The sequence below is a fragment of the Mustelus asterias genome, chromosome 10, assembly GCF_964213995.1.
Source record: "Mustelus asterias chromosome 10, sMusAst1.hap1.1, whole genome shotgun sequence".
Classification (NCBI taxonomy): Eukaryota; Metazoa; Chordata; class Chondrichthyes; order Carcharhiniformes; family Triakidae; genus Mustelus; species Mustelus asterias.
The window spans coordinates 95,043,245-96,179,736 of NC_135810.1; the positions used below are offsets into that span (position 1 = coordinate 95,043,245).

General features: G+C 44.0%; 4 protein-coding genes across 11 annotated transcripts; 2 read left to right on the forward strand and 2 right to left on the reverse strand.

Annotated features, from left to right (window-relative positions):
• Positions 1-110,536: 110,536 nt before the first annotated feature.
• On the forward strand, positions 110,537-200,326 carry kl (klotho). The gene is made up of 5 exons (XM_078222241.1): positions 110,537-111,624; positions 162,206-162,722; positions 169,589-169,857; positions 188,922-190,062; positions 197,472-200,326. Exons 1-5 carry the CDS (start codon positions 110,785-110,787, stop codon positions 197,798-197,800), a joined length of 3,096 nt encoding a protein of 1,031 aa, XP_078078367.1. The 5' UTR covers positions 110,537-110,784; the 3' UTR covers positions 197,801-200,326.
• A 2,258-nt stretch (positions 200,327-202,584) lies between these two features.
• On the reverse strand, positions 202,585-779,985 carry stard13a (StAR related lipid transfer domain containing 13a). Of its 7 annotated transcripts, none has more exons than XM_078222235.1 (17): positions 779,939-779,985; positions 637,287-638,207; positions 523,553-523,711; positions 453,828-453,861; positions 253,431-253,502; positions 246,451-246,532; positions 238,542-238,605; positions 229,009-230,387; positions 225,948-226,127; positions 221,295-221,454; positions 218,206-218,404; positions 216,576-216,786; positions 214,534-214,648; positions 212,808-213,029; positions 209,789-210,006; positions 207,791-207,967; positions 202,585-204,098 (listed from the first exon to the last, which is right to left on the reverse strand). In XM_078222235.1, the coding sequence occupies exons 2-17, from the start codon at positions 638,031-638,033 to the stop codon at positions 203,981-203,983; spliced, it is 4,137 nt and encodes a 1,378-aa protein (XP_078078361.1). In that variant the 5' UTR covers positions 638,034-638,207; positions 779,939-779,985; the 3' UTR covers positions 202,585-203,980. The 7 variants fall into 7 exon arrangements, with proteins under 7 accessions (XP_078078361.1, XP_078078359.1, XP_078078360.1 ...); XM_078222233.1 differs by lacking the exon at positions 779,939-779,985 and adding an exon at positions 719,310-719,469; XM_078222234.1 differs by lacking the exon at positions 779,939-779,985 and adding an exon at positions 687,419-687,535.
• Positions 779,986-873,637: 93,652 nt separating this feature from the next.
• Positions 873,638-917,478, forward strand: rfc3 (replication factor C (activator 1) 3). Its single transcript, XM_078222242.1, has 9 exons — positions 873,638-873,769; positions 884,706-884,843; positions 887,645-887,712; positions 891,550-891,647; positions 894,799-894,980; positions 898,389-898,525; positions 898,935-899,033; positions 911,684-911,753; positions 914,748-917,478. Exons 1-9 carry the CDS (start codon positions 873,683-873,685, stop codon positions 914,937-914,939), a joined length of 1,071 nt encoding a protein of 356 aa, XP_078078368.1. The 5' UTR covers positions 873,638-873,682; the 3' UTR covers positions 914,940-917,478.
• A 23,515-nt stretch (positions 917,479-940,993) lies between these two features.
• On the reverse strand, positions 940,994-985,216 carry trmt9b (tRNA methyltransferase 9B). Of its 2 annotated transcripts, XM_078222855.1 has the most exons (5): positions 985,118-985,216; positions 955,459-955,639; positions 951,036-951,209; positions 948,718-948,780; positions 941,066-942,491 (listed from the first exon to the last, which is right to left on the reverse strand). In XM_078222855.1, exons 2-5 carry the CDS (start codon positions 955,610-955,612, stop codon positions 941,404-941,406), a joined length of 1,479 nt encoding a protein of 492 aa, XP_078078981.1. In that variant the 5' UTR covers positions 955,613-955,639; positions 985,118-985,216; the 3' UTR covers positions 941,066-941,403. The 2 variants fall into 2 exon arrangements, with proteins under 2 accessions (XP_078078982.1, XP_078078981.1); XM_078222856.1 differs by lacking the exon at positions 948,718-948,780 and having other exon boundaries at positions 940,994-942,491; positions 985,118-985,214.
• Positions 985,217-1,136,492: the final 151,276 nt, after the last annotated feature.

Below are 1,136,492 nucleotides of genomic sequence, written 5' to 3' on the forward strand. Positions count from 1 at the left end.
GGCAACAGCCACAGATGTTTTGATTTGATTTGATTTATTATAGTCACATGTATTGGGATACTGTGAAAAGCATTGTTTCTTGCACGCTATACAGACAAAACATATCGTTCATAGAGTACATAGGGGAGAAGCAAAGGAAAGGGTGCAGAATATAGTGTTACAGTCGTAGCTAGGGTTGAGAGAAACATCAGTTTAATATATGGCAGGTGCATTCAAAGGTCTGATGATCATCAACCAGAAAGGGTCCCACTCCATCAATGTTCAACTGGTGTGTAATCATCAGAAGCACATCATGCACATCTCTGCCAGGTACCCAGGGAGTTGCCATGCTGAGTCACAGAGTCGTAGAGGTTTACAGCATGGGAACAGGCCCTTTGGCCCAACTTGTCCATGCCGCCTAGTTTTTAACATTAAGCTAGTCCCAATTGCCCGCATTTGGCCCATATCCCTCTATACCCATCTTACCCATGTAACTGTCTAAATCTCCATTACTGCCTCTGGCAGCTCGTTCCAGACTACTCACCACCCTCTGTGTGAAAACATTGCCCCTGTGGACTCTTTTGTATCTCTCCCCTCTCACCTTAAACCTATGCCCTCTAGTTTTAGACCCCCCTACCTTTGGGAAATGATGTTGACTATCTAGCTGATTTATGCCCCTCATTATTTTATAGGCCTTTACAAGATCACCCCTAAGCAACTTACGCTCCAGGGAAAAAAGTCCCAGTTTATCCAGCCTCTCCTTATGACTCAAACCATCAAGTCCCGGGAGCATCCTAGTAAATCTTTTCTGTACTCTTTCAAGTTTAATAATATCCTTTCTATAATAGGATGACCAGAACTGTATACAGTATTCCAGGTGTGGCCTTACCAATGTCTTGTACAACTTCAAAAAGACATCCCAACTCCTGTATTCAATGTTCTGACCAATGAAACCAAACATGCCAAATGCCTTCTTCACCGCCCTGTCCACCTGTGACTCCACTTTCAAGGAGCTATGAGCCTGTACCCCTAGAAATCATAGAAATCATAGAAACCCTACAGTACAGAAAGAGGCCATTCGGCCCATCGAGTCTGCACCGACCACAATCCCACCCAGGCCCTATCCCCATATATTTTACCCGGTAATCCCTCTAATCTACACATCCAGGACACTAAGGGGCAATTTGAGCATGGCCAATCAACCTAACCCGCACATCTTTGGACTGTGGGAGGAAACCGGAGCACCCGGAGGAAACCCACGCAGACACGAGGAGAATGTGCAAACTCCACACAGACAGTGACCCAAGTCGGGAATCGAACCCAGGTCCCTGGAGCTGTGAAGCAGCAATGCTAACCACTGTGCTACCGTGCTGCCCATGATCTCTTTGTTCTATAACTCTCCCAATGCCCTACCATTAACTGAGTAAGTCCTGCCCTGGTTCGACCTACCAAAATGCATCACCTCACATTTATCTAAATTAAACTCCATCTGCTATTCATCGGCCCACTGGCCCAATTGATCAAGATCCCATTGCAATCCTAGATAACCTTCTTCACTGTCCACGATGCCGCCAATCTTGGTGTCATCTGCAAACTTACTAACCGTGCCTCTTAAATTCTCACCCAAATCATTAATATATATGACAAATAACAATGGACCCAGCACCGATCCCTGAGGCACACCGCTGGTCACAGGCCTCCAATTTGAAAAACAACCCTCTACAACCACCCGCTGTCTTCTGTCGTAAAGCCAATTTTGTATCCAATTGGCTACCTCACCCTGGATCCCGTGAGATTTAACCTTATGCGATAATTTACCATGAGGTATCTTGTCAAAGGCCTTGCTAAAGTCCATGTCGACAATGTCTACTGCACTGCCCTCATCTACCTTCTTGGTTACCCCTTCAAAAAACTCAATCAATCAATCAAGTACCTCACATATTTGAAGGACCTCAGGGATTGCGGGGCTGGCTGCTGTGGGATAATGAGTAGCAGCTCAAAAGATGGTTTATGACAACTGTGTGTTGCTTTGGGGGAGTGTCCTTAGACCCACTTGGGAGCACTGTGAGCAGATCTGTGTAATAATTGGTTGGTTAAGTGGAAATACACATGGCAGAAGTTGTGATGATTTTGGTACCATTATTCAATCTTTGTAACGTTTCTTAAACATGCACATTTAGGAGTAACGGAACGGAGGTAGGGATGAAGATCAGTTACACTGTTTCACTGCGTGAAATACAGACAGTGTGAATTTCTAGGAATGTATATGAAAAGGGCAGGGAACAGCTGACAGAAATGAGCTGAAGTTTCACTTTAATAATTCAGTGGTTTGGATGTTGATGCTTTTTTTCTGATCTTTTTGACTGAAGTGCTTCCTAATTCTCCTTTATAAATAGATTGCTGGATTGTGCCTGTGAATATATTTACTTGTAGTATTAATAAAGGAGTTTGATTTGATTCATTATTGGCACATGTATTAACATACAGTGAAAAGTATTGTTTCTTGCGCGCTATACAGGCAAAATGTACTGTTCATAGAGAAGGAAATGAGAGAGTGCAGAATGTAGTGTTACAGTCATAGCTAGGGTGTAGAGAAAGATCAACTTAATGCAAGATAAGTCAATTCAAAAGTCCGACAGCAGCAGGGAAGAAGCTGTTCTTGAGTCGGTTGGTACGTGACCTCAGACTTTTGTATCTTTTTCCTGAAGGAAGAGGGTGGAAGAGAAAATGTCCGGGGTGCGTGGGGTCCTTAATTATGTTGGCTGCTTTGCTGAGGCAGCGGGACATGTAGACAGAGTCAATGGATGGGAGGCTGGTTTGCGTGATGGATTGGGCTACATTCATGACCTTTTGTAGTTCCTTGCAGTCTTGGGCAGAGCAGGAGCCATACCAAGCTGTGATACAACCAGAAAGAATGCTTTCTATGGTGCACCTGTAAAAGTTGAGAGTCGTAGCTGACATGCCAAATTTCCTTAGTCTTCTAAGAAAGTAGAGGCGTTGGTGGGCTTTCTTAACTATAGTGTTGGCATGGGGGGGACCAGGACAGGTTGTTGGTGATCTGGACACCTAAAAACATGCAGTTCTCGACCCTTTCTACTTCGTCCCCGCTCCACGTGTGCTTTCAAAATGTGTTTTTTAATGTCCTTTCCGGAGTATTTTTCATTCAACTTTGTACGTGAAGGGTGATTTCAGTTGGGCTTTTTTGTTAATGAGCTACACCGTGAGACAGTATGTGTCCCCATGTGGAACCCTCTTTGCTTGTCCTCTTTGGAGGTAGAAAACAAGGAAGAAAAAGAGAAATAGAAGGATATCAGGCAAGTCATATTACTGCATATGAAGAACATTCTTCCAATGATGATAATAATGATCTTATCTGGACATTGTCTGAGTGTTGTGTGCTGGTTACGATCCTTCAGCAAGGCGATTGACAAGAATTGTGTTGCAGGCGGTAAGGTGATCTGAAATAAAGCTCGAAGCCTGTCCAGAACCGTCAGCGGCTATCAGGGTAACTTCATATTTTTGCAAGGCTTGCATTAAGATAGTGCACCTCACATAACCTCAGGACATCCCAAAGTGTTTGCAGCCAAAGAAATGTAGGGCAGAACCTTACCAAAAAGTGTCAGGGTCTGACTGAAAACTGATGTGTGTCTCTCTCCAGAGAAACAGGTCGGTCTTCGTGCCAGATCTTCTGACACTCTGTCAAAAAAACCAGGTGGGCGTGTTTCACGCCATCATGCCAACGGGTGGGGCCTAAACATGCCGCAAAGCCGGCTGCACTTGCCCGCGATCAGAGCCGGCATCGCTGTCCCCTCCCCAAAACAGTCAATGCAGGCACCCCCCCCTTTCCCCTGAACGTCACTGTCATCACCACCTCCCACCCCCACCCCCGCCCCCAGCTTTCCCTCGAACATTGGCGGCATTCCCCCCTTCACCCTCGAACATCACCAGCATCCCCAGTCCCCACAGCCACTCCCCTCTACCACTTGCCTTGTTGTTTCCCTTTAATTTACCACATCTCCCTTCAAGTGACCCTTCATCCCCACTATTTAGTTAAAAGTCCTCTCTGCTGCCCCAGTTATATGACTCGCCAGAGCTCTGGTCCCAGCACAGTTCAGGTGAAGACCATCCGAGTGATACAGCCCCCACTTTCCGCAGTCCGAGTGCCAGTGTCCCATGAATCCAAACCCATTTCTCACAGACCAATCTTTAAGCCACACATTCAACATTCTGATTTTATTTACCCTCTGCCAGTTTACTGATGGCTCAGGTAGTAATCCAGAGATTATTGCATTTGCAGTTCTCTCTTAGTCCTATCTATGTTGTTAGTACCCACTTAGACCACAACAATTAGATTCTCCCCCTCCTTGCAAGTTCCTCTCCAGCCTTGGACAAATGTCCCAAATCCTGTCACACCGGCAGGCAATGTAGCCTCCTGGATTCGTGGTCTCGGCTGTGTGTATCTTCCGGAATATACTGTCCCCGACTGCTACTACCCCCCTCTTGAATGGCTCTCAGAACCACGGTGCCATGGCCAGTTCACTCATCCGCGCTGCAGCCCCCACTCTCATCCATACAAGCTGCAACAACCTTGAAACTGTTGCACAATTGTAGGGGCTGAGGCTCCTGTACTTCCACCTTCTAATAGAAAGTAGAAAGGGTCGAGAGCTTCAAGTTTTTAGGTGTCCAGATCGCCAACAACATTTCCTGGTGCCCCCATGCCGCACTATAGTTAAGAAAGCCCTCCAACGCCTCTACTTTCTCAGAAGACTAAGGAAGTTTGGCATGTCAGCTACGACTCTCACCAGCTTTTACAGATGCACCACAGAAAGCATTCTTTCTGGTTGTATCACAGTTTGGTGTGGTTCCTGCTCTGCCCAAGACTGCAAGGAACTACAAAAGGTTGTGAATGTAGCCCAATCCATCACACGAACCAACTGCTCATCCATTGACTCTGTCTACACTTCCCACTGCCTCGGCAAAGCAGCCAGCATAATTCAGGACCCCACACACCCCGGACATTCTCTCTTCCATCTTCTTCTGTCGGGAAAAAGATACAAAAGTCTGAGGTCACGTACCAGCTGACTCAAGAACAGCTTCTTCCCTGCTGCTGTCAGACTTTTGAATGGACTTACCTTGCATTAAGTTGATCTTTCTCCACACCCTAGCTATGACTATAACACGACATTCTGCACTCTCTTGTTTCTTTCTCTATGAACGGTATGTTTTGTCTGTATAGCGCGCAAGAAACAATATTTTTCACTGTATGTTAATACATGTGACAATAATAAATCAAATCAAATCAAATCTTGATCCCGATATCTGCCTCACTCTCTGTCACACCCTCTCTGACCACAGACCAGATCAGAAGACCTTAGCCCAAGGGGTGTGACTGCCTTCTGGAACAAAGATTTTAGGTGACATTCTCCCTCCCTGATGCATTGCAATGTCCGAAGTTCAGCCTCCAGCTCGTGAACTATGAGCCGGAGCTCCTCGAGCCACAGATACATACGGCAATCACATCGGCACTCACATGCTACAGCCGCAACTCATCATTCCATCCTTAATAAGTTTTAATTAATTAGTTAAGTACTTTCTTAATTAAAATTTAATTCATGTTTCCAGTCCTGCTTGCTCTTTTATTCAATGACTGGTTACGCTTACACTGATTCAAATTCCTTAGTTTAGATAAGAGAAAAAGAGAAAATGCCCACGAATCACTTAGCTTCAGATAAAAAGCAAAATACTGTGGATGCTGGAATCTGATCTGCCTTCAGCAACATTGGATTACTCTCAGTTAACAGGTGTTTTTGTGTCGCTTTGCCGTATTGACCACAAACGATTCTGTCCGAATAGTATCATGCAACACATCTCCAAACACACAATATTCTGCAAACTTAAAAGCACTGTCATGAATTGCATGACTGACTCCCCCTTCTCTTGCCTTCTGTCTGGATTGCTCTGCAATCACCGGGGTTTTTGTTGAAATGTGTGCTTGCAGGATCTGTTTATATGTTTTAATACCGGGTTTGTCAGGTTGCACTAAGCTATGGAGGAGATCACGCTCAGGAAAGTGGGCACCATAATATCTTCAGCTATTTTGTTTGCCTGTGCAAAATAGTCAAAGCGCTCGGCATAAGAGCTCCATTGCTCTGTATTTTCATCAAAGGATCCCACAATGGAAGAACTCATTTAAGCATGTTTCCCATATGCACGTTTCACAACCACGTTTCCAGCTGCTACCTTCACTTTCTTACACACAAGGTACCTAATTGAGTTTCAGCCTCCTATTTATCACAGCCAGCTCGATAATCTACTTGCAGAGTATCATTTACTCACGCCCACCTAGCCTGTTAGTCTCCGTAGCACTTGTGAAAGCTTTCTTGTTATTCCGACTTTTCCTTGGTTAATTTCTTCTTTCTGGGTGGCCAGCAAGCCCACGCCCGTAGTCCTCGTTGCCAGTTTCTGTTGTCTATTGGAGATGCGATACGTGGAACAGACTTCGGGTAAAAAAATGAATGGAGCTATATTAATGGTGTGTGATCTCTTCCATGGTTAATTCTTCTCTTTCTGTTTCCTGCATTAGGTCTATTGCATAATTTCCAGTATATACATTAATATAGCAGAGCTCCAGTGAGCCAATAAGAATAAATACAAATACATAACAGGTGCGATCCCCTTTCTTAAACATACTTATCACATCAGTTATCCACCATTTCCCTTGCACTACACCTTTTCCTAACAAATCATTAAAAATGTGTCACAATGCCTCTGCTATCTCTTCCCTGGAATCTATTCAGCCCGGGGGGTGGTTTTATCCTTTTTGAGTTGGAATAGTTTATTTAATACATCACCTTTTGTTTCCATTTTAAATGCACACATCTCAACAATCAACTCATCTTTGTGTGTCATGTCCACCTGTCCTATCTCCCAAGTAAATACTGAAACGAAATGGGATACAATGCAGTAAAATAGAAGCCTTGTATGTGCTGCTGTCCTGATAAATGGCAAACTCCGGTGGGTCACATCCTGGAATACTGATAAAACTTGAAAATACAAGCACGGAATTTCCTCGGAGCTGGTTCTGATCTCACGTTGAGAATGTTACAAAGTCACAGCAGGAGCAGCACCAAGGAATTGGTGTGCAGCACTCATGTCTATTTAATGAACACGAGTGCAGGTTTCCAAACGGGAATGGCTGATGTGGTATTCTTATGATTATTTTTCAGACAGAAATACACTCCTCAGGGACACGGCGCGCAGATACCTTTCACTGACTTGTCTAACACCTACTATCCTTAGGGACTTAGATAAACAGATGCTGTGTGCCTGGTGCATGCTGTTCAATTGGATTCAGAATGCCGGCGCTCCAAGTGCCAATGAAAAGATTTGTCTTCTAGGTTTCTACTGTTGTCAAGAATCCAGATGGAGCAGCTGTGGGCATCAGTCAGTCAGCGATGTTCAAAGATCTTCCTCAAGTTGCTGCTGCATTACTCTGGAGGGTTCCCCTCCCGCATCATATTCCCTACATTCTGTGAGCTATAAATAATAAGTGAGCAGGGTTTCTTTTGCCAACAAAATTGCTAAATGCAGATCCTGATAACATTCTTTGATGTTTTGCTTTCCAGCTTTACTGACTAATCTCATTCCTCATATTCTGCAGTTGGTTTGTTTAATACCCTAGATTTTGTTGGCTGTATTTATGGAAGAAGTGGGTAGCTATTCTTGCATATCAGTACGTTAGGTATGTTTACCCTGACATCAAAAGCTTGGGGTTAGTGAAAGCATGAAATAAGAAAATGCCAGCGCTCCCACTCATGCCATAATGCATGTGTCATTTGCCCTCTCATTTGCTGCAAATCACTTCTTCAAAATCATATACGCCAACCCGGAAAACTAGTAAAAATTGGCCAAAATGGTTCCAAAAGTGTTGACACAAACCTATAAAAAACTCACAACTCAACCATGATTGAAATGTGAGGACAATTATGGCCTAAACATTTGTCGGCTGTCAATCTCATTGCGAGTGTTGTGATCTGCTTGGCAAAACCTTCACCACTCACCCAGCCAGAATATGCAGAGGCAAGGGGACATTCCCCTATGTCAATGATTCCCGGGAGGAAACCACCCCTCTATAGGCTCATTCCCACTATAGTGGGGGTAGGGACAGAAATTACGATAGTGATATCACTGTACAAAGGCTCCAGAAACTATTTGGCTGGAGCCTATGAGCCATTCTGTAAAGTCTATGGATTCCTCAATGGTCATGATGTGGAGATGCCGGCGTTGGACTGGGGTGAACACAGTAAGAGTTTTAACAACACCAGGTTAAAGTCCAACAGGTTTATTTGGTAGCAAACACCATTAATGCTAATGGTGTTTGCTACTAAATAAACCTGTTGGACTTTAACCTGGTGTTGTTAAAACTCTTACTGTGTTCCTCAATGGTCATGATGTGGAGATGCCGGCGTTGGACTGGGGTAAACACAGTAAGAAGTTTAACAACACCAGGTTAAAGTCCAACAGGTTTATTTGGTAGCAAAAGCCACACAAGCCACACAAAGCTTGTGTGGCTTTTGCTACCAAATAAACCTGTTGGACTTTAACCTGGTGTTGTTAAACTTCTTACTGTGTTTTCCTCAATGGTGGCAGCCTTTGGACGTAGAACATAGATCAATACAGCACAGGAACAGGCCCTTTGGCCCACGATGTTTGCTTTTGGGATTCCAGCCAATACCCAGGCCCAAACCCCTCAGGTGAACCTCTGGTGGCCAAAATAAAATGTACCTGTGGGGGTTAAGCTCAGGATTAAGGAAACTCTCCTGGAATCATAGGGTTCCAGAAGGAAAAAAAGCAGTAAGACGTGGAAATAAGAATGCTGGTCAGAACTGATCTTGTATACTTCAAAATGGAACACCAGCAAAATAGGGAAATAAGAATACTGGTCTGAACTGGTCTTTGCCCTCTGAGGTTGTATTTAATGCAGGTGAAAGGGGTCTCGCCTGCTGGCTGGAGAGCCAGCAAGAGACCCACCCCTTTTGAGGAAATCCTGCCAAATCAAGTGCCGATTAGGCACCTAACTAGGTAGTGGCAGGCCTCCTCCAGCATCAACGGACTCGGGAAGTCTGGCCTACCAAGAGTTGCCTGCAAATCAGAGGCCAGCAGCCCTTCAAGGCTCAGCAGCGCCAATAGAATAGAAAAGAACCATAGAAAATTACAGCTCAGAAACAGGCCTTTTGGCCCTTCTTGTCTGTGCCGAACCATTTTATGCCTAGTCCCACTGACCTGCACTTGGACCATATCCCTCCACACCCCTCTCATCCGTGAACCCGTCCAAGTTTTTCTTAAATGTTAAAAGTGACCCCGCATTTACCACTTTATCTGGCAGCTCATTCCACACTCCCACCACTCTCTGCGTGAAGAAGCCCCCCCTAATATTCCCTTTAAACTTTTCTCCTTTCACCCTTAACCCATGCCCTCTGGTTTTTTTCTCCCCTAGCCTCAGCGGAAAAAGCCTGCTTGCATTCACTCTATCTATACCCATCAAAATCTTATACACCTCTATCAAATCTCCCCTCAATCTTCTATGCTCCAGGGAATAAAGTCCCAACCTATTCAATCTCTCTCTGTAACTCAGCTTCTCAAGTCCCGGCAACATCCTGGTGAACCTTCTCTGCACTCTTTCAATCTTATTTACATCCTTCCTGTAACTAGGTGACCAAAACTGTACACAATACTCCAAATTCGGCCTCACCAATGCCTTATATAACCTTACCATAACACTCCAACTTTTATACTCGATACTCCGATTTATAAAGGCCAATGTACCAAAGGCACTCTTTACGACCCTATCCACCTGTGACGTCACTTTTAGGGAATTCTGTACCTGTATTCCCAGATCCCTCTGTTCAACTGCACTCTTCAGAGTCCTACCATTTACCCTGTACGTTCTTCCTTGGTTTGTCCTTCCAAAGTGCAATATCTCACACTTGTCTGCGTTAAATTCCATTTGCCATTTTTCAGCCCATTTTTCTAGTTGGTCCAAATCCCTCTGCAAGCTTTGAAAACCTTCCTCACTGTCCACTACACCTCCAATCTTTGTATCATCAGCAAACCTGCTGATCCAATTTACCACATTATCATCCAGATCATTGATATAGATGACAAACAACAATGGACCCAACACCGATCCCTGCGGCACACCACTAGTCACAGGCCTCCACTCAGAGAAGCAATCCTCCACAACCACTCTCTGGCTTCTTTCATTGAAAGAAGTTTAACAACACCAGGTTAAAGTTTTTTTAACCTGGTGTTGTTAAACTTCTTACTGTGTTTACCCCAATCCAACGCCGGCATCTCCACATCACGTTCTTCCATTGAGCCAGTGTCTTATCCAATTTACTACCTCCCCATGTATACCTAGCGACTGAACCTTCCTAACTAACCTCTCATGAGGGACCTTGTCAAAGGCCTTGCTGAAATCCAGGTAGACAACATCCACCGCCTTCCCTTCATCCACTTTCCTGGTAACCTCCTCGAAAAACTCTAATAGATTGGTCAAACATGACCTACCACGCACAAAGCCATGTTGACTCTCCCTAATAAGTCCCTGTCTATCCAAATATTTGTAGATCCTATCCCGTATCACACCTTCCAAAAACTTGCCCACCACCGACGTCAAACTTACTGGCCGATAATTTCCCGGATTTCTTTTGGAACCTTTTTTAAACAACGGAACAACATGAGCCACCCTCCAATCATCCGGCACCTCCCCCGTGAATACTGACATTTTAAATATGTCTGCCAGGGCCCCTGCAAGTTCAACACTAGCTTCCCTCAAGGTCCGTGGGAATACCCTGTCCGGTCCTGGGGATTTATCCACTCTGATTTGCCTCAAGACAGCGAGCACCTCCTCCCCTTTAATCTGTAAAGGTTCCATGGCCTCCCTACCAGTTTGCCCTATTTCCGTAGACTCCATGCCCGTTTCATCAGTAAATACGGATGCAAAAGAACCATTTAGTATCTCCCCCATCTCTTTTGGTTCCATACACAGTGTACCACTCTGGTCTTCAAGAGGACAAATTTTATCCCTCACTATCCTTTTGCTCCTAACATACCTATAGAAGCTCTTTGGATTTTCCTTCACTCTGTCTGCCAAAGCAACCTCATGTCTTCTTTTAGCCCTCCTGATTTCCCTCTTAAGTAGCTTCTTGCACTTTTTATACTCCTCGAGCATCTGATGTGTTCCTTGCTGCCTGTACATTTCATACAACTCTCTCTTCCTCTTAATCAATGTTACAATCTCCCTCGAGAACCAAGGTTCCTTATTCCTATTTACTTTGCCTTTAATCCTGACAGGAACATACAAACTCTGCACTCTCAAAATTTCTCCTTTGAAGGCCTCCCACTTTCCATTTACATCCTTACCAGAGAACAGCCTGTGCCAATCCACACTTCCCAGATCCCTTCTCATTTCATCAAATTTGGCCTTTTTCCAGTTCAGAACTTCAACCCGAGGACCAGATCTATCCTTATCCACGATCAGGTTGAAACTAATGGCATTATGATCACTGGATCCAAAGTGTTCCCTCACACTCACATCCATCACCTGCCCTAACTCATTTCCCAATAGGAGATCCAATATCGCATCCTCTCTAGTCGGCACCTCTATATACTGATGTAGAAAATTCTCCTGAACACATTTTACAAACTCTACCCCGTCTAAACCTTTAACAGTATACGAGTCCCAATCTATATGTGGAAAATTAAAATCCCCTACTATCACAACTTTGTATTTCTTGCAGTTGTCAGCTATCTCTCCTCTGATTTGCTCCTCCAATTCTCGCTGACTATTGGCTGGTCTATAATACAAGCCCATTAATGTGGTCATACCTTTCCTGTTTCTCAGCTCCACCCATAGGGCCTCTGTAGACAAGCTCCCTAATCTATCCTGCCTGAGTACCGCTGTAACATTTTCCCTGACCAACAATGCCACCCCCCCAAGGGTAAGGTGTTGGATTGGGGGAAGGCTAACTTTAGTGGGATTAGGCAGAAATTGGCAGCTGTTGATTGGGAGAGGCTGTTTGAGGGTAAATCCACATCTGGCATGTGGGAGTCTTTTAAGGAACAGTTGTTAGGGCTGCAGGATCGGCATGTGCCTGTAAAAAAGGATAGGAAGGGTAGGATTCGAGAACCGTGGATAACCAGGGAAATTGAGCGATTGGTCGTAAAGAAAAGAATGGCGTACGTTAGGTCCAGGCAGCTAAAAACGGAGGGAGCTCTGGAGGAATACAAAGAAAGTAGGAAAGAACTCAAACGAGGAATTAGAAGGGCAAAAAGGGGTCACGAAATGTCCTTGGCAGACAAGATTAAGGAGAATCCCAAGGCATTTTATTCATACGTTAGGAACAAAAGGGTTGTCAGGGAAAAAATCGGACCTCTCAGGGACAAAAGTGGGGAATTATGCTTAGAGCCCAAAGAAGTAGGGGAGATCCTAAATGAATACTTTGCGTCGGTATTCACAAAGGAGAGGGATGTGTTGACTGGGAGTGTCTCGGAGGGGAGTGTTGACCCGTTAGAGAAAATCTCCATTACAAGGGAGGACGTGTTAGGTGTTTTAGGGAATGTAAAGACTGACAAATCCCCAGGGCCTGATGGAATCTATCCCAGGCTGCTCAGGGAGACGAGAGATGAAATAGCTGGGCCTCTGACACAAATCTTTGTCTCGTCACTGGACACAGGTGAGGTCCCAGAGGATTGGAGGATAGCTAATGTGGTCCCGTTATTTAAGAAGGGTAGGAAGGATAACCCGGGAAATTATAGGCCGATGAGCTTGACGTCTGTGGTCGGGAAGTTGTTGGAGAGGATTCTTAGAGATAGGATGTATGCGCATTTAGAAAGGAATTAACGATAGTCAGCATGGTTTTGTGAGAGGGAGGTCATGCCTCACTAACCTGGTGGAGTTTTTTGAAGAAGTGACTAGAATGGTTGACGAGGGAAGGGCCGTGGATGTCGTCTATATGGACTTTAGTAAAGCGTTTGACAAAGTCCCTCATGGTAGGTTGGATCTCATGGGATAAAGGGGGAGGTGGCTAGATGGGTGGAGAACTGGCTTGGTCACAGAAGACAGAGGGTGGTAGTGGAAGGGTCTTTTTCCGGCTGGATGCCTGTGACTAGTGGTGTTCCGCAGGGCTCTGTATTGTGACCTCTGCTGTTTGTGATTTATATAAACGATCTGGAAGAAGGATTAACTGGGGTGATCAGTAAATTTGTGGACGACACGAAAATGGCTGGACTTGCAGATAGTGAGGAACATTGTCAGAGGCTACAGAAGGATATAAATAGGCTGGAAATTTGGGCAAAGAAATGGCAGATGGAGTTCAATCCAGATAAATGCGAAGTGATGCATTTTGGTAGAACTAACGTAGGGGGGAGCTATACGATAAATGGCAGAACCATAAAGGGTGTAGATACGCAGAGGGACCTGGGTGTGCAAATCCACAGATCCTTGAAGGTGACGGCACAGGTGGAGAAGGTAGTGAAGAAGGCATATGGCATGCTTGCCTTTATAGGATGGGGCATAGAGTATAAAAGTTGGGGTCTGATGTTGCGGTTGTATAGAACGTTGGTTCGGCCGCATTTGGAATACTGCGCCCAGTTCTGGTCGCCACACTACCAGAAGGACGTGGAGGCTTTAGAGAGAGTACAGAGGAGGTTTACCAGGATGCTGCCTGGTATGGAAGGGCTTAGTTATGAGGAGAGATTGGGTAAACTGGGGTTGTTCTCACTGGAAAGACGGAGGATGAGGGGTGACCTAATAGAGGTGTATAAAATTATGAAAGGCATAGATAGGGTGAACGGTGGGAAGCTTTTTCCCAGGTTGATGGTGACGTTCACGAGGGGTCATAGGTTCAAGGTGAGGGGGGGGGAGGTTTAACACGGATATCAGAAGGACGCATTTTACACAGAGGGTGGTGGGGGCCTGGAATGCGCTGCCGGGCAAGTGGTGCAGGCGGACACACTGGGAACATTTAAGACTTATCTAGATAGCCACATGAACGGAGTGGGAATGGAGGGATACAAAAGAATGGTCTAGTTTGGACCAGGGAGCGGCGCGGGCTTGGAGGGCCGAAGGGCCTGTTCCTGTGCTGTATTGTTCTTTGCTCTTTGTTAAGTATCTGGAGAACTGGAGAGCAGTAATTGGTCAAAGTGCAGTGAGTGTTATGTGTTAGAAAGGTACCAGTGAAACTGAAAGAAAGAATTTACAAGACAGTTATGAGACTGACCTTGTTATATATTGCAGAAATGTGGACAACATTTAGAAGGGAGGAACAATGACTTGATACTAATGAGATGCAGATATTGAGATGGATGCATGTAGTAATGAAAAAGGGCAAAATTAGGAACCAGCTCATCAATGGGTCAGTGAAAAATGTGGGAGCAGTGAAGAAAGTAGCAGAGAAGAGATTGAAATGGTCCGGTCATCTGCTGCAGAGGAAGAGAGGGAAGGTGGTGAGGGGCGTGATGGAGATGGGACTAGAGGGAAGAGAAAGAGAAAGCCTAAGACCAGATGGAAAGATGCAGTGGTGAGAAATGTTGGTTGGAATTTTCCAGTCCCTCCTGCTGGCATCCTGTCAAAGTCAATGGACTCCCCACATTTTCCAGTCCTGCCCCTGATGGCCAAGGGGTTGGAAAATTCCACCCTTAAAAATACAGCGGGATTGGAAGAGGACTGGAGATGGAGAAGGGTGCTCAACCAGCATTGTGGTGACTGCGAGTAAAATGGGAGAAGCCAAAAGAAGGAGAAGATTGTGCACAAATCAATATCACTAATTTGTCTCTGCTGTAAAATGATTGAAATTGCAGAAGGTGATACCCAAAATGCTAACAAAAATACTGTAATACCCGATAAAATAAAAACACAGGTTGACTGAATGAAATGGCCTGGATAATGACATAATTCAGAACTTAATGACCAATGATCCTAATAATAAAATTATGAATTCACAGTACGCAACCCTCCCCCATCCCAGCCCAAACACAGCACTGTAATAAACCCCTGAGTCCTAAGCAATAAAAATAGACTTTGACTGATTCAGTCATCATGAAGCAGTGGCCCAGAGCAATGGCCTGTTTTCTGTGAGTTTTCGCTGCCAATATCAGGTCTCATAAAAGCTCTGGTAGCAAAATTATCCCCAGTCACCAGTTTGATTGCTAATTGTTATACTTCTCCGACAACACAGGAGCATGTAGCTTCTGTACAACTGTGCCCTCCAAATGAAAGAATAATGGTGAGGAGAGTTCACAGATTTTATGAGAACACTTGTGATTTCAACCGATTAACATGATGGGTCCCTTTGATTGATCATGCCAGTTTCCATGCTTAGATGTACAAAATCTGATATACCAGTATATGAAACTGTGCTGTGCTCTCATTTACACTGCCAAACACCCGAGAACATTGAATGTGTTTTCATCTACTTGAAAGTTGTTAAATTTAGCTGCAAAGCTGAACGTCTCCCTGCAACATGAGTTGAACTACAATTTGGTTGACAATGTTTTTGATCTATGGCATCTATATTGGCATTAAACTGGTTTGAGAATGCCCGCTCTGTGACAACGTCTTCCATGTTATTTATCTATAAATATGTTATTTATCTATAAATATGTTATTTATCTATAAATATGTTATTTATCTATGTTATTCTCCATATCTCGAGAGCTGGATTTGAAATTAGCACAGGGGAGACAGGAGATGAATTTTGAAGTAATACATTCTTCAAGGAATAAAGCTTGAGTTGAAATGAAAGTCGGATTAAGTCCTTGTTTGAGGAAGGAATGGGATGGATGCTATGAGGAAGTTATCTAGTCCTGCTGCTTCATGCAGTTCCTGACTCATGAGTTTATTTTCATCATATCTTGCACTGTTCTCACTAAATATGTGGCTTCTTCACATCTTATTTCCCTACACTGCTTTTCCCCCGGCTTAATGAGCCGTGGAAAAATTGATTTTGACAGCTTTGAATTTCCTGGAATTGAAATGGTAGCACCTGCTGTATGTGTTAATCCTTACGTGAGGTGAGCTACACACTATGCTTTTTTTTTTCACATCAGCAGGAAACCGCAGCTGTTTACTACATTTTACAAGCAGGCATAGTGATGGAAATTCATCTGGGCCATCGGCTTGCAACCTTACAGCCTGCTTCTTAAAGTGTGCGCCTTTAGTGGCATGGGCTGGCTGCCATTGGCATGAAAAGCAAAGGATTTTCCTCAATCCTGCGAGCTTTGATTGAATGAGGGGTGAGGGTTATGTGCACTCCTGACAAAAAAAAACTGACCACAACTGTCAAAATTGCCAAGACATTCAGCTCAGGGTGAAGTAGTGGCAGGCAATGAGCCATGGACCTGCCTTTGGGCACTGCATTAGTGGAATGGAATGGAATGGAACACACACAATAACACAGTCTCTAATGTATTCTCAGAGTCATAGAGCCATAGAGATTTACAGCAAGGAAACAGGCCCTTCGGCCCAACTTGTCCATGCCGCCCTTTCTTTTTTAAAACCCCTAAGTTAATTCCAATCGCCCGCATTTGGCCCATATCCCTCTATACCCATCGTACCCATGTAACAATTTAAATGCATTTTAAAAGACAAAATTGTACCCGCCTCTACTACTACCTCTGGCAGCTTGTTCCAGATACTCACCACCCTCTGTGTGAAAAAATTGCCCCTCTGGACACTTTTGTATCTCTCCCCTCTCACCTTAAACCTATGCCCTCTAGTTTTAGACTCCCCTACCTTTGGGAAAAGATATTGACTATCTAGCTGATCTGTGCCCCTCATTATTTTATAGACCTCTATAAAATCACCCCTCAGTCTCCAAGCTCCAGAGAAAATAGTCCCAGTCTATCCAGCCCCTCCTTATAACTCAAACCATCAAGTCCTGGTAGCATCCTAGTAAATCTTTTCTGCACTCTTTCTAGTTTAATAATATCCTTTCTATAATAGGGTGACCAGAATTGCACACAGTATTCCAATGTCTTGTACAACTTCAACAAGACATTCCAACTCCTGTATTCAATGTTCTGACCGATGAAACCAAGCATGCCGAATGCCTTCTTCACTACTCTGTCCACCTGTGACTCCACTTTCAAGGAGCTATGTACATGTACCCCTAGATCTCTTTGTTCTGTAACTCTCCCCAACTGCATAAGTCCTGCTCTGGTTCAATCTACCAAAATGCATCACCTCGCATTTGTCTAAATTAAACTCTGTCTGTCATTCATCAGCCCACTGGCCCAATTGATCAAGATCCCGTTGCAATTGGAGATAACTTTCTTCACTGTTCATTATGCCACCAATCTTAGTGTCATTTGCAAACTTACTAACCATGCCTCCTATATTCTCATCCAAATCATTAATATAAATGACAAATAACAGTGGACCCAGCACTGATCCCTGAGGCACACCGCTGGACACAGGCCTCCAGTTTGAAAAACAACCCTCTACAACCATCCTCTGGCTTCTGTCAAGAAGCCAATTTTGTATCCATTTAGATACCTCACCCTGGATCCCATGAGATTTAACCTTATGCAACAACCTACCACGTGGTATCTTGTCAAAAGCCTTGCTAAAGTCCATGTAGACAACATCAACTGCACTGCCCTCATCTACCTTCTTGGTTACCCCTTCAAAAAATTCAATCAAATTTGTGAGACATGATTTTCCACTCACAAAACCATGCTGACTGTCCCTAATCAGTCCTTGTGTCTCTAAATGCCTGTAGATCCTGTCTCTCAAAATACCTTCCAATAATTTACCCACCACAGATGTGAGGCTCACTGGCCTGTAGTTCCCAGGTTTTTCCCTGCAGTCCTTTTTAAACAAATGCACAACATTTGCCACTCTCCAATCTTCAGGCACCTCACCCATGACTATCGATGATTCAAATATCTCAGCAAGGGACCCGCAATTTCCTCCCTAGCCTCCCACAATGTCCTGGGATACACTTCATCAGGTCCCGGGGATTTATCTACCTTGATGCGCTTTAATACTTCCAGCACCTCCTTCTCTGTAATATGTACACTCCTCAAGACATCACTATTTATTTCCCCAAGTTCCCTAATATCCATGCTTTTCTCAACAGTAAATACTGATGAGAAATATTCATTTAGGATCTCACCCATCTCTTGTGGATCCGCACATAGATGACCTTGTTGATCCTTAAGAGGCCCTATTCTCTCCCTTGTTACTCTTTTGTCCTTTATGTATTTGTAGAAGCTCTTTGGATTCTCCTTTGCCTTATCTGTCAAAGCAATCTCATGTCCCCTTTTTGCCCTCCTGATTTATCTCTTAACTCTACTCCTACACCTCCTATACTCTTCAAGGGATTCACTTGATCCCTGCTGCCTATGCATGTCATGCGCCTCTTTCTTCTTCTTGACCAGGGCCTCAATATCCCGAGTCATCCACAGTTCCCTACTTCCTCCAGCCTTGCCCTTCACTCTAAGAGGAATGTGTTTACCCTGAACCCTGGTTAATACACTTTTGAAAGTGTGCCACTTACCAGATGTCCCTTTGCCTTCCCACAGACTCCCCCAATTAACTTTTGAAAGTTCCTGCCTGATACCATCAAAATTGGCCTTGCCCCAATTTAGAATTTTAACTTTTGGGCCAGACCTATCATTCTCCATAGCTATCTTAAAACCAATAGAATTATGGTCACTGGTCCCAAAGTGATACCTCACTTATCCCTCAATTTTGTCACCTGCCCTTCCTTATTTCCCAAGAGGAGGTCAAGTTTTGCCCCCTCTCTAGTCAGGCCATCCACATACTGAATGAGAAATTCCTCCTGAATACACTCAACAAATTTCTCTCCATCCAACCCTCTAATATTATGGCTGTCCCAGTCAATGTTGGGAAAGTTAAAATCTCTGACTATTACCACCCTATTTTTCTTGGAGCTATCTGTAATCTCCTTACATATTTGCTCCTCAATTTCCCGCCGACTATTTGGGGGCCTATAGTACAACCCTATCAAAGTGATTTCCCCCTTCTTATTTCTCAGTTCTACCCATATAGACTCAGTGGCCGAACCCTCAGATATATCCCCTCTCAGTATGGCCATGATGCTTTCCCTAATCAAAAGTGCAACTCCCCTTCCTCTCTTACCTCCTGTTCTATCTTTCCTATAGCATCTGTACCCTGGAACATTGAGCTGCCAGTCCTGTCCCTCCCTTAGCCATGTTTCAGTCATTGCCATAATATCCCAGTCCCACGTACCCATCCATGCCCTGAGTTCATCTGCCTTGCCCGTCAGGCCTCTTGCATTGAAATAAATGCAGTTTAATCTGGACTTCCCTTGCTCTCTGTCTTGCTTTTGCCTGATCTGTCTGGTACTAGGATTATTGACACTGCCTTTACTACTTAATGTGCTCTCTTTAACTTCCGTGCTGTCCTCAAACTTCTCTTCTGTCTCCTTACTGCTTTGGATCCCACCCCCCTGCCAAACTAGTTTAAACCCTCCCGAGTGGCTCTAGCAAATCTCCCCGCCAGGATGTTAGTCCCCCTCCAGTTCAGATGTAGCCGATCCCTCTTGAACAGGTCACCCCTTCCCCAGAAAAGATCCCAATGATCCAAAAATCTAAATCCCTGCCCCCTGCACCAGCTCTCAAGCCAGGCATTCATCTGCCTAATCCTCCTATTCCTACTCTCACTAGCACATGGCACCGGTAGTAGTCCTGAAATTAATAGCTTCGGGGTCCTGCACTTTAGTCTTCTGCCTAACTCTCTATATTCACACTTCAGGACCTCATCCCTTTTCCTACCTATGTCGTTGGTACCAATATGTACAACAACCTCTGGCTGCTCACCCTCCCCCTTAAGAATGTCCTGCAATCGCTCAGAGACGTCCTTGACCTTGGCACCAGGGAGGCAACACACCATCCTCGAGTCTCGACTGCGGCCACAGAAACGCCTGTCTGTGCCTCCAACTAGCGAGTCCCCTATTACTACTGCTCGCTTGCTCTTTGCCCGACCCTGTCCCACAGCAGAACCAGCTGTGGTGTCACAGGCCTGGCTGCTGCTGGTATCTCCCCCTGACAGGCTATCCCCCTCAACAGTATCCAACACGGTATACCTGTTTGAAAGGGGAATAGGCACAGGAGACTCCTGCACCACCTGCCTGCCTCTCCTGGCGGTCACCCATCTACCTGTCTGAACCTGTGGTGTGACAACTTCCCTGTAACTAGTGTCTATCACACTCTCTGCCCCCTGTATGCTTCGCAGTGCATCCACCTACTGCTCCAACCGAACAATGCGGTCTGTGAGGAGCTGCAACTGGACACACTTCCTGCAGACAAAGTTGTCAGGGAGACTAGATTGCTCCCTAATTGCCCACATCTGGCAGGAGGAGCATATCACTGTCCTAGCTGCCATATTGCCCTTAAACAGGTAAAAGGATAAAATAATCTCAACTCACCTCTCCCTTGCTTGTGGTCCTCCTGCTGACTTTTCTTTTAGTTAGAGGAGGAGGTAGGGAGGGAAACACTGAAGTAGTGTTTGGGGTTTAACTGTCCCTTCACAGCAGCTCGTCCACAAACCACCTTCTGGTCGCAGTGACTGCACTTATGCAAATGTGACCTGCAACCGCCAATCACCTTCCCCGCCCTGCTGCCCTCACCTGGACACTTGCCTTCACTCGAAGTAGGAAGGTGCCTCCCGGAAACCCACCTGCTTAAATATCAGGATCTGCTCAAAGACTGTTAAGCAGAAAACTGTTATTCCCAGAGAGCCTTACTTGTTTTCTCTTTGCACCAATTCCCAGTCTCCTGAACTGCTAAACAGAAAAACCCGGCTGGCCCCTCCCACTATAATTAGTGTTCCATTTACCCTTTGCCTCTTAACTGTTCATCCCATGGCAACCCAAGGTCATAGAATCATAGAATGCCACAGTGCAGAAGGAGGCTATTCGGCCCATTGAGTACACATCGACTCTCCAATGGAGTATCTCACCCAGACCCACCCTGCGCCCTATCTCCCGTAACCCCATTAATTTACCCCGCTAATTCCCCTAACGTCTTGGCGCACTAAGGTTCAGTTTAGCACGGCCAATCCACCTAACCTGCACATTGTTGGACTGTGGGAGAAAACTGGAGCATCCAGAGGACACCCACGCAGGCACGGGGAGAACGTGTAAACTCCACACAGTCACCCAAGGCCGGAATTGAACCCAGGTCCCTGGCGCCGTAAGGCAACAGTGCTAACCACTGTGCCATCGTGCCATCACATTGGCATTTCTTGATGTCTTAATCAGCCCAAAGATGTGCAGATTAACGGGACGCATTGGCCTAGAGGTATTATGGCTGGACTACTAATCCAGAAACTCAGCTAATGTTCTGGAGACCTGGGTTCAAATCCCGCCACGGCAGATGGTGCAATTTGAATTCAATTTAAAAAATCTGGAATTAAGAATCTACTGATGACCATGAAACCATTGTCGATTGTTGGAAAAACCCATCTGGTTCACTAATGTCCTTTAGGGAAGGAAATCTGCCGTCCTTACCTGGCCTGGCCTACATGTGACTCCAGAGCCACAGCAATGTGGTTGACTCTCAACTGCTCTCTGAAATGGCCTAGCAAGCCACTCTGTTCAAAGGCAACTAGGGATGGGCAATAAATGCTGGCCAGCCAGTGACGCCCATGTCCCATGAATTAATTAAAAAAAAGGTTGGGTAGATTAGCTATGGTAAATGTGTGCGGTTACGGGGATAGGGTGAGGGAGAGAGCCTGGATAAGATACTCTCTCAGAGAGTCGGTGGAGACTCAATAGGCCGAATGGCCTCTTTCTGCACTGTAGGGATTCTATGATTCTATGAAACCAATTAACCCTCTTTCAAAATGCTCCCCAGCACAATTTGCTCTGAAATGGACATCACACAAAAGAAAACACTGCCTTTTTCCAGCACATGGGTCATCACACCATAAATAACTTTCAATTCCCTTTCTCCACAGGCACCTACTCAACCTTCAATAGGAAAAATACATTTGAAAAATGCAATTGAATTGCTGTCCCCTGTGACTGAGTTGCACTCATTTAAACTTGCCGAAGATCTTTCCTATCACCGGTGGAGCTGCTGAACAGCATCCTAGTTTTCATTTCACTGGTATTTTTGAGGCAGCTTAATTTGGGGGTATTTTGTCACAGGAAAAAAAGCAAAGAGATTACATGAAAAGTAGGGTAATGCTCTCATTACCCTGTGAATATATGGCACAGTGGTTATCATTGCTGCCTCACAGCACCTGGGACCCCGATTCAATTCTCGGCTTGGGTCACTGTCTGTGCAGAGTTTGTATGTTCTCACCGTGTCTGCATGGGTTTCCACCGGGTGCTCCGGTTTCCTCCCATAATCCAAAGATGTGCAGCTTAGGTGGATTGGCCAAGCTAAATGTGTGGAGTTATGGGGATAGAGTGGAGGGGGGGGGACCTAGGTAGGATGCTCTTTTGGAGAGTCGGTGCAGACTCAATGGGCCAAATGGCCTCTTCCTGCACTGTAGGGATTCTAGGCATTTTAGTCCTGAAATTGTTCTTGAGGGCAGGCCTTAAACAGGGCAGAACTTCTATCTATCCCAGGGGTATGCCATTGATCCTGTGACAAATCCCAAGGTCAGAATGGTTTGAATGGAGACTCATGTTGTAAGTGGGCTGGATGGACAAGTGGAACACCTTTCAAAATACAATCTCCGAACTCTAACTTAAATTTGCTGATTACTCAGCACTGATCGATTTCAGCTGTGATCAATTGCCATTGGGAAGCTGGCCTTTGAAATGGCTTCCACTTCCACCCAGGATCAAATCCTGCAGCATGCTTGTACACCTGCTTCAGGCAGCTGGAGAGAGCAGCGAGGCAGCAGGTTGGGACTGGCGAGATTCCCGGTGGATCAGGTCATCCCATCAGGGCCACCTCTATCTGTAGACATTCACACACAAGAGACTTCAATTCTCCCTCCGTGTACCCGAACAGATGCCGGAGTGTGGTGACTAGGGGATTTTCACAGTAACTTCATTACAGCGTTAATGTAAACCTACTTGTTACATTAGTAAAATAAACTAAATAAACTGAGAATAATGTCAAGGTTGTATGAATCCAGTCCAAAATTAGGGGCTTAAAAACAAAAAAGATAGAAAAAGCTAAGTTTTATTTCTTTGGTGCCTTTTGCATCCGAATGTGTTTCACAATTAATGAAGTATATTTTGTGAAGGATATTCATTGTTATACATTCGGGAAACATGATAGCCAATAAGCACACAGCAAGGTTCCACAAACAGCAATTTTTTAAAAATTCATTTGTGGAACTTGAGTGTTGCTGGCTGGATCAGCATTTATTACCTGTCCCTAACTGTCCTCCAATCCAGAGGGCATAAACCTGTTAATCAATTTTTTTCTGGAGTTGGTTGAAAGTACCGGAAGAATTGCCTTGCTCCTCTTTAAGTATGCCATGGAATTGTTCACATATACATGAGAGTCTCCGTTTAATGCCTCATCCAAAAGGTGTCCACCTCTGACAATGAAGCACTCTCCCAAAACTGCACTTCCTACATGCTCAAACCTTGCTGTCCAGGTGCACACAAAGGGTGGAGTCTCCCCCAGTCCCACAGGGGCGGAACTGAAGGTCGGGCCAGGAGAAATGTCAGAGATATCAATGACAGGTCAGTGGGCTGACACATAGGCTCTTCCAGGCAATCTTTCCTGAGTCAGGTTGTCACCAATGCAGGGTGAGTAACCAATCTGTCTATCTGTGGACTAATTAGGGATGTAATTAGGATCTTCCCAGTGATGAACAGGTGCCCCACTGAGGGCTACGTTGGGCAGCTGGCTGGAGCCAGTTTGTCAGTGGCTGGCCTGTGGGGGCCTGTGAAACCTCCTATACCCACCCCACCCTCAACACAACAGCAGCTTTATTCAATGGCTACAGCTGTAGGGGGGCGGGTGGAGAGGAGAGGGAGGTATTTTCCCCTCCTTAGGAGTGGCCTGGCAACTGAAGCCAGGAGAGTAAAGCAAAACCCCTTCAGCAGATGCCTCAAGATGGAGTCGCTCCCTTAGTTCTCATCCTGCAGTGGCAGTGCCCACCTCTGGTGCCCTCCAAAGACCGATTGGTGTTTGGATTGTGCCTGTCAGGAACCCACTCACCATCCTTATTGGACAGCGGATCCAGAGATGGCCTTTTAATTGGCTGCCTCTGGTCTGATCTCCTGAGTGGCCACCCTAACAATCAGGACAGGGTTGGGACCCTGACTCATTGTCTAAGAGCATGAAATTCCATTCGAAATCTGAGACCAGATGCACATGGAGTCAACTTCAGTACATTACCTGGAGTTAGCACAACACCTACAAGACCCATGAGTCACTATTTTAGCAGTCATGATTCAGTAAGTGGTTTATTTCCAATTACAATAGCTTCTCAATCACTGAAAAGCATGACTGTGGCCAAGCATCAATTTTAGCTTGTGTGTTTTGTTAAATTGGATGGTTTCTCATGTAAATTCCTCCGCTTTCAATTGATTTGACTATGTTTTGTCTGAATTACAATGGATCAAAAATGATAAAGGATCACCTGTGTTATAGGTACTGCCAGAATGTCACTGAAAAAAAAGTTCAATTAAGATTTAGAACAAAATCTTTGGAGAAAGAAAATGAAAATATTGCGTATAACAAGAGGGAGGGACTCCTCAAAAACGTGGTTTCGTTTTTTTAATCCTTTACTTATTTTCATTGACAACAAAATTATCAAAATAACTTAAAGGAATGATTTTTTTGTGGCTTTGGAAAAAATTATGTTATTCCAGAGAATTCACTGCTTTGGAAAATGCATTCCATCCTTATAACACCATCAAGCTTTTTGTATGGACTTGCTATTGTAATGTAGCAATATACTTGACTATTCTAAACTTAATCTCAGGGCTATATGCCTTTCAGAGTCAGCTCCCAAACACAGAGCATGTGAAATAATTTATGTGTTGTAAATTGGTGCTGGTGTAAATAAAACACAGCTGAAGCTATCAGGGTATTGATGTGTATTGATAGAACCATTAGCACAAATCAAAGGACAGAGTTATGTCATTATATTGGTCACTGACTAGAATGCATCTGGAATTGCAGGCAGGGGCAGGGGGAGGGGAGGGGGCTGGGGAACCATAAAATTGGCACCATACCAGCGATGCCATTCCTGGTGCCTACCATTTGTCCATCCTCAGTACATTTTTACCAGTAGTGGAGTTGGCCTGCAGTGGGCTCATTGAAGCCCTTAAGTAGCCAATTAAACATCGAAAATAGAAGCAGGAGTAGGCCAGTCGGCCCTTTGAGCCTGCTCTGCCATTCATTTTGATCATGGCTGATCATCAAACTTAATATTCTGGTCTTGACTTCTCCCCATATTCCTTGATCCTTCTAGTCCCCAGAGCCATATGGAATTTCTCCTTGAAATCACATTGAAGGCCTCTTCCCTTCGCTGGTGGAAATTTATCCACGACTTCTGGACACTGGCAACCCCACCCCCAAGGTCCAAACTCACCCCCACATTCTAGCCCCATGCCCTTTCCAACCATGTCCCCCAACCTCTCACTGCAGTGAGAAGCCAGCTGTGGCCTCAGCTCCTGTTGGCACTGCTGGGAAAAGAGGGCCGTTGGCCTTCTGATTGGCCGGCAGCCCTCTGAGGTGGGACTTTCTCCTGGAGAAGGGTGGACGTTGCATCTCTCGCCAATTAAAGAGTTTTCAGATGTTTAGTGGCCGTGTCCTGAGCTAGTCAAGCAGAGGCAGACTCTCATATAGACCATTGTGTGAGGACATTGTGGCCTTAGGAAAGATTTAGAACATAGAACATAGAACAGTACAGCACAGAACAGCACACCACGATGTTGTGCCGAGCTTTATCTGAAACAAATTTAGATGAGAACTATGGACATGAATCCTATCTTAAAGCATCTCAATCATTCAGACAAGCTTAAGGAGCTGGTTTATTTAGGGTAGAGCATCATAGTCCTAGTGGCAACTTGTTAAAGTTCTAGAAATGAATGAAAGGACTCGTTAGTGCTCCTGTTTATAGATTATTCCACACTGACAGATTGAGGAGGTACAGGGACATAAGTTTAATTTTGAGAGAGTGAGTATAGACTGGATGTTACTTTGTTAAGTTATTCTTCTTTTCTCAGAGAGTGCTGAACCTCTGGAATACATTGCTGACTCGTATAGTGATTGCTGGCTCTCTGCATGCCTTCAAGAGGAAGTTGCACCAGTTCTTGACTGAGACAGAGATAAGTGTCTTTACAAGTAACATGTGATCCATGTAAACTGGTGGCGGACATGGGATCTTCACATGGTCTGTGGACGTGGTGGCCTATGGTCCTGCCTGCCTTTCCCTGGGGAACATGATGTGGAGATGCCGGCGTTGGACTGGGATAAACACAGTAAGAAGTCTCACAACACCAGGTTAAAGTCCAACAGGTTTATTTGGTAGCAAAAGCCACTAGCTTTTGGAACGCTGCCACTTCGTCAGGTAAGTGGGAGTTCTATTCACAAACAGGGCATATAAAGACTCAAACTCAATTTACAAAATAATGGTTGGAATGCGAGTCTTTACAGGTAATCAAGTCTTAAAGGTACAGACAATGTGAGTGGAGAGAGTGTTAAGCACAGGTTAAAGAGATGTGTATTGTCTCCAGACAGGACAGTTAGTGAGGTTTTGCAAGTCCAGGCAAGTCGTGGGGGTTACAGATAGTGTGACATGAACCCAAGATCCCGGTTGAGGCCATTCTCATGTGTGCGGAACTTGGCTATCAGTCTCTGCTCAGCGACTCTGCGCTGTCGTGTGTCGTGAAGGCCGCCTTGGAAAACGCTTACCCGAAGATCAGAGGCCGAATGCCCGTGACCGCTGAAGTGTTCCCCAACAGGAAGAGAACACTCTTGCCTGGTGATTGTCGAGCGGTGTTCATTCACCCGTTGTCGTAGCGTCTGCATGGTCTGCATGGAGACAATACACATCTCTTTAACCTGTGCTTAACACTCTCTCCACTCACATTGTCTGTACCTTTAAGACTTGATTACCTGTAAAGACTCGCATTCCAATCATTATTTTGTAAATTGAGTTTGTGTCTTTATATGCCCTGTTTGTGAACAGAACTCCCACTTACCTGACGACGAGGCAGCGCTCCGAAAGCTAGTGGCTTTTGCTACCAAATAAACCTGTTGGACTTTTACCTGGTGTTGTGAGACTTCTTACTGTGTTCCCTGGGGAATCCAGGGAAGTCTGCACTGTGCCCCCAGAAGCGCTGCTAAGTGAATATATTTACCCCCATGGGGCTGTTTCTGATTGCCTCAAATGGCCGGAGGAAACTTTTCCTGAGTATTTTTTCCCTCAATGACCCTGAATTTAGTGATTGTGGGTGGGTTGTAGGGTGGAGGTAGGGTTGGTAATAGTGGACAGGGTACATCTAGTCATGCTCTCTAACCACCATAGGTGTGGAGGAATTTTGATGGACGAGCTAGTTTTCTTCCTGCCTTTCATTGTTCTATGTTTGTGACACTTGATTTTGATTCACACACATCAGTAAAAACTGGCAGCAGATTCCAAGTGAATCCGCTATCCCTCCCACATTGCAACCATTGAATAAAATGTTTTCTGGTCCTGATATTATACATGGCTGTGTGCAATGTCTGACCATTTGACTTTTCTTCTAAAACAATGAAGAATACTGTAAGAAAAATATCAAATCATGAAAAAATATAGTTGGTAAGTCAACACTTCTTAAGAGGGAAATGAGGCTAACATTTTGAATAAAGCTCTTTACCAGAACTATATTTGAGCACATGTGCAAAAATGCATTTTAAACAGATTCTATCACTGAGTTGTTACTTAAAGTTATGTACAACAGGGATAAAATTCAACTCTGGAATTTGGCAGGTCAGCTATCAATTATATACCCTGTCTAGTTTCCTTTTCATTGGCCTCAATGATATCCCCAAGACAGTGACATCTTTACTTGAAATGCTTGCACGGATTCAAACTGACACAATAAAGGTAACGGTTGGGTGTGGTGTAAATTCACTTGCGACGCAAATCTAAGAAGGAAGACCAGTTATAAGGCCTGGGAAATTATTCTCAATGGGAATGAATTGACTGGTGTGAAAAGAATGCATGTGCAATGAGAGAAGCTTGAGACCCACACAACCTGGGCCTCGGATCTCACCTACAGAACACCAGTTTGGGGTGGAAACCCATCAGCCATCCATTGCTGTGTTAATGGAACCCTACTTGAGACACCAACAAATAAACTTTAAACTTAAATAAAAACTAAACTTTACATTGCAGCTCACCAGATGGGCCCTTCTTAAAATCAGATGATAAGAATGTTGAACTGGCTTGCCGATACGTCCGGAGGGGCAGGGTGATGGGGGTAGTGAACCAGAGCATTTAGCTGTGGAGCCAAGAAGGAGCACTTCTACAGTTCTGAGTGTAAAACTGATTAGGGACAGTCACTAAAACTGATTGGGGAGAGTCAGCATGGCTTTGTGAGGGGGAAATCATGTCTCACGAATTTGATTGAGTTTTTTGAAGGGGTAACCAAGAAGGTAGATGAGGGCAGTGCCGTCGACGTTGTCTACATGGACTTCAGCAAGGCCTTTGACAAGGTACCGCATGGTAGGTTTTTGCATAAGTTTAATATTATGGGATCCAAGGTGAGGTAGCCAATTGGACACAAAATTGGCTTGACGACAGAAGACAGAGCATGGTTGTAGAGGGTTGTTTTTCAAACTGGAGGCCTGTGACCAGTGGTGTGCCTTAGGAATTGTTGCTGGGTCCACTGTTATTTGTCATTTATTTTAATGATTTGGATGAGAATACAGGAGGCACGGTTAATAAGTTTGCAGATGACACCAAGATTGGTGTCATAGTGAACAGTGAAGAAGGTTATCTAGGATTGCAACGGGATCTTGATCAATTCGGCCAGTGGGCTGATGAATGACAGATGGAGTTTAATTTAGATAAATGTGAGGTGATGCATTTTGGTAGATCGAACCAAGGCAGGACTTACTCAGTTAATGGTAGGGCATTGGGGAAAGTTATAGAACAAAAAGATCTAGGAGTATAAGTCCATAGCTCTTGAAAGTGGAGTCACAGGTGGACAGGGTGGTGAAGAGGGCATTCGACATGCTTGGTTTCATTGGTCAGAACATTGGATACAGGAGTCGGGACATCTTTTTGAAGTTGTACAAGACATTGGTAAGGCCACACTCTGAATACTGTGTACAGTTCTGGTCACCCTATTGTAGAAAAGATATTATTAAACTAGAAAGAGTGCAGAAAAGATTTACTAGGTTGTTACCGGGATTTGATGGTTTGAGTTATAAGGAGGGGCTGGATAGACTTTTTTCCCTGAAGTGTAGGAGGCTGAGGGGTGATCTTTTTGAGGTCCATAAAAGACTGAGGGGCATAGATAAGGTAGATAGTCAACATTTTTTCCCAAAGGTAGGGGAGTATAAAACTAGAGGGCATAGGTTTAAGGTGAGAGGGGAGGAATACAAAAGGGTCCAGAGCGGCAATTTTTTTCACATAGAGGGTACTGAGTGTCTGGAACAAGGTAGTAGTAGAGGCAGGTACAATTTTGTCTTTTAAAAAGCATTTAGACAGTTACATGGGTAAGATGGGTATAGTGGGATATGGGCCAAACGCGGGCAATTGGGACTAGCTTAATGGTAAAAACTGGGCGGCATGGACAAGTTGGACCAAAGGGCCTGTTCCCATGCTGTAAACCTCTATGGCTCTATAACTATGACCATTACCATTTTTGCCATGCAGAACCTTTCTGGCAAAGTGAAATAAAGCAACTGAGAGAACACTCACTTTGCCTTCCCTGTTTTTTTAAGAAACCAGTATTAAAATTGAAGGAGCAACAGTGACTTCCTTTATTTAATCTGCTTCTGCAGTCTCTGACAGACTCCTCCAGCTTGTATAAATGCATTTGATAGCTTCAAATAAGCAAAATGAACATTGCACTTTCCAAAGCACTAATACACTCTCTCCCCTTCCGAGTGAATGAGAGACATAGGGCAGGAATTTCCCCCAGTGTGTTTTGTGGCAATGGAGGCGGCCCACTATTGACCCGTAGCAGGATCTTCCCAACAGCTCCTGTGAATGGGGTTTCCCATTGTTCACCCACTGCAGGGGATCACAGTTGGCAGGACCAGAAGATCCCACCAGCGGGAACGGCCAGAAAATCCCACCCATAGCATCTTGCACTAATTTGTCTCCAAAGTCTAAGCAATAAACTTAAATATAGCTTAAATATTTAGCTTATTACATATTCCAACTCTTGTAGTAATTTAACAATGGACTCAGCTATTTACAATGAGATGAAAATTTTGTTCCGCAACTGAAAATAGTTCACTTCGTAACATCATCACTTCAGTATGGTGGATACTTTCTCTCACGGGAAGGAGGATATTGTCTGACCTCTGGTATGGTCTCATTTAACTCATGTTCTTCACCTGAGATTCTTCTTCACCTCCCCTTCACCTGGGGAGGCGATGGCCTAGTAGTATTAATCACTCGACTATTAGTCCAGAAACCCAGATAATGTTCTGGGGATCTGGGTTCAAATCCCGCCACGGCAAATGATGGAATTTGAATTCAATAAAAAATATCTGAAATTAAGAGTCTACTGATGACCATGAAACCATTGTCGATTGTCAGAAAAACCTATCTGGTTCACTAATATCCTTTCGGGAAGGAAATCTGTCGTGCTTACCTGGTCTGGCCTACATGTGACTCCAGAGCCACAGCAGTGTGGTTGACTCTTAACTGCCCTCTGAAATGGCCTAGCAAGCCACTCAGTTGTAACAGCCACTACAAAATCTCAATAAAAAATGAAACTGGACAGATCACCTGGCATCGACCTTGGCACCGGAAAAGACAACAGCAAAACAAACAGCCCTGTCGACCCTGTAAAGTCCTCCTTACTAACATCTGGGGGCTAGTGCCAAAATTGGGAGAGTTGTCTCACAGACTAGTCAAGCAACAGTGTGACATAGTCATTCTCAAGGAATCGTACCTTACAGATAACACCCCAGACACTACCATTACCATCCCTGGATATGTCCCGTCCCACTGGCAGGGCAGACTCAGCAGAGGTGGTGGCATAGTGGTATACAGTCGGGAGGGAGTTGCCCTGGGAGTCCTTAACATCGACTCCGGACTCCATGAAGTCTCATGACGTCAGGTTAAACATGGGCATGGGAACCTCTTACTGGTTACCACGTACCGTCCTCCTTTGGCTGATGAATCAGTATTTCTCCATTTTGAAAAACCGCAAGGGTGCAAAATGTACTCTGGATGGGGGATTTCAATGTCCACCACCAAGAATGGCTCGGCAGCCGCACTACTGATTGAGCTGGTCAGGTCTTAAAGGATATAACTGCTAGACCGGGTCTGCAGCAGGTGGTGAAGGAACCAACAAGAGGAAATAACATACTTGACCTCATCCTTACCAATCTGCCAACTGCAGATGCATTTGCCCATGACAGCGTTGGTAAGAGTGACCACCGCACAGTCCTTGTGGAGATGAAGTCCCACCTTCACATTGAGAATAACCTCCATCGTGTTGTGTGGCATTATCACCGTGCTAAATGGGACAGACTTCAAACCGATCGAGTAACTCAAGACTGGGCATCCATGAGACGCTGTGGGCCATCAACAACAGTGGCATTGTACCCCAGCACAATCTGCAACCTCATGGCCCACTCAACCATTACTATCAAGCCAGGGAATCAACCCTGGTTCAATGGAGAGTGCAGGAGGGCATGCCAGGAGCAGCACCAGGCATACCTAAAAATGAGATGTCAACCTGGTGAAGCTATCAAACAGGACTACTTGCAAAAACAGCAAGTGATAGACAGAGCTAAGCAATCCCACAACCAACGGCTCAGATCCGAGCTCTGCAGTCCTTCCACATCCAGTCGAGAATGGTGGTGGATAATTAAACAACTCACTGGAGGAGGAGGCTCCACAAATATCCCCATCCTCAATGATGGAGAAGTCCAGAACATCATTGCAAAAGATAAGGCTAAAGTATTTGCAGCAATCTTCAGCCAGATGATCCATCTCGGCCTCCTCCAGTGGTCCCCAGCATCTTAGATGCCAATCTCCAGCCAATTCGATTCACTCCATGTGACATCAAGAATCGGTTGGAGGCACTGGATACTGCAAAGCCAATGGGCCTTGATAACATTCCGGCCATAGTACTGAAGACTTGTGCTCCAGAACTTGCCGCTCCCCTAGCCAAGCCCTTCCAGTATAGTTACAACATTGGCCTCTACCCAACAATGTGTAAAATTGCCCAGGTATGTCCTGTACACAAAAAGCAGGAGAAATCCAATCCAATTACCACCCAATTAGTCTACTCTCGATCATCAGTAAAGTGATGGAAGGGGTCATCAACAGTGCTATCAAGCAGCACCTGCTCAGCAATAACCTGCTCAGTGACACCCAGTTTGGGTTCCGCGAGGGTCGCTCAGCTCCTGACCTCATTACAGCCTTGGTTCAAACATGGACAAAAGAGCTGAATTCCAGAGGTGAGGTGAGAGTGACAGCCCTTGACATCAAGGCTGCATTCGACCGAGTGTGGCATCAAGGAGCCCTAGCGAAACTGGAATCAATGGGTATCAGGGGGCAAACACTCCACTGGATGGAGTCATGCCTGATACATAGGGAGATGGTTGTGGTTGTGGAGGGTCAGTCACCTCAGCTCCACGACATCTCTGCAGGAGTCCCTCAGGATAGTGTCCTAGGCCCAATAATCTTCAGCTGCTTCATCAATGACCTTCTCTCCATCATAAGATCAGCAATTCACCAAAGATCCTTAGACAGCACCTTCCAAACCTTTGACCACTTCCATCTAGAAGGACAAGGGCAGCAGATAAATAGGAACACCACCACCTGCAAGTTCCCCTGCAAGCCACTCACCATCCTGACTTGGAAATATATCGCCGTTCCTTTGCCGTTGCTGAGTCAAATTCCTGGAATTCCCTCCCTAATGGCATTGTGGATCAACCCCACAGAACATGGACTGCAGCGATTCAAGAAGGCAGCTCACCACCACCTTCTCAAGGGCAACTAGGGATGGGCAATAGATGCTGGCCAGCCAGCGACGCCCATGTCCCACGAAGGAATAAAAAAGAACCTGAGATGTCAGTATTAGAACCAGATTCAATGTTTATAAATGGCATTTTCAATGCTTTGAAGAATGACATGTTTCGTGTGATGATTTGTGAACTGTGCTTAGCAGTGATCATTGATCCTTTTGTGTTGGTCAGTAACAAATGGCTAGATGTTTTAAGAGGTTGCTTGCTTTCCAACATGACCATCACATTTCACAAGCACTTTATCTCCTGCCTTTAATGATGTAGCTCTGAATCTTATGTTTCACTCTACAATTACTCTCATTCAATTCTTCTGTTCTCAATCATATTTGCATAGACATTGATCATTAGCTTCATGGGTTAGTTCAGGAAGACGTATACACATAGGCCGTGCAATGATGAATGTAGCTGGAAGCTTTGCAGTAGTCAAGTGAGGAGTCAGTTTGAAATTGTGAAGAAAGTGATACAACTCTTGCTTCAATGACTTGCTTGGAGCTGTAGCTGTATGTGTAAAAGTCGACATAAATCTCTCATCTTCTCCATTAGCTCTTGTCTTTCAATGAGTGAAACGTTGATAGCTCGCAAATTTACTGAGCACATCACTGCTAAATGAGGGTCCAGTGTCGCTTCTCAGCATTTGAGGGATTCCAAGCAAGACAAAAATCTGGTCAAGCTTTGGGATGAGTGTCTTCGTTGAAGTATATGGGATGATTTCCATGACTGAGAATCTGCTGTAGTTGTCAGTGACAACAAGCAAGTGTTCACCAGTGGGCAAGCCTGAAAAATCAACACTACCATGGTCCAGGAGGTAGTTCAGACATCTTGGGAGGATCATGAAGATTTGCCATTGTGGTTGCTTGATGTGGCAAACACTGATTGATTTGGTGTTCAATTACTGGGAACCATATCTTTTCCCTGAGGACTTGTTTGATTTTGACAATTCCATGCTGGCCTTTATTTATTATATCGGCAATACATTCCCTCAATGAGTGTGGACTTATAATGCAGTTTTTGCATTATAACAAGATCAGATGTGGTTGTAACAGTGATCTCATTTTGAGCACTTTGAGTACCTTGTAGTATGTGACCAACTTTGTTGTAGACACTCTCTTTTGGCCATTTCTTTCTATTTTCATGATTCCATAGTTGTCATACATAGTTTAATGCCTCATTTGTTTTGTTGCCACTTTGGTATCAGGTAGTTTTAGTGACTTTGGTGCCATATATAGGCTTACATAGTTAGGTTGCTGATCAGCCATCCTTTCCTCATGATTAGCTGGACTGGTAACCGATGATAGTTGATGTCATGAAAGATAGTTTGCTGGGTTAAGCTTTCCTGGCTGATACTCAACGTGGAACTCATACTCTTGTACCTTGGGAATCCAAAGCTCTATTCAAGTAGATGGCTTGCTGTGTGGATTATTGAACAAGGAAGAAATAGCAGGACACCTGGAAAAGAATGGTTCAATCAAGCAGACGCAGCATGGATTCATGAAGGGAAAGTCATGTTTGACTAATTTACTGGAATTGTTTCAGGATATAACGAGTGCGGTTGACAGAGGGGAACTGGTGGATGTGGTGTATTTAGATTTCCAGAAGGCATTCGATAAGGTGCCTCACAAAAAATTGCTGCATAAGATAAAGGTACACGGAGTTGGGGGTAAAGTGTTAGCGTGGATTGAGGATTGGCTATCTAACAGAAAGCAGAGAGTTGGAATAAATGGATGTTTTTCCAGTTGGCAATCAGTGACTAGTGGCGTGCCGCAGGGATCGGTGCTAGGGCCTCAACTATTTGCCATATACATAGACGATCTGGAGGAGGGGACCGAGTGTAGGGTAACAAAGTTTGCGGATGGCACAAAGATGAGTGGGAAAGCAAATTGTGTGGAGGACACAGAGAGTCTGCAGAGATTTGTATAGGCTAAATGAGTGGGCAAGGATCTGGCAGATGGAGTATAACGTTGGTAAGTGTGAGGTTATCTACTTTGGAAGGAATAATAGTAAAATGGACTATTATTTAAACGGTGAAAAATTACAACATGCTACTGTGCAGAGGGACCTGGGGGTCCTTGTGCATGAATCACAAAAACTCAATTTGCAGGTGCAGCAGGTAATCAAGAAGGCAAATGGAATGTTGGCCTTTATCGCGAGAGGGATGGAATATAAAAGCAGGGAGGTCATGCTGCAACTGTACAGGGTACTGGTTAAGTCGCACCTGGAGTACTGTGTACAATTTTGGTCCCCTTATTTAAGAAAGGATATATTAGCTTTGGAGGGGGTGCAGAGAAGGTTCACCAGGTTGATTCCGGAGATGAGGGGGTTGGCTTATGAGGAGAGATTGAGCAGACTGGGCCTGTACTCATTGGAGTTTAGAAGGTTGAGGGGAGATCTTATAGAGACATATAAGATAATGAAGGGGCTAGACAGGGTAGAAGCAGCGAGGCTATTTCCACTTACAATGGAACCAAGAACTAGGGGGCATAGCCTCAAAATACGGGGGAGTCAATTCAGAAGTGTTGAGGAGGAACTTCTTCTCCTAGAGGGTAGTGAATCTTTGGAATTCTCTACCCAATGAAGCAGTAGAGGCTACCTCGTTAAATGTGTTTAAGTCACAGATAGATAGATTTTTAACCATTAAGGGAATTAAGGGTTACGGGGAACGGGCGGGTAAGTGGAACTGAACCCACTATCAGATCAGCCATGATCTTATTGAATGGCGGAGCAGGCTTGAGGGGCTAGATGGCCTACTCCTGCTCCTATTTCCTATGTTCTGATGTAAGTTTACTAGTGATCTCTGATTGGCTATGACTTCAAACTCACACATGCAATTAGAGATGAACATGTAAGACATACCATGTGGTTGAGAGCACTTCTCTATCTGTTTATGAATAATATCACTCTATGGGTGTTAGCAATCAGCTTGACATTGCAACAATTGATCTATTCCCTGCCTTTTGCATGAGAGCTGCACTTACAAATAGGCATTTGTGCAACTTGCTGACAATTGCAGTTTGATCTGCTGCACTGCCTGTTTGGGCGGCATGATGGCACAGTGGTTAGCACTGCTGCTTCACAGCACCAGGGACCTGGGTTCAATTCCAAGCTTGGGTCACTGTCTGTGTGGAGTTTGCATGTTCTCCCCGTGTCTGTGTGGGTTTCCTCTGGGTGCTCTGGTTTCCTCCCTTGGTCCAAAGATGAGCAGGTTAGGTGCATTGGCCATGCTAAATTGCCCCTTAGTGTACAGGCGCCGGAGTGTGGCGACTGGGGGATTTTCACAGTAACTTCATTTCATTGTGAATGTAAGCCTACTTGTGACTCATAAATAAACTTTAACTTTTTTGTGCGATACAGTCCACTCCCTCCTGGTGCTCTCTTTTGTCAGATTGGATAGAGGGGCAGATGTCAGGAAAGAAGTGACAATAGTGTGTGATGAATCCTAGCAGACTCCAGACCTCCTGCACATTTAAAGGAGCCACAACATTTGCAATGGCTTCAACTTTTCGTGAATCAGGTGATGCTCATTCACCGCTGAACAGATGCCTGAAGAATCTGATTCTGCTTTCATTGAATAAGTACTTGTCTTGTTCAAGGTGAGGTTACATTCTCTAAGGCATTGTAGGCATGTAGGCATGTCTCGAGTTCATTTTCAGTGTGACCATAGATGAGAATGTCGTCACTGATGTTCAACGTGCCTTCAAGTCCTTGAAGTGCAGACTGAATCATTTGCTGAAATACTTCAGCTGCTGAATTGATTCCATCACCGAGTCTCTTCTATTGAACAAGCCCAATGTGAGTGGAGAGTACTGTAAAATATCACAGTTTTTCTTTTGAAAGTTTCCTGCATTGAGGCCAAGGTTAGCAAAGTGTTTTGGACCATGCATTTTCTCTAAGGTGTCATTGATTGTCAATGTTAAATATCTTTCTCATTGTATGGCTTGGCTTGGTGACCACATATCAACACAAATTCTAATTTGGTTCCTGCTCCTGAGTTTCTTGACCACTCGTATGGGTGAGACCCAAGGAATGGGTTATCTCCAACTTTCTTAATAATGTTAATGTTAGGTATATGCTGAGTTCTTTCTCAGCCTGCTTCCTGACCTGAAAGAGTATTCGCTGCCATTGATGCGGGACAGATTGGGGTCTATATGCAACTTGCATGTAACACCTTTCAGTTTGCCGATACCAGTGAAGTGGTCACGACACAATTTGTTGTCATGAATGCAAAGGAATTGTGAATGTGACAGCAATTACACGCAGGTCTCTTGCTGTGTGGAAACTGATAAGTGTGACTGTCACATTCTCCAGATACTTGTTCTGGTGTCTTTGAATTAAATTGGCAGTTTAAATGTCCTGAATATTTTCAGTGGTTTGTCACTGTTGTAAGGGAAAATTTTCACATTCCCTGGTTTGCAGAGAATGGGGTGATCCTGAAGTTTTTGGATGTTTTGTCTCTCATGATATTGGTGGATTTTTCTGTATCTATAAGATCACATTCGAGCAACCAATGGCCATTGCCACATGTGACTGTTTGCTATGTCTGAAAGAGAACACAAAAGTATGTCCAGCATCATCTGCTTCTACATTAACTACATTCTCTTACCATGTTGCAGTGTGTGGTGAACCATTGTTGGTTACCACCAGGAGTGCTGAGCCATGGTTTGGCCAGCACTATGAGTCTGTAGATATGTTACTGTTGGGGTTAGGGTTGGGCTGTTCTACCTGTTAATATAGTCCTATGGTACACCCCAGTTGGCTCCGCCTTCTGGGAGAGGTATAAAGGTCACTGCTCTGCCTGGTGACCCTTTAGTCTGGGATTGTATATTGTATATACTAGCTCCGTTATTGTTGGCAAAAAAGCCTTTATTTCCCGGGTACATCCTGCCTCCCGTGTGATTTATCGCACATCACTGTGGTATGCATCAGTAGCACCCATCTGTTGGTATTGGTCTCAGTAATTGATTTTCTTAATGAATGACAAACACAAGCAAAATGGTTAGGCCTTCCACAAGCTCTGCTCTGTTTGCCAGTAGTGAGACGTTCAGTGGGGAAGGGTTGCCACAGTGGAAACATTGTTTGGACATGGCACAACACTGTGAGACTGCTGCTGTTGCTTTGCAGGTGATTTTCTGGCATGTGAGTGATGAATAATGTTTACAAGGAGTTGAACTTGGAGTCTGGTAGTTACTTTAAGCAGTCTCAACTTCAGCAGCTCTGGACTCTGAAAGTAATAGTGATGTTGCTAATTCCAACAGCTCTGACAGCTTTCTGTCTTCCTCGAGCGCTTTGCAATGCAGTTGGCAAGAAAGACAACTTTCGACCATTTGTGCTTTGATTTCCCTTTCGACATATTCAACATCACTAAAGTCACATTTGGTTGCTGCATGTGACAGCATGGTGGCACAGTGGTGAGCACTGCTGCCTAACAGCACCAGGGACCCGGGTTCAATTCCAGCCTCGGGTCACTGTGTGGAGTTTGCACGTTCTCCCCGTGTCTGCGCAGGTTTCCTCCGGGAGCTCCAGTTTCCTCCCACAATCCAAAGATGTGTGGGTTAAGTTGATTGACCATACTAAATTAACTCTTAGTGTCAGCAGGATTAGCAGGGTAAATATGAGGGGTTATGGGAATAGGGCCTGGGTGAGATTGTGATCGGTGCAGACTCAATGGGCTGAATGGCCTCCTTCTGCACTGTAGGGATTCTATGATTCTATTGTTTAAAGCGTGTGCAATGTTGGTCAATTGCCTGGTTTGCTTCTTGTGTTAGAAGCTGATTGCTTCATCTATTGTATGTTTTTGGATGGGAAGTAGGATGTTACTGCATTTGTAACTAAGTTGTTGTCATTTTGCTCAAGCATGTTTCAAAAACGTCTTCCAATTCTTCACTGTCATAGTGGAGAAGTAATGCTTTCTTTCCCTTCATCATTTTTGATGAACCTGCCATCACAGCTTCAAAACGTCACAGGCACTTTTGCCAATGTGGGGATACAGATGATGGCTCCAAATGCACTTAAAAAAAAAACAGATTGAACATAAACAGTGCCATATTCTTAACAGTGATTAAACTTCTCTGTAAACATCTTCCTGCTTGTTAGATCCAAGCTATGTACAGTTAACACAGCCTGAATGTATCTCTATGTCTTCAGCTTAAAATACTGTTTTCGCAGTAGAAGATAGGCAAAACCCTCCAAAAAGATTCATACCTGAAAGGAAAGTTTGTCATTTTTCATCATTCTCATTGCCAATGTGAAGTTCTTGGGACATGAAACAGCCTGAGACACTAGAATTAAAATTGCATGAACAACGATAGCTTCCTTTATTTAAATGGCTTCTGCTGGCACCAGCAGACTCCCTCCGCTGGTACAAAATGCAATTCGTGAGTTCAAGTGGACTAAATAAACATTACACTTTTCAAAACACTAATAGACTACACAGCGTATGAGACTGCTCTGCAGTATGTAGCTGGAACACACTGAGTCATTGTCTGGAAAGGTCTCCTCTGTTTAGTGAATAATAAATTAATTCTTTATAATTGGAATGATCACATTGATGCAGAAACTTATCCTTTGTGTCTTAATAATTTTTTTATTTACAAAATCTCAGAATATCCAACCACATCTTGCTCTGTATTCAACCGTAAATGGAAATGGGCAGGGAGGGTGAGTCTTCCCATAGTCTTTCCAATCTTCTACAAATACCCTGGAGTCTCAAGACACTGCTACACTTTGTAGAATTCTCTTTCCCAGAAAGCAGTGGAGGTAGGGTTACTAAATATTTTTAAGGTTGAGTTAGACAGATTCTTGATTGACGAGGGTATCAGAGGTAGATTGGAATGTAAAGTTGGATCCACATTAGAGCAGCTATAATCTTTTCAAATAGTGGAACAGGGCCAAAAGGCCAGTTGACCTACTCCTGCGCTTAATCCGTATGCTTGTCTGAACAACCCAGGAGAAAATTACAGGGGCATTAAAATTTGTATTTTAACAAAATCTTTGAATTCTTTTTGTCTGCCTCAGCGCCAGATGGCTGTGCCCCAGACTCATTTGCCACATAGACCAGCCTCATACAATACAGAGAGCAGACTCCAAGGCCACTGGCACTGACTGCGATTTTGTTGTCCCCTCCCACAAATAAAGTCACTCATGACTGACAGCTGACCTCCTCTTTCTCCCAAACCCTCCACCCCCCACCCCGATCACCCGAACCTGAAGCCCCCCAACCCTTGACCACCCAGAACTGCCCAGTGGCCTCTGTCCCATTGGACTCCCTGGTGCTGAGTGGAGACTGTGGTGCTCGCCTCCTTCCACCCTCTTGGAGGACACGCTGCCTGGTTCACAGCTATAATGAGCAGTAGTGATTCGCACCAGCGTGACGTCAGGGGAAAATTTTTTGAGGGCGGAGGAAGTGATGTTAAGCCCGCTAAGTATATGATAATGTATTCAAATACATGCAAATCAGGTTCACACTCTCTCTGGGCGTGAACCTCATTGCATCACTGGGGGAGGCGTTGGGAAAATCGCATTCTGAAATCTTGCCAGTGCAAATCCCATTTTGGCCTCTCGCGAGATTTACTAGCCACTACGGTATTTGCGCCCAGTGCTAATGGAGCCACTAAATTTCGCCCATAGACAAACAGGACCATCCCTTTGGAATTCATGTTGAATACTCTGTATTATATTTTAAATTTCTAGATGTTTTTCTTTACAGCTTTGATTAAGGATGGCATTCTCTTTCTTACCATCAACATTAAACTTATTGGTAGCCTTTTTTCCCCAGAATAATCAGCGCCGCTGGTGTTCACTGCTCCTCCAATCACAGCCTGTTTCCTCTCCTACATTTCCTGCCAATGGGCTGACTGGTGAGTCTATCAGTAGCAAACGCGGAAGAGGAACAGTCTATAATTGGAGGAGCAACCTCTTGCAGAATCTTCACTTCACTTGAGCGTCTTCCCAGCCTTTTGAACAGTGACTCTGGCGGCCACTTACCCGCCTGATCCCCATAACCCTTAATTCCCTTACCGCTCAGGAATCCATCCATCCGCGCTTTAAACATATTCAGCGAGGTAGCCTCCACCACCTCAGTGGGCAGAGAATTCCAGAGATTCACCACCCTCTGGGAGAAGAAGTTCCTCCTCAACTCTGTCTTAAACTGATCCCCTTTTATTTTGAGGCTGTGTCCTCTAGTTTTAACTTCCTTACTAAGTGGAAGTTAGTGAATGGTTTTGGAGCCACAATCCACTCCACTGGCCATATGTTGGACAAACCTTGTCTAAAGGAATACTGGAAACAGGGAGTAGTGATAAATGTTTATTTTTCAGATTGGAGGAAGGTTTGTGGTGGAGTACCCGGGTCCACGAAAAGATCAGCCATGATCTTATTGAATGGCGGAGCAGGCTCCAGGGGCCAAATGGCCTACTCCTACTCCTAGTTCTTACATTCCTATCAGTGTTGGGATCCTTACTCTCCTTGATGTACATTAAAGACCTAAGGTGGGACTTCCTGGCTGCACTCGCCCCATGACTGAAAACCTCTACCTGAGGTCAACAGACCTTTGCATGGTCCATGTGCTGCCTGCTACAATTCCCATGGTGGGTGGGACAGGAACATTCCGCCCCTAGACTGAGATGTTTAGGGCTTGATTTCCAAACTTGCAGATGATTTGAAGACCGGAGACATTGTCCACTGTAACGAGTGTAGTTTTGAACTTCAAAAGGACGTAGACATGTTGGTGAATCGGACAGACAAGAAGCAAATGAAGTTCAATGCAGAGAAGAACATAAGAACATAAGAAATAGGAGCAGGAGTAGGCCATCTAGCCCCTCGAGCCTGCCCCGCCATTCAATAAGATCATGGCTGATCTGACGTGGATCAGTACCACTTACCCGCCTGATCCCCATAACCCTTAATTCCCTTACCGCTCAGGAATCCATCCATCCGCGCTTTAAACATATTCAGCGAGGTAGCCTCCACCACCTCAGTGGGCAGAGAATTCCAGAGATTCACCACCCTCTGGGAGAAGAAGTTCCTCCTCAACTCTGTCTTAAACCGATCCCCCTTTATTTTGAGGCTGTGTCCTCTAGTTTTAACTTCCTTACTAAGTGGAAAGAATCTCTCCGCCTCCACCCTATCCAGCCCCCGCATTATCTTATAAGTCTCCATAAGATTCCCCCCTCATCCTTCTAAACTCCAACGAGTACAAACCCAATCTCCTCAGCCTCTCCTCATAATCCAAACCCCTCATCTCCGGTATCAACCTGGTGAACCTTCTCTGCACTCCCTCCAATGCCAATATATCCTTCCTCATATAAGGGGACCAATACTGCACACAGTATTCCAGCTGCGGCCTCACCAATGCCCTGTACAGGTGCATCAAGACATCCCTGCTTTTATATTCTATCCCCCTCGCAATATAGGCCAACATCCCATTTGCCTTCTTGATCACCTGTTGTACCTGCAGACTGGGCTTTTGCGTCTCATGCACAAGGACCCCCAGGTCCCTTTGCATGGTAACATGTTTTAATTTGTTTCCATTGAGATAGTAATCCCATTTGTTATTATTTCCTCCAAAGTGTATAACCTCGCATTTATCAACGTTATACTCCATTTGCCATATCCTCGCCCACTCACTCAGCCTGTCCAAATCTCTCTGCAGATCTTCTCCGTCCTCCACACGATTCACTTTTCCACTTATCTTTGTGTCGTCTGCAAACTTCGTTACCCTACACTCCGTCCCCTCCTCCAGATCATCTATATAAATGGCAAACAGTTGCGGCCCGAGTACCGATCCCTGCGGCACGCCACTAGTTACCTTCCTCCAACCGGAAAAACACCCATTTATTCCGACTCTTTGCTTCCTGTCGGATAGCCAGTCCCCAATCCACTTTAACACACTACCCCCAACTCCGTGTGCCCTAATCTTCTTCAGCAGCCTTTTATGGGGCACCTTATCAAACGCCTTTTGGAAATCCAAAAACACCGCATCCACCGGTTCTCCTCCATCAACCGCCCTAGTCACATCTTCATAAAAATCCAACATGTTCGTCAAGCACGACTTTCCCCTCATGAATCCATGCTGCGTCTGATTGATCGAACCATTTCTATCCAGATGCCCTGCTATCTCCTCCTTAATAATGGATTCCAGCATTTTCCCTACTACAGACGTTAAGCTGACCGGCCTATAGTTACCCGCCTTTTGTCTCCTTCCTTTTTTAAACAGCGGCGTAACATTAGCCGTTTTCCAATCAACCGGCACTACCCCAGAATGCAACGAGTTTTGATAAATAATCACTAACGCATCCACTATTACCTCTGACATTTCTTTCAATACCCTGGGATGCATTCCATCCGGAGAAGTGTGAGGTGATTCATTTTGGCAGGAAGAATATCGGAAGACAGTGTACAATAAAGCGAGAAACTTTTAAGGAGGTGCAGGAACGGGGAATTTGGTGTATCTGTACATATGCCATTAAAAATGGCAGGGCGTAATGAGAGAGCAGTAAATATAGCATAAAGAATCCCAAGCTTCATTAATAGTGACATTGAGTGCAAGAGTAAGGAGATCATGTTAAACTTGTATGAGACGCTAGTTAGGCTTCATCTGGAGTACTGTGTCCAGTTCCGGGTGCCATACTTGAGAAAGGATGTGAAGTCATTGGTGAGAGTACAGAGGAGATTCACAAGAACGATTTCAGGGATAAAGAACTGTAGCTGGGAGAATATATTCAAGATGTTGGGGTGAATTTTCCTGTTCTACCTGCTACGAGAAACTGAGCAGGTGAGGGGTAAAACATGGAAAGGTCCGTTGACCTCGGGCGGGATTTTCCGGTTTCGGGGCTAGGGTGGCTGGAAAATCCCACCTGTTGTGTTTGTTTACCTTGGAGAAAAGGTGGCTGAGGAAATGTGATAGAGGTATTCAACAACCTGACGGGCATGGACAGGGTAAACACTGACAAACTGTTCCCACTCAAGAGAGCATCAAGAACTAGAGGACACAGATTCAGAATAATTGGCAAAAGGAGTAAAAGTGATGTGAGGAAAATATTTTTCACCCAGAGGGTGGCTGGAGTCTGGAACGAGCTCCCTGAGAGGGTGGTGGAAGCAGGATTGATCGAGATATTCAAAAGGGAATTGGATTGCTATCTGAAAAGAAAGAATGTGCAAGGTTACGGGGGTGAGGCAAGAAAGTGGGACGAGGCAGCATGCTCTTTCGGAGAACCAGTGCAGACTTGATGGGTCGAGTGGCCTCCTTCTGCACTGTAAAGATTTTGTGATGGTTACCTGGTCTTCTTCTATCTCCCTTTTTATAGGGATTAGGAATCGTATTAGCTGTTCACCAGTCATTTGGCATTATTCTTCTTTCCAATGAGTTTTTATGTATGCAATGGTGACTTCTCTGTCTCTTTCTGTGTTTTTAACTAACAGAACAATGGAGAACAGATGAAGTTGTGTGGCTGTGTTGGAGTAAAATGCTGCTTTTTGAAGTTTAGGGAGAGAAACACAAGCATACAGAAGAAAGGCAGCAGGTATAAACCTCAATTAGAACTGATGCTATTCCAGTTTGCTGTCCATCAAATTTATTCTCAAATGGCTGCACTGTGCAGTGTTCAGAAGTAGTTTGTACCCTTACTAACATTCTACTATGGTTGTATAGGGACCATTGTGTCCTGATGTTTGCATTATTTACAAGTAGAAAAGTATAATTTAAAACTTATAGTACAGTACTGCTTTATTTTTCAAGATCTAGTTTCCTCATTCCCTTACATTTTTCCTCCTTTATTTATATATATTTATATACGTTTAATTTTGTATTGTGTTCTTATTCGCTGCATCTTTCTTTAGATCATTACTTTTCTTTTTCCTGTAAATATGTTTTACCATCCGTAACCAGCATTAGCATAACAACGCTTTCTTTAGTTCCTCTTGCCGATGTGAGAGGATGCCAGATCCCTGAGATAATAAGGATCTCTATAGTGTTTAAAGCAGTAGTGATGATGACAGAATCTAACATCCTGCAGTCACAAGTTCAAGATTCATTTCAGCATAATTTATTCACAAAGACTGGCAATTTATTCCTTCTTTTCCCTTTACTATATCTCACTTAATAAGAACAGGCTGTCATCTTAGACCCTTCAAGATCTCGGTTTTACTTTGATGGGTAAAACTATGTCTATATCTGATTCCCAGGCTCGACGGATCTCAGTTAGGATAACAGCAGAGGGTGCTGCACTTAGTCTGAATAGGATAGAGATTGGAAGAAAAAAAATGATTGTCCATTCCTTTCTCTAATGATTTTGGTTGGCATTCTCTTCCTTATCCATACTCATCCCTTCTTCCTTGATTCAGAAATCCCTGTTCTCCTCGCAGTAGCATTTAGATTCCTCTTCCTCCTTTGATCGCTTCTGGAATTCAGTCTTTCTGCCACACACCGAGATGATTTTTCCCCATTTTGTCTCTGCTAATAAGATTATTAATTTGTTTTACTCAATTAAGATTACTCAAAACTTACTTCATATAGCACTCTTAAAACCAATAAAGCATATATGTTTAACCCATTAGCTTTGATTTGATTTGATTTATTATTGTCACATATATTAGCATACAGTGAAAAGTATTGTTTCTTGTGTGCTATACAAATAAAGCATACCGTTCATGGAGAAGGAAACTCATGCAGTGCAGAATGTAGTGTTACAGTCATAGCTAGAGTGTAGAGAAAGATCAACTTAATGCAAGGTAAGGCCATTCAAAAGTCTGACGGCAACAGGGAAGAAGCTGTTCTTGAGTCGATTGGTATGTGACCTCAGACTTTTGTATCTTTTCCCCGAAGGAAGAAGGTGGAAGAGTGAATGTCTGGGGTGCGTGGGGTCCTTAATTATGCTGGCTGCTTTGCCGAGGCAGCAGGAAGTGTAAACAGAGTCAATGGATGTGAGGCTGGTTTGCGTGATGGATTGGACTACATTTACGACCTTTTCTAGTTCCTTGTGGTCTTGGGCAGAGCAGGAGCCATACCAAGCTGTGATACAACCAGAAAGAATGCTTTCTATGGTGCATCTGTAAAAGTTGATGAGAGACATAGCTGACATGCTAAATTTCCTTAGTCTTCTGAGAAGGTAGAGGCATTGGTGGGCTTTCTTAACTATAGTGTCAGCATGGGGGGAGCAGGACAGGTTGTTGGTGATCTGGACACCTAAAAACTTGAAGCTCTCGACCCTTTCTGTTTCTGACTGGATTAGAATCGTCTGCAAATTTGAGAAATAGTAATTGGGAAAATGTAATCCCAGCATCATCAGTGTTAAAACAATGAAAATTATATAGAGATAGCGTTCTACTAAAACATTAACATTTTAACCAATATTTACTATTTTCACCAAAGCTTCGACAAAGGGTCATCTGGACTCGAAACGCCAGCTCTTTTCTCTTCTTACTCATTGGAACTCAGAAGAATGAGGGGAGATCTTATAGAAACATATAAGATTATGAAGGGAATAGATAAGATAGAAGCAGGGAAGTTGTTTCCACTGGTGGGTGAAACTACAACTAGGGGGCATAGCCTCAAAATAAGGGGAAGCAGATTTAGGACTGAGTTGAGGAGAACCTTCTTCACACAAGGGGTTGTGAATCTGTAGAATTCCCTGCCCAGTGAAGCAGTTGAGGCTACCTCATTGAACGTTTTTAAGGCAAGGATAGATAAATTTTTGAACAGTAAAGGAATTAACGGTTATGGTGAGCGGGCAGGTAAGTGGAGCTGAGTCCACAAAAAGATCAGCCATGATCTTATCGAATGGCGGAGCAGGCTCAAGGGGCCAGATGGCCTACTCCTGCTCCTAGTTCTTATTTTCTTTTGTTCTTACAGATGCTGTCAGACCTGCTGAGATTTTCCAGCATTTTCTCCTTTGGTTTCAGATTCCAGCATGTGCAGTAATTTGCTATTATTTGCTATTTTCAGAATAAAAAATATGCATTCCCTGACTATAGAACCTCTGTGCATAGAAAGTTATGAATGGCTTTTTTTTTGTGGAATACGGACATCGCAGGTAAGGCAGCATTTGTTTCCCATTCCTAATTGTCCATCAGAAGATGGTGGTGAATCATCTTCTTGGACTGCTGCGGGTCTACAAAGATAATGAGGGGCATAGATCAGCTAGATAGTCAATATCCTTTCCCAAAAGTAGGAGAGTCTAAAACTAGAGCGCAGAGGTTCAAGGTGAGAGGGGAGAGTTAAAAAAGGTTCCAGTGGGGCAATTATTTTTACATATCTGGTGTAGGTACACCCACAGTGCTGTTAGGAAGGGAGTATCAACATTTGATCCAGTGACAGTGAAGGAACGGTGATATAGATCTAAATCAGGATGGTGTGTGGCTTGGAGGGGAACTTGCAGAGATGGTGTCTCACACCTCTACTGCCCATGTCCTTTGTGATGATAGTAGTGCAATTGATATAGATATATATATTTAAGGGAAATGTTTAAAAATTCAGCTTTATTCTATAGGTAGTCGGTATGTCTGACGGGAATGCAGCTCAGATGCTGTGAGAGCAGGATAATTATTCATTTTAGCCATGTAGTATTTACTTAAGATAGAGCTAATGGGTTTTTGTTATAGATGGAGATTTCCCCTGGGGTTTTTGATTAAGTTGATTGACAGGGCCATGTGATAGTGTGGTTAATGTGCAGAACTGGGTCTGTAGCAGAGTGAAAAACTGAGCAGTTGAAAGTCTTCTAAAGTCAGAGACATGTATAGGATGTTCCAAAGAACTCACCTTTTCTCCAAAAATCTCTCTGAAAGCTTCATGATTGTTCATATAATGAATGTACCTGGGTTTGCTAGCTGTATTTAAATGTGGTGTTGATCTATGCATGAATGTGGTTATTTGGAACTGGAACAGTCATAAGCTAGAAAGTAAAGTTGTTTCCTTTCATTTTAAAATATTGTTCAACTGTTAATGGTTAAGTTGATTCATTTGTTAGAGTTATATTTAAACTAAAGACTAATATAAAGTTTATTTATTGTCACAAGTGGGCTTACATTAACACTGCAATGAAGTTACTGTGAAAATCCCCTAATCGCCACACTCCAGTGCCTTTTTGGATACATTGAAGGAGAATTTAGCATGGCCAATGCACCTAACCAGCACATCTTTCCGACTGTGAGAGGAAACCGGAGCACCCGGAGGAAACCCACACAGACACAGGGAGAATGTGGAAACTCCACACAGACAGTGACTCAAGGCTGGAATCGAACCTGGGTTCCTGGCATTGTGAGGTAGCAGTGCTAACCACTGTGCCACTGTGAAACTGTGTAATTAAATGAAGTTTGTTTTATTATGAAAGATCTCTACATTGTCAGTGGAATCATCCCTGGAAAGAAATATCCTATCCTCACATTTATGTCAAAAAAGAAAAATTGCTGGGGGCTAGTCTGGCTTTCTAATGTAACTTGGCGTTTTGGTCCGGGACTCCAACACCTTATAGGTAGAAGAGGTTGTGGGTTTGCAAGATGCTGTCTAAGGTGGCTTGGGGCATTGCTGCAGTGCATTGTGTACATGGTATACACTGCTGTCATCAAGCATCAGTGGTGGAGGTGTTTAAGTTTTGCTGGTCAAGCCAGCTGCCTGAATAGTGTTGAGTGGTGTTGTTGCAGTTGCCCTCATCCAAGCATCACACTCCTAAATGAAGGTCAGACATTGGGGAGATAGGATTTGATTTGATTTGATTTATTATTGTCACATGTATTAACATACAGTGAAAAGTATTGTTTCTTGCATGCTATATAGACAAAGCATACCGTTCATGGAGAAGGAAATGAGAGAATGCAGAATGTTGTGTTACAGTCATAGCTAGGGTGTAGAGAAAGATCAACTTAATGCAAGGTAAGTCCATTCAAAAATCTGACAGCAGCAGGGAAGAAGCTGTTCTTGAGTCGGTTGGTACGTGACCTCAGACTTTTGTATCTTTTTCCCGAAGGAAGAAGGTGGAAGAGAGAATGTCCGGAGAGCGTGGGGTCCTGAATTATCTTGGCTGCTTTGCTGAGGCAGCGGGAAGTGTAGACAGAGTCAATGGATGGGAGGCTGGTTTGCGTGATGGATTGGCTACATTCATGACCTTTTGTAGTTCCTTGCGGTCTTGGGCAGTGCAGGAGCCATACCAAACTGTGATACAACCAGAAAGAATGCTTTTTATCCTGCATCTGTAAAAGTTGGTGAGAGTCGTAGCTGACATGCCAAATTTCCTTAGTCTTCTGAGAAAGTAGAGGCATTCGTGGGCTTTCTTAACTATAGTGTCGGTATGGGTGGACCAGGGCACGTCATAAGCTAGAAAGGTGATCTGGACACCTAAAAACCTGAAGCTCTCAACCCTTTCTGCTTCGTCCCCATTGATGTAGACAGGGGCATGTTCTCCTTTACGCTTCCTGAAGTCGATGACAACCTCCTTCATTTTGTTGACATTGAGGGAGAGCTTATTGTTGCTGCACCAGTTCACCAAATTCTCTATCTCATTCTCTGTCTCGTCATTGTTTGAGATTCGACGCACTACGGTGGTGTCAACAGCAAACTTGAAAATCGAATTGGAGGGGAATTTGGCCACACAGTCATAGGTGTATAAGGAGTATAGTAGGGGGCTGAGAACACAGCCTTGTGGGACACCGGTGTTGAGGATGATCGTGGAGGAGGTATTGTTGCCTATCCTTACTGATTGTGGTCTGTGAGTTAGGAAGTTCAGGATCCAGTCACAGAGGGAGGTGCCGAAGCCCAGGCCACGGAGTTTGGAGATGAGTTTCATGGGAATAATGGTGTTGAAGGCTGAGCTGTCGTCAATAAATAGGAGTCTGACATAGGTGTCCCTGTTATCTAGGTGTTCCAGGGTTGAGTGCAGGGCCAGGGAAATGGCGTCTGCTGTGGACCTGTTTTGGCGTCGGAGAACTGTAGTGGATCCAAGTCGTCTGGGAGACTGGAATTGATTCATGCCATAACTAACCTATCAAAGCACTTCATAATGATGGATGTCAGAGCCACCGGCCGATAGTCATTAAGGCACGCTGCTTGGTTTTCCTTAGGTACCGGGATGGTGGTTGTCTTCTTGAAGCAGATAGGGACCTCAGATTGTTGTAATGGGAGGTTGAAGAATACTCCCGCCAGCTGATCCACACAGGATCTGAGTACTCGTCCGGGTACCCCATCCGGGCCAGTCGCTTTCCGTGGATTGATCTTCAAGAAAGCTGCTCTGACATCTGCAGTGGTGACCCCAGATACAGGTTCATCCAGGGCTTCCAGGGTGGAGGGCATGCTCTCGCTGACCTCTTGCTCAAAACGGGCATAGAGTGCATTGAGCTCATCAGGGAGGGGTGCGTTGGAGCCGGCAATTTTACATGCCTTCATCTTGTAGCCTGTTCTGTCTTGCAGACTTTGCCATAGTCGGCAGGGGTCGGTGTGGCGAGCCTGGGACTCTAGCTTGGTCCGGTACTGTCCTTTGGTATCTTTGATGGATCTCCTTAGATCGTATCTGGCTTTCTTGTATAGGTCAGTGTCGCCTGACTCGAAGGCCTCAGACCTGGACTTCAGCAAGCAGTGGATATCCCTGTTCATCCATGGTTTCCGGTTGGGGATCACACCGATTTGCTTCTTTGGCACACAGTCTTCTACACACTTACAAATGAAGTCAGTTACTGTAGTGGCGTACTCGCTCAGGCTGGTCGCAGAGTTTTCAAATACTGATCAGTCCACTGACTCCAAGCAGCCCCGTAAGCGACCATCCAATTCCTCAGACCAACATTGCACAACTTTCTTTGATGGATTCTCCCGCTTCAGTTTTTGCTTGTAAACCGGGAGCAGGAGCACAGCCTTGTGGCTGTGAGTTATTCACCACAGAATTCTCGACCTCTGACCAGAATTTTAAAAAATGTATTCTTGTAGGGATGTGCTATCGCTGGCAAGGCCAGCGTTTGTTGCCCGTCCCTAATTGCCCTTGATCTAAATAGCTGGCTATGCCATTTCAGAGGGCAGTTAAGAGTCAACCACCTCGGTGTGGATCTGCAGTCACATGTGGCCAGGTAAGGATGGCAGATTTCCTCCCCTAAAGGACATTAGTGAATGAGATAGGTTTTTGCAACAATCAACAGTTTCATGGCAACCGTTATTGAGACTAGCATTTGGTTCCAGATTTTTGATTAGTTGAATTTAAATTTAATAAGTTGCCCGTGTCCTCAGCACATTAGCTTGGTCTTCTGGTTTACTAGTCCAGAGATATTACCACTAGACCACTGACTTCCACCAGCTTCTTGTAGCCACAATACTTATAAAGCTGGTCCAGTTCAGTTTCTGGTCAATGGTAATCCTCAGGATGTTGATAGTGGGGGATTCAGTGATTGTAAAGCCATTGAATGTTAATGTGAGATTGTTAGATTTTTTTCCTTGTTGGAGAAGGTCATTGCCTGTCATTTCTGTGGAGCAAATGGTACCTGCTACTTATCAGGCCTGAATGCTGTCCAGGTCTTGTTGCTGTGGACATCCTGGGACTGACATGATTGGCCTCCAACAACGACAGATGGTAAAACTGTTTATAAAACAAGATTTTACAACTTTGTTATATACAAAATACCAAGGAAATCTTTCTCCAATGTGATTATTTGATGTGTATTTTAGTGGCACATGTATTTCTATGGGTACATAGTAGTGAACATTAGAGGATAGAAATTCTGTGGAAAAAGCAGAGGGAATAAAAGCATGGCAGGATCAAACTTAATTCTGCTCATCATTCTGTCCTGTCATTCACCTCACTCTAAATCCCCGGGGTAGGGCTGGTAGAATATCCACTGTGGGTTGTGTCGCTGAGGAGTTGGAAACTGGATTAGAAAGGAGAGCGCTCCTGAGGCCTAAGACAAGCTGCAAAAGAAGGCAGAAAATTCTCCAGCCTTTTTCCTCAACCTGCAGGGCAACGCTTCAATGGTAATTGATCTCTCTGCAATAACTGGCTCTCTGATCGAAGACAGAGGGTGGTGGTGGATGGAAAATTTTCGGACTGGCGGCAGGTTGCTAGCGGAGTGCCACAGGGATCAGTGCTTGGTCCTCTGCTATTTGTGATTTTTATTAATGACCTAGAGGAGGGGGCTGAAGGGTGGATCAGTAAATTTGCTGATGACACCAAGATTGGTGGAGTAGTGGATGAGGTGGAGGGCTGTTGTAGACTGCAAAGAGACATAGATAGGATGCAAAGCTGGGCTGAAAAATGGCAGATGGAGTTTAACCCTGATAAATGTGAGGTGATTCATTTTGATAGGACTAATTTAAATGTGGATTACAGGGTCAAAGGTAGGGTTCTACAGACTGTGGAGGAACAGAGATCTTGGGGTCCATATCCACAGATCTCTGAAGGTTGCCACTCAAGTGGATAAAGCTGTGAAGAAGGCCTATAGTGTGTTAGCTTTTATTAACAGGGGGTTGGAGTTTAAGAGCTGTGGGGTTATGCTGCAACTGTACAGGACCTTGTTGAGACCACATTTGGAATATTGTGTGCAGTTCTGGTCACCTCACTATAAGAAGGATGTGGAAGCGCTGGAAAGAGTGCAGAGGAGATTTACCAGGATGCTGCCTGGTTTGGAGGGTAGGTCTTATGAGGAAAGGTTGAGGGAGCTAGGGCTATTCTCTCTGGAGCGGAGGAGGTTGAGGGGAAACTTAATAGAGGTTTATAAAATGATGAAGGGGATAGATAGAGTGAACGTTCAAAGACTATTTCCTCGGCTGGATGGAGCTATTACAAGGGGGCATAACTATAGGGTTCATGGTGGGAGATATAGGAAGGATGTTCGAGGTAGGTTCTTTACTCAGAGAGTGGTTGGGGTGTGGAATGGACTGCCTGCAGTGATAGTGGAGTCGGACACTTTAGGAACATTTAAGCAGTTATTGGATAGGCACATGGAGCGCACCAGGATGATAGGGAGTGGGATAGCTTGATCTTGGTTTCAGATAAAGCTCGGCACAACATCGTGGGCCGAAGGGCCTGTTCTGTGCTGTACTGTTCTATGTTCTATATTACAGTTTTCTTCCTAAGTGTTGGGGCCTTCACGAGGCCCAGAATGCAACCGACCTCAGCTCACAAGTGTAGGCTCTGTGGCTGACCTATTGGGCCATTCAGAATGAATTACTTGGATAGATTAGAATAATGTCCTCAGAAATGTCCACAAAGTCATGCTGCAATGCTACACAATCATACACACTCTTTGAGAAACATGCGAGATGAAATATTCCGGATAATGTTACTTTGGGATCAATTTCCATAGAATCCCTACAGTGCAGAGGAGACCATTCGGCCCATCAAGTCTACAGCAACAACAATCCACCCAGGCCCTATCCCCATTATCCCCATATTTACCCCACTAACCTACACATCCCGGGACACTAAGGGGCAATTTAGCATGACCAATCAACTTAACCCGCACATCTTTGGACTGTGGGAGGAAACCGGAGCACCCGGAGGAAACCCACGCTGACACGAGGAGAATGTGCAAACTCCACACAGACAGTGACCCAAGCTGGGAATTGAACCCAGGTCTCTGGAGCTGTGAGGCAGCAGTGCTAACCACTGTGCTACCGTGCTGCCCCTATTTCTTGCCCTTATTTTAATTATACATACTACTGTACAATCTATGAAAGCTGTACAGCATTCCTCATGGCTCTCTTGAGAACAAAAGTGCTGTCCCTCCTTTGAAACGCTTGCCTCTTATAGGAATTCAGGATCATCTAATAATTAAATAACCTCTTACCAGTGCATCTTTACAGTCAGAATACATTCTGGGCGGCACGGTAGCACAGTGGTTAGCACTGCTGCTTCACAGCTCCAGGGTCCCGGGTTCGATTCCCGGCTCGGGTCACTGTCTGTGTGGAGTTTGCACATTCTCCTCGTGTCTGCGTGGGTTTCCTCCGGGTGCTCCGGTTTCCTCCCACAGTCCAAAGATGTGTGGGTTAGGTTGATTGGCCAGGTTAAAAAATTGCCCCTTAGAGTCCTGGGATGTGTAGGTTAGAGGGATTAGCGGGTAAAATATGTGGGGGTAGGGCCTGGGTGGGATTGTGGTCGGTGCAGACTTGATGGGCCGAATGGCCTCCTTCTGCACTGTAGGGTTTCTATGATTCTGCCCCTTTCTGCACTGAGGGATTCTATGATTCTAATTCTACCATTCTAAGCTTTCATGAATAGAATACATGTGGGATTTTACAGCCTTGCTCGAGTGAGACTGGAAAATCCCACCTGAGATCAAAGGAATTTCTGTTGTCTGCACCTCGCCCGCTCTGATTCCGTGGTGGGCGAGGCAGAATTCCAGTGATGGATTCCAAAAAAAATCAGACTGCACACAATCTAATCCCTGCAAGTTGAGCATGCTTGTCCCCTTTTACAGTTTCTTTTTAATTGAGAATCTATTATTAATAAAATAATTCTTGAGGTGACATCATGGCAACTAAACATCTTTGTTTGTAAGTAAATCCCAGCCATTGAACAAGTGTCATATTCAGAAGGATTTAAATGAGGAAACTATTTATTTTAATTTGACTGATGTACTTGCATTCATTCCATTCATAAAATGAACCCCATTGCAAAATACTAGTATTTAGTCAGATAAAGCAACTGTGTAAACATAAACTGCGGCTAATGGCATTTGGCAGGCAGAATGTTCAAAGATAAATATAGCTTTTTGTCAATGAATGGGTAAAATAACAAAATGGGAATATTTGGAAAGCAAAAAGAACATTCAGTACGCATAGGGTTAGTGGAATTCTGTTTGATCATGACAAACAGAGAGGTGGAGTACTTCATCAATCCATAAAACGAGAATACTCTTATCCACAGAACACTGTCACCACTTATCACATACCGATCAGCACATAATGTACTTTCTGTGACCTTGTACATTATGTGTTCAATGGTGCACAGCATTGATTATAATTTGAGATGGTTTTCAGGCAGGAAGCTTGCTGTGCAGTGCTATCATCTCCCTATTGAGCTTTACATTATTGTGATGCTTGAGGAGAAGATGACACAGCGCCACGTCATAATAATGACTATCATTTCTCAGAAACAACCTCTCTACTTCATCTGCTGCATCTCTGACATCTAAGGATTCAAACATGGATTCTGGTAACAAGCCAAAATGAGAAAGGAGAAAGGCTCAGTGTGTTTACCCAGTCTGTATTTCAGCAACGCACACGTGGAAAATCCAGCCTCTGTTACAGTTTGAACCGTCAACAGATGCCAATTATGGAGGAGGTGCTATAGTTGGCCTCCAGTTTTTGGACTTCTCCACAAGTGGGAATATCTAACCCATTGAAGCACTTCATAATTTTAAAGATCTCGAGTCGGAAGAGTGATGAATTCACGTTCCTTGGCCACCATTCCTCTGTCAAACAAAAAGTCAGATGTGGTTGTGGGGGGGGGGGGGGGGGGGGGGGGGTGGGTGGGGGGTGTGGGTGATGCGCGTTATCACACACGAGGCTTGAGATGCTCAAGGAAATAAAGGCTTTTATTTACTATTACAACGAAGCTACCATGTATAGTACATGATCCCAGACTGAGGGGTCCCAGACAGAGCAGTGACCTTTATACCTCTCCCAGGAGGCGGAGCCCGACTGGGATGTACCATAATAACTATAATACAGGTGTAACAGCCCAACCCTAACCCCAACAGTAACATAAGACCATAAGACATAGGAGCGGAAGTAAGGCCATTCGGCCCATCGAGTCCACTCCACCATTCAATCATGGTTGATTTCAACTCCATTTACCCGCTCTCTCCCCATAGCCCTTAATTCCTCGAGAAATCAAGAATTTATCAATTTCTGTCTTGAAGACGCTTAACGTCTCGGCCTCCACAGCCCTCTGTGGCAATGAATTCCACAGACCTACCACTCTCTGGCTGAAGAAATTTCTCCTCATCTCTGTTCTCAAGTGACTCCCTTTTATTCTAAGGCTGTGCCCCCGCGTCCTAGTCTCCCCTGCTAATGGAAACAACTTCCCTACGTCCATCCTATCTAAGCTGTTCATTATCTTGTAAGTTTCTATTAGATCTCCCCTCAACCTCCTAAACTCCAATGAATACAATCCCACGATCCTCAGACGTTCATCGTATGTCAGGCCTACCATTCCCGGGATCATCCGTGTGAATCTCCGCTGGACCCGCTCCAGTGCCAGTATGTCCTTCCTGAGGTGTGGGGCCCAAAATTGCTCACAGTACTCCAAATGGGGCCTAACCAGTGCTTTATAAAGCCTCAGAAGTACATCCCTGCTTTTGTATTCCAAGCCTCTTGAGATAAATGACAACATTACATTTGCTTTCTTAATTACGGACTCAACCTGCAAGTTTACCTTTAGAGAATCCTGGACTAGGACTCCCAAGTCCCTTTGCACTTTAGCATTATGAATTTTGTCACCGTTTAGAAAATAGTCCATGCCTCTATTCTTTTTTCCAAAGTGCAAGACCTCGCACTTGCCCACGTTGAATTTCATCAGCCACTTCTTGGACCACTCTCCTAAACTGTCTAAATCTTTCTGCAGCCTCCCCACCTCCTCAATACTACCTGCCCCTCCACCTATCTTTGTATCATCGGCAAACTTGGCCAGAATGCCCCCAGTCCCGTCATCTAGATCGTTAATATATAAAGAGAACAGCTGTGGCCCCAACACTGAACCCTGCGGGACACCACTTGTCACCGGTTGCCATTCTGAGAAAGAACCTTTTATCCCAACTCTCTGCCTTCTGTCTGACAGCCAATCGTCAATCCATGTTAGTACCTTGCCTCGAATACCATGGGCCCTTATTTTACTCAGCAGTCTCCCGTGAGGCACCTTGTCAAAGGCCTTTTGGAAGTCAAGATAGATAACATCCATTGGCTCTCCTTGGTCTAACCTATTTGTTATCTCTTCAAAGAACTCTAACAGGTTTGTCAGGCACGACCTCCCCTTACTAAATCCATGCTGACTTGTCCTAATCCGACCCTGCACTTCCAAGAATTTAGAAATCTCATCCTTAACGATGGATTCTAGAATTTTGCCAACAACTGAGGTTAGGCTAATTGGCCTATAATTTTCCATCTTTTTTCTTGTTCCCTTCTTGAACAGTGGGGTTACAACAGCGATTTTCCAATCCTCTGGGACTTTCCCTGACTCCAGTGACTTTTGAAAGATCATAACTAACGCCTCCACTATTTCTTCAGCTATCTCCTTTAGAACTCTAGGATGTAGCCCATCTGGGCCCGGAGATTTATCAATTTTCAGACCTTTTAGTTTCTCTAGCACTTTCTCCTTTGTGATGGCAACCATATTCAACTCTGCCCCCTGACTTTCCTGAATTGTTGGGATATTACTTGTGTCTTCTACTGTGAAGACTAACGCAAAGTACTTATTAAGTTCCTCAGCTATTTCCTTGTCTCCCATCACTAGATTACCAGCGTCATTTTGGAGCAGCCCAATGTCTACTTTTGCCTCCCGTTTGATTTTAATGTATTTAAAGAAACTTTTACTATCATTCCTAATGTTACTGGCTAGCCTACCTTCATATTTGATCCTCTCCTTCCTTATTTCTCTCTTTGTTATCCTCTGTTTGTTTTTATAGCCTTCCCAATCTTCTGACTTCCCACTACTCTTTGCCACATTATAGGCTCTCTCTTTTGCCTTGATGCATTCCCTGACTTCCTTTGTCAGCCATGGCTGCCTAATCCCCCCTCTGATAACCTTTCTTTTGTTTGGGATGAACCTCTGCACTGTGTCCTCAATTACTCCCAGAAACCCCTGCCATTGCTGTTCTACTGTCTTTCCCACTAGGCTCTGCTTCCAGTCGATTTTTGTCAGTAGAACAACCCTAACCCCAACAGCAATATATATACATACTCGTAGTACTGGCCAGACCCTGGCTCAGTACTACCTAGTGGGAACCAACAATGGTTCACCACATTCACCCCTCCTTTGAAGACAAAGGCTGGCGGGGTACAAAAACAGAATAATTTGTCATCAGTCTATAAGTTCAGACGGTCAGGGGGACCGCACTGTCGTTGTGACCTCCTCAACACCGGTGATGACACCGGAGTAGGCACTCGTGGTGGCGTTCTCCCCAAGGCGATGTCCAACGGTTCCTCCACAGTCTCACGGGCCGGCTGACCCCGAGGTGATGATAATCCGTTGAGTTCCGACACGCCCTGAAGTGGTGACCATCTCCTGGACTCAGGCAACCTGTACAAGGGAGTAAAAGGGTTAAGTAATGGTCCCGATGCTGCCCGCGCCGTGTCAGGAGGGGAAACAATAGTTGGGGGGTCTCTAACAGGGGGCATGGGAGCGACAGGGGTTTCTACGTCCCCTGCTGGCGCCAGGTCTCGAATCGAGACCGTGTCCTCTCGCCCGTCAGGGTATGCCACATAGGCATACTGAGGGTTGGCGTGGAGGAGATGGACCTGTTCGACCAACGGGTCGGACTTGCGGGCCCTTACATGTCGCCGCAGGAGGACAGGTCCTGAGTACATCAACCAAGACGGTAATGAGATCCCAGAGGAAGACTTCCGAGGGAATGAAAACAGCCTCTCATGAGGAGTAGCGTTGGTTGCCGTACACAGGAGTGAGCGTATGGAATGGAGTGCATCAGGGAGCACCTCTTGCCAACAGGAGACTGGAAGGCTTTTTGACTTCAACGCCAGTAAGACAGCCTTCCAGACTGTAGCATTCTCACGTTCCACCTGTCCGTTACCCCTAGGGTTGTAGCTCGTGGTTCTACTAGAGGCAATCCCGTATGAGAGCAGGTATTGCCTCAAGTCATCGCTCATGAACGACGAGCCCCTATCGCTGTGAATGTAGCAGGGGTACCCGAACAGAGTAAACAGATCACAGAATGCCTTGATAACCGTGGCAGCGGATGTATCAGAGCAGGGAATAACAAAAGGGAATCTCGAGTACTCATCAATGATGTTGAGGAAGTACACATTCCGATCTGTCGAGGGAAGGGGGCCCTTAAAGTCGACACTCAGTCTTTCGAAGGGACGAGTGGCCTTGACTAGTTGTGCCCGGTCAGGTCGGTAAAAGTGCGGTTTGCATTCCGCGCATACCCGACAACTTCTCGTTATGGACCTGACATCCTCCACCGAGTAGGGCAGATTGCGGGCTTTTACGAAGTGGTAGAGCCGAGTGACCCCAGGATGGCATAGGTCATTATGGAGAGCCTGCAAACGGTCCTCCTGTATACTGGCGCATGTTCCACGCGACAGGGCATCCGAGGGCTCGTTGAGTTTCCCTGGACGATACATGATGTCGTAATTATAGGTGGAGAGTTCAATTCTCCACCTCAAGATCTTGTCGTTCTTGATCTTGCCCCGCAGTGTGTTATTGAACATGAACGCCACGGACCGCTGGTCCGTGATCAGGGTGAACCGTTTTCCCACCAAGTAATGGCGCCAATGCCTGACGGCCTCCACAATGGCCTGGGCCTCCTTTTCCACCGCTGAATGTTGAATTTCGGGGCCTTGGAGGGTGCGGGAAAAAAAGGCGACGGGCCTGCCCGCCTGATTAAGTGTGGCGGCCAGGGCGAAATCAGATGCATCGCTCTCCACCTGAAAGGGGATGGACTCATCAACAGCGTGCATTGTGGCTTTCGCGATGTCGGCTTTTAGGTTATCAAAGGCCAATCGAGCCTCTGGTGTTAGGGGAAAAGAGGTGGACTTGATGAGCGGACGGGCTTTGTCCGCGTAATTGGGAACCAACTGTGCATTGTAAGAGAATAAGCCTAAGCATCTTCTCAGTGCTTTTGCGCTAGTGGGCAGGGGAAGTTCAAGGAGGGGACGCATACGGTCTGGATCAGGGCCAATGACCCCGTTTTCCACCACGTATCCGAGGATGGCTAAACGGCGCGTACAAAATACACACTTCTCCCTGTTGTTGGTCAGATTCAGGCGAGATGCAGTGCGTAGGAACTTAAGGAGATTTGTGTCGTGGTCCTGCTGGTCATGGCCGCAGATGGTGACGTTATCCAGGTACGGGAAGGTAGCCCGCAGTCCGTTACGGTCCACCATTCGGTCCGTAGCACGCTGGAAGACCGAGACCCCATTGGTGACACCAAAAGGAACCCTGAGAAAGTGATACAAGCGACCATCCACCTCAAAAGCCGTGTATTGTCGGTCCTCTGGGCGAATGGGGAGTTGGTGGTAGGCAGACTTGAGGTCTATGGTGGAGAACACCCGGTACTGCGCAATCTGGTTGACCATGTCAGATATGCGCGGGAGGGGATACGCATCCAGCTGTGTGTATCTATTAATGGTCTGACTATAGTCAATGACCATCCGGGGTTTGTTCCCACTCTTGACCACCACGACCTGTGCTCTCCATGGACTAGCGCTAGATTGTATGATCCCTTCCTTGAGGAGCCGCTGAACTTCAGATCGAATGAAGATCCGATCCTCAGCGCTGTAACGCCTACTCTTAGTTGCGATGGGCTTGCAGCCTGGCACAAGATTCTGGAACAGGGAGGGTGTGGTAATCTTCAGTATCGAGAGGCTACAGGCGTTGGGCAATTTGGAAGCTGCTGTTCTCCCACTGAAAGCGGAGGGAGTGGCCCACCGTAATGTAGGGTTACACTCTTCAAGTGGACCATGAAATTTAGTCCGAGGAGTATTGGCGCGCAAAGGTGCGGTAACACCAGGAGCTTGAAGCGCTCGTAAACCGTGCCCTGCACCGTTAAATTTACCACGCAACTCCCTAGCACGGTGACAGACCGGGACCTTGATGCCATCGAAATCGTCTGTTTGACAGGTTGGATCTGGAGGCCACACCGCTTCACAGCGTCTGGGTGAATAAAACTCTCAGTGCTCCCGCTGTCAAACAGACAATAAATCAAGTGTTTGTTTACCTGAATGTCCATCATAGACTTGTCGAGTCTGTGAGGCTTGGCCTGGTCCAGGATGATCGACGCCACCGTTGGTTCGTGAGCGCCACTGCAGGCAGCTGAGATCGATGAAGATGACCCCTGCTGGTCGTTCGCGGTCGGTGCCGACCAACATGGCTGCTCCCATAGGTCGCACGTGGGTGATGGTGCCAAAATCAGCGACCCCTGGTGGTCGCGCATCTCTTGCGACTCCGTCGACTGTAATGGCGACGTCCTGGCCTCGCACGTGGACGAAACCCTCGACGATGCCGACGGCGAGGAACCGGGCTCTGGGGAGTCGCAGGCCGCACTGCTGTTCCTGGAAGTAAGTTTGGATCGGCATACCTTCGAATAGTGCCCCTTTTTACCGCAGGCGGAGCACAACACAGCTTTAGCGGGACATCGCTGCCGAGTGTGCTTCACTCCCCCACAGAAGTAACACCGCGGGCCGCCCGGAGCTGCTGCCGTCGTCAGGCCCGAGTGTGGGCACGCCATCACGCAGCTTTTCGAACCCAAGGGACGAGGAGGGATCAGCGACTGCTCCTGCCACGTTGTCTCCACGTGATCTTCGGGATACAATACTAGGCTTTTGGAGGCCGTCTCCAACCTATCCGCTAGTTCTATCGACTTAGTGAGATCAAGATTACCTTGCTCCAACAGTCTGAGTCGGATATAAGATGATCCGATTCCCGCCACAAACGCATCCCGAGCGAGGTCGTTCATGTTCTGGTCTGCCGACACTGCTTTGCAGTTACAGCCCCTGGCTAGCTGTAGGAGCTCGTTCGCGTATTCTTCCGTCGTTTCGCCGGGCTGCCGTCGTCGAGTGGCTAAGAGGTATCGAGCATGCATCTCGTTTGGCGGTTTAATGTCACGCTTCTTAAGAAGCTCGAGGGCCCTTGTGTAGTCGGTGGCCGCACGGATCGCGAGGTATACGGTTTCGCTTACCCTCGCGTGGAGGACCCGGAGTCTGTCGTCGTCTGTGGTGACCGCTGCGGAGGCTGCCAGGTAGTCCTCAAAACATTTCAACCAGTGGTCGAAGGTGTTAGAGGCGCCCGCTGCACGTGGATCTAGTGTAAGTCGTTCGGGTTTTAACATTTGCTCCATACTCTCTGTATCGTTTCCTTTTTTTTAACGACGAGAGTTTAATTAATAGTAAATAAAATTGATGCGCGTTATCACACACGAGGCTTGAGATGCTCAAGGAAATAAAGGCTTTTATTTACTATTACAATTAAGCTACCATGTATAGTACACGATCCCAGACTGAGGGGTCCCAGACAGAGCAGTGACCTTTATACCTCTCCCAGGAGGCGGAGCCCGACTGGGATGTACCATAATAACTATAATACAGGTGTAACAGCCCAACCCTAACCCCAACAGTAACATGTAGAACAACCCAACCCTAACTCCAACAGCAACAAGTAGAACAACCCATCCCTAACCCCAACAGCAACATATATACATACTCGTAGTACTGGCCAGACCCTGGCTCAGTACTATCTAGTGGGAACCAACGATGGTTCACCACAGTGGGGATGGGGTGGGAGTCAGGGGAGCAAAATTTGTCCCTCCTGCATCTGTTTTTGGGCACTTTGCACCAGTGCAAAATGCACCAGTTGCCATACAGGGTTAATGTACCTAATAACAGTCAGCAGTAGAGTAGGCCGGTGGTTCCCAACCTTTTACATGCCACGACACACCTCTATACTACAAATAAATTCTGAGACACACCTCCTATTTTCTCTGTCTTCCCTTTCTGGGAACTTTGCTTATAACTTTTCCCTGTCTCTCTCGCCTCTTTTTGAGTTTTTTGAGTTGTGTGCTCTTTTTGAGTTTTCACTTTTTGTCTTCAGCTCCAAGTCTCGTTGGTCACGCGCATGGGCCTGACCAACATTAAACATCTAGACCACGGCTCTTTCCCAGCTGGCACATGCGTGGGAGGCCCAAGATTCGTTGGGTCTTAAAGATGCTGACCACAGACCTGAGGATGAAGGTTGTTTTTAGTTTACATGAATTTTGAATCATTTTGAATCTTTCTTCATGGCATACTTGGGGGGTGGGGGGTGGTCTTTACTGCACACCAGTCTGCCGTGGCACACGGGTTGGAAGCCACTGGAGTAAGCAGGTTATTACATCATTTATGCCAGCACTTTATTTAAGAGCCCCGTATTCCAGTCAATGCCCTCTCAACCTCCCAGAACTGAACACATATTCCATAACATTTAGGATCCCACCCTCCGCACCAACTAGCGCTATTCAAACAGGTCGTCAAATATTTACAAGTTGGTTTGGGTGGCACGGTGGCACAGCCGTTAGCACTGCAGCCTTACAGCGCCAGGGACCCGGGTTCAATTCCCGGCTTGGGTCACTGTCTGTGTGGAGTTTGCACATTCTTCCCATGTCTGCGTGGGTTTCCTCATAGGGTACCAATTGAAAGCCCCTCTTTCATAAGGTTAGTCAACGGGCAAGATTCTCTGGCCTCCCCTTAGTGTTTTCCTCGGCGGCACACTATTCACTGGTGACAGGATCTTCTGATCCTGCCGTTGTTAATGGGAATTCCCATTGAAGCCACCCCATGCCGTTGGGAAACCCGCAGCAGTGTGGCGTCAGCGGGACTGGAAAATCCTGCCTGCATTAACAGCCGGAGAGTTCCAGCATTATCAATTGTTGCACAGCACATTATTCCCAATAATTTCGATACTTCCTGCAGACACAATGCACCAGCCTTTTGAAAGGCGCAGGGTAGTTTTAAGTCGTGTTGGACCATCATGATAGTGGGCGCTGGATGTGTGCAGCCAATGAACAGTGCTAGGTGCACTGGGCTACACCCAGAAATCATGATCGTCTGCAGGCATCCTGCCTGCATTTCAATCAATAGGCTAGGTTTAATTGTACATTGTGATCCCCTGCTCCTATTGCGGGGGTGATCCATTATAAGTCATCTAATCTCATCACTTATTTATTTGCCGTTTTCGGAGCCTTGTGCGGTACAAATTGGCTGGACACATTTGCATACACCGTAAGAGGGACATTTCGCAAGTAATCCATTGGTTATAAAATACTGAGTCATCCTAAGGATTTGATAGAGTTGGATAAACACAGGTTATTTATTTCTACTGCAGTAGCCTTAATTTTATTGAGCTATCCCTGGGAACAGAATATCGTAGAGAATCATGCTTTCTTGAATAGATTTTGCAATTAAACTTAGAATTTATTACCATGAAAAAGCTGTCATCCTTTGTTAATTAAGACGGCTCAGAAATAAAACATCTTATAATTCCTCAGGTGTCCTCTTATATACAAATAGGAGATGATAGTACGAAGCCAAGAGCAGGATCACTTGATATTCAGTCTAATTAAACTGGAGCTTTACCGTACATGGGTGTCAGGTATCAAAGTCTTTATCGGCTGATTCATTTAGAAATTTAATAGTGCTGTATAAGAGGTGAAGCAACAGCAGCTCAGGAAATGAAGGCACATCGAAGTTCAAAATAAGATGCAATTTGTGATCTTAGCTTTTAACAAAGATGTATTAGGAATCACTGACTGGCTGAGCCTTAGTTACAGACAAGTGATTCAGCAATTTAAACTTTAAAGGTTATGTTTGCTTTCTTGTGAAATAAGGCTCGGAGAATGTCATGCAGTCCAAGGATGATACCAGTTCTCCCAAGGTTCCCAGCTGCTGTTTATTATCATTGATGAAATGAATGATGTCCATGGAATGGAGCTCTGCCTATGCCCAGATTCTTATCAAGTACATTTGTAACCGAATCCTTGACAACAAAATGAATTCACTGCCAAGAACATGTGGTGTCTCCAGTTTCAATATTTGCTTCGGAAAAGCCCAATTCTTCTATATTAATGTATTCATTTTTTGTACTTGATCATTAAAAATACAAATTGACTTTGACCAGCATGAACTCAATGGGCTGAATGGCCTCATTCTGCGCTGCAATGACTCAGTTGACCATGACCTATCTGCTTCTTGGTGAGGTGCTATTGTCCTTGGCCTGTCTGGCTAGGATTCTTAATAAAAAACAACGTAAATAGAAACAAGAAATTTTTATATCTATCAATCTTTTACATAAAAAGTTACAGAGGCAAAATTGGACAGCCACAAAGATCACAATGCGTGATTAACCCACGCTTGTTTCTTTGGAAGTCGGCAGCATGCAAACTCATGATGCCTGCTTTTCGCACGGTAGATATGTGCAGCCTAATGCTAAATAAGCTATTAAAAAGCTGCACACCTTAGCAGGGGGTCCAAGGTCATGCAAGGTCAGCAGCATTTAAAGCTAAGCTGCACTTAAGCTGCTCTTAAAGAAAATATGCATTTTGACTGGACCAGGTACTGGAAGTAGATGGAGAAGATGGCGACACGGTGGCACAGTGGTTAGCATTGTTGCCTCATAGCGCCAGGGACCAGGGTTCAATTCAAGCCTGGGGTCGCTGTCTGTGTGGAGTTTGCATGTTCTCCCCGTGTCTGCGTGGGTTTCCTTTGGGTGCTTGGGTTTCCTCCCACAGTCCAAAGATGTGAAGGTTATGTGGATTGGCCATGCTAAATTGTCCCTTAGTGTCCCAAAATGTGTATGTTAGGGGGATTAGCAGGGTAAATATGTGGGGTTACAGGGATAGGGAAAGGGGGTAGGCCTGGGCAAGATGCTCTGTCAGAGAATCGGTGCAGCTTTGGTGGGCCGAACATCCTCCTTCTGCTTCTAGGGATTCGATGATTCTATGATAAAGCATTCTGAGCAGAAAGAGCACTGACTAGTGGTGGAACATGGCATGATGTGTGATCCAAAAGTTTTCAGATGCAGTGCTCAAGTCCTTGGAGGGAAGAGGCCCTCGAGACACAGGAGGCCAGGAGGCTCACCGGACACACTGTTAGAAGGCAAGGGATGCAGATAGCCCCAAGGACTTGAATGCAGTGCCACAAAAAGTTCAAAGGTGTCAGTGGTCAAGTTGAGTAAATTGAACTTCAAATGCCATATCCTTATACCCTAAACCAAAATCCTACATTGATCATCCCAACATCTTCACTCACTACTATGCAATCTCTATCAATCATAACCCCTACCTCACACTTAGAGCTTCACCTCCCCCTCATGCATTTACGACTGCTGCAAGATTTAGGCCGGTTGAATTTGCTGCCAGATATGTAACCATGACAGGCACATGGCCCAACCACATTGCATCACATTCACTAACACATTTCCTTCTCTCCTGCAGGACAAAATGGCACATTATAGGAGGCAGCAGCATCCAACCAGCAGGGCACAGGTACTGGAAGGTGGTATCAAAGAGCTTTGACGAGTTGGTACTGTGCATTCGGTAGAGAGATGGTACACACCGCTGCGACTGAGTGCTAATGGTGGATGGAGTGAATGTATAAGGTGGTGGTGGATGGGGTGCTGACCAGTGGGTTGCTTTGTCCTGGATGTTGTTGAGCGTCTTGAGTGTTGTTGGAGCTGCATTTATCCAGTCAGTTGGATAGTACTCCATCACATGTCCCACGAATGAATGCCCATGTCCCACAAATGAATAAAAAAAACACTCCTGACTTGTGCCTTGTAGATGGTGGACAGAATTTGGGGTATTACCCGGTTATTAATTTAAACACTCTTCAATCATTCCAGTTTAATGAGGCAAACAAGAACAGGAGCTAACCCTTTAGTTCATTCAACAATCTTTCTTTATTTAACACTTTAGGTACCAACTCAAGCTTAAACACTTGCAACTCTTTTACTGAACTTTAACTCTCAACTGGACATTAACTTTAATTATTTAACTGAAAATAGATACTACCAAGTTTAGGAAAAACTTGGCCAAGAAATATCCCCAATATAGAATCTATCTTCTCTCTGAAGAATCCTTCAGGGCACACTTCTTATGATGGTTAATCTCTATAGAATTGTCATTGACAAACATAGGACTGCAGTGTCTTTTATCTACAAATTCTTCAGTTGCTTCCAGAAGATTCTCTGTCATCCAGCTAATTGTGTAATCAGAAACTAATCACATGGCATGAACAATCAATGGAATTACTTGTAAACGACATCATTATGCTTAGTTCAAATGGCATATCCCTCATATAATGGCAATAAAATTCAATGCCACCCAGACTACTCAAAGTAAACAACATCCCATATTTGGTCAACACAGGAAGCTTCAGATCACAGCTCCCAGACGAGAACCCTGACTCAGAGTAACTTTATGACCTGCATCTGGTTTTAATTATAAGTTGACCAAAAATCCCAGCATGCTTAACTCTCAGCCAGAATAGCCATTTTAAAGCCACTATTACCATTATTGTTGTTAAAATCATTGTTGTAGCCATTCTTTTTCCACTGCAGGGAAGTCAGAAGATCCACTACTAGCTCCTGGCCTCTGACCTGCTCTTGTAGTATTCATATGGCTGGTGCAGTGAAATTTCTGGTCAACTCCTGGATAATTCCTTCTAGGATTCAGCAGTTGTAACTTCTAGTTTATTGATTAGTGTCACAAGTAGGCTTACATTAACACTACAATGAAGTTACTGTGAAAATTCCCTAATCGCCACACTCCGGCACCTGTTTGGGTACACTGAGGGAAAATTTACCATGGCCAATGCACTGGTTGGAGTCACAGCTAACACAAAGGAAGTTGGTTGTAGTTGTCATGAACCAATCATCTCAGCCCCAGGACATCACTGCAGGCATTTCTTTGGGTCCAACTATCTTCAACTGCTTGATCACAGAGATTTTGCCTCCAACTTAAGGTCAGGAGTGAAGATGTTTGCTGTGGATTGTACAGTGTTCAGTACCATTCGCAACTTGTCAGATGCTGAAGTAGTCCATACCCTCTTGCAGCTTGACCTGGACAACATTCAGCCTTCGCCTGGTAGAGTGGAAAGGAACAATCCTGCCAGACAAATGTTAGGCAGTGACCATCTCCAGCAAGAGAGAATCTAACCATTTCCCTTTGACGGTTAATGACATGGGCAGCACGGTGGCACAGTGGTTAGCACTGCTGCCTCACAGTGCCAAGGATCTGGGTTCGATTCCTGGCTTGGGTCACTGTCTGAGTGGAGTCCCCGTGTCTGCGTGGGTTTCCTCCGGGTGCTCCGGTTTCCTCCCACAAGTCTGAAAGACGTGCTGATTAGGTGCATTGGCCATGCTAAATGTGCGGGGTTACGGGGATAGAATGGAGGACAGGACCTGGGTAGGATGCTGTTTTGGAGAGTCAGTGCAGACCCAATGGGCTGAATGGCCTCTTCCTGCACTGCAGGCATTTTGAAATTGTTCTCATGGGCAGACATTAAACAGGGCAGAACTTCTATCTACCCCAGGGATATGCTATTGATCCTGTGACAAATCCCAAGGTCAGAACATCAGCATAGTTTAAATGGAGACTCATGTTGGAAGTGGGCTGGATGGACAAGTGGAACATATTTCAAAATAAAATCTCCAAACTCTAACTTAAATTTGCTGATTACTCGGCACTAATGAATTTCAACTGTGATCAATTGCCTTTGGGAAGCTGGCCTTTGAAATGACAATGGCTTCCACTTCCACCAGGATCAAATCCTGCAGCATGCTTGTACACCTGCTTCATGCAGCTGGAAAGAGCAGCGGGATGAGACCAGAGAGATTTCTGGTGGATCAGGTCATCCCACCAGGGCCACCTCTATCTGTAGACATTCACACACAAGAGCTGCCAGAAGTACATTTAGACCCTTCTGTTTTTGGCTGCATTTTTCAATAACTGTAACCCTCCTTTTCCCTAATCCTCCCTACAGCCGGAGGGCAGGCGGACAGCATACTCATCTCATCCGGCTGCTGAATGGCAATTTGAAGTCAGTTTACAGAAAATATCTCAGCCTGGCTGTGTGAAAGAGTCTAACATCTGCTCGACCCATTTCTTCCAAGGCAAAGCCAAGATCTGTTACTCAGCGTGTGGGGAACTGGCAGTGTGAACCCACATCCTACATGGCAACCTCCCAAAATATTATTTCTTAGATTAAATATAAAGCAATACTCAAAATATTACGATCATGACATTCAAAGAGATGTCTGAACGACGTGCTGGGTAGGTGCACTGACCCGAACAGGCGGCGGAAAGTGGCGACTAGGGGAATTTCTCAGTAACTTCATTGCAGTGTTAATGTAAGCCTTACTTGTGACTAATAAATAAACTTTAACTTTAAGAAAGTTTAAAGTTAATTTATTTGTCACAAGTAGGCTTACATTAACACTGCAATAAAGTTACTGTGAAAATCCCCCAGTCGCCACACTCCGGCGCCTGTTCGTATGCACTGAGGGAGAAGTTAGCATGGCCAATGCACCTAATCAGCACATCTTTGGACTGTAGGAGGAAACCGGAGCACCCGGAGGAAACCCACACAGACACGTGGAGAACACAGACAGTGACCCAAGCCAGGAATTGAACCTGGGTCCCTGGTGCTGTGAGGCTGCAGTGCTAACCACTGCACCACGGTTCTTTCTGGTAATTGTTAAAGCAGTGGCTTGGAATAACTCGTTAGTTCCTCCTCCTGCTCCAGTAGTTTGTACAATAGCAGTATTGTAATTCACAATGTTTAACCTTTCTTTGAACTCTGGGTATATTTTACAAATAAGATTTTAAATGCAGAGCTTTGCAATGACAGGAACACCTAGGAGGTCAGTGTGCAATTTTCTGTCCATAATAGGACGTGTTGACCTTCATATCCAAATTCTCAATATTCACTCTTGCCACCAAAACTCTGAATTTTCAATGCTAACTCATAGAATCTACCCTGTGAATCAAGTTCAAATACTGGCTCAAAGAGATAAAATCTCTTCCCTTCTGATGGTTATCATGATACAGTGCACTGAACTCTGAACAACATTTTCCTTTGGTGGTAATGACAGTGATATCATCAGTAATTAATGCCATACAATCGTAACTAAACTCAAATGGAGCAATTGCTTATTATTCTATAATTTAATGATCTAACTGAGCATTTAATTTGAAATTGTACTGTTGCCACTGGGGGGAAGCAGGTAAAAGCTATGATGAAAAAATTTGATGGAGGTCGTTCTGCGAGAAGGAATGGTGATATGCAATAAGTCTTTTTGGAAACAATCCCTGTTGAATGTTGGAGGGACAGTGTTACTAAATACAGTGAGAAAGGACTGCATGGAAGGATTAAACGATGTAAAAAAATATGATGGATGATACAACACATAAAACAGCCTAGAGTAGGATTAGTATTAGCTTAGAGATGAAGAATCGTCCCTCAATCTTGGGTGATCAATAATGTTCTTCAGCTGAAGATTGGAAACACTTGAGTGGTTTTAATGCCTTCAGTATAGAATCTGTGCCCTCACCACAAATTCCTCACTATTATCTCAGGAAGAACCAGACTATCCTTAAGCATAGATGCTGCCTGACCTGCTTAGTATTTCCAGCACTTTTGGTTTTATTTAAGCTCTGCAGAAGCCACAGTATTTTGCTTCCATTTGTAACCTTGATGTTCTATCTTATGTTAAGTTACGTTTCTGATATCCTATACATTCTATAACCAAGACTGTGTCCCCCCACCCCCCCCCCCCCCCAATACTTTTAATCCTAAACTTTACCCATCTTTGTCTCTACCTCACTTTAACTAATATTGAAGTCTTCCAGCAAATGCAATGTTCTCCTGGTGGATTTCCAATCCTACACCATTATTAAACTTCAGTTCATCCAAGACGCTGCTCATCATATTCTACTCTGCTTATCCATCATTTTTATCCTTGATGACCTTAATCAGGTCCTAATGCTTACTGCCACATATTTTACATTTTTGTATTTAAATTGTACTTTTTCTTCATAGCCTGATCCTCCAGCTCTGTAACTGTTTGAGGCCTCGCAGTTCATCAAACTCTCCATTCTTCTGACTCTAACCCAGTGCATCAATCCTTTTCTTGCTCCATTAATGGTGGGTCCCATGTGTAGGAGCTTTGTGCTGGCTTTCATGTGAGCGATTTTTCTTTATTAATTACAGCTCAGCAAATACAAAGAACTCACAGAGACAGTAATTCTGGTTGAAGACATATTGTATTGTTGCCCAGGCCTGGTCCACGCGTGTGGGGGAATAATTTGGGGCAGCTCAAATTATTTTAAATTGCATTGTTATCAGTATTACAATTATACATGTTTCAAAAATAATTTGCCCACCTACTCTGCTCATCCTAACCGGACGTGAGCCAACCATTTTAGTATAAATCATTTACCTTGGCCAATAACATTCTACTCTCTGGCACCATGAGAATACATAGGTCGTAGAATCTGAAAGTTCTTGCCCAATATCTCCCAGCAACCCCAATACATAGGTCCATAGAGTTCGAAAGTTCTTTCCCACTGTCTCTTAGGAACCCCAAATATATAGGTCCATAGAGTTCCCACTGTCTACTTAGCAACCAATTATCAGGAAAATTGTATTACCTACTCATTCTACCATGTGGGAAACTTGTACTTTCTAAAGCTCATGCTTAAGAGAATTCCTTTGCTTCCCTCAGTAGCTGTATTGTTTTCAAGGAATGTGGTTCTTCTTATTTAGCTATATCCCATCATGCTTAGAGCAGTGTGTAATTGGCCAAGATGTACGCTTTAATACAGAATATAATATGTTTTCAAAAATACATGATTAAATTCGCTAACAGTGGTTATATGTGTTTCCATGCAAACAGTACCTTTGTAACTCAAGGTACTTTGTACTTTTACTATATTATATTCACTCTAAATTAACCTATTTTGATCTATTAGTCCAAGGTTATCCTATACCCCTCTAAAACCATGTTTTGGGCAGTTTAGGCCACTGTCTCTGGCATTCCTTCAGTTAACTTCTCCATCTTATCAGTTGCCTCCTCCTCTTTAGAAGTCTCTTTAGAATCTGCTGCTGTTAGCAAGTTTATGACTGTCCCTCATAATGATTCCCTTTTTTGGCTTGGCAGCTGTTTTTGCTAATGTCATTTTGAAACTTCAGCAATGACCTTGCATCTGTCATAAGGTCAGAAGTGGGGATGTTCGCCGATGATTGCACAATGTTCAGCACCATTCGCGACTCCTCAGATACTGAAGCAGTCCATTTTCAAATGCAGCAAGATCTGGACAATATCCAAGCTTGGGCTGACAAGTGGCAAATAACCTTCGTGCCACACAAATGCCAGGCAGTGACCATCGTCAATAAGAAGCACTCTAACCACCGCTCCTTGACATTCAATGGTGTTACCATCACTGAATTATCCGCTGTCAACATCCTTGGGGTTACCATTGACCAGAAACTCAACTGGACTCGCCACGTAAACACAGGAGCAGGTCAGAGGCTAGGAATATTGTGGCAAGTAACTCACCTCCTGATTCTCCAAAGCTGTCCATCATCTACCAGGCACAAGTCAGGATTGTGACGGAATATTCCCCACTTGTCTGGATGGGTGCAGTTCCAATACTCAAGAAGCTTGACATCATCCAGGACAAAGTAGCCCACTTGATTGGCACCACATCCACAAATATCCACTCCCTCCCAACAACACTCGGCAGTGGCAGTGTGTATTATCTACAAGATGCACTGTAGCAATTCACCAAAGGTCCTTAGACTGCATCGTCCAAACCTACGACCACTTCCATCTCGAAGGACAAAGGCAGCAGATACATGGGAACTCTACCACCTGCAAGTTCCCGTCCAAGCCACTCACCATCCTGACTTGGAAATATATCGCCGTTCCTTCGCAGTCGCTGGGTCAAAATCCTGGAATTCCCTCCCTAACGGTATTAAGGGTCAACCCACAGCACGTGGACTGCAGCGATTCAAGAAGGCAGCTCACCACCACCTTCTCAAGGGCAAATATGGATGGGCAATAAATGCTGGCCAGCCAGCGACGCCCATGTCCCACGAATGAATTTAAAAAAAGCACCTTCAGATATTTGTTGATATTTGAAGTAGTCCATAAATGCAAGTTGTTATTGGTATGTGCTTGGAGCGTTGAAAATTAATTCCAAAACATTCACCCTATCCCATCTGGCACTCCCGCTCCTAATTCCACTTCTGATTTTATTTCTGCGAATTATATAATGCAAGTGAAACTTTTGGCTCGTTGTCCTTCACCTTTGAGGCTTTTTTTTTCTGAAGTTGAGAGACTTAAGGCAAAGGCCATAAGTACTGGAAATGCTTTAGTAAATCAAAAACGTAGTTAGGTGACACCAGACAAGAGCTGTAAAAGCCTATAGATGTAGATTGAAGGAGATATATAATTCCAGAGTCTGGAGGTCGTGTGGAAGAAAGGGTGGGAGTAGAATGAAAGAAGAATTGAATTAAAATCAGTCACATGAAACGGAAATGTCTATTTCTAGACTGCTAAGGGCCATAAAGTTCCCATTAATTACCACTAATACAGAAACAGATATGCTTCATATCCTTATAATGTGGCTCACACAGCTTGTAATCTTTAGTAAAAGTACTTATTTCTAGGTGGTAGTTTCAACTAATCATCTCGTAAAAAGGAACTTCGCTGTTCTCAGCACATTTTCCTCGGCAAACTAGAACATATTTTATATTTAAACATAACATGCTTTCTGTAAGAAGTTTTAACACTTGCACAATATTTCTCCAGTAACTGTAATCTTATCAGGATGCCTCGAGCCCTGTGGTCAGCCAGCTGGTCAATGTGGAGCTTGATCTCCATTGTGTTGTATAGGCATTAAACTGATGGTTGATAATTCAGATTAGTGGGGAAAAATCTGTTCTTGTACATGTATGAAAATATTGGAGATAATTTTCTATGTTGTAATTGCATGATCCTTTAAGGTGGGGGGGGAGGGTGGGTGGGGCATTTCCTGAGAGCCACATGATCGGTTCAGACCCTATGGATTGTCATGACGGGACGCTGAGTCAATCGGCAGGAGAGTATGTGCCGTGAGTTGAGGAGAGACTTACACTCGGAGCCAGGGGGTCAGGTAGGACAGTCATATTGTAATTCAGTCTGGCCTTGTTGTATATATAATCTTATTGTTGACAATAAAGCCTTTGTCAATTCAAGCCGCGTTGAGTCACCCGCGATCTATTACATTGGCGACGAGGCAAAACTTTGAAGTCGTCGGACATCGCAGTGGCCAGCTAGAGGGGGAGGAGACTTGAGTGTCGAGAATACAAAGAAGTAAGATGAAGTAAGATACATTTACTGAGTACAATGCCTATAATTGGAAAAGTCAAGTCATTTAAACCTGAAGTAGATAACTGGGGACAATGTAAAGAAAGGCTGCATCATTTCTTTGTAGTGCAGGAAATAACAACTGAAGAAAAGTGAAAGATTATTTTGCTTACAGTCTGTGGCCCACAGATTTACAGTTACTGAGAACATTAACATCACCAGATGTTCTAGACAACTGTCTTTTGACCAGTTTGTGGAACTCGTCGAAACTCATTTTAACCCCTCGTCCCTCAATCATTATGCTGAGGTACAAACTTCATGTGGCAATCCAAGAGCCAGGGTAGATAGTCCCAGGCTTTGTGGCAAGACTTGGGGACTGGCAGAATATTGCAAATATGGCCCACCACTGGGAGCAATGTTAAGGGACAGAATGGCCTGTGGTATAAACAGTCTAATCATACAAACGAAGTTACTGGCTGAGACCAAAATCACTTTAGAAAATGTTGTGTGGCTGGTCCATGCGACTGAGTGTGCAGAACAGGGCATAAACGAGTTGCAAGGTTTGCAAAGCATGCCGAACGAGGTAAATCGTTTGTGGCGGGAAACAGCTGTGGTACAAAACAGCCCAGGAGCGGGCGTAACAGAACCCAATAGAATAAGTGCAGTAGTGAGGGCTGAAGTGTGTTTTCGATGCGGGGGAGAACACTCCCAAGATGTTTGTAAATTCAAGAATTATGCATGCTTCAGAAAAGATCACTTAAAAGCATGGTGCAGAGCAAAGCAACCAGTACAGTCAGTACAAAAAAAAAACAATTATTGGTTTAACTCCCTTGTAAAGAAATCGAATGAAGAGCCTGGCAAGGGATCTGAATCATTCACCCTAAACCGGGCCCAGCGAAGCAAAGTGTCCCCAATAGAGATAACCTTGCTGGTAAATGGCAAAGCACTCAAGATGGGAGTCGATGCAAGGGTGGCAGCCACAGTCATTGGGGAAGAGGCATTTTGTTATCTTCAAAAACAGCTCCAACCTTTAAGATTGAATGAGTCAGGTATCGTTTTGTCCACATATACCGGAGAGCCACTGCAGACTGTAGGTGCAGCAACAGTAACAGTGGCCTATCAGAACCAGAAGGCGAAGCTGCCAGTTTTGGTAATTAAGGGTCATAGACCTTGTTTAATGGGCCGTGATTGATTAAAGCAAATACGGCTAAACTGCCTGGAAATATTAAATCTGAAGGCTGGAGCTTTTCAGGAGCTGCTTGATAAATATTTTGAGGCCTTCAAGATGAATTAGGATGTACATGGGGAGCTAAAGCTAAAACTATTCTGGTTCAGGAAGCGCCTGGTGCCTTTTAAACTCCATCAGAAGGTGAAAATCGAGCTCAGGAGTTGGAAGATTTAGCTATCATAAAGCCCATAGAATTCTCCGAATGGACTGCACCCATAGTCCCCATTCTGAAACCGGATTAGACAGTGAGAATCTGCAGGGATTACAAATTAACTGTCAGTGGAGGGTCTTAGACAGGTACCCAATTCCAAGAATTGAAGATCTCTACATAAAACTAGAAGGAGATTTAAAATATACTAAATTAGAACTCAGTCATGCCTATCAGCAGCTGGAGTTGGATGAGGATTTACAATAATAGGCGACAAATCAACACGCACAAGGGTTTGTACCGGGATACGAGGTTGCCTTTTGGAGTTTCATCAGCCTGTGCTGTTTTCCATCATACAATGGAGTGTCTTTTACAAGGAAGTGGTTTATCTGGGCAACATACTAATTGTTAGGGTCCCAGATCAGAACCCCAAGGTATGTTATGAAGCCAGACTAGACCCCAACAATTTTTCTATTTTGGCATAAATGTGAGGATAAGATGCTTTACTCCAGGAGTGAGTCTACTGACAAATTAGGGATCTTTTATCAAAACCAGCTTTATTCATGACACTGGTTAAATATAACTTTAACAAAATGAAGCAGCTTAATTTTGAAAAGTTGACCAATAATTTAAAAATGGAAGGAAACAACTCTAATTTCTAATTTATCACTATTTCAGTTCCAACATTCCTCTTAGACTCAAATACCACTTTAAATACAGTTAGCAACCCCAGGCATACTTGCTATAAATTGTGTCAACAGCCTTGAAGCAAGGCTTTTTCTTTCATAAACATATTAGCTCTATCTTAGTAAACATCACATGGCTAAAATGAGCAACTACCCTGCTTTTCCAGCATTTGAGCTGAATGTTTTCCAGGCACACTGACTACCTGCAGAATGAAGCTGAATTTAAAACATTCTACAGAAACATAAAACATATCGATAGCATATCGATAGCACATAAAACATATCGATAGGGCGGCACGGTAGCACAGTGGTTAGCACTGCTGCTTCACAGCTCCAGGGACCTGGGTTCGATTCCCAGCTTGGGTCACTGTCTGTGTGGAGTTTGCACATTCTCCTCGTGTCTGCGTGGGTTTCCTCCGGGTGCTCCGGTTTCCTCCCACAGTCCAAAGATGTGCGGGTTAGGTTGATTGGCCGTGCTAAAAATTGCCCCTTAGTGTCGAGATGGGTAGATTAGTGGGTAAATATGTAGGGATATGGGTGTAGGGCCTGGGTGGGATTGTGGTCGGTGTAGACACGATGGGCCGAATGGCCTATTTCTACACTGTAGGGTTTCTATGATTTCTTTCTATAGTATCATCACATAATCACTGGTACCTCAGCTGAAGATCACAGATCAAATTTTGAAGAAGTATTTGAGGCATTTAAGGAAGCATGTGCTAAGCTTAAAACAGGAGAAATGTACATTTCAGTAAGAAGAAATCGCCTACTTAGGGTTTAGGGGTGATTCAAAAGGATTACATCCCTTGGAAGAAAAGGTAAAAGCTATCGAGGAGGTCCCACAGCCAAAAGATGTATCAGAGCTGAACTCATTTCTGGTTATGGTAAATTATTATAGCAGATTTAAAAAAAATGTTTCTACCATCTTAACCCCACTTCACCAACTGTTAAAATAACACTAAAGATGGAAATAGAGAGAGAAAAGGGAAGCCTTCATAAAGGTTAAACAGGCTCTGCAGTCATCTGCCTTGTTGGTGCATTTGAACCTTGATAGCCACCTGTGATGCTTCATAGAAACATAGAAAAAAAGAAAAACTACAGCACAATACAGGCCCTTCAGCCCACAAAGTTGTGCCAAACATGTCCCTACCTTAGCGATTACTAGGCTTACCTATAACCCTCTATCTTACTGAGTTCCATGTACTTATCTAAAAGTCTCTTAAAAGACCCTATCGAATCAGCCTCCACCACCGTTGCTGGCAGTCCATTCCACGCACCCACCACCCTCTGAGTGAAAAACTTACCCCTGACATCTCCTCTGTACCTACTCCCCAGCACCTTAAACCTGTGTCCTCTTGTGGCAACCATTTCAGCCCTGGGAAAAAGCCTCTGACTATCCACTCGATCAATACCTCTCAACATCTTATACACCTCTATCAGGTCACCCCTCATCCTTCGTCTCTCCAAGGAGAAAAGGCCGAGCTCACTCAACCTATCCTCATAAGGCATGCTCCTCAACCCAGGCAACATCCTTGTAAATCTCCTCTGCACCCTTTCTATGGCTTCCACATCCTTCCTGTAATGAGGCGACCAGAACTGAGCACAGTACTCCAAGTGTGGTCAGACCAGGGTCTTATATAGCTGCAACATTATCTCACGACTCCGAAACTCAATTCCTCGATTGGTGACGGCCAGAACACCATACGCCTTCTTAACCACAGCCTCAACCTGCACAGCTGCTTTGAGCGTCCTATGAACTCGGACCCCAAGATCCTTCTGATCTTCCACTCTGCCAAGAGTCCTAACATTAGTATTATATTCCGCCATCCTATTTGACCTGCCAAAATGAACCACCTCACACTTATCTGGGTTGAACTCCATCTGCCACTTCTCCGCCCAGTCTTGCATCCTATCAATGTCTCGCTGCAACTTCTGACATCCCTCCACACTATCCCCAACACCTCCAACCTTTGTGTCATCAGCAAACCTACCAACCCATCCCTCCACTTCCTCATCCAGGTCATTTATAAAAATCACAAAGAGTAAGGGTCCCAGAACCGATCCCTGGGGCACTCCACTGGCGACCGACCTCCATGCAGAATATGACCCATCTATAACCACTCTTTGCCTTCTGTGGGCAAGCCAGTTCTGGATCCGCAAAGCAATGTCCCCTTGGATCCCATGCCCCCTCACTTTCTCAATAAGCCTTGCATGGGGCACCTTATCAAATACCTTGCTGAAGTCCATATATACTACATCTACTGCTCTTCCTTCATCAATGTGTTTAGTCACATCCTCAAAAAATTCAATCAGGCTCGTAAGGCATGATCTGCCTTTGACAAAGCCATGCTGACTATTCTTAATCATCTTATACCTCTCCAAATGTTCATAAATCCTGCCTCTCAGGATCTTCTCCATCAACTTACCAACCACTGAGGTTAGACTCACTGGTCTATAATTTCCAGGGCTATCTCTACACCCTTTCTTGAAAAAAGGAACAACATCCGCAATCCTCCAATCCTCCGGAACCTCTCCCGCTTCCATTGATGATGCAAAGATCATCGCCAGAGGCTCAGCAATCTCCTCCCTCGCCTCCCACAATAGCCTGGGGTACATCTCATCTGGTCCCGGCGACTTATCTAACTTGATGCTTTTCAAAAGCTCCAACACATCCTCTTTCTTAATATCTACATGCACAAGCTTTTCAGTCCGCTGCAAGTCTGCACTACAACCACCAAGATCCTTTTCCATAGTGAATACTGAAGTAAAGTATTCATTAAGTACCTCTGCTATTTCTTCCGGTTCCATACAAACTTTCCCACTGTCACACTTGATAGGTCCTATTCTTTCACGTCTTATCCCCTTGCTCTTCACATACTTGTAGAATGCCTTGGGGTTTTCCTTAATCCCACCTGCCAAGGCCTTCGCATGACCCCTTCTGGCTCTCCTAATTTCCTTCTTAAGATCCTTCCTATTAGCCGTATACTCTTCAAGATCTCTAACATTATCTAGCTCCCTGAACCTTTTGTAAGCTTTTCTTTTCTTCTTGACTAGATTCATTACAGCCTTTGTACACCACGGTTCCTGTAACCTACCATAACTTCCCTGTCTCATTGGAACGTTGCTATGCAGAACTCCAGACAAATATTCCCTGAAAATTTGCCACATTTCTTCCGTACATTTCCCTGAGAAAACCTCTTTCCAATTTAAGCTTCTAATTTCCTGCCTGATAGCCTCATAATTCCCCTTACTCCAATTAAACACTTTTCTAACTTGTCTGATCCTATCTCTCTCCAATGCTATTGTAAAGGAGATAGAATGATGATTCATCTGTCTAAAGTAAAAAAGATGGTCATGCAAGGTTGGCAATATGAGAAGTCAGAGTTGCTGAAATCCTACCAAAGTAGAAGGCTGGGAATAACCTGCGAATTGGTGTGTTACGATGGGGGGGCTAGAGTTATAACCCCACCCCAGGGGAGATGACACCTGTTGCAAGAATTGCATGACTTTCATCCAGGCCAAAGCAGAATGAAGGCCCTAGCCAGGAGTTATGTGTGGTGAACAGGCATTGACAAGGAAATAGAAAAGATGCTTAGTCAGTATCCTAGTTGCGAAGCTCAATATGCTTTACCATCATCGGAGAATTTGCATCCATGGGAGTGGCCAGGCTGACCATGAGAGAGGCTACGTATTGATTTTGCTGGGCCATCTATGGGTCATATGTTTCTTATATTAGTAGATGTACACTCCAAGTGGTTAGATGTACAGCTGATGAAGTTCACAGCCACCAGTGACAAGTTAAGGAAGATCTTTGCTATTCATGGCATTCCAGATGTGGTTTTGATGGACATTGGCACATCGTTCATGGCGGAAGAATTCCAAAAATTTCTCAGGTCCAATGGCATTCACCATGTGAGGCCGGCACCTTACCACCCAGCATCGAATGGGCTGGCGAAGCGTGTGGTACAAACATTCAAGGCGTCAATAAAGAAAAAACAAATAAATAGGCCTCTTCCTTTATGAATAGCCAGTTTTCTATCATCTCATAACACCAGCCCAAACATCGCCACATGGGTCACACCAGCTGAGTTACTGATGGGACGCCGTTTAAGAACACGATTGGACATGATATTCCCAAATTTGGCAGGAAAGGTGGAGGCTCTCAGAAGGAAAATCATGATTCAGAAAGAGAAAGCATAGTGGGTGATCTTACCGACTCATCAAGCTGGTGGATGGGCGGGGCAAGCAGGTACGATCGTGAGAGAGGCGAAAAATCGTGTTCGTACCTGGTTTCTGGTGATCTTACCGGCACCGGATAGCCAGTATGATCAGCCTCATACCCGGGAAGGGTGCAAGGCTGATTATAATATTTAAATCCTGATTGAAGTGTTATTAGTGAGCCCGAACGCAATTGTGTGGGCTAACTTGGCTTAATGGCCTCACCGGTGGTGGTCCTCAACGGCGAGGATCAGGTATGGTCCCCATCAATGGGGACTTGGTGTGGTGGCCTTGCTGGTTGGATCAGAGACCATTGAGGCCATCTGGGAAGTCGGGGTGGAGGCAATGCCCCTAGGGCAGTTCCAGCCTGCACTGACAGCTTGGGACCTTAGCAGTGCCAGCCTGGGACCCCAGCAGTGCCAAGAGGTGGGGTCATGATGCGGCAGGGCCTAAGGGGAGAGGGTGAGGCAATGATGAGGACAGGGCAAAAGGGGAGGTGGGTTGGGAGCTGTGCACTCTGCAACCGGGGATTGGTTGGGGCAGTGACTGGGCTCGGAGAGTTTGGGGGGGCGCAATTGGCAGGGGGGGCATTGGGCGTTGGGGGACGATCGGCTGGGGTGGGTATTGGGGCGGCAATTATCCGGGGGGGTGGGGTGCCTGACAGACTCTCTATTCCGTTGCACAGAACAGAGATCTGCACATGCACGGAAGTGCCCTCGAGTATGAGTAGCTGGCTTTCCAGTGTGAATAGGCTCCATCGACTCCCTCTACTGGTGAGAGTCAGATTGTGCATCACTTTTTGCACTAAGTGGCTCAAGAATTCATTTGTGGCCTTGCTGAAAAAACAGATCTGAAACTCTCTCATTCAGTACTTAGAGTTTTTTTGGGTAAGATTGCCCCCCCAGTGTTTAATGTGAAGGATACAGTCTTAGTTAGAAATTTTGCAGCAGGCCCTGCATGGGTAGCTGGTAAAATTGTGGAGAGAACAGGGCTGGTCTTCCACGTTGTGGAGGTACAAAGCTGTTGGCTCAGGAAACATGTAGACCACCCAAGGAGGAGAGCAGTAATGGACACAGGGGATCAACCGGCGACCCCTGCAGATAGTATGACGTTGCTAGGTCTGGTTACTGGGATCTCGGTTGAGAATGTGGACCAGAGCAACCAATGATTGTGGAGACTGAGGAGACAGAAGTTGCTGAAGAGCAACTAGATCTTGGATTAATGAGTCTGCCTTTTCCATCTGGACAGCTGATCTTTTAAATTTAAAAGAGTCTATCACCGAACTGAGGCATTCTACCAGAGCCTGCAGTCTCTGGACCGATTAAACCTTTGATGAGTTTTCCAGTGGTTCTTTATGTTACCCTTTTTATTTAAGGCTTATTGTGTGTCTTACTAATCCTGCTCTTTGTTCCTGCATATGTGTATTTCAGATTTTAGGGGGAAGGAGTGTAGTAGTGTGGCCCTTTAAGGGGGTGGAGGGCATTTCCCGAGGGCCACATGATTGGTTCAGACCCTAAGGATTGTCATGGCGGGAAGCTGAGCCAATCAGCAGGAGAATGCATACCATGGGGCGAAGAGGGACCCGCAGTGGGAGCCAGAGAGTCGAGTACGACAGTCGCTTTGTAATTCAGTCTGACCTTGTTGTAGATATTATTCTTATTGTTGGCAATAAAGCCTTTGTTGGTTCAAGCCACATCGAGCCGCCCTCGATCTATTACATATGTTAATGGGGATTCTTGTTCACTTGTAGTGTAAATAGAAATTCAGGCCCATGATTTTCCACAGACTCTTAAAATTATCCACATTTACCCAATTAGCATGTGCGTTGGTGAGGACTCAGCAGAAATTGCTAATCAATGGCCTTGAGGCTTCTCAGATCATTGGCATCTGTAAGCCATAGGCAGTCGTTGTCCTCTAGAGCAAACAATGTCTTTATTTTGTCTATTTGTTGTCCAGATACAATGTTCCACCAGATGTAAGGCATTAATGGGTTTCAAGGCACTAGAAATATCTTACAAATTGACTTGTGCTCAGGAAAGAACTCACAAAATAAAGACACTAATACCCCATGATTTGATTGATACCTTTGTCTTCACAGCTCCACAGTGGTATTGATCAGTTTTATTTATTGAATGGCAACTTGAGTGCAGATTATGGAAAACATATGGTCGAGGTGCCTGGGCCAGAACACAAATCAGAACAAAATATGTCAGCTGCATGTAATAGTGAAGAAACCTAAATTAGATTTTGTCTTTTTTTTTGGTATGATATAGTGTAATATATTTAGACCTGTTGACTGGGAGAAATGTCATACATTGATCTTTAGGGATATGAAAAGCTGACTCTCTGTTATGCAGTAGCACAGTCAAAATCCAGTTACTATGTGTAGTAGAACTGATTCATTATTAAGTAGTTTTTGAAAGACTGCCAATACAAAGTTTGCATGTAAAAAAAAAATCCTGAACTGTTAAATGCTGAAGTTATATTGACAAGCCTACTTGGGATTTAGCACACATATGAACAGCACACTGGTATCACATTCAACTTGGCTATAATTGAAATAGAAACAGAAAATGCTGGAAAAACTCAACAGGTCTGGCAGTACCTATGGAGAGAGAAGCAGGTTTGAATCATCGATAGTCACAGGTAAGGTGCCTGAAGATTGGAGAGTGGCAAATGTTGTGCCTTTGTTTAAAAAGGGCTGCAGGGAAAAGCCTGGGAACTACAGGCCAATGAGCCTGTGGTGGGTAAATTGTTGGAAGGTATTTTGAGAGACAGGATCTACAGGCATTTAGAGATGCAAGGGCTGATTAGGAACAATCAGCATGGCTTTGTGAGTGGAAAATCATGTCTCACAAATTTGATTGAGTTATTTGAAGGGGTAACCAAGAAGATAGATGAGGGCAGTGCAGTTGATGTTGTCTCCATGGACTTTAGCAAGGCCTTTGACAAGGTACCGCATGGAGGTTGTTGCATAAGGTTAAATCTCATGGGATCCAGGGTGAGGTAGCCAAATGGATACAAAATTGGCTTGATGACAGGAGCCAGAGGGGGGTGTAGAGGATTGTTTTTCAAACTGGAGGCCTGTGACCAGTGGTGTGCCTCAAGGATTGGTGCTGGGTCCACTGTTATTTGTCATTTATAATAATAATTTGGATGAGAATATAGGAGACATGGTTAGTAAGTTTGCAGATGACACCAAGATTGGTGGCAGAGTGGACAGCGAAGAAGGTTATCTCCAATTGCAACAGGATCTTGATCAATTGGGCCAGTGGGCTGACAAATGGCAGATGGAGTTTAATTTAGATAAATGCGAGGTGATGCATTTGGTAGATTGAACCAGGGCAGGACTTACTCAGTTAATGATAGGGCATTGGGGAGACTTACAGAACAAAGAGATCTAGGGGTACATGTCCGTAGCTCCTTGAAAGCGGAGTCACAGGTGGACAGAGTGATGAAGAAGGCATTCAGCATGCTTGGTTTCATTGGTCAGAACATTGAATACAGGAGTTGGGATGTGTTGAAGTTGTACAAGACATTGGTAAGGCCACACTTGGAATACTGTGGACAGTTCTGGTCACCCTATTATAGAAAGGATATTATTAAATTAGAAAGAGTGCAGAAGAGATTTACTAGGATGCTACCGGGACTTGATGGATTGAGTTATAAGGAGAGGCTGGATAGACTGGGACTTTTTTCTCTGGAGTGTAGGAGGCTGAGGGATGATCTTATAGAGGTCTATAAAATAATGAAGAACATAGATCAGCTGGATAGTAAATATCTTTTCCCAAAGGTAGGGGAGTCTAAAACTAGAGGGCATAGGTTGAAGGTGAGAAGGGAGAGATATAAAAGTGTCCAGAGGGGCACTTTTTTCACACAGAGGGTGGTGAGTGTCTGGAACAGGCTGCCAGAGGTAGAACATAGAACATAGAACATAGAAAGTCACAGCACAAACAGGCCCTTCAGCCCACAAGTTGCGCCGATCACATCCCCACCTCTAGGCCTATCTATAGCCCTCAATCCCATTAAATCCCATGTACTCATCCAGAAGTCTCTTAAAAGACCCCAACGAGTTTGCCTCCACCACCACCGACGTCAGCCGATTCCACTCACCCACCACCCTCTGAGTGAAAAACTTACCCCTGACATCCCCCCTGTACCTACCCCCCAGCACCTAGGATGCTACCGGGACTTGATGGATTGAGTTATAAGGAGAGGCTGGATAGACTGGGACTTTTTTCTCTGGAGTGTAGGAGGCTGAGGGATGATCTTATAGAGGTAGTAGTAGAGGCGGGTACAATTTTATCTTTTAAAAAGCATTTAGACAGTTACATGGGTTTGCTGGGTATAGAGGGATATGGGCCAAATGCAGGCAATTGGGACTAGCTTAGTTGTTAAAAAAAGGGGCGGTATGGACAAGTTGGGCTGAAGGGCCTGTTTCAATGCTGTAAACCTCTATGACTCTGAGTCCGTATGACTCAGATTTGCTCCGAAGAAGAGTTGTTTAGACTCAAAGGGTGGGATTTTATGGCCTCACTTGACTTGCGACCGGAAAATCCCGCTCGAGGTCAAGGGACCTTCCCATTGTCTGCTCCTCGCCCGCTCCGATTCTGTGGTGGGCAGGCAGGTGGGCGGAAATGTTGGGCGGGATTTTCCAACCAACCCACCGTGTGTTTCACCATTAGATATTCTGCTCCTGCCGTGGTCAATGGGCTTTCCCATTGAATGCACTCCTCACCACTAGGAGACCCACGGCATGGGTGCGCCGTCAGTGGGGCCGGAAGATCTCACCAGTGTGAACGGCTGGAATATTTCAGCCATTAACTCTGTTTCTCTCTCCACAGATGCTGCCAGACCTGCTGAGGTCTCCCAGCATTTTCTGTTTTTAACTCAGATTTCCAGCATCTCCTTATCCGCAGTATTTTGCTTTTAGATTATAGTTCGAGGCCGAGATTGTGAAACATTACTGAGGTCATCACTTCTTGTATTGGTCATTGAGATATTTATAAACAGCTCAGAAAAGGTTATTGAAAGGTAAATGACCAATTTCAGAGCTAAACTAGCAGTGTGTGCTACAGTACACTCAGTAAAAGAATACAGATAATTTGTGGATCAGTCATTTTTTTTATGATGATGCACCTGTGAGATGTGTCATAAGTGAGAGTTTCAGATCTTGGGCTAATTCTTCTCCTTCTCAGGGTGTTAGGAATAATGTCCCTTGTAAGGCATGGCTGCCAGTGCAATCCAGATGTGGCTAGAATGTTCTGCCAGGCATTAATTCACTTCTCACTGACATTCAGTTTAGTGACAAAGAAATTCAGCAATGCTAAGTTACGATGGATAATTGTGACAAAGTGTAGCCACAGCAACTGGAACAGCCCTAGTGAGTGGAGGAATAATGAGCGATCGAAGATTTTAAGATATTAGGGGGATAGGGGAGAAAGAGCAATTATTTCCATTGGTAGGGAATCTAGGGCTGGGGGGCATAGTCTAAACCTCAGACTCTATTTTGGAGAGAAGTTGCACTCCTTCTACACACAAAAGGGTGGTACAAGTTTAGAACTTTCTACCACAAATTGATGCTTGATCATTTGTGAACTTTAAACCTGAGACTGATGGGCCAAACTTTTACCGCCCCACCCGCCATTGGAATCAAAGCGGATGAGGGGTAGACAATGGGAAGGTCCATTTTACGGTTTCAGGATGAATGAGACTGTAAAATCCCACCCATAGTTTTTTTTTCGCCACAAGAAAGTGATAAGGGACAAAGGAGCATGTATGGAATTAGGTCCCAGATAGACCCTGAAGTCATTGAATGAATGTGGAACTAGCTCGAGGGGTTAAATGACCTACTCCTGTTCTTATGTTTCCTAAGTTCCCATGAGGAATAAGTGCAATGCTGCCTCTTGCCCATATTAGGATATCACATTTTACTGACTCTCTAGGCTTGAATTTTACGAGATTTTTTTCTAAGTGTCGGGCAGGCGTGAAATGGGGAGAGTTCCAGACCCGTTTTTTTGGACTAGTTTTCAGGCCTAATTTTATGCACTCTGTCTGCAAAATTTTAGAGTAGTCTATTTCTGGCCAGAGAAGTTGTGGGTGGGGCTTAACTCACCAGCCAGCTTGTAGAGGGAGGTAGTGCGCATGTGCAGACTTCTGATGCTGCACATGCGCATTGACAGTAGCAGTGATGATCAAAGGGACAGCTATCAGGCCCCTGCTACTGCAGACAGCCTCAACTAGCTCCTCCCCACAATCGCGGGGCCCCATGGTTCAAGATGCAGCCCCACTCCCCCCCCCCCACCCCCCCCGCACCACCCAGACCGATTGTGGACCTCCCTCCCACCCTTACTGATTGCGGACCCTCCCCCTCTTCCCCACCAATTGGGTGCAGAGTGGCAGCGGGCCCCCCTTCCCGACAGGCCCTGCCCCCATTGGCCCCACCCCCGGCAATGTCCCCCCCAGGCCCCGCCCCATTGGTCTCTCCCCCTGGCACTGCCCGGTGGGCAATGCCCAAGTTCCCAATGGGCATTGCCCAGGTGCCAGTGGGCATTGCCCAGGTGCCAGGCTGGCATTGCCATGGTGCCAGGCTGGCAATGCCCTAGGGGCACCCCTGCTTTGCCCTCGGCCTCCCCAGGGGGGCCTCAATGGCCTCCGGTTCTACCGGCGAGGCCAACATGACTGTTCCCCGGTCATGGGGAGTAGATGTTTTCCTCGCCAGCGAGAACCTGTCCCAGCGAGGCCATAAAGGCAAGCAAACCGAGACAACTGAGCGCCGGACTGACTAAAAACATAAAAATGCACATTTCAATAAATTTAAATAAATTAACCAACCTCTCGTTCATTTCCAGCGCGAGGCTGACCACACCAGCTGCCATAAAATCCCGCTGGTTGTGAAAACCGGCACCATTCATGCTGGCCGCTTTACGTCTGATGTTATGGCAATTTCCCACCGCAAAATGGGTGTAATGCGGCGGTAAAATCCCGCCCTATGTACTTATTGATGAAGTCACCAGCAGCAGAAGTTAGGACTGGTGAGTTCAAAACTAAGACATACTGGAATATACCTTAACCACATACACAGACACACACACGCACACACACACTCACATATATGTATATAAATATATATCAGTTTTGTGTAGTAATGTAAACCAGGCAATAGTGAATCGGCCAGCCACCTGCTTTGTATTCCATCTAACTCTTTCTGTTGACTGCGGACAAAATCGGACAAGAGTGTACCGGGCTGCTAATTCATCATTGCCCATGTTAGCCTGCCACTGGGGGTGCACTGGAGAAGGTGTTGCAGCATGTCAGCATTGGGCTGGAAACCAGGAGGAAGGATCAAACACGTGCAGAAAATATTTAATATGGAAAATAAACACTCGGTAAATGGTTACTCTGGAGATGGTGCTCTGTATATACAGAGCAAGGTTTTGTTTAATCAATGTCTATATTGATAGCTGACAAATTTGGTATGCTGTCATCTTAAAGATATACAATCATAGAAACATAGGGCAACATTTTCCCTTTATGAGACTAAGGCCGGGATTTTCCACTCCCGTTTGCGTCAAGCAGGTTCAGCTACGGGAACGGAAAATATAGCGAGAAATGCAAATTGTGTTTTACGTCGGTGTGAATGCATGATGTAATTACCCTCTCCCGCCATCAATGACTAGCTGCCTTTCCTGACATTTAGCGTCAGATGCCTCATTTGAATACATTACCATATAATGTCTTCCAGAATCATTCCCCCCGCCCACCCCATCAGGTGAGAGCAACACTTGGGGAGTGCAGGCTCATGCCTGGGTACTGCCTGGGCTCTACCAGAGCACTGCCCCCGCACTGTCTTAGCACTGCCTGGGCACTCCCCTGATATTGATCAAGCAGTGCCTGGACAGTGCTCATAAAGTGCTGCCAGGCTGGTGCCTGGGGAGAGTTTGGGCAGTGCCAGGGTTAGTGCCAGGGTGACGCCGGAGTGGCCTTTCAAAATGATGCCCTGGATCCTCAAGTTTTTAAGTTGCTGGTGGAACAGGCAAACCTGAGGCCATCCTGCCAGCGATACGTCGTGGGGCCTGTCGCTTGAAGATTTTCTTTCCAAGTCCTGCGCTGTATGGTGGAGAAAGCCACCATTGCTATTGGCTGCTTCAATGTTGCTTTTTCCACCCACCTTTGCCGATGTCTGGGAATATCCTGTTCCAAATGTGGTGACGTGCAGTTCAAACGGCCACACTTCCCACTGGCTGGAATGACAGAAACCCGAGCCCAATTTTGTGCTTTGTAAAAGATTATTAATTATATACAGCTGGGCACTGAGCCAAATCACTTGACAGGTCAGGAACGTATTTGTACGTCTGCCACCAGCCTGTCCCCATGCCAAGTTATGGCACTTCAATGTCCACTTACCCACTATGCATGCTATAGAACCAATGAACACTATATTGACAATAAAATGTGTAACAAAAAAGCTTCAGAAACAGTCAGTCATTGATAACTTTCCATTTCAGTGATTGGCTGGGGTGGTGTTTAGCTGCGGGGGGTCTGTGGGGGACAATCAGCTGGGGGGAATTGGGGGCGGTGATCTGGAGGAGTGGGGATCAACCAGGGCAGCGATCATGGGGGATTGAAATCTGGGTTGAGGGGGTGGGGGGTGGGGGGGGGGGGGGGGGGGGGAGAGGGGGGTGGCGGCGTGATGTCTGGGATTGGATGGGGGGAATGACAGATCTCCCAATATACAGTATATTGCCATAATGCTGGTGATATCTTGCCCCATATCTCCAGATCAGAGATGGGAAAAGTCATTGCAATGAAAGGCATTGGGCGGGAAGCTTGATATTTTCACATCACAGCTGGATATTATGAAGGACAGCCAGGCTGAGACTTGGCGGGAAGGTTTTAACAGGCAACCAAATGCTATTTTTTGCTTGGGATTTCTAACTTCATGCATTCTGCATAGGAACAGCTAGTGGGGTTCAATGCTGGCTTCAGCCATTGTGAATGGTCATGTGATTTCAAGGAGGGTGGGACAGTATAGGCGGTGACAGTCAGGAGGGGGAACAAACATGCTGGTAAAGCAGGGGCATACTGCTTGAATGCCATCTAGGACATGGCACTCACATGAACAGAGCAAGGGAGGGTGGGGTTGAAGTGAGAAGTCCCCAGCCCAGGAATATTCCCAATATGTGCTCCCTTTTATGAATTGGTGTGATGCTCTCTGTAAGCAAAGAGCTGAGATGTTGAGGAGGGAAGCAATGATCCAGTGCTGGTGCTTCATTGATTTGGAGAGCATCAAGGGTAGCAATGGTTATGAAGTAATTAACACAGAAGAGTGGGTGCCAGGGTTTAGACCAACTGCTCAGAGCTGGAGATCAACTTGCAATGGGAGAGAGAGAATCCTGTCATCATGGTCCATGGAGGTATCAACGACATAGCAGGATAAGGAATGAGGTTCTCATAGTCAGTATCAGAGGCTAGGTAACAAATTAAGAAGCAGAACCTCAAAGGTAATAATCTAGACATATGAAAATTGGTATAAGGCAAATAAGATAACAAAAATGAATGTATAGCTCAAAGATTGGTGTGGAAGACATGGGTTGCAGTTTGTGGGACACAGGCATCAACAGTGGGGAAATTGGGGCTGTACTGTTGGGACAGTCTAAACTTGAACCTTGCAAGTATTCTTGCGAATTGTGTAACCAGGCTTTAAACTAAATGGGGGTGAGGGGAGGGTTTGGACAGGGTGAGGTATCAAGCTTGATCAGATGCAACAAATCATGGGGTAGATTCAAGGTAGGAGACCGTAATAATAATATGGGAAATAAGCGTGATGGAATAACAGGAAGGGACAACGAGATAAAACCTGAGAATATACCAATAGTTAAGACTAGATGTTACAAAGGCAACAAAAAGACAAAACTAAACGCTCTGGGCAGGATTTTCCGGTCGCACCCAACCCAATGCTGGAAATTCCCACCCGAGGTGAATGGACCTTTAAATGGTTCGTCAAATTTTCTGTCCCTCCCCTGACGATTCCTGCCGCGGGCATTCATAACAAAGTAAATGGATTGATAGTGCACATTGAAGGAAATAAATATGGTCTAATTGCCATTCCTGAGACATGGTTACAGGATGACAAGGATTGGGTCCTGAACCTGAGGTGTATATGATATTCAAGAAGACCAGGAAGCGGGGTAAAGGTGGAGGTAAGCTGTTTATCAAGGGTGGTATTGTTGCAATAGTTAGGAGATCAGGATGTAGAATCAGTTTGGGTGGTGAGGAGGAATAGTTGGGGAAAGAAGTCACTAGTCAGAGTGGTCTACAGGCCTCTTGACAGGACAACATGGGAAAAAATATACAAGGAGAAATATTGGGTGCTTGTGATAAAGGAATGGCAATAATCATAGGCAATTTTAATTTACATATCAACTGGAAAAATCAGATTGGCAGTAGTTGTCTGGATGAAGAGGTCATAGAATAGTTTCCTAAAGCAGCCCATTCTGGAACCAAGCAGGAAGCAGGTTATATCAGACTTTGTATTGTACAATGTAACAGGATTAATTAATGATCTCAGAGTAAAGGCACCCTTAGGTAGCAGTGAGTACAATAAGATTGAATGTTGTATCCTGTTTGAAAGGGAGAAGAATGGGTCTAAGACAAGTGTCTTAAAACTTAAATAAGGACAATTATGTGGCCATGAAAGTGGAGCTAGGTCTAGTGAACTAGGACCCTAGGCCCGGGGATAGATCAATAGAAAAGCAATGGCAGACATTTATGGGGATATTTCAGAATTCTTAGAACAAGTGTATTCCTACTACAAAAGAAAATTCTAAGGGAGATCCCACCATCTGTGGTTAAGAAAATAAGTTAAGGAGGATATGAAACTTAAGGAAAAAGCATACAACTGTGCAAATATGAGTGGCAGGTCAAATGATTGATCAGAATATAAAGAATGGCAGAGAATGATTAAAAGGTTAATCAGGAGAAATAAATTGGAGTATTAGTGGAAGCTAGCTAGATATGTAAAAACAGATAGCAAGAGTTCCTCTTGGTATTTTAAAAGGAAAAGAGTAAATAAAGTGGGGTGGTCTTCTAGAGAGTGACAATGAGGAGTGAGTATATAATAAGGAAATAGTGGATGAAATGATCAGATATATGCTTCTACCTTTATTATAGAGGATACAAAAAAATCCAGCATTAGCAATAAATCAAAAGGTGGAATGGAGAGGGGAATTTGGTGGAATTACAATCACTTAGGTAGCTGTACTGAACAAACTGTTGAAACTGCGGTTGACAAGTCTAATGGACTCTCCCCCGTCCCCCAACTCTTAAAAGATGTGGCTAATAAGGTATCAGTGACATTAATATTCCAGAATTCACTATATTCTGGAAAGGTTCATCAGACTGTAAAGCAGCAAACATAACCCCTCTCTTCAAGAAGGGAGGGAAGCAGAAAACAGAAAGCTATAGGTCAGTTAGCTTACCATCTGTCATGGGGAAGGTATTAAAATTGATCATCAAGGAGGTTATACCTGGGCATGTAGAAAAACTCATGATAATTAGGAAGATTCAGCATGGTTTTTTGAAAGAAGACACATTTAACCGATGTAATGTTCTTTAAAGGAGTAACATGCACTGTGAATAAGGGGGAACTGTAAACATGCTGAATTGGATTTCCAGAGGGCATTTGATAAGGTGCCACATCAAAAGGTTATTGCAGAAAATAAAAGCTGGGTAACATATGAGCCTAGGTGGAAGATTGATCGGCAGAAAACAGAGAGTGTGCAAAATGGGTCTTTTTCTGGTTGGCAGGATGAGAAGAATGGAGCCCCACAGGTGCTAGCACATGTAATTACAACTTATATCTATGACTTAGATGAGGGGAGCAAAGACATTGAAGCTAAATTTGCAGATGATACAAATATAGGTAGGGAAGTATGCTATGAAGAGAACATAAAGAGGTTGCAGATGAATATAGATAGGTTGTGTTAGTGGGAACAATCTGGCAGATTGAGTATAATGTAGGACAGTGTGAAGTTGTTCATTTTGGCAGGAAGAATAAAAAAAAGCAGAGTATTACTTAAATGGACAACAGCTGAAGAATTCTGAGGTGCAGAGTGAACTAGGTGTTCTAGTGCATGAGTCACAAGAAGTTAGTATGCAGGTATAGCAAGTAATCATGAAGGCTAATGGAATGCTATCCTTTATTATGAGAGGAATTGAACATTAAAGGAAGGATGTTATGCTTCAGTTATATAGGGTATTGGTGAGACCACATTTCGAATATTGTGCGCAGTTTTGGTGTCCTTATTTAAGGAAGAATGTTGGAGGCAGTTCAGATTAGGTTTGCTGGATGGATACCTGGAATGAGCGGGTTGTCTTATGAGGAAAGATTAGAGAGACTGGGTTGGTTTCCATTGGAGTTTAAAAGTGTGAGAGCTGACTTGATTAAGTGTATAAGATCCTCAATTGTCTTGACAAGGTGGATGTAGAAAGCGTGTTTCCTCTTGTGGGTGAGTCCAAAACTAGGGGGCACCCTAGTTAGGACAGAGTTAGGAGTTAGGAGTCACTCTTTTAGGACAGAGATGAAGAGAATATTTTTCTCTCAGAAGGTTGTGCGACTTTGGAAATCTCTGCTTCAGAAGGCGGTGGAGGTGGGCGTCATTGAATATTTTAAAGACAGAGGCAGATAGATTTTTGTTAGGTAGGGAATCAAAGGTAATCAGGGGTAGATGGGAATGCAGGACGTGAAACACAGACAGATCAGCCATGATCTCATCGAATGGCAGAGGGGCTGAATGGCCTATATCTGCTCCTAATTCATATGCTCGTATGTTGTATATTCTGACACTGGTGTCTTTCAGATTGGTCAATAGAAATGAGGCGATTTATTTGGAAGTTAAGGATATATAGAATCATAGAATCCCTACAGTGCAGAAGGAGACTATTTGGCTCATCGGGTTTGCACTGACCACAATCCCACCCAGGCCCTATTCCAGTAACCTCGCATATTTACCCTGTTAATCCCCTGACACCAGGGTCAATTTAACATGGCCAATCAACCTAGCCTGCATATCTTTGGACTGAGGGAGGAAACTGGAGCATCTGGAGGAAACCCGCGCAGTCATGGGGGGAATGTACAAACTCCACACAAACAGTGACCCGAGGCCAGAAATGAACCCGGGTTCAAAACAGGAATTTAGGGAGCTGGGCTGGAAGCTGAGAGCCAAGACAAAACATGTGGTCATCTCTGGTATGTTGCCGGTGCCACGTGATAGCGAGTTGAGGAACAGGGAGAGAGTGCAGTTAAACATGTGGTTGCAGGGATGGTGTAGGAGGGAGGGTTTCAGCTACGTGGATAATTGGAACACATTCTGGGGAAGGTGGGACCTGTACAAACAGGACGGGGTGCACCTGAACCTGAGGGGCACCAATATCCTGGGAAGGAAATTTGCTACGGCTCTTCAGGGGGGTTTAAACTAATTTTGTCAGGGGGGTGGGAAAAGGAGTTGTAGTCTGGAAGTCAGTGTTGAGGGTAGTGAGGTATTGGGGAAGGTATCAAGGTCAAGGGTGGGTGCCAGTCAACAGGAAGGTGGGTTGAACTGTGTCTACTTCAATGCAAGGAGCATCCGGAACAAGGTAGTTGAACTTGGGGTGTGGATTGGTACTTGGGACTACAATGTTGTGGCCATTACGGAGACATGGGTAGAACAAGGACAGGAATGGTTGTTGGACAGTAAGTGTAGGGAAGCTGGTAAAAGAGGTGGAGGAGTAGCATTGTTAATCAAGGATAGTTTAGCGGCTGTGGAAAGGCACTTCGAGGGGGATCTGCATACTGAGGTAATATGGGCTGAAGTTAGAAATAGGAAAGGAGTGGTCACGTTGTTAGGAGTATATTATAGGCCCCCAAATAGTAATAGAGATGTGGAGGAAGAAATTGCTAAGCAGATTATGGATAGGTGTGGGGGTCACAAGGTAGTTGTCATGGGGGACTTTAACTTTCCAAATATTGATTGGAACCTTTGTAGGTCGAATAGTTCGGATGGGGCAGTTTTTGTGCAGTGTGTGCAGGAGGGTTTCCTGACACAATATGTGGATAGGCCGACAAGAAGTGGGACCACATTGGATTTGGTACTGGGAAATGAACCGGGCCAAGTGTTAGATTTGGTTGTGGGAGAGAACTTTGGAGAAAGTGACCACAATTCGGTGTCTTTTGTTATTGCAATGGAGAGGGATAAGGCCGTACGGCAGGGCAAAGTTTATAATTGGGGGAGAGGTAATTATGATGCGATTAGGCAAGAATTAGGGGGCATAAGATGGGAACAGAAACTGTCAGGGAAAGGCACTAATGAACAGTGGAGCTTTTTCAAGGAACAAATACTGTGTGTCCTTGATAGGTATGTCCCTGTCTGGCAGGGAGGAAATGGCCGAGTGAGGGAACCATGGTTCACAAAAGAGGTGGAATGTCTTGCAAAAAGGAAGAGGGAAGCTTATGTAGGGATGAGGAAACAAGGTTCAGATGGCTTGATTGAGGGTTACAAGTTGGCAAGGAATGAGCTGAAAAAGGGGCTTAGGAGAGCTAGGAGGGGGCATGAGAAGTCCTTGGCGAGTCGGATCAAGGAAAACCCCAAGGCTTTTTACTCTTATGTGAGGAATAAAAGAATGACCAGGGTGAGGTTAGGGCCGGTCAAGGACAGTAGTGGGAACTTGTGTATGAAGTCAGTAGAGATAGGAGAGGTGATGAATGAATACTTTTCTTCAGTGTTCACCAAGGAGAGGGGCCATGTTTTTGTAGAAGAGAAGGTGTTACAGGCTAATAGGCTGGAGGAAGTAGATGTTCGGAGGGAGGATGTACTAGCAGTTTTGAATAAACTGAAGGTCGATAAGTCCCCTGGGCCTGATGAAATATATCCGAGGATTCTTTGGGAGGCAAGGGATGAGATGGATTCTGACGAAGGAGCAGCGCTCCGAAAGCTAGTGGCGTTTGCTACCAAATAAACCTGTTGGACTTTAACCTGGTGTTGTTAGATTCCTTACTGTGTTTACTCCAGTCCAACGCCGGCATTTCCACATCATATCTGATCGAAGACAGAGGGTGGTGGTGGATGGAAAATTTTCGGACTGGAGGCAGGTTGCTAGCGGAGTGCCACAGGGATCAGTGCTTGGTCCTCTGCTATTTGTGATTTTTATTAATGACCTAGAGGAGGGGGCTGAAGGGTGGATCAGTTAATTTGCTGATGACACCAAGATTGGTGGAGTATTGGATGAGGTGGAGGGCTGTTGTAGACTGCAAAGAGACATAGATAGGATGCTGAAAAATGGCAGATGGAGTATAACCCTGATAAATGTGAAGTGATTCATTTTAGTAGGACAAATTTAAATGTGGATTACAGGGTCAAAGGTAGGGTTCTGAAGACTGTGGAGGAACAGAGAGATCTTGGGGTCCATATCCACAGATCTCTGAAGGTTGCCACTCAAGTGGATAGAGCTGTGAAGAAGGCCTATAGTGTGTTAGCTTTTATTAACAGGGGGTTGGAGTTTAAGAGCCATGGGGTCATGCTGCAACTGTCCAGGACCTTGGTGATACCACATTTGGAATATTGTGTGCAGTTCTGGTCATCTCACTATAAGAAGGATGTGGAAGCGCTGGAAAGAGTGCAAAGGAGATTTACCAGGATGCTGCCTGGTTTGGAGGGTAGGTCTTATGAGGAAAGGTTGAGGGAGCTAGGGCTATTCTCTCTGGAGTGGAGGAGGTTGAGGGGAGACTTAATAGAGGTTTATAAAATGATGAAGGGGATAGATAGAGTGAACGTTCAAAGACTATTTCCTCGGGTGAATGGAGCTATTACAAGGGGGCACAACTATAGGGTTCACGGTGGGAGATATAGGAAGGATATCAGAGGTAGGTTCTTTACTCAGGGAGTGGTTGGGGTGTGGAATGGACTGCCTGCAGTGATAGTGGAGTCAGACACTTTCGGAACATTAAAGCAGTTATTGGATAGGCACATGGAGCACACCAGGATGATGGGGAGTGGGATAGCTTGATCTTGGTTTCAGATAAAGCTCGGCACAACATCGTGGGCCGAAGGGCCTGTTCTGTGCTGTATTGTTCTATGTTCTATGTTCCTGATACTATGAGGCAGCAGTGCTAACCACTGTGTAACCGTGCCGCCAGAAGGCTTTTAACATCAAAATCATTAGTGCTCAGTCTTTAGTTTAGTTATGGCTCTCTTAGTCAGAGAATGTAGCAATGATCAGAGTGGAATGGGTAAGAGTTCTTTCCTGGGTAGGTGTCGATTGGTATATTTCTAAAATTGGATAATGCAGAGTGAAAGGTTACAGAAGGTAGGATTATATGATTATAACCGCATGATAAAATTGTGTAAAAGTGAGTCATTCAGATGTATTAACTTCCCTAAGAACAAAAGAGGTGAGGTTTAAATGAGCTAGTACCTATAACAGGCTTCAGTGTGGAGGGTGAACCTACCGAGGAACAGAGGATTCAGGAGGAATGAGTAGCATCCCTACTGATAGAGGATTATCACACTGACATCCCAACGGACTAACATCATTTCCCTGGAGAAAGGGCAGCAAGACCCCCACCAGCTCCTAAGGACAGACTCTGTAACATTGCTAACTAATCACATATAACATTAATATATTCACTAGATTGGCATTTAAAGTTGTTAACATATGAGTTATTTCAGGAGTCTAATTCTAAATTAATCATACTAATTTATTTCCATCTCAGTCTCTGATCGTAGCAAATTATAAACAGCAACAGTTAATGCTTAATCATTGTAAAGAAACTGAACTCCTTTGTAATCATTCCCATGTATTTTAACTCTCCAGTATCTACTAACTAACTGCAAACACAATGGGGACGATTCTCCCCAAAAAATTCTAATTGTCGAATATGTGTAAAAACTGGAGTAAATCACGCTTTTTTTTCAGCGGGAGTTTCAAAATGAATCTCTCACACTCTGTGCACGACAGAGTGCCCTCGCGTGAATCCTATTTAAAAACTGTGGCCAGGGCCTATTCCTGCTGGGGAGCAGCATAGCGCTGAGTGGGCCACTGCACATGTGCCAATCTGTCAGCGCCAAGATCGGCGCATGCCCGCACTGCTGGCCTCCCAATCGCTGGCCAGCTCGATCACTGGCCAGCCCCGCGATCCCCGCATTGCGACGTCCCCATGCCCTGATCGCTGACCCCCCAGATGTGTCCGGGCCAGCCTTGCCCCCCCCCATCTGCTTTGATCCCCCCCACAACCCCGATCTCCTGATCCCCCCCCCCACTGACAGCCCTAATGACACCCCCCCAGACCCGCCCCCCCCAACGTCACCCCGGCACCCCCCCCCCCCCCCCCCCAGCGGGCCTACCACTCCTACCCGATGCCCAGCCCCGACCACTGGCCTCCCTCCCTCTGCAGGTTTACCCACTCCCACCGATCGGCCCCAGAGGCCCCGTCTCCATTAGGCCCTGCCCCCTGGGCATTTGCACTTTGGCCCTTGGGCACTGCCAAGCTAGCAATACCCAGGGGGCACTCCCCAGCATCCAATACTCTGGGGGGGGGGGGCCTCGATTGCCTCCCTTTCACTCCAGTGGGGTCGGGCTGCCAGTGGGGAGCTATAATAAATCCCACTGGAGTGAAATTCTCCTGGCAGGGGGAGAGATGCTAGCGGGCACGGAGATTTCAGTCCCAGGCCCGCTAATCAAATGTAAAGTAGATGTAAATGTCCATTAGCATTATTTATGCAGCTCCGCGGCGATTTCTCGTGCGAAGCTGGCGGTGCCGGAAATCTCGCTGCCAGAGACTCGCGGAGGCCGTGGCGTCCAGCGGGGAGCCCGCGAAAGGGCCTCCACTCGAGATTCCCATCCCGCTGTGCTGGGAAAATCACCCCATTATTTACATTTAAGCACCGTGCACCATGATTCGAAGGTTAATAAACAATATACAGCTCATGATTATGCTGTCTGACTTAATTTATGATAACTAATAAGAAAGGCTTTAGAAACAGGAAGCAGGAGAAGGCCATTTAGCCCCTTCAGATTGCCAATGAGATCATGGCTGCTGTGTGACCGAACTCTATAGCCCCAGCTTTGACACACATCCCTTAAAACAATCTCAGATTTAATATTTACACTGATCCAGCAACAGTTGTATTTTACGGAATTGAATTTGAAACTTCTACCGTCCTTTGGGCGGGATTTCCGCGCGCCCCCACAGTCTGTTTCGAGGTGGCGAAGGCGGCCTGCCATTGGCTGGAAGCAGAATCTTCTGGTCTTGCCGCTGTCAACGGGATTCCCTGTTGTATGCAACGCCCCCCCCGCCTCTCCTGGCTGGGAAACCCGCGGCAGGGGTTCGCCATCAGCGGGACCGGAACATCCTGCCAACAGGAATGGTCAGAAAATCCCGACTTTTGTGTGTTTCCTAATTTCACTCCAATTCTTAGTCTGTGCCGCCCAGTCCTAAACCCCCCAGCAAGTGGAAATAGCTCCTCTCCATCTACCCTATCTGTTCCCCTTTATATTTTAAAAAACTTTGATCGAATCATCCATTAACCGTTTGAATGACAGGGGATACAATCTTAGTTTGTGTACTTGCCCCCGTAATTTAACCCTTGTAGTTCAGGTATCATTTATGCTGCACTTCCATCAAGCCCAGTACAATATATATGGGGGTGAATCTTACCCTCCCGCCCACCACGGGAATCAGAGAAGGCGAGGGGGCGGACCATGGAAAGGTTCGTTGACCTTGCAGGATTTTCCGGTTTCAGGGCGAACGATGCCGGAAAATTCCACCCATGGTGTGGTGCTGACTGTCCTCCATGTGTGGTCTAACTAAGGTTTTCTAGAGGTAAAATATGATTTTTACCCCCTTGCATTCTTGTCCTCTAAATATAAATTCCATTAGCCCTTTTCATTATTTTTTGTACCTGTGTCATGATATTTCAATGATCTATGTACCCACACCCTTAATTCCCTTTGGAACTTCACTGTTTACACCATTGAGAACATATCTTTGTTTTATCCTTTTTGTGTTCAAAGTGGAGGAGCTCACATTTGCCTAGATTGAAATCCATTTGCCATAGTTTTACCACTTCACTTAATCTATCAACATCTGTTGTTGCAAATGTGATTCCATAATTCAAGCATTTTACAGGAATAACGCTTAGCTTTAGGGATATAAATTTTAGGTCAGAGATTAAAGTGTTAAATGTAAGATAAATAGAAAACCTTTTCATTTACTCATTCATGGGATATGGGTGTCGCTGGCTGGGTCAGCAACTATTACCCATCCCTGAGGGCATTTAAGAATCAACCACATTGTTGTGGATCTGGAGTCATATCTAGGCCAGACCAACTAAGAAGGACAGATTTCCTTCCCTAAAGGACATTATAGACCCAGGTGGGGTGTGAAAGTGAAGGAAAGGTTCCTGATTTTCCATCGGGGTGGGCAAGGTCTCAGATGAGATGTCCGCCCTTTCCCTAATTACTGGCCACTTAAGGACAATTTCCTGCCCAGCCTAGATTGGTAGGCTGCCAGGGGATTGACCTTGCGTGGGGGAAGCCCAAAAATCAACCGACTTAGATCTCGGGCAAGAAGGTGGTTGGCCACCCTCAGCTCAAATTCCGGAGGCCTTTGGACCTCGCTCCCCAACACGGCTTCTCCATCAAGACCCTGATGGTCCCCCTCGTGCCCCATGAGGCCTTCCCTACCCTCCCTGCATTGTGACCACTTGAGCTTACCTTGGCCTCCAATGGCTGGACTCGCACAATTCCTCTTCAGTCCATTGCAGCTCTTGGCACTACAAGGACTGAAGGGCTGCTGGCTAATCTGATTGGCCAGTAGTTCAGTAAGGCGGGTCCTCCTCCTGAGTGAGTGGGTGGAAGCCCCGCCTGCAACCACTTTAACCCTCATTCGAGCATTAAGTAGGGCATTTGGATTTGGTGGTGATGTGTTCCCCACCAACTCTTCAGATGGCTTGAAGTGGGACCCGGCCATCCAAAATAATTCAGGCCATAATGTAGGGTTAGTATTGCATTCTTTGGTTAATTTTTTGATAAAGTTTACTTTTGTTTAAAAATGTGCAATCTTGTGGCACATTTTTTTCAGTTATTCACTAGGTATTCAAATTGATCTTTAAACAGTGGCACTCGCTAACAGGATTAGTTATTAGTCATGATTAGGCTTACATTCACACTGCAATGAAGTTACTGTGAAAATCCCCTAGTTGCCACACTCCTACGCCTGCTTGGGTATACTAAGGGGCAATTTAGCATGGCCAATTCACCTAACCTGCACATCTTTCAGACTGTGGGAGGAAACCGGAGCACCTGGAGGAAATCCACGCAGACACGGGGAGAACATGCAAACTCCACACAGACAGTGACCCAAGCCGGGAATCGAACCCGGGTCCCTGGCACTGTGAGGCAGCAGTGCTAACCACTGTGTCACCGTGCCGCCCTTTCGTAATTTTTTGCCTCAATATCTACAGTTTACAATGCCACCAATCTTTGTGTCATCAGCAGACTGGAATATATGGCTTCCAACTCCATCATCTAATGTTCATTAGAACCGTGAATATTTGAGGCCGCAACCCAGATCCTTGCAGCAGAACATTTGTCACATCCTGCCAGTTGAAGTATCTGCTCATTATCCCTAATCTCTGGTTCCTTTGCACTCAGCCAATTTCCTAATCAGGTCAATAATTTGCCTTCAATTCTATAGGATTCAACCTTAGCTAGCAGCCCCTTGTGAAGGACTTTATCAAATTCTTTGAGGAAGTCAATATAAATCACATGCATAGACATTCTTCTGTTGACTAATTTAACCTACTCTTCAAAAAATGCAGTCATGTTTCTCAGGCATGACCTACCCTTTAAAAGTATACTGGTTCTCTCTGATCAACGCAAACTTTTCAAGGTGTTCGGTCACTTAATACTTAATGATAGAATCTACCAATTTCCTGATAATAGATGTTGGGCTAACTAGTCTGTATTGCCCTGGTTTCCCTCTATAACCTTTTTTAAAGAGTGGACTGATATGAACAGGATGGCGGATGATCATAACCTCAACAATGGCAAAATGAAGAGGAAAAGCGAAAGCAATGAAAATGTTATGGCAAGACTGGAACTGGTAAAACACGATCACATATCCCACATGGTAACAAATGCCTAACATGCATAAAGTCTGCAGATTCCGAATCAGCTTCATCAACCATCCCCGGACTCATGGAAGACAATCATCCTCACTTGCGAGAGGTAGCCAACAGTAACACTAACAAGACCTGTCGTAGACATTGGAAAGGCCAGATGAGAACCTTAGTTTTGTGAGGATGACTTATAGAAGAGAGATCTTGGAGCGACATAATGTACAGAATCACAAAATTGCTTTTCCACAAAAGGAGGCTATTTAGCCCATCATGTCTGCATTGGCTATTCAAATTAGTATTATGGCTTAGTGTCATTTCCCTGTATTTTCCCTCTAATCCTTGCACATTGTTTCTATTCAAATAATCATCCAATACCCTCCTGAATGCCTCAATTGAAATTGCCTTCATCATACTTCCAGGCAGCGCATTCCAGACCCGAACCACTCGCTGTGTAAAAATGTTTTCTTGCATCACATTTGCTTCTTTTGCAAATTATGTTGAAATCTGTGCCCTCTCATTCTTGATCCTTTTATTCATCCTTCTCATGGTTTTGAACATCTTTGTCAAATCTCTCCTTAGCCTTCTTCTCTCGAAGGCGAACAGTCCCAACCTCTCCAATCTATCCTCATAACTGAAGTTTCTCATCCCTGGAACCATTCTTATAAACCTCTTCTGCACTCTCTCCAATGTCTTCACATTCTTCCTACAGTGTGATTCCCTGAACTGTACACAATATTCCAGCTAAGGTCCAACTAGTGTCTTGTCGAAGTTCAGAAACCTCCTTGTTCTTGCACTTTATTTCCCTATTAATAAAGCCCAGGGTACTACATGTTTTATTAACACTCCACCTGCCCTGCTACCTTCAATGATATATACATCCATGTCCCTCTGCTCCTGCAGCAAGACATTGTTGCTCCTGTCCTCAGGTCCTCTTGCAATGAAGGCCTTTGGCCTTCTTAACTGCTTGCTTGTTTTCAGTGATTGTCCTTACAACCTTTTTGAACAAGAACATAATGTCTGCAATTCTCCAGTCCTCTGGCACCTCCCCTGCATCTGGGGAAGATTGAAAGATTGTGGCCAGTGCCCCTGCAATCTCCACTCTCATTTATTTCAATATCATTGGATGCACCTCATTTGGTCTCAGTACTGTGTCAACTTTAAGTGCCAACAGTCTATCCAACACTTCCTCGTTATCAATTTTGAACCCTTCTAGTGAGAGCTTCCTCTTCTGTCACCATGGCCTGGGTAGCATCTACCTCTTTGGTAAAGGCAGATGCAAAGTATTAATTTAATATCTCAGCTATGCTCCCAGCCTCCATGTGAAAATTCCTTCTTCAGTCCCTAATTAGCCCTACTCCTCTTTATATCACCATGTTACTATGCCTTTGGAAGACTTTAAGATTCCCTTTTATGTTGGCTGACAGTCTTTTCTCATAATCCCTCTTCGCTTCTCTATTACACTTTTACATCTATGTTCTGAAGCTTCTGAATTCCTCTTGGTTCTCAATTGTATTTTCTACCTTCATGGGCACACTTCATCAAAATTTCTATCTCCTTTTTCATCCAGGGAGTTCTGGATTTTTTTTGCCCTACCTTTGTCAAAAGCCACAAAGAGGTACAGAAGCAGATGAAAAAATAATGTCATTGGTGATCTTAAACAATGTGGTCTATGTTGGCACAGGCTGGAAAACAGATCAAAGGCCATCAAATAGTAAGTGCGACAATGCATTAATTAGTACATAAACTCATTGTTCTTCACACAATACATTTTATCATTGTAAGTGAAGAATAGGAACACTTCTGTAGGGCTTTAAACACAGATTGGCTTTACCCGAGCATTACAATTTCAGAGGCACACTAACCTCACCCTCAATGGTTTGTGACTCATCTTGTTATTCTGCTGTGCTGAACCTCATCAACTGATACAATAGCACTTCCACACACTTGTAGTTTGTAATCACAGTTAGAATCTTGCATGAATCAGATGTGCTCTGCAACTAATTACATTCTCATAATATACTTCATGCATTACTGGGAATTTTTTCCACAATATTATAGGAAGAGATTCAATGGCCCCACAAGGGGGTGACCACAATGTTTCATCTCTCCACCTTTCCCAACAACACTGATGACACTTCATTCATCCCTCTCCTTTCCTGTCTTTCCTCCACCCAAAACCCACTCAGAGTTTTAAAAAAACCCCTTGGACTGAGACAGCTAAAGGATCAGCAACCAGTAATGGGCAAAGAATTGATGAGGTGGTCAAAAAATCCAGAGCCAGAGGAACAAAGAATTTGGGGAGTAGGGATGGAGGAAATTGCAGAGATACGGTGGGATGAGACCATGGAAACATTTTAGAAATAAGTCAATGCATCCTTAATTTAATGCACTGGGCCATGGAAGGCTGTTATAAATCCATAGAATCCCGACATTCAGTCCATCGAGTCTGCATAGAGCACAATCCCACCCAGGCCCTATCCCGAAAGCCCATAACCCTAGCTAGTCCCCCTGATACTAAGGGGCAATTTAGCATGGCCAATCCACCTAACCATTTGAATCATAAAGATCAGAGGAGAATCTGTGATTCATAGAGTCATAGAGTTTTACACACAGCAAGAGGCCCTTCAGCCTATCGTGCCTGCATAGGGAAACACAGGATATTTGTAGGAGCTTCAAATAAGTTTGAATTTGTGAAGAGTAAAGCTTGCATGGCCTCCTCGGAGAGCATTACCATAGAATCCCACAGAACCCTTACAGTGCAGAAGGAGGCCATTGGGCCCATCAAGTCTGCACCGATAACAATCCCACCCGGGCCCTATCCCTGTAACCCTACATATTTACCCTGCTAATCCCTCTAACCTACGCATCCTGGGACACCAAAGAGCAATTTAGCATAGTCAATCAACCTAACCAGTGCATCCTTGGACTGCGCAATAGTCTTTTGATGATGAAAGCATGTATAAGTTTTCAGTCAACGTGAACAATGCTGTGAAGGTGAAAATAAGTTGTTTTGTGCTCCAGAGAATTTTGTGTCCAAAGCTCAGTTCCAGTTCAATGGGATTCCGAGTCTTTAAGCAGGCGGGTTTAAACTAAGCCAGTCACCGTGCAGGGGCTACAGAATAATTAGAAAGAAGGTGGAGTGTGTGGCTGTGATTGAAGATGATGGTTCAGTTTCCCAAGTTCCAGCTGGAGGCAGTGACAACTGATCTAAGGCTGGAGGTTAAACGGGTAGCTGAGTGGTTCAGAAAGGTGCACAATGCATACACGTGGGAGCTGATCCTGTTCCTGCAGCCAACTGACACCACCACCCCCAACAAAAGTTGGTCTTGGTTTTGAAAACTTCAGTTGACCCGACATTCGCAACCTTCTCGAGGAGGGAGTTCCAGATTTTCAGTGCACTTTGTGTGAAAAAGTGCTTCCTGATTTTATTCTTAAATGACTCAGCCCAAATGTTAAAGTGGCCAGTTGCTCAGGAGAAGGAGAAAGTCAAGGATAGATCCTTGCAGAACTCGGAAGATGACATTGCAGGGGAGGAATTTTAGGTCATTGATGATAATGCACATTCAAATAGACAGCAACAGAACAATTCAAAGGCAGTTCCATGTTGCTGGACAGCAGGATGGAAGATGTCAACCGTGGTGGGCAGTTTGGGAGAGGCATAGGAGGAAGAGAAGGGAGGATGCACCACAAAAGCATTCAGAGTGGATGTTGTGTATGCTTTGGTAAGGTCAGCAAGTACAGTGTCAATTTTAATTCAATATGGAAATAGTGGGTAGGCTGAGCAGAAAACGCAGGTTAGAGAGTTTGCCAAAGCTTAGCTGAGTGAAACACCAAGCTCAAGTGGACAGCCACAACTAGTAGTGGGTATAGCCAAGGACAGGGTTGTTGGAGAGCACAGCCTTCTTGCAGTTTCACCGAGGAGCGCAAAGGTGAAGATTTCAAGGGGCCTAGCCATGAAGACTTTTCCTCACACAAGCAATTATACCAGGTGTTGGAAGACTTCCAACGAATTTCAGCACTGTAGCTCGAAATGTGGAGGAGTCTGCTTGTAACCAGTGTGGCATCATTGTGCATGGCATCAGCACTCTGTGACCACCTCCAGCAAAGCTGCACCCTGCCCTTACAAAGTGAGCTTGGTGTCACCAGACTTTGCAGATTTGGTGGAATATCAAACAACTGACTACAAGCTCATGGTTGCAGCTTGGAGGGTCAAGTGTCTACCTTGGAGAGATTCGTAGGCTTACGTGGATAGGGTTTTCAAGAAGTCATTCATCTTCTGCAGTCTGCTCTCCCACATGTCAATGGAATTTATGAGCCCCCGCCCCATGGGAGTGATAATGGTGTGTCAGGAGCAGTATGTGTTGCTATATCTCGGGCATCAACATATCTGTAATTTTACCACACCATAAACTGATACCCATCATGGTCCTGACGCCAAATTTCTCTGGCAAGTACTCTAAGCACAGCAGTTTATTGGCAGACCCTCACAAGCTCAAACACCCAGAGGTCATTGGCAAAGTTTCCTAAAAGGCAAACAGCAGCCTTCTACCAGCTTTCTGGATGTCACTAGGCAACCATCTGGTAGAAATAGATTTTGGAAAACTTCTGAGACGGGCATAAAAAAACACAAATGACAGAAGAGACCCAGTGATAAGATATTTGCTAATATGTTATCACGAAGTTTAACTATCACTTTAGACTTGAACTAAAATTTTGTTGAGCTGTTTTGAATGTCCAGTGGTTTTGAATTCCACACAACTGGGCTAGTGTGTCTTACCTTATTATGCACTAAAGCAGTTGTGGGATTGATCAGATGTGCATTGTAGGAATTTCTGATCAGGTTAAGAATGGCAGGAATCAATTGAAACATTTTGTTGAACAAAGGTGGTAACTGATTGAAATGAAATCGAAATATAAGGAGAGAATTTTTTAATAAAAAATGTTTATCTTCAATTTTTAAAATATTAAAGAAAATAAGTAATAGGCTTGTGTTGTCAAAATAGCCTGTGCCTGCCCAAATCCATACAGCTTTCTTCTGTAATAGTAAAAAAGGATGGGTTTTTGATTTATGGTGCACATTTTACAGTAGTTTCTATGTGGCCAAAGAACAGAATTAAATATGGGAAGCAATGTTTGAACCAGCAAACAATATCTCAATTTACACAATATTCTGATGCAACAAGAAACATTGTTCAACTTTTTTTGTTTTTTGTTCATTCCAATTTAAAAACTCATTGATCACAAAATCTAGGAATGTTGCATTCTTTTTTCAGTATCTACTCCATCTATCTTCATTGCAACTTGAGAATCATTCAGTTACGTTTTTTTAGATTTGAAGCAAATAAAACTGACCGTTTGTAAATTTAGGGATAAATTGTTTGGACAAAACCAGGCGAATAATTTTGGCAGTTCATAATTTAAAATGTAGAAAAGTTCCTTGGAACTTGAATGCGAATAGAACAGATTGGTGTCATCAGCAAAGAGAATGCAGCGCTGGACAGAAGGAGAGTTTACAATGTCATTAATATATAAAGAATACCAGCAGACCAAGAATGGAGCCTTGTGGTACTCCACATTAAAACTCACTATATCAATATATTTCCCTGTCCCTGAATGGAATTGAATTTTTTAAAAATTCATTCTTGGAACATGGATGTCACTGGCTGGCCAGCATTTATTGCCCATCCCTAGTTGCCCTTGGAAGGCAGTTGAGAATCAATCACATTCCTGTGGCTCTGGAGTCACATGTAGGCCAGACCAGGTAAGGGCAGCAGATTTTCTTCCCTAAAGGACATTAATGAACCAGATGGGTTTTTCTGACAATTGAATGTTTTTTTTTACAAAGTAGATGCTCCACACACAGAAATAATGGTCTTCAGACCCTGACCATTCAAATGTGGTGTTATCCAAGTGATGGCTCAGGCTCTGAGGGGAAGGTCAGCCTTGTACAGTCCCCTTCCACTGGAGTGGGAAATTTTGCAGAAAGTAAGGAATCCTAATCACCAAGCTGAGAGGAAGCTCAGAGGGGCTGAACTGCAGAGCCTGCGGGGCATTTTATGCAGCTGAGGGCCAGTGCTTCTCAGATACTGAGGCAAGCCATACTTGCATGCAGCAAGATTGGGGCAACATTTAAACTTGATCTGAGAAGTGGCAAATAATTTTTGTGCCACACAAGCACCAGGCAGTGGCCCTCTCCAAGAGAGAATCTATATCCCCTTGACATTTGATGGCACTGCCATCGCTGAATCCCCCATCATCAACTTTCTGGGGTGACCATTGACCAGAAACTGAACTGGACAAGGTATTTAAATACTGTGGCAGAAAGAGCAGGTCACAGGTGGAAATTCTTGCTGAGTAATTCATCTCCTGTCCACCATTTACGGCACAAGTCAGGAGTGTGATGGAATACTCTCCATTGCCTGGGTGAGTGCAGCTCCAGCAACACTCAAGAACATTAATACCATCCAGGACAAAGCAGCCATTTGGATTGGCACTCCATCCACCACCTTCAACATTCACTCTCTCCGCCATTGATGCACAGTGACAGCAGTGTGTACCATCTCGCCAAGCCTCCTTTAACAGCACCTTCTAAACCCACAACCTTTACGCCCAGAAGGATAAGAGCAGCAGACCCATGCTACTGCAAATTCCTCTCCAAGCTACACATTATCCTGATTTGGAACTGTATCGCCACAACAGCACTGTGGGTGTACCTACATCACATCAACTGCAGCGGTTCAAGAACCATCATTCCGGCACCAAAGAAAAGTCAAGCAGCGTATCTTAATGACTATCACCCAGAGGCTCTGACATCCATCCTTATGAAGTGCTTCGAAAGGTTAGCCATGGCATGAATCAATTCCAGCCTCCCAGATTGCCTGGATCCACTACAGTTTGCCTACCACTGCAACAGGTCCACGGCAGACGCCATCTCCCTGGCCATGCACTCAACCCTGGAACACCTAGATAACAAAGATACCTATGTCAGACTTCTATTTATTGACTACAGCTCAGCCTTCAACACCATTATTTCGATGAATCTCATCTCCAAACTCCGTGGCCTGGGCCTCGGCTCCTCCCTCTGCAGCTGGATCCTGAACTTCCTAACTCACAGACTGCAATCAGTAAGGAGAGGCAACAACACCACCTCCATGATCACCCTCAACACTGGTGCCCCACAAGACTGAGGTGCCCCTCAGCCCCATACTATACTCCTTAAACACCTATGACTGTGTGGCTGAATTCCCCTCCAATTCGATTTTCAAGTTTGCTGATGACACCACCGTAGTGGGTCGGATCTCAAACAATGACGCGACACAGTACAGGAATGAAATAGAGAATCTGGTGAACTGGTGCGATGACAATAATCTCTCCCTCAATGTCAATAAAACAAAAGAGATTGTCATCGACTTCAGGAAGCGTAGTGGAGGACATTTCCCTGTCTACATCAGTGGGGACGAAGTAGAAATGGTCTAGAGTTTTTAGGTGTACAGATCACCAACAACCTGTCCTGGTCCCCCCCATGCCGACACTATAGTTAAGAAAGCCCACCAAAGCCTCTACTTCCTCAGAAGACTAAGGAAATTTGGCACGTCAGCTATGACTCTCACCAACTTTTACAGATGCACCATATGACTCCTGATCTGCCGAAGATTGCAAGAAACTACAAAGGATATGAATGAAGCCCAGTTCATCATGCAAACCAGCCTCCCATCCATTGACTCTATCTACACTTTCCACTGCCTCGGAAAAGCAGCCAGCATAATCAAGGCATACTCTCTTCCACCTTCTTCCGTCTCGGGAAAAAGATACAAAAGTTGTGGTCGCAGACCTACCTCGCACTAAGTTGATCTTTCTCTACACCCAAGCTATGACTGTACCACTACATTCTGCACTCTCTCCTTTCCTTCTCTATGAACGGTATGCTTTGTATAGCATGCAAGAAACAATACTTTTCACTGTATATTAAATACATGTGACAATAATAAATCAAATCAAATCAAAGGCAGCTCACCACTACCTTCTCAAGGGTAGAGATGGGCATTAAATGCCCAGCTAGCTGGCAATGCCCATATCCCACGGACCTACAGTGAAAACTTTCAATTAAATAGAAAGCTGTACTCGGTGCACTTTCAGAAGATCTGCAGTTAACAGCTGCAAATTTCATTGGGCATCATTGAGTTGGGGCATCTATTTTCTCATTCATTATCTTTATCTTAGATATAGCATTGTATTTCTGTAAATGTTTTACTTTCCTATCCATCTGTTTAAATGTGTGACCCAGCCTGGCTCCATGGTCTGCGGGCTGCTACACTCAGGCTCGCAGTATTTCAACCTGAAATGTTAGCGGTGAAGAAAGAGACTGCGGTGTTTCAATGTCACCAAGGTACTGATTCGGATCAAAGTAATCATTAACAAGCCGCCGCAATCATTCGTGGCCAATAAAGTCGAGCCTGTCATTCCGGCTGCTTCCCTTTGAGAGGAACGGGGACTTTTCCAAAGCCTCTAGGAGATGTTCAGCGCTTCCTGCAATCGCGAAACTGAAGGTAAAGTTGCCAGTCCCTTCAAATCAGAGAACTTGGTAAGGCTGCAGCGGGGGGAGGGAGGGGGGGGGGGGAGCTGCAAGAGGGACACGCTGGAGGTGAACCCGCTCACCATAAACACAACACAGATAGATCTTCCCCAGTGATTCCTGGCAGCCAGCTTATTTCCCCCCCAGCTCTCCAGAGGCCGGCAACAGGCAGTGTTGCTTTCTGAAATCTACACCGACCTGGGATTCCCTGTCACTTTCCCATCCAGTGGAATCATTTGGAAAGTTCAAATGACGCACATCTACCTCAGAGAGACGGTGACAGGACCCTCGCTGACTCTTCCTTCGTTAAACACAAAATAAGAAATAAGTGATTGTACCACTTGCTAATTGGCAGCTGAGAGGAACTGCGCCGAACAAACTCGAGAAGCCGCTGTGTTCGCGTCTTGCTGCCTCTTGATTTAGCAAAACTCTGCAGGGGATCTAGTGACCAGTTATCACTTGGCAGTATTATTAGCTTCTCTCCCTCGCTCTCGCTTTCTCTCTGCCCCCAAGCTGTTGGTTAGGAACAGTCAGTGGGTAATTATTAATAGATGTCCCTGGATGGAGGGACTGATGTCCTGATGAGCTTCAGTGTGGGGCATGTTGTGTGTGTGTCATAGCAGAGCGCACAGCACGATCTTTTTCCCCGGCAGATCATCTTCCACTCTGCCCAGAGCACTGGAAACCCCAAGCCATGCCTACCACACAGCGGGCAACAGCATGAAGCCAGCGGCGCTTGCACTTCTCATCCTTTGCCCATGCTTAGTGTCCCTGGACGGGGACCCTGGGTCAGGAGAAAGGACCTGGGCCAGGTTTGCCAGTCTGCCCTACCCGGAGGACAAACTCTTCCTGCATGGCACTTTCCCCGAGGGATTCATGTGGTCTGTGGGCACATCAGCTTACCAGACAGAAGGCGCCTGGCAGCAGAGTGGAAGAGGAGCGACCGTCTGGGACACCTTCACCCACAAGCTGCTCAGTGCCAACGGGGATGTGGCCAGTGAGAGTTACCACAACATGGAGAGAGATATCTCTGCCATCCAGACACTGGGAGTCACACACTACCGATTCTCCATCGCCTGGTCCAGGGTCTTTCCAGATGGAATGGTCTCACACCGCAACGAAGCCGGCCTGAACTTCTACTCGCACTTAATCCAGAGACTCCGAGATATAGGTGTTGAACCCATAGTGACTCTGTATCACTGGGACCTACCCCAGGCTCTCCAGGACAAGTATGGAGGTTGGATCAATGAAACCTTGGTGGATCGCTTTAGTGAATACGCCGAGTTTTGTTTCAAGGCTTTAGGGGATCGGGTGAAGTATTGGATCACCATGGACAACCCGTACGCGCTGGCTTGGCACGGCTACGGCACGGGCAAGCTTGCTCCTGGCATCCAAGGAGCTCCAAATGTACCTTACATAGTGGCACATAATCTGATTAAGGTAAGGTGCTCCCTATCGCGGAACGATGCCTTGAGCTCTGTTTAGATAAAGCCCTGGGAGCAAGCATGTTTAACTGGGAATTTACAACCCACTGGGATGAGATCTGAATTGGAGAAAAGTTGATTACAAAAGGAAGGCAACTTTTTTTTTCAGAATTAAAAACTATTTGTTAAGTTACTCATTACAAAAGAAACAGCCCACGGTGCCGAACGACCAATTATTTGGACAAATAAGAGCCCTTCCTGTATTTTGGCTTTTTATTTTGGTCATAAAACGGGAAAAAGAAGTGGGAAGTTGTGGCATAATGAACTGAACTCTCGGAAAGGTTTGAGTCAGACTGTATTTTCACAACTCCCTTGTGATCGATTTTAACTGTTAAATGCTTTGTAAACGACCTACTCTGTCACCCCCCACCACCCCCTCCCTCCCCCCACCGACCCCCACACCCACCTCCCGTCCACAAAGTTAAAATAAATGACGAGGAATAGCCCAAACGTGTCACTTTCCTTATCTCCCTAAAAGTTTTTAAAGTCCTTCCCCTGAAATAAGATGGGCGATGTGGAATAAAGCAATAAAATGGGATTATTGAGTCAGAGTGGTTACAGCAAAGAAGGAGGCCACTTGGCCCATCATGTCTGTGCCAATGCCTGCAAGAGCAATTACCCCCCTCCCCCCCAACCCCGCCAGTTGGCCGCCTTTACCCCAGAGCTGTGCAATGATTCCCTTTTCAGATAATGATCCAAACTTTATTTATTAGTCACAAGTAGTCTTACATTAACACTGCAATGAAGTTACTGTGAAAATCTCCTAGTTGCCACATTCTGGCACCTGTTCGGGTACACTGAGGGAGAATTTGGCATGGCCAATGCACCTAACCAGTGCATCTTTGAACTGTGGGAGGAAACCGGAGCACCCGGAGGAAACCCACGCAGACGTGGGGAGAATGTGCAAACACCACACAGACAGTGACCCAAGCCAGGAATCGAACCCGGGTCCCTGGTGCCACCGTGCCCATCCATTTTCCTTATGGTTGACACCCACCTTTGCAGGTGGGCCAATTCTTCCTTGAACAGAATAAGTAATATACGTGCAAACTACGCAAAGACGATCATTTCAATGCACCCATTACTGCACTGCGATGAATTGGAAGAATAAGTATTTTCACAGTTGCATTGAATCATGAATTAACTCCATTCTTTTGATTCATTCGTGGGATCTGGGCTTTGCTGGCTGGGCCAGGATTTGGTGCCCATCCCTAATTGCCCTTCAACTGAATGGTTTGCATTTCAGAGTCAACTACATTATTGTGGGTCTGGAGTCACATGTAGGTCAGACCAGGTGAGGATGACAGATTTCCTTCCCTAAAGAACATTAGTGAACCAAATGGGTTTTTATGACAATCAACAATGGCTTCATGGTCATCATTAGACATTTTTTTTAAATTCCAGATTTTTATTGAATTCAAATTTGACCATCTGCCATGTTGGGATTCAAACCAGGGCCCCCAGAGTCTCTGGATTACTAGCTCAGTGATAATACCACTACACTACCAACACTCCATTAGGTATATTTGGTAGCATTAGCTTTCGGAGCTCTGCCCCTTCATCAGGTGAGTGATGAAGGGGCAGCATCTGAAAGCTCGTGATACCAAATAAACCTGTTGGACTTTAATCTGGTGTTGTGAGACTTCTTACTGAACACTCCATAATGCAGAGACAAGGATAGACAGATAGAAATGTTTTATAGAAATCATTTGATTCAAAATAAATACATAAATATTTCACAGCAGGGTGATCTCATGTGAGGAGAGAAATTTATTGCACACCAGTAACTTCTTTGCGGCTGCTGTGTCATTTCTATAAGAAAATAAAATGACATACTTGTTTTAAACTATTTCACTGTGATCTCAATATCACAAAACATATGATCTAAATGATCTAACCTAATCCTGTCCACTAGATTGCCCACTGATTAACCAGGTGCCATCGTGCTGTTCAATCCACTTCTCCATTGGTTTGTAGTTACTGTATAACATTTATCAAACAGTTGCTCAGTAGTACCTATCTTGAACATTGCTGAAAAGATAGACATTCTGCTGAAGCTTCTCATCTTCCACTCATCAGGACAAATAGAAGAATGCCATATTTTAGGCAATCATGGCACTTCACACTCCAGGAGAAAAGGTTTGTTTTATTCTTTCATGGGACGTGGGTGTTGCTGGCTAGTCCATCATTTTTAAAGCTCATCCCTCAGTTCCCTTGAGAAGGTGGTGATGAGCCACCTTCTTTAATTGCTGCAGCCCATGTGGTGTAGGTACATCCACAGTGCTTTTAGGGAAGGAGTTCCATGATTTTGACCCAGGAACTGAAAGTATGGCTATATATTTCCAAGTTAGGATGGTGTATGGCATGAAGGGGACCTTGCAGTTGGTGGTGCTCCCATGCTTCTGAGCAGATTATTGCTGAGGACGTGTCACTTGATAGCACTGTCAATGTCCCCTTACATCACATCACTGATGATTGAGAGTAGACTAATTGGGTAGTAATTGGCCAAATTTGAGTTGTCCTGCTTTTTGTTGCCAGGCATACCTGGGCAATTTTCCACATTGCCTGGCGGATGCCAGTGTTGTAATTGTACTGAAAATGGTTGGCTAAGGGCACAGCTAGTTCTGGTGCACAAGTCTTCAGTACTATTGCCGAAATATTGTCAGGGCCCATAGCCTTTGCAATAACCAGTGCCTTTATCCGTTTCTTGATATCATGTGGAGTGAATCGAATTGGCTGAAGACTGGCACTTGTGACACTGGGGGCCTCTGTAGGAGGCCGAGATTGATCGTCCACTTGACACTTTTGACTGAAGATCGCTGCAAATCCTTCAGCCTTAACTTTTGCACTGATATGCTGAGTTCTTCCGTCACTGAGGATGGGGATATTTGTGGAGCCTGCTCCACAAATTGTTTAATTGTCCACTGCCATTGACGCTGGATGTGGCAGGACTGCAGAGCTTGGATCTGATCGGTTGGTTGTGGATCATTTAAGCTCTGTCTATCTCACATGCTGCTTTCACTGTTTGACATGCAGGTAGTCCTGTGTAATAGCTTCACTAGGTTGACATCAATTTTTAGGTGTGTCTGGTGCTGCTCCTGCAAGCCCTATTGCACTCTTCATTGAGAAGAGCTGATCCCCTGGTTTTATGGGAATGATAGAATGGAAAATATACCAGCCCATGAAGTGGCAGATTGTGGTTGAGTACAATTCTGCTGCTGATGGCCCACAGTGCTTCATGGTTGCACAGTTTTTAGTTGCTAGATCTGTTTGAAGTCTATCCCATTTACTATGGTGGTAGTGCCACACAATACAATGGAGGGTAGCCTCAATGTGAAGGTGTGACTTTGTCTCCACAAGGGTTGTGCAGTTGTCACTCCTACTAATACATTTATGAATAGATGCATGGACAGAGAGTTTGGTGAGAATTAAGTCAAGTAGGTTTTTCCCTCTTGTTGGTTTCTTCATTACCTGCCACAGACCCAGTCTAGCAGTCATGTCCTTTAGGACTTGGCCAGCTTGGTCTCTGGTGGTGCTACCGAATCACTCTTGGTGATGGACATTGAAGCCCCCCCACTCAGAGTACATTCTGTGCACTTGCCACCTTCAATGATTCCTCCAAGTGGTGTTGAACATGGAGGAGTACTGATTCATCAGCTGAGGAAGGGATGGTATGTGGTAATCAGCAGGAAGTTTCCTTGCCCATGTTTTACCTGATACCATGAGACTTCACCAGGTCCAGAGTCATTGTTGAGAATTCCCAGGGAAACTCCCTCCCTACTGTATACCACTGTGCCATTACCTCTCGTAGGCATGTTCTGGGACAGGACATATCTAGGGATTGTGATGATGGTATCTGGGATATTATCTGTAAGGCATGATTTGGTAAGTATGACTATGTCAGGGTGTTTCTTGACTAGACATAGAAACATAGAAACAGGGAAAATAGGAGCAGGAGTAGGTCATTCAGCCCTTTGAGCCTGCTCTGCCATTCATTGTGATCATGGTTGAACATTCAACTCAATAGCCTGGTCCTGCCTTACCTCATATCCTTCAATCCCCTTCGCCGCAAGAGCTATATCTAACTTCTTGAAAACATATGATGTTTTGGCTTCAACTGCTTTCTGTGGTCATGAATTCCGCAGGCTTACTACTCTCTGGGCGAAGAAATTTCTCCTCATCTCAGTCCCAAGTGGTTTACCCTGTATCCTTAGACTATGACCCCTTGTTCTGGACACTCCCACTGTCCAGAGTGGGAACATCCTTCCTGCATCTAGGTGTGGGTACACCCATAGTGCTGTTAGGGAGGGAGTTCCAGGTTTGTTATCCAGTGACAGTGAAGGAATATCGATATTTTTCTAAGTCAGGATCGTGAGTGGGCTTGGAGCCACTAGAAATTAGTGAAACAGGTTGATTTTTACGACAATTGATCACTATTATTGGGACTAGCTTTTACACTCCAGATTTATTAACTGAATTTAAATTCCACTAGCTGCCATGGTGGGATTCAAACCCGCGTTTCCAGAGCATTGCCATGATGCAATCTTCTCCCCTATGCTGATTGGTGGCAAGTTTGTTGGACTAGTGTAAGATAAATGAACTTTCATGTGGCATACATGATGGGATCATCCTCATGTCTCACTACATCCATACATGTATAGGCTGCTTCAGACACGCAGTGTGGTGCACCATTACACCTTATTTTATCAATGCCTGGTTCTGCTCTGCATGTCTTTACAAATGGTTGAGTGAGTTACTTACGGTCAGTTTTTAGTGAGTTTTCCTCAAACTCAGTGAAAAATTCCTTCACCTTTGCTAAGACATACATGAATTACATATTGATAGTAACAAGTCGATCATTCCACATTGTTTTTTATGAATGTGCCGCTAAAGGAAGGCATTGACATTTGAGCCACATTGCTATTCTGACAGTCAAAGCATTCTGCCAACTTAGCAACTTGTGCAGTTAAATTCAATTTTAGTGACACCAGCCGGAATCTTATCACCATTCACTCTGGTGGGATTTTCCCATCCCGCTACAGTGAAAGGAGATTTGGCGGGACGCCAAATTCTCCAACCTCATTGCAGCGGGAGTGTGGTGCGAACGGCAGGTAAGATTGCGCCCACCGTATATGCCGAAATAGATGGCGTAGTCATAGGATCCACTTGAAGTCGGCATGGTGGCACAGTGGTTAGCACTGCTGCTTCACAACGCCAGGGACCTGGGTTCGATTCCCGGCTTGTGACACTGTGCGGAGTCTGCACGTTCGCCCGTGTCTGCATGAGTTTCCTCCGGGTGCTCCGGTTTCCTCCCACAGTTCAAAAGATGTGCACGTTTGGTGGATTGGCCATGCTAAATTCTTCCTCAGTGTTCCTGAACAGGCGCCGGAGTGTGGTGACTAGGGGATTTTCACAGTAACTTCATTGCAGTGTTAATGTAAGCCTACTTGTGACTAATAAATAAACTTTAAACTTTAAATCCTTGCTAATGTTTCTGCTGCTTTCCAAAATGGAATCAGCTCTAATTTCATACCCCCTGCATATCTCCAATACATAGATGATAGGTTTGCTGCATTCAGATCTGCAGCAGTATGTAAGGATTTCATTAAACACCTTTATTAGACTCTATCCTGCGCTCCTATTTACTTTTGAGATGGAGCTGTCTAACGCGCTCCCTTTCCTTGACAGGCTAATTGAGAAGTTTGTTAATGGTTTCTCCACTACTGTCTACTAAGCCTACCTTCAATGGTCAATGCACCCATTGAGATTTGTATAGCTCCATGTACTATACGATTGACGTCAGCAATCTTGTGAATAGGATCCTAGCCATTTGCTCATCTTACAAGCTTGACACAGAAATTGAGAGCATCAAAGCTATCTTGCAAGATAATGACTATCTTGATCAGGTCGATGTTTGCTGTGTATAATGCAAGCTCACAAATGGGCCAAAAGTCACCATATTTGGCATGAAAGGGGCCTGATCTACCTCTCATTGTCCTGATGTGACGGAACAGAACCTAACACTATTTTTATAAAAATATATCCTCATTGCTATTAATTAATTTTAAACTGGATCTTTCAGCTGACAAAGGCCATTAAGTTGGCTAACCCTATGTCTGTGAGTTATTGTCTGTGACTCATGAGAACAAAACTGCTATGTAATGTTGGAAATCATAGAATTATAGAATCACCACAGGAGGCCATTCAATCCATTGAGCCTGCATCAACAATAATCCCACCCAGGCCCTATCCCTGTAACCCCACATATCCTCCCTGACACTAAGGGGCAATTGAACATGGCCAATCCACCTAACCTATGCATCTTTGGACTGTGGGAGGAAACTGGAGCATCCGTAGGAAACCCACGCAGACATGGGTAGAACGCGCAAACTCTGCAAAGTCAGTAATCGAGACCGGAATTGAACCGGGACCCTGGATCTGTGAGGCAGCAGTGCTAGGTGCTAAGGCAGCATAGTGGCACAGTGGCTAGCATGCTGCCTCACAGCGCCAGGGACCCGGGTTCAATTCCTGGCTTGGGTCACTGTCTGTGCGGAGTCTGCATGTTCTCCCTGTGTCTGCATGGGTTTCCTCCGGGTGCTCAGCTTTCCTCCCACAGTCTGAAAGATGTGTTGGTTAGCTGAATTGGCCATGCTAAATTCTCCCTCAGTGTACCTGAACATGCACTGGAGTGTGGCGACAAGAAGATTTTCACAGTAACTTTGTTGCAGTGTTAATGTAAGCCTTCTTGTGACACTAGTACAATAATAATAATAAGCTAACCACTGTGCCACCATGCCACCCATGTCACACTTGTTATGCCAAAACTTTGAACAGATTAAGTAAGCTGTACAAGTTGCTACGAGTTGCAGTGGCTACACGAGTGATATTTCCCACTAACAGGCTGCTGCCAACCATCCAAAAAGACATTCAGCCTATCACAAAAGTGAGGAACTTCATGCATACATTTCAGTGCCATTGCCAGGTACATAGGCCATGCACACCAAAGATTTACTAATCAAATCAAACAGCCCGTTCCTCTAGTTGTTCAAAATAGAGTATTGACTTGTAAAACGTTGAACTGAATGTCTACTTTTAGATGTGATTCCCATTTGGCTAGGATTTGCTGGACAATCCTGAGTGTACTTATAGCTGCACCAATAACTAATTTAAGATAACCAGTTGACTTGTAACATGGCTCATTTATGTTTGCAAGAAGCATCATACATTCATAGGCAGGGACCCTCAAGCAAAAAGAATGTGTTCAAGCCATGTGCCTTTCTTTCGTTACCCAGAAGCATGGACTTTCTCCATGACAATTCCTCGAACCAGAGTCAACTAGCTAACCTCTTTTTTTACCCCCTGTAGTATAAATTGTTGTGATTGCTTGAAATTTTGCATTCTTGTGTTTGTCCTGATGAGTGCAATAAAAGGCTTCAGCAACATGTATCTCTTTCCAGTGATATCACTTTTCCTTCAATGTGATAAGTAGATATGAATCTGGGTAGATATGAATTTTTCAGTATCAAGTGTTATTTGCTGTTTTCAAGGTGTAATTTATAGAGAGAACATGTACAAATTGCTTTGCATGAATTTCTAATATTGAATATTATATGAGCATTGGCATTGCACAGTTACTAGTTTCAGATTTGTTGCTGCTTAAATTAATATAGGACTTTTAGGCTAAATTCCATTGCCAGTTCTTTGTCACTTCTTATCCTGTAACAGTGGGATTCTTTCACAGAAGTAAAATACTCCAATGGTTGCAAATCTGAAATAAAATAAGAAAACACTGAAAATATTTAGCAGGTAAAGCAACATCTGCGGAGAGAGAAATAAAGTTAACATGTATGTTACAGACAGGGGGTGTAGAGGCAAACTAAACTCCTTTATTTTTCTTGCCGGCTGTTCCGAAATCAATGATGTTTTAATTTTTGAAATAGGTTGTTGCGTGTTTCCCCAAGCCCTCTGATTGTGAAATCAATTTTAAAGTGATTCTCAGAAAACTCTTTTCAGGGTTAAACCAGAAGCATTGCTTATTCATACATACAAACCCATTGTCACAACTACAGGCACACACACACGCACACACGCACATACACGCATGCACACGCATGTACATGCATGCGCACACATGCACACACACACAAAGTACAAAAGAAATATATAGGAAAGAAAAGATTTTTTAAAAATGTATTCATTTTATGGGATGTGGCATCGTCGGCTGGTCCCAGCATTTATTGCCAATCCCTAATTGCTTTCCATTTCAGAGGGCATTTGAGAGTCAGCCACATTGATTGTGGATCTGGTGTCACATGTGGGCCAGACCGGGTAAGGAAGGCAGACTTCCTTCCCTAAAGAACATTAGTGACAATCGACAATGGTTTCATGGTCATCATTCATTTCAGATTTTTACTGAATTTATTTTTCACCATCTGCTGTGGTGGGATTCGAACCTGGGTCCCAAGAGCATTGCTCTGGGTCTCTGAATTCTAGTCTAACGGCAATACCACTGCGCCATTGCCTCCCCTGAGTCAAGTAGAATTGCCCATTATGGAGTCAGTTTCAGGGTAACAATCAGTTTTTATGCCTCTGGTCAAAATCCATTATTTACCTTATTAGATAGATGGTGGTTATTAGCATCTCTATAGATATAACACGTTTCAATAACTCTCCCTTAGTGATAGGTTCAGGCTGGGGAGATAAACCACCTACTACTCCTTTGTTTCATTGATTGTAATGGGTCCACACAATAATAGGTGTGAGATTCCACAAGGGTGAGACTTGAGAACTGTCGTGCAATTACTGTTAGAGGTTTCTGGATTTGTAGTCAACTTGACTTGAAGCAGTCATGTTTTTGGTCTGGCAAAGTCCATTTTCAAATACTCAGATTTAAATAGTTTATAATCTCTTTCATATTTTATGAACTTGACAGATTGAATATTCCCCTGCCTCATGAAGGTGTATTTCGAGGTGGGGAGTGGAGAAATTTAAAAAGTTGCACCTCAGGGCAACTCTCTGATGTGTTCCTGCCTCCGTGCATGGGTAGCCAATTAGTGTGAATTAAAGGGCAATTAGCCCTTTCATTACAAATGCAATGAGATCTGGCCAATATCTCAGCAACTCAGGCTGCAGAAGCTGCACAACAGGAAGACATTGTCCATTGAAATTGCCAGCCAGTCAGTATTACATAGAGCAGATGCAGCAGGAATAATTTCTTGCATAGCCAGGGACAGAACAGTGAGAAGTCATCAGTTTGAGACAGCTGACAGACCGAGTGTGAGGGGTGATAATTTAGGGCGTCTTGCACCAGCATACTCTGCCAGGTCAACTAAGCTGTGCAGGCTACTGCACTGAAGCGTACCCAGACACGGGGCCCACTCAACCAGTGGTCAGGTAGACAACAAAAGAGGAGCAGCACAACGAGCAGCACATCCAGCCACAGGCAGCAGAGTGACGCAGAGGGATTGGCCGAGGGGCAGGAGGTAGAAGGCGAGGTAACCCTCAATGTATACCTGGTGGGTTCAGTTTTCTTTTTTTGATTTTTTGATTAGATTTATTATTGTCACGTATTAGTATACAGTGAAAAGTATTGTTTCTTGCATGCTATACAGACAAAGCATACTGCACATAGAGAAGGAGAGGAGAGAGTGCAGAATGTAGTGTTATGGTCATAGCTAGGGTGTAGAGAAACATAGGATATAGAGCAGGGGTAGACCATTCGGCTCTTTGAGCTGCTCCACCATTCACTTTGATCATGGCTGATCATCAAATTCACTATCCTGATCCCTCCTTCCTCCCATATCTTTTGATCCCTTTAGCCCAAGAGCTATTTCTAATTTCTTCTTGAAATCACTCAATGTTTTGGCCTCCACTACATTCTGTGGTAGTGAATTCCACACATTACCACCTTCTGGGTGAAGAAATTTCTCCTCATCTCACATCTAAAATGTTTACCCCTTATCCTCAAATAATGACACCTAGTTCTGGACTCCCCCACCATTGGGAACATTCTTTCTGAATCTACCCTGTCTAACCCTGTTAGAATTTCATAAGTTTCTATGAGATCCCCTCTCACTCTTCTAAATTCCAGTGAATATAATTCTAATTGACTTAGTCTCTCCTCATATGACAGACCTGCTATCCCAGGAATCAGCCTGCTGAGCCTTCGCTGTACTCCCCTCTATAGCAAGGACATCCTTCCTCAGATAAAGACATCAAAACTGCACACAATAGTCCAAGTGTGGCCTCACCAACGCCCAATACAATTACAGCAAAACATCCCTATCCCTATACTCAAATCCTCTCGCTATGAAGGCCAACATACCATTTGCATTCTTTACTGCTTGCATGCTTACTTTCAGTGACTGATGCACGAGGACTCCAAACTCTCGTTGAGCATCCACCTCCCACAATTTACACTCATTCAAGTAATAATCTGTCTTCCTATTATTACTACCAAAGTGGATAACTTCAAATGTATCCATATTATATTGCATCTACCATGCAGATGCCCACACACTCAGCCTGTCCAAATCACACTGAAGCATCTCTGCATCCTCCTCACAGCTCACTCTCCCGCCCAACTTTATATCATCTGCAAATTTGGAGATAATATATTCAGTTCCCTCTTCCAAATCATTAACATATAATGTGAACAATTGGGGTCCCAGCACATATCCCTGCGGAACCCCACTAGTCACTGACTGTCAAACAGAAAAAGACGCATTTATGCAAATCTTTGCTTGCTTCCTATCTGCTAACCAGCTTTCTATCCATCTCAAGACATTACGCACAATCCCATGTGCTTTTACTTTAACATAGTAGTCTGTTTTGTGAGACCTTGTTGAAGTCGGAAAATATACCTCTATAGGCTGGTATGAGTCAAAATACAGTCATGCTTTATTCTCATAAGCTTATGGGAGAACTTGACCCCTTGAAAGCGGAAGCCAAAGTTCTCTCTGAACACAAGAAACGTGGATATTTGTACATCAGGGTTCCCAATACAAGCCATAAAGCAAAGTCCAGTTTACAGTCCTTGATCGTAAATTATAGTTCCTTTAACAGCTTCTGATAGTCTTTGGATCATGGTTAGAGACCATCTGGTATCCTTGGGTCATAAAGCACAATTCTTCTGGTCGTTGCAGTCAAGGTGTCACCTCTGGTCCCCTGCTCTTCCCGCAGCGTTTCCTTTGAAGTGACTGAGTGCAACTGTCCCAGTGGGAGTCCTCCTTCAAACGGCCATTCTCGCACTCTACCATTTGGTCGCTGCTTCCTCTGCTTAAATCACAGACAAGCCTCCGGGAAAGAAAGACTAACATCTATATTCAACTGTCTGTTTTATCAGAATGATATAAACAAGCGAGAGAACCATGAACAAATGGCTTATACTAAAGTAAAAGATGAAAGACATGAACAAATAGCTTATGGTACTACCAGGAGCAATATAAACAAAGGGGTGACTAGCCACAAGTAAACGATATGTTTATGATACATTCCAGATACAAAGTTCAACCTTTTAGGCACAAAATACATTGAGTACAAAAAAAAACATTAACCCTTTCCCTTCTTCATTGTCAAAAGCCTTCTGAAAGTCTAAATAAACCCCATCCATTGGTTCTCCTTAGTCAACTCTACTAGTTACATCCTCAAAAAATTCCAGTAGATTCACCAACCATGATTTCCCTTTTGTAAATCCATGCTGACTTTATCTGATTATACTACTGCCTTTCAAATGCTGAGTTATGAAATCCTTAATAATAGACTCTAGCAATTTCCCCAGTACCAACATTAGGCTCACTGGTCTATAGTTCCCGCTCTCTATCTCCCTTTTTGAATAGTGGGCTTCCCTCCAATCTGTAGGAACCATTCCAGAGTCCAAATAATTTTGGAAAATAGCCTCCAATGGATCTACTATTTCCAGGGCCACTTCCTTAAGTACTCTGGGATGAAGATTATCAGGATCTGGACATTAATCCACCTTCAATCCCATCAATTTCCCCAAAACCATTTCTCTACCAATGCTGATTTTCTTCAGCTCCTCACTAAAACATGTTTCTCTCAACACTTCTGGTACATCATTCATGTCTTCCTTTGTGAAGACTGAAGCAAAGTCCTCAGCCATTTCTTTATTCCCCATTACGAATTCTCCCGTTTCTGACTGTAAGGGGCCTACATTCGTTTTTGTCAATCCTTTTCTCTTTACATCAAAAACCAACTTAATATAAGGTAGGTCATTTCAAAAGTCTGTTGGCAGCAAGGAAGAAGCTGTTCTTGAGTCAGCTGGTACGTGACCTCAGACTTTTGTTTCTTTTTCCCAACGAAAGAAAGTGGAATAGAATATGTCCGGGGTGGAGTCTTTGATTATGCTGGCTGTTTTTCCGAGGCAGCAGGAAGTGTAGACAGAATCAATGGATGGGAGGCTGGTTTGCGTGATGGACTGGGCTATGTTTACAATCCTTTGTAGTTTCTTGTGGTCTTGGACAGAGCAGGAGCCATACCAAGTTGTGATACAACCAGAAAGAATGCTTTCTATAGTGCATCTGTAAAAGTTGGTGAGAGTCGTAGCAGACATGCCAAATTTCCTTAGCCTCCTGAGGAAGTAGAGGCGTTGGTGGGCTTTCTTAACTATAGCATCAGCATGGAGGGACAGGTTGTTGATGATCTGGACACCTAGAAACCTGATGCTCTCAACCGTTTCGACTTCGTCCCAGAGCAGCAATGATGCAGAAAGCTGCAATTCCTGGGAGGGAATCCTGTCCATTCAATTTTTATACTCCCCACCCCAACCTCAGAACCTGCCTTGGGGGAAGTGTAAAATCTTGCACCAATATTTAGGGTGCCACAAAATAACCAAATAAAACGTAACAAAACTGTTGCATTGATTCTGTCAATGTGAAGTAGATTTTACTCCATATCACCACAAAGCTTACTTTGTCTTTTATATGTGGAATCGAAGAGATCAAGAAAATTTGGTACAGAGTGGGTGATAACATAAAAGTCATCCACAGACTGCAGATCATGTATGTTCATGGTGGTCAGTCTAGTTTTGGCACAGAGGCCACCGCAGTTAAAGAGTTTTCCAACCAGAGAGTATTTTTCCATCTAGAGATGCTGGAACTCAATGATCTGGACAAAGGAGTTCAGAATAGCTGACTTTATTTGATTCCACTGTTCTGGAATTGAGTTGGATGTGTGAAGAATTTCTGAATTAATTGTGAGCTGTGCTTGGAATTACTCTCTCTGGTCAGGCTGTTTTAGGGCTGAGACATTCACCTTCTTCCTCTTGGACTTTTGATTCTTGCAATGTCTTGATGTTGGGTGGATGTTCATCACTGATTAAACAAGTTGATGATCTGTCCAGCAGACATCAATGCCCTGCAATGATTGTGATACAGACAACACTTAGGTCTTTGACTCGAACAGTGACATAATCCAGGAGGTGCCACTGCTTTGCTCTAGGATGCCTCCATGCAGTTTTGTATTTGTCCTTCTAGAGGAAGAAGGTATTTGTTGTCATCAGGCCATGCTGAGCACAATTTGTCAGCAGGCAGGCACTCTTTGCAATAGCATTTCCCATGCTGTTTTTCCCAATGGTTGCTGTCCAGACATTGGGATCACAGCTAACCCTGGCATTGAAGTCCCCCAAAAGGATGATCTTTTGGGGGACTTCAAAATCCCTCTTTTGGGATGACAATGAGGACATTTTAAGGTCAGAATAGATCTTTTCCTTAATATCTTCATTGGAGTCAAGGGTCAGGGCAAAGTGCTGGTGACAGCTGAGCTGCAGGTGAAGTGTCATGAACCTATCATTCATACAATTAGGCAGATCTGGCAGTGCACCCAAGATCCAAGTTTGGATGGTAAAACCAACTCTGTGGACATGAGGGTCAAGATTAGCCTTTCCTTTCCAGCAGATGGTGCTTGTTCTTGTTTGCTCTTGCTTGTTGCTTGTTCACGCAACATGCTTGTTCTTTTAGCTGCCCTATCCCAGGGAAGGCAGGTCACACCAAGGGCAACAATGTCAATTTGGTGTCTTGGTCGCTCGCATGACACAATTGTTGTTCTTCTTGAGATTATCCTTGAGTGTTCTAACATTCCACGTTGCAAAATTGAAAGTTTTCTTTCCTTTGTATGTTGTACCCTTGACAGGATAGAAATCTCCTAGTTACATATTTAGTTCTTGATCCACACATTTGGAAAATGAAGCAATAACTTCTTATGCAATGTTTAAGGTGGTAATTATATTGATTATTTGTTTGAAGGCTCAATTATCCCCTCAAGGGATGCAAATAATAAACCGAGCAATCAGTTGTAAACTCCATTTGTATTGCAGTGTGGTTTCTGTACACAATATGACACTACATAATAAAGACTGTTGATTTTTCATGAAATGCGATTGATTCCTTATTTCATCTGCTGAGTAAAGAAGGTAGTAATACACCTTCACTATTTATCTTGCACTGACAGTTGGTTACATTTTCCTTGTTCTGTATGTACTCAGTCTGAGAAATAATTAGTGTTTTGAATTGAATAAATTATTGACTTCTCATCAATTGACATCTTGCAAAACCATTATTGTTTTGAAGCTTCTTGTGATAACAAGCTGTTTTAGGATGGAGCAATGATTTCAGAATATTGCTTCATCCTTCCTCGGTTTAGAGGTACAGACATAAAGTCACGACCGCTGATAAGACATGTTTAAATTTTACACAATGTCACAAAGTTCTTGAATTGATCCTATAGTTCCTTGCAGCCTGAAGTCTCAAGCACAGTGCAAGTGATTCCCTCCATATGATGTCCAGCGGTTTAAGTCTCCACTTGGTCTCACTTTCCATTTCCTTAAAATTAGAACATTGAAGGTATTTGTGTATTTTGTACAGTAAAAATTTTGGGATAAACAAGGTTAGTAAGCATGGAGTAATAAAGTATCAGCATTGGCTCAGTGACCGCACTTGAGATGGGCGATTGGCTCAAAGGTATCATTGTCGTCTCTGATTAAGAAAGTTGTATATTCAAAACCCAATTCCAGGATTGACCATGTCATTTAGGCTGATACGTTTTGCTAACACAGAAGGGGGCGCTGTATTGTCAGAGACGCTGACTTTTGGATGACACCAAGTCCCTGTCCCTCTATGGGATGTTCAGGTGGATGCAAGAAGCCCATAAATGATGAGAAATAGATATGAAAAATAGATTCATGGCTCATTGATCTGATTGTTGAATCTTGCTACGTGCAGTGTGCCTTCTGCATTTGCCTAAACGGTGTCAGTTACAGCTCAGTAATAGCACTTCCACCTCTCAGTCAAAAAGCTGTGGGTTAATTACAAGATCTAAGCTGAGGGGACGATCTTATCAACTTGTCATGCCAGTCGATTGACGCGGCGAGCCGGTAAGATCACAAGAGAGGCGAAAAACTGGGTTCGCACCTGGTTTCTTGCCTCCCGTGATCTTACCAGCCCTGATCTCCCGGCATAATGACGCGAGGCTGATTTTAATATTTAAATTCTAATTTTAATATGTTTAGTGAGCCCGGGACACTATTGTCCAGCCTCACTTGCCTTACAGGCCAGTGGAGGTCCTCATCGACAAGGATCACGTATGGTCCTCAGCAATGGGGACCAAATGTGATGGCCTCGCTGGTGGGACCAGAGGCCATTGTGGCCCCTGGGTGGTCAGGAGCAGGAGGGAAGTGCCCCTTAGAGAGTGCCAGCCTGGGACTCTTGCAGTGTTAGTCTGGCACCCTGGCACTGCCAGCCAGGCACTTTGGCAGTGCCCACTGAACAAAGAACAAAGAACAGTACAGCACAGGAACAGGCCCTTCGGCCCTCCAAGCCTGCACCGATCATGTGTTCCTAACTAGACCATCCGTTTGTATCCCACTATTCCCAGTCTGTTCATGTGGCTATCTAGATAAGTCTTAAATGATCCTAGCATGTCTGCCTCAACCACCTTGCTTGGTAGTGCATTCCAGGCCCCCACTACCCTCTGTGTAAAATATGTCCCCCGCATATCTGTATTGAACCTTGCCCCCCCTTACCTTGAACTTGTGACCCCTTGTGTTTGTCATTTCTGACCTGGGAAAAAGCTTCCAACTGTTCACCCTATCTATGCCCTTCATAATTTTATAAACTTCTATTAGGTCGCCCCTCAACCTCTGTCTTTCCAGGGAGAACAACCCTAGTTTACTCAATCTCACCTCATAGCTAATACCCTCCATACCAGGCAATATCCGGGTAAACCTTTTCTGCACTCTCTCCAAAGCCTCCACATCCTTCTGGTAGTGTGGCGACCAGAACTGGACGCAGTATTCCAAATGTGGTCTAACCAACGTTCTATATAGCTGCAACATCATATGCCAACTTTTATACTCTATGCTCCGTCCAATAAAGGCAAGCATGCCAAATGCCTTCTTCACCACCTTTTCCACCTGTGCTGCCACCTTTAAGGATCTGTGTACTTGCACGCCCAGATCCCTCTGTGTGTCTATACTCCTGATGGTTCTGCCATTTATTGTATAGCTCCCCCCTGCATTAGATCTACCAAAATGCATCACTTCGCATTTATCTGGATTAAATTCCATCTGCCATTTCTCCGCCCAATTTTCCAGCCTATCTATATCCTGCTGTATTCTCTGACAATGTTCATCTCTATCCGCAACTCCAGCAATCTTTGTGTTGTCCGCAAACTTACTAATCAGACCAGCTACATCTTCTTCCAAATCATTTATATCTATCACAAACAGCAGAGGTCCCAGTACAGAGCCCTGCGGAACACCACTAGTCACAGACCTCCAATCAGAAAAAGACCCCTCCACTGCTACCCTCTGTCTTCTATGGCCAAGCCAGTTCTGTACCCATCTAGCTAGTTCACCTTTGATCCTGTGAGATTTAACCTTTTGCACCAGCTTGCCATGAGGGACCTTGTCAAATGATTTAACCTTTTGCACCAGCCTGCCATGAGGGATCTTGGCGCTGCCCACCAGGCACCAGGCAGTGTCAAGGGGTGAGGCCTAAAGGGAGGGGGTGGGGCCTAAGGGGGGGTAGTGCATGGGGAGCTGCGCAGTCTGCAATGGGGGATTGCCGGGATTGCAATCGATGGGGGTTGAACGGGGACTGCGATCGACTAAGATGGGTGAATGGGGGTGATCTTCCGGGTTGGGGGGTGGGGTGGTGAATGGGCGGAATTATCTGCCGGGGGTTAATTGGTGGGGCGATCGGCCAGAGGATGGTGAAGATGGGGGCGATCGGCTGGGAGGGGTGAATGGGGGGTGTGATTGATGGGGGGGGTCATGAGTGGGGCGGTCATAAGGGGATGGAGCAGGGAAATAAGATATCGCTCAGTGCACTATCTGTGTACACTTGTACATAGCTGGTGCATTGGGATATTAGACACATGCGCAACGTCCAGCAGCCATCAGCTGCCTTCCTAGCATGAATAGATTCCATAAACGTCCCCTACCCGTATGCCCCTTTGGGATATAGATAAGGTGAACAGTTGGAAGCTTTTTCCCAGGGCAGAAATGACAATCACAAGGGGGCACAAGTTCACGGTGAGGGGGGAAAGGTTCAGTAGACATGTGCAGGGGACATTTTTTTGTACAGAGGGCGGTGGGGGCCTGGAATGCACTGCCAAGTGAGGTGGTTGAGGCAGATACTTCAGCCACATTTAAGCCTTATCTGGATAGGCACATGAACAGGCGAGGTATAGAGGGAAACAGATGATTGGTCTATGTAGGACAACATGATCCGTGCAGGCTTGGTGGGCCGAAGGGCCTGTTCCTGTAACGTACTGTTCTTTGTTCTTTGTAATGGCGAGAATCACATTTTGCCTCACTTTTTTCTCAAAGTGGCAGAAGATTTTAATTTTTCTCTTGCCGATAAAACAGGTCTGAAACTCACCCGGTTTCATGCTCGTTGAGCACTTAGAATCTTTTTGGTAAAATGCAGAACTCTGTAACAAACTGGAGGGGATTTAATTTAAACAGCCTTGATTTCACCTTTAACCACCCATCCATAAATAGGGAGATATTTTGATTTCCCCCTTATAAGCAGTGGCATACTTCCCAGCCCTCAGTTTTGATGTGATCTAATTTCTATTAATAACCCCGCAGCAAATGTGAGATAGGTTGAATTTGTTTATTTTGTGCAAACTCAAATATGGAGGAGGGTAGTAGCGCTGTCTCCTTTTCACTCATATGATAAAACAGGGGGATAGAGGAAGAAAAATTTACAGGTAAAAGATCACAAAATAAAGAATTATTGTTTCACATGAGTCCTGAGTCTAGAATCAAAGTCCAATGGTGTATTCCTTCACAGAGGTTGGCAGGTTGAAAGCTGATGCTGGATAATTCAATTTTCCATTGGAGTTGACGTTCATGATGAGATAGGCATGCAGAGATTAATTAGTCTTGTAGATGATGGTATATAAGTATATATATATAAAGAAAAACTTGGACGGGTTCATGGATGAGAGGAGTGTGGAGGGATATGGTCCAAGTGCAGGTCAGTGGGACTAGGCATAAAATGGTTCGGCACAGACAAGAAGGGCCAAAAGGCCTGTTTCTGAGCTGTAATTTTCTATGGTTCTATGGTTCTATAGAAGTTCTAGTAGAAACAGTGTAAATGGGACCAGGCATTGAAACGTAGACTGAAACCCTCTTATGTGTTGCTGCTTGATAGATGGAAGGTGGCAGACTAAGCTTTGCAGTTCCATAAGGAAATACAATAGATCCACAGGCTGGGGGATTGAGGGAGTGGGGGGAATCATGTCACATGACACCCATCTCTCCATTTCAGCTTTGTGTAAATCCCTTTGCCTGTGTTCATCAGATTGTTAATGTTCTAACATTAAGAATATGAAAGGAAGGTTGCTTGATCCTTTGGCTGAGCAGACTGGTAGACTACTGTTGACCAGCCGCAGTTCTGAATGCAGGTGGCTTTGTTTTGGTTCCTTCTGAATTTAGTCTCTAAGTGATGCCAATAATCAAATACAGGAAAAGCAGCATCACTTATGCTATTTAAAATTCTTACTCAACAGCTCAATTAGACTGCAATCAGCCAGTCGATGATAAGTGCCTGTTAATAATATCAACGGTGATATGTACTCTTTTACAATATTGTTTGCTTTTTGTGGTCCAGACTCCATTTATACTGCTTTAAAAGGCAGATCTAAAAATATCTAACTAATTGAAAAGTGCAAAGAAGAGCTCCAAATTGCAAGACAGCCAGAGCTAATGTTACAGTCAGATGGAAGTATAAAAAATGAAGAGACCATGGAACACAAAGGGGAGAATTTTCCTGTTCCGTCTGCCATGGGAATCGGAGTGGGCGAGGGCCGGATCAAGGAAAGGTCCATTGACCTTGGGTGGGATTTTCCAGTTTCAGGACAAGCATGGCCGGAACATCTCGCCCGAAAGGTTATTTAGCCTATTATTACCTTTCATGACCTCCATCTAAATCAATGCAAAAATTGACCTTAAGGAAGACAATTTGAACTAATTAAAACATTTTAAAAGCCAAAACAAGTAGCTTATTTCAAATATTCATGCCACGTACTGGATACCACAATACCCATAAACTAGTCTGCATTTGTGTCTCTGTTTATCATTATACATTTGTTGTATAATGCTATAGGACTGCAAATTGTTTGCTAAACTCATGCCATAGTCAAACCAAACCACACAGGCAGATAGAAGTGCTTAGGACTGGAAGACCATTCTGTCCACATGGCTAGAATCAGAGTTTAAGTGGTATAAGTACATTTTGCATGCTGTTTGTGATTGAAAGGTTAGGGTTTATATTATTAGATAAAATAATACAGAAACAGGGATAGAATTACCCTTTAAAAAGAGTCGGGATGATTAAGAGAAGGACCAGGGTTCAATTCTGGCCTTGGGTCACAGCTAGTGTGGAGTTTGCACATTATCCCCATGTCTGTGTGGGTTTCCTCTGGGTGCTCCGGTTCCTTCCCACAGTCCAAAGATTTGTGGGTTAAGTTAATTGGCCATGCTAAATTGTCCCTTAGTGTCAGGGGGATTAGCAGGGTAAATACATGGGGTTATGGGGATAGGGCCTAAGTGGGATTGTTGTCAGTGCAGACTTGATGGGCTGAATGGCTTCCTTCTGCACTGTAGGGATTCTATGACTGTCACCTATTAACATTACAGGAAAACAGGAATGTATAATAGTTAAATATGAATATTTAATTACTGCAAGAAATGAACCATGTTAATTGGGTACTGGGATTATGTTATCATGGATCAGGAATGCTGTCAGGACTGTACTAGTTGCCCATTTGGTTGTGTGTCTTTTTGGGAGTGATGTGAGGAATCAGGCATTTCATGACACTAGTTAAAAGCAATCATGGCCCCTTAAAGGGCACTGGAGGCGGGGGGAGAGGTGGCGGGGATGCACTGTGGCTGTCGAGGGCATGAAAGGTTTAGACAAGTGCAAATGGAAGAAGCCTAAAGAATTGTACTCTCTGTAATGAAAACATTGAAATGTTTGTAATGTACTCATTATGGAACTGAACCACCTCAGAGAGTATCTCGGTTATAGCAATTTTGTAATGTGTAATTTTATTTTGTAATGCGTCTTTAGATTTTATATGGATAAAGTACATTTTTGCAATAAAAGGTCTTGCGAGAGATCAGGTTCTCTGATACAGCATTGGAGGTCTGAGTCCATCAGCTGGCCTGGAGTGGAGAGATCCCATTATCCCTGGGAAAGGATGGAAATCTTTCCAGGCAGCATCACCACAAAAGTGGGAAAAGGTCAGTGAGGAGATCGATGTCAGTTACTTAACCCCCAGGAAATGGCTGCAACTTGAAAGCTCTTCAATACCTCACCAGAGTTATCAATGTAAGAATCCTGCCACTCACCTCTCTCCTCACATCTGCACTGCCTGCTACTGCTCATAACACTCCCCCTTTTCTAGCAGAGTGCCATAGTTAAACGTTAAAAAGTTAAAGTCTATTTACTAGTCACAAGTAAGGCTTACATTAACACTGCAATGAAGTTACTGTGAAATTCCTCTAGTCGCCACACTCTGGCGCCTGTTCGGGTCAATGCTCCTAACCAACATGCCTTTCAGACTGTGCGAGGAAACCGGAGCACCCGGACGAAACCCACGCCGACACGGGGAGAACGTGCAAACTCCACACAGACAGTGACCCAAGCCGGGAATCAAACCCAGGTCCCTGGCACTGTGAGGCAGCAGTGCTAACCACTGTGCCACCGTGCTGCCCAAAGGCACCTGAGGCAGAAACCGCACCAGGGTGGCAAAAGCAAAATAAAGTTTAAAGTTTATTTATTAGTGTCAGAAGTAGGCTTACATTAACACTGCATTGAAGTTACTGTGAAAATCCCCTGGTCGCCACACTCTGGCGCCTGTTTGGGTACACTGAGGGAGAATTTAGCGTGGTCAATGCACCTAACTTTTGGACTGCAGGAGGAAACCAGAGCACCCAAAGAAAACCCACGCAGACACGGGGAGAACGTGTAGACTCTGCGTAGATAATGACCCAAAGTGGGAATCGAACCCGGGTCCCTGGTGCTGTGAGGCAGCAGTGGTAGCCACTGTGCCAAGATAAAAACAGAAAATGCTGGAAATAAGAAGCAGGTCTGGCACCGTCACAGAATTTTCCAATTTTATCTGACAAATGTGGCATTGGTCCCATGCATAAGATAAAGGTGCAGGGTGATACAGCTAATGTATTAGCATGGATAGAGGATTGGTTAACTAACAGAAAGTAAAGAGTGGGGGTAAATGGGTGTTTTTCTGGTTGGCGATCAGTGACTAGTGATGTGCCTCATGGATCAATGTTGGGACCGCAATTGTTTACGATTTACATAGATGATTTGGAATTGGGGATCAAGTGTAGTGTGCCAAAATTTGCAGATGACACTAAGATGAGTGGCAGAGTAAAGTGTGCAGAGGACGCTGAAAATCTACAAAGGGATATAGATAATCTAAATGAGTGGGCAAGGGTCTGGCAGATGGAGTACAATGTTGGTAAATGTGAGGTCATCCATTTTGGTAGGAATAACAGCAAAATGGACTATTATTTAAATTGTAAAAAATTGCAGCATGCTGCTGTGCAGAGGGACCTGGGTGTCCTTGTGCATGAATCACTAAAAGTTGGTTTGCAGGTGCAGCAGGTAATTAAGAAGGCAAATTGAATTTTGTCCTTCATTGCTAGAGGGATGGAGTTTAAAAACAGCGAGGTTAAGTTGCAGCTGTATAAGGTGCTGGTGAGGCTACACCTAGAGTACTGTATACAGTTTTGGTCTCCTTACTTGAGGAAGCATATACTGGCACTGGAGAGAGTGCAGAGGAGATTCACTAGGTTGATTCTGGAGTTGAGAGGGTTGGCTTATGAGGAGAGACTGAGTAGACTGGGACTATACTCACTGGAATTCAGAAGAATGAGGGAAGATCTTATAGAAACATATAAGATTATGAAGGGAATAGATAAGATAGAAGCAGGGAAGTTGTTTCCACTGGCAGGTGAAACTAAAACTAGGGGGCATGGCCTCAAAATAAGGGGGAGCAGATCTAGGACTGAGTTGATGAGGAACACTGAGAAGGATTGTGAATCTGTGGAATTCCCTGCCCAGTGAAGCAGTTGAGGCTACCACATTGAATGTTTTTAAGGCAAGGATAGATACATTTTTGAACAGTAAAGGAATTAAGGGCTATGGTGAGCGGGTGGGTAAATGGAGCTGAGTCCACGAAAAGATCAGTCATGATCTTATTGAATGACGGAGCAAGCTCGAGGGGCCAGATGGCCTAATCCTGCTCCTAGTTCTTATGTTCTTAAGAGAGGCCCCTTCTGTCCTCTGTCAGGAAGATAGCATTCCTGCTCCAGCAGTCGCCTTGTCAGTACCACACAGCCAGCTGGGCCACACTCGTACGCAACCCAGTCCGAAATGCTGTAGTTTGCAAATGGGCCATTAAAGGCTGGTTGCCCACCGTGGCTGTCTGAAGTATCCACAAAGGAATCTCAGCAGCCTGCTGCATCTCAAGAAAAAGCCACGGGGGATATGCTTCATAGGAGCACCAGGACAGGTAAACAAGTGGAGACAGACTCTAGGGGCTTGCTCAAGGATGATTCTTAACGCAGCAAGTTAAACATTAGACAAGTATGAACCGAGCTGTTCGAGTTCAGCTGTTTGTCTAAACTTGATGTTGACATTAATATTTGTAGTTTAGTGAGGGTAAGATCCATAATACTGGATTGTAAGGTGACAATCAGATGGAGATTATGAGGATGGCAGGTATAAGGATGGTCAGGCTGTTGTATTGTGGGGCCAGCTGGAGCTGAAGGTGCTGATTTGCTTGTTCTGATTTATAAGTCTTTGTTTGTTAAAAGGTCTTTATTTTCTCTCTTTACATATTATTCACTATGAATGTTCTCTTTCTTTCTATTTTCATAAATTTTACTGGTGTATGTACAGCAATTGATACAATTATAGATTAATTAAGTAACTTCCTTTTTAGTCGCAGCAAAATCAATCACCTTGTTAGCAACTTTAGACATCTGTAGACTTGTCTCATTTTCCTTTACTTCTTGCATTTGACAGGGATTTACTGTAGCTAAAAGTGTAAACATTGTGTGCTGCCAAATAGATAAAAATTACCTTCAGTTGATTAAATTGTACAGACGCTTCCTTCAGGGATGTTACAAAGGCTCATTGAATCCTAATGGAGAATTAGATATTTAGCTAGGACACAGAGTCTTAATCATAATGACGCCAGCATTGACGTCAGGACTTGTGTCATTCCCTTCAGATTACAACAAGGCATCATGATTTTGAAGTGTCATAAATCCTATTTTATTTTCATTATGGCCTGCTAATATAATGACAACCTGTATTTATGTAGCACTTCAATGCAGTGAAACATATCAAGCTGCTTCTCAAGAGCATCATCAAACACAATGGTTGGAATTTTACCGCCTTGTCTGCCCCGATTCCGGGGCGGGCGTGGCTCACAGAACGGAATTCTCCATTGGCCTCGGGCGAGATTTTACGAGCCTCGCTTGGGTGAGGTCGTAAAATCCCAGCCAATGTGCTACCAAACCTCATAAGGAGATATTAGGACATGTGAGCAAAAGCTTGGTCAAAAAGGTAGGTTTTAAGGCACATCTTAAATGGAGGAGTAGGTGTTCGCGAGGTGGAGAGGTTTAGGGAGGGAATTTCAGAGCCTGGCACTGGTTTGTTATTGATTCATAGTAATTCTTCCAATCTTCCTGTAATAATGAAAATTCCCATTTCATGCCTATTAATTTTCATAGTAAGTGCTTATCAATCAACTTTGGCATTTGAATATTTAAATAAACTGCCTATAGGAGAACAGAGAAGGAACTGATTGGTGAGTGAGGGTCTGTAATTCTACATTCTATGAGCAACGAGTTTAAAAGTAAGATTAAGATATGGCAGGACAGCTTGGCCTAGTGGAATGTGCCTCCTGTATTATGTGGGAAGTTGTGGAGACTGCACGTGGTCTAGACGAACAAGTCTGCAGGAAGTGTCACCGGCTGTGGAAACTTGAGTTCTGGGTTTCAAAATTTGCGCATCCGTGAGCCTGAGCACTATGTGGATGGCACATTTAGGGAAGTAGTTACACCACAGGTTAGAAGCATAACAGATAGTGAGGTTACCACCAGAACATCTAGGAGGACCAGGCAGGGAATACAGGAATCCTCTGAGTTATCTCACTCACAAATCAATTTTCCAATTTGGGTGTTGGTGAGGGCAATGATTCCTCAGAAGTGTGTAGTAAAAGCTAAGTTTGCAGCACCATGGGTGGTTCAGTTTTTATTTATTCACTTACAGGATGTGGGTGCCGCTGGCTAGGCTAGTACTTATTGCCCACCTTGGAGGATATTTAAGAGTTAGATCTGGAGGCACACATAGGCCAGACCAGGTCAGGAAAACAGATTTTGTTCCCTATAGGACATTAGTGAACCAGGTGGGTTTTTACAACAATCGGTTTCATGGTCATCAATAGACTTTTAATCCCAATTTTTATTGGATTTATGGGCAAAATCTTACTAATAAATGGCAGAGTGTTGGTTTCGGCACAAAAAATTGAGTGTTCCCCGTTGACGGCACCAGCGTGTTTTTGGGCCGAACCTTATGCCTCATTAGTAATGATTTTTATGCCCACAAGTTTTCTCACTGCTCCAGTGATGTATTCCCTCTGAGTTTCCCGTACTGCAAAGACTTAATTGCAGTTTTAATCTCTCTGTCCAGAAGTCTTGCTATTTTAACCTCACTGTCTTGAAGTCTTGCTACTTTAACCTCTCCCCGAAATCTCCCTGCCTAACCTCAGTAGTGGACAATCATTAGAGTCAAATTTCAAAGGCAGGAAGGCCCTCAGCCCCTTACTATACTCCTGATACACCTATGACTGCATAACCAAATTCTGCCCAAACTCCATCTTCAAGTTTGCTGATGACACCACCGTAGTGGGTCGGATCTCAAACAAAGAAGAGACGGAGTACAGGAAAGAGATAGAGAATCTGGTGAAATGGTGTGATGACAATAATCTCTCCCTCAATGTCAACAAAATGAAGGAGACAGTCATCAATTTCAGGAAGCGTAGTGGCGGGCATGCCCCTGTCTACATCAATGGTGATGAAGTGGAAAAGGTCGACAACTTCATGTTTCTAGGTGTCCAGATTACCAACAACCTGTCCTGATCCCTCCATGCCGACGCTATAGTTATGAAAGCCCACCACTGCTTCTACTTTCTCAGGAGGCTAAGGAAATTCGGCATGTTTACAATGACTATCACCAACTTCACAGATACACAATAGAAAGCATCCGTTCCAGGTGTATCAAAGCTTGGTATGGCTCCTGCTCTGACCAAAACCACAAGAAACTACAAAGACTTGTGAATGTAGCCCAGCCCATCACACAAACCAACCTCCCATCCATTGACTCTGCCTACACTTTCCGCTGCCTTGGGAAAGCAGCCAACATAATCAAAGACCCCACACACCCTGGACATACTCACTTCCACCTTCTCTCATTGGAGGAAAGATACAAGTCTGAGGTCACATAGAACATAGAAAGCCACAGCACAAACAGGCCCTTCGGCCCACAAGTTGCGCCGATCACATCCCCACCTCTAGGCCTATCTATAGCCCTCAATCCCATTAAATCCCATGTACTCATCCAGAAGTCTCTTAAAAGACCCCAACGAGTTTGCCTCCACCACCACCGACGTCAGCCGATTCCACTCACCCACCACCCTCTGAGTGAAAAACTTACCCCTGACATCTCCTCTGTACCTACCCCCCAGCACCTTAAACCTGTGTCCTCTCGTAGCAACCATTTCAGCCCTTGGAAATAGCCTCTGAGAGTCTACCCTATCCAGACCTCTCAACATCTTGTAAACCTCTATCAGGTCACCTCTCATCCTTCGTCTCTCCAGGGAGAAGAGACCAAGCTCCCTCAACCTATCCTCATAAGGCATGCCCCCCAATTCAGGCAACATCCTTGTAAATCTCCTCTGCACCCTTTCAATGGCTTCAACATCCTTCCTGTAATGAGGTGACCAGAACTGCGCGCAGTACTCCAAGTGGGGTCTAACCAGGGTCCTATAAAGCTGCAGCATTATCTCCCGACTCCTAAACTCAATCCCTCGATTAATGAAGGCCAGTACGCCGTACGCCTTCTTGACCGCATCCTCCACCTGCGAGGCCGATTTAAGAGTCCTATGGACCCGGACCCCAAGGTCCTTCTGATCCTCTACACTGCTAAGAATGGTACCCTTCATATTATACTGCTGCTTCATCCCATTGGATCTGCCAAAATGGATCACCACACACTTATCCGGGTTGAAGTCCATCTGCCACTTCTCCGCCCAGTCTTGCATTCTATCTATGTCTCGCTGCAACTTCTGACATCCCTCCAAACTATCCACAACACCACCTACCTTGGTGTCGTCAGCAAACTTACCAACCCATCCCTCCACTTCCTCATCCAGGTCATTTATGAAAATGACAAACAGCAAGGGTCCCAGAACAGATCCCTGGGGCACTCCACTGGTCACTGTCCTCCATGCAGAGAAAGACCCCTCCACAGCCACTCGCTGCCTTCTGCAGGCAAGCCAGTTCTGGATCCACAAGGCAACAGCCCCTTGGATCCCATGCCCTCTCACTTTCTCAAGAAGTCTTGCATGGGGGACCTTATCAAAGGCCTTGCTGAAGTCCATATAGACCACATCCACCGCTCTTCCTTCGTCAATGTGTTTGGTCACATTTTCAAAGAACTCAACCAGGCTCGTAAGGCACGACCTGCCCTTGACAAAGCCGTGCTGACTACTTTTGATCATACTAAACTTCTCTAGATGATCATAAATCCTGTCTCTCAGGATCCTCTCCATCAACTTACCAACCACTGAGGTTAGACTCACCGGTCGGTAATTTCCCGGGCTGTCCCTGTTCCCTTTCTTGAATATAGGGACCACATCTGCAATCCTCCAATCCTCCGGAACCTCTCCCGTCTCCATCGACGATGCAAAGATCATCGCCAAAGGCTCCGCAATCTCCTCCCTCGCCTCCCACAGTAACCTGGGGTACATCCCATCCGGTCCCGGCGACTTACCAACCTTGATGCCATTCAATAGTTCCAACACATCCTCTTTCTTTATGTCCACATGCTCGATCCTTTCTGTCCACCGCAAACCAGCAGTACAACCACCCAGATCCCTTTCCACCGTGAATACCGAGGTAAAGTATTCATTAAGCAGCTCCGCCATTTCTAACGGTTTCGCACAAACTTTTCCCCCTTCACCTTTTAAGGGTCCTATGCCTTCACATCTCATCCTTTTACTCTTGACATATTTGTAGAAAGCCTTGGGATTCTCCTTAATCTTACCCGCCAAGGCCTTCTCATGACCCCTTCTCGCTCTCCTAATTTCCTTCTTAAGCTCCTTCCTACATCCCGTATACTCCTCTAAATCCTTAACACCTCCTAGCTCTCTGAACCTTCTGTACGCCTCTCTTTTCTTATTCACCAGGTTCATCACAACCTTCGTGCACCACGGTTCCCGTACCCTACCAACACCCCCCTGTCTCATCGGTACCAACCGATTCAAGAACAGCTTCTTCCCTGCTGCCATCAGACTTTTGAATGGTCCTATCACATATTAAGCTGATCTTTCACTTCACCACATCTGCAACTGCAACAATATATTCTGCACCCTCTCCTTTCCTTCTCCCCCATGCACTCTATTGACCGGATGTTTTTTCTCTGTAGCGCACAAGAAACAATACTTCTCACTGTATCCAGACACATGTGACAATAATAAATCAAATCATACTGTGACTTAGAAAGTCATGGATTAATCAAGCACAATCAGCCTGGATTTGTTAAGGGAAGGTGCCGTTTGACTAATTTGATACATTTTTTGAAGTAACAAGGATGATTGATGAGGATAGTAGTTTATGTAGTCTACATGGATTTTAACAAGGTTTTTGACAAGCTCCCACATGGCACACTGGCTAAAAAAAAAGTAAGAAGTTTAACAACACCATGCTAAAGTCCAACAGGTTTATTTGGTAGCAAAAGTGTAGCTTTTGCTACCAAATAAACCTGTTGGACTTTAACCTGGTGTTGTTAAACTTCTTACTGTGTTTACCCCAGTGCAACGCCGGCATCTCCACATCATTAAAAAAAAAGCCCATGGGATCCACGGAACGTGGCAAACTGGATACAAAATTGGCTTGGTGGCAGAAGCAAAGGTGTTTTTGCAATTGAAAAGTTGTTTCCACTGGGTTCTGTAGGGTTCACCACCAGGGTCACTGCTTTTTGTGGCATGGATTAACAGTTTGGATGTAAACATGAGAAGAATGATCAAGAAGTTTGCAGATGGCACCAAAATTATCCACATGGTTGATCATGAGGAGAATTGCTGCAGACTGCAGGAAGATATCAACGTGCTAGTCAGGCGAGCAGAAAAGTGCAAATGGAATTTAATCAAGAGAAGTGTGAGGTCATGTAACAAAGAGGTTGTGCTGGAATCTTTGAATGGCATCAAGATAGATAAGTCGCCGGGTCTGGATGGGATGTACCCCAGGTTACTGTGGGAGGCGAGGGAAGAGATTGCAGAGCCTCTGGCGATGATCTTTGCGTCATCGATGGAGACGGGAGAGGTGCCGGAGGATTGGAGGATTGCGGATGTGGTTCCTATTTTCAAGAAGGGGAATAGGGATAGCCCAGGAAATTACCGACCGGTGAGTCTAACCTCAGTGGTTGGTAAGCTGATGGAGAAGATCCTGAGGGACAAGATTTATGAGCATTTTGAGAGGTTTAGTATGCTCAAGAATACTCAGCATGGCTTTGTCAAAGGCAGATCGTGCCTTACGAGCCTGGTGGAGTTCTTCGAAAATGTGACTAAACACATTGACGAAGGGAAAGCGGTAGATGTGGTTTATATGGATTTTAGCAAGGCGTTCGATAAGGTCCCCCATGCAACGCTTCTAGAAACAGTGAGAGGGCATGGGATCCAAGGGCTGCTGCCCTGTGGATCCAGAACTGGCTTGCTCAATGGAGGCAGAGAGTGGGTATAGATGGGTCTTTTTCTAAATGGAGGTCGGTCACCAGTGGTGTGCCCCAGGGATCTGTTCTGGGACCCTTGCTGTTTGTCATTTTCATAAATGACCTGGATGAGGAAGTGGAGGGATGGGTTGGTAAGTTTGCCGACGACACGAAGGTTGGTGGGGTTGTGGATAGTCTGGAGGGATGTCAGAAGTTACAGAGGGACATAGATAGGATGCAAGACTGGGCGGAGAAGTGGCAGATGGACTTCAACCCAGATAAATGTGTAGTGGTCCATTTTGGCAGGTCAAATGGGATGAAGGAGTACAATATAAAGGGAAAGACTCTTAGTACTGTCGAGGATCAGAAGGACCTTGGGGTCCGGGTCCATAGGACTCTAAAATCAGCCCTGCAGGTGGAGGAGGTGGTTAAGAAGGCATATGGTGTGCTGGCCTTTATCAATCGAGGGATTGAGTTTAGGAGTCCGGGCATAATGATGCAGCTATATAAGACCCTCGTCAGACCCCACTTGGAGTACTGTGCTCAGTTCTGGTCGCCTCATTATAGGAAGGATGTTGAAAAGATTGAAAGGGTGCAGAGGAGATTTACAAGGATGTTGCCTGGATTGAGTGGCATGCCTTATGAGGATAGGCTGAGGGAGCTCGGTCTTTTCTCCTTGGAGAGACGAAGGATGAGAGGAGACCTAATAGAGGTATATAAGATGTTGAGAGGCATAGATCGGGTGGACTCTCAGAGGCTTTTTCACAGGGTGGAAATGGCTGCTACGAGAGGACACAGGTTTAAGGTGCTGGGGGGTAGGTACAGGGGAAATGTTAGGGGGAAGTTTTTCACACAGAGGATGGTGGGCGAGTGGAATCGGCTGCCGTCAGTGGTGGTGGAGGCAAACTCAATAGGGTATTTTAAGAGACTCCTGGATGAGTACATGGGACTTAATAGGATGGAGGGTTATAGGTAGGCCTAAAAGGTAGGGATATGTTCGGCACAACTTGTGGGACCGAAGGGCCTGTTTTGTGCTGTAGTTTTTCTATGTTCTATGTTTCTATGTATCTGAGTTGTTCAACAAGGCAAAGGATTACACTGTAAATGGAGGATATTGAGGGGTGTCGAGGAGATGAGGGATCTTGGAGCGAATGTCCACAGATCCCTAAAGATAGCACGTGTGACAAGAGATGGCATTATATTTAATATTTTTGGCGTTTATTGGGTTATGCTGTGAAGCAGGCTTGTGTGGCTCTGTATGTGTCTGTGTATGAACATAATTTAATTAAACGGGGGGCTGATTGTCTACAAGGCTTAGGACAATAAAGGAATGTAGGTGTTAAAGGCATGCATTTGACGTGAGGTTGTCAAATTAATATACTATCGGTAAATAAGCAGTGTGTCAAAATTTGCATTAGGAGATAAGTGAGGGTTTGGATTTTTAGGTGTTAAATTTAAAAGGGGAGTAAAATGGTTTACAACTTGCAAAGGTTTCCTAAGTAAATAAGGCAAAAATGGGGTGATAGGGAGAACATGAAAACAGTTATATTCTGAGAAAGTTGTTTCAAAGAGGGGCTGAGGACAATGGAAACAAAGAAGAAGGGAAAAATTACTTAAGGAGAGATGTTTTAGGAAGTGGCCATGTGAGAGACCTCTTGGGACACCACTCATGTTGAGAGAAGATCTGAAGCAGCTATTCCAGCCAAGCCAGAGAAGTGTCTGTTTTACAAAAAGTGAGGTTTTGATTTTAAGTCTTTTGAATTTCCACAGACAAATGGAAGTGAAGACTGAGAGATCATGTGGTATGCATCACCAAAGTGACAACAGCTTTGTCTTGGGGTAATATTATTGGATTTCATAAAGACCGCAATCAGTAAGGATAGGCAACAGCACCTCTTCCACAATCACCCTCAACAGCAGTGCCCCACAAGGCTGCGTCCTCAGCCCCTTACGATACTTCTTATACACCTATGGCTGTGAGGCCAAATTCCCCTCCAACTCGATTTTCAAGTTTGCTGATGACACCACCGTAGTGGGTCAGATCTCAAACAATGATGAAACAGAGTACAGGAAAGAGAGAGAGAATCTGGTGAACTGGTGCGATGGCAATAATGTCTCCCTCAATGTCAACAAAATGAAGGAGGTAGCCATCGACTTCAGGAAGCATAGCGGAAGCCATGCCCCCTGTCTACATCAATGGGGATGAAGTGGAATTGGTCGAGAACTTCAGGTTTTTAGGTGTCCAGATCACCAACAACCTGTCCTGGTCCCCCCATGCCGACACTATAGTTAAGAAAGCCCACCAACGCCTCTACTTTCTCAGAAGACTAAGGAAATTTGGCATGTCTGCGACGACTCTCACCAACCTTTATAGACGCACCATAGAAAGCATTCCTTCTAGTTGTATCACAGCTCTGTCCAAGACCGCAAAAAAATACAAAGGGTTTTAAACATAGCCCAGTCCATCATGCAAACCAGTCTCCCATTCATTGAATCAGTCTACACTTCCTGCTGCCTCAGAAAAGCAGCCAGCATAATCAAAGACCCCACGTACCCCGAACATACTCTCTACCACCGACTTCCATCAGGAAAAAGATACAAAAGGCTGAGGACACGTACCATCTTACTCAAGAACAGCTGCTGTCAGGCTTTTGAATGAACCTACCTCCTATTAAGTTGATCTTTCTTTACATCCTAGCTATAACTGTAACACTGCATTCTGCACTCTCTCATTTCCTTCTCTATGTACGGCATGCTTTGTCTGTATAGCGCACAAGAAACAATACTTTTCACTGTATACGAAGACACACGACGATACTAAATCAAATCAAAGTTAAACATTTATAAAGGATTGTTGCCTAAAGGCTGTTTACTTGTAAGTCTTAATAGGAAATAGTTTTGAAGGAACATTTTATAAGACTAATTTTAATAGTATAAATGCAAACTTGTGTGCGGAAAGGCACTTCGTGGGGGATCTGCACACTGAGGTAATATGGGCTGAAGTTAGAAATAGGAAAGGAGCGGTCACGTTGCTAGGAGTTTACTATAGGCCCCCAAATAGTAATAGAGATGTGGAGGAAGAAATTGCTAAGCAGATTATGGATATGTGTGGGGGTCACAGGGTAGTTGTCATGGGGGACTTTAACTTTCCAAATATTGATTGGAACCTTTGTAGGTCAAATAGTTTGGATGGGGCAGTTTTTGTGCAGTGTGTGCGGGAGGGTTTCCTGACACAATATGTGGAGGGGCCGACTAGAGGTGAGGCCACATTGGATTTGGTACTGGGAAATGAACCGGGCCAAGTGTTAGATTTGGTTGTGGGAGAGCAATTTGGAGATAGTGACCACAATTCGGTGTCTTTTGTTATTGCAATGGAGAGGGATAGGGCTGTACGGCAGGGCAAGGTTTACAATTGGGGGAGGGGTAATTATGATGCGATTAGGCAAGAATTAGGGGGCATAAGTTGGGAACAGAAACTGTCAGAGAAAGGAACTAATGAAAAGTGGAATTTTTTCAAGGAACAAATACTGGATGTCCTTGATAGGTATGTTCCTGTCAGGCAGGGAGGAAATGGCCGAGTGAGGGAACCATGGTTCACAAAAGAGGTGGAATGTCTTGTGAAAAGGAAGAGGGAAGCTTATGTAGGGATGAGGAAACAAGGTTCAGATGGCTCGATTGAGGGTTACAAGTTAGCAAGGAATGAGCTGAAAAAGGGGCTTAGGAGAGCTAGGAGGGGACATGAGAAGTCCTTGGCGGGTCGGATCAAGGAAAACCCCAAGGCTTTTTACTCTTATGTGAGGAATAAAAGAATGACCAGGGTGAGGTTAGGGCCGGTCAAGGACAGTAGTGGGAACTTGTGTATGGAGTCAGTAGAGATAGGCGAGGTGATGAATGAATACTTTTCTTCAGTGTTCACCAAGGAGAGGGGCCATGTTTTTGAGGAAGAGAAGGTGTTACAGGCTAATAGGCTGGAGGAAATAGATGTTCGGAGGGAGGATGTCTTGGCAGTTTTGAATAAACTGAAGGTCGATAAGTCCCCTGGGCCTGATGAAATGTATCCTAGGATTCTTTGGGAGGCAAGGGATGAGATTGCAGAGCCTTTGGCGTTGATCTTTGGGTCCTCGCTGTCCACGGGGATGGTGCCAGAGGACTGGAGAATGGCGAATGTTGTTCCTCTGTTTAAGAAAGGGAATAGAAATGACCCTGGTAATTATAGACCGGTTAGTCTTACTTCGGTGGTTGGTAAATTGATGGAAAGGGTCCTTAGGGATGGGATTTACGACCATTTAGAAAGATGCGGATTAATCCGAGATAGTCAGCACGGATTCGTGAAGGGCAAGTCGTGCCTCACAAATTTGATAGAATTTTTTGAGGAGGTAACTAAGTGTGTTGATGAAGGTAGGGCAGTTGATGTCATATACATGGATTTTAGTAAGGCGTTTGATAAGGTCCCCCATGGTCGGCTTATGATGAAAGTGAGGAGGTGTGGGATAGAGGGAAAGTTGGCCGATTGGATAGGTAACTGGCTGTCTGACCGAAGACAGAGGGTGGTGGTCGATGGAAAATTTTCGGATTGGAGGCAGGTTGCTAGCGGTGTGCCGCAGGGATCGGTGCTTGGTCCTCTGCTCTTTGTGATTTTTATTAATGACTTAGAGGAGGGGGCTGAAGGGTGGATCAGTAAATTTGCTGATGACACCAAGATTGGTGGAGTAGTGGATGAGGTGGAGGGCTGTTTTAGGCTGCAAAGAGACATAGATAGGATGCAAAGCTGGGCTGAAAAATGGCAAATGGAGTTTAACCCTGATAAATGTGAGGTGATTCATTTTGGTAGGACAAATTTAAATGTGGATTACAGGGTCAAAGGTAGGGTTCTGAAGACTGTGGAGGAACAGAGAGATCTTGGGGTCCATATCCACAGATCTCTAAAGGTTGCCAGTCAAGTGGATAGAGCTGTGAAGAAGGCCTATAGTGTGTTAGCTTTTATTAACAGGGGGTTGGAGTTTAAGAGCCGTGGGGTTATGCTGCAACTGTACAGGACCTTGGTGAGACCACATTTGGAATATTGTGTGCAGTTCTGGTCACCTCACTATAGGAAGGATGTGGAAGCGCTGGAAGGAGTGCAGAGGAGATTTACCAGGATGCTGCCTGGTTTGGAGGGTAGGTCATATGAGGAAAGGTTGAGGGAGCTAGGGCTGTTCTCTCTGGAGCGGAGGAGGCTGAGGGGAGACTTAATGGAGGTGTATAAAATGATGAAGGGGATAGATAGAGTGAACGTTCAAAGACTATTTCCTCGGGTGGATGGAGCTATTACAAGGGGGCATAACTATAGGGTTCGTGGTAGGAGATACAGGACGGATATCAGAGGTAGGTTCTTTACGCAGAGAGTGGTTGGGGTGTGGAATGGACTGCCTGCAGTGATAGTGGAGTCAGACACTTTAGAAACATTTAAGCGGTTATTGGATAGGCACATGGAGCACACCAGGATGATAGGGAGTGGGATAGCTTGATCTTGGTTTCAGATAAAGCTCGGCACAACATCGTGGGCCGAAGGGCCTGTTCTGTGCTGTACTGTTCTATGTTCTATGTTCTATGCTTAGGTTTTCTTTCCGTTTGTTAATAGATGTTTAAAATTCCAAAAGTCTCACTGGAATTTGTGGCTTCTGAATTCAGTAAACTTATCTTTTCATGGTCAGAATACAGAAAGAGTTGTGATGCATGTGCCAAATTTCCCTTTGGGATTTGGTTTGTGTGGCAATTACCAGATCAAAACACAGGACAGTTCACTAAGGTGGTTATCAAGGCTTTATTAGCTGAGGTATTTAATATAAGAGCAGGGAGGTTATGTTGGAATTATATAAAACATTAATTAGGCCACAACTTGAGTACTTTGTGCAGTTCTGGTCACATCATTACAGAAAGGATGTAATTGCATGAGAAATTGTACAGAGGAGATTTACAAGGATGTTGCCAGGGCAGGAAAATTTCAGCTATGAGGAAAGATTGGAGAGGTTGGGGTTGTTCTCCTTGGAACAAAGGAGGCTGAGGGGAGATTTTATCGAGATGTACAAAATTGAGAGAGGCCTGGAGACAGTGGATGGGAAGGACCTAATAGACTTTAGCAAAGAGGTCAGTGACCAGGGGGCAGAGATTTAAAGTGAAGGATTAAAGGGGAGATGAGGAAATGTTTTTTCACCCCAGAAGGGTTTGGAACTCTGCCTGAAAGGGTAGCAGAAGCAGAAACCCTCAACTCATTTAAAGGTGCCTGGATGTTTCAACTGAACATGTAGGGCCACAGACTAAATGCTATAAAGTGGGATTAGGCAGGGTGGCTCGTTTTCTTGGACAGTGCAATCACGATGGGCCAAGTGGCCTCCTTCTGTGCCATAAGCAATGATTCTATTTTATAGTATCTAAAAAGACAACTTTATGAAGTAAGAATTGTTTTTCTTTGTCATTTGCAAATGATGCAAACAGAAGTCAAAATATGTACACACCTTTCAAGTAGAAGAACACAAATCATTGCGTGCAATATATTTAAATTACAAGAGATAATCTAACCATCTCGTCTTGGCCCAGCCGTCATTGATTACCCAACCATCAACATCCTGGAGGTTTACTATTCATCAGAACCTTAACTGGATCAATCACATAAATACGGCTACCAGAGCTTGGAACTCGCCTCCCCACTCTCCAACGTTGGCCCTGATCAACATGACACAAATCAGGTGATTGAAGGAATACTTTTCACTTGCGCCAAGATCATTCAAGCGATTTGACACCAGCCAGGACAAAGCAGCCCACATGACTGGGACCCCATGCACTACCTTAAGTAGTCACTTCCTCCACCACTATTGCACAATAGCAGCAGTATGTACTATCTACAAGATACATGCTCAGCAAGGCTCCTTCAGCAGCACCTTCCAATCCCACATTCTCCACTACCTGGAAGGACAAGGATTGTAGGTTCATAGGAGTGATCACCTTCAAGTTCCCTCCAAGTCACACAAAATTCTTTCGTGGAAATGATCACTGTTCCTTCACTATCCCGGGGTCAAAATCATGGAACTCCCTCATGAACTGTGTGTGTGTGTGTGTACAATACATGGACTGCAGTAGTTCAAAAATGGCAGCTCACCACTCTCATTTTCATGGGTAACTCTGGATGCACAGTGAATGCTAGCCTTGTCACCCAGGGGCAAATAAAAATATATTGTTTTTAATGGGCCTGCTCAGCCCTCCAATTTTACCATGATTCTGCTAACATGAATCATGTTACCTGGATGGTAGTTTTTTCCTTACAATAGTTTGTCCTGAATTGTTCTTGGAGCCAGATCAGAATTGATTCCACTCATTTTTAGGGTGAAGGGATTAGTTTACTTCAAACAAAAAGGTTGATTTTGGGTGCTTAATATTGAAATTTAGACATCAAGATCTACAAGATTGGTGGCATACTGGACAATGAAGAAGGTTATCTCGGATTGCAATGGGATCTTGATCAGTTGGGCCTGTGGGCTGATGAATACATGGAGTTTAATTTAGATAAATGCATGGTGATGCATTTTGGTAGATCGAACCAGGGCAGGACTTACTCAGTTAATGGTAAAGCATTGGGGGGAGAGTTATAGAACAAAGAGCTCTAAGGGTGCAAGTTCATAGCTGACTATTAATCCAGAAACTCAGCCAATGTCCTGGGGACCGGGTTCAAATCCCACCATCACAGATAATGGAAATTGAATTCAATAAAAAATATCTGGAATTAAGAATCTACTGATAATCATGAAACCATTGTCGATTGTCAGAAAAACCCATCTGGTTCACTAATGTCCTTTAGAGAAGAAAATCTGCCATCCTTTCCTGGTCTGGCCTACATGTGACTCCAGAGCGTAGTAATGTGGTTGACTCTCAACTGCCCTCAGACAACTACGGATCGGCAACAAATGCTGGCCAGCCAGCGACGCCCATGTCCCACGAATAAATTAAAAAAAGCTCCTTGAAAGCGGAGTTGCAGGTGGACAGAGTGGTGAAGAAGGCATTCGACATGCTTGGTTTTATCGGTCAGAACATTGCATACAGGAGTTGGAATGTCTTGTTGAAGTTGTACAAGACATTGGTGAGGCCACACTTGGAATACTGTGTACAATTCTGGTCACCCTATTATAGAGAGGATATTATTAAACTAGAAAGAGTGCAGAAAAGATTTACTAGGATGCTACTGGGACCTGATGGTTTGAATTATAAGGAGAGGCTGGATAGACTTTTTTTCCCTGAAGCGTAGGAGACTTAGGGGTGATCTTATAGAGGTCTATAAAATAATGAGGGGCATAGATCAGCTAGATAGTCAATATCTTTTCCCAAAGGTAGGGGAAACTAAAACTAGAGGGCATAGGTTTAAGGTGAGAGGGGGGAGATACAGAAGGGTCCAGAGGGGAAATCCTATCACACAGAAGGTGGTAAGTGCCTGGAACAAGCTGCTAGAGGTACTAGTAGAGGCAGGTACAATTTTGTCTTTTAAAAAGCATTGAGACAGTTTCATGGGTAAGATGGGTATAGAGGGATATGGGCCAAAGTCGGACAATTGGGACTAGCTTAGTGGTTAAAAAAAAGGGGTGGCATGGACAAATTGGACCAATGGACCTGTTTTCATGCTGTAATCCTGTATGACTCTACAAGTAAAGTATTCATACATATGCACCTTAGTGCTAATGAAATTGTTTAGAGTATACATTTGTTTTATCACTGCTAAAATGGTTAATAAAGGAAATGATAGTGCATGGGGGAAGAGAAGCATTATCAGTAATGCAATGGTTATATTCACTAAGTATGAGTATAAACATACACAGGCAATCTTACTGAGCTGGACAATGAAGGAAAGGAGATGGAGCAGGATATCATGGTTGACTATATCAACCACTGCATAGGTGTTTGGGAGGACATGGAAAGATAAGCCACCACAATCGCACAAGATGTTATCCATGAATTAGGGCTGGTTTCTGTCCTCTCAGAATTGGAATCTGGACTGTAGGAGTTTGGGCAGTAAGTTTTTGGAAAGTTGGGCATTCAGTTGGGGAGCATTGATATGCTTGAGGGTTTTGGGGGGAAACTCTAACTCAGAAATAGGGAGGTATTTAGGGAGTGCAGAAAAGCTCAAGTGGGTCAAAAGGTCCCTTTCCTGGAAGGTACATGGAAACATAGAAACATAGAAGATAGGAGTAGGAGGAGACCATTCGGCCCTTCGAGCCTGCTCCACCATTCATCACGATCATGGTTGATTGTCCAACTCAATAGCTTAATCCTGCTTTTTCCCCATAACCTTTGATCCCATTCACCCCAAGTGCTATATCTAGTTGCCTTTTGAATACTTTCAATGTTTTGGCATCAACTACTTCCTGTTGTAGTAAATTCCATGGGCTCACCACTCATTGGGTGAAGAAATGTCTCCTCATCTCCATCCTAAATGGTCTACGCTGTATCCTCAGACTGTGACCCCTGGTTCTGAACACCCCCACCATCGGGAACGTTCTCCCTGCATCTACCCTGCCTAGTCCTGTTAGAATTTTGTAAGTCTGTATGAGATTGCCTCCTCATTCGCCTGAACTCCAGCGAAAACAATCCTAACCTAGTCAATGCAGAAGGGAGTCACTATCCCATCTGTCAGTGTACAGAAGGCAAGACAATCCTATGGATGTTTGTATCAAAGGTTCGCCATCTTCAGATACCCTTTCAGTCTGAGTTTCTGAAGTGTTACCTCCTGTCCTCACAATCATCTTCTGTTTCTTGAGTTTCATTTACAATTTAAAAGTTCCCCAGCAACAGCATAGTGCTCCTGATGTTTAAATCAGGAAGGGAGATTTCCCCTTTGTTTAAGCTTCCTTATTATTTTGCACATGGAAGAAGGCTCTTCACCAGGTTTGCTTTTCTCTTATTCTACAGAAATAGATAAAGGGAAAATCATAGTCCCAACTGGTAAGACTGCCCGATTTCATGAAACTGGCCTTGTCTCTTTAAGATTTCATTCATTAAAGAACTAGAGTAACCTTAGTGTGACAAATCAAACCTTGCATTTGTCATTTTGATTTTCTTTTTTTTATTTTGAAATATATTTTACATTGTTTATTGCATCTCTTGCCATCATGTGCTTCTGAGGGAACAAGACAGAATAATAGGAAAAGACTTAGAGGTGGAGAATCTTGAAGAGATTACGCCATCATTTAATAAAGAGAGGTCCTACACTTAGGTATGGTGGTTAGGGTGCCCCTGCCAGCCTATGATATTCTATCAATAAAAAGAATGAGTGATTGCAGGGGTGGAAAAGACTGCTTGAAATGCAAACATGAGGTTGGTCTGCCTCGCCTTGTACCTTGTTTTCCTCGGCATTTGTTCAAAGGGTGAATATTTTCTCATGTGGAAAGGTACCCTATGAAACTTGGGATTTTTAGGATTGTGGGGTTTCCCACCCACCATCTGAAGAGTCAGTGGTCAATGCAATGCTGCTGACACTGGCTGCCCCACAACCACTTAACCTTCCAAGGAGCATTAATTGACTGGAGGCAGGTCTTCCACCCCTCACTTAGAAGGAAGTTCTTCCTCAGAAAGCTGCCGGCCAGTCAGATTGACTGGCATCTCTCTAGCCCTAGCAGCGCCAGTGGACAGGACTGTAAGCAGCCCTCAGAGTCAAAGTCCCGAGAGTCCAGGACCAGGTAAGTGTGGACGTCTCAGAGTGGGGAGAGTAGGTGAGGCCCAGGGGTTGGGTAGAGGTGCAGTGGAGGTGTTGATAGAGAGGCTAGGGATGAAGGAGCACCTGCCCGGATCAGACCTTGTGGTGGGGACATCTGATGTTGAAAGTAGACTATTGATGGAGGTTCTCCTCCCCTTCCCCTCCAACGTTTGAGAAGGGCCACTTTCCCCCCTGCCCCTGAACTCCTCCAACCAGCCTGAAAACTGAGCTTGAACAGGAAACAAGGAGGGGAGGGGGCATCAAGACCAGAAAGTTGTTGGAGCTGGTGTTCCTTCAGCCCTGATATGAAGTGAAACAATTTCTTGTAAAAAAAAAAGTTGGATGAGATGGAGAATGAAATGAAGCTGTGGACAAGGTCAGCTTTGAGTTAGGATGAGTCAGTGCATTGGAGAGAGAGGTCACATTGTGTGTACACATGGCAGCACATGGCACCAAGTGTGGATTTCAGAATGCGGTGAGAACAGCAGTCTGAGGAATGCTGTATGTCTTGGAGATATCTGCAATCCTGGATGGATTCAAAACAAGGATGGAATTTCAGTTCTAACCTTCTTGGGGTAGTTGAAGCCAGAGTCAGTAATTGAGGATGGAGTGTGGGTGTGACGTGAGTTTTGGTAAACACCTTATCAAACACCAGGAAATGGAACGCAGTGAAGGTGAACAAGGTGAAGGAGACAAATGGAAATCCTGTCAAAGAGAAGAGGAGAATTTCCTCAAGGTCGGCATTCCTGGAAGAGAGGCAGTGAATTAAACACTAAAGTAACAGCAAAATACAGCATACGCTGATGGTCAGATATAAAAACAGAAAGTGCTGGAAAACTCAGCAGGTCAGGCAGCCAGAAACAGAGGTTGGGATTTTCCATTCCTCCTGCAGTATGTTTTCTGGCAGCGGAGGTAACTTGCCATTGGCCGCTGGTGGGATCTTCCAGTCCTGCTGAAGATAATGACCATTTGAGTTGCCCGCTGGCCACATCACTGGGCACCCTGCCATGGGGAGGTTGCCTTTGGTGGGACTGGAAGACCCCGCAGATGGGAAGGGCTGGAAAATCCTGGCTTGAGTTGACATTTCAAGTCCAATATGTCTCTTTGGAACATGCAAAATATTATCAGTTTGGAAATCTAAGGAAAAAAGCGTTAGTGTTAAAATGTAATTAAAAGGGTAAGCAGCAAAATTAGGGACAATCTATCTCACGCTGGAATAATAGAAAAATCTGCCATTATTACGCGTTAGAATATGTATTCATCCACATGTTCGGTTATGGAGAAACGGCAGGAGAATGGGGATGAGAAAAATATCAGCAATGATTGAATGGTGGAGCAGACTCGATGGGCTGAGTGGTCTAAGTCTGCTCCTATGTCTTATGGTCTTACAGCAGGGGAAAGGGGTATTTTTGGACAATGAGGCATTGGAAGGAAGAATTGTTGTATCACTACCTACTTCCTAGTAAAGACCTTTTTACTCGAAAGTAGCCAGCTGTGAAATGTTTTAAATTATGTTTAATTAGTTTTCGTTAATGAATGAATGAGTGAGTCAACAATAATCTTCATTTTATGCAATAATCAAACTAGAACTTCCCATCTACTAGAGGAAATGATGCAACAAGTTAAATATAAACAATATTCCTGTCATTTATTGAGATACAGACTTTAATGCTTTGCTCACAAGATGCAGAGCTGACATTATTCAGGATATTTGGATTCAGCTACGTTAAGCTTTGTACACAGCTTTATTGTACTCTGGAGGTATATAGCATTTACAATAAAGCCAACATACACTGTGACTATAGTGATTCAACTATGTTGTATAAAATCCATGTACATTAACATCAATTCATATTTGCACAGGTTAAATTGTAAAATTATATTATCATCTGAGTCAGGAGACTGTAGGCAGGTGGGCACGGTTTCTCAAATAAGCAGCCACGCTACAATGTGTTTACCACAGCACAGACTTCAATTAGTTTAATTTTGGTTTTTATTGAATGTAACACTGTCGAAAGCCATCTTTAATTTATTTTATTAGTGTCACAGGTAGGCTTACTTTAACACTGCAATGAAGTTACTGTGAGAATCCGCTAGTCGCCACACTACGACACCTCTTTGGGTACACTGAGGGAGAATTTACCCTGGCCAATGCACCTAACCAGCACATCTTTCAGACTGTGGGAGGAAACCGGAGCACCCGAAGAAAACCCACGCAGACACGGGGAGAATGTGCAAATTCAGCACAGACAGTGACCAAAGCCAGGAATCAAACCCTCGCACAGTGAGGCAGCAGTGCCAAAAACACTGTGCCACCGTGCCTCCTGAGGGGCTGTGTCCCCGATTCTGTTGTGAGAAACTCACATCTTGATCATTTATTTATGTGTTTAATTACACGAGCTTTACCCTAAAGACACCAGCACATTAATTGCACCCATTTTCCCTTCCAAATGCATCCAAAGTGAGAGTAACTGAAAGCAACCATATGCATCTGTAGAGAAAGTAGATTGGAAAAAGATGCAAACTTTAACGAAGGTGATATTAAGTTTAAAGTTGTGGAAATAAAATCATAATATCTTGGAATCGACAAGAGATTGTCTGAAGGATAGGAAGCACTTGTTGAAGGGCTGAGTAGTGAGCAAAGTGATTCATTGGGATCACTACTGCTTCCAATTTACATGAATTACATGAGCAACATTTACATTGGCATGGAGCATGTGCTGCCACTTTCTGTTTTATCATTGGATCTTCCTCACAACTGGTCTTAGCAAAATCACTAATCTCCCAGTGGGAACCAATGGTGCCAAGATCAACAAAGAAACACTTTGTATTCAGAAACTCAACACAAATTGATTAGATCTGCAAGTGATAGCAACCTAGAGGACATAACTGGGGGCAGCTTATAAATGACAAAATCAGTTAGACAAAATATTTAATTGGATCGAACAACAGGAGATGAAACAAAACATAAGACTGAAAACTGAGAGGCATGAGCCCCCTATGAATGCTATAAAATAGCCAAGGAGTAAGTTGGAAGAAATCTAGGAATTTTGTCTGTTTGACACTCAATATATTCAATCACTGTGGATTAATAAAACAAATAGGATCCCAATAGAAATGTAAAAAAGTGATGATGTACTACCTAAACTGTTGGACCACACCCTAAGTTAATGTGTCCATTTCTTGAGGCGCAGGAAGATAGTCAAACCCTGGAGGTGATGAAAAAAGTGCGCAAGTCTGAATAATGAGGAACGGTTGATTTAACGTGAGAATTTCAGCCTTGAGAAGTCACTATGACCGAAATTTTATCACCCCACCTGCAACGGGAATCGGGGCAGGCAAAGGACAGAACTTGGAAAGGTACATTGACCTCGGGTGGGATTTTCTGCTTTCAGGAAGGGTTTTCTGCATTTAAGAAGGGTAGGAAGGATAACCTGGTTAATTATAGGCCGGTGAGCTTGACGTCCGTGGTAGGGAAGTTGTTGGAGAGGATTCTTAGAGCTAGGATGTATGCGCATTTAGAAAGGAATAAACTCATTAACGATAATCAGCATGGTTTTGTGAGAGGGAGGTCATGCCTCACTAACCTGGTGGAGTTTTTTGAAGAAGTGACTAGAATGGTTGACAAGGGAAGGGCCATGGATGTCGTCTATATGGACTTTAGTAAAGCATTTGACAAAGTACCTCATGGTAGGTTGGTGCAAAAGGTTGGATTTCATGGGATAAAGGGGGAGGTGGCTAGATGGGTGGAGAACTGGCTTGGTCACAGAATAAGTTGTTTTGTTTCTTAAAGACTTGATTAGCTGTAAGTATTCGCATTCCAACCATTATTCATGTAAATTGAGTCTGTGTCTTTATATGCCCTGTTTGTGAACAGAATTCCCACTCACCTGAAGAAGGGGCTTGGAGCTCCGAAAGCTTGTGTGGCTTTTGCTACCAAATAAACCTGTTGGACTTTAACCTGGTGTTGTTAAACTTCTTACTGTGTTTACCCCAGTCCAACGCCGGCATCTCCATATCTTGGTCACAGAAGACAGAGGGTGGTAGTGGAAGGGTCTTTTTCCGGCTGGAGGCCTGTGACTAGTGGTGTTCACAGTTTCTCCACATCTCCACATCATGACTAGTGGTGTTCCGCAGGGCTCTGTATTGGGACCTCTGCTGTTTGTGATTTACATAAACGATCTGGAAGAAGGTGTAACTGGGGTGATCAGTAAGTTTGCGGACGACACAAAATTGGCTGGACTTGCAGATAGTGAGGAACATTGTCAGAGGCTACAGATGGATATAGATAGGCTGGAAATTTGAGCAAAGAAATGGCAGATGGAGTTCAATCCAGATAAATGCGAAGTGATGCATTTTGGTAGAGCTAATGTAGGGGGGAGCTATATGATAAATGGCAGAACCATAAAGGGCGTAGATACGCAGAGGGACCTGGGTGTGCAAGTCCACAGATCCTTGAAGGTGACGTCACAGGTGGAGAAGGTGGTGAAGAAGGCATATGGCATGCTTGCCTTTATAGGATGGGGCATAGAGTATAAAAGTTGGGGTCTGATGTTGCAGATGTATAAAACGTTGGTTCGGCCGCACTTGGAATACTGCGTCCAGTTCTGGTCGCCACACTACCAGAAGGACGTGGAGACTTTAGAGAGAGTGCAGAGGAGGTTTACCAGGATGTTGCCTGGTATGGAGGGGCTTAGTTATGAGGAGAGATTGGGTAAACTGGGGTTGTTCTCACTGGAAAGACGGAAGATGAGGGGTGACCTAATCGAGGTGTATAAAATTATGAAAGGCATAGATAGGGTGAACGGTGGGAAGTTTTTTCCCAGCTCGGTGGTGACGTTCACGAGGGGTCATAGGTTCAAGGTGAAGGGCGGGGGAGATTTAACACGGATATCAGAAGGACGTATTTTACACAGAGGGTGGTGGGGGCCTGGAATGCGCTGCTGGGCAAGGTGGTGGAGGCGGACACACTGGGAACGTTTAAGACTTATCTGGATAGCCACATGAACGGAATGGGAATGGAGGGATACAAAAGAATGGTCTAGTTTGGACCAGGGAGCGGCGCGGGCTTGGACGGCCGAAGGGCTGTTCCTGTGCTGTATTGTTCTTTGTTCTTTGTTTGTTCTTTGAGGCCGTAAAATCCCGCCAACTGTATCTTTAAGTTGGATATCCTGTTGGATATCCTCTTTGGGATTGTCCTCATCTATCAGTCTTGTAAGTGGAACTTGTGTTTTTCCCACAAAACAGAATATGCCTTTGCCTACTCAAATAAATATAACAAGACTCAGGTCATCACTGTATTCCATAAACAATATGTAATACATCATACGCTCTCAGGTTGATTCCCTCGACTTTGGAAAATGAAACAAAATAAATTCTACATACTATGTACTAAGAGACAAGCTGATTTAACAATGAACTGTGCTTAATACAGACAATACATTCACATAATTAGAAAGGTTATAATTCTCTTCAAAAATGTCAAAACAAGATGCTTCTTCTGTATTAACACTCAACATGAAACTGATCACTGAAACATGACCACTCACTTCTTACATGATGGAATAGTACCAGACAGCTTCCAATGGACCTCTGTACTCTTCAGACCCTCACACTAACTGCTACCTGGGAGAACATCAATCATAGACATACTATTTATACTCTTTTGGAGATGCACCAAAAAGATATTGAAAATTTATCTCGTGTAACAATGTCACAACAAGCATTTGCATCTATATAGTACCTGTTGTTGCAGTACAAGATCCCGAGATGCTCAACATTAGATAGTCATGCATTCATCTTCTGCACTACATCAAACCTTTGTCCCAACCTCTTTGAATCATCTGTAATTACAGGAGATTAACACTTGATAGTAGAAACACTTCTGTAAAGAATGATAGGGACTCTACATTCCACAAACCTTTCCGCATTAAATCTTTTTTGCTTGAAAATGAATTGTAGGTGCATATTGTTGCTTGTGCAGATTAAACCACAATGTATATTCTTTGTGAACGGTGTAATCATGACTGGTTATAACCCCAGTAATGAATGTGTGGAGTTTGCACATTAGAACATAGAACATAGAACATTACAGCACAGAACAGGCCCTTCGGCCCACGATGTTGTGCCGACCTTCATCTGAAACCAAGATCAAGCTATCCCACTCCCTACCATCCTGGTGTGCTCCATGTGCCTATCCAATAACCGCTTAAATGTTCCTAAAGTGTCTGACTCCACTATCACTGCAGGCAGTCCATTCCACACCCCAACCACTCTCTGCGTGAAGAACCTACCTCTGATATCCTTCCTATATCTCCCACCATGAACCCTATAGTTATGCCCCCTTGTAATAGCTCCATCCACCCGAGGAAATAGTCTTTGAACGTTCACTCGATCTATCCCCTTCATCATTTTATAAACCTCTATTAAGTCTCCCCTCAATCTCCTCCGCTCCAGAGAGAACAGCCCCAGCTCCCTCAACCTTTCCTCATAAGACCGACACTCCAAACCAGGCAGCATCCTGGTAAATCTCCTCTGCACTCTTTCCAGCGCTTCCACATCCTTCTTATAGTGAGGTGACCAGAACTGCACGCAATATTCCAAATGCGGTCTCACCAAGGTCCTGTACAGTTGCAGCATAACCCCACAGCTCTTAAACTCCAACCCCCTGTTAATAAAAGCTAACACACTATATGCCTTCTTCACAGCTCTATCCACTTGAGTGGCAACCTTTAGAGATCTGTGGATAGAGATCTGGTTGTCTCCAGATATTGTCTCCAGACAAGACAGCCAGTGAAACTGTCTTTTGTGTGGCAGTCTTGTCTGGAGACAATACACATCTTTTTAGCCTGTTTTGATGCTCTCTCCACTCACATTGTTTTGTTTCTTAAAGACTTGATTAGTTGTAAGTATTCGCATTCCAACCATTATTCATGTAAATTGAGTTTGTGTCTTTATATGCTCTGTTTGTGAACAGAATTCCCACTCACCTGAAGAAGGGGCTTAGAGCTCCGAAAACTTGTGTGGCTTTTGCTACCAAATAAACCTGTTGGACTTTAACCTGGTGTTGTTAAACTTCTTACTGTGTTTACCCCAGTCCAACGCCGGCATCTCCACATCATGACTAATTTTTTAGCACAGTGGGCTGGGAGATCCTCACGTCGGCCGATTCATGGGGTTCGCGCATTCATTCACGCCCTGCTTGAGTTTCCCAGTGCCGGATTTCCAATGGCATCTGCTCCCTGCTGGAAATCAGCAGGGAAGTGCAAAGACCATTTAAATTGTCATTTTAATATAATTTGAATGATATTAGCGGGCCCGGGACTGAATTCTCCGAGCCCGCGAGCATCTCCCACCCCGCCAGAGTATTTCACTCCAGCGGGATTTACAGTCACTCCCCACTGATGGGGAACTAGTGGCCTGACCCCGCTAGAGTGAAGGGAAGTCAATAGGGGCCCCATAGAGGGTCGGGTGGTGCAGGTGTGTCCCCTGGGCATTGGCACCCTGGCAGTGCCAGCCTGTGCCCCCTGGCACTGCCCAGGGGGCAAAGTGTCAATGCCCAGGGGCACCTTGGCACTGTCCATTGGGCATGGGGCAGTGCCCAGGGAGCGGGGCATATAAGAGCAGGACCTAGTGGCCAGGGCCTGATGGGGTGGGTTCCGCTGCCACTCTGCATAGGGATCAGTGAAGGAAGCAGGGAGGCCAGCAATCGGAGGGGTGGGGGGGGGGGGGGGGGTCAGCCTTGGGGTGGTCAGCTTGCGGGGGGGGGGTAATTGGTGGGGGGGAGGGGTGCTGGAGACCGTGGTTGGCCAGGGCTAGGCGATCGGGCCATGGGGGGTGCAGAGAGCCAGCAGTGAAAGGTCGCAGAGCTGGCCAGCAATCGAGCAATCGAACTGCCAGCGATCGGGAGGATGGAAGGACGGGGCTACTGCGCATGTGCCGATCTCAGTGTGACAGATCGGTGCATGCGCAGTGGCCCGCTCAGTGTACTGATTTCAACCTCTCCAGCGGGATATGCGCGCCCCTGAAATGTAATGATATTCATGCTGGTGGCCTCTGCAGCGCACAGAGTGTGGGAGATTCTTGTCTGAACTCCCACTGAAAAATCTAGCGTGAATTACTCCAGTTTTCATGCGAATTCAACACTTAGAATTTTTTTGGGAGAATTCTTTCCGTGATGTCTACACTATTTGCAAAGAAGTGCAGTATTGGGAGATAGAATTATATTTTAGCTTAAAAGCATTCAGTGAACACTGAAAGGCTACATTATCATGAAAACGGGTGGAGCACAAGAAGGTTCTTTGGTTTCATTTTATCGCAGTTCTTCAGCAGGGGAAGAGAATATACCAGAACGATGCTGCTGTTAACAGGATCTAAGCAGTTAGGGCTTGCAGAAGCTCTTGAAGCCCTGGTGCAGCTTGGCTGCAATTCATACTTTGTGTGGTTTTTAGTTATGATGTGGAGATGTCGGCGTTGGACTGGGGTAAACACAGTAAGTGTGACCATCCACCAGGTACACGGTACACACACTTGTAACTCAGCCAACTTGTCTACCTGGTACGCTGCAGGAAAGGATGTCCCGAGGCATGGTACATTGGGGAGACCATGCAGATGCTATGACAACGGATGAATGAACACCGCTCAACAATCACCAGGCAAGAATGTTCTCTTCCTGTTGGGGAACACTTCAGCGGTCACAGACATTCGGCCTCTGATCTTCGGGTAAGCGTTCTCCAAGGCGGCCTTCACGACAAACGACAATGCAGAGTTGCTGAGCAGAGACTGATAGTCAAGTTCCGCACACATGAGGACGGCCTCAACCAGGATCTTGGGTTCATGTCACACTATCTGTAACCCCCACGACTTGCCTGGGCTTGCAAAATCTCACTAACTGTCCTGGCTGGAGACAATACACATCTCTTTAACTTGTGATTAATGCTCTCTCCACTCACATTGTCTGTACCTTTAAGGCTTGATTACCTGTAAAAACTCGCATTCCAACCATTATTTTGTAAATTGAGTTTGTGTCTTTATATGCCCTGTTTGTGAACAGAACTCCCACTCACCTGATGAAGGGGCAGCGCTCCGAAAGCTAGTGGCTTGTGCTACCAAATAAACCTGTTGGATTTTAACCTGGTGTTGTGAGACTTCTTACTGGTTTTTAGTTCACAGAGAAGCCCTGGGGAGCTGAGAGCATGGCAGGAGGTCACTGGTCCTGTGTGAAGCTGTCAGGGCTCAGAGAAGTCCTGAGAATCATGTATAGCTCAGTGTAGCTGGGAAACTGGAGTTCGGAGAAATCTGGGGCAGTGCTATCTTAGTGAAGCTAATGGTTTAAAAAAAAGAGTTGGAATTGAGTTAGTAATTAGAGGCGGGCATGCAGCTTTGTAAGTGCTGTGGAACACAGTCTGAAGAGGAGAAATTGAACCAATAGGGAGAGAGCAGTCATGAGGCAGCCAAGTCAGGGCAGCTTTAGAGAATTCAGAGGCTAAGTTCTTTAAAATGAAGCGTTGACATATCTCATAAGGGATACAGAGTGTTAACAAGATTTTGTGACTCACAGCGGCAACTGATGTCTGGATGAGTTGTTGAGAAATCTATGGGATCTGTTTTGGCCACATCTGCTATTTAATGTGCAATATGAAGTGTTTGACAACAGTTTGCCCATTAACTTATATTTACCACATGTTAATTCTGAATGCCTGAGTATAGTGTGGAGGCTGTAAATTGTTTATTTTTCTGACTTTGTGTATAGTAAAGTTTATTTTGCTTGTTTAAAATGGTGGAATATTGTAGATTTGATCTCCTTGTGCGTAACTGGCATTTCAAACTTTGTCTATTTTAAACAAAAAGTTAATAGTCCCTAACTGGATTGTAACATATCATGCTGTGGCACCATGTGGTCGGACCTGCATTTGTGTACCTCTAGTCAGTGACATATTTAGCATTTAATGTCATCTACAAGAAGCTCTGAACACAGTGCTGGATCAGCACACTGAAGGAAATCAGAGCCAGTTCCTGATGGAATAAATGATTCCATCTTTAGCACATGGGACTAACTGGTTTCCCTTTATTTCGCACCTTGGAGAGACCTTGGGAGACCTGATGAAACAGGAATAAATTCAAATACATAAAAATAGAACAAATGGGATTATCAAGATTTTAGCTTCAGACCATAAAATATGCTGTGTAACAAATAAAATATTTCATTTACCGTGATTATGTTGAAGTTATTGTGACATAATTAACCTTGTGTTTAATATGTTGATTACCAGGCACACTCCAAGACTTGGCATATCTACAATGACCGCTTCCGCGATTCACAGCAAGGTCACGTGTCAATTGCTTTGGCTTCACATTGGGTTGGGCCAAAGGATGGGGACATTAATCCTGAAGCTGTGCAGCTTTGCCAGTGCTCGATCAACTCTGTATTAGGTTGGTTTGCTAAACCAATATTCTTAGACGGTGACTATCCGGCATGTATGAAGGACAACCTCAAATCTCTGCTGCCAGTTTTCAATGTTGGAGAGAAAGCGGAAATAAAGAAAACAGCTGACTTTTTTGCACTTTCATTTGGGCCACTGAGCTTTCGACTTTTGGACTCAAATTTGTTATTTAACCAATCAAAAAAATACCTTCTGAGGCAGCTTCTCTATTGGATTCACACAGAATACAACAACTCAAAAATATTCATTGTAGAAAATGGCTGGGATGACAGCAGTAGCAGTACAAAGACTGAGGATGTTTATAATATGTATCCTTTAAAGAGATTCCTCATGGATGTGCTTAAAGGTAACATTTCTTCACCATTTTATAATATTTCATACAGCACCTTTCACAACTTCAGAATGTCCCAAAGTGCTCTACAACCAAATAAAGTACTTTGATGTGTAGCCCCTACTGTAATGTGGGAAATATGGCAGTCAGTGAGCAATGAGGTAATGATGAAATAATCTGTATTTGAAATGTTGGTTGAGTGATAAATATTGGCCAGGACATCAGAGAAAACTGCCCTCCTCTTCATTGATTAATCCTCCGGGATCTTTTGCTTCCATCCAAGAAGTAAGACAGCTTTAACTATTAAATATCTATTTAACATTTCATCCAACAGGTAGCATTTCTGACAGGGCCCCAAGCCTCACTCACCGCATAAGGGGAGGAAATGACCTAGTGATATTATTGCTAGACTATTAACCCCGAAGCTCAGCCAATGTTCTGGGGACCCGGGTTCGAATCCCGCCATGGTAGAAATTGAATTCAATATAAAAAAATATCCAGAATTAAGAATCTACTGATGATCATGAAACCATTGTTGAATGTCGCAAAAACCCACCTGTTTCGCTCATATCCTTTAGGGAAGGGAATCTGCTGTCCTTACCTGGTCTGGCCTACATGTGATTCCAGAGCCACAGCAATGCGGTTGACTCGCAACTGCCCGTGGGCAACTAGGGATGGACAATAAATACTGGCCAGCCAGTGACGCCCATGTCCCACGAATGAACGAAAAAAACCTGTAAAATTGCAGACAGGTGATGGGCGGAGAATTTTATGGATCTTCCCCCGCTGAAAACCCACCAGCAGGAGCCCACAAAATTCCACCTTCTGTTCCTGTGTTGTAATATTGGATGATTCTAGTTCTCTTTTCTGCCCCCTTTATTTCACCAAATTGATCAGAATAATTGTCAGCATTACGCCATGACTGCAACCAATTATCACTGGCCAAAGGGACACGCTTCCACACGGGTAGTACCAACAGTTTGCTCCCTCAGGTAGAGGGGTAGATTCTCGAGTTGCCACCTGGGCAGTGTGGTTCCTTACAGAAGCTGATTAACTTTCAATTTCATTAATGTTAGTGAAACACGGCGTCAGTTTTACATGTAAGCAGAGATGAAAATCTGTCCCAGCATAGTGCAGGGTTTCATTTATTCACCTTTCTCAGAACTGCATTATGCAACTGTTCAAAGCAGTCACCTTTGTGACAACGGTCTAGTGACAGGACTCAGACTATAGCCATGGAGTTTAAGTGGAACTTAATTAGTGGAAGTTCAGTCAATAATAAACTGCTCATTAAGAATAAACAGAAAGCCTACTACAAGCAACAGAAGAGGTCAAATCCTTGAAACCCTGCAGCCTAATTACCCACAGAAGGCTTCCACCAACAACAATGTTGTAAATACCCAGGTAATCTTTTTCAGTGGTGCATCTTGAGGGATAATTATTGGTCAGAATGCCTTCTTTAAGCAGTGCTGGACGATCCATTATGCCCACCTAAGAGGGTAGACAGAATCTCGATTTAACACCTTATCTGAAAGACGGCAGCATCACCACCGTACCTACATCTGCTAAGATTAGGAGGACGTTCTGTCTTGGACATAGGGTAAGGCCCACAACCGAGGAATTGCAATCAATCCTGGGAACAAGCTGAGAAAAAACATTTTAGCCAACCTTATCTACAGGTCAGCCTGGCATCTCTGAAACAACCTCCCCACCTTTGCCTCCAAACCCTAATGGAGCAGTGGGGATGCCTCTCTACATCTACAGGGCCAGTGCTCCTGTTGTGATGCTACAGGTGCAAGCACCTGCCCAAATTACTTAAATTACCGTTTCCCAGGGATTTGGACAAAACCCTAGATGGAAGTTTCATTGGTGGTTCAACAGTGATAGGGCTGGTGATTTGGTAGCTTCTGAGTGAGTATCCTGGGAAGCTAGGCAAGGAGAAGCAGAGGGAGAGACAGAGGTAGAAAGAGAGAGAGAGAAAGAGAGAGAAAGAGAGGGAGAGCGAGAGAGAGAAAGGACATAGTAAAACACATTCTCAGTGTTACATTGTATCAATTTAGTTACTAGAGTGTAAACAGGGACATAGAAAAATAGAAGCAGGAGTAGGCCATTTGGCCCTTTGAACCTGCGCTGTCATTCATTTTGATTGTGGCTGATCATCAAATTCAATATCCTGATCCCACCTTCCTCCAGTATTTCTTGGTTCCTTTAGCCCCAAAGACAACCAAAGATAGGTTGAGTACAGGTGAACCATAGAGCTGGATTTCACAAGGGGCACATTGCCCAGGCAGGGCGGGTCAAAGGGATGGATAACATCTTGGGGGACTAGCCACGATGGGGCACCTGGGCGCCCTCTCTGCGCCCCCAGAAGCGTTTTTTAAAAATGGCCTAGCCACTTTCACCTTCCTGTACCTGCCCATGCCAATCATATAACGGCATGAGCAGTGAATCATTTGGGACAATTGGTTTGGTAACAAGCTCAATTGACTGTTAATTATTATTTTAAAATGGCAGTTGGGCTGACATTTCAGCACCCGCCCACATACCGTATTGTGGGAAACAGCTCAGGGGTGGCCAAGAAGGTGATGGGCTTGCCATCCCTCATATTTTGTATGCCCTCCACCCCAAAAAAAACCCCACAAAGAACACCAATGGTAAGTATAGGAAGTGGGAAGTTAGGTATAAAGTGGGAGTGAATTCCTGTGGTAAATCCTGTGTGAAGGAAGTGCTGCGCTGTCAGAGACAACAATCAAATAATTAAATTAGAGTTTGATAAAGGTTTCTGTGCACCGACGTGGTTAGAATATGGAACTTTCTTCAATCCAATAACTTTCTCCATCCCTCTTTCAATAAATATATGAAAAGTTTACTGAATATATGTTTGCTTGCAATATAGTCCATGTAATGCACCTGGTCTTGACCACTCCATTTCTGTTTATTACAAGAGAAAAGACTGGAAAAAAAAGAGGTAGAGGGTGATTTCCCCCCCCAAAATTCAAATTGTCTATAAGGCGGGAAAATGGGAGCTTTTCCCACCCGTTTTTTTGGTGAGCTGAGTTTCATGAATTTATGGCACTCTGTACAATACAGAGGCCGTCAGGTGATTCACGCCAGTGGGCCGGAGGGGGTGGGGAGGGGGGGGGGGGGCGGCAGACCCTAAACCCACCAGAGAGGAAGGCAGCAGAGGGGGCCATACTGGCAGACTGATTGACTGCAGTGGGAGCTCATCGCTGGACTCCTGATGGCCCTTCCCCCACTCCCTGACCGCGGGCTCTGACCCTCCTCCCAATCACCGGCCTCCCAATTGCCAGTCCTGACTCCATCCCCTGCCCCAATTGTCGGTCCCGACCCCCAATCGTTGACCCCACCACTAGCCCCACCCACCGCTGCAGAGTCGCCCCTTCCCTCCCACCTCTCCCCCTCTTGGATTTGGCTCTGCCCTCTCAGGCAGCCCCTTTGTGCCAGGCTGGCAGTGCCAGGATGACTGGTGGGCAGTGCCAGGCTGGCACTGCCCAAGGAGCACTTCCTCCCCTGCCCCCGACCTCCTATATGGCCTCCTGTCCTACCAGTGAGGCCATCATGTCTGGGTGCAGTTGATCCCCGCTGGTGGGAACCTTCACTGGCAAGGTCAGTAATCCAAGTGAGTCTGGACAATGGCATCCGGAGCTCACTAAAGACATTCAAATTAGAGTATGAATATTAAAATTAGCCTCATATCGTTCCCTGGCGTGAGGCTGATTATGTCAAAAAAAAATGGCCTGGGAGAATTATGACCTGCTGGATGCCAGGAATCAGTTTTTTAGACTCCCGCTTAAATTTCCCACCCTGGTATGCTACTCGACCAATGTAGCGGGCGGGAAAATCGCTCATGTATTCTTTTCCAACGAAAATCGTACAACAATTCATGCAAAAGTTTTGCTCAACAAGTTCATTTATATATTCTGACCTGGAATGTAATCTAAACTCAAGATCTGCAATGGGACTTGAACCTGCCAATTCATGTCTTGAGTGCTATAAACTAAGCCACAGTTGACACCCAACTGTTATGAATCAATTCCTTGTTCATGCAGACTGAAGTTCTAATAGAAATGGTTGGTTTCCATTATGTGATGCTGATTAGAGTGGTTCAGGTCCATGATGACCTATGCAATGGAGAGTGGGAGGAGATGTAAAACTTGAGCCAAAGCACAGGAATCAAATGATGATGTGGAGATGCATTGGACTGGGGTGGGCACAGTAAGAAGTCTCACAACAGCAGGTTAAAGTCCAACAGGTTTATTTGGAATCACGGGCTTTCGGAGCACTCTACCTTTTCAGAAGAATAAGTAAATTTGGCATGTCTGCGACGACTCTCACCAACTTTTACAGATGCGCCATAGAAAGCATTCTTTCTGGTTGTATCACAGCTTGGTATGGCTCCTGCTCTGCCCAAGACTGCAAGGAACTACAAAAGGTTGTGAATGTAGCCCAATCCATCACACAAACCAGCCTCCCATCCATTAAATCTGTCTACACTTCCCGCTGCCTTGGCAAAGCAGCCAGCATAATTAAGGACCCCACGCACCCCGGACATTCTCTCTTCCACCTTCTTCCTTCGGGAAAAAGATACAAAAGTCTGAGGTCACATATCAACCAACTCAAGAACAGCTTCTTCCCTGCTGCTGTCAGATTTTTGAATGGACTTACCTTGCATTAAGTTGATCTTTCTCCACACCCTAGCTATGACTGCAACACTACATTCTGCATTCTCTCATTTCCTTCTCTATGAATGGTATGTTTTGTCTGTATAACGCGCAAGAAACAATACTTTTCACTGTATGTTAATACATGTGACAATAATAAATCAAATCAAATCAAATCAAAATCAAATCCTCACTCACCTGATGAAGGAGCAGCGCTCCAAAAGCTCGTGATTCCAAATAAACCTGTTGGACTTTAACCTGGCGTTGTGAGACTTCTTACTGAACTCAATTGATGGCATACTGCATATTACAACACCTCCCAGGTTACTTTCTAAGTGGAATGTTTAGAAGTGGACGAAGATCTAACAATTTCAAATATTGCTCTCCTAACAAGGCCTATATGTTTTTGCAGTGGTAAGTTGAATTTACAGTAATGTCCATTTTGAAGCAACTTATTATCATTTTCTCACAAAATTGTGCAGAAACATTATTGAAAGGGTTTCTTACCGATGTTGCGTGATAACATTTTTTAATCATAGAATCATAAAAACCCTACAGTGCAGAAATAGGCCATTTGGCCCATCGAGTCTGCACCAACCACAATCCCACCCAGGCCCCAGCCCCATATCTCTACATATTTAACCGCTAATCCCTCTAACCTATGCATCTCAGGACTCTAAGGGGCAATTTCTAGCATGGCCAATCAACCTAACCCGCACATCTTTGGACTGTGGGAGGAAACCGGAGCACCCGGAGGAAACCCACACAGACACGAGGAGAATGTGCAAACTCCAACAGACAGTGACCCAAGTCGGGAATCAAACCCAGGTCCCTGGAGCTGAGAAGCAGCAGTGCTAACCATTGTGCTACCGTGCCACCCAATCAACAAGAATAAAGAAGTAAAATCCAAGCTATTTGGGATTTTGTATTTATATGAGAGTTAGATTAAACTAGTTTACCTTAAGAGGCGAACAAAAGCATTGATTTAAAGCTCAGATCAACATGCATATATAGAGATTACTACGTGGTGCTGATGAAAAAAAACGAATCTATCAGGCAAGTCTCAAGCTGTGAAATCTTGCCACTAAGTAATGAGATTTTTCATTCTGATAGGGACCTGTTCTCTTTCAAAGAATGCTGGACAACCAATTAACCATCTAAGCATTTGACGTATTTCTCCAATTTCAATTTGTAATTTTTTGACAGCTCTGATGCACAAACCTAGCCTCTTCCATCTTCATAGTATTCAGCTCCATTAGAGGATTGGATGAGAAATCTAATCTGATTATCTGCCATGTGTTTGGAGCTATTGTCTTCCAATTGATGAACAAGATTTTCATAAAGCACACTTACTTCAACCTTTAAGCATTAAAGGACATACATTTTTAACAGCATCAAGTACCGTATTTTTGGTAGTTTGCCAGTTGATCCCCACAATAAGTGTTGCTATAATTGGTAGCCCTCATGCCTCTAAATCAGAAAGTGATGTGTCAAATCTCACTCCAGTATTTGTGCATAAAAATCTGATGTGCCACTCTAGGGGCGGGCATACTGCATGGTTGGAGGCCTTGTCTTTCGAATGACTTAACCAAGGCCCTCCCAGGTGGATGCAAGATATCCCATGTCACTATTTTGAAAGGCAGGTGATTTAGCCCTGGTGACCTGGACAATATTTATTCCTCAAACAACATCAGTAAAATAGATTTTTCTGGTCATTGTCACATTGCTGTTTGTGGGGTCTTGCTATGCACAATAGCTGTATTTCTTGCATTAATTTGGACTAAACCTTAAATTATGGAGAACTAAACTCAACTAAAAACCTAGTGATCAAATTTCCCTATCGATCATTAATGGAAGTGGGTATGTGGTCAAGTAATTAACACCTTTGCATTATAAGAGGAGAATGTTCGATGAATTCCATTTCATTCAGCAGTTGCAAACTAAAGTAAATCCATTAGCCACTTGATGGTTCTGGTGCTTTCATAGACAGTGATTACACTTCAAAAGGTACTTTATTGGTTTTGGAGTGCTTTGGGACAACTTGGTAGTCATTAACAAGCTGCCTATCTTTGCAATGCAATTTGATGTCGCGGAACAAGTCCTGGAAGATAAATGTTTTCCTGTAAAGTGTGCACATTCCACACATTATGTCAATATTACACTTCAGCATTAACATTTCTGGCACTTGTACCTCCACAGCAATTAAGTACGATGGAGTAGATGTCATTGGATACACAGCGTGGTCCCTGGTAGACGGCTTCGAATGGGATGCTGGTTACAGCACCCGACGAGGGTTGTTTTACATCGACTTTCAAAGCAAGGAGAAGGAGAGGATGCCAAAATCATCTGCTTTTTTCTATCGCCAAGTGATAGAGGACAATGGATTTCCACCTGTACCAGAAAATAAACCTATTACAGGAACCTTTCCCTCCAGTTTTGTTTGGGGTATTTCTGAAGATGTTGTACAGGTAAAAAATTAAAGCCATTATTTGATTCACACAATATACAAGTTTGTCAACAAGAACAAGTGACTGTGATTATAATATTTAAATCAGTCTCGCCCCTCCGCACATGATGGGTTTCTTTTGTTTACAATCTTTTCTTGAATTTTGACATTTTCCAATGATTCTGCAGTACAGAAGATAAAGTTTATTTATTCGTCACAAGTAGGCTTACATTCACACTGCAGTGAAGTTGCTGTGAAAATCTCCTAGTCACCACACTCGGGTGCCTGTTCGGGTACACTGAGGGTGAATTTAACATGGCCAATTCACCTAAACAGCATGTCTTTTGGATTGTGGGAGGAAGCCAGTGCACCTGGAGGAAACCCACGAAGACATGGGGAGAATGTGCAAAGCTATATGAACAGAGTGGGAATGGAGGGATACAAAAGAGTGGTCTAGTTTGGACCAGGGAGCGGCGCGGGCTAATTGTTCCTTGTTTCTTGTTTCATGGCTTCATTCTATGATCATCTTGCTGGTGCCAGTACAGAGCGAGACTGCGGATAGTTGGGAATCTGTCTCGGGGGCAGGGAATTCATATGGTGTTCGTGGAAGTGGAAATGACTAGGGTTGGGAAGCATTTTCCGATCAGGGCCATTGTGATCTCCTGGACTCGTTTCGATCGCCTCAGGGGGTCGGAGAGGAATTTCCCAGATTTTCTTTTCCCCATATTGGCCCTGGGGTTTTTCACTCTGGGTTTTCGCCTCTCCCTGGAGATCACATGGTCTGGAATGGGGGCGTGGGGGTGAGTTAATAGGTTGTAATGAACAAAGCATCGTAGCTGTGAGGGACAGCTCGGTGGATAGGATATTGGTATGTAGATAGGCTGGAAAATTGGGCGGGGATCCTGGATTCAGGATTCAATCCTGGACCGGGGAGCGGCGCGGGCTTGGAGGGCCGAAGGGCCTGTTCCTGTGCTGTATTGTTCTTTGTTCTTTGTTCACACAGACAGTGACCCAAGCTGGGAATTGAACCTGGGTCCCTGGCACTGTAAGGCAGCAGTGCTAACCACTGTGCCAACATGCCGCCCATGTTACCGTATTGTTGGATTCTCTGTGTACGTGTTTCCATTTTTCATCATCACATGGCCCGTTCTACCTTCAAAAATCATTTTCTAAGTATTGTTTCACACACCACTGCTAATATTAAATAATTTAGGTTTGTTCAAAGCTATCACTGGCATCAAAAGACGCTAAAACTGTCCGTAACTTCCAATGGAGTGCTCACTGAGTTGGATTGCCACTCCGCTCACCTGCAAATCAAGGCCATCCTATCTTGCCCAGTCGTGCGACTCAGACCGGAAGGGATCTCTGCAGTGTAGCTCACTCCTGGGGCCTAGCACCGATGGCTGCCCCTTATAAATGGCACTAGCTACTATAAACCAGGCAGATTTAAAGGTCCTTGACCAGCCAGGGAGAAGTGTATAAGGTCAACGGATAGAATTTTGGTAAGGGTTGTCAAGTCAGGTTGAGCTTTGGGGTCAGGTATCGGATCAGATTGGCTCTTTGGGTGGAGGGGACATTGGCGTCGGGTTGGGTATGGTCAGGTCAGGTGGGGTCTGGTTGGGCCTTGGTGGAGGGGTATTGAGCCTGTTGGGGGTGAGGAGATGGGATTAAGGGGGATGGGGGTGGGCAGGGGTGGTTCCCCTTGAGAGGGTGGAAGAGTCCATGAGGGGGTAAGAAATCCCATGGGGGTGGAGGGGGTGGGGGGAATCTCATAGGTTGGAGAGTTCCCATCAAAAGATATGGTCCCTTCTCAGGGTGGGGGAAACCCATGAGTGGTTTGGAGGGTTGGGGGAATTCCCTGCGGGGTTAGTTTGAGGGTGTGGGGAGACCTCAGGGATAGGGATCTGGGGTTGGGGGAGTTCCATGGAGGAGTCGAGAGGGGTTGGGGGAGTTCCATGGGGGACCAGTTTGGGTCAGTACAATAGTTGCCCAGAAGCTAGAATTGGTTTTAATTCCTCAAACATTTTCTGGGTAACTATTGATGTAAGACAGTCAGAACTGTTAGAGGCTTGTGATTTAAATCACATTTTCAGGTGGTTCCCAGTGCAGAGCCATTGTCCATCAGAAGTTTGCACTTCCCAGGCAATTGCTGTAGAATCCTTATCTGGGAACCTCCATGAGTAGATTTTGATCTTTTCAAGGGTGGGAATAATTTCTTCCTATCTACACTGTTTAGATCCCTCGTGATTTGAATACCTCTATCAAATCTCCTGTCAGCCTTCTTTCTGCAAGGAAAATATTCCCAATTTCTCCACTCTATCTTCATAACTGAAGTTCCTCATCCCTGAAAGTATTCTCATGAACCTCTTCTGTACTCTCTCTAATGCCTTCACAACTTTCTTAAAGTGTAGCACCCAGAATTGGGCACAATATTCCTGTTAAGACTGAATTAGTGACTTATACAAATTCACATATCCCCTTGCTCTTGTACTCTATGCCCTTATTAATAAAACCTAGGGTACTACATGCTTTATGAACTGCTCTCTCCACCTGTTCTACCACCTTCAATGACATGTGCACACATACATTCAGGTTTCTCTGCTCCTCCATCCCCTTTAGAGTTGGGCTCTTTATTTTATATGTTCTCTCCATGTTCTTCCTGCCAAAATGAATCTCCTCACATTTCTCTGTATGGAACTGCCACCTGTTTGCCCATTCTCACAACTTGTCAATGTCCCTTTGCAATTCCCTAGTATCCTCTTCACAACTCACAATTCTTCGAAGATTTAAATCATCCACAAATTTTGAAATTGTGCCCAGTACACCGATGTCCAGGTCATTAAAATATATTAGGAAAAGCAAGGGCCCCCTGGGGAACTCCTCTACAAACCTTCCTCCACTCTGAGAAACATCCGTTAATCACTACTTGCTGCCTCCTGTCATTCAATCACTTTTGTACCCATGTTGCCACTCTCTCTTTTATTCCATGAGCTCTAACTTTGCTCACAGCAAAGATCTGACACTTGAACAAACTTGAATTAATTAAGGAATGAATTCATTAAGGAATGAATTCATTAAGGAAAGTCAGCACAGATTTGCTAAGGGCAAATTGTGTTTAATTAACTTGGTTGAGTTTTTAGATGAGGTAACAGAGAGGGTCGATGAGGGTATTGATGTTGATGTGGTGTACCTGGACTTTCAAAAAGGCATTTAACACATAATAGGCTTGTCAGTGAAATTGAAGCCCATGGAGTAAAATGAACATGGATATAAAATTAACAGAATGTTAAGAAACAGAGTTGTGGCGACGGTTGTTTTTCAGTCTGAGGGATGGTATTGTGATAACCCCCAGGGCTTGAATGGGGAATCACTGATTGACCTCCCTGTAGAACTCATTGAATACCAACTCCCTGGGGATTGGTAATTAACCAACCATGTGGAGCTCGTATACCGAGTCATGTATAAAACAGGCCCCTGAGTGGGTCCATTATTCCTTTTGGCCTGGTTGGGACCAGTTGTGTTCACCACAGGCTTGTGGTTTTCATTTTACTTTTATTTTATACAATAAAAGCACTGTTCCTTGACAGCTGACTCCTGGAGTCATTATAGGTATATAACGGGCTTTCTTCAGGATCAATACACATCTTTTCCTGATCCATATCAATGATCTAGGCTTGAGTGTACAGAGCATAATTTTAAAATTTACAGATGACACAGAAGTTGAAAGTATTGTGAACCATGAGGAGAATTGTGATAGACTTCAAGAGGTCAAGAAGAGGCGGGTGAAATGGGCAGACATGAGGCAGATAAAATTTAATGCAGAGAATGTGAAGGGAAATATTTTGGTCGGAAGAATGAGGAAAGGCAATATAACACAAAGGATATAATTCAAAAGAGGCTGCAAAAGCAAAACGACTGGGGGTATATGTGTATAAATTGTTGAAGGTCACAGGGCAGATTAAGAAAGCAGATGGGATCCTAGGTTTATAAGCAGCAGCTTAGAGTAGGAAAGCAAAGAGGTTATAGCGAACCTGTATAAAACACCAGTTCAGTGTCAACTGGAGTATTGTGTCCAATTCTGGACATTGAACTTTAGAAAGGAAGTGAAGAGTGCAGAAAAAATCTAAAAGAATGGTTGGGGATGAGAGACTTGATTTATGTGGATAGATTGGTGAAACTGCTCTCTTCAGAGAAGAGATTTGATTGAGGTATTTAGGGTGACACAGCGATTAGCACAGCTGCCTCACGGCACCAGGGACCCGAGTTCAATTCTGACTTTGAATGACTGTCTGGGTGGAGTTTGCACTTTTCCCCCGTGTCTGCGTGGGTTTCCTCCAGGTGCTCTAGTTTCCTCCCACACTCCAAAGAGGTGCTGGTTAGGTGGATTGACCATGCTAAATTGTCCCTTAGTGTCTCAAGATCTGTAGGTTAGGGGAATTAGCGGGGTAAATATGTGGGGTTACGGGGTTAGAGCCTGGTAGGGGTGTTCTGTCAGAGTTGTGCTTGTGGAGAGTCAGTGCAGATTCGATGGGCCAAATGGCCTCCTTCTGCACTGTAGGGATTTGATGATGATCTATGATGAGTCTGAAGTTAGAGGCGGAAGAAATTGTTCATATTTGTGAAATGGTCAAGGACCAGAGGAAACCCATTTCCAATAATTGGCAAAAGAAGCAGAAGTGAGATAAGGAAATATATTTTTCTGTGGTCAGTGGTTAGGATCTGGAATACACTGCCTGAGAGGCAGATTCAATTTAAAGAGGAATTGGGTAATTTTCTGAAGAGAAAAGATTTTCGGGGCTACAGGAAAAAGGCAGTGGTGTGGGATTGAACAGAAAGATGACTCAGGCACAGTGACCAGTTGGCCTCCTTCTGTGCTGTAACCATTCTATGATTCTATGGGTTGAATTTTGCTGGTTCATTGGAGATGGTTTTTGGGTAGGACGGTTGGCAGGATGGCAGGGGAAAGTGTGTCAGGAGAAGAGTCTGACCCCTTTCCAATGCCATGACATATTGCCAGCAGTGGCAACTTTGTGGCACTGTTGCCTGCTGGGCAGCTAACTGAGTTACTGAATGATCTAATTAAGGACCACCCCCCATTCCTGCCATCACTTTGTCGGTATTGAGAGGCCGATTGCTGTACGGGAAGACAGTCAGATGAACCTTGACGGCCACTCAGCTGGTTCCCGAGGTGGGGGAGAATGCCATCCAACACCAGTGACCATCACCATGCCTGAATAGATGCTGGTGCACCACCACCATATCCCCACCAATCATAAGGGCTATCGGCCACAAGAGGTCAGTTCTGGCTATCGGCCACAAGGGGTCAGTTCCCACTATCGGCCACAAGAGGTCAGTTCCCGCTATCGGCCCACAAGAGGTCAGGTCCCGCTATCGGCCACAAGGGGTCAGTTCCCGCTATCGGCCACAAGGGGTCAGTTCCCGCTATCGGCCCACAAGAGGTCAGGTCCCGCTATCGGCCACAAGGGGTCAGTTCCCGCTATCGGCCCACAAGAGGTCAGGTCCCGCTATCGGCCGCAAGAGGTCAGTTCCGGCTATCGGCCCACAAGAGGTCAGCTCCCACTTTTGGCTCCAGTGATGTAATGTCAGTCTCTGTAAGAAGTCTCACAACGCCAGGTTAAAGTCCAACAGGTTTATTTGGTAGCACAAGCCACTAGCTTTCGGAGCACTGCCCCTTCATCAGGTCATGAGGCAGCGCTCCGAAAGCTAGTGGCTTGTGCTACTAAATAAACCTGTTGGATTTTAACCTGGTGTTGTGAGACTTCTTACTGTGTTTACCCCAGTCCAACGCCGGCACCTCCACATCATGTCAGTCTCCAGCCAGAGGTTAATACCTTTGATTCTGTTCAAGGAGCCTATGATAATCATTTGGAGCCTGCAGACTTGGACAGTCAGTTTGAGCTGTAGAAGGATGTGAAGAGTACATTAACATCTCTTCTTCTTTCTTAACCCTCACATCCCCACTGCTAGAAGACTAACTTGTAATGCTATTGCACAGCAATATTCTGGGCCCTTACAGAGATTTTGAACTCATAAACTGTTCAACTAACAACTTGATTTTAATGCAAAAAAATTCCTAACTACCTGAAGGGGTTTGCTGCAGATCAACCCGTCAGCATGAGAAACTAAACTGTTTTCTGTATGGAGAATGATTATGTGCAATATGACCTGAGTTACAAACACCTTCTAAAACACAGGGGAGGTTCTTATTCTTGTCCTTTCTGTGTTTTATTCCTTCATAATTTCCCAATTTAATCTGTTGCTTTTGGTAAATCATGCAAAAATGATCAGCACAGAATTTGATCCCTTGTGCTGTGTTTTTGAGTGCTTCGCTTGGCCTTAAAGGTCCAAAATGGCGCCTGAGAAGTGTGTGTAGATATCTAGGGCAGGGTTTTCTGGTCACGCTCGCCCGAAAACTGGAAAATCCCGCCCGAGGTCAACAGACCTTTGCATGGCCCGCACCCCCCCCACCCCACCCTCCGCCACGCCACCCCTCTCCTGTGGTGGGCAGGACAGGAAAATTCCCCCCTAGTGTGAGTTGAGCTGGGTGTAAGAGGATAAAGTAAAAGTTTTAAAGTTTATTTATTCTTGTCACAAGTAGGCTTATATTAACACTGCAATGAAATTACTGCGAAAATCCCTTAGTTGCTACACCCCGAAGCCTGTTTGGGTACACTGAGGGAGAATTTAGCATGGCCAACATAGCTCTTGGACTGTGGGAGGAAACCGGAGCACCCGGACGAAAGCCAGGCAGACACGGGGAGAACGTGTAGACTCCGCACAGACAGTGCCGGGAATTGAACCCAGTTCCCTGGCACTGTGAGGCAGCAGTGCTAACCACTGTGCCACTGTGCCGCCCCTAAGTTAAAGTACATGTAGAATTGAGTCTGATTTAATACCAGCGCTGCCATTTTGGAATTCAACATTCCAGCTAATGCTCACTCTTAATCACAAGAGGCTTAACATCACCACTAGGAAGCTCTCCATCACCAGTGCTGTCAACAGGTACATGCAGGTTAAAGGCTGATTGACTTCTCTTGGTTCCCATCATGATTGTATGAAGTGTTTGGTGCACTTTTCTAAATGAGGCCTAATCAAGGCCAGTAGAATATTTTTTATTTGGTATCTGGTAATACATCCTAGTATTCTATTTACTTTTATGTTAATCTAACAATATCTGCTTTGAACTTTCAGAAGATCATATCCTGCAACATCTAGGTCTTTCTCCTGCTGAATAACTTTAAATTCACAGCATTGTATGGGGTGCACACGCTTGACATTGAATCTTATGAAAACGTATAATATGACATACTAAATGGTCCAGATTTTGGTCTTTTCTCCCTGTGTGATCTATTTTTATTATCTAGGGTCATAAAACAAACGCAAATCTTTAGAACCACTGGCGCCTTCATCAAGATCATCGATGGTGTAGCGCACTTTACTTTTTGCACTCTTGTGATTGTCCTGATGAGTGCAAGATAAAAAGCTTTGATATTTGTCTTTTTTCTGTTCTACCAGACGGCTAAATGTTATTTCAGTATATAAGACAGTGGTGAGGTCACACCTGGAATACTGTGTGCAGTTTTGTACTTTCCTGGAGGTTCACTAGGCTGCTTCTTGGGGTGAGAGGATTGATCTATGAGAGGGGGTTAAGTCAACCTGGAATTGAGAAGAGCGGGAGGTGATCTAATTGAAATATGTAACATCACTAAGAGCTTGACATGGTAGATGTTGACAAAATATTTCCGCTGGCAGGGGAATCTATAACACGGGTCACAGTCTCAGATTAAGGAAGTGACCGTTTAGGAATGAGACGAGGAGAACATTTTTCACCCAGAGGTTATGCTTTTGTTATTATATAACCCAGGGAGCTGCGGATGCTGATTGGTATTCAAGACAGATCTTTGGTACTAAGGGAATTCAGAGATATGGAGATGGTGCAGGAAGGTGGAGGGAGGTAGAAGGTCAGCCTGGATCTTCTTGAATGGCTGAGCAAGGCTTGAAGGGCTGACTGGCTTACTTCCGATCCTATCTTTTATGTGACACACTGTACAGAGCCATCAATGGGCCTGAAAGGAAGTCACTGATATAGAAGGTAAATACTTCGAAAAGGAAGAATGTGCAAGGTTATGGAGATAAGACATGGGAGTGGTCAAAGCAAAATACTGCAGATGCTGGAATCTGAAACAAAAACAGAAAATGCTGAAAAATCTCAGCTGGTCTGACAGCATCTGCGGGAAGAGCCCTGACGAAGGATCATCCAGAGTCAAAACATTGACTCTATTCTTTCCCCACAGATGCTGTCAGACCTGCTGAGACATGGGAGTGGGACTGGTAGAGTGCACTTTCAGAGAGCCAGTGCAGACTCAATGTGTCGAATGGTCTCCTTCTGCACTGTAAGGTTTCTGTGATTCTGTATGAACTTAGTCAAACACGATTTCCCTTTCACAAAACCATGTTGACTCTGCCTGATTACTTGAGATTTTCTAACTACCCAGCTATAACCTCATTAATATTAAATTCTGGCATTTTCCCTATGGCAAATGAGAAGCTAACTGCCTTGTAGTTTCCTGTTTCTGCCTCTCTCCTATCTTGAAAAGAAGATTTACATTCGCAATTTTTCAGCTTTCCTTCAGTGCAGCACACTTCCCTGCTGTTCAGCTCCCTCCAGTGGCCACATTCATTAGCACACTGGAATGACCTCATTGCTTTATTTGGAGAGAAGATTATCTCAGCAAAGAAAGCTATCTTTGTGACAGCTACACATTCGTAGCATTTTTGGACAAAATGCTTTGAGAAATATATTCAGTGAAATATCAGTATTGCTCAAAATGCACTCAAGAAATAAGTATAAATACTTGATGTTAATCAAAATGTTCAATGTTAAGATTCTGTCGTCCAAACATAATGACCTGAATTTCTGTATTGACTAATAAATATTTTTTTAAAAGTCCTTTTTAATTTTGAATTTTGGTTTTAGGTGCTTATCAAAAGGGGTGGGCAGCATTGTCGGAGGACCTGTTTTCACAGGGTATGGTGGGCATTGAGGCTGGCAAGTTTAATTGTACTAACAGCGAAGTGATGCTGGCAATGTAGGAATAGCTTTGAGAAAATACCTGACCCTATGATCTCTCGATCTGGCACGATATAGGCCAGTGCAGAGGAAAATCTCCCCAACCCTGCAATTTCCTATCAACCTGCCCGATTTGGTGATGCCGATGGAATGGGTGATGATGGGAACTTGGAATGGGGTTTAAAAGATTGCTGTCCACACCCCATTTCCCACTGTCAATTCTGACAGTCGGCCACCCATTGTTGGATGTTATATGTAAATGAGACAGTAATTATATTAAGGCTTGGTAAGTCCTATTTCAGTCATGACTGCCTTACTTCTACTGTCTCCTAAGAATGTCACAGAATCATAGAATCCCAACAGTGCAGAAGGAGGCCATTCGGCCCATTGCACCTGCACCAACCACAATCTCATTAGCCCGTAACCCACGTATTTACCCTAGCTAATCCCCCTGACACTAAGGGGCAATTTATCATGGCCAATCAACTTAACCTGCACATCTTTGGACTGTGGGAGGAAACCCACGCAGACACGGGGAGAACATGCACACTCCACACAGACGGTCAACCGAGGCCAGAATTGAACCTGGGTCCTTGGCGCTGTGAGGCAGCAGTGCTAACCACTGTGCTACCGTGCTGCCCTCAGTTCTACAGGTTAAAGATACAAGCTTACATTTTCACATGTGTTGGGTGAAATCCTGCTATCGTGGTATTTTTATTTTTGTGTGTTTGCTCCTGAGGTAGAGATTTTGTGCCATTTGCTGAGGGGGCTGTCATTTACTCCCTCCCAATTTCTGACAGGGCACAATGGCACAATGGCATCCCCAGGGAGGATTCCCTTTACTCCCTGAAAGGGGAGGAGAAAACAAGAGAGAACAAGCACCATTACAGTAGAGTGTACAGGCCGAGAAACTCAGAACTACACTCGGCTGAGGAACTGTGACCGGGCTTTCCAAAGCAAGCTGTCACAGAGCTGTGTCCCAAACAGAGCTGCTTTCCTCAATAGATGTCATTCAGTCAGTGGTTGTTAAAGTCACAGTGATTGTGTAATGGTTATGGCACTGGACTAGTTATAGTACTGGACTGGTTATGGCACTGGACTGGTTATGGCACTGGACTGGTTATAGTACTGGATTGGTTATGATAAGTGGACTGGTTATAGTACTGGACTGGTTACAGTACTGGACTGGTTACGGCACTGGACTGGTCATAGTACTGGACTGGTTACAGTACTGGACTGGTTATGGCACTGGACTGGTTATAGTACTGGATTGGTTATGGCAAGTGGACTGGTTATGGTACTGGATTGATTAGGGTAGTGGACTGGTTATGGTAGTGGACTGGTTATGGTAGTGGACTGGTTATGCTAGTGGACTGATAATCCTCATCTCTTGATTTAAAATCCCATCATACAAGTTGTGAAATTGAATTTGAAGAAACCTGGTGATTTTGGGGCCTGCACTCAAACAAAAAATGATCATAAAACTTGTAGGTTATTGTAAAGACCCCTCGAGTTCACTCATTATCTTCAGGACAGGGAATTACCCCTCTGCATGGTTTGGCCTACATACGACTCCTGTCCTGCATTATATGGTTGACTCTTAATGTCTTCAGGATAATTAGAATTAGGAAATAAATGTTGTTTTTCCAGAGTTGTCTACATTTAAAGAAAACTTCAATGCCATGGAGTAATTGTAGAGAGTGCCACTCAGGACATCCAGAAAGACGTGTAAAAATACATCAAGCAAGGTATGGACCCATCATCTTCCAGACCGAGTCAGCTTCTGGACAATCAGCAACAATGTCTCAGGGCATTGCAATATTATCAAATAGCAGGATTCACCAAGATCTAAAACAATCATAGATGCACTCATTTAATCACATTACGAGCTGGATCAATATACATTACTAGGAAAAGATTCCAGTCTCTCAATGTGCAGCCTCTTACCAAACAGCAGCACAGGAGTTGCCACTGTGCTTTCTTTTAAGGAGCTTCACCATGCTGGCATTTCTACCACAGAACGATAGATCTTGCGTGGATTCTTGGAAATCAGGGTTATCTCTTATGGCCTAGGCTGTGCACATTCCCAGTCTCCAAACCTCCAGTTGAGCAGCTCCACAATAAGGTCCATTTATCCACCAGGATTAGGGATTAGGTTAAAAGTATGCTCCTGGTGCCTGCATTCTTCAATCTAGGAATATTATTCAGTACATTTTGACTAAGTCTGAAGGATTTCACCTTACAAAGAAGCTTTTCCATGATGAGAATTACTCCTTCTGAAGGGAAATTAGGGATGGGCAGCAAATGTAGGCCTTGCCAACGACACCCACATGAAAGAATAAATAACAAAAAAGAAAGTGAGGGCAAGAGGTAAAAAGCAGTAGATGAAGGAAATCTGCCGTCCTTACCTGGTTTGGCTTACATGTGAGTCCAGACCCACAGCAATATGGCTGACTCTTAAATGCCCTCAGGGATGGGCAATAAATGTTTGGGCGGCATGGTGGCACAGTGGTTAGCACTGCTGCCTCACAGCGCCAGGGACCCAGGTTCGATTCTGGCCTCGGGTGACTGTCTGTGTGGAGTTTGCACGTTCTCCCCGTGTCTGTGTGGGTATCCTCTGGGTGCTCCAGTTTCCTCCCACACGCCAAAGATGTGTGGATTAGGCTACTTGGCCATGCTAAATTGCCCTTTAGTGTCATGGTAAATGCATGGGGTTACAGTGATAGGGTCTGGGTGGGATTGTCGTCGGTGTGGGCTCGATGGGTTGAATAGACTCCTTCTGCATTGTAGGGATTCTTCTATTCTAAATGCTGGCCCAACCAGCGATGCCCACATCCCATGAACAAATAAAAAAACTGTTGTGGATAATCCATTGGCTGCAGGATATATTCATGCTCATGTGACACAGGAGTCCTTCAGATTCCATACTTTACCATGTAAAGTACTGTCTACCTAAACAGGAGAGGGCAGTTGATTTTTCCATCTAGCTGTCCAGATTCTGGAGTTGGCATCTCTTATCTGCTGAGTGCATGTAATAATTAGAAACAGATCCATTGTCCATAATTTGATCTCAGTCCCTTGCTCCTCGCTGGCAGTGTCCTCAAGCATTCTTCAAAAATTCCATGTCATTTACTCTTTCTCTATAGACTATTTGTCTATAGGTAGAATGACTATACCTAATTAATATACATTCACCAACAATCGGATTAAGATCTTACTGATGGTGATGAAATAATGTAGCACAATTTCTTCTTGTAGCAAGATCAATATAACTGCAGTTCACTGGACCTTTAGGACTTGAACCTTCTTTGAGAATGATTAAAATAGGGTGCCTTTCATTCACTAATTCTCCTCAATCTCCAACTTCTCAGCTCCACTATTGAGAGTTGGTTAAAATAACATTGATTGCATTTTAATCTCAAAACATTGAAGTCTCAAATAAAACCTTGGAGTGACAATGACTTTTCTTCAAGCCTGGAACAGAGTTGATGGAATTTATATCAGCACCTTTAGAAAGTTACTTAAATAGACCATGTCTGTCCATCAATTCCGATTTGACAGCTAATTTTATAGTTGCTGGTTTCCTTGATTGTAGATTTTTTCCAAGTCTCACGGCTGCTAGCAGCATTTGCGGGGGAGTGTCAGGATTAAATAAAGTGAAAGGAATCTCAGTGTGGTGACATAAAAATTGATTCTGTGAGCAGTTGAATATTTGGGACAGGAACTTGTTTCCTTTCTATGGGGATGGCTAAATGGACATGCAGCTGTGTGTGAGGAGGGCTGTCGAATGGAACACCCACCCCAGAAGGTGTCATAGCACCATTGGTGGCAACAGGTCATAGGCAGACTGCAAGCTGCCTGCAGTAACTATGATCAGAAGGAGAAGAAGCTTAGTCATAATCAAATCTGGGCAAGGAACCATTACCTTGCTATGTATTTTGTCAAAAGGTCAAGGTTCTCTTACTGTGTATTGCTTCTCGCATCCATTCCAAGCTCCAACAATCTTATAGCTTGTTCTTGGGCATGTCACAACTATGCCTCAAGATGGTACACTCACACGATGCAATTTACAAGTCTACACACACTCATCTTTCAAGGTCCTAATGTTTCATTAGACACAATTCATTGCAAGGGTCATTTTCTGACACCCAGGTTGGCTTGCAGGTATGCTCATACCACCCAGTGCGCGTACACTCCTACATTCTACAACCTCTGTGACATCCAAATACCACTTGAGAGCTCAATTCCAATTCTCAATCTCCCTCATTTGGGTTTCCAAGACATGTCCAAGAAGACCAGTTTGGACCAGGGCAATAGAGGATCTGTAAACAGATGCCAGACATCATTATGATGATTCCTCTGGAAATCTGCCTTGTCTTCCAAATCCCAGAGTTGAAGAGGAATTCTAAATGAATACCCACCCTATCAGCTGAAGTTGTTACACATTATGATGAAGCAATTGACTAGCAAGAGTCAAGTAGAAATATAACAGTAACTGAAAAAGCTCTGCAAAGATTTTAAAATCAATCTCACAGAACAAAGCCACAGTGTAAATAATCAAAAATATAATTGTATTCACCAGTTTGAGGGCAATGCAAGTTTCAGAGATTCATGGAGGAATTTCCTGTTACTAGCTGTCCACATCCTTTGCTCATTTGGTTGAGTTTGCTTTAATGAATGAATCAACCACATTTCCAGAAAAGACTAAACACCACACCAATGGATCTGCCCTGTGCTTTAAAACAAGGTTTGTCATGTGCAATGTGAGTCTCTTCTGCCCGAGTGAGGAGTCATTGCAAAACTCAGCAAAGGTACAGATCTGACGCAGTGATTAAGATCTTGACTTTCTTCCTTGTCTATTCTGCACTAACACCTCTGTGATTCGAGGCTTATGGAGGCTTACTTATTAAATCTACTTCGTTCTTAGCCTATTTTAGGCTATTTTAAATCGCTGCTTTCTGAAGATTACTAATCTGTGGACGCCTTCCTTGTCTGAACAAAACTGCAGTGTCATGTGTCTCAAACTCCTGATCGGCTCCACTTGGCATTCCTCAGAATGGTCCAGAGCTTGAAACGTAAATAGCCTCTTGCTGAAGGACATGTTGCAGAGCCACATCCTGTCACAAAAGACCAAAGTGCAAGTTTTTGGTTTAAATTCTAGTCTCACCACATCAACCTGACTATTGATCCAAACAGGTATAGATATTTTCCAGTTTGGGTGATGTGGTATGCGGGATGTTTCAATAACCAGATCAATCAGTCTGCAACTTGACACCGCCAGCCATTTGAATCCTACCAGACGTTCAAACATTGAACCTTCGACAAATTTTGCTGGAGGCTCAGAAGCCATTGTTTAAGACAAGGATGCTTGTCAGATTAGTGAACAGTTGGACATCAAGGTTTAATAGCCATTTATTCATCAATGGTTCACCATTGCATGCTAAGAGAAATTAACTTTTACAATGGATTCATAGATTGTAAATCTTTCTTCTTTTAGATGAAATGGTGACTCACTGTGCCCCCTTCCTCCTCATGGTTTTTGGACAGGGAACTAGCCCTAGTTTGTATGGCTGGTCCTTTTACTTTACTGACACCGTCTTTTATTTTGTGTCTCTTACCAGGAAGGAAGTCCAGTCAACAAGAAAACCACTTCTTTGTAAAGAATACATCAGGTAGATCTGCCACACATGAACTAACTCCTCTGGATCTGCTGCCTCCCTATTGTTGAATCTTTTCTTCAAACACCCTTGGATTTAATTTTCCTTCCAGAAATTGTTAAACTTGTTATTGATTTTCTTCATTCAGTCCAAAACTCGGCTTACTATTTCCCTTTTTTAAAACATTAATTGTTAGGACGGAGGTGTTACGGGAAAGGCCAGCTTTTGTTATCCATTGATGATTGCCCGGAAAATGAGGTGTGGGCCTACTTGAAGTGATAGAGCCCATGTAGTATTCTCTGTGCTGGTTTGATATAACTGAGTAGCTTGCTAGAACATTCCAGAGAGGAGTTAAGAGTAAACCATTATGCTATGGGACTGGAGTCATTTAAAGGCCAGACCGGATAAAGATGGTTGGTTTCTTTTCCTAAAGGTCTTTTCAAAAATCTGCTTATGGTCACAAGACACCAATTGCTCTTAAGGGATTGTAGATGTATTTATTCAGACTAAGCCCATGAAGGGATAAAGCTTGAAGACATCATGTGTGCTCTTCTCTAAACAAAAGTCGGTATCATGTGACACATTTCCTTTCCAATAATGTCATTCTGATATTCCTTAAATACATTTTACAACTTCCCCCTTTCTTTTCAACAATATTGCTCCCACCCTTCCAAAGAAGTATAACTATTTACAATACACTTTCATGTTTAGTTACCATTGCATTAGTGCATAGAACTGATGAATCTTTAAGTCTCTAACTAAGCATAAAGATAATCTGCCGGTACGCCCAGATATTATGATGATATCTTTGAAGATTTCTTTAATTGCTCAATGTGATCTGTGAGATTGTCATTCTTGGGTGTTGTTCCTGGTTGCGTTTTGGATCTTGTTCAAGATGCAATTGGACTGTACAGTGATTGAAGAGCTGAAATGGATCTAATTTGTCCTCAGTTACACCTCACCATTGCACCTTTCATAGGATCTTGATTCTGAACAAATCCTTGTCAGCTTGGCTGGTTGCCACATACTGTCTATGGGATCCTGGATGTGAACTTGTTGTCCCAACTGTAAACTTGGCATCTCTGTATCCGTGTTTTTATTGTGCATTTGGTCATCTTCTCTTGTAGTTTTCAAAGTTGCTCTCTTGTTTCTGAGTAAGTAGAATGGGTAAAAGTAGGTAGATTGGTATGCACTGGTCTGCTAAGAATGAGATCTGCCGCTGATGGTATATTGCAATTAAAGGTGTCACTCTTAGATATAACGTTTGCAATATGTAAATTTTGCTTGTTCTGTCTACATTTGAGAATTAGGAACTTCACCATGTGAATCATTCATTCAGCTAGGCAAGTAGTCCTAGGGTAATGAGAAGAGGTAGTGTGATTAAAATTCAATTTCTCACAGATGTCCTGAAACAACTTACTAACGCATTGAGACCATTATCTGTAATGATCCCTCTAGGAACATCAGATAAACTGAAAATAGCACTTAGAATGTGACAGTTGTACTTGATCTATTGTACAATTACCGAATAATGAGGCACTTGGTAAAGTATTCAATGATGAAGAAGTCAGTGCCGTGGACATGAAAGAGGTCAGATGTGATTCTGCACAAAGGGTGGGTAGGAACTTTATGTGGAATCAGTGCTGTTTTGTGCTGTCTTGTTATAGGCACTTGATAAGCCTCACACTTCTTGATCATGAGTTCAATGTAATTGTTCATCGCTGGCCAATAGAGTCTTCTTGTCTGATCTTTGCCCAAGTGTAAGTGATGAAGTTGTTGGAGAATATCTGATCACAAAGATTCTGGCATGATAATCAACCCTGTCTTTAAAAATGCTTTCCTGGCTTATCCCAATAAGGCCAGAATGGTCCCACGTGTTTGTGGATATGCTAAATTGAATCAAACCAGCCTTTGATAATGGTTTCCCACAGTTTCTGTAGTGTAGAATCTTTCACCATTTCTTCTTGTAGCTGCTGGCATTTGCATTGTGCAGAATGTTCCAGAGAAAATCTTCAAGTTCAATGTCAATGAAGTCAACCTGCAGACCTAAGGATGTATCTTTTGTTTTCGTTGGGTGAGGCAACCTGCTAAATGCATCCTTTCTGATTAAGTTACCTGGTTTATCAATCACTTCATGTGTATGCTTCTGACGGGATACTGGATGGTCATTCTTATTGCTTGAAGGTATCAGTTGTGTATGGTCTATTTGGACCAGTGCATGACTGTAGCTGAATCAGCCTTTGCTCTAGTGTACTGCTGCTGCCAACGACCCTTTCTGCCACACCTTTTGCAGAATTGATGAAATGTTGGACATTTCTTCAATGCACTTAGAAGTCCACATCTTCCACATATCTTGCTAGGTTTGGGTGTCCCAGTGAGTACATCAACAATGGAGGTTGTATTTAGGACTTGTAAGCATTATTGATCTGCGAGGGTCACTTCATACTTACACCAATTCTTGAGTAATCCTTTGATGCTATGGATGCCCAACATTTGGGCCAGAAAAACATATTTTTCTACAATGCTTGTAGAGTGGATACAACCATCAACTCAACAATTCTGTCTGTTGGCTCTGTACCCTTGTCTCTGCATCTGCTGACAAAGTGGTCTATAGATTCAGTAGGCTGTTATTGAAATGACATGAACTCTAGTCAATAAATATGACAGTTTAACCTGATTCTGAACTGGTTTTCCAATATAGTCCATATCATTTGGGGTTCCTTTAGCTCTTCAGGTTAGGAACAATAAAGTTTGTTTAAAATAGACAAATTTCAAGGTGCTTACTAAATGAATAAAGCCACAAGATTCCACTGGTTTTGCAAAAAACAAAAATCGACTTTACTAAACAAGTTCAGAAAGATAAAACAATTTTAAAAATCTCTCTTACACTCTGTCATTCAGTGTAAGGAATACATGTGAATTAGCAGGCAAGCTGTGGTTGATTTCCGAACTCTCGCTGTTTTGTTCCATGCACTCTCGCTGGGGCCTGCCAAATTGGCACCAATGGTCCCAGACCTCATTTACCTGATCTGAAGGTGCACAACCATCCATGTGGTCTCATCCTTCAGCTGCCACCCCCGCTGGTGGGGGTACTGAGAATGCTGGCCCTCTGTCTGAGCTGGCAGCTCTGGGAGGCAGGACACCATTCTTAATTGGTTGGCAGCTAAATGTGGCCCGTGTCCCACCACCCATTGAAACAGGACGTGCCCTGACTTTCAGCCCTGGCAGCGGCACCCCTGCTGACTCTGCACTATTTCTTAGTGGACAAATATAGCAGGCAATCTGTACATATCTCGGACCCACAAATACCATATTGGATAAATAAACACTTAATCTGTACTGGAGCTTATAGTTAAGAGTTGAAGGTTGACCCTTCCACTGGAGGAATTCCCCCAGCCCCCGACTCCATGTTGTTTATGGATATTGCCATGGGACATTTTACATCTACCTGATTAATCAATTTAACATTTCACTTCAGACTATGTCGAACTCCTTCAGTATTGCACTGAAGTGATAACTAGATTCCATGCTTGTGCCCAGGGGGACCAATTCATGATCTTCCGACTCAGAAGTGAATACTAACACTGAGCCAAACTGACATTGGTATGGAGGAACTCAGTCCACTTTGACTTGTTTCAAACAAGAATCCAGTATTAGTTTTTGTGATTCATGAGGTTTTGTAAATGAGACTCGCTTAAACTGTAGTTTAGTAGTTTACTCACAACCAAGCCATCTTTTTGTACCGTTCTCAATATTTTTACCTGATGTTATTAGAACATGTGGAACGTCAAGAATAAGAAAAGGGCGGGATTTTACAGCCAAGCTCGTCCCAAAACCGTAAAATCCCACCCGAGGTCAAGGGACCTTTCCATTGTCCGCCCCTCGCCCGCTCCGGTTCGCGTGGCGGGGTGGGGTGGTATGATTCCTGGCCAATGTCTCTGAGCCCATCAAATCCTATCTCCATAGTATCCGAATTCTTTCAGTTTTGAACCAAACTTGTGGCTCAGTTGTCAGCCTCGATGAGTTGGCCAATTGGTTGCCTCCTCTGTGAAATGGACACATTGCAAGCCCAGAAATTATTAACTGGGCAGTGAATAAGGTTCCTGGTGGCATAAAAGCAGCTTAGAAAACATATGGCATAAAAAGGTCACTGAATCTTCATAAAACCAGGGCTGTAACAAATAGATACACCATTCCCTTCTTTCTCTGAACTGTTTCAGCATTTTCTTTTTAAGTTTTAAGTAATTAAAAAGGAATTTAAATTGTTTTCAGAGACCAAAATAATATTGTATTGATCAGTAGTATTGCACTGTACTTTTGTCTTTTTGTAATTCTCAGGTAGAAACGACACCTACAACTCCCCAATTTGTTGATCGCAATATTTACAAATGGGATATTAATGGGACTGGAAAGCTGGTGAAAGTTAAAGGAGTCATTGGCCAGGTTCGTGGAGGTCAGTGCACTGACTACAGTACCATCAGACAGGAAGTTTACCTCTTGCAAAATACACATGCCACTCACTTCCAGTTCTCCCTCAATTGGTCACTCATCCTTCCAACGGGCAACACGACACAGGTGATCCGAGCAAACCTGCGTTATTACAGATGCTACATCAGTGAGCTTCTACGTGTGAATGTTACTCCTGTCGTTGTGTTGTATCACCCCACGCTTGAAGACCAACGACTGCCCTCAATGCTAGAAGACAATGGGGGCTGGACGAACCCGGCGACCATTCAGGCCTTTGTGGAATATGCCAGGTTATGTTTCAGACAGCTGGGAAGCAAAGTGAAATTCTGGATAACCATGAGTGAGCCAAATGGCATAAAGCACTTGTTGGGTTATAAAAGAAACTTCACAATTGTAGGCCACAATTTAATCAAAGCACATGCTTTAGTCTGGCATCTTTATAACAATGAGTTTCGCAAGACACAACAGGGACAGATCTCTGTTTCTCTTCATGCCGACTGGGTGGATCCAGCTGACCCTTTCTCCAGGAGTGACATTGAGGCCGCGGCTAGGACCTTGGAGTTTGACATTGGTTGGTTTGCAGAGCCGATCTTTGGCAATGGGGACTACCCCTTCATCATGCGGGACTGGCAGAGCCAGAGGCAAAACGTCGGATGGCACAATTCGTACTTGCCCAACTTTAGCGATGAAGAGAAAAGGCTGATACATGGCTCCGGTGATTTTGTGGCACTGAACCACTACACAACTCATATTGTACATCTCGAAGGCCAAGCTGAAGCCCAGGCTGGTTATGAATTCAAAGTGCAGCACCTGAAAGACACTACCTGGCTGGCATCGCCAGGCGGGAAAGCAGTGGTGCCAGGGGGTTTACGCAAACTCTTACGGTGGATAAAATCAAAATATGGCAATGTTCCGATCTATATCACATCCAATGGGATCGATGATGATTCACCCTCTAAAGACAAGTTACGGGTTTATTACATTCAGAGTTACATTAATGAAGTTTTGAAAGGTAAGCCATTCTTCATCCCCTGTATTTAACAAATGTACAAGTTTTGATGGATGTTTAGTGTCTGAGCTGCCTGCTGCTAGGGAAGATTAGACTTTACCAGTGGTCCCAGATTATTGTCAGAGCTTTACTGTACATTCCACATTTTTCTTGTATTTTTTGGTGATTTCTTCCGACTGCAGGAATGGGGAAAACGACAAACAGGGTGGAATGCAGGGCGGAATTTTCCCAAAACGTTTCTAAGGGTCGTAACGGCGTGAAAACGACTGCCCTCCTTGGAGAGCCCTCCCTCCCCTGCATGACCAGCCCCTTTGCATAAGCTCTCTCCCCCTGCCCCCTGCCATAGCTCCAACCCACTCAGGCCCCATCCCCACTCAGGCTCCACCCCCACTTAGGCCCCACCCCCTTGGCACTACCCCAGGCGCACTTAAGGTGATCAACTGGGCACTGCCAGGGTGCCAAGAGGACACTGCCCTATGGGCACTGCTCGGCCATGTCCCCGACCCGGGGGCTCTGATCCCTCTGGCATAGCCATGGTGCCTGGTCCCACTACTGCAGAGCAGTAGTGATTCTCGCTGGCGTGACGTCTCGCAGGTAAGGTGGAAAGCATTCGGGAGGGCGGAAGCAGCTGTGCCAGACTTTTAAATGTAGGCAATCTGATGCAAATGGGCTTCACGCCATTCTCACCGATTAAACGGGGCCGGGAAGACAGCAATCCGATTCATGCCCATCTCTCACACTATCTTCCTGGCTCACCACGCTGATTGGCCAGCGTGGCGAGCCAGTAAGATTGCATCCTCTTTGTTTTCATATTTTTCTCAATGTGCTTTGATCCATGGCTATATTTAGGTTGTTTTGTTTTCAGCGATTCATGTGCTGTGAAGTTCATCCCAAGGGTGTGAAAGGTTCTTTATAGCGAAGATGCAAATTCCTTTCCCTCCATTCCCCCATACACTCCAGACGTACTCTCTTCCACCTTCTTCCGTCGGGAAAAAGTCTGAGGTCATGTACCAACCGACTCAAGAACAGCTTCTTCCCTGCTGCCATCAGACTTTTGAATGGACCTACCTCGTACTAGGTTGATCTTTATCTACACCCTAGTTATGACTGTAACACTACATTCTGCATTCTCGCCTTTTGTTCTCTATGAATGGTATGCTTTGTCTGTGTAGCGCGCAGGAAACAATACTTTTCACGTATACTATTTCATGTATAGTGCGCAAGAAACAATACTGTTCACTGTATAATAATACATGTGACAATAAATCAAATCAAATTAAATCAAATATTCTCCTCCAGCAGTCATGGCTGCTGGTTTTCCTGCTTTCTTTTGATTTTCGATTTTGCTTTCTTCTTTGTTTCTTGTTACTCCCTTGCATCTGGATGAGTGAATTAAAGTCATCAGTTGGCCTTCCTTATCTGGTGTCAATCTTGTGATTGCAGCTTTCTCAATTTCTCACCCACTCTACCTTTGCAACAACAGAAAGTTGCGTTGATATAGCGGAGGAACAACACAGAGCAAAGGGAAAAGCAGGGTAAAGGCACCAGCATAAAATATATGCTTTAAGGAGGCTATTTTGGAGAGGACAATGGTGAGGAGGCAAAGTGATTTTAGAAAGTTCCAAAGAGTTGACCAACTGGAAGATTTTGGCCCAATTTTAACTCTTTTTTTTAAGTTAGTGGGTTTTGAGTTAATTAAAATTAGGCACAGTAATTATTCCCAATGATGGGGCAGAAGGTGCAGAATGGAAGAGCTGGGATAAGCAGCTGGAGAAAGTAATGTGGAGCAAGATCAAGGAAAGATCTGTAAATGAGAACAATGGATACATTAGAGGGAAAGGGACAGAGGGGCTTGGTGCTGGGAGTGATGTGCACCCAAGACAGCATGAGACAACAAGCGTTATGGAGTGGAGTTGAAGTTCGAGAAGGGTGGGTGTTGGGACATCAGTGATGAGAGCATTTGAAAAATCGAAGGGATGAAAGTGTGGGTTAGGATTCTGACAGCAGAAGGGGACATTTTGGCCCAAGTAAATAATGACCTGAAGGTGAAGAAATGCATCTTGACAAGAGATGGGTGGTATAATGCTGACTAAAAGGTAAAGTGATAAGGCTGGAGCCAGACGCAGGCAAGTGCTGACATGAACCAGAGAGGGTTCTTCAGTTCTTGTGAGATTCGTTGCTTACTTACTAATTAAACCATTATTTATTTATTTATTTCTATTACTCCCTTGTTCTTTGCCATAAAAAGACAAAACATTCAAAATTCCTGGTGGGAGGGCTGTCTGCTCCAGGTTGGTTATCTTTCCCTAGAGTCTTTGACATAGAAACATAGAAGATAGGAGCAGGAGGAGGCCATTTGGCCCTTCGAGTCTGCTCCACCATTCATCACGATCATGGCTGATCATCCAACTCAATAGCCTAATCCTGCTTTCTCCCCATAACCTTTGATCCCATTCGCCCCAAGGGCTATATCTAGCTGCCTCTTAAATACATTCAATGTTTTGGCATCAACTACTTCCTGTGGTAATGAATTCCACAGGCTCACTACTCTTTGGGTGAAGAAATGTCTCCTCATCTCCATCCTAAATGGTCTACCCTGTTTCCTCAGACTGTGACCCCTGGTTCTGGACACCCCCACTGTGCTGCTCCTGTTTGGTGCTCTGCTCCAGCAAAGTGAGGATCCATTTATACAGGATTATATAGGTCTGTTTCTGTGTCATATATCCTTTCAGCCCCAAACAGTGAGTGCTTACATTCCACTTGAACTTCCCTCAGTCTTTCCTCTTATAAGTCTATTGCCATAACTTTCAATTCCCTTCTCATATGCTTGTCTAGCTTCCCTTTAAATGCATTTATACTGTGTGCTTCAACCCTTCCCTGTGGTAACGAGTTCCACACCTTCACCACTCTTTGAATAAAGAAGTTTCTTCTGAATTCCCTGCTGGATTTCTTAGTGGCCATCTTCTATTGCTTGCCTCTCGTTATAATCTTCACCACAAGAGTAAACATTCTTTCTGTATTTACTGTATCAAAATCTTTCATAATTTTAAAGACCTCCCTGCACCTACCCTATCTAGTCCTGTTAGAATTTTGTAAGTCTCTATGCGATTCCCCCTCATTCGACAGGACTCCAGCAAAAACAATCCTAACCTAGTCAATCTCTCCTCATACATCAGTCCTGCCATCCCCGGAATCAGCCTGGTAAACCTTCGCTGCACTCCCTCGAGAGCAAAAACATCCTTCCTCAGAAAAAGAGACCAAATTGCACACAATATTCTCGGTGTGACCTCACCAAGGCCTGTATAATTGCAACAACACATCCCTGCTCTTGTACTCGAAACCTCTCGAGAGTTTTATAAAGCCCTCAGAGAGACTCATAAGAACATAAGAACATAAGAAATAGAAGCAGGAGTAGGCCATCTAGCCCCTCAAGCCTGCCCCGCCATTCAATAAGATCATGGCTGATCTGAAGTGGATCAGTTCCACTTACCCGCCTGATCCCCATAACCCCTAATTCCCTTACTGATCAGGAATCCATCTATCCATGATTTAAACATATCCAACGAGGTAGCCTCCACCACTTCAGTGGGCAGAGAGTTCCAGAGATTCACCACCCTCTGAGAGAAGAAGTTCCTCCTCAACTCTGTCCTAAACTGACTCCCCTTTATTTTGAGGCTGTGCCCTCTAGTTCTAGCTTCCTTTCTAAGTGGAAAGAATCTCTCTACCTCTACCCTATCCAGCCCCTTCATTATCTTATAGGTCTCTATAAGATCACCCCTCAGCCTTCTAAATTCCAACGAGTACAAACCCAATCTGCTCAGTCTCTCCTCATAATCTACACCCCTCATCTCTGGTATCAACCTGGTGAACCTTCTCTGCACTCCCTCCAAGGCCAATATATCCTTCCGCAAATAAGGGGACCAATGCTGCACACAGTATTCCAGCTGCAGCCTCACCAATGCCCTGTACAGATGCAGCAAGACATCTCTGCTTTTATATTCTATCCCCCTTGCAATATAGGCCAACATCCCATTTGCCTTCTTGATCACCTGTTGCACCTGCAGACTGGGTTTTTGCATCTCATGCACAAGGACCCCCAGGTCCCTTTGCACAGTAGCATGTTGTAATTTTTTTCCATTTAGATAATAATCAAATTTGCTATTATTTCCTCCAAAGTGAATAACCTCACATTTGTCAACGTTATACTCCATCTGCCAGATCCTCGCCCACTCACTCAGCCTGTCCAAATCTCTCTGCAGACCTTCTACGCCCTCCACACGATTCACTTTTCCACTTATCTTTGTGTCGTCTGCAAACTTTGTTACCTTACACTCAGTCCCCTACTCCAGATCGTCTATATAAATGGTAAATAGTTGAGGTCCCAGTGCCGATCCTTGCGGCGCGCCACTCGTTACCATCTGCCAACCAGAAAAGCACCCATTTATTCTGACTCTCTGCTTCCTGTCAGATAGCCAATCCCCAATCCACGCTAACACCCTACCCCCAACTCCGTGTGACCCAATCTTCTTCAGCAACCTTTTGTGAGGCACCTTATCAAACGCCTTTTGGAAATCCAAAAACACCGCATCCACCGGTTCCCCTCCGTCAACCGCACTCGTCACATCTTCATAAAAATCCAATAAGTTCATCAAGCACGACTTTCCCCTCATGAATCCATGCTGCGTCTGCTTAATCGAACCATTCTTATCCAGATGGCCTGCTATTTCTTCTTTAATGATGGATTCCAGCACTTTCCCAACTACAGACGTTAAGCTAACCGGCCTGTCGTTACCCGCCTTTTGTCTATTTCCTTTTTTAAACAGCGGCGTAACATTAGCCGTTTTCCAATCCACCGGCACTACCCCAGAATCCAACGAATTTTGATAAATAACCACTAACGCATCCGCTATTACCTCTGACATTTCTTTCAGTACCCTGGGGTGCATTCCATCCGGGCCCGGGGACTTGTCCACCTTCAGTCCCGTTAGTCTACCAAGCACTGCCTCCCTGGTAACATTAATTGTATTGAGTACCTCTCCTACTACCCATCCTCTATCGTTAATATTCGGTAAACTATTTGTGTCTTCCACCGTGAAGCCCAACACAAAAAACTTACTTAAAGTTTCAGCCATTTCCTCATTTCCCACTATTAAATCCCCCCTCTCGTCCTCCAAGGGTCCAACATTCACTCTTGCCACTCTATTCCTTTTTATATATTTGTAAAAGGTTTTACTATCATTTTTTATATTTAGAGCTAGCCTAGCTTCATAACCTTTCCTTTCTTTATCGCTTTCTTAGTCGTTCTTTGTTGTTTCTTAAAGTTTTCCCAATCTTCCGATTCTCCACTACTTTTGGCCACTCTGTACGCATCGGTCTTTAATTTAATACTCTCCTTAATTTCCTTCGTTATCCACGGCTGGTTATCCCTTTTCTTACAGTCCTTCTTTATCACCGGAATATATTGTTGCTGAGTACTGAAAAGGATCTCCTTAAAAATCCTCCACTGTTCCTCAGCTGTCCTACCTACCAGTCTGCTCTCCCAGTTCACCTTAGCCAATTCAGCCCTCATCCTATCGTACTTCCCTCTGTTCAAACAGAGGACAGTGGTATGGGACCCTACTTTCTCCTCTTCCATTTGTATCAGAAATTCGACCATATTGTGATCACTTGACCCAAGAGGGTCCTTCACAAGAACATCCTTAATTCTACCTACCTCGTTACACATTACCAGATCTAAGATAACTCATTCCCTCGTCGGTTCTGTAACATACTGTTCAAGGTAACTATCCCGACAGCATTCTAAGAACTCTTCCGCCATCCCACCCCTTCCAACTTGAGTCAGCCAATCAATATGCAGGTTGAAGTCCCCCATGATTATTGCCGTTCCGTTTTTGCACGCATCCATTATTTGCTTGTTTATAGCCCTCCCTACCTCAACATTATTATTTAGGGGCCTATAGACCACGCCTACTAGTGTCTTTCTCCCCCTACTATTCCTTATCTCTACCCATAACGATTCCACGTTTTGTTCCTTAGAGCCTATGTCATCCCTCACTACTACCCTGATATTATCTTTTATTAACAGAGCTCCCCCACCACCTTTTCCTTCCTGTCTATTCTTCCTAAATGCCTGATACCCCTGGATATTCATCTCCCAGTCCTGGTCTCCCTGCAGCTACGTTTCTGTAAGGGCCACTAGATCATACCCATTAGTGCTGATTTGCACCATCAACTCATTAACTTTGTTCCGAATGCTTCGTGCATTCAGGCAAAGTGTGTTAATTCCAGCTTTTATCTGGACTCAATTTGATGAAACGCTATCAACCTCTCCCTTGCCCTCTACTCCTTCAACAACTTGAATGCCCTCATGCACTTGCACTCACTCCCTCTCCTCTACCATTGATTTCGTAATTCCTCTTACCTCTGCACCCTCCCCCCCCCCATAAATTAGTTTAAAGACCTATCTACAGCCCTAGTGACTCATGCGATTTCTCAGTTGATGTGAGTTCTAAGGAGAACATAAAGGGAGTAGTAGACTTGCCCTCTTGATGCGTAGGAAGGGAGAGATAGTGAGTAGAAAGATTGACAACTGGGACATGGCTGCATGCAATCAGGTGGAATCACAGCAGAAGCTGGTTCTGTTTCAGATTCCATCAGCATTGCCTGAAGTGTGAATTGTTAAGATATGCTTTGAGGGATAGAAAAGATCCAACAGCTGCATTTTAAAAAGGAGCAGGAAGTTCTTCCACTTACCTACCGAGTACTCACTGCTCAACCAACTTTAAGAAGTCTCACAAAACCAGGTTAAAGTCCAGCAGGTTTATTTGGAATCACAAGCTTTCGGAGCGCTGCTCCTTCATCAGGTGAGTGGCACATTCACTCGATGAAGGAGCAGCACTCCGAAAGCTCGTGATTCCAAATAAACTTGTTGGACTTTATCCTGGTTTTGTGAGACTTCTTACTGTGCCCACCCCAGTCCAATGCCGGCATCTCCACATCATGGCAACCAACTTGACTCAAACAAACATCTCGTTGTGCACCTGATCTGCCTATTGTGGATCTTGTGGTGGACAAATTGACTACCACATTTACCCCTGCAACAAATAGTCTAACAGCAGGAGGGACATTGAGAAGGACATCAAATCCAACTTCAGGTGGGTGGGTGGTGGGTGGTGGATCGTCGGCCTGTTATGAAACGTGATTAAAATTGTCAGAGAGAAATTCAAGCACAATATATAACAGACATCTGATCTGTTATTGCCCGGTTTATGTCCTTGTCAAAGCTGAGATATCCCAAAGCTGTGACAGAGCAGTATATAAAATTTAAATTAATGAACATCTTTAGAAATGTTTAAGTTATAGTTGTGGACATCATGAAATTTATCCTGTCATTTGTGCAATTTATCTTCCAGCTTTAAAACTGGATGGAGTAAATATTCACGGCTATTTTGCTTGGGCCTTGAGAGATATCGACAAACCAAACTATGGCTTCTACACTTCAAATCAAGCAGCTAAACTCTCTGTTGAATATTACAGGAGAATTGTGGATAATGGCGGATTCCCTACATCAAAAAACACCAGTACAAAATGTTATCAAGATTTATATTCTTCTGCGGAATGTAATCCTTTGTATTTAAGAAAACAATCACTAATTTTTGCATTGTGTACTTTAAGTGTTTTTACAGCAACTATGTTTATAATTATTTATTATTCTACAAAAAGATGCAGAAAATATAAGTGAAGTATATATAGAGAAATTGTTGTGAGAAAGGTGGTCATTTATAGTGTAATAAGAGTGATGTTTAATGTTCTGTCTGGTTGATATCCCAGCATTAGCTTCTGGTTCTAATTTTCCTTTCTTTTCTGAAAAAATATTTTCCACCCGTGTCCTGAAGGCAGTGGCTCAATTTTTCACCCATTTAATACTTAACATAACTGAGTCTAGACAGTGAGTGCGTATTTGACTGCGGAGGAATATCAGTTGGTCCCAATCTTGTCTTCGCCCATCAGTCACACATACCAGGTGATTATATTTTCTTTGTGTTTGGTGATTGGGGCAGGCTACCATTTTGCCTCTTCCCTGATATTTATTTCTATCGAAGCCAATAAAAATTGGGAAAGACGTAGCATGACCTGTTGCCAAAACAGTGTTTTTGCCACTGTTACATCAAGTCAAAACGTACTCATACACTCAACATTACATAGGAGTCAGGAGAAGTATGGCTTCTCCCTTGGACAAGGCCAGGTGTAACACCTAACTGAGCAACCTGCTTAAAACTAGCTAACTCAGGACAGAGACCAGATGTGAATCTATCCTAATCTGCATGGTCTAGTGCTACACATGGCAATGAATTGAACCAGTGACCCAATGACAAACCACTCTTCTATTTGAATTAAAGTTTGAATCAAATTTGAAGAATAGTATGAACACAGTATAAAACCACCCGAGCAGATCAGGAGCATCATTGTCAAAAAGTGACAACATTACAAGTTTAAAGTTACATCCATCTGCAGTGCCTTGCACGGAGCAGATATCGGAAATCCAGGAGAATACCCATTTCATGGCTTCACTTTTCTCTTGATATCCATTCATTTCAATGAGATATAGTGGGGCTGCCAATCGGGGTGGTCCCAAATTTTCAACATACATTACTCTGAGTAAAGTTGTGTCAGGAGCACTAAAGACAATAATTTGTCTCTTAGTTTATTCCAAGGAAACAATGGGTTAAGAAAACCTGGGAGGCTCACTCTGCAGAAGTGTGGAGGAGCAGATCTCTCGATTTTCCATGAAGCTTACCATAGATCCCAGTCCAAATTATGGAGGTATCACCTTAATCATAATGGGGCAGGCTACCAGCACCTGTACAGGATCAGCAACATTCGCCACTGATCTTTGGACAGGAGGGCTGTCCAAAGCAGATAGAAAGTGTTGCCATTGGTGGAAAGGTTGAGAACCAAAAGACACATTTAAGTTGAATGGCAAAAGAACCAAAGAAGACATGAGGAAAATCGATTTTACACGGGATATGGTTAGGACTTGGAATGCACTGCTTCAGAGTGTGGTGGAAGCAGATTCAGTGATGGTTTTCAAAGGGATTTGGATAATTATCTGAAGAAACATTTGTTGGACTATGGGCAAAAGGCGGGGGGGGGGGGGGGGGGGGGTTGGCCAAAGATGGTTGCGCTTGCAGAAGGCCACAGACATGGGCAGGATGAATGGCCTCCTTTGGTGCTGTAACCATTTGATAATTCTCTAATCCTTTACAACATTAACCGTCAGAAATATACAGAAAGACCACCCATTCATAGAGTGCTTCAGTGCACGACCATGTTGACCTGTGGGATGAAGAATCAAGTTCTTCCTTCCACAGTTTCTCACCTGATCAATCCCTGCAGCGGGCAGGCTGCCAAGGGCAAGAATTGACTGATTGGAGACAAAAGAATGAGAGTCAGCCTTGTTCACACTTTGGTGCATTCTAGTAGTTAGGGAGGTTCTCAAGTCGTTCAATTGTTTCTCATCTGGTGCTAGAGAGTGATAATGCAGTGCCAGTGTATATCAGACAGAAAGTCAAGACAAAGCAGATATCAGGAATTTACTGGAAAATATATGCTGTCATTTGAAAGGCCATTGCCATTTGGAAGCTTCTTCTCAAAAGTGCTAAAACTTCTAGCTCTAGACAAATCGTTTCTTCTGCTTGCAGCCATTTGCTTGTTTATAGCAATGTTGATAACTATAGTATTGTTCATTTTAACTATCAATCTCTTTACAAAAGCGAGTCTTAGTGAATTTGCCAATCATCTCATTTTGAGGATTGACCACGGGATAATTTGATTTTTTATTCTAGGTGTCCTGAAAAAAAATGTAAAAAGACATTTGCAAACAAACTGATATTTGTACTTCAGCATCCTTATATCCGACTCCCATGTGCATATCCCTGATAAACATACACCTGATAGAAATGCATTATCATTTGAAGAAATAGAGAAACCTCAGACATAGGCAGCTCTCAAAAAAGTCTGGAAATCAGGCAAAGCTTAAAGAGCCTGACACAGCAATGTATCATTCTAAACAGAAATGAAAAGTGTTGAAAATATATTTTTCAATGTGCATATTTTTGTGTTAATATACAGTTTAGTCATTGTTCACTGTAATGATGAGTGTGCTATTTATAAATAAAGCATGCAGAATTTTTTCTTTGTAAAAGATGCATGTGACAATATTTAATTACGGAGAAATACTCATCAATTAAAAAAGTGTAGCAACAGACGTTGCCATCTTTTCTTCTAGTTTATTTCTTTAAATTGGTTATCAAGTTGCTAATTGATGTGACTTACGATTGTCCTAAGTATTCAATACAGTTCTGGATATCATGGGTTCATTTAAAACTTAAATGGCCCACTTTTGTTTTTTAATGTTGATTACCACCAGAATCACTGGACATTGAGTTGCAACAGGCTAAAACTTGTTATAACCAACCCTCCACCCCCAGGACAGGCAGACTCTGATGTAGGCTGGAAGTACAGCAAAATGATAGGACTGCACTGGTCAGTACCACGGGTGCACCTTTGTCCTGAAAATGCTCTCCAATCCTGTAAGCTTGGAATATTTAAGTTATGATGCAAGAATGGGGGAATTTATTCTGGTTTTATCTGTTTAAAAAAAAAAGTCAATTGAAATCACTTTTGTAACAACACTGCAAATAGAGAAAGGCAATTTAAGTACCATTTTAGCAAGCAGTTCTGGAAATGCTCGTATCAGGGTGAATGTGAAGGGATGGGGCGCAGGGCAGCATGGGGTAGTTTACAAAAACATCAAGTTTGCATTGGTATTTTTCTTACTAAAAAGTTTTTTTTTAAATTAGTGTCACAAGTAGGCTTACATCAACACTGCAATGAAAATCCCCTAGTGGCCACATTCCGGCACCTGTTCGGCGCACACACTGAGGGAGAAATTAACATGGCCAATGCATCTAACCAGCACATTTTTCTGCTTGTGGGAGGAAACCAGAGCACCTGGAGGAAACCCACGCAGACGTGGGGAGAACGTGCAGACTCTGCACAGACAGTGACTCAAACCAGGAATCAAACCCAGGTCCCTGGCGCTGTGAGGCAGCAGTGCTCACCACTGTCCCACCATGCTCCTAGTCTAATCCTCATTTCCTGCTTGCTTCCCATAACTTATGTTCTCTTTTTGAAACAACCATCACATTTTAAAATAATTTAAGCATTGTTTGAACAATATTTTGTAGTGGAGAACTTCAGTCTAATAGCATGTCAAGAAAGATTATTGCAGTCTGGAAACTTTTTAGAAATTGATTTAGAGTCTTACGTGAAACTTTTTAAAAATGGTTCTGATTAGAACATTATAAAGTGATTAGGTATTTATTGATAGAGACTTTGTGCAGGGTTTGCAACTCTAGGCTGTCTTGGAGCAGCCATCCCAGCTACTCCTGTCTTTACATGCTTACTACATGGCTTCCAGATGTATTCTGCCCAGAGAGAAGACTCCACCCTATGGGTGATTACTCACCCTGTTCCCATTAGTCCTTCAAGTCAGGGGACCCTCTACTGCTGTACTGTCTTAAAGAGACAAACATCACAATAACACTTTGCATGCAGGAATGAATGCTGCAATATCTGAAGTGCCATTGGGATGAGATGTTAAACCAAGTTCATCTGTCCTTTTCCAAGTATGTGAAAGATCCCATAGCTTTTTAGGAATGAAGGGGAGGTTGCCTTGGTGACCTGGGCAATATTTATCCCGAGGCAGCATCACCAAAGCAGATCATGTCATTTATTTCAATGCTGTTTGTGGCCCATTGCTTTGTGCAAAATGCCTGTCACATTTCCTACATTGTAGCAGCAACTATATTTCAAAAGTATCATTGATTGGAAAGCATTTTGGAATGCCTTGAGGTTGTGAAACGTGCCATAAATGCAAGTCATACCTTCAATGTTCATACCATGGTTTCTTCTCTTTGCTCTTTTTTCAGGAGGTAGTTTTGGGTGGTATGATAGGAAAAGGAGCCACCACTGATAGCTGACTGTATTTAGGTAGGTGTTGCAGGAAAAAATATGGCCAATGATCCACTTCTCATCTCCTAGTCATTTGTCCTTTCTGGATCAAATTCTTTATTTTTCACTTTCCCACTAACCCCTCCACACCACTCCTTCCTCATCTATTAAAATATCTACTCAACCCCTTTATTCTCCCTTCTTGTTTTACTATCACCCCCTTTGCCTTATCCCTCCTTTTTTCCAAGTGTTCCTGTCCTATTGTTATCCAGCTGATGATAGATTTATCATAAAAATTAAAAGTTGTAGTTTGCCAAGCAGTATTTTGCTATGCTGTATTTATGCCATTGTGTAGAGTAACAAATTGTGCCTCTGAAAAGCTCATTAAGTAGCATTTCAGTATACATGTAAACAGCAAGAAAATCTTCCGTGTGAACACTAGCAAAGCAAGAAACTCTTATATGATGTAATCTTTATTAGTGCATTTCATAATGAAGAAAAAATAAACCTTTTGTACAAGAAATAATGAAAATTTTAACCACAAATATTTTAAATGCATCAGAATTTCACACTCTAAACATTAGATAAACATATTTACAGACAACAAAAATCCAACAAATATGAGGTAAAAATATGAGGTATAAATAGTTACATCCTTAAATAAAATTCCTGGTCATACTGAATCCCAATCAGAGACATAATACTATGTTGAAAATATGGTCCAAGTATAACCATTTGACTCATGCACATATAAAGTGACTACACGCATCAAGGATATGACTGGCGATTAAGTATGTGGCACTGACATAGCAATTTTTCACTATTGTTTACGAGTAATTGCACCTCGTACATTGCATATGAAAATAATACTGTGAAAATTATAATGTGCTTTAAACATGCCTGCCCAGTATAATAGTTGAGTATAATGAAGACTGTATTCTCTGCAGAAAAGTCTTAACAAGTTTCCAGTAAAAATTCCTGTTTTATTTTTGCTAATTTTGAGCAATAAATTACTGAAATGCACAATTGCTTTTTAAATATATATTTGCATGTTGGCAGGAGGAGGTTCCAAAGACGTGGCGAAACAATCTGCTCTATCTATACATGCACATTATTTTCAACTCTGTTGATTTTCTTAACTATTTCCATTACGGGTATAGTCAAGCTACAACTGTGTCAAAGCAAATCTGACCTCACCAAGAGGTCATTGTAAAATTGGCTTCATTGTGCAAACACCCAGCTCGCAATAGCAAAATAGACCTAAAATTCTGTGGCAAGATTTGGAATCCAAGAGCCAGGAATATCAGCTAGGCATCACAGCTGAATGTTAAAGGTTTAAAATATAGTTACAGAATATATATATATTTATACTTCTTATATATCTTTATTATCTACATATATATAATAAAAATGCAAGATGCTTCTCAGAAGCATTTATTCCTTGGACTGTGCAAAGCACAGGTTAAAATTATCTGTAGATTTATGGATTGCAGCTTTTGTATATGTGGCCCAACATAATTATCTGGACTCTGTTCACTGAGTATACGTGGATAAATTAATAAAAATGTTGAAACAGTGACTTTCTGAACAGCTCTAGGTGCACGATCTAATGCAAATCGATCCAGCAATGAGCAAAGGACTGCAATATTATACAAGCCTGCTGTGGATGATGCAGGTCAACACTACTGTATCCGCAACCTAGAGGAACACATTAGTGTCATGTGACCTTTAAGCAGAGATATCACTCACCACAAGAATTTTCTAACTATCTTTGCTAGCAAGGAAGCTATTCACCATTAGTGAACCATTTGACCGCCCTTCTGCCCATTTATATTTCTGCCTCGAGCAATCAGCCTTCCCATTCCCTCAATAAATGCACCCCTTCCAATACAGGCTCTTCTCCGCTTTAGATTTTGGTTTCAGGACCTTCTGCGATTATAGGTTGAAATGAGTTTCTGATTCTCCCAGCATCTGCTGCACAGAGGTACCCAAAGGCTTTGTTGTACCATTCTGGAGTGCGACCCCTGAGGACAGGAACACAAGAATTTGGATATTAGTGCGACGCATTCCCAGAGATTCAGGCAAACAGCTGCAAATATCTGAGAATAAAACAGTACCAGCCTGCAGTTACTTTCTGAATTAACAGCATCGGCACCCAGCCATGTCGACAGAGCACAAATAACTAATACATTTACGCAGCAGGATACCTCCATCAGCTTAAGGGAAAACAACAATTTAATTTTCAAAAGATTTGTGCCTTTTTTTTTTAAAACCACAATAATATCTGCGCTGTTTAACATGCCACTGAGAAAGCACAAGGCTTGAATAAAGAAAATAAAAATTGAAAATGCACAAATCTATCTGTACATAATAAAGAATGACAGATTCACATCTTGGGTATATTTCACCCCCAAGTTCGATTGAGTATGACCTGAAATGTTGACCTATTTTCTTCTATCAGGTGTTGATTCACTGGGTGTATGTTACCAGAAATCTCAGTTTAGTTGACTTAGACAGCAATGCTACATTCGATAATAGATGGTTGACGGTTACAAAGCAGTAATTCAACTGGGCAGAACAATGACATCATTAATCAGCAGAGGGAGGTTTGAGCAGTTTACGAATATCAGCAGAATTTCAAAACTGAATTAATGCTTTGAAACTCACTGCCTGATGTGTTTTCTTGCATTCCTGAATGAACAGGAATGTGATGGAGATGAAACCCTGATAAAATGACAGTGAGGTTGGATCTAGTATGACTTGTATCAGATTTGACATATACTTCTCATTTTCTTTATTATAGTGGCATTTATGGCTCAGTTGGTTGCACTCTCCTCTGGTTCAAGTCCCACTCTAGGCTGACATGCCAGTGCAGTACTGAAGGAATGCCACACTGCTGCAGCTGCATCTTTCAAAGTCTCTTGGTGTTTAAAGTTTATTTATTAGTGTCACAAGTAGACTTACATTAACACTGCAATGAAGTTGCTGTGAAAATTCCCTAGTTGCCACACTCTGGCGCCTGTTTGGGTACACTGAGGGAGAATTTAGCATGGCCGATGCACCTAACCAGCACGTCTTTCGGACTGTGGGAGGAAACCCACACAGACACTGGGAGAATGTGCAGACTCTGCATGTAAAAAATCTCAGAGCACTATTTTGAATAAGAGCTTCTTTTGGCCAAAGACAGTCTGATTAAGAGGACCATAAATATCTTTTGCCAATAAGTTCTCAACCTTAAAAAAGATGGGACTGTTGAGGAGGTCAGGTATGTTTTCCCTCACCACCTGCTGCAAACCCAGTTGAGCAGCTATGTCCTTTAAGACTTGGCCAGCTCAGTTGGTAGCAGTGCGACTGAGCCACTCTTGGTGACGGACATTGAAATACTCCATCCAGAGTACATTCTGCGCCTCTACCATCCTCAGTATTTCCTCAAGTGGCATCCAGCAGTGCAGGGGGGAACGGTACGTGGTAATCAGCAGGTGGTTTCCTTGCCCATGTTTGACCTGATGCCATGACATTTCCTGGGGTCCAGAGTCGGTGTTGAGGATTCCCAGAGCAATTTCCTCCCTCATCAGCCCCACTCTTACTTTTTCTTTTCTATTTATATACTTAGACAAATTTTGGGTTCCCCTTTTATATTAGCTACTAGTCTTTTCACATGATCTCTCTTTGCTTCTCATTTGCTTTTTTACTCGTCTTCTGAACCTTTTAGTCAGCCTGGTTCATGGTTGTATTGTCCACCTGACAGTTGTAATAAGCACACTTTTTCTTCTTAATCTCTACCCCTTGTGTCATCCAGGGAATTCTGGATTTGTTTACCCCGTTTTTCCCCTCTATGGAAATATACCCTATCTGTACCTAATCGCATCTCTAAAGACAGTCCATTGTTCAAATATTATTTTGCCCACCAACTGATCCGTTAGATGCATTTTCACCGCATAGAAGTTGGTTTTCCTCCAGTTAATTATTTGTACACTGGATTGTTCTTTGTCCTTTTCCATAACCAACCTAGTCATTATGATACAATGATCACTATTCCTCCATGCTCACCCCATTCCTGAGAACTGGTCTGGCAGTGCCCCCTTTATTCCTGGACTGGCAGCATATTATATAGGACATTATCCTCAAAACACTATAGAACCCTTGCCCCTCTGCCCTTTGTTCTACTGTCTCAGTCTATATTTGAGTATTTAAAGTCCCACATGATAACTACTCCATAATACTGGCACTTCTGTGTAATTTCCTTGCAAATTTGTTCCTCTACATCTTTCCCACTAGATGGTGACCTACAGACCACACTGACATATTTTTGTTTCTTAGCTTTAGCCGAACAGACTTGATCATTGACCTATCTGGAAAATTCTTCCTTGCCAGCACTGCAATGTTTCCCTTAAAATCAATTAGGGGTGATCTTAGAGGTCTATAAAATAACGAGGGGCATAAATCAGCTAGATAGTCAATATCTTTTCCCAAAGATAGTGCAGTCTAAAATTAGAGGGCATAGGTTTACGGTGAGAGGGGAGAGATACAAAAGGGTCCAGTGGGTGGGGAGTGTCTGGAACAAGCTGCCAGAGGTAGTAGTAGAGACTGGTACAATTTTGTCTTTTAAAAAGCATTTAGACAGTTACATGGGCAAGATGGGTACAGAGGGGTATGGGCCAAATGTGGGCAATTGGGACCAGTTAAAAAAAGGAGCAGCATGGACAAGTTGGGTTGAAGGGCCTGTTTCCATGCCGTACAGCTTTATGACTCTAATGCAGCCACCCTTTCCCCTTTCCTTCATTTCCTATCTTTTATTAACACGTGGGGGCGATTCTCCCAAAACAAATTAAGTGCCGAATTCACAAAAACTGGAGAAAATCACGCTGGTTTTTTCAGCAGGATTTTCAAAATGAATCTCCCACACTCAGTGAACTGCTGAGTGCACCAGCATAAATAACTAAAAAGCTGTGGGCGGGGCCTACTCCTGCCTGGGAGGCTGGCAGCATAGCACTAAGCCAGCCACTGCACACGTGCCGATCTGTCAGCACCGAGATTGGCACATGCGCATTGGCCCATCTGCCGCCTTCCAGATCACTGGCTCAATTGCTGACGAGCCCCGCGACCCCCCCCGCCCACCCCAAAGCCCGAACACTGCCCCCCAACATGTCCGGGTCCAACCCAACCCTCCCGCCTGGATATCCTGCCGCACATCCCCCCCCCCCTCCCTCCCCCCACCCGATCCTCTTCCCCTCCCCCCTCCTCTCCTGCAGTGCTGACCCACCCCTTGCAACCCCGACCTCCTCAGTAGGCTGCTCCCTCCAATGGCGAGCCCCAATTGCTGGCCTCCCTCTCTCCCCCTTTTTTGAATGACCTGAAAGCATGGACAGCTTATCGTTCCCCACTACTTTCTCCATGACTAAGCCTCAGCCAACTAAAGTTGGCTTCAAACCAATTGGCACCCATTTTCTCCTGTTGTATAAACTGTACAGTGTTTGAAATTTGGTACTCTTGCATTTGTCCTGATGAGTGCGCAATGCAAAACTTGGGCAAAACGTCTCTCTTTTCAGCAATATTCAAATGCTTATTTTCATCTATTTCTGAGAGAGATTGGGACATTCTTCAAGAACAAAGCTGTCCTCGAAGACTTTTCTCCTCTTTCGTTTCTAGAAGCGGATATTAAAATTGTAAAAAGCTGATTAACAGAAGAGTTCCACAAGTACAACAGCTCATTTACCTCAGATCAGCTCTGCTTATGTGGGTCATCCTGGATTTCCCAGAACCACATGGTTCAATCAGACACTGACTGTCAATGACCATGGCTCGGACTCCACCCACCAGAGGTGCATCATCGTGTTCAATGGAAATGGCCACTAATGCACATGTTCCCTTTGGTAAATCTGTTCTCCATGTTCTGAAAGCGACAGAGACAAAAACAGTTATTTTATCTTGAGTTTACAAGAGAAAAGTAGAAAGAATATTCATAGCACAGTGTCCAATAGGTATAGAACTTCGTCAACATCAGTGAAACTCATGGTGATCACAAAAGGAACAACTTAATCAATTACATGGAAAGTAAATCTTAACACTCGGCTTGGGTCACTGTCTGTGTGGAGTTTGCACATTCTCCCAGTGTCTGCGTGGGTTTCCTCCCACACTCCAAAGTTGGCCATGCATTAGCCCCTTAGTTTCTCGGGATAAGTAGGTTAGAGGGATTGGTGGGGTAAATATGTGGGGTTACAGGGATAGGGCCGAGGTGGGATTGTTGTCGGTGCAAACTCGATGGACCAAATGGCCTCCTGCACCGCAGGGATTCTATCAATGTGAGACTCAAGAAAAATCACAAATGTTTTATTTTAAATTAATATTCAATGGAATAATGTATCAATAACACAAGTTTGTCAGAATCACAATGCTGTGGTACATTTCATACACCAATACATGACCGTGATGTAATTCAGAAACAAACCAATTCTCCTGTAGATTGCCAATGCAAATTAAATCATGGAATTCTAATGACTGATGGTGATGCAAACATTCCATATTATTGGATCATTTGCATTTAGGGAACTTGGGCCACATTTAATCCTTGCTGAATGCATGACGCAAACTTTACAAATCTGCGCTGTGTGACCAGCTGAAAATTTTCATGGTGTCGGACTAATTGGTTTATAATCCCCTGCTTTCTCACCTTCCTTAAATAGCAGAATAGTACATGCAATTTTACAAATTAAAGGAATATAGGTAGGATATTATAACAAATACAGGCATTGGCAATGTTCTCACCTACTTTCCTTCAAATCTTGCAAAAATCATCTGTGTTTTGGGAATTTGTCACTTTATGACTCTTACTTTTTGACTCCATACCCTGGGGAGGATGTACTGAAAGGTATAGTGTTGACCTACCAGAATAATATCTAGACTCCAAGGGTTAAGTTACAAGGACAGACTAGGGTTCCCTGTAATTTAGATGATTAAGGGGTGGTTTGATCAAATTTAAGGTATTAAGGGAAACAATTAGAGTAAATAAATAGAAAGTAGAGAACTGGGGGACATAGCTTAAAAATAGAGACAGACCTTTCAGGAGCAAAAATTAGGACAGACACATATTTGTATCTACTTTGTTTGCTAAAATTTATTTTTCTACATCTTCTGCACACAACTTGCAATAAGCACTAAAACACTGGGCATTTTATTAAAAAAAATGCCTGAAGTTAACATGAACCACAAGGACTGCCGGCAGAAAAACAGCAACTCCTTCCCGCATAACAAAATCCTCACTCCCACCAAATTCCCAACTTTTACACTCCGTACATCACCGTTTGCTTTTATCCTGTGTGTTGAGTGGCACCCAAGTTACAAGTGCTCACTAAACTTCCCCTTCACAGTAATTGGTCCTTGCTCAGGCAATCACTTACAAGCAGTTTCTTTCCGTTTTTAACAATTTAAAATTAACTTAGAACTTTAAACTAAATTTAAGATCTGCTCACTCATCTTTTATTGGAGAATTCCCACTCTCACCAAATTCCCAACCTTTACACACTTTTCACGACTAGTCTCGTCTCATTTCCAAACACCATTATAAACAGGGGAAGGGTGGGATCAGGGTATTGAATATGATCAGCCATGATCATAATGAATGGCGGAGCAGGCTCGAAGGGCCAAATGGCCTACTCCTGCTTCTATTTTCTATGTTATTATCTGGTATATGGTGTATTCTATATTCAAGACTCACCTTAGGGTGACAAAGTCCCTGCTGGGGTGAGGGGCCATGCTGTTCAAGACATATTGGAAAATTTCAGTCTGCTTATCCAGTGATTCTATGATTTTCCACTGCAGTAGATCATCGTCCCACAGGTGGCGCTCTCGTAGTACCCGATTTAGAACAACAGAAGGTGGTGCCTCAACTTCAACGGACACCTTCCACAATCGAAGAGGATGACCATCACCAACCTACAAGAAAACAGCGGCTTTCGTCATTGGAAGCAGAACGTGGAAAAGCAGGAAATGTCATTTATTCATAGGTGACCGGAAAGGTTCATAATTAGCAGGTATTGAGTTAATTGTGGATTTGTGGTTAGCACCCCCCACCTCAAGAGTCAGATGGTTGCGTTCAAACCCCATTCTGGAGACCAGAGCATGAAAACGAGGCTGACATGCAGTATTGAAGAAGTGTTGTGCCGGAAGGAGTGACAATTTTCAGAGGAGATGTAAAAGATCCCTGGCACTTTTAGAGGAGAGGGGGGATTCTCCTGATGTTCTTCCATGTTTATTCCTCAGAAGGTACCACTAAAAGAGATTATCTGATCGTCTCGTAACTAGAGATGTAGGTAAAGGAGAGGCAATAGATACATTGTATTTCAAATATCATTCACCAAGACACAGGAGGCTTCTAGAAGTGGGGAAAGTACATCAGCCTGGACTGAAGATTGGTTAATGGACAGAAAAGAGTAGGAATTTGGTTTGGCAGGCTGTAACTGGTGGATTGGATCAGTGCTTGGACCTTAGCTAATTATAGGCGAGATTAATGACTTGGGTGATGGGTTTGTTGAGTGTAATCTATTCAACTTTGCTGATAATACAAAGTTAGGAGGGAAAGTAAGCTGAAAGGAGGATGCAAAGAGGCTCTTGATGCATAAACAGGCTGAGTGGACGGACAAAAATATGGCATTTGGAATATAACGTGAAGAGTCGTGAAATTATACGCTTCGGTTGGGAAAACAGAAAGCAGGTTTTTTATTTTTAAATGATGAGACAGCACAATATTGATAATCAGAGGGGCCTGGGTGTCCTTGTACATAAAGCACAAAGTTAACATGCAGGTGCAGCAAGAAATTAGGAAAGCAAATACAAAGTAAGCATTTATTACAAAGCCATTGGAACACAAGTGTAAAGAGAACCGATCCTTGGCGCAACAGGATTGTTCTACGAGGAGAAATTAAATAGACTAGGCCTATATCCTTTGAAATTTAAAAAACTGAGGCATTATTCAAACGGAATATTCTTAAGCAGATTGACAGGATATCTCCCCGGGTAGGAAATGTACAAGCAAAAGGGTCACAATCGCAGGGTAAGGGTTGTCCATTTAAGTTTTAAAGTTTAAAGCTCTAAAGTAGAACAGAGATAAACAGAAAAGGGTTGTGAATCTTGGAATTTTGTAATCAGAGAGCCGTGAATGCTTAGTCATCAAGTGCATTCAAGACAGAAATCAATATATTTTTGGATACTAAGGGAATCAAGTGTTATGGGGATAAGTGCAAGGTAGTGGTGTTGAGGTACAAAATCAGCATTTTAGTCAACGACTGAGTATGCTTGAAGGGCCGAAAGGCCACTAATACTCCTACTCATCATCATACTGCTGTTCATGGGATAATTTAGTTACTGTATTTCATACAACATGAATATGCTTCAAAAGTAATTCAGTAGCTTTAAAGCGGTTTGGGACAACCTAAGATTGTATAGGGTGCTATATAAATGTCTCTTTCAAGAGACAATACCACCAAATATGGCTTCACCACAAGTCTGTCAGCAATATTTGCATTGATTCTACGTATCTCAATAAAACAAAATCATAAACTAGAACACCTCATGAATCATATCGGTGAAATAAAAATGGTAGAAGTATCTGAAAGATCAATGGACTTTGGTAAAGAGAAAACAGACATTATGACATTTCCACTATTGAAGGGAATACACCCAAAACATTATACTCTGCCCTTCCCTTTGACAGATGCTAATCAATCTGTTTGTACTTCCAGTAATTTCTATTTCTCTTTGTGGTAAAATGTAGTTGATAATGATGAATGTGTTTTAGGACGTCAGGAGGAAGCTGTTATGACAATTTCTGAACTGTTATTTCAAAATATATACTAGATCGTAACTTGGTCGTCGCACCCAGATAGCGAGTAACAGCAACTTCAAGCAAAATGGACAGTGGCCAAGCACTGGGAAATTGACAGTGTAACTGAATGCCTGCACTCCACCAGCATTAGTAAAAAACCATTCTGCCTCTTTCACAGTTTCGAAGAGGAGTCTGCACCCAAACCATTGTTTTCTGCTATCTACACTGACTTATTGTTTGTTTCCAGTGTTTTCTGCATTTTGCTTACCATCATTAGTCAGGTTGTTTCTGGTGTAAATGGCACGTCTAAGTTGAAAACTAATTTGTACAGCATCTCTTACACTTTCTAAGTTACTATGCTGCTATTGTGTTAGATTTCCCTGTATAACTGATCGCTGTTCAGGACAGAAAGGCAATCCGCTTGCAGGCCTTTTTATTTGGCTGTTCGGAGGTGTGAGAGAGCAATGCAGTTTTGTGGCAGCTTCTCTTCACAATAGAAGTGGCTTTTTCTTCACACCATCTCCTTCTAGGAGTGCCTGACAGAAATTGGTTCTCCTACAAAGAATCATTGGACTGGATGGTGTAAGCCCACACATTACCAATCCATTCAGTGACAATGTGATCTATGCCACCAAAGCATTTAGACATTTTTGCATTTTATTTGCACTTGCAGCTGCTGCTGAAAGTTTCATTCTTAATTTTTTTGATGAACCGTTATTCCAGTAGGCGGTGCAAAACACAACCATGTGCACAGAATAAGACAACAATAAATTGCTAATGAATATTTAGATACAATTTAAACTAGTTCTGTATTTTTGAGTGTTTAAATAATGTTGCCCCAAAAAGAGTACATAGTTATTTTTCAATCGTTAAAATATTAAAATGAAGCATAAGTACTTGTGCACAAATGTACCTTTCTGTAAGAAAGTTCAGTGTTATCAGGGCAGGGACACGAAACCCAGCCCTTAAATTTCTCCTTGGCTTCTTTCTGGAGATTCTGGATCAGGTTCTCCAGGTAGGTTTGGTAATTTGCCCCCTCATCTTCCAGCTGCTTTCCAAGTTCCTCCAGCATCAGTGGATGGGCATCAGATTCAATGTAAGAGTTCCGAGATTGCATCATCATATCTTGAGGAATCTGTTTTTGAAGCAAATTGATAATTGGGTAAAGGCAAGTCACAGATAATTTCTTTTGCATCCAGCAGGACATCATAATGAGTTCACTCCAACAGTCCAGCACATTACTGTGATCCAACTGTGTCCCTCGTCTCTAAAGTAATAGTCCCAGTTTTTCAACTTTTATGCAACTTTAAAAAAAGAAGTGACGTGCTACCTCATGTGTCTACCTGTCACCTTTAGCCAATTTAAGTATTTTACTACCATCTCATAGCAGCTTCCTTGGTCCTCTTTACTTTGCTTCCTATTTTATTGTCTGCAAACTTAGCCCTATTATCTAAATTATTGATACACAAAGTGAACACAAGCGGCTGGATCTTTTCTCAGCTTTCTTCTTCATCTTTACATTCCCTTTGTCCAATTACAACCCCCCGCCCCCCCCTCAAAGTATAAATCTCTTTTGATTTTCTTTGCTCTTAGCTCTGACGAAGGGTCATCCAACTTCGAAACTTTGGCTCTATTCTCTCTCCAGGCCTGCTGAGATTTTCCAGCATTTTCTGTTTCAGTTTCCAACATCTGCAGTATTTTGCTTTCATCTTGCTGGCAGCAAAGCTGACTGAGCACTCTAAGAGACAGCCTCTTAATTGGCTGCCATTGTGTTCACTGTCCCATCCAGCCCCAATCACAGGATTGGCAGATCTGGAGCCTCAGCAGGCCCCAAGGTAGGCAGGCTAAGGACTGCAAGGGTGTCCACATGGAAGCGCCACTGCTGGCCTGCACAGCATCGAATCTATAGAATCCCTACAATGCAGAAGGAGGCCATTTGGCCCATTGAGTCTCTACCAAACAATCCCACCCAGGCCCTATCCCCTTGATCCCACGTATTTACCATGCTAGTTCCCCTGACACTAAAGGGCAATTTAGCATAGCCAATCAACCTAACCTACACATCTTTTGACAGTGGGAGGAAACCTACGCAGACACGGGGAGAATGTGCAAACTCCACACAGACAGTGACCCAAGACCCGAATTGAACCCAAGTCCCTAGCGCTGTGAGGCAGCAGTGCTAACCACTGTGCCACCATGCTGCCCTGAAGTGAAGTGATAAACAGTCTCCAGGCCAAGGTGGCTTCAGATGGTCACTTGCTGGCTTCTGGAAGTTTGAGCAGTTTGAAAGCAAACAAAAGCCAACATCTCAAATGCCCTGGAATTAAACACTCTTTGCATCATAACAATTCCAGCCAAGCCAACACAACAGCTCAGCAGGCGAGCTCTCTGCCCCACCAGCAATGAAAAAAAAAGGCAGTTGTTTGCAACTCCTAATAATTTCCAATCTGGTGCTAATGGCTTAAGCATTACCTATTTCATAACACAATTGTAATGAATATTTGATAACATATTATACTTTATCATTTTAAAATGGATTCTGATGGTCACGCAATAGTGATACAGCAATTAGCAAATGATGCTCTCTAAATCCCCACAGATTTGTATTTCGTCAGTTTAGGTGTCCAACAGAAACTCACCTGGAAAATTTTGTTGCATTCTATGATCATCTGGGCCAGTCCCTGTGTTGCTGCCAGGTTCTCATTCAAATCTTTCTGATCAGGTTTTCCTGTTGCATATTTCCGATGCATTACCCTATTGCAATTAAACAGGAAAAAGCTGGTTAACTGTTAATATCAAACTAAGATGATTAGACACACACAAGCATGGCGTCACAGTGAAAGAGGAAGCTGTCTTTTACATTTCACCAGTTAAAATGCTTCCTGTTGTCCTGTCTGTTAGGTGAATTACTTAGACAGTCCTGATGAAAGGTCATCAAGTTGAAAAATCAACTGTTTCTTTCCTCAGATGCTGCCTGACCTGCTGAGGATTTCCAACATTTTCTGCTTTCACTACTTAGACTCTACTCCTGGTTTTCCCACTTACTCACTGGAGAATGATTCATGGGGTGGGATTTTACAGCCTTGCTCGGGCGAGATCGCAGATTCCCGCCCGAGGTCAACGGAGATTTGGTTGTCGGACCCTCGCCTGCGCTGATTCCGGAGCGAGCGAGGGGGTAGAGTTCCGGCCGTGGTATGAGGTATTGCTATAGTTCTGAACCTTCTCAAGGCACTGCTTTAAACCCTGGGCCACAACATAAATTAGAAATATTCTTAAAATAATTTGCAAAGTCCTCTTATAAATTCAGGGGTTGCTACTTCCAGCAGACTAATTTGCTCTGGTTGTGTGTTTTTCTCCAACTTGCTTACTCCTTGGACAATGGGGAATAACTGGGTAAAACTGCCCAGAAAATTAAAAACATGTTTAATTTACTTCTGACCTCCAAAAGTTAATTAAGTGAAAACGCCAGGATATTAATTCGCTGTCACAGCTTGGATGCATGTATCCACATACATTTGCTGTTTTACCCAGAGAATAAATATACTTAAGCTCATCAAACAATGTAATCAGTAATGAGGAAATTAAATTTTTAGTCAAATCTATCAGTGCTTGGTTATAAAGAAATGTTAGATCGCACTCGCATACAAAAGCAAACACCAAGAAATAAAATAATAGTTAGCCGAGTTTACTTGTAGGCTCTAAATTTAGGTTTATATTGATCAAAGACATATCAGATTTTTTAAAAATTTATGATTTTTGGGAACTGAATGATCCATAGTTATTATAAATCATTGTTAAAGCCAGTTTTTAAAAAAATACAATGACCAAATTATCTTGAGCTCTGCTAATTAATTTGTTGCGATGAGCTTCAACAAGACCAGCTCCAACAAATTTCACATTTCTATTTGAAAACATTATGCATTCTAATATGCCATGGTCCTTCCGCCTTTATCGACACTGATTAGAATGAAAATAATCGTAATCTTCTTTCAGAGGGTAGTGAATCTGCAGAATTATTTAGCTCAGAGAGCTGTGGAGGTCATCAAGTATGTTCAAGGCTGAGATAGGCAGATTTTTAAATTGGTAGGGGAAATCAAGGGTTACGGCGATGAGGCAGAAAAGTGGAGCTGAGGATATCAGATCAGTCATGATCTTGTTGAATGGGGGAGTAAACTTGATGGGTCGAATGGCCTACTGCTCTTGCATCTTATGGTCATTCAGACACAGTTTTTTTTTTAAATAAAAGGACAGAGCAGAGTTTTGTCACAACCTGCCTTTAATAAGTCCAGGAGTTATTTTCAGCAGTGGATAAAGGATGAAGAGAATGCAGCAAGTGCACTGGGGTGTTTTTGACCCCGCTCTGTATGCGGGAATGAATCCAGGTCCGTGGTGCTGTGAGGCAACAATGCTAACCACTGTGCCACTAATTCTAACCTGATCAAGCTTGGTTTTCTGATATGAAATAACATATAAATTCAGACATTCAAAAGCATTGACTCAGTACTATAACCATCAGCTATCAATATGAAATATAGATATGAAGTTAATGGTTTTAGTTTCAGATTCAAATTTTTCCTAACAGCCAGCGTTGGTAAGGCATTTTGAATTTCTACTCAGTAAATATTGTCAAAATGCCTGAATTCAGATTATACTAATACTACTGAGGAAGCAAGAGGCCTACCGAGGCGAGGAGGTCCCTTTCTTAAATAAATTCAGGTGGAAGAGGGAAGGTGCCAAACAGACAGCAAGGTTCATGGGAGTCATCTGGTTTTCTGTTACAGAAGTCACGTCACTAAGGAAACAAAGAAGGGTTTGCAGAACTTCACGGTTTTCATCCGACATCAGCATGCTGGCTGCTTGCACTGCCTGCAGGCGCTGCTCTTTGGGAACATCTGCATATCAGAGTACAACAGACAGTTAGAAAACAAATCAAGACAGTTATTCAATACTTTGATTGTTTTTCAAAATCATTGGCATTTAGTATACCGTTAAAGCCTGTATCTGAATTCAATTTTTTTATCAATGCAGACAGAGGTAATCCTGTGCATCAACCACTACCTCTGGTGATGGCTGTGTACCCATTCTCCCCTCTAGCATTCCCACCTTTAATAATGATCATGACGTACTCTTAAGCACATTCTTCAATTCTGGAGATCGCAGCTCAGGGAAGGGGCTCCGTTTACAAATTCCTATCTGATCAGTAATGATGAGGACGAGTGGATTTCCCTGGGTGGAAATGGAACAAATCCTTGCTACTGATGTGAAAATGTGCAGACCGTATCAGTGAAAGGAGGCAGCAACAGACCTGGATACAGGTCGCTTGATCAACCCTTTCAATGAAAAACTGATCACTGACCTTTAGCAGTAGAAACAGGATGTGTACTGACAAAATAAGTTACAAAATGCGAGGGGGCGGAACTCTAGTGATTGTTCCCGTCACTCAACCTATTGATTAATTTTGATTCTCGACCAATTTACCTTCTTCAATGAGCTCACCCCATTTCTGTCAATAATAATGGATAACTCGTGCAACACAGCAGTATGATTCCAAGGCTCACTCCACTCGCTGCTTCCCTCCTGTTTGCATCTCTTCCATTTCTTTATTCTAAATATAGGTATTTAATCATCATTTGCCTCTTCTAGTCACCAGGAATCCTTGTACTTCTTGTTTCTCCTCACAATGGAATACTTTAACAATAGTAATTAGTAACTAACTTTTTTGAGGCCTTTTAACTTATTGTTCTACGAGCTAAGGATGGGGGAGCTAGGTGAGCACAAAGGGGATAGAAGGTTATGCTGACCGAGTCAGACGAAGGAGTGGCAGGATGATAAACATAGACGAGGGCTAGTGTCGCTGAATGGTCTGTTGTGCCTTTTATATAATAATTCGATGAAATTAAAAAATTGAAAATCACGAGCTACTTCATGGGATGTCTGGCACATCAACACCTGCAATGATAAATCTACATAAACAATACATCTCACTCAACAGGTCTATAATAAATCCTTATAGGGATTATTTCAGTCTAGACATTCATTCTTCATTTGAACCAAAATAGAAGTGAAAGAAAATAGGTTTGTTCCAAATTCATTCAATTGTTCACTTTGTTCAAAGGAAGAGTTTGTAATTCAGCTTATGCACTATAATCACTAAGATTTTTTTAGTTTACCACTTTATGTTTTTGAGTTACTTTTTCTGATTTCATTTGATTCCAATGAATGAATGGGGATTGAGCATTAGTCTCAGGACAAAGTAGAAAAGCTCCAAAACGTCCATAATCAAAATTCACAATGGATAACATGATGCTTACATTGATAGATATGAAGGAAGGTTTCCCCTAGCTTGCTGCTCAGCAGAGGATCAGGGAGATCTCGAAAGAACTGCTTCAGCATATCAGCTACATCATACGCGCACTGGTCCTCATAACTGACATTATCTGGAGAAGCCTCGTTCATCTGTCGAAGAGCTTGAATTCGTGATTTGGCTCCAGACTTCCTAAACAGACCCACCTAGAAGAACATGGAAACATAAGAATGTAAAATAATCCATTAGCACAGCTGGTGCGCTGAAATTTTATTCGATTAACTGTTGTCTTAGAACTGATGGTTCTAAAGATAATACTTAAGCATCTGTAACCGCAGGCCACAGGATTAATTTCATGTTCACATGACAAATTATTGAACATCTCACATAATTTGTACTCAGTTACTCATTTAGTCTTCAGCACACAAATGTCCTTCTATTTTTTATAAAAAGGAACAGATGAAGACAATGGAGGTTAGCAAAAGTCAGGACAATGAACATGAAACAATATTTATTTCAAGATAATGCAGCTGAGCAGCTAGTCTAAACTCAGCAGTTTTTGGTCTCTAATATAGGATGCACCATGAGGACATGGTCCACAGCAATATGAGATTTCCACAATGTGCAATGCAGGCTGAATTTTTAAAAATTCTTTCACAGGATGTGGGTATCACTGGCTGGCCAACATTTATAGATCATCCCTAGTTGCCCGTGGGCAGTTAAGAATCAACCACATTGCTGTGGTTCTGGAGTCACATGTAGGCCAGACTAGGTAAGGACAGCAGATTTCCTTCCCTAAAGGACATTAGTGACCCAGGTGGGTTTTTCCGACAATCGACAATGATTTCATGGTCATCAGTAGATTTTTATTGAATTTAAATTTCACCATCTGCCGTGGGTGGGATTTGAACCCGGGTGCCCAGAAATTTACCCTGGGCCTCTGGATTGTCCAGCGACAATATCCCTACGCCATTACCTCCCCCAATTGTTGGTAACTTCAGAATTTTAGACCCAAGTGAACACTGGGTTGAACTTTGATCCAGGTGTGGAGGCACACCTCAGTGCGTGAATAGCCACGTTGATGGTTTTTTCCCCCTCCACGTTGTTGATCCCACAACATTTATTTCTCTAGTCAGGAAATACATACTGGTGCAGACTTTGGAAGCCCATTAAAAGCACACGAGGTTTGAGTGTTTGTGAATAAAATGGAAAGCCTGCAGAGGAATCAGGAACATTCTGAAAGGCAGGTGTAAAATGTTTTGACATCTTTAAAATGTCACAATTCGGCGCTGTATTGTAAGTGTGTTTTTAGTGCAGTGATTAATCATGGGGATCTGTGCTGCTTACAATGACCAGCATTGTGTAATTGTACTTTTCCAAATAGAGAAAGCACTGTAATGTATTCAAAAGTGTAAAAACAACATCCTCCGTTGTCATGTTTGTGTGCTCTGACTTAATTGGATGGGCAGATCTTAGAATCCCTACAGTGCGGAAGACGGCCATTCGGCCCATCGAGTCTGCACCGATAACAATCCCACCTAGGCTCTATCCCCATAACCCCACGTATTTACCTTGTTAACCCCCCTAGATACTAAGGGGCAATTTAGCATGGCCAATCCACCAAACCTGCACATCTTTGGACTGTGGGAGGAAACCCATGCAGACTCGAGGAAAACGTGCAAACTCCACACAGACAGTGACCCGAGGCCGGAACTGAACCCGGATTCCTGGTGCTGTGAGACAGCAGTGCTAACCACTGTGCCGCCCATAGATCTGGCTGTGTCGAAAAAATGCCTGCTTCTGATTGTAGTAAAAATGCTTTACATCTGCTTCCCTTCCAATGATTTATAGCCATTCTGTTTTAAAATGAATATCCAGAAACATAAGAGCAGGTGGTGGTCATTTGCTCCCTCGAGCCTGCTCCATCATCTGTTCTGATAGTTTTTGCGATGACAGCTGTTCCATTAGGAATGCTTGGCTGGGTTTTAAAACCTCAGCTCAGCAGGTGGTCTTATTGATCAATTAACCATTGAAGCTTTTACAAGTCTTTAATAACAGAATATGCCTTTGATGTGGTTTTTTATTGGTTTAGAAATCATATGGATACTTCCAGGATTGCAACTTTTAACTTCCTTGGGTTTTTTGGTTCACTATGAATGATAGCGAGTTTGAATTCTTAGATTTTGGGGGATTTATGGTTTTCCAATGATTTTAATATAATTCCCACTGCTATTGCATGGTTCCTGAGAACTGCACATAGTGTAAAATGGGTGAGTGGCTATGGAAGATACACGGGGAGCGTAGAGGTGACATGGGGAATGTAAGGGGGTGTGGGATGGTATCAATGAATGAAGGGGCAGAGGAAGTGGGTGGTTTGGAGGTGGGAGGGAAAGAGAGCATCGTGTGAGGATTAGTAGGCATTTAAATAGTGTTGTGATCTGGGCTGTTGTATTAAAAACCAAGCTGGGACTTCAACAATCCTGTCTCTGCACCAATGCTCCTTATATACACCATCATGGCTCACAAAATGCACTGAGAACTCAACCCCAAAAGACAAAAATCTCTCGTAAAGTTACACATGGGTAGGGTGTACAAGCCACAAAAGTGCACATGTTGGGTTTTCTTAGCCCAGACAGAAGGTTGGCCCACTAGATCAAATTTACTTGATAATACCAGTATTGTCCACTAATCTGGGCTGTTTGTAGGGAAAACCATATTTAATCATCATGAATAGCTAGACATATATCTGTTTGCTGATGACGGTACAGGTATCAATTAATGCACTTCCCATACCCAACAATGCCACATTCGCATTAGAAAAAACAATACCCATATTTACTTGTATATGTTGCCATTCAGCCAAAGTTTATATTAAATTAAGAAAATGGACAATAAATATTTCTCACTCTAATGAACTTGGCCTGTTAGGATGATGAAATTCTTGACAAATTGGCTGTTTCAATTCATACAAAATCTGCCATTTACATAAAAGCTATTAGACCAAATATAATTATTAATATTGGGGGGTGTAAATGTATCAATTAAAATGATATAAGCAATAAGATCTAGTCTGTTTCAATGTATTCATCCATGTACCTGGTCCAGACAGTGGCTCCTCAGATAGCGCATGGCTTGCTGAATGCTCTGAGGAAGAGGTTGTCCTGTTCTCTGTACATGAACTATCAAAGGTATTCCAAAAACATTCTTGTCTTTGTAGTCAGGAACTTTCATCCTCTTCATGAATTTTGGCACCGACCTGCAAGAAACCATGTCACATTACTTGCTGAAGGAGACATGATTGACTTAAGCACCAACATAACACTCACTTGGCCAACATGCACTGCATCCCTAGTGATTGTTCAACAAAGGCCCATAACTTCCAAGATTCAGTGGTTTGGATTTGGGATATTGCAAAGATACGCTTGGGAACCTGACCGCAAGGTTCCCAGGTGAGGCTTTCTTGGAATTACCTAGGAAGCGCAAACTTCCTACAGACAATTGTCCTGTGCTGGGAGCCATCCAAAAATCTGATTTAAATCGCAAACCCTGGATTGTTCTGACTGTGTTACATCAACAGTTACCCAGAAAAAGTTAAGAATTAAAAGGAATGGAAGTCAGCCAATCGCATTGAGGTCAAGTTTGTTGGGCCTGAGGGAACACTGACAAAATGCAGTTACCATAAGATATAGGAGCAGAATTAGGCCATTTGGCCCATCGAGTCTGCTCCGCCATTCAATCATGGCTGATATGATTCACATCCCCATTCTCTTGCCTTCTCTCTGCAATCCTTGTATTGAGCAAGAACCTATCTATCTCGGTCTTAAAGACTCTCAATGACCTGGCCTCCACAGCCCTCCGAGTTCCATAATTTCACCACCCTCTGGCTGAAGAAATTCTTCCTCCTCTCAGTTTTAAAGGATCGTCCCTCAACACTGAGGTAATACCCTCGAGTTCTGGTTTCTCCCACGAGTGGGAACATCTTCTCCACGTCCACTCTATCTGGGCCTCTCAATATTCTGTAAGTTTCAATTAGACCCCCCTCTCATCCTTCCAAATTCCATCGAGTATCGACTCAGACTCCTCGATCGCTCCTGATGAGAGAAACTTTTCATTCCTGGGATCATTCTTTTGAACCGCCTCTGGACCCTCTCCAAGGCCAGCACATCCTTCCTTAGGTATGGGGCCCAAAACTGCTCACAATATTCCAAATGGGGTCTGACCAGAGCCTTATACAGCCTCACCAGTACATCCATGCTCTTATATTCTAGCCCTCTCAACATGACTGCTAACATTGAATTTGCCTTTCTAACTGCCAACTGAACCTGCACGTTCACCTTGAGAGTCCTGAACCTGGACTCCGAGTCCCCTTGTGCTTCAGATTTCCAAAGCCTTTCCCCACTTAGAAAATAGTCTATGCCTCTATTCTTCAAAGAAGGGGCTTGGAGCTCCGAAAGCTTGTGTGGCTTTTGCTACCAAATAAACCTGTTGGACTTTAACCTGGTGTTGTTAAACTTCTTACTGTGTTTACCCCAGTCCAACGCCGGCATCTCCACATCTATTCTTCCTACCAAAGTGCATAACCTCACATTTTGCCACATTGTATTCCATCAGTGCAATAAAAAGGCACCTACCTCATGGATCCAGTCCTACTCACTTGCTTTTACTTACCAGAATTTGAGAGAGATAAAAGGGAGGCAAGATTTTAGAGGTGGTCCTAAATCCCGAGAGTGGGTTGGCCACCTGTCGCCCCATAAAACCACTAAACCTCTGTTGAAGTGGGTGAATAGTGATAGGTTAGGAGGATCGGGTTTGAGAATTTAAAATTTATACCTTCCCACCTGCCCGGAGATTTAAAACCTACCATGTAATGTCTAAAACGAAAGATGCCAAGAAACACTGAGCAATTTAGACAACACTGTCTGCCAAATCCATCTGTGCTTTTGCAGATATCATTTATTTCAAAATGTATGATGCATTTCTTGAAGAGTTGCAGACAGCTTGTTCCTTTACGTATTCATCCCAATAGGTGGTTGAACTAAAATCTACTTTACTTTAGATACAGAGATATTAGCTTTGTGCATAAAGCTTATGCTTTGGAAACGATATCAGTATTAAAAGAAAATGACCCTACAGGTAGCCTAACAGTCAAATCATGCCATATGCACCAACTACAAGTTTGCATGTTGGACAATTGTTTAACATTTGGAGATTTTTAGGCAAGGGATGTTTCCAATGCTTTCAACAATAACCTGTATTTATACTTCTAATGCAATGAAACATCTCACAAAACACTAAGGTAAATAAGGAGATGTTAGAGCAGAAGAACAAAAGTTTGGTACAAGAGTTAGATTGTAAAGTGTGCATTAAAAGGAGGAAAAAAGAGGTAGAGAAGGGAGAGTTTTAGGAAGAGTCCAAAGCCAAGGCTTCATCATTGGTAACTGAAGGCACAGCCAACAATGGTGGAGTGGCTAAAATCAGGGATAAGGAAAGGACCAGAATTTGAGGTGTGCCGATACACAGAAGAAATGGCCCTAATTATTGACACTTTTTAGTTATTTTCATTGGCAAAAATACTTGGTGAGGAAGGGAGTAAAGTTCCATAAACTCATTTTACTTGGGTCTTTCCATTCCTATTAGACCAGGCTGATCCAATCAATCCTACCGGCTTCCAAAAGGTCAAGCCTCTTTCAGGCTACTAATTTAATCTAACATCTCTCATTACTTCGTCAAAAAGACTAACAGAGGTAGACTAACGTAGGTAAACACCTACGTGCTCTTGAAGACAGACAGGGGAACTCTGATTCGGTTCAATAGGATGTGAAAAGTAGAGACAAATGTCCATCTTTTACAGGTCAAAGCACAGTGCAATTGCTAGACAAAGCTTTTTCTAGGCCACTCCACTGTTTTTCAAACTCCCCCCCCCCCCCCCCCCCCCCCCCCCCCCGGCAACCCACTTCTACCAAATGGCTGTCCCCCGTGACTCACGCCACGCTCACTGACTATCCGTCTCTCTGGCCCCCTCTTTCGCACAACAAAACGATCCATATCTACAATTGTCTTACTAGAAAGGGAAAGGAAATTGGTGCCAATTTGGTGAATGTACATATAGGTGCGAGGTGCCAAGTTCACACACAGGGCACGCTGACCTGTTCATGCACTGTATTGCAGTGAGAATTTACCCAGAGAGAAAATGGAGAAAAGCTCAGGCGATCTTTGGCGACCCATTTTTTAAACGTTGAAACACCCACTTCGAAAAAAAACAAGGTCTTAAACATATCCTGGGCTCCCAAAAATATTTTGTTTACATTTCAACCCTCACAGATATGATTAAGCATCAATGCTCTATGGGTGTTGTTTTAACTTTAAACACTGGTTAATCCTTGATGAAAACTGAAAAACAAGACAATCTTCCCTTTAATAGATCAAGGGACACCCATGTTTTGTTAAAACCAAGGCAAAATTCTGCAGATACTGGGAATCTGAGGTAAAAACAGAAAATGCTGCTAAACCTCAGCAGCTGTGGATAGAGATACAGAATTAATGTTCTGGGTTAAGCTCTGTCTCTCTCTCTCTCTTATATAGAGATGGTGCCAGACCTACCAAGTGCTTCCAGCATTGTTTTATTCCAATGCTTTGCTGCTGTAAAGAGTTATTTTTGCAGTTGAATATGAACAGAGAAACTGGTGCCTTAAAAGGTCAGTTACTAATACGATGGCAACTATAAAATAGCTTTATTGTACAACTGTTCTCTTTCACTACATAGTGAAGCCATAGCTAGGAAGACTGGATGGTGTGAGGTATCAGCACACTTGTCTTTATATCTCTTGAGCTTTGACTTCACAATTCAAGTGCGATTATGAAGTTGTTTCTGCTTTATGGCGATTACATGGCAATTACATTCCTTACAGAGAGATGTTCATGATATGCAAACGTGCTTTGCAAAATAAGTTTTGACTATCTCAATCCTGGATCTGGATCTCCCAAACGTGGCCCTAATCTAGTGCTTCAATAATTGGAGAGCTAAATTCAGGAACAGTTCAGTGTTAATCCTCTGCAAACAAATGGTGAGATCTAAGGAGCCTCCGGTGTTAGTCCTTGAACCTCATCACATGGAGGATAAGGCCTAATGCCTTATAGAATCTACAGTGCAGGAGGCCGCCATTTGGCCCATCAAGCCTGCACCGCAACAATCCCACCCAGGTCCTATCCTATCCCCATAACCCCACATTTACCCTTCCAATCCCCTTGACACTAAGGGGCAATTTATCATGGCCAATCAACCTAACCCGCACATCTTTGGACTGTGGGAGGAAACTGGAGCACGCGGAGGAAGCCCACGCAGACACGGGGCAAATGTGCAAACTCCACACAGTCACCCGAGGCCAAAACTGAACCCGGGTCTCTGGCGCTGTGAGGCAGCAGTGCCAAACAGTGTGCCACCCCCTTGTGCCTTCTTCAGACATAAACACCGTGGGCAAAAAGCTTCAGACATAAACACGGCAGGCAATAAGAAACATGTGCCCACTTCCTACCCACAATTTTCAAATCCGAAGATTCCAAAGTGATTGACAAATGGGCCATAGGAGGTCCTATTTAACTCTTAGCATGTAAAGTCAAGGAGTTAATTATAAAAAAGAGCTTTATCCATTTCTGATCATGCATAAAGACAAATTTTCCAGTTTTAAAAACTGAAACTATTGAACTGTTTCAAGCTCGTTTGCTTTAATGCTCAATATAACTGTAACTCACCAGGTCCAGCCATGTTTGTTTGAAAGGGAGTATTTTTCCATTATAGCCGTGAGGCGGAGGAGGGAAAACTTTTGCAGCAGGTTGAGCTGGGCTGCTGACTGGTTGCTGATCTGTAATGAAGCTAACGTAAGGCTAAGTCGATGCGAAATCTGGAAACTGTGCCACCGTAACCTCTGACGCCTATAAGAAAGTGAAAAATTAATTACAAGAATGAAGAAAACTAAAATAAAGCCGAGGCATATGAAATGTGGAAATTGATGCAATAAAAGAAAATCAAATCATTAACTATATATAGAAACATAGGAAATAGGAGTAGGCCATTCAGCCCTTCGAGCTCGTTCTGCCATTCATTATGATCATGGCTGATCATCCAACTCAACAGCCTGATCCTGCCTTCCCCCATATCCTTTGATTCCCTTCACCAAGAACTATATCCAACTCCTTGAAAATATACGATGTTTTGGCCTCGACTTCTTTCCTGTGGCAGCGAATTCCACAGGCTTACTACTCTCTAGTTGGATGCACGTAGCAATTCCATTATCAATGTAATTGTTACATCCTTCACCCAAATTCCCTGCCTCGCTGAAACAAAACAACATGCAACAGAACTGATTTTGACCTTTGTAGTGACTGCCATATTGGTTTAGTTGAATAATTCTGGTCCCACTATCAAAGCAATCTGCTATACACAGACATTGTGAGCAGTCCAACTTGAATTTATCCCCATGCTTGAACAGAGATAGAGGTTCAAGACTAGCAACACCAGCCAAACTAAGGGCACATTATCCGACTCAACTTGAAAATTATACAAAATTTATAAAACACTGCCAGTTGGATAACCATCAACAACTTAATTTGTAATAAACCTATAAAATTATGATAATCCACTTCATTGTGGGGAAGAAAACCAAAATCTGGTATCAATTTTTAGAAACAAATCCTTTAACTACAAAATACAGCAGCACTCCCAAGATTAGAGCAGATATCTATGATACAATGAACAGAGGACACACGGGACAATTCTCCCACCCCACTGCACTAAATTCAAGCGGCACCCAATTCATGCGTTCCACGATGGGCATCTGGCACTGAGCATGGGGGAGGGTGTCCCCTGGGCATTGGCACCTTGGCAGTGTCAGCCTGGGTCCCTGGCACTGAGGGGCAAAGTGCCAATGCCCAGGGGGCATTGTGGAACTGCTCATCTTTAAAACCTCTGAACTGGAAACCTGGAATTTTTGATATTATTACTGCATCTCCTTTCACTCCTCTTCCTCCAAGCTTTTCACATCACTATAATAATTAACTCGACATATTGCTTTTGCAATTGGCCATGTCATAATTCTGTCACATATCACAAACAGCACTGAATCACAAGAATGGAACCAGTATGCCACTTGGCCCATCGGACTTACACCACCTTTGATAAGACCATGGCTGGTCTGATTGGAGCCTTAACTCCATATTGAATTTCATCAGAACATCAAGTTATACCAAGACAGAAGATTATAATTAGAAGCAGCCAACTCGGATTTAAGCGAGGAAACGTATCATCAACAAGTCCAATAGAATTTCTTTTGAGGAAGTGATAAACGTGTGGAGGATGGGGACAGAAAGTACAGAAGATGTGGTGTTTGTAGACCTTCTGACATTACATAGGAGACTATTGGAAAAGATTAAGGGGTAATTGCTGGATTTCATATCAATAAATAAATCATATAATGTCCAAATATTTCAATAACAATACAAGATCTTTAGTCAAGATTTCAACTCGGAAAAGATGATTCACCTTTAATCCTTTCATTTCAGTAACTTTTATGTCTGAAGCAACAGTATACTTCAGTTTTGAAGTGGCCCAAAAACACTGATGGGCCCTATATTTTAATTATCTGGGCATCTTAAGCAATCAAAACACAACTTACAGGTTTGAGAATGCTTGGTGGAATGGTCCAGTCCCTCTCAATGGGACAGTTGTTGTTTCATTAAGACTGTTCTACATATTTTTTAATTATTCCAACATAAACTATCTGGGGACAATTTTAGTCAAAACTGCCTGATGGGGTCAGGTAACAATGTGGATTTTACACCCCTTCTAATCTTGTTCTTCCTTGAAGCCAATGGAGAGTAATATTGAGCAGAGTCCAAAATCAACATTCTACCTGATCCAGTAGAGTTTCCACTTGTCAAACTCGGTTAAAATGAACCAGATTTTTCTGCCTATATGATGTTTTCAATTATCACAAATGAAGTACCAGGCAGATAAAATTATCAATTGTTACAGCTATTGACAGTTTAACTGAATGTCTAACTAAAACAGTTTCTGCAGGCCTCGGGTTTATTATAAAATTGGAAACAAGAGCTTCAGCTTTTTAGTTTGGATTCCCAGGTGACATAAAATTCTTCTTCACGAGTGTGAAAATATCAGTGCTGATTTAAATACACTGAAAATCATTACCTGCTTCAGAAAATACTCCCTTACGCACCTAACAATCATGTCCACATTGATGAACTTCAGCTGAGTGTGCAAGATGCTTTAAGTTACCAGCAGCAAGCAGATCGTAAAGAGAATTTAAGGAAAAAGAGTAGGTTATTTTATTGATATTTCAGCTATGGATTGCTTTATATTGGTTGACATTCTCAAATTGTCAATAAATTGGGCGGCATGGTGGCACAGTGGTTAGCACTGCTGCCTCACAGCACCAGAGATCCAGGTTCGATTCCTGGCTTGAGTCACTGTGCGGATTCTGCACCTGTCAGTGTGGGCTTCCGCCGGGTGCTCCGGTTTTCTCCCACACTCCAAAGATGTGAGAATTAGGTGGATTGTCCATGATAAATTGTCCATTAGTGTCAGGGGGTTAGCAGGGTAAATATATGGGGTTATGGGGATAGGGCCTGGGTCTATTTTATTGTTGGTGCAGGCTCGATGGGCTGTATAGTCTCCTTCTGCACTGTAGGGATTCTATGAAATTAATTGGTGCGCAGACTTCATCAGGCTTGCTTTTCATTTACATTAGCAGTGTTCACCTTCTATGCCCAAATAAACAATCAAATTTTAGTTACCAACCTGCTGGGTCTGGTTAAAGAGGCCCCGACGCCAGAATCTCTGCGATCTCTCAATCCTACGGCTTCAGATTCATTAAGGGATTGACCATCTCGATCAAAGTCACTGGGGGTAGTTTGACCATCTGACACGGAATGCCTTTCTAAATCCAGCATTATTTGATTGGACGTGTGGAATTGGCGTTCACAGACGGAGAGCTCATCATCCTGTATTTCTGGTAACACGTTTCTTGACCAATGGTCCACAATCTGCTGCAGTCCATTCACATGCTGTAAGATATCATCCAAGTGAGGAAATATATCCTCTTTTTCCAGGTCAATCAAGTCACCAGTGCTAGCATATAAATGGGATCCAGGTACATTGTCATAGATGCTGATCCTACTTCCTTTTGGGTAACAGTTCTTGGGTTTGTTAATGCTGCACTTCTGTTTTCCCAGAGAGATACTTCCAGTCCGCCAGTTTACAGGAGTGTAGTTGTCAGTCGGGGAAAGGCTTTCAATGGAAAGTGCCTTTGGAAAGGTGCCGGGTTTGTGATCCTTCGGAATGTGAACAACAAGGTTTTCCTGGGAGCGAAACTCATTCCTACGGTTCTGATCTGCCACCTGCTTCATTGTTCCTGACATGATGTCGACATCCTCGAGATACATGCCACTCCGCTTGCTATCAAAGCGTCTCTTACGGGATTTTAAACACGGTGTACTTACAGCGCTGCTGCTGGTTTCGGAGTGACTGTCACTACTGGACTGAGTTGATGACGAAAATCCGCTCTTGCTTGCGTCTTTTGCTAAACCATTCAAGTTTCCATTGACCAACTCTATACATTGCATGGTCTTCAGTGACTCGGGCTCCATTTGCAGCACAGGTGAGCTAATAACCAAGGCTCCAGTTCGCAGACTTCCCTTTAATTTACTATGAGAAGCTCTTGGTCTTAATGTTTCCATACGCTTCAATAAATTCTTAGCCTTCGTTTTTGCATTGCTTTCAGGTTTAAGACCAAAGCTGTAGTTTGTAAAGTCTTTAGGCGTCTGTGGCAGTGAATGATGCAGCGAGGTGGAGTCTGGCATTGCTGTGGTTTCAGCACAGTTCCGTAGAGAGCTTTCTGGGTGTTCTGCGGTTTCCACAGTTCTACCAGCCAAGCTCCTGCTATCACTTCCTCCGCTGCTTTCACTGTGAATGGAGGAGACCTCCGGTTCACTGAGGTCCGTGAGTACGCTCTCACTGCTAGTTGTGTTTTTTAGTTTCATGCCACCTGCGGAAAGGTGGCCGTCTTGCCTGGGAAACAGCGCATCAATGTCATCCAGTCGTGACCATCTCTTACTGCTCCTTTGGAAGGTCCACTTGTCACTAATTGCACACAAATCATCTTCATCAGAGTCTTCACTCTGAAAGATCAATGGAAACATAGAAGTTACATTTTCTCACATTTCACAGGGAAGAATAAATAAATTACAGAAACCGTGCATTATATTTCTTTCGCCTATTTTGCCATGCTGTAGGATTTAGCAAGACAAGAATGTTCTGAGGTTTCATCAGCCACTTTGCACGCAGGAAGTTGCGACAGAGAAATGCATCTTACGAAATAACAAAATGATGAATAAATGTGCGTAAAAGAGTTTGTCCCTGTGGATTTTACAATTCTTTGAACCATTCCATTTAGGGTCAGCATGAGGTCGACAGACACTCAGTTCAACAGTAGATTCGAGGATTTCAAATGATACAATTGTGTAGAAAACTGCCATCACTTCCTTCCCACCCCACCTCCCCCATCCTCTCAGGCAGACTGTGGCTCGTTGAGAATAACCTCTATTTATTTCTAACTCTTGGACTCACTGTTTTGTTCACAGTTTGTGCTTCACTGGAAAAATCAATAGCATCAGCAAGAATCTTGCAAGTCATTTGCTAACTGGCCTCTTGTGAATGTGTAATTTTCATTGCTCTACTATTGGCGGTTGTGCCTTCAACTGCATGGCTTTAAGCTCGGAAATTGTCCCTACAACCTTTCCGCACCTCTGTTTCTCTCTCCTCCTTTTACTCTTTAAAACCCATCCTTTTCGCCAATATTTCCTAATATAGCTCGACAAGAAATGTTGTCCGATAAGACGGCACAGTGGCAAGCTCCAGGGACCCAGATTCAATTCGAGTCTCGGGTGACTGTGTGGAGTTTGCACGTTGTCCCTGCGTCTGCGTGGGTTTACTCCGGGTGCTCCCCGGAGTAACATAGAAACATAGAAAAACTACAGCACAAACAGGCCCTTCAGCCCCACAAGTTGTGCCAAACATATCCCTACCTTCCTCCCACATTCCAAAGATGTGCAGGTTAGGTTGACTGATTAGTATTCCAAGGTGTGTAGGTAGGGGGATTAGTGAGGTAAATGCTTGGGATTATGGGGATAGAGGGGGTGTGGTGGGAATTTGGGGGGGGGGGGGGGGGGGGGGGGGAGGAGAAGGGGGTGTGGTGGGCCTGGGTAAGATGCTCTGAAAGAGAGTCAGTGAGGACTCGATGGGCTGAATGGCCTCCTTCTGCACTGCAGGGATTTTAATGATTCTATGATAATGCTCCTGTGTAGTGATTTGGCTTGCTTTTCTATTTTTAAGGTGCTACATAAATATTCTCCGACAAGAATGAATCTAACCATCCCCCAATGGCATTACCACCACCAAACCCCCCAACACCCATTGACCAGAATCTGAACTGAACCAGCCATATAAATACTGCGGCCACAAGAACAGGTCAGAGGCTAGGAATCATGCTGAGTGTAACTCACCTCCTGACTCCCCAAAGCCTGTCCACCATCTACAATGCTCACATCAGGAATGTGATGGAATAATTGCCTGGATATGTGCAGCTCCAACAAGAAGCTCAACACCATCCAGAACAAAGGAAGCAGTATGGCTGGCATCCCATCCACCACCTTCAGCATTCACTCCCTCCCTACTGATGCTCAGAGTAGGATGTATCTGGATGCCCTGCACCAACTCACCAAGCCTCCTTCGACAGTACCTTCCAAACTAGCAACCTCGACCATCTCTAAGGCAGCAGATGCTCAAAACACCACCACTTGCACGCTCCCCTCCAAGCTACACACCATCCTGACTGGGAAATATGTCACCCTTCCTTCACTGTTGCCATGTCAAAACCCTGGAACTCCCTTCCTAACTGCATTGCGGACATACCAGCACCACAGGGACTGTGGCGGTTCAAGTTGGTGGCTCACCAACACCTTCTCAAGGACAATTAGGGATGGGAAACAAATGCTGGCCGAGCCAGCAATGCCCACATCCCTTGAACAAATAAATAAACAAATGAAAGTTTTTGTGACACCTCACTATTCACGTCATCATTAAAAATCATGCGTTGCCTTTTAAGCTACAAATGCCCAGAACAGGCAATGTTTTCTTTAAAAACAGGTCTCATAACAGGAAACAGTAAAAAGATTGTATCGTAAACCCTTTAAGCACCACCGTCTTTTCCGTTTGTTGGTAATCTGGTGGTCAGATCAAGCTGGAAATTTTTTACACACTAAATAAAAAGCAAATTGCCAAAGTGAAGGACTTTAACAAGTTGGTAGTTGTGCAGGTATTTCACTATTAAACTTCCAGAGAATCAACAATCACTGCAGTTGGGAATCTGATTTTAATCTATTGGTCAAATATTTGATCAAATTTGCAGTGTTTAAAACAGACTCTTCAGTTTTAATTTTTCTCTTGATAACTCATTTCTTTCCCGGTTAATAGACCATCGGTCCTTAAATATTTCTCTTGAAATTATGGCCAGGATTTGCACCAGGTCAGAACAAGCCAGAGCCATTTCAAAACGGTGGGAGGGACCAGATTCTGGCATTCCCGCCCCCCCCTACCTTTCACTGGCTTGGGCTAAAGGTGTGTTTAGTGAGCCCATACTCTGCACCGCTGACCTGGCTAAATTGCCAGGATAGGCAGTTGGACCAACTTCTCCATGACTCAGGCTTTAGCGTCCCTAAGGTGAGTCCTGAACCATAGCCTGGATTCGGGGATCTTTTCAAAGGCACATTCAAAAAGTCTTTCCCATGACTCCCATACCTCCTTGATGCCAACTCATGTGCCCAATCACCCGGTCCCTCATATTGTTCATACCAATTCAATGCCAACTCATTCCCCTTCTATACCTATTCACTCAGTATCACCAATGAGCCGTACACTAACAGGGAAAGTACGGAACTGTGGAGGGGGTAAGCAAAGAAACACCCATTCAAAAATCATTTGGAAAGAATTCTGTTCCCAAAAATCTAAAAAAATATCAGACAGCCATGAAACTCAACAACAGAGGCTCTAAACACTTCACACAACACCAATGGGAGATCACAAAAAATTTGTAACCATTTAAAAGTATCAAAGTCCAACAAATCACTAATTTTCAAAACAGAACAGTCTTTACCTCGACCCACTTCAGCCATCGCCCGCCCATGTGTCCGCTGACTTCCTGCTCCCAGGGTTGGCCGGCCCTACTCTATCCTGCACCTGCCAACACCCAGCTTTCACCCTTCCCGCAGCAATAATTATCAGTACACTTTTACTCAGGCAGGCCCAGCAAGCTGTCAAAGTTCCTGACTTGAGCCACGCACCTCAATACCGAGTTCAAACACCCATTTTTACAATAGGAAGGGGCCTTAACCCATTGTGTGAGACTTGCGCATTTTTAGAGTAGATGTAAATGTTTTAAGGGTGGAAAGGTCTGTACAATTGCTGCGTCATAAAGTTATTTAAATCCCAGCCTTATAAAAATTTTTTAAAAACAGGCTGCCTATGTCAGTGAGAGTTTAAAAAATTCTGTTCCAGCAGTTATAGATGATTGTTGAAATTTCCCCAAGGGTCATCATTATGACTGCTTTCTACATAATTTGTATGTTCATCTGCCCATGATGGATACAGGTTGAGGTGGCATCGAGGGTGTAAGGGCCAAAAGGTGGTGGGTGGTTTGGCATGACTTGGCATTGGGGTAGATAGGCAGCATGGCATTAAGTTGGCAGGGGACATGAAGAATGGGTAGGGGGATTATGGGGTGAGGGATAGAAGGTGAAACAATTGGGTGACCAGCTCTGTGGTCGCCCCCAATCTGCAGTCAGGGATGTTGTGCCTAACTCTATCCTGCACCCCTCCAGCAAACATTGGGTCAGACGGACAATTTCTAATAGGTCAAGAAATTTCTTGACTTGATCTACCCGCCAAGGTAGTAGGAAGACAGCCCTGTACAGTGTTACCCAGTATTTGCTTTCATTTAAATCATAGTATAAACACAATCAGCCTGGAATGATTGCCATGAATAACGCTTCCTCTGGACCTTCCTGTCAAACCCCTCTTCCATTTCATTAACTGTTTCCCATTTCTAAATATGTACCGATCTCTGTAATTACGTAATGTGACATTGCCTAGAGCCATATAAAAACAAAAGTGCAGATACAGGTCATTCAAATCAGCCGTGTCCCCCTGCAGATCTCAAAACTGACATCCCAGTCAGTTTTATAAATTCTTCAAGTCGAAAGCCAATGCGCCTCGAAGAGCTCCATGCAATCTCCATCTCGCAGCTTATCTGCACAGCAATTATAGAAGCACCATAAATGCAATGTACGATTTCAATCAAATTCATGCATCAAAATGAGTCAACCAAGCCCCTCCCTCACTGCAGTCAGAGAGAGATTTATATAAACATTCAATCAAAGCTGAAAAACATGGGTGCTGAAGAGACCTTACAAACCCTGGATTCCCAGAACAGATTGCAGGATGGCAATGGGGAGTGGGCACAATTCATGTGCGCGCCTCACTTTGACTATACAAACAACAACAAAACACCGACCTTTCCTAAGATCAGCTAATGGAAATGCTCGGGCTGAACCTGGAAGAATCAGGGTTCAGCTACTCATTAAATAAATTTGCTGAGCCCATCTGCAAGTAGAGGAAGAGAGCCAAACAGTTACAAAAGAGAAAGTGGGCAAATGGGGAAAAGCAATTTTCTCTCTGCTGTACATTACTCTCTTTCCCTTCACCTTGCTCCTTCTCCAGTTGCCCCTCTCTCCTGGCCCTTTCACCTCTCCTTTTTCTGTCAGCAGCAACCATTAATGATGCTGGAAAGGAGTGATAAAAATACTCACCAGGTCTGACAGCATCTGTAGAGAGAAAGTGTTAATGATTCAAGTGGAATACGACTCTTCACAGAACCTGTGTTGTTACAGCGCAGAAGGCGGCCATTTGGCCTATTGTGTCTACACCAGCTCTCCAAATGAGCATCATGATTTATTGCTATTCTCCTACCTCTTCCCCATACCCCTGCACATTGTTTCTATTCAAATAATGCCTCTTGAATGCCTCAATTGAAGCGGCCTCCCCCACACTTTCAGACAGAGCATTCCAGACGCAAAGAACTCATTGCAAAAGAAGAAAAAAAAACTTTTTCACACAAAGTTTAAATCCGTGCCTTCTTGTTCTTGATCATTATATCAGCGGGACCAGTTTCTCACCATCTACTCTGTCCTGCCCCTGCATGATTTTGAACATCTCTATCAGCACTTCTCTCCATGGAGAACAGTCACAACCTCTCCAATCTATCAGAACTGGAAGTTTCTCATCCCTGGAACCATTCTTATAAACCTCTTCGGCACTCTCTCCAATGTGTTCACATTCTTCCTACAGTGTGGCACCCAGAACTGCACACAATACGCCAGCTGAGGTTTGACTAGTGCCTTGCATCTGGTCTCTTGCCCTGAACTGAATAAAGGTGGGAATGTGATGGGTTTTATGCCATTGAAATGGTGGAGGGGAGGAAGAACAAAAGGCAAGGTCAGAGAGGGAGAGCGAGATTAAATGACAAAGATATCTCGGATCAAAAGGTGTGGTAATGGTTTTAGTAAAGAGAAAAGGCGCATGTCCAAAGTGAGTGAAAATGAACTCTGTCCAACTACAAAACATGAAAAACCAGATTCAAACCTGCACATGGCAGAGAAAAAACAGAATCAAGATGTGGTCAGAGTTCATGGTCTGAAGATGTTAAACTCTAACGTGGTGTCCAGGAGGCTATAAAGTGCCTAATGGGAAAATGATGTGCTGGAATTGTGTTTCAAAAAGAACGCAGCAGGCCAAGAACAGAAATGAGTGTGACCAATCAAGATGATCAATTAAAATGGCAAGAAAACGGAAGCTTGGGGTTATGCTTGCAGATCGAGTGGAGGTGTTCTGCAAAGTGGTCACCCAATCTGAGTTTGGTCTCCCCAGTGTGGAGCAGACCACACTGAGCAGCAAATGCTGTATTCTAAATTGAAAGTAGTACAAACAATCACTGCTTTAGCTGGAAATCTTGGGCGGTGAGGAGAGAGGAGGTAAAGTGGCAGTTGTTACATCTCCTGCAATTGTATGGGGAGCTGCTGTGGGAGGGGGAGTGAGGTGTGGGGGGGTGATTGAAGAGTAGACCAGGGCCTCATGGAGTGAGCGGATCTTTAGAACGTTGACAGGGAAGGTGGTGGCATCAAGCTGGAGGTGGGGGAAATGGCAGAGGCTCCTCCCTTGAATGTGGAGGCTGGTGGGGTGGAACCATTTATCCTTGCTTTTGTTACACAAATTGAATTAATTTCTCAAGACTACTTGATATTCAAGCCCTAACCCTGCAAGATAAAATATATTAAAGGAATACGACTGTCTAGTTTTTCCATTACGTTAGTCAACGTAGTACAATCTTCCTCAATGCCCATTTATTGCAAGAACACATTAGCCATTTTCATAAATCTACAGATGAAAAACAAGATTAGAAAGGCTGGATCGAGCAGTGTTTACACATCAGCGCTAGATGTAATCAGTCCAGATGAATGGATTAGAAGGTTCTTTTCTCTGGACACAATCAGCAAGCTACGCAAATGAGTTTGGATAATCTAAAGAGGTCTTAACCCCAGGCCCATGCTATGAGCTAAGTAGCATTCCAGAGAAGACCTGCAACATCTGTGATCCACTCTTCTGGGTTTATACTAAATTTTTCTGCTGTTCCTTTAGCAAGTTGAATACTGGTTTACACAATGAAATTCTATTGATCCTGATGCTTCAGTATCCATAAGAAGTCATATTATATGCCCTTCAATTATTCTGTGTACTGGCCAAGATGAGAAATGGAAACTGGTGGTGTGTATTCCATGTATTTGTATGTTTCCAGCATATGGATGCAGTATATGGTGGTCATTGATGGTGGTTCAAGAATACAGATGCACAGAAATAGATTTATGTGATTAGCTAGCAAACTGCAGTTTGAAAGATTTAAGTAAAGTGGCTCAGGGAAGAATGATAACTCTGAAGGCTGTGGCCTAAAAACTGTATCGTGCTGAAATGCAGACAAGGCGTCAGTGTAGCTACACTGCAAACATGTACACTACAAACATGTAATGCTGCTGGTGACACAACTGTGGTGCATAGACCTAGTTTACTATTGTCAAGTTGTGGGCGCCAGTCATTGACCCAGAGGCAGCTTGCTAACCTGGAAAGAGCCCAGATGCTGGCCAAGGCTGCAAGCATAACCTGAGGAGCAGAAGGAGCTGGGCTGCAGAGTGAATTGGGACCTGCAGTGGCCGGAGAAATTAACATGGAGCCAAGAGGAGCATTTTTGCTCCTCCTCCCTCCATAATAAGACAAGTTTCAAAACAAAACCTTCCTGAAGCTGCTGAGGAGTTGGTGATTGTGCCCCCTTGTTTTTCTATATAATCATGTCACAATAGGGGAGACATGGGCACGGTATTAAATGCATCTCCATCGTTAAGTGGAAAGAGATGATAAAATAAGTTCTCTTTTAAAACTTATTGAATTAAAAATTCCATTCTTGCCTGTTCCTCAAGTCAGATCAACTGCAATCTTCACCAATCCTGCCCAGCGGGAATAATGCAGGTATGGGTTTGACTCCAATTTTACATTGCAATGAAGTCAGGCAGGGTACCTGACTAGTGTCTGGCTGATTGTGCCAGACAAATGAGGCTAACATAGGTCTATATGGCTGAACAGCTACACTGAAAGCTGCAGGAATAATGTGTGAACCTGCGAGAAAGAAGTGTTACTGCTTTAAGTAATAATTGTAAATGCAGCTGCTGACATCACCACTTCATAGAATTCCCACAGTGCAGAAGGCGGCCATTCAGCCCATCGAGTCTGCACCAACCACAATCCCACCCAGGCTCCACTCCCGCAACCCCTCATATTTATGCTACTAATCCCCTTGACACTAGGGTTAACTTAGCATGGCCAATCAACCTAACTTGCACATCTCTGGACTGTGGGAGGAAACCGGAGCACCCGGAGGAAACCCACGCAGACAGGTGGAGAATGTGGAGACTCCACACAGACAGTGACCAGAGGCCGGAATTGAACCCGGGTTCTCTGGCGCTCTGAGGCAGCAGTGCTAACCACTGTGCCTGCCACTTCTAACACTCTGGTACACTAATTGTATTATTGTAAAATGAGGCATTGATTTGAGAGGCACAGACATTACCAGAAGCTACACATGCAAGTCAAAAATTAAACAAGAGATATGGCCTTACTTTTTTCCTGGGAAGGCTGATGTCGATTTTCATAGAGGTGCACTTATTCAGAGTATTCAATCGCCTGGAAAGAAATCAAAATCCAACATGACGTCCATTAGCTGAGGATAAATGTCAGTCTAGAGACAGGACTTAAAACATTTCTAGGCAATTAACTGCTATCCTTAAACTGAAAGAAATACGTTTAAGGTTCTAAGGAGAAGTTCATCTGGACAGTAACATTTTAAGCTACTGGCTGCTGGAGCCACAGGTCTGCATTATAATCCTGTCAGTGTAAATCATGACAATACACCCCATTTGACATTCTGTTCAGGTTCATTCATTTAAACATCAGCACTGTGTGTACCTGTCTGGTTTCTCTAGCCTATCCCTTCAGCAAACACTGTCAGCTGGTTCCTTTATTGCAAGTGGAACTGCCAAATGTCGTTTACCTACCTAGGTCAGCCCAGTAAATTTACTGGATGTTTGCGGAGCGACAATGGTGTTTTATACTGTCTGATAAACATAATAAGTGATGAATACCTTTCTCACACATACTGATGTCTTCCGTGGACTCTTAGCACCCAATACAATTTGAATGTTCTGCCCACTAAAAGCTAGTTACTGAGTTTGAATAAACATTGCGGTTCCACAGAACCATACCCCAAGAAAAGGACTTTCATAGTTTGCATTTGAAATGTGTGTGTAATAAAATTAATTTGAATTCAAGCACTTCAGCTTAATTTGGCATTTATCAGAAGTTTTGGGTCTATTGGTACAAAAAAGGTAAAATGGATAGATGTTTAATCCCATTGCAGAACCCACTGTATCAATGATTAATAAAATACAACTAACATACACATCAATAAATCCTACTGCTACTATAAACCTCACCTTGATTACAATAGGGTTCCACATTGGTGTCTAAATCTATGCTATACGATACGACAGATGAGGGCAAGTACTCGTGGTGGGGAGCTGACTTTTTCACCGACAACCTCAGATTTTGATTTATTAGTTTACAGTGAAAAATACCCCTTTCTCCCCAGCAACCTTCCGAACTATTAATGGTGTGGGTGGAACTGAGGATATTGAGGATTGGTGGAGAAATGAATGCATCGTGACCATTACCAGAACACTGGCACAGACATACATCACTTGCTGTTAGTGATTAGAAGCCCATTTAGAAGCTCTTGGTCTAACTGGGGGCATGTAAGGCCACATGATGCCCAACATATTCAGGAATCCAGCAATGTGGACAAAACTTTCTTTCTGGTTGCCAGCTCCTATGGACAGTGACATTCACACCACTGAGTCAGAAGGTTTTTAATTTAAGTGCCACTTCAAAGAGGTTTCAGGCTACCATTCCGTGTATTGTTGAGGGAGTGCTACACTATTGATGCCTTTTGCATCAAATGTTAAACTAAGATCCCATCTACTCTTTCTGGTGGACCTAAAAATCTCATGGCACTACTAAAAATGGAAGATGTTCGATTCTGGCCAACATTCATCCCTCAACCAACATCACTTAAAACACGTGATCAGGTCATTTATTGTGTTGCTGTCTGTGGGATCAATCTATGCACTGATTAGCTACCATGCTTATCAACATTGCAACAGTGATTACACGTCAAAAAGTAGTTGCTTATCTATAGACTGTTTCAAAATGGCCTGAGGTTGTGAAAGGTAATATATAAATACAAGGCTTTCTTTTCAACAATAAGCTGTTACCTCAGAAGTAGCACATCAAGACTTGCCTGGTGCAAACTGAGTAACAATGTTAATATTATCAAAAAGTTTGGAAGGTACCAGAGGCATAGAAGTTTCCAGCCGTGGTGAACTTGCCTGCATTGGTGTGAGGCTCCAATTGATGGCACAAATAAGAACTGGAGAAATAAGAGCAGCAGTAGGCCACAATAACCTTCTCTGCCATTCAATGCAATCATGGCTGAGCTTCATCGCCACTTTCTCACTCGCTCCCCATGTCCCTCAATTACCTGAGAGACCAGTCTATCGAAGCCTCAATTATATTCATTGATTGTCTTTCTGTTGAGACTTCTAGAAGATCATCCACATTCTGTATGGCCTCCCATGCACCTCCCTCCTTCACCCTATTCTTTGCAGTCACTGCAGTGCTTTCCCCCTGATTTGGGACCCACGGGATTAAGCCCAGCAGCATTCCCTCATTCAGCAAACGGAGACAGTCAATCTTGGCCATCACCAACATTTCCTTTGAAAGCATTTTACAACGGAAGCAGTTGGCCAAAAAGAAACTTGGTTCCAAAATACCCTAAACCCTAACCACAGGCTTGCCTTTGGATTTTTTTTTTTAAGTAGGTCTTGCAAATATGGATTCCTGACTGTTGTCACCATGATTTGCTGGGTGGTTTTAGGAAATGCTGTGCAAATCTTCTTATATATTTTGCCAGAGGGTGGGGGGGGGGGGGGGGGGGGGAACATTTGTGGGAAAGCCCTTTAATTATATTTAAATCCATTCAAATTTACTGAATGGAGGTTTCCTTATTACGTCACCAGCCGGAAGCATGGAAAATCATGAAACGAGATCCTAGTTTTCTGGCTCGAGATATTTTGGGACCACGTCATCATTTATGCCGATGCTTAATGTAGGCTCAAAATCACCCCCATGTATAAATTTCTCAAAGAGGTCCTGATTCCAGTCCAGCAACCTATTAACATATTTTAACAATGCCCTTCTTTGTTTCAGGGGATCACCAGTGATGCTTATTAAGCACCCAAACTAATGTTCTTTCGTATGACATTGCATTACAAATGTTGACTTCATGTTGCCCACTTTGGACCTGCAGATTGGAGAATGGGCAAGCGTATTCAAACTTTACCCATGTCTTTGTTTTTACATCACAAATTTGACTCATAACATCCGAGTTAACAGCTCTGGCAGCATAGTATTTTCAACAAGGAGGTCATACAATAATTCTGCAAAGAGTTGATGACACACTGAGGCCTAAAGATGAAGCCTGTAATTTCAAACTCTCTGGAACATGGGACTTAGGAGCAGGAGTACTCCATTTGGCCCTTCAAACCTGTCCTGCTCGTCATTCAATAAAATCACGGCTGATCAGATTGTGATCTCAATTCCACTTCCCGGTCTGCCCCCAATAACCTGCGACTCCCTTGTATATCAAAAATCTATCTAACTCCGCCTTGAATATATTAAATGACCCAGCCTCCACTGCTCTCTGGGGAAGAGAGTGCCACAGACCAATGACCCTCAGAGAATAAAAGCAGCTTCTTGTCAAAGTCACAGCAGAACTCGACTCGACTCTGTCCATAATCGAAGCTCAAACCTGGGCCACACAATCATTCTTTCCTTGCTTCTTCCTATACAATTCAGTAATAGAAAGTTGGACAAACAACACGGGGGAAACCAAGTGTTAAATTAATGGAAAGAAAAACATTTGACCTTCCACCAAGCAAGCGAGAAAGCTGCACTTGGCACCAAACTCTTATGGGCGTTGATTAAGAACCATGGCCTTAACACTTTGTGGCACAGTATACCAGAGCAGTGGGCCACACTACTGGTTTTGATGGTGCAACAACCACAGAATCTTGCAATTACTTTCTCTGGTCAAAAGTAAGAAAATGCAATATTGATAGCACAAAACATTCTAGCGCTGAAGATTTCTCTATTGATTGCATGGCTGCACATTTCTGTGGATTGTCAGTGCTAAGCTAAGAAGAAAAACAGATACATGAAATGTGAATTGAAAAGTGGTGCTGAGAACACAACAAAAGGTCTTCCAGTTATCATTGAAATTCTGGACCATGCTAACCAAGCTGTGTTTCAAATCTTCTCTTTTGTCATTCGCCAATATCACCTTTTATACTTTGCTTCAAACCAAATGCAAGTTCACAGCGATACAGCAAGCCAGCTATTGGGCAGAAGGGAAGCAGTGAGAGGAGCTCAAGAACACTGGGCCAGTGGTAAACGAGCAGCATCTAACCAGACTGAGTTGTTCAGGCTACCAAAGCTCTTCAGAACCTGTAGTGAATTGCATTCCCTTTTATCTAACCCCGGGAGACCCAGTTACTACCCACAGTCCGATCATTAACTCCATCACAATTGTGCTGGGACTGTTACCAGCCAAAAATAAATCAGGTGAATTTTGGATTATTGATGTCGAGGAGATTATACTTGCGAGAAAAGCAGCACACAGTATAGGAGGGAGATCAACAACATCAATAAGATACTGTCACACACTTTGCCACTTTACCAGAGTACTTAATTAGTATGGGCAAGCTGCACTTTCAGCTATGTCACCTTGAAGACCTTTGCAAGCATTTAATGGGAAAAATGTTTGGATGGATGTCAGCTTTCCAAACCTCCCCATCACTTCTACTGCTGAGTGTTATTGGGCCGGATTAGTCTGGACTGGGGCACCTTGCAGCATATGCCATTAGTTAGGCTTATTTAGGTACAATTAGTTTTAACAGTTTTAAAGTGTGAGTACATAACAGCACAGCAAGGGCAATTGGACATCTGGGACCTCTGAACAGTGCATCTTCTTAACCAATGAGATTGAAGGATTGAAATAAACCGAGCAAGGAGGAGCAGGAGTCATCGAATCAATGGATTCCACCATCTGCAACCCCACCCATACAAATGTCAAGGAGGGGACTGGGAGGCTGGGAAAAGATAAGAAGTTGTGCCTCCAAAGCCACCTCCTCACATCTGGTAAGATCCAGTCCAAGGATGAGAACTTTAAAATTAATGTGTTGCTGGACTAGGAGTGAATGCAGGCGATAGGTGAATAGGATTTAATGTGAGTTTGAATAATGGGAGGGGCATTTTGGATGAACTAAATTTAATGAAGGGCGGAAAATGAGACTGGCCAGTTCTAATAATTGATTCTGGAGGGTACAACGTACAAAGGCATAGGGGATATTGTTACTTTTGAGCATTAGAGTCTTGATTGAGATCTGTTCTTTCATGGGATCCTTATAACCAACAGAAAGAAAGCTTTCAACTCATCAGTCTGGGCTGCATTTAAATCCAAGACCAGAATTCTCCCAGAATTCTTTGGGACTAGATTAACACTGCAATGAAGTTACTGTGAAAATCCCCTAGTCACCACACTCTGGCGCCTGTCCAGGTACCCGAGGGAGAATTTAGCATGGCCAATGCACCTAACCAACATGTCTTTTGAATTGTGAAGGAAAAACCCACGCAGACACGGGGAGGATGTGCAAATTCCACAGACAGTCACCCGAGGCCAGAATTGAACCTGGGTCCCTGGTGCTGTGAGGCAGCAGTGCCAACCACTGTACCACCATGCCACCCAACTGGGTTGGATGCCCAGTCATTAATGTTTAAAAATAAGACAGATCATTATTAGGGTGCCAAGGTAATCTGGAGATACAAAGATTGGATGGGAAAGTTGATTTGAGATAGAAGTCATAATCTTACTGAAAAAGGCCACCTGCTCCGACTGCTTATGTAGTTATTTGGCAGGGGAAATCACACTGGTTGTAGTACCCACTCAAGTTTTATTATCCACTGATTACTGCTGAAGTGATGAAGTTGAAGATGGCCTCCATTAGTCCTTGTACATTTTTGTCTTTCCAAAAAAAACTGACTGCAATGGAGAATGCAGCAATGCTTGTGCTCTGATGCAAGGTCACAAGCTGAAAGTAACTCGGTTTCTCTCAATACAGGTGGTGCCTAGACTGCTGAGTGTTTCCAGTATTCTGAGTTGATTTCCATTTCCAGTATTCATAGTATTTTGCTTTCAAATAACTGCAAGCTGTTGCATCAACTTTACAGTGTTATATTAAATAATTTAGTTTTGACAGCACTAAAAACATAGTCCACTGCCAATCTGCTTGCTATAGCCCACAATTGGAAAGCTGATTTACTTCAGCTCTTTACAAGCTGGGGGGGTTAGCAAAAGAATATAGGGTACAGATTTATAGCTATCTCCTGCTAGGCTGACAGCTGGTCACACAAATGGCAGGAGCCATCTGAAAAACAGAAGGGGCCAACATGAAAATTCGATTCTAGTGTATTTGCATTTCCAGGTTAATTCCTTCAAAATAATGCACCCTCTTTTACTCAGTGATGGGATTCTATGATCATAGGCTCAGAGGAAGCCAGCAAATGTACAGCATCTCTCAGCTGTTTGTAATCACCTCAACACACTTCCCATTTCTTTTATTCATAGCCTGATGCTGGGAAGGCTGTGTTTATTGCACAAGCCTAGTTGTCCTGGCAACAGCAATTACATTAGCTCTTAAGGGTTTGAAATCAGATGTGGGAAGACTGTGATTTCAGGCTAATTATCATCTTGTATTTCTCCAGGGTACTGGGTTCATGATCTGTAATATACAGGAGAGAGAAATCACAAATACTGACACCTTCAGAGTGTGGAAGCTAGAGTGGCGTCTATAGCCGTGACAAGCAAGTCTCCAAAAGGATTTGTCTCAACAGTGTTCATCAAAGCACCCTTGTCATTTCCACGGATAATAACCCATTTATTTTCTTCAGGTTTACTACAGTGGTAGATATTTAAGAAGCAGCTTGGTGCCTATAGCACTTTGTCTAAAAGCTTTCCCCACTCAACAGCCGGAGGTTTGTTTGGCTTTTAAGATTCTCACCCCAGAAATGTTGCTGCAATTAGGATTTTCATTCACTCACAAGACTGCACTGTTTACAACAGTGTCCCAACTAATCACTGTGCAGTATAAGACTAATATAGCTCTTGTTGAGATTGAACATAAATCACTCCGAGTGACAAAGGCATTATAATCAATCGTAGAGATTGATTATAAAAAAAGTCTCATTTTGCCTTTAAAAACAACATAGTGTTTTCAGTCACATTAATCTCTTGAGATCCATTAACATTTTCCACAAATAGACCAAGCAAGACATCATGATGGTTTTTATAGGGACAGGGAAAAGCAAAATGTGTGTTTTATTTCATAAATATTTCAGTTGTTTCAGAATGTAAAATAGTGGTTTTTATGGAAATATAGTCGCAGAAGACATATTGGCATGAACAAAGGGTATTTTTTAAAGGCAATATCAATCATAACATATAATGACATGGGTGGCACAGTGGTTAGCACCGTTGCCTCACAGCCCCAGGGACCCGGTTCGATTCCCGGCTTGGGTCACTGTTTGTGTGGAGTTTGCACATTCCCTCCGTGTCTGTGTGGGTTTCCTCCGGATGCTCCGGTTTCCTCCCACAGTCCAAAGATGTGTGGGTTAGGTTGATTGGACATGCTAAATTAACCCCTAGTGTCCCGGGGTGTGATAGGTTAGAGCAGTGGTTCCCAAAGGGTGCGGCGCGCCACACTGGTGTGGCGAGAGGATGGCAAGTGTGGCGGGAAGATTCAAGGACAATCAAAGAAACATTTAAACATGGATTAGATATTTTTCCAAAGTGATTGTTTTATACTTTCTGGATGTCCCATGATCATATTATAAAGTAGTTGTGTTATGAATCAAGCACTGCTAGGAGTTTTTTAAATGTTTTTGAATGTATTTCTTATCAATAAAAAATTTTGGTGTGGCGCGAGCAAATTTTTATTCCGAAAGTGCGGCCCAGTGAAAAAAAGTTTGGGAACCCCTGGGTTAGAGGGATTAGCAGGGTAGCTAAGCAGGGATAGGACCTGGATGGGATTGGTGTTGGTGCAGACTTGATGGGCCGAATGGGCTCCTTCTGCATTGTAGGGATTCTATGATCTTCTATCATCTATGATCTATGAACATATCCAAACATGAATTCATGGATAACAGATTTCTATGTTGCTAATTCATCACGGAATGCAGGTCTGTGTGTACAACAGCACAGTTGTATCTGACATGGAGTGCAGAATTGCCATTTTATTCAAGTTAAGAAACACATGACATTATCACAGTTCAAAGAGATTTTTGGTTTTCATTCCTTACCTACAAAGTGGTTCGATGAAATCTTTGTCAAGAAAATCATGATCTTTCTTTACAGACGCAATGTCAATTGGGAATTGGGAATCTGCAATGGATCAAAGTAGCTTAAATTATACATTGGTACAGTATTGTAATAAGTGAGCAAAAAACAAAAAAACTTCCTTCAGGGTAATGAACAATGTGCTGTTTACAGAAAATAAAAACAGAAAAAGTCAGAAATGTCCAGCAGGACCATGAGCAATTGACAAGAGTAGAGACATGGTTCACACCAAAACAGTAATCTGCCCTTTTAAAAAAAATATTTTCCATTTTCAATAAACCGGTTTATTTCCAATATTTTCTGTTTCTTTTTCAGACAATCAATTCAGCATGATCATATATAAGGAGGCCATTTAGCCCAGAGTCTGCATTGACAACAAACCCATCCAGGCCCTATTCCTGTAATCCCGTGTATTTACCTTGCTAATTCCCCTGACACTAAGAGGCAATTTAGCATGGTCAATCCACCCAGCCTGCACATCTTTGGACTGTGGGAGGAAATTGGAGCATCCAGAGGAAACCCACGCAGACATCTTTAAGCAGCATCCACTTGAAAGATAGTTAAAAGCTTCAGTGTCATTGGGAAAGTTGGAAAACATTTCACTTGGCGGCCGATATCATTTTCAGAGCCTTATTCTATTGGAAAACAGACATGTAGTACAAATAAAACTGGGACTGTGAGAATTTGAGAAGCTCATGTCAGTAAAGGAACTCGATATCTGCCCTTTAGTCACACAAAAATTTTACTCTTCCATCTGTTTGCAATCAGGGAGACCGCGAAATCAGAGACCATAAGAAATGTTTAGTTCATTTAACAGATGCGTCAAAATGCGTAGCTGAAGGGTGGATCAGTAAATTTGCTGATGACACCAAGATTGGTGGAGTAGTGGATGAGGTGGAGGGCTGTTGTAGGCTGCAAAGAGACATAGATAGGATGCAAAGCTGGGCTGAAAAATGGCAAATGGAGTTTAACCCTGATAAATGTGAGGTGATTCATTTTGGTAGGACAAATTTAAATGTGGATTACAGGGTCAAAGGTAGGGTTCTGAAGACTGTGGAGGAACAGAGAGATCTTGGGGTCCATATCCACAGATCTCTAAAGGTTGCCACTCAAGTGGATAGAGCTGTGAAGAAGGCCTGTAGTGTGTTAGCTTTTATTAACAGGGGGTTGGAGTTTAAGAGCCGTGGGGTTATGCTGCAACTGTACAGGACCTTGGTGAGACCACATTTGGAATATTGTGTGCAGTTCTGGTCACCTCACTATAGGAAGGATGTGGAAGCGCTGGAAGGAGTGCAGAGGAGATTTACCAGGATGCTGCCTGGTTTGGAGGGTAGGTCATATGAGGAAAGGTTGAGGGAGCTAGGGCTATTCTCTCTGGAGCGGAGGAGGCTGAGGGGAGACTTAATAGAGGTGTATAAAATGATGAAGGGGATAGATAGAGTGAACGTTCAAAGACTATTTCCTCGGGTGGATGGAGCTATTACAAGGGGGCATAACTATAGGGTTCGTGGTGGGAGATACAGGACGGATATCAGAGGTAGGTTCTTTACGCAGAGAGTGGTTGGGGTGTGGAATGGACTGCCTGCAGTGATAGTGGAGTCAGACACTTTAGAAACATTTAAGCGGTTATTGGATAGGCACATGGAGCACACCAGGATGATAGGGAGTGGGATAGCTTGATCTTGGTTTCAGATAAAGCTCGGCACAACATCGTGGGCCGAAGGGCCTGTTCTGTGCTGTACTGTTCTATGTTCTATGTTCTATGTATCCAGTGTGCCTCACTGCAGAGTTTCACTGTCTTACATTATAAATTGTGACTTTGCAATGGCAGTCATAGCCCATTTTGCTTACACTTTTCTATAGCTTTGTCTTTAAACAGACTCCTCTGCCACAGATTTCAATTAATCAGCAAAACGATCAACTTGAGATAACATTGAACAGCCTACTAGATCAAGCAGCAAGACCCTGGTGTTGGATAAACAGCTGAGTGTTTGGTAAACAAGAATACAGAGTACTGCAAACAGGAAATCAACATTTTATATCTTTAAATTGGGTCTTCAGAAGGACAATTGAGGTGTATATACACTACGCTGCTAAATTAAAGGATAAAAGATGGTCTCCCATCTTCAGGCATTCAACTCTTCCATCAGCCAATGCACGTATGCATGCATTTTTGTTTCAGGCGATACCCTTTTTAGCCAATCGGCTTTTAAGTTTGTTAAAGTTTATTTATTAGCCACAAGTAAGGCTTACATTAACACTGCAATGACGTTACTGTGAAATTCCTCTTGTTGCCACACTCCGGTGCCTGTTCGGGTCAATGCACTTAACCAGCACGTCTTTCAGACTGTGCGAGGAAACCGGTCCATGGTACTGTGAGGCAGCGATGCTAACCACTGTGCCATCGTGCTTATTGCAATAAGTCATTAGGCTAACAGTATCAGTAAGAAGTCTCTCAACAGGTGAGTCACCTGATGAAGGAGCAGCATTCCGAAAGCTCATGATACCAAATAAACCTGACGTTGTCAGATTTCTTACTGTGCCCACCCTTGTCCAACACCAGCATCACCACATCACAGTAATGGTATTAGAGCAATGACCTCCAAAGTAGGAAGCCTAAACTTTGTATGTCATGTACATTACAAGGAAGCTCTTGACCAAGTAATCTAGGCAGTGGAAAGCAGGCAAAAGCATCCCTGGATGAATTCTTCACTCCAATTTACCCCCCCAATGGCTAGAGCAAGGAATGGGACTAAAGATGTTCAGGATGAAATCATTTGGCTCAAATGTCCTGATCTCCTGAAAGTGCACAAATGCAATTTAAAAGTTTGTACATCAACACACAGATTTCAGCCCATTATTGTGGATGTAATTTAGATAGCCTACTTAACGGTTCGTTAATAAGTAATGATCTAATTAAGAGTTGCGAATTGCTGGGCCGTTTGTACTGTGCATTAACAGATCTGTTGTTTTCATATTGGTGTTTATCCTGCCACCAGAATCATTGACCCATGATACATTATCAGAATAGAAGTCAGATTTCACAGTGCAAACACTGGGAACTGGTTCAAGTAATCCAAACACAAACAGCACGAGTCTAAAGTGATTAGGTGGAGAACAGGAGATGATCAAATGACAGAAGTGATAGTAGCACGTGTCAAAAGATGACATGATGAGAGGAATTAGAGAAAGAAAATATCTAAGTGCCATCCAGAGGAAGAGCAAGTAGTTAAAGCAAAATAGCCGAGTTGGGGTGACAAGGAGAGTGAAAACAAAACTCCCCTTGACTCTAAACAGTTCTCCTATTTTCTCTCAGAACATATTGGTATTGTCTATACCAGAGCTCCCAGTAATTTTGGGGAGAATGAAATCGACCAGTACTTGACATGGGGAAAACATGTGCACCTCTTCTCACACAGCTGGCAGGGTGGCCTGCACGCTCACCGCACACACTATTTCCAGCATTTCCTCAATTTATTTATAACCTTTGACCAGTCCATGATGCACCTTGCTTGGGAGGTTATCAGAGGTGATCCCAAAGAACTTTATACTGGCTTCATAATAAAGCATGCTGACCTTTCCCACAGGTTGAAATGATGAGCGGAGTGCAAAACCATATAATTGCATGATTTTACAGATTGTCAGTGGGTATATTTAAGGAAATTCACAGAATTGTGCTGCAGTTTAAATTTAAAGCTACATTTAGAGATTATTACTGCTAACTCTCCATTCAGGGGCCCAGTGATTTAATTTTGACAGCAGATAAATGGAAATCACAACAAAAAAATACAGTAGTCCAACAATAAACTCATTTCTCAGTGAAAAATCAATAGAAAATATCAGCCCATCACTTCACTGCAGGCAAGGAGGTAGCCCTTTAGGCATAGTGGTGAGCACTGCGGCCTCACAGCACCAGGGACTTGGGTTCAATTCCGGCTTTGGGTGACTGTCTGTGTGGAGTTTGCACATTCTGCCCATGTCTGCGTGGGTTTTCTCCCAGTCTAAAGATGTGCAGTCTAGAGGCATCAGCCAAGGTAAATGAGCGGAGATTGGGCAAGTCAGGGGCCCTGGGTAACACTGACAGAGTTCGTGCAGACTCGATAGGCCAAATGACCTGCTTCTGCACTATAGGGATTATATGGATTCATTTTCGGACTCTTGTGTGTAACCACTGAAAGAATAAGCTTCATTTTACAGCTCCCCTAACTTCAGCTTAGAGGGGCAGGGGGGCACAAAATATGACAGGTGGCAAGCCCACCATTTTCCTGCCCACCCCAGAACTATCCCTCAATACCAGCAGAGCTGGACAGGTGCCTAAGTTGATAGCTTGGCCACCACATTTGAATTTTAAAAAATGGAAGGGTCAACAGAACTCGTTAGCAAGCCAACTGACCCAGAGTATTTGCTGTCTATGTCCTAATACAGGTTGGTGAGGGCAGGCAGGTTGAGAGGCCATTTTCTTAAAACATTAGAATAAGTTTGAAAGTAGGAAGCAGGAGGGTGGGAGGCAGAAAAAGGGATGCATCATTTTGAGAGTGCTCTATGCGTCATCAGGGAAACCCAGACTGCAAAATTTTACACTCCCCCCTCCCACTTAGCCTCCAGAAACAGCACACCCCGTCCCCCACCCCCCAGGCTGTTAATTCCTCCCCACCCATCATCATCAGTTCAGCCCACCAACAGAACGTCATGGGGTGTGTGAACAGTACACTATCACCACCCCACACCCCCCAGTAAAATCTAGTCCCAAAGCTTTAACATTTGAACTGGTAATCAGTACACATCATTGGTGAAATTCCCCACACCACAACCTTGTTGTCTTCTTTCTCTCCCACCGCCCCCTCAGGTGTCCATTTTCCACGCGAGAGCTTAGCAAGTTTATATCAGCCAGCTCCGCAACCAGGATAAAAGAGGGAGCACCAAACTAAGCCTGATTGGAGTGCTGGCAATGCTGAGTCACAAAGTCCAGAGATTCGAGGCATTTTTGTTTAGTATTCATGATGCAATAAGAAAAATTATGTAAAAGCAACATTTAAATGTCTTGTGTGAATCGCACGCATTGACAAAACATTCGCGAGTCATTGGCTTCTGATCGGACACATCAATGCCTTTTGCACCTACTATCCCCGTACCCCTTTACATTAATCAGAAATCTATCAATCTCTGCTTTAAACATACACAATGACTCGAGCTTCCACAGTCCTACGGGGTAAAGAATTCCAAAAACCAACAACCCTCTAAGTAATATTCCTCATCCCGGTCCTCTCGACTCAAATCAAGAGGACCATGCTGCCTGTAGTTATCTTATCTATTCCTTTAAGTATTTTGTAGATTTCAATGAGATCACCTCTCATTCTCCAAAACTCTAAAGAATACAGGTTCTATTTGCCCAAGCTCTCTTCATAAGACAGTCCAATTACAAGTCTGGTGAAGCTTTGTTGCACTCCCTCTATGGCAATAATATCCTGAGGCAACGGGGCAGCACAGTGGCTAACACTGCTGTCTCACAGCGCCAGGGAACCAGGTCTAATTCTGGCCTCAGGCCACTGTCTGTATGGAGTTTGCACATTCTGCCCGTGTCTGTGTGGGTTTCTTCCGGGTGCTCCAGTTTCCTCCCACACTCCAAAGATGTGCGGGTTAGGTTGAATGGCCATGCTAAATTGCCCCTTGGTATCAGGAGGACTAGTTAGGGGCGGCATGGTAGCACAGTGGTTAGCACTGCTGCTTCACAGCTCCAGTGACCTAGGTTCAATTCCCGGCTTGGGTCACTGTCTGTGTGGAGTTTGCACATTCTCCTCGTGTCTGCGTGGGTTTCCTCCGGTTTCCTCACACAGACTAAAAACGTGTGGGTTAGGTTAATTGGCCATGCTAAAAATTGCCCCTTAGTGTCCTGAGATGCGCAGGTTAGAGGGATTAGTGGGTAAATATGTAGGGATATGGGGGGTAGGGCCTGGGTGGGATTGTGGTTGGTGCAGACTCGATGGGCCCAATGGCCTCTTTCGGCTCTGTAGGGTTTCTATGATTCTATGAAATACATGGGATTATGGGGATAAGGGCTGGGTGGGATTGTTGTCAGTGCAGGATCAATGGGCTGAATGGCCTCCTTCTGCATTGTTGGGATTCCAAAGAGACTAAAACTGTACACAGAACTCCAGGACTGTCGAACATTCCAGCAGCTGGTTCCAGATAGTAATCAGTAGCAAGAACCCTTGCAAACATTTTCCTCAACCTGCCCTGGGAATTCTATTGCTGCACTGGAGAGCAACTGATTTAGCAGAGCAGAAATCAAAACTGAATTTTCTGGCTCCTTGTGGCTCAATATCACATCGTGTGGTGCATCCCTGTATTGCACCATTAGGAAGCCGTTACATTGGAAAACATTCCCCAAACAGTTTGGATTAATCATAGAATAGCTCATAATGTCCATATAGTGCAGGAGGCCATTCAGCCCATCGAGCCTGCACCAAAATCAATCCCACACAGGTCCTATCCCTGTAACCCCACCCATTTACCCTGTTAAGCCCCCTAACATTAAGGATCAATTAGGCATGGCCAATCCACCTAACCTGCACATCTTTGGAGTGTGGAAGGAAACTGGAGCACCCAGAATAAACCCATGTAGACACAGGGACAATGTGTAAACTCCATACAGTGGCCCGAGGCTGGAATTGAGCCCGAGTCCCTGGTGCTGTGAGGCAGCAGTGCTCACCATTGTGCCACCGTGCTGCCCCTCTGCACTTTGTTTGCTGAAATAATCACTCGTGTCAATAAGTTGAAACAGCTTTTGCCATTAAAGAGAGCCTGACTTCAAGAGAACAGGATAAACAAGATCTGCTCTGGGTCTGTTGTGTGGAAAGAGGTACATTTTTCTTACAGACGTGCGTTTATCCACTTTGCATGCATGTGGGGAGAGGATACTTGTGAAAGCAATATCCAAACCTACCTTCATACAGTTGTGCATACTGAGGAAATCCAGCAGCTCTCAACCAGTCACATGCTTCCTTGGCTTCAATCTCTGAAAGCAAAGATAAGAAAGACAACATTAAAATCTGTTCAACCTTCAGACATAGGAACTGCAATTCATTCTTCCTTCCCTCAAAGAAAACGTGCATCAGACTCTACTGGCAGCTAAACAAGGTGGCTCTCCATGAATAAAGCTTCTTCAATGGATTAGCTGAACAATGTGAATCAAATGCCAAATTTGGTGACAAAAACTCAATAGTTTTGAGCTATTTGGCCAAGGGGCATGCTGGCACAAAATGCACAAGCAAGTTTGTGAAAACTGAATAACAGATGATTGATAGAAAGTGCACACTCTGTGCCAATTTCCTCTTCTTTTGTTCTAACACCCCAACCATTCTGCAAACACAAAATGAACTCTGCAATAACAGTGCAGAACCGCGGGTAACAAAAATGGTCACAGCACCGATAACCAGACACAGTCTAATGAGATGCAAGTATTTCAAATTAGTGTGTTCCATTTAGATGGCGGGCAAAATTGAATTGTGCATTATGGCCTGTGTTGCTTATAGAGATGTGGTTACACAGCATAAAGATCAGTAGCAGTTGATATGGTGAGCACTGTTTCAATAGCTAATTCAATATCTAATCTGTCCGGAGGAAAAGAGTCAATGCTTTAGTGTTTTACCATCTGTTGGTTATAAATGCCTATATTTTGAAATGCTCGAAAATCCTACTCGTCATATGCAGTGTCAGTCTTAGAATTTGCTTCGCTCCCCCCTTCCCATTTTCAGATGCCTGTTTATTGTCTGGGAGCTGGAGTTTGTAGCAAGTTAGCCCGACCTCTAGTCAACCTAGGCGAGATGAAGTGCTCTGTCACATTCATTCCCAGTTCCTTCAAGTGATGATGATGCAGTGGCCTGAATTAAATATACTTGCACTACCACTCTACCATGAAACCTGCTCCAGTAGTGTTACTACAAATGATCGTTAGATCTGCAAGGTGATGGACAAGATGCGCCAGGCTTAACATAATCAGTCATCAATAAAGATGGCAAATATTTTCTCTGACAATCTGCGAAGATGCCAAAGTTGTTTTAATTTAAAATGAGTACTATCATCGTCCTGAATAGACACAGACTGATACAAGGTAAGTACTTCTTCACAAAGAGTGATCTGTACAGTTGTGGAGACAACAATTCTGGTGTCAATCAAGTTGAAGTTAGATGCCAAGATGGGCAGCCTGGACATTTTTTATATTCAATGGGATGCATGACCTCCCATATCTGTACTGATCTACTGAATCACAGACTGTTAAGGCACCAGGTGCACATCATGGCTTATGCAATGACCTCATTAATGGTGTCTATCTTCACACATTTTAACTAATCATACTTATATCCTAAGGGAATGGAGGGGGAGGTGGAAATGAGGATAAAACAGGGAAGAAATTTTCAAGGACCGTATTACTGGAAGATTTCCTATTGCTGGCATGACGGATATTAAGAAGCTATTCCTGGATTTCAACTAGTTGGAAAAAGTATTAATTGCATCAACAATTCCTTTACTAATAGTCCAACTACAAATTGCCTTAAAGAATTTGAACAAAAAGCAAATCTGCACAGCATTCATAAAGATAACTGGGCCACATCTTTTGGAACTTTTTCCAAGCAAGAATCTCTCAATATAATGAAAACTTAACTGGAAGATAAACTTTGCAGTCCCCATTTCTTTATGAAAACATATTTCAAAAGCTAGTGGCAAATAAATCTTAGATCAAATAGAACAAATACACATTAAAATAAGTTAGTTGCTTAAAGAATAGAACTTAATGGATAAATAATGGTTAATAATTTAATTCATTAGAACTCTGCATTTTTCCCTTGATAATGATAATCAAAATGCAACATGAAAAATCACAACAAAATGATGCAAGAGGAACATTAGAATCCAGTGAATGAAATCCTTGGCATGAGTCCACACCAACCACACACAACGCTGGAGATGTTGATGTATCTGCTAAAAATAAACTCATTCAATATCTGGCGGGTGTACTATGAGGAAGATAAAATCATATTGCCTACTGGAAAATTTTCCTAGTTCCAACCAATGATGAGGAAATGGCCGACATTTTGCAGCAAGGTCAGGAAGAGGAAGTTGTAATGAGTGAAGCAGTCACCTATTGTAAAAATCTCAACTTCATGGAAGTCTAACAGGACGCGAGGAGAAATGAGACCCATTCGGGGAGATATTTGACCTGAAGGCGACAGGGCGTGTACATTTCATTGTAGTTTGCTATCCATAAGTGATGAGTCCACTCTCACCTATTTGATAACCCCACCCAGAGGCACATTTTAGATCTTGCTGAAAACAAATGGATTCATGCTGAAGATTTTCTTCTTGCATTCATCAGGACAGTTGCAAGAAAGCCAAATTGCAATGCGACCAATAAGTGTTGATTGATTGGCAAGCCGACTCAGATTGGTAGAGGCCTTGCCATGCAGAATGCACCAGGGAACAGTTAACTGCCAGGCTTTTGTTTAAATTCAAGCCAAGCAAGTTGACTCTGATTGGTTCATTCCCATGGCAATGTCTTGACCAGTGAATGGCTGTCCCAAGCTTTTATTTAGTTGAAAAAGGCACAATGTGTGGACATGTTCAGTTTGCAAAGGACAGGGCCCCAAAGTGTGAATATATGCTTTCAGTCAGATTTGCAGTGTGGTTAACTTATGCATGCTAGGAGCTACACATATTCACAAAAAGCTTTGACAGCCTATTTGAGTGTAAAGATTTAGACAGCATATTTATTTTAGCAATATTCAATTTCTGAGCCAGAAATGCAATTGTTGCCAGGAAGGACACTGAATTGCCTAAACAATAAACATTAGATCAGTAAAACTTTAAATCTATCAAGTTAAAATAAGTCACAATGAGCAAATTCACTACACTGACACACCACAGTCGATTTTGGTGCAGCTAATTGGCTAAGCTGTCACAAAGTCATTGCAAAGCTCTAAAAAACAGGCAGGCATTCACACAAGTGTGGGAAAATGCCTGCAAACATACGTGCAGTTGCACATTCAGACAGACACACACCTCTGGGCTTGGAATAGGGCCCAACAAAATTATACTACAACATCCAAAAGAGAGCTTCTACAGTGACAGAGTTGTTGATACTTGTGTTCACAATGAAGGTAAATGAATATTGGATTCTATCCTAGGATTCCAGGATGTAACAGGTACAGTGTTTTGACACCAACTGCTCTAAAGTTTCCCTTAAATATGTCAAATGTCTCCACCGTATTATTTCATCAAGGTGGGAGGGTGTGTACAGGCCTCCCACTTGGTAACCCGCAATAGGTAGGGCTGCGAGAAGCAGCTAGTGTTGTGCTGAGGTAGGTGCCCGCTACAAAATTGGTTTGAGAAAATGGGGGCACAGGATATCAATAAACCACGGTTCAACTCTTACCACAGCTATCATTTGTTAACAGTACACATTTTCTGACCCAAATCTGCCACCTCATGCAGCACTTTCAAAGCATTTTGCACTTGCACAAAACTAGCAAAGTGCCTTTCTTAAAAAAACTTGATCTGGAAAATCCACAATGTAACACACCCATAACTTTTCTGAAGTTTGATCGTAGAATCCCTCGTGTAGAAGGAGGCCATTTGGCCCATCGAGTCTGCACCGATCACAATCCCACCAGGCCCCATAATACCACATATTTACCCCGCTAATCCCCTGACACTAGGGTCAATTTTGCATGACCAATCAACCCAACCCACACATCTTTGGACTGTGGGAGAAAGCCGGAGCTCCCGGAGGAAACCCACACAGACATGGGGACAATGTGCAAACTCCACACAGACAGTGACCAGAGGCCAGAATTGAACCTGGCGCTGTGAGGCAGCAGTGCTAACCACTGTGCCAGGGTTTTTTTTTTAAAGCTTTCAAGAGCAGGAGGTAGGTCAGATAATATCTCACCTTCCTCTTATAACTGTAGCATCTGGCATGCGGCTCACAACAGAGCAACATGCAGCAGTGATATGGACAGCTGTTCGGATGCTTTTGCATTCACTGGTTTCTTTTTGTTACATAGTGAATTGGCTGTTAGCAGCTAACACGCATTAGATCTTGCTACTGTGGTCTCAATTTAAAGAGAAAGTAGCAGGGAAATTCTGGATTTCAGAAATTGCTTTATAAAGGAGAAACAAAGAGAAAATGCTGGAAAATCTGAGCAGGTCTGACAGCATCTGTGGAGAAAGAATAGAGCCAATGTTTCAATGTTGGCTCTATTGCCTCTCCACAGATGCTGTCAGACCTGCTGAGATTTTTCAGCATTTTCTGTTTCAGACTCCAGCATCTGCAGTAATTTGCTTTTATCCAAGGAGAAACACGGACTGCTTGCAGTGATGGATTAATACCGTGCATCATCTGTCTGGTATTTAAACAGCTCCTGAAGTCCATTAATCACAATTCCGAATTGAAGTTCACTCCTACACCAAAGGTTTAAGGATGTCAGGAGCTGCCAGGAGAAGTAACTTGCACTGATCGAATTGTTCAGCCATCTAGTTCTGAAAGAAATCTACCTCCTGGAATTTCAATCACGCAAAGGTTTTGAAAAAGTATGCCATTTTTCTTGCTATATGATCATTGATTCTGATCCACTTGTGGCAAGAAGTTCCCATTTAGCATCTCCGAGTAGGAAAAGCCCAATAGCTGCTATGTGCGTGTAATTGATAATCTGCAGCTGGATGGACTGTAGCAGTTGTTATCTGCCAAGGTGCTCTGACAGGAGCCAAGGTGAGCAAACCAAAAGCGTTTGTGTTCCCTCTCGGTTTAGGGTCAATGAAAATATTGGCTGCTTGAAACTTTTCACGATGTCAGGTTTTTTTAAAAAAAAACTTTCAAGAGCAGGAGGTAGGTCAGATAATATCTCACCTTCCTCTTCCAACTGTAGCATCTGGCTCACAACAGAGCAACATGCGGGAGCGATGTGGACAGCTGTTCGGACGCTTTGGCTTCTTTTTGTTAAACATTGAACTGGCTGTTAACAGCTAACACGCGGTGGAAAAGTCAACACAAAAAGTCAAACCAAATGGAAAAACCACGTCATTTGGATCTGTATAAAAGAATCACATTTCATCAGCTCCTCCCCGCGACTCTAAATGAACACGGAGCAAAGACTGAAATATTTGCTAACGTTACAGTTTGGAATGTCTCTCCGCTCCACACAAAAATCCTGTATTCCTTCCTTACAGTTCTAGTTGGTCAGTCATCCATTAAACAGACGAGGACAAAATCCCGCGGGTGCTACATTGACAGGGTTGAGTGAGGCTGCATCTAACACACTGACAGTTTATTGGGAAACTTTACTGTTTCTTTCTGAAGCACGAAAGGCGCCACTGTCAAAATAAAACCCTTGAAGTCATCGGGAAAAGGTCAAGTTGTAAAATTAAAATACTTACTTGGTAGAATCATGATGGAGCCAGGTTCCTTCGGCATTAAATGGTCTGATTAGGCCAACGTTATTAATGTGGCTACAACGTCCGATGTTCACTGCCTTCTCAGTGACAGCCCCGAGTCTAGACGGGCTAGTGACTGTCACTCTGTTAGCCGATGTCAACAATCCAGATTGTGGTGTTACCTTCCCAAATCAATATTCAAATCAACCTCACGATCCATCAGAAGAGCACAGCTTCTCGACACATCCTTGTGCAACCAGAACTGAAAATATCCACATACCAGGAAATCCAACCCCTAAACTGGAATGGGCTAATCCTTGGAATCAGTTTGCATTGGGTGGGGCTTCCCAGGCATTACTGCTACATGTCAGCACAGAATGAAAAATGCTGAAGGGTGCATCGGTTTTTAAAAAAAAACCAGGCCAAGGAATCCGTCTTTGGAATTTTGCAAGATGACTGGAGATTGTTTTTTGATTCTCAGTAACTTTGTGCTGTACTTACTTTTCTGGACTCTGCATGCACTGATCACTAGCTTTACAGTACCAATAAGGAGGATGGCAAATGTTCACTTCACACTATGTGGCTGGTTATAATAATTGTTGGTGCATTGTTATGCAGGGTATAAAGATTTTTGACTTGGTTTATTATTGTCACATGTATTGGGATACAGCGAAAAGTATCGTTAGAGATAACAGGGTTGTAAACCACTAAAATGGCAAATTGTTTAAGGAATGAGACAACAATGTTTCATATTTTGTGTTTAATCAATTTAAAGAATGCATGCTAACAATGAACGTTGCAACAGGCTTGTATAGTTTTCATCTGTGTGAAACGTTACGTTGCCTGTCATCTGGTGCTATCTATAGTAAGCAACATAAAACTGCCAATGAAATGTCACAGCCAGAAGGACTTGCTCCGTTCATAGACATGAATTTCTAACTTGCAAACCACTAAACCAAATCAGATCAATGGCCTGTCACTTAAATTGCACTTACACAGTCGTGCTACTGACGACTAGAAACTTTTGCATCAATGTAAAAGTCCTACAACTACAGCCTTAGTGCCACAGGCAAAAGTAAAATCAAGTGTCACTCAAAGGGGGCAATTCTCAGTTGGCTGATCTGCTGTCAAAGCAGAATGGTGCAAGGTTAAACAATACTTCATTCCACAATTCCATGGGTTAAATGGCCCCCTGTTTCTATAACTAATGGTAATGTGCTGCAGCGAAATGGGAACATCCTATTATAGGATCACTTATGTAAAATTAGAATCTCTCTGGAGAACAGGTTCCATCTCATTCCCACTACAAATGGCCAACTTTTCACTTAAAGTACAAAAATCCAGAGAACTCCACGATTAACAGCTGCAATATCCTAACGCATGACAGCAGAACAACTTTACAGGGTAGTTGTAGTTAAAACGAACAAAAAGCAAAAGCAGCTGCTGACTAATTAAGGGGTTGTGAGCAGTGAAGTCACTTTCTAATAGCTCCTTGCCCATAATCACAAAGCAGCTGTTTCGCCAATTCATTGTCCTGAACAGACAGAAGAATGAAGAAATTTCTCAGTAGAATGGCATTTAAAGGTTTGAGCTGTCAAACAGCTTCAGAGATTAAATTGCTACCTCCACAGAGTGAGTTGATTTGAATATGACCCATCAATTTCAGCAGAATATTTGATTGATGCTGAAGTGAACAAAAATTAAGAGCACTTCAGGATTTGATGTTCTCCTAAGAGAATGTTAGCCCTCAATCTACTGAATAAATGATTGCTTCTGTTAGTTAGGTTGACAGGTGCTGTTTCAAGGATTCGGGAGGGGAGCAGGGGCAGTCTGGTTACTAAAGGGGATGGCAGAGACAAGCATTATACATTGGGAGATAAAATGAGTCTGCCAGACTGTTTTCCTTTTCTGTATTTCTCCCTATTTTCTGCCCCCAAAATTGTTCACGGGACAGCTGCAAATGACTGTTAAGACCTGTTAATTCTTGGTTTGTAAGCTGACAAAGGGAAGATGTGGCAGCTCTACAAAGAACAAAGAACAATACAGCACAGGAACAGGCCCTTCGGCCCTCCAAGCCCGTGCCGCTCCCTGGTCCAAACTAGACCATTCTTTTATATCCCTCCATTCCCACTCCGTTCATATGGCTATCTAGATAAGTCTTAAATGTTCCCAGTGTGTCCGCCTCCACCACCTTGCCTGGCAGCGCATTCCAGGCCCCCACCACCCTCTGTGTAAAATATGTCCTTCTGATATCTGTGTTAAACCTCCCCCCCCTTCACCTTGAACCTATGACCCCTTGTGAACGTCACCACTGACCTGGGGAAAAGCTTCCCACCGTTCACCCTATCTATGCCTTTCATAATTTTATACACCTCTATTAAGTCTCCCCTCATCCTCCGTCTTTCCAGGGAGAACAACCCCAGTTTACCCAATCTCTCCTCATAACTAAGCCCCTCCATACCAGGCAACATCCTGGTAAACCTCCTCTGTACTCTCTCCAAAGCCTCCACGTCCTTCTGGTAGTGTGGCGACCAGAACTGGACGCAGTATTCCAAATGCAGCCGAACCAACGTTCTATACATCTGCAACATCAGACCCCAACTTTTATACTCTATGCCCCGTCCTATAAAGGCAAGCATGCCATATGCCTTCTTCACTACCTTCTCCACCTGTGACGTCACCTTCAAGGATCTGTGGACTTGCACACCCAGGTCCCTCTGCGTATCTACACCCTTTATGGTTCTGCCATTTATCGTATAGCTCCTCCCTACATTATTTCTACCAAAATGCATCACTTCGCATTTATCAGGATTGAACGCCATCTGCCATTTCTTTGCCCAAATTTCCAGCCTATATCCTTCTGTAGCTTCTGACAATGCTCCTCACTATCTCTTTCATTCTTTAATGGACAGAGGCTGTAGTTGGCAAGGCCAGCAAATGTCGCACATCCCTAAATTTTCTACAGTGTAGTTAAGTGTCAACTACATTGCTGTTGATCTGGAGTCACAAGTAGGCCAGACCAGGTAAGGATGGCAGATTTCCTTCCCTGAAGGGCATTTGTTTCACAATAATCAACAGTAGTTATCATCATTACTGAGGGCTAGCTTAAATTCCAAATTTTATTAATTGAAGTTAAATTCCACCATCTGCCATGGTGGGATTTGAACCCGTGTCACCAGAACATTAGCCTGGACCTCTGGATTACCAGTGCGTTACTATTACGCCACCATCTCCCCCTCTGTTTGAGAAACTAGATGGCCAGGTAGTAACTAACTCACTACTGAGCTAAAGCTCACTTAATGTAACATTGCCATAGCATTTTTCTGCATCATAGATTCCACTGAAAATATTTTCTTTGTCTCCTGATGCATCTTGGGATTTGACTTTTAAAAGGGAAAGTAGTGGTATGGTCACTGGACTAGTAATCCAGAAATTTGGAAGTAAAATTCTAACGATGACCATGAGACAATAGTAAAAATCCAGTTCAGGGACATTTAGGCAAGGAAATCGGCCATCCTTACCTGGTCTGACCTACATGCGATTCTAGATTTACAGCAAGGTGGATGCCTCTTAAATGCTTGCAACTCAGTTAAAGGGCAATTAGGAATGAGCAATAAATGCTGGCCCAGACAGTGATGCCTGCATCTCAGGAATGAACAAAAAACAACACTAGGTGAAATTAAGGCACTTTTGCATACGAGTGCAAGCTGTTGTTGTTCATGATGTATTGTATTAATTGGTCAGTGCTGTTGTGAGAAAACCTATTGCAGAATGCAGGTTCCACATCAAAGACACTACGACTGAGCTTTTAAAGTTTGCTGCCCGCCCATATTTTTAACCAACTGAGCAGCACATGCTCCAGGGGACTTTAAATTGATGAGCAGAAGCTGTTAAGAGCTTTGCTGCATTGCTCAGCTGTAGATGTTATTCTTCAAGGAAAACCCAAAATGTAAAGGTTTAGATAAATTACAAGTATAATACCAAAACTCACCAAAAGTTCATCTAAGTACAATGCACGCAAACAAAGTGTAAACTGTGTTTAAAACATGATTCAAGTCTACGCTGCTTTTCAATATCAAACTTCCAAGATACACAATTGAATGCTTTGCTCCTAATCTACAAGTCAATCTTTCAAAATCTAGAAATGACTAATTGGTGAATTTGGCTGCAAATATTTGTTGCTCTACTTCACTCCCCAGAGCAAGTTTAACATCCTGGACTGGTACTTGAGCAGCTAAGTTACTGTTAGAACACTGGAGAGGCACAAAATGATTACAGCAGATGGGTCCTGATCACTCAACTTCCTGTTGGTAAGACCAAGATTGCATAGATTTAGGGCAGAAAAACTCTGAAGTTTTCTATGTTCCCTAGCTCTTGTCTTGCCAGCAAGTCTTCGCTACATCTGTTCATTTACCTATTTTGATGCTGCTTTTTTAAGGGATATGTAGCCTCCTTATTAATTTCAATACAGATGTGAGGTTGCATACTTTGAAGTTCATTTGCTAATTGCAGGTTCTGCCCTGCAGATGAATTGAACCATTTTTGGTTGATTCAAAGTATAAACTCTGGAGTTTTTTGATGACAGACAGCGGCACGAAGATAAATTCAGTGACTGTCAATTAACCAATCAATTATCTATAAAAGGATGGATCTATACAATTAGGGCAGGACCGTGGATCCTGGAGTTAAACAGAATAGGGCTTCCTGCTGCTCCCTTGATTCTGGCATATGGCATAACATCTTTCTAGTCTAAATCCTTCCAGAACTATCATAGAATCATAGAAACCCTACAGTGCAGAAGGAGGCCATTCGGCCCATCGAGTCTGCACCGACCACAATCCCACCCAGGCCCTACCCCCACACATTTTATCCACTAATCCCTCTAACCTACACATCTCAGGACTCTAAGGGGCAATTTTTTGTAACCTGGCCAATCAACCTAACCCGCACATCTTTGGACCATATTTACATCCAAATCTGGTTCTCTTTGGTTACAACAGTTAAATATCATTAATAATCAAGAGTCTTATTATTGATGAGGAACAAGTCAAAACCCTATCCAGAATATCTTGATGACGACCAAGTAATTTAGCTGGGCATATTTCCAATCTGCCTACTCAGACAATTCCAATACCACTGCCAAACAATTTTTAAAAGCAATCGGTATAAAGAAGTATGCCTCAACCAGTCTAAAATTGCTTACTTGTCTGTTTTCTTGTTACTATCTTATTTGTTTATTTTGGCAAGAAAATACATGTCTGTTCTAGGCATTCACTCCAACAAAGCAGACAGGATAATTTTAACCAAGTTGTAATTCCCCTGCTGAATTACTCATAAGGCTCTTCTACTTGGAAAACAATGATATCAACTCATCAGTTTAATTATTATACAGTGCCAATATTATTTCCCTGCAATCAACTGTTAATTGTTTCTTTTGCAGTGATTTTGTGACAGCTGTCATCAATCTTTCAGTGAATAGCAAAAAAGTGAACTTAGATTTAAATAAAGCTGACACACAAAAGGTCAAATCTTGCATTAAATAATAAACACTGCAGTGAATTCGAAAGGCTCATTTAACAGTATTGATGTAATCCTCTCAAATCTACTACTATCTGAAACCAATTCAAAGATACCCATTAGTCCAATGGCACAGTTTACCTTGTCATCTCCTATAGTCCTCACGAGACCATTTACAGCCTCCTTTGGAATATTGAAGAGCTGTTATTTGTGAAATAAATCAAAATTGAATGCTGCTCCAACGTACAGGGGGCAAGATAGGGATGGAGAGAGGAAGACACAGAGACAGAGGGGACTGTGCATGCATGTTACTGATAAGATTTTGATTTCTGTAATTCACCCACATTGAATGAGTTATTTGACAAAAACACTCCAATACTTCTGCCACTTTGAATGCGGCAATAGTGGGGGTGGGGGTGGGGGGTGGCATGGCAAGATTTGGGGCTATCCAGTACAATCCATTCAGGTCTGAACCATACCCATACCAGAAAATCTAGGCTTGTGTGTTAATGGCTTAACACCTGATTTGTAACAGAGGAAAATCGGCTCTTCAATATAAAAGGAAATCACACAAAGTCCTACTTTTAAGTGCTAACTGATAATAACCCCAGCTCCTTCCTCCAAGTTTCCTGTAACTGAAGTATAACTGAACTATGCAGGAAACAATGGTGCTTCTTACTATTAATAAACACTTGGGAAATGTACTTTTCCCCCCCTTTCACCTGAAAATTTAAATGACAAAACTCAGTCAGGTTTTATGTAGTCAACTGTTAATGCCATCTGTTAAAAGGCACCCCCCCCCCCCCCACCCCCCCTCAAGGTTTTCATCCAGACTCTTGTTTTCTTATTTTGAATGTTGGTTTTATCATTCATAAGTTTAACTCAATTTTTAATTTTCATTAAGTTTGCCAGAAAATGCAAATATGAAGGTTACTAAAAACATAGAAACTAAAAGGAGACCATTTGACCCTACAAGCCTGCTCCACCATTCAATATGCTCATGACTGATCCTCTATTTCAATGTTTTATTCCCACTTTCTCAATGGCATCACAATCTAAACAAAAGTGATCTCTTTCTCAAATACTTTGTGACTTGGCCTCCACAGCCTTCTGTGGTAGAGTGTTCCACAGACTCACTAGCCTTTGAAGAAATGTTTCTTCATCTCAGTCCTAAATGGTCCACCCCAAATTCTAAGGCTGTGTCCCCTGGTTCTAGATTTCCCAACCAAGGAAAACATTCTTTGTGCATCTCGTCTGTCCAAACCCTGTTGGAATTTATTTTTCAATCAGTTCTCCTCTCATCCTTTTCAAATCTAGTGAAGACAAGCCCGGTTGAACCAATCTCTCCTCATAGGAGAGTCCCGCCTACCCCGGTATCAATCTAGCGAACCTCCACTGCACTCCCTCTATGGAAAGTATATCCTTTTAGATAGGGAGACAAAAATTACATACAAATACCCCAGGTGGGGGTCTCACCAAGGTCCTGTATAACTACAGTAAGACAACCCTACTTCTGAACTCAAATAGTCTTGCAACGAAGGCCAACATACTATTTGCCTGCCTAATTGCTTACTGCACTTGCCTCTCTTTCATTGACTGGACACCCAGATTCCTTTGTACATCCACACTTAACAATATGGCACTATTTAAATAATACTCTTCCTTTCCGCTTTTCAACTTCACATTTAGCTACTTTGTACTGCACCCGTCGTGTTTGTACACTCAACTTGTCCAAACCATCTTGAAGCCTCCTTGCATCCTCCTCAACTCAATTCCACCCAGGTTTTGTGTAATCAGCAAAACTGGAAATGTTACATTTGATTTCCTCATCCAGGTCATTTATATTTTGTGAACAGCTGGTGCCCAAACACTGAACCCAAGCACCCCACTAATCACTGCCTGCCACTTTGAAAAAGACCCACTCATTCTCACTCTGTATTCTGTCGGACAACCAATTTTCAGTTCTAGATACTCTACCAAACTCACCTGTTCTTTAAGACCCAAGGACTCGGATATCCTGTAATGCTATTTTGTGACAGTTCTCTTCAAATATGAAATAGTGAAATAGTGTCTTTATAAACATGCCTTCATGCATATATGCATGTATTAACTGCTTAATGAAAGTTACATCACAAACTAACCAATGCTGTGAATATATTCTAGAAAATTGCAGGCTTTGTTTATCTGGCATTAAATGAATTATTCAATGTGGTAAATGTCTAAAAAGGCTATCCAGTGCACAGCCAAATGTCCATTTTCCTTTCAAAAGGTTTTCTGTTAGTATCAACATCTTTAATGAAGAATCAAACTACACTGGCATTCTGCAGTGTAGCAGATAGTAAGTTATCTCCACTAGTGGTTATTCAGATAAAAATAAACTCTCATCGGCACAGAATGGATTACATGCTTTCTGGTGAAATACATTAATTCAGATTTTGCAGCCAGTGGTGAATAAATGGCGTTAGCTGCTCATGGGACTTGCCCACAATCGTTAGATGAGATTTAATGTTCCTCCAAGAGTGGAGGAATATGGTTTATTTATTTGTGTCACAAGTAGGCTTACATTAACATAGCAATGAAGTTACGATGAAAATCCCCTAGTCGCCACATTCCAGCACCCGTTCGGGTACACTGAAGGAGAATTTAGAATGGCCAATGCACCTAACTAGCACGTCTTTCAGACGGTGGGAGGAAACCCACACAGACACGGGGAGAACGTGCAGACTCCACACAGACAAGCATCCAAGTCTGGAATTGAATCCAGTCCTTGGCACTGAGGCAGCAGTGCTAAACACTGTGCCACCCTTAATTCTTCCAATAATGGGGGGGGGGGGGGGGGCGCACGCCGTCAGGTATAACTTGGTGAGCTGCCTGTGGGTTGCTGAGAATCAAGGAACGATGGGGACTATTTGTGGGCTCCTGAACAGCACTGACTCCCTGAAAGCTTACTCCACACCAATCTCTCCAACTCTCTTGCCAGGCAGAAACAGCTCGACTAATCTTGACAAGCACAGCCCATTCCCCTTCTCAAGCCTCCATCACTTGCTTCCAGTTCAGGGTTTCTGCAATCCCAGCAGTAGTCACCAATCCCAGGGTGCTGCAGGACGAGTTGTTGGCACCTGGGATTGTTGGTAGTTCCTGTAGGTGGACTCTTCATGTTCAAAGCCCCAGGAATCCTGACAGTGGCAGCAGACTGCTTGTTGGCCATCTGACTTAAGTTAGTGGTGCTGGATCAATTTACTATTAAGCATAGTGGCTCCTTCTGTTAAAAAAGGTAAAGAAAAGACAGGACAAAGTGTCCAGGAGAAAAAGTAAAGGGAGGAAGAAATATTGTCATTGGGGCAGCTTCCTAAATGCAAACATGAATGGACATTGAGGGAGTTTGCATTACAAAAAAAATGAGAGATTAGGTGAGACTTGTCCAAGTCATAAATGGGAAATGGGGGAGGTGATACAAGTTTTTTAATTGTTCAGGCCAGAGGTCCAATAGCAGCATGAAGTTTATTTATAGGCAGGATATAGTCAGCTTGAAGCATCACTGAACTAACGCCAAAGTTTGATACTAAATGAAAACCGTGTGCTAACATTACAAAGATAGAAATAATGAACTTGAATTTATATAGAATCTTTCACAATCTGGAGACTCAAAGTGGTTTACATCGAAAAAAGGAGACCTATGAAATACAGTCTGTTATTATGCAGGACATGGTAGCAGCCATGCAAGGTCCACAAACAGCAAACAAATGAATGACTAAAATAATCTATTTTGTGTGTTGGTTGATGGAGAACTGGCAGTCAGGTCATCAAAAAAATTAATCCTTCTGTTTCAAACAATACCATAAATGTGGATTTGTTACATCACCTAAAGTGGTGGTTACCACAACTACTATTTATATCATGCTTTTCTTGTAGAAAAACATCCCAAGGCGTTTCACAGGACTATTAAACATAATTAATACTGAGTCACACAAGACCAGATCGCCCAAAACCTTTGTTGAAAAAGTAGGTTTTGAGGAGTGTCTCAAAAAAAAAAAGGAAAGGGTCTGAGGGTTAGCCAGAAAACTACAGGGTCAGTCTGACTTCGGTGATAAAATTATTGGAAACAATTCTGAGACACAGAAGACACTGTCACTTAAAAAGGCACAGATTAATCAACGATAGTCAGCATGGTTTTGTTAGGAGAAGATTGTGTCTCATTAACTTTTTTGAGAAAGTAGCAAGGAGGATTGTTGAGGGTAGTGTAGTGGATGCTGTCTACATGGATTTCAGCAAGGCATCTGACAAGATCCACATGGCAGACTGGTCAGAAAAGTGAGATCTCATGGGATACGGGGGAAGGTTGGATCCAAAATTGGCTCAGTGATAGGAAACAAAGGGTAGTGGTCGAAGGATGTTTTTGTGAATGGGAAAGAGTTTCCACAGGGCTGAGTCTTGGGGCCATTGCTATTGTATATATTATTGATTTAGACTCGTATGCGAGAGGCATGATTGGGAAATTTGCAGATGACATGAAAATTGGCCTTGTAGCTGATAGTGAAAAGGATAGCTGTTGACTCCAAATGATATCAATGGTTTGGCTGAGTGGTTAGAGAAGTGGCAAATGGAATTCAATCCAGAGGGAGAGGTAATGCATTTGGGGAGGGAAAACTCTATAAACTCAATATTGAGAGGCATTGAGGGATCTTGGAGTGTATGTCCACAGATCCTTGAAGGTGGAAATTCTTTTCAAAAAAGCATACAAAATGCTTTCCTTTATTGGGCAAGATATTGAATACAAAAGCAGGGATGTGATGATGGAACTTTATAAAACATGCTTAGGCCACAGCTGGAACTTTCTGGTCACCACGTTACAGGAAGAACATAATTGCTCTGGAAAGAGTGCAGAGGAGATTTACAAGAATATTGCCAGAAAATAGCTCAGAGATTAGATAGGGTAGGATTGTTTTCCTTAGAATAGGGAAGAATCAATGGTGACTTAATTGAGGTACAAGATATTATGAGGGCCTCGATAGGGGAGACAGAAAATACTTTTTCCTAGCTGAGGGATCAAATACTAGGGGGCATCGATTTGAGTTGATTGGTAGAAGGATTAGAGGGCATGAGGAAAAGTTTTTTTTTTAACCCAGAGAATGGTGGGCATCTGGAATTCACTGCCTAAATTGGTGGTTGAGGCTGACATGCTCAACTCATTTAAAAATGGGGTACTTGGATCTGCGTCTGAAGTGCTGTGACCTACAAGGCCAAGGGACAGATGCTGGAAAGTGGGATCAAAATGTGCAGCTAGTTTATTTTCTCTCTTTGGCTGGTGCAGACAATGGGATAAATGGTCTCTTTCTGCACCATAACTTTTCTATGCTCCTACGGGAAGAGAGATTTAGGGAGAGAGTTCCAGAGTTTAGGGATAGGCAGCTGAAATTATGACTGTCAATGGTGTAGTGATTAAAACTGGGCTTAAAAGAGGGTTGTACAACTGGAGTTTTCCAATTGACCCAAAAACAAAAAAAAGACAAATACATGGCAGTTAGATGGCTTAATGTGTTAGGATATTCCTCCAGATAATGGATTCCAAACCTCCAGACCGGATGCACAACTGGAATGCCCGTTTGACCAATTAATCAGCTGGCAGGTCATTATGTACACACCATATGGGGGCAAGATTTCCTCTGTTGGCTATTTTTGGTGAAATTGTAAACATATTCCCAAGGCGATTAAGGTCTGCAAGGCATGTGTGTCGCTTGCCTCAGCACTGGAAGAGGCTATGAAAATAGTTCCACTCATTTGCTCATCCTCTCAACCAACTGCCCAAAGCACCAATATAAAACCAAAGTAATAGGATAAATATACTTACCGATCGACAGCTGTGTTTATCATCTCAATAAAACACGCCAGACAAATACAAAGCTTAGCACACACCAAAACCGTTCTTAAAAATAACAGGCACATTGACATGAATCAACATGGTGAGGTGGCACTTCCAGTGCTTTATGATGGCCCTTATAAACTATATTTTATCCCTTCTAGCATTCAATTGATTTCTAAATGGCAAATATATTTTGGTGAATGGTATATAGACAAACACTTAGCTCAGTTGGGGACTCACTTGCTTCTCTGAGTTATCGCATCAGTTTAAAGAAAGGTAATTTCAACTGTTCACGCACATAATTCATGCAAAACCCCAAGTCCTAAGTCTTAAGATGTTAAATATAAACTGAACATATTGACCCATTACTTGGAAACTGTAAACCATTAACACAGCAGTAATAATTTAAAAATCAGAATTCACTTAAATATGCCTTAATAGGTTGTTGGCAGCACGGTGGCACAGTGGTTAGCACTGTTGCCTCACAGTGCCAGGGACCCGGGTTCAATTCCCAGCTTGGGTCACTGTCTGCGTGGAATCTGCACGTTCTCCCTGTGTCTGCGTGGGTTTCCTCTGGGTGCCCCGGTTTCCTCCCACAGTCCAAAGATGTGCAGGTTAGGTAGATTGACCTTGCTAAAATTGCCCCTTAGTGTCAAGTGGACTAGCTAGGGTAAATGCATGGGATTATGGGGATAGATCTTGGGTGGGATTGTGGTTGGTGCAGACTCGATGGGCCGAATGGCCTCATTCTGCACTGTAGGGATTCTATGATACATTTGAAACACCACTTAAAACCTAGGGACGTTTATGCTTCAATGATATTCTTAAAACTACTTCAAATCAAAGCCCTAAAATGTATGTTGTGTAACATTTCTGTCCTGTTGGACTCAAGGGAAACGCCCATTGTCCTTCATATTGTAAAACTTAAGAATTTTCAAGGCCTTCTCTTTCAGCAATTTTCAATTCCATTAATAAATATTCTTGACAGGAAAATGAAACCATATCTTTGTACCTCTGACATTTTAGCAACTTCAGAAAGAACAAATGCAGGGTTACAATAAAATTCCTTCTCATTGCCTACCAGGTCCCATGGAAAATAAATCGAGGCCATCCTCACGTAATTCACATAGCTATTCAGGCTACTGCAGCCAAGTTTTCATCTGAAGTGCCAGGAGACTTAAAATACTTTCGAATGTCATTGAATATCCTGGCAACCAAACTAAAGTAGTGAGGTGAGGGGGAAATTTAAGGCTTTTCTTGGGTTCTCTTATATAGAAAGGAAAGTGAACAGAGTTTGATCATATTCCATAGACAATTCCTTTTGTGTAATATTTCAGAGGTTAATAAAGTTTGCACACACACTATTTTACATATTGTTAGCACAGTATAATGTTGGAATTTTACTCTTTGTTGCTATTTGGATGTCCACCATAACACATTGTTAAAAGTATTCACAGCACATATTTGTCTTTTCAATTTTCTATTCTCCTTTCTCAGCGGTGGCAAAGAATTTCCATTCTGTGGAGTATTGCGAAGGTTAGGAACAGAGAACAAACATTAATCTGGCTCATAAACAGGAGTTATTAATTTTCTCATACTCACACTACTATTCTCAGAAGCAATCAAACAATTAAAAGTTATGATAGACCTTTTTCCTTTACCCGAAACTATTCCACCTACATTGCTTTGGCAGTGATTGAATGCACGGGATGGGGCGGGGGCGGAGGCGGGGGGCGGGGGGGGGGAAGAATTGGCACTTCAATTCTTGGCAGTGTGCACAAATTCCTTGACAACATTCTATGGACTTTGGATTCCTCCAAGTGCATAATGCAGCAGCAGCAAAGCAACAACTTCACATGGCTTCAATTGCCTGCAAAATAACTATTAGAGGCTTGCATTTATATAGCTCCTTTAATGTAGAGAAACATCCCAAGACACTTCACAGGAGCATAAATCAGATTGTTCTTAGTATTCAAGGCAGAGTCAGAGATACAAAGTAAAGTACAACACAGGAGCAGGCCTTTCGGCCCTCCAAGCCTGTGCCAATCATGATGCCCTAATTAAACTAAAAAACCTTCTGCCCATACTCGGTCCGTATCCCCCTATTCACATACACATCCAGATGCCTCAAGTGTTGCTAATGTGCCTGCCTCCATCACCTCCTCTGGCAGCGTGTTCCAAGCAACCACCAATCTGTGTGTGAAAAACTTCCACCGTACATCCCCCTTAAACATTCCCCCTCTCACCTTGAGCCTGTGCCCCCTTGTAATTGACACTTCCACCCTGGGAAAAAGTCTCTTGACTATCCACTAGCTCTGATGAGCCAGTATGTGTCTAAAAACTTGGTCAAAGATGTGGGTCTTTGAGGACGACCTTAAAAGAGGGAGATTGAGAGTCGGAGAGGATGAAGAAGGGCAGAGAGATAGAATGGGGTGGAGTGTCCAACATACACAAGAGACCAAAGGTGGATGAATGCTGTTTAAGAGGGCTGTGGGGCTGAATCTTTTTGCATCCAATTGAACCATGTGTAGATCTGCTAACAGAGTAACATTGTCACGTGTATACCCTACATGTTTATTTCAATACAAGCTATGGAAAGTCAATAAATGTTAACGAGTATAACTTAAACGTTGCTGAGAAGAGAGCAGTGTTACAAAGCACATAAATACTGGAAAAATCTAGACAGCCAAGAATAATTATTTTGACTTAATTTCTTATGTAGATTCCTGGTTTCGTTTATTGTGGTGAAACCCAAATGATTCATCTTTCGCTTGGGGAGATAGACTCAATGATGTGGAAATTCTTCTGCCACCAGCGTGTATGCAGCTGATTTTGAGTCTGGGCTCTTTTCTGGGAAACTAACTGAAGTGCCATGAAGATTTTCCCTTGTTCCATATTTAGAGCTTTGAACAATAAAGATGTTCTTAGCAATACCGGTCTTCTGTAGTCATCCACTTACACTCAGAGGTGCTGAAATTTACAGCAGCCATAAAATTGATGCGCTCATTACCTCATCAATACATTATCCAAGAATCACATTTAAAATAAGTTGTGTGGAATCAACCAGATTTGTACACTTAGACAACAAAACAAAGAACAAAACAGCACAGGAACAGGCCCTTCGGCCCTCCAAGCCCGCGCCGCTCCCCGGTCCAGGATTGAATCCTGAATCCAGGATCCCGGCCAATTTTCCAGCCTATCTACATCCTACTATCCTATCCACCGAGCTGTCCCTCACAGCTACGATGCTTTGTTCATCACAACCTATTAACTCACCCCCACCCCCCCATTCCAGACCATGTGATCTCCAGAGAGAGGCGAAAACCCAGAGTGAAAACCCCAGGGCCAATATGGGGAAAAGAAAAATCTGGGAAATTCCTCTCCGACCCCCTGTGGCAATCGAAACGAGTCCAGGAGATCACACTGGCCCTGATCAGAAAATGCTTCCCAACCCTATTCATTTCCACTTCTGCTTTACGAACACCATCTGAATTCCCTGCCCCCGAGACAGGTTCCCAACTATCCGCAGTCTCGCTCTGTACTGGCACCAGCAAGATGATCATAGAATGAAGCCTTGAAACGAGAAACAAAGAACAATTAGCCCGCGCCGCTCCCTGGTCCAAACTAGACCACTCTTTTGTATCCCTCCATTCCCACTCCGTTCATATAGCTGTCTAGATAAGTCTTAAACGTTCCCAGTGTGTCCGCCTCCACCACCTTGCCCGGCAACACATTCCAGGCCCCCACGACCCTCTGTGTAAAATATGTCCTTCTGATATCTGTGTTAAACCTCCCCCCCTTCACCTTGAACCTATGACCCCTCGTGAACGTCACCACCGACCCGGGGAAAGCTTCCCACCATTCACCCTATCTATGCCTTTCATAATTTTATACACCTCTATTAAGTCTCCCCTCATCCTCCGTCTTTCCAAGGAGAACAACCCCAGTTTCCCCAATCTCTCCTCATAACCAAGCCCCTCCATACCAGGCAACATCCTGGTAAACCTCCTCTGTACTCTCTCCAAGGCCTCCACGTCCTTCTGGTAGTGTGGCGACCAGAACTGGACGCAGTATTCCAAATGCGGCCGAACCAAGGTTCTAAACATCTGCAACATCAGACCCCAACTTTTATACTCTATGCCCCGTCCTATAAAGGCAAGCATGCCATATGCCTTCTTCACCACCTTCTCCACCTGTGACGTCACCTTCAAAGATCTGTGGACTTGCACACCCAGGTCCCTCTGCGTCTCTACACCCTTTATGGTTCTTCCATTTATCGTGTAGCTCCTCCCTACATTATTCCCACCAAAATGCATCACTTCGCATTTATCAGGATTGAACTCCATCTGCCATTTCTTTGCCCAAATTTCCAGCCTATCTATATCCTTCTGTAGCCTCTGACAATGTTCCTCACTATCTGCAAGTCCTGCCAGTTTTGTGTCGTCCGCAAACTTACTGATCACCCCAGTTACTCCTTCTTCCAGATCATTTATATAAATCACAAACAGCAGAGGTCCCAATACAGAGCCCTGCGGAACACCACTAGTCACAGGCCTCCAGCCGGAAAAAGACCCTTCCACTACCACCCTCTGTCTTCTATGACCAAGCCAGTTCTCCACCCATCTAGCCACCTCCCCCTTTATCCCATGAGATCCAATTTAGCATTTAGACGAGCAAGTGTTTTTTTAAAAAGACTTCTCTGTAAATGTCTTATTCCATTTAAGCAGAAATCAAGTAACTTGCAGCTGACATTTTGAAACAAATATCTTCAATTTTCTTACAAATAAAATAAACGATGAACACAGGAGTAAAAAGCAGAAGTATAGCTCAATGTTATGAAGGGCTGCATTAAAATACTGTGCCCCAAAATTGACTGAATATAGAATTTGGTCCAAGATTCCTTAAGGTAATCTCAGCAAGGTCTTCATGGCATGAGGCTGAGCAAAGAGCAGTTCTCCAACCAGAAGGCTGAATGAAAAACCAGAAGGTAATATAATCAACTTGCTCTGCTGCACCTCTTTAGCTCAAGACAAGAACAGCATTAGCTTCCCTGTGTGAAGTATCACTATGAAGGGGAAAGGGGGAACAATCAAAATGTAAAAAAATAGAAGCACATAATTTAACCCTAAATTGCCTGCACCATAACCACCCCATTTTCTGCCAAAATGAAACCAGTGATAAACGCCAGTCTGGATGCAGGAGCTGGCCAAGTTACTTATGCTCCACTCGCAAACCAACTCCCAGCCTGAAGTAAATCAATAACTTGGGAAAGTTACTGTACAGCAAAGTGACCACATTCTTACCATTTCAGCACTTCAGTGGTCCTTTAATCCTCGATTGGATTCAGTAGTGTTCAGGCTGGACAATTATTACTGTAGCACTGACTGCACAAAGCCACAAAGGCAATGAAGGGCCTCACTGGCAGCAGTTGATCAGAATAAGTCACTAAGTGTCACGCCACAAATTCATAGGACACCTAACTTTCCAGAGGATAATTTGGGGGCAAAATGGAAAAGGGCCCTGATTAATAGTCTCCTGCCAAACGTAACGACGAGCAAAGCTCTTGGGATACACATCATTGTCAAAATTAGCCACTTGGCCCGAAGCTTTTCTAAGTTTGTAATATTTCTTGCATCGCATTTGTTAATATTCGGCGATTAGACACCAATGTCATGGTGTTGCTTCCCTCTAAGAAGCAATGATGACATGAGGAAAAACTTTTTCGCACAGCAAGTGGTTAGGATCTGGAACATACTGCCCAAGTGCGTGTAGTGGAGCAGATTCAATCAAAAAGTTCGAGGGGGAGCTAGACCATCTGAAAAAGGAAGAACGTGCAAGGTTAAGGGGAGAGTGCAAGAGAGTAGCTGAAGGAGAGTTGATCCTTCAGACACCAGTCGAAATGTCGCCATATTTTATTTTGCCATTATCTTATATCAGTTCCCTCTGGTTCTTGATCCTTCGAACGATGAGAACTGTTTCGCCCCATCTTCTCAGTCCAGGCATCCTCAATTTTGAATGGATAAAAACGAAATACAGGAGGGCAGCAATCTGCGAAACAAGTAACCCAAGCAATTGAGAACTCCATGGGATTGGAGTGCTCCAAGGCCACCCGATATCAGAACTCTGGTTGTTGATCGGTCAAAACCAACCTGGTTTGTTAGTGGGACCCAAAGATTGCCTGAAGCAACAAATTTATTTATTCCTTAATGCCAGTTACCAGCGGAAATTTCATCCCTGCTTTAAGCTGGTCAAACTGCATGATTTTAACTGGTTAAGCTTCACGAATATCTCTGTACACACTGGGGTTCATTAAAGCTTAGCACTTAAACTGAACAAATGTTTTCAGGCCTCTGATAGACAGAGTTTGTCTCCATCATGAGTGTGTGCACTCTCTGGCAAAACAAGTACATTTTCTTGGAGTCTCTTTGCTGGGTTTTTGAGTGTCTGACACACTGCTGAAAAAATTGGCCTTTACTAAGAATAATGCTGAGTTAAACTTGCACCACAAACTATGCCAGCAGTTTCCCAGCCACCGCCAGTGCTAAATGATAAGACCTCCTTAATGATGACAGAATTCCAGTCTGTGGGAATGCCTGCAATGATCATCATCGACAGTGGTTCATACCTTTGCACTCAGAACATTGCAAACAGTTCCACTAGCTCTACTCTCTTAATTCTGTTGTGATTAATTTGCATGCTAATTTTAAAAAGGTGTAACACAACAAAAGCATTAACTGAAAGAAAACAAAGTTTAAACCATAGTTTAGGTGAATTAGATACAAGAAGCTGTGGTACGTGAAAACAACAACTATCTTAAGGGAAATAAATCATGCTTATAGCTACAATTGGGGTATTTCCTTCGTCCATAGCAGGGAAATTCCTGACAGGCTTGACTGGCACCCCATCCACAAACATTCACTTCCTCCACCAACGCACTGTGCACCATCGACAAGATTCATTGAAGCAATTCAACAAGGCTCCTTCAACAGCACCTTCCAAACCCACAACCTCTATCTATCTAGGACAAAAGCAGCAGATACATTGGAGCATCATCACCTGGAAATTCCCTTCCAAGCCACACACCATCCTGACTAGGAAATATATTTCCTTCCATATAGCTAGGTCATATTCCTGGAATTCCCCCCTTAACAGCACTAGGAATGCATGTACACCACATGGACTGCAGTGGTTCAAGGCAGTAGCTCATGACCACCTTCTCAATAATACCCACATCCTATGTATGAATTTAAAAAAAAACACATTCTCCCGAATCACCCACTTCCCATGCCCAAGGAATTCCTCCTACAGACACAATGTGATTGGAGACCTTTCAAAAGGAACTTCTGACACGTTTTGTGGCCAAACAAACCAAAGGACGACATCAAGGAAATAAGTCATGCTTTACTCGAGGTATTTCCCTCTTGTCCAAGCAGGGAAATTCCTGACCGGCTCAGTGCAATGAATTCTGCACTGCATCCATCGAACTCAGCAATGCATCTGACTCAGTGAATTGCGCACTATGTGGATTGTGTTCCAAAGATCTGGATATCTAACAAACTTCATCACAACCCTGAAATTGCTTCATGATTATCTGTCTTCAAAATCTGGACTAGGATTCAAGGAAGGCTGAGAGATAAAATACCCAATAACAGAAATTCATCTCAAAAAGATCTGCCCTCTGGTGTGAATATTAAAGACCATCTAGATGGGGATCTTAACCTGAATCGGCTCCTGATCAAAACTAAATTGACCACCACAAATACATGTGATCTACAGTTTGTGGATGATGATTGTTATGTCATTGATCACTCTGCACTAGATTTGTAAGCCACTCGTGAAGTTCTATTTTGCATAGAAGAAAAGGCTTATCCTCAATTATTGCCAAAGCAAAACACACATTAACCCATACTTATCAGTCCAATATGTTACTTCCCCTACATGTTGAAGGAAACACTCTGGAACATGTAGAACACTTTCCAAACTTTAGCAACATCCTCTCTCAAAAGCCCACTATTAATGAGGAGATCCAACACCAGCTCAGCCATGTCAACACAGCCTGCTACAAACAACGCAGTGAGTATTTGACAGCAAAATCCTCCAGTAGTCCTAGTGTACACAGTAGTTGTTGTCACCATGCTTTGGACTTGGGGCAGCGAAATGGCACAGTGGTTAGCACTGTTGCCTCACAGAGCCAGGGACCTGTGTTTGATTCCCGGCTTGGGTCACTGTCTGTGCAGAGTCTGCAAGTTCTCCCCGTGTCGGTGTGGGTTTTTTCACAGTAATTTCATTGTAGTGTTAATGCAAGCCTATTTGTGACAGTAAATAAACATGCTTTGAGACACCTTTTACTGGTGAGGCAAAGTGGTGCAAGTGGAAAGAAAAGGAAGCAAATACTGCACCCTGGATCCCACTACCTTGTGGTATGCCCTGACAAGTGTGCCCAGTGATCTGCGGATTGAGAATTAGCCTGTCTAGTCACATGAAGATCCATGGCAGGAATTTGCCACCCAGAATAGAACATAAGAAATAGGAGCAGGAGTAGGCCATCTAGCCCCTCGAGCCTGCCCCGCCATTCAATAAGATCATGGCTGATCTGACGTGGATCAGTACCACTTACCCGCCTGATCCCCATAACCCTTAATTCCCTTACCGATCAGGAATCCATCCATCCGCGCTTTAAACATATTCAGCGAGGTAGCCTCCACCACCTCAGTGGGCAGAGAATTCCAGAGATTCACCACCCTCTGGGAGAAGAAGTTCCTCCTCAACTCTGTCTTAAACCGACCCCCCTTTATTTTGAGGCTGTGTCCTCTAGTTTTAACTTCCTTACTAAGTGGAAAGAATCTCTCCGCCTCCACCCTATCCAGCCCCCGCATTATCTTATAAGTCTCCATAAGATCCCCCCTCATCCTTCTAAACTCCAACGAGTACAAACCCAATCTCCTCAGCCTCTCCTCATAATCCAAACCCCTCATCTCCGGTATCAACCTGGTGAACCTTCTCTGCACTCCCTCCAATGCCAATATATCCTTCCTCATATAAGGGGACCAATACTGCACACAGTATTCCAGCTGCGGCCTCACCAATGCCCTGTACAGGTGCATCAAGACATCCCTGCTTTTATATTCTATCCCCCTCGCGATATAGGCCAACATCCCATTTGCCTTCTTGATCACCTGTTGTACCTGCAGACTGGGCTTTTGCGTCTCATGCACAAGGACCCCCAGGTCCCTTTGCACGGTAGCATGTTTTAATTTGTTTCCATTGAGATAGTAATCCCATTTGTTATTATTTCCTCCAAAGTGTATAACCTCGCATTTATCAACATTATACTCCATTTGCCATATCCTCGCCCACTCACTCAGCCTGTCCAAATCTCTCTGCAGATCTTCTTTAAATTCATCCTTAAATTCACAGACAGCCAATGGCATGAGGAAAATAAGCAGGCACCTAAACTGTCAGATACTTTGTTCAGCTATCATTTACATGAAAACATATTCTGGGCCATAGGAAGTTCAAAATTCCTAGTCCTCCTGGGCTGTGATATCTATTTCGAATATTAAAATGCAATGTTCACCCAGGCCCCTTCCTATCCATTCTACTTTCTCTGCTAGCACGTAGACTGTGCACAATGAAAAGCATCTCAGTTAAAATTCTGTCAGGGGCTGGATAATGCAATTCAGTCGCAACATTTCAATATTTACCAAGCCTCCGTTTGCGTTCTGTGGATGGTCTCCTCCCTATTGAAAATTCAGGAGAGATGTGGGAATACTGCAGTTTTTAACATGACTGTCACTTTAACCCCACATCCACACTTCCTGCTGGGTGGGCTGTGTTAAAATCAAGGCTGATTACAATTACAGGTTTTGCAGATTACAAGCAGATCCAAAACAGATATAAAAACATGCACAAACATGCCAGGGCGCAAGCTGTGGAATTTGTTTGTCGTCACTCCTTCAGTCAAGACTTTGTATAAAACTATAAAAATGTACAGAGAGGACTGCAGCCAGCAAGCTCCGTGGACTTAACGGGGACGTATCATCAAACCACACACCAGAAAACTGTAGAGGAGACTCATCAATAAATTCTACAAACTAAAGGACAACTGGGGAGAAGATGATGGACTAGCTATCTCTACAAATCTCAAAGGTGACTGGTGGAGACAAACAGCAAACTAAACTGATGACTAATAAGTTCATAAGTTATAAGAGCAGAATTGGGCCATTCGGCCCATCAAGTTCACTCTGCCATTCGATCATGGCTGTTATGCTCCTCATCCCCATTTTCCTGCCTTCTCCCCATAACCTTTCAACCCGTTAATTAGAAATACGTCCAACTCCTCAAATTTACTCACTGTCCCAGCATCCACCTCACTTTGGGGTAGTGAATTCCACAGATTTACAACACTTTGGGAAAAGTAGTTTCTCCTCAACTCTGTTTTAAATTTGCTACCTCTTATCCTAAGACTATGACCTCTTGTCCTAGAATGCCCCACCAACAGAAGCATCCACTCCAAGCCTACTTTATCCATACCTTTTATCATCTTGTATACTTCAATTTGATCTCCCCCTCATTCTTCTAAATTCCAGAGAGTATAGGACTAAACTGTTCAATCTCTCTTCATACGACAAGCCCCTCATCTCTGGAATCAATCTAGTGAACCTCCTCCGAACTGCCTCCAATGCCACTACTTTCCTCAAATAAAGGGGACCAAAACGGTGCACAATACTCCAGGTGTGGCCTCACCAATGCCTTGTATAGTTGCAACAATACTTCCTTACCTTTATATTCAATTCCCTTAGCTATAAATGACAACATTCCATTCGCTTTCTTTATTATCTGCTGTACCTGCATGTTAATTTTGTGACTCATGAGGAGGACACCCAGATCCCTCAGAACCGGAGCACCTCAATCTCTCCCCATTTAGATAATAAGTTGCCATCCCATTTTTCCCGACCAAAATGCACGACCTCACACTTATCCACATTAAACTCCATCTGCCACCTTTTTGCCCACTCCTAACCTATCTATATCCATTTGTAGGGTTCTTATTTCCTCATTGCAACTTACTGTCCAGCCTATTTTTGTGTCATGACATGTTACCAAGTTTCTTGTATTGCTAACTGCATCAGATGCTACATCTGTAGTACTATTATATTAGAAAGCAGCAAACACTTCTCGTGCTATCCAATACAGCGATGTCACAGAAACTTTTAAAGAGGCTATTTATGCCCATTTCAGCGATTTAGCTGGCTCAAAAGCTCCCTCTGACTTTTTGCCTTTAGATTTATTCATTCAATAGACATGGGCATTGTTGGCCAGCCAGTTTTTATTGACCATCGTTAATTGACCTTGAACAGAGGGTCCCACTCGGTCATTTCGGAGGGTATCGAGAGTCAACCACATTGCTGTGGGTCTGGAGTCACATGTAGGCCAGACCATGCAAGGACAGCAGATTTCCTTCCCTAAAGGACATTAGTGAACGAGATGGGTTTCCCTGATAACCAACAATGGTTTCATGGTCATCAGTAGATTCTTAATTCCAGGTTTTAAAAAAATTGAATTCAAATTCCACCATCTGCTGCGGCAGAATTCGAACCCAGGTCCCCAGAGTTTTAGCTGAGTTTTTTTCTGGATTAATAATACCACTAGGCCATCACCTCCCCTTTAGTAAAGCTCGTGCCATCAAACAGCCAGAACCTGGACAGCTTGCATGATGCAGCATTCAGTTTACAGAGATGGCCCACCACTCTTCTCCATCGAGAAGATAATTACAGCTTCACCTCTATTTTCTAATCAAGTCCTTCAAAACAATTTGTGCAACTGCACTTTTGATTTCTTGCCCTTGATGCACTGACATACTTATACAGATCCTGCTTGGATATTTCGACATGGCAAGTTTCTGATCATTGGAGAAACGAAATAGAACATTCCTTGGAAGTATTTTCCTTCAAGAAGCTGAGAAAGGTGGCAGGTTAGTTTTCACACTTCAAATATTAGTTCAGTCAGAGACACAATATTACCATTGCTCCCATTGACAGCAAAATGAAAACCCTTCCTTCTGATGACAACCTGAAAATAGCTTGCACTACCACAGACAGCATTGCTGCTTCAATGATAAAACAAACATATTTTATACTGTAGATATAGGATCGATTATTGTATACTTCAACTTTCTTCATGAATAAAGAGGATTTCAGATGTTTGGGGCGGCATGGTGGCACAGTGGTTAGTTAGCACTGCTGCCTCACAGCGCCAGGGACCCCAGGTTCGATTCCCAGCTTGGGTTACCGTCTGTGCGGAGTTTGCATGTTCTCTCCGTGTCTGCATGGGTTTCCTCTGGTTTTCTCCCACAATCTGAAAGACTTGCTGGTTAGGTGCATTGGCCATGCTAAATTCTCTCTCAGTATACTTGAACAGACGCCGGAGTGTAGCAACTAGGGGATTTTCACAGTAACTGCATTGCAGTGTTAATGTAAGCTTGCTTGTGACAATAAATAAACTTTTAAACTTTAAAAAAAATTGACACTACCCTCTGGCACTAAAAAATCCTAACTCATGCCTGTTTAACAGTGCTAAATGTAGTTGGTTGGTTAAGGAGCTGTCTGGATATGTGTGCACAGCACAAAGTTTACAGTTGCGTATCCTGCATTTGGGAACATCGCAGGCGTCTGCACACCTGAAGTGCAATGGGCTAGCCTCGTCCTGGGCGAACCACCTTTGTCATCGTTTCACCCCTGCCGGGTAAATAGTACATTTAAGCTGTCTATGCTCCACCTACAATCGCGATTACCAAGCTATGTAAATCCATGGACTGTGCAAGTCTTTTGCATAAGGAATCTACAGCCTAACATTTTCCTAATCTCTGGGGACGATTTGCGGAAACTGTTTACTGAGACAAAATATAATGGCTAATCATCGAAAATGAAGTTGCCTGTGGAAAGAGACAATCTAACGTAGAGAACTTGTGCTCATCTCATAACCCTTTCATTTTGAATGGCAGACCATGGGTGGTGTAATAAGTGACAGGAAGAATCAAAAGATCAGCAGTGGTGCTTGATTTTGAAGTATTGGGTTTTGACTGTTTATAGTTACTGGTGTGTTGTTTCAGTTGCTTGGGAACAGATCTACTGAAGTTCTTTTCAGTGATTTTGTCGAAAGTTACACCTTGTTGGAAAGTAGATGGCATTTGCAAAGCAGAACTGCTGATAAAGAATTCAGTTGGAAGAATTCAACATGTGTTTAACAATGAAAATTCATTAGTTATTAGCACATAAAATAGTCCCATCTGGAAAACCGATATGCTGGTGTTTCAACTTAATTCCTAAAGCCTCATTTCAGCGTGGAAGCTAATCTAGCTAGCATGACGTCAGTTCTGTAATAAATGTTTGAGATGTGCATTTTTTGACACACAGACAGACACGTATAAATTGACAAATTTTACCATCACTATGGCAGACTTCAGGAAAGGTTCTACCTACACTTGCTAGGCAAGAGGAGTCCGTTTTCTTACAAAATGCTTGGGGTGGAAATCAGGATTTTCCAGTTGTTTTAATCATGGAGTTAATGGTCAATTTTCTCCTTTTTCGTGACGTAGGACTCTGTGCTCTATGGGCTGTCTCCAGGGATGCACACAAAAGAGATAAATATCAGCTGTGGCTGGAAGGCCACCAATACTCTTTGGTTTGCCCGAAACATGTTGGTCTTCCAGTGCAAAGAGTTGTACATGATCACATGTTGCAGATTGGCATATTTTAATGTCCTGAGGGATGCACTAAAACTTAGAGCAGCTGCTGAAAAGGCATAACTCAAAAAGGTCATCATCTACGCTCCTTTAGCCACAGTACACCAAGAGGTTATAAGCATTGACTGCAACCATAAAATGTAACAAATAACATAGTATTAGAAGAAACAAGTTGTTTTGTACTGTGCCATGGTGACATTGAACAATGTAATGTAACGAATAAAGTATATTCTTGAAAAACCTATGAAATCTTTTCACGTTATCCACCAATTTCTGAAAATTAATGAAAACGATCATTCAAGTATGAAATGTTGAGGAAAACTAGAAGATTATTTTGTTGATTGAAGCGGAGTATGTGACAATAGTATGTGAGCTGATCTCAGATCCCCGTTTACTTCCTGGTGTAGTAGTGTGCTCTGAATTTCCACACAACTGTTGACATTTCTAAATTCTACTCACTACCACTACATTCACAAACTCAGGTTAAGTAACAATGATCGTCAGCACAGGAATGTTCTTTTCAATGCTGATGCATGTGTAACATCCTGCATTCTTGAATAAACAAATATGATTAAGCTCATGCCATCCTTTTAGCAGGGGAAAGCCATGCCTGGTCATGTGGTTTTTTTTTAAAACGGCATATTTGTTAACATTCTCTCACGTCACTCCCACAGCACATGGGGCATAATACCGTATTATGCCCCTCCACTCCAGAATAAAGCCATAGACTCGTCTCTGATCAGCAGCGATTTAGTCCATCCCAGCTGGAGCTGCTGAGAGGCATTAGGATTGTCCCAAAGCTATCAAGGGAAAGAACCAACTACAGATTGACATCCTTGTACTCCTGCCGCTAAATACAGAGAGAGAGATTGGATGAAGGCAATGACAGGTCAAACATGGAAAGTACTACAATTGGGCTCAATTGTAATACTTTCCATGTTTGACCTGTCACTGTCCAGGTTTTCATATGGAAAAGAACTGACATCAAGCTCCTGGAAAATGGCTGCTGCATGTGGAACTAGACCCCATCATGACTCACAATCTTCAGGAGAAGAGAGAGAGAGAGAGAGGTGTGGGTGGAGGAAGAAAAACAAAAATTACACACAAGTAAAATTACACACAAGTAAAATTACTCTCCTCTGTCCAAAGTTTGCACTGCACACCACACAATCCCCAGAGTCTTTCACCCAAGTCATCACAAAGACAGTATCATCAAAGAAGCACATAAATAAAGGTGGGCGCAGGAATATCCAAGGTTTTCATCTTCATGGGCCATTTAGCTGCACATCTTGGGACTTCTTAGCCACATATTTCCCCATTGTTTTTACTGCCCTGCTGCCTTAGCATCATCGTTGGGTATTCCAGTTACACTTGTTACTGGGGTTTCTGATAAACATATACTACAGCCAAGGCAGAACAGCAAGAGACCCTGAACTCAAGTCAATGCTCCCATTAATTCACACATGCAAACCCATAAATCTTAAAAATAGAGTTTGATCCATTAATACCCTGCTAATGAGGTTACATTCTGCATGTGTCAAAATATATCTTAAGCTGTGACATTGATTTAAAATTTACTGATCAGTGAAGAAACAGTACTTTTTAAACCTGCAACCCTACAACATTCATCTGGATAAACAAAGACAGCTCACTTCCCTTAACTTTATTCTTTCATGGGATAGCATTTATTGCCCATCCTCAATTGGCCTCGAGGCCAGACCAGGTAAGGATGGCAGATTTATTACCTTAAAAAGGACATTAGTGAACCAGATGGATTTTTATGACAAACAACAATGATTTCATGGTCATTAGACTTTAATTCCAGATTTTTATTCAATTCAAATTTTACCATCTGCCGCAGTGAGATTTGAACCTAGGTCCCCAGCACATTATACGAGTCTCTGGATAGATCAGAGGTTTATAGCATAGAAACAGGCCCTTCAGCCAAACTTGTTCATGCTGCCCAGTTTTTAACCACTTATCTAGTCCCAATTGCCCACATTTGGACCATATCCCTCTATACCCATGCAACTGTCTAAATGCTTTTTAAAAGACAAAATTGGACCTGCCTCTACTACTGCCTCTGGCAGCTTGTTCCAGACACTCAGCACCCTGTGTGAAAAAATTGCCCCTCTGAATCCTTTTGTATCTCTCCCCTCTCATCTCAAACCTATGCCCTCCAGTTTTAGACTCCCCTGACCTTTGGGAAATGATATTGACCATCTAGCTGATCTATGCCCCTCATTATTTTATAGACCTTTATAAGATCACCCCTTAGCCTTCTACGTTCCAGAGAAAAAAGTCCCAGTCTATCCAGCCTCTCCTTATAACTCAAACCATCAAGTCCCGGTAGCATCCGAGTAAATCTTTTCTGCACTCTTTCTAGTTTAATAAAATATCCTTTCTATAACAGGGTGACCAGAACTGTACATAGTATTCCAAGCGTGGCCTTAATGTCTTGTACAATTTCAACAAGACATCCCAACTCCTGTATTCAATGTTCTGACCAATGAAACCAAGCATGCTGAATGCCTTCTTCACCACCCTGTCCACCTGTGACTCCACTTTCAAGGAGCTATGAACATGTACTCCTAGATCTCTTTGTTCTATAACTTTCCCCAACACCCTACCATTAACTAAGTCCTGCCCCGATTCGATCCACCAAAATGCATCACCTCACATTTAAACTCCATCTGCCATTCATCAGCCCACTGGTCCAATTGATCAAGATCCCGTTGCAATCCGAGATAATCTTCCTCACTGTCCACTATGCCACCAATCTTGGTTAGTAAGTTTACACATGATACCATGTCCCATAAATTCTCATCCCAATCTTTAATATAAATGATAAATAGCAGTGGACCCAGCACCGAACCCCGAGGCACACTGCTGGTCACAGGCCTCCAGTTTGAACAACAGTCCTCTACAACCATCCTCTCTTCTGTTGTCAAGCCAATTTTGTATCCAATTGGCCACCTCACCCTGGATCACGTGAGATTATGCAACAACCTGCCATGCAGTACCTCGTCAAAGGCCTTGCTGAAGTCCATGTAGACAATGTTGACTGCACTGCCCTCATCTACCACCTTGGTTACCCCTTCAAAAGCTTCATTAAATTCGTGAGACATGATTTCCCACTCTCAAAGCTATGCTAACAGTCCCTAATCAGTCCTTGCCTCTCTAAATGCCTGTAGATCCTGTCTCTCAGAATACCTTCCAACAACTTACCCAGTACAGATGTAAGGCTCACCGGACTGTAGTTCCCAGGCTTTTCCCTGAAGCCCTTTTTAAACAAAGGCACAACATTTGCCACCCTCCAATCTTCAGGCACTTCACCTGTGGATTACTAGTCAAGTGACAATACCACTGCTTCCCCTTTATGGTTTAGTCTTTGCACCAGATTTTGACACTCCTAACAGATTTAAAGCAGACACAATAACGAACATTGCAAGGATTTTGTGCAAGTAGACTGCTACAGTTTTAGTGGTGTATTACTGGTTAAATCCAATTTTAAGGATTCTAAAAAGACTTCAGCCATGCAAAATTAACTATATGATCCACTCTTACATAAACCTATATAGTGCTTGAACTTGGATTTAAATAAATACTGTAAGACATTCCTGTGCAATGAAACATTCTAGCATCTATTAACATTTTTAAAGGTAAGAAGATCAGACAAAAGTAATTTAGTATGAGGATCTAACATGTTTCTGAAACCATCCACAGATAGAAGAGCTTTATTTCTTCATCTTGGTCAGGGCGAGTGAAAGGCCCAGAGGGTGCGACAGGTGGCATAATGGATACCAAAGTTAAAATAGCAGGAAAATAATCTTGCTGATTTGGCACAAGAAAATGCTGTTTACAGCAATACCAACTTTTACAAATACAGACAAGGTACAATGGTAGCTCATATTTGTTATTAACCATTCCCAGTCCTGAAAGATGTTGTTAAATACTTCTAGTAATCTCAGATGTTAACTTTGCTGTCTGCTCCAATTTGTTGTCTACTTCTAGACAACTCTTTCATTGTCAGAATGAAACTTGCCGATGGCTTTGTAATTATTGAAGATTTACCAAAGTGGAGCTGTGTAAGCTAAATAAATGCAGCAAAAGAGAAACACGCAGTCCTTGAAAAATCGTGGGTTGACTGACTCATCCATTAGCACCAGAAACATTTGCCTTGAGGGATTATGTGGGCATGTAAAAGCACAAAGATTCTGAAGACATTCTGCAAATGCTGCGTGTGCAGGGTAAGTCAGACTGATAATAAAAAGTACTTCAAAGATGGTGGCTCTGTCTTCTTGGAATAAAGCTGTTGATAGATTTGGTCTTTGTAAACTTTTGACTTGTCCCTCATTTGCTGCTCAGAGCTCAGCATTTAAACAAGTTAAATGTGAATGAACTAACTTAAGATCAACGCACTGTCTACGGAAGTTTTAGTCAAATTGGTCCCAACAAAAATATTTTTAAAAAATTTACCAATGGTTGATTATGATCTAAGGCTCTATTTATGGTACAGAAAATCACTCAACCAAACTTACTCAGCCCAAACCAATGAAGTGTGTGCAACTCGTATTCAAAATGGCAACTGTATCTGTCATAGGAGGAGAGACTAAGTCAGTTAGGATTATATTCACTGGAGTTCAGAAGAGTGAGGGGGGGGGGGGGGGAGATCTCATAGAAACTCAAAATTCTAACAGGTTAGACAGGGTAGATTCAGAAAGAATGTTCCCAACGTGAGGGAGTCCAGAACTAGGAGTCATAGTTTGAGGATAAGGGGTAAACCTTTTAGAACTGAGGCGAGGAGAAATTTCTTCACCCAGAGGGTAGTGAATGTGTGTGTGTGTGTGTGGGGGGGGGGGGGGGGGGGAAGAAATCAGGATATTGAATTAGATGATCAGCCATGATCAAAATGAATGGCGGAGTAGGCTTGAAGACCCGAAAGGCCTACTCTTGCTTCTAGTTTCTACATAAACCATTGCACTACTTGGATCTTGTACTGTGTTTCCATGGCATCTTCTCCCTTTGATGTGAAAAATGTATCACTGCAGTAAACAGGGGTTTCCATGAGCAATAAATGGGTCAAGTAGTTATTTAATATTTTTATAATTCCATCAAGTACAGGATACATAGATGTGAGCATTTGCTAGGCTGCCATGTACACGTGTTGCTCTGTATATAACTGCAAACCAAACTTCAATGTTCAATGTTTAAATAAACATCACTATAATTGTAGAATTGCAACAGTTTGCATTTACATGGCATGTTTAACATGGTGAAATGTCCAAGGCCCTTCAAAAGGCATGATTATCAAACAAAAAAAAAAAAGACCTTGGGACAGGTGAACAGAAACTTGGCCAGATAGGTTTTCAAAGTAGCATTTTAGAAGCTAGAGAGACAGTGAGATTTAGGAAGGTTTCAAAAGTTCAGGGCTGAGGAAGCTAAAGGCACAGCTGCCATTGGTGGAGCAAGGACCATCACTGCAATCTGCAGGAGGCCAGAATTGAAGGAATGCATATATACGGGAGTTGTAGGGCTGGAGGGAGTTACAAGGATAAGGAGATGAAGCCCTGGAACAGTTTGAAAATAAGGATGAGAATTTTTAAATTTTACATTTACATAGAGCATGTTGGGCGAGGTGATCTTGCCACATATTCTTACCCTTTTCTTATGGTTTGATGAGGGGAAAAAAAATTCTGCATAATCTGTACTCCAGCAGATACACGTTTGACACACAGTAAAATCACGTTTTTCCAACCAACACAGTTGAATCCATTGGCAATAATAAAAGCAAAATACGGCAGATGCTGGAAACCTAAAACAAAAACAAAGCTAAACAAATGCTGGAATAACTCAGCAGGTCTGGCAGCATCTGCGGAGAGAGACATATGTTTTGAGGCTGTATGAAGAGTCATGGGGACTCAAAACATCAACTCTATTTCTCGTTCCACTGATGCTGCCAGATCTGATGCTGCCAGGGCGGCACGGTAGCACAGTGGTTAGCACTGCTGCTTCACAGCTCCAGGGACCTGGGTTCGATTCCCGGCTTGGGTCACTGTCTGTGTGGAGTTTGCACATTCTCCTCGTGTCTGCGTGGGTTTCCTCTGGGTGCTCCGGTTTCCCCTCTCAGTCCAAAGATGTGCGGGTTAGGTTGATTGGCCATGCTAAAAATTGTCCTTAGTGTCCTGAGATGCGTAGGTTAGAGGGATTAGCAGGTAAATATGTGGGGGTAGGGCCTGGGTGGGATTGTGGTCGGTACAGACTCGATGGGCCGAATGGCCTCTTTCTGTGCTATAGGGATTCTATTCTATGATCTGCTGAGTTTTTCCAGTGTTGTGTGTCTTGGTTGCAATCAGCAATAATGCCCATTTAACCAAGCTGGCCATCAGGTGAGTGGCCACTCACCTGAAGGAGCAGTGCTCCGAAAGCTCCTGATTCCAAATAAACCTGTTTGACTTTAACCTGGTGTTGCGAGACTTGTTACTGTGCCCAGCCCAGACCAACACCGGCATCTCCACATCATAACATTAATACATACAGCGTTGCTGATTATCTGGATGCAAATATCTAAATAGGAAAGACAAGTCTTCCTGATGGCTGGAAAACAGAATGGTTTCAGAACCACATTGTGCTCCAATTGAATTGTCCAGTCTCGTGTGGAACACAGATTTACCCTTTTCAGTTTCTGTCGTGTCTTAATGAAAGCTATCAAAAGTGAACAGAGAATAAATAATAAGGAATTATTTAAATCTAGAATAATCAGACTAAGGTAAGACAATTGTGACTTTCCAATAACCAGCTCTCTACCTCCTCTGGAAAAATACAGCACAATAAAATTCTCCGAAAGACCAACAGGTGGAGACACTGATACAAGTATCTGCTGTCTCACAGCAAAGTGTCATTGCGTGATAGCACTAGAGGGGGAGCAATTTCCAAAGTTTCTTTCATCCACAGCACCCCTATGTGCACCGACTACTTAGACATTCATCCTTTATTATCCATCATTATGAAATGCTTCAAATGGTCAGTCATGGCACAAATCAATTCCTGTCTCCCAGACTGCCTGGAACCACTACATTTCGCCCATCACCGCAACAGGTCCACAGCAGACGCCTTCTCCCTGGCCCTACACTCAACCCTGGAACATGTAGATAAAAAAGACACCGATGTCAGACTCCTGTTCGTAGATTACAGCTCAGCCTTCAACACTATTATTCCTACGAGACTCATCTCCAAACTTTGTGGCCTGGGGCTTGGCTCTTCCCTCTGCAACTGGATCCTAGATCCCATGCAACCCCGACATACTCGGTTCCACCTTCTTCCATCCGGAAAAAGATACAAAAGTCTGAGATCACATACCAACCGACTCAAAAACAGCTTCTTCCCTGTCACCATCAGACTTTTGAATGGACCTACCCTCGCATCAAGTTGATCTCTCTCTACACCCTGGCTATGACTGTTAACACTACATTCTGCACTCTCTCCTTTCCTTCTCCATCCATGATACGCTTTGTCTGTATAGTGCGCAAGAAACAACACTTTTCAGTTTACTAATACAGGTGACGATAAATTTAATTTAACTGTGCTTTACTAATGTTACCGAGCGGCTGAGGCAGCAATTTTGCTATGTGACTTTTGTCTCCCCCACCACCACTAACAGAAAAAAAAATATTGTAAGAAATATAAAAATAGTTTTATTGATGCTTAAATCTAATGCTCCTTCAAGGCAATTTCTGTGAAAGTCAAGGAAAACTTGTGCAACTTAAATAAAAGGTGTCTGATTGTACAATTAACATGGATGATGATCAGAAATGGTTTTAAATTCAATCACAGACATTAAGGACTGCTTGCAATTCCAGCAAATTGTGAATTTTGCAAAGAAAATAGGCTTTGTGCATCAAAGTCAACCTTTGCAAACTTTCTAGAAGTGTTATTGAGCAACACTGATTGGAGGCCAGAGTCATATGAGAGCCAAGGATAACAAAATGATTTCATGCCTCCAAGAGCATTTATTTAATCTTTAACTACATTCCATACCTGACACGAATAGAAAAATACATCTTTCTCTCGGAGTACGTTCAGCCGCGTTTAGAAGTCTGGGAAGCATACTCCACATTCAGCAGATGATAGAAAAATAGCACTCAATGTGAATGAGGAAGGCACACGTTTGGAATAGAGCCAAGTTATCCATTTACTCTGACTTGATTGCAGGTACTGGTTGATTTGAAGCACAAACAATAGTCTGCAGAGGAGTCCCTAATACATAGGATCCTTCACAGTAAAGCCAACATCTCAGTGAATCAACTCAGACAGTCCAATTGGAGAATCCAGAGATAGAACTGTCCTTCGACATAATGATGTTGGTGATGATTATATGAAATCTGCATTAAACTCAGCTGCTGACCACCAAGTCAGCCGGTAACTGGACAAACCTATATATTTTTTTGTTTTTGTGATGCATGCCTCATTGACAAGATCAGCATTTTTGCCAAATCCCAACCACCCTTAAAATGATGCTGGACATCTTCTTGAACCACTGCAGTCCCCGTGGTGCACAAATACACATATGGTGCTGTTAGGGAAGGAGTTCTGGGTTTTTGATTCAGCAACAATGAAGGAACAGTAATATACTTCTAAGCCAGGATGATTCAAAGCTCAGGGGAAATTCACGTCTGGTAGTGTTCCCATGCCCTTGTCCTTCGGGTACTGTCAAAGGAGTCTTGGCGGGGTGTTGCGCTGGATCGTTTAAAGTAGTGAATATTGGCTTAAGGTGGTGAATAGGTTGCCAATCAAGCAGCCTGCTTTACCCTTGATGTTGTTGAGTTTGTGTTGCTGGAGCTGCATTCATCCAGCCAAGTGGAGAATATTCCATTACACTTCCGATTTGAGCCTTGTAGGCTTTGGGGAAATTAGGAATTGAGTGACTTTTCAATCTCTGACCTTCCATTGTAACCACAGTATTTACATGACTGATCCAGTTAAGTTACTGGTCAGTGGTAAACTCACAGGATATTAATGGTAGAGAATTCACTAACGGCAGTGGAATGGAATATCAAGGAAAGATGGTTAGATTCTCTTGCCAGAGAATATCATTGGTGCCACACAAATGCCAGGCAATGTTATTGCCACTCATCAGTTCAAGTCTGAACTTTCCCCAGATCTTGCTGTGTGGGTAAGGATTGCTTCAATAAGTGAAGAGTTGTGAATGGTATTGAACGCAATGCAGTCATCAGTGAACATCTTACATGTTCAAACAGCTGAAGATGGTTTGGCCTATGACAGTAGGCACTTAGAAGAACTTTGGAACTCCCTTCCAAAAGGCTTTGTATTCTAGTCCAAATGCAGTTCAAGATGGAGACAGAGTTGAGGTAAGGGCATCATGGCATATGGAGAATATGGAGCAAAGGCAAACAAATGGAGTTGAGGTACATATCAGCCAAGATCTAACTGAATAATAAGGGAAAGATCAAGGGACTGAATGGCCTCCTCCTAGGCCATTAGAACCAGAGATAACCTAGACAGTTAACTCAATACAGAGAATAAAGAAATCAGATAGTGTCATTTGCAGCTTTATTACTTTTGACAGAAATATGACCTTTCAAAGAAAAAGTCAAGAAATAAAATCACTAAACAAACCCATTTACATTTTATTCTGGCAGTATAGTGCTGGATTACTGTGATATCAGTCCAGGATTGTTGGGGTTTATGGTTGTTGCCTTTGGGATTTATTGCTCATGCAAGTGTTTATTCAGGATTACTGACTTTTCTTATACTGAAGAATCCCATTTCCAGTTCTTGTTAGCAAGCAACAGTTATCTGGTCAATAATACATGCAGCTTTAAAGGTTAAAGCTGGATAAAGCAAAGCCACCTCCCCCGTTCACCCTACCATTCAATGCGTCTATTGCTCCGACAACACATTTGTTGGTAAAAGGCTGTCACATCAGCTGTCAAATGCAATGCATTGCTGTCAAGTCACAATGTGTTTATGGTATGACTGACATAGCATATCCTTCTTTCAAAGGTCATTTTACAATTTTAGAATGTTCACTTATTAATATTGAGGTCAGGTTTATTTGGATTGCCAGGATTCACCAATGCTGGGTAATGTAAAAGATACAACGTTCTCAGGTTAAAAAATAAAGAACATTGTCCTTCAGCAAAAGCAAAACATAAATACTGTAAGAATTACTCAAGTCTAAGGAGTCCAATTTATCATTGTACACCTTGGCAGATAAACTGATAACATGTACTGTACACACAATCCATTTCAAGATCAAGCATTGGTCGGTTGAACTTTACCTCAATATTAACAAGCTGTAAAACCAAAAGGTCTAATTTGAATGGGGGTGGTTAATAACGCAATCTGTGCACAATGCCACAGTCCGTGGAAGGGCTGCTGGTTGCCCATTATGTAACAAGACCATTTTCCCAACATGTGAATGGTCTTGGGGGCCGGGGAGAAAGAGATGGGGAACACTGACACAGGAGTTAGGGGCAGATAAGGGATGAGGAAGGCACAGACCATGGGGATAAAAAGTAAGAAGTTTAACAACACCAGGTTAAAGTCCAACAGGTTTATTCGGTAGCAAAAGCCACACATGCTTTCGGAGCCTTAAGCCCCTTCTTCTTCTTCACTCACCTGAAGAAGGGGCTTCAGGCTCCGAAAGCTTCTGTGGCTTTAGCTACCAAATAAACCTGTTGGGCTTTAACCTGGTGTTGTTAAACTTCTTACTGTGTGTTTACCCCAGTCCAACGCCAGCATCTCCACATCATGATAAAAAGTGCGACAGAGGAGACAAAGGACCCTTATTGAGTAGGACCCACACCTTTGCCTTCACAAGTTCAATCAAGACACATATCTAATACCATTTGCTCAACAATAAAAAGCTTGTTCCCAGTTGCTCTGAAGATAATTAATTATTTTGCAGATACTTTATTATGCTGATTATAATGCTACAGGTTGGCCTACACCAGAATTTTTCCAGAAGGAATTGAAACTCGAGCCAAATCTATTCAGGTACCATACATTCTATTAAAAGCTTGCACTCGATCATTTTCGATACGTCACTGGCGACACCAAAGATAGTTGTGTGCAAAGTCCTCGTCCCTCTGCATGCCAATCCACAATTACGCAGCTTTAAACATGGCCCATCAAACATGGCTTGGTACTCCAACATGTGGTGCCACAAAGTGATCAGATTCTTCGCAAAGTGAAGTACTGATCTCAATGCTGCTCTCCAGATTGGGCACTATGCAGTGCCCCATCATTCTGTTGCAGAAGAGGAGAGGAGGTGCTAATGTCACATTTCTGAGGGGATAGGGCACTTCATGATAGTGCCCCTCTACCATTTTAGCACAGCAAGGAGATTGGAAAGAAATTACACTTGCTTAAACAAACATTTTCAAAGTAACCAATGGCTGAATGGCATTTCCATAGAGCCTCTCCATTTTAGGCAGAAACATCCTGTGGGCTCATCTGCTCGTTAGCATAGACGTTTTGCAGAAACTTCATTTTGATGCATCAAACTTTAATCTTAAACAGAATAGGTTTCAATGGAAGCTCTGAAGGGCACGTATGTGTTTTCTTTCAGAAAGAAAATGCACTTGCTTCCTTTTTCCTTATACAACAATTCCACTGCATAACAATGACACTTGAAATATTACAGTCATTAGGCTAACTGCCTGAGGGAGGTTATACACAGGCATCCAAATATGCCTGACGTTAGTAGTCATCTTGGAGCAGCTTTCAAGTCTCAGTTTTCACAATTTTAATAACCCTCTTTCCCCCAACTCACCCTATGGGCAGCACAGTGGCTAGCACTGCTGCCTCAGTGCCAGGGTTCGATTTCTGTCTTGGGTCACTGTGTGAAATCTGCATGTTCTCCCCGTGTCTGCGTGGGTTTCCCCTGGGTGCTCCAGCTTCCTCCCACAGTCCGAAAGATGTGCTGGTTAGGTGGATTCGCTGTGCTAAATTCTCCCTCAGTGCACCCGAACAGGCACTGGAGTGTGTGGTGACTCGGGGATTTTCACAGTAACTGCATTGCAGTGTTAATGTAAACCTACTTATGACACTAATAAAAATTTTAAAAACCTTCTTCCCTTGTAAGTTGGCGAGTGGCAGCAGTTAATTAATTCAATACTTCATGAGTTGTCATGTGCCCCCTTTCAATAGTAAAAGCAATATTTATAAACCCCAGGGAGGGTAGCAGGATTGTGAAATGCACTACTGGAGTTAGTGAATGAAGCAGAGATCATGTGATATCCTAATGATTAGATACAGAGACAGTTGCAGGAAATGGAGATACAAGAATATGGAAACAGGCAGCACGTGAAATGAGGGTGAACAAGCTGTTTTTATTGATAGTCTGAAAGAAAACCAATGGCACCCAGCTGCAGTTCCCGCCCATTTCTTACTTTCTCAATTTAAGTTGTTCCTCTCGCTCAGATGGTAAAATCCTGTGTGCGCAAAGGCACACCAGATCAGCTGCCCAAGTCAATGGAACGGAAATGTGGGCGAGTGCGCAACAGGTGACTAATTCGCTACAGCTCATTTTGCGCCACTGCTCGCGTTGAATTTTATATTCACGCTCGTGTCCACTTCCAGCTGACATTTCTCTCGCCGCCTTTTCCTCCCATTTTTGATTCTACTGCCTGCCTCTCTCCTTGTATTGCAAGCAGCGGCTCCTGTTTCTGGTTCCTTCTCCCTCCATTTCCAGCCATGGTTCCCCTCTATCAATACAGCTCCTGATTCCTCATTCTCAATGACTCCCTTGTCTCACACTGGCTTCGCTAAACAGTTGACGCGTTCTTTAATTTGGAAATAGTACTGCCATTATTCAAATGTCCACAAATTTGAAACCAATACAAGTTCTGATAGAAGTTATTAAAAAAGCTCAACAAATATTCATATGAAAAAGAATAATGAAGATTAAAGCTGCTGTACAGACTGGAGGATTATAAAAACAAAAAAATTAAGTGTTGCAAAAAAAGTAACGTTGAACAAATAAATAGTTAAATGAAATGTAAACTCTGAAGAAAACCATATGTAGACAGAACCAAAATAACTCATGAAAACAAAGAGTTACACCAAAATGCTGATTTAATTCCCAACACTTACCTTCTTCCAATTCTTTTACCCGTTCTGACAATCACCAAAGAATACAATATTCATGGTGAAATTAAATGTTAAAGTGGATTCAACTGGAATCACACAACTGTCGTGTCGAACGTGCTCCTAGAATTTTAGTTTCCTGGGATGCATTCTTGTAGCCAAAATGTTAAAAGTTCCTGTGGTAAAATGGGTTTAAAAAGTATGGCTGAAATTGGATGCTCACGATTGGAAAGCTTATTCACACATACAGGGTCGCTCTTTGAATTCCACCCCTCCTCTGAATTTATTGCTTCACGGCTTTTTCAAAACATGACAGAAGATGTGGATCAAATTCATGCCATAGTTTTTTTTAATAAACAGATGCTTCTCACAACAAAAACACAGACACGCTATCTGCTTAGTTTAGACTCAAATGCTGCTGTTTGTTTGTATGAACATGTAGGATATCCTGGTTTCAAATATCGCCTCATGGCACTGGGAGCTGTAAACCAACCTCAGTGCCAGCAGCTTGAGATTTAATCTGAAAGTCATTCTTGAGGAGCAGTACATCAAGACAAAGAGATCCCTGTTCGGATACATTTTCTAATCCCATAAATCTGTTAATAATGGCGTCACTGTGTCTTTCAAACGTAGAATTCAAGATTTGTCAAAAAAAAAGCAGCTTGCCTGCCCAGTAAATGAATCAATATCACATGATATTCAACATTACTGGACAACTTTCAATACACACAGAACAAAAGCTGAAGATAAGTCATAAATTACAGATTTGTTTTAGAAATATCACAGGAAATTACTAAGGAAGAGCATTAAAAGCCTGTGAATGGCACATTCATTCCCGAACAGAGGCGGCAGTGTTTTCAGAGCAACAGCGAAAAGCATTTACTTGGTTTGTGCTGCGCCTGCTAGCTCATCACTGGAATTCTTTCCCTGATGAAGTCAGCAATGTGAGCTGTTCAAACAGCTGGGGGGCAGGGTTTTTGAGGACCGGGGAATCTGGCTCACACATGTAGTTTGCCTTTGAAGTTGCATGAACACCACCAATAATTCAGAGGTGAATAACTGCACTAAGACATTCCACCACTCTCAAGAGGTAATTATTTTCGTGTGACAGTTTCAATTGTCCCCAACAGATCAATACATCACTTTGCTTTTCTTGCAACAAATTGTTAACGCTAGATGAGGGGGGAGGGAAGGTGTGTTCCAGTTGGAAAAAATATATACTGTGATGAATGGGAATCTCATACAGAATGAATTATAGGCTAATTTACATTGATTGGTTTAAAAACCAATCAAGAGGAGCAATTTATTTTAATATTCTCCCAAATACAGAGGCCTAGATTTTCCTTTGTAGAATCACTAGGGGGAAGTGTAGTGGGGAAAGATTTGTACCCATGCGATGGACTTGGCACAGATGCTGCCTATTTTTTCTGGGATCTGCTGAATTTATATACTATTGGCAGATGTATCCCTGCCTGTGACTTGGAGCGTACTGCTGAGATGAAAGAGTGCAAAATGGTGGTGGTTGTAGGATTTCAATTCTCTCAGTACTTTAAAAGGGGCTGGCAGCACAGGGATAGGTCATTCAGCCCCTCAAATCTGTTCTGTTATTCAACTAGATCATTTATAATGTTTACCAGTCATGTCACTAATTAATCTAGTTAAATTCACTCTGGATATTAACATAGATTGCCCTTCGCTCCATTAATGTGTCCACTGTCACTTTTTAAACATTTGCCATGTTTTGCATCGTCTCCACAAGAGCTCTCCAAGTTACATCCTGATAATGTCAGGAAATATGGTGTGTGACCTCACCAGATGATTACGAGACTCATTTAAATACACCTACCACCCCACTTGGGTGGCCATTTCTGACACCAGAAAATACTTCAGACAGGCAGAGTTCTGCCCATCTATCTACTACAGTATTGCCTTAAAATAGAAGAGATAATAACCCTGCATTCATAATATCTATATTTGCAGTGTTGGGTAGAAATTGATCCTCATTTTACTTGCTTTAAAGGCAGAAAACAGGGCAAACATGACCAATTTTGGAAAACTATTCTTGTACCCAAAAGATGCCCGAAATCCATCTGACATCATATTGCTTTGGGATACTTTTAAAGGCATATTGGGCAGTCCCCTTAAAATGGGAACATGACTTCTAGAATCTGTTGATATGTTAACGTTTTAAGGTTGTTTCAGTGAAACTGCTCAGTTATTTTGCAGCCTCAAGAATCACATTTTAATAGTCTGATCTTTATGTTAGGAGTACACTCTCCAACCGCTGCCTGTTATCTCCTCCCTTCCAACATGACCACTGCCAGAGAGGCAGCTAGGTCTACTTTACCCTTGTGGAACCAAGCCACTGCCCCTGGATGCCAAACTGGCATTCATAACGCACCAATAATAAGATCCGAGCTCTAATTTCAGGAGTACATCAGGCCTTCATAACCTTCCAACATATATGTTTCCAGTGTGCCACCCATTTTACTCACAAACAAACTGATGTTTTGACCCCCGTTAACCATTTTCCTCGCTTGGTGTTACAAAATGTAAATTCCCAAAAATCTTCAAGCTACTGTGAAAAGTAACATACACATGTTTAAGCAAAATACTTTCAGATCTTTTAAATGCAGGCATTAATCGAGGTTATCTATTCATATACAAGTATCAGATTATAATTTCAAATTCTAAGACTTCTAACATGTCTGCAGTCATCTTTGGAATGGAAACCCTAGACAAAGCACTACAGGTTTAAAGCACTAGTGTCACAAGTAGGCGTACATTAACACTGCAATGACGTTACTGTGAAAATCCCCTAGTTGCCACACTCCGGCACCTGCTCAGGTACACGGAGGGAGAATTTAGCATGGCCAACGCACCTAACCAGCACGTCTTTGGGACTGTGGGAGGAAACCCACACAGACACGGAGAACATGCAGACTCCACATAGACAGTGACCCAAGCCCGGAATCGATACTATTAATGTATACCAATGCAGCCCCTCCAGCACAAAAATCAAACATCTACTCCCTCCTTTATAACAATCGTCCATCTACACCTGATCTTGTTTTATGCTGATGAAATCTTCATTCATGCCACTGTCACCTCCAGACAGATTCTAATTCCAATGCTTCCCGCTGTGGAGGGACCTCATTAATTATGCGCCCAGGGGTTTTGCGCTATATTCGATGGCAGGCAGGGTAGGCCTGATGGTGCGCAGTCCGCCATGCTGAAAAAGCACCAAACATCACTGACCCACTATTGGAGAATAGTGGACCTCTGGAAAACGAAGATGGGAGCACGCTGAGGCTGGAAAATGGATCTCTTAAGAAAGAGGGCGGATCTCCAGTAACTTTGAAGCTGGAAGATGGACTCTCTGAAGGGTCACCTGTAGATACTCCCCTCTGTCCAGTGTTGTGGTGTCCCAGAGTCAAAGGTTGCTGGTGGCCTCCATCCTGATCTCTGGATGCAGCCCCAGGTATTGTTCAGATGGGTCCCAACATTTGCAGGCCATGTTGTTTGAGACGTGTTTTCCTACCAGTGTCACAAAAATCTGGCATGGATGGCTGGACATTTCATCTGCATCCCATTAGTGGGATGAAAATAAGTTTATCTCAGCCTCCAGCGGCTTTCTCAATCTGCCATGGCAGGCACCAATTGACTGTTTTGACAAAGCACTTTCTAAAGCACAAATTATTCCGATTTCCTGCGAGATATCCTTGCGGCCCCTGAGTGAGATTGCCAATTTAGTGACAGTTGGAGGTAATTTTAGTTGCTTTCACATTGGGAGCCAACCCCAGGCTCTCCAAGGATTGTTTGTCCCAATGACTCTGACCTTCTGTGCATCCCCCCCAACCCCTCATATTCCCTTCACTCCAAAATTGGTGGCCAAGCTTTCAGTCACCCAGACCCCCTGTTCCACTTGCCTCTTTCACTTTTAAGAAGTGCCTCCATCTCTCTGACCAGTGACACTCCTAATATTTTCTCTTTGGCTTAGCATCCGCTTACTTCTATTTATGAATCTGTGAAGGATCTTCGTATATATTTTGACCTGAAAAGTTGCTGTCTAAATACAAGCCGTGTCGCATATTGTGCTTCAGTCACCTTCTTTAACCTTGAAAATCAGCTAGGAGTTTAAAAAGAGGAAAAACAGTCCAGCTTTTGCAATTATGAAAATTATTTTTCATAGAGCAAATTTATGTTTGAATGAAATAATCCTACTTCAAGTAACCAACAAACTTTGCTGCGTTATTATTAAAATACCCAAAAAGATCAGCGCAGCATCCTTTTATGTTCTGGGCCCTGGGTTTTAAACCAACCCTGACTGATAGGATTAAATCTTCTCTCACAAGGAAGCACCAGTCCTGAGGGAAATGAATCTGGACTGTCCTAATACGATTCTAAGTGGGCAAAACTCCCAAAATGAAGCAGACTGCAATTACCTCCAACTGTCACTAAATTGGCAATCTCACTCAGAGGGGCCACAAGGATGTCTCGAGGGAAATAGGAATAATTAGTAGTGCAATAGAAAAAGTGCTTTTCTGAAGCTAAATTAGAAGTACAACATTAACTTGTGTCTCTAACTTATTATGCGAGAGGGCTTAACACGGTTTGCCAAAAGTGGAAATGCTAGATTCGCTGAGATTGACTTGCCTCAAAATGCTCCACAAGATGCTTATATTCAATACAGAACAGGTAAGGAAGTTTGACAGTTAACAGACCCAATCTGGAGGAATGAATCTGGTGAATACACTAAAAGATTGAGCACGAGTTCGCAGCCAGATAGGGTGACCAGGGAGATGTTTACCAGATTGGGTGCAAATAGAGATGCAGAGAATACCTTGAAAGTTTTAAAAACATACAATATTGAAAAAATTTAACAATAAAAATCAAAAGTTTAATTTTTATTGCATCCGATAGTTAGAATCTTTCATGAACAACCACCTGCCATCCTAAAGTCAGAGATAAAGTTAGCGACAGCCTGAGATACGAACTCAGTGCAGAGTTTCAATGATCAACTAATAATCGAAATTGAATTAGCTACTTATGCCCCACTTTCCTCATTTTGTTATAGTCTTAAAAAAAATTAAGTGAACATAACTTCCCCTCAGTCTCCATGCTGCCTTTCTCCAATCAGGTCAATCTCACCAAAGCATTTATCCCATTTCTCTTATTAAATTCCTCTATTAACTTAGAGAAAAATATTACACTTGAGGGCAATGCTCAGTTCTCCAAGCTTACAAATTGCAGAAACATTTTTGGTGAATATATGCTTCTGCAACGTCCAAGGCATTTAACAGCCTAACAATAAAAATGACATTTAACTGCACTCTGGGGAGCTGTTTAATTTAGTATTTGGTTCACCTGGTACAAGTAAAACAAAGGTTTGTTGTAAAAAGGAGATGAAGTCATTCTTTCCTATGCTAAAAATATACAAAAATGCAACAAGTACAGCACAGTACTCCATCATTTCTTGTTATTTTCCAAAACAGTGGTGCAGCATAAAGCACCATCGCTTTAAACTGCAGTGAATTAAACTGACATTTATTGTGCTATCCTCGTTCCTGCTGAAGGCCCGGTGGAATGTTGCACTGCACCCACACCATTCCTGTTTGAACTAGTTGGTAGGTGAAAAGGTAAATTATTTTTCCCTTTACATTCTAAACACAAGCCTGGCATTTAGCATACAAAGACAGAATATGCTGAGCCAACGTTGACAGTCTGGATGACCCTTCGTCAGGGCTCTATTCTCTCTCCACAGATGCTGTCAGATCTGCTAAGATTTTCTAGCATTTTCTGTTTTTGTTTCGGATTCCAGCATCCACAGTGTTTGGCTTTTATCGGAATATGCTGAACTTTGCTTGCAATTTGTCTCCAAGATCATGGGAATGGTAGCATCTGAAACCCACAAGGAGGAATGCTCCGTTAAATGCCTGAACTTCATTAGGTAAAGCTGATTCAGAATAGAAGTTTCAGATCAAGAAACATCCCAAGGGTCAATTCCGGAAAGAAATACTCTTTAGATAACTGCATCCTCATCATAAGTATGAACATATGAATTCGGAGCAGGATTAGGCCATTCGGCCCCATGAGCTCTCTTCACTATTTGATAAGATCATGGGTGGTCCAACTGTGGTCTCAACAGTCCCATCTATGCCATATATCCTTTGACTTTCTGGTCAGTTAATAATCTATCCAACTCGCTCTTAAAAATATTTAATGACCCTACTTCTCTCCCACAAGAGAAGCATCCTTTCAACATCCATCCAATCAAGTCCCCTCAGATCCTATAGGTTTCAATAAAGTCACCTCTTTAAACTCCAATGGATACAGGCCCAACCTCTATCACAGGAATCAGTCAAGTGAACCTTCTCTGCACCACTTCCAATGTTACTTCTTAAACAGGGAGAGCAAAACCGTACAGTACTCTCGATGTGGTCTCACCAGCGTCCTACACAAGTCTTGCAAATTCCTATCTTTATATTGCAATAAGCAATAACATTCTATTTGCCTTGCCAATCACTTGCCGTAGTTGTGTACTTAGGTTTCATGCACCCAGGACACCCAAATCCCCAAAGCAATACCACCTCATTTGCTGAGTTTAAGGCAATTAGTTTACCACTTTGTCTCTAAAAGGTACACCTCAGTAATGGGCAACATTCTTTGTGCTTTTCTATAAATGTATTAAGAGTTTGTACTGATATTATGAAGTGGCATTCCAGGTGTCATCAAGAGATTTCAGACTGTGTTAGGAACAGAAGGTATTTATTGATCAATAGAAACTAGGTACAGGAGTTGCAGCTCTAGGCTGTCCTGGAGTCGTGCTCCAGACTTTATGTTAACTATATGGCTGCTAGATGATTCTACCTGAGAGAGGACTTCATCCTGTGGTGTGATCACTTACTCTTGGTTCCCCAAGTGAAGTGATTCTTTTGCTGTGCTGTCTTAAATCGACAGATACCACATAGACAACAACTTGAGGCTGCAGAGGGGGAGATACGGCTATCCAAACATCAATTTCATCACGGTGGTTCAAAGCCTGCCATTCCACAGATGGGGTTTGTCACAAGAAACTTGTTAACCACTTCCCACGTTTCCCATTCCTTCATCCAAAATATGTTTGCTGGTAGATCTTGCTCAGGAAGAATGCTCCATATAGGGCACTGGGATCAAAGGTGGGCAGCAGTTATTTAAATTATGTATTCTTTTCCACTTTTCTTGTCAAAGTAGACAAGTTCACAATATACACGTGATCCTGCTCCCATGCCCACATGTCTGTCCTTGGCCTGCTGCAACATTCCAGTGAAACTCAACGCAAACTGGAGGAACAGCATCTCATCTTCCAGCTAGGCACATTACAACCTTCAGGTCTCAACATCGAATTCAACAACTTCTGATGATTAGCTCTACCCCAACTCGACCCCTTTATTTTCATTTTATTTAATTTTTTTTAAAAAACTGTTCTCTACCTTTTATTTCTTTGTCTTTCATTTTTCTTCCCCTCCCCCCCCAAACTCTTTCCTCCAACATTATCCCCCCTTTTAAATTTTACCTCTTCCCCCACCCAATCTTCATCTGTCACAGCTTATCCTCTGATCTCAGCTTCTCTGCTGTTTGGCCATTCACACCCTTTATTCTTTGTGGACAGCCATGAGCAGTCTTTTTCCCTGGTTTCTGTGGCTATGACTCATCTTTCATTCCCTCCCCCTGCAGTATGTCTCCCATTTTCTATGCCTGAGGGTCATCTGGACTCGAAACGTTGGCTCTTTTCTCTCCTTGCAGATGCTGCCAGACCTGCTGAGATTTTCCAGCATTTTCTCTTTTGGTTTAAGTTCACAACATACTCCATCTGCCACAATTTACTTAACCCATTATCTCTTTACAGACTCTGACATCCTCTTCACAACTTACTCTCCTACCTATCTTTGTCTCATTAGCAAATTTAACCACCACACATTCAGCCACATTATTGATATATATGTTGTACATCATATTTAATTTGGCTTAAAATGAATGGTTAAACAATATATGCTCGCTACAGTCAGTGGTTAAATCATGAACAATGAAGCATGGTTGATTGACATGGGAAGTCACAAGTATCTTGAATGTATTGTACTAACCACTAGAGCCAGGAATCTGGACTTAAATTAATCCCACAGTCTCATGACAAGAGTGTGGCTTTGGGTGGAGGGGAAATTGAGGCCAAGACCATTCCTATTAGCTAAACAGTTCTTTCCACTCATAATATGTGAAAAGTTAGATGTTGGAAGAACAACAGTGCATTTCTAGCCCACTGTGCTAGCTATGATTCCTATGCACAAGATGGATGCTGAACAGGTTTTATTTTGACAGATGTGGGCATCGCTGGCAAGTCCAGCATTTGTTGCCCATCCCTAATAGCACTTACATGGAGTGATTTGTTCAGCCATTTCAGAGGAAAGTTAAGAGTCAACCACATTGTTCGAGTCTGGAGTTACATGTAGGCCAGAGCAGCAAGGATGGCATCCTTCCCTAATCAACATTAGTGAACCAGATGGCCTTTTATAACAATTAGTAATAGTTCCAGCATTGTTGAGACTAGCTTTATATTCCAGATTAATTTAAAATTCCACCAACTGATGTGTTGGGGTTTGCATATAATTGTACAGACATGAGGAGGTCAGATGATTGCTCAGAACATAAGGAATGGCAGAGAATGATCAAAAGTTAAGAAATTAGAGGAGGAGGGGAAGTTAACTAGAAATGTAAAAAATGAATAGCAAGGCTTTCTACAGGTATTTAAAAAGGAAAGTTGTAACTAAAGTGAATATTGGTCCTCTGGAGTGATAATGGGGGTTAACAGTAGATATTAAGAAACTGGTGGATAAAATGAACAAATATATTGCTTCTGTCTTCACTATAGAGGATACAAAAGAGGTTCCAGTAACAGCAGTAAATCAAGAGGTGGAAGGGAGAGAGGAACTTGATGAAATTAAATTCACTAGGGATGTGGTACTTAGCAAACTGATGGAGCTGCGAGCTGACAAATATTCAGGTCTAGATGGACTTCATGCTAGGGCCTTAAAAAGGGGTGGCTAATGAGGGCAGTTGATGCATGGCTGTTAATTTTCCAAAATTCATTACATTCTGGAAAGGTTCCATCAGATTGGAAAGTACCAAATATAACCCCATCGTTCAAGAAGGGAGGGAAGGAGGCAGAAAATAGGAAACGATGGCCCCATCAGCTTGCTGTTTGTCATGGGAACTCTGTTAGAATCGACCAGCAAGGAGGCTGTAGCTGCGCACTTAGAAAAACCTCAAGGTAATCGAGACGTATATGCATGGCATTGTGAAAGGGAAATCATGTTTAAACAATTTATCAGAGTTCTTTGAAGGAGTAACATGTGCTGTGGACGCACTGTACTTGGATTTCCAGAAGGCATGTGATAAAGGAGCCACATCAAAAGGCTATTGCAGAAAATAAAAGCTCATGGTGCAGGGCTAGAACATTAGCCTGGACACAAGGAGCATAATGTGGGACAATGTGAAGTTCTTCACTTTGGCAGGAAAAAAAAATGCAGAGTATTATTTAAATGGAGACAATTGAGGAATTCTGAAGAACAGACAGATCTAGGTGTTCTGATGCATTAGTATTAAATGTTAAGATGTAGGTACAACACAGTCAAGGAGGCTAATGGAATTCTATCTTTCATTATGCGAGGAATTGAACGTAAAAATAGCTGGTGAGACCATATATTGAGAGGGTGTGCAGTTTTGGTCTCCTTATTTAAAAGGAAGTAAAGCATTGGAGGCAGTTCAGAGGGGTTTTCAGATGGATAGCTGGAATGAGTGGGCTGTCTCGCAAGGAATGGTTGGACAGGCTGGGCTCGTTTCCACTGGAGTTTAGAAGAGTGACTCTATTGAAGTATACAAGATCCTGAACGGTCTTTACAAAGTGGAGGTGATGTTTCCTCTTGTGGGTATAGAAGAACTGGAGAATCATAGAATTCATACAGTGCAGAAGGAGGCCATTCAGCCCACCGAGCCTGCACTGACAAAAATCCCACCCAACCCACATCCCTGTAACCATGTATTTATCCTGCTAACTCCCCCTAACCTATTCATCTTGGGACACTAAAGGAAATTTAGCATGGCCAAATCAACCTAACCTGTACATCTTTGGACTGTGGGATGAAATCGGAGAAAACGTGCAAATTCCACACAGGCAATGGCCAGAGGCGGGAATTGAACTTGGGTCCCCTGGTGTTGAGACAGCAGGGCTAACCACTATGCCACTGTGCTGCCCTGAGGGTGCTGTTTGAAACTTAGGGGTCATCCTTATTAGGACAGGAGATGAGAATTTTTCAGACAGAAGCTGTAGGACTTTGGAATTCTGCCTCAGGTGGTGGTGGAGGCAAGGTCAGCCCCTGCTGAAGAGGAATCAAAATGTTATCAACGGTAGATGAGAATGTGGAATTCGAACCATAAACAGATTAGCCATAACCTTTAATGAATAGTGCAGCAGGCTCGTGAGACCAAATGGCCTACCTCTGCTATTTCATAGGCTCATTAGCCACATTAACCCTGCCCCTAGATCATTTGCTGGGCCTTTGGATTACTCGTCCATGTGACATCACCACCATCTTCCCCATTGAGCCATGATAGCTAAATGTACATTTTATGGCATCTCATATATCCTGGATACAGCCCCGGAGAGATGGCGAAGTTCATGCTGCTTGCTGGATCGTTAGTTTCCTGAGCTTGTGGAGTTCAGCTGGTATTGCATCAGCACCTGGAGTTTTGCCCATAGAAAATGAGCCAATAGCTTTGCTAAATCCCTCCATTGTGGGTTCCATATCCAGCACTGCCATGGCAGGCAGGATTTCTTGACTGTCTAGGATTTCCTCGATGACCATGTTCTCCCTGGAGTACAATGCAAGGCAGTGTTCCACCCATCTCTGACTGTTCATTGCAGTTAGTAATGAAGCCTTTGTTTTCACAGGCTTCATTCTTTGCTAATGGACCTGTTGCCTTTTCAATTCTTTCATACATGCCGCTAACATGCACGACATCTGGATACTCTAAGCAGAGTTGTAACCAGTAGTTATTGGCGCACTGCCTAGCGGCCTGTTGGGCTTTACTTCGAGCGGGTTTTTGTGCCGTCTTCATGTTTGGATCTCGTAACAAATGAGAGCAGACTGCTTGGCTTCAATGACAATGATGTTAGCCTCGAACATGCCAGCATCTTTCCGCTCTTAGAAACTTAGAAACCCTACAGCACAGAAAGAGGCCATTCGGCCCATCGAGTCTGCACCGACCACAATCCCACCCAGGCCCTACCCCCATGTCCCTACATATTTACCCACTAAATCCCTCTAACCTACGCAACCCAGGACAGTAAGGGCAATTTTCACATGGCCAATCAACCTAACCCGCACATCTTTGGACTGTGGGAGGAAACCGGAGCACCCGGAGGAAACCCACGCAGACACGAGGAGAACGTGCAAACTCCACACAGACAGTGACCGAAGCCGGGAATCGAACCCAGGTCCCTGGAGCTGTGAAGCAGCAGTGCTAACCACTGTGCTACCGTGCCGCCCTCTTCTTGCTTCTACGTGTTGAGAGTGCGGTGCTGCAGATTGTGTTGTGAAGTGTGTCCATTTTACTTCTGCACTTGTGGGGAAACGTCAGACAGCAGCAGTTGAATAGAGTCGAAGAACAGTTGGTTTTCAGCTGGATCGGCATTAAGGGACAGCATTTCTGCTTTGAATTAAAACATTTCAAAGGTTGCGTCAAAATCCTGGTGCACTTCAAGGAGTGATCGGCATCACATTCTGCAGTGTGATAGCTGCGTCTGTTGAGAATGCTACCGAGACATTGAGACCCTTTTCAGGAACAAGGGCGGCTGCAGCAACATCAACAACTTTAGGGATATTTCCCAACTGAGCATCACGAGAAACGTGCTTGCCTTTGTCAGACTGCAGTTCCTGGCTGAATATATCTATGCTGAATCCAAGTGTGGTTTCGGAACTACTGACATGATCTTCTCAGCCCGACAGCTGCAAGAGAAATCTTGTGAACAAAAGGAGACCACTTTATATTTTGTCTTCATTGAGACATTCAATCATGTAAGCAGAGGCAATCTATTTATACTACTGGAAAATCAGCTGCCCACCAAAGCTGCATAATGCAATCTTCTCTTTCCACGAGGAGATGATAGAAAGATCAGGTATGATGGGACAACATCGGAACCCGATCCACAATTGGGTCAAACAGGGTTGTATTCTGGCACCAAAATTCTTAGGGATATTCTTCTCTTTGCTGTTGTTGAGGGCAATTTGCGATAGGCATTAAATGCTGGCCTAGTCAGCAATGCCTACATCCTGTCAGAGAATGGTTACAAAAAGTTTTCAGGTCATGTACAGAGAGTGGACAGTAGAACTGAGTGAAAGTTGTTCAGTCTTGTTCATCTGAGATCAATGATCAAGGTGTGTCAAATCCTCAGAGTTGCTCGACACTGATAGTGCCACATTAACATTCCACACAGAGGAACACCTACAGCAGGAAATAGACAGACTCTCACACTTGTAAATAGTTTGGCTTGACCATCTGTATCACGAAGACACATAACCATGAATGAAACTGTGATGCTACCAAGCCTACATCCTCAGTGCATTCCTCTACAGTAATGAAAGACTTGGACAATACATACCAGGCAGGAAAAATGGCTGAACAGTTTCCACTTTCGCTGTCTCAGGCATATCCTCACCATCTCTTGGCAGGACAAGGGCATTAACTCAAGAGGTCCTGGAGCATGTCAATTCCATCAGCAGCATACACTCACTGCTAAGCCAACAATGTCTGTGTTGGCTCAGCCACATAAGTCAGATAGATGGTGATGGTACACCCAAAGACCTGTGCAATGTATTGGCCATTGGGGCACAGCCTGCTGAACGTCCATACCTCTGCTACAAGGACCACTTGCAAGAAGATACTGTCCACTCTCCGCACGACCTGAAAACAATTTTTAACCATTCTGTAACAGAATGTTGGCATTACTGGCTAGGCTAGCATTTAATGCCTATCAAAAATTGGTGGTCATTAGCAATGCCACTGGAGACAGTCATACCCTCTGGAGGCTGGTTGTTTCGTGAGGCACTGGAAGATAAGAGTAGAAATGAAAAACTCATTTGACCAAGAACAAAAAAAAAGCCAGTGAATTATGCACCTTCTAAACCCACTGTCTTCCTCTGCAGCAAATGCAGCAGAGATTGCCATGTCAGACTGGGGCTCCTGAGCCACAAAGTGATCCTTAGCATAGAGTTGACCACCAGGGTGCAAACTATTGTCTTACAAGATGGAAAGCTGCCACCATGATATGGTTAATGAGTTTTGCAGGAATTTTCAGAGAGACAAATGCTCAATGCGACTATAAATACATGACCCTTTTTGATGCTTCATTTAGCTGGCATTAGCTGATATAGTGACGTTGAAAATTTGACTAAAGACTGAATATATTATTTAACCCTGTGAACCATTCTTATGTTTATGAGCTCCAGATTCATCCATTGACACTCAAACACGTAAAGGAATCAATTATTAGTAAATATTCATGTTGCTGTGACTAAACTGGGGTTCATGGAGTGAATATGGTATCCACTTGTGGTAATGTTTCTAATATATATATACACCTTCAATTTAATTAACATACCAGTGAGGCTAGAAATAGGAAGATAATACAGGTTGCATCTAAACTGGAAGGGCATAAAATATTCTGGCCAAGAGGTTTGCTAGTGTCACACGGGAGGATTTAAACTAGTTTGGCAGGGGGGTGGGAACCAAAGCAAAGGTGAATTAACTGAAGGGGAACCAGAGAGTAGGGCCAGTAAGACTCAGAAAGAGCAGGCAGGGTGTGGTTGCTAATCAAAGAGGGTCTGGTGGACTGAAGTTCATTTGTTTCAATGCGAGAAGTGTAACAGGTAAGGCGGATTAACTTAGAGCTTGGATTAGTACTTGTAACTATGATGTTGTTGCTATTACAGAGACTTGGTTAAAGGAAGGCCAGGATTGGCAGCATAATGTTCCAGGAAACAGATGTTTAAGGCGGGATAGTGGGGGATGTAAAAGCAGTGAGGGAGTTGCACTACTGGTTAAGTAGAATATCCCAGCTGTACTCTGGGAGGACACCTTGGAGGGCTCATACAGCGAGGCAATATGGGTAGAGTTCAGGAATAGAAAGGGTGTACTCACAATGTTGGGGGTTTACTAAAGGCCAGCCAACAGGAGATAGAGGAACAGATATATAGGCAGATTTTGGCAAGGTGTAAAAGTAACAGGGTTGTTATGGGAGATTTTAACTTTCCCTTATATTGACTGGGACTCACTTAGTGCCAGGGGCATGGGTGGGGCAGAGTTTGTAAGGAGCATCCAGGAGGACTAGGGAAGGGGCCGTACTGGACCTGGTATTGGGGAATAAGCCCGGCCAGATGGTCGATGTTTCAGTAGGGGAGCAGTTTGGGAACAGTGACCACAATTCAATAAGCTTTAAAGGTACTGATGGATAAAGATAAGTGTAGTCCTGAAGTTAAGATGCTAAATTGGGGCAAGGCTAATTACAACAATATTAGGCAGGAATTGAAGAATGTAGATTGGGGGCAGATGTTTGAGGACAAATCAACATCTGGCACGTGAGAGGCTTTCAAGTACAAGTTGATAGGGGTTCAGGACTGGCACATTTCTGTGAGGATGAAGGATAAGTATGGCAAGTTTTGGGAACCTTGGATATTAGGGATATTGTGAGCCTAGCCAAAGAGAAAAAGGAAGCATTTGTCAAGGCTAAGCAGCTGGGAACACACAAAGCAAGTGTGGAATACAAGACACGTAGAAAGAAACTAAAGCAAGGAGTAAGGAGGGCTAAAAGGGGTCACAAAAAATCATTGGCCAGCAGGATTAAGGAAAACCCCAAGGCCTTTTATACATATATGAAGAACAAGAGGTAGCCAGGGAGAGGGTTGGCCCACTCAAGGACAGGGGAGGGAATCTATGCGTGGAGCTAGAGGACAGGGGCGAGGTATTAAATGAGTACTTTGTGTCAGTATTCACCAAAGAGAAAGACGTGCTAGATGATAAGTCTGGGAAAGGGTGTGTAGATAGCTTGAGTCATGTTGAGATCAAAAAGGAGGGGGTATTGGGGTTCTTGAGAAACATTAAGATAGACAAGTCCCCAGGGCCTGATGAGATATACCCCAGAATACTGAGAGAAGCAAGGGAGGAAATTGCTGGGGCCTTGATAAATCTTTGTATCCTCACTGGCTACAGGGGAGGTACAGTAAGAAGTCTCACAACACCAGGTTAAAGTCCAACAGGTTTATTTGGTAGCAAATACCATAAGCTTTCGGAGCAGAGCTCCTTCGTCAGATGGAGTGGATATCTGTTCTCAAACAGGGCACAGACACAGAAATCAAATTACAGAATACTGATTAGAATGCAAATCTCTACAGCCAGCCAGGTCTTAAATGTACAGACAATGTGGGTGGAGGGAGCATTCAACACAAGAGATGTGTATTGTCTCCAGACAGAACAGCTTGTGAAAGCTGTAGCATGCAGCATCTCCACATCATGACTACAGGGGAGGTCCCAGAGGATTGGAGAATATTGTTGTTCCTTTATTTAAGGGGGGTAGCAAGAATAATACAGGTAATTACAGGCCAGTGAGCCTTACGTCAGTGGTAGGGAAATTATTGGAGAGGATTCGTCAAGACTGGATTTATTCCCACTTGGAAATAAGTGGGCAGATTAGCGAGACACAACATGGTCATGTCTCACTAAGTTGATAGAGTTTTGCGAGGAAGTGATAAAGATGATTGATGAGGGTAGGGCAGTGGATGTTGTCTACGTGGACTTCAGCAAGGCCTTTGACAAGGTGCCTCATGGCAGACTGGTGCAGAACGTGAAGTCGCATGGGATCAGAGGCGAGCTGGCAAGGTGGATACAGAACTGGCTCGGTCAGAGAAGAGACGGTAGTAGTGGAAGGGTGCGTTTCTGAATGGAGGACTGTGGCAAGTGGCATTCCTCAGGGATCAGTGCTGGGACCTTTGCAGTTTGTAATATATGTAAATGATTGAGGAAAATGTAAATGGTTGGATTAGTAAGTTTGCGGATGACACAAAGGTTGGTGAATTTACAGATAGCGATGAAGACCAGAGGATACAGATCGGTAGGAGACTTGTGCGGAGAGATGGCAGATGGAGTTTAATCTGGACAAATGTGAGGTAATGCATTTTGGAAGGTCTAATACAGATGGAAATAAAAAGTAAATGGCAGAACCCTTAAGAGTATTAATAGGCAAAGGGATCTGGGTGTACAGGTACACAGGTCACTGAAAGTGGCAATGCAGGTGGAGAAGGTAGTCAAGGTGGCATACGGAATGCTTGCCTTCATCGGCCGGAGCATCGAGTTTAAAAATTGGCAAGTCATGTTGCAGCTTTATAGAACCTTAGTTAGGCCGCACTTGGAATACAGTGTTCAAATCTAGTCGCCACACTACCAGAAGGATGTGGAGGCTTTGGAGAGGGTACAGAAAAGATTTACCAGGATGTTTCCTGGAATGGAGGGCATTAGCTATGAGGAGAGGTTGGAGAAACGTGGTTTGTTCTCACTGGAATGACGGAGGTTGAGGGGCCACCTGATAGAAGTCTACAAGATTATGAGGGGCATGTACAGAGTGGATAGTCAGAAGCTTTTCTCAGGGTGGAAGAGTCAATTACTAGGAGGCATAGGTTTAAGGTGCGAGGGGCAAGGTTTAAAGGAGATGTATGAGGCAAGTTTTTTTTTACAGAGGGTGGTGGGTGCCTGGAATTCACTGCCGGGGGAAGTCGTGGAAGGAGATACGACCATGCTGCTAGACTGAACTAAAACCCCCTATTCTTCTGGGGACGTATCCCTCCATTCCCATCTTAGAGTCATAGAGGTTTACAGCATGGAAACAGGCCCTTTGGCCCAACTTGTCCATGCTGCCCTTTTCTTTTTAAAACCCCCAAGCTCGTCCCAATTGCCCGCATTTGGCCCATATCCCCCTATACCCATCATACCCATGTAACTATCTAAATGCTTTTTAAAAGACAAAATTGTACCCACCGCTACTACTATTCAAGTATTTCTCCAGACGCCCCTTCGAAGGGGAGTCTTGACAAATACATGAACAGGATGGGAATAGAGGGATACGGTCCGCGGAAGGGTAGAGGGTTTTAGTTCAGTTGGGCAGCATGGTCGGTGCAGGCTTGGAGAGCTGAAGGGCCTGTTCCTGTGCTGTAATTTTCCTTGTTCTTTATCAGAGTTCCACATAACATGCAAATGTTTTTCTCAGATAACCCCAGAAGCTTCCCCATTCCTTGAAGGCCAGGTAAACTTCTATGGATTCCAATTACCCTCCAGTACCTCATCTAAGTAATTATTCTTCATGCACGATCAGACTACTTTTAATGCATACCATCAATTCAATCCTAAAATCAGTCTTTCAACCTGTGGGAGTCCCTGTAATACACACAGGTCTGTTTTGTTTCCTTCATGTCACCTCATAAATCATGAAGGAAATATTTCTTGGTTAATCTTATTTTTAAATCATTTGATACAAGTAAACAGCGTCTTTATGTGTCACTCACAAAACATGCCCAAGCATATCGGTAGCACATGAATAATAGAGTTAATACTAAATTAACTCGGCACAGTAGCACAGTGGTTAGCACTGCTGCTTCATAGCTCCAGGGTCCCGGGTTCGATTCCCGGCTCGGGTCACTGTCTGTGTGGAGTTTGCACATTCTCCTCGTGTCTGCGTGGGTTTCCTCCGGGTGCTCCGGTTTCCTCCCACAATCCAAAGATGTGCGGGTTAGGTTGATTGGCCAGGTTAAAAATTGCCCCTTAGAGTCCTGGGATGTGTAGGTTAGAGGGATTAGCGGGTAAATATGTGGGGGTAGGGCCTGGGTGGGATTGTGGTCGGTGCAGACTCGATGGGCCGAATGGCCTCCTTCTGCACTGTAGGGTTTCTATGATTTCTATGATTTCTATGATTAAATTGTATATAAATCAGTCAGGAAGCTTTCAAATTAGGGAGAATTTTGTAAGTAAACAACAGACAATATTTAATAGCGTGACAATATTAATTAGATTACATGAAGATTCAACTCATTGGTGGAAGAAAACTAAATGTCAGGGAAAATAAGCAGCAGTGAGCCTTACGACTATCAGCAATGGGAATGCATGATGTACTGATCTGGCCACAAGGTCGTTCTGCACATGGATACAGCAAGATATTTAACTACTCAAAACCTTCACCTCACTTGCTTTCCAGAGTTTCCTAGAAATTATACTTGGTACACCATTAGGTTTGGTAGAATGTGTTAACTTGGAAATTGAATGATCTACACCACAAAACTATTCAAATATCCAGGACACAGATGCCCTTATTGCTGGAGGAGGACCTTAGTTAATTGTTAACTCACACAAGAAAAGCTACAAGGCAAAATGAATGGTGCAGTCTCCATTGCCATGTATTAAAAGGGACTGACGGCATTGGGGCTGTTATTTACTGCAACTTTCATCAATCTTAGAGACAAGTCCTAAAAACTAACACATTTTGCGATTTATTGCAGTTCGATGCAGATCCTTCAAGATTTCCAGCTCCGAAATAAAGGGAGATCGTGGTCGGTTATAAAGCACTTCTCACACCACAGTGGTGACACAGTACCAACGTGAGGATGTCATACAGGACAAAAGCCAAAGTGCTACATCAGACAGGTTGGCGGGCACAAAGCCAGATGATCTCGTATGCTGGGATCATTCGGATTTGTAAAAGAGAAATACCTTGGTGAAAGACAGAGTGCAGACTTGGACCAAGATGCTGAATAAACTACAAAGGATAGAGTTCACACCTACATCATTGCCATTTAGCAAAGGAATTAATTAAAATGGGACAGGAGATGGAAAAGTCCTACAAAGTAGAACAGTAGAAAATACTTTGGAAGTAAATATATTTTTTAATAAACAGGTGGAAAATGCCTGATGGCGCTTCGGTCACCAATTCTAGTTTGCCAGATCTTTTGCCTCCTGAAGTCCCATCCTTCATCAGTAGTTATACTGATGTATATTTTTTCCTGCCATATTTAGCTGTTTCAAACCATGCCAAGATCCCTATTTACACCTCAAGGAAGACAGATAGGAAACTGGGGGAAAAGGTCCCCTCGAACATTCACCTGGAATGCACTGCTGTTTACAATTCTATCCCTACAAGTGGCTGGGGATTAAACTTCTGGATGGCCTGTCCCATAACTGCATACACAATGCTGATGTGCTTGCCAGTTTCGGCTCAGAGTAAGGAAACCAATTAATACAATCTGGCTGAGAGATTCAGGCAGCACAACAAAACATGCAAGTACTTTAGATTCCTCATTTTAATGTCTAATTAGAACATGGCTGCTAAAGGAAGAGGTTCCGGCGTTCACATTCTCTGAAGCACGAGGAGATGTATAGTTGCCATACTTCTGGCTACCCTACGGCTAAACATTATTCCTACTTTAGTGCACGTCCAATGGAATTGATGTTCCAGTTCTCACTGAAATAATTACCAGAAAAATGAATCCACTTTGTTTTTATTTATAAATCTGGTGCACAAATTCCCATTAATCTGAAAGGCAGGGGACTGAGGCACTAAACACAAAACTCAAAAGCACCCTAAAGTATTGAGCTACCTTAATTTCAGGATATAAATTGTAAAAATCACATTCAAACTTCTCACCATGATAAAATTTTGAAACTGTACTGTACAATCATTGATTGACTGGAATGGGAAGTACTGGCTGGTCTATCAAGTAGTTTATCTGTGTCCCAACAAAGTGCTAGGTACAAACAGTGCCCAGGTTTCGAGTAATGTTGCTCTGCAACCACCTACTGGGTATTATAATTGGGTGACTTGCTGGACAATAACTCATGAGGCTGGAAGTTTGAGGAATGAGGAAATGAGGAAAAACATCCTTTGAGCAATTTGTTAGGACATCAATGCATTTCATAAGTAGCTACCCTCCGTGGCTTTGGATCCAAGGTAAAAATATACAGCCCTTTGGAAGCTGTATGTTTACAAGAAGAAAATCAATCTTTTATGGCAGTTAATTTTCCAATCATCATCATATATGGAGTTAGGTCACAGATTAGCTATAATCTCATTGAATGGTGGAATGGACTCAAGTGCCCAAATGGCCTGATATGCCTGACTCACTAGGATTCATTGGCTTTGCTACCAAATAAACCTGTTGGACTTTAACCTGGTGTTGTTAAAAACTTCTTACTGTGTTTACCCCAGTCCAACGCCGGCATCTCCACATCATCACTAGGATTCATACCAGAGGAATTTCTAACAAAAGTGAGCAGGGACTTCTTACATTTAAAGATGCACGAATGCCCTCAGTGACTGCAGAAAATCAATTCCAAAGAAATGCTCCGATATCCTTTACATTTCTAAGGCAGGGCTCTGACAAAGGGAGACAGTGTGGTTGCAGGACAAAAGGGCCCTCAATTCCTGTATTAAACACGTCAAGATTCCAGATCTGGTCAAATCCTTTGTCCCAAAAACCAGGAGGAGTGGGAGGTGTGTCACATGACCTTCCCCAAGCTGTTAGAACCTGTAATATTGCTAAGTGGAACTGAACGCAAGCAGTCAATCAATTTACAACCCAACAACATGAGCAGCAGAAAGAGCTCTGTCCAGGTAAATTGTCTGGCCATCATCTACACTGTGTACTACTGGAACTATGGAACTCCTTTACCAGCGCCTATAAGACCAATTCATCTTCATGTGCCTTCTTCCATTGTGGAAGTCCTCACTTCTGGAAAGATGGATCACCCTACAACAGGTTCAGCCTGCTAACCGCTGAAGGAATTTTGATTCTGGATTCACGTGAAACCATAACGGTTTTGCTCCTGGTCTTGCCCCCTGCCCATAATCGCTCTTATATTGCACTAGTGCAAAAAGGTGGATATTGTGAAATCTCTTCTTGCATTTTGCGCATGTATTAAACTAATCCTCTCTTTTACCTTATCTCAAGTTTGCTGTGGGATAATTAATGGAGGATTGGATCACTCCAAATTGAAAGATTGGGGGAAAATACACCACCACTTTTAAAGGGAGAAATCAAAAACTCCTTTAGGTTTATGGACGGGTAAGTGAAAGGAGAAATCAGGGCTGTTTAAATTAATCCCCTTCCTGTTGATAACAAAGCAGGCAAGCTAAATTAAATTTAAACATAACTCAGGTAACTGCTGTTGAAAAGTGGCATGAATTACATTGGGTGCTACTGTTCTGAGGCTGCAGCACATTGGATGGTTTTAGCTGTACACCATGTTAAAAAGTGACATTTATAATTTTGAGGCAAGGAAGGAAACAGTCCCCCAATGTTGGACATGGCTGGTTGCAGATGTTTTTTTTCATCATATATAAATGGAAATTGAGACAAAGTTTACAGATGATAAAAAAACTGGGGCCCCCTGCACTAAAAGAAACAAAGATTGAAGATGGGAATGATCAGGATACATTGGGGATCAGTAAAAGCAGAGATGTCGGATGATATGGACAGGAGCAGGGTGAAGAGAGTGTGGAAGAAGAATATAATAAGAGGTATTACATTTTTTGGGCACAAAAGAAATCTGACAATATCTGTAGAAAGCGAGTTCAAATCAGTGCAATAAAAGCAGCAAACATTATTATTGGTTTTCTTAGCTAGAGACTCAGTGCAAAAATTCACAAGGATTAATAGGAAGCTTGATTTCTCCAGCCATCCACCTGTCATAATCCACAAATGGTACAAAACAGTCTCTTGTATTACGACGCACACTCAATCCTGCTTTCACTGGATTCAAAACCCCCATCCTGACCGACAAAGATTCCCACATTCTCTTGGTCTTTTGTGATCTCTTCTTGCTTTATGGTTCTCCTGTGTATTTCAGCCCTCAATCTGGCCTTTTGCACCTCTGCTCCACTCTCTTCACATCCCTCTCCCATGACTTGATCTCATCAGTTACAACAAGCAAGCCTTTACTGGTTCAGTTCCAAATGGAGTACTCTCTACAATTCTGATTACAGTGGGGAACTTGGAGAGTATAAAAATAAGTGCAACTAAATTGATACTGGAGATTAGGAGTCTAAGCTACAAAGAGAGTCCAAGGAAACTTGAATCCATTTACATGAAAAAAAAACTCAAGGACACACAAATTTTTTTAAATGCTGGCAATACAAACAAACAAACTTTCACTTGACCAAAAACACTGATTGGGGTCCAGTGGGTTTTTATACCCTTCTGTAATACAGTCACAACTGGAATTGATGTTTGTGGCAACATTTCCAGAAGTTACCACCACTTCTGCCAATACAGCAGAGAGTGTGGCTAGAATCAAACCTGTGCTAAACACTGGATCAGAATTGGAATCAGATATACAGCTGAGCATCGTTCAGGAGCAATTGGTTTATAAAGAATAAAAATAAATTGGAATCCAAACAAAGACAAGCCAAAGCACCACTGCCCTGATTAGGTTCATGGTAGAAAGGCTCATGGACGGCCCTCCTGTCCTGCCACCAATTCAGGCCCTTACAAGTCAACATGCAGAAAGCCTGGATAATAAACCTGTGTGGGGTTGCTTGTTCAAAGGCACTCAGTGCCTGACTGAGGGACCTGGCATCAGGAAGAGAGGGGCCTGCTGAGAGAAACCCCCTCACCATCATTTGTGGCCTTGGTCCCTCGGTGATCCTGAGCCACAGGCGGGTGCATTACCAACAGCAGCCACTGTCGAGCAATGACAAGCTGCCAGCCGCTGATTGATTGGCAGCTCTCGTCAGGCAGGATATCTGCCCCCGGGGTCCTTGAGAAGGCCCACTGTTGGAAACTTAATTTGACAAGCTTTCACAAAAGGATGTGAAACAGGGGGTGGGGTGGGGAAAGAGGACTCAAGATCCCCAGCACCTCCATTAAATACCACCCACTGTAAAGAACATTTAACTTTTCTGCATTTTGGCTAACAGCTCACTATTTGGTGGATACTGATTAAAAGATCTTTTAAAAAACCCATATCACAAAAACATAAATCCACTTGTTAGAATCTTTAATAGGGTAGAAGGGTCATTAATATTTTATCATTTCAGCCATTTAAAGTATTCGATGGATGCAATTTCCAGGACAATTAAGAATTTACGTCGTGATTGCCGTTCCCCGAAAACATTTTGGGAATAATTTCACTGTAAACACTGTCAGAATAATCTGAGCATGTGAATCCTATCTCTGAAACAACCACAAGTAAACTGCGCTGTAAACACCACTCCCTGTAATGCATGGAAATAACCTATGCTGTAAACATCAGCCTTCCCAAATTGCAAAAACTAAGCGCTGCAAAAAGCACTTGGCAGAACAGCCAGAAATAAACCATGCTGTAAATGACAAAACACTCCCCCAAATAAGTCGGGAACATCCTGTGCTCTAAACACCACTCCCACATTATAATGGCTGCTGGGTCATGCACTAGAACATATGGTACATCCTCAGCAGCTGAAAGAATGGAGCTTTGTGGTGATTTATTTCAAGTTAAAGCTAGATGTCAAAATGTATTTGGAGCAGAGGAATGTTTCACTACCATACTGAGCATCTTGCATGCCTTTCTGATTAATGTGGGAATTACATTAGAACTTAATTCGACTAACACCAAAACCACTAATTGTCAATAGCTGGGCACACAAGGTCTTAGGGTTATTGTAGGCTATACTTATAACATCTATGAACTGCTTTTCCTGTAGGGTGTTACAGGATTTTCCCCTCTATCGCCAAAACATGAGATGCTATATTCAAAGTGCTGGCTTGTACTGCAGTGCACCATCTGGAAATCCACTCAGTAACTAGAAGAGCCTGATCTACGCACATATTATTGCAGCAAAAAGTATCTGTGTAATTTCTGTGAAAGCTGCTAGAGATATTTGTCCTTGGTCGTGGAGTTCTGTGAACCATCAATACTCTGCTTTGGGTTTGTTTTTACATTGGATCACTTGGGTAGTAGTGAAATTTAATCTATGTTTTTACAGGATGCATAGCGGGGAACCAAATGATATTTTAACATTTGAAAACTTACAATACAAAAAGGTTTCATGTCTCTATATATGGGCAAACAGCAGACACTTGAGGCCCTCCGCACTGCAAGGCTAGTGCAGTGTCATATGAAAAACGGAAAGCTGGCACGCGAATACAAACAAAAAAAAAAGAACTACATTTTTAGTTTGATTTCCCCCATCCCTTGCATTCTCCATGACGGAGATGACAAGTCATTAACAGGTAAACACAAGTTACTATGGGAACCAAGATTTGGAGAGGTGATGAAACAGAAATGCCCATTAATATTTTCTACTGCTTTCTCACATCTATAAAAAGGTCATGTTGTCCTGATCTGAAAGCAAAGATCACGGACGCAGATTCAAGTATAACTTTTATAAGATCATAAGACGTAGGACCAGAAGTAAGCCCACCAAGGCTGCTCCGCCATTCAATGGGATCATGACTAATTTGATATGATAATCCTCAACTCCACTTTCCTGCCTTATCCCCTTAACTCTTACTGATTCAAAATCTTCAGCCAGCATTTTACCACCCCGCCTGCCACAGGAATCAGAGCAGGCCAGGGGCTGACAATGGGAAGGCCTGTCGATCTTGGGGCAGGATTTTACGGTTTAGGGACGAGTGAGGCTGTAAAGTCCTGCCCTGTGTGTCAGTAAAAGGGAATTAAATACTGTGAAATGAAAACATCTGCTGAGCTTTGGGTAAGAGCAGGAATTAATCGATTCCAAAGAGCCAGCACAGGCAGAATGGGCCAAATGGCCTCCTTCTGCAGCATAAGATTCAGTGAATTTTCTGACACTGTGTTCCAAGTGGGGAATCTCACCGAATATCCCTACATAATGGAAATTTAGACCCTGTGCACGATTCTGCAATTATGAACTTAAATGGCTTGTAAATTATGCACAGCGCACGTGAATTTCCAATCAATAGCAAGAGTAGGAGATGCTCCCCATTGGAAATGCCAAACTAGGAAATTGTCTCCTTTTCACTAAACCATAGAGAATGACAAAGGGGCGGCATGGTGGCACAGCGGTTAGCACTGCTGTCTTACAGCACCGGGGACTCGGGTTCAATTCCCGGCTTGGGTCAGTGTGCACGTGTGGAGTTTGCACATTCGCCCCCGTTTACGTGGGTTTCCTCCCACAGTCCAAAGATGTATGGGTTCGGTTGATTGGCCATGGTAACTTGCCCATTAGTGTCAGGGGGACTAGCTGGGATAAATGCATGGGGTTATGGGGATGGGGCTTGGGTGGAATTGTGGTCGGTGCAGACGTGATGGGCCGAATGGCCTCCTTCTGCACTGTACAATTGTATGATTAGTAATTTATTTTCATACAGCATATCAAATTACTCGTAGTGTACAGAATTAGGCAAATTTCCAGAAAGACATTTGGCAAACAAAGAAGAAACATTTACCAGATTCTCATCCAGGACATAGTTCAGATTTGAGATGAGAACTATTTGGAAATAATTAACTGGTTGCACCTTGTATAGGGCAAATATAAACCATTCATAATGTGCTTTGTAGAAGAAATTCTACATAATCACAGTACTCTCACTTTTGCTTGAATACTATATTGTGTCTCAACTAAAATGACAAATATATACTGTAAAGATGAACCCTGTTATTTGGAACATATCAAATGAAACCGGAATTAACCCATTCATCTCTAATCAGAAAATCTATCAGAACTGAGTTCAACTCTGCACAATGGAGTCAATGATGGTTTAGGAAGAGAGTGACCTTCCCTACCATAGATTCCTACATTAACAAATCGCCTGATTAACTGGTATCAACTGCAGAAAGCTCTCACCTTGAGTGTGCATGCAAAGCCTCCTTATTATCTAATCTATGTTGACACCAATTGTGCTTACACATCAGTAATTTTAGTAATTGCAAAGTCAACAAGATATTCTGCACACTTGCCAGGATAAAACACAAAGATAAATGAGGAAAAAACAACAAATATTCAGCCAAAATAGCACCAATGTTTTGTAGCTGTTCATGAAGAACTTTGTCCTTGGACATTAAAAACAGGCCCATTGAAATGAAACAGGCACTTCTCAAATGGACATGAACACGAAACAGCACTTATAAACCAGATCAAGCAGACAAGGCAACTTTTGTTTTAACTGGCCATGAACTTGAATCGGGAAAGTGCAGCTAACTCTGAAGTTGGAAGATGGTAAAAATGATTCAGGGGATCCCTGCCAAAACTGATAGTGCTCGGAATGTTCCAGAGATAAACATGCATGTACACTCCACAGCGTGCTTTTCCTGTAACGTTCAGATTTTTCTGATGTTGATCAAATGCATCTCCTGCTGTGATTATGCTTTTGTGAACACAGATGGAATCATACAAGTCAGCCCAGGTCAACCTTTCAAACAAAATTCAAATTTCTGATAAAATTACTTCCCTGAGAAGTGAAAAGTTAGTTTATTTGCCACCTTACAAAGCTGCCTCATCAGAAACAGCAGGATAATGATTTCAATGGGCATTTGCAAACAGACATTCGACATGACGTGACTGATGACGCTTGTGGCTAAAATTTTGTTGCTATTTACATTCTGCTAAAATAACATTGCACAAGTTCACACTGCGATATACTGCAACTGAAACTCGCAGGGGGAGAAGGTGATAGAAATGGAAGCATGTGAAAACATTTGCTCCTGCATAAAATGTCCCTGAAAGAGTGACATGGTCTTTTGAAAAGATCTTTCCTTAATTAAAAAAAGAGCAAAACATCCAACAGTTTCACAGAATAAGTTTAAAATTAAGCACATAGTAGATCATTCGAAGATAAATGACAAAATGAAGTGGATGATTACACAGATGAGACTGGCTGGAATGTTTATTGAACAGTTAAATCTTCCTGCAATGTCAATGAGGATGACTAAAGTTGTTGGCATGAGAGCTGCAGTAAAAGATTAAACTCTGTTGCTAAGCAATCCTACTCAAAGGTACACAGCTGATGACTCACAACTAGTTAGTTAATGTTCTGTTTTGAAAGAATAACTTCAGTTAATGAGGGACTCTAATCATTGAGATAGTTTAATCAAAAGGGGCAATGTCTTCATTAAACTATTTTTGTCCAAGCAGTGAGGAGACAGAACAGCTGTGCATCATTTTTGTCACAATGACAAAAGGGATATCTGTATTTTTTCAGAAGATTTACTTACTGAGTTGTCAATTTGTCCACTGCAATGTAAGAAAATAGGAGTTGCCAAACAAATAAAAGGGGCAAACAGTTGTTATATTGCTTCAAAATGTTAGCAAGTGCGTTACATTTTCAAAAACAACTAATCATATCAAGGGGCACCGAAAGATAAAAAGGTTGAGATTTTAAACAATTCCAGTTTGACATTTTGCGAAGGTCTAGAGTGTAGTTGCACTTTTGCTTTCGCAAGTGGCTGCATTACTATCAGAATAAACTGCATTGCTTACCAATGTACACCTGCTACAGCACAGGGTGAATTTCCCTCAGCCAAATTATAGCTGTTGCATTAATACAAGATGAATTTCTTACAGCAAAGTTATCGGAAAAAGGTGAAAAAGATTAAAACCTGTAGGAAAAACATTATTTGAAATATTTCCTCTTTAAAAAAACACATTAGGCTACAACATTCATTTACTTTATGGTTGGCTGTCCAGATCTGACTACAGAATTATCTTTGATATAGTAGACATACCATGCTGTAGTTTAGTCAGCAGCTGCTGCCTTGCAATCATCCTGCTCATTCTGTATGGTGACCGCCGTTGTGCCTGATCCAGCCTCAGGTATATATCCTGGCCCTGAGGTGACAGGGAGCTCAGACAGACACAGCCTGAGCTTGGTGATAAAGGTAACTCCATGAACATTTCTGCAACAATGCTGACCAGAGTCCAAGCTCTCCTGCCCTCACAAGTGACAGTGTAACCAGCAGTGGGGAAGACAGAGGATAGATACACACTGCTGAACTGTGAAAAGTTGAAGCAGACTTTAGAAAAGGGGAGTAGCCACTAGTCAGAATGCCTACTCTGATGTCACATGACTGGGAGGAACCAGTGAACTGAGTGGATGTGAAAGCAGCATGTGATAAATTAATTATGTAAGTCAGTGTTTGTCATTTTACACTCTAAACTGAGGAGAAATAAAACTACCAACCACATACTTTAGTAATGGCTAAGCACTTAGAAACTGTACAGGTACATTTGAAAACACTTGGACTGGATTAGGCAATCCCAAGGAAAGCTTTAATATTGAAAAAAAAAGTTTCATTTAGCATAGCACAGTGGCACTAAATAAAGGACTTTACTTCATAGATAGAATCCCTACAGTGCAGAAGGAGGCCATTCAGCCCATTGAGTCTGCACCAACCACTGTCCCACCCAGCTCCAATCCCCATAACCCCAATATTTACCCTGCTAATCCCCTGACACTAAGGGTCAATTTAGCGTAGCCCGATCAATCTGACCTGCACATCTTTGGATTGTGGAAGGAAACCGGAGCACCCGGAGGAAACCCACACGGATACAAGGAGAACGTGCAGACTCCACACAGTGACCCAAACCAGGAATCAAACCTGGGTCCCTGGCACTGTGAGGCAGCAGTGCTAACCACTGTGCCACCATGTCGGCACTAAATAAAGGACTTTACTTCATTTTTAAATGGGAACACAACCCTTATTCACTTATTATATGTTTGCTATTTGTCTGGCGTGTCAGGAATTCATTTTGCAGAATCCTTTAAAATACTTAGACATTTGCCCAGCTCTATTTTTAGGGGGAGCAGAGGGAGCATTATTTTAAACAATGGTTATTGTGTCATAGCACAATAATAGGTACAGACGAATGGAGTATCATAATTGGTGTTGCTCACACATAACTAAAGGAAGAATAAATTGGGGAGCATAGCATAAAGATGTATAATGCAGGCAGGAATTCATCCAGTAATGACATTCTTTCAGCAAACCTCCAGCCTGTTCATTGGATCTCACCTACTCGGGGGATGCGTGAGTGTACTTAATTAATCACAATCAGCATAGTGCTGGAGGGTTAGTGCGCTGATCAGTAACAACAGGCCTGCAAAGGAATTCAGGCTGGCATATTTTATATTCCCTCTTAGGCATCTCCACACCCATCTGTTTTGACAAAACAAGGTCTAAGAATGACTGACTGCAGGGAAATAAACAAGTGGCAAAATAAGCCACGTTTGAGCTCTAACTGCAGAAGAAAGAAATTATCCTCCTTGCAGAATCTGATTTTTATTCTTTTCTGTTTAATTGGAATGGAGGGATAGATGAGGCACAGATGTTTATTCTTTCAGAGGCACTGAGCTACAGAAACATTTATGTAGAAAATACATGTTTTTGTTTAGTTGTTTTCCCATCAACAGAATGCATTTTCAGCCTCCACCCAAGGACGTCACTAAACCTCAGGGCTTGCCTCAAACTCCCAATCAGTCTCTAGATAAAATGTTCCTGTGTAACCCTTAAACACCTTCCTTGTAGATTTTTCAATGTAACGTGGAAAAATGAAACATGGGCTAAAAATATAATAGAAATCAATATTTGGCTGATGATAACCATGACATGCAAAAATTGAAATCAATTGTCTGGATGTTGCTTAAATCATTTATGACAATATTCTGATTAACATACTGTTTGTGTTGCTTACAGAAAAATTCTGAAATTCGTACAAAACTTTGAGCAGCAGTTGCTATGGGAGTGGTCTTTTGCACTAACAGGATGCTGCATCTGTTGAAAAAGATATTTTGCCCACCAAATAATTGAGCAACGTCGTATATGAATTTCCATGCTGGTGCGATGCCAGATACATAGGACATATGTCCCAATAATTGGCTGATCAAATCAATTAGCACGTTCCTTCAGTTGTTCGTAATCAGCCAGCCCTTGCTTGCAAAACACAAAATGTCTACTGTTAAATGCCGTTCCATAATTGGGCAGCACTTGCGAAACAATCTTGAGTGCGCTAATAGTTACATTAATATCCAATTTAAGATAATCAGTTGAGTGCACAATGTTGCTCATTTATGCTTGCAACATATGCAGGGACCCCATTCTCTTCAAACAAAGGAATATAATTTCGTAATTTCAGTTCATGTTTTGAATTACCTGGAGGCTTGGAGTGCTCTCTGCATTCACACCTTAGCCGATCAGAGTTAACTTGCCAACCTCAGTAACCTTTTCTCCAGTGGTAATTGTTTGAAATTTGACATTCTGGTAATTGCATATATGCCCTGTTTGTGAACCCAATTCTCCACTCACCTGATGAAGGAGCAGCGCTCCGAAAGCTCGTGCTACCAAATAAACCTGTTGGACTTTAACCTGGTGTTGTGAGACTTCTTACTGTGCCAACCCCAGTCCAACACTGGCTTCTCCACACCATTCTTGTAATTGCCTCAGCAAAATGTCACTTTTTTCAGTAATATTCAAGTTCACCGGGTGCTCCGGTTTCCTCCCAATCCAAACAAAAAACAAAGAAAAGTAAAGTACAGTAACAGGCCCTTCAGCCCTCCAGGCCCGTGCTGATCATGATGCCTTAACTAAACTAAAAGAAAACGTTCTGCCCTTACTTGGACCATATCCCTCTATTCCCTCTTAATTCATGTACCCATTCAGATGCCTCTTAAATGTTGTTAATGTGCCTGCTTCCACCACCTCCTCTGCAGCACGCCACTCTTTGTGTGAAAAACTTCCCCGCAGATCTCCCGTAAACTTTCTCTCTCTCATCATGAACCTATGCTCCCTTTGTAATTGACACTTTCACCCTGGGAAAAAGCCTCTGACTATCCACCCTGTCATAATTTTGTAGACCTCTATCTGGTCTCCCCTCAGCCTCCGTCTTTCCAATGAAAACAATCCTTTTTATTCAACCTCTCCTCATAGTCAACAAAATCAAGACAAGGCAACATCCTGGTGAACCTTCTTTGCACTCTCTCCAAAGCTTCTATATCCTTCTGGTAGTGTGGCGACCAGAAGTGCACGCAATACTCCAAATGCAGCCTAACCAAGATTTTATATAGCTGCAACGTGATTTGCCATCTCTTGTACTCAATGCCCTGGCTGATGAAGGCAAGCATTCCATATGCTTTCTTGATCATCTTGATCACCTGTGTTGCCCAGATCCCTCTGTATGTTAATGTTCCTAAGGGTTCTACCATTTACAGTATAAGTCACACCTAAATGTGATCCTCCAAAATGCATCGCCTCGCATTTGTCCGGATTAAACTCGATCTGCCATTTCTGTGCCCAAGTGTCCAATCTATCTATATTCTGTTACATCCTCTGACAATCCCCGGCACTATCAGCAATTCCACCAATCTTCGTGTCAACCACAAACTTACTAATCAGACCACCCACGTTTTCCTCCAGATCATTTATATATTCTACAAACAACAGTGGTCCCAGCACTGATCCCTGCGGAACACCACAAGCTACAGATTTCCATTCTGAAAAACACCCTTCCACCGCTACTCTCTGTCTTCTACACCCAAGCCAGTTCTGTATCCATCTAGCCAGCCCACCCCAAATCCCATGTGATTTTAGCTTGTGTACTAGTCCATGTCAAACGTCTTACCAAAGTCTATATAAACTACATCCACAGCCCTTCCCTCATCAATGATCTTTTGTCACCTCTTCAAAAAACTCAATCAAGTTGGTGAGATATGATCTTCCCCGTACAAAACCATGCTGCCTGTCACTGACTAATCCATTTTCTTCCAAATGTGTATGTTTCCTGTCCCTCAGTATCTTCTCCAAAAGCTCCCCCACCACTGACGTCAGGCTCACCAGCCTATAATTTCCTGGATTATCCCTGCTTCCTTTCTTAAACAAGGAAACAACATTGGCTGTTCTCCAATCCTCTGGAATCTCACTTGTGGTCAAAGAGGATGTGAAGATATCTGTTAAATCCCCAGCTATCTTTTCCCTTGCCTCCGGCAGTAACCTGGGATAGATTCCATTAGGCCCCAGAGACTTGTTCACCTTAATGCAATTTAGGATACCTAACACTTCCTCCTTTGATATACTGACATTCTCTAGAGCGTCCACATACTTATCCCTGACCTCAATATCTGTCATGTCCTTCTCCTTGGTGAATATCGACATAATGTACTCATTAAGGATCTCACCCAATTCATGTGGCTCCATGCATAACTTCCCTCCATTGTCCTTGAGTGCGCCTGCTCTTTCTCTTGTTACTGTCTTGCTCCTAATATATGCATAATAAACCTTGGGAGTCTCCTTGACCCTGTTTGCTCAAGATATTTCATGGCCCCTTTTAACCCTCCTAATTCAACATTTAAGTTCCTTCCTACTTTCACTATATTTCTCAAGGGCTTTGTCAGTTTTTAGATGTCTCGACTTATCGTATGCTTCTTTTCTCCTTTTGACTCAGCTTACAATTTCCCTTGTCATCCCTGGCTCCTGAATCCTGCCATTTCTATCCTTCATTTTTACAGGGACATGCCTGTCCTGCACTTCAATCAACTGGCCTTTAAAAGCCTCCCACATGTCAGGTAATATATCCCTCAAATAGCCACTCCCAATCCACATTCCCCAGTTCTTGTCTAATTTGGATGTATTTGGCCCTCACCCAATTAAGTGCCCTCACCCGAGGGCCACTCTCATCCTTATCCATGACTACCCAAAATGTTATGGAATTATGGTCGCTAAGCCCAAAATGTTCCCCCACTGAAACATCGATCACCTGGCCTGGCTCATTTCCCAATATCAAGTCTAGTATGGCCCCCTCCCTGGTTGGGTTGTCAAAATACTGCATCAAAAAGCCCTCCTGGACACATCTAATAAATTGCTCTCCATCCGAGCCCCTGGCTCTAAGGGAATCCCAGTCAATATGGGGGAAGATAAAATCACCCATCACAACGACCCTGCTTTTTTCACACCTTTTCAGTATCTGACTACAAAACTGCTCCTCTGTCCTGCAGGCTGTTGGGAGGTCTATAATGCTTCACCACAAGATCTCTCCAATGTGTTCTCCCTCAACACAGCTGTGATGTGCTCCCTAATCAGCAATGCAACTCCTCCACCCCTTTAGTTTCCCCTTTTATCCCATCTAAAACAACGATATCCTGGAATGTTAAGCTGCCAGTCCTGTCCCTCCTTTAACCATGTCTCCGTAATTGCAACAACATCATAATTCCACGCAGTAATCCAGGCTCTCAGTTCATCTGTCTTACCTATTGTACTTCTTGCATTGAAGCAAACGCACTCCAGACATTTAGTCCCGCCGAGTTCCGCAGCCTCCCTCTGCCTGCTCTTACACTGCACTATGATTATCTCAGTCTCACTTTTTTCCACAGTCCCTACACTTACTGGCCTACTGTTCCGGTTCCCACCCCCAGAGATGTGCAGGTTAGGTGGATTGGCCAGGGTAAATTGCCATTTAGGGTTTCAAGATGTGTAGGTTAGATGGATTAGCCATTCGAAGTGTTAGGGGAATAGGGTGGGGGGTGGGCCTGTGTAAGAAACTCTTGTCAGTTAATCAATGCAAACTCGATGGGTCATATGGCCTCTTCTGCACTGTAGGGATTCTATGATTCTATTCTATGATTCTTTTCACCGTCTGCCCCACCTGTGACAGAGACTGGGTCACACACTAGACTCCTTAATCACCTGAGAACTCATTTTTAGTGTGGAAGCAAGTTATCCTCAACTCCGAGGAACCATATGAAGAGGATTATTTATACCTTGAAAGGTTGAGGAGCACATACAAATCCAAATTCAACCAATTATGTGTGAATACTTTAATACACAGCGAGATTCTGTTGTGTGAAGCTCATTTAAGAAGATGGCATGCTAAGAATTTCAATGATAAGTTGCAGATGCAATTGGTACCGTACTAAAGTAGGGACGTGCATGTAAGCAGTTAAAGGCTCTCAGGTAGTCTGAGGCAGCAAGCAATGTGTAACATGGTGTGTGGAACACGTGCAGTATGTCTAAATATATGTTGTAAGAGGCATTTGTGAGAAGTTTTACGTTAGCTGATTTCATCAAGTCTTCAGATTTCTTATGAATTGGATGCTACTCTCTCTGGGTGGTGCAGACTTTCCTAATATGTTGTGCTACCTCCTGCCAGGTACTCTCTGACTTGACTTGAGAAGAGTGTCCTGGAATGCAAAACACTGCCACCTTTTGTTTTCCCCACTTCTTTCAACTGCTACCTATGTAAACCTGGATACTGTCTTCACTACCATTCTTTAGTGATAATGGTAGAACACAGACAAGGTACAAAAACTTCTCCACCACATCAACTGCAGCAGAAAATATGACTGCAATGATGATAATCCTCCGCAGAATCAGAAACTGCCAGTTATCGGTGAATTACCCGTTGGAAACTCAACATCAACATGAGCCAACCTGGGAACATTCAGTGTATTGGGCTCAACTTTACTTTAACAGTTTTAAACTCTCTCCGCAAGATCTGTCACAATGCCTGGCCATCATCAGAATGTATCTTTATGTTTGTGAGTTACATTATTCCAGCTGTGTCTTAAGAGAGTGTCTCCTTAAATTTCAGTACCTCGTGAAAGAAATACAAACAACACCTCCTTAAAAGCAGGGATGTCTTGATGCACCTGTACAGGGCATTGGTGAGGTCGCAGCTGGAATACTGTGTGCAGTATTGGTCCCCTTATATGAGGAAGGATATATTGGCATTGGAGGGAGTGCAGAGAAGGTTCACCAGGTTGATACCGGAGATGAGGGGTTTGGATTATGAGGAGAGGCTGAGGAGATTGGGTTTGTACTCGTTGGAGTTTAGAAGGATGAGGGGGGATCTTATGGAGACTTATAAGATAATGCGGGGGCTGGATAGGGTGGAGGCGGAGAGATTCTTTCCACTTAGTAAGGAAGTTAAAACTAGAGGACACAGCCTCAAAATAAAGGGCGGTCGGTTTAAGACAGAGTTGAGGAGGAACTTCTTCTCCCAGAGGGTGGTGAATCTCTGGAATTCTCTGCCCACTGAGGTGGTGGAGGCTACCTCGCTGAATATGTTTAAAGCGCGGATGGATGGATTCCTGATCGGTAAGGGAATTAAGGGTTATGGGGATCAGGCGGGTAAGTGGTACTGATCCACGTCAGATCAGCCATGATCTTATTGAATGGCGGGGCAGGCTCGAGGGGCTAGATGGCCTACTCCTGCTCCTATTTCTTATGTTCTTATGTTCTTATGTTCTAATTTAAAAACTGAAATCTGGAAGTTTGAATCTGTATCTTTGTTTTATACACACCCTAGTAATTGGCTATATGTAACACTCACATACATTCTTCACCCGACAGGAACTATTAACAATCCTGCAATGATGATAATCCTCCATTAGCAAAAACAAAACACCAAATAATTTTGCATTTATCTAAATATTAAACAAGTCCATTTTCAATACAATGTTAATACTGTAGTTTACATTTATATGAAGCACCCATGAAGCACAGATCTATGTACTTTTAAGGAAAAACGTTGAGTAACTGAAGTTATGTATTTTAGTTCGTATTAGTAACAGGGCCATTGTGTTTAGGGTGTTTTTGGTTTCTTGTGTTTCGTTCGGCTGAAAAAAGATGGAACTAAACGTGAGAACTAAGCAACGGGAAGGTTATTTATTAACTAACTTGCTAGTAAATTGAGCAATTTTTGAGTTCATCTTGCTGATTGAAATATTGTTAAATACAGTATATACTGCCCTTCTTTTTGCCTTATAAACCATAGAATCATAGGATGATACTGCACAGGGGGTGGCCATTTGACCTGCCATGTCTGTGGCAGGTTTTTGAATGGTCCATCCAGTTAATCCCAGTTTCCTGCTCTTTCCCCATAGCCTTGTAAAATTTTCCACTTCAAGTATTTATTAATTTCCCGTTTGAAAGTTAAATCTGATTCTGTTAATCTTTCAGGCAGTGCAATCCAGATCACGAAAATAGGCTGTGTAACATTTTTCCTCATGATGTCCTGGTTCTTTTGCCAACTATTTTCAATGTGTGGTTTCTATTTATCAAACAATGGAAACAATTTCTCCTAACTTAATCTATCAAATTCTTCATGACTCTGAGCACCTCTATTGAATCTTGCCATCTAGAAAAACAAAAACAGAAAATGCTGGAAAATCTCAGCAGGTCTGACAGCATCTGTGGAGAGAGAATAGAGCCAATGTTTTGAGTCTGGATGACCCGTCGTCAGTGCGAAGTGTCATTCGGACTCGAAACTTTGGCGCTATTCTCTCTCCACAGATGCTGTCAGACCCACTGAGATTTTCCAGCATTTTCTGTTTTTGTTTCAGATACTAGCATCCACAGTATTTTGCTTTTACCCAAGAAGAACAAACCCAGTTTCTCTTGCCTCTCCACTTAAAAGTCCTGCATCTCTGGCATCATTCTAGTAAATCCCATCTGCACCCTCTCCAAAGTCTTGATAACCTTAAAAATTTGGAATTCAGATTTTGGTTTTGTTGGAGCATAGGCTGCTTTCCAGATGCTTGCAGAACCAGAATGTTCAGATGCACAAATTTCATGATGGCTGCATTTTATATTCCTCAATGGAAGACAACAAACAGCAAGTACACAACCCCTTTCAGGTAAAGTTTTCTGCTCATGAACATGAAGCACATTAATGTCGAAATACATGTACAACCTTGAGTTGAGAAACAGAACATTTTCTTCTTAATGTGGCGGCACAATGTCAGTATCAGCTTGAATTTTACTCTTTCCCTCGCTCAGAAATGTACCTAAATTATAAATTCAGAAGGGTACCACCTATTGCATCAGTGTGAACTTTCTATTTCCATGTTTTGCTTGTGGCTTCACATAGCTACTCAAACTGTTTGAACAAGAACTGGGCACAGGTTAATGTTCACTTTATAACTTGTTATAAACCGCAAACACGGAATAAACTTACATTGAAATACTGACAAGAAACACAATGGACAGAATTTCACACTCCCTCCAAGGCGGGTGAGGCTGGGGGGTAGGAGTGTAAAATTGAATGGACATGATCTCCCCCGGGAACCCGTCCGCCCCAACCCAGACGCAATTTCACAGTTGGGCGGGCAGGGCCTCGGGCGAGAAACACACCCTTTCGCCTATTAAGGCCCTTAGGTGGCCAGTTAATGGCCACTTTAAGGGCCTTTTCCCGCCCAGCCTCTTCTTTAACTTATAATTAACAAAATTATGCAAAAAATGTATCTTCAAAACAAGGATAAATTTCACCTTCACTGTTGTAAGATATGAAGATAGGACAGGTGTGAGTCGGATGGGAAACAAAAAAAACTTTTCTCCATCTTGGGTGAGTGGGAGTGGGCCCACTCAGAGTTCAGGCGCCTTCTCCTCTGGAACCTTGGAGTTCCGCCCCACCCCCCACCCCACCCCCAACACACCACTCCCCCCCCCCCCCAGGGCGGCCCCTATCTTCCTGCCCCAGGCCTCCGAGACTTACCTTTACAATGGCCCCAGGGGACTTAGTTCTAAGCAGAGCACTGCAGAACTGCTTCTGGCTACAGTAGCACTGTGCCTGGCTGAGCTGGAGGGCTGTTGGCCAATCTCTCATGGGCAAGACTTCCTTCCAAGGGCGGGCGGAAGTCTTGGTCATTGCCAATCACCACTGAAGTTACGCGCCAACTCTCAGGTCGGTGAGTGCCGATTATCCTTAAAATTCTACTCAAAGAGTGAAATTCCTCGTTAATGAAAAACATGAAACTATATCTTCACTGTCTGGGCAATATCGCCTCCTCCACCGCACTGCTCTAGAACCTGTCCCATCTTCATCCCATTGATTTCAATATCTTACAACAGTGAAGGTGAAAGTTATCCTTGTTTTGAAGATACACCTTTTGCATAATTTTGTTAATTATAAGGTAAAGAAGAGGTTGTCCACTTTAGGGAAAAAAAACGTGAGAGGAATTTTCAAATCTGTGGGTCAGACACCTGAATGGTGAAGGAGTGAACCACTCTGAGGTTCTTTAACTAACCATTGCATTAAAACTCAGCATCCTGACCAATCAGAGATGACGGGTGAGGTGACACTTCGACCCTGTCAAAGGAAGGATTTTTAATTAAAGAAGCCACAACATGGGTTACAATAGCTCACCAACATCTGGATTTTTGAGGCTGCAGCAACTACAGGAATGGGGACAAGACTTAGGGAAGATACTCCCTGGTCTCCCATTCTTATCTAGAGATCTTGTTGCAGGGTCTGAGGATCTACAAGGAGATGATCTTTTCCAAGGATGGAAGAGGACAACCTTTCCAACCAAGTCAGTGTAGATGAAACTGGCGAAGGATATCAGAAGTGTATAGGTTAGTCCCTCCAACCTGCAGACAGTACACTGAGGATCCAGCACCTCAGGAGGGCATGGCAGGTGAGTGACCTAATTTCAGGTGTCAAGCCCCACACTCCAACTTCCAGAGCTTTCTCCAGCACTCCTCAGAACAACCTTGCAACTGCACTCATTCCTCTCTCTCCAGGGACCTCACACCACCATCGAGGCAGCCAACACTCAGACTCATCCTCATCTAATTGCCCTCACACCAATGCCTCACAGTCATCCTCCGCAAATCTTTCCCTCCTCTCCAAACAAGTTATCACAAACACTCACACCTGTTTTCTATCCTAGCAAAAGAGAGCACATAACATGGCAAGATGTACAGACCTGAGGGAAAGGCTGTCCCTCCAATGACAGGTACCTTATCAACCATGCCCACCTCTTCCACTGGGTGGTTGGTCTTGTCATAGGAGCATGCAGATGTCAACCATGACCTACTGTGACAGCCTAACCCTCCTAAAACATTGACATTCCCCATTCACCTTCTACCCTGATTGAATCTTGCGGGATCCAGGATGAGGTAGCAAAATAGATACAAAATTGGCTTGATGACTGAAGACAGAGAGGGTGGTTGCAGAGGGTTGTTGCAGAGGGTTGTTTTTCAAACTGGAGGCCTGTGACCAGCGGTGTGCCTCAGGGATCAGTGCTGGGTTCACTGTTATTTGTCATTTATATTAATGATTTGGATGAGAATTTGGGCAGCACGGTTAGTAAGTTTGCAGACGACACCAAGAGTGGTGGCATAGTGGACAGTGAAGAAGGTTATCTAGGATTGCAATGGGATTTTGATCAATTAGGCCAGTGGGCTGATGGATGGCAGATGGAGTTTAATTTAGATAATTGCGAGGTGATGCATTTTGGTAGATAGAACCAGGGCAGGACTTACTCAGTTAATGGTAGGGCGTTGGGGAAAGGTATAGAACAAAGAGATCTAGGGGTACAGGTTCATAGCTCCTTGAAAGTGGAGTCACGGGTGACAGAGTGGTGAAGAAGGTTTTCAGCATGCTTGGTTTCATTGGTCAGAACATTGAATACAGGAGTTGGGGTGTCTTGTTGAAGTTGTACAAGATATTGGTAAGGCCACACTTGAAATACTGTGTACAGTTCTGGTCACCCTATTATGGAAAGAATATTATTAAACTAGAAAGAGTACAGAAAAGATTTACTAGGATGTTACCGAGACTTGATGGTTTGAGTTATGAGGAGAGGCTGGATAGACCGGAACTCTTTTCCCTGGAGCGTAGGAGACTTAGGGGTGATCTTATAGACGTCTATAAAATAATGAGGGGTATAGATCAGTTAGATAGTCAACATTTTTTTCCAAAGGTAGGGGAGTCTAAAAGTAGAGGGCATAAGTTTAAGGTGAGAGGGGAGAGATGCAAAAGGATCCAGAGGGGCAATTTTTTCACACAGAGGGTGGTGAGTGTCAGGAGCAAGCTGCCAGAGGTAGTAGTAGAGGCAGGTACAATTTTGTCTTTTAAAAAGCATTTAAACAGTTACATGGGTAGGATGGGTATAGAGGGATTTGGTAATTGGGACTAGCTTAGCGGTTTTTAAAAAAGGGTGGCATTTCCATTCTGTAAACCTCTCTGACTCTATGACCCTGTCACAGTCATGCCCAGAAGAGGCTGGGGTTATGTCCAGATCCTGGTCTGAATTAATGTTTTGAGGAATTTAACTTCCAACACGCAACCAACCTGCCTTCCCTTGCTTGGGAAAATTCCCCCACCCTCGTTATCACCATGGGCATTCAAACTGAGAAAAGACCCACTTCTAAAGCAGCGAATTTATATCAAAATCATTGTAAATATCACTTCTACAACTTATGCATATATGATCCGTAAAATAAAACCCATTTAAGATCAGCATTTTAAATTAGTAGTTCATTTGGAAGCTACCAGTTCAGTCACTTTTATCTGAACAAATCCAGCCTAACACCTTGCTCCAGAAAATTAACTGGCTACAGAAATTAACTGCAACTACTTAAGCTGCACACAAGATAATTTTTTAAATTATAATTCCTCTGAATTATATGAATGTATTATATGAAGCACCAGCGACCTGGAGCCACAATTAAACAAAACTCCAGTGAGATCAATTTCTTAAAGTTTCATTTCAGTATCATAGGAACATTGGAAACAGGAACAGGGGTAGGCTATTTGGCCCCTTTAGTCTGTTCTGCCATTCACCTAGATCATAGCCAATCTTCTCCCTCCAATAGCATTTTCCTGAACTACTCCCATCTCCCTTGATATCTTTAATATCTAGAAATCTGCCAATCGCTGTCTTGAATATACTCATTGACCAAGTCGCCACAGCCCTCTGAGGTAGCGGGTTCCAAATATTCACGACCCTCACCAAAGAAATTCATCATCACCTCAGTCTTAAATGGCCTACCTCTTATTCTGAGACCGTCCCCTGTTTCTAGAATACATGATGTGGAGATGCCGGCATTGCACTGGGGTAAACACAGTAAGAAGTCTCACAACACCAGGTTAAAGTCCAACAGGTTTATTTGGTAGCACAAACCACTAGTTTTCGGAGCGCTGCTCCTTCATCAGGTGAGTGGGATTTCAGTTCACAAACAGGGCATATAAAGACACAAACTCAATTTACAAAATAATAGTTGGAATGTGAGTCTTTACAGGTAATCAAGTCTTAAAGGTACAGACAATGTGAGTGGAGAGAGGGTTAAGCACAGGTTAAAGAGATGTGTATTGTCTCCAGCCAGGACAGTTAGTGAGATTTTGCAAGCCCAGGCAAGTCATGGGGGTTACAGATAGTGTGACATGAACCCAAGATCCCGGTTGAGGCCGTCCTCATGTGTGTGGAACTTGACTATCAGTCTCTGCTCAGCAACTCTGCGTTGTCATGTTTCTCCACTCTCTCCACTCACATTGTCTGTACCTTTAAGACTTGATTACCTGTAAAGACTCGCATTCCAACCATTATTTTGTAAATTGAGTTTGTGTCTTTATATGCCCTGTTTGTGAACTGAAACCCCACTCACCTGATGAAGGAGCAGCTCTAGAATACAGCCATGGGAAACACCCTTGTCCTTGTTGAGCCCTGTAAAGATTTTGTATGTTTCAATGAGATCACCTCTCTTCCTTCTGAACTCCAGAGAATACGGGCCCAGTATTCTTAATCTCTCCTCATTAGACAATCCCACCATTCCGGGATCAGTCTGGTGAACCTCCATTGCATTTCCTTTATGGCAAATATGTCCTTCCCCATGTAAGAAGACCAAAATTCAATACTCCAGTTGTGGTCTCACCAAACTCTATACAGTTGCAGCAAGACTACTCCTGTACTCAAATCCTTTTGCAATAAAGGCCAACACAGCATTTACTTTCCGAATTGCTTGCTGAAGCTGCATATTAACTTTCAGTAACGTATGTACAAGGGCACCCAGGCTCCTTTGAACATCAACACTTCCCAATCTCTCACTACTTAAGAAATACTCTGCATTTCTTCAAAATGGGTAACTTCACATTTTTCTACATTATATTCCACCTGCCATGTTCTTGCCAACTCAGTTTGCCTGACTAAATCCCCTTGGGAGCCTTTTTGCAATATCCTTACAACTCACATTTCCATCTCGTTTTGTGTAATCAGCAAACTTGGAAATATTACACTTGGTCCCCACATCCAAATAATTGCTATTGAATAGCCAGGGCCCAAGCACTGATCCTTGAGGTACCCCACTAGCCTGACACCCTGAGAAGTCCTCATTTACTCCTACTCTATGTTTTCTGTCCATTAACCAATTCCCAATCCATGTCAGTATATTACCCCCCTAATGTCTTGTGCCTGTGAGACCCAGAGATTTTGCTTGCTACCCCTGCGATTAGCTAATGAATTAAAAGTTTAAATTAAAAAAGGGACAAAAATAAGAAGGAAAGTCTAAAAAGGTGATAATGTATTCTTATTATGTTCTTGAATGAAAAGATGTTTTATAATGGAATAGGAGCTAAACTTGCCCTGGTGTTAAACGGTGATGGGGAACCATTGTGACGGAGTTTTCTGATTCTATCCCAGTCATCTTACCTCTAAAGGCTCTCCAAGGGGCCAGGAAGATTCTGTCCTAAGACTGCGATCAACTGTGCCTGTCAGGAGTGCTAACGAATTTGGAATAGTTAGCCATTTCACAACCCATCAATGCTGCATTATGGATAAATCCTTCAGCTGGTGTTCAAACAACGGATTCTCTGGTTATTACCCTAATATTCGAGAACAAATTTATTGATACTGTGAACTAGAAACCATGAATTGCTTTGTGGTTAAGTCAGTTTTATTTCATCCAGCTGTACATTGTACAAGTAATACTTTTGTTGCTGAATTTGTTTCATATCTAATCTGATAAGAAGCTGAATAATATTGCTGATGGAATATAGAAGAGCATCTTTGGTCTGCTGTCCCCCTAGTGGCCAAGGAAAGTATTACAATGTAATCTCATGAAGCTCTCCACATTCTCACATGAGAACTTCAATATTCCTTTCATAGTTTAGCATCACTGCTCTGGGAGCATAATGAGGTGTTACTGAGTTCTGCATATTGGCACCAATTTCATTCAAAGAACCATCCATATCACAAGCCATTAAAATGAAATCTGGATGGTTTGTGCATCTCATCCGAGTTAAATTGCAGCCTTTTCCTAACCCCCTATCATTCATTTAAATAAATTATATATAATTTATAAGTACAAGTTCAATAAAATGGGAACAGTGCCAGTGCTAGTCCTTGCTCGCACATCTCCCATAGCTAAGGCAGCTACTGCAAGTGATGACATGTCAGACTGCCCTTTTAAATTACTCAGGTGAGACAGACTCTACTTAAACACTTTAAAAAATACCTTTTCTTGGCAATGAAATTAAATAATTCAGGTAGTTGACCTTGTTGCACTGCTGGTAAATTATTTATTTAACATTAGACCAAAGTTGTTCAGTCAATATTGTGGAAATACTTTTGTGCTAAAGCATAAATTGTTTATTCTAATAACAGTCGGTCTCTTATCAATAACAAATTGCATTTATATAAAGCCTTTGAAATGGAAAAATATTCCTAGCAGCTTCTCAGAAAATATAGAGACCAAGAAGGCGATATTGGGTCAGACTTTCGGGGAGTTGTGGAGGCTTTGCGAACCTTTAAAAATGGTAGACGGGACCCGGGTCCAGAAGGCAAATCCCATTTTTGCCGGTAGGGTAAAGAGCATGGGAAATGATTTATACAACCCAAAGTCAACGGAATCATTCAAAACCAGTGCTGAATTCAAACAGATCCCATTTTCCCTTCAGCACAGGTCTTCACACACAGTGTGGGAGTAACAAATTTATGAAGCAAATGTAAATGCTCATAAAGAGGAAAAAGGTATGCAGGACTATCAAGTTATTTAAATCCTCAACCCTTTAAAAATAAAAAAAACAGCCAGCCTGTGTCAGTGAGAGTTGCAACAAATCTGTTCCATTAGTTACAATAACTGTTTGTTGACATTACTCCAAAGGTTATCATTAAATTATTATTAATGTTTGGCTGCTTTCCACAAGCTACAATTATCCTAACAGGGGAATTGTATGTTCACAGTTTGATTGACAGCTCAAAGAATTTATTAAATAATTAGCTGTCTTTGATGTGGGGTTTGAATATAAGCCTTTGTTTTGATAATGGATTAGTTACTTGACAGGCTTTTGAAGTTCTGAATGGGTTTTCATGAACAGGAATGATTTTTATTTCAGGGCGAGCTGTAGTAGATATTTTATTTAATCTCAACATGGTTCCTGAGTTCTGCCCATGGTAGATACTGGGTGAGTCCGCATGGAGGGCATGTGCATGGGTGAGAGTGGCATGGGTTAGCATGAGATGGCATTGTTGGTATGGAAGCTATAAGGAGTCAAGATGGGTGGGTTGGGTGTAGGACATGATTTGGCATTCAAGTTATGAAGGATTATGGAGGATGGTTGAGGAGTCATGAGTTGACATGGAGAGTATGGGGGAAATGGCTGGGGGTATGAGTTGGCATATTGAGGGTATGGGGAATGGATGGGGGGAGGGGTGGTGGACTGTGATGGGTGAGGGCTAGAGTGCCTAATATTTAGCAGAAGAACTGGGACAAAATCTTAGAAAACAGTGGTGGGCCTTTTAAAAAGCCTGCCTTGGCATGTGGCAGCCTCATCTGGCTGCTTCCAATCTGCATCTGAGTGCAGCATACCCGATTCTATTCCACATCCACCTTCCCAGAGCAGAAATAATGCCATTTAGTGCACTTTTTTCCCTGAGGGTGGGTGCACAAAACTGGGAAATTTTCCAACTTGAACTACCTACCTAGGGAGCAAAAATCTGTCTCTGAGCAAAGGTGGCCAAAATCCTGTTCAAATAAGTGGATGTTTGTTATCGGAGGAAAAGCTATGAGGTTAATGAAGGGAACTCCACTGCAAGTGGCCTATACAGCTGAAGTTAATCTCGCCAATACACGGGTGAAAGGGTTAGGGGGACGTAGCGAGCTACAGTCAGAGGAATGTAACAGTTATGCAGTGGGTGCAAGATGTTGAAGTGACCGAGGAGGTTATCAAGATACGGAAGGGCTTCACAACGGAGGGATTAACGGAGGAGAACCTCAAAGTTGCGGCTTTGAGGTATTGAGCAAATGTCAATCAATCCGGCTGGAGGAATGTGCCAACAGGTTTTGCTGCAGGATAGTATACAGACAACAGAGTTTGAGGTTAACTGAAGTTTACAGTGCTTGGAGGATAGGTAGATAAGGAAAGTATTGGTATGATCATGTCTGGAGTTGACAAAGGCATTTACGTGAGTTTCAGGAGTAGATGGGCTGAGGCAGGGGTATAGGTAGGCTTATTGGATATAGGTAGTCTTTGTGATGGAGAAGATATGGTGTCGGAAGCTTAGATTGAGGTCACGCCAGGTACTGAGGTTGTAAAAGTTTGGTTCAGTCTGATACAGTTGCTGGATAGGGTGATGGAATCAGAAGCAAGGATAGGCAGTTTATGGCAGAGATTGAAGACAATTAATATTGTTTTTAGCTGGAGAAGACCGCAGCTTGTTCAAGATCTCAGGTGGAATCTTGTGTCAGTGACAGGGGGTCTCAACCACCGACTGGAGAACGGGCAAGAGCCAGTGTTGCCTCTTTCTGGGAAGGCTTGGCAGTATTACAGATCCTGGAGAGTTGCAGAGTTGTTGTGATGGGAGACTTTAATTTCCCAAACATAGATTGGAATATCCCTAAGGTAAGGGGATTGGATGGGGAGGCGTTTGTTAGGTGTGTTCAGGAGGGTTTCCTGACACAGCATGTGGACAAGCCTACAAGAGGAGAGGCTGTACTTGATCTGATACTGACTAATGAGCCTGGACAGGTGTCAGATCTCTCAGTGGGAGAGCATCTTGGGAATAGCGATCATAACTCTATCTCCTTTATACTTGCATTGGAAAAAGAAAGGATCAGGCAAGCTAGGAAAGCGTTTGTATGGAGTAAGGGGAAATATGAAGACATAAGGCAGCAAATTAGAGGAGTAAATTGGAAGGAGGTATTCTCGGGGAAATGCACTGAAGAGAGGTGGCAGTTTTTCAAGGAATGTCTGTCTAGGGTTCTACAGGACAATGTTCCGAGCAGACAGGGAGGAGTTGGTAGGTTAAAGGAACCGTGGTGCACGAAAGCTGTGCGGGACCTCGTCGAGAAGAAAAGGAAAGCGTACAAAAGGTTCAGAGAGCTTGGCGAAGATAGGGATCTAGATGAGTATACAGCTTGTAGGGAGGGACTAAAGAAGGAAATTAGGAGAGCCAGAAGGGGTCACGAGAAGGCCTGGCAAGTAGAATTAAGGAAAACCCTAAGGCGTTCTATAAATATGTGAAGAGTAAAAGGATGAGACGTGAAGGAATAGGGCCTATAAAAGGTGAAGGCGGGAAAATCAGTACAGAACCAGTAGAAATGGCAGAGGTGCTTAATGAGTATTTTGCCTCGGTTTTCACAGAGGAGAAGGACATGGGTGGATGTACTATGGGCTTGCGGTGGACTGAAAAGATTGAGTATGTGGACTTTAACAAAGAGGTTGTGCTGGAATCTTTGAATGGCATCAAGGTAGATAAGTCGCCGGGTCCGGATGGGATGTACCCCAGGTTACTGTGGGAGGCGAGGGAAGAGATTGCAGAGCCTCTGGCGATGATCTTTGCGTCGTTGATGGAGATGGGAGAGGTACTGGAGGATTGGAGGATTGCGGATGTGGTTCCTATTTTCAAGAAGGGGAATAGGGATAGCCCAGGAAATTACCGACCGGTGTGTCGAACCTCAGTGGTAGGTAAGCTGATGGAGAAGATGCTGAGGGACAAGATTTATGAGCATTTAGAAAGGTTTAGTATGCTCAAGAATACTTAGCATGGCTCTGTCAAAGACAGATCGTGCCTTACGAGCCTGGTGGAGTTCTTCGAAAATGTGACTAAACACATTGACGAAGGGAAAGCGGTAGATGTGGTTTATATGGATTTTAGCAAGACGTTCGATAAGGTCCCCCATGCAAGGCTTCTAGAAAAAGTGAGAGGGCATGGGATCCAAGAGGCCGCTGACCTGTGGATCTAGAACTGGCTTGCCCAAAGGAGGCAGAGAGTGGGTATAGATGGGTCTTTTTCTAAATGGAGGTCGGTCACCAGTGGTGTGCCCCAGGGATCTGTTCTGGGACCCTTGCTGTTTATCATTTTCATAAATGACCTGGATAAGGAAGTGGAGGGATGGGTTGGTAAGTTTGCCGACGACACGAAGGTTGGTGGGGTTGTGGATCGTCTGGGGGGATGTCAGAAGTTACAGAGGGACATAGATAGGATGCAAGACTGGGCAGAGAAGTGGCAGATGGACTTCAACCCAGATAACTGCATAGTGATCCATTTTGGCAGGTCAAATGGGATGAAGGAGTGCAATATAAAGGGAAAGACTCTTAGTACTGTGGAGGATCAGAAGGATCTTGGGGTCTGGGTCCATAGGACTCTAAAATCGGCCCTGCAGGTGGAGGAGGTGGTTTAGAAGGCGTATGGTGTGCTGGCCTTTATCAATCGAGGGATTGAGTTTAGGAGTCCGGGGATAATGATGCAGCTATATAAGACCCTCGTCAGACCCCATTTGGAGTACTGTGCTCAGTTCTGGTCGCCTCATTACAGGAAGGATGTGGAAAAGATTGAAAGGGTGCAGAGGAGATTTACAAGGATGTTGCCTGGATTGAGTGGCATGCCTTATGAGGATAGGCTGAGGGAGCTCGGTCTTTTCTCCTTGGAGAGACGTAGGATGAGAGGAGGCCTAATAGAGGTATATAAGATTTTGAGAGGCATAGATCGGGTGGACTCTCAGAGGCTTTTTCCCAGGGTGGAAATGGCTGCTACGAGAGGACACAGGTTTAAGGTGCTGGGGTGTAGGTACAGGGGAAATGTTAGGGGGAAGTTTTTCACACAGAGGGTGGTGGGCGAGTGGAATCGGCTGCCGTCAGTGGTGGTGGAGGCAAACTCAATAGGGTCTTTTAAGCGACTCCTGGATGAGTACATGGGACTTAATAGGATGGAGGGTTATAGGTAGGCCTAAAAGGTAGGGATATGTTTGGCACAACTTGTGGGGCCGAAGGGCCTGTTTTGTGCTTGAGTTTTCTATGTTTCTATGTTTCTATTACGTGCCAATCAAGCACTGGACAGGCCACCAGTGGGCATTTCTCTGGGATCAGGAACCAGGGGACAGATGTCCTGCATGCCAGCCAATCAGAGATTGATAGCTCTTTTGAACAGTGGCACCTCTGCCGAGGTTGTGGCTGATTCTGGAACAACATACAGGGCAGAGGACCCACGTGAGTGATGGCGGAGTGGGTTTGTGAGGTGGAGGTTGGCTTTCAGCAGGCTCCCCACCACCCCAGCCCCCCAACTTCCCAATGCCAGGTCCCTCAATTAGCAATTGAATGCCTTTGACTGAGGGAACCCCCCTGCTCAGGATCTGCAAGCAAGCACACCAGGGTTTGTTTGTGAAAGTCACATGGTAAAACCTCACCACCATTTGGTTTATGCTTGTGGTGGTGGGATGATGCCCTTTATTGGGAACTAATTGCTCACTTATGAGCTTCAATTGGCAGAGGAGCCAGAAGGCAGTACACAGGCCTTTCCATCACGGACTTAATCAGGGTGGAGGTGGGAAGACAGCAGAGTACCCACTCGCAACAATGCTTCCTTATTAAGTGTCCCGCACCATCAAATTCACCACAGGCTAGGGCAGAAGATTCTGCCCTCATGTCAGACAAACAGTCTGATGGAACAAAAGCCAATACAGGGACTATTCTGTGGATGATATTGCCAAGGAGCTGCATGGGGGCTGAAGACAGATTCATGGGAGCTTCCTGAAATGATGATGTAGGGTTGAAATAGAAACCCTCTGCACATGACAGGATAAATAAATATGGAACAGTGAAAGGGTAACTGGATTGAGCTGGACAATGGAGGAGAGGTATTGGAGGAAGATGGTCTGTTGACATGACAAATCTTGCAAAGAGACTGTGAAGGAGAAGGAGGAACAATGGTTACAGATGTGCTGTATGACTTTGGGCCATTTGGTGCTGTGGCAAAGACACCGGCAAAGTCCAATAAATGGTGAGAGGGTGAATGGAACAGGAGCACGTTGGGGTGAGGTCAATTTAAAACCAAGCAAAGAAAAGGGGGGAACGGGTTGAAATTGTCACCATGGTGGTCACGCTCAAAGAATAATTCTAACAGCTGATGCCCTTCAACAGCTGACGCTAGGCTTATGGTTACATGAGAACAGCAGCTACAGGAGTCAGATTAGATGAGTTAACATTTTGACATGTTCTTGAACAGCTGAGTATTAAACAATATACTGAGCCATATTCTGCCAGCATGTGCAGACTGTTAGCCTATTAAATGTAACACAGTAGCTCAACATGATCCCTTTTACCAGACTGCCCCACATCTGATAATGTTCTGTTGACATAAACTCTTTAAGGACTGCAGCTGCAGCACACTCACCAAATAAAAGCTTGAGCGGGATATGACTTTGCAGAAGACAGTTGAAGAGGAAAAAGACATTTAAAAAAGAACAGCATTTAGACACTTTTAATTGAGTCTTCCAATAATATTCAGCATTAAATGTGTCCATTTTTTGAGCAGGATTTTGTACAATTGAAAACGGTTCCTATTTATTCAAGGCTGAAACATTCACTCAGAATACTACTGAGGAGAAAAGTTTAAAGGGAATATTAGGGGGGGCTTCTTCACGCAGAGAGTGGTGGGAGTGTGGAATGAGCTGACGGATAAAGTGGTAAATGCATTTAAGAAAAACTTGGACGGGTTCATGGATGAGAGGGGTGTGGAGGGATATGGTCCAAGTGCAGGTCAGTGGGACTAGGCAAAAAATGGTTCGGCACAGACAAGAAGGGCCAAAAGGCCTGTTTCTGAGCTGTAATTTTCTATGGTTCTACTCATTAGGTTGAGGACAACTCCAATAACTAAACACAACAGCTTCCAAACAGTCAGCTTCTGCAGATAAAAATCCCATTGTCCAATTTTATATACAATTATGAGGATTTCAATTAAATGGAAAGACATTTATGAAAATTTAAAATAGGTCCTGACAGAGTAGAAAGACTATTTGGTGTGCTTGTTATCTGAACTTGAAGACCACAGTCACTTCAGAAGTATATTATGTTTCAATGGCCCGGATTTCACAGTTAGCAGCAAGTGACACTGTTCATTGGTGATCCCAAAAAAGGCTGCCCATAGAGATATTGCATTCTCTGCGCTGGGTGTTTCTCCTTTTCTGATGTTACTTTGATTCCAATGTTAGCCCAAGTGGAATTCCAACAACATTATCTGATCAAACTGTCTAAGCAGGGAATCACATTTAAACATTCTCACAGACAGCAAACCAGGAAATGAAAACACAATGTTATCCTTCACTTTTTAATCATCTTCGACAGCAAAATAAAGGCTTACACATGGGAATAAGGTAGAAACTGAAATATAAAAGCAGAATTGATAATAAATCATTTTTAAAATCCTGGGATTTTTTTTACCATGATGGAGAAATTTGACGTTCTACAAATTTGAATTTTTTTTTCGTGAGAACACAAGAGGAACAGGAGTAAATTATAGGACCTGGCGAGCTTGCACCATGATTCAATGCAATCTGTGCTGATCTCCTGCATTAAGTCCACTTTCCTGCCCACTCCCCATATCTCTTAATTGCCTGAGAGATATCTCGGCCTTAAATAACTCAGCCTTAAATATATTCAATGATATAGCATCCACAAGCATCTGCAGTGGAGAACTCCAAAGATTCACAATCCTCGGAGTGAAGAAATTTATCTTCATCCCAGTCCTCAATGATCAATCTCTTATCCTAAGGCTTTGTCCACATGTTCTAGATTCCCCAGCCAGGGGCAATAATCTCTGTGTCTACCCTGTCAAGCCTTTTCAGGATTTAGTACATTTCAATGAGATTACCTTTCATTTTTCTAAGCACAGAGAGTTTAGGCCCAATCTACTTAGTCCTTCATCATAGGACAACCTTCTCATCCCAGGAACCAACCTCATGAACGTTCACTCCAAGCCAAGTATATCCTTCCTTGGATATGGAGACCAAAATTGAACACACTACACAGGTTTGAATAAAGGAATTACTTTAGCTGTTTTCCAATCCAATGGGGTGGCACGGTGGTTAGCACTGCTGCCTCACAGCGCCAGGAACCCGGGTTCGATTCCCGGCTTGGGCCACTGTCTGTGTGGAGTCTGCACATTCTCCCCGTGTCTGCCTGGGTTTCCTCCTGGTGCTCCCACAGTCCAAAAGACGTGCTGGTTAGGTGCATTGGCCTTGCAAAAATTCTTCCCCAGTGTACCTGAGCAGGCGCTAGACTGTGACGACTAGGGGATTTTCACAGCAACTTCATTGCAGTATTAATGTAAGCCTACTTGTGACACTAATAAATAAACTTAAAATGTTTCCTTGAATATAGGGAATCTTGAAAAATTAAAACCCAATGCATCAACTATCTCACTAGCCACTTCTTTTAAGATTATAGGATAAAGTTCATCCTTCAGCCCATAGCCTCAGCTATTTGTTCAGTACCTCTTCCCCTCCCTTCCATTTCCTGACTTACAGCTATTTCTGAGATGTTATTTGTATCCTCTATAGTGAAGATCAATGCAAAGTACCTTTCAATTCATCTGCCATCTCCTTGTTTTCCATTTTACGCCACCTTCTCCCCTTAAACTCAGCACTGTATTCAAATAGCCCTGCTGAATTTGGGTTTCCCTCCTGTGTGAATCTCAACAGAGACACGTCTACAAGATGATTGAACTTTCATGGGTATTTGATGTTTTGGAAGGAGAGGAGGAAAGGAAAAGGTGGTAGGGTAGCTCTGTTAATAAGGGATAAGATCAGTGAGAAATGATCTTAGTTCAGAAGATCAAATGTAGAATCAGTTTGAAAGTAAAATTAGCTAAAGAAATGTGTCACTGGTGGAATTAATTGATAGCCACCCCACCCCACCCCACCCCTCCCCACTCCCAACAGTGGCTATAAAATAAGACAGAGTGTATATCAAGAAATAATGGGATCTTGCAAGAAATGTACTGCAATAATCATGGGTGACTTTAATTTTTGCCTCACTTGGACAAATCAAATTAGCAAAGGTAGCCTGGAGAATGAGTTCATAGAGTGTATTCAGGGCATTTTCTGAGGCAGGACTAATTAAATACCACATAGCAAAGGATCCTCTTAGGCGACAGTGATCATAACATGATAGAATTTCACACTCAGTTTGAGAGTGAGAAATGTGAGTCCATAATTACTGTCGTAAACTTAAATAAAGGCAATTAAATTACAAGGGTATGAACACAGAGTTGGTTAAAGTGTACTGGGTAAATAAGTTAAAAGGGAAGAGGATGGAAAAGCATTGGCAGACATTTAAGGAAATATTTCATAACTTTTAACAAAGATAAACTCCATTCAGGAATAAAGACTCTACCAGAAGGATGCACCATCTGTTGCTAACTAAGGTATTTAAGGGTGGTGTAAAATTGAAAGAAAAGGCATACAATGCTGCAAACATTAGTGATAGGCCAGCAGATTGTGAAAGTTTTAGAAATCAAATGAGGATGACTAAAGAAAAATAAAGAGGGAGAAATTGGACCATGAGAAATATAAACGTTGACAGTAAAAGCTTTGACAAACATATAAAAAGGAAAAGAGCAGAAATGTCATCATTGGTTCCAAGGTGAGACTGGGGAATGAATAATGGGAAAAGGAGGATAGAGCAGAGATTTTGAACAATCCTTCTGCATTCATCTTCACAGTCGAAGACAAAAAAGCATCCCAAGAATTGTGGCAGAAGGTGGGAGGAACTTAAAATGATCACTATCACAATGGGAAAACTAATGGAACAAGGCCCCTGGACCTAGAGACCTGCATCCTTGGGTCTTAAGGAAGGTTCCTGAGATGGTGGATGCAATGGTTGTATTCTTCCAAAACTCTCTGGATTTTGGAAAGGTCCCAGCCGATCAGAAAACTGCCACTGTTCAACAAAGAAAGGGAACAGAAAGCAGGAAATTATTGTCCAGTTAGTCTAACATCGATCATTGGGAAAATGCTAGAATCCATTATTAAAGAGGTAGTAGCTGGACATTTGGAAAATAATAATACTATCAGGCAGAGTCATTATGGTTTTATGAAATTTATTAAAGTAACAGAGTGGATAAAAGGGAACCAGTAGATGTAGTGTATCTGGATTTCCAAAAGCATTTGATAAGGTGTCACATAAAAGATTATTACACAAGTTAAAAACTTATACTGTTGAGGTGATATATTGGCATGGATAGAGGATTGGTTAACTAACAGGAGAGTCTGGATAAATGGGCCATCTTCAGGATGGCAAACTCTAACTAGTGCAGTGTCACAGGGACCAGTGCTGGGACATCAACTATTTACAATCTATATTAATAAGTTTGATAAAAAAGACAGATTGTATTTTAGACTAATTTGTTGATGATACAAAAAAGATAGGAAGCTAAGTTGTGAGGAGGAAGCAAAGAGTTAAGTCAATGGGCAAACATTTGGCAGGTGGAGTCTAATATGGGAAAATGTGAAGTTGTGCACTTTGGCAGGAAAAATAGAAAAGTAGAATATTATTTAAATGGTGAGAGGCTAGAGAATGTTTCAGTACATAGGGATCTGGGTACATGAATCACAAAAGATCAGCCACAGGTAAAGTAAGTAGCAAGAAAGACAAATGGGATTTTTCCCTTTATTGCAAGAGGGGTGTAGTATAACAGTAGGGAAATCTTGCTACAGCTGTACAGAAGACTGGTGAGATCACATCTCGAGTCATTGTTGGCTGTCCATCAATTCGAATTCTGGTCACCCTATTATAGAAAGGATATTATTAAACTAGAAAGAGTGCAGAAAAGATTTACTAGGATACTACCAGGACTTGATGGTTTGAGTTATAAGGACAGGCTGGATAGACTGGGACTTTTTTCCATGGAGTGTAGGAGGCTTAGGGGTGAACTTATAGAGGTCTATAAAATAATGAGGGGCATAAATCAGCAAGATAGTCAACATCTTTTCGCAAAGGTAGGGGAGTCTAAAACTAGAGGACAAAAATTTAAGGTGAGAGGGGAGAGATACAAAAGGGTCCAGAGGGGCAATTTTTTCACACAGAGGATGAGTATCTGGAACAAGCTGTCAGAGGTAGTAGTAGAGGCAGGTACATTTTGTCTTTTAAAAAGCATTTAGACAGTTAGGCAGGTACATTTTGTCTTTTAAAAAGCATTTAGACAGTTACACCGGTAAGATGGGTATAGAGGAATATGGGCCAAATGCAGGCAATTGGGACTAGCTTAGTGGTTAAAAAAAAGGGCAGCATGGATAAGTTGGGCTGAAGGGCCTGTATCCATGCTATAAACCTCTATGACTCTATAATAGCACCTCCTGAGGATTCTGAATTTCTGCCACGGGGTCTTCATATGACTAAACAGACCGATTCTTGACCTGTGGGTGTTTGGGTACATGGGACAGGACATCCACCAGGTAGAGGGATCTTGAGTGCAGGATTTGCTTCCTTTTCTTCCCTTCGCTGTTGCTGCTCTGTCTCATCATTAAGGTGTTTGGGCTGAAGATGTGATGCAACTTGATGGACAAGTGTCTCAATTTTGAACGATTGATAGCAAAATCCTCCTGGCATTCATGTCAATGCTGCAGCACTTCAAGGAGAGCTTCAGAGTGTCTTTCCAGCGTTATGTTTCACCTCCCCTGGAACACTAGCCATCTGAGGCACAGTGGCACAGTGGTTAGCACTGCTGCCTCACAGCGCCAGGGACCCGAGTTCAATTCCCGGCTTGGGTCACTGTCTGTGTGGAGTTTGCACGTTCTCCCCATGTCTGCATGGGTTTCCTCTGGGTGCTCCGGTTTCCTCCCACATTCTGAAAGATGTACTGGTTAGGTGCATTGACCTGAATAGACACCGGACTGTGGCGACTAGGGGAATTTCACAGTAACTTCATTGCAGTATTAATGTAAGCCTTACTTGTGACTAATAAATAAACTTTAACTTTTTTTTGTAGTGTTAATGTAAGCCTACTTGTGACACTAATAAATGAACTTTAAACTTTAACTTCTGAGAATTGAGAAAACAGGATCTTGTGGGGAGAAATGTTGGACACAATGTGCAGTCCATTAACGTTGATTTTGCAGGAGTTTTGCCCAAATGCTTGTAGAGCTGACTTCAAGAGGGACACTAGCATTTGTTTGACAGTTCTCCCATTGAATCCAGAGGCACTGGTGATGGAATTTCTCTAGCTCTCATATGTGAAACTTACAGGATACTGCGAGGCCTGGGTCGAGTGGATGTGGAGAGGAAGTTTCCACTAGTAGGAAAAACTACAACCAGAGGTCACAACCTCAGGCTAAAGGGACGATCCTTTAAAACAGAGATGTGGAGGAATTTCTTCAGACAGAGTGATGAATCTGTGGAACTCTTTGCTGCAGAAGGCTGTGGAGGCCGGGTCATTGAGTGTTTTTAAGGTAGAGATAGATAGGTTCTTGATTAATAAGGGGATCAAGCAGGCGAATGGGGATGAGAAAAATATCAGCCATGATTGAATGGCGGAACAGACTCGATGGGCCAAGTGGCCTAATTCTGCTCCTATATCTTATGGTTTTATGGTGTCACTGATACACGATCCAGGCCTCACTGCAATAAAGAGGTGCGGAGACAACAACTGTTCTATACACTAGGACTTTGGTCGACTTGTGGAGGCTTTTGCTGTCAAGCACTAGCTGTCATTGTTTGTAGAAAGCTAATCTGGCACAGCTGATCAGGTGTTGCATCTCCTCATCAATGGTGGCCTTTTGACAGAGGTGGCTGTCAAGGTATGGGAAGTGCTCAACATTTTCTAAAGTCTCTCCTTCAACATATATGGGAGGTAGAATATTTAACTGACCATGTCAGGAGTTTTGATTTGGCAACCTTCAAGGACAGGCTGAATTTCTTGAATGCATAATTAAAGCGATCAAGAGTGGCTTGCAAATCTGGTGCAGAATGAGCAACAACACTGCAGCACTCACAAACTATAGATCATGTATGTCTATGGTGGTCAGCTTAGTTTTGGCATGGAGGCCACTGAGGTTAAAAGGTTTGCCATCGAGAGGGTATTTAATACTCACACAGTTGATCTTTGATGAAGTCAATGGCCATTATCAGGTACATTGTAAATTAGATGGGAAATATCAAACAGCCTTGTTGAAGCTAGTCTGAATTTTGAAGGGGAATATTTCAGATCTGCCACTCAAGTTGCTTGTGGTCAGATCATCATGAAGCAGCTGCAGGATTGTGGTGAAGTTTCTTGGAAATCCTAATCTCTGGAGCACAATCCGCAGAATCTTGTGATTTACTGACCAAATGCTTTGGTCAGGTTGATGAATGCAATGAAGAGTCCCCGGTGTTATTCTCAAAATTTTTCTTGGATTTGTTTGGCAACATATCAGGGGTTCCTCTGGAAGCTCTAAAGGCACAATGTGTCTTTGGAAGTCACAAAGGTTATCGCCAAAAGAGACCTGTGTTCCAACACAGGTGCCTAACAACCTTCATGCATCTGTTGATTATGTGCAGATTCTTGTTTAGGGATTTCCAGGTACACCAAAATTACTGTGTACAGTTTTGGTCACCTTACTTAAGGAAGAGCATTCTAGCAATGGAAACAATTCAGAGAGGGTTCACTAGGCTCATTCCTCAGATGAAGGGTTTGTCTTCTAAAGAAAAGTTGTGCAGTTTGTACTTAAACTTATTAGAGTTTTAAAAAATTATATTATTGAAACATAAAAGATTTTGAAGGCCTTTGACAGGGTTTAAAGTTTTTTTTATTAGTGCCACAAGTAGGCTTACATTAACACTGCAATGAAGTTACTGTGAAAATCCCTTAGTCGCCACACTCCGGCATTTGTTCGGGTACACTGAGGGAGAACTTAGCATGGCCAATGCACCTGACCAGTATGTCTTTCGAACTGTGGGAGGAAACCGGAGCACCCGGAGGAAGCCCACACAGACACAGGGAGAACGTGCAGACGTGCATGACCCAAGCTGTGAATCGAACCTGAGTCCCTGGCGCTGTGAGGCAGCAGTGCTAACCACTGTGCCACCATGCCACCCCAAGACCCTCAGCGATGTTTTCTCTTGTGGGAGAAACTAGAAGTAGGGGACACAGTTTAAAGATCAGGCATCTACCATTTAAGATGAGGGTGAGGGGGATTTTCCTCTCTCAGAGAGCTGGTGGTGTTTTAAATTCTCCTCCCCAGCAGGCAGTGGAGGTTGGGTGATTGAGTATATTCATGGCTGAGTCAGACAGGGAGTCAAGGGTTATGTGAGCAAGCAGAAAAATGGAATTAAGGTCAGGATCGGATCAGCCATTATTTTATTAAAGACAGAGCAACTTAAGGAGTGAAATGGCCTACAGCTGCTCCTATTTCTTATATTCTAATGTTCTTCCACCCTCCCCTCTTCCCCTTACAGGCATTCAGGTCCCACTTGCCATTGTAAAAGGCCTTCAAATATGCGTAGTGGTATTGTCGCTTGACTAGTAATCCAGAGACTGAGGGTAATGCTCTGGGGACCCCGGTTTGAATCCCACCATGGCCAATGGTGAAATTTGAATTCAATAACAAAAAATTAGGAATAAACAGTCTGATGATGACCATGAAACCATTGTCAAGCATTATAAAAACCCATCTGGTTCACTAATGTCCTTTAGGGAAGGAAATCTGCCATCCTTACCTAGTTTGGCCTACACGTGACGCAGACCCAGAACAATGCCCTATTAAATGCCCTCAGGGATGAGCAATAAATGTTGGCCCAGCCAGCAATGACCACATCCCATGAATGAATTAAAAAAAACTAGACCCACCAAGGAGAACAGTTAAAAAAAAGTTTATTTATTAGTCACAAGTAAGTTTACATTAACACTGCTATGAAGTTGCTGTGAAAATCCCCTAGTCACCACACTCCGGCGCCTGTTCGGGTACACTAAGGGGCAATTTAGAATGGCCAATCCACCTAACGCGTACATCTTTGGACTGTAGGAGGAAAGCGGAGCACCCGGAGGAAACCCACGCAGACACGGGGAGAACATGCAAACTCCATAAATATAGTGACCTAAGCCGGGAATCAAACCCGGTCCCTGGCTCTGTGAAGCAGCAGTGCTAGCCACCGTGTCACCGTGCCGCCCCACTGATTCTGTATTTGTTTTTCAGGCCCATTAAGCAAATGCTGCCTCTTTGCCCTTCACATTGCTTTGTACTCTCTCCAAAACTTCATATCTCTGCTTCAAATATTTATCCAATTTTTCCTTAAAACAATGGCATGCATCAACCAATTTCCTGTAGCAAAACAGTCCAATTCTCCAACAACTCTGTGTAAGGAAATCTCTCTTTTTTCAGGGATAACTTTAAATCGATGACTCCTTGACACTGATTCCCCAACCAGTGGAAATAGTCAATCGCCACTCTAACAGAGCACTCCATAATTTTATAAACTGCTATTAAATCTGCTTTTAGTCTTCACTGTTGCAGTGAAAATTAGCCCAGAATCGCAAAACTCTCCTCAGATCTTTAGTTTCTCATCTCTGGCATTTGATCTACTTTATAGCTTTAATATCCTCTCTATAAAGGGTTATATAAAACAATACAAACTATTCTAAGTGTAGCCATTGTTATATACAAATTCATAATTATTTCTTAACTCTTGCACCCCATGTCCCTATTTATAAACCCCAAATTAATTTTTCATGGCTTTACCTACCTGAACTTGTATCTTTAGTTTTGAACTCCACAGTCTCATTGTTTATCCACATTAGTCAAGTGTACCCTCTTGTTTTTCTCCCAAATTGAATTATTTCTTTTGTATCCATTTTGGAAAGTTCCCCTCCAAGCCACTCACTGTTCTGACTTGGAAATATGATTGCCGTTCATTTGCAGTCGCTGGGTCAAAATCCTGGAATTCCCTCCCTAATGGGATTGTGGATCAGTTCACAGTACATGGACTGCAGCGTTTCGTGAAGGCCGCTTACCACCACCTTCTCAAGGGCAACTAGGGATGGGCAATAAATGCTGACTAGCCAGCGACACCTATATCCCACAAATGAATAAAAAAAGCACCCGCTATCTCACTATGCATTATACTAATCAAATGATGGCTTCCTGAAATTTTTATCCAGTCCTCTTCTCCTTTTGTCAAATTTTCACATTGGTGTCATTTGCACATTTCATGATTGTATACAAATAACCAAACTCAAAATTATCTATACACAAAGACAAAATTGGACCCAGCATCAGTCTCTGAGGCATCCTACACTGAACTTTCTCCAATCCAAGCAACATCCATTTACCAAAATGTTAAACTGAGGCCCTGTCTATCTGCTCGGCCAGATGCAAAAGATCCCCAGTACTATTTTGAAGAAGGGATGGGAAGGTTATTCCTGGTGTTCTGGCCAATGTTTATCCTTTAATCACAAAAAAACAGATCATCTGGTCATTATCACAATGCTGTTTGCAGGAGTTCACTGAGTGCAAACTGGCTGCCTACAACAGCAACCACAAGAGTACATCGGTGGCTGTAAAGTGTTTTGAGACAGACAATCATGAAAAGTATGATATAAATGCAAGTATTTCTTCCTTTATTGTCTGCCAGCTAACTTTGTATTCATGTTGCTGCATTTCCTCTTACACTGTACATATGAATGTTCCTAATAGGCCTCTTGTGAGACACCTTCTGAAACCTTAGGCACTCTGTCTACAGCATTCTATATATCATTTCAAATAGTCACCTCTTCAAAAACACTCAGTTAAATGTATAATGCACGACTTGCCTGGAACAACTTCATTTGGCTGTCTTTGATTACTACATGTTTACTCATTTTGTCTTGCGTAACAGATTCTAGGAGGTTTTCAATAGCATAGACTTCATGCCATCTTGGCCTGGAGATTTTTCCAAATAGATTTCTATTTCACGACTAATTCATTACCTGCATAAAAATTGTCCCAAATCCTCTACTAATACACCTATATTCTCAGGGGTTGATTTATTTTCCCCCTCCCTAGCCCAGGGGTACTGAAGCCAAATGCAATGTCTGATTATGAGATCAGTTAATTCGCCAAGGAATGACAATGTAATCTAGGGCATTCGGACGTTGTGTTAACCTATCTTATAACAAACAAGGGGTGACCCAAATCATTTTTTTAATGTTTGAGAAAAAGTAGAAGAGGATAGGTTGGAAAATTCAGGTATTTTATAAGATGTAGATGTGACCAGTGGTAACTTACTTGAAGAGCATGCCATACTTGCTAACCTTATGGTAGCTCTTATGTGGGGAAGAGGCCAGTTTTCACATCAAGTTTTGTCTGTGAATTTCAAATCAGTTTTCAACTTAATCAGGCTTTGTGGCCTATTTTTGTGCTTGTGCTCAAGGGAGAGAGAAATTGGGCTAATTAGTTCTTTAACGTGTTAAGTCCCATGGACTCCTTTAATTTTAGAAAACTAAATTTGCTCTTTATTTTTAAAATGTAGGAAAGATTAAAATGCCTGACATTTGTAATTTACATGTTATTTGAATGCTACCCCGTTTCCATTCTTGTCACTGATACTGCTCATATACTGACCACAAATAAACCTGTTTGCCATTTAAAAGATTTGCATCACTCAATCCAGGCTTCAATGATAACTGTGGCAGCTAATTGCTCCCATAAGATGGTGTAACTGGAATTTGGAATAAGGACAATTAAACACATAACATCTTAAAGATGTAGCATTTCATTTTTGTTGGTCCACGCAGGCTGTTCCCACACTTTTTAAGATTAATTACACACAAATACACCAATAATTTCTTCCACGTTGCTTTCATTTTGCAAAATATCTTCTGACCCTAACAATCTTGTAGAGTTACTTGAAACAACACAGGAGTCATCTGCCTTGCTCTCTTTTGTGTGTACTGAGTGGAGAAGGAGCAATATCATTACAATCTATAAACACAAGAAACATTGTTGTGAATAGAATCTTTAAGCAGACTTTATTGTCCTTTATACTGTGAACAGTGGCTTGCCTTTGGAACTTGCACTATAACAATTGGAGTTGGCTGAAACCACGTTATGCTGATGATTAAACCATCATCCCTGTGCTCATTGGCCTGCACTGACTCCCAATTCAGCAACAGCTTAGTTTTAACATTCTCTTTTTCATGTTCAAATCCCTTGGTGAACTTGCCCCTGTCCATCTCTGTAACTTCCTTTAGCCCAACAATCCTCTGAGATCTTAGCGTTCTTCCAACTCTAACCTCTTGGACACCCCTGATTTCCTTCACCCTAATCATTGGTGGCCATACCTTCTGTGCCTTGACCCTAAGCTCTGGAATTCTCTCTCTAAAACTCTCGGTCTCTTTACCTTCTCCTCCTTCTTTAAGATGCTCCTTAAGACCTGCCTCTTTGAACCAAGCTGTTGATCACCTGTCCTCATATCCCTTTGATTGATTCATTGTCAGATTTTGATGGCGACCACTCCTCTGATGTTTTATTACATTAAAGGCATTATATAAATGCAAATTATAGTTGCATCAATTCTAGGGAAAGCAGTGTCGGTGCTTTCGTGCATGAGCAGAGCTCCACTGACTGATATGGGAATACTGATGAAATTGAAGTGACCCTGCTGTTCCTGCCCTGGCTGACATAAGTGGTAGGGAAGTTATTGGAAAAAAATCTGAGGGACAGAATTAATTTCCACTTGCAGAGGCAAGGATTGATCAAGGATAGTCAGCATGGCTTTGTCAGAGGGAGATCATGTCGAACAAATTTGACTAAGCTTTTCGTAGCAGTGACGAGATGTATAGATGAAGTTGATGTAGTCTACATGGACTTCAGTAAGGCCTTTGACAAGGTCCTGCATGGGAGACTGATCAAGAAGATAAGGGCCCATGGGATCCAGGGCAATTAGGCAAATTGGATCCAAAATGTGCTGAGTGGCAGGAGGCAGAGGGTGATAGTCGAAGGTTGTTCTTCTGACTGCAAACCTGTGTCCAGCGGTATACCACAGGGATCACTGATGGGTCCATTGCTGGTTGTAGTATACATTAATGATCTGGACATGAATGTTGGAGGTATGATCAGTATTTCACAATTATGTTAAAATTGGCGGTGTGGTAAATAGAAAGGAGGAAAGCTTTAGAGCACTGGAAGATATTGACAGGCTGATGAGATGGGCAAAACAGTGGCAAATGGAATTTAATCTGAAAAAAGTGTGAGGTGATGCATTTTGGGAGGATTAACAAGGTAAGGGAATACACAATGAACGGTAAGACCTTAGGGAGTACAGAGAAGCAGAGGGATCTTGGTCCACAGATCCCTGGAGGCAGCAGGGCAGATACATAAGGTGGTCAAGAAGGCATTTGAGATACTTGCTTTTAGTAGCCGAGGCGTAGAATGCAAGTACAGGGAGGATATGATGGCGCTGTATAAAATGCTTGTTAGGCCACAGCTGAAGTACAGTGTGCCATTCTGTTTGCCACACTATAGGAGGGATGTGATTGCACTAGAAAGGTTGTAGAGGAGATTCGCCGGGATGTTGCTTGGGTTGGAGCGTTCATGAAGAGTGGCCGTTAGGCTGAGGTTGTTTTTCTCAGAGCTGAGGGGGGAAACCTGATTGCAGGGTACAAAATTATGAGGGATATAGGTAAGGTAGATAGGAAGGAACTTTTCCCCTGAGTAGAGAGGTCAATAAGCAGGGGCATAGATTTAAGGTTGAGGGCAGGAGAAGCGATTTGAGGAAAAACTTTTTCACTCAGAAGGTGGTGGGAATCTGGAACTCACTGTATGAAAGAGTGGGAGAGGTTGAAACCCTCAACATTTAAGAAGCATTTAAATGACCACTTGAATGCCATAGCACATCATGGCGGCACAGTAGTTAGTACTGCTGCTTCACAGCACCAGGGGCCCAAGTTCAATTCCCGGCTTGGGTCACTGTCTGTGTGGAGTTTGCACGTTCTCCCCGTGTCTGTGTGGGTTTCCTCCGGGTTCTCCGGTTTCCTCCCAGGGTCCAAAGGACATGCTAGTTAGGTGCATTGGCCGTGCCTCAGTGTACCTGAATAGGCGTCAGAGTGAGGCAACTAGAGGATTTTTACAGTGACTTCATTGCAATGTTAATGTAAGCCTACTTGTGGCACTAATAAATGAATTACAAGGCTATGACCAAGTGCTGGAAAATGAGATTAGAACAGATAGGTGTTGGATGCCTGATGGGCCAAAGGGCCTCTTTGTGTGCTGTAACACTCTATAACACAAGTTAACTCAGGGCTCAGAGCTTTTTCGTTTCTATGGCTCAGCTACTCTCTGCAGACATTTATTGAGCAATTAGGGGAGATTGGGAATTTACATCCGTCGGAACAAAACCGGTGCAATATTTTCTCTTTCCAAAGACATTCAAGATAACACCTAGATAAAAAAAAATTGTACCATGTATATAAATAATTATTCTGGATAAAAATGGAACACACACATAACATAAATAAATAATAAAATTCCAATGATTGCTTTTTAAAAGGCTCTAATTAACTGGCTCCATACATGCCTGGGAAAGACTGCAGTTGCAGAGAATTCTCATGGTCTGTGGGATTTTTTTTGTAAATAAAGAACTTCCTCATTAAATAAAAGTAAACACATGCTGGTCCAAAGTCACTTCTAGATTAGCTAGTGTTATCTGACCCAGTGAAATCTTTACAGTAAGATGACTAGACACTAATGGCAAGCAGCCCAGCCCCAGTTTGAAATTCTTCACAACACAAGACTCCACTAGTTTAGCTGACAGCTGGCTGTTATTAAAATCGATGGATTTGCACTGGTTGCCATCATAGTATTTGCTTTGCGCAAATCAGTAATGAGAAGATATTGAAATAATCATCTGGCCTCAGCGAGCAGGATGCAGAGGCAGTTCCACTGTGAGATACAAGCTGAGTCACTGTCACACTGACTCTGGCTGCTGCTAACTGGTCTATTTTTCTGCTAAAGTCTGATCTTGGGAACAAAATCTTCAGGTCCGTGTGTTATTGGGTGGGGGAACACCAAGAAGCTGTGTTTACACACCCTCTTTGTGAAAGGCTGTGCAGCAACAGACAGTGCTGTCTTCACACTACTGTTTGAAGCGTAGGACATTGGAAGTATTGATTCACAGCTGGAAGACAGTTTACCAGGGAACCGGCTCTCCAACAGTCTTTCAATATATAAAAAAACACCCAATTCTACCGTCAGGAAAAAGGAACTATCAATCATGACAGCAGGGCCAAAATATCAGCAGAACCTCCCCCATCGCCCCTGTGTACCCTGGCCCATTCCAAGAATTATTTGGTAAACTTGTTGCGCAAAATAATCGATTGCATTCCCGTATCCAGGAATGTCCCGGTTATGGGAGGTGACGATGGAATGTTGCAACAACTCATCATCTCCAGCTCTGCTCCCATTCAAACTTCCCAACACTGTCCTTTCATCTCTCAGTTCCCCATTTCGCCAGCTCCAGCGGGAAGGGGGGAACCAGGCTGCTGGATGAAATAATCTATTTACAAACCTGGAAGATGCAGCAAGTTATAGAAATATCAAACCACCCCCACCCCCTCCCATCTCCTCCAGCACCCAGCTAGATTTCCCAAATCAAACTTTGCAAGAGTGTGTAATCCGGGGTTGGGACTGACCTGCCAAGCGGCGTTCCCTGACATTTTTCCACAATAAATCCCAAGCTTTGGCGGTGGAGTCCTTAAGATGCTCGCTGAAAGACCTCCTCAGTTGGTGCCTCGCAGATTTCCGATGAGCCATCCCTTTATCCCAGGATATAATGCTCTTGCTCCCACATCAGCAGCTGCTCCATGGAATTTCCTCCACCCACCGCCGCCGCCCCCTCCCCTCGCTTCCCAAAACTTTCCAGCTGCTCACTACCTGGGTTACTGTCCCTCGGAACGCCGGTGGACCCGAAGGCGAAGGGTGAGAGCTCTCTGGCCCGCTGTGGAGCTGCCGATGGCTTGCCGCATGGCTCTTAGCTCAATGCTGAGCTTTGCCTAGCTGGCTGCTGCTGCTGCCGCCTTGTCGGAAAGCGAGGAGGGCTGGCTAGTGTCCCCCTTGGCAGGACCCCGTGCTCACTCCCTCCTCCCTCCCAGTCAGTTACGGTACCAGATGTGCTATGATTTGACTTTGCCACTGACGCGCGATTACAGTCGCTGCTGGGAGGGGGCTCTGCTCCTCTCTGCAGCACAAGCTCGCCTGTCCCGGCAGCAGATGCACTCACTGACTCCTTTCAGTGCATCAAAGCTGCTCCCATCACAGCTTATAACGGTGCACGCATTGCCAATATCCTGGCAAAATATTTTATCGTCAAGATACAGTCATTTCTACTTAGAGCATCACAGTCCAATCCCATATTAATCTAGGAAAAGATGTCATAACAAAAGTCAAAAATTGCACCAAATTCAGATAAGTTCAAAATTAATATTTATTCAAGTTTATAATAGCACCTTCTCTAAACAACTTGAATATTATTTTTTAACTTTGATGGTCCATTTGGTTGTAGCAGTATTATGGGAATAGCACTGGTGCCTCACAGCCAGTGACCTGGGTTCGATTCCCCGACTTGGGTCATTGTCTGCATGTTCTCCCCGTGTCTGCGTGGGTTTTGTCCGGGTGCTCCGTTCTCCTCCCACAGTCTAAAGATATGCGGGTTAGGTGGATTTGCCGTGCAAAATTGCCCCTTCGTGTCAGGGGGATTAGCTGGGCTAAATACACGGGCTTGTAGGGATAGGGCCTGGGTGGGATTGTGGTCAGTGCAGACTCAATGGGCCAAATGGCCTCCTTCTGCACTGTAGGATTCTATGATTCTATGAATATTTTTTATTATTTCAAAGTGAGTAGAGCTTTCATTTCATTCAGGTCATCAATCTTTGTATCCAGTCTGCTGGCCAACCTCTTCCATGATTCAATGTAGTGAATCAAATCATCGATGGCACCTATCACTCCATCTGTCAAACTGGAAAGAAATCCTGGTACCAATGAATGGGTGGCACGGTGGCACAGTGGCTAGCACTGCAGCCTCATAGCACCAGGAACCCAGGTTCAATTCCAGCCTTGGATGATTGTCTGTGTGGAGTTTGCATGTTGTTCCTGTGTCTGCATGGGTTTCCTCCGGGTGCTCCGGTTTCCTCCCACACTCCAAGGATGTGCAACTTAGGTGGATTGCCCATGCTAAATTGCCTCTTAGGGCCCTGTTTCGCCATTTTGATTTTAAGTGCTGGGCGGACTTGAAACTGGGAGTGTTTCAGATCTGACATTTAGACCCGTTCTCAGGCACTCCCATACACACTCTGCCTGCAAAAATATCAGTGAGTCCAAATAGCGCTGCACAAGCCTGTGGGTGGAGCTCAATGCACCTGAAACCCTGCAGCTCCAATCAGCGCCTCAAACTGCGCATGCGCAGAAAATAAATGATAGAATGCTGCTCCCCTGCCACATCCCTCCCAGGCTAGATAATGCCTCGCCCTGGCCCCCACCGACATTTCCCCACCCCCACAACATTACTGACCCCCTTATCCCCCCACCCAGATCAATCACAGGCACCTCCCCCTCTTCCCCCCCACTGATCTCAGGCAGAGTGGCAGTGGACAAAAATAATGACTGTTATCAGGCATCAAGAGATTCACAAATTCAAAATAATTGGCAAAAGGAGTAAAAGCGATGTGAGGATTTTTTTTTCACTCAGAGGGTGGTTGAAGTCTGGAACGAGCTTCCTGAGAGGGTGGTGGAAATAGGTTCGATCGAGGTGTTCAAAAAGGAATTGGATCTCTATCTGAAAAGAAAGAATGTGGAAGGCTACAGGGGTAAGGTAGGGGAGTAAGGCTAGGTAGAATGCTCGTTCAAAGAACAAGTGCAGACTCAATGGGCCAAATGGCCTCCTTCCACACTGTAAAGATTCTGTGATTCAATAGTTCCCAAATCATACTGTTTATACAATGCATTGTTTACATGGTTCTTAGATTGTTGACTTCTGATATTTGGATGGGGTTTGTAGTGGTTCTGAAATTTTGGGGCATGTGTCTGGATGGGCTGTAGCAGCAGACAGAAAATTTCAAATGAAGCATTTAGATGAGCACTTGAAATGCCATTGCATACCAGGGAACAGACCAAGTACTGGAAAATAGAATTAGAATAGATTGGTGTTAGGTGGCCAGCACAGACATGGTGGGCCAAAGGACCTCTTTCTGTGCTGTAAAAATCTATGGCCGGAATTTTCTGGGCCCATTCAACGCATGAACAAATTTCATTATGGTTGCTAATTCTCGCGAGAAGGCTATAAGGGATTTACGCTGGGGAAATCTTAGAATTAGATCTTCCCTACTTCCCGCTAGCAACATAATCAGGTGCATGCCCAACGAGGGAGTGAACCTGATTTCCATCAATTTAAATGGATTTAAATATGCACAAACGGCTTTACACCAGAGCTTCTGGATTCCCCATACTGCCCAGGTGCGGGGCTGAAGTAAGGCTTCTAGAGCAACCCATTGAGGACTTGCCATTATTTGGAGGAGGACCGGTGATGGTGGGAGAGGGGGGACATCCACATCATTGGAGGTGGGAGTGGAGGGGGTGGTTATGATTGCATTGTGGAGTGGGGAGGCTCTGATGCCCTGATGCTGGTGAGGATGGGGAGGGATGTCTTTAACGTCAATTTGGGATCCAGGTGTCCTTTAAAAATGGCGTCCTGATCTCTGTGGAGCTGGACTTGCTGGTGTCTTTAGGCTTATTCCTCAAGATTGATGGTGGAAAACATGCTCCTCCTCCCTGTTTTTTATTGATAAAGTTTCAGCAGACCTGGAGAGAAAACTTGCCTGTGTTTCCTGGGAGAAACACACCAGTTTTCAGTCAGAACCTGACACTTTGCCTTTTTTTTTGAAAATTCTGCCCAATGACGCTATGAAATGGGGAATCTCTAATTCCTGTACATGGAAATCCTACAACTACATTTGAAAAGTGAAACAAAAGGCAATTGCAGGCAAATGGCAGCACTGCAAATTGTTTCCAAAACTTGAAAGACAAAAAAGCTGTTTAGATCTCTTGAAAATTTTGAATTAGAAAACTGGATGAGTCATTTGCAAAAAAACCCAGGTGATTTTTAACATAGAAAGATAGAAGATAGGAGCAGGAGGAGGCCATTCGGTCCTTCGAGCCTGCTCCGCCATTCATCACGATCATGGCTGATCATCCAACTCAATAGCCTAATCCTGTTTTTTCCCCATAACCTTTGATCCCATTTGCCCCAAGTGCTATATCCAGCCACCTCTTGAATACATTCAATGTTTTGGCATCAACTACTTCCTGTGGTAATGAATTCCACAGGCTCACTACTCTTTGAATGAAGAAATGTCTCCTCGCCTCCATCCTAAATGGTCTATCCTGAATCCTCAGACTGTGACCCCTGGTTCTGGACTCTCCCACCATCGGGAATATCCTCCCTTTTGACTGCTGTTCTGCTTAGATTGCATAATTACCAATGTTATCAGTTACAGTGTGGAACTACTGCTTATCTCCACTTTGTACTTAGCAGCAAAGTGCATCTGGTGCAAATTCATTCAATCCTGTGTAGGCACATGTTTATTATTCTCGCCATTACGACATTTTCTTTGGTACAGCATAGTGCAGGGTCTTATGTAAGTTAAACTCATGCACATCAGGATGTCAGGATGACTTGGGAGCACTCAAAATAATGCTGGACAAAAGAGACAAAACAGCTGGGATTAAAGAGATGGCAGACATGTAGGACAGGAATGGGGAGAAAAATCTATGTTACAGGTACTGAGAGCATCAAAATATTTATGTATGTATAAAAAAACTTCTAAAATGCAGTCAACAATAGCGTGTTGGAAATCAATCATTTCTGTGAGGCAAGCCACAAGAATCCATGAGTAAACATGTCATGTGTCTCTAGTGCTCAGTCTTTCCTTCAAAAATGTCGAAAGACGAGAAAAAATAAGATATTTTTACAATGCAACAGAAAGGCATGCTAGATTTTTATAAAGCTTTGGATGAGGCCCAAGCTGGTGGGTGTACTGTGTCCAATTCTGCACGCCACACTTTAGGAAGGGAGTGGGTGTGGAAGAGATTTACTAGAATGGTCCTTGAGGGATTACAGTTATGTCGATAGACTGGAAAAGGTGGAATTGTTCTACTTGGTGCAGGGAAATTAAGAGGAGAAGTGTTGAAATCATGAAGAGTAACAGTAAGAGTAAGCAAAGAAAAGCTTTTTCCAATGGTTGAAGAGTCAATAAGCAGTTGACACAGATTTAAGATGATTGACAAAGAACTAAAGATGACAAGATGTGTAACTTTCTTTATGCAATGAGTGGTTGGGATTTGGAATGTACTGCCCAATAAGGTGGAGGCCAAGAATACTGGACACATTGTGGTGCTGGGGGTAATGACATTGCTGCCTTACTGTGCACAGAGATAACGTTACTACAGGCCTCCCACCCACAAGCTTTCAACAAAATGGTAATGAACAGCATTCAAAAGAACAAGGAAATGAACAAGCTCCTGCCCCTGCTGGTGCTTAACTGTCATGATGTGGAGATGCCGGCGTTGGACTGGGGTAAACACAGTAAGAAGTTTAACAACACCAGGTTAAAGTCCTGTTGGATAATAAACCTGTTGAACTTTAACCTGGTGTTGTTAAACTTCTTACGGTGTTTAATTGTGGCAGAACAGTAAGTGTAAAGTACAGGGATTATCCTGCAGTGATTATTTGTGTTGAGTGATCCCAATATAAAAATATTAGACATAAAAGCATCCAGTACTTGACAGTGGACAGACCAGGTAAAAATTAGATTGTCCATTATAAAACTGCATGAAAGCAACCTTCAAAAACAAATTGCATAATTACTTGGAGAAAACAAATTACATAGTTATGAGGAAAGAGTGGGAGAGTGGGACTAACTGGATTGTCCTTTGAAAGAGCTGGTGCAGACTCGCTTCTTTCTATGTTAGAATCATAGAATGTTTACAGCACAGAAGATGGCCATTCAGCCTATCGTTCCCATGCCTACTCTCTCCAAGAACAACTGAGCTAGTTCCCCAACCCTGCCTTTTCCCTTCAGCTGTGCAAATTGTTTCAACTAATTATCCAATTCCTCTTTGAAATCCACTATTGAGTCTACCTCCACCACACACTCAGCCAGTGCATTCCAAATCCTAACCCCTCACTATGTAAAAAAGCTTTTCCTTGTGCTGCGTTTGATTTTTTTGTTATTCACCATAAATTGATATCTTCTGTTTCTCAACCCTTCACCAATAGGAACAGTGTCTTGCTCTCTACTCTGTCTAGATCCCACATTACTTTGAAAACCTCTATCAAATCTCTTCCCAATTCTCTCTTCTCTAAGGAAAACAGCCCAGCTTCTCAAAACTATCTTCGTAAATGAAGTCTCTTGTCCCAGAATCATTCTTGTGAATGGCAGGAGGGTTGAAGAAAACCTTAATCAAAGGCATTTTTTCTTAAATATATTTTCATTGAAGATTCTTTCATTTTTTTAGAAACAATGCAACAAACTCTGAAAGATTAGTACAGTGCAGCCGGATCATTTTCAAGTAGGAAGAGAGAAAAAAAATGATAATTCCCAACACAGTTGGTTCGGATTATTAATTGCAACCAGCGCCTCCCACCACACCGAAAAACATGCTGTTAGCTGCTTTGGCCATGCTAAATTCTCCCTCAGTATACCTGAACAGGCACTGGAGTGTAGTGACTAGGGGATTTTCACAGCAACTTCATTGTATAATAAATAAACTTTAAACTTAAAAAGAAATAACAGAAAAATATATTGAAGGATGGGGGTGATATCAGGATACAACCAGAATTAACTCACTGGAGCATAACCAAGCTCTCAGGATAATGTTGAACAAGCCACAGAGCCTATGAAAAGCCTTACAGGAGTAAACTAGACAATGCAGAGCCCAGAACTTTAAGATGAGGATCCCAAACATATAGAATGTATCCGATTTAGCTCAAAGTTACCGAGTCAAAAATTCCATTGGTATACATTCCAGAACGATTTTATGCCAATTCCAAACTGAAAGGGGCTCATCACGAATCCACGAGCAAAAGATATCTTTCCATTCTGCAAATGTTAGGATACTGTACAGCCTTTTCCCATTCGCATTGCTGATCTTTTTGTCTGGGAGACTAGTATCAGATGCAAGGGGTCGAACTCTAAGGCCGCATCAAAGATTCTCTCAAGCTCTTTAAGGACATTAAACCAATAGGCTTTAACCTTAATACATTACCAAAATCAATGCAGGTAATCCCCCCTGCACTTCTGACATGACAAGGATATGTCAGGAGATACTGGATAGGTGCAGGAAAAATAGGGTTGTTGTAGTGGGAGACTTCAATTTCCCTGGTATAGACTGGAAATCGCTGAGGGCAGGGACTCTGGAAGGGGAGGAATTTGTAAAATGTGTACAGGAGGGTTCGTTGGAACAATATGTAGACAGCCCGACTAGAGAGGGGGCTATACTGGACCTGGTACTGGGGAATGAGCCCGGTCAGGTCTTCAAAGTTTTGGTAGGGGAACATGTGGCAAATAGTGACCACAATTCTGTTAGCTTTAGGATAGTGATGGAAAAGGATGTGTGGTGTCCCAAGGGTAAGGTGTTGGATTGGGGGAAGGCTAACTTTAGTGGGATCAGGCAGAAATTGGCAGCTCTTGATTGGGAGAGGCTGTTTGAGGGTAAATCCACATCTGGTATGTGGCAGTCTTTTAAGGAACGGCTGTTAGGACTACAGGACAAGCATGTGCCTGTAAAAAAGAAGGATAGGAAGGGTAGGATTAGAGAACCGTGGATAACCAGGGAAATTGAGGGACTGGTCAAAAAGAAAAGAGAGGCGTATGTTAGGTCCAAGCAGCTAAAAACAGAGGGAGCTCTGGAGGAGTACAAAGAAAGTAGGAAAGTACTCAAACGGGGAATTAGAAGAGCAAAAAGGGGTCACGAAATGTTCTTGGCAGACAGGATTAAGGAGAATCCCAAGGCATTTTATTCATACGTTAGGAACAAAAGGGTTGTTAGGGAAAAAATCGGACCTCTCAGGGACAATAGTGGGGACTTATGCTTGGAGCCCAAAGAAGTAGGGGAGATCCTAAATGAATACTTTGCGTTGGTATTCACAAAGGAGAGGGATGTGTTGACTGGGAGTGTCTCGGAGGGGAGTGTTGAACCGTTGGAGAAAATCTCCATTACAAAGGAGGAAGTGTTAGGTTTGTTAGAGAATATAAAGACTGACAAATCCCCAGGGCCTGATGGAATCTATCCAAGGCTGCTCAGGGAGACGAGAGGTGAAATCGTTGGGCCTCTGACGCAAATCTTTGTCTCGTCACTGGACGCAGGTGAGGTCCCAGAGGATTGGAGGATAGCCAATGTGGTCCCGTTATTTAAGAAGGGTAGGAAGGATAACCCGGGTAATTATAGGCCGGTGAGCTTGACGTCCGTGGTGGGGAAGTTGTTGGAGAAGATTCTTAGAGATAGGATGTATGCGCATTTAGAAAGGAATAAACTCATTAACGATAGTCAGCATGGTTTTGTGAGAGGGAGGTCATGCCTCACTAACCTGGTGGTGTTTTTTGAAGAAGTGACCAAAATGGTTGACGAAGGAAGGGATATAGATGTTGTCTATATGGACTTTAGTAAAGCGTTTGACAAAGTCCCTCATGGTAGGCTAGTGAAAAAGGTTGGATCTCATGGGATAAAGGGGGAGGTGGCTAGATGGGTGGAGAACTGGCTTGGTCATAGAAGACAGAGGGTGGTAGTGGAAGGGTCTTTTTCCGGCTGGAGGCCTGTGACTAGTGGTGTACCGCAGGGCTCTGTATTGGGACCTCTGCTTTTTGTGATTTATATAAATGATCTGGAAGAAGGAGTAACTGGGGTGATCAGTAAGTTTGCGGACGACACAAAACTGGCAGGACTTGCAGATAGTGAGGAACATTGTCAGAGGCTACAGAAGGATATAGATAGGCTGGAAATTTGGGCAAAGAAATGGCAGATGGAGTTCAATCCTGATAAATGCGAAGTGATGCATTTTGGTGGGAATAATGTAGGGAGGAGCTACACGATAAATGGAAGAACCATAAAGGGTGTAGAGACGCAGAGGGACCTGGGTGTGCAAGTCCACAGATCCTTGAAGGTGTCGTCACAGGTGGAGAAGGTGGTGAAGAAGGCATATGGCATGCTTGCCTTTATAGGACGGGGCATAGAGTATAAAAGTTGGGGTCTGATGTTGCAGATGTATAGAACGTTGGTTCGGCCGCATTTGGAATACTGCGTCCAGTTCTGGTCGCCACACTACCAGAAGGACGTGGAGGCTTTGGAGAGAGTACAGAGGAGGTTTACCAGGATGTTGCCTGGTATGGAGGGGCTTGGTTATGAGGAGAGATTGGGGAAACTGGGGTTGTTCTCCTTGGAAAGACGGAGGATGAGGGGAGACTTAATAGAGGTGTATAAAATTATGAAAGGCATAGATAGGGTGAACGGTGGGAAGCTTTTCCCCGGGTCGGTGGTGACGTTCACGAGGGGTCATAGGTTCAAGGTGAAGGGGGGGAGGTTTAACACAGATATCAGAAGGACATATTTTACACAGAGGGTCGTGGGGGCCTGGAATGGGTTGCCGGGCAAGGTGGTGGAGGCGGACACACTGGGAACGTTTAAGACTTATCTAGACAGCTATATGAACGGAGTGGGAATGGAGGGATACAAAAGGGTGGTCTAGTTTGGACCAGGGAGCGGCGCGGGCTAATTGTTCTTTGTTTCTCGTTTCAAGGCTTCATTCTATGATCATCTTGCTGGTGCCAGTACAGAGCGGGACTGCGAATAGTTGGGAACCTGTCTCGGGGGCAGGGAATTCATATGGTGTTCGTGGAAGTGGAAATGAATAGGGTTGGGAAGCATTTTCCGATCAGGGCCAGTGTGATCTCCTGGACTCGTTTCGATCGCCTCAGGGGGTCGGAGAGGAATTTCCCAGATTTGTTTTCCCCATATTGGCCCTGGGGTTTTCACTCTGGGTTTTCGCCTCTCCCTGGAGATCACATGGTCTGGAATGGGGGGGTAGGGGTGAGTTAATAGGTTGTGATGAACAAAGCATCATAGCTGTGAGGGACAGCTCGGGGATAGGATATTAGGATGTAGATAGGCTGGAAAATTGGGCGGGGATCCTGGATTCAGGATTCAATCCTGGACCGGGGAGCGGCGCGGGCTTGGAGGGCCGAAGGGCCTGTTCCTGTGCTGTATTGTTCTTTGTTCTTTGGATATGGTGGAGTCAAACCTGTGCCGCAAGCTTGGAGTAACATGCAGACAGTGCAATATCTTAATCTGAGTTTCTTTTGTTCTATGATAAACGGTAATTTTATTAGCGCATTCGCAAAATATCACCCCATGTCTCCTTGTCAATGTTCACTGTGAGGTCTCTCTCCAAAGACCATAGCATGTCCAATGTATTAGCATCAAATCTAGAGCATAGAGTGACATAAAATTTACTAACTAAATGCCTGGGCTCCACGGATAGCAGGATTTTTTCCACTGGGTAAATCTTAGCATCAAAAGAAGAGCTGTCTTATTTAGGATGAAGTCCCCAAGTTACAAATATCTAAAAAAAAGAAGTGTTTCAGAATATTTGATTTGATTTGATCTATTATGGTCATATGTATTGGTATACAGTGAAAAGTATTGTTTCTTGCGTGCTGTAGAGACAAAGCATAGAGAAGAAAAGGAGAGAGTGCAGAATGTAGTGTTACAGTCATAGCTAGAGTGTAGAGAAAGATCAACTTAATGCGAGGTAGATCCATTCAAAAGTCTGATGGCATCAGGGAAGAAGCTGTTCTTGAGTTGGTTGGTAAGTACCCTCAGACTTTTATATCTTTTTTCCGATGGAAGAAGGTAGAGGAGAGTATATCTGGGATGTGTGGGGTCCTTAGTTATGCTGGCTGCTTTGCCGAGGCAGTGGGAAATATATCAGCGAAAAATATCAAATTTTGACACAACTGCTCAACAGATAAGAAGGTCGTGCCTCGACAGCCCCTTAGCCTCTGCCATTCAGGTGAAGAGATGCAGCATTGAATTGCTCTCGTCCTGATGGATGGGTGAAAGGGGGTATTTGCTCCTTCCATTAAGTGTCTCAGGAAGGGTGGCCAGGGGTTGGGGGGAGTTGCCTTCAGCAGGGCTTCTTTACTCTGTCCTCAGTGTGGACAGGACAAAGCACAGCTATTCTCACACTCGACAGGAATGAAGCACTGGGTGTGTGCATGGGTTTGCTGAGCTTGGTGGCATAAAATGACAGGCTGGAGGCTCTGTGAGTGAACGGAGTGATTTATTATTTGTAACCATACAGTGGTGACCTCTCCACACTAGTGCCTACTTTCACCTATGTCAACTAGGTGCCTATCACTTCTTAATCTTCCTCACCCTCCCACTACATCTAGGTGCTTCTCCAGAATCCGCAGCTGAGGTTGAGGAGGCACCCATGCTGCTGACTTCCACACCTTGTTGCCTGAGATGACCTTGGCGAGCATCCCATCTGAGGCCTGGATCTTGAGGGGCCTGGCCTGCTTTTGGGCAGCATGGGTATGGTATTGCAATGGTGCCCTCATTGGTGTGTGGGGCTGAAAGTGTGTTGCTCACAGGAAGGGGGGATTCTGATAGGCTGGACACCCCGAGGGTCTCCTGGATGGAAGGCCCCGGGCTGTGCACCAGACAGTCCTCATCCCTCTGAGTGCCTGGTATTCCTCCATGGGATAGAGGGGCAGCTGGAGTGAGAGAAAGCTGGAAAAGCCCCACCGTTCTCTGGCACAGACACTCATGGATTCGCACCAGTGTCTGTATCATGCAGTTGACGCCCTGCAACATGGAGGAGTATTGATGACCTCAGACATGGAGGTCATGAGCTGAACCATGGTGCGGATATCTCCTGACATGGAGTGCTCATTCTACGCCAAGGTATCCACTGTGGACACCAACCTCGCAGTGTTGGCCTCAGTGTGCTGAAGTGATGACACCATCTCCTCAGACATAAGGCAATCGGCCTTGCAGTCTAAGGGGGGATGCTGCCATCTCCTCCTGATGGTCATGACTCTACCTTTGTAGCTCTGTCAGCTCTGGAACTACTAGACTAAGGGCAGATCACTGGGCAGGGGCCCAGCAAAGTCCTGGCATCCTGTATCCCTCCAACTGCCAGTCCGCTGAGACATTCCTGCTTTCACCTGCTGTGGATCTTCAGCTGTGAGGTGCTCACCAGTGAATGACCCAGAAGCCTGTCCACTTAATGATTCCACTGAGGCGTGAGTATCTGCGCTGGTGCCGGTGTGGGTGACAGCTGTGACAGTTCTTCAACGGTGGGATCTGAAAAGTCTGCCTTGGAGCTGCTGCAGTCCGGTGGGTCCAGGGGGCACGAGGATGATCCAGCCTGTTCAGCCTGCAAGGGAAGGGAGATGGCATTAGTGCATTACAGGGGATAAAGGGGAACATTGATTCTGACTTGGGACTTGAGGAATGACAGCATGTCTTGAGATTCTCACATTGGTCAGCTGCCCCCACTTCACTATCAGGGTAGGTGTGCTCTTCCTCCTCACTGGCCAGCTCGAGGGCTATTTCCTCAAATGGCATGAGGGTTCTGAGCTCCGGCATTACTCTGGCTGAGCATGCTTGCTCATTCTTGTTGTGGTTAATTTTGTCCTGCAATTACACAGATAGGCAACAGTGTTGACATTTAAAATGACGATAAGGTGTGGCAGGCATGGGTCTTGAGTGGGAGTTGGAGTGTGAGGAGAATGGCAGCGAGTAGGGAGGGAACATGGTGATTGGGGGAGGGGAGGGGGGAGGAGGGCCTTTTTACAAGTGTTGACAATGGCTGAAGTGGCTGGGTGAGAGATGAAGGTGGAGGTGGGATGGGTGTGCGAGGGGTCCAGAAAAAGACTGTATGAGGCTCACTTACCCTGTCTGAGCACAGAAGACCATTCACCTTCTTGCGGCACTGCTGCCCCATCCTCTTCTGCAGCAAACTTGCACTCACCAGGGCTGCCACTGCATCGCAGGCGGCGGTGGTGACCTTGGTGGGAAATCTTCTCCTGGAGTGGCGGTAGAGCGTGTCCCACTTCTGCTCCACTCCATCAAGAAGTGTGATGAGGGCTCCCTCTGAGAAACACAGTACGGGCTTCCTGGTTGCCATCCCCTGCAGCTGTCTATATGCAGCTCTTCAGTGACTGGTGTGATTAAGTTCAGCTATGGCGAATCAGAGGGAGGCCGTCACGGGTGCCGGTGTTATTCTCGTGGCCATAAAAAGTTTTGTCGATGAGGCTCAAGATCATGTCAGAAATTATGCTGGAGCTGTCAGTGCGATTCACACCATTTTTCCTGCTGGACCTGACACTCTGTCAAATTCTGGTAAGATCGCCCCCGCAGAATTTCCCCTATCCATGTAATAATTCACATAACAGGGTCAATTAAAAGATGAAATTACAATGGGTAAGAATGAATGGGTGTCAGTCCTTAGGCTCATCAGGACATCAGGCTAATCAGCAAAGATTCGTGAGCATATTAACTCATAGGATTGCCCTTATCAATGTGATAAATCACATAACAGGATCAATTAAGAGATGGAATTAACAAGGATTGGTGAAAAATTGCAAAATATGACTCCAGACAGGATGGTCGGCCAAGTTCGCCTCAGGATACCACAGGGTTTCCCCAGTCAATATGTAAAAGCACACTACAGGATCAACATGAGGAAGTAATTAGAGGGGCTACAGTCCAGAATTAGCAAGGAGCTGCAGATCGCAATTCTGAATTATTGCCTTTGTGATATTGCTAACTGATATGGAGATATGTCAGTATGTCTGCAGCTCAGATTTTGGAACAGTAGGATAATTACTCATTTCAACCTTGCATGTGGTCCTGTTAAGCAGAGTTAATGGACTTTTGTTTACCTAAGTTTTCCAGGGATTTCTGATTAGAGTGATTGACAGGGTCGTGTGATGATGTGGTTTATGTGTAGATCTGGGTCTGCAGCATAAGAGCATAAGAACATAAGAAATAGGAGCAGGAGTAGGCCATCTAGCCCCTCAAGCCTGCTCTGCCATTCAATAAGATCATGGCTGATCTGATAGTAGGTACAGTTCCACTTACCCGCCCGTTCCCCATAACCCTTAATTCCCTTAATGGTTAAAAATCTATCTATCTGTGACTTAAACACATTTAACGAGGTAGCCTCTACTGCTTCATTGGGCAGAGAATTCCAAAGATTCACTACCCTCTGGGAGAAGAAGTTCCGCCTCAACTCTGTTCTAAATTGACTCCCCCGTATTTTGAGGCTATGCCCCCTAGTTCTAGGAGGGAAAAAAAGCTTTCGCAGAAAGCAGTTTAGAGCTGCAGATCTAACTGGGAATTATTTGAAGACAGCGGTTTTTGCAACCTGCTCTGAAACTCATTTTCAATCTGGAAGCTTCAAGACTGTCTACACATTATAGCAAGTATATTTATGGCTGCTAACTGTATTTAAAGTGGCATTTAAGTCTGTAAGAAGAATGTTGCTTATTTCGAACTGAAAAAGTAATAAACTAGAAATTATTTCTTTTATTTTTATTATTCAACCATTAAAAGTTAAGTTGCTTCATTTGTGTTATTAAATAAAAAGTTTGTTTTACCATAAAATATCCCTACTTTGTCAGTGGAATTATTGCTGGAAGGAAGTATCCTTTCCTCACATTTATGCCAAAATTTTAAAAATGTTGGGGTCTAGTCTGGTGTCCTAATGCAACTGGGGACTCTGTCCAGGATCCCAACACCTTTCACAGATTCTTAAAAGCCAAAGTCTCAGCAGGGTTGTTGAACGTCCTAGTGGACCCTTCGAGGGTGACTCTCAGGACAACAGCGCCATGCAGGACATGCTGAATTCCAAAAGCCTTCGAACGCTTTCTGACCACATTGAAACCTTTGTGTTTTTGCTGCACTGCTACCGATAAGTCCTGGAAGAATGAGACTTTTGCCCCATCGTAGAGCCAAGTCCCACCGCGCCTGGCATCCTCCAAAACTCTCTGTCTGTCCCTGAAGCTCTGGAAAATGATAGGTGGTGGACAACGCTGTCTCTGGGCCTCAAGGATAGGATATGATGCTCCCCTTCACGCTTGATCCACCTTGCCTTCATATTGAGGTTAATAAAACGTGGCAGCTAACCTTCAAAATTTTAACCGGGAGCCTGCCTTCAACTCCCCGTGGAAAACCAATCATACGGATATTCTTCCTCCAGCCCCAATTTTCCAGATCAGGATATTTGCCATACCATGCAATAGTTCTCGAAGGATTCACCTGATCCTCAACTGAAGAAGCGGCACTTTTGACATTCAGGACTCTATCTTGCCTGAGTTCTGCAGTTTATCTGAATGAGCATTCATGTTCTGTGTCAAAACAAAGAGCTTGTCATCTTTAACATTGATAACGTTTGCAGGCCATCTCCTGCTATGCCTTCGAAAGCACCGGGCCCAGAGCCTGCTCCCCAACCTGGTCATCATGTTGGGGGTCCAGCTCCACCCTGGGAGCCTCCAACTGCTCCTTTTCATAATGTCAGGATAATCCTGACATTCTTCGGCATTCTGTCATCAGTACTCCCCCAAAAAATGATTCAAGGACATAGCACAGAGTATACATTCCAGGATAAAATGATTAAGAGTTGAGCATCAGGATTAAAATATGAGCAGCACCAGAACTCGCAGAAACACGACTAATCCCATGCTCACATCACGTGACTCCCTCAAAGATGTTAAAGAAGTGGAAGGGAGATAGCAAGATTTTGGCAGGGAATTCCAAAGCATAGACACCAAACAACTGGAGGCAGAACAGCCAATGATGCAAAAGGAGTAGAGATGCACAAGAGGCCAGAATCGCAGAAATGTGGAGTTCTCGAGAGGGAGGAATTATATGGCTGGATTTCCTGTGATATGGAGCCACAAAGGCACATAGGGATGAAACATTAAGGATTAGAATTTTAACTCACAGAACATAGAGCTATTTTAGGTCAGTATAAATACCCAAACATACTTTAGTCACGGTGACAACTATCACAGACCAGATATAATTTCCTTAGATTCAAATCAATGGTTGACCTATAAAATCATTCAAATAAACACAGTGGAGGTCATTCTAACTATTGCTTGGAGTGAAACGAAGGTGATAACAGATTGGCTGCACATTATACACCTTTATTGAATGGTCTGTCCATTGAGAGCGGTTTCAATTGAGCAACTGATCCGATATCATCCAATTATCACTATTGCCAGGAGTTAAAGATAAAATGATCCTTCCATCCCACTGCCAGGCTCAAAAATACACTGAAAAGGCAGAGGAAAGAAACACGTTTGGGAATTTGACTGCATTCCACTTGGTGCCTCACCAGTTCAGAGGTCAAGGTTACAGATTTCATCAGCACTCATTAGGGACAATACAAAGACTGTAGACGCAAGACTTCTTGGCTTCCTCCTGACACTTGGTCAATAAACTTCATAGAAAATTCTTTTTGCCTGTGCTGCAGAATGGAAAATATACACATTGAAAGCTGGTAAAAGGGTCAAAAGTCAAATCAAATGCCTGTCAAAGGATAATAACCATGTTGAGATTGGTAATTAAATGTACTGGACATAGAAGTTTCCAATAATCAATTGTATGCTTTTTCTTAACAACACTGCTCGCAGTGCCAGTCTATATACTTCGCATTTGATCATCAATGTCACTTGCAGTTTAAATGTTGCTGGAACTTCTCAATTAGATCAATCTGAGGCAATTGTTCATCATCAATTAACCATCTAGTAGAGAAATACTTTACCTTGAAACACAGGCATTTGTATGTTACAGTCTCCATCAGCTTACTGAATATATTTTCTCTAACAGCTCAGGTTATCCTAATTTTTTTTAACATTACCCCTCCCAATCATCTTTAACAAATCTAATTTCCTAGCAACCCTGGCCCCCACTACTCCCATTGGGACCAAACAGACCTTATCTTTTTTTAATAAGTTTGATCTGAGTAATTAACCTCATTATCATTTCCATGTAGTTGGGAAAAATGACAAATCTTTTTACATATTTCTCCATCTAGTTATTCTGCTTCATCTCGGAGGGTGTGATGGCTCAAGCTGAGCTCCCTACAGCAACTACCCACCAAGATCACTTTATGATTCTGAAGCAGAATGAATGATTCAAGTGGTGTAGGCTAAATAATACCTGTTCACCCTCTCCCTCAAGCAGCGATATACTGCTTCGAATCTCAGTGTGACTCAGCAGAACGTTTGCCTTGGAGTGTGGAAGTTTTGGATTCAAGTCCAACTCTATGTTCTTTGTAGAGTATTGAGAGAGTGCTGCATTGTCAGAGGTAAATTTCTTCGGATAATGTTAGACCAAGTCTCTGTTTTGTTTTTTATATTTATTTATGCAACATTGCAACAGACAAAATGCCTGACATATAGCTACAGTAAGTGCATAATGTAATTAATTCCTCTTTAAGCACTTCGTAGCATTTCTGAGAGATGTAATAAAGTTTTACTTGAAATGCTTTTCTGTCTTACTTTCTACTACTCTTACACAATACATCAATACCGTGTTTCATCATCCCTCCTTTAGGAAGTTCATTTAAGCAATAACTTATGAGTGTGTTTACTAGTACTTCATTGCAGTGTTAATGTAAGCCTACTTGCCTTGTCAAAATGCACATGAAGGAAGAAGAAACCACAGATTTTTTGATGTGTGTGTGTGTAGACACATATATAAATCATCGGTTTTCTTTGTGTGAGTGCAGCAGGAAGGTATTGTGCTACCTATCCTCAATTATACTTGAAATGGTGGCTGGTTGTCAGTCATAACCTGGAATTGTTTGATTATGTTTTAAATAAGGTTTAGTTCCTAAAGGGTGCACATTTTCTTCTTAGATAAACAAAATAACTTAATCCTAAATGTAAGGTCCAATAATGGCACCACGCTGTACACAGAGCTGTTAAATAATTTTGTATCTCAGAGGCATCCATTGGAATCTTTCTTGGCTCCATATTCTTGTGATGGTGTCGAGCTAAGTAGTATTTAACTTAAACTGGATGTAGTCGACAGGAGCAGAAAATTGTTTGGATTCCATCCCTGGCTACCCATCTCATCAGTCTATTATGCTCTGTGTGGTCTGCAGCTGTACCTTTTAGTGGCATTTTAATGCTAATTGTCCTCTCTTCATCCAATAAAAGGACATATTTTAGGTACTATTTGTACGCAGAATTAATGAAGCATAGACTAAACAAATCTTGCACCATAGGAAGTTGAATATATGTGTAAAATGCCTCTAACAGCGTTGTTTAATATTTGTTGCTGAAAGAAATAACTTCTCCTGGGAGTTTAGATATTGCACAATTGCTATTTTGTTTAGAATAGAAAGATTTAAAATACTGAAAGATTTGTACATTCAAGTTTCAAGAAATCTTTCAGAAATACATGGTTATTTTATTTTGGAGAGCATAAAATGGCAATGGCATAGGCATACGCAAATATTATAAAGGCAGCCCCTTGGTCAGATGTTGAAAAACAATATGAAAGTATAAAAATATAAGAGGGGTTTTTCCAGAAACATTTTATTAATGTCATTCTGACAAATGAGGATGGTCGATGTGTAAGTTACCGTTCTTGGGGAACAGACAATGAAAGTAAAGCATGACAGGCCAAGTTCCCAAATAGCCCATAAATGTGTCGCTCTTGCAATCATTTAAGATTGAAAAAGAAATAACTCTAAACTATGTTACTCCAGGCTGCTTATCTAACAAGGACTTTTCTATTCACACATGTTCCAGTGGAATTGCCTTAATCCATGGCATTTGTAATGGTAAGGGAAGGGGAGCAAAGAACATAAGGTTAGTGACCTCCATGTCCTTAATAAAATGTTTAAAATGCCCAAGTTTGATTCAGATATTTAACGGCTCAGAATCATACTCTCCATGTTCAGTGTTCAATGTAACATTTGATAAGGGTTGTTAAACATACTTCAATAACATTAGACATTTTTAATGAGAATTGTTCTTGAAAAACCATTTTAAAGATGATTAGTTTACTCGATATATTGGGCACAAGTTGTTTCACTGCAATAACCAGGAATCAATTTCATACCAAGTTGTAATCCCTCCAAATAGTATGGATTGTTTTTCCCAATATCTATTCCAATATTATATGACAGCACTTCTCATGTTTCTATGAATAGTGTAAGGAAACATTCTTTTCTAATTCCTGCTATGTTATAAATATGTTGTATTAAGCAGAATAGAAAATGATATTCTGCATCAAAGAGTTTTGCCTTCACTATATGTCACACTGCGATTCCAGCTGACTGAAAATGAAAATTTGACAATGCCTAGGCAACAACTGTACAAATTGTGGATGCTTTCCAATCATGGTGCTTGATAAACCAATGAAAATATTCAACACCAAGATGTCTGTGAGTACGGAATGGAATATTAGATATGCTGCAGCTCATTTGGAAGGCAGATTCACACAAAACATATGAGTTCCATTTCCTTCCTTCAACAGCGTTTGAAGATACTTTTTAGCCGATAAATGCCAAGTTTCCTTACTTATTATTTTACTATTTTTAGAACAGCTAAAAACAATCCTTGACTGCTTTATGGAAATTTAGCTGCATCACTCAGTATCCACATATATTCTGGCTATTTTACATCACAGTCAATATCAGTTTGTTATTTAAAAGTAAAATTAATAATTTGAGATATAAATATAACCTGTGCAAGATTGGGCTCCTAGGTGCTTTAGGTACTGCTGATGACAACATTACTTCTCCTCGTGTCTGCGTGGGTTTCCTCTGGGTGTCCAGTTTCCTCCCACAGTCCAAAGATGTGCAGGTTAGGTTGATTGGCCATGCTAAATTGCCCCTTAGTGTCCTGAGATGCGTAGGTTAGAGGGATTAGCAGGTAAATGTGTAGGGATATTGGGGTAGGGCCTGGGTGGGATTGTGGTCGGTGCAGACTCGATGGGCCAGATGGCCTCTTTCTGCACTGTAGGGTTTCTATGATTCTATTCAGGCACATGACTGGTCTAGAGCAGTGCTATATATATGCTTTACAGAATCACAGAAGTGTTACGATGCAGAGAAGGCCATTTGGCCCATTGTGTTTACACTGGCTTTGCAAATTAGCATTATGACCTAGTGCCATTAACCCTGCTTTTTGTTCCCCATAACCCTGCACATTACTTGAATGCTAGCGGTGAGGTGGGAGAGACTGCTTTTGACATCAAGGCAGCATTTGACTGAGTATGGCAATAAGGAGCCCTCTCAAACCTGGAGTCAATGGAAATCAGGGGGACCATATGTACCAACTCATCAGTTGGTTGAAGTCATACCTAGCACAAAGGAAGATGGCTGTGGTGATTGGAGGTCAATTATCTCAGCTTCAGGACATCACTGCAGGAGTTCAAGATAGTGTTCTAGGTCCAACCATCTTCAGCGGTTTCATCAATGGCCTTCCTTCCATCACAAGGTCAGAAGGTCGCTGATGACTGTACAATGTTCAATAACATTCGCAACTCCTCAGATACTGAAGCAGTCCATGTCCTAATGTAGCAGGTCCTGGACAATATCTAGACTTGGGCAAGTAACATTCACATCACACAAGTCAAAGGCAACGACCATCACCAGCAAGAGAGCATCTAACCATTGCCCTGTGACATTCAATTACATTACCATTGCTAAATTCCCCCACAATCAATGTTCTGGGGATTACCATTGACCAGCAACTGAACTGGACTAGCCATATAAATACCGTGGCTACCAGAGCAGGTCAAAGGCTAGGAATCCTGACAAGTAACTCACCTCCTGACTCCCCAAAGCCCGCCCGGCATCTACAAGGCATAAGTCAAGAGTGTAATGGAATACTTTCCACTTGCCTGGACGAGTGCAACTCCAACAATACTTAAGAAGCTTGACACCATCCAGCATAAAGCAGCCCACTTAATTACTACCCCTTCCACAAACATTCAATCCCTCCACAAACGAACACTGCCAGCCACATGTACCATCTATAAGATGCACTGCAGGGAGCTCATCAAGGTTTCTTTGGTAGCAGCTTCCAAACTATCAACCACTACCATCTAGAAGGACAAGAGCAGCAGGTAATTGGGAACACCAGCACCTGGAGATTCCCCTCCAAGTCACTCACCATTCTGACTTGAAAATATATTCTCATTCCTTCACTGCCACTGGGTCAAAATCCTGCAACCTCCCTCCCTAACAGCACTGTGGGTGTACCTATACTTCAGGGACAGCAACAGTTCAAAAAGGCAGCTCACCATCACTTTCTCAAGGGCAACTAAAGATGGGCAATAAATGCTGGTCAAGCCAACAATGCCGACATCCCATAAATGAATTTAAAAAAAGAAATAATCTAATGCCCTCTTAAATGCCTTGATTGAACCTGCTTCCACCACACTTCCAGGCAGTGCATTCCAGACCCGAACCATTCTTTGCGTGAAATAAGTTTTTTCTCACATCACGTTTGTTCTTTTTTTCCTTTCTCTACATATTGGCTATGATTGCACCATGTATTTTGTATGCAGTTGTCATTCGACTTGTGTCTAATTAAATGTCAATGTGCATTCATGTGTATTCAATGTAATGGAAAGCAAACTAACAAGGCTGATACAACAATGTAGATTAGCATAAGCCAGGCTGTTTTCCCTGGAAACATGGCCAGAAATGTAAGTATTCATTGAGGCAAGAAAAGATTAGCTGGTTTAATGTCTACCTATTTTTAATCTAACATTGGTTAACCTATGTTGCTGTCTGAATTCATACCATTGCCTTTGGTACTCCTACCGTCCCAATGCTTCATAGTTTTTAGACCTTTGCTTATGCTGGCAGTCAGCACTGTGCTCTTTCATTCTTCAATAACTTCAAGCTGTGAAATTGAATTCGCCAACTGTTAAATTGTGGGGTGGCACCAGGAAACAAAATGGCTTGTGGAACTTGCGAGTCACTGATTTAAGAAGGAAGCCCACACCACATCACAGTGCAACTAATGATGCACAATAAATGCAACATTGTTTTCCACATGTGGGTAATATTGGCAAAGAAAAAGGAAGGGATTGTTTTTGGAAATGTAAAAGTAGCATTTTTACCCATATTTTTACACACTTTTGCAACAGAGGATCTGGATTCTGTTTCAATTTCAAATAGAAGAAGCGAATTTCCTCAGAGATTCATAAGGATGACTGATAACTTCATATAAAGGTTTCTTTGCCAATAAAGTTTCATCAGTTGAGCAGGAGAAGCCCCAGGAAAATTCACCCAACAGTCGACCTTGAATTTTTGTGTGAGGCAAAAGGTTTTCTTTGAATTGAGATAATTCACAACAGTAGCCAGTAGCTTTTTTCTAAATGGATATCATAGAATGTCTTGAATGTTGTGATGGGTGATTTTCATAGTATTGATATGGTCATATATTATGTAACTACGTTGTATGTCGTGTAGACGTTAAAACCTTAGAAAGATTGTCTGCTAACAATGACTTCAAAGAATATCAAAGACTATGAAACATCGGATGCTTAAACTCCACGTTCTAGAATTTCCTCCTGAAACCCGTCTCCACATCCTTCCCTCCCTCCCCTTTTTAAATATGCCTTAAAACACAAGTACTTTTGGCCAACCTCCTCAATATAAATAGACACCAAAATATTATTTTACTTTATTAAGGAACTTCCAAAAAAACAGGTGGATGGGACCAAATGGGGAATGGGAGCCAAGTTGGAGATTAGCCCTTCTCCTCCAGATTAGATTTGATAGATATGTCAAGCAGCTTCATCCCACAATTATCATCTTGTCCCTGATTTACTTTGCATACTTATTTAACTCATATTATTTATTCCACTTTCCTATGATCGTTCATGAAAATGGAATAATTTCTAATTATCACTCTGTTTTTCGGAGTAGGGTAAATATCATTCCCTCACTGTTGCATGATATAAGTGTGGTATAGTTTATTACTGTGCATGCAGAGGTCCTAATTTTTCCTGGGATTTTCTACATACTGGTCAACATATTCGTAACAAATCCACATCAGCGGTAATTTCACATTATATTTTCAAGAATTTAAAGAGCTTATTAAATTTGTGTATAGTTGAAATCAACACGAGTGCAAATACTAAATATAACACACAGAAGAATTTCTAGGAAGTTGATTCATCTGAACTTTGAGATTGACGGGAAATTCTAGAACCCAAATCCCAAATCCAGCAAAGATAATCATTCAGAAGTAAGTTATACTTCTATGTGCTGCTACTGAACTAAAATTTTCCTCTCCATCCCTCCCCCGTCAGCATCACTGACCTTGGAGTGGAGACCACTTCATTACGTTACCACAGAACTTAATGTAGCCTTCACTATCTTTCTGGGAACACTATTACATCACCATCTCCAATCCCCAAACCACACAAGTTCCTCTCTAAACAAGCTGTAAAAATCAATTATGTTTTTAAAGTTATCAAGTTACTATGACATGGAGAAAATTCATTCCCTTTTAGATTTGGACTAGAATTATAGCTCATTCTGTGCCTAAACAATTGGATGATCATTGCAGAAATCTTTTCAATGGAATTTTTAATACTTGCTTCTTTTTTTTAAGGGCATTTTGAGAAGATCCCTGAAATATGAGCAGGGACAGCAGTTACTGGCAGTAACAGGAAATACAGCACTGCTGGGAACGCCAGCTGCATTTTCCTTTTTGTCAATCATGTTTGTCAATGCAACAACTTCCATAGAATCTGTTATCTACAAATAACTGCAGCAGAAAATAAAGATTGTTGTCTTCTCAACTAAAAGCGCATTTTCTTCCCAAAATCATGGTGGCACAGTGGTTAGCACTGCTGCCTCACAGCGCCAGGGACCCGGGTTCGATTCCTGGCTTGGGTCACTGTCTGTGTGGAGTCTGCATGTTCTTCCTGTGTCTGCGTGGATTTCCTCCGGGTGCTCCAGTTTCCTCCCACAGTCTGAAAGACGTGCTGGTTAGGTGCATTGACCCAAACAGACGCCGAAGTGTGGCGACTAGGGGAATTTCACAGTAACTTCATTGTAGTGTTAATGTAAGCTTTACTTATGACTAATAAATAAACTTTATATTACACAGATTTCAGTTATATTACAAAGTGTATATATTGTGTACTGCTCTGAAAAGGGTGAAATCATTGCTTATCAGTGGAAATACTACTGACCTCGTTTACAATGGAGTGAGGAACTACTCATCTAATCATACAGCTGAGAGTCCTGAAATAGTTGCCTATTTTTAGACTACAATCCAAGCACTAATCACTCTGAAGGAATCCCTAACCTCACTGAATAGCAGAACAAATCTCAATTAATGCTGAAACTAATATTAAACCAATTTATTCAAGCAAGAATGGAAAGTAGTTTTGGGATACACAGTCAACTTCTGGGACAAGAGAAGAGAAACTTAATCAGGCAGCCAGGAGAATCAGGGGAAACTGTGGAAGAATGATCTTCAAAGGATGCTAGAAAAGTTGACTGGAGCAAATTAAGAATAAAGTAATACTGAGAAAACAATGGATCTATTTCTGGGGTAAGTTTGGACCAGGAGTGAAGATGCAAATCTGCCACAATGTTTGGATAAAATATGTTGGGTGAGAAACTCGCTTGTTTAGCATGTAGACTATGTTGATTCCCCAGGGGCAGGCAGTGCTGCAAGTTGATATTTGGGCAGTGTTTGGCAACAATATCAATGAAGAAACCTGCATGCCCTCAGCATGTAGTGACCCACAGCACTATCTGCCCATAGCAAATTGACTTGGTCTGCACAGTGCCACTTTGAAGTAGTGCAATGTGAATGAATTCCCCTCCCCTTCTTATCTGTATCCAAGCCATATCTAGTGCACAGCTAATGTTTGGTGTTGATGATACAAAAATTAAAGCAATGTCCTATCGCACATTACTGGCAAACCCTTACCTTTGTGAGCACACAAAAAGACAAGTGAAAATTCCTCTACCATCACAAAGTAGTTTACATTGAGCTTTGAATTTATCTACAAGGTTTGGAGAAACGATAAAGATCACATTATGATCACATCACATCCTGCACGAGAGGAAACTATGCTTCCAAGCATGCGTGGCCACCAGCTGATTTGTGTTAGCTTTGACAGAAGGTAACATTTAGATTGATGTCTGTGCTTGATTAACATTACTGCATCATAGGATAATATTATCTTGACATCTACTGAAACTAAAATCTGCCCCAGTTTAATTGAGTAAATCCAAATACGACTTTGAAGGTAAAAATGACAACACCACTATAACAGAGGAAAACAATCTAATCCTTTAGAATTTCACCGATGTTTAAAAAATCATTCATGGGATGTGGCCGTTACTGGCTAGACAAGTATTTATTGCCCATCCCCAATTGTCCTTGAGAAGCCAAATTATAGCCAGATTAGTAACTAACTAATTTAGCAATAAATAAAGAAATTAAAGTTTGTTCTAGACTTCAGGATATAATACAAATAAATTCCTGAAAACCAAAGTGATGTGCAGTCATTTGATAGCAATTAGGACTGGGAACCCAGCAGATTTTCCTCTCCCTCACCAAGGGCATCAAGGTCAAACATTATCACCCCCCTACTGTGCCCTCGCTGGGATGAGCTAACTCAGTTCAGATTGGGGATTGAATCTAGGACTTATTTGGTATATATGGATCATCTAATAACTGAATAATCAAGTACATATGTATGCTTTTACAATTTTAGCAGATTCAGCTTCTGTATATCTACAATCCATTCTTCCTAGATAATGTTATAATGAACACCATTGATGTGGGCTATCACTTGCAAATTTTAGCTGTGGTATATGGAACCAATTTGCAGATTGCACATGCTTCAGTTTGATTTAATAAGTTTTATGTAATACTAGAGTTTCTATCTGTGGAGTCCAAGATAATTATCTGAATCTTCTCTCGACTGAATTAACCTTTTGTAGCCTCAGTTAGTTGTCAGCTTAAAAGCTTGACACTTGACGGTCAGACCAACAAGCTTGCCTTTGTTGTACTTGATGGACCAACAAAGAAATGACTTCATCATTAGCTTTACTATTAACGCAGGGCTTCCAAGGAGTTTAGCCAGCACTATACCTTTGACCTAATTTTTTTTTTCACTTTCAGTTGAATTTGGTTAAATATATATGGAATAAAAAATGAAGATGTAGCTAAACAATCCTTACAATTGCAATTACAATTACAATTGTAGCCTTACAATCTTCACAGTTCCCAACTGATCAGTGAGCAGGTTGGGCTACATTACAAGTTTGATGATATGGAGCGATTATTTGCTGTTGAGAGCCTGCAATTTAAGTGAGGAAGAAGTCTGAAAAAGGAGGAAAATGGCAATAAATGGCGTTGATTATTTAACAGTGTTGGCCTTTCAAATTCAAGCTTTGAATTGTTGAATGTTAATAAATTCACATATCCCAGCATAATCCTCCGCAGCATAGTCAAACATGTTTTATTAACAGGAGTAATTGTTGAAACTTGCAGCAGTGCTAATGGTGAGGGTGAGGTGAAACATATATATTGTATGAGTCATGCTTAGTGGACATTGTTGTCTAAACTGTATAATTCTTGTATGCTAGTGCAAAGATCACAAAGCACAATTAACCCAGCCTATTCATGTAATGCAGGCTGGACGCCAAATTCATGTTGCCTGTTCATTTGAATGAGTGCTTTGTGCACTCAGCACCAATTGCAAGCAACAGTAGGCCCAAAATTGTAATTTACTAGCACCTATTCAACATGCACCTCTTAAAGGGAAGGTGCGTTATTGTGCTGGAGCAGTCCTGCAATAAGTGAATCTGACCTGGGAAACATTGAAGAATGGCGCAACTGGGGAGTCAGCAGGTACCAAGTGATTTGGAGACTGCATTGCAGCCCTTGATGGAAGAACTGGAAACTAGGATAGATGACCTGTACCTGAAGATGGCCAAGTGGCCCTCCATGCTCGTGTTCTATAGGCAATGGGAGCAGGTAATCAAGGAGGTTAATACCAAGAGCCAAGTCTCTGAGGACTGCAATGTTGTTCCACAAGAAGTTTGATGACTTATCTTTGTGCCTTTTTCTTTCCAGATATCCAAGATATCTTGGCCAGGCAGTGGAGGACCAGCAAGAAGAGAGTGATTACGAAGACATCACCATCATTTGATTTCACACTCGCAGCCACCAGTTCAATTTATGATAATATATGTGTATTGGAGAATAAACACATCTACACATGGTAAGACACTGGTAAGAATGGGCTGCAGGGGACAAGAATGCAAGGGTGCCAGAATATCAGAGGGTGAGGATGCACACCAATCCTTCAGCTAAGCACTTCCTTGGAGCAGCCTGCAGTCGAATGTTGTTCACAACAAAATCCTGAGTGCTCTGGTAAACCTGTCCTGCAGAAAGCTTGTGATCAATACAAAGGAGCATGGAGGAGTCCAGCACCAACTTGGTAAAGGGCTTTGTGCAGAGTTTGGAGCCCATTCTTTTCAGAATGGAACTAATGATAAGCTCAATTCACACACTTCTGAACCCAACCATGATGCAGCATCTGATGGCCAACTTACAATTACCTTTGCAATTTACGAGTATTGCTGAGGTGCCAACATGTGGGAATGGCAGGGACTCTAGGGAGTGTAAAATTGTAGTTCACTCTCTCAGGAACAGAGTATTCATACTCCCATTCCTGCCACTCTACAGTGCCCTTATTTTTTCACTGTCAACCAGCTAGCTGCCACCTATGCCAAAACCAAGCAGTCTGCAAATGGAACTTTTAGATTTGGAGCTGCCCAAGGTCCTCCTCCAAGCCATCTGCAGTCTCTCCTGACTGGGAATCAGGAGCTTTCCATCAGCCATGTTGCGACCAGTGGGACAGCACCATTTAGGAACACTGAGATAGGCAAAGGCACAAAGGAGACAATCACTAAGGGAATGCACAAAGGGTTAATTTCCATATACAATATGGTGTTATTTCATATATAAATTTGGTTTGAAATGTTTTTGTGGTGGCTTTTATTTTTTGCATTGAGGACAAACAGATACTATGATAATCAGTGGCACAAAGAAAGGTTCAACCATGATCTCATTGAATGGCGGAGCAGGCTCAAGGGGCTGAATGGCCTACTCCTGTTCCTATGTTCCAAAGAATGCGAGATGTTGCAGCAAGACCCAGGCAACATTCTGACTTTGGCTGATAAGTGGTAAATAACATTTGCAACACACACGTGCCAGTCAATGACTAAAAAGAGAGAATCTAACTATCACCTTGGCATAGAATGGCATTACACCACTGAATCCTCCATCATCAACATTCTAAGAGTTACCATTGACTAGAAACTTAACTGGAGTAGCCAGATAAATGCTGTGGCTACAAGAGCAAGTCAGAAGCTGGGAATTCTGCAGAGAATAACTCACCTCCTGAGAACAAAAGCCTGTCCATCATCTATAAGGTACAAGTCAGAGTGTGATGGAATACTCTCCACTTGCCTGAATGAGTGCAGCATCGACAACATTCAAGAAGTCTGACACCATCCAGGACTAAGCAGCCCACTTGAATAGCAGCCAATCCACCATGTTAAACATTCATTCCCTCCACAACTGAAGCAGTACTATATATAAGATACACTGCAGCAACTCACCAAGCCTCCTTTGACAGCATCTTCCAAACCTGCAACCCCTACCACTTAGAAGGACATGGGCAGCATGAATGGGAACAGCACCGTCTGCAAGTTCCCTCAAAGCCACACACCATCCTGATTTGCACCTATTTTGCCTTTTTTTCCATTGTCAGTTGGTCAAAATCCTGAAACTTGGCTCCCGACAGAACTGTGGGTGAACCTACACCAGATAGACTGCAACTGTTTAAGAAGGCAGCTCACCACCACCTTTTTCAGAGGCAATTAAGGATGGGTCACAAATGCAAGTCTTCCCAGCAATGTTCACATTCCATAAAAGAATAATGGCCTCCAGCTCTAGCTTTGAAGTGGTCACAAGCATAAAGTTTCACAGCCTCTGGCAATGTAGGCCACGATTCTCCCACCAAAAAATCTAGGTGCTCAATGGGTGGGAAAATAGGAGATTTCCCCGCTTGTTTTTGGAATGTACAAATCTGAACAGATCTCTGACACTCTGGGCTCCAAAGAGTGCCTCAGAGGGATACACACCGGTAAATGGAGGCGGGGGGGGAGCCTCATTCCACTGGAGAGACCAGAATCAGCGCATTGAGCGGGCCACTGCGCATGTGCCGATCTGTCAGTGGGGAGATCGGTGCATGAGCACTCCCCCCGCCCCCCATCCACCCACCCACCCACCCCAGCTCCCCCCATCGTCGGCCTCCCAATCGCTAATCCCTCCCTCCTGATCGCTGGCCTCCCAAACCCCTCTCGATCATTGGCCTTCACGACGCCCCCCCCCCCCTCCCATTCACTGGCTCACCGGACCCCCTGGGTCAGCCCCGATCTCCCCCCCCCCCGATGGCCAGCCCTGACCCCACCCCCCCACAATCAGCCCTGGCCCCCCCTGCCAATGGACAGCCCCGATTGCCCCCTCACTCCCTCCCTATCCAATCCCAATGCAGAGTGGCACCAGATCCCCCCCACCACTATCAATAAATACCCCATTAAGCCCTGCCCTCCAGTATGCCCTGTCTCCCGCTGGCCCGCCCCCTTGGCACTGCCCGGTGCCTGGTGGGCAGTACCAGGGTGCCAGGCTGGCACTGCCCAAGCGGCACCCCCTCTGCTCCAATCCTCTCAGAGGGGCCTTAGTGGCCGCTGTCCCCACCAGCAGGGTGAACACGCCTGTTCTCCATTGGTGGGGTGCAGTTGCAAACCCCGCTGATGGGAACCTCTCCTGGTGGTGGCGCGGAGGGTCATTAGTGGGTCCAGAGACTACGATCCCAGGCCTGCTAATCATGTCAAAATGTCAATAGTTGATGATCCCTATAAATGGCACTGGTACGGGAGAGTGGCCTTACTGCTGAACGCATGCTGACGAATGTCATAATCTGCCTGCACGGCAGACTTCCAGTGGATATTCACTGTGCAACTTTTGATACAGTTAATTATATTTCATTGTAGTTATCAATGATACTCTTCTATTTTGATTTTAATCCTTAAAGCATTTTATAATGTAAAACATTGAGAGTACATTGTTACACTAAATCTTATTAATGCTAGAATTTGAAAACTATGAATTAAAGGCGATGCACAATCTTACTAAAGTACAATGATGTTGAAATTATTGTTTTATTTAATTTCTTTCACCAGATGTGGATGTTACTGGTCTAGCATTCATTGCCCATCCCTAACTGCCCATTAGAAAGTGGTGGTGAGCTTCCTTCTTGAATCGTTGCTGTCCATGTAGCTTACGTACACCCACTGTGCTGTTAAGAAGGGAGATCCTGGATTTTGACTCAGCAACAATGAAGAAACAGTGATCTAGGGTTGGATTTTCCAGCTGCACTCACCCCAAGACCCGGAAAATCCCACCTGAGGTCAATGGACCTTTGCATGGTCCTGTCCTGTCCGCTATGACTCCGGGAAAATTCTGCCATAGTTTCAAGTCAGAATGGTGTGTGATTTGGAGAGGAACCTGCACATAACTGTGGCCTGCATGCCTGCTGCCCTTGTCTTTCTAGGTGGTAGAGGCTGAGGGTTTTGAGGGTACTGTCGAAGGTACCTTGAGTTGCTGCAATGCTGCCTCTGTGCGTCGATAATGGAGTGAATGATCATTCAAGGTGCTGGTTGTGGTGCCAATCAAACGTGTTATTTTGCCCTGGACGATGTCGATCTTCTTGAGTGTTGTTGGAGCTGTGTTCATCCAGGCAAGTGGAGAGTATTCCATCAAACTTCTGACTCGTGCCTTAAAGGTGGTGGACAGGCTTTGGGGAGTCAGGAGGTGAGTTATTCATCTCTGGTCAATGGTGACTCCCAGGATGCTGTAAATGCTAGTGTCTGAACATGAACGGGTTTATCTGAAATGTCTCTTTCTGCAATTTTAGCAGAAAAATTGACTGCTTTCTTTTAAAATAGTGGAGAGAGAAATATTAGACCAAAAGACTCTCATATGAATATCTCATGGCATAATTTCAAGCCCAATGGCTACGTCAGTAAAAAGTAGAGGAAACTGTTTTTTTTAACTGAAAAGAAAAGGTTTCTAAGTGTGCCTCGCAGCACCTATTGAACAGAGAGTAATTGAAGATCCAAAGCAACAAAGGAAATAGTTTAAACTGCAGGAAATCACTCAGATTTATTTGGGTCAAATGTCAGCCAGACAAGAATCTGTTAATATTTCCCTACACATTCTTGGATGAAGAGGATTATTATTTACTTTTGTGACCAGAAGCAAACCAACCCAATTAGAGAACAGGAATTCAGCCTTTACTACATTTTAAGGACTATTCATAAAGGAAACAGAAATTCCTCAAATTTTGGGAAGTTTTGACACCAAAGACTTTTGTGAGTCCAAAGGTTAAGAAAATTGACCCAAGTTAGTAATATAATGTCCTTAGTATGTTTAGACAAGATAATTACGGAAGAAACATTGGGGCAGAATATTATGGAGGGTTGGGAGGGGAGGGGGAGGGTGCGGAGGGGGAGTTGTTGGGGGGGGCGGGTGTGGATTGCCTCCCTGGAGGCAAAGTCAGTGTGGAGCTGACCCACTCCACACCAAGTCAATTGGATTGGCTGGAAGCTCCATCAATCCCGGCAGTACCAAAGGCACATTAGTGGGCACTGCTAGGACTGTAAGCAGGCCCAAGGCGGCCCTTGGATCTTGCAGCCAGGTGAGTCAAGGGCAGGAAGGATTTGGGAAGTTTAGGGAGGGGTTGGGGGGGGGGGGGGAGTGGGGGGCGGGGAAGGAATGGGGTGGGGGTGGTCTGTTTAATGGAGTGTTTAATGGATAGGAAGGGGGGGTACTATCTTAGGGGAGCTACCCCCCTGATCTGCAAAGGGCACGCTCCGAAGATCATACTCCTGTTCCTCCTCCCTGCCCTTTGTAAATTATTTTTTAAAAAAAGGCCTGCCCATTCCCATCCGACTGCCCACGCCAACTGTTTTATAGCCTGGGCAGCTTATTATCAGAGTCAATTGCTTGTTAACAAGCCCAATTGATCCTTGATCATCTATTTATATATAGTGGGCAAACTGCCAGTTTCGGCACCCACCCAACCCTGCTATATTATAGGGGTGAGCTCAATGTTGGGCAGGAAAGTATTGGAGTGGGCACTCACCCTATTTTACCTGCTGTCCCTACCAAAAACAAGCTCAGCAAAGGCACATAACATGCAGCCCATTGTTTCAATAATTTCTCGTTATTGCGAGATGTCACAGTTCAGACGTAACTGCCTGCAGTGCCCAGGGCGCCCTTCAGAAAAAAGTGGAGGGACAGCGGGATGTAGCCAACTTTGCCTCACTTTTTCCTTTCCTAAGTCTCATTTGAATTGGACAAATGGGTTTCTCAACCAATCTGTGGCTGATTGGAAAATTCATGCACTTATTTCAGCGCAATTTAATCCACGGATGGCTCGATTGAGGGTTACAAGTTAGCAAGGAATGAGCTGAAAAAGGGGCTTAGGAGAGCTCGGAGGGGGGCATGAGAAGTCCTTGGCGGGTCGGATCAAGGAAAACCTTTTTACTCTTATGTGAGGAATAAAAGAATGACCAGGGTGAGGTTAGGGCCGGTCAAGGACAGTAGTGGGAACTTGTGTATGGAGTACGGAGGAAATGTTGGGGGGGAGTTTTTCGCACGGCGGGTGGAGTTGGCTGCCGTCGGTGGTGGTGGAGGCGGACTGGATGGGGTCTTTTTCAGGACTCCTGGATGAGTGCATGGGACTTGGTGGGATGGAGGTTATGGGTGGGCCTGGAGGGTGGGGATGTGTTCGGCACAGCTTGTGGGACCGGGGGGCCTGTTTTGTGCTGTAGTTTTTCTATGTTTCTATGAGTCAGTAGAGATAGGAGAGGTGATGAATGAATACTTTTCTTCAGTGTTCACCAAGGAGAGGGGCCATGTTTTTGAGGAAGAGAAGGTGTTACAGGCTAATAGGTGGAGGAGGTAGATGTTCGGAGGGAGGATGTACTAGCAGTTTTGAATAAACTGAAGGTCGATAAGTCCCCTGGGCCTGAGGAAATATATCCTAGGATTCTTTGGGAGGCAAGGGATGAGATTGCAGAGCCTTTGGCTTTGATCTTTGGGTCCTCACTGTCCAAATAAACCTGTTGGACTTTAATCTGGTGTTGTTAAAACTCTTACGGGGATGGTGCCAGAGGACTGGAGAGTGGCGAATGTTGTTCATCTGTTTAAGAAAGGGAATAGAAATGACCCTGGTAATTATAGACTGGTTAGTCTTACTTCGGTGGTTGGTAAATTGATGGAAAAGGTCCTTAGGGATGGGATTTACGACCATTTAGAAAGATGCGGATTAATCCGGGATAGTCAGCACGGATTGGTGAAGGGCAAGTCGTGCCTCACAAATTTGATAGCATTTTTTGAGGAGGTAACTAAGTGTGTTGATGAAGGTAGGGCAGTTGATGTCATGTACATGGATTTTAGTAAGGTGTTTGATAAGGTCCCCCATGGTCGGCTTATGATGAACGTAAGGAGGTTTGGGATAGAGGGAAAGTTGGCCGATTGGATTGGTAACTGGCTATCTGATCGAAGACAGAGGGTGGTGGTGGATGGAAAATTTTCGGACTGGAGGCAGGTTGCTCGCGGAGTGCCACAGGGATCAGTGCTTGGTCCTCTGCTCTTTGTGATCTTTATTAATGACTTAGAGGAGGGGGCTGAAGGGTGGATCAGTAAATTTGCTGATGACGCCAAGATTGGTGGAGTAGTGGATGAGGTGGAGGGCTGTTGTAGATTGCAAAGAGACATAGATAGGAAGCAAAGCTGGGCTGAAAAATGGCAGATGGAGTTTAACCCTGATAAATGTGAGGTGATTCATTTTGGTAGGACTAATTTAAATGTGGATTACAGGGTCCAAGGTAGGGTTCTGAAGACTGGAGGAACAGAGAGATCTTGGGAACCATATCCACAGATCTCTGAAGGTTGCCACTCAAGTGGATAGAGCTGTGAAGATAGTGTGTTAGCTTTTATTAACAGAGGGTTGGAGTTTAAGAGCCGTGGGGTTATGCTGCAACTGTATAGGACCTTGGTGAGACCACATTTGGAATATTGTGTATAGTTCTGGTCACCTCACTATAAGAAGGATGTGGAAGTGCTGGAAAAATTTCAAAGGAGATTTACCAGGATGCTGCCTGGTTTGGAGGGTAGGTCTTATGAGGAAAGGTTGAGGGAGCTCGGGCTGTTCTCTCTGGAGCGGTGGAGGTTGAGGGGAGACTTAATAGAGGTTTATAAAATAGTGAAGGGGATAGATAGGGTGAACGTTCAAAGACTATTTCCTCGGGTGGATGGAGCTGTTACAAGAGGGCATAACTATCGGGTTCATGGTGGGAGATATAGGAAGGATGTCCGAGGTAGGTTCTTTACGCAGAGAGTGGTTGGGGTGTGGAATGGACTGCCTGCAGTGATAGTGGAGTCAGACACTTTAGGAACATTTAAGCGGTTATTGGATAGGCACATGGAGCACACCAGGATGATAGGGAGTGGGATAGCTTGATCTTGGTTTCAGATAAAGCTCGGCACAACATCGTGGGCTGAAGGGCCTGTTCTGTGCTGTACTGTTCTATGTTCAATTAGTGGTGGGACTTTAAGACTTTATTTAGAGTGGGCGTGTGCCCCTTAAAGATTGGTTGCATTCACTATTGTTTGGTTCTCATTGAATCTTAGAATGGTTACAGCACAGAGGTGACCATTTGGCCCCTCTTATCTGCACTGGCACTCTGCAAGAGCAACTCTGCTCAACCCCCTTACAGAAGAACATAAGAATTAGGAGCAGGAGTGGGTGATTCAGCCCCTCGAGCCTGCTCTGCCATTCGATAAGTCATTATGGCCACACCTCTACATTCCTATCTATCCCCCATTACCTTGAATAACTTATCAATCAAGCATATATCTAACCCTACCTTGAATACAATTAATGACCCAACCTCCACAGCTCTCTGGAGGTAGAAAATTGCACAGTCTGACAATCCTCAGAGAACAAATTTCTCCTCATCTCAGTCTTAATTTTTAAATTGTGACCACTACTTCTAAACTCCCCCACAAAGGAAAACATCCTCTCAACATTGATCCTGTTAAGATTCCTTTTGGATCTTATACGTTTCACTAAGTCCTTGATAATGGATTCTATCATTTTGTCTATGACAATTGTTAAGCTAGCTGGTCTATTGTTAAGCGTAGATTTAGCAATTGCAGTAGCAATTTTCAAATCCGCTGGAATTTTTCCATAATCTTGGGAACTTTGGAGGATCACAGCCAATGCATCTACTATTTCTGCACGCACTCTTGTCAGAACCAAAGGTGCAAGCCATCTAGGGGACTTGTTGACATTTAGTTCTACAGGCAAAACCCGTTTTTCAGAATGGCTTGGGGCTGAATTCATTCTGTAAGAAAGGCTTTTCCTTAAAACTGATATTATTCACCCTGGATGGATCAGCAGCTGCCAGCATTTCACTTTGGTGCATGGGCAGGGACCAATTGGCCAATGATAATCTACCTGGGGGAACATGAGGCTGGGAAATAACTGATCTCCATCTCTGCCCTAAACAATAAAAAAAAGCACCTGCAACTGAAAGGGAGGAGGTTTGATCTCAGAACAAGGCCAGGACTCAACGTCACTGGCCCTGGTAGTAACTGTATTCCCAAGAGTCATACTGTTGAGAACCGTAGCTGTGGTGTCTTGCCATTTCAGCTTTAGCATTTTCAAAACCCAGAGGATGCCAGGGATGTGCTTGAGGTGAACAAAAGAAAATCCCTTGGTGTGCGGCAGATCCAGCTGGGTCAAGAGAAAGCAGGGAGGCGGTGGTTATGGATATGTGCAAGGATATGGCAGTTCTGGCTCTCGGCAGTATGGACTCTCAGGGAGACAGCTCCTACTGTGACTGGGGAGGCAGCAGCTACAGAGCACGTGGGGGGGGGGGGGGGGGGAGGTGGGGGCAGATGGAGACCCATTAATTTCCCAGTCTCTTGTTTCCCCAACTACACTTGGCCAATTTGTCCCTGTCTTTAAACCTCAGAGATCTGCCTGTGCTTAGAGAAAACCTCTTCCAAGGATTCATTCCTGTTAAGTGCAAAGAACAATGCAGCACAGGAACAGGCCCTTCAGCCCACCAAGCCTGCACCGATAGGTGGTTTCTATCCTTCTGTTCACCTCCCGTTCATGTGTCTATCAAGATACACCTTGAACGTAACGTTGCTAATGTGCCTGCTTCCACCACTTCCACTGGCAGTGTGTTTCAGACACCCACCTTTGTGCGAAAAGCTTTCCTTGCACATCTCCCCTAAACTTACCATTTCTCACCTTAAACCTGTATCCTCTTGTAGTCAACCCTTCCACCCAGGGAAAAGGCCTCTGATTATCCAGCCTGTCTATGCCTCTCATAATTGTGTAGACTTCTATCAGGTCGCCCCTCAGCCTCTGTCTTTCCAGTGAAAACAATCTGAGTTTATCCAACCTCTCCTCATATCTAAAACTCTCCAGACCAGGTAAACCTTCTTTGCACTTTCTCCAAAGCATCCATGTCCTTCTGGTAGTGTGGCAACCAGAACTGCATGCAATATGGGGCGACACGGTAGCACAGTGGTTAGCGCTGCTGCTTCACAGCTCCAGGGACCTGGGTTCGATTCCCGGCTTGGGTCACTGTCTGTGTGGAGTTTGCACATTCTCCCCGTGTCTGCGTGGGTTTCCTCCGGGTGCTCCGGTTTCCTCCCACAGTGCAAAGATGTGCGGGTCAGGTTGATTGGCTATGCTAAAATTGCCCTTAGTGTCCTGAGATGTGTAGGTTAGAGGGATTAGTGGATAAATATGTAGGGATATGGGCGTAGGGCCTGGGTGGGATTGTGGTCGGTGCAGACTCGATGGGCCGAATGGCCTCTTTCTGTACTGTAGGGTTTCTATGATTTCTATGAATATTCCAAATGTGGCTGAACTAAAGTTATGTTACAGCTGTAACATAATTTGCCAACTTTTATACTTGATGCCCCAGCCGATGAAGGCAAGCATGCTTTATGCCTTCTTGACCACTTGTCCACCTATCTTGACACTTTCAGGGATCCATGGACCTCTATGCCCAATTCCGTCTGTATGTCAATGCTCCTAAATGTTCTAACCAACAGGCAAAGGAGCTTCTTTAAAGTCCACTCTCACTGCTTTCCTCCACAAGCTATTGAACAGGGAAGTGTGTGTTCAAGTGATTCAATGTGGTTGAGAGGAGCCAGCGCCAATTGTCAGTTTACAATCCAATCACTTCCATTCCGTAAAACTGGCATTTCAGGTAAAATGGTGCTAGATAAAAACAGGATTTGCCTGTAGGAGTTTTCCCAGTACCTTTGCTCGAATGTGATTATTTTAATTACCTCCCTCCCTTTTATCTCTCGATGTTCAACTACGCTTGGTATGTTTTTTTGTATTGTCACAAAGATGTACTACGTAGAATATATATTTGTATTGTCACATGCTGGATATATGTATTTTATATATACATATATTTATATTGAACTTCCCTATACCAGTTACTAAATTCCACTTGTCAAGACTAGCAGCCCTATTATGGAGACACAGAGTCTGTGGAGCTCTCGGAGTCAATGGGGGTAACAGGCCAGGAAACATCAGTGGAGGCCATTTCGCGGACTTCCCGCTGGACGCCAGGGCCTCCGTGCATCTCCCAGCTGAAGATTTCCAGAGTAATCAGCTCCACGCTGATTTCCGATTAGCACATGAAATCGAGATTTTAATGTCATTAGCGGACCTGGGACTGAAGTCTCTGGGTCGCTAGTGTCTCCTCACCCACCAGGAGTGTTTCACTCCAGCGGGGTTTACAACTGCTCCCCAGTAATGGGGAAAATGGCGGCCAACCTCGTTACAGTGAAGGGGACCATGGAGTCCCTCATAGGGAGTTAGGGGTAAGGGGGGTGCCCCTTGGGCAGTGCCAGCCTGGCACCCTGACAATGCCAAGGGGAAAACTGGCAATGCCCAAGTATCTTGGTACTGCCCACTGGGAATTGGGCAGTGCCAAGGGGTGGGGTCAGGGGGGGAATGGGGCCTACTGGGGGGGCTTATTAGGCGGGTGGGCGATGGGTGGGTGGAAGGGGTTCCACTGCCACTCTGCATTCGGGATCGCAGGTAGAGGGATGGAAAACAGCAATCAGGGCTGGCCATCCCGGTTGGGGAAGTGTTGGGGCTGACAGGGGGTTGGGGCTGCTGGGAGGAGTCAGGGCTGCCGGGGGGGGGGGGGGGGGGGGAGCGGTGTGGGGGGGCGGGGGCGGTGTAACCGGGTAATTGGGACTGGCCGGATTGGGGGGGGGGGTTGAGATTGGGGGGGGTTGAGGAGATCAGGGCTGGTTGGGGTGGGAGCACACATCAGGGCTTAGAATAGAAGATCTCATAGAATACTTACAGTACAGAAGGAGTCCGTTCAACCCATCAAGTCTGCACCAACCACAATCCCACCCAAGCCCTATCCCTGTAACCCCGCACATTTACCCTGCTCTTCCCCCTGACAGCAAGGGTCAATTTCACATGACCAATCAACCTAACCCGCACATCTTTGGAGTGTGGGAGGAAACTGGAGCACCCGGAGGAAACCCACGCAGACACAAGGAGAAAGTGCAAACTCCACACAGACAGTGACCCGAGGCTGGAATTGAACCCATGTCCCTGGCGCCGTGGGTTAGCAGTGCTAACCACTGGGGCTTGCCCAGGGAGGTCCGGGAGGCCAACAATCGGGAGGTTGGCAGTGTGGGGCCACTGCGCGTGCGCCAATCTCGGCGCTGACAAATCGGCGCATGCGCAGTGGCCCATTCAGTGCTATGCTGCCGGCCTCTTGGCGGGAATGGGCCATCCCCTGATTTTCAGAGGGAATCACGCTAGGGCACTCTGTGAGGCACAGAGTGTCGGAGATTCAATCTGAAAATCACACTAAAAAAAAGAATCGGTGGGAGTTGCCCTTGTTTTCACACAAACTGGGGACTTAGAATTTTTTGGGGAGAACCCCAGCCATTGGCTAAGATAAGTCCCAGAATGAAGCCAGAGAGAGATCAGGTGATCCATCCCTTGGGTGAAAGATATATTGGATTTGAACGAACAGATAGTGGAGTCAATAGTCCCACACCCTCTCTTTCAGAAACCTCCCCAAAAATGCTGAACCCTGTTTATGGTTTTGAAAACACACCAGAAGACCTCAGTGCTGCAAGCTGACAACTCTTAAAGGAGGATTCCAAATCAACGCCAGTGAGGAAAGAAAATCAACCACCCTTGACTGCAGAGAGAAACCAAAACACCAGCAGTCATCTTGGAAAGTGGTTCTCTAGCTATGAACAAGCTTTTGGACAATCCACAAATAATTTTTCTGATTTCACCTTTCTTATTTGGCCAAGTTTTAATAGCTGATACTCCGTAAAGTTTAATTTATTTTTGTGCATGCCTGGGAAGTTGTGTGCATATGCGTGCGCGTGTTTTGCATTAGTGGGAAGGTGGACATTTTTGTATCTTTTAAACTTTTTTGTTAATAATTTCTGTATCTTTACCTCAGTGAGTTTTAGTAATAAAACTAACTCCTTATTTGTTAACTGAAGGAATCTGGTTGGCTTAATTCTTGCACTGAGCCATACACAGGAAAGTACATACTGAATTGACAATTTGTTTTAAAAACTCAAACTCTGTTAGGAGTGGGACAAAGAGATAGGTCAGCTCACCTCACCAAACCTGGTCAGAACAGTATCTTCCACAGTGAAGATAAACACAAGACATCCGTTTGCTGCCATTCCTATGTTTCCTAGTATTAATTGCCCGGTCACACCCTAAATGGGACTAACACACACTTTAGTTATATTTTTCCTTCTTAAATGCCTATAAAACTCTAACAATTTTTATATTTCCACCCAGCTTTTTCTCATACTTTATATTCTCCCTCATTTTTGTTAGTCTTTCTTTCTTTGCTATTTTCCAAAATCTGATCAATCTTCCTACCTATCACTGATCTTCACAGTGTGGTATGCTCTTTCTTTCAGCTTGATATTATCCTTGATTTTCTTAGTTAGTCGTGGATGTTTCCTCCTTCTCCCTTTTTTTAACATTCTCGCAAACACTGGCCTCATCTGCTGCTGCACTCTAAGTTTATACATGCTGTTCCTTCCTGCAACACTCTGGTGATCATTAGCCATGTTGCTACCCTGTTCTACTGCTTGTCATTTCTATTTCATTTACCGCTTTCCCCCTCATATGATCCCCAGCTACCACTATTTGTCTTAGAGCCCACTCTACTGACCTCGTTATATGCCTCGCCAGAACACTGGTCCCAGCGCAGTTCAGGCAAAGACCATCCCTATGTTGATGAAGGTAGGGCAGTTGATGTCATATACATGGATTTTAGTAAGGCGTTTGATAAGGTCCCCCATGGTCGACTTATGATGAAAGTAAGGAGGTGTGGGATAGAGGGAAAGTTGGCCGATTGGATAGGTAACTGGCTGTCTGATCGAAGACAGAGGGTGGTGGTCGATGGAAAATTTTCGGATTGGAGGCAGGTTGCTAGCGGAGTGCCGCAGGGATCAGTGCTTGGTCCTCTGCTCTTTGTGATTTTTATTAATGACTTAGAGGAGGGGGCTGAAGGGTGGATCAGTAAATTTGCTGATGACACCAAGATTGGTGGAGTAGTGGATGAGGTGGAGGGCTGTTGTAGGCTGCAAAGAGACATAGATAGGATGAAAAGCTGGGCTGAAAAATGGCAAATGGAGTTTAACCCTGATAAATGTGAGGTGATTCATTTTGGTAGGACTAATTTAAATGTGGATTACAGGGTCAAAGGTAGGGTTCTGAAGACTGTGGAGGAACAGAGAGATCTTGGGGTTCATATCCACAGATCTCTAAAGGTTGCCACCCAAGTGGATAGAGCTGTGAAGAAGGCCTATAGTGTGTTAGCTTTTATTAACAGGGGGTTGGAGTTTAAGAGCCGTGGGGTTATGCTGCAACTGTACAGGACCTTGGTGAGACCACATTTGGAATATTGTGTGCAGTTCTGGTCACCTCACTATAAGAAGGATGTGGAAGCGCTGGAAAGAGTGCAGAGGAGATTTACCAGGATGCTGCCTGGTTTGGAGGGTAGGTCTTATGAGGAAAGGTTGAGGGAGCTAGGGCTGTTCTCTCTGGAGCGGAGGAGGCTGAGGGGAGACTTAATAGAGGTTTATAAAATGATGAAGGGGATAGATAGAGTGAACGTTCAAAGACTATTTCCTCGGGTGGATGGAGCTATTACAAGGGGGCATAACTATAGGGTTCGTGGTGGGAGATACAGGAAGGATATCAGAGGTAGGTTCTTTACGCAGAGAGTGGTTGGGGTGTGGAATGGACTGCCTGCAGTGATAGTGGAGTCAGACACTTTAGGAACATTTAAGCGGCTATTGGATAGGCACATGGAGCACACCAGGATGACAGGGAGTGGGATAGCTTGATCTTGGTTTCAGATAAAGCTCGGCACAACATCGCGGGCCGAAGGGCCTGTTCTGTGCTGTACTGTTCTATGTTCTATGTTCTATGGTACAGCTCCTACTTTCCCCTGCATTGATGTCAGTACACATGAATCAAAACCCACTTCTCCCTCACCAATATTTGAGCCATGCATTCAACTCTATGATCCAATTTGTTCATGGCACAGGTAGTCATCTAGAGATTATTAATTTTGTGGTTTTGCCTTTTAATCTAGTCCCTAACTGCTCAGAATCCTTTAGCTGGACTTCTTTCCTATCTATCTATGTTGTTGGTATCCAGATGGACCACAACAACTGGATCCTCCCCTTACCACTGCAAATACCTCTCCAAGCTAAACAGATGCCTTGAACCTTGGCATTGGGCAGACTACACTGTTATCTGGACTCCAATTCAGCTGCAAAAGAACTGTGTCCATCTCCCTGATTATATTGTCCTTTACTATCATTATATTTGGGTGGCACTGTGTGGTGAACCATAGATGGTTATCACTATGGTTACTGAACCATAGATGGTTATCACTATGGGTACTTGTACATATGTTACTCTTCTTGCTGTTGGGGTTAGGGTTGGGTGTTCCACCTGTTGGTGTTGTTCTGTGGTACACTCCGGTTGGCTCCGCCTTCCTATAGGGGTATAAAGGTCACTGCACTTCCTAGTGACCCTTTAGTCTAGGATTGTATTGTTAAGCTGTATGCTCTATTCTTGTTGCTAATAAAAGCCTTTATTTCCCGAGTACGATCTAGCAGCTCGAGTGAATTAATCGCGCATCACACTGCTGCCTCACAGTGACAGGGACTCAGGTTTGATTCCAGCCTTGGTCTGTGTGGAGTTTGCATGTTCTCCCTGCATCTGCATGGGTTTGCTTTGGGTGCTCCAGTTTCCTCCCACAGTCCAAAAATGTGCTGGTTAGGATTGGCCATGCAAAATTGCCCCTTAGTGTGCCAAGATGTATAGGTTAGGTGGATTAGCCATTTCAATTTACTCTCCCACTTGAACGGCTCCTTGCACAACGGTGCCAAGGTCAATTCATTAATCCATCCTGCAGCTCCTGCTCTTGTCCTTACAAACTGCAAGATCCTCAAACCTGTTGAACCATTCAAAAGGCTGAAAGCCCTCCATTCTGCCTTCCCGACCCTCATACCTCCCTCCTGTCCCTGACCATGGACCAAATCAAAAGATCTTAGCCTCAGGGTGTGACTTGCTTCTGAAATAAAGTGCCCAGGTAACCTTCCCCCTCCTGATGCATTGCATAGTCCAAAACCTGGCCTCCAGCTCATTAACTCTGAGCTGGAGTCCTCATGTTGCAAGCACTTACTGCAGCTAAGCTTGCCACTAACTGGTGTCCACCAGCTCCCACATACTACAGCTGCAACACTTAATCTGCCTTGCCATCCTTAGTGTTTTAATTAACTAATTAATTATGCTCTGCTGCTGTAGAGATGGAGGCTGGCCAATGCTATGGCAGGCAGGCTAAAAGACCCATATCCATTTAGAGAGAGAGTGGCCCAGTTCTGCAGATGTTTTACTCCACCCTAACCCCTCTATCCCTCACTCCCCTCTACCCCCCATGCTCCCTCAACCCCCCTTAGCCTCTCAATCCCAGTTTTCCCCCAACCTTCTTTCCACTCCCTATCTTTGTTATGCCACTCAAGAGCAGAACCCCCCCCCCCCAAACAGCCCCCCCCCCCCCCAACCCACTCACCCAATATCCATTCTTTGGCTCTTACCTCCAAACCATGGTTAATCAGCCGGAATGAAGTACTCCCAGTGGGGTGGGAGATTCAATCGGGATCTTTCAGGTCTCGATAATTAACTCATATACATATTTAAAATACATGCAGAAAAGATTTAAATTACTTATCTGCTTTCCGGCCAGTTTCCAGCATGGTCTGGCTGGCGACTGTTCTCCAGCTCTGGGAGATGCGCATGCATTCCTGCCGCATGTGCAAATCCCTGTTCAAGGCCGGAGACGCGCATCTCCCACTGCGACCCAACAGAAAAGTTGTGGGTTGCAATGGGAGAATCGCTGCCATTATTTCTGGAAAATATTTCTGGAAAATTCAGAAGCCTTCCTGGACGTGATGTTGGAACAGGTGAGATGGAAAAGGAAGTCTTGTAATTTGGCAGTGCAAGGAACATTTCACCTCTTCATCCAACTTAAACTTTGCATCTTCTTGCTCTCAACAAATGCACAACCAACACAACCCTTGCACATCTGCTCACTCCTTTTCAGTGGCCACTCGTTGATTCTGTACTCCAAAGGAATTATTTATGTTAAATAACAACACTCTATGATGATAGTGATCTTTCACACAAATGGTTTATACCAGAAGACTGTAAAACTGCTGACTTATCAAGTATAATTTTTTTTCATCTCGTATATAGTGTAGATTATTTTATGAAAGAGAAAATCCCAAACTTTGTATCTAGCTTGCAGACCTGTTCAAATATCTACAATCTCGCTACATTGTGAATTACCTTCAACTCTGCTGAGCACGATGGTGCAATTTTGCTAAAAGAGTTGGCAGTGATTCCAGTTGTTAGTTAGTTCAGAAGCGTACAACATCTATTTCTGATTTATCGGTTGTTGGAAATTCACCTCCCTTGATCAATTCCAGGAAAAACACAACTTGCTCAAGTCTTTGCATTTTAAGATAATTATAAAGAGGCCACATGGGAACAAGAAAGTTGGATTATTACTGGGCATCTCCCGACCTTCTGCCTCAGCTCTCATGCTAGATCCACAGAAATTATGATAGATGATTGAGAAAAACCCCATGGAAATTAATGGCAAAAATATCTTGTGCCACACCCTTGAGGTCATTGGCAATAACCCAGAATTTAGATCATGTGTGCATTTTTGCATCTGTAAATGTTTCTTTCTAAATGTTACATTTAGCACAAACTTTCATAATGTTATGGCATTTGAAACCTTCATGGGGGTGAAATTAACTTTGGACAGTAATACAAAACAGGCGAGAGCAAATCTGCAGCCTGCTTGACAGTTTGTCATTCAGCTGAGTAATTTCAGAAAATGAGCAAAATATGCAACAACGTGAAAAATTATGTAATTAATAATTGATTACTGCTGATCTGGGCAAAAGTATTTAATGGAGCACAACAGGTCTCAGTAATGTTTATACGATATGGCTGAAACAGCTATACATGGCATATATATGGATTCTGATAGCACTGGCAAAACAATTTTAGCTGCGAGAACGAAATTAATTGATAATTGGGAGCGAATATTGATTCAGTTTGCCTTTGTTTAGTTATTCCTAAAATATACAATCTTTTTCTAACCTATGACATTATGCTAATTTGCAATGCGTGTGTTCGTTTTGTGTGTTTTATTCAGAGGAAATTTGTTTGTATGTTCATGGGGGTTTTTGTGCGCTTCACCAAAAGCCAATAAAAGTGAAAGTAAAGTAAAGTAAAGTTTATTTATTTATTAGTCACAAGTAGGCTTACATTAAAACTGCAATGAAGTTACTGTGAAATTCAACATGCAACACAATCAATGCTATATTATAATTTTCCTTCTCAGTTTTAAATGTCTCAAGCTAAAAATGTCATCGCCCTGAAATCCCATTGGGATCTTGTCATAAATCCCAAGGAAACAACACAAACAGCTGAAAACAACTATTCAAACTATCTTCTTGGGTGTCTGACCAAACTCTTGCTGCATTTACAGTGACAAACCATGTGAGGATCTACAGGAATCCTAGGCTCAAATATATCACTGTCTCACCTATTCTTTGTTGTGTCAGCTGTGATTACATCGTTAGCATTCTTGCCTGGGAGTCACGTGGTTCTGAGTTCAAGTCCCACTCCAGGGTTGAGCACAAGCATCAAGGCTGACAATCGAGTGCAGTACTAAGGAATGCTGCAATGTTGGAAGTGCTATCTTTTGGATCAGACATTAAACTGAGGCATTGTCTACTTGCTTGGGTGGATGTAAAATATTCCATCCCTGATGTCCTGGCCAATAATTATCCCTCAATTAATGTCACAAAAACAGATTATCTGGTCATTATCACATTGCTGTATGTGCAAGTTTGTTGTGTCCAAATTGGCTGCCGCATTTCTTAAATTACAACAGTGACTACACCTCAAAAGTACTTCATCAGCTGTAAAGTGCCTTGAGACTGCGGTAATGAAACATGTCATATAAATGAAAGCCTTTCTTTTTGTCCGTAATCCATTGGTCTTTGATTTGATCGGCTTCATAAATCAATAGTTCCAACTACTTTGATCAACCTGAAATATCAGGGAATTAATTCTTATCCATTCAGTAATCCAGGATACTGCTGGACAGAATTACTCTACTCATTTTGTATTGAATATACACTGGCCTTTTACATGTTCCACACTAATATCTTCAATTTATCAGACAATATTGGTCTCTGCAGCTTGAAAATAAATCAAGTTAGCATTGTTAGACTTCATTTCATTAATACATTTATGTAATTAGTAAGGCTTAAGTTATCAAACTACTCGGTACATAAACTTAGAGATGAAAAACCTTAATTTGTATGTATTATTGGTATGCTGTTACAAAGGCTTTAAGTTGGCCAAAATGCTGTAATATAGCTCTAAGAATGAACATGTGGAGTTGCCCAAATTTGCACATTGGGGCTCCAGTGAGTCCAGCATTAGCAGTATACAGAAACCAAAATGGTGGTGCTTATTGGCTAGAATTGTTAGTAATGGGTATAAGTTCAGGTTAGTTTGCTGTAAAGAAGCTAAAAACATTCTTCCCGTTGGCCTTGACACAGGTGTGCAACATAGGCTGAATGTTATAAACACTGCCTGCAAAAAGAGTATAAAAAGAGGACACTTGCCATGGGTCTTTGTACGTGCCAGAGGATAGCATTTATCAGAGGACACTTGCTAAGGAACTCTTGCTAGGAGTGAAAATTAGGAGTTAGTTGAAGGGCACTTGATAGGAAGTTAGCAACTGTATAAGATATCACCAGTGAAAGGGTAATTATTATAGACTAGAGATTGCCATAAGAATCCAGAAGTAACTAACGGTAATTATCACCAGGTCAGGGCTGTCTTAAGAATTCAGGTCATTATAGAATCCAGTGTTAGGGGTTAAAAAAACCAGTCAAGTCTTTCAGTTTGAGGGAGGGAGAAAAAAAGCATTCAACAAGTACCTCTGAAATAGGAAGCTACAACCTTAAGGTAGATGAGGTAATTAGAGTCAAAGTCTTAAAGCTGCAAAGGCCTTTTGCATGTAAGTTAGAGATAAGTTGACCAAGTTAAAATCTCAATGTTATGAGTTAAGAGACCATGTTCAATGTATCACGAAGAATAGAAGACCCTCAAAGTCCCGGGATCCACGGGAAAAATAATGGATGGTGCCATGCCTCGACTAGTGGAATGTTAAGTATTAATCTTTGTTGTCCAATCAACCTTGTCTGTTTGTATTCTAAATTAGTGACTGTCTTTTTTACCAGAAAGGTTTTTCCCCCAACAAGAATTGTCTTATTCTTGGGTTTAGTATAGAGCTCAAATCCCAACAGCATTAATCCATATTTTGGTCGGATTAACAAGGCAAGTGAATGCACAATGAACATTAGGACACTAGGAAGTACAAAGGACCAGAGAAACCTTGGGGTGCATGTCCAGAGATCCCTAAAGGCAGCATGACAGGTAGATAAGGTGGTTAAGAGAGCACGTGGGATACTGAGGCCTAGAATATGAGAGCAGGGAGGTTATGATGGAGCTGTATAAAAACACTTATTAGGCCACTGTGTGTAGTTCTGGTCCACACACTTTAGGAAGGATGTGATTGAATTAGAGAGGAAAATGGAGGAGATTCATAAGGATATTCCCTGGGCTGAAGCTTTTCAGATAAGAGAGACTAGATAGAAATCATAGAATCATAGAAACCCTACAGTGCAGAAGGAGGCCATTCGGCCCATCGAGTCTGCACCGACCACAATCCCACCCAGGCCCTACCCCCACATATTTACCCACTAATCCCTCTAACCTACGCATTTTTTAGGATTCTAAGGGGCAATTTTTTTAACCTGGCCAATCATCCTAACCCGCACATCTTTGGACTGTGGGAGGAAACCGGAGCACCCGGAGGAAACCCACGCAGACACGAGGAGAACATGTAAACTCCACACAGACAGTGACCCGAGCCGGGAATCGAACCCGGGACCCTGGAGCTGTGAAGCAGCAGTGCTAACCACTGCGCTACCATGCCGCCCATAGGCTGGGGTTGTTTTCCTTAGAGCAGAGAAGGCTGAGGGGGGACCTGAGCGAGGTGTACAAAATTATGAGTGACATAGATAGAGGGTAGGAAGGAGCTTTTCTCAATAGAGGAATCAATAATAGGGAGCATAGATTTAAGATAAAGGGGCATGAAATTTAGAGGGGATTTGCGGGAAAACTTTTTCACCCAGAGTGGTGGAATCTTGAACTCACTATCTGAAAGGGTGGTAGAGGCAGGAATCTTTGCAACATTTAAGAAACATTCAGATGAGCACTTGAAACACCATAGCACACAAGGCTACTGACCAAGTGCTGGAAAATGGGATTAGAATAGTGCTCGATGGCTGGCTCAGACATGTTAGGCTAAGGGGCCTCTTTTTGTGCTATAAAAGTCCGAGATATTCTATCCTGCATGAACTGTGACCCAAAACAGGGCAAAAAGAATGCTTCACAGTTACAACCTAGATGAGTGCAGCACCAACAACACTCAAGAAACTTGACACCATCCAGAACAAAGTAGGCCACTTGACTGGCATCCTACTCACAACCATTCACTCACTCCACAACCAACACATAGCAGCAGGAGTGTGTACCATCTACAAGATGCACTGCAGGAACTTACCAAGCCTCCTTAGACATCACCTTCTAAACCCATGTTTGCTACTATGTAGAAGGACAAGGGCACCAGACACATGGAAACAGCACCACCTGCAAATTCCCCCCCAAGCCACTCATTAACCTGACTTGGAAATATATCACCATTCCTTCACTGTCAAAATCGCGGAACTCTCTTCCTAACAGCACTGTGGGTGTACTTACACCAAATGGACTGCAGCTCTTCAAGAAGGCAGTTCATCATCACCTTCTCAAGAAGAATTAGGGTGGGCAATACATTTTGGTCTAGCAAGCAATGCCCACATCCCATGAATGAATAAAAAAATAGTTTCCCCTATTTCCTCTCTCTAATTGCATTTCCTCCAGCTCTGTCCTACTTTGATGCTAACTGGGGTTTTACAATCACAAAACTGCCAGTCAATCAGCAAATGGCAGCTCTCCATCGCTAGCAGCACCATTGGGAGTGTTCCTTCATCAGGGATCATTGTTGGGTCCCTGGAGACAGGTGAAAGGGGTAGGATAGGTTGCAGGGAGGTAGTGAGTGTGGGTGGAGGAATCAGATGCAAGGGTTGGTAGGTAGCTTTCAGCACCAACCCCCACCCTCACTTTCTGATGTCAGGCTGCTTGAACAGACACTGTCAATGAGAAACCTCCTCTCACAGGTGGCAGGCAAACCTGGCCAACAGGATTTGCTGGGTGGTCTTCACAAGCCCCAGCTTGCAAGTGCTATTATATCTCTGAGCCACCATTAAACTCTGGTGGGCTCAGGGATAATTTGCTTTAAGCGGCTTATTAATTAACCTAATTGACATCCTGTCCTTTGCAGGCAGGATTCACATGACAGCCCCTTCCCAACCCCCACTAATTTGGGAACAGTTTTCCTGACTCTGAGAGTCGCAAGCAGGTACTCCAGTCTGATTCCTCCAGCACTCTGCCATATGCTCTCTCTGGTATGCTCCATTAAATCCTGGCCTGCCCATGACTTCAGATGTTCCAGGATAAAAGCACACTTTCACTCTAAAACTTCTCAAAGTAATTCTGGTTTAAAGAGTTATAAATGAAGGTTTCTTTTTAAAAAAGATTGTATTTAAAACCAGAAGTTGTTGACAAAGCTGTTAATTAAAGTATATATCCAATCACAGAAAATAACATCATTTGTGCATAATTGATGGGGCAGCTTAAACAAAAGCAGGGTTTCTAATCCTGTAAATACCTGATTCGATGAAAAGCAGCTGCACAGCCATCTGTGTCAGATTTCAGTGCAGAACTCAAATGAAACTGTGTCAATGTGGAAAAAAAACAGACTAAGCTTTTATTAGCGTTAGAAAAGTGAATATTTGTTAATATTTACAGACATGTTGATTAAAACATTCTCTGAAAAGAAACAAAGTATAAGATTCAGTTTTGCAGCGCAAGTAAATAATGATAGAAACAGTCATGGCCGAGGAATTCACATTATCTGAAAGGAGATATTAGATGTGAAACTGCACTTCTTTTTTCTCAGTCTTTGTCATAGAATCCTACAGTGCAGAAGGAGGCCATTCAGTCCATCGAGTCTGCACCGACCACAAACTCACCCAGGCCCTATCCCCATAGCCCCATGCATTTACTCTAGCTAGTCCCCCTGACACTAAGGGGCAATTTAGCATGGCCAATCCACTTAACCTGCACATCTTTGGACTGTGGGAGGAAACTGGAGCAAACCCACGCAGACACGGGGAGAACGTGCAAACTCCACACAGACAGTGACCCAAGCCGGGAATCGAACCTGGGTCCCTGGCGCTGTGAGGCAGCAGTGCTAACCACTGTGCCATCCTGCAATATTTGCAATAATTTTCCTTCCTTCGAGTCAGCACTTTAACTCCTAGGCTGCTGCGAGATGGCACTGTGCCTGTATGTCACCATATTGGCTTTGTCAGTGATATTGCAGCTGTTTACAGTTGGGTTGCATTGAGACACATGGCTGTGGCCGTGCCAAATATTCAATCATCATCAACTGGGCACATTACCACCTCTCCCTTTATTACAATTTGAGATTTTGTCAATTTTCTAACCATAACATGGTGATTACACTTCAAAAGTGTAACATTTATTACAATGCGCTTTGGGACATCCAGACATATTTATATCATGCCTCATATGACAAGCTTTTAAAAATTATTTTATATCATGACTGAAAAGCAAAACAGACTCATTTAAAAAAAAATTGCTTTGACATGAGTGTCTGTTAAAATTCAATATGAAAATCTAATCTTTCTTCTATACTCACATTTTTATCATTATCTGTATAAACTATTCCTTTCATGTGACCTGGTGTTAGAAATCACTATTGGCACAAATCGCTCAATGAACAAGGATCTTGGGTAAAACTTAGATATGGCCAGTTTTTAGACACAGGTATCACGATACAGGATTATTCTAAATTCGATCGAGGTGCTACAGGCAGATTTTGTGTCACCCACTTATCACCATAATTGTTGCATGCAACCTGGCACTAACACAGCCTGCTCAGCAAGGTCCCAGGTTGGTGCAAGACTAGTGCAGGATAAAGCTATTCCACAGTTCTTAAAGCCAACTTGCACCTCTTAAAGAAGGTGTATTCTGGATGTCTCTGTAAGTTTTTCTCATAAGGAAGGAAGAGCAATAATGAAACAGCAGACCAGAAAGAGGATTCATATGTTATCCAAAGCAACGCTGGAGACCTCAGACCAGGAGGCAGCAAGGAGAAGAGACATTTGTTTCTTCAGTCGATTTTGAGGCTTTCTAGGCATACACTGTGTAGTGAATGGGAGCAAGTAACTGCAAAGATCAATGCAAGGAGACTGACCCCATGGACCTGGCTACATTGCCACAAAAAGTGCAATGAACTCACAAGATTGATTAAGGTTAGTGAATGCATCTTCAGGTGTCTTCGCCTACCTTCTGTACCACCAAACTCACACACCACTCAAAGCATCACACCCCCAGCAGCAATCGTGAGCATTGGCACTCATGTCCAACATTCATGTGCTTCAACTCACCCTCACACATGCACCACTGCTGCAAACCTGACACCCTCATCTCACAACTTCTACATAATCCCAGCTTCTACAGGCAAATCACCTACATATACTGAGATGGCCATGTGCTTTTGGAAAAAAAAATACTATATTTTATGTCATGTGCCTTTAAGAACTAAGTTTCTCTATGAGGTGTTTTCTGGCAAACTACCTGGCCTCCAGTCACTGATCAAGTGACCAAGGCGCCTGGGAGATGAACAATAAAATAGCAAAGTGTCAACAAGAGGCTAATTATAGGGGTTGGGTAGGTCCCAGGGTTTGGTTCTGTGTTCAACAGTTTGGGTGCAAGAAACATCTCTTTCAAGCAGGATTCATTTGCAATTTTATGTGCTGGCTAAAATAATTTAAAACTCTTGTTAACAGAAGGACTCCTAACAGTGAGTGGAACTTCTAGGGATAGCAATGATAAGAAGAGAGAGATATTTAGATGCAAGACTCCAGAGTGAAAGATTATAACCAGGAACGTTCTATACCAAGGTGGCCAAGGTTATGACAGACTTTGAAATGAGAGTCTACAACAGTGGGGTGGTTGGAGGAGATTTGAACATTGCCAGAAGTAGAAAACCCCAATAGAAGGAATTTTGAATTAAAAAGTCCAGTTTAGATAAGAACTGTGCTTGCTGTACTTGTAATATCTTCAAGGTAACGGATTATTTAAGATAGAGTGTAGTTATTAGTATTCCTGCTTATTGATTTTTGTGTACTAAAATTCTTTTGATTTAAACTGTGAACCAAATACCTACATTTTTGAATTCTGGAAAAAATAAATAAATAGACATGTTGTTGGTCTTTATTGAGATCATAACAATTGGGGGTTCCAGCAAACTCTCAAATTCACAAGTTGTGAAGGGTATGCTGCGATACTGGCTAATATTTAGGCTGACAGGGGTTCACAGTGATTTTTACCATACTAAGTGAACAGCAGAATGGCTTAGTCATTTGCTAAAACTTTTCTGGGGCAAAAAGATTTGTCCCTAAGACTTTTGCAACAATTGACATAGGAATCACAGAGAAAATGATGGGTGGGTGGGGTGGCAATGGGTGAGTGAAGTGGATGAGTGGGATGGGAGCCGGGGTGTTGTTGGGTTTGGTGATTGCTTGGTTGAGGATTAGCACATATCCTGCGTATAATTTCCAGGTGAATTTGTGGATTTTGCCATCCAGGAATATACAAAGACTGGGTGAGAGTTAGCTGTAAAACTGCTGATTGAATGTGTGAGTGTGGAGTGACGTGTGTGTGTGAGTACATGAGTGTGCATGTGTATGCACGCGTGTGTACCATTGCTGGGGTATCAGAGAGTGTGAAACATAAGCAAGAAGCTAGCCAGCAGCATCCTTGCAAAAGCCATTTGCAGTTGTATCTCTTTCTCTCTAATTGTTGAAGTCAGCAAAGATCACGGCTGAAACAGAAACAGGGAGCTTCCCTGCCAAACTGCGGAACATTGAAATCTCCAAACTAACTATTCACCTGCTGAGGTCAGCGCTACTGGAATCTTAAATCACGATGGCCGCGACACCCAATCATCTACTCCTCGTGAGTCAAGGACTGTTTTGTATTTTTTCAACTTACTTTGCACTTCTCACTTCTAATTTGTATGAATGTATACGCACGTGTTTTATCATGTTTTTGCCTTTAGTAATTAATAAACTCACTCTATCTTTAACTCAAGAAAGCTTGTTTTAATTTACTACTTTTAAAACATAAATATTGGTATTGGGAAGAGGGATCTGTGAAGGGAGAGATCACTTTTAGATGAATATTGTTGTGACCAGCAGAGGGGGTTTGATAAAGAAAGGGAGCCAGTTCTTCCCTCCTGACCCAGGGCATGATAGTTTGGGGGTATCCCAGCCAGGTGGTAGCGAACTGAGGGACCTTGCCTTGATTAACAAATTTTGGGAACCCCACCTGGGGACTGGTCATAACAGGGAAGTACTCCACCCATGAACAAAAACCTTACAGTCTGAACCCTGAGAAATTGGCTGAAATCAGAGATAATGACATAATTAAACTGAGCCAAAGCAATTGGAGTTCACCAATTGTATTGGTAACAGAACCAGATGGAACTCAAAGATTTTGCATTGATTATCATAAAGTGAATATCATAACAGAAATTGATTTTTGTCATACACCACAAATTAAAGATTGATCGATAGTTGGAAGTGCAAGAGTTTTTCAGCAAGATTGACTTAGAGAAAGGATATTGGCAAGTGCCACTAACAGAGCAAGCCAAGTAAGTTTTGGTTTTTGTGACTCCAAACATCCTGGGGGTGGTATTTTCCCATCCCTCCCACCACAGGAATTGTAGCAGGCAGGACAGAAAATTCAGTGGACCATGCAAAGGTCTGTTAACCTCGGGCGGGTATTTCCGGCCTTGGGGTGAACACGGCCAGAAAATCTCGCCCCAATATCTAAGCAAGTGATGCTATTCTGAATAAAGAAGTCACCAGCTACTTTTCATAGGCCAACAGACTGTTATGACAGACTACCAAATTGTATTGGCCTACAATGACACTTGGGAAGACCATATGAAATACCTCAGTGTATTATTTGAGTGACTACAAGAAACCGACTTAATGATAAATTTGACAAAAGTGAATCTGCCAAAGCTAAGATCACGAATTTGTGATACGTCATGAGGAAAGGTCTTGTGGTACCTAAAAAAACCAAAGTTCAAGTGATTAGGGACTTTCCTGTTCCTAAAACCAAAAGAAAGATACTTTGAAATGTAAGGATTTTATAGGATGTTTGTCCAAAATTTCAGCAGAGTAGCCACTCCATTAGCAAGCTTATTGAAGAAGAAAGTTAAATATGACTGGATGAAGTCTTGTCAGACTGCTTTTGAGAGATTAAAGACTGTCTTAAAAATGAGCCTGTGTTGGTTGCTCCAAACTTCAATAAACCATTCAAGATAGCAATTGAAGTCGGCACGTGGGCTAGGGAGCCGAGTTGTTACAAGATGATAATGCTAACATACAGCGTCCAGTCAGTTATTTTTCAGAAAAGCTTAATCCCTGTCAAAGAGTGTTCTCCACAGTTGAAAAGGCAGCGTTAAGTTTTGTTTTGGCTCTTCAACATTTTGAAATATACATTTCCGGAAATGTCAGAGATTGTGATCCACATGGAGTATAATCTATTAGTGCTTTTGGAGAAATTCCAGACCAAGAATCTCCCTTTGTTTCTTTGGAGTCTAATGCAACAACCATTTACAATAAAAATTGTTCATGTTGCAGGAAAGAACAACGTAACTGCAGATATTTCAACCAGAGTTTGACGATTTGTTTAAATACTTCATGACTGAATAAAGGAGACTCAGAAACTTTATTTATATGCCAAACGTCTTTGACATAATCTCTTCTTATGTTTAAATGCTATCATCATTGGATCAAGGACCTGGGATCTCAAGATGTTGGACATTTGTTTTTATTCTTTCACAGAATGTGTGTCATTGGCTAAACCAGCATTTGTTGCTCATTCCTAATTGCCCTTGAGAGGATAATGGTGAGTCATTGTTTTGAACCATTGCAGTCCATGTGATGTAAGAACATCGTAAGGAGTCTAACAACACCAAGTTAAAGTCCAACAGGTTTATTTGGTACCAAACGCCACTAGCTTTTTGTGAAAGCTAGTGGCGTTTGCTGCCAAATAAACCTGTTGGACTTTAACCTGGGGTTGTTAGACTCCTTACTGTGTTTACCCCAGTCCAACGCCGGCATCTCCACATCATGACTACCATCGACAGTGCTGTTAAGGAGAGAGTTCCAGGATTTTGACCCAGCAATTTAATTCAATTTTGATTGAACTGTTGGACAGGCTTACCATATGTACTATATGTAATAAGATAGTTACTAATGCATTTCTAATGTTTAAAAGGATTGTGAAAAAAAAACTTATTTAAGAGCAGCATTTTCTTTAGAGAGGAGATGTGCTGATAGCCATAGAATTAGGGCGGCACGGTGGCACAGTGGTTAGCACTGCTACCTCACAGCACCAGGGATCCGGGTTCAATTCCGGTCTTGGGTGACTGTGTGGAGTTTGCCCATTCTCCTGCGTGGATTTCCTCCGGGTGCTTCAATTTCCTTCCACAGTCCAAAGATGTTTAAGTTGATTGACCATGCTAAATTGCCCCTTAGTGTCAGGGGAATTAGCAGGGTAAATATGTGGGGTTACGTGGATATATAAGGACTAGGTGGGATTGTTGTCGGTGGCAGGCTTGATGGGCCAAATGGCCTCCTTCTGCACTTTAGTGATTCTTTGATTCTATATGTGTGATAGCCCATGTGTTTTGGGGGAACAAATCCACGTTTTTATGTTGGGAAAATGGTCATTTTAAGAACTAGGTTTTCTATGGGATGCTTTCTGGTAAAACACCTGCTTCCAGTAACTGATCATGTGACCAGTTTGCCTGGGTGATGCGCGATATAACACACGAGAGGCTGGATGTACTCGGGAAATAAAGGCTTTTATTGCCAACAATAACAGAGCTACCATATACAGTATACGATCCCAGACTAAAGGGTCACCAGGCAGAGCAGTGACCTTTATACCTCTCCCAGGAGGCGGAGCCGACTGGGGTGTACCATAAGGACTATATTAACAGGTAGAACAGCCCAACCCTAACCCCAACAGTAACATATATACAGACTCATAGTACTGGCCAGACCATGGCTCAGCACTACCTGGTGGGAACCAACAATGGTTCACCACACTGGGAAAAAAACCAATAGAATAGCAAAGGATCAGCAAGAAGTGAATAGGGTTGAGTAGGTCACTGGGTGTGGTTCTCTGTTGAAGTTTTAGTTATGATGTGGAGATGCCGGCATTGGACTGGGGTAAACACACTGGTGTTGTTAAACTTCTTACTGAAGTTTTAGTTGCCAAGCATCTGAATGCAGAGCAGGGAACATTTCTTCCCAGCAGAATTTAGTTTCAATTTTGGATGCTGGTCTAAAGAGGTTAAAACTCTTGTTAACTGAAGAACGCCTATCAGTGAATTGTACGTCTGCAATAGCTAATTTCAGGGAAGTGTGTGTGAGAGAGGGAGAGAGAGCGAGAGCAAAACTCCAGAGTGAAAGAATATTAGAACCAGGAAAATTCTAATGTGAAGTGGTCACGCTTAATAAGTTAGCAACAACTATATTAAACGGGGTGTCTACAACCATGGCACAGCTGGAGGAGCTTCGAAGAGATAACCTTGCGAGAGTTAAATGGAAACCTCAAAAAATCTTAACTGTTATACAAAACTTTGAAGCAATACTCCACCAAGTGATTAATTTTCCAATTTCAATTAAATATCTGACTTGAGTTTTGGAGTGTAGGTCAAGTGGGTGATGAAGGAAATTTGCATTAAGCAGTTCAAATTAGAAAATAAGCAATTGTGTTCATTGTACTTTAGTAACTATTTAAGATAATTATTAATGTAGCTATTAGTATTTCTGTTTTTTGATTTTTGTACAGTGAAACACTAAACCATGAACCTTATGATTCATTTTTTTAGTAAATACCTGGGTTTGCAAATTCTTAAACAAAAAGAGATTTACAGGAGAATTCCACAGATGAAGAATTTGGAGACAGGATCCGGAAAATGAAGAACTCCCTGTGAGTCATCCACACGGAGGAACTGTTAGTTGGGAATGCTGAAAGGTGGCTTCTTGAAATTCCTGGTGGCAGCATAGTTCCCATTGTATGTGCACTGACCACATGTCTTGCAGGTTGCCCTTATTGTCATGCAGCCACCCTTTGGTTGATAATGGTGGTTTGAAGCTGCCTGGTGCAGGATAAAAACATTGTGGCTCTTGCCAAGACACAAGGCCATTCACTAGCACGTTCCTCTATGCATGGTTACATATCGTCTACACATTTTGGGAGTGGAACTCTTTGTGATTCTGGTGCAACTGTGGTGTTCACAAGACAACATGTGGTTGATGGTGTTGTGTACTTACAGTTTGTATAGTGATTTCTAACCAGCAGCAATGAAGCTGAAACTGGGCACTTTAAGATAATGCATGCATGATGTCATCGGAGGTGACGTTATCGACTGTTTGTGTGGGTAACTGTGCAGAGTAAGTTCATAGCCTTTGGTGAACAAATCACATTGATAAGGCTCTTTGTTTGTTGAACCTCCATGGCCGTCTAGCCTCAATCCTGCAAACACCACAATTGGGGATCCTGCGACCCTGCAATCATGTGCCCACTCTTCCTGCTTCTCTGGTTATAGAGGAGATTATGAAGACTCTGAAATCCTAAACCTTGTGATCAGGGCCTCAATGACCTCCCTGATGCAGTGGAGCACAGCAAACTGCAAAAGGTTGGTGAATGCCCAGGTGCAGCCTGAAAGGATCCTCGGACCTAGAAATTGAGGGCCACAGTGAACTTAACGGCCATTTGCAGAGCCATACTCCCCGCTCTGCTGCTGCAGATCTGGTTGGATGAGGTAGCACAATTCAGTGCCTACCTCTGTGGTTAATTTGGTTGCATCAGATATTGCTCCTGGCTAAAATTTAGGAAGGAAGAGTATTCTCTAAACATCTTAGGTAGGAATGGTCACAATTTGAGAGCCCTCCTGCTCCTCCTTCTCTGCCAAGCTTTACCATCATGTGGTCTGTGAACTAGCTCCCTGTCATGCTACTGCCTGAAGCCAAAACCTCCCTTCGTGAAAACAGGCTTTCTGCTCAGAGGCTTTCACAAGACATCAAAAACACCTTGCAAAGGTCCAACACCATTCCTTCTGACTTGTGTGCTCTCTAGCAACACAATACACAGTACTTCTGCCAGCAATTTCGGGTTAAATAATCTCACATGAAAGTTTATTGCTGATCCCTTTAAGTAGCGCTGGTGGAGGGAGGATGGGGAACGAGTTTTCCAGGCTACTAAGCATGCATTTAGCTGTGATTAATATAGGGCATTAGAAGCACCTATATAGTGGAAAATGGCAGACTGGGCACAAAATTAGATGCTGACTGCCTTTGTGATCAGCCAATTCTGCATGCTTCTAGCACACATGGATTATAGGTCAGCAAACAGGTAGGCAAGTTGCAGAGAAGTGCAGAAAAAATAGGATAGCAAAACTAAGGGATTTCAATTACCCTAATATCAGTGTAGATGGTATAAGAAGGTGCAGAATTCTTTAAAAAAAACATTCAGGATGACTTTTTTGGCTGGTAAATATGTTTCTTGCTGAGGTACAGGTTGTTTGAAAAAGCCTTAAAAAGCTGTACACCTTAAATATTAACAATGCATAATGAGTTAGATATACATGACATGATTTCAAGTACTTTACTCCAAAATGTTGAGAGTCTGAGTCTGGTCTCTGCTTTAGGCATTGTTGTGGATACCAGTAGTGTACCTCTTTTCACTGAACCTTATCTGACATGTCAGTTAGGTGCCTACATTCTATTAATTAAGGCTCAAGTGACTGTGGATAACTATCAGTAGAAAAAAAAACTGTTGACAGGAATGTATCGAAGAACCATCACTGAAAAGATGTCAGTGACACCACACCCAGATAGCTACGCTGCTGTCCAACTAATAGCTGTGGGAAAAGGCAGCCATCACATTAGGGAGTCTGATTTCTGACCAGCTATTGGTGAATTCAAGGGCTTGGCACTTTATATCTGGAGAGCTGAACTGTTTGTTGTCCTCCAAGTTCTGCAAATGATGAAAGACACATCACACTTTGTGATCTGGATTAAAGTGCACAGTTTTAACTTAGGAAATGATGACAGGAATCTCACACCCAAGAACAGGCGCTGAACAATCGTATTAACATAGGGAAAAGACAAACAGGGCATCACAGCTAGGAATTAGTATTGCTGGTCGACTAATCCTGGCAGAAAAAAAAATCATAAAACTAATACCTCCATGTTAGCATGTTCAAGGACTTTCACTAATAAAATGATTTTTATACAAAAACTGTTGTGTCTAAAATACATCCAAACCAATTAATAACTCGACACATGCTGTAACATGGGTATGTTATTACTTGTGTTTAGAATGCAGAAAAAGGCCATTCAGCCCAACTGGTCTGCACTGCAGGTATGCTTCATATGTACTCCTCCTGCCCTACTTCATTTAAACCTATCAGCATATCCTTCTATTATTTTCTCCCTCAAGTTTATCTAGTTTCCCTTTAAATGCATTTATGCTATTCGCCTCAACTATTCCATATTCTAACCACTCTCTGGATAAAGAATTCCTATTGGATTATTCTTGAATTTCTTTTTGGATGTACTAGTAACTAATATATTTATGACTCCTGGTTTTGAACTCTCCTACAAGTGGAAACATCTCTACAACTACATTACTGAATCTCTTCATAATTTTAAAGCCCTCTCTTTGGTCATCCTCAACAGAAAAATAAATGTACAACAAGAAACAAATGGACTTTTCTTATTCTTGACTCGTATTTTCTTTACACCGATCAGAAGAATGTGTCAGTCTGGAAGATATCAATGTGATCGCTCTAAGTTCTAAGTTTAAAATCTCAAGGGCAGATTGTTTCTGATAAATTAGACCCAAAATTCCTCAGTGGCCTTCCTCCCACCTTTCTACCCATCTCTGACCATCAGCAAGGCTTGGGTTGGTACACAATACTCAACTCCTTTGTAATCCTTTTACCAATTACTTCAAATGTATGCCCTTAGATATTGATCTCTCTGCTAGCTAAGGTCAATTATTGGCCACTTAAGAACTGCTTCCCATTGGTCTCTATTTTGAGGTTAGCTGGAGGAGTTCAGGGACTGGAGATGCTGTGGTTGGGAGGGTAAATCCCATATTGCTCATACTGCTCAAGCTTTGGGCAGGAAGTGTATGTGTGAGGGGTCACCTCCTTCAAAGGTCCCATTTCCCAGCCCCCTCGTCCAGGTCTGCCTTCCTGGGGTGCTCATCTCCCCACCTCACTGTGAGACACTCGACACATATCTGGTTCTGGAATCTGGGACTTTAAATCTGAAATTGTTTGTAGTTCCAGTCCTGAGCACTGTTGCTAATGGCGCTTGTGACAAGAATTGCCAGCCAATCTGGTTGGCTAACAGTTCTCTGAGGCAAGACATCTGCTTGAGTGAGGGACAGAACTCCTGTCTATAGTCAATTAATCCTCCAATCATTTTATTTGCCAATGACATACCTAGCTCAATTTTTAATTAAATGACATTATCTGCTCCAATTCCTTCTTGAGATGTCTGTTCCAAATATTCATAATTCTCTATAAATTAGTGGGGAAGGTATATTGGTGGGCAGGTCACCTGCCTTCCCAATTTCATTTGGTAGCGATTGGGGTGTTTCTGAGAGACGCTCTCAGGTCACCTTGGGAATTCTGGCCATTATACACTCCTAGGACCAGCATTGCAACAAAGGTCCCCATAGGTCCCAATATTAGGCCTTCCAAAAGCCGCCTCAATATTTATAGGCGAAAGTACAGAGACAAGAAAAAAATGATTGGGCATTTTCCCTTCAGGACAGTTAGAACATAGAACATTACAGCGCAGTACAGGCCCTTCGGCCCTCGATGTTGCGCCGACCAGTGTTACCAATCTAAAGCCCCTCTAATCTACACTATTCCAATATCATCCATATGTTTATCCAATAACCATTTGAATGCTCTTAATGTTGACGAGTCCACTACTGCTGCAGGCAGGGCATTCCACGCCCTTACTACTCTCTGAGTAAAGAACCTACCTCTAACATCTGTCCTATATCTCTCACCCCTCAATTTAAAGCTATGTCCCCTCGTGCTAGCCAACACCATCTGAGGAAAAAGGCTCTCACTATCCACCCGATCTAATCCTCTGATCATCTTGTATGTCTCTATTAAGTCACCTCTTAACCTTCTTCTCTCTAACGAAAACAACCTCAAGCCCCTCAGCCTTTCCTCATATGATTTTCCCACCATACCAGGCAACATCCTGGTAAATCTCCTCTGCATCCTTTCCAACACTTCCACATCTTTCCCATAATACGGTGACCAGAACTGTACGCAATACTCCAAATGCGCCCGCACCAGAGTTTTATACAGTTGCAGCATGACCTCCTGGCTCCGAAACTCAATCCCTCAACCAATAAAAGCTAACACACTGTACGCCTTCTTAACAACCCTATCAACCTGGGTGCCAACTTTCAGGGATCTATGCACATGGACACCCAGATCCCTCTGTTCATCCACACTACCAAGTATCTTACCATTAGCCCAGTACTCTGTATTCCTGTTACTCCTTCCAAAGTGAATCCCCTCACACTTTTCCGCATTAAACTCCATTTGCCACCTCTCAGCCCAGCTCTGCAGCTTATCTATGTCCCTCTGTAACCTGCCACTTCCCTCCGCACTGTCTACAACTCCACCGACTTTAGTGTCATCCGCAAATTTACTAATCCATCCTTCCATGCCCTCATCCAGGTCATTAATAAAAATGACAAACAGCAGTGGCCCCAAAACAGATCCTTGCGGTACACCACTAGTAACTGAACTCCAGGATGAATATTTCCCATCAACCACCACCCTTTGTTTTCTTACAGCTAGCCAATTCCTGATCCAAACCACTAAATCACCCTCAATCCCATGTGTCCGTATTTTCTGCAAAAGCTTACCATGGGGAGCCTTATCAAACGCTTTACTGAAATCCATATACACCACATCAACCGCTTTACCCTCATCCACCTCTTTGGTCACCTTCTCAAAGAACTCAATAAGGTTTGTGAGGCATGACCTACCCTTCACAAAACCGTGCTGACTATCCCTAATCAAATTATTCCTTTCTAGGTGATTATAAACCCTATCTCTTATAATCCTTTCCAAAACTTTGCCCACGACAGAAGTAAGGCTCACCGGTCTATAATTACCAGGGTTGTCCCTACTCCCCTTCTTGAACAAGGGGACAACATTTGCTATCCTCCAGTCTTCTGGCACTGTTCCTGTAGACAATGACGACACAAAGATCAAAGCCAAAGGCTCTGCAATCTCCTCTCTAGCCTCCCAGAGAATCCTAGAATAAATCCCATCCGGCCCAGGGGACTTATCTATTTTTACCCTTTCCAGAATTGCTAACACCTCCTCCTTATGAACATCAATACCATCCAGTCCAACAGCCTGCATCTCAGTACTCCCCTCAACAACACTGTCCCTCTCCAGTGTGAATACCGACGAAAAATATTCATTTAGTGCCTCTCCTATCTCTTCAGACTCCACGCACAACTTCCCACTCCTGTCCTTGACTGGCCCTAATCTTACCCTAGTCATTCTTTTACTCCTGACATACCTATAGAAAGCTTTAGGGTTTTCCTTGATCCTACCTGCCAAAGACTTCTCATGTCCCCTCCTGGCTCTTCTTAGCTCTTTCTTTAGGTCCTTCCTGGCTAACTTGTAACTCTCAAGCGCCCTAACTGAGCCTTCATGTCTCATCTTAACATAAGTCTCCTTCTTCCTTTCACAAGAGATTCAACCTCCTTAGTAAACCACTGTTCCCTCACACGTCTGCTTCCTCCCTGCCTGACAGGTACATATTTATCAAGGACGCGTAGTAGCTGTTCCTTGAACAAGTTCCACATTACAATTGTGCCCATCCCCTGCAGTTTCCTTCCCCAACCCATGCCACCTAAATCTCGCCGAATCGCATCATAATTTCCTTTCCCCCAGCTATAACTCTTGCCCTTTGGTATATACCTATCCTTTTCCATTGCTAAAGTAAACGTAATCGAATTGTGGTTACTGTCACCAAAGTGCTCACCTACCTCCAAATCTAACACCTGGCCTGGTTCATTACCCAGTACCAAATCTAATGTGGCCTCGCCTCTTGTTGGTCTATCTACATACTGCGTCAGGAAGCCTTCCTGCACACACTGGACAAAAACCGACCACTCTAAAGTACTCGAACTATAGCTTTTCCAGTCAATATTTGTAAAGTTAAAGTCCCCCAGTACAACTACCCTGTTACTTTCGCTCCTATCCAGAATCATCTTTGCAATCTTTTCCTCTACATCTCTGGAACTTTTCGGAGGTCTAGAAAAAACTCCGAACAGTGTGACCTCTCCTTTCCTGTTTCTAACCTCAGCCCAAACTACCTCAGTAGACGAGTCTTCATCAAATGTCCTTTCTGCCACCGTAATACTGTCCTTGACTAACAATGCCACACCTCCCCCTCTTTTACCACCTTCCCTGCACTTACTGAAACATCTAAACCCCGGAACCTGCAACAACCATTCCTGTCCCTGCTCTATCCATGTCTCCGAGATGGCCACAACATCGAAATCCCAGGTACCAACCCATGCTGCAATGCAAGTTGGAAAAAGATCACTAATTTCATTTCAGTTTCTTGAGATCAGTTGTCTCTGCCATTAGTGTAGTGTTTATTGCAGGTACATCTGTTGCTTAAAGGTCCAGGGCATCCATCCCAAATACTTAAAAGATCATGGACGGAATTCTCCAGCTGTTCAAGCAGGTGGGATTCTCCGGTCCCGCTGCCAGCGGATTCTACCTGTGGATTTCCTTCCGGCCAGAGAATCCCGCCGCTAGCAAACAATGTGCCACCTCCTGCCGGTGGGAAACAAATAGCTGGGAGGCCGGAGAATCTCATCCCACATCCTAGAAATTTGTTTCTGCTAATTGTCATAATGAAGGAAAAGCACACAACTTAAGTTTGGAAATATTAAACTTTAAATAAGGCATTTTTTGGCTGAATTGCTGGTGGATGATACTCTGAGAGACAATGGAACTCCTCGCAGTTTCCAGACAACAGTATTTCTAAAGCATACAGCATACTAAGCATACTAATTACCATCTCTGGTGGAGACAATGGGAGATCATGGGAGTGCAGGAAGTTTATTCGTGACCTTGGGGTTCATAGAAATATGTGCTTCTAACTAGAGGAAAAAGACTTTCAAGAGAAAGCATAAATCAATATATATCGAGTGAGCTGGGAGTGGACCGTAAGACCTGGAATAACAGACTGTGAACCAGATACATTGCATCTCAGGTTGCATGATGAACTTCAGGACAAACCTCTGTCTGTCCCAAACATGGTCCTTTGCATCAGAGGGGAGGTGGCTAGTGGGAAGTCTCAAGTTGAAGTTCGCTTGGCCCTCATCTAGGATTCGCTAGGTGGCCATTACATTCAGCATACAGGAGGAAGTGAGATCAACCTGGAAATCTGCTTCTGGGACTTGGAATCTTTGAAGAGTTCATTTTTAAAAATTTGCTCAGTGTGCTGGTGTGGACTCGCCCCGCATTGCCTGATCCAGTGGTGCCGGCTTAGTGAGATGCAGAGTTTTAATTTCTCCAACTGTGGGTTCCTGAGGTGTGTCCTTGGTAAGGCCATTCACATAAAAATGGAAGCAGAATGTCTCACCCAGACTTTGAGGTCAGAGGCGGAGGTTCATGGTGGATGCATTGTGGCAATGAAGACATGTCATTTTGAGTCCCCATTCTCACTTTCCTAGAATTGCAACTTCCTTCAGCCAGGGTGTCCGATGTGTTGACTTCCCCATTACTAATGTCAATGCTGTTCCATAATCAGCAACTTGCAATTGCAATGGTGGAATGGCATGGTGGCTCTCTTGATATCCTTTTTGCACCTCAACCCCTTCAGTTTCCCCTTTTTCCTTTCCACAGTTTAAAATGAGTGACTCACTGCTAATGCAGTCACTGAGGGAACTGACACAGCTTTCCTACAGCCACGTTCTCTGAACTGTGACAGTCTAGTTAAGGACTGAATGAAACTGTTGAGGTTTGTTCATCCTGACTGCTGAACAATAAAAATCTTTTAATGATTATTCAGTACATGTAAGTTTGATTGTAAATACCAATCAATCATTTTTCTTGGAAAATACCCGAACTTCTTGCCTTGGCTTTTCCTGTCTCAATTAACTCACACCAATTCTGTGGACTTCTATTACATCCAAAGCACTCGTGTCAGTTGTTTCTTACAGCAGATTGTTATGCGTGGGTGACAATGAGGTTATTTATGAATTGTTGCCAATGTATTTGAGAGAAGGAATATGACCAGTTGTAACAATGCACAGTACAGGCTGTGTTCCAAATTAATGGCACTGCGGTGAAATTGCTGAGCTGCACAGAGACTGGTTGACCTTCAATTTCAAGTATTTCACTGGAAGCCTCCACTTGTAACCAGTCCTCTGGGTTTATGAAATCACCGATGACTTGAGAAAGCCTCTGCTACATTAATTGGTCAGCAGTGAGTCAGTGTTGTCTTGCTCCTTACAGCAATCTCACCATGTTGGTTTTCTATGACACTAACAACGGTTAAAGGGAAACCTTAGATTATATTTTGCTGATTGGACACTTAAATAGAATATTGTTTATCCCTCTGAATTATTAATTGCAAAATAGAATCATTTATCTTGATACTCCATGAACTTCCGTAATTCGTAAATCTTTCAATGATAATCTCTGGTTATTAACATGGAGATCTATTTAACTGTGAGTCTAATCTGATAAGAGAAAGGACAAAACACAATATTTTCGTATGGAGTGTTACACAATATTCAAATAGATACAACAAAAAATGCCGCATTTGAAAACACTGCGCAATGATTGCATTGGTAGCGTTCCTGCAAAACATTTTTTCTCTTAAATGTTTTATCACTAGTTTTTTGGCTGGAAGTGGGTTTCACAGCTAGCTTGATAAACAGAAGTATCCCTGACAGTGTCACTGACTCAGAGTTCCAACAGGGTGCTGACAGTAAACAAGATAATCTGATCAAGAGTTAAAATCCCAAAGCATGAGTGAATTCCATTAATTGGCTATTCTCCAGCTTTTTCATCATTAATCCTTAGTAGGAAATTGGAGCAGGAGCAATCAATGCTGTCACTGGGAATTCTCATGATAGCTTTGTGAAATTGCAAATTCCAACCTTGCAAAAATACCTCGATTGCCAAGCAGAGTATTCCCAATGCACCGAGAGGTATTTCAGAGCTCATTTTTAGCAACATTATTAGTGGGAAAAAAAAGTGCACGTGTGATTTTTGAGTATCAGGGTGTTTCCCACTCTGACGAGCGTTAATTGCCTGGAGGTGGGAATTGTGCCCCTCACTCAGGTGGTAGTCCAGCTTTGTGAGAGTTGCCAGTCAATCTGACTGGCTGGCAACTCTGTATTCCCAGCAGTAGCAGCAACAGCAATGGCAAGGATTGGGACTACAAGCGGCCCCAGTGTTCTAAGTCCTGTAGGTTCAGGACCAGTTAAGTGCAGGGGGTCTCAAATGAGCATGGGAGGGAGGCGAGGTCCAGAGGGGTGACAGATAGAAGTGCGGGTCTTGATGGAGGGGAAGGTGCGGGGGAGATGCAGCCACAGTGGGTAAACCTTGGGAAGGAATTTTGATGTGGAAAATTGAGGCTGGGGCGGGAAACAGGGATGGAGGGCTGTGGAAATGTCTCCTGAGAAATTTTATGCGCCCCATTAACCCTAATCCCAATCCTTGCATGCAAAGCAGCTGGCGCGTACTGTAAAATTCATATGTCCATGGATTCATCAGAATTGACTTGTTGTTTCTGGATTGGTCATAAATATTTTCCAAAAGTCCCGACAATATATTATGCAGACTGTGGTTACACACTTCAGCTGGATCCCACTGTTGTGAAAGAGTCACCAACAGTCCAATCAGCTGATTAAAAAGTTATTTTCTGTAAAATGCCAAAGCAAGTTAAAATTAATGTGTTTAATTTTCCATTTTCTGTTACAGGCATTGTCACTGCCTCACTTTAGCTGTGTTTTGCTGCAAGAACAGCAGTGCAGGTCATGCCATCAGGAGATCTTCCTTGTTCGTCTTTGAATGGTGCTTTGGGATCTCTAATGTACACCTGAACTGCGAAAAAATGTTTCAATTTAAGCTTTCATTATGATAAAAAAGAACTTGTGACAGCATTAGCTGAATTATATCATCTAGCTTTGTTAATGGCCATACATCAGACTGCAAACTTTTGGACCAGCAAAGAAATTCCCCAGTTTTAAGAAGGGGGAATTTTAGGAGAAGGATTTGTGAGGGTCATTTGAAATCTGTGTGGTTCTTTACACACAATCAATGTGCAAATCATGGGATCAACTCTGAAGAAGGAGTTTGTTGTGAGGTGTTGGGCACAGTTTGGTAGGTCTGATTAAGGTATTTGCAGTCTTCGGTAGTTTTACAGTAAGTACTTATTAACTGGCGTTTATTGGTAGGGGGATTGAATTTAGGAGTCGTAGCGTTATGTTGCAACTGTACACAACTCTGGTGCGGCCGCACTTGGAGTACTGTGTGCAGTTCTGGTCCCCACATTACAGGAAGGATGTGGAGGCTTTGGAGAGGGTGCAGAGGAGGTTTACCAGGATGTTGCCTGGTATGGAGGGGAGATCCTATGAGGAGAGGCTGAGGGATTTGGGATTGTTTTCGCTGGAAAGGCGGCGGCTAAGAGGGGATCTTATTGAAACATATAAGATGATTAGAGGTTTAGATAGGGTGGATAGTGATAGCCTTTTTCCTCTGATGGAGAAATCCAGCACGAGGGGGCATGGCTTTAAATTGAGGGGGGGTAGTTATAGAACCGATGTCAGGGGTAGGTTCTTTACCCAGAGGGTGGTGAGGGATTGGAATGCCCTGCCAGCATCAGTAGTAAATGCGCCTAGTTTGGGGGCGTTTAAGAGATCCGTAGATAGGTTCATGGACGAAAAGAAATTGGTTTAGGTTGGAGGGTCACAGTTTTTTTTTAACTGGTCGGTGCAACATCGTGGGCCGAAGGGCCTGTTCTGCGCTGTAATGTTCTATGTTCTATGTTCTATATAAGTCCAAGCTAGAAGCTGTATCCAAGCCTGTTTCTACATTGACCTTAAGTGTGGGTCCCGTGTTACCCTACATTACTGTGTGGGTGGCATTGTACTCAGTCCCAAATCCCCATTCACCGTATTTACAAGTTATCCTAGTTTACCCCATGTATTTATATCATTAGTACTATCCCATCTGTCTACCACCACCTCCCTCCAAGTCTCTGAGTTCATATGTTCAAATGATCTGGAGGCCTTATAAGCCTTCCATATCTTGTTCTCACTACTGTCGGAGGATTGCTAGGCTCTGTCATTGCAGGTTAACTTGGTGAATTGGAGGTTGTTCTGGCATCTGGGTGTCTTTTCATCCTCTTTTTTTGGTTCCACAGGTGTAGTGATCGATAATAGTTGGTTTATTCCGCTCTTTACAGAGCAGATGAACTTTGGGTTTGTCTCTATAGTACTTACTTTTCTTCTTCCTTTGTCTGACTTGCCATGACGCATTATGTGCCTCTTGCTGTTGTGGGTGTGTGACTTGGTAATGAGTTCACCTTTGAGTTTGGCCTTGTGGTGTGATGTTGATAATAGATGGCTGCCATTTAGTTCCAGCATTGTTTGTGACACTGCCATGCTGGCTGGTGTTTGCAGCATCTGCCCTGTGCTCTCAGGGCTTATCTCTCCAACTGGAGTCAGAGCCAGAAGTTGGGGCTCTTTTCATTATTGGTACAATTTTGACTGTCAACTAATTGAAGTGTCATGGTAATCATCTGAGTGGTTGGCTGGTCTGATCAAACAGTGGCTTCTGGCACTTGTAATGAAAGTGGACAAATCTGTTCCTCAAAGAGAGAAGACAATTTAGTGCTGAAGCCCCAGCTAAGAGAGTCTTTCTTGTTGGAGTTCTTGGGAACTTTCAGTTCGGTGTGATTTACGATAATGGATATCTTGACATCTATGCCATTTTTGAGGAGATTGATGGCGGCACAAGCTCAAGGGAAAAATGTCCATGAGCTCAAAGATTTGTTTGCCACCATACCTTAATTGTTCCAGAATCATGGCTATGACTGGAAGTCAGACTCTTCCAGGCCCATAAAGTAATGTGGCGTTGATGCTAGAGAGAGGTCTCTCACCCACTGTTCTTTGTTTGATAGGACCGTAACACTGGCTGCTTTGTTCGACTTAAAGTTTGTGAGATGGCCATGAACTAGATATCTGTATTCCCAAATAAAATTCAAGATTTTTGACCTGGTTTTGTGTCCTCTTGGTGTGCTTGACTTCGTAAATCTTCTTGGGACTTTGTGTGCATTTTGATGCTTTAGCTTTGCACAACTTCCCAAAGTGGCATGTTTGGTTACGTTGAAAGCATTGGCTGAAATTGACAGACATTGATCACGCCTGTGGGGGTGCTTTGCTCCACAGTGCAGGCATGGTCACTCTATTGGTTGGTTAAGGTATTGCTTCTCTTGGCCTAGAATGTTCCTGTTTCTGTGCTGTTTCACTAACTGGATAGTGGGGTTTCCTTTCTACCAGGGTTTACCTTCTCCTTTTAAAATGTAGTTTGTTGTAAAGGGATTGCTGACTGCCTGATGATCTGGATGGCTTTCTCAAGAATTAGATTTTCCTTTGCTTGAAGCATGTCTGAGAGTGCATCATCGTCCACTCCTACAAGGATTCTATCCCTGATTAGCTCAGATTTCAGGTTATTATAATCACAACCTTCATTCACCCATTTTGTGAAGCTCATTAATAAAGGAGTCAACAGGTTCTCCTGGCTGCTGGATATGTTTATTAAAATGAGCCTTTTCAAGGATTTTGTTAGTTCTGAGGTTAAAATAAGCATCAAATGATTTTAAAGCTTCATCAAGTTGCAGATGATTCGTTGATTCTTTGTCCAGCTATTATATCGCCGGCTATCGGGCCTACTGAATAAAGCAGTGTGTTCACTTATTTGGCTTCTGTCTGTGGAGGCAGATTTGTAGGTGGCAGTCCCTTCTGCAACTGGCACAGATGAATGACATTGGTCTAAGGTCGACAGATGTTTTTTCCTTCCAGCTTTCTTTTCCATTCTGTGGTCATTTATTTTGTCTCCTGCTTTTCCCACACCCTTCCTGACTACTTGTCTCCAGATATTTTGGTTAGCAGCAAGGACTTCCCAAGTATCGACTCTGATTCCAGTCAACTTGAAGTCTCACTTGTAAACATCCTTGTATTGCAGACAGGGCAATCTGTTGATCTCATGCTGATAGAAAGCTCACTATAAGAGCATGTCTTTGGGAATGTGGTCGTCATCCATTCGGCTCATATGACCCAGCTAATGGAATTGCCCTGATTAAAGAGGGCAAACTTGTTTGGGATCCCCACACGCTGGTGTACTTCCATATGTGGCATTCTGTCATGCCAGGAGGTGTCCAATATTCATCTGAGCTAGTGGAGGTGGAAGCTGTTCAGCTGCTTTTCTTGGCTTGCATAAGTTGTCCATAGTCTCAGTACTATAAAGGAGGCTGTTCAGAACACAAGCCAGTTACACATGGGGCTTTGTATTTCTGGTTAGTTTGCTGTTTGACACTTTGACATGACAGTGCAGCCTTGGTAATCTTGGTGCTGATTTCAGCATCAAGGTTGGTGATAATTGTTGATTCAAAGTACGTGAAGGTATCAACGACCTCTACAGTGACATTGTCAATGTTGATGGAAGGGGGAGTCTCTACATCCTGGCCCATAGCTTTGGTTTTCCTGATTTCCATATTGTATATTCCAGGTAAAAGTATATATTTCATCTATATATTACATATATTATCTATGTATTACACACACAAATATTTATATAAATCTACAACACACTGTATTCTACAGCACTTACTCATGTTACCACAGCATGAGTGCCTGTCATATGATGTGACGAGATGGGTTTACAGTTACATTCCCACAATACTCTAAAAATAGCTCAAAACCAGAATTGCATAGCCAATGACATTATAACAGAACATAAGATATTAATCTGGAAAGTAAACCTCTAAATTGTACACTGAAATAAATATTAAAATACTAGGAAATTACCATTTGTTAACATGCCTGATTCCACAAAGAGATAATAAATATTTGATTCTTGCTCTGAAGGTTATAGACAGTCACTTGTATTTTCTACTTATTGGTGGGAAATTTACCGCCCCGTCCGCCACGGGAATCGGAGCGGGCGAGGGGTGGAAGGTAGAAAGGTCTGTTGACCTCGGGCAGGATTTTACGATTTCAGGACAAGTAAGGCTGTAAAATCCTGCTCTCTGTCTTCAGCGCTGCTTGGAAATTATTCCAGAACATTTCAACTCCCTTTCTCAAAATTTTCGTCATTAAAATTAAATACTTGTTTGTATTTTTATATTCATATTTGCCTTTCATGTGTCAGGACTTCCAAAGCATTTTACAGCCAATCATGGAACCATTGAATGGTATCAGCACGGAAGGAGGCTGTTCGGCCCATTGTTACAATATTGAGGTTTATAAGATTATTGTATTTTGGGATTGTAGATTTAGATTTAGAGTAAATGGAGGGGGATTGTGTGACTATTCCAGTCTTATCTGAAGGTAAGACTGGGTGGTCTGATATCAAAGGAAGGTTGAGATTGTTTTGCTGAGAAGAAGATGCAAGATATTTATTCTTGGAGGCAATGGTAGCAATCTCTTAATTTGCCATGAGTAGACTATGGGTGGATCATACGAGGATCTGGCAGAGTGTTAGTTCTGCTTTGGAACTCCCCAGCTCCGCTGGCCAGTTTTCTCTCCAGATTCTGTGACTTTGGTCAAAGAGTGGGCGTGGTTTGCAGCATCAGTCTGGTGAGGAGGGCACTCTTGGAGCCGGGAACTGTCTCCACTTAAAAAGGGCACCCAGATGACAGAAACAACATTTAATTTACCCACCACCCACCATGATGGAGGTATCTGCGGCCTTCCCCACCCATCATGTGATCGTCACCGGCATCACCCCTCCCTCGCAATCATCACTGGCATTGGTCGCCTTCCCCCGATCATCCCGGCGTCGGCCCTCTTCCCCTTGAACATCGCCGGCATCCCTATGACTCGCACATCTGCTCCCTCGCACCACCACAAATAAATGAGTCCCCACATGTGAGGCTCCCCCTAGGGCCCGCCTCTGGTACTGCCCCCCGGGAGGGACTGCATCGGGATTTCGATGGAGAGGCCGGGTGGTTTTGAAGCAGCCATTGGGGGGCAGACATTGGAAGGGGTCCCCATTATGAAAAGGGGGCTCATTAAAGAAGCAACCCACCCCTTCCTGCAAGAGGCCTGAACAGGGTGACCTACCAGTTTCCCTCATTGCTGAACCTCTCTTGCCAGCTCAAAATTTAGGCTGGGTGGGAAGATGGCAATTGAAAGGTCAGTAATTGGCCACTTGAGGACTTCAGTTGGGGCAAAGGTATGCGGATTGCCCTAGGCCTTGCCTTCCCCAGTAAAAGTGCCAACAGATCAGGGGCAGACAGGAGGGTGGTTGAAAGGTTGTTAGGGGATTTTACCAGCCCCATAAAATTCTACCCTAAGTCTCTCAACTGGGATTTTAACCTAGAACATCTTGACTCAAAGTTGCGATTCCTACCAACGGAGCACCATCAAACATTATCATCCATAAGTGACATTTGTACCTCACTAATTAAATCTCCCATTATAGATTAGTGCTTCCCAATAACTAAGAAGGAGACTTCCTGAATGTTGACTGTCCCAGCCTTTTGCCCAATAACAACAACAACTTGTAGTTATAGAACAAGGAACAAAGAAAAGTACAGCACAGGAACAGGCCGTTCAGCCCTCCAAGCCTGTGTGGATCATGAGGTGGAGATGCCGGCGTTGGACTGGGGTGGGCACAGTAAGAAGTCTCAAAACACCAGATTAAAGTCCAGCAAGTTTATTTGGAATCACGAGCTTTCGGTGCACTGCTCCTTCATCAGGTGACTCATCTGATGAAGGAGCAGCGCTCCGAAAGCTCGTGATTCCAAATAAACTTGCTGGACTTTAACCTGGTGTTGTGAGACTTCTTCCTGTGTGGATTATGATACCCTAACTAAACTAAAAACAAAACCTTCTGCCCTTGCTTGGTCCGTATCCCTCTATTCCCTTTCTATTCATGTACCCGTCCAGATGCCTCTTAAATGTTGCTAATGTGCTTGCTTCCACCACCTCCTCTGGCAGCGTATTCCAGGCACCCACCACTCTCTGTGAAAAACTTCCCCCTCTCACCTTGAACCTGTGCCCCCTTGTCATTGACACTTTCACCTATATATGTAGCACCTTGAACATAATAAGACATCCCAAGGTACTTCACAGGTGCATCAGTAAATCAAATTTGACACTGAGTCACGTAAGGAGACATTGCAGAGGATGACAAAAAGCTTGGTCAAAGATCTCGATTTTAAGGAGTTTATTAAAGGAGGAAAGAGAAGAAGTGAGGTGGAATTGTTGAGGAAGGAAATTTCCAAGTTTACAACCTTGGTAGAGTGATTAAAATTGTGGATATCCATGAGGTGTCAATTGGAGAAATGGAGATATCTCAGAAGGTTGTTGGTTTGGAGAGGTTGATAGAGAAAGGGATAGGTGAGGTTATGAAATAATTTAAATGAGGATGGGAACGTTAAATCAAGGCATTACTTAACTAGAGGTAAGTCAGTGAACACAAGGATTATCAGTGAATGAAAATGATCTGAGTTTTGGATCACCCCAGATTTGTGGAGGGTAGAACATTTTTTTTTCACACAAAAACAGAAAATGCTGGAAAATCTCAGCAGGTCTGACAGCATGCATGGAGAGAGAAATAGAGGCAGTGTTTCGAGTCAGGATGACTGTTTGTCAGAGTTGGGATGTGAGTGTAGCTAGGCCAGCATTTATTGTCCATCCCGAATTGCCCTTGAAAAGAAAAAGATGGTGGTCAACTGCCTTCTTGAGCTGCTACAGTCCCTGTGGTGTAGGCATACCCCCAGTGCTGTTAGGAAGGGAATTCCAGGCTGTTGATCCAGTGACAATGAAGGAAAATGGGGGCCAGCCAGCTGTGCATTGGAACAGTCTAGTGAGGGTTAAGAAAGGTATGGAGGTAGTTTTCTCTTGCAGGTGAACTGAGGCAGGGATGGGGTCAGATGATGTTATGGAGTTGGAGTTAGGCGGGCCTTAGTGCTGGCCCAGATATGTGGTCAGAAGCTCGTCTTGGGGCCTAATATGGCACCAAGGTTGTGAATAGACTAGTTTAGCACCGGCAGTTGGCAAGAAGAGGGATGGAGTCAGTGGTTAGAGAACAGAGTTTGTGGCTGCGACTGGCAACAATGGCTTTGGTCTGACCAATATTTAATTGGAGGGAATTTTTGCTCATTCAGTACTGGACGTTGGACAAGAAACTTGACAATTTAAAGACAATGGAGGTGACACAGACTTGGGGTGCATTCAGCATATGTGTGAATACTGACACTGTGGGCCTGATTTTACCATTTTCATTCTAAGTGCTGAATCTGGGTGCAATTCAGATCTGACTCGGAAATCTGCTCTCAAGCGCCCCCATACGCACTCAGCCTGAAAACAATTCGCAAGTCTGAATCGCACTGTGGGCGGGGCTTACCGCGCCCAAAACGATCGGAGCTCTGAACTGCGCATGCGCAGCTAGAAAATAATTTGAAAAAGTGCGCCTGTGTCAGATCGCTCCCGGGCGGCAAAAAGCAGAGAAAGCGGCACGGGAGCGAAAAGCGAGAGCGATGGTCCCCACAGACATCACTGACCCCTTATCCATCCACCCCCCCTGCTACCCAGACCGATCGCGACCCCCTGCCCCATTCCCCCCCACTGATCGCCCGCAGATGGCAGTGAGCCCACCAGTGAGTGATCGGGCCTCCCACCCCCCCCCCACCAGTGATACATCTTACCCGCCTCCCTCCTCCCCCCCACCCCCCAAACCAGAGACTGATCTGGTCTCACTCCTCACGCCCCCCCCCCGCCCCCCGCACCCCAGAGAATGATCTGGCCTCACTCCCCCCCCACAGAGGTGCATCTGCATCGCCTCCTCCTCCCTCCCCACCCCTCCACCAGAGAATGATCAGGCCCGCCTCCCTCCCCCCTCCCAACCAGACAACGATCGGTCCTCCATCCCCCCCCAACCAGAGAATGATCTGACCCCCCGCCCCCACCACTGATCTGAGTCAGAGAGCCGTTGGAAGCTCTGAACTCGCCTCTTCAGCAGCTGGAGTGCCCGAAACAGACTTTTATTCAGCATGTCCGTTTCGGCACGATTCTGGATCGGCAAACGCGGTGGTAAAGGGGGAAATGCTGATAAAGTTGGGCGGGCAGTTCATTAATTCAATTTAAATACATGCAAATGCATTTAAATCGCTGTTGTGCCCGTTTCGGGCGCGAATCGGATCGCGGCCATTCCTGGGCCTCGGTAAAGTGGCCATCTGCGCGGACGCGGGCACGGATCGCTTTCATGGTCTCACACCTGACTTTACCACGTTTTGCGCCCAAAAACGGGCGCGACGCAATGGTAAAATCAGGCCCTAAGTGTTTTCAGTGGGAGCAGCAGGTGACTGAGAAATCGGAGATGCCAAGAATAATTCCTTTGGGGGACACCAGATGTAAGTGTTAAAGCTGGAAAAGATCCCGTTGCAGGTGATTCTCTGGCTACAATTAGACGGATAAAAATGCATCCAGATGAGTCCTGTCTTAACCAGCTGGAGCAAAGTGGGGCGGTGTTGGGGAGGATGATGCTGTTAACCATGTCATAGGCTGCTGACAGGTGAAGAAGGACAAGGAGGGGTGGTTTGGCTTGTTCACAGTCACATAGGATGCTTATGGGGGCTGACTATGCTCAGAGCCATTTGCATTGTGGCAGCAGCAGAAATCTGATTGGAAGGATTCAAACATGGAGTTCTGAGAGAGATTGGCATGGATTTGAGAGGTGACAACATATTCAAGAACGTGGATTGGTGGTCGTTTGCAAGGTTAGAGTCATAGAGGTTCACAGCATGGAAACAGACCATTTGGCCCAATTTGTCCATGCCACCCTTTTTTTTTAACCACTAAGCTAGTCCCAATTGCCCACTTTGGCCCATATCCCGCTATACCCATCTTACCCATGTACCTGTCTAAATGCTTTTTAAAATTGTACCCGCCTCTACTACTATCTCTGGCAGATCATTCCAGACATTCACCACCTCTATGTGAAACAATTGCCCCTCTGGACCATTTTGTATCTCTCCCCTCTCACCTTAAACCTATGCCCTCTAGTTTTGGACTCCCCTACCTTTGGGAAAAGATGTTGACTACCTAGCCTCATTATTTTATAGACCTCTACAAGATCACCCCTAAGCCTCCTATGCCCCAGGGAAAAAAGTCCCAGCCTATCTAGCCTCTCCTTATAACTCAAACCAGAGGGGTCAGAGCTTTTTTTTGAGGAGATTGGTAATGACTGCAGATATGAAAGAGGATGGTACCTGAGATCAGACAATTGTGAACAATATCAGCTAACATAAGAGGCAGGAATGGAAATAAAGTGGCCAGCAGTTGAAAGGATCATGGGAGCAGGAGGAGGGTCTCATGGACAAGATGGGCATGAAGAAGGTATGAGGAGAGTTAGGAGAGAAAATAAAAGAAGAATCAAGTACAGAACTTGGGCATGAGGAAACCTTCGAGGATGTTTTGCCCCACGGCTGAGTGGAAATAAAGGAAGCAACAGATTTAGCTGATTGAAGCGTCTCAACCTTACTGATTGAGATGTCCTTGAATTTCTCACATGTTGTTGGAGGTGAAATAGGAAGAGACAAGGAAGAGGGGTTTAAGAAGACAGTTTGCAGTGAAGAAAAGAAATTGGAGTTATCTTTCCATTCCAAGATGATCCCGGAATAGTGAGAAGCTTTGGCAGATGAGAGCAGGTGCTGATATTGCTTTAGGTTTTCCAGACAGATCCGGTGGTGAATGGCTTAATTATTTGTCCACTGTATTTGTTCAGCCTTGGACTTAAGGGAGCAGAGATCAGGGTTGTACCAGCGGGAATGGCCAAGGTTAAAGGAAGCAATCATTTGAAATTGGAGCTAAGGCATCAAAGCTGAAGTTAAGGGTGTGGCTGAACAGATGGGAAGTTGCAGAAAGGTCATGGTGGATAGAAGGTCAAAGGTTACAGAGTTGAGATCTTGAAAGTGCAGCTCTAAGTGAGTTAGGAGAGAGCTCTTTCCAGAGATGGTCACAGAAAAGTAGGGTAAGAAAGGATAAGGAAAACAGGTAGAGAGTCATACAAGGAAGGAAATGATTAGCAATGGTCTGAAATGTGATTGAAACAATGTGAATAACAAAGCCTTCAGCCTTTCCCAGTATCCCTGGATCCTGCCCTTCCCCCGAACCAATCACTGTTTTATGTTCCCATGTGGATCTCACCCCTTCTGATCTTTGTACGGTGACGTAAGAGGCAGCCCCTCCCAAAGAGAACTTTAAGTATCCCTCCCCTGTTTATTACCTTTACCCTATTTACAGGCGATGGATGCTTCCCCTGGCCACGACCATCCTATCTGCAGCTCAGTACTGAGCCAGACACTCCATCACCCCTGAGTATGAGACTGTGAGCACGCTCTGCACACCTAGCTGTGCCTGATTCCCATTGAGCTCACAGGCCTTTCCCCTCCCTGGACCAGGAAGGTGAGGTGCGTGCCATGTAGCATGGCCTGTAAAGACTCAGGACTTTTCACTCAGCTCTTCCATTCCTTCAGGACTGGCCACAAGACTGTTTCCCCTCCATGAGTCTTTATGCAACCTATCCCCATTGTGTAGAACAAAGAACAAAGAATGATACAGCACAGGAACAGGCCCTTCGGCCCTCCAAGCCTGCGCCACTCATGTGCCCACTAGACCATTCTTTTGTATCCCTCTATTGCCAGTCTGTTCATGTGGCTATCTAGATAAGCCTTAAACGATCCCAGCGTGTCCGCCTCAATCACCTTGCTTGGCAGTGCATTCCAGGCCCCCACCACCCTCTGTGTAAAATACATCCCCCTGACTTCTGTGTTGAACCTTGCCCCCCTCACCTTGAACCCGTGACCCCTTGTGTTCGTCACCTCCGACTTGGGAAAAAGCTTCCCACTGTTCACCCTATCTATGCCCTTCATAATTTTTTCCACCTCTATTTGGTCGCCCCTCATCCTCCGTCTTTCCAGGGAGAACAACCCCAGTTTACCCAATCTCTCCTCATAGCTAAGACCCTCCATACCAGGCAACATCCTGGTAAACCTTCTCTGTACTCTCTCCAAAGCCTCCACGTCCTTCTGGTAGTGTGGAGACCAGAACTGGACTAGTATTCCAAATGTGGCCTAACCATCGTTCTATACAGCTGCAACATCATATGCCAACTTTTATATTCTATGCCCCATCCAATAAAGGCAAGCATGCCATATGCCTTCTTCACCACCCTCTCCACCTGTGCTGCCACCTTTAAGGATCTGTGGACTTGTACACCCAGGTCCCTCTGTGTGTCTATACTCCTGACGGTTCTGCCATTTATTGTATAGCTCCCCCTTACATTAGATCTACCGAAATGCATCACTTCACATTTATCTGGATTAAATTCCATCTGCCATTTCTCCGCTCAATGTTCCAGCCTATCTATATCCTGCTGTATTCTCTGACAATGTTCATCACTATCCGCAACTCCAGCAATCTTCGTGTCGTCCGCAAACTTCCTGATCACACCAGTTACATCTTCCTCCAAATCATTTATATATATCACAAACAGCAGAGGTCCCAGTACAGAGCCCTGCGGAACACCACTAGTCACAGACCTCCAACTGGAAAAAGACCCCTCCACTGCTACCCTCTGTCTTCTATGGCTAAGCCAGTTCTCCACCCATCTAGCTATCCCGTGAGATTTAACCTTTTGCACCAGCCTGCCATGAGGGACCTTGTCAAACGCTTTACTAAAATCCATATAGACGACATCCACGGCCCTTCCCTCGTCAATCGTTTTTGTCATCTCCTCAAAAAACTCAACCAAATTTGTGAGGCATGACCTCCCTCGTACAAAACCATGCTGTCTATCGCTAATGAGATAATTCAGTTCTAAATACGCATATATCCTATTTCTAAGAATCTTCTCCAACAACTTCCCTACCACGGACGTCAAGCTCACCGACCTATAATTACCCGGGTTATCCTTGCTACCCTTCTTAAATAATGGGACCACATTTGCTATCCTCCAATCCTCTGGGACCTCACCTGTGTCCAGCGAAGAGACAAAGTTTTCTGTTAGAGGCACAGCAATTGCATCTCTCGCCTCCCTGAGGAGTCTCGGATAGATGCCATCCGGCCCTGGGGATTTGTCTGTCTTAATGTTTCCTAAAAAACCTAACACTTCCTCCCTTGTAATTGAGATTTTTTCTAACGGGTCAACACATCTCTCTGAGACACTACCAGTCAACACGTCCCTCTCCTTTGTGTAAGCCTTCCCCACCGACACCACTCGAGAGATTATGTGCAACCCTTCCCTCGTGTGCCACATTAACCCCTCTCTCCTTTCCTGCTCCAGAATATGCGTACAACCTCATGCAGTCTTAATCCCATCTGACCCATTGTGTGTGTGTGTGTGCGTGTGTATGTGCGTGTGCGTGCGTGCACGTGTGTGTGTGTGTGTGTGTGTGTGTGCGTGCGTGCGTGTGTGTGCGTGTGTGTGTGCATGTTCAGTGTTTTATGTTGGGCCCCAGCTTCCACAATCCAATCTCACATCTGCCTACTATCATGCTCCTCCCCGCATCCCTTAAAATACCATACCTTCTTCACCCTCATACCCTCATATCTTAATCTTCTTATCTTACCCTGTCCCTCAAATTCCACCACACCCCTTTCACCATCATGGTGAAATTTGCCATCCATTCACCACCCCCCCCCCCCCCCCCCCCCCCCCACCCCCTGCCCCCCACCGACCCACATCACCTTGCTGCTCTCCATTTTGGAGTACAGCACTGCCTGAGGCCTGCAGCACACAATACGTCATCTGGCACTAGCCTAGCATCCAGCATGAACAGCCCAGCTCAGCACTCACAGCACTCACTGTGAGCAGCCCAGCTCAGCATCCACTGTGAGCAGCCCAGCTCAGCACCCACTGTGAGCAGCACGGCTCAGCACCCACTGTGAGCAGCACAGCTCAGCACCCACTGTGAGCAGCCCAGCTCAGCACCCACTGTGAGCAGCACAGCTCAGCACCCACTGTGAGCAGCCCAGCTCAGCACCCACTGTGAGCAGCCCAGCTCAGCACCCACTGTGAGCAGCCCAGCTCAGCACCCACTGTGAGCAGCCCAGCTCAGCACCCACACTCAACCCACCACGGAAATGGTGAGGGGAAAATTCTGACCTATTTTTGCACTGGTGGGAGTCTGATTTTTTGCCTGTCTCCAAATTTTTCATTCCTGCCCGCCATGAAACCCGCTGCTGGCAAGATAGGAAAATTCTGACCAATCTCTTTCATCAATAGATATTTACTGAAAACCAAACATTTCTTTGACAGAATTATTTTCTTCAATTTTTTTAGCTTTTCTTTATCTGCTTAATTTATCGGTGTTGAAGTAACTAAAATATTTCAGAACATCTTATTAAGGGACATGCTATGTTCCAGAGCCATTGATTCTCAATCCCACAGCAGTTTCTCTTTCATTACATTCACAGATCAGCAAGGGCGTTCAAGGACTACTATTCTCTGCTGCAATGCAGCAACACACAGCAGCTGCTTGCAGTCTCATTGACCTAACTCTAGTCCATTAGAAGCCCCGCATCATGTTTATATTAGTATTCTGTTCAAGTCAGTTTAGAGACGTTTCCAGCTCTTTGTACAGACTGTGAAAAATAGGGAACATTCCAAACACTTATAGTTCTCACAAGCTATTTACTTCACTTGTAATTCTAATCTATAATTCTTAGTTATGACGTGTTTGCAGAATCTCAATATTTTTGTGCAGTTTTCAAAAGTGCCCGGTCACAATTTTAAGCTAAAGTTTGGAGACAATACATACATTTAATTAGACAACATGCTTTGCAATTTTTTTTTACTGTTGGCACAAAAAAGATTAATTCTGTTCTGCATTAGTAACAAAACAGGCATTCTGCATTGTATTTCCAGGATAGGGAGAAAGGAAGCATTTAATATTTTAGCACCTGGTTCTACCCTCCCAGTCACATCCTGTCTAATTGGAGGTCCTGTGCCTTAGCAGTGTTATAAAGACCATGCTGAATGGTGATAGCATACGACCTAGCTCTCCATTTTAGGATTTTTTCCTTCTACGCTGTTAGCCCTGCAATGATATTTCAGACAACTTTGTAAACAAATTATAATTCCTTCATACTTTGGAAGAATTGTATCCTTTAACTATCAATGAGGTTTCTTCCCAGCATTATATCTGACACTGGCAAATGTGCCAAGTTACAGATAACGGGGAGCAATTGTTGTGCTCTGGTCAATGTGGTGATACAATGCTCCTCTACAGATTTCTGTTCCAATGGTTAATGTGAACAAAAGAGTACAGTATGACATTTTACTGCAATATTTGATGTTCACAGTTAGCGTAAGAATTGCAAATACAGCCTTTTGTCCCATTCTCGTGATGCTTGAAAAAAAGGCTGGCGGTTTCAGTATGAGCTTTATATTATGCATCAGCATATATTTCAATGTTCTCTGCAATTCTGCATGTTCGTGCCTCGTCCTGGTCCAATGGCACACTGAATGTTCCCCGCTCTTTAGCACTACCAGCAGAGTCAAGGCTGCTGACAAGACAGTAAGTTTCGTTTTGATGTTATAGAATTTCACAGCTCTTCTGGCCTGCTGCCCTGAACTGTTCGTTCGTGCTGTGAAACTGAGCTCAGTACCGTGCTGAGAAATTATAGAAATGAAAAGAGCCTGTGACACTTAACCACTAGATCTCAATGCCAAAATCCTGTTCCTCCACCCTGTTAGTCACGATGAGGCAGTGTTAGTGCCAGTCAGTGATTTTACCATACACTAATAAGAATACAGAGATTTTCAGAATCATATAGCACACAAGCAGATCATTTGCTCCATTCTGCCTGTGCAGATCTTTGAAGAATATACCCACTTACTCCCACTCGCCTGCATTTCCTCCATAGCTCTGCAAATGGTTCATTTTAAAGAATATATATTTATTGTAAAGTGTTCTAATACAGTAATTATTTTGTCCCATGAAGCTTTAAGTACATTCAATAAAGTAATTGACTGCTGTAAAGAGGGGATGTCTCATTTCTGCACATTGGCTTGATTTGGGTTCAAATTCTGTCAAACTAACAACCCCGAGCTAATGAGTTCAAATCCGAGCATGACAGGTTACAAAACTGAATGCCACATATCTGGTGGCCTTTGAGCTGGGATGACAGAATACATGGCCATGGAGACAGCCAGATAGTTCTAAAAATCTAACTGGCTGATTTGTGTCCTTCAGAAACGGAATAAGGGACGCAGACTATAATCCACACTGCATGGCTGACTCTTAAAGCCCCTTGACATGGCAGATAGTTGATATTCACCTGGCAACTCACACATCACAAGTGAGAAAGAGCAGATGGTGGAAACAAGATCAGTAATGGAGAGTTCGCGTCGGAGGCCCCTCACCTGGATGCAGATGCTGAAACTTGGGGAGCATTGATGAACATGATACTTCTGGAGCAACTGCAAAGAATTTGCAATGGCAAACGTTAGAGGGAGTTTTACCAGTTTGCTCCGCCCATCGATGGACGGCGCGAGCTGGTAAAATCACGCGAGAGCCGAGAAATCAGGATCACGCCCAATTAGGTTAGTGGGATTAGTGGGTAAAATATGTGGGGGTAGGGCCTGGGTGGGATTGTGGTCGGTGCAGACTCGATGGGCCGAATGGCCTCCTTCTGCACTGTAGGGTTTCTATGATTTCTATGATGTCTCGGCTCTCGCAATTTTATGAGAGCCGGATTTCTGGCAAGGTCAGCCTCTCGCCGGAAATGCACGAAAGGCTGAATAATTTATTTAAATATATTTAAATATTAATTTACATGTGTTTAGTGAGCACACGCTCAATCGTCTGGGCTCGCTTGTCTTTATAGTCTCACCAGGCGAGGTTCTCTCTGGTGAGGAAAACACCTGCCCCCCACAAACGAGGAACAGCCGTGTTGGCCTCGTCGGTGGAACTGGAGGCCATTGAGGGCCCCCAGGTAGGCTGAGGCCAAGGGGGAGGGGTTGCCCCTTGGGCAGTGCCAGCCTGGCAGTGCCACCCTGGCACTGCCCACCAGGGCCTATGGAGGGGTGAGGCGTATGGGGTGCAGGCCTATGGGGGTTGTGCCTATGTGGGGCCTGTGGGGATGGGCCTATGGGGGCAGAGCATAAAGGGGCAGCCTGATCGGGGGGCCCACTGTGCACTCTGCAATAGGATTGGATGGGGGGGAAGGGAGGCCTGCTGCGCATTCTGCAATGGGATCGGATTGGTAGGGGGAGGGGAGCCCACCACAGCTCTACAACAGGATCGAATTGAGAGGGGGGGGGGCCACTGCCACTCTGCAGTTGCAATCAGTTTGGGAGGGATGACTTGACTGGTCAAGGCGGCGGGGGGAGGGAGTGGTGAAGGCTAGATGTCCAGGTGTTTTGGGGCCTGTGATCAGCTGCAGGCCTCCGTGATTGCAGGGGAGTGGGAGGGGGGCTGTGTTGAGGCTGTCTTCAGCAGCAGGGGCCTGACAGCTCTCTCTGTCTGAGCGACCCCTGCAGTTGCTATTGAGCCTGTGCAGAATCAGAGGTCTGCACATGCGCAGTAGCTCCCTCTACAGGCTGTCTGGTGAATTAAGCCCAGCCCACTGCCTACAGCATTTAGAAACAGTCCACACCATTTTTTCAATGATTAAGTGCAGAAGATTGGGCGTGAAAACTCGCCCAAAAGAATGATCAGGAACTCTCCCATTTTCATGTGAACTGTACAGATAGAATGGGCAGAATTTTATAAGATTGATTCTATCTGTACAGCACATGTTTGCAATAATATTGGATGATTCTATCTTAAGCGTTAGTGGCATGATGTCTTCATCGATGGAAAGTGTGGGCACCTGCATGAAGTACCAAATAGAGCATTCAAATGAGCAGCTGCAAGCCCTCAATGGCTTGCATTCTACAAATGCCATCTTAATCAGGATGAATGAAACCCTAGATTAGGTTAGAATAGCATTCATCCTGTTTAAGGTGGCATCCAGCAATGGTTACATCACTGGAGAGTTTCAGGAAGCCACGAAAACCCAAAGATAAGTTGCAAAATCCATGTCAATATTGCCCCAATTGAACGATTAACATACTGAAACTGACACCTCACCTCCCACGAGTGTGTTGCATGCACATAGCCTAACTGGAGTAATGCAGGTGTTAATGGGTTGGAGCTTGTTATCCAAAGTACTCACATTCTTCATTGATTGCAAAATTCTTGGGCAGTTTCCACAATTGCTATATCACAATTTTAAGCAAAAATAAATTGTATTTTGAGGATACTACATAAATTTAATTATATTACATGCTTTGCATTTTTTCTTACTGTCGGCATGAAAAATAGATCAATTTTATTCTGCATTAGTAGCAGCAAAGGCATTCTGAACTGTGCTTCCAGGAAAGGGGAACACATGCTCTCACCTACATTAAAATTCCCCCAACAGTGTCTTACACTGCCACTGCTACATAATCAAAGGCCAATGTGTCTAGGTTGATTTGCCACCCCTGACAGATCACATAGTGATGACTATGGAGAACTGACTGGTCATTAGAGAGGCAAATGAAGTCTGTACAATCTGTACAATCAGATGAAAGAACATTTACAGCTTCTCTTTAACACTGGGGTTGTTGCAATCAATAGAAATTATGCTTAGCCAAAATCTCTGCCTCTGCCTATATGCAGGTTGACTGTAATACCAGCCAATGGGATTGTTTCCAATGGTGACACCGAGGGGACATCTTGACAGCACTTCCTGCATCAATATTTCCAGGAAGCCTTCAGGAAGACTTCAGACAGATAGGGTCAGGTCGCAAGCTGCTCACCAACTCAAACTTGTGTCTTGGGCTCCCTTTCCACTCGTTTTCTCTCCTGCTCCTTCAGCCTTGGCACATACCTCAGTTGGGTTCCTTTGAAGCTGTCTAAAGTTTTCAGAACTTTAATAAGACTGTTATTAACATTCCCCTTTAATTGCCAACATCCTTATTAATTTCACATGTAATCAATGTTATATTTCCATTGCTAGTTTGGCTCCTACAGTTGTCCAAATCCGTACTCTTAAGTTACTGGCCCTCCCTCCCCTCCCCGACCTATCTCCCCACTCCCTAACTGACACTGTGGTTGGCCCCCTGATCACCCCAATGGCATCTCCCACCTTTCCCTTCCTGGGACCCTGATACTTACTTGGTGTGGTCCGGGGATGCTTCCAGCACTGTGCCTGGATGGGCTGGACAGCTGTCAGCCAATGTGATTGGCCGACAACTCTCTGAGGAGGAACTTCCATCCAAGTTCTGGTCACCACATCACAAGAAGGACGTAATTGCTCTGGAGGGAGTGCAGAGGAAGTTTACAAGAATGTTGCCAGGGCTGGAAAAGTGTAGCTATGAGGAGAGATTGGATAGATTGGGGTTATTTTCCTTGGAACAAACAAAGCTGAGGGCTGACTTGATAGATTATGAGAGAAAGATATCGGCCGGAACTCTACCACCTCGTCCACCCATAATCAGAGCAAGTGAAGGTACGACAACGGAAATCTCCGTTGACCTTGGGCAGGAATTTCCGGTCTTGCCCAAATGAGGCCGTAAAATCCCGCCCATAGTGTGGACAGAATAAAATTGTTTCTCTTGGTGGAGAATTCTAGAACCGGGGGCATAGATTCAAGATAAGTGGCAGGAGGTGTAGAAGGGACATGAGGAACAACTGTTTTATGCAAAGGGCGGTGGGTGTCTGGAATTCGCTGCCTGAGTTGTTAGTGGAGGCAGAGACGCTAAATGTTTTTAAAAAGTACCTGGATCTGCACCTTAAGTGCTGTAAGCTACAGGGGCTTACAGGTTCAGGAAGGTGGGATTAGAATGGGTGCCTGGATATCCTCGGGCTGGCATGGACAAAATGAGTTGAATGGCCTCCTTCTGTGCTGTATCTTTTCTGTGGTTCTGACTGTAGATGAAGGTCCTGTCAGCTGCTAGTCAGTTGAGGGTGAAATGGCAGCGGGCCTGTTGGAGTCGCCGGGGATGCATTTCTCACCAACTCTTAGGATGCCAGGCACCTAGTCCTCACCATCCTGCACATTCAGGCCTATGTTTACTCTCATGCCGCGTGAGTCCCATCAGTGTTATCAGGGACACTTATACTAGAATTCACAGCTCAGTTTAGGAACATATCCAAATTACTATCACTACAGAAGGACGGTGAACCAAAGAAGCATTTGGACTTGCCAGAATTGGATTTTCTTTGGGAGCTTTTATTGGGGTACCTTAAATTCTAACACAACTTCACCAGAGTCCTACAGTCAAGGAACGAATTTCTTATCCTCTCATCAGCTTTCGAACTCTCACTGATAGGACAGAATTTTACCAAAATTTGTCAGTGTCAGAAACTGGTGTGTGTCTCTCTTCAGATTCACAACTGAGCTTTCAGACCAGAATTTCTGGCACTCAGTGCACACAGAATCTGTGGTGTGGTTTGCGCCATCACTCTGGCAGGGTGGGGCGTGATCTTTAAGGGGTGCCCTGATCTGTGTTGAAAATCCCTAATCCCCTCCCCCAACTGACACAGAGGACCCTCTCACACAAGGATCAGGGCAATCCACCACAACCCCCCCCACAACCATGCAAGTATCAGGGGCACCCCCGCATCGCCACCACACAAGTATTGGGGGCACACCCCAGGGCACATCCCTCCACCACTAGTTGGTAGAGGTTGTGGAAGGTACTGTCGAAGTAGCCTTTGTGAGTTGCTGCAGTGCACCTTGTAAATGATACACACTGCTGCCACTGTGTGTTGATGGTGGAGGGAGTGGACATTGAAGGTGGTGGATGGGGTGCCAATCAAGTGGACTGATTTGTCTTGGATGTTGTCGAACTTCTTGAGTGTTGTTGGAGATGCACTCATCCAGGCAAGTGGAGAGTATTCCACCACACTTCTGACTTGTGCTTGGTAGATAGTGGACAGGCTTTGGGGAGTCAGGAGGTGAGTTACTGTCTGCAGAATTCCCAAACTCTGACCTGCTCTTTCAGCCACAGTATTTATATGGCTGGTCCGCTTCAGTTTCTGGTCTATGGTAACCACCAGGATGTTGATAGTGGGGAATTCAGCGATGGGGGTCAAGGGGAGATGGTTGGATTCTCTTCTGTTGGAGATGGTCATTTCCTGGTATTTGTGGCATGAATGTTACTCTCCACTTGTCAGCCCAAGCTTGTTGTCCAGTTCTTATTGGATATGGGCACGGACTGCTTCATTATCTGAGGAGTCACAAATGATGCTGAGCATTGTGCAATCAACATTTTCCAGTTTTACCAATTTCAGGTAGTCACAGCTTTATTTGTGTTGGAAAATGGATAGATTGGATAAATAATCTCCTGACTATCAGAAACAATGAATGGATTTGATGTACATTATACAATGCAGTACATTTCGACTTTGTGGAGAAAGTCATTCGCTCATTTTACGGAAAATTAATTGATAATTCACTATCAGCTGTTTTACACATAGTCAAAACCTATCTCATTCAGATTTAACAGTAAATCATTCCTAATTCAGGACTGGAAATGTGATATGATGCATAAGCAGAGTTCAGGCAATCTGATCAGATGTTGCACTTTTATACGGCAGCCAACTCAAATCTTATCCAATTCCAAATTGTCAATAATGAGAACTTTGGCCCAAAGTCATTTACTGTTTCTTTCTATTGAGAAACACTAGCGCTTCCATTCAGAACCACCTCACCTGATTGCAAATTGAACAGACAGGATTCAAATATTTCAAGGCACTGTTGGTGCGTTACAGATTAAACATTACCTGTTTAGGATAATTCATCAGCAGAAGACATGATTCAAGTGAACCACATGAAAGTTTTCTCCCTTTCCTTGGATCTGAGCTGCCTGACTGAAATATTATATCATTATATATTAGCATATCGCCGTAGCTATTTCCTCAGGCCACTTATTACCATTGGCATTGCACTCAGGGTTATGTACACACTGTTGACTATGTAATTAAGTAATAATGCAACTCAAGGCTGTAATAGTACAACTGTCTTTTAAAGATGCCTCAAGATGTGCATTTCCAAGCTTTTTGAGTGTTAACCGACAAAACACTGATAAGATGGGTCAAGACAAACCATTAAGCTGTTATATTTCTAAGACAACAAATTAAAATACAGAGGAATAATGATAGGAATTAACTCACTTAATTCAACCTGCACTTGTTTGGTGTTCCAATACAAATAATGAATACACGTGAGTAGGTCATTCTTCTTGACTGAAACAAAGTAACATTCAACTACCCTGCTGCTTTTTAACTTCCAAAACTAGTGAAACCTTGCCCTAGTAGATTTCCACTAGATAATCTGACTGTCAATCCGTTTTTGTCTTTTTCCCCCTCCCTATATTCCCAATCTGAGGGAACAGCCTGACAACTGCTGTTGAGTGATCATGATCAGGGACCTCAGAACACAATTAGAATGAGGTGTGTATTGATCGCTTAGACAGGCTAGCGAATTGCTTAATCTTTTTGGTCATTAGCAAAAGTACTACAATTCCAGTGCATTAGCATTTTAATTACTTTTCATCTTGATGCTTTTAAAAATACTTTTGTACACGTGCTTTGCTTTAGAAACTCGACATTTGAATGTAACTCGCCTTTAGAATCTTCCTGCGGAAAAATGATCAAAAGAAATCCTGATAAAATGCCCAAACTCACTTAAATCTAAGGAGTGTGAATATCAGGAAGTGCTGAGACTGGAACTGAGAGCCTTCTTCATTGAGAGGCAAACCTTCAAATTCTGGCGTTACTGGATTGCCATCCTTCAGCACTCACATGTGTTTCTAAACAACATAATGATTACGATTACTGAATCTATAAACCTCTATTCAAAGCAGAAGTGGCAAATGTGTAACCTGAACTATTTGAAAACATTTGCACAGGAAGATGATTGGAAAGGATGCTAAGTGACGTACTAAAGTGCTGACATTCTTATGAATGCTTGGTGTACACAATGGGATGAACCACATTAATCTGTAACTACTTGTCTCACTCTTCACTCGGTACATTAGATTAAAAGTGTAGATTGTGGCACTCTGAGGTGCACTTACTAATGGGTCTGAGAGGTCACAGTGATTAATATCCCCAGGTGAATTGTAACTCTGTGCTTCTCAGGGTAACTCTGTAAATCATAGATTTATTAGATTACAAATCAATTGATCAGGAATTGTAAATGAATACTGTTTGAACTTATTTTTGATAGCTAATGACAACGATAATTCTTCTTTCGTTTGCATTGTAGTTGTGCTGCTGAAGCAAAGGATGAAATATTGACTAGCTGGGAAGATAAATTTCCAGAATTCTGTTGGAAAATATTAAATGTCCGTTTAAAGATCCATTCAACTGGGAATTGTTGAAAGGTTATTGGCTGGTGTGAAAATAGGATTTTGTTTTGACTTGTCAAGAGTTAAGTTGTCACTTGCCAACAAAAGTTATTGGAAACTTAAGATAAGGAAATAAATTATAATAGGTAAGAAGGGACAGCTCATTAGGCAAACCCACTGTGTGACATGGCCCCGAACCATACATACATAGGTAGGTCCCAGATTCAATAGCATGTTTCTGCTGAATTAGCTTTGGCAGGGCAGTTGCTTCAGGCTGCACTGGTCTCTGTTATTACTCTGTTTTAAATGTTCTGAGGCAAGAACTTGACTTTATTGGGATGCCTTCCACAGATACTCACTGGCTATGCTCACATATGCACACTGTAGCAATCCTGGATGTCAGTATCATGCCTGGGTTGCATGGATCCAGCATTGCTATGGTGTTATAATGGGAGATACATCACGTTGGAAAATTTTCCAATCATTAACACTTTATTTGAATACTTCAATGCCAATAAAAATCATGTAAGATACAGTAAGGCATGGGACGGCTCTAGACGGACATTAGTTTCTGCTCAATTCTTTCTGCAATCCGACAAACAGGAAGTGGAATGCCAACCTTACAACTAAAGAATAAGTTGAGAAAAATGGAGAAGGAAAATAAATATATATATCCTTACTAGGATTGGAAAAGCAAACAGGCTAATAAAGCACATCCTACAGTACAGAAGGATGCCATCAAGTCTGTACCGACCACAATCTCATCCATACCCCCATGCATTTACCCTAGCTAGTCCCCCTGACACTAAGGGGCAATTTAGCATGGCCAATCAACCTAACCTGCACATCTTTGGACTGTGGGAGGAAACCGGAGCACCCGGAGGAAACCCATGCAGATGTGGGGAGAATGTGCAAATTCCACACACAGTGACCCAAGCCAGCAATCGAACCCAGGTCCCTGGCGTTGTGAGGCAGCAGTGCTAACCACTGTGCCACTGTGCTGCCCAGTGGTCTATAAAAGGTCCAAAAGGGGACAATAAAATATAGTACAGCATAGCAATGGAGGGATAAATTCAATAGAGCTAGATAGAACTTGCTAATTTTTATGCCTATCAAGGTTAGGGCTGGTGCACGGGACTCCTCCCCTTTCAGATACTGTGTCAGTATCAAGCATTCCCAGGTATGCTATATCACACCCAGAGTAGAGTTCCCTCTGACTACTCAGTTCTACTCTGACCAATCCCAGAAGTGCATCCCGGCTGCAATATTATGACATTGTTTTAGGTTTTTACATCGTTCCCATGGCCTCGCTGAATGTTAGGATTGTCAATTATGATTCCATGTATTCCTGGCAGTTTAATACCATGACTCACTGATGTTCCAATCAACACATTCAATTTTGTGACATACTGCCCTTCCAACCAATTGGAAAGCAAAAAGATTCATTACCCCTTTGGATGATGCTTGACTGTTTGCCAATGAGCCTTTTTTCCCCAATTTTCAACATCTTTTGATCCGGTAAAAAGCAATGTTCCAAAGAAAATGAAAAGAAAAACAACCTTTTTAAATGTCTCTATGACATTGCTCCAGGGTTGTGTTTAGCAGTATCCTGGTGAGTGATCTTCATCTTCTGGGGACTTCAGGCCAATCCTGGAGGGGGGAGTTGATCGAGGGGGTGCATTGATCAACACTCAATCTCAGTGTCGATTGAGGCACCTCTTGAAGATGGTGTCCCAATCTCTGTGAAGCCGGCCTTGCTGGCTCTATCTGGCCCCACCAGACTGACGGCGTACATCATACCCCCCCCCGCAAGTTAATCTAGCAGAATGGCTCAAGATCTGGTCTGAAAATTTGACTGCATCTGGGTTTCAGTCAGAGCCTGACACTCTGACAAATTATAGGAAAGTTCCACCCAACATCTAAACAAGGAAATGTTCTCAGAAATGTGTTCAGCAGGTGTCATTTCTGGATGTAAAAGCATTAAATGTGAAGGTGCAGCAAAACAAATGAAACAATTCCACATCATTTTAGCCTTGAAAAAGTAAGAAAAAGAAAAGAACAAGATAATCCTGTCAAAATGACAGTTTGGAAGAGCTTCCCTGATTTCAATAAGCTTTATAATACTTCAATTTAGAAGCGGTTAGAGATAATTTAAAACGGATACATATTTTTCTATACGTTATAATGTTCTGGCTGTGACTTACATAGAATGTCTACAGTGCAGAAAGAGGCCATTCGGCCCATTGAGTCTGCGCCGACTCTCCAAAAGAGTAACTTACCCAGGCCCACCCCTCAACTTATTCCCTGAACCCCCTGCATTTACCATGGCTAATCCACCTAACCTACACATACTTTGGGCTTGAAATAGATAATACTTCTGCTCAAAGTAAGAGGCTTGTCAGCTTATAGCTAAACAGGTTCAAAAAATAAGGTTGCATTGCAGAAATTAATATTTCCTGCAGAAAAGGAAGAAAATGTGGTCAATTGTTCAGATTCAGATAAGAATAAAACGATAAAGTTTTGCCAGAAAAGTATTCTTATTCCTACTAGTTTTGAAACCTTTCACAAAATGTGAAAAAAGAAATTTCAGCTGTTGCAGTACTTACTACTGGGTGGAAAAATTATACAGCATATTCCCTCCACATGCATAATCCATTAAAAGTTTTTCAGGTAAGAAAATGAGCGGACACCACAAGATTCTTAAAGAAATCCAACTCACCAGCCATCTCCTGGCTCAACTTCAATGGCAGTGCCTGAAAGAAAAAATGTAATTTTCAATTTAACTTGATCAAGGTCCAGCTGAATTTAAAAGCTAATACATCTGAAGACAGCTAGGTAACAATGCTTGAGATTGTTGGTGACAGTGCCGGTGCCCCACTAAGCCCTGTGGAATTGGACAATTATCCAGGTAATACAAGTTCAAATCCAACATAAAATCCACAATGTCCTGTGCTTGAAGCATTAAATATGGATAGCTCAGGGCTGGGACAAAGACATCTGAGAGTATATGTGGCAAGGTTAGAAACTCAAGCAGAGTTACCATTACCAGATTTGTGAGCTCCATTGTTACCCTCAAAGTAACTCTCTTTCTTAATTGTTTATCTCCCAGTGTTTGTCGTGCTTTTCAATTATCAGATGGATTCAGGTTGCCGTGCAACTGATATCAGATTGCCAACACTGGACCTTCAGCAACCTCCCAAGATGTAGCAAGCAGCTGTATGTAATGATGTTCAGAGTCTGTCTGTTGTGTTCTGCTTCAGGGCAGATCCGAAATCAAGTTTCAAATATGAGATTCTTGAGTTACTTACTGGCTGATTCCTCACGCTTCCATTGATCCCTCATTGTTTTTATCTTTGGAACAGCTTCTCTTAGAACAAAGCTTAAGAGCCACATTTACCCTTTACGATCAGCCAGCCGTCCCATCAGACACAAGTAAACCTACTGGATTTCAACCCAGTAGAAACTCAAGATATTCTGGTTTGATTTGGTCTACACTTGAAGAATCCGCACAACAAGATCACTTGCATTATGATTTTGAAGATGAACATTTCAACAACTGTAGGAAGACTACCTGATAGAGCTGGTCTTGACCACTTGTGCTACAGATCAGCGGGAGTGCAAACGCTTGGTTAACTTTAAACATAATTTTAAAAATATAGAAACTAATAGAGATAATACACCACAGTCACAAATAGGAAAATCAACTAACTAAAATAATGCACTCACTCAACTCTACATAAAAATAAATCATCCAAATAAAAAGAACTGATTTAAATGAGTTCACATTGTAATATTTTTCTGTTCTTAGTCCCCACGTCCCCTTCCTTATGTCAATTTTTTCCCTACATTTTACAAATGTTGCTGAATTTAGCACTCCCTGCCTCCTCTGTACTCATTCACTCAGATTCCAGCTAGAGCGCAATGTTATGAAACGCATCAAACCCACGCAGGAAAAATGAGTCACAAGGGCCTCAGAGTTCAAAGCCTGGTTTTGTTGGTCTGACTGTAATGTATTTCATCTGTACAGATCCTTTGTTGAGATTGCTGCCAAGATGTTTTTCTCTACAGTAGTGAAGCCATTCAGAAATTGTTTTTCAGACTTCTGGCGAAGATCAAGTGCAAGTTCCAAGTTACGAATTTTCGTGGAGCATCGCTGGACGTCGATGTGGATTTCAGAGTGACACGGATGATGAGAAAGAAGACAGAAAAGAAGACAACATGTGAGCTCTGCTGCTATTGGTGGATCTTCATGCTGGATTAAGCCTCTGGTTTGGACCTAATGTCACTGCAGCTACGTTCGACCTCTGGCTGCGTCACATTCCCAAGCTTCAGGCCAGGGTGTGCGGAACACTGTCAGGGTGACAGTGAAGACTCTCACTAACTTTTACAGATGCTCCATAGAAAACATTCCTTCTGGTTGTATCCCAGCTTGGTATGGCTCCTGCTCTGCCCAAGACCGCAAGAAACTACAAAAGGTCATGAACAAAGCCCAATCCATCACGCAAACCAGCCTCCCATCCATTGACTCTGTCTACACTTCCCGCTGTCTCAGCAGAGCAGCCAGCATAATTAAGGACCCCACGCACCCTGGACATTCTCTCTTCCACATTCTTCCATAGGGAAAAAGATATAAAAGTCTGAGGTCACGTACCAACCGACTCAAGAACAGCTTCTTCTCTGCTGCCATCAGACTTTTGAATGGACCCATCTTGCATTAAGTTGATCTTTCTCTACACCCTAGCTATGACTGTAACACTACATTCTGCACTCTCTCGTTTCCTTCTCTATGAACGGCATGCTTTGTCTGTCTAGCGCGCAAGAAACAATACTTTTCAGTGTATACTAATACATGTGACAATAATAAATCAAATCAAATCAAATCAAATCAAGTCAAGATGTCAGAAGAATACTCGTCCATGGACCGGACCTAGCTGTGAAGTGGGTACTGTTTGATTGCTGTGGATTTGAAGCTGTGTATATCTTCTGCTTGCAAGATTTCCCCAGCAGTGGATACTTAGACGTCACCTTCAGAAACGTTGCGGGATGCATCAAGCTTCTGAAGGTGTTCAAGGAGAAAGGCGACCGGGACCCCTGTCCATCCTGACTGCGGGGCCTTTGTTTAGTCTGCGGAACTGGGTTGTCACCTTCCACCTGGGCAACCCCTACATCCCTGTGGTGGACATGCTCACGTTCCTCGCCAGATATATTAAACTGAACAGAAACAGAGTTGAAGTCAAAGAAGCTTATGGTATTTGGACCAGCAAATGACAGATTAAGGTGACCTTGAAGATGGATGTGAATGGAGCCATCCTGCACCCTCCCTCCAGCTTCACCTTTGGAGGAAGTCGAGGTTATCTCTTCTGTGCGGGGCAGCTAAGAGTGTGTTAAACTTGTGGCAAAACTGGACACGTTGCTGCTAACTGCAGAACCACCTTCTGCATAAACTGTACGCAGGTGGGCACACAACCAAAAACTGTAGAGAAAGTAAGTGCTGCAACTGTTGTGGGGAGGCCAGCCATCTTTATGTTGCCTGCCCAAAATGGGTGTTACATACGTACAGATGATCAGTGGGGGAGCAACTAAATAGGTTACCACAAGGGAGACTCATGTTCCCTCCTCCAACAACAACAAACACACCGCTGCACAAGGTGCTGCAAAAGAAGGCAAGGCTCCTGGGCAAAGGGTGGAAGTCCCAGAACACCTTGACAAAATACCTCCATGTACATTGGAAAAGGCAGAATCAATGGAAGAGGAGGTAGCAGAACAAGAAGGGCCCTGGCTAACAGTGACCAGCAAAACTTATAAGTGGAAAACACTAAAGAAATTAAATGCCGCTGTTCTGGTGAACAGTAAACAATGGCTGTTTTCAGCTGTCACCTCCAGTGTCGCTTCCTGCTCAGATGAAGAAGGACAAGTTGGCCTCTGCTGGCAAAATAAGTGGCTAAGCACCAAGGCCAAACGGGAGTCACAGAGGACCCAGACTACAGACGATGAAGACAGTGAAAGCCCTGGGAATGCCAATTACCAGGCGATGGGAGCAGCAATACAAACAACAAACCCCAGACCCCGGAAATTAACTGCAAGGATCCACACCAGCTGCAGGAAACTGGGAGCAGCAATGTCCGTTACGAGGATCAGTTTACAGTAAAACACCCACTGAGGGAAATGCAGAACTCCATGGGTACAAAGCCCCAACAATGTCACCCAGTTGATATTACAGGTCTGAAGCAACACAAGACTATTTTCTCAACCCTGAAACCATGCAACAGTTTGTGAATGCCACAGGTTCGAAGATAACATCCAGCAACTTGAACCTGCAATTGAGTAGACTCTGGACATTGTGACTGGCAAATCTACATTTTCAAATGGGTTTAAAAATTGAATCAATTAAAATGTGAAGCATTAAAGCTTTTTCCCAATGTGTTGCTGACTTTGGTTAGCTGGCCAATGTTAAAGCCAACCTGCAGTTCCTGCAGAAGTGTGGGATACTGCACCACAGCAGCTACAGATGGTGGTGGAGCTGGTGGTCCCACAGGCGAACCATCTGGTCAGGAGGAAACAACTACCATTCCTCCGGTCTGGGTATTCTGCTGTGGGGTGGCAACTACCATCACCAAAGTTAAGTGTGGTATTTTTAAAGGATAGGCTTGCAGGTACTTTTAAAGGATAGGTTTGGAGACCACAAAAGATCCAAACACACAAGAGCTTTATTGGAAAAGTGTTTACTCTACAGGCTGTTAGGATAGACTGCCCCTTTGCTCACACAAAAGACCGATGACATTATCAGATTGTCACGGGATCGGTCCCTTAAATTGACCTTGTTCCAACTGGGAACAACATAAATGCACACTTTCCTCCCCCTTTCAAATCAGAGCTCCCTGCAACGAAATACACTAAACAATCAAAATTCGCAATATGACCAATTATTAAACACAACAGTCAATAGGTTAGATATTTCGGAGGATGTCGATTTCTGGGTGGTTGTCAGTGAACCTCGGGTGTCTGTTTTTTCATGTTGACTGCAACCTCTGGTGTTTTAGGCTTAGTTTGAACCTCCTCCCTGGTTGTCTTCACCGGAGTCGATGTAGTGTTTGGAGATTGACTTGGTGTTGAAGTGTTCTGAACTGAATTACTGTCTTCCCCAATTGTTTTGGGTATTATCCGGTTCTCAGTTATGTCCAGGTCTTCACTTGACACAGTTTGTTGTGGATTTGATTCTGTCCCTAGCAAACTGGTTCTGGAGCCAAAGTTGGAACAACGCAGGTTTTGTTTCACTCATTTGTGGGACATGGGCATTGCTGGCTGGCCAGCATTTATTGCCCATCCCTAGTTGCCTGAGGGCAATTGACAGTCAACTACATTGCTGAGGCTCTGGAGTCACATGTAGGCCAGACCGGGTAAGGATGGCAGGATTTCCTTCCCTAAAGAAGGTTAGCGAACCGGATGGGTTTTCCCGATAATCAAAATGGTTTCAAGGTCATCAGTAGATTTTTTATTTCAGTTTTTTTTATTGAATTCAACTTCCACCAGTTGCCCTGGCGGGAATCGAACCTGGTTCCCCAGAGCATTAGCTGAGTATCTGGATTAATAGTCCAGCGATAATACCATTGTTCAGTGACAAAATATTCCATTCACCCGCTGGGCAATCCTCCATACTATGCACAGGGGCAGAGTTATTTATTCTGCTGGTACTGGGCAGGCCCTGCTTGTTTTTACAATTGTGCCTCAAATATCCTTTCTTCCACATGAAGCATTGTGTTTCTCTAAATTTACATGTTTCTGGGGAGTGACTTCCCCAACACTGATAGCACACTGCATTATTCCTAGGCTGTCATTTAAATCTTCCAAACTTTGTGACACTACCGGCTCCTGTATTTACATTTCCACTTAAACCAGCGCTCTTATTCCTGGCGCTACTACTGTGGGCAGTTTCCCACCCTAATTGGTGGACCTCGTTGTTCTGTACACTTTATAGCTCCTGGGTGCCCTTCTTGGCACTCTCCATCCCTGATGTCATTTCCAGCACCTTTTTTTGAAGTTAATTCTGATTCAGCTAACAATTATCTCTGTATAGCTGCATTGTTTACACCACGTACCAATCGGTCCCTTGACATGTCGTTCAATGCTGACCCAAAATCGCAATGATCTGTGATTTGTCTTAGCCTTGCTACAATGGGAGCAATGTTATCCCCTAGGGCTCTCTCCTGGGCTCTCCCCCGCAGTTAAATTCATATCTTTGTAATATTACTGAGGGCTTAAGGTGGCAATGCCCCTTTGCTAGCTCAATGCACTCTGCAAATATTTTCAGGCCGGGAGCATTTGGGGTTGTTATGCTTCAGCTCAAGTTATACATCTGGGTCCCACATGCAGTCAGCAATATAACTTTGTTTTTATCCCCCCGCCCCTCTATTTCACTCGCATGGAAAAAATATTCCAAATGCTCCACATACTGTACCCAGTCTTCTGTAGCAGCTTCAAAAGCTTCTAATTTTCAGAAGCTAGCATGTCTACTTTTTTCTGTTCTGCAGGATGGACTCGATTGGACTTGTTCTGCAACTCTTGCAAAATAACTTTCCTTCACATTTTTCATTGCAATCTGAGTTGCTGTTGTTTTCCTCATTGCCAATGTAGTAAATGCAATGACTGTCGACCACCAGTTAGCTAACAAACAACAATGGGTTTATTACTATTTACGACTATTTACGGAGTGTTGCGATTGATGTATTCATTCTCAGCTGTCAGATCAATCTGGCTGCAAAAGCCCACACTTTGCCCCGAGATCCCCACACTTGTTCCCCATTGGACAATTGGGTCACATGATCTTTCTGATGCACGCCCCTTAAAGGGGCTAGCTACCACAGTTACATACAGTTCTTTCATTGGGCAAGAACAAACCTGATTCCCTTCTATTATTTACCAGTAAACTGTGTTTGAAGAGTTTATTTTTTGTCTGGGCATTAATGAAGGGCCATACATTAGCCCTGTATTTAACAAAATCATTTATCGAGCTTACATTAAGACATTCCTGGTCCCTGTCTCGACCAGCAATTGGTCTTATTATGGACATTAAAATGGATGTATACTTGAAGAAACTACAACATTGAATAACAAACTTGACATAGGCGGTCGAAAATGTTGAATAAATTAGCTACAGTTTTCCCATTGCAACCAATGAGCTAAATTTACACACATGGATAAAATACAACAGAAGTTCAAAACAGCTGTTGGATATTAAGAAAATGAATTCTGAAGAACAAAAAGAAAACTCCCAATTTTCTTGTTGGTGGCAATTGGCTTTATGATTTTATTGACTGCTGTTTGACAATAATAACCATTCAGAAAGCTTCAATTTCATTTATTTATTTGTGGAATATATCTTATATCAAAATTTGTTATGAGGATACTAGCAGGGAATTAGTGAGCAAAATGTTTTTTTTTAAAGTGGACATGCTTGTGGGCAAATGTGGGCATGGATATGGCAAATAGTTTTGTCTTTAGTGAGAATATGTTAAAGGGGCTTGTGGGGGCGATCATTTCATTGGGATATTGGGGTATATTTTCCAGTATTGAAATATATTTCAGAGTTGACCTTAATAACTTGTGCATGGTGAACTTCTTGCTCAGATTATGTCTACCTGTGGGTACTTGCCAACATGGATAGAGGAAGAACGTTGCATGTATCATTAGCACTTAAAGGTCGCAGGTCATAATTAAACAGCAATTAAAGCAAATGTTTGTCTGTGGAGCCTCAGATATTTGTCCCATTCCAAAGGCTGCATTTCTTTCCCAGCCTTTTCAAAGCCTATACAAGGGGAACATAGTGGCTGGAAAAAAAAACCAAGGAAAGGTGGAGATTGGAAAGAGAAGGATGGATTTCCATCCTCTTATTCTGGAATAGAGTGGTAACAAGGGGAGTATTGCAGTATACCAATTACTGCTCCTTTCTCATGTTAATTCCCCCAACTGCTATTTCTCCATTGGGTCCCTTTACTGTTGGCCAGAACATCTGCCTGTTCCAGGTGAGTGCTTCCTTAAGGTATGTAAATTGGGGTCATATGTCATACATACAATTGGTGATGCAATTATCAGGTGCCAAGGAAATGACCACACACTGTTCACATTCCACCCACTGGAATTAAATAATGGAGTGGTATAACCAGCGGTTCTTAAAGGGACTGCTTCAGCCCACTCAAAAAAACAGCAAGTAAGACTTTTTAAATGTTTTTTTGTTGCTCCTGATGCCTAACTTTCTGTGTCACTTTCTGGGATTGCTTCTACCTCTCCTTTAAGGTTGCGTAACTGGCTCTGCACTGCGGAGGAGCTGCTGAATCTTTTACTCACAAGTTGCCTGTCAACACTGATTCATCTCTGGAAATTCACCAAGGTTATGCAAATAAGTGCCAACTATGAAAATAGTTCAGCATTCACACAGACTCCAGGCAGGCAATAGGTTTGCAGCGGGCACTTCCTACATGATGATCTTGATACATGAAACTTCACTCCAGGATATGTGGGCAATAATTTGCATCCTTTAAGATCAATCATCCTTGATAATTTAAATTTGATTTGTCAGGGGCATGCTGTACCTTGCATTAAGAAGCCTTCGCAGTCCCTGATTGGATGTGAAAGTTTTATATTGTAAGAGCTACTTTAATAGAACCCATCTTTGTTTAAGAACTTCTTTTTATCCTGAAGTTTTATAAATGTTTCTATTACAGTCAGCTTTCTGGTCATTGATTGTTGACATTTTTATTGCTGAAGAAAGGGACTGGGGAGCGGGAGCGGGGGCGGGGAGATGTGATGGGGGTGCTCTCTGGCACTGACCTCCACAGCCATCTGCTCCCACTGCGTGTATTTGGAGAATCTCTTGGCCCCTTAGGTCTCTCCTCCTTTCCAATTCCTCCGCCAATATCTCCTACAACATTGGAGAACCTGATTGTCCATACTCTCCCAAGATCACTATTCTTCTCTCTTCTTCTCTTGTTAGGGTGGCATGGTAACACAGCGGTTGGCACTGCTGCCTCACAGTGCTGAGGACCCAGGTTCAATTCCAGCCTTGGGTGAGTGTGGAGTCTGCATGTTCTCCTTGTGCCTATGTGGGTTTCCTCCAGGTGCTCTGGTTTCCTCCCACAGTCTAAAGATGTGCAGGTTGGCCATGCTCAATTGCTCCTTAGTGTCGGGGGGGATGATACGTGGGGTTACAGGGATACAGCCTGGGTGAGATTGTTGTCGGTGCAGGCTCAATGGGCTGAATGGTCTCCTTCTGCACTGTGGTGATTCTATAATTCTATGATTTCCAACACTGCAACATAGCATTTTTTGTTCTGGTGAGTCCTAGACAATAACTCACAGACATAGGGTGAGCCAACTTCATGGTCTTTGTCAGCAGAAAGATCCAATTTAAAATTAATTAATAGCAATGAGGATATATTTTTATAAAAGTATAGTGTTAGGTTCTGTTCTGTCATATCAGGATAATTAGATCAGGGACTTTTCAGGCCAAACATGGTGACCTTGGCCCATTTGTGAGCTTGCACAATACAGAGTGAACAATGATCTGATCAAGATTGCCATTATCTTGCAAGATTGCTTTGATACTCTCAATTTCTGTGTCAAGCTTGTAAGCTGAGCAAATGGCTAGGACCCTATTCACCCGAGTTGGAGTGACAAAGAGCCTTGCCTCCTGGGAGTTCTGCAGGATGTATGCATCATGGGAGCTGCCAGGGTACCTGGCACAGACCTGCAAAATCTGTGTCTTGTGGTTGCAAACAATCTGGATGCTGATGGAGTGAGTGCTCTTTTTGATGATGAAAGGACCCAACTAACCCAACGGCACCTTTACAGCCGCATGTGTGCAATCTATGGCACATTGGATGTGAGGAAGCCCAGCAATCGTAACAGAGCCTCTGCCTTGCTCAGCTTGGCTGGCTTCATCAATCTGGAAATGAATTAAATTCATCATCATGGAGGTCACTGCATCCCCAGAAAGATAAAGCCTTCTTTGGCACAGGACCTCCAACATGTCCAGGTAGCTGGAGCATGGTCTCTTGACTCTGACTGCAGGATAGCGCCTCTTCTGTGGACTTTCATGCTTGCACTTTCTGCTGGCCCTACACCCCCTGTGGCTGTGCCTCTCTTTCCACAGGTCAACCTCAACAACTGCCTGTGAACACCATGCTTCCTCTCCCTTCTGGCCCTCTTCTCCTCAGAGGAGGAGGTCCCTCCAGTGGAATAGACAATCCCCATTTGCTGGAATACAGATAGCACAGGATAGTGTCCTGCAGAGTGCAGTCAGCAGAAAGCCTTGCAGGAAGCTTGTAAGCCAAAGAGTCCTCCAGAAAACACAGGCAATGCAATGAACTGTCAGAAAACCATCGAGAACCAACTCTCACCTAAACTCCTACCTACTCACATAGCCACAGCCCTGGTTGAGTTTTATCCCACACTGGATTGAGTTTCAATTAAAAACAGGATGGCCGTCTGGCCATTTGACCAATGTATTGATCGCAAAATTACACGTGTCATGTAAAATTCCAGTTAATTAGCTTTTTAATGAGATTAATTGCTCATTTAATTGTTGGTGGGTGCACTTCCGTCTCCCACCTGCACCCACCAATCGTAATATGGCACAGCCCCACAATGACATTGGAACGCGCACCAAATTTTTTTTGCACGAGTTCGGCATGATCCAGCAGTGTAAAATTCTGCCATACGTTTCAATGCAGATCCACTAAAAGGGATCTGAGGTTAATAAGAGCAAGTGGACTACTTCAAGGTGAAATGGTTTGAAGTTAAAGGGTTGGGACACTAGTATTGAGAGTATGACCAGCATATATGCAAACTAAAATAAAGTGCACTTTCTAAACAATGCAAGTTAACCGACAATGGGAAGTGCTAGAATCTATTGTTAGGGACACAATGACAGGCACATACAGAATCATAACATGATTGCGCAAAATCAACACAGATTAATGAAAGGGAAATTATAGTTGACAAATCTGTTGGAGCTCCTTGAGGCTGTAACTAGCAGGATAGAAAAGTGGGAATTATTATGCCAGCGGATGTATAATATTTAGATTTCCAAAAAGCGTTCAGTAAAGTGCCACATAGGAGGTTATTACCTGAAATTAGCACTCCTGTGATTGGGGGAAATATATTACTGGACAAAAAGAGTAGGAAAATGGGCCAATTTGGCTTGGCAGGCTCTACTGGTGTACCGCAGGGATCAGTGCTTGGGCTTCAGCTATTTACAATCTGTATCAAATGATGTAATGTTTCCAAGTTTGCTTGCAATACAATTCTAGGAGGGAAAGGAAGATATGAGGAGGGAGCAAAGAGTCTGCAGGGAGCCATAGATAGGTTCAATGTGGACAAGAACATGGTGGATGTATTATAACGTGGTGAAATGTGAAGTCATCCACATTGGTAGGCACAATAGAAAAGCAGAATATGTTTGAACGGTAAGGGACTGCAAAGAGCAAAACAGCAATTCACAAGGGTCCTGCAGGAGATTCTAGCCGGACATCTGACAGTATGACCACCTCTGACCAAAGCCCTTCTATGGAAGTCAGGAGTGCGCAGGCAGATTTACTCAGACGCATCAGGATAGGAGCCTGGAATGTCTGCACCATGTATGAAACATCAAAGTCAGCTCAGGTTATCAGAGAAATGCAAAGATAATGGCCGGGATTCTCCCAAAAAAATTCCAAGTCCCCAATTTGCGGGAAAATATGAGTAAAGCCCACTGGTTTTTATAGTGTGATTTCCAGAATGAATCTCCGACACTCTGAGCATCACAAAGTGCCCTAGCAGCGTGATTCATTCTGAATATCCTGGGATGGGGCCTATTCCCGCCCAAGAGGCCAGCAACATAGCGCTGAACGAGCCACTGCGTCTACGCTGATCTGTCAGAGCAGAAATCAGTGCATGTGCAGTGGCCCCGCATTGCCAGCCTCCAGATCGCTGGCCAGCCCTGTCGACTCCCCCACCCCCCGATTGCTGGCCTCCCAGAACTCCTCGGACCAGCCCATATGATCCCACCCCCCACCCCCCCAGCCAGTCCTGACACCCTCCCCCCCCCCCCCCACCCCGGCAGCCCAGACCCCCCGGCAGCCCTGACTCCCCCCACCCGGATGGCCAGCCCCGATTACCTCCTTCCTCCCTCTGCATGCGATCCCGATTGCAGAGTGGCAGCAGTCCCCCACACCCCCACGATCACCTCCCCAATGGGCCCCACCCCCTTGGCACTACCCGACACCAAGACTGGCACCTTACATAGAACATAGAACATAGAACAGTACAGCACAGAACAGGCCCTTCGGCCCACGATGTTGTGCCGAGCTTTATCTGAAACCAAGATCAAGCTATCCCACTCCCTATCATCCTGGTGTGCTCCATGTACCTATCCAGTAACCGCTTAAATGTTCCTAAAGTGTCTGACTCCACTATCACTGCAGGCAGTCCATTCCACACCCGAACCACTCTCTGCGTAAAGAACCTACTTCTGATATCCTTCCTATATCTCCCACCATGAACCCTATAGTTATGCCCCCTTGTAATAGCTCCATCCACCCGAGGAAATAGTCTTTGAACGTTCACTCTATCTATCCCCTTCATCATTTTATAAACCTCTTATTAAGTCTCCCCTCAGCCTCCTCTGCTCCAGAGAGAACAGCCCTAGCTCCCTCAACCTTTCCTCATAAGACCTACCCTCCAAACCAGGCAGCATCCTGGTAAATCTCCTCTGCACTCTTTCCAGCGCTTCCACATCCTTCTTATAGTGAGGTGACCAGAACTGCACACAATATTCCAAATGTGGTCTCACCAAGGTCCTGTACAGTTGCAGCATAACCCTACGGCTCTTAAACTCCAACCCCCTGTTCATAAAAGCTAACACACTATAGGCCTTCTTCACAGCTCTATCCATTTGAGTGGCAACCTAATGTGATTTGTGATTCATAGAACATAGAACATTACAGCGCAGTACAGGCCCTTCGGCCCTCGATGTTGCGCTGACCAGTGGAACCAATCTAAAGCCCCTTTAATCTACACTATTCCAATATCATCCATATGTTTATCCAATAACCATTTGAATGCTCTTAATGTTGACGAGTCCACTACTGCTGCAGGCAGGGCATTCCTTACTACTCTCTAAGTAAAGAACCTACCTCTAACATCTGTCCTATATCTCTCACCCTTCAATTTAAAGCTATGTCCCCTCGTGCTAGCCATCACCATCTGAGGAAAAAGGCTCTCACTATCCACCCTATCTAATCCTCTGATCATCTTGTATGCCTCTATTAAGTCACCTCTTAACCTTCTTCTCTCTAACGAAAACAACCTCAAGCCCCTCAGCCTTTCCTCATACGATTTTCCCACCATACCAGGCAACATCCTGGTAAATCTCCTCGGCACCCTTTCCAACACTTCCACATCTTTTCTATAATACGGCGACCAGAACTGTACGCAATACTCCAAATGCGGCCGCACCAGAGTTTTGTACAGTTGCAGCATGACCTCCTGGCTCCGAAACTCAATCCCTCTACCAATAAAAGCTAACATTCCATACACCTTCTTAACAACCCTATCAACCTGGGTGCCAACTTTCAGAGATCTATGCACATGGACACCCAGATCCCTCTGTTCATCCACACTACCAAGTATCTTACCATTAGCCCAGTACTCTGTATTCCTGTTACTCCTTCCAAAGTGAATCACCTCACACTTTTCCGCATTAAACTCCATTTGCCACCAAAGTACCAATGCCTCTGTCCCTCAGGAGTCCTGCATTCTCTCCCATTTTAAATAATATGCTGCTTTTCTATTCTTTTTGCCAAAGTGGACAATCTCACATTTTCCCATTTTAGATTTTGAAGTTGTTTCCCTAAATATTATAAACGATAATCGAATGATTAGCATAACTCAGTATTTGATAAGCACCTCATTTTTTTTACGCTGGGAGGTCCATAGGTGGTCAGCAGATAGAGGAGGTGGGGGGGGGGGGGCGGGGGGGGAGATTGGGGGGGGGATTTTTAACCCTCTTCACGGTGTGTTTGGTGATGGCGGGAGACGGTGTACTGCTCGTTGGCAGCGGTAACTTGTGGTCCTGCTATTATCAACAGGATTTCCGGTTGAACGCACCCCATCCCATCGGGAAGCCTATAGTGGTGCTGTGCTATCAGCGGGACTGTACAATCCCTTTGGTGTGAATGGCAGCAAGAGTTTGGCGATTGTCTGATGTGTGCCCTCCCTTCAGGTCAGAACCATCCATTCTGAGGTTTCTAAACAGAAAGCCGCCAGGAAGTAGTCAGTAATTATTTTGTAGAAGTTATGCATGATAATTCACTGGTATTAGGCATGATAATGTGTTAATTGGGAGGATGTTATGGAGTCTGCAAGAGCAGGAAACGTGGAGTGTGACAACTTTATTAGATGAGAGGTGAAATTTCAATTTCTCAATGTTGGGTTGAGATGGAGAGGTTAAGTCAGCAGCATGTTTGTGTTGTGTCAGACCTCATGTTGTCCTGTGACAGGTTCCCACTTATAATACGTTTGCATGCCATGAATACTCATTCATGTAAACTTAAAAAAAATTATGTCCTACCTTAACAATAAAGCCAGCAATGCATGACAATCTTATGATGCTGGGTTCACATTCCTTTAAAGGTGGCATGCAACAGTTGCCTTTGTGCAATGTTGTGTCTGAGGTTAGAGGTTTTCATTGTTGAGCACTGGCACAAGAAAGGGGAGCAGGAAAATGGCAGTCTGCATGCAGGCATGGGTGAGTCAGTGGCAACTGAAGTTTGGGAGAGGGGAATAGATTGGGGTTGGGGTGTGGAATACAGTGGAGTCATGATCTCTTTGATTGGAAGAGGGAGAGAGGGAAGATCTTGGCGCCCTGGATGTGGTGTTGGGGTGGGGTAACAGCAGAGGGCATAACCAAACTATTAGTTTTCCTTTCTCTTTCAGATGCCGAGCAATCTTTTGTATATTTTCAACATTTTGTGCTTCATTTCCAATTCCTAGCACCTGCAATTTTTTTTATTTATGTCTCCCCATATCCAATTTTGACTCACATTTTCTCCATAATTGTCTTCTCTCCTCCAAATATTGTGCACAAAATTCTTCCCAATGCACAGAGTAGAACTTATCTTGCATGAGAAAGATTCGCAGGTTTCTGCATAAGATGTTAATTAGATGATAAATTATTGGAATAACAGAGATGGCATTTCTTTGGTTCTTGATGTCACTTGTAAAATAGTTTCTATTTTGAAGTCTAAACAGAAATTGAACAAAGCAGGGCTTGTTCAGATAATGCTCTATATGATTCCAGGAATGCTGTGTTACAATTTTGCCACGGCCCCTTGTACATTCAATATTGTGCTGTATTGTGGGACTGCATTTTATCCCTGAGAACTGTTCTGGCAGTTGTTTTCAAACACCCACTCAGTGGTTTTTTTATATGTCTGGAATGAACATTCCAAAGGCAGATTCCTGACCCTCAATCCCTCTTTGCCTTCACCACAACCTCTTGAAAGAGACTGGGAAAAATGAAAATCTTGTTACCCACAGTCTCTCCCCAATCAGGACCAAATCCAACAACAACAATGCAATTGTGTAGGGAAAAACACAATTGCACAACACAACTTATCATTTTGTTATTCCGATTCTTGATTTTTAAAACTATTTATTCTTTTACGGACGTGGGTGTCACTGGCTTGACCAGCATTTATTAACCATTTTTAATTGCCCTTGTTCAAAAACATATATTAAATTATAGCCAGTTAAATTTAGAAACAGTATTATACAAATATTAACAGATTTACAGCTCAAAGAGCTTCCAACAGTGGCACGGTGGCACAGTGGTTAGCACTGCTGCCTCACAGAGCCAGGGACCCGGGTTCGATTCCTGGCTTGGGTCACTGTCTGTGTGGAGTTTGCACGTTCTCCGTGTGGGTTTCCTCTGGGTGCCCTGGTTTCCTCCCACAGTCTGAAAGATGTGCTGGTTAGGTGCATTGACCCGAACAGGCACTGGAGTGTAGTGACTAGCGGAATTTTACAGTAACTTCATTGCAATGTTAATATAAGCCTTACTTGTGACTAATAAATAAACTTAACATAATTTAGTATTAATGTTTACTTGGAAGTACAGCTTTATATTGGGTATTTAAGCTATGTTTTTCAATTTAGCAGCTGTTTCACTGTGGTGCAACTGGCAAAACTCATTTGTATTGCATTGTTCATATCACTTTATTATTGAGGAAGTCAGAGTTCTGTGACTAAATACTTAAGCAAATTTTCAGTGCTCCATTTGCTTGATTATGATTGCTGTTGAAAGTTTGCTCTATCCCGTTCTTTATTGGGGCTATTATTTCCATGGTTCATAGCATCAATGGAGAATCATGCCCATACAAGAAACTGAAGGTGTACTGTCCAGAAATTCCCATCATTAATTTCAATGGATGAAAAGTCATGCACAACCTCCCAATGTGCATGATTAATGGGTGAAATTCCCACTCACAGCGCAATGTTGAAAGTAGGGCCCTATTTTACCCTTTTGATTCGAAGTGCTGGGCGGACTTGAAACTGGGAGTGTTTCAGATCCGACTTTTAGACCCGTTCTCAGGTGCCCCCATATGTACTCTGCCTGCAAAAATATCAGCAATTCCGAATCGTGCTGCACAAGCCTGTGGGCGGGGCTTAACATACCCGAAATCCTGCAGCTCTGGTCGGCGCCTCCAACTGAGCATGCGCAGAAAAAAAAAATGATAGAATGGGTCTCCCTTGCCACATTGCTCCCGGGCCGAATAATGCCTCCCCCTGGTCCCCACAGACCGATTGCTGGTCTCTCCCCTTCCCCTTCACTGATCCCAGGCAGAGTGGCAGCGGACCCCCTCGCCCCCCCCCCCCCTTCACTCTCACTGATCTCAGGCAGAGTGGTAGTGGACCCATCTCCCCACCCCCCTCCCCCATCGATCTCAAGCAAAGAGCCGTTGGACCTTCGGCACTTACCTCCTCACTAACTGGAGTGCCCGAATCAGACTTCTGTAGGGCATGAGTGTTTCGCGCTGATTCTGGATGGGCGAATCTGGTGATAAAGGGGGAAGTGTCGGTAAGGTTGGGCATGCAGCCCATTAAGTCAATTTAAATGCATGAAAATGCATTTAAACGGTCGTCGCCTTTTGGGCACGGTCCTGATCGCAGCCATTTTCGGGACTTGGTAAAGGGAGAACCGGCACGGAGGCGGGCTCGGATCGGGCTACTCACCACACGCCCAACTTTGCCAAGTTTTTGTGCCCAAAAATGGGCGCAACTTGATGATAAAATTGGGCCCGTAAAGTTTACACGTCCAAATGCAACTAGTGCAAAGCACAAGTGCTAGCAGTCTACTTTTCAAAGTTTAGCTTTCGCTTCAACCAGTCGGATGTTGACAATAATATTAATTTGTAGGAATAAAATTAAATTGCACCAGACAATATTATTGAAGTAAAATTTGCGAGTCCGCAGCATGTGAAAGTGCAGGTAAAGGAAAGTGTTATAACCCTATAGGGTCAATTCTACAACACCCAATTCTCATCTAGTGACTCCATGCTGGGATGATGCCTTCACAAAATTTACTTTTGTATCTATGCTGTACCTTGTGTATTGGTTAAATGAGAAAACTGAGTGTAATATGATTGGTCCCTGAAGGAAAGGTGGCGCAGTCGTTAGCACTGCTGCCTCACATCTCTAGGGACCTGGGTTCGATTCCCGGCTTGGGTCACTGTCTGTGTGGAATTTGCACATTCTCCCTGTGTCTGTGTGGGTTACCTCTGGATGCTCTGGTTTCCCCCCACTGTCCAAAAATGTGCAGGTTAGGTGAACTGGCCATGCTAAATTCCCAAACAGGTGCTGGAGTGTGGCGACTTGGGAATTTTCACAGTAATTTCATTGCAGTGTGAATGTAAGCCTACTTGTGACTAATAAATAAAATCTTTCTTTTTTTTTCTATTAATGAGTATTTTCCTGACACTGACAAGTATTTGGGATGGTGCTGTTATTTCTTTCGCTGTATATCTTAGGAACAAGGTAAGTCATTGTAAAAGAAATAATGGGTAAAAATGGAAATTAAATTGTAACTAATTATTCTTCATATCTTTCAAAGAAATGACCTACATTTCAAAAATTCATCTGTGGATAAAAATATACAGGAATAAAATTGCGAGTTCCTTCTCAAATTAAGTGTGAAGATTGCTCAGTGGAGTGAGATACAGTCAGTCATCTGTCAGACAGCGGAGTCAAAAGTGTCACAGAATCTCCTCATTGCACTCCTTTCTTTTCCAACTCCATGGCAGGCCATCCATTTCATTCTTCCATTCAGATTTATCACACAGGAGGAAATATTGAATCAGTCATTCTTTACTATGTAATTTAGACAGGACTGACTAGTTATAATTTGTTTTTATTGAAAAAGATTATTGCTGAAAAAATACATAGTGTTGAAGGTTTTCATCTTGCACTCATCAGGACAGATTCTTAAGAACACCGAGGGAGCATTCCTACCGAAAAAATTCTACGTGCTGACTGAGCTTGAAAATGGGAGAGTTTCAGACCCGTTTCCTCGGAAAGGGAAAAAAATCAAATCTTATGACACTTGGTTCAAAAAATGAACCACAATCTGATTCTCACCAGCACGGGGTGGGGCCTAAGCTCACCGGCAAGCCAGCTGAAGACTGCTAGAGGGCGCTGATCAACTGGCGTGACAAGCCGGTAAGGTCACCCCCTCAGTCACGAAGGGAACAACAACTTATGCTGCGTGAGAAAAGGATGCTGATGGGACTGTTCCATTCAAAGGTGAATTTCAGAATAGGATGGAGCCCATTAAGGTGTTTAAGGAAAGAAATATTGGTCTGTTCAGACTTACAGAGGAAGAATGGTTGTTTGAATAAGGAACCAAGAGCCTTTAAAAGAATTCCACAGGGTGAGGCACTGCCTTTGGAAGTGATAGAAATATAGGGCAGGATTCTCTGTGCCCCCCCCTTCCACCGCCCCGCTCCAGGGGGGTGATTATCGGTGGCTCACCATTGGCTGTCAGTGGGATCTTCCGATTCCGCCGCTGTCAATGGGATTCCTCATTGAATCCACCCCCTGTCGCCAGGAAACCCACTGCGGGGGGGGGGGGGGGGGGGGTGCGCCTTCGGTGAGACCATAATACTGATAAACTGTTATGTAGCAAAGCCAAGGCAATACCAGCGATGATCGTTGCATTTTTGATGAGCTCCTTCTTTTGAATGTCAAAAACACAACTAACAGCTTTTGTGCAAGTGACATGTCACACTTAATAGACAACTATGGATTAACATCTCCTGAAGCAGAACAAATCCTTTTTTCTTGAGTTTGGTTTTAGGTTGTAATCTGTTTTGATCCTGTTGAGCCTCTTTCTTCTTTGAAAGCACATTTCTGTTAACAAAACCACCTGTTGGGCAACAGGCGAGAAGAAATAGAAGCTGCCCTCCCTACAAGTAGCTAATGCCATTTTCTTGGCACTTTCAAGATTCTGTCTCTGGAATGATAATTGGCCAGGGCAAAAGGTCAGAAATAAAAAGCAAATCTTTTATTAATTAAAGGGCTACTGGATGTCTTAACATTAGATACTCTGCACAATCATAATTTGTGTGTACAGGATACCCAAAGAAAAAACAATGATTACAGAAGCCAAAATACTTATGATAGATAATGCTGCCTGGAGAAATATTGCAAAATATAGTTACTTTTGATTTGAGCTAAAAGAATCACAGTTGACACTCCAGTGCAAAATTGAAGGAGAGTTGCACTGCATGTGCTGTTGTTTTTTTGGATGAGGTTTTAAAGCAAGGCCCTGAGTGCCCTTTCAGAATCTACTTATCCACTCATCGATAGACGGTTCGACGTGCCACAGCGAAAAACCACACCGACCTCCCCAGAGGTCAAATACGGGACACAATCGACAGAGTACCCTTCGTTGTCCAGTATTTCCCTGGAGCGGAGAAACTACGACATCTTCTCTGGAGACTTCAACATGTCATCAATGAAGACAAACATCTCGCCAAGGCCACCCCCACATCCCCACTACTCGCCTTCAAACAACTTCACAACCTCAAACAGACCATTGTTCACAGCAAACTATCCAGCTTTCAGGAGAACAGCAACCATGACACCACACAACCTTGCTATGCAACCTCTGCAAGACGTGCCAGATCATCGACACGGATACCACCATCACACATGAGAACACCACTCACCAGGTACATGGTACATACTCGTGACTCGGCCAAAGTTGTCTACCTCATACGCTGCAGGAAAGGATGTCCTGAAGCCTGGTACATTGGCGAGACCATGCAGACGCTACGACAACAGATGAACGTACGCTGCATGACAATCACCAGGCAGGAGTGTTCCCTTCCAGTCAGGGAACACTTCAGCAGTCAAGGGTATTTAGTCTCTGATCTTCGGGTAAGTGTTCTACAAGGCGGCTTTCAAAACACACGACAACGCAGAATTGCAAAGCAGAAACTGAGAGCCAAGTTCCACATGCATGAGGACGGCCTCAATCAGATCTTGGGTTCATGTCACACTACATGTAACCCCCGCCATTTGGCCTGGGCTTGCAAAATCCTACTAACTGTCCTGGCTTGAGACAATTTATACCTCTTTAACCTGTGATTATCCCTCTCTCCACTCGCACTGTCTATACCTGTAAAGATTTGATTACCTGTAAAGACTCGCATTCCAACCATTATCTTGCAATCGTGTCTCTGTCTATAAATGCAGTGTTTGTGAACCCAACTCCTTTACCAGGAAATGACAAAGGAGCAGCACTCCAAAAGCTCGTGATTTCAAATAAACCTGTTGGACTTTAACCTGGTGTTGTGAGATTTCTTACTGTGCTCACCCCAGTCCAACCCCGAAATCTTCACATCATGGCTCTCAGAATGAAATGAAGAATATTAACATGAGAATAAGCATGGGATATTTTACTGGTATCATGACCAATATATATCCTTCAACCAACATCACTCAAACAGTGACAACACTTTAAAAAATACTTTATTGGTTGCAAAGTGTTATGGGACATTTTGAGGTTGTGAAAGGCACTATTTAAATGGAAGTTCTTTCTTTTATTTCACTGTGTGCAATTGTTTTAACAGACAGAATGGGCAGAATTTAATAATCACAGCGGTGGGCTTGTCCATTGGGTGGAGAGATGTTGGCAACCCAACAAGGGCCATTTCTGGGAGCCCAGTTGATAAGAAGCTCCAATTAGACAGCCCATTGGCTGCTGCCAGGGCTCTGGCTCAACCTGGGCAATTTCCCAGCAGCCTTTCTCGTATTGGGTGGATATCCCACCTCAGAGTTGTTGGCCAATCAGAGAGCAGCAGTTCTCCAATACAGGCAGTGCCACCAGGAAAGGCAGGAGATCTGATCATTGATATCATTGTTGGAGTCCACAGACAGAGGTTAAATTGGGCAAAATAGCTGGGATCAGTCAGGGAGATGCCCGTGAAGAATTGGTGATGGGGGTCATTATGAAGGGCAGCACAGGGCTTCTGAGGGTCCATCCCATTCCACTGGTGGATCCATCTGTTGAACACAGGATCCCTGAGAAGGAGCCCCTCTCATTCCAGGTTGCAGGAATACCTGCCAGGGTTTCCATAAGGCGTGGTCTTGCATTCTGTGGCTTAATTCCATTAGCAGTGAAGCTCTTAAGTAGAAGGCCATGCTTAACCCTTCCTGTCCTGCACTTAATTGGGAGGTTTTCTCCTGGCAGCTAGAGTTAAACTCCCAAATCATTAACTGGCAGTTGAAAGTCAGAATACATTTACTAACAACCTGAGCCCACTTAAAGAAACTGGAATATCAGTCGCAGTAACAAAAGCGACATAAAGAAGAAATGGAAACACTGTAATCATAACAAAGCTCATGGTACATGAATATTTATATTATCTTATATATGTGTATATCACTGAACTGTTAGTCAGCTCAGCATTTACTTGGGACATTGCCATGATTTAAAACTGGTGCCTTTCAGCCTCTCATTATAGAAATTGCTGATTTTAATTTCCATTGATTTAGGTTCTTGGATTCTGGCCTTCTGTGCATTATCCTCTCTCTACTGAACCATTAGTGGTACAGGTACTCTGAGAGAAAATGGCATTCTCTTCTCTAGGGGGGAGAAATTGGTGTGACGCCAGGAAACGACACAAAGGAAATGTCTGAATGTTGTTGATTTTCCCCATTTTCAATCGATACAAAACTGCTGAATCTAACATAAAAACAACCAAAATAGAAACAAAAAATGACTTTTTAAACTTGCTTTTTGGTAATGTCTATTCAATCACTTTGGAAAGAGGTAAGATCCTCCACAGCTGTATTTGATGCTGATATCAAAGCACTTATCAGTGAATAAAATTACAAAGCAAGTGCTCACAATCACATGGGACTTTTAATGTAGAAAAATGTGCCAAGCCCTTCACAGATTAAGGAGGGAACAAATACAGAGTTTTCTTTTGAATTGAGAGGGACAACACAACGTTTGGCTGAATAGGTAGATTTTAATCAGGCTGGTAAAGGCAATAGATAGAGTATGGTGGAGGGGTTTAGGGAGGGAATTTTATCAAGCAGGACTCAGTTGGTCTGTCACCAATGGTTCAGCAGAGAGAGTGAGAATAAATGTACAAGGCCAGATTCAGACAATTAATGGGCAATGCTGGAGGAGATGGGAGGGTAGGATAAAGCCATGAGTACAAAGGTGGGAAAGGATTTCCAATTTGATGTATGGAGAAAAGGAAATCACTGTAGGTCAGCGTGGATAGGGATAGCGGGTAACTAGACAATATTGTGTGTGTTGGAGTTTTGGTGGGAGACCACAAGAAGAATGTTGGAGATGTGCAGTCTAGAGCTGCAGAAGCCAGGCAGGCTGAGGGTGGGTGGTGTTACAAAGTTGAACGAGAGTGCTCTTGATAATGGATCATCATCTAGCCATTGTCCCAGAGAGCCACAGGAATCTTTCTCCATTAGAGAGAGACAATTTTTGGCAAAGGGGTGCCACTCCTCAGGCACAGTGCAGGGCAAAGCCTGCATGAAATAGCACAGTTGGCATGGGGATTGAACCTGCATCACTGGCATCATTCTGTATCACATTCTAGCCAACTAAGCTAAATGATCTCTGATAATGGATATGAAATCGGATTTGAAATTGAACTCCAGGTTGAACAAGATTGCATTTGCTTGTATCAATTTTCAGGAGCATTCAGGAGATGGTTTGGAGTTCATGGCAAAACAGTCTCAAATGTCAACTGGATAGATGATAGCACGCTGGCCTCTGAATCAGAGTTGTGTGTTCAAACCTCATTCATAAAATATAGGAACTGGAATAAGCCATTTATTCCTTTGCGCCTATTCTACCAGATTATTAGTCATAATCATGAGATCATGACTAATCTGCAACCTAATTCTCTATACCCAAAGTTGTCTGAATCCCTGAATACCTTTGGTTAACATCTCCCAATCTCAGATTTAAAATTTACAATTGATTTGGCATCAATTGCTGTTGTGGAGGAGAATTCCAAACTTCTACTACACTTTGTGCATAGGCTGGCCCCAATTTTTAGCGTGAATCCCTGGCATTAGACTCCCCAATGAGCAGAAATAGTTTATTTCTATTTATCCTATTAGTTCCGTTTCATATCTTGAAAACTTGTTTAACCACCCTTTGTTCTAAATACCAGAAAATAAACCCAAATTTGTGTAACCTGTCTTTGTAATTAAACACATGAAGTCATTATGGTAAATCTACACTGCACTCTATAACTTTATGTCCTCCGCCCATTCCGTGTACAGGCAGGAGGGGGTCCAAGAAACTGACACCGGTTGCGGCAGGAGTGAAGAACAAGAGAATGAGATGGCAGAGATAAAGACCGGCTTTCAAAAAAAAATCAGAAGCATCGGCCTAACTGTTTAAAGCTGGTCTGTTGGGTCAGTTTCATATTGCAGAACACAATTTGTATGGGGGCTTCTGGGAGAAGGGGAACAATTTACTGCACCACTGTTTCAGACAAAGAACAAAGCACAAAGAAAATTACAGCACAGGAACAGGCCCTTCGGTCCTCCAAGCTTGCACCAATCATGTTGCCCAACTGAACTAAAACCCACTACCCTTCCGGGGACTATATCCCTCTATTCCCATCCTATTCATGTATCTGTCCAGATGCCCCTTAAAAGTCACTATCGTATCTGTTTCCACTACTTCTCCCGGCAGCGAGTTCCAGGCACCCACCACTCTCTGTGTAAAAAAACTTGCCTTGTACATCTCCTTTAAACCCTGCCCCTTGCACCTTATATCTATGCCCCCTAGTAATTGACTCTTCCACCCTGACAAAAAGCTTCTGACTATCCATTCTCTCCATGCCCCTCATAATCTTGTGGACTTCTATCAGGTCGCCTCTCAATCTCCGTCGTTCCAGTGAGAATAAACCAAGTTTCTCCAACCTCTCCTCATAGCTAATGCCCTTCATACCAGGCAACAGCCTGGTAAATCTTTTCTGTACCCTCTTCAAAAGCCGGCCAGAATTGAACACTATATTCCAAGTGCGGCCTAACCAAGGTTCTATAAAGCTGCAACATGACTTGCCAATTTTTAAACTCAATGCCCCGGTCAATGAAGGCTAGCATGCCATATGCCTTCTTGACTACCTTCTCCATCTGCGTTGCCACTTTCAGTGACTTGTGTATCTGTACACCCAGATCCCTCTGCCTATCAATACTCTTTAGGGTTCTGCCAGACCTGGTGCTCACTGCTTACTGCTGGAGTTCAGTGGGGAGAGTCCAGCATCCAGACCTGTATATCTCCCATCTGTATTAGACCTTCCAAAATGCATTACCTCACATTTGCAGCTTCTTGGTTCCCCAGCAGAAAAAACACGAAGCTACTTGAATTGTCAGGAGAATGTTCTTGGTTGGAAATCTGCTTGAAATATGGTAAGTGAAGTCCCTGTAATAATTCTAAAGCCAATTGAGTGCTAGCGGTGAGGCAAGGGGTGATGTGGTGGTTGGTGAGAGGATGGTAAGAGGGTGAGAAGAGGATGGTAAGTGGTGGAGGGGGTGAGGGCGTGGGGGATGGTGGGTGTTGAGGGGGTAGTGGCGGGGAGGTGGAGGATGGTGGGGGTGCGGGAGTAGAGGTGGTGAGGGACTGGTTAGATTGTGGTGGTGGGAATCTAGAGTTTTAAGGTTTAGTGGTATATACTGTACCACTCCCAAAATTCTCTTTTGAATTTATACCAGCATGTAAATAGCACTCTAAATTGTTATTATGCCTTAAATTAAGCAAGTACAATTCTGATGATATGCTGTGTTGATGTACCCGGGGCTTGAGAATATCATAAAAATAAATGTAAGAAACTAAAAACCAGGAGTGATGCAAAACAGGGTGTTGCCTCACCATCACCTGTTTTATCACTGTTGCAAAATCTGGGAATGAAATCCCTATTTTCCACTAGGAGATTGCTTAAAGGAAGGTTTTACAAATCTCTATTTCATCCTGGGTTCACCTAGATGGGTTTGTAAATTCACATTGCAGAACACAATTTGTATGGCAGCTTCTGGGAGAAGGGAAAGCAATCTAGTTCTTGATTTAAGGCTGTACTGAATTTTTGTGCCATGTATCATTCTTCTCTGAAAAATTCATTCAACAATTCAATCTACATTTTCCTGAGCTGCTGGTACATGTCTGATTGACAAGTCTTGGGAATAGTGTGTATAAGTGTAAAAGGAGCAGATGCCAATTATGGTGTCCTGTGGATCGACACCAGAGAAATCAGAATGGCAAGGTTCCTTCAACAGCAATTTCCAAATCCATGACCTCTACAATCTTGAAGAACAAGGGCAGCAGATGCATGGCAACACCATCACATTCAAGTTGCCCAACAAGCTACACAAAATTCTGACCCAGTACTCTTGCTTCATTTTCAAAATCCTGTAACTCCCTCTCTAATAGCACTTTTGATATATCTACACCACATGGACAGCAGCAGTTCAAGCATGCAGCTTGTCACCACCTTCTCAATGGCAAATAGGGATGGGCAACAAATACTCACATCCCCTAAAGAATGGAATGGGATGGAAAATAGTCTCTCTCCAATTCATGAATTCTTCTGAAGACATTGAGATAGGTATAGAAGACTCCATGGACCTGATAAAACACTATATAATTTGCATTTAGAGCACTGCTCGGGGTAAAGTATTACTCAAAGAATCGGCAAAGGGTTACTTGTTACCTCTAATTGCTGGATGTGTAAACTAAATTTGTAATCTATTGCATTTTCTGTGGTTACTTCTAACCTGTTTCTTGTTAATAAAACCTGTTTTGTTGCTTTTAGCTTAAGTCATTGTCCATTAGAGTTTTATTCTTCTGCCTTCTGAAGTCTATGTCTGGAAAGATGTGTGAAATAGGTATCATTAGGCACCTGATTGGCAGAAGTGCACAGCCGGGTTAGAATGAGTGTCACATGCCAGGTGCCCGATTGGACCCTTTAGTGCCTTTGGACGGAATCCTTCCTTCCATCAGCAGTGGAAAACTTGGCAGGCAGGGAACTTAATTTGGCAGGATCAACTTGTGAGAAATTAAAATGTTCACATTCTATTTAAGTGGCATACAACTAGCGTGATTGACTTCTTCTATGACTTTGAACACCGTGGGCGGCACGGTAGCACAGTGGTTAGCACTGCTGCTTCACAGCTCCAGGGACCTGGGTTCGATTCCCGGCTTGGGTCACTGTCTGTGTGGAGTTTGCACATTCTCCTCGTGTCTGCGTGGATTTCCTCCGGGAGCTCCGGTTTCCTCCCACAATCCAAAGATGTGCGGGTTAGGTTGATTGGCTATGCTAAATTGCCTCTTAGTGTCCTGGGATGCATAGATTAGAGGGATTAGTGAGTAAAATATATGGGGGTAGGGCCTGGGTGGGATTGTGGTCGGTGCAGACTCGATGGGCCGAATGGCCTCTTTCTGTACTGTAGGGTTTCTATGATTTCTATGAAGGGAGTAGATGCTGCTTTGGCCTTCTTGGGGATCAGTCACAAATGTTAACTTCTTGACTGAGATCGGGTGCCAACAGGCAAATCTCTGTGCAAATGCTGGAAGGGAGTGCAGGGTGGAAGGGTGGAGTAGAGGCTGGAGACAGGAGGTAAGCAAAGGGTGAAAGGGATAGAAAGTTGGGCCGGTGACAGACAGGCAGTCTCACTGTGAAAGAGGGGTAGGCCATCCTGGAAGGAAAACAGACTGTGCCAGGGACACAAAGAGACTAGCCATGAGCTTGCTGAATGGTGAAGCAGGCTTGAGGCATTGAATGGTCTATTTCTGCCCAATTTCATATGCTCATAGGGAGTGATATTAAAGCTAACCTTGACAGGAATATACTCATGCCACCCAAAGGGGGAAGGGGGGTGAGAGGGGGTGGCAGAGAGCTCTATCAGGATGAATCAGGAGGAACAGTAGGAGAAAACTATTTGGCCTCTCAAGATTGCTCCTTCATGCAGATTGATCAAGAAAGATTATGTTTCTGCATGAATCAGGGAAGTTTGTGTTCGATCACCACTCATCCATAGCAAACCCTGACATCTTTATCATGACAAAAGTTTCACAGTTACTTTGGCACCAACTCACTGAGACTACCTCATTTGCTCTATGTGGTGCCGAGTAGCGACTGCACCAGACCCTCTAATCGGACAGAATCCTCAAGTCTCAGTTCTAGATGGCTTTGGTTTTAGTGCAAGACTATGATCCATCATTGTGGACACCCCAGCCAAGGTAAACATTTTTCCTGCATGGACCCTACAGATGCCTGTGAGAGCTCCTGATGTTTCACATGGATAGCCTCACAGTCCATGGTATGGTCTAGCACATTGGCCCATTCTACATTCTCCCATCTCATGGACTCAGGCCCTGTACTTCAATGATGTCCAATGCACTTTGGTCGAAAACTCTTTATGCGATATCTACTGCAATTGGTAAGGAGACAAACAGGTCAAACAAATCTCCATGTGAGGTCTGACAAAGATTTCAGTTAACTGCACACACACTCCTTCATTCCTACACGTAAATCCCTTCTGCAGTCAAGACTAACTTACCTGTTGACTCCTTACTTGCAGTCTTCGTCTGCTTGTCAGCTCAAAATAACAAATTATCAAGGAAGGCCATGAATTACTGGACATGACTGGTTCTCTACTGCTAAGAAGACAGTGCAGAGTTTCACTCTCTCAGCCCTGAAACTGTTCATTGCCATTCACATAGCAGATTTAACACCCCTTGAGTACTCCTGGCATCCACTCATACCTCACACCAGGGCAACAACAGCAGGAGCTGCAATGACCTCACTGAACACATTTTCGGAGGTCAGAACATGGTGAACTGCAAGTAATGGCTTGCATGATGTGTGCCCAGGTCACACATACAAATGATGGTGAGTGCTTAATCATGCACAAGCGGGATTATTAAGTTGTCACCATGGGATAACATGAGAGAAGTGATTCTTTAGGAGTTCATTCTCAGACTCTAATTGGAGCCCTAATTCCACACCCTCAAATGCTTCAACCATTGAAACAACTAGCCACAAGAACATTGAGTACAGAACATTGAATACAGGAGTTGGGAAGTCTTGTTGAAGCTGTACAAGACATTGGTAAGGCCACACTTGGAATACTGTGTACAGTTCTGGTCACCCTATTATAGAAAGGATATTATTAAACTAGAAAGAGTGCAGAAGAGATTGACTAGGGACTTGATGGTTTGAGTTATAAGGCGAGGCTTGATAGACTGGAACTTTTTTCTCTGGAGCATGGAAGGCTGAGGGATGATCTTATAGAAGTCTATAAAATAATGTTGGGCATAGATCAGCTAGAAAGTCAATATCTTTTCCCAAAGGTAGGGGAGTCTAAAACTAGAGGGCATAGGTTTAAGGTGAGAGGGGAAAGATACAAAAGTGTCCTGAGGGGCAATCTTTTCACACAGAGGGTGGTGAGTGTCTGGAACAAGCTGCCAGAGATAGTAGTAGAGACGGGTTCAATTTTGTCTTTTAAAAAGCATTTAGATAGTTACATGGGTAAGATGGGTATAGAGGGATATGGACCATATGAGGGCAATTGGGACTAGCTTAGGGGTTTGAAAAAAAAGGGCTGCATGGACAAGTTGGGCCAAAGGGCCTGATTCCATGCTGTAAACCTCTATGACTCTATGACTCTAACTGATTGGCTGTAAATTGGGAGAGGGGAGTATGTAGCGGGACCTGGGTATCCTTGTGCACCAGTCACTGAAGGTAAGCATGCAGGTGCAGCAGGCGGTAAAGAGGTCAAATGGCATGTTGGCCTTCATTGCAAGAGGTTTCGAGTACAGGAGCAGGGATGTGTTGTTGCAATTATACAGGGCCTCGGTGAGGCCACACCTAGAGTATTGTGTGCAGCATTGGTCTCTTTTTCTGAGGAAGGATGTTCTTGCTCTCAAGGGAGTGCAGCGAAGGTTTACCAGGCTGATTCCGGGAATGGTGGGACTGATGCATGAGGAGAGATTGACTAGGTTAGGATTGTTTTCGCTGGAATTCAGACAAATGAGGGGTATCTCATAGAGACTTACAAAATTCTAACAGGACTAGACAGGGTAGATGCAGGGAGAATATTCCCAATGGTGGGGAGTCCAGAACCAGGGGTCACAGTCTGAGGATTCATGGTAGACCATTTAGGACGGAGGTGAGGAGACATTTCTTCACCCAAAGAGTGGTGAGCCTCTAATGAGTGGGAATTCATTACCACAGGAAGTAGTTGATGCCAAAACATTGAATGGATTCAGGAGGCGGCTGGATATAGCACTTGGGGCGAATAGGATCAAAGGTTATGGGCAGAAAGCAGGATTCGGTTATTCAGTTGGATGATCAGCCATGGAGGAGCAGGCCCGAGGGCCAAATGGCCTCCTCCTGCTCCTATCCTCTTCTATGTTTCTAAGATAGAACCCAGGACGTTTCCAAACTGTGCAAGTGAAATATATTTAATTTATATTTACAAGTGCCAAAAGTAAAAATGATGATTGTACACCCATGCCTCCAAAACCTTTTTGTCTTTTTATTTTTCTATTACTACCTAGGTGCAGCCCTGACATCCACAGTTGAGGTGGAGGCAGCCTGCTAATCGTGTTAGCAGGCTGCCCTGTTAACTGTGATGACTTTGGCTGCCGTCCTCTGATGGCCCAGGACCTCAAGGGCCCTGGCCTGCTAAAGGTCTCCTACTCCAGTGCAGGTGTACCTTTCTCAGCCTGACCAGCTGTAGGCAATGGAATCACTGGCATAGGGGACTTGGAGAGTGTTAGCTCTCTTGAATGTCCTGGGTTGAAGCGTCAGGGTGCCTGGCTGGTGCTCCTCCTCCCTGTGGGTGCCTGATGGTACCTCCCTGATTCCTTGAGGAGAAGTGGCATCTGGAGGGAAGTCGAAGTGCTCTGCCCCCTCTCACCAAGCCACTGCTGCACTGCAGCAGTTAGAACAATGCAGTGCAGGTCCAAGCGCATATGTGACAGCTACTGTATGTTCTATTGGACTTGGGTCTCCAATGCAGCCACCGCTGTTTCCATGGAAGCAGGCTATTGCTCGCATACTGGAGCCACAACATCAGACAGAAGATGGCCTTCAGTTGACTCTGCGCATGGACTCTGACATATCTGCCTGATGTTCCCCTGACTGTCTCTGCATCTCCAACAGATGTCATAGTGACTATTCCAGAAACTTGTCATCTGCATGGGCTGAGCAAGACCTGGTCTCCAGCAATCCTCTGAGTGTCAGAGACAATGGCTATAATTTCTTCCACCAGCTGAGGCCCTTTGTCAGTGATGTGCTCACCAGATTATGACCCCAAGTCTACTCTAGATTGTGCACCAACTGAGGTGACTGTATCTGTGCTAGTGGAGGGTGGAAGTGAATACTGCGACGATACATCCTCTGAGGCTCCCTTGTGGACCAACCCCTTTTCTATCTGGTACCTGGAATGGAGAAAATAAAGCTTTGGAGGATGCCTAAGCAGGTTCCTTAGTTAAACTGAATGTGTTACTCTTGTGGACGCAGCTGACTGACAACTGCAGACTGGAGACATTCTCACTGGCCTACTCAGGGAGTCCTATCTCATCTTCAGGCCAGGCATGACCCTGCTCTTTCCCGAGCCAGCTTGGCAGCCTGCTCCTTGAAAGGGATGAGGACTTGAATGTCCAGAATGCCGCCACCAATCTTGGCTTGTTATCTCTTATTGACAGCATTATTGTCCTGAAGAAATACAGACGGATTGATTGCCATCCCAGTGGTTGCATGAGCAGTCCAGGAGCATGCACGCCTATGGCAGCTGCTGAGCAACCCCCCCCCCCCCCCCCCCCACTACCCCAAGTAAGTGATTAAGAAGCAGGATGTCCAATGAGTGACAGAAGATTGGAAGCATGAAGTGGCTGACACACATTCAGTGAACATATCCCATCTGCTGAGTCCTGCAACCCAAGCTCAAGTGACTCGCACACTTAGGGCTCGATTTTACCATTTTGGGCGCGAAAACTTGGTAAAGTCGGGCGTGAGGCGAATAGCGCGATCCGCGCCCACGTCCACACCGACTCCCCCTTTACCAAGCCCCGAAAATGGATGCGATCGGGACCGCGCCCAAGACAGGCACGACATCAATTTAAATGCATTTGCCCAAACGTACCTGCATTTCACCCTTTACCATCACGTTCGCCTGTCCAGGTTCAGTGCAAAACAGACATGATCGGCAAAGGTCTGTTTCGGGCGCTCCAGCTTCTGAAGAGGTAAGTTCAGAGCTTCCGGCAGCTCTCTGACTCAGGTTGGTGGTGGGGGGAGGAGACGGGCCAGATCATTCTCTGGTGGGGGGGGGGGGGGGGGAGTGGGGTGGGGGGTGGGGGGTGGGGGGGGAGGTGGGCCAGATCGTTCTCTGGTGAGGGAGGGAGAGGGAGGGCCAGATGGATCTCTGGTGGTGGTGGTGGGGTGGTGAGGAGGGGCGGGCAGGGGCAGGGGGCGTCTGCTGCCACTCTGCGAGTGATTGGTGGGGGGGGAGTGGGGCAAGAGGTCGCGATCGGTCTGGGAAGTGGGGGGGGGGTTGGGTGGATAAGGGGGACAGTTATGTTGTGGTGGTGGGGCGATGTCTGTGGGGGCCACCGCTCCCGCTTTTTGCAGCCCAGGAGCAATGTGGCAGGGGAGCATTTTTCAAATTTTTTTTCACTGCACATGTGCAGTTGAAGGCTCTGATCGGAGCAGCAGCATTTTAGGTGTGATAAGCCCCACCCACAGCACGATTCAGACCTGCGATTTTTTTTCAGGTTAAGTACGTATGGGGGTGCCTGAGAATAGGTTTCCAAGTCGGATCTGAATTGCACCCAGATTCAGCACTTAGAATCAAAATGGTAAAATCGGGCCTTTAGACTGTCTGATGCCCTAATGAGTGTCAGTTTGCATTGAGTAAATGGTGCCACCATCGCTGGCAGGGGTGCAGCAGATTATTCATTCTTTTCCTGCACTGCTGGGTGGTTCTTTAGTGGGTCCCACTGGTGCTGACATCCATTGTGACCTCTTCTCAGGCCGCCATTGGCAGGCAGAAGGTTCTCCTGCTGCCATTGTGGGAAACAGGACCTCTTGGCCTTCATGGACGGCCTGGAGGAGAATTTGCAAGGAGCCTTTGTTGAACTGTGGGGCCACACATTATTGCCTTCTCTGCAACATTCTGGTTAATGCAGAAAATGAAACTCCTGGTCTGCAGTGAGTGAATGGCTGGCTGGGTGCCCTTTAAGTATGACATCTGGAACTTGGGCCCTGTGAGGTAATGGCAGGGATGGTAACTTCCTGTCCATTCCCACCATAAGATTCAATAAACAATAGTGCAAGATCATGTGTAGTCAGCTGTTGCACATGCTCCCGTCCCCCTGCTCACATCCCCCGCTGCTCCCATTCACCCTCCCCCATTCCCCGCCCCACACCCCCCTCAAGTAGGAATCACTTCCACTTCCGCACCTGCCACTGAACGTAAACTCCAGAACGGAAGATTCTGGCCTGTAGTTTTGCTGTGTGAGTTCATCTCTCTTGACACCAAGCCATTTTAAGGTCACGACAGCTTCGCTATTTTTACATCAAGTTTTAGAGATTTGTTTCCAACCTTGGGGACGCCACAGAAAAAAAAATCAGTGAAAAATGTGCAGCTTCAATCATAAATACCCCCAAAGTGACAGAAATTAAACAAAATTCAGAAGCAATCATTCACTATAGCTCAATAATACGGAGGCATGGATTGTTGAACTTTGAATCTTATTCTGAAATGGCTTATTATTTACTGGATTTTGGTGTGATATCGCTGTTATATATTACAGTATGATTAGATCAGATTAATATCCTGCATCTTGTACTGCAATGGGGGCAGTAGGGAGACTGTTTCGTTAAAAATTTTTTTTTTCTGTTTGAGTTCTGCTCATAATTATTTGAATTCCAAAGAGATTAATATGTCAAGGAGACCGTGACGGCACTAATGTTATGAGGCCTGTTGGGGTTGGAAGGAGCTGGCGGCTGTTCATCAGATATAAAGTTATTTTGGAAACAACACTTCAGAGCAGCTCATCAATGTGAAGGATGTCAGCACCTGGAAAATAGCACTTTCCATTTCCTCTTCTACATTTTGGCATCGATCACTCCCAAGTCAGGTAGTTTATATGCAAGCTGAAGCTCTCTTGTACACACATGTAATATTTCCATTTTTTACATCACACCAGGTAGTTTTAGGATCACTGGGACCTGATCCAGACTGCTGAAGGTCAATTCAGCTGGAACTCAAAGAGAGGAGGCTGTCAGAATTCGAACACTGGCCTCAGAAGTGAAAGGCTTATGTTAAACTATTGTACCATTCAGTCTGTTACCATGTATCACACAATTTTATACCAGTTTGACAGAAACATTGAGCCATATCAGTATAAATCTATCATTACGAAGACACACAATTTTATTTGAATTGGCTTCATGGCACTCTGATGATTCTCTGGTACCATTTTTATACAAAGTTTCACATTGGTACCACTTCTTTCCAGCCATTTAAACTAGCTGCTTTCATTTTCGTGTCTTTTTTCCCACTCTGAGCCACATGCAGCTGACTCTTGCAGGGGTACATTTTCACAGTTGCTGTCAGAGCTCCAGGACTTCATCTAATTGGCTGGTTATTGTGTATCTGCCTATGTTGGCTGACCATTGGATATTGAACTCTACCTTAACCAAGCTTAACCCTGTTGTCAGCTGATATTGACATGCAAGCATTTTTAATTAGCTGGACTCTGAAGCAGGATCCTGGCTGATTCCAAGAGCACCTCAATTACTGCCATTACTGAATTAGGCTCAGTTAATGCAGCAGAATGGGAATGAAAGCTGGAAACCTTTGCCCTGGTCGACACAGTATCACATGCTGAATGATGCTTTCTCCATCTGGCTGTTGAGGAACTTTCACTTGCACTTTTACTACATCAAGTTGATGTAAACAAAATCGCACACAGAAACGTGAAGAAAAAGCCAGATGTTTAATCTAAATGTTTCAGTAAAAAGTACCTAGTGAAGCAACATCGTGATTTTAAAATTGTTTTCAAATCCCTCCATGGTCTTGCCCATCTTATAGCTGGAATTTTACTGCCCCATCCGCCATGGGAGTCGGAGTGGGCGAGGGGCGGACAGGGGAAGGTCCATTGACCTCGGACTGGATTTTAAGGTTTTGGGATGAGCAAGGCCGTAAAATCCCGCCCTATGTCTGTAATCTCCTCCAGACTCACAACCCTCTGATATACCCATGCTCCTCTAATTCTGACTGCCTTGTGTATCCCCAATTCTAATTGCTCCATCATTGCTGTTAGTACCTTCAGTTGGTTAGGTCTCAAACTCTGGAATACCTACCCTACTCCTCTCTGCCTCTCCACTTTGCTTTTCACCTATAAGACACTTCTTAAATTACCCATTTGCCCAACTTTTGGGTAATCAGACTGAAGATCTCCTTAAGGGCTCAGTATCATGCTTTGTTTTATAATGGCCAAAATGTTCCAGCCCTTCCTGCTGGTAGGATCTTCCAGCTCCGTTGATGTGAAATGGAAATCTCAATGGCTCACCAGCCCTGACAGGGAAACCTGGGAGGGGGAGGCTGGTAAATTCCGGCTCTGTTCCCGTGAAATGTCTTAGGACATTTCATTTTGTCAAAGACTCCAAGTAAATAAAGGTGTTGTTGCTGTTGTTGTTAAGTATCATGAAAAGATTTCATAAACTGTGAAGACTTTTGGTTCCAATTTCCTCTCTTGAGTTTCTATAAATCTTGCTATAAATGTAATGTTACTGGAACAAGTCCTCGGGATTTCACATTTTTGTTTTTTTTTATCAATACGGAGCAGTACAAAATGTTCAGCTAATGTAATCATTCTAGATTCTGACCCAGTATTCAACAAAGTCCTTGGTTTTCAATGTAATATAGTAAAGTTCCTTCACTTAATCAAGTCATATCAGGAGGGAAGCTATAGATACAATCTTCCTTAAACTAATTATATGTCAGTCTTCAGAGTCAGAATTTCCAGTTAGTCTGTACACTCCTGGAAGAATGCTGATGGTAAACTGAAACTGATTCTGAATTTCTATGAATTCTTATCAAATCCAATTTTCTTACATTAACCAGACACCAAAAAGTGTGTGCCATGTGCAAATGAATAATGTCAATACAGATTAAAATTAAAATGGATTGTTTTGGGACTCAAAGATCCCCAATTAGTTTGGGCCTTGTACAAATACAGTTTGAATAAATCTACTGCTCTTACTGTTAGATCCTTTGTGTATGTTTTCTAGTTACTTACACCACCAGCATTTTCATCTCCATTCCTGTGTTTGATTTACCAAATTGATATTGAAAAAGCATGTTGCAGTAAAGCACGAGCTTTGTAAATCAGATCACGTTCAGCTCAACAGATTTTAGAACAATTTCTCATATGTACTTTGTAATTTCCTGCATAGTAATGCCATGGTGAGTTGTTTTCTGCACATAGCTCACCAGTAATAAACTGGCTGTCTGAAGATTATAAACTCTGCTTTGAATTATATGTAAATTGAAATGAATGAGTATGGATCCTTTTGACTATCTTTCCACCGTTAAGTTTGTAGTTAGATATATCATGACCTAGTCAGACCTGGTCAATTTTAACCTGCCTGCCTACAGGGAACAGATTAAAGTTGCTGAACAGTACTTGCTACCCTGTTCCCATTGCATTCTCACTGACAGGTATTTTAGTTTCACTGCTTTAAGTGCCAGCTGAGGTGCCCACTAGAGCCAAGAGGGGTGCGTGGGGGTGGGGGATCATGAATCCATGCAAATTAGGGTTCTATGACACATTGTAACACAAAATCGCAGAAGTTTTGTATAGGAATCAAATTGCCATTAAAAGCAATCTAAAAGGATACTCACCTCCAAGCAATTGGATTAGAGGATCTGTATACACGGACTGGCAGAAGATTTTCTAGGATCCAGGTCACTCCTTCCTCACTTTGTCTTACATAGTAAGTTCCATCTGCTCATCATGCGTAATATTATTGCCAATTTGATTTGGATGGTGGAGGAAGAGGAACAGTAGCATCCTGAATGATCAGTGCCACCAGAAACTATGTCCATTAAAAGTCAGCAGGTGAGGGTATTCGTAGGAAGCCATACTAAATCACAGGGCTTGCAGAGCTCAAGAATCACGTTTTTGAATCCCCCCAAAGAGTGGAGCAGTGCATTGGGAAGCAGTGTTTCACTCAGCTCTGCAGCCTCTTGCACCAGATTAACTTCTGCCCATCTCCGTGATCCCTTTAATAGAGTCAGACTAAGGGCCATCTTTCAGAATAAACTAAGGGCAGAATTTTACACTGAAGTGGGGAAAATCATAAAGATGGGTATCTGACACACAAAATGGTTGCCTGGCACACAAAATGGTTACCTGGAAAGAGACATTAAGCAGGCACTGGCTTTTAGCACAGACAGCTACTTAAAATTAAAACATGCAGCACAGACAGTCACTTAAAGTTAAACATGCAGGAACCAAATACTGCAGGAAGCCAGTAAGAGCTTGAGGCACTTTAAAGGTAAGGACAGACCCAGGACAATAAGGTCTGATAATAAGATCGGCCATAGATGGGAACAGAAATACATAAATGCAGCAAAACCAATCACTGAGTGAATAGATCGAAACCAGTCATTGATAGAGGAAATGTATCCATTCTATGAACAATGCAATGTTAAATGCCCATGTTTGTACCTATCTGATTGTAATGATGTGTTAACTATCGATCACCATGATCTGTCTACTCAACTATGACGATGTGTTAAATGGCTAATGTCCGGACTATCCATTGTCTAAAAGGTATAAAACTGATCAACTGCTATTGTATTATTGAGAAGGTAGCTGCCAAGTACTGCGGAGTACCAATGCTTTCTCCCCGAAGCTTCGTGTCCGAAATAAAGCTGTATTATTGAACCTCCAGTCTGACTCCGGTGGTAATTTTTCCACAACAACACTCTCACTCGGTGGGTTCTGAGGCAGGGGAAAGTGTAAAATAAAATGGATGGGATTCCCCTCAGGAACCCATCCACTCAAACCCAGATGCAAGTTCACACTTGGGCAGGCAGGGCCTCAGGTAGGAAACACACTGTTTCACCAGTTAAGGCCCTTATCCCATATAGCATTAATTTTTAGGCTGGGAGAGCAGGTACAGTATGCTGCTCATGCCTCAGTGCAGTTGACAGTTCTGGTGAAAAAGAGGGAGGTAAGGGAGTACCTCCTTTGGGCTTGCTATGTGTGCATCAGGGGCAACTCTCACAAGCTGTGCCTCCACCTCGACTTCCAACCCGACCCCTCTCAACCCCTTCCCTCCCACTCTATAGAGTGCCTGGCTAAAAGTCCTGGGCTTAGCTGAGTCCTGAATCTATGCTGTCTTCTTCAGAGGCCAATCATGCCCGCGATTGACGTTAAGCACTGCCAGGGGTACAAGAGCTGCTATGTAATCTGATTGGTTGGCAGCTCTCGAGGGCAAGACTTCCTCCGACTGTGGGGTGAAAGTCCTCTGTTGAGCTTGATTCGGCCACTCGCAGCATAATTTTCTAACAGTTGGTCGGGATGAACATTTGCTGTCCTCCCCCATAAAATCCAGCCCATTGAAGTTAAATGGAAAATTGGAGGATAAATAGCAAGAGATTGAACCACTTTGTTCACAATTCCTACTGACCAAAGCACCCAGACTGAGCAGTGACAATATGCTGTCAGACATTTCTCTTGTCTGAAATAGGACACAGGAAGAGATAGGAAAACAGAACAGATTAAAAGCACCAAGGCTGGGATTTTCCAGTTTCGCTGTGGCAGGTCCCCTCTTGGCAGATGCGATGAGCCAGCCAAAAGTTAATTGACTTTGGTGGGGCCAAAAGATCCAGCCGGTGGGCAGGACTGGAAAATCCCACCGCGACATTTTTTGTTCTCCACCAAAACATATCAGCGACTGGGGTATGTTTTGCTCTTTCTAAATTCCCGTAGATTCTTATTAACATCTGTACAATTTATTTCTGTTGCCTTATCAAGCCAGGGCAGATGTGTTCAATATTTGTATTTGCAAGGAAGCCAAGCTGGTAATTTCCTGAGGAAAACCGTCACCAGCAGCCGTTATCATTTATTTCAGTTAAAGTATTATCCGTTGAATAGCCAAGCTAACAGCCAGGGCACACAAGATTCAAACAGTACATCAATGTTTGTTCTGAGACTTACGTCACTGATCAACGCATCTTTCTGTATTGTTACTGAAACTGAATGGACACTAAATACACCCTCGTAATCAGTGCAGAGTGACGTTAAAAGAAATCTCTGCACCATGTGGGGCCGCAAGTTTTATCAAGTGAATGGATTTTAACTAAAATAACTTATAATAACACAGAATGAGGAGAGCTAAACTTTAGGAGAATACTGAGGGAGAAAAGTAATCGGGTAATCTGAGAATCCGAGCAAAAAGACAAATCAGATAAAGCAGGTTTAAGGGATTAATTATAATAACTTGAAGGACAGCTGCTGAAGTGCAACACAAAATAACAACAAAATACTAACAACTTGCATTTATAGAACAACTCTATCATGTAGGAAGATACCAAAGGGCATTTCACAGAATTAGAAAGTTGATACGGAGCTAAAGAAGATGTTAGAATTCTTAAGAGACATCTAATAGGAGGAGTGGTTTAGGAAGAAAATTCACGAGAGTGGACCTATAGACTACTGAAAGCACCACTGTCAATGAATATTTTATATTTGTTCATAAATGCTAGAACTAGAGGGCACAACCTCAGGCTAAAGGGACAATCCTTTAAAACAGAGCTGAGGAGGAATTTCTTCAGCCAGAGAGTGGTGAATCTGTGGAACTCTTTGCTGCAGAAGGCTGTGGAGGCCAGGTCATTGAGTGTCTTTAAGACAGAGATAGATAGGTTCTTGATTAATAAGGTGATCAGGAGTTATGGGGAAAAGGCAGGAGAATGGGGATGAGAAAAATATCAGCCATGATTGAATGGCGGAACAGACTCGATGGGCTGAGTGGCCTAATTCTGCTCCTATGTTTTATGGTCTTTATTATAATATTTATTGCCAATCTCTGATTGCCCTTAGGATACTGAAAATCAACCATGTAGTGTAGAACTGGCATTTGTTAGAGGCTCGACAGGGTGAAGGTGCACATGTCTGTTCTTCCTACAAGAAAATCAGTGAATCCGTCGGATTTATAATGACATTCTGGCATTTTCCACATTATTTTTAAAAATTAAATTCCACAACTTGCTATAAGAACATAAGAACATAAGAAATAGGAGCAGGTGTAGGCCATCTAGCCCCTTGAGCCTCCCCGCCATTCAATAAGATCATGGCTGATCTGAAGTGGATCAGTTCCACTTACCCGCCTGATCCCTATAACCCCTAATTCCCTGACCGATCAGGATACCGATCTATAATAAGCTTTAAGTTCACACCGCTGGGCTACTAGGGCTGGATCATAACCAACCTACAGTACAGTATGAGGCAACCAGAGTAGGCGTGGGGTATTGGTGAACAAGAGGCCATAACCAGAGGAAAAGTGAATTCATGGGTCTGAGGATTTTATCAGATAGGATGGGGTGAGACTAACAATGATTTGAAAAACAAGGCCAAAAATTGTAAACTTCAGGCATTGGGAAACAAAGACTGAGGCCAGTGAAGTTGGTGGTGATAGATATTTGATGAGTTTTTGATAAGTTGTTTTTTTTAAAGAGGGTGGAGGAAAAGGACCCACTAAGGAGCATTGGAGTAATTGATTCTGCAGGTAGCAAAGGCAAATGTGAGGGTTTCAGGATTGATGGACTGTGTTCAGGGCAGAAGCAGGTGATAATGCAGAAGCAGAAATAGGGGGTTGTTTTGATGCAGAGGTTATGGGGTTGGTAGGTCATCTAGGGTCAAACAAAAAGCTGAAATTGTGAGCGGAATGGTCCAATCAGTGAAATAGTTCTCCTGTCCTGGAGAGGACTAGTTCCATTAATTCCATTTTGTTACAGCATATTTGAATGCTTTATGTGCATGGTGAAAGGTATTCATCAAGGCTGAAGTCTTGGCGAAAATTCGGAGTGCTTTAAGATATTGTAGAAGACCATCAGAGATAGACTTTAATTCTGGGGCTATGGTGTATTACAAAAGAGAGGGCATGGCAAGGTCCTGGTAAGCTAATAGTGTGCAATGGTGAGACAGTGGTTATCCAGAAAGGTAACCAAACTATTAAGGTTCATTCCTCAAAAGATTGATTGCAAACTCTCAATATCTGAGCATTTGATTGAAGGCAATGAGGCATCTGTACCTCACATACTCATGTGTTTTGCAATGACAGTCCTGAGATACAGAATACAACAGACCAGGGATGAATGGTGGTAGACTGAACGATCATGATGCACAGGACATGGCTATCACATCTAAAGTCCAATTGTCGATGACCTATTTTGCAGAAGGGTCCAGTAAATAGAGGGATGTGACTAATGTGGGATATGAAGGAAATGCCACTGCCAAGTTTAAATATTGGTTAAATGTTCAAGATGATGGCCAAGAAATCAGGTCCATAGATGTTGTAAAAGAATGGAGCGTAAGAAATCTAAAAATGAATAAAGATTGGTTTCTGGTCTCCTCCTTCATCAACTAACTCTAAGGGGTCAACAGTTAAGACACATCCCAGACAGGATGTCAAACAATAACAAAGAGGCAGTAGTAGAGCAGAGAATGGTGAAGAGTTAAAATTGGGAATCATTTGAGTTCTAGCAGAGGTTGTGACCATAAAGTAGAACCTCCATAGTTGTTCCCCAATTTTCTGTTACATATTTTTACATATTTTCTTTAGGGTTTCTGTTGACTTTCTCCAAAAAATTTGTGAGTGATCAGAAGAACCCACACAGAAATTCTAGGCACATTGCAATGAATTCTGGGCTTTATAAGATGGTTACGCTTTAAACTCTCTCCTTTAATTCAAGATAAAATGAAGATTGAAGAAGGGGGCACAACCTCCTTTGAAATCTGTCTGAAGTCAAGCCGATATGAACTTCTACTAAATATACCCAAAGATAAACACATTTGACAGGCTTGCTATGGAGGCAGTAACTCAAATTAAAACTTATTAAAAGTAAGGTGCAAGATTTAATACTTAACAGAATAAAACACAGACAAATGGTAGCTGCTTTTTGAAAGCAAAGGCGTCTCAGTCAGTCAGAGAGATTTGGGGAAGACACACAACAGGTGCATATGAGAAGATGAAGAAAAGGATTGTTTGCGGGAGAATCTCCAAGCTGAGTGCTGGTAAGGATGGATTCCAGTTTGTGAAGAGTTAAAGACCGAAGAGTCGCAGGAGACTACTTTGCTACTGGAAGTTAATCTGATTATGTTCAGAACATTGAGTAAAGGGATAAAAGCAAATTACTGCGGATGCTGGAATCTGAAACCAAAAGAGAAAATGCTGGAAAATCTCAGCAAGTCTGGCAGCATCTGTAAGGAGAGAAAAGAGCTGACGTTTCTAGTCCAGATGACCCTTTGTCAAAGCACTTGTCAAAACATAGAAGATAAGAGTAGGAGCAGGCCATTTTTCCCTTCGAGCCTGCTCTGCCATTCATTACAATCATGGCTGATCATCCAACTCAATAGCCTAATCCTGCTTTTTCCCCATAACCTTTGATCCCATTCACCCCAAGTGCTATATCCAACCACCTCTTGAATACATTCAATGTTTTGGCATCAACTACTTCCTGTGGTAATGAATTCCGCAGGCTCACCACTCTTTGGGCGAAGAAATGTCTCCTCACCTCTGTTCTAAACGGTCTACTCTGAATTCTCAGATTGTGACCCCTTTTTCTGGATTCCCCGACCATCGGGAACATCGTCCCTGCATCTACCCTGTCTAGTCCGGTTAGAATTTTATAAGTCTCCATGAAATTCCCCCTCATTCATCTGAACTCCAACAAAAACCATTTTAACCTAGTCAATCTTTCCTCATACATCAGTCCCACCATCCCCGGAATCAGTCTGGTAAACCTTCGCTGCACTCCCTCGAGAGCAAGAACATCCTTCCTCAGAAAAGGAGACCAAAATCGCACGCAAAACTCTAGGTGTGGCCTCACCAAGGTCCTGTACAATTGCAACAACACATCCCTGCTCCTGTACTCGAAACCTCTTGCAATGAAGGCCAATATGCCATTTGCCTTCTTTACCGCCTGCTGCACCTGCATGCTTATCTTCAGCGACTGATGCACAAGGACACCCAGGTCCCACTGCACACTCCCCTCTCCCAATTTACAGACTCAAAACATCAACTCGTTTCTCTCCTTACAGATGCTGCCAGACCTTCTGAGATTTTCCACATTTTCTCTTTTGGATTGAGTAAAGGGACTTTCTTTCAGAAGAACACTGAAAGACACCACCCAGTTGGGCAGGGAGTAGTGATACTGTTAAATTCGGGAGGACGTTGGGACTTTAAACACTAGACTGCATTTCTGTTGAGTGTGCAATGTAATGTATAAATGTGGGCCAGAATTTTATACTGCAGGATTGGGTGTGCGACAAACCCAAAGCTGTGTGAAATTCATGAGAAAACATCACCCATGAGTCTCAACTTCATCACGCTGTCATGCCATTTTACAGTCCATGGACATGTGCGAGTGTCAGAAGCATGCCAGCCAACAATTAAATGGACAATTAAGTCCATTCAAAAGACAAGTAACTGAAAATTTCCCTGGTCATTTCCATGCAATTTTTCTGATGGTGCTTGGTCCTATTGGGGAAGAGGCAGGAGAATGGGGATGAGAAGCATATCAGCCACGATTGAATGGCAGAGCATACCCGATGGGCTGAATGGCTAATTCTGCTCAATATCATATGGCCTAATGGTCTTATGGACTGGGCAGCCATCCTGTTTTAATTGAAATTCAATTCAGGATGGGATAAAAGTCAACCGGAGCCGTGGCTATGTGAGCAGGTAGGAGTTTAGGTGAGAGTTGGTTCTCGGTGGTTTTCTGACAGTTCATTGCATTGCCTGTGTTTTCTGGAGGACTATTTGGTTGAAAAGCTTTCTGCGAGGCTTTCTACTGAGTGCACCCTGCAAGACACTATCCTGTGCTATCTGTATTCCAGAATATGGGGATTGTCTATTCCACTGGAGGGACCTCCTCCTCTGAGGAGAAGAGGGCCAGAAGGGAGAGGAAGCTTGGTGTTCACAGGCAGTGTCCCAGAGATTGACCTGTGGAAAGAAAGGCACAGCCACAGGGGGTGCAGGGCCAGCAGAAAGTGCAATGTGGAAAGGTCCACAGAAGAAGCCATTATCCTGCAGCTGGAGTTAACAGGCAATGCTCCAGCTACCAGGACATTTTGAAGGTCCAATGCCAAAGGAAGCTCCACCTTTCTGGGAATACAGTGACCTTCATATGCCAGATGATTGGCTCAGAGGTCGCCTCAAACTGCGTCAGTGGCCACTCTATGTCAGTGGCTCTTAAGGTAACAGTGATCCTGAAGTTGTTTGCCTCTGGTTCCTTCCAAAGGTTAGCGGGAGATCTATGTGGTGCTGCCCACAGCTGTGCCAAGCTGGTAACTGACACTCTGTTCAGATGGGTGGTGAACTTCATTCATTTCTGATTCAATGAAGCTAGTAAGAAGTCTAACAACACCAGGTTAAAGTCCAACAGGTTTATTTGGTAGCAAACGCCACTAGTTTTCGGAGCGTGCTGCTCCTTCGTCAGGTGGAGTGGGAGGTCTGCTCACAAACAGGGCAAACACAGTAAGAGTTTTAACAACACCAGGTTAAAGTCCAACAGGTTTATTTGGTAGCAAATGCCATTAGCTTTCAGAGCGTGCTGCTCCTTCGTCAGATGGAGTGGAAATCTGCTCTCAAAGAGGGCATACAGAGACACAAACTCAATTTACAGAATAATGATTGGAATGCGATTCTTTACAGGTAATCAAGTCTTAAAGGTACAGACAATGTGAGTGGAGAGAGCATTAAGCACAGGTTAAAGAGATGTGTATTGTCTCCAGACAGGACAGCTAGTGAGATTTTGCAAGTCCAGGCAAGTTGTGGGAGTTACAGATAGTGTGACATGAACCCAAGATCCCGGTTGAGGCCATCCTCATGTGTGCGGAACTTGGCTATCAGTTTCTGCTCAGCGACTCTGCGTTGTCGTGTGTTGTGAAGGCCGCCTTGGAGAACGCTTACCCGAAGATCAGAGGCCGAATGCCCATTCCGCACACATGAGGACAGCCTCAACCGGGGTCTTGGGTTCATGTCACACTATCTGTAACCCCCACAACTTGCCTGGACTTGCAAAATCTCACTAGCTGTCCTGTCTGGAGAAAGATCTTCCACTCCATCAATATCCAGATTGTTTGTGATCACAGGACACAGATTTTGCATGTCTGTGTCAGGTACCCTGGCACCTCCCATGATGCTGTGGCATTCCTAGGTGCCAAGGCTCTTTGTCGCTGCAGCTCAGTTGTTTTGTTGGCTCCTGGGTGGCAAAACTACCCCCTCATAATGGCACCTCTCTAGCACCCAAAGATAGAAATGGAGGAGTCATGCCTCTAAAAGGGCAATTATTGAGAAGACCATTGGCCTACTCAGGATGAGGATCAGCTGCCTTGGCCAACTAGGGGCGAGCACTGTAATATTCTCCAGAATGTGTTTCGCTTATGCTGTTGTGTGTTGCATTCTGACTCTGTCAAGGGGGAACCAATTGGAGGATGAAGACAGTGAGGCAGTTCCCCAGGTCACAGAGGATGACTGAGGAGCTGAGGGAGGCCCAAGGTGAGGATGTAGCTGCAGAAGTGATGAACCTTGTGGGAGGCTGGGAGACCAGGGAGGCCTTGATTCTCTCTGTTCATTCAGAGAGGCATCCAAGGCATGGCTTGAAAGTAAGGGCAAGGGTGAACTGATTTTGTCATTCTGGACCCTTATGTAAACTAACTACCTCTGAAAAAGTTTTCAGCCCTTCCCATCTGTCACAAGCCACTCCCACAACACCTATGAGAAACATAAAGCGCAGTCAGGCCATGAAACATCATAACATCTTTAAATTGTGGTCATGTTTACACAACTTGGACATTGAATACATATCAACTGAAGTTATACCACCCGTGACAGCCCCTCTTTGTATTCATCATGCTTTAATCAGGGTCTGCTGCCTGATGGACGACTCCAGATGTTCATCATCTGCCTTTGACTCAACATGGTCCTGGTCTCAAGCAGTCCTCCTACTGTCGGCACCCTAGGCACTCACTGTCTCCATGAGCGCGCACGGGCACTCATCAGAGAGCAGGGGGGTAGAGCGTACACTGGCATTGCCCTCCCACTTAGTGTGTGTTGCGGTTATTGAGGCTATAACTCTTGCTGAGTATAAAATCCTACACTTTCTCATGGACAGCTCTCTAAGGCTCCTCCCCAATCCCTGGAAGATCAACATTGACCTGGCACCGGCCACGCTTCTACCCCCACCAACAGTGCTGAGCTTATATCTGGCAGCATTTTCTAGCTGGTCCTCAATTGGCCAGAGTCGTGAAATCACATCCATGTTGTGATCATCAGCGGGGAGCTGATAACGCATCTACTTTTGGCGCTGCCTATCACACGCTCACAATGTGCTTAAAATTCAGGCCGTGGCATGGGATTTTCAGTTGTGCTAAGTTAATGGGGAATACCTTTTCTGTAATTTAGTGTATCTTACCTTGTAAATAATGTTTAGTCGGGGTTGATTTCAGTAACATTTTTAAATCCTGTCATGTAATTCTTTCTGCTGATCATTGAGAAATTCATATCTGTTTTTAAGAATGATCAGTCTCCACAGGGATCATAACAAAATATTTGCAGATGAGGAATGTCTCGCACTTGCTGGAAATGTTCTGATGATGATCAACTCAATAAGACTGAAGCCAAGAAAGGACACTGACACAGACTGCAATGAAGCTGAGAGGTTTTGGAGGAGAATGTTGTTTGACTATGCCAAAGGCTGCAGAGAAGTAAAGTAGATTAAGGATATTGCTTGGACAATTAGTTCAATTATGGTCCTATGAAGGGGGCGATTTGAGTTGGCACTAATGTTTTACCAAGGTCGGAGTGGCCTCTTGCATGCTGAGGCTGATAGTTCAATTCAGGTGGCCACACAGCAGCAGGTCATGGGGCAATTGAGCCAGAGACCGTGCGCCCCATTGATAGGGCTGTGGGGGATGAGAGGCTTTAACAATATCCATGAATAGTTCTGTGGATGGGATTTCTCTGTAATCCAGTGCCCCAACCAGCCTCAGACCTTTTATTTGATGACATCAAAACAATCCAGTCGGCCAAGGGCACCTCCATGTTGAGGTGCCTTCACGCTCACTGGCCTGCCCAGCAGTCCCCACATCTCCTGTAGGGTTGTTAGCCTGACATTGACACAGGCCCTCTGACTGAGAACAATGATTCCCTAGCCACCTGTCATCCTTAATTGGTGGCTTTCTTCATTGGTGGCCCCCAGGATAATCATGACCAATGTCCCTCCAAGAACATTTCTGGATTCCCACTCTATAATTGAGCCTGATGTTAGAATCCTGATGATCTTGACAAAATGCAGCCCAAATACTTTAAGTTGAGTTTAGCTTGAATTGTGTTGGTTTTGTTCCTTTGTTGTGGAAATTTTAAAAAGAGCAGGTGAAACGCAATTGTTAATTACAAGGCAAAAACATATTCAAAGTTCTTGGAACGGAAAGGGAGGTTGGAGATATGGCGGTCATCAGTGAGGACAGCAGCATTTTGCAGTATGGTGTTGATGATGTAAATTTTAAAATGACAAATTCTTTCATGGTAAAACAGTTCGAAGTTCTGAGAGAGTTATTCAACTAGATTTTTAAGTGATTCTACTAGTGAGCACACTGGAAAAAGTGTTTGGCCTTACTTGGGCAACGATACTTAATGAAGGATTTTATTTAAGCATCACATACCACCAAGTCTTGGTGTCTTGTAGGGAGACAATTGATAACAGTTGCAAAACTTGGATGCATGGTGCCATTTTATTGGACTCGATGAGCAGCCATTGTAATCTAAAACATTTGCATGCACACTTCTGCATCAAGTCACATTGGACACCATTTTGGTGAGGGAGTTAGGACATAGAGCAGGCAGATCATGACATCAATTAGCACGTAACACTGATTTGATGCCAACGCTGCCATTTTAGAACTTAAAATTCCAGCCATTGATTTTTCTAAATCACACAAGGCTGAATATATATTCAGCAGTGGGAAGGAGTGTTCCCCCGCCCCCCCCAAACCACTCTATCCACACACACACAACAGTGCTATTTAAAGGTAGCATCCGCTACGTTTAGGTTAATTGATGATGAATTTCTATTGGCTGATATTGCTCTTGTACTTGTGTTTGACGCTTTTGATTGTTCTTTAAATTTGCTGAAGTTGACACAGAATGGTGTGATACGTGCTGAGGGACTCAGCCCTGACTGCAAGAATTCTGAACAAACCACTTGCTCCCTGACATAAGCACAGTAATATGCATCCCCTTGGATTACAAGGTGACTGGAAGAATGAGCAGAGAGATGATACAGAACAAGATTATCTGCTGGAATAGGGAGAATGAGGAGAAGAAGATTGTCCACAGCATTGCCCACCATGGCTACCTGGTCTCACTGCCTTTACAAGGTTTCTCTAGAAAATCTTCTGATCCTCTGTGGATAGATGACATCTCTTCCCCTCTCCATTCCGCTCCAAGGACTAAAATGCAGGATCTGAAATTCATGGAGACTAGACTCTCATGTTTTACCATAATTAAGTGTTTCCCAAGTCAAGGTCACTTTTAGAATGATGTACAACATCTGATTGAGTCACAGTATATCTTCCCTTTAGAAACAAAAAGACGGCTTTGAGATGTGCAGGCTAGTTTTAATTTCTGATCGCATCTCATGCCTCAGGCCAAGCATTGCAGCCACTCAGGAAAATCATTAAAGCTGGTTGCTCACTGCAATCATTTAAATTTGCAGGCAACACAAAGTTGGAGTGCTGCTTGCACTGGAAGCAAGGGTGGTGGGTAATCACTATTCCTTTGTCTGTTTCTGGGCTCTGCCTGATGTTTTCCTGAACAAGTCCCACAAATAACCAAGCAATTACTTAACAATTGCATCGAAAAATCTTTGATATGTGAGATATAGTCTGAGGTCCTTGAGCATAATATTGAATTGACATAGATGGCCTCAAGTTACAGCCATAAACAGCTACTACTGAAAAGAATTATTGGCAATGCCTCAAATGCCACGTTTATACAATCTCAACTGCTTTCTTGGCAGGACAAATAAAATATGCCTTGGCAAGTGTAAGAGAAAGTGGCTTGTATTGCAAAGTGCAATGTCACCATAGAAATAAAATGCAACTTTTTCAAATTATTTATATTATGAAAAGCTAACTATTTAGTAAATAAAATATTTTTCAACATATTCCAATTTCTTTATACAGATAAAACATTCATACGTGGGACAAAATCCTCACAATCCTCATATATTAATAAATTCATGTGCACATGCCACATGAAATATTTGCTAAAACACACACGTTTTTGTTTATTTATTTAGTGTCACAAGTAGGCTTACATTAACACTGCAATGAAGTTACTGTGAAAATCCCCTAGTCGCCACACTCCGGCGCCTGTTTGTATACACTGAGGGAGAATTTAGCATAGACAATGCACCTAACCTGCACGTGTTTTGGACAATATGTAGTTTTGAACTAAATTAATTACATAAATGAATGATGCTGTTTTTGAAGCTTTTAGTTATATGTTTCAATACATCTTATACAATTCCCTAAGGTCACATTTAATTAAAATGATAAAAATTATGGTTTTGCCCAAACAGTCTAAAACTAGAGGGCATAGGTTTAAGGTGAGAGGGGAGAGATACAAAAGTGTCCAGAGGGGTAATTTTTCACATAGAGGGTGGTGAGTGTCTGGAAACAAGCTGCCAGAGGTAGTAGTAGAGGCGGGTACAATTTTGTCTTTTAAAAAGCATTTAGTTACATGGGTAAGATGGGTATAGAGGGATATAGGCCAAATGCGGGCAATTGGGACTAGCTTTGGGGTTTAAAAAAAGGGCGGCATGGACAAGTTGGGCCGAAGGGCCTGTTTCCATGCTGTAAACCTCTATGACTATGACTCTACTTCATTACTGGTCCTGTGCTTGTGGATAAGTATATTACTAAATGTCAAAATATCTTGTTCCTGGCACTTCCTGTGGTGCTCTGGTACCAGGAAACAGAGGTCGTTTTCTGGCTATTAGAAACAAGTTATAGCTTTAAGTAAGTTTAATTTTGGGTTTCTGTGTACGAAAGGGTTAAACCTTCAGTGAGCTCAGATGAAACATTGGTAGCAATTTTCCCAAAAAGTAAGTGTCATAACGGCGGGAAATGTGCAGTCAGGACGACAATGGTCATAGAGTCATAGTCATAGGGTTTACAGCATGGAAACAGGCCCTTTGGTCCCACTGGTCCATGCCACCCAGTTTTTACCACTAAGCTATTCCCAATTGCCTGCGTTTGGTCCATATCCCGCTATTCCCATCGTACCTATGTAACTGTCTAAATGCTTTATAAAAGACAAAATTGTACCTGCCTCTACTACTACCTCTGGCAGCTCATTCCAGACACTCACCATCCTCTGTGTGAACAAAATGCCCCTCTGGATCTTTTGATATCTCTCCCCTCTCACTCTAAATATACGCCCTCTAGTTTTAGATTTCCTTACCTTCGGGAAAAGATGTTGATTTTATCTATGCCCCTCATTATTTTACAGATCTCGATAAGATCACCCCTGAGCTACCTACACACCAGGGAAAAGTCTTAGTCTATCCACCCTCTCCTTATAACTCAAACTATCAAGTCCCAGTGGTATCCTAGTAAATCCTTTCTGCATTCTTTCTAGTTTAATAAAATATCCTTTCTATAATAGGGTGACCAGAACTGTACACAATATTCCAAGTGTGGTCTTACCAATGTCTTATACAACTTCAACAAGACGTCCCAACTCCTGTATTTAATATTCTGACCAAAGAAACCAAGCATGCCGAATGCCTTCTTCGCCACCCTGTCCACTTGTGATTCCACTTTCAAGGAGCTACGAACCTGTACCCCGAGATCTCTTTATTCTATAACTCTCCCCAATGCCCTACCATTAACTAAATAAGTCCTGCCCTGATTCTATCTATCAAAATGCATCACCTCGCATTTATCTAAATTAAATTCCATTTGCCATTTATCAGCCCAATGACCCAATTGATCAAGATCCCGTTGCAATCCGAGATAACCTTCTTCACTGTCCACTATGCTGCCAATCTTGCTGTCATCTGCAAACTTACTAACCATGCCTCCTAAATTCTTATCCAAATCATTAATAAAAATGAAATATAACAGTGGTCCCACACTTAGTTATTTTTTTGGGAGAGTGGTGAGTCGCGTGCCATTTCTGGGAGGGGAAGGGCCTAAACATGCCGGTGAGCCCAGCTGCAAGGTGATCAGGCGCTGTTTTACAAGTGCCTCCATCCAACAGTACACTGGGACACCCCCACGGACATCGGGACTCCCTCATCAGTGGCATGTTTCCCCATTCCCCCCACGCCCCCCCACGACATGGATCGCCAGCATTGGGGCCCTCCCAATGGGTCCCACTTCATGACCTCCATGTGTCCCCCTTCATGAACCCAACATGCCCTCCCCTTCATGACCCCGACATGCCCCCCTTTCATGATCCCCAATGCGCCCCACCTCTTCATTCCCCCTTGCCTGGCCCATCCGCTAGTGGAGACCAGTAGAGATTTTTGCTGGGTTCATGTTTTTTGGCCCACACGCTGTTCTCCAAGATCAGTGCAATCCGCAAAGCCAGAGTTTCAGACAAAGGAATTAGCATGAATAATTTCATTGTTATCACCAGATTCAGTCCCAAAAAATTTTAGGACCAGGATTACCAGAAGAATTATGCTCTAAGTTTTCCTTTTTGGCGCCATCTTACTCCACTTTAATATCTTACCATAACCTTTCTCAACATAAGAACAACACAAAGTGTGTGACATTTACTAATGATATTTAAACATAGAAATCATTCAATAGATAGCATCATGCTCTTCTTAATGTTCCTGTGAGGTGTACTTTCTCCTCATTCCTAATCTAGTTCTCGTGCAAATGGAGTGAATCTTTGAGGCTGATTTTGAAATGTGGAGGTTGTTCAGTGCAGGCCTCAGAAATTTGGGGTCATTGAATTGTCTTACTGCAACTGGAGTCACAACTAAGTAGGTCTAGTATATCTACTTTGTGGGGGTTGGGTGTGGGTTCAAATGACAGCTTTTGAGGACATTTTGCCTAAATATATATGGCCTCATTCACCTGCAATTGTTGTACAATAGAACTGGAACTGAGAATTGCTGAAATCAGTTTTCAGTGAATGTCTGCCATGCCAATTTTTCTGGCTGCCTTTCCTCCTCCTTGTTCCCTTTCTCGATCACTTCCTAATCCTGCTGCAGACTAGCTCTTCCTTAGAATGTGAAGTTATATGCAATGTGCATCAATTTAAAATTGCTAAAACAAGAAAGTTTTTTCACGTGAGGCTAGGGTAGGTAACATAGCTTGATGAAGACCTGTCAAGGAAAGATGAGCTGGTAAGTTCCAACATCCTCTGACTTGCCCAGTTAAGAATATAAGATCTACAAATACCTCAGGTATCAACATCGCTGAAATTCGGTGCCCCTTGAATCATTTGTTTTGCTCTTTGAATCATGAAATGCAATGTAAGTCTCACAACACCAGGTTAAAGTCCAACAAGTTTATTTGGTAGCACGAGCTTTCGGAACACTGCTCCTTCATCAGGAAGGAGCAGCGCTCTAAAATGCAATGGAAGCCCCTCGAAAGGAATTCTTGTCCTCAATAATTTGATCAATTGCAACAGCAACCAACAATATTGGGGAAATATGTTTAAATATCATTAGTAAATGCCACACACTTTGTGTTGTTCTTATGCTGAGAAGGGTTATGTTAAGATATTAACTGTTATTAAGGTGGAGTAAGATGGCAACAAAGAGGAAAATGTGGAGCATAATTCTTCTGGAAATAAAATAGTTCTTGTGCAGAAATGGTACCAACCAGAATAACAGAAATTAATTTCAGGAAATAAAATGCAACTAAAGATCAATACCTATTGATGGAGATAAGTTTGTCTTAGCACTATTTTTGATTCTAATAATTTCTTTCCATGCCTTTAATACTTATGTTCTACACTATGAACACAATTCAAATTGTCATTTATAATGGGTTCACATTAGTAATAATTATAATACTTTCAACTGAAACAGACAGAAGTTATCTTTCAGATATTCCTTTGTCACATAACAACACAATTGATGTGATCCCAAATATTGTGTACTAAACTGGTATATTGGGCTTGGTGTAGATATAATACTGTTTATTTGGTATACATGAGTTTTCTTTGTACCATTTGTTTTGGGCTGCTAATGTAATTTACAGGTAAATGGGCCCGATTTTACCATCACGTTGCGTCCCTTTTCGGGCATGAAAACTGGTACAGTTGGGCATGAGGTCAGTAGCACCATCCATGCCTGCCCCTGCGCCGGTTCCCCCTTTACCCAAACCAAAAATGGTCGCGATCGGGACCACATCCAAAACGGGCGTGACGGCTATTTAAATGTATTTGCATGCATTTAAATTGACTTAATGGGCTGCACGCCCAAACTTACCGGCACTTCTCCGTTTACCACCGTGTTCGTCCATCCAGTGAAACAGACATGCTCTACAAAAGTCCGATTCGGGCGCTCCAGTTAGTGAGGCGGTAAGTGCCGAGCGACCGATGGTTCTCTGCTTGAGATCGGTGGTGGGGGTTGAAGGTAGGTCCGACGGCTCTGCTTGAGATCAGTCAGTGGGGGGAAGGAGGGGTCCACTGCCACTCTGCCTGTGTGAGTATCTGGCCCCTGAGTGATGTGGCAGGGGACCGCATTCTATCATTTTTTTCTGCGCATGCGCAGTTGGAAGCGCCAATCAGAGCTGTAGGATTTCGGACGCGTAAACTCTGCCCACAAGCTTGTGCAGCGCGATTCGGAATTGCTGATATTTTTTTCAGGCAGAGTGTGTCTGGGGGTACCTGAGAACGGGTCTAAAAGTCGGACCTGAAACACTCCCAGTTTCAAGTCCACCCAGCACTTAGAATCAAAATGGTAAAATAGGGCCCAGTGAATTAGAGCAGACTTTGCTTTGATTTCATTTCAAAATATTACTTAACTCCAGGAACCATGCCAATGTTAAGATCATATCTGGTGAAGGGTCAATTATGTCACTCCCAATACATTTGCAGATTTCACTGAAATATCTCCTTCCTCAAAAGCTGACTCAGTAGAAATGAACTTGCAACTGAAATAGTAATAGACCAGTCATGGGTAGTGTTGAGACACCAGTAAATGTGTTTACCTCTTTCAGTGCCATAAATTAAAGCAGGGTATGTCACTGAGCTATACAAGGAGATGTTAGGTCAGATGACCAAAAGCTTGGTCAGGGATAAAAGCAAAATACTGTGAATGCTGGAATCTGAAACAAAAAGAGAAAATGTTGGAAATTCTCAGCAGGTCTGACAGCATCTGTTGGGAGAGAAAAGAGCCAACATTTTGAGTTTGGGTGACCCTTCGTCAAAGCTTGGTCAAAGAGGTAGGCTTTGAAGAGAGCCTTAAAAGAGGAAAATGAGGTAGAGTGGCAGCAAAGTTCAGAGTGGGAATTCCAAGCTTGGGGCCAAGGCTACAGAAGGTTTGGTCACCAGTGTTGGAGTAATTATAATTGAGAATGCTCAACAGGACAGAATTAGATACGTCGGAGGGTTATGGGGTGGGAGGAGAATACAGAGATAGGAGAAGGCAGGGCCACGGAGGGGTTTGAAAACAAGGACGAAAATTTTAAAGTCCAGATGTTCCTTGACAGGGACCAATGATGAGCAGAGGGGTGATATGAATCTTGTCCTCAATAATTTGATTAATTGCAGCAGCAACCAACAATATTGGGGAAATATAGAACATAGAACATAGAACATAGAACATTACAGCGCAGAACAGGCCCTTCGGCCCACGATGTTGCACCGACCAGTTAAAAAAAAACTGTGACCCTCCAACCTAAACCAATTTCTTTTCGTCCATGAACCTATCTACGGATCTCTTAAACGCCCCCAAACTAGGCGCATTTACTACTGATGCTGGCAGGGCATTCCAATCCCTCACCACCCTCTGGGTAAAGAACCAACCCCTGACATCGGTTCTATAACTACCCCCCCTCAATTTAAAGCCATGCCCCCTCGTGCTGGATTTCTCCATCAGAGGAAAAAGGCTATCACTATCCACCCTATCTAAACCTCTAATCATCTTATATGTTTCAATAAGATCCCCTCTTAGCCGCCGCCTTTCCAGCGAAAACAATCCCAAATCCCTCAGCCTCTCCTCATAGGATCTCCCCTCCATACCAGGCAACATCCTGGTAAACCTCCTCTGCACCCTCTCCAAAGCCTCCACATCCTTCCTGTAATGTGGGGACCAGAACTGCACACAGTACTCCAAGTGCGGCCGCAATTGTTTAAATATCATTAGTAAATGTCACACACTTTGTGTTTTTCATATGCTGAGAAGGGTTATGATAAGATATTAACTGTTATGGTGGAGTAAGATGACAACAAAGAGGAAAATGTAGAGCATAATTCTTCTGGAAATAAAATAGTTCTTGTGCAGAAATGGTACCAACCAGAACAACAGAAATTAATACAGGAAATAAAATGCAACTAAAGATCAATACCTATTGATGGAGATAAGTTTGTCTTAGCACTATTTTTGATTCTAATAATTTCTTTCCATCCCTTAACTTTAATACTTATGTTCCTCACTATGAACACAATTCAAATTGTCATTTATAATGGATTCACATTAATAATAATTATAATACTTTCAACTGAAACAGACAGAAGTTATCTTTCAGATGTTCCTATTATCACATAGCAACACAATTGATGTGATCCCAAATTTTGTGTCCTAAACTGGTATATTGGGCTTGGTGTAGATATAATACTGTTTGCTTGGTATACATGAGTTTTCTTTGTACCATTTATTTTGGGTTGCTAATGTAATTTACAGGTCAATGGGCCCGATTTTACCATCAAGTTGCGTCCATGTTCGGGCATGAAAACTTGTAAAGTCGGGTGTGAGGTGAGTAGCGCCATCCGTGCCTGCCTCTGCGCCAGTTCCCTCTTTACCAAATCGGGACCACGTCCAAAATGGGCGTGACGGCCATTTAAATGCATTTGCATGCATTTAAATTGACTTAATGGGCTGCACGCCCAAACTTACCGGCACTTCCCCCTTTACCACTGTGATTCGCCCATCCAGTGAAACAGACATGCTCTACAAAAGTTCGATTCGGGCGCTCCAGTTAGTGAGGCGGTAAGTACCAAGTGACCAATGTCTCTCTGCTTGAGATCGGTGGTGAAGGGTTGAAGTTGGGTCCGACGGCTCTCTGCTTGAGATCGGTCAGTGGGGGGAAGGAGGGGTCCACTGCCACTCTGCCTGTGTGAGTATCCGGCCCCTGAGTGATGTGGCAGGGGGCCGCATTCTATCATTTTTTTCTGCGCATGCGCAGTTGGAGGTGCCAATCAGAGCTGTAGGATTTCGGACGCGTAAACTCTGCCCACAAGCTTGTGCAGCGCGATTCGGAATTGCTGATATTTTTTTCAGGCAGAGTGTGTCTGGGGGCGCCTGAGAACGGGTTTAAAAGTCGGATCTGAAACACTCCCAGTTTCAAGTCCACCCAGCACTTAGAATCAAAATGGTAAAATAGGGCCCAGTGAATTAGAGCAGAGGTTGCTTTGATTTCATTTCAAAATATTACTTAACTCCAGGAACCATGCCAATGTTAAGATCATATCTGGTGCAGGGTCAATTATGTCACTCCCAATACGTTTGCAGATTTCACTGAAATATCTCCTTCCTTAAAAGCTGACTAAGTAGAAATGAACTTGCAACTGAAATAGTAATAGACCAGTCATGTGTAGTGTTGAGACACCAGTAAATGTGTTTACCTCTTTCAGTGCCATAAATTAAGGCAGGGTATGTCACTGAGCCATATAAGGAGATGTTAGGTCAGATGACCAAAAGCTTGGTCAAGGATAAAGGCAGAATACTGTGAATGTGCCACTTGGTGGGAATTAAAACATGGAGAGTAGAATTTGGGAGACCAGCCAAAAGTGCTTTGGAAGAATTGAGTCTCGAGTCTAGAGGTATTGTCAGGGAGAGGCACGGAGTTGATGAATAGCAAATGGGGACTGAAAACAATGGCTTCAGTCTTGCCAATATTTAATTGGAGGAAATGTCTTCTCATCCAGCATTGGATGTTGGATAAGCAGTTTGATAATTTAGCAATGGTGATGGAGTTGAGAGACGTGCTGGTAAGGCAGAGCTGCAGGATGTTGTGATCAATCATGTCAGAAGCTGCAGAATGAGTGAGAAGGGAGAGGAGAGAAAGTTTGCTTTTGTCTTAGTCACAGTAAGAGTTTTAACAACACCAGGTTAAAGTCCAACAGGTTTATTTGGTAGCAAATACCATTAGCTTTCGGAGCGCTGCTCCTTCGTCAGATGGAGTGGAAATGATCTGACGAAGGAGCAGCGCTCCGAAAGCTAATGGTATTTGCTACCAAATAAACCTGTTGGACTTTAACCTGGTGTTGTTAAAACTCTTACTGTGTTCACCCCAGTCCAACGCCAGCATCCCCACATTTTGTCTTAGTCACACAGGATATAATTTGTGATTCAAGCATGGAGTTCAGGAAAGATTGGAACATCTAACATGGGGGCTAGGAGGGGAAGTTAGCTGATCAGCAGTTTAGTGAGAATAGGATCAAGGGAATAGTAAATGGGTCTCTTGGACAACTGAACTCTGAAAGGGCATGAGAGGTGAGAAACTAAAGAAAGATATGAGTTTAGAGCTTGGGCAAGGTAAAGTATTAACGGAAGTCTGGCCCAGTGGGAAGAGACATGGCAGATGCAGCTGATCTGATTGTCACAAATTTAATGACAAAGGAGTCCAACAAGTTCAACTTGTTGATATGATGTGGAGATGCCGTCGTTGGACTGGGGTGGGCACAGTAAAAAGTCTCACAACAGCAGGTTAAAGTCCAACAGGCTTATTTGGTATCATGAGCTTTCGGAGCACTGTTCCTTCATTAGATGAGTCCACTTGTTGAAAGTGAAGGTGGAAGGGACAGGAGAGAGGGTGTAAAGAGAAAAGAAGCCCAGAGTTTTCTTTGCATTCCAGGATGGTCTTGAAATGATGAGCAGTTCTAGCAGATGAATCTATATACACATTATTAAGATGAGTTCCTTATAACATCTCTCATATATCTGAATGACAATCACTGGGCAAATTTTCCACCTTGGTACTGATCATAAAATGTTTCTTGAGCATGTTGAATTTTCAGAATTCTCTACCCTGGGGGGCTGTGGAAGCTTAATCATTGAGATTAACAGATTTCTAGTTAGTAAATACATAAGGGATATGGGGATGGTGCAGGAAAATGATGCTGATATAGAAGATCAGCCATGATTTAATTGAATAGCAGAGCAGTCTTGTGGTGCCAAATGGCCTGCTCCTGGTCCTGTTTCCTATGTTCCTATGTTCTTATGATTGAAATACACATAGGACTCAAGCAAGGAGGAGCACACCCCAGTCTGCCCACTATTGTTCTACCGATATAATCCCCTCCATCCAAGAGGTAAATCCATCCATTCTCTCTAGTACAGAAAATATTTAAAAGCCTCCACACCTTTCTAATTCTGGGATGTTTTGATTTGGTGTCAAATGCAACCTAATGTTGAGGGCCTGTATAAGACAAATGATTGCATAACATGTGACTCTCTAATAGGTTCAATTGCATTTGGTTGACAATTTTATTAATTGTGTTAATTACATTCAGTCAGTGGATATTAATTGGGAACTCATCAGTGCTCATATCTATAGGAGCAGACTGAAAAGGCATTATTGAGTGGAGATCCATAATATGCAGTCTGCGTCTCTGTAAATAAAAAAAAATAAGAATTCAATAATTCAGAAATAAAAATGGAGAAAGAAATCTCAGGGAATTGATCTTTTTTAGGAAAGAGAACACAGGCCATATAAAATTATTTCTAGATCTTTGCTTGGCAGCTTTCTAATCTGGTTCAGTTTACTCTTACAATTAATCTATGGATAAATTATTTGATTTATTATTTTGTAGGGAATTTTCCTGCAATGTTTTATAATGAGAACGAAAAACAATATCACTGCGTAGGCATTAAAGATTCTGGCTTCAGTCTGACTTCAGTGTTATCCTGAATCATAAAGTGCTGACTTTGGCAATCAAATGATGCTTGAATAGTCACGCTGGTTGAATGCATTCTCTAGAGAACATGGAGACTATAGAGAGAATTTTGAACAGAAAATGGGCGGCTTTGTGTTGGGTGGAATAAAAATAGAAAATGTTGGAAAACCCAGCAGTTCTTGCAGTATCTGTGGAGAGAGAACAGTTAACATTTCAATCTGTATGCCTCTTCTTCAGAGATTCTTCTTGAGTAGGGTGGGCTGGGTTAGATTCAAAAATCAGAATTTGACCAAAATGCATCTCCTATTCATTCACTTCTGGCTTTAACTGTGGCAGGAAGATGGGCAAGTGGCCAACCTGCCCCAAGGAGGTGGTTTGGCATTGTAAAAATGATCATGCTGTGAGCATCATTGTTATTCAGCTTGTCAAATTTAACTATGAATGACCAGGTTTCTTATGCCTCAGGGAACCCAATAGCTATATCCAGTCAAAGGCTGACAAATCCGAGAGACCTTTACAGCTACCTGCTGTATCCCTTGGCAATTCCCCCAATCAGGCACCTCACCTCAACGTTCCCCATGTGGCCTCCAACATCCATCCCACCAGAAGCCTTTGATAATCAGCCACCTTCCACCTGCCTTCCAACATACCCATACGCCTTAATGGGGCGGCACTGGTTAGCACTGCTGCCTCACAGCACCAGGGACCCGGGTTCAATTCCAATCTCAGGTGACTGTCTGTGTGGAGTTTGCACGTTCTCCCTGTGTCTGTGTGGGTTTCCTCAGGGTGCTCCGGTTTCCTCCCACAGTCCAAAGATGTGCGGGTTAGGTTGATTGACGACGACAATTTGCCCCTTAATATCAGGGGGATTAGGAGGGTAAATATGTGGGGTTATGGGGACAGGACCTAGGTGGGATTGTTGTCGGTGTAGGTTCGATGGATCGAATGGCCTCCTTCTGCATTGTAGATTTTATGACTATGACTCTATGACTAATAGTCTATGACTATTTGCCCGAGGCTCAGATCATCCGTGCACCAGACTCTGATCCTGCCTTGGGCCTCTAGCCTTCTCTGTTGCCAAAGCCGCCATTTTGCTCCCTTCCCTGAACCCTCCAATCCACTTCTTAGGGCTCCAAACCTCCCCCCACCCAGTCACACACCTGAGTGAAAGTGGTCCAGTATACTGACTGTGGAAAGGACTTTTACCAATTACACAGCTTGAATAAATATCAGACTATTCACAGCAGGGGGAGACGGTGCATGTGTTGTGTGTGTGGTCAAGGCTTTAACTGATTCTCAGGCAGGACTGAGTTCAAACATACCTCATTTTTACTGTAGTAAGGACCTTAACCCACAATTTTGAAGGCACAATTTAGATGTAAATGTCTTTGAAGCGCAGATAAGGTCCATCTAGGCCTCTGCCTAATGGCTCCAGGATCTGCAGCCTCACACTTCAGGAAATATTCTGTCAAGATCACCCCAACACCTCCCAATGGACCTCCTGCCCCAGCCGGATTAATGATCCTTCCTCTCTATCCCAATATCATTCATCCAAATCACACTCAACCCTGAACCTGCCACCATTCCCCGCCCCGGGTAGTCCAGTGACATAAAATCTAGGCCTTTGAAGAGCAGTGTGCAATATACTGAATGTATAAAGGAATAATACTTCCAGCGCATTCTTAACTGGTTGATTCTATTCAGAAGGTAAGCACATACTTAAGTCCAGATTTTCATCAAATCAATAATGTCCCAAAATGTTGGGACACAGATGTGGAAGTCCAACCCCACTTCTGACAGATCCAACTTCCACCATCAAGGAAAAGAAAGCAGGGCTGCATTCAAACAAACCTCATTTTCACTGTAGTGAAGGCCCTAACCCACAGTTTTGGAGTCACAATTGTTTAGAGTAGATATAAATGTTCTTGAATGTCAGATAAGGTCTTTACGACTGTCAAGATGTGAAGTTATTAAAATGTCGAACCCTTTAAAAATCTAAAAATGCACATCACTTTTGTCAAATTTGAAAAAAAATTCTGTTCTAGTGGTTACAATAGCTGTTTATTGACATTTTCCCAAGAACTATCATTATGCCATTATGAATTCTTGGTTAGCTTCCACAAGCTATCATTATCTCAGTGGGGTCTTCTATGTCCAAAGTTTGATTGATAGCTCAAAGAGACTATTAAAGGAGTAACCATCTTTGATGTGGAGCTATAAAAATAAATTTGTTTGTTTTTATAATGGATTAAGTACTAAACGGATTTTGAATTGGCTTTCATGAATGAGAATTTTTCTCAACAAAGTGAAGGATGTAATACATGTTTGGGCATTCATTTAATTTTATCTCTACATGGGTTCTAAGGTCTGACCCTGGTGGTTTCCATAAAACCAAGGATGATGGGTGGGCTGGAATGAGTTAGCATTAAGTTGGTATGCAGTCATGGAGAGGGCATGGAGAGTGGGTGGGGGTGATGGGGTGCGAGAGGTAAGGGCTTAAAATTTAATGTAACAACTGGAATGAAGTCCCAGAGAACCAAGGTGGATCTCTTAAATAGCTTACCTCGGCACTCGGCCAGCCCTGTGGCTGCTGCCGACCTACACCTAGGGGTGGTGGGCCCAACTCTATCTTGCACTCCCAGAGATAATATACCACCATACAGGGGAGTTTCTCCTGAGGCATGTGTGACAAGCCAAGAAATTATGCGACTCGCGCTATCCATCTCAGGAGTAAAAATTTGGGCCTTAGTACTGACTCCCCAACAAATAATTTCTTGCCAATCCTAATGTCCATTAATGTCAAACTGGAGTGGTCTAGTTCCCTGTTCAGAGTCAAATACCACATCTGAACTTCTCAACATTCTAAAGATCCAGATTATGTCCTCAATAGGTATTTCTTTATATATTCACTCGTGGGACATGGGCGTTTCTGGCTGGCCAACATTTATTGCCCATCCCTAGTTGCCCTTGAGAAGGTGGTGGTGTGCTGCCTTCTTGAATCGCTGCAGTCCATGTGACCCACAATGCCGTTACGGCGGGAATTCCATGATTTTGACCCAGCGACTGCGAAGGAATGGCGATATATTTCCAAGTAAGAAGTCTCACAACACCAGGTTAAAGTCCAACAGGTTTATTTGGTAGCAAATACCATAAGCTTTCGGAGCGCTGCTCCTTCATCAAGCTACCAAATAAACCTGATGGACTTTAATCTGGTGTTGTGAGACTTCTTACTGTGTTCACCCCAGTCCAACGCCGGTATCTCCACATCATGGATATATTTCCAAGTCAGGATGGTGAGTGGTTTGGAGGGAAAGTTGCAGGTGGTGTTGTTCCCATGTATCTGCTGCCCTTGTCCTTCTAGATGGAAGTGGTATCTAGTGGTACCAGTTGGTATCTAATGGTATCTAGTTCAGCTCTGCAAGAGCCCCAAGTTCCAGTTTCATTCTTGTAATTCAAAATCTTTACTAACTCATCAGTGTCCTTATGTAGGGTGGTTTTCGAAATGAGACCAATTATGCTCTTCAGGGCAATAACACTCGGAGTTCCTTCTGGGCACTGTATGTGTAAGCCTTGTAGTGAGTTGACCATGAAGCAGCTTACATACATAATGATGTGACCTTCTGACAGAGGATATACTGAAATCGTAGAAAAATAAGTGGGCAGGATAGGGAATGCAGCAGCTGTCAAGGACTGTTGCTTTCCCTTAAACCTGTCCCAGTGAAAAATGGCTGATGCATGTTCCAGAACTTGAAAATTTTCTTTCAATGAAGCTGCTTTGAAAATGTTGCCTTAAAAGCTGTGCAAAAATTTGTAATTAGCAGGTTACCGGTAGGAAGTTTAAAATGTAAATACAATGGCTATTTTGTACCAATGACTATTTTCTATCTATATGGAAGAATAGTTAATAATCAATCATTCCTGGATGCTCGCATTATCTGGTCATTATCCCATTGCTGTGCGAAACTTGACTGCCTCATTTCCGACGTGACAGCAGTGACGAAGGATGGAACTTTCTGCCCATCCCAGGAGTGGTCTGGCAGGTGTGGCAGGGGAGGGTAGTATGTAAAGTCAGGTGGGATAATAGAGCTACCTCAATTCCTTTCTCTTTCTTCCTTATTTTTCTTTATTGAGAATTCATAACTCAAACTGGATTCAAGTCAACTATCATTTAGCGGTAAATTTATTATTGCTTGTCATGAATAAATTCATTAAAAATTAATGCTCAAATATATTCTTTTAGCTGATTATAAGTGACTAATATGCATCATTTCTTTTGAGAATGGTCACATGTTTCCATCTAATTCATTGCTGCTGTACAGAAAGTGCATTTCCATGATTGTCAGTTGAGTGCACTCAGATTAATGATACACTACCACAAAGAACCAAGTGCTCCATCTAGCCAATTACACCATAAATACAATTAAATATGTTCTATATTTCCAATGTAAGATGAGAACCCATTATCGGCATGTAATGAAAATATTCCATTAAAAATTATAATCTTTAATAATGCAGGAGAGAAATTGCTGAAATTACTCTGCAGAGCATTCTGAATAAGAAACTACTCTGGAAGATTGATAATGTTTGTCAAGAGCAGCCCAACATAGCTTCATTGACTTTCTGCTATTACTAAACTTCCTTTCCTGGGATCAATGGAGAAATAAGGAAATGTACAAATGGGAAAAACTAGCACAATAATTTCTCATTCATGTTGCGTAGAGCAGTGCCAGAGGCTGATTTATTTTTATTTGCTGAGATAATGTCTACCTCAAACTTGCTGAAATTGGATACATTTGTCTCCGAAGAATTTGTCTGTAAAACAATCATGGCCGCGATTCTCCCATCCCGACCCGCACCTTTTCTGGCGGGTCGGGTGGGAGAAACACGTCGCCGGCCTTGTTCCGGGATTTGCACATGCGCCAGGAATGCATGTGCATCTCCCAGAGCCGGCGAATAGGCGCAGGCCAGACCATGCTGGAAACCGGCGGGAAGGCAGGTAAGTAATTTGAATCTGTTTTTAATATGTTTTAAATGTTATTATCGGGTACTGACCAGTCCCGATTGAATCTCCCACCCCACCAGGAGTATTTCATTCCGGTGGGGTTTAGAGTAGCTCCCCACATTCAGGGAACTAGAAGAAGACCCCGCCGGAGTGAAGGAGGGGCAATCGGGGCCCCCCCAGGGGTCGGGAGGTGGGGGGGATGGTGCCCCCTGGGCATGGGCATCCTGGCAGTGCAAGTCCGTGCCCCCGGGACTGCCCAAGGGGAAAAGTGCCCATGGCCAGGGGGCATCTTGGCACTGCTCACCAGGCATTTGGCAGTGCCAAGGGGGCAGGGCCTATTGTGGGTGGGGCCTAGGGGTGATCGTTGGGGATGGGGGGTCCTGCTGCCACTCTGCATGGTGATCGGTCTGGGATGGAGGGAGGGGAGCGATTGGGGCAGGCGGGGGGGGGGTGGTCTGCTGGGGGGGGGCCTGCCTCCCGGGGGGGTCTGACCCCGGGGAAGTGTTAGCGGGGGAGATCTGCTAGGGTGAGGGGGATGGGGGGATCACGACTGATGGGGGGAGGGGTGAGCTGGACATCAGGGTGCTCCGGGGCGGGAGGGGGTCAGGGCTGGCCCAAGAATTGTTGTGGGGGCTCTGATCGGGACACGGGGGAGGCTGGAGGGGCAGCACTGTGGGGGTCCCGGGCTGGCCAGTCATCGAGTTGGCCTGCAAACGGGGAGTCTGACAGATCGGGGCCACTGCGCATGCGCAGAGTTCCAGAACTGTCAAACTCCGGCCCGAATAGGCCCCATCCCCCTGGGTTTTTTATGAGATTCGCAATTGGGACCTCTGCAGTGCACAGAGTGGGGAGATTCGGGTGAGAAGTTGAACTGACAAAACAGTCGGGATCTAGGACAGTTTTCCCGCCAATTCAGCGCTTTTGGGAGAATCATGGCCCATATTTCAAATGTGATTCATTTTCAAGATTTGTTTAATGTTCTAAGAGCTATTGACAACTAGAAGCATGGACATTTGTGTACATATTGTGCTGACCTTTAACCATTGCTTCCCCCCTTTGGTGATTGCCAAATCTAGAACTATTGGAGAGTCAGCAATGTAAGTTTACAAAGCACAACACAGTCAAATATCTGTAAAGTTAATCACACCTGAAATGTATTTTTCCAATAAGCTAATGCCTGTAGAAAGTAAAACAACATTCGCTGCGACTTTAACAAATGATACATGTATGTACTGCTGTTACATGTCAGTCCAATGTCATCTCATGAATCACAGAAACCACACGGCACAGGAGATGGCCATCTAATCCACTGTGCCTTTGTTGTCTCTTTGAGAGAGCTATTCAATTTGTCCTATTCCCTTGCTCCTGCCCCATGGACTTTTTAAAACATTGATTCAATTCTCGTTCAAAAGTTATTTCTTCCCTACCAGATCACAACAGTTTGCTGTGTAAATGCTGAAAGCATATTCGAAAAGCAAACTCAGAATACTTTCTGGATATTAGGAGCAATTCTAACTTTGCACCAGTACTAAATTGACATCTGGAATCAGAGCCTAACCTGCGAATTAGACCCATATTTTTGCCATGATGGAGAGGTTCCTCATCTTGAGGAAAATAGTGGAAATGCCTGAAAATCAGAAGTTCCATCCCCAAACACGGCACTTCCTATTTTAGTGGGGTGGGTCATGTTCCATGCCATTTAACCCATCAGCTGCCTCCACTTAAGTGGGGTTTTGGTAGGCCAGGATTGTGCAGATTAGACCAGGTAAGAGTAGGTCTCAACATGGTGGATTCATTTGGATAGTCAGGGTATCTGTTTGGATCTGGTCCCAGGACATTATTTGGGAAGAGGGTGCCTTTTGGTGGAAGTCTGGTGCTCATTAGGGTAGGTCAGACGCCCTTTGAAAATGTTAAAATTAGTCATAAATGTGAGCAAAAATGCATAAACTCATTACTGTCAAGCTCATTGGAACTGTCAGCAGACCTGCCAAAATCAACCATCAAAACTGTCAAAAGGACCTATCAAATAGAGCTGTAAAGCTAACAATGCATTTAAAAGTCAAGCCCTTTAAATATTTGAAAAAATATCTTTGTATTTTGTAAAACATTTTTGTAAAAAGTGATTGCTTGCTACTTCAGTCTGTCTGCTGATGTAACCCTGAGGACCTCCATTATTCCTCTACTGTTGGATTAGTGTTGCATCATTGATTTCACAACCATTCATTATCAGAGTAGGGTGCCTTCTGTTTGACCGTTTCAATGAGAGCTAGAAGTTGATATAGACTCTTTGAAGTGTGTCTGAATTCCAACGTTTGTCCTTTTAAGGGATTGTGCACTTGAATATGCGGGAAGATGGTGGCATCGTGGGATTGTCACTCGACTAGTAATCCCGAGACCCAAGACAAGATCTGGGGACGTGGGTTTGAATCCCACTACATCTAAAAAAAACTGGAATTAAAAAGTCTAATGATGACCATTCTCATAAATGGTTGAACACCCTGGATACAGCAAAAGCTATAGTCTCTGACAACAGCCCAGCTGTGATCCTAAAGACTTGTGCTCCAGAGTGCCTTTAGCCAAACTGTTCCCATACAGCCATAATACTGGTATTTACCAACAATATGGGAAATTGCTTGGGAATGTCCTTTCCCCAAAAAGCAAGCCAAATCCAGTTAGAGCAAATACTGCCAACGCAGCCTACTCTCAATCATCAACAAAGTGATAGAAAGTGTTGCCAAAAGTGCTACCAAGTGGCACTTACTCACCAATGACCTGCTCACCAAGGTTCAGTTTGGTTTCTGCCAAGGCCACTTGGCTCCTGACCTGAGATAGTCTTGGTCCAACTATAGATAAAGGAGCTGAATTCTAAAGGTGAGAAGAGAATGACTGCCCTTGACATCAAGATCACATTTAATAGAGTGTGGCACCAAGGAGCTCAAGTAAAATTAAAATCAATGGGAAACAGGGGAAACCTCTTCATTTGTTGGAGTCCTACCTAGCACAAAGGGAGATGATTGTGTACACTGTGTGCCATTCATCTCTGCCCAGGACAATGCTGCAGGAATTCTTCAGGTGCCGTCCTAGATCGAACCATCGTCAACTGTTACATCAATGACCTTCCTTCCATCATAAGATCAGAAGTGGGGATGTTTGCTGATGATTGCGCAATGTTCAGCACCATTCATGACTCCTCAGATACTGAGGCAGTCCATCTCCATATGCAGTTGGATTTGGATAACATTCAAGTTTGGGCTGATAAGTGGCCCACAAATGCCAGACAAGATCCATCCTGATCAAGAGAAAATATAACCATCTCCCTTTGATGTTCAATGGCATCACCTTTGCTGAATCCACCACCATCAATGACCTGGAAATTGCCATTGACCAGCAACATAATTGTACCAGCCACATAAATACCAAGACTCCAAAAGCAGGTCAGAAAATGGGAACTCTGCACTGAGTAACTCACCTCCTGACTTTCTAAAGCCTACCCATATGCATAGCACAAGCCAGGGGTGTAGTGGAATGCTCTCCACTTGCCTGGATCAGTAAGACTCCAGCAGCACCCAAAATGCTCAATGCCATTTAGGGCAAAGTAATCTGTCTGATCAACACCCCATCCACTCATTTATTCACCAGCACACAGCCTCCTTCAATGGCACCTCCCAAACCTGCAATTGTTACCTACCATCACCTAGCAGAACAAGGGCAGCAGATGTAAGGGAACACCACCATCTGCAACTCCTCCAAGTCTCACATCATCCTGTCTTGGAACGATACTGTTGTTCCTTCACTGTTGCTTGGTCAAAATTCTGGAATTCCTTTCGTATCATGGGTGTGACTAAACCACTTATGCTGCAGCAGACTAAGTAGATTAAGGTAGCGGCTCACCACTACCTTCTGAAGTGCATTTCAGAATGGGCAAACATTTGCTGGCACTGGCAGTGACACTCAGATCCCATGAAAAAAAACAAAAGGTCCTAAGCAAACAGTGATGGAAGTGCCAGTTAGCTTGCCTAATATTGGATCTAAAATATTCTGAGGTATTGTACCAACGTCTATCGACATAACAATATTTCATTAATGAAGTATATAGCATTTAAAAATACTGGGCCCTATTTTACCGTTTTGATTCTAACTGCTGGGCAGACTTGAAACTGGAAGAGTTTCAGATCTGACTTTTAGACCCGTTCTCAGGTGCTCCCATACGCACTCTTACTGCAAAAATATCAGCGATTGCGAATCGCGCTGCATAAGCTTGTGGGCGGGGCTTAACGGGCCCAAAACCGTGCAGCTCCAATCAGCGCCTCCAATTGCACATGCGCAGAAAAAAAAAGATAGAATGCTGCTCCCCTGCCACATCCCTCCTGGGTCAGATAATGCCTCCCCCTGGCCCCCACAGACATTGCCCCATCCCCACAACATTACTAACCCCCTTATCCCCCCACCCTCCCACCCCTCTTCCCTCCCACTGATCTCAGGCAGAATGATCCACCCTCCCCCTTCCCCCCACCGCTGATCTCAGGCAGAGTGGCAGTGTACCCCCCTTCCTCCTCACTGATCTCAGGCAGAGTGGCAGCAGACCCCCTTCCCCTCCACTGATCTCAGGCAGAGTGGCAGCGGACCCCCTTTCAGCCACACTGATCTCAGGCAGAGTGGCAGTGGATCCCGCCTTCCCCCGTCCGCCCCCCCTCCCCCTACCGATCTCAAGCAGAGAGCCATTGGACGCTAGGCTACCTCTTCACTAACTGGAGCACCCAAATCGGACTTATATGAAGCATGTCTGTTTCGCGCTGATTCTGGATGGGCGAACATGGTGGTAAAGTGGGAAGTGCCAGTAATGTTCGGGGCGTGCAGCCCATTAAGTCAATTTAAATGCATGCAAATGCATTTAAATAGCCGTCACGCCCATTTTGGGCACAGTCCCGATCGTGGCCATTTTCCAGCATTGGTAAAGGGGGAACCGGCGTGGAGGCGGGCATGGATTGTGCTACTCACCTCACGCCTGACTTTACCAAGTTTTCGTGCCCGAAAACAGGTGCAATGCGATGGTAAAATCGGGCTTAGTGAGTCTATTATTCATATTTCAAAATAAGTATTGAATAGTGAATCTCGGTTGTTAAATTGAAGTTAAGATGCAAGATTAATGTAGTTGACCTTTAATCTCAGATGAATTATTCAATACTTTTCTATTTGGCAAAACGCAAGCAGCTTTACAGCTTGGCTGGAAAGGCAAGGCCAAAGGTTGAGCTGGAAGTTCTTAATATGTAAATCACTGCACATCAAGTCCATTAATGTTATTGAATTTTTCTTTCTAACCTACAGTCATTTTAAATTGCCTCACTAATCAGCTTCAAATGTCCATCCCTATAATCACAGCTTCATCAGAGATCTTCATGACAGACTCTGCGCAGGATTTTCTGCACCCCTGTGGCACGTTTTGCGACAGTGGAGGTGGCCTACCATTGGCTGGTGGCAGGATCTTCTGATTCCCATTCTATGCATCTCCCGCTGCCGGGAAACCCACGGCTCCGGTTCGTCGTTGGCAAGACCGGAAGATCCCGCTGATGAGAATGGCTGGAAAATTCCAGCCTATGAAGTTATTCACCAGGTCAGTGACTTTCCAGTGCCACTGTTTGAAATCACTGTTTCACGCCAGAGTTGGCAGTTTTAGGATAACACCCAGTATTTAAATTGAGTATAGATTTGGTAAGTTCAATTTACCACCAGGCAATCTATGTGTGACACTGAGCTGCCTCCATCCAATAACATGTAATAACCTATCAAATCCAGCACTACAGCATACACTATCAGGCATTATCAGCAACAAAAATGAAAGAATTTTGCAGTCTCTTTAATTTTAAAATGTTTGTTAACAGGGACATAAGCAAAATGCATATTGAGCAAAATAAAAATAAGAGAGTTACAACTCATTTCATTACCCACCTGCCCCAAACCCACCTGGAGTTAAATGGGCCTAGGCACTTAGGATGAAGTACAGTTGAGTGCATATTGATTGCTGAGAATTAATGAGAAAGTATTTGTTATATTTTTAGTGTAACACTAATTAAGTCCACTGAGCAGATTACTTACCATCTGTCATCTATACAGTCAAGACAGTAATAAAATGCATTGAGGAGCAGCTCAATAAACTAAGGTGAAACATTCATGGCAAGTAAATAGTCTCAACAAAGCCAGGCAAACATCTCTGGAGAGAAGTAACAAGTTAACGTTACAGGTATAGCCCTTCGTCAGAACTGTATCTGATTTGGCATTTGTTTCCGTAATTTACTTGTTTTCATTTAAGATTTCCAACATTTGCATCCAATTCGTTTTTGTTTTACACCACATTGGACTAGACTTTTCTCAATGCTACTCTTTTCTGCTGTTCAGTTTATTGTTGTTCTTGAAGTTTGTTGAACAAATGAAACAGGGAAAAACAGGACATTAAGGATCACTTACTGGTTGTTGATGCCCTTCCCGTCTCTTGGTGGCAGGGGTGCTGGCAGGAGAGGGACTGGCACTAAGTGCATCCTCAATGTCCAGGTTCAGTTGGTCAAGTTTCCTCATCAGTAAAGTCATGGAATCTGTCCACTGGAAGACATCTCCATCTGGCAGTTCCTGTAAGAATCATCAATTGGAGAATCATTAAAATATGTAGCAGATGTACTGAAAGACTGTTTAAATAAAACATATTCGATATATTCTTTCTACTGACAGCCGGAGAGTATTTCTGCTCTGTTCTAGTTCTACCTTTTTCTCACTATATTAGAAATGGTGAATGTTTTATTAAAAAACAATCTTGGAATGTGGGCCACATTGGCAAGGTCACCATTTATTATCTGCTCTTAGTTTGTCCTTGAGAAGGTGGTGATGGTGAGCTGTCTTGTTGAACCGTGGCTGACCATGTGCTGATGGTACTTTTATAGTGTTGTTCAGTAGAATTCCAGGATTTTAGGCTTTAAATAATCATGGTGAACTGACAATTTACCAACAGAAAAAAATATTTTGGTCAACCATTTCATGATTTCACTTGAATATTAGTTTATTGAACTGTATTTGTAACAAAAACAAATTAAGCTGCTATCTTTTGAGTCATGATGTGGATGTTGAGTCTGCCAGTAACTTACCTTAGCTCCTTTCTCTTCCCAGTTTGGATGTTGTCCCTTAAAGACATAGGCATCAGGTGACACATGCACACGGATGGCACCAACGCTATCAGTAACACTCCGCCACTTCTCCTGACCACAGCATAGGTTTTATGATGTCAGTATGTTGTCTGACATACAGGACAAAATATTCCCATCTGCGAGTAGGTCTTGTGATGAGGGTAGGAATGGGGAGTGTTTCCCGCTGCGGAGGTCAGCAGGAAACCACGTCATATCTTCCAGCCCCAATCTCATCAATTATGCACCAGGGGATTAGTGCCATATTCAATGGCAGGGCAGGCATGTTGGCATGTGTGCCACCATCATGTCTGGGTGTCATATTGAAAAGGTGCCTAATATCACAGACCCATCATTGAAGGAATAAGGCGAACCTCCTGTAAAAGGAGATTGATCACCAGGAACACCCAGATGCTGGAAGATGGACCTCCACAACACATTGCTATGGTGTTCCGGGGTCCAGGGTTGCTGGCAGCTCCATCCCAAACTCTGGAGGCAGTCCCAGGCATTGTTCAGGTGAGTCCCAACTTCAACATGTCATGTTGTTCCAGGGGTGTTCTGGATCAGTGTGTTTTCCCTCTGGCTTCATGGAGAATTGGGTGTGTGGGGAAGATTCCAGTTGAACCTTAGCAGGATGTAAATAAGTTTCACATCAGTCTTCAGCAGGTGTCCCAATCCACCATGGTGGACATTATGGAAAATCCCATGGGAAATTCACACTGGCATAAAATCAATTTTTGGACTCCTGCCAAATTCTATCCCCTCCTCCCCCATCCAAAATCCCCATCTACCATTGAACCCATCGGCAGGGGCATGGGAGAATTCCAAATCCAAACTTGGATTTGGTTTCAATTTTCTTCTAGCAAATATTGGGAAGACTAAAACATCATCTTCAGCCGCTGTCACGATCTCCATACCTTTGCCATTGATACTGTAACCTTTTCCCAAGCCCTGCCTTGGGAATGCGATTGTTTGTAACATCAGTATACCATTTGACCCTGAACTGAGCTTCTACACCCATATTTTCTCTATCACAAAGACTGTTTCCATCTTAAACCATTGCCTGCTTCGAACCTTCTCCATCTCTTGTTCATTTTAACCTTTGTCACCTTGAGACTTGATTGTTACTATGTATCCTTTGCCAGCCTCCATTACGGCACTCTTTAAACATTGGCCCAGTTAAAATGTTGCCATGTGTAGCTTATCCCATATCAAGTTTGTCTCACCCATCGTTCCCATCCTTGTTGACTTAAATTGCCTTCATTTCTTTGATGTCTCAAATTTATTATTGAATCTTTATGTATCTCTATTTCTGTAATGTGCTGCAAATACCCCAGATCTCTCCATTCTTTGTACTCTGGTTTCTTGTATATCTATCATTCTGCCCATTGGCAGTCAAGACCTCAGGCTTCCACTCTGAAATTTCTAACCCACTTTTAAGATCCTGCTTAAAACCCACCTCCTTGACCTAGCTTTAGGTCAGAGCTATTAATCCTCCTTCTTTGAATGAGTGTGGGTTTTGTCTGATTATGCCTCTGTGACTCATCTTGGCATCACACAATGGCTACAGAATAGAAGAAGGCCATTCTGCCCACCACATCCATGCATATTCTCTGCAAAGGTAACTCAGTTAATCCCACGATACCACTATTGCCCCTGCATTTGTTTTCTCTTCAGGTGTTTAAATGCTAATTCCAGCAGCTGGAATTTGTGAATATTGCATATATCAAACCTTAGGGCCTGTCTTTAACTATTGAGTCACAAGCTTGGGCAAAACTATTAACTTCAAGCACAATCTTTTGGGAGAGGTTGAAGATCTCAAATTAAACTTTAATGTTCACACTAAAAAGCATAAAAACAATTAATGAATAGTAATTACTATCATTTAAAATATATTGTGAAATTTCTCATTAAATAATATTTTGTAATTTAAGCACTTTGGGATGATTTACTACATTCAATGTGCTATGAAAATGCCACTTGCTGTGTGTTTTTTAGTCATTAGAATTTTCAGTTATTGAGAATAAATGCTGATAAAAGATGTATTTGATTGATTTGATTGGTTTATCAACAGACGTGGTGGAAAACACATATGTCAATGTGTCACCGATATAAAATCATGTGAGAAGAGGAAACATGAATGTGTACAGGAAGGATGCATAATATTCAAGACTTTTGATGCAGTGATCCCTCATTTAGCACTCCTAATGAATTCATAGAATCCTACAGTGCAGAAGGAGGCCATTCGGCCCATCGAGTCTGCACCAACCACAATCCCACCCAGGCCCTATCCCCATAACCCAATGCATTTACCCTAGCTAATCCCCCTGACACTAAGGGCAATTTAACATGGCCAATCCACCTAACCCGCACATCTTTGGACTGTGGGAGGAAACCGGAGCATCCAGAGGAAACTCACGCAGACACAGGGAGAATGTGCAAACTCCACACAGACAGTGGCCCAAGCCGGGAATCGAACCGGGGTCCCTAGAGCTGTGAGGCAGCAGTGCTAACCGCTGTGCAACCGTGCTGCCCCTAAAGATGATGTGCTAAATGAAAACATGCTGATTAGAACTCACTTTTCCTTCAGAATACATGCAATCAGGGTGGGTTATATTCCTAACTTGTAATCAAAAACCTATTGACTGCCTTGAACCTAACTGGCCCAGAAATCCTCGTACTAACTTAATAATTCTTACTAAATTACTAACTCTTAATAACATACCATCACTTTCCATTTATCTCCTTTCAGACCGCTTCCTGCCCATTCACTGCTTCCCTCTCCTGACCTTCTAATTTGCCGCCTTCTCACTTCCCCTGCTTACACACTCCTCTCGCTACTCTCCCCAACCCTCGTTCACAGCAAGAGTGAGCTGGTCCAATAAGAATTTGAGAAGGCAGGAGTGTGAAATGACAGACCACTGTTGCTAATTTATATTGGAATCTGAGTGAGAAGGAAAGTTGAACATGTAAAGCTTCTTGCCCATGTCAGTCCGAAAGATATAAAATTCTGATTATTTTTCAAATTAAAGCTACATAGTGAAAATGTTACTGTACTGCGAGGGAGGGCAAAGTTGGATAAGGTTACACAGAATATTTGTCTGTACCTGCAAAAGAAACTTGCACTAATAATTCCAACCTGATTTTTTAAAACAATAAATGCTTTCCTTTCTGTTTTTGTTTTTGTTGAAGAAGCAACTTGATCAGCTTTGTGAAGGGTGTCTCCTTCCTTGTCAGCCCACTCCATGGACAGTGGCGAGGGGGCAGCTATGGATATGTTTGGGTTTGCAGAATCCTTTTTGCAAGATACATTGGGATGATTTTGCTCATGGGTGTGGGAGCTTTACAACAGCACAATATGCAGGTTCTGAGCCCGTGCATAGACCCAACATGCTCAGCTGAGCCACTTTATGTGAGTCAGCCTCCTCATTGGCCTCCCCATATTAACTGTCCAATTGAGTTCAGCAGGGCAAACCAAGTGTCAGCCTCAAAAGGATTGCCTTGAGCAATGTTCAGATGCCAGCTCTGCTAGGAGAGGTGAGTATTGCTGGAGAAGAGGAAGATTTTTGGTGTACTTTAAAATGGAACAGCTCGAAGGTCTCCCTCTTCAGTGGAATAAAAGATGAAAAGAGACCATGAGGGGCTCAGGAAGGAGGGTTTGATGCCTCCAGAAGGGTGGCTGCAGCCACTCCTGGCCCCTGTGAGCATTGCAACTCCCTGATACTGCCAATTATTTCAGCCACCCAGGACCTACCAACCTTCTGGTGAGAGGTTGCCTCTACAGCATTGCTGGACACCCAACATAAGCGATAGACCTGGGTAATGCCAGGAAAGTTGCAGTGCATGGGGGGGAAGTGGTCCTTGATTAGGGCCTTAATTTACTTTAATATCTGTCCATCTCTGTGCAGTGGGCTACTTGTTCCCATGATAGCCATTAACTGGGATAGTCGCCTGGAGATGGGACAGATCACAAAGCCATCCTGACGGGGTATCCTGTTACTTTCCTAGTCCCCCTGTCTCCAACCCCATCTCCATGGGGCCATAAAAATTCAGCTCATTGACTTTGAACTAGTCAAGCCAAATCTGCATTCAGGATGAGCGGCCAAATTGCTTACTTTTGTTTTTATACCCCTCTTTTTTATTATCTACACAAAAAAATGCAATATTTATTTTCTGTGAATTGGAACAAGATGGTACATACCCATAAAATTACAAGCCACTATGGTGAGAACACTGAAGCTAAAATGCCACCCTTTTCTCCATCAAAGCTATCCAAAGAGTTAATTGACATTTTCAGCAATAATATTAATGAAAACAAAGTACTGAACCAGTATGAACATTGACCATGACATGCCTGTGTCCTTGTCGAACAGACCTCTATGTCTTTACGGAATAGAACATAGAACATAGAACATAGAACATTACAGCGCAGAACAGGCCCTTCGGCCCACGATGTTGCACCGACCAGTTAAAAAAAAACTGTGACCCTCCAACCTAAACCAATTTCTTTTCGTCCATGAACCTATCTACGGATCTCTTAAACGCCCCCAAACTAGGCGCATTTACTACTGATGCTGGCAGGGCATTCCAATCCCTCACCACCCTCTGGGTAAAGAACCTACCCCTGACATCGGTTCTATAACTACCCCCCCTCAATTTAAAGCCATGCCCCCTCGTGCTGGATTTCTCCATCAGAGGAAAAAGGCTATCACTATCCACCCTATCTAAACCTCTAATCATCTTATATGTTTCAATAAGATCCCCTCTTAGCCGCCGCCTTTCCAGCGAAAACAATCCCAAATCCCTCAGCCTCTCCTCATAGGATCTCCCCTCCATACCAGGCAACATCCTGGTAAACCTCCTCTGCACCCTCTCCAAAGCCTCCACATCCTTCCTGTAATGTGGGGACCAGAACTGCACACAGTACTCCAAGTGCGGCCGCACCAGAGTTGTGTACAGTTGCAACATAACGCTACGACTCCTAAATTCAATCCCCCTACCAATAAACGCCAAGACACCATATGCCTTCTTAACAACCTTATCTACTTGATTCCCAACTTTCAGGGATCTATGCACACATACACCTAGATCCCTCTGCTCCTCCACACTATTCAAAGTCCTCCCGTTAGCCCTATACTCAACACATCTGTTATTCCTACCAAAGTGAATTACCTCACACTTCTCCGCATTAAACTCCATCCGCCACCTCTCGGCCCAACTTTGCAACCTGTCTAAGTCTTCCTGCAAACTACGACACCCTTCCTCACTGTCTACCACACCACCGACTTTGGTGTCATCAGCAAATTTGCTAATCCACCCAACTATACCCTCATCCAGATCATTAATAAATATTACAAACAGCAGTGGCCCCAAAACAGATCCCTGAGGTATACCACTTGTAACCGCACTCCATGATGAATATTTACTATCAACCACCACCCTCTGTTTCCTATCCGCTAGCCAATTCCTGATCCAATTTCCTAGATCACCCCCAATCCCATACATCTGCATTTTCTGCAGAAGCCTACCATGGTGAACCTTATCAAACGCCTTACTAAAATCCATATATACCACGTCCACTGCCTTGCCCCCATCCACCTCCTTGGTCACTTTCTCAAAAAACTCAATAAGGTTAGTAAGGCACGACCTACCTGCCACAAAACCATGCTGACTATCACCTATCAATTCATTACTCTCCAAATAACTATAAATCCTATCCCTTATAATTTTTTCCAACATCTTGCCGACAACAGAAGTGAGACTCACCGGTCTATAATTCCCGGGGAAGTCTCTGTTCCCCTTCTTAAACAATGGGACAACATTCGCTAACCTCCAATCTTCTGGTACTATACCAGAGGCCAACGACGACCTGAAGATCAGAGCCAGAGGCTCTGCAATCACTTCTCTTGCCTCCCAGAGAATCCTTGGATAAATCCCATCCGGACCAGGGGATTTATCTATTTTCAGACCCTCCAGAATATCCTGCACATCCTCCTTATCAACTGTAATACTGTCTATTCTACTCCCTTGCAACCCAGTGTCCTCCTCAGCTATATTCATGTCCCCTTGCGTGAACACCGAAGAGAAATATTGGTTCAATGCTTCACCAATCTCCTCCGGTTCCACACATAACTTCCCTCTGCCATCTATAACTGGCCCTAAACTTGCCCTAACCAACCTTCTGTTCTTGACATACCTATAGAACGCCTTAGGATTCTCTTTAACCCTATCCGCCAAAGTCTTCTCATGTCCCCTTTTAGCCCTTCTAAGCTCGCTCTTCAACTCCCTCTTAGCCAATCTAAAGCTTTCTAGTGCACTACCCGAGTGCTCACGTCAATAGTTGCTCAGTACCAGCAAAAGGTTTTACATTCATCAAGAAAATAAAACAGAATAATAAATACATGTTTAATTGTATAACTATTTTTCGTACAGATAAAATATTTGTGTTGTGTTATAGGGAATCCACAGGATTTTTATAACACAGGAATATTCCTCAGAAGGAAAATAGTTGAGAACACTGGTCTAAATCCCCTAAATCTATGTGGGCAGCTGTTTTCAAGGCTAGCTGCTGGGTTTCCCATTGGCTCTCCAAATGGTGGGCAGAAGCTGCATCAGGAATATTAAATTCCACCCATTTGCAAGCATTTAAAACTCATTTTATTTTCCTTTCTCTACTTTCTAAATTTCCTGGCAGTCAAATCTGAGAAAACCTGAAAATGAGTGTCGTGGTGGTCATTAACCCGTGTCTGTTGCTCCTGATATAGGTTGGAATTGACTAACCTCGCCCCCCCCCGCAGCTGGGATTCTCCGATCCCCTGCTGCAATAAATGAAGATTTGGCTGAGCGCCAAATTCTCTGTTCTTGCTGGCAGCAGTGAGGGGGTGTATGACATTAGAGAATTCGGGTCATAGTCAGTTTGCAAACTTTTGTGCTGACTACTCACTTAAACAATCCTAGCCGTGCAATCAGGGTTAAGTGTGCTGTTTAATAACTGTACACCTGAGCAGGAGGCACACAACTGGGGGATGATGCTGGCTGCTAGCACAGGTTTAAAGTAACCTGCACTACTTAAATAAAAGCAAAATACTGCGGATGCTGGAATCTGAAACAAAAACAGAGAATGCTGGAAAATCTCAGCAGGTCTGACAGCATCTGTGGAGAGAGGACAGAGCTAAAGTTTTGAGTCTGGTCTCCACGGATGTTGTCAGACCTGCTGAGATTTTCCAGCATTTTCTGCTTTTGTCGCTGCACTACTGAAAGTCAGCCTGAACTTATTAAAAAGGAGGCACATTTTGGATGCTGGAAGCCATTGTAAATGATTTTTCAATACTGTACTGGAGGCCCTGATTGAGGGGGTGTAGAGGAGGAGAGATGTTATTTACCACAGGAGGCCAAGAGGCCCAAACGACAAACTTTAAGAAAGGAATTGAACCAGAAAGCTGTGGCAATCAATGCCAAAGACCTAGCCTTGAGAACCTGACTGCATTGCCACAAGGAATTCAATGATCTCACACAGCTGGTCAGGATCAATGAATCATCATCTTCAAATGCCATAACATACCAGCTGTACCACTAGTCTCACTGCCCAATTAACAACAACACAATTATTCACCTACCAACATTCTCTATCACAGCACAAACCTAATATTCATACCCCCACCTCACAGCTTGTGCACACTGCCAACTATTCAACCATAACAGCCACATCATCCAAGCGCATTGCATCACACTCACTGACACACTTCCTCTCTCCTACTGGACAATATGACAATTTAGCAGAACCAGCAGCACTGAACCGTGGCTTCATGTGCTCACCCCCATGGAACTTGGAACTTGGCTTTGTGCAAAGATTGCAGTCCATCCTCTCTACCACAGAACTGGTGGTTAACTCCATGAGAATATTTGTGGAGGTATCTATGATGCAGCATCTGATGGCTTACCTTGTATTGTAGTAACAGCAGAAGCCACTCAATGCCAGGGTACTGCAATGGAAGCTCAGACTGAATTCATGTACATTTTCTGCCAAGCAAGTTATAACTGCTCTCATGCAAGTTCAGCTTGCTGCCATGAAAGTTCAGACTGCCGTCTTCACAGCTGTAGATATCAAGAAATGTGCAGAGTATCACAACAGACTTTGTCCTCCAACACATTGTTAGGACTGATGAGGCGGCAGCCTAAGGGAACGGCAGTGACTCCATGGAGTACGCACCTGTGTCCTTTCTGAAGATGACAGCATTTGTACTTCCACATCTTGACACAGTGCCAGTGCCTTTGCTGTCACCTGCTAGCCACCCTTGCTGTGATTGTCTCCTCTGAAGATGGGCCTTGCACACCTGCTTAAAGTTGTTCTGCATGGCCAACTGCATCATCCGCTTTGGTATAAGAGTGCTCGACAGAGCAAGGGTTAATGTGGCACAGGGGAAACAGTACTGCCCACAGAATGATGTAAAGAGAGCGATGGTAGGTGGTCAGTACTAGAGTCTGGAAGGAGCTAGCATGGAAACAGCACCCGTGCAGGGTTGTAAATTGGAGATGTATATAGTTATGAGTTGTTAATAAACACTTACTGTTCAACGCGGGGTGGGACAGTGGCACAGTGGTTAGCACTGCTGCCTCACAGTGCCAGGGACCAGAGTTCAATTCCCAGCTCGGGTCACAGTCTGTGCGGAGTTTGCACCTTCTCCCCGGGTCTGCGTGGGTTTCCTCCGGGTGCTCCAGTTTCCTCCCACAGTCCAAAGATGTGCGGGTTAGGTGGATTGGCCATTAGTGTCAGGGGATTAGCAGGGTAAATATATGGGGTTACAGGGATAGGGCCTGGGTGGGATCGTTGTTGGTGCAGACTCGATGGTCCGAACGGCCTCCTTCAGCACTGTAGGGTTTCTATGATTCTTCTATGAACCATACAAGCCTCCAGGCCTCTCCATCAGACAGCAAACAACCCCAACAACATTATGGCAGGGAAAGGTGGGCACCGAAAGCATGAAAAAGTAAGGAATTCGCAGTCTGACCTGGGAGAGGTGCGCCTAAATCGAAAACACAGCTGGAGATTTGTTTCATTGCTGGATCTGATTGATTGCAGCTGCACAGTCAAGGGATTGAGCCAGATGACAAAAGGCTGAGCAAAATTCAAAAGAGATAAAGGGCTGAAAGGCAGAAGAACAATCCACTGTGCAGATGAAACAAAGAACCTGACTGAAGGTGCAGAGGGACCTAGCCAGATCACAGAAAACAAAATCCCCCAAAAAATGAGATTATCTTTTGAAATAAGTAACAACCAGGATCAGCACTGGCATAGCAGAGAGCAGCTGGAAGATCCAACACGCAAACCAGCCTCCCATCCATTGACACTGTCAACACTTCCCGCTGCCTCGGCAAAGCAGCCAGCATAATTAAGGACTCCACGCACCCCGGACATTCTCTCTTCCGCCTTCTTCCTTCGGGGAAAAGATACAGAAGTCTGAGGTCACGTACCAACCGACTGAAGAACAGCTTCTTCCCTGCTGCTGTCAGAGTTTTGAATGGACCTACCTTGCATTAAGTTGATCTTTCTCTACACCCTAGCTATAACTGTAAAACTACATTCTGCACTCTCTCGTTTCCTTCTCTATGAACAGTATGTTTTGTCTGTATGGCGTGCAAGAAACAATACTTTTCACTGTATGTTAATTCATCTGACAATAATAAATCAAATCAAATCAAAGAAAACAGGGGCAAGGATTCACGTCCGACCCCATAACATGTGGTGGCCAAGCTTGAATGAATGAAATAAAATGCTTAAAACAAAAGGAAGGGCTGAAAAATATCATTTCAATACATTTCTCCAATTTAAAAATTCACTGGACGGCCCACGTCTCTTGTTTTAAAGATTTCCTGCAGCAAGAACAAGTTTAAAAAATGGCCCTGTGAGAGCAAATGGTGTCTGCCAAAACATAACAAGCAGGGAAGAACATAGAGAAAAAAAGGTTATTGCGCAGCTATTTTTAAAAGGGCAACAACACTTAAAGCTATATTCCCCTGTGTGAAAAAACTGCCATGCATAACAAAGTAACATTACCAGACCAATTTAAGGCAAAGGCCAAACCAAACCCAAAATTGGGCGTCAAGGAGAAGAAAATCTTTAGATTGCAGGAGTACATGATGATTAAGTGAGAAATCTGAAGAAATACAATTTATATATTTTCATACTGGTTTGGTGTATTTGCAGATGTAATGCAGTAGTTCAAGAAGGAAGCTCATCACCACCTTCTCAAGGGCAATTAGGGATGGGCAATAACCTGTTATACCCAGATCCCATAAACAAAAAAAACCAGAAGTACAGTCAGGCACAACGGCAGGCAGAAAAGATGCTCAATGAAGTCGCCGAGGGGTTAAAAAATGTACTACCTCAGGAAAAGTTATGTTGGAACTATCAGTGGTGAACAAGTAATGCACCAAGTTGCACTGTGAATTGGCAAGAGGTCAACAAGAAAAAAATAAGTTGAAAGAACGATTGATTATCCTTCAAAATCAAATGCAAAAGAAGTTCATAACCCTTCAGCAGCATGAAGAAATTAAGACTGTCTTGAACAACAGAACAGAAGAACAGGAGAACAAATTTACAGAGACTCTGTTGAATTACAAGAAAACTCAAGAAACTCACAAAGAAAAGGAAAATCCGCTGAAGGGCCTTCACACACTGCAAGGATCCCTCAGATCAAAGTTTGTTCCTTTGGAAAATTACAAAGTGAAGCAAAAATGAATTTAATGTCTCTCTGAAATAACTAAGAGCCAGCTGGCAGAGAAATTCACCATTGTTCTATATTTCAGGAGGAAACCAAGTGGTGCAACAAAGAGACTGAAGAGCCAAAAAACCCACTGAATGGGTAAGAGGAGCATTGAAAAGAAAATCCGTAGAACTTTCTAGGCTGTGAGTGGGTACGGGAGCCATGATAGCACAATTTCAGGACTGAAACAAGTTAAGATTTCACCAGGAATGGACCTGGCCAACAATGAAACCAAACTGAATAACAAGGACCAAGATCTGCTGCAGGTGAAGACCAAAATAAGATTGGAAAATGTAAGTCTGACATTAAAGCTCAAGGGGGGAGAAGGAAAAACACGGAATGCATCAAACTTACTAAGAACAATTGAGCTGTTGAAAAATGAAATAGCTGAAATGAAAACCAAGATCTTAGAATGTCATGAAAATATTGATGTGGAGATGCCGGCGTTGGACTGGGGTAAGCACAGTAAGAAGTCTCACAACACCAGGTTAAAGTCCAACAGGTTTATTTGGTAGCAAATACCATAAGCTATCGGAGCACAGCTCCTTCGTCAGATGGGATGGATATCTGTTCTCCAACAGTGCACAGACACAGAAATCAAGTTACAGAATACTAATTAGAATGCAAATCTCTACAGCCAGCCAGGTCTTAAAGGTACAGATAATGTGGGTGGAGGGAGCATTCAACACAGGTTAAAGAGATGTGTATTGTCTCCAGACAGAACAGCTAGTGAGATTCTACAAGCCCAGGAGGCAAGCTGTGGGGGTTACTGATAATGTGACATAAATCCAACATCCCGGTTTAGGCCGTCCTCATGTGTGCGGAACTTGGCTATCAGTTTCTGCTCAGCGACTCTGCGCTGTCGTGTGTCGTGAAGGCCGCCTTGGAGAACGCTTCTCCAAGCGTTCTCCAAGGCGGCCTTCACGACACACGACAGCGCAGAGTCGCTGAGCAGAAACTGATAGCCAAGTTCCGCACACATGAGGACGGCCTAAACCGGGATGTTGGATTTATGTCACATTATCAGTAACCCCCACAGCTTTCCCCCTGATCTTGCAGAATCTCACTAGCTGTTCTGTCTGGAGACAATACACATCTCTTTAACCTGTGTTGAATGCTCCCTCCACCCACATTGTCTGTACCTTTAAGACCTGGCTGGCTGTAGAGATTTGCATTCTAATTAGTATTCTGTAACTTGATTTCTGTGTCTGTGCACTGCTGGAGAACAGATATCCACTCCATCTGACGAAGGAGCTGTGCTCCGAAAGCTTATGGTATTTGCTACCAAATAAACCTGTTGGACTTTAACCTGGTGTTGTGAGACTTCTCACTATGAAAATATTGAACAGAGGAAGAGAAAGTAGAAATTCTCACAAAGGAGTATGAAGAGTCTCAGAAGGAATTGGAAGTAAAATTTGAAAACATGAGCTTACAGAATAGCACAAAGGAATTAGAATCTGCTAAGGAAAAAGTGTTCAGTGTAGAAAACCAACTTTCAGGGACAAAAGGTGAGTTTGTTAATGGAAATTGAGAATTGAAGAGAACACTGGAATGTTACTCATAGGAAGTAGCACACTTGAAGATGAGCATGAAAGATGAAATACACAATATGGAAAAGCAAACACAGACTTTAAAAGCAAGTAAGCAAAGTTCTAAGAAACAAGATTGAACAAGTCAATTGTTCTAATGGCAGGATTTTCTGGCCCTTACCATCGGCAGGATGTTCCATTCTCATCAAAGTCAATTCCTATTGTGGGGAACATAGCACCATGGCAGACGAACCATGGAAATTACCATTGACTTCAGTAGGACTGGATGATCCCACCAAAGACCAATAAAAAACCACCTTCACTGTTGGTAAAGCTGCCATGTGAGTGGGGGGAGGTTGGGGGAGGTGGGGGGAGGGGGAGGTAGGGGGGAGGTAGGGGGTGCTGAAAGATTCCACCCTAAGGAGCAGTCTGTGTCCATGGAAGAAAGACTCCAAAAGAAACTGAATGCACAGGTGAAGTTTAAATTTCAGAGTTCTGCAGATAATCCAGCAACAAAGACAACCGGACTCAGCAAAGTAATTGCTGAGCTGAATGAAAAGAATAATAAGTTTGAAGAAGGACTGGAAAAATAAGAAGGTAAAACAAATTTGACTAAAACTTTAAAAAAAACAGCAGAAATGAAGTTTTAAATTTTGAAACATAGACTTTCAAGAAGAACATAGCGCACTCATAGTGAAAGAAAACCGGAGGTCACTATGAATGAATGGATAAAATATCCCCTTTGGAAGGAACAGAATAAGCCCCTGGTATCCAATCAAAGGATTCTCGATAAAGTCAACCCAAAGCAGTTGAGATTACCAATCCTCCAGATAAGAATGAGATTTGAAAGAATCATCAAGCCTCTAGACTGAATGGATTTGTGAAGTCAGAGATATGAGGTGGGGTGGGGGGAGATGGAGTAGCAGGGAAGTAAAAATTGTACTGCAAATATACATCAGCTAAAGACTTGGAGGAGGTGCAGGATAAGTATGTTCAGCAGAGAAAGGGTTAATATTAGACTGAGGAAACAGTACCATCCACAATATGATGTAAAGAGAGTTACATGAGAGAAGACTATGTATACAAGAGCCTGGAAGGAGCAAGCATAGAGACAGCACCTATGCAAGATTATATCTTGGAGATGTATACAGTTATGAGTTGTTGATAAACACTTAATGTTCAACCATACAAGTCTCCGCACTTTTCCGTGAGACATCAAATAACCTTTATAACATACAGTTGTCCTGCATGGCCAACTGCAGCATCTGCCACTTCAAAGTCAATTAATTCTTTAAACTGCTTTAAAATACCAATCAAACTGTGATCTCAGAAAGCCCTGCTACAATAACTGTAACTGTTGAAACTCCGCTAAGCATCTATAATGACATAATAGCCTTTGGGTAAATGTCAATAAAGAACTTTATCAAAACTACATGACCGGATAGTAATGTATTTTAAACTACACCAGATGGTCTGTCAATCAAAGCAGTCCAGCAGAGGTTTTTTTTTAACTAACATTGATAACTTTGGCATTTTTTTGTGGCTAACGAGTGGAGAATCATGACATTTTGACAGGTTTAATCTGCCCTTCAAGAGTGTTTACGTCTGCTGCATAAATTTGTGACTTCCATACTGCAGGATTATTCTAGATTTCATTTTTGTCACATTTGGAGGATTGGTAACCTCAACTGCATGTACCCCCTTAGATCAGCCAAAACAAGGTCTGTTTGAATTCAGCACTCAATTCAAATGGCTCCACTGAGTTTGGGTTTCCCTCCTGAGTGACCTAAACCTCCGTACCTCTGCCAGCAAAAAATTAGATCTACTGGAAATGGGGGGCATGAATTCTGCATCTGGGTATCACACACCACCACCTTCTTGACTGAATATCCGGCTCCTGGTGTCATTTGAAGGGGTGGAAAGGTCTTCATAAAAAACAACAAAGATCTCTTCATGAAAGTTTCCCTCGAAAAATTAAAATTTTTCAAAGAACATTTTTCTAAAGATAGGGGAAATCTTTTTAAATGGAGGATAAAAGATGTTTGCTGTGTCAGAAGGTTGGTTAAACCTCATATAAGGGAGCATATGAGAACATTGCTGTCCTAGAGTGACAGTGGTTGCTAAAATTACCATTTTTAATCCATTACACGATTCCATAGTTCATTGTCTTTTCTTTTTACAATGATAGTCAGAAGAGGTTTTCTACAAACCTTCTTCCTGCTGATAGCTGACTGGATGAAGCCCAGCTGCTGCAAGAAGGTTGCTAACTTCACTGAGATTAGAAAGCAGCTTTGAACCCTCCTGAAGGTCAGATTAGTTCTGAAGGTTAGTTCTGGGGTTAGGCTAATTATTTTTGTGGTAAACATATTGCATCCACTGTTCCAAAACAACAGTGCAATAAACCTGAACAAGTACAGTTGTTTTCAAGGCACTCAATGGATGCTTTAGTAAAGCAGACTAAAAAATACAACAACCATTGTACTTAGCCTGAAATCAAACTGAATTTCCAAGTACTACTGAACTGAATTGGATTTGTTGTTGATTCATTTCCTTCCCATTGCTGGGATTTATTTTATTTTCCCTGTCTTTTAAGTTTCTCTCGGATACACATCAGCCAGTTGATCGGCCAGCCAGCCACTCTGCTCCTGTGGCACGATTTTCAGTTTTGGGCTGGAATCAAATGCAGGTCCCAATTCTGCACCTTATAGGATTGGAGGGGGTACAGAGAAGGTTCACCAGGTTGATTCCGGAGATGAGGGGATTAGCTTATGAGGAGAGATTGGGTAGACTGGGCCTGTACTCATTGGAGTTTAGAAGGTTGAGGGGAGATCTTATAGAGACATATAAGATAATGAAGGGGCTAGACAGGGTAGAAGCAGCGAGGTTATTTCCACTTACAATGGAAACAAGAACTAGGGGGCATAGCCTCAAAATACGGGGGAGTCAATTTAGAGCAGAGTTGAGGAGGAACTTCTTCTCCCAGAGGGTAGTGAATCTTTGGAATTCTCTGCCCAGTGAAGCAGTAGAGGCTACCTCGTTAAATGTGTTTAAGTCACAGATAGATAGATTTTTAACCATTAAGGGAATTAAGGGTTAAGGGGAGCGGGCGGGTAAGTGGAACTGAACCCACTATCAGATCAGCCATGATGTTATTGAATGGTGGAGCAGACATGAGGGGCTAGATGGCCTACTCCTGCTCCTATTTCTTATGTTCTTATGTAACCTGACATTGAGTTTTGCTGGATTGGACAATTAGTGACCAAGGGACACATTCACCGTACAAGTGCACCACGGACCAGGTACTGGAAAGTGGGATTAAAATGAGCGGCTTTCTTTTTTGGCCAGTGCAGACATGATGGGCTGAATGGCTTCTTTCTGTGCCAAAACTTTTCTATAGTTCTATGGTTCAAATAAGGATGGCAGGCAGACATTTAATTGTAGAGGCCCAATAGGAGCTGCAGCCTGCCGTTGCAGTTAAGGAAGAGAGAATGGGTGGGGTTTCCCCGTCCGGCCCGCCATGGGAATCGGAGCGGGTGGGACAGGACCATGCAAAGGTTTGTTGACCTCGGCAGGATTTTCCAGTCTTGGGGTGAGTGTGGTTGGAAAGTCCCACCCTACGGGCCCGATTTTACCATTTTGATTCTAAGTGCTGAATCTAGGTGCAATTCAGACTCAACTTGGAAATCTGCTCTCAGGCGCCCCCATACGCACTTAGCCTGAAAAAAAAATCACGAGTCTGAATCGCGCTGAGGGCGGGGCTTAGTGTGCCCGAAACTATCAGAGTTTTGAACTGCGCATGCGCAGTTAGAAAAAAATTGAAAAATGCCCAACTGTCGCATCACCCCTGGGCCGCAAAAAGCAGATGAAGCATCCTGGGAGTGATGGCCCCCACAGACATCACCCCCACCCCTACAACATAACTTTCCCCCTTATCCATCCATCCCCCCCCGCTACCCAGATCGATCATGACCCCCTGCCCCCTTCCTCCACACCGATCGCCTGCAGAATGGCAGCGGTCCCCCGTCCCCTCCACCAGAGATCCATCTGGCCTACCCCAGCCTCTCCCCCCACCCCCATCACCAGTGAGCGATCGGGCCTCCCCCCCGCCACCAGAGATAGATCTTACCCACCTCCCTCCTCCCCCCCACAAACCAGAGAACGATCGGGCCTCCCGCCCACCCACCCCCAGAGAATGATCGGGCCTCCCCCCCCCCCCCCCCCCCCCCCCCGTCCCCCGTCCCCCCCTGGCCACCTCCCGCAAGCAGAGAGCGATCTGGCCTCACTCTGCCCTCCCCCCTCCCCACCAGACAATGATCTGCCCTCCCTCTCCTCCTCCCACCAGAGAATGATCTGGCCCGTCTCCCTCCCTCCCCGCCACCAGCTAGACAATGATCTGGCCTCCCTCTGCTCCCCCCTCCCCCCCAACCAGAAGTACATTTGACCCGCCGCCTCCTCCCTCCCCACCAGAAAATGATCGGGCCTCCCTTCTCCTGCCCCCTCCCTTGCCAGAGAATGATCTGACCCACCTCCCCCTCCCCTCCACCCCCCTAGCCCCCCCTCCCACCACCGATCTGAGTCAGAGTGTGGTTGGAAGGTCTGAACTTACCTCTTCAGAAGCTGGAGCGCCCGAAACAGACCTTTGCCGAGCATGTCTGTTTCGTGCTGAATCTGGATGGGCAAACGTGATGGTAAAGGGGCAAGCGCTGGTAAAGTTGGGGGGCAGCCTATTAATTCAATTTAAATGCAAGCAAATGCATTTAAATCGCCGTTGCGCCCGTTTCAGGCGCGAATCGGATTGCGGCCATTCCCGAGCCTCGGTAAAGTGGGCATCTGCGTGGACGTAGGCACGGATCGCGTTAATGGCCTCATGCCCAACTTTACCAAGTTTTCACGCCTGAAAACGGGTGCAACGCAATGGTAAAATCAGGCCCTATATCTCTCAGTGTTTTTAACATATTTGAAATCAAACATTGTCACAGCTGCTGGACTACCATAGTATCAGAGAAGCCCCTCCACAGGGTGGCCGACAATTGCAGCTGCAGCCAGCTGGATATATGACTGCAGAAGAGAGGGGAAGAACAAAGTGATCCTGGCATGCAAACGACTGTGCCACTGTGCTGCCCCCCGGATATCATCCCTTGCCATGTTCGGCCTCCAAGAAAATGGCCAAAAATCATATCTGTGGTGGGGAGCGAGCATTGTGGCTGGCATCAGAAAATTCCACTCCCTATATCGAGGCCAAATTCCAGACCCTAGGTTCTATCAATACCATTTCATGGAGGAATTTCAACCCAACCTGTTCATAAAAAAAACCCAGGTTCCTTGCCTGACTTAGTGTTTCCAGAAGCTTATGGCTACTTATGCTTTGAAGAGCAAATGGCAAGGTCACCTACCCAAGACACAAGCCATATATGTGCTTGTAACACCTTCAAGACCTGGCTATAATTTAATCTTGATGGTTTGAACAAGAAGCCACAGTATTTTATGCAGCAGGTGAAGACAAGGGGAGAAGAAGTCCAAGCAGCTATTTTTTTCTATATCCTTTATGTGACCAGGAAGAGCAGGAATTCTGTTTCCAGGACCCACAAGGAAAGCTGAAATTCACCCTAACTTGGACACAACTGCACCATAATGGCAAAACCCCCACAGAATTGTGCCCCTACCACCTACAAACAGCCAGCTGACTGCCTCCAGTAGGATATCAGCCTGCAAGTATGAATGGGGCACAGGAGTTCCAAACTCATTCAGGTGCCTAACTGCCAATGGAGAATTTGTTTCCAGATTTTCTCTTCCTCCTTCACTTTCCATGTTAAATTTGAGAACTTCCTATAAGAAAATGGCATTCAACACATTACATCCACATCATATCACCCTGCCACTAGTGGATTAGCAGAAGGCTTTGTCAAAACCATGAAGTATGCTTTGAAAACAATCAAAGAACAAGATTCGCTTATTCAATTTCCCAACAAGTTCTTACTGGTCTAAAACCTCCAAAAACCAAGGAGATTGTGTGACACCAACAAGCACAAGTTGAGTGATGAGGCAAAGCACAGTGTTTTCCACCAGGGACAAGGTGTCTTGGCTCAGAATTACTCCTCAGGAGACAGATAGGTTCCTGCCATAGTTGTTGCGATTGGAGCCTATTGAGAATTCAGGTTCAGCCATACCAAGTCAGGACTTTCCTGCAACCCCTACACCACCAGACACTGTTGAGGAAGTCAACACCTCACCCTCTGATCAAGTGCAGAGACAACCTCCAGTTCCCTTGTCAACACCGGTTCAACCAACCACCGCTAACATCAGTGTGAAGATGAAAACGCCAAAGGTTCCCTTCAGTGTGAAGGTGAAAATGTCAAGAGCTACCATCAGTGTGAAGATGTAAACACTAGAGGTTTGTCATCAACCGTTCCGAGAATGACAACCTCCAGAATTTTTCGTAGTGACGAACCCATATTGTTCATGTTGAACTTGTTTTAGGCACGTTCAAAATTAAGGAGGGAAGGAAACATCACATATTTATCACTTAAAGCTGACCATAGAGCCTTGCTACGGTAATGTATCCAAGGAAGTATTGCAATGTGACATAGAGCAGCAAACAGAGAAGCTGTAGGTATGAGAGAGAACACACCACAATAAAGTTATGTTAGCTTGTCGAATGTTTCTGAATGTTATTCTCCAAATACACAATGATCCTTATCCATGCAATGTGTCTGAAGATTTAGACATATATACTTGAGAATGTACAAGTATAAATGCCTTTGCAGGCTCAATTATAATAGAAAGACAGATCTCCAAACCTCAAAGTTGAGAGTCAATTCCTTTTATACTCCAAATAACTTGGTCCATCGTCGAAGATGGACTTGCTGGAAGCCGAGAGAGTTTTTGATTGCGTGTTTGTATACACAGAGGGGTGAATTTACATTTGTTGGCAGGGTACAGGTGGCCCACCCAGATGTGCACATCCGTGAACTCCCACCTCCTTCCTTTATATATTCCAAATAAAGCGTGTGACAGTTAATTAGTGGCTGCCTGATTGTTACGATCCCAATTGGTGTTACGATTGGACGGGAAAGACCAGAATGGAACTCTGGCTCAAAAGACCATAACTGTTGTATTTTTTAATGAAAACATGGATGAACAGAGTCACAGGACGGCCAATTAGCTTTTAACAACAAGAAAAATTACTAAAAATGAAAAGTCTGACAACAATACAATACTCCTTCACTCCAACTTATCTTTACAAATATACACAGATTTTAAGGGTAACTCAGGTTATAAAATATGCTCTAAGGCTTTCTGTAAACACACAGTCCCTGTATCCCAACTGGCTAACTGTGGTCAGACAACACGGGGACGGCACGGTGGCACAGTGGTTAGCACTACTGCTTCACAGCGCCAGGGACTTGGGTTCGATTCTGGCCTCGGGACACTGTTTGTGTGGAATTTGCACATTCTCCCCGTGTCTGCGTGGGTTTCCTCCGGGTCCTCCAGTTTCCTCCCACAGTCCAAAGGTGTGCTGGTTAGATTGATTGGCCATGCTAAATTGACCCTAGTAACAGGGGGATTAGCAGGCTAAATATGTGGGGTTACGGGAATAGGTCCTGGGTAGGATTATAGTCGGTACAGACTCGATGGGGCGAATGGCCTCCTTCCAACTGTAGCAATTCTAACACACCACTCCTAAACCAAGTGGCAGATGCCACTCAATCGATCTTCTGTGGATCTCTCCTCAAATCTCCCCAGTTGACTATTACACTGCGAGCCAACTGATCTCATTGGACTCCAGCTTCCACCTGAGTGTTTTCAAACTCTATTCTTGAACAGACAAGCCTTAGAATCTTCTTTCAACCAATGCTTTCCTTCAGCTGTTTTCAGCAAGGATCCATCCATTGGTTGCACCTGGCCAGGACTGGAAACAATGTCCTAGGGGGGAATGTTTTCTAGTACTGTTGGGGAGGGTTTAAACTAATGTGGCAGGGGGATGGGAGCTGATGCGGGAAGTCAGAGGGAAGTAAAGTAAGGGACAGAAACAAAAGGCAGTAAGGGGAAAAGTGGAAGGTAGAGAAACTGACAAAAATCAAAAAAAGCCACATTACATCATAATTCTAAGAGAGCGATTATTGCCAGAAATCAAGCCTAAAGACTCTGTGTCTCAATGCAAGGAGCATTTGTAATAAGGTGATGAATTAACTGAGCAGACAGTCATTAACGGATATGATGTAATTAGGATCACAGAGACCTGGCTCCAGGGTAACCAGGGATGGGATCTCAACATCCAGGGGTATTCAATATCCAGGAAAGGAAAGGAAAGGGGGTGGGGTAGCATTGCTGGTTAAAGAGGAGATTAATGCAATAGTAAAGAAGGACATTAGCCTTGATGATGTGGAATCTGTATGGGTGGAGCTGCAGAACACCAAAGGACAAAAAAACGCTCGTGGGAGTTTTGTACAGACCGCCAAACAGTAATAGTGAGGTTGGGGATGGCATCAAGCAGGAAATTAGAGATGCATGCAGTGAGGGTACAGCAGTTATCATAGGTGACTTCAATCTGCATATTGATTGGGCTCACCAAACTGGTAGCAATGCGATGTAGGAGGATTAACATAGAACAGTTCAGCACAGAACAGGCCCTTCGGCCCACGATGTTGTGCCGAGCTTTATCTGAAACCAAGATCAAGCTATCCCACTCCCTATCATCCTGGTGTGCTCCATGTGCCTATCCAATAACCGCTTAAATGTTCCTAAAGTGTCTAACTCCACTATCACTGCAGGCAGTCCATTCCACACCCCAACCACTCTCTGCGTAAAGAACCTACCTCTGATATCCTTCCTATATCTCCCACCATGAACCCTATAGTTATGCCCCTTTGTAATAGCTCCATCCACCCGAGGAAATAGTCTTTGAACGTTCACTCTATCTATCCCCTTCATCATTTTATAAACCTCTATTAAGTCTCCCCTCAGCCTCCTCCGCTCCAGAGAGAACAGCCCTCGCTCCCTCAACCTTTCCTCATAAGACCTACCCTCCAAACCAGGCAGCATCCTGGTAAATCTCCTCTGCACTCTTTACAGCGCTTCCACATCCTTCTTATAGTGAGGTAACCAGAACTGCACACAATATTCCAAATGTGGTCTCACCAAGGTCCTGTACAGTTGCAGCATAACCCCACGGCTCTTAAACTCAAACCCCCTGTTAATAAAAGCTAACACACTATAGGCCTTCTTCACAGCTCTATCCACTTGAGTGGCAACCTTTAGAGATCTGTGGATATGGACCCCAAGATCTCTCTGTTCCTCCACAGTCTTCAGAACCCTACCTTTGACCCTGTAATCCACATTTAAATTTGTCCAACCAAAATGAATCACCTCACATTTATCAGGGTTAAACTCCATTTGCCATTTTTCAGCCCAGCTTTGCATCCTATCTATGTCTCTTTGCAGCCTACAACAGCCCTCCACCTCATCCACTACTCCACCAATCTTGGTGTCATCAGCAAATTTACTGATCCACCCTTCAGCCCCCTCCTCTAAGTCATTAGTAAAAATCACAAAGAGCAGAGGACCAAGCACTGATCCCTGTGGCACTCCGCTAGCAACCTGCCTCCAGTCCAAATATTTTCCATCCACCACCACCCTCTGTCTTCGATCAGATACAGTAAGAAGTTTAACAACACCAGGTTAAAGTCCAACAGGTTTATTTGGTAGCAAAAGCCACACAAGCTTTCGGAGCTCTAAGCCCCTTCTTCAGGTGAGTGGGAATTCTGTTCACAAACAGAGCTTATAAAGACACAGACTCAATTTACATGAATAATGGTTGGAATGCGAATACTTACAACTAATCAAGTCTTTAAGAAACAAAACAATGTGAATGGAGAGAGCATCAAGACAGGCTAAAAAGATGTGTATGTTATTAGTGAGGCTTCGATTAGATAGCCAGTTACCTATCCAATCGGCCAACTTTCCCTCTATCCCACACCTCCTTACTTTCATCATAAGCCGACCATGGGGGACCTTATCAAACGCCTTACTAAAATCCATGTATATGACATCAACTGCCCTACCTTCATCAACACACTTAGTTACCTCCTCAAAAAATTCTATCAAATTTGTGAGGCACGACTTGCCCTTCACGAATCCATGCTGACTATCCCGGATTAATCCGCATCTTTCTAAATGGTCGTAAATCCCATCCCTAAGGACCTTTTCCATCAATTTACCAACCACCGAAGTAAGACTAACCGGTCTATAATTACCAGGGTCATTTCTATTCCCTTTCTTAAACAGAGGAACAACATTCGCCACTCTCCAGTCCTCTGGCACCATCCCCGTGGACAGTGAGGACCCAAAGATCAAAGCCAAAGGCTCTGCAATCTCATCCCTTGCCTCCCAAAGAATCCTAGGATATATTTCATCAGGCCCAGGGGACTTATCGACCTTCAATTTATTCAAAACTGCCAGTACATCCTCCCTCCGAACATCTATTTCCTCCAGCCTATTAGCCTGTAACACCTTCTCTTCCTCAAAAACTTGGCCCCTCTCCTTGGTGAACACTGAAGAAAAGTATTCATTCATCACCTCGCCTATCTCTACTGACTCCATACACAAGTTCCCACTACTGTCCTTGACCGGCCCTAACCTCACCCTGGTCATTCTTTTATTCCTCACATAAGAGTAAAAAGCCTTGGGGTTTTCCTTGATCCGACCCACCAAGGACTTCTCATGTACCCTCCTAGCTCTCCTAAGCCCCTTTTTCAGCTCATTCCTTGCTAACTTGTAACCCTCAATCGAGCCATCTGAACCTTGTTTCCTCATCCTTACATAAGCTTCCCTCTTCCTTTTCACAAGACATTCCACCTCTTTCGTGAACCATGGTTCCCTCACTCGGCCATTTCCTCCCTGCCTGACAGGGACATACCTATCAAGGACACCCAGTATTTGTTCCTTGAAAAAGTTCCACTTTTCATTAGTGCCTTTCCCTGACAGTTTCTGTTCCCATCTTATGCCCCCTAATTCTTGCCTAATCGCATCATAATTACCTCTCCCCCAATTGTAAACCTTGCCCTGCCGTACGGCCCTATCCCTCTCCATTGCAATAACAAAAGACACCGAATTGTGGTCACTATCTCCAAAGTGCTCTCCCACAACCAAATCTAACACTTGGCCCGGTTCATTTCCCAGTGCCAAATCCAATGTGGCCTCACCTCTTGTCGGCCTATCTACATATTGTGTCAGGAAACCCTCCTGCACACACTGCACAAAAACTGCCCCATCCGAACTATTTGACCTACAAAGGTTCCAATCAATATTTGGAAAGTTAAAGTCCCCCATGACAACTACCCTGTGACCCCCACACCTATCCATAATCTGCTTAGCAATTTCTTCCTCCACATCTCTATTACTATTTGGGGGCCTATAGTAAACTCCTAACAACGTGACCGCTCCTTTCCTATTTCTAACCTCAGCCCATATCACCTCAGTGTGCAGATCCCCCTCGAAGTGCCTTTCCGCAGCCGTTAAACTATCCTTGATTAACAATGCTACTCCTCCACCTCTTTTACCAGCTTCCCTACACTTACTGAAACATCTATACCCCGGAACGTCCAACAACCATTCCTGTCCTTGTTCTACCCACGTCTCCGTAATGGCCACAGCATCGTAGTCCCAAGTACCAATCCACGCCCCAAGTTCATCTACCTTGTTCCGGATGCTCCTTGCATTGAGGTAGACACACTTCAACCCACCTTCCTGTCTACCGGTACTCACCCTTGACCTTGATACCTTCTCCAATACCTCACCACCCTCAACACTGACTTCTGGACTACAACTCCTTTTCCCACTCCCCTGACAAATTAGTTGAAACCCCCCTGAAGAGCCGTATCAAATTTCCCTCCCAGGATATTGGTGCCCCTCTGGTTCAGGTGCACCCCGTCCTGTTTGTACAGGTCCCACCTCCCCCAGAATGTGTTCCAATTATCCACGTATCTGAAACCCTCCCTCCTACACCATCCCTGCAACCACATGTTTAACTGCACTCTCTCCCTGTTCCTCAACTCGCTATCACGTGGCACCGGTAACGTACCAGAGATGACCACATGTTTTGTCTTGGCTCTCAGCTTCCAGCCCAGCTCCCGAAATTCCTGTTTTAAAACCCCGTCCCTTCTCTTACCTATGTTGTTGGTACCAATGTGTACCACGACTTGTGACTGTTTCCCCTCCCCGTTAAGAATCCGGAAAACACGGTCCGAGATGTCACGGACCCTGGCATCTGGTAGGCAACATACCATCCTTGAGTCTCTTTTGCTGCCACAGAACCTCCTATCTATCCCTCTAACTAACGAGTCCCCAATAACTATTGCCCTCCCGCTCTCCCCCTTACCCTCCTTTTTGGAATGTATAAGGGATGGTTTACTCGACCAATATGTCGAAGAACCAACTCGAAAAAAGGCCATTCTAGACTAGATATTCTGTAATGAGAGAGGATTAATTAGCAACCTTGTGGTGCGAGGTCCTCTGGGGAAGACCATAATATGGTAGAATTCTTCATTAAGATTGAGAGTGACACAGTTAAGTCTGAGACCAGGGTCCTGAGCTTGAGGAAATATAACTTTGATGGTATGAGATGTGCACTGGCTAGGATAAGCTGGCAAAGGATACTTAAGGGGTTGGCAAAGGATAGGCAATGGCAGACATTTAAAGAACACATGGGTGAACTTCAACAACTGTACATCCCTGTCTGGCATAAGAGTGAAACCGGGAAGGTGGCTGATCCATGGCTAACAAGGGAGATCTGGGATAGTGTTAAAGCCAAAGAACAGGCATATAAATTGGTCCAAAAAAGCAGCGAACCTGAGGACTGGGAGAAATTTAAAATCCTGGAGAGGAGGACAAGGGTTTAATTTGGAAGGGGAAAATAGAATATGAGAGTAGGCTTGCAGAAAACATAAAAACTGACTGCAAAAGCTTCTATAGATATGTGAAGAGAAAAAGACTGGTGAAGACAAATGTAGGTTGGAATCTTACAGTTAGAATCAGGTGAATTCATAATGGGCAACAAAGAGATGGCAGACTAGCTGAACAAATACTTTGGATCTGTCTTTACTAAGGAGGACACAAATAACCTTCCAGAAATACTAGGGGACACAGGGTCTAGCATGAAGAAGGAACTGAAGGAAATCCTTATTAATCAGGAAAATCGTATTGGGGAATTGCTGGGATTAAAACCCGGTAAGTCCCCAGGGCCTGATGCTCTGCATCCCAGAGTACTCAAGGAAGTGATCCTGGAAATAGTGGATGCATTGGTGATCATTTTCCAGAATTCTATAGACTCTGGAAGAGTTCCAGTGGATTGGAGGGTAACTAATGTAACCCCACTTTTTAAAAAAGGAGGGAGAGAAAACAGGGAATTATAGACCAGTTAGTCTGACATCGGTGGTGGGGAAATGCTGGAGTCAACTATTAAGGATGTAATAACTGAGCATTTGGAAAGTGGTGACAGGATTGGTCCAAGTCAGCATGGATTCACTAAAGGGAAATCGTGTATGACAAATCTTCTGGAATTTTTTGAGCATATGACCAGTAGAGTGGACAAGGGTGAACCAATGGATGTTGTGAATCTGGACTTTCAAAAGGCTTTTGACAAGGTCTCATACAAGAGATTAACGAGCAAAATTAAAGGTCATGGTATTGGGGGTAATGTATTGATGTGGATAGAGAATTGGTTGGCAAACAGGAAGCAGAGAGTGGGAATAAATGGGTCCTTTTCAGAGTGGCAGGCAATGACTAGTGGGATACTGCAGGGTTCAGTACTGGAACCTCAGCTATTCACAATATACATTAATAATTTGGATGAAGGAATTGAATGCAATACCTCCAGGTTTGCAGACGACATGAAGCTGGGTGGCAGTGTGTGCTGTGAGGAGGATGCTAAGAGGCTCCAGGGTGACTTGAACAGGCTGTCTGAATGGGCAAATGCAATATAATGTAAATAAATGTGAGGTTATGCACTTTGGTGGCAAAAACAGGAAGGAAGATTATTATCTGAATGGTGGCAGTTTAGAAAAAGGGGAAATACAACGTGACCTGGGTGTCATAGTGGAACTGTTGCTGAAGATTGGCATGCAGGTACACCAAGCGGTGAGGAAAGCTAATGGCGTGCCGGCCTTCATAGCAAGAGGATTTGAGTATAGGAGTAAAGATGTTTTTCTGCAGTTATACAGAGCCTTGGTGAGGCCGCACCTTGATTATTGTGTGCTGTTTTGGTCTCCTAGTCTGAGGAAAGACATTCTTGCTATGAGGGAGTCCAGTGGAGGTTCACCAGACTCATTCTGGGAATGGCGGGACTGACAAATGAAGAGAGAGTGGATCGACTGGACTTGTACTCAGTGGAATTGAGAAAAATGAGAGAGGATCTTATAGAAACATATAAAATCCTGATGGGACTGGACAGGCTAGATACGGGAAGAATGTTCCTGATGTTGGGGAAGTGCAGAACTAGGGGTCACAGTCTAAGGATAAGAGGTAAGCCATTCAGGACTGAGATGAGGAAGAACTTCTTCACTCAGAGTTGTGAACCTACAGAATTCTCCACCACAGAAAGCTTTTGGGACCAGTTCATTAGATATGTTCTAAAGGGAGCTGGATGTGACCCTTGTGGCTAAAGTGATCAAGGGGTATGAAGAGAAAGCAGGAGTGGGATACTGAAAGTGCATGATCAACCAGGGTCATATTGAATGGTGGTGCAGGCTCAAAGAGCTGAATGGCATACTCCTGCACCTATTTTCTATGTTTCCAAGTTTTCCAACTCTTCTTTCAGTATTCCTTTGTCTTGAATAGCCAGGAACTTTCAAACTTCCACACATGTCTCTCAGAGAACAAGCCACCAATGTCTTCACAATTGCTTCAATCATTTAGTCACAGGCCGTAATAAGATATCAACACCCTAGGTATGCTTCAGATATCACTGGCTTTTCACTAGCTAACTCCATTGGGTCTGCACTTTTTGGTTTTGACTCTGACTTCAACGAGCAATACCTTGTTCCAATGGCAGTTCCTCTTTATTCCTTTTTAGTTCTAATCTAATCTTCTGATGCCATGCCCACTAGATCCTCCTTCCTGGTAATTATGAATGACCAAGTTCTCAGTGTTCAGTCAGAGAACCATGCATACCTGAAAGTTTTACTGGAAGATTATGCACAATACAGAATTGGAAGCGCTCTAGTGACTGTGATTATTGCCCTATTTCCTTGCCCGAGATTGCCCAATTTATTCTGGCACCATCAACCATGGGAACAAAAGATTGGTCTTTATACACTTTCTTGACTGCCAAGAGTAAAACGTAGAAGTAGTGGTGAATGTTAGTTCTGACATTGACATTTGGAGCCCAGAGCACCCTTACACTGATAATTAAATGAAACTTTGATCTCTTACATTAGTTAGCTACGTCTTCACCTTAAAAGATGGTTTTAAAGCAAATGGACTGATTGTGCTCAGAATCATATGACTTGACTTCTTACACTTTTAATAAAGTAGTAAAATTTGTATGAATGAATAGGCCTAATGATAACCAAAAAACAGAATGGAATTCCAGCTTTATAGTCAGGTTCTCTGTTAAGGAGTAGTTTAAGTTTAAATTTTTCTCTCCTGCAAGAATTACAAAAGATATTGGGAACAGAAATTAATTTGGAATCAAATGTCAATAGCATGCGACCTACCATCGTTTTCAATTTGGTTTTCTGGCTGTTGAATTAATTATCAAGTTTGGTATGTTGTCAACTTTTATCCAATCCTGTTGTATAATTCTAAACTGCTTTATGCTCACTTTAGCAAATAATCCATTCATCAGAGGCACAGTTAAAAAATGGATTAAAAATTAGTCAGGTAAATAGCACAGAAAACAAGTGAGACCTAACAAAACAATAGTGTAGATGGGTACATAGAAACCCTACAGTGCAGAAGGAGGCCATTCGGCCCATCGAGTCTGCACCGACCACAATCCCACCCAGGCCCTACCCCCTCATATTTTACCCGCTAATCCCTCTAACCTACGCATCCCAGGACTCTAAGGGGCAATTTTTTTAACCTGGCCAATCAACCTAACCCGCACATCTTTGGACTGTGGGAGGAAACCGGAGCACCCGGAGGAAACCCACGCAGACACGAGGAGAATGTGCAAACTCCACACAGACAGTGACCCGAGCTGGGAATCGAACCCGGGACCCTGGAGCTGTGAAGCAGCAGTGCTAACCACTGTGCTACCGTGCCGCCCTACCGTACCACATCAACTAAAGGTAAAATAAAGTCACAATTGCTAACCATAGGCTGCTCTCCCCTTTGAGAGGGAGAGCTGGCTAGTGGTGATTTAACCGAAGGATCACCACACCTCAGGCAAGGGGTAAGGTTGAGAAGGCGTGCCTTCATGAATAACCTCAGCTGGTATGGGAATTGAACCCATGCTGTTGACATTAGCTCTGCATCACTAACCAGCTGTTCAGCTAGCTAAACCGACCCAGCCCTGGGCCCCACACCTGTGACCTACTGGAAATGAATCATTCTACTGCTTTGCAAATTGTTTGTTATTGTTTATTTCTCATGTCCAATTTTGCCATTGCAATTTCCATGAAAAAGCAGATGGCATGCAGACTTTGCAATTCTCTTTAGATTAGCTGCGGTTTCTAATGTGAGCACCCCTCCTTGTACCACCTCACATCCAACCATTCACAATGATACCTCTAGTTTGAGATGTAGCACAGTGGGTACAATACTTTCTCTCACAGTGTTGTCCCAGCAAAGCAAAAACTAACCATGAATCAGCCAATCTTTCCAATGTTAACATTAGTTTAATGCGATTGAGTATCCCACTAGGCAGTCATCTGGGAACACTGTTGAAGGTTTAATTCGGTTTTTATTAGGGCCACAAAGATATGAAAAGGATATGTGTTGACTCTGCTGCTACTGAGTTTAGTGAAATTCTAACACAAACCATATTTTTTTGCATTGTAATTCTGAGGTATATTTACAATCACACAGCGTAAATTGCAGTGTACAATAAAAAAAATTCACTCTGGTTGAGATTCACCAACTTCACTCAGACTCATCAATCAGCTGGCAAGCAGTCCAATTGCCCCTTGTCTGACAGCTGAAGAATAGTGCAATGCCAGCTCCAGCCTAAATGCTGGGGAGTAACTCAGTGCCAGCTCCAGTCTGACAGATGGGGATAAATCAATGTCAGCTCCAGTCTGACAGATGGGGATAAATCAATGCCAGCTCCAGTCAGACAGATGGGGTGTAAGTGCCAAGTTTTGTATTATTCCATCAAGCTGCTCTGAGACACCCCTCAGGCCATTTCTCACCTCTTTTGGACCCCATGATCACATCAATGCTGGCTCATAATCAACTCTCCAGACCTCCTTATATCATCATTTTCCAATGGGCAATCTCCAGCATTATGCCCACTGACAATCTGCACGTCAAACAGCTAGCAGACTCACTTGGCCTCCATAACTGTCTCCAAACCTGGACACTGGTTTGTTTTTCAAGCTCCAAGCTGATTTTTCCCCATCTATAAACATTAGATTTGATGAGAAAAGCGGGCTGTGAAACCTGCGAGGTTCACATAGGTTTTTTCGCCTGATCCGGCACTCTGCCAATTTATGGGAAGATTGCACCCATGGTGCTGTCAGCAAAGCTTTTGCAGGAGCACTATTTAATGGGCTCACCTCCTCCATACAGATTGCTGTTGGCTTGTCCTGTTAAGATGATAGTCAACATCTGAATCGTTTTTGGCTATTTCTCCAAACCATTACTTTGAGAGTTCTGGGAACAATTTTGCACTAGTGCTGGACTGCCAGTCTGCATTGCAAATATTTTATTTATCTCCTAAGCGGTCAGTTAAATCTGCCATTACAGCTGAGGAAAAAGGAACAGCATCTAGCAGTGAGTCGGAGTAGCTAATCGAAGAGGGCGGAGGAAAGAGTTGCACAGGGCTGGCCTTCAGGAAAAACTTTCACCACTTATCTTGACCAAACAACTTAGTGTGAGGTGTTTCACCAACGATCTTGGCCACCTGCACTGCTCATTGCTGCCAAGATCACCCTTAGATTTCATGCCATTGGATTGTTCCACATGGCATTAGACCGTTTTCTGTTCACTGTGCATGAACTATGGTCTCCATCATGAGCTATGGCCTCTACTTCAGAAGGAATACCCACTTCTGCTGTTTCAATGAATCAAGCAAAGTAGGATGACAGAACAGTATGCTGCGGTGTAAGTAATCATATTCTGCTTTCACATAACCCAACCTGCCTTCCTCCTCAACACAAAGGGATCCCACTTCCTCAAGTGTGCAGCTAGTTTTCAATTTCAGGCAATGTGTAATACATATCTGCCCAGTAGCCTGGTTGCAGCCATGATTCTTTGGTTCAAGGAAGACAGTGGTCGAGTTGAAATATTGCTGGACAAGTCATCCAAAGGCCTACTCTAATTGTCTGGGTTCATGAGTTCAAGTTCCACCCTCTTGAACTTGGGGGGGCACTTAAATTTAATTAATCAGTCTGGAATATAAAGCTAGTCTCAAAGTGACCATGAAACTAACATTGATTGTTGTAAAATCCCACCTGGTTTATGAATGTCCTTTAGGGAAGGAAATCTGCCAACCTTGCCCAGTCTAGCCTACATGTGACTCTAGACCCACAGCAATGTGGTTGAATCTTAACTGCCCTCTGAAATGGTCCAGTGAACCATTTAGCGCAAGGGTAACTATGGATGGGCAACAAAGTCTGGCCTTCCCAGTGACACTCATCCCATGAAAGAATAAAGAAAAAAAATCCTGTGCCAGTCCCCTGTGCAACTTTCGTTCTACCCACACAATTAGGTCAGAAGCTGGCTGCTTGACGATGAGAAACATCCCTTCCAGACATGACTCATGACTCTTCTTGAGTACCCAGACACAGATGCAGAGTCCCGATATTGAAGGCCAGGCCGTCACAGGAATTCTCATTGAGCACACCATCAGTGTGCTCCATTGATATTTCTGCTGCCTGGAATGTTCTACCAGATAGCTCTGACCAGGTCTCCACATTTCTTGATGTATGCTGCATGCTGCTCAATTTTGCAAAACAGCAGGACCAGTCCTGACAATCACCTGCACAGAAATAAGTAGTAGGGTGAGCAGTAAGGAAGAATGAGTGCAGCTTCAACCACAGTCCACCCAAGTGCCAGAGCACTTAAATAACAAATTTAAGAGTGTTTCAGCTGAACCATTTCTCCTCTTCCCAATACATCAACAGTTCCCACAATCCTTACCACCACTGTCCTCATAATTAACCCCCCCCCCCCCCCAATTTGTTTTCCCTGCTGTTAATTGATGTGGGAAGAACTCCAAAAGTCATCTGGAGGGGTGGGGCTGTAGATGCAACCTGGAGCAGGGGCTCTGAAGGCCATGATGGGAAGGGGAAGAGGTGCAAGGCAGCTCCAAAGCTTCTAAAATTGCATTTTTAAAAACTTACCTTCTGGGCCTCCTCTGAATCCAGATCCCCCTCTGGGCAGTTGTTGCCTGATGGAGAAGTTGGCATTACTCTTCCTGCCCAGGCCTCCAATTAAAATCAGAGGCAAGGTTCCACTGATATAATATAATCAGGTCCAATTTGAATAGTTAAAGAAGGACCCCACTGTCTTCCTGTGCGTGTTCCATTCTCCTGCTGAAAGAATAGGTTAGCATCGTGACATGGCAGGAAGGCAGAGAGTGTTTATGGAGGAGAAGGTGACGCGAACGACTGACCTCATTTTATATAAAGTAATGGCTGAGCGCCATTTAACAGCTACAGAGTGTGGATCAGTCCCGAGTCTATCGACTGCTGGGTTGAGTGGAGCCAGCTGGTTTTAAACACCAATCATCTAATAGGGGAGCTCATCATATTTAATGAGGCCCCTTGGGAGATCCATTGATGATCCCCCGTTGGGACCGCGCCTGAAACGGGCGCAACATCAATTTAAATGCATTTTCATGCATTTATATTGACTTAATGGGCTGCACGCCCAAACTCACCGGCACTTCTCCCTTTACCACCACGATCGCCTGTCCAGATTCAGCGCAAAACAGACATGGTCTGCAAAAGTCCGATCCGGGCGCTCCAGCTTCTGAGGAGGTAAGTTCAGAGCTTCCGGCAGCTCTCTGACTCGGGGGGGGGGGGGGGTAGGTGGGTCAGATGGCTCTCTGGTGGGGGGGAAGGGAGGTGGGTCAGATGAGTCTCTGGTTGGGGGGGGGTGGAGGTGGGTCAGGTGGCTCTCTGGTGGGGGGAGGGAGGGGGGTCAGGTGACTCTCTGGTAGGGGGTGGGAGGCGGGTCAAGTGGCTCTCTGGTGGGGGGGAGAGAGGCGGGTCAAGGTGTCCACTGCCACAGGTCAGGGAGGGTCTGCTGCCACTCTGCGTGTGATTGGTGGGGGGAAAGGGGGGTCTGCTGCCACTCTGCTTGCGATTGGTGAGGGGTAGGGGAGTCCGCTGCCACTGCGTGCGATCGATGGGGGGGAAGATGGGGAGGGGCCCGTGATCGGTCTGGGTGGTGGGGGGATAAGGGGGTAAGTTATGTTGTGGGGGTGGGGGGAGGAGCTATTATCCGGCCCGGGAATGATGTGGCAGGGGAGCGTTTATCCTTTTCTTTTCTGCGCATGCGCAGTTGGAGGCATCGATTGGAGCTGCAGTGTTTTGTGTGATAAGCCCCGCCCACAGGCTTCTGCAGCGCGATTCAGAATCACTGCTATTTTTTCAGGCAGAGTGCGGATGGGGGCACCTGAGAACGGGTCTAAAAGTCAGATCTGAAAAACTCTCAGTTTCAAGACCGTCCAACTTAGAATCAAAATAAGGCCCAATGACTCTATTTGTAATTTTACCACAACTAACAAAGAGAGAAAATCTTTTCCTGAGGTGATTGGTACAGAATAGACTTAACCCAAACAACTAACAATTGAACAGCAGACATGATATCCATGCATAGCCAGAATTTGTAGTCATCCTCTAGTTTTTAGAAATCAAAGACGCTACACAATGCAGCCAAGTTGAGAGAAATATCATGGCAGCCCAGATGTGCACACCAAATACACACTGATACTGAATAAAATCAGATGAGTTCAACTAACAGTTGAGCTTGAAACTTGAACTTGACACAACTTTGTAGAATAATGTCCTGCCTTGCCTAAACGAATGGACCCCATAGTTTGGCATCTTTCTCATGATAGCTGAAGTATAGATATAAATAAGAGTATTTTACTGATGATAACAGTACCATAACTCAATCTAAACAAGCAATTCAATAGATGCGTTCCAGCTGTATAAACCAAGGGTATTGACTGAGAAGCCACACAAAAAAAAACTGCTCAAAGCAAAGGTTCAGCCAGTGGGATATGGGGAGAGAATACACAGCTGTCAATACAGCTTGAATAAAGAGACTAAAAACAAGCAGAGAATTTCCTTGTGTTCAATTCCAGCAAGAGATTGAGTAAATATACTCCAGATATGTTGCGTGATCACTTATGTCTGGAGACACAGTCATTCATATCAAAGCTCCGACTGATTTCCCCTGTAAAAAGACTATTGAAAAATGTCATCTGTAATAAAAGTTATTTGTCCCTAAATTCACTTGTACATTTATTGTGGAGCTTGGTGCTGAGTGTTGGAGTCATTAGCAATATTTCTTGAGAATTCTGGAATGTGATATAGATGAAGAGATCTTTGATTGAGGTTAACGCTGAAGCTCCTGGCAGCTCTCAAATGATCCAAATATAGAAAGTCTGGCGAGTTGTGAATGCATGTATAAAGGTTGTGGGAAAAATCAAAAAGCATTAGGTTTTGGCTGTTTTTGTTTAAACATATCAACAAAAATTAAATGCATAATGACCTGAAAGTTTATATTTTGTGGAAATACTAACAGTTTGATATTCCTGAGGGGTTTTTTTTCCCATTCACTAACCTTAATAAAAATGTCAGAATCAGGAAATAACAGAAATTTGTTTTATACTCGCAGTGATCTATAATTAACAGCAAATGGAGGAAAATATACTCATTCATCTTTATATGATATATAAAACATCAGACTTTCTTTGTTGGACTTTCACTTAGTTATGAATTTGCATTTTACATGAAATAAAATAACAGTGACCTCATATAGGGTTGTTTTTTTAAAACAAAAATATCCTTAATTGGTTGAATATATCTTCAGGGAAGGGGTCAGCAAAATGTTATTGTGGTTTTCAATAGATCTGCAAAATATTTGGAATTTTATCCATGGATTTTTCTTGGAACTGTCCCATCTAAAGTTATTCAATAAAAGCCAATCACGTTTCAACAATTACAAAAATATTTCTTAAGAGGTGCTTAGATTTCTTTTTAATTTAATATATAATACTGTCAAACATGCTAATTTTTAAGTCCTATTTAGAATCCCTACGTTGCAGAAGGAGGCCATTCGGCCCATCGGCAGTCCCACCTAGGCCCTATTCCCACAACCCCAAATATTTACCCTGCTAATCGCCCTGTTACTAAGGGGCAATTTAGCATGGCCAATGAACCTAACTTGCACATCTTTGGACTGTGGGAGGAAACCAGAGCACCTGGAGGAAACCCACGTGGATACGGGGAGAACATGCAAACTCCACACAGACAGTGACCCGAGGACTGAATTGAACCCGGGCCCCTGATCTGTGAGGCTAACTATTGTGCCACCGTGCTGCCTATTTCAGGGGTAAAATGCCAGAATGAATGTTGCCTTCACTGTCTGCTCCACCCCCTCTATCAATTTGTAAACTCTCGGCAGAAAAATATTCAAGGACTGTTTGTGCATGTAGAATCATAGAATCATAGGGTCGAATTTAATGCCTCTTCCATGGCGAGTTGGTGGGGCATGTAGCTCAGGGGGGCATTTAATAAGGGCCTCATCACACTGCCACTATTAACCCTGTGGTGGATGGGCGAGGACTTGCCATATGGGGAGCATGACAAGTAAACACATGTGTGGTTGCTTATGGGCTTTGGAGTTTGAGGGGGTCTCTCATTCAAAGGCACTAAGGCCTGATTGAAGAACCCAGCATCGGGAAGGGGAGGGGGAGCCTGCTGAGATCCACTACTCTGCCTTTGCTATTGATTCCCTGCACCTCATGACCCCTCTTTCACCATCTTTCACCCGCGGCCTTGTCCAGCAACCATCCTAGGCCTTTCAAGGGTGTTGTACTGGCAGCAGCCACCACCTCCCCAGTGGAGCTGTTGTTCAGTACATCTGCCAGCCTCTAATTGGTTGGCAGCTCTCGGTGGACCCGAGGTCTTTGATCCTAAGGGAGGCCTGCCATCGTCCAAAGGCACAGGGGCTCTCACTGGTTCTCCAGCCAGCTGGAAAGATCCCCATCTTCTCCATTAAATACCACCCATAGAATTTCACAGCACAGATGGAGGCCATTCTGCCCATCATACCTGTGCCAGTTCTAAAGAGCTATCCAATAAGTCCCCCTCCAAGTTTTTTTACCAAGCACAGTTTGAAAAATACTGTTAAGTCTGTTTCCACCATTCTTTCAGCAAGTTGTTTGTGCATTTTATTTATTTATTTATTTTTCAGTTAAGTTTGTGAAAAAAATCGGAGGTTTTTTTTCAAAACAGGAAGCAGGCCCAGCAGCAGCCTGGGAAGGTTTTGGAGGGTTTAAAAGTAGGCCGCACCTTTGAGCAGGCAGCATCGTTAGCGGGCAGCAGAGTGAGCAGGGGGCAGAGTGAGAACTGAAGGGCTTTGGCTCAAAACGGGCTTCAGCGAGAACAGGCAGAGGCGAGAGTAGGTTTTTTTTCTTTTTCAGAAAGTTTATTCCTGTATTTCCCCAGAGTAAAAAAAAATGCCAGGCAAGATGTTGGAATGCTCCTCTTGCAGGATGTGGAAGATTAGGGAGACCTCCGGTATCCCTGATGACAGCACCTGCAAAAGATGCATTCAGCTGCAGCTGCTAGCAAAGCGTGTTAGGGAACTGGAGAAGGAGCTTGATGACCTCCATCTAATTCGGGAGAATGAGAAGTATATAGACAGTAGCTTTAGGGAGATAGTTACACCTAAGCAGCAGAGCACAGGAAATTGGGTTACTGTAAGGAGAGGAAATGGCAGTGTGAAAGGACAGACTGCGCAGGGTTCCCCTGTGGCCATACCCCTCCACAACAGGTATACTGAATTGGATACTGTTGTGGGAGATGCTTTACCTGGGACAAGCTGCGACAGCCGGAACTCTGATACTGAGTCTGGTTCCACAGCGCAAAAGGGTGGGATGAAGAAGAGGAGAGCAGTAGTGATAGGGGACTCAATGGTCAGAGGTACGGACAGGAGGTTCTGTGGTCGGGACAGAGACTCCCGCATGGTTTGTTGCCTCCCAGGTGCCAAGGTCAGTGATGTCTCTGATCGCGTGCACAGCGTTCTAAAGTGGGAAGGTGATCAGCCAGATGTCGTGGTACACGTCGGTACCAATGACGTGGGAAGGAAGAGTGAGGAGGTCCTAAAGAGTGAGTACAAAGAGCTTGGAAGGAAGTTAAAAAGCAGGACCCCGAGGGTAGTAATCTCAGGATTGCTACCTGAGCCACATGCCAGTGAGGGCAGGAGTAGGATGCTTGGGCGGATGAACACATGGCTGAGGAACTGGTGCAGGGGGCAGGGTTTCCAATTCTTGGATCATTGGGACCTCTTCTGGGGCAGGTGGGACCTGTACAAGAGAGACGGGTTACACTTAAACTACAAGGGGACCAATATACTTGCAGGGAGATTTGCTAGTGTTATTGGGGAGCGTTTAAACTAGATTTGCAGGGGGATGGGAACCAGAGTGCCAGAGCAGATTGTGGAGCAGGGGTAAAAAGACAGGCTAGTTCAAGCAAAATCACAAATGGAAGGGTAGAGTGTGGTGGAAATAATCTTTTGAGGTGTGTCTATTTCAATGCCAGGAGTATTGTGGGGAAGGCAGATGAGCTGAAGGCGTGGATAGACACATGGAAATATGACATTATAGCCATTAGTGAAACTTGGCTACAGGAGGGGCAGGACTGGCAGCTCAATGTTCCAGGGTTCCAATGTTTCAGGCGGGATAGAGGCAGAGGGATAAAAGGTGGGGGGGGTGGCATTGTTGGTCAGGGAAAATGTTACAGCGGTACTCAGGCAGGATAGATTAGGGAGCTTGTCTACAGAGGCCCTATGGGTGGAGCTGAGAAACAGGAAAGGTATGACCACATTAATGGGGTTGTATTATAGACCACCCAATAGTCAGCGAGAATTGGAGGAGCAAATCAGCGGAGAGATAGCTGACAACTGCAAGAAACACAAAGTTGTGATAGTAGGGGATTTTAATTTTCCACATATAGATTGGGACTTGCATACTGTTAAAGGTTTAGACGGGGTAGAGTTTGTAAAATGTGTTCAGGAGAATTTTCTACATCAGTATATAGAGGTGCCAACTAGAGAGGATGCGATATTGGATCTCCTATTGGGCAATGAATTAGGCCAGGTGATGGATGTGAGTGTGAGGGAACACTTTGGATCCAGTGATCATAATGCCATTAGTTTCAACCTGATCGTGGATAAGGATAGATCTGGTCCTCGGGTTGAAGTTCTGAACTGGAAAAAGGCCAAATTTGATGAAATGAGAAGGGATCTGGGAAGTGTGGATTGGCACAGGCTGTTCTCTGGTAAGGATGTAAATGGAAAGTGGGAGGCCTTCAAAGGAGAAATTTTGAGAGTGCAGAGTTTGTATGTTCCTGTCAGGATTAAAGGCAAAGTAAATAGGAATAAGGAACCTTGGTTCTCGAGGGAGATTGTAACACTGATTAAGAGGAAGAGAGAGTTGTATGAAATGTACAGGCAGCAAGGAACACATCAGATGCTTGAGGAGTATAAAAAGTGCAAGAAGCTACTTAAGAGGGAAATCAGGAGGGCTAAAAGAAGACATGAGGTTGCTTTGGCAGACAGAGTGAAGGAAAATCCAAAGAGCTTCTATAGGTATGTTAGGAGCAAAAGGATAGTGAGGGATAAAATTGGTCCTCTTGAAGACCAGAGTGGTAGACTGTGTATGGAACCAAAAGAGATGGGGGAGATACTAAATGGTTTTTTTGCATCCATATTTACTGAGGAAACGGGCATGGAGTCTACGGAAATAGGGCAAACAGGTAGGGAGGTCATGGAACCTTTATAGATCAAAGGGGAGGAGGTGCTTGCTGTCTTGAGGCAAATCAGAGTGGATAAATCCCCAGGACCGGACAGGGTATTCCCACGGACCTTGAGGGAAGCTAGTGTTGAACTTGCAGGGGCCCTGGCAGACATATTTAAAATGTCAGTATTCACGGGGGAGGTGCCGGATGATTGGAGGGTGGCTCATGTTGTTCCGTTGTTTAAAAAAGGTTCCAAAAGAAATCCGGGAAATTATAGGCCAGTAAGTTTGACGTTGGTGGTGGGCAAGTTATTGGAAGGTGTGATAAGGGATAGGATCTACAAATATTTGGATAGACAGGGACTTATTAGGGAGAGTCAACATGGCTTTGTGCGTGGTAGGTCATGTTTGACCAATCTATTAGAGTTTTTCGAGGAGGTTACCAGGAAAGTGGATGAAGGGAAGGCGGTGGATGTTGTCTACCTGGATTTCAGCAAGGCCTTTGACAAGGTCCCTCATGGGAGGTTAGTTAGGAAGGTTCAGTCGCTAGGTATACATGGGGAGGTAGTAAATTGGATTAGACACTGGCTCAATGGAAGAAGCCAGAGAGTGGTTGTGGAGGATTGCTTCTCTGAGTGGAGGCCTGTGACTAGTGGTGTGCCGCAGGGATCGGTGTTGGGTCCATTGTTGTTTGTCATCTATATCAATGATCTGGATGATAATGTGGTTAATTGGATCAGCATGTTTGCTGATGATACAAAGATTGGAGGTGTAGTGGACAGTGAGGAAGGTTTTCAAAGCTTGCAGAGGGATTTGGACCAACTAGAAAAATGGGCTGAAAAATGGCAAATGGAATTTAACGCAGACAAGTGTGGGATATTGCACATTGGAAGGACAAACCAAAGTAGAACGTACAGGGTAAATGGTAGGACTCTGAAGAGTGCAGTTGAACAGAGGGATCTGGGAATACAGGTACAGAATTCCCTAAAAGTGACGTCACAGGTGGATAGGGTCTTAAAGAGTGCCTTTGGTACATTGGCCTTTATAAATCGGAGTATCGAGTATAAATGTTGGAGTGTTATGGTAAGGTTATATAAGGCATTGGTGAGGCCAAATTTGGAGTATTGTGTACAGTTTTGGTCACCTAGTTACAGGAAGGATGTAAATAAGGTTGAAAGAGTGCAGAGAAGGTTCACAAGGATGTTGCCGGGACTTGAGAAGCTGAGTTACAGAGAGAGATTGAATAGGTTGGGACTTTATTCCCTGGAGCGTAGAAGATTGAGGGGAGATTTGATAGCGGTGTATAAGATTTTGATGGGTATAGATAGAGTGAATGCAAGCAGGCTTTTTCCGCTGAGGCTAGGGGAGAAAAAAACCAGAGGGCATGGGTTAAGGGTGGAAGGAGAAAAGTTTAAAGGGAATATTAGTGGGGGCTTCTTCACGCAGAGAGTGGTGGGAGTGTGGAATGAGCTGCCGGATAAAGTGGTAAATGCGGGGTCACTTTTAACATTTAAGAAAAACTTGGACGGGTTCATGGATGAGAGGGGTGTGGAGGGATATGGTCCAAGTGCAGGTCAGTGGGACTAGGCAAAAAATGGTTCAGCACAGACAAGAAGGGCCAAAAGGCCTGTTTCTGAGCTGTAATTTTCTATGGTTCTATGGTTCTAAGTGCACTCCAGGTCATAATAGCCCACTGCAGAAAAAAAACTCCTATGTGACATTTGGTTCTTCTGCCTTAGATGACTGTTCTCTAATTACTGTAAGCTTGATTGTCTTACGAGTCAACATGAAGGCCAAGTATTTTGGCTAATTCTTTGATATAAAGTAACTACACAGTTGAGACTCTGTCACAGCCATTTTAAATGTGCAAGCATTTTAATTTTGTTCATTTAGACAGCGCTTCCTTTATTCCTTTCCTCTGATGGTGAAGTGGTTGTTAATTATCTGTACATATAATCAACCCTACCGTTCCATGATATTAATGTTTTGACCCAAATACTCACTATGCCACCAATGCAAGAAAGACTGCCAGAAAGCTGCAACACCTGAAGCCAGTCTAGTGAATTGAACAATTGCTGCATTTGCTGAAGGTACAGTCCCTGTACATGCAGCGTTAGTGCCTGTGATGTCACTGACAGTGATGTCCTGGCCAGCTACCTACCTCAAAGATGGCACAGATCTAACAAAGATGGAAAATAACAGATAGTGCCATCTTCGCTCTCTCCTGTTTCCCCCTCCCTTCTGCTTCACCCGCTTTCTGTGCTGCTCCCTCCCATGTCTCCTGCTTCCCACTGATGTCCTTACTGCTCCTCTCACTCTCTTTACTGCTTCCCCTGCTTCCTTCATCATTCCTCCTCGAGTTTCACCTTCTGTCCCAGATCCAGGCACACTAAAAACTCTGTAATATTCAGTGATTCATTCGGAAAGCCTATAATTAGATCTTTTCAATGGATCCCTCTGCATCCTTCCCCCTGGCAACATGTATCATATAGGCCTTGTATCTAGGTAGAAATGCTAATTAGTTACCTTTAAGAGTCTAACTCTCATACATTTTGGAATGAAATGGACAGTTGAAAGTACAACTGTTTACAACCTGACATTCTCAACACTTTTTGGGGACTTTGGAGACTGAGGCCCAAATTTTCACAATGATAGAAGGGATCCACACTTCAGCCAATGCATCCACTATCTTTGTAGCCTATCTTTACTCTCCACTATCTTCGTTTAGGGCGTTAGGATACAAGCCATCAGCTCGGCTAGCCTTTAGTTCCATTAGATTTCCTAGTACTTGTTCTCGATTATTAATCTGCATATGTGGCTCTGTTTTATGAATATATCGATGTCCTGTGTATGCGTTGCCTACATTAAGTGGCTTCAATTGTAAGTTTCAGGGCAATCCTCCATATTTTAAAAGGACTCAGGAGAAACCTGACAGTTTAAAAGTGGCCAACTCTGGCTGCTGGCTGATAAAAACCTCCGAGAAGGCTCGGCAGGACAAACATAACCTGCCTGTGGACTGTGCTAAGAAAAAGGTGTGAGCCCCCTGAATATGCAAGTGGCCAGAAAGGCAGACACAGCAGTGATCTAATCATCAGAAGGACAAAGGGAGATGGAGGCCAGCAGACGAACAGTAAACAGACCAGCAGGAGACAATGGCCACAGAAATCAGTCCATCCACAGAAGACAAGATGACCCATCCCACCAATGGGATACCGTTCAGGAAGCTCCGGAGGAGCATTAAGAATACATTGAAATAACGACCCACGGGGGTCAAGGCAGTTCCAGCCTTTTGTGTTTGGACTTGACTTAATTAAAACTGAGACTGCCGGTGATCGGAAGCCCATTGTCCTTGAAAATCACCTACGGGGGCAGGGAAGTTGGTTGTTAAAATGGGCAGAAGTTAAGATTAAGCTGGGAGGCAGACAAGCAGGATGGAGCTCTCTTCCAGAATCGCAAGCTGATGTGCAGAGGTGAAGACCAACAGCAGCCCAGTTTCGATCCTGCACTAAGACATTCGAGCCCACCACAAAGGAACCCCTTTTAGAATTGTGAGTAACCCAGCCAACCTTGTGAAGCTCCCGAGGATAGGATAGAGGTTGAGGCAAGGGGAGGGGTGGTGTATTGTAATTTTAAAGTTCAGTAATCTTGTTTTGAATTGTGTAAAGTAAGATTTTAAGTTGTACCCGTTAACATTTCTCCCATAGTGATAGTATAAAGTATAAGTTTTATTCATGTGTGGCGGGGTATTGGAGAGGTTGATTCTATTGTTAATAAATCACTGTAAGTTTTGAAACTCGGTTGGAGTTCGTCTTGCCTCTTGTTCTCTCATCACCGCACTCTGACGAGGTCACAGTTTCAATACCCCTTATCATAAATCCGGAGTCTAGAACCGAGGGTGATCTGAGCGATTCGAACCCGCTCACTCAAGGGAGACTGCTGGTCAGGAGATAAAAAGGACAGAGTCTCTCTGTTCTCTCTCTTGGAGAACTACTCGAGAGGAGTGGGTGCAGGGTGGCCATTGTCCCACCGACAAGGGAGAGAATCACTCAGGCCTTGGTGGCGGTTTTGGGATGGCTGTGTGATATAAGTATCAGGTTACCGGTCAGGTATAAACGGTGAGCCTGGTTCAGCGCTCTCTCCTGCGGAGTTGCCCCAGTGCAGCATTCCCCGGCCTTTGAAATTTCAAGGCCTGTAAGAGAGACACACTCGCAGCTATCGGCAGACCCCCAAATACCGGCCTGTAAATGAAGTAAAGAGAAAGATCCCGCTACACAATTATTAATCTGCTTATATCCAGTTTCTTTTATTGTCTGTGCCGAGTGTTCCTCCCCCACCCCCATTATTAATTTGCATTTAGTTTGTCCTACATAATTGAAATAAAATGTGCACTTTTTATTTGCAATGGCAGGCGATGAAATATATGCCAGAAATAACAGGACTGATTTCATCCCCTTTTCACATATTTTTCAAATTAATTTTTCGAACAATAGACTGCATTTCAGTAGTGGAACTATTTCAGTAAACTTTACTTTGCTATAAATATATATATTTGCCATTTACCTTTTATTCACCAAAAGCTGAAAGAATCCTCTCTGAGATTCAGCAATGATGGTGGGAACATTAACAATTTTCTTATTTCTTCAGATGAGCCAAAACAAAAAGGGATATTGTTTCTTAACTTGCAGATGGTGGTTGAAAAATGGAAAAACGTTACCGCTGTTAAAAGTTAAAAGGAGGATGTTCTCTAATCTCTGCCAAATTCCCAGAAGAAAATGCCAGTGACCAAAAACTGCTTGCAATATCTCAAGGGATAAAGTACAAAGAAATGGTTATTCCTTCATTTGTCATATCGAGTCCCAATGCCAACAGCTGGGGTTGTGTGGGTTCAAAAGTCTAGAAGTTTCTTTGAAATGTTCCTGAAACACCAATATCATTCAATTGTCTGTCTTCAAAAGGTTCACATGTGAGAATATAACTTATCAACCATTCATTATTTTTACAGAGAAATCAAATGCTGCTACTTATTAGAATGAAAGCCAACAGAATTCCACAAACATAGCATTTATTATTTTGTATTTTTGAGGGATACAATTGAACGCCTTGTGCTGAGCTGGAAGCAATCATGGCATGGAACATGCAGCCCTGGGGCCTACCTTCAGTGGAAATTCCAGATTCCAAACAATTTACATTTAATACACGGAGAGTTCTCCAATATTAACCCAAATGTTTGCTTTCATTTCTTTTACTAATCATTTTATCTCCATAGTAATAACAGGTTTCAATATGAATAAATATAATTGGTTCTTCACTGAAAACAATGAGAAAGTTGAAGAGGGAGAGGAACTCAGACTCAAGCTCAACAAGATTGTTCCTGCCAAGACCTCCTGGCTCATGCACCTACACCATAACCCCCTTAAACTTGCCACATTTGGGGGTGTATTTCCGACTCTTCCTCCCCTTGGGATCTTCTGGTCCCACTGATGGCGATCCCCCACTGCAGTTTTCCTGGCAGCGGGGTGGTGAAATCAATGGGAAATCCCATTGATAGTGGCAACACAGGGCAATGACGGACCAACTTCTGCCACCAAGAACCATGCCACAGGGGGCCAGGAAATCACTCCCATGTCTCTTGCTCTTTTTTCTGAATCATTTCATGTACTTTTACTTCAGGGCAATTGGAAAGAATTAGTGAGAATGTGACACTAAATAAATCAGAGGGCACAAAGAAGTCAAGGGGCAAGATCTTGAGCCCACATTCGCCATCTATGGGAGAGGAGTTTTGGAACACGCCACAGCCTCACAATGACCGAGCTTCTCTGTCAGTTTATACAAGCTTAAACACAGCTCACTGGAAAGGTGAAACAAGCATCCAGACAACAAAACGACTTCTCCCAGAAATACGATGCAAGCACTCGAAGTTATATGAAACACAAGGCAATATACACCATTAAGCATATTAGATCAATAACCATTCACAGTTATCAATTACATGGAACATTTGTCTCTTGCAACGCAATAATAATGACGTCGGGTATATAGGGCACAACTTCAAACTTTGCAGATGAAACAAAACTTGGAAGAATTGTGAACTGTGAGGAAGATAGACTTCAAGAGGACATAAACAGGTTGGTGGAAGGAGAGGACTGATGGAATTTAATGCAGAGAAGAGTGAAGTGATACATTTTGGAATAAAGAATGAGAGCAGGTAATTTAAAAATAAAGGGTGCAATTATAAAAGGGATTCAGGAACAGAGAGACCTGCGAGTGCATGTGCATAGTCATTGAGCAGAGAAGATTGAGAAAGTTATCAAAGAGTCATAAGGCATCCTGGTCTTTATAAACTGAAGGAAGATTGGATTTGCACTACCAAGTTGCATAATTTCCCAACTTGGTTAATCCACCTTGGTTTAAAGGGCCCCGTTACAACTAATTTAGCTCTGATGAGACAGGGCTGGATAGAGTCAGGCCCTTCAACCCTGGAAGCAGATCATAGGACAGGCGAGTGCTGAGAGAGCTCATTCGTTCCACCTTGGTTCTCTGGGACCTCATTCCAATTGTTTTAGAAACTGTAAGGCTCTCTCCCCTCACTAGTCCTCACAACCCCATTCACTCCCCATGCCCACTCCATGCCAGCTCATATCCCAATATCAACACATGTCCATGTGTCACCTTCATTGGCACTCATCCAGGATCCACTGTGGGCAGACTTCAGGAGCCAGGTAGAGATGAAAAAATATTCTAACATTCCAAGACTCAAATATGCTTGATACTGAAAAAGAACTAATTCATTAAATCCATTCAGAGATTTTGGGTGGGATTCTCCAATCTCGTTCACTTCACCAGGGCTGCCAGTTAAAATAGAGAATGTAGTGTTCAGCCAAAACTCCATTCAGAGCAATGGATTGGAGGATCCCAGCCACGGGCAAGGTCAGAGAATTTCAATCTTTAAATTCCTGTAAGTGTTTAACTTGTTCTAAAATCAAAGTTCTATTCAGTAACCACATCAAAGACAGCTTGTCCTTTAATATCATCTTCAAACTATCAATCAAAATGAGAACTCAGCTCCTCTGCTTTTGTAGCTTTTGAAACTCGGCCAAGTATTCATGACCTCAGCTGTAATAACACCCCTTGGGAAATGTCAATAAAGAAGCTGCAGTTATAGATGGCAATGATGTTTTCTAACTTACATGAGATAGCATGGTGGTCAAAGCAGTCCAGCAAGGGTTCTTTTTAACTCTCACTGACAGTTTCATGTTTAAAGGTCAGGGGAATTAAAACAACCTCAGACTATGAGGCTTATTCGCCCTTCACATAGATTTACATCAATTCCATAAATTTATAACTCCCACAATGCATGTTAAGGCCCTTGGAACAGTAAAAATGGAGTCAGTTTGAACTCAGCATTAATTTTAAATGTCTCTGCTGAGTTCCCTCTACATTTATGCAGTCCATTTGAGTCCAAATGCACAAAATGGACCTGCAACTTATTTGCATGTTGTGTTAGGATGAGGATTACATGATTGCTTAAACATTTTAATATCCTGTTGGATATCACTGTTTGCATCTTTGTTTCAAAATCCATATGTAAAACATTACTTTATTCCAAGCAAAAAATAAGAGTTCCGGTGAATTTGACTACACAGGAAAAAACATGGCAATCCCTTGCTTCTCCATTGCCAACGGCAAGGATCGGCTGGCATTGTGATTATTTTTATGCTGTTCTGATATGACAATCTCCACTGGAATTCTGTACAGGTGCATCACATGCTGTTTAAGAAAGCTCTGTGATGCATTTGAGAAAATCAACATCATACCTGAAGTATGGGTATTGGCAGAATCCCCATTAGACAAGATGTTCAAGCCTCTAAAGCTAGGCTTCATTCCACCAAAAGCAGAAAAGGAGGAGTGGCTCTTAAAGTACCTGTTCACTTCTGCCAATCTATTGTCTACTAAGACAATTGGCTACATCGGAAATCAGCTCTGACGAAAGGTCATCTAGACTCGAAACGTTGGCTCTATTCTCTCTCCACAGATGCTGTCAGTCCTGCTGAGATTCCAGCATTTTCTGCCTTTATTTCAGACTCCAGCATCCGCAGTATTTTGCTTTTATATCTGAAATCTAATACGATGCACTAGGGTTTAATCACGTTAAGGACTACTTTGATTTTTGGCAGTATGTGCCGCTAGCTTTGTTTAAATCCTATGGGCTTAAACAAAGCTAGCTGCACATATATATAAAGGATTTCTGAATTTTAAATAGTTTTTTCAATGGTTCAAAGTAAAATTAAAGCTTGGAATTTTTGGTCTTAATTTTAATTTTGATTTTGCAACCAATACTCTGCCAAATTCAAAGATTAATTATAAATAAAGTCATACCCCAATTGCCTTCCAGGATTGACCTTTTTATGGCAAGCTAAACAGGCTTTATATCCCTGTCCACTTTCAGTATGAGTTTGTCACCCAAATATCACATGACTGAGCAACAGACATAATAAGTATGCTTACTATTGTATTTGTCACTCTCGCCCGATCCTGAAGCAAGCATGAATAAAGGAGGGAGCGCCTGGGATAAAGGCAATGTCGAGTAATGTGTAAAACGACATTAAGGGGATCCATTATCTTCTTTTTTTAAAACAAATCATTTCTTAAGATTTTGTATCACGATCAAATCTATCTTTGAATTGCAGCAACAGAAAATGGAAGCTTTAAGGAGCCCATAAACATGACCTCATTCTATATATTTAGCTAAGCTTTCTCGTGGCAAAACAGCAAACTATTGGCTGTTCATCACTCAAGAACCCAAATGCTCTCCCAGCCACAGTGTAGCTATAGTTCCACCATGTGGTACAGAGGAGTTGACGCTGTTCTGACTTTTCAAAATCAGGCTGGTTCAAACATTATATGGTGGCAATTAACAGCAAATTTAAGAGCATCCATTATTTGGCTGGAATTGAAGGTTGCAAAACAAGGATCAATAAATTGAAGATAAAATGAAGAAAATGAGAGGTTGCAATAACTTGCAGAACTTTTCAATAAGCCGTATACATGTATATCAAACAGCAAAAAAAACAATGATCTATTTCCAAGGCATGATTATATATCAGAGCAAAATCCTTTATATTCCTCAGCCTAGAAGAAGAGTTCATGGAATAATTAACGCAGAGTCTTTGACACAATTACTTACAAAAAATAATCTCTGTCAGAGTACAATGCCTTCTCAGACCAATCCTTTTGGATTGTAAATGCTCAAAATAGTTACTATGATTACTACATATCAATCCTCCACCCACTATCGTAATTGCAATCCTTCCCAAATACTTTTGACACCTGATGTGTGACCCTTTCTCTTCTTGTCCCCATGCTTTAACTAATTTGCCACAGTGGGAGTTCTCTGTCAGTCTTTCTTTATTTTTATTTCCTGTTACCACAAAAGTGGCGACTCCCACTCCTGCTTCTGATCTTGCAGCAGAATGGAATAAAGTACTGCAGGAATAAAATTTATGAATCCTGCACGTGTTTTCCACACTTATGTGCCTAGTCACAAAGATGAGAAGACTGAGGAAACAGGAAAGACTTCCTTCCTGAGGTTGCAGACAGGGCAGAAGGGAACTCAAAGATAGGGAGGGGGGGAAAATCTCAGGAAAAATTGTAGACATGGCACTGGATTTTAAGGTGTGTTTTTTGGTGGGAAGAGGGCGGAAACATAAAATGGAGCTGGGAACGCACTGAGTAGGTTGTCTGCCCTTAGGCTTATTGAGGCCTTTAACTCCCCAATCAATTGGCAATTAAGGGCCTCAATCCAACTCACCGACACAAGACACCAGGCACTGACAAGCAGGCCAGAGTGCAAAGGTTGTTTTTGTAAAGGTTTCTTTGAAAAGGCGAGAAAGGGGAGGGGGGGGGAGCACATCAATCGGGAGTATCCTGGATGCTGTAGTAGAAGGATCCTGTACATGAAGGGGTTAACTTGGGACTGAGTACAGTACCTCCCACTGGTGATGAAGGCATCTGACCTAGAGCTTAGGTCAGCAGTGTAGAGCTAGGTAGCAACTTGGAAGGATATGCCAAGGAGTCCTCTCCATACCTGTACCCTCTACTGTAAATGTGTATATAATTCAGTAATGTTAATAAAGACTTCCGGGCAACTTCTACAAGACTGCTTAAGCAGTACATACATTGGTAGTGACAACGCAATGGAACATGGTGGCAGTTAGAGATCAAAATCCATATCCACTATAAAATGACTGACGGAATCAAGAAAAGGATGCCAGCAATGAATTCTGCCTTGGAAAAAAAACTTCACTGAAGAAGCAAGAAGCTGGAAAAACTCACCTGAAATGCTCCAGAAACAGAAGGTCCAGAAAAAAGGCAGAAGTTAAACTCAAGTCTCCACAGGATCCCTGTGGAAGCAGCTTCAATGAAGAAGAGGTAGCAGCCAGCAGCTTGCAGGGTGAGATACAGGGGGCGATTCTCCCAAAAAAACTCTAAGTGCTGAATTGGCGGGGAAGATAGTGTAATTCATGATTGTTTTTTCAGTGAGAGTTCAGACTCGAATCTCCCACACTCTGTGCAATGCAGAGGTCACAATCGGGAATATCATTAAAAACTCGGGGGGGGCGGGGCCTATTCATGTCCGAGTCTGACAGTTCCGCGCAGTGGCCCTGATGTGTCAGCCTGCAGTTTGCTGGCCAGCTTGATGGCTAGCTAGCCTGGGACCCTCGCAGTGCTGCCTCTCCAGCCCACACCACGGCCTGATCATGGCCCCTATGACATTCCTGGGCCAGCCCTGACCCCCTCCCATTCTGGAGCACCACAATCTCCAGCCCCCCCCCTAGCCCCCAGCAGTGATGATCCCCCCTACTCCCCTCACCTCGGCAGACTCTCCCCGCCATGGGAGGCAGACACCCCCCCCCCCCCCCCCAGCAGACCCCCTCCCCACCCCGGTAGACACCCCCTCTGGCAGACCACCCTCCCCCCAGCCCGCCCCAAATGCTGGGCTCCCTCCAGCCCCGACCAATCCCCCATGCAGAGTGCCAGCAAGAACCCCACCCCCACCAATCGCCCCTAGGCCCTGCCCACAATAGGCCCTGCCCTAAGGCCCTGCCCCCTTGGCACTGCCCATTGCCCAGTGGGCAGTGCCAAGGTGCCCCCTGGGCATGGACACTTTGTCCCTTGGGCAGTGCCGAAGGATTTTGGCAATTAAGGGCCTCAATCCAACTCACCGACATAAGACACTGCCAATGCACCCATGCCCAGGGGGCACCACTTTCCCCACCGCCTGACCCCCTGGGGGCCCTAATTACCCCCCGCCCCCCTTCACTCCAGCGGGATCTCTGGCTAGTTCCCCGAAGTGGGAAATTATCGGGTCCAGAGAATTCAGTCCCGGGGCCAATAATCACATTTCAATTACATTACAAATAGATGATTTTAATCTATTTGTAATTTAATTGAAATGTGATTATAGGGTCTGGTCTTCACTCACCTGGTCTTCCCATTGGATTCCAGTGCGGTCCCAACCACGCCTGCTTTCCGGCAGTGGGAAACGCGAATCAGTGCACGCGCGCGTCTCCAATTCCGACCTACCAAAAGATTAGCAGGTCAGAATGGGAGGATCGCCACACAATCTTTTTAAAGTTCCAGGGAAGCCAGTCCTGGAAAAATTTAGTCAAGCGGAAAATTCAGTTGCTCACCCGACTGACTCTCACCATCTCCATATGGCCCACAAGATTCAAAATGCAACAAAAGAAAAACATTGAACACCCTTGAAATGAAAGCCCCAGTGCCTCGCAAAACGTTTGGCCTTCCAACCTGCTAAACTTTCACCCATTCGTGACCCGACATATAGCCATTTTGCAGCTTCTGTCTCTGGTGTTTTACAGGTGTTTTCTCAAATTCTTGAGTGAAGGTTTTCACACTTTGCATCCTTGAGAAGTGCTTTTTCACATTATTGGACTGTATCAGTGTGATAACCCCCACGAGGCCCATGGGGAATCATTGATTGATCTCCCGGTGAGGCTCATTGAGTATGAGTTCTCCTGGTAACAAGGTAATTGTTGCCCAGGTGGAACTCACCAACTAAGCCTCTTATGAGGCAAGACAGTCCCAGGTAGGGGCCAGTGTGTCTACACCATGATTGTGCCTTTATGCTCTGTAAATAAAAGATGTCCCTTTCCAGGCAGGTTTTCTTCGTTATTACAATCGGGCAATACCAGATCAATGCTAATGTTTTTATTAATTCATTTGTGGGACACGGGTGTCGCTGGCTGGCCATCATTTATTGCCCATCCCTAGTTGCCCCTGGAGGGCGGTTAAGAGTCAACCACATTGCTGTAGCTCTGGAGTCACATGTAGGCCAGACCAGGTAAGGACGGCAGATTTCCTTCCCCAGGGGACATTAGTGAACCAGATGGGTTTTTCCCACAATCGACAATGGTTTCACGGTCAACAGTAGATTCTTAATTCCAGATATTTTTTAGTGAATTCAAATTCCACAATCTGCTGTGACGGGATTCGAACCCCGGTCCCCAGAACATTAGCTGAGTTTCTGGATTAATAGTCTAGCGATAATACCACTAGGCCATCACCTCCTCTTTTTGGTCACCTTGCAAATCATGTAGTACTGATAAACATAAGAACATAAGAAATAGAAGCAGGAGTAGGCCATCTGGCCCCTCAAGCCTGCTCTGCCATTCAATAAGATCATGGCTGATCTGATAGTGGGTTCAGTTCCACTTACCCGCCCGCTCCCCATAACCCTTAATTCCCTTATTGGCTAAAAACCTATCTATCTGTGACTTAAACACATTTAATGAGGTAGCCTCTACTGCTTCATTGGGCAGAGAATTCCAAAGATTCACTACCCTCTGGGAGAAGAAGTTCCTCCTCAACTCTGTTCTAAATTGACTCCCCTGTATTTTGAGGCTATGCCCCCTAGTTCTTGTTTCCATTGTAAGTGGAAACAATCTTGATGTTTCTACCCTGTCTAGCCCCTTCATTATCTTATATGTCTCTATAAGATCTCCCCTCAACCTTCTAAACTCCAAAGAATAGAGGCCTAGTCTGCTCAATCTCTCCTCATAAGCCAACCCCCTCATCTCCAGAATCAACCTAGTGAACCTTCTCTGCACCCCTTCCAAAGCCAATACATCCTTTCTTAAATAAGGGGACCAAAACTGTACACAGTACTCTAGGTGCGGCCTCACCAGCACCTTGTACAGTTGCAGCATGACCTCCCTGCTTCTATACTCCATCCCTCTCACGATAAAGGCCGACATTCCATTTGCCTTCTTGATCACCTGCTGCACCTGCAAACTGTGTTTTTGTGATTCATGCACAAGGACCCCCAGGTCCCTCTGCACAGTAGCATGTTGTAATTTTTCACCGTTTAAATAATAGTCCCTTTTCTATTATTCCTTCCAAAGTGGATAACCTCACACTTACCAACGTTATACTCCATCTGCCAGATCCTTGCCCACTCACTTAACTTATCCAAATCTCTCTGCAGACTCTCTGTGTCTTCCATGCAGTTTGCTTTCCCACCCATCTTAGTGTCATCCGCAAACTTTGTTACCCTACACTCAGTCCCCTCCTCCAGATCATCTATGTATATGGTAAATAGTTGAGGCCCCAGCACCGATCCCCGCGCACGCCACTAGTCACGAATTGCCAACCAGAAAAGCACCCATTTATACCTACTCTCTGTTTTCTGTTAGATAGCCAATCTTCAATCCACGCTTACACTTTACCCCCAACTCCGTGCACCTTTATCTTTTGCAGTAACCTTTTGTGAGGCACCTTATCGAAAGCCTTCTGGAAATCCAAATACAATACATCCACCGGTTCCCCCCTGTCAACCGCACCCGTCACCTCCTCAAAAAACTCCAGTAAATTAGTCAAACATGACTTTCCCTTCCTGAATCCATGCTGCGTCTGCTTGATTGAACCATTCTTATCCAGGTGTCCTGCTATTTCTTCCTTTATGATAGATTCCAGCATTTTCCCAACTGCGGATGTTAAGCTAACCGGTCTGTAATTACCTGCCTTTTGTCTGCCTCCTTTTTTAAACAGTGGCGTTACATTAGCTGTTTTCCACTCAGCTGGCACCTCCCCAGAGTCCAGTGAATTTTGATAGATTACAACTAATGCATTTGCTATTGCCTCTGCCGTTTCTTTTAGTACCCTGGGATGCATTCCATCCGGACCAGGGGACTTGGCTACCTTTAGTCCCATTAGCCTACCCAGCACTACCTCTTTAGTAATAGTGATCGTTTTAAGGTCCTCACCCCTACAGTCCCATGACCGTCTATTTTTGGTATGCTATTTGTGTCCTCCACTGTGAAGACCGACACAAAAAACTTGTTTAAGGCCTCAGCCATTTCCTCATTTCCCATTATTAAATCCCCCTTCTCATCTTCTAAGGGACCAACATTTACTTTTGCCAATCTTTTCCTTTTTATATATTTGTAAAAACTCTTACTATCAGTTTTTATATTTTGTGCTAGTTTACTTTCATAATCTATCTTTCCTTTCTTTATTGCTTTCTTAGTAGTTCTTTGTTGCTTTTTAAAGCCTTCCCAATCCTCTAATTCCCCACGAACCTTGGCTACTCCGTATGCATTGGTTTTTAATTTGATACTCTCCTTTATCTCCTTAGTTATCCATGACTGGTTATCCCTTTTCTTACATCCCTTCTTTTTCACTGGAATATATTTTTCCTGAGCACTGAGAAAAATCTCCTTAAAAATCCTCCACTGTTCCTCAACTGTCCCACCAATTAGTCTGTGTTCCCAGTCTACATTAGCCAACTCTGCCCTCATCCTATTGTAATCCTCCTTGTTCAAGCAGAGGACACTGGTTTGGGACCTTACTTTCTCACCCTCCATCTGTATTAGAAATTCAACCATATTGTGATCACTCATTCCAAGAGGATCCCTCACAAGGAGATCATTTATTTTACCTGCCTCATTACACAGGACCAGATCCAAGATAGCTTGTTCCCTCATAGGTTCTGTAACATACTGTTCGTGGAAACTATCGCGACAGCATTCTAAGAACTCTTCCTCAAGTGCACCGCGTCCTGGCACAGACTGGAAAGTGCTTAGAGCTGGGGGTCCGGACGGGGAGGAATTTGTAAAATGCGTACTGGAAGGTTCTTTGGAACAGTATGTAGATAGCCCGACTAGAGAGGGGGCTATACTGGACCTAGTTCTGGGAAATGAGCCCGGTCAGGTCGTCAAAGTTTCGGTAGGGGAACATGTGGAAAATAGTGACCACAACTCTGTTAACTTTAGGATAGTAATGGACAAGGATGAGTGCTGTCCTACGGGCAGGGTGCTAAATTGGGGGAAGGCTAACTATAGCCGGATTAGGCAGGAATTGGTGGATGTTGATTGGGAGAGGATGTTCGAGGGTAAGTCCGCGTCTGGCATGTGGGAGTCTTTTAAGGAACTATTGATAAGGCTGCAGGATAGGCATGTGCCTGTAAAAAGGAAAGATAGGAAAGGTAGGATTCGAGAGCCGTGGATAACCAGGGAAATTGAGGATCTGATTAAAATGAAATGGGAGGCGTACGTTAAGTCCAGGCAACTGAAAACAGATGGAGCTCTGGAGGAATACAGAGAGAGTAGGAAAGAACTCAAACGGGGAGTTAGAAGGGCAAAAAGAGGTCATGAGATGTTCTTGGCAGGCAGGATTAAGGAGAATCCTAAGGCATTCTATTCATACGTTAGGAACAAAAGAGTTGTCAGGGAGAAAATCGGACCTCTCAGGGACAAAGGAGGGGAATTATGCTTAGAACCCAAGGGAATAGGGGAGATCCTAAATGAATACTTTGCATCGGTATTCACGAAGGAGAGGGCCGTGTTAACCGGGAGTGTCTCGGAGGGAGGTGTTGACCCGTTAGAGAAAATCTCCATTACAAGAGAGGAAGTGTTAGGTTTTTTAGGGAACATTAAAACTGACAAAGCCCCAGGACCTGATGGCATCTATCCTCGACTGCTCAGGGAGACGAGAGATGAAATTGCTGGGCCTCTGACGGAAATCTTTGTCGCTTCTTTGGACACAGGTGAGGTCCCTGAGGATTGGAGGATAGCGAATGTGGTCCCGTTGTTTAAGAAGGGTAGCAGGGATAACCCAGGAAATTATAGGCCGGTGAGCTTGACGTCCGTGGTAGGGAAGTTGTTGGAGAGGATTCTTAGAGACAGGATGTATGTGCATTTAGAACGGAACAATCTCATTAGTGACAGACAGCATGGTTTTGTAAGAGGGAGGTCGTGCCTTACAAATTTGGTGGAGTTTTTTGAGGAAGTGAGAAAAATGGTTGACGAAGGAAGGGCCGTGGATGTCGTCTATATGGATTTCAGTAAGGCATTTGACAAAGTCCCACATGGCAGGTTGGTTAAGAAGGTTAAGGCTCATGGGATACAAGGAGAAGTGGCTAGATGGATGGAGAACTGGCTTGGCCATAGGAGACAGAGGGTAGTGGTCGAAGGGTCTTTTTCCGGCTGGAGGTCTGTGACCAGTGGTGTTCCGCAGGGCTCTGTACTCGGACCTCTGCTATTTGTGATATATATAAATGATTTGGAAGAAGGTGTAACTGGTGTAATCAGCAAGTTTGCGGATGACACGAAGATGGCTGGACTTGCGGATAGCGAAGAGCATTGTCGGGCAATACAGCAGGATATAGATAGGCTGGAAAATTGGGCGGAGAGGTGGCAGATGGAGTTTAATCCGGATAAATGCGAAGTGATGCATTTTGGAAGAAATAATGTAGGGAGGAGTTATACAATAAATGGCAGAGTCATCAGGAGTATAGAAACACAGAGGGACCTAGGTGTGCAAGTCCACAAATCCTTGAAGGTGGCAACACAGGTGGAGAAGGTGGTGAAGAAGGCATATGGTATGCTTGCCTTTATAGGACGGGGTATAGAGTATAAAAGCTGGAGTCTGATGATGCAGCTGCATAGAACGCTGGTTAGGCCACATTTGGAGTTCTGCGTCCAGTTCTGGTCGCCGCACTACCAGAAGGACGTGGAGGTGTTAGAGAGAGTGCAGAGAAGGTTTACCAGGATGTTGCCTGGTATGGAGGGTCTTAGCTATGAGGAGAGATTGGGTAAACTGGGGTTGTTCTCCCTGGAAAGACGGAGAATGAGGGCAGATCTAATAGAGGTGTACAAGATTATGAAGGGTATAGATAGGGTGAACAGTGGGAAGCTTTTTCCCAGGTCGGAGGTGACGTTCACGAGGGGTCACGGGCTCAAGGTGAGAGGGGCGAAGTATAACTCAGATATCAGAGGGACATTTTTTACACAGAGGGTGGTGGGGGCCTGGAATGCGCTGCCAAGTAGGGTGGTGGAGGCAGGCACGCTGACATCGTTTAAGACTTACCTGGATAGTCACATGAGCAGCCTGGGAATGGAGGGATACAAACGATTGGTCTAGTTGGACCATGGAGCGGCACAGGCTTGGAGGGCCGAAGGGCCTGTTTCCTGTGCTGTACTGTTCTTTGTTCTTGTTCTTTGTTCTTGACTTGAGTTGACCAATCAATGTGGAGGTTAAAATCCCCCATGATTATTGCTGTTCCATTTTTACATGCATCTGTTATTTGTTTGTTTATAGCCCGCCCCACCTCGAAGTTATTATTTGGGGGGCCTATAGACTACGCCCACCAGTGACTTTTTCCCCTTACTATTCCTTATCTCCACCCACATTGATTCCACATTTAGAGCCTATATTGTCTCTCACTACTGCCCTGATGTTATCTTTAATTAACAGAGCTACCCCACCTCCTTTTCCTTCCTGTCTATCCTTCCGAATTGTCTGATACCCGTGGATATTTAGTTCCCAGTCCTGGTCACCCTGCAACCACGTTTCTGTAATGGCCACTAGATCATACCCATATGTACTAATTTGTGCCGTCAACTCATTCACTTTGTTTCGAATGCTACGTGCATTCAGGTAAAGTGTCTTTATGTTAGTCTTTCCTACCTGGACCCGATTTGTTAGTGCATTCCTTTGTTTGCCTGCTCTGTCCCTTCCTGTCACAGACTGGTTTTTCTTCCCCAGACCAACTCCTTGCACTGTGTTGACCACCTCCCTTCTCATGCTTGTCACCTTTTTTACTCTGGCTGAGGTTAGATTCCTGCCATCTTCTATATTCTCTGTTCTATTATGTGGTCTGGAAACTTTACTAACCTCCCAAGCCCTCGGCTCCTTTAACTAGTTGAAAGTCCTCATCATTAACCTGCACTCCTACCCTCTCCTTTACCTTTGATTTTCTAATTCTCCATACAACTGAACCCTCCCCCCAACTATTTAGTTTAAAGCCCTATCTACAGCCCTAGTTATACGATTCGCCAGGACTCTGGTCCCAGCACAATTCAGATGAAGACCATCCCATCGGAACAGGTCCCCTCTTCCCCAATACTGGAGACAATGTCCCATGAATTCAAACCCCTTACTCCCACACCAATCTTTGAGCCATGCATTTACCTCCTTAATCTTCTTAACCCTGTGCCAATTCGCTCGTGGCTCAGGTAGTAATCCAGAGATTATTACCTTTTTTGTTCTGCTTTTCAATTTAGATCCTAGCTTTTCATATTCCCTTAGTAGAACCTCAGTTCCTGTTCTTCCTATATCATTGGCACCTATGTGGACCACGACAACTGGATCTTTACCCTCCCACTCCAAGTTCCTCTGCAGCCCAGTTGAGATCATAGAAACCCTACAGTACAGAAAGAGGCCATTCGGCCCATCGAGTCTACACCGACCACAATCCCACCCAGGCCCTATCCCCATATCCCTACATATTTTACCCACTAATCCCTCTAACCTATGCATCTCAGGACACTAAGGGGCAATTTTTGCATGGCCAATCAACCTAACCCGCACATCTTTGGACTGTGGGAGGAAACTGGAGCACCTGGAGGAAACCCACGCAGACACGAGGAGAATGTGCAAACTCCACACAGACAGTGACCCAAGCCGGGAATCAAACCCAGGTCCTTGGAGCTGTGAAGCAGCAGTGCTAACCACTGTGCTACCATGCCACCCACGGGTGCTCGGGTTCAGATATCCTGAACCCGAGCACCAGGCAGGCAACACAACCTTCGGGATTCTCGATCCTGGTCACAGAGAACAGTGTCAATGCCCCTAACTATACAATCCCCAATTACGACTACATTTCGTTTTTCTCCCCCCACTTGAACGGCTCCCTGTACCACGGTGCTGTGGTCAGTTTGCTCATCCTCCCTGCATTCCCTGTTCCCGTCCACACAGGTAGCAAGAATCTCGAACCTGTTGGACAGGATAAATCCAAGACCATTCTCAGGTGTTTGATGGATATTTTAAGCTACATATGAACAAGGAGCGGGAGTAGGCCATTCAGCCCCTCAATCTAAGGCACAACAGCAGACAAGAACAGGGTTCACTGAGCTTGTTGCCTTGAAAGACTTTTTGTCAAACCAATACATATCTCTTGAAAAACATGAAGAGTTGACAAAGATCTTGAAGGCTACTGCATCAGGACTACATGATTTGCAAGGCTACTTCAGAGAAAGCAGAGTTGGAGCTGTCAGCAATACAAACACACTCACTGATTCATAACTTGAGAAGGCAAGAGTGGAACAAGAAAATAACCATTTAAAAGGGCAGCTACTCGTCCTTCAAGACCAAATTCAAACAGTCCGTTATCCTTCAGCAACACCATAAAATAACAGAATGGCAGAACAGGCTCGATGAGGTTAAATTATAAGAAGACCCAAGACGAAGTACTTGACCACTACAATGAAAAGGAAAGCCTGTTGAAGGATCTTTGCATTCTACAAGGATCTCTCAGGTCTGAGGCTTTTTTTTCTCGATTCATTCTTGGAACATAGGTATTGTGAATAGGCCAATAGGCCACTAATTACCCTTCAGAAGATGGTGGTGAGCTGGTGAGCTGCCTTCTTGTGCCGTTAGGGAAAGAGTTCCAGAAATTTGACCCAGCGACAGTGAAGACACGATGATATATTTCCAAGTCAGGATGGTGAGTGGCTTTTTGTAAGTTTAAAGTTTATTTATTAGTGTCACAAGTAGGCTTCAATTAACACTGCAATGAAGTTACTGTGAAAATCCCCTAGTCACCACACTCTGGCGTCTGTTCGAGTACACTGAGGGAGAATTTAGCATGGCCAATGCACCTAACCAGCACATCTTTTGGACTGTGGGAGGAAACTGGAGGAAACCCATATAGACACGGGGAGAACGTGCTGACTCCACACAGTGACCCAAGCCGGGAATTGAACCCATGCCCCTGGTGCTGTGAGGTGGCAGTGCTAACCACTGTGACACCATGCCGCCCCATGGAGGGAAACTTTGAGGTGTTGGTGTTTTCATGTGTCTGCTGCCCTTGTCCTTCGAGGTGTTATGGGTCATGGGTCTAGAAGGTGCCATCTAAGGAGCTTTGGTGAGATACTGCAGTGCATCTTGTAGATGGTACACACTGCTGCCACTGTGCATTCGTAATAGAGGGAGTGAATGTTTGTGGATGGGGTGCCAATCAAGTGGACTGCTTTTTCTTGGATGGTGTCAAGCTGCTTGAGTGTTTTTGGAGCTGCACACATCAGGCTTTGGGGAGTCAGGAGATGAGTTACTCACTGCAGGATTTGAAGCCTCTGACCTGCTCTTGTAGCCACAGTGTTTATATGGCTAGTCCAGTTCAGTTTCTGGTCAATGGTGACCCCCAAGATTTTGATAGATATGACCCTCGGGAACTTTACAAAGTGAGACTAATTGAATTTACTGTCACACTGAATGAACTGACAACCCAGTTTTTACAGGAAACCCAGGAATGTTCACTATTCTGGGAAGAAGCCAAGAGGTACAATAATGAGACTGCAATGCTGAAGGAAATAGTTGCACTTCTACAAGGAACCTTGGAACAACATTACATTCCCAAAAAGGTCTACGATCAGCTGAAGATCAAGAATATAGAAAGGCAAACAAAAGTCGAAGCTCTCACTAAATAGCGTGAGATCTTGCAGAACCAACAGAAATCACAGAATGTGCACCTGAGTGGTTGCATAGAGGAATTATACTCTGCCATGGAAGAACAGAGCACTGGAAAGAACACTGCATGAGACAGAAACCAGCCCTCAGTGGTAATCCAGCCAGAACAGCATCCTCCCAAAGGCTCAACCACAAAACCACATTCAAATGTTGACTTTGTTTTTAACCTCTCTTCCGAGCTTGCAGAGCAGGTCTGTTCTTCTTTTCAGGTCCCTGAACCGAACAAAGGGCCAATAGCCAATAGCACAAGAGGATGCTACAGCCTGCCCAGTGGAGTTGATACAGGAGCCAGAATGACTTCCAGATGAGCCTCTGCCTCCACCAGCGAACACAGTGCAGTCGGATGAGATGACGACCTACACACGGCCCCAGCAACTACCAGCCAGTGTGTTGAAACCAAAGTCCACTGAAGCCAGTTAGCAGCTCAATGAAAACACTACTTAATAAAAGGTGAACTGCCTCTACACTCTTCCTCCATCCTCAGGGTGGCTTGCCCTCAATCTGAAATGGCTTCCAGATGCCAGAAAAGGTGGAAGAAGAAGGGACACAACTTACAGCAAGATGGACACCACTCTACCCTTCCGGAAAGAAAGGACCACCACTCATGGTACAAAACAACCACAATCTGACTAATCAGGCATGGTGCAACACTCGCCAATAGAAAAAGCATGAAGCCATGCCTGTACCCAGTTCAAACTAAAGCTCAACAGCTCCTAGTACCCTCCCAGCCAGATGGCCGGCACGGTGGCATAGTCGTTAGCACTGCTGCCTCACAGTGCCAGGGACCAGGGTTCGATTCCTGGCTTGGGTCACTATCTGTGTGGAGTTTGCACGTTCTTCCTGTGTCTGCGTGGGTTTCCTCCGGGTGCTCCGGTTTCTTCCCACAGTCTGAAAGATGTGCTGGTTAGGTGCATTGACCCAAACAGGCGTCGGAGTGTGGTGACTAGGGGAATTTCACAGTAACGTCATTGCAGTGTTAATGTAAGCCTTATGTATGACTAATAAATAAACTTTAAACTTTAAAATTATATGTGGCAAAGGTACAAGACTGTCTCAAACCCTGATTTCAAAGATTTAAAGTGGGGCGATGGGGTGGAATGAATTCTGTTAATGCATGCTGTTAATGTTGTAATGTTAATCACAAAGTAGTTTAGTGTTAGAGTAGTTATCATGGCAACACTGAAGTTAAGTACACAAGCCTTAAGACAACACAAGACTTGAATCAATCTGTAAGTAACTTTTGTCTGTCTATATCCAAGGGATAAAGAATTGGAGGGAGTTGTAGTGGAACAATTTGGTAAATTATGGGTTAACTTAGGATTGAGTACAATACTGCCCACCGGTACGGTGAGAAGGCACCTGACATCCAGCTTGGTCAGCAGTGTGGAGCTAAGTAGCAATATGTAAGGACCTGCCATGGAGACCTCTCCATACTTGTACCCTCGTGCATATATGGACATAGTTCAATAATGAAGACTTCTTGTTAATTTCTACAAGACTTCTTTATGATGCCTGAACAGGGCACACCATGGGTAGCAACGACAGGTGCACTGGGGTCACCGCCACAGGTTGTTTCATTCCTTACTGCCTATCCTCCAAAACCAAGACCTCCTACTCCATCTCCCACTCCCTGGGCTCTCCAATCCCTCCCTGCCCTAAATGCCTGGGGCTTACCTGTTTCTGGTTGCCATTGCTCTCCTTCAAGCGCCTTCTTGCAGTCCCAATATTAAGATCTAGAAGGCAGGATGTCCTGTCCACTAAAGGGTGGAGGTCTGACCCTGAGCCTGGCCTAGAAACAGCAGACTAAAGAAAAGGCAATGACAAATCCATGTCAAGGCACAAACGTATGGATTCTATAATTCTATGTAGTCAATGGACAATAGTCACGATCCCATGTTTCGTCAGAAAATGAACTTGCTAAAGCCTGAGGTGGGTGCAAGAAAGCTTGCCACCTATTGACACGTCAGGACACATGCCCCAGAATACTGCTTTTCCCATGACAAACAGATGGTGAAAGTCAGATTGAACATTGAATACTATTCCTGGACTCAGAGGCAGGAAACAGTGGCACACTTGAAGGAATCTAGCAAGATGAGATGAACTAACAGTATAGTGTAACAAGCAGATCTCACATAGCTTGTCAACCTGTTACACATGCTTACAAATGCCAAGTCTTCATACAACATTTCAACTTTTATTATACACTATGCATATTCCTTGAAGTACAGGGAGATTTGGAATACAAAAGGAGGGCATTCCATCCATCATATCTTTCTTGGCTCTTTATGAGAGCAATTCAAAACTGCCTACTAACTCCCCAGTCTCTGGTGCTTTACCCTGCTGCAAATATTTAACTATTTCTCCTTTTAAAGATGTAATAATCTCGGCCTCAAGTGCTTCTTGTGGCAAAGCAGTCCACTCTGCATTAATTGTCTTAGGATCTCTTTTTACTCTCCCCTTGTCACAAATCTCAAACAGAAATAATTGTCTTTCCTATTCACCCTATCAGAATCTTGCATAGTTTTAAGAACCTCTTATTAAAGATTATTTTGGGTTTCTCTGCTTTAGTGGAAAGAGTCCCAATATCACCTCATGGCTAAAATTCTCAATCCTGGCTAGGGAGGAAATTGCGGGTCCCCTAGCTGAGATATTTGAATCATCGATAGTCACGGGTGAGGTGCCTGAAGATTGGAGAGTGGCAAGTGTTGTGCCTTTGTTTAAAAAGGGCTGCAGGGAAAAGCCTGGGAACTACAGGCCAGTGAGCCTCACATCTGTGGTGGGTAAGTTGTTGGAAGGTATTTTGAGAGACAGGATCTGATTAGGGACAGTCAGCATGACTTTGTGAGTGGAAAATCATGTCTCACAAATTTGATTGAGGTTTTTGAAGGGGTAACCAAGAAGGTAGATGAGGGCAGTGCAGTTGATGTTGTCTACATGAACTTTAGCAAGGCCTTTGACAAGGTACCGCATGGTAGGTTGTTGCATAAGGTTAAATCTCACAGGATCCAGGGTGAGGTACCTAAATGGATACAAAATTGGCTTCTTGACAGAAGCCAGAGGGTGGTTGTAGAGAGTTGTTTTTCAAACTGGAGGCCTGTGACCAGCGGTGTGCCTCAGGGATCAGTGCTGGGTCCAGTGTTATTTGTCATTTATGTTAATGATTTGGATGAGAATATAGGAGACTTGGTTAGTAAGTTTGCAGATGACACCACGATTGGTGGCATAGTGGACAGTGAAGAAAGTTATCTCCAATTGCAACGGGATCTTGATCAATTGGGCCAGTGGGCTGACGAATGGCAGATGGAGTTTAATTTAGACAAATGCGAGGTGATGCATTTTGGTAGATTGAACCAGGGCAGGACTTACTCAGTTAATGGTAGGGCATTGGGGAGAGTTACAGAACAAAGAGATCTAGGGGCACATGTTCATAGCTCCTTGAAAGTGGAGTCACAGGTGGACAGAGTGATGAAGAAGGCATTCGGCATGCTTGGTTTCATTGGTCAGAACATTGAATACAGGAGTTGGAACGTCTTGTTGAAGTTGTACAAGACATTGGTAAAGCCACACTTGGAATACTGTGTGCAATTCTGGTCACCCTATTATAGAAAGGATATTATTAAACTAGAAAGAGAGCAGAAAAGATTTACTAGGATGCTACCGGGACTTGATGGATTGAGTTATAAGGAGAGGCTGGATAGACTGGGACTTTTTTCTCTGGAGCATGGAAGGCTGAGGGGTGATCTTATAGAGGTCTATAAAATAATGAGGGGCACAGATCAGCTAGATAGTCAATATCTTTTCCCAAAGGTAGGGGAGTCTAAAACTAGAGGGCGTAGGTTTAAGGTGAGAGGGGAGAGATATAAAAGTGTCCAGAGGGGCAATTTCTTTCACACAGAGAGTGGTGAGTGTCTGGAACAAGCTGCCAGAGGTAATAGTAGAGGCGGGTACAATTTTGTCTTTTAAAAAGCATTTAGATAGTTACATGGGTATGATGGGTATAGAGGGATATGGGCCAAATGCGGGCAATTGGGACTACCTTAGGGGTTTTTAAAAAAAGGGCGGCATGGACAAGTTGGGCCGAAGAGCCTGTTTCTATGCTGTAAACCTCTATGACTCTATGACTGGCATATTCCTGGTTAATCTACACATTACACGCTCTACAGATTTCATCTTCTTTCCATAATAGTTGTCATAATGCTGTAGATAATACTTGAACTGAGCCTAACCATTACCTGTAAAAAATAAATATCTCTTTGCTACAATATGCTATTCTCCCATTTTTAAAACACAAAATAAGATGTCTTTTTATGGCTTTCTCTACCACTTACATTTTAAATATAAATTAGTACTTGCACCCCAGGGCTTTGAATGCCTACAGCCTTCAGTTGATCTCCATTAAGTTCATGCTCCCATTCTTCATTTATCCTTTGGGAACATTATACATTAGTTGTACATCTCTGTATTTAAATTGCATTTGCCTCCCGTCTACCCATATCACTCACCTGTCTTTCTTCGTAGACCTGAATGTTCTCTCTTGAGTTGGGTGCGCAGAGTCAAGAAAATTCACAAATTGCCAAACCCAACTTTGGAGAAACTTCTCTGAACAGTCAGACTTTTGTGCTGGGTGGGAGTGTGGGTGCTCAGTGAAGTGGGCCCAATGCCTCTGGCGAAAGTATGCAGGCCACCACGGGGCTGCCAAGTGCCAAGCTGGGCTAGTTAAGAAGCCCACCTTGCTGCTTGAGGCCTTCATCCTAGTTATAATGAAAACAGTAAGGCCCTCTAGCCCTAATCCCTTATATCCACTCACACCTCCCCTTTCACATTTCCCATGTCCCATCCATGCCAACTCATGCCACTTCACACCACCTACACCCATGGCCCCTACGCCAACCTATGCCTCTCGACCATCCTCATTGCCCCTCATACTCCCAATGCCAACATATGTCCCCACCCACCCTCCATGGCCCCTCATACCCCATGCCAAACTATGCTCTCTACCCACCCCCATGGCCCTGTGCCTGTCAATCAATCTGAAATGGCCCCTTATATCCCCCATGTCAATTTACATCCTTACCCACCTTCCATGGCCTCTCTTAATCCCATGCCAAGCTGTGCCTCTCTACCCTGCCCCATGGCCTCCATACTCTCCATGTTAATCTCTGCCCCTACACCCAACCTGGCCCCTTATAGTCTCATGCTAGCTTAATGCCAACTCATGTCACCCTGAAACCTCACACATTTCCTTGGCCCCCTCTAGCCCCCATGCCAACAGTGCCACTTGTGCCAAACAATGCCCCACCCACCATCCTTTGCCCTGACACCCTTTATCTATGCTCACCCTGCATCTACCATGGGCAACCCCAGGAGCCATGCTGAGATTAAACAAAATAAAATTCTAAGTATCTATTACAGACTTCACTATATAAAAAGACATATTCTCATTGATAATATCTCATTCAATGCATTTAAGTGCATTCAAGTACTTAATCCCTTATAACAACAAACATTGTAGTACATCAAAGACAGCTGATAAAACTGTAAACTTACAGCGCCCCTCCCTGCCCCCTGCCTCCCTTCACCACTTTGATAAGGGTAAGTTGTGGAAGCAGTCAAGCAGTACTAAAATTATCATGACATCCCTCAGGCTTATGTCAACAAACAGGTTTTGAAATTGCAAGCACCAATTTTATTTTTTAACCGAGAGACACAGCAATTTCTTTCAAAATTTAAAGAGCAGAAGATTTAAATCACTTGACAATTTGACAATTCCACAGAACAAATTCACCTTCTACATATCTACTCTTAACAATAACAAAAGGGTAACTTGATCTCTGAAAAAGTGCACATGGCCACTCCAAAGTACTCTGGTAGGATAAGATCTTTTCCTCAAATTCATAACGTCCACAAGTCTTGTTTCAGAAGCTTGGGTGATGAGAATTGCTTCTGAGTAAAGGCAGCCACACATTTAAACATGCTATTGCCTTCATGAAACCCATTTCACATTGCCCGATGAAAATGGTGGATGCAGATATGGAGGCCCCTTCGAATTCAGGGTACCAATGCCATATTGGTAAAGCATACAAACATATGAATTAGGAGCAGAAGTAGGCCACTCAGCCTTATTCTGACCTGAATCCCAAATTCCTGCCAACCCCCAATAGCCTTCCACCCTCTTGTTAATCAAGAATTGATCTAGCTCTGCCTGAATAATGTTCAAAGACTCTGCTTCCACTGTCCTTTGAGGAAGAGAGTTCCAAAGTCTCCGGACCTTCTCAGAGAAAAAACATCTCCTCGTCTCTGTCTTAAATGAGCAGCCCCTTATTTTTAAACAATGGCCCCTCGTTCTGGATTCTCCAAAAAGATGAAACATCCTCTTCACATTTACTTTGTTAACACCCCTTCAGGATCTTAAAAGTTTTAATCAAGTCATCCTTTACTCTTTTAAAGTCTAGTGCAGGATTTCTCAAACTTTTGCAGCCATTTTTGACCTCCCAAATGTGTTGAAGGAATCCCTGAGAAACATATTGAAAAATTAAACCACAAAAATGTGCAATGGATACAGCCATACAAAAACAAACTTAAAAGATGTTTTATATGTATATGTGTATTATAATGAAAAGTTCTGTCATTCAACGGATACTTTTCTTCTTTTTGCCATTTTTAATGGGAGCACCCACACACAAAATCCTTCACCTACAGCCACTCTCACCCAAAGTGGCTCCCACCCACAACTACTCTCTCCCACACACTCACCCATAGCTACTCTCATCCATGCCCTCACCCACACTCTCGCACACACCCTCACCCACACCTTCACCCACACTCACACCCTCACCCACACCCACACCCTCGCTCACACCCTCACCCACACCCTCACCCACACCCTCACCCACACGCTGACCCACACTCTCACCCACACTCTCACCCACAGCTACTCTCACCCATGCTCTCACCCACATGCTCACCCACACCCTCACCCACACTCTCACCCACATCCTCACCTTTACCCACACCCTCACCGACACCCTCACCCACACCCTCACCGACACCCTCACCGACACCCTCACCCACATCCTCACCTTTACCCACACCCTCACCCACACCCTCACCCACACCCTCACCCACACCCTCACCCACACCCTCACCCACATCCACACCCTCACCCACACCCTCACTCACACCCTCACCCTCACCCACATGCTGACCCACACGCTGACCCACACTCTCACCCACACCCTCACCCACACTCTCACCCACAGCTACTCTCACCCACACCCTCACCCACACTCTCACCCACAGCTACTCTCACCCACACTCTCACCCTCACCCACACTCTCACCCACGCTCTCACCCACGCTCTCACCCACACTCTCACCCACACTCTCACCCACACTCTCACCCACACTCTCACCCACACTCTCACCCACACTCTCACCCACACTCTCACCCACACTCTCACCCACACCCTCATCCACATCATCATCCTCACCCACACCCTCACCCACAGCTACTCTCACCTACGCCCTTACCCACACTCTCACCTACACCCTCACTCACATCCTCACCCACACTCTCACCTACACCTTCACCCACATCCTCACCCACACTCTCACCCATACCCTCACCCACACTCTCACCAACACCCTCACCCACATCCTCACCCACACTCTCACCCACATCCTCATCCACAGCTACTCTCACCCACACCCTTACCCACACCCTCACCCTCACCCACATGCTGACCCACACGCTGACCCACACTCTCACCCACACTCTCACCCACAGCTACTGTCACCCACACTCTCACCCTCACCCACACCCACACCCTCACCCACACTCTCACCCACACCCTCACCCACAGCTACTCTCACCCACACTCTCACCCTCACCCACACCCTCACCCTCACCCACACTCTCACCCACGCTCTCACCCACGCTCTCACCCACGCTCTCACCCACGCTCTCACCCACACCCTCATCCACATCATCATCCTCACCCACACCCTCACCCACAGCTACTCTCACCTACGCCCTTACCCACACTCTCACCTACACCCTCACTCACATCCTCACCCACACTCTCACCTACACCTTCACCCACACCTTCACCCACATCCTCACCCACACTCTCACCCATACCCTCACCCACACTCTCACCAACACCCTCACCCACATCCTCACCCACACTCTCACCCACATCCTCACCCACACTCTCACCCACATCCTCACCCACAGCTACTCTCACCCACACCCTTACCCACACCCTCACCCACATCCTCACCCACACTCTCACCCACACCCTCACCCACATCGTCATCCTCATCCACACTCTCATCCTCACCCACACCCTCACCCATACCTACTCTCACCCACACCTTAACCCACATCCTCACCCACATTCTCATCCACACTCTCACCCACATTCTTACCCACGACCACCTCTCTACCACTCACTCTCCTCTTGGGCCCCCATTGCCCTGACCCCCATGCTTCCCAGGCCTCTGCGGCACCAGCCATAATTTATCTTGGCCCCTTGGCCCCGGTTCCAGCTCCTCTCAAGCCCAGCCCTCGCCCCACCACCCCCTGCCCTCCAGCTCCTCTCGCTCCCACATCCTCTCAAGCCCAGACCTACCAAGATACCCTGGAGGAGTTTGGGAACCTCTGCTCTAATGGACCCAGACAAATCAACCTTTCCTCAGAAGACAACTTGCCCATTCCTGATATTGGTCTGATAAGCCTTCTCTGATTTGTCCCTAATGCATTTACATATTTCCTTGAATCAGGAGACCAGGTGTACACAACACTCCAGATGTGGTCTCATCGATGTCCTGTACAACTGAAACATAACCTCCCTACTTTTGTAATCAATTCCTCTTCACAATAAATTATAACATTCTATTAGCTTTCCTAATTACTTGCTGTACCTGTACACTAGCCTTTTGTGATTCAAAGGTACGGAACCCTTCTGGCTCGGCAAAGATTTGGGACCTAGCATCTTTCTCTAAATTCCCACGTCTTTGGTGTTGGCAAATCTCCTTGATCATGCATCCTGTGCTCAAATCTAAAGCACTCATATTTCAGCTGGGCATGCAGTCAAACTGCAATGTATAATAACAGCCCGGCTATATTCACATCTTCCAAGGTCCTTAGTTTAGATAAATGACAGCAATCAATGACCGCTGCACTTTGGAAAATGCACCAATATTATGGCATTGGGCATGCATATCATATTATTCGTTGTCTGCACAAGCATGTACCAACCTGAAATCGTGTGAAATCACGTGAGAAGATGATGGGTGCGTATCCTGACATCATCGCACATTTGCGTCATACTTTGATTGGCGGGCATGTGCATGAGTCAGCAGTACACCTGCTGACAATTAATCACAGTAAGAAGTTTAACAACACCAGGTTAAAGTCCAACAGGTTTATTTGGTAGCAAAAGCCAAACAAGCTTTCGGAGCCCCAAACCCCTTCTTCAGGTGAGTGGGAATTCTGTTCACAAACAGGGCATATAAAGACACAAACTCAATTTACATGAATAATGGTTGGAATGCGAATTGGAATTTGCATTCCAACCATTATTCATGTAAATTGAGTTTGTGGCTTTATATGCCCTGTTTGTGAACAGAATTCCCACTCACCTGAAGAAGTGGCTTGGGGCTCCGAAAGCTTGTGTGGCTTTTGCTACCAAATAAACCTGTTGGACTTTAACCTGGTGTTGTTAAACTTCTTACTGTGTTTACCCCAGTCCAATGCCGGCATCTCCACATCATGACAATTAATCAACCAGTTTAGGACAATTGACTGGAATTTTATATTGCCCATATGACTTTTAGATCAGTGCAAAGCAATACAGGCAGGCGACCATCCTGCTTTTCCATTTTTCTCATCCAAGGGCGGGATAAAAAGGGTCTGGAGCACTGGCTCTGTGAGTTATTAGGACTTTAGGTGAGAGTCTTGAGATTTCAGGCCCTTTCCTCTGTTTTCTTCAGAAGTATTTGCTTTGTTGGTCCTATTCTAAGGACTCTTGTTTACCAACTCTGTTACAGAAGTTCTGTCTATTGCAGCCTTCAGTGAATGGGGCAATGCCATCTCTATTTCAGCAGATAGGGATTGTGAGTTCCTCTGGAGGCACCTCCCCTGCAGAGGGAGAGAGGGCCAGAGGAAGAAGAGGACAGGTGACTGCAGGTATCGCAGGAAAAAACCTGTGGGTTGTTGGAAGATCCCAGAAGAAAATACACTAGAGGGCCGGAAAAGTCCAGCTCCAGTTACCATTGCAAGGCTTCTCTGATCATCATCATTGGGAAAGGACCCTTCAGTACTTCTGCGTTCCAATCATTTTTAATTACATAAATAACATTAGTTTCTAGTGCAAAAGCTCAAGTTCAAATATTTAAAAATTGAATTCATAAGCTTTTTATTTCTATGCTTTGATATGAACAGGGAGCGTAAGGGCTGTGGGAGGTGTTCAGGAGCCAGAAGATATTAAATATTACATGAATTGAACTCTGTTAACCTGTGAAAACATTTTTTCGAAAGCTTGCAAATACTTGGCAATACTTATAAGAGAATTATTGGTATCATGCCAACGTTTCCATTTGACAATGTAGAAACAATTCTAAAATACCATCATATAACTTCTATTTTAAACAGGGCGAGTTAATAGCTTATCGTTAGCAGCACGGTGCATTTGCATTGAAAGGAACATTTGTTGATATCTGTATCAGTTAAAGAATGGCACTGTCAGGAGTTGTGATATTTTATTCTTGCTCACTTCACTCAATTTATCTAATTTGCTTCAGAATATCTGCCGGCTGTTACTTTCTGCTGTGACATTGTGTGACTGGATGAAATCTAGATTGCTAACATTTCACACAAGCCGCATTTAATTTGAAGGAAAGATTGGTTCACAATACAACAGTCTTCTCACAGGTAATTTCTTACTGCATAATACCTTGGGGGTATCCAATAGAAAGGTTCACTTATTGTACCGCTTCTTAGTTTTCAACTCTAGAATTACTGCATCACCAGCGTAACTCAGAGAGATCTGATAACCTTTCTATAATCCTTTCTTTCTCACCCCAGTCATAATTCCTTTCAAGATTTTTCTTCTTGAGGGCATTATAAAATGTGCATATCATGTTATTTGTTGGAAGTTATGTTGCGTTTATCCTGGCAACATTCTCAAGACATTTCTGGCCAGGGCTAGCAAGCACATATTTTATAATCAGTGCTGTTCGCTATGTGACAAACAAGTCTCAAACCTATTTTGAACAGCATCAAATTGTCAAGAAATATTAGACCTCTGAAAGACGCGGTTCAACACAGACAACTAAAAATGGACGAAAAATGGATGAATAAGTGCAGTCAGGATTTCAACATTAATTTCTATTTTGTCCATTCCTTTTTATCCAAGCAGAAGGTGAAGGTGATTTTGTAAACCCTTTCACGTTTTGATTTTAATGGGGAAGGAGCATATGTATTTCATCACAACAGTGTACACTGATTATGTATGTGGTACTGCATGAATAGGCAATCCCAATTATTCATTCAGCTGTAAAATAGCAGAACATAATGACAGTAAGTTCCTCATGTTGCTACCAGGCCTGAAACTGGCTGAGCTGACACACATTTTTATTACACAGTATTTTATGAGTTTTAATGGTATATTTCAATAAAATTCCTTTATTATGTTCATATATGTCATTTTTATTACTATTATAAAAAGCTCTAAAGATGTCAATAATTCTTTTTCATCTTTTTTAAGATGTTCCAGCAGATAGGTTGCCATTACAGTGTCTGGCAGTACTTGGGAGCGGGGAGGGCTGTATTTTTAGGTGATGTTGTGGGTTGGTCTTCAGATGTGGGAGGATGGGGATAGTGGTGCTGAACTGTTGGTAGGTTCCTGGGTTTGGAAATACTGGAAGAATGATAGTTGACAATGGAAACAATGGGAAAGGAGCACAGTCTGCTGTTGCAAATAGCACAGCAACAGAGGTTTTCATATATGGAGAAAGACATGGGTGATTGTCATGAATGGAGAAGCAGGAAAAAAGACAAGAGACAAGGTTGCAAGGCCGAGGTGGGAGAAACAGGAGATCATAAAACGAAGCACAGAGAACGGGGAAGACAAGATGCTCATGTTGGAGAATGGGAAGAAGAAGATTCCTTTCCTTTCATCCCACAACATTTAAAAAGTAAGTGGCTTATCCAAGGTTTACTGAAAAACAGGCAGCGAACCTGCAATATCTAAATCGCTCATAAAAGGACTATTTGCTTTTTAAAAAGTAATACAGGTCCCCGCCATGTGTGAGTGGCTGCTTTAGGTAATTCTGTCTTTGTATTTGCAACTTTTGTGGACATTTTGGTTTGTTTTCATAACTTCACACTCCTTCTTGGAGAATATCATGAAATCATGTCAGGTTTTGCATGCCAGTTAACACTCTGACAGCCATGGTATGAGCTATAGACATTTTTATACCAGACAATGTGCAAATAGTCTTAGGTGGTAGGAGAGTTTTATGGTCTTTCTCATCCCGTATGATGAAGCATTCACGCCAAAGCGTTAAACTGCTGGATGTCATCTTATAATTTGGATGCAGAGCTCCAGAGTAGAATTTAACGCCTTGAACTGAGTTTGGAGACATTGGGCGCATTTAATTGGGTGAAAAGGCAGCAAAAGGTTGGGACCCTGTCATCATCCCACCTCTGCTTGTACATAGCCACCCTGCCGCTAATTGAGGCCCTTGATTAATGCAGCCGGTGGGGTCTTGCCATGCTGAAAGCCTGAATGCAAATCTTATTGTGGTTGCTTGTAGGCACCCAGGGGTGGTCCCTCCATCAAAGGTTGATCGAGGGACTGGGCATCAGGGGGCCTACCACGAGTAATCCACCTGCCCTTGCTGCCAAACCCCTTCCCTCCCTCAACAACAGCTCCCAACCTGCGTTCCCCATCCCACCTTCACTCACTTGTTGCCGGGGACTCAGGGTAGTCCAGAGCTTCTGGCAGATGGACTACCAGCACCGCCTGCTTAATGCAATTGCTAGCCTCAGATTAGCCTGCATCTCTTGGGGTCGGGGGGGAGCTAAACCCAGACTGCAATTTCAGTGGCACTTTCTGACTACAGCAGTATTTAGCTACTTTCAGGTCTTGTGTGGTTCAAGAAGTTTAAATTTTTAACCCCCCCGACTAGTCTGCTCACTATGCACACTTCGGGCATTTGAGGCTCGTCTTCCATGGGATTCAATGGAGTCTTCTGCTGTAGTAAGGAATTTAATTTCTCCCTTCAGCTTCTGTCCCAGGGTCTTTTGTTTTGCAGAAAACCTGCTGTTGTTTACTTTATATGTCTGAAAGTGGCACTTAATTTGATAAGCTTTCTCCAAAGGATGCGCATGAATCTCTGACCCCTGGCAGATGAGACCTCTATTGCCTGCATTCAAGACCATCCCAAGTTTCCTAGAAAACTGAAGGTAAATTCAAAGAAGCATTCTGATCTGAATAAAAGCTCAAGAAGCAAAAGCACAGAAGAAAATTGTCAGAGAAAAATCTCTAAAGAAAGACTTGGAAGCTGAAGGCAGAAATTAAATTCCTCACTGCAGCAAAAGACTCCATTGAATCCCATGGAAGACCAGCTTCAATACCTAGAATGTACAGAGTCAGCAGACTAGTTGGGGTGAGCTAAAAATTTAGGTAAAAAATACAAGACCTGAAAATAGCGAAATACTACAGTCATCAGAAATTGCCATTGAAATCGCAGCCTAAGAAACCCTATTCCCAAGATGGTTCCTGAAGAAGTGGTGGTCAAGCTCACTCTGAACAAAGAGTATGAAGGCAAAATAATCCATTAAAAATTAATGGCGACTGAGTAGGCAGCTTAAAAACCACGGCAAAAGCCTGTATTCAACCCTTCCAAGATCCGAGAACAACTCACTTAAGCTCTAACCAGTCCCTGGCAGCCATAGTTGAAATAATATAAATACTGAGATCAGAATTCCATTACTGTCAGAGCTTGCCAAAACTGGTAAGTGCAGGAAAACCCTTTGTGAAGAAGTGTATGGCATCACCGCCTTGGATTTTCAGAAACTTCTGAAAGCTGAACCTGCAATTGAAAAATTTTAACCTTCGATTAGAAATCCACCTTTCCAGATCAACTTGGACTTGTCCAAAGCCCAGATCATTCATAAAATTGTGCACTTTGGAGAAAGGGATTCTTTAGGTACATGATTGCTTCAGGCTGGGATAAAAAGATAGAATTTGAAAAAGTTAACATACTGCTTTGATCGATAGGCCCGATAGCCAATGCTATAACAGCTAGATGAAGATGAATGAGTCATCTGCAAACTTTGATGATCTTTTAATATTATTCAACACTTACTTTAACCTCAGAATTAACAAAACCCTGGAAAGGGTTAAATTTAATAAATGTGTCCAACAGCCAGGAAAACTTGTCAAATGCTTCATTACTCAGCTGTACAGAATGCAGTGATTATGTTGACCTGAAATCTGAGCTAATCAGGGATAGAATAGTTGTAACAGGGGCGGACAACACTCTCTCAGTCATGTTTCAAACAATGGAAGATTTAACCCTTGAAAAAGCCATCCAGAATGCCAGGCAATCTGAAATCCATTTGGAGCACAGGTCCATATCAAGGAGAGGCAGTACAAAGTAAGCCCCATTATGTGGTTAGTGAAACAACACAGAAACAAGGACACTCCAGGCCAAGAGAAGCAATACCCTAACCAATCAGTAGAGCTGCTATGCCAGCACTGTGGAGCAAAGCTCCCCCATAAGCTGATTAATAGCTGACAATTTCAGCCCATTTCAATGTAACCAAACATGCCAATTTGGAAAGTTGTGCAAAACCAAAGCATCAAAATGCACAGAAGATCCCAAGAGGGTTCACAAGCTCGAGACAGCACACCATGAGGACACGCAATCATGCTTCTTGGGTCAGATAAATGGTTCTGGATTTTTATTCTGGAATGCAGACATCTCAATTAATGGCCATTCCACAAACTTGAAATTGGACATGGGAGCCAGTGTTATGATCCTAACAGACAATAAACCGCGCCTGAGAGTGTTGCTCCGAACAACAGCCATATCACTTTATAAGCCCAGAAGAATCTGAATTCTGGTCATAGGCATGATTCTGGGACCATTTAAGATATGGCGGCAAACAAATCTTTGAATTGATGTATGTTATCTGCAACCAGTCTTTTTCTCTCTTGAGTAGAGTGTAGCTGCGAATCTCCTCAAAATGGTGATAGATCTCAAGACACCCACTGTTGTAAATCATACTGAACTGAAAGTTCCTGAGAACTCCGACAAGAAAGATTCTCTCAACTGGGACTTCAGTTCTAAATTGTCTTCTCTCTTTGCCAAGACAGGTTTGTCCACTTTTATTACAGGTGTCAGAAACCCACGTTGGTCAGACCAGCCAACCACTCAGATGATTATCATGACACTGCAAGTGGATGGCAGTCAAGAACGAAACCAGCAATGAGAAAATCCTCAACCTTTAGTTCCAATGCTAGTTGGAGAGATGAGCTCTGAGACCACAGGGCAGATGCTGCAAACCCCAGCCAGCATTACAGTGCCACAAACAGCTCTGGAACCAAGTAGCAGCCATCCATTAATGAGAGCACACCACACAGCCAATGCAAAGATGAGCTTCCTACAAAGTCACATCCACACAACAGTGTGGTGAACCACTGTTATCTGTTATCTGTGGTGGTTAACCACTGTAGTTAGTATTTCTCATTACCTGTATATGTGGCACATCCCTGTCGTTTCCGCCCAAGTCTCCTCCCCCTGGTCTGGGTATAAAGGCGGTGGCTCCACGCCCCTTGCTCTCAGTTCAGACCCGATCACCGACAGGGATGGTTCCAAGTTCTTGCCAATAAAAGCCTGTTTGTCTTGCTCTCAACTAGTCTCGGCTTGATTGATAGTGCATCAAACAGGAAGAGCCATCTTTCATCCCAGAGTGCATCATGGTAAGCCGCACAAAGGAAGAGGAGAAAAAAAAACACTATAGAGGCAAAACCAGAGTTCATCTGCCCTATAAAGGGCGGGATAAACCAACCACCATTTATCACTATAATTCTTTGCAATTCAATGGCAAAGAATGGAAAAAGATGAAAAGATACCCAGATGTCTGAACAATTCAACAAAGTGTTAGAGTGAACCAGGGACTTGAGAGACCATCTAGGACTCAGGTGAGGAGCAGAATGTCATTATGCTACTTCTGTTGGAGACAGCAGCTGAGATAACACAATCAACAGTAAACAGACAGGTTGTGTGGATATATATTGTTAAGGTGTGATAGAAATAGTGTGATGGAAAGATGTATAAGGAAACAATATTCCAGGAGTTGAAATAAAGTTTGATATCTGCAGGAAGAGCATGAATGCATGATACCTTTTGATGTATTATAATAGATAGCATACATAGAATCATTGGTATCCTTAAAAATAAATTCTCCTCTGTTTTGGTTTCCCATGATGTGGAGATGCCAGCGTTGGACTGGGGTAAGCACAGTAAGAAGTCTCACAACACCAGGTTAAAGTCCAACAGGTTTATTTGGTAGCAAATACCATAAGCTTTCGGAGCAATGCTCCTTCGTCAGATGGAGCTCCATCTGACGAAGGAGCATTGCTCCGAAAGCTTATGGTATTTGCTACCAAATAAACCTGTTGGACTTTAACCTGGTGTTGTGAGACTTCTTACTTGGTTTCCCATAGCAGAATAGATGGTAATGCCCAACCTGTAAGCTGCTTATTTTTGAACTGTGCAGTTGATTCATTCCGGCACCTTTTTAATTAATTGGGGACAACATGCACATAGAGCCATAGAATCATAGAGGTTTACAGCATGGAAACAGGCCCTTTGGCCCAAATTGTCCATGCCGCCCAATTTTTACCACTAAGCTAGTCCCAATTGTCCACATTTGGTCCATATCCCACTATATCAATCTTACCCATGTAACTGTCTAAATGTTTTTTTAAAGCCGAAATTGTACCTCCCTCTACTACTACCTCTGGCAGTTTGTTCCAGACACTCACCACCTTCTGTGTAAAATAGTTGCCCCTCTGGACACTTTTGTATCTCTCCCCCTCACTTTAAATCTACGCCCTCTAGTTTTAGACTCCCCTATCTTTTGGAAAAGATGTTCACTATCTACCTTATCCACGCCCCTCAGTATTCAAAGACCTCTATAAGATCACGTGTAAGACTCTTCTTTCCAGGGAAAATAGTCCCAGTCTATCCAGCCTCTCCTTATAACTCAAACCATCAAGTCCCGGTAGCATCCTAGTAAATATTTTCTGCACTCTTTCTAGTTTAATAATATCCTTTCTATAATAGGGTGACTAGAACGGTACACAGTATTCCAAGTATGGCCTTACCAGTGTCTTGTACAACTTCAACAAGACGTCCCAATTCCTGTATTCAATGTTCTGACCCATGAAACTAAGCATGCTGAATGTCTTCTTCGCCACCCTGTCCACCTGTGACTCCACTTTCAAGGAGCTACGAACCTGTATCTCTTTGTTTTATAACACTCCCCAACGCCTAACCATTAACTGAGTAAGTCCTGCCCTGGTTCAATCTACCAAAATGCATCACTTCACATTTATCTAAATTAAACTCCAACTGCCATTCATCAGCCCACTGGCCCAATCAATCAAGATCCTGTTGCAATCCTAGATAACTTTCTTCACTGTCCACTATGCCACCAATCTTGGTGTCATCTGCAAACTTACTAACCATGCCTACTCAATTCTCATCCAAATCATTCATATAAATGACAAATAACAATGGACCCAGCACCAATCCCTGAGGCGCAGGCTGGTCACATATTCTATGCAAGAACTTTTGCTGGGTTGCTACCCAGCTTAGAAAGAACATTGGTGACAACTAATATTAGCTCCTGAGTACTAAGCATACCAGAAAATTACTGCAAACAGCAAGTCAATCCCACAGTGATATGTCCCATTTCATGTAATGAGACCATTTTCTAATATTTTACTAGAAATTCCCAGGTTGAAATGTAATCATTCCAATAATCAGATCCTCATAATTAAACCAGCACATCAGTTTTTTTTAAATAGGTTGTAAAATTTTATATTTTTACTCCTTCCTGGGATGTGAGTGTGTGTGCAAGGCAAGAATTTGTGGTCCATTCCTCCTTAAGAATGTGGTGGTGAGCTGCAATAGCAGATGACCTAGTGTAGGTATGTCCACTGGGCTGTTAGGAAGGGAGTTCCAGATTTTGGATCTAGCGGTGGAATGATAATATAATTCCAAGTCAGGATGGTGTGTTACCTGGAGGGAAGTTGCAGGTGATGATAGTCCATGTGTTAGCTGCCCTTGTCTTTCTAGGTACTATAGATCGTGGATTTGAGAGATGCTGTCAAAAGGAGGTTTGGTGAGTTGCTGCAGTGCACCCTGTAGATGGTACACATTGCTGCTACTGCGCCCTGGTGGTGGAGGGAGAACATTGAAGCATAAGAACATTGGATTAGGAGCAGGAGTAGGCAATTCGGCCCTTCAAGCCTGTTCCACCATTCAATAATATCACAGATAATCTGGTTGTGTCTCAACTCCACTTTCCTGTCTGCCCAAAGAACCTGTGACTCATTTGCCTATCAAAAATCAAACTCAACCTTGAATAAATTAAATGGTCCAGCCTGCATTGCTTTTTGGGGAAGTGAATTCCACAGGTTAGTAACCTGCAGAGAAGAAAATAAATCCCCATCTCTGTTTTAAGTGGGATTTCTCTATTCTTAAAATGTTGCCCTAGTTATAATCTTCTCCAAAAGAGGAAACATCCTCCTAGTATCCATCCTATCAAATCCCCTCAAGATCTTATATGTTTCAATTAGATTCCCTCTTATTCGCCTGATCTCAAGTGGGTATAGGCTCAACCCATTCACCTTTCAACGATAAGATCTTCACCTCGGGAATAAGTCAATGAACCTTCTCTGAACTGATTCTAAAGCAATTATATCTTTTTACAAATTAAGTGACCAAAACTGTACACAATATTCCAGATGTGATTTCACCAAGGCCCTGTAGTAAAACTTCCCTACTTTTATATTTAATTCCTCTTGCAATAAAAACCTACATTTCTATCTGCTTTCTTACTCACTTGCTATACCTGCATGCTAATTTTTTGTGATTCATGAACTAGGACACCCAGATCACTCTGTACCTCAGAATTCTGCAATCTCTCTCCACTTAAATAGTATACTTTTTATTCTCCTCACCAAAATGAACAAGTTCACATTTACCCATGTTATACTCCATCTGCCAAATTTTCCCACCCACTTAACCTGTCTATATCCCTTTGCAGATTCCCTACCTCCTCTTTACAGCTTACTTTCCTACCCAACTTGGCGTCATCAACAAATTTAGCAACGATACATTTGGTTCCTTCAACAAAGTCGTTGTTTTGAATTGTAAATAATTAAACATCCAGACTGATCCCTGTGACACTTCACTAGTTACAGCTTGCTAACCTGAAAACTATCCATTTATCTCTACTCTTGATACCATGTGCTCTGATCACATGTAGTAACTTTGCAACAAGTCCCACAGGGAGATCAATCAGTGATTCCCCATGGATCTCATGGAGGTTATCATATAGCCCTTGCTGTTTTAACACCTCTATCCCAACTTCTCATTGTTTTAATTTCTGTCTCAAGGTCTTGCTGCTTTAATCTCTCTGTCCCAATTTCTCGCTGTTTTAACCTCTCTATCATAGAATCCCTACAGTGCAGATGGAGGCCATTAGGCCCGTTGAGCCTGCACATACAACAATGCCACTCTTTCCCCATAATCCCATGTATTTACCCTGCTAGTCCCCCTGACACTAAGGGGCAATTTAGCATGGCTAATCAAACTAACCTCACATCTTTGGAGTGCAGAAGGAAACCCAAGCAGACAATGGAAGAATGTGCGAATTCCACACAGACAGTGACCCAAGGCCAGAATTGAACCCAGGTCCCTGGTGCTGTGAGACAGCAGTGCTAACCACCGTGCTGCCCCAAGACCTTGCTGTTTTAACCTCTCTGTCCCAAGGTCTCGCTATGTGGACCCTCTGTCCTGAGGTTTCGCTGTTTTAATCTTACTCTCCCAAAGTCGCTATTTTAATCCTCAAACCTCATTGTTTTAACCTTTCTGGAAGTCTAGCTGTTTTAATCTCTTCTATCCCAAAGTCTCGCTGTTTAACCTCTTAGTCCTAAAGTTGGACTGTTTTAACCTCCCTGGCCTGAGATCTTGTTGTTTTACATTCATTTTCCAAAGTCTTGATGTTTTAATTTCTCTGCCCCAAGGTCTTACTGTTTTAACCTTCCTGCCCCAGGATCTTGCTGTTTTACATTCCTTCTCTGAAGTCTTGCTGGTTTAATCTCTCAGCCCCGAGTTCTTGCTGTTTTACCTCACTCTGCTGAGGTTTCGCTGTTTTAACCTTTGTCCCGAGGTCTCATTGTTTTAATTTCTCTGTCCCGAAGTCTTGCTATTTTAACCTTTCTCCTGAAATCTTGCTGTTTTTAATTGGTGCATTACAAATCACACTGACATCTAATGTTGGAAAAGCAGAAATGCACCCTCTGTTTTTCCAATTTCACCAAACTAAATCAGGCCCTCAAGATGTCAAAAATGGTATAAATACAAATTTGGCTAAATGGAATATGATGCTCAATTTAACTACTTTTAATTATATTTATTAGTGTATCTTAAATAAGCAGCTTGTTGATTTAATTGGTTTTTATCTTAATGCTGGACCCCTTGCTGTTATTGGTCCTACAAGCTTTATTGCCAGTTGTGACAAAATAATTCATGAAGTTGAAGTGATGAAAAGATATACAAGGTGAGCGTAATTCCACATTTCCATTAGCTGACCCTAACAACAACTTGTTATAAACGAGGGACTCTTACACAATTCTCTGGGTTATTTAATACCAGGACAGCTGCAGCAATTGGCAACATAGTTTTACAGACAAGGCAATTTCATGTTGTTAACATGGCACTTCCGAAAGAGCAGGAAAAATGCTGTTAAGTTTGAGCAAACATGCAGGATTTCACTCAGTGGAAAATTCTGTTTCATTCCATTCTTTCGATTCACTGACATCCTGCATAAACTTTCTCCTCTGGAATTGTGTTTATTATATTACGCCCTCCATGACATATAATCTGTTACCTATGACTCCCTCAGTAATAAAAATAAATTATAACAAATTACATCTATATACACCCCTCACAAGCATATACTTTCTGTGGGCTCATAACAACGGAAGATTTATCACATTTAAAATCTAAACTATATAGCACTTTAATGGCCGCATGTTCCCTGCTTGAACTGAAAATTATATATGTATTAAGTGAGACCCATTTATCAGATATTTTGATGTATTTTAGGAATATTTGACTAATGGCTCAGGCCTTGAAATGGCCAGGAACAGATTGCTTTGCAAAGCGGCTGTCATCCTTCCTGCAGAACAGATCTTGCTGCAGCAGGTGTTCCAGCAAGATCACTTCCCCAGAGGTTGCAGCAACATTACGGCAAACGGATTGAGTTTGCTTTTATTAAAATCCATAACCTTACATCAAGATCAAGTTTTACAGAGTTTCGCTTTGTGCCATGTACCCAACTTTCTGGAAGATGCATCAAAGGGTGCAAACAATCTTTTTCTTGCTTTGATCTGAATATAGCTGGATAGAATCTAAATGTGTCTGTTGTTCAGTTCAGTCTGTGCGATTCTGAATCCACCTGTGGTTTTGCTCTTCACGTTCAGCTTGCATTTCAAGACTCACCGCTGATTGTGCCTTTGTTTCTTGCAGTTTTACTGACTACGTTCAATGACTCAATTCTCACTTTGCCTTCTGGATTCTCTTCTAAACAAAGCTCTGATGTCTCACTGGGACACAGGAGGTAAAGTGAAAATATCATCCACATTACACATTCATAGCCTCTGGCATTTTCTAGGGCCACAAGATGTGTCAAGCCTGAACAAATTCAATAAGATGTGAAATTTATACATTAGACTAATTTATTATTTTTATAAATACCTTTTGGTAAACTGCAGAAAAATATGGGGTGTGATTATCCCATGTGCAACCTAAGTGCTCCCACCAGCGGGAAAACTGGAACGTTTCCCGCAGGTGTTAACAGCATCTGTCAGGTGGGATTCACCCACCTTTAGTATCTGAAAGTATACATCGTGCAAAACATGCTGGCCAGCCCAGTTTCAGAGAGATCAGATCTCAGCATTGAGAGACAGGTCCCCCTTCACCCCCACCACAGACATGGGGACCCTCACTGGCAAGGAGAGTCCCCAGCCTCTCAGCATAAAGGGGCATCCTCTAGCCAACCATTAAAAGAACAGGTCACCTCCCCCGCCCCACCCCCCACACACATAAGATGGGGTCCCCTCAGGTCCATCCCTTGACAGTGCCAATCCTACACAGCCCCAGCACCCTGGCACTGACACACTGACTGGCACATTGGTCTCGGGGGGGCAAAGAGGTAAGTGCTTTGTCCAAGTGCCCCTCTGCCATTGCTAAGCTGCAGAGGGCGGGTCTCCCAAGAGCCCTGGGCATTGGGTGGACTCGGACGAGAGAAGGGGTAGACGTCGGGACTCTCCCCTGGGATGGATGTCTCATTGCTGGACTGTCCCTTGTAGCCCTGGGAAAAATGGCGATCACTCTTAGCATCATGATCACAAGCAGCTTTCAGTTCAAAATCTTCATTCTTGTCCTTCAAAGGACAAGAAGGAGCTGGAAGTCTTCAAAATCCCAGCAGCACTGCATCCTGCAGAAGGGATTGCCCTTTCCCTCTCTCAGAAGCACCAGGTGTGAGAAGACCCCTTTGAAGACTGACAGAAACTGTCAGTTTCACTCCGGTGATTCCTTTTTGAAGCCTGAATGAGCCACAGGTGCAGTCCTGGTCACTTTGAGCTGTTCTGATTGACAGCTCCAGAGCAGATCCAGTAAGCCATAAGAACCTCCTCATTCCGCCTGACCTGTTCTTTTAACAATGTAATTTTTGTAAGTCTCTGAGTCTTCCTGAAAAGCTCAAATGCCTCAAAAACCTTTGTGTTAATTCAATTTCATGCTCCCATATCTTTAGCTCACCTTTGATTGGCAGGTTGGATCAATTACACACCAGGCAGGAGCTTTGTTTGTTTTTGATTTTCTTTCCCTTCACGGTTGAATGCATCTCAAGTACTTGATTTTGTTTCTAACCTCAATGTTTATAAACATTTCATACAATCTTGTAGGGGTTGGGGGGGGGGGGGGTGGGTATGGTACCTCCATTACCCCTCCTATGGAGGTATCTCCCCTTCCTGTCCTACAGCAACCCATGCAACAAAAGTTGCCTGGCCACCCACTTTGCTTTTGCCTTGCCCTGAACATGTAAAATCGCGGGGGAGGTGGAATGAGCCCCTTAAGTGGCCATCATAATAGGGGAGACAAGTAAGGTTGGCGGGAAGGCCACCCACTTTACTGTACGTGCTCCCGCACTTTCAAATACACCATGGAAGTGGATCTAAAATCCAGCCCTTTTCTGTATGATGTGTAAAATGGCTTCTGCCCTAAACCTTCATTTACATAAAATGACATCAGAGGTCACATGAGTAAGCCACACTGTACAGAGGTAGTTATCCAAACCTCTTCCTTAGGCACTGCCCCACCATGGTCCTGGGTCTATAAACATTGGGAGGAAAAAGATTGCTGTAAGCTCCTCTTCTCCTGTTGTATCCTCTCTCTGTAGCTGCAGTTTTGCATTCTTCTATTTGCTGAACTTCCTCCTCCTCTTCCATTAGATACAGTGAAATTCCCAGAAGGAAACCAAAAGTGCTTTGGCAGAAGCCCCTTAGCAGTTTATGACATTATGCAGGCAGTATCAGCAGCCAAAAACACTGTCTAACACAAGCTAACTGTCTCCCAAAAACTTGCAACAATTTACTTGAGAACATTTGAAGTTCCCATATTGTTGATCATATAGAATTGGCGTTAGAACTCTCCCAACTGCATGAGATGATGGACATGCAACACATCAAATGCATTGGGCTTCGGGTGCTTCATTTGCTGATGGCTGAAGAGGTCAATCCTTGGAAGCAGGTTCTGCTGTAAGTGCCACATGTGGTTACCAAGTTTCATTGTAGGTTATTGCCTGTTGCCAATCTATTTTAGCTACAGGCCAGCCCACAGGTGATGTCGCCATTTTGCTCTGTCAATAACTAGTGTTTCACAGGTATGAAAATTGATATTTAAGACCTTCATGTCACACCTGCAAGCAACCTTGAAGCAAAGCTTTGGGCATCCTACTGGTTGTCTGGTTCCAGCCATCCCACTATGCAGAAAATCTTTAGGAATGCGATCACTTTCCATCCTGCAAATGTGCCCCAACAGTGAGGGAGCCTCTGCTTAGTGGATGCCAATGTGCTTAGGAGATTTGTCTTTGAGAGGGTAGTTGCAGTCATAATTTTGCCCTTCCTTGAGATCCACAGAATGCATCGCAAACAGTAATGATGAAAGTTGTTGCACTTCCTTTCTTGATAGCTAGTCCATGTTTCACAGCCATACACCGAGGTGCTGAGAACACAGATCTCATAAACCATCGTCTTAATCCCAAGAGTCAGCTTGATGTCATTCCATGCACATTTTCTGAATTGGCCAAATATGATAATTGCTTTCCATATACATGTATTAATGTCTGTCATCATGGATACAAGATAGCAGAACTTGCTAACCACTTCCAGTGTATTTAGTGTAATAACGGATAGAGATGCGACACTGTGTCTCATTACCATGGATTTCTCGATGCTAACAGTAAGGAAGAACAAGTTATGGGCATGTGAAAGACAATTCATGTAGCTGAGTTTCCATGTGAGCAACTAGCACTGTATCATCAGCGCAGAGAAGTTCTCTTATCAAGATGTGCTGTCTTCATGTTCAGTCTGGATAGATTGTAGAGATTGTCACTTATCCTAAAATGCAGGTAAACAGTTTCCATTTATGCAGGGAAAGCAAAGGTCAGGAGCATGGAGAAGAAAGTACCTAACAAAGTGTAGGCTAGGATACAGCCCCTTTCATTCATTCAACATGGAACTGTCAGAAGCAGTGCTGTCAAACTTTACAGTGCAATGAATAGATTAAACAAGAACTTACCTGTTCGATGTTTGATCATTTTATGAGGTAGGTGGACTGAGATATGTGAGATCCCATTCATGCATGTTCAGCCAGTCTTAAAAGTGAGAGCAGAATTTATGAACTATATCAATGCCAACTATTGAATTTCCTTTTGTACTAGGCAGTGAAGTGTGGCGCAGCATGTGATCAGAAACAAAGTAAATGTGAAAACACATAACCTGTTGCGTAGATCAATACAATTCCATGTCAACTTAAAATTGTGTGAAAAACCATGGGAGGGGGTGGAGCGTACATTATCTCTCACTCTATCTACCTCATAAAAAGAAGATCAAACATTGAACAGGTAAATTCTTGTATAATCTTTCCATCTTTCGTTATGGTGCAAGTTCAAAATCATGTGGGACTTTCAAAGCAAACTCTGGTTTCACAATGGCAGCTCAATGAATAACAGATGTAGTCAAATTCTTTTGACGCAATTCATAGATTTTTACACATGTAAGAAACAGCTTCACCTGTTTGTGTTGCAACTCCAGGTATATGTAGAAAAAAAAACACTCTCTCAGGCATTTTTCCTATCTTGAGGATCAAATTGCTTCCAATTCAAAACCCAAAGAACAATTCAAATGTTTAATTCTGAAATCGCATTATACTTACAAGCATGTGCCTTAATTATCGTGAGTACCAGTGTACTTTGGTCCTGCAAGAATGCTGTTGCAAATGTATTCACAATCTCTTTCGTGGGCTTTTGTAGAATATTTGGAAATGTTTTTACTGCTCAATCCGATTTGTTACATAATGTCCATTACTGAGATTGTGGCTAACACGGTGGCACAGTGGTTAGCATTGCTGCCTCACAGTGCCAGGGACCCAGGTTCAATTCCAGCCTTGGGTGACTGTCAGTGTGGAGTTTGCACATTCTCCCCATGTCTGCGTAGATTTCCTCCGGGTGCTCTGGTTTCCTCCCACAGTCCAAAGATGTGCGGGTTAGGTTGATTGGCCATGATAAATTGCCCCTTAGTGTCAGGAGGATTAGTAGGGTAAATACGTGAGGTTACGGGGATAGGGCCTGGGTGGGATTGTTGAATGTGCAGGCTTGATGGGCCGAATGGTCTCCTTCTACACTGTGGGAATTCTATGACGATAAAGTAGCTTTAGATGCTGTTGCTCTTCTTGTCGAATGAGGCTTGAATGCATTTGTGTTGATTCCAACTTTGATTATGATACGATGTATCCATTTAGCTATAGAGTCTGTGCTCATTCTTTTATGTTGCCTTCTGAAACTCACAAAGAGATATATCTCACTGTTCTGAAGATGTTCAGTATGAATCAAATATTCTCGCAATGTTTACAGACATATAAACATGAGCTTAATGGGTATTCCCTCAGCACAAGTTGGCAACCAGCTTTCCTTGATTCGCTCTGCTTCAAGAGGTCATTTTACTTGAAGAATAAATGGGTGGCACAATGGCACAGGAAGGCAGCACAGTGGCACAGTGGTTAGCACTGCTGCTTCAGCGCCAGGTCCCTGGCTTCAATTCCCGCTTTGCGTGACTGTCATGGAGTTTTCACATTCTTCCTGTGTCTGCGTGGGTTTCCTCCGGGTGCTCCGGTTTCCTCCCACAGTCCAAAGATGTGCAGGTTAGGTGGATTGGCCATGCTAAATTGCCCCTTAGTATCCCAAGATGTGTAGGTTAGGTGGATTGGCCATGTTAAAAATTTCCCCTTAGTGTCGCAAGATGTGCAGTTTAGATGGATGATAAACGAGGAGGGTTATGGGGATAGAATGGGGGAAAGGACCTGGATAAGATACTCTGTCAGAGAGTTGGTGCAGACTCGATGGGCAAAATGGCCTCCGTCTGCATTCTAGAGATTCTATGGTTCTATAACATACATGGTTTGATTGACAATTCTTGAAGAATGAGCGAAAAAACAGGTGAAAGCTCTCAGAGGTAGTCCAGCAAAGACTTCACATCTCATGTCGTATGATCAGTGCACATCAGTGCAAAAGATAAAGCTGAAGTATTTGCAACAATCTTCAGCCAAAAATGGCAAGTGGGTGATCCATCTTGGCCTCTTCCTGAGGTCACCAGCATCACAGATGCCAATCTTCAGCCAATCTGATTCACTCCATGTGATATCAAGGCACTAAATACATTGCTGTGGGCTATGAGCCTTGATTATATTCCAGCAATAGTACTGAAGACTTGTGTTCCAGGGCTTGCCACACCCCTAGCCAAGCTGTTCCAGTACAGCTACAACACTGACATTTATCTGGCAATGTGGAAAATTGCCCAGGTATGTCCTGCACATAAGAAGCAGGACAAAACCAACCCAGCGAATTTCCGCTCCAACAGTTTACTCTTGATCATCAGTAAATTGATGGAAGGGGTCATCAACAGTGCAATCAAGCAGTACTTGCTTAGCAATAACCTGCTCACTGAGGCTCCTTTTGGTCCCGCCAGGGTCACTCAGCTCCTGATCTCATGATCTCTTGATTAAAAAATGGATAAAAGAGTGAATTCCAGTGGTGAAGTGAGGGTCAAAGAACAAACAAAGAACAATACAGCACAGGAACAGGCCCTTCGGCCCTCCAAGCCTGCACCGATCATGTGTTCCTAACTAAACCATCCGTTTGCATCCCTCTATTCCCAGTCTGTTCATGTGGCTATCTAGATAAGTCTTAAATGATCCTAGCGTGTCTGCCTCAACCCCCTTGCTTGGTAGTGCATTCCAGGCCCCCACCACCCTCTGTGTAAAATACATCCCCCACATATCTGTATTGAACCTTGCCCCCCTTACCTTGAACTTGTGACCCCTTGTGTTTGTCATTTCTGACCTGGGAAAAAGCTTCCAACTGTTCACCCTATCTATGCCATTCATAATTTTATAAACTTCTATTAGGTCGCCCCTCAACCTCCGTCTTTCCAGGGAGAACAACCCTAGTTTACTCAATCTCTCCTCATAGCTAATACCCTCCATACCAGGCAACATCCTGGTAAACCTTTTTCTGCACTCTCTCCAAAGCCTCCACGTCCTTCTGGTAGTGTGGCGACCGGAACTGGACGCAGTATTCCAAATGTGGCCTAACCAACGTTCTATATAACTGCAACATCAGGTCAATTGCCCTTGGCACCAAAGCAGCATTTACCTGATTGTGATATCATGGAGTCCTGGCAAAACTGCAATCATTGAAAATCAGAGGGAAAACTCTCCATTGGTTGGAGTCATACCTAGCACAAAGAAAGATGGTGTGGTTGCTGGAAGTCCATCACTTCAGTCCCAGGGCATTACTGCAGGAGTTACTCAGGGTAGTATACTCAGCCCAATCATCTTCAGCTGCTTCATCAATTACCTTGTTCCATCATAAGGTCAGAGGAGTGGATGTTCGCTGATGTTGCACCATTCGTAACTCCTTTTTTTGTCATTCATTCCTGGGACATGGACGTTGCTGGCTGGCCAGCTTTTATTGCCCATTCCTAGTTGCCCTTGTTCAGAGGGCAGTTGAGAGCCAACCACATTGCTGTGGCTCTGGAGTCACATGTAGGCCAAACCAGGTAAGGACAGCAAATTTCCTTCCCTAAAGGACATTAGTGAACCCGGTGGGTTTTTCCGACAATCGACATTAGTAACTAATCGACATTAGTTTCGATTCAGTGGATTCTTAATTCCTGATATTTTATTGAATTCAAATTCCACCATCTGCTGTGGCGGGATTCGAACCCGGGTCCCCAGAACATTAGCTGAGTTTCTGGATTAATAGTCTAGCGATAATACCACTAGGCCATTGTCTCCCCTCAACGTACTGAAGCAGTCCATGTCCAAATGTAGCAAGACCTGGATAATATCCAGGTTTGTACTGACAAGTGGTAAATGCCAGGTAGCCATCTCCAACAAGAGAGAATCTAACCATTTCCCTTTGACATTCAATGGCATTACAATCGCTGAATCCCCCACTATTAACATCCTGGGGGTTTTCATTGACCAGAAACTGAACTGAACAAGCAACATAACACATAAGAAGCTCAACACTATCCAGGACGAACCAACACACTTGATTGGCACCCCATTCACAAACAATCATTCCTTCTACCGCTGACACACAGTGGCAGGAGAGTGTACCATCTACTAGATGCATGGCAGGAACTCACTCACTGAGGCTCTTTAGCAGCACCTTTCAAACCCACGACCATCCAGAAGGACAAGGGATGCAGACACATAGGAACACCAGCACCTGGAAGTGCCCCCCCGCCAAGCCACTTAGCATTGCTGTTCCTTCACTATCACTGCGTCAAAATCCTGAAACTTTCTCCTTACCAGCACCCTGTGGGCTGCAGCAGTTCCCAAGTACAATTAAGAATGTGCAATAAATACGGGCCTAACCATTGATGCCCACATCCCATGAATGAATGGAAAAAAAAATATCTTGGCAATAGCGGTTTGAATTTATGAGGATGTATCATAGATAGCTACCCTACAGTGCAGAAAGAGGCCATTTGGCCCATCGAGTCTGCACCGACCACAATCCCACCCAGGCCCTACCCCCATATCCCTACATATTTACCCACTAATCCCTCTAACCTACACATCTCAGGACACTAAGGGGCAATTTTAGCATGGTCAATCAACCTAACCCACACATCTTTGGACTGTGGGAGGAAACCGGAGCACCCGGAGGAAACCCACGCAGACATGAGGAGAATGTGCAAACTCCACATAGACAGTGACCCAAGCCGGGAATCAAACGCAGGTCCCTGGAGCTGTGAAGCAGTAGTGCTAACCACTGTGCTACTGTGCCGCCCGTATGTGCCAGGTTTGGAAATTTGCAGCTATGAAGAAAGATTGGATAGGCTGGGATTGTTTTCCTTGGAACAGATGAGGTTGAGAGTTGATTTGATTGTGATGTACAAAATTGTGAGGGGCCTGGAGAGAGTGGATGGGAAGGGCCTATTTACTTGAGAAGGGAGGCCAGTGACTATGGGCATAGATTTAAAGTGATTGATAGGATTAGGGGGGAGATGAGGAAATTAATTTCACCCAGAGTGGTAGGGATCTAAAACTCACTATCTGAAAGGATAGTAGAGGCAGAAACTCTCAACTCATTGAAAAGATGTCTCAATTTGTACATGAGGTGCTGTAACCTGACCTGCAAGGCCACGGGCCAAATGCTGGAAAATGGAATTAGTCTGGGTGGCTTGTCTTTCAGCTGTCACAGACACAATGGGCATGAACTTTCAGTTTCTACACACTTCTCATAAAATAAATGACTGGTGGATGTGAGCCCAATGTGTGCACTTGTGGCAACACAACAAAGACAAACAAAGCTGACTTTGCTGTGTTCATAGCAACTTGTGAAATAATGAGGTTAAAATTCCAAAACATTTTCCACAGATGTTTGCAGTGGATTATTTTGTCATCTACTACAAAAAACAATTCTTGTTTGATATAAATAGTGTACTGCTTCCCAGTCAATGGTCCCCAAGCAGATAGGATGATGTTGGCAGTTTCTGTTGAAAAACCCTCGTCTTGTAAGATTTTCCTGATAACCAATAAGGCATAAGGGGTGGAATTCTCCCGTTTTCAAGCAAAGTGCTGACGGGAAAACAGGAGTGTTTCCCCCTGGTGCTGAGCCTCTGTCAGGTGGGATTCATCCTCCTGAAAGATGCTGGGTGAGGCCATTTTGGGGAATCTGTCCGCCAGCCTGGCTGTTCCGAGATTGGGATGCCGTTATTAAAGGAAGCCCTGATCTCCACGGTCGGAGACATGAACCCCTCCCATCAAAAAATGAAATGTTGTCTCCCCCCGCCCCCTGCACTGAACGGGGGGGGCATCCACCCTCCTTCCCACAAATAAAAGAATAACGCCCCCCCTCCCCCGCCGCAGGCATGAAGGTGACCCGACTCCACCCCCCCTCCCCCCCCGAGATCCCCCACTCAGCATCTTCCCCGCAAATGAATGACAAGGACGATGTTCTGTTTCAGGCAGATAAAGAACTGACAGAAATAGTACTGAAAACTGTAAATCCAACACTGAAACAAAAGTCGCTGGTGGAAGAACAAGCACTGGATGGCTCAGATGTACTGAAAATCATTGAACTGAATGACAAGTATCATAAACTTGCAAAACGATTTGCAAATGCAACAGTAAACAAATGTTTGGTTCAAGTTGTAAAACAAGTGGAAATGAATGTTCCATTTGTGAAACGTATACGTCCAGCAAGAACATGGCGGACAATTCAGAAAAAGAAAATTCAATTCCACTTGAGGGATGAACAGAGTGCACATTTCCTTCTGAAGGAACCAGACAAACTCACAGTGTTTGAACAAAGCAGACAAGCTGTTAACAAAGAGAAATGCAACTCAAAGTGGCTCAAAAAATGAATCAAATGAAGATAGCAGTGTTTCCGGAATGTGGCTATCATTCCTCCAAACGTTACGGTCTGAGAAATGGAAGAACTGCCAAGTCTCAAGATTATCTGAATTTATAAAGTCAGAAACTTGAGATATGGGGTCAGGGATAGCAAGTTAAATATTGTATTGTTAGACGGAGGAAAGTTGTTTTCTTTGAAGATGAAAGGGAGTTTTTGTGATTTGTGCCTGCGTGCCATTGTAATGTAAATATGTTCAGCAGAGCAAGGGTTAACATGGGGCTGGAGAGTAGCACCACCTGGGGCATGATGTATTGAGTCATGTGAGACTCTGAGGAAGGACAGTCGAGAGAGAACTTCTGTAAGCAGCCTGCCTGCATGGAACATCTCCATCCATAACCATACCTTGGATCTGTGAATGGTTAAAGACTAGCAATAAATGGTTCATGTTTAAACATAAAAGTCTCAAGCACTCCTCATAACACAATATAAGGTAGCAGCAAACAGTACCTATGTTATAACAATGTGTGACATTGCACATGTACCATGACCTTATCAGTATTCTAAACAAATACAGGTTATTGCTCAAGCAGAATAGCACAAACCCATTAAGTTCAGTAAGGCATTGTGACATGTGAACTTTTATTCAAGGTGTGTCTTGCAAACCCTGGAAACATTGTGACTGAATCCAGGTTTAGCCCACAATTCAGAACTTTATATGTGCCATTTTTGAAACGGGCTCCAACTGTACTCTTATGAGAAACAAAGAACAAATTATGTGATTGAAATGTTTTTGTGTCTGGTGTCTAGTCAAAAATAATCTAGTAGGATTAAATAAATTCATATCAATGTTCAGCTAATGAAGTTTTATTCACATAAACATTTTTCTTGGATGTAATCATAAGCAAAATACTTGAGTAAAGCTTTGATAAAAGCTACCAAGCCCTGAAATATTTGTTTGTACAAAACAGGCAAGTACATTGTTGCCAATTAACACAGCTTCATCCCCTCATTCTTGTTTTGTAGCCAACGCTGCTGTATTTGAATTGATAACAAGCAAATACTCGTCAGCAACATATTAATTCCTATGAAGTTCTTTAACTTCTCCAAATCACATTGCGTTTTAGATTCTCCTGCCAACAAAACTAGAATGGGGCCAAGAAATTTGAAATAGGCAAGCATAGAAGTTATTATTTTTTAAAGATACATCCATATTAAGAACAGAGTTTCGAGAACAAGTACCGCACACCTTTTTATACTCGTCTGTCTCTGCTTAATGCAGTTTCTGATCTTCCCTCTGCAGCATGCAAAAATGTATGTGTGCGCCATGTCAGCCAACCAGAAACATTAGCTGTAATTCTTTCACACTTGCTGAGTTTGGAAAATGTTGTCCCAGCAATGCAGGTTCCCCCTACCCTCTACTATATTGTTCCCAAAGGGAGGCCAGGTGTAATTAAATGCCCATCAGGCACTTAACTAGTCAGCATCAGTTCTTCAATACAATTAAGCCCCCAATGAAGTTTCTGGCCAGTCAGAGGCTGGCAATTCTCCATTGCTAATAGCGCCATTGGGAGCAGCGGCTGCTGTCAATAAAACACGAAGCCCAGCTCCAAATCACCTCTGGATTCCATAGCACAGATGTGAAACCAGAAAGAGGGTCATGTAGAGGGAGTACCAGAAAGAGGGGTGGCTTTTTTTAGAATTAGAAATAGAATTCGAATTACTACAGTGCAGAAGGAGACCATTCGGCCCAATCGGGCCAACACCGAAAACAATACCACCCAGGCTCTATCCCGATAACCCCACATATTTACCCTGCTAATCCCCTGACACTAAGGGACAATTTAGCATGGTCAATCCACCTAACCCGCACATCTTTGGAGTGTAGAAGGAAACCAGAGCACCCGGAGAAAACCCACGCAGACATGGGGAGAATCTGCAAAGTCCACAGAGACAGTGACTCAAGGCCAGAATTGAACCTGGGTGCCTGGGGCTGCGAGGCAGTAGTGCTATAGACTGTGCTACCATGCCACCTGCTGTGCCACCATGCGGCACGGTAGCACAGTGGTTAGCACTGCTGCTTCACAGCTCCAGGGACCTGGGTTCGAATCCCGGCTCGGGTCGCTGTCTGTGTGGAGTTTGCACATTCTCCCTGTGTCTGCGTGAGTTTCCTCCGGGTGCTCCGGTTTCCTCCCATAGTCCAAAGATGTGTGGGCTAGGTTGATTGGCCATTCTAAATTGCCCCTTAGTGTCCTGGGATGCATAGGTTAGAGGGGTTAGTGGATAGATATGTGGATAGGGCCTGGGTGGGATTATGGTTGGTGCAGACTCGATGGGCCGAATGGCCTCTCTCTGCACTGTAGGATTTTATGATTCTATGCCACCTGCTGTTTTGGCACATCCCTCTCCCCAATCCTCACCCACCCCCACCCCCCCCCCCCCCCCCCCCCCCCCCCCCCCCCCGCCCCCCCCGCCCCCCCCTCTAAATTCTGGTGGGTTCAGAGATAATTGGCTTTAAATGGCTCATGAATGATCCTAATTGCCTTCACACCACCAGCAGGCGGGATTTCTGCATCAGACACTTCCTGGCCCAAAACTTAGTTGGAGACAATTTTCCTGACATTGAGAATCTGATGCAGGAACTCCTTCCTGATTCTCCAGGCCCTCCTCCCTCTCTAGGGGTTCCACCATATCCTTCCCCATATTTGGAGCAAGACACTTGGCTGATCAAAGAAGCAAGGATGTTCATTTTGTACTCAATAGCAGAAATCTAAGGCCTGAAGTTGCACTGTCAGGAAGACCCACTCAGTTGGAAGGCCTCCTTATCAGCATATCATTACTGTGCACCAAGTGTAGCTGTGCAAAGAGTGAGGACAGGATTTCCAGTGCAGAGGCTTAAAAGTACAGTTGTAGTACCTAAAAACAACATGTCCAATTATTATTGTTGAGGGAGAAGATTCCAGAATTCTATCAGGATTTCCAGCAAGGAGCTAGAAGCCCTTTAACTCCCAGATGGGACATTGTGCTGCTCACATCAATGATGCCCTGGAGGTTATGTTGCATGTTGTATATTGGAAAATTGATGCTAGGAAGCATGGAGGGTTAAACATAATGGAACTTTATTAACAGGGTAGTATTCACTACATGGCTGCTTCTTCTTCTTCCTGCGGTAACAACCTATGACTGTGCGAAGAATACATCGATATATTAATACAGTGCTTCGTGCCGATACCGAGAATCAATATTAATATGTAACCTTGAGAGAGGCAAAGACAAAGAGCGGCATCATGTTTAGTTCTGAAGGGTATCGCTGAAAGTCGGGAGGGACAAGGTCGTAAAAAGGTGCCCTAAATCATTTGTCTTCCAGGGAGCTCTGGTTTTGTTTGCCCTATCTTTCCCTTTTGAGGAAATATATCTGGACTCTGCCTAAAAGACCTCTGTTTGAAGGTAGCCCATTATTCATCTACTGCTTTTCCTGCCAACCTTTGACTCCAACTCATTTGGCCCACATCTGTTCTTACCCCAATGAAGCTGGCTTTCCCCCAGTTAATTATTCTCTCTCTGGATTGTTCTTTGTCCTTTACCACAGTCAGCAAAACCGTGTGAAACAATGATTACTGTCCTTTAAACATTCTCCTACTGACACTTAGCCTAGGTCATTCTCAAGAAGCAGGTCTGGCAGTGCCTCCTTTCTTGTTGGATTGGACACCAGAAAAGAAAGCTTTCCTGTACACACTTGAGGAATCCTTGCCCCTCTCTGCCCTTTACACTTCTACTATCCCAGTCTATATTTGGATAATTAAAGTCCCCCATTATAGCTACCCTATAAGTTTTGCATTTCTCTGCAATTTCCTTACAAATTTGTTCCTCTACATCCTTCCTGCTAGTTGGTGGACTATAGATTACACTGGGCAATTTAATTGTATCTGTTTTATTCCTTAGCTGTAGACAAATGGATTCCATCCTTGAACCCTCTGGGACATCCTCTCTCAGCATCACTGCAATATTCTCCTTAATCAATACTGCAACCCCTCCCCACTTTATTTCTATCTGATCTTTCCTGAACACCTTGTACCCAGGAATATTAACTGCCCAATCCTGCTTTTCTTTGAGCCAGGTCTCTGCTATAGCCACAACATTATGGGGATGATTCTCCCATCCCGCTGCCCTGTTTTTGTAGTGCAGCGGACCAGGAGACTTGAGCGGTGGCCGTTTTGCGGGCTCCCCGCTGGGCACCACAGCCACTGCGATTCTCCAGCAACCGGATTTCCGGCGCTGTAAGTTCTGTGCCAGAAATTGGCGAGGTGCTGAAGAAATTATGCAAATGCTAATTTAAATCTCTTTTAAATATCATTAGTGGGCCCAGAACTGAAATCTCTGGGCCGGCTAGCATCTCCCCGCCTGCCAGGAGTGTTCCACTCCAACGGGATTTAGTATCGATCCCCACTTGTGGGGCGCTGGTGGCCCAGCCCCACTGGAGTGAAGGGGGGCCATCAATGCCCCAAAGTGGGTTAGGCACGGGGGGTTTCCCTTGGACATTGCTACCTTTGCAGTGCCAGCCTGGTCCCTCTGGCACTGCCCAAGGGGCAAAGTGCCAATGCCCAGGGGGCAATTTGGCACTGCCCACTGAGCATAGAGCAGTGCCAAGGAGGAAGGGTCTAATGGGGATGGTGCCTGATAAGGGCAGGGCCTCTGGAAGGGGGGGGGGGGCGATCGGTAGGTTGGGGGGTCCCAATGGCACTCTGCATTTGGGCTGTGTGACAGAAGGAAGGAGAGAGGCCAGCGATCGGGGCTGGCCAGCCTGCTGGGGGGTTGGAGTTAGGACTGCGAGGGGAGAGACCAGGGATGCCAGTGGAGGGGATCAGGGTGGGGAGGATTGGGAGGTTGGGGCTATGGGGTGGGGAGGGGGCATCGATGCGGGTTCGGGGCTGGCCTGGGTATATTCAGGGGGCCCAGCGATTGAGCGGTGGGGGGTTGGAAGGGCTAGCGATGCGGGGGTCACAGGGCTGGCCTTCGATCGGGAGGCCTGTAGTGCGATGCCACTGTGCATTTGCCAATCTTGGTGCTGCCAGATTGGCACGTGTAGAAGGCCACTCAGCGCTATGTTGCCGGTCTCTCAAGTGGGAATAGGTCCCGCCCACTGATTTACCACATGATTCATACTAGTGCTCTCCGCAGTGCACACAATGTGGGAGATTCATTTTGAAACTCCCGCTGAAAAAAACAGTAGGATTTACTCCAGTTTTTACATGAATTTGACTTTTTTTTTGGGAGAATCACCCTTCATGTTTCCACATGACAGCAGCAGCAGTGTGTACCATTTCTAAGTTACACAGCTCCTTCAACAGCATCTTCTGGATCTCTGAGCCATGTGCAAATTGGCATAGGGCAAATAAAATTAGAAAAATGAATTCATGACTCAAACACTAGTGTAGGAGAAGTAGATTCCAGTTCATGGGGCACTGGTAGCAACTGGGGAAAGTGGGGGCTGGACAGTTGGGATGATGCACATCTTAATCATGCTAAGGCTGATGTTCTAGCAAGCTGCATAACTCGGGAAGTAGAGAGGAGTTTAAACTAAATGGGGTCAAAGGATCAAATTTGGGAAAATATGGTAAACCAAGGCGTAGAGACAAGTGCTAATATGGTAAGTGATAAAAAGACCATGACAAGAAGGAACAGAGAGTACAAATCTACGAGTAAATCAGCAGATAAGGCTAGACGTTATAAAAATAATAAAATGATGAAGGGTCTGTATCAGAATGTGCATAGCATTCAAAACAAAATGGATGAACTGATAGTGCAAATAGAAATAAGTAATTATGGTCAGTTGCCATTCCAGAGACATGGCTGCAGGATGACAAAGATTAGGACCTGAATATTAAAGGGTATGCAATATTTAGGAAGCACAGGAAATTAGGAAAAGGTGGAAGGGTGGCTTTGTTAATTAATGGTGGTATTAGCACATAAAACAGGGATAATCTAAGTTCAGGAAACAGAATGTAAATGCAGTTTGGGTTGAGATGAGAAATGAGAAAGGGAAGAAATCACTTTTGGGAATATTGTACAGGCACCCTAATTATAAATACACAGTAGGACAGATAAAGGAAGGGATAATTGGAGCTTGTCAGAAAGGTATAGTGGTAATCATGGGAGATTTTAATCTCCATATACATTGGAAAAATCAGATGGGCAAGCGTATTGTAGGTGAGGAGTTCATAGACTATCCTCAGGATAGTTTCTTAGAACAACATATTCTGGAGCCTACCAGACAGCAGATTATACTACACTTGGTATTGCGCAATGAGATAGGATTAATTGATAACCTCATAGTGAAGGCATCCCTATGTGGCAGCAATCATAATATAATTGAATTTTACATTCAGTTTGAGGGAGAAAAGATTGGGTCCAAAACTGATATTTTAAACTTAAATAAGGGCAATTATGAGGGCATGAAAGCAAGTGAAGTTCAGGAATTGGTCAATAGCGATGCAGTGGTACACATTTAAAGGGATATTTCAGAATACACAGAATGGATATATTCTGATGGGGAAAAGAAATCCAAGGGAAGGACCCACCATCTACGGTTAACTAAAAAAGTTAAAGACAGTATCTAACTTAAAGAAAAATCATATAATTGCGCAAAGATGAAAAGCAGGTCAGAAGATTAGACAGAATATAAAGAACAGCAAAGGATTACAAAAAGATTAATAAGAGAAAAATCAAAGTATGAGGAAAGTTAGCTAGAAATATAAATAAGGACAGAAAGAGTTTCCAAAGATACTTAAATAAGAAAAAGGTGAACAAAGTGAGCGTTGATCCTACAGAAAGTGAGTCTGGGGAATTAATCTTGGAAAATAAGGAGATGGCAGATGAATTGAGCAGGTATTTTGCATCAGTCTTCACTATATAGGATATAAGTAACATTTCAGAAGTAGCTGTAAATCAGTAAATGGAAGGGAAGGAGGAACTTAAGAAATTTACACTTATCAGGGAAGTGGTATTGAGTGATTTTTTGGAGCTCCAGGCTGACAAATCCTTGGGTTCTGGTGGACTTCATCCAAGGGTCTAAAAATAAGTAGCTCATGAGATAGTTGATGCCTGGCTTTAATTATCTCAAATGCCCTAGATTTGGGGAAAATGGCAAATATCTTTTTCAATAAGAGAGGGGAGCAGAAAACAGGGAACTATCGCTAGTTAGCTTACAATCTGGCATAGGGAAAATGTTAGAAGCCATTATTAAAGATATAATGGCAGAGCACTCAGAAAAATACAAAGCAACCAGACAGAGTCAACATGGATTTGAGAAAAGGAAATAATAATTAACCAATTTATTGGAATTCTTTGCTGTGGATAAAGGGGAAATAGTGAATGAAATGTACTTCAATTTCCAGAAGGCACTTGATAAGGTGTCACATCAAAGGTCATTGCTGAAAACAAAGTTCATTGGAATGGATAGAAGATTGACTAACTAACAGGAAACAGAGGCCAGAATTCTCCAGCTGTTCATGGCGGTGGGATGTTCAAGTCCTGCCGATGGCCCATCCACACCACAGATTTCCCAGCCGCGTGGGGTGCAGTCAATAGTAAATCCACTGACAACAGTGGGACCAGGAGATCCCACTGCTGATGAACGGAATGCCATCTCCTGCCACGAGAAACACGCTGTGGGGAGGCCAGAGAATCCCGCCCAGTGAGTAGGCATAAATGGGCATTTTTCTGGCTGGCAAGATGTAACAGGTAGTATGCCATTGGGGCCAGTCCTGCAGGCTTTAACTTTTTACAATTTGTATAAATGACTAGGATGAAGGGACTAAAGGTACGGTTGTTAAATTTGCTGATGACACAAAGACAGGTAGGCAAGTAAGTTGTGAAGTGAACATAAGGAGGCTACAAAAGGACATCGAAAGGATAAATGAGTGGACAAGATCTGGAAAATGCTGTATAATGTGGGAAACTGTGAAATTGGCCATTTTGGCAGGATGGATAAAAAAGAAGCCTATTAACAAAAGATTGCAGAGCACTGAGATGCAGAGGGATCTGGCCTGGTGTATACATCACAAAAGACTAGGATACAGGTGTGAAGGTATATTACAACACTATGAACAATGGATCTGTAAATGTTGCACTGCTGAATGCACTGCAACTGAACAAGTCCTAATTTATGGTAACAACCCAGGGCATTCTGATTCACTCAGCATTTGGAACATGTAATTTGCTTCTATTTTAAACCTGTGAAGTTACTGAAACAATTGTTGTGGAAAATGCAGTAAACTAAAAATAATAATTTGTTCCAGCCGCACATGTTTAACTAAACATCAGTATGAAGAAAGAATTCCCTCGCAGCCAAACTATGAACAGTTTCAGTGGAGGTCAGGATAGAATAGTTATGCAGTCAGATGAATGGCAATGTATGTAGAGAAGACAAGTCTTAGGTTGACTGAATAATGATAACCCAGTCAAATAGTTTCAGACTTCAACATAATGAGACCTCAAACTTTTGAGAGAAGGCAGCCCCTAATTAAATTTTTGAAAATTGTTTGGGCAGGATTTTATTCACTCTGCATTGAAGCAGAAATACATTTGTGGCCCGTTTAATGACGGGAATCATCTTGCAATGAAACAAGTAAATTCATCAGTTCTTCCTCCTCTATTTATAATAGTGAATTGTGAAAAATGGAGCAGAGACCATGTCTAACTCTGTCCAACTGCTTTTGGTTGTATTTATCAGAATTAAGGACAAACATGAAGTGACCACACAACATTCCATGAACAGGCGCAGTGCGAGTTGTTTTTGCTGCAATGTGAAAATAACTTACACATTTCTTGTTCTAGTGGGTTGGGCATCAAAAAAAAAATCATGATTGCTTTCTTTTAAATAGAATTTTCTATTTTCTTTTTATCTGAAGGACAAAATCGCTTCAGCATTTGTGAGTTCGTTTTTTTTATACTGACACATGTAATAGATTCAGAATAGATTCATAAATGATGTGAAATGACATATCGCTTCAATAACACCATCCAGAGAATGAATCTAACTGCATCTGTGAATACTTGAGATCACATTCATAGTGACACCGTATCTCAGAATCACATATCCTTTTCCCAGTTATTTATAACTTTGAATTTTTTCAACCTTGGTCTTACAGAATCATTGAACTAATTAAGATTATGTGGAACAAATTCCATAGCTGGTACATTTTAATTCTTTGCAATAGAATAAAAAACTGGTTCACCAAAATACATTTTCAACTTTTATCCTGATAAGTATATTACATTTTAAAATACCAGCATGTAAATCTGAAGTTGCCTTTTGAAACAACGCCCTGTGAGAACAAGCACATCACACTAAACACTGCATTTGATGGTTTGGGGGTTTGACAGAATTTGGAGGAAAGAGTAAGCACAATGTGCCATCAACATGCCATGGATCTGTGCTGTGGGATTCATTAAACCATATCCTGACTACTAATTGAGTCCCCAGAGCTGGACTAGCTTTACAGTTAGAGAAAGCTGTGACCAGCACCTGACATTGAATGATAAACACAATTTTCAGCCCATGAATTTCAATGATCCTGGCCACTGTACCACAAATCATGGCCATCTCTTGCTTGTGCTGATTTTTTTACTCTCCAGCTAATCAGTAGACCCAAGAAGGAAAGAAAATGATTGATTGGCTAAAGCACAGGTTACATAGCAGCTATTCTGACCAGCTATGTGTTGGGGACAACATATCATTCTTTCATGAGGTGTGAGTGTTGCTGGGAAGCAAGCGTTTGTTGCTCAACCCTAATTGTCTACAAGGAGGTAGTAGTGGTGGCTTTCTAGAATTGCTGCAGTGTATCTGGCATAGGTACATCCACAGTGCTGCTCGGAAGTGAGTTCCAAGATATTGACCCAGTGACAATGAAGGAAAAGCAATATAGGTTCAAGTTAGAATGGTGTCTGAACATAAATATGCCAGTAAGGTGGATTGGCTATGTTGAATTGCCCCTTAGGGCCCGATTTCACCATCATGTTGTGCCCATTTTGGACATAAAAACTTGGTAAAGTCAGGCGTGAGGCGGGTAGCGTGATCTGCACCCACCTCCGTACCAGTTCCCCCTTTACCAAGGCTCGAAAATGGCTATGATTGGGACCGCGCCTGAAACGGGCACAACGGCCATTTAAATGCATTTGCATGCATTTAAATTGACTTAATGGGCTGCACGCCCAACCCTACCAGCACTTCCCCCTTTACCACCGCGTTCACCTATCCAGAATCGGCATGAAACAGATTCTCCATAGAAGTCCGATTCGGGCGCTCCAGTTAGTGAGGAGGTAAGTGCCGAGAATCCGACGGCTCTCTGCCTCAGATTGGTGAGGGTGGGGGGGGGGGAGGAGTGGGTCTGACGGCTCTCTGCTTGATTTCAGTGGGGAAAAGGGAGGGGGGGGGGTTCCGCTGCCATTCTGCCTGTGATCAGTGAGAGGGAAGACAGGGTCCGCTGCCACTCTGCCTGAGATTGGTGGGGGATAAGGGGGGGAGGGGCCCGCGATCGGTCTGAGTGGCAGAAGGGGTGGGGGGATAAGGGGGTCAGTAATGTTTTGGGGGTGGGGCAATGTCTGTAGGGGCCAGGGAGAGGTATTATCCAGCCCGGGAGCGATGTGGCAGGGGAGCCACATTCTATCATTTTTGTTTCTGCACATGCGCAGTTGGAGGCGCCGATCGGAGCTGCAAGATTTCGGGTGCGTTAAGCCCCGCCCACAGGCTACTGCAGCACGATTCGGAATTGCTGATATCTTTTCAGGCAGAGTGCATATGGGAGTACCTGAGAACGGGTCTAAAAGTCGGATCTGAAACGCTTCCAGTTTCAAGCTCGCCCAGCACTTGGAATCAAAATGGTAAAATAGGGCCCTTAGTGTCTGTAGGTTAGACAGATTAGCCATGAGAAATGTATGGGGTTGTGGGGATAGGATGGGGAGTGGGCCTGGGTCTGACACTCTGTCAGAGAGTTGGTGCAGACTCGATGGGTCAAATGGTCTCTTCTGCACTGTAGGGATTCTGTGTATATATGTTCATAAGTCACTGAAAGTGGCAGGACAGTTCGCGAAAGCAGTTAATGAAGCATACAATATCCTAGGCTTTATTACTAGGTACATGGAGTACATGAGCAAGGAAGTTCTGTTGAACTAGCATAATAGAACTTGAATGGCCTCAGCTGGAAAATTGTATCTAGTTCTCGCACTTTCGGAAGGCTGTTTATTTATTAGATTCACATGTAGGCTTACATTAACACAGCAATGAAGTTACTGTGAAAATCCCCTGGTCGCCACACTCCGGCACCTATTCAGGTACCACTGAGGAAGAATTTAGCATGGCCAACGCACCTAACCAGCACGTCTTTCGGACTGTGGGAGGAAACTGAAGCACCCGGAGGAAATACATGTAGACAAAGGGAGAAAATGCAGACTCTACACAGACGGTGACCCAAGCCGGGAATCGAACCCAGGCCCCTGACGCTGTGAGTCAGCAGTGCAAACCACTGTGCCACCGTGCCACCTATAAAGATTAATGAGAATGGTTCCAGGGGTGAGGAACTTCAGTTATGAAGATAGGTTGTAGAAATTGGGACTGTTTACCTTGGAGAAAAGAAGGTCCAGAGGAGATTTGTGTCCAGAGGAGATTTGACAGAGGTATTCAAAATCATGAGAGGGCCGGACAGAGTAGATAGGGAGCTACTGCTCCCATTCCGGAAAAGATCAAGAACAAGAGGTTTAAAGTAATTGGCAAAATAAGCAAAAGTGATACGAGAAAAAACTTCTTTCACACAGCAAGTGGGTAGGGTCTGGGTGCACTGCCTGAGGGTGTGATGGAGGCAGTTTCAATTGAGTTATTCTAAAGGCAATCAGACCATTATTTAGAGTCATAGAAGTTTATAGCATGGAAACAGGCCCTTTGGCCCAACTTGTCCATGTCGCCCTTTTTTTTTAAACCCCGAAGCTAGTCCCAATTGCCCGCATTTGGCACATATCCCTCTATACTCATTTTACACATGTAACTGACTAAATGCTTTTTAAAAGACAAATTATAGAGTAATTTTGAAAGGGAAGAATGCACAGGGTTACGGGGGGAAAGGCAGAAAAATGGCATTAAGTGAATTGTTCATTTGGAGAGCTGGTGCAGACATGATGGACCAAATGGCCGCTTCCCGCACTGTAACAATTCTTGTGATTCTTAAATGAATGTTGGTCTTTTGAAGCCAAGGGATAAATAAACCTGGACCAGGACATTTCAGATGGAGAGGTTTTTCTTTATGCCATTCGAAGAATTGTCAGGGAATATATCCCCACCGGCTCTGCCTGCCTCATAGCCATTTAAAACTGGAATGGGTGTCAATTGGCTGGATACGGGACTTCTACCCCTCACTCAGGAGGAAGTCCTGTCTTAGTGAAGAAGCTGATTGATCGACTACTCTCCAGTCCCTGCAGAGACAGGAGCTGAAGTGAACAGAAGAAGAAATGCATGAAGATTACAGAGCACAAGTCTCGGGACTGAACAGAAAGTTAAACTTTCGGAGTCTCAGGGCAGGGAGGTTAGGGAAGGCCTGGGGGAGAGGTGGGGGGGAGGGGAAGGTGAGAAGTGGGCAATTGGCATGTTGGTGGATAGGCTGGGCTGGGAAGAGAGGTCCAGTGGCCACTGGATCTTAAGTGGGGAATGTTCAAAGTTAGAAGGATGCTTCTGAAGGAAGCACCCCCCAACTTCCCTGCCCGAGGCTAAAACCCAATCATTTCCAGGCTTCCCTCACACCAGGAAATCCTCCCACTGGCCTAAAAATTGAGGCTGGTTGGAAAATGGCCCTTAAGTGCCCAATCAAAAGCCACAATTGGGGCAAGGGCGGGTGGCCTGTCTGATGCCTTGCCTACCCCAGTGTAAAATCACTATGAGATTGGGGTGGCCAGGAACCCAAAGGGAATCATGTTCCTTCTATTTCACATGCCATCCACCTTAAAACCTGTGGGAGCACAAGATTCAGGCCCTGAATTCTTATTGCTAGATTTACAGAATGAATCAGTATCTGATTTTGCATTAACTGGGCCCTTAGAAAGAGTATAACATGGCTGATGCAGGTTTTCTTCATTCCTGGCTGGATGTACGTTATGCCATTGATTTTCACTGGCTTTCTTTTAACAAATCTATTTTTGTCATCTTGATATAAAGGCTATTACACTGCATTGTTGCAATCTTGCTTTATTTAGATATTAATGACAGTGACAATAAAGGTGAGGGTGCTGACAAGAACACAAGAAATAGGGGCAAGAGTAGACTATAAGGCCCATCGAGCTTGCACCTCCATTCAGTTTGATCATGGCTGATCTTTGGTTTCAACTCCACCTTCCCACCAATTTCTCTATCCCTTGATTCCTGAGAGACTAACAATCTGGGCTGGATTTTATGGCCTCGCTCGTCCCAAAACTGTAAAATCCCGCCAGAGGTCAACGGACCTGTCCATGGTCCACACCTCGCCCGCTCCAATTCCCGTGGCAGGCAGGAAAATTCCGGCTTCTGTCTATCCAAGCCTTAAGCATAATAAACAATACAGTATTCAAAACCCTCTGGGGTAGGGAATCCCAAAGATTCACTTTGATTGAAGATATTCCTCCTCATCCCAGTCCGAAATGATCGTCCCCTTATCGTGAGAATGTACCCCAATGTTTTACATTCCCGAGACACCAGGAACATCCTCTCAGTGTCTACCCTGTCAAGACCCTTTAGAATACTGTATTTTTCAATGAGCTCACCTGCCATTCTTCTAAACTCCAGAGAATATAGGCCCAATCTACTCACCCTCTCATCATAGGACAAGCCTCTAATCCCACTGCCTCAATGCAAATATATCCTTCCTTAAATATGGAGACTGAAACTGAACATGACAGTGTAGGTGTGGGCGCAACAAAGTCCTGTACAATTGTAACAAGAATTCTATGCTGCTGTATTGTAAACACCCTGCAATAAAGGACAACATGCCATTTGTCTTCCTAATTGCTTGCTGTACCTACATGCTCTTATTTGAGGGAGGAAGCAGAAGGGAAGTTACATTCCTGGCACATCCAAATTCAACTGTGACCATTTGTTGCCACAACAAAGAGTTAATTAAAAATGTTATTCTTTCATTTCTATGGAGGCACGAGAGTAGGGATGCTCCTCCTCACCCCATAAAAATCATCTGACCTGCTGTCTCCCATTCTCATCCCCACCCTTCATCCCAGGATCCATCACTGCACTTTCCCACCATCCCAGGCCCACATTCTACTCTCTGAAATTGGTGACTAACAGTGCAGCATCCATTTGGCAACCTCAGAAAAAATTGGAACCCTCCAGAGAAACAAAACATTTCTCTATCAAGCAGGTGTTGAGCCTGGATTTGTCTTTTCACACTTCTTATTATGTTTTGTGGTTTCTATTCCAGACATTTTTCTTGCATTCCATTTCTCAGACGAGACCTGAAGGCAAATCTTTGCTCCTTCCACATGGTTGTTAGTCATGACCCAGTCAGTAGCTCCAACCAAGACATATGTTCTTATAAGAAATAGACCACTTGAACCTACTGCGCCATTCAGTAGAATCATAGCACATCTGTAACAACTCCACTTCCATGCCTGACACACATCCTTTGATTCTCTTGAGTCCAAAAACTTATGTAAGCCTTGCATATACTCAATGATGGATCATCCACTACCCTCTGAGTAGAGGAATCCAAGGTTTACAACCTTCTGAGTAAAGAACAGTTCCCTCACCTCAGTCCTAAATACCCACCCTTTATCTTGAGACTTTGCCCCCCAGTTCAAGATTCTTCTTCCAGAGGAAACAGTCTGCCCACATTTATCTTGTCAAACTCTCTCAGAATCTTTTATGTTTCACTGAGATCTTACTTCGTTCTTCTAAATTCCAAAGAATATAGGTCCTTTCTACTCAATCTCTCCTCATAGGAAATCCTCTCATCCCATGAATTAATTGAATGAACCTTGAATGCACTGCAGATATATCAGCCGGAATTCTCCGGCCGTTCACGGCAGCAGGATTCTCTGGTCCTGCCAGCAGCGCACCCCTGCCCGCGGGTTTCCCGCCGACGTGGGGTGATGTCAATGGGAATTCCCTACAGTGCTCTGTGCAACCATAATGAGGCTAAGGCCCAATATTCTGGAATTCTTTGGACTTCACTGTTCGTATGCAGAATATTAACCCAGTGCGATTTATCTTAAATTTAACCACCCCTAAATTCAATTCCTACCATGTTTGGTGGCCCACTTCCAATTTGTGCAATTTCTGGGCAACACGTTTATATTCAGAACAAATATACCTGTTAAACCTAGAGCTGCCAATCAGACATGTAAAAATACACAGGGCGCTTATATTTAAATGGAATGGCTTTGTGTCTTCCTCAGAGGTTTGTAGCAGATATAACAGGGACGATTCTCCCAGTCCGCTGCACTGCATTTGTAGCACAGCAAGCCAGGAGGCTCTAGTGGAGGCCGTTTCGTGGGCTTCCTGTTGGGTGCCACGGCCTCCACGTGTCCCTGGCAGAAGGATCTCTGACGTCATCAGCTCCGTGATGGAAATCGGTGCGGAGCTGCATAATTAATTTAACTGTGAATTTGCATACAATTTTAATATCATTAGCGGGCCCAGACCTGAAGTCTCTGGGCCCAATAGCCTCTCCCCACCAGCTAGGAGTATTTCACTCCAGCGGGGTTTACTATAACTCCCCATTTGCGGAAAGCTGGTGGCCTGATTCTGCTGGAGTGAAGGGGAGCAATCAAGGACTCCCCCAGAGGGTCAGGTGCCAGGGGGTGCCCCCAGGGTGGGGGGGGGGGGCTCAAGGCTGTCCCAGGCATGTTTGGGGGGGGCAGCAAATGGCCCATGGGGGGAGTTGCATGGCCAGTGATGCGGGGTTGTGGGACTGGCCAGTGATCAAGAGGCCAGCAGACAGGGGCCACTGCACATGTGCCAATCTCGACGCTGACAGATCGGCGCATTCGCAGTGGCCTGCTCAGCACTCAACTGCCAGCCTCTCCAGCAGGAATAGACCCTCCACTGATTTTTAGCTTGATTCACGCCAGGGCCCTGTGTGATGCACAGAGTGTGGGAGATTTGTTTTGAAACTCCCGCTGAAAAAACCAGCGTGACTTACCCCAGTTTTTACGCAAATTCGACACTTAGAATTTTTTTGGAGAGAATCGATCCCTGCAACTGCTCAGGAACTATTGTTTCCTAAAACACGCTCAACAATGTTATGAAAATAACAGAATTTTGTGCGTAACCTCTCCCCCCTTTTACCTTGAGAGTAAAAATAAGTGAATTACATGAAACGTCAAAGACAGACAGCTCTTGATCTAACCTTTCTCAATCAATACCAACCCATTATTCGCTGTGACATAAAAAGCTTGAAAATGTTGCAATCTCCGAAGAAAATGATGATATACCTTCCCAAACACTGATAAGGAAACTTTCAACTCTGCATATAGAGGTTCCATTTACATAAAACATCATTTTGCTTCTAATGAAGCTAAAGTTCCAAAGTTTCCAAATTCTTAGAATCACAGAATCATAGAACCACACAGCACAGAAGAGGCCCTTTGGCCCATTGAGTCTGCACCGACACATTAGAAACACCTGAACTCCCACCTAATCCCATCTGCCAGCACTTGGCCCATAGCCCTGAATGTTATGATGTGCCAAGTGTTCATCCGGATACTTTTTAAAGGATGTGAGGCAACCCGCCTCTACCACCCTCCCAGGCAGCGCATTCCAGACTGTCACCACCCTCTGGATAAAAACGCTTTTCCTCGCATCCCCGCTAAACCTCCTGCTCCTCACTTATGTCCCCTTGTGACTGATCCTTCAAGTAAGGGGAACAGATGCTCCTTATCCACCCTGTCCATGTCTCTCGTACTCTTGTACACCTCACTCAGGTCACCCCTCATCTTCTCTGCTCCAGCGAAAACAACCCAAGCTTACACAACCTCTCTTCATAATTTAAATTTTCCATCCCAAGCAGCAACCTAGTGAATCTCCTCTACACCCCCTCCAGTGCAATCACATCCTTCTGATAATGTGGTGACCAGAACTGCACACAGCCCTGCTTTTGTAATCTATGCCTCGATTGATAAAGGCAAGTGTCCCACATGCCTTTGTCACTACCCTACTAACATGCCCTTCTACCTTCAGAGATCTGTAGACAAACATGCCAAGGTCCCTTTGCTCCACAGAACTTCCTAGTGCTCTACCATTTATTGAGTACTTTCTCGTCAAATTACTTCTTCCAAAGTGTTTCCCCTCACATTTTTTAGGGCTAAATATCATCTGCCACTTATCTGCCCATTTGACCATTCCATCTATATCTTCTTGTAGCCCAAGACACTCCGCCTCACTGTTGACCACCCATCCAATCTTTGTGTCATCCGCAAACTTACTAATTCTACCCCCCACATAGTCAACAATGTCATTTATATAAATGACGAATATAGGGGGCTCAACACAGGTCCCTGTGGTACGCCACTGGACACTGGCTTCCAGTCACTAAAGCAGCCTTCTATCATTACCCTCTGCTTTCCACAACTGAGCCAATTTTGAATCCACTTTATCAAATTACCCTGTATCCCATGTGAATTTATCTTCTTTATAAGTCTCCCATGTGGGACCTTGTCAAAGGCTTTACTGAAATCCATATAAACTACATCGACTGTACTACCCTCGTCTACACACCTGGTCACCTCCTCAAAAAATTCAATCAAATTTGTTAGGCATTACCTCCCTCTGACGAAGCCATGCCGAATATCCCTGATCAAGCTTTGCCTCTCCAAGTTGAGATAGATGCTCTCCTTCAGAAGTTTCTCTAATAGTTTCCCTACCACTGACGTGAGACTCACTGGTCTGCAGTTCCCTGGTTTATCTCTACAACTCTTCTTAAATAGTGGAACCACATTAGCTGTTCTCCAGTCGTCTGGCACTGCCCCCGTGGCCAGAGAGGAAATAGAAAATTTGGGTCAGAGCCCCTGCAATCTCCTTCTTTGTCTCCCACAACAGCCTAGATCATGATTCATCTGGATCTGGAGAATTATCCACTTTTAAGACTGCCAACACCTCCAATATCTTGTCCTCCCCTATGTCAATTTGTTCAAGAACTTCAGTCTCTCTCCCTGAATTCCATACCATTGTCCTCATTCTCTTGGGTAAAGATAGATGTGAAATATTCATTCAACGCTCTACCAATGTCCTCTGACTCTACCCACAGATTGCCCCTTTGGTCCCTAATGGGCCATACCCTTTCCCTGGTTATCCTCTTCCCATTGATATACCAATTGAATATCTTGGGATTTTCCATACTTTTAGCAGCCAGAGCTTTCTCAGATACCCTCTTTGCATTCCTAATTGCTTTTTTAAGCTCTATCCTGCACTTTCTACACTCACTAATGCCTCCACTGATTTGCTCCCCTTGTACTTCTTAAAAGCCTATCTTTTCCTTATCATTGTATCCTGAATATCTCAGGCCATCCATGGTTCTCTGGACTTGTTATCCTACCTATTCACGAGAGGGAACATGCTGGGCTTGCACCCTTTCCATTTCTTTTTTGAATGCCCCCCACTGTTCTTCTGTAGATTTTCCCATTAGTAGCCGTTCCCATTCTACCTTGGCCAGATCCTGTCTTATTTTACCAAAATCCACTCTCCCCCAAATCCAAAACATTTTTTTTGCAGCTTGTCTATTTCCTTACCCATAACAAGCTTAAATTGTACCATGTTGTGATCGCTATTACTAAAATGGTCCCCCACCATTCTGGGGAATGAAGCCAGGTGGTTGAGGAGGTGGTGGGGGACCATTTTAATAATAGCGATCACAACATGGTACAATTTAAGCTTGTTATGGGCAGCACAGCTCCTCCCTTGTTGGATCCTCTACATGTTGATTTATAAAGTTCTCATGTGTACATTTCAAGAAATCTACTCCATCCAAGCCCTTAACACTATGTATATCCCAATTAATTTTGGCAAAATTGAAATCACCTAATATAATAACCCTATTATTGTTTTTACACACCTTCACAAACTGAGCACATATTTGCTCCTCAATATCCCTCTGACTATCTGGGTGTCAATAATAAATACCTAACAATGTGGCTGCCTTCTTTTTATTTCTAAGCTCTATCCAAAGCTTCATTTGATGCCCTCTCCAAGATATCATTTCTCCATACTGCAGTTACTGACTCCTTAACTAATAATGCAATGCCTCCTCCTCTTTCATCTCCTCTCCTTTCTCGCCTGAAGATTCTATATCCCAGAATGTTGAATTGCCAATCATGTCCTTCCTTCAACCATGTCTCTGTGATGGCTAATATGTCACACTTCCACGTGTCAATCATTGCCCTCAACTCATCCATTTCGCCTGCAATACTCCTGGCATTAAAGTGGAGTAAGAGTTTTAACAACACCAGGTTAAAGTCCAACAGGTTTATTTGGTAGCAAACACCATTAGCTTTCGGAGCGCTGCTCCTTCGTCAGATGGAGTGGAAATGTTCCACTCCATCTGACGAAGGAGCAGCGCTCCGAAAGCTAATGGTGTTTGCTACCAAATAAACCTGTTGGACTTTAACCTGGTGTTGTTAAAACTCTTACTGTGTTCACCCCAGTCCAACGCCAGCATCTCCACATCATTAAAGTAGAGGCCATCTAGCTTGGCCTTACTCCCTTGAAACCTAATACAGCCGCACTCCTTCTGCCTTGTTTGTTTTGCTGTATGATTCCATGCCCTTATTCCGCTAACAGTCTATGACCCGTCCCCCTGCCAAATTAGTTTAAACTCCTCCCAACAGCACTAGCAAAACATCCCACAAGGATGTTAGTCCTGTTCTGGTTCAGATGTAGACCGTCCCACTTGTATAGGTCCCACCTTCCCCAGAAATGGTCCCCAGTGATCCTGGAATCTAATATAGGCAGAGGATGAATGATCTCATTCACTCCTCCAGGATAAGTCAACCTTCAACTCACTCCAATCTCTTACTCTCATAATGGTAGCATGCGCTCGAAGGGTTACACTGCTCAGAGATCTCACACAATATTGGTGGGGGCATATCAGCACTGATTGTCTCACGGACATTTTAACATCACCAACATCTTATCTATCATGCTGCACAAACTCCATGCTCAGCCCTTACTGGGGAGAGCTTACTGGGCAAAGTAGGTGATGCGCGATTGATTCACACGGGAGACTAGGACGTACCCGGGAATAAAGGCTTTTATTCACAACAAGATTGGGGCACACTACTTAACAATATTATCCCAGACTAAGGGCTACTAGGAAGTAGCAGTGACCTTTATACTCCTGTAAGAAGGCGGAGCCGAACGGAGTGTACCACATAAACAATAATAACAGGTGGAACACCCAAACCCTAACCCCAACAGTAACAAGAGTAACATATGTACAGGTACCCATAGTGGTAACCATCTATGGTTCACCACAGTAGGCAGGTCAGTCCGTTCACCCATATTGCTGTCCACTTCATTAACACAGGTGGCAAACACTTCATACGCATTGGACAAAGGCTCCATCAGTATATCCTTACCTGCTTGGCTTGCAGTCATACCTTCCTGTCCCTGACCACCGACTAATTCGAAGGTACTGCCCAATCTAAGGGGAGTGACTGCCTCTTAGAACCATAGAACCATAGAAAATTACAGCTCAGAAACAGGCCTTTTGGCCCTTCTTGTCTGTGCCGAACCATTTTATGCCTAGTCCCACTGACCTGCACTTGGACCATATCCCTCCACACCCCTCTCATCCATGAACCCGTCCAAGTTTTTCTTAAATGTTAAAAATGACCCCGCATTTACCACTTTATCCGGCAGCTCATTCCACACTCCCACCACTCTCTGCGTGAAGAAGCCCCCGCTAATATTCCCTTTAAACTTTTCTCCTTTCACCCTTAACCCATGCCCTCTGGTTTTTTTCTCCCCTCGCCTCAGCGGAAAAAGCCTGCTTGCATTCACTCTATCTATACCCATCAAAATCTTATACACCTCTATCAAATCTCCCCTCAATCTTCTACGCTCCAGGGAATAAAGTCCCAACCTATTCAATCTCTCTCTGTAACTCAGCTTCTCAAGTCCCGGCAACATCTTTGTGAACCTTCTCTGCACTCTTTCAACCTTATTTACATCCTTCCTGTAACTAGGTGACCAAAACTGTACACAATACTCCAAATTCGGCCTCACCAATGCCTTATATAACCTTACCATAACACTCCAACTTTTATACTCGATACTCCGATTTATAAAGGCCAATGTACCAAAGGCACTCTTTACGACCCTATCCACCTGTGACGTCACTTTTAGGGAATTCTGTACCTGTATTCCCAGATCCCTCTGTTCAACTGCACTCTCCAGAGTCCTACCATTTACCCTGTACGTTCTTCTTTGGTTTGTCCTTCCAAAGGAACAAAATATCCAGGCAACTCTCCCCCTCCCTGTTACCCTGCAATGTCCATAACTCAGACTCCAGCCCAGCAACTCAGCCGAAATTGCCCAAGCTACTAACACTTTCTGCAGATTGTCTGGGGTTGCAGTGCACTCCACAGATTCCACCATGCTGCAGTCACAGCACACCACCAACCCTGCCATATCTGGTCAACTTTATTTAATTAGTCAATTAATTAATAATTTACACAGATATATTAATAGGAATTTGCACTCACCTAGATTTGAGACAAGGAAGAAAACTTGCCAACCACTGGGGGCTGAACAAAATAGAAAAAGAAGCATCTCTTTGTCCCTCTGCCCTGAATTCTCATCTGAACCAAATTCTGAACTCCTCATTCAATCTACGGTTCACTCAGGCATAATGTTGTGTCCATGCACCCCTTTCCATAGAATAACCCATGCTGATGTGTTTCAATTTTACATGATATTCAATATTTTTTTGCACACATTATTAAACAATCAACAGCAATGATATAACTCAATTTAAAACAAAGTGCAATAGCACTTATTATAATTCGTACCTCTTTTCCTGATTCTTCTTGCATCTGTGGACTGTCTTTTTCAGAGATCTCAACCTTTTCAGTACATTTCCCAAGCTGGCTGAAAGAAGTATTTCCATTCGAAAGATTGCTATTCTGAATTCCGCTGGCTGCTCGCTTTCTTTTTCTCATCAAATATCCCATGCTGTGCGGTAACACCGTGAAATTATCTTGAGTAGAAGTAGGTCCAAATAACTCATCTGATGCTTCACAAATATAGAGTTCAGTGATTTTGTTAGGCATACATTCAGTTTGAGACCCATTGTCTGAAAATGCAGTAATACGTGATCTGAACTTTTTGACTTTTAGCTGACTTACTGCATTGTAAGCATTTTTATTTGGAGAAGAATCAGATGATGCTACCTGAGGGATTGAGGCATAATCTAACTCCTCATCACTACTTTCCACATTCCATTCTGCTGGGTGCAGCAAGACTCCATACTCGCAATCTCCAGCATGTTCTATTTTCGTGCTGGGGTGTTTGGACACCCTACACAAAGGTTCCAAAGGTTCCTCTACACAGAACAGTGTAGGGGAACTCTTATTCTCCAAGCTTTTACCGCCCTCTCCTGTGGGATCATTACTTTCAGCTTTGCTTATCTTATATGATCTTTCTTGTTCACAACCAATCAAACGCTCGTCTTCTGGGGTATATGTCAATGCATCCAAACACATGACCGCTGCAGAAATGGGTAACTTCTGATGATTTGCACTGTGTGCTGATTCCATTCCAGTTTCTTTATTTGAAGCATCCACAAGTGTGCAGGAACCATGAGCAGCGCTGCATTTTATATTAAACCAAGGGCCTGATACCTGACTTTACCATGTTGCTAAGAGTCTTATTGATGTACAAACCATTCAGTCAATGGTCTTAGCCCATATGTCACCTCTTCAGCCATACACCTGCATATTAAGATTTAAAAAAACACACATTAATTTCATTGAAACATGGCTAAAATGACTTTCCCCACTTCTAATTTGTGGGGAAAGTTATTCATTTACCCACAGTAAAACACAACCAAACAGGCATTTTTTAACTGAATAATATTTAGGGTTGTTATAGGTAAGGGATATATTCATGCTTTCAGTAAACAAGAGCATACATGGAGTTAGATTAAGATAATATAACTAGATAGTAAACACTTATCTGGGACTTGCTCAAATGAAATGCTTCATTTTAAAATTGATAGAACTCCTTTACAGCTACTACTACAGGTGTTGTCATTATGAACCATCTCACACTGTTTTGTAAAGGGAGAGAAGATGAGTGATCAAATTGTGCTGGCCTGAGAAGAATGAATGTACAGAACACATCAGTTACAACGCACATAAATTGTGACAGTGTAACTTTCAAATTGCAGACGGTATATTTTCCTCTGGTTAGTGTTAGTGACAAAGTAGAAGTGCATTATAATACAGAGAATTCTAATGTGCCAAGAGGAAAATATCCCCAGTGTGAACAGCAAGAGCTCTCAGTTGAACATTTTGTTAAATGTGATATCATGAGGTTGAGATAGTCACTGATGCTTCACTTTCACAGCAGGTAGTACAAATGGCATTGGCAGAGCCATCTTCTTAAGCTTTAACGTTAAAAAGTTTACAAAAGCTTCAAATGGTGTTCCCTTGAGTTGCTTATATTAGGAAAAAGTAGTTTCCTAAGATTAGCAAGTACTTTATGTATGATTCAAGTACTGTTTTCACACAACTCTACTAATGTTTTACAAAGGATTACATAGATATGTGGCACAGAAACAGCCTAACCCATCCATATTGGAGTTCATGCCCCACTCGAGTCTCCCTTATCTTTTTGCGTCTAAATTTATCGATGTAACCATCTATTCCCTTTTCCTGAAAATGCCTCCCTAGCTTTCCCTTAAATGCACTATCTACACTATCGGCTTCAACAATCCCCACGATAGTTCCACATGGTTCTCATTCTTTGGATAAAGAAGTTTCTTTTGATTTCCCCATAGCATTTCTTGGTGACGATCTTAAATTGATGGTCTCTAGTTATGTTCTTTCTCACAAGAGAAAACATTCTCTCTCTATGCACTCTATTAGAAATCTTCAGAATTTTAAATACCTCAGTTAGGTCATCCCTAGACAGCATTCTTTTCCAAGAGAAAAGAGATTCAGCCTGTCAGTCCTTTCCTGGCATGTATCCTTATAAATTTCTGGTATCATCCATTTAAATCTTCTCTGCACACTCGCCAGTGTCTCTATATTCTTTTAATCATGTGGTGATCAGGACTGCACACAGTATTCTTAAGTGCGCTATAACTAAGGTTCAATACAACACAGCTTCCCTCCTTATCAATTCTATATCTCTTGAAATAAAACCTCATGGTTAGTTTTTGTTTAAGGCCTTGCTAACTAGAGGTGCAACTTTTTGTGATTATAGTGCATGTGTACTCCAACATCCCTTTGTTCCTCTAACCCACTTAGACTTGTACCTTCCAAGTAATAAATGACCTTCCTCCTATTCTTTCTACAAAAATTTACTACCTTACATTAATTAATCTCTGTTGAACTTTATTTTATTATTCTGAAGGTTTATTAATATCCTCCTGTAATTTGTTACAATCATTCTCAGTGGTGACTATTCCTCAATCTGATCCTTGTGGAACATCACTTCTCACCTTCTGCCACTGCGAATGACTATCCTTTACTCCCAGGCTCTGCTTTCTGTCTTGAAGCCAGCTTGCAATCCATTCTACCACTTGTCTACTGACTCCACTTTCACTTATCATTTCCATTAGTCAGTGATGGAGCACCTTGTCAAAGGCCTTTTCGAAATCCAGATAAATTACGTCTACTGCATTGCCATTGTCTACTTTCCCTGTTACCTCTTCAAAAAATTCAATATGGCTGGTCATTCATCTTTTGAAATCCATGCTTCATTTTATATATCTTGTTTCTAGATGTTCTTCTATTTTCTCCTTTTGTAAGATTCCATTGTTGTTCCTATCACTGATTGATGTAAGGTTGTTTGGTGTCTCACTAAGATGTCTGGAGGCTGTGTGGCTGAACATAAACGGCTCATTGTTAACATGCAACTACATACACATCTTTACCTCAACTAGATCCTATCATTATGTCAACATCTCTCCACACGCAATCTACCATCATGTGAGTCTCTACATCATAATGTAGCTGGTAATGTTTCCCTAGTCCCTCATTAACCCTTGCTAACCCAAACACCGTTATACTACATCTCCTCCCAAGTCCGTACCCAAATATAATTGCAATATATTTCCATGCTACCTCTTCTCTCACGCCCCCCCACCCCACCCCACCCAACTCCAAGTCTCTGACTTAACAATTCAAACAGTCTGGAAGCTTTACCACCCTTCCAGGTATCATTCTCTTGCCATTTGGAGGACTGTAGTCTCAGTTGTTCCAGGCTGAATTTGCCAGTTAGAAGTTGAAATTTTAAGACTTAGTGTTTCAAATACTCGAGTTTCAATATCTGGTTCACTTCTCACACTCTTTAGTGTTATGTTTTTCTTGGTGGCCAATCTGTCATCTTTGATCAGATATCAGGCTTAGCCCATTCCTTCCGGAGGGAATGTTCACTCCATTCACTCATAGATTGGATTCGGGCTTTCTTTTTCCATGCGTCCACCATTATCTTCCTTGAACTTGACCTTTCAAAAATTGAACCTTTGTGTCCACTTGGTTCACAATTTTACCCAAATATTTGTTTATGCTTTCATTTTCCAGTTTTTGTTCAAGCCTACTAATCTTTTCATTCAGTTCTACTCTGATGAGTTCAGTTAACTTTGTTTCAGAGTTATCTGCAGAATCCATATCCAAGCTTAACAAGTTCACCTGGGCGTTCAGTTCCTTTCAGAATCTTTCTCCCATGGATACAAACTGCATCTTAGATGCTTTCAATTCACTTGTCAGATCCTTAATGTGTTTCTTACTATTTTCCATTTCTGCTTTTAGTGTCTGGATTTGGTCTTCCATGCTGCGCAACTCATTTTTCATGTCCTTCAGACCGGATCAAAGTTCCAACAAGATTTTGCATTTAACCAACTGTTCTGATTCATCAGCAATTCTTATTCCTGTTTCAGGCATTTTTGCAATACTCAGTACTTCTGATACTCATCCTTTATCCTTGTCCTTCATTTTGGTTCCACTCTGTCTCTGGCGAAGTCTTAACTTTTTTCAGCTCTGTCATCATGCTTCTCATGGCTTCAGTATCCGCTTGGAGCTTGGCAAACTCTGCAGCATTTCATGTAATTCATTGCCAACTGCTGTTGAAGTTCTGGAAACGTGTCAGGATCTCCAAAAGGGTATATCTTTGTGACAACTGGAAGTTTCCTGCCTCTCTGGTGCGCTCATGTGGTTTGTTTGTTTATTTTTCCTTTCATTGCTTTGCTGGGGGTCTTCTATGCCTCTTTTTAAACTCTGCATGCCACTCAACTTGACTATTAAAATAATCATCAAAGCCTTTTAATATTTTATTGAAGCTGGTTGAGGATTCAGTGTCTTGCATTAGGATTACTTATTCTGCAAGTTCCTCATTTTTCTGACTTTCTACTTAGACATAATGTACTCTGGTAGTTTAAAAATTTTCTTCTCAAAGATGCCACATTTCCCATTAGATTTGGCCCTTGGATAAGTTCAAATCATTCTGGATGAGGGGAATTCTGATCTATGGTTACATTTTTAACAGTGTGAGTGCTGCTTTAAGAGTTTTCTGAATTTCAAGATGACATTGCCATTCACTTGAAGACCAGAGGATTTCCTGAATTTTCTGGTTTTGGAGAACTCTGCTATGATGATGGGGCTCAGCTTGAAAAAATATTTTAATAATGGCTGCTTGGATCAGCTAAATACTGAGTTCTCATTTTCAGCATTTCACTTTTTTCACTTGCAAGCCCTTCAAATTCTAGCAATCCTAGCTTCTGCTTGTCTTTTATCGGGTTGAATAGTCGCAAGGTTCATAAAATATTCAATTAACACCTCTTTCATTTTATTTCTGATGAGTTTGGACTCAGTGACTAATGACTGCAGTGTTCAGGCTCTGACTCACGAATTGGGTTTTAGCAACAGGTTTCTCTCTAACCGCATTTCTAACTCTTAATTACAAAGACTTGTAGCCTGGAGTTTTAAAGGAGTTAGCCTACCCTGCTGACTCTGCACTCTGGAATTTGAAGCTAGACTTCCAAAGGAACTACAATTAAGTATTTTGCTGCAGTAAGGAATTTTAAATTTCTGCCTTAAGCTTCCAAACTTTTCTTTGGAGTTTTATCTTGGTAATCTTTCCTCTGAACCTCTGCTTCTGGAGATTCTTTCCAGGTCTGAACTTTTGTTTAGAATTTTTCTTCAGTCGTCCAGTATTTCGATTTGTCTCTGAATTTTAGCGAGGTTTGGCATTTTTTCAATGAGCTGCCACCATTTTGTGCGGTGTTGGTTATAGTTCAGTAAGTATGAAGAAGTCTGCATAGTTATACGTAGGTTAACTGTAAGTCTTTATTGATCCTTTGAACTACTTACAAATATGCAGCAATAGCTACAAGCGAAGAGCCGGCTCCATGCTTGCTGGTACACATGGCTCAGTCCAACACTCAACTGATCCTGGGTGCAGGTCATGTGCTGTCTTACATCACTGTGGAGGTGGTACTGTACTCAGTCCAAATTAGCCCTATATGTGCCAGACCCTAATATTACAATCATCTTGCCTTCTATTAATCATTCAGATTCTGAAAGGATTTAATGAATTCCAATGATAATGGTCGAATACATGGGCCATATGGAGGGGGCATCTGTAATATGAGAGGGCATGAAGAAGCATGGAGGGGGAAGCTGCACTTCTCCAAAACTACCTTGGAATCTGGAAATCAGAAACCTACCCACCCATATCACTGGCAAAAGAAAGTATGGCAGGTATGGAGCAGAGTTACATCGAAACATAGAAACATAGAAGGTAGAAGCAGGAGGAGGCCCTTGGAGCCTGCTCCGCCATTTATCACGATCATGGCTGATCGTCCAACTCAATAGCTTAATCCTGCGTTTTCCCCATAACCTTTGATCCCTTTCACCCCAAATGCTATATCTAGCCGCCCCTTGAATACATTCAATGTTCTGGCATCAACTACTTCGTGTAGTAATGAATTCCACAGGCTCACCACTTTTTGGGTGAAGAAATGTCTCCTCATCTCCATCCTAAATGGTCTACCCCAAATTCTCAGACTGTGACCCCTGGCTCTGGACACACCCACCAGCAGGAACCCCCCCCCCCCATTCGTCTGAACTCCAGCGAAAGCAATCCCAACCTAGTTAATCTCTCCTCATACATCAGTCCCGCCATCCCCGGAATCAGCCTGGTAAACCTTCACTGCACTCCCTCGCTGCACACTCCCTTCTCCCAATTTACAGCCATTCAGGTAGTAATCTGTCTTCTTGTTTTTGCTTCCAAAGTGAATAATCTCACATTTATCCAAATAATACTGCCATTGATTTACCCACTCACCCAACCTGTCCAGATCATGCTGAAAGATCTCTGCATCCTCGTCACAGTTCACCCTCCCACCCAACTTGGTATCATCTGCAAACTTTGAGATGTTACATTTGGTTCCCTCATCCAAATAATTCATATATATTGTGAATAGCTGGGGTCCCAGCACTGATCCCTGTGGCACCCCACTACTTACTGCCTGCCAATTTGAAAAGAACCCTACTTCCTACTCTTTGTTTCCTCTCTGCCAACCAGTTTTCTATCCATCTCAATACATCCCATGTGCTTTAATCTTGCACGATAATCTCTTACGCGGGACTTTGAGTTGAAGGGCTTGGGTTGTGGAAATCGGTAATTGGTTAAACTTATGTTTCTCAAACCCAAGACAAAAATCAGGCTCCATTTCTCAGTAACCTGCATTACACATGGTTTCTCCTAACACATGATTCTTGATTGGTAAAAGGATCAAGGGTTAGGGGGAAAAGTGGGAGAATGGGGCTGAGAAACATATCAGCCATGATCGAATGGCGGAGTAGATTTGATTGGCCGAATGGCCTAATTCTGCTCCGATATCTTATGGTCTTATGATTACCTTCAGCTCTCCTGTTTTATTATGGACATTGTATTCATCGCTAAACAACCATTTAACTAAGTTTTAATAAAATTTCCTCTTACTTTATGGTTAACCATTTTTTTAGTCTCCTATTCTATAACTCTATTCACTTCCTTGCCATCAATGTCTTTCCTTACTTTATTCTTTCGTTATTCTATAGCAATCATTGGGTGGCACAGGGGCACAATGGCTACCACTGCTGACTTACAGAGCCAGGGACCCGGCCTCGGGTGACTGTCTGTGTAAATGGAGTTTGCATGTTCTCCTCGTGTCTGCATGGGTTTCCTCTGGGTGCTCTGGTTTCCTCCCACACTCCAAAGATGTTATGTTGATTGGCCATGCTAAATTGCCCGTTAGTGTCAGGGGGATTAGCAGGGTAAATACGTGGGGTTACAGGGATGGGGCCTGGGTGGGATTGTTGTCCGTGTAGGCTCGATGGGCCAAATGGCTTTCTTCTGTACCTTAGGGATTCTATAATACTTCTATGATTCATTCAAAAGGGCATGAAATTGGTGTGCTGCCTGCATTACTTTGCACGGGCACTGGCTTATTGTCAATATGATCCCCACAGCTGTTTTTGGAGGTTATACAATTTAGCCACCCCTTTATCACACCCCACCTTCTTTAACATGCAGCTAACCAATAATTTATAGCCATTTTAGGCCTTCCAGAATGAATTGACATTATATAAGTTTGTTAACGATTACATTCTCAAGGAATCAGTAAAACACAGAAAGCAATGAAAAAACAATGGGTGGAACTTTCCACGCCTTCACCCTCGCAGTGCACTTTTTGGCAGTCGGTGGCCGAATCTTCCGGTCCCACCAATGTCTATGGCATTTTGCGTGCCTTGCATCTCTACCACCAGGGAACACACCATGGGGGTTCACCATCAGCGGGAGTAGAAAACCCCATGGGTGGGAAGGGCTGGAAACTTTTGCCCAATGTGAATTGTAGAAAAGTCACTAAAACCCATTGTATACCACTAAATCTATTGTATGCTCAAAACTAGTGCTAATATCTGTAAGTCCCATGCAACAGAGCAATGCTAATTTAAAAAAAAATACTTTTCCAATTCAATCAAATCAAATCCAATTCAGAGTCTCAACAAGTTGAGACATTTCAGATCCAGGCTGCCAAGACAGGGCAAGCGACCAAACCACCATCAAAAATATAATAGTCCACTGCCATTGTGCAAAATTCCATTTAGACATATCTGAGAAACATGGGTCAGGATTTTACAGCCCCGTCATGGTGTGTGGAACTTCCTTCAGTGGATGCGGTGGGCTATCTAAATTGCTGTTTACTTCAGCAGGACCAAAATATCCCGCTGGTCGGGAGGAGCTGTAAAATTCTGGCCATGGAGAGCTTTTTAATCGGATGTTGCAATAGACATTAGAAGAAAATCCAATAAATGTAAAGAAACTTTCTAAAGAGCTTATTGAGTAAGCAACAAAAATGAGCAGCCAACTTCGCCACAAAATTTAAATAATGTAAGCTATACATTGCAGCAGTTTTGCATGCTAAATGCTGCTAATATCAGCTCAAGGTGCCAGTAACTGGGCAATGCAGTTGATTTCAGCAGAATCAAGAGTTGAGATGGAAAACTGCAACAATTTCACTATTTGTTTTAGATAAATCAATGAACAATTAACTCTTTATCTTTGACATACAGGATAATTACATACAACAATCATTACAATATTCAAACTTCATTTCAGATGGTTAGGTGGAACACAATTTCAAACTTGGAAAAAAAAGCCTCTGTTGTCTACATTTAGAAAGGGTTTAAACTTTAATCTATTTTCAAATCCAATAATACGGATGGTTAGAAAAAAGCTACAAAGTTGTTATCATTGATTTACAATTTCTGGATTTTAATAGCATTTTCACTATTTTAAAATCAGATGGAGATTGCTGTAATATTTAATTCCATGAAATTTCCATTTAAACCTGTGATAATTAAAATTTAACCTGCTCACTCAAACTTTTGCCTTCAGGCTATTTCTTTTAAAGTGCAAAAAAAATATTAAAATGGCTGGAAACTTCCTTTGCAAAATGTTTAGGTATCTAAAACATATCTTTGGAACAATTACCAAGTGAACACCTTCTTTACAACGACAACATAACAATAGTGATGTTGACTGGGGATTTGCTTGCGGTAAATCTCTAATGCAATACTTGAAAGTGAAACCTCATTAAATCTTGTGTTCCTACTAACTCCCATAGAGCCCATGGTATTTGTAACCTAGCCAGTTTTGCAAAGGAAACTCATTGAAGATATTTAAATAAGCCAATGTTTATGGTTCCCGCTGTGACAAGCACATTACCTGTTTAATAAGATTATTCCACATTCTTTTAGCTCCGTTCATGATCCTAATTCAAAGTGATTGTGGACATGGTCAAAAATACTCACTCACAACTCAAGCTGACAAGACAGTACACTGAGCCTATATCTGAAGACTAGAATAACAGCCCCCTCCCCCTCACTCCCCAATAACAAGTGTTTCAGCCTGCTGCCTAAAAATTTGTCATCAAAACTATGTGCATGAATCCCTGGGGCAAAACAGCCTTCTGTAAGCACTTGCCAAGTCATGCATAGAGAACTGCCATCAACAATGAAGCAATCTCTTCTTTAAATACGTTATGAGTTATTCGCCATGATATGCTAGGCCTCAGGACTGTGGTTCACTTCATCACCTGTAGCACCTGGTGTCAGCCTTACATTTCTACACAAATTATGTAAGTTTTTTTGTTTTCAATCTCAAACCAACATAGCTCCAATTTGATCTTTCCTTTATCTTTTCAAATAAAAGGTTTATGATTCAGTTAATTTTCTTCAAGGTCAGTGGAAGCTATAGTGTGAAAAAGCGCATTGCTAAGTCCTCCCAGTGATTTGTACAAGCTTTACAGTGCTGGTGACCATTGAAGAATGGGCTCCTGACCAGAAAGAATACTGGGGGTGACCTTAAGCCAACGCTCGCTGTCTGTGCGAATGCCAGCAGGGGCTCAAGATCCAGAAGTTGCAGATCTCACTCAGGAGATAACGATCTCGGATCTTCCCTGCCACTCGCTGGCGATGTCATCAGGTTCACGCCCATAACGTTTTACATGAATTTCAATACATTTCCATATAATTAACCCACCCCCTTGACAGATATTAACACCCCCCCCCCCTCCCCCAGCCGTATATTGATGCTACGCCAACGTGATGTCACACCAGCACAATTTACAGCAGGTTCACCTAGAAGTGAACCTGATGTGGGGGTCTCCCAGGGAGCATAAAGGTATGTATAGCTCCCGGGGGAGAGGGACATAGCCAGGCAGTACCCTGCCAACCTGGTAGTGCCCATGCCAATCTGGTAATGTCAACCTGGCAGTGTCAACCATTGCCAAAGGGAAGGCCACAGTGGGAGCCTCATGGGGGAGCGGGGATTTATTTAGATGTGGCGGTGGCTGGGAGAAGACAGAGAGGATCAAGGGATGCCGGCAATGGCTGTTGGGGAGAAGGGTGAAGGGGCTGATGATCGGGAATGGAAAGGGGCCAATGATCGGAGGGGGGGGGGGGAAAAGGGGTCGATGGCCAGTGGGGGGGAAGGGGCCGATCACTGAGGGGGGGGAATGCCGATGATTGATGGGGGGTGGGGAGGGGGCAGAGAAGTGCCGACTCTGATCATGGATGGGAAGGAGAGCCCCTGAAACCTCCATGGTGAGCTGGGGAGGAGGTTTATACATGTTCTGATATGGGCGCCCTATAAAGATGGTGCCCCGATTTCTGTGTAGATGGGCTTTGCTGGCGTGTTGAGGCCCTGCCCCACTGCTTGATGACATAAAGCTTGCCCCCTTGAAATTTTTTGGCAGAGTGTAGTAAGATCTGGAGAGAAAACCAGGGTGTTTCTCTGGATGCCAGTGTTCTCATCGCAAACAATACTCTGCTATTTTTTGGTAAGATTCCCCCCCCACTGTCTCAGGTGTTTTCATGTGATCCTCCAAGGAACACTGAGTTAGATTATCTTGTACTAGTACAAGGGTACCAACAGGGAAAAACTGCAGCAACTTAAGGAGCTTATTGCCCTTGATGGACAGGTTTAGCTGCCACAATTTATAAAGGAAAATCAGACAGATGGTTTCATACACCTGTAATAGAATCTGCACTTATTTTGTTCCTGTTAGTTTAAATGGAGAGAAGATTGGGCAACACCATTATATGTCTGAAAACTTCCCCATCCAACAGCCTGTGGGTGATGCTTTATGCTTGAGCGCATTAAAAAGGAAGTCTACCCCTCTGACCCTTTGGAAACTTGAATGAAAACAATACAATTTAGAAACATAGAAACTAGAAGCAGGAGTAGGCCTTGCGGCCCTTCGAGCCTGCTCCATCATTCATCTTGACCATGGCTGATCATCAAATTCAATATCCTGATCCCCCCTTCCCCCCATATTCATTGATCTTGTTAGCCCCAAGAGCTATATCTAATTTCTCTTGTACTCAGACAACGTTTTGGCCTCAACTACATTTGGTGGTAGTGAATTCCACACATTCACAACCCTCTGAGTGAAGAAATTTCTCCTCAACTTAGTTCGAAAAGGTTTATCCCTTATCCTCAAACTATGATCCCTTGGTCTAGACTCCTCCACCACTGGGAACATTCTTTCTGAATCTACCCTGTCTAACCCTTTTAGAATTTTATAAGTTTATATGAGATCCTCTCTCACTCTTCTAAACTCCAGTGAATATAATCCTTTTTATAAGTCTTTCCTCATATGACAGACCTGCCATCCCAGGAATAGCCTGGTAAACCTTTGCTGTACTCCCTCTATAGTAAGGACAACCTTCCCCAGATAAGGACACCCAAGACTGCACACAATACTCCAGGTGTGGTCTTACCAACACCCTATACAATTGCAGTTCAACATACCATTTGCCTTCTTCACTGCCTGCTGTACCTGCATGCTTACTTTCAGCGACTGAAGACTCCAAGGTCTCGTTGAGTATCCATCTCTCTCAATTTACACCCATCCAAGTAATAATCTGTCTTCCTATTATTGCTACCAAAGTGGATAACCTCACATTTATCCATATTATACTGCATCTGCCATGCAGATACCCACACACTCACCCTGTCCAAATCATGCTGAAGCATCTCTGCATCCTCCTCACACTCCTACCCAACTTTGTATCATCTGCAAATTTGGAGATAATACATTCAGTTCCCTCTTCCAAATCATTAATATATAATGTGATCAGTTGGGGTCCCAGCACAGATCCCTGCGGAACCCCACTAGTCACTGACAGCCAATCAGAAAACAACACATTTATGCCAAATCTTTGCTTCCTAACTGCTAACCAGCTTTCTATCCATCTCAAGACATTACCTGCAGTCCATGTGCTTTAACTTTACATAATAGTCTGTTATGTGAGACCTTGTCGAAAGTCTTCTGAAATTCTAAATAAACCACATCCACTGGTTCTTCTCAGTCAACTCTAGTTGTTACATCCTCAAAAAATTCTAATAGATTCGTCAAGCATGATTTCCCTTTTGTAAATCCATGTTGACTTTGTCTGATTATACCACTGCCTTCCAAATGCCGAGTTATGAAATCCTTGGTAATAGACTTTAGCAACTTCCCCCGTACCGACGACGTGACACTCACTGGCCTATAGTTCCCTATTTTCTCTCCACCTCCCTTTTTGAACAGCGGGCTTGCATGAGCTACCCTCCAATCTGTAGGAATTATTTCAGAGTCCAAAGAATTTTGGAAAATAACTACCAATGGATCTACTATTTCCAGGGCCACGTCCTTAAGTACTCAGGGATGAAAATTATCAGGGCCTGGAGATATATCCACCTCCAATCCTATCAATTTCTCCAAAACCATTTCTCTACTAATTTCCTTTAGCTCCTCACTAAAACATGTTTTTCTCATTACTTCTGGCACATTGCTTCAGTCTTCACAAAGGGAGACATGAATAAAGTAAAAATTTAATTCCTCAGCCATTTCTTTATTGCCTGTTATGAATTCTCCTGGAGGGAGAAGTTTGGACTTTCTTCCAGGGGAGGACTTTCAACTGCCACCTTGGCCTTGCTGTGGCCCAAAACATGTTACGATGTTTAGACTCACTGGGAGAAATTTTCCATTTATGAGATAAGTGACAGCGGCGCCCACCCAGCTGGCCAGAATGGTGGGAACTCATGCCCGATTCTGGACTTGGAAGATCATTACTTATCCACAGGCAAGTATCAGGCCAAATTGCTTGGCAAATCGGGAGTTGATTCCTTATCAAAACTATGTGCAAGAATCCCTGGGGCAAAAGAACATTCTGTAAGCACTTGTCAAGGGAGCTAACATCAAAACTAAGTAATGTCTTCTTCACATACATAGTGAGTTGTTTCTCGTGATATGCTGGCCTCGGGACTGTGGTTCACTTGAACACCTGTAGCACCTGGTGTCAGGTGATCAAAGGGGTTGAAGGTCCAGGCACCATATTTACATGCCAGTGTAACACAGACATCTCACTCTCTGCAGCCCACCTAGCTTCAGGACAGAGATGTGTTCTTGCCAAAAAAAGAATGCCGAAAGCCTTAAGAAGAAGGCAGCAATCTGCTTCACCTACCAGGCCCTCAATGTCTTGGTCAGAAGAGTGTGGGTGCACAGGCATGTCCTGTATCCCAGGGATGGCTCCAGGAAGCACACCAGCCTCACTCTCCGGGCTGGGAGGCCATTGCCGAGGAGGTTAGCATGGCTGGTAATCGTACCCAAAATGTCATCCAGCACAGGAAGAGTTTGAATGATCTCATCTGCTCTGCCAGGATAAGACATTTTTCAACTCCCTCTAGTATCAAACACTCAGCATGGCATCCACTCAAACATCTACTCTCTTCAGGGACTTCATTTGCGGGGGACACATATCAACACCCATTCCCTCAAAGAAACTTTCATATCACCAACATCATATCTATCATGTTGCTCACACTCCATACTCTGGCCCACAGGGGAGGGCTCACCACACACAGGGGACATACATCTTATCCAACCTCTGCTCCATCACACCTTATCACATGCCTTTCCTTTGTCTTCATATAGGCCAAGCTTCATATAGACAGAAAAGATCACAGATCTGGGGAGTGACGGGGGAATTAATTGGCCTCACTGAATTTAAGGAGACTGCAACAAAGCTGGATGAGGTAGACAGCAATCACTCCTGTGGAGAAGGGGAGATCTACCACTCCCAAAACCTAGTATGGATCAAATCTCCATCACCTTATTTTAGTAAGGCGTTTGATAAGGTCCCCCATGGTCGGCTTATGATGAAAGTGAGGAGGTGTGGGATAGAGGGAAAGTTGGCCGATTGGATAGGTAACTGGCTGTCTGACCGAAGACAGAGGGTGGTGGTCGATGGAAAATTTTCGGATTGGAGGCAGGTTGCTAGTGGTGTGCCGCAGGGATCAGTGCTTGGTCCTCTGCTCTTTGTGATTTTTATTAATGACTTAGAGGAGGGGGCTGAAGGGTGGATCAGTAAATTTGCTGATGACACCAAGATTGGTGGAGTAGTGGATGAGGTGGAGGGCTGTTGTAGGCTGCAAAGAGACATAGATAGGATGCAAAGCTGGGCTGAAAAATGGCAAATGGAGTTTAACCCTGATAAATGTGAGGTGATTCATTTTGGTAGGACTAATTTAAATGTGGATTACAGGGTCAAAGGTAGGGTTCTGAAGACTGTGGAGGAACAGAGAGATCTTGGGGTCCATATCCACAGATCTCTAAAGGTTGCCAGTCAAGTGGATAGAGCTGTGAAGAAGGCCTATAGTGTGTTAGCTTTTATTAACAGGGGGTTGGAGTTTAAGAGCCGTGGGGTTATGCTGCAACTGTACAGGACCTTGGTGAGACCACATTTGGAATATTGTGTGCAGTTCTGGTCACCTCACTATAAGAAGGATGTGGAAGCGCTGGAAAGAGTGCAGAGGAGATTTACCAGGATGCTGCCTGGTTTGGAGGGTAGGTCATATGAGGAAAGGTTGAGGGAGCTAGGGCTGTTCTCTCTGGAGCGGAGGAGGCTGAGGGGAGACTTAATAGAGGTGTATAAAATGATGAAGGGGATAGATAGAGTGAACGTTCAAAGACTATTTCCTCGGGTGGATGGAGCTATTACAAGGGGGCATAACTATAGGGTTCATGGTGGGAGATACAGGACGGATATCAGAGGTAGGTTCTTTACGCAGAGAGTGGTTGGGGTGTGGAATGGACTGCCTGCAGTGATAGTGGAGTCAGACACTTTAGAAACATTTAAGCGGTTATTGGATAGGCACATGGAGCACACCAGGATGATAGGGAGTGGGATAGCTTGATCTTGGTTTCAGATAAAGCTCGGCACAACATCATGGGCCGAAGGGCCTGTTCTGTGCTGTACTGTTCTATGTTCTATGTTCTATGTTCACCTCATCAAATCCTGACAATCGCAGTGAATCACATGCAGTCTTATATACTATATGCTCATCAACTGAAACTCTATTCTCTATTTTCCAGGTACAAGGGGATCAGAGAGATGCTGGAAATCAGCCACCCTCTCAGTCTGAGTCAGATGATGAGCCTCTGGAAGCTGCTCAATAATGCAGATGCAATGATAGACAGCAGAACATCAGGCAGGGATTCAAATGAAGCGAATGATGGAGTCTGATGTTGTGGCTCTGACATAAGAGTGTCTCGAAGTCACCGTGGGAAGTTGGCAGTCACTATAGAGACGTTGGTTCAGCAGGTGTTTCTGGATTTGCACTCTGCCCTCCATGGCCACATACCCCGGTGGGCACTATCAAGATAACATGGGGATGAGGCATGTTGACCTACCTCCAGGTGCACGAGGAGTCAGGTGGGACCCTCAGACACCCACAGGGAGGATGAGTATCAGCTGAACATCCCAAGGATCTCCTCGCAAGACACTCCATGGGTGTGCAGCACTCACAGTCCCCTCTGCCTGTAACTCCATCCACTCCAGCTGCTCAGACCACCCAGGGTACTTCTGCCACTGAGCAGGAGACTCTTATCAGGCTGGAGCCCTCCAGGCCTCAGGACATCAAAGGATATCCGCCAAGGTCATCACAGGCATCAGGATGTAGCAGTCAACTGGCTGCCTCCACCTCTGCTGCAGATGTTCGGGCTGCACCCAGGTGTAGCAGTAGGGTTAGAAAAGCTTGATATCATGGTTGGGTCACAGGTGTGCTTTCACTGTAAAGAAATTGGACTTTTGTGAATATATTTGATAGTTATGTGAAAGTTTTGGTCAACTGAAGGCGGTGTGAATTTGTACATTGAAATCCTCATGTCGAGGTTTGGCCATTCTTCCCATCAGTGATGGTGTCCCACTGTGAGATTAACATCCATATGATGTCAACCTCAGTAGAACTAGTCTCCGTACCTTGTGTGATGTCAGTGAAATGTGTTTAAACATTTATTTGAGGAGTGTAATGTAAGCATTTCTAACCGTTCTTTATAAGGAACAGCATTGAGTTGGGGAAGTTCATCAGCACTGATACTCTAGCGGCATTTATGTCTCCTCAATGCTGGCGGCAGGAGATAGGACATGCATGGAGAAGGAAAACCCTAGGCATGTCCTCGTTTCAGTCACAGCAGTGTCTGTTCTTTAGATGATGGTGAATGTCTCAAGTGTTCTCTAAATTGCTCTTGTTCCCCAATGGGCTCCCAGTTCCCAGAGTGAGTGCATTCACAGGGCACCACAGTCCAAAGCAGAGATCATGGCCTGGCGATTCAGGAGACTACGACAGGCAAGTGTGAACACAGGACTTGTTTTCACTGTGAGCGGTTGGACATCTGCTGAGATGGAAGGGAATGGCTAGGAGAGTTGTGGCGATAATCCCTTACTTAATTTTACTCTTCTTAGAACCCGTCAGCAATTAACACATAGACACAAGGCTGCAGGAGCAGGTCAGAAGCTAGGAATACTGTGGCGAGTAACTCACATCCTGACTCCCCAAAGTTTGTCCACCATCTACAAGGCATAAGTCATGAGTGTGATGGTATACTCCCCACTTGCCTGGATGGATGCAGCTCCAACAACACTCAAGAAGCTTGACACCATCTAGGACAAAGCAGCCCGTTTGGCACCACATCCGCAAACATCCACTCTCTCCACTACTGATGCTTAGTAGCAACAGGGTGTACTATCTGCAAGATGCACTGCAGGAATTCACCAAAGATCCTTAGACAGCACCTTCCAAACCCACAACCACTTCCATCTAGAAGGACAAGGACAGCAGATACATGGAAACACAACCACCTGCAAGTTCCCCATGAAGCCACTCACCATCCTGACTTGGAAATATATCGCCGTTCCTTCGCAGTCACTGGATCAAAATCCTGGAATTCCCTCCCTAATGGCATAGTGGGTTAACCCACAGCAGCGATTCAAGAAGGCATCTCACCACCACCTTCTCAAGGGCAACTAAGGATGGGCAATAAATGCTGGCCAGCCAGTGTACCCATGTCACACATTAGAATTAAAAAAATTATAGTATCACGGGCATGTTTCCCATGTCTTCCTTCCTCCTTGGCATCATTGCATTCATACCGACCTTAACCAGCTTCCTGAGGTTCCAGCGCCTCTGAATCTTCATCCTCTGATGAACTCTCATCCTCCTCCAATTCACCTTGTGGCAAGGAATCATCTTTTTGCATTGCCAAATTGTAAAGGGCCCAACACATTGCGATGAGGAGAGAAACCTTATCGGGATTGTAGTCAGCCACCTGAGCAGTCTATAAGCATCTGAACAGCATCTTCAGAAGCCCTATGATTTGCATCATAAGGTGCTGTGTGGAGATGTGAGCAGCGTTGTACCTCTCCTTGGATTGACTCTGAGGGCGATTCATCGGTGTCATCAGCTTGTACCCCCCAGCAGCCATCCTTCCAGATGTACTGGCCCCTCAAAAATCTCAGGAACATGGGAGTTATGATGTAGGAGTCATGGCAACTCCCAGGGTACTGTGAACAAACACGCAGTATGTGCTTCCAAAGGTCGTGCACCAGTTGTACATTAATTGAATGATTATCCTTCCAGTTTATAAATATTAGGGGCTGCTCCCATGGAGCCTGTGTAGCCACATGGGTGCAATCTATTGAACCCTGCACTCTATGGAAGCCTGAGATGGCCGTGAAGCCACCTGTGCTCTCCCATTTTTATTGTGAGCCAATGCATTCTTTAAGGTGACAGATGGGGAGAGTGTAAGCAGGGCACATGCCAGATCAGATGACAAGGATGCATGGCATGTGTTCTGGGTGAGTGTCTGCTTGGATGTGATGAGGAGAGGAGACACATGGCAGATGAGGAAGTGTGTGTGTGTGTGTGTGTGTGCGGAGGGGGGCGGGGGGGGTGGTAGGGCCCCGTGAGGTGGCAGTGACCGAGCTCCCACTGGAAATGTGATGGGTGTGCGAGTGGGTGAACGTTGATCAACTGTAAGAGTGATTTACCCTGGCTGCATGAAGGTTTAATTAATGACCTCAGAGCAAAAGATCCCCTAGGAGGTAGCATTCGCAATAAAATGGATGAATTAATTGCACAAATAGTTATAAACGAGTATGATATGGTTGGAATTACGGAGACATGGCAGCAGAGTATTCAGGAACGGGAATTGAACATATTCAGTATTTAGGAAAGACAGACACAAAGGGAAAGGTGGTGGAGTTGCACTGCTGGTTAAAGAGGAAATGAACGCAACAGTGAGGAAAGATATTTGGTGTGATCTTTCCGGCCCGCTGCACCGGTGACCAGTGTAGTGGGCTGGGAAGTTGGCGTGTGAGGCTTTTGCACTGGGCGTGAATTGGTTTTGCTGGTGTGATCAACTTCACGTCCGAAGAGGGCATGAAACCAATCTAACTATTAATGTTTTCATTAATTTCCATTTCCAGCTTCCCAGACATTTCACCCCTCATCAGCGATGCCTTTGCCGTTGAGGATCACTCATGGTCCCCAGATGTGGCCAGATGTGATGGCCACGCCGGGGGGATCAGAGGCCATTGAAGCCTGCACGTGGTTGGCAGCATGGGCAGCCAGTGCCATTGGGCATTGCCAACCTGGCCGTGCTCTTGGGGCATCTTGGCTGCGCTCACCAGGCACCATAACAGTGCCAGGACATTTCAAATGGGTGGGGCCTGAGTGGAAGTGGGGCCTTGACGGAGAGGGGGGCGGGGGGCGGAAGCAGGGGGGAGCTCTTCAAGGGGGAGGCATGGTGGGGAGCTCTGTGGAGGGGGGCAATGAGGGTTGATCAGCAAAGGGAGGGTGATTGGCAAAGAGGGGTGATTGGAAACAGGGAGGTGTGCAGGGGGGTTGATCGGCAACAGAGATGATCAGCAACAAGGGGGTGTGCAGGAAGATGAGCAGAGGGGGTGATCAGCAATGGGGGCGTGCAGGGGGAATGATCAGCAAAGGGGGGACTGCCAAGGGATGGGCCATGAGGGGATCATGATGGGGGAATCATTGCCAGGGTTCCAATGCCCCAATGCCGGTGGCCCTGTTGCTGTGGGGCGGTTACACTGTCATTGTGATGGGGGGAGGTGATGTCCATAGCAGGGGGTGGCAGGAGATCTTCCAGTGCGCTGGAAGATTGGGGCACCTGAGCAGTAGCGACCTGAGCAGTCTATAGCCAGCTTCCCCAGCAAGCATAGGCTCTGCCCCCCTACCCGCCACCGCCAACCCCCACCGCCCCCACCCCCCACGGCCTGTATCTCCCAACTGCCAAAGAAATTGACAGAGTGTGGGAAGATTGTGCGGGGTAGTTCATTGAAAAAAGCAGAGTGAAATATTTCAGTTTTCAGACTTTGTTGACATTTAAGGAGATTGCCCCCATTAGCTCTGATAATCATAGAAATCATAGAAACCCTACAGTGCAGAAGGAGGCCATTCGGCCCATCGAGTCTGCACCGACCACAATCCCACCCAGGCCCTACCCCCCACATATTTACCCGCTAATCCACGCATCTCAGAACTCTAAGGGGCAATTTTTAACCTGGCCAATCAACCTAACCCGCACATCTTTGGACTGTGGGAGGAAATCGGAGCACCCGGAGGAAACCCACGCAGACACGAGGAGAATGTGCAAACTCCACACAGACAGTGACCCGAGCCTGGAATCGAACCCGGGACCCTGGATCTGTGAAGCAGCAGTGCTAACCACTGTGCTACCGTGCCGCCCCACTGTGCTACCGTGCCGCCCCACTGTGCTACCGTGCCGCTAGTATCTGTATGAGTGGAGCTGAGAGAAAGTAAGGGGAAAAATACATTTGTGGGGTTATATATAGACCCCCACACTGTTGTGTTGATGTTGGGAATTAAACAGGAAATTAGGGAAACAGGAAATGTGATAAAGGAACATTTGTAATTATGGGTGACTTTAATCTGCATATCGGCAGAGCCAATCAAATTAGTCACAATACCGTAGAGGAGGAATCCCTGAGGAGTATAAGAGATGGTTTTCTGGAACAATACTTTGAGGAACCAATTAGAGAGCAGGCCATTGTAGACTGGGTATTATGTAATGAGAAAGGAATAATTGGTCATCTAGTTGTGCGAGACCCCTTGGGGATGAGCGACCATAACATGATAGAATTTTTCATCAAGATGGAGAGTGACGTAGTTGATTCTGAGACTAGGGCCCTGAATCTTAATAAGGGAGGCTACGATGGCATGAGGTGTCAGTTGGCAATGATAGATTGGGAGACGTTACTTAAAGGGATGATTGTGGAAAGGGTCAACTGCAACAATTGTTTATTTCTGTTTGGCACAAAAGCAAAACTGGAAAGGTGGCCAAACTATGGCTTACAAGGGAAATTAGAGTTAGTATTAGATCCAAGTAACAGTCATAAAATTGGCCAGAAAAGCAAGAGACCTGAGCATAGGGAGCAGTTTAGAAATCAGCCAAGGAGGACCAAGGGATTGGTTAAGGGGGTTTTCACAGTAACTTCATTGCCTTGTTAATGTAAGCCTACTTGTGGCACTCATAAATAAACTTGAACTTGTTTTCTGGAAAATAGAGTATGAGAGTAAGCTTGAGGGAAACATGAAACTGACTGTAAAAGTTTCTATGTGAAGAGAAAAGGATTGATAAAGACAAATGCAATATTCAGATTTAATGGGCTGCATGTTAGAACCATAGAACCATAGAAAATTACAGCTCAGAAACAGGCCTTTTGGCCCTTCTTGTCTGTGCCGAACCATTTTATGCCTAGTCCCACTGACCTGCACTTGGACCATATCCCTCCACACCCCTCTCATCCATGAACCCATCCAAGTTTTTCTTAAATGTTAAAAGTGACCCCGCATTTACCACTTTATCCGGCAGCTCATTCCACACTCCCACCACTCTCTGCGTGAAGAAGCCCCCCCTAATATTCCCTTTAAACTTTTCTCCTTTCACCCTTAAACCTTAAAAATGTTAATGAAGGGCTGAGACACTGATGCTAAAGACTAGAGAAGTTGAGTATTTAACTTGTCAGAGGGTTATCTGGAAACGCTCTTGGCTCAATTTCAAGAATGGAATGGAGCAACAGTTACCAGGAAGGAAGCCACCACATGTAGCAGCATGGAACAGATGGGTGGAATTGGCTATGGCTTTGAAAGGGTCAAGCATAACAACAATTCCCAATCCATGTCAAAAGAAGTGTAATGGCCTCATTAGGTCAGCAAACATAAGGGCACTTTTCAACGAATAACAGTGTAAAAAACCAGATCACAGTGAAGCAATGGATGTTTCTTTCAGTATCAAGCATTGCCCTTTCAGATATTGCATGTTCCTTGTCCCAGGAGCAAATTCACTTGGTAGTTTTCATATTAAATGTCTTACAACCTGCAGAGTATGCTAGCACATGAAAATATAACCTCCTCGGTCTTTGCTCCTTTATATCAATCATTAGTACCGGCTGTTCCAAGAATCCTAAATGCTTGTGACAGAAAGAGACTGCAGCAGCCAATTAAATAGCCTTTTGGTTTAGTACAGCATGCACTTTGGCAAACAGTACTTTAAAATAGAACTTTGATGGAAGTTAAATGTTCTTCAGAGCCCTACAACAAATTGGTAACTTATGAGTTAATTGACCCGAGAGACTGTTGCCAAGATACAAAATTAATTTGCATTTCTTGAAGTTTATTTATGTGTTCTTTTCAAAGATTTCAATGTAAATTCACTGGGGGATTGTGGTTACATTACAACATACATAGAATGTGAAGCAGGTCATTCAGCCCAACTAGTCATGCTTGTACTTGTGCAGCACACCTCCTTCCAACCCTCTTCATCTAAGCTTTTAAGCACAACATTCAATTCATCTGTCCCATCGTATTTTAATGTGGCTTTCCTTTAAATATCTGGGACAGTTCAGGCTCTCTTGTGCAAGTAGTTCAATGGCAATGCCACTTAGAGAAACTATCATTTAAAACCTGAACCATTTATGCATGGTTATTCTAAGTTCGTGTAGCCCTGGTCTCACTGTGAATGCCAATTGTGGTAAATTATATATTGGAGTAAAGATAAACATGCACTGAATATCCACAGAATAAACAATGGAAAAGATTGTACTGTCAGGCCACGTTGTACTGACTAAACTACCATCCAAGTTCACTTACAAATATGAGCTTAGAAAACAAACCTTAAGGAACTCTTACAAATTCTTTTGATATGCAAAATAGCAATATGCTACAATGCAGAAACATTTCCCAAGACACGTATGGAGTATAAACATACTGCACTGTCCAAGTAATGCTTATATGGATACACAATTTATCTGACTGCAGAAAATGCTTTGGTAAAGTTACAGTAATCATGTAGTTTTCATTAGTTCTCATGCCTGAGAAAAAAAACTAATCAGACTCTGATGTGGAGCACACCAACTTATTTGTCACAGTTACTGCAGGACTTCATTTCTTGCACACGGATGTATTTGCAGACATGGAAATACATCCAAGCACGATGTGGAAAAACATTTCAAAATGTGGTGGTTTAACAAAAATGGAATTGATAACAGGTTGCTTATAGATTGTTGAAACAGGCACACTTACAGAGTAGAAAGCAATGTATGCTTTCATTGGCCTGGAGTTTCCTCTGCATAGGTTCCAGTTTGGTCACTATCTCTTGCCTTCTCAGTGAAGATGAATTCCAAGCATTGTTTATTTTTACACTTGAACTAGAAACTCTGCAACATTTGTTCCCTCTATAAGCTCCCTTATTAAGTTCAAACTGAGCAACAACTACATTTCGTCCTGCATTTTAGAACAGGTATTTCACATATCAATATCAGATTTTAATTGCAGAATCATTGCCACTTGAAATGATTCTGCAATAGTCCAGACTGTATTGAGAAGGTGGAGGATACCACCTGGTTTACACTTTGGGACAGATTTTATAACATCTGCTGACAAGTTAACATTTACTTACTTCAATCCTGAGGATTTCTGCCCATGAACCTTCTCCACTGCCTGGTGAGCAACCAAGCTGGCAGCAAGTGAGAAACCAATGGAAATAAAAATCAGATCACTTCTAAAGCAGGAAACAATCCAAAATGCCAGTATTTTTACACAGAGTCATAGAAATCCTACAGTGCAGAAAGAGGCCATTTGGCCCATCGCATCTGCACCGACCGCAATCCCACCCAGGCCCTACCCCCATATATTTACCCACTAATCCCTCTAACCTACACATCCCGGGACACTAAGTGGCAATTTTTAGCATGGCCAATCAACCTAACCCACACATCTTTGGATTGTGGGAGGAAACCGGAGCACCTGGAGGAAACCCATGCAGACACGGGGAGAATGTGCAAACTTCACACAGACAGTGACCCAAGCCGGGAATTGAACCCAGGTCCCTGGAGCTGTGAAGAAGCAGCAGTGCTAACCACTGTGCTACAGTGCCGCCTGGGTGGAAACTTGAAAATCTACTTGCACCAAATCACCAGTGGAACATACTTTTGGGGGCTAGATTTTTGTTATGAGATAGGTAGATTGAGTTGAGGTGGGTAGCTTGAGTTAGGAGATGGGGGAGAGCTAGAATTGGGCCTGCCAACCGCATTCAGATGAAAGGTCACTTGATCTGAAACGTTAACTCTGTTTCTGTCCACAGATCTCTCAGTAAAGTGATGGAAGGGTCATCAATAGTGCAATCAAATGGCATGTACTCAGCATTAACCTGCTCCCTGACGCTCAGTTAGGGCAACTCAATTCCTGACCTTATTAAAGCGTTGATTCAAACATGGACAAAACTGCTGAACTCCAGAGGTGAAATGAGAGTGACTGCCCTTGATATCACGGCAGCATTTAACCGAGTGTGGCATCACAGTGGTCAATGGGTAACAGGGGGGGAAACTCTCCACTAGTTGGAGTCGTACTGAGCACAAAGATGATGGATGATGTGGTTATTGGAGGTTAATCGTCTCAGTCCCAGCACATTATTGTAGGAGTGCTTCAGAGTAGTGTCCTAGGCCCAGCTGTCTTCAGCTGCTTCAGCAATGACCTTCTCTTGATCATTAGGTCAGAGGTGGGGATGTTCATTGATGATTGCACAATGTTCAGCACCATCCGTGACTCCTCAGATACTGAAGAAGCAGTCCATGTCCAAATGCAACAAGACATGGACAATATCTAGGCTTCGGCTGACAAGTGGCAAGCAACATTCATGCCAGGCAATGATAATCTCCAACAAGAGAGAATCTAACCATCACTCCTTGACATTCAATGGCATTATCATCACTGAATCCCCCACTATCAACATCCTGGGGATTACTATTCATCAGAAACTGAATGGACCAGCCATATAAATGCCATGGTTACAAGAGTAGATCAGAAGCTGTGAATCCTGCAACTCACCTTCTGACTCCCTAAAGCCTGTCCACCATCTACAAAATTACTGTGGATGCTGGAATCTGAAACCAAAAGAGAAAATGCTGAAAAATCTCAGCAGGTCTGGCAGCATCTATAAGGAGAGAAAAGAGCTGACGTTTTGAGTCCAGATGACCCTTTGTCAATGCTTTGAACAAAGGGTCATCTGGACTCGAAACGTCAGCACTTTTCCCTCGTTACAGATGCTGCCAGACCTGCTGAGATCTACAATGTACAAGTCAGGAATGTGATGGAATTCTCTCCACTTGCCGAGATGAGTGAAGCTCTAACAACACTCAAGAAGCTTGACACCACCCAGGACAAAAAAGCCTGCTTAATTGGCACCCCATCTACAAACATTAAATCCTTTCACCACCAAAACATAGTGGCAACAGTGTGCACCATTTACAAGTTGCACTGCAGGAACTCATCAACCTTAGACAGCACCTTCCAAACACACTACAATGTAGAAGGCCAAAGGCAGGAGACACATGGGACACCACCACCTGGAGTTTCCCCTCCAAGCCATTCACTATCCCGACTTGGAAATATATAATTGTTCCTTCATCATAGTTGTGTCGAAGCCCTGGAACCCCATCCTTAACTAAGTTTCTCCAGCGATTTCTGTTTTTTTTATTTTATTAACAGAAGCTTTACCCATTACTCACCTCTTAATCTTGTCAAAATAAACATACAGAGATCATTGTGAGGATAACATATTCTAATCTCATAAAGTTCTCAATCGAATGAAGTAAAGATTTGACTTCAGTTTATTCAAGCAGGCCCCTGCTGAGCTAATGCATTTGTGAACAGTACAGGAGTTGACTATTGCTGAAAAGAGAGACATGGGGCAGAATTTTCCGTGCAACCCGCCGAATGTTTCATAGCAGCAGAGGCAGCCCACCATTGGCCAGCAGCAGGATTTGCTGGCCCTGCTGTTGTTAATGGGGGTTTTCCGTTGAATGCACCCCTTTCCACCAGGAAACCCATGGCAGAGATGGGCCATTAGTGGGACCCAAAGATCCCACCAGAGTGAAGAGCTGGAAAATTTCAGCCATGTTGCCAAAGTTTTTCAACTTACACTCATCAGGACAAATGCAAGAATACCAAATTTCAAATGATCATCACAATTTATACTACAGGAGAAGAGTGCTGATTGGTTGGCAAGTCGACTCTAACTGACTGAGGTTTGGTCATGGAGAAAGTAATGAGGAACTATCAGGATGGTCTGATGAGGATGGTCTGCACCTGAACCAGAGGGGCACCAATATCTTGGGGGCGAAATTTGCTAATGCTCTTCGGGAGGGTTTAAACTAATTCAGCAGTGGGGTGGGTACCTGAATTGTAGCTCCGGTGTACAGGAGGTTCAGAGTAGTGAGGTCATGGATGAGGTTTCAGGGTCGCAGGACTGGCAGGCAGGAAGGTGGTTTGAAGTGTGTATACTTCAACACCAGGAGCATCCGGAATAAGGTGGGTGAACTTGCAGCATGGGTTGGTACCTGGGATTTCGATTTTGTGGCCATCTCGGAGACATGGATAGAGCAGGGACAGGAATGGTTGTTGCAGGTCCCAGGGTTTAGATGTTTCAGTAAGTGCAGGGAAGGTGGTAAAAGAGGGGGCGGTGTGGCATTGTTAGTCAAGGACAGTATTACGGTGGCAGAAAGGACATTTGATGAGGGCTCGTCTACTGAGGCAGTTTGGGCTGAGGTTAGAAACAGGAAAGGAGAGGTCACCCTGTTGGGAGTTTTTTATAGACCTCCGAAAAGTTCCAGAGATGTAGAGGAAAAGATTGCAAAGATGATTCTGGATAGGAGCGAAAGTAACAGGGTAGTTGTTCTGGGGGACTTTAACTTTACAAATATTGACTGGAAAAGCTATAGTTCAAGTACTTTAGAGGGGTCAGTTTTTGTCCAATGTGTGCAGGAGGCTTCCTGACACAGTATGTAGATAGACCAACAAGAGGCGAGGCCACATTGGATTTGGTACTGCGTAATGAACCAGGCCAAGTGTTAGATTTGGAGGTAGGTGAGCACTTTGGTGACAGTGACCACAATTCGATTACATTTACCTTAGCAATGGAAAGGGATAGGTATATACCAAAGGGCAAGAGTTATAGCTGGGGGAAAGGAAATTATGATGCGATTAGGCGAGATTTAGGTGGCATAGGTTGGGGAAGGAAACTGCAGGGGATGGGCACAATTGTAATGTGGAACTTGTTCAAGGAACAGCTACTACGCGTCCTTGATAAATATGTACCTGTCAGGCAGGGAGGAAGCAGTCGTGTGAGGGAACCGTGGTTTACTAAGGACGTTGAATCTCTTGTGAAGAGGAAGAAGGAGACTTATGTTAAGATGAGACGTGAAGGCTCAGTTAGGGCACTTGAGAGTTACAAGTTAGCCAGGAAGGACCTAAAGAAAGAGCTAAGAAGAGCCAGGAGGGGACATGAGAAGTCTTTGGCAGGTAGGATCAAGGAAAACCCTAAAGCTTTCTATAGGTATGTCAGGAGTAAATGAATGACTAGGGTAAGATTAGGGCCAGTCAAGGACAGTAGTGGGAAGTTGTGCGTGGAGTCTGAAGAGATAGGAGAGGCACTAAATGAATATTTTTCGTCGGTATTCACACAGGAGAGGGACAGTGCTGTTGAGGGGAGTACTGAGATGCAGGCTGTTGGCTGGACAGGATTGAGGTTCATAAGGAGGAGGTGTTAGCAATTCTGGAAAGGGTAAAAATAGATAAGTCCCCTGAGCCGGATGGGATTTATCCTAGGATTCTCTGGGAGGCTAGAGAGGAGATTGCAGAGCCTTTGGCTTTGATCTTTGTCTCGTCATTGTCTACAGGAACAGTGCCAGAAGACTGGAGGATAGCAAATGTTGTCCCCTTGTTCAAGAAGGGGAGTAGGGACAACCCTGGTAATTATAGACCGGTGAGCCTTCCTTCTGTTGTGGGCAAAGTTTTGGAAAGGATTATAAGAGATAGGATTTATAATCACCTAGAAAGGAATAATTTGATTAGGGATAGTCAGCATGGTTTTGTGAAGGGTAGGTCGTGCCTCACAAAGCTTACTGCGTTCTTTGAGAAGGTGACCAAAGAGGTGGATGAGGGTAAAGCAGTTGATGTGGTGTATATGGATTTCAGCAAAGCGTTTGATAAGGTTCCCCATGGTAAGCTTTTGCAGAAAATACAGACACATGGGATTGAGGGTGATTTAGTGGTTTGGATCCGGAATTGGCTAGCTGTAAGAAAACAGAGGGTCGTGGTTGACGGGAAATATTCATCCTGGAGTTCAGTTACTAGTGGTGTACCGCAAGGATCTGTTTTGGGGCCACTGCTGTTTGTCATTTTTATTAATGACCTGGATGAGGGCGTAGAAGGATGGATTAGTAAATTTGCGGATGACACTAAAGTCGGTGGAGTTGTAGGCAGTGCGGAGGGAAGTGGCAGGTTACAGAGGGACATAGATAAGCTGCAGAGCTGAGCTGAGAGGTGGCAAATGGAGGTTAATGTGGAAAAGTGTGAGGGGATTCATTTTGGAAGGAGTAACAGGAATACAGAGTACTGGGCTAATGGTAAGATACTTGGTAGTGTGGATGAACAGAGGGATCTGGGTGTCCATGTGCATAGATCCCTGAAAGTTGGCACCCAGGTTGATAGGGTTGTTAAGAAGGCGTACAGTGTGTTAGCTTTTATTGGTAGAGGGATTAAGTTTCGGAGCCAGGAGGTCATGCTGCAACTGTACAAAACTCTGGTGCGGCCGCATTTGGAGTATTGCATACAGTTCTGGTCGCCGTATTATAGGAAAGATGTGGAAGTGTTGGAAAGGGTGCAGAGGAGATTTACCAGGATGTTGCCTGGTATGGTGGGAAAATCCTATGAGGAAAGGCTGAGGGACTTGAGGTTGGTTTCGTTAGAGAGAAGAAGGATAAGAGGTGACTTAATAGAGGCATACAAGATGATCAGAGGATTAGATCGGGTGGATAGTGAGATTCTTTTTCCTCGGATGGTGATGGCTAACACGAGGGGACGTAGCTTTAAATTGAGGGGTGAAAGATATAGGACAGATGTTAGAGGTAGGTTCTTTACTCAGAGAGTAGTAAGGGAGTGGAATGCCCTGCCTGCAGCAGTAGTGGACTTGTCAACATTAAGTGTATTCAAATGGTTATTGGATAAACATATGGATGATATTGGAATAGTGTAGACTAGAGGGGCTTTAGATTGGTTTCACTGGTCGGCGCAACATCGAGGGCCGAAGGGCCTGTACTGCGCTGTAATGTTCTATGTTCTAAGTTCTATCAGGCCCCCAAGCTCCCGAGTTGTTTGTAACAGGCAAAGTACAGACCATAACCAACCAGCCCGCACATGCAAAACTAAAACCAAACTGTACTCTGCCAGCAAAAGGACTATGTTCAAACCTCGTGCCTTTTTTTTTATTTATCTGGAAGCTTGGGGAGCCAGATTAAGGCTGTCTCTGCAAAAACACAACCCTTTGACTCTGAATCAGTTTTAAGTTTGCTAATTATTGGTTATTTTGTATGTAGTTAAACTAATCAAAGGTACCAAAAGGCACACCTTACCAAACAGCACTATGATTGTGATGCTTGTTAACTATTTTTCCTCATTTTCTTTACCAGCAACATGTTTTTGAACGTGGGACAGGAAACTTAATTCCAGGTTAGCTGCCAGAGGTGAATGAGATCAGTGCAACAGCACTCCATTGAAAATTCAGTAGAGGAGATTTCTACACGATGAAGTTGCATCCTCTCTGCTCAAAAGTTTCCATCCATTAGGCACCTGATCTGCTGAAATAGAATTTTTATTTCTCTTTTATTGAAATTTGCAGTGGAAGAGCAGAGTAGAAGGACTATTCAATCTTTCTCTCTCTCCCTTCATGCAGTGTCCTCACTATCTAAGGGTTGTTAACCTTGGGTCAACAATGTTATGATATCACCATGGAGAAAGTAGGAGAGGCAGGCCCTAAGGACTAATTCAGATTGTACAGTGATTGAACCCATGCCATCAGCGCTATTGAGCATCACTCCAACTTTCTGAACTAACCAACCCTGGACTAATTTCAAACAGACAGAAAAAATATCTTGGACGGGAATCTACAGCCTCATTCGACCTGAGACCAGAAAATCCCGCCCGAGGTCAACAGACCTTTCCATTGTCCGCCCCTCGCCCGCTCCAATTCCCATGGCAGGTGGGGCGGTAGAATTCTGGCCAATGACCTCCTTCCGTGCTTGGATGATTCCACGATTCATCCTGAGGATGTGGGCATCATTAGCAATGCTGATCTTTATTGTTCCTTCTTAATTGCCCTGAGAAGGTGATGTTGGGCCTTGTTATTGAACAGCTGCCATCCAATGAAATTATTTGTTTGGTTTGAATGATTAACTTGTTAGGGCACATCACAGGGCAAGTAAGAGTCAACACAACAGTGAGGACTGGAATCACGTTTAGGCGAAGCTGGGTAAGGGTGGCACATTTTCCCTTTGTAGGTTGAACCTGTGAACTTTTTATGACAATCCAACAACTTTAAAACCATAGAAAAGTTACAGCACAGAAGGAGGCCATTCAGCCCATCTTGTCCATGCCAGCCCAAGGACATCCAGATGCCCTTTTTAATCCCACCTTCCTGCACTTGGCCCGTAGCCCTGTAGCTTACAGCACTTAAGGTGCAGATCCAGGAGGTCTCCACCTCCAACACCAACTCAGGTAGCGAATTCCAGACACCCACCACCCTCTGCATAAAAAAGTTCTTCCTCAAGTCTCTTCTACACATACTGCTGTTTATCTTGATTCAATGTCCCAATGGTTCTAGAATTCTCCACCAAGGGAAACAATTTTATCCTGTCCATTCTCTCTTCCCCTCATAATTTTGGACACTTCTATCAAGTCATCCCTCAGTCTTCTTTGTTCGAAGGAAAATGACACCATCCTAACCAATCTCTCCTCATAGCTACACTTTTATAACCCTGGCAACATCCTTGTAAACCTCCTCTGCACTCTCTCCAGAGCAATTATATCCTTGCTGTAATATGGTGACCAGAACTATACACAATATTCAGTTGTAGCCTCACTAGTGTCTTATGCAATTCCAACATTATATCCTTACTTTTATATTCTATACCTCTGCCAATCGTAGAATCATAGGTCCTACAGTGCAGAAGGAGCCCATTTGGCTCATCGAGTCTGCATCAATCACAATCCCACCCAGGCCCTATCCTCATAACGACGTGCAATTAACCTAGCCAGTCCCCCTGACACTAGGAGGCAATTTAGCATGGCCACTCCACCTAACCTGCACATCTTTGGACTGTGAGAAGAAACCGGAGCACCCAGAGGAAACCCACGCAGACACAGGGAGAATGTGCAAACTCCACACAGACAGTAACCCAAGCTGGGAATCGAACCTGGTGCTGTGAGGCAGCAGTGCTAACCACTGTGCCACAGTGCTGCCCAGAATGAAGGAGAGCATTCCATATGCCTTCCTTACAACCTTGTCTACTTGAACTGCTATCTTTAGGGACCTGTGTACATGTACGTCAAGATCTCTCACTTCATTTACCCCTCTTAGTATATTCCCATTTATCGTGTATCCCCAATAACTATTTGAACTCTCTAAATGCTTACCACACAATTATCTGTGTAAAATCCATCTGTCACTTTAGATAGATAGTGCCTGGAAAAGTCCAGCCCAATATACGTACATATTTTGAATTATGATGATTCCCTTTCATTAATTATGTCTGGTACTAGATGTGTACAGATATGTCTTTTAATGACAATTACAAAATCCGTTTAAAATATTTTTATGTTACAGTCTTCCATCTGATGTTTACTATAAGCTGTTATTGACTGGACCAGGCTGTTCAAGGACTAGACTCACATATGTCAACATGCTCCTTTACTTTGAACATAAAGAGGTCATAGCAAGAACACCAGATCTGTATCTATCCATATGCTTTTGTTGAGAAATCCTTTCTGTTTGTGTGGCCCTGATCATGAGGTCTAAATGAGATTGTTAGTGGAATGGAAAAGCATACATATTTCTTGGAAGAAAACTGAATGTAAGGTTTGGAGAATTTGTGGATTAAATGTTTTGAAGGTGGTGACCTTCAAAATTATAGTTTAGTCATATGTTGTCAAGTATAATTCTGAAATATAGCCTTCCAACAATAACATAGAAGCTATTACAAATGTCCTGTGAGGTCTGAGGCACAATCATTGACAACAACAGGGTCTGCAAAATGATAAGGTGCAACAGAGCCAGAGAATGCAGGACGAGCTAACAGCAACACAGGACCGACTGTGAGGCTGTTGGAAGGAGTCCCAAAGCTTTCAGGCGGACCAGCCATTGCCTGACTTGTGTGGTTCCCAGGCCAACACTGCACTTTTATTGGCACAAATAAATATTATTTCCGCAATGGAAAGCCTGGGGCAGGAAATCCTCACCATGAGTGGCCAGGTTCCTGTGATAGCCAAGTCACAGCACGCCATGGGAGAGTCCCAGAGGGCCACAGCTGAGGGCCTCAACAGGCTTCGAGATTCTGCGACCCATGGCTGAGAGGCTCGAGAGCTTGCAGGAGACCCAGCGGGACAGCGCTGAGACACAGCGGGCTATGGCAGCAACCCTTGAGAACATGGCCCAGTCACAGAGGGTCATGGCTGAGGGGCTGCAGAACGTGGCCCAGTCACAGAGGACACTTGCTGCTGCCATTGACAGGTGGCTCCCGACTCAGAGGGTCATCCCAGAGGGCTTGGCCAACATGGCTAGAATGCAGGTGGTCCTCCAGGACTGGCAGAGCCAGGTGACACCAGAGGTTTTGGAGCTCACTGCAGAAGCACTGTCATCTGATAGAGTGACCCAGGGGCCCACAGGAACTCAGAGGGAGGAGGAAGGGCTCGAGCCTGTGCCGGGTCTCCCATCCATGAGACTGGCTGTGGCTACACCTTCTGACTCCCCGCTTCCTGACACTGGGGCATCTCAGGGGCAACGGGATGAAGAGGGTGTCATGGAAACGTCCCAGACACCTGGAAGCCAGCCAGGGCCCTCAAGGTACAGGCCCTCCAGAGGACGATCGCCAAGGGCATCACTGCCCACGGGGTGCGGTAGGGACCTCTTCACCTCTGACATACATCCTGGGGAAATATCGAAATGTACTGGTATGCTATGTAAAGTTAAAAAGTTGTAGCGGCAATAAGATGGCACAGGTGAAGGGCAACACTAGTTAAATAGAATATTAGGCACTTTAAAGTCTCACGTTCACGTTTTTATATTATCATTTATTTTGAAGGCACTTTTATTGGCACAAATAAATGTTATTTCACGCCACACCTGTGACTAATTTGTCTCTGATTAGCCTCTAACAGGTGTGTACTTATCCTTACAGTCACCGGAGGGACCCTGCAAGTTGATGTCACTGGGGGATGCCCCTTAGCACACGGCTCAAATAATTCACTGGCTACAGTGGGTGGCATGGATTGGCAGCGACCATGGCATCCCCAGAACCCAGGAGAGATTCCCCCCCCCCCCGCCCCCACCACCACCACCACCACCACCAACCAACCCGACCCGGGGCCCTGTATGAATGTTTCGTGCTTCCTTAACCACCACCCAGATGTGGGTCACACACCAATTGCACATTTATTGAATGGAAGTCCTTTTTGTTCATGAATCTTCCTGGTCCCTTCACCAGGGCCTTGAGGGAGACATGGGTGCAGTCTATTGCCCCCACAACGGTCGCGAATCCTGCAGCCCGGGCTTCCTGCCCATGGGGTGTAAAAAATAAAATGGTGGGGGTGATCCTGAGCCCACATTCGCCATCCATGCGAATGCTATTGGGGGTTCAAGATCCGGAAGTCGCAGATATTGCTGGCGGGAATGTGACTTCGGATCTTCTTTGTTACTCACTGGCGATGTCATCAAGTTTATGCACATAACAGGCATGAACCTGATTTACAATGCATTTTATATAATTAAACATCCCACCCTGCCGTTATCGTGACCCCTCATCATATTTTTAAAAGGTGCAGTTTATCACAGGTTCACACACTGTGAACATGTTGTGGGGGTCTCCCCGGGGGCGATACGGTAAGTATAGCTCCTAGGGGAGGGGGACATGGCCAGGCAGCCCCCAACCACAATCATTGCTAGTGTTTCCCCCAACTGCACCCCCTGACAATGCCCCATGACACTGCCTCTTAGCACAGGTTGATACTGCCAGGTTGGCACCATGCCATTCTGGCAGTGCCACTCTGGAAGTGCCAACCTGGCAGTTGTCAACTTGTGCCAAGGGGCAGGCTCCAGTGGCAGCTTCATGGGGGGATTCAAACAGATGTGGTTGCGGGCCAGGAGCGGACAGATGACCAGGGGATGCCAGCGATGGTCATTTGGTGGCGGAGGTGGGTGGAAGGGAGAGGATGGTCCAATGATCGTGGTGGGGGGGTGGAAGGAGTGGGGACTGATGATCATTGTGGGGGGAGATAGGGCCAACGATCGCTGGGGAGTGGGGAAGGGGGTCAGTGATTGCGTTGGGCAAAGAAAGTGTCAATGATCACAGGGGGAACGGGAGAGGGGGCCAATGGTCATGGAGGAGATAAGGGGTTGATGATCATGGTGGGGGAGAAGGAGCCAATGATCGTGGGGCGGAAGAAGGGGCCGATGATTGCGATGGGGGGAGAAGGGCCGATGATCATGATGGGGGGAGAAGGGACCAATGATTGTGGGGAGTGGGGGGGCGGGGGGTGGTGAGTGCAGTCAGAGTGAATGCTGGCTCTGATCAGGTGTTTGGAGGGGAGCCCCTGAGGCCTTTGTGGTGGGGTGGGGGTGGGGGGGGTTTAATACTACTCTGATCGGGCTACCCTTTATAGTTAGTACCCCATCTCTATGCAGCCAGGCTTTGCCTGTATTGAGGCACTGCCCCCACGGCATGAATCACCCCCTCCCTTGATTTTATTTTGGCAGAGTGTTGTAAGATCTACAGAGAAAACCGACTGGTTTCTCTGGAGAGGAACACACTGGTTTTCTCGCCAGAAACAACACTGCCATTTTTTAAGTAAGATTTCACCCGGCATCTTTCTACGTAGTAACCTGTCTATTGGTTCAGATAGCATTCAGTAGGTGCTCAAGATTCGCTCTCACGATTTGTGTCATCTGAACCTCTTGAAAAGTTAATATATTGCAATACATCCAAAATACCTTTTATCTATAGTGCATACTGTTGAGTAAATAATCCAATACATTACTGAAATAATAATGCCCTTCCACTTGGCATGCAATGCTTTAATCCTGCTAACAATGCTTTGCATGTACCACATGTCTCAGCCAGCTATGAAGTTAGGGATAATGCAATACATTTTAAATGAGTGTTTTTTCCCCTTCTTGAACATTGTAAGCAGTAGGTATTAAAACAATAACAGATATTCATAAGCAATTTGAAGATTGTAACTCAATCTTGGGGTTCAGCTTCTGTAGGTGAATCACTTGAGCTAAGTTCTCACGGTTTGTTACGTCATCTGAATTCTTTGTTGGATGATAGTTTTTAACTCCTTATCCAACTCTATTATTCGATTTGTAACATGATAGTATCACAATTTGTTTTACACTAAAGCACTTTTCAGAAAAATTCTTAAGATTTTCTCATCTTTCACTCCTGAAAAGAATTGTACAATTCTTTGTCTTTATAATTGCCTTTATTGTGCTGTACTAAGATCTAACACTCAGTCTCCCCAGGAGACTAGCCACATCTGCTAGTTTGGGTGCATTTGTTATTTTGATGCTGCTTAGAACAGCGGTGCAAGTGGTTAAATTAGTCCTCTATAAAATTATATCATGGAGGTTAAAACCTAACTGCAAACAAAGCCAATTTGCTCATTTTGTGTTAACTGCATAGGACAGCTGTCATGTGATAAATATAAAGCAATGTTTTACATTTAGTATACTCCAAGCGGATTCAAATTTTCCAATTAATGCAAAATTGAATTCCAGCATTCATGTGGTGATTCTCATTGTGACCTCTTGTTCTATGTAATGAAGTACAGTAGAAAGAGTGAACTCAGTTGCTACCACTATTGTGTTGCAATGATTGAATTAATGTGCACATACTAGGGTCTGCTGTTCAAATTTGCAATGTGTGTAAAGGCATGATGGGTTGGAGTGATTGGAAGTGGCAAAAGAAGGCAAGGAGGAAGACCGTGGCAGGAAGTAATGCAATTATGCAAGAAGGGCAAAAACTGTGAGGCTAATGCCACATTCATCAACATATTGACATGTGTATCACCCTAACCCCTTCATAAGAACATAAGAAATTGAAGTAGCAATAAATCATTCTGTCCATCGAGCCTGCTCCACCATTTAATAAGACTATAACTAATCCTTAACCTCAACAATGCTTGTCCATCCAACCCCTGTGACTCCCTTACAGTCCAAAGTTCTATTGATCTCAGCCTTGAATATACTCAACGACTAAGAATCCAAAGACCCCTGGGGTAGAGAATTCCAAAGTTTCAGAATTCTCTGGGTATAAATTTTTCTTCATTTAAATCCAAAATGGACATCCTCTTATCCCAACACTCTCCCGCCTCATTTTGGACACTCCAGCCAGAAGAAACAGCCCTTGCAGCATCTACCGTCTCAGCCTTCTTCAACAGGATTAATTAATGACCTCAGCGTAAAGGCACCCCCCAAGTAGCAGCAACCACAATATGATTGAATTTTACATCCAGTTTGAAGGGGAGAAGATTAGGTCTAAGAGTAGTAATTTAAATGTAAATAAGGGCAACTATGTGGGCATGAAAACTGAGCTAGCTGAAATGAACTGGGATACTAGGCTAGGGGATAAGTCAGTAGAGAAGTAGTAGCAGACATTTAAGGGGATATTTCATAATACTCTGAATACATATATTTCTATTATAAAGAAAAATTCTAAACAAAAGAGCCCATCATACATGGTTAACCAAAGAAGTTAAAGAAGGAAAAAGCATATAACTGTGCAAAGATGAGTGGCAAGTCAGATGATTGGTCAGAATATAAAGAAGAGTAGAGAATAACTAAAAAGTTAATCAGGAGAAAGAATGGATAGCAAGATTTTCTGCAGATACTTGAAAAGGGAAAGAGTAACTAGAGTCAGTGTTGGTTAGAGAATGGAGAGTTAATAGTAGATAATAAGGAAATGGCAGATTAAATGAACAAATATTTTACTTCTGTCTTCACTATCAAAGATACAAAGAAATTCCAGTAATAGCTATAAGTTGAGGGGTGAAAGGAAGAAAGGAACTTAGTGAAATTCCAATCACTAGGGTAGAGGTACTGAGCAAACTGAGGAAGCTGTGGGCTGACAAGTCTCAGGTCCAAATGGACTTGATCCTAGTGCCTTAAAAGAAGTAGCTAGTGAGATTAGAGTTAATTTCCCAAAATTCACTAGAATCTGCCAAAGGTTCTATCGGACATGGCAAGTAGCAAATATAACCCCTCTGCTCAAGAGGGAGGGAGGCAGCAAACAGGAAATTTGAGGCCAGTTAGCTTGATGTCTTTTGTGGGAAGGTGTTAGAATTGATCATTAAGGAGGTCATAGCTGGGCTCTTAGACAAATCCAACGGGTTGATCTTAACAAAGAAGTTCTAAGTCCAGAAAATGGGAGAGTTTCTGATCCATTATTTCAGCAAGGTCACCAGTCAAATCTTACACACTCTGTACAATGAAAACACCCTTGATCTGTTTTCCGCCAGCTGGGGGAGTGGATAGGGTCTAAATTGTTCAAAAGCCAGCTGATAGCAGCAGAGTGCGCCATTGCCCATGTGTGGGTTTCTGTGCTCTGGGAGCAGCAGAGACCTGTCACTATCTCTGTTGCTATAGCTGGTCTCCATGGCCCAGCACCCCCACCCCCCCACCATGTTACTGCAGACCTCAGTGCCCCCCCCCCGACCTCCCACCCCCCCCCACAACCTGGAACAATCGCTACTGTCCCTTCCCCCACTGATCGCCATTGTAGAGCAGCAGTGGTCACCCCCTCCTTCCCTCACCGATTATCGTGCAAAATGCACAGCGGTCTAACTCTCCCTCCCTCCAACGATCGCCGTTGTAGAGTGGCACTGGTCTCCCCCCTTCCTCCCCCCATCGATCGCTGTGCAAGGTGCTTGTCCTGGTCTGGCCCTACCCCCAGTAGGCCCCTCCATCTCTGGTCTCGCCCCCTTGGCACTGCCCATGCCTGGTGAACATTGCCAGGGCGCAAGGCTGGCAGTACCAGGATGCCCAGTGGGCAATACCCGGGTACCAGGCTGGCATTGCTCTAGAGGCACCCTCTTTCCCTCCACCTCCTGGAGAGCCTCAATGGTCTCCAGTTCTACCGGCAAATCCATATCATGTCTGGGCCCCGTTGATGGGGGACCATACATGAACCTCATCAGAGAGAACCTTCTCCGGTGAGGCCACACAGGCAAGATTTTGTCCCGGGCTCGCTTACTACATTTAAATGAATATTTAATTAAATTTAAATAATATCTGAATATCTAGTAACGGTAAGATCACGAGAAGCAAGAAATCAGGCATGAACCTGATTTCTCGGCTCTCTCATGATCTTACAGGCACACCCCGTCCATCGGCCGGCAGAGCACAATTGTAAGATTGTCCCCAAAGTAATCGGGAAGAGTCACCATGGTTTTGTGAAAGGAAAATCATGTTTAACCAATTTTTTGGAGTTCGTTAAAGGAGCAATTTGTGCTGTGGATATAGGAGAGCTTATAGAGGGACTTTACTTGGATTTCCAGAAGGCATTTGATTTGGTGTCACAGCAAAGGTTATTATGGAAAATGAAAGCTCTTGATGCCAGGATTAACATATTAGCATGGATAGAAGATTGACTGGCTGGTAGAAATGATGTGGAGATGCCAGCGTTGGGCTGGGGTAAGCACAGTAAGAAGTCTCACAACACCAGGTTAAAGTCCAAAAGATTTATTTGGTAGCACAGCTTTTGGAGTGTCGCTCCTTCTTCAGGTGAGTGAAGAGTTGTGTTCACAGACAGGGCATACACAGACACAGACTCAATTTACAAGATAATAGTTGGAATGCGAGTCTTTACAGGTAATCAAGTCTTAAAGATACAGACAATGTGAGTGGAGAGAGGGTTAAGCACAGATTAAAGAGGTGTGTATTGTCTCCAGCCAGGACAGTTAGTGAGATTGTGCAAGCCCAGGCAAGTCGTGGGGGTTACAGATAGTGTGACATGAACCCAAGATCCCGGTTGAGGCCGTCCTTATGTGTGCAGAACTTGGTTATCAGTTTTTCCTCGGCAATTCTGTGTTGTCGTGTGTTGTGAAGGCCACCTTGGAGAATGCTTTCCCGAAGATTAGAGGCTGAATGCCCGTGACTGCTGAAGTGTTTCCCGACAGGGAGAGAACATTCCTACCTGGTGACTGTCGAGCAGTGTTCATTCATCCATTGTCGTAGCGTCTGCATGGTCTCGCCAATGTACCATGCCTTGGGACATCCTTTCCTGCAGCGTATCAGGTAGACAACGTTGGCCGAGTCGCAAGAGTATGTACTGTGTACCTGGTGGATGGTGTTCTCACGTGAGATGATGGCATCCGTGTCGATGATCCGGCAAGTCTTGCAGAGGTTGCTGTGGCAGGGTTGTGTGATGTCATGGTCACTGTTCTCCTGAAGGCTGGGTAGTTTGCTGCGGACAATGGTCTGTTTGAGGTTGTGCGGTCGTTTGACGGCAAGAAGTGGGGGTGTGGGGATAGCCTTGGCGCGATGTTCATCTTCATCAATGACATGTTGAAGGCTCCAGAGAAGATGTCATAGCTTCTCTGGTAGAACACAGAAAGTGTACATAAATGGAGCTTTATGATCTGCAGGGTGTGATGAGTGGAGTCCGGCAGGGGTCTCTGCTGGGGTCTCGACATTTTACCATTTATATAGATTGATACATACAAATGGATATAGATAGGTTGAGTGAATGGGCAAAAATATGGCAGATGGAGTATAATGTGGGAAATGTCAAGTTGTTTACTTTGGCAAGAATAATAAAAATACACATTCTTACTCAATTGAGAGCCATTGCAGAATTCCAAGGTTCAGAGGGATCTGGCTTTTCTAGTGCATGTGTCACAAAATGGCTAATGGAAAAGGCTAATGCAATGCTATCCTTTATTACAAGAGGAATTAATCATAAAATTATGCTTCAGTTATACATCTTGAGTACTGTACACAGCTTTGCTCTTTATCTAAGGAGGTAAATGCATTGGAGGTGGTTCAGATGCAGTTTATTAGATTGATATCTGAATTGAGCTGGTTGTCTTATGAGCAAAGACTGGACAGACTTTCTTTTACTTGTCCAGAGAATGTAGGTGTCACTGGCTGGGCCAGTATTTATTCTCATCCTTAATTGCCCTTGAACTGAGTGGTTTGCAAGGATATTTAAAAGACAACCACATTGCTGGATCATGTAGGCCACAATCAGATGGGTTTTTACAACAATCATCAATGGTTTCATGGTCATTGTTAGACTATTAAGTTTTTTATTGAAATCAGATTTCACTATCTGCCATAGTGGACTTCGAATGTGGGTCTCCAGAACATTACACTGGGTCTCTGGATTGCTAGCAACAATACTACGATGCCACCACCTCCCCTGGGCTTGTTTCCACTGGAGTTTAGATGAGTGAGGGATGACTTGGTTCAAGTATATAAGAACCTGAAGAGTCTTGACAAAAGGAACATGGAAAACTGCAACATGATTTACTAATTTTTATACTCTATGCTCTAACTGATGCCATGCCATATGCCTTCTTGACTACTTTACACACTTGTGTTGCTATTGTCAGGGAACTGTGGACCTGTACACCTAAATCGCACTGTATATCAATGTTTCTAAGGGTTCTGCCATTTACTGTATACCTCCCTCCTGCATTAGACCTTCAAAATGCATGACCTCGCATGATTCTAGATTAAACTCCATCTGCCATTTCTCTGCCCAAGTCTCCAGCCTATCTATATCCTGCTGTATCCTCTGGCAATCCTCCTCACTGTCCCCAGCTCCCCCAATCTGATTGAAAGATTTATGAGCACAAGCTTACTCATCAGACCACCAACATTCTCCTCCAAATCATTTATACATATATTATAAGAAACAGGGGTCCCAGCACTGATCCCTGCAGAACACCACTGGTCACAGATCTCCAGTCAGAAAAACACCCTTCCATTGCTACTCACTGTATTCAATGTCCAAGCCAATTCTGTATCCATCTTACCAGCTCACTGCGGATCCCATGTGACTTTGCCTTCTGTATCAGCCTGCCTGTGGTCATAACAATATAGAATAGAATCCTACAGCGCAGAAACAGGCCATTCGACCCATCGAGTCTACACCAACCACAATCCCACCCAGGCCCTATCCCCATATCCCTACATATTTACCCGCTAATCCCTCTAATCTATGCATCCCAGGACACTAAGGGGCAATTTAGAATGGCCAACCAACCTAGCCCGCACATCTTTGGACTGTGGGAGGAAACCGGAGCACCTGGAGGAAACCCACGCAGACACAGGGAGAATGTGCAAACTCCACACAGACAGTGACCTGAGCCGGGATTCGAACCCAGGTCCCTGGAGCTGTGAAACAGCAGTGCTAACCACTGTGCTACCGTGCCGCCCCTAATATCCACCATACTCCCCACAGTCTCCATGACCCCTATATCCTCCCATGCCCACTACCCAGTATTTAACATGGACAGTATGAGCTCTATAATAACATTGGGAAGTCTTTGAAATGCTCATGAAACTGTTAGAACAAGCAAACAGCCACTTGGAAAGAAACCTTAATTTTGTTAAGTGATCCTTAAACTGTCAAAATAGGCAATTTACCATTCAAAAATCATGCACAAATAATTTTATTTGGTGCTCATAAATCTTGAATCAAAACAAAGCTCATAGACCCACTGACAGCTGTATCAACAACCTTTGCTGAGCTGAATCCATTCGTGGGGTTTGAAGCTCAGCTATCATTCAGAATGAGGTTCCATTATACAACTGTGTCAACAAAACCTCCAGGGCTGAATACATTAAAATGTTTGAAATAACCTGAACAGATGGTTAGCTGTTTAACTGCTTCAAAGGCTGAGCAGATACATTGACTGTCAATCACATAAGTCAGGCATCTGTTCGGCTATTTCAAAAGCTTAACGGATGGCTGGATGTCAATCAATATAAAGATCAAAACAGAGGGTCCAAGTGACAGATTAAAATCTGAATTACTGGATAATATATCCAAATTGAAAACTTTCACAATGCTTGTCAATTTCATGACCATTTAGCTTTTACGAGCAAAGTAATTTCATCAAACACTACATTAAAAACATGCTTAAATTATCATGCAGCACCTATTTATGATGTGTTAAATTAGCAACAACTGTTAAACTCACCTGTAAAGAAAAAGGTTTCTGACTCCAGAACAGGCTTTCTCTGTGAGTCATGACTTCTGACCTGCTGTGAACCATGTCACCTTTAGAAGCCTTCTGATGTTGTTCTAACTCCTTGAAAATTGCTGAGATTCGGAAATCACCATCCCTGCAATGGAGCTGTAGGTGTTGGGATTGTGGAGTCTGGGGTTGCAACTAGCACCCTTATACAGAAAATTGCCCTTGAAGATAGGAATGGCATCAGGAATCCCAGAATTGGGTCCAGCCCACATCTTTCTCCCCACATTTTACAGAATCTGCCCTGCATCAGGATGGCAAAATCTGGCTCCTCATGTCAACTTACCTCACAAGTAAGCCTATCCTTCTTTGTCAATGCACTTCCTCACATCCCATCTGTCCATCCACCATTGAGATCCACCCTCAGCCTAAGGCAATGTGAAGGTTTTTCACACATCTGTTCAACACATGTCATACTCTCACTGATTGGTCTCTTGAGCAGTTGAGTGGCAAGGTGGCACTGTGATTAGCACTGCTGCCTCACAGTGCCAGGGACCCAGGTTCAATTCCCGGCTCAGGTTACTGTTGGTGCGGAGTCTGCATGTTCTCCCCGTGTCTGCATGGGTTTCCTCCGGGTGCTCTGGTTTCCTCCCACAGTCTGAAAGACATGCTGGTTAGGTGCATTGGCCATGCTAAATTCTCCTTCAATGTACCCAAACAGGTGCCAGAGTGTGGTGACTAGGGGACTTTCACAGTAACTTCATTGCAGTGTTAATATAAGCCTACTTGTGACACTAACAAATAAACTTAAATTTATAACTTTTACCCCTCCTAGCAGAAGAAGAGAGCATAGAACATGAAAGCATGATAGAGAATGAGAAGTGGCCCTCTAGCCACCTCACAGTTAACAGGTGTTAGAAATCAGTGCAAGTCTCTTCATGCCTGGTCATCAGAGATGGAAAGTTGGGAGCCTCATAGCAATCTGATGAGGGAATGAAATATCAGACATGCAACACTAAATACCAACAGCAAATGAAATGTGATCATGTGCATAATGATAACGTCAAACATTTCTAACTACACGGTATCCATTCATGTTTTTTATCTTCCTTGTGCCTTCACACGCTCCATAGGAACTCCTTGACCTCATTTCCATGACACACTCTCAAGTTACTCCTCCGAAGGTTCACTGTAACAGGATTTTGGCAAACCATAGAGGAATGTTAACCTGAGAGGTGTAAAAAGGAAGCTGGGGCCTGCCAGGCCTTTGGCTCTCAAGAGGATGACTGCCAAAGTTATCCAGGGCAACAGAGCCTTGCGAGCCATGTACAAGCATTCTCCGGCACATGCTGAGCCTGCATCCATCAAAGACTCTTATCCCAAATCCTTAGTATTATCAGTATTGCCTGTTGGGGGTTCTCTTTCAGTTGTCCAGTTGAGATGACCTACATCTCCGCCCACCCACTTGAACATTCCACATTTTATGGCAACCTGCCATTCAGCATGGCAAAGCTTTCGATGACTGATCAATTGAAATGGTCCAGTTTGTTCCCATCTATTTCAATACATCATCACAGCAACTACATTAATTAATGGTCGGAATTCTCTGGCCGTTCTCACCCCATTACAGTCGACAGTGAGAACAGGGAATTTGGTGCTCAGCCAAATCTCCATTCACAGCAGCAAGATAGGGGTGGCACGGTAGCACAGTGGTTAGCACTGCTGCTTCACAGCTCCAGGGTCCCGGGTTCGATTCCCAGCTCGGGTCACTGTCTGTGTGGAGTTTGCACATTCTCCTCGTGTCTGTGTGGGTTTCCTCCGGGTGCTCCGGTTTCCTTCCAAAGATGTGCAGGTTAGGTTGATTGGCCAGGTTTAAAAAAATTGCCCCTTAGAGTCCTGGGATGCGTAGGTTAGAGGGATTAGCGGGTAAAATATGTAGGGGTAGGGCCTGGGTGGGATTGTGGTCGGTGCAGACGAGATGGGCCGAATGGCCTCCTTCTGCACTGTAGGGTTTCTATGATTCTATAGGAGAATCCCAGCTGCGGTCGAGGTTGGAGAATCTGGCCCACCATAATTAGCTACAAAACATTGACTTAAATAACTGGCAAATGGAATTGTAGTGCAGATAAACTTTTAAAATCAATTTTAATCCATAGTGAATGAGCAGGTCTTTACTTGGTTTGTAAATATTATTTTCCATAATGGGCGGCACGGTAGCACAGTGGTTAGCACTGCTGCTTCACAGCTCCAGGGACCTGGGTTCGATTTCCGGCTTGGGTCACTGTCTGTGTGGAGTTTGTACATTCTCCTCGTGTCTGTGTGAGTTTCCTCTGGGTGCTCTGGTTTTCTCCCACAGTCCAAAGATGTGCGGGTTAGGTTGATTGGCCATGCTAAAATTGCCCCTTAGTGTCCTGAGATGCGTAGGTTAGAGGGATTAGCGGGTAAATATGTAGGGATATGAGGGTAGGGCCTGGGTGGGATTGTGGTCGGTGCAGACCCGATGGGCCAAATGGCCTCCTTCTGCACTGTAGGGTTTCTATGATTCTATGATAACATATATTGCAGTTCACTTCCATTAATACAGTTTTTGTTCAGAAAATAATTGGTGCAATTCTCCCAAAACATTTCTAAGTGTGGTTTCCAGTGGTAATTGCGGTGCGATTCTCGCCAAGTGGGTTGGCGGGATCCAAACTGCAATCCACCCACACGTAGACCAGGATTCAGGATTCCCTGATCTCGTTCGCCCTGCCACTGCTGCCAGTGAGAACACAGAATTTGGTGCTCAATCACAACTCTGTTCACTGCAGCAGGACCAGAGAAATCCAGCTGTGGGCAAAGTTAGAGAATTATGGCATAAGTTGTTTTTTTTCGGGAGTTTCCCGCAGTCAGAGAGATGTGCAGGACCTAAAGATGCCAGCAAAGCCGGCTCCTTGGAGATCAGGGCACCCTTTTTAAAGGGTCCCCCGTTCTCCAGACAATCCTACAGACTGTCCCCCACCCCCATACTCATTGGCAAAGACCACCGCCTCCACTCGCTGGTATCAGTACCCTCCGCCCCCCTCCCCCCACAATCACCGTGACCAACAGCCACCCCCTCAAATATACGAAACCCTGCTATGGAGTTGCCCAAGGTCCTCTCCCTCAGACTCACCCCTTTCAGGTCCCCTCTTCAGGTCCTGCCCCTTGGCAGTGCCAACCTGGCAGAGTGCCATGGCACCCTGGAAGTGCCAACTTGGCAGTGCCAACCTGGTGATGCTAACCTGGCAGTGCTAGGGTGCCAGGAGGCAGTGACAGGGCACTGCCCAGCCATATACCTGACTACTCCATTTATGGAGATCAGTATTGATTCCCGCCAGCTTCCCGTTGCGCTGGCGGATCGATGAATACCGGGAGCCAGGTGAATCCAGCTAAAACACAGAAATGCATATTTAAATCTTCATTTAAATATGCTAATCTGGTTCACATCCTTGCAGGGCATGAACCAGATTATGATGCCATAGGGGTGGGGTGAACCCCAAAAGAGGTTCTCCCTGGCTCAAATTGCGTAATGGCCCCTCTCGTGAGATTCTTCAGTCTTAACCCGATTTATGCCTGGGTGTGTAGGGCTGGAGCATTGCCCCCAGCATGTTGGATCTTTGACATTTGCTTGAATAGGCATTTGGGACCTTAATTTAGTACTCCATTGACAAGATGGTATCTCAAACAATAGGCGCTGCCTCAAAACCACCCTGCGTATCAGCCTAGGCTGTGGTCCAAGTACTGTAATGAGGCTTGGTGCTAACTGAAAGGAACTGCCATTGCTCTTGGGATATTCAAACCCTGCATAATACTTATGGTGTATAAATTCAAAAGATGATTATCATGCTTTCTGCTACATCTCTTTGCATAGTGGCAGAGATTGCTGTACGTTTAAAGTTTTAAAGTTTATTTATTAGTGTCACAGGTTGGCTTACATTAACACTGCAATGAAGTAACTGTGAAAATCCCCTAGTTGCCACACTCTGTTCGGGTACATTGAAGGAGAATTTAGCTTGGCCACTGCACCTAACCTGCACATCTTTTGACTGTGGAAGGAAACCGGAGCACCCAGGGGAAACCCACCAGACACAGGGAGAACGTGCAGACTCCACAAAGACAGTGACCCAAGCCGGGGATCGAACCCGGGTCCCTGGCGCTGTGAGGCAGCAATGCCAACCACTGTGCCACCGTGCCACCCTATGTGCAAGACACAAACAGTTTCAAGAGAAAAAATTGTTTTGATCTTTTTTTCTTTACTTGGGTACACTGGTACAAATGTTTTCATATTTGATATTTTCAAAGTTTGCACTGAAACTGATGTTAATGGAAATACATCAATGAGAAATGCCTACATTAAATTTGTTGGAAGTTAAGAAATATCCTTACTCTGCAACCTGATAGGGTCTGTTATAGGAGGGCTTGTTTCCTCTCATCAGAGTAAAATTCAGATTGTTAAGTTAACAGCTAAGCTAAAATGCTGGGAACTGAGCCAAGCCAAATGAGACCCAGATGGTCTGACTGCCAGGAGTAAAGATAAATGAATTTTGGACATGGCAAAGGCAGGTTAAGTGCTGTTAATGAAAACTTGAAGCATTTGTGTTTTCATGAATATCATACAAGCTTCCCTTTTCCTTCCTTTTCTGCATAATTGTTAGCTGCAAGGGAAACACTCATGTTGTGGCAATTTTTGACTTTGGCCATGCAACCTTTCTTAAAGCAGTGTAGACATCCAAAGTATAACTTTGGGTCACTCAGCGAGATCTTGACATGGTCAAGCACATGGCTGCACCTTCACTGTGGCAATCTGTTTATTTTGGCAACATGATAAAAGCCACCTTTGTTGTGGTAGTTATTCAGATACAATATGCTTCACAGCAATGGTTTGACTCTTTGAGTGATAACTTTTTCAAAACACTAATTAATCACAAATAGAGTTTCTGAGAAAAGACAAAAGATCAATGTGCAAGCGCATGACTTATTTAAATAATAGAGGTAACAAAGAAAACAGTAACATTTCAAGAACTTTTCTTTTAAATTATCACTAACTGTATAGCTCCAAGCGTTTCTAGCAGACCTAATTAGGCTTCTGTTGTAGCCAAATAGAACACATGTAGGAGATTCAACAGGATAATTGGTGGCCTCTGTACATTGATTAAAGAAAACCTATGGAGTGGAACAATATAGAATTCATCGTTCATTTCATGACGGAGGAAGATCTTGCTCATCAACTTTGTCACTTTGGCACAGTGGCATAGTGGTTAGCACTGCTGCCTCACAACGCCAGGGACTTGGGTTTGATTACCGGCTGGGGTTGCTGTCTGTGTGGAGTCTGCACGTTCTCCCTGTATCTGCGTGGGTTTCCTCCGGGTGCTCCGGTTTCCTCCCACAGTCTGAAAGATGTGCTGGTTAGGTGCATTGACCTGAACAGGCACCAGAGTGTGGCGACTAGGGGAATTTCACAGTAGCTTCAATGTAGTGTTAATGTAAGCCTTACTTGTGATTAATAAATAAACTTCACAAGAGGAATAAGTAAAGTGCTCCACATCCTCTCACTGATATTTCTCCTCATAAAAGGGTAGATAAAATAGAAATCTCAAAAAAGTATTGTAATTTTATGGTTTTACTTTACTTTGTTTTCCCAGGAAACCAGTATAGAACAAAATTTTATATTTTCTATCGCCTCACACTAATCACATGTCTGGGACGTATCTCGTCTTTTTTAAACATGCAGGTAATTAACAGTGGAAAGTGAGCTCAGGAAGTTTCAACAGCACTGAAAACTAATTCAAACAATAAATGGCAGAGCTTATTTGAAAAGAGTGCTGGGTGTAGGAGGGAAAGAGGAGAGGGAGGGGAGAGATGAATATGTGAGAACTTTTAAAGGAAATAGGCATTGTCCTATTAAGTCCATTAATCCCAATAGCCAATATGCAACTTATGCTGTCACCAAGTTTACCCGACACAGAGCAGTTCTGCAATGCTCTCCTGTTGGCATAGAGCCTCACCAACATCAAGCATATGTTAGAGATTTGGGATGACAATTGGTTTCTAGCAAGGCTCTGACCAGCAGTAGAGTCACAGAAAAATATTCCTTTAAATTCCCATTGAAAATTAAATTAAAGCACACAAGCAAATAACAGACTTTCAAATTCCCCCCTTATTCACAAAGTTATTCAGAAAAGGCTCCCAGATGCCAGTCCAACATTAAAACCAATATTATTCATTGATGACCAGTTACATTGTCCAGATGGCATTTCAATAATTTCATCGAGGCTGAAATCCCAGTAATCCTTAGATAGTTTGGTCATCCATCTGTAGCTATCTTTACAGACCCCATTATTCTTAATCTGATATATACATCCTTTTAAAAGTCATTTATGTGAATAGCATGATTGGTTTCAATAGGAGTCTTTCCACATTTGGTTAGGTTTCAGGACAAGTAGCTATTGCAATAATAATAAAACAGGAACCATTTACGATATTTTTATTTATTAATCAGCCTTCTTATAAATAGCTTTATGAATGGTTGTTTGTAAAGGCAATTCGGAGCTTATATTTTTATCTAACAGACATAAATGCATCTAGAGTCTGTTTAACCAAATCATGATTAACATTTTGATCATGTTTTGAAAAATAACTGGTGATTGGTGTTAGTTTATATTTATTAACTCGCGTTCAACTTTAATTCTAAATGAAGAACCATGACATTCTAACTGTGCTTGTTTAAATAAAAGAACAATTTAAAATTGCAGACCAATTGCTGCATGTGGAGAGGGGGCTGGGATGCCCACGTTGGTCTTTGGAAGTGACAACGCAAATAGTAAACTTTATAAAACCATAAGCCATGTTTCTGAATCAAATGTGTGACAGAATGCAGTTTGGATCCCCACTTGAGAAACATGATGCCTTGAATATCGGTTACCTACTGCTGCAGTTGAAGCAAAGACCACCCTTAAGAATAAGTGAGATGGGTGATTGAAGAATAAGGGGATAAAAGAATATAAGTACTGGGCAGGCATGTGAGATTAGAATTGACTGCCCTTTTGGGGGATAAACTGCTTGGGCCAAATAGTCTGTTATCTATATTATTATTTCAATATAATTTTATGCAATTATTTGTCACTGAAGAATATAAAATTAGAAGCCAATGCCAATGTTAATCCTTTACCCAATATATTTTATAAAACAATAAAATATTGATGATCAGTATAATATTTCAAAGGCGCATACAATGCAGAGGTGATTTGTGGCCAATATGTGTGGGAGAAGTTGAGCATGACATCAAATGTTAAAAGGGGAAAAAAATACAAGTTAAAATTCTAAGGCACATTCTGACTCAGTTCTTTTAAGATACAGACTTTTTTTTAATTCCAAAAGATATAACCACCAAATCATGCTACATACAACACATTGAAAATGACAACTCTGATCACACATAAATATCAATCACTCTGTATCTGTTTCGACATGAGTCACTGTTGTACTCAATTAATTTTGCAGCTCTCGTCCTGTCGCTTTAGACCATAATCCTTCTTCTGTCACAGCTATTACATTTAGAGCTAAAAGCCAAGAAAACATATGTTTTCACAGCGTTCCACATTTAAATAATCAAAATGGGTTGACCATTCCTGCCAAAACATTAAATTCCAGCTGCGTTTTGAGTGACAACAAAAAAATGACTTAAATGCATCAAATATTTGGAGCAGAAACAAAAGGAAATATAACCACTCACGTTAAAAGAGAAAACTTCCCATTAGTTCATCAACTCAACCAGCGACTTTCATATTATCCTATGCCTTTCTATGTGTGAGCAATATCTCCTTGTGGGTCTGATGTACAGCAAGAAGCATGCAGGACAAGTTAAAGCTAACGAGTGTGAGTGAACAGGATATTGGTCTGTATTTGCATATTTGTGATTAATGTTTTCCCGCCCCCTTTTTCATTCAAGGGAAAAAAATCTCCTAAACTTCTGAAGGGAGGCAATTAGTTTACACAAATGATTGTCTTTGGGTAATAAACTTTGATTGTGTTAAGTGTCATGCCGTAACTTATGATTGTGCTGCACACTGACTGTGACAGCATTTTGTATGTTTTATAAAAATGTGCAATCAAATCTTTGTATTGAGTAAGACAATTTTATTGTGAACACACTGTTCAGACTGAACACTTACAACTTCATAAAAACATATAGCTATTGCAGTGGATAAAGAATGTGTGCAAGGCATTAAATGTTTGTCAGTACTTTTTAACAGAGTCATATCACAGTAAACTTAATACTTTACATACGAATATACGAATTAGGAGCAGGAGTAGGCAACTCAACTCCTTGAACCTGCTCTGCCATTCAGTAAGATCATGGCTGATTGATTGTAACTTCAACCCCACCTTTCTGTCTATCCCGATAACCTTTCACCCCTTTGTTAATTAAGAATCTATCTAGTTCAGCCTTAAAATATTCAGTCTCTGTTTCCATTGACTTTTGAGCAAGAGAGTTCCAGAGACTCACAAACCTCTGAAAGAAAAGAATTCTCCTCATCACTGTCTTAAATGAATGACCCCTTATTTGTAAACAGTGACCCCTCGTTCTAGAATCTCCGACAAGAGGAAACATCACTCCACATTCACCCTGCCAATACCCCACAGGGTCTTAAAGGTTTTGATAAAATTGCCTCTTACTCTTCTAAACTCTAGCTGGTACAAACCAACCCTTCCAACCTTTACTCGTAAGACAGCCCACCCATTCTTGGTACTAGTCCAGTAAGCCTTCTCTGAAATGCTTCCAACACATTTACATCTTTCCTTAGATAAGGAGACCAATACTGTACACCTTCTATTAAGGTGACAATTCAATTACTATTATTTTTCAAAAGTGTTTACGATCACATCAAATGTTAATTCGAAAGAAGGAAAATCTTGTGTTACAATAATGAGGTTTACAAGGTTATAGCAGTTTAGGACTTTGGGTGAAATTTTCCATTTAGGAGACTAAGCATGGTGCAGTTCCAGCAGCGCCATCCTCCTGGCTGGAATAGCAGGGATTCATGCCTGATTCCGCACTTGGAAGCTTATCATTTATGCAAAGGCGAGTATTGGGCCAAATCACCTGGTGGGTTAGAAGCTAACTCGTTCATCCGTTGTCAACTGGTGGGATCGAAGGTCCAGGTGACATATTTATGCACCAGTCCAATACATACATCTCACTCATCAGCCCATCTGTCTTCAGGACACTTGCAGAGATGTCTTGCAGCCACCAGAAGAAAGTTGAAAGCTCCAAGAAGAAGGCAGGACCTCAATTCACCCATCAGGCCTTCGAGGCCTTGATCAGAGGAGTGTAGACACACAGACATGTCCAGTATCCCAGGAATGGCTCCAGCAAACATACCAATCAGCGCAGGAAGAAGATGAATGATACCATCTGCTCCACTATCTCTCAACTCCCTCCAATATCAATCTCTCATCATGGCATCATGTACTCAAATGTCTACTCTCTTCAGGGATCTAACACAAATATTAGTTGAGGACTCATTCTCTCATGGAAAGTTTCACATCATCACCATCCCATCGATCCTGTTTTTCATATTACATCCCCTGGCCTTTTTAGGGAGACTTTAACACTAACAGGTGTATCTCACCCAACCTCTGCTCCAACCCCTCTTATCACAAGCCTTTATTTTGTCTTCATGGAGGCCACGCTCACACACAACAGGAGTGAAAGATCACAGACTTAGAAAGGGACAGTTGATACCATTGCTCTCACTGAGTTTGTGGAGGTGCAGGCAATAGCTGGGGAGGACAGGAATTGCTCATGTGGGGAAGGGGAGATTGGCCTCTCCTAGTAACTTGAGTATGATACACAGCCCCATCGCTTCAGCAAATCCTGACAATCACAGTGAGTCACATATGCTTATATATGCTCATCAACTGAAACTCTATTCTCTATTTTCTAAGCACTTTGAGGCCCACAAGGCAGCTGAGCCCCAGTCCGATCCACTAGAACACCCTGACGGGGAGGCTCAGGAAGACCCATCACACCTGCACCCTTCTCCAGTACAGACATTCACACCTCAGTGGAGCATATCTCTAGATAAGGCTTGGACTCACTTTTTAGTGTAGGGTCCTGGACCAGAACTCCAAATTACATTAGGATGCCAGACTAGATCCAACAATTTTTTTAAGTTCATTTATTAGTGTCACAAGTAGGCTTGCATTAACACTGCAATGAAGTTACTGTGAAAATCCCCTAGTCACCATTGTGTCTGCTGAGGTACACTGAGGGAGAATTTAGCATGGCCAATTCACCTAACCAGCATTTCTTTCTGACTGTGGGAGGAATCCAGAGCATCTGGAAGAAACCCACGCAGACACTGGAGAACTTTCAGACTCTGTACAGACTGTGATCCAAGCCAGGAATTGAACCCAGGCCCCTGGCTGCTGTGAGGCAGCAATGCTAACCACTGTGCCACCATGCTGCCCAATGCTCCACAAATATTCTATTTTCATAAACGTGAGGCAAGGATACTTCCTTTCAGGAACGATTCCACTCACAAAGTAGGGATCTTTGATAGTAAAACAAACTTTATTTAATAACATAGCTTAAATATAACTCTAACAAATGAACTAACTTAACTATCAACAGTTGAGCAACATTTAAAAACGAAAAAGAAAAAAAACTTTAATTTCTAACTTATCACTGTTTCAGTTGCAAATAAGCAAAATTTCTCTTATAGACTTAAATGCCATTTAAATATAGTTAGCAACCATAAACATACTTGTTCTAATGAGGTATACAGTCTTGAAGCTTTCAGAGAGAGATGGAGTTCCAGTAGCCTCTAAAATTCTTCTAACTTCAACCAGGTTTCAACAGCAAACTAAACTGCTTTCTACAAAGATGTTTTTCTCTCTGCCACAGACCCGGGACTGCATATTAACCACATCATCTCACAACCCTGTCAATCACTCTAATCAGAAATCTTAGGGAAACCTAGGTAAACAAAAGTCCATTAGCTCTACTTGAAATAAACACTTGCAAAAGTTGAAATGAGTAATTATCCTGCTGTCCCAAAATCTGAGCTGCATTCCCACCAGACATACCGACTGCCTGTAGCATTAAGTTGAATTTTTAAACATTCCCCTGATACATACTCACATATATATAGATATATGTCAATTGCACTACTATCATCACACTTGCAAACTGGAGAATAACTCGCTGACATGTCCACACAGCAGTCAGAGGCAAGGACAGCCCAGATTTCTGGCACTCAGAAGGCTGCTGGAAATCAGCCACTCATTCAGTCTGAATCAGATGATGAGCCTCTGGAACCAGTCGCCAACTCAATACGGGAGATGCAATGAGAGGAGTAGGTGGAACATCAGGCAGAGATTCAGCAGTCACTCAGCAGACTAGAGTGAATGATGGAGGAGTCCATCTGCATTCTTTCTGATGTCATGGCTCCATGCAGCCACCATGCAGACCTTGGTCCAGTAGGTCTTGCAAGATTGCACACTTCATAGCCACACATCCTAGTGGGCACAGTCAGGATACAGGCAACATGGGGACGAGGCATCTTGATCTCCCTCCACATGCATCATGTCTAGCTGGAGTCAGGCGAGGCCCTGGGGCTCCTAAAGGAAGGATGAACTTCAGCTGAATACCCCTCCCGACACTCCAAGATTTTGCATCAGTTACTGTCCCCTCTACCTGTGACACATCCACTCCTGCTGCTCAGACCAAAAAGAGTGCTTCTGCCCCTGAGTGGGAAATACTCATGATGTGGAGATGCCGGCTTTGCACTGGGATAAACACAGTAACAAGTTTAACAACACCAGGTTAAAGTCCAACAGGTTTATTTGGTAGCAAAAGCCACACAAGCTTTCGGAGCTCCAAGCCCCTTCTTCAGGTGAGTGGGAATTCTGTTCACAAACAGGGCATATAAAGACACAGACTCAATTTACATGAATAATGTATTATAGGATATGAGGCTTTTTCCCAGGGTGGAAATGGCTGCTACGAGAGGACACAGGTTTAAGGTGCTGGGGGGTAGGTACAGGGGAGATGTTAGGGGGAAGTTTTTTACACAGAGGGTGGTGGGCGAGTGGAATCGGCTGCCGTCAGTGGTGGTGGAGGCAAACTCAATAGGGACTTTTAAGAGACTCCTGGATGAGTACATGGGACTTAATAGGATGGAGGGTTATAGGTAGGCCTAAAAGGTAGGGATATGTTCGGCACAACTTGTGGGGCCGAAGGGCCTGTTTTGTGCTGTAGTTTTTCTATGTTCTATGTTCTATTACCTGGATGAGGGCATAGAAGGATGGATTAGTAAATTTGCGGATGACACCAAAGTCGGTGGAGTTGTAGACAGTGCGGAGGGAAGTGGCAGGTTACAGAGGGACATAGATAAGTTGCAGAGATGGACTGAGAGGTGGCAAATGGAGTTTAATGCGGAAAAGTGTGAGGTGATTCACTTTGGAAGGAGTAACAGGAATACAGAGTACTGGGCTAATGGTAAGATACTTGGTGGTGTGGGTGAACAGAGGGATCTGGGTGTCCATGTACATAGATCCCTGAAAGTTGGCACCCAGGTTGATAGGGTTGTTAAGAAGGTGTATTAGCTTTTATTGGCAGAGGGATTGAGTTTCAGAGCCATGAGGTCATGCTGCAACTGTACAAAACTCTGGTGCGGCCGCACATGGAGTATTGCGTACAGTTCTGGTCACCGTATTATAGGAAAGATGTGGAAGCATTGGAAAGGGTGCAGAGGAGATTTACCAGGATGTTGCCTGGTATGGTGGGAAGATCGTATGAGGAAAGGCTGAGGGACTTGAGGTTGTTTTCGTTAGAGAGAAGGTTAAGAGGTGACTTAATAGAGGCATACAAGATGATCAGAGGATTAGACAGGGTGGATAGTGAGAGCTATTTTCCTCAGATGGTGATGGCTAGCACGAGGGGACATAGCTTTAAATTGAGGGGTGAGAGATATAGGACAGATGTTAGAGGTAGGTTCTTTACTCAGAGAGTAGTAAGGGCGTGGAATGCTCTGCCTGCAGCGGCAGTGGACTCGTCAACATTAAGAGCATTCAAATGGTTATTGGATAAACATATGGATGATATTGGAATAGTGTAGATTAGAGGGGCTTTAGATTGGTTTCCCTGGTCGGCGCAAAATCGAGGGCCGAAGGGCCTGTACTGCGCTGTAATGTTCTATGTTCTATAAATCTGGGGTTGATTTTAGTTTTAACCTCCAAGTGTAAACTGTGCAGGTGAGCCAATAAAAAGCCAGCAGTTTATTTATCCGCTCTGATCTTGACCCTTTCATTTTTCACCTGCGCAGCTTTGAAGGTGGATGAGTCAGTCATCTTGGTTTCTGTACTCTCGTTGGACATATAGGTGACACTTTAATCATATGATCTCCTGCCTTAAACCATACTGCCCCACACTCCCACTACTGGTCCATCCTCCAGAAACATCAGCTACCCATGAATAAATGCTTTGAGGCATGATTAAACTAATTTTACCATCAGTAAAACTATCTTTTTTCCCCTACCTGCAAAATTTCACAACTAATAAATTTAAGTGTTCAAAGAAAATAAAACAAACTTTTTGTAACTGCCCCTATAATTATTCTCCGAGATTACTCGCAGCAAGTGTCCCGGATCTTGATTTTCATTTCCTGGAGACTCCAGGGAAATGCTGGAGGAGTGCCAACATTATAACCATTGAAAGCATGGATTTATGCAAATTGGTGTTCTACCATGTCAAAAGTGTCCCAATTGCATGCTTTGACTGCGGCCTGAGTGAGTCAGCTGATGCAGATCTTCTGAAACAGGTCAGTAGCAGCTGCAAAGGATGAAAAGACCTCCGAGTAGATGAGAAAAAGCTCTTTTTAGGGCTAGGAGGTACAGTAGTTCTCCTCAAGGCCTAGAAGGAAAGTTGCTGCCTTTCCTGTCTGGGTTTAACTCCTTGCCTCCCATTAGTCACTACTGAAATCCTCTGCAACACTTAACTGCAAGCTCGCTCTTTCTCTGTCAGCACCCACTCTCCATTTCAAAGAACAAAGAAAATTATAGCACAGAAACAGGCCCTTCGGCCCTCCAAGCCTGCATTGGCCACGCTGCCTGGCTGAACTAAAATTCCCTATCCTTCTGGGGACTTTATCCCTCTGTTCATGTATTTGTCCTGACACCCTTTAAAAGTCCCTATCGTATCCACTTCCACTACCTCTCCCGGCAGCAAGTTCCAGGCACCCACCATCCTCTATGTAAAAAACTTGCCTCGCACATCTCCTTTAGAAAGAAAGAAACCCGACAGTGCAGAAGGAAGCCATTCGGCCCATCGAGTCTGCACCGACCACAACCCCACCCAGGCCCTACCCCCACATATTTACCCGCTAATCCCTCTAACTACACATCTCAGGGACAATTTTTTTTTTTAACCTGGCCAATCAACCTAACCCACACATCTTTGGACGGTGGGAGGAAACCGGAGTACCCAGAAGAAACCCACTCAGACACGAGGAGAATGTGCAAACTCCACACAGACAGTGACCCGAGCCGGGAATCGAACCCAGGACCCTGGAGCTGTGAAGCAGCAGTGCTAACCACTGTGCTACCGTGCCGCCCAGCTGATGCAGATCTTCTGAAACAGGTCAGTAGCAGCTGCAAAGGATGAAAAGACCCTCCGAGTAGATGAGAAAAAGCTCTTTTTAGGGCTAGGAGGTACAGTAGTTCTCCTCAAGGCCTAGAAGGAAAGTTGCTGCCTTTTCTGTCTGGGTTTTTTTCCCTGTCAGCACCCACTCTCCATTTCAAAGAACAAAGAAAATTATAGCACAGAAACAAATTATCCAAATAATTATCCAAAAATTATCCAAAAAACCCAAAATTTTTTTAAACCTTGCCCCTCACACCTTAAACCTATGCCCCCTAGTAACTGACTCTTCCACCCTGGGAAAAAGCTTCTGACTATCCACTCTGTCCATGCCCCTCATAATCTTGTAGACTTCTATCGGGTCACCCCTTAACCTCCATCGTTCCAGTGAATTTTTCCAAAGTTTTTCCAAACTCTCCTCATAGCTAATGTCCTCCATACCAGGCATATTCTGGTAAATCTTTTCTGTGCCCTCTCCGAAGCCCCCACATCATTCAGACATGAAGTGGATAAACAGCACTCGTGTTAAAATTTCCTGAAACTGAAACTTAGGCCAGCCCCAGTGCATTCCAAAGCTTACCCACTTGAACATGATCACCTCTAGGTGAAAACCTCCTCTGACCTGAATGCTCTTTTTGAAGCATATCAACCAATGAATCACTTTGTTGAAGTATAAGAATTATTTAATTTAATGTAATAATTTATGTTGCTCCTATTTAAAATAACTTCTCAAATATTCTGACAGCTCAGAGTGGGAGCACCCTGCGCAGACAACCCATAGGATCTACCCTCATCCCCAGGGTAATAGAACATAGAACATAGAAAAGCTACAGCACAAACAGGCCCTTCGGCCCACAAGTTGCGCCGAACATGTCCCGACCTACTAGGCTAACCTATAACCCTCTATCTTACTAACTTCCATGAACTTATCCAAAAGTCTCTTAAAAGACCCTATCGAATCCGCCTCCACCACCACTACCAGCAGCCGATTCCACGCACCCACTACCCTCTGAGTGAAAAACTTACCCCTAACATCTCCTCTGTACCTACTCCCCAGCAGCCTAAACCTGTGACCTCTTGTGGCAACCATTTCAGCCCTGGGTAAAAGCCTCTGAGAATCCACTGTATCAATACCCCTCAACATCTTATACACCTCTATCAGGTCACCTCTCATCCTTCGCTTCTCCAAGGAGAAAAGACCGAACTCTCTCAACCTATCCTCATAAGGCATGCCACCTAATCCAGGCAACATCCTTGTAAATCTCCTCTGCACCCTTTCTATAGCTTCCACATCCTTTCTGTAATGAGGCAACCAGAACTGGGCACAGTACTCCAGGTGGGGTCTGACCAAGGTCCTATTCAGCTGCAGCATTAACTCCTGATTTCTAAACTCAATTCCTCTATTGATGAAGGCCAGTATTCCATACGCCTTCTTAACCACAGCCTCTACCTGCAACGCTGCTTTGAGCGTCCTATGAACCCGGACCCCAAGATCCTTCTGATCCTCCACACTGCCAAGCGTCTTTCCCTTAATATTATATTCTTTCATCCTATTCGACCTGCCAAAATGAACCACCACACACTTATCTGGGTTGAAGTCCATCTGCCACTTCTCCGCCCAGTCTTGCATCTTATCTATATCTCGCTGCAACTGCAACTGCTGACATCCCTCTACACTATCCACACACCATCGACCTTTGTGTCATCAGCAAACTTGCCAACCCATCCTTCCACTTCCTCATCCAGGTCATTTATAAAAATCACAAAGAGCAAGGGTCCCAGAACAGATCCCTGGGGCACTCCACTGGTGACCGACCTCCATGCTGAAAAAGACCCATCTACAACCACTCTTTGCCTTCTCTGGGCAAGCCAGTTCTGAATCCACAAAGCAATGTCCCCTTGTATCCCATGCCCCTTCACTTTTTCAATAAGCCTTGCATGGGGCACCTTATCAAACGCCTTGCTGAAATCCATATAAACTGCATCTACCGCTCTTCCCTCGTCTATGTGTCTAGTTAAATCTTCAAAAAATTCAATTAGGCTCGTAAGGCATGATCTGCCTTGGACAAAGCCGTGCTGGCTATTTCTGATCATACTACTCCTCTCCAGATGTTCATAAATCCTGCCTCTCAGGATCTTCTCCATCAACTTACCAACCACTGAGGTTAGACTCACTGGTCTATAATTTCCTGGGCTATCTCTTCTCCCTTTCTTGAATAACGGAACCACATCCGCAATCCTCCAATCCTCCAGAACCTCGCCCGTCTCCATTGATGATGCAAAGATCATCGCCAGAGGCTCAGCAATCTCTTCCCTCACCTTCCACAGTAACCTGGGGTACATCCCATCCGGTCCCGGCAATTCATCTAACTTGATGCTTTTCAAAAGCTCCAACACATCCTCTTTCCTAATGTCCACATGCTCAATCTTCTCAGTCCACTGCAAGTCTGCACTGCAACTACCAAGATCCCTTTCTACTGTGAATACAGAAGTAAAGTATTCATTGAGTACCTCTGCTATTTCTACCGGTTCTGTACAGACTTTCCCACCATCACATTTGATAGGTCCTACTCCTTCTCATCTTATCTTCTTGCTCTTAACATACTTGTAGAATGCCTTGGGGTTTTTCTTTATCCTGTCTGCCAAGGCCTTCTCATGACCCCTTCTTGCTCTTCTAATTTCCCTCTTAAGTTCCTTCCTACTAGTCGTATACTCTTCTAGATTTCTAACATTACCTAGCTCCCTGAACCTTTTGTAAGCTTTTCTTTTCTTCTTGACTAAGTTCGTTACAGCTTTCATGTACCATGCTTCCTGTAACCTACCATAACTCCTCTATCTCATTGGAACGTTGCTGTACAGAGCTCCAGACAAATTTTCCTTTAATATTTGCCACATTTCTTCTGTACATTTCCCTGAGAAAATCTCCTTCCAATTTATACCTCTAATTTCCTGCCTAATAGCCTCATAATTGCTCTTACTCCAAATAATGCCATCGTTTTACCAGATTTCTTTCCACAAAGCAACAGAGAACCCAACGAAGTGACAAGATTAGACTTGACCTACCTATGCTATATTGCCGTTATATCATAATTCCACTGCTTCTCACACCTTCATCAAGCTAACTGCCAGATCCACAGCAATGTAAAGAAACAAACGCCATCTGAGAAAGCACAACATTATGAAACAAACCATCACACTGACAGCACCCAGCTCTTTACAAAACAGACATTCATATCTTCCTCCCATTATAGCTTGAAACAACCAGGTGAGGACTGATGCCAGGACTCGCCCTTCCTTTCCCACTCCTCAATTGATCATAGCAGGATTTATTATTTAATTAATAAGGATGAAGGTGTCAATCTGGTGTCAATTCAATGTCTGTACTTAACCCTTTACATGCTGACTGTAAAGAACTTCTGGCAGCCTTTCTTGAGTTTAAACACAAAAGGGATTAATTTGTATTGTGCTAAAAACCCACCCAGGTAAACATACAAAGGTGTTTAAAAAGGTAACCATATGCCCCAACTTTTGAAACACATCCATATTCACATCCATGCAAAATTACAAGTTATAGAATAGAGGAGGTTAACTTTTGGTCAAATTAAGATTTAATGATAAAAGATAAAAACAGAAAGTTCACTATGTATGAGTCGTTTGCTGTTATTTATGGCTGAGGCAATTTCTTAAGTTGTAGTTTTTGTTTTTTTCTCCTGGAAATTGTCCTTCAGAATTTCTCTATCTGTTTTACCTCAGTATAATATAAGAAGCCAGAGTTCCTTTCAATTGAAATTCTCTATCTCTTCGATGTATCCCAGAATGTAACAGAGTCAGGGCTCCGAACTTGAGTACAGCAAGGGAGAAAGATGGTGTTACTCGTCCATTTGTAGACTTCTTTGGAATCCCTCATTTTAGCAGCTTGTATGGCCTTTTTCTACACTTGGCATTACAGTTGGTTGCTGTCATGTAACTGGCTTTCAAACAGCACAGTCGCTGTCCCTTCTGACAGTGCGATTCTCTCTGATCTGTTATTAGCTTTATAGGTCAATGGCGGCCTCCAGCAGGTCAGATGATTCAGTCTTTACATGGAAATGTAGAAGGCAGGAATGGAAAGTTGCCATTTGAGCCTGTTCAATTCAATATGATCATGGCTGACCCTCAATATCGATGCCATAATTCAGCACTCTCCCCATTTCCCTTGATGCTTTTAGAGTCTAGAAATCTATCTATTTCCTTCTTACACATATTCAGTGACTTGACCTCTACAGTCTTCTGTAGTAGAGAATTTCACAGGTTCACCACCCCGAATGAAGAATTTTCTCCTCATCTTAGCCCTAAATGACCAAGGGTCACGAGGTGGCACAGTGGTTCGCACTGCTGCCTCACAGTGCCAGGGACCTAGGTTCAATTTCCGGCTAGGTGACTGTCTGTGCGGAGTCTCCTCATCTCTGCGTGGGTTTCCTCTGGGTGCTCCAGTTTCTTCCCACAGTCTGAAAGACGCGCTGGTTAGGTGCATTGGCCATGCTAAATTCTCCCTCAGTGTACCCGAACAGGTGCCGGAATGTGGCAACTAGGGATTTTCACAGTAACTTCATTGCAGTGTTAATGTAAGCCTACTTGTGGCTAATGAATAAACTTTACTTTGGATCATTTCAAAATGGTAAAGAGGGACAGGTGAGAGTTCATTTCAAAACAGTAGAGATTCCCAGCTGTTGGCAGTTTTCGGCCCTGGCTTTCCAGCATGACTGCATGGGCCACACCCCCAGATTTTTTCTGCACAGCAACATTGACTCTCAAGAGATTGGGGCACTATTTTTAAAGGGTGCCTCGACCTAATGTAAGTTTCAGGGCAATCCTCCATATTTTAAAAGGACTCAGGAGAAACCTGACAGTTTAAAAGTTGCTGGCTGATAAAAACCTCCGAGAAGGCTCGGCAGGACAAACATAACCTGCCTGTGGACTGTGCTAAGAAAAAGGTGTGAGCCCCCTGAATATGCAAGTGGCCAGAAAGGCAGACACACCAGTGATCTAATCATCAGAAGGACAAAGGGAGATGGAGGCCAGCAGACGAACAGTAAACAGACCAGCAGGAGACAATGACCACAGAAATCAGTCCATCCACAGAAGACAAGAAGACCCATCCCACCAATGGGATACCGTTCAGGAAGCTCCGGAGGAGCATTAAGAAGACATTGAAATAACGACCCACGGGGGTCAAGGCAGTTCCAGCCTTTTGTGTTTGGACTTGACTCAATTAAAATTGAGACTGCCGGTGATCGGAAGTCCATTGTCCTTGAAAATCACCTACGGGGGCAGGGAAGTTGGTTGTTAAATTGGGCTGAAGTTAAGATTAAGAGGGAGGCAGACAAGCAGGATGGAGCTCTCTTCCAGAATCGCAAGCTGATGTGAAGACCAACAGCAGCCCAGTTTGCACCCTGCACTGAGACATTCGAGCCCACCACAAAGGAACCCCTTTTAGAATTGTGAGTATCCCAGCCAACCTTGTGAAGCTCCTGAAGATAGGATAGAGGTTGAGGCAAGGGGAGGGGTGGTGTATTGTAATTTTAAAGTTCAGTAATCTTGTTTTGAACTGTGTAAAGTAAGATTTTACGTTGTACCCATTAGCATTTCTCCCATAGAGTATAAAGTATAAATTTTATTCATGTGTGGTGGGGTATTGGAGAGGTTGATTCTATTGTTAATAAATCACTGTAAGTTTTGAAACTCGTTTGGAGTTCGTCTTGCCTCTTGTTCTCTCATCACCGCACTCTGACGAGGTTGCAGTTTCAATATCCCTTACCATAAATCCAGAGTCTAGAACCGAGGGTGAACTGAGCGATTCGAACCCGCTCACTCAAGGGAGACTGCTGGTCAGGAGATAAAAAGGACAGAGTCTCTCTGTTCTCTCTCTTGGAGACCTACTCGAGTGGAGTGGGTGCAGGGTGGCCGTTGTCCCACCGACAAGGGAGAGAATCACTCAGGCCTTGGCGGTGGTTTTGGGATGGCTGTGTGATATAAGTATCAGGTTACCGGTCAGGTATAAACGGTGAGCCTGGTTCAGCGCTCTCTCCTGTGGAGTTGCCCCAGTGCAGCATTCCCCGGCCTTTGAAATTTCAAGGCCTGTAAGAGAGAGACACTCGCAGCTATCAGCACACCCCCAAATACCGGCCTGTAAGTGGAGTAAAGAGAAAGATCCCGCTACACTAAACAAAATAAAATAAGGGAGAGGCTCTCCCCACGGACATGGGAGTACCCCCGTCATGCACATATCCACCCCCAACCCCCCAGGGAATTCACCCCCACGGTACACTGCTAGGGTATTGCCTGGCCATGCCCCTCTCTCCCTTGGGGCTCTACTTATCTGTGCACCCCTGGCGGGTTCTCTTCGCCAGGTCCCCATTTGTCAAAAGCTGTTGTAAACCCTGATGAAGTGACAGGGGAAATCCAAACATGGGGGATAATAGAGCAGGGAAGGCCATTAATGATTTTAACATGTATGGTAATGGGGTTCGCACCTCTCATGGTGGGAACCCCACTACGTCAGTGGCGGAGGGCGCGGGGACAATCGGAACGGAAAATCCCGATGGCATAAAAGCCATTTGGTGACTCTTGGTGATTCTCCAACCCCGCCACCTTTCCCACCTGCTGAAAACAAGGGCAGAAAATCCTGGCCATTGAATCGGACAGTCAAGTGCCTTGTTCAAATCAAGCAACCTACCCAACAAGATGCAACTCTACAAATGCTGTAAGAAGTAGCGACGAAAGGATGGCCTGAGCGCATCAAGGACATACCTGTGCTCACTAAAGTCTATGTGGACATACTGAGATGAATTGACAATATTTTGTGCAAAGGTAATAGGAACATCATCCCTAAGGAGCTGAATGGAGAGATAATGAAGTGCATCCATGCAAGTCGCCAAGGAATTGAATCAACTCTGAGAAAGACAAGAGAAGGGCTCCGCCAAATATGTGCACTGAAATTAGAGACCACATTGTCCAGTGCATGCAATGAGTACCAAACTAAACAAGCTGTTGTGCCAATGATGACACATGACATCCCAGACAGACCATGGGTGAAGCTGGCAGTAGACCTTTTCACTTTGGCAGGAACTGACTATCTTGTCACTGTTGACTACTACTCTGAGTACTGGGAGTTAGACCAGCTGACTTCCACATCGGCAGGAGAAATAGTGGGATGGGTGAAAGCACACTTCTGTTGATATGGCATTCCAGACATTGTGATATATAACAATGGCTCTCAGTTCATGAATGAAAAATTCAGACAATTCACAAAGGATTGGGAATTCTGCATGACACCTCGTTTTTGCCCTATCCCCAGTCGAATCGGAGGGCTGAGGTAGCAGTGAAAATTGCCAAAGAGTTCATCACAAATTGAGTAAATCTAGCACATGCAAGACAGTTTTTGAGTGGAGAAACACACCGTCTGAACGTATGGAAAGTAGTCCTATCCAGAGACTAAAGTCATGCCACATCCAAACTACTTTCCCATCAGCGAAAAAGCTACTAGAACCAGAATAGCAGGCATGAGTGAAAAGATCAAGGTGAAATGACAGAAGACCAAATTTCAGTTTGACAGGACTGCCACTCCATTACCAGAGCTGAACATTAGAGAGCCAGTCAGGGTGAAAACATTGAATGCTATCAACAGGAGTCATCCTGGCACATGCAACAAAAAATTGTAACCTCGATTATAAGCAGTGGAAGTGAATGACCAAATATACCAATGCAACTGCAGACATATCAAACAACTGGCAAAGCTATTCCTTCACAGCATGAAACTGTTCCCTTACAGCAATCAACAGGTCAGGGAGAAAGGATCATCTCAGCTGTACTGAGTACAGAATTATCATCTATCCTAGACGATCACGAGTCCACACAACTTCAATGGAACAACAACAGTCACCAAGGCAACAATGGCCACAGGAACAACACCCACCAGACAAGGAACATCACCCAGAAAAACAGTCAATATCAAGGTGCATACTTATCATTAAGAGACCTGCATGATTTGTGCAGTGCATGTTCAGTGACTGACTAGTTGAACAAACCAGTGTTAATTCATGACAATATTGAATATATAGCAGGTAACCTGGGTAACTCACTATCCATGATGTGGAGATGCCGGCGTTGGACTGGGGTAAACACAGTAAGAAGTCTCACAACACCAGGTTAAAGTCCAACAGGTTTATTTGGTAGCATAAGCCACTTGTGTTTTCTCTTGTTTTAATTGATGGAAGTTCTTGCTAATTTCCTTACTATACAGGTGGCTTGTGCTACCAAATAAACCTGTTGGACTTTAACTTGGTGTTGTGAGACTTCTTACTGAACTCACTATCACACAGGATCATGCCTGCAAATGTGCCTTTTTTTCATGAGGGAAGAGGGGATGTTTGTATCTTATGTTTGATATGAAAAGGTGAATGTTTGGGTTTTCAAATGTCATCAGTCTGAAAGCTCATCTAACTTTCCATAGTCACATGATGTCTGTAAGCAGACATCTTGAGATTAGTTCAATGAAGACTCTCACTAAGTCAGATACAGATGAAACATCACTGTCCTTACACATAAAACACTGAGTTTTTTTAAACATTGAGGAGAGGTCAGAACTCATTTTAAAACAGCGAGCAGAGGCAAGAATTTGATTAAACAATGCAGAGAGAGGTAAGGGTAATAAGAGTAAGTGTGAGGCTACAAAGAAACAGTAAGTGACCGGTTGGTGAGTGTTTTGCTCCTTTATCTTTCAAAAGTGTTGAACTTATTAGTAATTGTAAGGTTTTATTGATAGTATTAAGCTTTACTTGTGGTAGTAAAGGTTACTGGGAGTAGTAGGGTTTCGAAAAAGCTAATTAATTAATACTGTGATTTTATTGTGCCTTTAAGAGGTTTTTTTAAAATTCATGCTCACAGCCTTAGGTGATTAATTGTTGGGAGGAGAAAAAAGCTGTGGGCAGGTCAGGTGACAAGAGTTCATTTTCAGTTTTGGGAGTTGGATGTAAGAAGCATCAAGCTGAAAAAAAAATCTTTCTCTCCGTGGTTTTTTGGAAGTTCTGCTGCTTTTCTGAAGGGTGAAAATCTGTTGTTGTTGGGGGCTGGACCAGACTCTGGTGTTTTGGAAAGCTGTCTTGTCTTCAAACTGTTCTTAGTCGCAAGAGCATTTGACTGCAGAATTCAACTAATGGCCTCAATCCCAGTATCTCATGAGCATTAGTCTGTGCTGTGTTAAACCTGTGAAAGGAGCCTTTTGTCTCTGGGATTGTTTTGATTGGAACATTGTAGATATCTTTGTTAAGGGTTATACATCATCATGATTGTTTTCTCTTGTTTTAATTGATAAAAGTTCTTGCTAATTTCCTTACTATACATTTTAACTATATTCTTAAATAAACTTTATTTGATAAAACCTCCCTAGTGGATCACTTGAATCATACCTGAAGTGAAACATCTCATGCTTATCCTAGCTAAATTCAAGATGAAAAACTTATCATTCAGGCAGGCTTCATAAAACATTTTGGAGTTTCTATCCTGAACCACACCAACACATAATAAAGATGGCTGGTATGTGATGTGTTATCATGGAATCATAGAATCCCGACAGTACAGAAGGAGGCCATTCAACCATCAAGCCTTCACCAACAGGCTCTAACCCCATAACCCCATGCATTTACCCTGCTAATTACCCTGACATGAAAGGACAATTTACCATGGCCAATCAACCTAACCCGCACTTCTTTGGAGTGTGGGAGGAAACCGGAACACCCAGAGGAAACCCACACGGACATGGGGAGAACGTGCAAACTCCACACAGTCACTGCAACTACAAAATGTGGGAGGCTAGGAGGCTCGTGTGCTCCATGGCAAACAGGTATGCAGTTTGAAAGTGTTGCATTCCAATTGCAAACAAAAAAACCTTAAACATAAATGATCCCAGTCTGAAAGTTTTTATTCCATTTTGCATGTATCTTGGCAGTTTTTAATGAGCACAATTAGCCTTTGATTTTCGATTTTCATTGCATGGGTAGGCTCCCAATTTCCAAACCTGCCAGTTAACTGTAGTATCAGTATCCCAGACTGGCGTGATTACCCTGGGAACACAACCCAATATCTTGGCGCTCAATAATATGTTGCGCATTTTGCTCCTGTTTTCAGAGCGTGTTATTCAAGCCATAGAATGGGTTAGGTGAGCAGGCAACAAGATGGCAGTGGAGTAAAACACAGGGAAATTTGAAGTTATTCACTTTGGTCATAAGAATTAAAAAGCAGAATATTTTTGAAAATGTGAGAAATTGTAAGTGTTGATATTCAAAGAGACTTTGGTGTGTTTGTACAAGGAACATAGGGAGTTACCATGTAGGTGCAGCAAGCTATTAGGAAGGCAAAGGCATGTTGGCTTTTATTGCAAAGGGATTGGAGTACAAAAATAATGAAGTCTTGCTACTGATATACAGGGTTTTAGTGAGACCATATTTGGAACACTGTGTGCAGTTTTGGCCCCAACTTTTAACAGAGAATATACTTGCATTGGAGGTGGTATAATGAAGCTTCACTAAATTGGCACCTGGGGTGAAGGGGTTGTCCTATGATGAGAGGCTGAGTAAATTGGGCTTATATTCTCTGGAGTGTAGAAGAATGAGAGGAGATCTCATTGAAACATATAAGGTTCTGAAGGGGTTTGATAGGGCAGACACTGAGATTGTTTCCCTGGTCAGGGAATCTAAAAGAAAGGGACACAGACGCGGGATAAAGGGCTTGAGATGTGGACAAATAACTTCACTCAAAGTGTTGTGAATCTTTAGAATTGTCTACCTCAGAAAATTCTGAATGCTCCATCATTGAATACATTTAAGGCTGGATGGGAAAATGGAGTTGAAGCCCAAGATCAGCCATGATTGTATTGAATGGAGGAGCAGACTTGATGGGTCGTGTGGTCTACTCCTGCTGCTATTTCTTATCATAGAAACCCTACAGTGCAGAAGGAGGTCATTCGGCCCATCGAGTCTGCACCGACCACAATCCCACCCAGGCCCTACCCCCACATATTTTACCCGCTAATTCCTCTAACCTATGCATCTCAGGACTCTAAGGGGCAATTTTTTTTTTAACCTGGCCAATCAACCTAACCCGCACATCTTTGGACTGTGGGAGGAAACCGGAGCACCCAGAGGAAACCCACGCAGACACGAGGAGAATGTGCAAACTCCACACAGACAGTGACCCGAGCCGGGAATCGAACCCGGGACCCTGGAGCTGTGAAGCAGCAATGCTAACCACTGTGCTACCGTGTCTCATTCCTATTCCAAGATTGGGAAAGGTGCTCTATGAGTGTAAATTATTTCTTTCTGATGGATACATTTCCCATTACCTCATAGGTTTTATTACCGTTGTTAATGCATTCCTTAAATAATGACCCTTTTTCTTGCTTCAACCTACACATTTTTTTCAAAGCTCTGTTTAATCACAGGGACTGATGAGGCCAAAGTCTCCAGTTCGCTCTCTACAAATTCCACACATACTTTGAAAGACAACTGCATTATCTCATCAACAGAGGAACATGGGATACGGTGAGAGAATGTTGTGGAGTGGAAGGAGGACTCCTGCTCCCCCTGACTCCACAGGAGCGATTAACTTTACCTTTTGTTGGCCGTCACCACTTAGGCTCAAGAATGCTGCTCTGCTCATCCTAAAGCAATTTCTGCCAGGGGGCCTAAAACAGGCATTAGGTCAGTCATTGACATATGTAAAGGGCCTAATACTTGTTTCTGTCAGCTGTATTACCTTCCAATACATCCCAACATCTGATTTGCTTTACTCACAGCTGCCGAGCATAATTGTGATTCCTTCTTTTTTTTGAATCAACCAAGATCCCCCCAGACATTATTCATTCTCCATGTATGTTATCTTCTTTATATTTAAGTAATAGTCCCTTCCTAGAATTTTTGAAACAGTTTGCATTTCTCCAAATTGAATTTAATCTGCCATCTGTCTCTGCCTAAATCCCATTTAATGTTTCTTGTTCTATTAAATATTGTTTTAATTTATCTTTATTAAAATCTATTTGCTATTCCCCAGGTCATTTTTTATACCTGCGGAACGCATCTAGTGACTGCCTCAAGGCACTATTTTCTACATTTATCATACCTTCTGCTGCCCGTTGCCAAGCCAAATAGATAATTTGCCAAGCTTTTACATCTGTGAAACACAGAGGCATCTACACATTAGTCATCATGTAGCATGAATGCTCATCCTCAGACTACCAAATAACATTGAAGTATCACAGAAGGAAATCATTATTTACAGCTACTACACCATCTGCTCACCAGTCATTGACCAAATTCAGGTGCGACTGACATGAAACCAGGAGGAGGTTTTTGGTGTGGTAATATAAACAGGGCCCAGTTTTAAGGCTGATAAAATTGAATATCCTAAATTAAAGAATTGGGACATATTAAAATCAAACATAGTCAAACCTCGGGCAGGTCAATTGTACAAGTACACAAACATGTCTGGGCCTGACCCATCAATCACCCATCAAAGGTCGTTGCACTCTACTGATACTTAGCAGGAGATCATTGCACCTCATTGAAATGCACCGGCCTATTGTTAGAAGCCCAGATCGGGCCAGACTTTCTGTCACCGAGAGTTCCTGCAGTTAGCTCATCTCATAACAGGTTACATGTAAGCAACAGCATGGAGATGGGACACCTGGGGGTGGACCCTGGTATCCTGTCAGGCAGACATCAAAAAACCCACTGGGTATTGGAACCCCCTCCTGGGACTTCATTGGCCAGAAGCCAGAGAAGTTTCTGGAAAGGCAAGCACGCAGGGGGATAAAGGGACACATTTTCAGACACACCAGCAGCGAAGACTCGATGAGGGAGGCGGCCTCGACCATTCAGAAGACTGACCAGAGAAGGAAGGAAAGAAGAAGCTGCCATCGAGACTCACCTTCGTGACGACGGACCAGAGGGACTCAGAGAATCGAGCCTGCAGTTTAACCAAGCCACCTTTGCGGGTAGTATACTTGAATCTGGGGTATCATAGAACATAGAACAGTACAGCACAGAACAGGCCCTTCGGCCCACGATGTTGTGCCGAGCTTTGTCTGAAACCCAGATCAAGCTATTTCCTCCCTATCATCCCGAAGTACTCCATGTGCCTATCCAATAGCTTCTTAAATGTTCCTAAAGTTTCTGACTCCACTATCCCTGCAGGCAGTCCATTCCACACCCCAACCACTCTCTGAGTAAAAAACCTACCTCGGACATCCTTCCTATATCTCCCACCATGAACCCAATAGTTATGCCCCCTAGTTACCGCTCCATTCACCCGAGGAAATAGTCTTTGAACGTTCACTCTATCTATCCCCCTCATCATCTTATAAACCTCTATCAAGTCTCCTCTCAACCTCCTCCGCTCCAAAGAGAAAAGCCCAAGTTCCCTCAACCTTTCCTCATAAGACCTACCCTCCAAACCAGGCAGCATCCTGGCAAATCTCCTCTGCACTCTTTCCAGCGCTTCCACATCCTTCTTGTAGTGAGGTGACCAGAACTGCACACAATATTCCAAATGTGGTCTCACCAAGGTCCGGTACAGTTGCAGCATAACACCACGGCTCTTAAACTCAAACCCCCTGTTAATGAACGCCAACACACTATAGGCCTTCTTCACGGCTCTATCCACTTGAGTGGCAACCTTCAGAGATCTGTGGATATGAACCCCAAGATCTCTCTGTTCCTCCACATTCTTCAGAACCCTACCTTTGACCCTGTAATCCACATTTAAATTTGTCCTACCAAAATGAATCACCTCGCATTTGTCAGGGTTAAACTCCATTTGCCATTTTTCAGCCCAGCTCTGTATCCTATCTATATCTCTTTGCAGCCTACAACAGCCCTCCACCTCATCCACTACTCCACCAATCTTGGTGTCATCAGCAAATTTACTGATCCACCCTTCAGCCCCCTCCTCCAAGTCATTTATAAAAATTACAAATAGCAGAGGACCAAGCACTGATCCCTGTGGCACTCCGCTGGTAACCGGTTTCCAGTCCGAAAATTTTCCATCCACCACCACCCTCTGTCTTCTGTTATGCTGCAACTGTACCGGACCAGTCCAACGCCGGCATCTCCACATTCTGTTAGATAGCCAGTTACCTATCCAATCGGCCAAACTTCCCTCTATCCCACACATCCTTACTTTCTTCATAAGCCGACCGTGGGGGACTTTATCAAACGCCTTACTAAAATCCATGTATATGACATCAACTGCACTTCCTTCATCTACACACTTAGTTACCTCCTCAAAAAATTCTATCAAATTTGTGAGGCAAGACTTGCCCTTCACAAATCCGTGCTGACTATCCCGGATTAAGTTGCATCTTTCTAAATGGTCGTAAATCCTATCCCTAAGGACCTTTTCCATCAACTTACCGACCACCGAAGTAAGACTAACCGGCCTATAATTACCAGGGTCATTTCTATTCCCTTTCTTAAACAGAGGAACCACATTCGCCACTCTCCAGTCCTCTGGCACCACCCCCGTGGACAGTGAGGACGCAAAGATCAATGCCAAAGGCTCTGCTATCTCATCCCTTGCCTCCCAAAGAATCCTAGGATATATTTCATCAGGCCCAGGGGACTTATCAACTTTCAGTTTATTCAAAATTGCTAGTACATCTTCCCTCCGAACATCTACTTCCTCCAGCCTATCAGCCTGTGACACCATCTCTTCCTCAAAAACATGGCCCCTCTCCTTGGTGAACACCGAAGAAAAGTATTCATTCATCACCTCTCCTATCTCTTCTGACTCCATGCACAAATTCCCACTGCCGTCCTTGACCGGCCCCAGCCTCACCCTGGTCATTCTTTTATTCCTCACATAAGAGTAAAAAGCCTTGGGGTTTTCCTTGATCCGACCCGCCAAGGACTTCTCATGCCCCCTCCTAGCTCTCCTAAGCCCCTTTTTCAGCTCATTTCTATCCTCTTGTTTTATGTGGGTAATTTAAGGGTTAATAGTTTTATTATTAATAAACTTGTTGAACCTTTACTTGTGTTTGTCCTTTGTCCATCTTGCAAATAAGGGCACTGGGGTAAAACCTTGGAGTAAGCAAACTGGTCGAAAGTATCTGAGAATTAACAGGTACAACATTGGCATCATACATGTAGACAATGCTAAAACTGACTGCATTCTCATGCACCGCCACATATTTAAAATGGCAATGCTGCATCTGAAAGGAGCCCTTTGGAACAACTGAGAGACCTCGGGAATACTAGGTATTGCAGTAAAGTGGGGTGAGCCCACTGGAGAAGATTGTACAAAGATTGGCCACTACTGGCACTGCAATGGCCCTCTGATATGTAGAAGCCAATGGGGAGGAACAGAAACTGAGGAGAAGCCAGTCAGCAAGGTGGAGGGTTAGGACTTTTTCAATTATGGGATGTGGACATCGTCGGCTGGGCCAACATTTAGTGCCCATCCCTAATTGTTTTTGAACTCAGTGGCTTGCTAAGCCATTTCAGAGGGCATTTATGAGTGAAGCTCGTTGGGTGCAATTGTACCAAAATTAGCCAGTGTCAGCTTCAGACTGCAAACCAGTGTGTATCTTTCCAGATGCACAGCCGAGTTTTCACTCCGGATTCTCTGGCACTCAATACACAGAGTATCTGGGGGCAAGGTTTGCACCATCCCTCTGGTGGGGTAGGGCCTGACAGAGCCAGCAAGACCGACTCCACAGACATTGGGGCGCCGTCTTTAAAGGCATCTACATAAAACACAAACTCACACCACCCCACCACAGAGAATCCTCTACAAGCATCAGGGTGACCCCCCACCACACAGGCATAGGGACACAGAGCACCCTAACGAGAGGCATTACATCACTCCCAACCCCCTCCAGGTGCCAGGGCACCCCTCCTCCACAGGCACCGGGACACTCCCTACCCCCACAGACATCAGGGCAACCCCACACAAGCATCAGTGCATTCCCTCCACCCCATAGGCATTGGGATGTGCACCCCACTACACATGAGGGGAACTCACCCAATAGTGCTCGCCAGAGAGCCTGCCCCAGCACTGCCACCCTGACTACTGGTACTGTCAGATTGACACTGCCAGGGTGCCAGAGGCAGTAGCAGGGCACTTGGACATGTCCTTCACCATCCGGGTGCTATACTTATCTGTGCACCTCCGGCATGGTCATCACAACTGGTTTTCATTTTTGAAGTCATGATGTGGAGATGCCGGCGTTGGACTGGGGTGAACACAGTAAGAGTTTTAACAACACCAGGTTAAAGTCCAACAGGTTTATTTGGTAGCAAATACCATTAGCTTTCGGAGCGCTGCTCCTTCGTCAGATGGAGTAGAAATGTACATTTCCACTCCATCTGACGAAGGAGCAGCGCTCCGAAAGCTAATGGTATTTGCTACCAAATAAACCTGTTGGACTTTAACCTGGTTTCATTTTTGAAGCCAGTAATGATTTGTGCCAGCATGACGTCACACCGATTGGGTGGGAAGATAAGTTGAGGGTGGAAGTAGTGGTGTCAAGTCTGCCAGTTATATTATATTGTATGCAAATCAGGATTGCACCAATCCTGGGTGTGAATCTGATCGTGTATTCAGAAGGGGGGACAAGGAAAATCCCAAACCAGAATTTCGCCAGCGCAAATCCTGTTTTTGGTCTAGCAGGATTGGTAGGGGAGTTGTTTATGAAGGCCTACCTTCTCAACATTGCTCCTTGCCTGAGTGATCCTCAGGTTAAATTGTCACCAGTCAGCTCTCCCCCTCAAAGGGGAGAACAGCCTATTGTCATCTGGGACAAAGGCTCTTCACATTTCCCATCTGGTAGGGTGGGAAATGAGGATAAGGTGAATCCTATCACCATCTCGAAGGGAAGGAATGAGAACAGAAGTGCAGGAAATGTCATGAACATGGTTGAGGGCCCTGTCAATCACAAATGGGAGGAATCCTTGATTGAGGGAAAATAAAGACATATCGGCCAGAATTCTCCCATCCTGCCCACCACTGGAATTTTAGTGGGCGGGTTGCGGTGAATGTGAAACGCCGTTGACGGTCAGGCAAGAATTTCTGGCTTATAGACCAGCACGGCTGGAGAATTCCACCCTTCACCTTCCCCTCTCCTTCCTTCCCTTTTCAGCATTCCAAAGGAAGCATTCATCTGTGTTACCTTGGTCCACATCTCCATCAGCTAAGACACCTCATCCCCTACCCACAACACCCTCACGTCCAATCCCAGGAGTTGTAATTCCTGTCGTTTCATCTCCTTCCTTCTCAGTGCCCAAGACCGCAAACACTTCCAGGTGAAGCTGTGACTTAGATACTTTCAATTTACTATAATGTATTCACCATTCACAATATAGCCTCCTCAACATTAGCTGACCACTAAATGGAACAACTCCACTAATCTGCAAGTACGATCCCAAATTTCTAGTTGTTTGCCATTTTAATTCATCAACTTGCTCTCACTCAGCCTGCTGCAGCATTCCAGTGAAGTATAATCCAGGCTCAAGAAGCAGCTCCTCATCTTTCAAATAGGCACTTTAGAGCCTTCACTGAGTTCAACAATTTCTGACATGAATTCTGTCCCCTATTTTGATTCTGTTTTTATCCCCCATGTGCCAGTCTGAATTTTGTTTTTCGTAATTTTGCTTTTAATAGAAGATAGAACATTACAGCGCAGTACAGGCCCTTCGGCCCTCGATGTTGCGCCGACCAGTGAAACCAATCTAAAGCCCCTCTAATCTACACTATTCCAATATCATCCATATGTTTATCCAATAACCATTTGAATGCTCTTAATGTTGACGAGTCCACTACTGCTGCAGGCAGGGCACTCCACACTCTTGCTACTCTCTGCGTAAAGAACCTACCTCTAACATCTGTCCTATATCTCTCACCCCTCAATTTAACGCTATGTCCCCTCGTGTTATCCATCACCATCCGAGGAAAAAGGCTCTCACTATCCACCCTATCTAATCCTCTGATCATCTTGTATGCCTCTATTAAGTCACCTCTTCACCTTCTCTCTAACGAAAACAACCTCAAGCCCCTCAGCCTTTCCTCATACGATTTTCCCACCATACCAGGCAACATCCTGGTAAATCTCCTCTGCACCCTTTCCAACACTTCCACATCTTTCCTATAATACGGTGACCAGAACTGTATGCAATACTCCAAATGCAGCCGCACCAGAGTTTTGTACAGTTGCAGCATGACCTCCTGGCTCCGAAACTCAATCCCTCTACCACTAAAAGCTAACACACCGTACACCTCCTTAATGACCCTATCAACCTGGGTGCCAACTTTCAGGGATCTATGCACATGGACACCCAGATCCCTCTGTTCATCCACACTACCAAGTATCTTACCATTAGCCCAGTACTCTGTATTCCTGTTACTCCTTCCAAAGTGAATCACCTCACACTTTTCCACATTAAACTCCATTTGCCACCTCTCAGCCCAGCTCTGCAGCTTATCTATGTCCCTCTGTAACCTGCCACTTCCCTCCGCACTGTCTACAACTCCACCGACTTTAGTGTCATCCGCAAATTTACTAATCCATCCTTCCACACCCTCATCCAGGTCATTAATAAAAATGACAAACAGCAGTGGCCCCAAAACAGACCCTTGCGGTACACCACTAGTAACTGAACTCCAGGATGAATATTTCCCATCAACCACCACCCTCTGTTTTCTTACAGCTAGCCAATTCCTGATCCAAACCATTAAATTACCCTCAATCCCATGCGTCCGTATTTTCTGCAAAAGCTTACCATGGGGGAACCTTATCAAACGCTTTGCTGAAATCCATATACACCACATCAACCGCTTTACCCTCATCCACCTCTTTGGTCACCTTCTCAAAGAACTCAATAAGGTTTGTGAGGCACGACCTACCCTTCACAAAACCGTGCTGACTATCCCTAATCAAATTATTCCTTTCTAGGTGATTATAAATCCTATCCCTTATAAACCTTTCCAATACTTTGCCCACAACAGAAGGAAGGCTCACCGGTCTATAATTACCAGGGTTGTCCCTACTCCCCTTCTTGAACAAGGGGACAACATTTGCTATCCTCCAGTCTTCTGGCACTGTTCCTGTAGACAATGATGACACAAAGATCAAAGCCAAAGGCTCTGCAATCTCCTCTCTAGCCTCCCAGAGAATCCTAGGATAAATCCCATCCGGCCCAGGAGACTTATCTATTTTTACCCTTTCCAGAATTGCTAACACTTCCTCCTTATGAACCTCAATCCCATCCAGTCCAACAGCCTGCATCTCAGTACTCCCCTCGACAACACTGTCCCTCTCTTTGGACGGACTGTTCATTATTCTGCCATTCATATTCATGCTGGACAAATGCTTTGTTTCTCTATTACACCCATTACCTTTTGTTCCATGACAAACTTTGTTATTTAATCTCTCCCGCCCTCTATTCCATCCCAGATCTTCCCTTTTGTTCTGCCACCCCCTCCCCGTTTTCAATGCCATAAAACCGATCATATTTCTACCTTCCTTCAATTCCGACTAAGTCATATTTGCCTTGAAATGTTAACTCTATTTCTTGCTCCACAGATACTGCTAGACTTGCTGAGCATTTCCTGTTTTCATCTCAGCTCCATAATGTATCTGGTCAATAACGTTAATACCATCAACAGCAATCACCCATTTGGCCAATTGTGCATGTGACGACTCTTGCAAAGACCTATCCAATTACTCACATTTCTCTGATCTTTCTCTACAACCCAGCAAATTTTTCCTTTTCAAGCATTTATCCAATTCTGTTTTGAAAATTATTATTGAGTCTGCTAACACCACCCTTTCCAGCAATGTATTCCAGATAAAAACAACTCACTGTGTAAAATTAGTTTTCTTCATTTTCTTTCACCTCTGGTTATTTTGCCAATTACCTTATCTCTGCGTCCGCTGGTTACCAATCTTTCTGCTTTTGTAACACTCCTTCCTTATTTACTCTTTTGTGAACTGCAAAGACGTTCTCGCTTTTGACTTGCTATTTGTTTTTCCAAAACATTCTCAAAGTAGAGGGAACTTCGTCTGCATTTATCCACTGCCGCTTTAGCCACAACTTTTAAGATTGTAATTATCCTAAACAATCCCATTCTTAAAGAGAAAGATCATACTGTGAGACACTTAAAAAAATGAAAAGTCCTTTTGAAGGCTATTACATATTTCAATAATCATTAACGTTTCAATATTTACTTTGATAAAGGATGACATTCAGCAGTGAGATAAGGTATTTATTCTACAGTAACAGTGCTAGCTGTAATAAGAGCACACCCTTAGCACGCAAAGATAGATCTGAGGGGCTGGATTTTGTTTTGGGAATGGGACTCCAGCATCAGGTGAAGTTTCAGGTCCTGACCCCACATCATGTCAGCATCAGACACCCATTTAGTGGCCAGATTGTCATCTAATTAAGGCTGGGGGATCAACAGGAGGCATCCATCAATAATACATCAACAATCCCATGATCCCAGTTTGGATAGTTGTCGATGCATGTAAAAGAGTGAGAGAGAGTGCCTGTGATAGTGTCATCCCTTTAAGGGGATGCTCCCTGAAGGCCACGTGATCAGGCTGGACCCTATGGAGTGTCAAGATGGGAAGCTGAGCCAATCGCGTGCAAGGGCACTTATCCCAGGTAAGAGAGAATTGTCAGTTGGAGCCAGGGAGGAGTGTTGTACAGTTGTATACTTTATTCCTTCTGATGCTTTTATTTTAAATATTTTTTATTGGCAATAAAACCTTTGTTACTGTGAGCCACATTGAGTTGCCCTTGAGCTATTACAGTGCCTCACGATGGAGGCACCCTCTGATGATAAATTAAAATGTTTTAAGTTGAACCCTCCACTAAATGGCAAGTCGCTGCAGCCGTGGCTCGACAGCCATGACAGGTATGAGGGGGTGGGGAGTGGTCCCTGAGAAGGATGGAGTACCACTGGGATGACACTTCCATTCCCTGACCGGGCTTCAACTTCAGTGTGGGGCCCACAAGGAGAATGGAAAATTCTGGTTGGCTTCTGCTCTGTGGCCTTAATAGGCTTAATTGACCCAATACACACTCGCTGCTCATTGCACCAGAGCCCTGCCCGGAATGAAAATGACCCAGAGGCAGGAACATGTTGCTCTCCTACACCAATTTTTGAAGGTTCCCACCTCAAACAGGAATCCAAAATTTGGCTCAAGGTCAGCCTCATAAATTATTCTGAGAAGATAAATAAATGGCTAATCATAAAATTAACTGAATCAGAGAAGATCTTTGTTCTGCTTTTATTTGTATTGCGATTATGAGCCAATGCAATATGCACGAACAGTGTCTTCTGTCCTCCACCATGTACACAAGATCTACTTAAAAGGACACAACTTATCCTTAGACAAGTTTACGGCCACTTTATTGAATTTTGAACTCAACAAGATATTTTGGAGTGGAGGTAGGAATTTAATTCCTCTTATCTTTGGCTCTTTTCTCTCTACTTTTCTCATTTCAGGAGTTCTGCAATCTCTTTCTCAATGATACAAACAGTGATTCAAAGGATTTTATATGATTATTTATCTCCTCATGAGATCAACATTTTGGAATATCTCATGTGAAGATTAAAGTAGGATTTCTTAATAATGGAATGGTAAAAAGACTTTAAAAATTTACAATTTATACATTTGCAAACAGAAGTCACTTACAATTATACTATTTTCTCACATATAAGTTGCCTGAGGTGCCTTTTTCTGGTAGTAATGATAAACTACAATTTCTGGAGTTCATAGGAGTTACCTCTAGATTTGCTGCTGCCATTTTCACTTGGTGCCTAATTGAGAATGACAAGGCTGGAAATATAAATAGGGAGGAGAATGGATTGAGCCTGTTGTCCCCATGCTGATCTGCGGTGTAAAAGTGGGCCTCCATGTGTAACAAAGTACTGAAATTTACCTCATTTGTTTCATGTATTAACCATTGCAAGTTTTAAAGTTCTAGTCAAGGAGAATAGGGTTACAAACTACAATAATTTTCACCAGCACCAACAATTAATTAGTAGGCACTCAAATTGACTATTGAGGCAAAAGATAATGGGCTGAGTTTTAAGAGGGACATTGGAACACCAACATCAGGATAAAAGCAGGTTCAAGCCTACACTTGATAGCAGTGGCACAAAAACAGAAAATGCTGGAAAATCTCAGCAGGTCTGACAGCATCTATGGGGAGAGAATAGAGCCAACATTTTGTGTCTAGATGACCCTTCATCCATCTCTGATGAAGGGTCATCTAGACTCAAAATGTTGGCTCTATTCTCTCCCCACAGATGCTGCCAGACCTGCTGAGATTTTCCAGCATTTTCTGTTTTTGTTTCAGATTCCAGCATCTGCAGTATTTTGCTTTTATCTTGATAGCAGTGGCACCATTTGACAATTTTACGACAGGTGGCCTGCTAATTGGCCACCTATGACCAAGTAAAGACAACAGGGAAACAGACTCCTGCTGAAGCCTCAGCAGCATCACTGGAGAGTTGGTGAATGCATAATGCCTCAGCAGCTAGGCAGGTAAGTGAAAAACGCACTGTGCTGAATATTGAAGGGCAAACCCTCTGGGGAGGTCGTAGGAGCCACAGGTGCTGACTTTCCTGCCCGCAGTTCTTCTTTGGCCATGACACCTTCCCTCCTGGGCTGTCACTGGGAAGTCACATCCGCAGCCACCACACCTACCCTCACGCCATTGAAAGAAATGCCTTCTAAAAATGTAAATAAGCTTCCTACTTCCATGGGGCAGGAAGCCTTTGTGCATCTGGTTCCACCATTGCTAAAATACCCCGACTGCAGAACAGCATCAAGAAGTCAGTCCAACCTGGTTGCTCACAATTTTATGAGTGCCGTAGCTTCCCACCCTGTGTCCCAGTTAAAAACCAGCCAATGGCTATCAATCTATGGCTGACAAGAATATTTGAACTTCTAGGCCTACTAGGTCTTCTCTCATGGTTTTGGAAATCACTGGTCAAATGTTGCGGAATTTCAATAACACTGATTTCAGGATCTATAGCCTGTTCATGTTGAGACCAAAGGTAGAAGTTTCCTGGACCTTTGGAGGCAGGTTCAGGGCTGAACGGGTTGGAAAAGTCTCAGAAATTGATGTTGGGTTGGGATAACAATATGATCCCACTGTTATTTGGCTTTCATCGGATAACAGTAAAGAAAGTTGATGAACCCCCATGTATCTATCATGTAACTAATTAAGAAGTTGTTGAGGTAAGCTAATTATGAACTGCTTTAGCCCAGTATCCTGGATTTCCTGCCTGGGAACAGTCTTCCTGACCTGTCAACATGAGTCACTCAGGGAGTGCGCAGCGGGAACAGCTTCTTCAATGGAACTGACAAGCTGTGAAGCCTTTGGTTAGTTGTACAGAACAGCTCCAGCCAAGGCCTTTGAGAGACTTTTGTTCAAAGTACTTCATCTCTCAGATGTCCTTTAACTGCTGGCAGATGATTGCCAACTTCCTAGAAGGCAAGTTGGGATTCTCTAGCTAAGTTCATGCATCTTAGTAATGAAGAGGATGAGTCCGTCCATGCAAGAACACCTCATTGTACAGATTAAGTTGTCATAATTAGGCAAATCCAAGCCACTGTTCATCCTGACTTGGAAATATATCACCGTCCCTTCACTGTCGCTGGGTCAAAATCCTGGAATTCCCGCCACAACAACACTTGGGCATACCTACACAACATGGGCTGCAGCGGTTCTAGAAGGCAGCTCATCACCACCTTCTGAATGCAATTATGGATGGGTAAAACTGCTGTCTTGGCCAGTGAAGCCCAGGTCCCTCAAATTAGTAAAAAAAAAATCTGATGTCCATCTGCCCATGTCACAGTTAATCAGTTACCATTTCTATACTGGGTCGTTAGTCTGAGGAGTAGCAACTACTGACTAAGGGAACCCCTATCCAAGGCCATTTCAGGATTTAGTGCACAGTTACTACTAGTTATTCCGCTTTATATGATAGAATGGCTGGTTAAAGACATCTGGGTCTCGGAATTTTGGATAAATATTCACTTGACCCATTACATCAAACAGAAGGTGGGCAGAGAAGGCCAAGTGTCTTCCCAATGGAAGCCGTCCAAGTCTAGATGAATTCTCACTGTTGGGCCTCAGTACTGCTCTATCAGTGAGCTGCTCGTTCAATAGGGGTACCTCATGGATTGGACACTGCCAAAATATGTAAGTCCATTATAAATCCAGTTAGTCCTGACAACTTAAGGGCTTGATGAGAGGTAACCCTGAGGGGAGGCCGCAGAGGTTTGGGCACTGTGAAGATGGTCTTTGTGGACCAGTTGTGTATTAATGCTCCTCCTGCCTCACAACAATCATTTACAAAATTGCATTCCCCTTTCTATGGCTGCCTTTTAAAGACCACTCTTCAGCTACACAATTCCACTACTATACGCAACCAGTATTCACCCACATTAACAGAATGATGTCAGACATTTGCATCTATTAAGTAGATACTTTTCTGTCTGACTTACACACCTACCATGTTTTTCAGCTGAAATTATATACAATTACCTTTGTCATTTCAACAATTCCCAAGTTACAGCAAGTTTCACACTTGAAATTCTAAAAGTAGGATCATTCCCAGATATTGCACAAAAATTCATTTTAAGCTCCTTGTAAAATACTGTGATAAAAGTTAACACTTCATAGTAGTTAGCTGTGTTAGAAACAAACATTTGCAACCAAATTTGCACTGAATGTTCTGCTAGATTACCTCTTTTAAGATTGTAAGTCCTCTATACTTTTTCACAAACATTGTATTTGATATTAAATACCACTTGAAAATCTCTTCAATTTTTGAATGTAGCTGCTGAATGTAACTGAAAAATAATATACAGGTTATATGAGATACACAAGATAGCACAGCTAGACCTCAGCAGCTAATAAGTACTTACTGCAGTTTCAGCATTATTCACATAAACAGGAACACCGATTTATAACTCTGTCCTGCTGCACGTCATTTTTGAATGATTCAAAACTGAATCAAAAACCACTTGTTATTTAAAGGATGACCTAGATTGGGTTACTGCATAATAACCAGCAGCTGGTCACTAATAAATGTAGATAGTCAAAGACTCAGTAAGTGAAGGTCACCTCCGTTTGAGGTTCCAAACTGGTGTGCCAGTAAGCAAATAAGATAAACCTTGCATGCCATTGTTGTTAACCCTTCCATTGCTGTATTTCTTCTGCACCTTCGAAAAGTATAGTGCCGGATTTTCTATCATCTTGCAGACACTTGAGGTGGTATTTCATAACTCTCAACAAAGATACTTTTTATTGAAAAAGATAACACTCCACAAGAAGGATAAGCAAACCATGGCTAACGAAAGAAGTGAAGGATAGTTTCAGATTAAAAGATATGGGCGGAGTGGGGAGTGATCTTATCAAACAAAATTCTAAGTCCAGAACGAACGTGAAAACAGGAGAATTTCAGATCTGCTTTTTTTGGCAATTTCAAATGTCGAATCTTAGTGCATGAAAAAATGCTGAAAACAGTTTCTCGCCAGTAGGGGGAGTGGGCGGAGCATAGATCACCAGAAAGTCGGCTGATAGCAACAGAGGGCGCCATTGCTTGGCTCTATCGCATTCTTACAGGCTCGCTCCACAAATCGGCCAGCAGGGCGCAATAGTAACAGTACCCCCAAGGTGTGCAATGCTGTAAAGATTAGTGGCAGGTCAGAAGATTGGCAAAGATAATAATGAGAGAGAAAATAAGAACATAAGAACATAAGAACACAAGAAATAGGAGCAGGAGTAGGCCATCTAGCCCCTCGGGCTAGAATAGAATGAGAGGATAAATAGAATGAGAGGATAAACTAGCAATAAATATAAAAGCAGTAAGCTCTTTTACAAGTATAGGAAAAGGAAGAGAGTAGCTAAATACAAATTTGTCCCTTAGTGGATCAGACTGGGGAATTAATAATTGGAAATAAGAAAATAACAGAGACTTTGAAAACCTCTTTTGCATCTGACTTCACAATAGAACATACAAAAAGCATCCCAAAAATAGTTGAAAATCAATGGGAGGGCTTAAAGCAATCACTATAACAATGGAAAAGGTAATAGAATTAAAAGTTGGCAAGTCCCCTGAAACTGACAGCCTGCATCCTATGATCTTAAAATAAGTGACTGCACAAATATTTGATGTTGGTAGATTGGTTGTAATCTTCCAAAATTGCCCAGATTCTGGAAAGATCCCTGTGGATTGGAAAACCACAAATGTAAAACCATATTCAAGAAAGAAGGGAGGTAGATAGCAGGAAACTATAGATCAGTTAGCCTAATATCTAGAAACAAATATAGAAACTTACATTGAAGATAGAAGCAGGAGTAGGCCTTTTGAACCTGCTCCACCAAACATTATAATTATGGCTGATCATCAAATTCAATACCCTGATCCCACCTTCGCCCATATCCCTTGATCTCTTTAATAAAAACATACACTGACAAAATGCTGGATTCCATTATTAATGAAGTTTTCATAGGTCATTTAGAAAATTATAACACAATCAAATAGATTGGTTATATGGTTTTATGACAAGGAAATTGGGTGGAATGTCAGAGTGTCAGGCTCTGACTGAAAACTGGCATGTATCTTTCCAGATGCACAGCTGAGTTTTCAGACCAGATGGCTGAGTGAGAGAAAGGGTTGAGATACGAGGGGTGACAGACAGGGTCCATAGAGAGACTGGGATGCTTAACTTACCCTGGCTGACTGAAGAAGAGCATTCATCTTCTTTCGACACTGCTGCCCTGTCCTCTTCTGCAGTGCACTTGCACTCACCAAGGCTGACCCTACATCCCAGGGCAAGGGTGGTGATCCTGTTTGAAGGCCATCCCCTGGAGCGGGAGTAAAGTGTGTCCTGCCTCTGCTCCACTCCATTCAGCATCCTGGGGAGGGCCCCTCTAAAAAACATGGTGCGGGCTTTTTGGCTGCCATTCCCTGCAGTCATTGTGGAACAAGTGCTAGGAAGCTGTTTATATCGAGCTCCCCGGTGCTTGCAGCAGTTAAGTTGTTGCCGGGCGAGCGAATCGGATGGAATACTCTGCAAGTGTTGCATTATACTCATGGGCATACAATTATTGCTAATGAGACATAAGATTTAGTCAGAAAACACTCCGTTTTTCACGCCAGAACCAACACCTTCCATTTTTTGGTAAGGTTTCGCAGATTGTCTACCATACACACTTAGAAATAGGCAAAAGATGCTCAATACTAACTCAGTCAATGGGATGAGACAACATGAACTTTGTTTGCAGACATTATCTAAACTATAGCTGATCGCATAATATTACAAGGGTAGCACAAGATTAGTTTGAGATCAGTTACCAGATTACTTGCTACCTTTGCACACAGAGCCCTGTCACTTGATCTGCATTAGGTTGAAATGCACACAAATTATTTGACTTCATAGTAACTGGACTCACTGCACTAACAATCATGTGTTTAGGAGGCAAAATATAGAAATTAGTAGAACAACAGAAATTTGCAAATACCAGAACAGAAAACATAGCTAAATCACTTCTTAAGAAATGTACGTAACCGGTTAATTGTCTTGTGCCCCACCAGTGGCTGTGTGAGTTATACCAACTGCTTTGCAATTGATCCAATTCCTGCAGAAGGGAAAATTACATTTCAGAGGGTTTTCTAATGGCTGTGTTCAATTGATCTCTTACTGACTGGAGCAACACTGAGTGCCAGTAACATACTGCTGTAATTTGTGTCCAATGGTCATGGCTGGAAATATATCTGGAACTGAATTTTCATTCTGAGGTTAGTACACCGATGTCAGGCACATTTCGTGCATCATCTCGGTGCCTCATGCCTGGCATGGTTTTTAATAGGCAGGTTAATTAGTAACCGGGGTGCGCAAGGCTGTTCTATTAAGGGCAGTAGAGCCAAAAAGTAGGCGAGAGATGAATGAAGCAAATGCAATTTAAAGATGGTTCAGCAGCCATTATTGTGGCTGCAGGTTTAGGGTGAAATAGAGGAGAGAGAGAGAGGGAAACAGCAGCTGAGGAGAAAGACAGGTAGCCTCATGGTTCAGCAATGCCTGCTTTGATGTTCTTTGGATGTGATAGCATTCGATAAGTCCTGGAGAGCACCAAGAGAATGCCAGCCAGTGAGACAAGCAGGTATGGCTGGAGTTGGGAAAGGAAGTGCAGTGAGGTGTGGAGGACCTGGATACAATGGCACAAATGCTTCAGTAACTTTCTGGAGACTTGCAAGGTGATGACAAGGTGAATACCACACTCAGATGCCAGATCTTTAGTCACAAATGTACACATGAGATGAGCAATCTGACAGTGCATAATCCTCCAGAACAGTCAAAACCTGCATGCCAGCAGTATTACAGTGTGGGCAAAGATCAAATCACCAGCAAAAATTGAGGAGGCAATACTATAAACGATAACATCACACGTGATGGTGCGGCTACAAGTACTGAAGGCAGACACTATGGTCCTAACACTCATCCTTCTGACCTTGCAGGAACAAAAAATACATCATGCAAGAGAAAGCATAGTCCAGTGGTGAAATGACATCTAGTCATTCTAATGGTCATAAAGGAGGGATCGTATGACTTGGCCAGGGTTGTAGCATATGAGAGAATGGGCGACAATGAGATGGGAGTCCATCCAAGACAGGGTGAAAAGATCTGATCATCTCCATTGACATGCCTCTTCTCGTTCAGACTCCGTTTCACAAATCGCAGCACATCAGAACCCCTACAGGAAACAATCACGTACATCTCTCCCTACAGCAACTTTCCCGGCTGCTTTAACCTCCATTGCCCTGAATTCATCCAGGATAATACTCATTCATTCCCACCTACTTTGAAAATGCATACTGATATTTATTTAGATTGCTGTAACTTGAGATGGAAAATTCCCAAAGCGCTAACAATCAGCATTAAACTTGAGGAATGGCTCTCTGACCTATCTGTACCCTTCCTGCCATTAAAACAACGACATTGCTATAAAAAATCATTCTTTCAATGTCCTCCACCGATCAGACTAAATTTTCACTGGGATTGTAAATAAAGTTTATTGTAAACAGGAATGTGGTAGCCAGAGTTTGCTATTTGAGAATCTGACTCTTGACAATCCCGCACAATCACCTTCAAAGCTCCCCAAAGAATTCTTGGCCCAATATTTTCCTCATTTATATGCTGCACTTGATTACATAATTTTCAAACATATCATCAGCTTCCACATGTATATGATGACAGCCAGTTCGACCTTTCTACTACCGCAGTCAATAACTCCATTGCTTCGACACTATTAAATCCTTTCTCTGATATCTAATCTTAGATAAGCTGTAATTTCGCAAGCTAAACATTGGGAAGACCGTGGGTGGCACGGTGGCACATTGGTTAGTATTGCTGCCTCAGAGCACCAGGGACCTGGGTTCAATTCCAGTCTCGGATGACAGTCTAAGCGGAGTCTGCACGTCTCTGCATGGGTTTTCTCCGGGTACTCCGGTTTCCTCCCACAGTTCAAAGATGTGCATGTTAGGTGGACTGGCCATGCTAAATTGCCCCTTAATGTCAGGGGGAATTAGCGGAGTAAATACTTGGGGTTACAGGGGTAGGGCCTGGGTGAAATTGGCCTCCTGCACTGTAGGGATTCTATGGGCAGGATTTTCCGGCTGTGCTCACCCCAAGTCCGGAAAATCCTGCCTGAGGTCAACAGACCTCTACATGGTCCGTGTCCTGCCCTCTTTGACTCCTGTGGTGGGCAGGACGGGAAAATTCCACCCTATAATTCTATAAGCCATCACTTTCAGCTCCCATTGCAAATTTATGTCTTCACCATCAACTTCATCTGTCTTGCTGACTACAGTCTCATGGTGAACCATACCACTTGTACCCTTGGTCTCTAGTTCAATTGTGACCTGAGTTTCTGACCCTATAACATCTCCCTAATTCAGCCTATCATCTACTGAAATTCTCATCAAATGCTCCAATGATCACCTGGCCACTCACTCATTGTACACTTTCTGTAAATTTTAGCTTATCCAAAACTCTTCTATCTGTATCAGACTCTTCTGTCTGCCATCAGCCTTTCCACTCTCACCCCCAGCGCAATTATACCAGCGGCTTGTGGGGAGCTGGGCAGCCCACCTGCCAGTGGGCCAATTGAGGCCCTGAAGTGGGCAATTAATGTCCACTTAAGGGTATGTGCTACCAAACAGCACTCAATTGGTGCTGGGGAAAGGTCTATGTTAAGCAGCCAACCCAGCAGGTTCCCGTCATTGGCTGATGGTGGGCCGAGAGGTCCCTCCTTAATTTGTTGCCTGAGCCCATCAGACATCCCCAAGTTGTTACCGCCCCCCCCCCCCCCCACCAGATTGCCCTTCCCTTACAACCTCTCAAACCCCAGCTCCCACCCTGCCTGCTGATACCCAAACACTTACGAAGTTCTGATCCATTGCTTTATCATTGCCTGAGTGTGCTAGCGGCAATGGTCATCACTCCCAGTGGTTTTACCTCTGTCAGTTCTCTGAGGTGGAAATCCCACATCTAGCCTACTAATGGTAACCATTAAATGATGGTATAGCAGCCATTATTCCTCTGGGTGAACTTTTTAGCTGTAGGGATCATGGCACCAGTGTTCTCTGTCCTCCTTTTGTCTAAATTTTTCCATTATTTTTCCCCATCCATCACAATTCCTTCACCTAGGAGCTTGAACGCTGTGAGAGAATGAGTTGTGCTTCTAAAGAGTTATCATATGAATGCCCATGATTGTTATGATATCTAGTTTCCTTTCAAATTGTGATCTATATTGTATTTGATAGCTCATCCTCTATTTCTCCCATTCATCACACAAGCACATCCATTCTTTTGCTAATAATTCCACTCAACACTCAAACTTTTCTCACACTGCATGTCTTCAATCCGACCACCTCCAATCCTTTAGCAACGTAATGTGTTAGGGTTCCTACAATTTTCTGCTTTTCACCCTGCAAAAGTGCAGTCAACACCTTTTTTGTGATGAATGGGGGAAAATAATGGAAAAATGTAGACAAAAGGAGGACAGAGAACACTGGTGTTTCATAAATCTACCCAATAGCTAAGGTACGCCCAATTACTTGTGATTTTTCAGATTTCAACATTTTCAGCTTCACTTGTTTTCACATCTTCTCAGTTGCAAAAGCTATATATAAAGGTGGTACAGTGAATTAGAAACTGGCTTTTCATTTTCAAGAACTGATTTAAAAGTGTGTTCAGCAGCTGGCTACAAAACCTCTATATTAAATATGTTTAGACTCTCAATTCAATGCCCAAGAACAAAACTATCCCTCAGTTGAAACAAAGTAGTTATTGCCACCTAGGCAGGATTAAGGATCATTTGCATGAGAAATAGCAAAGAGTCACCCCGGTGTGGTAGAAAAGTACAATGATACAGCATAGAATAAGGCCAATCAACTGTGTATGATTCTGGTCACCCTATTATAGAAGGATATTATTAAACTAGAAAGTGTGCAGAAAAGATTTACTAGGATGCTACCAGGACTTGATGGTTTGAGTTATAAGGAGAAGCTGGATAGACTGGGATTCTTTTCCCTGCAGCATGGGAGGCTTAGGGGTGATCTTATGGAGGTCTATAAAATAATGAGGGGCATAGATCAGCTAGATAGTCAATATCTTTTTCCAAAGGTAGGGGAGTCTAAAACTAGAAGGCATAGGTTTAAGGTGAGAGGGGAGAGTTACAAAAAGGGTCCAGATGGTGGTGAGTGTCTGGAACAAGCTGCCAGAGGTAACAGATACAATTTTGTATTTTAAAAAGCATTTAGACAGTTACATGATTAAAATGGGTATAGTGGGATATGGGCCAAACACAGGCAATTAGGACTAGATTAATGGTAAAAACTGGGCAGCATGGACAAGTTGGGCTGAAGGGCCTGTTTTCATACGGCAAACCTCTATGACTCTATGATTCTATAACTCAACATGCTGTGCCAGCTCTTTGGAAGAGCTATCCAATTAGTTCCACATCCCTGCACTTTCTGGATAGCTCTGCAATTGTTTCCCTTTCAACCATTTACCCAATTTGTTTTTGAAAGTTTCTATTGAGTCTGCTTTCACCAACCTTGCAGGGAGTGCATTTCAAATCATAGCAACCCACTGTGTAATTGCTTTTCTTGCAGGTAACCTTTGCCTTTTTTGCCAATGACAATACATCGCTCTTCGGTTATTGATCCTTCTGCTAGTTTTATTTACTCTATCAATATCCTTCATGATTCTGAACACATCTATCAAGCCTCCCCTTAACCTTCACCGCACCAAGGAAAATAACTCCAGCTCTTCCAGTCTTTCCATACAACTGAAATCCCTCATCCCTGGTATGATTCAAGTAAATCCAATACTCCAGCTGCGGCCTTACTAGTGCTTTATAAAAATTTTGTTTTTGTACTCTACCCTGTATTTATGAAGCGAACAGACTATATGCTTCATAATACTATTTTGAATTGTCATGCTTCAAATATTAGTATACACTGACCCCCATATATCTCTGCTCCTGCATTCTCTTTAAAGTTGCATCATTTAGGTTAATATCTCTCCTCATTTTTCTCACCAAAATGTATCACTTCACATTTCCCTGCATTAAATATCATCTGCCATTTATCTGCCCATTTTACCAATCTATGTTTTCCAGAATTCCTCATTGTTTACCACTGTACATTTCTAAGGTGTGTCACTTGCAAATTTTGAAATTCTGCCCAAGTCCAGATAATTAATATGTATCAAACACTGCAGAGGTAACACTAACTTCCAGGCAATACCTCTCCATACCTATCCCCATCTTAATGTCTATCATATTATGGTCACTCTTTCCTAAGTGCTCCTTTATAATGAGATTATTAATTAGCCCTTTTTCATTACACAATACTGGATCTGAAATAGGCCATTCCCCAGTTGGTTCCTCAACACACTGCTCTAGAAAACCATCTTGTATACAATCCAAGAACTTGTCCTCCAAAACATTAATACAAATTAGGTTTACTAATTCTACATGTAAATTGAAATTCCCCCATGGTCATTATATTATTCTTGTTAAATGCACCTCAAATTCCCTGGTATATGCTGTGGTTGGAATTTTCCCTGATATCAGAAAAGGCTGACATTGTACAGGAAAAGCAACATTGAAGCCACCAATGGAAACATCAGCTTTCTTTACTGTACAGTGTAGCACTTAGACAAAACTCTCGAAGTCACAGGTTCCATAACATATTGTTTGCAGGGCAGCCTCTGAGTTGCCCATCCTGCCAGCAACTTAGACAACCAAGGATAGGAGCATCATATTTAAAGGCCGCCTAAGAGCAAAGCATGCAAATAAGTTCACCCTGGAACCCCTCTGGCACTGCCCCCAGCACTATCCCTGGCACTGCCTGGGCACAGCCCCTGGAATAGCCCACTGACACTCCCTTCTGGCACTGTCCCAGCACTACCCAGCCATTCCAGGGCAATGCCATGGGTGTGCCTGGGTGGTGCCAGGCAGTGCCAGTGTACTCCCCAGGCTGTGCCCGGGCACGACCCTCTCTCGTCTGAGCACTGTACTCACCTGAGTTCCCCTGGGAGGTCTGCTCACTAGGCGCACACCTTCGGAAACCAGATGTGATTTATGCCGGTCTGCTGTCACTTCACTGTGGATGGATTCCGGCGTAATGGCTTTGATAAATATATGATAATTTATTATAATGATGTTCCTGATGTTGAACGCTGGGAAACACACCCTGTCACTGATGGGGGAAGTGGACAATCATGTTACACATTTACACAAACATAAATTACGACTTTGCAGGTCTTGCAATATTTTCCATTCTCATCACCGAACCCGCCCGTTGCAAATGGGAGCGGAAAATCTCAGCCTGTGATTTACATTATCACTGTTGTCTGGTGGCCTATAAATATCTCCACCAATGTTTTCTGACCCTTACTGTTTCTCAGTTGCACCTGAATTGATTCTGTGTCTTGATCTTTATAACATCTCACACTACCATACCAATGCCCGCTTTAATTAGCAGAGAAACCCCAGCACCTTTTCCCAGCTTGCTACCCTTCCCAAATGCTTTGGTTTCCTTGTAATCACGTCTCTGTAATTGCTATCAAGTCATACACACGAATTTCTATTTGAGCTGCCAATTCATCTGTTTTGTTATGAATGCTTGGGCATTTGGATGCAGAGTCCTTAATTTAGGTTTTTTTCCTGTTTTGTAAACTTTAATCCTACCCGCTGGCACACACTTAAGTTTATAATCACTTTGCCTTCCTGCCATACTCTGATTGGCATTACATTTACTGCTACCTTAATCTGTTGCCTTGTCATTTCCCTTTAATTTACTCAATCTTCCACTACATGTTCCCTCCCCCCTTTTACTTATTTTAAAGCCCTCTCCATTTCCCTAATTATACAGCTCACTAGAACACTAGCCCCAGCATGGTTCAGGTGAAGTTCATGCCAACAGAGCCCCTACTTGCCCCAGTACTGGTGCCAGTGCCCCACGAAACGGAACCCACTTCTCCTATACTAATCTTTAAACTACACATTCATCTCTTTAATTTTATTTACCCAATGCCAATTTGCACATTGTTCAGGTTATAATCCAGAGATTATTACCTTTGAGGTTCTGCTTTTTAATTTAGTGCGTAGCTCCTCATAGTCTCTTTGCAGAACCTCTTTCCTAGTTCTACCTTGTCATAGGCACATACATGGACCACAAGAACTGGTTCCTTCCCCTTCCACTGTGAGTAACACTCCAGACCTGAGCAGACAGCCTGAACCCTGGCACTGGGCAGACAACACAGCTTTTTGGATTCTTGCTTTTGCTCCTGGGAACAGTAACTATACTCATGACTATACTGTCTCCTACTACCGCTACATACTTTTTATCTCACCCGACTTGAATGGCTTCCAATAACTAGTGCCATGGTCAGCCTATTCATCCACACTGCAGCCCTCACTCTTGAGCAAACACACTGCAAGAACCTTGAACTTGTGGCTCAATTGCAAGGGCTCAAGCTCCTCCAATCCTACCTTCTCAATCTCTTACCTGTCTCGTGGTCACACCCTCCTGACCCTGACCACTGACCAAATCAGATGATGGTAACATAAGTGGTGTGACTGTTTTCTGGAATGAAGTGTCCAGGTAACTTTACCCCATCCCTGATGTGTTGCAATGTCTATCGCTGAGCCTGAACTCATTAGGATGTGTAGGTTAGGTGGATTGGCCATGCTAAATTGCCCCTTAGTGTCCCACGATGTGCAGGTTAGGAGGATTAGTGGGGTAAATACGTGGGGTTACAGGGATAGAGCAAGGAGTGAGCCTGGGTAAAGATGCTCTGTCGGAGAGTCGGTGCAAACTCGATAAGCCGTCTGGCCTCTTTCTGCACTGTAGGAATTCTATGATTCTATAAACTCTGAGCCAAAGCTCAACAGCTGCAGATCCTGATTATAGATGTGGTTGCCATGGATTGCAATTGTATCCAGGAGTTCCCACATGCTGTAGCTGTGAAGTATCACCCACCCTGTCTTCTTCATTGTATTAATTAAATTTATTTTTCTTAATTAATTAATAGTTCCCCTCATAACCAAATGCCCAGCTTGACATTCTGTGCACTCTAGCAGCACTCAGTGTAGACACACAGCAATGAGAAACCCCTCTATTTATACTTTCTGAAAAACAGATGAGTCAAGGTCTGCTAAAGTTAAGAAACCAGTTTAAGCTAGCTACCTAATTAACCAACCACATGCACTCAGAGAGCACCAATATCCTTGTTTAAAACTAGAATAAACTTTACTTACCTGTTAACTTAAACAGTAAATTTTAGCGAATTGCTACTTAAAGAAAAACTTGTCTATTAGAGAGAAATTGAACCTTAAAGCTTCCTCGCTTATCAAAATCCTGGGCTAAGATATTTTGGATGATGGCATTTCCTCTTCTGCCATCTGAAGGGTCAGTGATGAGCACAAGCCTGCTGTCTCTGCCTGCCCTGGAGTAATTTCATGCTCGAATCAGCAACAATTGGCTACAGATGGGACTTCTACCCCTCACTTTGGAGGAAGTCCTGCCTTAGAAAGCTGCCAGCCAACTCTAATCTCTCAAGCAACGGAAGTTGCAGTGGACAGAAGTCGAACTTCATGAAGACGACGGAGCCTATGTCCCCCGGGACTGGATGGGACAGGTTAGTTTTCAAGGCCTCTGGGCAGGGATGGTAAGCAAGCCCTGGAGGGGTGGATGGTAGGTGATTGGAACATTGAGGGGGAGGCCAGCAGGAGGGAGGTTCAGCAGCCGCAGGACTTCAAGTGGGAGGCACCTGCAGTTAGAAAGGGGCTTCTAACTATGGTGCCCGCACAACCTGTCCCATCCAAGGCCTAACCCTGATCACTTTTAGGTTTCCTCCACAACTGGCAAATCTTCCGGTTAGCCTAAAAATTGAGGCAGTTGGGGAGAAGGCGGGCTTCCGTTCCGAGACCTCATCTGCTCCAGCACAATATATTGCCAAGAGGTCAGGGCAAGCAAGAATCCAGTGGGAAGTCCATTCATCCTATTTCATGCTCCACCCCACCTAAATTTATTATTGTCACATGCATTAGCATGCAATGAAAAGTATTGTTTCTTGCGCATTATACAGACAAAGCATACCGTTCATAGAGAAGGGAACGAGAGAGTGCAGAATATAGTGTTACAGTCATAGCTAGGGTGTAGAGAAAGATCAACTTAGTGCGAGATAGGTCCATTCAAAAGTCTGACAGCAGCAGGGAAGAAGCTGTTCTTCAGTCGGTTGGTACGTGACCTCAGACTTTTGTATCTTTTTCCCGACGGAAGAAGGTGGAAGAAAGAATGTCTGGATCCTTAATTATGTTGGCTGCTTTGCTGAGGCAGCGGGAAGTGTAGACAGAGTCAATGGACGGGAGGCTGGTTTGCGTGATGGATTGGGCTACATTCACGACCTTTTGTAGTTTCTTGTGGTTTTGGCAGAGCAGGAGCCATACCAAGCTGTAATATAACCAGAAAGAATGCTGTCTATGGTGCATCTGTAAATGTTAGTGACATGCCAAATTTCCTTCGTCTTCTGAGAAAGTAGAGGCGTTGGTGGGCTTTCTTAACTATAATGGCAGGTTGACCTAGCCATCGTCCCCATCATAACCCTTCTTATTTCTCTGACTAAGCTCCAAATACATTGGTCAGTGTGCTTTTCCTCCTCCCTCTGCCATGATTTCAGGATTCATTACAAATACTGTGATTCACACTTTCCGAAGACCCACAAAATTCTTTACGTCTTTAATGTGCACATTTTACAATCTTCAGGTTTTTGAAACCCAAGCTAACTTAATCAGTACTTCTTGATATATTTTGTCTCATTTGTTGCTATTTTTCTCTTGGTGATGACTGCATTATGACTATGAACTTTTAAGTATATTTTTAAAAAATATATCTAATTTCAATTTTTATTTGAAATTTATGGGTTTTTATTTTAACTTTAAAAGTCAGTTACCTGGGAGGTTCCCCCTCATTGATCCACTGGAGCAAGCTGAGAGGGGTGATTGAAGGCAGCAGTGCTGGTGAGAGATTAATTGAATTGTTTATTTATTTAATTAGTCAGCTAGTGTGTGTATTTTTTTGGCCTTTACTTTAACAGCAGTTTTTCAAGTTTAAAGTGAAAACTAGAAGTGGGCAGCAAAGGAGTCTGGGAAGGGTTTTTTAAGCGCGTGAAGTATAAAAGGTAGGCTGCAGTATACAGCGGGCAGCGTCGGGAGCGGGCAGTGGAGTGTGTGGGAAGCAGAGTGTGAGCTATAAGACTTTGGCTCACAGGGCTTGAGTGTGTGGGAAGCAGAGTGTGAGCTATAAGACTTTGGCTCACAGGGCTTGAGTGTGTGGGAAGCAGAGTGTGAGCTATAAGACTTTGGCTCACAGGGCTTAGGCTGAAAGGGCGAGCAGGGGTGAGTTGAATTCATCTTTGCACTTTCTACCTGGTACTGGCAAGGTATCTAGAGGGGATGGGTGTGCAGGCAGTGCAATGTTCCTCTTGCACTATGTTTGAGGTGAGGGACGACGACAGTGTCCCTACTGATTACACCTGTGGGAAGTGCACCCATCTGCAGCTCCTCCAAAACCGTGTTAGGGAACTGGAGCTGGAGTTGGATGAACTTAGGATCATCAGGGACGCAGAGATGGCCATAGACACAAGCTTTAGGAATACAGTTACTCCGAGGATTGAAAACAGATGGGTGACGGTGAGAGGGGCTGGGAGGAAGCAGTCCGTGCAGGGATCCCCGGTGGTCGTTCCCCTTAGCAACAAGTATTCCGCTTTGGATACGGTTGAGGGGGATGACATACCAGTGGGGAGCCGCAGTGAGAGGATCTCCAGCACTGTGTCCGTCTCTGTGGCTCGGGAGGGAAAGGGGGAGAGCGGGAGGGCGATAGTTATTGGGGACTCGTTAGTTAGAGGGATAGATAGGAGGTTCTGTGGCAGCAAAAGAGACTCACGGATGGTATGTTGCCTACCGGATGCCAAGGTCCGTGATGTCTCAGACCGTGTTTTCCAGATTCTGAAGGGGGAGGGGAAACAGTCACAAGTCATGGTGCACATTGGTACCAATGACATAGGTAAGAGAAGGGACGGGGATTTAAAGCAGGAATTTCTGGAGCTGGGCTGGAAGCTGAGAGCCAAGACGAAACATGTGGTCATCTCTGGTACGTTGCCGGTACCACGTGATAGCGAGTTGAGGAACAGGGAGAGAGTGCAGTTAAATATGTGGTTGCAGGGATGGTGTAGGAGGCAGGGTTTCAGATACGTGGATAATTGGAACACGTTCTGGGGAAGGTGGGACCTGTACAAACAGGACGGGGTGCACCTGAACCAGAAGGGCACCAATATCCTCGGAGGGAAATTTGTTACGGCTCTTCAGGGGGGTTTAAACTAATTTGTCAGGGGAGTGGGAAAGGGAGTTGTAGTCCAGAAGTCAGTGAGGGTGGTGAGGTATTGGGGAAGGTATCAGGGTCAAGGGTGGGTACTGGTAGACAGGAAGGTGGGTTGAAGTGTGTCTACTTCAATGCAAGGAGCATCCGGAACAAGGTAGATGAACTTGGGGCGTGGATTGGTACTTGGGACTACGATGTTGTGGCCATTACGGAGACGTGGGTAGAACAAGGACAGGAATGGTTGTTGGACGTTCCGGGGTATAGATGTTTCACAAAGTGTAGGGAAGCTGGTAAAAGAGGTGGAGGAGTGGCATTGTTAATCAAGGATAGTTTAACGGCTGCGGAAAGGCACTTCGTGGGGGATCTGCACACTGAGGTAATATGGGCTGAAGTTAGAAATAGGAAAGGAGCGGTCACGTTGCTAGGAGTTTACTATAGGCCCCCAAATAGTAATAGAGATGTGGAGGAAGAAATTGCTAAGCAGATTATGGATATGTGTGGGGGTCACAGGGTAGTTGTCATGGGGGACTTTAACTTTCCAAATATTGATTGGAACCTTTGTAGGTCAAATGGTTTGGATGGGGCAGTTTTTGTGCAGTGTGTGCAGGAGGGTTTCCTGACACAATATGTGGATGGGCCGACTAGAGGTGAGGCCACATTGGATTTGGTACTGGGAAATGAACCGGGCCAAGTGTTAGATTTGGTTGTGGGAGAGCAATTTGGAGATAGTGACCACAATTCGGTGTCTTTTGTTATTGCAATGGAGAGGGATAGGGCCGTACGGCAGGGCAAGGTTTACAATTGGGGGAGGGGTAATTATGATGCGATTAGGCAAGAATTAGGGGGCATAAGTTGGGAACAGAAACTGTCAGAGAAAGGAACTAATGAAAAGTGGAACTTTTTTAAGGAACAAATACTGGATGTCCTTGATAGGTATGTTCCTGTCAGGCAGGGAGGAAATGGTCGAGTGAGGGAACCATGGTTCACAAAAGAGGTGGAATGTCTTGTGAAAAGGAAGAGGGAAGCTTATGTAGGGATGAGGAAACAAGGTTCAGATGGCTCGATTGAGGGTTACAAGTTAGCAAGGAATGAGCTGAAAAAGGGGCTTAGGAGAGCTAGGAGGGGACATGAGAAGTCCTTGGCGGGTCGGATCAAGGATAACCCCAAGGCTTTTTACTCTTATGTGAGGAATAAAAGAATGACCAGGGTGAGGTTAGGGCCGGTCAAGGACAGTAGTGGGAACTTGTGTATGGAGTCAGTAGAGATAGGCGAGGTGATGAATGAATACTTTTCTTCAGTGTTCACCAAGGAGAGGGGCCATGTTTTTGAGGAAGAGAAGGTGTTACAGGCTAATAGGCTGGAGGAAATAGATGTTCGGAGGGAGGATGTCTTGGCAGTTTTGAATCAACTGAAGGTCGATAAGTCCCCTGGGCCTGATGAAATGTATCCTAGGATTCTTTGGGAGGCAAGGGATGAGATTGCAGAGCCTTTGGCATTGATCTTTGGGTCCTCGCTGTCCACGGGGATGGTGCCAGAGGACTGGAGAATGGCGAATGTTGTTCCTCTGTTTAAGAAAGGGAATAGAAATGACCCTGGTAATTATAGACCGGTTAGTCTTACTTCGGTGGTTGGTAAATTGATGGAAAGGGTCCTTAGGGATGGGATTTACGACCATTTAGAAAGATGCGGATTAATCCGAGATAGTCAGCACGGATTCGTGAAGGGCAAGTCGTGCCTCACAAATTTGATAGAATTTTTTGAGGAGGTAACTAAGTGTGTTGATGAAGGTAGGGCAGTTGATGTCATATACATGGATTTTAGTAAGGCGTTTGATAAGGTCCCCCATGGTCGGCTTATGATGAAAGTGAGGAGGTGTGGGATAGAGGGAAAGTTGGCCGATTGGATAGGTAACTGGCTGTCTGACCGAAGACAGAGGGTGGTGGTCGATGGAAAATTTTCGGATTGGAGGCAGGTTGCTAGCGGTGTGCCGCAGGGATCAGTGCTTGGTCCTCTGCTCTTTGTGATTTTTATTAATGACTTAGAGGAGGGGGCTGAAGGGTGGATCAGTAAATTTGCTGATGACACCAAGATTGGTGGAGTAGTGGATGAGGTGGAGGGCTGTTGTAGGCTGCAAAGAGACATAGATAGGATGCAAAGCTGGGCTGAAAAATGGCAAATGGAGTTTAACCCTGATAAATGTGAGGTGATTCATTTTGGTAGGACAAATTTAAATGTGGATTACAGGGTCAAAGGTAGGGTTCTGAAGACTGTGGAGGAACAGAGAGATCTTGGGGTCCATATCCACAGATCTCTAAAGGTTGCCACTCAAGTGGATAGAGCTGTGAAGAAGGCCTATAGTGTGTTAGCTTTTATTAACAGGGGGTTGGAGTTTAAGAGCCGTGGGGTTATGCTGCAACTGTACAGGACCTTGGTGAGACCACATTTGGAATATTGTGTGCAGTTCTGGTCACCTCACTATAAGAAGGATGTGGAAGCGCTGGAAAGAGTGCAGAGGAGATTTACCAGGATGCTGCCTGGTTTGGAGGGTAGGTCATATGAGGAAAGGTTGAGGGAGCTAGGGCTGTTCTCTCTGGAGCGGAGGAGGCTGAGGGGAGACTTAATAGAGGTGTATAAAATGATGAAGGGGATAGATAGAGTGAACGTTCAAAGACTATTTCCTCGGGTGGATGGAGCTATTACAAGGGGGCATAACTATAGGGTTCGTGGTGGGAGATACAGGACGGATATCAGAGGTAGGTTCTTTACGCAGAGAGTGGTTGGGGTGTGGAATGGACTGCCTGCAGTGATAGTGGAGTCAGACACTTTAGAAACATTTAAGCGGTTATTGGATAGGCACATGGAGCACACCAGGATGATAGGGAGTGGGATAGCTTGATCTTGGTTTCAGATAAAGCTCGGCACAACATCGTGGGCCGAAGGGCCTGTTCTGTGCTGTACTGTTCTATGTTCTATGTTCAAAGCATACTCTCTTTTCTCAACAGATTTCTCTCCTCTACTTGAGCCACAAGTTCCTAAAGGAAATGTGTATAGCCCAATCCTTGGCCCTTGTTTTCAAATTCTGCCATTCAGGAAAATAGGAGCTGAATGCTTCACAGTGGTACATTTTTATCCCTAGAAGTAAATGTACGGTCAGGCTAATTCAAATGGCAACCATGCTTCTGATTTTAGTGAACAAAATAGTCCTGATGCATATTGGTGCAACCAACTTTTGCAAGCTAACTCCAACAAAGCAGAAAATTCCCATTGAAGAGGCTGGGGTGGTTACATGAAGACTTGTAAACTACTAAGTGCAACTGAGGTTATTTCTGAATTGCAATTAACTAAAAATAACTGTGCCACCATCAGCCTCACCAGGAACAAGAACTTACACTTATATAATGTAGCAAAAGGGGCCAAGGTACTTCACAGGCACTCAAGATGTAAAAAACAGATAGAATGCGCAACCAAATAAGCAAACAAGAGAAAAAATGTTTTCATGTACAAAAGCTCTCAATTGTGGTCAACCTTCATTCCAGCTCTACTTAGTAAGATGTGCGGCATTCAGCACAAACAAGTCTACTCCAGCCTCTTTTAATTATGGACTGTACCTTTCACAGGGTCTGTAATGGGATCTGTCAAATGGCAAGGAATCAGATTTCTGCCATACTCGCTGTGTACTTCTGTTGATTCCTGGGTTTAAATTCAGTTTTCTTCCCCAAAAAACTATTAAACTGTGTGAATTGTCGATATCACAACTTAAATTGCCATTATACAAACCTAAAATTAAAAAGCGAATTAAAATAAAAATTATACTTTAAGACAGCAAATTAAGTTTAGTTATTTGATGTTTTCACTATTGTACATTGTGCACATATTTAGATGATGCAGGCATGAAGAAGGAACTTGCAGAATTCCATGCCCAAATGAAATCTTGTTTTCTAACATTATATGGCACACTATGTATATATTTGTGTACGTTTGACAGAACTACGCATTCCACTAATCAGTTTACTTTAACTTTTGTAAACAAAGATGATCAACTATCTTCAAAGAAACACCAAATATTAAACAGCATCATGCTTAGTATATAAATTAAGCTAGAAAGGTCAGTGTCCAGACTCGCTCCAAGTCTGATCCATGCAGGTGATGCATAGAGTCACAAATGATTGTGCCAGACATGTTTGCACTTAAAGGAACATTTAACAACAAATTTTCACACCTATTGCAATAACTTTATTTGGGTGGGACTATTGTTCTTGCATATTCAAATCCATGTCTCCACATAATCATCTGGAGTCAAAGTCATAAGAATAACTAGAACACGTGCCAAGAGAAATGCCATTATTGAAATCAAGTATATTATTGTCAATCAAAACTCTACAGATAATAGGTATGGATGTAAGAGCATTTATTCTGTAAAAATTAACCCAATTGCTAGGTTCAGCAGTGTTTGTGCACTCCTGCCTAATTTGCTTCTCCTATTACTGCTTGTCCGAAGGTGGTTATTCCTGATTGATTATAATTTCACCACTTAATCACCTCACTTGTCAATCTCCATGTGACAGCTCAGTTATTTATCTACGTTGATCTTCGGAATCAAAGGGATCGTATGCTCACATAGCACACAACAAATGTTCACTTTCGAAAGGGCTTTCAGGACTGGAAACACTTGCTTGCTTGTGACACTGAGGCCATCACATAACACACCGCTGATTGTTATTAGTTAACCCACAGAGCATGGAATGGAACTGGGTAACTTCTTTGAATCAAGGGTTACAAAACAGCATAATACATAGGAGCAGGAGTAGACCATATGGGCTGTCGAACCTGTTCCACCATTCCATATGGTCATGGCTGCTCTTGAGCTTCAACTCCAATTTCCTACTTGCTCCCTATATCTTTCAATTTCCTGAGAAACCAAACATCTGTCTATCTAAGCCTTGAATATATTCCATGCTGGAACATTCACAATCCACTGGTGAAAAGAATCCCAAAGATTCACAACCCTTTGAGTGAAGAGATGTCTCCTCCTCTTAGTCCAAATGATTGGCTCCTTATCCTGAGACTCTGCTCTGTTGTTCTAGATTCCTCTGCCTGGGGAAACAATATCTCAATGTCTACCATGTCAGGCCACTTCATAATCTTGAATGTTTAAATGTGATCACTACTTATTCTTCTAACTTCCAGAGGATATAAACCAAATTTACTCAGCCTATCTCAGCCCGTCTTCTTAAAACAACCCTGTCATCCCAGAGACCAATCCAGCGAACTGAAGGTTCACTGTACTACCTCCAATGCAAGTATATCTTTCCTTAGGCATTGAGACCAAAACTCCACAGTGTATTCCAGGTTGGTCTCACCAAAGCCCCATTTAACTATAGTAAGACTTAATTGTTCTTGTACTCCAATCCCTTGCAATAAAGAAAAACATGCCATTTGCTTTCCCAATTGACTATTGTGACTTCACTGTGCAGTTTTTTGTTCCTTGTGCGAGAACAACCATGTCCCTTCGAAAGTCAACATTTTCAAGTTTCATGCTTTTTGAAAAATATTTTGCTTTTCTATTCTTATGACCAAAGTAACCTCGCCCTTCCCCACATAATACTCTATCTACCACCTTGTTTCTCACTCAATTAACCAGTCTATATATATTTGCAGTTTCCTTAGGTTCTCTTTACAGCTTGCGTTCCCATCTAGCTTTGTACCATCAGCCAATTTAGATGCATTATTCTTTGTCCCATCATCAAAGTCATCAAAATAAATTGTAAAGCTGACATCACAGCAGTAATCCTTGCTGCACTCCATCAGTGACAGCTTGGCAATTTGAAAATGCTCATTTATCCCTAATTTTTCATTATAGTGCATTAACTTTATCTGTGCTAAAATATCACCCCCAACTCCATGAGCTCTTATATTTTGTATTAACCCTGAGAGACAACAGCAAATGACCACTAACTAAAGAATGCTAAGACAACAGCTCAGGCTGATACATAAGCAGACAACAAAACAAAGACCTGTCTTCAGGTAGAACGCACATGAATGGAGGAACCAATATAAGAAGTTAGATGTTATGCCACCACTATACAAAGCCTTGGTTAGATTGCATCTCAAGTACTGAGAACAATTCTAGGCATCACACCTTAGCACAGATATATTGGCCATGGAAGGAGTGCAACATAGATTTACAAGAATGATAATTGGACTTCAAGGGCGGAATTTTCCCAAATTTTGGTGCAAATATCGGTGCATTTCCTGTCAGCTCCGGCGGCATGAGCCAGTCTGCAATTTTTAGGCACTTTAGAAAAATATTTATTCCACACATGAAAAATACTGCACCTGGGGTGTAAAGTGTCTGATTTGCCCACCCCGGGGTCATCAAAACACTTCAATGAAGGGTTGCTGCATTTAATTGGCTTCACAGCACTTCCTCTCATTCAAGCAAAGAGGATGGCAGTGAGGAAACGTACTCTTCGATTCATGGAGAGTGGGCACTTACCCGTATGCTGAATGCCATGGAGGAGAGGCCAACAACGATATACACTTGGGATGGCAGGAGATTCTTCAGCAAGGTAATAAATCCCGCCTGGGATTCAGTCGCCACACTGGTTAGTGCTGCACAATAGGATGATGCAGTGCAGTGCCGCATGGAGAGGAATGTTTTACTCCGTTCTGCCCGGGTAAGTCTTCCCAACTCCTCTCTTCACTCCACCTTGCCATCACCCCTTGGAATGTCACTTCAATCCCACATGCTGCCACCTCACAGGGCCCTGACATCTGACCTCCCACAAGCTTCCCCGCAATCCTTGGCACATCTCATCAGAACCCCCTCCTGCTCATGTGAAGTACCCACACATGCCAGGAATGATCAATATCTGACCTGCCCCACAGCCAGCTCACATAATCCCCATTTGTGTTCTTGCAGGCGAAGTTTGCCCACAACCGCTGCGAACAAGAGAAAACGGACAGTGGGATATCTGATCTTAGTTTCATGACTCCTTTCAAGGGGAGAGCCCTGGGACTTGCAGTGGAGGAGCAGGAGGGGCCTGTGGTGAGAGCAAGGTGGGTCTGGGAGAGAAAAGTGAAGAGCCACTGCAACTTCATCCAGATGACCAGTCTCAAGTGAGTTCTGTGTAATCCAAATGCTTGACCAGGCCATGTACTAATACCATATTCCTTTCCTTGTAGGAACATTACCCAGTCAGCCTGACCCATCCACCAGCAGTGTCCCACCTCCCACCCTTGGAGGAGATGTCAGATAAGGACACCTAAGAAGCATCATGGCTATCACCTGCACCATTCCCTAACGCAGAGCCACATATCTTGGTAAGCGACCTGGGCTAGCGGGCTCCTGGGTCACCAACTGGTGAGAACCACAATGTTTCTGATGCATGTTAGGTGAAGGAAGGACAGGCCCAGGAATCAGACAGTCAGAGGTCTGCTGGATCCCAGAACTCAGATGTGCCCTGGCCAGGCGCCATGCCTCCTCTGGACAAGCTCGTCCCTCAGCTGCTAGAGATGCAAAGGCAGAGTTGGGAATACCAGGAGGGGATGTCAGTGACACTTCTGCAACTGCAAGGCCAAATGGAGGAGTCCCACAGTCTTCTGTCACAGGAGATGGTGCCAGAAATGTATGGCATCCAGGCCAACACTGTAAGGGTGGTGTCCACTATGGAAAGCCTGGAACAAGAGGTCAGATTCATGATGAAAGAACTCCAAAGCTGGACTCAGTCCCTGAGGACCATGACTGAGGACTTCAACTGCATGATTCAGACAATGGCGGGCCATCAAGACTGGCAATGTCAAATGTCACTGAGGCTTCTGGAACTCACTCCAGCTGCCCCTCCATCTCTTGGAGTAACCCAGTGGCTCACGAGCACCCAGAGGGAGGAGGATCCACTGGAGCACAGCCCAGGGCCTTCCACCCAGGACACATTGGGAGTGACCAGCCAATGGTCTTCCTGAGACTGACGCAAATAAGGCACAGTGTGCAAAACAGGGTGACGTGACAACACAAGTTACATCCAAAGTTCAGCCAGAGCCCCCAGGACTCAGCCTTCCAGAGGATGCCCGCCAAGGGTATCTCCAGCAATAGGGCATGGAAGGCAGCAGGCTGCCTCCACCTCTGATGTGCAGCCTAAGAACACAGTAGACATAGTGAGAAGTTAAGCAAGTCTAAGGAATTGTGGGGGCACAATGTGGGCACAGGTGAAGTTGGGCACTAGTAGTTGGGTGGCATTGTCAGTGAATTAAATGTTATTGTTGCTAACCATCTTAATGCCTCAGAATCATTAACCCTTCTCCCAGTGGGATAGTGTTTCTCTCCATCGGGACACAGTTGTTCTCCCTGGCGCGCCATGTCCGCCAGATGGTTAGGACTTCTCGGTCTAAATGTTTCACTCGCAGTGATAAGAGTCATGCATGGTTCAGTGAACCCTAGACCCTTGCCTCCAATCCCCCTGTAGAGCAAAGGGACAAAGGATTGTGGTGCAAAACGTCACTCAGACATGAGCCAGGGAGTCAGCGTGCTGGCAGCAGACAGATGGAGTAAGACATAAGCAGCAGCTGAGGAGTATCACGGACCATTCCTCACTGTGAGTTATCATCACCCTCCTGCAGTGAGTGGGCAGCAGACACTCAAGGACTCCCCTGTCCCGCACCCTGCAGTTTGGTATCTCCACCAACTTCATCCCCTGATCGCAGAGGTGTCACAACATCCAAGCAGAGCCATGGGGAGGTTTGCTGTTGGACAGCAAACTAACCCTCCTCCATGAAGCGGGAGATGATGAAGGTGGCTCTAGCCCTCCTGCCCATGTGTGCCCTCACCCCCACCCAGCCTCCATCCTCTGGATTCTCAGCAGGCTCTAGCTCAACGCCCTGCTGCACGTCCTCCACATCTGAGGACATGTGCCGCTCCTCAAGGTGATCCTCAGGAAGCTCAGTGCCCTGCTGTAGAGCCAGGTTGTGGAGGGCACAGCAGACTATGACAATGCAGAAGACTTTCTGGAGGCTGTATTGCAAGATCCCACTGAACCTGTCAAGGCAGCGGGACTATATCTTCAACAGGCTGATGCACTTGCTTGATGACAGCTCATGTAGCACTGTGTGCTTCATTGTGCCTGGCCTCCATTGTGATCTGTGACCTCCACATTGCAATCATCAGCCACATCACCTGTGACAGACCAACTATGTGCCCACAGCCCGGGACCATCTCATCCTGACGGGTCTGGTCCAGATCAAATGTATGTAGTCCAGAGCCCTAGCATATAGTACATTTGTGACCTCATGGATGCACTTATAGGCAGACACCTGTGATATTCCACAAAGGTTTCCTATGGAGCCCAGGAAGGACACTGTGATGTAAATGTTTAGGGCTGCCATGACCTTCAAGGCCACAGGGAGCGGGTATGCTCCGCTGTTATATGGAGCCAAGTCTGCAAGGATGTGGCACAGGTGCCGCACAGTCTACCTTGTGAGGTGAAGTCTTCAAAGTCATATATTGTCAGACAGCTCCGTGAAGGATACAAAAGCCCTGTAGACACTTAGTCGCCTTTGGTGACTTCATGCTCCCTGCATGGCTGGTGCAACCTCTAGCCCCTGAGGCTACCGTGTTAACCCTAATCTCATTCTGCAGGGCCTTCCCTCGGCGCTGCTGCATGTTACTGCTGGAGTCTGTGCTCCTCCAGCCCAATGGATGGCTAGCTCCACTGGCTCCATTCTGATATCGATCAGAATCCTGCGAGGGATGAGGGGGAGAGAGAGAGGGAGAGAGAAAGAGGGTCAGGTTTGTGCCGCAGCAGCTGACCATCATTAGTAAAGTAAAAGTTTATTTATTTGTGTCACAAGTAGGCTTACATTAACACTGTAATGAAGTTACTGTGAAAATCCTTAGTCTCCACACTCCGGTGCCTGTTCGGGTACACTGAGGAAGAATTTAGCATGGCCAATGCACCTAACCAGCACGACTTTTGGACTGTGGGAGGAAACCGGAGTACCCGGAGGAAACCCACACAGACACTGGGAGAAACTCTGCACAGACAGTGACCCAAGTCGGGAATCAAACCCAGGTCCCTGGCACTGTGAGGCAGCAGTGCTAACCACTGTGCCCTCATTACCTCCCCTGATCCATTGGCCTCCTGGATCTGGAAACAGCCAGTCCCAGACCTTGGCTGGTGGTGACAACTTACTCACATCTCAAGTGCCCTCCCATTTCTAGAGGAGAACTGACCCTGGCCTATGCCTGTGCCCGCCTGCACTCACCTTTAGCCTCCTGTCTGGTTCTTCCCTCCCTGAGGCTCAATATCACTGGGAGTTCTGACAGGAGGGTTGCATGCTCATTCATCCCGAAGGCTAGGGTCAACTGGATGGTGATGTCCACCTTGGGGGCTAATGGATGCTGACTGGCAGATGTTGGGGTCATGCCAGAGAAGTGAGCCCAGTTTCTTTTGATCCTGTGCAACCAATCTTTGAATCCTGAACCTTGAGTATTCATCCTATTCCTTGACATTGAGACTATGATTAGCTGACACTGCTAAGGGCTACCTTTTGATGGCCATTTAGTGTTACAAGCATGAGGCTCAGACATATTAGAGGGCACAGTACTTTATGCTTCAGGGAGATGCAGAGCTAATAGGCACCCTTCTTTCTCAGGCTGCATCATTCAGAGATCTCATAGCTGTCTTGCTTCAACACTTAAGCCTCCTGGAGAGCAATTCAAGAGGTTGAGGACCTTAAGAAATAATTTCTTCTCTCCGAGTATCTTCCTCAAAAGACAGTGGAAGCAGAGTCTTTGAATCATTTTAATGCAGAGCTAGATAGGTTCTGGATTAACAAGGGGGTGCAAGGATTTCGGGCTAGGCGGGAATGTGGGGTTGAAGTTACAAGCTAATCAGCCATGATCTTATCGAACTCAAGCTCAAGGGGCCGACTGGCTTACTCCTGCTCCTAATTTGTACGTTGATTCCATCAGCCAGTCACTGGTACATACAGGATACATATCTGGCATCACACTGGCACTGAAATTCAGTCACAACATTTTTCAATTGTGTTGTAGGCATAAAGACTTTCTGGACTGATAACAGCATCCAATTTGTGGAAAATACCACTTGTGAAGCCACAGCATAGTGACAGCGTGCGATGGCTTAATTAACTTGTTTCCAGGTTATTTTGAGGTGGACTGGGTGTTTTTCAGGTTTGAAATTGGCAGTCTTTGGCCAATTTGTGAGTCTGTATGATACGCAGAGAACAATGATCTGATTAGGATAGCCAAGCTTTATTAATTATTAATGGAAAAAAAAGGATTAAATATTTGAATTATTTTAGTTTGCTAACTATGTTCAGCAAATGAACTGAGCCGTAATTCTAAGGCAAGGTAAATAGCTCTAATTGTGACTTTTATGAATAAACACTAAATTAGTTTGATGATACAATCATCATGACACATGCATGAGTAAATTAATTATTGAAAGAATTCACAAATGAGCGTTATAATTAGGATTTCATCTTGGTTTATGGTTGTGGCATGATGGATTCTTTTTTTTAAAAACTGATAAAAGCAGAGACTCTTTGGCCTTCAGGTAGCAAGATGTTATGTGATTAGACTGCAGTAAAATGGGTTGGTGAGATCACATCCTCTCTCTAATTTACTAAAGATAGTGAAGTGACAATTAGCTGCACAGTAGAATATTGACATTGTTCAGTTTGAACTGCACATAATTCAGCATCATAGGAGCAGCCTTTAAGCTTGACATCAATTACCCATTGTCCTTACTGACCTACATTGGCTCTGGGTTCTCTCATACCTTTAATTTAGAATTCCCATCCTTGTGCTTAAATCTTTTCATGGCCCAAATTTACTCCTCCAGCCTTACAACACTCCAAAATCTCAGTTTTCCCAACTCAGGCTTTTTATGTACTCCCACCGCTCTTATGTTCTGCAATTGACAGATATGTCTAATGCCCGTGTAGATCCTCAGCTCTGGAATTCCTTCCTTACTCCCTTCCCTCTCACTCACCTGTTTTAATACCATCCTTTGTACACGCTTCTTAGATAAGCTTTTGTTGGCCTTCTAAATATCTCATTCTTTCGTTCAGCATCTATTTATTTCTGATTATTCTCTGTGATGTATCTTGGAATACTTTTCTCCATTAAAGTTGCCAAGCCATTGTTGTAAAGAATGCTTACTATTACAACAGAGAAAATTTTACAACACTAACCTAACTGCAGTGCCAAAAAGGAAGGAACTGCATTAAATGAAGCGGAAATATCTTGAAATTTCTTTCATAGATGTAAAAGGAAGTCTCTCTACTGATCCACAGCCTCCTAAAGAAAAGTAAGTTATAAAGTTAATTTATTAGTCACAAGTAGGCTTACATTAACACTGCAATGAAGTTACTGTGAAAATCCCCTAGTCACCACAGTCCAGCGCCTGATCAGGTACACTGAGAGAGAATTTAGCATGGCCAATGCACCTAACCAGCACATCCTTTGGACTGTGGGAGGAAACCCACGCAGACATGGGGAGGATGTGCAGACTCTGCACAGACAATGACCCAAGCTGGAAATCAAACCGGGTCCCTGGCGCTGTGCTAATAACTGTGCCACCATGCTGCTCCCAAACAGGCATGGGAGGCAAAAAAAGAGAAAATTATGTCCACTAATAGCCTTTCTTTCCAAAGGTGTCAATAGTAACTTTAGTGCCATCACCCCATTAAGTACCATTTCCTTTCTTACATCAATACCTGGGGAGGGCAGTATTTTAGCCTGAACACCTGATAGCCAATTTCACTGGCCTTGTCCTGCTCTGTCACAGCTGCAACAGGGTGGTCAAAGGATGGGCATTCCTTGCTGGGATGCAGTGGCAATACTCAGAGGGGCAGGGATGGAGGGCAGGGAGGCCAGAAATTCAGTGGTAGGTCTCCCTAATTTATTTTCTTCTTCTATTGTCAGACCAACTGGTATTGGGCAGCATGGATGTGTATCAAGCTTTCTGAACATACCGACAACACTTCACATCATTCTCTCAATCCTACTTTTATAGTTACTTCTCTTATACAGTTCCTCAGCATTGAGGTTGACTTGCTTCCACTCAAGTTCAATGGGCTCTTTGATGGCTGCTAAGTTCAATATACAATCTGCAGATCACATATGGGGCATGTGGTGCCTGAAAGGTCAGGTAGGTAAGATGGTTGAAGGTTTGTGCACTCTCTCCAACACCTCTGTTTGTTCCTGATTAAGTCTCTTGTTCTGTTCGGTGTCTTCCTGACCTTCTCTATCCGGTCATTCACATGCCACAGACTTCCATGAGTGGGTGGGGATGTTTGATCTGTTCTCGGCAGTTAACAGAGAGGATAGTAGTTAAATAGATATCTGATAGTGTGCCGGTATTTGGCTTCAGTGTTTACATTCTCCATTATCACGCATGGGTATGTGACAAGTTTCATATCCCAGGCATGTTGTCCTCAGGGCAAATCTCAGAAATCTCTCATACTTTCTCAAAGCATGTAGCAGCAGATCACTTTCTGTGTCCTCGACCCTGTTGGCCAATCTTTTGCAAACAAATAGGTGGGAAGACCACATGATACGGAGAAGTTGCATTCCGTAAATGACCGGGGCAGTGAGCATGTGCTGCTGTAAAAATTCCACTTTGTCTGAAATGTTTACACACCACAGCAGATGTCCAGTGTAAAGCTATCATTAAGTTTATAGTTGCATGCTTATAAATATTAGTAAATGCATAACTAATGGCAATTGTATCCACCAGCTGTGCACTACAGCACACATTGGAGCAGTGTTGTAATGTTAGACAATCTGGGTGTGATCTTACCAACTTGCCACACCTGTCGATCAGCATGGTGTGCAGGGGAGATGGACTGAGAGACCAAAAATCAGATTCGCGCCCAGCCCGGCATCATTTTACCAGTGAGAACATCTTTGCACCCAGAAAAGGCACAAAGCTCATCACCATTAGGCTGCCTGCGTCTGTATATGATTAACGGGTCCGGCACGGCTGCTTCCCCCTCCCAGACATTTCAAACCTCCCCAGCGAGATATCACGCCAGCAAGAATCATTACTGCTCTGCAGTAGCGGAGACCAGTAGCCATGGCCATGCCGTTGGGTACCATAAATGTGCCAAGGGCAGTACAAAGAGGTGGGCTTAGGTGGAGGTGGGGCTATGGCGGGGGGGCTGTGCATGGGGGGTTATGCGCAATGACAGGGAGCCTGTGACGGGGGCCCTATGCATGCAGGGTGGTCATGCAAGGTGGGGAGTCGTGCAAGGGTGTGTCGTGCAAGGGGGGGATAGTGCAAGGGGGGATCATGCAGGGAGGGTCATGCAGGGGATTGTGATGGGGGGTGCATGCCTCCTGCTGCATAGGCCCCTGCTGTGCATTAATGATCTTTCCTTTCTTTCACAACCACATCTGGGAAGCAACCAAGAGGGCCCACAAGCCTTTTCCTGGACTCTAGCCCTGAGAAAAGCATAGATGAGGAATCCACAGATACCAACTCTGTTGACCCATCATGGTGCTCAACCACATCCTCCATCATTGCAGAGAAACACACCACTGTGCGACCTACTCCTGGAGTAGCCTCGGGGTCACAATCTGGTGAGCACATCACACTGTCTGATCTACAGTAGGTGGAAGCAAGGAAATTCAAGGTTGCCAGCACTTGGAAGAGTGCTGGATGCCAGAAATCGTCTGAATCTGAGTCAGATGAACAGCCTCTGGACTTGGTCATGTCCCGGTTGCTGGAGCTGCAAAGACAATCTCAGGACAATCAGGAAAGAATGTCTGCTGCGCTTCTCAGATTGCAAAGCACGATGGAGCAGTCTGGCTGCCTCCAGACCGAGGTGATAGTGCTGATATGTCAATGCACTGAGGTAACATTGGTACCATGGCAGCTGCCATGGAGACATTAGTCCAGGACATCTATCCTGGAGCTGCACTCTGTAGGTGAGGCACTTGCTGGCATACATCAACGTCAATGCCAGAGGGGGGTGAGGCGTCTTGAGCTCATTCTAGCTGCCCTTCCCTCTCAAAAAGACAGCCAAAGGCTCTCGAACACTCAGAGGCAGAGCACTCAGCTGATGCACACACTGGGGCCATCTGCCCAGGTGACCCCAAGAGTGTCTGGCCTACAAGAATCCCCTCATCCTGTGATCCCTTCAGCTCCAGTTCCACAAGCCAAGGAGTACTGCCACAGAAAGCACTCAAAAACAGACCTCAGGTCTCAGACCTCCAGAGGACCCCCTCCAATGTCAACATAGACAACAGGGTATAGCAGTCAGCCAGCTGCTTTCACCTCCACTGCGGAGGTTGGGGATGCACCATGATGTAGAGGTGGTGCTAGAAAGGTTAAGAAGGTGTAGTTGCACAGTGTGCGCACGGGTATTAGTCACTTATACATAATGTTAACGGGTGTATTTAAATTCCCACCAGTGTCGCCTGTCCATGACTCCTTGTTGTGATGAACTTGAGATATTAAAATGACCAGAACTTGATTGTTTACATCTGCTGACCTGCCAGCAAAAGAGCAAAGTTGTTGATCAATTTCCTAAAACTTGATGTGTGTTGGGTGCTAAACATGACATCCCACTTCAAAAAGGGAGATAAGGCTAAAATCCAAAATTATCAGCCATTCACATTTATTTTAGTTTCTGATAAACTCTGGGATGTAATTTTCTGTTTGTGTGTTCCTGGACTAGAACCAACAATGTGAAAAATAGGAGTAAATTGGTCAGTATTATAATTCAGATGTAGAATTCATAGAATTTCTATAGTGCAGAAGGAGGCCATTTAGCCCATCGACTCTGCACCACTCTCTGACAGAGCATCTTACCCAGGCCCTCTTTCCCGACCCCATCCCCATAACCCCACACATTTACCATGGCTAATCCACCTTTTTTTTACTCATTCGTGGCACATGGGCATCACTGACTGGTCAGCATTTATTGCCATTCCCTAGTTGACCTTGGAGGGCACATTACTGTGGCTCTGGAGTCACATGTAGGCCAGACCAGGTAAAGAAGGCAGATTTCCTTCCCTAAAAGACATTAGTGAACCAAATGGATTTTTCCGACAATCGACAATGGTTTCATAGTCATCGGTAGATTCTTAATTCCAGATGCTTTTTAAAAATTCAAATTCCACCATCTGCTGTGACAGGATTTGAACCCGGGTCCCCAGACATTAGCTGAGTTTCTGGACTAACCCACACATCTTGGCACACTAAGGGGCAATTTAGCATGACCAATCCACCTAACCTGCACATGTTTGGACTGTGAGAGGAAAGCAGAGCACCCGGAGGAAACTCTTGTGTACACAGGGAGAACGTGCAAACTCCGCACAGTTACCCAAGGCTGGAATTGAACCCAGGTCCCTGGTGCTGTGAGGCAGCAATGCTCACCATTGTGCCACCATGTCTAGTTATATAATGAAAGGCAGGCATTTATCTGAAGCTGCACTTCAGATCATAGAGTATTAAAAAGTCAATTTGCTCAGTGGGGCATCCTGGACAAGAGACACTGAAACTTTCAAAATCTTTAGCAGCTAAGGGGGCAATAGATGGAACTTCTAACTACATTCTTTCAACTTAAAGCAAAAGTAACTACAATATTGAAAGAGTTTAACAGACCTAATATTAAGATCAAAGTCCAAATTTGGCACAGTCTACAATCAAAGCATCTGTTTCATGTCATGCATCTAAACTGTAACAGGTTAACCTGGCAGTAAATCTGATGGAGTTTTCTTTTTATATTTTGTTGATAGCTGGAGTTTGCATTATATTTATAATATTAGTCATATTGTATTTCTTAATGCCAGCTCATTTTGCTGATGGCTGAGGGAGGAGAGGGAATGAATATAAAGATTTCTGCAAGAGAAAGTAACTAATTTATGGCCAGATCGGCCGAACAAAGGGTGAAATCTTACCAAAAAATGGCAGAATGTCGGGTCTTGCGTGAACCACAGTGGGTCGATTCTTATGCCTCATTAGTATTAATTTCTATTCCCACAAGTTTCATGGCACACCGGCGCCTCCTTCCCTCTGATTCACCGATAGTGCAATGACGGATCAGCTGCAGACACTGGGGGGCTCCACATAAACGGCACCCCAGCACTGCCCAGATCTTTTTCCACAATGGCTGCAGGAGAAGGCAGGAAAGAAGGCAGCACCGGACTTCACGGAGGGGACACTGACCAGACTGCTTGACAGGGGCAAGAAACCCTTTACCCTTGCAGCAGAAGATGACCATCCAGCAGGGTGCCCACCTTTGCCTGGACTGAAGTGGCAACCCTAGTGAGTGTGAATTCACTGCAGAAGTACACTGAGCAGCAGTGCCAGAAAATGATGAATGATCTTCGTTCAGCCAGGGTAAATAAACCACCCCCGGTCTTTCAGTGGACCCCCTCGCACACCCCTCAACGCTCACCCTCTTCTCTCACTGAGCCACCTTGCCTCTGCAGATATCAGGTACCAGCCACCTCACTTCCCTCACACAATCACGTTTTTCCAGTAGCTGCTATGACCCTCACACTCCAGCTCCCACCCAAACCCCACGTCTGCCACACCTCATCACCATTTTCAATGTCCACACTCCCATTCACACACTCCCTACCCTTGTCACTTCAGGACAAACTGGAGCACAAGCGTCAGCAGGTCTGAGTTGTGGAGCCTCACAGGCTTCGAGGAACATGCCATTGAGCTGGCCGGGAATGAGGACGATCGTGCATGCATTGCTGGTGAAGTTTGGGCAGCAAAGAAATGTGAGAGTCTTCAACACCAATGCTGTCATTCCTCAAGTCTCAGTGAGTGAATAATGAGCCCTCCATATCCCCTGTTATGCACTGATGTCATGTGCCTTCTCTTGCAGGCCGATCACCGGAACAGGCCGGACCATCCCTGCGCCCCCGGAACTACTAGAGTCCAGCAGCACACATGGGAGGACGTCTCCAACTCCACCTTGGAAGAAATGTCACAGCTGTCATCCACACTTGGCACCAACACAGAAACTCACACCTCGGCGGGTCCACTTAGTAGGCAGGCCTCTGGGTCACTAACTGGTGAGCACCTCACAGCTGAAGGTCCACAGCAGGCGGAGGCAGGAGCAACCCAGGGAATCGGCACTCGAGGGATGCTGGAGCAGGACACTGCTGAGCCCCTTGCTGATGATGTGTCCCTGGGTCCGGTCATCACACAGCTGGAGCCGCAAAGGCAGAGTCGCGAAACGTAGAGGGGGATGACAGCAGCCCTCCTTGTGCTGCAAGGCTGATTGGAGGAGTCTCATCACCTTCCCACTGAGGAGATGGTGCCGTCAATGCAATGCACCGAGGACAACACTGCGAGGATGGCATCCACCATGGAAACCTTAGTGCAGGATGTGCACTTGATAGGAATGTCCACACTATGGTGCAGGGTTTCCACTGCATGGTGCAGGCACTGGTGGGCAACAGGCCAACATTCATGCTGCCCAAGTGCAGGCCTGGATCCTCAAGGTCCCAGGGCCCCAGTACGCCCACCAAAGTCATCCCAGGCAAAAGGATGTCGTAATCAGCAGGCCATCTCAACCTCAGCTGTGGATCCTGGTGATACACCTAGATGTAGCAAGAAGGTGTGGAAGTTTAAGGAACCGTGAGCACATAGTAGGCGCGGGTGAACATAGGCACTGTAGCACTGGGTCACCATTCTGTTATGATTGTATGTTATTAAATTTCACTTTGTTCACCAACAGAGCCTCCAGCCTGACTGTTTGCGCCACCAGGCTTGGGGGTACCAGTGCACTCACCCAGTGCCTCAGCTCTGTGGAGTATAATGACCCTGCCACCCTCTTGCCAGCCCCCAATAAGGAAGGGCACTCTCTCAGCAGTGATACGGATGGGATCCCAAGATGGAGGATATGGAAAACATTGCCTGCATAGCAACTTTCACAACCCCTATGGAGCAAGGGGCATGAAGGGTAGAGCAAGTGCACAAGTGACTGCTCCCAACCCTTCACCCTGAAATGGCTACCATAGGACCCCCACCCCCAGCCCCTAGTTGGGGTGGCACGGGGCAGGGGCAGCACAGTGGCACAGTGGTTAGCACTGCTGCCTCATAGCGCCTGGGACCCGGGTTCGATTCCCAGCTTAGGTCACTGTCTGTGCGGAGTTTGCAGGTTCTCCCCTGTGTCTGTGTGGATTTCCTCCGGGTGCTCCGGTTTCCTCCCACAGTCTGAAAGACATGCTGGTTAGGTGCATTGACCCAAATAGGTGCCAGAGTGTGGCGACTAGAGGATTTTCACAGTAACTTCATTGCAGTGTTAATGTAAGACTTACTTGTGACTAACAAATATACTTTTTATCTGTGTCTCTCACGCCCAGAGCAGTGCACACCGTGTAGGGTGCTGGCTGCCTGATCACTCACCTCTGAAACCTCTCACAGAGATGAAGGCACCAGGTTCACACTTCTTTTGACCTGTTGTAAATGGTGCTGGTGTGATATCACACCAGCGCCTGCTGAAAATTCGGTGTGAGCTTAATGTCTGGAGAGAGTGCTCACTAATGACATGTTAATGTATTAAATGGAGCTTTCTGCAATCCTGCGATGTGTTACTTGCCACTCCACCGGCAAGGAGCCGGTAAGATTGAATTTCAGAAACTCTCTGGTGCGACTCACGCTCTCCGGATTTTGAGCTCCCACTGCCATTGCCACTGACAGAGCGTGTAGGCTCAAAATCATCCCCAAAGAGTCAGATGTCCACAGCCTAATCCTCCACCTATTATATTAGGGCGCTTTTGCCATGAAAGTTACCTATTTCATGCTCAGAGGAAAAGGTCCAAAAATTCATGGCAGATTTTTGCTTTGTATCTCAAAGGTCTCTGTCCACCTAAATGAGGCTTCCTCCTTCTCCATTGTAAGTCAGGCAGTTTGCTACTAGAAACGTCGTGTTGGAAACAGTTCTGAACTCAACCATGTTTCTAAGTTCAGATCACAAACGTGAGGTGAGTGTTAAATAGGTTTAGCTGCTGGGCTCGAGCACACATCCAATAGTGGGATGGAACTTGTGTGCAATTTAAGAGAGGAATGACAATTTGGGATGCTGCCTGCGAATAACAGCCATGTAATTGAAGACTTGTTGAGCTTGATGCGCAGTCGGTTGATGTCTTAAGGCAGCAGAAGTAGTTCAAGAGGGTCTACCATTTTCCACAAGATGAGCTTTGGGTGATGAAGGAGATGGATTTGTGAGCTTGATAAGATTTGGAAGGTTTCACCAAGGCAAGCACTATTAGGCAGAGGACTTGGAGTCAACTATCATTGAAATTCAGTGGCCAGGTTGTACAAAATGATGCTGCCCACTTTGTCTGGACCACAATATGCAGAGTCCCAGAAAAATTGAAGCACCTCAATTTTGCTTCAAAATGTTGATTCATGTTCTGTGATCTTCCTGGCATTACCCTGGCTCTTGTGTACAGCATTGCTCAGGTATGGTAGGGTTGTGGTAGGGTATCATCAGCCAGGTGTAAAACAGGTATCCCTCACCAAGTGCAACTATCTTTTGATGTTTCTGATGGAAAAGTGATGACTAATGTGGATGAATGCTGCAGAATGAAAGTGTTGTGGCAATTGCTAGCATAATTGAGGCAACATTTGCATCATCCTTCTATAAATTGAAAGCTGATGGACCGGAAACCCCACTAGTACACAGAAGTGGTCAGCTGATCTTCTGGAAGCCTCTGAAGCATATGAGTGCAGTCTATTATGTCATGGACATGGGAGAAGCCTGCCCATGCTGCCCTCCGTGCTCTCATCCCACGTACTCCCCGCGTTGGAGATCTCTACTGCCTCCCGAAGATACACAAGGCAAACACACCCGGCCGTCCCATCGTATCGGGCAATGGGACCCTGTGCGAGAACCTCTCCGGCTATGTCGAGGGCATCCTGAAACCCATTGTACAAAGAACCCCCAGCTTTTGTCGCGACACGACGGACTTCCTACAGAAACTCGGCACACATGGAGCAGTTGAACCAGGAGCGCTCCTCGTCACAATGGATGTCTCGGCACTCTACACCAGCATCCCCCATGACGATGGCATTGCTGCAACGGCCTCAGTGCTCAGCGCCAACAACTGCCAGTTTCCAGATGCAATTTTACATCTCATCCGCTTCATCCTGGACCACAATATCTTCACCTTCAACAACCAGTTCTTCATACAGACACACGGAACAGCCATGGGGACCAAATTTGCACCTCAATATGCCAACATCTTCATGCACAGGTTCGAACAAGACTTCTTCACCGCACGGGACCTTCAACCGATGCTATACACTAGATACATCGATGACATTTTCTTCCTTTGGACTCATGGTGAACAATCACTGAAACAACTCTATGATGACATCAACAAGTTCCATCCCACCATCAGGCTCACCATAGACTACTCTCCGGAATCGGTTGCATTCTTGGACACGCGCATCTCCATTAAGGACGGTCACCTCAGCACCTCACTGTACCGCAAGCCCACAGATAACCTCACGATGCTCCACTTCTCCAGCTTCCACCCTAAACACGTTAAAGAAGCCATCCCCTACGGACAAGCCCTCCGTATACACAGGATCTGCTCGGATGAGGAGGATCGCAACAGACACCTCCAGACGCTGAAAGATGCCCTCATAAGAACAGGATATGGCGCTAGACTCATTGATCAACAGTTCCAACGCGCCACAGCGAAAAACCGCACCGACCTCCTCAGAAGACAAACACGGGACACAGTGGACAGAGTACCCTTCGTTGTCCAGTACTTCCCCGGAGCGGAGAAGCTACGGCATCTCCTCCGGAGCCTTCAACATGTCATTGATGAAGACGAACATCTCGCCAAGGCCATCCCCACACCCCCACTTCTTGCCTTCAAACAACCGCACAACCTCAAACAGACCATTGTCCGCAGCAAACTACCCAGCCTTCAGGAGAACAGTGACCAAGACACCACACAACCCTGCCACAGCAACCTCTGCAAGACGTGCCGGATCATCGGCACGGATGCCGTCGTCTCACGTGAGAACACCATCCACCAGGTACACGGTACATACTCTTGCAACTCGGCCAACGTTGTCTACCTGATACGCTGCAAGAAAGGATGTCCCGAGGCATGGTACATTGGGGAAACTATGCAGACGCTGCGACAACGGATGAATGAACACCGCTCGACAATCACCAGGCAAGACTGTTCTCTTCCTGTTGGGGAGCACTTCAGCGGTCACGGGCATTCGGCCTCTGATATTCGGGTAAGCGTTCTCCAAGGCAGCCTTCGCGACACACGACAGCGCAGAGTCGCTGAGCAGAAACTGATAGCCAAGTTCCGCACACACGAGGACGGCCTCAACCGGGATATTGGGTTCATGTCACACTATTTGTAACTCCCACAGTTGCGTGGACCTGCAGAGTTTCACTGGCTGTCTTGTCTGGAGACAATACACATCTTTTTAGCCTGTCTTGATGCTCTCTCCACTCACATTGTTTTGTTTCTTAAAGGCTTGATTAGTTGTAAGTATTCGCATTCCAACCATTATTCATGTAAATTGAGTCTGTGTCTTTATAAGCTCTGTTTGTGAACAGAATTCCCACTCACCTGAAGAAGGGGCTTAGAGCTTCGAAAGCTTGTGTGGCTTTTGCTACCAAATAAACCTGTTGGACTTTAACCTGGTGTTGTTAAACTTCATGCTGCAAACACCAGAGCTCTCTCATTCTGGCTGTTGGCATCCATCACAAAGGTAATGTGATTGTTCACTCTGACAAGGAGGATATTTGTGACCTGTTTGATGCAGCACAGCCATTGGCAAAGTATGGCAACAGGTTCGCTGGAACAGGCTACAGAGATCACAACAGCCTGTGTGATGAATCATGAGCCCCTCCTCCAGTATTCTTAAGAAATATCCAAGAAAATGACTCTTGGCCAATGCTGTCAAGGAGGGCAGCTGTGAATGCAGATTGGGAGATTTGGGTGATGGATTTTGTAGAACTCTACAAAGATTCTGTGGCAAAAAGACTTGAAGACAGTGGTGACTTGCACAATCAACACCCACTTCACCCCCATTCAAGTCCAGAAGGCAAAAAGATTTTCTGGAACAGGTTGCATAGGTCGACAGCAGATTGACAAATGAACCAATAACTCCTCGTGCACTACTCCCCAGAAATATTTATGAAGTGACTCTTGGCCCATAGACCCAATGAATTAAGCAACAACCTCCATGAGCAGTACAAATCCCTGCCCACACATGCCTCCTAACAGGTCTGGCTGCTGCTTATCCAAGTCTTTCAGGTTGTTGTTGCTGCTGCTTTTTCTTCTCTTCCTCCAAACGTTCATCTATTCAAAAGAGTGAAACAAAAACAGCACACTTTAAGCAGTGAATGCTTAATGCAAAGAGGAAAATAATCAGAAAGCAGCAAACCTGAAGCTTAAAAATGACTTAAATTTACCATTCACAAATCCCAAAGATCTGTTTGACTCTCTCCACAGAAAGTGCCAGAACTGCTGAGTTGTTTTTACGTCTTACGTCCTGGAGCAGGCCTTGAACCTGTGACCTCTGATTCAGAAATGAGAGTGAAACCACTGACAATTAACACGTAGCATTAATTGGGCAGTAACATTACTTGGGCTGTAGTATTAATTGGGCTGGAGTATTAAGTGCAGGTTCCCTCCTCACAGAGGCAAGCTTTCTAAAGAGGGTATAAGAGGGCGGCACGGTAGCACAGTGGTTAGCACTGCTGCTTCACAGCTCCAAGGACCTGGGTTCGATTCCCGGCTTGGGTCACTGTCTGTGTGGAGTTTGCACATTCCCCCTGTGTCTGCGTGGGTTTCCTCCGAGTGTTCCGGTTTCCTCCCACAGTCCAAAGATGTGCGGGTTAGGTTGATTGGCCATGCTAAAAATTGCCCCTTAGAGTCCTGAGATGCGTAGGTTAGAGGGATTAGCGGGTAAATATGTAGGGATATGGGGGTAGGGCCTGCGTGGGATTGTGGTCAGTGCAGACTCGATGGGCCGAATGGCCTCCTTCTGCACTGTAGGGTTTCTATGATTCTATGATTCTATGAAATACTGCTGCGAGTCTGCCAACAATATTCAACATAACAATATTAAACATAACAGGTTTATTACTGTTTTCACATTCTTTCCAAGCTGGATACTCTGGAATTTGCAACAGTCAATGAATGGTGTGAGATTTCAGTGCGACTTGATTAGACCCTGTGCCATAATCCCCTCTGCTATATAATGTCGCTAAAATCTGCTGTGACAAATGTGGATTCTGCCCCAATTTATATTGGTTGGCCCAGAATTTCTTCAAACTCATTTATGCCAAAAGTAATTCCTGTTTCTACAATGATCTTGCCAACTTGAACTTACATCCAAACTTCATGTGAAGCTCAAATAACATATGAAGAACATAAAAACTGATGTAAAACGAGCACAATGACAGCAGCACCAATATGGGTTAGCATGAATGTAAAAACAATGTCTTCTTCCATAGTGCCTCATTCCCAATGTCTCTTGTCTCTCTTGTTCCTAATCCTTTATGTAAAGCAGGGGTATGCTTCCAGCAACTTTACCACCAATAACCTGTCATCATCTACAAAACCTTCCGTGCCTTCATTCCTCCCCATTTCTGTAATCTCCTCTCAAGTTGGAGCTTGGATGGAGAGAAATTTGTTGAGTGTATTCAGGTGGAATTTTTCGTTCAGTATGTGGATGGCCCAACTGGAGTGAGGGCAAAACTTGACCTCCTCTTAGGAAATAAGGAAGGGCAGGTGACAGAACTGTTAGTGAGGGATCACTTTGGGACCAGTGACCATAATTCCATTAGTTTTAAGATAGCTATGGAAAGTGATTGGTCTGGCCCAAAAGTTAAAATTCTAAATTGGGGCAAGGCCAATTTTGATGGTATTAGACAGGAACTTTCAAAAGTTGATTGGGGTAGTCTGTTGGCAGGCAAAGGGATATCTGGTAAGTGGGAGGCTTTCAAAAGTGTGTTAACCAAGGTTCAGGGTAAGCACATTCCTTTTAGAATGAAGGACAAGGCCAGCAGAAGTAAAGAACCGTGGATGACTTGGGATATTGAGGCTCTGGTCAAGAAGAAGAAGGAGGCATATGACATGCATAGGCAGCTGGGAACAAGTGGATCCCTTGAAGAGTACAGAGGGCGTCTGAGTAGAGTTAAGAGAGAAATCAGGCGGGCAAAAGGGGGACACGAGATTGCTTTGGCAGATAAGGCAAAGGAAAATCCAAAGGGCTTCTACAAATACATAAAGGGCAAAAGAGTAACTAGGGCCTCTTACGGATCAACAAAGTCATCTGTGTGCGGATTCGCAAGAGGTGGATGAGATCCTAAATGAATATTTCTCATCAGTATTCACTGTTGAGGAAGGCATGGGTGTTAGGAAACTTGATGAAATAAATAGTGATATCTTGAGGAGCATACATATTACCGAGAAGGAGGTTCTGGAAGTCTTAAAACGCATCAAAGTAGATAAATCCCCGGGACCTGATGAAGTGTATCCCAGCACATTGTGGGAGGCTAGGGAGGAAATTGCAGGTCCCCTAGCAGAGATATTTGAATCATCAACAGCCACAGGTGAGGTGCCTGAAGATTGGAGAGTGGCAAATGTTGTGCTTTTGTTTAAGAAGGGCTGCAGGGAAAAGTCCAGGAACTACAGGCCGGTGAGCCTAATATCTGTAGTGGGTAAGTTATGAGAAAATATTCTGAGAGATTGGGTCTACAGGTATTTAGAGAAGCAAGGACTGATTATGGACATTCTGCATGGTTTTGTGAGTGGAAAACCATGTCTCTTGAATTTGATTGAGATTTTTGAAGGGGTAATCAAGAAGATAGATGAAATCAGTGCAGTCAACATTGTCTACATGGACTTTATTTAGCAAGGCCTTTGACAAGGTACCGCATAGTAGGTTGTTGCATAAGGTTAAATCTCATGGAATCCAGGGTGAGGTAGCCAATTGGATACAAAATTGCCTTGATGACAGAAGACAGAGGGTGGTTGTAGAGGGTTGTTTTTCAAACTGGAGGCCTCTGATCAGCGGTGTGACTCAGGGATCAGTCCTGGGTCTACTGTTATTTGTCATTTATATTAATGATTTGGATGAGAATTTAGGAGGCATGGTAAGTAAGTTTGCAGATGACACCAAGATTTGTAGTATAGTGGACAGTGAAGAAAGTTATCTAGGATTGCAATGGGATCTTGATCAATTAGGCCAGTGGGCTGATGAATGGCAGATGGAGTTTAAAGTTAACAAGTTTATTTATTAGTCACAAGTAGGCTTACATTAACGTTGCAATGAAGTTACTGTAAAAATCCCCTAGTTGCCACACTCTGGCTCAGATACACTGAGGGAGAATTTAAAATGGCCAATGCACCTAACCAGCATATCTTTCGGACTGTGGCAGGAAACCAGAGCACCTGGAGGAAATCCATGCAGGAAGGGGAAGAACATGTAGACTCCGCACAGACAGTGACCCAAGCCAGGAATTGAACCCAGGTCCCTGGTGCTGTGAGGCAGCAATGCTAACCACTGTGTCACCGTGCCGCCCCTAATTTAGATAAATGTAAGGTGACGCATTTTGGTAGATCGAATCAGGGCAGGACTTACTCAGTTAATGGTAGGGCGTTGGGGAGAGTTATAGAACAAAGAGATCTAAGAGTACAGGTTTGTAACTCCTTGAAGGTGGAGCCATAGGTAGACAGGGAGGAATGCATTCGGCATGCTTGGTTTCATTAGTCAGAACATTAAATTCTGGAGTTGGGATATCGTGTTGAAGTTGTACAAGACATTAGTAAGGCCACACTTGGAATACTGTGTACAATTCTGGTCACCCTATTATAGGAAGGATATTATTAAACTAGAAAGAGTGCAGAAGAGATTTACTAGGGTGCTACCAGGCTTGATAGTTTGAGTTATAAGGAGAGGGTAGATAGACTGAGACTTTTTTCCCTGGAGCATAGGAGGCTTAGGAGTGATCTTATAGAGACCTATAAAATAATGAAGGGCATAAATAAGATACATGATCAACATCTTTTCCCGAAGATAGGGAGTCTAAAACTAGAGGGCATTGGGTAAGATGGGTAGAGAGAGATATGGGCCAAACGTGGACAATTTGGAGTAATTTAGTGGTAAAAGCTGGGCGGCATGGACAAGTTGGGCCAAAGGGCCTGTTTCCATATGACTCTATGCCCTCCATTCTTCTGACTCTGCCTACTTTTGAGTGCCTTCCTTCACCATCACTTTCAGTCAAAGGACCTTCAGAGATCTGGACCGTGATTTTCCCAAATAAAAATTTGCCGTAATGCTGAGAAAACCGGAGTGATCCACACCGGTCTGTTTGCTGTGGTCCAGACCGCAATTGTCCCACATTTACTCATTTTTTGGGAGAGCGGTGAGTTGCGCACTAGTTCTGGGAGGGCAGGGCCTGAACACGCCGATCAGTCCTGCTGCAAAGCGATGGGGCGCTGTTTTGGAAGGGCGTTCCAATCTCGTAGTACATGTGGACACCCCCTCTCTTCCCCCATGGTCAGTACTGCCCCCATCGGCGGCATGTTTTCCCAACTCCTCCTTGACATGGATCACCAGCATCAGGGCATTGGGGCACTCCCAATGGGGCCATGACCCCCGACATGACCCCCACTTCATGTTCCACCCCTGCACAACACCCCCATCACAACCCACCACTGCATATCCCCCCGTGCAGGACTCCCTTTTCATAGCCCCCCATCATAGCCTTCCCCATCATAAACACCTCCCTCCCCCCCTTCATAGCCCCCACTCAGGCCCCATCCACTTGGCACTGCCCCTGGCATGCACAGTGCCAGTGGGCATTGCCCAGCCATGGGGGCTTCAATGGCCTCCAACACCCCAGCGTGGCCCTCATGCCTGGTTTCCAATAATGGAGACCAATAGTGATTCTCATTGGTCTTGTGTCATGCCCGAATATTGGAAGATCCTGGGAGCTGAGAGAATCCGGCGTCAAATGGGTTATGCATATTTCAATGCTACTTTAAATATGCTAATCAGTCTTGCGCCCTCAATGGGCATGATCTGGTTTACACCATTAGAAAGGGACTGGGACGATTGCAAACCATTTGGTGCCAGGTGCGAGACTGATTTTTAAGTCCGCAAATAATTTTCTGGGATTGGCACAGATCACGCCAGGCGCGGTGAGGCCGGAAAATTGTGGTTTTAGCTCCAGAACTTCTTCCCTCAACCCTGTCACCTTGTTGCCTCACTCTCCACGCTGTCAAAAACTTCTTCAAAACACATTTGTTCAACAAAGCGTTTTCTTCTCTTTTTGCAACTTAATATCCTTTTTTAATCTCTGACTACCTTGCAACATTTTCTATGTTAAAAAGGTGCAATGTAACTACAAGTAGTAGTTTCCTTCAACCACATAAACATCAGCAAGACATTTGGGCGATTATAGTTGGGATCATAGGTTAGCTATTATGTTGCAGGAGCATTGTTTTTGATTCAAGAATGCCACAAACACCTAAATATAGGTTACGAGGCTTTTGACTGAAAATGCTAAGAACAAAAACAATGTCTGTCCTGGCAAGAAGCAATTTCATAACACAGTTTCCAAGAACAAGTCCCCTGATGGCAGTGTGTGTCAAACATTGTTCAATTGAAATAAAAACAAGATACTGTGAATGCTGGAATTTGAACTAAAACAGAAAATGCTGGAAGAGCTCACCAGGCCCAGCAGCATCTGTGGAGAGAGAAAATAGAGCTAACATTTTGAATCTATATAATTCTTTAGAGCTAAAGAGATGGATTATGTACTGTATCAGAGGGGATGGAGCAACTGGAGCAGAATAGAAGATCAGTGATTGGTGGGAGGGGGAAGAAATTGCAACAAAGATGTGTAAGTCATGAGACAGAGGAAACTTCAATGGCTGGAGAAGATGTTAGTCGTTGCACAAAGGTAAGATATCAGAATGTGTTACTGGGAGAAGGTCAGTGCTCAGTGAAAGCAAAACTTAAGAACAAGTGACAGATGGCCCGGTGCAGGTGGGGGGTTTACATGGGGACAAAAAATGTTTTTGATATTTAATAAAAGGTCAAGATGAAGGAGAAAGGTTACAGTCTAACGTTGCCGAACCCAATGTTCAGTCCTGAGGGCTATAACATGCTTAATCAGAAGATGAGGTGCTGCTCCCCAAGTTTGTGTTGGGCTTCACTGGAATATTGAAGCAGGTCAAGGACAAACTTGTAGACATAAAAGCAAGATGCTGAGTTGAAATGACAAGTGACAGGAAGGTTGGGGTTATGTGTGTGGGCTGAGCGAAGGTGTTCCACAAAGTGGTTAGCCAGTCTGTGTTTAGTCTCCCCAATGTAGAGGAGATCACATTGGGAGCAGCAAATACAGTAGACAACAGTAATTGTTGAATTAATGATTGCGTCAGGAAAAGAATTAAATTTCCCCTGTGGTATCAATAAAAGTGACATAAAGAGTGTTGGATTGTTGTAACAAGTCAACTGGTTCACAAATGTCCTTTAGGGATATAAACATGAAGGGCCCTATTTTACCATTTTGATTCTAGGTGCTGGGCAGACTTGAAACTGGGAGTGTTTCAGATCCGACTTTTAGACCCGTTCTCAGGTGCCCCCAAACACACTCTGCCTGCAAAAATATCAGCAATTCCAAATTGCGCTGCACAAGACTGTAGGCTGGGCTTAACGCACCCAAAATCCTACAATTCCAATCGGCGCCTCCAACTGCGCATGCACAGAACAAAAAGATGGAATGCGACTCCCCTACCACATCGCTCCCACGCCGGATAATGCCTTCCCCTGACTCCCACAGACATTGCCCCATCCCCCAACATTACTGACCTCCTTATCCCCCCCAGTCCCTCTGCCACCCAGATCGATCACAGGTCTCTCCCCACCTTCCCCCTCACTGATCTCAGGCAAAGTGGCAGTGGACCCCCCTTTCCCGCTCACTGATCTCAGGCAGCATGGCAGCAGAACCCCCCCTGCCCTTTCACTGAACTCAGACAAAGTGGTGGCGGACCTCTGTTTTATTCCCTCCCCAACTGATATCAGGCAGAGTGCTAGCAGACCCCCCCTTCCCTCTCATTGATCTCAGGCAGAGTGCAGCAGACACCCCCCCTCTCTGATCTCAAGCAAAGTGGCAGCGACCCCACCTTCCCCCCGCCACCAATCTCAAGCAGAGAGCTGTCGGATGCTCGGCACTTACCTCCTCACTAACTGGAGCGCCCGAATCGAAGCATGTAGAGCATGCTCGAGAGCATGTCTGTTTTGTGCCAATTCTGGATGGGCAAACGCGGTGGTAAAGGGGGAAGTGCCGCTAAGATTGGGCGTGCAGCCCATGAAGTCAATTTAAATGCATGCAAATGCATTTAAGTAGCCGTCGCGCCCATTTTGGACATGATCCCTATTGCGGCCATTTTCGGGCCTTGGTAAAGGGGGAACCGACGCGGAGGCAGGTGCGATTCGCACTACTCGCCTCACGCCCAACTTTACCAAGTTTTCACGCCCAAAAACAGGCGCAACGTAATGGTAAAATTGGGCCCACTGTCTTTAGCTGGTCTAGTTTCTACATGGCTCCACTAACACGGTTGACTGTATACTCCCTTTTGGAATGGTATAGTAAGCCACTTAGTTGCATAAACACTGTAACTCCACCAGTCTGCACAGTGGCCCATGCATGCTTGGAACGCCAATGATGTCATTCCGCTGCACTCAGATTGCCAGTACACCAAGATTGTTTAGCTTATCAAGAACCATAAAAATACTTTGTATGAAACACCCGTTTTTTAATGACTGGATTTCAAGGGAGGGATTTGCACCTGCATTCGCTGCGAGCGCAAACAGCTACATGAGCGAAAATCCTGCGAGAGTCGGGAAATCAGATTCTTGCCAACATGCCATAATTTCCCGATTTTCCCTGTCCCTCACCAGTGACATAATAATGGGCGGGAACCTAATTTCCATCCATTATAGTAAATTTAAATGTCCTCAAAGGGCTTTTCAGCTGCATGATCCTCCCTCACTGAATATTCATTACTTGCTGATGTGACATCATGTAATGTCACGCCGATGAGGTTTGCAACAGATCTATAAAAATGTGAAACGTCAAGGAGAGCTTGCCGAGAGCGCCAAGCTAAGTACAGCCCTCGGGGCAGAGAGGGAGATGCCGTGCAGTGCCCTGGCATAGCCCCTTGGCAGAGGTTGGCACTGCCCTGTCAGTGCTGGGGGCAGTACCTGGTTGGCAGTGCCAGGGTAACAGAGCATGGGTGGGTCATCTCAAGAGCCCGAGTGGGGCAGGCTTCCCCTGATGTATGTTGCGGGTGTGGAGCTGGTGTCTTTGAGATGGTGGGGACAGGTGGGAGGAAATCACCAATACCCCATGGTTCTGGGGGTGGAGGGGGGAGAGCAGCTGACACCTCCATGGTTGTGGGTGGGGGGATAGCTCCCGATATCCCATGGTAATAATGTGGGAGTGTCACCCCAATGCTTGTGGGGGGGGGGGGGGGAGGGTCCTCCCTCTCTGTGGGTGGGGGGAGGAATTTATTTTCTGTGCAGATCAGTGTGCCCTTTAAAGATGGCATCTGAACTTGTAGCAGTGGCCTTGCCAGCTCTCTCAGGACTCTTCAGAGTGATAGTGCAAACTGCATCCCCAGATCCTTGGCACACTGAATGCCAGAAAATTTGGTCTGAAAAATCAGCTGTGCATCTGGGATGATACATGCCAGTTTTCAATCAGAGCCTGACACTCTGGCAAATTTTTGGTTTACAAGGTTTACATTACATTTCCATGAAATTATGGGGGCGATTGTCCCAAAAACATTAAGAGCCCAATGGGCAGGGAAAACTCCCATATCCCTGCCCATTTTTTGGGCGCACTTTGTTCAATAAATCTCCGGCATTCTGTGTTCCACAGAGTGCCTCAGGGGGATTTGCATCAGAAAGTGGAGGGGCGGGGGGGTGGTGCTGGAAAGGCTAGCATCAGCGTGCTGAGTGTGCTACTGCATATGCGCCAATCTGTCAGTGGGGAGATCAGCTCATGCGCACTGGGCCGCTATACGGGCCTCATGATCGTTGGCTTCCTAACCTTCCCACCCCCCACCGATCGCCAGCCTCCCCAAAGGCTTCCCAATGCCCCCCCGATTGCTGACCCTCCCCGCCCTGATCGCTGGCCTCCCCGACCCCACCCCTCCACTGATTACATTTAAAAACAGTGCCAGACGCTAGTTACGATCCCGCTACAGGGCCCCTGATGATGTCTCCCAGCCCGCTACGCTACTCGAGCAGCACAGCGGGCCGGGAGGATCACCCCTTATATGTCTTACTTAAAAATAAAATACTAAAATGGTAGTCACCACTTTTTTTTTCTGACCACTTTACTGGCCTGCTTTTAACTCAAATATAAAATCTGAAATAAAGCCAAAATATTGAAAACATATTGTAAGTCTGTTGCTATGTGAAAAGAGCAGATCTAGTTCCACGTGTAAAGATTTTGTCAGAGCAGCAATTGAACAGAGATCTCCTGTTCCTGAAGCTCAATGGAATTTTGTGTTGGAACGCCTTAATGAGTTTGGAAAATAGCATCATAGTACTGTACTGTTACTCAGCTGCAGCTTGCATTGTGGACTGTGGACATGTAAATTACAGCCAGTATTTTAAAATTTCTGTATGTATACACCTGATAGTCTGCCAAACTCAGATCCTGTTTGCTGGCATCAAAATACATCTAAAACAGCAATGTAAGTACAAATTGTACAAATCGCAATGCATTGGACGTGTTCGTGCATCCATTTACTATTAACATCAGGTTTAAAATAAAGAGACGATTTAAAATTTCTGCCTTTCTTCTTAAAAAGACACCAGTGAAGTAATTACCCACAAAGATAATTAATTCAAGTTCGAACTAGGAATGTCACATCTTTAAAAAGGGAATGGCTTTGGCTGTTTATTGCCTAAACAGGGGAGAAAGCACAGCTGTAATTACTGGGCGGTGCCATTTTCCATCCTGGCTGCTGCCGAGGCCATTGCTCGCTATGATGTAAGAGAGCAAGAGAATCAGTGCTGCAGCATTGGCTGCAAATGCAGCCTTGTGTAAAATCAGTGGAGACCCATCACAACCCTCTCAGAGCAATTAGATAATGGGCAATTTAAGTAGTGAGCAGGTAGTAAAAGGTGTGGTGGGGCATATTAGCGTCAGAGAAGGTGAAATATGCCGAGAAGCTAAAGGCAAGGATATAACATTTACTGAATACTTTGTATTGGTGTTTACTAAAGAAGAGAATGCTCACAAAATATCAGTAGAAGCAGAGATGACAGGTAATGGATAGGGTGAAAATTGATAGGATGTACTGGAAAGGCAGACTACATTTACAGTGGATAAATCATCTGGTCCAGCTGGCTTGCATCCCAGGTTGCTAAAAGAATTAGGAGTGAAGATAGCAGAAGGGCTTGCCTAATCTTCTAATCTTCCCTAGATATGCGGGAGGCACCAGAGGATTTGCAAGTGAAAAATGTTCAAGAAAGAATGTTAGGGCATTACTATAACTTCAAACTGGTCAGCCAGCATAATTAAGAACCCCACGCATCCCGGACGCTCTCTCTTCCACCTTCTTCCGTCGGGAAAAACATACAAAAGTCTGAGGTCAGGTACCAACCGATTCAAGAACAGCTTCTTCCCTGCTGCTGTCAGACTTTTGAATGGACTTCCCCTGCATTAAGTTGATCTTTCTCTACACCCTAGCTATGACTGTAACACTACATTCTGTACACTCTTGTTTCCTTCTCTATGAACGGTATGCTTTGTCTGTATAGCGTGCAAGAAACAATACTTTTCACTGTGTTAATATATGTGACAATAATAAATCAAATCAAACACATCAGTGATGCAAAGGATTGGAAACAAGAATTGGGGGAAGATCTGAACAGGCACTTGGGTTTGCGTTATTTATGACAAGCCAGTACGGATTTGTAAAAGACAATTAGGACAATATTCTTTGTTCTCCTTGTGGCGAGTTTGAAGGAGGGAAGGACATTTAATTGGGTGTGATGGTGGCAGGTGGAAACCCCACCACTTCTCAGCACCACTCCAATTACCTCAACCTCCTTGTTCCACTGCCAATTGAAGGTCTTAAGGAAAAATTAAGGGCCTTTTCCTGCCGCTGCTGTTGTTAACCCACCAGTGGACAGGCCTGTCACAATGCAAGAAGTACTGGCCTGCTGAGAGTAATCCCACTGTCCTTGCTGCTGTTACTCCTATAACCCCTCAGATGTGGGCCCCACCCTATGAAACCCCACTCACCATCACTTACCTCCAGACTGGGCCATTCTATCATCCTGCAGCTCTGGTGTATGTATTTTCTGCAGCAGCCACTGCCGCCACAGTGGCACTGTTGAGCTGTTGACGTCTGATTGGCTGGCAGCTCTTAGCGGGCAGGTCCCAATTGTGTGTAAGGCCTGCCAGTGACCTCTCAAATGCATGATTGGCACATAATACCAGAAAGCCTTCCCAGAGGAGGCAGAGCAGGTCTCTCGCCAGCTCTCCTAGCTGGTGGCCAAATGCCCTTGCCTCCATAAAAATCCCTCCTAGTGTTTGACAAGTCTTGATGAAATGACAGAGGAGATTGATGAAGGGAATGGAGTTGATGTTGTCTATGAATTTTAATAAAGTGTTCGACAAAGTACCATATGAAAGGCTGGTTAACAAAATTGAGGCTGATGGAATAGGAGAGCGAGTTTCAGCTTGGATAAAAAGCAAGTTATGGTACATATTTGTTTTTCAGACGGGAGGTTAGAAAGTGGAAGGATGTCTATGAGCATTCCTGCCCTGGATTTAAGCAAGGCAGAGGCAGGAAGGAAGCATGCAGGGTCCACAACCTCCTATCTGATTAAACGCCTTCCTGCCTGCAAACTTGGGCCCTGGGAAAGGGCATTAAATTCAATCCAAAGAGTAATCATAGAACATAGAACAGTACAGCACAGAACAGGCCCTTCGGCCCACGATGTTGTGCCGAGCTTTATCTGAAACCAAGATCAAGCTAGCCCACTCCCTATCATCCTGGTGTGCTCCATGTGCCTATCCAATAACCGCTTAAATGTACCTAAAGTGTCTGACTCCACTATCACTGCAGGCAGTCCATTCCACACCACAACCACTCTCTGAGTAAAGAACCTACCTCGGACATCCTTTCTATATCTCCCACCATGAACCCTATGGTTATGCCCCCTTGTAATAGCTCCATCCACCCGAGGAAATAGTCTTCGAATGTTCACTCTATCTATCCCCTTCATCATTTTATAAACCTCTATTAAGTCTCCCCTCAACCTCCTCCGCTCCAGGGAGAAATCAACAAAGCATATGGCAGTGCTTTCCAAAGTGTGATCCCACTTTAATGCTCTATACATGCGTGACCCCAGAGTGAAAATTTGGGGGGCATGAAACTTGTTGAGCAGGGTGGTTGGCCTTCATCTGCTGAGCTGCGGAGGGGTAGTGGGGGAGAAGTTGAGCATGGTTAGACATTTTTAAACTGCAGTGTTGTCTGAAAAAAAAACTCAGACCTTTTCACAGGCTTTTATTTGCAAGAGCATTCAAGCCTCAAAGATCTGGCACTGTGCCCACTATACCAAAAAAAAATTATACAAAGGAGCCCCGCAGCTGTTAGCATTCAGTCCGAACTCCATTGTAGCCATTGCCACTTCAGAGGTCGTGACTCGAAAATCCCATCTCATGACCTAACTGGGGGTCAAGACCCACATTTTGTGAAGTTCAGGCATATGGGATCTTGCTTTTCATAAGTATAGGGACTGAGTATGTTAAGGGCCAGATCAGAAACTCCAAGGTATGTTATGAAGGTAGTCTAGACTCCAATGTTTTTTTTTATTTTGGCATTAGTGCGAGCATAAGGTGTTTCACTCCAGGTGTGATTCTATTAACCCACTAGGAGGTTTTTATTAAAACAAAGTTTATTTAAGAACACAGTTAGAATATAACAAAGGAATTAGCATCATTTCTACCAGTATAAATACTTAAATATCACAAGTTATAATTCTTCACAACTAGCTATCTCTATCGTTCCAATTTAAGCAATATCCTCATAGACATACATCCTTCTTCAAACCAGTTAGCACCAAAAACAGATATATTTGCATAGATGCTAGCTTCCTAGCCTTTTAACACCTCTGGATGGAGATCAAGAAGGGCACATGTCTTCTGATTCCCACACAGCAGTCTCCAGAGAAAGATCTAACTTCAAACGGCAGAACTTCAGAGAAAGAGACCTTTTTTTCTGGCAGGTTCCAGTCTCCAATCTTCAAAGAGAGAAAGAGCTATTTTCCTCTACAGCTCCAAAGCAGCAACTGAACAGGGTTTCTCTCTGTGAAGCTAGCCCCGCATGACCCAAATCAAACCCCACTCTGAAAAATCCCAGGGAAAACACTAATATAACAACTCTCATTATTCCAGATTAAAACAAACATTCCATCAATTAAGATCAATTATGCTGCTATGGTAACACCAGGGGATGCCAGCTATAGACAAAGCAACACCAATAAATTGAAGGGACTGTTAAAAAAATCCTGCACCAGAAACATGACACAAATATATTTTTTAAAGGCACAGCATTGTCACAAGTAAAAAAATGAGAAAGTTATGGTAAACCTTTTACAAAGCTCTGATTTGGCCACAACTAGAGTACTGCAGTTCTGTTCACCACATTTTAAGAAGGACGTGAAGGTCCTGACAGGGTGCAGAGGAGATTTACCAGAATGGTTCCAAGGATAAAAAAAATTTAACTGCAAGGTTTGGAGAAGCTGGGGCTGTTCTCCTTGGTGCAAACGAGATTAATGGAAGGTGTACAAGATTATTGCAGGTTTAGATCATTTACACAAAGAAAAGTGTCCTCATTAGCTAATAGTATAAGGACTAGGGAACACAGAAAGACCTGGGCAAATAAATTAGGGAGATATGAGGAATAATTTTTTTATTCTATGAATAGTAATGATCTGGACTTAATTGTCTATGAGAATGGTGGAAGTGGGTGGAAATGGACACAACCAATGATTTTAAAAGGAATCTGGTTAGGCACTTGAAGGAAATAGCAGGGCCACGGGACTGGAATGGAAATGGGATTGACTGGATTGCTCTACGGAGAGCTGGCAAGGAGTTGATAGGTCAGATGGTCTCCTGTACTGTCATGCTAAGGTTCTATGATAGCTGATAAGGAAATGTGCCACACCTTGTTTGAGTATGACAGATTCTTCCTTTAAATGCACTTGGATGACAGATGCTATTTGACTTGTAGAGACTGTAGTGAATGTCATTTACTCCAAGAAAAATCAAAGACCTTTTAATCACAGAAATAAATTAGACTATTTCTAAACTCATAAATCTTCATTCATCTGCCTGTCAAAGATTTTATGGATGGAATTGTTCTGCATTAGTAATGAGCTGAAAGTACACTCCCAGCCTGTTCCACATCACAGCTAATTTTTGTTTCCATGAATAAAATATCTTGCATTTATATAATGCTTGTCATGGCCACAGGACATCCCAAAGCACTTTACAACCAATTAAGTACTATTGAAGTGTAGTCACTGTTATCATGTAGGTAGCATGGTAGCCAATGTTTGCATATTAAGCCACAAATAGCAATGTAATGATGACCAGATAATCTGTTTTTAGTGATGTAGAATTTAGTGATGGAGAAATATTGAAATGAACACTGGGAATAATTCCCCTGCTTATCTTTCAAATAATGTAATGGGATCTATTACAACAACCTGAAAAGGCAGTTGGGGCATCAATTTATTGAAAAATGGCACTGGACAACACAATGGCACAGTGACAGTGGTTAGCACTGCTGCCTCACAGCGCCAGGGACCCAGGTTCGATTCCCGGTTTGGATTACTGCCTGTGACTGTGTGGAGTTTGCACGTTCTCCCTGTGTCTGCGTGGGTTTCCTCCGGGTGTTCCGGTTTCCTCCCACAGTCCGAAAGATATGCTGGTTAGGTGTATTGGCCATGCTAAATTCTCCCTCAGTGTACCCAAACAGGCGCCAGAGTATGGCGACTAGGGGATTTTCACAGTAACTTCATTGCAGTGTGTGGTGAACCATTGTTGGTTACCACCAGGAGTGCTGAGCCATGGTCTGGCCAGTACTATGAGTCTGTAGATATGTTACTGTTGGGGTTAGGGTTGGGCTGTTCTACCTGTTAATATAGTCCTATGGTACACCCCAGTTGGCTCCGCCTCCTGGGAGAGGTATAAAGGTCACTGCTCTGCCTGGTGACCCTTTAGTCTGGGATTGTATATAGTAGCTCCGTTATTGTTGGCAATAAAAGCCTTAATTTCCCGGGTACATCCTGCCTCCCGTGTGATTTATCGCGCATCACAGTGTTAATGTAAGCCTACTTGTGACACTAATAAATAAACTTAAACTTGAAAAAAAACTTAGCACTCCCTCAGTGCTGCACTGGAATGTCAGCTAGATTTTGTGCTCACATTTCTGGAGAGGGATTTGAACTCACAACCTTCTGAATCAGAAGTGAGAGTGCCATCATTGAGCCATGGAAAATCAGATGGAGTGCAAAACGGGCAGTACATATCAGGCTACTACCGCAGATCAATTTCACTCTCCATGATTGAGAAACTCTCACTCTATACTAAATAAATATGAACATTATCGATCTGTCTGATTTTATAAGTATTTATAGTTATATTTGTATTAACCTTAAGCTGCAGTATACCCATCTGACTCGCATTTTGCACATTTCCTCTTCCATAATTTAAAATTAACTCACCAACCTTTCACCTCTGGGACTTGATCTAGTTCAGATTGATGGGATGAAATTCCCCTGCATGTATGCTGGTATGTAAAATTAGTTTTGCGAATCTCAGTTGGTTCCTGGGAAGTATCGAAATGCGGTACAAAAACTGCCTCTCACTGACTCCAATTTAAAATGATACAGGCAGCTGTGCAAAAAAATGACACTGTGGAAAACCACAAGATATTCTTGTTGGGCTGAAGTTGGGCTTGGTGACCGCTGCATTCAACTCTCTCAGAGGCAATCACCATTTTTTAACAGCCAGTGAACACAAAGATCACTGACTTGTTAATTTTAATTTACGAAATAATCCCCAAATTGGTTGGTACTCTAATTTTCTGGGAAAGTGATACTGCTGGGAAAAGGATACTGGAGCTCAGCTGGGCACATTTTTGAAAGTATAAAAACAATCATGACAGCACATGCAACAAGCTGAACCTTTGAGGCAGATTACATCAATGAAATCAGGTCAGTCAAAGTGCTTTGACTGACAAAAATGTACTAGAAATCATTGCTGAAGGGGTTTTAAGTTTAGCCCATTGATTTTCTAGGAAAGGTTTAAGCTTACGAAATAATAAGGCTAAGGAGTAATAAAAAAGAGCTAAAAGAATTTCCTTGGCCCTGATTCTCTACCCTATTAATTGCACTAGCACATAGGGCTAGCTATTAACATTGTTAGGCACTGGAAGCAGTGTGGGTGTAGGGCTGGGGTGTGCAATCTGGCTACAAACCAGAAAACCTGAAAATAAGTGCAATCAGTGAATTTTTCACCTCGGCCCCTACGTTAACCTATTATTTCTGGATTCATGACCAATGAGTGGGAGAAATGACAACTCACACAGGATAACTTCAACTCCAATATTTAAACAGATATTGCAAAACAAACATGAAATTTGATGGACTTGAGTTGAGGGCAGAACACAAGGAAGTGACACAAGGGGTTGCCCCAATATCCTGCTGACACAAATAAATATCAGTCACATGGCATTCAACAATCACTCCAGTTGACTTCATATTAGTAGCGAGTGAAATATGATAACAGGCATGATGATCACTTTCAAACAGTGGTGGGCAACCTGCAGTCTGGGGGTCACATGTGGCCCGTGTGGGTTCTGAGTGCAGCCCACCAGACATTTTGTGGACCATTGCCCACATACAGGACTGCTACATTCCAGTGATTTCCATCAATGTAGTTTTTTTCCTACCAGAACGACTGAAGTGACATGCGCGTAAAGCAAGGGCAAGTGAAGTGCAAGCTGATTGCACACAACAGGCCAAATGCTTCCTCTGCATCCAAAGTGTAAATCTTTTTCTTGTTTTTACAATTTGAATTTGCTGATAGCTCTATTAATATATAAATGATTAATCAATTTATCTGACTTATGAAATATTCAGAGTGTATTAAATGTATCTAATATTATTCATAGGGTCATGGTTAGAGGACACACCTGATTTCAATCTTGTGGCCCATTGAGATGAAGGTGGGCCACCCAGTAGGGTGAGTGGTCTCCTTCGGTGCTCTATGATTCTATGACTCTCACATTCTTAATGAAAAAAGTAGAATGGTTTTAAAAGAATATTCAAAAATATTTTGCATGGAAAGAAGAGTTCTTCTGGTGTCTGATCCAATATTTATCCCTCAATCAACATCACTGATCTGGTCATTATGACATTACTGTTTGTGGGAGCTTGATATGTGAAAATTAGCTGCTATGTTCCCTACATTACATCAGTAACTACACTTCAAAGATATTTAACAGGCCGCAAATCACTTTGGGACATTCTAGAGTGATGAAGGATACTATATAAAATATAAGTCCCTTTCTTATTGGGCCTGGATATTATTTTTATTTTCTTGCTTCTCCTCGGGTTTAGGTGGGTGTGTGTTTAGGCAGCGAGAGGCTATCAGGAAGCATTTAGGTGTGATGCTCTGACCATCATGGTATACTAAATGAATACTTTGCATCGGTATTCACGAAGGAGAGGGGCGTGTTAACCGGGAGTGTCTCGGAGGGAGGTGTTGACCCGTTAGAGAAAATCTCCATTACAAGAGAGGAAGTGTTAGGTTTGTTAGGGAACATTAAAACTGACAAAGCCCCAGGGCCTGATGGCATCTATCCTTGACTGCTCAGGGAGACGAGAGATGAAATTGCTGGGCCTCTGACGGAAATCTTTGTCGCTTCTTTGGACACGGGTGAGGTCCCTGAGGATTGGAGGATAGCGAATGTGGTCCTGTTGTTTAAGAAGGGTAGCAGGGATAACCCAGGAAATTATAGGCCGGTGAGCTTGACGTCCGTGGTAGGGAAGTTGTTGGAGAGGATTCTTAGAGACAGGATGTATGTGCATTTAGAACGGAACAATCTCATTAGTGACAGACAGCATGGTTTTGTAAGAGGGAGGTCGTGCCTTACAAATTTGGTGGAGTTTTTTGAGGAAGTGACAAAAACGGTTGATGAAGGAAGGGCCGTGGATGTCGTCTGTATGGATTTCAGTAAGGCATTTGACAAAGTCCCACATGGCAGGTTGGTTAAGAAGGTTAAGGCTCATGGGATACAAGGAGAAGTGGCTAGATGGGTGGAGAACTGGCTTGGCCATAGGAGACAGAGGGGAGTGGTCGAAGGGTCTTTTTCAGGCTGGAGGTCTGTGACCAGTGGTGTTCCGCAGGGCTCTGTACTGGGACCTCTGCTATTTGTGATATATATAAATGATTTGGAAGAAGGTGTAACTGGTGTAATCAGCAAGTTTGCGGATGACACGAAGATGGCTGGACTTGCGGATAGTGAAGAGCATTGTCGGGCAATACAGCAGGACATAAATAGGCTGGAAAATTGGGCGGAGAGGTGGCAGATGGAGTTTAATCCGGATAAATGCGAAGTGATGCATTTTGGAAGAAATAATGTAGGGAGGAGTTATACAATAAATGGCAGAGTCATCAGGAGTATAGAAACACAGAGGGACCTAGGTGTGCAAGTCCACAATTCCTTGAAGGTGGCAACACAGGTGGAGAAGGTGGTGAAGAAGGCATTTTTATGCTTGCCTTTATAGGATGGGGGATAGAGTATAAAAGCTGGAGTCTGATGATGCAGCTGTATAGAACGCTGGTTAGGCCACATTTGGAGTACTGCGTCCAGTTCTGGTCGCCGCACTACCAGAAGGACGTGGAGGCATTAGAGAGAGTGCAGAGAAGGTTTACCAGGATGTTGCCTGGTATGGAGGGTCTTAGCTATGAGGAGAGATTGGGTAGACTGGGGTTGTTCTCCTTGGAAAGACGGAGAATGAGGGGAGATCTAATAGAGGTGTACAAGATTATGAAGGGTATAGATAGGGTGAACAGTGGGAAGCTTTTTCCCAGGTCGGAGGTGACGATCACGAGGGGTCACGGGCTCAAGCTGAGAGGGGCAAAGTATAACTCAGATATCAGAGGGACGTTTTTTACACAGAGGATGGTGGGGGCCTGGAATGCGCAGCCAAGTAGGGTGGTGGAGGCAGGCACGCTGACATCGTTTAAGACTTACCTGGATAGTCACATGAGCAGCCTGGGAATGGAGGGATACAAACGATTGGTCTAGTTGGACCAAGGAGCGGCACAGGCTTGGAGGGCCGAAGGGCCTGTTTCCTGTGCTGTACTGTTCTTTGTTCTTTGTTCTTTGTATGGAACTGCATTGATGGATGAGCTGACCTTCTCCATTTCATGAATTTTGTATGTTCAGATTTCATTAGTGTTCTCTGTGGCACAGGGATCAGTACTGGGGCCTCAACTTTTTTACAGTTTATATCAATTACTTAGATGAAGGGACTGAAGGTATGGTTGCTAAATTTGCTGACAACACAAAGATAGGTAGGAAACTAAGTTGTGAAGAGGACTTAAAGAGGCTTCAAAGGGACATAGATAGGTTAAGTGATTGGGCAAATTTGTAGCAAACAGAGGGTGGGAATCTCTTGCCATTCATTGGCTGTGGGATTCTCTGGTCCTGCCAGCAGCGCACCCCCGCCCATGGGTTTCCTGGTGGCATGGGGTGACTTCAGTGGGAAATCCCATTGACAGCGGCAGGACAGAGAATCCCACCACCAGTGAATGACATGCCACCTCCCACTGCCGAGAAACACGAGGCTTGGAGGACAGAGAATCCTGCTTGCAGTATAATGTGGGCAAATGTGAAATAGTTGATTTTGGTAGGAAGAATAAAAGATAAGCTTATTATCTAACTCGTGGGAGATTGCAGAGCTCAGGTGAGGCTTGTAATATCCTGCCCAAGGCCAATGGAAAATTCCGTTCTGCGAGCCTCACCCACTGTGACTCCTGGCAGTAAAATTCCGGCCTACTACTCCAATCAATAAAATCTTTGTTATATCAGCCCTGTAATATGTTACAGATTGAGAGGAGGGGAGTGAAGCAAAAACGTGCCCATAAACAGATTCACATAAAAGGTTGGCACTAAGTTGGCATAGGAGCAATAAAGTGCCATGGCGATGATGGATAGGGCTTCCCAAACCATGTGTCACAGAAAGAAATTTGGGCATTATAATGTATGAAACCATAATGGCAACCAGGGAGAGGAGACTCTGTCCTGAAATCGGCTGAGGTCCCATCATGCACTTCTGTTTTACCTCGTGACCTCAACGGGTATCCTGACCATCCCTGCTCTTTGCTTCTCATCTGGACTATCCCCACTCATCACTTCTCTGTCTGACCATCCCACTCTTTGCTTCCATACCCAACCACCCCACTCACCGTCTCCCTGTCCAACTATCCATGCCCTACACTTTACTCCCCAACTCTCCCACTCACAACTCCTCTTGCTTGTTTCCTTCTTCTCATTGGCTCTTTTATGAGCCTTGAAGATTATAATGCTACTGTTTTGTCTCCTTTGGATTCTTTGATGCTGCAATAGTGAAGATTATAATGCAGCTGTTTTGTCTTCTTGATACAGTAGAGAAGGTTATAATGCTGCTGTTTCGTCTTCTTGGTACAGTAGTAAAGGTTATAACACGACTGTTTTCTCTCCTTTTGACAATTTGAAACAGTAGTGAAGGTTATTACACTGCTGTTTTGTCTTCTAATTCTTTGATACAGTGGAGAAAATTATTATGCAGTTTATTTTGAGACATTGTTACAGTACCGAAGGCTATTATATGCTGCTGTTTTGTTTTCCATTTCAATAATACAGTACTGAAGGTTATTATCCTGCTATTTTAGTTTAACAGCGCGAAGTTGGGCCAGAGTGCCATCTCTTGAAATAGTGTGGAGGCAGCCATGGGTGCTGTCAGGCTGGTTAAAAAGCCCACCTCAGTGTTCTGGGACTTTGTCCCAGTTGCAATAAAAACAAGAAAATAAGAAACAGCTCTCTAGCCCTCATCCCTCATACACTCCCCATGTCTCTATTCCAACTCATGCAATCTCGTGACCCCAACTCACCCTATCATAGCCCCTTCTCCATATCATCCTATGCCCTCTACCCACCTCCCATGTCTCTTTATAATCCTTATGCTAACTTCATATCAACTCGTACCAACCAATGACCCCGCCCCACTCATCCCTATGGCCCTTTACCACTTGTACTCCAGTGCTTCCCTAAACATTCTCCAGTATAACCCCATTTTTACTTGGTGTAACCTCAGAATTTTCAGCATTGGCAGTACTTTACTTTTGCAGAAAAAGCACTACTGTTCCAGGCAACATCTGTAACTATCCACATTTTCCCAAAGTAGATCATTTTAAAATTGGATTGCCCTTTAATAAAGGTATCTTGAATGGATAACCTGCAAATCCAAGGAGACAACTTTTCAACTTACTTTCAGCCTCGTGAGGAAATAACAAATCATAATTACTTAATATATGACAGTTATTCCTTATTCCTTGGGAACTGTGCATTCATCTACATAATTCCTTTGCAGTACTCAAGCTGTTTGACTATTTATTGAATGGTATTCTTTCTTGTTGATGAACACCATGGTATATTGTACAGACTTTTGAATAACTACATGGGATATTGTTGATGATGCTCTGTATTCAGGGAATGCTGTATATTTCATGAAGCCCAGTCTCTTCTGCTGCAGGTTGCTGTTACTAATTTTAATTTATTTAGCAACATATTGAAACAGGTATCCGTGACAGAAAACTACAAATTTGCTGATTGTTTCCAAGTCTCCTGTTATCGCCTGGAAAAAGTTTGCGTGCAGTTTAAACCCTACCAGCTGCTCAACACTCATGTTGCTCTTTGGTTGCAGGTCAGGAGAGAGCAGAAGAATGGGGAGTGGTTTTTATTTGATCTGGTGAAGTACCAGTACTTGGGTCAACTGGCATCTCTTCTGTGAAGAGATCTTCAATGGTGTGTTCAAAGAGCTACATCATTAATTTGTGGCTTCCTCGGTGAAATGCTCTCTCCCCATACAATGCTCCAATTAAGTCAACTTTATGTTGCATGGGAGTGAAGTTAGAGCCTCCTATGTTTTGGCAGCACCTCAGTATCTTCTGCTGTTTATCTTTCTCCTTTACAACTTGCTGATGCACATTTTCTACTGGGGGCACTGAAACAACTGAGTTGTTCTTTACAGTGTTTTCTACTCTGCTCTATGCTGAACCTCCGCTGACCCACTCTGCTGCCCGAATGCCCTCCTTTATATCAGGAAGCATTAACGCTATGTGGGCTGGTAGACAATGCAAGGTTGGCACTACAAAGCTATTGGGTTCAGCATTGCCAGTCTCTCACCTAATTGGATCTACAACTCTTATGATTAAAATTTTAATTTTGTTGCCTAGGATTTAGTTGGACAATATACAACATATTAGGAATCAAGGGTCCCTTATCCCTGGTACCATCTTAGTGCAACTCTTTGGCAGAAAGAGGCTATGGAAATTTGGCATGTCCACTACGACTCTCACCAACATTTACAGATGCACCATAGAAAGCATTCTTTCTGATTGTATCACAGCTTGGTATGGCTCCTGCTCTGTCCGAGACCACAAAAAACTACAAAGGGTCGCGAACGAAGCCCAGTCCATCACACAAACCAGCCTCCCATCCATTGACTCTGTCTACACTTCCCACTGCCTCGGAAAAGCAGCCAGCATAATTAAGGACCCCACACACCCCAGACATGCTCTCTTCTTCCATCGGGAAAAAGATACAAAAGTCTGAGGTCACGTACCTACAGACTCAAGAACAGCTTCTTCCCTGCTGCCATCAAATTTTTGAACAGACCTACCTCGTATTAAGTTAATCTTTATCTAAACCCTAGCTATGACTGTAACACTACATTCTGCACTCTCTCCTTCCCTTCTCTGTGTACAGTATACTTTGTCTGTATAGCGCACAAGAAATAATACTTTTCACTGTATACTAATACATGTGACAATAATAAATCAAATCAAATCGTATCAAATCAAACGGCACTCGACTTCAATTCTGACATCACTCCTAAAACAATGCACCCAAAATTGGCTAGCAAGCTAAATCGGCCAATGACCTCTTCTGCTCAGTAAAAATTATCATATGCTGTCTATGTATGCTTTCTGATTAGAAGATGAACTGTCAGATTAAAATGTATAAACATATTGTTTACAAAGTGTAACAAATTATGATGTTACTTGTTTCCTTTTTTGAAAACAGTGGACTTTATTTTAACTTTCAATAATACAAGCCCAAAAATAGATCTGGTAAGTGCAGATGAAGAACAAAACAACTGTGCATGAGATAGAAAAAGAAACACAAATTAAAACCTTAACCACTAAAGAAAAGTGAAAGGTGCAAACCTTCATCATTAAAGTGCCCGTAGATTCAAAAGCCCGTAGATAATGTTTCCCCTTGTGATACAAGCGGATCATATTCGTGACTAAGATGTAAACGGCTTTAATGAGCTGGCAGCATACAGCAGCTTATACAACACGTGAAATGTTCTACTAATTGAATAAAGGTGGGCAACAGGGTACATTTTATAACCTATGTTAGCATTCTCACATTGTTAGAGCACAGTTAAGATAAATTACAAGCATTGCTATGCTCTTGGCCAGCATCCAATGAGAATGTCAAGGCTAACTGATCGTCAAAGTTTCAGATGATTTATAACTGTGAAAATTATATTTATTTACTCAGGAAATACCTTTGCAAGGTTTAGGTTTAATGACTCATTTTAGAACACTATGTTCTGAATGTTCTTTATTTCACAATGAGCAACCTCTGAAAGGGTACTTTATATTTATCTTTCAGTGTGCTGCACGTAACGAGGTGTCGAACAGATTTCAAAATAATGTACTTGTGTGATGCAATGGACATGCTGTAAAAGGAGAGTCATGAATTGAAGGCACTCTACCATGGAGTATTAGAATGTACTCATTTTGATTCACTTCACAGAGATCTTATTTTTAGGGTGCTAAAGATATGTGTAGCAGAAACTAGGGCCAGGATTTTCCCTGAAATACGCGAAGCCCGTTAACGGACGGGAAGAATAGCATTCCACCCACCGGCCACAATGGTGGCTTTCATACTGAATAGTTCACATTGCAGCTGATTAATTATTCATCCATGGGAAACACACCTTTCACTGGCAGGCAGCAACTGATTCCCTGCCTTGCCATGGCCTTAGTGCTTGCCAACTCCAGGTGCCATATTTAAATAGTGCCCCTGCACAGCATTTGCTCTCTCTGCAGCAGCTCCAGTGAAGACATGGATCCCAAAGGCAGAAAGCATACTGTGCCCAAATTCAAAGATCCCTCACTGGAGCACCTGTTGAATGCAGTCAAAGACCACCATCTCCGGCCACAGGTCTTCTGCTAGGATGACCAATTCGGCTTGGGAAGCAGCTGTAGTAGTGGTCAGCCACCCAGTGCAGGGAGACGATGATGGTCTCATTCGTTCCACCAGGGTATGTCAACCATCCCATCACTCTCAACTCACATACTCACAAGCCCATGGCACATTCACAAGGATCTCACTCGCTGCCACCTTAAGGGACATCACCACTCACTCTCATATACCCAGACATCTTCATGTGGAATTTGCATCATAATCCTGTCCAGGGCCACCTATACATGCCAGGTATCCTTATCATCTAATCTCACATGTGTCTTGCTTCTCTCCATCCATCCTAATTTAGGATAAGTTGAACCACGATAAAAAGGAGAGGTTCCAGACTTGGATGGACTTCCTGAGGTCAAGGTTCGCACAGATTTTGAGGACAAAGCCATAAAGTTAACCAGAGAGGAGGTAGACCATGCCTCTGCATTGATAGTGAGGTCAGGCAGCACACATCCAAGTGAGGATCCTACACTACAACACCCAGCAGATAACCATGCCGTGAGTGATTTCTCCTCCTTCAGAGTCATCTGCCATGCACTAATTGTCTCTCCTTTCTTTCAGACACCTCTGAGAAGCTGCCGAAGATTTCCACGGGCTAGACCCTCAACTGCAGTTCCAAAAGCACCTCATGAGGAACCTGAGGGCAGCATCTTTGAAGACCTATCACAGTTCACCCACACCCTCCACCAACTCAAAGACACACACCTAGTTCTAGAGTAGCTTCAGAGTCACAATCTGGTGAACACAATGCACCATCTGGTCCACAGCAGGTTGATATAAAAGATCCCATGGCACTGTTTTTGAGGAAAAGTAGGCGAGTTATTCCCAGTGTCCTGAATATAAAAACAAAAAAAATAAGAACAAGAATAGGCCACATGACCCATTAAGCCTGCTGTGCCATTCAATATGATCATGGCTGATCTTGGGCTTCAACTCCATTTTCCCATCTGCTTTCCCTATCCCTTAACTCCCTGAGGGAATAAAAACTTTTTCTACTCCAGCCTTAAAATGAGTTCAACAATGGGGCATCTGGAATAGAGAATTCCAAAGATTCATAACCCTTTGAGTGAATAGTTTCTCTTCATCTCATTCCTGCATGATTGCCCCTTATCCTGAGACTAAGTCCACATTTTAGATTTCCCCAGCTAACATTAACAATCTCCCAACGACCACCCTATTGAGCCCCCTCAGAAAATTGTAGATTTCAATGAGATCACTTCTCATTCTTCGAAGCTCCAGAGAACATAAGCCCAGTTTACTCAGCCTCTCATCATAAAACGACTCCCGCATCCCAGGTACCAATTTAGTGAACCTTCATTGTACTGCCTCCATGACAACATTTATCCCTCAGTCAATACCACAAAAACTGATTATCTAGTTAATGCAAAAATCTCAATGAAACCTCCTAGAAGCCTGCACTTTTCTGGATAAAATTCCCAATTCTCTCAACATATTGCAGTAACTAGGCAGCTTTCAATTAGATTTATCTAGAAGCCCTTTTCTGAATATTCCCTTGGGCCTCTATATCACCCACCATGTGAGGAGTTCAAATCTTATTCTAAATGAAGCGCTTCACACAAATTAAGAAATTACTTGTGTTGGTAGCCTGAGGTGGACTTCATCCTCAAAACACTAAACAATGATTAAAGCCGAATTACTTCAAATGGAACAAAATGTGCAGAATCTTCCTGTCCTGCCCACCACAGGAATCGTAGCAGAAAGGACACGGACCATGCAAAGGTCCGTTGACTTTGGGCGGGATTTTCCCGCCTCAGGGCGAGCATGGCCGGAAAATCCCACCCAATATGATTAATTCTACTGTATCCCATTTCTAGTTTATTAATGCTGGAAACTTCTGGCAGAATTGTTTTGATGTTTTAAGGGTAAGTTGACACATAACGATTCTGTAGTATAAGGGTGTAGCACATATGGGGTTAATGTAAGGTGCAGTACAGTGCTGCCCACACAGTGATGGAAGAGATTACATGACCGACACCTAAGAGTGAGTATAGTGTTGGGCAGGATCTTGTGCACAAGCAAGCAGGGAGTCAACTCCTAGCTTGCATCCTTTACTGTATATATATCTACATAGTTCTTCAGTTAATAAATACATACAATTAACCTACTGAAGACTATGAAAACTTCATTTAGCCCTACCGAATGGCATCCAATACCTTACAATGTAATGACAGTGAATGGAAAACCCAAAATCTCACAAAAGGAAAGGTAAAATCTTGCAAGGTTAAAGAAGAAGTTGACATAGCATTCTGACCTGAGAAGAGCTCAAGGAGCAGAGGAGAATCATCAAGCAGAAGGTCTAAAGAAAGGCTTAAAAGCTGAATGTGGAAATTTGGGGGGCAATTCTCCCCCCAAAAATTCTAAGTGTTGAATTCGCGTAAAAACTGGAGTAAATCACGCTGGTTTTTTCAGCAGGAGTTTCAAAATGAATCTCCCACACTCTGTGCACTGCAGAGTGCCTCAATGGGAATCACGCTGAAAATCAGTGGACTGGGCCTATTCTCGTTGGAGAGGCCAGCAGCATAGCGCTGAGTAGGCCACTGCACATGCACCGATTTGTCAGCGCCAAGATTGGCACATGCACAGTGCATCACCGGCCCTCTCACACTCCACAGCCCGATCGGTCTGGGGGGCCTCGATTGCCCCCCCCTTCACTCCTGCAGTGTTGGGCCGCCAGCTCCCCGCAAGTGGGGAGCAATGCTAAGCCCCGCTGGAGTGAACCACAGCCTTGCACAGCATAGAGGTGACCTATTGGAGGAGGAGGAGGAGGAGGATGTGGAGGCCGACCAGTCGGGCATCATTGGGGAGGAGGCCGCCCAGCAGGAGGAGGAAGAGGAGGAGGAAGAGGCAGAGGACCACACAGCAACACCACCCAGGCACTGGAGGGCTGGCAGCTAGAATGAGGCATGTGAGGGCGGCTAGGAACGCCCTGATCACCAGGTGCTTCACTCACTAGGGAGCTGTGTCTACGCACGTGGGTTCCATTTCACCCCCTCCCCACCCCCCAAAGTCCTTCTAACTCCTGCAACATTGTCACATCAGTGTGGTGGGCCCGGATACGCTTTGGCAATCAGGAGGGTGATGGTGACTCGCTAAGCACCATTATGATGATGCCCTGGTGTAAACTAGCTTGGCTCCTTTCTGAGCTCCACATGCATGCTGGCACCTGGGCCTAAGTCAATGCAGTGGGTAAGGCATCTGAAACCACAATACAGGTCCCAGGGCAAGTGGGGTGGGAGAGGGGAGGGAATCGCTCGTTGATTCTGGGGAACCAATGGCTTCATTTTCTCAGTGACACAGCATTGAGGGGCCTCCCCAACTGACATCAACATGAAGCATCCCTCTGGTGACCATCAGTGGAAGAGGATTCCTGTTCGAGACAAATCTGAGACAAATTAGTCACAGGTGGGTGATGAAAAAATATTTAATGATGACAATAAAAGTGTTAAAATAATAAGTTCTAACATAAAAATGTGTGAACGGAAAATGTTAAGGTGCTTAAAGATCCATCTTACTAGTGCAGCCCTACACTAAGATGGCACGGGTGAAACTATAACTTCCTACCCTTACATGGCCTACCACCATGACTCGGTGTCTCCCAGAATGTACATCGGAGGTTGCCTGTGATGCGCTTGGCGGGCATCCTCTGAAAGCCCTGGACCTTGAGGGCCCTGGCCAGCTCCCAGGTGTCTAGGATGTTTCCATGACACCCTCTTCATCCTGCTGCCCCTGAGTTGCCCCAGTGTCAGGGAGGGGGGGGGGGGGGGGCGGGGGGGAGTTAGAAGGTGTAGCCACAGCCACAGTCTCCTGGCTGGAAGGCCCCGGAACGGGCTCAAGCCCTTCCTCCTCCCTTGCGATTCCTGTGGACCCCTGGGTCACTCCATGGGACGGTGGTGCTTCTGCAGTGAGTTCCAGAAGCTCCGGCTTCACCTGGCCCTGCCAATCCTGGAGGACCACCTGCATCCTACCCATGGTGGTCAAGCCCTCAGCGATGGTGATCTGGGTCATGGGCCACCTGTCAATGGCTGCAGCAAGTACCCTCTGAGACTGGGCCACGCTCTGCAGCTCCTCAGCCATAGCCCTCTGCGACTGGACCATGTTCTCAATGGCTGCTGCCATAGCCCACTGTGTCTCAGTGCAGTCCTGCTGGGTCTCCTGCAAGCTCACGGGCCTCTCAGCCATGGGCTGCAGAACCTCGAGAATCCTATTGAGTCCCACAGCTGTGGCCCTCTGGGATTCTACTGTGGCTTACTGTGACTCGGCCATCACGTGGAGCTTGCCACTCATGGTGAGGATTCCCTGCCCCAGGCTTTCCACCACGGATGCCACCCTTGCAGTGTTGGCCTGGGAACAATGCAAGACAGGCAATAGCTGATCCGCCTGAAAATTTTGGGACTGCTCCCAACATCCTCACAGTCGATCCAGTGTGGCCGTCAGCCCCTCCTGCATTTCCTGGCTCTGTTGCTGCACCTCCAGCAGCTGAGGGAGAAGTGATCTCAGAGGCCCAGCTTGTAGCCTAGAGCTTGCTGAGTCCTCACCTCCAGCAGGCCCCCACATGCCAGAGGCCTTGGACATTCCCTCCTTCACCTGTGATCACCCAGAAGCCTCACCACTAACTGGACCCACCGACGTGTCAGTATCTGGGATGGTGGGTTGTGAGGTGGAAGCTGACGCCAAAACGATGCCACCCTCGGAGGTCCCTTCACCCATATCCTCCGAGAACTCATCCAAGCTGTGTGGGGCAGGATGGATGGGAGCCGCAGTGGGGGTCATGATGCCAGATGGCTCCAGGGCATCCGGATCTGTTCCTGCAACTCAGGACAAAGGTTAAGTGCAAGGGAGGGAGAGGAATCCAGGATACAAAAAACTCGATCCACATTTCTCCATTGAACACAGAACGAAGCACAAGGAAAATTACATCACAGGAACAGGCCCTTCGGCCCTCCAAGCCTGTCCATCTGAATTGTAGCCCCCTACCCTTCTGGGACCATATGCCTCTATTCCCATTCCATTCATGTAACTGTAAAGGCACCCGTTAAAGATCATTTTCGAATCTGCCTCCATGAACTCCCCCGGCAGCGAGTTCCAGGCATCCACCACCTTCTCTGTGCAAATAAACATGCTTTGTACATCTCCTTTAAACCTTGTGCCTCGCACCCAAACCCATGCCCCCTAGAAGTTGCCTCAAATAGAGTGGAGAATTGACAGGTGCTCACTTCTTGACTCCAGCCTGACCATACTGTCGCTGACAGCCCGCATCTCCCCTTCCCTGGACGGCTCCAGCGCCCGCTCTTCAAAACGGGTGAGAGCCCGGAGATCTGGCCCCCTGTCTGCGCCTTCTCTCGGATGTTATGGTCAGTCTTTTCCTGTAGGAACAGAAGGAGCCATGAAAGAAATGATAGCGTGACTTCTGCAGAGTATCAGGTGGTGGCCCTGAGAGGGCAAGCACAGTACTACTCTTCGGGGAGGAGGTAAGAAGGAGGTGCTTAGGGGTCAGGGGCTGGAAGCAATTTGAGGGAAGATGCTAGAAAGGGTTAAGCACTCACCTTTGCTGCCCGGATGAGGTCATTGACCTTCTTGCGGCACTGCTCCCCCGTTCTGGGGACCAGTGCCATGGCACTGACGGAAGCGGCAACTTCCTCCCAGGCTGCATTGCTATCAGCCTCACTGGGTCTGCATCCTGCTGGGGGGAAGAGGGTGTCCCGCCTCATCTCTGCAGCCTCCCAGGGTCATCTTCCATGAATCTGGGGGCTGGGCATTTGGTCATCTTTTTCCTGCACTGCCTGCCTCCCTGTCCATCCTTGGGGTTTTTATGGAGCTGCCCCTTGTTATTGGCAGATCAGCTGCAGGCAGTTTGGCAGAACATTCCAGCAAGTTACATGCAGTTTGCTTGTTAGCATTGAGAGGAAAGCAAATGAGCACTTGCAGGTGTGTTGTTTGGCAGGGTGGGGGGGGGGGGGGGGGGGGGGTAGTTCGGGGATCAGTGCCTCTATGATGATTGAGGACAGGGGAGAGAGAGGGAGGTGTCATACAGCCATTGGAGTCAGGGGGAGATGGGGGCCTTGTACAGGAAGGTCCGGGATGGGGTGGGGGGATCACTCTGCCCGAGATCCGTGGGGTGAAAGAGGAGGCTGCTGCCACTCTGCCTGAGATCAGTGGGGGGAGGGGGGGGGAAAGGGGGGTCCGTTGCCACTCTGCCTGAGATCAGTGGGGGGAAAGTGGGAACCGCTGCCACTCTGCCTGTGAACGGTGGGGAGGGGGGAAGGCGGGAGGAGTCTACGATTGTTCTGGGTGGCGGGGGGTGGGGTTGGATAAGGGGGTCAGTAATGTTGGGGGGGGGGGGGGGGAGAAAAGCAATGTCCGTGGAGGCCAGGGGGAGGCATTATCCAGCCCGGCAGGGGAGTAGAATTCTATCTTTTTTTTTGCGCATGCGCAATTGGAGGCACCGATTGGAGCTGCAGAGTTTTGTGCGTGTTAAGCCCCGCCCACAGGCTTCTGCAGCGAGATTCGGAATCGCTGATATTTTTGCAGGCAGAGTGCGTATGGGGGCGCCTCAGAACGAGCCTAAAAGTCGGATCTGAAACACTCCCAGTTTCAAGTTTGCCCAGCACTTAGAATCAAAATGGTAAAATAGGACACAATGATGTAAGAGAACACGACCCGCACCTCAGAGTCAGTCTAATGTTGGAGAGAGCTGTGTGCACAAGTAATCATGGAGACCACTCCGAGCTTGAACCTTTTATTGTATAGTTCTTGTACTTATTAAATACATACAGTTAACCTACTTAAGTCTATGAAGATTTAATTAACAGCTACCGAACGGTGTCCCACACCCTACAACAGACGTAATGCACAATTACCTCAAACTATAATCATTTGCCCCAAACCCAGCCAAATCTCATCCTCCATTATTAGTATTACTTTGTTCTGAAATATGTACAGTCAACAGTTACAGCAGGCTATCAAAATTTAATTACAAATGCAACTATTTAAAAATTCTGGATGAAAATCAACAATGCCTTTGTATCACATGTTCTATAGCAACCCAGTAATTATAGTGAACAAAGTCAACAGAGTTGTTTTCATTCCAGATATTATGAGCAGTAACACCACAGAAAGGACAGGCCCCTGCAGCAGAATAGATGAAGCTGTGATGAGGGATTCTAGAACTTAGTTCCTTTTAAATGAAGGAAATTACATTCTGTAACACCTCATTACATCATCAATTGAGTACTGCAGTCACCTTCTAAGCAACTGGCAGGGGTAACTTTCAACTCCAGAGGTCATCAGGTTTTCATGAAGAATGTAGCATATGTGATGTACCATATCTCGGAGCAAGCACAAACATACAGGGCATTCATTTGTAAATAGGAGACTCTTCAACAATAAACCCTCGGTCTCAAAAGTCACCTCCATTGTCTAGGTCTCTTCACCTGACCCTCCAGCTCATGCTCTGGCTCCTCTTGTCCCTCCTGCTGGAGATGCACTTGCCGTCGCCTCTCCCTCCTTCACCCCCTCCACTGCATTAAGGGCTCTGACAAAGACAGCATTGAGCACAGGATCCATTTATCCTTTGATCTTCCCTCTAAGATGAAACATTGAAGACCAGAATTACTAAAGGTTCAAGAAACCAAAGCTCTGAATATGAATTTTGATGGGAAATGAAAGGGTTCACAGCTTCTCCTGCCCTACTTGCATGGTGACGGCTGCTTCAGCCCCTTGGGGCTGAGTAGGGGCCTGGCCTCCAACAATCCTCCGAGAGTCAGAGATTTCGAATGTAAATTCTTCCATCAGCTGTGGACTTATGTCAATGATGTGCTTACCAGATTTTGACCCTGGGCCTACTCTAGAACGTGCACTCACCTAACGGAATGTCTCTGTGCTGGTGGAGGGAGCAGGGAAATGCAATCAAAGTGCATCCTCTAAGGCTTCTGAGGCAGCATCCTCAGAGGTGGGGTTGGGCCTGGTTCAGTGGCTGGTCTCCCTTGTGGGCTTCCCCTTTTTCTTGCCGGTTCTTGGAATGGAGAAAATAAAGATTTAGTGGATGCACAAGCAGGCTCTCTTATTAAAGCCATGTCTCACTCTGAGGGTGCATTTGACAACTATACATTGGAGGCATTCTCATTGGCTTCCTGGTGGAGTCCTATCTCGCCTTCAGGACAAGCATTGTCCTGCTCTTCTCCGGCTAGTTTTACAGCTTCTTCCTTGAATGGGGTAAGGATTCATTTGTCGGACAGGCTGCCTCCAATCATAGCCCTCTCCCTTCTGTTGTGTGAATTATTGTTCTGGAGAAAGACTGGATTGATTAACATCTCTATGGGTGCATGAGCAGTTTAGGAACATGTATGCCTATGCCAGCTCCCGAGTCCTCCCAAAAAATGATTAACAAACAGGAGGTCCTTCAACTGATAAAACATTGAAAGCCTGAAGTGGCTGGCACACATTCAGTGCACAAGCTGCTGAGGCCTGCAATCCGAAATCCTGAAGCATATTCCTGTGCACTCATACATTTACACGACATGATAGAAAGACAGGAGCAAGAGTAGGCCATTTATATGTCCTTACGAGTGCCACTTTGCAGCGAGTGGACTATATCACTTACTCTGGTGAATCACAGCATATTGTTCACAATTTTTCTGTGCTGCTGGGCAGTTCTCCTGAAGACCTACATCCAAGCCCACATGGTCTGACAGGAGAGAGTCCTGCTGCCGTCCTTGGGAAACAGTACCTCCAGCCTTGCTTAGAGAGTCTGCAGGGAGGCTTCACTGAACCATGGGGCCATATGTTGTCTTATCTGTGACATTCTGATCTCAGCAGTGTCCTGATGACATCCAGAATGATGCTCTTGGCCTGCAGTGAGTGAACAGCTGTCCAGATGCAGATATTTGGAAATCTTAAGGAGCAGCATTCATTCAAAGAATATTATATTGTTAGTTTATATTTAGTGTTGAACACCATTGATTTACTTGAATAGTTATCTCATAACTTTTAATTTTGATTGGCAGAAAACTAATAAACTTTTTTTTTTGAAATTCAGCTAATCATACCAAGCTTTTGTGTTTTAAATGAACTCTCCAAACACTCAAAGACTTATTTTGGAATTTTTCAATCAACATTGCAGTGACTCTCCCATCCCGCTGTGCCGCTTTTGTAGCACAGTGGGCCAGGAGCCTCGAGCAGAGGCTGTTTCGCAGGCTGCCCGCTGGGTGCCACAGCCTCCGCAGGACTCTGCGTGCCAGATTTCTGGTGCCGTCAGTTCCACACCAGAAATCGGCGTGGAGCTGCATAAATTATTTAAAAGCTCATTTTATTGCAATTTAAATATTAGCGGGCCCCAGACTGAAGTCTCTGGGTCCGCTAGCCTCTCCCCCCACCCCCAAGGAATGGTTCACTCCAACGGGATTTAGTATAGCTCGCCACTTGTGGGGAGCTGGCAGCCTGACCCTGCTGGAGTGAAGGGGGATGCAATTGATGCCCCCTAGAGGCGCAGGGGAGTGCCCCCTGGGCATTGCCACCTCGGCAGTGCCTGCCTGGGCCCCGGCACTGCAAAGTATCAATGCCCAGGGGGTATCTTGGCACTGCCCATCAGGTACCAGGCAGTGCCATTGGGGGAGGGCCTGAAGGGGGCAGAGCCTCTGGGGTGCAATCAGTGGGGGTGGGGGTCCCACTGCCACTCTGCATACGGATTACAAGAGGGAGGGAGGCCAGCGATTGGGGCTGGCCATCGGGGTGGAAGGGGTCGCACGGTCGGTGATGCAGGGGTCGTGGGGCTGGCCAGCAATCAGGTTGGCCAGCGATCAGGCCAGCAGGGCTACTGCGCATGCGCTATGACAGATCGGCACATGTGCAGTGGCCCACTCAGTGCTATGCTGCTGGCCTCTCCAGCGGGAATAGGTCCCACCCACAGATTTCTGGAGTGACTCACACTATGGCACTTTACAGTGCATAGAGTGTGGGGGATTCATTTTGAAACTCCCGCTGAAAAAAGCAGCGTGATTTACTCCAATTTTTATGCAAATTCGACACTTGGAATTATTTTGGGAGAATCGGCCCCATATGGTTGAATTTTAGCAAGGTATTTTCAAAAGCTGTACTTTTTCTCCCAAAGAGCAGTCAGTTGTCTTTGCAAAAGTTCTTACAAAATACTAATCACCCTGCTTGGATAATCTCTGATAAGGCCCCTCTTGTCTAAGCACTAATATTCCTGAATATCCCAGAGCAACAGAAAATGCATGTGCAAAATATTCTCGTGAAAACTGCATAAATAAGAACAAGAATACAAGTCATGTCATCTCAGTTTTTAGTTATATTGTAATATTTTCATGTTTTCCTACCTTATTATTTTACCAATTGAGAATTAGACTGAATGAATAAAACATCATATCTCAGTCCACACTTTTGTTATTATGCAAATAACTTTGAGAGGTAAACAACAGAACCATAGAAAATCTATAATTCACCAAACTCTCCAGTTTTGTGAGAAATACATCTTGAGTTTTGAGATTAAAAATAGTTCCCATCCATTCTGATTAACCGAGCAAATAGCAATTTTAACCATGTTCTACTTCCTTTATTGTCTTTGTTGTGTTAGTAGATTTGTGACTTAATCGTGTGACTATGAGGAAAACTAATTTGTTTCCATCCATTTCCACACAATCAAAAGAAGTCTCTTTTACTGTGTTGTTACCATGGCAAATTGTTGGTAAAATACGTGTATGGGTAAATGATTTTGAAGAACAATTTTGTGTCCATCAGAAGGTTAAAATTCTTTGGGAGGGAGCACGAGCTTCAAATTAAACCATGAAAATGAATTAATTTAAATTGGGTTATATCCATTTAGTTTGAGATTATTCATCTTTAAATTCATTTTGAACCCATAAGCTTCTGATATCCTTTTTTGAATAAATGAGTGCTTAAATGCAAACTGTGGCATTGTTATTCTGACCATTGTATTAATTATGTAAATACCTCTGCATGTACATCTACAAATGTCTATGACTCATCCTCGGCATCACATGGAAGGAGAAAGAAGCAATCTTTTCTGGGGCAAACATGCCAAGCATGCTGGCGTCAATCAAGCAAAGAAAGCTTTGCTGGCTTGGACATGTGCAGAAGACGGAAGATGGCCATGTCCCCACAGATATGATATGGGAGGGAGCCTGCAGGACATCCAAAACTCTGATTCAAAGCTGCTATCTAAAGAGACATGAAAATCTCAACATCAATCACAAGTGGGAAACTGACTTAAAATTGATGCAAACCATGACACCAGTTATGAACAGTGTTGTGGATATTGTGTATGGTTTGCTTCATTAATGCAAATACTTCATTTTAAGGTATTTATGCCTATGCATTTACATTTAAATGCTAAGCTTTTAAAGTTAACTTGACCACCTTTTAAACTCAGCAAGCATGCTGGGAGTAGCTTGAAAAATTGACTGCATTCTTTGAAATTACAATGCTAGCAGAAACAGGCTTTCACATAAGCCAAAACAAAGCTTTTCATGGCCACAGCTGCAAATTGTTTCTGAAAGTTAGAGACAACTAGTAACAAACAATTTCAATACGAGAAAACTCATAATTCTGTATTCAGCTCTATGTTAGTTATTTCAATCCAGAGTTAGTTTGGATCAAGTCTGTTTTCAAGACCAGTACAATACTGGCTTTTGCTAGTATCTCTCTCTCTCTCAATTTTTTTCACTCTCTGTAATGCGTTGATTTTAAATTCCGCTCAATAAAAGAAACTCAATGTATCAATGCTGTCTTCATCTATTCTGAGGAATGACTGGACCCTGCAGTTTTCAGATATGAACAGGAATTCACAATCACAATAAAGTGTAGTTTCAGAAGCTCTAAAACAGATACCAGCTGTGCAAACTGTGAACTTTAGAAGATTTAAAAAAAAAATCATGCTCTCAGCCTCAGCTGAGGTCATTTGTTGTCGGCTTGTCTGGAGATATGCTTTTACTGATGCTTAAACGGAGATTTGTGTATTTTTACTGGGATGTTTATGACTCTGCATTGTCAGGAGGACGAATGATTGCAGGTCATGTGACAAAAGCTCTTTCATTTTCAGTTCTGAGCTACAGGTTTGAGTTTTTAGAAGGGACAGCAAGTTGAAAGGACACGTTTCTCTTTCTCTCTCTCTTTTATTTGGAAATTCTGCTGGTTTTCTGAAAACAAGGTCTTGCCTTCCTAGAGTAGAAAATCTGCTGTTGGTGGCTTGACCAGTGTCTACCTAGGGTTCTGGGAAGCTGTTCTGACTTCAAACTGTTCTGGGTGTGTCAAGAGGACTTCTAGAACTTACAAGACCAACCAAAGGACTCAGTTTCAGTATCACGTGAGATTTAGTCTTTGCTGTGTTAAACCTGTTCAAAGGGTTTTGTCTATGGAAGGTTTCGGTTTGATTGGAACATCTTAGATATATTTATTAAGGGTTATACAGTGTAGTGATTATTTTGGTTTAGTTTGTAATGGATAAAAGTTATTGTTAATTTTCTTTCCATACATGTTAAGTAAATTCTTAAATAAACTTTGTTTGATAAAAGCTCCCTAGTGGTCATTTGAATCGTACCTGAAGTGAAACATAATCATGCTTATCCTCACCAAATTAGATGCAAAACTTCTGATCCAGGTGGGTTCCCTAAAACACTTGAGTTTCTGACCTGAACCATAAAAATCAAGATGTCAACAGAGATCATTCTGCACTCCCGAAAAGGGACAACTTCATGTATGACATTTGTGACAGAGTTTGCCTTTCCAGAATCAGCTTGTTCAGCCATTAGAAGTGCAGCAGATGATCTCATCTGACTTCACCAAAGTTCTGAGGTTACATTCCCATTATCTCTCTCAGCTTGAAGGTTGCTAATCACCTGTGAATATAAAGATGCATTCACATCTCTCTTGATATCTAAATTAATCCAATGAGCAACCAAGCCATGCAAACCAAGAAGGTCCAAATACATCTTCCTTTCATAGAAATCATAGAAACCCTACAGTGCAGAAGGAGGCCATTCGGCCCATCGAGTCTACACCGACCACAATCCCACCCAGGCCCTACCCCCCACATATTTACCCGCTAATCCCTCTAACCTACGCATCTCAGGGGCAATTTTAACCTGGCCAATCAACCTAACCTGCACATCTTTGGACTGTGGGAGGAAACCGGATCACCCGGAGGAAACCCACGCAAACACGAGGAGAATGTGCAAACTCCACACAGACAGTGACTCGAGCCGGGAATCGAACCCGGGACCCTGGAGCTGTGAAGCAGCAGTGCTAACCACTGTGCTACCGTGCCGCCCCTTCATCTATCAGTATTCTGAAGGGATCATTCCCTCCCATAACCATGGTATACTCCCAGTAACCGCCAACACTTCCTACCTTCCCATGCAAATATGGGAGATGCAATGCCTGCCTTCTACCTGCTCACTTCTCACCTTCACCATGCAAGATCCCAAACACTCCGCGATTTACATCTAACTCTTTCAATTTTGTACATTGCATTTGTCGTTCATCATTTGGTCTCCCCTACACTGGGAAGAGCAAATGCAGCCTGAGTGGCCACTTTATGTTACATCTCACTTCAGTTTGCTATTGTGACCTCAAGTTTCTAGTTTCATCCCATTTTAGTTCTTCACTTGCTCTCACTCTAATCTCGCTGAACTTGGCTTAGAAAGATAGAAACATTGCAACTGGAAGCAGAAGTAGGCTATTTGGCCCTTCAAGCCTGCTCTGCCATTCATCTTGATCATGGCTGATTAGCGAATTCAATATCCTGGTTTCCCTTCCTCCCATATCCCTTGATCCCTTTCGTCCCAAGAGCTATATCAAATTATTTTTGAAATCAGACAATGGGCCTGATTTTACCATCAGGTTGCGCCTGTTTTTAGGTGCGAAAACTTGGTAAAGTCAGGCGTGAGGCAAGGAACACGATCCATGCCCGCCTCTGCACCAGTTCCCCCTTTACCAAAGCCCAAAAATGGCCACGATCAGGACCATGCCTGAAACGGGCACGACGGCAATTTAAATGCATTTGAATGCATTTAAATTGAATTAATGGATTGCTCGCCCAACTTTACCAGCACTTCCCCCTTCACCACCGCGTTCGCCAATCCGGAATCGGCACGAAACAGACATGCTCCATAAAAGTCCGATTCGGGCGCTCCATCAGTGAGGGTTGGTGAGGAGGTAAGTGTATAGCGTTCGACGGCTCTCTGCTACTCATGGGTGTCCTTGCGTTGCGGCCATTTTCTTTCTTGGGTCGGTGGCGGCTCTGCGAGTGTGAGGGAGGCTATTGCTCAGCAGGGTCTCCGATGTCTGACTTTCAGCACGGACCTGGGTCTCAGCATTGACCTTGGGTCTTGTGGTGCTGCTGGGTCCTAGTGCACTCAGCTCACTTCCAGCTGAAGGATGTGCACAAAACCCTTGCAAATTGCACTGTTGTAGCCTCTAAACTTTGCAAGGAGCTATGATTGAGAGCAGCATGTGGCTGGGGGAATTGGGGGGGCTGTGATTGTGGGGAGCATGTGGCTGGGGGAATTGGGGGGGCTGTGATTGTGGGGACATGTGGTTGGGGGAATTGGGGGGGCTGTGATTGTGGGGAGCATATGGCCGGGGGAATTGGGGGGGGCTGTGATTGTGGGGAGCATGTGGCTGGGGGAATTGGGTTGGCTGTGATTGTGGAGAGCATGTGGCTGGGGGAAATGGGGGGGTTGCTGTGACTGTTAATGTGCTAGGGGCAAGCAATGTTCCTTAACCTCTACATGTGTTCTTCTCCATCTCCTCTCTCTCTCTCCCCTCTCCCACCCCCCCCCCCCCCCCCACTGCTTCAAAGTGATGAAATGGCTTTTGTGACGCAACCAATTGATCTTGCTGTTCTTTTGGTTGCTGCTAGAGTGGAGGAGAAAGAGCTGGAGGAAGAATTGTGGGCACAGGAGGCCCAGGCCTTACCACTTGCAGGAGTAGAGGGAGAGACCACCAGAGGCAGGAGGTGGCTGCCATTTGCCCGGGGAGGGGGGCAGGAGAAGGAGGGAGCAGAGACTCCGGCAGTTCCGTGCACAAGTATCATTTGAATAGATGTCGGACACTGTGTGCCACCAACGTCTGTGCCTCCGAAAGATAGGAGGCCATTTGGCCCATCGACTCTGCATCAATTCTCCAAAGAGCATATTTCCCAGGCCCACCCCCATAACCCTGCACATTTAACATGGCTAATCCACCAAAACTTTCTGCAAGGGCACTCTTCCAAGACTGCTTCATGACAATGTTGTCTGCAAGGACACTTTTCCTAGATTCCTTAGCTTTCATCTTACTGAGAATTCACCAATGCTTAGAAAGGTTAGTCATGGCACACATCATCTCCAGTCTCCCAGATTTCCACATCCACTAGAGTTCGCCTATCGCCGGAATAGGTCCACAGCAGACACCATCTCCCTGGTCCTACACTCAACCCTGGAACATCTGGATAACAAAGACATTTATGTCAGACTCCTATTTATTGACCACAGCTCAGCCTTCAACACCATTATCCCAACAAAACTCATCTCCAAACTCCTTGTCCAGGGCTCGGTTCCTCCGTTTATGACTGGATACTAGACTTCCTAACCCACAGACCGCAATCAGTAAAGATAGGCAACGACACCTCATCCACGATTATCATCGACACCGGTGCCCCAAAAGGCTGTGTCTTCAGCCCCTTACTATACTCCTTATACACTTATGACTGTGTGACCAAAGTCTGCTCCAACTCCACTTTCAAGTTTGCTGATAACATCAATGTAGTGGATCGGATCTCAAACACTGATGAGACAGAGCACAGGAAAGGGATAGAGAATCTGATGAAATGGTGCAATGACAATAATCTCTCCCTCAATGCCAGTAAATTGAAGGAAATAGTCATCAACTTCAGGAAGAGTAGTGGAGGACATGCCCCTTTCTACATCAACACGGATGAAGTGGAAATGGTCGAGAGCTTCAAGTTTCTGGGTGTCCAGATCACCAACAACTTGCTCTGGTCTCTCCACGCTGACGCTATAGTTAAGAAAGCCGACAACGCCTCTACGTTCTCAGGAGGCTAAGAAAATTTGGCATGTCCACTACAACTCTCACCAATTTTTATAGATGCACAATAGAACGCATCCTTTCCAGAGGTATCACAGCTCGATATGGCTCCTGCTCTGACCAAAACCACAAGAAACTACAAAGGGTTGTAAACGTAGCCTAGTCAATCACACAAACCAGCCTCCCATCCATTGACTCTGTGTCCACTTCCCCACTGCCTCGGAAAAGCAGCCATCATAATCAAGGGCCCCACACACTTTGGACGTATTCTCTTCCACCTTCTTCCGTTGAGAAAAAGATACAAAATCTGAGATCACATACCAACCGACTCAAGAACAGCTTCTTCCCTGCTGCCATCAGACTTTTGAATGGACCTACCATATATTAAGCTGATCTTTCTCTACACTCTAGCGATGACTGTAACACTATATTCTGCACCCTCTCCTTTCCTTCTCCCCCATGTACTCTCTGAACTGTATGTTTTGCCTGTATAGCGTGCAACGAGCAATACTTTTTACTGTATCCCAATACATGTAACAATAATAAATCAAATCACATCAATGCAGGCATGTGAAAGTAAACTGTTCACAACATTGCATGTCAGACTTTGAATTAATTCAAGCCTTGCACTTGTGAAAGCTAAATTTCACTGTCTTCCAAAATATTTCTCCTCTTCCACACCAGCACTCAATTTGTAAGCCTATGAACCATGTCTGTCTCAAAATGTTGATACCAATTCATCTTAAATGAATCAAGTATCATATGTGACAAGTTGAATAGTAGAGATAGGAGTCTGGCAACCACACCTCCCCCAAACATTTGGTTGTTTGGCCGACACTTAAGATTAATCTTGTGGGAAGTTACACCCACAGAAACATGAACCGATGAGGCATCACAGCAAACTATTTCAAGATTGTGGGAACTGCTAACAGAACATAATTAATTTCTGGGAAAATAAAGCTTTTACTTCCAGTATCCACCTATGAACATACAAAATAGGAGCAGAAGTAGGCCATTCGATCCCTCAAGCCTGCTCCATCATTTAATAAGATCATGGCAATCTGTTTGTGTTTCAAGTTCTACATTCCCATCCAGCCCCAATAACCTTCAACCAAGTCACCCCTCAAATTTTCTAAATCCAGTGGAAACCAGGCTGCCTAACCTTCTCCCATAAGGCAAGCCACTCATATCAGGTATCAATGTTGTAAACATCCTCTGAACTGCCTTCAATGTATTTCCATCCTTCCTTAAATAAGGAGACCAAAACTGCACACAATAATCATGATGTGGTCTCACCAATGCCCTGTATAATTGAAGCATAACATCCTTACTTTTATAATAAAAGTAAATTACTGCAGATGCCGAATCTGAAACAAAAACAGAAAATGCTGGAAAATCTCAGCAGGTCTGATAGCATCTGTGGAGAAAGAACAGAGCTATCATTTTGAGTCTGGATGAGTCATTATCCTTTCATAAAACCATGCTGATTTTTAACAAATACGTTTCTCTATGTGCTCAGCTATAATCTCCTTAATGATTGATTCTAACAACTTCCCCATGGTGGACGCCGAGCTAACTGGCCTATAGTTCTCTGTTTTCTGCCTCCAGTCCTTCTTGAACAGAGGGGTTACCTTTACTACTTGCCAGTCTGATGGAACCTTTACAGAATCTAGCAAATTTTGGAAAATTAACACCGATGTATTTTCTACATCATTAGCCACCTCTTTTAAGACCCTAGGGTGAAGTCCATCAGGACCTGGAGACTTGTCAGCCCGCAGCTCCATCAGTTTGTCAGTACAGCCTCCCCGGTGATTGTAATTCCACCAACTTCCCCTCTACATTCCACCTCTTGATTTACAGCTACTGCTGGAATATTTTTTATATCCTCTGTCGTGAAGGTGGAAGCAAAATATTTGTTTATTTCATCCACCATTTCTTTATTATCCACATTTAACTCCCCATTGTCGCTCTTTAGAGGACCAACACTCACTTTGCTTACTCTTTGCCTTTGTAAATACCTGTAGAATCTCTTGCTATCAATTTTTACATTTTTAGTTTTACTCATACTCTAATTTCTTTCTCCTGATTAACCTTTAAGTCATTCGCTGCCACTCTTTATATTCTGACCAATCATCTGACTTGGCATTCATCATTGCACCGTTGTATGTTTTTTTCCTGAAGTTTGATGCTTTCCTTAACTTCTTTAGTTAACCACAGATGGTAGATCTTCCCCTTCGAATTGTCCTTTGTAGTAGGATTATATATTTATTCTGAGCAATTTGAAGCATTTACTTAAATGTCTCCCACTGCTGTTCTATTAATGTGTCCCCTATCCTAGGGTCCCAGTTCACTACAACTCGCTCAGCTCTTTCATGCCCACATGGTTGCCTTTATTTATGTTTAAAATATTAGACCTAGACCCACTCTTTCCCTTTCAAACTGAATGCAAAATTCAATCATAATGTGGCCGCTACTACCTAGGGGTGCCTTTACTCTGAGGCCATTAATTAACCCTGTCATATTACACAATATCAAGTCTCTGCTTGGTTCCGGAAAGTACTGCTCTAAGAAACTGTCTCAAAAGCATTCTAGGAACTCCTCATCCAGGCTACTATTGCCAATCTGATTTTTCCTGTTTATATGCAAATTTAAATCACCCATGGTTATTCCCATCCGATTACCACAATACTTTGCCCTACATTGTGGTTACTATTGGAAGGCCTGCAGACCATTCAGACCAGTGACTTATTTCCCCTACTATTCCTCACCTCCACCCAAACCAATTCTACCTCCTGAACAAAGATCATCTCTAACTATTACACCAATGCCATCCTTATCAATAATACTATCCTCCACATTTACCTAGTTTCGTATTCTTCGAGTGTCATATATAATATTTCAGGACCCATCCTGCAGCTACGTCTCTGTAATAGCTACCACATAATTTTTAATTTACTTTAATGTGGGCTATCAATTCATTTACTTTGTTACGAATCCTATGCTCATTTAGATATAGAGCCTTTAGTTTTGTCTTTTTGTTATCTTTGTAACATCTAGTCTGAACTACTGGTATATTTGTAGGTTTGATTTCTCTGTCCCTTCCTGCTATTCCTTGACTCTCATTTCCCATATTATTATGATGGTCTCCTGCCTTGAATCTACCCTTTGATTTGTTACATTTACTCAAGGGTGACATCCCCCCTCCACCCCCAGTTTAGTTTAAATTCCTCTCTATTTCACCAATTACGCAATTCACACGAACACTCATACCTGTACAGTTCAGGTATAGACCATCCCAATAGCACAGCCCCCACTTTTCCCAGCAGAACCCACTTCACCATACCGATCTTTGAGTCACACACTCATCTTTCTAATCCTATTTTCCCAATGCTAATTTGCACTCAGCTCAAGTAATAATGCAGAGATTATTACTTTTGGAAGTTCTGCTTCTTAATTTGGTACCTAGTTTCTCATACTGGCTATACACAACCTCTTTACTTGCCCTGCCTAAGTCATTGGTAACTAAATGGACCACAATGACTGGATCCTGCCCCTCCCATTACAAGTTCCTCTTCTGCCCTGAGCAGACATCCTAACCTTTGAATCAGGCAGATGGCGGCAATGGCCTACTGGTATTATCATGAGAATGTTAATCCAGTAACTCAGCGAATGTGTTCTGGGGACCCGGGTTCAAATCCCACCACGGCAGATGGTGGAATTTGAATTCAATTTTTCAAAAAATCTGGAATTAAAAATCTACTGATGACCAGGAAGCCATTGTCAATTGTTGGAAAAACCCATTTGGTTCACTAATGTCATTTAGGGAAGGAAATCTGCCATCCTTACATAGTCTAGCCTACTTGTGACTCCAGAGCCACAACAATGTAGTAGACTCTCAGCTGCCCTTGAGCAACTAGGGATGGCCAATAAATGCTGATCAACCAGCAACACCCATGTCCCATGAATGAATAAAAAAAACAACACGGCATCTTGACTTTTGCTCTTTGATGCAGAGAACAGAATCTATCCCCTACTATATACAGTCCTGTTTGTTTTCCCTGCTGGAACAGCTTTCTGTACCATGGTGCCACACCAACCTGCTCATCATCTTGCAGACCTCGCTTCCATCCATACAGTTGTGAGCACTTCAAATCTGGTTGGCAATTGCAAAGTCTAAGCCTTCTCCACTACTGTCAGCTTTACCTGCCTCCACTCATGATCATCCTCTAGTCCCTCACTGCTGATGACCCTATTCTAAGAGGCATACCATCTTCTGGAACAAAGTATCAAGCTATTTCTCCCCCTCTTATGTTGCAGTTTCTGCGGTTCAGTTTTAAATCTATATTCCTGATCTGAAATTCGTCTCGCTGCTTACACTTTCTGCAGTGTGTTTGTCATGGATTGTGTTGACGTCCAAAAATTCCCACATTTCACAACTGCAACATAATACCTGTCCTGCCACTGTAACATATGTTATTTAATTAACTTAATTAACTTAGAATTATTCCTATTTACACCACACCTTTTTCCCCATGCCAGAATTCCTACACGAATCTAATTTGCTACTCACCCAAGCATAGTCTCCTTGCACGCTCCCCACTGATTGTACAGTTTGAAAACTCTGTTGTTTTCTAAGCCCCAAGATAATGTTTCTACCCAGTTTTGAAGTGGGGACCTTTCATTTGTTTAGCAAACATGATAACCACTACATGGCTGGAACTCTTGTTTCCACAGCAGCAAACAGCAATAGATCAACAGTCCATTGCCTACACCACTCTGCTACCTTACCTGCACCTAAACCCTGTGATGGGTCATTAGCTATTTTAACTTCCTGCTACACTAATTAACACCTCTTGAGCCAGCTGATTTCAGCTGATTGACAGATAACTGCCATTTGAGGCAGTTCTCTACTCTGCAAGCTAGTTTAATTCAGTTGAAGGTTAGTTGAAGGAAGATCTTGATTATTAATCTACAGTTAATCCAGAGAAGAGCTTGCCAGAATTTACCACATGAACATAATTCATTACTTATTCGGTCCTCATCTCACTCCAGTGTAGTCACCTGTCTCCTTGCGCACACCTTACTGGTCTGGAATACCTGGAATGAGGATAGGTTGGACTTGTTTCCACTGATTAAAGTATATAAGATCTTGAACATTCTTGATAAGGTGGACACGGAAAGGATGTTTCCTCTTTTGGGAGAGCCCAGAACTAGGGCAATCTAAAATCTGCCAGGTGGGCAAAGATCCTTGGGAGAAATCTGAAAATAAAAAAAGTTAGATCTCGGGCGGGAAGGGGGTGCCTCCATTGGTAGCCCCTTTCTAATTGGTCCTGTGACCTCCTCCCTCCTCCCCCAACCTATCCCTTAAGACCTTGATCATCCAACTGCTGACCTCCCCAGGCTTTACCTACCCTCCTTGTCCTGGGACCCATGACACTTACCTGGGTCTCCAGCTCCCAGGACTCCGTCTCAGGCAGCTCCATACAGTTCTTCTGGCCACTGCAGCACTGTTGCTGGAGGGGCTGGAGAGCTGCCAGCCAATCAGATTGGCTGGCAGCTCTCCAAGGTGGAATTTCCTCCAAGTGAGGGGTGGAAGTCCTGCCTGCTGCAATCAATGGTGACATGAACACAATTAGTTGTGGAGCAGCTGGTGTCAGCAGGGATGTGCTCCCCAAGCCACTATCATTCCAAAAATTCAGGCCAATAATTTTCTTTCATAAATCCATGTTCACCCTGCTTAATCACATTCTGATTTTCTAAGTTCCTTGTTACCATCTCTCTAATGTGGAGATGCCGGTGTTGGACTCGGACGGGCACAGTAAGAAGTTTCATAACACCAGGTTAAAGTCCAACAGGTTTATTTGGAATCATGAGCTTATGAGCACATCAAAGGATGAAGGAGCAGCACACCAAAAGCTCACGATTCAAAACAAACCTGTTGGACTTTAACCTGGTGTTGTGAGACTTCTTACTATGACCATATCCCTAAAAATAGATTCTAGCATTTTGCTAAGCTAACTGGCTTTAGATCACTGCTTTCAATCTTCCTCATTTCCTTGGGAACTATTCTGGAATTTAAAGAATTCTGGAAGATCAAAACCAATGCATCTATTTTCTCTGAAACCACCTCTTTTAAAACCCTTGAATGCAGATTGACAGGTCCGTGGAATTTGTCAACACATAGTGCCATCAATCGCTATTTCTTTACATGCCTCATTCTCACTTGACCCATGGTTCCCCATTATTTCCAGAATGTTTTCTTGAGTGTTCTATTGTGAAGTGAGGTACAAAATATTTGTTTAATGTCTCTGCCTCTAATGGGCCCACATTTATTTTCACTATCAGTTCTGATTGCTCACTAATTGTCATATTCTCCTTCGGGGTGGCATGGTGATTAGCACTGCTGCCTCACAGCATCAGGGACCTGGGTTCGATTCCTGGCTTGGGTCACTGTCTGTGTGGAGTCTGCATGTTCTCCCCGTGTCTAGGTTTCCTCTGGGTGCTCAAGCAGGCACCGGAGTGTGGCGACTAGGGGTTTTCACAGTAACTTCATTGCAGTGTTAATGTAAGGCTACTTGTGACACTAATAAAATAAAGTTTCCTTTATCAATTTCTTGGTTCTTCTTTGTTGAATCCTAAAATCTTCACAATCTTCAGGTTTACTATTTGGCAGCATTAGAAGCATCATGATGAGATTAATGAAAATATGGCATTTGAGAAATCCAAACTGACCTCTCAAGCAATTCAGATTGCCCATCGCAAAGGGAGTAGGGGGACACCCTTACACTTTCATACAGAATTTCTTAGGAGATTGGTTTAAATTTATGTGTCTTTCCATTTCCATTCCTCTTTAACACCAGGCATTGATAAAGACTAAAGTCACAGGCTCTGAATCTGAAGCAGAGAATGTATATAGCTATAATTTTGGAATACATGTGAAGATGTTGAAAGTGGCATCATGTAGGCAGGTTGGTGAAGAAGACATTTAGCACACTGGTCTTCATCAGTCAGGGTATTGGGTATAGGAGTTAGAACATTGGCCGGAACTCTACCACCTCGCCCGCCACAGAATCAGCACGGGCGAGGGTCCGACAACAGAAATCTCCGTCAATCTCGGACGGGAATTTCCAGTCTTGCCTGACTGAGGTCGTAAAATCCCACCCAATATGTTACAGTTGTATAAGTCGGTGGTAAGGCCGCATTTGGAGTATTGTGAACACCCCGTTATAGGAAAGGCATTGATAAACTGGAAGGAGTGCAAAGAAAATTTACGAGTATTTTGCCAGGAGTAATGGGCCTGAGTTATAGGGAGAGGTTGGCCAGGCTAGGACTTTATTCCTTGGAACAAAGGAGAATGAGAGGTGACATTATTGAGGGGCATAGATAGGATGAACGTACATTGGGTGGCATTTTACTGCCTCGTTCGTCCCAAAACTGTAAAATCCCACCCGAGGTCAACGGACCTTTCCAGGTCCGCCCCTCACCCGCTCCGATTCGTGTGGCGGGCGGGACGGTAAGATTCCGGCCATAGTCTTCTTCCCAGGGAAAGGGAATTGAAAACTAGAGGCCATAGGTTTAAGGTGAGAGGAGAAAGATTTAAAAGGGACCTGAGGGGCAACTTCTTCACCCAGAGGGTGGTGCGCATATGGAACTGATCTGCTAGAGAAAGTGGTTGAGGCAAGTACAACAGTAATATTTAAAAAGCATTTGGATAAGCACATGAATGGGAAAGGATTAGAGGGATATGTGCCAAACGCAGGCAATTGGGACTAGCTGGGAGGGCACCATAGTCAGCATGGACAGGTTGGGCTGAAGGGCCTGTTTCCATGCTGTCTATCTCTATGACTCTATGGGTGGGATTTTATGGCCTCATTCATCCCGAAACCATAAAATCCACCCGAGGTCAACGGACCTTTCCATGGTCTGCGCCTCGCCTGCTCCAATTCCCGTGGTGGGCAGGATGCTAAAACTCCGCCCTATGACTCTAATATATGCAAGGCTATTTAAGCTATGTTGTCATGCAAATTGTATTAAGACAGTTACTTCCCTGTTTGTAATTTAATGTGATATCTAATCATATAATAATACTAAAATTGAAGCATTAATATAAAAACAAGTTCATACAAAGCTGCCAAGCCATTGTGTAAAAATAAACCACTAAAGAATATATGTATATTGAATAAGATGTTAGAATAAATTATAAACTTGGAGAAAAGCCATTTTGGTTTACTTGAGTAATCATCTTTTCATAATCAAAAGAAAATAACATTTCTGGAAATACATATCTTCCATCCTGTCATTTTGAATAATTTCTTGCTCTGTTGCCTATGATTAAATGAAATTATTTGCACTTGTAAGAGAAAGATCTTTTGCTTATTCTACTAGAAATTCGCTAATTGTAAAACTTAAACACAGTAAAATAATTACATTTCCATATAACTTGTTATTACAAGCACTTATGACCAGCTGAGGCTAGCAGCTTTCTACTCTATTCTCTGCATTTGGAGTCCTGGCAGCAGGTCCTGGCATCTGATCCCTACATGCATACAGGAGTGTTCAGGGCCAGATCAGACAAAACAATGCAAAGCCTGGATTGTTCTTCCCCCCATGAGTGTCCCTGGGGATTGGCACCTCGCCTGACTGGCCTTGCAGATGTCTAGAAGATTCATGCAGTAATTAACTAACAGCAGAGCTGGTTCACTGCACACTGCTCAAGACACTGTGTCAAACATAAGATAATGTAGTTTGTGACTATTTATTAAAAGCAGAATGTTGGAAATAATTGTGGATTCACAATAACTAATAATTTGAGATAAATGAAACATTCCTACACTTCATTCCATATTGGAGATTTTAATAAAACATGTAACACGTATAAAACATATAGTAAACTCCACACAGCATTAAGCATCAACAAATAACTTTCAATTTAGTACCTCATACTAATACCACATAATAATGCAAACTTAAAGTAAGACTTTACTCACATGGTAATAATGAAGAATTCCTCCTTTTCTATAAGTAATTCTCCACTACTCTTGGTTATAAACTCCAAGGATATTAAGGCACATGTATAAGCTGCAGACTGAAAGTACCACCTCTGACTAGCTAAACAATTACTTATGAGACTGGGCCAGGGATGTGTGGTAGGTGTTCCTCAAAGCCATAGACAAACATGTGTCTGACTGTCACAAAGCTGCATTCAGGCATTGTAGTGTATATCCAAGTGCTTCCCATATAACACAGAAAATCACTGTGAAGATTGAATGGTCTTTCTTCCAGAGAAGGTGCATTAGTGCTGATAACACTATTGTTTGAGTTAATGAGATGGAACGCAGTAATTAATTATTGCAAAAGTGGAAACTATACAATGCATATGTACATGGCAAGATCTCAGTGAAACCCAAAACATCCACACTGCAAGATGAATTCATTTCTAAATATGAACAGATAATAGCATGAAGCAGATAAGTGTCATACTAAATTGGTGTGGAGATGCCGGCGTTGGACTGGGGTAAACACAGTAAGAAGTTTAACAACACCAGGTTAAAGTCCAACAGGTTTATTTGGTAGCAAAAGCCAGAGTCGCGGAGCAGAAACTGATAGCCAGGTTCCGCACACACAAGGACGGCCTCAACCGGGATATTGGGTTTATGTCACACTATTTCACATAAATATTTCTGCTTTTTTCCTCCTGAGTCTTTATCATGCGATCCTAGAATCAGAATTTATGTCACACTATTTGTAACTCCCACAGTTGCGTGGACCTGCAGAGTTTCACTGGCTGTCTTGTCTGGAGACAATACACATCTTTTTAGCCTGTCTTGATGCTCTCTCCACTCCCATTGTTTTGTTTCTTAAAGACTGGATTAGTTGTAAGTATTCGCATTCCAACCATTATTCATGTAAATTGAGTCTGTGTCTTATAAGTTCTGTTTGTGAACAGAATTCCCACTCACCTGAAGAAGGGGCTCAGAGCCTCGAAAGCTTGTGTGGCTTTTGCTACCAAATAAACCTGTTGGACTTTAACCTGGTGTTGTTAAACTTCTTACTATACTAAATTGGAGCAGAAATGCATTGGGTCATGATGAAAACGAGGCTGATTACAGCAAAAAAAGGGTCTGGGAGACTCGCGAGCAGAAAGCCAACAGTCTCATGATCCAAACAAATGCCCATACACCCAGGCCCTTTCCTTTAGATGTAATCAGCCTCGTGCTGTGTGGTGAACCATAGATGGTTACCACTATGGGTACTTGTACATATGTTACTCTGTGGTACACTCTGTTTGGCTCCGCCTTCTTACAGGAGTATAAAGGTCACTGCTACTTCCTAGTAGCCCTTAGTCTGGGATAGTATTGTTATGATGTGGAGATGCCGGTGTTGGACTGGGGTAAGCACAGTAAGAAGTCTCACAATACCAGGTTAAAGTCCAACAGGTTTATTTGGTAGCAAATACCATAAGCTTTCGGAGCACTGCTCCTTCGTCAGATGGAGTGGATATCTGCTCTCAAACAGTGCACAGACACAGAAATCAAGTTACAGAATACTAATTAGAATGTGAAACTCTCCAGCCAGCCAGGTCTTAAAGGTACAGATAATGTGGGTGGAGGGAGCATTCAACACAGGTTAAAGAGATGTGTATTGTCTCCAGACAGAACAGCTAGTGAGATTCTGCAAGATCAGGGGGAAAGCTGTGGGGGTTACTGATAATGTGACATAAATCCAACATCCTCGTTTAGGCCGTCCTCATGTGTGCGGAACTTGGCTATCAGTTTCTGCTCAGCGACTCTGCGCTGTCGTGTGTCGTGAAGGCCGCCTTGGAGAACGCTTACCTGAAGATCCAAGGCTGAATGCCCGTGACTGCTGAAGTGCTCCCCCACAGGAAGAGAGCAGTCTTGCCTGGTGATTGTCGAGCAGCCATTTTGGTCAACACTGGCCGCAGAAGACCAGCAGGGGTCCTTGTCGTCAGCTATTTCAGCTGCCTGCAGCTACACTCAGGATCCAACAGTGGCGTCAATCATCCTGGACCAGGCCAAGCCTCACAGACTCGACAAGTCCATGATGGACATAGAGGTAAACGGGCGCCTGGCGCATTGCCTGTTTGACAGCGGGAGCACGGAGAGCTTTATCCATCCGGATACAGTGAAACGGTGCGCTCTCCGTGTGCAAACTGTCAGGCAGACAATCTCCATGGCGTCGAGGTCCCGATCTGTTATCGTTCTTGGGAGCTGTGTGGTAACCTTAACGGTGCGGGGCACAGATTACAAGAACTTCAGGCTCCTCGTGTTACCGCACCTTTGCACTCCGGTACTCCTGGGGCTAGACTTTATGGTCCACCCGAAGAGTGTGACCCTGCAGTACGATGGGCCACTCCCTCCACTTTCAGTGGGAGAACAGCAGCCTCCAAATTGTCCAGCGCGCTCCACATGCAGTCTCTCGACACTCAAAAGTACCCCGCCTTCCCTATTCGAAAATCTCGTGCCAGGCTGCAAGCCCATCGCGACTAAGAACAGGCGTTACAGCGCTGAGGATCGGATCTTTATTCGATCTGAGGTTCAGCGGCTCCTCAGGGAAGGGGTCATTCAACCTAGCACTAGCCCATGGAGAGCACAAGTCGTGGTGGTCAAGACTGGAGACAAGCCCCGGATGGTCATAGACTATAGTCAGACCATTAATAGGTACACGCAGCTGGACGCGTACCCTCTCTCGCGCATATCTGACATGGTCAACCAGATTGCGCAGTACCGGATGTTCTCCACCATCGACTTGAAGTCAGCCTACCACCAGCTCCCCATTCGCCCAGAGGATCGCAAATACACGGCCTTTGAGGTGGATGGCCGTCTCTACCACTTTTTAAGAGTCCCTTTCGGCGTCACAAATGGGGTCTCGGTCTTCCAGCGTGAGATGGACCGAATGGTGGACCAAAATGGGCTACGGGCTACCTTCCCGTACCTGGACAACGTCACTATCTGCGGCCACGACGCCAACCTCCAGAAGTTTTTACGCACTGCGACTCTCCTGAACCTGACTTATAACAAGGAGAAGTGAGTATTCAGCAAGCACGGCCTAGCAATCCTCGGATACGTGGTGGAAAACGGGGTCATCGGCCCCGATCCAGACCGTATATGTCCCCTCCTTGAACTTCCCCTACCCACTAGCATCAAAGCACTGAGAAGATGCTTAGGCCTCTTCTCGTACTATGCACAGTGGGTTCCCAATTACGCGGACAAAGCCCTTTGCCATCCCCTGTTCTGACATGTCCTCTGCCACGGTCATCAAAGCCCTGCGGAGTCTTTTTACCCTGTTCGGCTACCCCAGTTATATCCATAGTGATAGGGGTTCGTCGTTTATGAGCGACGACTTGAGGCAATACCTGCTCTCTAAAGGAATTGCCTCAAGTAGGACTACGAGTTACAACCCCAGGGGTAACGGACAGGCCGAGAGAGAAAACGCTACAGTCTGGAAGGCTGTTTTACTGGTGTTAAGGTCTAGGGGTCTTCCAGTCTCCCATTGGCAAGAGGTACTTTCTGATGCGCTCCATTCAATCCGGTCCCTCCTGTGTACGGCAACCAATGCTTCCCCACATGAGCGGATGTTTACCTTCCCTAGGAAGTCTTCCTCTGGGACCTCACTGCCGTCTTGGTTGACGTATTCAGGACCTGTCCTCCTGCGGCGGTATGTTAGGGCCCGCAAGTCCGACCCTTTGGTTGAACAGGTCCATCTCCTCCACGCCAACCCTCAATATGCCTATGTGGCATATCCTGACGGGCGAGAGGACATGGTCTCTATCAGAGATCTGGTGCCTGCAGGGGACCTGGAAACCCCCGTCACTCCCGCACCCCTGGTTAGGATTCCTTTGCCCATTCTCTCCCCTCCTGACACGGCCCGGGCAGCATTGGGACCTCAACTTAATCCTCTTACTCCCGTGTACAGCTTGCCTGAGTCCAGGAGATTGTCGCCACCTCGAGGTCCACAGGTGTGTGAGGAACTGGAGGAGTCACTGGACACCACCTCGGAGAGAGGGTCGTCACCACGGTCACCAGAGCCGGCACTGGAGCCAGTGCTGCGGAGGTCGCAGAGATGGTGCGGACCTCCGATACGGCTGAACTTGTGAACATATGGACAGTTCGTATAGTCTCCTTACCCCACCGGCCTTTGTTTTTAAAGGAGGGGTGAATGTGGTGAACCATAGATGGTTACCACTATGGGTACTTGTACATATGTTACTCTTGTTACTGTTGGGGTTAGGGTTGGGGTGTTCTACCTGTTAGCATTGTTCTGTGGTACACTCCGTTTGGCTCCGCCTTCTTACAGGAGTATAAAGGTCACTGCTACCTCCTAGTAGCCCTTAGTCTGGGATTTTATTGTTAAGCAGTATGCTCTATTCTTGTTGTGAATAAAAGCCTCTATTCCCGGATACATCCTAGCCTCCCGTGTGAATTAATCGCGCATCATGCTGGAAATCGGCGTGAGACTGGTTATCATATGACATTTCCAGATGATTAGCGACCCTGGGACGGTAATCTCCAAGCGTGCTAGTGTTTCCCTCCACTGGGAGAGGATCTCACTGATGGGGATTAAAGCTGGTCCCAACCAAATGGAAACCAGGCATGATCACCCCGCTGGTGGGGATAGAGGCCATTGAGCTCTCCCCCCACGAGGTCAGGGGCAGTGGGGGTGTGCCCCTTGGGCAGTGCCAGCCTGGTACCCTGGCAGTGGTAACTGGGCACCAGGCAGTGCCAGGCAGACAGTGCAAGAGGGGTGTGGGGCCTACTGGGGTCACAGGGCCCGATTAGTGGTAGTAGGGGGGGACCCGCTGCACACTCTGCAATGGGATTGGTGGAAGAGGGAGGGAGGAGGCGATTAGGGCTCCACGTGGTGGGGGGAGATTGGGGCTGCACATGGGGAGAAATCAGGGCTGCAAATGGGGGCTGGCCTGGGTGGGGGGAGGGTGGATCGGATTGGGGTGGGGGGGGAGGCGGTGGGGGTTCGTATAGACGAGCAATCAAGGTGGCTTAGGCTGGTGATCAGGGGGTGTGGTTCGGGTAGGCTGGTGATCAGTGGGGGGGGGTCAGGTAGGCTGGTGATTGGGGGATGGGGGTCGGGAGGCCGGTGACCAGGCAAGAGGGAGGTTGTCACAGCAGAGATCAGCACATGCACAGTAACCCGCATGGCCGGCCTGCCAATCGTTGGCCAGCTCAATGGCTGGCCAGCCCTGCGACTCCACATCGCTGGCTGTGCGATCCCCTCCCTCCACCCCTCCACCCCCCTCTGTTCGATCATTAGCCTCCGAGATGTGTCCGGGACAGCCTTGATCTCCCCCCCCCCCCGCCCCACCCCCGGCAGTCCCGATCTCCCAATTCACCCCCCACACCAGCAGCCCTGACCCCGCCCAGCAGGTCAACCCCCTTCCCCCATCCCAATGGCCAGTCCCGATCACTGGCCTCCCTCCCTCTGTCACCAAGCTCAAATGCAGAGTGACAGTGGGACACTCCCCACTCCCACCAATCTCCAGCCCCCCCCCCCCCCCCCCCCCCCCCCCAGAAGCCCTGATCCTATCTGGCCCCACCCCTTTGGCACTCCCAGATGCCCAGTTTGCAGTGCCACCTGGGCATTTCCACTTTGCCCCTTGGGCAGTGCCAAGGGACCAGGCTGACACTGCCAAGCTGGCAATGCCCAGGGGGCAATCCTCTTACCCCTGACCTCCTGGGGGGACTCCATGGCCACCCTTCACTCCAATGGGGTCAGGCGGCCAGCTCCCTGCGAGTGGGGAGCTGTTGTAAACCCCTCCTGGTGGGCGGGGGAGGGAGAGGCTAGCGGGCCCAAAGACCTCAGTCCCAGGCCTGCTAATGAAAGGCAAATCCTCATCTACATAATTTATTCAGCTGTGTGCTGATTTCTGGCGCAGAGCTGACGACGGTGAAATTCCAGCAGACTCGCGCAGGTTGATAGAGCAGTGCAGCGAGCTGAGAGAATCGCCCCCCCCACCCACCGCCACCCCCCCCCGCCCCCTCCCCCCGCCACCACCCCCCCGCCCCCCCCCCCGCCCCCCCCCCCCCCCCGCCCCACTCCACATCTTTTTATTTCTGTTTAAAACCCACAAGCCGTAACATAATTATGACATTACAATTATAAAACTTAGATATCAATGAAAATGCATATTTATATATGCTGCATTACGCAATCATGTCAAGTGGTTTGAGTCACAATGAAATGCAGGGAGACATGGTATCTGTTTACAGAAGGAAATTAAATCTGAGAAGTTACTTGCAGCATAAATTATAACTTTTTCAGAGCTTTTTGATCCAAATCACTAAGGACCATGTCTGGGGCAAGTCAGAAAGAATTTAAAACGATAAGTAAAAATTGTTTTCAAAAGTTAAAGGGCTTAACCCTTTAAAGTTAAAGTTGCAGTAGCCTATCTTGGGTCAGCATTAAGAACTTTGGCAATTTTGGGTGGGTTGTCACCCTCCTGGCATCACCTGGCATTGTATGGGCTTTGGGGCAATGGGTAGAGTTATTTAAACTCCAGCTGGGCAAAAACAAGGCTGCAGATGGAAATGGGCGCTGCACCCTCAGAAATCAAGGCCATTGGAGATGATAATCAACCGTCTGCATGAGAAGGGAAAAGCACAGGGCTACAGGAGGCTTGAGGCAAGGGATAAGGGGCACAAAGGAGAATGGGGCACTTCCCTGAGCACAGGATCTGCCAGTGCCTGTAGATGACTGACATCCAGTAGCAAAGAAGGCTGCGACTCTCTAGGCAAAGAGGGCAATTGTGAGGGCATAGATGGTCACAGACATCTGTGCCCTCACCAACCGCAGACCTCTGTGGCATTTCACAGGCAGTTGCACAGCGGTAAAGCACCTAAGTGATAGATGCCCATTTCAGTAATATTTGACAACACACCACAACTGATGGGCTTCACAGTCTCAGATAGTGCTGGGTCTGGTGCCTGGATTTGTTTTGGTCATTATGATGGTCTGCTGCGCTCTTCATAAGAGGACTCTCTCAGAAAATGCGGACATTGAAGATGATGAAGCCCTGCAAGTGGAAGCTCATTACAGGAGAAGGAGGAGGTGAGAGAGGAGGTGGAAGTGGGGGCCAAAGAAGGTGACGCTAAACAGACAGGTGCCCCTGTTACATGACAAAGTGGCCTCCTCCTGCCACCTTCTCGGAAGAGAACCTCCCTTCTCTCTGTCATGCATGCCAGGCATCTCACTTCTCTGTGATGCAGTGTCAGGCTTTGGCATAAACTCTCTCCCTGAGGAAACCCACAACTGCAGTGACTGCTGCCTTTTGTGTCTGAAACCATTGCTGTTCCCACCAACTTCAATTGGACAGAAAGCCCATCTCCATATCAATTGAGGATTCATCTTCAGGAAAATGCAAAGCTCAGCCAGGTTTCTACCAGAGGCAGATTTCTGTCACAAAAACATAACGGGTTCCTATTCACCTTCTGCAAAGGGGAGAGCCAACCCAGTGAGTCAATGTGATATCAATTTGGAAAAGAAAAGACAAATTCTTACATTGTTTAAAGATAATTGGGTCAGAAACTATTAAATTTCCAGTGTAGCTGTAATAGAATATGGAAATTGTTTGGGGTGGGCAGTAGTGTTGTGGGGAGGTGGGGGGATCAATTCAGCAAATTTGCACTCCCAGTGAGGAACCTCATTCACTGTGGGAGAGCACCTCAGAGTCTCCCTCATGATTTTCACCCATATTTCACCCAAATTCTTAAGTGTATGAAGTTCTGCCGAGTGAGTGCTGAAGCAGACAAGTTATCCAACATACAAATACAGATATCAACGGACAGGAATTAAGTATTCACTTTGCGCTTAATGACTTGATTGAGAACTCGCTTCAGGACTGCAAATAGTTGCACTTAATTTTTAAATTCATTTTTTAATCACAGCTGCCATTTTTTTGTTGAGCTTTCTGGGTCATTTAGATAGGTATCACTGGTATTCAAGGTAACGCTTACATTAGTGTACTTCAGGAAGTACTTTTTATTAATCAGGAAAAAGGTGCATTCTCTCCCTATTGTGTGTCTATTATTAGGCAAAAAGAAGTGTGTACAGTAAATACTAAAAATAATATGTTGATAACAATGGTTTGTCAATTTCACTATAAGCACTGAAAGATTTGTATGGTTTATGAACACTGCAACTAGAATTGGAATGGATTTTCATTTGAATTAAAATATAAAAATCCTTTCTTTTTACTGTTTTCAACAGCTAAACATTTTTTTAGAAGAATTACTGATATTATCCAGATCTACGGGCTTGTTGACAGAACTTCCTAAAATATATTTCACCTCTTGTAATCCTTGGAAAATGAACATCAACAGGCATAAATAAATAACTACTAAGTTATGAGCGGATATCATTACCATTCCCACAATAATATCTTTGGGTTTAATTAACATTCAGCTGCACAAAACAGTATTTCATGTTCTCTTGCTAGCAGATTTTTAGGCAGGGAGGAGCCTGAAATAGCAAAAGGGGCTTCCTTTCGGGTTCTCGTCTGCGGGAACCTCAGCAATTTTATACTGGGGTAGACAAGACCTCGGACGGGCTGCCCACCTTTGCTACAACTGAGGCCCTTAAATGGTCAATTATTGACCACTTAAGGGCTGTTTCCTGCCCAGCCTTAATTTTTAGGCTGATGGGAGGATTTCCCAGATATGGAAAAAACCCAAAATTAAGTGCATTGGCGAAATTAAGTTTCACCAAAATCAGGCCGTGTGATATATGCAGAGCTGGGATGAACAGGTTTAAGTTCCATCAGATCACTCAGCTCCAGACCACATTACAGCTTTAGCCCACATCCTTGGACAAAATGCTGAATTCCAGAGGTGAGGTGAGTGACTGTTCTTTCTGCTTTGAATCCTCACCACCTCTTGCAGCTGCTAGGTCAAGTGCTGGGGCTTAGACCGCAGATGGCCCCATGGTTCGACTATTACTTCTTCCTTCTCCTCAGACTTGTCCTGAGATTCGTCATCAGAGGATGCAGTTCAGTCCATTTGCTCACCTTTGCCAGGGCCTCTCCTATCTTGGTTATGGCTGTAGTCAGGTTGTGTATTGCTTAGCAGACCATGACAATTAATGAGATAGGGAATATTAGAGAATGTGCCTGCATCAAAATCTCACCGCTGGTGTATTCAGTGATGGCCCTGTTAGATATATGGCTGTCCTTGTAATGCATTTCAGCCTCTACCGATTTCTCAATGGTATCTTGAGCCACGTCTTTAAAGGATATGCTTTGTTTTCAAGAAGCCGACCCTCCCATGGCTCTGGTGGACAGAAATTCCATGGTACCTGGAAGTGCCTAAGTATGTAAACTCATCAATACTCCCAGTAGGCACACATCTGCATGATCTTTTGACAATGGTCAAATACAACTTGGACATGGATGGAGTAAAAATAAAAGTTTCGGCCTGACTAATGTAAATGCTGATGAAAAAGATTAAATCTGTTGCTCACCGAAACATTGCAACTGTAACTACCTTAATGCAATGTTGAGCTGAAGCATGAGCTATGCTGCAAAGGTCTCCAGCTGGTTCCTGGAATGACACCAATCCATAAAAGGTAAAGGCCACAGTCAGTGACAGCCACATGGTGGCCACCAAAGCAATTTGAACTGACCTCCTCAGCCAGTAATTCACAAAAGGAGATCACACCCTGGAGAGATGCAATCTGCTAAGACATTGGTGCTCTGAGAGTTGAAGATAATTCATCCTTTGCCTGTAGGCTCTGTACAGAATAGTACCTTCTGCTACCACAGGCTGGCTGCTGTTGTTGTCTGCCTTGCCCTGACCCTTACATAGCAACAGGTCCCTCATCTGCCTGGACAAGAGAATGCACCTTTCCCGAGACAGCTGGCCTCCTCTGTCTCCTCCTCAGCTTCTCCTCACTGGAGAAGCCTCTTCCAGAATGCAAAATCCCCAAGAGGACCGCAATCTCTAGTTCCTTTGCTGGAGTCCTCACCCTTCAGGGTAGCACTATATCCAGGCCTCTTCCCTCTCATTCTTTGTTTGGAATGTCAGCTTATAAAAACTGAAAGTAAAGATTACTAACAGCCAAATGCTGCCACCTTCAGCAGCAGACTCTGCTGCAGCATGAAACCATAGTCCTGTTTACAAGCCTTCACATCCACCCTTGTGCCACTTCCTCAACCTGGCATTAATCATTCCTAATTATTTTCCCATCCAACTACCAACAAATGGAGTGGGTAATGCTGAATTACAGTCATTTGCCTTTTTATCAAATTCAATTGCCAGTTAATTGATTATATTCAAAATGGTGGATTGGCTTCTGATTTTGGTGCCCTTTCACCTCACACATTATCAGAAACTAGCGGGATCACATTGAATTACTGACCCAATATAATCAAATTGTATTTAGGGCAGCATGGTGGCACAGTGGTTAGCACTGCTGCCTCACAGCACCAGGGACCTGAGTTTGATTCCCGGCTTGGGTCACAGTCTGTGCAGAGTTTCATGTTCTCCCCGTGTCTGTGTGGGTTTCCTCCGGGTGCTCCGGTTTTCCCCCACAGTCCGAAAGATGTGCTGGTTAGGTGCATTAGCCATGCTAAATTCTCCCTCAGTGTACCCGAACAGGTGCCGGAGTGTGGCGACTTGGGGATTTTCAGAGTAACTTCATTGCAGTGTTAAAGTAAGCCGACTTGTGACTAATAAATAAACTTTACATAAGAGCAGGGAGGCAACCTGCCAATTTGCAGCTGTAAAATCCAGTCCATTTAGTTGGGATAGTTTATGCTAAGACAATCTAGAAATTTAATTAAAATTTTCTAGTAAATGGATTTTCCACTTCTGCTTTAGAATCATTGTCCACCTTTTCTGGATTAAGTGACTTATTTTCAGGGAGCAAAATTGTGCATCATGTAACATACCGCTATTATTTGGAGATCTTTGCAAGCCCACATAATTCAACACTCCACCATATATTTAGCCAGTGGAATCTTTGCTTCAGCATACCTGTGATACAATGTGCTTGTATTGTTGTAGAGGTGATATTCAAGAGGATATTCCTGACACCCAAAAATGCTTTAATCAATTTAGTCCAGATATTTAGTCAAATAATGACGCAATGCCAAAAACTGCCATAACAGGAATGTACATGGCAACTTCCAAACTACTTGGCATTCAACTGACATGATGTGGTACTGATGGTCACATACAACCTGTACATTTGTCAAATGGAATCTTTTCATACCCAAAAAAACTATTGCCTCAGGAACACCATGAGAACATAATAAATTAAAAACAGAAAATGCTGGACTGAGCAGGTTTGGCAGCACCCATGGAGAGCATTTTGTTTTTATTTCAAGTTTCCAGCAATCCAGAGCATTTTGCTTTTATATGAGAATGGGAAATGAGTTCCACTGATGAGGCTTTGCACTTCTGGGAACATGTGAAGAGCTTTCCTACGCTAGTGACATTTTGTTAGAAAAGTGGCAGTTATTGGCCTGTGAAAGAAGGCAGTATGATTCCTGATGTATATGATGATGCAGTGGAGAATGGCTCATCTGGCAATTATCCCCACTGCCACGCAACTTGCAGGGAGACATTTAGTAATTCAAAGCAGTGGTAAGTTTCACAACCACAGAAAGAATTGATCCCATTCTAGTTTGTAAATTGGGCTGTCGTTGATAGCAACTACTCTACAGTGTTTTCTTGGTGCAAACTGGGCAGCAAAAACAAATATCCTCAGGTATGTCCAAGTAGTCGTCATTGGGTACATAGGCTTTCCTTCTCAAGTAAAAAAAAGCTGGAAAGATCTGTCTCCACATATTCAGTGGACACCCCCTTGTCCTCCAGTTCCTTGAGAATGACACATCTAGGATACCACCACTTTATGGTGCTTAATTGTAAAGTTAAACTCCTCAGTAGGAGGCAGAAAATACTCACAGGACCTTTTGACTTATTTGCGCTCAGGCAAAATTGGTGTAAGCATGTTTTTGAGTTGCTGGGAGAGTTTGAAGATTGCTGTTGATCACAGAAGGCAAACAATTACATTGCCTTGCATATAAGAGTGGTGCAGTAGTTGCTGTGCCACTTGCTCTGCAAAATAAGCAGGATCTGCAGAGGAAGGGGCAGAGAGAGGAACCATTGTGAGAAGGGAAAAGAAGGGAAGAAGACGAGCCAGGAACAGTGCCTCTAGAAGCTTCACTTCACCAAGCAGGTAGTAGCAGAGTTGTGTCATCTCCTTTAGTAAGAGCTGAATCCTTGAAACAGAGGAAAGACCCCCCAGTTCTAGTCTTTCCCTTCAGCATTCACCTTGTTAAGTCCCACTAGGATCTTATGTTTCAATAAGATTACGTCTCTTTCTTATAAACTTCAATGCATATGGGCCCAACCTGTCCAACATTTCCTCAAAAGATAACCGACTCATTCCAAGTATCAGTCAAGTGAACCCTCTCTGAGCTGCTTCCAATGCATTTGTATCCTTTTTTAAACAAGGAGACCAAAACAATACATAGTACTTCAGATGTGGTCTCACCAACACTTTGTACAACTGTAGCAAATTATCCCTATTTGTATGTTTCATTCCCTTTGCAGCAAACAATGTTCATTTTACCCTCTGAATCACTTGCTGTACCTGCATGCCAACATTTAGTGATTCATGAGCTAGGACCCCCGATCCCTTTGCACCACAGAGTTCTGCAATCCCTCTCCATGTAAATAATAGGCTGACTTTTTCTTCTTCCTGCCAAAGTGAACAAATTGTGAGTTTTCCATCCCTGCCCACCATTGAACCCACTGGCGAGAGCATGGGAGAATTTTGCCGGATATACAGAATGACAATAAGCCATTTGGGGTCAGAATGAATGAAGGGTTGCTTCAGTTTACATTGTTGAGCTTGCAAAGACTGTCATTGTCCCAGTCCAGTGAGAAGGAGAGCTTATCAATCCAGTTCAGTCATGCCCAGCATGTTGTGCACAGGGCATTGTCTTAATATCACAAACCTCAATCTGTGGGGTTTCTACATTATACTGGGCTGCAGATGGCACACTCAGTCAGAGGAGGCATCTGCAGCCTGCAGCTGAGGAAAAGTTATTGTGGGGGTTTCCGAAGGTGTGGGGGGTAGATATATGTTTGACTGTGCAAGTGGCCTCAAGATGGGGAAATGTGAGGTCCAAATAGGGCAGAGGTATATCCAACCCAAAATGTTTAGGGGCAAACAAATGGATATCTACCACAATCACAATGGGATCAAGGAATATTGGGGGAGGATTGAGAGATCTTGAAGGGATGAAATTCTGAACATTAAGCTCCTCCAGGATGATTGGAGGGATTTCCATACTCATACAGCGAGGGTCCAATCTGTTCTGGTAGTGAGACCTCCACCACCATTTTCTAACCTGCAGTGATAGTGCAATACAAAATTAAAATGAGAAGTCCTGCTGGTGAGCACTCTGAGGGCAGATCAGATGGCTGAGGTATGGATTGGGGGGGCACCCAACTGGATTTTACAGTCCCAAATGAGGAAAGATGGACAAATTAGGCACCTTTCAATATCAATTCAAGGAATCGGGAAAGTGAAGCAATGATGCACATTCATGTGAGACTAATTGCGCAAAGTAGCACTAATCAATCCCCTTATATTAACCCCTTGCTTGGAGCATGGAAATTCCCCAGAGCGATATCGTACTCTAGAGCAAATGGGCAACTGGACAAGCTTTAGATGCTTGTTAGAATTGTGACGCTGACAGGTATAATAAAAGAGAAGCCTCAGCCCCCCTCAAATAATCTAATGTCCTGACTAAACATTGTCCCTCATATTTATTCTCAAAAGTCAGCATTAAAGTGCAGTGAATGAGGATCCCAGTGCCTGGGCTGAAAGCAGCCAATCCAAGCACTTGGCCAAGGCAATGTCATAGCATTTAGCAATATAAAAGGTGGGAGCGGGGCGGGGGGGGGAGGAGTACCTTGAAATACATCTTGCACCAACCAGGATTTCAAGGGCGAATAGCTGCTGACACTGGAAGAAAGCCCTTGAACCCACATTCCATAAACTCGTAGAATCATAGAAGCTCTACAATGCAGAAAGGTGAGCCATTGACAGAAAGATTAATGCTGACTATTGTCTGTTTCTCAGACAATAGATACTGCAGAAAGGATACCATCCAGAATGTGGAGCTTGGATTTATTGCTGCCTGCATATTTGCATGTACAGTAAGAAGTCTCACAACACCAGGTTAAAGTCCAACAGGTTTATTTGGTAGCACAAGCTTTCAGAGTGTTGCTCCTTCTTCAGGTGAGTGAGCTCACCTGATGAAGGAGCAATACTCCGGAAGCTTGTGCTACCAAATAAACCTGTTGGACTTTAACCTGGTGTTGTGAGACTTCTTACTGTGCTTACCCCAGTCCAACACCGGCATCTCCTCATCATAGTTGCATTTAGGCAGGAGAGGAGAAGAAGAAGATTGTGATGAGATGTCTGACTCACCAAAAGGAGGAGCAAAACCCTCAAGACTGAGGGGCAGCAGTGCCCCCAATAGACGCAGAGGATGAAGCTCACAGAAATGTCATGCATAGAACATTCACAAGACTGAACTTCCATATCTTACTTGAAGATGAGCATGAGTTTATGTCACTGACACCTCCACATATCCAGGGATCAGGTGACTCACATTTACCACATTCTCCAAGGATTGGCATCACGGAAGGCATCTATTGCCAATCACTCTGAGAGGATATGGTCATGCTGAACCTCTACACCAGTGACTCCTTCCAGGACTTCACTGGTGACCTCTGTAGGACCTCTCAAGTGTCCATTCACAAATGCACACGAGGTAACAGATGCTCTTTTTGCAAAAAGGGGGGTGGTGTGGTGTGGGATCAGAACAGCTCCATCTACGCCGAAGTGGGCAAAGTGCTGATCTCCGCGGGACAATGGTGGAGACTCAAGCTGGACAACCCCAGGTTCAACCTGATGCTGGGGGAGAGGAACAAGCTGCCTTTTGGCACCCTGCGTCATGAACCAGGACTTGCACAGCTTGTGAACTATTAAAGGGGTGCTGACAAACTGTGCCACAAGGCTTCATTAGTCAAACTCATCAAGACAATCCCAGAACTGAAGGAATCATGCACCTGGTTTCCAGAATCTTTCATCATCTATCCCATGGGTCTCCAAAACCACGGTGATACTTGTAAAGAATGGCATCAAAGCACAAAGAAATAATGTGAAGACAGATGATCGGGAAGCATTCCTGGCATCCTACCACAAGAGGCAAGAAAATAGGGAAGGGAACGTGTGGATTCAGCTCGATAGTCAATATCTTTTCCCAAAGGTAGGGGAGTCCAAAATTAGAGGGCATAGGTCTAAGGTGAGAGGGGAGAGATACGAAAGGGTCCAGAGGGGCAATTTTTTCACACAGAGGGTGGTGAGCATCTGGGACAAGCTGCCAGAGGTAGTAGTAGAGGTGGGTACAATTTTGTCTTTTAAAAGCGCTTGGACAGTTACATGTATAAGATGGGTACAGAGGGATATGGGCCAAATGCGGGCAATTGGAACTAGCTTAGGAGTTTTTAAAAAAAAGGGCGGCATGGACAAGTTGGGCCAAAAGGCCTGTTTCCATGCTGTAAACCTCTATGACTCCATGACTCTAAAAGCCTAGAATTATGTCATCTTCGACGGAGATCAAGCAAGCCAGGATACCAGAGCACTTTGCTGAGATTTCCAGAGTCCCACAGATGCAGGGTGTCACCAACTGCATTGATGTGACTTTTGAAGCTCCCTGGCAACAGACATTCCATACATACTCATCCTCTCAATTTTGTATGGTTGCAAAGCAGTTGGACACTGAGCGACTGGTAGCCTTTCCTGTTGACGCACAAGTTCGAACAGGACTTCTTCACTGCACAGGACTGTCAACCGATACTATACACCAGATACATTGATGACATTTTCTTCCTTTGGATTCACGGTGAAGAATCACTTAAACGACTACACGATGACATCAACAGGTTCCATGCCACCATCAGACTCACCATGGACTACTCTCCAGAATCGGTTGCATTCTTGGACACACGCATCTCCATCAAGGACAGTCACCTCAGCACTTCACTCTACCGCAAGCCCACGGATAACCTCATGATGCTCCACTTCTCCAGCTTCCACTCTAAACACATTAAAGAAGCCATCTCCTATGGATAAGCCCTCCGTATACACAGGATCTGCTCAGATGAGAAAGAACGCAACAGACATCTACAGACGCTGAAAGACACTCTCATAAGAACGGGATATGGCGCTCAACTCATCAATTGACAGTTCCGACACACCACAGCGAAAAATCACACCGACATCCTCAGAAGACAAACACAGGACATTACTGACAGAGTACCCTTTATCATCCAGTACTTTCCCGGAGCGGAGAAACTATGACATCTTTTTCAAAGATTTCAACATGTCATCACTGAAGACGAATGTTTCGCCAAGGCCAGCCCCACACCCCCACTACTTGCTTTCAAACAACTGCGCAACCTCAAACAGACCATTGTTCGCAGCAAACTACCCAGCCTTCAGGAGAACAACAACGATGACACCACACAACCCTGCCACGGCAACCTCTGCAAGACGTGCTGGATCATTGACATGGATACCACCATCATACACAAGATCACCACCCACCAGCTACACGGTACATACTCATGCAACTCGGCCAACGTTGTCTCCCTTATACGCTGCAGGAGAGGATGGCCCAAGGCATGGTACATTGGCAAAGCCATGTAGACGCTACAATGGATGAATGGATACCATGCAACAATCGCCAGGCAAGAGTGTTCCCTTCCAGTCGGTGAACACTTTAGCAGTCAAGGGCATTCAGCCTCTGATCTTCGGGTAAGTGTTCTCCAAGGCGGCCTTTAAGACACATGATAACGCAGAATCGCCGGGCAGAAGCTGATAGCCAAGTTCCGCACACATGAGAATGGCCTCAACCGGGATCTTGGGTTTATGTCACACCACGTTTATGTAACCCCCACCATTTGGCCTGAGCTTGCAAAATCTTACTAACTGTCCTGGCTGGAGACAATTCACTCCTCTTTAACCTGTGACTATCCCTCTCTCCACTCGCACTGTCTATACCTGTAAAGACTTGATTACCTGTAAATACTCGCAGTCCAACCATTATCTTGCAATTGTGTCTGTGCCTGTATATGCCCTGTTTGTGAAACCTACCTCTCCACTCACCTAATGAAGGAGCAGCGCTCCAAAGGTTCATGCTTCCAAATAAACCTGTTGGACTTTTACCTGGTGTTGTGAGACTTCTTACTCCAAATTGTTAATGATATCATGATGATTGTTTGCCCAACCCTTTTTGAAGTCTCATAATTTTCACTAAGTTAGTTACAAATTTAATTGAGGTTATTATGGCAGTGATAGTCATAGAGTCATAGAGGTTTACAGCTTGGAAACAAGCCCTTTCATCCCAACTTGTCCATGCCGCCTTTTTTTTTTAAACCCCTAAACTAATCCCAATTGCCCACATTTGGCCCATATCCCTCTATACCCATCTTACCCATGTAACTGTCTAAATGCTTTTTAAAAGACAAAATTGTACCCGCCTCTACTACTACCTCTGGCAGCTTGTTCCAGACACTCACCACCCTCTATGTGAAAAAATTGCCCCTCTGGACACTTTTGTATCTCTCCCCTCTCACCTTAAACCTATGCCCTCTAGTTTTAGACTCCCCTACCTTTGGGAAGATATATTGACTATCTAGCTGATCTGTGCCCCTCATTATTTTATAGACATCTGTAAGATCACCCTCAGCCTTCTACGCTTCCAGAAAAAAAAGTCCCAGTCTATTCAGCCTCTCCTTATAACTCAAACAATCAAGTCCCGGTAGCATCCTAATAAATCTTTTCTGCACTCTTTCTAGTTTAATAATATCCTTTCAAGGAGCTATGAACATGTACCCCTCGATCTCTTTGTTCTGTAACTTTCCCCAGTGCCCTACCATTAACTGAGTAAGTCCTGCACTGGTTCAATCTACCAAAATGCATCACCTCGCATTTATCTAAATTAAATTCCATCTGCCATTCGTCAGCCCATTGGCCCAATTGATCAAGATCCCGTTACAATCAGAGATAACTTTCTTCACTGTCCACTATGCCACCAATCTTGGTGTCATCTGCAAACTTACTGACCATGCCTCCTATATTCTCATCCAAATCATTAATATAAATGACAAGTAACAGTTGACCCAGCACTGATCCCTGAGGCAAACCGCTGTTCACAGGCCTCCAGTTTGAAAAACTCTACAATCTCTACAAGCACAGAAGCCAATTTTGTATCCATTTAGATTCCTCACCCTGGATCCCGTGAGATTTAACCTTAAGCAAAAACCTACCATGCGGTACCTTGTCAAAGGCCTTGCTAAAGTCCATGTAGACAACATGGTGTATTCTTCTTTGAAAGAAGGGCAGGGATATGTGGTCATTTTTGAAAATGGCCAAGAGGTTTCCCATCTCAAAGACTGAACTAATCAAAGCAATTCCCAAATTATTTCTCACACAAAGGTTGCACGTTCGTGAACAGTTTGAATTATTTGGCCAGACTTTAGTGTTCATTTGAATAGGTAATGTTACACAGCTGTAATTCATTCAACCAATTCCTAATCCTATGCTGTTAGCAGCTGTATCTTCTTATACTCCCTTGGACAAAATAATTATTCAGAAATATTTCAAGGATAAATAATGGTGGCAGTTGAGGAATCTGAGCAGCAAACCGCTGTGTTTTAATACTTCAACATGTGTAACACACATTCAGGCAAATGTTGTAACATAAAAACTATGTCAGGAATGCTGAACAGATTTACATTATTGACCATATGTTATTCACAAAGAACTTGTTTTCAGGGAAGGGAAAAGAAAACTCCAGTCAGAGCAAATAGCAAGTACAGACTGCTGTCCATGAATGCTTCATTCAGTGATCCCTTCATTCAGTAATCCTACATTTGGGTATTATTCTGTAGATTTATTTCCCAGTTAATGCTATCAGCAAAGTAAGGCATTTAGCAGAGGTCGTTGCAGACCAGAAATCTTATAAAACATCTATTGCCATCAGGTTGTATAATGAATATGTCCCACATTATAAAAATAAAAATGTAGCCCCAGGTCTACTTTATTAGACATAATTCTCTGCTCCAAGAAAGCTTATTTCATTTATATTTTCTGCTCATTTGAGAGCAATTTTGATTCACTGCATCATTTCTCTGACTGAGAACTTGGGCCTCTGTCAGTGCTACTTTTAACGTTGCTCGGAAGCATAGGGCTTCTGAAATGTCAATAGTGTTTCTCCAGTCAGTGATATCAATTGCTCCCATAAGTGTTCTGAGCATCTTTTACAGGATTAGAATCATAGAGCCTTACAGCTACTCACAAAATATCATATGGTGGGAGTATAACCCATTGTGATATTAATTATTGAGATAAACCTGATGTATAACTTCTGCTTCCATTGGAGGCTCTGTTGAGATTAAAAACTGCATGGGAATGCCTGAATGTACATTTGTATATCAAAATTCCACAACACAAGCACTGCCCAACATAGTTTTGAAAATGCTGAGAAGAACCTCTATTCTTTGCACTGTGGAAAGAAGACAGGATTTTTTCGCTGGTTGGAAAGTTTGGGGGGTGCGGGGGGGCAAGCTTGCCTTTGCTGCTCCAAGGAGTCATGACTCAATATTACATTGAGCAGACAATCAATTGCCTACTGCTGTTGCTTTCACCTTGGAAGGCAGAATGTCCTACATCTAAGAGCTGCAGGCCAATCAGAGTAAGAGAAGTTCTTCAGTCCCAGCAGTGCCACCAGGAACAGTGGAGCAATGGCCACTGCTGGGACTTCAGCAGGTCCCACAGTTGCAGCCATCAAGGAGGTCTGGAATACTGGTAGGTGGGCTTGGGGGTCCTGGCACTAATCAGGCAGGCCATACAGGGAACTTCCAGGAAAGGCGGCCTTTTCACTTGCTGGGGGATGTTCCATGGGTCACAGGATGCCTGATAAGTAGGAACTCCCTCTCTGACTTGATTTTACACCTCCTGCACCTCCAGGCCAATTCTGAGGCAGAGGTGGGGGTGTAAAACACTGGCCTTTATTTTACTTCCTCACTGCCAACTCTAGGTGAGTTTTGGATGGGTGGGCAACTGCGTGAATTAGAAATTCAACTGTTTCTCATAAATGAGACCTGGAGTATTTTAACTCCCGGGTCTCATTTAAATCCCTCTCAATCTTGTGGGAAGCCTGTGGGAAGAGACTGAAAATGCTACATGCAGACAGCAGGTCGGCTGGGAGGTCAGCTATGCTGCAGGAGTCTTGCCACTAGTAATGGGGGTCCAAGTCTGTGACAAATTAACAAAGGCCTATGTTTTCATTGTGGAATTTGGAGAAGCTCCCTTGACCCTCCTTATCTTACAAAGAAACCAAAAGCTTACTCATTTGTGTCTCTTCTATCCATGGATCCTCTTACAGCCATCTTCACCTGGCAGGATGGATATTGTGGCATCCCACTCAGGCTGCTGAGTTAAAATTGACACAACATACATATGTAAAAATTGATCCTGCCTTCTCTGAAGGACAGGTTCATGTTAACAGCCATGAGCTATTGGTTGCTCTCGGATGGTTAGGTGAGTTACATTTTTAAGGTTAAAATTCTAACCTGTAATCTCAAAAGAGTACAGAATTACAAGATTTAACATAATCATGATTAAAATCCATAGAATGTTTTATGTCCTGTCATTTTTAAAAAAATGCATAAAGTACCAGTTCAGATACTATAAAACTGAGCTGTTTTCCATTTTAATTGTTTTCTTCTGACTACAAAGAGAATATAGAATTACTTTGAAGTTTTCTGCAAATTTCAAATCAGTGTTTCTGGATAAAGTAAACTTAACATCAAAGAAATAGCACAGTGATGTCAGTTAAATTTAATTCATTGCCATAACTTTGCAAACTCATGAATTTGCTTTTTTTCCCCTGAGTTGTTATTGCCAAAATTCCAGCTGTAATACCTTCAAATGATTATTTGTTTCCAGCATGATTTCCATTGTTAACTGACTATTTGCCATTCAACTTAAAGTCATCCATATAACCAACAGTCTAACTGGCTTACTGCCTAGTCTCAGAACAATGGTGAAAGAGATCTATTATCATGACAGGTCAGTGGCAATGAGTGGCGTGCACGTTTATTTTTTAACCTGTGTAAACAGTGCCAATGATGCTCAGCAACCTCACAGTATGTTGAATTACTTCGAATCTTAAAACAAATGGCCCTAGATTACAAGATTATGAAGGGGATAGATAGGGTGAACGGTGGGAAGCTTTTTCCCAGATCAGAAGTGACGATCACGAGGGGTCACGGGCTCAAGGTGAGAGGGGCGAAGTATAACTCAGATATTAGAGGGATGTTTTTTACACAGAGGGTGGTGGGGGCCTGGAATGCGCTGCCAAGTAGGGTGGTGAAGTCAGACATGCTGACATTGTTTAAGACTTACCTGGATAGTCACATGAGCAGCCTGGGAATGGAGGGATACAAATGATTGGTCTAGTTGGACCAAGGAGCGGCACAGGCTTGGAGGGCTGAAGGGCCTGTTTCCTGTGCTGTACTGTTCTTTGTCCTTTGTTCTATAAAATCATGCACCATTTGTATCATTAGTGCATTGAGGTGAGACTTCCCCCAGCTGATCCCCTGCCAGAGAACATAGAATTAATTCATTTGAATAGCTACTGGCATTTTATTGTTGCAATTTCTTTATAAGTTGGGGTTTGGACAGAGGTGGGGCAGAAGAAGTGGTGGTGGTTTGGAAGGATTTTCAGAGTTTGGGACCATAATGGCAGACACCTGCTAAAGATAGAGTAGACTGCCAGACAGCAGTTTCCTATCTTAGGACTAGTGTTAATTACAAGAGAGAGGGGCAAAACTGAACTCCTTTATTTCTTCACTGTCTGTCCACAAGCAGAGGTATTTTAATTTTTGAAATAGGCTGTGGTGTGTTTCCTCAAACCCTTACTTACGAAGTCAATTTTTAAAGTGACTCACAGCGAGCGCTCTTTCGGGTTAAATCAGAAGTGTGGTTCATTCACATATTCAAACCTGGGAAATGGTTGCAACTTCATACACACACACACACACACTCAGAATAAAAAATAGGTCAGAGGAGCTTTTACAACTATGAAAATCTTAAAAGAAAAAAGTGCCACAGATATGGATATTGGTTCATGTGGTTGCCAGAGTCCAAAGGTCAGAGTCCAGGGAGGGTTCCTCCACAGAGAAGCTATAGTACAGACAGGTTCAGCTAGCTGAAATGGGAGTTGACAGATTTCCTTTAAAGTTGATTGTAACACAATGAGATGATGTTTGATATAGAAACTTGGTGTGCTCGGCAGGCAAAGGTAAGAACCCCCCCTAGACAACGATCTGGCCTCACTCATCACCCACCCCCTGCCCCCCAAGAGAATGGTCTGGCCTCACTCTGTATGGGTAGAACTAAGAAATAAGAAGGGGAAAATCACTTTGATTGGGTTGTACTATAGGCCCCCAAATAGTCAGCGGAAAATTGAGGAGCAAATATGTAAGGAGATTACAGATAGCTCCAAGAAAAATAGGGTGGTAATAGTAGGGGATTTTAACTTTCCAACGTTGACTGGGACAGCCATAGTATTAGAGGCTTGGATGGAGAGAAATTTGTTGAGTGTATTCGGGAGGAATTCCTTGTTCAGTATGTGGATGGCACAACTAGAAAGGGGGCAAAACTTGACCTCCTCTGGGAAATAAGGAAGGGCAGGTGACAGAAGTGTTAGTGAGGGATCACTTTGGGACCAGTGACCATAATTCCATTAGTTTTAAGATGGCTATGGAGAATGATAGGTCTGGTCCAAAAGTTAAAATTCTAAATTGGGGCAAGGCTAATTTTGATGGTATCAGACAGGAACTTTCAAAAGTTAATTGGGGGAGTCTGTTGGCAGACAAAGGGAAATTTGGTAAATGGGAGGCTTTCAAAAGCATGTTGACCAGGGTTGAGGGTAAGCACATTCCTCTTAGAGCGAAGGGCAAGGCTGGTAGAAGTGGAGAACCCTGGATGACTCGGGATATTGAGGCCCTGGTCAAGAAGAAGAAGGAGGCACATGACATGCATAGGCAGCTGGGATCAAGTGGATCCCTTGAAGAGTATAGAGCGTGTAGGAGTAGAATTAAGAGAAAAATCAGGAGGGCAAAAAGGAGACACGAGATTGTTTTGGAAGATAAGGCAAAGGAAAATCCAAAGAGCTTCTACAAATACATAAAGAGCAAGAGAATAACTAGGGAGAGAGTAGTGTCTCTTAAGGATCAACAAGGTCATCTTTGTGCGGATCCACAAGAGATGGGTGAAATCCCAAATGAATATTTCTCATCAGTATTCACTGTTGAGAAACGCATGGATGTCTTTTGGAGTGTACATATAACAGAGAAGGGGGTGCTGGAAGTCTTAAAGCGCACCAAGGTGGATAAATCCTGGGACCTGACAAAGTGTATCCCAGGACTTTGTGGGAAGCTAGAGAGGAAATTGCGGGTCCCTGAGCAGGGATATTAGAATCATCGACAGCCACAGGTAAGGTGCCTGAAGATTGGAGGGTGGCAAATATTGTGCCTTTGTTTAAAAAGGGCTGCAGGGAAAAGCCTGGGAACTACAGGCCGGTGAGCCTCACATCTGTAATGGGTAAGTTGTTAGAAGGTATTTTGAGAGACAGGATCTACAGGCATTTAGAGATGTAAGGACTGATTAGGGACAGTCAGCATGGCTTTGTGAGTGGAAAATCATGTCTCACAAATTTAATTGAGTTTTATGAAGTGGTAACCAAGAAGGTAGATGAGGGCAGTGCAGTTGATGTTGTCAACATGGACTTTAGCAAGGCCCTTGACGAGGTACCACATGGTAAGTTGTTGCATAAGGTTAAATCTCATGGGGATCCAGGGTGAGGTAGCAAAATGGATACAAAATTGACTTGATGACAGAAGACAGAGGGTGATTGGAGAGGGTTGTTTTTCAAATTGGAGGCCTGTGACCAGCGCTGTGCTCAGGGATCGGTGCTGGATACACTGTTATTTGTCATTTATATTAATGATTTGGATAAGAATTTAGGAGGCATGGTTAGTAAGTTTGCAGATGACACCAAGATTGGTAGCATAGTGGACAGTGAAGAACGTTATCTAGGGTTGCAACGGGATCTTGATCAATTGGGCTAGTGGGCTGATGAATGGCAGGTGGAGTTTAATTTAGATAAAGGTGAGGTGATGCATTTTGGTAGATCGAACCAGGGCAGGACTTACTCAGTTAATGGTGGGGTATTAGGAAAAGTTATGAACAAAGAGATCGAGGGGTACAGATTCATAGCTTCTTGAAAGTGGAGTCACAGGTGGACAGAGTGGTAAAGAAGGCATTCAGCATGCTTGGTTTCATTGGTCAGAACATTGAATACAGGAGTTGGGACATCTTGTTGAAGTGGTACAAGACATTGATAAGGCCACACTTGGAATACTCAATACTGTGTACAGTTCTGGTCACCCTATTATAGAAAGAATATTATTAAACTAGAAAGAGTGCAGAAAAGATTTACTAGGATGCTACCGGGGCTTGATGGTTTGAGTTATAAGGAGAGGCTGGATAGACTGGGAGTTTCTTCCCTGGAGCTTAGGAGGATTAGGCGTGATCTTAAAGAGGTCTATAAAAAAATGAAGGGCATAGATTGTCAATATCTTTTCCCAAGGACAGGGAAATCGCTTCATATTAGTCTTTAGGTTCAAGCTATTTCATTGTAAGCCTCTTCCTCAGAGTTGCTGGCCGACAAGGAACTCAACCCCCAAAGTGTTGCAGCTGCTTCTATTTATAACACAATCAATATTATAGGTTTTACTGACAACTCTCTTAATGAGGTAATTGCCACACTGCGATCAGTAGTACAGTGACAGATTCCCCTCTTTTCTTTTTAAATCAAAGCTTTGGAGGGAAAAATAACATTTTTAAAGAACTTTTGTTTTGAATTTAAACAGAAATAAATGATCTCACATTTTCATATCTATGAATCCTGTAACTCATTTATCAAATATACATGAGCCGTTATAAAAACAGGAATTAGTTTTTCATTTCATCATTATAACATAAGACACCTCTCTTTTAGTACATTTAGTATTTTCATAGAGCAGGCACTTCTGTGTGTAAAACAGTCCAACAGCTGGTTGTCAACCCATTGTATTTTGGAGATTTCCCTTCTCTCTAACGTTTCCTTTATGCTGGCTAGGTCTATTCTTAGCCTTTCCTCCGTAACATTCATTGTTGAGTGAACATTGTCCCAGAGACATCTATGGGCCCATGGGTAAACCTTTCCCACTTTCCTTTGAAATAAAATTTTTGACAATATATTGGACAAATAAACCCCCATATCCAGTGCTTCTACCAATGCCAGTGTTTCAGCAGCTAATATGCTTTTTATGACTCTTAGTTTCTTGGCCTCCCAAACCAATGGACAACACTTCTCATTTTGTTCCCATCAAGAATATGGTCAACCCTGCTGTGCTAGAATATTCATCTGGGAGATTGGCATGTGAATCATCACTAAAAAATAACCAATCTCATACCTTCTGCTCACCCGAGGCTGGAACCTGAGCAGACATCTTTCCGAATATAACTTTTCAGGTGTTTTATTTGCTTTCAGAGTTTCTTCAAATGAAGCATGTTTCATCATGGTACTTAGCTATGACACATCATAGCTAGCGTCAGGTCTAGTCTGAGTGCACCACCAGTTCAACTGCCCAATCAAATTTCTCAGTATTCTGTTTCTTCCTTGATAACTGGTACATCTTTTTGTGAGGATCTCACCCAAGTTATAGGGACATGATTAACATTTTCTCAATAGGACTGTTGATTCAGTGTCACTCCTAACTTGTTTAGCTTAATGTCTAAACCTATGTATTTAAAGGCCCCTGAAGCCTGACTTCCTAACCTGAATTCCTTTTTTATCTTCTCGATTACCCCTTGCTCAAACTCAACAGAGCTTCCCCACAGGAAATCATTAACATGCATGATGAAAATTCCAGCTAGCTTCTCCTTATGCTGCCAGAAGAACATTGCAGGATCCACCTTTAACTGAACACAACCTGTTTTCAGTAGGATAGGGGAGCATCTGATACCGTGGAAGGCAACTTTGGATCTCTTCTGTACACTAACTGGTATGGAATGTGTACCCCGGCCATTTGCAAAGAGTTCTTTGTGTGCACCGCCCATGCCAATTCCGTTTGCAATTTACAATCTGGTTGACAAGCCAAAATTTTATGCAACATGTTGTCTATTACCGCATGGTTTCTTTCACAATGACCATTACTAAACAGGTTCTTAGCTACAGTAATGTGTGTAACTACAATGTTTAGATTTTCGCAGATACCTTGAAATTCCTTGTCAGCAAATTCCCTACCATTATCTGTCAGGAACTTCATTCGTGTTCCTAATCCTTTTTCTACCCATTTCTCCATGATCTTATCAACAATGGTCTTTACTATGTTTCACAGCGGATAGACCAAATCTAGTAGCCATATCAATGAAGTGTAGAATATTAATACTCCTATCCTTGTACCATGCAAGGCCATTGCCACTGCATTGTCAAACTCCCTTGCTAGTGGTAAGCCCACTACAGGACGTGGTGGTATCTTGTGATATTTAATGAGGATTTCGCAATGAGCAGTGATTTATTCAATAAGGTCATTGTATCCTTTATCAAGCATGCCTTCATCTCAAAGTCTTCAGTTTCTGTGGCGCTGTCACAAACTGTCTGTAATTTCCAAATCATCTTCTTTTTGTCCACCAAATTCTTATTCTCAGTGGTTAACAAAACTTCATGATTTTTTTGATGAGAAATTTTTGGCTTCCTTAGCGGTAAGCAGTAATAGCCAGGTCAAGTAAAATGCAGATCTACATATTTCTCAAGCATTATAGTTCAATTGTTCTTCATATCTAGCATCATCTGAGCCTTCTTCATTGCAATAATAAACTTAACAATAGCAGTATTTCACTAGAAACCACATCGGTACTGATAAATAGGCTGATCCCTGCGATCTTACAAAGAAGGATCACCCGTCTGCAGGATATTAGTGTGTTGTCATCTCCAAACCTGAAGCAAATGTTATTTTCATACTCCATGACCTTCTGCCCATGTGTCTTATTGAGAGACAGTAAGAAGTCTCACAACACCAGGTTAAAGTCCAACAGGTTTATTTGGTAGCACAAGCTTTTGGAGTGTCGCTCCTGCTTCAGGTCTTCACCTGAAGAAGGAGCGACACTGCGAAAGCTTGTGCTACCACATAAACCTGTTGGACTTTAACCTGGTGTTGTGAGACTTCTTACTGTGCTTACCCCAGTCCAATGCCGGCATCTCCACATTATTGAGAGACCCCAGACAGCAGTTAAGCCAGTACACATCACACAGTGTAGAAATACCACCACTGTCCAAAACTGCACAATTTAAGGAATTGACCATTAATATGCTCATTACTGGATTCAAATTCTCAGTGACCAATACAATTTCATCATGCCAGTCACCTTTAACATTTTCAGTCTCAGGTAAATCCATCTCATGGGTACCTTCAAAACATGGTCCCTTTGCTGTGGATAGTTCATCGCATAATGATACTGGGAATTACACCAGAAGCACCAATTAAGCATGCCTTGTGCTTATTTTGGGTTTAAATGCCTAAAGTCACTGCTCCAGGCATGTCTTTTGTCCCAACTTTCAAACTGGATAAAGTTACAATTATTTTCATGTCTCCTGTTATTAACCCTATCTCTGGATTGAAATTTTCGTCAAACATTTGGTTGACCTTGAAATTGAGCCACCATTGAATCGTCTATCCTTTGTTTCACTGCATTTTGTGTGAATTTGCCAAGAGAGTTGCTGGAAACAACTGTTTTCCCAGAAATGTTTTTAAGGGCTGCAGCCATTTGCTCTAGGGGAGAATCTTTCCCCTGGAATTGAACCCCTGTTAGTAGAAAAAGTGTATCAACGTGGGAAATGTGGGCACAATGTAGGAACTTAAACAGCAATACAGGTTCCAGAATTTCAAGTTCAAATCTCTGAAGTCCCTTGCAAAATTTATCAAAATCCATGATATATTCTTCCATGGACTGATCCTCTGATTTCCTAAACCAACCAAAGATTGCCCAGGCTTCATACACTTCCAATAACTCGTCCCTTTTGTATAACTTATCCAAAAATTGTAACAAAAGATCCAATCCCTCTTTTTAATCCAGATCATCCACTTTCCACTTTGAAAATACCTTACTCCTTCTCTTACTTTTGGGTGGTACGATAATACTTTCAGGGTATGGAAGTAACCGGGTCCAAATTTGTACTTCAGCTTTCGATTGTTGATATGATTCAGAGTCAGAAAAAATTGGTGGACAGTCAAAAAGTGCAATTTTGCACCCTCCTTCCACAACTTGCCAGTAACAGTATACTTATTTTCCTCAGAGGACCGAGATAAAAGGCTTCACATACAGCAGTTAGTCACCAAGCTTAAGGCTCATCCTCTGCTACCATTGTTATTCACAATAAGTGGTTGTGGTGGAAGTATCACTTCACATTAGTCTTTAAGTTCATAGGAACATAGGAAATCAGAATGAGAGTAGGCGATTCAGCCCTTCAAGCCCACTCCTCCATCCTATATGATCATGGCTGATCTCCATCTCACCCTAACTCCACTTCCCTGCCTTTTCCCCAATGCCCTTCATCCCATTTTTGATCAAATATTTATCTATCTCTTTCTTGAATCCATTGATTGATTCTGCATCCATTGCACTCTGGGACAGTGCATTCCATAGATTCACAACCATCAGTGAGAAGTAGCTGCTCCTTATCCCTGTCTTGAACCTCCCCCCCTCTTACTCTAAAACTATAACCTCTTGTCCTGGACTGTTCTAGTAGGGGGACATTTGGTAACATTTACTTTATCAATCCCATTAAGTATTTTATATACCTCAATCAAATCCCCCCTCATTCTTCTGTACTCCAGCGAGTACAAGCCCAAGCTATTCAACTTCTCCCCGTACGACAGCCCCTTCAAACCTGGAATCAATTCAAACTATTTTATTGTAAGCCTCTTCCTCAGAGCAGCTGGCCAACAAGGAGCTCAACCCCCTAAGTGCTGCAGCTTTTTTTTATTTATAGCACAATCAATGTCACAGGTTTTACCAGCAATTTTCTTAACAAGGTAATTGCCACACTCTGGTCAGTAGTACATTGACAGCCGTGGTGGTGAATACCAACTTCACGCATGGGAGAATTGCCCTGTAGTGCGGGAAAAGGATGAGAGTAAGTGCTCCTTCTACTCTAAAGATCATGGTATAGAAGGTAATATATTAGCATGGACAGAAAATTGGCTGGGTACAGAGAGGGATCCTTTTCTGACCATCAGGATGTGACAAGTGGAGGCCCGCAGGGGTCTGTGCTCAGGCCTCAACTTTTTACAATTTTTATCAATGGCTTAGATGACGGGAGCAAAGGAACAGTAGTTAAATTTGCAGATATCCAAAGATAGGTAGGAAAGTATATTGTGAAAAGGGAATAAGGAGATTGCAGGTAAATATAAATAGACTGAGTGAGTGGTTAAGAATCTGGCAGATGGAATATAATGTGGGAAAATGTGAAGTTGTTCACTTGGCAGGAAGGAAAAAACAGGAGTATTACTTAATCGGAGAATGACTACAGAATTGTCATGTGTCTTAAAGGCCGCCTTGGAGAACACTTACCCGAAGATCAGAGGCTGAATGCCCTTGACTGCTGAAGTGTTCCCCGACAGGAACGGAACACTCCTGCCTGGTGATTGTCGAGCAGTATCCGTTCATCTGTTGTCATAGCATCTACATGGTCTCGCCGATGTACCATGCCTTGGGATATCCTTTCCTGCAGCGTATGAAGTAGACAACGTTGGCCGGGTCGCATGAGTATGCACTGTGTACCTGGTGGATGGTGTTCTCACGTGTGATGGTGGCATCCATGTTGATGGTCCAGCATGTCTTGCAGAGGTTGCTGTGGCAGGGTTGTGTGGTGTCGTGGTCACTGTTCTCCTGAAGGCTGGGTAGTTTGCTGCGAACAATGGTCTGTTTGAGGTTGTGCAGTTGTTTGAAGGCAAGTAGTGGGGGTGTGGAGTGGCCTTGGCGAGATGTGTAACCCCCATCATTTGGCCTGGGCTTGCAAAATCCTACTAACTGTCCTGGCTTGAGACAATTCACACCTCTTTAACCTGTGATTAAACTTCTCTCCACTCACGTTGTCTGTACCTGTAAAGACTTGATTACCTTTAAAGACTCGCATTCCAACCATTATCTTGCAATTGAGTCTTTGTCTATATATGCCATGCTTGGGAACCCAACTGTCCACTCACCTAATGAAGGAGCAGCGCTCCGAAAGCTCATGTTACCAAATAAGATTTCTGGGATCTTGGGAGATGAAAACTTCTATGCGTCTTCACTACTTGTTGTTAAGTATATGTGAAATCTTTTTTTAATAAATTCTACTTGATTACTAAATACTAGTTATTTGTACATTGTAGGTCAAGCACAACTGAGGATTCTAGCGTTAGAAATTAAAAATTCAGATCTAAGGCTGTGTTTTAATTAAGAGGGTTTTATACATCAAAACCGTAAACCTTGCAGGATGTTATGCTTCAATTGTACAGGTCGTTGGTGAGACCACATCTCAAATACTGTGTGCAATTTTGGTCTGCTGATTTAAGGAAGTGATATATATAAATGATTTGGAAGAAGGTGTAACTGGTGTAATCAGCAAGTTTGCGGATGACACAAAGATGGCTGGACTTGTGGATAGCGAAGATCATTGTCGGGCAATACAGCAGGATATAGATAGGCTGGAAAATTGGGCGGAGAGGTGGCAGATGGAGTTTAATCCGGATAAATGTGAAGTGATACATTTTGGAAGAAATAATGTAGGGAGGAGTTATACAATAGATGGCAGAGTCATCAGGAGTATAGAAACACAGAGGGACCTAGGTGTGCAAGTCCACAAATCCTTGAAGGTGGCAACACAGGTGGAGAAGGTGGTGAAGAAGGCATATGGTATGCTTGCCTTTATAGGACGGGGTATAGAGTATAAAAGCTGGAGTCTGATGATGCAGCTGTATAGAACGCTGGTTAGGCCACATTTGGAGTACTGTGTCCAGTTCTGGTCGCCGTACTACCAGAAGGACGTGGAAGCGTTAGAGAGAGTGCAGAGAAGGTTTACCAGGGTGTTGCCTGGTATGGAGGGTCTTAGCTATGAGGAGAGATTGGGTAAACTGGGGTTGTTCTCCCTGGAAAGACGGAGAATGAGGGGAGATCTAATAGAGGTGTACAAGATTATGAAGGGGATAGATAGGGTGAACGGTGGGAAGCTTTTTCCCAGATCAGAAGTGACGTTCACGAGGGGTCACGGGCTCAAGGTGAGAGGGGCGAAGTCTAACTCAGATATTAGAGGGATGTTTTTTACACAGAGGGTGGTGGGGGCCTGGAATGCGCTGCCAAGTAGGGTGGTGGAGGCAGGCACGCTGACATCGTTTAAGACTTACCTGGATAGTCACATGAGCAGCCTGGGAATGGAGGGGTACAAACGATTGGTCTAGTTGGACCAAGGAGCGGCACAGGCTTGGAGGGCCGAAGGGCCTGTTTCCTGTGCTGGACTGTTCTTTGTTCTTGTTCTTTGTTCTTTGAAGGATGCAAATGCATTGGAGATGGTTCAGAGGAGGTTTACTAGATTGATACCTGGAATGAATGGGAAAGGTTGGATAGACTGGGTTTATTTCCACTGGAGTTTAGGTGAGCGAGGGGTGACTTCATTATATATGATCCTGAATGGTCTCAACAAGGTAGATGTGGAAAGAATATTTCCTCATGTGGGCGAGTCTACAGCAATTGATATAATTGGCAGTTAGAGTGCCATGAGCCAAGAAGCAGATTAGACACCGATGAGGTGTTGAAGAAGAAACAGCAAGAGAGAGAGAGCCAGCCATCCCCAGGAACCAGTTCAGTCAGAGATTAGGGGCTGATGGCAGCAGAAGAGCAAAGGAAAGGGGCAGACATCCTCAGGAAACAGCTCAGCTAGAGATGAAGTGCTAAAAGGTAAAAGCCAGTTTGTGCAGAAGATTGTTTTCTTCACTGACCTCAGGTGGGATTTTTCGGTTTCGGGACTAGCGAGGCCGTAAAATCCCACTCTTAGTCCCAGAATGTAAAATTCTGCCCATTGTCTTTTGTGATTGATGTAACACAAGTGTAGATATATCACTGAATACAGACATTCTATCCATTCATTGTCAAAATTGTGCAAAGCCTGGCAAGAGTGAGAGGGAGTGTTACTGGAAGTTTTGAAAAGATTAGTGTACTTTTATTAGATAGTTCTATAATAAAGTTGTGTGTTCTTAAAGCCTTGTGACACAAGCTTTGATCTTAAATTAAATCCCTAAAAGTGATTTGAAGTTACTATAATAAGTAACCCAATTTCATTTAATTCTAAATTGGATTAAATGACATAAATACATTTTAGATTATGCTACTTCCCTTCAGCCAATTTTTCTATTAGACAAACTAAAATGACATTAAAACCCATCTGAGAAAACATCTAAAAATATTTTGGATATATTTCTTATGTTAACAAAATATACTGAGATTTTTCTTCTCCTCTTTAGTTTAACTGCTTCCCCTTTCAGCTCCATTTCAGGACTAACAAATTAAATGGATAATCTAATTCTAGACTTCTGCATTTATCAGTCTTGAGACAGACATTTACCCAAAAGGGAGACACAATAATTTTTTTCCAAGTTTCTCTTCCCTTTAGAGAAACTTCTGACTTCTGGTGAGGACTGGCAATATGCACGTACAGATACTTGGGGATTTATTTCAACTTGCATCACCTTAAAGGAGCAGTTTCAAAGTGGAATGTATCTGTAAAACATTGTTAATCTCAATTTTGCAGCTAGTGCTATTTCATAACAGGCTATAACAACTTAGCATCTGAAGGTGGCAGGTCCATTTTGATGTTCAAATCAGTATCCTATGGGACTGATTGCTCAGGGAAAGTTAAGGAGAGGTTTGATAGAGGTGTTTCAAATCTTGAGCAGATGCAATGTCAGATAATGTTACAGAGATGCAAATAGGCGATCTGAGTGATGGTGCAAATATATTGTTTGAAGCCCATTGTATTGTCAGATATGACACCAAGATTGTGGACAGACTGTTTAACTCTCAGACCATTATGAAGGAGAGGGGTGGAGGTGGGTGCTGGGGGATAGGATTTTGGAGTGGGGACAGAAAATGATGTTTCCCAATATTTAATCAAAGGAATTTTTTGTTGATCCAGTACTTAATATCAGATAAGCAGTCTGACAATTTAGTAAAAGTGGAGGAGTTGAGAGAGGTTGTGGTGAGATAGAACTGGAGTGTGATAACAAATGCTGTACTTTCACGTCATGACACTGATGGCAGAACATAGGTGAGAAACAGGAGTGAGCCAAGATTAATCCTTGGGGGTACGGAGGTAACAGTGTAGGAGCAGGATAAAAAGCCATTGCAAGTGATTCTCAGCTACAATTAGACAGGTAAGAATGGAATGGGGGTGTAGGGTGGGAAACCTGATGCAGGGATTTAAACATGGAAACATGGGATTCTGGGAAGCTGGACAGGGTCTGAGGAGTTGAAAGCACATTCAAAGATTTTGGAGAGGAAAGGAGAGTTGGAGATGAGGCAGTAGTTTGCAAGTGCAGTCGAGTAGAAAAAGGATTGGTTCTCTGAGGAGAGAAGTGGTGACAGCTGATTTAAAGGAAAGGGACAACACCTGAACAGAGAGAACCGTTAACAATCTTGGTTAACAAGGGCCTGGAGGGGAAGTTGGATGGCCAGCTGTGTGACAGAAATAGAATTTAGGGAGTATGCACAAGATGAGCTTGGAGAGGACATGGGGTAGATAGGAGATAAACTTGAGAAAGGTGTGAGTTCCGGGATAGAGGAGTGAGGAACTTAGAAGAAGTTTGGCCCAGTGGGCTAGTGGAATGGAGGGATGCTGCAGATGTAGCTGATCAAATAATCTCAATCTTATTAACTGTGGTGAACCATAGATGGTTACCACTATGGGTACTGAACCATAGATGGTTAGCACTATGGGCACTTGTACATATGTTACTGTTGTTACTGTTGGGGTTAGGGTTGGGGCGTTCTACCTGTTGGTATTGTTCTGTGGTACACTCCGGTTGGCTCCGCCTACCTGTAGGAGTATAAAGGTCACTGCACTGCCTGGTGACCCTTTAGTCTGGGATTGTATTGTTAAGCAGTATGCTCCATTCTTGTTACTAATAAAAGCCTTTATTTCCCGGGTACGATCCAGCCTCCCGAGTGATTTAATCGCGCATCAATGTTATTAGTAACAAATTTTGGTTGAAAAAAAAAACCATGGAGCAAAATGTTAAAACCCGATCGGCTTACCTTAGATCCACGTGCAGCTGGAGCGTTGAACACTTTCGACCATTGGTTGAAGTGTTTCCAAGATTATATCGACGCCTCAACAGCCATTCAAAATGACGCCGATAGATTGCGGGTCCTCCACGCAAGGGTAAGCGACACTGTGTATGCAACAATCCGCGATGCCCAAGACTACAAAGGGGCCATCGAACTACTTAAGAAACTGTACAACAAACCGCCAAACGAGATTCAAGCTTGGCACCTACTAGCCACTCGATGGCGGCAGCCCGGCGAAACGACGGCACAGTACCTGCGCGAACTTCAGCAGCTAGCCAGAGCCTGCAATTGCAAGCCAGTGTCGGCGACCCAGTATACTAACGATTTGATCCGAGATGCGTTCGTGGCGGGAATCGGCTCATCCTATATTCACCTGCGGCTGCTAGAGCAAGGTAACTTAGACTTAGCTAAGACGGTGGAATTGGCTGATGCGATGGAAATGGCCTCCAGAAGTCTTGAAACTTACCCCACCGACCATGTGGGAACATCGTGGCAAGTACAGCCACCGACTCAACTCTACCCAGCGGCTCCTAGGAACTGCGCGATCGTGCTTTCAACCTCGGACCTGACGGCGGCGGCAGCTCCAGGTGGCCCACGGTGCTATTTCTGTGAATTGGCAAAGCACCCTCGTCAGCGATGTCCGGCCAGAACGGTATTTTGCTCCGCGTGTGGGAAGAAAGGGCACTATGCTAAAGTGTGCCGAGCTAAGCCACCTTCGAAGCCAAGCAGTGCGGCGTGTGACTCTCCAGGATCTGTCTCCTCATCTCCGACTTCGTCAAGGTCTTCCACCACATGCGATTCACGAGCGCCGCCATTCCTGAGGACGACGACGCAAGACACGTGCGACCTGTGAGTGCCGCCATTTTCAACACCATCGACCACGTGCGATCCATGGGCGCAGCCATTTTGGTCGACACCGACCGCAGACGACCAGCAGGGGTCATCATCATCGACCATCTCAGCTGCCTGCAGTTGCACTCAAGATTCAATGCATTTTATTCATACGTTAGGAACAAAAGGGTTGTTAGGGAAAAAATCGGACCTCTCAGGGACAAAAGTGGGGACTTATGCTTGGAGCCCAAAGAGGTAGGGGAGATCCTAAATGAATACTTTGCGTCGGTATTCACTAAGGAGAGGGATGTGTTGACTGGGAGTGTCTCGGAGGGGAGTGTTGAACCGTTGGAGAAAATCTCCATTACAAAGGAGGAAGTGTTAGGTTTGTTAGAGAATATAAAGACTGACAAATCCCCAGGGCCTGATGGAATCTATCCAAGGCTGCTCAGGGAGACGAGAGGTGAAATCGTTGGGCCTCTGACGCAAATCTTTGTCTCGTCACTGGACACAGGTGAGGTCCCAGAGGATTGGAGGATAGCCAATGTGGTCCCGTTATTTAAGAAGGGTAGGAAGGATAACCCGGGTAATTATAGGCCGGTGAGCTTGACGTCCGTGGTGGGGAAGTTGTTGGAGAAGATTCTTAAAGATAGGATGTATGCGCATTTAGAAAGGAATAAACTCATTAACGATAGTCAACATGGTTTTGTGAGAGGGAGGTCATGCCTCACGAACCTGGTGGTGTTTTTTGAAGAAGTGACCAAAATGGTTGACGAAGGAAGGGCCGTGGATGTTGTCTATATGGACTTTAGTAAAGCATTTGACAAAGTCCCTCATGGTAGGCTAGTGAAAAAGGTTGGATCCCATGGGATAAAGGGGGAGGTGGCTAGATGGGTGGAGAACTGGCTTGGTCATAGAAGACAGAGGGTGGTAGTGGAAGGGTCTTTTTCCGGCTGGAGGCCTGTGACTAGTGGTGTACCGCAGGGCTCTGTATTGGGACCTCTGCTGTTTGTGATTTATATAAATGATCTGGAAGAAGGAGTAACTGGGGTGATCAGTAAGTTTGCGGACGACACAAAACTGGCAGGACTTGCAGATAGTGAGGAACATTGTCAGAGGCTACAGAAGGATATAGATAGGCTGGAAATTTGGGCAAGGAAATGGCAGATGGAGTTCAATCCTGATAAATGCGAAGTGATGCATTTTGGTGGGAATAATGTAGGGAGGAGCTACACGATAAATGGAAGAACCATAAAGGGTGTAGAGACGCAGAGGGACCTGGGTGTGCAAGTCCACAGATCTTTGAAGGTGACGTCACAGGTGGAGAAGGTGGTGAAGAAGGCATATGGCATGCTTGCCTTTATAGGACGGGGCATAGAGTATAAAAGTTGGGGTCTGATGTTGCAGATGTATAGAACGTTGGTTCGGCCGCATTTGGAATACTGCATCCAGTTCTGGTCGCCACACTACCAGAAGGACGTGGAGGCTTTGGAGAGAGTACAGAGGAGGTTTACCAGGATGTTGCCTGGTATGGAGGGGCTTGGTTATGAGGAGAGATTGGGGAAACTGGGGTTGTTCTCCTTGGAAAGACGGAGGATGAGGGGAGACTTAATAGAGGTGTATAAAATTATGAAAGGCATAGATAGGGTGAACGGTGGGAAGCTTTTCCCCGGGTCGGTGGTGACGTTCACGAGGGGTCATAGGTTCAAGGTGAAGGGGGGGAGGTTTAACACAGATATCAGAAGGACATATTTCACACAGAGGGTCGTGGGGGCCTGGAATGTGTTGCCGGGCAAGGTGGTGGAGGCGGACACACTGGGAACGTTTAAGACTTATCTAGACAGCTATATGAACGGAGTGGGAATGGAGGGATACAAAAGAGTGGTCTAGTTTGGACCAGGGAGCGGCGCGGGCTAATTGTTCCTGGTTTCTCGTTTCAAGGCTTCATTCTATGATCATCTTGCTGGTGCCAGTACAGAGTGAGACTGCGGATAGTTGGGAACCTGTCTCGGGGGCAGGGAATTCATATGGTGTTCGTGGAAGTGGAAATGACTAGGGTTGGGAAGCATTTTCCGATCGGGGCCATTGTGATCTCCTGGACTCGTTTCGATCGCCTCAGGGGGTCGGAGAGGAATTTCCCAGATTTTTTTTCCCCATATTGGCCCTGGGGTTTTTCATTCTGGGTTTTCGCCTCTCCCTGGAGATCACATGGTCTGGAATGGGGGGGTGGGGGTAAGTTAATAGGTTGTAATGAACAAAGCATCGTAGCTGTGAGGGACAGCTCGGTGGATAGGATATTGGTATGTAGATAGGCTGGAAAATTGGGCGGGGATCCTGGATTCAGGATTCAATCCTGGACCGGGGAGCGGCGCGGGCTTGGAGGGCCGAAGGGCCTGTTCCTGTGCTGTATTGTTCTTTGTTCTTTGTTCTTTGTTCAATGGTGGCGTCAATCATCCTGGACCAGGCCAAGCTTCACAGACTCGACAAGTCCATGATGGACATAGAGGTAAACGGACGCCTGATACATTGGCTGTTTGACAGCGGGAGCACGGAGAGTTTCATTCATCCTGACACAGACTGTCAGACAGACAATTTCTATGGCGTCGAGGTCCCGATCTGTTACCGTTCTTGGGAGCTGCGTGGTAAACCTAACGGTGCGGGGCACAGTTTATGAGAACTTCAGGCTCCTCGTGTTACCGCACCTTTGCGCTCCGATACTCCTGGGACTAGACTTTATGGTCCACCTGAGGAGTGTGACCCTGCAGTACGATGGGCCACTCCCTCCACTTTCAGTGGGAGAACAGCAGCCTCCAAAGTGCCCAGCGCGCTCCACGTGCAGTCTCTCGACACTCAGAATCACCCCGCCATCTTTATTTGAGAATCTCGTGCCAGGCTGCAAGCCCATCGCAACTAAGAGCAGGCGTTACAGCGCTGAGGATCGGATCTTTATTCGATCTGAGGTTCAGCGGCTCCTCAGGGAAGGGATCATTCAACCTAGCACTAGCCCATGGAGAGCACAAGTCATGGTGGTTAAAACTGGAGACAAGCCCCGGATGGTCATAGACTATAGTCAGACCATTAATAGGTACACGCAGCTGGACGCGTACCCTCTCCCGCGCATATCTGACATGGTCAACCAGATTGCGCAGTACCGGGTGTTCTCCACCATCGACTTGAAGTCAGCCTATCACCAGCTCCCCATTCGCCCAGAGGACCGAAAATATACGGCCTTTGAGGCGGATGGTCGTCTCTACCACTTCTTAAGGGTCCCCTTTGGCGTCACGAATGGGGTCTCGGTCTTCCAGCGTGCAATGGACCGAATGGTGGACCAAAACGGGCTACGGGCTACCTTCCCGTACCTGGACAACGTCACTATCTGCGGCCATGACCAGCAGGACCACGATGCCAACCTCCTAAAGTTTTTACGCACTGCGTCTCGCCTGAATCTGACCTATAACAGGGAGAAGTGTGTATTCAGCAAGCGCCGTCTAGCAATTCTCGGATACGTGGTGGAAAACGGGGTCCTTGGCCCTGATCCAGACCGTATGTGTCCCCTCCTTGAACTTCCCCTACCCACTAGCATCAAAGCACTGAGAAGATGCTTAGGCTTCTTTTCGTATTACGCACAGTGGGTTCCCAATTATGCGGACAAAGCCCGTCCGCTCATAAAGTCTACCTCTTTTCCCCTGGCAGCAGAGGCTCGCTTAGCCTTTGAAGGGATAAAAGCTGACACCGCGAAAGCCATGATGCACGCTGTCGATGAGTTTATCCCCTTCCAGGTGGAGAGAGATGCATCTGATTTCGCCCTGGCCGCCACACTTAACCAGGCGGGCAGGCCCGTCGCCTTTTTCTCTCGCACCCTCCAAGGCCCTGAAATTCGGCACTCCGCTGTGGAAAAAGAGGCTCAGGCCATTGTGGAGGCCGTCTGGCATTGGTGCCATTACTTGGCTGGAAAACGATTCACCCTGCTCACGGACCTGCGGTCCGTGGCGTTCATGTTCAACAACACGTTAAGGGGTAAGATCAAAAATGATAAAATCTTGAGGTGGAGAATCGAACTCTCCACCTACAACTATGATATCATGTACCATCCGGGGAAACTCAATGAGCCCTCAGACGCCCTCTCGCGTGGAACATGTGCCAGTGTGCAGGGGGACCGGCTACAGGCCCTCCACAATGATCTCTGCCATCCGGGGATCACTCGGCTCTTCCATTTTGTAAAGGCCCGGAATCTACCCTACTCCGTAGAGGATGTCAGGTCGATAACTCAAAGCTGCCAGGTATGTGCTGAATGCAAGCCGCACTTCTACCGACCTGACAGGGCACACCACATTAAAGCCACTCGCCCTTTTGAAAGACTGAGTGTTGATTTCAAGGGCCCCCTTCCTTCGACAGATCGGAATGTGTGCTTCCTCAACGTGATTGACGAGTACTCCCGATTCCCTTTTGCCATTCCCTGTTCAGACATGACCGCTGCCACGGTTATCAAAGCATTGCGGGATCTTTTCACCCTGTTTGGTTACCCCAGTTATATCCACAGTGATAGGGGTTCGTCGTTTATGAGTGACGACTTGAGGCAATACCTGCTCTCAAAAGGGATTGTCTCAAGTAGGACTACGAGTTACAACCCCAGGGGTAACGGGCAGGTCGAAAGAGAAAACGCTACAGTCTGGAAGGCTGTCTTACTGGCGTTGAGGTCTAAGGGTCTTCCAGTCTCCCGTTGGCAAGAGGTACTTTCTGATGCGCTCCATTCAATCCGGTCCCTCCTGTGTACGGCAACCAACGCTACCCCACACGAGCGGATGTTTACCTTCCCTAGGAAGTCTTCCTCTGGGACCTCACTGCCGTCTTGGTTGACGTACTCAGGACCTGTCCTCCTGCGGCGGCATGTTAGGACCCGCAAGTCCGACCCTTTGGTTGAACAGGTCCATCTCCTCCACGCCAACCCTCAATATGCCTATGTAGCATATCCTGACGGGCGAGAGGACACGGTCTCTATTCGAGATCTGGCGCCTGCAGGGGACCTGGAAACCCCCGTCACTCCCGCACCCCTGGTTAGGGACCCCTTGCCCTTTATCTCCCCTCCTGACACGGCACGGGCAGTATCGGGACCACCACTTAATCCTCTTACTCCCGTGTACAGCTTGCCTGAGTCCAGGAGATTGTCGCCACCTCGGGGCGTTCCTGAGTCCAGGAGATTGTCGCCACCTCGTGGTCCACCCGTCCATGAGGAACTGGAGGAGTCACTAGACACCGCCGTGGAGAGAGGGTCATCACGGTCACCAGAACCGGCGCTACCGCCAGTGTTGAGGAGGTCGCAGAGACGATGCGGCCCTCCAATATGACTGAACTTGTGAATATATGGACAGTTCGTACTGCTTCTTTGCCCCACCGGCCTTTGTTTTAAAGGAGGGGTGAATGTGGTGAACCATAGATGGTTACCACTATGGGTACTGAACCATAGATGGTTAGCACTATGGGTACTTGTACATATGTTACTGTTGTTACTGTTGGGGTTAGGGTTGGGGTGTTCTACCTGTTGGTATTGTTCTGTGGTACACTCCGGTTGGCTCCGCCTACCTGTAGGAGTATAAAGGTCACTGCACTGCCTGGTGACCCTTTAGTCTGGGATTGTATTGTTAAGCAGTATGCTCCATCCTTGTTACTAATAAAAGCCTTTATTTCCCGGGTACGATCCAGCCTCCCGAGTGATTTAATCGTGCATCATTAACAAAGAATACCATGAATCCTTTGCATTTTTGTTGGAGGTAAGGGTGCAGGATAGAGGGAGCGAGATTTAGGAAGATGATTTGCAGTACAGAAAAGAAACCAGGGGTAATCTTTGCATTCCAAGATGACCTTGGAAACACAGAAGGAAAAAACTGTAAAACGGGGAAATGAGAATACTGGTCTGAACTGTTTTTGATCCCTTCTCGGGAATAAATAGCTTTAGCAGCACAGAGAAGGACCCGGAAGGTACTTTATGTAGTTCAGCCAGATCTAGCAGTTGATGGTCAAACAATGGGTGGGATTTTATGGCCTCGCTCGTCCTGAAACTGTAAAATCCCACCCGAGGTCAACGGACCTTTCCATGGTCCACTCCTCACCCGCTCCAGTTCCCGTGGCGGGCAGAACGGTAATATTCAGGCCTATTTCTCCCCTTTTATTCTTTTAAGTCTGTATCCCTGGGATTTAAGGTAGCAGGAGATGCGGGCAGTTTCAGGGAAAGGGACAGTGTGGGAAAGATTAATGGTTTTATTAGGGACCAAAGGTAGAGTTGAGGGTGCAGCAAATCAGTAGATCAGCAAAAGTTTCCTTCAGTTAAATATTGGGAAAACTCATGCCATAGTTTTTCGCTCCCACTCCAGTCTCTGTACCCTCGCAACCACCTCCATCCCTCTCCTTCATAATGGTCTGGCGAATGGTGGACCAAAGTCTGACAGTTAGGATTTTGAAAGTGCAGCTGAAAGTGAATTGTGAGATAGTTCTCACTAGAGGTAGATACATAAGGAAACTTGGGGTGCAGATGTGGATGGAGAGTGAAGGAAGTGATCAGTGACAATGATGGAATGAGCTTTCAAAAAATCTGTGATTAAGCTCACTGTTAAACATCATGTAATGAACATTTTTAAAAACTATCATTAGGCAGACATCACTCCATTCTTTTTCAGATTCCTTGTTGCAGATGTTTCAATTATATTTTCAAAGTGACAAACTTCATCGGGACTTTGTTTTGCTCATATATTGATTTACAATTGTTCATTTCAAATGCTTCAGTTTCAATAACACAAGTACACTAATGAATAATTATAGTCAATATATAACAGTGATATTTTGAATCTACTGTTGTTCATGTTAGACCACCGGCTGTATTTCGAATAAATGTCCTTACCACACACAGCCTGGACTAAATCTGACAATGTACATCACTTGAAAGAAAAGCTATCAATTTATGTTTTTTTTAAATTTCAGTTCTAGTATGAATTATTTTAAATATTGTACCTTTGCAACAGCTATCTCAATTAATTACATTTATGGCTCATACTGATATTAAATTTTGTCCTTTAGATCTAATGACATTAAACGGTTCACTCTCATATACCTCCAGTATAATGGAATTAGTGTTTCTCTGCAATAACATGATGCAGCACACTTTAATGTCAACGATATTGAACTGATTAACTGTGGCGGCGATTCTTCCCCCGCCACGCTAATTTCCTGGTGCAGTGGGGTTGGAGAATCTCGAGACTTGGCATGCGCAGGATTCACGCATGCGTTCCTGCCGCAAGAACACCTCCCAGCACCGGATTTCCAGCGCCGTCAGATCTGTGCTGGAAACTGGCAGGAAGACCAAGTAAGTCATTTTAATATAATTTACATTTGTTTTTAATGTAATTAGGGGACCCCGATACTGAATTTTCCAGGCCCGCTAGCCTGTCCCACCCCGCCAGAATGTTTCACTCTCGCGGGGTTTACAGTACTCACAGGGTTTACACTAGTTCCCCTTTTGGGGAACTAGTGGCCCGACACCGCGAGAGTGAAGGGGGGACAATCGGGGTCCCCCAGGGGGTTGGGCGGCAGAGGGGGTGGTGCCTCAGGGCATGGACACCTTGGCAGTGCCAGCCTGTCCCCTCTGTGCAATCAGGAGGCTGACAGTTCAGGGCCACTGCACATGCACAGAGGCCTGCTGGTTTCAGCCTCTCCAGCACGGATAGGCCCCGCTCCTGAAATTTAATAATTTCACGCTGGTGGCTTCTGCATTGCACCATGTGTGGGAGATTCTAGTGTGAACTCCCACTGAAAAAAAACAGTGCGAATTACTCTAGTTTTCCCACAAATTCAACACTTAGAATTTTTTTGGGAGAATTCCGGCCTGCATGTTTAACTAAGGCAACATTAGAGGCAACAAAATATTTATTGCAACTTTATATACCTTTGTACATATGACATTCCATGCCAACAAGACTATTAATAACTAAAAACCACAATGGTAAGAAAAGTGACCTTTTCACATCTACTGGCCTGTTTGATGGCAAGCAAATACTGCCTAAAGACAAGTGATGTCATTGTGGAATGAACAAAACACTTGGCAAAGTTATTGTCAGAGATATAATCTTAAGTTAAATTGGTGAATATTAATTCCAAAGAGTAACCTGTTGAAAATCAATTGAGCTTGTTTTGGTTTAAGTTAATATTCTTGAATAAGAAAGCTCAGTTGTATAATAGTCAAACAATTTCAGTACACTGCTTATTGGCAACTGTTGCAGAAGCATTCAAGTTGGGTTTTGTTTAAACCTGTACATTGTTATATTCACAAAATGTGGAAGAATCTATCAATCAAGCAACCATGTGAACCAAAGTTTCCCTGAAGCACAGCTGTGAGTGCAAATATTTTTAAGATGACTTAAATCCTTTTAAAAGAGAAAAATATGCTCACACTAAATTCCCAAGTGCAGCACTGGTTTTATCAAACAGATTGGAGCATTGATCTCATCTTTCACAGCAAGCATTTTCACTATGTGAAACAGCTGGGTATATAAGGCCAAATTCTTAATGTCAGGAACCAGTTTGAAAATTAATAGCCGATCCTAAGTCAGCAAGTACACAGTTAAACACAGTAAACTTCCAATAATGACTTTAAACTGTTAACAAACAATAGTGATCAATAAGAACATGTTCTTTATGGATACTTACAAAATATCTGAAAACTATATTCAGTTTAACTTCTGAGCTAAACATTAAATAATCATCAGTAATTTCCTTCTGCACAATACAATACAAACCCTCGCTAGGTTTTACAAAAAAAAACCTGAATTTCCTCCCCCCAAATGAAAAGCAGAATTTTACTAGCTCCCGTGGCAGCAGGTTGGGAGGTAAGGGGGCTGGTGAAAAGACATGTGGCCACGTCAGTTTGGTTCCCCAATGTTGTCCCACTGCCAGCCAAACTTGCAGGTAGCCAGATGGCAGCGGGCAGGTAATTATGTGGATGTTAACCAGCGAATTGACAGAAGTTCTCACAGCAATTTTGCAAAGGGTTCACAGAGTTGATTCACCTGATTGATTCACCTTCTCAAAGGAGGTAAGAGCTCAGCAGTAGATAAGTGGTGAAAGGAAGTGGCAGCCATTTCTTGCAACTGCGTGCTGACACAGGCAGGCGGTGTGCAAAGCAATTAAGGTTAGCAAGTTTGGAGCCAGTGCAGAAGGTGAGGAGGCAAGAGTGAAGGGCTGCTAGTGGAAAGATGTATCCCGGGTCCACAGTCAGCAACTGGAGGCAAGACTAGATGCTTGAGAGGCTCACTGCTATGAAGGCTTCATTTTCCAATGGGGGCCCTATATTCAGAATCCTCCAGAGATGAGTGGGAGATACATAGGATGCAGCCACATGCTGCAGCTGTCCTTTGGCCAGGAGAATTCCAGCAGCTTAATGAAGTGGTGGAATGTGGATGAGGATGGTTTACGGGGGACAACAGGACAGCCTTATGGTAACAGAAGATACTAGCCAGCTAAAAGAATGTACCATCAGAGACTCAGCTTCATGGAATGACTGAACATAAATGTGTCAGAAGAATGTCTCTCTCCAAACAGGTGGTGGTGGACCTTTGTGAAATGCTAGAACAGAAATTGAGGAAATAGAGAAATGTGGATATCCATTATCTGTTGCAGTAATTTGCTTTTATTGACTCTCAATCTTTCTGCTTGTCATTTCTTGTGGTATTTTTCAGTCAATGGCCCATTGCTACATGCAATGCACTGTCTCGTTGGCCAATATATCAAGTTTACAACCAATCAGGCCGGTCAGGCTAAGAGGGCAGCTGACTTCATTCCCATAGGTAAAGAGGTTGTTTGACTGCATTCACGCAGCAATCAAGGTGCCCTCAGAGTAGCCTTTGTGAACAGGAAGGGGTTCCATATCCTGAACTTTCGAGTTGTCTGTGACCACAGTAAACAGACCCTACAGATGTGTGGGAGGTTTCCAGGAGGCTTAGAGACTCATAACTTTTTCAGGCCATTCAAATGTGGCTGTATCCTGAGGGACAAGGGATACTGAGGAAATGTCTATTGATACTTGTATGTAACCTAAACACAGAGATAGAGAAGACATGTAACACTGCCATGTCATTACAAGGGCCACCATCAAGTAGACCACTGGTCTTTTGAAGATGCTTCCTCAAGGCTATCCCACATCATTGTCACCTTCTGTGCCTTGCACAACCAGGTGCTCCAAAGGGGAGTAGCATTGAATCCAGAGGACTTTGTGTGCCACATCCTCAAATGAAGATTTTGAGCTTGAGGTGCTTTCGACAACTGCTGGGCAATGGAGGCGATCACTGTTCCCAGGTCACAGGGCAGTGACATGAGTGCCAGGGAGACTCACAGCACTCTTCGACAGCACACTTTTGAGCTCTGGTACTACTGGCCTCCAAAATACTAAATGCTCTCCCTGAGCTGGCCTCATTGGCTTTTCATCAACACTCTTACCATCTTGCTGAACCCATCATCACAAAATACCAAGGCACCCTATCAACATGGGTGTTCATGAAACGTACACACAATCCACCCATTTGCAACCACAGCTAGGCAGGGCCCACTGATGCAGAAATAAACACACAAGCTATTAATAGGTGCAACAAAAACATCTTTGACTCTCATCAAATAAGGAAGGCTGCTGCATTGAGCAAAAAGGTATCATCTAGTGAAACTATAACAGCTCCAGGCGTCAGCTGTAAAGAAATGGGGCATTATTGAACAAAATAAAGCAAAACCACAAGCCTGTGGTGAACTCAAACAGGTCCCAACTGGGACAATACAATAATGGACCCACTCAGGGGCCTGCTTTATAAAGGGCTCGGTATACAAACTCCATCTGATGAAGTAATTACCAATCACCACGGAGCTTGTATTCTACAAATTCTAGTGGGAGTCAATCAGTGATTCCCCATGCAAGTCCTGGGAGTTTTCACACTCCTCCCCTCTCTGTCGTATTTCTTGGTGTTGGAACCTCTTTTATGCATCTTACCTTTTCGTCGACTGGGTGTAGGCCGTCTTTGTCAACCCTGTATTCAAGGTACATTACTTCAGCTGCCTGAAAAACGCATTTTTCTCTTTTTAGTCTGATCCCACCTTCTGAAAACCATCGCAAGACTTCCTCTAAATTTTCATGGTGTTCCTTGACAGTGGCTCCTGTGATTAGGACATTGTCAACGTAAACAGCCACTTTGGGTATTCCTTGCAGTATGCTTTTCATTACTCTCTGGAGGATGGTGCATGCCGATGATATCCCAAAAGGTAAATGAGTATATTCGCACAATCCCTTGTGCGTGTTTACCATTATATATTTTCTTGATGATGCTGCTAATTCTAACTAGAGGTACGTGTGACTCATATCCAACTTTGTGAGGATCTGGCCTCCGGATAATTTTGCACACAGGTCCTCTATTCGAGGCATCAGATACTTGTTCAAGTGGGACGCTCTGTTCACTGTCATTTTATAATCACCACAGATGCAGATTGTGTTGTCTAGCTTTAATACCGGAATTACAGGTACGCAGTGAATTGCATGAGTCGAATAATGCCTAGCTCTTCTAATTGCTTCAGTTTGGTCTCTACTTTCACTCACAGAGTGTATGGAACTGGTCTTGCCTTAAGAAATCTCGGTTGAGCATCCGGGCCTACATAAACTTTTGCCTTGGCCCCTTTTCTTTCTTCAAGGTCTGCCTGAAAGACTTCTGGGTACTTTCCTATTATCTCATATAAGTTACCAGTACCCATCTTGAATATTTGCCATCAATCCAAATGGATTTTTTGTAACCAGTCCCTTTGCAAAAGGTTGAGTCCTGGTCCTTGTACCACTGTCAATGGGAACCAGACTGTTGCTCATATGTGACTGGGGTTATAGTGGTCCTGATTATGTGTAATGGTTCTCCTTTATATATTGCTAAAGTTGTCTTACTGTCTCTCAACTTGAGTGATAAGGTGCCCTATTGTAATTGTCTAAATTCCCACTCCCCTACGATGAATACAGCTGCACCCATATCCACCTCCATGTTCAATGGGTGTTCATTCACTTGGAGCTGGATCTGTATTGGGGCCACCTTTGGGGTGGTGATAAAATTTAATTGTACTAGTTCCTCTTCTTCAGCCTGACTTATCTAATACGTTCTGTTTTGGGGTGACTTCGATATGGGAAGTGCACACTCTGCTTGTTTTGGTAACCTTGCTTGGGGTGGGCTCCTTGGCTGCATGCACTGTGTTGTTGTGCTTGCTACTTCCTAAGCTGTAGGACTCTCTCTCATCTGGTGTTGGGATTTCCTCGTTTCCTTGTCTGCTTGTTTTTCCTTGCCCAAAACCGGGGGCCATGAGTGCGTTCAACTGGAGACCTAGGTCTGCAGTAGGAGGCTCACCCGAGTTTAAGGACATTGTCATCTATGGGTCCTTGTCGCTCTTGGGTTCCTTTCTCTGCATTTTCACGAGATAAAGCTAGTTATATGGCTTTTTTAAAATCTAGATTTGGCACTGTCAATAGCTTTCTTTGGGTTGTTAGATCTTTCATGCCACATACTAAATGATCTCTCAGCATTTCAGTAATGCTGGGCAATACTCACAATGTTCTGCCAGTTTTCTTTGTTGTGTCAGGAATTCCGTCACTAGTTCCTCTGCAAATCTAGTAGTTTTATTGAATTCAATTTTATTGAACCTGTACCATTGCAAGATAATGGATAGTTTAGGATCATAATAATTTGTCACCATTTCCACTAACTCATCAAAGGTCTTAGAATTAGGTGTTGCTGGATACGTCAGACTTTCTATAATACTGAAAGTAGCAACCCCACACACGGTTATTAAGATAACCTTTTGCCGGTTATCGCCTTCTATTCCGTTAGCTCGGAAGAAGTACTTCATTGTCTCAGCATATTTTGGCCAATCCCCTATACTTGCATCGTGGGATCTTGTCCTGCCCTCAGCTCCACTTTCCTGCCCATTCTCCATAACCCTTCAACACACTACTAATTAAAAATCTGTCTATCTCCTCACTATCCGGCAGAAATTTCACAGATTCACAATGCTTTGAGAGAAGCAATTTCTCCTCATCTCTGTTTTAAATCTGCTACTCCTTATCCTAAAACAATGACCTCTTATTCTAGATTGCCCCACAAGAGGAGACAACCTCTCTACATCTATCCTGTCAGTACCCTTTAGCATCTTACATACCTCAATTAGATCTCCCCTCATTCTTCTAAACTATAGACAGTATAGGCCTGAACTGCTCAATCTTTCTTCATAAGACAAACCCCTCATCTCTGGAATCAATCTGGTGAACCTCCTCTGAACTGCCTCCCATGCAACTGCATTCCTCCTTAAGTAAGAGGACCAAAACTGTGTACAATACTCCAGGTGCAGTCTTACTAATGCCTTGTGCAGTTGGGCTAGATATATACTAAAAGTTCCTCTACTGTGTTCCACCAATGTATTTCAACCTCATCAAAAGAGTAGTTCCCACTAAATTCCATCAGTGTGAGGCTTTCCACTTCCTACATCAGGTAAGTTTACACTCTCTGAGTGAGAATAATTTCTCTGTGGAATAATTTTTCAACTTACTGACACAACTGAGATTGAAAAGTTATCTCCAGTAAACCTAAATTTGCAATAATACCTTCAGCACGCTTTTGCTTCTACTGAAGGTGTTCATAACTTAAAGTTGCTTATTTCCTGGATCATCCCAATTAAGATATGTTTACACACTTGGCATGCATTCTGTAAGATGGAAAACAGAGATCCTTCACAAAAGAACAAGTATCCCATAGGACGGAGGGCATCCATATCATGCAAGTAACAGCTGGACCCCTGGAGTTTAAAGCATTTTAATAAAGGAAAATTCCTAGATCAGTCCCAAAGCACAGGGGCGAAATGGAGATGAGCTGAAGTCAGGGAATGTGAACGAACAGACACTGATTTCCCCCTGCCACTCCCATAAGCAAGCACATGGAAGAGTTCTGACAGATTTGGGCAGGTTTACTGTCGCAGGTATGGCTGAAGCTGAAATAACATTTGTTTGCCTATCCCATTAAAATAGGAAGCCCCCTGACCCTGCAAACTCCAGCATAGCCAATGTTGGAGTGCATTGTTGGGCAATTCAACCACTAATATGGGATTCCAAGCAAATTTGGGCATTTTATTTCAAATACACGTAACATTGAATCATAGAAACCCTACAGCACAGAAAGAGGTCATTCGGCCCATCAGGTCTGCACCGACCACAATCCCACCCAGGCCCCACCCCCATATCCCTACATATTTACCCACAAATCCCTCTAACCTACGCATCTCAGGACACTAAGGGCAATTTTAGCATGGCCAATCAACCTCACCCGCACATCTTTGGACTGTGGGAGGAAACCGGAGCACCCAGAGGAAACCCACGCAGACACGAAGAGAATGTGCAAACTCCACACAGACAGTGACCCAAGCTGGGAATCGAGCCCAGGTCCCTGGAGCTGTGAAGCAGCAGTGCTAACCACTGTGCTACCGTGCCACCTCTATCTACTGTGCTAGAGCAGCCTTGACAATAGCTGGAATCTTCTAGTCGTTCATGCACTGCTGCTGCCCAGCAAGAATGGGGAACTTGGCCCTCAGCCAAGTCTCCATTCACTGCAACGGGAAGGGAGAATCCCAGCCCTGGGCGAGATCAGAGAATCCGGCCCTATACCTTTGAATATTGGAGCCCCGACAATGGTACAGTGCAATCTGAAAATGTTTAAAGATAATAATCAAATAAACTTACTCTGGTTCTATAAAATGCAAATCAGATGTATGTCTATCTTCATAAACATGTAACCAACTGATCGGACTTTTAGTTCCATTGCATCACCTAGTGGTCAAATAAATGAGTGCTAGATTTTGTCTTTGAGATATACAAGTAGATTTTCCGGTGGGATACTTGGTGCTTGTGCCGACCAGACAAGAAACGATCGGACAAGTAGAATAGCATCCATGTTGTCGGGTCCGAGGCCAAACCAAAGCATAAGCTGTTCAGTTTTCCTGTTGGTGTTTTGACAGTCGTCTTGGGATCTTGCACTCCTTCTATGCACATGCTTCATTCTAACATGGACATCCAGGTTATCTATGTATCGAAATGAGCCAGCATGTGATTTATTTTCCTCACAAAAGGATGGTTATTGCATAAAATAGGTAATGAAGTCGAGCCACAATTTGATTTTGAGGAAATTTGTTGCTAATTCTTGATAGGTGGACTTTTTAAACATCAGAATTTCTGATTGTTGAACTTATTAGCTATCTTTTCTTTGCAGGATTGCTGCAATTAAAAATCAGAATGTGGATGTTCCTATGGATGTTCTATATACTCTCTTTGTTCTTTGTTGGAAAAAAGGATTAAAGAAATAAAGGTTTGAGTGCACCAGATGTGGACTGCCTGCACTTCCCCTTATCTGTGCGGTTAAATATATGAATGCAGGCATAGCTAACAATGTACATCTGAGAGAAGGAGACATTGAAATCAATGCAACATAGTTGTGTCATCTATTGGAATCTTAGCTGTGGACAACCTCTAACATCAGTAAATGGTGCATGAGCTGTGATTCTGAGTGAGACACAGACCGAAAAGTGGTCTTGCCCTGCTGCAGAAGAAGAGGCTAGTTATTTGGTGATTTGAAGTTAAGTGGACAACCAATTAGGATGGAGATTGATACTGGTGCTGCTGTGTCTTTAATTCCTGAGACTATATGCCAACAAAAGCAGAAGCATTTTCCTTTCAAATTTACTGGTTTTAAGGACATACATGGAAGGGATTGTGCTGTTAAAAGGTTACATCATGGTCAATATAGAGTTGAGTGAACAAACAGCGGAGTTGCCTCTCCATGTGGTCTGTGATAATTTTCCAGCTCTATTTGGGAGATCATGGTTGGAGAAGGTAAAGCTTAACTGAAGTGCTTTCAACAGATTGGTGGATGTCAAATCTGATCTACAGCACCTTCTGGATAAATACAAGAATGTTTTTGAAGACACACTTGGCTCAATGAAGGGAATTCAAGTGAAACTCAAGAAAAACCCGAATAGTCAACCAAAAAGTCTCAAAGAAAGAGCACTGCCATATGCAATTCGTCCCAAGATCAAAAAAGAATTAGTAGGACTTGTTCACACTGGCGTGTTAGAGTTGGTTACAATGAGTAACTGAGCTATTCCCCATTGTACCTGTCATGATCAGATTATATTGTTTGTATTTGTGGTGATTTTAAAACAACCATAAATTCAGTGTTGTGTGCTGATTAATATCCACTTCCATAAATTGAAGGTTTATTTGCTACCTTATCAGGTGGGCAGAAATTCAGCAAGATTGATCTTTCACAAGCATACTTACAGATGAATGTAGCCACTGAATCTCAACTATTGCTTACCATCGTCACTCATAAAGGTATTTATTGTTATAAAAGATTGCCTTTAGAAATAACATCCACACCAGCCATATTCCAAAGTTCGATGGATCAGATTTTAAGTGGTCTCTCTGGTGTACAATGTTACTTTGATGATATTCTAACTACAGGGTCCAGTGAACAGGAGCACCTGAATAATTTAGAAGCAACGTTTGAACATCTTCAGACACATAGGGTGGAATTTTACCAACCCGCCTGTCACGGGAATTGTAGCGGCGGGGACAGACTGTACAAAGGTCCATTGACCTGGGGCGGGAATTTCTGGCCTTGGGGTGAGCACAGCTGGAAAATCCCACGTATCAAGAAAATCCTACGTATCAAGAAAGAAAAGTGTGACTTTTTCCAGATGTTGGTCCAGATTTTGGGTCACGTTATTGATAGTAAAGGCATACATTAAGCACCTAGAAAGATGGATGCTAATTTAGAAGCACCATGTTTGACAAATGTCAAACATGGTGCTTCTAAATTAGGGGCGGCATGGTAGCACAGTGGTTAGCACTGCTGCTTCACAGCTCCAGGGACCTGGGTTCGATTCTCGGCTTGGGTCACTGTCTGTGTGGAGTTTGCACATTCTCCTCGTGTCTGCGTGGGTTTCCTCCGGGTGCTCCGGTTTCCTCCCACAGTCCAAAGATGTGCGGGTTAGGTTGATTGGCCATGCTAAAATTGCCCCTTAGTGTCCTGAGATGTGTAGATTAGAGGGATTAGCGGGTAAATGTGTAGGGATATGGGGGTAGGGCCTGGGTGGGATTGTGGTCGGTGCAGACTTGATGGGCCGAATGGCCTGTTTCTGCACTGTAGGGTTTCTATGATTTTCTATGAAATGTGATGCAATTAAGGTCCTTTCTGGGATTAGTAAATTAGTATGGCAAATTTGTTCCTAACTTAGCGATGTCATTAAAACTTTGCATGAGTCATAATATTTGTGAAACAGTCATGGGACTGGACAACACATTATGAAAACATGCAAGGATGTCAAAGATGCCTTGCAGAAGTCTGAAGAATTAGTTCATTTTAATCTGAAGCTACCATTACTGCCTGCTTGCGATGCTTCACCTTATGGAGTGGGAGCAGTAGTTTCACACATTATGCCTTCAGGAGAGGAACGACCAATAGCTGTTGCTTCGTGTATTCTGACTAGTGCTGTGTCTATCTATGCTCAGCTAGAAAAAGAAGTATTGAGTATAATTTTTGGTATACGAAGGTTTCATCATTATTTATGTGGTCACCATTTTGACTGATCATCAAAGATGGTCACTGACCATATCTGCATACTCCTATGATATAAATGTCATCAATCAGAGAGCCATGCTAATGCAGATGCATTTTTGTGCTTACCTTTAACTATTTTCTGATAATTTATTATTCTGTTGAGCAGAGGCCACCAGCTAGTTTTGCTAATATTCTTTATTTTTTGCTAGTAGGTCATTTGCCTGTGACAGCTTCTCAAGTTTAGAAACATACAAGAAATGATCCCATGATGGGGAAGGAAATGGATATGGTATTGAAAAGAATGATAGCTGGAATGTATCATCCACATCTTGATTTGAAACCATATGTGTCAAGAAAGCTTGAGTTGACTATCCAAAGTGGGTATCTATTGTGGGGAATTTGAGTGATCATTCCTCCTCGTCTGTGTGGAAGATTTCTTGAACAACTACATGAAGGACATCCTGGTATAGTCCGGATGAAGGAATTAGCATGTAGTTATTTTTGGCAGCCTGGTCTGGATGCTCAGGTTGAAGAAAAAGTTGCTCAATGTCAATCCTGTCCACAAATAAGAAATACACCACCATTGTCTCCTTTACACACTTGAGAGTGGCCTAAAATGCCATGGCAATGATTCCATGCAGATTTTGCTGGTCCATTTGAAGGTTACATGTTCTTAGTTAGAAATGATGTACACTCAAAGTGGCCAGAAGTTTTTATCATGAGATCTACCACATCTGAATAAATCATTGAAAAACTTGATGAGATTTTGCAAGATTTGATAAACTGGGACAGATTGTTAGTGATAATGGTTCACAGTTTACTTCACAAGAGTTTGAGGATTATTTTAAAGTAAATGGTATTCAGCATATAAAATCCACACCTTTTTATCCATCAACTAATGGATTAGCTGACAGATTCGTACAATCCCTGAAACATTCTTTAAAAGCTTGTGAGTAGCTTTTTAGCATCTTATAGAAACACCACTCATGCAACGACTCTTAAAGAGAAAGTTGAGAACTATGTTTGATTTGTTATTACCTCCAGAAATTTCAGAGATAGTAGAGCGCCAACAACAATCTCAAGATGCTAGGCGTGAAGTGAGAACAAAACAATGCTCATTTCAACAAGGAGATTGTGTGTTTGCACAAATGAGAAATGGTACCACCCTTAATTTTAGCAAAATCAGGTACAACTTCTTACACGATTCACTCAGAAGATGAACCAGTCTGGCGACACAATGCTGAACAATTGTTGTCATCTTGAAATGAATTTTCCGCATCATCTTCAGAAGTTCCAACTTCTTTAGTCCCTGGTGTTGTGAATATTACTACGGAAGACTTTGTTGAATCTGAGTTCCCTGATTATTGCATCTTAGTTACTTTATCGTGTGAGAATGATGCAGATGTCTACTGAAGTTTCAAATCATAATTCTAAGGTCAAGGACAGCCAAATTACAGGCAACGTGTACAACCAAAGAGGAATAGACTTCCTCCTGATTTACTTTCTTATTGACTGTGTACAATGATTAATGGTTCGTAGTATTATGTCTAGAGTAATAGTAATCCTATGTATAACACTGTAGTAACTCGTTGTCATGACCACAGAAGAGGGAGAGATGTTACATATTTGATGGTAATGTAATTCAGATGTTTCACTGGCTGCTGTGTAGTTTCAGTTTCTGTTCTGTGCTATGCAGAGAACATCTCTTTCAGTAAACCTGTTGTGTGCTACTTTGAATCTACATGTGCAAACCACATCTTTTCATTTTGTTTAAAACCCACAACCCCTAACATAGTTAGGACATTCCACCTTTTAAATGATTTGAGCATTTCAGCCTCAACCACCAACTTGGGCAGTGAATTCCAGGTTCCCACCACCCTTTGGGTGAAAATGATTTTCCTCATGTCCCCGCTAATCCTTCTACCAATCACCTTAAATCTATACTCCCTGGTAACTGATCCCTCGGGTAGGGGAAACAAATCTTTCCTGTCCACCCTGTCCAGGTCCCTCATAATTTTGCACACCTCATGTAGGTGACCCTTTAACCCCTCTGTTCTAAGGAAAACAACTCTGGCCTCTCCTCATCTCCAATCTTTCCTCATCACTGCTATTTTCCCCAACACCCTGGATGACATTGGCTGGTGATTTTACAGCCTATATTAGAACATATTTTATATGAGGCACTCAAGCATACTCATGGCTTCCTACCAATTGGATAGGATCCTGTTATCTGGGATATGTCGTACCCTACATGCACCACCTAACCTCCCTTCAGCATCACCCCTCGCGAGCTAAAAGGACCATTAGCGGAACCGAACAGTTCTTTATGATGGCCTTTCCACTATATGGGAGGGGCAGGGCAGCCAACGAGCTGATTCTTATGGCCTCAGCACTCGAACAACTGGCAAACATAACGGTGGCAAATGCCAAGGCAACTGGGCAGGCACTGGCCGAGGTCTCGGCTGAACTGGTGGCTGTCCGGACCGTGGCATTACAAAATCGAATGGCTTTGGATTATCTGTTACCCTCACAGGGAAGAACGTGCGCCATTGTAGGTCAGGAATGCTGTACTTATATTCCAGACGCCTCTGAAAATATTACCAACCTGGCAGACCATATTAAGAGACAGGCTGATCAAATTCAAAAGATTGGCCATCAATTTCATGATTAAGCCCCACCGGGTTGGTTAGGATGGCTGGGTCACGGATTATTTGATTGGATCTTTAAGGCCTTCATGTTACTATTACTACTACTACTCGGGATAGGATTGGTTGGCTGCTTGTGCAAATGCATTTTTAATCAGGTCATGGATATACCTATTTAATTAGTTGTCATGATATGACAAAAGGAGGGAATGTGGAATTGTATGAACTAAAGAATAGCACGATGGGAAAATTGGTACAATATGAAGTTATACGAACTAAGGAATAGCATGATGGGAAAATTGGTACAATATAAGAAAGACTGACTCCGCATAACTTAAAACATGACTGACCTCCGTGTAAACCTGATAAAGCTGACTTCATATAACTTATGACGTGAATGAAATCAGAGAAGGTCAAGCTATTCCAATTGCCTGACCTCTAAGGCCTGATTCCTCATAGCTTAAGACTATAGGAGTAAATAAAACAAGATAAGATCAGGGATGACGGAAATCACCGACCTTCGTCTGTTACATCAATGGGCAAGATAAGGGTATGAATGATGCGACAAAAGGTTCTAGGAGGTCAACAGGTTATAACATGATTAATGGTATTGCTTATACTTCCATTAATGATCAAATTCCTGAATAAGCTCTGGTCACGCTAACTGATCATGATTATGTATAAATACTGAACTGTTTCTTTCTGTAAGCGCGGACTTGGGGAGGAATTAGCATGTTGTAATAACTGCTCTCTGAACCCAAGTTGCAGCCAAAACTGCATGCAGTCTTTTTGTAAATAAAGGCTTGTTATTTTGTCTGAACTAACTTTGTTGAGTTTTTCTATCACAGTCAAGAAGCAGGAAAGTTTCCACTTCAACAATTCCCTCAGAATCTTTCTTTATAGTAGGACTATATAGGCCAGGACTCCCCCCAAAAAATCCTAAGTTCCCAACGTGTGGGAAAATGGGAGTAAATCCCACTGATTTTTTAGCATGATTTTCAAAATGAATCTTTGACAACATAGAGTGCATCATAGAGTGCCATAGCGTGATTTGCTTTGGAAATCTGGGGGCAGGGCCTAGTCCTGCCCAAGAGGCCGGCAGCATAGTGCTGAGTGGGCCACTGCGCATTCACCGATCTGTCAGCATGGAGATCAGTGCATATGGAGTGGTCCCCCCCATTGCCAGCCTCCAGTTCACTGGCCAGCCCCGCAACACCCCCATCACTGGCCTATCAACACCTCCCTCCGGGACCTCCCTGGCCAGCCCGTATCTCCCACCTCCGACACCTCCAACGCCCACCCCCCCCCAACCCCACCCAGATGGCCAGCCTTAATCCCCTCTTCCCTTCTTCTCCCAACACAACAATAGCAGAGTGGCAACAGGTAACCCCCACCACTCCCCCCCCCCAATGATCACTTCCCCCCAGTAGGCCCTGCCCCCTTGGCACTGCCTGATGCCTGGTGGGCAGTGCCAGTTTGCCCCTTGGGCAGTGCCAGGATGACAGGTTGGTACTGCCCAAGGGGCACCACCCCTTACCCCTGACCTCCCAGCGAGGCCTCAATGGCATCCCCTCCCTCCAGCAGGGGTGGGGCCACCTGTTCTCCGTTAGTAGGGAGCAGGAATAAATCCCGCTGGAGGGAACCACTCCCAGCCGGGGGAGAGGGACACACACGCTAGAGGGCCCGGAGATTTCAGTCCCGGGCCCACTAATCAATGGAAATTGTGATTTCCATATTGTAATGACCTCCTCGCCTTGTGGAGCTGGTGATGTTGAAAACCTTGGTCCAGGAGATGCACAGAGGCCGTGATGCCCAGCAGGAAGCCTGCGACACGGGCCCCACTGATGTCTCCTAGTCCGCTGCGCTACTCGAGCTACGCAGCAGGCTGAGAGAATCGCCCCCATAGTTATTCTGAGAATTCTGAAATATCCTCTTAAAAGTCTGCCACTGCTTCTCTATTGATCTATCTAACTTGCTTCAGCTAGTTCAGCTTTCATACCCACATAGTTGTCCTTATTTAAGTTTAAAATACTATTCTTAGACCCACTCTTCTCCCTTTCAAACTGGATATAAAATTCAACTATATTCTGATTGCTGCTATCTAGGGGTGCCTTTACTCTGAGATCATTAATTAATCCCAACACTTCACATAATACCAAGTCTAATATGACCTGCTCTCTGGTTGGTTCCAGAATGGACTGTTCTAAGAAACTATCTCAAAAGCATTCTATGAACCCTTCCCCCAGGCCACTATTACCAATCTGATTTTTCCAATTTATATGTAGATTACACGCCATGGCCATTCCTGCCACAAACCTAATTGGATTGGAGGTGGGAAAGTGGTGAGATGCTCAACTGCATGAAATTGAGCTGCCCTCCCACCTTCAAACATGCTACTGGAGAGGGCAGAGAACTCTACTCATAGCTTCCTATTCTGCGTATTATCCTGGTGAATCTGCAGCGTACGCTCTCAATGATTATAATTCCCTTCTTATAACAGGGAGATCAAATCTGCACACAGTCAAACCACAAAGAATAGTATAGCATAGGAACAGGCCCTTCGGCCCACCAAGCCTGCACCGACACATGGTGCCTTTCTAAAGACCTTTTGCCTCTACATGGTCCGTATCTCTCTATTCCCTACACATTCATGTATCTGTCAAGATGCCTCTTAAACGTTTCTATCGTATCTGCATCTACCACCTCCTCTGGCATCACATTGCAGGCACTTATCACCTTCTGTGTAAAAAACTTGCTTCTCACATCTCCTTTAAACTTTCCCCATTTTATTGTAAACCTATGCTATGTCCCCTGGTAATTGACATTTCTATCCTGGGAAAAAGACTCCGACTACCCATTCTATCCATGACTCTCATAATTTTGTAAACTTCTATCACTCCTCAGTCTCCTATGTTCAAGTGAAAACAAACTTTGTCCAATCTCTCCTTATAGTTAATACCCTCCAAACCAGGCAACATTCTGGTTAACCTCTTCTGTACCTCTCCAAAGCATCCACATCCTTCTGGTAGTGTGGCAACCAAACCTGTATGTAATATTTCAAATGTGGCCAAACTAAAGTTCTATAAAGCTGCAACATGACTTGCCAATTTTCATACTTTAAACCACGAAAGATGAAGGCAAGCATGCCATACGCCTTCTTGACCACCTTACTCACTTGTGTTGCTACTTTCAGGGAACTGTGGATCTGTACGCCTGGATCCCTCTGTATGTTAATACTTCAAAGGGTTCTGTTATTTACTGTATACTTCCCTCCTGCATTAGAACTTCCAAAATCTATCACCTCGCATTTGTCTGGATTAAATTCATCTGCTAGTTCTCCGCCCAAGTCTCCAGCCTATCTATATGCTGCTGTATCCTCTGGCAATCCTGCCACAGCAACCTCTGCAAGACGTGCCGGATCATCGACACGGATGCCATCATCTCACGTGAGAACACCATCTACCAGGTACACGGTACCTACTCTTGCAACTCGGCCAACATTGTCTACCTGATACGCTGCAGGAAAGGATGTCCCGAGGCATGGTACATTGGGGAAACCATGCAGACGCTACGACAACGGATGAATGAACACCGCTCGACAATCACCAGGCAAGACTATTCTCTTCCTGTGGGGGAGCACTTCAGCAGTCACGGGCATTCAGCCTTGGATCTTCAGGTAAGCGTTCTCCAAGGCGGCCTTCACAACACACGACAGCGCAGAGTCGCTGAGCAGAAACTGATAGCCAAGTTCCGCACATATGAGGACGGCCTAAACCGGGATGTTGGATTTATGTCACATTATCAGTAACCCCCACAGCTTGCCTCCTGGGCTTGCAGAATCTCACTAGCTGTTCTGTCTGGAGACAATACACATCTCTTTAACCTGTGTTTAATGTTCCCTCCACCCACATTGTCTGTACCTTTAAGACCTGGCTGGCTGTAGGATTCGCATTCTAATCAGTATTCTGCAACTTGATTTTGTGTCTGTTTGCACTGTTTGAGAGCACATTTCCACTCCATCTGACGAAGGAGCAGTGCTCCGAAAGCTTATGGTATTTGCTACCAAATAAACCTGTTGGACTTTAACCTGTTGTTGTGAGACTTCTTACTGTGTTCACCCCAGTCCAACACCGGCATCTCCACATCATCCTCATTATCCACAGCTTCCCCAATCTTTGTGTCATCCACAAAATTACTAATTAGACAACCTACATTCTCCTCCAAATAAAGTAAAGTTTATTTATTAGTCACAAGTAAGGCTTACATTAACACTGCAATGAAGTTACTGTGAAATTCCCCTAGTCGCCACACTATGGCGCCTGTTCAGGTAAATCATTTATATATTTTACAAACAACAGGGGTCCCAGAACTGATCCCTGTGGAACACCACTTATCACAGATCTCTGGTCAGAAAAACACCCTTCCACTGTTACTCTCTGTGTTCTATGACCAAGTAAGAGTTTTAACAACACCAGGTTAAAGTCCAACAGGTTTATTTGGTAGCAAATGCCATTAGCTTTCGGAGCAGCCACTCCGAAAGCTAATGGCATTTGCTACCAAATAAACCTGTTGGACTTTAACCTGGTGTTGTTAAAACTCTTACTGTGTTTACCCCAGTCCAACGCCGGCATTTTCACCTCTATGACCAAACCAGTTCTGTATCCATCTTACCGTAGATCCCATGTGACTTCACTTTCTACATCAGCCTCCCATATAGACAACATCTATCTCTTTGCCCTCATCAATTATCTTTGTCACTTCCTCAAAAGACTCAATCAAGTTTGTGAGACATGACCTCCCCTGCACAAAGCCATGTTGCCCATCGCTAATAAGTCCATATTTTTCCAAATGTGATTAAATCTTGTCACTAAGAATATTCTCCAATAATTTCCCTATCACAGATGCTCACTGGCCTGTAATTTCCCAGATTATCCCTATTGCCATTCTTAAACAAAGGAACAACATTGGCTATTCTCCAGTCCTCTGGGACCTCTCCTGTGACTAAAGAGGACACAAAGATTTCATACAAGGCCCCAGCAATTTTCTCCCTCACTATATCAATATTCTGGGATAGATCCCCTTAGGTTCTGGGGACTTGTCCATCTTAATGCTTTTCAGAACACCTAACACCTCCTCCTTTCTAATGTCGACATGTCCTAGAATATCAACATACCCCTCTCTAGACTTACCATCTACCACATCCTTCTCTTTGTGAATATCGATGCAAAGTATTTGTTCAAGACCTCACCCACTTACTTCTGGCTCCATGCGTAAATTTCCCTCTGTCCTTGAGTGGACCTACCCTTTCCTCAGCTACCCTCTTCATAGAACATAGAACATAGAACATTACAGCGCAGAACAGGCCCTTCGGCCCACGATGTTGCACCGACCAGTTAAAAAAAAAAAAAACTGTGACCCTCCAACCTAAACCAATTTCTTTTCGTCCATGAACCTATCTACGGATCTCTTAAACGCCCCCAAACTAGGCGCATTTACTACTGATGCTGGCAGGGCATTCCAATCCCTCACCACCCTCTGGGTAAAGAACCTACCCCTGACATCGGTTCTATAACTACCCCCCCTCAATTTAAAGCCATGCCCCCTCGTGCTGGATTTCTCCATCAGAGGAAAAAGGCTATCACTATCCACCCTATCTAAACCTCTAATCATCTTATATGTTTCAATAAGATCCCCTCTTAGCCGCCGCCTTTCCAGCGAAAACAATCCCAAATCCCTCAGCCTCTCCTCATAGGATCTCCCCTCCATACCAGGCAACATCCTGGTAAACCTCCTCTGCACCCTCTCCAAAGCCTCCACATCCTTCCTGTAATGTGGGGACCAGAACTGCACACAGTACTCCAAGTGCGGCCGCACCAGAGTTGTGTACAGTTGCAACATAACGCTACGACTCCTAAATTCAATCCCCCTACCAATAAACGCCAAGACACCATATGCCTTCTTAACAACCTTATCTACTTGATTCCCAACTTTCAGGGATCTATGCACACATACACCTAGATCCCTCTGCTCCTCCACACTATTCAAAGTCCTCCCGTTAGCCCTATACTCAACACATCTGTTATTCCTACCAAAGTGAATTACCTCACACTTCTCCGCATTAAACTCCATCCGCCACCTCTCGGCCCAACTTTGCAACCTGTCTAAGTCTTCCTGCAAACTACGACACCCTTCCTCACTGTCTACCACACCACCGACTTTGGTGTCATCAGCAAATTTGCTAATCCACCCAACTATACCCTCATCCAGATCATTAATAAATATTACAAACAGCAGTGGCCCCAAAACAGATCCCTGAGGTACACCACTTGTAACCGCACTCCATGATGAATATTTACTATCAACCACCACCCTCTGTTTCCTATCCGCTAGCCAATTCCTGATCCAATTTCCTAGATCACCCCCAATCCCATACATCTGCATTTTCTGCAGAAGCCTACCATGGTGAACCTTATCAAACGCCTTACTAAAATCCATATATACCACGTCCACTGCCTTGCCCCCATCCACCTCCTTGGTCACTTTCTCAAAAAACTCAATAAGGTTAGTAAGGCACACACCGACCTACCTGCCACAAAACCATGCTGACTATCACCTATCAATTCATTACTCTCCAAATAACTATAAATCCTATCCCTTATAATTTTTTCCAACATCTTGCCGACAACAGAAGTGAGACTCACCGGTCTATAATTCCCGGGGAAGTCTCTGTTCCCCTTCTTAAACAATGGGACAACATTCGCTAACCTCCAATCTTCTGGTACTATACCAGAGGCCAACGACGACCTGAAGATCAGAGCCAGAGGCTCTGCAATCACTTCTCTTGCCTCCCAGAGAATCCTTGGATAAATCCCATCCGGACCAGGGGATTTATCTATTTTCAGACCCTCCAGAATATCCTGCACATCCTCCTTATCAACTGTAATACTGTCTATTCTACTCCCTTGCAACCCAGTGTCCTCCTCCCCTATATTCATGTCTTCCTCCTTATATATGTATAAATTTAGCATAATCATCAATTCTCTTGTATTCTATGCCCCACATAAAACCACAAATTCTGTCATTTTACAGTTTTATCGACCTGCATTCAAACATTAAGGAATATTTGAAACCCTCAATCATTTGGTTTAAAGAGTGCCTTTTCACTGCCAATCTTCTTCTTTTGTTAAAATAACTCCAGTAAAATAGAACCAAATGTTTGTCGGATTTTCTGCTATGTTACATGTTTTTAGGATAAGTGCAACAGCAAAATGGGGCAGAAATCTCTTCTGCTGTCTCTGTGTTGACTTCAGAACCCTGTATTACTGCATTTTTCTGTTTTGGCTGCCATCTAGCAGTTCTGGAACAAAGACTTCTTGTATACAATCTTACTATAACCATGAATATGCAAGGCAGTCACTTACCATTTCATTTTAGTCAGCTGAGAAATGCTGAGAATTCACACATTAGCAGCTCTTTCATTAATATAGCTCAGCTACAAACCTATTCATCATTGTTGTCAATGTTGTTCCATTGCTTTCAATTAAAAAAATGTGCTTTGTCAGGTAGAATAAGTCTGCCTCCAGCTGATCAGGGGTTTCATGCAATTGTCCAACTGCCAAAAAAAGGTGTTTACAATCAAATACATGAAGTCATTCTTGTAAGCACTTCTTGGAACAGAGATGCTACTGTTCAGTGGTTTTCTTGATCTAAAAATTGCAAAAAGTTATCCATCTCAGATTCTGTATGCATATATTGTTCATAATATAAATACCTTGCTGTTTCATCATTCTCTACGAACAAGAATTTTGTTGTTACCAAAAGTCTGGCGGGTATGACTTCTGCTTGCCTATATAAACTGTTGCTGACCCTGGCAAATTTCCCAGGTCAGGCATATACAAATTATTCTGACAGCTGCTCAGTGGTGATGGAGGAATCATCATATTGATCACACTGATCAACAGTATTTACTAGGGTATGTTCTCTCCACCAGTTCTAGTTAAGTCAGTAAAATGTTAGCATGATTAGTGTCCAGTGTTGGTGATTTAATGCCGAACCTGCCAAATCTCGTCTGATTGCAATTTGTTTTTGGCATTATAGAAACCGTGAGGAAAAGCAACTGAACACAAAACACAGGACTCCAGTGATAATTTACAAAATTTGAAAAATCAAAATGTTTATTAAAAGAACAAGTAAAACTTAAACACACAAGAGAAAAGGTACACATCTAAACATACAAACAAGGAGCAGGGGTAGGACATTCAGCCCCTTGAACTTGCTTTGCCATTTAATAAGACCATGGATGATCTGATAACTGCAAATCTGCATCCTGCCTATCCCCGATAACATATCTCCCCCTTGTTTACCAAGAATCTATCCATCGATCTTAAAAATATTCAAAGACTTTGCTTCCACCACACGGCAGGAAGAGAGCTCCAAAGACAACCCTCTGAGTGAAATCATTTCACCTCAACTCGGTTTTAAATGGGTGACTCCTTATTTTTAAACAGTGACCCCTTGTTCCAGATTCTCCTCCAAGAGGAAACATCCTTTCCATATCCACCTTGTTAAGACCCCTCAGGATTTTATATGTTTCAATCAAGTCACCTCTAACTCTTCCAAACTCCAGCTATACAAGCCTAGCCTGCCCAACCTCTCCTCATAAAACAACCCATCTATTCCAAGTATTGGTCTGGTAAGCCTTCTCTGAACATTTCTCAAACACATTTACGTCGTTCCTTAAATAAGGTGACCAATACTGTCCCACATTACTCCAAATGTGGTCTCTCTACCGCCCTGTACAACTGAAGCATAATATCCCTATTTTTGTATTCAATTCCCCTCACAACTTTGGCAAGATATTGTCTGGCAAGTCTATCAATGCACCAGCATTTTGGTGTGCACGTTCATCAGAATTCTCTTGTATGTCACTCAATCAGAGTCCTCATTTGATTTTTCTGCAGCAGAACTTGTATGCTACTCGCCTTCTCATGACCTAGTGCATATGCTTTCCTTTCGTCCTTGCCTGGCAGCAGCCTGCTCATGCTTGGTGATTCTCCACATGCCGATCCTGATTTTACACTAGCCTCTAAAGTTCACACAGTGCCAGTATCTGTACTGATGACTGCGAGAGGCACATCATTAATACATCTTCATTGGGGGTATGGTGTTGCTTTTTCGCTCCTCTTCCTGGTACTGTTGTGGTTGGGCAGGTAGTAGCTCATGAGCTTCTGAAAATATAATGTCAGAAAGGTAAGCTGGGACAAGGCGGTTGGTGGATGCAAAGCAAGAAATCCATAATCATATCATCTGCAGTTTGTGCATCATGCAAGATAGCAACATAAGGATGAAATTAGAGTTAAGAAAGGGCATAAGGCTGTCAGCATTGCCAGAGTCTGTCACTGCTGACCCTAATGCACACATTGTCTCCTCCATCTGGTTCAGAGGATGAAGGCGTGCCTGCTTCCTGTTTGTTTAACTTTGTTCCCTTCTATCATGGGCACCATTGTCCTGCAAAAGAGAGGACAGGTTCTCAAAACCTCATCCCATCCCATCATCCCCCATTCAACACTCATGCCCCCTTATTTTGGCGATGGCCCTCCACACACTCCATACTATTTCCATATTTCTCATGTCGCCATGCCATCCCCATGCCAATTCCGTGTCCCTTCAGATTACTCATGCCTTCTCCATGCCCCTTCCATGCTCCCCCCATGTATCCACCATGATCATTCAGCATAATTCATTATGGGAAGACCTCAAGAGCCATGTAGTGATGAAAAATTAAAATTTTTCTAACAATGTAATAGAGCTCTCATTCAAACACACTTAATATGGAAAAGAAACATTTCAATCCTAAAACCCATTCAAAAAATTTAAGTGGTCAATTTGTTGTAAAACCAAATATCTGTTTCAGTAACCACATTTGGGTAGCACAGTGGTTAGCATTGCAGCCTCACAGCTCCAAGGACCCAGGTTCAATTCCAGACTTGGGTGACTGCCTGGGTGGAGTTCGCACATTCTCCCCATGTCTGCGTGCGTTTCCTCTGGGTGTTCTGGTTTCCGCCCACAGTCCAAAGATGTGGATTGGCCATGCTAAATTGCCCCTCAGTATCCCAAAATGTGTAGGTTAGAAGGATTAGCCATGGGAAATATATAGGGTTGCAGGGGTAGGGTGGGGGAAGAGGGCCTTGGTAGGATACACTGTCAGAGAGTTGGTGCAGACATGATGGGCCAAATGACCTCTACTGCACTGTACGGATTCTTTAATTCTATGATCAAAGATAGATAATCCTCTAAAAACCTCCTAAAACTGTTAAAATGTGAGCACAGCCACCTGCTGAGATAAATAGTTCTGGAGCTTTTCAAAACATCCAAGCATTCATAATGGGCTCAGCTATAATAAGAAACCCTGGGAAATGTAAACAATGGAGTCCATTGAAACTGAACGATTGAAACTGAAAACCAGTTTTTTTCTTTTTAAAAAAATGTTCTATCAATCAAAGCAGTCCTGGAGCAGGTAAGGCTTTCCAAGGTTTTTTTTTATTTTTAAAAAGATTCTGAGCATTTAAATCATTTCGGATTATTGCACTGGAGAATTCAATCACTGCAGTAAAACACATCTTATTTACAGTACATCATATAATTTTTGAAACTGAATAACTTTTTTTTGTATTTCAAAGCGTGTCGATGAAAGAATTCCAGGTACAGGTGAGATTTTGGTGTGTGGGGGTTTCTTGACTTGGAATTGGCTTCCCCGAGCTTCACATGAGTGGCCGTGAGCTATGTCTACCTTCTGAAAGGGCCCAACACCACTAAAATTGGAAGGCGGGGGGCAGTGTGGTTAAGCTGCCCATCCCCAAAATACGTCTGACAAGGGTGGTGAGCGCTGCTTATCAACAGCCTCATCACATGCTGATGAAAACTACCAGAAACTTGAATGCATCAGGAATTTGATCTTGCCCACTACTTTTAAAGGCCACCAAGTCACACAACTCAGTGAGAATCCGAGCCTATATCATTAACATAGATCAAGAAAAGCATCGCAGTGGTTTTGACTTGCAAAACCTTCCACTAGTTTGAAAAACAATTGTTCATCACCATGGCACTGTGTTTCCTGCCACTCAACCAACTTTGCATCTATGCTGCTTCTGAATTTTGTAAGTTTTAACTTTGTGGAAAAGCCTGTCATGTGACACTTGAAAGGACTTTTGAAAGGCCAGGTATACCACATCGACTCATTACCCACACCAACCTTCTCTGTAACCGCTTTGAAAAATACTGAGACAAGTTAGCTGAACACAATTTGCCCTTCACAAAATCCGGTGGCACACTGCTGCCTCACAGCGCCAGGGACCCGGGTTCGATTCCCGGCTTGGGTGACTGTCTGTGCAGAGTCTGCACGTTCTCCCCGTGTCTGCGTGGGTTTCCTCCGGGTGCTCCGGTTTCCTCCCACAGTCCGAAAGACACGGTTAGGTTAGGTGCACTGGCCGTGCTAAATTCTCCCTCAGTGTACCCGAACAGGCGCCGGAGCGTGGCGACGGGAATTTTCACAGTAACTTCATTGCAGTGTTAATTCTTGTGACACTAATCTTAAAAACACTAATAAATAAAATTTAAAATTAAAAGAAAAGTCACTTTGATCCAAGTGACAAATTGGCTCGATTGGATTTGTCCTGCTTTCTGTGGGTGGCACAACCTACCTGGGGAGATAGTCGGATGATCTGTTCAGTGTTATATTTTGTAGAGGAAATAAAACCCTTGCATCGACTAAAAAGCATCTTTTCGGCAAATCGAACAAGCATCGAAAAAGAAGCAGCTGATCTAACGCCTGCAAGCGGCAGGCGGGCTCGGGTCGGTCACGTGGGGACTCTGCGCGCGGAAGGCTGTTTGAGAGGAAGCGCGCGGAGCGGCGGTTGGTGAGCGCGGGCCGGAGGCGCTGACCATGAGCCTGTGGGTGGACAAATACCGGCCGACGGCCCTCAGCAAACTCGACTACCACAAGGAGCAGGCCAGCCAGCTCCGCAGCCTGGTGAGTGACGGCACCCAACGGCGGGGACCCAGCACTGGGCCCTTCGCTCTGCCGACTGAGCCGCCCAACCCCCTCCCGAAAAAACTATGTGTTGAGTTTACAGTGGAGAGAAAAGGCCTTTAGGGCTTTATCTTTACTTCTGCGACGTTCTGGTTAAGCAGCAAGTTTTTAAACTCGCAACACTACTGTGAAGAAGAAGCCGGTGCTGCGCTGTTATTATCATTTGGGTTGCTGCACTGGATTGGGAGCATCGTTTTTTAGCTAAAGACGTTAACTCGTTTTAAAACGTGACTTCCTTTAATGCATCTTGGCCATTTTCATATTTGGGAATAAATTAATGTCAGCTTAATCAGGCTCTCAGACGGCAGTTAGACCTACTTTATTTGAATCAGAATCCCAGGAGTGCAGAAGGAGGTTACTTGGCCCATTGAGCCTGCACGGACAACAATCTCACCCAGGCCCTATCTTATTTACCTTACCCCACTTATTTACCTTACTCATCCTCCCTGACACTCGGGGGCAATAAAGAGTGCTGGTTAGGTGAATTGGTCATGCTAAGTTCTCCCTCAGTGTACCTGAATTTTTGCCCCACCACCAAACTATAACCCTGAATAGGCGCCAGGGTGTGACGAAAAGGGGATTTTCACAGTAACTTCATTGCATTGTTAATGTTAAGTACTTGTGAGAATAAATAAACTTTAATAACTTTAATTTAGCATGGCCAATCAACCTAATCCACACATTTTTGGACTGTGGGAGGAAACTGGAGCACCCAGAGGAAACCCACGCTGACATGGGGAGAAGGTGGACACTCCACACAGACAGTTACCTGAGGTTGGGTTCTCTGGTGCTGTGAGACAGCAGTGCTAACCACGGTGCCACTTCTTAAATTTGGTACAGGATTGCAAAAGAAGGGTGGATGCATTACTTAAGAGAGGCTGATTGGCTTTTGCATTGACTTGCGACTGGAAAATGTAAGGGCAGGTAATGTAGATCTTTTCAAGGTAGTGTCAGAAAGGCATCTTGAAAAATGAATTAAGTTACAACTCTGAGGATAGCAGGAGGCAAACCACCTTGACCAGTGGTGTTCTGGATTAACAAGAAATATGCCAGCGGTCTGTGTTACTAAGAATTGTTGTTTAGGAGATTGGCCAGCAGGTGTGGATGGAGGAAGTCTGCGTTCACAGTGGAGACAGTAAGAGTTTTAACAACACCAGGTTAAAGTACAACTTTAACCCCACTTAACTTGGACTTTAACCTGGTGTTGTTAAAACTCTTACTGTGTTTACCCCAGTCCAACGCCGGCATCACCACATCATGACTACCATCGACACCCCAAACTGCCGGTTCCAAGTGGAGAGGATCTCCAAGAAGATCGTGCATATCGACAGGTTGGACTTTAACCTGGTGTTGTTAAAACTCTTACTGTGTTTACCCCCAGTCCAACGCCGGCATCTTCACTTCACAGTGGAGAGCCATAGGGTAGAAAAACAGCCTGTGACTGTGGGTGCAATGTCATCTTTGGGACTGGGACAGCACTTTAGTTCCTCCTGGCCAACAGGGGATGCTGGAAAAAAAACACTGGCCTGTGGAACTGGCAACTCATTCCTCCCTTTTGGCTTTCCTCTTATTTGGGAATGGACCATCCTTGTGAACCTGGGCAGTTTGTATGACAGTAACAAGTGCAATACAACTTTCAAATGCATAGGCCTTAATTTTAAAATCCTCCCACCCTATGACAGGCAAGGTTAAATACTTAAACGTTAGAAATGTGACCTCAGCGTGCTGAACTTTTTAAAATGGCTGTGGATATCAAGACAAAAGGGGTATGTCATTGTATTTAGATTTGACTTCTGCAGTGTAACTAGGGGCCTAATTTAAAATTTGCTCTCCAGCATGGGTTTTGCAGGAAAACCAGCAGTGAAAGGGAGAAATAAGCTGCCAGTTCCACTAGTGAGTGGCACAGTGGTTAGCACTGCTGCCTCACAGCGCCAGGAACCTGGGTTCGATTCCTGGCTTGGGTCACTGTCTGTGCGGAGTTTGCACGTTTTCACTGTGTCTGCGTGGGTTTCCTCCAGGTGCTCCTGGTTTCCTCCCCACAGTCCAAAAGACGTGCTGGTTAGGTATATTGGCCATGCTAAATTCTCCCTTGGTGTACCTGAACAGGTGTCGGCATGTGGCGATCAGGGAATTTTCACAGTAACTTCATTAATATAAGCCTACTTGTGATACTAATAAATAAACTTTAAAAACTTTAGTGTTTTTTAGTGCTGCTGTTCCAGTCCGACAAAGATGCCACTGCACTGACAGTCACAGGCTGTTTTTCTATCTTATGCCTCTCCACTGTGAATGCAGACTCCTCCCACCTGATCCCGATGGCCTTTCTTTCCCTCCATCTCTAATGGCCAATTTCCACCAACCCTAAATAACACTGACCACAGGTAAATTTCTTGTTGCTTAGTCATCCAGAATACCATTGGTCCATGTGGTCTGCCTCCCGCTATCCTCACAGTCCTAACTTAATTTATTTTTCAAGATGCTTTTCATACATGACCTTTGAAAATATCTAAGTTACTTGCCCTTGCATTCTCCTGTGGAAAGTCAATGCAAAGCCAATCAACCTCTCTGCTAAATAATGCCTCTGCCATCTTTTGAATACTGTACCATCTATGAACCTTTGATATTTTGATATTAATTTATACTCAATATCATCTCCATAACTCCCCATCAGTCTTGTGTCCGAAGAGAAGAATCCTAGTTCTCATGCTTTATCCTGTAGTGTCCTAAACATTTTGGTGACTGTTCCTTTGTACCGTTTCAAGTTCAGATACATCTCCCTCTTGAGAGTTCCAAAACTCAAGCTATTCCAGGTACAGGTTTATCCCACCATTGCAGCAGAATAATTTTGTTTTTTTGTGTCATTTTTTGATACCATGAGGAATATGTATAGCCTGACTCAAATATCTTTCTTGATTTGCCTCTTCGGATTTCCCATTTGGTCCTAAATTTCTTTTGTTCAATTTCTTATCCCTCAAGATATGACTTTACACATGCCTACATTGAACAACATTTGTTATCTCCCAACCATTCAAGTTCTTCCATAGTTTCCATCTTCTTCTGCTGTATTAATCAATCTTAATTCATGCCATTTGCAAGCTTTGAGATAGTTCTCTTCATGCTCAACAAGCAGCATTTAAGGTAAGTAATCAAATATTTACTTTGGTAGTGTTGGCTGAAGATTAGATTTTGGCCAGAACACTGGGAGACCTCAACTATAGGATCCTTTCCAGGGACCTCTGTGGACAGACAGGGCCACAGAAAGACAGCATTTCCAACAATGCAGCATTCTTGTCAGTTCTGTACTGAGTTGGAGTCTGAACCTGCAACTTTCTGACTTGGAAGGAAAACCTACTGAGATCTGCTTTACAAGAACATCACCTCCACCACTGATCCCTCTGAGAACGTACTCACTACATGCTTTTAAGAAAATTGCCTGTCATTTGGCAGATTCTGTTTCTATTGCCCTGTTGTGATTTGATCTATTCCATCAAACTTTCTAAAACCACAAATTTTTAGTGAAACCTTATGAAGTTTAGTTGAATTCCAGAAAAACACATCAATGCTGTCACATTTACCAACATTTTTGTTTAGTGAAAATTTTGTATTAAATTAGTTTTGCGTAACCTTGTTCTATATCCATGCTAATTCTGATGGATTAGTTTGTAGCTCCCTAAATGGTCCACTAGCTGGTCCTTTACAATCTGTTTTATTTCCTGGTGCTGATGAGATTAACACAACCCTAGTTTCAGATATTCTTATAAGTAAGTAAAATAAACAAATATTATTATAAATAATATATTTGGTGCTTGCCAGTCCTCTGGCACAATGCACTTGCACTTATCTAAGGAATCGTTAAATATTTGTAAGTAGTTCTGCCAGCCCAGCTCTCTTGTATATTTCCTAACTTCTGTCGCAATTTTAAACCATACTGCTTCGCCAACTTCCTTTTGAATTGAAAGGTTTTTCTTTCTACTGCTTCTATTATCTATTGTCGATAACTTGCAGTATTTTAATGCATCCCCTTTATTTCTTTAACTTTATCACTCACTAAAGCTCCTATGCAATCACTGCTCTCAATATTTGTTTAAAATATTATTGGGACTATCTTAACACTTGCCACAATATAGTACTGTACTATTAAATTACAAAGGTGAATATGGTGTATAACTTGAATGTCATCAGACAAAACTGAGCAACAGCTGCAGGTAGTTGGAACATGAGGCAGTGATCTGTGCATTGATAATGCAGCTGAAAGGAAACAGGAGGTCTTTTCTGTTGGAAGATAACATTCAGTTTTGAAAATTAACTTTTGCTGATAGAATCTCAGCATGCTATTTTCTTTTAAGAATAGAAATAGGATTAAGCTTTGTTCTGTTGCTCAGCAATATTGCCTTCAAAAATATTTTCTGTAACGTTCCTTGAGCTGCAGCCTATATTGTGATACGTCATTGTCTTTGATCTTTTGTGTCGTGCCAGATGAAGCATTTAAAGATTAGTACAGAGCTTGAAGGTATGAATTTCTCTAGCTGACATTTTACTGTACTAGGTCAATAATTATTTAATCAAAACATTATCGCAGCCTTTAAGTACAAGGTGAAAAAAGAAAGCCTTCCTGTACCAAAGATGATATAAAGTTAATCATGATCAAGCAATTGAGCTCAGTTTTAAAGAATGAAACGCATTTATTTGATTGTCATTATGCAATACTTTTAGTCATCTTTCTTTCAATCCCCTTTCCCCAATCATTGGGCATGTTCAGCCCTAGCTGAGAGTCTCCTTATACTCTGGAAGCTCTAGTTTCTGGCAGAACTTCTAATTCTGTATATACTGGAACAAAAAAAACTTGTATTTGTATTAGCACCGTTAACATCATTCCAAGGCACTTCACAGGAGCATTATCAGGCACAGTTTGACACATCCACATAGAAGTGATAGGAAAGGTGACTAAAATGGTCAACAAGGTAGGTTTTAAGAAACCGACATAGTGCAGAGTGTATAAATCTGCATTTGCAGCGGTGACCGTTGTTTCAGAAGAAGTTAGGATAAGACAGTGTAGCTGAGTTTGGTACCCACTCATACAGTGTACCTTGGCTTACTTCGCAGTGTTCTTGTCTCCAAGCTGTAAGGTGGCAGGTTCCATTTGGAGGTGTGGTTGCAGATTGACAAAGGTTTGGAACTATATTTTCCAAGATATTTCACATTTAGGAAAGATTGATAAATTGGAGTAAGCCCTGATGATAGAGGTAGTAGTAAGGAAAGAACTTTGCCCATAAATCAGGATGTATAATCAATATGGATGAAACTAGGGAATAACAGGGCAGTAAACTGGTGGGAATAGTTTATAGTTCCCTGACAGTAATCGTCGTGTTGGGCAGAGTATAAATCGGGAAATTAGAGGTTCAGATAATTAAGGGGAACTTTTAATTTTAATATTTTTATCGGCTGGGAAAACTAAATTAGCAAAGTAGCTTGGAGAACTAGTTCATGAAGTGCATTCAAAGACTGTTCCAAAAAAAACTGTGTTCAGGAACCAACTAGCAACAGGCTATTTAGATCAAATACTGTGTAATGAGACAGTTAATTGGTAATCTTGTATTGAAGGGTCCTTTGGGGAAGAGTGATAACAATAGAATTTCATATTACGTTTGAGTGCTATGGTTAATTCAAAAACTAGGCTGTTGAATTTCTTGTATATCCCCCTTTGCACTGTGAATCATTTCACAATTAACCTTCCCTCAACTTGATACCTGTGCTTTGGAGAGCAAGTACAAGAGGCCAGAGGAGCATCTCCCCTTACCCAATTTCCAACCTGCACCTCCATCTTGCCTTGAAAAGGTTTTATTTCAAATTATAAATTCTTGTTTTAAAAAAATCAAATTGGGGGAAGGAGACTGGATCTGCCTTTTGGCGTCTTCCCCAGCCAATGTTTCATAAATAGTTAAAAAAAAAAATTCAATGGGTATAAGCCGTAAGCATTGACTTGAGTGAAACACAGATGGGGTAATTAGTCTGCTTGAAATGTCATCATTATGCCCAATGGTATTTTTTCCTTGAATGTAATTTCTGTCTTCTAATGTGTTGGCCATTCTTATAGTGTAATTCTCAAGTTTGTGAGATAAAGAAAGAACTTTCATATAAATGTAACAACCTCAAGACCTCAAATGTTCCCAATGCTATCAATCTTTCAAATGGGGTCAAAACAGTAGTGAAAGCAGAATTGATGGTGACTCTAAAAGGGAAGTGGATAAATACATGAAAAAGTATAACTGAGAAGGTTTTGGGGAAAGGACTAAAAATATAGTGCTCTTAAGCCAAATATAGTAAGAATAATTGTCTAATTCTCTGATATTGACTTTATATATTCCGAACCAATATTCATTATACCAAAACAAATTATCTGTGGTAATTCTTTTGACTGGCTCTTTGTGGAACTGAATCTGCATGACTGAACTTTAGTTTATAACGATGATTTCAGAAAATACCTTTTTTATTCATTTACGGGATGTAGGCATCGCTGACTGAGCCAGCATTTATTGCCCATCCCCAACTGCCCTCCACAGCCACATTGCTGTGGATCTGGAGGCACATGTAGGCCAGACCATGTAAGGACATCAGATTTCCTTCCCTAATGGACATTAATGAATCTGCAGCTCCAGTTCCGCGTCACGGAACTGGAGCTGCAGATTGCTGACCTGAGTCTAGTCAGGGAGAATGAGAGACTAATAGACATGAGTTATAGGCAAGTAGTTACACCGGGGCCTCGGGAGGAAGACACGTGGGTCACAGTTAGGAGGAGTAAAGGTCAGAAGGGTAACGTACGAGAGAGTATCCCAGTGGTTGTGACTCATAGCAGGAAGGGCTCGGCTCTTAGTGAGTAATTAGTGGAGGCGTCACCTGTGGTTGTCCCCCTCCAAAACAAGTATATTGTTTTGGATAGTGTGGAGGAGGATGACTCTCCAGGGGTAAGCCACAGTGACCAGGTCACTGGCACAGAGTCGGGCTCTGTGGCCCGGGAAGGAAAGAGAGGAATTAGGAGAGCATTAGTGGTGGGGAACGCGTCGGTTAGAGGCACAGACAGGCGATTCTGTGGGTGCGAACGGGACTCCAGGATGGTAGTCTGCCTACCTGGGGCTGGGGTACTGGATGTCTCCGAGCGGATAGGAGGCATATTAAAAGGGGAAGATAAAGAAACGGATGTCGTTGTACACATTGGTGCAAATGACGTAGAAATGAAGAGCAGGGGGATCCTATGAGAGCAATTCAGGGAGTTGGGAAATAGGCTAAAAAGTAGGGCCTCCAGGGTGACAATATCTGGGCTGCTCCCAATGCCTCGTGCCAGTGAGGCTAGGAATAGGGAGTTAGTGCAATTGAACGCTTGGCTAAAGGACTGGTCCAGGAGGGAGGGCTTCATTTTCCTGTATCATAGAATTCATAGAAACTCTACAGTGCAGAAGAAGGCCACTCGGCCCATCGAGTCTGCACCGACCACAATCCCACCCAGGTCCTACCCCCACATATTTACCCGCTAATCCCACTAACCTACGCATCTCAGGACTCTAAGGGGCAATTTTTAACCTGGCCAATCAACCTAACCTGCACATCATTGGAAAGTTTTCAAGAGAGGATGGCACCTGTACAATAAGGACGGGTCACAACTAAATTGGAAGGGCACGAATATCCTGGCTGGGAGTTTTGCTAGTGCAGTTCGGGTGGGTTTAAACTATTATGGCGGGGGGGTGGGGATCAAAATATTAGGCCTACAAGTGTAGAGGCTGGGGACAAGCTTGGGGCCAGGACAAGGCTGGCAAAGAAGAAGAGCACTCTGGGGGAGGATGACCTCACTGGGCCTGCTGGTCTGGAGTGCATCTACTTCAACGCAAGGAGCGTAGCAGGTAAGACAGACGAACTTAGGGCCCTAATGCTTACGAGGAATTTGGATGTGGTTGCGGTGACAGAGACTTGGTTGAAAGAGGGACAGGACTGGCAGCTGAATATTCCGGGGTACAAGTGTTTTAGGCGAGACAGAGGAGGGGCCAAAAGAGGTGGGGAAGTAGCAGTATTAGTTAGAGAACATATTACAGCGGTGCAGAGGGAGGACAATTCGGAGGGGTCGTGTAATGAGTCACTGTGGGTGGAGCTCAGAAACAGGAAGGGCGCAGTCACTATGTTGGGGGTATACTACAGGCCCCTCAACAGCCCAAGGGAAGTGGAAGAACGGATATGTCAGGAGATACTGGATAGGTGCAGGAAAAATAGGGTTGTTGTAGTGGGAGACTTCAATTTCCCTGGTATAGACTGGAAATCGCTTAGAGTTGGGACTCTGAATGGGGAGGAATTTGTAAAATGCGTACAGGAAGGTTCTTTGGAACAATATGTAGATAGCCCGACTAGAGAGGAGGCTATACTGGACCTAGTACTGGGGAATGAGCCCGGTCAGGTCTTCAAAGTTTCAGATGGGGAACATGTGGCAAATAGTGACCACAATTCTGTTAGCTTTAGGATAGTGATGGAAAAGGATGGGTGGTGTCCCAAAGGTAAGGTGTTGGATTGGGGGAAGGCTAACTTTAGTGGGATTAGGCAGAAATTGGCGGCTGTTTGAGGGTAAATCCACATCTGGCATGTGGGAGTCTTTTAAGGAACAGTTGTTAGGGCTGCAGGACAGGCATGTGCCTGTAAAAAAGGATAGGATTCGAGAACCATGGATAACCAGGGAAATTGAGGGACTGGTCAAAAAGAAAAGAGAGGCGTACGTTAGGTCCAGGCAGCTAAAAACGGAGGGAGCTCTGGAGGAATACAAAGAAAGTAGGAAAGAACTCAAACGAGGAATTAGAAAGGCAAAAAGGGGTCACGAAATGTCCTTGGCAGACAGGATTAAGGAGAATCCCAAGGCATTTTATTCATATGTTAGGAACAAAAGGGTTGTCAGGGAAAAAATCGGACCTCTCAGGGACAAAAATGGGGAATTATGCTTAGAGCCCAAAGAAGTAGGGGAGATCCTAAATGAATACTTTGCGTCGGTATTCACAAAGGAGAGGGATGTGTTGACTGGGAGTGTCTCGGAGGGGAGTGTTGAACTGTTAGAGAAAATCACCATTACAAGAGAGGAAGTGTTAGGTTTTTTAGAGAATATAAAGACTGGCAAATCCCCAGGGCCTGATGGAATCTATCCAAGGCTGTTCAGGGAGACGAGAGATGAAATCGCTGGACCTCTGACACAAATCTTTGTCTCGTCACTGGACGCAGGTGAGGTCCCAGAGGATTGGAGGATAGCTAATGTGGTCCCGTTATTTAAGAAGGGTAGGAAGGATAACCCTGGAAATTATAGGCTGGTGAGCTTGGCGTCCGTGGTAGGGAAGTTGTTGGAGAGGATTCTTGGAGGTAGGATGTATGCGCATTTAGAAAAGAATAAACTCATTAACGATAGTCAGCATGGTTTTGTGAGAGGGAGGTCATGCCTCACTAACCTGGTGGAGTTTTTTGAAGAAGTGACTAGAATGGTTGACGAGGGAAGGGCCGTGGATGTCGTCTATGTGGACTTTAGTAAAGCGTTTGACAAAGTACCTCATGGTAGGTTGGTGCAAAAGGTTGGATTTCATGTGATAAAGGGGGAGGTGGTTAGATCGGTGGAGAACTGGCTTGGTCACAGAAGACAGAGGGTGGTAGTGGAAGGGTCTTTTTCCGGCTGGAGGCCTGTGACTAGTGGTGTTCCGCAGGACTCTGTATTGGGATCTCTGCTGTTTGTGATTTATATAAACGATCTGGAAGAAGGTATAACTGGGGTGATCAGTAAGTTTGCAGACGACACAAAATTGGCTGGACTTGCAGATAGTGAGGAACATTGTCAGAGGCTACAGATGGATATAGGCTTGAAATTTGGGCAAAGAAATGGCAGATGGAGTTCAATCCAGATAAATGCGAAGTGATGCATTTTAGTAGAGCTAATTTAGGGGGGGAGCTATACGATAAATGGCAGAACCATAAAGGGTGTAGATACGCAGAGGGACCTGGGTGTGCAAGTCCACAGATCCTTGAAGGTGACGTCACAGGTGGTGAAGAAGGCATATGGCATGCTTGCCTTTATAGGACGGGGCATAGAGTATAAAAGTTGGGGTCTGATGTTGCATTTGGAATACTGCGTCCAGTTCTGGTCGCCACACTACCAGAAGGATGTGGAGGCTTTAGAGAGAGTGCAGAGGAGGTTTACCAGGATGTTGCCTGGTATGGAGGGGCTTAGTTATGAGGAGAGATTGGGTAAACTGGGGTTGTTCTCACTGGAAAGACGGAGGATGAGGGGAGACCTAATAGAGGTGTATAAAACTATGAAAGGCATAGATAGGGTGAACGGTGGGAAGCTTTTTCCCAGGTCGGTGGTGACGTTCACGAGGGGTCATAGGTTCAAGGTGAGGGGGGTAGGTTTAACACGGTTATCAGAAGGACATATTTTACACAGAGGTTGGTGGGGGCCTGGAATGCGCCGCCAGGCAAGGTGGTGGAGGCGGGCACACTGGGAACGTTTAAGACTTATCTAGATAGCCACATGAACGGAGTGGGAATGGAGGGATACAAAAGAATGGTCTAGTTTGGACCACGGAGCGGCGCAGGCTTGGAGGGCCAAAAGGGCCTGTTCCTGTGCTGTATTCTTTGTTCTCTTTGTTCTTTGTTAGATGGGTTTTTACAACAATTGACAATGGTTTTATGGTCACCATTAGATTCCGGATTTGAACCCAGGTCCCCAAATCTTGTCCTGGATCTCTGGATTACTAGTCAAGTGACAATACCACTACGCCACTGCCTCCTATACTGGTCACTATAGTACCATTTCCACTATATCATATGAAACTCTGGCTGGTTATGACCTGTGTTTTGTTCCTACCAGGTTCAATGTGGTGATTTCCCTCACTTGCTGGTGTATGGACCTTCAGGCTCAGGAAAGAAGACGAGGATAATGTGTTTACTTCGTGAGCTTTATGGTGCAGGAATAGAGAAGCTAAGGATTGAACATCAAACAATAACAGTAAGGAATTCATTGTGTTCTTAAATATATACTTCAGCAAAATGATGCTATTTAGAACTAAAAAGGTACCATAGTACTCTGCTGGGAATTGTGAACTTTATGGCATAATTATTTGTTCAAGTATTGTTGCATAATAAAGTAACTGATTTTTATAACTTCAATCAATTTGGAACACTGTGTGCTATCTTCAATGATCCAACTTGGCAGATTATTTTAGGGGCCACTGTTTTGAGCCCCCTGTATCTTCTTTCCTTATCGAATCCTATATATCCCTTGACACCCAGGATTCTCTGGACTCTTTTCCCTTTATGAAAACATGTTGGCTTTGTACTCTCCTTATTTCCTTTTGGTGGCTCCCATTGCTCTGATGTGAATTTTCCTACAAGTAGCCGCTCCCAGTCCACTTTGGCCAGATCCTATCTTATCGTATTAAAAGTGGCCTTTCCCAATTCAGAAACTTTATTTCCGGTCCATCTTTGTCCTTTTCCATAATTACCTTAAATCTTACCGAGTTATGATTACTATCACCAAAATGCTTCCCCACCGACACTTCTACCATCTGCCCGTCTATGTTCCTTAAAATTAGGTCAAGTACCATCCCCTCTCTTGTAGGACATTTACATACAGGTTCAAAAAGCTATCCTGGATGCACATCAAGAATTTTGCCTCCCCTAACCCTTGCACATTTTGTCCAGCTCAAATGATATTGGGGAAGTCGAATTCCTATTATTATTGCCCTATTGTTTTTACACTCCTCTGAGATTTGCCTATGTATCTGCTCTTCTGTCTCTCGCTGACTGGCCTACAGCTCCCAGCAACATGATTGCCCTCTTTTTCTTTTTGAAGTTCCATCCATATGACCTCAATTGAGGAACCTGCTAAGATGATATCCCTCCACACTGCAGTCACTGACTGCTTGACCAATATTGCGATACCACTTCTTTTATACCCTTCTGTCTCACCTCACCTTATCTACATGTTAACTTTCCTGGAAAAAAACTAGACAGATAGTTCTCTAGATCAGTGGTTTGAGGAACCAAGTCAGAACAGGCGATTTTAGATGTAATGTGCAATAAGAAAGTCAATTAACTAGTAGTAAATTCATGTTGACTCTGCTGAAAAACGTTGTGATTTTCTAAGTGCCCTGTTACTATATCCCAAATAATGGATTCCAGAATTTTACTTGCAACTGATGTTGGGCCAACTGGCCTATCGTTCCTTTTTTCTATTCCACCTTTCTTAAATAGCGGGCTTGTATTTGCTACATTTCAATTCTTGAACTGTTCTAAAATCTGCAAGATGGAAACCAATTCTCACTCAGAATCAAGGGATATGAGTGGACAGGAAAGTAGAGTTAAGGCTTACAATCATCGATGATAGCATTGAATGGTCAAGCAGGCCTCAGGGACTTAGGTTTTTATGTACTTATGTTCTAATGCTTTCACGGTCTCTGCAGCAATCCCTTCTATAAGCCCTCGGATGCATGCCGTTCAGTCCATTCAGCCTTTGGATGGATGCATGCCATTCACATAGACTTAGTCTAGTTATAACTGAAGCATTAACTCTATTGATAAAGGAAGAACTCCAGTGTCACTCGAGCATCATTTACATATAAGCTGAGAAGCAGGTGTACGCCATCCACATCTTGGAGATACTTAAAATAAGTGAAACACAAAAGCAGCAGTTTCCGCCCCTTTTAACCATGTTTAACTCCTTGGAAATGAGTATACTTCAGGTTTTGTGGAAAATTGGCATTACATGGTCAGAGTGCATAGGAAACATGATCATCAAAGCACAATCGAAGTGCAAGAAATATGTGTTCCAATCACCAAATAGCTACCTTGGAGTTATCTAAGTCTAGTCTAGAGTTAGTCTAGATTTGTTAGCACTTAGTTCCATTAATTCTTTAGTATTCTTTACTTACACTGATTTCTTTTAAGTTGCCCATTCTCATTAGGCACTTAGTCCATTATTATATCTGGATTATTTTTATCTTCTACTGTGAAGCCAAATACAAAGTATGTATTTATTGTCTCTGCCCTTTCCTTGTTCTCCATGGACCCAATTACACTTTTTTCTTATTTACTTATCTAAAGAAACATTTACAATCGTGTTTTTGAATTCTATTTTACTAGTCTATTTTTTTTTCTTATCAATTTCTTGGTCCTCCTTTGCATTCTAAAATCTTCTCAACCCTATTTCTGGCAACATCAAAGTTATTCATTAATGTTGCATTGTGTGTGTTGAGGTGAATTGTTGGATTCCTGGTTGTTCTGCAGCATCAGGTTGATGGGGTCAGACTCAAAGACCACAGCTCAGCAGTGAGTTCATGATCAGGACTGGGCTTTACGAGGAAAGTGGAGTGCTTCTGAACAGGCACCGAACATAACAAGTGGCATTTACTGGCCACAGAGCTTTGGCCAAGTTCTCCATATTCCCCATGAGCCCATGGACTGTAGACCGAGACCAGCAAGACCTGAGCCTTGGTGCCATTGCCAGTGCTGTCTTTAATCCCATCTTTCTATTATCAAGGTTACCCCTAATCCTTTTCCATTTAGCTCATCTCATCAAAAAGCTAAGGATCCTTTCACAGGCCGTAATGGTCCAAGAAGACAGCACACTGGCATCACCTCAAGGGCAATTGGGAATGGACGATGAATACTGTCCTTGCCACAAAATCACCAACCCATAAACAAAAAGTGGTTACTTCAACACTTGTAGTATTGAAGCCCTAACAAATCAAATCAGCATGAAACTATTAATATTGTAGGTTCTTACTATTTTATTGTGCATCTTTACAGACACCATCCAAAAAGAAACTGGAAATAAGCACAATAGCAAGCAACTATCATCTTGAAATTAATGCAAGGTAAGTGCTTACAAAGGATAAGAATTTTGTTCAATAATCCTCAATTTTTAAGAGTGTTGTTAACCTGAAAAGGTAGGGCACTATTGGTGATTGGAACACTTTTCTTGCACTTCGATTGTGCATTGATGTATTGTGTTTCCTATGCACTCTGACCATGTAATGCCAATTTTCCACAATACCGGAAGTATACTAATTTCCAAGGAATTAAACATGGTTAAAAGGGATGGAGACTGCTGTTTTTGTGTTTCACTTATTTTAAGTATCTCCAGGGTGTGGATGGCGTACACCTCCCTCTCAGCTTGTATGTAAACAACACTTGAGTGACATTGGAGTGCTTCCTTTATCAATTCTTAGATCACATGCTGCAACAACTTAATTTTTAAAAAAGGGTTGACTCTTGCACTTCTTTAGTGGTGATTTGTAAAGAAACATGGAGACATTTATACAAATTACTGCAGATGCTGGCAATCTGAAATAAAAACAAAAAATGCTGCAAATACTCAGCCGTGTAGCAGTTTAGGTGAATGGTTATTAACTTGAAGCATTAACTCTATTTTACTGCAGATGCTGCCGGATCTGAGTATTAACAGCATTTTCTGTTATTAAAGAGACATTTATGATGGGGGAGACATAGAGCAGTGGCCGTGTTGCGGAACTAATAATTCAGAGACACAGTCAATGTTTTGGGGACATGAGTTCAAATCGCACCATGGCAGCTGGTGGAATTTGGATTCAGTTAATTTTTTAAAAGTCAGGAATATAAAGCTAATCTCAGTAATGGTGACCGTGAAACTATCGTTGATTGTCATTAAAATCCCATCTGCTTCACTAATATCTTCTTCAGGAAGGAAATCTGCCATCATTACCTCGTCTGACCTACATGCGACTCCAGATCCATTGAAATTTGGTTTGCTCTTAATTGCTCTCTGAAGTAGCCTAGCAAGCCAATTCAGTTCAAGGGCAATTGGGATGGGCAGCAACAAATGCTGCCCTTGCCAGTGATGCCCAGACTCCTTGAAAGAATAAAGAAACAAATTTCAGTCCTCTGGTCTAAATTCAAATCAGAGTCTGGGGGGCGGGGGGAGGATAAAAGATGAAGATTTCACTTTTCACCTCTAGTATATGATTAGAAAGCTATTTTGTACTGTGTTCACCTTCAACATAATGGTGCGAATGACTATTCGGGTTCCTTTGTCAGGTTGCAAATATGCATGTCTGGATTGACCTGGAGGCCATATAATGCCTCCATACAATCCCGATGCATGCAAAAATCACTCCACAACATGCATGCGCTAGATCCACTAAGCCTAGTTTCAAGAACTCCGCATCTACATTGGACACTGGTTTGTGGTAGCATAGCTGAAAAGTAGAGGAGTGAGGGACGCAAGTACACATGTTGAAAGTTGTATAGGCTGCCTAAGGCACACAAGTGATGGCCCATTGCACCCTTTTTATCAATGACTAGTTGCTCAGCCAGTTCTTAGTGAATTTTCTACATACACAGTGAAGGATTCCTTCACCTTTGCAAAGATTATATGCAGCCTACATACTGATAGCAATACCTTGTCTGAGTTTGTTCTACATTGTTATTTATGAACGCTGCTGAAGAAAGCTGTTTACATTTGGGCTGGATCGCTATACTAGTCTATACCATTTCCTGAATCTGTATTCATTAAAGTTATGAACTTAGCAACTTGTGCAATCAAGTTCAGGTTTAATGACTCCCATGTATGGATGGTCTAACAATGGGATCCCCTCGAGGTAATCTCCCCTTGCTAACTTTTGCGTTGACTTCTATGAGAAATTCATTTTTGATGGAAAGAGCACTAATCTCCTGCCCTGTGCTATTCTGATACAAGGTTGATATGTTCATGATCTTACACAGTTTAAGAAGAAAGAAAAGTACAGCACAGGAACAGTCCCTTTGGCTCTCTATCATGATCATGATGCCCTGACTAAAAAAAAAAACTTTGTACACCATCCCTCGCTCCCATTCACTTTTGAGATGGAACAATCGAACATGTTGTTTTTCGTCGGCTTGTAAATTGTAAACTCTGCTGATGGTGTACTCAACTCAACTCTGAAACCCTAGGGGGAACCCAAGTGAACAAAAATGCATTAACTCTGCTTAAACAAACACTCCATGTCTAAAATGAGTACTTATCTTGTTCTCCTACCTACTAACTTAGAAGTTTCCCTAGGTAAACCGTCACCCTGCAAGACAGAACTAAATTTTAAACATGCCCTTTAAAAGAAACATGATATAAATATACTACTTAAAGGCACATTATCATTACACTGGCGATCAAATCATTGTTCGCTGTATTTTGCATAACTCAGATGTGCCAAAGATCACGACTTTCAGACCTGAAAATGGCCAGTCTACCTAAATTACTCTCGAAAGGCAAAAGTATCTTAAAAATTTGAACAACATGTTAGCAAGCAGTTTCATGCTGCTACTATGCACTGGCGATGCAAGAAATAATTTCCACTAATACGATGCTGCTGTCAGTCCAAAAGACTTTCTGCCTACCACACAATTGAGCATATGAATTTCAGTGCGGTATGATACCGGGTGTGTAGGTTGTACATCTCAACAATTGGCTGATCAAATCAAGCTACATGTTCCTCAGACTTTTTGTAATGGGCAGAGTACAGACTGTACTCAGGCAGCACACGCTTGCAAACAAAATAGGAAATAAAATAAAACATCTACTTTTGGATGTGATTCTATGATTGGGTAGCACTTGCTGAACAATCCTGCATATGCAAATAGCTACACTAACAACATAGAACAGTACAGCACAGAACAGGCCCTTCGGCCCACGATGTTGTGCCGAGCTTTATCTGCAAAATTAACAATTTTAAGATAACCGGTTGAGTTCCTCACTTGATTATTTACAACTTTCTTGAAGCAGCATATGTTGATACCCAATGACCCATTCTCTAAACAAAAATATGTTGAAGCTTTGTGCCTTTTTTGAATTTCCTGGAAGCATAGTGAGCCTATAATTCCTGTTGCTTTCTCCACAGCAGCACCTTGGCCAATCGGCATCTTTTATGTCCTGTGGTATGAATTGTTGTGACCACTTCAAATTTGTCATTTTTGCATTTGGCAGCATGTCTCTTTTCAGCAATAAATATTCAAAAACTGTGAACTAGTTTTACATGAGGCCCCTAGAGTTAGCAAAAGATTCATTTATTTTTGCTATCAATCTGGGCTGAATTTAAACAGATCCCAGAAAAGGTGAGTTTTTAACCCATTTTCAACATTACTTTGGATTTTTTTCTCTGCACAGTGACGCATGCCAATTAATATTTCTATATTTTATTATGTTGGGACTTGACATGATTGACACATGAATTGGTACTGCCCTATTATACATTTTTGGATGTTTTTCAGCCGAATATGTGTATGGCTTTCAAAGAAATTGGAAGTATTTTATTCTGCTTCTCTCGTGATTAAACTGAGCCTAAGTAGATTAGTCATAGAGTGGTGGTGCCAGGTTCACCTTCCGATCTCACGTTGATGCTAGGATTATTACAATTTACATCAAAATTCTTGGGCTTGGGAGGAGAAAGGTCAGCTGCAATTCCTACTCCTCCTGTTAGCCATCCTGTAACCCTAGATTGATGTGAATGAGGATCGGATGATCTTTGTTTTGATGTCTCTTTCCTATGATTACTAATACTCTCTATCAAAGCTCATGAAAATTAAGGCTGCTTGGGTGGGATATTGGAGAGCATCAGATTTGCTTTACCTTCTGCATCTTCCAACCATCTGTTATTTCCAATTTTAAAACAGATTAGAATTCTAGAATTACATTTCTGTTACAGTGATGCTGGGAACAGTGACAGAGTGGTTATTCAAGAACTAATTAAAACAGTAGCACAGTCTCAGCAGCTTGAGACAAGTACACAAAGAGACTTCAAAGGTAAGACACGATATAATTGAGAGATCTAATTTATGGATTTCACTAATTTGAAAGTATATACACGTGTATCAATCTCCATGGATATCAATAAACCAAAGAACTGAATTTACTGAAGAATCACAATGAAAAAAATCAATTGTAAGATTTCATCTTTTTATAACTTGTACTGAAGCAATCATGCCAAAAGCAACATAAATTAAACTTCAATTAACAGATGAGTCACATTCGGTATAAATTGCATGTTAAATTGTGAATATATTGGCTGGTCCACTCAGCATATAAGATATCAGTTTCAACCACCCAGTCCTTGAGGTAGAATTCCAGCTCCTTTCATTCACAGATTCCCATCAGCTACCCCTCAACCCAAGTTCCACCAGTTTCGACTTCAACAAAAAGGTGCATTTCTCCAGAACTACTTCAGCTCTGTCTACTACTACTAGAATCCATTATCAAGGATTTCAGATTCACTGCATTTGAAAATTGTGGTATAATCAGACAAAGTCAGCAAAGATTTACGAAAGGGAAATCATAATGACAAATTGACTGGAATTCCTCGAAGATGTAATGAGTAGAGTTGATCAGTAATTAATAGACCAGGGAGAACTGCTGGATGTGGTTTATTTAGACATTTAGAAGGCTTCCGACAAGGTCTCACGTTGCAGATTACAAAGTAAAATGAAAGCGCATGGGATTATGGATGATGTCTTGAGATGGATAGAAAGCTGTTTATCATTCGGGAAGCAAAGAGTTGGAAAAATGGGTCTTTTTCCAATTGGCAGGCTGTGACTAGTGAGGTACCGCAGGGATCTGTGCTAGGAGCAGAACTGTTCAAATTATACATTCATGATTTGGACGAGGGAACTAAATGTATGATCTCCAAGTTTGCAGATGATACAAAGTTGGGTGGGAGAGTGGGCCTGGAGGAGGATGCAGAGATGCTTCAGCGTGATTTGGACAGGCTGAATAAGTGGGCATATGCATGGCAGATGCAGTATAATGTAGACAAATGGGAGTTTATCCACTTCAGTACCAAAAATAGGAAGGCAGATTATTATTTGAATGGATTGAAATTAAGAGAAATGGATACTCAACGAGACCTTGGTGTCCTTGTGCATCAGCCGCTAAAAGTATGTGGGTACAGCTGGCAGTAAAGGCAAATGGTATGTTGGTCTTCAGCAAGAAGATTTGAGTATAGGAATAGGGATGTTTTACTGCAATTGTATATGGTGTTGGTGCGGCCACACCTGGAGTATTGTGTGCCGTTTTGTTTTCTTCATCTGAGGAAGGATGTTCTTGCTGTAGAAATTTCTTCACCCGCAGAGTGATGAATCTGTGGAATTCAGCCATTCAGTATGATCATCCAACTCAATAGCCGGATCCCCCCCTCCCCTGTATCCTTTGATCCTTTTCTCCCCAAGAGCTATATCCAACTCTTTCTTGAAAACGTATAATGTTTTGCCTCATCTGCTTTCTGTGGTAGTGAATTCCACAGACTTACCACTCTTTGGGTGAAGAAAGTTTTCCTCATCTCAGTTCTAAACAGTTTACTCCCCAAGAGCTATATCCAACTCTTTCTTGAAAACGTATAATGTTTTGCCTCATCTGCTTTCTGTGGTAGTGAATTCCACAGACTTACCACTCTTTGGGTGAAGAAAGTTTTCCTCATCTCAGTTCTAAACAGTTTACTCCCCAAGAGCTATATCCAACTCTTTCTTGAAAACGTATAATGTTTTGCCTCATCTGCTTTCTGTGGTAGTGAATTCCACAGACTTACCACTCTTTGGGTGAAGAAAGTTTTCCTCATCTCAGTTCTAAACAGTTTACTCCTGATCCTGAGACTATGACCCCTGGTTCTGGACTTCCTCACCATTGGGAACATCCTTCTTGCATCTGTTAGATCTGTTAGAATTATATAGGCTTCTGAGATCCCTGTCCCCCCTTCTGAAGTGCAGCAGATATAATCCTAACCGACGCAATCTCTCCTCTTGCGTCAGTCCGGCCACCCCAGGAATCAGCCTGGTAAACTCCCGCTGTTCTCTTCATAGCAAGAACACACTTCCTCAGATAAGGAGACCAAAACTGCACAAAATATTCCAGGTGTGACCAAGCCCTATGTAATTGGAGCAAGACATCCCTGCTCCTGTGCTCTAATCCTCTTGCTATGAAGGCCAACCTATCACTTGCCTTCTTTGCTGCCTTTTGCATCTGCATGCTTACCTTCAGCGACTAGTGTTTGAGGGGACACAGGTGTTGTTGCACATTCCCCTCACAATTTATAGCCATTCAGATAATCTACCACGCATTTCCCACTCGCTCTGCTTGTCCAAATCACACTGAAACACCTCTGCATCCTCCTCACGGCTCGCCCTTCCACCCAGCTTAGTGTCATCTGCAAATTTGGAGATATTGTATTTCGTTCCCTCATCTAAGTCATTAATATATGTTGTGAATAGCTGGGTTCCTACTTGTCACTGCCTGCCATTCGGAAAAAGACCCATTTATTCCAATTCAAAATAATTCTAAGTATTGAATTCATGGGGAAACTGGAGTAATTCATGCTGGGTTTTTTTCAGTGGGAGTTCAGACTAGAATCTCCCACACTCTGTGCACTGCAGAGGCCACCAGCATGAATATCATTAAAGACTAGGGGACAGGGCCTATTCCTGCCTGGGAGGATGTGCAGTGGCCCCGCATTGTCAGCCTCACAATTTACTGGCCAGCTCGAACCGTTCCTGGGCCCACTAATTACATTAAAATTAGATGTAAATAGGGATTTAAATTACTTACCTGTCTTCCCGTCAGTTTCCAACATGGATCTGGTGGCGTGGGAAATCCAGTGCTGGGAGAGGCGAGCACAGTGGGAATGCATGTACGAATCCCGCGAATGCCTGTCCGCGAGATTCTCCCACCTCGCTGCGCCAGAAAATTAGTGTGGCGGGGTGGGAGAATCCCCCCCGCCCCCTTAGCCTACCGTAGCCTCTAACTCTTCCTTTATTCTGGTAAAACATTGTTGCACATTATAATAGTTACTGCAGACTTTGCACTACATATACATTATAGTAGTTATTGTAGACTTTTGTGCTCTACATGTATAGTGTAAGAAAGAAGCTAAGCAACTAATGCAATGTTCTAATTTTAATGGTTTTGACAGTTGTGTTGCTGACGGAAGTTGACAGATTAACAAAGGACGCCCAACATGCTCTGAGGAGGACTATGGAAAAGTACATGTCTACCTGCAGATTAATTCTTTGCTGTAACTCAACATCAAAAGTCATTACTCCTATTCGTAGTCGATGTCTTGCAGTGCGAGTCTCTGCACCCAGCATTGAGGAAGTAGGTGTATTTAGCTTAATGCAATTCTTGTTTTAAGTTTTTTTAGTTAATGAATTCTTGAATAAGCCATCAATTTGGGTTTTTTTAGAATTGAATTCCCAGGATGTGTTTCAATTGTTCCACAATTATACAATGATTTCAACTTTACATATTATTATAATCCGGGCTTACCCTGAGTTTCTGAGTCTTTGATCTGTTTTCTTTTTTAAATATCTCATCTTATTTTCTGTAATATAAATTCTGTGGCCCCAGTCTCCTGACTGAATGAGACCAAATATTCGTATTCTGCCCTGCATGTTGGCAAGGAGAAGCGAGGCTTCGAAACTGAGGCATTTAAGGTACATTTATAGTTCAGCTATAGTCAGTGTTGGTGAGTGATCAGGAACCAAATACACGCATTATAACTTTTTTGTGTAATCTTCAGTGGTTTTTCATTTAGTCCTGGAAATAGGTTTGTTTTTACTTTAGTTACGAGGCAAACTTTCATGCCTGATTTTCATTTCTGTTGAAGTCAATAGAAACAAAAAATGGGCAGTGTGTAATCAGAAATTGTCCTACTCTCTCTCTCTCTCTCCCCGTGTTTTTTTGTAAGTCTAGTTTTTCAAATGATTTAAGAAATTTAACAATGACAGCTATAATGTTCTATCAGTGGCGCTAATGCATCCCAGAAAATTGGCCAGACTCTTCAAATCATGTTGTCTTTTTATGTCCATCAGAAAATGCAAATAAGGTTCTGTAGTAGGGTCATTTAGATCTGAAACATTAATTTTGGTTCTATCCAAGATGCTGCCAGACCTGCTGAGTTTATCCAGCACTTTCTGTTTTTATTTGGCCAAATATGATGTCTGTTTAAATATTCATCGGAATGACTAGGGCAGTGCTTCTCCAGCTATTTTCCAATGTGACCCCATTTCTATCACTTGAAAATAAAGACACCAGTAAAAAGAAAACTGCAATAAAACAACATGGGAACATTCAGTATATAAAATAAAGTTTGCATATTATGGTGCGACATAAATATGAGCTTTTGAAGTACTTTGTAAAAATGTTATTGTATGTATCCATATAGGTTTCAGCCAGGTTCTCCATATTTCCAGGTGAGAAAATGTGGAATCTCACCACCCCCCCCCCGCCAGCCTCTCTCACACAAACATTGAAATCAATTCCCCACTACATGGAGGCTTGCATGCATGCCCACACGTGCCCCACTACACCCACTCACATACAAACACAGCAGTCCCTCCTCCCAACTCGCTCACTCCGTCACACTCCCCCTCTTTTAGAATTAGTGTCCATGCAGCAGAGTTTCTATCGTGGGGTAAGGAACCTGTACCAACCGAAAGGAACAGGCATACAGTAAAGTTTGAAACCACCACTCACCTTCCTCACGCAGTTGCATGACCTCTCGAATTGTCCAGCCCTTTGCATGCATTGAGCCTATGTCAGTCTCTACCTGTGCCAAGTTGGCTCATAAATATCTTGGACCCACTAAAACATTTTCTGAAGTTTCTAACCAAGGACTCATCATCATCCCCTTGTTATTTGATGGCAACGATCCAGGGGTTTACAGCTGTCTAGTCAGAGCATTCAGACTTGGTTATCACTTTTCAGCAGTCACTATTTCTACTTCAAGGAAGCTCGCAACCCCAAATGTGCTTTCAGTTCAGAACCTCTGAACTACAAAAACTAGGAGGGCGATTTTGTGCCCGCATTAGTGATCCGTGGGATCATTGACACAGGCGTAAAATCCAGAGAGAATTGGGAAATATGATTCTTTGCAGAGAGATTGTGTTTCCTGATTTCCCACGCCCCTCGTTGGTGATGTCATAAGGTTCAAAGCGGCACAGTGGCAAAGTGGTTAGCACTGGAACCTGGGTTTGGTTCCCGGCTTGGGTCACTGGAGTCTGCACGTCCTCCCGTGTCTGCGTGGGTTTCCTCCGGGTGCTCCGGTTTTCTCCCACAGTCCAATAGACGTGCTGGTTAGGTACATTGGCCATGCTAAATTCTCCCTCGGTGTACCCAAACAGGCGCCGGAGTGTGGCGACTAGGGGATTCATTGCAGTGTTACTGTAAGCCTACTTGTGACACTAATAAATAAACTTTACTACAAAGGACGAAAACCTCATTTTAATGGTTTTGCATGCATTTAATATGATTAGCCAGGCCCCCTGCTGCCAGATGCTCTCTCCATCACTGAATATTCAATACAACTGGGTTTGACAAACAAGATTCAGTTGTGGGGTTTCCCCAGATTGTATAGCCCTAAGGGGAGGGGCATTCCTGCCTACCATAGGTTGGCAGTGTGCTGGGGACAGTTGCCAGTGGTGGGCCTTCTGGGCAGCACTATGGGAGACGTTCCCCTTGTGTGTTGAGGAGGGTTGATGCCTGAGAATGGGGAACTTGCCCCTGGGACTGCGGTGAGGGGGGTGGGGGGGGGGGGGGGGGATTCGTCCCAATACCTGCAAGGGGGTAGGGAGAGGGGTGGTTGCTCCGATGCCTGCTGTGGGGGGTGAGGGAGGTTGTCCAATGCTTATGAAGGGGTGGGTGCCCTGTTGTTGGGTAGGTGGGGGAAGGAGAACCCTGTCACCTCCGCTGAGGGGGGGGGGTTAATCCCCAATGCTCGAGAGGGGGGTCCTTATATTTATGTTGGGGGGGCTGGGTGCTGTTCAGCTTCTGTAAGGGTGCCCTGATCTCTGTGGAGCTGGCCTTGCTGGCTCTATCAGGCCCCGCCAGAGTAATGGAGTAAATGCCACTTACCTTTTTTAATTCTGAGGCTTCAAGATCTGGAGTGAAAATTGGGTTGTGCAACTGCAGAGTTCTGCGTTGTTTTTCAGTCTTACCATTTTTTTTCAAAATGTCAGGCTAAGAGAATTCTCTTCATTACAAGCAACAGTGTTGATTGGGATCTGACTATAGGTTTTCTAAATTAAGAATTTTTGGTGAGGCGCACACGGAAAAATTATTTTCTCTTGTCAAACAGCCAGTAGCCCGAGAGTTTAAAAGTTTGTTTGGGGTTTTCAAAAAAATTTTGAAGATTGAATCATGACAGAATAAGTAATTGCTTAAATGGCAGAAACATCATATTTTATCAACAGCAAAATGACTGATTCATTAAATGCTTTGCCATTGCAGCCTTCAAAAATAAAACTTGACCAAAAATGGGTAACCATTGTCAATATTCCTTTAATAGCAAACCCTTTAAATACTTCATTTTTTTGCATTTCCGACAATTTGACTATTTAATAATTGCACCTGGTGACTTAAGTGATGGTGTAAAATGGCATCTGAATAAAACTTGGGGAAATTGATGGCCTGAATAATGAAGTTGCAGTATTTTCTGTGGTGTAAAGTATTCTCAGAATTTGAGGTGATGTGCAACAGTGACGATTAGAACTCATCTGTTCCCAGATTTGTCATGTGCTGAGTGGGGTTTGCAAGAAAGAAGGTCTCTTACTTCCTCAAGAACTGGCCAAGAAAATTGCAGAAAAATCCAATCGCAACCTTAGAAAAGCATTGCTTATGTGTGAAGCCTGCAGGGTTCAACAGTAAGTAAGGTTGATTTTTAAAATATTTATATTCATTCTTTGGTTGCGGGTATCGTTAGCAACACTAGCATTTCATTGCTTATTCCTAGTTTCCCTTGAGAAGGTGGTGATTTATTAATTTACATGAGTTCAAATTCTCAAACTACCATTGTGGGATTTGGGCTCTTGTGCTCTGGATTGTCCATGCCTGGATTACTCATCGAGGGTGTACTTTGCAAATTTGTGAACTTTGAATTTTCACAATCGTCATTACAAAAAGTAATTTGAAAATAGCAAAATTGAAACTACATCAATTTCTACCAGTTCCAGCGACTGCATTTGATCCTTAAAAAATAGAAAGGAACTATGTGGCAAGCAAATCTAGATTGCTTTGATTTTTCTTGACTTTTAAACATTTTTATGCTCTTAGATATCCATTTTCGACAGATCAGGATATTCCTGAGACAGACTGGGAAATATATCTCCGAGAAACTGCTAATGCTATTGTCAGCCAGCAAACACCGCAAAGGTAAACCTCATGAAATTTTATTTTTCTGCCACCAAAAGTGGAGGGATTTACACTTGCATTTTGACCTGCAATCTATTCAACTGCTTCAGCAGATTTTTCCCATGATCGAAATTACTTCCTCTCATCAGATCTTTTTTCAAAGCTGAGAGAGCTAATGGTTGACCATTCCATTAATTCTGAGGCTCATTTTGGTATTTTAAACTTTCCTTTTTTCTAAGGAAGTTTCACTTCCTCTTAATGGGGGCTCTGAAGTCAGCATTTGGAACATGAGACAAAATAGACAGAAATTGTATGCTTCACACACCAGCTGATATGGACTGGGGGGGGCTTGTCACAGAGAAATCTGTACCCCAGTACTGATGCACAAGTAAACTTAATGGTGTGGGGAAGCTGTCTAAGGTATCCAGTTGAGAGATTTGGAGGAGCAGAGTTGGGTTTTAAGAAGGATCTTAAAAATACAGGAATTCTTAAAGAATAAACCCAATGGTCAGGTAAAGGTGGGAATGCATTGGAGGCTGGAGTGAGAGCAGGTGAGGTTGTAGATCTGGAGGAATGAAGCTACACATAGCAAATACTGTTATGACAGTCTTAATTTTGAGATTAAAATGGCAAGGTCTGAAGCCTATGTAAGTCTATATAGGGGGGCGTAATGGATAGCAGAACTTGTGACAGTTTAGGACATATGCAGCATTTTAATTAGTTGATTTATGAAAGGTGGAAAATGGAAGTCTGACCAGGAGAGCATTAGACTTGAGTTATACTCCCAGTTTCACATACTGCTTCAACGACAATTTGCAATTGTAACTATGCTTTTAATGGCATACATCAACAATGTAATCAGACAAAAATTGGCACCACGCTAAAGGAGGAGATTTTGGGACAGTTAGAGAGGTTTTAAGCAGTGTCTTAAAGGAGAAGAGAGGAGTGAAGAGGTTTGAGAGGGAAATTCCAGAACTTGGGACCTTGACAGCTGAAGATAGTCCTATCAGTGACCGGGAGAAGTGGAGGATTCACAATAAGTAGAGTTCATTGAATGTACTCTGCTGTAGGACTGGAGAATGTTAAGGGAGAACAACAGCCTTGGAGTAATTAAAATGCAAGGATAAGAATTTTAAAATTGAGACATTAGTGGACTGAGAGCTCATGTAAGTTGCTGCAGATGGAGACGATGGATAATTCGGACTTGGTGCGATGTAGCTTATGGCTAGCATTAGCAATAGGACAAAATGAAATCATTCTTAAAATTAATTCCATTGATTGCTTGGAAAAATATATTTTCTAAATTAATTCATGGGATGTGGGTGTCACTGGCGGGCTAGCATTTATTACCCATCCCTGATTGCCAGTGAGCTGCCTTCTTGAACTGCTGCCGCTGCCTCGGCAAAGCTGCCAACATAATTAAGAACTCCATGAACCCCGGACATTCTCTCTTCCACCTTCTTCTGTCGGGGAAAAGATACAAAAGTCTGAGGTCACCTATCAAACAACTCAAGAACAGCTTCTTCCCAAAATCTCCTCCTTTAGCGTGGTGCCAATTTTTGTCTGATTACATTGCTGATGTATGCCATTAAAAGCATGGTTACAAATGCAAATTGTTGTTGAGGCAGTCAGACTTTTGAATGGACTTATCTTGCATTAAGTTGATCTTTCTCTACACCCTAGCTATGACTGTAACACTACATTCTGCACTCTCTCCTTTCCTTCTCTATGAACAGTATGCTTTGTATAGCGCGCAAGAAACAATACTTTTCACTATGTTAATACATGTGACAATAATAAATCAAATCAATCCGTGTGTTGACATACCCACAGTGCTGTTTGGGAGGGATTTTATACTGATTGCAGTAATAAATCCATTTCCTAACAACTTTATGGCAAAAGATTAGGCAATGAGTGTTAAGGGGCATCAATCTGCCTCTAATTTGTCTGCATCAATTAGTCCAATTCTAAGCTTTATCTGTTCCCCATACCAGGATGCTCTTTCTGTTTTACCCGGTGCCTACCACACCCAAAAAAAACTTGAATATCTGCTCCTTTCCTTTGGCCAGTTTGAAATGGAAATTAGTATTGCATTTAATTCCTACTTTCATTATTTCCTTTGCGACCTAAGCACTACATCTACTGTCCTTGCAGGATGCTACTTCCTCAAAAAACAATCAAGAAGCCTCCCCCAGCAGCACAACTTCTAAAGTAATGCCCTACTGTTTATTAGAATATTCTTGGCATAAGCATGGCTTAATTTGCCCTGATAAATCCTATTAAGTTGCCAGGTATTGATGTTAGATTGGATCTGTACTTTGGCAATTTTTCTTGTGCATACTTGTTACTAATCTCAAGTCTTTGACTTAGCAGATCATGGACTCAAGATCCACTCCAATATTTGAGCATATAAACTAGCCAGACATTTGAGTGTCAATTTTAGACATGGACTAAAGTCACTTGTCCCCTCGAGTGAACTTGAGATCCCATAGCAGTATTCAAAAAAATAGTGGAATGCTCCCAGCATTTATCTTCAAACATCCATCTCTGAGAGCCTTCCATCTGGTGAGATGAAGATTTGTACCTTTGTGATCAACTCTTGAATTAAACATTGCCTGATGAGGCTTAGAAGACCTGGCACTGTCTCACTTCCTGCAGATGAAGGCAGTGGCTGAGAAGGAAGTGTGAGATTGCTGGCCTCTGGTTTTCTGTTCTCATGATGTGGAGATGTCGGCGTTGGACTGGGGTAAGCATAGTAAGAAGTCTCAACACCAGGTTAAAATCCAACCGGTTTATTTGGCAGCACAAACTTTCGGAGCGCTACTCCTTCATCAGGTGAGTGAGGACTTGTGTTCACAAACAGGGCATATATAGACACAAACTCAATTTACAAGATAATGGTTGGAATGCGAGTCTTTACAGTTAATTAAGTCTTAAAGGTACAGACAATGTTCATTGTTCTTCTGCAGCGAGGCAAGGAGGAGCGATTTGTTGCAGGAGTGCTAGGGTGAGAAATTGACCTTTAAATTACATTTTCGCGGGATTTATTTATTAAATTTTCCAACTGTAAACCGGAAGTAGGCCGCGGGGTGTTCTGGGAAGGGTTTTTTGGAGTTTTTTTTAGCGTGCGGGAGGTTTAAAAGCAGGCCACACTATTCAGCGGGCAGCGGAGTGAGCAGGGAGCAGAGTGAGAGCTGAAGGGCTTTGGCTTAACGGGCAGAGGCAGGGTAGATTCTGTTCTTCGTTCTTCCAGTAATTTAAAGAAAGGGGTAATTATGAGTGGGAGGCCAGTTTGTTGCTGTTGGATGTGGGAGTTCATGGAGTCGCCTAGCCTCCAGGAAGTCCATATCTGCGCCAGGTGCGTCGAACTGCAGCTCCTGAGAGACCGCGTTAGGGAACTGGAGCTGTGGCCCAATGACCTTAATCCAGTCAGGGAAAATGAGAAGTTAATAGAAGTTACAGGCAGGTCGTCACACCAGGGCCACGAGAGGAAGACACGTGGGTCACGGTCACGTACCAGAGAGTACCCCAGTGGTTGTCCCCCTTAACAGTAAGGGATGGGTGACAGACGGGAGAGAGGAGGGGAGAGAGCAGTCAGTGATGGGATCCCCTGTGGTTGTCCCCCTACAAAATAAGTATACCGTTTTGGATACTGTGGGGTGGGGGGGGGGGGGGGGGGGGGGGGGGGGGGGAGAATGACCCTCCAGGGGTAAGCCACGGGTGACCAGGTCACTGGCACGGAATCGGGCTCTGTGCCTCAGAAGGGAAAGAGGGGGACTAGGAGAGCAATAGTAGTGGGGGATGCAATAGTTAGAGGCACAGACAGGCGGTTCTGTGGGCGCGAACGAGACTCCAGGATGGTAGTCTGCCTCCCTGGTGACGGGGTCCTGGATGTCTCTGAGCGAGTAGGAAGCATCCTAAAAGGGGCGGGTAACCAGACAGACGTCATTGTCCACATTGGTGCAAATGACGTAGGCAGAAAGAGCAGGGAGGTCCTGCGAGAGCAATTCAGGGAGTTGGGTAGTAGGCTAAAAAGCAGGGCCTCTAGGGTAGCGATCTCCGGACTACTCCCAGTGCCACGTGCTAGTGAGGCTAGGAACAGGGAGATTGTACAGCTGAACGTGTGGCTAAAGGACTGGTGCAGGAGGGAGGGTTTCAAATTCGTGGATCACTGGGAAGTCTTTAAGAGAGGATGGCACCTGTACAAGAAGGACGGGTTACACCTAAACTGGAGGGGCACGAATATCCTAGCTGGGAGTTTTGCTAGTGTGGTTCGGGTGGGTTTAAACTAATGTGGCAGGGGGGTGGGGATCAGAACAATAGGTCAATAAGCATAGAGGCTGGGGACGAGGTTGGGGCCAAGACAAGGCTATCTCAGAGTCCAAAGATGTGCGGGTTAGGTTGATTGGCCATGCTAAAAATTGCCCTTAGTGTCCTGAGATGTGTAGGTTAGAGAGATTAGTGGGTAAATATGTGGGGGTAGGGCCTGGGTGGGATTGTGGTCGGTGCAGACTCGATGGGCCGAATGGCCTCTTTCTGTACTGTAGGGTTTCTATGATTCTATGATAAGAGGAAGAGCATTCTGGGGGAGGATGACCTCAGTGGGTCTGGAGTGCATCTGTTTCAATGCAAGGAGCGTCACGGGCAAGACAGACGAGCTTAGAGCCTTAATGCTTGCGTGGAACTTGGATGTGGTTGCAGTGACGGAGACTTGGTTAAAAGGACAGGACTGGCAGCTGAATATTCCGGGGTATAAGTGTTTTAGGCAAGACAGAGGAGGGGCTAGGAGAGATGGAGTAGCAATGCTAGTTAGGGAGCATATTACAGCGGTACAGAGGGTGGACAATTTGGAAGGGTCAGGTAACGAGTCACTGTGGGTGGAGCTCAGAAACAGGAAGGGCGCAGTCACTATGCTGGGGGTATACTACAGGCCTCCCAACAGCCCACGGGAAGTTGAGGAACGGATATAGAAATATAGAAACCCTACAGTACAGAAAGAGGCCATTCGGCCCATCGAGTCTGCACCGACCACAATCCCACCCAGGCCCTACCCCCATATCCCTACATATTTTACCCGCTAATCCACGCATGCCAGGACACTAAGGGGCAATTTTAGCATGGCCAATCAACCTAACCCGCACATCTTTGGACTGTAAGGAGATTCTGGACAGGTGCAGAAAAAATAGGGTTGTTGTAGTGGAGACTTTAATTTCCCTTGTATAGACTGGAAATCGCTCCGGGCTGGGGGCCTGGACAGGGAAGAATTTATAAAATGCGTACAGGAACGTTCTTTGGAACAATATGTTGACACTCCAACTAGAGAGGGGGCTATACTGGACCTAGTACTGGGGAATTATCCCGGTCAGGTCATCAAAGTTTCAGTAGGGGAACATGTGGCAAATAGTGACCACAATTCTGTAAACTTTAGGATAGTAATGGAAAAAGATGAGTGTTGTCCTATGGGTAAGGTGTTGAATTGGGGGAAGGCTAACTACAGCCGGATTAGGCAGGATTTGGTGGCTGTTGATTGGGAGAGGCTGTTCGAGGGTAAATCCACATCTGGCATGTGGGAGTCTTTTAAGGAGCAATTCTTAGGACTGCAGGACAGGCATGTGCCTGTAAAGAGGAAGGATAGGAAAGGTAGGATTCGGGAGCCGTGGATAACCAGTGAAATTGTGGGTCTAATCAAAAATAAATAAGAGGCATACATGAGATCCAGGCAGCTAAAAACAGATGGAGCACTGGAGGAATACAGAGAAAGTAGAAAAGAACTCAAACAGGGAGTTAGAAGGGCAAAAAGGGGTCACGAAATGTCCTTGGCAGACAGGATTAAGGAGAATCCTAAGGCATTTTATATATACGTTAGGAACAAGAGGGTTGTTAGGGAAAGAATCGGACCTCTCGGGGACAAAGGAGGGGAATTATGCTGAGAACCAAAGGAAGTAGGAGAGATCCTAAACGAGTACTTTGCATCAGTATTCATAAAGGAGAGGGACATGTTGACCAGTAGTGTCTCAGAGAGATGTGTTGACCCGTTAGAAAAAGTCTCAATTACAAGGGAGGAAGTGTTAGGTTTTTTAGGAAACATTAAGACAGACAAATCCCCAGGGCCAGATGGCATCTATCCTAGACTCCTCGGGGAGGCAAGAGATGAAATTGCTGGGCCTCTAACAGAAATCTTTGTCTCTTCACTGGACACAGGTGAGGTCCCAGAGGATTGGAGGATAGCAAATGTGGTCCCGTTATTTAAGAAGGGTAGCAAGGATAACCCGGGTAATTATAGGCCAGTGAGCTTGACGTCCGTGGTAGGGAAATTGTTGGAGAAGATTCTTAGAGATAGGATATATGTGCATTTAGAACGGAATAATCTCATTAGCGATAGACAGCATGGTTTTGTACGAGGGAGGTCAAGCCTCACAAATTTGGTTGAGTTTTTTGAGGAGGTGACAAAAACGATTGACGAGGGAAGGGCTGTGGATGTCGTCTATATGGATTTTAGTAAAGCGTTTGACAAGGTCCCTCATGGCAGGCTGGTGCAAAAGGTTAAATCTCACGGGATTAAAGGTGAGCTAGCTAGATGGGTGGAGAACTGGCTTAGCCAGAGAAGACAGAGGGTAACAGTGGAGGGGTCTTTTTCCGGTTGGAGGTCTGTGACTAGTCGTGTTCCGCAGGGCTCTGTACTGGGACCTCTGCTGTTTGTGATATATAAATGATTTGGAGGAAGATGTAGCTGGTGTGATCAGTAAGTTTGCAGATGACACAAAGATTGCTGGAGTGGCGGATAGTGATGAACATTGTCAGAGAATACAGCAGGATATAGATAGGCTGGAACATTGGGCGGAGAAATGGCAGATGGAATTTAATCCAGATAAATGCGAAGTGATGCATTTCGGTAGATCTAATGTAAGGGGGAGCTATACAATAAATGGCAGAACCATCAGGAGTATAGACACACAGAGGGACATGGGTGTACAAGTCCACAGATCCTTAAAGGTGGCAGCACAGGTGGAGAAGGTGGTCAAGAAGGCATATGGCATGTTTGCCTTTATTGGAAGGGACATAGAATAGAAAAGTTGGCATATGATGTTGCAGCTGTATAGAACGTTGGTTAGGCCACATTTGGAATACTGCGTCCAGTTCTGGTCGCCACACTACCAGAAGGACGTGGAGGCTTTGGAGAGAGTACAGAAAAGGTTTACCAGGATGTTGCCTGGTATGGAGGGTCTTGGCTATGAGGAGAGATTGGGTAAACTGGATGAGGGGCGACCTAACAGAGGTATATAAAATTATGAAGGGCATAGATAGGGTGAACAGTGGGAAGCTTTTTCCCAGGTCGGAGGTGACGAACACAAGGGGTCAAGGTGAGGGGGGCAAGGTTCAACACAGATGTCAGGGGGACGTATTTTACACAGAGGGTGGTGGGGGCCTGGAATGCACTGCCAAGCAAGGTGATTGAGGCGGACACGCTGGGATCGTTTAAGACTTATCTAGATAGCCACATGAACAGACTGGGAATAGAGGGATACAAACGAATGGTCTAGTTGGGCACATGAGCGGCGCAGGCTTGGAGGGCCGAAGGGCCTGTTCCTGTGCTGTATTGTTCTTTGTTCAATGTGAGTGGAGAGAGGGCCAAGCACAAGTTAAAGAGGTGTTATTGTCTCCAGCCAGGACAGTTAGTGAGATTTTGCAAGCCCAGGCAAGTCGTTGGGGTTACAGATAGTGTGACATGAACCCAAGATCCCAGTTGAGGCCATCCTCGTGTGCGGAACTAGGCTATCAGTTTCTGCTCAGCAATTCTGCATTGTTGTGTGTCGTGAAGGCTGCCTTGGAGAACACTGACCTGAAAATCAGAGACTGAATGCTCGTGACTGCTGAAGTGTTCCCTGACTGGAAGGCAACACTCCTGCCTGGTGATTGTCAAACGGTGTTCATTCATCCGTTGTCGTAGCATCTGCATGGTCTCCCCAATGTACCATGCCTCAGGACATCCTTTATATCCAGAGGCATGGTACATTTGGGGAGACCACGCAGACGCTATGACAACGGATGAATGAACACCGCTCGACAATCACCAGACAGGAGTGTTCCCTTCCAGTCGGGGAACACTTGAGCAGTCACGGGCATTCAGCCTCTGATCTTTGGGTCAGCATTCTCCAAGGCAGCCTTCACGACAATGCAGAATCGCTGAGCAGAAACTGATGGCCAAGTTCCGCACACGTGAGGACGGCCTCAACCGGGATCTTGGGTTCATGTCACACTATCTGTAACCCCCACGACCTGCCTGGGCTTGCAAAATCTCACCAACTGTCCTGGCTGGAGACAATACACACCTCTTTAACTTGTGCTTGGCCGTCTCTCCACTCACATTGCCTGTACGTATAAGACTTGATTACCTGTAAAGACTCACATTCCAACCATTATCTTGTAAATTGAGTTTGTGTCTATATATGCCCTGTTTGTGAACACAAGTCCTCACTCACCTGATGAAGGAGCAGCGCTCCGAAAGCTTGTGCTGCCAAATAAACCTGTTGGACTTTAACCTGGTGTTGTGAGACTTCTTTCTGTTCTCAGCCTCCAGAGGTCACTGCCACCGGCAAATATCTCCCAGTTCTGAATGTCACTGTCTGCCAACTTCATATCTCAATTGCAGGTGTCCTTGCCACAGATGTATGGATGTCCAGCAGATCTTGACCCAGTGGCTCGTTCAGTGCAGAACATCTTTGGATATACAGTTGTCTTCCATCTTATGAATGTGGCCAAGCCAGCACAGACATTCTTGGCTTAGTAATGTACATGTGCTGATGGAACTAGCATACTCCAGGGCTTCTGAAATTGTGACTTTTTCCTGCCAGGAGATTTGAAGGATAAATCTGGGACAGTGAAAGTGCAAAATTGTTCAATCTTTCTCCTGCTTAATATATATTGTCTAGGCTTCAGAGGCCATGGGCTTGGTAGATTTGCTGTTTGACGTTCTCAGTCGGATTGAAATGTGGTACAACTTTCACACCTCTTTAGGTTCTCAAGGCGTTCTGGTACTGTCTCGTCATAACTTGTCCATCACCGGGTGACTAGCACTGCTGCCTCACAGCGCCAGGGATCCGGGTTCGATTCCAGCCTCGGGTCATTGTCTGTGTAGAGTTTGCACGTTCTCCCCATGTCTGCGTGGGTTTCCTCGGGGTGTTCTGGTTTCCTCCCACTGTCCAAAGATGTGCGGGTTAGGTTGATTGGCCATGGTAAACTGACCCTAGTGTCAGGGATTAGCAGGGTAAATATGTGGGGTTACGGGAATAGGGTGCGATTGTGGTCAGTGCAGACTCAATGGGCCGAATGGGATTCTATGATCTCGTGATTCTATGATCTTGTCATAGAAAGTGGAGAATGCACTGAGCAGAATTTTCTTCTGCTTAAATAGGCTGCTTCTGCTCACATGTTGAGATCAATAAAACCAATATGTGGTGGTCTCCTTTGTTTGCTTCATTTCTCTTGCAGCTGCCGACTTGCAAAGATCATGTTGATTGTGGATTTCCCAGTTCTGAAACCACATTGACATTTGGGATAAATGCATTCAGCCATGAACTGCAGTCTGACCAGGACAAGACAGTTGTTTTTCGACAAACGTTTAGCAGTGTGATGCCTTGATAGATGTTGCAATTACTATGGTCACCCTTGTTCTTGTACTGGGTCACAATCTTTGCATTTCACACAGCCTGAGGCATTGCTCCCTCCCGCCAGCAGAGAGGTTTTTCATGATGTTGCAGGAGTGCCGACTTCCTGTACATATTGTTCAGGTAGCATAACATTACCTGAAGCTTTGCTGGTAGCAAGCAAGTCAGTAGCTTTACTAAGCTCCCTACTGTGGGTTTGGTATTCAATTCTTTCGTAACAGTCAGACCCTCTATTGTGTCCAGAGCTTCCTTGGTGAGTTTTTCTCAAATGAATGTTCTACCCTCTGCTCCAACCATTTATTGCAGTTAGTGATGAGTGGGGTTGTTTTCTTTGCTGATGGACCTGTTGCCTTTTTAAATCCAATAGTGCATGTCTCTAGCATTCTCTGTGTCAAAGGACTTCTGGATAATCAGGCAAAGTAGTAACTAATAGTCACTGATAAGACACGTAAGCAGTTTGTTGGGTTTTACTTCAAGTAGTTTTGTGTGTTAATGAGTTTTCTTGCTCTATCTCGCCGTGTTGCAAATGTTCCAAAATATATTCCACTTGCTTCTGCATTGTGTGGGAACGCTTGACAGTGTCTTTTCAATCGAGTCGGGGAAACTGTTGATCCTTACCTGGAAAAGCAGTATGGCTCATGGTGATTATGAGGACTGCCTTCCTGCTTTGAATGAAAAAGCTTCCAGAGTTGCATCCTAACCCTGGTACATACAAGGAATGATCTATATTGCAGTCAGTGCTGTTGTAGCTCTCTTCATTAATAAATAAATTTTTTAAAAGTATTCTCAAAGTCACAAATAGGCTTACATTAACACTGCAATGAAGGTACTGTGAAAATCCCCGAGTCGCCACACTCCGGTGCCTGTTCGGGTATACTGAAGGAGAATTTAGCATGGCCAATTCACCTAACCAGTACGTGGCCAATTCACCTAAACCCACGCAGATAGGGAGAACGTGCAAACTCCACACCGACAGTGACCTGAGGCTGGGATCGAACCCAGGTCCCTGGCACTGAGGCAACAGTGTTAACCACTGTGCCACCCCACAGTGGCATGTGTGACATGAATGATCATACCTTGTGGCATTGTCCTGATTTTTGGATATCTCCAGAACACATTGGAGCATGGTTTGTTTCTGAAAAAAGGTGTCAGTGACACACAACTCTAGTCCGCTTTCATTTATCTTTCCTGTACTATGATGCTTGAAATCCCAAATGGGCAAAGATGTTCTGTCTAGATGTCCTGTTAACATTGTCAAGCTCCTCATAGGACCGATCTTTTGCCCCTAGTGGAGCACAGAGTTAGAGCATAAACATTTGTGATGTTAACTGACCCGGTTTGAATTGAGAGAGCGCATTATGAACTATTTCTGCACTGTTTTATCATTGAGAGCAGCAGTTTCCTTGCAGCAAATCCTACATACACTCTGCTCACATGTTTCCTTTGAACTTTTTCCCTGCCAAATGAACATGTTTTTCTTCCAGTGATCCATTCTGAGCAAGACTTTTCTGTTGTTTGTATGCTATGTCAGTGTTCAGCCAATTAAGCTCCATGTTGACCACAGCTGTTTTCCGTGCATGATTGACCAGTTGCAAGTTTTCTAACTCCTGTGCACATGGCCCTGAACTTTCACCTTGCCAGTCAGAGTTGACATTTTATTGGTCCAGATTGCAGTCAGCAATGAGTGGCACTCATCTCATCAGTTGTCAGATGTCTGAAATAGTGCTTTTGTGAATAGGGCAAAGAACAGCGCATGTCTTCAACCAATCAGATTGAATTACGTTATTGGATTTAGATGAACATTCTTCCATGTATATCATGTGCAGGAAAGAAAGATGAGACAAAGAGAAAATAAAAGTATTTGTTCAATCTCCAAGACCAAATAAAATTTCATTATCAAATTTCTTCTGAACTACTGGTATAAGACAAATTGCGGAAGAGCCCAAGAAATTGGATTGCAGCTTCCTGATTTTCATGTTTTTGTGTGGGTGAGCAGGTGCCAAAAGCTCTTGTCCAATTTATTGTATTTTCTTCCTACTCAAGTCTGGCCGAGTAATATTTATCACTGCTGTTTATGAACTTAGTGGTTAAAAACTAATATTGTTTGCCTACATCACAATATTCACTTATTTAAAAGGTAATCCATTGCCCATATACAACAAGCTGAGGTATCCTAAGTACAAAAGGTGCAATAATCCTTATTTTCCATCCTTTGTTTTCCTTTATTTCCTTTCTTGGCAACTGCAACATTAATTGACTCCCTTTTGATATTATGTCGATGGGAACATATTACTACAGTGATATGTTCTGATTCCTTCCTCATTTCTCCTTTTATTCCCCTTCCTCCTGCATCAGAGAAGCACAATTTTGTGTGTCTTTAGGCAATGGTAAGGTGATAGATGATATGGCTTATACATAAAATTTCATATGGAAATTAAAGAATACTGTAAGAAAAACCTTTTAAATGTACATGTTCTATACTTAATTGCCTCACAAATCATAGAATCCCTGTAGTGCAGAAGGAGGCCATTTGGTCCATCGAGCCTGCACCAACAACAATCCCACCCAGGCCCTATCCCCGTAACCCCATGTATTTATCCTGCTAATCCCCCTGACACTAGGGGTCAATTTAGCATGGCCAATCAACCTAACCCGCACATCTTTGATTTTATAAATTACCTTCTTGAGATATTTTTTAATATAGCATTCCTCATCTTTCTGGTTTGACAATGTTTAAACAACATAACATTTCATGGTATCAGATTTCTAAGGAAGTTTTGCGAAGTCTGGTCAAATAAAATACGATCCACATAAATGCTATACTGTATTAGATAGAAACTTTACATGCAGAATTTTTGAGACAGTTTGTAGGAAAACTATGAAGGCAATTATGTTGCCTCCATTTATTTATAGCACTTTGATTAGGATATATTCCTTTAACCTGGAAAAGCATAATTTGTGCTAATATATTTTGTTTTGTTGAATTTATCATGTCTTTCCTTTTAGGCTGCTTGAAGTGCGTGGCCGATTGTATGAGCTTCTGACACACTGCATACCCCCCGAGATAATAATGAAGGTATATTACAGAAGACCTTTTAATCCTATCATAGTCACACCATACCTAAAAAGAGGCTAAAATCTACTCCCCAAGGTTGAAGCAATAAAATTACTGACATAGTTGAGCAACTCAGCCATCCAATAGTGTTTAATTCTAGAATGGTGGTACAATATGTTAAGGGGAGGGACAACACATCTTTTACCATGACTCAAAGCACAGTTAACAAGTTACTTTGTAGCTTTTTTTTTACACATCTCAATCTAACAAACAGAAGAAATGACCTAAGATTTTTTTGTCTGTGGAGAAAAGTTCCTGCCATGAGATTTTTAATGATTCAAGTACGCATTAGCACATCAGTGGTTTAACATCATAACTGAGTCTGACAAGAGTATTAGTGGTACGGTGGTTCAGTGGTTAGCACTGCTGCCTCACAGCTCCAGGGATCCGGGTTCAATTCTGGCCTCGGGTCACTGTGTGTGGGTTACCCCTGGGTGCATCGATTTTTCTCCCACACTCCAAAGATGTGCGGGTTAGGTTGATTGGTCATGCTAACTTGCCCCTTCATGTCAGGGTAAATAGTGGGGCTTACGGGGGGGGATAGGGCCTGGGTGGGATTGTGGTCGGTGCAGACTCAATGGACCAAATGGCTGTCTCCTGCACTGTAGGGATTCTATGATTTGACACACTAAGTTTAGAATGCAATTGAAATTACAACCTTCTGGTTCAGGCAAGAAAGTCATCTATTAAAACAAGCTCTATTGGCATATTAGACCATGTTATTCCACAGAGTAATGGAATGCAGATGCTAATTTACCATTTAACACAACAAGTTGCTGATTACAGGTGGAAGAGGGTGGGAAATAAAATTTTAATGGGAGTCAATTTTTGAGCATTTTGCTGCATAAACAGATCAGGAAAATTCTCACCTGATTTGGTCATGGAATGATGTAAAGAACATTCTAACTTATTGGAGAATGAATAATTAGATGCGTTAATTTTGAGCTTCAGTTCTGAGGTGCTGTCTATAATTTTTCCAAATATTAAATGTAAAAGCTCTTTAATGGTGCAATAGGATAGCAGCAGAATTTTATCAAGCTAAGGAAAAGGTTAATGACCTTGACATTCAATTGTCCCGACTTTTCATTTAATTTCACAAGATCACATTGCTACTACCAAGTGCTACAAGGCCACAGTGCGTAAAAGGGAAGAGGTGGTGGCATTAACCAAAATGAATTAAACTTTTCTGTAATATTTATTGACCAATATTTGATGTTTTTTCATGATTGCAAGTGGCTTGTCGATGGAAGTAACCACTACACACACTTACTGAAAAAAATTATTGAACACAAGGTCATTTTTCTCAGTGTTGTTCAATTGAATAAAATGATCTGTACAGCAACTCTTTGTCTCTTTCAAATTGCGCTGACTGGAATATATTTAAGGCCCTATTTAAAACTCATATTTCCTACATTAAAATGTCTTGCTAACTGCACATTTTATACTGCTAATTGGAAAAGGTTATTGCAAAACATTACAGTGCTTTGTGTCACAATAATAGTGACCCAGCAGTTATGGAATTGCTCCTTTAGTTTGAGCTAGTCTGTAATATACAGCAAAGTACCATTGCTGAAGTGATGACTTTGAAGAATAGAAATATCTTTTTAAAAATTTTACATAGTGTGCAATAAGGAACATTAATATTGGATTTAAATGTCCAAATAGTATTTTTATTCATTCATGGATTAGAAACTATAAGCAGGAGTAGGCCATTCGGCCCAAGAGCCTGTTCCATCATTTTGATCATGTTTGTCATCAAATTCAATATCCTGATGCCCCCCTTCCCTTCATATCCCTTAATCCCTTTAGCTCTTAGAGCTCTATCCAATTTCTTCTTGAAATCAGACAAAGTCTTGACCTCAACTACATTCTGTGGTAGTGAATTCCACACATTCAACACCCTCGGCATGAAGAAATTTCTCCTCGGTTCTAAAGGTTTATCCCGTATCTTCAAACAATGACCCCTGGTTCTGGACTCCCCCCCACCATTGGGAACATTCTGAATCTACCCTGTCTAATCCTGTTAGAATTTTGAGTTTCTATGAGATCTCCCCTCACTCTTCTAAACTCCAGTGAATATAATCCTAACTGACTTGGTCTCACCTCATTTAACAGACTGGATATCCTTCCTCAGATAGGGATACCAAAACTGTACACAATACTCCAGATATGGCCTCAACAATGCCCTGTACAATTGCAGGAAAACATCCCTATCCCTATACTCATATCCTCTTGCTATGAAGGCCAACATACCATTTGCCGCCTTTTCTGCCTACTGTACCTGTGCACTTACTTTCAGTGACTGATGCACAAGGACACCAAGGTTTCGCTGAGTATCCACCTCTCTCAATTTACACCCATTCAAGTAATAATCTGTCTTCCTATTATTGCTACCAAAGTGGATAAACTCAGATTTATCCACATTATGCTGCATCTGCCAAGCACATGCCCATGCACTCAGCTTGTCAGGGTTGTAGGCTTTGCTGGCTATGTCAGCATTTATTGCCTATTCCTAATGACACTTGAGAAGGTGAGTTGCCTTAGTCCATATGTTGTAGCAACACCCACAGTGCTTTTAGGAAGGGGGTTCTAGGATTTTGATCCAAAGACAGGAATTTATGCCCAGCTAACGATGGCAAATAATTCTGCAGTGTGAAAAGAGCGAGCAAAATTAATTGAAATATCACTTGTGATATTGCACATTCAATTAAGTCAGAAGTATGGATTCTTCAAAGTTTCTCTAAAGTAATGTTATCTGAGTTAGATCAGACTGAATGAGTCTTCAAAGAATTTGATTCATAGAATCATATATTTTATTCTATGAATCAAATTTTTTGAAGACTAGCAATTATGATGATGGAATGGCCTCCTTCTGCACTGTAGGAATTCTATGATTCTGTGAAATGCGGTGATATGCAAATTTTCAGATTAATTTATTTAAATTTTCTGTTTCAGGGTCTCTTGTCAGAGTTGTTAAACAACTGTGATGGTCTACTTAAAGGTGAGGTTGCACAGATGGCTGCCTATTATGAGCATCGTCTGCAGCTTGGCAACAAGGCCATCTATCACCTGGAAGCATTTGTGGCCAAGTTTATGGCTATTTACAAGCAATTCATGGAAGATGGCCTGGAAGCTATGATGTTCTAATGGGATTTCTGTTCTTTAAAGATATTCTGACTGTTTTCATTTTGGGGAGGGTATGACTATAATTGGATGATTCTCATTCACAGCTATAGAAACTCAGCTAAAATTTGTACAAGAATTTAGTTGACTGAATAAATCCTGTCTTCCCATTTTGTCCTATTATAACAAACTTGATAAACCTACTGTAAATAACTCTGAACCAGCAAACAATTCTGATGAAGATCGGATTATCTGTTTTGTGTACTTTTTAAAACTCATGATTTCAAGACTGCAAACAACCACTTTATCCAAATAAAGTGATTCCATATTGGGGGAAATGGTATGCTGAAAAGTGCATCCTCTGGTTTGAAAATATTTTTCATTAATTTCACAAACAAATGAAAATTGTAACCCTGAAAGAAGTCAGTGTTTTAATTTAAGTTTTCCAGAATCTGCAATGTATTGTGTATGTACCTATGATTGTGGTGATGTGGATTCCTTTTGAATTGCTTTGTTGTTGTAATTGGTGGCTCAACTTCTGATTTTTCTGGGTTTAACTCTGGTTCCTGGGGCTAATTAGAACTTTCATCTTGCAATTTAATTCAACCACTCTCACTCGAGAAAAATTACTGGAAAAGTTATGGAACTAAAGGCTCAAGTCCCCTGTGAGGAGTACAGAGTCTGAAAAGGGAGATAGATCATGAGATGGCATAAATTTGGCCATTGAAGTATAATGTGGAAAAATGAGAGGTTATCCACTGGTGAGAAGAATAGGAAAAACAAATATTATTAAAATGGAGAGAAACAGTAGAATGCTGCAGGCCAGAACGATCTGGGTGTCCTTGTTTATGAATTACTAAATGTCAACCTGCAGGTACAGCAAGTAATTAAAGCAAATGGAGTGTTTATTGGAATGGAATGTTATTGCACGGAAAATGGAGTATGAAGTACGAAAATCTTGCTGCAACTGTGCAGAATATTGGTGTGATTGCACTTGGAGTTGTGTTTTGGTTTCCTTATTTAATGAGGGATATATTTGCAATTGAAGTACTTCAGAAACTGTTCATACGGCTGATTCCTGGGATAAAAGGGTTATCTTCTGAGGAAAAATTAAGCAAATCTGGCCTATACTCATGGAGTTTAGAAAAATGTGAAGTGAGATCAAGGGAGTATATTGGAATTTGGATCAAAGTGGGAATTCAAGTGATAAATCTTTTCCAAGTTTAATTTTAGAATAAAACTAAGATTCTGACCTAGAACTAACAGCCTTTTAGTAAATTACATAGACTGGTTAAACAGATCAAGCACCTGAAGAAAGCCCTTGCCTGTCTAGATTTGATTTGATTTATTATTGTCACATGCATTAGTATACAGTGAACAGTATTGTTTCTTGCATGCAATACAGAAAAAGCATACTGTACATAGGGGAGAAAAGGGAAGTGTGCAGAATGTATTGTTGCAGTCATAGCTAGGCTGTAGAAAAAGATCAACTTAATGGGAGGTAGGTCCATTCAAAAGTCTGAAGCAGCAGGGAAGAAGCTGTTTTTGATGTTGGTTACTGTAGCAGGAAGCTAGACTAGTGAGTGACTCATACAGTTCTATATAAGAAAGGGACTTTAAACTGCATGGTCAATGAGGGGAGACTTTGGCTTGAATGAGACAGAGACGGAGTAAATATATTTGGGAATTTGGTTCAAAGTGGAAATTATGTGCAAAGTGGGAAAAGAGGTGCTTCTGGTGTGGTTTACTGCAAGAAGTGCAACTGAGAATAGAGTCCTGGAGCTGAGTAATTAAGGAAGTAATGGAAGGAAGGGAAAGAGGTGCTCTTTGCTTTCTAACTTTCTCAGCCTTTCGGCTAGTATTTGGTGACTGGTATGTGACTAAGGTTTATTCTATTCCAAAGGTTCAAAAGGCATACAGGCCCCCTAGCAGTAGCCACATGGTAGGGTGAAGCATAAAGGAAGAAATAAGTGGGGCTTATGAGAAAGGTACGGTGATAATCGTGGGAGATTTTAATTTTCATAGACTGGAAAAGTCAGGTGGGCAAAGATAGCCTAGATGAGAAGTTCATTGAATATTTTTAGAATAGTTTTTCATAACAGCATGTTCTGGAGCCAGAGAGCAGGCATGTTAGACCTGATATTGTGCAACAAGATGGGAGTAATTAATGATCTAGATAGCAGGGACCATAATATGATTGAATTTTACATTCAGTTTGAGAGAGAGAAGAGCGAGTCTGAGACCAGATGCGTTTTTATGACAATGGTTTCATAGTTGCGATTGCTGAGATCCACTTTTACTTCCAGATTTAATCATTGAATTTAAATTCCATCAGCTGCCGTGATGAAATTTGAACTTGTGTCCTCGGCATAATCTTGAATCTGGATTGCTAGTCCAGTGACATTGCCACTATCTCATCACTTTCCCATTCATTTTACAGTCTTCTGGCCTCAACACGAGTTCAACAATTGCATATCATATGTTCTGCTCTTGTTTCTCTTTTCGTTTTGTTTTTAGATTGCAGCAGTTGATTTTTTTATCACTTATATCTGCTTTAGACATGCCTTTTGTGTCTTTGCATTATTCCATTACCACCCATTTTTGCCTTGCAACCTCATCCATTTCATCATATTATCTCTCCTCCTTTCCACCTTCTTGCAGATCTTCCCTTTTTTTTTCTCCTCGTTCTTTTTCTGCTTGTGTTCTTTCGTGAACTTCTGTGAAAAGTCATCAACCTGACACACACGGCGGGATTTTACGGTCTTGCTCGTCCCAAAACCGTAAAATCCCACCTGAGGTCAACGGACTTTTCCACTGTCCGCCTCTCCTTTGGCAAGCAAGGCGGTACAGTTCCAGCCATTTACTCTTTTTCTTTTCTCCGTTGGCTCACAAGACCAGCTAAAGTTTCCAGCATCTTCTATTTTTATTTCAGATTTCCTTCATCTGTGGCATTTTTTTAATGCACTGAATGAATGTCAGTTCCTTATTAATTATAGTCTTTCTTGCCTCTTTTTTAATAGGTTAATAACAACATGTAGGATAGCAATGCAAACAGAAGATAAAACTAGTTAACTAGATAAAACTTGACTCATCTGATGAAGGGGCAATGCTCTGAAAGCTTGTGCTACCAAATAAACTTGTTGGACTTTAACCTCGTGTTGTGAGACTTCTCACAGTGTCTACTCCAGTCCAACGCTGGCATCTCCACATCAAGATAAACTTAAGTAGCCATGATGTATCAGTGGAAAGTATCCAATCTAGAAATTGAATGATCTTCACTCGGTAATAGAACCATTTCTCATATTACAAAAATAAATGTGCTCATTCTTGCATTAAGGATTGAATCTTCTGAGAACATATCGTGAATTACTAGGATGCTACCGGGACTTGATTTGAGTTATAAGGATGGACTGGGACATTTTTCCCTGGAGTGATCCTTATAGAAGTTTATAAAATAATGAAGGGCATAGTCCACGTCTTTTTCCAAAGGTCGGGGAGTTTAAAACTAGAGGGCATAGGTTTAAGGTGAGAGAGGAGAGATACAAAAGGGTCTGGAGGGGCAATTTTTTCACAGGGTGGTGCGCTGCCTGGGGGTGGTAGAGGCGGGTACTATTTTGTCTTAAAAAGCATTCAGACAGTTCCATGGGTAAGATTGGTATAGAGGTATAGGAGTTAAATGCAGGCAATTAGGACTAGTTTAATGGTAAAAACTAGGTAGCATAGACAAGTTGGGCTGAAGGGCCTGTTTACATGCTGTAAACCTTTGACTCAGAGGGTAATTATGAGGACATGTTGAGAAGGCTAAAGTGAATTGGCAAATTAGGTTTTGGGATAGGTCAATAGAGATTCAGTGGCAAACATTTAATGGATATTGCAGAATGCACACAAATACATTCCAACGAGTAAGAAAAAATCCAAGGGACTGACCCATCTATAGTTAACCACACAGGTTGGAGATGGTATAAAATTTAGAGAAACATTGTACAAAGATAGGTAGGATGTCAGAAGATTGGACAGAATATAAGGAACAGCAAAGAATGACAAAGATTAATGAGGGAAAAATTAGCATGAATAAAAGCTAGCCAGTGATGTAAAAAGAGATTTTATAAATAAAAAATGACATTGAGCATTGATGCTATAGAAAGTTGAGTTTGGAGAATTGATAATGGAAAATAAGGAGATGGCATATGAATTGAACAGGTATTTTGCATCAGGTCTCACTATAGAGGATATAACTAAGATCCTAGAAATAGCTATAAACCAGGAAATGGAAGCAAGGAAAAATCTCAGGAAAATTAGTTATCATAGAAGTAAATTATTGGGACTGCCAACAGCTATGGTCCTGACGGACTTCATACTAGGATCGTAAAAGATTTGTCTCGAGATAGTTGATGCATTTGTTTTAATTTCCCAAAACTTCTTAGGTTTGGGGAAGGTTCCATTAGATTGAAAGATAGCGAATGTAACTCATTTTCCAAAAAGGGAGGGAGCAGAAAGTGGAAAACTACAGACCAGTTAGGCTAACATCTGGTGTGGGGAAAATGATAGAACCTATTATTAAACAAGTTAAAGCAGGGCACTTGGATATGCTCGAGGTAATCAGACAGAGTAAACATGGTTTTGTGAAAGGGAAATCCTGTTTAACCAACATATTAGAGCTCTTTGACAAAGTAACCTATGCTGTGGGGAGCCAGTGGCTGCATTGTACTTAGATTTCCAGAAGGTGTTCTATAAAGTGTCATGTCAAAGGTTATTAAAGGGCAGCATGAAGGCTCACAGCGCCAGGGATCTGGGTTCGATTCCTGGCTTGGGGCGTTTGCACATTCTCCCCGTCTGCGTGGGTTTCCTCCCACAGTCCAAAGATTGCAGGTTAGGTGTATTGGCTATGCTAAATTCTCCCTCGGTGTACCTGAACAGGTGTCGGAGTGTGGCGACTCGGAGATTTTCACAGTAACTTCATTGCAGTGTTAATGTAAGCCTACTTGTGACTAATAAATAAACTTTGTGGAAAATAAAAGCTCAGGGTATAGAGGTAACATATGAAGAGGATACAAAAAGATATAGATGGGTTCAGTGAGTGGACAAAGATCTGGCAAATAGAGTATAATGTTGGGGGGGGGGGGGGAGGAGGACATGTTGAGGGTCAGGAAGGGGGACCCAGTGTCAGGGAGAAGGATACCCGATGCCTGGAGGGGGTCTCCTAGTGTACTGAGAGATCGGGGCACCCTAATGCTCTGAAGCCAGCTTCCCTGGCATGTTGAGGCCCCCATCCCCAAACTCTCCAAAATAGTGACTGTGTGGGAGGATTGGTTGCAGAGTGCACTGAAGAGATCGGCACGAATCACTCCATTATTCTCGCTTTTATGACACTTAGAAGTATTTTGAGAGAATTCTGCCCTATGTCTATTTTCAGACCTGTTATTTACCCTTTTTAACATTCTCTTTTAACATAGAACATAGAACATTACAGCGCAGAACAGGCCCTTCGGCCCACGATGTTGCACCGACCAGTTAAAAAAAAACTGTGACCCTCCAACCTAAACCAATTTCTTTTCGTCCATGAACCTATCTACGGATCTCTTAAACGCCCCCAAACTAGGCGCATTTACTACTGATGCTGGCAGGGCATTCCAATCCCTCACCACCCTCTGGGTAAAGAACCTACCCCTGACATCGGTTCTATAACTACCCCCCCTCAATTTAAAGCCATGCCCCCTCGTGCTGGATTTCTCCATCAGAGGAAAAAGGCTATCACTATCCACCCTATCTAAACCTCTAATCATCTTATATGTTTCAATAAGATCCCCTCTTAGCCGCCGCCTTTCCAGCGAAAACAATCCCAAATCCCTCAGCCTCTCCTCATAGGATCTCCCCTCCATACCAGGCAACATCCTGGTAAACCTCCTCTGCACCCTCTCCAAAGCCTCCACATCCTTCCTGTAATGTGGGGACCAGAACTGCACACAGTACTCCAAGTGCGGCCGCACCAGAGTTGTGTACAGTTGCAACATAACGCTACGACTCCTAAATTCAATCCCCCTACCAATAAACGCCAAGACACCATATGCCTTCTTAACAACCTTATCTACTTGATTCCCAACTTTCAGGGATCTATGCACACATACACCTAGATCCCTCTGCTCCTCCACACTATTCAAAGTCCTCCCGTTAGCCCTATACTCAACACATCTGTTATTCCTACCAAAGTGAATTACCTCACACTTCTCCGCATTAAACTCCATCCGCCACCTCTCGGCCCAACTTTGCAACCTGTCTAAGTCTTCCTGCAAACTACGACACCCTTCCTCACTGTCCACCACACCACCGACTTTGGTGTCATCAGCAAATTTGCTAATCCACCCAACTATACCCTCATCCAGATCATTAATAAATATTACAAACAGCAGTGGCCCCAAAACAGATCCCTGAGGTACACCACTTGTAACCGCACTCCATGATGAATATTTACTATCAACCACCACCCTCTGTTTCCTATCCGCTAGCCAATTCCTGATCCAATTTCCTAGATCACCCCCAATCCCATACATCTGCATTTTCTGCAGAAGCCTACCATGGTGAACCTTATCAAACGCCTTACTAAAATCCATATATACCACGTCCACTGCCTTGCCCCCATCCACCTCCTTGGTCACTTTCTCAAAAAACTCAATAAGGTTAGTAAGGCACGACCTACCTGCCACAAAACCATGCTGACTATCACCTATCAATTCATTACTCTCCAAATACCTATAAATCCTATCCTTTATAATTTTTTCCAACATCTTGCCGACAACAGAAGTGAGACTCACCGGTCTATAATTCCCGGGGAAGTCTCTGTTCCCCTTCTTAAACAATGGGACAACATTCGCTAACCTCCAATCTTCTGGTACTATACCAGAGGCCAACGACGACCTGAAGATCAGAGCCAGAGGCTCTGCAATCACTTCTCTTGCCTCCCAGAGAATCCTTGGATAAATCCCATCCGGACCAGGGGATTTATCTATTTTCAGACCCTCCAGAATATCCTGCACATCCTCCTTATCAACTGTAATACTGTCTATTCTACTCCCTTGCAACCCAGTGTCCTCCTCAGCTATATTCATGTCCCCTTGCGTGAACACCGAAGAGAAATATTGGTTCAATGCTTCACCAATCTCCTCCGGTTCCACACATAACTTCCCTCTGCCATCTATAACTGGCCCTAAACTTGCCCTAACCAACCTTCTGTTCTTGACATACCTATAGAACGCCTTAGGATTCTCTTTAACCCTATCCGCCAAAGTCTTCTCATGTCCCCTTTTAGCCCTTCTAAGCTCGCTCTTCAACTCTCTCTTAGCCAATCTAAAGCTTTCTAGTGCACTACCCGAGTGCTCACGTCTCATCCGAACATAAGCCTCCTTTTTCTTTTTAACCAACAAAGAAACTTTTTTGGTGCACCACGGTTCCCTAGCCCTACCAATTCCTCCTTGCCTGACAGGGACATACCTATCACAGACTCGCAGTAGCTGCTCCTTGAAAAAACTCCACATGTCGGACGTTCCCAGTCCCTGTAATCTCCTAGTCCAACCTATGTTTCCTAATTCTCTCCTAATAGCCTCATAATTACCCTTCCCCCAGCTAAAACCACTGGCCCGAGGTTCATGCCTATCCCTTTCCATCACTAAGGTGAACGTAACCGAATTGTGGTCACTATCACCAAAATGCACACCAACTTCCAAGTCTAGCACCTGGTCTGGCTCATTTCCCAGCACCAGATCCAATATAGCCTCACCTCTAGTTGGCCTGTCTACATACTGAGTCAAAAAACCTTCCTGCACGCTTTGAACAAAAACTGACCCCTCTAACGAGCTAGAGCTATAACAATTCCAGTCAATATTAGTCAAGTTAAAATCCCCCATAACAATTGCCCTATTACTTTCACTCCTAAGCAGGATTGACTCCGCAATCCTTTCCTCAACCTCTCTAGAACTTTTAGGAGGTCTATAAAAGACTCCCAACAGGGTGACCTCTCCTCTCCTATTTCTAATCTCCGCCCATACTACCTCAACAGATAAGTCCTCATCAAACCTCCTCTCTGACACTGTGATACAATCTCTGACCAATAATGCTACCCCTCCCCCTCTTCTACCTCCTTCCCTACTTCGACTAAAACATTTGAACCCCGGGACCTGCAGCATCCATTCCTGCCCCTGCTCTATCCATGTCTCTGAAATAGCCACAACATCGAAGTCCCAGGTACTGATCCACGCTGCAAGTTCACCCACTTTATTGCGAATACTCCTGGCATTGAAGTATACACATTTCAAACCCTGCTCCACCCCACCTCTGCAATGCCGTGCATTGCAGTCCCCATCCATGCATCCCTCACTTTCAGCCCCACTACTCAGGATCCCTCCCCCCCCCCGAATCAGTTTAAACCTCCCTGCATGGCCTTAGCAAATTTACCCCCCAGGATATTGGTCCCCTTCTGATTAAGGTGTAGACCATCCTTCTCATAGAGGTCACACCTTCCCCAGTACGAGCCCCAATTGCTTAAGTACCTGAACCCCTCCCTCCTGCACCATCCCCTCAGCCATGAATTCAAACCTTCCCTCTCCCTATTCCTCTCTAAACTATCCCGTGGTACAGGCAAGAGTCCAGAGATAACCACTCTGTCAGTCTTGGCCTTTAGTTTCCACCCCAACTCCATAAATCCCTGCCTAATATCCCCTTCCCCTATCCTCCCTATGTCGTGTGTCCCCACATGTACAATAACTTGTGGTTTATCTCCCTCCCCCCTAAGAGTCCTGAATACCCTGTCAGACACATCCCGGACCCCAGCCCCTGGTAGGCAACACACCAACCCTGAGTCCCTACCTTTAGTTCCGACCCTCCTATCTGTCCCCTTAACTGTGGAGTCCCCAATCACAAGGCCCAGTCTTTTACAGCCCCTAACCACCTGAGCTTTCTCACTCGGCTCACCCCCAGAGATCTGCTCTCTATGCTCAGTTGATTCCTCCTCAACTGTAGCCTCCAGCACCGAAAACCTATTATGGAGGGGAACCGCCCCAGGGGATTGTCTTCCCGATTGCTTCTTACCCCTCCTCCTGGCATTGACCCAAGCCTCATTTCTAGGAGTTACTATTTCTCTATAACTCCTATCAACTTCCACCTCCGCCTCCCGAATTATGCGGAGTTCCTCTACCTCCCCCTCCAGCTCCTTTACACGCTCCTCCAGAAGCTGCAATCTAATGCACTTCTTACAACTAAAATCTCCTGAAACACTACTGGATTTCCTCACCACATACATCCCACAGGAGATGCAGCATACTGCCTGAACTGCCATCCCTGAAGCCATTACCAGCAAGAAAAAAAGAAAACAAAAAACTTCCCCACACTTATAATTAGGTTAGAGGAGGATGGAAGGGTGGGATCCTCTACCAGTGTAGAGGATCGGGTATCTCCTCTGCACCAATTTATAGGGCTAGGGGCCCGAGAGAAAAAAAAAACTACTACTGAGGGGGAACCTCCCAGGTAACTGACTTTTAAAGTTAAAATAAAAACCCTTCCCAGACTCCTTTGCTGCCCACTTCTAGTTTTCACTTTAAACTTGAAAAACTGCTGTTAAAGTAAAGGCCAAAAAAATACACACACTAGCTGACTAATTAAATAAATAAACAATTCAATTAATCCAATTAATCTCTTACCAGCACTGCTGCTTTTCAATCACCCCTCTCAGCTTGCTCCAGTGGATCAATGAGGATCAGTGTTAGAGCTGTTTTACAGATTGCTATTAAATATCAAGTTATTGGGCAGATGACCATTCTCATACAATCCATATTAGAAAAATAAATGATGTCATCCACCCCGAGAGCTGCTGAAGCAATCTTTAATTAGACTCATTCTTAGCTAAATATTGATTTATTTTATTTTGTGGCTGCTGCTTTTATAAAAAACCAATGTATTCTTTTGGTTATTGCTGTTTTAATGATATGTGCAATCCCACATGCTCAGCTGCAAAAGTTCTCATTAGTGTACTTTCATTAATCTTGATGCTGTATTGAGTCGAAGACACACTTTACCTCCAGCAAAATCTTGCAAAGTATCATTACCCTATTATTCATTTAGTGTTCACAAGGTTTCCTTAAGGCTTCATTATTGAATCCTTATCACTTTCTCATCTGCTAATACAGTGGAGACCTCTTACTTTTAAATCCAATTTGCTGCCAACATGAAAGATCTCTAATATTAGCAAGCTGACATTAAGTGAGTTTTAAAATGGATGAGAAGAAAAATAATTAAAATAAAAGCAGAGAATAAATGTATCAAAGACCATGTTTAAAAAAAACTCGGGGACCGTATAAGAACTGGCAAAAGAAAAGAGACTTGCAATGGCTTGTGTTTATATAGCACTTTACATAGCCACTGGACGTTTCAAAGTGAATCTACAGCCAATAAAGTACTTTAGAAATGTAATTACTGTTGGAATTTAGGAAATACGCAGTTAGTATGTGATAATCTGTCTCCCCCAAATGTGAAAATGGCCAGATCATCTGTTTGTGAAATCTTGATGGAGGGATAAATATTGCCAGGTCAGTGGCTAACTCACCTAGTCTTCTTCAAAATGCCATGGGATATTTTGAGAGGACAGACATGGCCTCTGTTTAATATCTCATCCAGAAGTCAGTGGGTTGGATTTTCATCTTTGAGGAGGGTAGCTGGATTTGGGAAATTTCCTGGCTCACCACGGCCACCTCAGGTGAAAGTGCCTGTCAAGGTGGTATTTCTGTTCTGGAAGTGTAGGAGGCAGGTGCTGGCTGGGCCCACTGTCCTTGGAAAGTGTTCAAGAGGCAGCCACAGGGACAGGCTGTTTAGTTTCTGGGATTTCTTCCCAGTTACAATAAAATCAAGAAAATAAAAACAAATCTCTATCCCTCACCTTAGAGATAATGCCCCTGACAGCACCCTTCATTCTTGGGTATGCCCTGTCTCACTGGCAGGACAGACCCAACAGAGATGGTGGCACAGTGGTGTATAGGTGGGAGGGAGTTGCCCTGGGAGTCCTCAACATCGACTCTGGACCCCATGAAGTCTCATGGCATCAGGTCAAACATGGGCAAGTAAACGTGTCGATTACTATGTATCGTCCCCCCTCAGCTGATGAATCAATACTCCTCTGTGTTGAATACCACCCAATGAGAGTGGCATGGGTGCAGAATGAACTCTGGGTGGAGTCTTCAATGTCCCCAACAAAAGTGGCTTGGTAGTACCATCACAGACCAAGCTGGTTGGTCCTAAAGGACATAGCTGCTAGACTGGGACTGTGGCGGTGGCAAGGGAACGAGGAAGAGGAAAAACATACTTGATCTCATCCTCACCAATCTGCCTGCCACAGATGCATCTGTCAATGACACATTATAGTGTACACATTCACTCACAGGATATCTCTAGCAGAGCTATACAGCCTCACAGGAAGACTGCGGATAAAACAGAACCCAGGTATTTAAACTTACTCCCAAAACCCACGTATCGCAGGATACCTTCCATTTGCGAGACCTAAACCTACAATATAATCTCCACACCCAAGTATGAATTTTCAAAATTGCTGCTACCCCTGCCGACACAGCCAAAGAAAGGATAATGACACAGATAAGAGAAATGTGAATAATACAAGGATTCTCACCACGCTTGGGCTCACCACAAAATAAGCCTCACTCATCTCCAGAGGTACTGCTCAAACCCCACCATCAGCCTGGAAATTTAACCCGTTTCCCCACCAAGACCACCTCACCAACCACAGATAGGATATTCCCTTCCTGACAAGACAAGGGAAACTCATGGGATGAAATACAATAATCGGAGCCTATATATAGCATCCCACTGACCCAGATAATGAAAGGAAACATCAGAGAGGAACACCAGGATAAGACCATAGACACAAGATATGGTTGACAGTATACACATATGTAGGATATCAGGAACATAGCTATATAATCTAACAGGAGAAACTCCGATAGTGCAGAGCCCCGGTATTTGGGTCCACACTCGGGCACTACAAACAACAGGATGCTATCCTTCCAAAGGAATGTAAACGAGTTGTCTTGGTGTCCCAATAAGGGGACATTTTGGGGGAGGAGAGCCTTCTCCCTTATTTAGTATATTCTCTGCAGAGTCTGGGAACGGATAATCAGAGTAGCTACTGCCCTAAACTACCCAGCCAAGACAAACAGAACAATGACACAGTTAAAAGAAGGGCCAACAAGAAAGGAGTATTCATGCCACCCCTGGATTTCAAACAAAACAAACTTCCCCTATCTCCAGTTATACCTAAGATGCTATTCATTCTCCACCACCAACAGAATTCCACCCAATTTCCCCCATTAAGGAAACCCTAGCAACACGAGAAAGAGTCACATGGACATCTACAATCAGGATATTTCGGGGGAGGACAAGAATCTCCTCCTCCCAACAGAATGATATGCTCACCATACATTCCAAGAGCCAAATTGCCAAGTAGCCACTACCACAACCTGCGAAGCCAAGGAAAATGTAGGAAACCAACCCAAAAAGGCTAGACATCCAAGGATTCCCCGATTACACTCGGGCGTGCGCCAGCATATATTTCCTCCAACTCCAGCTACACCGGAGACACTAACGACAATAAAATGTAGTTTTTTCCAGGATGCACAATCTGTCTCTATCATCACAGGAGACTAACAAAGATTCTTTAACCCCAAAATGACAAAAAAACAATCAAGAAAAATGCAACACCATCTGTTCTAAAGGGGGGTTTCCTCACCATACCCATTACCATACCAAACCACTAGCCCACTACTCTGCTGTGGCATTACTCATATTATCCATAATTAAAGTAAAGGATGTCACACGCTATAAATCTCCATTATAACAAGATCACAAAACAAAAGAAAAAACAGATAAATATTGCACAGCCCTAATGCCAATTAACCCAGCACGTTCCCCAATAGAATGAACAACGCCCATTATCTGCCCACAAGCTAGGAAAATATCATCAGAAGCAGGGCAGGTAGATCCTTTTATCCACCCCACTGCCACATGGGAAAACCAAGATTGAATGTGAACAGTAATATATCTTAAACCAAGGTCTCCCTCATTCGACCACCTAAACATACTGGTGGATGAATTATGAATAAATGGATATCCCTGGCTTTCAAAGAACAACAGGATAACAGGCAACATACACCTCCGTGCATTTATATCAAACACCCTTGTCGGGGTAAAAGAGAACAGCTGGGATTCGCTGATCTTGTTTGCCCTACCACTGCTGCCAGCGAGAACAGAGAATTTGGCACTCACCCAAAACTCCATTTCACTGTAGCGGGACCAGATAATCCCAGCCATGAGCGAGGTTGGAGAATTCTGGCCAACATCACAAAATCAGAATTACAATCACAAGGGAAGTAGTTTAGGATTAATGATGAACTGCAGGATGATACAGCCATCTGTGGATCTTGAAAAGGCCAAAGCCTTGGCAGAATTGTCGAGCAACATCAAAGATCCGTCCATAGCTTCACCGAAATCTCTGTACCTCTGTTTCTGTTGTATCGTCGCCCAGACGTCCCCATAAAGAGACACCCAGGCCCCGGAAAGTGGCGAGATCCCATCTCGTTTGGCCGCCTCCAGCACCCCTTTGATGAATACCAAGGTCAAGACAATGCAAGACCAGCGAGTGGGACCAATGATCGATCCCAAATCTCAATCGGATATGGTACACCTCTACAAACTTGAAATGCCCAGTCTTTAAATCAAGAGTACAAAAGCATGGCAGCCAGTTGATGCACATCAATTGGACACGAGGCTCGAAGCTTCAGTAAAAGAAGGCTTTTATTAACTAACAATGAAGCTATCAGAACTTTAACACACTATCCCAGACTGAAGGGGTCCCGTCCGAGCAGGGACTCTTATACCTCTCCCAGGAGGCGGAGCCCAACTGGGATGTGCCACAACAGTAACAAACACAGGTGTAACAATCCCACCCTAACCCAACAGCAACATTAGTACAATCCAACAGTAACCTATATACATTCCTGTAGTACTGGCCAGCCCTGGCTCAGTACTATCCAGTGGGAACCAACGATGGTTCACCACATTCACCCCTCCTTTGAGAACAAAGGCCGACGGGGTACGAAAACAGAATAAAATGTCAGCAGATTATAAGTTCAGACGGTCTGGAGGACCGCACCGTTGTTGTGACCTCCTCAATACCGGTGGTGACACCGGAGTAGGCACTTGCGGTGGCGTTCTCCCCAAAACGGCGTCCAGCTGTTCTTCCACGGACTCACAGGCCGGTTGACCCTGATGAGACGATGGTGCAGGGGATCCTGACACGTCCTGCGGTGGCGACCATCTTCGGGGCTCAGGCAAGCTGTGCATTGGAGTAAAACTGTTAAGCATTGGTCCCGATGCTGCCCGTGCCATGTCCGGGGAAGAAATGAGAGATAATGGATTCGTCACTGGGGGTATGGGAGCGACAGGAGTTGCTACGTCCCCTGCAGGCGCCAGGTCTCGGATCGAGACTGTGTCCTCTCGCCCATCAGGATATGCCACATAGGCATACTGAGGGTTGGTGTGGAGGAGGTGGACCTGTTCGACCAAGGGGTCGGACTTGAGGGCCCTTACATGTCGCCGCAGGAGGACGGGTCCTGGGTACGTCAACCAGGCTGGTAAAGATATCCCTGAGGAAGACTTCCGAGGGAATGAGAACATCCTCTCGTGGGGAGTAGCATTGGTTGCCGTACACAGGAGGGAGCGAATAGAGTGAAGCGCATCAGGGAGGACCTCCTGCCAACGGGAGACTGGAAGACCTTTGGATTTCAACGCCAATAGGACAGCCTTCCAGACTGTAGCATTCTCTCGTTCCACCTGTCCATTACCCCTAGGTTGTAACTCGTGGTCCTACTAGAGGCAATCCCGTATGAGAGCAGGAATTGCCTCAAGTCATCGCTCATAAACGACGAGCCCCTGTCGCTATGAATATAGCTGGGGTACCCGAACAGGGTAAAAAGATCACGGAATGCCTTGATCACCGTGGCAGCTGATGTGTCCGAGCAGGGGACAACAAACGGGAACCGGGAGTACTCATCGATTATGTTCAGAAAGTACACATTCCGATCTGTTGAGGGAAGGGGGCCCTTAAAATCAACACTCAGCCTCTCGAAGGGGCGAGTGGCCTTGACCAAATGTGCCCGGTCAGGTCGGTAAAAGTGCGGTTTGCATTCCGCACAAATCCGACAGCTCCTTGTTACCGACCTGACGTCCTCCACCGAGTAAGGCAGGTTGCGGGCTTTGACAAAGTGGTAGAGCCGAGTGACCCCAGGATGGCACAAATCATTATGGAGGGCGTTCAAGCGATCCTCCTGAATACTAGCGCATGTTCCGTGCGAGGGGGCATCCGAGGGCTCATTGAGTTTCCCTGGATGATACATGATATCGTAGTTATAGGTGGAGAGTTCAATTCTCCACCGCAAGATCTTGTCATTTTTGATCTTGCCCCTCTGCGTGTTGTTGAACATAAACGCCACGGACCGCTGGTCCGTGATCAGGGTGAACCGCTTTCCCGCCAGGTAATGGCGCCAGTGTCTGACGGCCTCCACAATGGCCTGGGCCTCCTTCTCCACCGCTGAATGCCGAATTTCGGGGCCTTGGAGGGTGCGGGAAAAAAACGCGACGGGCCTGCCCGTCTGGTTAAGTGTGGCGGCCAGGGCGAAATCAGATGCATTGCTTTCCACCTGAAAAGGGATGGATTCGTCTACCGCGTGCATCGTGGCTTTCGCGATGTCGTCTTTCAATTTCTTGAAGGCCAATTGGGCCTCTGGCGTGAGTGGAAAAGTCGTGGACTTAATAAGCGGACGGGCTTTGTCCGCGTAGTTGGGGACCCACTGCGCATAATAGGAGAAGAAGCCTAGGCATCTTCTCAGTGCTTTTGCGCTAGCGGGCAAGGGAAGTTCAGCAAGGGGGCGCATACGGTCTGGATCAGGGCCAATGACCCCGTTTTCCACCACGTATCCCAGGATGGCTAACCGGCGCGTACGGAATACACACTTCTCCCTGTTGTAGGTCAAGTTCAGGCGAGATGCAGTGCGTAAGAAGTTATGGAGGTTTGTGTCATGGTCCTGCTGATCATGGCCGCAGATGGTGACATTATCTAGGTACGGGAAGGTAGCCCGCAGCCGGTTCTGGTCCACCATTCGGTCCATAGCACGCTGGAAGACCGAGACCCCATTGGTGACACCAAATGGAACCCTAAGAAAATGATACAAACAACCATCCGCCTCAAAGGCCGTGTATTGTCGGTCCTCTGGGCGAATGGGAAGTTGGTGGTAGGCGGACTTGAGGTCTATGGTGGAGAACACCCGGTACTGCGCAATCTGATTGACCATATCAGATATGCGCGGGAGAGGATATGCATCCAGCTGCGTATATCGGTTAATGGTCTGACTGTAATCAATGACCATCCGGGGTTTGTTCCCGCTCTTGACCACCACAACCTGTGCTCTCCACGGACTAACACTGGGCTGTATGATCCCTCCTTTGAGGAGTCGCTGAACCTCAGATCTGATGAAGATCCGATCCTCAGTGCTGTAACGCCTACTTTTAGTAGCGATGGGCTTGCAGCCTGGTACCAGATTCTGAAATAAAGAGGGTGTGGTGATCTTTAATGTAGAAAGATTGCAGGCGGGGCGCGTTGGGCAATTTGGAGACTGCAGCTGTTCTCCCACTGCCAGCGAAGGGAGTGGCCCACCGTACTGTAGGATCACACTCCTCAAGTGGACCATGAAGTTTAGTCCGAGAAGAATTGGTGCGCAAAGATACGGCAACACAAGGAGCTTGAAACGCTCGTAAATTGTGCCTTGTACTTTCAAGGTTACCACACAACTCCCTAGCATGGCGACAGACCGGGACCTTGATGCCATAGATATTGTCTGTTTGGCAGGTTGAATCTGGAGTCCACACCTCTTCACAGTGTCAGGGTGGATAAAGCTCTCAGTGCTCCCGCTGTCAAACAGACAATAAAGCACATGATTGTTTACCTGGATATCCATCATTGAACGATCAAGCCTGTGAGGCTTAGCCTGGTCCAGGATGATCGACGCCACCGTTGGTCCATGAACGCCACTGCAGGCAGCTGAAGTCGATGCTGAGGACCCCTGCTGGTCGCTCGTGGTCATCGTCGACCAACATGGCCGCCCCCATGAATCGCACATGGGTGAGGGCGCCAAACTCAGCGACCCCTGGTGGTCATACTCCTCCGACTCCGTCGACCGCAATGGCGCCGTCCTGGACTCGCACGTGGACGAACCCCACGAGGACTTCGACGACGATGGTGATGATCCCAGCTCTGGAGAGTCGCAGGCCGCACTGCCGTTCCTGGGCTTCGATCTGCACACCTTTGCATAATGCCCTTTTTTACCGCATGCGGTGCAGATTACCGCTTCAGCGGGGCACTTTTGTTGGGTATGTTTTGCTCCTCCGCAGAAATAGCACCGCGGGCCGCATGGGGCTGCAGCCGTCGTCTGGCCCACATGGGAGCACGCCATAACACAGCACTTCGAGCCCGAGGGGCGAGGAGGGATTTGCGACTGCTCCTGCCACGTTGTCTCCACGTGGTCCTTTGGATATAAGACTAAGCTCTTCGAAGCCGACTCGAGCATTTCAGCTAATTCGATGGCCTGGGTAAGGTTGAGATTACCCCTTTCTAGCAGTTTGAGACGGATGTATGAAGACCCGACCCCGGCCACAAATGCATTTCGGGCGAGGTCGTACATGCTCTGCTCAGCCGACACAGCTTTGCAGTCACAGCCCCTGGCTAGCTGTAAGAGCTCATTGGCGTAGTCCTCCATGGTTTCGTCCGACGGCCGACGTCGAGTAGCGAGGAGGTAACGAGCGTGGATCTCATTAGGAGGTTTTGTATAGCGCTTCTTTAGAAGCTCGAGGGCCCTAGGGTAAGTGGTGGCCGCACGGATCGCGAGGTAGACTGTGTCGCTTACCCTCGCATGGAGGACCCGGAGTCTGTCATCATCTGTGGTGACCGCTGCGGAGGCTGCTAGGTAATCTTCAAAACACTTCAGCCAGTGGTCGAAGGTGTTAGAAGCGCCCACCGCACGTGGATCTAGCGTCAGACGTTCTGGCTTGAGGATTTGCTCCATACTCTCCTTTCTTTTTTTTCTTCCGTCGAGAGTTTAATTTTAGTTAATAAAATTGATGCACATCAATTGGACACGAGGCTCGAAGCTTCAGTAAAAGAAGGCTTTTATTAACTAACAATGAAGCCATCAGAACTTTAACACACTATCCCAGACTGAAGGGGTCCTGTCCGAGCAGGGACTCTTATACCTCTCCCAGGAGGCGGTGCCCGACTGGGATGTGCCACAACAGTAACAAACACAGGTGTAACAATCCCACCCTAACCCAACAGCAACATTAGTACAATCCAACAGTAACCTATATACATTCCTGTAGTACTGGCCAGCCCTGGCTCAGTACTATCCAGTGGGAACCAACGATGGTTCACCACACCAGTTCTCAAATTTCAGCTGGGAAGTCATCCTTAGCTGCTCTTGGGTGACTGGGAGCACTGACACTCCTTCTCCAGCCCCATCTCTCCAAATTAGCCAGGATGTCCAACATATGATGCAGCAGTATTTCCAAGGACTGAAGGTGAGCCACCACCGAAGAAACTGCCTACTCGATCGACAGGATCCTTTCCTCCACTTCATCCACTGTCTTTCAGATATCTTGTAGTTCATCAATGCAAGCACCAATGATTTGTGCCAGGGAGCCGAAACCGTCATCCACAACTTTACCCAGAATGGCAGCCATCATCTCGATGCCTACAACATCGCCAGAGAATGAGCCCACTCACCAACTAAACCAACACGAACAAGGCCCCACCCTGGCTGTCTCTGACCACCTTGATTAAATGAAGATATTCTGACTTTAACTCAGCTCCCTGCCACCTCAACCTAACCAGGATCTTGCAGGAATGAAGCACAGAGTTCCTGCAAGGATTAGATAATTAAGGGTTGTGCATCAGGATTGATAAGAGGACTGAAAGATGAGTAGCGCCAGAGCAGGTGAAAACACAGCCATTCCAGCGCATACATCATCTGATCCCGACTTTTCATAGAATCCCTACAGTGCAGAAGTAGGTCATTCAGTCCATCGACTCTGCACCAACCACAATCCCATCCAGGCTCTATCCCCATAAGCCCATGCATTTGCCCTAACTAGTGTCAGGGGGAACTAAGGGGCAATTCAGCATGGCCAATCAACCTGACCTGCACATCTTTGGACTGTGGGAGGAAACCCATGCAGACATGGGGAGAATATGCAGACTCCATACAGTTCCCCAAGCCGGGAATCGAACCCGGGTCCCTGGTGCTGTGAGGCAGCAGTGCTAACCACTGTGCCACCTCTTTTGCTTATTTTAATTTAACTAGTAGACATACTGCTCACAGTGTGGTGTCCTTTATAAGTGAGGAGACAAAAAGCAGACTGGGTGACCACTTTGCTGAACACCTCCATTCAGTCTGCAAACATGACCCTGAGCTTCCAGTTGTCTGCCAGTGGAAGCAAAGCACCTCAACTTTCAATAGACACTTAACCAAGACACAAAAAATGCTGGAAAATCTCAGCAGATCCTTATTTCTATTCTCCCTCCACAGATGCTGTCAGACCTGCTGAGATTTTCCAGCATTTTCTGTTTTTGTTTCAGATTCCAGCATCCACATTTTGCTTTTTCTGGGCAGCACAGTGGCACAGTGATTAGCACTGCTGCCTCACAGCGCCAGGGACCTGGGTTCAATTCCCAGCTTGGTCACTGCACATTCTCTGTGTCTGCATGGGTTTCCTCCGGGTGCTCCTGTTTCCTCCCACAGTCTGAAAGATGTGCTGGTTCGGTGCATTGACCATGCTAAATTCTCCCTCAGTGTACCCGAACAGGCGCCGGAGTGTGTAGACTATGGGATTTTCACAGTAACTTCATTGCAGTGTTAATGCAAGCCTAAATGTGACAATAATAAATAAACTTTTTACTTAACACTGACTTCAACAATTGTAGATCATAACCTGTGGCATTTTCGCAGCTCCAAAAGCTTGTGTGGCTTTTGCTACCAAATAAACCTGTTGGACTTTAACCTGGTGTTGTTAAACTTCTTACTGCGTTTTCAGATGGCAGCTGTTGATGATGATTCTACCGGTCTCATTTATACCTCCTCTGGATCCGTCTCGTTTCTTAGCTTGTCCCAGTAACATCTCATTGTGCCTTGCATCATCAGCCCTTCTGTTATCTACTCTCTCCCACCTTCTACCTCATCACAATCCTTCCCCTTTTGCACTTCCCTCCTTCTCTAACCTTTTCTAGTTCTGATGAATGATCATCCACCTAAAACGTTAACTCTATTTCTCTCTCTCCACAGATGCTGCTGGGCTAAATATTTCCAGCAGTTGCTGTTTGTATTTCAACCATCTGAAATATCTTGCTTTTGAACCTCAGAACACTAGATGGCAGCACACTACACTCTCTTTGCTCAGATTTCTTGCACAAAACAATGAAAGCACAAAGGTGGTTCCAAATATATCCGTTTGTATTGACAGCGTGGCGTCCCACAGAATTGGCATGGGCAAAATAAAATCCTGTTTTCTGTTACTGTCTTCATCACTTTGATCCTTGAGATATTCTCACTTCTCATTCTGGTGTCTGTTTTTTTTCTCCCTTTCTATGAGCCTTTTTCTCTTGTATATGGCTCACAAATTTTGTTTTGTTCACCATATACTTAGTTCATGTGTCTTTTCATTTTAAAAATATAATGCACGGGTTTGCAGGGTGGAGGCTGTCAAAGTGGTGCTGCAACACAAGAGGCTAGATGGGCTGGGCAGTCTGCAGCTGCCTATCCCTGCGGCTGAAAGGAAGCGCATGTTAGGAGCTGATGAGTGAAAGGAAGTACCTGGAGGAAGACATTTGAGGGCCGCAGGGTCTGGGAATAATGATTGGAATCTGGGAGCATGGCGGTCAGGCAACACTGAAGGCTGGGCAATGGTGCGAGTGGGAGGGTCTAATTATCAACATCACTTCAGAAGAGAAGGAATTGGAGAATTCAAATGAGCCAGAGGACCGGAGCACTCAGAAACAGAGTTGGAATCCCAAGGAAGAAATGAGGTCTGGGAACATAGGAGCAAGATGTTGACCCGGAAATTACTTGGGTGCGATTCCAACTCTGCAGGCATTATTTGATTTGATTTAATTGTCACATGTATTGGGATACAGTGAAAAGTATTGTTTCCGTGTGATGGAGTTAAGGATAGAGAATTTGGGAGCTCTGGAGCCAAAAATAGAAAGCTATAGGTTTTGTTTACTACAGGAGTACAGGGGAAAGATTAGTCTGATTGACTTAAATTGGTGTGCTGTACAGACAAAACATATTCCTCGAAGTATAGGGGAAAAGGAAAAGGATAGCATGCAGAATATAGTGTTGCAGCTACAGGTAAGGTGAAGAGAAAGATCAGCTCAATATATGATAGGACCGTTCCAGAAGTCTGATAACAGCAGGGAAGAAGCTGTTCTTGTCTGTACTTTGCTAACAGTGCTGTGTCCACGAGTTGTCCAGTAAGGTAAAGCGAGTAGAGCAGGGGCAACGCAAGGTATTTCCTGGACACTGTCATTGAAGCTGGGACTACTTTTAGCAACAGTGATCTTAGGTAAATGGACTAATAATGCATGTCATGTGGAATATATACACAACTACATAATGTCATGTGTATCAATGCATACTGCTCTAAAATCCAAATCACCATAGACAGACGCCAAAACTATAGACCTGGAGTTTTTTTTCCCCACTGTCAAATTTCATTGTGACTGGCACCTGAAGCTGTACCCATGTTGTTGATATCACATTACATCCGTACCCTCCCAGCCTCACAAGCATATTTAAGGTGGGCACAAACCAGCATAAACAACCTTGGGGCCAATGAAACACTCAACCCACACTATGAGATTTCATCTCGAGTCTTAAAATTAAAAGATTCAACTCACATCAGATGCAAAATTTAACAGAAAATGCTGCAAGTACTCAACAATTCAGGCAGCATCTATGGAGAGAAACAGAGTTAACACCTCGGGGCAGTGGTTATCATCCTGATGAAAGGTGTTACCCTCTGAGAATAATAGAATCCCTACCGTGCAGAAGAGGGCATTTGGTCCATTGGCCCACCAGAAGCATCAACTCTCATTTCTGTCTCCAGATGCTGTATGAGTTGCTGAGTATTTCCAGAATTTACTGTTTTCATTTCGGATTTCCAGCATCTGCAGTATTTTGCTTTTGTATCAGCACAAAATAGTTCAGAATCACAGAATCCCTACAGTGCAGAAGGAGGCCATTCTGCCCATTGGGTCTGCACTGACTCTCCAACAGAGCATCCCACCCAGGCCCGTAGCCCCAAGTATTTACCCTGCTAATCTCCCTAACCAACACATCTTGGGACAATAAGGGACAATTTAGCATGACCAATGCACCTAACCTGCAACATCTTTGGACTGTGGGAGGAAACCGGAACACCTGGAGGAAACCCACACAGACACGGGGAGAATGTGCAAACCCCACACAGACAGTGACCCGAGACTGGAATTGAACCTGGGTCCCTGACACTATAAGGCAGCAGTGCTAGGCGGTGTGAAGCAACAGTGCTAACCACTGTGGCACCGTGTGATTGAGTTAAGGATAGAGAATTTGGGAGCTCTGGAGCCAAAAAGAGAAAGCTATAGGTTTTGTTTACTACAGGAGTACAGGGGAAAGATTAATCTGACTGACTTAAATTGGTGAACGCAATTTCAATATTGATTTGTCTTTATATTAAAGTTACCTTTGACTTGAGACTTAATTTATGAGGTAGGAAAATATGGCTCTTAAATTATAAGTGTTCAGCAATTTAAAGATAATGAAAATGACTGAGCTTTTCAACTGAGAATGACCTTCACAGCCCTGGCAGATTTTAATATGCAGCAGTCACCTGCTTAATGAAAATTGCAGTTTGCTGAAAGTGGATCACTGCTCTTAAATTAAAAAATGGAAATTATTTCACCAAGTTCTCTCGGGATTCATTACTGTGGTTATTGCATGATTAACTGTTTATTGTTTTGTAATGGACCACTTTGGCCTTCTATTAATGGTTATCTTGTGTTTTTTTACATAGGAATATGTATCCCAACCATTGTCTGGTTAAAAGTTTTACACAATAAGAAATGGTAGCCTAATGACCTTAAGAAATTTATTAAATACAACAGAAATGGCTTTCTCTCAGTAAAGAATCTTTAAGCAACCTACCAGAAGGGACAGAGAAGGTCGGGATTTTTCACAAGGCCTCTGCCAGGAAGACGACTCGAAACACAGGCCTTTGGGTAAGTATTTCTGTGCCTGGTATTATGGAGCAACATGTCCACATATCAAAAACAAGCTGTCTGGGAAAAGATGTCCATTCAAGGAGGTGAACGCATTATCTCAGGGTTGGAATTGAAAGGGCCCATACTGGTTACCTGTCTCCTGGTAATGAGATAATTGAATGGATAACTGAATGAGCGCTTGGCAATAAGGTGTTCACCAGGCCCCAAAAATAAAGTATATAAATTGACATCCAAGACAAAAAAGATCACCAACCAAAAGAGAAAATGCTGGAAAATCTCAGCAGGTTTGGCAGCATCTGTAAGGAGAGAAAAGAGCTGACATTTCGAGTCCAGATGCAAATTGACATCCATTTTGGATCATTTCTTAAATCCAGATCTAAGCTTTGTCTATTTTTGACTTATGAAATCACCAAGTAAAATAGGTTGATAATCATTCACAGGATGTTGACATCAGCGGTAGTGGGCCTTCATTACTATGCTTTAGGGAAGGTAATAGACCATCCTCATCCAATTTGACTGATATTATGGCTCTAGCTAGTGTAACACCATTAGCTGGCTTATGAAATAACCTGGCAAGCCCCACAGTTATGTCAAGCTCCTATAAGTGGTTCAAAAAGAAGGCCCACTACCACCTTTCTAGGGTAATTAGGAATAACAATAAATGCTTACCTTGCCGCTGATGTCAACATCCTGTGAATGGTTATCAACCTATTTTGATTTCCTTAGTGATTTCATAAGTCAAAAATAGACAAAGCTTAGATCTGGATTTAAGAAGAAATGGTCCAAAATGAATGTCAATTTGCATCTGGACTCAAAACGTCAGCTCTTTTCTCTCCTTACAGATGCTGCCAGACCTGCTGAGATTTTCCAGCGTTTTCTCTTTTGGTTGGTGAAGATCACATTGGACAGAGGATAATGCTCCCATGGATGGATCCATGATAGCTTTGGTTTAACACTTGCAGCTCGTTTGAGAGGTAAACAAAGAAGAAGTGATCATTAGTGCAAGCTATAGAGATCAAACCATCTGGCCTTGTTCATCCGTCCAACCCAGACCAGTAAACCATCCCCATCTGTTACAGGTCATATGCTTACTTATTCTAATTATGTGCTGTATTTGAACTATTACTTTGCTGCTTCTCAATAAATTGATGTATCCCCTTGATATCTTTGAATAATCTGTGACCTCTGGCTCAAATCCTCCAACAGCAAAAGCCCAACCTCTCAGTACTAGGTATTTAACATGTAGAGCTGATCCTAAACTTTGCATGTTTTATCTGTGATCAACGGATTGGCAGGGCTTGGCTTTCCAGGGCCACTTATTGAAATGGTTAATGAGTAACTAGGTGTACCATGAGTGTTGTGGATATTTAACTAAATGAGTAATCCTGAAGTCCTAGCCGAATAACCCAGAGAATATGAACTTAAATCCTACCATGACAGATTGAGAATTTGAATTGAAGTACCGAAAAAATAAATATGAATAAATAACTATCAATTAAAGTAACTATGTAGTTTTTGGATTGTTACAAAATCCAATTGGTCATTACTATCCTTTAGGGAAGGCAGTAGGCCATCCTCATCCAATTTGGCTGATATTATGACTCTAGCTAGTGCAACACCAATGCGGTTGACTCTTAGCTGCCTTATGAAATAACCTGGCAAGCCCCACAGTTATGTCAAGCTCCTATAAGTGGTTCAAAAAGAAGGCCCACTACCATCTTTCCAGGGTAATTAGGGATAACAATAAATGCTTACCTTGCCGCTGATGTCAACATCCTGTGAATGATTATCAACCTATTTTACTTGGTGATTTCATAAGTCAAAAATAGACAAAGCTTAGATCTGGATTTAAGGAGAAATTATCCAAAATGGATGTCAATTTGCAGCAGTGACAGGTAGAAAAATAAGTAAAGTATACCACTCAGAGATCACAACTTTTACTTTGAACAATGCTTTCATAGAATCCCTACAGTGCAGAAGGATGGCATTCAGCCCATTGAGTCAGCACCAACTCTGGCAGAGTATCTTACCCAGGCCCTCTCCCCCGCCCTATCCCTGTAACCCACATATCTATCCCACTAATCCACAAATCTTTGGACACTAAGGAGCAATTTAGCATAGCCAATCCACCTAACCTGCACATCTTTGGAGTGTGGGATGAAACCGGAGCACCCGGAGTAAACCCACGCAGACACGGGGAGAACGTGCAGACTCTGTGGAGACTCTACACAGACAGTCATCTGAGGCCGGAATTGAACCCGGGTCCCTGGCAATTTGAGGCAGCAGTGCTAACCACTGTGCCACCATGCCGCCCAAACTCGAACTCTAACTAAAATATCAAAAGTATATTGTGAATTTTACAGGTGCCTTAAATGGTAGGGTTTGAGATAGGGCTTAGTCAAAAGCTTTGGTATTTGTCACAAAGGTCATCCGTTGATTTGAGGAGAAAGTGTTTCTTTCACTGGCAGCAAGATTGTGACGAGTTCTGCAATTCAGCCATCTTGGAGACAACTTTGCAGGACACTGCAGTCAGTTTGATTAAAAGAGCCAGTTCTCAAATATAATCAAAGACTCGGCATAAGCCTTTCGAATCGTAGACATTCAGCAATCAAAAGTAGGCGTATCAACATTCGAAATTGTTCTTGTGTCCAGATAGGAAAATATTATCATTCCAACTTCACGATTTTAATGCAAGTGTATTTATCGCATGCATAATAACTTTAAAAACACAATCTTTCCTGGTTAATTGTACACTTTATTACAGTGTAAAATAAGTTTGCATGGTTTCGCTAACCATAGCTTACCATATTAATAATTAAAACATTTGAAGGCAATGAAATTAACATTTTCAAATTATAAGAGTGCAATGTTTTATCATTACAGTAGTAACATTGGGCAGTGCATGTATTGTTCAAGTATTATCACAATCTGCAATATTAAAGGCACATCAAAGACACACAAATTAAATTAAAGTCACATGAAAACAATATGCACCAACATCTCTAAAAGATGCAAAAATCATTAACACTAATTACTCGCCTTACTCTTAGAGGAAGGTTGTGATATCTTAACATTTCAAGTTTGGTAAACTCTTACTTTTTCCACGACAACACACCAGTTAGCGTGATCGTAATATGTTTGAATCACTTGCAGGCCTTCAGTGTACTTGTCAATGAGCTCAATAAGCTCGCCTTGTTTGAAAACATGATAGTATCGGAGACAAGTACTGTTGTAAGCAATCTGATCCTTTTTGTCCTTTACCGATACCCAAGGCTCCAAAGGCCAGTCACCTGAGTCAGTAGTCAAGCTTCTCCGCATCTGTGGATGCGCATGGTCAATATTATTCTCACGGGTGGTGTTGGTTGCAGATTCATTTGCACCAGCACAGTTGCAGAGCTCATTTTGAAGCAAAGGCGGTGAAGCAAGATCGGGAAAGGAAACTTCAGCGCAGCCATGAAATATGCTGGAAGATTCTTGGATTTCAAATGATCCTGTGGGTGGACAGTCAAATAATTGGGCGTGTGGCTCTGAATTGCTGTAATGGCCAGGTGATTGTGACTTGGAAAGGACATCAAAAACGGTTTCAGAATTGTGCCCGTAGGAAAACTCATTAGAAGCAAATCTGGCCACGTGGTCAGTTTTGCTTTGTTCAAAGGACTTTATCATACTATTTGTTTTAAGTGAAGCAACATAATCCTGAAACATCCACAGATCTTTGGGGTTTTTTGTTCTATTATTGCTGCTGAATTGTAGTGTAGAATTCAGCGATTGAGAAAACAGCCATAACTTTAAAGATTTTTCAATTAGAAATGTATTCTCCATTCCCAAAGAGGGTGCTTCCTTTCCCTTTGTGTGTTTTTTACGCATATCCAATTCATTGTTTGGCAGCTTATTTGTATTAAAAGAGCTGTCTTTTTGAAAAACATCATCATTATTATTGTGTTGGAATGATCGACCTTCTCCATTTAGCATTTTGGACCCTGCTGATCCTGAGGGTGGAGGTGCAGGACTCCATGGAACAAAAATATCTTGCTTTTCAAACTTACGTCTGTTTTGTTCCATTGCCCATACATAGATCATAATTTTCCCTCTTACACGTAAAACCCTTGCCATCTCCTTTATTGCTTGAATGCGGCGTTCTTTTGTGGAAAAATGGTGAATCACTAGAACAAAAAAAAATAGCAATATATAAATATATATAATAAATTATATGAAGATCTTGGTTCTAGCATTAAATCTGCAGCACATCAAAGTATATAAACAAAGAACAAAGAAAAGTACAGCACAGGAACAGGCCCTTCGGTCCTCCAAGCCTGTGCTGTTTATAATGCCTGCCTAAACTAAAACCGTATGGGGCAGCACTGTAGCACAGTGGTTAGCATTGCTGCCTCACAGCGCCAGGGACCTGGGTTCGATTCCCAGCTTGGGTCACTATCTGTATGGAGTTTGCATGTTCTCCCTGTATCTGCGTGGGTTGCCTCCGGGTGCTCCATTTTTCTCCCACATTCTGAAAGACATGCTGGTTAGGTGCATTGACTCGAACAGGTGCCAGACTGTGGTGAGTAGGGGAATTTCACAGTAACTTCATTGCAGTGTTAATGTAAGCCTTACTGGTGACTAATAAATAAACTTTAACTTTATACGGAGTCCATATCCTTCCACTCCCATCCTATTCATGTATTTGTCTAGTTGTCCCTTAAATGCTGCTATTGTACCTGCTCCTACCATTTCCCCGGGCAGCGCATTCCAGACATTCACCGCCCTCTGTGTAAAAAGAAAACTTGCCTCGCACATCTTCTCTAAACTTTACCTCACATACCTTAAACCTATGTCTCCTAGTACTTGACTTTTCTACCCTAGGAAAGAGCCTATCCAATGTATATATGTACATTAAATTGAGACACTTCCAAAGTCTGACTGGCTTAAGCAATTGTTACATGCATGTTACCCAGCTGATTCAGAAAAATATTTTCACATTGTAAATAGTGAATTAACAAGTAATGCAAATTTTAAAAACATACTTGTTTTTTAATAAGCTTTCTAAGTGGTTCAATTGGTTCTGTTTGAACCCCAGTATAGCAGAAGGTGAAACTCAATCAGCAAACATAACTAAAATTATTCAAACTTAATCACGTACGAATACAACTTTGTTTCACAACTCTTCACCCTTCTTTTTCCTCTCAGGAGCTGACGCCGCAATTGGTTCCTTTCCTAAAATTAATCCAGTCTACTCTTCTGGCCTACATTCTTGATTTTTATTATGCTTTGCCCCTCAGTGCCTCTTTTTTGACTTTGGGTATACACAGTCCCTTGTTGCCACGTTTTTTGCTTACACTCATCGCCAATGCTGCCAGCCCCCCAGTCCCCACCCCGCATTTCCTCATTAGACCCAACTATTTTGTTGTGTGCCTTGGACTTTAATAAAGGCTAAGATATAGAAATCTGGTGTATCAGTAAAAAAATATGTGCAAGCGCCAAAATAAACATTCAGATACAAGGGAAGGGTATCAGGAAGAAGGTAAGGAGTGAGAGCCAGATAAGGCACCCACCACAATGAAACATGTGGCAATCATAGAAGGAAAGTTAGGAAAAAAACAAAGCAAGAAGGAGGCAAAAATATAGGGACGATTCCCCCAAATTGGGACTAAGTGCCCATGTTTGGAGGGTTACCGCTGGCATTAGCAGCATCCATCAGCTGGGATTCTTTCAGCTATTAAATGCTAATTTATGCATAGCGGGAAACCGCTGGCCATCCCCGCTATTCAGAGACCAGGCTGTCATTTTTACATAGCGACCCGCTCTCTGTGAACGTTTATTGGACCCCCTATCCCCAAAAATGAAATGTCCTCCCCACTGACCAGGAGAGCCCAACCCCTCACCAAAGAGAGGCATTCGCTCTCCCCTCCCCCCCACGCCAACACTATGAAGGCATGAGGGTGACCTGACCTGATCCCCCACCCCCACTCAGCTCCCCTCTCCCCTCAGATCCCCCACTCAGGCCATCCTCCCCCTCAGACCCCCCACTCAGTTCCCATTCCCCCTCAGACCACACCCCCCCCCCAAACTCCAGGTTCCCTTCAGGCCAAGCTCCTTGGCACTGCCAACAGTGCACTGCCCCTTGGCACTCTGGCCTGACACCTTGGGCCTTGAGGAGAATGAGGAGGTAAGGTCCATTTGCCCCTCTGTTGCTGCCAGTTTGCAGAGGAAGGGGTCCCTCAAGGGTCCTAGTGGTTGGTTTGTGTGTGTGTGTGGGTGGGGGGGGGTGGGGGGGGGGGGGAGGGGGGGGGAGTGGCGGGAGGGGGTAGTCCTCTCTCTTGGTGAGGGATTGGTCATGCTTCCTCGACCCTCGGATTTAACACACTAGATCTTTGCTTGTGAGGACTTGTACCAAATCCGGCCTTGTGCAGATCCTGCTGGGGTGGTGGGTGAATCATGAGGGCTATTTGACTCGGGCTGCAAACCTGCTAATGACATTTGAGTGGGTGTATTTAAATATTTATAGGCTTCCTGACAGCTCTGGCCAGGAACCTAATTGGTGCTGACAGCGTGGCCTGGGGGAGGGTTGCACTGGCTTTGGCATCTGGAGCAAAATGCACTTTCCAGCTGACTCCCGATTCTCCAGGCCATCACGAATTGCGATCGAGGCTAGCATGTCTGGATAATCCCTCCCATAGTTGGAGGCAATCAGAAAGAATGAAATTTGGAGTTCAGGAAAACAATTCAAAGACGAACAAAGAACAGTACAGCACAGGAATAGGCCCTTCGGCCCTCCAAGCCTGCGCCAATCATGATGCTTGCCTGTCCCCTGGTGCTTGACTTTTCTACCTTAGGAAAGAACATCTGACTATCCACTCTGTCCATGCCACTCATAATCTTGTAAACCTCTATCAGGTCACCACTGTCATTCCAGTGAGAACAAACCAAGTTTATCCAACCTCTCTTCACAGCCATTACCCTCCAGACGAGGCAAGGCTTGTGTTTATAAAATTTGTTAGAATGTCAAAAATTCAAAATGCCATATTCATATACCAGTTTTGAAACAAAATAATTTTTTTTAGGCAAATGTAAGTATCATATGCCACACAAAACAGCAGAGATGAATGATTAATTAATCTTCGTGTTTTTGGTGGCATTGTTTGAGGGAGAGATGTTAACCAGGATATTGTGAGAACTCTTTGGTCCTCTTCAAATGGTGCAAGACATTTCCAACATTCATGTCATGTGTCATGGCATTTCTAACATCTATTGAATTATTGAAACAGGTGAACTGGAATGCTGACAACGCAGCTTTCCTTCAGTGTTGCACTGGAGTGATTGCTGGGATTGTGTGCAGTGAAGAGATGAATTTTATCATCCATATACGACGCCATAGGGAGATCAACCATATGCTACATAATACATTGTGCGCTACATGAGGTCGTTCTCATCATTTTATTTCATCCAAAACTCTCACCTGGAATACACTATCTGGAGAGTGGTGGAAACAGCTTCAATAGTGAATTGGATATGTGCTTGAAATTGAAAGACAGTTATGAGTAAAGGAGTAAAGGAGAGGGGAGTGGGAATACTTGGACAGCTCTCTCAAAGAGCTGGCAGAGGCATGCTGGGCCGAGTGGTCACCTATTTGCTGTAAGATTCTATGATTATAAAACAACATGCCTTCTGATTCATCATGAGCACCACAAGCGGTATGCTTTATATACATACACACATGCAAAACCTGCCTGTGAATTCTTAGCATCGTAACAAATGGGTGGTTTTGGCAGCAAAGTGTAAAATGCAAATAATAGGTCCATGAATATACATTAGAACATTTCTTTAAAAGAGGCAATCTTGCAAACCCATTTGACACAGCCATATATAGAAAACTAGCACATGTGCTGTGCAATCAGGGTGGCTATGAAATAGTTTCAGAATCAACAGTTGAGCGATTGACGTGAGTGTTATGGAATCTGGCAGCTAAAAGGTGTGATGCAGAAAGCACAAAAAAAAGTCATTTTTCAAAGCATGTGTCAGCTTGCAAGTCAATTGGTATTTTCCCAGAAGGTTCCTGGTGTGGTAGTGGGTCTGTTTGTGTGTCATTTTTTCATTCTTTTATACTCCCACAGGGTGTGGGAATTGCTGGCTAGGCCAACATTTATTGTCCATCCCTAGTTGCCCTTGAGAAGGTGATGGTGAGCCTCGTTCTTGAACCGCAGCAGGCCATGTGGTGTAGAAACATCCGCATAGAATCCTACAGTGCAGAAGGAGGCCATTCGGCCCATCGAGTCTGTACCGACCACAATCGCACCCAGACCCTATCCCTATAACCTGTGCTGTACTGTTCTATTCTATGAAACCCTTCATATTTACCCTAGCTAATCCCCTAACACTAAGGGGCAATTTAGCATGGCCAATCCACCTAACCCTAACCCTAATCCACCTAATCTTTGGGTTGTGGGAGGAAACCGGAGCACCCAGATGAAACCCATGCAGACACGGGGAGAATGTGCAAACTCCACACAGACAGTGACCCAAGCCGGGAATCGAACCCAGGTCCCTGGCACTGTGAGGCAGCAGTGCTAACCACTGTGCCACCGTGTCTGCAACATTACCATTTTAAAACGATTCGAGTTTTTATCACTTATTTAGAATAAAATATATTTTACAAATAGCTGACAAATAATGATAAAAATAAATCTTAAGATTTCATGTTTGTCGTTTTCAAGTGGCCACCCTCTTCTAGTCACCCCAAGTTCTGGGAATATCATAAACAAGGAATCCATAACATTGCCTTTTTACCCAGAGATGTTTCCAATAGGAGTGTGCACTGGTTGGAAACACCCTATATTAATCAATGCATGTGCCCTCATGCCCTCATGCCATGCCCTGCCCTTACATCCATCCCCATGTTGACTCATTGTGTATGCTTGGCTGAGAGCCGAAACCATAAAACCACAGAATTTCTACAATGCAATAGGAGGCAATTTGGCCTATCAAGTCTGCACTAATTCACTGAAAGAGCATCTTACCCAGGCCCAATCCCTGGTTCTAGAAAGTGTACAGTGGGCCAATTAGCATGAAAGGGCAGAGCTTGGCATAGGGTGCATGAGGAGCCTGCGGGAGTGGGTGGGGACATGAAGTGACATGATTGGGGCATGAGGTAGGTTTGGAGGGCCTTTCTGTTTTGTTTTCAGTGAGATAAAAATCCACAACACCGAGGCGGGCCTTTTAAACAAAGAACACAGAAATGACAAAGAAAAGTACAGCACAGGAACAGGCCCTTCAGCCCTCCAAGCCTGTGCTGATCATGATGCCCTAACTAAAAAAAAGCCTTCTGCCCTTACTCGATCCGTATCCCTCTATTTCCTCCCTATTCATGTACGCATCCAGATGCCTCTTAAATGTTGCTAATGTGCCTGCTTCCACCATCTCCTCTGGCAGTACATTCCAGGCAACCACCACTCTCTGCATGAAAAACTGCCCCTGCACATCTCCTTAAACTTTCCCCCTCTCACCTTGAACTTGTGCCCCTTTGTAATTGACACTTCCACCCTGGGAAAAAGCTTCTGACTATCCACCCCGTCTATGCCTCTCATAATTTTGTAGACCTCTATCAGGTCTCCCCAGTGAAAACAATCCTAGTTTATTCAACCTCTCCTCATAGCCAACACCCTTGAGACCAGGTAACATCCTGGTGAACCTTCTTTGCACTCTCTCCAAAGCTTCCAATGTACTCTCAGGACTCACTGATGAAGGAGCAGTGCACCAAAAGCTCATGATTCCAAATAAACCTGTTAGACTTTAACCTGGTGCTGTGAGGCTTCTTACTGCGTCCACCCCAGTCCAACGTCAGCATCTCCACATCACTTCCAATAATGTGGTGACCAGAACTGCTCGCAATACTCCAAATGCGGCCTAACCTAGGTTTTATATATCTGCAACATGATTTCCCAAATCCTGTACTCAAATCATCCACTTCGGCACCCAGCAGCCCGTGGCTGCCTCTGTACTTCTCCACTCCACCTGACGAAGGGACAGCCTGTTCCGAAAGCGAGTGGCATTTGCTACCAAATAAACCTGTTGGACTTTAACCTGGTGTTGTTAAACTTCTTACTCTGTACTTCTAACCAGCAGACCCAGGCAAGACGCCAGCTTGAACCCAGTCCCTAGCAATGAATATCCTGCCTTTGCGGGTTCTTTCTCCTGAAATGGGCAGGCTGAGCTGGGTATTTGCCCAACTCCTCCCTGCTGCCTCATCAATGAAAATCCAGGCCATTGAATCTATTGCCCTCTCCACAGATGTTGTCTGACCTGCTGAATACTTCCAGCATTTACTGTTTATATTTCGGTTTGCAGCATTTGTAGTACTATGCTTTTGAATAATAATATTTAGCTTTGTTAATCTACCTTGCATCTTCAGCAGTTGGGAGTCTGGTCTTTTTCCACTGTCATTTACGGCAAACAACTGTGCTAAAATTAGCCATATGATTTAATTCATGCATGTAATAAATATATTTAAGACAACATTATCTGTCATAGATTCTGTAACTTGTACACAGATTGCATAGAAAAATTCCAAATATAATAACCTTTACTTAGTACATTTTTAAGTTGTTAACTATGAATTAAGAAGTCTGAACTACCTGTTAATTAGGAGGATTAAAATGCTTCCTTTGCAATTGGGGATGTAAATTAATGTTTTATCAGAATACCCAAGATACAACTATTTTAGTTTAGAGTCCTACTCTCATCTAGTTTACAATTAGATCACGTCGGACTCAGGTTCAAACATGTTTGAAGATGTATTAGCAAATGAATGGTTTCTAAATTAGGATGAATAAGACATTATTCTAATTTTATTTAAAATATAGCAGATCCAGGCAGGCAATTCCTGGCTTTGCTTCCAATTACCTTAGGTCTAGTCAATGTAGCCAACACATTAGACACCTCATCAATTACTAGAGATCATGTGGATTTTTAAAGAAAGAGACCCAAGCCGGAATCTTCTCACCGTGCACGCCGGCGGGATTTTCCCATCCCGCTGCAGTGACAAAGATTTGGGTGACCGCCACATTCTCCGACCTTGCTGCAACGGGAGTGTGGCATGAACGGCAGGTATGATCGCGCCTCCAATATTTACTGGCAGTCTGTAGGCAGGGGGAGGAAAGAAATGGCGCGCGAGCAGTGGCGGGATTGGGGGGGAATGGGAAGTGGCAGTGGGAGGAGAGATGGGAGAAAGTGACAGGGGGTTGGGAGATGGGAAGGGGGAGGTTGGAAAAGGGTGTGGGGAGACAGGGTGATGGGGAAGCCTGATGGTGGTGGTGGGGGGGGGGGGGGGGGGGGGCAAGAGTTTGGCAAGGGGGGGGTGACAGCGGGGTGGAGGAAAGAGGCAGGAGGGGAGACAGAAAGGGGCAGCAGGGGAAGGAGATGGATCAGCAGGAGCAGGGAGAGGGGCAGTGAGGGGGCAGAAGGGAGGAGAAGAGACAGGGAGCAGTGGAGATAGGGTGGTGGAGTGTAGATGCATATTTGAGGCTGGGAATCTGGAGGCCCTGTCAAATTTAATTGCTGGATCTCTTGAACATTTTTGTTTCAATTTCCTTCCTGACAGCCAGAGAAATTTAACCAAACTTCAAAGCATATAATAAATATTAAACATGCATGATATTAACATCCAAATCAAAGCTCAGCGAATTGTTATCATTGTATCTATTCCGCGATCACCATTCATTTACATCTGATTAATATTTGCTCAGCCTTAATATAGTAAAACATTTGACTGAGCCCATTTACTGCTTCTGATAACTCGCCCGCCAGGATATATTATTTTAGGACCATTTGGGTCACCGTCACATAGGGTCAGAGTGGGGTCGGAGTGAGGTCAGGTGGGGTTGGAGTGAGATCAGAGCGGGGTCGGAGTGAGATCAGGTGGGGTTGGAGTTGTATATTCAGAAGGTGTCACTAAGCGGTCCGGAGTCATGTGTATTTGAACATTAAGTGTTTATTGATAATCCATAACTATGTACATATAAACAGGGATAAAAGCTAACTCCATTTGCTTCTGTCCTGGTCTCTGCCCAGTCCACAACTAACCCTGGTCTCATGTCTCTTTACATTACACTATGGGCGGTACTGTTTCCCAGTCCCACATTAATCCTTGCCAGGCCGAATACCCTTACACAACAAGAGTGAGGTCAGGTTAGATCGAAGTTAGCTCTGGTGGGGTCAAGGTGAGGTCAGAGTGGACTCTATTGAGTTGATTCGATCATAACATATGAAGATTTGGACAAGTATTCCAGCTCCAAAGGAAGAGATGTTTTACACCTACCCACCTTTGCTGATCATGGCTCCATTGAAGAACAGTGAAGGGTGGAGAAGGACAAGGATCACTGACTAATTTTTAAAAATGGCACATTGAGTAGTCATTAGGCTACTAGTCAAGGAACCTAACACCTGTTTTAGGTGGCTGCCAAAACAATGGACCCCAGGAATTTAGCAGTAGGCCCAATGGCTTGTGCAAACTTGGCACCAGCTGTCCCACTGCTTAACTGATACGATTCACACCCATTTTCTGCTCAGAAATGATAGCTAACCAATCCAATTCCTTTGGCAATGTATTTATCCTGGTGTTTCCCTGCAGTTATTTTGTGTGAACAAATAAATAACTACACTATGTGGTTTGGTTGTTACAGAGAATTAAAGACATATAGAAGGAATTAATTTCTCACCTGCGATTGATAGAATGGCATCAAAACACTGATCTCGATATGGTAAATGCAAGCTGTCACATACCATGGCTTCGTAGCTCTGCTCCCTTGCTGATTCCACCAGAGGCAGACAATAGTCACAACCTACTTTGTAGGCTTGCTTGTTGATACAAAGGTATTTTCCATTTCCACATCCTAATTTAATAAAGAGTTGTTGTGGAAAAAAATATAAAGTACTTGCTTCATTAATTTGCATTATGCAAGATTAAAACCAAACACTATTAAAACACACTCAGAGGCAACAGTGCTACCACAGTGAGCCACAGCTGACACTCCAACCTGGACTGGTAGTTCACCCACTGTTGTTGTAACATGTGGAAAGGTCAAGTTCAAGTTGAAAGGTGCCTCATGTTGAGCTGCTGTAACATAACTCCAGGGGCCAAAACCTCTCTTCCACCTTCTTCCGTCAGGAAAAAGAGACAAAAGTCTTAGATCACATACCAACCGACTCAAGAACATCTTCTTCCCTTCTGTCATCAGACGTTTGAATGGACCTACCATATATTAAGCCGATCTTTCTCTACACCCTAATTGTGACTGTAACACTATATTCTGCACCCTCTCCTTTTCTTCTCCCCTATGTACTCTATGAACAGTATGTTTGTGCGCAAAGTGTGCAAGAAACAATGCTTTTCACTGTATCCCAATACATGCGACAATAATAAATCAAATTTAAAAAAAGAATAGGGTAGATGACCCAAATATGGTGAGAGAGAGAGGATTTTGAGAAAGATTTTGAAGGTGGGATGAAAGATATTAAGGTTTGGTGAAAGGGTCCCAAAGTGCAAGTGCAAGGCTCCACCACAGATGGTGAAGAGGGAGACATTCGTCGACCAAGTTCAGGAGAGTGCAGGATGCATGCTAGAATGCAGAGTTGGAAAATGTTGCATTGTGAGATAGTCAAAGCAATGGAAATATATGAAAATCAGTTTCAGGATGCTGTAGTCACGGTGTTGGGGAGATAGGGAATGAATGGAGGTGAAAGAGAGTGGAGCTGGGAGGAGTATTGCACTGGATTTTAAATTGGGGTCTGGGGTCTCCTGGTGTCCTTGAAGACTTTCTGGGGTCCACAGATTATTTGAGTTTTTTGACACTCCTCTTCCTTTAGAACATAGAAAGCCACAGCACAAACAGGCCCTTCGGCCCACAAGTTGCGCTGATCATATCCCTACCTCTAGGCCTATCTATAGCCCTCAATCCCATTAAATCCCATGTACTCATCCAGAAGTCTCTTAAAAGACCCCAACGAGTTTGCCTCCACCACCACCGACGTCAGCCGATTCCACTCACCCACCACCCTCTGAGTGAAAAACTTACCCCTGACATCTCCTCTGTACCTACCCCCCAGCACCTTAAACCTGTGTCCTCTCGTAGCAACCATTTCAGCCCTTGGAAATAGCCTCTGAGAGTCTACCCTATCCAGACCTCTCAACATCTTGTAAACCTCTATCAGGTCACCTCTCATCCTTCGTCTCTCCAGGGAGAAGAGACCAAGCTCCCTCAACCTATCCTCATAAGGCATGCCCCCCAATCCAGGCAACATCCTTGTAAATCTCCTCTGCACCCTTTCAATGGCTTCAACATCTTTCCTATAATGAGGTGACCAGAACTGCGCGCAGTACTCCAAGTGGGGTCTAACCAGGGTCCTATAAAGCTGCAGCATTATCTCCCGACTCCTAAACTCAATCCCTCGATTAATGAAGGCTAGTACGCCGTACGCCTTCTTGACCGCATCCTCCACCTGCGAGGCCGATTTAAGAGTCCTATGGACCCGGACCCCAAGGTCCTTCTGATCCTCTACACTGCTAAGAATGGTACCCTTCATATTATACTGCTGCTTCATCCCATTGGATCTGCCAAAATGGATCACTACACACTTATCCGGGTTGAAGTCCATCTGCCACTTCTCCGCCCAGTCTTGCATTCTATCTATGTCTCGCTGCAACTTCTGACATCCCTCCAAACTATCCACAACACCACCTACCTTGGTGTCGTCAGCAAACTTACCAACCCATCCCTCCACTTCCTCATCCAGGTCATTTATGAAAATGACAAACAGCAAGGGTCCCAGAACAGATCCCTGGGGCACTCCACTGGTCACTGACCTCCATGCAGAGAAAGACCCCTCCACAGCCACTCTCTGCCTTCTGCAGGCAAGCCAGTTCTGGATCCACAAGGCAACAGCCCCTTGGATCCCATGTCCTCTCACTTTCTCAAGAAGTCTTGCATGGGGGACCTTATCGAACGCCTTGCTGAAGTCCATATAGACCACATCCACCGCTCTTCCTTCGTCAATGTGTTTGGTCACATTTTCAAAGAACTCAACCAGGCTCGTAAGGCACGACCTGCCCTTGACAAAGCCGTGCTGACTACTTTTGATCATACTAAACTTCTCTAGATGATCATAAATCCTGTCTCTCAGGATCCTCTCCATCAACTTACCAACCACTGAGGTTAGACTCACCGGTCGGTAATTTCCCGGGCTGTCCCTGTTCCCTTTCTTGAATATAGGGACCACATCTGCAATCCTCCAATCCTCCGGAACCTCTCCCGTCTCCATCGACGATGCAAAGATCATCGCCAAAGGCTCCGCAATCTCCTCCCTCGCCTCCCACAGTAACCTGGGGTACATCCCATCCGGTCCCGGCGACTTACCAACCTTGATGCCATTCAATAGTTCCAACACATCCTCTTTCTTTATGTCCACATGCTCGATCCTTTCTGTCCACCGCAAACCAGCAGTACAACCACCCAGATCCCTTTCCACCGTGAATACCGAGGTAAAGTATTCATTAAGCACCTCCGCCATTTCTAACGGTTCCGCACAAACTTTTCCCCCTTCACCTTTTAAGGGTCTTATGCCTTCACATCTCATCCTTTTACTCTTGACATATTTGTAGAAAGCCTTGGGATTCTCCTTAATCTTACCCGCCAAGGTCTTCTCATGACCCCTTCTCGCTCTCCTAATTTCCTTCTTAAGCTCCTTCCTACATCCCGTATACTCCTCTAAATCCTTAACACCTCCTAGCTCTCTGAACCTTCTGTACGCCTCTCTTTTCTTATTCACCAGGTTCATCACAACCTTCGTGCACCACGGTTCCCGTACCCTACCAACACCCCCCTGTCTCATCGGAACGTTGTCATGCAGAGCTCCAGACAAACATTCCTTGAAAATCCTCCACTTTCCTTCGGTACTTTTCCCCAAGAATGCCTCCTTCCAATTTACCCGTCTAATTTCCTCCCTGATGACACTGTATTTCCCTTTACTCCAGAGAAACACTTTCCTAGCCTGCCTGATCCTATCTCTTTCCAATGCTATCGTGAAGGAGATAGAATTATGATCGCTATCCCCAAGATGCTCACCCACCGAGAGATCCTCCACCTGTCCAGGTTCATTAGCCAGCACCAGATCAAGTACAGCCTCTCCTCTAGTAGGCTTATCCACATACTGTGTCAGGAAACTCTCCTGGACACACCTAACAAACTCCTCTCCATCCAAACCCCTAGCCCTAGGGATATTCCAATCAATGTTTGGGAAATTAAAATCTCCCATCACGACAACTCTGTTATTCCTACATCTCTCCAGGATCTGTTTCCCCATCTGCTCCTCAACATCTCTGTTACTATTGGGCGGCCTATAGAAAACACCCAGCAAAGTTACCGACCCCTTCCTGTTCCTAACCTCCACCCACAGAGACTCCGTAGTCAATCCCTCCACGGCGTCCACCTTCTCTACAGCCGTGACACTATCCCTGATCAACAGTGCCACTCCCCCCCCTCTCTTGCCTCCCTCCCTGTCCTTCCTGAAACATCTAAAACCCGGCACCTGAAGCACCCAGTCCTGTCCCTTTGAAGGGTGTGCTACTGGAGCAGGCTCATGCCTACTAGGAATATCCCTAAGTAAATCAGTGCATATAACTGGGTAATTACAGGGCAGCCAGTCCAAGTTTACAAGCTGTCAGGTCCTGGTGGGACCATCAGCAATAGACTCTGGAGCCCTTTCAGATGACACACTACTCCTGGAATTGAGCATTAGTCAGTTCCCCAGAAGTTGCAATGCCATTGCGGCTCCAATAGCAGCGAATGTCTCGGTGTTCACCGATATTGGGACTGGAAGATCCATTAATTTCTGACGGGAGTTGAACAGGATGGTTTTAGTATTGAAGGTGAAAGCGTTGGCAGTGTGGTCTACCAATCACCCAAGTGAAGAAACTCTTTCATTACAGCAGACAGTTTTAACATTACTACGAGATGGAAATCAGTATTTACAAGAGCTGGGCAATAAAATTTAAATCACTCTCAGCATTTAAATTAAACAGAAGCTACTTTCTGAGTCAAACATCTTATCACTCAAAATAGATTAGCAACCGGAGACTATACTAACCAACGTCAGCAATGAGACTGCCAGGTTCTTGTTCCAGCAGAAACTGTCGTACTCGAGGCCAGGCCTTGTAACGAGTGTCATTGAAGTGAGGGGCAATCTTCTCATAGACACTATGAACATAGTCCTTCTCCAAGCGGCTTGCCTCTTTATCCATGGTGAAACCATGCGTTCTGTCATGAAACTGTCAAAAACACCAAAGGCTTAAGGGAGAATTGCAAATAAGATATTAAAAAATAATTAGAAAAATTCAACACAGCAGCTCATATTTTTAAGACTTGGTATTTGCTCATGAGAATTCAGAACACATTTTAACCGATTCTTAAGTTATCCAGATGAGTGCAATGTGAAAATGTTTTCAAAGCTCCTGGTCGACTAAACATCCATGCTCGCCACGAAAAAATCCATTTCTCTACAGCTTTGGCTCTAACCTCATTCCTAACCTGCTGCTTACTATCAGCAAGATATTTAACCTTGGCTTGCATCCTCCTCCCAGCTCATCTAAAACCTAACTCCAAACTGAAGCCCAGCCCTGGCCTTCTGCTTGACCCGCATTCTCTTCCTGTGCTCAAATCGGAGCACAGTTGACAATATTAAGATAACATTTTACTGACTTTGGCACCAAAGTGACTTAGTTAATGCCAGCTCTGGGGTGGGGCAGACAATAGAAAATATCTCAGTGACTTAAGTCATAACTAACATCAAGGTAAATGGTTCTGCTTGTTGGAGGCCAATCACAACCCTAGGACTCTCAAAAACCCTACACTTTCTGGAGAGCAATCATCGCAACCCCAGGACTCACAAAAACCCTACACTTTCTGGAGACCAATCATCACAACTCCAGGGCTATCAAAGACCCGGCATGGTCTCAGAGACCAATTATCACAACCCCAGAACATTCGACACTCAGCTGGGTATGTCCAGCAGCAACACTCAAAACTCTCCAAGAGAGAGCAAGTGATTTAATTGGTGCTCCAATACTAGATGTATATTCATTCATCCATCACCTGTATATAGTCATTGGACTGTATACGATCTACAAGATGCACTTCAACAACTGAATGTGTATTACCATTTATTCACCATGGATCAATATTATGCAACTTCAAACCTAAAATGGTTGTGGGAGGATCATCACCACAAAGACTTCATCAGTTCAAGGAAAAATGTTACCACCACCTTCTCAGGCTAACTAGAGATGGGAAATAATTGTGGGCTTGCCAACATCATCCACATCCCAAAGTTTTCACTCTGTTCTCGAATCTGGACTGTGAAAAAGGCTCCCTGGTGGGAGATCAGTGCAGAAACAATGTAAAAATAAATTTACATTTGGTGTCCTAACGTGCTTTTTACAGCCAACGAAGTCCTTTGAAGTGTAGTAGCCGTCATTAGGTGGGAAACGTGGCAAATACGTGCATAGCCAGCTCCCAAGAATAGCAATGTGATGATGATGAGATAATCTGTTCCTGTGATGTTGAATTAGCAATACATATTAGCCAGGATATGAAGGATAACTCCCACACTATTCTAAAGAGTGCCATGGAGTCTTTCACATCGATGAAACCCAGTCTGCATCTTCAAGTGCAATGCATATGGAGTATGAGTATTGTTGCAGGGGAATTAGATGAGACTTCTAAAAAATCTTTCATGGGATGAATGCATCACTGGCAACACCAGTAGGTGTTGTTCATCCCTGATTTTCCTCAAGAAAGTGGAGGTGAGTAGTCTTCTTGAACCTCCGCAGTCCATCTTGTAGGTATACCTAGCTTGGTGTTAGGAAAGGAGTTCCAGGATTTTGACCCAGCGATAGTGAAACATTTCCAAATCAGAACGGTGTGTGGCTTGAGGGGGATCTTGCAGATGGTGTTGTTCCCATTCATCTACTGCCTTTGTCTTTCTAGGTGGAAGAGGTAGCATCCACAGGGAGGTCCTGTGGATCTTGTATGTGGTATGCACTGCTGCCAATGTGCAGAGGTAATGAATGCTTAAAACAGTGGATGGAATGCCGTTCAAGCGGGCTGCTTGGTTTGAGATTGAGCTTCTTGTTGGAGCTGCACTCATCCAGGCAAAGGAAAGTATTCCATCACACTTCTGACTTTGCCTTATAGATGGTAGACAGGCTTTGGGGAGTCAGGAGGTATGTTACTTGCAACCATATTCCCAGCTTCTGACCTGATCCTGTAGCCACAGATTTCACATGGGTAGTCCAGTTAAATTTCTGGTCAATGGTGATCCCAGGATGTTGATGGTGGGGAATTCAGTGACAGTAATGCCATTGAATCATAGAATCCCTACAGTGCAGAAGAAGGCCATTTGGCCCATCGAGTCTGCACCGACAACAATCCCAGCCAGTCCCTGTCCCCATTTACCCTTCTAGTCCCCCTGACAATAAGGGGCAATTTATCATGGCCAATCCACCTAACCTGCACATCTTTGGACTGTGGAAAGAAACTAGAGCACCTGGAGGAAACCCACGCAGACACAGGGAGAATGTGCAAAGACCACACAGACAGTGACCCAAATCGGGAATTGAACCCGGGTCCCTAGCGCTGTGAGGCAGCAGTGCTAACCGTGCCGCCCCTAAATGTCAAGGCAAAATGGTTGGATTCTCACTTGCTGGAGATGACTATTGCCTGGCAATTTTGTGGCATGAATGTTACTTGCCTCTTATCAGCTCAAACCTGAATGGCGTCCAGGCATTTCTGCATATGGATACAGACTGCTGCAGTATTTGAGGAATCGCAAATAGTGCTGAACATTAGCGAATATCCCCACTTCTGACCTGATGATGGAGGATAGGCCATTGACACTATGACACTACTTGAAGGCAGTCCTACAGTGGTATCCTTTGACTAAAATGATTGGCCTCCAACAACTCCAACCATCTTCCGACATGCTAGGTATGACTCCAGTAATGGAGAGCTTTCTCCCTGCTTCCCATTGACTTCAATTTGATTAGGGTTCCTAGATGCCACACTTTGACAAATGCCACTCTCAGCTCACAGAACAATAAGGGTGCTGTACTTCCTGCTTTAACAAATCTAAAGTACGCTCCACCCTTAACTTTGAAGCCAGGCACTTTAAAAATCCACTAAGTACGTGTTCCACCAGCATTAAACACAATCAGAAATGTTTCCGGCCTGGAATACTGCAGCATTAACAGTGTTACTGTTAAAATGAGCACATTTAAATAGGGTTGAACCTTCCAGCTGCCTCCTCCCTGTTGATTTGAAATCTCTAATATAATCACTTGGAACACTGGTTACACTTACCTGTTGCAATCACCTACAAGTGCTGAGCATGACCTTAAAACTGCACTGACAAATAGTTGTTCCCTGGTCTAAAGACACAAGATTGCCTGAAGGCTATGAGGGAATAGGAATGAAGCATTTTCTGTTACCCTCTCCATCCTGAAAACGCACAAATTCCTGTTCAAAAATGGCAACTGCTAGGGAGGCCGGGGGGTGGAGGTGAATGTTTAGTCATCCATAAAGGCTGCCTTTTGATCATCTCTTTTCCCATTTTTCTCCTCCCTCATCACCTCGTCCCCCTTTAACCAAGCACCAGTTTACTTCCTGAATCTCATCCCTTAGGCTTCGTGAGAACCGCAGTCCTGGTGTCCTTCACACTGACCCATGGCCCCCGTTGCCACGTGCAGCATATTTGTCCCCAGTCCATCAAGCAATAACTCAAGCTGTTCCATCTTCATCACCGAGCACCATCTTGTCTCCACCCGGCTCATCAAAACTTGCTCCTACATTCACTACTCTACTCTCACCCCCTCAGCTAACACTACCTCAAAGACTATACTTTGGTCATTGTTTCCTCCCCTCCTCCAAATAGAACGCTTCCCTGTCTCCACCACCCCCACAATATTCTCCAACCTCAACTCTGCAGTTTCTCTCTTCCCACATTACCATTCCCAAGTCTCCCTCGTCCATGCTCTTGGCACTTGACTATTCACATTTGACTGTTGCGGGCCGAAAGGCCTGTTCCTGTGCTGTGCTTTTCTTTGTTCTTATTCCAATGCTCTTCTGTCTGATCTCCCATCCCTTCCAAATTTGAGTTCTTCCAATGTTCTGCGGGTGGTGTTGTATCTCACTCCCCCACACCCCGACCAAGCTGACTGTTGTTTTGATTGCCTATGCTGCTTCCCATTGGTGACCTCACAGAGACTCCATGTTCTAATAATCAATTCATAAGCAGCTTCACAACCCCCCCACCCCCCCCACTTTGTAGTTCACCGAAGTAAATCTTTAGACAGTCCTTTTTCTCTCCTTCCCTACACATCCTCTTCCCTCCTCCCCTTCATACAAGAAGAGATGGAACTATTATAATAAGCAACTACCGAATTAAGCATTTACATCAAGCGAGTTAATTGGTTTCATGGAACATTGAAAAAAATCAAATCATGTTGGATTTTCTTCCATGTTTTTAATGAATGCATTGTTGGGTTTGATGTACTTCAGTATTTTATCTTGTCATTAATCTCACATTTTGAATCTATTGCACATAACACAATATGGCTCTTCCCTCAGGATGCAGAGTGTACACATGACTCCTTTAGGTCCAAAAAAAATAAGATGGCACCGGAGCGAGGCAACTTCTTGTGAGCTGTCCCCAGCATACCCTCTAATTTCATTTTTTAGTCTCATTCTATGCTGTTAAAACTGAACTCTAACTCTTTTAAACTTTCTATTAATGCTCTTTTTATATCTCTTAACCTGATCTTTCTCTACAACCTACCTGTAATTGCAACACGATATCCTGCACCCTCTCCTTTCCTTCTCTACTATGTACTCTATGAACGGTATGTTTTGACTACATAGCATGCAAGAAACACTACTTTTCACTGTACCCAATAGATATGACAATAATAATTTACTCATTCATGGTAAAAGGCTGGCCAGCTCTTATTGCCCATCCCTAGTTGCCCTTGGAGGGCAGTTGAGAGTCAACCACATTGCTGTGACTCTGGAGTCACGTGTAGGCTAGACCGGGTAAGGACGGCAGATTTCCTTCCCTAAAAGGACATTAGTGAACCAGGTGGGTTTTTCCAACAATGGACAATGGTTTCATGGTCATCAGTAGATTCTTAATTCCAGATATTTTTTATTGAATTCAAATTCCACCATCTGTCATGGCAGGATTTTAACCCGAATCCCCAGAACATTAGCTGAGTTTCTGGATTAATAGTCCAGCGATAATAACACTACATCATCGTCTTCCCCGACAAATGAATGGATTCCAGCACTGCAGGATAGCATCTGTAAATAGAATGATTGTGGAACTGTGAAGCTTCATCAGATTTATCATGTAAAATTCTGAAGGGGCTTGATCGATTGTTTCCATTGGTCAAGGAATCTAAAATACACAGTCTCAGGGTAAAGAGCCGATTATTTAGGACTGAGATAAGGAGAAATTACTTCATTCAAAGGGTTGTGAATCTTTGGGATTCTCTACCACAGAGGGTTGTGGACACTCCATCATCGAAGGTTGGGATAGATAGATTTTTAGCCTCACAGAGAATTTAAGGAATATGAGGAGCAGGTGGAGAAATGGAGTTGAAGCCCCAGATTAGCCATGATCGTGTTGAATGATGGAGCAGGCCTGATGGGCTGTCTTGTCTACTGTTGCTCATATTTCCTACGTTCGTTTGTTCCAATGCATTTTTTTGAAAATAAAGACTGCAATATTGATTATATCTCTCATCTTTCTGAGAATATTTTGATAATTTTCACATAAAAGCCCTCAGTTGTAATTACTAATAGAAGATGTGCAATTTAGCACTAAAAACAAAATATTTTACAGGACGAGGATGTCGCAGGTTGGGCCATTCTCATTGCTCATCCCTAATTGCTCTTGAGAAAGTGGTGGCGGGCCACGTTCTTGAACAGCTGCACTCGATGTAAAATTAAACTCCCACTAACCATGTTGCAGTTTCAGATTCTCCTATTTGACAGTAAAATCTGATCAAGCAAACTAGACACTGTGTCGAATAAAAATTGGATTTACTTTTGCATCATCTTTCTTTCATGGAGAAGACGACCAGAACCTTAACAAATGATGTCAGCTGTCAGTTCTGATGAAGGGTGATACTGAAAATGTTATCTTTTCATTCCTCTTTGCAGATGCTTACTGGGAATATTGTATATTTTGGGCTCCTGTTTCAGGTTTCCATTGTTCTCTTTTAAGAAACATTACAACTTTTGAAAATGGATATTATAAATATACATTTACATGCTTGCTCAGTCTATTAGATAATTTGTCACAAGGACATGCAACATTCCTCTTTTTAATCAATGCATTGGTTTGATGTGCTATCAGAAAAAGGCCTAAAACTCTCCCACGATTAGATAAAGGAACCATCCAGTTCAACATCTTCCTCAGAGGAATGCTAATTTGAAAGAAGAAACCTAGTTCCTAAACAATACTCAGATCCCAAGATGACCTAGACACTTTTGACATTGCAAGATTCCTTACATTCCACTTACCCGATAAGATTCCCTACATAATTCAATTTTTAGTTATTTAAACCTGAAGGGACATGGAACAATCATGTGAAAATATATTATTGAGAAGCAATGGAAAGCTTTCTTCCTGCCCCAAACAACATAGCCCATAGCAACCGTTCACGGGAGGAACAATCCAAAATCCTCTATTATCAGCTCTGCTATAATCCAACACAGTTTGCAGATAGAATCCTTCTACTCTTCAGTTTGGAAGGTCTGCAGAAGGGAAAACACCCTCTTGCAGATGGCCTGAATGGGACCACAACTCTAGCTGAGAAAATGAAGTCCCTAGCACAACAACCAGACCGTATATAGTGCCATTAATGTAATAAAATATCCCAAGTCACTTCACTGGAGAATTATAAATCAAAACTTGACACCAAGCCAAGGTGATGTTAGGGCAGATGGCCAAAAACTTGGTAAAGAAGAAGCATCATAAAGGCTGGGACTTAGGAAAAAAAACTTCAAGTGATGGGTCCCACAGTGTATCGCAGGCGGGGAGGCCTCGGATTCACCCGCCCCACCAGCAACTTAGAAACCCGAGGATCCAGGGCACCATTTTTAAAGCACACAGCGAACAAAGGAGTTCACCCTGGGACCATGCCTTCCCCTCCTTCCTGGCACCCTTCCTGGCACTACCCTGGCACTTGCCAGGCCTCTCCCCACTAAGGCATTGCAACATCTGAGTTCCCCTGGGAGGTTTGCTCAGCAGGTTAGTCCCCCCGCTCCACCCCGCCGGACACCAATCGGGCTTTGTGCCTTTTCTGCCATCGTGCCACCTTTATTTTGACAGGAGGTTGGGTTGATGATTCTGCTATATGGGCCAGATAATGGCATGTAAATATTTTCAAATGAGTTTCCCTACATTTGCCCCATCACTGACAGGAGGAGGGGAGGATGAGGTCAACCACGTCATGTGTCCACAGTAGCATAAAACATGACTTTGCACTTTTCGCGATTTTTTCACTCCTGTCACCAAACCCCATCCGACATGAAAATCCTGACCGAAAAAGGAGATAGTGAAGCAGAGAGTTTTGGGGAAGGAATTCTGGAAGCTGAAAAGTACAGCCGTCAACAGTACAGTGGTTAAAATTGGAGTAGTTAAATTGGAGGAGCATAGATATCTCTGAGGATTGTGAAGCTGGAGAAGACTAAATGTTATTACTTGTTCAAATTCTATTTCAAGATACCTGTTCATCGACATTCTGCAGCACATGTCCATGTTCCATGCCCGTGGCACAAAATAACATTGGGACCATCTTTAAAGTGCACACTTCAAAGGCTTTTTAATTACTTGAATATTATTACAATACCATACATGTATTCATTCTGTCTTGGGTCTGATTATTCATGCTGTTTATGGAACACTTAGGATGTACTTGCACTACAACTGTGGCGTTGGTGGGAAACATAGCAGTTAGGCATTGACCTAACACTGATGTAAAGTGCAGTGAGACTCCCTGCTTCAGAATAAGTTGAGTCTATAACATGCAATTTCCACTATACAAATATCAGGGCAAAGTCAAATTGCTTTATGCTCGTTACTTTTAGTCTGAACGCACCCTTTAGACACTTTGTTCATGATATAAAGGTCAAATTTCAAATTGGGTCACCCAGTATATTCAAGCCTGAAAATGGTTTAAGATTTGCAGCTAAACACAGAAGGAGCTTTCTGCTGAACTGCCAGAGTGCCCACCTGTTCCAGAGAGCACATCTTTTTAATATACAAATTGGGCTCCAATGAACCTGACTGTAGTTTTGGCAGACAACTGGACAAAGCGTGTGCCATGGGCGATCCACTCAGTTTTATCAGCTCGTTCAACAGAAGAGGCACCAGATCCCTCAAGAATAACATGGATCTCTATTGGTCTTAGGTTCAAGTTCCCAGCTTTCCCTGCTTCCACGATTGCCCATATGGGCCTATCAGCCTGCTGGTTAAGTAGGTCTCCAGGGAGCATGGTGGAGAGTTCCATTCATCAAAATGACCAGGCCTCCTGCCGGCAGGATTAGCCAGCTGATAGATAAAGTCGGCCCTAACATAGTACCGAGAAACATTTAACTGTTTCATAACCATGCTGAATGTGTATACACTTAGACCTTTATATTCAAAAGGCTTCACGGAGTCCAATTTACAGTGCACAAAATTGTGACTGCATTTTTCTGTACTGCTTGCATTTCAAAAGGAATTCATTACAATTAAAAAATAGTTTTGGATGTCCTGAGGAAGTGGAAAGTACCACTTAAAACACAACTTATTTCTTCCTTACTATTTATTGTCTTGGCCTCTTTTCATCCTCTGTTATTTTCCTCATGCTGTAGTGATTTAGATGAATATCACAAGCCTCTGTAAAATCGTCAGCGACTCCAAACCTATTGTACTGAACATTTATTTGCGAGTTAAGTGCCACCAAATAGCCTTTGGAAATGCATTGCCCCATTTGTCAAAGCGTTAATGCCAATACAATCATGACAATACAGAAATGTCAACAGAAGCTTTTGTTTTCAAAATCATTGAAACGGTTGTCAGACTCTGCTGGCAACAATTCTTTTGTGGAGAAGGTGCAATAGAGAGAGCGCTGCACATGACCTTCCAACACGTAGTATCCTTTCCGGCAGGGAGCCACTGCTCCTGTGATGATGACTAATAATAAAACATCAGTTTTTCCTGAAAGCAACCTTCAGGGTTAGAGATGGTATCTTTCTTCTGGTAAAATAGAACTGACCTCTCTCAGTACATGATGTATTTTTCATGCTTGCTCAGACTTCTCTCAGGAATTCAAAGAAAACTAATATCAAATGTCACCAGAGGACCACCGTAACTTGGGAAACAATGCTGCAGATTCAGGTTCCTCCTGGTCATGCCTATAGCTTCACTCCGGCACCACGGTGGCACAGTGGTTAGCACTGCTGCCTCACAGCGCCAGGGACCTGGGTTCGATTCCCGGCTTGGGTCACTGTCTGTGTGGAGTTCGCACGTTCTCCCTGTATCTGCGTGGGTTTCCTCCGGGTGCTCCGGTTTCCTCCCACAGTCCAAAGATGTACAGGTTAGGTGAATTGGCCATGCCAAATTCTCCCTCAGTGTACCCGAACAGGTACCGGAGTGTGGCAACTAGGAGATTTTCACAGTAACATCATTGCAGTGTTATTGTAAGCCTACTTGCGACTGATAAATAAACTTTTAATTTAAGCATCCACTATCATTCCCAGTACAGTATCTGTTGCTGTCTCCCACAGCAACAATCAATTTGATTTGATTTATTATTGTTACGTGTATTGGGATGCGGTGTAAAGTATTGTTTCTTGCGTGCTATTCAGACAAAACATACCATTCATTGAGTACATAGGGGAGAAGGAAAGGAGATAGTGCGGAATATAGTGTTACAGTCACAGCTAGGATGTAGAGAAAAATCAGCTTAATATATCTTAAGACCATTCAAAAGTCTGGTGGCAGCAGGGAAGAAGCTGTTCTCGAGTCGGTTGGTATGTGATCTCAGACTTTTGTATCTTTCTCCCGACAGAAGAAGGTGGAAGAGAGCATGTCTGGTGTGCGTGGGGTCCTTGATTATGTTGGCAGCTTTTCCAAGGCAGTGAGAAGTGTAGACAGTTGGTTTGCATGATGGACTGGGCTTCATTCGAAACCCTAACCGCCTTCATCCAGTTTCCTGACAAGCAACACAACACGCGCACGCACGCAAGCAATGGAGAATATGGCTCTGTATTGTACATATTTTCAGTGCCATGAGTGCCATTTCGCATCCAAAATGGCGCCTGCACCACATACATGCACTTCTGGTGTCAGCCGCACTGAACACCATTTTGGATAGGTTGGTAGCACCAGGAGCACACCCCAGAAATATGTAGAGTTGGCACATTTTGAAGTCAGTCAGCATGTGTAACACTAACTTCTCTGGTGGCACCATTTCAGATCTTCATGCTCCAGCTATTGCTGTTTCTTAAACTTGTTCAGTGCTCAGCAGCACAATTAAACACACCTCCCCCCAGCGCCAGGGCTATTTAAAGCGATCATTAACTACTCTCGAGGGAGTTGCTAATTGATTTATATCGGTTGCTATTGACTTAGAAGTGTTTGGTGGTTTGTACTGTCATTTAAAGTTGGTCAAGGATTCCAGGAGTGGCGTGGCACGTCGTAAAAGCCTTGGATTTCATTTTGAAATTATGCTTCGACCACTTGCTCCATCATAAATGCTGTAGTTCTCATTCTTCCCCCTTGGACTGCAGCATGACAGGGAGAATAAGCAATGGGAACATTAAGGAAGGCATGCTCTGAGAGGGAGGAGAAGGGGAAGAAGGTCTCTCAACAGGAGCCCGTGCCCACCCAGGTCTTAAAGGAGCATTGTCATTGAATCTACAGTGCAGAAGGAGGCCATTTGGCCCATCGAGCCTGCACCGACACTATTCCCACCTAGGATCTGTCCTATCCCGTAACCCCACATATTTACCACCCCCCCCCCAACAATTACCCTGACATGCCACCTATTGTAGGCAACTTCCTGTCATGCTGAGGCTGAGAATTCTATGGTGAGTGAGTCACCTCTTGACCACCCCGATCCTCCCCCCACCCCGCCCCCCCCCGACCACAACCATCACACACCCACCAATGAGCATGTCTACTAACTACAAAGTACAAGTGCAGCTTCAACAATGCTTAAGAAGCTTGTCACCACCCAAGACAGAGCAGCCCATTTGATCAGTGCCCCATCCAGCAGCTTAAACATTCAATCCCACCATAGAATTCTACAGTGCAGGAGGCGGCCATTTGGCCCATCGAGTCTGCACCGACCACAATCCCACCCAGGCCCCATCTCCATAATACCATGCATTTACCCTAGCTAGTCCCCCTGACACTAAGGGGCAAAATAGCACGGCCAATCCACCTAACCTGCACATCTTTGGACTGTGGGAGGAAACAGGAGCACCCAGAGGAAACCCACACAGACACAGGGAGAACGTGAAAACTCCACACAGACAGTGACCCAAGCCGGGAATCGAACCCGGGTCCCTGGCGCCGTGAGGCAGCAGTGCGAACCACTGTGCCGCCGTGCCGCCACACCATACTTGGCTGCAGTATCATCTACAAGATGCAGAGCAGCAACTCACCAAGTCTCCTTCAAAAGCACTTTTCAAACTTGCTACCTCTACTACGTTGAAGAAGTGCAGCCGATACATAGGAGCCACATCACCTACAGGCTCCTCTTCGAGCCATACATCACTCTGACTTGGAATTGTATTGCTATTCCTTTATCATTGCTGGGTCAAAATTCCTGGAACTCCCTCCCTACCAGCATCATGGGTGTACCTATGCCACATGGACCACATAGTGGCTCAAAGATGGTTTACCACCACCTTCTTAAAGGCAATTACAGATGGGAATTACAATTACAGAGGGTGGTGGGGGCCTGGAATGCGCTGCCGGGCAAGGTGATGGAGGCGGACACACTGGGAACGTTCAAGACTTATCTAGATAGCCACATGAATGGAGTGGGAATGGAGGAATACAAAAGAATGGTCTAGTTTGGACCAGGAAGCAGTGCGGGCTTGGAGGGCCGAAGGGCCTGTTCCTGTGCTGTATTGTTCTTTGGAAATAAGTGCTAGCTTTCCCCACAATGCCTAGATCCAATTAACAAATAAGAAAAATAAGGTCCCTGACTGTGGGTGATCTTTGTGGTAGAGAAGAGTTTGTCCTGCCTCCTGTCCACTGCTAGCACCAGAGCTGCCTAGGCAGCCTCAGCGAATCCAATTGCACAATGTGAAGATCAAGTCGCCATTTGGATGAATCACAGTTGACTCATGACTGGCTGCAGTTAATGTATACCTCCCCTTTGCAAGTGGTAGCAGGGAGGTCCATTGTCCATCCCTGCAACCAGTCATGCAGTCAATAAGAAGAATGGGTGGTGCTGACTGCACATGGATGATAATTAGCAGGCAGCATGAACATTCACTGTTGCCCAAATTACTGCTGGCAGGTGCACACAGTGCATGACCCACCCTGCACGCCCAGGTTTCCAGGCCACTGCATTTATTACATGATTTGTGGAACTTGTTTTCCATAAAGATTTCCAGATAACAGGCCATCCTTCAATTTACCCTCAAGAGCTCTTAATCGTGAGTCTTGTGATCTTCTATTCTCTTGGCATCCAAGAACATTAGCTGGCATCTCTCTGTAGTTCTTGTTAATTGAGGCAGCAGCAGGGGACACCAAAGTCACACAACAAAGGAACAATTTCCAAAAAATTAAACACCGACTCCAGGAACTTGAAATCAGAGAAAGACAGTTTGAAAGAAAGGACTATGTGATTATTCAATCTTACTTCTGATTGAAATATCCTTCACACACACTCAGAGTACATAATCAAAATGGAAAATGGGTAAATTCTGCTTCTGGCACTTTTGGCAGATACATTAAAGTTTAAACCATACAAGATAGGTTTAAACACCAATTTTAAATGAAGACACAAAAACTGCACCAAATAGCAGCTTTACATATACGGTCTACAGAACCGACTCACATTAATAACAATTCCTATATTCTGAACAGTCAGAATGGAATTAGCTTTTATGGCAGCTGGTAGTTCTGGAGCAGTTAGTGCACAAAACAATATATAAACTTGCCAACCATACTATAACAGGATTGAAAAATAGGATTGTGAACTTTGACCAAAACCAATATCAAGCTATCTGAAACACTTTCCACATTTAGATAAATTTTCCCCCTCTCCTATCTCTCACTCCCCTCACTCTAACATGGTGAGCAGTCACTGGGCGGATTCACCGACCCCTTTTGCTGCTGGCAGGAATCCCGCTGAATGATGTGTTGGGGCTGGCTAAAGTGGGATTCCCAATGTGCGTCAATGCCATCGCATTCACCTGGCCCATCCCGTCGGCCCCGATCAGTTTCCCGCCCAGACCAGGCAGGAACCTGTTGATTATTCCAAATAGCACATTTCAATGTAATTAGCAGTCTTGAAGCCCGATTCAAAGCCCTGCCACCATTCACTCACCTTGCCAGCGGAATCTGTACCGGCCAGGCTTTGGAGCTAGTCATGACTCACAAGGACCTGACACATTGGAGGGCAAGTGCAGTGCCCAAGTGCCCTCAGCCACTGCCAAACTGCAAAGGGAGGATCCTCCAAACATCCTGGGAGTCAGGTGGGCTCGGGCTGGAGTAAGAGGTTGACTTCAATACTCTCCCCCAGGATGGCGGTCTAGTAACTAGACTGTTCCCTTTAGCCCTGAGAAACATGAAGACCGCACCTGGCATGATGATTTCAGGCATCTCATTGATCAGGATCTTTAGCCCTGTCAACTATGAAAACTTTGAGGTGGCCTGGTCACTTGAATCTTCTTGCCCCCTGGACACTTGGCAGGCTTCCAAATCCAGCATGACTCTATTCAGCAGAAGGGATTCCCCTTTCTCTCTCTAAGAAGCTGCCAGTGTGAGAAGACCCCTTTCAAATCAGCTGACTGACAGGTCAAGTCACTTGCACTGGGGGAATGGGATATTCTCCACAGCAGGTCACTCAGCCCCACTCTTTCAAGGCAGCATTTATTTCAAGTCTCTGAGCCTTATAGAAAGGTCAAAGCCTTTGGAATCCCTTCAAACCCTTAAAAAACCCTTGTTTCCATTCAACTTCAGTCCAGTCCTTTTAACTCTCCTTTGATCGACAGCTTAATGTTTTTCAGACAGCATGCAGTCAGCTTTGCCTTCACAGTTGAATGCATCTCAAGTACCTCCCCTCATTGTTCCTAACCACAATGTTTATACAAAGGAGGACCTTGGAGTACTTAGCTGCTTTAAAGTTGCCTGCAACTGCTTGTGGTCAGAGTGTAAAAAAAAACTTGTAGCAAGGTAACGAGCCTTCAAAAGGTATTGGATATGGGGGGGGATTCTACTCAGAGGCTGTGAAAACGTACCGGTGAGAGTGAGAGATGGTACTTGGGGGAAATGTCACATAATCTACTTCAACTAATGACAAGTATGATTGGTGCTAATGCCTTACTATTAGAGGACTAAATCAGTATTGTTGAAAGAAAACCAAACATTGATGTCCACAGCAAAAGCATAATGCACACGGATGGCAATATGTGACACAACTAAGAACATAAGAACATAAGAACATAAGAACATAAGAAATAGGAGCAGGAGTAGGCCATCTAGCCCCTCGAGCCTGCCCCGCCATTCAATAAGATCATGGCTGATCTGACGTGGATCAGTACCACTTACCCGCCTGATCCCCATAACCCTTAATTCCCTTACCGATCAGGAATCCATCCATCCGCGCTTTAAACATATTCAGCGAGGTAGCCTCCACCACCTCAGTGGGCAGAGAATTCCAGAGATTCACCACCCTCTGGGAGAAGAAATTCCTCCTCAACTCTGTCTTAAACCGGCCCCCCTTTATTTTGAGGCTGCGTCCTCTAGTTTTAACTTCCTTACTAAGTGGAAAGAATCTCTCCGCCTCCACCCTATCCAGCCCCCGCATTATCTTACAAGTCTCCATAAGATCCCCCCTCATCCTTCTAAACTCCAACGAGTACAAACCCAATCTCCTCAGCCTCTCCTCATAATCCAAACCCCTCATCTCCGGTATCAACCTGGTGAACCTTCTCTGCACTCCCTCCAATGCCAATATATCCCTCCTCATATAAGGGGACCAATACTGCACACAGTATTCCAGCTGCGGCCTCACCAATGCCCTGTACAGGTGCATCAAGACATCCCTGCTTTTATATTCTATCCCCCTCGCGATATAGGCCAACATCCCATTTGCCTTCTTGATCACCTGTTGTACCTGCAGACTGGGCTTTTGCGTCTCATGCACAAGGACCCCCAGGTCCCTTTGCACGGTAGCATGTTTTAATTTGTTTCCATTGAGATAGTAATCCCATTTGTTATTATTTCCTCCAAAGTGTATAACCTCGCATTTATCAACATTATACTCCATTTGCCATATCCTCGCCCACTCACTCAGCCTGTCCAAATCTCTCTGCAGATCTTCTCCGTCCTCCACACGATTCACTTTTCCACTTATCTTTGTGTCGTCTGCAAACTTCGTTACCCTACACTCCGTCCCCTCCTCCAGATCATCTATATAAATGGTAAACAGTTGCGGCCCGAGTACCGATCCCTGCGGCACGCCACTAGTTACCTTCCTCCAACCGGAAAAACACCCATTTATTCCGACTCTTTGCTTCCTGTCGGATAGCCAGTCCCCAATCCACTTTAACACACTACCCCCAACTCCGTGTGCCCTAATCTTCTTCAGCAGCCTTTTATGGGGCACCTTATCAAACGCCTTTTGGAAATCCAAAAACACCGTATCCACCGGTTCTCCTCCATCAACCGCCCTAGTCACATCTTCATAAATATCCAACATGTTCGTCAAGCACGACTTTCCCCTCATGAATCCATGCTGCGTCTGATTGATCGAACCATTTCTATCCAGATGCCCTGCTATCTCCTCTTTAATAATGGATTCCAGCATTTTCCCTACTACAGACGTTAAGCTGACCGGCCTATAGTTACCCGCCTTTTGTCTCCTTCCTTTTTTAAACAGCGGCGTAACATTAGCCGTTTTCCAATCAACCGGCACTACCCCAGAATGCAACGAGTTTTGATAAATAATCACTAACGCATCCACTATTACCTCTGACATTTCTTTCAATACCCTGGGATGCATTCCATCCGGACCCGGGGACTTGTCCACCTTCAGTCACATTAGTCTACCCAGCACTGCCTCTCTGGTAACATTAATTGTATTAAGTATTTCTCCTGCTGCCAACCCTCTATCGTTAATATTTGGCAAACTATTTGTGTCCTCCACCGTGAAGACCGACACAAAAAACTTATTTAAAGACTCAGCCATATCCTCATTTCCCACTATTAACTCCCCCCTCTCGTCCTCCAAGGGTCCAACATTCACTCTAGCCACTCTATTCCTTTTTATAAAAACTTTTACTATCATTTTTTATATTAATTGCTAGCCTAGCTTCATAGTCTATTCTTCCTTTCTTTATTGCTTTCTTAGTCTCTCTTTGTTGTTTCTTAAATTTTTCCCAATCACTTGTTTCTCCACTATTTTTGGCCACTCTGTACGCAGCTGTTTTTATTTTAACACTCTCCTTTATTTCTTTCGTTATCCACAGCTGGTTCTCCCTTTTCTTACAATCCTTGTTTTTTGCTGGAATATATTTTTGCTGAGAACTGAAAAGGATCTCCTTAAAAATCCTCCACTGTTCCTCAGCTATCCTGCCTGCCAGCCTGCTCTCCCAGTCTACCTTAGCCAATTCATCCATCATCCTATCATATTTCCCTCTGTTCAAACAGAGGACACTGGTTTGGGACCAAACTTTCTCCTCTTCCATCTGAATCAGAAATTCGACCATATTGTGGTCACTAGACCCAAGAGGGTCCTTCACAATAAGATCCTTAATTCTACCTACCTCGTTACACAATACCAGATCCAAAATAGCTCGTTCCCTCGTCGGTTCCGTAACATGCTGTTCAAGGAAACTATCCCGACAGCATTCTAAGAACTCTTCCTCCATTCCACCCTTACCGACTTGAGTCTGCCAGTCAATGTGCATGTTGAAGTCCCCCATGATTATTGCCGTTCCGTTTTTACACGCATCCCTTATCTGCTTGTTTATAGCCCTCCCTACCTCAACATTATTATTTGGGGGCCTAACTAGCAAGCACAACAAACAGAAAGTGCATACTAGATGCAAACTTTCAATAGATAATACAGATATGCGGTTAACATCACAGAATACAAGTCAACTATTCTTCAGAATGCCCACCATGAAAAATAACTTGTCCACTGCCCCACATTCCCATCTTGAGTTCATTACTATAAGTATAGTCCAGAGTGAGAGCGTAAGGATATTAATTAAAATAAAAATCGTGGACTGGGTCAGCTGTTCCGCTCTGGTGCACCTCCCAGTAGCTAGTTATCAAACAGCACAAAGAGGCAAGGGATTACACACTTACACACTCTCTCAAACAAATATGGATATGGTACCTAGAGGGGAAGGGAAATAAAATATATCTTTAAATTTACCATGGCTCTTTCCATAAACTGGTCAATGATGCTGAGTTTGGGTTTTGGTAGGACCAGCCGGTTCCAGACCTCATTACAACCTTGGTTCAAACATGAATGAAAGAACTGAACTCAAGAGTGAGGTGACAAGATGGAGCATCGAGGAGTTCAAACAAAACTGATGTCAACAGGAATCAGGGTAAAACTATACACTTAGGGTAAAACTATATACCTAGCACAAAGCAAGATGGTTTTGATTATTGGGATGTCAATCATCTCAGTTCCAGGACATCACTATAGAAGTTCCTCAGGGTTGTGTCCTAAGCCCAATCATCTCCAGCTGCCTCAATGACTTTCTCTCCATCATAAAGTTAGAAGTAAGGGTGTTCATTGATGATTGCACAATGTTCAGTACCATCCTCAGATACTGAAGCAACCCATGTCCAAATTCAGCGATACCAGAACAATATCCAGGCTTAGGCCAATGTGGCAAGTAACATTCATCCCTCATAAACGCCAAACAATGACCATCTCCAAAAATACAGAATTTAAGCATTGCCCCTTGACACTCTGATATTACCATCACTTGATCCCCCATTGGCAGCACTGTTGACCAGCAATTGCACTGGACCAGCCATATAAATGCTGTGGCCACAAGACAGATCAGAGGCTCGGAATTTTGTAGCAAGTCACTCACCTCCTGACTCCCAAAGCTTGTCCACCATCTACAAGGCACAAGTCAGGGTATGATGGAATATTCTTCACTTGCCTGGATGAGTGCAGCTCCAACAACACTCAAGATGCTCAACACCATTCAGGACAAAGCAGCCAGCTTGATTGGCACTCCACTCACCATTTTCAACATGCACTCCCTCTACCAGTTATGCACAATGGCAGCAGTGTGGGTATGTACCAAGTACAAGATGCACTGCAGTAACTCACCCATGCTTTCTCAACAGCACTTTTCAAACCCGTGACCTCTACCAGCTAGAAGGACAAGGACAGCAGATGCACGGGAACACCACCAAGTGCAAGTTCCCCTCCAAGCCACACAACATCCTGACTTGCAAATATATTGCTGTCCTTTTATTGTCACTGGGTCAAAATCCTGTTAGTTAGATACGTTCAAAAGGGAGCTGGAAACGGCCCTTGCGGCTAAAGAGATCAAGGGGTATGGAGAGAAAGCGGGAGTGGGATACTGAAAGTGCATGATCAGCCATGATTATATTGAATGGTGGTGCAGGCTCAAAGGGCCGAATAGCCTACTCCTGCACTTATTTTCTATGTTTCCTGGAACTCCCTCCCTAACAGCATTGTGGATGTACCTACACCACATGAACTGAAGCAGTTCAACAAAGCAGCTCGCCAGCACCTTCTCAAGGGCAATTAGGGATGGGTAATAAATGCCAGCCTAGCCAGCAACACCAACATCCGATGAACAAATAAATAAAATTCCCTTATCATCCCTCATTCTCTGGAAAAAGTGAGCCTTATTAAAAATGCAGGAAGAACACAGGAAGCTAAGCCAAAGCTTAGCATAACTCAGAATTTATGTAATAAGCATGACATACATTTAAATGCAAAGATATTAAATTCAGTTCCTTAAAGAATTTTACCCAGCTTGAAAGCTGTTATGGAGCTAGGGAGATAAGTGTCAAAAAGCAAGCTGGAAAAATACGCCTCCAATTCAAAGAATATTTTTAGAAAGAGATACAGAAACCTGAATTAAGATGTGCCTCAAAATAGTCACAACTCACTAAAATTTGAATGTTTTTGGCACATAAAATTTGCCATGTCCAAACCATGATATCCACGTCACTGGCTCACCTTTAATGGGCTGATGGGAGTCTCATCCACTTGTTGGAGAACTAGTGGAGAACCACTGTCAGCTTGCGGAAGAGGTCTGCAAAATTAGGTGCCCAAGTACTCATCATGTACATAACTGCCTACCATTGAGCCTTCCTAAGGACTCCCAGGAAACTCAACTGCCAAGAACTGCCAGCTGCGTCAATAGTGGCTGCTGGTATTGCACCAATCAATGGTCCAGGATCAATGAGGGACCCCAGGATGTGATTTGGTGGGGGGGGGGGGGGGGGGGGGGGGGGTGGTGACAGGAGGAGGGTGACCAGCCCTTCCCGATGCCAGGTCCTTTGATCAGGCACTAAGCACCTGGGAGTGCCTGGAAATGAGGGAGAGCCCCTCCGCTCTGGCCCATCCATCCTGGAAAGTGCAGACAAACCCAACAGGATTTGCTGGCCGACCTTCAGAGGCCATGCAGCTCCCACTGATGCCCTGAGTCATCACTAAATTGCAATAGGTTTAGGGGTAGTTTGTGTTAATTGGCTCATTAGTGTGTTTAATTGCCATCCTGCCACTGGGGATTGCTGCATAGATCCTACCTAACCCCAACTTAATTGGGTACAACCAAGAATCCAGTACAGGTACGCCCGCCCAATTCTCCCAACCCCCACTGCAGTGGTCTCTATTAAACTCCGCCCATTGTGTCTGGTGAACAGTAAAAGCATTCATTGTCTGTAATTCCAGAAGTGTTGCCTAACTTGCTGACGCACATTTCTAAGAAACATATCCCAGAAGCTAATCATTCAAATATCAGTGCTTTGCTTAGTGAACAGAAGTTATAGAAACTAGTCAAAAAAATAGAAATCACAGGACACAAACGGTAATTCAATAGTTTGCCTGAAAGGGAAATTAGTTGGTTACAGTACTTCATTGTTCTGTAGGGGAAAGCAGGGAGAGGATAAAGAACACAGAGACGCTGAATATAAATAAAGATCAGTTCACCCATTTAACACTTAAATAACGTGACACCAAAAAGCTAAACAGACCCTAATCCAGACGACCACCAGGGAACTTAACTTAGTCAAGGAAGTATCTACAAGAATCTGAGAAAAATAAGCTAATCTTCATCAAAAATGTTGGTCATTCCACTCTTGGATCTTATTTGAAATGTACTTGCTGCACAGGTAGAGGAAATTGAATTTGCAGCTGCTTCAAGAGCGGCACGGTAGCACAGTGGTTAGCATTGCTGCTTCACAGCTCCAGGGTCCCGGGTTCGATTCCCGGCTCGGGTCACTGTCTGTGTGGAGTTTGCACATTCTCCTCGTGTCTGCGTGGGTTTCCTCCGGGTGCTCCGGTTTCCTCCCACAGTCCAAAGATGTGCGGGTTAGGTTGATTGGCCAGGTTAAAAATTGCCCCTTAGAGTCCTGAGATGCGTAGGTTAGAGGGATTAGCGGGTAAATATGTGGGGGTAGGGCCTGGGTGGGATTGTGGTCGGTGCAGACTCGATGGGCCGAATGGCCTCTTTCTGCACTGTAGGGTTTCTATGATTCTATGAAGAGTTAAAATGGCACCAGTAGAACAAGGAGTCAAATTCTGTAGCTACATGTAAAACTCACTCACAGTGAGCTCTTTGGCTCCCCATTTTCCTCCGAGCAACATAAACCATTAGATGCCCTGATATTCTGCTCCTGAAACATCTCCTGTACTCATATGGCCAGGACAGCTGTCTCCCATTCTACATGCTATCTACATGCCATGCTTATGACACCCTATCCACAAGTCAACATCATCCCATCGCACAACTACTAACTTCTGACTCTCCCACATTTCAGCTGAATTTTAAGTGGGCATGGGACGTGGGCCAGCAGGGTTGTTTGTAGCATTTGGAAAACCCGGAGCTAAGTGCATCTGTCTGTGGCTTTTTAACTCAGTCAATTAATTAACATATCGGCCAGGATTTTCCCATCCCAAAACAGGACAGTATACAGGCAGGACAACAAACAGCTTCGGAGTTGTGGTGGCACAGTGACACAGTACTTAGCACTGCTGCCTCATAGCGCCAGGTCAATTCCTGGCTTAGGTCACTGTCTGTGCAGATTCCGCACATTCTCCCCATGCCTGCGAGGGTTTCCTTCGGGTGCTCCAGTTTCCTCCCACAGTCCGAAAGATATGCTGGTTAGGTGCACTGGCCATGCTAAATGCTCCCCCAGTGTACTCAAACAGGCGCTGGAGTGTGGCGACTAGGGGATTTTCACAGTAACTTCATTGCAGTGTTAATGTAAGCCTACTTGTGACACTAATAAACAAACTTCAACTTTAAATGGCTGAGTGGACTGGCCAGAAGTCCCACCTCAACGTCTAGTGCCCTGCCATTTTACACAACATAAGGGGAGGTGGTACTGTGGTGTTATTGTCATTGGATTTTACCTTAATCCAGAGACCCAGTGTCATTCTCCGGTGTTCTGGGTTCGAATCCCACTATGGCAGATGGTGAAATTTGAATTCAATAAAAAAAATCTGGAATTAAAAGTCTACTGATGACCATGAAACCATTGGCGATTGTTAAAAAAAACCCAGCTTGTTCACACATGCCTATTAAGAAAGTCCCACCTCTAGACCAATAAAGGCTCCAGGGATTTCAAAAAAATCATCTCAATTTGATTTATCACATGTATTAGTATACAGTGAAAAGTATTGCTTCTTGCGCGCTGTACAGACAAAGCATACTGTACATAGAGAAGGAAAGGAGAGAGTGCAGAACGTAGTGTTACAGTCATAGCTAGGGTGTGGAGAAAGATCAACTTAGTGCGAGGTAGGTCCATTCAAAAGTCTGATGGCAGCAAGGAAGAAGCTGTTCTCGAGTCGGTTGGTACGTGACCTCAGACTTTTGTATCTTTGTCCTCGCAGAAGAAAGTGGAAGAGAGAATGTCCATGGTGCGTGGGATCCTTGATTATGCTGGCTGCTTTTCCAAGGCAGCAGGAAGTGTAAACATAGTCAATGGATGGGAGGCTGGTTTGCGTGATGGATTGGGCTACATTCACGACCTTTTGTAGTTCCTTGCGGTCTTGGGCAGAGCAGGAGCCATACCAAGCTGTGATACAGCCAGAAAGAATGCTTTCTATGGTGCATCTGTAAAAGTTGGTGAGAGTCGTAGCTGACATGCCAAATTTCCTTAGTCTTCTGAGAAAGTAGAGGTGTTGGTGGGCTTTCTTAACTATAGCATCGCCATGGAGGGACCAGGACGGGTTCTTGGTAATGTGGACACCTAAAAACCTGAAGCTCTCGACCATTTCTACTTCATCCCCATTGATGTAGACAGGGGCATGTCTTCCACTATGCTTCCTGAAGTCGATGACTATCTCCTTCATTTTATTGACATTGAGGGAGAAATTACTGTCGTTGCACCAGTTTCTCTATCTCTTTCCTGTACTCAGTAGCCTGGAGATGGAGAACATGATTTGCGCTCATTCCTGATTCCGGTCTCCCTGGGAAAATCCCAACCATTATTTACAGGTTTCCAACAACCACCAGCAGTTTGAGTCAATTTCAACTTGAATATTTAAATAGACAAGGCAAGCATGAAATTGGATGGATTCTGGAGTTGTGAGCAGAGCACAGGGAAGTGACAGAATCGAAGCATAAGTCAACACATTGCTATAAGTAAGCTCCCTGGGTGTGAGGCAATGGCTGTAAGGATCCCTCAGTTAATATTATTCCTCACTAACAGGAGGAAGAATCCTGCCAGTGAAACCAAGAGTGAAAGCAAATAGCATGTGCTGAATAGATGGATGGAGGGCCTTCAAAGGTCCCACAGGAGGTTTTGCAGGACAATAATGATACTCACAGAATCCTTACACTGCAAAAAGCCCATTGAGCCTGCACTGACAGCAATCCCACCCAGGCCCGATCCCATAACCCAACGTATTTACCCTGCTAATCCCTCTGACACTAAGGGGCAATTTAGCATGGCCAATCCACCTAACCCGCACATCTTTGGACTGTGGGAGGAGACCGGAGCACCCAGAGGAAACCCACGCAGACACTGGAAGAAGGTGCAAACTCCACACAGACACTCACCCGAGGCTGGAATTGAACCCGGGTCCCTGGCACTGTGAAGCAGCAGTCCTAACGACTGTGCTACCAATGTCCAAAGATGTGCAGGTTAGGTGGATTGGCCATGCTACATTGCTCCTTAGTGTCAGCAGGACTAGCTAGGGTAAATGCATGGGGTTATGGGGATAGGGCCTGGGTGAGATTGTGGTATGTGCAGACTCGATGGGCTGATTGGCCTCCTTCTGCAATGTAGGATTCTATGATTCTACACCGTGCTGCCCCACAGAAGGTCATCACAGGACTCAGGCAGACCATGCACCAGCTCAGATACTCACACTTCAGTGATATTGGTTAGGTTGATAGATGCATTTTCACCGAGCGATTCATAGCATCACAAGTGGAAAAAACAGATGGCGGAGACTTGAGGAGCAGTGGAGAGTCTTAATCGAAGGTTGCAAAATAGTCCAAACTCAGCTCAGCAGGAATGCAGATGCTGGGGCCATCAACAAGGAGGAAAATGTGATAGTTACATTGGGCAGTGGGCAATGTACCTTTAAAAAGAAAGCAACGTGGCATAATGGACACTGTGCACTCTCAAAATGGTTTGTGGAAAGTCGGGTGACCTCTGGACAGGCAGAATCTGTGTCTGGGAAGTGGCTTACAAATGCAAATAGATTTTCCAAGTGTAAATTGACTTCCCCTCAGCATTTCAATAGAAGGGATTTAAAGGACAATGGCCACCAATCCTGATGGCCCCATGAAGATGGAATGTCCAATCAAGTCTTTCAGTGAGCTAATCATAGCTGGTATATTGATAGGCTATCAATCACCCACCTCCCCCCCACTCCATGGCATATCAATCACTGTAGCTCCAACCCATTCTGTGGATAATAGGATGCATCAAAACTGTCATCACATGACTAAAAATAGGGCCCCCCCCCCAACACCCCGCGCGCAGGTGCAACCTCGTATTAATACATAAGGGAACCCAGAAAGGCAGTCTGGGATCAGAAGCACAGAAGGATCACACTCAGCCCAAGAAGCGAAGAACCCTGCCTAAAACAAACAGTTAATTTAGGCAATGAAAAGGGCTAATTTGTTTCACATGCAAGATCATATTTCTTCTGTGTGGGAACTCGGCTACAATTTAATCTGAAAAAGTCAGAAATCTCCAACCTGCATTTGTATTCAAAAAACCAAGAGACAAAATCATTCAGGCCTGATATGCATCTTAAAAGGATGGTTAAAGATAATTGACTTATTTTTTGTTACTCTGTTGGTAATCTATGTGCATATTACATCTCTAGAACTCATATTTTCTTGTGTGTAGGTGTGTCTGTGTGTCTGACAAATGGATGCTTGGTTGAGTACATTTGTGAAATTAAATTGATCAAGTCAAGAAAATTTGGCATGTCAGCATCGACTCTCGCCAACCTTTACAGATGCATCATAGAAAGCATTCTTTCTGGTTGTATCACAGCTTGGTATGGCTCCTATTCTGCCCAAGACCACAAGGAACTACAAAAGGTCGTGAATGTAACCCAATCCATCACGCAAACCAGCCTCCCATCCATTGATTCTGTCTACACTTCCCGCTGCCTCAGCAACACAGCCAGCATAATTAAGGACCCCATGCACCCCGGACATTCTCTCTTCCACCTTCGGGAAAAAGATACAAAAGTCTGAAGTCACATACCAACCGACTCAAGAGCAGCTTCTTCCTGGCTGCTGTCAGACTTTTCAATGGACTTACCTTGCATTAAGTTGATCTTTCTCCACACCCTAGCTATGACTGCAACACTACATTCTGCACTCTCTTGTTTCCTTCTCTATGAACGGTATGCTTTGTCTGTAAAGCGCGCATAAAACAATACTTTTCGCTGTATGTTAATACATGTGACAATAATAAATCAAATCAAAATCATTTCTTTTGATTTAACCTAACAAGAAAGCTTGTTTCCGTCTTTTCTTTAATGTTACAGCACTAACAAGGGTTAAAACATTTCTTTTCAAAGATACACCTTGTTGTGGTTAGCCAAGATGTGGGAAAAGAGGGTAGGGTTGGGTAACCCACCACCTCACCCTGTCTGTACTTGCAGAGAAGCAAAGAATGTCTACACTGGCAGACCTTCCAGCTGCACAGTGCATGTTTTTTTGCAATTTTTTCATTTTACAAAAAAAAAAGGCAGTCTTATAACCAGAAAAAAAAGTTCTGGAGAAATATACGCATTTGCAAATATTGTGGTATGGTTTTCAGAATGCAATAACCTTCTCTGTAGTTACCAGGAGTTTGAAAGACTTACAGGAGTGTGAATCAAAACAGCCTCAATGGGAGACTGGGACATTAGTATTGAAATATTAAATATCGCTTATTTTTAGTTCAATTTAATTTATTTTAGCTACTCAATTGTAGAACTGTTTTAACATTTTGCCCTTTCTTATCCAACAGAAAACTGTCTCCTGCTAATCCTTCATTAGCATAATACATCCCCTTATCCTGCTCTTTAGTATTTTGTTATGGAATTGTCTTATTTTCCACCCTCTGGTGAAACCTGGGAATGGAATGTTTACGGAACTTACACAAGGTGAAGATTAGCCATTTATCCTGAATACACAAGCACTGACTTCACTGAAAGCCTCATATGCTGATAAGCATTTTCCATTACTTGACAGGGTTTTCTTTTGGCAATTATGGAACTTTAATTTTCACAATTGTTGTAACCTAACTTCCATAACATGAGTTGGTAGTAAGTTAATTAGTTGATGTTGTAAGTGGCTGGCTGGCTGCTTTCTTGTTGGGCTATTGTCTAAATATAAATTGCAATTGAAAATGATCTAGTGGAGGTCTTATGGCGCAGTGGGTAGCATCCCTACCTCTGGGCCAGAAGGTATGGGTTGAAGTCTTACTCCAGTACTTGATGGCTATGGAAGGTGTGTTCATAACATGGCCAAACAAATTGATTATTAGCCTGTAAATCCTTTCAATTAGCCTGACGGCAGGCAGTAAGAGCGAGAGAGTTCCCTAGTCAGCCACACTGCAGAAGGCAATGACAAGTCACTGCAGTCTTTTGCCAAGCATATCATAGACCAATCCAATGGAAGACTATGGTCACCAATGTCCTCCTAGGGCATGGTACCTGAAGGAGAAAGACTAAATGATCAATCTCAAATTGGAAAAGTAGTCATTATGTATTCGAAGAGTCAGAAGAGTGTGGAGTTTAGCCTCAGACGGAGTTCTGGTGCAGGTGAAAAGGAGTTTATTTTTTCTGTAATTCGTGCTTGCCTGGAGTGAGTGAATCGAGTTTCATTCTTGCAAGGATTCAGTGCCAGTGGGAGTTTCTGTTAATGCTATCTACTTTTCGAAGTTGGATATTGTGGGATGGAGAGGTAGACCATTTTATGCAATGTGTTAACAATTAAGCTTCTAATACAGAAGATCTCAGTACTCGAGTAGCAATTAACCACACTTCATAGCATTACATGATGATAGGTTTATACGACTTAAAATGTAGCTTTCCAGGAACCAATGCTAAGCAGCCTATCAAACCAAGACTGTATCGAAAGAAATAAGTTGATGACCAGTTGCTGAGGTAGTAGATGGAGAAGGGTCCCAAAAGTGCAAGAAATCCAGATGTTACTGTAATTGTTTAATCATTTAAATAGAATGATGAGACAATATTATAAAATGTATGAATATCATAGAAATCATAGAAACCCTACAGTGCAGAAGGAGGCCATTCGGCCCATCGAGTCTGCACCGACCACAATCCCACCCAGGTCCTACCCCCACATATTTACCCGCTAATCCCTCTAACCTACGCATCTCAGGGGCAATTTTAACCTGGCCAATCAACCTAACCCGCACATCTTTGGACTGTGGGAGGAAACCGGAGCACCCGGAGGAAACCCACGCAAACACGAGGAGAATGTGCAAACTCCACACAGACAGTGACCCAAGCCAGGAATCGAACTCGGGACCCTGGAGCTGTGAAGCAGCAGTGCTAACCACTGCGCTACCGTGCCGCCAACTTTGTAAACAGCTTTGTAAACAGTAACATTGGTAACAGGCCAGTGAAGCATTACAAGGCTGTTCATGAATATTAAAATGCGTTCTGCATTAACAAAGAATAAGACATTATTATTAGCTAGACAGATACTGGGTGGGATTTTCCAGCCACACCTGCCCCAAAGCCGGAAAATCCCACCCGAGGTCAAGAGATCTTTCCATGGTCTGCCCCTTGCCCGCTATGTTTCCTATGGCGGGCGGAACGGGAAAATTTGCTCCACCATGATTGTGCATGGATTCGCTACCTATAGCAGTTATTCGACGACTGAGAGCTAAGCACTATGACTTAAACAAATATGGTTGAGACAGAAGCATGTGACAAATGTCAAAATTGCCATTGAATGCAGACTACTTGATTCTGATGCTTTAATTATATTGACTACTGCCAGTTTTACATGAATGCAGGGTGATTAGGATATCATTCAGTGGAAAAATGGGAACTAAGATACATAGAAAAAAGTAGTAGATTTTTTTGGCCCTTCGAGTCTGCTCTGCCATTCAACATGATCATGGCTGATCTTCTATCTCAACACCATACTCCAGTGCTCCTCCCATACCCCTTGACAACTTTAGAGTCCAGAAATTGATCTAGAAACCTATTTCCTTCTTAATTACATTTAGTGATGTGGCCTCGACTGGCTTCAGTGGGAGAGAATTCCACAGGTTCACCACCCTCTGAGTGAAGGCATTTCTCCTCATCTCAATCCTAAATGGCCTACCTCATTTCCAGTGACTGTGACCCTTTGTTCTAGACACCCCAGCCAGAGGAAGCAATATCTCTGCATTCAGTCCGTCCAGCCCTGTCAGTATTTCGTACATTTCAGTTAGATCCCCTCACATTCTTCTAAATTTCAGTGAATATAGGCCTAGTCGACTCAATCTCTGCTCATATGACAATGTTGCTACACCAGGAATCAGTCTGGTGAACCTTCAGTGCACTCCCTCTATGACATGTACATCCTTTCTTAGATAAGGAGACCAAAACTGCACACGATAGTCCAGGTGTGGTCTCACCAAGGCCCTGTACAACTGTAGTAAGACTTCCTTCCTCCTGTTTTCAAGTTCTCTTGCAATGAAGGCCAACATACCATTTGCCTTCCTAACTGCTTGCTTTACCTGCATGCTTGCTTCAGTGTACTTGGACACCCAGGTCCCTTTGTATGTCAACACTTCCCAATCTATCACTATTTAAATAATATTCTGCCATTCAGTTTCTCTGTCAGAAGTGGATAACTTCACATTTATCCACATTATTCAACATCTGCCATGGATTTGCCCATTTATTCAACTTATCCAAATCACCTTGACGCATCTTAACATCCTCCTCACCGTTCAGACTCCCACCAAGTTTCATGTCATCAGCAAACTTGGAAAATATTACTTTTGGTTCCCTCATCCAAATCATTGATGTATATTGTGATCCTGCAGGGCCCCACTAGTCACTGCCTGCCATTTTGAAAAGGATCCATTTATTCCTACTCTATTTCCTGTCTGCTCGCCAATTCTCAATCCATGCAATTATATTACCCCAATCCCATGTGCTTTAATTTTACACACCAACATTTTATGTGGGACTTTACCAAAAACTCTGACAATCCAAATAACCACATCCACCGGTGCACCCTTATCTATGCTTCGAGTTCCTTCTTTAAAAAGGTTTGTCAAACATTATTTCCCTTTCATTAATCCAGTTGACTTTGTCTAATTCTGCTGATATTTTCTAAGTGTCCTGTTGTCACATCCTAGCATTTTCCCTACGACTGATATTAGGCTAACCAGTCTGTAATTCAAAGCTCTGGGCCCCAAATACAACAGCACGTCAATGATCACAGTAAAAAAAATCTTCAATAAAGCAACAGAACGTTCAACAGGTTTTAAATTTTCATCGGTAAGATAAAAGTCACGACAGAATAGAGTCCCACAGGCTATTATTTTTTTTAATATCAGCCTTTGCCAAGTTTTAGAACTCAGAATTAGCTTATTGTGAGTTTCAGACATAAGCTCTGGCTGGCTCTGTTTAGCAACAAGTCCATTTCATTGTTCCACGGTGGAAGTGTATTTCCAGCTTGCTTTCCCTATCCGAGTTTAAATGCCTGATTTTCCCGAGGGCTTACTCGAGAATGTGGACTTCATGTAACAAAACGGCGTATTAAAACCACAAAAGTCCACGTACCTTGCCGGGATACGGTGAGTGCTGGAGGCTGGTGTTGGAGGCTGTGTGGAACGCTGACCGGAATTAGAACGCGATCGGTTTCTGTAACTTAGCGACCACCGCGAAACTGTCACATAGAAATCGACAAACAACCCAGGGCCAGCCCTCATTGGACTGTACTGTCACCTGATTCCAGCAGCTGCTCAGCAACCACCCCAAGTTGCAACCTTCCCCATCATCATTCAACAAGTGGAGGTGGCTGAGAGCGGGTACAAAGTTTCAACAAACAATTATCCGCTGTGTTGTATCTTGGCAGGTTATGGGACTGTTAACTTATGATGTGGTGTTGTTAAACTTCTTACTCTGTTAACTTAAACAGCTTTGAGAGTATTTCTTTTTTCCGCGAAAAGGAGGAAGTAACAAGCTTCAAGTGAGAGCGGCAGGCGGACAGGAACACGTAGGGCTATCCATTCACCCAAGAGAGATGTATGGGTGTATAATACGTGTCTGGGCACGATGTCAATTGTTTAAATGGAAGTTATTGCATTTCTAGTTCATACTTTCTGAAGACTTGTTTTGTTGACTTTATAATATGTACTTTTTTGATCTTTAAAGCCACATGTTGGGTTTAGTTCAATTCGCAAATATAGGGAGAAATTTAATCTCACTAATTTTCTTTAAAAATGCAAGTTTTCTTTTTATAGTTAAGTAATTGTAAGCAGAATAAAAAGTCACCTTGTTTGCAGCAACAGCACTTACAGTAATAAAAGGGCAGGAGAATATTTTGCATCAATATTGCAAAAGTATTGGGTTGCAATAACTGGCAAACGGGGATGAACAACAATAAGTTTTATAAATTTATTTATTATTGTCACAAGTCAGCTTACATGAACATACAATGAAGTCACTGTGAAAATCTCCTAGTCACCACACTCCAGTGCCTGCCAGCGCCTGTTCGGATACACTGAGGGAGAATTTAGCATGGCCAATGCACCTAACCAGCACGTCTTTCAGACTGTCGGAGGCAACTGGAGGAAACCCACGCAGATATGGGGAGAGCGTGCAGACTCCGCACAACCTGTAACCCAAGCCGGGAATTGAACCCAGGTCCCTGACGCTGTGAGGCAGCAGTGCTAACCACTGTAGGTTTATTGATAATACCAAGCAGCTATTCCATGCTGCATGTCTGCCTGTGACCAGGAAAGAATTCCTGTGCTCCTGACACATGGCCCCTTTTGTACCCGCATCATCTCGGGGTCACGTAAGCACCTGGTCTACATCTCCCCCGTTTAAGTTGGGACAACTGGTAGTACTGAGGTATAGCAGTATAAGTCAACAGTCACAGGATGTAAACTATTCACAACATAAAAAGTTGAACAGGGCTTACAACACATAACTATTTACATTGTGCAAAACACTGAATGGCCTATTGCAGCATATGCATAGCCCACCGTGTCTCCTTTCCCCCCAATTTAAAAAAAAAAGCAGTCTATCTGTAGACTAGTTCATCACATAGTTCTTGAACCTTGTTTTGTATTCATGTGCCCTGAACATGTGATTGTGCCAGTCAGCTGTGCTTGACATGCATTCGGTGTCCTCAGTGTGGATGGTATCAGGTGTCCTTGCAGTGTACCCAGTGGCTGCAGGACTTGCTGTGTCGGCTTCTGGAGGAGCTTTAATTTCCATTGGTGCAGAGGCCTGAATTGCAGGCCGGATGCATGGGGTAGTGTGGTGGTTGGTGGTGCTGGTTCACATACCTGCAGTAGCTGAGACCGGTCTCGTATGTAATGAGCACCATCCAAGGCAGCCACACAGCTGTTTGGCTGCGGGGCAAAGCAGTGTATCACTGCCAGTTTGTCATGGCCACATGTGTTCTGGATCCTGACCATTTGGATATAAAGGGCAGAGTCTGCAAGCATTTCAATTGTAGTACGTCTTTCCCCTTCATCACCGCTTCATTAAGGTGCCTCACATTGGCTTCCACTTTCAGTTACAAGAGGGCCTTGGCAAAGAAGATCGTGGTCCTGGAGCAGCGGAGAACATTCGCTGTGCTGACGAGGGCAGACACTGTCTCAGCACAGTCCACAGGCTGAGGAATGCAGCAGAGAAATGTGTGTGGCCTCGGGCACATTTCTCAAGTAGCTGCTTGGCTGAGCATACCGCCCGTTCTGCTCGGCTGTTAGATAGTGAGTACAGGGAACTGACTACTCATAATGTGCTCAAAGTCCCTGAACTCCCTGGGGATGAACTGGCGAATGTTGTCCATCATGATCCTCTGAGGGATGGCACGTATGATGAAATGTCTCTTGAGCTTGTATCTGGCCATGTTTTTTTTATTTATTAGTGTCACAAGTAGGCTTACATTAACATTACAATGAAGTTACTGGGAAAATCTCCGCCACACTCCGGCGCCTGTTCGGGTACACTGAGGGAGAATTTTTAGCATAGCCAATGCACCTAACCAACACGTCTTCCGGACTGTGGGAGGAAACCGGAGCAACCGAAGGAAACCCACGCAGACATGTGGAGAACAAGCAGACTCCACACAGACAGTGACCCAAGCTGGGAATCAAACCCGGGTCCATGGTGCGTGAGGCAGCAGTGTGCCACCGTGACAACGTGCCGCCCATGTCATTTTTCTTTATGTCTGGCAGGTGGTCGATTTCAAACCAATTAGATTACAAGTTGACTCAGACCAAATGCAGTTTACCATTCCATTTGAAGATATTAACCACCGTGAGAGACCATGAGAGGTCCAGGACCTCATGGAAATGCAGTGGCTCTTTGGCTTGATGTGGCTTGAGCACGTACGTTGCATGGTGCACGCCTGGATACTTCCCTTTCCATGTCCGTATACATTGGGGACCAGTATAGTGTTTCCTTTGCACTGTATCTGATTGCTTCCAGCCCTGGGTGCCCTTGGTGAAGTTGCTGGATATCGTACCTCCGCAGAGAGGCAGTGGTGATGTATCGCTGACCATGCAATATTAATCTGTCTCTCTGAGAGAAGACTGTGCAGAGCTCATGGGGAATCTCTTTGAGGACTCAGGCCCATCATTCATCATGACATCTGCATGCGAATTCCGTCTGTACGATATCCTTAAACTCCTCAATTCAATAAGATGAAAGTACCTGCTTGGCCCTATAGTCAATGTCCTCCTCACAATCTACTTGGTCAATGGTGGGTAGGAAGGTTCTGGAGAGGGCATCACAAGGTACAGTTTCTTGCTGCTTTGTCAATATTCTATGTGTCTGCCCACACCCAGGGCAGAACTCCCGTGCTTTAGACACATGATCCCTCTTGTACTCATGTAAGCCCAGCATCCACGTGACTACCTGGTCTACAAATAGGTTTGGTGTGGAGATGCTGGCATTGGACTGGGTTGGGCACAGTAAGAAGTCTCACAACACCAGGTTAAAGTCCAACAGGCTTATTTGGAATAACGAGCTTTCAGAGCACTGCTTCTTTATCAGGTGAGTCACCTGATGAAGGAGCAGTGCTCCAAAAGCTTGTGATTCCAAATAAACCTGTTGGACTTTAACCTGGTGTTGTGAGACTTCTTACTGTACAAATAGGTTGTCAGTCCAGGAAGGAGACATTGCTGGATCTAGCTCCAGGGAATGAGGTGGAACAAAGTTAGTAGGGAAATGTTTAGGGTGAATGATCATAGTGTCACAAGATTTAGGTTAGCTATGGAAAGGGCCAAAGAGCAATCCAGAACAAAAATAATTATTTAGGATAGGGTCAAATACACTGGGGTGAAAACTGATCTGGATTCAGGTAAAACTGGATTCAAAGATTGGCTGTTAAAACTGTAATGGAAAAACGGGCTGCCTTTAAAGAGGAGATGGCGAACGATGTTCGCATGAGAAGGAAAGGTAAGACAAACCAAGCTGGAGCTCCCAGATGACAAAAGAGATAAAAAGTAAATGAAGCAGAAAAAGGGAGTGTATGCAGATCAGCGATCGTTAATGATAAATGAGGACACAGGCTGATTATAAAAAGTCTAAGGAGGAAGTGAAAAAAAGAAACGAGCAGCAAATAGAGAGTATGAGAAAAGACTGGCACCGATCATTAAAGGAATCCAGAAGTCTTTGCCAGGTCTTCTGAAAGTCATACCTTGTCGGAGAGTGGGAGGTCAGGAACTTAAAGTCCTGACAGACCGGGAGCGGTCTGTAGAGGATACTCTATTTAGCTAAAGTAACCAAAAGAGTATTTTTTTGAGTATTGAACCATTCATTTTAAATTGACATATATATATATACACATAGAAATAATGCACTGAGAAATGTCATCTGAAATCATTAAATATTTGCCTTTATTATTTCCTGTCAGAAATGTTAGATCTGCGCTCGATGTCTTCTCATGGTCAGTATTACGAGGCTCTCCAATAAACAGACAGTACATGCCTAACAGCCATTAGCCTACTTTACTGCCCAATATCTAGTCATACAATGGGGATGAGTTGTAACAAAGAAAATTCTTGTTATGTGAACTGGATACTGTATTCTCAGCACAGGCTACCTTGTGCACCTCTACCATATTCTGCTATAGTGGGTTCAAGTCCCACTCCAGAACCTGCGCACAAAACTCCAGGCTGATACTCCAGTGCTGTACTGAGGGAGTGCAGCACTGCTGGAGGTGCAATCATTCAGACAGGACATAAAGATGTTTGGAAGAAGAGCAGGGATGTTATCCGCAGTGTCCTGGCCAATATTCAGTCAGTGGCGACTGCTGTCTGAAATTAAGGATAAAATCCAGCATGTGAGTTTCTACTATAGGTTGCCATTTGAGTGAACAGGCTGAATCTCGACCCACAGATCGTTCGGCACATGGGGGCAGGATGTCACATGAGTCAGTGGTATCTGGAGTGCAGGATTTGTTTCCTTTTCTTTCCTTCTCTGCTCCCACTCTACCTCATCAGTAAGGGGTTTGGCTCAAAAACATAGCTTCACCGATAGGCTGCTGGCATTTTGAACAATTGGTAGCACGCTCCTTCCAGTCGTTAATGTCAATGCAACCATGCCTCGAGGAGAGCTTCAGTGAGCCTTTGTCCTCCCTGGAACAGCCATTTGAGAGTTGAGAAAACAAGGCCTGTCGGAGGAGGTGTGTTCCAGCCATCCGGACACAGTGTCCAGTCCGTCAAACTGGTTCTATAGGAGTTTTGCCTGAATGCTTGTGGAGCTCGCTCCAAGGACACGACAGTTTGATCAACGGTCCTCCCAATAAATCAGAAGGATGCACTGTAGACATTGCTGTTGGAACCTCTCTAGCACTCGTATGTGTCGCTGATACAGAGTGCAGGTTGCACTGCATACAGGAGCACGGTGACAACAACTGCTCAGTACACAAAGAACTTTGTTGACTTTCTGAGAACTTTGTTGTCAAAATCTCACCGCTATTATTTGTAGAAAGCTTAGCTAGCATTAGCTGATCTGGTGCTTTGGCTCTTGTCCATGCTGGCCTTTTAGAATCGCTACAGTGCAGAGGGAGGCTATTTGGCCCATCGAGACTGCACTGACCACAATTCACCCAGGCCCTATTCCCGTGACCCCACATATTTACTCTGCTAATCGCCCTGACACTAGGGTCAATTTAGCATGGCCAATCAACCTAACCCGCACATCTTTGGAGTGTGGGAGGAAACTGAAGCACCCGGAGGAAACCCACGCAGACACGAGGAGAATGTGAAAACTCCACACAGACAGTGACCTGAGGCCGGAATTGAATCCGGGTACCCGGGCTTTGAGACCGGATGCTGTTGGGGTATGGGAAGTCCTCAACGTATTCCCGAATCTCTCCTTCAACATAAAAGCAAGGTGGAATATTTGACTGACCATGTCAGGAGTTTTGCTTTGGCAATATTCAAGGACAGGCTGAGTTTCGTGTATGCAGAATTGAAGAGATTGAGAGTGGCTTGCAAATCTGGTGCAGAGTGGGCAATGTCATTGCAGTCATCTGCAAACTGTTGATTATGGGGTGGATTTTCCGGCCGCGCTCGCCCCGAAACCTGAAAATCCCGCCCGAGGTCAACGGACCTTTCCATGGTTCGCTTTTCACCTGCTCCAATTCTCATGACGGGCGGGACAGTAAAATTCGCCCTTGTGTGTATCTATGGTGTTCAGTTTAGTTTTGGCACAGAATTGACTGAGGTTAAAGAGTTTTCCATTTAGGCAGCATTTAAATACTGACACCAGAGGGCAGTTGATCTTTGATAAAGTGAATCGATATTGTCCGATTGTAAATAGTATGGGAGCTATCACACAGCCTTGCTCGATACCAATCCAGATTTTGAAGATAAAAGCAAAATACTGAGGAGGCTGGAATCTGAAACAAAAACAGAAAATGCAGGACAATCTCAGCAAGTCTGACTGCATCTGTGGAGAGAGAATAGAGTCAACGTTTCGAGTCTGGATTACTCTTCATCAAAACTGATTCTAAAGGTGGCTGCTTCAGATTTCCCAATCAAGACAGCTGCAGTCATATCACCATGAAGTAGTTGCAGGATAGGGATGAAGTTTCTTGGACAGCCAGATCTCTGGAGCACAACCCACAGAGCCTCATGATTTTACTGGCCCAGATTTTCACCACGTCAGCGAGCCTTTGTATCGTGGTTAAAAATGACAAGAGGCCTGGAAATCCTAGGTCCTGCTGCCAAACATGGCACTTGCTACCTTCAGCTGGAAGGTCCACAGCTACATCGTATCACTGGGAAGATTACTTCAGCCGCAGGAAGCCACAACTTCACAGGAGTAGACTATCTGGTCACCATCACTTGGCTGTATGCCAGAGCTTACTGTGCACAAATTGGGCGTCGTGTCTCCCCCTATTACAGCAGTGACAATACTGAAAAAGAACTTCATTGGCTGCAATGCCCGGTGGTCGCTAAAGTCACTAAATGAATGCAAGTATTTTCTTTTTTGATAATGAGATTGATAAACAAATTAATGAGATAGATCAATTAGAAATGAATCATCTGATTAATTTTACAAAAAGGAGGAGACGTTTAATTGCTAACCATCTGTTCTTTTCTGAAAAACAAGCATCCTGCAGTCAAAAATCTGTTGGGCACCTTGAGCACTTATTTGTCTGCATAAATCAACTTTCAAAAACAGCATGTTTTTCATTTTCAGGTTTGCATTGCACTACCCGGAAGTGTGGTGGAGACAGGTTTAATTGAGGCATTCAAAAGGGCATGAGATGATTATTTGAATGTTTTGTATTCATTCATGGGTGGCCGGGCCAGCATTTGTTGCCCATCTCTAGTTGCCCTTGTACTGAGTGGCTTGCTGGACCATTTCAGAGGGCCATTTAAGAGTCAACCACATTGCTGTGGATTTGGAGTCCCATGTAAGCCAGACCGGGTAAGAATGACAGATTTCCTTCCCTGAAGGACACCAGTGAACCAAATGGATTTTTACAACAATCAACAATGTTTCATGGTCATCAATAAACTTTTAAATTCTTTTTTATTTAATTTAAGTTTCACCGATAGAAATAGAATAGAAATAATGGGCAGGGGTACAGGGAAAAGGCAGGGGAGTGGCACTAAGTCATGATGTTCATTTGGAGAGTCAATGCAGACACAATGGGCCTATTGGCTGCCTCCTGCTCCCTCACAATTCGGCGATTTATTGCTTGTAAAAATATTGGGGAAGGATTCTTTTAAAAAGGCTGCTTAACTGGATGAGGTGGGAGGTCACGTGATGAAAGCTCCAACACTATATCCAATCAAATTTGACTAACCTTAGATCAACACGTAAGTCATTTCCAAAACGAGAATGTTCCGAGTTTGTACTGAATTCCAAATTATTTTATAAGACTCTCCATGACATGCCACACTGTCTTATTTAGCAGGTGAAATACATTTTAATGAGCTGTAACATTTTTTGAAGCCAGTCAGCACTAAGCTTAAGGAAAACGCTTTCTCTCCCACTCTCCAATTCTGACTTCCTTATCAGTTCTTGCAGACTAACATCTTTGTGTTTCTGTGGGTCTTTTCTTAACAGGACTCCCACTTACCTGATGAAGGAGCAGCGCCCCGAAAGCTAGTGGCCTGTGCTACCAAATAAACCTGTTGGACTTTAACCTGGTGTTGTGAGACTTCTTACGGTCTTTTCTTAGCCAAACAAGGAGCCAAATGCCGGATCCCTATTCACACTGCATGCCTGGGGAGTGGCCAATCCACCAGCCTACCTCCTTTGTAGGTGTGAAATCCTGTACAACACTCTGCGTGGCTCATCTGAATGAAACTTTCTTTCTGGGTTATGTTTCTGAAACTTTATCTCAACCAAATGCAGGAAATATGTCCTAGTTAGGCTCTTTGATTTATTTATCTGCTGAATTCTAACCTACATCCCCAGCTGCGTTATGTTGTGGATTTAACCTCTGTGAGGCTGAATTTAATTATGATTGCAACATTGTCTTATAAATTATCCAAAAAATTCACACAAATTATTTTCACGTTGGGCCTGGGCAAAAGCAGGCAGATTGGTCACCTGTCATTAACTTTACCCAACTGTTCTTGCTATCGATCTCCGCTCACACTCCCAGGTTAAAAATTCCAAAATGTGAGGCAGCTGATAGCAGTTCATGATGTATTTTCAGATCTTTGTGTTGACAAGAATCTGACAGAGAAAAGGATAGGTTAAGATTTGGGTTCGTCCATTTATTTGACCAACCTTTCAGGATTTGTTTCGATCATATTAAATCATTCTTAACCTTCAATCTACTGAAAAGATACATTTGTTTATTTAAAATAGCTAAATCAGTATGCTCTCAATCCAAATAATACTCTGCCCACCTGCCTCTGGATTATCATGGAGCCCAGTCAGGAACGGCTGTGATATTGGGGTAGACATTGTCTTGTGAGTAGACAATGTGATTAATACCAGCTGGAAATATTGTTGGTGCGTGTCTAAAATATTTCAGTTTACAAGTTAACCTAATGGATTGAGGATTTGATTCCCCAGTGAAAGAGACTGGTGATAATACAATGCACAGTGAAAAAAAAGGTTTGCATTGAGCACCTTTCAACACCTCAGGATGTTCCAAATATTTTGATTTGATTTTGATTTTGATTTGATTTGATTTATTGTCACATGTATTAACATACAGTGAAAAGTATTGTTTCTTGCGCGCTATACAGACAAAGCATACCGTTCATAGAGAAGGAAACAAGAGAGTGCAGAACATAGTGTTACAGTCATAGCTGGAGTGTAGAGGAAGGATTGTATGATGGCACAGCGGTTAGCACTGCTGCCTCACAGCACCAGGAACCCGGCTTGGATCACTGTCTGTGCGGAGTTTGCACATTCTCCCCGTGTCTGCGTGGGTTTTCTCCGGGTGCTCTGGTTTCCTCTCACAGTGCGAAAGACATGCTGGTTAGGTGCATTGGCCATGCCAAATTCTCCCTCAGTGTACCCGAACAGGCGCCGGAGCATGGCGACTAGGTGATTTTCACAGTTACTTCATTGCAGTGTTAATGTAAGCCTACTTGTGACACTAATGAATAAACCTTTTATTGCCAAAGTTCAGTCAATGACGTCATGCAGGAAACATGAAGAAAGGCTGTTAGTTTACATACAGCAAACTCCTGCAACGAGTAATGTCTTAACCTGTTTTAGTAATATTGATTGAGAAATAGGTATTGACCTGGGCACCAGATGGAACTCCCCTGTTCTTCAAAGTAGCATCATGGGATCTTTTATATCCTCCTGAGAGGGCCTCCGTTTAATGTCAGATTCAAAAGAAGGCACCCCAACAATGCTGCACACCCTCCACACGACACTGGAGTGTCAGCCTAGACTTTTGTGCTCTGATTGAGCCAGCAACTTCAGTTTCTCGAAGATTGGGGCACCTTTTTTAAATGTCACCCCAGTGCACAATAGTTCACCAAGAACACCCCACCTGGCACAGCCCCCAGTATTGCCCCTTGGCAATGCTTGGGTGGTGCCCCGGCATGAACCTTGTCTCCCTTGAGCAATGATTTCGCCTGAGCTCCTCTAGAAGGTCTGCTCACCAGGTGCATGCCTTGGGAGACCAGTCAGGTTTTACACTGCTTTGCCATCTTGCCAACATGAATAGACTTTCTTACGGGGGATGATTCAAGCATCGAGGTCTTATAATCCTATCAAATGGATTAAAATGATGATGGTGACATTCTATGTCACTGGCGGGGCGGAGGGGACAATCCCGTCACGTGTTTACCTCAGTGAGAAACGCACTTTGGACTTGTTGCAAGATTTTCCACTCACGTCACCAAACCCACCTGAGAAAAATGGGGGTGGAAAATTCCAGCCAATGTTGGAATCCTTATGAAATCATGAAGTCCTACATCTTAAAGGCGAAGGAGCCTTGATGGTTTCAAACCTAATGTTCTTCAAGAAGAAGATGCACTTTCATTTCTAGCATTTTGCTAAGAGTATTATTTAGTACTTCATGTTGGGGAGATACTTAGAAACAAATTTCCCGCCTTACCAGAGAATATAACCATTAAAGAAGTAATTTGGACGATTTCTAATGGCAATGGAGGCCACGGCACAAAGTTGATAATCTCTCTCAAAATCACACAGAGGAAGGTATAAGGATGTTACATGCAAATAATAGACTAATTCATGAGGGGAGCTGCAATAAGATTGAGACAAAGTCACACGGATCTTCCTCTGTAAGTCGTTGTGTAAACTAATCCTGAGAAAGACTTCGCAGTGACTTAAGAAGGCAAGGTAAATAAATCATGTGAATGTATGAATAAGCTATTATTTATCTCTCACTGCTTCGTCTAGTTTTCAAACAGATTTATTGAATGACTTCATCTCAGCAGATCTGTGTTGCTATGGGAAATGGATATGCTGTGAGCTGCTTTTTAGAAAGAAATCTACATCAACCTGAGGGGCGGCATGCTGGCACAGTGGTTAGCAGTGCTGCCTCACCGCGCCAGGAACCTGGGTTCAATTCTGGCCTTGAGTGGCTGCATGGAGTTTGCGGTTGCTCTTGAGAGCACGGATGGCATTGCGTTGTGCTTGGGTGACGTTTGGGGCTGTCTCGAGTGCGGCTGATGAATCTGGCATTGAAGCATCTCCTGACAGCTTGAGCATACGTATCGAGTATAGGGCAGCAACATTGTCATCAAACCAGCAGACAACGGAGGGGCCACCATCATACTGAACAGAACGGACTACTGCAACGAGTGTACCGACAACTGAACAACCAGGAATATTACCGACAATTACCCGCAGATCCAACCAAAGAACACCAACTCAACAGACTGATTAAGACCTTTGATCCAGACCTTCAGAGTACCCTACGTTATCTCATCCCATGCACTCCCCACATTGGAGATCTCTACTGCCTCCCGAAGATACACAAGGCCAACACACCTGGCCGTCCAATCGTATCAGGCAATGGGACCTTGTGTGAGAACTTCTCTAGTTACATCGAGAGCATCCTGAAACCCATCGTACAAGGAACCCCCAGCTTCTGTTGTGACACTACGGACTTCTTACAGAAACTCAGCACCCATGAACCAGTTGAACCAGGAACACTCCTCGTCACAATGGATGTCTCAGCACTCTACACCAGCATCCCCTACAACGACGGCATTGCTGCAACAGCCTCAGTACTCAACACCGACAGCTGCAAGTCTCCAGATGCAATTCTGCAACTCATCCTCTTCATCCTGGACCACAACGTCTTCTCCTTCGACAACCAGTTCTTCATCCAGACACACGGAACAGCAATGGGGACCAAATTCACACCTCAATGTGCCAATATCTTCATGCACAAGTTTGAACAAGACCTTTTCACTGCACAGGACCTTCAACCGATACTATACACCAGATACATCAATGACATTTTGGACTCACAGCAAAGAATCACTGAAACGACTCCACGATGACACCAGCAAGTTCCATCCCACCATTAGACTCACCATGGACTACTCTCCAGAATCAGTTGCATTCTTGGACGCACACATCTCCATCAAGGATGGTCACCTCAGGACTTCACTCTACCGCAAGCCCATGCATAACCTTACGCTGTTCCACTTCTCCAGCTTCCACCCTAAACACGTTAAAGAAGCCATCCCCTACGGACAAGCCCTCCGTATACACAGGATCTGCTCAGACGAGAAAGAATGCAACAGATACCTACAGACGCTGAAAGATGCCCTCATAAGAATGGGATGTGGCGCTCAACTCATCGATCGACAGTCAACAGGCCTAGTGGTATTATCGCTAGACTATTAATCCAGAAATTCAATGTGCTTGAAGATTCATAGCATCCATATCATTATCTTAAGATTCTCTAATTTTCTTCATAACTTCTTCTTCTGCTTTGGAATATGCTTCAATACTGCTTTTTATTGTAATGGTCCTTTCTGGGTTGCAATGTGTCAAGTCTTGCAACGGAGATATTGTGATTTTAGTGTCTTTAGCGAAAAAGCGCACCGAGCTCTTCAGAAGACAAACACGGGACATGACCGAGAGTGCCCTTCGTCGTCCAGTACTTCCCCGGTGCGGAGAAACTACGATATCTTCTTCGGAGTCTTCAACGTGTCATTGATGAAGACGAACATCTCACCAAGGCCACCCCCACATCCCCACTACTTGCCTTCAAACAACCGCGCAACCTCAGACTATTGTTCACAGCAAACTACCCAACTTTCATGAGGACAGCGACCATGACACCACACAACCCTGCCACGGCAACCTCTCCAAGACATGCATGATCATTGAAATGGATACCACCATCACACGTGAGAACACCACCCACCAGGTACACGGTACATACTCATGCGACTCGGCCAACGTTGTCTGCCTCATACGCTGCAGGAAAGGATGTCCCATCAGCGAGACCATAAAAATGCTATAACAATGGATGAACGGACACTGCATGACAATCGCAAGGCAGGAGTGTTCCCTTCCAGTCGGGGAACACTTTAACAGTCAAGGGCATTCAGCCTCTGATCTTCAGGTAAGCTTTCTCCAAGGTGGCCTTCAAGACACACAACAATGCAGAATCACCGAGCAAAAACTGATAGCCAAGTTCTGCGCACATGACGATGGCCTCAGCTGGGATCTTGGGTTCATGTCACACTACATGTAACCCCCACCATTTGGCCTGGGCTTGCAAAATCCTACTAACTGCCCTGGCTTGAGACAATTCATACCTCTTTAACCTGTGATTATCCCTCTCTCCACTCACGTTGTCTGTACCTGTAAAGACTTTATTACCTGTAAAGACTTGCATTCCAACCATTATCTTGCAATTGTGTCTTTGTCTATACATGCAGTGTTTGTGAAACCTACCTCTCCACTCACCCTTTTCTCTTTCTGAACTTTGATCTTCATATACATGTGAAAATGAGCAATTCCACTGGGACACGGAATGTTTCACGGGCATTGGCCAAATGCCCAGCATTGCTGTCGGCTGGTCGATCTGAGCCATTACCTGGTCATCGCTGTTTGTGGGAGCTTGCTGTGCACAAATTAACTGCCATATTTCCGACATTATAGTAGGTACTACACTTCAAAGGACTCATTAGCTGTTAACAGTGCTATTGGGATGTCCTGAGATTGTAAAGCTGCTTTTCAAATGCAAGTCTTTTTCTTAAACCTTTCTCTTTTATTTAAGAATAACTAGAACTAAAACTACAGAACTGTGTGTGAAAAGGATTGCAAAATGTACTTTACAAAACATGTACATTGTCACCGTCTAAAAGTACAGTCATGCATTATTTGAAAACATGTAGCTTGTGACTAAATCAAAGAGCCTTCATACCTCGAACAAGACCATTTCTGTATTATTACTTCTACATGACTTGACACAGACAATGTGGATTGAAAGCTCTTTACTTTTATTTTCCTTACTTCTAGCTGTCTTATGAGAGGTAAGTATCCCCCTTTTGTTTTATCTCCACAATATTTGCTGTACAATTTGACAGTTTGCTTAAACAAAACCTTAAATTAATTTTTTGTAACTTCACGCACATGGTTTTACCTCTGTTTGCAAAGACCATAAGACATAGGAGCAGAATTAGGCCACTCAGCCCATCGAGTTTGCTCTGCCATTCAATCATGGCTGATAATTTTCACATCCCCATTCTCCAGCCTTTTCCCCATAACCCCTGATCCCCTTATTAATCAAGAACCTATCTATCTCTGTCTTAAAGACATTCAATGACCTGGCCTCCACTGCCTTCTGCAGCAAAGAATCCTACAGATTCACCACTCTCAGACTGAAGAAATTCCTCCTCATCTCTGTTTTAAAGGATCGTCCCTTTAGCCTGAGGTGGTGCCCTCTGGTTCTTGAGAGATTTAATATCATTTAGGGCGGGACTTTCTGACTGCGCTCACCCCAAGGCCAGAAAATCCTACCCAAGGTCATCCGAGGTCAGCAATGTCCCACCCGCTACGATTCCCATGGCGGGTGGGACAGGAAAATTCCGCAGTAGTTTTTACCATTGGACAGAATTGAACCAGGAACCTGCTGTGTAAAAGAAAAGTTGAGTGTTAAGTAATCATGATTTCACTGTTTGTGTGACCTTTGTATGTGTTTTAAATATTTTGCATTCATCCTTTTTAAAACCAAATACATTCATTTCCAGGTGCATAATTTTAGATTCATTTTAAGTGCTAGGATTGCACATTAAACATTGTAGTTTTAGGCTAGTTATTTTTTTAGAAAAGAGAAAGATTTAAGAAAAAGACTTAGAGTCATAGAGGTTTACAGCATGGAAACAGGCCCTTCGGCCCAACTTGTCCATGCTGCCCCTTTTTTTAAAAACCCCTAAACTAATCCCAATTGCCCGCATTTGGCCCATATCCCTCTATACCCATCGTACCCATGTAACTGTCTAAATGCTTTTTAAAAGATAAAATTGTACCCGCCTCTACTACTACCTCTGGCAGCTTGTTCCAGACACTCACCACCCTCTGTGTGAAAAAATTGCCCTTCTGGACCTTTTTGTATCTCTCCCCTCTCACCTTAAACCTACGTCCTCTAATTTTAGACTCCACCACCTCATGGAAAAGATGTTGACTATCTTCCTTATCTATGCCCTCATTATTTTATAGACCTCTATAAGATTACCCCTAAGTCTCCTATGCTCCAGGGAAAAGAGTCCCAGTCTATCCAGCCTCTCCTTATAACTCAAACCAGCAACTACTGTAATGAAGATATTATCAGTCTCTTTTCAGATTACTGAATCTTAGAAAGGTGGTGAGTTGGACACTACCCTCTGAGCCAGAAGGGTTTCAGTTCAATCCTACTCTACTGAAGGAATTCTGCACTGTCAGATGTCCCACCTCTTGGAGGGGATGATAAACCAAGAGCTCATCTTCCTCCTCAGCTTTGTGTAAAAGATTCACGGCATAATTTCGAAGACTAGGAGGAGAGTTAGGACTGGTGTCCTGTCAATATTTATCTCCCAATTAGCATCACTAATGAAACAATAGATTACATGATCATTATCACATGTATGTGGGGGCTGTGTGCAAATTGACTGTTGTGTTTGCCAAGTGTGACTATACTTAAAAAAGTATGTTATTGATTGTAAAGAGCTTTGGGATGGTCTGAGGTCATGAAAGATGCTTTATAAATGCAATTCTTTTTTTTAACTGTCATAATTCATAATAGATTAAAAGCCAGCCTCACTCACACAACTCCTATCACAGTTGAACAATGTGACTATTGTCCAGTTACTCTCTCAGCAATTTACACGGGGAGCAACCGAGCTGCACAATTAAAAAAACATTGGCTGGAATTTTCCAGCTGTTCTCGCCGGCCGGGTTGTCCAGTCCCGCCAACGGCAACATTGGCAATGGCAGCTGGCCGATGGTGGGTCGCCTCTGCTGCCATGAAACACGCCGCAGGGACGTGGAAAATCCCACCCGTTGTATGATTTGTTCAGATATGTGTTTAACAGCTTTCTGACCTGATCTGTTTAAATTTATGTTAGTTATTTTAGTTCACAAAACAGCAGTTACTGTAACGAAGATATTATCAGTCTCTTTTCAGATTGCTGAGTTTCATCTGGAGACAGAAAACATAACACGGGGTCTTTGAACGCCTCGTGATGGGCGAGAGAGCATGGGATGGGATTTGTTTCAAGACAATTAAATTTGAAATATGACCCCCAGCGCCAGGGACCCGGGTTCAATTCCTGACTTGGGTCACTGTCTGTGCAGAGTCTGCATGTTCTCCCAGTGTCTGCGTGGGTTTCCTCTGCGTGCTCCGTTTTCCTCTCACAGTCTAAAAGACGTGCTGGTTAGGTGCAATGGCCATGCTAAATTCACCCTCAGTGTACCCGAACAGGCGCCAGAGTGTGGCGACTACGGGTTTTCACAGTAACTCCATTGCAGTGTTAATGTAAGCCTACTTGTGACAATAATAAATAAAGTTTAAACTTTAACAAACAACCTGTACCCAGTTCTGGTTGTAAAGGAGGCAGTCTGTGGGCACAGCTGACTGATGTGTGTTTGAGAAGAAGATCAATTATTTAAGTATGCTAATGAGGCTGCACGCCCAATATTTTCACAGATGTAGATTTAATGCTTCAAGTACCTGATTCCCAAGCACTCGAAGGGAAACACCTGGATCCAGCAGTACCTGTGGAGCCGAAGGAGCAAGAGGGTTCCCCATTCTCCCCCGCATACCCCCCCCTCCCCCCAACCCCCACCGCAAACCAGTCCCTCAAACAGATCTGGTAACCTTACCACACTTGGTCAGCCCTCCCTGCGGTCCAAAGCCCTGCTGACTCACTGGCCGGAATTTTATGGCCGTTCAAGCCCTGCTGCCACAGCAAGCAAAGGGTTTGGTGTTCAGAGAATCCTGCTGGCGTGCACGGCCGGAGAATGCTCTCCACTCGCTCCATCAACCTGTGATCCCTCAACTCCTCCAACCTGTGACTTTGTTCCCCAACATGTGGTGCCCTCACCCAGACCCACAAACTCCTCAACCCCTGACTCTCTCCTGCCCATCATGAGAAATTAAAAATCTGCATGTTCTGCACTCAGGTTCCAAATGTAACTCAATGCTTTCAGATCACTGGTAACATATTGATGACAGCAACTGCAGCTTCATGAACCCTCCCGCCCTTTTGCTCCATAAAATGGAGATTTTTCCAACTGTCATCGAGCCTCTCAATATGGCTGGCTATACGCTCGTGTTACCACCCCCAGAGAGACCAACTGCAGAAGATAACTTCCCCAAATGCCCAAGAATCCCGCTTTATGGTTATACTTCAATTTGACCCTGAAGTGGACACTTCATTCTCCAGTCCTAAGCTCTTGATGGCTTGTTTCTTTTATCAGTTTCCAGCTAGGTAACTTCTAAGCCCTGAACTGCCTGGTGATGGTTACCCTTGTGATTCCTCCCTCTAGCCAAAGCTAGGTGAATCTTCCAGCCTTGTTTAAATCCCCTAAATCTGGTCTCTGCAATCTGAGTGTGAGCTCCTGCCTGTTTTCTACAATATATACCTGGGCCTCACTGGTCTCACAGCAACCAAGCCACCCATGGAGGTCATGTAACTCCTTCACCACCTCATTTTAACGTAAGCAGATAGTCCCAAAACATAACAAGCTTACAGCATTCATATTTGTAACACAAAGGGCAGAATTATATGGTCCTCACCAGTAGGTTTTGCAGATCCCCCACACTGATCTGGTCCTGGACTCTGGGACTTAAAATCTGGGGAATGCTTGTAGTCCAGTCTTGGCCACCCCTGTTTTCTACATGGTGAACGCTAGACACTGGCTGCCTCTATCTCTCTGCTCTCTCTCAGATTCTTATAGAGTGACTTTTCTGTGGGATTCAGTGATGTTTTAGAAACCATTCAACTCAAAACTATGAAGGCTTTCAATAGTCTTCCCCTGTCAAGGGCCATTCCCATGGCAACATGAATCACATGGGCCTTGTAACCAGGTAAAAATGCTAATTAGATATCCTCTAGACCTCAACTCAATTCTATATTGGCATTAAAATAAACTGTATAGCTGTTATGAAACCTAATATTCCTATCACCTCCCTATGCGGCGCTGCTGCCTCACAGCGCCAGGGATCCAGGTTCGATTCCCAGCTTGGGTCACTGCCTATGTGGAATTTGCTCATTCTCCCTGTGTCTGCGCGGATTTACTTCGGGTGCTCCGGTTTCGTCCCACAGTCCAAAGATGTGCAGGTTAGGTGGATTGGCCACACTAAATTGCCCCTTAGTGTGAGGGGGAATAGCTAGGGTAAATGCATGGGGTTATGGGGATAGGGTCTGGGTGGGATTGTAGTCGGTGCAGGCTCGATGAGCCAAATGACCTCCTCCTGCACTATGGATTCTATGATTTTATGACTTGGAGACCAGCAGCCTACCCACAGTCAAAGAACAAAGAAATGAACAGCACAGGAACAGGCTCTTCGGCCCTCCAAGCCTGCCAACATCACAGATGAACTTGCTATTGTCTAAAGGTGTAAATATTTTACACCACCTTCGCAGCAAAACAACCAGGACCTCACAGTTTTCATAGCAACAAAGCCACCCAGGCTTGCTGACAAGCAGGATTTGGAGCAGGTCACATGACCCCCTTCACCACTTCATCTTAACTTGAGCAGATAGTCCCAAAACATTATAAGCTTACCAACTTCATATTTGTAACAAAAGACCATAAGACCATAAGACCATAAGACATAGGAGCGGAAGTAAGGCCATTCGGCCCATCGAGTCCACTCCACCATTCAATCATGGTTGATTTCAACTCCATTTACCCGCTCTCTCCCCATAGCCCTTAATTCCTCGAGAAATCAAGAATTTATCAATTTCTGTCTTGAAGACGCTCAACGTCTCGGCCTCCACAGCCTTCTGTGGCAATGAATTCCACAGACCTACCACTCTCTGGCTGAAGAAATTTCTCCTCATCTCTGTTCTAAAGTGACTCCCTTTTATTCTAAGGCTGTGCCCCCGCGTCCTAGTCTCCCCTGTTAATGGAAACAACTTCCCTACGTCCATCCTATCTAAGCCGTTCATTATCTTGTAAGTTTCTATTAGATCTCCCCTCAACCTCCTAAACTCCAATGAATATAATCCCACGATCCTCAGACGTTCATCGTATGTCAGGCCTACCATTCCTGGGATCATCCGTGTGAATCTCCGCTGGACCCGCTCCAGTGCCAGTATGTCCTTCCTGAGGTGTGGGGCCCAAAATTGCTCACAGTACTCCAAATGGGGCCTAACCAGTGCTTTATAAAGCCTCAGAAGTACATCCCTGCTTTTGTATTCCAAGCCTCTTGAGATAAATGACAACATTACATTTGCTTTCTTAATTACGGACTCAACCTGCAAGTTTACCTTTAGAGAATCCTGGACTAGGACTCCCAAGTCCCTTTGCACTTTAGCATTATGAATTTTGTCACCGTTTAGAAAATAGTCTATGCCTCTATTCTTTTTTCCAAAGTGCAAGACCTCGCACTTGCCCACGTTGAATTTCATCAGCCACTTCTTGGACCACTCTCCTAAACTGTCTAAATCTTTCTGCAGCCTCCCCACCTCCTCAATACTACCTGCCCCTCCACCTATCTTTGTATCATCGGCAAACTTGGCCAGAATGCCCCCAGTCCCGTCATCTAGATCGTTAATATATAAAGAGAACAGCTGTGGCCCCAACACTGAACCCTGCGGGACACCACTTGTCACCGGTTGCCATTCTGAGAAAGAACCTTTTATCCCAACTCTCTGCCTTCTGTCTGACAGCCAATCGTCAATCCATGTTAGTACCTTGCCTCGAATACCATGGGCCCTTATTTTACTCAGCAGTCTCCCGTGAGGCACCTTGTCAAAGGCCTTTTGGAAGTCAAGATAGATAACATCCATTGGCTTTCCTTGGTCTAACCTATTTGTTATCTCTTCAAAGAACTCTAACAGGTTTGTCAGGCACGACCTCCCCTTACTAAATCCATGCTGACTTGTCCTAATCCGACCCTGCACTTCCAAGAATTTAGAAATCTCATCCTTAACGATGGATTCTAGAATTTTGCCAACAACTGAGGTTAGGCTAATTGGCCTATAATGTTCCATCTTTTTTCTTGTTCCCTTCTTGAACAGTGGGGTTACAACAGCGATTTTCCAATCCTCTGGGACTTTCCCTGACTCCAGTGACTTTTGAAAGATCATAACTAACGCCTCCACTATTTCTTCAGCTATCTCCTTTAGAACTCTAGGATGTAGCCCATCTGGGCCCGGAGATTTATCAATTTTCAGACCTTTTAGTTTCTCTAGCACTTTCTCCTTTGTGATGGCAACCATATTCAACTCTGCCCCCTGACTTTCCTGAATTGTTGGGATATTACTCATGTCTTCTACTGTGAAGACTGACGCAAAGTACTTATTAAGTTCCTCAGCTATTTCCTTGTCTCCCATCACTAGATTACCAGCGTCATTTTGGAGCGGCCCAATGTCTACTTTTGCCTCCCGTTTGTTTTTAATGTATTTAAAGAAACTTTTACTATCATTCCTAATGTTACTGGCTAGCCTACCTTCATATTTGATCCTCTCCTTCCCTATTTCTCTCTTTGTTATCCTCTGTTTGTTTTTATAGCCTTCCCAATCTTCTGACTTCCCACTACTCTTTGCCACATTATAGGCTCTCTCTTTTGCCTTGATGCATTCCCTGACTTCCTTTGTCAGCCATGGCTGCCTAATCCCCCCTCTGATAACCTTTCTTTTGTTTGGGATGAACCTCTGCACTGTGTCCTCAATTACTCCCAGAAACTCCTGCCATTGCTGTTCTACTGTCTTTCCCACTAGGCTCTGCTTCCAGTCGATTTTTGTCAGTTCCTCCCTCATGCGCCTGTAATTACCTTTATTTAACTGTAGAACCTTCACATCTGATTCTGCCTTCCTTCTTTCAAATTGCAGACTGAATTCTACCATATTATGATCACTGCTTCCTAAGTGTTCCCTTACTTTAAGATCTTTTATCACGTCTGGCTCATTACATAACACTAAGTCCAGAATAGCCTGTTCCCTCGTGGGCTCCATCACAAGCTGTTTCAAAAAGCCATCCTGTAAACATTCAATGAATTCCCTTTCTTTGGGTCCACTGGCAACATTATTTACCCAGTCCACCTGCATATTGAAATCCCCCATGATCACTGTGACCTTGCCTTTCTGACATGCCCTTTCTATTTCGTGGTGCATTTTGTGCCCCTGGTCCTGACCACTGTCAGGAGGCCTGTACATAACTCCCATTATGGTTTTTTTGCCTTTGTGGTTCCTCAACTCTACCCACACAGACTCCACATCGTCTGACCCTATGTCGTTTAGTGCTATTGATTTAATTTCATTTCTAATTAACAAGGCAACCCCGCCTCCTCTACCCACCTCTCTGTCTTTTCGATAGGTTGTGAATCCCTGGATGTTTAACTGCCAGTCCTGAACCCCCTGCAACCACGTCTCTGTGATGCCTACCACATCATACCTGCCAGTCACAATCTGGGCCACAAGCTCATCTACCTTGTTCCGGACAATGCAGGCATTTAAATATAGCACCTTTAATTCCCTATTGACCGTCCCTTTTTGTTTTCGTAGTGTGGTGGACCTTGGTTTACTGAGCCTTTCCAGACACTGTGTCATATTTTGTGAGATGGGGACTATCGTAACCTCTCCTGAGCGCTGTCTTTTCGTGATTTTTTGTAATCCTAAGCAGCTACGCTTCCCACTGATTCCTTCACCTCTTGGTTCCCTGACTTTCCCTTCCCCCCCAATCTCTAGTTTAAAGTCCTATTGACCACCCTATTTACTCTCTTCGCCAGAACACTGATCCCAGCTCGGTCCAGGTGGAGACCATCCCAACGGTATAGGTCCCCCCTGCCCCAAAACTGATGCCAGTGTCCCATGAAAAGGAACCCCTCTTTCCCACACCACTCTTTCAGCCACGTGTTAACTTCCCTTATTCTTGCCTCCCTATGCCAATTAGCACGTGGCTCGGGCAGTAATCCGGAGATTATGACCCTTGAGGACCTGTTTTTTAATTTGAATCCTAGCTCTTTATAATCTCTAAACAGGTCCTCTTTCCTAGACTTGCCTATGTTGTTGGTACCAACATGGACCACAACAACTGGATCCTCCCCCTCCCTCTCCAGTATCCTTTCAAGCCGGTCAGAGATGTCCCGCACCCTAGCACCGGGCAGGCAACATACCATGCGGGACACTCTATCCTGCTCACAAAGGATACTATCTATCCCCCTGATAATAGAATCCCCTACAACTACAACTTGCCTATTTACTTCCTCCCCTTGAATGGCCTGCTGAACCATGGTGCCTTGGTCAGCTGACTCATCCTTCCTGCAGCCCTGTTTGCCATCCACACAGGGAGCAAGTGCCTCGTACCTGTTGGACAGGGTCAAGGGCTGAGGCTCCTGAGTTCCTGACTGCTGGTTCCCTTTACCTGCCTGACTTGCAGTCACACCCTGCTGTCCCTGGCCACTGGCAGGATTTAAACTATTTACTCTGACAGGTGTGACTGCCTCCTGAAACACAGTGTCCAGGTAAGTCTTCCCCTCCCGGATGTGCCTCAGTGTTTGAAGCTCAGACTCCAGCTCATCAACTCTGAGCCGGAGTTTTTCAAGCAGCCAACACTTACTGCAGATGTGGTCGCTGTAGCTCGCAATGGGATCTGCCAGCTCCCACATCAAGCAGCTCAAGCACATCACCTGACCAGCCATCTCTAATTAATTAATTAGTTTAATTTAAGTTTACGAGTTTAGCTGTGTTTTTTTTAAATTTGGGGCAGATTTGCTATCAACCAATCAGATCACAGCTTCCCTCTGACGTCACTTTTGAAGAAAGAAAAAGTGGAAAACAGGAAGTTACCGTTAGGTTTTTATACTCACCCAGAGACTGCTGCTCCTCCTCCGAACAGCTCCCGGAACTAGGCCAACTAGGCCAAAAGGCAGAATTACATGATCCCCACTGGCAGGTTTTTCAGGTGGAGACTGTAGAACTCACCCATGCGGTCCCTCTGCTTTCCTTCCCGCCACTGACATGTCCACAATTTTACAGAGCGAGTTGGGGTAAATGAGGCTTGCCCTCACTTGCCCCAATTGAGACCTTTAAATGGCCAATAATTGGCCACTTAAAGGTGGTTTCCCACCAGGCCGCAATTTTGTGCTGATGGGGAGGGGTTCGGGGCTGGGGAGAACCCAACAGGTCATTCTGCTCAGACCTCAGGCAGGAAAGCAGGGAGCCACCTTCACAGGCCCCCTTTCTACATCAGACACGTCTCCCCAAGGTCTGACTCCCCAGCCGCTGCACCAAGATCTACCCGCTTCCCACCCTGCTGGGGCCTCACTCCTTACCCACAGTGGCTGCTACAAACATTCTGCCCAAATGCCATCTCCCTGTAAATATCAGGACCAGTCTATCTGCAACTTCTGAACATAGATTGCTACGTAGATAATTCTGATAATTGGGAAATATTAATAATGGTAGTTTTAGCACTTCTATTTTCTCTCACACATGAGTGTGCAAGGCTGAGCTATTACTGTAAATGTTTATGTTAGGAGTCACTTCACATGAAAATTTAAGAGCAAGTGGAGTCTTCAAGTGAAACAGGATTCTAGAGTGAGTGATAATTGGACACAAGAATACAGACACAAATCATTCCCAATGTTTTCTGTCTTGAATTTTATAGAGTAGTTTATATTATTGTGACCTATGTAGTTAACAAAGCTTAAAATAGTTTCATCAATACAGAAGTACTGTGTTGGAGCACAGCTGTTTCTCTGAAGGTTGACATCTTAAAAGTGCCACATCCCTTTATAATTAATTAATATGTTCATTGTTTGGCGTCAGTTTTATTGCTGAAGACAACTACAATACCAAGGTTAACTTTATGATTCCCAGGGTTTGGTGAGGTAACAGTGAAGGTTGATGAGGATATTGCAGTTGATGTGGTGTACATGGACTTCCAAAAAGGCCGCACAACAGATTTGTAAGTCAATTTAGATTTCATGGGACAGCAGCAGCATGATGCAAGAGAGTATTGGTGTGCAGTTGTTTTTAAGACCTGGGGGGTTGATTTCCCCAGGGGTTGGTATTAGAACCCCTGATCCTTGATACATATTAATGACCCAGGCTTCGACGTACAGGGAACAATTAAAAACTTTGCGGATGACAGGAAGCTTGGAAGAATTGTAAACTGTGAGGAGGTTGGTGTGAAACTTGAAAAGGACTGAGGTGGGTTGGTGGAATGGGTGGATAAGTGGAAGACAAAACCTAATGCAGTAAAGTGTGAAGTGATTAATTTTAGTAGGAAGAATGGGGAGAGGCAATACAAAATGAAGGGTGCAATTCTAAAGCAGGTGCAGGAGAAGAGGGACTTGGGGTATATGTGCACAAGTTATTGAAGGTGACAAGGCAAGCTGAGGAAGTGGTTAAAAACGTACACGGCATCCTGGGCTTTAAGGCATACAGTAAAAAGCAAGCAAGTTATATTAAACCTGTACAAAATACTGCTTCACCCTCAACTGGAGTACTGTGTCCAGTTCTGGGAACCACACTTCAGGGAGGGTGTGAAGGCATTAAAGATGGTGTAAAAAAGATTTACAAGAAAGGTTCCAGGGATCAGGTGCTTCAATAACATAAGTCGAGGATGCAAAAGGCTGAGAGGAGATTTGATAGAGGTGTTCAAAACAATGTGGGGTTTGGACAGAGTAGACAGGCACAATTTGTTCCCATTGATGGAAGGATCAAGAACCTGAGGATTTAAGTTGTTTGACAAAAGAAGCAATGGTGACACGAGGAAAATCTTTTTTTCCGCAGCAAGTGGTTAGGAACTGGAGAGTGGGGGAGGAAGGTTCAATCAAGGCATTCAGAACTAAATTGGATCATTATCTGGTGAGGAAACAGGGGAAGGAGGGAGTAGCATAGGTGAGTTGTTAATGCAGAGAGCAGCCAAAAACATGATGGGCTGAATGGCCTTCTTCACTGTAACCACTCTATGATTCTATGTAGTCCTCTGTTGTAGCTTTGCCAGTTGACTCTTCACCTTTAGGTTCACCTATGGTCCAAGGAGCGTTATTCATTTATATGGCAGAACAACACTGTACATCAGAGGTTATGGAATGGGTTGACTTGGTTAAAAAAAAACACACTATCCCTAAAAACCTTCCCGACTTTTACTCATTAAATTGCAAAAGTTTTCCTGAAGTTCTGAATTGCAGAAAGCTTTTTAACGTTTTGGGCATTTTTTTTTATGAAGTCGCTTTGCAACTGGGAAAATCATAAGAAAGCAAAGTTGCCAGTTCGAACAGATCACATTCAATTTTTTTTTAACAGACATCCTTTTTAAACTGTCAAATCTAACTAGAATCAGTACTGAAACTGAATCTACCAATTAGTGTTGTGGGAGATTGACATTTACAGGAATTTGCATAACAATGATGTTGTAAGCTGTTGATCATAACCTTGTGGACAATCTGGAGAATTGACAAGAAGATTATCTCATAAAATATAGTTATTTTTAACAGTCATTGCAGTTTCAAACATGCTTTTACATTGGAATGCAAATTCTTTTCCACACTGCGCTTTAACTCCATATTCCAGTCACAAAAGAAATAACAATTAGCTGAAGCTTAGGGGTTCTACTTGGTTTAGTCTATGTTTTCTTTGCATTGTCCCTCGCCTATTATTTTATACTTGTGTAATTTGTATAAATTGAAATGAATAATCTTGACCTTGAACATTTCAATTGGTTCAGCTTCCACAACCATTTCAGATAACAGGTTAAACCAAGGCTCCATTGGCCTCTCAGGTGGACATAAATGATTGTATGTAGTAATTGAAAAAGAACAGAGGAACATTCCCAATATCCTGGCCAACATTTAGTCCTCAACTATCTTTGGCGGGATTTTCCAGCCGCACTTCCTCCCCCAAAACCGGAAAATCCCACCCGTGGTTAACTAGACCTTTGCATGGTCCATCCCCACCCGTTACAATTCCCGTGGCAGGCGGGATGGAAAAGTCCCCCCCTCGAATAAATAACCCAGTCATTTATTTCATTGTTATTTGTGGAACCTCGCATACAAATCAGCTTCCATGTTTACCATGTTACACCAGTGACTACACTTCAAATGCACTGCAATGGCTGGTTGAGGATGCCCTGAGCTCATGAAATGTGCAATATAAATGAAAATAATTACCTTCTTCTTTCCTTAACAAGGGCCATTCGCCAACTGGAAAACTTTTAACAGTGGTCATCGACCTAAAATTTTAACTCTGTTTCCCTCTGCAGATGCTTCCTAGTCTGCTGAGCAGACAGTCCAATGAAACAAGTAAGATCAGGTTAAATACAATCACATCAGAGGAACCAAACTTCAACTACAGAAAGGCAAAGGGGGTAAATTTAATCCCAAAAACTGATGGGAATGATTTTAACATTTTATCTGCCTTAAACCTGAAACCAGAAGGTTTCAAACCCGCCCGCTTCCAGTTTATATCGTTATAGTTCAGGTCAGAGACTCCATGGAGCCTGCCTGGATCATAAGTTTTGCATCTTGCGTTTGGCTAGGATATGTTTCACTTCAGGTATGACCACTAGGGAGCTTTTACCAAACAAAGTTTATTTAAGAATATAGTTAACATGTATGGAAAGAAAATTAGCAATAATGTTTATCAATTTCAAACAAAAAACAAAACATCCAGAATGATGTATAACCCTCAACAAATATTTCTAAAATGTTCCAATCAAACAAAACCCTTGCCATGAACAAAACCCTTTAAACAAGTTCAACACAGCAAAGTCTAATGCTCACGTGATACTGGAATCGAGTCCTTTGGTTGGAGAATTGAAATTTTCTGTCCTGTAAGTTCTAGAAGTCCTCTTGACCCTCCCAGAACAGTTTGAAGTCAGAACAGCTTCCCAGAACCCCAGGTAGACTCTGGTCAAGCCACCAACAGCAGACTTTCTACTCCCAGGAAGGTTTTCAGCTAATCCACAGAACTTCCAAGACCAGGGAGAGAGAGAGAGACACTTTTTTTCAGCTTGCTGTCCCTTCTAAAACTAAACTCTAACTGCAGCCAAACAGAAACTCACTGAAAAGGAAGAAAAACTATCCAAAAACACATGACAGTCCTCCTAACAATGCAGGATCATAAAATAAACCAGAGTTAAAATAAACAGACCCCATTTAAGCTATTGAAGTAGCAATAAAAGGACCACCAGCTAGTTGACACAGCAGCAATGAAACCAAACTGAAAAAGTTTTGCTTACAACTGCAGAGAACAGGATTTTTAAAAAAACCTTTCTTAAAATTACACTAATGTCACAATATGGAGGTATGATGGAAGAAAGAGGCCAACCCACTCCTTGTCCAAGGGTGGCTGAGGCTGTGCACCTTAGATCTAATCTCAATTCCAGTTTAAAGGATGGTTGACCAAGTTTCCTATACTTCAAAAAATATGACACCTAATGAATTGCTGCCTGGGTGATGTAGGTCCCTTTCCAGCACTGCTTGTGGGCCAGGAGGAGCCACTGTTTGCCACTAATCCACAAAGTACAGTATGGGAACAGGCCCTTCAGCCCACTAAGTCTGTGCCAGCACAAATGCCTCTCTAATCTAATATTTTATTGCTTCTACATAGAATCAAAGAATCCTTACAGTGCAGAAGGAGGGCATTCAGCCCATCGAGTCTTCGCCGACCACAATCCCACCCAGGCCCTATTCCCGTAACCCATCTTATTTACCCTGTTATCCCCCTGACACTAGGGTTAATTGAACATAGCCAATCAGCCTAACCCGCACATCTTTGGACTGAGGGAGGAAATCGGAGCACCCGGAGGAAACCCACGCAGACACGGGGAGAATGTGCAAACTCCACACAGACAGTGACCTGGAATTGAACCTGGATCCCTGGCACTGTGAGGCAGCAGTGCTAACCACTGTGCCATTGTGCCACCCTCACTGCGCCACCATGCCGCCATATGGTCCATATCCCTCTATTCCCTGCCTACTCATGTATCTCTCCAGATGCCTCTTGAACATTGTTATAGCATCTGCATCCACCACCACCTCCAGCAGTGCGTTCCAGGCATTCACCACCCTCTGTGTGAAAAACTTGCCCCTTATATCTCTTTTAAACATTCCCCCTCTCACTTTCAACCTATGTCCTCAAGTAATTGACCCTTTGACCCTGAGAAAAAGACTCTGACTATCCATTCTATCCACGCCTGTCATAACCTTATAAACCTCTATCAGGTCCCCCCTCATCCTCTGACACTCCAATGAAAACAATCCAAATTTTTTCAACCTTTCTTCACAGTCCATATCCTCCAAACCCAGGAAACATCCTGGTAAATCTCTTCTGCACCTTTTCCAATGTATCAACATCCTTCCAGTGGTGTGGCGACCAGAATTGTACACAATACTCCAAATGCGGCCTAACCAAAGTCTTATACGCTGCAACATGATTTTCCAATTCCGATACTCAACCCACCAACCGATGAAGGCCAGCATGCCATATGCCTTCTTGACCACCTTGTCCACCCAAGTTGCAACCTTCAGGGAACTGTGGATTTGCACGCCTAGATCCCTCTGTAAGCTAATATTTCTAATACCATCTTGTGGAAGCGGTGGAGTAGTTGTAATGTGACTGGACCAGTAATCCAGAGGTGCAGGGAAATTCTCTGGGACCATGGCAGATGAGATTTGAATTCAAGAAAAATCTGGACCTTGAAACCATTGTCGAGAATTCCACCCTTTGAGTGAAGAAATTCTTCCTCATCTCAGTCCTAAATAATTTATCCCATATTCCTGAGAATGTGTCCCTTTGTTCAAGATTTCCCAACCAGGGAAACGTCCTCCCTGCATCTAGTCTGTCCAACCCATATATATATATTTAAATCAAATCTCCTCTCATCCTTCTAAACTCTAGTGAATGCAGGCCCAGTGAGCCAATCTCTTCTCATAGGACAGTCCCGCCAACTCCAGTATCAGCCTAGTGAACCTCCCTTTATGGCAAGCATATGATTTCTTCAATAGGCAGACCAAAAATGTCTGCAATACTTTAGTTGTGGTCTCACCAAAGCCCTGTACAACTGCAATAAGACTTCCTGACTTCTGAACTCAAACCTTCTTGCAATGAAGGCCAACATGCCTTTGTCTTCCTAGTTGCTTGCTGCACTTGCCTCTCCACTTTCATTGACTGGTGTATAAGGACACCCAGATCCCTTTGTACATCAACACTTACCAATACATCACCATTTAAATAATACCCTTTCTTTCTGTTTTTCACACCAAAGTGTATAACTTCACATTTAGCCATGTTGTACTGCATTTGCAATGTGTTTGCCCACTTACTCAAATTGTCTAAATCACATTGAAGCATCCTTGCATCCTCCTCACCCTCAGAATTCTACCCAGTTATGTATTGTCAACAAATTTGGAAATGTTGCATTTGGGTCTCTCATCCAAGTCATTTATCTATTATATATATATTGTGAACAGCTGGGGACCAAGCACTGATCCTTGCCGTATCCCATAGTCACAGCCTGCCACTTGGAACAAGACCCATTTATTCCCACTCTCTGTTTGCTGTCTGTCAACTAATTCTCGATCCATGCCAATACATTACCCCCATCCCATGTGCTTTAATTTTTCCCACTAACCTCATATGAAGGACCTTATCAAAAGCGTTCTGAAAGTCCACATACATCACATCCCCTAGTTCTCTTTTATCTATTCTACTACTTAGATCCTCAAAAACTCCAGTAGATTTGTTGAACATTATTTGCATTTCATAAACCCATGCTGGCTTTGTTCAATCTCGTTAATGCTTTCCAAATGTTCTGTTATCACATCAGCATCTTCCTCACTGCTGACGTCAGGCTAACTGGTCGGTCATTCTCCCTTTTTTCTCTTCATCCCTTTTTAAATAGTGAGGTTACATTTGCCACTCTCCAGTCTATAGAAACTACTCCAGAGTCTATAGAATTTTAGAAGTTGACACCTGAATTTCTTAGTAAGTTACCTATCTAGTTATCAGAACTTGACTGCAGCAAAATAAGTGTGGTAACAGAGTCGGATGTTCCAATAATGGACATTTTCATAGAAATATACATTATGGAAACAGACCCCTCGGCCCAACTCCTAGATGCCGACCAGGTTTCCTAAACTGAACTAGTCCCATTTGCCTGCGTTTGGCACATATCTCTCTAAACCTTTCCTATCCATGTACCTGTCCAAACATTTTTAAAATGTTGGAGTTGTACCTACCTCATCTGGCAACTCATTCTAGAAAGGTACCACCTTCTGTGTGAAAATGTTGCCCCTCAGGTTCCTTTTAAATCTTTCCACTCTCACCTTAAACCTATACCCTCTCATTTTGGACTCCCTACCCTGGGGAAAATACCTTGGCTATTCACCTTATCTATGCCCCTCATGGTTTTCTAAACCTCGATAAGGTCACCCCTCATCCTCACATGCTCCAAGGAAAAAAGTTCCAGCATATTCCGCCCCTCCTTTATAACTTAAACCTTCCAGTCCTGGTAACGTCCTTGTAAATCTTTTTTGCACTCTTTCCAGTTTAATAACATCCTTCCTATAGCAGGGCGACCAGAATTGTATGCAGTGCTTCAAATGTGGCCGTACCAATGTCTTGTGCAGTTGTTACATAACGTCCCAACTCCTGTACCCAGTACTCTGACTGATGAAGGCAAGTGTGCCAAACACCTTCTTCACCACCCAGTCGTCCCCTTCAGAAGCCTGTTAAATCCTCTTGCCTCATCACTCATGATCACCCCTTTCCATTTTCAGGCAACAACAGTTTCCCTGGAGATAAAAAGAAAATCCACAAATGCTGACAATTTGAAATAAGAAACAGGAAATTCTGAAAATGCCCAGGAATATCTGGTTGCATCCAAAATATTAACCTTTCATCTAAAATATTACTATCCTTCCTAATTAAAGTTGCCCAACATGTTCTGCATTTTTACACTCTTTGTTTCTATTTTTTTATCCCCCTTTTTACTTTTGCCATATTTCATCCCCGTATTTAGATTTCCATGTATTAAGTACTGTCCACTAACTCCTGAAAGTGACCTGACAGCCTCCGCCAATGGTAACTAATTCATTCTTGGCAGAGTGTGTGTGTGTGAGAGAGAGAGAGAGTAGACTGGTTTTGGCTGGAAAATAGTAAATCATTTGGATTTTATTTTGTAAGAGAAGTGTGACTGTAATGCTGTGGCGCATTTCATTTTCTGTTCCGTGTATTAGCATCACGTTTGCCATGTTGTGAAATCTCATCCAAAAGATTAGGGTAATGCTGAGCCTCGGAGTGATACTGTGAAGCATGAAATGCGTTTTAATCCAACAGTGTTTCCTGAGCTAACATCAGGGTCCAGAAGTTTCTCCCCAGGGAGGGGAGAAAGAAACAGAAGCTTGGAAGGTGGAAGCATTTTTCTTTGTGGATCTTCTGGCAGGTATTTTCTGGAGTCATTTGCAAAACAGCAGGCTACCAATACACCCTGTAGACAATGAGATTATGAAGGAAATGAAGGATTCCATTCCCTCTAACTCGAATGTGAAATACAGTCACATCACTTTGGTACTTTTAAATAATAATATTTTTCAAGATGGCTAAACATTTCCCATGCATTTAGAATATTTCATCCAGAAAAGTGTAGCTCTGGATTTTTAGCATGCATTTGTTAAAAAATCCTTTCCACTTTTGCTGTTTTAAAAAAATTTTCTTATGATGAAGTTCCAAACTAAAATGCACAGGGAATCAAATGCAAGAAGGAAAATTGAATCTGTCTAGGTTGGTATTTATATTTTAAATAATGTCACCTCTCATTTAAAAAATCATTTGGTTATACGGAATTTGAGTACTACTGAAAAAAGAGACATAGGGCAAGATGGTACAGCCTCGCTCGTTGCGAAACTGTAAAATCCCACCCGAGGTCAATGAATCTTTCCATTGTCCGCCTCTTACCCACTCTGATTCCCGTGGTGGGCGGGGCAGTAAAATCCAGCACTGTGCTGCTGGATCCATGGACCCGCCATTGTCACCAACCTGGACCAGTGCTGCACCTGGAGTTGGGGAGTATAGGAGTCTTCTTTTAGGGGTCTATCTGGACAGCGCTGTGCTGCGGGATTCATGCAGCCAATGCAACAACGATCTGAAGTTTGACCAGGGGGTGGAGTGTGAGATGAGGTTAGGGAGGGGGGCTGGTGAAGACAAGGGGTGAAATGTGGAAACAGGACCGTGCATGGATTGGGGGATGGGCGATGGCTTGCAATGGCAGACAGAGGGGCAGAGGGATAAGAAAATAAACAATGGAAGGCAGAGGGGAAGATCCAAGGGGAGGGAAGCCAAACTCCAACAAGGCTGCATGAAAAGCTCACGAACAAGGGGGTCAAAGAGATACACATTGTTTCCTGGAAGGGGATGTGCGAGACTCCAGAAGAGTTCCAAGCGGGGATGGGTGAATTGCAGCTGATTGGCTTCGGGGGAAGGTTGAATGGATGATCAGAGTTCTTGAGGCTGCTAGCTTTTTCCGTCTGGATTGCTGACATCCTGCATGGCCTGGTGAAAATAGGTGGGCTGGAGAGAGCGATGTGATGATGCTGAACTGGTATTTAAGTATGGCACCAGGACCTTCAAACGCGTCAGTTGACAGCAGTGGATGAATCAACTGCTGGCTCACCAGGAGAGTCAGAGGTGAGCTCACCTGTGCATTATTAATGAGCTTCCAAGCATAGAATCCAGCACGGGATCCCACCATTCTGGCCAGTGGGAAAGGCACCACTGGAGCCACCCACCACCACACAGTCTTAAAAATTGAGGATTTTACTGCTGATTTTTCATCTTGTACTCATCAGGACAGATTCACAAGAATACCAAATCTCCAAAGGGAACAGCAACTTATACAGCATGAGAAGAAAGTCCTGATTGTTTAGCAAGTGGGCTTTGATTGGTAGACGCATTACCATGGAGAATGCACCAGGGAATAGTCAACTGCCAAGTTTTTGTTTACATTCAAACCTGGCAGGTCGACTCTGGTCAAGCTATTACCATAGTAATTGAACGAGTTAACATTGATTCGGTGCAGAACCTGATATTTTGGGTCTCACAGGTCCTCATTTAAAAACTCTGAGCTGATGGTGCATTCAGTTGCACAAGGGACTGCCCATCCATGCTAATAAAGGAATCAACACGAATCTTTCAGGCAAAGGTGTTTTGACTTTGTTTTGTTACTGCTGTTTGAATGGAAATATCGTGATCTGTGTTGCTGGAGTTTTGCAAGGTTGTGCAAGTCAAAACCAGTGCTGTTGGACTTTACCAATGAGCTCAATGGGGTTTGAAGACTGGTCAGCAGAAAACCCGCTCATGGTCATGGAACCCAAGCCTGTTGAGTTACAACAGAAAGCAGAGACAAAGCAGCGCACATTGAAGGAGAAGGAGGGTTCTCAATCCAAAATCATAAACAACAAAGGTAATCAGGGAGCACTTCCCCAACTTCTGCCTTAGCCACGAGCAATGTCTGAGGCAGCTACAATTCACCAAAGAGGTGGTCACTAAACTGTATCAACTCCTCCAAGTGGGGGCAAAGACGGCTTATAAGGAGCCATCAAGATCGCCATGGCCGTTAAATTTTATGATGTGGAGATGCCGGCGTTGGACTGGGGTAAGCACAGTAAGAAGTCTCACAACACCAGGTTAAAGTCCAACAGGTTTATTTGGTAGCAAATACCATAAGCTTTCGGAGCACTGCTCCTTCGTCAGATGGAGTAGATATCCACTCCATCTGACGAAGGAGCTGTGCTCCGAAAGCTTATGGTATTTGCTACCAAATAAACCTGTTGGACTTTAACCTGGTGTTGTGAGACTTCTTACGTTAAATTTTGTGCCAGAGGATACTACTAGGTTGAAGGCATGGCTTTGCCAACATCCCACCTTTGCCATGCACTGCCACAGGGAGGTAACAGAGGCTCTGTACACAAGGAGAGGGGACTTCATAGTTCCCTCTTTAGCAAGAGCAAAGAAAGAGGGGTGAACACATGGCCTTGTCAGGGTGACAGAATCTGAAACATTACAGTGAACCCTTGACTGCATGAATATGGTTCTGGGATGTCAAATCTCAATGAAGAGCTGCAATGCAACTGCAAGGAATATCACTTCTTTAACTTCTATAATGTACAGTTGGTATGTGGCCATGTGCAGAACATCTCATCAGTGAAGGTCCACAATCTGGCAGCAGCCACAATACTTTAATTCCGCACTGATCCGCTGCTTGTGCCATTTTCAAGCCACCATGATGAACTAGATGCTGGTTATTTGGTGAACAAGGAGGTGGTCATTGAACTCTGCAGCCTCAAATGGGTTGCTGATTCATTAATGCCCATTTGGTGGTAAAACGTTGCTGTTTTGTATGGTTTGGTACAAATTAAACGGCTTGAGTTGTGCAGGTTAAATCTATGGATGGAAGACCAAAGCAGCACACAGCATGTCGGGCTGTGTGTCAAGAACACTGAAGATGGAAATTTACCCAAATATCTTCGAACCAGTGACACCCTTAACTTATTGACTGGCATTTTAATCTCTGCCTGAGCAGATAAATTGCAGAAATATACATTTTAATCTGCCGGGAAGCATATTTTTCATTTCAACAGTCTTCAATGGCCCCAAACAAGGACAAATGTTTTATGCATTTGCATGGTTGAGTTGTCAATCAGTAATGAGGAACATGCATATTTTTGCTTGATTTCAGCAGCTAGCTCTCTGGGACTGAATGTTAACAATACCTGAACATGTTAAATAAATAGGTAGGTTTGTTGACAGCTGTCTGTTAGAATAGTACAATTCGGTTTATATAATAGACAAGCATTGGGGAATTTAGATGGTTTACTGCTTGCTTTAGACTGACGGTTAAAGTGAAAAATACAGATGAATTTGATCACATTTTACAGTTAGAATATTCTACCAGGCGATTTCATAGAACCATAGAATCCCTCCAGTTCAAAAGGAGGTCATTCAGCCCATTGAGTCTGCACCGACCACAATCCCACCCAGGCCCTATCCCCGTAACCCCACATATTTACCCTGCTAATCCCTCTAACCTGTGCATCCCGGGACACTAAGGGGCAATTTGGCATGGCCAATCAACCTAACCCGCACATCTTTGGAATTTGGGAGGAAACTGGAGCACCCGAAGGAAACCCACGCAGACATGGGGAGCACGTGCAAACTCCACACATACAGTGACCCAAACCGGGAATTGCACCCGGATTCCTGGAGCTGTGGGGCAGCAGTGCTAACCACTGTGCCACCGAGTAGCCCACATCCCCGCAGCACGGGGATTTAATTCACAAACATATATTAATGGTTGACGGTACAGTTCAAAGAAAGAGATATAGCGTTAAAAAGAATTCAGTCATGCACTATTTGTCTTTGCAGCATATTTTAAGATCTAATTCCCATTGTATTATTTGACAATATTAGAATTGTCTTTCTACCTCCGAAATGCCATTTGTGATGACTTTACGCATAAAATAAGCATCCACATCTAATAGTGCAAAATGTTTACGGATGTTTATAAAATATATTTATTTCTGTATTCTACTCAAGAAAAATGGCTGGTACAAATAGAATAACACCTCCCACATGATGTCATATGCTGCATTATTACTATCCTTAAGGTACATTTTGCCCCAGTACAACCCCAAAAATAAATGTTATTTTGAAATTTAAAAAACCTACTGACTAGAAACCAGTATTAAAATGAATAACCATCTGACTGTGACATTAAAGCGGAAATCCAATAATGGAACTTCATTCACAATCAATAAAATTGTCAGGGACACGCGACTGAATTGCTGCCTTGCAGCTCACCGCCAGCATATGTATTCATCATTATGTTAATGGCGCATTTATATTACAGCCTGCAATGTTTCCAGTAGCTTCCACCTTCTCAAAGCAAGCAATGTCGAAGAACACATGCCACTGGAAAAGCAAACAGGGGTGGTTTTTGTACAGTTTGCTGCATTGCAACAGTGACTACAATTCTAAAGCACCTCATTGGTTGTAAAGTGCATCCCCTGGTCATGAAATGAGCATCATAAATGCCAGTCTTTCCCTTCTCTCCTTTTCATAGAATCATAGAAACCCTACAGTGCAGAAGGTGGCCATTCAGCCGATCGAGCCTGCACCAACAACAATCCCACCCAGGCTCTATCGGCGTAACCCCACGTATTTACCCTGTTAATCCCCCTGACACTAAGAGGCAATTTATCATGACCAATCCACCTAACCCGCACATCTTTGAACTGTGGGAGGAAACCGGAACACCCGGAGGAAACCCACGCAGACACGGGGAGAACATACAAACTCCACACAGACATTGACCCGAGGCCGGAATCGAACCCAGGTCCCTGGCGCTGTGAGGCAGCAGTGCTAACCACTGTGCCAACATGCCGGCCCTTATCTTTGAATTTTAGCTGTTTCATGAAGGATTTAACATGAAACTCAATCTCATTTGGCACAACATCATGGGCTGAAGGGCCTGTTCCTGTGCAGTCCTGTTCTATGTTCTGTGTTCGTATTTATTTTTCATGGGATCTTATGTAGATGTGAGCCAATCATTCATTCAAATCCTCACCCTCTATCAAATAGGCATGGTAAACGTGAAACAAATATTCAGTTCATTTGGTTAGAACAGTTTAATATATTTAGCAACCTCAATGTAGCAGATTGCCTGCAAATTTCTTCAAAGTGAATTGGGGAAAAAGCAGAAAACTGAGGAAAGAATGAAAGTTACGAGGGGCAACGACCAAAGGGAAAGCCCAAAGGAGCTTTGAGAAGACTTTTGAAGATGAAGAGATGTAGTAGCAAATGGATTTAGGGAATGAACTCCAGAAAGCAAAACCAGGATGTCTGAAGATGGTGCCACTGTTGGCACAAGCAGGTAGCAAAGGGGCACACTGAGTTGGGAAACTTGGAGATTGAGATCAGAATACAGGTTGCAGTGGATCAGGGCAGTGGAAAGATTTATAAATCATCGGAAAGATTTTGAATATCAGTTGGGATTCGGGAATAGAGGTGATCAAGCACATTAGCATTCATGGGGGGGTCTGGATGATTTGATAATTATGTGGGGCAGTACTTGGGAAACCAAAGGGCACTGAGAGCCTTGAGGCGAGAAAGCCACAGATGAGGGTTTTAAAGCAGTAGGGTGGGAGGCAGGGTGATTACAGGATGAGTGGGATAATAATGGGGTTGAAACTCCTTTCAAAATAAAACGTGACAAGTATTGCAGAATGTTGGGATTACCCTGAGTCAGAAGTAGCCTGGATCAGGCCAGCATTCATTGTTTTTTGTATGAACCAAATAGAGTGACTTCAGTTTTGCCAATGTTTGACTGCATGTTGCTAGATCACCACAAGGAAATAATTTCTGCTGATGTGGAGTCATTGTTCTGCCACAAAATGACATTATTACAATTTATAAATCAGTTTGTGAATGGCTGTGTCATTATGTTGAAGGTTACAATTCTCCATAAGTCATAAGATCACTGGTTGAGATCTGAGATCAATCCTCTTATTCACTCACTCAGTGAGGCAAATGGTACGTGGTTGTTAAGAAGCCTGAAGAAGAGAGAGGAATTATATATTTGAAATGGGAAGGATTTAAACTGATTTAACTGTCAAATTGGTTTCTGCAGAGAATGTTGGGATTGAAACATGAATTTTGATTAAGTATTACAGGTTATAATTTGAGCTATCATGAAAATTAAATTGTTGGCAACTCAGCACAGTACAAAAAATTGGGGTGGATTTTATTGGGAAGGGTGCGGAACACCCACCTAACCATTAACCCTAACCACCCCACCCCAACACCCTGATCTCACAGTCAGTCAGCACTTCGCAGACATTAAGATCCTGCTGCCCTGCAGCAATAAAACACTGGAGTCGGCCTTAATCATTTCAGAATGGCAGATCCGCCTTTGGTAGACAGGACGTTCTGGTCTCAAGAGCTGCCGGCCAATCTGATTGGCTAGCAGCTCTGTCATCCCAGGAGACAGTAGACAGTAATGACCATTGATAGCACCGCAAGCAATCCCCACGGAGGAAGAAGATTTCTTCCTGACTTGAAGATAAGTTCAGGCATTTTAATATAGAAGGCAGTGGTATAGTGGTGTTGTCATTGGACCAGAGATCCAGGGCAAGATCTGAGGACCCGGGTTCAAATCCCACCATGGCAGATGGTGAAATTTAATTCAATAAAAATCCGGAATTAAGAGTCTAATGGTGACCATGAAACTGTTGTCGATTGTTGTAAAAACCCATCTGCTTCATTAATGTCCTTTAGGGAAGGAAATCTGCCATCCTTACCTGGCCTGGCCTACATATATCTCCAGATCCACAGCAATGTGGTTGTGGAGGGCAGTTAGGGATGGGTGATAAATGCTGACTCAGTCAACGATGCCCACATCCCAGAAGTGAATAAAAAAGGTAATTTCTGAAATCATTGTGATAAACTAAAGTTGGCTGGCGCAGTGGTTAGCACTGCTGCCTCACAACACCAGGGACCTGGGTTCAATTCCGGCCTTGGGTCATTGTGTGGAATTTGCACGTTCTCCCTGTGTCTGCGTGGGTTTCCTCTGGGTGCTCCGGTTTCCTTCCACAGTCCAAAGATGTGCAGGCTAGGTGGACTGACCGTGCTAAATTACTCCTTAGCGTCAGGGAGATTAGCAGGGTAAATATGTGGGGTTACAGGGATAGGACCTGGGTGGGATTGTTGTTGGTGCAGATGGGCCAAATGGCCTCCTTCTTCATTGTAGGGCTTCTATGATATTTTGATCAGGCAGGGATTGGAGACCCTCATGAGGTGGTGGTGATGGTGGAGATACCGACGGGGTGGTGGGGGGGCACCAAGGAGATGCAATAGGCACAGGGTTCCCTAAAAGGAGGTAACCCACATTCCATCCTGACAGCAACCCACAATGGCTGCTTTCCTTCTGCCTTCCCCTACAAGCAGAGGTAAAATGAGGCCCTTAAGTGACAGTGAAATGTCAGGGGCTTATGAGGCCAAAGGGCAGGCCTTAGCTGCTCCCCATCACATGGGGGACAGATTGCAGGAGGGTGGGAAGGCTGGCTGCTTTATTGGATGTGGCTCTGCCTTCAAGTGCATCGGCTTGGATGGCGTGGGGAGCAGGAGGGCGGATGTTGTAAAATTGAAAATAGGCATTGGAATTTATTTCAATAATTTTGGGAAAATCATAAATTAAATATGATTGAATACCTGCTTTCCTGATAAAAATGCAGTAGTTAAGCAATTTGAAATACATAACTGGATGAACAAACGCACACCCTCGTGAAGCGGTAGAGTGCTTTCTGAATTCCTTGCTCCTCAGGTTCAGGAATTCCACGGGGGACTTTCTTAAAAGTCTTTGGAATTAGCAAGTCAAAACAACTGAACGAACACAAAAAGTGTGGCTTCATATCACATCCTGTAGCTGCTCTCAAATTTTAACAGTGGACGTTCTGTAATCGCGATTCAGGCGAATCAGTGACAGGTTCCGCCACAAGGCTGCAAATGAAGGTTAACAAACATGTCTACAACTTAGTTACCAGAGCTGTATTCTTTAAACTTACTATGGCCTGGATTTTTCAATCTCAACGGTGGCAGCATAAATGGTAGGGGGGGGCGGGGGGGGGGGGGGGCGGGGGGGGGACAATGTGGCAGGAGCTGAAAAATCATTTTCCTGCAGGTGTGAAATGATGATGGGACCGTCTGCTCCCGCTCATCATGGTGGGTTTGATTTGATTTGATTTATTATTGTCACATGTATTGACATACAGTGAAAAGTATTGTTTCTTGCACACTGTACAGACAAAGCATACCGTTCATAGAGAAGGAAATGAGAGAGTGCAGAATGTAGTGTTACAGTCATAGCTAGGATGTAGAGAAAGATCAACTTAATGTGAGGTAGGTCCATTCAAAAGTCTGTTGGCAGCAGGGAAGAAGCTGTTCTTGAATCGGTCGGTACGTGACCTCAGACTTTTGTATTTTTTTCCCGAAGGAAGAAGGTGGAAGAAAGAATGTCCGGGGTGCGTGGGGTCCTTGATTATGCCGGCTGCTTTGCGGAGGCTGCAGGCAGTGTAGACAGAGTCAATGGATGGGAGGCTGGTTTGCATGATGGACTGGGCTAGATTCATGATCTTTTGTAGTTTCTTGCAGTCTTGGGCAGAGCAGGAGCCATACCAAGCTGTGATACAACCAGAAAGAATGCTTTCTATGGAGCACCTGTAAAAGCTGGTGAGAGTCGTAGCTGGCATGCCAAATTTCCTTAGTCTTCTGAGAAAGTAGAGGCATTGGTAGGCTTTCTTAACTATAGTATCGACATGGGGGGACAGGCTGTTGGTGATCTGGACACCTAAAAACTTGAAGTTCTCGACCCATTCCATTCAACATTCCAGTCAGAGGCTAGTTGTAGAGTCATAGAGTGATAGAGGTTTACAGCATGGAAACAGGCCCTTCGGCCCAACTTGTCCATGCCGCCCTTTTTTTTAAATCTAGTCCCAATTGCCCGCATTTGGCCCATATCCCTCTATATCCATCTTACCCATGTAACTGTCCAAACGCTTTATAAAAGACAAAATTGTACCCGCCTCTACTACTACCTCTGGCAGCTTGTTCCAGACACTTTTCACCACCCTCTTGTGAAAAAATTGCCCCTCTGGACTCTTTTGTATCTCTCCCCTCTCACCTTAAACCTATGCCCTCTAGTTTCCGACTCCCCTACCTTTGGGAAAAGATATTGACTATCTAGCTGATCTGTGCCCCTCATTATTTTATAGACCTCTATAAGATCACCCCTCAGCCTCCAGAGAAAAAAGTCCCAGTCTATCCAGCCTCTCCTTATAACTCAATGTGAAGCCATTTTGCATCCTGTTAATGGGGGAGAATGCCCCTCTGTTGTGGGATCGATTGTGCTCCACTGGTCACTGGCAGGAGGGGGAGGACAGGGGGGGACACTATTTCAGTTTTTGGGGGGAGGGGAGACCTGTCTATGAACACGGAGATTGGGGCACCAGTATCTCAACAGCTGGGTTGGCCAGAGTGATTCGTGAGATGCATAAATTTGCATCGATCTGGTGTGTGAATCCCACCTGCCATCACTCCCGGTGCCAGCACGGAACCCTCCCATTTTCATGCTAGCGGGAGCACTTAGACTGAAAACAGGAGAAACACGGCCCATATCCTCTTAATTCCAGATGCTGCCCCGAAGGGGCAGAGGCAGCTCGCTGACCACTTTGTGCTGTTGTTTAGGGTGACCTTGGCAGCCATCCTCTGGAGATGTGAGGCCTGGAGGGCTCTGACTGATTTTGGCTGTGCTGCTGTGGGAATATGCTCCCTCAGGTTGACCCTCAGGTCCCTATGTCACTACATTATGCATGGATCCTTACAGGGTTGAAGCTGCCCACCAATGTCTCCATTTGCACAGTCGTGGTCCGATTCTTCCCCTCGTAGCTTGGCTGTCCACATACAGTTGTTCAGGTCAGGCTGCCCCCTTCCCATCTTCTCTCTCTGTGTCTCTCTGTCTTGTTAGGAAACAGAGGTAGTTTTAAATAATTTATATTTGTATTTGTGCGTATTAGAAATAGGTATATCTTTAAGTTTACTTTTATGGGTGGGATTTTATGGCCTTGCTCGACACGAGACCGGAAAATCTCGTCCGAGGTCAATGGACATTTCCATTGTCCGCCCCTCGCCCACTCCGATTCCATGGCAGGCGGGGAGGTAGAATTCTGGTGTATGTTTCTGTATTTGGAATGGTTAATGACATCAGTTTGGTTTAGATGCATGCATGGTAATGAGGGTTCATGATGTGAAAACAAACAGGGTTTAAAGGAAAACTAGGCTATTGCTTAGCAACCAAGGGCCATCCTAGGACAGAAATAACTTTTGAGTTAGTTTATAAGCTAGAGCTGGGAGAAACTGGACAGGACAAAGAAGCTGCAGGGAGCAGATTTCCCAAAACAACAAAAGGAAACCAGGGAGTGGAGACAAAAACGTGTCTCAGGAACACAATTAAGTTAAAGGAACATAAAACAAGCAGTTGAACCAGGTACAGTTCAGGAGAATTCAAGTAAAAAACAGAGGAAGTCCTCTGAGAAAGAGACAACAGCAAGAACCAGGTTTAAAGTCAGCTGGGTGAGAAGGCAGATATCCGAAGTAAATGAAAAGTCTGATGACACCTTAATACAGCCTGTGAAGCAATAGTGTTCTATTGGCATGGCTGGGTACTTGAGAGATTGTGTGGAAGTTTGAATGCATGTGGCATTCCAGTGCAGAGGGTTACTGAAAGGAGAGATTGAAACCCTGGAGGTGAATCCTTGGTGAAAGCATCCCAGCAAAAACTTTGTTTGGGGGGAGCAAGCATGTTCTTTGAGAGTGGAATTTGGAAACACTCATATGAAAATCAGAGTGCTAGTGAGAGCAAGTTGGCTCACATTGTGACAAGCATCTGAGTGGATTTGATGAGAATTCCACAGAAGTTATATTGGATGTCATTAACCACTTGGTTTGACCACAGTTTCCCTTTTAGTTTACCTAGACTGTGAACTTACTGAGAACATCCGAGTTTAAGATATATTTCCTAAGTTGTATTCTCCTTACAACTCTTGTATATCTGTAAAGATATAGGTAGGGTGAAGGAGTATTGTTGCTATAATTAACCTATTCTTGTTTAATAAAGCTTTTACTCTTTTGTTAAAAATTAACCGGCAGTCAAGCGGCTCTGTTCATCCATATCTCTAAGCAAAAATTAAGATCTATCGAGCTGCGCGTTGGCTCTGGGACCTAACCACCCAGTCTAACATCAGCTGGGATCATAACAATCTCACTCTCTCTTATGTTGAGCCGTAACTTTTCCTGCACAAAGAGAGAAGATGGGGTTGCGAGCAATTGGATTTCCTGTATCTTTGTTATACTTCCTGTCTTACAAATATCCCACTGATTGTGTGTCATGTGATTGATGCACTGGAGGTTGTCCACAAACGTTCTGGGGCAGCACCCACCAGAGCACTGAGCCCATGCCGATAGAAGGATAGGATTCATAGACGCACGTCATTAGCAGTGCTTGCTGGTGCCTAACCACCTCAACCCCCAAACCACCCAGACAGCATCGAGCTTTCTATGCGGAAGGGTCAGGGACCCACAGTGGCCTTTCCACCTGCAGACTAGATGGACCACAGTGGAGCTAAGATGCATCACCCTATCACATTGAATAACTCTTTTATGCATGAGCTGCATGGTTGATGCCCTTGTCACTGAGACCAATGTCCTTTCTGCCAGTCAGTGAATTAAATGTGATCAGTTGAACGTTCACTGATCTTTGCAGCACAGATGAAGTCATTGATTTCTTTCTGGCACTGCAGGGCACTTCTCCAGTGGAGGCCCTGGACATTGATCACCCTGGTGAATTCATCCCATGCAGCATTGGTCAAAGCTCGGCCTCCTCCTTCAATCTTCAGGTTGAACAGGTTGGGCCTGTACCCATTGGGCTTTAGAGGAATCAGAGTGATCTTATTGAGAAGACTTGATAGGATAGATACTGAGAGAGGATACTGAGAAGATGTTTCCTCTTGTGGGGAACACCATAGGGGGACACCATTAAAAAAATTAGGTCTCCCTTCTTTTAAAGGGAATTGAGACAAAATTTTTCTTTCATGTGGAATTTTCTTGCCAGACAGCAATAGAGACTGGTCAGATAGATTTTTAGTAGACAGGAGTTAGGGGTTATGGGAGAAAGTGGAGTTGAGACCACACTCGGATAAGCCATAATCTTATTGAATGGTGGAGCAGGCTCAAAGGGCTAAATTGTCTACTCCTGCTCCTATGTTCCTATGTTTTTACTGGGGAGCTGATCCAATATCTGTTCATTGCTAGAATCCAGCATTAAGAAGAAGGTAGCAGGATGTATCACAAATCAGGATACAATCAGACAGAGTCAACATGGTATTGTGAAAGGGAAATCGTGTTTAAAAAATGTATTAGTTTTCTTTGAGGGTGTAATGAGCAGGGTGGATGAAGGTGGACCAGTAAATATAGTTGCTGAAGACTTCCATCCTCGTTCGCGGTTGGGATTCTACGGTACTGCTGAGACTGAATGGAGTTTTGGCTGGAATGTCAAATTCTCCATTCTCACTTGCAGAGGGGTGGACATGGACGAGATCGGAGAATCCCCCACCTTGTGTATTTGAATTTCCAAAAGACATTTGATATGGTGACGCATGAAAGGTTACTTGGGAAGATAAGAGCTCATTGTGTTGGGGTGATATGGATAGACAAGGAACAGAGAGTCAGAGTAAACGGGTCATTTTCAGATTGGCAAACTAACCAGTGGAGCACCAGTGCAGGGGCCTCAACTATTTACAATCTGTATGAATGGCTTGGATGAAGGGATTGACTGAAATGTAGCCAAATTTGCAAAGATAGGTAGGAAAAACTGTTGAGAAGTAGACAAAAAATCTGCAATAGCTTAACCCAGTGGAGAAAAACTTTGGAAAGGAAAATGTGAGGTTCACTTTAGCAGGAAGTATAAACAAGCAGAATATTATTTAAATGGAGAGAGGAAGGGGCCGAAATTTCACCACCCAGTCCGCCACGGGAATCGGAACGGGCGAGGGCAGACCACAAAAAGGTCCGTTGACCTCGGGCAGGATTTTGCGGTTTCGGGACGAGCGAGGCCATAAAATCCCGCTCATTGGGTTCGAATTTAAGAGTGGGAAAGACTTGCTACAACTGTACAGGACATTGATGAGACCTCACCTGGAGTACAATTTTGCCTCCCTTACTTAAGGAGGGTTACACTTGCATTGGAAGCAGTTCAGAAAAGGTTCATTTGGCCAATTCCTGCAGTGAAGGGGTGGCCTTATGAGGAAAGTTTGAGCAGGTTTTGTCTGCACTGTATTGGAATTCAGAAGAATGAGGGATGATTTTATTAAAACAGATTCTGATGGAGCTTGACGCAGTCGATGCTGAGAGGATGTTCCCTCTCGTAGCAGAATATAGAACTAGGGACCATAAAAATAAGGGGTCTCCAATTTGAGGTGGAGATGAGAAGAATTTTTTTCTCTCAGATTGTTGATAATCTTCCTGAGAGAGCAGTGAACCCCCTTCCTGAGAGAGCAGTGAACTCTCTTCCTGAGAGAGCAGTGAACCCTCTTCCTGAGAGAGCAGTGAACTCTCTTCCTGAGAGAGCAGTGAACCCTCTTCCTGAGAGAGCAGTGAACTCTCTTCCTGAGAGAGCAGTGAACCCTCTCCTGAGAGAGCAGTGAATTCTCTTCCTGAGAGAGCAGTGAACCCTCTCCTGAGAGAGCAGTGAACCCTCTTCCTGAGAGAACAGTGAACCCTCTCATGAGAGAGCAGTGAACTCTCTTCCTGAGAGAACAGTGAACCCTCTCCTGAGAGAGCAGTGAACCCTCTTCCTGAGAGAGCAGTAAAGGCTGAGTCATTGAATATATTCAAATCTGAGTTAATCAGATTTAAGTGGAATTCATGTAACAATCAAATCAGTAGTGAATGTATTGAATGATAGAGGAGGCTCAATGGGCTGAATGGCCTACTCCTCCTTCTTACGGCCTTTTATTTACGAAAGAGGAAGCATGACTACTGACACTGCTGGTAGCCATACACATGACTTGGAAAAAGCCCGAAATAGCACAGAAATGTTGTGTAGCAATCTGTATCTCTGGATGTTTAAAGAAATTAATCATTTTAACTGACCTATCAGCTCTGAATGCAAGTGGCTGTGATATCTTGACCAAAAGAAAAATCATCCCCTATAGATTGGAGGAAACCCATTGTTAAAAATGGTATGAAGTAATTCAGTGGCAAAGTTGCTGTCAGCCTGAAAATGTGCTCATATATTGTATCCGCACAGAGCATTTCAGAAAGCTTTGCTGTGAATATCTTTTCCTGTTTATTTGGGTCTCTGCAAGTTTCATTTGAAATGAAAGATTTGCCCTATAACTCTTCTGAAAATAGCCTGGTTTGGTAATAAAATATCTTTTGGCAGGGAATGGCAGATGATGCATCGGTCTGATTTCCTTCTGGAAATTATTAGTTTTTCAAACCATCCACTCATTTGTTTTCTTGAACTGTGGTATCAAAATGCATCAGTATAAAAACAGGATCGACCTGTTCTCTAGGACATGAAGTGAAAGCCAACCAATTCGGGCTCTTTGTGACGCTGACTTCTCACCTGTGAAGTAAAGACAATAGGATATTGCTTCTCCTTGTGTTATCTCAACGGCAAACAGCAGGTGCAAAAATCGATAGTGTGCATAGCTTGTTTCATTATGCTAACCCCTATCTATTATTTATGGAGTAAAATTGCATCATAACACTCAGCATAAAGCACCAACAAAGCATATGTAACTTCTGGTGCTAATGGCACCACACCATTTTGTTAAGGAGGTTAACATGCAAAGGGAGCATCTGCTGGAAGTATATAGGTTATTTCATACAGCTGGACAGGTGTTCAGCAGCAAGAAGGATCTCACCCAGAACTATGACGGCAGCAATCTGAGCCCAGGTAGCAGTAAACTCATCTTGTATGACTTCAGTCTGGCTTCTACTGCAGCACCCAGATGTTCGCTGGTTTCAGCCCCTGCTGCATTGTTGCTGAATCATGCAGGAGTGCCCAAGTGTTCCCATAAAATTGGTCGTATCTCCTCACTGGGGAGGATGGGCTCCAAGCTCTACGCAAAGCCCTGTATGAAGTTGGCAGTAAACTCCCTGCTCTGTGACTTTGACAGCAGGCTTGTTGGCAGGCAATGCCAATGCACCAAGCCTTTCCGGCATCTCATTTCTAGGTTGCTCCATCAAAGTCCTCATCTGAGTCCTTGCAGCAAAACTCTCGTGTGAGCTCAGCCTCCAATGCACCACTCCCAGTATTTCCCTTGTCCCTGCTCTGACCACACCCCACATGTATCTAATATCTCATCATGTGCACATCTTGCCTCAACATGTACCTCTAATGTATGAACATCTCTAGGTGTTAGTATCCATGCTGGAACCTGCAAGTGTGACAGTGAGTGATGGTGTTTCTTCTTTACCGCCATTCTCCTGTTCTTCCAGGTTGCAGTCTTGGGACTGACAGGTGGATGGGTCAAATGTAGAGTTGCGGTGAGGGAAGGGAAGGGGGAAGCAAGAGATGAAGTTTACACCATTTACACCACTTGTAAATCAGAAGTGATTGCGCAGATCTAAGCAGGAGGAAGTGAGATATAAAGATAGCATAATCTTTAATGGTTTGAGAAATTGGCCACAGTCTCAGTCAGTGGAGTTAAGGAAATGCAGCTATGTCTGTCCTTCGCTGGTTAGGTGATTCTTCCTCCTGTTATGTATTTCCTTCTCCTGCAAGAGAGACGGAAATGCATGAGTGATTGTGGCACAATATGTTTGGGTGATGTGGCTATCATGGTTGATTAGCTGGCAGTGTGTGCAAGCTGTAAGATATGGGTGTGTGACTTGCACAGTGCGTGTGAGGGTGAGATGAAGCGTTGATTCCACATGAGTCCTGACTGATATAGATTGCTGGTAGGTAAGTGATGGGATGTGTATAGTGAGCAGTCTGTGAGGCTAGTGGTGCAGTTGGTGGAGGTGACTTTTGAAGACCATTCATGAGAGATCATGGAATTTCTTGTGACATTGCATATAAGTCTTCAAGGCTCCACTCTTGGTTTGGCCTCTATGGCTATATACTCCCACTGCCTTCCCAAAATGGGAGTGGGGTCTTTCTGACCTTTCTCCTCCTCTCCACCTCCTGCACCAAGACCTTCAACGTATCTTTGGAAAATCTTGGAGCTCGCAGTTTGCTGTAATGTGCCATTCATGTGTCCTTCCCGGTTAAACTCAATTTCAGAATGACTTCTCGGTCTCACTCCAGTCAAAATGCACCTTTCCTTTAAGAGATATTGGCTAGCTTTAAGGAGCACAGACTAGATTATCAGTCAGAGTCTGGATATGTTCATTTCAGCTCATCAAAACATACGCTTGTCCAGATTAATCATCAATCATACTTCTAAATTTCTGCTGCAAAATACCACACACAAAAAATAGGTGTTTACTATGTTCTATCACATTTCTGCCACGGACAGTCAGTAATGTTTGCCACTCCCTTATAACTAGTCAGTGCACTCTGAATGCTCAGTCGCACTAGATTGCTACTTAATTGATATAACTGGAAATCATGAATCAATTGATGGTGCGTGCAAAACACACAAAATGGTTCAAAAAATTAGCTTTGTCAATTTAGAAAAAGCAATAAAACATTGAAATTACTGAATTATATTTTGCACTTCTGATAAATATTTTCCGCTGAACTTCATTAGCTGTAAAGCACTTTAAGACGTTAGGCGGTCATAAAAAGCATAATGTAAGGGCAAATCTTTTTTTTTATTCTGGAAGAATCATATCTAAATTCAATATTTGCTGAACAGTGTGATAGTGCATCCAGATGTAGTCACCTTATTCAACATAATGGGAATCCTAAATAGAAGAAGGGCTGAGTGACACTTGACGCTGATTCTATGTCATTGGAGAATCATTTATATGCAAAAGTCAATGGTCACCATGATGTAAAGGAGAAATAATCTCCGGTACAATAGGCATATTGCACGGATGATTTATTTTACTACTATCCTGGGATATATTTTCTTTCTGCTTGACTTCTTGGGGACAATGACTGAATAGTTGATCTCATTAAGAACTCAGTGTGTGATTATGGTGCATTCTGTTCATTTCCAGAAACACTGTCTAATGAAAGTGGCACAGAGTGCCAAAGGAAGACATGCTATCATTAGAACAGCAGGTTCAAAGGAGACCTGAGAGGGATGTACAAATTATGAAAGATCAGTTGAAAAAAAGGTTTTTTTCCACTGTTGATGAGTCAGTAACTAGAGGGAATAAATTTAAGACCATCAATAAAAGGGTGAAAGGATGGGTCAGGAGTATTTGTTTTACACACAGCATTGTTGGGACATGGCATGTAACATTGGCCAAATGCACTTTAGGTTTTAGGACAGACAAACACAGGGCTGGGAATGAGAGTTTAATAAACCAGAAAAAAGTTGGATTAATACAAGGCACAATGAACACAAAAGGTGCAATTACAGTGCTCGGTGTAAGGTATAGGCCATCAACTAGTTGGAAAGGCATAGAGGAATAAATGTACAATGAAATTACAGTAAGTACAATAATTATAGAATAGTTATAATGTGGGACTTTAACTGTATGAATGTAGACAGGGATAGTAGTAGTGTAAAGGACAGAGGGTTTGGCAAGAGTTCTGAGAATGCATTCAAGAGAATTTTCTAGAACAATATGTTTCCAGCCCCATGAGAAAGGAAATTCAGCTAGATCTGGTTCCTGAGAAAGAGGTGGGTCAGGTGGATCAAATGTCAATAGGAGAACCTTTCAGAGGACAATGATTATTGTATCATAAAGTAAAGTTTATTTATTACTCACGAGTAAGGCTTACATTAACACTGCAATAAAGTTACTGTGAAACTCCCCTAGTCACCACAGTCTGGCACCTGTTCAGGTCAATGTATCTAACCAACACGTCTTTCAGAATGTGGGAGGAAACCAGAGCATGTGGAGGCAACCCACACAGACAAAAGGAGAACATGCCGACTCCACACAGACAGTGATCCAAGCTGGGAATTGAACCCGGTCCCTGGCGCTGTGAGGCAGCAGTGCTAACCACTGTGCTACCATGCCATAAGGTCTAGGTTGGTTAGGGAAAAGGACAAGGAACAAACTAGAGGAAGAATAGTTAACTGCGGGGGCAGTGAGTATGTTCATTCAGAAGGTTGGTGCAGACTCGATGGGCCGAACAGCCTCCTTCTGCACTGTAAGGATTCTATGGTTCTAAAACTACACCTGAGCAATGGGCTGCCTTTAAAGAGGAGACAGTTCAAGCACGCTCTCCCTCAAAAGGGTAAACAAATCTAGAGTTCCCGAGATGACAAAAACAATGGAGATTGAGATGAAGGAGAAAAGGTGTGCCTTTGACAGATCTCAGGTGGCTAATACAACTGGGAACCAGGGGAACTGAAAAAGCTAATAAGAGAAGCAAAGAGTAAATATGAAAACAGGCTGGCAATTAACATAAAAGTATTCCAAAGGCATTTAATTGTAAAAAGTGGTAATAAGAAGAGTGGATTCAATTAGGGATCAAAGGGGGGGATTTGTGCATCAAGGCAGGGGGGCATAGCTGAGATATTAAATGAATATTTTGTATCTATCTTTACCGAGGAAGAAGATGCTGCCTGGGCCATGGAGAAGGAAGAGGTCATTCAAACAGTTGAAGGGTTTAAAATTGATAAACAGGAACTTTGGGTGGGCTATCTGTGCTTAAAGTTGATAAGGCAACAGGAACAAAGAACAAAGAACAATACAGCACAGGAACAGGCCCTTCGGCCCTCCAAGCCCATGCCGCTCCCTGGTCCAAACTAGACCATTCTAGAGGACTGGATGAGATGCATCTAAGGATACTGAGAAAAATGAGAGTAAGAATTGCTAATTTTCCAGACTTCTTTAGACTCCGGGGTGGTGCCAGAGAATTGAAGAACTGCAATGTTACATCTTTATTCAAAAAGGGGTGTAAAGAAAGCCCTGGTAAATATAGGCCAGTCAGTTTAACTTCTGGAAACAATAATTTGGGACAAAATTAATAGGCATTCGGGTAAATATGGGCTAATTAAGGAAAACCAGTCCAGATTTATTAAGGACAAATTGTGTTTAACTTGCAGGAGTTTATGATGAGGTAACAGGGAGGGTTGATCAGGGTAATTCTGTTGATGTGGTATACATGGAGTTCCAAAAGGCATTTGATAAAGTGCTGCACAACAGAGAGCAAAGTTAGAGCTCATGAAATAAAAGGGACAATAGCGACATGGATACAAAATTGGCTGAGTGACGGGAAATAGAGTGGTGGTTAATGGATGTTTTTGGACTGGTGAAGGTTTATAGTGGCTTTCCCCAGGGGTCAGTGTTAGAAAGGACATAGAGAGACAGTATAATATTGGGTTTTCAACTCGAAAGGAGGTGCAAGTGCAGAGCAACCAGGGTTGATCAATGCATATTAAAAATTGAAGGTGGCAGGACAGGTTGAGAGAGTGGTTAGTAAAGCATATGATAGCCTTGATTTTATTAATAGGGGCATAGAGCACAAGGGCAAGGGGATTGTGTTGAACTTGTATAAGTCACCAGTTCAACCTGAGCTGGAGTATTGCATCTAGTTCTGGGTGCTGCTTTCAGAGAGCCAGTGCAGACACAACTGGCTGAATGGCCTTCTGTGCCATAACAATTCTGTGATTCCGATGTACATAAGTGACCTAGATTTTGGTGTACATGGCGCGATTCAAAAAATTTGCGGATGACACAAACTCGGAAGTGTTTGTGAGGACATAGACAGGTTTGTGGAATGGGCAGACAAATGGCAGATTAAATTTAAGACAGAGAAGTGTAAGGTGATTCATTTGGTAGGAAGAATGCGGAGAGACAATATAATGTAAAGCTTACAATTCTAAAAGGGGCGCAGGAGCAGAGGGAACCGTGTGTAGATGTGCATAAATCATTGAAGGCGACAGGACAGGTTGACAAAGCACTTAATAAAACATACAGCATCCTAGGCTTTATGAATATTTTGTTATGATCTCAGTAGAGACCTGTAACATTTATTATCATACATTGTTGGAAATCCAAAAATTCAGGTATTTACTAAAAGAATGGAACAACTAGGTTTCCTGCTTAAAACAAAATAATTTTAAGATGCTAGACACCACACACTTTCTTAAATAGTCAGTTATGTTAAATATATTAAAAGTACAATGAACACAGTTACATACACTCTAAACCAAACTTCTTCACCCAGATTTTCTTCTGTACCTATTTAACTTACACACCCAAAACATTCAAGTCAGGTACTCATCAAAAACTGCAAGATTAACCTAAAATGAAAGCAAAATATTGTGGATGCTGGAATATGCAGTAAAAACAAAAGATTTAGCACAGTGGTTAGCATTGCTGCCTCACAACACCAGGGACCCGGATTTGATTCCTGGCTTGGGTCACTGTCTGGGTGGAGTTTGCACGCTCTCCCCGTGTCTGCATGAGTTTCCTCCGGGTGCTCCAGTTTCCTCCTACATTCTGAAAGGCATGCTGGTTAGGTGCATTGACCCGAACAGGCGCCGGACTGTGGCGACTAGGGGAATTTCACAGTAACTTCATTGCAGTGTTAATGTAAGCCTTACTTGTGACTAATAAATAAACTTTAAAAAACTCAGCAGGTCTGGCAGCATCTGTAGAGAGAAAGACATGCTGGTTAGGTGCATTAGCCATGCTAAATTCTCTCTCAGTGCACCCAAACAGACGCCGGAGTGTGGCGACTGGGGGACTTTCACAGTAACTTCATTGCAGTATTAATGTAAGCCTACTTGTGACACTAATAAATAAACTTTAACTTTAATTTTTAACCATGGGAGTGGGTCTCCATGTGTAGGGGGTTCTATGTTGACTGCTGATTTTGATTTTGACTGGTACCCCGATCTCTGAAAAGCCAACGCTGCCACCAGCGTGGAACATGCTGCCAGCATTTTGTCTTTCTAAGTGCTGGAGAATATGGTGAGAGAAGCCAACTGTGCGGCCATCACTTTTCTCACCTGAGCCAGCACTTTGAAGAAAAAATGGAAAATTCTGACCGATAGGTTTCTTCTCAAACCCACACAGGGCCATCACGAAAGACATAGGCTACAAAAGCAAGGAAGTTATATTAAAACTTGTACAAAACTCTGGTTCAGCCACAACTGGTGTATTGCATCCAGCTCTGGGCTGCACACTTCAGAGATATGTTGACATTACAGAAAGTACAGAAAAGATTCATGAGAATGGTCCCAGGGATGAGGAACTTCAGTTGTGTAGAAAGATGGAAGAAATTGGGATTCTTTTCCTTGGAGAAGAGAAGGTTGAAAGAAGATTTGACAGAGGTACTCAAAATCATGAAGGATCTGGACCGACTCGATAGGGAGAAACTGTTCCCATTGGTGGGGCGATTGAGAATCAGAGGACACAGATTTGAGGTAATTGGCAAAAGAAGCAATGGCAGTGACATGAAGAAAATCATTTTCCTGCAGCGAATAATTAGGATCAGTAATGCACTGCCTGAGAGTTTGGCAGAGGCAGGTTCAATCAAGCTATTCAAGAGGGAATTGGATTATTATCTGAAAAGGAGGAATGTGAGGGCCATGGGGAAAAGGTGGGGGAGCGGCACTTCTTTAAATTCATTTGTGGGACATAGGCATTGTTGGCTGCCCGGCATTTATTGCCCATCCCTAGTTGCTCTTGGAGGGCAGTTGAGAGACAACCACATTGCTGTGGATCTGGAGTAGGCCAAAGCAGGTAAGGACGCAGATTTCCTTCCCTAAAGGACATTAGTGAACCAGATGGAATTTTCCGACAATTGACAATGGTTTCGTGGTCATCAGTAGATTCCTAATTCCAGATTTTTAAAAATTGAATTCAAATTCCACCATCTGCCATGGCGGGAATCAAACCCAGAACATTTTAGATGAATTTCTGGATTAATAATCTAGTGCTAATACCACTAGGTCATTGCCTCCCCTCCTAGGTAAATTGCTCCTTCAGAGAGCCAGCACAGAAACAACAGGCCAAATGGCCTCCTCCTGTGCTGTAATCATTCTGTGAAAACAGGAACAAGCAAAAGCAAAGACATGCTAATAGATTTGGTAAGTGAGATTAGGACACAGAAAATAGCACGTTTTACATCCCCAGCAAAGACGCGAATTCTCCAGCCGTAATGTTGCCATGGCTCCCCATTCACATTGCAGCTGCAGTGCAAGCAACAGCATAAAACATTCATGGTGTATCAGTATTCCTCAAACATTTGTGTCATTTCACATTATCCCCACATTTTTTTTGTTTTCCTTCATCCCCGTTGTGTTATTGCGCAACCATTTCTTCAACGTTTGTTCTTTGCCTGTCACCTTAATACGACTGAAAAACAGTCTATACCTATCTTGGAGACTGCAGGATAAAACCATCTATTTTATCTGTTCCATTCCCTTGCATATTCTAAAAGTCATTCCGACCTTGAGCTGTAGGACTAGATTTGTACAATAAGAGCTTGCCCAAGCCATCACCAACAGTTCGGACAGCTATTCATACAGAGTTGATTCCAGATAAATGCATAGCTGATGTAGTCCAGACCACATTTCATTCTATTTCACTGAACAGAATGAGAACCCTAGCACAGCATTAAAATACAAGCTCCTGATTGAGTCCTTCATGCAATTTCCACTTGAAAAAGAACAACGTCGGTGAAACAGCCAGTTCACTACGAAGTGTTATTGAGGAATAGCAGCGTGCTTTCATTGTCTAATTATTTTTGTGTAATGTGCATGTTCTTCCTTTTGTCCATTTGTGTTTCTTCTGCCTTTTGTTAAGATTAAATCACTTTATACCAATGGGATCTTAGTTGTTTTCATGACAGCCTATAAATATTCACATGTAAGCACATTTTCCTGCGCCAAATGTACGTGCGGGTTATCGAGATTGAGTAGCAGTGAACCTGAACTGTTAGTCTATCAGTCACAGATGTAGGGTGATTGTACTGCTATTATAACACATATGCCTTAGAAAGTATATAAGGAAATAAGCTGTACTTAAAGCTGTTGGGAGTTGTGATGGATTTTGCCATAACTTGGCCAAGTGTTTATTGCCTTGCAAAACATATACAGCTGGCTTTAAGAACAAATCTGTTGAAATGCCACACTAAGAAAAAGTTGCAATATTACTGTAGTTGTTAGCATATCTTCACACCCATACTGTTTTTCTTCACCTTTTGGAGAATAGTGGGGGAAGGATTTCCAAGCAGATTATCTGCCTGTTGAGCCGGGTTCAACACTCCTTTTGTGGCCAAAAGGTCCAGGCATTCGACTCAAACCCAAAGCTTCCGATCCAGGGATAGCGGCGTTACCATTGCGCCACAAGGTCTCCACCACCATAATACTCAATAAGGGTCAATGTACTGTTGGAATGAGATGAAAAGGTTTTGGATGTGCAAATGGGCTTGGTGGCCTGGTAGAACACTGGGCTGTAATTCATTCAATCAAATGCACAACTCTGCCATGAATCACTCCAGGTGTCATATCGGCATCACATGCACAGAGCTAACATCCACTGGAACTATGCAGATCAAACAGATTGTGACATCGATCAGTGTGCAATGTCTATCTAACTCCAATGCTGCCATTTTGAAGCTCTGTGCTCCCGTCAATCTCCTCTCTTAAACTTGCACAGCTGATCATGCACGAAGCAATACCAGGATCCCATGCTCCCACCAGCACTATCGAAAGTGGTAATCAGCTACTTGCAGCTCAGTTGTGAATTAATTTCTCCAACCTGTTGTAGAATTCTACAAGGGTTTGATGCTTTCTATAGTTACTTCCAGTTGCAAAAATTCTACAGGGAGTGGTGTGACAGGTGCTGAAGGACTTTACACTGATTTCGAAGTTTCTACACAAAATAGTTATCCTCCCGCCACCTCCCCCACCATGCCACCCCACCCCCCCCCCCCCCCCCCCCCCCCGCCCCCCTGCCCAGGCACTGTGCACTGGTGGATCTTTCACTTGGAATTGAACATGACTGAAAGAATGAGCACTGAACGAATTGAGCAAGACAAACTGCAGTTGGGGGAGAAGGACTTTAAGCAAAAGGCCATATCTGCCCAGAGTGTTCGGGAACCTCAGTGCAGAACAATGTTTGACATTGCTGTGCTACAGTATGAATATTGACAATGACATCTGCCACCTGCAGCAGCCACAACCTAGTGCAGAGCAAGGGTGGAATTGCCAATTGCTATGAAGATGACCATGGCCATGAACTTCCATGTACCTGTATCCTTCCAGGCTGGATCCAGAGATACCAGCAACATAGAATTGAATCATAGAATCCCTACAGTGCAGAAGGAGGCCATTCAGTCCATCAAGTCTGCACCAACAACAATCCCACCTAAGCCTTATCCCCGTAACCCCACATATTGACCCCGCTAATCCCTCTAACCTACGCATTCCGGGGCATTAAGGGGCAATTTAGCATGGCCAATGCACCAAATCCACACATCTTTGGACCGTGGGAGGAAACCGGAGCGCCTGGAGGAAACCCACGCAGACATTGGGAGAATGTGCAAACTGTTAGGGCTACAGGACAAGCATGTGCCTGTAAAAAAGAAGGATAGGAAGGGTAGGATTAGAGAACCGTGGATAACCAGGGAAATTGAGGGACTGGTCAAAAGGAAAAGAGAGGCGTATGTTAGGTCCAAGCAGCTAAAAACGGAGGGAGCTCTGGAGGAGTACAATGAAAGTAGGAAAATACTCAAACGGGGAATTAGAAGAGCAAAAAGGGGTCACGAAATGTTCTTGGCAGACAGGATTAAGGATAATCCCAAGGCATTTTATTCATACGTTAGGAACAAAGGGGTGGTGGGGAAAAAATCGGACCTCTCAGGGACAAAAGTGGGGACTTATGCTTGGAGCCCAAAGAAGTAGGGGAGATCCTAAATGAATACTTTGCGTCGGTATTCACAAAGGAGAGGGATGTGTTGACTGGGAGTGTCTCGGAGGGGAGTGTTGAACCGTTGGAGAAAATCTCCATTACGAAGGAGGAAGTGTTAGGTTTGTTAGAGAATATAAAGACTGACAAATCCCCAGGGCCTGATGGAATCTATCCAAGGCTGCTCAGGGAGACGAGAGGTGAAATCGCTGGGCCTCTGACGCAAATCTTTGTCTCGTCACTGGACACAGGTGAGGTCCCAGAGGATTGGAGGATAGCCAATGTGGTCCCGTTATTTAAGAAGGGTAGGAAGGATAACCCGGGTAATTATAGGCCGGTGAGCTTGACGTCCGTGGTGGGGAAGTTGTTGGAGAAGATTCTTAGAGATAGGATGTATGCGCATTTAGAAAGGAATAAACTCATTAACGATAGTCAACATGGTTTTGTGAGAGGGAGGTCATGCCTCACTAACCTGGTGGTGTTTTTTGAAGAAGTGACCAAAATGGTTGACGAAGGAAGGGCCGTGGATGTTGTCTATATGGACTTTAGTAAAGCGTTTGACAAAGTCCCTCATGGTAGGCTAGTGAAAAAGGTTGGATCCCATGGGATAAAGGGGGAGGTGGCTAGATGGGTGGAGAACTGGCTTGGTCATAGAAGACAGAGGGTGGTAGTGGAAGGGTCTTTTTCCGGCTGGAGGCCTGTGACTAGTGGTGTTCCGCAGGGTTCTGTATTGGGACCTCTGCTGTTTGTGATTTATACAAATGATCTGGAAGAAGGAGTAACTGGGGTGATCATTAAGTTTGCGGACGACACAAAACTGGCAGGACTTGCAGATAGTGAGGAACATTGTCAGAGGCTACAGAAGGATATAGATAGGCTGGAAATTTGGGCAAGGAAATGGCAGATGGAGTTCAATCCTGATAAATGCGAAGTGATGCATTTTGGTGGGAATAATGTAGGGAGGAGCTACACGATAAATGGAGGAACCATAAAGGGTGTAGAGACGCAGAGGGACCTGGGTGTGCAAGTCCACAGATCTTTGAAGGTGACGTCACAGGTGGAGAAGGTGGTGAAGAAGGCATATGGCATGCTTGCCTTTATAGGACGGGGCATAGAGTATAAAAGTTGGGGTCTGATGTTGCAGATGTATAGAACGTTGGTTCGGCCGCATTTGGAATACTGCGTCCAGTTCTGGTCGCCACACTACCAGAAGGACGTGGAGGCTTTGGAGAGAGTACAGAGGAGGTTTACCAGGATGTTGCCTGGTATGGAGGGGCTTGGTTATGAGGAGAGATTGGGGAAACTGGGGTTGTTCCCCTTGGAAAGACGGAGGATGAGGGGAGACTTAATAGAGGTGTATAAAATTATGAAAGGCATAGATAGGGTGAACGGTGGGAAGCTTTTCCCCGGGTCGGTGGTGACGTTCACGAGGGGTCATAGGTTCAAGGTGAAGGGGGGGAGGTTTAACACAGATATCAGAAGGACATATTTCACACAGAGGGTCGTGGGGGCCTGGAATGTGTTGCCGGGCAAGGTGGTGGAGGCGGACACACTGGGAACGTTTAAGACTTATCTAGACAGCTATATGAATGGAGTGGGAATGGAGGGATACAAAAGAGTGGTCTAGTTTGGACCAGGGAGCGGCGCGGGCTAATTGTTCCTTGTTTCTCATTTCAAGGCTTCATTCTATGATCATCTTGCTGGTGCCAGTACAGAGCGAGACTGCGGATAGTTGGGAACCTGTCTCGGGGGCAGGGAATTCATATGGTGTTCGTGGAAGTGGAAATGACTAGGGTTGGGAAGCATTTTCCGATCGGGGCCATTGTGATCTCCTGGACTCGTTTCGATCGCCTCAGGGGGTCGGAGAGGAATTTCCCAGATTTTTTTCCCCCATATTGGCCCTGGGGTTTTTCACTCTGGGTTTTCGCCTCTCCCTGGAGATCACATGGTCTGGAATGGGGGGGTGGGGGTGAGTTAATAGGTTGTAATGAACAAAGCATCATAGCTGTGAGGGACAGCTCGGTGGATAGGATATTGGTATGTAGATAGGCTGGAAAATTGGGCGGGGATCCTGGATTCAGGATTCAATCCTGGACCGGGGAGCGGCGCGGGCTTGGAGGGCCGAAGGGCCTGTTCCTGTGCTGTATTGTTCTTTGTTCTTTGCTCTTTGTTCCACACAGACAGTGACCCAAGCCAGGAATTGAACCTAATTCCCTGGAGCTGCAAGGCAGTAGTGCTAACCACTGTGCCACCGTGCCGCCCCTCACAGTTTGCCTTCCACTGTTGAATAAGGGTGGTCACTAACACTTTCTTTTCAAACAGAGCAAATTATATTTCAATCAGTTTTGACAGAGATGAGCAGTTAGAGTGAGCACAAGAGTTTGCTGGGATTGCAGGCTTCATCATGTTCAGAGTGATATTGACTGCATGTATCTTGCATTGTGGGAATATCGTATCAACTCTGCCATGTACCAGAACCAAAATGGATTTCAGGCCCTTCATGCCGACTAGTCTGTGACCATAAGCAGTGCATCATACAGACCAGTGTTTGGAATCCTTGTAGCAGTCCTGATGCTTTCATTCTATGGCAATTTATTGTGTCAGCTGCATTTGAGCTACCTCAGCAATCCCAAGAGGGGCTTTTGGGCAGCAAGGTCTATCCACTGACCCCCATGACGCATGACACTGATTCCAAAACTATGCGCACATGCACAGCATTCAAACAATGAAGGAGGTCAGAAGCTCATCTTAGGGTCAAATGTGATACCAAGGCTGTGAACAGAGTGAGGGAGGGAGTCAGTAGCCAGGGAATGGAGTTTGGAGTGGGGACTGAAAGAATAACTTCAGTCTTCTAGGTATTTAATTGCAGGAAATTTCTGCCCATCCAAGTACTGAATGTTGGATAAGCAGCCTGGGAACTTAGCAACAGTGGAAGAGTGGAAAGAAGTAGTGGTGAGGCTGAGCTGGGTGTTTTCTGTGTATGTGAAAACTAATATTGTGCTTTTGGATGATGTCTCCAAAGGGTAGATTGTAGATGAGAAATAGAAAGGGGCCAAAGATAGACCTTGAGGGAAAGTAACATTGCAGAAACAGCAAGAGAAGCCACTGAAGTGATATTCTGATTATGATTTGATAGATAAGAATGGAATGAGGTGAGATCAATGCCTGGCTAGGCATTGAAGGAGGATGGTTTGATCAACTGTGTCAAAAATGCAGACATCTTGAGAAGGGTGAGGAGGGAAAATTCATCTTCGGCGCAGTTTTCACGTATACAGACAACACCCAGCTCAACCTCACCCTAGGATGTCCTGTTTCTGCGATGTTACTTTCCCTCAGGGTCTATCTTTGGCCTCTTTCTATTTCGCATCTACATTCTGCCCTTTGGCAACATCATTCAAAAGCACAATATTAGTTTTCACATACACAGACAACACCCAGCTCAACCTCACCCTCGGACATTCTCACCCTAGGACGTGATTTGTGACCTTGAGAAGAGCTGATTTAGAACAGTGGCCAGGGTGGAAATCAAGACTTTTGTTGGAAACTGTGTACTGTAATGGAAGCTGAGACATTAACCATCAGACACTGCATCAGGGTTGGGTCAACAAGTGTTCTCATGCAGTTAGCCACCACTGACTTGCTGAAAGACTTGGGTGGCAAGGTTTATCCACTAACCTCATGGCTCATGACACTGGTTCCGAAACCATGCACACATGCACAGTATTCAAACAATGTAGGAGGTCTGGAGTTCACCTTAGGGCCAAATGTAATGCCTAAATCTCAGACTGTTGCCAGGGACACTTATGAGGAAAGACTTATGCCAAGGTTGCACCTTGCGGGTCTGAATGGTTATAGCTTCAAGGATAAGATTGTGGCAAGTGGAGGGAACAGAAGTTGTATCTCACCATCTGCCGCTTGTAAGTCAGAAGAGATTAAGGGATGAGGGGAAGGTGGGAAGTGAGAAGAAAGATGAAGTATGAGAATACCATCATCTTCATTGGTTTTTGCTTTGCCACTGGTCACATCCTAAGCAGTGGCCATTCCAGTAATGGGCAGTGACATTTCCTGCATGAGGGTTAGGACATGCAGTCATGCCATTCTGGTTAATACCTGCTGCCTGCTGGTACACACCAACTTGGCGTGCTAGTGAGTGGGAAGTATGTCAATGAGTGTCATTCAATCTGTTTGAGTGATCTGACTGTTATAGTTGAATAGCTGACTGAGAGATGAGGGAATAGATGATAGCGAGATGAGGCTCGCAGCAGTGCTAAGTGTGTGAGGTTGGGGTAGCATATATGAATGTTAGATGTGAGCCCTAATTGATAGGAATTGTTGGGTGTTGAGTGATGGGATATTGTGAATTGAGGAGTGTGTGAGGCTAATGGGTGCATTTTGTAAGATTTGGCATTTGAAGTTGAATTCACTGACCTTGACCATTTGTGTGAGGTCATTCAAATTCTTGCTGCGCTATTGGAGGCCTGGCCTTGACCTCTTTGGCTATCTGCTTTCACTGCCACTTGACCATGTATCTGGAGGGCACCTATGAATACGGGATATCTCTTATCCTTTCCACTTTCTCGTCCACCCAGACCTCCAGTGCATCAATAGAGAAACCTTGGAACTTGCTCTCTCCCATGTTGTGCCATTCACCACTGCTTCCCATGTCAGAATCACTTCCTGCATGACTCCTAACATCAGTTCCTGCCACCATGCACCTTCCCTTTATGAGGTACAGGTTAACTTAAGTAATGCTGTCTAGTTTTAAGATGTGCTAGGAAGTTATGACTTTGAGCTCCCTGCTGATGCTTGTAGCCAATGAACAATGCAGTTACCGCTAGAAGATGCAGAAATAATGCTAATTAGTAGGTAACACAAAGATAATATACTCATGCATTTGGATAAGTGGGCATTGGTTTATCATGCATTGTTATCTCTGCTGTTTTGAGAGCTAACCAATTTAACCCTTTACGTTTAAAAACAGGAAAAGAATAGAAAAATGTATAGGAATGTTTGGATGAATCTGGCCTCATGGAAAACGCAACACAGACAGTGTGGACAGAGAAAGAATGGCTACAGCAATAATTTAATAACAATAATGGCAATAGTGGCTTTAAAATGGCTATTCTGGCTGAGAGCTAAGCATGCTGGGAATTTTGGTCAACTTATAGATTAAAACTAGATGCAGGTCATAAAGAGGCTCTGGTCCGGGAGCTGTGATCTGAAGCTTCCTATGTTGGTCAGATCAGGGAAGTTGTTAACATTAACCGAGACATCGTGGCTCCGATTTTTATGGCTGGTATGTATGGGACATGTCAAATGAACTAAGCATCATGGCGTCATTCAAAAATAATTTCACTGGATGTTTGAGCCATGTGATTGGTTTCTGGTGACATAATTGGCTGGATGACAGAGAATCTTCCGGAAGCAAGTGGAGAATTGTGGATAAAAAGACATGTGGGTTCTTTGTTTGGCAGCGATAATTTGAAGAGACCAACCATCGCAACAGGACGGGGTGGCACAGTAGCACAGTGGTTAGCACTGCTGCTTCACAGCTCCATGGACCTGGGTTCGATTCCCGGCTTGGGTCACTGTCTGTGTGGAGTTTGCACATTCTCCTCGTGTCTGCGTGGGTTTCGTCCGGGTGCTCCGGTTTCCTCCCACAGTCCAAAGATGTGCGGGTTAGGTTGATGGGCCATGCTAAAAAAAAATTGCCCTTAGTGTCCTGAGATGCATAGGTTAGAGGGATTAGTGGGTGGATATGGGGGTAGGGCCTGGGTGGGATTGTGGTTGGCGCAGACTCGATGGGCCGAATGGTGTCTTTCTGTACTGTAGGGTTTCTATGATTTCTAAGACCTTGTACCCTAAAAGATACTTCAAAGAGAAGAAGATAAATTCTTGGCCAAGGTTTTCCTAAACTTGGTAGTATCTATTTTCAGTTAAATAATTAAATTTGATGTTCAGTTAAAGTGAATGTGCTGTCGAAGAGTTCAAGTTTAGTTAAAGTTGATGTTCAGTTAGAGTTAAAGTTCAGTAAAGAGTGAATGAGTTGCAACTGTTTATGTTTGATACCAGAAGTGTTAAATAAAGAAATCATTGAATTACTGTCCTTGTTTGTCTCATTGCTTGGAAGGTGTTTAAATTAAAGCTGTATAACAGACAGTTTTAGGATTAGGCTACATTTCTGTTACATTTCACATACTTTTTGTGATTTGCTTTTCTTTATCTTTGCTGACCATTACCTCGTCTTTTTCTACATTAGCTTCCTTCAGATGTTAGTTGGCTCCTTCTCATTGATTTGGCTAGATGGTTATTTTCACAATCCTGTGATCGACTGATATGACCTTCATTGGGCATGTAGGGGAAGAGATTTATATCAGTTGTCACTGCCTCAGTGAGGTGGCCCTTCTAGAGAATGACTGAAAAAAAATGTTTTGTCCTTTCCTACAATCACTGCCTTCAACTGAATCCAAAGTAATCCCTGTCAAAACTATTACTCCTGCTTAAGCCAGATCCCCTTCTTTATTTGCTGAATGGGATGAGCTCATTGCAGATGAATTGGATCTATCCGTTTTATTCCAAGTTAAATGCTAAAAAACCCTTTGTAACGTAGTCTGATTGGGCTCACTAAGTACATGATTACTGAGGTAAATTGTAAACTGGTGATCTTCATTATGGCAATTACGGTGTCAGTTCATATATAAATACATCAAGGTAATCTGATTGCAATCGTATTAAAGTCCAAAAAGCATTACAACTAGAGGTCTTAGTTCAGCCAGTTTTTAAGCTGTATTCCAGCTGCTCTTTGTTGCATACTGACTCCCATTAAAGTGCTAATTTTTTTGTTCAAGAAAGGATTAGTTGAGTTCCGTGGGTTTACTCAGCCTACTGTACATTTCCTCTGTACTGCATCGGAATACCAACGTTCCATTGTGCCAATAAAATGAATGAGTACACAATGTAATAACGATAGTCCAGATTTTCCTAGTGATTTGCACAATTGAAATGATGCAAAATGATCCCAGAATAGCGTAAAAGAAAGAGGAAATTGAGTAAGCAAATTATACCATTATTTATGCCACTCCACATTCCCCTGGCTCTTTTGCACCGTGCTCTGGGAATATTTAGGAGGGAAGTGTCATCCAATAAAATCAATGGCGATTGCAGTTCTCCTGTGCTGCAGAGAGTTTTCACACCGCATTCACTTAGGCTTCAAAATAATGGTCTAACCAACCTGACAGTGAAGTGAATTAATTGCTTTACAATCTGATTCAAACTGAGGGTTTTTAAGAATGTATTCCTGTTGCAAAGATTAAACAACTATAACATTTGAGATGAAAGCAGAAAATGACGGAAGACTCAGCAGGTCTACCAGCATCTGCAGAGGGAGAAACAGAGTTAACGTTTTGAATCCGTTTGACTCTTCTTCAGCGCTGAGGAGATGAAGATACGTGATGGAATTTATAGTTGGAGGGTTGGAGAAGGCGGAGAGGAATGGAAGATCAAGGATTGTTGGGAGCTCAGGAGAGATTGACGAAGGTGTTGTGGGTACAAGACAAAGGAAATGTTAATGCTTGTGTTAATGACTAAAGAAGGTACTGATAGTAGAACAAAGACTCACAAGCGCAAGCTTAAGGTGCTCTAAACACAAAGATGGGTGATGTAACTTGCTACTGGGTCTCCCCATCCTACCCCCAGGAGCTGCTGGCCAGTTGGAAGGCTGGCAGTTTATCAGTTTCGGGAGCGTCACCAGGAGCAGTGGTGACTGCTGAGATTGTGCCAGGAAGAGTGGATGCCAATGGAAGCGGGCTGCCCTCCCAACCAGGGTTAAGTGGGGTTTGGGGGATACCAGGGCCAGTCAGATGGGTGGTAGTAGGTGAGGGCGGGTGGTGGGGGGGGGGGTGCTTTGTCATGGGGACAGCCATTGCCACTGGGGAGCCTTTCAATGGACAATGGAGTACCAGAATGGGTAGGTCGCCCCTACCAGGGCTCACCAGGTAGTCTACCAACATAGCAAAGAGCCCATCCTCCACTGTTAAAATGCCAATGGAGGTGGAAAGAGGCTGTTAATTGGTCACAGGAGCGGCTCAATCAGTTTCTGGGCAGAGGCTGTCCTCGTGGCATGGGGGAAGGAGTCTCTGTTTCCCCTGACCCCACCTTCCTCTTTCTTTGCCATTTTAAGGCACTCCCACCTCCAGCCCCAGGTCTGTCAAGCAGGCTGCAAAGAGTCATGGGCATGTCCCCTCTCAAAATTGGCAAGGCTTCAATTCAGACATAAATGCCAATCAACCCTATTACTTGAAAAAGATTCACCAAATAGATGTAAGCTATACGATCACTTTAAACAATCTACGATTGCCATAGATTTACATGTTGTCCAGCCAGCTATTAGACTCGCTCGCCGGCAGAATGTCAATAACGTGTTTGCACTCAACAGACAGAATTAACAACACCTTAAATTTACACCATATGGTATATTAATATGAACATATTAAAATCTCCTTTGTTCGATGGAAGCAAATTGCAGACATATATTAATGTCTGCGGTATAATAGATATTCCCTGCAGCTTGAAAACAATCAGCTTTCAATAATTAAATTTAACCCCATGTATTCCATGATGCAAGGAAGACTGATAAGATCATACAGAAGATACAAAAACATAGAGGTTTTCTCACAGAAAGGCAGAAAGGTTAAAACATATTGCTGAAGACTTATTTAGGACTGTGCTTAACCTATTAAAACTAACTGGAGATAAACACGGGCAGAATTGCAGAGAGGATGTATCCGCAAAATTAGTTCAGAGCTTTCGTTCATAACTGCAGTTGGTTGTATGAACTGAAACATTATTTGCAGTTAGGATCAGCGCTGACAGAGGCAGTGGAATACTTAGCAGAGGGCTGTGTGGAAGAAGTGACTGACTGACCCTGCCTGAGTCTAAGCACTCAACCTCATTCCGATGGAATCTTAAGGACATTGGGTGGGGCGTCCGGGTTCCATGGTGGCGGAGATAGTCCACCGTTGGCTGGCGGTGGTATCTTCTGGTCCTGCCACTGTCAGTAGAATTACCCATTGTTCGCACCTTCCGCCACCAGGAAACCTGTGACGGGGCGTTGCCTTGGCGGGACTGGAAGATTACATTGGCGGGAATGGTTAGCAAATCCCACCACATTGTCATGTTTTTATAATGAAATAAAAGCACTAGTCACTGATAAGGGATGGTGTGTGGGTTCACTTATTAAACCTAGGCACATAAGAGCATACATGCATGGATAGAAAGCTTGAAAATATCAGAGCTGCAGGGTTGTGCATGTATGTGCTCTGCTGAAAGCAAAAGCGAGACTAAAACTGGATGGCATGACAAACTTCCTTCTAATTATGTCATGCTGCAATCGTTTAAAGGCAAATTTCAACAGACATCATACCCCGTGTGTGATTAATGGATGGCACAGTGGTTAGCACTGCTGCCTCACAGCGCTTCCTGGATTGGGTCACTGTCTGTGCGGAGTCTGCACGTTCTCCCCAAGTCTGCGTGGATTTCCTCCAGGTGCTCTGGTGGTCTCCTCCCACAAGCAGAAAAACATGCTGGTTAGGTGCATTGGCCATGCTAAATTCTCCCTCAGTGTATGCGGCGAACATGCGGCGAACAGGTGCCGGAGTGTGGCCACTCGTGGATTATCACAGTAACTTCATTGCGGTGTTAATGTAAGCCTACTTGTGACACTAATAAATAAACTTTAATACTCTACCAGAGGAGAGCTTCAGGCTTGCTCTCTTGAGGGAAGCGTAACTCCCATGGCTGGACCATGCGCACTCAATAGATAATGGCCACATCCCCGATTAATGCTCCATGCCCAACTTGCTATTGGCACAAGACCAGCAGGTCTCCCACATCTGCAATACAAGGATGTCTGCAAGCGAGACCTCAAGTTGGCTGGGGTTGGAGTTGATGCATGGGAAGTCCTTGCTGCTGACCAGAGTGCCTGGAGACAAGCAGTCAGAAAACATGTGGAAAAAGCAGAGGACAAAAGAAATGACCAGATGGTGAAGGAAAAAAAACATCAGTTAACCCCAAGGCAACGCTATTCATCTGTGCCAACGTGCCAATGGGAATGCCACTCTCAAATCAGTCTCTCCAGTCACAACAGACAAAGTCCAACCCAGAAGTGACATACAGCCCAGGTGCAGTCCATCATCGATTGAGAAGAACAGATGCCATATCATTGGAAAGCTTGGCATGTGGGCATCGGCATACCTAAAGTATCAAGTTGGTGAAGCTACAATACAGAAGTAGTCGCATGTCAAACAGCAGAAGCAGCGTGTGTTAGACAGAGCTAAGCAATCGCACATCCAAAGAATCAGATCTAAACCCTGCCATATCTAGTTGTGAATGGTGATGGACAATTAAAAAAACTAACAGGAGGTGGAGGCTCCATAAATATCCGTAACCTGGCCCAAAAATTCTGGAATTACTTCCCTCAATCTCTCTCCTCCTCTCTATCTCACTATCCTCTTTTAACATCCTCTCCTTGAAATGTGTTTCTTTTACCAAGCTTTTGGTCATCTGATCTAATATCTCCTTATGTGACTTGGTGTCATGCTTTGTTTTATAATGCTCTTGTGAAGTGCTTTGGTATGTAATGTTATGTTGAAGACACTATATATATATATAGGTGGCAGCACAGTGGTTAGCACTGCTGCCTCATTAGGCCAGACATGATGTGGAAATGCCAATGTTGGATTGGGGTGGGCACAGTAAGAAGTCTCACAACACCAGGTTAAAGTCCAGCAGGCTTATTTGGAATCACAAGCTTTCTGAGCGCTGCTTCACTCACCTAATGAAGGAGAAGCACTCCAAAAGCTCGTGATTCCAAATAAACCTGTTGGACTTTAACCTGGTGTTGTGAGACTTCATGATGCCAGAGACCCGGGTTCAATTCCAGCTTCGGGTGACCGCCGGTGTGGAGTTTGCACATTCTCCCCGTATCTGTGTGGGTTTCCTCCGGGTGCTCCGGTTTCCTCCCACACTCCAAAGATGTGCAGGTCAGGTGGATTGACCATGCTAAATTGCCCCATAGTGTCGGGGGAATTAGTGGGGTTATGGGGATAGAGCCTGGGTGGGATTGTTTTCGGTGCAGGTTCGATAGACTGAATGGCCTCCTTCTGTACTGTAGGGATTCTATGATGAGTAGCTTTGTTGTTGTTGTTTAAAGACACTGAAAGCAGATATAGGGCAACCTGCATCCCCAATTGGTCCACCCTTAATGGTCAAAGTTAAAAGTATCTCGGACAGAATTGGAATTGAGGATTTAACAAGAATGGATCCATTGTTTCTTACATCATCAATGTATATGTACCGTTAAGAGGGAATAAAACAGGTTTTCACATGTCACATTTTGTTAACAGCAAAATGTTGACTACATGTACAGAATTGGGATGTAATGTTTGTTTTTTTCCTCCCTTTTTAGTATTTCCTCTTGTTATCTTTCCCGCCCACAGATATTCTAAGCTTAGTTAGTGGGAAGATGAAAGTGCCCCTAATGTTGGAACTCCTGCTCATTTTTGTCCCTCCTTTCAGCCTGGCACCTTTTTCTGCCTTTGAGCTGACACAGATGGGGGCGGCACGGTGGCACAGTGGTTAGCACAGCTGCCTCACAGCGCTAGGGACCCGGGGTCAATCCCGGCCTCAGGTCACTCTCTGCGTGGAGTTTGCACACACTCCCCGTGTCTGCGTGGGTTTCCTCCGGGTGCTCCAGTTTCCTCCCACAGTCCAAAGATGTGCAGGTTAGGTTGATTGGCCATGCAGAAATTGCCCCTTCATGTCAGGGGGGGTTAGCAGGGTAAATATGTGGGGTTATTACGCGAATTGGGTCTGGGTGGGATTGTGATCGGTGGAGACTCGATAGGCCGAATGGCCTCCTTCTGCACGGTAGGGATTCTTACAAATGTGTTCTCATCTCTGTCTCAAACAAGGCTAGTTACTGATATCACTGAATAACCTGGCATTGGTGTTAACAAAATGTGGCATGTGAAAACCTCAGTTTTATTCCCTCTTACTGATGTAACAACATCAGGACAAATTGATGGATAATCATGAATAAAGGGAAATGTGCAGTGCTAAGAATAGACACAGGTTAAACTAGATCAGCATTTCCTGCGGATGCAGAAGCACAGGATGTAGGTTTCTGATCGATAGGGATGAACTGTGAAGCTGCTGAATCTAAATTACTCCAATATGTAGGCATTGCAGTGTGTCTGAATTTCCCTATTTAGATCTCGTAGCATGTCATGTGCACAGTTGAACTGGGGCAGTTTTATTGATGAATAAACAGACTGCGTGCCAGCTTGGCACAGCTGGTACCCCTGTGCTGTCTGAGTCAGATCATTCTGATTCCAATTTGCACTCCAGGACCCCAGCACTGCACTGTGCTAGGCTGGCATTTTCGGTTCAGTTCTACAGGAGTGCTGCAGCATTGGAGGTGACCTTCTCAAGGCGTGAAAAATCTGCCATCGGAATGAAAATCAGCAGACAACGATTTGAAAAGGAAACACAGTCTCGCGGATGGAGAGGTGCTTGGGGACAGAAAAAAAAGGAGTTAATGTAAATTGATAATATTTTAAGATTAAAATGGCCTGAGAATTTACATTGGGAGAGGAGGAAAGGGGTGCACGGGGGGAAAATGTGAGGAGAGGAGGTGATGGGAGAGGGAAGAACAAAAGTGTGAATCATAGAACCCCTACAGTGCAGAAGGAGGCCATTCAGCCCATCGAGCCTGCACCGACCACAATCCCAACCAGGCCTCAGCCCCATAATCCCACAGATTTGAAAGGTGGGTGGGGAGGAGGTGAACAATTGGGTAATTTTGCACTCAATGACTTGTCTGCAGGTTTTTTCATTCAATACAGTGCTGCTTTTGCCTCAGCGGATAGTGATGGGAGAAGTCAGGGTCAGTATCTCACACACCGTGAGGAGGTCCGGACAACATGGTCAGGATTATGAACTGATTGCATGAGTGAGAGGAGGCTGGATTAACATTGTGCAAAATGGTGTCATTAATTCAAACTGGTCTAGAAATCAGCTCAGCTCAGCCATGGATTCAATCAGCTACTTCGTGTGAATAACAAACTCGTCCCCCCCCCACCCCTCTCTCTACACCCGCTCCCAATGATTCTCTTCCATGTGATCAACGCCGACTGCTTACAAACAAGTAGAATAGGGGAAAAGAATGTTACTTGTAATTCCTGTTTACCGTTTTTTCAAGAAGCGCTGAATGTGGGGATCTAACTTTCTTATCATAGAATAGAATCCCTACAATGCAGGAGGCCATTCAGCCCATCGGGTTTGCGCCAACTCTCTGACAGAATATCTTAACCAGACCCTCTCCTCCACCCTATCCCTGCAACCCCAAACATTTACCATGGCTAATCCATCTAACCTACACATTTTGGGACAACTAAATAGGCAATTTAGCATGTCCAATCCACCTAATCTGCACATCTTTGAACTGTGAGAAGAAACCGGACGCGATCAAATTCAGCTTACGGAACAGAGAGAACGACAGTTGCCCTATTTGTTTCACTTTGTATAACATATAGCAAAATAAGTGAATGCTTTAACCCCTAAATCTGACTTTGTTTCTTCCTAAAAGACTAGCGATTAAGAAAGATGACAAAGTGAATCAGAATCTGGTAGCCAAAGCCCAGTCAGCAGGATTATAGCCCAGCGGTAAATATTTTCTCGGTCAGTCTTGCTTTCCCGGGATCTGAACTGTCATCCAGTGCATTGAGGGCATTGCTGAAAGGCAGAGCTTAATGTGAAGTTTAAAGTGTAAGGCAGAGAACTGGCAGGATCCTGAATCTTCCTGACATACGGGTGCGCTGCGGTGCCAGCTTGTTTATCTTCTCTTTCTCAGTGGGTGGGAAGCTCAGTAAGTGGAAATGCCACAGCGTGCAAAAACATATCTTCCACACCCAGGTATGAATGTAACACAATGACACTGGTAACAGTCCCACCACTGACAAAGCGGCAATGGTGATGCATTTTGTTGTACCCCCGAGTGCCAATTTGGAAGCGAGCTGTTGACACATTTAGGGAGAATCTTACAATTCAGTTTCTTTGCTTTTTTTCATACTGAAAATAACAATTTAAATGCATTTTTAAACAGAATAGCATCAGTATATTTATGCCAACTTTACAGCCCCGTTGTTTAATGCAGTTCAGTTTAAACAGGACAAGATATAAATACTGTTTCTGATTTTGATTTACAAAATGTTTTCTTTTACTGTATTTGCTTAATTCAGAATTGATTTTCTACTTTCAAAATAGTATTTATGCATGTGTTTTATTTTTCATTTATTCCCCATCCCTAATTGAAGTTCTCGACCCTTTCTACTTCGTCCCCATTGATGTAGACAGGGGCATGTTCTCCTTTACGCTTCCTGAAGTCGATGACTATCTCCTTCATTTTGTTGACATTGAGGGAGAGATTATTGTTGCCGCACCAGTTCACTAGATTCTCTATCTCATTCCTGTACTCTGTCTCGTCATTGTTTGGGATCCGACCCACTATGGTGGTGTCATCAGCAAACTTGAAAATCGAATTGGAGGGGAATTTGGCCACACAGTCATAGGTGTATAAGGAGTAGAGTAGGGGGCTGAGAACACAGTCTTGTGGGGCACCAGTGTTGAGGATGATCGTGGAGGAGGTGTTGTTGCCTATTCTTACTGATTGTGGTGTGTAAGTTAGGAGGTTCAGGATCCAGTCACAGAGGGAGGTGCCGAGGCCCAGGCCACGGAGTTTGGAGATGAGTTTCGTGGGAATAATAGTGTTGAAGGCTGAGCTGTAGTCAATAAATAGGAGTCTGACATAGGTGGCCTTGTTATCTAGGTGTTCCAGGGTTGAGTGCAGGGCCAGGGAAATGGCGTCTGCTGTGCACCTGTTGCGGCGCTAGGCAAACTAAATGGATCCAGGTAGTCCGGGAGGCTGGAATTAATTCGTACCATGACTAACCTTTCAAAGCACTTCATAATGATGGATGTCAGAGCCATCGGCCGATAGTCATTAAGGCACGCTGCTTGGCTTTTCTTAGGTAGTGGGATGATGATCGTCTTCTTGAAGCAGATAAAGACCTCAGATTGTTGTAAAGAGAGGTTGAAGATGTCTGTGAATACCCGCACCAGCTGATCCACGCAGGATCTGAGTGCATGTCCGGGTACCCCATCCGGGCCAGTTGCTTTCCGTGGGTTGACCTTCGAGAAAGCTGCTCTGACATCTGCAGTGGTGACTCCAGATACAGGTTCATCCAAGGCTTCCAGGGTGGAGGGCATGCTCTCACTGACCTCTTGCTCAAAACAGGCGTAGAGGGATATGGTCCCCGGGAAGGTAGGGGGTTTCGGTTAAGTTGGGCAGCATGGTCGGTGCAGGCTTGGAAGGCTGAAGGGCCTGTCCCTGTGCTGTAATTTTCTTTGTTCTTTGTTCTTTGTTTGAATGCATTGAGCTCATCAGGGAGGGGTGCGTTGGAGCTGGCGATTTTACATGCCTTCATCTTGTTGCCCTTGAACTGAGGGCATTTAAGAGTCGACTACATTGTTTTGGGTCTGGAGTCAGATGTAGGCCAGACTGGGTAAGGATGGCAAGTTTCCTTCCCCAAAGGGCATGGGGGAACCAGATGGGTTTTTATGACAATCGACAATGGTTTCATGGTCATCAATTAGACTTTTAATTTCACATGTGTGTGTGAGTGTGTGTGTATGTGGGAGCATGTATGTGAGTGTTTGTGCGATCATCTTTTGACTTTTCAAATGCATTGCTCTAAGTAATCTACAAGGTATGTGTCCAAGTATACAGTGATAGTACGCAGATGGGGAGCATCCATGCTAAACGTTTACTGTCAAAATGGATGCCTCAAAATTTAGCTTTGCATATAGCCTATCTGACTTTGTTATTAATCTGGGCCCATCGCTGCACAATACAAAGCATGGTCTAGTAATGTTACAAGCTGCGTCAACTAGCTAAGAACATACCTTGTGCTTCATTTGTTAAATCTAACACTGCATACACAATTACCAGTTTAATTAAACACATTTCAGTTGGTGTTAAAAAAAAAGATGAGTTTTGAAGAAGTGTTAAATTGGTCTGGCACTGCCAAGTGTAGCATTAAGGAAGGAGATCAGAAGGTAGCAGCCATGAACTGTGCTGAATGAGCTAATCACAGCTGGACAGAAGTAGCAGTGCTATAATTGGGCTCAGCACCCTTGGAATAAGGCAAGCAGTAATCAGTGAGGATTCCTCTCTCTGGCTGCTATGCAATGACTTCCTGAGAATAGGATCATCCTCAGCTGTGACTTCCCCACAGCTGAGACATTCATTTGTGCAGGTTCACACTTGAAGGTCAGCCTCCTTGGCAAGAGAGTGGAGGGCAGCTGCTACTGTGAAGCCATATTTCAGCATAAGCCCACATCTGAAGGAAAGGAGTGTTGATATACATTAATAGTCTGCACATTAAGCGCAAATGTTATATCTGCTGTTACTATCCTCCTGGCAAAAAGCAATAAAGAAAATTTAAATAGTAAAGAAATATTAGCTATAAATATCAGTATGATAAGGGCTATTGTAGATGTAAATAAATACCTAAAATTGACTGCGCCAGGAGCGTAAAAAAATAATGGCGTTCGCACATTCCATAAATACAGGATAATAAATGAGACAACATGAATATAACATTCATTCAAACTTTGGTGTAAATTCATATTTTTAAAATGAACAATGTTGGAGATGAGAATTGGATCAGGTTTCCAATTCAGACAACAATAGGCCTTAGCTTTAGTTCCTGAATAAAAATGAATGTTGCACAGTATAATATTCTGTCTCACAACCAATCAGCATTTCTGTCCCTCTGAGTGAGATTGACGATGTAATTCTGAACTGGGGTTGAGGCCCAGGCCATTAGGAACTGCATTCAGACTGCCCAAACCTATCTCACTTATTGAGGGCGTGGATTTTATGGAGCCCCACTAGGTTGGTTTCTGGGTTGACATAATGAGGCAGTTTGGGGAACTTTTGATATCTTAACAGCAGGTTGAAATGCAGAGATAAATTAGCCCTGAATTTACCGGCACGCCCGCCCTGAAATCGGGGTGGGTGAGGCTTGCAGAATGGCATTCCCTGTTGGCCTCGGGCACAATCTCACGAGCCTCGGGCGGGCGTGCTGGTAAAATTCCAGCCAAAGTTTGTGACATGTCGAACATTACTCCAGCCTTTGGCGGATTCCTAATGGTAATACATTTGCATGCTATATATACTGATCAGTTTACAACTTTTGTCATGATATCCACCTTCAAGATAAAGTCAGCCTTGTCTGAGATTGTCCTGGCACGCATTTCAAGATCTTTTAAAGGTGGCGTGCACCGGTCCTCTTTGTGCTGTGTCCAAGGTAGGCCGCTTCCTTTGCTTAACTGTGCAGCTCACAGGAGGGGAGGAAGAGAATGGGCTCGTCCATGGAGGCTCAGAACCAGCAAGGGGGACTCTGTGGTGATGGGGGTTGAGGTACAGGTCAGTGGCATGAAGGAGTGGAAGAGGAATCCAGAGGAAGGCAGAGGGTGGAGTTGGAGACATGGAGGAGTGAAGTGGTGAAGGCCTGGTGTCTTGGGTGTGATGTGGTGGGTGGGGGGATGGGGGGTGGGGGGGGTGAGGGGGGTTAGTGGTAGGGTGGTGGGGACAGTCCCTCGAGGTAACAAAATGAGGGACCAAATTGGGCTGTGTCAAAGGAATCCAAATGTGGGTCCATCTCAATGTGTTAGCTGGCAGATTCCTTCCAGGGCTTTGAGTTCACCTACAACACTTCAATTACTCCAACTAATTGAATGCTCATGTACAATATCCTTTACAACGCATTGAAGGAATGGCCAGTTGAAGCTAGCAGCAAGTGTTTCTTCCACAATAATGGGAATGTCCCTAACTGCCACCCCCTCCCCCGTAATTATCAATCCATGCCAACCAGGAGGTGTGCCAGTACATTTAGCTCTCTGATTCAGACAGTGTTAACAAAGAATGATGATGCACATATAGGCCACCCATAGACACAGCATGGTCAGCTGATAGTGGGCTTCACCAATGAGAAGTTTCCCCTGCCACTATATTGAGCATGTTTTGCGTATCAGCTGCTGGCACATAGACTTTTAATTCTAATCACGTGGGAAACAGCCACAAGTGAGGAAGCAGAGTTCATGCACAAATCTGGTTTTGAGGTTTGGCAATGGCAAACTGTTGACAAAATTCTGGCCAGAGTCAGAATGCTATGGAACAGAAGGAGCCCATTTGGCGCACTGTGCCTCCACCAGCACTTCAATAGATCCCACAGCTGAACTATCTCCCCATAACCCTGCAAATTAGTTCTCTTCTTGGGACTCTTACTACTGACAGAGACCGAAGCTTTACATTGGAGCAGTCTGAGCTGGTTTGGAATTGTAATTTCACTCTTGAAAGGGAAAGTGAATGTTGCATCATGCATCCCCTATTTATTTTTTTTTAATGTTTGCCTCTGAGTGAAAAATCTTCCTCCTACATACCTATTACACACAATAACTGTTAATATTCTAAGTAATTTAGCCAAAGTAAAATCAATATATATATTTTGTCTTGGACTTTGCAATGCAAAAGTGCTTTCAATCTGAGAATCGTTGTAAATTTTCTATTTGTATAATGAGCTTGCACTCTTGCTCCTCAGGCTGTAAGTCCCTGGCGACAGACTAGCGACCTGCTCCAGGAATAATTAGCTACAGAAACAGACCAAAGTCCAATCTATGTACCGTCAGGGTGCAGAAAGGCTGAGATAGAGAGAGAACTTTCACTCTATGATGCTACCTTTCTTGCCTCATCTCCCTTCAGTTTAAACGTTTATTTATTTGTCACAAGTAGGCTTACATTCACACTGCAATGAAGTTACTGTGAAAATCCCCTAGTCGCCACACTCCGGCACCTGTTCGGCGACACTGAAGGAGAATTTTAGCATGGCCAATGCACTAACTTGCACATCTTTGGACTGTGGGAGGAAACTGGAGCACCTGAAGGAAACCCACGCAGACACAGGGAGAACGTGCAAACTCCACCCAGACAGTGACCCAAGCCGGGAATCGAACCCGGATCCCTGGCGCTGTGAGGCAGCAGTGCGAACCACTGTGTCACCGTGCCACCTCACTGTGCCATGTGCCGCCCCATGCTCTGCAGGATATTGAAAGCTAAACTCTCAGGACAGGTGGGAACAGAGGTGGATGGGGATGAAAATATTTGTGCCTGTTTCACAGGATGTTGAAAAATGGGTCACCAAAAACAATCCCCAAAGATTGCCTGAACTTTTTTTCCATTTCATGTCTGGGGAAATTCTCGCTGCAGTACAGTGCAAAACAGGTCAACGTGAATATGGCACGGGTCATGAGGGATGGCCATTTGATAAAAGTGGGTCACTGGAAAAACAGTTTGCGAAACACAGTTCCAGATTCTCTAAAGAGCAGAAACAACCTCTCAGTGCCTACCCTGTCAAACCTATTCAGAATCTTGTATGTTTCAATTAGATCCCCCCTTGAAGGTCAAGAGTCATTGAGGGGAGGTCGAGGGTCACTGAGGGGAAATCAAGGTTGAGTGAGGGGAGGGCAAGCATCATTGAAAGCAAAACAAGGGTGAGCTTGTGCAAGGCAATACTGAGTACCATTCAACCATTGGTTCAAGGTGCTTGTTGAACGCCAGGTTACCACTGGAGGACTCACCCTTCTGCCCTCTGAACCTCTGCAGACAAAATGGGTCTCACACACCCAGTGTTTCTGGAGCCTTGACAAAGGAAGGATGACGCAGAGGAAAGGATACAACTGGTGTAATGCAGAGCAGCTGAAAGGGACTCCACCTGTGCTGAGACCAGATGCTGAGAGCTGTCAGGAGGGAGGCAATCAGGGGCCAGTCCAACCCAGAGTAATGGCACATCCAAGAGTATCACTCCCACATCAACTACCTGCAGGTGTCAAACAGGCAAAGCCAATGACAGCTGAGGGTATCTTGGGAGGCCTGTCACTGACTGATGTGACCTCCTTCAGGATAACCTGTGACTGATTGGACTGGGAGGGAACACAATGCCTGTGGCTTTACAAATCTTTGCAGAATTCAACTTCTACACCAGTGTCTCCTTCCAGGGCTCCATGGGGAACATGTGTGACATCACTGCATCAAAGAAGTGATGAAAGCCCTCTTTAAAAGCGCAGGAGAGTTTGTGCACTGCAATTCAGATCCAGAGAGCCAGGTGGAAAGATCTGTGATCTTCAGGGCTAACGTGGTCTTCCCACATGTGTAGGGGTGATCAACTGCACACATACAGCAATCAGAACTCTCTGAGACCAGCCTGCAGTGTTTAACAACAGATAGGGTGGCACGTTGGATTAAGGGCAGCGGTTAACACAGCTGCCTCTCAGCACCAGGGACCTGAGTTCGATTCTCAGCTTGGGTGGCTGTCTGTGTGGAGTTTGCATGTTCTCCATGTCTGCATGTGTTTCCTCTGGGTGCTCCGGTTTCCTCCCACAGTCTGAAAGATGTGCTGGTTAGGAGGATGGGCCATGCTAAATTCTCCCTCTGTGTACCCGAACAGGCGCCAGAGTGCAGCGACTAGGGAATTTTCACAGTAACTTCATTGCAGCGTTAATGTAAGCCTACACAAAAATAGGAAAATGCTGGAAAATCTCAGGTCTGACAGCATCTGTGGAGAGAGAATAGGGCCAACGTTTCGAGTCTAGGTGACCTTTCATCAGCTCTGACGAAGGGTCATATAGACTCAAAACATTGGCTCTATTCTCTCTCCACAGATGCTGTCAGACCTGCTGAGATTTTCCAGCATTTTTCTGTTTTTGTTTCAGATTCCAGCACCTGCAGTATTTTGTGTTTATCTTAATGTAAGCCTACTTGTGACACTAATAAATAAACTTTAAACTTTTAAACTTCACTCCATTAACATGTAATTGATGTGTGACGTATCCTCCAGGTTATGCTCAATCCGCAAGGAGCTCTCACAATTCACCGGAATGCAAGGACCTGCATTGGAGAACACAAAGGATTAGGTTCACATTATTCACAATCCCTGTTCTCCATCCTCTGTCGCTTCTTTCCAGCCAGTGCTGAACACCAAGCCTGAGGCCTCCTCACTCTCTTCTCTTCTGCCTTCGCTCTCCATGATCGCCCAACCACACTGCTCTCCAGACAATTCCACTGCCTCCTCCTCTGCGGGGCTGAATGTCCGAATGCGGACACTCCTCCACCTGTCTTTGCCACTTCTTTGGTGTTATGAGCCATTTCTCTGCAAGCAGCAGAGAATGAGATTCCGCATGATTGGCAACCAACCCCCTTATCGGCATCTGTTCATCTGATAGATAATGGAGCCTCCGGCTAACTAGGCCACATTCCCACTCTGATGCCCACTTGGACAATGATGGAACTATGAGCCTGCTAACTTTAACCCACGTCCATCCAGGCCTCATGATGCATCTGCTGCTATGCCTTACGTTTCATTCCGCACCCCCCCCCCCCACCCCGCCCACCCCCCACCCCGTCTGTTCCACCACCTTGCTGAAAGACATTGATCTAATATCACTAGTGTATCCACCCAGGCAGAACGGGCGGAGGGGCCTGTCATTTTCCTCTTTCCTGTCTGTGGACCCCACAGCCGCTAACCTCTGCTGCAATCTCTATCCGGACACCCTTGGTCAGGCAAGGGGGGGGGGGTCTCCTCTCTATCTGGACATCCTTGATCAGGCAAGGGGGGGATCTCCTGAATCTGTTGGTGGGGACGAGGAACTCCCATCCTTGGATTTTGTGTCAGAGAGCTAAGTTGAGATGGGAGGGGGTCAAAGTGATGGTCCTGAGGGTTATATGGCAGACTCTGCAACACAGATGCTGTTGGAGGCATGTTCGAGTGTTGCTTAAACTTAGCACCGAGACCCCCAACCCTATCAACTGATGGCAGGTTCAGCACTTCCTGTCCTCCTAAATAGCCAGGACCCATGCTTCCGACATGTTGATTGGCTGGCTGTCGTATAATCAGTCAACCATTCCCGCCGTAAGTGGAAATGACACCCACTTCCTTGTCCACCATCAGGACTCACGCCTGGATAAATAACAAAGTTCTGCTCTGACTGCCATTGTGCTTGCTTCTGTCTTTGTGAATATGGCATTTGGCTTGGCTGTAATGGTCCCATGACAAACAATGAACTATGGACACTCACTGTTTATGTTCCCACATGCCGACCTGTATGAGGGCCAGGGCTACTTGTGTAGCTGGATTAGGAGACCATGCTTTTAACAGAGGAGGGGAGGGGGGAATAAGAGAGAGAAGAAATGTAGTGTAGTTTGGGTATTTAATTAACTCATGATAGCATAACATGCCTATAGAATGTTATGATTTGGAGCTTGTCTATTTTAGTCTATGATTGAATGCCATGAGAATCAATGGAGGCAAAATTCAAAGCTCGAAGACATAAAGAACAAAGTGAAATACAGCACAGGAACAGGCCCTTCAGCTCTCCAAGCCTGTGCCCATCATGATGCCCTAACTAAAAACAAAACCTTTTGCCCTTACTCGGCCCGTATCCCTCTATTCCCTCCCTATTCATCTACCCATCCACATGCCTCCTAAATGTTGCTACTGTGCCTGCTTCCACCACCATCTCTGGCAGCGCGTTCCAGGCACCCACCACTCTCTGCGTGAAAAACGTCCCCTGCGCATCTCTCTTCAACATTCCCGCTCTCACCTTGAACCTGTGCCCCCTCGTAATTGACACTTCCACCCTGGGAAAAAGCCTCTAACTATCCTTCCACAGTTATCAGAAAACAAGGTAGTTCATGTCTCTTATTTTCTCTTTTGTCATGTAAGTTAGGCATCATTCTCCTGCATAAGCTGGTTAAAAGCTGTGGCAAGGATATTCTCCCAATGAACTATGCAGCGCCCTTATTTAAGAATGCCTTGCAGTGTCATTGGATAGAAAATAGGAAAAAATGATCAGCTCTCCAGCACTGTCATTTGTCACCTTGATGAGTGCAAAAGATTAGGATACGCAGTCATTTCCATTCAGCTAATGACTACCTTGACCCTCTTTCCACATTAAATATTTCTCTTTCGAATGGAACTGCTAAATGGATTTAATGCTGGTTCTTTTTGTTCAATAATGAAGTTTACTGATGCAGCTGAGCTTAGCCAATTAAACTTCATTTCAGCTTCCATCTTGTTGTCCTTCTCCAGCCGTGGCTGAGCGACACTCCACCAGACAAACAACTTCTGTGCTGTAACGTGACGATGCCAATGATTATTCCTGCAATTGCTCGCGAACTCAACGCAGAAGAGCTACAGCCGAATTTCCCCTTCCCTCTGCCGGCGACCCGGCCATTCATCATTAACCTCGGAATCAGTGGAGCGGTCGCAGTGGCACAATTAGCGAAGCACGAAATACGATATTCTGTAAAAAAAAATACTTACATTTCATTTTCAGTGACAGAAATCATCACCCTCAAAACCATAAACTTGAGCCTTTTTTTATCATCCACCACCAGCCTTCAGCTTCACGTTCTAATCAGAGCAGACATATAGGCTCAGGACAAGAACACACACTGTACTCATTTCTCATTTAAAACAAAATTATGCATCAAAGCGACTTGTCTCCTAAGTCGAGTAAGTGGGTCAACCGAGCAATAGAATTGGTGGCTGCTATGCCCGAGTTTGCTAAGAAGATAATCAGAATAAAATGTAAAAAAAAATTAAATTAAAAAAAGAGGATTCTGTCGGAATGGAATGACAGCAGCACTGAACTTGTTGAGATTAGTTTATTTATCTCGCCTTCCTGTTACATGTCCTTCATGCCTGAACTGCCATTCTATTCACTGATACACATCTGTGCCCCAACTCTATTTACCCATCTTTGTTCCATATCTCTTGACACTTTTCACCAGAAGAAATCTGTTGATTGCAGGCTTCAAAATTTCTATTTGCGTCCACATCCTTTTGGGGAATCAGTTCCAGATTTCCATTTCCCTTTGTGTGCATAAATACTTACTGATTTCCTGAGCGGTCGAGCTCTGATGTTAAGATTGTGTCCACTTGTTTGTGGACTGCCGCGACAGCAGAAACAGTTTCTCTGTATCTTTCCTGTCAAATTGGGGCAGCATGCGGCTGGCACAGTGGTTAGCACTGCTGCCTCACAGCATCAGTTCGATTCCCAGCTTGGCCACTGTCTGTGTGGAGTTTGCATGTGTCTTGCATGGGTTTCCTCCGGGTGCTCCTGTTTCCTCCCACAGTCCAAGGATGTGCGGGTTAGGTGGATTGGCCGTGCTAAATTGCCCTTCAGCGTCAGGGGGACTGGCTAGGGTAAATGCATGAGGTTATGGGGATAGGGCCTGGGGGGGAATGTGGTCGGTGCAGACTCGATGGGCTTCTTCTGTGTTATAGGATTCTATGAGTTCCTTCGTTATTTTAAGGAATAAAAACACATACAGGTTATTAATATACTTTTGAGCTGAGAGGTGCAGGGCAAAGTTGGAATATTTACTGAGTATTTTGAGTCAGTTTTGGCTAAGGGGCGGCACGCTGGCACAGTGGTTAGCACTGCTGCCTCACAGTGCCAGGGACCCAGGTTCGATTCCCGGCTTGGGTCACTGTCTGTGTGGAGTTGCACGTTCTCCCCGTGTCTGCGTGGGTTTCCTCAAGGGTGCTCCGGTTTCCTCCCACAGTCCGAAGGACGTGCTGATTAGGTGAACTGGCCATGCTAAATTCTCCCTCAGTGTACCCAAGCAGGCACCAGAGTATGGCGACCAGGAGGTTTTCAGAGTTAAGTTATTGTGGTGTTAATGTAAGCGTACTTGTGACATCAATAAATAAACTTTAAAATTTAAGGGAAGTGGAGGTGGTAGAGGTATATGAGAGGGTGGGAATTGATGGACAGGATGTACTGGAAAGCCTGGCTATTCTTAACACTGAGTCACTCAGACTGGATGACTTTCAGGTTGCTGAGGGAATTTATTTTTAGTATTCATTCATGGGATGGAGGCTTCATTGGCACTGGCAGGACCAGCATTTATTGGCCATCCCTAATTGTCTTTGAACTGAATGACTTGCTCATCCATTTCAGGAAGCATTTAAGAGTCAACTACATCACTGTAGGATGGCAGATTTCCCTAAAGGCCATTAGTGAATCAGATGGGGTTTTACGACTATTGACAATAGTTTTGTGGTCATCACTAGAATTCAATTCCAGATTTTGATTGAATTTATCTGCCGTGGTGGAATTCGAACCCAGGTCTCCAGATCATTACCCTGATGTCTCCAGTGACGATACCCTTATGCCATTGTCTCCACTTTAGAGATAGGGGCAGTGGAAGGGCTTGCCAGAATCTTCTAATCCTCCTTAGATACAGGGGTGGTACCAGACAGAGGATTGGAGAATGGAAAACATGGCACCCTTATTCAAGAAAGTGTATCAAACAGTCGTAGTAACTACTGGCCACTCAAAAGTTTGGTCAACAAAATTGAGGCTTGTGGAATAGGAGGCTAGGAGCCAACCACCAGCAGTGGCCACCACTTCCTGCTGGGATTGAAAAGCAACTGGTCCTCCAATTGTCCAGTTGCTCTTGGGCATGGGACCTTGTCATCTTAAAGGAGCTAAAGCCCCAAATTCAGGTAGTTTCATTGTCTGAGGAGCATAAAATGAAGTCGAAGGTTTCATGACTGACTGAGGTAGGTTTACCCTTGTCCTGACAGCCAGTGGATGGGGCCACCACTGCTTAGCAAAATCCCAGCCAGAGAGTCAGTGTGAACCTGGATAAAATAATTGACATCAGGATAGAATGAGTCACGGTAAATGGCCATTGTTCAGAGGGAAGGTTGATCGACAGTGATGTGTCCCAAGGTTCAGTGCTCGGATCACTGCTTTGTTGGATACACATGAATGAGGAAATGGTACAGTGGTATTGTTAATGGACTAATAATCCAGAGAGCCAGGGTAATGCTCTGGGAAGACAGATTTGAATCTCCCCATGGCAGATGGTGAAATTTGAATTCAATAAAAATCCGGAATTAAAAGTCTACTGATGAAACCATTGTCGCAATCTGATCACTCACATCCTTTAGGGAAGGAGATCTGGCCGACATATGGCTCCAGATCCACAGCAATGTGGTTGACTCTTAAAAAGAAAATGCCCTCAGGGCCCATGAATGCAGTTGGTGGTAATTACCCTGGAACTTGCTGCCTATATGAGTGATGAAAGCAGCAATGATCAAAGGAAATTGGATGGGCATTTGAGGAAAATGGCTATGTGAAAGGTGTGGGGAAATGGGACACACCGGATTGTTTTACAGAGAACCAGCATGGAATTTTGGGCTTCTTCTGTGCCGTGTGACCTTGTTCAAAACGCTAGATAGCGTCAGTCCTCATCATGTATTCCTCTTCTACAATGTGAACAGTTAAGCCTACAAAAAGCATGAAGCATCAAATCCCTCCACCACTAGCGCAGAATGACCGCAGTGTTTACCATCTGCAAGATCTGCTAAGCAACTCACCAAGTCCTCTTCAGCAGCACCTTCCAAACCCACAATCTTTGAGGAACAAGGGTAACAGTCGCTTGGGAACACTGCCACCTCCAAGCCACACATCATCCTGACCTGAAAATATATCGTCATTCCTTCACTGTCACTGGCTCAAAATTCTGCAACTCTTTTCTAAACAACACTGTGGGGGCACCCACATCAGATGGAATGCAGAAGTCCAAGAAAGTAACTTACACCACCTTCTCAAAGGTGATTCAGGATGGGCAAATGCTGGCCTTACCAGAGGTGCTCACATCCCATGAAAGAATTTTTAAAAATTAGGCGCAAGGAGTAAAAAGTGAAGAATATGTTTTCAATTTATATATATTGCCCTTCAGTCTATGCTAGGGATTGGGCCATTGTTGGGTGAGATGGTGGCACATTGCTTAGCACTGCTGCCTCACAGTGCCTGGGACCCAGGTTCAATTCCGGCCTTGGGTGACTGCCTGTGTGGAGTTTGCATGTTCTCCCCGTGTCTGCGTGGGTTTTCCTCCGGTTTCCTCTCACAGTCCAAAGATGTGCGTGTTACGTTGATTGGCCATGCTTAATTGCCCCTTAGGGTCCCAAGATGTATAGGCTAGGGGGATTAGTGGGGTAAATACTTGGGGTTATGGGAATAGGGCCTGGGTAAGGTGTTCTGTCAGAGAGTCAGTGCAGACTCAATAGGCTGAATGGCCTCCTTCCGCACGATGTGGAGATGCCGGTGTTGGACTTGGGTAAACACAGTAAGAAGTCTCACAACACCAGGTTAAAGTCCAACAGGTTTATTTGGTAGCACAAGCCACTAGCTTTCTGATTCTATTATTGTGGCCATTGTAGATCTTGTTTTGAGCTTTTCTCAAGTAGTGCTGTTCAGGTTTATTAAAATATTCAGTGTAAGATGCTTGTAATTTTAGTTCAATGATTTCATTTACTGTGTTTTTTTTATTTCAATGTGAAGGGAGTGTGATAACAGCTGTGTGAAACGAAGCTGTTCAAGGTTGTTGTCTAAAAATAAGATTTGGCATCACACCAGTGAATCTTACCACTCAGGAGGCAGTGGCCATAATATGAAAAGAACAACATGATGTAATGCATCCTGCGTGGCATAAGGGTACTCACTTGTTACAGTCATACAGCACAGAAAGAGGCCTTTCAGCCCATCACCAGCTATCAAGCACCTATCTATTCTAATCCCATTTTCCAGCATTTGGCCTTGCACACTTTGGCATTTCAAGTGCTCACCTAAATGCTTCTTAAATGTTGTGAGTCAAAGAATGTAAAACCACATTTACCGCAGCGAGTGTTGAGCTGAAAATACTGATGTAAAAACCCAAATCAAATGTAAAGACAATGAAATTAATACCCCGGTCAAAAGTACACAGAATGATTCTTTCACCATCAATGTACATGCACTGTTCTATTTATTAATAATTCACCATGCCAGTTAAGTACATTTACCATCATCCTGCTTTATCAATTTAAAAGGAAGGACATCCCATGATGACATATCGACCAGACCTCTACCACTTTTCACTATATACTAATACATCTGACAATAATAAATCAAATCAAATCAAATCACCTCGTTCACCATGGAATCGGAGTGGGCTAGGGTCCAACAACGGAACTCTCCATTGACCTCGGGTGGGAATTTCCGGTCTCGCCCAAGCAAGGCCGTAAATTCCCGCCCATAGAACGGCAATTTTGTACAGGCATGTTCACTTACCAGGGAAATTGGGTAACTTCCTAAGCACATGTTTAAAATCTTTGACACAATTTTAGCTATGTTTTCCATGCACCCATGGTAATATTATTTAATCTAATGTTCTTGTGAAGCACCTTAGGCTGCTTCATCACATTGAAGGTCCTGTATGAAAATAAGTTGTTGTTGCCGTAAACAGCAGAGTTTGTCAAAAGTGTAGATCGTGATCTCCAAATTGCCCACTAGATGGAGGTAGAGCCCACACTAAATATGTCCTTTATTCCTCCAGTTTTTATTTTAATATTCCTGATTAGATTTGTGATCCAAGTTTCCTCCCAAATTCTAATACATGAAATGTCTGAGATTTTACATTCTGAGGGAACAACCATAGATGTTAACATAAACTTAAGTATAATTTTGCAAATGAATGCAGACAGAAGATGTGTTTGGGCCTGTTGGTACAGGTTGCATTGGTGAGATCCAGAATAGATCCATCAGCTAAACAAATCCAATGCAATTGTAGGAGGTTTCCCTGTGAATTTGAGTAGAAGTATTTTTTTTAACATGGTCGCATTAAGAGGAATGATTCCCCACCACCACCAATCCCCACCCCCCCAACCCCTGCCCCACCAGTTTCCTAGTATAGATGTATACTATAAAATCTTGACAGTGCAGGAGGAGGCCACTGCACTGACCACAATCCCACCCAGGCCCTATTCCTGTAACCCCACATATTTACCCTGCTAAACCCCCTGACAGTAGGGTCAATTTAGCATGGTCAATCAACCTAACCCACACATCTTTGTGACTGTGGGAGGAAACCAGAGTACCCAGAGGAAACGCACACAGACATGGGGAGAACGTGCAGACTCCGCACAGACAGTGACCCGAGGTCGGAATTGAACCCGGGTCCCTGGCACTGTGAGGCAGCAGTGCTAACCACTGTGCCACCGTGCCGCCTCTATCATTGGGCAAAGATCTATGCTGAAAGCATGACTTCACATAATCTACATTGGCTGAGCTGTCACCATCTCAAAGGCTATCAGGGATCTCAATGTTTCAGGCATGAGTCCTTCGTTAGAGTTGAAACAGGGAAGATCTGCCTGAGATGCAGACCTGCCTTTTTGACAGCTGACAGTTCTGTTCTGTAACTTCAGTTTCTCTGTTTATAAGACTCCCCCAGGTCAACATGTGTGTGTGTGTGTGTGTGAGGGTTTGCTTCAGTCTCGTATTTCAATGGCTGGAGAGATTCCACAACAATGGTTTAAACAATGCAACTTGCCAGAGGCGGAATTTAATGGCTAATTTTCACTCTGAATGCAAAACCGTGGAACCAAACTATTCCGTAATTTTAATGCACAGTTCAAAGCGCTGCTATGGGAGACAAAGGCATCAGGACAACCCTTCCACAATAACTCAATTTATCTGCCTTTGTTTCATGAATGCATATTGCACACAGCACACAGGATTTCCTCGCTGTGTTGATCAGTATATATAAACCTGCACTGATCATTATTAACGCTTCAGTATGGATGTCATTGCACATTAACTCACTGCTCATTGGTGTCAACTCACAGAGGCACTGGCAGCAAAACTGAAATGAAAGCAAGTCAACAAATAAATAAAAAGAGCAGAATGGTTTTCAGTTTTACATACGAGCATGTTCACCCAGGTGTCTGCAAATTCCCTACCAGGTTCGACCAAGTGGCAAATTGAGTTTTTGGTGGCAATCTGCACTTTGTTCTGAATTTCGTCCACCTGAATTATTCATCCCGTGCCCACTTGGCCAGAAACATTTCCCCCACATATGATTAAACCCTGCCGGTTTACTCAGTTAAGTAGATGAATCCCTGTTTGCTTTAGAAATATATACAGTGAGATTCTCCGGCCTCCCAGCCGTCTGTTTCCCACCGGCAGGAGGTGGCACGTTGTTTGCCAGCGATGGGATTCTCTGGTCCCGCCGCTGTCAATGGGAATTCCCATTGATGAAACCTGCAGGCAGGGAGTACGCTGCCAACGGGACCAGAGAATCCCGCCAGTGTGAACGGTCGGAGAGGTCCGGCCATCATATTTCTGGATGTGGAAAATTTAAACCATGCAAAACCATCTTCCCAAAAGAAATATTTTATATTGGGATATAAAATATTAGACTGGGGCGGGCACAGTAAGAAGTCTCACAACCCCAGGTTAAAGTCCAACAGGTTTGTTTGGAATCACAAGTTTTCGGAGCGCTGCTCCTTCATTGGGTGAGTGGAGAGGTAGGTTTCACAAACATTGCATTTATAGACAGAGATACAATTGCAAGATAATGGTTGGAATGTGAGTCTTTACAGGTAATCAAGTCTTTACAGGTACAGACAGTGCGAGTGGAGAGAGGGATAATCACAGGTTAAGGAGGTGTGAATTGTCTCAAGCCAGGGACAGTTAGTAGGATTTTCCAAGCCCAGGTCAAATTGTGGGGGTTAGTCATAGTGTGACATGAACCCAAGATCCCAGTTGAGGCATGGGGAACTTGGCTATCAGCTTCTGCTCGGCAATTCTGCTTTGTCGTGTGTCTTGAAGGCCGCCTTGTAGAACACTTACCCGAAGATCGGAGGCCGAATGCCCTTGACTGCTGAAGTGTTCCCCGACTGGAAGGGAACGCTCCTGCCTGGCGAATGTCACGCGGTGTCCATACATCCATCATCGTAGCGTCTGCACGGTCTCGCTGATGTACCACACCTTGGGACATCCTTTCCTGCAGCGTATCAGGTAGACAACGTTGGCCAAGTCACATGATTGATGTGTGATGACATGTCACAGGTCACTCAGGGAGTCCAAGGTGCTGTGGCAATATGTACTTTTAAGTAAATGTCGCAGTCTGCAGCTATGGAGAATGATGGTAGAGGCATCAACTTTCTTCCCACAGATTGGTGATCAGGAATCTCTCCCACTGTTACTACCAGTATGTTTTGCAAGGATTTGGAGGTTGATAATCAAGCAATTTTGCCATGTTATTAATGCATCTCCCTCAGTCCCCTCCCTGTTGAACTTGAACTTATAGCCTCTGCCTCAGATGTAGAGATGCTACCCACTGCGCTACATGAACCCTATTTATGTTAAGTTTATAATAGATTTTTAGTATTTTATCTCAATATAAATAATTATAGTACCAAACTGATGACTATTCTATACATTGCTGGAATTTATAATTTTGCGGTATTGAAAATCTTGATACTGCTCCGGAGATGACACTAAATTATTGAGTGAACATATTTGTAAAGTATTCCATTTATGGAACAGAAATTTTATAAATTGTTGCACTGGTATAATCAGTGTGATGAAATGTTCATCACTTGCCTAGATAGGTATAGCACTAACAGCACTGGACACTATCCAGGTCAAAGCCTGTTTAGCGCCCCATTTACAGTGACTGTATTAACTATACAATGCAATTCTTTCTCCGCACCTCCATCCACCAGCTGGATGGACAAGGGCAACAGTGGCATAGAAACACAACCACCTCCAACTCACACATTATCTTGAGTCGGAGACATAGGCTGGAATTTTATTGGCACACCTGCTCTGATTCCGGGAGTGGGCGAGGCTCGGAGAACAGCATTCTCCGTTGGCCTCGGGAGGGATCGTACGAACCTCGGACGTGCCGATAAAATTCCACCCTTAGTCTGGAATTTTCCAGCTGTTCACACCGGCGGGACTGGAAGATCCCGCCGATGGCGCACCCCCGCCATGGGATTCCCAGCAGTGAGGGGTGCGTTCAATGGGAAACCCCATTGACAATGGCAGGACCAGGAGATCCCACCACTGGCCAATGGTACTGGGCTGCCTCTGCCGCCGTGGGTTGCATGGAAAATCCTGCCCATTTTGTCCTTCCTTCATTGCTGCTGGGTTAAGATTTTGGAACTCCCGATAACCGCTAGCCTTGGCACTAATGCCCATTAATATAGTGGCCATCACATTTAATGGCAATGACAACCCACAACAACATCCATAGATCGAACGCCATTAAAACTGTGCAAAGTGTTGTTGATTCTGCTACTTAGCTCTTTGTTTCACTGGTGATTGTGACAAGTGATGTGTTTTCAGCAGAATCCAGACATGCCCTTCTACCCCCTCCCTTCCTACTGTCCATGGCCTCAAACACCACTTCCAGCTGAATAAGAGATTTATTTGCTCTTCTTTCAATTTAGTATACTGTATTCGCTGTTCACACTGCAGTCTCTGCTACATGGGGAAGACCACTTTGTGGAACACTTCAGTTCAGTCTGCAGGCATGATCCCACATCATTTTAATTCTCTATCCAACTCCCGTTCTGTCCGATGAAGCTCAATATAAGCTTGAGGAATAGCGTCTCATCTCTCTATCTGTGAAGGCTCTTCATAGTCTACTGGATGCGACATTGGAACAAACAATTTCAGATCATAACCAATGCTCCCAGTGATTCTGTTGGTAAGGATTTTGTTTTCTCAGTGACACCATTTCTCATTGTCACCTCCTTTTGCCTCATCCTTTTGTCATTTGATTTGTCTTGCCTTCAATGCTGTCACAGATCTTTTCTTTTGATCTTGCCCACACCATAAACCCCACACATTTCAGTGCCTCCATATTTGCTTAAAGCTGTTGTGTCTTTAACTCTTTGCAGTTCTTGTTTCATATACTGGCTACTTGGTTGATGACTTCTGGTACGTCAGTACACCTAGAGGGACTGTAATCTGGTGTTTGCTCCATACTGGTTTTTTAATGCTATATATGATAGGTTACAGAGTAGGTAAGTCTCTCCTGAGTATAAAGTGTTCCAACCTCTCTCCTGAGAATCTAGCACATGACAGCTGATATCATTGTAACATCATGGCCTACATCACTCATTATGGTAAATATTCTATTAACTCATTACATAACAGCTCTGACAAAAGGTCATTGACCTGAAATGAAAGCCAGAATCTTGTTGAGGCGTCAGAGATCTCACCTTCTGACTAGAGAGCAGGCAAGAGACCCAAACTGTCGCTTTTCAGGGAAGGCTTGCTGAACAACAGGCCAACCAGGCAACTGCAAGAGCAGGGGACCGTCCCTTGGAATCAAGATCCTGAGGACGGAAGGTTCACTTGCCAAAAGCTACCAGCTAATCAGAGGCCAGCAGTCCTTGTTTCTCAGCAGCATCACTTGGGAGGCCATGGCCACTGCTGGAACTGGAGTCCCAGGATCACGGAGTGACCCAGGCCATAGGTAATTAATGTGTGGGAGGAGGTGGGTGGGGTAGGAGCTATTGAAAGAGGGGTTCAGGTGGGCCAGCAGCAAGGACAGGGGGCTGACACTCAGTAGGTCTCAGCACCATCCCCACCCCCCAACTTCCTGAGTCCCTTGATCAAGTACTGAATGCATTTTGCATATCAATGGACCTGGGTTAATGCCATTGGTGGCGGATTGCGGCTCTTAAGTGGTCATTGATTCGCCACTTAATGTTCTCAATATGTGTCAGGATGGAAAGACCATGGACCTTGCCACCATCCTGGCTGGTCGTCCCAACTCCAAGTTTGTACCAGCGAGAGTACATGATTCTACTCAATGATTCTGTTCCTCTCCCCAAAGGTACTACCTCACTTGCTGAATATTTATAGCATTTTCTGTTTTATTTCAAAATTCTTGTCCCATTTACAAATTCTTGCACATCCTCACCTAACCCCCACTTCTGGAAACAACTTTCTGTCCCAGCTCAATCCTGATGTTCCTCCAATTTCATTGTCCTGTGGTACACTTGCCTCTCCCAAGGCTCTATGTGTTGGCAAAGCTTCCATCACCTTGGCCTGAAGACCCTGGAACTACATCCCAAAACCTCACCGGCTTGCTGCTCCCCTCTCTACCTTTAAAAACTCCCACAAATGTGCCTTACACCCATCGCTCCCAAATATGGCCGGCACGTTACACCCATCTCTCTCAAATAGCCTCCATAACTTTCAGCCAGGAGAGCAAAATGAGAGCATGAAAGGATACTGGCAGGTAAAATAAAGGGAAATCCCAAGATATTTTACAAGTATATTAATGGTAAAAGGATAACTAAGGAAAGGGTCGGGCCCTTTAAAGGACCACAGCGGTAATTTGTGTGTGTAGTCGGAGTTTAGAGGCAGGGTTCTAAATTAATACTTCATGTTGATGTTCACTAGTTAGAGGGCATAAAAATCAGGGAGAAGGACATAGAGAGGAGGTTTTTTTAGGACTCCCAAGAATCCTAAATTGCCATATTTCTCATCAGGGAGCTTTCCCACCATCCTTAATTAGATGGAAATGCAGCCCATTAGGAGGCCACGACTGGGAACTTGGTGGCATGGGTCTCATTGGCAGCAAGTTACCCTTTTTGGTCCTGACATCAGGGTCATCAAAACCCATGTATGCATCCAGCCAGTTTGGGGCACTTTATCTCAACATGGCCATGAAGAGAACATGGAAGAAATCCGGTAAGACTGTACAAGAGACAAGTGTCTTTCTTTATGAGGAGAAGCATCAGCTCAAAAGCTTCTCAATCTTAGACCAAGAATGCAAGCTTGTTATATGAACATTTCAAGCTGATCTCATTTTTGTGTATTGGATATATAATAACATTCTGGCATAAAACCTGGTATAAGATGCTTAGATGTGAATTCCCTCAGAGAAAACCAGCACATCTCCAGGATATCCATCGTTGTTATGTCAAATATTACGAAGCAATTCTGGACCATTAGAAGAAAGAGAATTAAGGGTAGATCATAGAATCATAGAATCCCTACAGTGCAGAAGGAGGCCATTCAGCCCATCGAGCCTGCACCGACAACAATCCCACCGTGGCCCTATCCCCGTAACCCCATGTATTTACCCTGCTAATCTCCTTGACGCTAAGGGTCAATTTACCATGGCTAATCCACCTAACCTGCACATGTTAGGACAATGGGAGTAAACACCCAAAGAAAACTCACACAGACATGGGGAGAATGTGCAGACTCCACGCAGATAGTGACCCAAGGCTGGAATTGAACCCGGGTCCCTGATGCTGTGAGGCAGAAGTGCTAACCACTGTGCCAGAAGCAGAATTAATCTCCATTTGGAGAGGCAGGGGTCAATCAAGAACTGTCAGCTTGGTTTTGCTAAGGGGAAGTCATGTCTGACAAACTTGATTGAATTTTTTGAGGAGGTGACCAGATGTGTAGGTGAGGGCATTGCCTTTGACGTAGTCTACTTTGGCAAGGCTTTTAATAATGTCCCACATGGGAGACTGACAGCAAAGGTAAGAGCCCATGGGATCCAAGGACATTGGGCAAATTGAATCCAGATGTGCTGAATGGGCAGGAAGCAAAGGGTGATGGTCGAGGGGTGTTTTTCAGACTGGAAGCTTGTGTCAACTGGGGTCCCACAGGGATCAGTGTTGGGGCACTTGCTGTTTGTGGTTTATATAAATGACTTAGATTTGAATGTAGGGAAGTTGATCAGTATGTTCGCAGATGACAGGCAAATTGGTGGGGTGGTAAATAGTGAGGAGGATAGCCTTAGATTACAGGAAGATATAAATGAACTGATCAGTGGCAAATGGAATTCGATCCGGATAAGTATGAGGTGATGCACTTAGGCAGGACAAACAAGGCAAGGGAATGCATGATGAATGGCAGGACCTTGGGAAGCACTGAGGATCAGAGGGACTTTTGTGCGCATGTACACTGATCACTTAAGCTAGCAGGACAAGTGGATCAAGTGGTTAAGAAGGCCTTTGGTATGCTTGCTTTTATTAACTGAGGCATGGAGTTTAAGAGCAGGGAGGTTATGCTCAAACTGTATAAAACATTGGTTAGGCCACAGCTAGAGTATTGTATGCAGTTCTGGAATCCACATTATAGGAGGGATGTGATAGCACTGGAAAGGATGCAGAGGAGATTTCCCAGGATGTTGCTTGGGCTGGAGAGTTTTATTATGAAGAGAGATTGGATAGACTGGATTGTTTTCCTTGAAGCAGAGGAGACTTGGGGGGTCGGGGGTAGGGGGTGGGGGGGGGGGGGGGGGGGGGGGGGGTCGGTGGGGGGGGGAGGTGCAGGGGGGAGGAGGGGGGGTGCATGCTTGAGATGTGTAAGATGCAGCAGGGATTTAGGGTAAGGGGTAGGAGATTTAGAGGGGAATGTGCGGAAAAACTTTTTCACCCAAAGGATGATGGGAGTCTGGAACTCACTGCCTGAAAGGGTGGTGGAAGCAGAGAAGCTCATGACATTTAAGAAATATTTAGATGTGCACTTGCAATGTGAAGCCATACGAGGCTATGGGCCAAGTGCTGGAAAATGGGGTTAGAATAGTCAGGTGGTTGTTTCGACTGGTGCAGATGTGATGGGCTGAAGGGCCTGTGCTGTAGACCTCTATAACTCTATGACTACCTTTCCCAAATATACTCTGTGACTTACAGCCAACTGTCCCAAATTTCTCTGTACCTTACAATCAACTCTCCCAAATATGACATGTATCTACAGCCAACTCTCCCAAATATACTCTGTATCTTACAGTCAACTCTCCTGAATGTATATTGTACCTTCCAGCCAGCTCTCCCAAATATGATGTGTATCTACAGACAACTCTCCCAAATATGCTCTCTCTGTTGTGAAGTGCCTGGGACATTTCATTGCACAGGAAGTACTACTGAATAGCATGTTTGAGTTGTTAAAAGCCAGGTTGTGTCTTCTGAACACTTTCAGTTTGCATTCCAAGGTGACATTTTTAAAAAGAAGGATAAAATCAATTATAATTTTGAAGGATATGAAGAAGGGGAGGGGAGGTGATGGCCTCGTGGTATTATCGCTAGACAATTAATCCAGAAACTCAGCTAATGTTCTGGGGACCCGGGTTTGAATCCCACCACGGCAGATGAATTCAATCAAAAGTATCTGGAATTAGGAATCTACCAATGACCATGAAACCATTGTTGATTGTCGGAAAAACCCATCTGGTTCATCGATGTCCCATGGAGAAGGAAATCTGCTGTCCTTACCTGGCCTGGCCTACGTGTGACTCCAGAGCCACAGCAATGTGGTTGACTCTCAACTGTCCTCTGAACAAGGGCAACTAGGGATGGGCAATAAATGCTGGCCAGCCAACGACGCCCATGTCCCACAAATGAATAAGAAAAATTGGAAAAATAGGCTTTCAACTCAAGCTTGAAGCACCTGGGAATCTTGAAACTTTCCTGTTCCTGCTCTTAGCTTCCAAATAGGAAACCTCTCTACAAAACATCAGTACATGAAAGAATAACCTCGGCAAAGGATTTTGATTTGATTTGGTTTATTATTGTCACATGTATTAGTATACAGTGAAAAGCATTGTTTCTTGTGTGCTATACAGACAAAGCATACCATACATAGAGAAGGAAAGGAGAGAGAGCAGATGTAGTGTTACAGTCAGAGGTAGGGTGCAGAGAAAGATCAACTTAATGTGAAGTAGGTCCATTCAAAAGTCTGATGGCAGCAGGGAAGAAGCTGTTCTTGAGCCGGTTGGTACTTTGGGGATTTTCACAGTAACTTCATTGCAGTGTGAATGTAAGACTACTTGTGACTAATAAATAAAAACTTTAAAAACATGACCTCAGACCTTTTTTTGATTTGATTTATTATTGTGACATGTATTAGTATACAGTGAAAAGTATTGTTTCGCGCACGCTATACAGATAAAGCATACTGTTAATAGAGAAGGAAACAAGAGGGTGCAGAATGTAGTGTTACAATCTTAGGAGAATGTCCTGTATCAACTTAAAACTGTAACACTGTTTCTCTTTGACCTGCTGAGTATTTCCAGCACTTTCTGTGTTTTTATTTCAGCATGGAGAAAAGGAGTTGTTTTCCTTTTCAATAAATGGTCTCAAAGGTGCACAAAGCAGTGAAAATACTGTGAACAGTGTTCATACGCAGTAAGCCATTGGGTTCTGTGAGTGACTATTCCCCAGAGCATTCCTTCTGATTTCACAATAATACTATCTTCTTTGACATCGAGTCAGTCTCTGAGCCAGGGAAGATTACAAGGCACAATTTGAAATTGCTGGAAAAGCAAATGACTGGATTGAAAGACCGAGAGCGAAGCACTGCTAATTTTCAGACTCGCTGATGTTTCTGCATCTTAACAGCTGCTACAAATTGATGATTTAGCGTATAAGTGTCCAGCTGAAATGACAGCCCAGTTAAAAGTCAAAAACAATTAAAAATGGGATGAAAGCATGCCATGGCTAATGCAATCTATTTTGTGAATTACTCATCTATCACATCCTTTTTCTGCAGCGGAGCTGGTGAGTTAATTATAGTTTTGGATGCCTTGCCGGGCTCAAGTTGAATGTGCAATATGGAATAGGTTGGAATCCAATAACCTTGAAGAAAATTTCTTGGCGGTTTTTAAGCTCCAGTCACTACGGGTAAATGTGACTAGAGGTTACAGTGTAATCCAGGTGATATGACTCCATGACTCTATATCAATTTAGTCACCAATGGATGCTCAATGAGAATGACAATTGAGAGAGTTCAACACAGGTTCACAAGAATGATACCTGGACTTCAGGGTTAAGCTACAAGGCCTTTATTCTCTCGAGTTCAGAACGTTGAGGGGGTGATCTGATAGAAGTCTACAAAATGTTTACACTGAAGGACGGGGTGGATAAGGATAAACTGTTTCCACTAGTTGAAGACTCTAGAACCAGGGGCCATGATCTAAAGATTAGGGCCAAGACGTTCAGGAGAGATGTTAGAAAACACTTCTACACACAGAGAGTGGAGGAGGTTTGGAATTCTTTCCTTCAACCGGCGGTGGATGCTGGTTCAATTGTTAGGTTTAAGTCTGTGATAGACAATTTTTTATTGAGCAGGGTTATCAAGGGATATGGGCCTAGGGCAGGTACGTGGAGTTAGGCCACAGATCAGCCATGATCTTATTGAATGGCAGAGCGGGCTCGAGGGGTTGAATGGCCTACTCCTGTTCCTATGTTCCTATGTTGTGGGCACCTAAAAAGAAATTACCCATTTTACATAATCACAAAGTTAAAATGAAGCCCGATTATTTTAAGCTGATAGGTATTGAAGTCTCATTCCGCAGGACCGCCACAACAGCAGTGACCTACTCAGAATCCTTCTGTAACTGCGAGAGGAAATTTGTGACCTTTCAGAAGAAAGAACAAATACAAAATCACCAGCTATGGAGGAGATTCCGGGACTTTGAAGGAAAAACACTTGCCTGGCAGAATCAGATCAAGTGACATCCACTCCAACATGAGAGAAACCAAACAGAGAATGAAAGGTGCAGATTAATTAAGTTGCCTGACCAATTAAGTTCGATGTTTACGTTTGCATTTCTATTCCTTACAAATGCTGGTATCGTTGAAACCTAACTGCAGAAAGACAGAATTCTTCTAAATTATGTATTTTTATTAGTGTCACAAGTAGGCTCTCATTAACAATGCAATGAAGTTACTGCGAAAATCCCCTAGTCGACACAATCCAGTGCCTGTTCTGGTACACTGAGGGAGAATTTAGCATGGCCAATGCACCTAACCAGCAGGTTTTTCGGACAGTGGGAGGAAACCAGAGCACTTGGCAGATACCCACGCAGACAAGGGGAGAACGTGCAAACTCCACACAGACAATGATCCAAGCCGGGAATTGAACCTGGGTCCCTGGTGTTTTGAGGCAGCAGTGCTAACCACTGGGCCTAACCAATTAAACATCTCAAGGTACACAAATCATTGAAGATATCATGAACATCTGCAGTAACCCACATGGTCCTGAGAGTAACCACTCCCTAATGTTTTGTACTGAAACTTGCAATCAGAGACCAGGAGAGCAATAAAATTGACACAAACCTGGCCAAAAGAAAGCAGGTCCCATTGTTCACCGTAAATTAAGTAACATGACACTGGAGCAAAAGGTTTGATTGATTCATATTCAGCTGGGGCCATTACTGGTTTGAAATATTTCTGCATTTTGAAGAGCTCAGCCACATATTTCGACATACCAACTTTGTTGGGGCATTATGAGATACAGACCCGACATAGGGTAGTAAATGTTCCATGCATTGCACAGCAGCAGGTCTCCTTTTAAATTACAGCAGAGAAATTAGATTACACTGCCTCCATTGTTTCAATGTAAAATGGATGCCTATTACAGGCAGCACACACACCGGTCCCATGTCAGAAATGGAGCATTGCCATATTGGATCAGGCTGCTCATAGGCCGCGCACAGGAATTGCCATTCAAGTGGTAACCTGCCTTCTTGTTTTTGCTTCCAAAGTGAATAACCTCACATTTATCCAAATTATACTGCACCTGCCATTGATTTGCCCACTCACCCAACTTTTCCAGATCATTCTGAAGGATCTCTGCATCCTCGTCTCAGTTCACCCTCCCACCCAACTTGGTATCATCTGCAAACTTTGAGATGTTATATTTTGTTCCCTCATCCAAATCATTAATATATATTGTTAATGGTTGGTGTCCCAGCACAGATCCCTGTGGCACCCCACTAGTTACTGCCTGCCAATTTGAAAAGGACCCAATAATTCCTACTCTTTGTTTCCTCTCTAAATACATTTACATGTATAATGGGCCATGATTTTTTTTGAGCCCCTTTTTTAATTCTTTCACAGAATGTGGGTGTCGCTGACTAGGCCAGCATTTATTGCCCATCTCTAATTCCCTTGAGAAGGTGGTGGTGAGCTGCCTTCTTGAACTGCTGCAGTCCATGTGGTGTAGGTGCACCCACAGTGCTGCTCGGGAGGGAGTGCCAGGATTTTGACCCAGCCACTGTGAAGGAATGGCAATATGTTGGTAAATTAGGATGGTGAATGGCTTGGAGGGAACTTGCAAGTGATGATATTCCCTTGTGACTGCTGCCTTTGTCCTTCTTGGTGATTGAATATGTTGAAGGAGGCTTGCTGAGTTGCTGCAATGTACCTTTTAGATGGTACAGAATCCTGCCACTGTGCATCAGTGTTAGGAGTGAGCATTGAAGGTGGTGGATCTGGTGTCAATCATGTGGGCTGCATTGTCCTGGATGGTGTTAAGCTTCTTGAGCGTTGTTAGAGCCGCACCTAACTGGGAAAGTGGAGAATATTTCATCACATCCCTGACTCATGCCGAAATCTTGCTGCATTTGGATATGGAACTGCTCCAGTATCTGAGGAATTGCTGAATGTTGAACATTGTGCAGTCATCAGTGAACAGTCCCACTTCTAAGCTTATGATGCAATGATGGCCATTGATAAAGCAGCTGAAGATGGTTAGGCCTAGGACACTACCCTACAGAGCTCCTGCAGTGATGTCCTGGGACTGACATAATTGATTTGAACATCATCAACCATCTTCCTTTGTGCCAGGTAGGACTCTAACTAGTGGAGAATTTTCCCCCTGATTCCATTGACTCCAATTTTGCTAGGGCCCCTTTATGCTGCACTGAGTGAAATGTTGCCATGATGTCTGCCAAGGACAGTCACTCTCACCTCACTTTTGAGTTCAGCTCTTTAATCCATGTTTGGACCAAGATTACAACCTTGAGGTCAGGAACGGTGTGAATCTGGCAGAACCTAATCTGATTGTTAGTGAGTAGGTTATTGTTGTGTAAGTGCTGCTTGATAGCGCTGTTGATGACAACTTCACTTTGCATATGATCAAGTCTATCCTGACTAGTAATTGGTCAGGTTAGATTTGTCTTGGATGGGACATACTTGGACAATTGTCCACATTACTGAGTAGGTGCACATATTGTAGTTGTATTGGAACTATACTGTCACCCAAGGTTGCTATAACATTGGGACATAATTAATGGCAGGCACAATTAGCCTCACTGTAAAACTGTCAGCAAATTATAGCCCAATCAATTGAGTAAAGACAAGCAAGCAAATTTTGTCTTGGAATTTCCTGGAATTATGCACATTAAATAAGCTGCTTGATGGGGTTCTTACCCTGTTCTTAAACCAACACATATATTTGTATTGTTGAATATTAGAAATAAGGTATGAATCTAAGTGGGTTGAAATTAGTGTTTGTGTGTAAGGAAGGGTAAACCTATAGTTGGATTCATGCTAGACAAAGGTGTTTGTATGTGTGGGGGTTTGGTCAGGTCAAACTTTGCTTCTACTGTGTTTAGAGAGGGTTACAGCATGAAAAGTAACAAACTGGAAGAAGTACAAAGTTGTTGCATAGTAACCAGGGGCACTTTTATGGTAGGAATGCTTTTTCAGCTTAGTTTTAACTGGATTTATGGCAACTGAGTACAGGCAACTAGAGAGGGAACATTTCTCCCAACTCTGCTAGAAGCAGAAAAGCCATACAATGAAGTAATGTGCATGAAAGCAAGCTCCGGGGAACCAAAGGATAGTTAGTTCTGGAAACCAGGAAATGGAAAAGAGACTCCAGGAATATTGAAGTAAAAAGGGTCAAAAGGGGTCGGGGGTAAGAGGGGTGCCCCCTGGGCATTGCCAGCCTGGCCAGTGCCAGCCTGGCCTCCTGACACTACACAAGGGGCAAAGTGGCAATGGTCAGGGGGCATCTTTGCACTGTCCACTGGGCATTGGGCAATGCCAATAGGGTGAGGCCAGAAGGGGCAGGGCCTATTGGCGGCGGGACCTATGGGGGGAGATTGGTGGGGGGGTCCCTCTACCACTCTGCAATTGGGATCAGTGGCAGGGGGACAGAAGGAGCTGGTTGGGGCTAGCCATCAGAGTTGGGATGAGGCTGAGATGGGGGTGCTGCCAGGGGGCTCGGAGCAGGCAGGAGAGGGTATCAGGACTGCAGGAGCGGTGGGATCGGGGTCAGGGAGACTGGACCTGATGGCGAGGGGGGGGGGGGGCGGGGGGGCATCGCGGCTAGCCCAGAGACATCCAGGATCCCAACAATCGGGAGTTGGGGGAATTGGAGGGGCAGCTATGGGGGGTTGCAGTGCTGCCCAGCGATCGAACTGGTCAGCGATTGGGAGGCTGGCAGTGCAGTGTTACTGTGCATGTGCCAATCCCTCCCATGACAGATCAGCACATGCGCAGTGGCCCGCTCAGTGCCTTGCTGCCAGCCTCTCCAGCGGGAACAAGCTCCGCCCCAGGATTTTCAGCGTGAATCTTCCTGAGGCACTCTATGATGCACAGAGTGTGGGAGATTCATTCTGAAAACCCTGCTAAAAAAACCCAATGGGAGCTACTCCCCTTTAACGTGAATTCAGCACTTAGAATTTTTTTGGGAGAATTGCCAGGTTTCCATTCTGGAATCTTCCCGTCCAGTTTTCATACCAACTGGAATTGTAACATCAAGCATCAACATTTATTCTGAAAGAAAAATGGGGTTCACTGCCTCACGCTCATCCTTTTGTTCTTCCTCCCCATCATTCATGATCGGCAAGAACAGGGGAATGGCCAATGGAGAAACCATTGCAATTGTTTCACCTTCTCAACATAAGACCATAAAAAATTGGAACAGGAGTAGGCCATTCAGCCCTTCAAGTCTGCTCACCATTTAATGAGATCATGGCTGATCTAACGCTCATTAAGTCCACTTTCTAGCCTTATGTCCGTAACGCTTAATTGCAAGACTGATTAATAACCTATCAATCTTAGCCTTGAAAAAGTTCAAGGACTAGGCCTCTGCATCTTCCTGGGGTAAAGAATTCCAAAGATTCACCACTCTGGGGCAGCACTGGGGTGGCATGGTGGCACTGCTGCCTCACAATTCCAGGGGCCTGGGTTTGATTTCCGGCTTGGGTTGCTGTCTGTGCGGAGTTTGTACATCCTCCCCATGACTATGTGGGTTTCCTCCGGGTGCTCCGATTCCCTCCCACAGTCCGAAAGACATGCTGGTTAGGTGAATTGGCCATGCTAAATTCTCCCTCAGTGTACCCGAATGGGCGCTGGAGTGTGGCAACTAGGGGATTTTCACAGTAACTTCAATGCAGTGTTAATGTAAGCCTATTTCTGACACTAATAAATAAACTTAAACTTTGAGAGAAGAAATTCTTGTAAGGAATGGTGTCGGCCCCGGAGGTTTTATCTACAAATGTTCACAGGAAACTGCCAAATCCGACAGATTCAGGAGAGAATATCTTAGACGTGTTTCCAGGCTGCAAGGATGGGGCTCCACAACTTTCTTGGCCTCCTTGTTGTCTTCCAAGGCCGTGAGTCACGTGAAGTCCATAGATCACCTTTGTGGGAAAAGCAGGATCAAGGATGTTGTATTTGATGATCAGCCATGATCATAATGAATGGCAGAGCAGACTCAAAGGGCCGAATGGCCTACTCCTGCTTCTAGTTTCTATATTTTCTATCACGTCAATGCCGGCTTACCTGCACCATTATTTTTCAGTCTAAATGACTGCAGTGAGAAGATTTGCAATTTTTGACTGCAGTCGTAAACAAAACTATGACAATAAACATTTCTTAGATTTGGCGTGAATATCTGCCCCAGAACATTACGGTGCAATGTAAATTATTCACATGCACCATTATTTCCTGGAGCTTTTATGCTGGGCTAATAATGCACATTCTAATAACTCCAGTTTGCAGGAAGTTCCAGACCAACATACCCAACTCTATCCTCAATTGATATCATTTGCAACAAAGGCTACAAAATATCCTTAAGGAATCAAATGCATCCTGTTGTCCTGAGCCAATAACTCACAATTAGTTCTCGCAAAAGTGAAAAGGAAAACCCAGAGAGAATCATTATGTGCCCTCGCTCCAGAAAGGATCTATAAATGAATGAAAGCTATAATTAAAGCACTTGAATTAGAACAGCCCCTGTGTTCTGAGTCAAACCTGTCAAGTTGCTGCAGCCTGTAAATATCATTAACCATTGGCAAGCTATTTCCTCAGAGAGCTTGAAGTATGCATGGAGAGAAAAAAAACCAGCAAACGAGCTAACCCAGTTTGTTTTTTATTGAAGTGTTCATTACAGGATGAGGGGAATTGGGTTCACTTTTCTCTCTCTCCCTTGCACGATTGGCCTTTCCTCCATCTTAGCCCCTCCATCAGTGAAAACCTTAGACAAGCCTTTATCCCCTCCTGATTCAACTGGCCTTCCATTCTGCACCCTCTTTAAACATCAAATTATTCACAGCTCTGACACACACATCCTGTTCAATGGCACGGAAAATTAGGCAGTGTGTAGATTGGGCAGAAAACCCAATGCCACCAATGCTTTGACCCTGCACAAGTGAAAATTACCCAATGTTTCTCAGATCGATTGAAATATACACAGTGATGTCCTCCTTGGGTGGGATGGGGAAAGGAAAAAGTTGAGACCATGGCTCTCCCCAGAATAAATTGAGCTTGGGAATAGGTGACGCATGAGTCTTGAATGATCGTGTTAGTGTAACCCAAGCAAAGTTTCACACCCATTGGGCTAGATTTTGATAATCCTGTGGACTCAGGGCTGGAAAGAGTGGACTGGAGAGGGACAGGATGGCTTCCTGATACATTCCCCCCCCGCAAGGCCCTTTCCCAGAGTCTGGGTTGGTAGCAGGATTGGCTACTGCTCCCCAAGAGCAGGCATCAATCAGGGTCATTACAGCTGCAATTAAGATGATTTTTAAGCATTGATGGAATTCTCCCACTGACAGGGTGCTCCTTTTGCAGTGGTGCAGGGGGTGGGGGGAGAGGGAGCATCAGAGCATGAGGGTCTATGTCTCATTGATGAGAGGCCAAAATTGAAGCCAATTCCAATCCCTTCTCTCCCAATGTTACTTTCATCTTCAGGAGTCTTCAGTACAGCCTATCTGTATTGACTGGCATGGGAGCCTCCATGTTGCGGCACCTTTGTTGTCTCTGACCTACCTCACCAGTACCCATTTTCCTGATGGGACTCCCAAGATTTCCGAATTGCCATGCTTCTCATCAGGGAGCCTTCCCACCATCCTTAATTGGATGGAAAGTGCAGCCCATTAGGAGGCCACCTCCGGGAACCTAATGCCATGGATCTAATTTGCAGCAAATGTACCCTTTTTGGTCCTGACGTCAGGGCCTCAAAACCATGGAAAAATCCAATCATTGAATCCTGTTTTGGACATCTGCAGAATGCTGTGGTACAGAGCGACCTCGATATCCTTGTACATGAATCTCAAAAAGTTAACATACAGGCACAGCAAGGAATTAGGAATGATGGCCTTTATTGCAAGAGGAATGGAGTATAAAAGCAGGAAAGCCTTGTGATAACTGTACAGGGCATTGGTGAGACAACACCTAGAGTATTTACTTAAAGAGGGACATACTTGCATTGAAGGCAGTTCAGAGAAGGTCCATTAAGCTTATTCCTGGGCTGAGGTGTTTGCCTTATGAGAAAAGGTTATTGGAATTTATAAGAATGAGAGGTGATCTGATTGAAATATATATGATTCTGAGGGGGCTTCATAGGGTCGATGCTGAGAGGATGTTTCCCCTCGTAGGGGAATCTAGAACTAGCAGACACAGTTTCAAAACATTCAGCAGATTGGTAGTGTTTCCCAGCAAGCAGTGGACACTAGGGCATTGGACATATTCGAGGCTGAGTTAGACTGATTTTTGGTTGACAAGCAAATCAAGGGTTAAGGGGGCAGGTAGGAAAGTAGAGTTAAGGCCGCACGCAGATCAGCCAGATTTTAGTGAATGATAGCGAAGGCTCGAGGGGCTGAAGGGCCTACTCCAGTTCCTATTTCTTATATTCTTATTTCTTAAGCAACTTTTGTTTCCTTCAGCATTAGCAGACACTGGGATTTTGATCCATCCACTCTTCTATTTTGACAGGTATATGTCAAATTTTGCTATACTAATCCCATTGCACTCGAATCCAGGTATTTCAGTGCCACGTCCGTGTAAATTGTCTAAAATTCAAGTCCGTTCCTTAAGCAATCTGCTTTCCTCGATAACTTACAATTATCTACAGATGTAAACATCCTATTTGTCATTGCTTTCATTAAGATAATTAATAAATGTGACCGACTGAAGTGCCAGGATTGATCCCTGACTGTCCAATTTTAATTACTGCCATTGATCACTACGAGTTGTTTGGTACTATTGCCCAACCTATTATCCAGTTTGCAATATTATTCCAAGTGCTTTTACTTTGATTACAATTCTTGTGAGGAACCTCATCAGCTCCTTTCTTAAAGCCACACTATCTAACATCCAACACTTTACTATCATTCTAAAATCCTATTCAATCCTCAAAGAATTCCAATTCTTAAACTAAAATTGTGAGGCTTCCCTTGCTTTTCATAATCCAGGAATTGCCTTGAATTTATACCTTTCTTTTCTTTCATGGGATGTAGGCTTGCCTGCAAATGCAGCATTTATTGTTCATCCTTAATGTCCCTTGAACTGGGTGGCTTGTGAGGCCTTTTCACAGGGCAGTTAAGAGTCAGCCGTATTGCTGTGGGTCTGGAGTTACATGTAGGCCAGACCAGGTAAGGCAACTTTCCTTCCGCAAAGGACATTAGTGAACCAGATGGGTTTTTAAATTGTAGTTTCATGGCCACCCTTACTGAGAGTAGCTTTATATCCATTTTTATTAATTTGCTTCATTTTCTCACTGTTGCTGAGGTGGGATTTGAACCCATGTCCTCAAAACATTAGCCTGAGCCTCTGGCTTATTAGTTCAATGACATTAACACTACACTAACATCTCACCCAACACTGGTCAAAGATGTTTGAAAAATTATAAAATGTTCTCCACAATGGATGACGAGCAAACATTATTATGCCTAGAATCATACTTTTGTCATTTTTTGATAACATTCTGGCATGTAATTAAAAATTGCAAACCGTTTCATGATCAGCTTCTCATTCTTGATCCTTTATTTCTTCAACCATTCTTGGTTACATTTCATCTGGTCCTCTTCCTTATGACACCGCTATGGATGCCAAGTGAAGTCATATCAGGTTTGGAAATGGTGTCCCACTGCCAACACTCACTCAGGAGGATCAGACTTGAATGATGGTCACGTGAGAGAAAATTCCTCATGGCCTTCAAAACATCCTGCAAGAATGTATCAATGGCTTCAGAAGAAGAGGGAGGTAGAAGGGAAAGTGTGAAATTCAGCAAGGAAATAAATACGTAGTTTCAACATGCTGACAGTTCCTGCTGAATCTGCCGATCTCATAAAATGTACAAGTGCCCTGTTGCCATTCTCCTGACACAGGATCGATGCAAGCTATATCCTATCAACCTCCTAAAGTACATATCTTCAGAAGCAACAATTGGCTTTTCTGGAATGGAAACATTTTGGGGGCGATTCTGCCAAAAAAGTTCTAAGTGCTGAATTGGCGGGAAAAATGGTGTAAATCACGATTGTTTTTTCAGTGGGAGTTCAGACTTGAATCTCCCACACTCTGTGCACTGCAGAGGTCACAATCATGAATATCATTAAAAGGTCGGGGCGGGGCCTATTCACGCCAGTGTCTGACAGTTCTGGAACTCTGCTCAGTGGCCCCAAATTGTCAGCCTGCAGTTTGTTGGCCAGCTCGATCGCTGGCCAGCCCGTGACGCCCACAGTGCGGTCCCCCCAGCCCCACCCCATGACCATTCCCAGGCCAGCCCCGACACCCCCCCGTCCCAGAGCACCCCGATCTCCAGCATCCCCCCAGCAGTGATGATCCCTCCACCCCGGCAGACCCCCCCCCTCGACCCTGGCAGACTACCCCCCATGAGAGGCAGATCACCCCCACGAAGGTAGACTCCTCCCCAGGAGGCAGACCCGCCCCCCCAGCCGACCACCCCCACCCCCCAGCCCACCCCGACCACTGGCCCCGACCGATCCCCAAGCAGAGTGGCAGGAGAACGCCCCATCAAAACCAATTGCTCCTAAGCCCCACCCACAATAGGCTTTGCATTTGCCACTGCCCCTAAGCCCCACCCCCTTGGCCCCACCCCCTTGGCGCTTCCCAATGACCGGTGGGCAGTGCAATGGTGCCCCGGGCATGGGCACTGCCCCTTGGGCAGCACCAGGAGCACAGGCTGGCATTGCCAGAGTGCCCATGCCTGGGGGGCACCACCCCCCCACCGCCAGACCCCCTGGGGGCCCTGATTGCCCCCCTTCACTCCAGCGGAGTCCCCGAAATTGGGGAGCTACTCTAAACCCCGCCTTAGTGAAATTGTACTGGCGAGGTGGGAGATGCTATCAGGTCTGGAGAATTCAGTCCCAGGCCCGATAATCACATCTAAATTACATTAAAAATAGATTTAAAATACTTACCTGGTCTTCCTGCCGGTTTCCAGTGTGGTCCTGACTGCGCCTGCTCTCTGGCGATGGGAGACATGCATGCGTCGGGAACACATGCGCGAATCCCGTGAATCGGCACATGCGCACGTCTCCCAGCCCGATCCACCAAAATATTAGCGGGTCGGAATGGGAGAATCGGCCCCTTTATTTCCAAATCCTGGACTTATGAGCACTTTTTCTTGAGGAAAAAACTAGTTGCCCCTCTCACGTCTTGAGAATGTCCCAAAGTGGTTCACAGTTTTTGAAGTGTGGACACTTTTGTTATGCAGACAAGTACCACAACTAATTCGTACACAAGGTCACACAAATAGCAATTAGGTAAATGACCAGTTGACATATTTTGGTTGATAGACACATCTTGATCAGGACACTTTTTCTGCTATTGTATCGTTAGATCTTTACTATTATTTTTTGAAATTTATTTACGGGATGTGGGTGTCGCTGGCTAGACCAGCATTTATTGCCTATCCCTAATTGCCCTTGAGAATGTGATGGTGAGCTGCCTTCTTGAACCGTCGCAGTCCCTGAAGTATAGGTACACCCACTGTACTGTTAGGGACGGAATTCCAGGATCTTCAACATTCGTCCAGCATACGATTGTTCAGATTGGAAGCTAAATAGAATAGGGATCATTCATTTCAAAAGTCTGCACTCCTGTGTGTTTGTGACCTTAAATGTGGCTCATTAAAGCAGAGCAAGATTCCCAAGTAGATACGTGTAATACTGGCAGGTTACAAAATTGTGAGGACCATAAAGTGACATCCCAAAAATAAGATTCCAAGGCTCTGCTGAAAATTGGAAACCCCAGGAATAGGGTTGGGAATCTTGGAATCAGGTCCCAGCCACCATTTTAACCTCTCCACAGGTCTCTCCAACTCCAGGAAAATCCAGCCCTGAAGAATCTTCAGTTCTCTTTTCTTAATCCTTAGTTTATAGATCAATTCTTTTATCAGTTCATGTAATAGTCTATGTAGTAGGTGTAGGAATCCTTTCGTTTAGTATATGTAAAAGGATGTCTGTGTCACATGAGGAAAAAGTTACAGAAGTTAAGATTGTACTTCTATACCAATGAGATCATTGCGAAATAGTGTGTCATTTAGATGTACTAATGTACCTGAGAGAACAGTAGCTGAGATGTAAATCAGTTGGTCAAGGCTGCAAGCTTGTAAGGCGTTACTCAGGAAGGGACAATCCAGAAACAATGAACAGCAGCTCGAAAGATAGAGGATTAGGGGAGGGAGTGGCGTAGTGGTATTGTCACTGGACTAGTAATCCAGAGATCCAGGGTATTGCTCTGGGCACACAGATTCAAATCCCACCATGACAGATGGTGAAATTTGAATTCTATTAGAAGTCTAACGATGACCATGAAACCATTGTTGATTGTCACAAAAACCCACCTGGTTCACTAATGTCCTTTAGGGAAGCAAATCTACCATCCTTACCTGGTCTGGTTTACATGTGACTCCAGATCCATAGCAATGTGATTGAGTCTTAAATGACCTCAGAGATGAGCAATAAATGCTGGCCCAGCCTGAGATGCCCACATCCCATGAACGAATAAAAACAAATTTGACCTTGATTGTCCCAATCATCCTCCCAAAAACTGGTGAGCCAATCAACTCATCCACACTAGCTCATAAGGTCAAGACCTACTGGAAACATTTGAATATTGTTCATGCCACAATGCAGGCTTATCCCAAATCTCCAAGGATTGGCTTGCTCTACGTTCTTCAATATCACCAATAGAGGAAACCATGGGGGTGGGGGGTGTAGTTAGTGGCCCGTGGTGCTGCCTGTCCCTGGGGAATTAAGGTCTTCTGTGTAATGATGCCACTCAAAGGAATTTATTTCCCATAGACTTAAATTTATTCAGCGAATTGGCATTCTAATCATGTAATGTGTCGGCTGTCTAAGGAGCCTAATCCGAAATTAATCTCACCACTTTATATCAATCTTAAATACTGATCTACACTGTTAGTTTATAGATGCCAAGCAACTCATACTGAATTACTGTGACATAACTCAGCTACTTTTGTAACATTTATCAGTTATTTTGAGAATTAACCAGATCTACTGCGCATTTGCATTATCAATGTTTTAAATTCAATGAGAGTTTGATAGTATAAATACTGTTATTATTCTTAAGATAAAACAGTTCGGTAAGCTAAATATGGGCATCATTAATCACAAGGTATTGATTGGATGGTAAACTCTAGGAGATTATAGAGTCATAGAGCCATAGAGGTTTACAGCATGGAAACAGGCCCTTTGGCCCAACATGTCCATGTTGTCCTTTTTTTAAAAACCCCTAAGATAATCCCAATTTCCCGCATTTGGCCCATTTCCCTCTATACCCATCTTACTCATGTAACTGTCTAAATGCTTTTTAAAAGACAAAATTGTACTGGCCTCTACTACTACCTCTGGCAGCTTGTTCCAGACACTCAACACCCTCCCTGTGAAAAAATTACCCCCTGGACACTTTTGTATCTCTCCCCTCTCACCTTAAATCTATGCCCTCTGGTTTTAACTCCCCTATCTTTGGCAAAAGATATTGACTATCTAGCTGATTTATGCCCCTCATTATTTTATAGACCTCTATAAGATCACCCCTCAACCTTCTACACTCCAGAGAAAAAAGTCCCAGTCTATCCAACCTCTCCTTATAACTCAATCCATCAAGTCCCGGTAGCATCCGAGTAAATCTTTTCTGCACTTTTTCTAGTTTAATAATATCCTTTCTATAATAGGGTGACCAGAATTGCACAAAGTATTCCAAGTGTGGCCTTACCAATGTCTTGTACAACTTCAACAAGACGTCCCAACTCCTGTATTCAGTGTTCTGATCAATGAAACCAAGCATGCTGAATGCCTTCTTCACCACTTTGTCCACCTGTGACTCCACTTTCAAGGAGCTATGAACCTGTACCCTAGATCTCTTTGCTCTGTAACTCTCTCCAACGCCCTACCACTAACTGAGTAAGTCCTGCCCTGGTTCAATCTACCAAAAAGCATCACCTTGCATTTATCTAAATTAAACTCCATCTGCCATTCGTCAGCCCACTGGCCCAATTGATCAAGATCCCATTGCAATCCGAGATAACCTTCTTCACTTTCCACTATGCCACCAATCTTGGTGTCATCTGCAAACTTCCTAACCATGCCTCCTATGTTCTCATCCAAATCATTAATATAAATGACAAATAACAGTGGACCCAGCGCTGATCCCTGAGACAAACTGCTGGTCACAGGCCTCCAGTTTGAAAAACATCCCTCTACAACCATTCTCTGACTTCTGTCATCAAGCCAATTTTGTATCCATTTAGCTACCTCATCCTGGATCCCGTGAGATTTAACTTTATGCTACAATCTACCATGCGGTACCTTGTCAAAGCCTTGCTAAAGTCCATGTAGACAACACCAACTGCACTGCCCTCATCTACCTCTTGGTTACCCCTTCAAAAAACTCAATCAAATTTGTGAGACATGATTTTCCACTCACAAAGCTATGCTGACTGTCCCTAATCAGTCCTTGCGTCTCTAAATGCCTGTAGATCCTGTCTCTCAAAATACCTTCCAACAACTTACCCACCACAGATGTGAGGCTCACTGGCCTGTAGTTCCCAGGCTTTTCCCTGCAGCCCTTTTTAAACAAAGGCACAACATTTGCCACCCTCCAATCTTCAGACATCTCACCTGTGGCTGTCGATGATTCAAATATCTCTGCTAGGGGACCCGCAATTTCCTCCCTAGCCTCCCAAAATGTCCTGGGATGCACTTCATCAGGGCCCGGGGATTTGTCTACCTTGATGCACTTTAAGATTTCCAGCACCTCCTTCTCTGTAGTATGTACACTCCTCAAGACATCACTATTTATTTCCCCAAGTTCCCTAACATCCATCCTTTTCTCAGCAGTAAATACTGATGAAAAATATTCATGTAGGATCTCACCCATCTCTTGTGGATCCGTACATAGATGACCTTGTGTGGTGAACCATCGTTGGTTCCCACTGGATAGTACTGAGCCAGGGTCTGGCTAGTACTACAAGTATGTACATATGTTGCTGTTGGGTTAGGGATGGGTTGTGCTACTTGTTGCTGTTGGGGTTAGGGTGGGGTTGTTACACCTTTGTATTGTAGTGTTGTGGTACATCCCAGTCGGGCTCCGCCTCCTGGGAGAGGTATAAAGGTCCCTGCTCTGGCTGGGACCCCTCAGTCTGGGATTGTGTATATAATTGTTGGCTGCTTCGTTACAGCAAATAAAAGCCTTTATTTCCTGAGCATCAAGCCTCGTGTATGATAACGTGCATCACCTTGTTAATTCTTAAGAGACACTACTCTCTCCCTAGTTACTCTTTTGGCCTTTATGTATTTGTAGAAGCTCTTTGGATTCTCCTTTGCCTTATCTGCCAAAACAATCTCGTGTCCTCTTTTTGCCTCCTGATTTCTCTTAACTCTACTCTTACACCCCCTATACTCTTCAAGGGATTCACTTGATCCCTGCTGCCTATGCATGTCATGTGCCTCCTTCTTCTTCTTGACCAGGGCCTCAATATCCTGAGTCATCCACAGTTCCCTACTTCTTCCAGCCTTGCCCTTCGCTCTAAGAGGAATGTGCTTACCCTGAACCCTGGTTAACACACTTTTGAAAGCCTCCCACTTACCAGACGTCCCTTTGCCTTCCCACAGACTTCCCCAATTAACTTTTGGAAGTTCCTGCCTGATAGCATCAATATTGGCCTTGCTCCGATTTAGAATTTTAACTTTTGGGCCAGACCTATCATTCTCCATAGCTATCTTAAAACTAATAGAATTATGGTCACTGGTCCCAAAGTGATCCCTCACTAACACTTCTGTCACTTGCCCTTCCTTATTTCCTAAGAGGAGGTCAAGTTTTACCCCCTCTCTAGTTGGACCATCCACATACTAAATGAGAAATTCCTGCTGAATACACTCAACAAATTTCTCTCCATCCAACCCTCTAATACTATGGCTGTCCCAGTCAATGTTGGGAAAGTTAAAATCCCCTACTTTACCACCCTATTTTTCTTGGAGCTATCTGTAATCTCCTTACATATTTGCTCCTCAATTTCCCACTGAGTATTTGGGGGCCTATAGTACAACCCTATCAAAGTGATTTCCCCCTTTTTATTTCTCAGTTCTACCCATATAGACTCAGTGGCCGAACCCTGGGATATATTCCCTCTCAGTACTGCCGTGATGTTTTCCCTAATCAAAAGTGCAACTCCCCCTCCTCTCTTACCTCCTGTTCTATGTTTCCTATAGCATCTGTACCCTGGAACATTGAGCTGCCAGTTCTGTCCCTCCCTTAGCCATGTTTCAGTAATTGCTATAATATCCCAGTCCCACGTACCATCCATGCCCTGAGTTCATCTGCCTTGCCCGTCAGGCCTCTTACATTGAAATAAATGCAGTTTAATCTGGACTTCCCTTGCTCTCTGTCTTGCATTTGCCTGATCCGTCTGGTACTAGGTCTTTACTACTTAATGTGCTCTCTTTAACTTCTGTGCTGTCCTCAACCTTCTCTTCTGTCTCCCTACTGCTTTGGGTCCCACCCCCCCTGCCAAACTAGTTTAAACCCTTCTGAGTGGCTCTCGCAAATCTCCCCGCCAGGATGTTAGTCCACCTCCAGTTCAGGTGTAACCCGTCCCTCTTGAACAGGTCACCCTTTCCCCAAAAGAGATCCCAATGATCCAAAAATGTAAATCCCTGCCCCCTGTACCAGCTCTCAAGCCACGCATTCATCTGCCTAATCTTCTTATTCCTATTCTCACTAGCACGTGGCTCCGGTAGTAGTCCAGAAATTACTACCTTTGAGATCATGCATTTTAGCCTCTGCCTAACTCTATATTCAGACTTAGGACCTCATCCCTTTTCCTACCTATGTTGTTGGTACCAATATGTATTTGATAATTGTTTATCTGGTACTTCTGATAAATGTTCTTGTCAGGATACTAATCCCAATGTTTTGCCATTGGTTTACAATGGTTTCCTGATCCCCAGATGCATCACATTTAAGTTGCTCAAGCTTCCCATGCAAATTCTCCCATAGCTTTGCACCATTCCATCTCCAGACATATGCCCGTTCAATCACTACTCTGACCTCCTATGCATCCCCTCTCCCTCTGCTCTGCCTATGATGGCAGGCCTTCAACCACCTTGGTCAAACTCAGCTTTGACAAAGGATCATCTGGACATGAAATGTCAGCTCTTTTCTCTCCTTACAGATGCTGCCAGACCTGCTGAGATTTTCCAGCATTTTCTCTTTTGATCAAACTCTTCACTGTTCGAGTCAAGAAAGTCAGTTGCTGAAGGATAGAACTGGAGGCAATCTTCATGCACCTTAAAAAGAATTGCAGAGTTAACATTACAAGAAAAACCTTCTAACCCAACCACCACAGTTTTAGTCTGTACCTATTTTTTTACAAAATCAATTTTCATGAATGTGCTTAATCAGTAATTAGTAATTCCAATAATGGCAAATTCTATTAACACTTCCTAATAAATAGACATCAACTTCCAAATGTTGTATTATCGGCAAAGATATTATTACCTTGCCTGTTCAACAGTCACCTGATCTTTTAATTTTCACATAAAAACTGTCTCCGAGCTCAATGAATGCTCAGTTAATACCCAGCACCTGTGTACAAATAATCACAGTTGGTATACAATTAATATCAAGGACTCCATCCCCAAACCTAACTGCCCAATTACCTGCGTTCCCTGTGTTTTACAAACCTTGCCAAAACACATCTCTTCCAAAGTTTTAGTCATCTCTTAATTCTTCCAAAGAGACCTGCAGTCTGCTGCTTTAAAAGAGGTTTAACAGACTGCCTATGTGCTAGATATAGTGGCAAAAACAGGAATGATTACATGCATATAGCTACCCTTCTGCAACGCTGCATGCAGGAAGCCAAGGTCACCTCCATTTCTACTGCCCTTGGAATCTTATTTTTGGGATGTCACTTTATGGTCCTTGCAATTTTGTAACCTGCCATCATTACACATATCTACTTGGGAATATTGCCCCGATTTAATGAGCCACATTTCAGGTCATGAACAGACAGGGGTGCAGACTTTTGAAATGAGCCTCATCCCCATTCTATTTGGTTTCCAATCTGAACAATCCTACACTGGATGAAAGTTGAAGATGAGTTACATGAGATGAGCTACAGGGCGACACGGTGGCACAGTGGTTAGCACTACTGCCTCACAGCGTCAGGGACCTGGGTTCGATTCCTGGCTTGGGTCACTGTGTGAAGTTTGCATATTCTCCCCATGTCTGCATAGGTTTCCTCTGGGTGCTCCGGTTTCCTCCCACAGTTGAAAGGCGTGAGGGTTAGGTGGATTAACCATGCTAAATTGCCCCTTAGTATTAGGGAGATGAGCTGGGTAAATGCGTGAGGTTATGGGGATAGGGCCTGGTGGGATTTTGGTCGGTGCAGACTTGATGGGCCAAAATGGCCTCCCTCTGCGCTGTAGGATTCTATGATTCTATGATCTACAATAAATAAGATTCAGACAATTGGGAAGTTTGCAGGGATGTCATGTTGGTCGTTGCTGCTAAGAGACATTGTTAAACCTGGGAAGCCAATACAATATTTTACTTTCTTGAGCAAAGCAGCAGTGAGTTGAAAAATTGCTTTGCAAATTGATTTTAGATTGACTGACTAAGATTTGAAAAGTGTTTGCGCCATTTAACTGAAATATAGCAGTACTTTTATTGTCACTATAGTAGAAATGAGTCGGGTACTCAAAATCCCTTTTTCATCATGTCATATATTATATTTAGCAAATATTAGTTAATCCAGATCTCTGCAAACTGTGCGGCCCAACCAATCCATGGAAAACTAAGTTCGGTTCTCAGGAGCAAGTCTCAAGGCAGCCCGGATAATTACACAGGGAGTGAACACCTAATTCACTAATGAGAGGGCAGCTGGTGAAAGTGTTCAAAAGTATAAAAAGTTTATCAAGGGCAAACATTATTTTCATTGATTGATGATAAGGGGAACCAAGGGAGTTAGGTAGGGAACTAAACAGTAGAACCTCTAAGGTAGTAATCTCAGGATTACTACTGCGTGTGCCATGTGCTAGTGAGACTTGGAACAGGGAGATAGTACAGTTGAACACATGGCTAAAGAGCTGGTTAGGAAGGAGGGCTTTAGATATATGGATCACTGGGATGTCTTCTGGGGAAGGTGGAACCTGTACAAGAAGCACGGATTGCACCTGAACTGGAGGGGCACCAATATCCTGGGCAGGAGGTTTGCTAGTACTGTTCGGGAGGGTTTAAACTAGTGTGGCAGTGGGGTGGGAAATGAAACAACAAGCCAGTAAGTGAAGGGACAAGGAAAAAAAGTGAGACTGAGATAATCATAGCACAGGGTAAGAGCAGGCAGAGGGAGGCCATGGGGCATGGCGGACTGGAGGTCAGGAGTGCGCTTGCTTCAATGCAAAAAGTGTAACAGGTAAGACAGATGAACAGAGAGCCTGGATTACTGCATGGAATTATGATGTTATTGCAATTACGGAGACATGGTTAAAGGAGGCACAGGACTGGCAGCTTAACATTCCTGGATATCGTTGTTTTAGTTGGGACAGAAGGGGAAACAAAAGAGGTGGAGGAGTTGCATTGCTGATTAGGGAGCACAGCACAGCTGTGTTGAGGAAGGACATATTAGAGAGATCTTGCAGTGAGGCATTATGGGTGGAGCTCAGGAATAGGAAGAATAAAATCGCAATGTTGGGAGTGTACTTTGGTCCTCCCAACAGCCCGCAGGAGACAGAGGAGCAGTTGTGTAGTCAGATACTGACAAGGTATGAAAAAAGCAGGGTCATTTATCTTCCCTCATATTGACTGGGACTCCCTCACAGCCAGGGGCTCGGATAGAGAGCAATTTGTTGAATGTGTCCAGGAGGGCTTTTTGATACAGTATGTTGACAACCCAACCAGGGAGAGAGCTATACCAGACTTGGTACTGGGGAAGGAGCCAGGCCAGGTGATCGATGTTTCAGTGGGGGAGCTTAGCGACCATAACTTCCATAAGATTTCGGGTAGTCATGGATAAGGACAAGAGTGGCCTTCGGGTGAGGGTGCTTAATTGGGTGAGAGCCAATTACATCCAAATTAGAGAGGAACTGGGGAATGTGGATTGGGAGCGGCAATTTGAGGGCAAATCCATGTCTAGCATGTGGGAGGCTTTTAAAGGCCAGTTGATTGAAGTGCAGGACAGGCATATCCCTGTAAAAATGAAGGATAAAAATGGCAGGATTCAGGAAGCATGGATGACAAGGGAAATTGTAAGCTGAGTCAAAAGGAAAAAGGAAGCATACGCTAGGTCTAGGCTTCTAAAAACTGACAAAGCCCTTGAGGAATATAGTGAAAGTAGGAAGGAACTTAAACATGGAATTAGGAGGGCTAAAAGAGGCCATGAAATTTTTTAACAAACAAGATCAAGGAGAATGTATTAGGAGCAAGAGGGTAGCAAGAGAAAAAGCCCACTCAAGGACAAAGGAAGGAAGTTATGCGTGGAGCACAGGAAGTGGGTGAGATCCATAATGAGCACTTTGTATTGGTACTCACCAAGGAGAAGGACATGACGGCTGTTGAGGTCAGGGATAGCTGTGTGGACGCTCTAGAGAATATCAATATATCAAAGGAGGAAGTGTTGAGCATTCTAAATTACATTAAGATAGACAAGTCCCCAGAGCCAGATGGGATTTTTCCCAGTTACTGTGGGAGGCAAGGGAAGAAATAGTTGGGGCCTTAACATATATCTTCACATCCTCCTTGAGGTTCCAGAGTACTGGAGAACAGCCAATGTTGTTCCCTTGTTTAAGAAAGGAAGTAGGGATAATCCAGGAAATTATAAGCTTGATGTCAGTGGTGGGGAAGCTTTTGGAGAAGATACTGAGGGACAGGATATGTGCACATTTGGAAAAAAATGGACTAGTTAGTGACGGGCAGCATGGTTTTATATCACGTCTCACCAACTTTATTGAGATTTTGAAGCGGTGACAAAGAGAATTAATGAGGAAAAAGCTGTGGATGTAGTTTATATGGATTTTAGTAAGGCGTTTGACAAGGTCCCAAATGGCAGACTGGTACAAAAACTAAAATCACATGGGATTCGGGATGGGTTGGCTTGATGGATACAGAGCTGGCTTGGTTATAGAAGAGTAGTGGTGGAAGGGTTTTTTTTTCAGAATGGAGATCTGTAGCTACTGGTGTTCCGCAGGGTTCAGTGCTAGGACCTCTGGCATTTGTAGTATATATAAATGATCTGGAGGAAAATGTGGGGAGTCTGCTTAGTAAATCAAGAGTTGGGAAATCATGTTGCAGTTATATAAAACCTTGGCTAGGCCGCGTTTGGAGTATTGCGTGAAGTTCTGGTCACCACACTACCAGAAGGAAATGGAAGCTTTGGGGAGAGTGCAAAGAAGGTTCACCAGGACGTTCCTTGGTCTCAAGGGTGTTGGCTATCAGGAGAGGTTAAATAAACTAGGATTGTTTTCACTAGAAAGACGGAGGCTGAGGGGAGGCCTGATAGAGGACAACAAAATTATGAGAGGTATAGACAGGGTGGATATTCAGAGGCTTTTTCCAAGGATGGAAGTGTCAATTACAAGGGGACACAGGTTCAAGGTGAGAGGGGGAACGTTTTGAAGGGAGATGTGCCGGGATGTTTTTCACGCAGAGAGTGGTGGGTGCCTGAAACACGCTGCCAGAGGAGGTGGTGGAAGTAGGCATTTTAGCTACATTTATGAGGCATCTGGATGAATACATGAATAGGGAGGGAATAGAGGGATATGGACCGAGTAAGGGCAGGAGGTTTTTTTAGTTAAGTTGGGGCATCATGATCAGCACAGGCTTGAAGGGCCGAAGGGCCTGTTCCTGTGCTGTACATTTCTTTGTTCTTTGGTCTTTGTTCAAGTGAGGGTAGTCCCACTGGACAGCAGAGGAGAAATATTGGATGGCAAAGACTGAAGCGAAGTCAAAGAGGACTCAAAAAGATAGTGTACCACAGTCGTGGTAACGAGACCGTCATTTATGACTTTGCTTAGTGCCATTTGCTGTATTGGGGCAGAAACATAGAAACTGGAAGCAGGAGTAGGCCGTTTGGCCCTTCGAGCCTGTTCCTCCATTCATTTTGATCATGGCTGATCATCAAATTCAATAGCCTGATCCACCTTCCCCCTATATCCCTTGATCCCTTTCGCCCCAACAGTTGTATCTAATTAACCTGATTGAAGGTGTTCAAACATGGAGCTTTGGGAAAGATGGACATGGATTTGGGAGGTGGCCCACTCAAGAACTTTGGAGAAGGAAGGGAGGCTGGAAGTGGTAGTTTGCAAGGGATGGTAGTTTGCAAGGTCAGAGGAATCAAGGTGAGTTGGTGTTATATTTGACCCTAAGATGAGCTTCTGACCATATTGTCACGCTATTGAGAAGACTGGCAATTTCCATCTCCACAGCATCTGACTTTGTCCCTGCCTTAGCTCAGCTGCTTCTGGAACCCTCATTCTTTTCTTACCTCTTGATCTGACTATTCCAATGCACTCCTGGCTGTCTCTCACATTCTAGCCTCCACAAAACTGAGGCTATTAAAACCTCTGCTGCCTGTTTCCTAACTCGCACCGAGTCCCATTTACCCATCGCTCCTTCACTCACTGACCTACTGTGGATCCCGGTCAAGCAACATCTTGATTTTAAAATTTCCATCCTTATATTCAAACTTTCCCAAGAGCACAAGCAATAGGAGCAGGAGTAGACTGTATGACCCATCGAGCCTGCTCCGCCATTTAACATGATCATGGCTGACCTTGGGGCTTCAACTCTACTTTCTCACCCATTCCCCACAACCCTTGATTCCACCAGGGTCCAAACCTCTTTCTATCTCATCCTCAAATATCTGACCTCACCATTTGCGAACACTGTTTTCTCCCCCAGTCCAACAACCCTTCAAGATATCTGCGCTCATCTAATCCTGGCCTCTTTGCCCCAGTATTAAATGCTCTGCCATTGGTGGCTGTGCCTTCAATTGCCAAAGCCATGTTGTGCTCTGAAATTCCCTCCCTACATTTCTTTGCCTTTCAACCTTGCCATCCTCTTTAAGATGCTCCTTAAGACTGACCTCTTTGACCAAATTGTTGGTCATCTGACCTAATATCTCTTGATATGGCTTAGTGTCATACCTTAATTTCTAATGCTCCTGTGGCACACTTTGGCATACACATATAAAAGTTTAAAGTTTTAAAGTCTGTTAATTAGTCACAAGCAGGCTTACATTAACACTGCAATGAAGTTATTGTGAAATTCCCCTAGTCGCCACACTCTGGTGCCTGTTCGGGTCAATGTACTTAACCCGCACATCTTTGGACTGTGGGAGGAAACCGGAGCACCCGGAGGAAACCCACGCAGACAGGAGAGAATGTGCAAACACCACACAGACAGTGACCCAAGCCGGGAATCAAACCCAGGTCCCCGGTGCAGTATTAACCACTGTGCCACCATGCCACCCCATATAAAATAAGCACATTGGCCAGAATTTTACCGTCCCAGCCGCCATGGAAGTCAGAGCGGGCGAGGGGCAGACCATGGAAAGGTCAGTTGACCTTGGGCGGGATTTTAGGGTTTCGGGACGAATGAAGTGGTCAAATCCCGCCCATCATAGTTGGTGGTGGTTTTTTGAGTGGAGAAGATAGGGGAGGCGGTGGGAGGAGGCAGGTGGTGGCAGTCCTAAAAGGGCCGGAATTCTCCAGTCGTTCACGCCCTGCCACCGCTGCCAGCAAGGATGGTGCTCAGCCAAATCTCTATTCAGTGCAGCGGAAGGGACCAGAGAATCCCGCTAGCATAATGGAGGGAATGATTTACAGCATTGTGTTGGCATGAAAGAGGCATGAAATGATCAGCAGTTTAGTGGGAATGACATCAAGAGAAGGGATAGTGTGGAAAAGATGAATTTGTTGAGTGAAAATGGAAATGTAGGACAGAAACTAGAGTAAAACATAGGTTCAGGGTAAGGATGCAAAGAATGGCAGAGGAAATTTGACTTGTTTGGCAGGAAGAGGGGAATATGGCAAACAGGACAAAATTGATACTTTGAATGTTCATTGCAAAGGTTTCCATTTACTTCTGGCACTTGTTGGAGCCTAGAGGAAGAAAAGAATGGAGGGTCCTAAAGCGAATTGATAGTAAGATCAATTTTTAAAAAAAATCATGGGATTCTTGGTTCTTCAGATTGGTGGATCTGACAGTGAATAGGTGAACCAGCTGTGAGCTAAATATATTCAAACTTATACCACGTGGATTGCAACTTGTACTGTTGTACTTCGTGAGGCGTGAGGCATTTTAATGGTGCTATGAAAATGTGTGATCTGTACATTTGACACAGTGAAGCAGATCACAGGTTGGGCTTACAATGAGTCATAGGGTTGGGACTTGGTCTGGGCGCAATTTGAAAATTGTAGCCCCCGAGGTTGTATCAGGACCCTGATGCCACTGGGACATTTTGTAATTTTTAAAGGAGCATGGGTGGGGGGTGGGGGCAGGATACCTGCCCACTGTCAATTAAAACTAATTAAAGAGCTTGTAAAGGGGCCTCCAAGGTGCAGAGTGGAATTTTTTAAATTCATGTCGGCGAACCGGGACAGTCCAGTTGATGTTAGTACACAGCTGGTGGCCTCGTCGTGGGGCCAAATCAAGTTTATTTGCTTTAATGTTGAAACTGCTTTTTCATTGACCCAATTGCATTGGATGCAAGAGCTAAATCTTTATTTTTCCTGCGTGGCCCCTTTCACCCATATCAAAGCTGCTGACTCTGGGAGGAGCTGTCTGCTCTCTTCAGCTCGGGAAATGGCAGCCCCCAACATGGCTACTGCCTGCCTTTGTGGTGGGGGTCAGACAGGCAGCTCCCACCTTTTGGAAGTGCTCAGCCCGATTAATTGGGTGCCAAGCTCACCGTGAGACAAATTAGGGCATTTGTACTGTTGTAGTTCATGAGGTGTGAGGCATTTTAGCTGTAGTATTTAATAATGGCATTGTGAGAGCAATGCAAGTTGGGGAACTGGGTGTTAGCTTCCTGACTCAGCTTTGCAAATCAGGCCCTGTGTTACAGCCAGTTATTTATGCAGATCTTCCTTCTGGAGGCTACACATTCCTGCGATGACATAAATACATGCTGCACACTAGAACTGTTTGGCTTTAAAATAAATCATCCATCTCTGTCACGGAGCAAATGTTCCAGCATGTTCCAGAAAATGGATTTAAATTACGTGTGAAAACAGCACCAGTCAAACCCATAAACCAATCTTCCCACATGCAGCTATTTACTGAACCTGCCGGCATCTCCTGCACTTGTCCTTGCTTTTATGTTGATTCACATACAAAATAATGGCGAGGATAATCAGCAACTTGCAGCTCCATATTAATGCTTATGGAATCTAAATGAATTGACAGATTGCAAAGTCATCAGGTTGTACGCTTCAGTAGACGTAATAAGCATGCTTGAAAGGAAACATAAATTTACATTAACGTAAATATAAAAGATTGCTCGAAATTGTTCATTAGAAAAGCAGAGGATACTAAACTTTTCGTCATTATCTGAAAGTGCTTTTGATACATTATTCTGCTTTCCGTTGATAAAGCAATGACTAAAGTGCTCTGGCAAATTGGTATTTTATGGCTTTGTATCATTTGTGATTTCTGTGTCTCCTGATGTAAAGCAGTTACCCAGCGATACGGTGTCTTACTGGTAACCTGCTTCCCGCTTCATTTTATTCATTCCATATTTAAATATGAAATGTCTGTATTTTAATGCCAATTAATTGCACATCAAGATCACCGTTAAATGAAAGGTGCGCTGTTAGTTTCTTCCATGTAATTGTCAGCTTTTCTCTACCAAATCTGCAGCAGTAATATTGTGTGAAAAAATGTTGCCCTTGAATGTTGATCCCCTGAATTCACATACAAGCTTTCAACGTTATAAAGCTCAGTGTTTTAGACATGTTTCCAATCTGTTTACATCATTCACTTCTGTTGCTGTGTGCCCTCTTTCTCCTTCTCCCCTCCTCCTTCTGTTTCACCAGATTTTTTTCTTCCCCCCACCCTCTCAGGATGCCATCCTCAATAACTCTCTTCCAGCTGAGAGTGCAGGACAGACAGGGCCCCTGATCCCTTCATCATTGAATTTTGTCAGTATTGTATATTTAACAGATTATGGCTGCTGCTGAGAGATGAGTTGGGTGAGTCCGATCTTTCTTTTTCTCTTAGAGTCATAGAATCATAGAGTCATAGAGGTTTACAGCATGGAAACAGGCCCTTCGGCCCAACTTGTCCATGCCGCACTTTTTTTTAAACCCCTAAACTAATCCCAATTGCCCACATTTGGCCCATATCCCTCTATACCCATCGTACCCATGTAACTATCAAAATGCTTTTTAAAAGATAAAATTGTACCCGCCTCTACTACTACCTCTGGCAGCTTGTTCCAGACACTCACCACCCTCTGTGTGAAAAAATTGCCCCTCTGGACACTTTTGTATCTCTCCCCTCTCACCTTAAACCTATGCCCTCTAGTTTTAGACTCCCCTATTTTTGGGAAAAGATATTGACTATCTACCTTGTCTATGCCCCTCATTATTTTATAGACCTCTTTAAGGTCACCCCTCAGCCTCCTAAGCTCCAGAGAAAAAAGTCCCAGTCTATTCAGCCTCTCCTTATAACTTGGAAGGAATAATAGTAAAATGGACTATTATTTAAATGGTGAAAAATTACAACATGCTACTGTGCAGAGGGATCTGGGGGTCCTTGTGCATGAATCGCAAAAACTCAGTTTGCAGGTGCAGCAGGTGATCAAGAAGGCAAATGGAATGTTGGCCTTTATCATGAAGCGGATGGAGTATAAAAGCAGGGAGGTCTTGCTGCAATTGTACAAGGTACTGGTGAGGCCGCAGCTGGAATACTGTGTGCGATTTTGGTCCCCTTATTTGCGGAAGGATATATTGGCCTTGGAGGGAGTACAGAGAAGGTTCACCAGGTTGATACCGGAAATGAGGGGGTTAGCTTATGAGGAGAGATTGCGTAGATTGGGCCTGTACTCGTTGGAGTTTAGAAGGCTGAGGGGAGATCTTATAGAGACATATAAGATAATGAAGGGGCTAGATAGGGTAGAGGCAGAGAGATTCTTTCCACTTAGAAAGAAAAGGAGAACTAGAGGACACAGCCTCAAAATAAGGGGGAGTCAGTTTAGAACAGAGTTGAGGAGGAACTTCTTCTCTCAGAGGGTAGTGAATCTCTGGAATTCTCTGCCCACTGAAGCAGTGGAGGCTACCTCGTTAAATATGTTTAAGTCACAGGTAGATAGATTTCTGATCAATAAGGGAATTAAGGGTTATGGGGAGTGGGCGGGTAAGTGGAACTAAACCACTATCAGATCAGCCATGATCTTATTGAATGGCGGGGCATTCAAATAAGATTGAAAGAGTGCAGAGAAGGTTCACAAGGATGTTGCCGGGACTTGAGAAGCTGAGTTACAGAGAGAGATTGAATAGGTTGGGACTTTATTCCCTGGAGCGTAGAAGATTGAGGGGAGATTTGATAGAGGTGTATAAGATTTTGATGGGTATAGATAGAGTGAATGCGAGCAGGCTTTTTCCGCTGTGGCTAGGGGAGAAAAAAACCAGAGGGCATGGGTTAGGGGTGAAAGGAGAAAAGTTTAAAGGGAATATTAGGGGGGGCTTCTTCACGCAGAGAGTGGTGGGAGTGTGGAATGAGCTGCCGGATAAAGTGGTAAATGCGGGGTCACTTTTAACATTTAAGAAAAACTTGGACGGGTTCATGGATGAGAGGGGTGTGGAGGGATATGGTCCAAGTGCAGGTCAGTGGGACTAGGCATAAAATGGTTCGGCACAGACAAGAAGGGCCAAAAGGCCTGTTTCTGAGCTGTAATTTTCTATGGTTCTATGGCAGGCTCGAGGGGCTGGATGGCCTACTCCTGCTCCTATTTCTTATGTTCTTATGTTCTTATAACTCAATCCATCAAGTCCCGGTAGCATTCTAGTAAATCTTTTCTGCACTCTTTCTAGTTTAATAATATCCTTTCTATAATAGGGTGACCAGAATTGCACACAGTATTCCAAGTGTGGCCTTACAATGTCTTGTACAACTTCAGCAAGACATCCCAACTCCTGTATTCAATGTTCTGACCGATGAAACCAAGCATGCCGAATGCCTTCTTCACCACTCTGTCCACCTGTGACTCCACTTTCAAGGAGCTATGAACATGTATCCCTAGATCTGTTTGTTCTGTAACTCTCCCCAACACCCTATCATTAACTGAGTAAGTCCTGCCCTGTTTCAATCTACCAAAATGCATCACCACACATTTGTCTAAATTAAACTCCATCTGCCATTTGTCAGCCCACTGACCCAATTGATCAAGATCCCGTTGCAATTGGAGATAACTTTCTTCACTGTCCACTATGCCACCAATCTTGGTGTCATCTGCAAACTTACTAACCATGCCTCCTGTATTCTCATCCATCTCTTTGAGTGGATGAAGCCCCATTTCCTTGCGGTTTGTGAAAAACGCACACAACTCATCATAATGGAGGAGAGTCAGAAGACAATTAAGCACCTTCCTTGGTAATGCCGCAGCAACAAGCAAAGGATCTTCACAAACCTCTTTTTGATTGAAACTACTATGCACTACAGCCAAATAATAATGTCCTTCGGTGTAAAGATAAGGCTTCCTTCATGACACCTTGACAATAGAAACACAGGAAATAGAAGCAGCAGTAGGCCATTCAGCCCTTAGAGCCTGCTCCGCCATTCATTTTGATCATGGCTGATCATCAAATTCAATATCCTGATCCTGCCTTCCACTCATATCCCTTGATCACTTTAGCCCCAAGAGTTATATCTTGGGGGCGATTCTCCCGAAACAGTTTGAAGTGCTGAATTCATGGGAAAAATGGTGGAAATCATGATTGTTTCTTCAGTGGGAGTTCAGACGCGAATCTCTCACACTCTGTGCAGTACAGAGGTCACAATTGTGCACATCATTAAAAGCTGGGGCGGCAGGGCCTATTCACGCCGGAGTCTGACAGTTTCGGAACTCTGCGCATGCGCAGTGGCCCCGCAGTCAGCCTGCAATTTGCAGGCCAGCTCGATTGGTGGCCAGCCTGGGATCCCTGCAGTGCTGCCCCACCCAGGCCCTCCTCCCATGGCCCGATCGTGGCCCCCAGGAGCATTCCCGTGCCAGCCCTAACTGCCCCCCATCCCGGAGTGAACCCAACCTCCAGCTCCTCCCTCGAGCAATGACGATGAACCCCATTCCTCCTTCCAAGGCACACCCCCGGTAGGCTGACTGACCTCCCTCCCCCCCCCCCCCCCCCGCCCCCCGGAAGGCCACCCACCCCCGCAGACACCCTCAGGCCGTCCAGATCGCTGCCTCCTTCCAGCCACAACCGAATCCCAATGCAGAGTGGCAGTGGGACTCCCCACCCCCCCCAGGCCCTGCCCCAGCTTGCCCTGCCCCTTCGGGCTCGCCCCCCCTTGGGACTGCCTCATGCCCGGTAGGTAGTGCCAAGGTGCCCCCTGGGCATGGGTAGTTTGCCCATTGGGCAGTGCCAGGGGGCACAGGCTGGCACTGCCAGTGTGCCCATGCTCAGGGAGCACCACCCACCCACCGCCCGACCCCCTGGGGGGCCCCAATTGCCTGCCCCTTCGCTCCAGTGGGGTCTCCCACTTGTTTCCCGAAAGTGGGGAGCTACTCTAAACCCCGCCTGAGTGAGATTGTACTGGCGAGGTGGGAGATGCTAACGGGCCAGAGAATTCAGTCCCAAACTGGTTGGTTCGGCCGCATTTGGAATACTGCGTCCAGTTCTGGTCGCCACACTACCAGAAGGACGTGGAGGCTTTGGAGAGAGTACAGAGGAGGTTTACCAGGATGTTGCCTGGTATGGAGGGGCTTGGTTATGAGGAGAGATTGGGGAAACTGGGGTTGTTCTCCTTGGAAAGACGGAGGATGAGGGGAGACTTAATAGAGGTGTATAAAATTATGAAAGGCATAGATAGGGTGAACGGTGGGAAGCTTTTCCCCGGGTCGGTGGTGACGTTCACGAGGGGTCATAGGTTCAAGGTGAAGGGGGGGAGGTTTAACACAGATATCAGAAGGACATATTTCACACAGAGGGTCGTGGGGGCCTGGAATGTGTTGCCGGGCAAGGTGGTGGAGGTGGACACACTGGGAACGTTTAAGACTTATCTAGACAACTATATGAACGGAGTGGGAATGGAGGGATACAAAAGAGTGGTCTAGTTTGGACCAGGGAGCGGCGCGGGCTAATTGTTCCTTGTTTCTCGTTTCAAGGCTTCATTCTATGATCATCTTGCTGGTGCCAGTACAGAGCGAGACTGCGGATAGTTGGGAACCTGTCTCGGGGGCAGGGAATTCATATGGTGTTCGTGGAAGTGGAAATGACTAGGGTTGGGAAGCATTTTCCGATCAGGGCCATTGTGATCTCCTGGACTCGTTTCGATCGCCTCAGGGGGTCGGAGAGGAATTTCCCAGATTTTTTTTCCCCATATTGGCCGTGGGGTTTTCACTCTGGGTTTTCGTCTCTCCCTGGAGATCACATCGTCTGGAATGGGGGGGTGGGGGTGAGTTAATAGGTTGTGATGAACAAAGCATCGTAGCTGTGAGGGACAGCTCGGTGGATAGGATATTAGGATGTAGATAGGCTGGAAAATTGGGCGGGGATCCTGGATTCAGGATTCAATCCTGGACCGGGGAGCGGCGCGGGCTTGGAGGGCCGAAGGGCCTGTTCCTGTGCTGTATTGTTCTTTGTTCTTTGTTCTTAAACCCGATAATGACATTTAAATTACATTCAAATACCATTAAAATAAGTTATCTGCTATTCCCACCATGGTTCCGACTGCGCTGGATACCCATCAATGGGAGATGCGCGTGCATTGGGAACGCATGTGCAAATCCCGTGAATCGGCGTACACGAGAATCGCTCGGCCCGAAGTGCTAAAAACGTAGTGCGTCGAGATGGGAAAATCATTTCTTCTTGGAAACCTCTGAGAATCATTGAGTCAATGGATATACAATGAGGCTTGGATTTCAATAAAACCCTGTCAACATGAAGAAACATTGATGTACACATGAAGATTGTATTTTTTGCTAAGACCACAAGACCTCCCTGTAATTTGAGACAATTGTGTGATGCGCTGGTTGTATGGGGATGATGACGACGACGCTCGGTAAATTATTACCACCGGTTCTCCATTCAATTTCAGTCACTGAGGTCTCATTCTGAGAATGCAGGACTCACTAATAAGCATAGACCAATAGAAAATAGGAGCAGGGGAGGCCATTCGCCCTTCGTACCTGGTCTGCGAGTGGTCGAAAATAAGAACTGTAACAACGATAGCGTGCATTCATAAAGCACCTATGGTTAAGGAAAGTATGCAGAGGAAAAATAAATGCAGGAAAGAGAATGAGCTGTTCTTTGTTCTTTTAACTCAGATATTAGAGGGATGTTTTTTACACAGAGGGTGGTGGGGGCCTGGAATGCGCTGCCAAGTAGGGTGGTGGGGGCAGGCACGCTGACATCGTTTAAGACTTACCTGGATAGTCACATGAGCAGCCTGGGAATGGAGGGATACAAACGATTGGTCTAGTTGGACCAAGGAGCGGCACAGGCTTGGAGGGCCGAGGGGCCTGTTTCCTGTGCTGTACTGTTCTTTGTTCTTTGTTCTTTGAGCGGTGCCATTTTATTGGGGATTTTACAGTCGGCATTTTCTTGATTGGGAGCATTTAAAGAAAGGGAGCGAGCACCAGGATTTGAATTAGGGAGCACTTAATTTGCAGTCAAATGCTCCATCACTGAGCTCTGCTGCTAAACCTGCAAATTACATGATTTCTCAGTCCAGCAGCCACAAGAGAAATGCCAGGAACAAAGGAAACCACTATATATTGCCTTCATTGATCTCAGCAAGATATTCCACCATGTAAGCAAAGGCAGTCTAGTTCAGCTGCTGGAGAAAAATGGCTATCTGTTCAATGTGATTTCCTCTCTCCATGCCAACGTGATGGGTAAGATCAGCTATGACAGGGCAACATCAGAAATCTTTGAGATCTTCAGTGGGGTCAACAGGGTTGTGTCACTCTTTCAGATATTTTTCTTTGCTGCTCTCAGATTCCCTCAGGTCATCTGCAGAAGGGGCAGGTATTACGTACAGGTACATCTAACCTTGCATTTACCTAACACAGCTGATGGTTAGCTATTCAGTCTTGCTCACCTGAGATCCAATAGAAGGGTGTGCCAAGTCCTCATCAGAGAGTTGTTCTATTCTGATGATGCTACACTCACATTCTATACTGAGCGATACCTACAGCAACAAATGGACAGACTCTGTCACACCTGTAAAGAGTTTCATTTGACCATCAGTACCAGGAAGACAAATGTCACGGTCCAGGATGTTGCCAGACAGCCACCTATCAGCATTGACACCGGGCCAGAACCTGTGCTCTCCGGATAATTGTACCCCGGAAGTACCCCACAAGATGCGCAAAGGGACCCTGAGGAAGTCCCAAGCACTGACTCTGTGGGAATTGCCTGGAAAGTTTTAACTTCCTTTGGGCAATCCCCCCTGCATCCAGAACTTTCTGAATCTCTGAGCTAGAGTTGGAGACTTCAAATGGTTATGACTTTCTCACGAAAATAGTTACCTGCAGAAGTTAAAATATCCAGATTGAAGTTTCATAGGTTGGAAGTTAAATTGTGCAGAAGTTAAAGTGTTCAAATTAAAGTTTCATGCCTTCTTTGTACAGGAGTGGAAAATGTTTATCAGCTTACAGACCTTCAAGAGGAGTCAGTGTCTGCTATTCAGCATGAACAGACTAATCTTCATCTGCGTAGGCCCCATAACAGTCTATTTTTTGGTCTTCACCAGAAGGTGAGCAAGACTAGATTTTTCCATAACAAATATCAAAGGCAAGATATGGGGATATGCTATGCAAATGAAGGATTAGCAGCAGTCAGTTTTTAATCGAATGAGAAAGGGCGAAAAGCCAGGATTTAATTAGTGAATATGTATGCAAATGAAGGATTAGAAAAATTGCTTGTTTCTGATTTGCTGTAATTGACTATAATTGCCAAGTTGTTTGTTTGTAACTTCAGAAACACTTGCAGGCCAACTGCAAGCTGGTTTCTCCTTGTGCACAAGTCATTAAAGGCCTCGTATCGGATTATGCATGATGTTTAACGCTGTTTGTACTCAAGTCGACTAAGAATGCCTAAAGTTGCTGGTACCCAGGATCTCTGACATACTCAGGACAAGTTAGAATGATTAAAATCAGTTTGGGCAACTATATTACTGACACCCCGACTCCCCATTGGACCCTTTGATTACCCTCCTGAGTGCCCAAACTACAACTCCTATTCCTGACAGCCCAACCACGTGACTACCCATCCAACTACCAGCACAATACCCCCTGTCTAACCCCCCTCCCAATCTTACTATCCCACTGCCACACCCCCCCAACCTCCACTGACCCGACTACTCCATTGACACTGTGGCCAGGATTTTTAGGATGGTGGTTCCCTGTCATGCCATCTGAAGACTCAGTAGGGAACACATCCCCGGCGACACAGTCTGCCCCCCAGCCATTTCATACTTTCCAATGAATTTCAATTGGCTGCAGACAGGACACATTTTGAAGGAAGTCCCGCCTCTGAAAGCTGCCGACCAATCTGATTGGCTGGCAGCTCTCTAATCCCTGCAATGACAGAGGCTGTGGTGGACAGGGATGGGACTGCAAGAAGCCCCCCTGAGCCAAAGTCATGGGATTTCAGGAAGAGGTTTTGGGGATCTCAGAGTGGGGAGGGCACTGGAAGATAGTGAGGGTGGACAGTGGGGGGATGGGGTGTGGTGGGAAAGGATGGGTGGGGAGAGAGGTTCTGCAGCCATCAGATATTAAGTGGGGGAGAATGCTTGTAGATCAAATGAGGCTTCTGGTTTAGACAGCCCCTCCCCACTACCTTCCTATCTGAGGCCTGAACCCGATTATTTTCAGGTCTCCCCCATATCCTGGAACTGCTCCACAACACTGAGGCTGGGTGGGAAATGGTCTATCTGTAAATAGTCAATAATTCGTTAATAATTGGCCACTTAAGGGCAAGGGCCTGTCCAAGGCTTTATCCACCCCAGCGTAAATAGCAAAGAGCTCAGGGCAGGCGGAATCCACTGGGAAGCCCATCCAAGGAATTTATGCTCAACCCCCACCTCCCCCCGCCCCCCCCCCCCCCCCCCCCCCCCCCCAACCCTCATCCCCCAACTCCCACTGCCTACAAACCCGCTGGCAGACAGATGTAAAATTCAGGCCCATGATTACCCCCAGCCCTTGACCAGACTACCTCCCCCAACCCGACTACCATGCCTGGCCCATCTCGACTACCCACTCTCCAAACCTGACTACCCACTGACCACATGACTAACCTGTTCCCGATCCACCCTACCCCTCACCCATGTACCGGCCACCCTACCCCTTCACCCACATACCTGCCACCCTACCCCCTCACCCACATACCTGCCACCCTGCCCCCTCACCCACATACCTGCCACCCTATCCCCTCACCCACATACCTGCCACTCTATCCCCTCACCCACTTACTTGCCACACTATAACTTCTCAAAGTCACTTTTGGACCTTTAAACTCATTGGAACATGGCAGCTAAGGCTGTAAAGAAGGGGCATGACTTGCGTTCCCCTGTCAACTCCTCAGTACAAAGAAGGACTCCGAGAACTGGTGCTCCCCGCCTTTCTGAGGAGGTCTGATTCAGAAATACAGATGAGTAATGTGGAGCTCCTGTACCATTTAAGTAATAGGGTTGGAGTGGCAATCCAAACGGTGATTACTACTCCTTGGAAGATTCGCCCCAATGTGACACTGCAGGTTGGAATCACCAGCAATCTGTCACTTGATGCTGTAATCATTACTCACATCACCAGATTTTGTGTACAAGCTGAGTAAGAGAGCATGGAACAACAACAACCCAAGTGAGAATACTAAACTGCGAGTCTACCAAGCCTGTGTCCTCAGTGCACTCCTCTACAGTAGTGAGACCTGGATAATATATACCAGGCAGGAGAAAAGGCTGAACAGTTTCCACCTCTGCTGTCTCAGGCATATCCTCAGCATCTCTTGGCAGGACAAGCACAGTAACTCAGAGGTCCTGGAGCATGTCAATTACACATATTGTTAGCCAGTGATGTCTGTGCTGTCTCCATCTCGTTCATTGGATGGATGATGGCCATATACCCAAAGTTCCTCTGTACTGTGAATTGACCACTGGGTCATAACATGTGGGCATCCATACCTCTGGAACAAAGATATCCAAGATATGAAGATGGTAGATTTTGACACTGACAACTGGGAGAGGGCCATTGATGGCCATGGCCTCCAGAGGCACACTGGAAGGGCCACCCCATCACTGGTTAAATGCCAGTGGAGGTGGGCAGAGGTCCTTATTTGAAGAGCATTGGAAGAAGTGAGCAGGAACAAAAAACTCAACTGGCTGGAAGAAAAGTTTCCAGAGAAAACAGAGGCCAGTGTATCATGCACCTTCTCAACCCCTTATCTTCCTGTACAACAAATGGAGCAGTGACTGCCACCCCAGAGTGCAGCCCCTAAATCATACACACTGAACACAGAATTGACCATCGTAGATCATAGAACATAGAACATTACAGCGCATTTCAGGCCCTTCGGCCCTCGATGTTGCGCCGACCTGTGAAACCAATCTAAAGCCCATCTAACCTACACTATTCCAATATCATCCATATGTTTATCCAATGACCATTTAAATGCCCTTAATGTTGGCGAGTCCACTACTGTCCACTCTATCTAATCCTCTGATCATCTTATATGCCTCTATTAAGTCACCTCTGAACCTTCTTCTCTCTAACGAAAACAGCCTCAAGTCCCACAGCCTTTCCTCATAAGACCTTCCCACCTTACCAGGCAACATCCTGGTAAATCTCCTCTGCACCCTTTCCAATGCTTCCACATCCTTCCTATAATGCAGCGACCAGAACTGTACGCAATACTCCAAGTGCTGCCGCACCAGAGTTTTGTACAGCCACAACATGGCTCCGAAACTCAATCCCTCTACCAATAAAAGCTAACACTCCCTATGCCTTCTTAACAACCCTATCAAACTGGGTGCCAACTTTCAGGGATCTATGCACATGGACACCGAGATCTCTCTGCTCATCCACACTACCAAGTATCTTACCATTAGCCCAGTACTCTGTATTCCTGTTACTCCTTCCAAAGTGAATCACCTCACATTTTTCCGCATTAAACTCCATTTGCCACCTCTCAGCCCAGCTCTGCAGCTTATCTATGTCCCTCTGTAACCTGCAACATCCTTCCACACTGTCCACAACTCCACCGACTTTGGTGTCATCCGCAAATTTACCAACCCATCCTTCTACGCCCTCATCCAGGTCATTTCTAAAAATGACAAACAGCAGTGGCCCCAAAACAGATCCTTACAGTAGACCACTAGTAACTGAACTCCAGGATGAACATTTCCCATCAACCACCACCCTCTATCTTCTTACAGCTAGCCAATTTCTGATCCAAACCGCTAAATCACCCTTAATCCCTTGCCTCCTTATCTTCTGCAATAGCTTACCGTGGGGAACCTTATCAAACAGTTTACTGAAATCCATATACACCACATCAACCGCTTTACCCTCATCCACCTCTGTGGTCACCTTCTCAAAGAACTCAATAAGGTTTGTGACGCACGATCTACCCTTCACAAAACCGTGCTGACTATCCCTAATCAAATTATTCCTTTCTAGATGCTTATAAATCATATCTCTTATAATCCTTTCCAAAACTTTGCCCACAACAGAATTAAGGCTCACCGGTCTATAATTACCAGGGTTGTCTCTACTCCCCTTCTTGAACAAGGGGACAACATTTGCTATCCTCCAGTCCTCTGGCACTGTTCCTGTAGACAATGACGACACAAAGATCAAAGCCAAAGGCTCTGCAATCTCATCCCTAGCCTCCGAGAGAATCCTAGGATAAATCCCATCCGGCCCAGAGGACTTATCTATTTTCACACTTTCCAGAATTGCTAACACCTCCTCCTTATGAACCTCAATCCCGTCTAGTCTAATAGCCTGTATCTCAGTATTCTCCTTGACAACATTGTCTTTTTCCTGTGTGAATACTGACGAAAAATATTCATTTAGCACCTCTCCTATTTCTTCAGACTCCACGCACAACTTCCCACTACTGTCCTTGACTGGCCCTAATCTTACCCTAGTCATTGACATCGTGTCACATGATGGAAGGTGGCCACATTTTCTTAGGCTTGGTGTCATCGCTCACTCCTATAAGTATTCTCTACATCCTCTAGCAGACCCTACAACAGTTTAATGAGCATATGAACAGCCTGATATAATGCGGATCCATACAGATCAGGTATGTTGCCAGTTCAATCTCCAGTGTTGAGTTAGCTGCTGTCTGCTGGTGTGACATTACAGACACTATCATTAGCCATACAGCCCAGGATTGGGGGGAAGAAAAGCAAGGTCACTGTAATGAGGATAGGGATTCTAGCTGACATTTATCTTTTGCACAATTCAAGAGGGCAGTACAAAATGCTGATCCAGTGTTGGACAGATTTTTGTTTATTGGGACATGGGCATCGCTGGCTGGCCAGCATTTATTGCCCATCCCTAGTTGCCCTTGGCAAAGCCATTTCAGAGGGCAGTTGAGAGTCAACCACATTGCTGTAACTCTGGAGTCACATGTAGGCCAGACCAGGTAAGGACAGATTTCCTTCCCTAAAGGACATTAGTGAACCAGATAGGTTTTTCTGACAATCGACAATGGTTTCATGGTCATCAGCAGTAGATTCTTAATTCCAGATATATTTTTTAAATTGATTTCAAATACCACCATCTGCCGTGGTGAGATTCCAACCCGGATCCCCAGAACATTAGCTGAGTTTCTGGATTAATAGTATAGAGATAATACCACTACGCCATTGCCTCCCCTGAAGTTTTAGGGAGCAGCAACTGGGGATGAGTCTGGGCAGGAAACTAGGAAATGGTCCTGCAGTTTTCAATTCTTTTCATCAGATTTATTGTTCCACAACCTGCCTGATTGACAGGATTGAGGAGGACTTTCTTCCATCAGAGGATAGTGAATCTGTGAAATTCTTTACCATAGAGAGCTGTAGAGGCTGAGTTGTTAAAGTATGTTCAAGGCTGAGGCAGACAGATGTTTAATATGCGAGGGAATCAAGGGTTATGGGGATAGGATGGGAAAGTGGAGTTGAGGATTATCATAACAGATCAGTCATGATCTCATTGAACGGCAGAACAGACTCGATGGGCCGAATGGCCTACTTCTATGGTCTAATGCCTAACAGTCAGGCAGGAATGCCTGTGACACAAGATTTTGCCACACTTCTGAGAACATGTTGGGAGGTGGGACAGTCTTTCAAATAGCAAGAGAAGGCAGTGAGTGGAGTGCCCATTACCGTCTTGCTGCCATGCCACCTTGCCAATGGAGGGGAAGGACCTCTAACCCAGAAGCCAATTAAACACAACTTGAGTGGGCAATTAAGGACCTCAGCCCATCTCTGCTGGCACTTAACCAGTGATGGCCTTCCACCACAAAGGGAGACATCCAGATAAAATCTGGTAGCGTCCCATTGGCCTTAGAGGGACAGGGACCCACCTTTTTGGGCAGTCTTTTTCACATAGGTAGGCCGCCAAAGGCAATGGACACCACTGCAGCAATGGCGCCACCTGCCCTCAGGTATCCCATCCAACTGGTAGGCCCCACAGGCAGCCCGTGAGGAGACTGGCAGTGTTTAAAATTGTTACAGCCGGCAAGTGCAGGCTTTGGGCCCGCTTTATGCCCAGAGTGAAATTCAGACCTTGGAGTGGAAATAAGAAGCATTTCCAGCTGTTGTCCTTTTCCGTCACAGAGGTCACAGACAAGGTGTTCTCAAAGGATCCTTGAAAATTACTACAAGAAATCCTGTAGGTCATGCATATTACAGCCACAATATGCAGTGAGAGTGAAGGTGGAAGCCATAACCAACAATAGGGGCAAGAAAGCTGCTCAGCACTGGATGAAGCTGAACTTCTGAAGTGCTGTTGTTGCTGAATTCATACAGGTAAATATTGTGCTTCCCATCGCAATCCTAACTTGAGTTTTGTAGATGTTTAAAGAGGATGAGGAGGAAAGTTCCTCATTGCGGCATTCTGCCTTTCCTCAACTTGCGACTGTGCTGATCACCATGCTGATCCAGTTAGGTTTATGGCCATTGGTAATCCCCAAAGTTTAGGCCTTCCATGGCTAACCCCCCTCTCCTTGCTGTTAGACCCTACCCAGAACTCCTTTTCCGTGTTAAATTGAGTTTCTGACCATCCAAATTGGAAGCTGACCAGCAGCATATTCATTAAACATAATAATGAATATACCAGTCTGTTGCTTGCAGTTAACTGAACCCCAGCGTTGGCAGTAGGGTGAGACACGGGGAGTAGAGAGCTTAATACCGGGTGCCATGGGCATGCACTGTGCCCATTGCCTATCCTCCTCTGTTGGTATTTTACCAATGGCAAGGGAGGAGTTGGGCAGCGCACCTAGCCTTCAGCCAATTGAGGCCCTTAAGTGGCCAATTAATGGCCATTTTAGGGTCTCCTCCCAGTAAGAATGTTATTTTATCAGCAATGGGGCCGCACAAGTCATGGGTGTCTTTTTAGAAGACAGAGGGAGGGCTCCTCCTTTTTGGACTCCCTGTTCCCAATGGAGCCCTGTCCATGCGCCGAACAGTCCTTCCCACTGCCCCATATATTCCCTCCACCCTCCTAAACCCAGCCCTCCACCCATTTCTCTGGGGCCTGCCAAACCGGCTCTGTCAAAATCCCCACTTACTTTTAATTGGCCTCCATGGCTCCTCAGTATGGTGAACTGGCTGCAGTCCCAGAAATGGCCATCAGTCCTGGTGACGCTACTGAGAGAGTTGTCGGCCATCTAACTGACTAGCAGCTCATGGAGGTAGGGCATTCTGGGTGAGGAAGTCAAGCCCTGAGGATGTAACCAGCTCAGGGTGACCTGGCCAAGCGGACTTTTAAGCTGGGGTACAGTGCCCCTTCCACTGTGGAAAATCCAATCCCATTAGTGCACTACCAAGGCCCTGCTGGCAAGGAAAGATGCCTTCCCTCCCAACCCCCTCACCACAAAGTGACAGAAAAAGTATTAACAATTGGTGTTGCAGGAAACAATCATTATAGGAAGTATGAAGTATGACTTTTAGTAACATTTTATATGGATATATTTGAGAAGAGAAACTTGTTGTATAATCAGACGCATCTTTCTCTAATTCACTCGGTTCCTTTTTGGCATTCCCATAATTCAGGCTAATTGTGTGGCCTTCTCTGACTGCACGGCAGCACAATTTCAGAAACTCACACTACATCAGCAATTCAATCTAACACAGTCAGGGAATTTCTTTGTGGATAAATGCATGGTCTTTCAATACATTCAGGGTTACTTCTGACAATTCACCTGTTTTAAATATTAGAACATAGAACATAGAACAGTACAGCACAGAACAGGCCCTTCGGCCCACGATGTTGTGCCGAGCTTTGTCTGAAACCCAGATCAAGCCATTTCCTCCCTATCATCCCGAAGTACTCCATGTGCCTATCCAATAGCTTCTTAAATGTTCCTAAAGTTTCTGACTCCACTATCCCTGCAGGCAGTCCATTCCACACCCCAACCACTCTCTGCGTAAAGAACCTACCTTGGACATCCTTCCTATACCTCCCACCATGAGCCCTATACTTATGCCCCCTAGTTACCGCTCCATTCACCCGAGGAAATAGTCTTTGAACGTTCACTCTATCTATCCCCCTCATCGTCTTATAAACCTCTATCAAGTCTCCTCTCAACCTCCTCCGCTCCAAAGAGAAATCCCAAGTTCCCTCAACCTTTCCTCATAAGACCTACCCTCCAAACCAGGCAGCATCCTGGTAAATCTCCTTTGCACTCTTTCCAGTGTCTCCACATCCTTCTTGTAGTGAGGTGACCAGAACTGCACACAATATTCCAAATGCGGTCTCACCAAGGTCCTGTACAGTTGCAGCATAACCCCACGGCTCTAAAACTCCAACCCCCTCTTAATGAACGCCAACACACTATAGGCCTTCTTCACGGCTCTATCCACTTGAGTGGCAACCTTCAGAGATCTATGGATATGAACCCCAAGATCTCTCTGTTCCTCCACATTCTTCAGAACCCTACCTTTGACCCTGTAATCCACATTTAAATTTGTCCTACCAAAATGAATCACCTCGCATTTGTCAGGGTTAAACTCCATTTGCCATTTTTCAGCCCAGCTCTGCATCCTATCTATATCTCTTTGCAGCCTACAACAGCCCTCCACCTCATCCACTACTCCACCAATCTTGGTGTCATCAGCAAATTTACTGATCCACCCTTCAGCCCCCTCCTCCAAGTCATTTATAATATAACAAATAGCAGACAGAACATAATAATGCTTGTGCTCCGAAATTTAATAAATAGATATCGGTTTTCCTTCAATATTTAAGGCCTTTCATTTCAGTGGTGAGCAGTTACTGGTACCTCTGCCCCATTTCTGGCAAGGATATTGGGAGCATCTCATTTCCTGAAACTGGTGCAACTGATAATGACAATTCCTATATTCTGTGGATCTGGGTCTGAAACACAGTCCAGTTCAGTGGACCCGAGAATGAATTTTCAATGACAGGAATGCAATGATCTTGTAAAGTAAAATACTGCCGGCATTCACCACAATCGCAAAGATAGTGATCTGAAAATTCACCTCATCTGCAAAAAATCAGATTGTGATGTGGAACTTACATTTTTGGCTTACAATATTGAGAGAGTGTGATGAATAAGGATTTGTAAATTTATCACAAAGGTTATTTTATACTGTTCGCTGACGAGAGCTTTGCAGACTTTGACATTCAAATGATCACAGTGTGATGTACGCATCATTGCACCTTTAAACGAAAGAGCATTAGACATATTGCCTTTAGCACTCAGTTAGTTCCACCTTTCCTTACAAGATGTACTGCACTGACCTAGATACAGCCTATTGGTGTCAGTCCCAGGCCGGAGACTGCAATATATATGAAGAATAAAATACATGCCCTTTCTCTCAAACTAAATAGACTCGATGTCACAGCTCCAATATCCCTTCAGGTGCTTTGTCATGCAACACCTTTTAAACAGAATTGAAACAATGAATAGCTTCAAAGAGAATTTATCCCATTATATGTATAATTAACAATAATCATGTGTACTTCGCAGTGAATTTAAAATTGGTGTCAGACGAGGAACAGAAGCAGATCGTGCTGTTGCTTGGCTTTTGATGTTCTTTGATTGATAACTGACTCATTTTTTTCAATTGATATTTATTATCACAGAATCACTAAGTTGTTGCAGCACAGAAGGAGACCATTCAACCCCGTCGTGTCTACGCCAGCTCTCCGAATGAGCAATCCACCGAGTGCCATTCCCCCACTTTCTCCCCATAACCCTGCATATTCTTCCTCTTCAGCTAATCCAATTCCCTCTTGAGTGCCTCGACTCAAGCTGCCTCCATCGCACTCTCCAGCAGTTCTTTCCAGATCTTAATCACTCGCCGTGTGGAAATGTTTCCCCTCATGTCTCCACTACTTCTTCTAACAATTGTCTTAAAGCTGCGCCAATTTGTTCTTGATCCTTCCACCAATGGGAACAGTTTCTCCCTATCTACTCTGTCCAAACCCATCATGATTTTGAATACCTCTATCGAATCTCAACCTTCTCTTCTCCAAGGAAAACAATCCCAACTTGCGGAGATCATTCGACGTAACTGAAGTGTTTCAGTCCTGGAACCATTATCCTCCCTCTCAAATGTCCTAAATTTAAAAATCTTAAAACTGCTCAAGTCTACCTTTAATCTGTAATGAAAAAAATGCCAAGTTCCGTGTCCTGATTTAGCTCGAGCATAAAGATATCTTAGTTTAGATCAAGCGTGGGATTTTCCAGCCTCTCCCACCAGCGTGATCTTCCAGTCCCGTTGAACTCGACCCCTTGTGGCAGGTCCCAGATGGTGGGGCAGGCTAGCCACATAAAAGTCCAAAGACTTCGGCGGGACTGATTTGATTTGATTTGATTTATTATTGTCACATGTATTCGTATACTATGGGAAGTATTGTTTCTTGCGCGTTATACAGACAAAGCATACCGTTCATAGAGAAGGAAACAAGAGAGTGCAGAATGTAGTGTTACAGTCATAGCTAGGGTGTAGAGGAATATCAACTTAATGCAAGGTAGGTCCATCCAAAAGTCTGCTGGCAGCAGGGAAGAAGCGGTTCTTGAGTCGGTTGGTACATGACTTCAGACTTTTGTATCTTCTTCCCGACGGAAGAAGATGGAAGAGAGAATATCCAGGGTGCGTGGGGTCCTTGATTATGCTGGCTGCTTTGCCGAGGCACTGGCCAGTATAGACAGAGTCAATGGATGGGAGGCTGGTTTGCGAGATGGATTGGGCTACAATCATGACCTTTTGTAGTTTCTTGTGGTCTTGGGCAGAGCAGGAGCCATACCAAGCTGTGATACAGCCAGAAAGAATGCTTTCTATGGTGCAACTGTAAAAGTTGGTGAGAGTCATAGGTGACATGCCAAGTTTCCTCAGTCTTCTGAGAAAGTAGAGGCTTTGGTGGGCTTTCTTAACTATAGTTTTGGCACAGGGGGAACAGGACATGTTGTTGGTGATCTGGACACCTAAAAACTTTTGATCATTTCTACTTCATCCCCATTGATGTAGACAGGGGCATGTTCTCCACTACGCTTCCTGAAGTCGATGACAATCTCTTTCGTTTTGTTGGCATTGAGGGAGAGATTATTATCCTCGCACCAGTTCACCAGATTCTCTATCTCCCTCCTGTACTCTATCTTGCCATTGTCTGAGATCCGACCCACTATGGTGGTATCATCTTGAAACTTGAAAATCTGGAAGATTTTGCTGGCAGCCATTAGCTTGCTGCATCTGCCATGGGAAAACGCACCACAGTGGGGCGGGGAGGAGAAAATCGCAACCCACATTTTACATTACACCAGCTCAGAGGCCACCCGATCTTATCTGCTTGTAAACTTAAAGCCCGTGTCTGATAATCTGGTAAAATTTCAGGCAGTGAACATTCACACTGGGTGAAGCATCTGTGCATGCATTGTGGTCACAGCGTGGAAAACATTTCTCAACAAGAAATACTGTAAGCCAACGCAGAATCTCTGAAGATGTATTCAGCATGAAGATTTATGTGACCAAATCAAATTTAGCACCTGGACACAGTACATAAAAACAATTTTAGTTATTTGTCCTCTGCGCAGATGCAGTTATATTTGTCAGTGCATGGACTCTTTTCCATTTTGTACATTAGACTTTGTAAAATAAATGGAATTGGGGTTATTTTACTAGCTTTGTTCCACTGCCTGTCTTCTGCATGAGGAATTGTCATTGATTAAATGATAAATAGAGAGGAGGGAGACCATTCATCCCACCTTAACTCATCCGTTTAAAAAAATCTACCATCTCATTTCACTGCAGCATCCAATAGTCTGTTGCTCCACGGAGATCTATTGTTCTACACACCGATCACATGAGGATTAACATTAGAACAAGTTTAAAAATAATTGAGCTTGCATCTTCTAACCCGGTGCAGAGCAACCTGCGCTGCTGAAAGGAGTTGATGCCTTTTTTCAAACAAAAAGAGTTTGGAAGAGTTGGAAGAAGGGTAAAGCCTCCTAATTTCCTTGACAATAGGCATGCTAGAAACTAAAATTCCATTGTGTGAGGATTAAATCAGCTTTCAAAGTACAGAAAGGAGCTCAACAAGAGGTTAAGACAACTGACTCAGTACTGCCTGGATAGAAAAGATTTAAGGGGGGTGTCTCATGAACTATGATAATTAATGAGCGTCTGAATGAAGGTTAATCCTGAATATTACTTTAAATTCAATTTTCTTCTTCTTAGGCAGTCTCTCGGAGTCGAGGAAGACTTTGCTTCCCAATAAAATTGAATTCTCAGGTGATTGAGGATTCCAATGCGTGACCCAACCTCTGTCGCACATGGGGCAGTTGATGATTGGAGGAATGGGTGGATGGGGTGCCTGAGTTGCCACTTTCTCCTTTCACTGTCTACTCTTGGCTTCAGCTTGCTCTCGGTGATGAAACCCGAGATATTCAACTCCTTCCCAGATGCTTTTTCTCCACTTCAGGCAGTATGGGCCAGGGATTTCCCGGTGTTGGTGGGACTTTTCAAAGAGGCTTTGAGGGTATCATTGAAGTGTTTCCTCTGCGCTCTGCCCTCGCTTGCCATGTCGAAACTCCGAGTAAAGTGCCTGTTTTGGGAGTCTCATGTCGGGCTTGTGGAGGATGTGGCCCACTGAGCATGGTCAATGCTTCAATGTTGGGAATATTGGCCTGAGCAAGAATGCTGACGCTGGTGCGCCTTGAGAAAGTAGAATATAAATAAGGGGTTAAGTCAGAAAATATGGGTTAGTATGGCTTGACAAGGGTTAGAGAGGATAGATTGACTCGAATAAAATGAAGACATACAAAGAATAGAATGCTCTGGGAAAAAAAAACTACAACCACATAAGTAATTTAATTATGGGTGTAATTGTATCCTGGTAAAACCTATTGGGTAAACAAGGTAGAAAGTCCATTGTATTGAGGAATGTGATTAGATCTATACAGAATTGCATATACTCGTCTGATCTGTATAAAAGATGGCTATAACAGAAAACTTTGAGTAGATTCTTCTGATCACTCCCAAAGGCCATTGTAAGCGCAAAATAAAGTAATATTGTGTGAGTTGCCACAAAGTAGGTAGTACTTTAAAAAAATTTCTTTTACAGCCTATCCTGCCAATGGAATTGCAGGATCTTAAAGAGGCAGCACTGGTGCTACTTCTCTGGGGTTTTGAGGTGCCTGCTGTACTTAGTCCACGTGCCAGATTCTCTGACCTTGCCCGCAGCCAGGATTCTCTGATCCTGCAGCAGTGAATGAGATTTGGTTGAGTGCCCAATTCTCCATTCTCACTGACAGCAGCAGCGGGGATAGAGAATTCCGGTCCACAATGCTGAACTATATAGGAGGGTGGGTATCAGTACTGCTGCATAGATCAGGAGCTTGGTGCTGGGCCTGAGGTCCTGATCTTCAAATATTGTCTCCCTCAGATGACCAAAGGCTGCGCTGGCACATTGAAGGCAGTGTGGAAAATTACGTAGAATCTATTTTTCCAACAATATGCCAGGCATAGTGTAGATGCAGATTTTAGAAGTGTTCAAGACATAGCTGGATGCTCAGTGGGAAGTTAGAAAAACAAAGCATCAATCTTAGGGCAGCCAAATGGCCTTTTATTTTTCTTACAATCTTATATGTTCTCTTATGGCACACCTTCTTTACAGGATTCAGCACACCCATTTTACAGAAAGTACATGATGGAAATCTGCACTCATCCTGTTATGAATATCAGGATTAATATTTCATGGAAAAGTACAAAGCAATGCTTTGATTCTTAGACATTTACATATATTATTTACTCAAATAGAACTGAATCGTCAACAGAAATTCTAGGGTTCCCAGGGACTGTCTTACATACCACTTATTCTCTACTCACATAAGTTTGGAACTCCTTTCCGCTAGATCAATGGTCAATTTTGAATCTGAAATTCATTACTTTTTGTTAAACAGAAATATTAAGGCACATAAGCAAGGGTAGGTATATGGAGCTATGGTTGCAAGTCAATCATGATCTCATTAAATGGGCAGAAGGGGCTAAATGGCCTACTTGTATATTCCTCATGGCTCCAGCCAATAGTAAACAGTTGTGCATACACTTTTTTTTATAAGTTTATTTATTAGTGGCACACGTAGGCTTACATTAACACTGCAATGAAGTTACTGTGAAAATCCCCTAGTCGCCACACTCCAGCGCCTGTTCATGTACACTAAAGGAGAATTTAGCATGGCCAATGCACCTAACCAGCACGTCTTTCGGACAGTAGGAGGAAACCCACGCAGACACGGGGAGAACGTGCAGACTCCGCACAGGCAGTGACCCAAACCAGGAATTGAACCTGGATCCCTGGCGCTGTGAGGCAGCGGTGCTAACAACTGTGCTACCATGCCGCCCTTTGTCATCCAAAGCCCATATGAACAGTCATTTGGAATTTAAACTATGCATAAAACTGTACGATCAGCAGGAACACTAATCCCTTTTTGTCTTTGTAATGTACAGAAGCTGGGTCCTCTTTCATGGCCTATCAGTCTTGTTAAGCCTACTTCATGTTGTACTCATATGTAACATTTCAGGATTTTGTTTGCAGTCAGCCTTCCAGACAGTGCAGTTATGAATAATTCAGTCAGAAGCATCATTTCACAGGAACTTCTGCACCTTGATATGTTTTGCAATTCCAAACACAGCTGTTGCTTTTGAGAAATACTTCTTCAACCATCCTCTCTTGTGCGATATATTTGAGTGTGGATGCAGAACTGCTGCTGATAAAAGGAACAATCTTTGATTATTAGTACGTGGACCTCCTCAGATTGCGCTTTGATGTCATTGGGGCAAGACAACCTATTGTTTGATCTTCTTTCTCCTTCACATTTGGGAATTGAACAGGCTTTGTGCAGAACAGAACAAGTCCACAGTATATCGGTTAAGCGATATACTGTGGATTTTAAATCAGGTTTTATTGGAACGGGAAGGATCATTTGTGCTGTTGAGCTCAAAGGAATGGCAATTTTTGGTATTTTGTATAGGTATGTACATGTCTAAAATACATGAAGGACTTGAGGCTTCAGCGAAAATCAATCAACTCAGCAAGAGCAAAGCTTTGGCTTAGTGGTAGAATGCTGGGTTTGATCCAGTTTCAGCCTGTCCCCTCAAGTGGAAACCAGAGCAAAGGCTTTACATCCTGGCTTGAACACAAGAAATAGAAGCAGGAGTGGGCCAGCAGCCCCTTCAAGCCTGCCCCGCCATTCAATATGATCATGGCTGATCCATGCCGGCCTCAGCTCCTTTGCTGTGCCATTTCCCCATAGCCCTCTCTTCCTCGATCTATCAAATATTTATCCACCTCCCCTTTAAGTTCTTCTAATGATTCAGCCTTTGGTGCAACGAATTCCAGAGATTCACCACCCTCTGCAAGAAGAAATTTCTACACACCTCAGTTTTAAATGACTGGCCCTTTACCTTTAGCTATGTCCCCTTGCTCGAGAATCTCCCACTTGTGAAAACATCTCACCATTCACCCTGTCAAACTCCCTCGGGATCTTATATGTTTGAATAAGGTCACCCCTCATTCTTCTAAACTCCAAGGAATACAGATTCAGACTACTTAGTCTCTCTTGATAGGAAAACCCTCTCATCTCAGGAATTAGCCTGGTGAATCTCCTTTGTAAGAAGTTTAACAACACCAGGTTAAAGTCCAACAGGTTTATTTGGTAGCAAAAGCCACACAAGCTTTCGAGGCTCTAAGCCCCTTCTTCAGGTGAGTGGGAATTCTGTTCACAAACAGAATTTATAAAGACACAGACTCAATTTACATGAATAATGGTTGGAATGCGAATACTTACAACTAATCCAGTCTTTAAGAAACAAAACAATGGGAGTGGAGAGAGCATCAAGACAGGCTAAAAAGATGTGTATTGTCTCCAGACAAGACAGCCAGTGAAACTCTGCAGGTCCACGCAACTGTGGGAGTTACAAATATTGTGACATGAACCCAATATCCCGGTTGAGGCCGTCCTTGTGTGTGCGGAACTTGGCTATCAGTTTCTGCTCAGCGACTCTGCGCTGTCGTGTGTCGCGAAGGCCGCCTTGGAGAACGCTTACCCGAATATCAGAGGCCGAATGCCCGTGAATGCCACGGGTTTTCGACACCCAACCTATCAAAATCCCGTTGCAGAATCACAATATCCTCATCACAATATGCCCTTCCACCTAATTCACATCATCGGCAAATTTGGAAACCTTACATTCTGTTTCATCCTCCAGGTCATTAATGTAAATAGTGAACAGTTGCCGCCAAGAATTGATCCCTGCAGTACTCCATTAGTCATGACGTGGAGATGCCGGCGTTGGACTGGGGTAAATACAGTAAGAGTTTTAACAACACCAGGTTAAAACTACAATGGATGAATGAACACCACTCGACAATCACCAGGCAAGACAGATTCTCTTCCTGTGGGAGAGCACTTCAGCGGTCACGGACATTCAGCCTCTGATCTTCGGGTAAGCGTTCTCCAAGGCGGCCTTCACGACAGTGCAGAGTTGCTGAGCACAAACTGATAGCCAAGTTCCGCACACATGAGGACGGCCTAAACCGGGATCTTGGGTTCATGTCACATTATCGGTAACCCCCACAGCTTGCCTCCTGGACTTGCAGAATCTCACTGGCTGTCCTGTCTGGAGACAATACACATTTCTTTAACCTGTGCCTAATGCTCCCTCCACTCACATTGTCTGTATCTTTAAGACTTGATTCGCATTCTAATCAGTATTCTGTAACTTGATTTTGTGTCTCTGTGTGCCTTGTGTGTGAGCAGATATCCACTCCATCTGACGAAGGAGCAGCGCTCCGAAAGCTAATGGCATTTGCTACCAAATAAACCTGTTGGACTTTAACCTGGTGTTGTTAAAACTCTTACTGTGTGTACTCCATTAGTTACATCTATCCATTCTGGAAAGGAACCATTTATTCCAACTCTCTGTTTTCTATGTGACAGTCAGTTTTCAATCCATGCTAACACACTTCCTCCGATTCCATGGGCTTTTACTTTATGCATCAGTCTCTTATGTGGCACCTTGTCAAATGCCTTTTGGAATTCTAAATACACTACATCTGCAGATTCCCCTCTATCTACATCCTCAAAGAATTTGAGCAAATCGGCATCCAGTGGATGTGGATGTTCCTCCTTTGTTGTGTGGGTTATGGGAGCCCAGAAAACACTCCTTGATATTAGAATAGCAATATGGCCAAGGAATGAGCATTGATGTCACTGTTCCACAGCCTGTTAATCGGCCTGTGATTCCTTGCATGACTTCACTCTATTCTTTCCAAGGGAAAAGTAAAGTTAATTTATTAGTCACAAGTAGGCTTACATTAACACTGCAATGAAGTTACTGTGAAAATCCCTGAGTCGTCACACTCTGGCACCTGTTCAGGTACACTGAGGGGGAATTTAACATGGCCAATTCACCTAACCAGCACATCTTTGGAGAGTGGGAGGAAACCCAGGCAGACACGGGGAGAGTGTGCAGACTCTGCACAGACAGTGGCCCAAGCCAGGAATCGAACCCGGATCCCTGGCACTGTGAGACTTCCATGCTAACCACTGTGCCACCGTGCCTCCTAAGGGTGTGAAGGTACAAAAGCAACAATTTAGTCAGCAGTCACAGGATTTTAACCCAGCAACAGTGAAGGAACAGCGAGTGATGTGGAGAGAACTTGCAGGTGGTGGTGTTGCCATGCATTTGTTGCCCCTATTCTTCATAGATTTGGAAATATAATTACTCAGGAAGCCTGGCTGGAAAGGAATATAGTTTATTACAGTATACAAAGTAAAACCACTACCATGGCGTACACACACTAGTCCCTGCCTAGGACTACAGTTCAGCAGACCCAGTCCTGGGCCTGTCTTATAAAAGACGCAGGTAATAAGTTCCAGTTGGGCTGACCACTGCCTGTTACCAGGGGAACTCATACTCAATGAGCCCCACATGGAGACCAATCAGTGATTCCCCATGTACCTCATGGGGGTTATCACACCCCTCCCCCCCTCCATCGGGTTTGAGGGTTCCTCCTCACTCCCATGATAATGTGACTACAAGAATGTGGGATGAGGAACTTCTGTTTAGTAGATAGATTGGAGAATTTGGGACCTTGGAGAAGAAGGTTGAGGGGAGATTTGATAAAAGATTATAATAATCTTGAACGACAGAGTAGATTTGGAGAAACTGTTCCCTTTGGTGAAAGGATTGAGAACCAGAGGGCACCAGAGAATTAAAGCAAATGGGCAAAAGAAGCTGCTGCTGATGGCCCACAATGCTTCATGGATGCCCAGTTTTAAACTGCTAGATATGTTCTGAATCAGTTCCATTTAGCACAATGATACTGACACACAACACAATGGGGAATGTGTGAAGATAGGACTTCATCTCCAGAAAGACTGTGTGATGGTCACTCTGTCAATAATACCTGTCTGTGACAGGTAGACTTGTCAGGACAAGGTCAAGTAGGTCTTTCCCTCTTGCTGGTTCTCTTACCACCTGCTCCCCCAGGCCCAGACAAATGTCCTACAAGATTCCACCAGCTCGATCAGAGATGATGCTACCAAGTCGCAACGCATCTGAACTCCCAACATGGGCTCACGTATAGGCCCCTCCTCTTTTAGGCCCCACCCTCTTCAGAGGCTGCCCCTTCAGGTCCCGCCACTTTAGGCCACATCCCTTGGCACTACCAGGGCACTGTCCAGCCATGTCCCTGACCACCTGGGGGCTACAATGGCCTCCTAGCCTCCCAGCATGGTCATCACGCCTGGTCTCGTTTCTGGAGACAAGTAGTGATTCCTGCGGGCTTCACGTCATGTTGGGAGGTGGGAGAATTTAAGGAGGCTGGAGAATTCAGCTTAAAGCCAATTCTAAGTATCTAAATTAATATTTATGTATACAAATCTGGTTCCCCCCCTCCCGCTGGGCATGAACCAGATTAACTCATCGGTTGAGGGTGGGAAGAATCTCAAAATGAGACCTTCCCGTCACAAGTCCCATTATGGCTCCTCTTGTGAGAGTCTTCGTCCATAACGGGATTTGCGCCTGCATGTGCGGGCCCACCAAAGCTCAAATTCACACACATACATACAGCATTTAGAATGGGCGTCACTGGCCAGCCAGCATTTATTGCCCATCCCTAGTTGCCCTTGAGAAGGTGGTAGTGAGCTTCCTTCTTGAATCGCTGCAGTCCATGTTCTGTGGATTGACCCACAATGCCGTTAGGGAGGGAATTCTTGGATTTTGACCCAGCGACTGCGAAGGAAGGTGATATATTTTCAAGTCAGGGTGGTGAGTAGCTTGGAGGGGAACTTGCAGGTGGTGGTCTTCCCATTTATCTGCTGCCCTTTCCTTCTAGATGGAAGTGGTCGTGGGTTTAAAAGGTGCCGTCTAAGGATCTTTGGTGAATTGCTGCAGTGCATCTTGTAGACAGTACACACTGCTGCTACTGAGTGTTGGTGGTGGAGGGATTGAATGTTTGTCGATGTGGTGTCAACGAAGTGGCTGCATTGTCCTGAATGGTGTCAAGCTTCTTGAGTGTTGTTGGAGCTGCACCCATCCAGGCAAGTGGGGAGTATTCCATCACACTCCTGACTTGTACCTTGTAGATGGTTCATAGGCTCTCGGGAGTCAGGAGGTGAGTTACTCACCGCAGTATTCCTGGTCTTCGACCTGCTCTTGTAGCCACTGTGTTTATGTGGTGAGTCCAGTTGAGTTTCTGGTCAATGGTTACCTCAAGGATGTTGACAGTGGGGGATTCAGTGATGGTTACACCATTGAATGTTAAGGGGCGGTGGTTAGAGTGACTCTTATTTGTGATGGTCATTGCCTGGCATTTGTGTGGCCACTTGTCAGCCCAAGCCTGGATATTGTCCAGATCTTGTTGCATTTGAACATGGACTGCTTCAGTATCTGAGGAGTCACGAATGGTGCTGAACATTGTGCAATCATCGGCAAACATCCCCACTTCTGACCTTATGACGGAGGGAAGGTCATTGATGAAACAGCTGAAGATTATTGGGCCTAGGACACTATCCTGAGGGACTCCTGCAGAGATGTCATGGAGCTGAGGTGACTGGCCCTCCACAACCACAACCATCTCCCTATGTACCAGGTATGACTCCAACCAGTGGAGTGTTTGCCCCCTGATACCCATTGATTCCAGTTTCGCTGGGGCTCCTTGATGCCACACTCGGTCGAATGCGGCCTTGATGTCAAGGGCTGTCACTCTCACCTCACCTCTGGAATTCAGCTCTTTTGTCCATGGTTTGAACCAAGGCTGCAATGAGAACAAGAGCTGAGTGACCCTGGAAAAATCCAAACTGGGTGTCACTGAGCAGGTTATTGCTGAGCAGGTGCTGCTTGATAGCAGTCTTGATGATCCCTTCCATCACTTTACTGATGATCGAGAGTAAACTGATTGGGTGGTAATTGGCCGGGTTGGATTTGTCCTGCTTTTTGTGTACAGGACACACCTGGGCAATATTCCACATTGTTGGGCAGATGTCAGTGTTGTAACTATACTGGAAGAGCTTGGCTAGGGGAGCAGCAAGTTCTGGAGCACAAGTCTTCAGCACTATTGCCGAAATGTTATCAGGGCCCATTGGCTTTGCAGTATCCAGTATTGGTCTCAGTGTTACTGTCACACCCTCCTGATGAACATCACTGGCGTTGGAAACGGTGCCCTGAAACTGTTACACTGGCTAGTGCTGGTATACAAAGAACAAAGAACAAAGAACAATACAGCACAGGAACAGGCCCTTCGGCCCTCCAAGCCCGCGCCGCTCCCTGGTCCAAACTAGACCATTCTTTTGTATCCCTCCATTCCCACTCCGTTCATGATTGTATATTCCGATCTCCGCCCACCTCCATTCCTAAGCACAGGACGGGGCAGGGGGTGGTTGTGGGGTTGGGGAGGGGCGGTGCAGAGGGCCCAAATATTCAGTCCCATGGCACTATTTCAAAGATGTGGAGATGCCGGCGTTGGACTGGGGTAAACACAGTAAGAAGTCTAACAACACCAGGTTAAAGTCCAACAGGTTTATTTGGTAGCAAAAGCCACTAGCTTTTGGAACAGGCTGTTCCTTCGTCAGGTGGGTGGGAGTTCTGATCACAAACAAGGCACAAAGACACAAACTCAATTCACATGAATAATGATTGGAATGTGAGTCTTTACAGCTAATCAAGTCTTAAAGGTACAGACAATGTGAGTGGAGGGAGCATTAAGCACAGGTTAAAGAGATGTGTATTGTCTCCAGACAGGACAGCTAGTGAGATTTTGCACATCCAGGCAGGTTGTGGGGGTTACAGATAGTGTGACATGAACCCAATATCCCGGTTGAGGCCGTCCTCAACCTGTCTGGAGACAATACACATCTCTTTAACCTGTGCTTAATGCTCCCTCCACTCACATTGTCTGTACCTTTAAGACTTGATTAGCTGTAAAGACTCACATTCCAATCATTATTCATGTGAATTGAGTTTGTGTCTTTGTGCCCTGTTTGTGATCAGAACTCCCACCCACCTGACGAAGGAACAGCCTGTTCCGAAAGCTAGTGGCTTTTGCTACCAAATAAACCTGTTGGACTTTAACCTGGTGTTGTGAGACTTCTTACTATTTCAAAAAGTCAGGGACTTATCCCCAGTATCCTGGCCAATCAACCTCACGAAAAACAGATCACCTGATCATTATCACATTGCTGTTTGTGGGAGCTTGCTGTACACAATTTGCTGTGTCTCCTACATTACATCCTTCATTGGCTGTGCAGCACTTTGAGATGAGGCTGTTGTGAAAAGTGCGAAATAAATGCAAATCTTTTTCGGATGTAAAGCTTTGAGATGTTCCATGCAACGAGAAATGTTGAGTGAATCAGGAAACACTTGAAGCTTTTTAAACAGTACAGCCCTCCATCTTTATTTCTTCTGCAGAGTACAGTGCTATAAATAGGATACCCTTTGACAGAAATTTCAATAGTTACTGTTAGTTCCAATCAGGTTGTGAGCTCACATTTGCAGCAGAAACAATTTGTTATGTGTAGATGTGAAAACAAACCAATCTTGCAATGTTACTGGCCATATCCATTGTACAGAAAATGATCGGTGATATTGACATTAGTATCAGTTTAGCCTACATTACACATTCAATGTCTATTTCAGGACATTTGGAACAGGAGATGGCCAATTCAAACCAGCTCCATCATTCGATTAGATCATGGCTGACCTAGAATGAATAACTATTTTCAGACACATCTGTCACATTTTGGAAATCGCACATTATAATACTTGCATAATTATGTGTCACACTTCTCTTCAAATATAAAAAAAAGTGATGGAAAACCAATCAAGTCTCGCCAGCTTCAGAAAGAGTGAGGGAATTAGAGTAGTTGTCACTCTCTCTAGAAAATAATTAACTACTAATGGACCTTAGATGTGTCTAATTGACAACAGGAAATGTTGTTTTCCAGCAATTGCACCTTAAGACATCAAAATAATAGAGCAGGTTAAACTTAGCTGTTCCTGAGAAGCAGGATAGTATTCTTATCCCTATAAGATACTCTATATCCTCTCTCGTATTGACTGATAACAGGGAAGATCTACTAGTTGTAAATAAACATACCTTAATCACAAAAATCAATCGATTGGGAACCCTTCTCTCTTACACTGTGGTAACATTATACTACATTTTTAATCAACCACAGCATCTTTTCCCTTGTTACTTGTGGGCTACCTTAAATCTATGGTCATTGAACCATTACTTGAGCTCTTTGGTATCCTTGTTAACATTTCATACACTATTAACTTGAGTGCCTATTAAAGCCCTGTTATTTGAATATTTCAGTACACAGAGATTGTTGTTTAAAGTTATTTGCATATTCTATCTTTTGATAAATCCTTCATTCCAACTCAATTACCTTACCTTAATACATAGCTACTAACAGCTTTATCAAGATGTTCCTTTAGAATATTTGCTGATAACCAAAAGTGAATCAATTATTAACAAAGGCAAAATGGCCCTTTTCAAATCGTCAGCTATTGACATTTCACCTATTTCTACTAGAAAACTTAAAATAATTGATGGCAAATTACAATGCAGAATTGAGAGCAATACTCTTCCGACAAATCTGCTGCTAAATAATTATTGCCTTCCTTCCCCAGCATATGAGCACCTTCTACAAGATTTCAAATAAGTGTATTTAAAAGAAATCATTCAGGTATACATCAGTTCACATGCTTTGGCCGACAGGACTTTTGATCAGCATTTTAACCCTGCTTTTCTGACTGAGAGTAAGAGAAATGTTTCAATTCAGGAGATTACATAAAAGGCGTCAAATAAAT

Coding starts and splice junctions, on each gene's coding strand:
- rfc3 (XM_078222242.1), top strand. CDS start 873,683: ATGAGCCTGTGGGTGGACAAATACCGGCCGACGGCCCTCAGCAAACTC. Junction 873,770..884,705: donor CCAGCCAGCTCCGCAGCCTG/GTGAGTGACGGC, acceptor TGTTCCTACCAG/GTTCAATGTGGTGATTTCCC. Junction 887,713..891,549: donor CATCTTGAAATTAATGCAAG/GTAAGTGCTTAC, acceptor TTTCTGTTACAG/TGATGCTGGGAACAGTGACA.
- trmt9b (XM_078222855.1), bottom strand. CDS start 955,612: ATGGATAAAGAGGCAAGCCGCTTGGAGAAGGACTATGTTCATAGTGTC. Junction 951,210..955,458: donor CAGTCTCATTGCTGACGTTG/GTTAGTATAGTC, acceptor TTATTAAATTAG/GATGTGGAAATGGAAAATAC. Junction 948,781..951,035: donor TGCCATTCTATCAATCGCAG/GTGAGAAATTAA, acceptor GGCTAATTTTAG/CACAGTTGTTTGCCGTAAAT.
- stard13a (XM_078222235.1), bottom strand. CDS start 638,033: ATGGAATCAGCACACAGTGCAAATCATCAGAAGTTACCCATTTCTGCA. Junction 226,128..229,008: donor TCTTTAACCAGACCCAGCAG/GTTGGTAACTAA, acceptor ACTTTCTTATAG/GCGTCAGAGGTTACGGTGGC. Junction 218,405..221,294: donor GGAGCCACTGTCTGGACCAG/GTACATGGATGA, acceptor ATGTTCTTCTAG/GTGGGTCTGTTTAGGAAGTC.
- kl (XM_078222241.1), top strand. CDS start 110,785: ATGTTGTGTGTGTGTCATAGCAGAGCGCACAGCACGATCTTTTTCCCC. Junction 162,723..169,588: donor CCTCATGGATGTGCTTAAAG/GTAACATTTCTT, acceptor GTACCTCCACAG/CAATTAAGTACGATGGAGTA. Junction 169,858..188,921: donor TTTCTGAAGATGTTGTACAG/GTAAAAAATTAA, acceptor TGTAATTCTCAG/GTAGAAACGACACCTACAAC.